This window comes from Linepithema humile, chromosome 3, assembly GCF_040581485.1.
Source record: "Linepithema humile isolate Giens D197 chromosome 3, Lhum_UNIL_v1.0, whole genome shotgun sequence".
Taxonomy (NCBI): Eukaryota; Metazoa; Arthropoda; class Insecta; order Hymenoptera; family Formicidae; genus Linepithema; species Linepithema humile.
In genome coordinates this window covers 20531039-21492320 of record NC_090130.1, presented here as the reverse complement: position 1 = coordinate 21492320, position 961282 = coordinate 20531039, and the positions used below count along the sequence as shown (strand labels likewise).

Here is a 961282-nt window from a genome sequence, read left to right as displayed (position 1 = left end):
TCACGAGAGAAGAGATGTAGTGTCAGAGCGCAGAATTTAAATCATTTCGCGCTGCATCGCGCTACGCAAATATTCCACACTTGTGTCTCTCTACACGAAGGGAGGGCGGCGCGCTTCAGTAAAGTAAATATAATTTAAATCGTATTATAAAGCTCGGGCTGCGTGCCCGGGAAAAGATATCTTTGAACTCTCAGAGTTATAAATCAGATTAATAAGTCAGTCTCGACATTTGGATAATAATTTTCTCGCCTAAAATTTCATTATCATACTTCTCTTTAGTGTGTGATATGTTGATATAGGTTTTGGAATGTGATTATCTTATTATTCCCGTTTACTGCATATATATTTATTTCCGTTTCTTGCATAGCTATTTAGTTCCGTTTCTTGCAGTATTTGTCTTTATCGTGCAGTATTGTTTTTTTTTTTTTTTTTTTTTTTTAATTTTATATTAAATGAAAATTCTTATTGGCGTTATGACCAGACTACTGTTTCGCGCCCGTCATTTCACATGTTACTTTTTTACTTCCGCGTTCAGGTCTTAGTAGCGCGCCGAGAAGGAAATTGCATGCTCACCTGTAGCGACGCGTGAAATAAGTCCGACTGCGAGAGAAGGCTTAACACGGCCCTCGTCCTGCCATAATCGCCGAGCTTTAAGTAAATCCAGGTGTGTCAGCGTAACTCAAAGCAAAGCTCGCCACGCGCACACACGGACAGTCAAGTCAGCCGGCCGGTCAAGGGAGCGTCGGTGCGAGCGGTGCCCCGCGACAGGGGGGGAAGATTCATCTTCCTTCGCATCGTGGCACGTCGAAGGGGGATGAACGACAATCCGTAAGGTGGGGATGAACGGCGCGCTGCTCTCTGCTGGCCGAGCAACCCCGTTCGGTCTCGCTCGCGCGCATAACGGGGATGCGATAGAGGGGGTGATTCGCCTCGTGCACGTCGGATATACGTAGTCTCGCGGCGGGTCGGAACTCCAGTCTCGACGCGGCAGCGCTTACCTTAGTGTCGCGTCATACGGGTGTGCGATCACACGTGCGACAAAATCATGGGTGAGAAACGTGCCGTGCTATGCCCGCGCGGACGACAGGTGCCCCTTCTGGTAGTGACAACCTTGTTGGTAGGCGTGCGTACGGAGCTTGTCGGTGAGTAAATGATGTGTTTGTGTGTTGTATCATTCGCGCATTTTTCCCACGTCAACTGTTATCCGCGTCGCACGCATCAGGGATCGTATAAATGACACCTGTAATATACCGGAAACTGTTAATTACATCGCTCGTTAAGCATCCATCGTCACTTGTCGAGGCGGCTAATGCGTGAGAATTCGAATAAAACCGCGCGGTACTTGTGATAAATCCGTGAAATCTGTAAGAGAGTTCGTGTTTTGTGTTTCTTACGCGAATAGGTCGCATTTACTGTTGATAATGAAACAATGAAACCATTTTTTTTTGTGATTTAGAACAAATTAAACAAACTTCTTTTTATGCACATTTTAATTTTTTTTGATGAATTAATATTGTGAAGTATATAATCATTTATATTATATCAATTAATATTATGAATTATGTAATCATTTCTGAAATTGATAAGTAGTTGAATTTGATAAAAGTTCTTATTTAATATATGTATAATGAGAATTAATAATTCAACTAATTTTTGAAAGATTTTTAACCGCACTTCAAATTACACTATTAAAAAAAGTTCTTAAATTATTCAAGAGATTGAAGAAGAAAAAATTATGTCATTAGAATTTTTAAATTTTTAAGAGAAATGTAGATATAGATGTATTTTCAACTTTTATTTTTTTATGTAAAATAAGATAAAGCTAATTTTTTTTATAATGCGAGAGAGAGCAGATAATTTAACATTAATATTTATAAGGTATTACCGTAACTAGTATTGAAGCATAAGTTTCTATATGTGTAGATATCTTTATCAGTAAATTAGTGAAATCAGGAGTTAACGAGGGCGACGATAGGTTTTTACACGTTAATTGGCGGATCTAATTGCGAGGGCTGGCGTGACAGGAATTTCGATGCTCGGTTTGCGTTATGGTTTTAACGCGTTTCGATTTATTCGCGGGAAGTCGTGCGACGAATAATATATTTCATTGCTCTCATCGAGTTCGTTTTTGTCACTCTTTAGTTGTTTATGACATTTACGAGGGAGTGGTGAGGAGATCTGTGATTATTTGATTTTATACTTTATTTTTAAATTATGAATATAACAATCTGCGGTTGCACGTGCCATTATATCATCGAATAGTACGTGACATTTTTCCTCCCTTACGTATCTGTGCACAAGCATCGTGGTTAAACAAATATATAACGATGCATTGTTGAATTTAAAATAAAATTGCTGTATCATTTTATACGTAACGCAAAGAAGATTTTTAATATATCGCAAGAAAGCAAATTGTGCAATGATAAAGAAAGAAGAAACAATCTTCGTAAATTGTTGATTTATAAACAATGCACGGTAACGACTATGACATAACAGAGGACAAAATTTGGGCTGTGTCACTCAGTTTATATACGCGCGAATGTTGAATATCTCCTTTTCTGTTGCTTTATTGAAGAAATTTTCTTCAGATGCCGATGCATCTCCGTGCGATTCTAGATGCGCCTCGCAACGCGTATTTTCCCTCGCAGAAGAGACGCGTTTATCGCCCGATTCCGTTTTATTCCGTACTTGACAGTTTCAGTGGAACTTCTGAGATCGAAATTGTTTCATATTCGCGAAAATTACATAGACGAGGTAAGTCGTCTCGAACAATAAGTGCGATACGCAGGGACTCATTTCTTGACGGTCTCTCAGTAGTTGCATCGTTAGCTTTATTACTCTTTCTATAACTCCCGCTTCTTTGTTTACTTTTTAATTTTGCAAGAGTCTCTACATTCCGGTAATTATCTGGCCCGATATTAGCGTAAATAGTAATTTTCACATTTTAAAAGTAATAATATGCACTTTTTCCTGCGCGATAAAAGATACTTACGAAGTAGCGAAATAAGATTGCTTTTTTATGTATTTTTTCAATTAACATTTTTCAATGCAGCCAAAGTTTATTTAGAACGTGCAGTTTAATTTATTAATTAACCGATAAAAATCGTTTAATCGTATGCATTCTGAAGTAAGAAAAATGGCGCGAGGAAAGAATTTTTATAGATGGAAAGCTTAAAGTTTGGTCGTAACATTATCGCGTTATTAAAGCACGCAAAATGCTTAATAAGTGTGTAAATTGAGTTGCGTCTTTATGAAATTATAAAAAAGTTGGCACGTGTAACAGGTGGTTTAGTGGCGATTGTTTTACTCGATATTCGTAAGACCGATCGAAGTTATTCCCACGTAACTCTCGTGAATAATAATAACAGGATTTGGTAACGTCAATTACAAACATTTTGTCGAATTATAACAATTTGACATAATTAGATATACATAATTCAATAATCATTACCAAGCAACTTTAAACGTTTTATTAATCTTATTAAGAATCCATTCGCGGCACGTTGAGCGTTCGAGTTTATAAGCATTTAATGCCCTTTAGAATAACATTTTCATTACTTATGATGGATTACGAGATGAATATAACATTCGCGGAGATTGTCGTATCGAAGAATAGGAGGTTCGCCTTCAAAGGCAGGGATGATCCTTCTGTTAAATTCTCCCGTATTATTATATCGGAGCAACCGGAACGTTTTAAAAGTATCCCGAGAGCACCGCTTGACGCACAAGCTCGAGCAATCGTGTATTTCAATGTAACTGAGCTCTCTGCATTAATAAGGTGAAATAGAGCAACGGGTATTCGGATAGTTAATATTGCGAAGTGTAATTTATCGCGTGCGCGACACGCTTTTCAAACATGAGATACGACGCATCACTTCTGACCGTTTTTCAAGGAGTTATTTATGCTTGGGGCTCTCACAGTATACGTTGATGCACCAACACGTTGTAAGGATATTTTTGCCACGCTGGTATGTAAATCACTTGTACGGTGTGTCGCGAGCATTATCGACCCGCAACGAAGAATTCAGCGATTCATGTTCCACTAATTATTGCTATCTTCGATCCGCCTTTGGTGTGCCGGGCACACGCGGCCGGAAATACAAGCAGCAATATAAAAACGTATCATTACGTGGTGGTTTACAAACGAATGCCGGCTTTCCGCGCGCGTTTTGCAAATGCATCTGTGTAACGCCGCGCGCTTTGTTATCGCACTTTGGTTCCGTTGCTTTTCCGGACAACTCGCTAACTGCAATTTTGTAGTTCTCAGTGGAAAAACGTCTGGGGAGAGGGAACAGCCTTGTCGTCAAATTTAGCCGTTTGTACAAGCATTCTACGTGTTCGCGGTTGCAAAGAGGGAAAGCTGAAAAAGCAGAAACGTAGTTGCGTTTAAATTTAGCATCCATTTATGTGATTTAGTAACTATCATCGCGGAGACTACAATAGGTAACGCGATAAGTCGGCATGCTGTTAAATTTAGATACACTGCGGATATTAGAGTGGAGAATACGATAAGCTAACATATTATCAAAATAGACATAATATAGAATGAGAATTACAATTAGAGGTGCAAATAGTTAGCATTCTCGTGTTGTTTGAAATTGAGTTATTTATACCATTTAACGTTTCTTGTTCGCAAATTATTCCCGATGCTGGCGCATAGATTTGTTACAAAATACTATACAGTGTTTATATTTTTGTGCAATTCTTTAAACGCCATTTTAATATAAATTTTAAGTACACTTAATCCTTTCGATCTGTAGATTAAAATCTTTAGCTTACTAAGTTAATTTTCAAATAGTAAATTGATAGAATTCTTCGCGAACATTTTGTCCGTTTGAGTATATTGGAATCACGCCTACAAGAATAACAAGAGCCTCACGAAATTGTTAACATCGGTTTGAGAGCTGACATAATTTCGCTGAGGACCGAAATAGACAGATGCCGGTCCGCAAGTATCATCCAAATCCTTTGCCCATAAAATTGATCAAATTCTGAGATACGCCGTACCGGCAAACGCTTTGGATCCAATAAAGAGGATTAAGTGTACTGAGCTGTAAACACGGTGTGATTGAATTCTGGGGGCGCGCCGAGGAAATTCCTCCCTCATGCTCTCTTTCTCTCGCTCTCTCTGTTTCTTGTTTCTCTCCAACTCTCGCCGGTTTCCTTTCTGTTTCTTCTTCGCTGTTCCGTTCTTCTCTCGAGTGTTATAGTTTTCTCCTTTGTTTATGTGCCCTTATATGGTCGTGCAAGAAAACAAAACGGTTGTGCCAAGCTTCTTCCACTTTCATTACCGTGGAAAATGTCGCGACATTTGTCTTCACGTAAATTGGACGCCCTCGTACTGTGTCCGAGATGGTTCGCTGAATTTTATGCGAATTTTCACTTAATGGAGTGTGTGATTGCTCTCATAGACTGATATAAACGGTCAGTTGTACAGTGGATCCACTTCCGAGATGTTCTCTTGAATTTTTCAATTTATTTTACACGCGTTTTATGCGTTTAATCATTAAAAAACTGCATAAATCACTGCTATTTTATTCTGTTTGCATTTTTACTTTGATCTCATTAGAAATAAAACGTGGATTATAACGGCTTAACATCGTTTGGTGAATTTTCTGGCAGCTATTAAAGGTTATAATCAATGATATATAATCGATGTTATAATTCCCTTTTAGCCCAGACAAATTATTGTATATTTTTGCGAATGTCATAATTGTAGAAATATTATTTTTTGGTGATATTTTATTTCTTTTTACACAATTTGAAAGTTTTGCATGCAATTAATTTGTAAGCATTAAAAACGTAAAAAAAAAAAAAAAAAACAATTATAATTTTATTACAAAAATTGTTTATTTGTTACAATAGATATGAAGTTTAATCAGTTGACATGCAATAATTTCTGACAAATAAAGATTTTAATTCTGCATCCATTATTTAACGGCGTATATTTAATCAGTGATTTCCAAGTGTCAATCTCGCACGATAAAATTCAACAAAATGACATATTAAAACGCAGAATGTAATTAATAAACACGTTATTTTAAAGAATGCGGACATAGTAATTAATGTAGTAATTAAATTAATGAAATATTGTATGTTCGTAATAATGTCAGAAATTTAAAAAATACTTTGCACATGTTTGCTTTAATATGAATTTATAACATTATTTAATGATATTGTATTAAGCGATAATTTAACAATGTACATATAATTAACTTTGGGACTTTGGCTGCGGCACACAATTGCATAAACTTGCAGTAACAACTGCAACTCTTCGGCTAGCTACACACAAATATTCATGCAGAATGCAAGATTTTTAGTTAAATTATCATAATTAACAGTGAGTCGTCAATAAATCTCTTTGTTATTGTATTTAAAGTTATAAATTTCCATTCAAATATAAATTTGTAAATGTTTATACATAATAAATGTATAAACATACAAAATGTACATTTATACACGCACAGCTATTAATGATTCTCCCAAAGCGAAGTTACATTTCGCCATTGTTTCAACTCCACGTTCGACGATAATAATCATTTCGGGCGATTGCGTTTTCGAAAGAGATTTATCGGGCGAAGAGTTGCAATCGTAGACCGATACGTCACGTGCTCTTTCTTCATAAACTTTGACATTCTTTGCACGATTCCGTGAGTCGAATCAGTGAGTCTGCTAGCAATAGTTTCCAGTACAAGAATGGGGAGAGAGGAAGGATGGAACGATGTCCTTAATTCTCTCTCTTCCTCTCTGCACCTAGTCTTCCCGTCATCGGCTATTACACGGATTCTGTTAGCGGCAAAGTTTCGAAGTGGCAATTCCCGAAGGTACAATTATTTGTGGTATCCGCTGACATTTCTGACTGCTACGCCAGTTTGTTCAGAAGAATCGAAATTTTATTGAAACAAATTGTGCTCTGCGTTATATCGATGCGTATCGATATAAGTTGATTCAACAAATGATTCTCTCATCGCGTAATTGCATAAGAATTCGTAAGCTTTTGTTTAAATAATGTTTAATATTTTTTTAAAACATTATTTAACAGAAATAATATTAATGCAGTCATCGCATCTAAATTGTTCTTCCAATGTTTCTTGATGATTTTCTTTTATTAATGTGCATTACGACTCACGGCGCAGTGAATTCTAAGTATCACAACAAAACGGAGCGAAAACTTGTAATAGCGCGGCACAAGTACAAGTTTAATGAAATCGTCGAATATTCAGCGGGAATAAATGGACAGGAATGACTTCGTTTGACAGCGCACAGCGCGTTACGAGATTCGATCGCGTGCCGCGGTCCTTTCACCCGCGATCGATATCGCTGCCGGTTACCGCGAGCTTGCGGATATTCAAATCTAGCGGGCCCATACCTCTCGCATTATACTCGCGAAAACGTAATCAGGCCAGTCACAGACAGGGCATATATTTCAAACACGGTACACGAACGGCGACATTTCTGAATGTCCGGAGATTCGCCGCAGCATGAATTCTCATTCCCGCGAAAGATCTCGTACGCAATTTATTTTGGCCGAGATCTTTCGCGAACTTGGGAACAAAAATGAAAAATTATTCGTAATTTGCTTCATTGTAGATGTGTGGTAATGGAGAAATAGTGTGTCAGGCTAATGGATGCCGATGTATCTACTTTCCTTCGACTTTAATGTAGTGCTGGAATTTTTATTCGTGGCGGAGGTAAATGAAATACAATAACTGTGCTCAAATATAAATAAATACGGCGAGAAATTTTATCTAGCAGCACCGAAGTACTTTGCGGCAATAATTTTGATTGAGATGAAGTATTTCCACGCAACTGAACGGATACTCGGCTCGCGACGGTGAAAGGCGACGGAAGTTTTCTTGGTCAAAAAATGCGAAAGCGACCGCGATGTAATTATCCCCCTTTTTTCACGATAACAAGTTGCATAGCTATCGAGAGCTATCTCGATAGTATTCTGCTTAGTGTAAACTATATCGGGGTGAAATTTTAGTCGCGCAACGGGTGGTGGGTTGGGTACATCTGCGCGTCATACGACGAACGGCGTGCGTATTATGTGACGTGAATTAACGCGGGCCGTCTGTCAATTTCGTAATAATTATTTTAATGGAGGTAAATGATGACATGCATTAATGGACATTGCTAGCTAATATATTACAATGTTTCGAAACTGATTCTATCGAGTGTTTATAAAATATTTTTTTTCTGTTTTTTTCACGTAGAATCTTTTTTTTTCTTCTTTATTCTTTCGTGCATTTGAATTTTTTGTACATTATTTTTATGGACAGCGTGTATTCATAATATTTATATTCCGAGGATTAAAATTCTCCTAATGAAATATTTCGGCAACTGCCAGACAAGATGCATTAATTAAGCTTAACTCTGACTTATTCAAAACAGAGACAGTTAAAAAAAGCCGGAGGTCAAATATTCATTGCGCGCAAAAGTGTCTGATTGTCGACGGATGATCATACGTTATAGCTAGTTATCAGGCGTGATTGCTCGGTGTGATAATGCAATCAGTACGGAAAATGAAAATAATTGCCTTTATCGACATTACGCACGCGTCCCTATTTGCCGTTACAATCTAATTTGACCAGATGCGCGAATTCGCTCTATTGTTGCAGATCGCAAACAAATTGCCTGCATTCAACCTCGATAATCTGATAAACCTTTTTTTTTCTCCTTTTCTACGATTACTCGTGTATTGTGTAATTAGTGATATTATATCTCTTTTGAAAATTTTCTCGTGCGTTTCTCCATGTAACGTTAAAAAGGAGAACCCTTAATTACACTAGACAAAAAATAAAAAAGGCAAAAAAATTGCAGACATAGAGTTAAAGTTATGCTTTATTTTTGTAGCAAATAAAAATTTTCAAAGGCATCTTTTAATCAAAATGTGATCAACTATATCAAGCAAATTGATTCAGCCGGATCAATAGTTGTAAAATATCACGTAATTATTACGTGTAAAAATGGAAAAGGTAAAAAAATTGCAAACATAGAGTTAAAGTTATGCTTTATTTTTGTAGCAAATAAAAATTTTCAAAGGCATCTTTTAATCAAAATGTGATTAACTATATCAAACAAATTGATCCAGCCGGATCAATAGTTGTGAACTATCACGTAATTATTACGTGTAATTAAGCAAGCTATTAATACTACTATATAATAAAGTTACGAAATTCGATCGCTAAACGAATCACGTGTAAATCCGCTAATGTTTGCACTGTTAAAATTTCTTTATGCGTATATAAATGCTAAAAAGTTGTAAATTATAATAATTATTTATGCGAAATTATAAATCAGATCTTACATGTGCAAGATTATAAAAATTATAAAATGTCTTACGCGTTTCAAGATGCTTATAACTTTTATCTTTATTAGAGATAAAACTAGTTTACCCAATTTCTCAGAAAAATTAATAATTTATTATAATTATAGCATATTTAATATTAAGATGAAAATGTTATTATTCTGATTTAGTATGCGACATAGCTCTTCAATAATAGCTAGAATATAAGCGCGGAAATTTAACAAACTGCTGCACATGTAATTCGTTCTCCATGTAGTGGCGGTAGCGGACTTGAGTGATTTCGGCGTGTGCTCAGCGAGCGGCGAGAATAATTCATACGTAAAGCGCATAGCGGTGGCGGGAACGTGTGTTTGACTATAAAATATGCCCTCCTGATATTGATGCCTCAGCATCAAGCGCGAGGGTTTTATGCGGGCCGCGGAGTATATATAACGCCAACGGAGTCTGATCAGGCCGAAATATAAAGCGGAAGAGCAGTATAAAATTTTACTCCGCAACGCAGACGCAGATAAACCGTCTATAAGTTTGACGCGTGGCGTTTGATTCGCGACGGATTCGCTAAGCCGTGATATAGCGGAAATATCGATTCACCGATGCTGGACAGTATAATGTCGTTTTATTTCGAAGTTTGCGGTAAATCTGTCATCGCTTCTTCATGCCCTTGATTTTAAGCAACGACATAAAAATGAAGTGGATTTGACACCTGTATTGGACTAGATAGCTGATGGGTTCGGTTTAAATATTAAACGAAATACGACGGATATTAAACGCGACGACGATTAGTCGGCGAAAATGCAAGATTTTATCTTTAATGATTCAATAATTAAATTAAGCTGAAAGTTTAATAGCAGTCACAGAAAGCGCGTTGTACTGTATTCTTAGCGTGACCCATAATATAAGATGGCACATAAGAAATGCATTGCGTATCTTTATAAAAAAACGATTTAAAGAGCTGGAGATACATACGGATATTGATTTAATAAAGCTAGACGCTTGTCGTCTATAATTTTAAATGTCGTTTTCACGATATTTCTTATGAAAATTGAATTATAGGTTCGTAAAGGCTGAACGATGCAGTAAGTGTAGACAATTTTGTGGGAAAAGTATGTGTCAAGAAGAGAAGACAGGAAAGTTATAAAAGTTTGGGTTATACAAGGTAATATGCAATAAAAATCAAATTGTCTACTATCTGCCGTGGGTAATCTCGATACGAAAAATTATAGGCGGGAAGGTGTAGGGTCTTTTATGCGATGTAAAACTTCAACGAGCAATCCCCGGGCCGGATATTGAGATAGACGAAAGGATGACTCTTCTCGAATCTTATTAAAGTAAAAAATTTAGTTAAATATTAACATGAACAATTACATATGTTGCTACAAATTTATTTATATTTTTGGACACGCTAACGCTAGTTGCAATGCACCGTATTTTTATTCAAATATTCGAATAAAAACGTTATTTAATAGGTAAGTAGGTAATAGGTTTATTTAATAGGTAAGTAGTAAATTAAGAACAAGACAATGACATCTCGAGAAATTAATATTTAATTGGCGGGAATTGATCGATGTCGCGAAGTTATATAAAGTTCCCAAGTTCGATCGGACTAATTTAATTTTATTGCTGGTCTAAAATTTTATCTATCTTGTCGCGCGTTCGTGTCGATTTCATCCATTCGTATTAGTAAATGAAGCTCTGAACTTTCTTTACGATTTATTTGAACGCCATTAATGAAAGTATTATCGCGATCAGTCGTTTGACTCATTTTGCGAAACGATTCTTCATCCATTCAGATCTACGCGTGAGTATCGCATGTTTTATGCAAATCTTGTGTAATTTCAGCTCGAATTTATCATGAGAAATATTGAGTATGAAAGTGAATATTGAGCATGCGAAAATGTACAGTAAAGGGATAATGAATGTTGCGGTGTAAAGCACGTGTCCGATTTGTCAAGCCGCTTTTAACAGTAGCGTTCAAAAATTTAACGCCAACGGCGAAACAAAGTTTGCAATTCGATCACGCGGCCCTCGACTTCCATTAATGGACTTTTGTACTCTGGACTCCCAAACAGTTCTGATAGTAGCCAGGAGTGGGTGGCGGGGAATGAGGGGAGAAGTAATCGTGCTAAACCGCATCTGCTAATACAGCCGGTGCATCGGGCTAAAGCAATTCCGCTAATCTACATTGTCCGGTCCGATAACGCGCGGAAAGTGAAGCAATCGCGTGGGTTCCCGTTCCTAATCATTTTCCTTTCGTCGATAATTTGTAGAAAATCTCGCCGAATTATCTAGCCTGGCTTTCCGTTGGTTATCTCCTCCACTTTCCGTAATCTTCAATAATTTCAATAGGTATATCGCAGCTTGTTAACAACTCTATCCACACTCTCGGCCAAAAATCAATATCAATTTCGAATAAGACCTTCTCGAGAAAGCGCGATATTATATCTCGGCAAGAATGTATTTGGTGATGGTTAATGAAAAACTCATTTACAAAACTGGCGTAGTAACGCCGCACGTCGGCGTACGGAAGCATAAATACTTAAGTCGAGACTGGTTGAAATGGATGCTTCTTACGTAAGATGCGGCGGGATAGGAACCGAGAGGATGAGGACCTCGTCTCGTGTATACTTCATATCTCGCGGTAAATAACGCCTTGTATCATTTATTGTCGCCAAGCAAAGGTGGAACGGAAGTACCTTGATTATGTTTGCCTCTCGGTATCAAAATGAAGTGCACTCCGTTAGAGGAAGAATGAGAGAGGGAGAAGGAGAGAAAGCAAATACCACAAACTTTCGTTTTATTGCCGCGGATTGAAACATCGGCTTGCATTCGCGACTCTCACGCTTCTCTATTTTCGAATAAAAAAAAAAGAAATTTTTATGAGAGCTCTCACGTTCTATTAAAATTTGTTTTTCTTCTCATTTAATTAAACACTTAATAAGAGAGAATTTGTTCTCTGCTTTTTATTCCTAGAACCAACAGACATTAATATGTTATATTTATTTATTTGTAGTAATTGTTTGTAGAAAAAAAATGAGTTTATTTATTTATCTTGATTGGCTCGGTGCGTGATTAACTTTATTCGCAGTAATATCAAAAGTGAAGCTAATTGCGAAAAAGCGACTTGCGATGAAATAATTTACAGCATTGAAGCAGCCAAGTGCTGATTTGTATTTATAATTTCGGGTATCAATTTAACAAGGAAAAAAACTTTAAATTTTAAAGTGCAATATTAAAAACTTGACGCCGGCAGTATTTCCCAAGTGATAAATTTACTTTGACCGTGAAAGCAGTTGACGTGTAAACATTCAAAAATACGTATGGTAAAATTACGCAGATATAGTAGCCCACTTGACAGATACTTCTTTTTCGATTTTCGATAATTTCGCAAAACTCCATTCGTTACATTTCCAACTGATCTTTTTGCGTGGCTGAGGATCGGTGATCGCTATCGTTATCGATATTCGCTTTACTCCGTGTCAGGATGCGTTACTTTCGAATGCGAAATATCCGCGCTCCACTTCTTCAAAACATGAAGAACTAGATTCCGCGATTACACTTATCACGATGGAGATATGCAGCGCGTATAGACGTCTATAATCTCTTTCGCGGTTCAGATGACGATTTCAGATAGCCTTTCCTGTGATGGGAATACCGAGTATTGATCCGCCGACTAAAATTTACCTTCATGCTAACATCCGAGACATTAGATTTTTTGTAGAAACGATAGAGATCGATAAAGTAATTTATATTTATACGCAATTAAGCAAAATTCAATGTTATCAATTAAGATTTAATTTTAGACGAGACTTTGGTTTTTAATGAAAAATCAGAAGATAAAAATTAAAGTTACATTTATTTACAGTTGGCATAAGATAAAAAGCTTCATAAAACTTATATTTTGAAAGCCGCACATTTGTCAGATATTTTTTCATTTATCGTGAACACATACCCGAAATGATATTCAGCCTCGATTAAAATTGCATCTCAATCCTACAAAAAGGCGTATTATTTGCATAGTTGCTTGGCGGAATTGTTTTTCTAATTTCAATTCGCTTGGAAAGCAAATCAGGGAAATTAAGTTAGCTGGGGAATATATTTCGTAGCGGTTTAATGAAATATTTATTACCAGTACGAAATTTACTGCAATAGGAAATGGATATCGATCTATCAATCGGAGTTTACTTCGGAACCGGCTTTATCCTGGAACTCTGGGGCGCGGATATTAAAGTTTACAGTCTGACGAAGGGGCTTGGAAAATTTTTATATCATATTAAAAAGTACGACTTCTAGTGAAATGTGATCTGTAATTAAATTTACATCCATCTGCAGTGGTGCTTTGAAAGTCGGATCTTTAGAAGCCTTTAATGCTTTCTGACATAAGCGCTCCGGATAAACTTTAATTATTAAAAAATATATCTTGTTTACTTTTTCTATTAAGCTGATATGCGAATTTCACCGAGGTTTGTTATGAAAATTATGAAACGGCCGAATACGAGGCGCTGTTAAATTAACACAAGTGCAACAAAACGCAGGGTGCAGGTAAAATTTTTTTAGATGTAAATTCCGCGATAGTTATTTTTAAATTAAAATGAAATAAACATATTGCCTGTCCTGTGACATAGTAAATTCAGTTGAAGTACATTTAACAATTCAACCAAGGCTAATATCCTCACAAAAATGTTTTTATTCACAGTCGTAACAATGTGTTCCGCTTAAAACACTGCTCGGGTGGGATAGTAAATTTAATAAAAAGAAACAAACGATTTCCTGGGCCAGCCCCTTACGAGCGTTAAATGTCACACAGGAGTCCACTAGAAACGGTTCAGAGGTGGCACAGCAAATTTGCATATGGCGAGAGCCGAGGTAGCGGGTTATCTCCTTTGCTGAAAGTCTACGCGATACAGGCCGTCTTAAAAAGGATTTGAAACTTAGCCAAAATTTGACTGTTAAGCTAGCAAAAAAAAAAATACTTATAGAAGAAAAAAATTACAATAAAAGTTAATCATAAAAGTAATATCAACTAATTATTTAAAAATAAAATCTGATTCTTTATTTGTTCAATTGCAATAGAAAATATTATTTTTCAAAGATATTTTCTACGATTAAAAGCTCCGTAATCGAATATCTCTTACAATGAACGTATAAGAACTTCTCTTTTTATTATTTTACTTTACTTCTATTACGAGTTCGGTCTCCGAGATTTTCAGCTTTGAGTGTGTACAGTTTTTGATACAAACTCTATATCTATATATATATATAGATATATATATATATATATATATATATGAATGTAAGCTCGATCTACGGAGAAAGACCGGAGAATCCGTTGACCGGCCATTCGCAGCCAGTTCATTCCCGTTACCCCTCGCTCCTGCAACCGAGAAGACGATGATTGGATCAGTTTTACGAACCCTCGTGGGATAAACAAGACGTCGATCTGGCACCATCATTGCGCTTCGGTGTGCCGCCGTACTCACACTCTCGCGCCCGTTTGTATGCATTTTGGGTTTCCCGCTTTGTGATATTGGCGGCGCGTACGATGGGACAATATTTATTCGTAGTTTTGCCCGGTCCAGATCCTCTTTTGATCCTCACCCTTTTCGGTTTACTTGTTGGCGGTGAGTGATGATTCCGCAGGGTATTTTACATCGCTCGATTTGTTTTACTCGCCTGAGACCGAGCAGCCCGATTCAATTCCGTTCGAACCGCAGACATCGTCGGGCGACTTTTATTTTCTATCCTTTCGTTCGATGGCAGCGATCGAAATTATTTGGATTTTTTTATATGTGAATTGCTTTTTCGCTCAAGAGATTTTCTTCTGTTTCACAGAAGCCACTTTTTTATACGTGCTACTTTTTTTCAATTTTAATTGGTCACAGTTCCACGTCCGGGCTTTAACACTTTACACAATTATATCCGTCCTTTAAACATTAAAAGTCCAGCTTCCATTTCTCTGATTAATCTGATAACGCGATGTCCACTTTTCTCAGGTGTTTCCTTGATATGTCCATTAATGATTCCGTGATATTCCGAGGATATTTTGTAATTAAAATTGTGAGAAAAGGAGAGGGCAAGTGCCTCATCCAATTTCCTTTGCTTAGTTCATCTGAATAGTCTCCGGCCAGATCCGATTCCATCAGCAATATTATTTCATCTGCCCTCGTTTCGAGCTTCATTCCTCAGTTTCATCCTCGTACAATACGTCGCGCACGCTGTACGATTTGGGTATTATATCATGAAACTACACTGTGCTAACATCACTCGAGAATATTGAATCCTGATTTACTGCAGACTGACTCGCCGGCTCGGAAATCCATCATCGATTAACAATTTTGCTCTTACTCGACAAAACTCATGAATTCGTTAAACAATAATAATAACACGCGATATCGTATTGTATACAATTTATGTTAAATACAATTCGCACACTGCGAATGGGACGTTTTTTAATAAAGTGGATTGTCAGCCTTCGTTTCATGTCCACGCGGTAAACTCTTTTTGAAAAGAATCGCAGCCAACAAAACAGCCTTTCAAAGCAAAAATCTAATTTCCATGAAGGCCTGTACAACGTTTTGCATTTTTTATTGCAGACCGTGTAATTTGTGAAATGTTTGCACGCGCGAGCCGACGCGGAATATTCGCGAAAGGGCAACGGTATATAAAAAAAAGAAAAAAAATGTAAAATGCAAAATACAAAAACTTTTGACTGGATGGCTCGCGCATTTTCCATCGGGCGAACGATCGGAGCGGGTCGTGCAATGTTATTCAACGAACCGGTTGTGGGGAGTTACGCGTGTTATACTCGCTATGATTCGTCTCTCGTATCATATATTTGGCAATGAATTTAAATAGCAATATGGAGATATGGTGATACATACATATGTTTTGGAATCAATGAGTTACATTTTTACAACAATTAAAAATGAAATCGTAAATGTACACAGTGTATTTATATTTCGATATTTATATATATTCAATTTACGTACCACTGATTTAATCATTTTTGGTTTTATAATCTGTATACTTTTAGAGATTAATGATTAATAGACAATTGTTTTAAATATATATATGTTTTATTCTGCATTTGTTAACTTTGATATATAGATTTTTATTTTTATCTTCAGAATAAATTGATTATTGTGCAGAAAAGGGTTAATTATATATTAGATGTATATAATTTGAACCAGTAGTGAAGCATGTTTAATGCTGATGAGGATATCATTGTTTAATGTCACTTTATTACCTTAATTAACGATCGATGATATTTCTTTTTCGGTAACGTGATCACTGTAATAATGAAACTACGTCGTAGTTATAATATAATAATGAATAATATGATTTTCTCTCTTAAAGACATTTATCTAAGAAAATAAGAAGTTTTGATATCGAGAAATACTTCCTGCGTTTGATAATTTGCAGAAATTCGTGATATTATTAGCCGCACTGAAATAGATATGTCATCATTTAATATTTATATATACTACATTCTATTTATCGATATTCAGTAACAAAAGCAATTGCCTATCCTGCCTACTCTAATTATATTCTGCCTGAATAATTGCAATGCCAGTTTCCTTTATATGTTCCCTGTTTTTGGTATCGGAATATTGAATTTCTGATAATTTTAAATGCCGTTTCGCAATTATCGTAATATAAATGAACGTTACGAAGACGATAACACATTAAAATTCTCAAGAATCAGCGAACATTAGAGGCGTACTTCTTTAATAGCACGCGTGACCAGAAATTATGTTAAAATTTGCATTCCGATGTCATAATTTACTCTCACACTCGGTTAGATATTAATATATATGTAAATTATACCACGGTGTTTGCGAAAGTTATTCAACCAAATTATTAATTTCTTAACTTCTCTTGAGCTTGAAGTAACTTAAGCTTCGTGCAAGCCGCACCTGTCATGAGTTTGAAGTTCCCAAGAAAAATGCAGTACCGTCAGAAAAACAAGCTGCAATATATACGATGACATCGCATTTACAATCCGTAGAAAGATCTGACATTCGCGAATTGTTGCTGGTTAATGAAATTCAGATGCAGGAAAAATTTCTACGACAACTTTATCAATCCTCCTCCCTTAGAGGATTCAATTAGCAAATTAATGCGTAAAATTGGAGAACTCGTTAAACAGCAAATTCGCTTTTAATTACCTCTGCGAATATTAATGGAGAGTAACACTGAGCGCCGTTATATTGCATGCAATTAAAATGTCACGGATACTTTGTGCGTTAAAGCATCGTCATATGATAATGTATTAATAAACTTTAATTAATTAGTGTCATTAACATTACGATGACGGACAGCGTTTACTGATCTAATTTCTAAATGAATTTAACACCTTTGAGGCATCAGTGAGCTGCCTAATTTGAATAATAAATTTTATACTGCAATATCGTTTATAAAATATTAACAATTTTGCACTTACATGTAAACTTATTATTTGAAAGCTATTCTTAGTTTGTACATTTACAATACGTATCTTATGTCATGTTTTTTAAGAACATACTAATGGAAGAAAATTTATGTATGTGTAAGGAAAATTATGTAGTGAAAATTCATTGCAATTGCTATGAATAATGAAAATAATGTTTACGCAAACGAAAGTACCTCGCGAAAACTTGTCTATGTACTTTCGCATAGTTCGCCACCGACGAGATACGAAAGTTCGAAGACACAATGAAGTTTAACAAAGTTTAACTAGCGCTGTGCATCTTCGTCGATATTTACATGAATTATAATATCGGATCAAAGCAACGTGATCTGCTACGTAACACTGCTCGACGATATTATCAATTTATGCTACATATTCTTGTCGCTCAGCAAAGTTATTCTACCACTTAAATACGAGAGCACGTTAACAAAAGTTACAAAAATATTCATAACAGCGCTAAATGTTGCCGGTGCAATTTTTGTTAAATCCGTGTTACATCAATTTATTTTTATCTAACAGAATAAATCCGTGCGAATTAATATCATGGCGCGTATATTTGTTGTTTACGCGGGTTAAATTAAATTTCATACGCGTGTAATACTAAAATATCAAACAAACGCACGTGTCGGAAATGTGAAATTGATAGACTATTTTCAGCGGATCGTCTAATAATTTAATCGCACCTCGTGACTGATAGCCACGGCTGTCAATTGTGAACAGTTTTCATGCGATGCATGAAACCATAGCGCGTATTCAGTTCATTAGTTCACTACAGAGAGATATCAAGGGATTTTACAACTCGATGCAGACAAGTGTTGATTCAGCCGTTGATTTTGTTTTACGGCAGAATAAAACAGTTCGTAGCTTCGTAGTTTTCATGTCAGTCATACTCACGAATTTTTAACTGTTTTTTTTTTTCCCCATACGAATAGCATTGAGAACTTTCTTCTTCCGCGAAGTAAATTCGATATTCGTAATTGCTTTCATGCGCAATTTGTAAGTACTACTTTTGCGCTATTTATACCGTTTCATATTACTCGATCGACAAAGCGTCTTATGGTGCACTTACGATCCGGTTTTCTCGAATTTCGAAATGGCTCGATTTCTCTAAAGTAGACAGGATTACTCGACTGTTGAATCCTCAAGTTTTCATGCTGTCTGAAAATAGCGTCAGGTACGAAGACACGTCGTCGCACACGAATCGGACGTAATGTACGTAACTTTCCTATCCGCCACGCGCCGTCCACGCACGAGGGACAATTAGGTCGATTCTCTTTTCTCTCCCCACTGCCGCTCGTATGAAAACACGATATCTGAAAACTGAGTACTAATTTTGAGTAGATTGCTCCGACTCGATTTAGCAAGCGATTCAACACCCGCGACTGCCGTGTCTACATTGCCGAATTCTCGCGTGGTAGGAGGCCGTAATGTCGGCTTCGGCAAGGGTAACGTGCGCCGCGTGTGTACACCGCTGCACTGTGCACACACAGACCGCATTCTCGCGCGTTCCACTTCTTGCTGGCTTCCTCCTTGCCGGAGCGAAAGCCTGGCACAGCTTCACAAACACACACCCTCTTTCGTCACTGTCCTTCGTATATTTCCGAGCACGCGCGCGCGCGTTTGCCAGTCGGTGCCACGAGAAACGCTCGAAGACCAAGTATCTCCGCGCGCGTTTGCGAAGTATTAATTAACTAATTTGCTCGTTTGCGCATTGTGCACTTCAGGTACCTTAATGGATTTATCCCTTTCATCGTTCGATGTACGAAGAGTTTGCGCTGGTCGCAGACCGCCTCGAAAGCGACGAGTTACCAAGTATCGGCGTTTGACGAGAAGCGCATAGAATCGTTTTGAAAAACTTATAGAAAATAATTACGGCACTGACGGGGATGTGAAATATAATTGAAAAGGAAACGTAATTGCAATGTTAAAACATCTCTTACCGGAATAAGCGAAACGTCGAGCTTAAACAGGGATTTTAATTTAAGAGTTTAAATATCTTATCGATTCGCCGCCAACTTTTATTATAAATTTCCATTGTAATACAAAGTTCCACTTATATATAATGAATGAATTCAGCGCGGAACGAATAGTTTATGAACGATCAACGAATACCGCTTACAATTTTAATCGAATAATTCCTGTATTTATTATTCGTTATTTCAATTTTTTATACGTACGCTCGCACTTTAGTTTTCGGTATCGTTGTTTATTCACGATGAGCCCGTAGCCCATTATGGACAGACGTCGCTTTGTGGGGTCTCAAGCTGCGCGCACACGTGCGTGCTGCAATTAGCACAGGATGCATGCGCGCTCGCCACGTGATACGCGGCCATTCCGGGCACACGCGCATATATGTGAAACTTAATTCTTTATTAAGTAGGCACACCCTCACTTCCCGATCGGCAGATAGCGACTCGACGAGCCGTGAAATTCGCCAGAACTGGCACTCGTCGGAGCATGAAATTTATCCTCCCGTCTTTCGTACGTTAACGCTGATAGTCGTAGCGCAGCATATTGCGAACTTAACAAAGTACAGTCACTGCGGACGATAATTGCGCTTAAAAGTTCTAAATAATTCTTTGTATTCTTTGAACCTTCTCTTTCCCGCAGTTGAAAAGTTGTACGGGAGTTTGAGATTAATTGTAAGAAGGAACGATTGTAATACTCGCAATAATTTTCTCACGCTTGGCTGCTGTATGCGCGCTGTACACGTAGATCGTGGCAAAATTAAATTCCTTCATATAATATAAAGTAAAATTCTCGTAAATAATATTAAAATTCGAGCAGTGCGTCACGGAGCACAATTTTGTTGAAATTTTTATTGTTCATTGCAGGCCACTCTATATATTCGCGAAATGAAAGTTCTAATGTTTCTCAGCGAGAAACTCACGAGCATTTTCCTAAATTCTCTTTTAAGTAGCTCTACGTGCGGGCTCGCAATGTAATTGTCACGAGTTCTTGTTACACGCGGCGCGAGAAGTATGCGGCGCCCTTGCCGCGACATTGCACGGGGGGAGAACGGCCACGCGAATAAGGAAAGAAAGACGCGACGTAAATATTCGCTGACAATTATAATGCCGGGTATGCGGTCCCTTCCCGCATCTCGCGTGTGCGGAATAGTCTTATAATTAAAAGATGTTGCTCGAAGTTAATTAAACGCGGACACTCGTTTGTTCGTCGAGCCGAGTTGGAAGAACGGATGGGCATACGGACTGACTGTGAATAGGGTGACTCGGCATACAGACGAGGTAAAGAATTTTTTCGCCGAGTTAATTGTTACATGTTACACATGGTTTCTCTTTCTAAACGAGCACTTCTGCTTGTTGCCAACTCTCGAAGCCCGCCACCTTTAACGCTGCACGCCGAAAATTGTATGAGAAAATAATTTGACGTTAATTTACAACAGTAATAGTTGTAATTAATTTACGGCGTAAATAACACGCAGTTTTAATGACATAATTCGAAATGCAATTTAGCGATAAGTGGCCTGTACTTTATTTGATAACAAATTCGTAATTATTGTTATAATTCACGGGCTAATTTACTCAGGAAAGCATTTATAAAATATCCCATCGCTGTCCTCCTTTAGTAATAATTTATCGAATGGTTATCCCGAAGGTTTGTAAATCGTCGGTTTTCATTAAAATAAATTTATTCGACCGACCAGGCACCGCTTTAAAATCTACTTTTGCAGTGAAACGGAAATTGCGGGCGCAGGGTTAAAAAGCGAGTCGTGGCGCCCTGAATGAGAAGAATATCCCAACCGCCGGAGACACGATCGTCGAGAGATCCATTCCGAAGACCCGCGAGATTAATCTGCCGATGAGTTACGTTTGTAAACGCTGGCCGTTCCAGTTACTTGACTGTCACGGCAGTTTGCTGAACGAGAAGAGCCTCTGGAGACCCTTGAATTACCACAACGCTTGTACCGAGCGATTCTGAGCTGCTTATTATGCTCACTGAAGCTGCGCGCAATACCGTCTCAAGAAATATAGATTTTAAACATTCTTACAAAAATATTTATAAATGTATGTCTTTGGCATTTCGATATTCATCACATTAACACTTGCCAATATTCTTTTATTTATAATCTTTTTTAATATTTTTAATACAAATGGAGAAAAAATATCTAAACTAAATAGAAGTTGTCAGTTAAACTGAACGATATTGTCATTCTATATTTTCCTAATTATTACATTTATTCTGAAAATCCTATACACAATCTAAATACCTATGAAATTGAAATTAGATGGACAATCTAATGTGAAATATATTGAGAAAATGGCTTTAGCTTCAAAACCTTCAGTTCATATTTGTCATCGTTTCGAATCGAAAGACCACCAGGTGTAATGTGAAGCCCGGAAACGCAAAATCGTGGAATATTGCGACATATTGAGCACCGTCTTGCGGATTCGGTGGTTCGGAAGCCCCGCACGGACAACGCACTTTGATACACCTGCCGCAGGCGGCAGGCTTTACCCTCCGGATATAGTTTTCGCTGAAGTCGCTTAGCATATTGTATTTTGCGCAGCCGGTTTCCGTTAAATCGTCGTGGTACCGGTACACGATGCGCGTAAATCGCACTGAGAATTATCTCATTATGTCGGTTTAACAATTACATCGATTACTCGTCGGCAAACAGTATAATTAGAGATCGGTAAATCGTCGTTGTCGCAGGGATGACTCCTTCGTTGATAGTTGCCTCGTAATTAGTCGTTAACTGAAACGCACAGTTTCTCCTAGTTACACGAAGCGACTTTGAATTGAGTGTATTAGTACGTTCTCAGTTTACGCGTTGATTTTGTGATGTAAATATTGGTCAGCGTAATATCGGAGATGGCTTCAGATAACTCTTGTGTTATATTCATTGATACAGATTGCGTAAGGACGAAATAGTTGCAATTTACCAGGTAAATTGCTTCCGACAGATCGCTTGACATTAATTAAAACGAAACAAATACATTCTCGCGGAAACTCATGTACTTAGAATCGGAAAAGACGGGAAATATTCTTCGCGTCGCTCCTGTTGGCGACTTCAGTTAAAACATCATGCAAATATTCATTTAAATTAGGTAGAAATTATTCTCGCGCAGATGTAAACGTCACAGCGCTCGACACGACTTTTGTATTATAAATATTTATTTTCCCGTGGGATGATGTTGTTTTTGCGCATGTACGAGCGATAAAAAACTTCCAGGCGAAATTTAAGGGACGGTCGATCAGTTGATCTCAACTGGTGGATGCACGGCGCCCGAATCGGTCGTTTGACGCGATCTCTCGCGCGAATAACGATCGCACACGTATTCGTGGAGTCATTAAAGATCTCGTGGGTGCAATACGAGATCGCGGAACGTCGCATTTCGTTATGACGTGACCGCCGTAGGCTTCTTCACATAGGTAGTTCACAAAGGTAGTCGTCCTCGGACGACCGCAAGTTAAACGGCTCTTCCAATTCCACTCCTTCGACTCGTTCTCGCGCTATCCTTCGGCCAATCGGCCGGTCAAAGGCGCGTCGTGCAAGGGTGGAATACCAAAGTAGCGTCCGATAGGTAGTCAGAGGTGGTTCTCGGCGATTTTTTTTGTCGCGCGCACCATCGTAATTAACGAAATAATCGGATACAGTTAATTAAGTATTCCGGTATCAGTTCCCTTTAAACGCGCGTCGGAATATATTCACCGCGTTTTTATTTCGCCTTTTTAATTCCGAAAGCGATTTCATCTCAACGTGATTGCTGGAGAGGCATCTGGCGTTCGCGCTGGACTATTGCCGAGCTAAGCACTCTCCGTTCCGACCATTTCCTCTTTCCGCCCCCGCCACCCAACAAAACTCAAAATCTCAACCGCCGTTTGGGTCGCAACTGAATCAGATAACGATTACTTTATTGCAATGGACTTTAGCTGGTAGGCAGACAGCCGAGACCAAAGATTTGCCAAATCGATGATGTAATTTTGAGCTGCGGGCGTTGCACGGGAGTGCGCGGGCTCCGGTTATCACGGTTGACGTTGTAATGCGCCGTCAAGCGATAAAATCACGATTATCGTTGCTCGTTTTAACCCGGCGCATCGCGATTACATTGTGAATATTATTTAATATTATTTAATAATTCATTTAACATGTTAATCGCTACGTAAATTTTTGTAATTATACTCCGACGGATATTGATACGATATGCGCATGTAATTCAGGAGCGATCAATAATTTTAAACTGCAGATTTCACGTCACTCAATTTATATTTGCATTTCTACACATTCGATGATATTTAATAATGATAATATCACTAACTGTTGCTATCACACGACGTATAAGCAACCTACCCTCTCCCCCCTCTCCCTACTACCCTCCGCGAGCACTCAATCAATTTATTAACTGCATCTCAATAACTCAATTTTGTCTGCAACAATTTTGCCTACGCAGTGTATCACTTTGTACGCTTTCGAACCCACGTTAATATTGTACACCGTGTTCCGTGATTTCTTGGTAGTGTAACAGAACCTACTAGTTAAATCGGGGGCGTCCTGGATTGTGTCTTCCAGGAACGTAACAGTGTAATTCTGATAAAGACCTTATGTACCTCGCGCACAATTTGAATCCATTTTGATTGACGCGATATAAATCAGTGTCAAGTGCAAGAGTGACTTTTCGCATCGACGATGTTTCATCAGATAATTAAATCCCATTCCAAATTTAATTTAATCCTTTCTATTATTATTCAGTAAATAACTCTTAAAATACCATCCACATCAGAGCGTGTGAAAAAATGGACAACTATTGGTCAAGTGGACGGCACTTGGCTATTATTTCGATGTATATATACATGTTGATGTTTGATTGATAGCTTTACATTCTTATCGAGTATCCGATACCGGCGCGATGCTCGACTGATGGCAGTTCAATTGAGAACACTCCATCTGACAGAAATTTTCCGCTGGTATAGTTGATGTTCTGTCATTCCGTGAAACGAGTCATATAAATCTTCTTGATTTGCAATAACTAACAAGTAATTGCTACATTAAAGTGCTTTCGTATGTGTATGTTTATTGCAATTTATCATATATTCGCAAGCCCTTGAAAGAAGAGTTATATCGCATTGGAATGGGATTTATAATTATGGGCGATGCAAATTGATGTTACTCCGGTTTTAACTATTTTATCGGCGCTTGTCATCAAATACTACTACGTTATATCGAACGCGTTAAATTGCGTGAGATGATTAAAATATTAAAGTAATCTATTCTATATTTATGTTTGTTTATTGCTTTTTATTTCGTTTTTTTTCTTCCCAACATGCAATTTTATAAGCGACTTAGCTTTAATCTGGGCTTGTTTACCGTATATGATAACAAGCCTATTTTTCCATTTCATTCATTTTAGTCGAGATTTTTTTGGTCCTTTTTCGAGAATATTTGGAATTCACGGGATTCACGGTATGCAAGTATTAAAATCGTTTTATTCTTTATCCACGTGATATACACTTTGCATTGGCACCGGTGGTACTATTTTTATTTATTTATTTATTTTTTTTAACGAGTTTCGTGGACGCTACGATAAAAGTTGTCCGACCGGCGCAACCTTCCATCCGAACCGTGAAATTTGGAAAATATTTATCAACGGCAGCGCGATGAAACGTGAGAAGTTATTTTGCATTCTTGCTTTCGCCATGCATCATCAAATAATAATAATCTACAGATGGCGAGAGGATGGTATCAGCAAATAAGTGCCGGTTGGGCATACATATATCTATTTTCCTATCTACCGTCGCGTCGTCGAGAAATGCGTTGTAATATATTATGTGGCAAGAATATCCCGCGATACATATGTAAGCGCACTCCGTGTGCGGTACACAATGTAGCAACACTGTCATTTATCGCTAACGATAACATCAGCTTATGATAGTCATAATATAAATGTTTCCGAAACAAACACTGAAACAACAGAACTGCATGACATCGATAAATGTTTTCTCGGGCAGCTGAAATACAATAAGAATGTTTGAATTTTCATTTGTGTTGTTAGAATCGGATCGAAACGTAATACGAATCCCATTACAATGAAGAAAGTATTAATTGAGCGCTAAAGTGGTGCTAATTGCCGACAACTTAGCGGCAGGCAGTTCGCGGTTAACCATCTTTGGGGGGGGGGAGGGGGGGTAGTCATAACTTGACTCGCGCAACAATATAATAGCGAGAGTTACCGCAGCGTTATGATGAGTTCGAGCGCGCCGTATGTCCGATTTGAGAATAATTTGCGAACCTTATACGAGCCTGACGATGGTATTCGGCCGTAATGCATTCGGCTTCCGCTATTTTGACCGGATGAAATAGCGTGCGGCCTAAGACGGTGCCTATAAACAAGCGTCCGTATAGTAGGTCTTCGGTATCGCCGAGGCGTTCGCGTTATAATGTATTACGAGTCGCCGCATAAGGAAGGGTTAGGAGGCACTAAGAGGCAGTTTCGTCGCCCAAAGAGGACGACAGCGTGTGCCACACGCCGTTAAAGATAACATCTCATTGTCACAGTACGGCGCGCGAATAAATCAGGAAGGCTGCGGAGCCCTGGAACGTGTCCTCGTAAGACCTGCGGCAGGTGCAGCGTCGGCGGAGCCGGTAAACGAGGAAATAACAATCGTCGGTACGATGTAAGAAAGGTCGGGAGGTACGCTAGGATGAAAGGGAAAGAAGGAATGAAGTGTTAAGAATCGATTTCTCCATTTGAATGGAACGAGTTGCATTTGTAAATGATGCAAGGATGTAGATTTTCAAAATGAATGACGCAGCGATGTACAATAAATATAGACTTCTTCGTATGTCTGCCGTTAATATTTGAACGTTACATTTTGGATTGGTATCTTGAATATCTTATTGGCGTAGCTGAAATTCTGCCAACTGCGCCGCAGATGATATCTCGTCTGTGAAAATAATTTTCTACTTGCTACCATCAAATAAATTGAGAGAATACGAATTATCTTGCCAATTCCGCCACGATTGTTTTGTTAACGATGACTTACAGTATCGCGTTTAATTTATCGTATTTTTCCTTTTAAAAAATTTAACATTATTGTTATAAATGAAATTACTTTGTGATAGGACGCTTGTTACTGGAATAAAGACCATTACAAACGTTGATATCGTTGAGCTCTAACAAAGATTGTACTTATCATCCCGCTTCACAGCGATGTTAAAAATATCTGCTTTTATAATAAAGAGCGACACGTCAACGTACAAACGCGAGGCAGACGCGAAACATTTTGAGATAATTTAATACCTTTGCATAAACTACTTTTTCATCGTAATAGGATTGTTTGTAACAAGCTGTAATAAGCTGTAGAAATAGATCGCGGAAGTTCCTCGTGATGATATTAACAAAGAGAGAAATATGGTGTCCTTGTAAAATTATCTCTCAAATACGTCTTCAAATTGATTAATATCTCTGATATCTAATATATCTTTCTGTCATTATTTCAAAAGGTCCCTTTTCGAACTAATTTCGTAACATCCGTACAAACGGATTTGACCGCAATACTGCTTACATTTACATTATCAATTCTCATTTCATGTGTATTAAACTAATTTACGATAGAATGGGCGGCTCGAGTCTAAATTTAACATGGTCTCACGATTCCAACTCGTCAAACAGGTAGCAAAGTTAACGAAACCCGTGACCCGCATGCAAAGGTTTAGATCGTGAAATTCTGGCGCAATGTTATCTCGACGATCCGCACTCGTCAGAGAGTAGCTAAATTAAAATCACTACGGCCGACGACTCACGTAACGTTGTACGTGTCGCACAGCCGCGTGCAACGCCGCCCACGTGGTGGTGTGTTAGGGGAGGTGGGCGAGCGGCGTTATTCAGGCCGCAATTTTCCAGGGAAGAAAGTCTCAGCGTTGCAAAGAAGCTAGTGGTTATACAGATAACATCGTGTTGTCACACGGCACAAACGACCCCGACTAAATCACTGACGTTCGCGCCACCGGCACTTGCCAGGATTGCGGGCGCACGACGTACAATGTACAGCGACCGGCAACAAACCCGTGTATCGTTGGCCTTGTAAATGAGGGAATAACAATCATGAATGGGGCGCGATCGAACGGGAAAGGCGGGGGCGGACTAATAGGCTCGAGGGTGAATTCCGTCCAATTACGGTATTCTGTGTGCGACCTGTATCAAGCCAGTAGTATCAGCTCTATGTATAATAATGCATCCGCCGTTGGCCCCGTTGGGCCTTTCATCAACATCTCGTACACCCTCTTCTGTTATTTTATCGTGTATCACGGTGGCCGTCGACACTGCCAAAACAACCGTACTCATCGTCGCCGTCTTTCGTAAACCACCCTTCTCAAAGGAAAACACTCTTGGAAGACGCTATTTTCGGTACCGAGCACTGCAACTTGTAGGCGTGCGGATGTACTGGGATATGCAGCTCGCGTTCGCTCGCGATCAAAGTCTCTTAGTCGTAGGCGATCATTTTCAATTACAGTAGAGCGTAATTACAAAGGAGCGCGTAATTGCAGCCCGGGGGCGCCCCGTTCACCACGGAAATCGCGAAACGCACCGCCGCGGCGGGCGCTCTTCCGTAAAATATCGTCCCGGCAAATGGATCCTTAAGCCGCATATATAGCGGTAACTTTATCTGTATCGATCTGCGCTTATACCGCGTTGCAGCAATACGCGGATCGAACCCTCTATTCGGAACGTTACATCTGCAGTACGAACGATATTCGACGTGCGGTCGAGTCGCATTTATAACTTCGCAAACTATCGTCGTACCTATTAATATATATTCTAATTTCGCGATAACAATATGTAATTATTCGGTAATATGTAGCGCTGTAACCCAGGTGCCATTAGGTATGCAACGCGTTTAATCAGGTCTCATTTTAAAGTTTAAATTTACTTAACTTTCGTTATTATGCGCGATAATGCAAATTGTTTCGAAGCTGTGTATACAGCGCAGTCCGCGAGAAATAACTTCCACTGAAAATGTGAGAAAAAAAAAAGTATTCATTATACACGTGTGCGACGTATTCGTTAGCGGGTAGAGAACAGCTGTTAAATTAAGAAGCATTGCGGGTGGCAAATAACCCTATAATTGGACAGGAAAGTTTTCACCTAGCGCGCGCTGCAGATGGAAAATGCGAGTGCGGTGCGGTGCGTTGCGGCGATCTGCAGAAAAACTGCGACGAAACGAATGACGCTTGCTACGCCGCCAAGTAATTCTAAGTCTAAGAACAGTTCGCTCTCAAAATGAATATCAAAGTTTTCGCGGCGGTAAAACTTTGAACTCTGCGTACCTAGATGGCTAAATGCTTCGCATTTAGGTCGTCATATTTTTAACGAGTAAAGCCAATTAATTTTTGTCGGAGCAATTAAAGAAGAGGAGTTTAACGAGAGAGAAATGGATTGATCTTTTTAATATCAGATTAAGCATAGACCTTCCAGATTATCTATTTTTAATCTTGACTCACTTTTCTCTCAATACAGTTGAAAAAAAGAGATTATCTCAAGCTTCTTGAATCTCTTCTATAAATAATGCATTTCAAATAACACATTACCGAAGAAAATCGAGTTAACGATATTTCTCTTTGTGCGATGTGTCGAGGGGAAATGATATACGTTTAAACACGCGTACGCCGTGCGCCTTTGTAACATTCAGCACTCGCTCATTCACGCGCGTGACGCGCGAGCAGACAGCCGCACCGGAACACGCGAGACACATTAATGACGAGCACAATGTCGCGTCGCCGACATAATTATATTTCCCCGGCTGGGTGTTCCGTGCAGGATAAATTGTATCGTAAGTGCCTGGCCATTATGCGACTCCGTCGTATTCGTGGCGCCGTCCGTGGCACTTGGTGACGTCGCCATTCGCAGTGCAACCCCTCGGAAGCCGGCGGGGGGTTCCTCAACCCCTTTCGGCACCAGCGATGCCCCGCGCCCGTCTCGCGCTTTACGTTCCTCCCCTTGTCCATGACGAGTTCCATTTTGTCCCTGTCCCCGCGGAGCTTTAATTATCAACAAAGCGTTTTCGGACACGTGCCGCAATCGTCCGGAGTGCAGTCGCCGGAAGACTTCGCGGGGCCTTTTGAATGCCACGGTTAATTATGATTTGTGCGCGGAGCCTGCACTGGTCATGAGATTCCGAAATTAACATCGTTTGATGTCTCCTTGCCTGCCCATTATTTACCCTCGACTGACGAGGGGAGTCCACCGTGTGTTTAAATTGTTTGCAGAAGGACCGCCATCAAGCGGAGATTGAATCGAATTTTATTTTGGAGTGCAATATAGATCGCTTTTAAAATTATATAGTGGAATTGTGGTGGGGGTTACATGCGTAATCTCAACATGGTAGTTTTATAGCGGAATTAAATTCAGCAAGTTCCCCAAAGTTGTGATCTTATTACTTTACGAAGCGCGCCGTGAGCTCGTAGGTTTATTTGACACTTGAACGATTATATTCTAGCCGTTGAATACAAGGCGAAGTGAAACAGCTTCGTGTTTAGCTATTTCACGAATTTTCCGTCTCAGTTTAGCGTGTTTTACCAGCTGCTATGATTGCCTCTTATATATTTCCTTCGTATATTACGTAAACGAAATTCCCGGCGCTGAAAGTTACGCGAGTTTACCGCTATCGAGGTACTCTCAATGTACTTCTAACGCCCGACTTAACATTTAACAGAGATTTAATTAAGTTTGGAAAACGATCCTGCTGACGTAATATGCGCTGCTTGAAATATCAGATTTATGTTCTCGGAGGGCGTATCGTAATTTTTTAAAGCAGTTTTTCCAATAGCGACCGCGGTCATTCGATACCATCGCTGGAGGTGCGCGTATCGGCGGGAACAAATTCGATAACAATAAGGCCAGGAATAATAGTGCGGTTTGAAAACCTGTAATATCCCATGAAAAGACTGCCGAGGTCTGCATAGCTCGCCCGGTATAATAATGAAATATGTCTCGTTTTCAACCACGTAGAAACTTCTCTGTAAACGTTAATTTCGTCTACGAGCGCGAATCCGATAATAGTGGCACGACTGTGGTAACAGTTCGAAATTTACCGTATATACGAGAAACTCTCTCGGTATTTATATTTCTCTGACTTGCGAGAAATATCGACTCGAGAACTATTTCACCAAATTGATACTGTTCGAATTTGCATTTTTTTTTTCCATTTTACTATTAATATCCCGCTTTACGGTTAGAGAGAGAATCACTGAATCGACGATTACGCTTGACGGTACTTCTCTTTTCAATTTCGACGGAAAATTCAAACTTATTTCTTCAAAATTCAAGAGAACGTTGGTAATACGCGTACCGCCGCTGTACGCGCGAATCGCGTAACGTTCTAAGCTGCTATATTTGCAAGCGCCGCGACCGCTATTCGCCGACATGAATTTTGGTTTCTGGCGCGAGCGTGGGAACAGGAAACGTACGGTGCGGCGTAATGCTCTTTTAAATCGCGGTCCCTTCTAACCAGATTCTGCGTGATATACCGTTTTAATTTTCATACGCTGACGGTAACCGCGAGGAGAAACGTCTATTGCCGCGAGATTGATTTACAACGGCTGGCGCGCCGACTGCGTGGGTGCATAGGTGCGTAGTTACAACACCTTCACGGCGCGAGATTGCGACGCTTGCGACTTCGTCCTACGCGAAACGAGTAAAAATTTTTCTCGCACATTGCGCAAAAATATTTTCACAATTATTGCTTCTCTCGCGTAGAATTTTCACCGCAGTTTTGTTACGTTGTCGTGATAATATTGCACACGATTATTCCAAATTATTCTGTATAATTTTAGTATCTTGTATAATTATATTAATTAATGCACTTTTAGCTTTTAATATTAAAATTATTAAACAGGAGCGTAAAGAGCCAAAAAGCAAGTTGATCGTGCAATAGTGTATTACTTAATTTACATTATCGTAGAATATAAACGTTTCGGCTTGTCATCAAGCCCTTATCAATATAAATAATAAAAATAACAAAAAGGCGCAACGCATTAATTACAAAGAAGTGAAAACATAATACAGTTTTTCGGAATAATCCATAGAAGAACAGCCGTAACGTTCAAAATCAAACGACATTAAGATTGTGGTAAAAACATAGTGTAGGCGAAAAGAACATCCCCTTAATAGTAAGATAGAAGAGAAGCACCTAGGTCCATCTTAAATGATGGTCAAAATCTTAACTATTCTTAACTCTTCTATCTTACTATTGAGGGGATGTTCTTTTCGCCTACACTATGTTTTTACCACAATCTTAATGTCGTTTGATTTTGAACGTTACGGCTGTTCTTCTATGGATTATTCCGAAAAACTGTATTATGTTTTCACTTCTTTGTAATTAATGCGTTGCGCCTTTTTGTTATTTTTATTATTTATATTGATAAGGGCTTGATGACAAGCCGAAACGTTTATATTCTACGATAATGTAAATTAAGTAATACACTATTGCACGATCAACTTGCTTTTTGGCTCTTTACGCTCCTGTTTAATAATTTTGATTTTGAAAATCATATGAGCCTTATATTATTTTAATTTTTAATATTAATCTTGCCAAACTGTTTCTAAAATTTTTTTTGAAATTTATACTATTTCGTATGAATTATGCCAGTAATTGTAAAATGTAACATTATTAGCGGCCAATTATGATGTTAAAGTAAGTTTTTTTTTTCATGGAAAGTCAGTTAAGTAAGCTTAGGGATTTTTGATCTAATGAGTTCAGGTGGTAAAAGTTTGATGAAGTTCGACGATACGTGCTCCTCTTTTACCATGCCGTGGAAAAATCAAAGTGATCCTGTAAGAAGGAACCGGTTAACCGCATAAAGGACTATGGGACCCTCGAGAAGAAGTGGTGTCAGCGAATCGTGCACCTTCCAGTTAGCTCAACGTTCTATCGGGCAATTGGATCTCGTGGAGACGCATTTTTCGTGACGCAAAAGAGCCATGAGGTCGCGAAAGTTTTTTCCTAGCGATATTTGATTAGCGAGATAGCGCGACTGCAGTTAAACATGGTATCTATCTGATATATATTATACTTTGCTACGAATAATAATGACGGTTGATTCAGTCTTCCAGTAATTGGCATGCTCTCACATTCGAAGATATTTTAACCAAAGTCGGTGTCGTGTGATACAGCGTTATTTATACAAGATGTTGATTTAATTCTATTGCGAGTGAACTTGCAATTGTATTTTCCTGAGATGTCAGATAAACCCGAGATTAAATTAATGAAACCAGTAAATTTTATTTATTATTACTAAACATCCGGATTAATGTATGTATAGAGTGATGTATTTCGGGATATGATTGAGGATCTAAGACAATCAGAACAAAAGTTCACCGAGTTATATATTTACCGTCGTGCGAATCGAATGTCGTGCCATCGTGCGACAAGAATAAGCTTGTTTCAACTTTGGTTTAAGTTTAACGACCGCTTATGGACGTAGACAGAAAATGTCCACAGACTGTATGTTAAGGAAGGATGCGCAAAGAAATTGTAAACGGTTCATCGCCCGGAATAACGAGGGTTTGGAAAACGAGGATTTAATGAAGGGTCCGTAACCGGGATATAAAAAGGATATCTATTCGAGGAAGTTGAAAGGATATACGATATTAAATCACTCGAGTTCTATTCAAGATGACAGGTTCCCTTCGTAGATCCGTCCTTATTCCGCAAATTACCCTTCCGTAAGGTATCGCAAGAGTGGACGCAAAAATTCCATCGTGACGATGTGAAACATCGTATCTGGCCATATTGGATTACATATCGCTCCACGGATCGTTATTTGACCGAAACGGACGGAACCTTTCGTTATTTCAGCAAATAATGGTATTCGAAGGATAAAATATTTTTATACAAAATGCGATGGTAGCATAACTTTTCTTAAAGTACGCTGCCCCGGGCAATTGTCGATCCAGTTTTATATTTGATAGGTTACCGATATAGCTATATATCAATGAAGATGGATTCATCAATTATTTTATGCAGCGTGACATAGACGCGTACAATGTTCTTTATATTCCCATACTCTTCAGATATAAAAAAAAGAAAAAAAGCCAAGAAACATTCTTTGACAAATTTCAAGAATTTATCTATAAGATATTCACGAGGCTATGTGAAAGTTATTCCTTTGTCGAATCTCAATCAGTGACAAACGTATTCCCGTAGAAATATAGAAACAGAATAAAAGCTGAAAAAAGATTGTCTGAAAAGACAGAAACTTGACACTTATCGCCCTTCCATATAAACAATTCTCTCGTCTCTTCATTTTTCATGATATTACGTCCACCATATTGTATTAAAATCGTCGGCTGCCCGAATACCTTTACGAGGGCGATTCTTCGAAAGCAGTCGCGTGAAAAGGCGCGGAGCGAATCAAAGACGAGTAAATAGCCGATTGTTCGGAACGACGCGGATTCAATCAAAGATCGGTAACCATGGAATAAAATAAAAGTTATCTATGCGAGGAAGTTGAAAAGGGCGGCGAGCGTGTGAACGACAGGTTCGGCACCGCCGACGCACGCAACCGCCGTCGGGACGACCTCGCGCTTCGTGGTACAAATGATTCCTTCCTACCGCAACGACGGGCGCCGCGATTCTGCCCCTATTCCGCCTTTCGGTTTCCTCAATCTATTCTTGACGATCGCGGCTCCACTTCACAGACATTTATACTCAATAGACCGTGTTAAAATATATTCCCGGGTGAAATAATTTTATTCCGATGTTACGGTTGGCATGTTTCAGAATATTTCGCGACTCCTAAACGAATTTATGTTTTTAACACTCGAATTATATAAAATATCCGGCAATATTGTAAAAAACTTTTTACCGCTCCCTTGCCCATGGCTTCGCGGCTGCAATTAATAATCTTTATTCACCATCCACCTGAATAAAGACAAATTTCCAGATAATTCCGTACTTGAGCGAGAAATCGCCACAAAATTGAATTTCGATGTCGTGATTAAATTGGATTACCTCTGGGAATGCTTCTCCGAGCATATCGATGATATGATCGTTGAATAGAGATCTTAAAGAGAATATTTGCGATAAGCGCGTATTTGTCCAAGTATAGCACATCTCATCCCGCTTTTAGTAGATAGATCTGAAACTTGAAGACATCTTTTTTTTTCCAACATGCTAGTGTTGGTAATAGTTGTAACAAAGAATCGCGGAGTGTCGATGGTATTGATCACAAGTTTTAAGAGACTTGAGCCATTTTCGAAGCTTTATCCTCTCGTCAACTTGTCCTTCCCCCTCATTGGTAGCCACGAACAACCGACAATCTCCCGCGATCGTAATTCGATATTATCCGACGTAAATCAATGCTGTACAAGCGAACACACCACTTTCTTTGGCTTGCAACACGCGCAACGGCTACTCGTCGAAGCCGATCGATAGCGCATTGAAATTTATGGGCCTGTGAAACGTCGCGAACCGAGGCTCTGTTGTCGGATCTTCTCGACCACCGGTCAATCTCGTGAATCATAGCGGATTTGCCGGAGGATCTAGCCGTGCGCGCGCAAGGACAGACCGAATTTTATCAGTCGGGACCGGCTTACGTGCTAAAGAATCAAATGATTGATGACTTTGAGACCGGTGTTAAGAGCTATCGTCGATTTATATCCGTTCCTGTTAAGACTCATTGAATAATTAATTTTAATTTTCCTCCACGTCCGGCGAGCTGTTATCACTCGAAAATAAAATTATGTATCAGCAACGCTGTTAGTTAATTTTGAAGGGCACTAGATTAATGATACTTGTTGCTTCGAAACCTTTTCGCTCCCTGATCAATCTTACGCTCGCTAACGGGTAGCAGCAGGCACGCATCGTTCTTTAATGAGAAATACGCGACACCTACAGTGTTGATATAGTAGAAGAAAATCCAGTGACTGAGCTTCACTTGTCGGAGTAAATAATTGTTATCCGCGTATTTGTTTTATTTATTTAGCTCTCTCATGAAGTCGATATAATTCATTACGAGTGTCGCGGACTGGACCGTCGGATTTCCTCCGCCACAGGTTAATCTCGTGAATCATAGCGGGCTTGTGCCCGCAAAGATTGATAGCGCGAAATAAATTCTAACCACGATATTAAATCTAAATGCCATTTTCGAAGGACGAAGCGAGAGAATATCGATAACCTTGATTTATTAATGGTTGCCTGAACGAAATATCGAAAATCTTCTGCATGGTTTGTGCGAGGTAAGACAACGGCGGCTATTTGTCACAAACGGTATATCAGCGTTAATAAAAATTTATTAGTTCGGATATGTGCATCGCGCGCAATTTATTCTACAATTTCTCATACTCCTTCATAATTAAAGTTTTCCAATATCGATGACATGAAATTAGCAACGGATTTTCAACTCAAGCATATAATGAATCAATTAGACAGCGCGGCTGATAATAATTATCGTAACGTGTTTAATTAAATCACGCCATCTATTTAAGTATATTCGATTAACAGCAATTTAATTTTTTTCAGCACTTTTAAATGCTGAAAACATCTCAGTTTGAAACTTACATCGCGATGCTTAAAATCTTAGCAATTTGTGAACGACTTGTTCGAAATTAATTTTCTTTTAAGGGAATTAAATTGTCCGCAATTGTGTTTTATTTGAATAAACTATGTAAAATTCCTGAATTTGTATGCAAATGGATCTGCAGCTCCAATGATGTCATAATAATGAAATAAATATTGTCTGAGTGGCGAACAATCTATCTGAACCGATATACAAAGACAAGAGGATACATTAATTAGACGCGCAAAGGGCAATGGCTCTTCAATTAAAAACTTAGGAGACTGGGATCTCACTATTCGACCATGAAGCGTCAGCGCGAGTTTTAATGAAAGTGAAGAACCGAAGTTAAGTCATCTCACCAAAGTAAGAAACGTAATGAAGTCTTCTTAAATGCGGTCGTCTCGATTAAAAGGTTCCTTCTACCTGCTGGTTTCTTTCTCGCGGTTGTCGCATCATACTGCCTATATGCAGACGAGTAATTCTTGAGAACAAAGGACATAGTTTGAGATTAAGCTTAATTGCGATTCACCTCTTATCATTTTGCTCGTCGTCGATCTGTCGTTGTCGAGGCGCATGGAGAAATTTTCTTAATCGGTTACTTAATTAGAAAACGGCAAGTGGTTATTAACCAAAAAAGAGAAGAACGCCCAAGATTATCTCTTATACGATGTAATTTAAATAAGACGACGTGGCGTGCGCGTCCGAGAGTTTGTTAAACTTCAAAATTGGACGAAGCACGTTCCACTCGATCCCGCTAGCAAATAGCTCCAAAGCAGCCTGCAGCACGAACGATCGATCATGGGGCTGAAGTTCATCCACAACTTACTACCGTAATTATTGCAAGTGATGCCGACAGCACGAGATTAAAAGTTCTTATAAACACGAGTTAGTACAAGTTACGTAATCAATCTAAATCGCATAATATACTTATTAATGTTTTTAATCTTTTGAGAGCATTAGCAGATAACGATAATAATACGAAATTAATAGAGTGGCGATACGTCCGGGTAAAACTTGGCGGTGTAGTTTGCACCCTAATTCGTTGTGTCTGGCGTCGCACGTCGGAGCTTCCTTCGCACACCCGCCAAGGTTAAGATCACATTATGCAAAACACGGATGAACCGTACTTACGTAACACACCAAAGTTTCGCGACCTGATAGACATAGTAATGAGGAGTACTCGCGAAATGATGAAGTGGGCTATTGGTTTCCTCAGACGTTACGACGCCCTGTGCGATTTGTTTCAAAGGCAACATTATTCATCCTTTATTTATTTCAGATTTTTTGAACATTTTTCTGAACCTAAAGCTCAATTCTTTTTCAATATTAAATATCGTTACTTATCAATTGCTTTTGACTTAGAGAACGTGGAAATAGTGATTCGAAACCGATAAAGTGTTGTCTATGAAAATACATATTTACAAATCTCGATCGTTCATTTCGATCGCAACGGAATGCCGGATGGAAAGTGTTTCGACGATCCTCGAAAGGCACCATAGCGTGATGCGCGGCGCTCAATAGTATTATACTGTGTGCTGTCGCGCGTGTTCGTTTGCGTCTACGCAACGTGACTGCGTTCGCCCGTTAACCGTACTCCGTGCTACCGGAGTCTCATTAAACGGAATGCATATTTATGGAGACACTGGCAGGAATACGCGTTCGTGGCTTCGGGCTTAGTGAGTTGCGAGCAGTGAGGGAGGAAAACAGAGAGAGAGAGGGAGAGAGAGAGAGAGAGAGAGAGAGAGAGAGAGAGAGAGAGAAAGAAAGAGAGAACGAAAGAGAGAGGGAGAGAGAGTCTGGCCGAAAAGGGATGGAGGGTGCACGCGCCTAGCCGCGCCGTCAAGCGTCACAAATCTCAATGGCATAATCCGTGCCCCGATTACCGGCGTACGCCTTTTGATTTTTGTCCTCTAACGATCGCGCGCGCTGTTGATGAAGTGCTCAGTTTGATTATGATCGTATTTCGCTAAGGAAAGTTTTTACCGGAATTTCCTCTCTTCCACGGGGTCGCGCCGCGCCGCCTGCTCAACCGTCGAAGGAGCGATCCTTTGTGGTCCTAGCGATTTAGCTTTCGACGACCGTACTTTTATTTGTGGCTCGGTTCGTGTGTATAAGATTTATGTATTTTACGCGGTACCTTATAACTTCAACTATCGCTTAATTTCAGTGGCAAGAGTTTTCTGGTCGAAAAAACTTCAAAATTGCATTCCGATAAAATTATATGCTATAGATATCTAGAAATCTCATTTCAATAATTTTTCAAAAATAGAATTATATATAGTTTTCAAAGCTAGTTATACAGGATATTAATAAGCAACAGACAATAAAAATTTGCTCCAATTTATTTACACGGTTATAAAATAGCCCAGGTTTGCCCACATTAGCTGTATAAATTGTCGTTTTAACGAATGATACAATCATATGGCATAAATGATAACGATAGCCAGTTTATATCCTTGGAAATCGTATACAATGTACCGTAATATACGCTTATCTGCGTGCAGCTAGCAGCGATCAGATAAAATGGCAGTGTGAGTAAAAACACTATGAGCTCCTACTGCACAAAATTGCTGTTAGATCGATACCCCGTTACAATCTATGCAAACCTTTCTTGTTTTACCTTTTATTCCGCGTGTATTACATTTTCTTTCTAGGATATTAACATGTCATGAAACACGCATTGCTTTAAATTGGAATATAAATAACTGTGCTGTAGAAACTGTAAAAATAGAAAAATACACAAAGTTATTTATAAAATTATGTATATTTCAAAATAAATTTAATTTATTTTATGATATTATATTTATAAACCCAAATGAGTAATTATAAAGGTAATGTAAAATTAATTAAAGACAAAAATATGCGCATGCCGCTAACAAATTCATTCTACTCCGGATGAGCGCAGATTAATTCAAATATTTAATGAACTTGTTTTTAGTATGTTTGCATGTGATGTGCCTGTTGAACTTGGTCATTATGCGACTTTGTTCGCGAACTTTGCACTAAATGCGCTAGACGAGCTTGAAACTATGAATGCACTAGGTTAAGTTCCAGGAAGATGATGTAGGTCGCTGTGGTTATAGTTGACTCGTTTCTGTACTTCTTACCGGGAAATCACGGAATAACGTTTAAAGAATATACTTAGACTCGCTGTGCAATTTGGTGACGTAAGAGATGGTATTCGACAGTGCTATCGAAATGCGATCAATACCGGCAAGGTATTAATTATTTAAGAAATTTACTTCGTGCGTAATGATTTATTGCAACTCTAGCATTTTGTGCCATAAAAGTAATGTGTGCACTTAAAAGACATTTTTATTGTTTAATCTTTCTCATTTTTATCAAGCAGACCAATCTCGTTAAGCAATTAATTTATCAAGTAAGCTTTTGATATATGACATTTAATTTACGATACTTCGTTGGAGTACTTTCTGCGATCCGTACGTTTACTGTTGCTCGACCGTCGCGAAGTAAGCTGCTGGCAGTTAAACCTGATAACTCTCGCAAAATTAATCTCGGTAATAATTGCGCTCGTACTAGCGCGTAGCCTGCAGTCGCGCGCCCATTTAGCTAATCGCATTTACTAATTGTAACCGCGACCGCCGCCACAAGATTTCTGCTCTGACTCGATCAGGCAGTTGTTAAACGCGGAACCGGATTACAACGGTAATACGCCTCGTTCGCTTGTTGCGCAGATTTACCGAAGATCGGCTTACTGTTACGTTAAAATATTTAAGATAGATTCATGAAACCAACGTCATCATTCACCATGCCAGTTTTTAACTCATTTCCACGGATGCATTAAAATGTTTTAAAATACACAAGATTTATTAAACAATGGTATATGATGCCGGCGCGATTTACAATATTTGAAAGCTTTATCCGCAGAATAAATAAAATATACACGGTATTTCACGGTATGTTGCACCTGATATATCAAAATCCATGCTGCAGCGGAATAATAAAAAAAATGTGTGTTTTAAAAACATTTTTTTTTAATTTAAATCACTATGATGAGAAATATATTGCAGCCCCGACATTTTTTATTACTTCAACTGTCAAAAATTATGTTGAATAGTATATTGCATTAATAAAACAACAGCTGCGCTATTTTTCCTTAATAATACACTACTTGAATGTGCTATAAAACGTTGCAATTTCCCTACGCCATCGTAGCTTGGCCGTAGCTCGTTCAGCGTCGCAATTAATTCGGACAAGCGTTTTCGGGGAACGAATCCGCGGATTTAACGGCATAAGTTTTCCGCAGCTTGTGAAATGAAATACGTTTTCGTGGCAATTACCTCTCAGGCGCGCGTGCGCGTCGCGTTCGCTAATTGTACCCCGCGACCGCAACGACGTTTTTTTCCTTCGCGTCGCGCCGATGCGAGTTATTAAACGTAGAATCTGCCGCGACGCCACAGCCAGAATTGCAGAAACTTGTTATCACCCGCCGTCGTGTCGTCGTTCCTGCTTTTTTTTTTCCTCCGCGTCCTCCAGAATTCGCGAGCGCACGCGCACCGATGCAAATGGCCCGGCCTCTCTGTACGGGCGCCGTTAATTCGCTTACGTTCTATTCGAGCTCCCGGCAAAAAGGTAATTATTTTCATTCGGACCGGAAAGTGCCTAACGAAGCGAGTCGCGTGTTACTGTTCGGACGGCTCGCGTTCCGATTGCTGCTTTGTGTCGCTAACTAGGAACGTTTGTTGGGTCTCCGAGTCTCGGTTTTCGGATCGTCCCGCGGCGTTGTGTAATCATAAGCGATTGTTAATGCAACACGGCAATGGCAAACATTAAAATGGACCGCGGCATTATTTCTGCGATGAGAATTGAACGAGCGTCGCTTATCCGGCTTAAATTGTCGTTCGGTATTTTTGTCAGTGAATGCGCTTGCAAATGTTTCGAATTTCTGGAATTACAAGAAGATCAGCATAAATGTTGCTCATTATCGCACGTTATAGCCGTTTTTTTTTAAGTTTCTTTTTTACATAACTCTTCGATCTTGATGTACGAAGCACAATGCTAACGATGAGAGAAAATTTTTAGGAGAAAAGAGCTATGTTTATGGGAAATAAATTCAGGCTGCGAAGTTAGACGGCTGCATTTATGATAAAAGGACAAAATTGCTTATATCCGGTGTAATAACGGCTACATAATTTGCAATGAGACATTATACCGTTTCGCCAAATTCGTAAATCTTTTATTATTGTCTGGCGCGACTTATCAACCGCGAAAGGTCAAGATGATCGTGCCATCGCCAAGACATAAATTGCACATAAATAACGAAACGGGACCTCGAGCGCCAATTATAGGCCAATAATAGAGCTATAAATCAGACATGTCGAACTTCCAATCGTATTATTCGCGAGACACATCGCGACTGGCCACGACGATTGCAATTTCTGATAAGCCTTTGGTCCCGCATCGCCCTGCATTGGGACGGCCAGTCCGGCCGCAATGTCGCTTTGAGGGCTGTCGGACTATTATTTCTGGACGAATTAATCGGGGACGAGGAAGGAGGGGAAGGACGCGCAGTGCTTGACGCGCAACGTAGGGCGGACGAGATGTTCGTTATTTTCTCTTTCGAAGTCCGGTTAAGCCTGCGGGGTATTGGATGGTCAAGGGGGAGGGAGGGGAGAGGAAGACAGATTGAAACTTCTCTAGGATGCGATAGATAGTAAATTGCGGTGGTGTGCTGCTCTGTGACAGTTTTAGACAAACTGCAACCAGCGTGCAACTATCATCCTCAAAATCGGACACGTACGTACGTGTTCGATTTTGCATGATGCGATATACACATGTGGTGATCGTATATTTCCCCGAAATTTCGACTATTAATGACTGACCTTTTACATTGTTATTTGTGTCTTCTACGTTTGGCGACTGATACTTTAAATTCATTCATGAAATTATTATAGCGAACGGCAAATTACTATGAAAAGCTTGACCCGTTTTATAAATTTTTGCCGAAAATATTTATTGTAAATGTTGATAAAAGAATCTCGTCTCTTCATCTCTCTCTCTTTTTCTCTCTTTTTCTTCTCGTCCATCGCGTCTCACGCCTCGAGCGTTTGCACAAAGACTAATTTGTTACGCCGTAAAAATTCAGATAAATTTCGAGCGATGAGATAACGCGGTACGATGAAATTGCGCGGTAAAAGAGAGTTCGATTTCAAAGCGACATTACTAGTCGTCCGGTTCGTGCTTCGTTATTTCCGCCGTTTATAATTAAAGGGCAGAAATGCGAGATAAAAATATTTCGAACTGCCCCAGTGCTCGTGGCTGTTAACTTTCGCCGCCGGCCACACGCTCTGTGCCGCCATTTATTCTCTACAAAAATCGACATATGTATGTGCGCGTGGTCAGTGTGTGGTTGCGTAGATATCGCCCGACCGACTGCTGATCTTCCGTCAATGACGAGTTTCCAAAACGGGCCGATTGTAGAAACTCGCGAATACATTCCGGCGATGAATGACGATTATGCGGCGCACATCGGGTTGGAAGGAAAGGGCCTATTTGTTGCGGGATGTGGCGGCATAATGATCTCCGCTACAGCGATTCGTATGTATGTCCACGCACATTCCGCTTCTGTGCTCTTGCTTTAAACACGAGGTTTTACGTGCTGGAAATTACGACGAAAGTTTTAATCACGTACTTCCATTAGTCATGCACTCCATTCGACGCGCGCCCGCATCGTGCGACTTCGCCGTCGGATTTCGCGGCGCCGGGAGACGGCGCGGGGCACGTGCGCTCGAATACGTGTAACGCGTATCGCGGGCTCGCGAAATCTTCCGAGAATATCATCGCGATAAGGGCTCGACTAGCGAAGTGTCGATATATCCGAGTCCCACGAATCGGATCGCGTTATCGGATTTGGATTGCGAAACGTCGTGGAGAAAAATCCGCGTGACATTAGAATTTCAACTAGGAATTTGATTTTGCGAAAGTCGGAAGTGTATCGCGGCACATGTGCGAGACGTTTACATTTAGACATCAATGGAAATCGCGTTTTTTTGGGTGGAGTACATTAACTGAAATATGAATAAGAATTAATAACTCGGAGGAAACTGCGACATCAGCTGAAATGCGATTCGAGAACGTTGTAGGTGATTTACGATGCGCAAGTCTGAGCGCGATAAGAGAAAAATCACGAAATATTTGTCCTCGATTAAAATGGCGCAATACAGAATAATAAAACGATTTAAGGGATGTTGTTTAGATGCTTATCCCGTGACATTGGGAGAAAATTAAAATGCGATTTACGGCGGACCAAGGGTCTTATTCGCGCGAAAAAATTGCCGTTCCGAAGGACTGCTAAGCCTCTAAGCTTCTTAGCATGCTGCTGATATGCCTCATTTTAATGATAGTTCCGCTCGTTCGCGAGTTACATATTTTTCCAGATACGACGTTTGCTACTCCAATAATTTCACGTAATAGGATGGTCGTCGTGATAGCGATCGCCGTCCGATTCCACGAGAGATTTTAATAATGAGATCCCTGCTGAATGTATTGGACTCCCATGCAGCCCGGCAAATCTGAATGTATTACAAATTGCGTCTGCGCAATCTGCGCGGCGATCTAGCACTGAACTGGCGAAAATATTCCGCGGCGAAACGGCCGGCGGTATGCCTGATGCGTCCTCGCTATCGCCCGCCATCGTCGCGAAGGCGGCGGATTTTATCGAGCATCGTGTAGGACGCCCGTGTCATTAAAGCTACCCGCCGCCCCCTATCTTTCCCACCCCTCGGTCGGCGGCCACCGTTTACCCCGAAAATGGCGGCGCGATTCTTAGAAAACGGTCAGAAATCGCCGAGTTAATATCGGCAGAAGCATTAGTGTGTTTGGCAGGGTGGAAAAAAGACGGTGGCATGCCGTGGGTAATACAGGCGTCATGCAACGGCGCACGCAACCACAAAAATCTCGTGCAACACACCCTCGGCGCTTTACGCCCACTCCTCTGCGGCCCACGGCCTCCCTTACCCTTTGCCATTCCACTCTCCGACGACCATCACTGTGTCGGTGGCATTCACGTGTGCAGGTTTGCGGGCGTTTGTGTAACCCGCCGGTTGTGTTACACAAGGCTTGCAGAATGGTCGGCACACAACGCCGCATAACGGTTCACGTGAAGCGTTGCCGCACGGACAAGAAAGCGACGCCGCTGTGTATTAGGGGCAGCCGGCAGTGCGAGGGATAGAGGGGGGGGGAGGGGGGTTGTTTCGTCGCAAATCATAGGTGCCGCGACGACCGTGCGCACGATCTGGCCAACGATTTCTTTGTAAACCGCCGTTGTCGCCACGAAGACTCATTATATCCCTACTCCCCTCCCCCTCTCCCCTCCCCCCACCCAACCCCGGAATAGTCGGCGCGGACCTTATTTTTAGAAAAAGCACGACTCGGTGAGCCGCGCACACGGTACGCTCGTATCACAGGAGTCATTAAAACACATGCTCAAGAACTCCCAACAGTTCGAGGAGGGGTTGCACCGCGTCCGTTTTCAGATCCTCGATGTTCGTTGTTTGTTGTTTTTTTTTCTCCCTTTCTTAGATAAAGCGAGTCCGCATTGTGTGCGACGTAGCGCGCAGTGCGGTCGCTCAGCACTGATCCTCCGGGTAAACATTTGCACCGCGACACCTTTTCCTACCTGAGCGAGCAAAGTGTGAGATTAATTTCCGCATTATCGCGCCTGATGCATGCGATCGCCTGTGATTCTCATCCTCCTCTTATATTGTTTACACGATATACTGTACCGTTAAAATTCACAATCAGACCAGCACGTTTAACGTTAACACTGCAGTGAGGATTTACGGCCTTGTAGACCGACAACAATTTTTTTTTTTATTGCAATGGAATAACTTTCTAATGAAGTCGATAAATATATTAATTCGTACATTATAGCGTAAATAAGGTTTTGAAAATTGCTATTTTTATTCAATATTGAATACAATCGTGCGCCATGTGAAACGTGCATATGTAATGTAACATTTAATCGATAAGTCTATTCTGATAATTTTAATTTTATTTTTTATATTTCAATATTCAAAATGAGACTTCGAAAGTTATGAATTAGTAAGTAAAAGAGGCATTAAAATTTATTACTTACGAGCGAAACGTTGCACATACATTTAAAGGACGTCTTTAATAAGTAAATGTATGTAACGTGACGGCGATTTAGGAATTTCTCGTATTCTCGTAAAGCTAGGCGGATCGTGGATTCCTGGGAATCCAGGGTGAAACCTCTAGAGATTAATCGGTAATTTCGGATATGAGAATGGGCTCTTTGTGCGTATATTTGATTTCCGAATATGGCTATGCTACATAATATTTTTACATATAGAATGCTGATAAATACATAATTCTTCAAGAAAGATTTTGTATTATTTCATACAACATACAAATATTTTCTGCGCAAAATGAGAAATCTATAGTATCTATGTGATATTAACAACATCGTTTATTCGATATCTTTTGGTATCTCGTTACGCTCGTTATAACATATTTTTTTCCATTATTTTATATGCTTTCATACACAAAGTCTAAAATTTTTTTTACCCTACGCTTTCATGATTTAGATTCTGTTATTTCAAACCACATTATTAAACTCTACAAATGTGCAAGCTAAAGAGAAAACTTTAAAAAATAGTATTTAATAGCGACGGTTCCACCGTTGCAATCTGCCCGCCATGTTAAACTTTGCGTCTTCTCTTTGCATTTCTTATGGAATATTGATTTGGAACAGTAATTTGGTTAACCACCTTTTGCAACTACTGCAAACCGCTGTATCGTTTGTTGCGACCTCGAAACAATATTCGGATAAATGTACTTTTCGCGTGGAATCAAATACGGCGGTCACCATATATTTGCATATACATATTTATCAATACAACCAATTATTTGTCCGATGCTGTTTTCTGCGTGTAAACTCCTAAACCGCCTGACGTATCAATATTATCGGCACGCCTGGGCTATAGCTTTCTATATTTTTTATAGAATGATCAATAGCGTAATTACGCAAGGTACATTATCGTGTTTTAGTTGATTAAATTTAGTAGGCATTTCCTGATTGATGCGCTGCAACGCGTATTTACTAGGTGCGCAACTAAGTTTCCGGGTTTTACACATGGATGGCGCTAACGATACATGTAGTCGATATACATGTCTAAAGTTGTGTTTTTTTATTAACTTGGACATCTGTCAATAACCAGTCATAATACCAACAGATATCGCAACGCAAAATATTTTTTTCTAACAAGAAAGATGTCGAGTTTTGTGCCAAATAAACAGCATTTGCGGGAAGCTTTGCTTTTCTGCTTCAACTTGAAACAAAATGCAGCTGAAGCACGTCGTTTGCTTGAAAAAGCCTACGGCGAACATGCACCATCGAAAACTACCTGTGAAGATTGGTTTAAACGCTTCAGAAGTGGCGATTTCGACACTGAGGACAAGGAGCGCTCCGGAAGACCAAAAACATTTGAGGACGCCGATCTGCAAACGTTATTGGATGAAGATGATACACAAACACAAGATCAACTTGCGGAGGCATTAAACATGACTCGCCAAGGTATTTCCAAACGTTTACATGCCATGGGGAAAATTCAAAAAGAAGGAAAATGGGTGCCGCATGAGTTGACTGAGAGACAGATGGAATATCGAAGAGCCACTTCCGAAATTTTGCTTTTGCGGCATGAAAGAAAGAGTTTCTTGCATCGAATTGTTACTGGCGATGAGAAGTGGATATATTTCGAGAATCCCAAACGCAAAAAATCGTGGCTTTTACCTGGCGAAGCATCAGCATCGACAGCACGGCCAAATCGCTTCGGAAAGAAGACAATGCTTTGCATTTGGTGGGACCAAGAAAGGAATCGTGTACTATCGTCGCGGTATTCATGTATTGCCAGAGAGATGGCAAAAATGTGTAGCTAGCGAGGGACGATACTTTGAATCGAAGAAATCGTTTTATTCGCGGTATTCATGTATTGCCAGAGAGATGAAATTTTCCATTTTGCATTTTGCATTGATAAAAAAACCCGGAAACTTAGTTGCGCACCTAGTAATTAACAACGTTTCGTACTGCTAATAGTGTTTACAGGTTGTTAATAAATTCACGCTTCAAAAGTTCATAAGTATAAAATTAAAATGATAATGATAAAGATGTCAATAAATGATAACGATAAGATGTCTTGCGTTGAAAATTAACAAGAGAACATTTTTTTGCAAATTACGAAAAATTGTATTACAATAGATTCAAAAATTTCAAACGAGTTATATTTATTTTGATTTTATCCGTCAAAATCACACAAGACGAATTACAGGCAGGCGAAATGGTCGGGTCATCTAGTTACGAGAATGTGTTCCCACGCAACGGTGAACTTCTTTCACGGGACATTCATTCACGTCTTCAGGTATATCAGCGCATCGCGAAAAATAGCTGTGGAAATTCTGGCGCTCGGGGAATAAGATTGGTATCGCGGCTGAACGGATCTCGAGAATGCGCTCGGCGTAGTCAGTCGTCCACATACGTATATCCGGCCATCGATCGTCCATAAATCGGATCGCGCTGCGATATCTCTCGAACCGTTCTTGGTCCGGTCCATGCACGATAATTGGCGAAACGACGATTCCCATAATGGAAACCGGCTCGACGTCAAAGGTCACGAAGCACTGCGTGCACCACTGCCGCGCGTGCGTATACGCGAAGTTGATTAAATCACTCACCGAGATTCGGACGGGAGAGCGCGCGCGATAATTATCGCTCGTTAGCTTGTTATGTTATCTGAATTTGTAATCAATACCCGAGAGGAAGTCCGAAGCATCAGCTCGCTTGCGCCGCTCGATCTCAATATGCGAAGTCACGCTGCGGCGACGGTCGTTAATAAGATGCAAATTGAATTGTTAATTTATTTTGCGATCTTACTCGCGTCTATTTGATGATTTTATTTCGCTCTTCTGACGCTTCGTTCGATGACTTATATGGCGAAATGGTAAAATGTAAAAATTATTTGTAGCTGATGTATCAGTATCTGATATTTCAATCAAATTTCTAAAACAGGAAATCTGAACATGTCACTGTGAATAAAATATAATCAATATGTATTTTTAGATGAAGTCTTTTAATGCGCTTTTTAGGTTTGCTGTTGAAAATTGGAATAGGTTTATCATTCATTAGATAGGTAAGAACAATGTGTTCGGGTTAAGTAATTTCACAGATTAAATGCTTAATTAAGTATTTTTAGTCAGCGTCGACTAATTAGCATCAATAAATTATGAACATAGCTGGGAAATGCAATCGTGCTCGGTTACCACAGATCGCGCGGTTCTTAAATCATTTTATATCTTAGAAAAATAAAACTAAAAATTCTTATTAACAGATTTTCACACATTTTGATCGTTTTATAAAGTCTCGTTGTACGCCCGCATTTAGAGGCTACAGATTAATAATATTGTTGTGTCCCTGTATTTTATCTCTTCGAGAGCAGAAGATTCGTCTCCAAAGAGATGCTTGTTTGTAAACAAGCGTAGTCTGTCAGTCTTACAGAAAGAGCAGAAGATTCGTCTCCAAGGAGACGCTTGTTTGTAAATAACGATAGTCTGTCAGTTTTGGAGGAGCTGTCAAATTGTGCGGACGCGTATTAATAGCTCCTTTGTATTAATCGGTTTCGGCTTCTAATATTAAGTAAATAATATTAAGTAAATAAGTTCTATTAAAGTTCTCGCTTTGTTAATAAGTGTTCTTATTTCGCGTGAGTGAGTTCTTTGAGTGAGTGAATCAATCTGAAGTTGATCGGCCGATCCATATCGTTACACGGGAACGTAACAATATAATATTAAATTACAAATTGGTGATATAAAAATTATTTTGAAGAAAACTATTGGCATATATTATTTTATGAAGAGCTCACCGACGCCGCCATTTAATTAAACGCAAATTAAACTGCAAATTTATCCATTCGGCTCGGTACCGGTAGCAATGAGCAACGGTCGTAGAGCTCGATGATCACGGAATTCGCCGCAGCTGCAAGAAAGAACTTCCAAAGTGCGCGACGACTTGGGAACTCTTGGAAACTCGAACGTTGAGATTATGATATCAGGGATAAATTTGAGAAATCAAGAAGAAACGAGTAGAATAGTGCCATGTTCAATTGCAGAATAACAAAAGAGTCACGACACTTATTAGACAGATTTAATTAATTTTTTATAATCGTTCTTATAATTAGCACACTGAAATTAGTTTAATCTCAAGTAATACGTGAGAAAATAGGGCGACAATATTGCTCTACTATGTTATGAGCGCGTGAAAGCAATTTAGAGCATCTTTTACATAAATGTACACCTTTTCACCCAATTTATAATTTACGGGAATTCGTGCGTCTCGTAAATTCAGTGACTAAAGTGGCAATGAAATATGAACGACTCTACGGTGAGATCTGCAGATGTTTCACAAGCGTGTTGCAAGCGCATTGAAATTTCTCAAATGCATTTATGTTGAAAAATCATGCGTTTCGGTCGAGTATGTAAGTATATGAAATTGCTATTCAGTGTCCCTTTTGAAAATACATGTATTCTCGACATCAATGGCTGTGTGAAATATAAATAATCATTCTCGTTTATTTGAATATTATACAAGGTGAAGGTCTGAGATTTTACACGGACGGCGAAGGGACTGGGGTGTCCCAGTCACCCCACAGGTTTTCATTAAAGAAAAACCAGAAATATTCTGGTGACGCGCGCTTGTGGCCTAGTAATTATAAAAAAGTATTTAATAATGTGCTGGAAAAAATGTTCCGAGTTTTTGGAGATATTTTAGGATGATTTATATAATATGTAGTGGTGGCTATAACAAGTTTGCGGATATTTGACGCCCTTGAAACGCGAGATTATCTCTCGTTATCGGCGACATGCAACTCGCATTATTAAAAATTATTGGGCACGTTATTCGAGGAATAAATTTCAGCGAAGTTGAATAACGTCTGGCTATCCAAGAGCGGATAATTAGACAGCTTGAAAAATGTATTTGCGCCATCTGTTTCGGGCGTACAAGCTTCATTATACTAATCACGCAGAATGAATACTCCACAAAGATGCTAAAGCACAGTGTCTATCAAAAAATTATTTCTCCGCATAAAAATCTTTTGAACGTAAAATTTTAGACAGATTACAATTCACAAATTTTTAAACATTATTTTACTCAACAAAAAAACTGCACAATTATGAAAAAAAAATAGAGATAAACGATTAAAATTATTATATTATGTAGATGGATTAGAGAATTTATCCACACCTGGATTAAAATGGATGCGATCACATTGTGGGTGTTCTATGGCAGTATATGGAGTGATTTATTAGACACGTTTATGGACGCAACAACAACATTAGCTCTTCAGGTGTTTTCACTAGTAAAACAGGTCAGAGGACAGCGTTAACGCTACACAAATGCTTTGAAACATCATTCGAAAATATGTCATAGTAGTGCACTCCATTTAGCAAATAGAGTCGCAAAGTGCACAAATCAAAACCCTTATCATTTAATTGCATTAAGACATCATCGAAATTTATCTAATATTTTTTATTTGCTTGTAACATATTGCTATTATATGTATTTCTCGTATAATTACGTTAAGATTCCATTTAATTTTAATTTCTTATTTCGGCTTTATTTTAAATTTACAAATGCATTGTTATTCAAACTAAGAATGAAACAATCACGTTCCGCGCTAAATGTGAGATGCTGGAACGAAAGCGTGCGTCTTGAACGTACTCTGCATATTTTAACATCCAGCACTCCTAGGGAAAAATGAGAGAGTGCGACGAAAACCCTTTCTCTGAAGCAAACCAGGAAATCTTGTTCAAAGACGTAAACGCGTGCGCACACTTAGCATGTTTGCCAAGGCTACACAAAATGCATGTAGACCGCTCGGAGAGATCTACTTGACGCTGTACCGGGTAATGTTTACTTTATTTTAAACGATAAAACTTTCACGCGAACACGGAATTTACGCGTACTGAGTTTTCATTTTCGTAAACAGACGTTAATTCGCAAAAGGATAAATTCGACATGTCGCAATCCCGGGATTTCGCGTTTCCCTCGCTGGATCTCGGCGTGCGCGACCGGAGGATCCGGACCGATTGAGCGTCGAAAGGTTCTTCAGATCCCGAGATCGGAGATTTCCGCTTAAATCTGTCTGCTTGATAACGATCGCACCGACGGGAGGTGCGGCGATGGTTCGCTCGCGAGGCGAAGGGCGGCAGCGACGGTGGCGGCAGATGGGAGGGTGCGGCGGTCGGGCGGTGGGTTTAAGGCAGATTGGCTTGCATGGCAGAAACTCCCGAAGTCGGAAGCTCGTTATGTGCAGCACGCAAACACACGACTCGAAATTATCTTCGTAATTAACTGCACTTCTTAACATAACGCATGGCGTGCCAAGCCGGCCAGACGGCAGGAATACGTATTTGGTGGAATCTACAAAGACGATACGTAACCTGAAACTGGCATCAGCTGCTTAGACGTCTTTCCGCGTTCACCGTACTGGCGTACTGGAAGTACGGCGAATTTGCACGGTCTGTCTGCGGCAATCATCTCGATTGGATTAACCGTTTATATTTATCGATCGAAATAAGATATCGCCGCATGCAAACGATATTTTAATATCTCTCGTTGATTATTGAAATCCATGATTATTCACGATATCATTCCATTATAATTCAATTATTATTCATTCTCGGTACATATGTATTAGTTTGATCTCCGCATCTATTTGCGTGACGAAACCTTCTAACGTATTCTTCATCGGGATTGAATACTACTTATATATATATCACGTTGAACAGTCGGTCGACATGAATCACCGCCGAGATCGAGAAAACCTCCGTTTTATTTCTTTTTACAACACGAATGATTATGCTTGCAAAAATACTCTTATTGTTCTTTCAGTTTGTACGATTCATCCCCTTCAATCTATTAGAACTTTGCGTTTTCTTATGGTCGTACCTGTTACGTGCGCCTTGCACTTCTTGCTGACCATTTCCACTTGCTACTTGTCCTAATTTACTTTGATCGTAGCCGATTGGTACTCATTACACGTTCGAAGCATTGGTTCAAGTGGAGAGAGCCCGGTGGCTGTAAGACTTGTTTACTCTCTCTCCGTGCAATGTGTGCTCGCCAAACGCGAATTCAACTCCTTCTTCGATTACCTATTTTTGTTCTCCAATCGAGACTTTTATCTGAAACGTGCGTCAATATGGACATTGAAATGCGTGAAACATGTAAACATTGACTGTCGGGTAATCAGTTAAATACAGATGCTTAATTTATAATCTATGTGATTAATGCGATTCATAATAGTTTAATTAGGGCAGATCATTTACATCGTAAAATGTAAATGACTCTATCACGGTTTCAGCGACGAAAGGTTAATTGTAAACCTTGCTTGTTGTGTGCGGCTACGTTATCAGGCTGGCTTATCATATCGAATCGTTTCCAGGAGCAATCGATTTTTGACCCCTCACCTTACAACGCGACCGGAAAAACAATGTGAAACACGAAAGGAGGCATTTCGCGCGACACGCTTTAAAGATCACCTATAGTTTCCAAGATCATAACGTAGGCGTTTCTGTGAACTATAACTAATTTTAAGAAGTATTACAGAATGCAATAAACGTGACTCCGCCAAGTTTTATAAACGTGGTATTCGTAGAAACGAAATTAATGTTCAGTTTATGAGAAAAGTTTAACAGGAGTGACATTGACACGAGAAAGGTTGACGTTGATCGCTATTTTTAAATGCAACCGTGAATTAATTTACATTATTTTTTTTTTCTGGATATCTAAGAAAGGACTTTTATGCATTGTGCAGTGTACCTACATTTAGTGGCCGTACACAAAATGCGCCACAAAGCTTCCGATTTCATTCTTTCGTGAAATATTTCAATGCATTTTCGCGATTCTGGCAGTATATCGTGTATTTCTGTGCGATTTTATTATACGATTCGCGATAACCGCGGAATGCCGAAATGGTTCGAATAGTGCGGGAAACGATCCGCGCGCGCTAGTTTTGCGCGAGGATGAAAGAAGACAACCCTATAAATTACGTTGGTGCAAATCCAATGCGTCTCTAGAAGCGCAGAAATACATTAAGCTCTTCTTTAAAAGTTGTCAAGATGCGGGAAAGTTCTTGATCTCGCCGTTAACTTTTCAACTGGTCTTTCTGCATCTGTGTTGTTCGCACGCAGCACATCAATGCTCCATGTTCTATTTTTCAGCTTTGAGCTCGTTTACTGGTTATTTTTATTGCATACAAAACTTGCAGCTTAAAGGAAGTCCCAGAATATATATACATATGTATACACGTCTCGCGTATATTCGCATCTTTTCGTACTTTTTTTTTATTGAAAAATTTTACTGTTAGATAAAATAATGCATAATGATGTTCACTCTGCGAATTTTTATAAAGTTGGATAATTATGAAAAATTGTTGTTTCTCAAGAAGAATAGTTTTTTATGTCCATAGCGCGTCTAACGCGGAATATCACTTTGTCGCCTTTATCTTTGCGCGAGATTCGTATAAAGGACGACAAGCGAACCGAAGTCGCAACAACGTCAAGCGTCTCCTTGCGAACGAAATTTACGGAATTTAATATCACGCGATAACTGTAGCGTAATAACGTCTTAACTGTAACATCTTAACTGCCGCGCGCGCACGGAGAATTCATTCAACGTTTTCTCGCTCGCGGAAACAAGAGGTTTTTGGCACGCCTACGCCGAAGGGCGCCAGCTTTTCTGCCTCTTGGCTCTGAATGCGCGCTGATGCATTCTCGCAATCGTAGTCGCGCGCACACGCGACAGCATCTGTGCGCTGCCTTGCCTTTACTCCCGTCTGACTTCTGATAAAGTTAACATACGCGTCGAACGCGAACAATATTGCATGCAATCGTGAGAGACGTGTTGTAGCGAGGAAATGCTCGCGATGAAATACCTCCGTCACACGCGTCACATTTCTGGGTTTATTGTTAATTAGAGGAATCGTTGCGTCGACTGTCGTACACATGTGCGCGCGCGCGCGCGCGCAATTTATCGACATCCCGAAAGAACCCATGTCAATTAGCCGCGCGATTACGCGTTCTATGCGCGCACCGCCACGCGTGAGACATATGTAATTGACTCGCGTCGATGGAGGGTGCGAGGCCGGTTTCGCGGAAGCGATAAGGGTAAGTCGGTGACGTAAAGCGGTGGAGGGACGCGCGAGGGGCGGCACAGTCGCGCGAGGGTTGTATATTGCGGATTTACAGACAGGGCGGCAGACTGCCGGGCGGCTATGGATACTAAATTATTTACCATCTTGTCTATCCGTATGTTAGATACTTACCGACACGTGTTGCATGTCTATAGATGTTTGTCTTTGCGATTCCCTTGTATCGGAAGCACTCGCAGCGCGGTCACGTACCGCCGCACCGAAGTTTATCATTACGAGGCTACGACAAATAAATAACGAGGCATCGTCGTCGACGTGGGCCGAACTCGTCTTTCTCGGAAGAGACATATTGATGATGGCATATATATGATACGCAGTGCGGACGTGAGTAATGAGAGACAATGATTGTCTATAATAGATGCGGGCCCATTCAAGGGAAACCGCGTATCGAATGTAAAGTCCGTTGTCGTCGAAAATGCAATTTCGTGCGAAATACCGTCTTGAAGAGAAATGCAAGCTGAAAATTTTCGTAGTAAATAATCCTGATAAAAATGCGCGATTTTAACAATACAGTTTGCACGGATAATTCTCCTTATTTTTTTTAATACATAATTATAAAAAGAATTTTTAACCAGACTTCTATTACAATTATTTCAAAAAAAAAAGCTGCTACCGCGGCAGGTAAAGTGCAGCAACATGTAATGAAGATAAATTGGACAGCTTTTTACTTGTTAAAATATGTGTAACAAAATTATGGGGATGTCGGGGATATTTGGTAAATATACGTATATTTTGCATTCAAACATCGCTACGCAATGTACATGTAACATTTACAGTCCCCTTTCTATTTACGGATGTAAATATTTACACACCTTTGAGTACACTTGACAAAATAAAAATACAATATTTTCATCTAACAAACAGTACAAAAGTATATTTTACATACCTTTAAATATTAATCTAGGTCTTTACGAGCGTCGCGCAATGACAATTATATAATGTTAATGTAATCCGCTTAATCGGTGTATCGCTATTAATTATGCAGTGTGCAAATGTTGTTGTAGAACTTCAAACGTTTTCTCTATTATCTAGAGCGATGATAACTCCATTAATTTACGAATTGAATTTTATGTTACTCGCGTTTTATCTCTGCGCGCAGTCATATGTGTAACACGACTACTAATTGGTCACTCAATAGAATTAATTATAATCGAGGGTACTCATCGTTCTGTTATATCATCTGTTCAATCCAGCTTTTGCCCGAACGAATGAGGGCTTCCGCTTTAATCCGTCGGTTCGACCCCAGCGGTTGACTCATTCTTAGGGCATCATTATCGAGTGTTAGGTTTGCCTTCTTGTCGATGAAATCTCGTCCTGCGTCTCGATCAATCCCCTATTATTGTTCGTCTCGTCATTTGTTCACCATTGTCAACGTCATTTTTCCGTGACATCGATCGTTTGAGTTTCTCGTACGCCTGTTATCTAACTCAACATTCACGTCGATGCCCCGTTGCATACAATGAAATTATTTAACCGTTTTCCTTCTCGACCGTCGTTCTGAAGAGTTTTAAAGAAACGGAAACTTATAAATTCTGAAATTATATTCAGGGAATTTATTTAGATTATACAGATAACTTTTTATATTCTAGTTTTCGATGATTGTTTCTATGTAATGTCGGAAATTAATTATCACACTTTCAATGTGTGTGGATTACAATTTGCGAAATAAAGTTACTAGCATAAAAAGCGGACAAAAAATAGCTGGACATTTATAGCGCCGTCTGATTTTCTGCTTCATTTTACCATCCAAAATCGATAGTATTAATCCGATGCCCCGCGGTCCATTCAAAACTTATTCGCGCTCTCTATAATACGTGCGCATCGAACATTGTTTCAAAATTCATGGACTATAATTTCACCGGCTTTAAGAACTGCATTTAATTCCATTAAATATTCACACACGCTGGTCGAACGCGATTTCGAAGCTTTGATACAACCAATCGCGAAACTTCAGCCGTCAGTATTGAAAACTGGGAAACGTATCAGCCAAAGTTTGGCCATGCAATATTATGTTGCATAGTTTATCGGTTTGCTATTTATCACTGATTTATAATTTGATTTTTATGAATAAAAATTATTGTTTGTGCGATGTATGTGCGTATATAAATAATAGATCTTCAGGCTTTATTCAATCCATTCTGTTATATCTATCTTTCAAAAGAGCTTTACGAATGAATTTTTCAGTACATTTACGATGGGTTATTAGTACATGGTGAAAATGATTGCAACATCAGTGCACTGATATTAAGCGTAGCTTATATGTATAAATCAGGATGTTTAAATGGTTTCGTATTTGCGTCTCGTATTTGCTGCATAAAGCCGAGTGAGATTGAATTTCGAAACTTATGATAATAACAAATATCTGGGACAATATTAATTAGACACATTAGCGCGGATTTATTTCACGAATCTTTTTTAATTATTTCTTACATTAGTTTTTACAATGAACTATTTTATCAGTGCACTAATGTATTTGATAATTTATGTAAAAACAAATTAATGACATAGCGGTATCATCGCACTTCAACATTATTATACATCTGCTTATTATCATATTTTTTAACATGCATTTTTCTTTCTTTTTTCAGGTGAGTACACGAGATTATAATCGGGCTGATGTTGCACGGGAACTCGTAAGTCGTGAGTAATAATGGATAGCAATTGGGGTATGGAAATGTTGTTAAGATGAATGAGAAATAATAAGGCGTAATAGGAAAGTAGCGGCTCTAATAAGGTTAATGCTTTCCCTTAAGTGATGGAGGTTGACTCGCTTCCGTTGCCGAGAAGAGATGCTGTACTCTGAAATTAGTACTTCAATACTTTAGCAATTTAGATCTACTATCAAACATAATTATCGTTTTCACCTTGTAATAAAGTCGGAAAGTGTACGCAGTTTTATTAACACTTTTTATATATATATATATATAACTTTTCAACTCTTTTTCCTTAAATAATTCGTATCACAAAAGAACTTATAAAAGTTAAGACGTGCTTTTAAGTTCATCTCTTGTTTAAGTTTTTCTTGAAATGTTCTCTCTTCGTTCAGTTTTATGTTTTAACGTAACTATATCGTAAAAAAAGAAGAATTTAAAACATAGTCAGCTTTCTTTGTCGCGTTTGGGCGAAGCCATTACTCGTTAAAGTGCAAGGTCTTAAAGTTTGGCGCGGAAGGATCATACATATTGAAAATGAGTGCGAACACTGACCCACATAAATTTTCGGTTACTACTACGCCGTCTCCGTCGAAAAAATGCGCTGACTTCGCGTCTCGTCGTCCTACCTCTTTCGAGGAGCCAAAACAAATGCACGGACTACGGAAAGTTCCGGCGGTAAATGGAAATCGCGGCCGGAAGTGACTATGCAATATTAATGATTTGCGCATACATTGAAGATCCCCGTCGTTTGTCCATTTGTCACTCGCTTAATTAAAATGATCTATACATATTTATTTGTAACAAGAATTGCATAATTCTAGTTTCTTTTTTTTACAATATTTATTTTTCCAACTTGTCGTGAGTTGAAAATGATTGCAAACAAGGAAGTTTTACCGCATATTCGCCGTATTGAGAGAACACTGCCGTTAATTCATAAGCAAAATTCTTGAAGCGAAAGACTTTTTCTTTAGCATTGCGACTTCTTGTCGAACTTTACGAGAAATCTTAACGCTGTAGCTCTGGGCACAATGTAATCTGAAACTCTTAACGAGCCGTAGAGGTAACGGAACGCGGACGAGCAGTGCACGAGCATTTTCAAAATAAACCATTAAGGACGATAAAAGTTTCTTAAGCTTGGATTAAAATTTTATTCCCCAATGAATCGGAATGATTAGATACTTGCCATTTACTGAAAGTTGTACGTGTACAAATTTCACCGACTAACAAAATTCAAAGAAATGCCCGTATATAATATATATTCATAATTCAATTCTTTTTCGGCCCTTAAAACGCATGATTTTTGTTTGAAGCAACGAAATATGCAATTATTGAAATTAAAAAATGCTTTTACTGCGAAAGAAAGAGAAAAAATCATTTCAAGTTACTTTCTCAGCTCGCATTTAAGGGCGGTGTCCGCCAACTTCCGAATTTCCTAATGCAGTTAATCCCGTTACGTTATAATACGACAGCGACTGCTTGCCTTCGTTGCTTCCTCTAATTAGTGGTTCGTTTCCGGTGCACAGCATTGTTTGCGCTAACTACATTCGAGGCGCGCAAGATTATAGGCTACTCCGGGGAGAGGGAGTTAAGCAGAAACAATGGAAAAACTCAAGAAGCAGATAAATAATAAGTCCCTGTTCACCGGTTCTCTCTTTGTAGACGAGACCATCTTCTCTTATGTAGAACAATACGTTGAAAAAAAGCCAGCGCGAGGAGAGATCCGGAATGGTGATTTAAGAGCGCAGATAAGCGTGTTCTATTAATTGCGCCCAAAGGAATCCCGTTTAAAGAGGCTAATTCATCCCCTCGCTATTTTATATCCGCGACATGCCTACACGTACGACCGCGAGTACGGACATTCTTTGGCTCTTTCGGCGAGATGTCGTGGATGTGCGCCGGAGACAAGGCAATTATTGAAGGAATTCCCGGAGAAACAAGCGAAAAATTTATCGGCAATTTAACTTTTTAGTGGAAGCTCGTAAATTTCTGAAAAGCGCGATTTTTTAAAGTAGAAGACTAGGAAAATACCAGCGATATAACACAATCAAATTTATTAAGAAAATATATAAACATTGCGTAGTCCTTTAATTAAATATTTTATCGAATGTATTTATAAATTTTACAAAAATTCCGTCAAACTAACGACTGTTATCCCGGGGATGCTTTCAATCATGCAACGTTGCGATGCAATTATGACGTGAAAAGCCTCCAAGCAACAGTTTATAATAGGATTGGAAAAAGAATAACTGGAACACGGCGATGTTAGTAAATGTTGCAAATGCTTTATCGTAAAATTACACACGGCGCTAATAAACGTTGCGAACATAACCATTTTTGCTACAATTTGGTCGTAATCTCTAAAATCGATTCATTTTTACCGATATTGATATTTCGACTAATTTACACAATAATTATATCTGTTTATTGCAAAAACAAAATAACGCGCCAGAGCAGCCAGCTGCATTTTTTTAACGCAACGCGGGCTCCCACGATAATAAATACATTCAAAACCGGCGATAACGGGGAATATCGGCGTACAAATTGACACTTTCGCGTAACGACCGCGTGTTCGTTGCATCGCGTCGCCGCCGATTTTCCGAGGGTTTTTCATAACGACCATTAAATTGCATTACTGGGCAAAATATCATTTCTCCGCGGCAGAAATTTCGAGATTAAAGCAGAGCGTTCCGCGGCCAGAAATTAGATTCTCTCACGGCGATTGTTTCCCGCAGGCCGTTACATACAGCCGAGATATTATCTCCGCCCCTAAACTCCCCATTTGCATGGCGACTCTCGAGTACTGCAATAATACATACCTCGTTTCGTGCATTCTAAAGTCACTGTCCGCAATGATCGCGCGAACAATGACTTTTTAACATCATTACAATGCATTTTATCAGCGTGTGACGTAAGACACCACTACACGATGCTTTTGTGCGAAAACTGTAACGCGATGTAAACGACGCTTTGCGCGGCGGTGATTCTCTATAACGTGTCCCGCATGTAATAACGTCACCGCAGAGATAACAAAATGGTTCTCTCGAAAATAATCCATTTCTTTCTCTGCGCCGTTAATAAATCTCGGTTCCATTATCGTATGTTCGAGAAAATCTTAAAAAAAAAATTACTACCGCTATGGGGCAGTTTCGTCTCTTCCATCCGCCGCGCCGAGCCCGTATACGCGTCTACACATCATTACGCCGTGTAATAATAACCGCGTAAAAATAATACGGATCTCCCGTGAGTCCGCCGCTCCGGCAATAAAACATCGCTGCATTAGGGTTGCGAGCGAGGTGTAAACTCCTCGTTCGGAGCGGCCCGCGCGTGGAAAATGGCCTGTAGGGCCTTCTCGAGAGCGGTTTTAAGAGGGTGGCGGAGAGCTGGCGGTGTGAATGGGGGATTCGACGGGGGGAGAGGGGAATGTCGGGAACGACGGTGGGTTCGAGCGGACGTTGAAGAAGGGGGCGCGGAGGTTAATGGGCGTACATAACGAGGGCCTACATTATGCAAATAGCCGTGGATGGCCACCAGCCGTCGACTTATATCTTATCACTTTGACTGCCCGGTCATTCATATGAATATCGCACCCCTGAGAGAGCGAGTGCATTGGGCTTAGCTTCAGGGATGGTTTTAGGTGCGAAACGAAACGGGCGAGAAAACGACCGGTCTTATTTTTCTCCGGCGCAGTCGGAGTCGTTCCGCGCGCGTCGCTCGTCGGAGAGAAATTATACTTCGATTTGTGTCGATGACGCAATTTTTACGTAATATTTTTATACACGTGTCAGAGAAAGTATATTTTTTTAATGAAAGGAGATGAGAGGAGCGGCGGAACGTGAGTCGTTTCGTAAGCTCGGACTGTAAATTCGTAGGCGGAATTTGTTTTCGCCGAATAATAATGGGACTTTCATGTTAATATTATATACATTAGGCGGAGTGACCGTGCGGAAAGTATCGCGCGAACGTGACGAAATTCGAGTTTGCGTGTGATTTCGCGACGGCAAACCGCTGATTCGGACTATCTTGAATACTTTGACGTGATGATAAGGCCAGATTATTTGACCGAGGACCGATATTTTTCTATGCAACACTGACTTCGATGGTGTATGCTCGTACATATCAACACAGCGATATTTATCAGCGTTAAATTATACGTGTACACGCGAGAAAAAAATAGTTTGTACGATGCTGAATCGCCGTTGTTCCATCGTTTCAACAATCCTCTAAAAAATTATAAATCTAACACGGTTTGTGTATACAAAATACACAATATAATATGTGTGTGTGTGTGTGTGTGTGTGTGTGTGTGTGTGTGTGTGTGTGTGTGTGTGTGTGTGTGTGTGTGTGTGCAAAATTGCGATTTATCTCCGCATCTTTTGAGTACATATCGCGCATCGATGCATAACGTATTTCAGCACAGAGTCACGTATGATTCAATATTATTATTATTTAAATAATCAGATTATGCTCTTTAACAATACGCGAACTGGGGCGCACATGTGCACGCGGTGTGTGCAAATAATTACTCCTTCATGTAAAGTTGGTATACGAGTAAAAAGGTTTAAGCGTGGTTATTAATGGAAAATAGAAAGTATAAGGTACACACACGCGTTGCGTGCTTTTATTTCTGTGTTTGAAATAATCTCTTTGAGGAGACGCGATGACATGTTTGAAAATAAGAATGGAAACTCGAACAATTCCTCATGCAGTATGCATTTTTCAGGACGGTATCGAGTAATATCTCTGCTCGTGGTACTCGATATCAAATCGGTGAAAGTTTTCGATTAAATTTCAGAGTATTTCTTGTTACTTTCTATCCCGCGTTCAACCGACGAAGGGTTAACACTTCATTCATATCTACCTGATTTGCGCGATACCGCAGATTTCACACACCTTACAGCGCGGATCGCGCTGCGTCACGACACGCAAGCGGCGGAATTGGCCTTATCGAGCCTTCGGTACGCGATACCGCGCGAACGATAGTTGCCGGTTGCGGCGAATTACCGTCAAAACACCGATATTAAGTCTCGCGAGCTCGCTTCGAAGAAATACTTGAGTTCTGGCTTTCCATCTCTGTTGTTGTTGCGCGCACGAACCGTTATTTCTAGTCCGCTTGCCTCGCCCGATCAGTTTCCAATACACATAAACGAAAGCGCGATGCAGCTTCACGCGCCAGATGCATTCGCGCAAAACTATTCAGTTTCATTCAGTCAGTTTTTTTAATAGTTTTTTTTTATAGTTTATAATAATAAACTCATGTGAGTTTTACACAAATAATTCAGATATGTTATAAACGCGAGATAGGTCGATTCGTTATCACATATCTCACAATTTTGACGTCAAAACTTAAATAAAGCGCAAGTGAAGCGAGTTATACTGAGATTTCTTACGGGCAAAGTAAATGTGGATAAAACAATATATCAGCAACAGCGACAACGGTTCGCGGATCAAGTTAGAGTAAATTTCGCGACACGGTACGTCACGTAACACGCGCCGGATGATATGCTTTGCTAATTTCGCAGAACGAAGTATCGCGAGAGAGAAAATTCTGATACGCGAGCGTACGTTCGTTATTATTCATCTTAATTGAAACACGAATTAAATTCAACATCTTCACGCGCGGATCTGTTCTCATCATAAATTTAAAGTGAAGTTTAGTAGATAATATCCTCCTCTCTCTCTCTCTTTTGGGTCTCTGTGGGTGGTTTGGGCAGAAGTTTGACGTACGAGTCCGAAGTGTGCGTGAGAGAGTAGCGAGCCGCGTATCCGCCTTTAGTCCAGATTATTCTGGATACAGCAAACTGAATTTTCAAGGGAGGAAACCACCTGTTAAAACTCGTTACCTCGCACAAGGTCGAAAGACGAGGGACCTATCTGGTTTCAAACTGCAAAAAGGAAGTGCAGTCGGATTTCCTCGCGAAATCCCGTCCTCACAGAGATACTCTCTCTCTCTCTCTCTCTCTCTCTCTCTCTCTCTCTCTCTCGGCGCCTCTTGACAAAATTCAATCGTAATATTCCTTTTGACTTACACTGACGTGTCCGTCGAGTTCAGATATTATCCCTTTGACCACGTTTGTCCCCGGTGATAGAGAAAAGTCAACCCGGTGGAGGGTTAGTACTGGTTGAACGGCCGCGGCAACGTCGTGCCCGCGATTATAATGTATTGCAATATGATATTATGCAGCACTCATGAGTATGACAGGGTATTATCCTCACGCAGCGCAAGATTTCCATATTGCGGGCAGCGTGGTATTACGCGAAATCGGCCGCATAATTACGAATTTACCGTTAAACATCGCTGACCACCATGATGTGAATATAAATGCGCGTTGCATCTCAATATCAAGACTTTTCTTCTCAATCATGCAGAATTAATGTTTGCCGCATCATATTAGATTTATCGCGCGATAATATGCATGAAATGATTAGTTGTGATGCAAAAAGGGACATTTTGTAGTATAAAACATGCATTACAGCTTGTTGCCGCTTGTATTGATTTTGATTAATCGCATTGGTGCTTTGACGGCGGATATTGCTACTGCTGCCGATCAATAAATTTGCAAAATATTTTTGCCGCATTATATACAACATTATCTGGCTTATATTAATATAATAATTATTCAAATAATGTTATTAATAATTAACACAAGCCAGAAATTAACAATGCGTTTCGAATTTGGATTAGAATATTATCAAATATGTAATTTCCGACTAAAATTAATTCGCAATATCTTTTATTGTATAGTTATCGATTTTCATTTATTCTTATTTTATCTTTTTAATTTCTTTATCTAATTATGTCGGTTTTAAGTGTATAAAATTACTTGAAAAAAAAGGGATTAGAAAGGAAGTTAATTGGAATTATATTTTATATTTTATCTTATTACATTCAAAATTGATGTTCTTTATTTAATTTTGCAAATTATGCTATCGGAATCAGAAGCATGATATATATTTTTGTTGAGTTCTGGAAATATTTTTAACAAACTACAAAGATCCGTATATTTTTCAATCGAATTTCGCTTATTCACAACTCAATTTTTTTCACGGATTATCGCAATTGACGCGTTAAGGGAGAGTCGCGAGGCCGCAACGCGAAAAATAAGTTTCTGCATTTCAAGAACGTTCATTCCCGATGTCTTTATTGTGCGCCTTTCTCAAGTTATATTGCGGTCGGGCCGTAAGTTCGCAGGTTAACAATAAAGCTGAACCTCAGGCGGCAACGACAGGGTCACTGGGTGATTTATCGAACTCCTTCCGTCACCAGGTCGTTAATCTTCCTACGCGCTTTGTAGTCATCAGCGTGCATGAAGATGTGTATTTCGGGCTCGGCACTCTCTACAAACCGATTTTAACGACTCGGCCGAACAAGACGGAACGAAAAAAAAATATAATCTCCATCGCTCGACATCGCGCAATCTAGCGTTATTTCGATCACGATTTTTCATCGACACCATGAACTTCGTTCATTTTCTTGTACGCTCTTTTTTTTTTTTTTTTTTTGCAAAAAGTTTGTCGATACTGTTCGTGTCGGGTTTCTTGTTCCGATTTGACGACGAGTCAAAGAATAACTTATTTGAATTGCGCATAATTACAAGTGAATTGTAACACGTTGAAATTGTTAATACAATAAATGTTATAACGGCGATAGTAATATTTCAAGAAAAATAAAGAAATACAGAGTACAAAGCAAATTGATCATACAAATATGCGAAGAAATGTTTAAATAAAAGGATATATAAAACTTCCGGACAAGTAAAATTTGTAAATAAAAAAAAGTCCGTCTATTAAACTAATTTTTAATATGCGCTTCATTATCAATATTTTCTTTTTTAATTTTTGTACCATTTTGTAGAGGTATTTAAAGATCAAGGAAGACTAAAACTTTTCGCTCGTTTCTTACATTCGCCATTTGTCGAGTTAAAATCCATCGGATGAATTAAATTTTAATAACTTCAGGCTACCGAGTGAACAGCTATTGGAATCGTTCATACTGTCACACACATACACATTCTTCAAATCCACGCGTAGTGCTCTCGCTCGAAAATTTTAAAAGCAGCGCAGCGGATTATTAATTTTTTACCCGCATTATGAATATTGTAATGAAAGCCAAATGTGAATTAAAACCGACCTATGTACGCACGGGCGGTCGAGACCGCCTTACCGCGGTCGTTATAATTCCTGAATTTTATGCGAATAATTCACACTTTTTATTTCGCATATTAAACTGCAATCCCCTCACCACTACACGTGCTGGTTTCGAAGGCATAAATTTAATCCTCTTATCTTTTTGCAACTCTATGAAGTATCAGACTCATTAATATCACTTAATTATTTAGTTCGCCGCGTGTCACTCTTGCACGTATATTTAATCGTGTGAAATCAAATGTGCGTTCTACGCGAAAAAGACGTTAGTAGTTGTGTCTGTCTTGAATGAACCTCGGAACATATCCTAATTGGATCTTTGACAAGGATTATGGCTTATTGATTAATCCAAAGGAAGAAGACGTCTCGCTTTATTGAATTAAAGACGATGCTACGTGAAATGTGTCTGGCGCAATTAACGTGATTAGTGCAGTTTAATAATTAAGCGATGTTAATGAGGCTTGATGTGACAAAACTAGCTTTTAATATATCATTTTTACGAGAATAAAGTTTATTTCACCACTATATATATTATTTATTACAATTTATGATGCACACAAACGCGGTTGGGTTTTACTTAGTGATTTATAGAATTACCGGCAACGTCGTAGAGGCGAATAAACTGCTCGGTCGCGCGTTTCTTTTTTCACGTTGGACGTAATGGCGGGCCTTAATAATTGCGTAAACCTGGTATAATTGGCAACACGATACCTTTACGCGGCAGGAAAGTTTGCGGTACTTTATATAAAACACACAAACGCAGAGAGGCAATTATATTCGAAACTTATTGCCAAGCAGGGCAAGTTTCTTGTAGCGGTGCAAGCGCCGCCGCGGAATTTATTTATAAAAGCAGAACGCAACAATCAATATTTTTGACGAATAACAATAAATTTTTATTGTTGGTACGTTTCTCTATCTCTCTCTATTCAATTTTGGCAAGTTGGAGGCCCGCGCGAGACTTGTCTATCAAGTGTCACCGACTGACAGCATTTGTCACTGCAGCTTTCAACTTTTTTTTTTTTTTTTATTGGCCAGCAAGTCGAGAGAGAACTCATATAACTCATCGTTATCTCTCATGTGAAGGTGTGAAATCAACGGCGCTTGTTTAATTAATTGGATTAGGGCGGTGACCGTGGTTATTGAAGGATAATGATAGATTTTCCCTCGGTAAAAGGCCGCCAACTGGCTTATTCGTGTGTCGTATTTACCGGACCTGGAGTACCAGGCCACTCCATCACTTAGAGTATTCTCCCCGTGGAATTCTGTGGACTCCTGAGATCTTGTTTCATGCAAAAAGTAAACTTCCCACCGGCTACGCTGGAAATACGCTCCAAATGCTCCGCTGGTATACGTGTACGTGCAATGTAGGTCTTATCGATCTCTTGGCACACAGAAAAAAATGGTTTTCACTTCCACGACTTTTCCCTTCTTCTCGCAAAATTTGCAACAGCCTCGGATTGCGCGTTATCTTGGGCTCGCGAAATGGAGCATTGTATTTTTATTGGAAACTTTTTATTTTTACGCCGCGCTTTTTTCTTCGCCAACAAATCGTGTTATTTAACGAGAAGCAAAAGGTACCGTGAATTTATCAGGCGAATACTGAGCAAGTGATGAGTGGTGTCGTAGATCAGGATGCTCCACGTCGCTATTAATACAAAGCGTCCACCGTTCTTTACAGGATAAGTTATTGTCATCGAGATAACTTTCGCTACGTTGATATATTACAGCTTTCGCGTTCAACGCTTGGAGTCTTAGGAAATTATTTAACGGCTAACACGAATGTGAATTTAGCACACTCTTTCAAAAATACGTTTAAAGGAATTGTCGGTAGGCAAAAATTCTCCTCATAATAAATGTATTGACAATGTATGTCCTTTTGTGCGGAAAACGCTTAAAAACGTATCGGGAGTTTGTATCAGTTTTCCTCGCTGATGTTTAATTTTTGCTACCGGGCGAATTGAATATTTGATGTAGCGTTAGCGTCTTCAACTTGGAAAGGTTGCGTGTATCCTTGATGCTCAGCAGGGCATCGGGTCAGTAACTGTGAATCAATCCTAAGGCGGCTGGCAGCCATTAACTAGCATCGTTTCGCGCTCGTATCTTCTAAAGCAATCTCGCATCGTTTTACAGCGAACTAGCCATATAAACGAGGTAGTTTGAATTTGTTACTACCCCGCGCATTATCTTCCAATAACTCTAAAACACAATATTATGCTAAAATTTAGTATTACATGGCAGCGAACATTCTCGGCAAAACATGCTTATCGCTCTGCACAATTAACTCGATTGGTCTCGTAAGAATCAAATAAGCAGCTAACATCTCGGAATATTCAGGCGAATAAATTTTGCCGCCAAAATATCTTATTAAAAGCAATTAACGTTATTTCCGTGTTTGCGCGATCTCGCCCGGACGTGACGCGTGGTACTGCTATCGGGGGTCGTCGAGAAAAAAAAAACTGCTGCAAAAGACACGCACATGCATAGCAGAAACGTGCCGAAAATGCTTACCAGCGCAGACTAAGCGCACCGACAAAAAAGCCAACGGAGAGAAGCGGGCAAAAAGCCAGAGAGAAAGAGAGAAAGGGAGAGAAAGTCAGGGGTTAGCGCCGATAATAAATCGAGCACCCGGGGCCCGGTTTTTGCCAAACATTAAATATTTTTCCGCGGTAATGGTATGCGACGGAATCAGTACGGATACAGTCGCGTGCAGGTCGCGCAAGAGGGGGGGGGGGTGGACGGGGCGGGAACATACGTCGCGTAACGTTTTGAATGCATATGAAGCACGGTGCAACGGTCGAATGGAGAGATTTAAATCAACGAGGCACGGGCAGCTCTCGCCGGCCGTATAGATAATGCTGGGACGAGTGGCCGCGCTCATAAATCCCGCGAAGAAATTTAACTGCAAGTGGAAAAAGAGCGGTTCGGTCAGCCCCGCACACGCGAGCTGTCTACGAGGCCCAGGAGTGTCAGTTAAGACTCTCGCGCGCGAGAACCAACTGCACGCCGCTCGACGATCTTTCGCGGTTGCTATGCGAAGCGCAAAGCGGTGGAATTAATGCAAGTAATTAACAAGCGTGGTGGCGAAGGGTATGTTCGAGTCATAAAACTGTAAAATTAGCGTTACGTCTATTCCATGTGATTTAATGCGCTATTGAAATCGGCAGTATCGCTAATTATAGCTAATTATACAGAATTAATTAGATGTTATCGCATTGAGCTACTAGCGACAAATGAAATATTGAATAAAAATTTTTATTCGCTTCAATTCGCTACATCTCTGTTCAGCACAATAGAAACCAAATGAGAGTCCATTTAACTCCTCACCCTTTTCCCTCCCTCCCATCCCTCTTTCTCTCTCGCTCTCTTTTCCATGTGCATCTTTCTCTGCTTTCCGCCTCTGCAAATCGCCAATAAATAGTTCACAATGTCCCACTGGGTGGATTTTAATGAACATCATACGAACCCTACCGCGCGTCACTGTGTGCTCCATTCGCGAAAGTACGCATGGCACGCGTTACGCAACGTCAGCTCTCACACCAGCATTTCGTGACGTGTAATTATTACGAACTAAAGGCTATTTTGCACGTAGGGTAATAAATTACAATGGCACGTCGTATTCGATGGACATCGACTAGAATCCACGCGCATCGCTCTTTCGTGTAAGCACCACATGTATGTACATGGTAAAATGTATTTAAAACTGCACGCAGCAGCATTATCCGAAGCGAATAAAACGGGTAGAAACGATGAAAAAATGAAGGAAAAAAAAGAAAAAAAAATAGAACGCATTTATTTAGGTGTTTATGCTTCATCAATAAGCTTCGATTTCCTCAGTTTGTGACAGTTATCGATTTTGCACGCTTTTATCGATCTAATACCGGTATTAAATGTATATTACGTGTATTATTGTACAGGTGTACAATAATATACGTTATTGTATATATCCCGTAGTAAATATAAGAACCGCAGTTGACAATAAGTTCCGCATTACGAGAGAAAGTTACTCGTAGGGATCGGTCACGTTCCAAATCTTCTTGCCGCGTGACTAGTGGTATAAAAAGAAATATCCCGGTCGCAGGAGACTTTTATATCTGCGATCTACGACAGAATAAGGATGAAAGTATCATTTGAAAGTTTTTATTTTAAAGAAATAAAATTGTTTGATTTTATTGCATCTAAATTGATTTTGTTATTTTATTCAGATTTATTATTACCATTGAATTTGTTTGAAGCAATGAAATTCGTACATTTGGATGGCCTTTAAATAGCTTCTCGAAAAAAGCAATCTTTATCACCTTCGAATTTGCGTGCGGCATATTTCATAATCGACCTGGCGTTAAATTAAATATATTCAGATGCAATAAATGCGTTATCTGCCGACTGTATAATTTAATTGCCTCGATTGCAACTCCGTTTGTGTCGTTTCGCGAAATTAAACAGAAATCAAATAATTATCGAGAACTTGTCTGGCTCGCGATTGTGCACAGTCCGTAGAAATTAATTTTTATGTATCAGATATTTATATGTTATTTACATGTTGTACTAATGATAGGCGGGAAAAGTTTCTTAGTGATTATTTCGATAACGAGGAAACTTGTTTGGTTCTTGAATAAAGAAGTCTTTGCAAGACGAATGTTTCCACAGTGCTTCTTTTCAATAGCTCTTTTATTTCTATCAATCTGATTTACGCGCCAGTAGCTTTCATTGCGTAGAGGCTTTTTCAAAATTTATGAAGCTTATTAAAGTGTGGCGAGCAGTCAGTCGTGATAGCCGAATTAAATTTCAGAAATATAATTTAATTTAATATTGAAAATTATTTAACGTAATTATTAGCGTTTTAATTATAACGCCGCTATAATGTAATCTATCTCGATAATTGAGTGCACGTGATATGCGTAAATGTAAATTAAATAGAGATACTCGATGCATTCGAAGATCAACGAGGACGCGAAATGATGAAGCGCCTCTCAAGCTGCACAATCCGCTTCTTTTCGCAGTGCGGTGTGCTTCCCGTCGCGTGCTTTTTTCCATCGTGCGTTTCGTCTCGATGGCACTTGTGACGTCAATTGTTGTTTTTGCATTCGTTCCGCATGCATTCTTGCGAATTGCACTCCCTCGAATTTAGGCCACGTTAAAAAGCTCGCGCTGTTCGCAGCAGTGCACTCGGTAGCAATGCGTTACACCGCCGATACGGTGGAATACATCCCTCGTCACAGCGCGTTGCATCGGACAGCTGTATGTATGCCGTAATCACAAGCAAAAGTTTATTGACACGCGCGTTCATGAATGACGGCATGAATAATCCGCAATCTATTTTGTATCAAATTACGTTTTCAGTCGAGATGATTTGAAACGATTTCTAATAATCACGTTTCCTCGCTAGTCTATCTTTGTTTATGACGACCGTTCGTGTTTAATTTAGACAATCCTCATAGAGCACGCTAGAATTTAGCAAACATGACATTTAGCAAACACTACGCTCTTATCTTTCTGGTATTATCACAATGTGTATTACGTTCTGCATGGTTATTCCTCGTGACGTCAATTCTATTTCATATTCGGTCATCGTTTATTTTCGTGGCACGCTGTTTCGCCAATTTAGAGTGACCCAGAAGTATCGGAATATACTGAAATATCAGTGTCCGATGCTCTTGTGACGAAGCTCGATGTTCGATAATATTCTGTAAGATGCTCCGATATTTGCACAATTGAGTTCAATTTTGAGTTGAAATTTGGATTAGAATTAAAATTCTTTTATATTCTTTTTGTATTAAAACCCGACGCACACACACACACACACACACACACATATCCTGATGGTACCAAAATTAAGGATTTTTAAATTAGAGATTACCGAAAATTCGAAATGATTCGCCGTCATAGCTATATGGATGTCCGCAAATTAAAGTCATACGTCACGCGTTCGATGCAGAGTCGTTGGCAGGAATGCACGTTTTATGCCGCGCCGTTCGCAATTTTCGTGTCCTGTGATCCATGTCCAACTGACCACCGCCGCCGCCGCCGCCGCCGCGGCTACCAATTCATTTTTGCTCTCGTTTCCAGCCGATGCTTGTAAATTGTACTTGCTATAATTTAGAGTGGGAATCGGGGATGATCCCGGACGGGGCGAACGGGCAATCTCGGCTGAACGCCAGTCAGCAAACGCCGAAAACGACACGGAGCGACGTCCGAAATGCACGAGGCATCTCGTATTATACGCGTTTCAGAGCCACACGGGAACGGTGGTCCCATTATCCCGACCTATCGTGGAACTGTGAGCGTGACTTCTTTATTCGCAGCTATATGCTGGAAATGTTTGACGAATGTCTCGTTGACAGTTAATCTGATGGTTGAGTTACCAGATATTCATGAAACATCTCTCTCGCATATATTTTAAGCAGAATATTTCCGTAGTTTGCCAAATGTAGATGAGAAGGATTACTCTCTACCGAAACCACTTAGAGTGATGAAAGGATGAAAAGTCAAAATACACGTTTCGAACTGGAGCCTCATTCAATCAACCGAGGGAATAAATTCTACGCAACAAATTCTATGCATTTTGCGCAGGCTGTGTACACACCTGAAAGCTCGAGCCTATCGTCAAACAGTCACGAGTTGGGTCATTCAGTCGAGACGGGGCCGCTGCAATCCGCCAATAAGCCGCGCGTTAATCACGCCGACGAAACGACACGCTGCGGAGTGTCGAGGATAGCGTAGCGCGACGTGTCGCGAGTCGACTATTAGGCTAGGAAATTGTCCGGGTGGATTTGTAGCCGGTTATTGCGTTGCATCCGACATTCGCGCGGTCGGCATCGCGACGGATTGCCTCTCCTGTTTCCCGGTCCCGACGGCGACGATGACCGAGATCCGCAGCGAGCACGCGTGCGTTCAATTATACCGGTGAATTCGATCACAACGGAGCGTCGCGCGTTGATCGAATGTTACGACCGACGGAGATAATTATCGGCATTGCATGTTATAACCGGGATTAGCTAATCGTTTGTTTGAAATCGCAGATTTAATGAGGCGGCTCGGCTGATTTTAATCTTATCATTCGAATCGACCGATAACTCGCATTATGTCAGCGGAGAGACCGCGTAATGAACGTTTGTATCTCATTCGAGAGCAATAACTCCGTATCATTGATATTTCCATAACAATTATTTTCTTTATGATTAATGACAAAGTAATGCATGCGCATAATTAAACGCGTAAACAATAAATACTGCATGATACCGTGTAATAAATATCAAGCGACTATATTGTGTCTGCAAATCGTCGATGCGTTTGTCGCGGGAAAAGTTTCGCAGCGCCACACGCTAGGATCATACGGTCAGCCGGCTGACATCGCGATAAGATCTTGTCGCGATTGCAAATTGTCGTCATCGGTCGTGCAATCAAACAGGTACCGCTATGTCCGCGTCCGCAAACGCACGCGCGTGCAGTCGGACGCGCGTTGTTAACACGTAACTGTTTACGATCAGATGAAACGAATACCCGTAATCCCGCTTGATTCGCGATGGGGCCCCTCCGGTCCGCCCTCGATGGCACGGTCCACCTGGCGGATTGCTGGAAAAAGGAGATAAACGAATTACCCCGCTCGTCAAACAAAACCTCCATTATTTGTGCCGGCGTGGCTCAGTTCGTTACGCAAGACTTTGTCCGGCTGATTCGAACCGCTCGGCTCGGCGTGGCGCAAACACAACCCCTGGCATCGATGCGCGTATGTGTGGACCGAACGTGGTGACCAAATCGAGACATCGAATCGCCCGCGTGCGTATCATACGCGGCCGAATTGGGGAGAGTGTAAGAATGTGTCACGGAAGATTTGAGTAAAGAGGTGTATCTATTATCGAGCCGTTATGTGCTTCAAGTATATGCGATTATTATAATTTGCACAAAATACATTTTCACATGGAATTATTATAATTGGACGGTTGAACGGCTTGTGACTAAGAAATTAAGTCTCTCTAAGTTATTCTCATAAGCATGACATTATTGTATAATTCGATGACAAGCTAGATAGTAATTAGTTTCGATTTCCCTTTTAACGTCTGTTACTTTTTTCACGGTAAGATTGTTTGCCTTTGAGTGCCGTACTTGAGAGAAATTGGTTTTAATTAAAGTTTAACAATACGTCTCCCTATCGCGCTTCGTTGGCCTAGCTGTTCGTCGATTATTGTCTTCTTCGAGTGTTAAGCGTGCTCCAGCGAGCCGAAATTTAGTGATGAGAGATATTTTAATTGCGAACAAATGTTCTCCATCCGGAAACATGAAACGCAGTACAGTTAAGTTACCGCGCTTCGCCGGCCCTATTAGAAACGTTTCGTATCTAGCGTCATTGTTGGTGACGGGGCCACGACGACGTGCCTTTGAAGTAATTGTAACGCGAATACTGGCGTTATGTTTGTTTGCGCGGTAGGAGGCTGTTGTTATTATTCACATAAATTGTTTTGTGACCTACGCTCTTTTGCAAACAGCACGAGCTTGCGAATAAAATTTTGGTCATACACGTCGCGTGTAGTTTTGTAAATATTTGGTGCACTTCGATATAAATAAAACTGCAGATAGTTGACACACGGTGGAATCGAACTTAATTTCCGCAGGCGTGCGACCAACGAGATATGACGTAAAATATCTTTTTAACACAAAAAATTGATGGAAAATGAAAAATTTTTTTGCATCTATATCGAACGGTTTGTAGTTATTACAATCGAACGTCTCGTATCGTTTTTCCGCAATGCAGTTTAGTTGAATTTATTTAAATATATTATTGTAATTTTACTTTAATTAATCGCTTAATGCATTTGTTGCATTCAATGTCGAAGGTGATGTTCTTCGAAACACGCATCGGTGTGTTTTTAGAATAATCTCGTTCATCGCGAGAGGAAATAATTTTGGACATCAAGAATTATACGATTGGAATGTATTACATGATCGGTTCTATCTGCATCCATCCTCTATTCAAGTTTCGTCTGCCGCTTTGCAGACACTCGGTGCATCTTCAATGCGCTCCATTGACGCTAGATCTCATGGTTGCGCCATTGGTTCGCCTCATTTTCACATCGCCTCTGTGCGCTTTCCTTGCTCCAACATAATTGACATTGCAGTGGTTGAAGTGTTATCGCATTAGAAGAGCATAATGTTGATTTGGGAAGATTTAATGTTTTGGAGAAATTTTTGCTGAAAATAAAAAATTATTTCGTCATAAAATTGTCAATCAACAGAATCCTTTTTGTTAAAATACAGTTGTTAAAATAGAGATGACTTTAAACGTATTTTCTATATAATACAGTATTACATTGACGTAATTAAGAAGTAAAATAAAATTATTTTATGCTCGGTCATTCAGAAATGCGGAATTCGACAGAATAATGTTTAATTAAAGGTAACTTAGCAATTCGCAAGCAGCTCGACTCGTCGAACCCGGAATGAGAATAATGCAAGGTATGAATGGAAATTGGATAGAGGAAAGGAATTCCCTCTCTGTAGATTGTTTGATTATAAATTAAAACATTTGGGTGGAATCAAAGAGATTACCATGCTCAAGAATACCTTCCTATACTCTCTATATAATACCTCTTACGTAATGTACTCTCCTGATACGAAGTCTGATTTAAAGAAATGATTAATACGCAAGTCATTTATCGGATCTTTATTTACGAGCGCAAACACACTCGAACTGTTTGAAGCGTCTCCTCCGGTGGCCTGTTTGCCGACGCTTAATTAGTAACTGTAACTTTTTATTAATATTGCCACCACTGAATTATACTGCGACGAGTCAAAGTGGTCGCTTGCCTTCCCTCCGGCATTATCTCGCCCGTGCAAGATTCACCAAATTTTCATTTCGACCGCGCGCCAAGTTTGACAGATTGCCTTCGCGAGATTTACGGCGCATTTTCCTCTGACCGAATAATTTCACGATGGCGCATTGTGAGTCGGGTTTGCTAGCAGAATTGACGTCAGGGATTTCAGTCGGTACGGCGAAAGAGAGAAAGAGGGAGAGAGAGAGAGAGAGAACGCGGGAGCTGCCGGGTCGCGCGGGTAAAGTCGTCGGTGTAATACGCGCACTAGACTCTTCGACTCCCTAGCGGAGACGGTTGTTGCGCGTGGAAAGGGCTGAAACGGATGGGGAAGGTACAGACGCACAGAGATGTATAGGTAGGTGGTTGTTATCACGGTTCCGCGGTAAGTGAGAACCCTCAGACTGTACACCGCTAACGCCGCTACGGACTGCAGTACAACTTCGTAATAATCAAACTCTTAGAAATCCTCTTATTTTTACCGTTTCGCACAATTTTCAACTAGTAGTGTGTCTCTCGCAGTGTCTTGGTCGCCGCATTCTTGAGATAAGAACGACTCGATCACGAATCGTTGAGTTCGATTGGTTTGTGTTGTTGTTCAATGCTTATTGACAGATCACTTCGTGAAACATCGTTGATATTAAGATATGTACTTTCGGTAATTAATAACTAATCTTCAAACTATAGATATAGTTTATTCGTTTTTTACAATAAATCAATCGCACACAGAAAAAAAGAATTTGCTGGCGCAGCAAATTTTACGCTGTCATAGCAAAATATGTTGGTTATTATATGAATAGCAAAGAGATTTGTTGTGAATACTAATTTTATTTGCTGAAAATAATTTTGCTACATATCTGTAAATTATATCACAACAAATTGAATTTTATCTTGCCATCAAAATTTCTACCAGCGATAATTTATGCTGCGAATATACATACATATTTGTTGCAAATTATTATTTTGTTGTAGCAGCAAATTAATGCGTCTTTACCATTAAATGTATTTATCTATTCTATCAACAAAACAGATTTTTACCGAGTACCGATGTACCGAGTAATCTGAAAAAATTAGTTATAATAGCAGAATTCTGTCGTTATCGCATTTAACACGAAACAACGACAGTCTTGCTGTGATAGCAAAATTTTTTTTCCGTGCACCAGTTTCCGAGTGCTATTTTCTTATCGCGCCTGTTCATTTCCTGCGATTAGATAATTCTTAATCGATATCTATCTAAATGACGAATAGAACGCCAAGAAGTGCATTAACTTATCACATTGCGAAGTGATGAGAACTTTAATCGCCTCCGCTTTTTGGCAATTCTCTTAATATCGATAGGGACCTCGTTAGCGGTACATTCGTCGCCGAGCTTGACCCAGTTCTTTAATTTGGCCGTTCTTCGTTTTACCGTTCGTCCTCGAATATTCTCTCCATTGCACGAAACGAGAAGTTATTTTCTTGTGGCGGCGCACGGACAATCGATCAATTATACATGTGAATCGATAATTCTAACGGAAGTTCTGTATCAATATTCTGTAAAACTAGCTTTTAGAATGTGCTTTAAATAAATAACAACTAGCGTTTTTTCTTTCGTATTTAAAAGCGCATGAGCCGTCGTGTAGCAAGATGAGTAATAAGTGTACACAAAGGATGACGTTCAAGTGCAATTACTCGTTAATGTTTCGCGCGAGTACCACCGAGTCTGGCGCGGGAATAAATCCGCAGTCAGTGGAGAAGTTAAGAGGGCCGGCGACGGGTAGAAGGCTGGCGAAGGGTAGAGGGATAACGAGGAGGTGAAAGACGAGGTGAAGGCCGGGAAGACGAGGAGAATGAGAGTCGAACGAAAATACTCGTTGAACGTGAAAGAAGTGCGTTTAATTAAACCAACGAACAAGTGCAGCATCGCCGTTAACGTCCGTCGCTCTTTCGCGTTTTCTGCACCCGCAGCCGCTTTGTGCTTGCCAATCCGCCGTCGAGAAATGCGGGCGCGTGAGATTTAGATTTTCATGTGATTATCGAAACACAGAATCAACAATGTGATGTTTATTTATTATAACGCGCTCTCCACCATTAAATGCGTATTTTGAGTGTTATTAATGCCGTAAATTGCAAACAATTTACTTCAAATTGTAACCAAGTAATAAATTTAGTTAACATGAACGGAATCGAACATATATTTCATAACAATAGCGTTTTAATTATACTCTTTATGTATAAATAATAATTCAAATTGAATTTGAAACCTATTATCGCTAATAGGTATTTTTTTCCTTCTTTTATTTATTAGAAACATCTTTACGGGCCTCACACGACTCAGATCGATAAACATCGCGTAAAATGCGATACTTCGGAAGCCAAAGTAATCGCAACCGCAAACTAATCTTTTCCGCTTCTTTCCCCTCGTTAAGACTCTTCTGTAGCTTCTGATGGCTGACTGCAAATATTGATATTAATAAGGTATGGCTAATAGGTATACTAATAATAATCATAGAATATTGGAGGGTATATATAGAGCATAGAATATTGGAGAGATGTATAGAGCAATAAATTCATAAAATATAAACATTGTATAGATATACAATCAAATAAACAATATAATTTTTAACAATAGTGTCGACAATATTACATCTATCTAAAGGTTGACTTACATCTCTATTTGCAGATTAATAAAACGAAAATCAACGAGAAGTTGATGTATGCTACATATTAACGCAAACGTATTGTATTTCTATTCCATTAATTTTACATGCGTTGAAATGTTCGTACAAATCTACACGCGATATTATGTTACCCATTACACATTTTTCTTGCGGCCGATTAATCGATAACGAGTGCAAAATTAAAACGCGGCAGCTTCGGTCGAATACGTTAAGACAGACACTATAATTATTATATGGGCGTCGCGTTTCCTGCTGCTCTCTTATATATAAAATTTCTTAGTAATTAGAGTCCATGTATCAAATATGAGAATTTTATACAAATATTACGAGTTGTTAAATATACACGAATGTATGAATTTTGAGACTTTCGTCTCTTTTATCTCGAGCTTGCGTGGTTTATTCATATTCTTTCGATATTTGAATTTCAATTTTTTCTGCTTTTCCTGCTTAACATGCCTATTTTTATTATACTTATAGCATGTCTGTGCATACCTTTTAAGAGCTATTATATTACGCAGGTAATAAGATTTCGACAAGGATCGATCGTTGTAAGTCACTCCGACTCTACGATCGTCGAGATAAATTCATTCCTGTTTTCTTACACTTATTAAATTACGTCGTTGTTTCATGATTTCTATGAATTCTTGTACCTTTCGATTTCACAAGTTTAAAGCGATTTTTCAACAACATCACAGTGCATTAATTAATAACAGCGGCAATATAATATTATACAAATATTCCAACGGCATAATATATACCATATATAGGTAGTTTACATAAATGCAATATCTAAACGTTAATGCATAGTAATACATGATATTTGCAATATTGTCAATTTATTAACATGTAGATGGGATTTATCTCGTAATATTCCTCGAATTAGCGCTAACTCCCTGCAGTAATTCAATAAACATTTGCGTCGAAGTTACAACGGCCAATAGTTGGCCGTGGACTCGACTGGATATCACATGATTGGTTACCGTCGCCTAGCATCCCGCTGGCAACCCCTGCACAATCTGCGATACGACTTTTGCGTTATGCATTGCATCTTCGTGGATCATAAACTGATTTCAGCGATATATCGCGCGCCGCGGTCATTACGTCTTTACGATTATCCGATGTACAATAAAGCCAACAACGCACAACCGTCAATTAATGAACATGCTCGGCCCCGCCAAATATCCTAGCGACTAATTAATGCCGTGATATATTATTCCCCTCGTTCGTCCCTCGCTCGCCAAACCACCTCGCTTTAATCGACGTCTGACGACGTTTTACGATTAATGGCAAATTCGAAGATACGACGGGACTAACAGTGATTATACGATAGGATCTCGCCGTGATTATGCCCGCGAAGGCACGCGCATCTGCAGCTCATCTTACTTCCGCCGAGAAGGAAAATGTTTCGCCTTTGATTACGTTCCTCCTCAGACGCAAGTGCGCTTTTGAGGAGTACTTTTAATAAGTCCCTCTCAGATGCGATGCTCCCGTGATTCATACATGAAATGCAGCACCGAGTGCAATCCACTAGAAATGTGGATATTTCACTGTATTTCGCGCCGGATTCGCTACAATTAACCGATCGCAATTACTACCGGCGTTTTCCGCTATATGCGGACGCAGCTTGAATCGCGAGACACGCGATCGTTAGGTCGCGCGCTTTGTAGCCGCGTATTGCGCATTTTTGCAAAAATATGTTTTCTCACGCTTGTGGATTTTGCGTTAGGGATATAAAGGTAATATTGCGCGCGGCGATTTTAAACATCACTCGTGAAAACTCATATTTTTCCAGCGCTGTGTTTTCTCGCCTGAAAAACACGCTCACGGAATCTTAGGTAAGTCAGAGAATGTACACGTGAGAAACGTTTTGCGGATTCATTTTTATCGTTTATTGTTCGACCGCGCGACACCGCATTTCCTTGTTTACCGTGAATTTATATAAAAGGGATATTTTAGGCGGGGCGAACAAATCCCCCGAGCTTTTCAAAGGGGCATCTCGTCGGTCCAAACGTAGCGTTTGTCTAAACTATGGCGTTTCACTGTAGGTTCCATTTGCCGCAGCCTTTTAAAAGCTTCAAGAGCCGAACAATTTTACTGTAATGCTTCGCCGTGTAGAACGCTAGTAGAAAAATCGATTCGAGTCCGATTCTAAGAGCCAATTTTTCGCGACATCACCCGGCTTGACATTCTCTGTTCATTTCTGACGAATATGTAACTACACAATTTTAATTATCGCATAATGGAGTAGTTGTGACTGCGTTGCTCAAAACATGTTTGTTACTAAAGCGCTTTTTAGCTACTTTATGTATTTTACTTTAGACACTATTGTGCTGCCTGTGTGTTGTATAAAGTCTGCTGCGTTGCGTAATATTTGTTTCATCGTCCCAAAGGGTGCCGACATCACAGGGATTTCATCGGGAATGAAGGAAAATATATAGATTTTGCTTTTTAATATTATATTACAAAATAGTCACGCGATTGAAATATATTTTTTATTCAAGGAGTTCGATAAAAAGTCGAGACTGTCAGCGGCATCTTCGCTTTGCGATTATTGAGAAATTAAGATTCGCTCGCTTCGCTCTAGAAAAAAAAAAGCAAATAATTTAATCTCACAATTCACTTTAAACTCGCGATTTCGTGGCGTTCTGCTATTTCAATGGCAAGTCGAAACAGGAGGCTAAAATAAAACGTCTCCTTGCTGATATGCTGATTTTATAACTTTAGGAAACCGGTTCCCGTGCGAGGCACACATTTGGCCACAGCTCAACATTCTGTTCCGGTTCCCCCGACATATCTCGCTCTTTTTAACTGTGTGCAGTCGCAAAAATAGCGGCGGAGATAAAACTCTCATATAACCCTCTAATAACCTCTTCCATCGGCAGTAACTTAGTCTGTTCTTCGAAGGCAGTTACTTCAACTTTGCTCCAATTCCTCGTTCGCTAGCTTCTTCTCTCGCCCGACCCTCCGCTCCGTCCTCCTTCCTGCAGAGCTCGCTTCTCTTCTTCCGTCAACTCTCCACCACGGTTCCGCGAAGCGGCCAAGACCACTCGTCACTTACGAAGACCAACACAGCGGCGCACAGTCAGCCGTCAACAGTACTAACACCACCGTCATCAAATGTTAACGGTACAAATAGAGACGTCCCTGTAAAGTCCGATGCACAACGGCAGCCGCGGTGGCGTTTAGATAAGATAGTGTCGTTTGTTTATAGAAATTGCGCATTGTTCAAAGTGTTCTTTAGAAACCGGACGGCGAAGGGAACGCGGAAGAGGACTTTGCGCCTTTGACGCGCAATTAAGTCTCAAACTGCGAGAAGCCGATCGGGCTTCTCAAATGCCCCGAGGCGCATTTATCGAGCGGGAATATGATGAGTTCAAAGTATACGGAGCGGCGCGCGGTTATTTGCATTCGTTGCTTCGCAAGGTGCTTATGCAGCCGTTACGTTGAACGAGCGTTCCGACTCGCTCCCTTTTCTCATAGACTCGAGCGTGTTACGAGATCGGGACAAAGGGAGAACAAATGCCGCTCGTAATGGGCACGGACGTTAACAAAGTCGCGGGCATGTCGCCTGCGCCCCAGGCGCGATGCCGTAATCTTTCCTCGCTGCGGTTAAATCTCACGACCGGCCATTGTGCATCGGGCTTAATGACGCCGGCAGAAAGGACACCGGTCGACGAACAACGGACTGACCGCCCTGACGTCGGGAAAGACGGTAAGACGGCGGGGAGAAACTTGCAGCGTGCGCGCGTTTTATTACTTTAACGTGCCGCAACGTATACCACGACGTATGGTCGTTGCGATTGCGATTTATATTACATTGTTTTTTTTTCCTCGGGTTTCCCCACGGCTGCGTTCGTTTCGTAGGTCTAGCTTGTCGCAACGTCCGTCACACGGCTTTTAAGGGGCTGTTAATGACGCCTCCGAGTATTAATTACGGACAATTAGTCGCTCATGCTTGCGCCGCGCATTGAACAGCCAGCTGTGTCGTGTTTTGCGTGCTCGCTATAGCTTCAATAATATATATCTTTGATAACAATAATCTGAAATAATTATCTAGCGTATAGATCCTTTATCCTTAAAGTAGCATTAAGTTGAACGCAGTAGCATCAGAGAGAAAGAGAGAGAGAGAACTACAGAACAATAAGTAGTTATAATTGCAATTTCGTGTCATCATATTTCATCCGCTGCCTTCCTTTTCTCCGGAAATCAACGTGCTCTATAAGGCAGAAATTATCGCGCAGACTTTAAGAGCAGAACTCACCAGCAGACTACGTGCTGATGTATTTGCTGCGTAAACAATAATTATCGCATGCAATTAAATGCAGCTTTATTCCTGGAAGGATGAAACTCGAAGTTGGCGGAGACACCGAAAATGCGACGTATGTATATTACGAAGTACGTTATTATACTTTGTAATAACGTTTTCTGAATAATGGCATCGTCTCAGCGCACTAATATGATTTTCGATCTAATTTAATCAGTTGAATGCGCAAATTCTTTCCTCCCGTAAATGGAATAAAAAAATTAGCAACATTTCTCAGGCAGTTGATTTTATCTTTGCTGTGAAAGTCGTGCTGCGCAAGTGACTGCAAATGCGGATAAATAGAAAGATTTCTATATCTTTACGTCTCTTTTTATTATTTATTACGGTGTATTTCCGCTGCGCAGTGATTCGTTTCAAGCAACTTGATGGTATTTGCAGTGCATTATGACGAATTCCGTAGCGTGATTTTAGAAAGGAGTCTTTAGTCGTTTATACATGTTGACGTATTTAGCCGCGCAAACAATAATTACCGTATGCAATTAAGAGGAATTCCGTCGGTGAGAGCGACGCTGACACGGTGTTGAGAAGAAGGGGAAAGGTGGATGTCAGAGGGCCGAACTTCTGGGTTACGTACGGCAGCAAGGCATCGAAACGGAACGCTTGCCGGCGCGTGTCGACACGGCGGATGAAGAGGCTCACTAATTCGATGCCGTTACTCGAGTCAAAGAGCGGTGTATCTGCTGAGAAATCTCGATTGACCTTGTCGCTAATATAGCGGATGAATAGCGTTAATCGAATTTTCATTCACTCGTCAAGAGTATTGTAAATAATTGCCATTGATATCGAATCGATCAAGTTTCATTGCGTGGTATTTTTGATAAAATACGTAAAAATCGTTAAAGCTTTCTATCGTGAGCTTTATTTAAAATTTTTTGCAAATTATTTGATATGAAAATAACGCAAGTTTCAATACTCGATTCGCTTTGCACTTCGATTTTATCTTGAATTGATAACGGGATGTATCGTAATATGCAATCTGCATGCTGGTGTTTCGAAGTAATACGATATGCATTATTTTAATTAATATTTAAATTACACGGTATTAAATAACAAAATTCTGTAATGAAATTCAAAATATTTGTTTGCGATGCGATCAAATCGGAGAAGCACGCCACAGGAAATACAACGGATTAATAATTCGCTATAGGTATATCGCGGGATTCATTAAAAGTTCGAAGATATTTCGGGTTTTAATTAATGCCCGATTTTCCAAACGCTTCATTATTTATGTGACACGTAATCTTGATTGATACGCCAAATTTGACGCGGATCGTTATATCGGCCTGCTTTTAATTCAAAAAGTAATCTCCATGCGAAATAATATCCCAGGGGAAATTTTATTGCAGTAGTACAAACGTAATACACTCGATAATCTTGAAAGGGAAGTAAAACTCTTTTGAATATATGAACAATGTGTAATTATATTTTCGCGTTAACTCAAATATCGTCACATTATAGAGCGGCCCGACCCATTTTATCTCGGGGGATTATCGCGTAATAAGGTGAAAAGTCGAACGGAAAGGCTGTTTCATTCGTTGAGAATTAACTGTAAGGAAATGTCCGGCCGCAAAACCGCAGAGAGCGCATACTCTCTCTTTTATATCGCATTATACATTTATTGTTCCGAGTCAGCGCAGAAGGCAAGGGTCATTACAAACTTATAATTTCCCCGAGAAGTAAACGGCAGCGGCGGGAAAGAATTCATGGAAAGCTCAATTTCCCTTGATATGAAAATCATTCGAGCGAACGTATGTGCTGAATGAGTTCGCGGCCGAACGCCCGGGGATAAAAAGTATAACGTATTGTGCAAATGTTCGTCGCGGGTAGATAACTTATAGCGTAGTATCTAGCGTGCGCACATTCCGCCAGATTTCACCGGCAATCTTACAGAGAGTGTCTCTCAGAAATCGTGCATTTTCCTTCAGTCACGGTGTCGTCTGATGAAACGCAAACGGGGGTAGGAGGAATAAAAATCCATTTTAGGCTGAATTAAGGGGTCTTTTAGAAACGCGTATCGTCGACGGTAGAACACGTCCCCGGGAATCTCGATGCGCCGCGGTATTTTTATTGTCGCGGATAATCTTTTTCGGTGGCATGCGCTCCCTCGCCGGCCTTTTGAATTCAAGGGTAATTGAATCGTGCAAGCGAGCTCAGTCAAGATTCTTTATCTTCCAGTACCGTGGAGAGAGAAAGGGAGATGAGAGAGAAACTGAATCCACCTTCCGTCAAAAGTGCCGTAACTTAATCTCTTTTAATGCGTTTACCTGGTAGATTTATTATGTATATCATTACGTGCTGCGTCCTCAATGTAGAATCGAACCTGTGATATACTAGGGTCTATAACGAGTTGGCTGAGAAAGTGTTGGTGTTGGAAAATTTTGCTATTATTCATCGAATAGCTTAATTCAAGATGTTCTCCGTTCTTGAGACAAAGAAATATAAAAAGATTTGCTGGTAGCGTCGTCGTACCTTGCAATTGATTCCACGACCGAGGCGAACTGGTCGGATGCGATCGAGCGCTCACTTACATTTTAAACCGATCGGCTTTTAATTCGAATCCGCTTGTTCGCTCGGCTCTTCGACAAAGATTCAACTTTTACTTTACGTTTCCGTGGCGATTCATTTTTAAAAAAGGAAACGGATGATTGATTTATTTTCTTCCAACACGCGTGAATCAAGCGACATAAATTATTGCTAATTCCTGTCGTTATTTATTAAATGCAACATATACCAACTGTAAAACTTATTTTTATGCTTCAAATAATAGTTTATTTATAAACTATATCGATTATATATAGGTTTACTGTCACCAGAATCAAATATGCTACACAGCGCAGTTGTATAAATACCCGACCGATATAACGATGTTTCAAATAAGCTGCTTATGTATATTCTATAATTTATATAAATTTTTTGTATTATCTATTATCTGATTTTTATTCAAATATATTAATAATTGGACGTTACGTTCTAAAACAGTATTTAAGGTTATATAAACGTGCACGTATAGTTTTACTTATCGAATCAGTGAAAATATTAACGTCTTTTATGTCATTTAATAACTACTAGAATTCCTCCTAGTTCTATTTTTAAAGAATATAAATTCACGCTTTTAGATACGTATGGAGAAATAAGTGCAGCGATATATTCGTATATTCTTAAATTTGGTGACGTTTTAGGTGATATAAGTGTATCTATCAGTGCGCGCGCGCGCACATAGTTTAGGAATATTTTTGCCATCGTCCATCGTCACAATTGGTCTTATATATACAAGCTGACATTATCTAACAATAGTTGGCCGGATTGCTGAACTTGAAAAGAGCCCCTGTCACAAACACGTCGACAGCACCTTGAAAACCCAAGTGGCCAAAATAAATAGACCGACACGAGGTAGGAAACGTGAGGTCGTTCCTGGTGCATGAAAGTGTAAACCCAGATAACAAAGTGTGTCCCGGCACGAAATGCAATCTGTTACAAGTATCACATGCTGCTTCTTTGCCAACACATCCCGGTGGCAATAAACCAGAAACGCGGCGACACAAGTGATATCGCGCACAAACATACTGCCCCGTTGTACGACACGACAGTGGAATAATTAATTGTTCCGCCGTAACCTCTTTCTTCGGATCAAGGGATTCTCTGCGGTCACCGCTCTTGTTATTTTGCACCGTAAAAATTGCATGCTTTTCTCTTCCTTTTTTTAGCGTTTCTTCTGTGAAATTTAATTTAAATTGACATGAAATTAAAGCAACAAAATTCCGCGCAATCGCCGCTCTTTTAGGTATCGTTAAGTATTAATCAAGCTGATGTTTAGGATGCACAAAAATCCTCGTCGTTTAACACGTACGGCATTAACAGTGATTAAAATTTAAAACTCTCGGCGCGGAGAGTCGTTTATCTCTGGTACGGTAGTGCATCAATTCGCGGTCGGCGTCGTTCTATTATTACAACAAATTGGACACGGATCCTATTCTCGTATTTCCCGTAGATTCCCTCGAACTATTTCTCGGAAGGAATGAGTTTCGAATGAGTTACTGTTGCAGGCATTAAGCCGTTTGCAACGAGAGAGCCGCGCGTGCAGAAGGTGCGGAGGGAAGTTACTGCTAGCCCGCGCGAAGTGATTTCAGAGGAGCGAGATATTTCAGACTCCAGAAATGGTGAAATAAAGCGGCCGACGCGTTGCGCTGTTCATGGCTCGTTATTATGCTATACGCCGTGTACCACGTGGGTTCGCGAAAGAGCCGCGAAATAAGGGGGTGCGAGGGGGATGAAAATGAACGAAGGAATGAGACGGACAGAGGCGCTGAGTCTCGGGAAAATGAGAAGGGGGAGGATGGGGAACGATGAGAGACATACTCTTTGGTGCGAAAAGGAGAGCAACGGGTAAAAACGAAGAAGTCCAAGTGCTGAATTAGACGATGCATAAAAGGAAGGAAATATTCTACTTGACAGAGAATAAAGAGACGCAAGCTTGCCGGTTATGATGAGAAAGGGAGCGAATAAATTTCTTATTTGGTTTCGGACGTCGATATTAACTAGATATTAAATAGTAAGAGGACTAAATAAAATCTAGAAAATAATTCACTTGAAATATATATTCACTTACAATTGTATTTATTTGTCCGTCATTTATATAAGGCTGTCGCAAAATCGGAAAAAGATCAATCGTAATCCAGAAACAATAATGAGAAAACAAGCGTTAATGCAATTTCACAAATGATCGACAGTCTGAGATCGAACAATTCTCAACACAATCGGGATTGACGCTATCGAGAAATAGAAATAGAATCAAAGGTTCGGCGCGAGAAACGAATGCAGAAAACGTAGCAGAATAGAACGAATCAACTCAAATAAGCCGCGACGCGGCGGATAATGAGAGCAAGAGTCGATGGGACTATGCGAGCGAGTTGCAAAAGGGACAAAAAGCATCCGAGAATCTGGAGCGCGCGGCAAACAAGTGAAAAAGGGAGGAGAAACGTGTATATAAAGCACTTCGCGCTTTGGGGATTTCGCGACGCGTATTTGCCAACGGATGCTGCCATAAGCACCCGAGAAGATAGCATCGCCATAAATAGGAGCGCGTAAGCGCCTGTCGGACTAAGTAGACGAAACTCTTATTATTCCGGCGGCGTGTTGTAACGGCGCGCGCCGCGGAGGCGTCAGTGATTTTCTAGCCTCGCATTCGCGAAAATAATCCTTCAGCAACACGCGACGAGTCGCGTGGACTTTACTCGGCGGTTCATTTTCTGAAGAAAGCCGCGACCTTCCGTCTCTCGTGTTCTTCCGTTTGACCTCGCTCGTACGCTTCCACTCGGAAGCCGAAGCGACGAAAATCGAGGAAGCATGATCGTCGAAGTGAGAAATGCCGCGTTGCGGGGGTGTTTTAACACGGTTCACTGGTTCGCGGCTATGCGGGTTCTTAACGGGTGATAGCGGTGATAGTGGTGACAGGTTCGAGTTTATTTATAGCCGCGATATTACCGATACGACAATATAAGGACACTGTTTGAGAGATTAATTATAAGAGCGTCACTTTTTACTTATGGCAAAGTTTCACCTTTTGCCTTTTATCTTTATCTCCAGTTTTTAATCGCACGCTATTTCTAGGTTTATCGCGCGATATCGCTCAACGTGGAAAGCATTTTTTTTCCTACTGCATGATGTGTGCGCTGCTATAATGCTGACTCAAATTATGCCGCGATCGTACGTACACAAATGCGTGTGTGTGCGCGATCATAAATGAAAACTTACTTCGCATCGTAAATGTCGCGGCGACTGAAATTTTTTAAAATGCAACCGGTTCTCGTGCTCTAAATCTGAACGTTGATATTTTGACGTTCGTCCTATAAAGTGCATTAGTGACGATGTGCATCGGCGAAAGCTCGTGATATTTTTTATCGCGCTTCGCTCCCATACCCTAACTCTCGCGTGCGCCTTTCGCCGCTCGCTTTTTTGAAATGATCGACTATTGGATTACTTACATACGCTTCGCCGGCTATAACTTAAAACGCCGTGTCGACAATATGCGTGAGGCAACGGATGCGACTGCGAAAAATGCAGATGCGCGCATTACTTGCCGAATTGTCAACATCGGGAATGCATTTTTGTCCTCGTACTCAAGACTAATTGGAAAATACCGCGGGTAATGCGTTTCTCTCTTGATAAAATTTACAATGCTCGCGACGCTCACTCCGCATCGTTGAACGTTATCGTTGAGATTTGCGATGCAAATGCAATGAAAGTAGCGAATGGCAAGCTCGGTTTTGATAATCCGGCGATATAACGATGAATTAAATGATACGAGAAATGTTTGGAGAATCGAACAATTTTCTTTAACGAACGTTCTCTTCTAATCCGCGCAATTTCGTTCCAATTATACACGCGAGTTGAGAGATTCAGTGCGAATTAAAGTCACCGCGGATTGTAGCGAAAGTGCTAAAAATACGTGATTGGTAAGGATTATCTGTCATTTGAGGGTCGTTCTGCCACGGCGCACTCGTTGTTTGCCAAAAAGTATGCTCACTATCCGCTTCTCATGGCCCCGGATTCAAAACGGCTATTCTCCGGTAAGTCCGATCCATCAAAGCCGACCGAAGCGAGAGCCCTGATACGGCCGAATTTCCCGCGAGAGCCACCACGGCCCGCGGGCCGCCGACAGACGAGCATGCTCGCCGGAATTATGGTTCCCTTATGCTCCCATTACGAAGCCATCTACGGCTATACTCGGTTCCACCTCTGCTTCTCCTTCAAGCCCCTTCTCGCTCCTGCCTCTCTCCCCGTCTGGTTTACGTCTCCCGCAAACAATCTCCGTGGGGCATTTTTGGCTCTTGATCGATGTTGACCTTTTAATGGGTCTTGTTCGCTCGCGCGCACGTGGAACGGCCGGGCCGTTTGTCGTTCGTTTTAGGCGCGCTGTGTACGTTTCGCGTTGACCCGGGCGAGATTTGATGGACAATATCGTAATGCAGTCGCCGGAATAATTTTGTACGAGCGATACCGGCGACGGCCGGCAGCAAGTAATATCCTTGGTTGTTGATCGATGTTGACGTTTGCGCGTTATCGTTAATGGAGAAACAGATGACGCTTTTGTGGCAGCGGAGAAGCTTGTGTTTTATTTACAATTCTGTTATCGGCGAAAGCGATGATATTGGGGATACATATTGGAACGCGCATACTTCGCCGGATACGTTTTAACTCGAGTACACTCGCGCTGATTGTGTTTTCTGCGCCGCGTAAGTTTTCGCGTCGGGATTTTTTTTTGTCGCGATGTAAACGTGAAAAATTTTATTTAATTTTTTTCTGCTATTACGACTTGCTGCAATCATGTTAGCCAATTAATTTTGCCTCGATAACGTCGAAATAATAAAACTTGTTGAATCCGAATAAAAATTGATTCGTATTTTATACAATTTGCAATCAAAATCAGTTTTGTGTATTATCGCGTTGGGGGTGTAGCGTTTTGATTCAAAACTTGTAATTGAAATTTGTGTAGACATTCGCCATAAACTGTACCGATGAGTTATATTCTAGATACGTTCGTCCTATACGCTTACGCCCGACATTACAAATGGTCAATGGTAGTTGGTCAATGTCCTCTCTAGCATGCATTTGATGGAAGATCGGTACGTAATGTCCAAGTTACCAAATTGCCTATGACTAACTTGCATTTCGGACTGCGTCCATTCCCTATTGCACCGGTGATCATACTGCGCAAACATAATTTCCGCCTTCCTTATTGCACGCTTGCACGTAATATTCATATTATGATCCACGGTTGACAGCCACTTCTTTATTGGCGCGCCTCTGCGGGACGGAAAGTGGCGTACGAAATAATCGCATTGTGTTACATCGAGTGTATCCAATAATATTGCATTAGATTGCTGGAGGATAAATCTGCAACGGGCAATCCAAACGTGCATTTATCTTTCACGCTAGGCTGGTGGCCATTTTTCTCCCCGGTGCCCTTTGCCTCTCTATACCATATTTTATATCACTGGATATAATTTCTCCGCGCACCTCCCATACGATATTAACGTCTTCACGCTAGATACATTTGAGGATACAATGTGTTCCCTATAAATCAATAACAGGAATTAAAAGACATTGAATTAGAAAAAACTGACATTTCAATCGGATAAATTAAACCGGATGCGATAAATCAAGTATAGCACATTGAATGCGAATAAAGTATCGTCATAATATATAGAACACGTAACGCTTAACTAAATGTTTCCTGCAAGAATATAAAACACAATTAATTTTTAAATAAAAAAATAAAAAATAACGAAATTTAATAAAAAATAAATTCAATAAAAAAGAATGCAAGGATAAAGTTATTTGTAGGAAATCTGATTAATAAATATTGATAACTACAGATATATATCTACCTTTGATAACTACAGATATATCTACCTTAGATTTTAATGAAAAAAAAAACAATGCAATTTATTTAGTTCATTTCAAACGGTCAAAACAAATAAACAGATTTTAGATGAACACTAATTGTATTCGTTTTAAAAGCAGAAACGGTTTAGATAAATCTAAGTGAAATATCGATAGAGTAAATTTAATCACACACACGCGCGCACATACATTTTCACTCTCTGAATTGAAAAGAAGCAAGTTAAATCAAATTTGTTGCTTTTGTAAAGTTTTAAATATAGGTTAAGAATACAATAGTGAATAGTATATGTATCTGTTTGGACAGTTAATATTAATGTTTATTTATAAATCAACGCACGTATATTGATCTTTTAGAAGTATGTTTTTAGATATTTATATCATATTCTATCTGGTGATTGTAAAGGCGAATGTATTTTATTATTATCTTATATTGTATAATCACACTTTTCTGAAACATTGCAATTTTATCTTTCTTTTCAGATCCTAAATTCAAGGAGCCAATAGCCAATGTAACCGCGCCGGTGGGAAGGGAAGCCATTCTCTCCTGCGTAGTTCAAGATCTCGCCGGATACAAGGTAATTCGAGTTTTTATGGATACGTTTGAGCATACTCTGCCGATCGATTCTTTCATTAAAGTGTCAAACGTTCTTAATGTGCCGATTAAGCTTGTCAATTTCTCGATATCCGACAAACTTCTCCAAAAAACTGTCTAAATTCTTCCACATAGGTAATTTAATTGGTACCAAAGTACGCTATCGAGTATATAGTTAAGCATATATTAAATTTTTCACAATAATACGAAACTCGTTTAATTTTTAATCAGAAATCAATTATGTCTTGAATCTACTGTTTTTTTTTCTCTTAAATACATTAAACAGTATGCTTGTTACGAAAATCTTAATGAAATTAATTAAATTATTGAATTTGAGATGCTATCGATATTTGAAAATTAAAACATTGCAACAATTTGTTTTTTTTTTTGTTGTTGTCGTTACATTCATTATTTGACGACTTAAACTGTTTATCGGTGATATATTTTTATATCACATGCTTTACTCTTCGAACGATCATAAAACGTGTTTTTATAGTGTACTTATGAGAATAATTCATGAATAAGTAGTTAGGAACTAGCTGCGAAATTCTGCGCGGCCATTTCGAGGCACCGCGAATGCCCCATGATAACAAGTACCTAAATGGCGCTAAGTCACTTTAAGTGACACGACGGCTTCGTAATTTTAATATGAAGATAATACAAATGTTAACACGTAGTGATATAAAAAATTATGAAACACTTAATAATATCAAGCGAAATACTCTGCAATTTCATATTCTGTAAGTTTTACAGTTTTTGTTATAAAAAAGTCGGGTCAGGCCGTACACATTATTAAGAATAGAATTAAATATCATTTTTTCATGTATATAATATTATAATAAATTTTTAAATATTAATTTATACTCTTAATGGTTTTTATGACTAATATCACGACATTAACTTTGCATACCATTAGTTTTACATTTTACATTAGACCACATTTTACATTAGCGTATAAAAGGTGTACGTACAATATTTCTGGACTGAAAACTAATCATAAAGATATTTTGGAACAAAAGGGAATCCAGAATGCTGAATAACCGCGGATTGAATTGTTTAACCCATTGACCTCGTTAGTGAACCACAAAAAAATTAAGTGAATTTCTATCTCTCTTCGCTACTCTTTGCACATTGCCACACTTTAGATTGTCTGAAGGATCCTTTTACGAGGCCGAAGCAATTAGTTAATTAATTAGTAAAATTACGCGGAGAAGTATAAAAATGAATATTTCCCAGGCATAAGAGATAGAACGCTATTCAGTTTTTATACGCAATTCCGGTTCAGCCAACTAGAGTGGGTTTAGCACAAATGTTAGGTTGATAATGACTTTCGCGCAAAGTACTAATTAGGGAATGAAAACCATATATGAGGTAAGAGTAGCGTCTCAAACAGCAATTTAAGAAAGTTTTTATCTTGCGAATCGGTTGTTCATTAGTATCTCAATTAATATGGAGTGGAAATGCAAATATTCAAGTAGTAGTTAATAGCATTACTTGGATATTTGCAATAAATTCTAATGTAAAATTCTTGTATTAAAATATGCGACTATCGATTTTTTTACATTAGAATTGCAGATTAATTTTACATCCGTAACTTCATTCGTCAGATAAGTGCCAGAATAATCGCTAGAAATTTAACGTTCTTAACACGTGTGTATTGGACTAACTTTTCGCGAATTTGCGAAAAATGTCATGCAAAGTTCGCGCATAAACTCTCGTTAGAAAAAAAAAGTTACATTTTTATCCGTTTTCTGGTTGACGCGTAAAAAGTTTGTGTAGAAATAAACTTTGTCCAAGAGATTTTTTTCGAGCTCGTATATTTTCTGGCATTCGAGACATTAGAAAACCAATAAAAGTTGCAAAAAAAATAGAATGGCATTGCAGTAGGAAAAAGAGATGCTTCAAACAACGGGATGTTAGCTTTGTGAACTGTAATGAAAATGTCTGCTGTTTTGTTCACATTAAATACCACTTGTTACGCGCCGGGGGGCCGCACGATGAATCATAATTGCTAAAAAATGAAGGGATGCTTTTGATACGCTCTTGTCATGAAAAGCAGTCAACGTTTTAGTTTATTTTTCATTATTACATTTTTACTGTGTCAGCTGCAAAAAATCATACGGTAACGAGTAAAAGGTGAATGCACATGCCAAATACTACGAATATGCTGGAGAGCTCATGAAGAGGACCGCGGTATGTAAGATATGAAAAGCATAAATTTAGTAGCATTATTTAATGTACAAATGTCTCGGTAATACATTAACTATTATTTAAATTCACATTTTCGTGTTATATTAATCAAGATTGATAAATACAATAACTGCAACAAGATGGAAACTTGATCGAACTTTAGACAGAATTTCATTCTTACATGTTTTACATGATTCTCATATCCGAGCAAGCTCGCTATACGTTTAACTTTGTACTAAACAGTTATTGCGCATTATATTTCGCAGTAATGACATTCGCAGCATTATTATGATCATTTGCGGTGTGCCCTTAGCATATTATCGCCATTTTTCATATCTCGCGTGAAAAGGATGACTCCTATCTAGATTAAACTCGAGGTTCAAATGATATCTAATTATCTTTTGTATAAACACGAATAAACACGAATTTTCATTCGTTAAATTATTATTATACCCGAGTAATATACAAAGCACTTTTGTCAAACGGCATCATTTGCAAACATCCTCCCTTTTTGACCAATTAGAATGTCGATATCATAAACAAATGTTTCATGCTGTTCGGATTGCAATTGAATATATCTATTTGCAGTTCGCACTGTGGCTTCCACAACGCTTGAATTACATTCCATCAATCGAGAATTAATTGAGGGCTGCTTAATTAATTTTGGGAAACGATATAGGCTCTAGTTGTTTGGTTTGTAATTGTCGATCATAATATGAAGCAGTTCGATATACCGTAACGATTATTATTCTTAATCAACGACTGCGTGGAAACGGGCAATTTTTATATCTCGGATATCAGTCTTTGAATAAATTATACATTCCTTCAGTTTATTCAGTCTGTGTGAAATAGTGTGGGAAATATAATCATTGTAAATTAAAATGGAGAAATAACGGAGTATCTGCGAGTGAAAGGAGATTTATACGCGGTGGACGGCGTGTAGAAATCGCGAAGGATCGACAAGAGGAAAGGTATTGAAAACTATTCATCCTGCGCCGGGCTCGCCGGACATGAAATTCAAATCAATGCATTTATAGAGACCACGCGGACCCGTCCGCGGCCGACATTGCTTACGTGGGGACGACGACGTCGGGCAAAGGAGCGACGGGGGAGGAGGAGAAGGCGAAAAGGGGGGGATCAATGGGTGGGATAGGGTGGAATAATCGCGCCGTTTATAAGCCGCCGGTGCGTCGGTCGGTGTTCCGGCTATGCATTAAGATGACGGATAACAGCCGCAGCTATGCCGGAAGGCTTGAATCGTCACGATGCGGTGATAACGACGCCTCTCCGGGCTCGTTGCGCCCGGTTTACATGTGATACGCGGCGCAGACATTAACCCTTTTACTTCCCACGTGACGCAATAGTCGCACGTGCCGTCGAGCCTCTCGTCGGTCGCATGACGGGTTCTGAGTTTCAAATGCATCTTGCCATCTGTCGCATACGCACAAATATTTGATCGTATTTCACAACCGATATGCGGCCGATAATGTTAATATTTAACGCGTGCTAACCGAATGCGTAACGCGCAGCATTGTACATCGATCAATTTTCGTAATAGAGAAGTGAAGGTCAATTTAACTGGGGCGCTTAAATTATTTATTTTGTCTACTTGATCTATATATTTAATTTTTCGAAGCTTAATTTATTTTAATCTTATTTACATAAAAAATTAGAAAAAGAAACTAATCTTAATTAAAATAAAATAAAATTCAATATAATAATCCTTAATTGCTTGACATCCAATTGACTATTATTTTTTTGCTTATAATACATTCAAAAGTTTTTTTCTCAGATTGAATTGGAAATGTGTGACATAACTGCGACACATCTGATTTAGCAACAATGTAATAGATGTTCCGTGAAACGAGCAGAACTAAGTTATAGCCCGAGGATATAATGGCGGGTTGACCGGGTGATTGAACATGGACTTCTCAAGATTATAGTTCCGACCGAGAGCTATCAACTTTGCTTGAATTTTAATTGCAAAGTTTCGGTCTACGTGTAGTCGGTTCTTCGAGCAAGCGCGGCTCGTTAACTAATGATTAGACTCGCGAAGTCGCATCGTCGATTATTGTTTGCTTATCATCCGCTGTTCATTGTGGATAGATCATCTGTAATTTAGCTCCGATCGTGAACTGGAGCGTGTAAAACCGCTCGAAAATCTAACAGTTCCGCGTCGCACTGTAGATTAATTTTACTTAAATAATTCGAGCAATTAATTAATTACGCCGTCTGGTATGACTAAGTGTGTCAGCGTGTAACTTGGTTCATTAATAACAGCGATGCGTTAATTATCGGTGAGTTTAATGACGCGCGGTATCTTACGCCGTCCAGAATCGACACGCAGATCAAAATATGCATAGCGCGTCTGAATAATCTTATTGCTCGTTCAGCATTTTATTCCTTAACGACGGATAATGGTTCCTCATTACGATAATGTTCGCCAATCGATATCGGTATCTCCAACGTGATTCGATTCGCCGATAAGTCGGCGGTCTAATTGGCACTTAGGAATGGAATCGTTGTATTTCTTCATCGTACTTTCGCCGACTCATTTTACCGACGATTTATATTCCGACGACGGTGAAGCGAATTTACACGTCGTTGAGAGGAGTTGCATCTGGCAGTCGCGGATCAATCTGAATTCGCAAACACCGTCGTCTCCACGTTCCGCTTCGTCTGCCCTGCAGGCCGCCCCGACTCATCGGCTTTCGGGCCATAGGGCTGGATTAATCATGGTCCTCTGTAAGCACTGATGCATCCGCTAATCCGGGACTCTCTCACTCGATTCAACCATTTCTCTGGAACGATCTACCGTGCCATTATATAATGGTGACTGGATTCGCCGGATTAAATCCACAAACTATTAACTCTGTAACTGCTCGAATGTACCGGTATACTTGCCTGCGACCAGATCCTATTTGTTTGAGCCGTCCAATCTCCATCAAAATCAATGAAAAATAATAGCGAACATTTTTTATTTTAAATATACATTTTTATTGTTAATATTGCGTATATTATTCTCTATCGTGTCATGCTTGCAAATATTGTTATCGTCCGTTTATTTTTTATTGTTTTTTAATAATCCGGTAATAATATCGGAATTCAACGTTTGATGCAAAAATTGTATCAATTTATATTACGTGCTAGCTACGTTGCTTGAATGAATAGCTTACAATGTTAAAAGTTTTATAAGACGAACCCCTTCGGACCCCTGGTTGTTTTCCAACCATGACAAGGCACAAGTCCGTAACTCTTGGCAACCTTGTAAACGTATAATCGATCGCGCTAATTGGAAAGCGAACGCATTTAAAGCAGGGAGAGATACAATTTTTCACCGCGTCTCGACAATAGCGTTATTGATGTCACAGTCCGCCGTGAGTTTCGCGGAACTATTCGGCGAATTTTGCAGCGAGGGCATAAAAAGAGTGGTTCTGACCTCGTTTTACTTAAGACACTTAAGGTAAAATAAGCGTGCGAGTGCGCGAGCATAAATTGTCCATTACAAAAGTTTGGCGGAAAGGAAGATGGTACTGTTACTATTTATGGTCATTTCGTTCGCGGAGTCGAGAAATTTTGCGATTGCCGCTTGCTCCAATATTAGTCCGATATTCATGAAGTAAATATGCATTTAGATGGAGAATTAACGTAGCAGTTAGCTTTGCCTTTAGTCTACGGCATGTCGTATAATGAGTATAAAAGGGCACAAAGGAATGATGTCGTTGGAATTCAGGGCGTCCTTTGAGGGTTTACAAGATTCGCGTTTGTTAGATATATATTTTACGATAGTAATTTGAGTGACAATGATAGAGGAGGTTTGCAGGATTATATTTCCGTATTTGACAGGCTGAGCATTACAATTTAACGGGGCTAAACAAAGAAAGTATAAATCCTTCCATCGCGACGCTTGTGAAATCGATATGCATTTGGGACGCGGATTACTAAAACAATCAAGATGACCATCCTGCTGCGGAACCGTGTCTGATCAGAACATCGCGGCATAAAGTTAGTTAATTGATTAATTAAAAAATGAAGCAGACAGAAATAGTGGAAATGAGACTGGCGCGGTATTAATATTTGACACAAACGTAACGAAATTAGTCGATAATTTCCGTTCATCTACTTATAATTTTGCGATCCTTTACGATCGTGTCACGTCAGGAGTTAATATTGTAGAGCGAATACAATCGTCCGTAATGTGATATGTACACGTATCATGTTTGCGCTAGATTAATCAATCAGTAGAGTTAACTAAATTTGAATATTGTCAAATGAATGTGATTTAATGTAAATTATCGGGCATGCGAAATTACGGCGATATTCATCACTCACGAATATACACATTTACGGATAGATTAGTATATTGCACTTTTATCAAAGCAAATATTTTCATATTCATTATATTTCTGTATTAATTATGCACTTTCAGCGTACGTAAACGCGTCTAATCTCTGGCGGCTAATGGCACGTTGCTACGGGCGGCCACGATTTGCTGCATAATTGCTACAGAGATTTGGAACACGGGAAATCCTGTGTTGTTTGCCGTTCCTGTTTGTTGTTGCGCGGTCTTCTTTCGGATACCCGCGGGACAAATATCTATTTAGATCGTGCATTAGCGGAGCGATTAGGGTTTAATTCTCGACCCTTTGCACAATATCCGGAAACGATACCCAAAACTTGATTAGACGCGACGTTTTATCTCGCGAAAAAAATATTCACCCGCGGCGGTGCGTTACTCCATTTAAATAATTACGAATAATAATCACGCCCGTGACGTTTGCATCCATTACATTTGCGCCGTCAAGTGCTGCGAGATAAAAATGCAAAGATGTATCGTAACTGCAATATTAATTAAAGTTCGCAAAGGTACCGCGTTTCTACCGGCCGAGATAAGCTTCCGAGTAACCTAAGTTAAAAATATGCGCCGCCCGCAAGCTTCATGGGGACGAAAGAGAAAGAGAGAGCTAGACAGAGAGAGAGAGAGAGAGAGAGAGAGAGAGAGAGAGAGAAAGAGGGAGAATCCCATTGCCTGCGCCACGCATGCATTTAGATCGCGCATTAGCGGCGCAATTAAGTTTGATCTTTATCCCTATGCGCATAACCGGAACGAAAAGACATAAAAGGAGTTTTGATACGGTAGCACATCGAACGGGTAGAGAGGGGCGGAAGAGATTATCGGAATCGCACACGTATGACATTTTCTCGTGACATTTTGAGGGGAGTCCCGCGGGATCGTGTCTAATGCAGCAACACCCGTCGACTACTTTGAAGACCTTAATTACCTTAATATCCCTGTCATTACGGGCTACTGCATCTTGCGTGCTAACCTCTTGTGCCAATTGCGCACCAGACACATTTCGTCGGCCGTCGACTCGTTCTTTCAGCCACTCGGAACTACCGGCTTCCATGTGCATTATCATTTGCGCTTCTTCTGGGTCTTCGTGCGGGCTTAGGCGCACGAGATATGCATTTTTAAAGTAATGCAACACTAATTTCGAAAATTCGGTTAAACGCGACGCAGTACGTCAGTCCGCGCGTTCATAAAATTTTAATGTCACTCGATAAAATAAAATCGACATTCGGAGATGAGAATGTAATGTCACTTGATGATGAAAGATGAAAAAATGTCACGTGCGTCTTGTTTATTCATTGCCTGAAATATTTACGTATCGCGCGCTAATTCGGTGTGTTTATTCGATCCTAACAAAGTTACCGTCAAGATCGAAACAACTTCGCATCACGTCGTCTAGGAGGGTGGTCGTATCCGGTGTGGAGACTTTATCCGGTAAAAGTGAGCCGGAGGGTTATGGGAGAGCACTCCGGCGACGGTCGCGATGACTCGACGGTGGTTAGCGTTTCACTAACTTTATTTTAGCGGAGCCGGAACGAAGCGGAACGTCTGCTAACGGCGATGAAATCCCGATCCTCTCGAAGTGCCTCGTCGTGGAATGCATTTCCGTCGTTCGAACCGATTATTCCCGCTTGCGGTAAGAAAAAAGAAAAAAAAAAACTATAACGTCGGATCGTCCTTATAACGGCAAATGGAAAGTGGCATATTGGAATTCAATTCCGCGCGAAATTATATCAAGCCGGATCGCCGCAGCGCTTGTTTGCACGCGGACTTAGTTAATATTCCGCCTGAGTAAGAAGCTTCGAATTCCGGAATTACCTCGGCTTTATTTCGTTTGACTCACGCTGTGGTTTCGTACATGTATTCGTATTTCGCGTGGTTCGCGTGAAGACACGAATTTATGACGGGTCGTTGCCAGAAGATTACGCGGCTCGAAGCCCTTTATTTGGCCTTTATGTATGATCCTTTAGCTTTTATTTAGTTCGCTTTTACTCGTGCCATCGCGAAATGGAAAAATCCTCGAAACCTACTTCATTACTATTTCTGTTTTATATTAAAACATAACTGTACACAAGTACTGCAAAATTTTAAAATTTTTACCGCTTTTAGAGCGTAAAAAACTAATTGAAAAAAAAAAAATTTTTTTTAAAAACATGAAAAAGATTTGAAAGTTCAGTATTCTATTTTATAATAGTGGGTGCTCAATGTAGTAACGTTTTTGGGTAAATAAATTAATTTATTAAGCATTCACGATAGTTATCTTACACGAATTTCAATTATAAATACGCACTAATGAGAAACTCGCTCGTGATTTGTATGCGGTTTGATGGTTTATGAAATCGTTGCTAATCAAAGGTGTCGACTGGCATTGATTTAAGGCACTCGCGACATGGGGTTTTCTGACACGGGTCTGAATGCCACGGGTGTAGAAATATACGATCCAAGATGGACTTCTCGTGTAAAGTCGTAAAACTCTCGTATACGCGCCTTTCCGAACTGTCACCTCCACCGCCGTCGTCGTCGACCATTCGCGACGCGCGTATACACGCTCTTGGAAAATTAATCTTACCAGTCTAGTCTAATCTCGGTTTTCGCAACGAATCTAATCTTCGACCGTAAGATCGCGGTATTGCTCGCACGAACGAAGTTTGTCGAAATTTCCACTCGCATCCCTGTCCGAGCCGACCTGTCAAAAAGTTCGAGAGCCGCCGTGGAACGGCGAGTCGCGTAGAGAGGAAGCAACTCCGGCCGGAAATTGAGAAGTAGAAATTGAGCCAAATGTATCCTGGAATACGTCGGAAAAGTCGGGAAAGCTGTCGCGTGAAACAAGTTATAGATGCGCCAGTATACGGCCTGTGTGAACATTTAGAAGGTTTTCTCCGAGATTGTGGTTACATTGCAAGCCCTAACGAGAGATAATAATTAGAAGCGAAATAAACGACAAAGAGAATATATATATCATCAACACATTACAAGCTTTAAAAATTCAATGCACTAATTATAAAAAATTCGAACTTCAAAGCAAGCGCTTTCGCTCAGTGGAATTTTGCAATTTTATGCTACGTTGATGTGGAGATAAAGAAATGATAATATTACGGTACGAGAATTATTCATTTTTAAAAATTGTGTCTCAAATATTGTAGAAATAAAAATTAAAAAGTCGAATATCACAAATTAATTATTTAGAAATAGGGAATTACTTTATTTGCTTCGATTTTTTTTTTGAAACAGTAATTGAAACTGAATTGTTTAAGAAATTTGTATTGCATAAAACTATTAAATTTCTCGATTTCTCGATGAAAGGATTACAAAAGATGCCATATCCGAAAGCTTGTAGCGCAGACAGTGCGCTTTGTCGCCGATCTGGAAGAGTCGTGAATTTCGTGCGGAAAAAGCGTGGAGTGTAACACATAGTCGCCGACGCGGGCCGGGTTCTCCGAGTCTCCGTAAATTACAGAAACTCGCGCGATGGGCGCAGCCGTAAATACTTGGTTATCATAGTTGGCGGAAGCACGACGGGGCATTATACCTGCATTCACGTTCATCGTGGTCAGAGATGGCGGCACCGCGTTGGACGGAGCGCTCAACGTTTCCATTCATCGGTGTGGATATCAAATGCAATAGTTCATGGCGGTGCTTCCGACTAGGTGGTCGACCAGTTCTCGACCTCTACCTCTCCTAATCCAACCACCCAGCGTTTCACACTGGTCCCTGGCAGATTTACAGGCGCCTGGCTTGATATCTGCATCCGAGAGTCCGACCGTGCTAGACGCACGTGTTCCGGATCTTCTCCCTCTCTCTCTCTCTCTCTCTTCCTCTCGCTACTTTCCGTCACACCGGTGACTTTGCAGTAGCGTCATCTGAGATAATTAACCGAGTAATCGACGCAGTCGTATGTGGGATTAAAGGTCGAGAGTTGAGAGGCAACTCGCTAATGAAGCGTCCTTTGGTTCGAAGTGTCTTCCGGTGTAATATGTCAGTTGATGCGAATTTCATGTACTTATTTTTCTGCTTCCGACGACGCGTGGATACATTTTGACGTATCGGACTTTCGCTCAAGGTGAAAAGCGAAATTGAATTATTAAAGCAGGCCTGTTGAAATTCATTTAGTTGAGAGGCCTCTTACTTCCATTTTCAATCGCTCACGCCGCCGTAACTCGTTCCAGCGCGATAACAACTAACGGAGCGTAGCGCGCGGATATAACGAACACGTTTTTACGTGGTGATCTATGGACGAAGCCCCTAGCGTCTGTCTTCTTTTGTTTCTTCTCTATCTTACCTAGTAAAAAGAAGAGAAGCGTTTTACTCGCGAATAAATGTTTAATACAGACCTGTCAAAAAACTTTGACACTAAAGGGATATACAACATACGATATTTAGGAGGAAGAAAGAAATTCCTGCTTTTTCTTTTGCACTTTCCGAGTGATAAAATATCACTCTTCTTTCAACTGACATTTCACCATCGGCCGTGTATCAGTCGCATAGAGCGATAAATAAAATAGCGTACTCTAGCGCTCTATAGAGAGTTAATATTTGAGTTACCGCGGCGGGAAATATCTGCAGCGTAACATTTATTACGCCTTCTTGAAAGAGCGAATCAAAGTGCTGCGTTCGCACAAATTACCCGGCCGAGCGATAAGCAAATTCACGATTCGCAAGCGAGTCGAATTTCATTATGCGCTGAATCGGACCGTTAAGAAGAATCCGATTCCACGCTCGAAAGAGCAACAGCGGCGGGAGCTATTCACACGATGCATTCGCCGGATCGTGTATTTGTAACTTCTTGCCCGCCTTTTGCGGGCGCGCGTTTGGCCGAGCAGTCGGCGCGTATTCGCGCGTCTCACATGCGGTGCACACGTTCGCGCGTTCGCAGCACACGCTGCATCTCCCCCAAGGCATCCTCAAAGGCACACAGGGGTAATGGAATTGCTATCTCAGTGCGCAAACATTTATTCTCGCGGATATCCGTTCACGTTATAATTTCTAGGATGACATGCGCATGATGTTTAATGTCCCGCGGGCAGACTCGCGCGTTTCGTCGGCCGGGGCGTATGATTTACTTTAAAGAACGCCGGAAGCACCCTCTCTTCCCTCTTTTTCCCCCGTTTGCCAGCTCGCGCCACAAAGAAGACCTGCCGATCGCGTAATCGAATGTTACGCTTGGCGGAATCGCGCACGGCGTGGTAAACGGTGGCGCGGCGGAGAAATGTTAAGAATGTTTCGTAGATTTATTTTCATGTCAATAGTGCCTGTCTCGCGAATTTTTGCGTGGATATTGCGATGTAATATAAAGAGCATGCAGCACAAAGAACGGGGTTTTTTCCTTAATTAATTCGCCGATTGTTTCATACACATATATATATTACATGTACAAATACGATCAATAGCAGCAATACTCGGGGCGCTTAATAAAAATCTGACGACAATAAACGGAGCGTTTTATCGATGATGTATACCACGAATAAACTTGTCGTGCTTCTCGAGAGTTCAGGCCGCTCGCTATACGTTGCCATAACTTCGTGACTTATACGTAATTTCCTTAACGCCATAATTCATCGCGGTTTATTTCGTTACCGCGGCCTGATACACGCCCGCTAAATTACTATAAATTACTTGATCGGCTGCCGGGCGCGAACAGTATGCAACAAACCAGGGGCAATTATCTGCGAAATCTCGTTTATACGAGACGCGGCGCGAATAACTCGTGAATAAAAGAACATTAAACTGTTGGAATAATATAATAACGGAATGGCCGTCCGGATGATCCCGCGGCGTTTTATTTCTCCGACGGAGCGACCGCACTGTGAAAAATTATAATTGATATGGACGGACCGGACGAACCGAGGGGGAATAATCCGAAGGCGAACGCTGGGAAAAGGTAGACGGCGGGAAAAGAACGGTGTTCCGTTGAACTGGAATACAAAAGTCGGCTGGAGACTTATGAATTAAAGCGAGGATGTCGGTTTCGGCTGCGCGCTTCACGGGAAAAGGAGGCAGTTCTTCTTTCTTTTAACGAGAATGCGAATATTTATTGTTAACTATATCGTATGAAATATATACCACTCTCTGTATTATATAGTCGCTATATATAAATATATATAAATATATAATAGTCGCTATATATAGATTTTAATTCACTTTAAAGTAATGAAGATTACATATAAAAAATTCTGCGATAAGTTTAAATGGAGATATAACTTTATTTATAATAAATCAGAAATCAAATACAGGCGAATTTTCCTTCTCTCTTTTGATTTCTCTTTTCGCGCTGTCTTTTATGTATATTATTTAATAATACCTCCGAATAGGTTCTTCCTCTATTTAACATAAAACTCGAAGACTTTTTAAGTCAACTGGAAATTCGCTATTGACGATTCAAATATTAATATAAGTTATAATATTCATTAATATATATATATGTGTGTGTGCTATTTGAATATTGCCCTAATGCATATTTATTTAATATTCATTTGATGCTTCGTAGGTGGCATGGTTGCGCGTTGACACGCAGACTATCCTGACGATAGCGAGCCATGTGATCACGAAGAATCACAGGATCGCGGTTTCCCACAGCGACCACCGCACATGGTTCCTTCACATACGCGAGGTGCGAGAGTCCGATCGAGGCTGGTATATGTGCCAGATAAACACGGACCCCATGAAAAGCCAGATCGGTTATCTTGAAGTGGTCGGTGAGTAAAACTACATCTCGTTTCGCTCGTTAATGGACCGGCTGTAATTATTCTGATTATCTCTATCGTCCTTCCCGCTTCATAGATATTCTCCCGTGAAATATCGATCGTTATTACCTCGCCTCGTTATACCCCATTAGACTAGATGAAAACTAATTTGTCACTCCCTCGAATTTATATTATTATATTCTCATTCATTTATTAATATTGTCGCGTAATTGTGTTAGCGGGCGAGTAAAACGGGCGTTATTGAAATAATGGACTTGAAATAAAGCCGCTTCCATTTCCGTTCGATATCAGTTTCTCGCCGGTCCGTTGCCGTTATATTCGCTCCGTGTATATCTGTGACTAGGGTATTCAATTAGTACTGCAAGAAGCTAATAGCGAAGTGAGCGGCGGTCCGTCGAGTGAATACGCGCCGCCGTTCGATGCGAGCATCGAAAAGGCGCGGGAGCACTAGAATCACAAATCCGCCAAACCAATGCGAACTTTCGGCCGATGCGAATTAGTCCGCGAAGGTCCTTGCTTGGTACAACTTACAAAGTGGCTCTTGCCGCAGTTCGAAGACTACGCGAGTACTCCCAAACTGCAAAGCTGCAGCCGTGTATCGCTGCTCGAATGCACTCGCAAGTAGATTATATAGAATGCTAATAGGACCGCTTTCATCGGTTCCATCGTTAAAGCGACTTCGTTTCGGGTTTCGCACGACTCTTCCCCGCTCGTGCTGTATCATAATCTCCCCTCTCCCTCGCTCCCTCGCTCATCCACTCTTCCCTTCCTTTTTCCTTGAGAGAAGTTTCCCCAAGCCGGCGCTTTCGTTATGCTCTCTTACATTAATGATGAAATTCGCCATTTGCCAGAGAGATCGTTCGCTATTTATACTAAAGGCCACGTTAAGGTTTTGAATGCACCAGGTTTAATCCTTGCGCGCATCATGCGCGAGTAAGTGGCAATTTCCATAGATAATGTTACTCGTAATTGTACGGAAATAGGATGATGCGTCGGAGATATGCGATTGCGGTTGTGTACGTGCGCGATCGTGGAGGATGCATGCGAGTCGGAGCCTGGCTATGCACATTAAATAACGCAGCTTCCGCTGGTGTAATATTGAACGAGATATATTTTTTACAAGTGAGTTGACTTAATTTCTCGCACATTTTACAATCGCTCTCAATTTATTTGCATATAAAACATTATGAACGAAACATTACAACGTTATGTGAATACTTATTCTTATTACTTTTGCAGTGAATAAATCCGCTTTATTCGCAGATACGTGTGTAATTATCCATTTTATTGTTAAAAAAGTTATTGTTTATTATTTTTGAAATAGAAGAAAGCGAAATGTTACTTTTATATTCCATAATACAAAGAGAGAAATAAATTTGTATTATACAATATTATACAGCATACCTCGTCATAGTTACTGAAATGAGATAAGATGTATCCGTGCTCTTTTCTCAAAATTCTTTTATCAGTGATGCGGGCGATTCAAAACTCGTTATTTTTCGAATGCTTCAGTTCTCCGCATGCTTCAGTTTTCCGCATGCTTCAAAGTCGGCGGATTCACTTTCCGAGCTCTCCATACGAGTTCTTATGTCCTTCTTAATGGTCATTCGATATTCATCTACAAAGTCAACCTATTCATATGACAATCAAATGCTGCGATAATATAAATCGGCGTAGCGCACGATAGCTGAGTCGACAAAATAATTGAAAAGGCCGTCATGAAATTTTCGTCGTATCGTAACGTCTCGTCATACTTATGCACCGAGGCAAAAGCACACGTTTTCACATGCCTTCTTGAAGAAAGCACTTCAGGATCGGACTCTCGGTCGCGATGTAGGGTTCGTTGCGCCCGCTGCGTTTGTTGTATACTTTACGGTCTCCCGGCCCGGTCTTCCGCCGTTCGTACCGAAATCAAATTGGCATTCTCGAGATACGGCCAGACTCTCGCATCCCATCTGCAGCAATCTAATCCCGCGATCCAGGTCCGCTCTCCAGCCAGCGCGGCGGCAACGGCGGCAACGGCGGCGGCGGCGGCGGTGGCGGCGGCGGCGGCGGTAGCAACGACGGCGGCGCACCAGTTCTCGCGCGCGTCGACCTGACCTGACCCTCTTTCCCAGGTTCAAACCGTCGGTTCGAGCCGTATAGCCGACCGGCTACTCTTACGGAACTTCGTCTCCCTCGTGAGATCATTTTGCATCCCCTCACGACTCGCCCGGTTTCCCGGTAGTAATAGCACTAGTCTCCGGCAAATGTACCGCCACCGCGCTTTCTATTTTAACTGTAACCCGCGCAACTCGTGGGAGTGCTACGTCGTCGCGGTCGTCGCTTAAGAAATCTTCTCGCCCTCGCAGGTAGGCCGCCGGAGGCGGCGCAGTTGGCGAGAGGGTAGATCGGTGGGGGCGGTAAGCTGAATCTCCTTCGGGAACTCGCCTTTATGCGAACGGGAGCGCTTCTGGTTGTAAATAGCACTGTGTTCAACGGGACATACACAGAACGAATGGTCTTCGGAAAATGTATCAAGTTTTCTTGCAAGAGAGATTGTGCTTTTTAGCAATCATTCTTTTATCTTAGAACAGTGACATTTTTTTATAATACTTAAATATTTCAAATACTCGCTCTCAATATTTTTATTCTTGGGTATTTTGGATATTTTAGTCATAAGTTGGAAATTTTATAGGTTATAGTAAAAATTATTGAGTGCATTTGGACCAGAAAGTCGATATTGAATATTGAATTATTTTACTTACATATACTTGTATTACATTTCATTTTAGGTACTTTTTATGTATTTTACTATCATTATACCGGATATCAGAATTTATAGAACTGTATATTCATTAATCATATTTAGGTCAGTTTTAAGAGAAAACCTCAAATACACTTGAGAAATCTTCTCGCGTGCGGGAAAGAGAGTGGCTGGCAGTGTATCACGAGTACACAAAAGGAAATTTGATTTTCAGTGCGAGTGTAATTAGAAGGTTTAATTTCTAGACTATAAATTTTATCTCTCGTTCGGATTGAAAAGTATATTTTGCATCTCTAAATTCGTTGCAATATAAATGTAAATAACTGATCAAAAAATAAATAATGCGCACAGTTACATAATTTGCATATTTCAACGCAAATAACGTTACGGTTTATTGATACATTTTTAAGTTGCGAAAAATAATACGGTTAGGCAAGCTTTTCATTCCGTTGTTCTTCATTTGTAACAATGCAATAACTTTACAATGCTCGCAAAGCGCAGTAGAATCACATTACTTGGTAACCGATCCAAATATGAGTTGGTTAACTGTTGAATGGTCTTAACCATGCATAATTGAACTCTCGGCTTTCACGTACATCGATAATGCGAGTCATCAGAGAATGTTTTCGGATCTCAATTATCGGATTCTGGCAAAGTTCCCAGATAATGTACATGTACGACCGTGTACACACATACATGCGCCGACGCGCGGCATTGTGCACGCGGGTTTATCCGGAAATTCGCGAGTAAATCTAATCTCTATCTGTAATGTCGTGGACGAGATCTTTCAAGATATCGAATTTACGTCATGTCGTTTTCCGTTGCAGACATTATTATTGTTTTATGGATATTGATGGCGGCGGTAGACAGTCCCCGCCCAATTTAAAATATCGAATATTGCTCGAGCAGATGTACTGAAAAATGATGATTTAAGCGGAAAAATTATTATGCATTTGTCTCGCGAGCGAAACATTCCGACGACGGTAGACAATACAAAAGTGAACGACAAAGGCGGTCTTGCGAAAAACTGCATCATGTTGATGGTTACGAATGAAGCAATTTCTGCCATCCATTGCCGTAAAAATTGCGCTCAACATGCAGTCAGGACGAGTGGAGAAACTCAGAAAAAGGGGAAGCGTGCTGAGTGGTAGGAACGAGGAGAGAAAGAGGAAAGAGGAGCACGGGTTCATGTAGAAGGAGAAAAAATGAAGAACGAGTGTCGTGCGCTCGCGAGGGGGGCACACGACTTTTCATTTCCGAGAAGGCTGTAAAGATTGCTCGCGTGCAGTCCCCCCCCCCCCCCCCCCCCATACACGTCCCGGCAAACTCGCGGCCGTATTACCGCCATAATAATAAGGTTAATGCCTTGCAAATTAAGCGGACGCGAAAGACCTTTCGCGTGGTTTTATGCTCATTTTAGTGCCGATGCCTGATCTTTGTCGACGAGCCGCAATTATCGCGATAATACGCCGAAACAATCTCGCAGGAGTTCAATGAAGTTTGTCAAGTTTCTGTGTTCCTTAATACGTGCGATAATACAAGCAACTGTAATAGGCTATCGACACATCGATAGATTGAGAACTTAAAAATATTTCCAATAAATATGAAAATTGTGCACTTTGATTACATTGATTAATAATTTGCGGATTATTTATGCGAATTTGTGTCTAAAATGTATTTTCTCACAGACTAGAGAATTCTTTAAATTCCACAGCTAATTACAAGACCTTAGGGAGAATGCTAATTAGATGGCTAGAGAAGGACGGTAGCGATAGATCGAGAATTAAACGAAGGAGGTAGATCGTAGGATTCTTATTCGTCGAGAGTATACCTTGATCTCTGTTAACGGCATCCTATTATAAGATCCGATAAGAAGACGATGCACTCTTGTTTTAATGAAATTTCGAATTTCCGTGTAATTCACGGAATAATGCAGAGACGGCTTTGCCTTCTTTCCGCCTTAATGCAGTTTCCAAGTTCAGATAATTAGCTCGTCGATATAAGACGTTCGTTTGTCGGGCATCCCAATAGAGCGGAAATTTAACAAAACATTTATCGAAAGAGAAAGAGAGTTGCACAGTACATATTATCAAACCTATTAGAATTTCCCGCCAAACAAAGCGCGAGTTGCGACCAAGTAGTCGATGGGGGAATCGATTGTTCGGTTCGAATGTAATCGCGTCACGAGCATCTGACGACAGTGCTCGTAAATCACCAACGCGCTTTGTCCCGGTGGGACCGACAGAGATCCTCATTCGTTTTTGTGCATAAGTGAAGAGGGGAAACTGTGTTTCTTTCATGAGCTGATCGATTCTCTATTCTGTCCAATTAGGCGTGAGATCATGCTTGCTCATTGCTCGAAATAAGCTTTATTCGTCCCTCTAAGCGGAATGACAGGATGTCACATGGCTATCGGCCGGCATCCGGTACAGTCATTGTCAGGACGTCCACGTCACGTTGATGCTGGCCGCCGATACATAGACATAATACATGATATCTTGAGGGATCTTGACAGACTGTGAGAAACTACGGTTAACTGTGTCAGTTTTGATTTAATTGAGGTGACTAACTATCTTCTATAATGTGCAAGTTCGCCATATGCACTAATGGAGCATCAAGTGTCGTATCGCCGGCTCTCATCGCGCGCGCCACTACTTCCGATCGATTACGTATGAATTAATTTATCTCGTTTAACGCCGCTGTTCTTGATGAAACGCCCGTGTTTTACGCGGATGAATAATTGTTTAGCCTCCATGAATTCGTTATATGCTTTCTACTATTTTTCTCCGCGCACACGTAAGGTATTAATTAATTTAGCATGATGTTTTATTTATGCTTTCTACGCGTTTGCGAATACGGCAATGAGCCGAGCGATATACGATGCATATCGAATTACTGCCGGGCGCTCTATTGGCACATAGAAAGATCATGCATCGGTAAAGGGAGAAAAGTTAAACTCGCTCTACATCCCGAAAGAAATTCAGCCGTATGTGGCACGTAGTTTACCATGCGCGCACGGTATACACGACGCCAGTTTTTCGACCAACCGGATACGGATCGCAATTTTCGGAGCACTCGTGCGTGCTTTTTTAAGTCTTTCACGTCGCGGAAACGTGAAAGGATATACTTCTAAATTCGGCTTCGGTGGCGTAGCCTACTTCGCCGCAGAAGTTTGCAACTTTTCGCAGCACGCTTTGCAAGTCCATTTCCGTTTCCCCGATGCCTTTATCCGGTATCTTTATCCGCGCGAGCAAAGCACAAAGCGGAACGCGAGGCAGGCAGCAGCAGCAGCAGCGACGGCGGCGCCGGCGGAGTTGATTTCGCACACGCGCCCCTGCCATTTCGTAAATATCATGTTCGATATATAACGCCGTATAACATTTAATATTACAATTACGCAATCGACATCGCGATCGTTCTCATTGCAGTAAATCGAAGCTACGCAGCGTCTATCGCGTTTACGTCAAATTTTCATTAATTACATCGATATCTCGCAGCGCGGTGCACTGTATTTTCATTTTGCACACAGCTTGAAATTAATTTCAACTTTATCGATATCGGGGTGTAATTGTGCACCGGAACGTGTGATTTTATCGTTTTCCATAAATAATTTATTCCAGAAATATTCGAGGAAGAGCGAAGAAAACTGCGGAGAATTAACATTGTGCGATCACTTGCTAACTGTAGCGTGAAATAAAGAGAGATGTACAGAGAGAGAAAGCGAGAGAGATTTATCCAAATTAAAGGGAACAGGAATATAAATAAATGAAAAGAAGGATAGTTACCTTTCTCTTTGAGGCCACTTCTCGAAAGATAAACGTCTACTCCTCACTTCGCGAAGAAATTTCGACTGCAAGTCTCGACGGATTTATGACGCGTTCATATTCTGCGCTTATTAAAGCACGCACAAGTACTTACGAATATAGAGACAGTAGGAAGTATTCAATTAATATTCACTATTAATTATAAATTACTTCGTCGGTTGTTGTTTCCGTCAGTTTTATGTTATTGAAATTAGAGATCGCAGAAATCATCTCGTTGTTGTCATTCCGATAAGTCCTTATTTAATAAAAAGTCAAATCGAATAAATAATCTCAAGGTTTATTATGACATTCGAATCGGGAGATGAATACGTGTATCCATAGGGATTTGCCATCCGCGTCCGCCACAGGGAGCTCGATAGAAACTCGAGACATGGAATCGCGTTTCGCACTAGACGCTGTCCGCATTCAAAATAAACGAAGAACAAAATCGTTACTTCGAAGCGAACCCATCACACAGCAGGTGGTGGTCTTCTCTGTCTCTTCTCTTCTCTCATCGTGCAAAGACCGAATATAGGGTTTACGATGGATTTACAACATGGCGGGGCACGATATTTGCACCTTTAAAACGGCTGGCACAGATTGAGGGATATTTCGTGATATTAGAAGTAGAAGGTAATAACGATTCCTCCGCAGTCGCCATGACAATATCACAGAGATATTTTCTCTGCGTCACGCTCGCCATTTGATATTAAATCGCGACGTTAAGTAAATGACACAAAATGCAATGCTGTTTGCTTTCTATATTCCGGTCGTAAAAACTGACCATTAGAGCAAAATCACGATGTTTGGTCAGAATATGAGAAATATACGAGGAAAAGAGATTTATTTTGTACTCTTGTAGTTTTACGCAGGATCCATTTTTATAGACAGATTTATTTTCACAAATCTCCCTGAGAAACATGTACATATTTTCAATTGCGCGTCCACTGCGGTACTCACGCTGTTCAAAATCCCCCGGCGCTATCTCGTAGATACGTAATCACAGGAAATCAATTGACAATCGAGAAAAGTTAACGATAGAATTCGAATTAACCAGGCATTAGTTTCAGCTTGATAGTTTTGAAAGTCCGTAACTATGCAAAGTGGTATTTCAAATTCGGTGCACTTGTATCTCATCTGACGCGTTTTCCATTAGCATCCCGAGTGCATAAACCACGTGGCCGAATTAGATTGTCCTTTTCTTTCATTCAGTAAAGAAAAAGTGCAATTTCTCTCACATAATGCTTTGGTAAATGTAGTTTTCTGGGATGTGTTTCAGGATAATATTGTACAATCTATTATATTCAGAATATATGATGCATATTTAACAACAGAACTTTCTTCGTGGTTTTAATATTTACGAAAAATATACATTGTTCGAACTGTAGTTTCTCGTTACGTAGTTTTATTTTCGAAAACTGTTGATTTTTTTGAACGTAGGAGTTTTGAGAAAAATAATAGCCGTTGAATTTTTTGCGCAAACCGCTTTCGCGTGATAACTTCGCTCCGAAATGTAACATACGGCGTCTCAAAGGGTTTCGCGACAATGGAGTTTTATGCGTGGCGTCTGTTGTTATTGTATATTATGCAAGCGGTGCTTTTGCAACCGCGGGATAATATGACCGCAAAATTGCGAAAACGAGTGCTGCGCACCGACGAAATGTGCATTAATAAGTGCATCGCGATACGATGAAATACGAATGAATACAAAAGTCATGTTGAATTTAACGCTTCTGCTTAAGTGCTATCAATTTAAACTATATTCCACTTGTATATTTACATGAGCGCATATACATAATTCAAAGCAGGTACGCAGAGATAGTTGCATGCGAATGCAGTGTCTGTGTTAACTACGAAGAAGCTTCGCTCTTTTGCATCTGCTTGACCGATGCAATAAACTCGCTTTGAGTAAGAAAGAGTTAAAAAGATAAGAGAGAAATAAAAAAACCATTATTTTTTATATGTACCGCTTTAATGAGACTCAATTGAGACTTATCGGATCGGCAAGCGATACAAGGATCGCCTTTAAATATTTAATATTTTTAAAAATTGACTTGATTTGCTAACGCTTATTCCATTTTTTATTAAATTAAAGTTAGTGCGTTTTCAATTAAAGTAGTGCGATTCACTCGCATTAATTTGACTGCATCATTGATTGTTGTTTTTGTTTCTTTGTCAATGTGGTACTCACTTGTTCAATTTTTTTTTCCTTTTTTATCGCAACCAGGTGTCGGGAAACCACCTGCGGAAATTTTTAAGTTTACTACAAGGCCTCGAATTATCCTGAATTAATTTTTTTCGCAGCTTTTAATTGATCCTCGTTTAAAACCGATTTGGATTTTCTTTAAATTTCCAGAACAAAATGTTTTGAATCATCACCGGACAGGACTTTCGCTAATACAGCTCTCTCCAAAGGTTGATTTAATATTTCTATCAGCTTCAACTAAACCGTGCCCTAGTTTGAATTCATACGAGAAAAATATTTGCTATTCTTTTGCGGAAAAAATTAATAACATATTAAAATTTAAAAATAAACCGCTTATATAAAAAAATCTTTATAAATATGTGATAATATTAATGGTACAAGCAGAAATATACTTTGTATCAGCTTTTTATTAATTGTGCTAATCTTATTAATTGTCAGTCGGAGAGTCGAATATCGGCATTTTAATTTGATAAATTAAAAAATTAAATTAAAATTGATATAATATTTAATATTCTCTCGACATTAAATAATTCACGAATAATCGAAAATAAAAATAGAATTCCAATTTCACATTTCTTTGAAGAATATTACATTCATCCATTATATTTTAAGAACTGTTAAATATATTTAGAGTAAACTATAATCTAAAGATAACAGAAAGAACTTTCATTTTATATTTAAAATCGAAAGATATTTTGTATATCGTTCACAAATTTAAACAACCTTCTAAAAAGCAGTCGCGATCTAAAACCGCTCGGGTGAATTCACTTCCGTGAGTGAGTCGAAGGTGGGACCGGGTGACAGCTGGGCCGTCGAATATTCCTTTCTGATGGCCGCCAGCAATTTGATACGGTGATACCTGGCGGCGCCATTTGAGCCGCTTTATGTACCGAGTAAATAAATCCTCACCACATAGACGCAGCGCTCCTCTAGCCCGTCCGTCGCGGCCAGGGAACTGACTGATTTCGATTAGGGACCTGGATTGTCCTACGGATCGTGTGTCCCGGCAAAGTGATCTATTGTTCCAGCGAACTCGGCGCGCCTCGGCCGCCGAACTTTCCGGCGTTTCTACTTGCCGCGCGCAACGATACCGGGGACACTTTTATCTTCATTCTTTATCCACCGCGCCCGCTGCCTTTGCCCGCCGACGCCCGCACTCGCCCGTTACCTTTTTCGCGTGGCCTCTGGCAGATAACAAGATGGCAACGGACCGTGACGAGCATCTCCCGCCGAGTAAAATTGTCCGGATCTCGTCACGGCGCAGGCAGATAGATAGGGAAACGGGGGACGGGGCGAGGAGGAACGTGGGAGAAGCGCTCCTCGTTATCTTGCAACGCCGCTGAGAAGTGGTACCAACAAATACATAATGGAACGTTTCGCTTGACTCTCGCGCTACCGACGTTCGCGGTTTTCGCTACCGACCGCTGGCGCAGCGACGTTGGCATGTTTCTCGAATGTTACGTATAATGTGTCTCAAAACTACCATCTTGCCGCGCGGTCTATCAACAATTTTTTTTATATTTATTTAGTCGATATCTCGCTGGTCTCGGTCGCGCTGACTTAAAAGTTTCATGATGCAGTAAGACATTTGATGCCGCGAAAGATATACCTAATTCCGTCCGCCACGGACGATAAATAAATTCTCGTACAAAAAACTCAATTCACGAGCGAATTTTAATATCTATTTTGTTGCGGAGATCTTAATTTGTTGTCCGATAATTTGTATCGTATAGAGCGCGAAGTTAAAAAAAATAAAAACGCTACAGTCTACAGTTATTTATTTGCTGTCGATACGATAAACAAGATGTCAACCGTAAGTAAGTTGCTCTATTCAGTAAATTTGGTTGTAACTTCGCGGACAGTCAACTAAAAGTCAAGCCGAAGAACAATTCGCGGTCCGAAATGTGTAATACAGCACACCGCGTTATTTCCATTTGAAAGAATTTCCGTGCTTTGCATCAACGCCGGCCAGAAAATTATCCGTGCAAATTTCTTTACCTCGATAAATCTCGCGGAAAGCGTTGAAAACTATAAATGTCAGGACTATGAAGAATTGATACATCTATTTTTATTTCCCGTCTGGGTATGAATGCCTGGCGTGAGCGATATCCGACAAAAGATATCGTGCAAACCGATACCTTTGTTTCGGAATATATTTCTTGGCATTTTCGTGTTTCGGTATAATTACAACTTAAGTTTTTACGACATCATATATTTTCATTGTTTCATCGAACATACTCGTTCGTCAAATTATTCGCAAATATTTCAGTCAAGACTCGTAAAAAAGTTTTATTTGTGCAAGTTCAGTAGTTTTTATCGCGCAATTGTTTTCATAGTTCGAGATTGTCATACACACATACCGACGTATCTGCCGAAGTGTTCCCATAAGAACGGGGATAAGAGCTTTGATGTGAGAATTCGCGTTGAAATTAATATATTCCCTCTGTGTGAATCTTATCAATTATTGCAGCCAAATCAGATCCGCAATAATGCCGCGAACGATTTAATAATTTACCCTGCTGTGTAATCATACGTTCATGATCGCTGAATTACCGTCATGTGAAATGTTTTATCGTGTATAGCCATGTACTTTCATATCGTAATCACAAAGCGTACGCGGTGACAGAGCTAATACCATCCGATTCGATAACGCTTCTAATCCTAGTGTCGAGGTGCTAATAAGTATAGGCTCTCTCTCTTATTAATGTTCACACATTTATTCACGCGGCAATCATATGCACGTGCATAAATTATAGTAGTAGCTTCGGCCGCAAATATTTGTTACCGTTGCTTGTCAATGTGTGAGAGTTTTCGAAAAGTGTTTCGATTTATTCGATAGAAACATCCATTATCCAATAAATATATTTCGTATGCGCGTATCGCATTGTGAAGTATCTTATCATAGTTTATGATCGACAATATATTTGTCTTGCGAAATATGAAATACGACGCGGCAATTTATTGGCAACAATAAAATATATTATACGTATGAGGGTATGCGTCCGTGTGATCGTTGAAGATTAACTCAGTGCCCTACGAATGGAACGCAACGTGCCATGAATTATTCAGGAAGCCGCGGCAAGCTTGCACGTGCTAATTAACCGACAACCTGTCGTCGCGTGAGCCTCTTTCAATGGTGATACACGTTTGTTTTGCAAATGCATCGGTGAAATAGCAGCGAGAGAGATTTTTGAATGTGACTTTTCAATTTTATGCATTCGACACGCATCATCTGGATACATCGTCAACGCAAAATATTTCCACGTTTAATTGACGATTAAACGTCACTTAACGAGCCGCGACGCGTTTAAATAATCGTATTACATTGCTTTTACGCCGCAAAATACACACGATTTACGTTTTATCCCGCGGGATTATTAAGACTTCGATAAAGTTCTTTTCTTCTCGGAAGTGCTTTTTTTAAATTAAATCCCTCGCTACATATAATTCTTCTTATTTCCATTCGACCCAATTATTCCCGACGTCGTGCGCGAATGAAAGTTGTACCGGTCGCGAGAGGGTGTAGAGCGCCGCCTCCGTTTCCACTTGCAGTAGAAAAGCCTCGATCCGGCTCAGACTGCGAGGCGCCCGACCGGCACGCGAAATCGTTGCATGTCCGCACGTGCTAACGAGTGGGAATAGCTACGCATTAACTCGCGATCAGCTGATGGCGGTCTATGTCCGTTCGTGTTGCAGATAGCGTTATATCGGAAAAATGTGAGTGGCGCCGGCTTGATCGATAACGTTTCGCGGCTCTGCGATTCCCTCGCGGCCGCTCCCGCTTCTCTTTACTCTAATTGTACAAACCCGTTTAAATATTGATCACGCATTTTTCACGATTTATGGGGTGCATGAAACATCGCTATAAAGTAGGCGCGAAGAGCAGCCGGTACTACTTCATCGTATGCCGGAACGTATTTCCATAAAAACAGAATTTGCGGTATTATATGCAATTTTGTGCGTCCGTTTATTAAAATTGTTGCATTGTCGGTGATACTGACAATTATGTAGCTTTTGAATAAAATAAGTTGCGGAAATTTATATGAAATTTCCTTTTTTTTCTGCAAATGCGATATGTTGCACGGCGAGCGAAATGCTTTTAACGAGGAGATACAATGTAGTTTCAATCAAAATTACCTCGCTTTAATTATTTCACAAACTGGCTCGCAAAAATATTTATTTTTAGATAGAAGCAAAAATATCTTTATATCAAAAATTATTGTGATGATCGCGACCGCGTTTACTTTTGTATCATATCGTTTGAACTTTGAAATACGATCGAATATGCAGAATGAAGCAAATAAAATACTTTTAAGCGGCATTCTAAACCGATATCGAATTATCCGCAAATTACATATAATAAAGTTATATCGTTATAGAAACGCGTCGATTGCCCGTGCAAATATTGCGATATATCGCTTTTCTCCGTACAATTATCACGGACAGCAATTTATCTATGTTATTTCGAGTCCGTTAACAGCGGCTCGTCGATATCAATCGTTCTCTTTCTCCCTCTTTCTCTCTCTCTCTCTCTCTCTCTCTCTCTCTCTCTCTCTCTCTCTCTATCGCCAAATAAACTTTTCTATGCGATCAATGCGCTAATCCGGCATCAAAAATTTCGTGACTCAATCACTCGTACGATATCACCCTAGTCGAGTTGTCAGTTATACTCCACGCGTCGCTGGTTCGCGAAATTGCAGTCGAAGCTACGTCAGCCATAACACTCTTTGTCGGTGTATCACGAATATGCGATTTAACTGAGCGATACGCGCGTACTTACCTGCATGAGCGCACAATGAGTGCTCGATTATCGCGGTAGATTTGTATTGACGTCGCCCGTGCTTTATTGCGACCAAGAATAGTGGTTATCCCGGCGATTACCAAGCGGCGCAGGAAGCAGACGCTGACTGATACCGATATCTGATTGAAGTCGCGAACTTATTAGGACGAATTTTTAATTCCGACCGATACGAAGCGCGTCGGGGCTCCTCTCCGTTTTATTTCACATTTCGACACAATTATATCGTTATCCCCCTTTTATCAAGGCTAAAGTAAAGCTTAATGCGCGTATTGAAAGTTCATAAACTCTGTAAATAAAGCTCTAATTCCGCAGTTTGCTATTTGTGTCGCTCGTTTTCGGAGGATAAAAGCTAAAATAAATCCCGTCACCTATTGTCATATCATCATATTGTGACTACAGAATGGAGCGTTCTATTCTAGGCAGCGGCATAATCGTTGTAAGCGAATGCGCGCTAATTATACCTAATCTATATAAGTTGGCGCTGTGTGCTTTCGGTCATGAATAGCCGCCGTACAAAGAAGCATAGTTGTTTTACCTCATTGGGCGCATATAATATACACGAGCCAATCACGATTCTGTTTAACAATTACAATTGCAACGTGATTAATGTGCTTAGGCCCTTATTTGTAGTAGCGCCGCCGCCTACCATATTGCCATTAAAGCTACCGTTAATACTCATTACAATGGATCGTATGTGCGTGTCTTCTCACATGACATTTTGTACAATGCTCACGTTATTTTGTTCACGCGTCCACGAGCGCGCCCGTGCGCGGATATCTTCGGACCCATGCAAAACCGGTAGACAAAATCCCCGCATCCGGTAAAATCCCTCTTTGTTCCTCGCAACATGCTCGGCCCGCCCGCGTGATACCGTGTTAATCATACTCGGCGCTGGCATAGCCGTCATACGCCGTAGCGGGGTCACGATTGATGCATAAACGTATTCACCGGTCTGCGGTAGTTACATTTTAATCATTTATTCGTGAAAGCAGGACGCCGCTTTTGTGTGCCGCAAATAAACTTAGGCGATTTAGTTATAAATCCAATTTATTCTATACGTGCACGTGAGAACGCATGCTGCTCTTGCGTGTGTCTCTCTTTCTCTCTCCCTCTCTCTCGCACAGCGCACAGTTGTAGTTCCAATATTTTTCGAACGGGCCGCGTGTGTGCATCCTGATTGAGGTACCCCGTGAACACGCGTGCTTCATAAAGTATGCCGAGCATTCATTCAATGGTAACATTTAGCGTATAGCGAAACCGCGCGGCACGGCGCAAATTTATATTCTTCGTATAAAGAGGATTTGCAAATAGCTTGCGAGTCAATGATTCCGATGAAGTGAACTTTGATCTTTCCTAAGCTACGAATAAGTAGAATTAAAATTGCTAACGTCGTACCTTGCATGTATAATTCATATAGGGCGACGACTTGGAATATAAAACGGAGAAGAATTTACACTCTTGTCGTTACGTTTTCTTAAAAGCTTTATGGCGATAGAAATATCATCAACGATAATCTTGCAATCGATAGCTCGTCAGGTGATATCGCTTTTGTTTAAATACGTTATTCGAGTTCAGCAGCTAGCCAGCTGTTTGCCGAGGCCCAATATTGGGTTACCGTTAGCGAATTCTGCGAACCAATCTCTTCTGGCAATCGCGCTACATATCTCCCTGTGGGTGCTTCGATTCGTCGGCGGCAGCAAAGTTGTAAGCTGCATATTTTATCTGTGATAAAGTGCACCGCCAATACTCCTCTCTTGCTCAGCTGGCGCAGCTTAGTTCCGTTAAGAAACTTACTACTTCCTCGCGCTGGATCTACAGTGTACCCCCGCGGAAGCGGCGATCCGATAAAAATGTACACCGCCGTTCCTTTTGTGCGTTACTAATGTATCACACTTTTTCTTCTCTCGGGCGGATCCGCGAGGAACATCGAAGCACAGATTAAAACTGAATTTATAGCTAACACATCGTAAAAGAATCGTTCACGGTGCATCGAGTAGTCTTAATTTATTTTTCATCGGATGAGTTTGCAGCGTACGAAACTGAAATGAGTCCATTTAACGATCACATCCGACGTCGTACGGTTATGATGAGACGTGAGGCGAGGGTTACGTCGAATCGTTTCGCTCGCGGTGCTCCGCTGGGCGAGCTTCGGATTCAGAAATAAATCCGCCAAACTTTTCTCCCCCGTTGGTCTATTCCCTAGCTGATTTACTAAGACCCGCCCCGATAGCCCTGCAGGCGGCACTCGTTACAACGTCGTTTCCGAGCCTGGAACGAATTCCCAACTTCGCTACGTGGCATGTCGTGTTTCGACGTGAAGCAACCCCCGCGCTCCCTTTCTCCCCGTCCCCGACCGTCTCTTCCCACCGACACCGGCCGTTCGATTTACGCATCGAAATTAAGCCACGCTCGGCTTGCGGCGCTCGTCCGATGCACTGCACTTTTTTAACCCGACCCCACGCTACTCAACGTCAGTTGCACCGGTAGAAACGACGTTCCACGAAACGAGCGCGCATTGGTCAGGGGTGAGTCCAAGAGAATCCGGAATGGTAGCGGTGGTTGTTACGGGAGGGGGGGGAGGGGTAGAATGGGCGAGACTGAATTGATACCTGATACAAGTCCACCTCGCTCGAGGATTTTTGCGCCAGCCACTGCTCGAAGAAGGGAAAGGATGTCTGTGTCGCAAAAAGCGCCGGGTACAACGGGAACGTCTGATTGCTGTCATTTAGCGAGATATTCCGCCGGTATTCCGCTTGTAGAGTCGAGTAAACGAGAGGCGATTGCGGAAATGGAGAGCACGCACGGAGAAATATTTCTGGCGGGGAACTGAACAGCGTTCTTTTCGCGGAATTTGAACGATAAACCTCGACAGGGTGTCAAGAGTCGCGCGATAATGCACGAGGAAATGTAAGAGGAGATTTGAAGAAAGCCGCTGTTATCTGAAATTGGCTGAGGTCATCTCGCGCGCGCGCGCGCACGCGGTAACCCCGCGATTGCAGGAACAATGTTAGATGAAACGAAGTGCATAGTCACGTTGAGGAGTGGTGAGTTTCTGGCAGTCCAAACCGGCGAAGGTTGTTACCGGTAAACGGGATGGGCGAGGCGGATTGAGGTTGATATGCGATACTGGGCTCCGCTTTAATATATAGAATTCTCCGCAACCCGTCGCGGTATCATAACCAGATACGGTGTGTAGAACAATGTGAACAAACTGGTGGTGTGCGGGAGCATATCGCAGGATATATCAATTCCGAACAGTGTTCAGCAAGCGTTATAACAACATAGACCTCTGTTTCCACACGGTTATTATTATACAAAATATTGCTGTGCGCGGAGTCGCACATATCAGCTTGTATACTTGGCGTTTTTCGTCAGCGGATGATTTTATTTCGGCGCGAACTATTAGAACCGTGCGTCGTCGGGACAACACTCATAAATCCACATCGAATAATAATTCGTCCGCGCCAAAGCGACAGCTCGCCAAGTTTCGCATTTTATATTAAAATTATTTTATATCCGAGCGTAAGCCGGAACGTCACAGCGATAGAGCCGACGCAGCACAAGCCCGGATTGATGCAGGCTGATGACAGACACTGGACGGGACGGCTTACCGTCGTACGTGTAGTGCGAATGCGTGAGATGGACGGTCGACGCGTCGTGAAACGAACATGTTAAATAATAGAAACTGAGCTGCTTTGCAATATTCAACGATAAATAATCTAATCTCGATCGAGTATAAATCACTTTTATATTTTATGAATATTTTATAATTATAAAAGTATTTCATAAAAATGCTTGATAAACTGAAATGCGCGCCGTATTTGTTATAAACATATATACGTCGGAAATTCTTTTCATGTTACGTAAGAATAAAATGTTTCTTCAAAAATTCATTATTTATTTTTCCACTTATACACATATTCTTGTATTTCTGTGTATCACATATTTTTCTATGTATAGGAGTTGACGTGATGTAAACGCGAAGACGGAAGTAGTTAATTCCGTGGGTATTGAAATAATGCTTTATATACAGTTAAGCGCAACGAGTTAAGATTTGGGTTTAGATTGATGTGGTGGTAAACAGTAGCAGCCGCATGAGCGATTGCGCCGAGTTTTGTTTTGTAGTTTAGCGTCTGCGAGGTTACAAAAGTGAGTAGTGGATGGAATGTAGGAGTAAAAGCGGATTGCAGCCGCGATAGTGCCTAATTTGTTGCAAACTTTTCACTGAATAAATCGACCTGAGAAATTGGACAGTATAAATTGGCGGATTGTAATTAAGTTAAAAAAATTGCAAACTAATTATATACATATTGCAATGAATGATTAGGTAACCTTTTGAGATTTATTAAATGTTATTGCTATATCTTTATACTTACAATGATAACAATATTGCATCTCTATTATAAATATTATACAATTTTCATCTTTGAACACATGTATTGTAGGCACAAAAAATTGCAAGTAATAAAAATTTATTTTATGCGTGATATATTCTATTATAAATATAATAATTTTTATTTTTTTATAAAGGTATAAAAGTGAAACGCAATTTATATACAATTTTACAATGTTTCACAAAGACAGCTCTTTTTACAAAGGTTACGTATTATCTTCGTTAATATTTCGAATTTAATAATCCAGGGATGTGATCAGAATTGTATTTGTAGCTTTTAATATCCTCGTCGTTCTTTCATACTGCAGTATGCATGTGACATATATACGCCCGCTATGCAACATACGTACTATTGTCCCGATCGGGTATCGCTGACAAAATAGTGAACTCCGCGCGTGGGACACACCGGTTGCCACGAGTTGCATTGCCACCAAAATCCGCGTGGTCTCCAAATAGATGCGTAGGGTGAAACGAATGAACGAACGAACGAACGAACATTCGAACATTCGAAGCTCGACGGTGTGGCGGGTGGAACTGGCGGAAGAGAAGTGGGGTCTCCCGGTGGTCGGTGGAGACTCTAGGTGGCTTTGACCCGCCAATTCAGCATCACCCATACGGGCACTCAACCGCAAATCGAGTTCCGGCCGTAGGGCGGAATAAAATCGACCCCGTCAACCTCGTCCAGCCCCTACCCGCGGCGACCGATGCAGCCTTCGGGCCGCGATTCGCATGTCGGCGAATCTAGTAAGACATTACTCGCGAGGGACACGTTTATTCGACACCCTGGGAGAGGACGAGAGAAAAATAAAGAGAATAAGAGCGCACGAGCAGGGAAAGAAAAAAAAAATCAAGGACGAGATCTTGAGAGTTGACTTTAATGGGTGCAGCGAAATGGAAAAGTCAGACCGCGCGGCATAACCGGGCCAAACCAAAGGTTATGATTTTCGCCGAACGAGCGGGCGAGAGTCGCGCGCGCGTCACACGCTGACATTCTTTCGATATCGCGATCGTAAAATCGTCGTTTTATTCGGGAACCGAGCCGAAGCAACGCGGAAAGCTCGACGATCACAGTTGCATTTTGTACACGGGTTTTTAATGTACGTGCACTCGGACAAATTGAATTCCGAGAGCTGTGCGAGGCAATTTCACGTTTCGCGAGCGTACGTGGACACGAAAATTTTTTGATAATGGGCACAGCAACAGAACGGAGCAATGAAATCGCCGCAGCGAATAGCCCGGGCATTCTCATACCACCGGGCTATTCCGAACTACGCGCAAACTCAGCGTCCTCGAAGCACTCAGGAAGTCGTATGGAACCCCGAAACGAGAACCCGTCCTTCGGGGTCGCTCGCTCTCTTTAATGCTTGAATATGGAGGGTCCAACCTCCAAGTAGACATTCGGTAGGGCAGGGTACGCTGCGCGAGTTCGCTTCCGCCGGAGATGACGCGGATGCGTCGCGCTCCCACCGTTATCATTCTCTACTTTATTACGTGCAGCCTGCATGCGTCACGCGCGCACGTGTCGTCCCGTCGTGTGCGAGAGGAGTTTCCACCCCTCGGCGTATGCAGCTAATCCACATGGGTTGATTTATGAACGAACAGATATACATACTTGTCCACCCTTGCCGCCGGCGAGAAGTTAACTCGCGAGCGTTATTGTTGCGTTAAGTGTTACGACAGAAAGCTTGCGCATCGGCGAATGCCAGGAGGATCGGAATTTATTACTTCGCGTACACTCTGTTGACGATATATCGCAATTTCTTGTAGCCGAACAGTTGGACGTAAACGTTCCTATTAGATATCGTATGATCCTGATACGTCCATTACGAGGATTAAAGACAAATATAGCGGCGATCCAATTCCGCGGGGGGTTTTTTTTTTTTTTTTTTTTTTCGATTTAATGTACTTTTCTACTTAACGTGATTCTGTTGAATCATTGATATTGCGATTGAAGTTGCGCTATCTTTTTGGGGCGAGCGATTTATCGTGAGAAAAATTAGATAATCTCAATTGTACGATGATAAAGCGTAGCCTCGTGCGGCCACATAAAAGATCGGAATAATCGGAAGAGCATAGACACGACACGTGTAGACGTGGCACGGTGTGTTTGCGTAGCTCTTTTGTTCCCCAGTTTAAAGTATTCTTTCGGCACTTTAACATTTTGCATTTCCAGCTTTCGCTTATCAACGTGGCAGCGCACTTTAACGCTCGCACTTTTCTGCTAACAGTGCCGCCCGACATCCTGGACTACGATACCAGCACGGACATGGTGGTGATGGAGGGGCGAAACGTGACTCTGCGCTGCGCCGCGACCGGTTCCCCGGCGCCTAACATCACCTGGCGGCGTGAGGATGGTCAGCCAATTCAAACCGGGACCGGGGAGGAAGGTTAGTTTTAACGAGTTGCCCACGAACGAGCGTAATTCGCAGTCAGGCTGGTGATAAAGCCGGGAAAATTTCGCTGAATTAAGGTGGCTCCTCCTCCTCTCTCTCTCTCTCTCTCTCTCTCTCTCTTTTTCCTTCCGCTAGCTCTCTCTCTCTCTCTCTCTCTCTCTCTCTCTCTCATCGTGTCGGACGCTTCGTTACGACGAGAGCTAATCGAATATGACGAGAGAAAGACGCGGCGTTTGATACTCTCTTCACCGGAAAGCAGTCGGCGATCATTTGCGATGCGGTCCTTTCCGAGAGTCGCGCTTTTAACCCGCTTCCCTTCCCGCCCTCCTCCTCTCTTTTGAGCGCACTCGTTAGCTCGTCTCTCATTCCGCAGTGTACCAAGTATTTTATGTGTCATTAGCTCCGCATCGAACGATCACGAAATTTCTACGCTTCATATTTGCCTCGAACGGTCAAGAGTTTAATTTCTCTTCTGACCCTTTACAAACTTTTTATGCTGTATTTCCACTTTTACTGCAAGATATTTCCATTAATTTCGCCTTCTCTTATTTATACGAAGCTCTGAATTCAGGTAACATGTGAGCATACGGAAAGCATACGAACTTTGCTTATGAAATTTGTAACTTTGATAGCCGACTTATAAAAAGGACATATCAAGCCTTTTAAAAATATAATTTAATTTGCCTGACAGTTTGAAAAGAGGACAGGTTTTAAATATTTACAAATTTTCAACGTTATAAATAAATTTTTATCCCTGTAAAAATTAATGTACGTGAAACTTTAAATGGACATTATTTAAGGATTGGTTTGATGCAACCGCAAGCGGCTTGAATCAAGTAAATATCCCTCCGACATCTCTTAAACGCGGCGGCAATGCGCCAAAAGCTCGCTCCGTTACGCACGCAACCGTAAAGGCTCCGCCCGGAGAAAAAAAAGGAGATTTACGTTCGCGAAGGATACATTCGGGCTAAACTGCACGAGTGCATCCGAACCGCATCGCGCTCTTGCAGTACCAAGCGCCTCGGCTGGCGGTCGCTGGGGAGCGCAAACACACCGCGTGGCAAGGCCAATAGGTTAGAGCGAGGTGATACGTTTGCAGAGACCGAGAAGATCTTCTATATTTGCATTGAAATTGGCAAACACAGTGAGCACACGATACGCGATTCGAGCTTGCATGCTCGGCCCGTTACGTCGCGGGACAATAAACAACCGGACCGACCTTAAACCACGATTACGCTATCCATAGTTCCGCTATTACGCCATTAATCCGATAAAGTGCGAGTGCCGAGGAAGTGAACGCGGAGAGACTGCTTCTGCGAGACGTTCCGACTGTGATTGGTTACGACGACTTGGTTACTACGTTCCAGATACTCGCATATTTGCGAGTTGATTCTCTTCTCCGAAAGAATATCGCAATTGTAACAGTTCCTCCGAAATAGTACCGCGACGTGTGCTTGCACCATTAGAGATTCGGCTTTTCTGTAATAATTCAATAATGTATATACTATAATGATATTATGATCAGGATATTGTTACTGAAGTATTATTGGATTATTTGAAACTTCGATACAGAGAGGGAGAGAGAGAGAGAGAGAGAGAGAGAGAGAGAGAGAGAGAGAGAGAGAGAGAGAGAGAGAGAGAGAGTGTATATATATGTCGTAATCTTATCTCGGCGGGTCGCGAACTTGAGGAAGTTAGCTTCATCAGCTTCATTAGCTCCTGGTATCACATCATATTTGTTACTATGGTTTTCGAATTGTGTTGTGAATAATTTTTAATCTTCTTTTTTTTTTAAGTGCTTAAAGATTTTTATAATTTTCGCCATATTGCATTTTCAGCGTGGATAGTTTATGTCCTTCTATAATGTTTAATTTGTTATCAGCGTGCAAATATTCTGTCCGATTTAATTGTGGCGAGCGGAAGGACATAGGTAGCCGCAACTTCCGGATAAGTAAACTGAATTTGCACCTTGTAATGCAAGCGGTCTCTGAACTGTGTCGCCCGAGTTGACGACTCCGTAAATTGCTATTTGAATTTCGAATACGACGAGAAAGAATATGAATCAAAAATTCAATATTTCATATACATAATATTTTCTTTAATATCAACATTAAATCGATTTTAATTATACACTAAATATTTGGAAAATTTTTCAGTCATATTTGTATCTCCCACTATTTATCTCAATATTGTTCAATACGTTCTGAGTAACAAGAATCTATGAGACATTTTGTTCAACAATTTCGGAGCGTTTAACAGTCAGCAGTACGTTTTATTTATTATCGCGTATTGTCGGCGTACTAGTATAATTTAAAATGTTTTATAGAAATTGCACACATGTTGGAGCTGCTCGCAATCGAGTTCACAGCTGCTGCATTATGTGGTCGTTTGTCAAAGCAGTTTGCACATTTTCCCGGTGCATTTTAACATGCGGAAGTGGTCTTTCTTTCCTGGCGATAATGGTTACATTGATAAAATGACAAAAGTTTGCGTATCTTTACCATGTTTGCGACACGAATCGGCGCCGGCATTTCTGTACGTCGTACTTTCTGATTTTAAATCTACAATACTTGGAGAATTCGAATCTAACATGTAGAAAATTTAAATGCGTACAAAATCTAAACGCGTTCGATTCGTTTTTAAATTGAAATGTATATAAGTGACGGAACTTCGGCAACCAATTTCCGTCGTGTCGGATGCGATGCTGGCAACGTTACTGACGCCAAAAAAGTTGCACAAATGTACTTCGTGAACTACACTCAGGTGGGCGAACACGTTTAAAAATATGGTACGGCAAAATTTCCAATTCAAAGTATGGAAAAACGCTATCTCGGCGTTATTTAAACTACTGATCGAATTAAATAGAATTGTTTCGGGTTAACTGTCGTTATTGTTTTTCTATTAAAACGATTATTTCAATCTCAATTTTTATGACACTATTAAAAGTTAAAAGTTAGTGATACATTGCGAAACAATTTTTTTTTTTTGACAATACGCAATCGTAAATATTTTCGAAAATTCTGTAATTTCAAACCATCACTGATAATGAAAATATCGACATCAATGTCTCCCGTCGATCCAGCGTCACGCAACTTTTCCATACATCGAACTGTCTATAGCTATAACTTTATCGAAATTCCCGAAAACCATAACATCCCCGAGAATAAAAAACAAAAATTTAGCGAATTCCACCGAGAACTGACATTTCATGTTTCATGTAAAAATCGATTGACACCGAAAACATTCGATGTCATAACGTAAAAGTTACATCTACCTCGATTTATCACCGATAACATCGATCATATTTGCGAGAAAAATTCTCGTTGCAAACTTATTGATACTTTCCCAGCATGCAGTTGTAATTGCCTTTGCTCAGCGAAATTTCCCTTTTTATTTATTGACATATGAAATTTATCTCTTCCAATAAATTCAATAATGAACACATCTCTCTGATCTGTTGTATCTTCCGATAATCTTTATATTATTCCGTAAAAATATAATAATGATATTGTATTTTGATGAAAAAGGTTATTTAATTTTATCTTTTCGATATTGCGTAAAATATTACATATTCATATTTTAAATAATAAGATATTAATATATAATAAATTTCAATTTTATATATATTGTATATCATGTATATCATGTATATTTCTATATGATTCTCATTACATATTTAATCATAATTACTCTTCTAATTACAGTTATGACCATAGAAGGGCCGAGCTTCAATATCACAAAAGTGAATCGGCTGCATATGGGTTCCTATTTATGCATCGCATCCAATGGCGTGCCACCCTCCGTCAGCAAAAGAATAATGCTTACTGTGCATTGTACGTATATTTTTCACTTTATACATTTTATTTATAACTATTATAATTAAAATCTGTTTTAATCTAAATTATGTTAAAAGATATTTTATTTCTTTGAAAAAGTGAATTATTACAAAATATGAATATTTAGTTTCCGCGTTTGTAAAGTACTATTAAATATTAATAATTTATTTGGTTATCAAAAATACGAGAAGAAGATGAAAACAAATTTTCATAAAACTGTAATAAAAAATTATTAAATTACACATAAATTACACATCGTGTAAATAGTAAACGAACATTTGCTTACCCTGAAAGGAATATTGTGTAGTTTGGAATTTAGAGTCGGACTTGTGTATTGACTGTTTCAGTTCCACCGATGATTTGGGTTCAAAATCAGTTAGTAGGTGCTCTCGAGGGTCAGAAGCTGACTCTCGAATGCCACTCAGAGGCGTTTCCAAAGTCTATAAATTATTGGACCAGAGATCAGGACAAGATTGTGCCGCAAGGTGAGTACTTATTTGATAAAGTCGTAAATAATAACTCGTCTCGGCGCACCAACCAGTTTCGATTGCGGATTAATTAAAGGGAAGCTACACATTTTACAAGACGACGTTACAATTGCCACGGTGAGAGTTCGCGGTCGTTCATGACAGTGGCTCATGAAAGAGTCATGACCCGGCAGAAAGTAGGATGACTTTACTGTTTTGTAATATGCATCGCTCGCGGCACGCACCTATCGCACTTTTTGATGATTCACGTAACCCCACGAGAGAGAGAGAGATAATTACACCCCCGACGCGTATTCCTCCACATAGTGTGCATTTGCGAGGAAGGAAAATAACTGGTTGTAACGAACCCTCTGAATAATGAAAGCTTCATACCGAACGCATAAACACGCACACCGGCGAAGCGCGAGTATAAGCGTTTCGCTCTGCTTTATGCGCCGGTCTATAAAAGGCGGCTTTACTACTTTGCATCGATCCGCCATTCCTTTTGGATTCGTATCTTTTGTGCGTATCACGATGTACGCACACTCGTGGCCCCCGTGTCGAGTGTATTTAACTGCGTCGGGGTGGGGGGTGGGGGGAGGAAAGCTGCGCGGGTTATGCCGCACTTTTACGACCGAAAATTAACCGCATTACGAAAAATACAGTAATTACTGCGCATTCATTACACGCCCGATGATTGATGGTTACGGCGCGATGAATTACCCCGCGGTTATTACGACGCATTTCTCGCGTACTCTTTTTTTTTTTTTTTTTTCTTTTAGTTCTTCAGTGCTGCGCACTGAATATACGTGGGGAAAATTACGTGTGATGTTCCGGATAACATATTACGCTATCATACTGTAGATAATGAAACACGCCTTCGGCTTTTGAATGTCACTGAAACGGTTGACAGAAATCTTCGGACGTGGGATTACGCGTTAACACGATCGGCGGGGGAGTCAAAACTCGCATTGTGCGCAACATTATTGCGTTCGATACAGATGCAAATGCTAACCACAACGGCGATGTAATAACGCTCGACGTAGAAAAGGGCGATACCGGTCGTGTTTGGCGCTCGCACACATACTCGTCGCGTCCTTAGCCTTCCTCATAAATGCCAGATAAAATTGTGTTATACCTTTAACGTACTACCGGGATTCGCATGCATTATTCAGAGGCTAATTCCGGTCGAATAAACGACCCGAAAGAAGAGCTGCGCGAGATGTTGGCGCGTGTACGGCTGGTACTGCTTAAATAAATAAATCTAACGGTATTAAAAACTAGATTGCCTCTTGTAATCGCCATATTGCCTTCTCTTGCATTTATTTCGAAGATATACAAGGTCTGACCGCGTGTAAATTAAAAGCGCCTCTGTTTCCAGTGGAAACTCATTTAGGGAATTAACGTCCAGATCGGATTCATAGGCTAAATGGCATTAAAAGATTTCATTCATAAAGGAATTCAAAGATATCTTTATTTCTTTTTTTCTTTGCGACGTTGAACGCACGCTAATCGATGGTAATGGGATTAAGAGCAGTAAAGCGCAACAGGACAAAAGTTTTAATTACGTAAACGCCATCGCGCGTACACGCTCGTACGCCAAATTCACTCGTTTGTCAAATGAATGATGTCACACGAAGATTTATCGCAAATCGCGCGCGCGAGTCTTCGATTAATAAATGTTGTCAAGATTTAGTTGAACGTTTGCATTGATCTACAACCGCGATGGAAGCGACGCATAAAAACAGCCGGGGTTCTGGGAACTACGAAAAGTAATTAAACCATCGTGGAAGGTCGCTGTCAATTCATTTTTTGAGAGAATCAAACGGCATGGCGGCTTCGTTTGTCTTTTTTTTTTTATGGTTACATATTCGTTACAGTGTAGTGCACTTCGGCATGGACGCCGGAGCTAGCCCCGGGGCGGTGAAAACGTTCCATTCGAATTGCACGCTCGTGCATGCTGTGTTTCTTTCATTTCTTCGGCCAATTTCCATTTGCGTCTAATTGAAAGCATTCAAATAAACAGAACGGGCAGAACGGACGTGATTGTAAAAATTTCATTTCGCTCGCTTTTGACCGCCTGATGTCAGAATCCGCGAGATTGCTCATCCCGCATTTCACTTTTTTTTTTGCACTCGACTATTGGCTGAACGTGATCAAAGCTAATACGGGCTGACGTTTGTTTCTGTCTCATCGGATTGTTAAGTTATTTCTACGAGATTACATGCGACGAGACGTCGTAGACAATGTAGTAATATATTCGCCCCGACGATTACGCGCGCGGAGGGGGGCGAACAGAAAATGCATGTAGGAATAGCGTGACTGGAAAAATGATTGGAAGCGATTTCACGCGTTCTAACAAGACGTGCCGTGATCGATGCTGTAGCAGATAGCGTCGAACTCGTCGTTTAGATCGGAAATAGTTCTTCGAGGCGACGTCAAACCTAGAAATTCCGTACTATTTCAGGGGAAGAACCGTTGCGATTGGTCAATCGAGAAAAAAAGTGAATCATTTAGCTTTGTGTGACATACTTTTTCGATATAATCAAATTATGACTCGTGTACTCTGTAGAAAAAAAAAAATCGATTTGCGTAGATCACAGTACAAAACAAAATATAGTCAAATTTCTATCTGGATTATATTTTTGCTACATTGTACGATAGTGAATTAAAAAATGTAGAGGGAGCGAGTATTATTTTCTGTCTCGTGAAAACCGGTACAGCTTTTTATAAGACGGTTGATTATTCATACTACTGCTATATTCACACATAGTGCCAATAACCTACCTGTCATTTTGTGACAACTCACTCTGTATAATTCAAGTTTTGTTCTATATAAATCGGATCGCCTTCAAATCGCCTCCGCCGAGTACAATAGGAACAGAATTTCTCGCCCGGAACAAACGCCGACACTGACAGCCAAATTCTAACATCAAGGGAAACCATTTTTACAAAAGCAGTTGTCATCGCAATAACCTTTCCTTTTCAACTTGTGAAACGGCATGAAAGAAAGTTTTGTGTCATTGTTTTTTTAAGTGCAGAACATTATTGTTGAAGTTTAGTGGAGTTCCTAAAGACTAGAAAAGCGGGTTAGCTCGAACGATGTTAAAGAACGTTACTTCGCCTTACTTTCTCTATTCGCCAGATGTTAAACCGTCTTTTATATATGACAAAATTATAGGTCAGATAGTTTATATTAAATCGCGGAATAAATTTGCAGCGTAATTCAGGAATTTATTTTATTCAGCGGTACAATGTTTAATATAAACAGTTCAATGCTTGGGTCAAATATATCTAATAGTCAACAGCAAATACTAAAACATTTACACGAATATTTACGTCAATTTTTTCAAAAGTGATATTTTCTCGGTAAAAACATTTTTACAATATTTTCTGCTTTTTAATACTTCCAATGAGCCGCGCGGTGCGCTCATTCTACGTTGCGCGTCCAGGATGACGGAAGTCAACCCTGAATCCGAAGCTACAATTTGGAGTTGTCGCCATTGAGAGTCGAACGATTTCGATGCTTTACAAATCTGTCCGTGACATAGCCTGCATAATCAATCCAAACATCTAAGATCCCGCGTTTTATCAAAACGGCGAATTGCCGTCCGCTGATCGGTGCCGTAATAAATGACATTCCATTTCGGGTCGGAAACGGCCGTTCCGTTCGACAGCCGCTACGAAATCTCGTAGCTGTCGAAGGTAACGTCACAATAGTTCAATCAGGTGGGAAGATGGTCCGTCGTGGAGATAGCACCGCCTGTCGCGACTATTTTGGTATTCGACACGCAGCGGTCTTAAGTTAACGTGATTTCTGTTTCGATCGATGCCATTCAGCGGTGCTTCCGGTTCTCGGCTCGTAAGATTCCAAACGATATCTCCGGGTGATGTCGCGCGAAAAGCGCCGGGCTCGAATGCAAAACTGAACAATAAAAGGGATACCGGGGGCTGAGCGTCCTTTGGATTCACGTCAGAACGGACTCGAGATGGATAATGCGCTTTCCGCGATCGTGAATGTCGATATCCGCCATTTTATGCTATTATTATACGTTTATTCGCTTCGATAAGGATAATAAGCTGACGGGTTTCGATAAAGATCATAAACTGACGAATTGCATAATGCTGTGATAATACACGTAATTAGGTAATATAAGAGCGGATATTTGTAAAAATATTACATAATGGCCGTATACGGCGCGTCATTCGATATTGAAAGAAAAAATAGCGATTTTTCGTCTATTTTTATGCACATAAATTTTATATGTAAGATTTTATCATTAATTAGATTAATAAATAAATTGACGGAGACAATGTATGTTTAAAATGATGAAAGCGATTTATATTTATTAATAATGAAATGTTTTATCATATAGATATTAAAAATAGATACTTATATTCAAATAGATAGTTAAAATAGATATGTTAAAAAATGATATGAGACCGCCGCGTGTGTATTATTCGCGATCATCGCAATTAATACAAAAAAATTCCAGTCACTGGATTTCGTTGCGTATTTTCAATACTTTCGATCGTCTTCCGAAAAGCTTGCAATTTTTAGTTTCACACATCTTAATGTCTTTCTCCTTCACGGCTCTCGTCTATTCTCTTTTGCGCTCGACTCTCGAACGTCTCTATCGAATATCTCACACGTTTCGATCGATCGACCTTCTTTTCTTAGCGACAATAATAATACCTTTTAATTGATTCAGTTAAATTTGTAAAAATTTTTACATATACCGTTAGCAAAAAGCTTAGAATTTATTTTTAAGTTTATCTCGTTATATTTATCGCATTTGTTTTTGGATAAGCGACATTAATATTACTCTTGTTCAAACTTTGTAGATAATTTTTCAAATTTTGACAAATGAAAAAATCTGCGCTTTCGGAATCAATAGCGAAAAGGGTTTTTAAAATTCAGATGACGCCGCGAAATGAATGGATCGTGCCAATTACTTATTACTCTTGTAGCAGGAAATAATTAAAAACAGACCCATTTGTTCCAAAATTCCGATTTTCTCATCCGGTCGTTATTAAATCCGGATGGCTTTTATTGTTCGTAGAAGACAGTCGTGTCGTAGCGAATCATTTCTATGAGCTTTTTCGTATTGTCACCGCGGTGCTTGACCCACATACCGCGAATGCACGCGGGATAGACAGTCATTTAAAAGCCCTTGATTACCGGCGCATATTCCGATAAAAATATCCGCGATCCGATCATGCTTCTATTTCCAAGCTGTACCCGAAAGAGTAAATCACGTCAAAAGAATGATGGGTAACCCCGACCAGACGTGACTGACAACACATGACGGAAAAGTGAGATATTTTTTTTTATGTATTGACGTCTAGTTGATTTAAGCGTGATTTTTCTGAAATTGGAACAAAAAGCGCGGATATAATGTCTACATATCATTTTCCGAGACGTCGCTCACATTCAATCGACGTAATTCAGCGGCCATGATTCGGGAAAATTTATCTTTTATTTTAACAACAATGAAAAATAAAATTGCGCAATGAATCATCGACGAAATCGCGATTTGTTGCAGGTGGGAAGTACGACCCGGTGCTGAAGGACAACGCGTACAAGATACACATGAAGCTGACGATAAATTCCGTCAGTACGGCTGATTTCGGCTCGTACAAATGTGTCTCTAGAAATTCGCTGGGCGACACTGACGGCAGCATCAAAGTCTATCGTGAGTATAATTGCGGCATTTCTTTTCTTGTTTTCTTGGAACGCGTATTTTTCTAAAAAAATTTCATGTTAAAGGTTAGCGAAACTGTGACATTTTTTTTTTTTTGCAAAATGTAACAAAATTGTTTGTTGTCATATACAAGAGATATACGGCAGCATCAAAGTCTATCGTAAGTATAATTGCGGCATTTCTTTTCTTGTTTTCTTGGAACGCGTATTTTTCTAAAAAAATTTTATGTCAGGTTTAACGAAACTGTGACATTTTTTTTGTTGCAAAATGTAATAACAAAATTGTTTGTTGTCATATACAAGAGATTTCGGTATAATCGAATGCAACGAAGTAACGGTGCAGCTTGCTCGCGTGCGCCGGTAGCAGCTTATTAAGCAGCAGCTGTGTTAAAATAGTTGGAATTTTTATGAAATACCGACTGAAATCCGACGCGCGACAGGTCGGGCCTTATACTCTTAAAAGTGTTCGCGCTTATGAATAAAACAATATGTCGCAAAAATATCCCGACGGTCGCAACGAGACGCTTCCGATTCAGAATCACAGCGCTCGTGGAAAGTTCTTGTATACACTCAACCGTCGCGCTATACAGTGCGCGGGCGATGCCACCCCGTGTGTGAATCGCCGTTGCCCTGAAAACAGCGAAGCGCGAGGCGTATCTACGCGCGTTGAAATTGTTTGTACTCGTAAAGTGAAAGATAACAAGGAGTTAGAGCCTCTGCGAGTTAGAACATGCATAAACAAAGCCGTGAGTTAAAGTATGACTTGAAGAGACTATCCGCGTTACTGCTCGCCTCGTTATTTCTTAGCTGTTGCTGGGCTCGAACCGTCCTTTTCTCGACTTCGAGACATTTTTCCGTACGCGTTCCGTGTATTTTCGTCACCTCGATACGCGTAATATTGTGTCGTTTGAATAACACTGAGCGTTGTTATTTTTTTTTTTTCAGCATTATTGAACTCCAACGGCACCAAAACCAAAAACAACAGTAAGTACCTTTTTTGCTTAAGCGGTGAGTCAAATACGTAATGTTTCGACACAGAAAGTTATTCGATGCAAAGAAATTGATATCGGGGCGATATAAATTTTACTTTCAAAATGTTCTACGTAGCGCAATGTGTATTTTACGATGGAAAATAATCTTCTTGAATGTGAAGAAATCCGCGATTTAATTCTGAAATTAGTTCGTGAATTTTACCGAAACGATGGGCGCAACTGCATGGCAGAGATGCTAAAGCGTTAATTAATTAATAGCTTTATTCCAACATTGTTGCACGAAATATAAATCGATCATTCATCCTTATTGCTCGCTTTGTGTTGAGAGGCACTTTTTGAACGATGAAGCGTGGCGTACTTGCGGCGGACGAACGGGTTGCTGATTAATTAGATCGAGTAGCCAGTTTATGCGTTCGAATCCGCATATCGAACCACTCGCTGTTTCCAGCTAAAGGACAAGTATGCGTTTCAACATTGTATAATTGTATCGAGCACAATACTCATACGAGCTGTGAGTAGAGATCTCCAACATTATCTTCTATCTTTTACGTCCCTCAACATTTCCGCGTATATCTTTATTTTAACAAAATGAACGAACGTCATATTTCCTTGTCAACCTTTAAAACTTTATGTTTTATGAATTGCATCTTCCGTGACGTTGCTACGAAAATATAGAAAATGTAGAAATGATTGAGAAAGTGAATCTTACAATTTGCAGATATAATTTTATAATATCAAACGTACTTTTTTCAAACGAAAACGCCGCAGTTTTGTAGATTATAACTTGACAATATTGACAATCATAAGAACGAAAATACACGAGCCATTGCGAAATGCAACAAAAGCGTATCTGTGTCATCCGCGCTTGTTAAGGCATTTCAAGTTTTCCATCCGACTAAGTCGAGCTCCTCCATCGTCGAGCACGAAGGCTCTAGAAGGGGGGGGGGGGGAGTCGGCACTATTTCAGCGTGAAATCGCGAATGAATAGGAGCTGTCGTGTCTGGGTTTCGCGGACCGACCGACCACCTCGTTTGCTCGACGGGCCGCCGCCCGCGAGAGAAGCGCGCACAAAAGTCGGTGCAACGGCTTGGTGCAGGCTCGTTGCAGAATGCACCGCGTAGGGGAAGGGAGAAGGGAGCTGCGTCCGCGCGCGCGGTGCGATAGCACAGATAGACGTTTAGAGAAACGACTTTTTAAAGAGACCCGGATGAATACCATTTTCGGCTCTTGCACCTACCGCGCCAGCCTGCCCTGCCTTTCATTGCGGAGAGAAAAGGGCAAAGCTGAAGTTTCTTGCAAAGGGACTCATCTCTCTCTTTCTTTTCCTCCGGTTTTCTCTTGCGCGTAAGCGTTAACGTCTTACGGCTGTGCGTAATACACTTTTCCCGTAAATAACCCGGCGCACGTTTCTCTCGGCGAGATAGAAGCTCTTTGATAGAAGAACGTTCAATTTGCTTCCGAAAAATTGAAAAAGACGCGCTGCGGTTACAACAATTACGCCGTTATACCTGAAGATAAAAATCGGGTAATGAATTTTAATGGACAGAACGGCGCGCGCTCTAATGTGATAACTGTAGATCGCACATGTAAAGTTCACGGTGAGGTATTTGATTTCATCACCGTGATTTCTTCCCGGGCGTGGTATTATTAGATTTGTCTTTAGCATGCAAATGAAGGGATTGAGGGGACAAAATGCATGGCGGACGTTTAAAGTACCAATTCGCGAACGGCTCTCTTCTCTCGGCGCGGTATTTCAAGTACGTTGATGTATTCAAAGAGATAATAATACGGGAAGAGCTTTGTGGAACAATACATCGGCTTCTTCAAAGGAGATGGTAAATTACATGTCAGTGCGCCGCGCTCCGCTGTATTTTGTTATGCTCCGCATGAGTATTAACTAAGCGCACGTAAAGTATTTTGCGTTATCCGCATTAGTTCTTTCTCTTTTTGCCGCAGACCATATTTATTGAGAAATATTGCGAAAGGTACAATGAGCTGCGGTATTGTTGCACATTTTCCATTCAAATTTCCGGAAATCGCTAATGTTTGCGATCATATTTCATACATCGTGGGGCTTACTGGTCACCTTGTATTAAATATTTTGGCTTTAAAAAATGAAGCAATCTTTCAACAAAGGATAGTGAGTAATGCTCGGCGATAAACAACGGCTGAATGTGTCAGTCACACGTTTCATATGTACTTGGCGTTGAGACATTGCCGCGCTTCTTGACCGTACGATGTATATATTCCGTTATAATGTAATATAACCGCTGTGTATACGTACTATATCAGGATGAAAAACGCCGATATAAAATCCACCCTTTGAAGTACGTGCTTTAAGACACTCTCGACGGTCGTGATATAGCCTCGAGACGCTCGCCCGGAGTCTTCACTCGCCGTTTTAATGGTTCATTTCGCAACGGGAAAACTTTAAACATCTCGCCCCGTCTTCGTTTTATGGCTAATCGATGTTTTTACGGCTACACAGACGGCCGCGAACACGCTCTCATCGCGAGTCTTTATGCAATCGCTGCGCGCTGCGCACTGCGTAGTGCAAGATAGCGGGATATAAATGCAATATAAATACGAATTCATTTAAAACGTATAGCCGTATACGCTCCTTCGGAAATCAGCTTATCGTGGCGTTATCTTTGCGCGACTTTTCCAGACATAATTCCAGTTCATTCGCGCCTGTTGAATACTTCCGGACGAACGATTATAAAATTGTATAATTAACGGTGTGGGGGTCGCGCGTTTTACTAGCGACTTGCTAGCGACAATGAATAATCACCGCACAAAAGTGATGTCAATGCGGAATGCTCGCAAAAGCAGCTTACTTTCATATTTCACCAAGTATCTTCCGTGCCATCATAATGAAAAATCCGGGATTTATTATTGACCCGTCTTCGGTGCAACTTCCCGTTCGCCCGGCGCCCGGAAATCGATATATGCAAAATATTTTGATGCCAACAGATTGGGAGGCGACGTTGCATTGCGCGATGGAAGATTTATAGAGACCGGTTCCGGTGTCCTGGGTCAATTTTATTGAACTCTTTCCACCTCGCCGCGCACATGCGTTTCGAGGGTTAAATATTGTACACGTCTAAATATGAGCTGCAAAATTAAGCGAAAGAATATGATCTCTTGAAAATTAATGGAGAATTGAAGAGCAATTATTAATGAGTGTCTGCTAAGAGCGAATTTAGTGCATGCGATCATTAATTTTTAATAGGATTAGGGGGAGTTTTTTTGTCAGAGCGATCGTTATTTATCCCTCTCGCAGAAATATTAGAGCTGCGAGATAGAGCACGGGTATTCTCTGGTGCATGCGAAAGTAACGAAGCAGCGTTTTCACGAAATTTCACGCGGAAACTTAACAACGTGAAGGCAAACACGTTGGTCATACCTCAGGTCCTTCCACAATCTGCGCCGGGTTTGTCCTGCGGAGTACGAACGGCAGTCCTGCTCTCCTTCGTTTTCCTCATTACTTGAGAAAACACGCGGTTCAAGCCGCATTTTTCACGGAGACAAACGAACTCCGCGCTCGCGCCCTGAGCAAAACGCTAGATCGCTTTTCCAATAGCGACAGAATACCTATTCCTTGCTCCACCCTCACTTTTTATCCTTATTTATCAGTAAACCTGCCGCTAGTTTACACAAAAATTTATTGCATTTTTTGCGATAGAGAAAAATATACTGCAGCATAATTTCTGCTTATACGAAATAGCATTTTTTAAATTGCATAAAATTACAATCAATGAATTCCAAAAATGTGCAATCTGACTGTCGTCCAGATTTTATAAAAATTTAAATGAAACAACACAACGTAACTAAATTTTTATTAAACACACACATATATAAGCGAGTATAATTTGTATTTATTAAAACGAGAAATTTATTTATTCTGTGACACAAACTCGTCTCTCATAAATTGTTCCTCTCTTCGTGTCTACTGTCATCGCTACTTCTCTGGCAATTGATTTAACAACCATCGTCATTAGTAGTTTCGTGACGTACCACCTGAAACCGAATACCACAACGCGAAACAAATTGCTTTAAAGACATTCAACGGAACACCAATTAATCAAAGAAAACGGAACAAGAAGACAGTCAAAATAATAGGATTCAATTAAATAATTTTTCATTCGCTAATTCACGAGAAGCTGACACTGATTTGTCCACGTTTACATAACAAAGTAAGTTATTGAACAAATATTTCTAATTGGTATAAATTTGCTTAACCATTTTTCGAAATTTTTCTAACCCAGCTAAATGTTGTTACAAAATTGTGCCGAATAAAAATAGACGAATATACATAATTATTGCTCATGAATAAAAGTATTGGTAAATATTTACTTGGGCGATATTAACAATATCAAAACATAAACTTTGCTTGAAGGAACGATATCGTTCAATATCTCACTCTGTTTGCAGGTAAACTAAAGTATAATTCAGGGAACAATATCCTGGAGGGAAATCAAGATATGCTACAGGAAGGACGAGGTACATTGAAGATTAGAATTTAATTTTAGCAACGATAATTGCACATCGATTTTTTTTTTTTTTTTATTTTTTATAATATTACAAATGTCTTCAAGGAATGTAAAGGACTTGAAAAGTCCTCATCAAAAATAAGTATTTATTTATTTTTTTTAATATAAGATTTTTTTTAACTTTTCTCTTGATAATACTGTCATATTATAATTGTACATCTCAAAATGTGTAGATCTAAAACTACGAGGTAAAAAGAATGGCGGCGACGTGACGGACTACGACGAGTCCAGCGCGACCAGCAACAACAGCTCGTTGCTTTTGGTGGCTCTCGTCGCTTTGTGCCTGTGCCTCCATCATCATCCGCTGATGCGAACATTGCATCCAGCCTGAGATCTACCCACGACGGCCCTGCACACTATCACACGCGTATTTCGATCATCGAACCATCGTGACTTTGTACATCCACTTGTAAATCCATCGCTCAGGGACTTCAGTCGAGGATGATTATCGTCGAGGACTGCGTTGACCACTTTAAACTTAAATGATAAGATAATAATACTATAAGTAGCATTAGTGACGGCTCCGACTAGAGCGTCGTCGGAGTTCGCTACGGGAGGATTACGACTTAAGGGACAGTCATTGCGGACAGTCTCGGATTCGGAGTTAGGCGCGCAAATCTACCCTATGTGGCCGGAATCACGTTACAACGTTGGGGAACGCTCACCCTGATTTATTTTAGGGTTGCGTTAGCAGTGCCGCGAGGATAACTGAAACACTCACATAAATTTCGAACGTTATAACAGTCGCGATAAAATATCGGTTGGTCTTTGAGAGAAGATGCAAGTTAAGTTAATCATTCTTCCTTAATAATTAATTATCCCTTGTCTAATTTAATTCTTATTTTGAAGAAGAGTTTATCCTTTCTGCTTATTATTAATAATTTTATTTCTTTCTATTCTAGGCAATATTCTATGTAACTAAGATAACTTTGCATAAATCCATAATAAACTCTTCATGAAATAATAAGCGTGTGATAAGTATTGTTTATTAATTGCAAGTGCGCATTCCATTCTGCAAAGCTCGATAATGATTGACTCCGAAGTAACGAGCAATAACAAGTTTTATTGAACAGAAATAAACTTCTACGAAGCAGTGAAAGACAGATAGTCTGCACTGTTTCACGTCATTTTTAATTGGCCATCCGGAGCGGTGTATCCCGAACGTCTGACGACTATTACGAAGCGATGTCCGAACGATGCAACTATGCGACAGTGCAGCTGCGCCAATTGCAGGGGAAGGCAGTTACTGTCTAGACGCTTATTAGAGAGACTCTAGGCTTGGAGCAAAGATGTCCAATTCAACCAGAAGGACTGCTCAACAGATAAGCTAAATTTTTGTTTACTTCTTTCGTGTATTTAGAGAAATATTTTAAAGAATGTATCATTTATTTTACCATAAACAGAGAAAAATCATCGAACACGATAAAAAGGTTTTTTTATTATTATTAAATCAGATTTTAGCAATTAAATAAATTCATTAAGTTTCGACTGATTTTTTCATGATGAAGAATTTTAATATTTCTTAATATCGCAAAAATTACTTTTTTTATTATATAATTTTAAGCGAAAGAATTTATTTATTTTTTTTTCAGACGAGACGCTACGTAAATCTTTCTTGACTCATTTCGGTATTGCCACGTTTATATTGCAATATGAATTGGTACTAGAAAACTGTGTGATTTATTTCTCGTCTTATTAAATGTTTTCTCTACAAGTTATTAATTCTTTAAAGCTGCAGCGACGCGGTGATATCGGTCGGCGTCGTTTTACATGGCTCTCCGTAACTCCTGACTTCTAACTTAAGACGATTACCGTGTGTATAGATTAGCTAGCGTTAATCTCATAAAATATTCGAGACGTATTACATTAATAATCATCGCTTGAAGATTCGCACCAAAACCTCGGCGTACATCCTGGATTGGTCATTAGAATTTGTACCGAGGAAAAATACACATATTTGCGTTAGCTGGAACTTATTTCATAATAACTCTCTGTATAGTACGATACTGTAATGTACTATGTATAGTATTAGCATAATTATGATATATGTACTATATATAGGCAGTATATGTAACGATGCTATCGCCGTTCCTTGGACTTCTGCCATTCTTCTCGTCTAAATTAACAATTTATTCTATTTTCGTATAAACGAAAATTTATTTCTATTTCCTGCTCGAATTCAATCATTATTGTAAAAATAAATATTTTATTCAAACTTTTATTTAAAGAATTTAAATTTGAATCAGAATTGCTTGTTGTAATTTTTATTCGTGTGTTTAAATATATAAATGTAATTAATATTTTGGCAGTCCTATTTTTCAAAATTAGGAATCAGAAAATATTCTTCATAGCTCTGTATATAGTATGTATAATAAATATAGGTTATATATACGCTATATATAGTAGTATTAAGTCAAGACTGAAGAGACTCTTGGCGTCTTTAAATAATTTTCGAGCAGTGGTCGATGTATTGCGTGTGAATAGATTTCGCTTTATCATGCTCTACATATTGTACATATTAGAATTAGGCTGATGCCGCTGGAGACCACTTATATTGCCACTGCCACAGCAATATATAGTGTAACGAATTATCCATAAAATAGACTAAACCGATCTCTTGATAATATTTGACGAACTCATAACAAATGCGGAAAATTTAATGTATTTGACAGTGTGAATTATTTACTAAGATATACGGTATATCGGTGTATTCTATTCATGTCGCAATCAACAATTAACTGCAATTTCCGCATCATTAATTACTGATGTTGTGCAATGCATCGTAATCAATGCAAATATTTGCATAACTTCACTTAAGCTGTCAGAGCTTTGGGTAACACTCTATAAACGCATTCTATAAACTGGGACACCCTGTACAGTCTGAATTATAGTACAATACCACGATGCGCGGTTTGCACGATGGGCGCTTTGTGTTTTCGTTCACTGATTTGTATATGCATGTAAACGTATGCAAATGCAAAGCTTATTATTGAATATCAGGTATGAAAGAGGTTGAGTTTCGAAACGGGTCAAAGCAATCTGTGTAATAAGTAAAGCAAAACACAGAAACGAGTTCTTGTTGTTAGAGATAGTATCGAGCATTGGAAAACGAAAAAAGAGATATTCGAGAAACGTTAAACAATCTGCATAAACATATCATAAGAGTTGTAGTTTATCTTGAAAATAAATTGATTGATCAATTTTCTTCGTAAATATAACTAAGTTAACGGTTTCCGTTTCATTATTTTATCCGGAAATTGATCTACTTCTTGCATCGATTTCTGCTTTTATTAATATTCTCTTCTGTAAACTCGGTTCTTTTCTATTAACTTATAAGATGACAGTCTTGAGTTTAAACAGTTTAAGCTGAATATTGGAAAATAATGTAGATATTAACAATATCCGATATTCGTTAATTGCATCAGTCAGTATGCAAAATATTAGCAATGATGGCAATTGACAACAAATTTAGTCAAATTTGATTAAATTGTTAATATATTGCTAACATTTGACCTCCTGGATGATACAATCAAATAATTATGACGAATATAGTTTGACAAAATACTGTCGAAAAGAATACAATTTTTTTTTATGTGCGTGCGACAATTAAACCGTGAAAAATAACTTTACAAATTATCACAACAAACATATCAATTATTTGTATTCTGAAAAGCAGATGTAAAAATTATTTTGATACAAGATGCATTATCTGGAAGCGTCAATCAAGTATTTGTTTTGCAAAAGATGCCATTTTCATGCTCTAATATCTAGACATTCTAAAATGTCAATCATTTTAGTATACAGAAATATCAATACTATAAGAAAAATAATACAATGACCTTTATCGATTAAATTTAATTTTAGTATCACCGATATTAACCAGATTGAATCACGACGCATTGTAATTAAAGATGACATTTAACGCCTCGACTGGATCATTATATCATATATTGTACATCGATTAGCATTTATCATCGAGACTCCACATCACACCTACACGGTGCTCACGATCACGAATTATTTAGCGACTGCGACAATTAAACAATATATCGAAGATACTCTCAGAGCAACCTACTTTTGTATCATCGGCATTGTAGATAACATACTAACCACACATCAGACGTATTGTAACGCGTGTAACGGGCCGCGGAGAGTAAGTACGGAATTTGTAATAAATGCGAATAATACAAATCGTAGCTAATAAAAACGTCAGTAGCGTATATGGCGCACTGTGGCGAATACGATAGTCATATAAACAAAAACAAAAAAAAAAGTTGAAATGTCGTAGTGTACAGGTAGAAAGCATTATCTGTGCTGATTGGTGGCGTAACTGTATATGTCTCTGCATATGTAATAAGTGCGGGAGTTCTTTAGGCGTCCGATATCGTATCCGATATTTCGTAACGTTTTACTACGAGGGTGAATCTCGCGAGTAAGAAAAACTGTATCAAATCAACGTTAATGATAAGAGGTACACATCCTTTTTTTTAATCTCCGAGCAAAAGCTTCAGGCGCGTCCTTGTAAATTATGAATGTCTCCGCGATAAGTACGCTAGTATAGATCAGTAACTAGTTGTCAATCAATAAATAAGTATAGATTAATGACGATGTTTAATTGCATAGCTGTATCGCAATTATGCTGCGACGTTGGAGCCGATCTGGTTGCGCCACTGCCCGTGCTTCTCGCACACGATCTAGTCTTGTGAGCACTATCGCCGCCGGGGAAGTGTCCGTATATATACATATATATATATATATACATATATACGTGAAATACAAATTTATTACATATTTTTTACTGTATGTATTTCAAAGTTCCCGGAAAAAAAGCTTGACCGATGCGTATCTTCAAATTGTGCGCGCAACATCTATACTTTCTTCATAATTAAGTTGCTATTGGTAAGATTGCTTGTATACGACTCTATTTCGCAAGAAAAAAAGTAAATTATCGACAATAATACTTTTACTTTGGACTGTGCTCAATATCTTGTACTCATGTTTTACAGTGATTCCTTTTAGGTATTAAAGCGAAATAATTTCTCCGTTTTCATCATGCGGCCTTATCGCAGCGCTTTCTTGCTTAGAATAATGCAGGGATCGGGAGCGAGATAAGGCTTTTGCGCTCCCGTGAGTACAATTGGTGCGCTTCCACTTTTGACAACTGTCCTGAATGTAAATCGAATGAAACCGTAACATGCCAGGTGAGCTCTGATCTGACGCGCACATCGCCAGGATATATTACGGGCACAGAAGAATGGAGCACTCGCATGCGGCTTTCAATAGATACATAAAGACCCGTCTCATATTTCATCTATCTCGAGGAGAGATACAATACACGGACGGTGTTTGTGCGCATACATCAGAGAATCAGTTCACGGTGTGGCGCACATCTATAGGACACCTCGCATTATCTGATGTGAACGGAATTGAACATCGAGCGAGCATCTTCGAATAAGTACTGACGGTCCAACACTATATCATTTTTATGTCTGATATTATTTCGCATTCTGTGAAATTCCATCGTGTATGTTAAAGAAAATAATTTGATTACTATTAATCATTGATACTTTTATACTTTATTATTTATAGTGAAAAAGGAACGCAAGAGAAGCCACTATATTGAATATAAATTCCTGTAGTTAAAATTACAGCATTCACTTTAACTGTTCTGCATAAAAAGCTCAGCAGTTGTTTTCGTACGAATTTATCTTCGGATGGGAAAGACCTGCAGTAAGTTGAGTCAGATTTAGTTATTTTATATTGATTATCAATTTAGTGCTAATTTCGAATTTTTAACAACTGTCCTGTATGTAAATCGAATGAAATCGTAACATCTGACAGGTGAGCTCTGATCTGACACGTATTTTTTACCCCTCTTATCAAAGTTGATTCTGTCAGATTCTAAGTAGGTATATAAAATTGCCATAAAATAGCGGAAATCCATATCAGCTGCGTTTTCTATGTCACAAATATTAATAATTATTATTAATAATTTTAGGTTGATTTCATCACATTTCTGTAAGAAGAGATTAATGTCTACTGAAATATTTTATAAATTAACAAAAAGTACGTATATGAAGTAGAATTTATATAAAATGGGTTAAACATTCGATATTTATTCATTCCATTTGCCATTCGTCCAGTCAATTACAACATGATTCATTTCTACAACGGCAATGGAAACATAATTCTCTTTACAATATCTTTCAGCGTTTCTTCGTCTATGAAATTTTCTTTAAACATTCTGCGAATATTCTGTAAATATTAATGTCTATGAAGCGGTAATAAGCTCACTGAAATCGATTTTTCTCCTCATCGACAGTCGCTACAGTAATTACAGCTAACAGAAATGTGAATTCACGTGGTACACGATATTTATGTGGATTTAATTATATCAGCAGTTTATTTTGCTGACTACTATCTTGACGAAGCATATGTTTAAAATGATACGTGTAACTTTAGACTTACACGTCATTTTTCTAGATGCTCTTACTTTCGCATTTTAAATTTTAAAATATTATGTATGATTTCAGACTTTAATGTATAAAGAGATCAGAAGAAATTTGAGATAAACGAACGTTATTTATAAGAAATATATACACGTGTGTATTTGATCATATTTTGTGTAAAAAATATAGAGTTATGTGCTTTTTCGCAGATTATTGGATCGTGTACCACCTCATAACATTATACAAAGCTGGCTGCAATTATTTACAGGGATTCCATTCACTTTACAATACGTAATTGTATAATGTAGTCTTAATATTTAATTAATATTTACATCGGAATTTCAGGAAGCTCCTGAGTTGTGACATACATATATGTTGTTCATATCAAGGGATCTTTTACCTGGCGTGGTGCGTGTGTAACGCTTAAATTAATTTGCAAAATTCGATTGTATCATTGAGCGGACGTCTCACGTCAATGAAAATACAAATCACGACCATTTAGACTGTTTAAAACAGTGCGCTGTTTCTCGCGCACGCAGAATTTGCCATGCGCGACGTACGAACGCATGTGCAAACGCTCCGCTCTCTGAACCGCGAGTTTCGGAGAATCGATATCATCAAACACAGTAATTACATTAACAGTACAATTATAAGACATAAATAATACATCGCAAAAATATTGCGAATATTTTTTCGCCATTGAAATAGAAAATACTAATCTAATTATTAATATAAATCTTCTTTTACGAGTAAATTATTGTATAAGCACTGATCTGTCCTCAACTTAGCGATCGCACTGAATCACTGCATGCAGGAACGTTGTGTTGTTCAAGTATGAAAACTTAAGATTGCACTTTTTGAAAATTCATAAAACAGCGTAAAAATATAATTAGATATCTCTCTTATTTGGAATTCATTGTCCTGATACATCTCGGGGATACAATAATTTCGTTTTGCGGAAACATCCATATATAAAAACGTCGACAGCTACTCACATTCTTATTTCTACGCGCGCTCGACGAGACTTAATATATACAAAACCATTTGTATCGATACAATTAGTACGGCGACAATATCATGGAAAGGTCCATACGCGATCGTAACGTTATTTACAAATATATGCAAGTGATTAATTCTGGAAATTTACAAGTTCCGCTTGCTTCGTTGCATCTCATGCATCGTTTTCGATCCACGCTTCAGGTTTCGCACACATCACATTAATTTCTATGCTTACGTACTAATTTATACACTTAAGTTAGAGTAGAGCGAACAACTCTCTATCCTGACAATTATATTTCTGCCCGGATAGAACGGATGACATGATCGATGATGGTCAACTGACGACACGCGTATCTTAATGTTGAACATTGTTTGTGTCTTTGAATTTGTTATTGCATTATGACAAAATATTAATACACACATAGTATAAAAACACACAGGATTAATTTTTTTGCACATGAAATTAATTGAAATGTTACCACGCAACTGTAATATAAAAGTAATGTTTGAATGCGTTTTTATGCTTTAATGAATATGCTTTCTGCAAAATAAATATATGTAGAAATATATTGTATAATTTTTTAATATTTCAAAGTAAAATATTTTATTTTGATACAAATCTTTGCACAAATCACGATAAATTGTTAATTTATTAATCGAGTAGACCATGAATTTTTTATCTCACGTTCGGAAAACGTATGAATAAATGATAAAACGACTATGAGTGTATTTAACGCAATATTTAATCCCACGAGAAATTTTTGCCTCCATTTAATATCAAATTGTAATATTTTCGTAATTGCAAATTATGGTAATTTTGAAAAATAAAAATGCAGTGAACGCTTTGATGTATATAAGCAAATTAAATAACAAATAGATACAGATATATATATATATATATATATTTTTTTACATATATATATATATATATATATGCAGGTTTTGTAAAAAAAATATTGCTCTGATTGATTTTCTTTGCAATATCGTTACGATTCGGATACAGGAATCAAAGCCCGGTAAGCCGGTCGGACATGAAACGGTAAATCAGTCGACCTCTTTGAAGGAAATTGGGAGATCTCGTTTCGCTAACGATGCGCGCGATTTGAAAGCATTTCTACCGATGAAAGAAAGATTGGAAAAAGGATTTGATCAAGGCAGAATCAGATAAGAAAAATCGTCGTCACGCTGTCGTCATTCCTAAAAAGTACTTGCAGATACCTTTCGATGAAACGTTCATTGACACGTCGAAGACGGAATGATAATCAATCGCTTTCAAAACAGCGGAAAGATTTCTGATGAAATTAAAGGTAAACATTCGGTCGATACGTAAAAACCGGACGAATGAATAGTCTGTTAATGTTATACTGCAAATATTGCGTATTTTTCCACACCAATTACGTTAATTACATATCTCTCGTCACTCAGTAACTTGACACAAGCCGCGAATAAATTTAAATTATTGATAATAATACTGAACTTGATTTAAATCACAACGTTGATAGATTTCGTGATAATTTATGAAGACTGAAAATAATTCAGGTTGCACATTCACGCTGGGAGGGAATAAGAGCCTTCGCGTTGGCAATATCATTTGCTTTTTTCCAAAAGTATCTAAGTGCATTCCGGTATAACAATATAAAAAGCTGAATGCCGAACGTGTGCGACGCAACTTATTACAACCGTGTATAAGTGAGTTTCTTGTAAAATTTGATTTATCTAACAAAGACGAGATAAGTTCATAGTCTCACTATGATAATCATCCTCCCCATTCGACGTATGCCTGTCAATATAGCTCTGCGGACCCTCCAATAAATCTGTATTAGTCACCCTTAACTCGTCGATTAATTGATCCCTTGCACGGATGAGGAAATATTTTATCCTGAAGCTGGAAGGACTTCAATCAATCATCCCCATGTCGCGACGACTACGACAGAGCGGAGAGCACTATTATGCAAATCACCGCGCTGACTCGCGTCACGCAATGCCACGTGCTGCTTTTAGATGACATGGACTGCGCTGTGTTGTCCATCCTTCGCTGTTTGACATCATCTTCGGCACTTTTATGGCTGTGCGTGTCGATGACATTTTCTCCCTCATTCTCCTCCTGGCTCGGTTTGTTGCGCGTCTCTGAAAATAGTCAACAATATTTTACGCCAGTGTCGACGGTGAATTTTGCGACATTTTTACGGCGCAAACAAATCTCTAACAAATCTCTAGTTCGTGTTGTAACATCGACATTACCCAGGAAATATTCAATGCGGAAGACAAGGACAAAAACTCGGAAATTATTTCATAATTTCCTATTTTGGATAATATAAGATGCGTTGCGACGTTTCAATCTTTCCGCCGCGTATTATTTATTCAGTCTGGAAGCATTGCTTGTGCAGAACGCCAACGTACTCTGGTCTTAGTACTCTGGCGTCGTTATTTTATCTGCGTTTTTATTTCGGTAACGTTTTCATTGTCCATCCGTTCCGGAGATCGCATTCAGCTCACTGCTTCCTGAATCGCTACGACTTTGCTCATACTCGCCAGTTTACATGATAATCGAAACAAGTTCGGATACCGGCGCTACCGTCCCGGCGCGGCGCGGGTGCAGATTACTTGCCATAGTTGGGCTGAGCGCGGTAGTTCATAAACCGCGCGGGATTTCATCAAAATCCCGTCGAGAGTTCCGCGTTTGTCGAGACGGAGGACGGAGCAGAAGGAAGAAGCTGGGTTGCGGGGGTTTGAGTAGGGATGGGGACTCCACGGCGGCGTGGCACGTTGCTGGAAGTTTTGCGGAATAAACTTCGCGCCTTCCACGAAACTTTCTGGAGGAAAGTTCCGCCACTGCCCGGCAGCGTGTAAGTTCTCGCATTACGTCGAGGGCGATGATTTAAGACGACGTATCCTGGCGAATTTCGGGTCGCGGCAACGTATTTGCGGAAGGTGACGTGTTTTCAAGCGTTCCTCTTCACCGATCGCATAAATCAATATTTTATTGCTCGAAATACGTATGTCTGGTCGCACGTATCGGAACTAAGATACATAAACTCGATATAGATACATTTAACTTTGCCGACGGGAAGAGAAATTTCAATTTTTGACAAATGCATCTATCTATTATAACAAAATACGAAATGCAGTGTCACTTTTTTAGCGTAATAAGATTTGATTATATGTGTAAAAAGTTTTCAAGGTTTTGAGACCGTATTTCTATATAAATAATTTTAAATATTAATTATTAAAAAAAGGCTTGTTTTGAACCGATTAATTTATGATTGAACAATCAAATTATTATGGTGAATAACGGTGAGAATGTTAATCATTAGAAAGTACATGTCACTCGGGACTGCCTGAAACGGCAGTTTCTATTGAAGTCTCAGTGCGGTTGCCGAATCTCACCTTCGCCGCACAGTCGGCTAATCTGATTTTTGTTTCCCGCGAAAGTTTCGCGAGGTTTGCATGGCCGTAGCTTTGAATATTCAAACTTGTTTCGACAACACCGCAACTGTCGCCGACGCGCGTAATTGTAACGATGGTGATGCAGAGCCGGAATTGCCACTTATAATGTGTTCGTCATATTAAAATAACGAAAGGACGAACAAACTTTGCTCGCTGCGACGCGCAAAGTATGAATTTGGTATACGATGAACAATTTGTTACGCGTATAACAAAATCGAGATTGTGCTTCGCGGTTGTTTCGACTTTTCGGAAAACTTAATAACAAAATGTATTCTTTTGATTATATTCTTCCGGGTTTATATATTAATGCGCGCTTGTATCGGTAATACGATTAATATTGCAGGTAAATCTCATTTATGACACATATTTTTCAAAAGGCATTTAATTACATTATAGTCCAATGCATTATAGCCCAATTGTATTCAAATTAACTGTAAACATAATTATATTCAACAAAAACATTTTTAATAATGAGTAATATTCTCGGCGTTACAGAGAATTATAATTTTATATCGCAGAAACACAAGCGGGGTGTTTCTTTTATTTAGAGATTTCAACGCAATTTAAAATAAAATTAAATGGTGACTTTGTCTGCATAACGCTTTCCTATTTAAAATACCTGGTGCTTTTCCTGAGACTTTAATCTTGTTTAATGCGAAAATCTGAGCTGGTGATAGTGTAAAAAAAAAAGGAAACTTAAAAGAATATAATGGAAACCGAGCGTACCTTCGCTTTTGACGACAGTCGACAAAGATGCGTCGGTTATTTCATTAGAGCTTGGCTCTAGACTGGGCACAGGCTTTTGCCGCAGTATTTTCCACTGTGTATTGTCCACTGGAAACAATATTTTTCTTATTAATTGTTGTGTAATCATGTAATTATTGATGCTATCGTGCACATTTATGATTACATTACTTGAATCATAAAGTTCTTATTATAAAATTTTCATAGCAATAGAAAACAAGAGTTGAAGTTCATTATTTTAATGAATAATGAAGAAATTTTATAATTAAATTGTTTAATCGATATTAAATATTAAATTACCTGATTCTACGGTGGTAGGAACGGGCATTGTGCTCGTCGTCGTTGGTTCCGTAGTGGGCGTCGGTATGTCTGTTAAAACATGTAATGCATTAACATTTTTTTAATTCAAATTTATCTTAATCTACATCAGCTAAATTTTCATATGCAAAAATTAATTAAAATTAACTAAATAGGACATTTTTTTCGAACATTCTAAAACGGACATCTTAAATAGATCCTAAAAACATCCCATTACAGCAATAAAATATGTGTGAAAAGCTATATAAATTATATAAAACCCATGATTTATTATGAAATTAACACAAACAGAATAAAATAGTGCAAAATAACGTTTTGCTGCGTTATATCACTGCATCGTGTAAATTTTAACTGAAATATACCAGCGTTTGGAAATAAATTTTGTGTTATTGCTTTAACATCATTTAACGCATAACAATAAATGCCGATAAACGGAAAAGTTAAATAATCGCTAACCGATCGTGATAAAGACCTGTTTGCATCGTTTTTAAACGCGCAATTCTATTTAGAGCCGAGCAACGTTAGTATTAATGGAAAAACATCCCCTCCCGCCGTTTGGATAAAGTTAAGCAATTAAAACTCGAATCCGGCAGCCATTGCAGCAACTTTCGGCGCGGATTGAAAGGCCTGGTTTAAAATGCTAATGCGCATTAAATCGTCAACACAATCGAACACTTATTTAAGCGGCTTAGCGGTAATCCACCGATTCGGCGGCGGTCGCAGTAAAGCACAAAGCTGGAAGGTTCAATCTGCGGACGCGCCAAGGCGAAAACCTACAATTACTGATCGATAGATAGAAGGGGCTTCTTTTTGCACGGCGAAAGAGGGAATGAGGGCGGAAGGGTTGGGGGGGGGGGAAGGAAGCGCAGATCGACACTCGCGGTTATCGGTGATTCACGGCTCACACCGCTTTCCGGAAAATACGATTTGCGGAGGAGACAGACACGAGCTGACTTTCACGGTGTTCCTTATCGCGCGGATGAGTCTGCCTTTGATATCGAATCAATGAAAAGTTTGAGGAAAATGCCGGTAAAGTGTCTATCCGCGACGGATGATTGATATGAAATTTCCTCTTCCCGAATGAATTGTCGCGCGGAAATATTGGCGGGCGCTTTTTAATTAATAAAATCTCATCGATCAAATAATGTTCATTATCGGTGCAAAAGAAAATACAATTTTTATCGAGCGCGACAACTTTACTAATTTATGTCGCGCGATGTGTGAGTGCCGCTATTGCGTTCTGCCACGCCAAGCTTTCGCGATCGTTATTGCACATATATGTCAACGATAAAACACGCTGACTTTGATGTTTCCCTTGTGGCTTTTCCATTTGAGCCCATATGCATTCAGTCAAATGTTTTTCCTCACGCGAAATTTCGGGAGAGAGATTCCGGTTATCGACGAGTCGCGATTGGCACTAGCTCCGCCACCGCCGTCGCGGGGGCGTCACTTTTCAAACTCAGCTTACGTCCCCGATATATCTCGCTCCGGTGTCTCCGAAAGAATTGCGCTCCAGTCTTATCGCGCTGTCTGATGGGACGGCGCGGAACGGCGAATCGCTCCCGTCGGATGCTTAATTTCTCACCTGATGGATACGGTCTTCATTGCGCGACTAACGATTTCTGATAGCGCGCGGCCGAAGTCGCGGAACAAAAGAAAGTGCGACGACCGCGCCGATAAGGGACCGCTTGACAAATGTTCGAAAACCGGCGCGAATCGATATCGGCTCCGCGGTCGAGAAATACGCCCGCGATAAATCATATATCGCGTTAATATAATGTTATCCGTCATAAGTTTGCCGGATCACTTTTCCATCGCTCTTACGCAAATTGTGCAATTAATTTGATGGTGAAATGCCACGCGAGATGTAGTCGTTAAATTCGTATGAAGTAATCCTGAGTAGCGAAATGTTTCGTTGCTGAGATTTTAAAAAGAGCGTTTGCGAAAAAATAACAAGGAGATGAAAAAGCATACATTCATAAAATGAAAAATCATTATAATCTATTAAAATAGTCAATTATAAAATCGCAATTTATCAAAATATTTGATGGAACGAAGAATAACAATCATCGATTCGTTGATTTATATGTAACTGCTAAAACATGTTTGAGGATGTTAATTTATACGCTGTATGAATTGAGTAAAGTTTAATTTGGATTAAAATCAGCAGAATTGTTCAGTAATTTGCAAATCTATGCAAATTGCAAAATTATAATGCACTAGCGAACATGAATATGAACATATTTTCCATGAATTATTACACAATGTCTGTTGACCAGCTAAAAGTAATTTAAATGATGGGAAAATGGTACTCACGATAGAGCTTGATATTGCCGTCCGTTTCGCCAAGGGAGTTTTTAGATATGCATTTATAGCTGCCGTAGTCGCTCATCGCAACGGAACGTATCATGAGCTTCATATGCACTTTGTAAACATTGTCTGAGAAAGACAGCACGTACTTCTCCCCTGCAATTTGACAAAACGTTGTTATAAAAATTTCGCCATTTCGCTACTTTGTCAAATTAATATTCCTTCGCAAAATTATAAAGAAGAATGCTAAAACGGCTAAGACCCAACGATGCTATATGCATAAAGTTTCCGATTCCAGCTTAAGCTGCAGAAGCTTAATAAATATCAAGCGAGATAAAAGATGCTTCACGTCTTCTTTGTTCGCGCTAAAATTATGGAATTAGTTTTAATCTACGGCGAAAGCTGGTTCCGTTGAAACTACACAGGTTTTACATAGGGAAACCCGGGGCTGATGCGACGTGGATATATTGCGCATACATACTTAGCCCGCAAACCGAGCATCGGTCCTAGGAGTAATATCTACATCTCCCCGAGATATTACTTCGTTGAAATATAACTTACCATTCCCCGCGATTTTATTAAAAATTGATCGCATTATCATAATTTTATATTGCGTCGATGTGTCACAACTTGAAAAGTGTCGGTAAAATATGCAGATTGTAGAGAGGAATATACAAATTGTTATTCGATAACGCTGGTGCATTGTTACATTGATATTATTACGATGACATGTGAAGAAAAGCGAAAGTAAAGCGTGATGTGTCCACGTTTTCGATTCATCGTTCAGCTGGACCGAACGTAATATGACGATATTCCAAAATGTATTTGCCAATATCCCGCACTTCTGATATGCCTTCACGGTTCAGCGTGTTCCGTGCTCTGTCGACCAGAAAAACTAGCATTAGGGTTTCTCGCGTGAGCGCATGCTGCCCCTCATATTTGCTCGCCAGGCTCACCCCTCCTCTCTCTTTGCCGGCCGTTTAAATTGTTCCAAGCGCTTTGGTCCTTATTATTCGTACCTCGCACACACATGTCGACTGTCGAGCGTGGAAATATTCCCGCGAATTCCGATAAACATATGTATTCTCGCGTAATAAATCACGCACACTTTATATAACCGGACAGAAAATCCATCTCATTTCGCGATAACGCGACAATCATGTGTCTTTGAAGCAACAATTTAAGCAGAGACGTCCAAGCGCAACAATTTAATAACCATTTATTAAGTTTACGTATCTGTATCTCAGTCCCGCGCCTTCCATTTCTGGTTGCGGAATTACATTTCCTTGCAAAGGGTATGCTCGGGGAAGCTCCGGCTGACCAAAAACGAGATGGAACAGGTACGCGGCGCTATCATGGTGGCCGAGCACGCCAACCAGTCGTTACTTGTCGACGGAATAGTAAAGTGAAACTGGAGAATTATGCGCGATCACGTGACCCATTTCAGATACAGAGCTTATAATGAAAGAATCCCATTACAGTAAAGGCGCGAAACTTGGCACATTCGTTTAACTATCCCCCGAGTGTTCGCGTCTCAATTGTTCATACCGGAGTGTATTATCTCCGCTAGGAAAGTTTTCCGCGAAAGAGCGCGAAATGGCACAAGGATATAAAGGAAGTGAAATACCTTTCGCGGTGTCTAGCAAATCGGAGAGCGGCATTAGCGTTTCGATTCCTCTCGATAACGTCACGGTGGATGAAAAGTGGCGCGGGCTGGGGCGGGTCGGGACGGAGGGCGCGAGCGCGGAAAGAAGTTTTGATTAACAATTCGAGGTGGCGGCGCATTCGGAAGAGAGTGAAATCTATAGGTGTAATGACCCGCGGCAACGCGGAACGGTGAAGTATTTTCCCAGCCGGGAGGAAAACTTACGTCTCCGAGATAGAGAAAGAGAAATGTGTGGAGAAAAGGGTGAGATTGAGCACGCGGCGGAACGGAGGAGGGGGAGAAGTAGAACAGCAGGTGGAATAAGGGCGGAAAGGGTAGAATGCATTTATGTAGTGGCACCATTCGAGCCCCACAAGCGGAAGAAAAACTTTCGGCCGGCTTTGAGTTTGAAAAGCAGATGAAAAAGTTTAACGACGTTGAACTACGGTGCCGAGCATTACCCACGGTGGCGGCAGCGGCGGCGGCGACGGCGGCGGCGGCGGCGGCGGCGGTGGGGGTCGAATGGATTCTGCAGGGATAAAACTGCTTTTAAATCCGAAAGTCGGTGGGACCGATATTTTGTGTTACTCGTATCTCCCGCACGTCGTCGGCGCACGGCTCGCCGACATATGTGGGCATGAATCACGTTGACTTGGAAACTCAAACTGCCGACGTAATTTCCATCTGCGGCGATCGCTCACGCTTAATTTCGCCGAACGCCGACGTTTCTACGATCACGCGCCCGTGTCATCGATCACACAATACTTTGGGACTTTTACGAACGCAATCTAACTTTCGCGCTTGATTTATGTAAAAATGCAAAAAAAAGACTCCATTGTAACGAAATAAATAGACGAGCACTGGCTCGTGCCAATCGCGAGCGAAGGAAACTGTGAAACAATTGCGCGAAAGAGTTATCGACATATATAAACAATGCTATTGGAAGAAAAATTCAATGTACATTCAAGATATTATCTCGGAAATTGTGTGTCTAACTGTACTGGAATGAATTAAATTTGAATTACATCAATTAGTTAAAATTATTTGCTATGATACGATGTGCAGGAATTCTCTCGTTCATAATAAAAAAGCAAAAGTTCTGTTGAAAGTGTTCCATTAAAGTTCAAGGATATTCTTGTCAAGATATTTAATTTTAATTCATTAAGCGTTCCAAATGTAATTAACGCTGAAAATGAAATCTCTCCGGGAGAGAAATTATACCCGGAACTGTCGCGAGGAAGTACAATGGTGACTCGGAAAAGCGCTCCTTTAAAACCAGACCGCACAATTTGGCCACGAATGTATGAACATAAAAAATGTAAAGCCTGTAATGAGTTTAACACCGACGTATCTAATTTGAGGCACACAAACCCGCGCACGCAGAGCGGCGAAACGTTAAATATCGTGTAATTGCTAACCGCCAGGCACTCTATGCTGAAAATGAATTGGAGTGCCGGCGCGCGCATAACGTGTGTGTTTGCCCACTGACAGATTATGTTTTCCAAAGGCACTGATTTACGGTGTAATCCCGTTGTCAACGAACTGGCGGACTCGAATTCTCAATCATCCGCTTCTTGGACAGCGCTAAATTTATATGACGATAAATTTATTGCCTCGCGCTTCATCAAACTGTCGAATTTGCAACAATTTGTTAAATCGCCACGGTAATTATCTAGCAAGATTTTCGCCAGGTGTGCGAGACGTTATTTTACGGCGATACTTAATAAGTTTATCTAAAATTTATTTAACATAAATTACGACGAGACATTGATATATACGTTCTTTGATACACAAAATTTAAAGCTTGGTTTTTTCATCTTTTTTTATATTCGCTACTTTGCTATGCTGCAGTGAGAACGCGAGATGGCTATTTCCATTATATGATTCCAACTATAGCAGAGCATAATAGAATTGTACTTTCTGCCGCTTTACGACTCGAGTTGCCTTCCCGTGAGAATGGACGGCGCGGTATCTATATGTAAGCGTTTCTGTCGATTGAGCTGCGTGACTGGAAACGCTCGGCGTAACTTAAAATTTTTCGCCAAGTCCCGAGTAGGAAAATTCATGAATTTTTCGACTCGCCGGATATCCCCCAGTAAAGCTTTATAAGCAGACAACTCGCCTTTCTGCTGGCGGGAAAAAATTTTCAACGGCATCGTTGAAACTTTTATGTTTTTGCCGGAAATTCGAATGTCCAACTTCAGTCGGACTCTCACGTACCACAGTGCAATTTTGAATCGCGATTTTCCCATAATCGCGGCACGCTTCCGACCGACGAGCACCTGCGGTGAATAACGTTTTACGGCTGAATGCAAACCGGAGTTTACTGCTAGGAATATATATCAAAACTCACCTCGCATATACATCTGCTCGGATACAAATGTACAAATATATCGTTATCACATCGTTTAAAAAAAAAGATATTCGCGGAACGGGTAACAGTCTATCGTGAAATTTTTTTCGAAAAAAAAAAAATGCAATCTAAATAACAATTTCACCCAAGCGAATATTCGAATCGATTTGAAAATCGAGTCCAGCTTCGCACACGCTATTCACCACGTGTCGCGTTACCGATGAATGGGCCGATTCGATGCGAAAATCGGTGCACATAGATGACGGCGCCGCTGCACGCCCGATATCTGATCGTGCGTGGGTCACGCGCGCTGAATTCGCATTAGCGGGCGGCGCATATCCGCGGAACGTTAAATCGTAAAGCATGTCGTAACTGTTACGCCGAAACACCGGGGGGCATGTGCGGTTGACACGGGGAATATAATGCGAGATAACTTGACAGTCAGGCCATTCGTAATTCGCATGCTTTCCATCCGGGCTGCGGGCACGAAATCGCGGCAGATAAGCCGCGAAACGGTCGCCTTCGGTTTTACGGGATTTTCATTCCGTTTCGATTGAAAGCTCGCGCTGACGCATCCAGGAAACTCGCGAACTCGCGAAAAAAACTTTCGATTACTTTCTAAGTTTATACAATCCTCGTATTTTGCAATTTCGAATCGAGAAATTATTCATAATTGCTTTTTTTAATACTACGATTTATCAGAAAATAGAAATTCTTCAATCAAATGCGATTGATGTGTTGAGAATTTCACACGTGTTCTTCTAAAAAGCAATCAACAATCCTTACATATATTGTCGTCCGCGCGTTAAAAAGCGTTTATCGCGCATTGTCATTCGACGGTGTGAAAAAGTGAAATTCCCATAAGTCACTGACGATCGTTAACGCGGTTTATTCAGGTCCAGATTCCGTCGCAGATAAGCGGACAGCCATTCAGCCGCGACAGAAAGCGCGGCCCGTTTCATTTCACCTCCCCCTTCTCGCCCCCTTCGCCCCCAAAACCAGCCTGTGAAATAAAAATCTCGGGGACCCGGGCAAACAAAGATTAATCTCCCCGGCGTCGCAAATGGAAATCGTACCGGTAGCAGCGAGCCATCGATCACCGGTAGCAAAACGCCAGCGCTCGCGTCGCTGCAGGTGCGCCGGTAGAAGCGATCCGAAATTAACCTAATTAGCTGCGCGATTAGCAGCTGCAGACACCGGGCGACGGCGACGGCGCGGACGCCGCCGTCGGCCGTTCTTACTCGCGGAGCCCGCATATCCGTGACCCGAAGCGGAGTCGGCCCCGGCGCATTAATGGATCCGAAGGTACATTACTCGGCGTATACGCTTATACCGCACGCCCGCGCTCGCGCAGCAGCGTCATGTCTAATTATCCGAAATAATTATGCGTACATGCGGTCCGCGCTGCTTTTCGGTATAACGCGCTGCATCGAAGCATCGTGCATTGTCAGGTCCGATTTGCTACATATCACCGCTATAGGCGATACACATGCATCTGCCAGGCATTATTTCTTGCGTCAAACAATGCGCTCCGCACACCGATTACACCGCACACGCAAAGCTCGCGTTAATTATATTACGTCGAAGAAATGTTATTTACAGGAATAATTAAACAGTTATTAGTAATTACTTAAAGTTATTTAGTAAATTATTGCGTTATTAAAGACACATATTGTATGTTCATTAGCGAGCAAATCGATATGTTCTGGAGAACGCATTAGCGTTCGCTTTTTTTTTTTAAACATTGTAATTCAACGTGTTTGGAAAGCGCAATCCAATTTCGCGTGGCAAATGAGCACGGCGGAACGTTAACTGTTTATGGCGACCTTTAAATTCTAGCATATAAATGGATTCGATGAGCAAACCGGGCCTGACCATGTACTGTCCGTGAGTAAAGTATGGTTAAGTATGTCGGCGAGCGAGTTCGATTACCATTCATTAAATTATAGTAGGGACGCGCGTGTGGTACGCACGGAAATGGCAATCTATTGAACCGTTGTTATTGCTGCTACTGTTACCCGTTGTTATTGCTGATGTTATTAACGCTGTCATTGATCGAATTAATGTCGTTACTGCTGGCGGACGCTCTGTAATTGCTGCCGCCGACGCATAATTCCGATCGTTTCGGGCTTCTTTTTTGGAATTCCGAATAAAATGCTCGGAGTTTTCGAGGTTTAATGCACTTTTTCGCTTGCATCTGCGGCGCGAGTCTTTTTAAAATATTTTTAACGCATAAAAAATTTTCGCTTTTGTTGATCATTGTGCAAACATACCGTTCGTTATGATGATGTTGTCTCTCGTCCAATAATTGATGGATTTTGGATATGCTTCGGAGTTACACTCTAACGTCATCTGCTGGCCTTCTTGGGCACCTACCAATTGATTCTGGATCCAAATCATTGGAGTAACTATTAACATTGAGACAAACGTGAAAGAAAGGTATCATACAGTTGTCTGGGTTATATTATTTGTTACATTCGACTGTTTATATATATTAAAATAAGACGGCACATTTTCGAGTGAAATACTTACAATGTACAAGAAGCAAAATTCGTTTGCTGACCGATGGCGGTACACCGTTGGTCGCAATGCAAAGATACGCTCCCATCTGCAATCTGTTCACTTTCGTGATATTGAAGATTGATCCGTCAACGGTGGGCACTGCGACAGATAGTTTGTCAATTAAATGAAAATGCGGATATTATTGTCAACTGTTACCTAACAGTTCTAATTATCTAATCACCTAATGCCTAAATTATCTATTGCCTAATCACCTAAAGCCTAATTAACCTAATTAACAGATTATTGTTAATTTTCGTAACAGAATTAAGAAAATTAAATATTGTTATTAACAATTATTATTGAATGTACAATCGCAAGTTAATGCCGCAGACAATATTACAAAATAGTTAAATTTATCTTTTGTGTTTATAATTTTTATTTATTTTACTCGTAAATGATAATGGAATCTAAATGTAGTCAGACAACATGGAACATAAATTTACTGCGTTAGTAAGAAATTTTCATCAAGTATGCGCAAAAAATTCCGCAATCAGGATTCAAATTAATACACGTCGACTACGTTGCTTTGTACTTCTGCGTAACCGATACTAATCATCGCGCCATTGTTTTTGCAACGCAGTCTAATCTCCGTTAACATTGCATGTCTCGTACATGCTACTCGCAAAACCCGCCTTGCATCCTAGACGAAACACTTGTCGATGGCTTCTTGCTAGCGTATATCTTACGTAAGTTCTCAGTTGCGAGTATAATGAATACTTTAGCTCTGTCGCTCCTTTGTAAATTGTAATAAAATACGTATTTGCAGTACAAATAATTAAAAATGTACATTTTTCCAAGTACGTTCTGAAGCCGTTTACATTTCATCCGCTTTATATTTGCCATTACACAATCCACCATTACTGAGTCACATTCAACAATGCTGCTCAATAATCGCGGCATAAATTCAATTTAATTCAAACATTTTTTTATTCAACGAAAACTCGCATGAATATTGCATACCAATGAATTTGTTTTTTTTTTTTTATACTATTTGAGAACGCACAGCTGCGCTTTGTTAATTAAACATACCAAACTTTTTATTTGCGAAAAAATAGTCAGTGTGTGTTTGCGCTTTCGTAAAAAAGCGTGATATTTAAAAACCAGAAAGATTCATAAGTCGCGAAGTTAACGGATGTAGATTAGAGCCGCACGTGAGGCGGAATGTAAAATTTAGGACTTAAGGAATTCCACCGCGCGCTGGGGAAGACGTCGCACTTTTGCTGCAACTCGTCTGCCTTGCATTTCTTAAGTTTTAAGACGTAAGCCGAATACAGGGCTCTCCGTTACGGTTGCAGCCTTGGCACTGAACATCCACGGCTTAAAACTCCCTTGTTATCCTTAACTTTCATGTTCTTGCCCCCCTTAGCCCCCCTTGTCTTGCTTGCGAAATATACCTGGATAAAGTGTCACACTAAATCTTCGAGAAATTACACACGCCTATTCCACGTGATATTTATCATTCGCAAGTTATAGTTGCGAGATTTGCCATATTTTCAACGCGGGAAAAATAATTTTAAAAGCGAGGCGTACATTTAGCTCGCTATGAAAGAGCGAAAAGCTCGATATTTTCAGAGGGAATGAATTTTCGAGTCGTTGAGGAACGACTTCGTCGGCTCCGCCGTTTAATCTCTGTGCAAGGCGATTTATGTTATTGAAACGCCTGCTGACTCGGCCTGAAATCACCTGCATACGAGATAAGCTGTAAACCAGCGGTCGGGTCGCGCGAGCCGCCGTGTGGGCTCTTTAGTTAATTAGTTGCGAGTGCCGATTTATTCGACCGTTACCGCAGCCAGAGGAGGAAAAAAAAGAAGAAAAAAAACGATAACGCCAACTAGGTTTAATAGATTTTACATTTCACATTTCCCTTGTACCAGATTTCCGAATTAAGCTAACGCGGCTTTTTCGCCTAATGAAGCAATTAAATTGACCGCAATTCACTGTTCATCGGCGAATATTTTCCGACTTCCGGTACCTGTGCTGTTGTAACCTGGAATTATTACCTTGGAAAGCATAAATTGTTATCTTTGGTAACATAAAATCGATTAAACAATCATTATGTTTAATCGTTACGCATGTATAGTGTATAATTAATAACAATAGGGAATAATCTATTTGTAAACTCTTACTATAATAAATGCATATATGCGGGATAAATTTCTGATAACAATTTACAGATATAATGATCGCGGCTGTTTAAACACGGTTTTGAATGAGCGCGCATTGCCGCAGCGATCTTCGGATTGAACTCCGCGAGCTGTAAATATTTATTGGTATATAAATTACAAAAATGCACGTGTCCAGATACGCCGATTGCTTTAGCCAAGTTTCGACGGAGCTGGAAAAGTGCAGACTGGAAAGTATCCTACAACGATCGGCGGCACAAAAGTCTCCGAAACTTCGCACTACTCCGCAACCAGGGAAACTTTATTTCCCCGCTAGTATTTGCGGACAGTTTCCGGCAAATAGGTTTGGCGGTTTATCTGGGATTTTGTTCACGCATACATGAACGAGAACAGAGTGTCCGTGATGGAGAGCGAGTGCGTGACGGAGGGGGTGGGGAGGGACGTAAGGAGTGTGGGCGTTCACTCATGAGCGAAAAGGGTCACCGGAGAAGAACGGAAAGAGCTCGTGAGTGAAAAAGGATGGCAGAATGCGAGGAGAAGTTGAAGCGCGCCTTGAAGAGCGGGATTGTCGTGATTGCCGTGAGAAAAAGAATGGGATAAGAGGAAGGGCTTGGACAAGGGTAAAAAAAGAGTCGTGGTGGTAATCGCAAAGTGCAGGATGGCAAAGTGTACGCGAGTGTTGGAAGGAGAGGAGGGAGAGGAAGAATTCGTTAATTAAAGTATGAAGCGCGCCAGAAACAATACCTGGACGATAAAGGAGTTGATCACAAGGGCAAGCACAGAGGCGAGAGAAAGAATGAAAACACAAGAAAGACGCGCACAAGGAACAGTCATATTTGCGAATTAAAGAGGAACAAGCACGCGTTGAAACTATTTCTGAAAACTAAGAGAGAAAGGGAGAGGGGAAGGAGAGAGAAATACTGACTTTTCTTTAAAAAATAAAACTGAAAGGAGATGGAAGCGTTCAAGCATAGAGTAAAGATTGAAATGGAAATAAACCGAGTGCGATGTTGGAGTTCAAGAAAGAGTTTTCATGGTCGCAAAAGAAGCGTACACGTTCGTAAGTTAAATAAAAAAGCAGAAGAAACCTACGAAGGAGAAACTTACTACTTATTGACTAAAAAATCGAGAAAGTTAAAGAAGAGAAGAACTGCAAGCAAACAAGAAGATACCAGAGACAAATCTCGATCTTCCTTAAAGAAATGAGTGAAAGGATATGTGTGTATGAATGACGCGGATGAACGAATGTGTATAATCCTGAAATGAATGAGAAAAAGAATAAAAGAGGTGCAACAAAAATAGCGGAGCGTTAAGCAACATTGCGAATTGGCAACAAATACACTTTAATAATAGAAACAATATGAGATAAATGCAAGTGAAGGGATAATAAATTTCCATAGCAGGACATTTCAAATGGCTGGCAGATGATGTTAAATGAAGCGCATGAATAAACTGCACGCGTAGCGGAATAAATGTTTTCGCTGTCAACAAAACAGCATTATGCAAAACGACGGTTCAATAAATTTGGTAGACAATAGGGATGATAAATAGATATTGTATCCACGTCAGCGAATCATTATGACGAGCGGTGTATTTAAATGACATTAGCATGAACCCAAAACACGATAAAAAATTAAAAGATTATCACGTCAATTACTAATCGTGAACCATGTGAACAATCCTTATTAATTACGACATGTAATTGTAAATATGTAATCTGAAGATCAAATAATGAGATTAATTTTATTTCATAGAAATTCCGACGATTGTAATAAAAGTTATCTTATATTTTACTCAAAAATATTGTACATCTCTGTAGCATCAACGTAGCGAAGTCACTGAAACAAAGATCATGTTTCGGTATTGTTTGCAGGAAGTTTAATCTTTTATATGTGATTTTATCTAAGCGGAAATTGAGAGAATACAGCGAAAAATAAGAAAATTCTTATTTTGAAGTAAAAATTGTTGTTGAAATTTTTCAAAAGTAAAATTAGTGCCATTGATCAATTATATTTAATACCGAATTGTGCACATTACGCAAATTAAATTGTGTTGTCGCATTATTCCTAAGCAAACAGTGACAGATGTTTTTGTGCAAAGCTCCGCGAGCCGACTGTTAGTTTAAGAAATAAATTAAAAGGGGCACATTCATCTTCGCGGAGAACAAGGTCAAACTGTAAAAAAGTGCCAACGGGAGCGAAAGAATCGTCGCTTGCCTTTATAAATTATCGTGGGTTCTCTACGTGGGGACAGGTGCATAAAGTGCACACAAAGGGGAGCAAATATTTAACGGAACTGCATGGAGAGGCGGGACGGCTCAATAAGTTTGAAAGACAAAAGGATGATAAATTGTTATTGTACCCGTAGAATAAAGTCGCCGTTGTTCGAACAGGTGCGAACGAGGATGCTCGATTTTCCTTCGCGTTATTGTGCGAGACGCATAAGGGCTGAAACGCATATTTCACTTTGACGTCACCGACACGGTTGCATCGGCAGCTTCGAATGCAATTGCATCACGCAACGTAGTCAGCTGAATAAAGTCCGAGAGGCGGAATGATAAATCGTCGTCGCCGCGTTGAGTGAATCCGGTGTTTCAGCTGTGCGCGCGCGTCCGCTTTTCCTACGGCGATTTTCAAGATGAGCGACGCGAATAAAATAAGTCGGAACGGTCGAGAATTTCCGCGCCACCTGACGCTTACGTACGAAAATTATGGAAAATTGTCTGTCACGCGTATGCTAAGAAATTCGATGAATATCGAGAGCAATTGGATAGTCAGAAATCGATGTCGAATCATTCCTTATTTTACGATACGAAGTTTATTAACTGAATCTCCCGAGAGAGGGTTATAATTGTAGGAAGCACAGGACGTATCCTGAAGAATATCATGACTGATATCGTTGTGCAAAGTCTCATCTTGTCTCAAAGAACTTCACGTGACTGAGTCATTTTATCAAACTATAATATTAAGCTTTGTATGTACACGACAGATTGTAAGTAGTTTACCTTCCTGACTGTTCCCGAGGATAATCAACTCGCTGTCTTCTCTCCTCCAGGTGATGTTTGGCTTCGGCGACCCTGTTGCTTCGCAACGCAGCGAGACGTTGCTACCTTCTCTCACTACCATATCCGTACTCGTGGGATAATCCAAAATATCCGGCGGAACTGTCGGATAAAAATTGTAATCAGCGTTCTCTCGCGTACGCAGTTTTAAGCTCGGACGAATGTCGCGTTGACTTTATAAAAATGAAAAGCGCGCAAAATACGACTAGCGCGCAAGAATACGCGCGCATAGAAGTTGTCGAACAGAAATTGAACGTCAGCTTTCATTTCACGAAATACCGCGAAATCAATTTTCAGCTCTCTATCGTCTGGCGGTTTAAAGGCAGTGTGCAAGCGCGTTCTCAAAAACAATGTCACCGGCCACCTCCGAAAGCGAACTTGATTTTACCGTATTGTCGAGCTCTATTTTTTCACCCGGACGCGAATTTTTGCAAAAGCGCACAGTTTTTTCCCCTATATCGCGATATTAATAGCAACACAATGGACGAACCTACAACCTCCAAATAACCAATCTGACTCTTCATCGGGTCAGTGTTTATCTGGCACATGTAGTTCCCTCGATCGCTCTCGCGGACATCGCGTATGTGCAGCAGCCACGTTTTGTGCTCGCTGTGCGTGACGCCGATTCTGTGATTCTTCGTTATCACGTGATTGGCTATCGTCAGGATGGTTTGCGTGTCCACCCGCAGCCATGCCACCTGAAACAGAAAGCCGGTATGCCGCTTCAATCGTCTGGAACCCATCCATCACCGTGACGGCCTTTTGTTTCCCGGCCGGGTGACCGGGTGTCATGTGACACCACGAACACGCGTATAATCCGTTACGTTACGGGGCAATTAGGACTTTCCGGCGCTGAAAATCTTTCGAATCGCAAAAATTGATTTATTTATTTTACTCCTTTCTCTCTTTTTTTTTTGTTTTTTTTTGTTATCGCACGGACTTGTCTCTGTTGTGTATTCGGAGCGTTCCAAATTGAAATTAAACATTATCATTTCGCCCGCGGCGAAGATTGGTTTCATTAGCGTTACGGCTTCATGTTTAATACCGGCAGAATTTTCTTGCATCGCCATAGAGCTGTGTATATGTAAATGTACCGTTGTACACCGAGCAGTCGAGGGCGAGCGAGAGAAAAAAAAGGGAAAAAGGGATCTTTGTTAAAATCTGCAATGAAATTAGTCGTGAATGCCGAGAAATTATAAGGTGCGATTGCGAAACTTGATTGCTCCGACACGTGTCAGCTCGGGGGGGGGGGGGGGGGTAAAACAAAATGTATTTGGATCTAGCGTAAAGCGACTTGGGTCAAGTAATGCGTTAATGTGGAAATCGGCTACTCTACCTACAAACCGTAGTTCGGACATTGTTGCCATTCAAACGTTTCTGCATAGCCGGTTATTGTGAGGCGTACTACAATCGGTAAATGCGGCTTTGTTGGCATTGAATTGCGGAGCCAGCAGGCTTAGGAGCTACCTATTGATGGATGACGTAATGACTTTAATGACAAAGCGTCATTGGATCCTCAAATCCGACGAGTTTCCATCGGATGAGTCCTACCATCGAGCACTTTGTCGACCTACAATTGCACGTGCATTTTGCATTAAGCTAGAATTGTCGTGTATACAAAGGCGATTTAGCGCACTGCCTATTCGTTTATGTAGACAATGCATGACATCTAGACATTCGCTCTAAAGACGATGCATCGACTTATTTATGTTCTGTACACAAGTCATTGATACTTTTATAAATAATGCCGTCGGAGACACTTTAAATATTTACTAATAAAAGCCTAGAGAGGAAGAAAGATTGGAAAAATCTGATAATCAATTAATGAGACAATAAGGCTAAAATAAAACACTCAAGTATCGTATATGTATATCTGCAATCTTCGAATCTATTCTTGGCATCTTGCCACAGATTGGAATTTATGTCAGCTGCTTCAGAAAGGCACACACAGAGAGAGAGAGAGAGAGAGAGAGAGAGAGAGAGAGAGAGAGAGAGAGAGAGAGAGAGAAGGAGGGAGAGAGAGAGGGAAACAAAACAACGAACGTTTGATAAAAGAGCAATAAATTTTCTACGTAAGAGCGCAAAGAAAGTCATCGGAACTCGCGGAGGAGTAATAACTCTTTCCCTCTTGTGTTGTGAGATTAAAGAAGAAGAAGAAAAAAAATACAATTGTACACATGCATGTATGTATATGCAGTTCTAATCGCCGTATCGGGGAATGAGATTTAACACTCGCGTTCGAGTGATGGCTACCGCCGCTGTTCGCCGTCGATAGAATAGCTGTTGTTCCATCCCATCCTGATTTACGAACCGTCGTTAGCGTTCAGTCAAGGTAATTGCTCCGAAACCGCAAGAATTCGCCCGACAAAGCTACCCCCCGGGAAGCCCCGCCGTCCCCCCGCCGACAGACCAGGAGCAAATTCTCGCGTCTACTTACAAAATCCCCTCTTTAATCTTTCTTCGAAACCTTCCTCCACTTTGTTCTGCCGCTACCCGATATTTTTCTATTTCGCCATTACACCCCCTTTCTCTCCCTTTGTTCATTGGCAATTGGATTATCGCGACTTTACTCGGTTCTCCCGGCATAGTTCAATTTTTTTTTTTTTTTTTTACTTCCCTTTGGAAGGAATTGTTCCACGGTCCGACTCGTTTTTCCGTTTTTTGCGAACGCTTGGTTTGCGTAAAACCATATACAAAGTATGCGGGATTCAAAGGCACGTTGTAGCGGGGGGGAGATGTACAAAATTAAGTCTCAGTTTCTATTTCGGAATTTCGAGAAAGGTGAATGTGAAGCGCAATAATTATTCCTAAACGGTTCTTGCTTTTGACGCGATAAAAACTGTGACGTTGATATTCTGAAAGGTTTATACTGCTAAGATTAGAAATAGCGTGTCCCGAGTTGGGACACTAAATCATTAACGTGAAGCGAACGCGATAGCGTTCTCTAATGACTGAATCCTGTCTTCGGAAGTTTCGCTTCTTGTCATGCAGCGATTGTTCCGGTGATGTTCTGACCAAAGTGATAAAAACGAGATTAATGAGGACTATCAATTTGCTTATGTTTGGGGGAACAGTGGGGGATCGTTATGGATATTGAGGCCATTCTTTTCATACTCACCTTCTCTCTCGAATACGGTTCGTGCTCGCGAACGTTTACTACAGTGTTGCTGCGAGGTGTTAAGAGTTGCATTGCGGTCACACGGTAACAATGGTAACACGTTCACCGCATTTAATCAAGCGACCGTGTGTCTGTGCTCAGGCTTTGAGTTAACTGACCGTCTCTCATGGTTTCGCAGCCGTCACGCGAGCGATTAATACGAGTTACCGCGCAAACAAGTGACATTCTCGCTTGCGAATATTTCTTTCGCCGTTATTTCAACTGCGATTCCGCCTTTGATCCGTCCGTACGATACAATTACAATTTTATTAATTAAGATTATTATTATTAATTAAAATAATTTAGGCATTAATATTATAAAGAGTGACGGCAAAATTACGATGGAAAACGAGATAAATCCGCCTGTAATTTACTTCTTTTTTTTTTTTAACATTTTCAAATTTTAATTCTGTATCTCGAACCCTCTCTGTACAGCGGAATTTGCCCGCCGAGCTCGGCTGACCGATATCCGACGCGCTTTTCGAAAATCGCTGATGCGTGTCTACCGCGCCAACATAAAATCTGCATTGAAATCCACCAGTCGAGAACGGCAATATGTCTCACGTCCGGGCATAGTCGGCCATGAAATACTCGAACAGAGTGCGTCAACGGAGCGTCTGAAATTCATTGTCCATGGCGTGGCCATAGCGGCCCCGTTTCTATGTGATTCGCGATTCTATGTGATCATGGGAGCGCGCAAAATGGAAACCGCGTGCCAAATACGCGCCTTTCCTCTTCACTTCGCATGCCTGAATTTGACGAGCGTGTCGAGCAAGCGTCCTCGATACCTTAACATATTTCACGCGCGCGTGTGTAGGTGCGTTGCTTTATGAAACGACGTGGGTTGTTCAACCGAAGTGGAAGTATATGTTTCTATTGATCTTCTTTCACGCGGAAGAACGTTATATATGATATTCAACTAATCTGCCCTGACAGATTTATATGGCGTTTCTGCGAAACGGAACGTTAAACTGATATGCTTCTCCCGCATTTGAAAAAAAAAAAAAAACAATAAGACGTTTAATGAAAAGATTTCACGTTGTAAATAACATGCTAACAAGCTTATATATATGTATACATGATTTTGGTTTAGCATATAAAACGTGATTTACACGGTACGAACGGGCGCTCGGTACGTCCCGATTTATGACATCATCGTAACGCGAACAGCGTTCCATTATCTTCCGCTTTCCGCTGTGCGTCCGTCCCGCCACTTTCTCCCCTAATGCGCAAACTGCGAGCGCTGTCAATCACTCACCCTCAAATCACATCCTCTCCCGGCGCTAGGCGCGCTAACAAAGTGACTGTGCCTTAAATATTTCAGCCCGCCCTTTTTTCTGCCTTTTTCATCTAGCCGTTCTTTCGCTCCCATTTCCGTGCCGTCGATGGCGACAGAATGCAAATTTGTCCGCGTCCATTGGCGTCGGTACTACTGCTAATCGATTGATTGCCTCTCGCCTGGAGGCATTGATGCATTCGTGCGATTAATTTCATCGGAGCAATGCTCGGTCACTTACAAGTCACAAGAGCGTCACATTTCGGCAATAATAGCGCCGTTTCGCTACCGTGCAATCTGCCGCGGGAATTATTATCGCGGAATAAATATGGAAAAAAATTTTTCGAACACGTAGACGTCACTGATGTTGCTGACCCCCACAAGTCAAATACGTAGCGTCGTTTTTTCCCTGCCGTATTTTTAAACTGGGTCACGTCAGTTGCAGCGCAGAATGACTCGAAGGGGATTTGGCCGAGGCTCCGGGCCTTCATTGCGGCGAGCTCGTGCCTTACGTTGATTATGATGGCTATGTGGAATGCAACATCGTGTAGAAACGTATTAAAACGTATTAAAGAGGGTGGACTAGCGCTCTTCATTAGTATGCGTGCGCCGGTATGCACGACGCTTACCTAATCGTACACACCGGTGTGCACACGAAACAAGTACAGCTCCGCCTTGTGCAATATATATTTAAAAGTTAAAGCACCGCCAGGCACGAAGTGCTACGTCAGGTTTTGTAAATTCTCGTTCTCCCTCTAATTAAAAGACATTCATTTGGAAACGGGCGCCCATCGTGACCTGCGAGCGACGCTTCTTTGTATTGGTTTGTGCTTTGCCTCCAAACGTTCAGGATTCTTTTATTTCTTGTGTTTACACGCTTCCTCCGTCCTCAATTTATTTTTTATTCAGCGAACAGTTGCTTTTTCGCCTGAAATACACTGCATTTTGCATAATTAAAACAAATTGCATGATTTATCATTACTCTGCTCGATTATTCGAATGTTTTCTATTATTGATGCAGTTATTTATTCAACGTCTTTTATCGTGCGTGAAATGATAGCTCATCTATCAGTCGCGCTGTTTAGCCCGTTTGAAACATTTATTTTTGTAATCTTTCAAGAGGCAGCGCTCGTTTTCCACTTGATTTCGCAAGTACATCGCTCATATCTTTCTTACAATATATCTTTCCTCATAATTTTCTTACGCCGGGCGATAAAGAGCGCGGTGATACTTATCACTGCGTGTCTTTAGTCTTAAGTTATGATCTTTTATTATGCGTTATCGTCACGCTGTATAATTAGCCTCGCAGTATTGTGTTTCTGACACATTTCACACCGCCCATTCTCAGAAAAATAACACGTCAGACCGCCGACACTCGATTTTTCATTTTCGAGTTACTTTTTGCGGAAATGATACTTGTCTGTAGCACAAGAGACGCTCGGTCTTGCTCGGTCGCGTTAGTGGAGGTAAGGATGAATTGCCGCGACGTAAAAGCGCATCGCTGTACGGTAGTGGCTGATGGAGCAAGAAAAAAAATTGTACCGAGATGAAAGCCGAAGATCCCACCCCTCGCGCCGCAAGCGCGCGCGCGCGAAGTAAAGCGGAAAAGAATTGACACGGGGAAAAAAAGCATTCCGCACTTCATCGTGTTAACGATTAATAAGAGGGGCGAGCGTTTCTTGCCGTCTGAAAATCTTTTCGCATTCATTCTTCCCCCTTTTGTTCGACGGCGCAAAGTAACGGGTATTGTAACTTTGCGTGTAACTGAATTCTAGAAGCTCCGGGAGCATTAAAATGGAAAAAGTAGGGGAAAAAAACGAATTGCGCGAGGAAACAAATTAAAGACCGACTTTTAGAGCGAGAGAGAATACATAATGCGTACGAAACCAATGCTTAACGTATAATTATTGCGTGTCTGACTCGGCGAGAAAGCCGGAAGCGCCGTCATTGTGCTACGATAATATAAAATAAGAGACAACATAAAATATGATACCAAATATCGACAACTTTCTTTTAAGGCATCGTCATGTCTGCTCGACATACGATACTTTCGAAGTCTCCGTTCTAATAAATTTTTATTTTTGATACAATAAGTGATCCAGAACTGTGGCATAAAACTTGGGCCGAAGGATCAGTTTCATAAAATAAATTGCGAGAGTAGATAGTGGAGACGGTCGTAAAATTTGATTGCTTTCTAAAACGCCCTCCGCGCAAGCTTCACAGAGGTCGAACAATTAAAGCGTATCTCATACACTCTCAACGCATTAAATAGATATTGAAACTATAAGCGTAGAAAAGGCAGGTATGCGCGCTTGCGTCTTCAATTTAATTGCTCTTACCGATTGCGTTTCCGCTGTTACGAGCACATTTTGTTACAATCCAGCATGTAAAGGCAAAATTTTGATCAAACTGAGCATTGCGCGACGCAAAATTGCTTTTGTTAACATCGTGTTATGTTTACGTTGTAACATGCAAATTACACAGCGGGAGAGAATTAAACGTTAACTCACCGCACTCAGTGCAGTCGATCCAGAAATCGATTTTCCGGGAAACAAATTTTCATTACTTCCGCGGAATTCACGTTCGGCTGGCGCGACACCAGAAAAATAATAACGTAACATTTCACCCCGAACCGATAGACATCTTGATGCCTGCGTAGTCGTTCGCGGAGATATTACGGTCGATATTTTGGTACAGAACCAAGAAGTTAGTCCAAGGTGTTCGTGACATCTTTAATGCAACCCTTCTCACTTGCCCGTCGCGGTGTAATTTTGCAATGATATACCTAAATGGTTAATATGTTGAAATAGCACTATTTTCGCAAAGAAAAAGAAAACTGAAGTATTTCAATGGACGCATTCCATTAAAATTATCATATCGATTATGCTAACGCAAAACCCAAACGCGAGATATGGAATGGTTAATCGGAAAGAGTATGTAGATTTTGTGGAGCGTATTCCAATAATAATTTATGGTAAGTAATTCCCAAGGTCTTGGAATCGGGTTCGCACGGATTCATTTTGAACCGCGGAATAACGAAAACGTTCTCCGTGTTACTTTTTTTCCTCCTTTCGCTCTTTCAACGCGAAATGGTTCGCTAAATGCAATCCATGGTGGCTCGCAATTCGCTTGTCGCAATCCGTTAACTAAGAGCGGAAATTGTTCGGCAATAAGTGCATGAAGTAGACGGCAAGTGCAAAAATTGATCAACTCTCGCGCCGTAAAGCTTTATAATTCCGACTAGAAACCATAAACAGATAATAGGTAATCGACAGGATAATGGCTCAAGAAAATTCAATCTTGGGAGAAGAGAGGTCAGTAGAGTTCAATTTATTATAGTTGACTGCACTTGTTCGATGCATTTATGTAAATGCTACGTCGATTATGCATCGCTAGGTATGATAACAGAGGAAGTTCCAAAATATACTCGAGCTCAGAGCCTTGCACTCACGATGTGCACGTTCTAAAGTTTCTTGGACTGCTTAATTTATTCTGTTCTCAATATCACATGTTGTTTACTTCCCAGCCCGTGCCGACATAAATCTTCTTTAAATTTCCCCCAATTTGCATTTTAAAAATTTATATAAATTGTGTGTGATTATATATTTATATTTTTTAATTATAAATTATTAATTTTTACATTTTATACGTACTTTTAAAATTATGAATTACTACAAAATGTTATTGGTTGTAAAAATATTGATATGGAATAATTAAAAACGCCTAATTTGTTTTTTTTTCCTTTTTTTTTATTATTATTGTAAACGTGCAAACATTGGCGAAGCAATGTAAAAATGTGGGCTATACATCGAAATGGACATCATGACATTTATCAAACATTGACCGTGTATATTTAAAAAACACAATCAATTTAGAACAAACGGGGAACAATATTCATGATTACGCGGCAAGTACAAATGCGTCATGTTTTATTTCGCAATGACGCTTAATTGGAACGCAACGCTGTTAAATAATGCTATTTGAAAAATTGAAAAAAACACTCGAATGCACCGACAATGATTCGCTACTGAGAGTGTTTAATTCGCATTGATTAACAGCTTTCACATGCTTGTTGTGTTGTTTCACGCGTATCGATGAAATTCGTATGAATTGTTATTACATTATCGTGATGTTTAGAATCCTTTTTTTTTATCGCAAACAAAACGCGCGACCGCAATCCGGGATATCACGGTAATCGTAAATCTACGTGTTTTATAATTCAGCAGCTTTACGTCCGCTTGTCCGCTCGTCGTTCGTTAAGCAATTGATATTGACGCCTTTGCTGACAACGCGCACTTTATACATCTGACACATCGTAAATTGCACCGCCCGTCGGATAGCCTGCATACCTCACCGTAATATAAATAAAAACATCGAGAATGATATTTGTAATTTCTCAACTGGATATAAATCTCTTTCTATAATATCTACCTATGTTTGGACAGCGTCGTTGATCAATATAGAGAAACAGAATCGTCGGCCAAACTACCAATCCTGTAATAGCACAAGCGGTACGCAGCCGTGTCTTCTCTCACAAAAACGGAGCAGCGGTGTACTAAATATAACTCGAAATATATTGGCCATTCTTTCACCGCGCGACATTGCTATTTCATTAAACAAAACATAAAAAAGGGTATAAAAAAAATATCATAACGCAGTAGTTACGCGTTTACACATTTCTGTTATTCACTGGAATATATGCGGTGCAATAAAATATTTGTATTAATATTCGACTTTGTTATTATTCGGCAAACAACGAGGCGAGACCTTCCACGGAAAATTCCACTCTCACATGCATAAAACATGTAAATAAGATGTATGGAGACTTTTCAGCATAGCTAATGAGCGTTTTAAGCGCCTTGCGCTCACATCAGTATTTACTACAGACATACGGTGTACAGCCCGGAGCCATGGGTGGTAATGCGTGTAATAGGTAGAGCACGAGCACTGACCCTTCCTCAGTTCGAATCTGTTCTGCGAGCCCGACTGTCGGGCTCGGTGCCAACATCCTAATTATTCCTACCCCGTTAAACCCGTTTAGTATATCGATTTGGCAATCCCCGCCATTCTTCGATCTACACGCGCGTGTATGTACTGATATGTGAATACTCGCTCGGACTTATACGCGATCATATACTTGTACCTTGTATCCTCCTTGTAAATTTTTGGCACGGAAAATGATGCTGCAGAGAGCTAGCGAGCGAGCTTTATGTCCGATTTAATTTGTAGAAAATTTATATCAGAATTTATATAACAACTCGTTTTTATGCGCCGCGCTCTTTGTCGTGAAAATCTGTATGAAACATATCGCAGTCTGCGCATCGAATATTTTACTTTTACGCCCGCTGTGACGCGAATATCACAATGGACGATGCGTTCAGCTAGAAAATTCATACGTCCAGCATCATTTCACTAATCGGAAGACACCGCGCCGTACCCGTCCGTAGACGGACGGATATATGTTAACGGCCGACAATATAACACGCAAGCTGCTGGATCATTAACTGTTTATTCGCGTATAAAGCCATGAACAGATTCAATTGGGCGCGTCAGTAACAGCGAACGACGTTGCAACTAGTATGACGTTAATGGCAATGAAACTTTATCGTTTGACTTGCCATTTTGCGCGCATTGTATACGGTATTCGAAAAGTGAGCTTTGATCTTTCTGCAAGATTACAAGAAAATCCGATGTTAAAGTAGTGATATATTTCAAGGCGATAGGTAGCGGAAGCGAAAACGCGCGTAAAATGTAAAGCGCGATTCTGCCGTTATTGTTTGCTCCTTAAGACCCGTTGTGTCATCGGACCAAATACTAGTAAGACTTTGCATTTTCGCCCTCGACATTTACAATGAGCGTAAATTAGTCCCGTTGCTGCGTTCAACATTTTCTTCAACAAAGGCTGAATTAAATCGAAGGAAAGCGTTTATTTTAAACGCTTTTTCACATAACTGCCTCATAAAGTATGGAATTTCCTGAATAATTTTGTAATTGAAATTTTTAATTAAGAAATTCATTATATACGCTCGTACGATTACATTTAAGTGTGAAACAGCACTTGAAGCTTTGCATCGTGATTTATAGACGTTCCACTATTACACTGGCGGTTACTTCGACGATTCTCTTTCCAATTCCAACATACGGCGCAATAAACGATCTGTATGAGTCACAGCCAGCTATCTGACCCCGTTGATCAGAATGCAATATTTTCAGGAAAGTGATCAGTTACCAAACGATTCTCCCTATAAAGAATGAAATGAAAACGGTGGAGTGTTTTCACGTGAAGTGATAGCAATAGTCGATATCCGACCAATAAAGAAGTGGAGCAAATTTCTTCTAGTTATCTTCAACTATTTTATTTAAAAGTATTTTTTTCGGAGCATTCTAGTGCAACTTTTACCGTGAACTCTTGTATCTTCCAAATAGATATTAAACAAACAACAATTCGTTACGTCCATTAATAACGTCGTATCAGCATCCAGCGCTCGATAATGCAATATTTCACCGCGCGACGATCAATTACAGATAGATAATCTATCTATGAAGCGAAAAAGCGAAATAAAAATTTTTCCTATTTCCAGAGAGAAGTACAGTGGCGGTGTACTCACTTCCGGTCCGAATTCAGCCGCGCAGGATGATAGGAGAACATATATTTTCTCAAGAGACAGTGAGATAAATCGGTTGACTATCAGATAATTAAATTCGCCCGGCGACGAGGCGCTCCGAATATTTCAGGTAAGTATTTCAAGTGAAAAGAAATTTCGGACGGTAATCATTTTTAAAAATGGTTAATTATTACAAATGCTATCTAATGCGATGTGTCTCGCGGCATCGATCGCAATCTATATATCTGTGTCTCTTTACAATTTTCGTTCCGGCATTGCCGCAATAAAAATACATTATTGGCATGGTTTGCAATATAACATAATAAATGTTAAAAAATAAATTCTCGGTTGCACAGTAAAATGCGCAGTCTGTACCGCCAAAGTGAAGTGACGCCGAATATTGTTACAACACCGAAGTACAAAAAATGCTTTGTGTAACGCGAAAAATGGCACAACGCGGATCTTACGGCCGTATTTCACAAAAACGGCTCGGCAAGGTGTCAAAATGCGCGATACATTGCGCCAACGTGTTAAATAATAACCGACTATGCTCGCGCGTATCGCACTGAGCAAATATTGCGCGTGTACCACCGTCGAGAAATATACCGCGTAATATAAGGAAACGTATGTGCGTTCGCGCGCGCATGGTACAGTATCGTTCGCGTTTATCGGCATGATAATGGATTCGACGAGTTATCGCGAAAGGGCCTAAAGGTTTCTCGGGAAAGATTTAACAATTCATTCGCCTGTAAAGCACTTTGCCGTAACAATTTCCACATTTTTCCAATGGCTTTTACTCTACTCTTACATTCTTTTTTTTTGCTGTTGACATTATTATTATTCATTAGTGAGAACAATTATTTTCATTAAATAACCGAGTATTATATAATTTATCTTATACTTTAACAATCACTCCAACGATATCCCGAAATAACTAATCTTGCATTGCGGTATCTGATCAATCTACGAAATGGATGGTTTAACTTGTGTGGGTCTTTTCATTTCCTTTTTGATACGCGGCGTTCTTCTCGTTCTTAAATGCATCTATAGGAAGAAGATTATTCTCATCATGGGCGATTTCATTATACGAAATGTACAGATAGGATAGAATGGAAACCGATGATTACGTAGCCGTTTACAGTTTTGATAAGAATACTTAAATTTATAAGATTTTTTAAAAATATTAGGTTATGAAAAAATATAATAACATTATTCATTCAATAATTTTATAATGATTTAATATAGTGTGGAAAAACATTGTGCTATCCTGTTTACACATTTATATTACTTGAATCTATTTAAACTTCAATTTTTCCGCGAAATGTTAAGAAATGCAAATCCTGAATATGCTATTAACATATGCCAAATCGGTTCTTAATGCCCGTAAAACAGCCACTCTGAGAAGACCTATCTTTCTCCACTGTATGCTTAGCGTTTCGCAAAGAGCGTAAGACTCTTACCAGTTGCGTTGCCCGTTCCTTAAAGTTTAAGTTTCGCCGAGCTTAAATTGCACTTCGACCACTCGTAAGCATCATGGTGAAGCCGTGCTTTCAGTTTAATTCGAGGCAACCACGAAGGAAACTAACAAAATGGTCGAAGTGCTTCGTACGCGCATAACATCTTCTTGAGTATCATGGGAAGTGTTGGAAATTTCCGATCTGAGGCAGTATATTTTAACGTTTATCGTGAGATAAACGTTAGAAGACTGTGCAACTCGATGTCACAGTTGCTTCAAGTTTGAGTCAATAATGAGAAGATAGAAGAAATTTTAAATTATAGCACTGAAAATAACTGACATCAAAAAGTGGGCTATAAATAAAATACTTACATAAATACTTACTGTACGAGAATTTAAATTTATCTTGAAAGTTGCAACTCTATTGTTACATCTCTGTGTCACATTTCAAAATTAGAGCGCAGCATAAATCGATAGGCTTGCTCCAAATATTCTAATAGAAGAGAAGAAATATCGGCCGAACGAAGCACAAAATAATTTGTCAAGCTACGTTATCTTGAAATATCTAAATCCGTGCACGCGTCCGGCTCGAAAGGGAATCTCATTAATTATTCACGAGCAAATATCCGTGACGTGAGAGCAATTGACAATCGTTCCTGCCATCGAATGTGTAACTAGTAGCCAGTGAGGTAAATCTATCGCAAATATTGAACACCGTTGATCGTCCGTATATTGCCTATAATTATTTGCACAGTGCTCCGCGTCGATCATATATCTTGTCTCGCAAGCTACTGATTAAGACAAAATCGATCGCCGGTAAATCATACTGCACGCTCCAAGACTCTCTAATTCCTTTGTAATTATAGGCAATACAAATTACAAGGAGGATTAAAATTACTTTAAATTGATTATTGTTTACAATTTGAAAATATCCGCGATGCATCATTTGTAAGTATGTCCTCTCAGAACGTATTCTTTCGTGAGTAATAGGAGGGCAAAAAGGGAATGAGGGCGGGGGGGGGGGGGGGAAGAGATTGTACGGTCTTGGCGCATTGAGACTCAAGCAGTGATGTTCGGCTTGACTCAGCCAACATCCGTCGAAGAGATCGAGACGATAACAATAAAGCCGAAGTTGGCCGGAGTTGCTGAAGAGCCGCTCGATTTTTATCTTCGGTCTCGTGCCAAAAACAATTAACCTTAACGATTAAGGTCAAATGTAAGTGGAGGGAGTCGCCACTATTAACGCTGTAGGTCAGTCGTTGCTTTCTCCGAGCATTTATCGGACTTGTATCTACAGGAAAACTTTTGCCAGAAACAACCGATTCGGCACGCGCGTTAAATGGGATTTGCGACAAATAACAGGATCAACAACGCGCATTTCGTTATTTTAATTTAGCGTTGTGTTTGTTTACTCGGAAGAATTTTCGCGCATATTTATTTCGAGATAATTGAGGGGTATAAACGTTAAATCACCTCGCGTGCGCACGAGCACCGGTATGCTTTCGCCGGATTATTTTTATAATCTCACATCCCATGACATGAAAAACAATTGAATTGCCGGCAATCAAATGTGTCGCTGTAAGTGCGGATTTCAGTGATTATTTTATCAACTCGTTGCATAACGAACTCGACAATAATGGCCGTGTTGTAACGATACTATTAAAATAACGATCACATGTGAGGTAATATTTTATTTTTCTATTGGTGCGTCAATTTGACTAATTACTCTCTCGTAAATGAAAAAACAATAGACAGTATACTTCAGTTTCTATTTAAATTATGATGTTTGCTCGGTGCGTATAATGGAATATTTTTCAACTCTTATAAACGGAATAATATAAAATATTATGTATAACTTTTTTATAACAATTTTATTTTTAATTTAATTATTAACAGTATTTAATTCATGCAATATTAATAACTGCAAAATCATATATTAATCCTAGCAATTGTGCATATACATATTTGAAAACTCACACAACAAACTTTGTTGCTTACACAAAGCGAGGTAAATGAAGACGAATGCCTGCATTGATTCATTCACGTGAGAAAACACCATCACATATTAAATCATCACGTATATGCATTGTGAAAAAAGTGACAAATTGGCGGTAATGTTTTCGCCGATCTGTTTTTTATACATAAATTTACACCGAGAAGAAATATTACACACAATCTATTTCGATTCTTATGTCTCGCGATTGGACGAGAAGCTAGTTAATTTAAGGTAGGCATTATCAAAGTCGGAATTTTAGCCGAAATTAAAATTGCAAAAATGGTAAAACTCTTGTAATTTTCCTAAGAAAACATAAGAGGCAATTAAGAGTGGATCCATTAAACCTGCAACCCCGCAGTGTAATATACGACTATATTCCGCATATACAGGCCCTATCATCCGTCAGAGCCAATGAATTACGCGCAGTTCGTTAGACAGAGATTTGTGACGAGCAAAAAGCCCAAAAAGCGGAGTAACAGCTCCGTTAATTTCGATCGTAATAAAGTTTCGACACGCGAATCGACCAAGAAGAGTCAATATTTCACACAGCGCTTACACGTCCATCCGAATACGTGCACACAAACACATACACACATACATGCTGCCGCAACTGGTTGAATTAGTGGCGCTCTTCCATTATACGTGATGAATACTTTAGCGGACTTGTTTCTCCGGCGTAATTTTCGCGAACGTCGGCTCGCAGCCAATGTCCGCACTTGCAAGATTCCGACCGGGTGCTCGGCGCATAAACTCACCTGACCCGATGCGACGCCGGCGGTAAGTAACCGCGGCGTAAGCTCGCCCGATTTTAAGAGAGCCATGAAAACGTCCGCGAGTGCCGAGTGGGAAACCTTTCCCGCGCTCCGGCCATGATCGTACGACGTTGCGGATGATGTTCTCGCCGGGATTGCGGGACGGGTACGAATGTAATCTAAAGGGAAGTGGCCACCCGGGGAATCGCACTCGGCGCACTCGATCAAATGGAAAATGTTTGGTTTTTACGATGCCTCGAAATGTTCCGAAACACGAAGTTAAGTCGTTCTGTTTATTTCGATGGCTCCTATGGACTTCCGGCTGCTCTTGTTTGCCGGCGAGCGTCGCGAGGAAACGTGATTTCCTCCAAACGAGATATAAAGATTTCGTTTCACGGTAGTATCTCCCGAATTCGATCGCGCTCGCGGTGAAACGGGAGAGATAGTTATCGATCCTCCGTGCAAAACGAAAGGAAAGAAATCTGTTAATACGTAACAATCGTGAGAAAACTTTGCAGCGAGAGGGAAATCTATGTCCACTGCAACGCACCGAAACGCGCCACAAGTTATGTCGCGCGTACTGCAGACGTCAGAAACAGTACTTTAAAGTCTCCCCAGGCGGTAAGGGCTGAACCGGTGATTGTGAGGACGCGAGCATATGCCCGAGACTGGCTGCGAGCCTAAGCGAATGAGACTAGGAGCGTGACAATATGCAGACAATGGTAATAACGTTGGACAGTCGTGACTATCTATTGTGTCTCTCACGGGAATTCTCTTCCACGATGAATGCGTCCCCGTCTTAACGGTGATTACGACAGATCTTCGTTAAATTCACGATTTCCGAGACGCGGCACCCGACGTATTCGGCGTCGCGCGATTGAAAAATTTTCGCGTTAATTACAGATTATTTGAACGTCGAAATCCATATCTGTTGGAGTAAATTCTATACAAGGCCGAATCAATTTCACGATGCATTAGCAATGCGCTGTTGCATAGATGATACGCACAACAAGCAGACAATAGTGATTGCCGAGGTGAGTGATATCGAATGGCACAGATAGCTCTGTCTCTAATCATGCGTGGTGTATAAGCATAAGCAGAACCTTAACCAGCAGAATTGCGCTGCTTTTTTCATGCAATTTCCGTAGCATTCGAGCGAAATTAGTCGCGGTCGCGGATAGTATAGCAAGAGCGGCGAATAATAGTCGGCAAGTATCGATCGCGTGAAATGTGATTAACCGCTTGATGGCTACCATTATGGGTCTCCGAATTTGCATGAAACTCCAATCAATAATTCAGAAGTTCGATTAAAGCGTAATCAGAAGACAATTTTTCATCGCGATGACATCGCGTTTTAGCCGGCCTTCCGCCTCCCGCCGCTGCCGCTTAACACGCGTAAGGCTGATAATAATCGTAACACGTTTTACGACCGCGACTATATAATTATCGTCTCCCGTCCGTTCGCCGCGGCAAAACAGCCGCGATAACTTCGCTCACCCTTGCTTGCCGCCGTGCGCAATCGAGCCGCGCGCAAAATGATGAGATATATCGCGCGCCCTCGCGCAGTTACGTAATACCGAAGCCAACATTGTCGAATCCTCATTGTTAGTGCGGGGGCGCAGTGTAAATGCGGCAATAATCCCGACGTGATATATAATTATGTCTTACGTGGCACGTTATTACAGATAGGCTGTGTGTGACTCTTGGCGGCCCGCACACCGACATATCCCTTCACCTCCTAAACCCCCCCTCCCCCCTCCTCACTCACCCATTCTCTCTGGAGGCCGTTATCTTCTCCTCCCGGTGCATCTGCCCGCGTACCAGGTAATACGAGCCTCATATGTAAATCCCATTCTGATTAACATTCACGTGTACCAACACGCGGAGGACCCTACATCACACAGGGTCGACCTACCCTCACCTCCTTCAACCCCTCCTCCCGCCGGCGCGCTCGCCACTTACTCATAACTGCCTCGTGATGCGGACAAGCCTCTCGCACAAGCGAACTTGTTTGCGGCGAAATTTAGCCGACCACACAGCGTAATACGTGACGCAAAATTACATTAGGGTATTACGTGACGTGGCGCCGTCTTGACATATTAGAATATATTATTCTTACGTCACGCTTGTTGTCCGCAGGGCGGTTATAAATGATTCTTCGGGGCTTTCGAGGATTCGAGTATCGCGGGATAACGTGATTCAACAAGAACGTGATTCCGCATCAGAGCTGGAATCAGAATTTTGTCAATTCTTAAAAACGCCACTCCGCGCCGTACAACTGAAACAACTTTTTATCGCACGCTATCATTAGGGTCTCGGTGGGTGATTTATTTCGCTTCAATGCAAAAGTCGTTGGGCGGTTAAGCGATGGAAAGAACAGCTCAGTTCAAAGAAATCCTTCGCCGCGCCGTAATGAGTTCGCGCGCGCCTTTGTTCGGAATGGAAAAAGGTGATCATCGGTATTCCGCTTCGCTTGAGAATATATCGCATATATTTCCCAAATAAATTTCCTTTCTTGTTGGCTAAGATACGCTCTCGCATTTCGGGCACCTCGGGAAGGAATGTCAGCCGATTCTCGTCTCGTGGACGCATGGAGGAACAGGAAGGCGGAGTTGCAAGCGCCCGCCGCATGCAGTAAACTTTCGCCGCTTACCGTCGTTTAAGGCGCCGCAAATCTTCACCAAGCTACCCATTTAAGACTCCGCTGTGTTGTCAAATTATTGCCTGAGAATGGGGTTCTCTTTGTAAGGCAAGTTCCAGACGGGTTTGCGGGAATTTGACGGTTAACGCGAGATGTGCCCTTTGTACGCGCAGACGTTTTAATCGTCGCTGGCGGGAATGTATATAGTTACTTCAGCTTTAAATATCCGACGAAGATATGGAAGATTTAGTGTACTCTCGCATGAAAATATTTTCTACACGTGCAAAAGACCTGAAGAAAAATGATAATATTGTGTTATAATATTTAACAGAACATGGCAAAATATTTGCGATAGATTTTTATCAATGTATCAAAATAATTCATTCTATTAAATAATCCATATGCGCTATGTAATTCACTTGTAGATATAATATGATATATAATTTGTTGATATAATTGTAGGTATAATATAACGAAATTAATTATTTCAACATACAAAAATTACATTTTATTTCTAATTTTATTTATCGATTTTTCAGCTATGTAATGAATGAAACATAATATTATCATTTTGGCTAATTGCAGCACAATCGCGCATAATGACGGTGAATTTTCTTCTGACGATCTTCAAGCTCTCCTTACCACATAGTAGCGTCTCGCCTCGTCGGACCCCTTTAATTTCGGAATAATATATTTTGAGATTAAAACGCTATTCCGGGCGTTATGGTATTAGGTAAGCTACGGAGGAAGCGCGAGAGCGCGATATGAACGCTTTTCGTCCTCTGTGAGCCGTAATTGCGCAATATCCTAGCTTAACTTGACGTACTTTAGCTAAGCTTCTGTCCTAAGTCTGTCAAACTAATCGTTATCCAAGTCTTTCCACTTCACGTGTGATTACTTCAATTTTTTTTAAAATCTCTCTCACTATTTTGTCTTTGTACAAAGAATGTTTCGTAAAATTTCGACTCGTTTGAGAATATGCTCGAGAATAACGTCAACATTTTTCCCAGTGATTGATACAATCACAGCGTACTATTGATTGTATTATCGTATGATCAAATCACGTCGCACAAACATTTATTTCATATTCATACACGCGCGTGTACTTCGCGCTCGTGTTTAATATCGCATCCGTATCACCTCGCAGAACGCAATACTCGCGCCACACAGAAACTGGCGTGATTTTCTAAAACTGCGCCGCTGAAAAGCGAAATATGTGATCCAGCGGCGGGAATTCGCAGCACCTTGAGAATGTGAACATTGTAGGAATTCGGCCAATGTTTTTCACGTAATGGTGAAACACGCATTATTTGACGTTCCCCAAAAGTTCGAAGGATGGAATTCCTGCAATATACTTTCAAGAAAGGCGGAGCTAGCGGAAACGAAATGCGCGAAGAATGTATGGAAAATACTTCAATGATACTATCTCTCGAAATACACAAAGTGCGTCAGAATCGTCGTTACGTCTTCCGTTTAAGCATTCCTTGGCCAATTTTAAATCGACTTCTTTCGCAGGAATTTATTCCGCCGTCTATCGCGTCAAATACTCGTACTTCACAATGAAAATATTTTTTTTCTACGGCGGGCAAATGTATCAACAATGTGTAATGATAAAAGTGTACGTTGAATTGATGCGAAAATAGTTAAAAATCTTTCCGCTTCCATCGGTTTGCGATACGTATTTCTCCTTTCCGCATTTACATCGTGCGATACAACAAAGGATATGTTGCATGGCGATGCGGCAAGGATAAATTTTTACCACATGATGAATGAACTTTAATTCATCGGACTTTGCAGACTCACGGTGAACGATGTTTGTCACGCTGCGAAATCCATTCGTGCACGTCCACGTTTCCGCAGCGTGCCGAGGAATACATTCGCGGCAATGAAGTCCGCGGGCTATGTACGATGTAACTGGCAGCTAAATTAAACTTTGTTTATCAGTGCATAACGATTTTCCATTTTTTTTTGGTTTTTTGTTTTGAGAAACTTTGCGGGGCTTTGCGCCGCATTAGAGTTTGTTTGTCTTCGTTTCAGCCCGACCACGAGTCTCTCAAAGGTATGAATTTATCCAAATTTTTTCTTCTTCTTTTTAATTGAATAAATACAAATTACTTTGTCTCAAATAAATCGCTTTCAAATTCATTCATAAATGGGTTTTAACGGTATCGCTCGCGCGGTATTTCCGCGGGAAAAGATCTCTTTGGCAAGTCATTCGCGCAACTTTTAAGTAAAGTGTTGCGGCATCGACACGAGTGCAAGATTAAAAGATGACACGTGTGTGTCTGGCAGCTTACCTTGTACGTAGAAAGGTTTGCGACGACGCAGGAGAGGATAGCTTCCCTTCCCACTGGGACCGTCACGTTTGTTATTGGCGCGGTGAAGCTCGGTCCCTCTGAAACAGGACGACATTAAATGCTAAGTGACCCATTAACAACATTTCGTTATATCACTCGACCGCGCTCCGACGCTGTTAAAGTATACGTGTAACGAAAGGAAAGCGCGGGATTATTGCGAGCAGTAATGCTGAATTTGCACGCTGTCGTGCAACATGACTACGTACGATCGGTGCGATATCAAAGAACGGAATGAGTTTTTGTACAATTAAACTTAAATTATCTATCTATTGGATAGATCGCCCCGAATGATCACGCATGCCTTTAGCGCGACAAAAGCGGAATATTGAATCCTGCGCTTTGCAAAAAGGATTGATGAAACTTATCCCTTCGTAATGCAATTACCTATGCATTAACGCAACCGTGAAAAAATATAATCAACTTTACATAATTAAATTAAAATAAATTTAAATAAATATTTTATTATTTGCTTGTCGAATAACGCGCGCCTCTCCAAAGAAAACTCAAGTGCAGCTCGGCGAAAGGTACGGTGACTCGGCAGAAATTGAAGAGGAACATCGGTATCCAGAAGATCTTTACTCAGAATCCGGCGAATGACGCGTGACATCGCGCATACTGTAAGTAACTCATTTCCGTTTGGCGTTTCGCTGTATCGGCATACTGCCGAGAATTTACTGACGCGAAGCAGTTTGGTTTTGCGCGACACATTGCACCGCCGCACCGGGCGAGCAATGCTAGCACGTGTGTGCGCTGAAATGTGTCTCCGTATCCATCCCGAAATGTTCACGTTTCTCGACAGCGTACCGCCGCTTTCTCGCTGCAAGTTCTGAATATCATTACGCTCTGGCGTTCATCGCCGCGAACATACTCGTTCTGTAACGCGCCCGTGTCCCGCGCGCTGTGAGCACCGTTTCTATCCCTTTCGCGGAGGCAGGAATTATTTAAACAAAGCTATTTACGTCGTATCACACGGACAAGACGAGTCATATGCGACGTGTATGTAGAGATCGCTGTCATTTGTCGCGTTAAGATGACACATTTTCAGATAAAAAAAAATAAAAAGAGTCTAACGTGCTCGTAAAAGAGTTTAACGATTTTTCTTTTTTTTTCCATATTCGCGCTAAACGACGAAAATCAATCAAGAGGGATCACAACGGATTGGTCTGCCGCGCTTTAATTTCCGGCGCAAATATTGCCGCAGTGTGCGCATACGCGCGTAAAAGTGTCGGAAGAAGGTAAAGGATGTGTGAAAAGGACGATGAGCTCGAGGCCGGAACACGGTGTGCGCCAACAGATAAGCACTGATCCCAATTACACGTCGGAATAGAGCTGTTCCCGAGTTGAGCGGATCATGGATTATTGACTCCATCGCGATTACTCGACGCGGTCGTCGACACAATTGCTAGATCGATACACCTTCAACCTTCTGTATTTGGCTCAGAGCCGCGAAACGAACTGGCTGGACAGTTTTAGCGCATCTTGCCGACGCCTCGACCGTGTTCGCTTCCCCACAAATTCTATGTTGCGTTGGAGAGACTGATTTTCAATTAATACCGCGATCGGTAACGTCATGGAACGCTAGTGGAAAATTGTAAAAAACTTTGCGACGAAGAGGCTATGCAAAATATTTTTTAAAATATACTTTAATTTACTTGTGCATATTTTGAAGATATTCATTATTCAAATATTATAAATATTAAATTATGCAAGAATAATGAATTTTAAGAGATGGATCTAAATATCAACTGAGATAATAACGAGAAATCAAGCTGGAGTTTCTCTCCGATGTCTTTCGTATCGATCAAAAGCCAAGAACTACGGCAACTTTCTTTCCATCCACTAACATGCAATCTCTGCCGACCGAAGCAACTTGACGCACCTGCGATCCGCCGCTGTGGACTCAGGGAAATTGAATTCAAGCAAGGAGAGCGAGCCCCAAGTCGGTGGAGTGTTCGCTGACATGTGTACCATCAAGAACAGACAGTGCGAATGAAATTGCCGGCGGACCATATCCTCCCACAAATCACTCGGAATGGTAATTACGGATCGGTAAATAGCCTGTTAATAGCAGCTAAGTGAACGAGAATGCCGTAATCAGAATGCATATATACATTTCTACTTTGGACTCTGCTCAATGTCGGATCGTCAGTTTCTAACTGCGCTTCTTGAAAAAGTTTCGCTCGCGACAGCAAGATATTCTATTGTCGGTTGCAATTAATCGTTTGTAAGATTCCTCTATTTTCGAGGACGCATAAAGCGCGGAGGGTATCAATGCGCAAAATTAATCAAACGCCTTGATCCAGTTCTATTCAGCGCGTAGCGGCGCTACTGTTGCCCATCAATGTTGGATCATAGCCGTCGCCGGGCTGTCACTTCTAGAGAACCGAGCGGTGGAAATAGATTCGAAACAGCGCTGAGTGATCACGCGGCCCACCAATGATTAATCGGGACGCTCGGGGAAAATAGAATTATTGTGCCGTGACAACAATATAAATGATGCACGCACAATCACCGCGCCGGCCTCTTGTCGCGCTAGGCGGTCGTCCGTGCAGCGTTTGCGCCGCCACTTCAGCACTCGTTCGCGGTGCATTGTTTTATTTTCGAACGAGAGGGCGAACGAGGTGCGGCAGTTTCGCTCGATCCTGCCTCTCGTCGAACGGTCGGTGAAACGCTTTTCTCGCAGGTACGGCCAAAACGACGCGCCAATTTGTTGAATCGCGCGGAAAAAACCTCTTGCCCCCCGAACTACTTCCACGCACATTATTCCACGGTCCGGTTTGGTACGCGTGATTCATTCAAAAAGCTTTAATCCCATCGTCGCTGCTTTTCCCTTAATTGCTTTTTCTCGCAGGAGCTATTACGTTAACTGTTCGCGTTAAACAAGGAGAGCCGGAGAGCGACGCAAAATAATAATCGCGCCGCGAAAAAAGAATGAGTTAATGAGTTTTCGGACCGGTCGAAACTATTCTGTTGCCTGTAGTGTGACGTGCACTAACGTTGCGAAATAGCGTTTACAATGGTTTCTGTCAGTGTCAGCTTTAATCGACCGCGTGCTCATCGTACTCGTCGCGTGTCAGTGGGACTAAAAAAGAATCATGTCGCATGAACGTCATGCGATTTAAATAATACGAAATAAAATTCTAGTTAAAGAGAAGAGCGTTTAGACATTTGTCGAGGGAAAACGGTCGAGAAATTTATTTTTCGGACGGAATGGGCGCCGTTTTATAGCGATAAAGCCGCGCGCGTGGCTTACGAGATAAAGCGAATGTGAATTTGGCGCATCCATATTCGTCCGAGTTTTCGTAGAATCGCTACAAACCGTTGAAATAGTCAGCTTGGAAAATATTTCCTTTTAGAACGGTCAGCATTCGTTCGTGCGCTCAGGCGTGGACCGACATTTTTATTTTTGTGAGCGAAAAAATATATAAAAAAAAGAAGGATATAAAACGCGATCTGAATAGGCCGATAGAGTTACCGCTATTTCCACCACTCTATTCGGCCTCTGTCTATTCACGTATTATTTTCAGCTGTTGAATTTGATTAATTGAAATAACATTTCGGGGCGCGAAAAAAATGCTCAACCTGTTATGTAAACCAAAACGCAAAATGCAGCGCGTGTGAGAGGGCGCAAAAATATTTTTCTAAATATCTCACAACAGCGCTTTACTTGCATACATTGCCACGAATTGTATATATTTCATGATAGCAATCATGTACAATAAATATGAGTACAAATCAATTTTCACGATGTGCGAACTGTTAAGGTACTTCCACTGCTGTCGGATCGTATTTTGTTGCACAGAATGCACAGTAAATTAGCATAAAAACTTTACATTATTGAATAATCGAACGTATCATAATGTTATAGAGAGAAATTTCAATGTGAAGAATAGTCGGCGCATTAATCATCAAATAATGAACGTCCAAATCAGAATAGTAGCGTAGTGTCTCTTGCTTTTAATATATGGAGTGACCGAAGTGCTTAATCGCTCATCTGGGATGTCGGATAATCTCGATAGAAGCGTGATGATTTGATAACCTAATGGCAAAAGCAAACGGGAGGAAGATAAACGGTGCTGACCCGAGGTAACTCCGAACGGTTACGCCGTTATGGACACAAAGAGGCACTATGGAAACAAGTGCGAGACGTGGGCGTGCATCATCCTTCATCCCTGAATATCTGAGATTATAAGTAAATTTTAATGGACCAAGTGTACGTAGCGCCCCTAGCACAATGCAATGAATTCCAAGGAGAAACGCTACAATGTGGAGAAAATAATATCGTTGGAAATAATCGGTTTTATTTTTTACATAAGACCATTTTATTAAAAAGAATGAAGATATTAACATGCATTATCATAAACATATCGTAAATCTATGAATATTTTTAATATGAGCAATTATCACATGATTACAGTATTGCGTGCATAATAACCATTTACAAGATTTGTGATTTGTGTAAACACATTAGCGGAGCACATTGCTTTTAATATACGTCAACGAATAGGCTTTTACATATAATTTGGTATCTCGGCGTAATTTGCGACACACACAAACACAATTTCGTTAATACTGTTTGAGTTTACTTTTGCGTCTCGAGAATCTAGCATGATAAACGTAGACACCTTGTGATAGAAACATTTATCATAAAAATTATACTAACGTTGTAACAATATAATGTTGCGACAACGTGACATTACGTCGCTGCAAAATCTTATCCTATCATCGGCGATAGCTTTGATACCTGATATTTCTCAGTCAAGAAATTCATTTCGAAAATCCATGTTAATTAACATAATAAAGGAGCAGGATCAAGAAATAGAGATAACAAGCTTTACCGCCCCCAGAGATAATGAAATATACACACTGTGGCACATTATTAACCGAGCATACAAACTGACGGTAATTTGCGGATATGTAGTATACGTGCGGATATGTGGATAAATGTATATAAATTTGCGGATAATTACATATAACTTGAAACTACAGTGACAAAATTATTCATACTAATTTTGCCACAATTGCATAGTTCTGAATAAATGTTTAAGATACAAAGTTACATTTTAGCCTCTAATGGAACAACGGAAGCTTTTATTTGTCATTCTCGGACACTTTTAATTATGTCAACCGGCCGGCATGTTTCAATGAGTGTTATAACTATAACAAAAATACGACACTTTCATTCTAAAATTGTTGCGTACAAAAAAGTTAGTTTTAATTAATTTGCCTTGAATGTCGTATAAAAATATTGCGTGAAGGGCTCTTTGTACCTGCACTTTCTGGCGCAAAACTGATGTAAAATATGAGGCCGGCGTATACCCAACTTACGTTTCATAAAAATATCACCCGCCGTGCTTTGTATCTGATCTTTACTTTTTAAGGGTATCATAAAATTCAACTTCAGTGAGGTAATTATTCAGAGAACTTTTATGACGAATACTTAGCATATTTAAAAAAAAAAAAAAAAAAAATAGCACTTTTCTATATTATTGAAATAATAATATGAAAAGAGAGACGGAGGAAATGCAAATAATTAAATTTACACAAAGAAAATAGAGAGCAAACTTTATTATGTATTTTGATTTTTAAAAGCTATTTAATATGCAAAGTGATTTTAATTAAACAAATTGGTCAATTTTTTTTTATTTTGATAAATCTAAAAAAATGTCAGTTTCATAGAGCCCGTTATATCAATGCATTAGACCGCCTAAAGTTTTTTTGCACCTATGATGTAATTTCATATTGATAAGCTGCATTTAATTCTCAGTAGCTCCTTTTTATATGACGCTTTAAGGACACTTATCCCATTAACTCCCGGTCTCCGAGCGCCGAGCTCGTCCTGGCATGTACCACGTAGATTTTTAAAAGGGATAAGTCTGCTCTCACTAAAAATAATCCTTAATGTAAGCAAGAGTGTTTCTCCATAAGCCGAGTCGCTGCTAATGAACCACTCGACGGAGAGATGCCAGAATTACCAAATCGCAGGGAAAGAGACAGAAGTGCTATTCGAGAAGTTTCGTCGTAAGAGCTACGAACTCCGCTGGTCGAACCGAAAGGTTAATTAGATGAATGAGTCAAATCAAATTTGTACGTTGAAATGGTGTCCCAATTAGAGCGCTGCTAAATATCAACGATCGTTGATAGTCAATCAAATATTTGGTGCTATTATTCTTAAGAAGTAACATACCGTATTTGCCGTGCACGAAGAAGAATAATGAGAAAAGTTGACACATTGAACACATATATAAATCATATTCGCATCTCAATTTCTCACAAATTGCATATTATTAGATATAAATGGAATATGACAAATTTTGAAATGCGTTTAATTCGCAATGAAATAACATTATAAAATTATTCGTGTCATTAAGCTCAAACTGTTGACTTTGTACGCCATCGAAACCGGATTCGTATATCTCATTGATTATCTTCGATCATGCGGATATAATCCGACTACAAAGGAGTCAAATTTCGCAACGCTTCCCACTAGTTACACGCGTATCGGGCGTGTTACGCTCTGCATATCTTGATTTGACAGGTATCCGGATTAATCGACACCTGGCTAGGCGATGTCTACGGTTATCCGACAAACTATCAATCCACCAAATACGCGTACACCATACTGCGGACTATCCGTTAAACTTCATCGTGTGGCTAACGTTGCCCGAATTTAATCTTCTACTTCGAAGGGCATTATATATATAAGATATTATCCGCAACATTAACCATATTTAAAATGCGCTAATGTTTTTTTTCAAAGCGCGCACATATCTCCGAACGAAACATTCGCAAACAGGTGAACGGTAAATTTTGCAACGCTTCCTTCCCTTTCATGCCAACACGCCGAATATACAGAAAAATCAATTTGCGTGTGACAACCATTGCGCGAATGCAACATCCCAGCGTACACCGGGCATTTTAGTTTACATTACAGTTCATAATACATCTCGCGCGGATTATAACTCTAATATTCCGTTATTCTCGTTCGCCTCAGAAATACTGGCGTCACGTGGTTTCCTGAGCTCTATCGCCCGTTACTCGTAATATTCGACTATGCCATTTGAGAACTTGCCGAATGTGGAATACGTGCTGGCTAATGATACCTCCCTCGTGTGCCAGTCGAAGTGGGTTATCCAAAGTGGCTCGTTAAACCGTATTCTAGTAATACCCCCTCGCTTTAAGTAGCGCCGCGGCCCTTTGAGTGTCACCGGTAAATACCGCGTAAACCGTTCCTGCACACTGCGAAATGTGTTGCAAGCCATTCACTTATCCTACATATTCACTTAATTAATTAACCTTTGCTTTCCCTCCATTGTGTGTGTCATTGTTATACAGAAATCTCTACTAGCTTTCATATTACCGCGCGTTATATTTGCTTTGGATATTTTGCATCTATATTACTTCCTGAACCACAGGTTATGATTGTTTAGAAAAGATTAATTTCAATATTCAGTTAAATTTAATGATACTATTATTATTACAGGAAAATTCATTATACAAATTGCCTCCGCCGAGCGTATGTCAAATTTAGCATTTAATTACTACAATAATTAACTCTTTATTTACAGGCTGTATTATGAATATATGTCATATTGATTTTACGACATGTTAACGAGCGCAATGATTGAATTTAAACAAAATATTCTATGTTATACCGTCGATTAAAATGGACACTTTGAAACAAATGATCAGCTCAATTTTAATTAGAGCTCCGTGCCTTCTTTTCTTCACAAATTGTAATTAAATACACCGAGAGATTGTATCCCCACTGATGCTATTTTAGTAGTTAGCGGAAACTCGACTATTTAATGAAAAATTCCATTGCGTCGCAATATCATGCGATTTCTCAACGACGACGGGCATGTTTCGGACTCGGAGATGCCCCTTTAAGTTATCGAGCGAGTCTTAATAACGTTAAACGCCATCCGTAAGAATTCCAAGAAGGAAAATTCGTTTGACTACCTAATGCAATCCGTTGCTGATCCCATTGAAGATTTGAATACGCACCGACGATTTCAGTGCCGCGTGTGTCGTAGATTACCCTTAGAAAAGGGCCGTACAGCTTTTTTTATTTGTGGAGATGAAAATGTTTAAGATGGATTAAATCAGAAAACAGTTTGAGAGTTTAATGTTCCTTGAAACTTCAGTGCAATGCATTTCGTTGCAATGCCGAGATAGTAAATAAATACGAATAAATGTCTCGTGATATTTTATGAATTTAATCACTTTTTACTATATATATAAATTCTTTGAACATTTCTTGAAATGAAATAGAAAAACGGTTTATATATTTTCAAAATTATTTTTATTTTTCAACTTTTTTTATAATAAAAAATAAATATCAATGTATTTAGATCAAACATTTAGAACAAAAAAAATTATTGTACTCTTATAAAACTTCGATTCCGTCAAGACCTGTGAAATATCTATCAACTGTTTCTTTCACTTCATCTGACAAAAATTTCTTTCTAGAAAGGAAGTTTTTCATCCATGAGAAGAGATAAAAGTCAGACAGAGCTAAATCAAGCGAATAAGGTAGATGTGACAACCAATCATACTTCAATTCATTGATTTTTCTTATTGACACACTATTTTTATGGAAACGCGTATGTTTTGTTATCAGCAAACGCAACACCTATCTTGCGAAAAACTTTTTCATACATTTTGTACAATTAAGATATAAAATACATGTTTATCTAAAGTAATTATAGTTTTTCTGTTTCAAAAAAATTTACTTGGCAATTTTCCAAAATTTTACTATTTTGATATCTTATTTCAACGACATTTTAAATAATCCACATGTATACCTATATATAAATTGTAAAAATTTAATTTAAAAAAAAACACAAGTATAGAAACAAAAAGTATTTTTTATAAATAATACAGGTACAAAAGATGCCTGAAGAAAATATTTTATGGGCATCAATTAACAGTTTGTTTAATCGCAAATGTCCTGAGTATTAACGCGTGTAAATTAGAGCAGCATGTTGCAACGATGGCGGCCGCTATCACGCGCGCGCGCGCGATAATCCCCTAATTTGGTAATTGATTTATCGTGCATTATCCGCGATATAAAACTAACAGCATCGTGGATTACCCACGTTAATTAAAGCAAACACAAGCACAGCTTTTACGGCTTGTTCGAATATTTGCTGTTAACGCCAATCGACTCTCTTTAATCAAATTTTCCGCAATCACGTAAACCTCGATTAAATTTAAAAAAAAAAAGGGAAAATGTGTTAACTAGCGATAATATACTCCTTTTCAAGGCTTTAATAAATTACACATTTTGTGCAAAAAATATAGATTTTTTTCATTTTTATGTGAATTTATATCGGTTATCATTAATGGTTTCCATAAATGGTTAATAATTCTCGTAAGATACATGCCACAAAATTTTTCACAGTAAAATTTGTCACAATGTTGCTCAATAAATTCGGCTGACTAAAATCTCGTCGAAAAATTCGCAATTTCTAAACTTTGCGACAGATTTATGATCGCATTGATTCACGTCACAGATTTATATTACACATAGTGATAAAAGTGTGGACTTAAAAAATACAATGAAAATGGAATAATACATAAATTTGCGAACCGAGAACCGGAATTTTATAACTTCCAAAACAATTCATCTATGAGAAGAAAAATCCGTCCATGATCGAAAAATATTTGTTCCATAAAAATTCGTCAAATCAGAGCGATTGTAACATTAAAAAATGTCCGAGTTTTTATCAGCATATTTGATCATTACTTTTAAAGAATCTTAAGGAAATTTAGAACACGAGAATCGAGCAAACCTCATTTTCGTAAAATGTTCGCGGAGTTATCAGCTCCGTATAGAATTATAACAGGAATAACAATCACAATAGTTCATTTACATATCAAGCCGAGTTGGAAATTTCGTTCGGTCATGCTAAAATTTAGTTTCCGAGGAAAACGATCCTTTTGTACAATAATGAAATTAATTCATACTTACCGCGATATTTATCGAGGCAAATTTTATAACACGATATTTATCACTTGATACTATCATTCTAAAAAAGAAAAGTAAGAATAAATCGAAAATATTATATTAAACAACAGTTCCGTCTTTATACAGCTTATTTTTAATTTTACGTAATAAGCATTCACAATCTTCTAAAATGCAATAAGCTTTCATCGAATTAATTTATACTATCAAAATTTTCAAATGCTATAAATTGTTATGTAAAATAGTACAATATCTCCAAAAATAGAACTTTTGACAACGCGTAAAAATGTCAGTTCTATTTACCAAATGAAGTTGCTGCTGGTGAAGCTTCTCACAATCAGTTTTTATCCTTCCTCGACGCGAACAAACAAACGGAACGCATTACGCGCGACCGTGTTCGTCCATCTGCTGCGTCTTCCAACCATTACCAAGTCCATCAGATGAACTTTGAATGAAATTCACCGCCAATTCGATCTCGTATTACATTAAACGTACTGAAACTCTATATTATTGCAACTCTATATTATTTTTTTTAGGAAGTAAACAGTTTTGTTATTGATCTTTTAAATACAATTTGGCCTAGATTTCTGCATATCAATCATATTTCCAACTGCAAATGAAAATAATGTCTCTTTTATATAATTTTCCAAATTAATATTTTTATCTCATTTTAAAGCGTCGTCCGCATTTAACACATGCTCGCTTGCCATATTTTGTCGACACATGCGGCTATGTCGCACACGTGTGGCGATTCCAGAGTGTATCGGTTTTGGTCAGCTTATTTCTTGTTAGTACAGTGTATAGTACACACGCGTGTAATGTAATGATATTCAGCGATGCATACCCTTACGTTGAAATGTTTGTAAATGACACTAGTCAGATAATTTTGCCGTCCCGCTTCCAATGTAAATATGGAATGTAATCCGTTCTCGCCCTGCAACGAATCGGATGGATAATCCATTCATCCGATACGTGAACCCGTATACAGGATAACACAGCGCGTGATGGATTTACGCGATCCTATAACAAACGTGCTAATCCGACTAATCGATGATCCGCTGTTTTCCGCTTTTGGAATAACAGACATTTTCCGCGTATCGAATAAATCCGTATTCGGGTGGAAGCGAGTAATACTAGCCGACCGCGTAATATTAAAAAATATGTGAAATATCTGATATTAAAGCTACGCGAGATGGCATTAATCGTGAATTATTTCACAAATCCACAGACACAAATGTAATTAGGCGTGTTATTTTCCGCTAACTCTCGGCGACCTCAACTGATTTTGTATTTTAATTATTGCTCTAGGCGTTGCGTGGCATTACGCGCTTTATCAAATCCATACATTACAAATTTTACATGCGATATGTTTCCCAAATTTATTACAACAATGTAAAGTCTGAAATTTATATGATTCCTTTAGATTATCCTTCCTTTGTTATATTTTGTGAAAATTGTATTAGAATTTTAACAATCTTGACTCGGAAAAAATTATTTAACAATATCTTAATCTAATATAATAATGACACTTTTTACGACAAAAAACAACAAAGTAAACTGAATAAGATAATGTCTTTTCTGCATTGTTCATACCATTAATTGGCTGTCAATTACTTTAAATAATTTGATTATTAATTACTATATTTATGTTTAATAATTCTCTTATATAGTATATGCTCTTAAAAAAAGTATATTATAGAAATATTAATAGAAATATTATGATTCAAATAATATAATGTTTAATATCAAATGTCATTACTATGTTGCACGGTTTATTAATCCTTGAGAAGCGTTGATTAAAGGACTAGAAATGCAACTGCAGGAGTCAAAGCTTAAATGCACATCAAAGGTACCAATACGGGTTTATATACGGAAAATCCTTTCGGCGTTTGTGAACGACAGGTAAACGTCGTTTGGATGAGATTAGAGTAAATCCATTATATAAAGCTGAATATTGTATAATTTTCCTACCCTACAGGATTTAATTAATTACCTTATAGAATTGAACTTGAAAGCTGCTCTGCTTTTTAAATAAATATTTTGAAAGATCAAAATTTAGTATCTTCGCGCGCGCGCGCGCGTAAAACAATATGAAAAAAATTCATCCGAAAAATTATTTCTTAATAAGTAAAAGTAGTATTATTGCAATTTTTTATCTTACACGCGATAGAATGCATCAATCTCTATCAATAGATTACTTCGACGTAACAAGATTGAGAATTTCTTTATGAAAGGAATGCAATTTTTCCATCCTTACGTCTCACTGAATTCTAATCGAGTAAAAGAATCTTGATGTTCAATCAAGCGAACTTCCAGCCAGAACGCGGCTTTAAATACTCTGCATTATGTTTTTATTTAAGTCTTTTTTGACATTGAGATAAGTGAAATAGCGCGAGGTAACCAGAAATTATAATTCGCAAGAGTTGGTAGCGTAGCGCTTTTTGGGAAGGTGAAAACTTTTACTCTCAAATTGAAGAAAAATAACACTCAAGATACAGTCTCTCAATGAGAAATTCTTTTATTAGTCGACGATATTTTTTCTATACCGCATAGAAAATATGCGGTATAGAAAAAATGTAGAGAGAAATATAATCTACAGAATCCGATAGTTTGTCGCGAGACGATCGACACCGCGCCATCTTCAATCAATGACTTGTCGAGAAGCCTGCAAGTTACGTGGTGCATCAACATGCGCTTTCGCAGACGCAGTTTTTCCTTGCCATTCGAGTAAGAAAGTGGTATATTCATCGAGTGTATGCCGCTCGAGCAAGACGACGCGTCTTTCAGCGGCCACTTTTCTTCTCGGGCGTAGCCGAGAGATGGAAAGTACACAGTCTGCAGATCGATGAACCGGCCTCCGGGCGCAAGATGATCTATCTTTGTCGCGGCGCACTAAACTGCATTTGTGTTGCTTCATACAGAGCCGAGTATTTACCGGAGATTTGAATTCTACGAGGCACGATTTCCCTTTTTTTTTTTGCGCTCGTGCAAGCGTATGTATACGTACGTCCGTGTAGAGAGCTTCGCCAGTGATCGCTCGGAAACTTTTTGTTCGATTCGTTTGATTCGAGATACCGAATTTATAAACATTACTTGTTATTCAGGCTTCGTTTTGTTCCGAGTTAATGCCAGTCGTACAGTTTGGGAAAAAAACTCTCTTCGCGATTCCGTCATGCAAAATTTAATAATCAAGTTTTCCGGCCGAGTGATTCTATGTGCAGTTATCCAATTATATTTCATATGATTGTGATATACCAGAAAATAGTTGAAACCATCATGAAAGTAAACCGTCTGAAATTCGTAGAACTGGACCACCGGCGGAAATCAACATGCTTCCCACCAACAGCCATTCCCGGTATCCTGCTCCAGGTTGATCTTGCTTCAGATCGCTTTCTATATCCTCGAGATCGTCCTAGGAATGTTATTACCGGTCGTAATCCACAACGCGCGGAATATCAGACCGGGCCAACAGCCCACTAAAGCCTCCTTTAACCATCGTCCCCCGGAGACTACTGTTACTTTTCCGTCTCTATTCAGTATCCGGTAACCAGAGAGCAAGCGCCAGCTCACATCGAGGCCACGCTCACTCTCAATTATACGGTATTTCCTGCTAAAAATACTTTTCTCCATTCTCGGTTAATAGTTTTATAATATAGAAATGTTTAAGAGACGCGAAAAGCGCGCGCGCGCTCCCCGAGCTGCCGTACAATTTTTCCGAGCTCGAAACTGCTTCGCGAAAATAGGACATTCTTATTAGTTTATGTTTCTTCACGGAGGCGCTTGTTTAACGTCGCCAAATATTTGAATCACACCGATTGAATATTCACAGACGCGAAGATGGATATGCGGGGCGGGGCATCGTGGATTGTGACGCGGTGCGATGTAGGTACAGCCTTCGCGAGTGCCTTTACACTGGCGAGCAATAAATCTGCCTTTAGATTCCTGTCGAAACGCCAGACAATTTGTCGTGTGTCACTGCCTTACAGTAGCAAGCCACTTTTCCGTGCGTAACGCCCCTCTATTCTTGATGCTTTGCCCTGTAAATCTTGTGCCGAGTAGAACGAGAAGCTCGGGTTTATACTCGGTAATGGTAACTACAGATTCATACGATTTTCAAAGATGCTTGCCTAGACGCCTGCCTTTGACAACGATTAATTAATTACATACGTAATAAATGAGGAAGCCAGCGAAAATGTTTCAACGTATCAAATATTCAACAACTTAGATATTATTATTTTATTAATCCTTTCCGGTGAGCGTATATATTATACCTACCGTTCAGAAAAAACTTTATATACATATATATTATCTAAAAAAGTTACGGCCACGTATATTATACATATATATGCCGTCCTATCTACGAATTTAGCGCACCGGCCGACAGTGCCGAAAAAGTTAATTTTATTTTTGCAATTAATTAACGGTTCATTTATTTCGCAAGTAAATTAAATTACTAAAATGTCATTCATTTAGCTTTGAATTTATCAGAAGTACCAGAATGTCGGTTTCTAAATGGAACTCTTTAATTTGCTACGATTTTTCTGCGTAAAAATATCGATGTTTACGTAGATCCACGTAGACGATTATATTCGAAATGATTCCGATCTAAGGCAAAGTCGACAATGCAGTCGCTTGACCTACTACTGCTGATCAGCTGATCAGCTGGACATGGTAGCGTAATAGATACGTAACCGTTTACGCGCGCCATACTTACACGTTTATTCATGTGTGCGCTGGATTCATTCATAAATAGTGTGCGCGCGCCAGATAACCAAAACAAAAATTCACGCAGCAACGTGTGACAAAAATAGATCTCTTGCTTCGTGTTCCATAGATATTTATATGAAAAAAAGTAAAATGTCTCAATAATATCAAAGTTCTTTCGTCAAATGTCTTTAGCTTTATAAAAATTTTCTACCGTTTCTTTAAAAAAAATTTTATCTTAGTAAGCACTTAATAAATCCTTTAAAAAAAAATTAGTTGATCTCTTTACATAAATATATTATATGATAAAAATATGTAAGATTTTCCTTCTTCAATAAATCAAATGTAGTTGGATAGCGCTTGAAGCTCGAAAAATTACTGGATACACTTTTCAATCTGCGGAAGTGCAGCAGTCCAATCCGGTCTTCTTGATACAACCAAAGAGATAGAACAGAAGAAGGCTCAAACGAGTAAGAAAGAATCTATATCTTGTACCTGAAGACTCGAAATGGAAACGCTGTGCCCTTCTAAGCAATGTGAGGTATAACAAAATAGTTTCATATTGTAAATGGGCTGCTCGCCTTTAAAAGCGGAAGCAAATCGATAGAAATATCTGATTGTATATCTTCAGTAAACGAGAAGGAGAATTTCTTTCTCGAAAACTGATAACGTAAAATATATAATATATAAAAAATATACTTAATATAAAATATAGATTGATTATTTTATACATTACATTATAAATGTTTATTTAAAAATATGAAAATTGTTGTTAGTGTTAATTTTTTTTTACAACTGAATGTCTGATATATAATTTTAACACGTATGACAAGAATGTTAACGATGTGAATGAAAACGGATGTCGACAATGTTTAAATTCAAATAGGAACGACTTGGAATAGACAAGAAGCCGACACTTTATAGAATGGCGAAGTCCATAAAGGAAATTTAAAAATTCAAGAAAAATCCATTCACTTGGAACATCAAAGTCTAGAGCATAGAAAGTAGAAGTCGACAAAAATGCACATCGCCGCAGAACTATCGGAATTCGCCACCCAATCGGCCCTTTGAGTATCAAAATAGCTAACGCAATATACCAATGGATATAGTTGGCATACCGATGAGTATCGACCGCGAAAACGTTTCAAAGCGAATACGTGTAATCGATACACAGCCAGTTAAAAAATTTCGTCAATACAATTGCATACTTCTCCGCAGAGATTGTTAGACTGCCGCATACAGCCATGCGCGAATACTGTTTTTCAACCGAACAACATTGTACGTTACATAAGAACGCTTATAGAAAAGGGAAATGGAACTGCTCGCGTCTCAATATTTCTCCGTACGATCTCGACGTGCCGAAAGCAACGGGAACGTATCGACTTGACGAACATATTGCGCGTGCAGTGTGAGTAGCGGTGTCGACACAGCGGACGCAGTAAAAGGACAGGGGTCGCAGGGAAAAGGGCGGCCGGGCGCGAGAAGCAACGCCAGCAAACAGGTGTCATAAAGCGAGAACGTGTGTTCAGACTAGAAGAGCTGGCTCGGGTCAAAGCCGAGACGTGACGGCCTTACGTTTTGCACTACCACCCGATCTCTGCGCGTACCAGGCCCTTCAGTTCTAGCCGGATGCAGTCGCCATTGCAGGCGTTCGCCGCGGGCGATATTGCAGCCGGAGATCTTATCCGGCTGATCAGTTCTGGCGCAAGGTAGAAATCGTAATACACCTTGATCTATGGTGTATCGATATCGACTTGATAAAAATTCCATTTCTGCCCGAATCCTTTGCTTTAGGAACGGGATGTTAAAAAATATTAAATCAGCGCTTCCTGCTGAGAAATTCTATACGAGGTTGAAATAAGAAAAATTCTTTGGCCTTCGTGCGAGTTATTTATGTTACCGGATATATATTATGAAAAAAAATGTTATTATATCAGCGTTAAATCTATAGGAATCGTTATTTTTTTGCAAATTATGATATAACTGAAATACATCTGAAACACATTTGATATAAAATGAATCTTGTAAATTGTAGTATAAAATAATTATGGTGTCAAGTGATATCAAAAAGATTTCGAGATATAAAATAATTGTCGCTGAATAAGTATGGTTGAATGAGGTTTAATAAAAAGATTCCCCGTACTCGATAACCCGCGTGTTTCGAATAGCCAGACATCTGGCGGCTGATACTGCGATATTGCAAGTTGGAGCTCTTATCCAGCCGATCTGTACCACTGTAAAATGCAAATCACGATAGAAATTCCTTATCTCGCAGCTCTGCCCGCTGGCGTAGCTAAGTAAGGCAGATTTCGAGCCAATTTAATTTATCGTCTCTCAATAGTTAGCTATTTTCAATCTTCGCAATCTCGTTTTATCCGCGTCTTAAAGATTCATCTAATGAAAAATAGCTGTTAGCTAATCTGAAATTGAAGTATGTCTCAATTGCTTATCAACAAAGAAATTTTCGGCTTTAATGACGTACGCAGAGTGAATGTAACAAATAATAATGTTTCGAGAAAGCTAAACGATTTTCATCTTGTTATTCACTACTTTTATAACAAACGTATTTATAACGTTAAATCTATAATTACTGTACGCGTGTAAGGCGAACAATATTACAGTAATTCAGACACAAAGCTGAATAATATTTTGCTTACAATGTGAATAGAGGACGCAATAGCTGATAATGTTATCTCCCTTCATAGACATACGGACATAGAGAAATTCGTTCTAGTTAAGTGCGTAATCGGCGAAATGGATCAAATGCCATTGATAATAGCCGTAACATTCATCAAACGACTAAAAGGCCGCATCAATTAACCTCTGTTCAATTACATGGTGAATTCCCTTGCAACGCAGCTGAAAGAGCTGGTATCTAGCATACATCGACCCGTAAAACGTATGCATGAGTACACACAATCTACGAATAGTGTACACACATTCATTATTATTCTTTCACGCAATTATATAATTCCAAGTTCATTGTTCTAACAATATCTCACACTTATTGTTTTAAAATTATGCAATATATATTATGGCTGCGTTCGGAGCGCGCTATCAGCGCTATCGCATCATTCTATGTTTATCGTTCATTAGACATAAAACAAGGATAGAATGACACAATAGCGCTGATAGCGCGCTCCCCGAACGCAGCCTATGTATTACAATTGACAAATGAAATCATCATTTTAAAAAATAATAAAAGTCGAAGTTATTGTTACATTTATGCTCTTAGCATGAAGTCATATTAATTATGGTGTAATTAAATTATATTTTTAAAAAAACATAAATATTGGAGGATTTTTTATTATTTAAATTACAATGAACCATTCGGCCAGAATGAAAGGATTAATTAATCCCTGTCCAATTATATAACGGCATTCGTTTGTTGAATACCTAGAATCGTCGTTGAATGTCTCACGACTGAATGCACAAAGTCTAACACAAAAGAATCCATTATAACGGCAAATCCAGATAAAAAGAATTTTTTTATTTAATTTCTGTATTTTGCATCGTGAAAAAGAACGCTGCACTTACTTTAAGTGAAAATGACACGCGAATAATAATTATTCGGAAATTTGTAAAAAGAGACGGTTTCTCTAAACAAGAAATAAAAGCCGAGGGAATAAAAGAGGATTCTAAGAAAAATAAAATTGTCGAAATTGCTTTTCGCTAATAAACTATACGACGTAAAAGTCGTTAACGACATACCATCGATACCTATATCGGCATCTGCCTCAATGATTCAAAAGATTGGTCAAACGAGTATCAGTCGCACGGGTTAACTGCCAGCCAATTACTTTGCAGAGATCTCTCAGCCCAGACGATTTTCAGTATGCAGACGCATGGAAGTCGCGCCGATGCACAAAGTGCATAGAGGCGAACGGCGCGACAGCGAGCGAACGAGCGTCAAAGGCAGGTAATATGAGGACTGAGAAATTCTACCGAAATGATTCGCGGTAATCTTCGAACTCACGAAGTCTGAAACTAGCATTAAGTCCGATATTATGGGTGATATTACATCCGCGAAATTAAGGGAGCCCTGATCGGCAACCACGTCGCGCGTTTACCCGTCAGAATCTCATAGGGTAGCCAGGTGTACGTGAACGCACGGAGTCTCGTTTCGGGATATGTATACTCCGTATGTATACCTTGCGCGGAAATGTAAGCGCCCGCGCAAGTGTGTAACTTGCAAGGAAATGTATATAGAAGAGAGAGAGAGAGAGAGAGAGAGGGAGAGAGCAACCAGTCCGGTTGATACCAAAGTTTCGACCTTCGGCAGAAATTTCACGAGCGATCTTCCGCGTCTTCCGTGACGACGCTTCATTCGAATTTTCAACGGCGATGCCGTGGCGCCGTCACTTTTATTTGCGCGCAAACGCGATCGCGTCGTAGTCCGCTGAGACAGAACGACGGTATTTGATTCGTAATAAATAAAAAAAATGTGATGCAGGACAGACATTTTAAAGGAATATTGCACAACTGCGTCTTCCCTAAAGCTTCAAGGTTCATATACAACTGATATGCAAGGATGTTGCGTGCGATACATCGAAACCCGCGAAAGAGGAATCTTTGAGCAGCAATTCCTGGTCACGAATCGCAATCCTCGATACGGCTCGTCGGTACTATTACGGAAACGCTCTCGACATTATACATGCTTGAACGCGCCCTATCCCTCGTCTTTGGAGTCAGCGGAGCTCGCTGCTAGAGCTGTCTCCATGCCCGAATAGCTCGGCGCTCAGAAAGACGGATCAGACGGTACGTCGTATGTACCTTCGCCTTCGATATTACACCCGTAGGTTGAAGCTGCGAGCCTGAGAGTGCGCGACTCGAAACCGGAAGGAATGAGACGTACGCGCAAGTATCCGGGCTTTGGTTGGCCTGCCATCGGCCAAAAGCAATCCATCGTTATTTGCCGGAAGGATTCGTGAAAGCTGCGAAATATTGACTCGTGTCGCGGCTCTTCCGGCAAAGTTCATTCGGCAAATATTCAACACGCGTTTGCGACGCCATTATTTAAATTCCTCCTACATTCGTCGCTGTTGCATCTCTCGCGGTTGCAGCGAGATATTAGAATTGAATTCTATTCTGGACTTTCCGTACAGAGCTTCGTGCAGAATCGAGCTCAGATCCCCCCCAGGCATTCTTTGACTGCACTTCGGGATTGATTTTTCGCAGTAGAAATGGAAGATACCGAATAAAGATGTTCATCGTTCATAATATCATTCTTCTTACAGTGCTGAGCTGTGCGGATAAATGTCAGCGCTGAATACGCGACGACAGCTATTCTCCAACTTTCCCCGCCGCCGGAATACCTTCATCAACAAATCGTACGGTAGGAATTACGAGCGCTTAGCGGTGCCGGCGTGATACCAATCATAACTCGAAAGTCATAAAAGGAGCTTGCCTCCGTCCTCGTTAACCGCAACGTTCCCGCCAGCGTGAGATATTAGTAACAAAACGTAGGTCGGCTCCTTCCCAGATGTCTTATTAAAGGAAACGAATGTACCAATGTTCGGGGAATCTCGCGGAATCCGCCGAAAGAGCCGGTTCAGTGGTCCCGTGGGTATGAATCATTTCCGGCCAAACTGGGGCCACGCCGGGACATAGCTCTCCTCAATCTCTCTCGCCTCCGCCTACCACGGTCCAGTCTTTGCCCCTCAACCCTTCCCTTCATTCCGAGTTATCCTAGTACCGTGGGAGTGGCTCTCGCGCCCAAGTTTTAACGAGGAAAACACCAATCTGCTTCGGCGAATATATGGATCGTTACATATTATGTATCCTCTCAACCGTATCCACGCAGGATCTGACCGCGCTTTTAGTAAGTCGTAAAGTGTGCCGGTAGTGGGCGAAAGATTTCGCCCGTCATCCCGCAAATTCCGCAATTTCGACGAATTTGTACGATAATTTTGGGTAAGCATTCTTCGTCGGCGGACGATCGTAAAAATTAATTTCCCGAGAATGAAAAGAACGTACGCGAAGCAGTTTTACTTTGTCGCACATTTTTCGATACTATGCACACTGTATTTTATTCTTTTGCTTTTTCCCTGATTTATCGCGGAAAGGTCAGAAACTTCTTAAGAACTCTCTTTGAACGCTTTATAATATAAGTAATCACCCTAAGTAAACTTATTAATCTGTGGCTAGAGAAAAGTTAAGGTGCTAATTAGATTTTTTACCTTTCATTGGTTTCTTGATATTTTACATCTTTTCATCCCGCGTGAAAGGCGAAATAGTTTGCAAATTAAATATTATTATGTCCGAGAGACACGTTTCCTATTTTAAAGATAACGCAATGAAAATATATCTTTAAGATCGCGCAACTGAATACACAAAGCAGTAAAAGGATTTCTAAACGAGAAATAGATTTGCCAAGAGCAATTTCGCATGAACAAATATCAAAATTCATACATTCCGAATAAAACACGACGCAAATGTCAAACGATAAAAATGCATGGTTATTCAATATACTTTAATATAAAATTACGTAATTAGTAATTTAAACAATTTATTTATTAAAAAAATATACTATATAAGACGTTTCGAGATAATCTGTGGTTTCTCTTTTTCCGCATTTAGTTTCAGAATAGTACGTATTCTCTATAAATCGCATTAAGACACATATACAGCTTCAAATATTCTCACAAATCGTATTTTCTTATGTTAAATCAACAAGGGCGGCTACTTACATCGTCCACGAAGTCTACGAATCGATCGGAACGTACAACAACAACAACGACGACGTGGGATCGACATTCGCGCCGAGACGACATGCCTGACGGAAGGCTGTTAAGTACGAACGAAGGACGAGGCCCTCGGGGCTTGCAAGCCCTCGCTTTCATCACTCCGCTCCGCCGTGCTACATCATCTGGAGAACCGTACCAGTTCCGACGGAGGCGGTAAATGATTGAACAAAGAGGCGAGAGCGCTTGGCCGTGTAAAAATAACGATCCAACATATAAAAGTGACCAGCAGGAGATGCTGTGTAACGCCGGCGCCCGCCGCCTCCTCTCCCTTACCTTACAAACCGCTCGCAGCCGACCTTCGTAAATCTTCGCGAAAACGGAGAAATACGTCGGCTCAGAGCAATTTGTTTTTATAGGGAATCGTAGGGTGGAGAAACGCCACTCGGGGCATTACCTTGGGGTATCTATGCGGAGATGCTGAAACTCCCGCTGCCGCCAGATAGGAGCCGGATCTTTCGCCAGGGGATAAAGGTCAGTCCCGTGCGGCGTCTAACGAGCACGATCGCGGAGCGCGATGTGGTGCGACGAATCCTTAGGGGAAATTGTTCCAGATAATTTCATAGCGCTCTTCCGCTGCATCATCGATTTTTTTCCGGCATAATCCGTGAACCCGCGCGGCACATATCGTCTGGAAATCGTCGTTTACGCGCGAAACGGAAATGTCACAACAGTATCGCTTTTACGATTTCTCTGAAGGAGTAAGGCGATTCCAAGCCATGTGGAATGGGCTCGTGAAATATGTTTCATCCTAAAGGGCTCACATAACAACGACCGCAGGTGTCAAAAATCGCAGAAATGGTATACATTCAGCGACAGTAGGAGTTCGATTTCATGTTCAGAAATCTATGATCGAAACCAGGCACCGTGAACATGAACGTTAAATGCCGGACGAAAAGTAAAAATCATACTGCAAAATTTTTATTTAAAAAATGTTAGAATAATTTTGTATAGCAATATTTTTATCACAGAGCTTTTTTTAATTACGTCCTTTCTCATTTCTTTAAAAAGAATTTAATTGCATTAATTTTCGGAACATAATATTTACATTCACATAAAAGTTATTTATTAGATAATTATTAAAAAGTGAACGTACCTATAAAAATAATGCACTTACTGCAGTTTGTAATTATTTATAAAAACTTTTTATGCGTGAAACACTTAAATCGTCCGAATATATCGAGATGAGGGACAACAAAAAGCAAGAACGTCTAAATTATCAGATGAAATAAAATTTATCTTCACTAGCCAAGAGATGGATTGTTGTTGAATGAAGCAGACTTCTGTCGTCCACGTATATGGTCAATTTCCAGGCACGCGGAGAACGGGAACACCGCGATAGGACTAAGTTACATCATCCAAAAACAGTAACAATGTCACCCAAGGGGGGACCGGACTAAACCAGTAACTTGCATCGCGCACGTCCGCCCGGCTCACTCACCAACTTCCACTTCTACGTGAAGGAATTCTAGTTGGAAACGTGGAATCTCGGGTACGCGAGCACGGGACGACAGGAATGGTTCGAAACGCTGGAACTGCTTGGTGTTCCCGCAAGCAGTATCCCCTTTTATTCCCCGGGAGATTTTTGCGAGACCTTACTTCGACTGCACTCCATCCGGAAGCTCCTTTCTCATCCTCGAGATAAGGCATCTCAATTTCAGCAGCTTCCACCCCCTTTCACCACCGCCACCGCCACCAACACCACCACACCACCACCACCGCCGACGCCTCCGTCGTCGTCGCCTTTCTCCGCGGGGGACTGTCTTTAACTCGATATATAACCGAACCGCAAAATATCGATCCCGGCAATTGCTGGTTCGTTGCCGAAGTGCTCCACTGGTACGCGGCATGACCTCTCGGTTAGAGGAAACAGAGTTACCTGGCTTTCAGAAGAGGATCACAACCAGAGTCGTCGTTGGGGAGATCGGACGTGGGAAATAAGGCGTTCGGTGTGTTTTGCTGGAGGATTCAATGAGACAGATTCAATTGGGCAACTTTGTCACCCTGATTAGTTTGGAAATAGTTGGGGATAAAGTTATATAAATATAAATATATATATATATATATGCATATATATGCATATATTGTCTTTGAGAAAATTTTTAATCAGAAGATAGCCAAGATATTTTATCTAATAGTAAATTCCAATGGTTCCAACCGTTCGCATAACGCTTTTGAAACATGAAACATATTGAGCATTTTTTTTTAAATAATTGTGCGAGATCAACCTCTATTCATATAAGAAATTTTCTTGGTATTCTCTTGAAGAATCTACGCGTAGTATCAGTACAAAGAGCTTACTAACATCGTGATTGCATTTCTTTAGCCTTTAAAAGCAGAGCCTTTGAAGATTCCTTGAGAATACTGATACAATTAAAATCTTTTCGAAAGTCGGCGAGTGAGTGTCAATTTTTTCTATTCCTTTTTTCATTAATTTTCTCTTTGGAAAGTGTGACTATTTTGGAAGATCTGCTCGAGAAAACGCATTTCGTAAACTATATTACAATTTCATCCATGTAAGATCAGCGAATTAAACTATGTATTCTTAAATCTAAAGATAATTAGATTTCTACATAATAGTTAATGTAGAAGTTGGATAATTGTGAATGCAGTTAATCCGCTCTGCGTCGCGCAGAGTAATATAATGATCAGAGACTGTAGCACGGAGTGCAATCGTACTTGAGATCACCATCTACCGATCCCGCAAGACTTCCAGTCAAGCAAAGTTACACTTCAAATTCAAACCAGAGCGCATAAGTAAATTTGCCATATATGTATATAAATTCGATATTGGCAAGACAAACCGCGGTGTGAAGGGAAACCGCGAGATTCACACAATGTTATATAAATTAACATAAGATAATGTTAAATAACGAATACAAGCCGCTGACGTGCACGCGTAAGAAAAAGGAAGTAAGAGAAAAGCTCTTTATTATTTCGTCATTAAATAAGAATCTGTGACGCTCTAATTTTACTCCTTCAACAACTCTCTCGTCGAAAGGCACTAATTCTTCCTTCGTTAGCAAAGGACATTAGTATCAGCGACAGCCCCTCCCGTCCTTGCTGACGACTAGCAAGTTCCCAACATCCCAAAGAAGCTTCGACTGCGCCAACTTGGGTGTCCTTTTAAGCCGAGGCAAAGTGGCGAGTTCGACCCAGCCATCCTCGACACCCGCTTCCTACCCTCTCGCTCATCCTACAGAAGTTGGAAAATAGAATCGGGAGATGCAACCCGAAGGAGAGCGAGTAGGATAGCGGCGCAGAGGAGAACCAGCCTTCTCGCAGCAGCTGTCAGATACTCCCATGCATTTATCAAATAAAATAACTCCACCTTTTCACTTTCCCGTCCGATCTCTGGTTCTATTCGCAGCGGTGACTAAAATCGCATATGGCCTATATTTTTACGTGACGTCGGCTTTCTAGTTTCTACTAGAAAAATTGTACGAAAGATGCCGCTTGACAAAGAACGTTCGTTAAATATTTCTCACTCAATTAATTTCGTGGCTTAATCAAAATGATTTCTAGGTGAATCTTCTATTTTTGCATTTTATGATTAATACTGTAACAGATACGCGTCTTACTTACTTACTTGCTTGCTGACAGTATCTCATTCGCGTTGGTTTACCAAGAATCACGCGGTTATAGTGCGAGCTGTGAATTTAAATTGAGAGTGAGAAACGCGCGAGAAAGGATAGCGTATACTTCCTACGTGCGTCTTCCTGCCAGCACGTTCGCGCTGTTTATGCAAGAAATCTCTTTTATTAGTTTGACCCTTTATTGCCCGGTTTATGAGATCAGTTGAAGTCTGACAGGAAAAATATCCTATAAAAAACATTTAAAATAAATCATTTTATTATATACATCGTTTGGCATGCTTGAAAGCAAGTTTTACCAACTGGAAACTTTACATACGCTGTACTGAGGAGATAAAAAAAACTAACAATATTGAGGAGAAAAAAGAACTAACAAACAATACAAGAACAATTTATTTAAATAAATCAATATCTTAAATGTTTGCATATTTAGCTATTAAACATGTACATAGATGCCAAATTTTATGGGCTTAGAATTATTAAAGAGTATTTTGTCAAACAAGTGTATATAATGTTCCATGTATTTCTCTCATCTATGTTATATGAATATATGTAATATATGCATAATTTAACGTATTTTCAAAACTTGCGTGTAAACAATAATTTAAGTATTTAATTATGAAATAGAAATTTAAATTAAAAATTTACAGTAATTAATTCACGTATAAAACACCTTTTAATTCCATAAAATTAACTTATCACTAAATTAATAACACGATGTTTATACTTTTAATAAATTCAGAAGCCACTCGAAATCTCTGCTTGTTTTATCTGGGAGACAATTTGATCGAAGAATGTAAAAAAGTTTGAAAATAGCGACCGTTCCGATGGGAGAATTTTATGCACTGCCACCTCATGGTATAGTTAGACGGACAAATATTTCTCCTTACTTTGGGTTGGAGGGCAAGCGCCGGTGTGAAACTTTCTCACTAAATAAAAACTCCAAATTCTCTACCCCATAAGTTCAACACGAGAAACTCTGTTTACGGAAATCCCTATGCGGAAAACGCAAGGGGTGCTTTGTACGTCTGAGTATAACGTGGTCTTCTCTGCAAGTCCAGCATTAAAATTAATGGGTCGGCGCCCCGTTGCTCAGCAGGTGGTGTGATTTTAAACGTCATCTGACCTATCTCACTTCCACCTTCGTTAATATTCAACTTCGTGTCTAAAGCACAGTATTACTTTCGGAATGAAAATGCACATGTCCGTAATATTCTTTTGAAAAAATCATATTTTTTCAACGCGACCGATAATATTGATATTGCATAACAATAAGTATTCTATGAAAAATTAAAACACTGTTTATTTTATAAGATCTGCGTAATGCTGACGCTATCAAATTTAATAAATCGGAATTTTAATATTTGTAGCCAGTGGATGAAATTAAATATCTCTATGCGGCAAAAAATCGATAAGCACTCGATTCTCGTAATCCGGAATTTGTCTTTCCGCTCAGCTATCGCGTTTCAACGTTCATATATTTTATCATATCCTGAAATTATTTTCCGTATTTCCAATATTTTAACTCGCTACACATAACTCCAATCTCGGAATATCCTATTATTTTTGCGATTTTTAGATATAGTCTGGAAGAGCTGACTGCAGCAAACGACTGCTATCTATTTTGCATATACCATTGCGAACGTATGTATAAGATTTGCGGTGACCTGTTCGATATCGTTTTACTTTGAATACGAATAAGTTTGATAATCGTAATTTTCACCGACACAAAGTTCAACAACGATGTGTGGTCCATTTTATACTTTAATTTTTTCATTAATATTTTAATAAGAAGTCGCGTTATACTAAAGAATTTTTTGTAATTCGCGCGAATGCACGAAGTTGGGAGCGCGTAATCAACGCTGTTCATTTCGCGTCTCAAGTCTCGGTGCATAGATTGAATCGCGATCGTCTCGTGTTCTCACGTCTTTTAGATCGTCTCGAGCAAACTTCCCGAACGAACAGGTATCAGAAATATCGAATTAAGCAATGGGCAATTGTTTTCATATATTGATTTTAATATATTGATTCACGCAACTGCGATTAACATATAACTCAATATTCATAACCTATATGCGTTACTTTTCATTTCATCAGTTTGAAACAATTCGTTTTATAATATATGCATTTCGCAAAAACTCAAACAATCTCATTTTTTTATTAGATCTATATTTTCAATAATTTCATCAATATTTCAATAAGTTGTGTGCCGGTGAGGAATTTCAGAGTCATGTAAATGCGTGAAATGAGGCGCACAATGAAGTTAGGCGTGAGCATATCATCGAATCTCGAAGCCGCTATTCAGTTCGCGTTGCAAGTCGGCCGAATATAGTTACTGAATCGCAACTACCGTGCCGTTTTCGCGTCTGTTTTCCTGATCTGCGCAAATTTCGCGTGCGAACGAACATCAGTAAAATTGAAGTCAACAAGGGAGGATCGTTTCGACATATTATTTACGCGACCGCAATTAGCGCTCCTCTCAATATTCATAACCTATTTATTGCTTCGCATTCAATCGGACAGGCGTCCATCAAAAGGATCCATGTCGCGCGTTCGCTTGTCCGATAATTGTCCCGAATGCCATCTAGCTTCCGAAATGGAGAAGCATTAAGAGGCATCAATAGATCGCCGCGGCTACGAGGTCATGATATATTAGCGGAACAGCTGATTTCACTTACTGATGTTCGTGTAATGGTTCGTATCCACTTCAATTGCCGATTGTGCGTAACTTCTCGAATTCTCGCCAGTCGCAAGCGTATCGTGCATGACAGAAATCGGGAGTGCCGAATAATTCTACGGGCGAGTGTGTCAATTAATCCGTTCAATTGCAATCAAATGCGTATCGCGCCGATTGCGTTTCGTCGGCATAACCTATAACGTGTGTGCATTATTTCGTGAGTTTTATTCGTGAGTTTTATTCGTGAATGTGATTATTCGCGAATGTGATCGAAAATTGCGAATATATCATAAATACATCGTGGTGCATCGAGAGATCACTATAACGGATTAATCGAGAGAAAGAGAGGGAGAGAGAGAGATGGCTGCTGCATACCTACGGTGTTCCGTGGTGGTGAGTGTGACCTTTTAGTATCGGATTACTTTTCAATTTTTTTTTTTTGCACAGTGTACAATTTCCCCGATATGTGTAGAGGGATAAAAATATTCTTTTCTTTTTGTTAAACTTTGATAAAAATAACAGATAAAATTTTTGTATGTTTAAAGTGGTGAAAAAAAATATTTAAAAACTAGCCGCGATGAACAACTTTTACAATCATTTGTAAAATTTACACGTGAAAAATAATAACAATATATTATAATTTTTGGAAACAGTTGTTTAGTATATATATGGAGCTAATAAACTTCCATAAAAATAAACAAGTACGAAAATCAACGTAAGCTTATCGTAATTATAATTTACGAATGATAAATAAATATTTTGCTGCTTTAACCTCACGATTCAGGTCGTGACCGTAACATGGAATTCGGTCCGAAGATAATTTACTGCGATCGCTGGTATCACATATATCATTTCTCCGTAACGATAAAGTCCCACCTGCGGAGTAACTTCCTCAACAACATACGCAGAGATTATGGAAATTTGAAAGCTCGGGGCTTTCTACGTTGTTTGAATAAATTCGAGATTTAGGAAATGCTGATACCGCCAAAGTGTTCGCTCGGATTTACTATTCTTAAGACGAACGCGATGCGATACAAAATTCAATGTCAATATGCGTGTCATGCCGATGCATCGAGAAGATTGGAGAGCTTCAGTTGCTCTTTTTCGGTACAAATATGCTTTTCCATATACTTACCTTCGACGTCAGAAATATATAGCACGATATGAATAACGTTCATACGAATAAATATGATTTATTTAACGCTGCTAAACAGACAGGACTGCCTTATATAAACATTTACTATTTTTTGTATAAATAACACAGATAAAATGCAGTATTTATAAACGTATATTCCATCTTCTATTCTCATATTTTCTTTCCTCTTTAATTAAAATTTAATAAAAATGACCACCGTGTATTTTTCAGTGCATATCGCGACTCGTATAATCTTGTCTCTCTTCATATATTTAATTATCGTGTATTTATAGCAGCGCTGTCGTTGGGAGCAATTTTAGTTGGGTCATTGATGTATCTTTGGCTTTTTGTCACACAATTCAGTTTCTTCGGCCACGCCGGGAAGGCAGCTGAGCGGAAGGAACGAATTCATGAGTGGATACGATTTATTGCCGGTATTTACATAAACAGGAAACATGACACAAATGTGCCGGTCCGCGAAAAATTCGCAATTTATGCGACACGGTCGCTGTTCGCGCATTTGAGCCACTAAATGGAACGTTCGGGCACACGCGGTGGGAGTGAATAATAAGCGAGAAAAAAGTTTCGGCTTGAAAGCTCCCGTGAAATGAGAATTATGTCGCGAGAAGAAGTATCTACGCGAGTTATACGTTATATGTTACAGAAACGTTGCACCGCAGGTAGCGTATATTTCGCATCAATATGGTTAGCGGTAAATATTGCTTATATAGTGCCGAATATGGTAGAATAAATTAAATTCTTGAGAAAAAGGAAAGAAAAAATTAAGATAAATTTTTGCGATGCACCTTTGCATTATGTGTGCACGTAAGATTGCAAAATCACAGTTGATAAATAATAATATAAAGACAAATAATTCAGATCAGTGTCGCAGTGGCCAGACATATCCTAATCTCTGATCATATATTAACAAAACAGTTATTATTTAATTATTTATTAATTTATAAATAAAAAATCTAGAAATAATATTTTTTAAATTATTAACAAATTAAAAAGCATAAGTTTGCATGTAAGAAGAATTAAAAATTGTTGTGCAATATTTAATTACATAATAATTAATATAATGAGCAGATAAGAGATAATGAGACTATATTATATAAGAAAATTTAGATTGATCTTTGACGATGGATCGCCAATTGATCTTTTATTAATAAAAGCAAGTGATATTTTAGCGCTGAAAAGAAACATTTTTTATTTTCAATAATGATCAACTTTTAAATGTCCGGTCACTGGAACATTTATCTCATATGTCCATAAAAACTGCATTTATACTACTTAAAATACTGTAAGCGCGCAAAATATTAATAATTATTGAAAATTTTTACGTGAAAAATTTTCGAACACATTGGACTCTTAAACATGTTTTTAAGAAATGTTTTCAACAGCATTTACGGCGTAGTCGTAGACGATGCGCGCCTCGATATAGTGTGTGCTGTACGCGATTCACGAACACCAATTCACGTTTATTTCCGCTACGAATTCACGCTTGTGAAGGCCGAGGCGGCGAAATGTGCTTTTCAATTTTGATTTGACGATTCGAAGGAGACGACGGCAACGACGACGGCGTCACAGTGTCACGAGCCCTCGTGAGACCTATCGTGGAATGTTCTTGGGAAAAATCCATAAAAAAAATTGAAATTCATCAAACGTGCGCAGAAAGCGCTTATTTTACGGTCTGCATTCTTCGTTCTTTTTTTTTTTTACGGACAAATTTATTGAACGCGAAATTGAAGAGCTTTCGCTAGCTATGGCCATTCATGTGTACACTTTTGCTTAGCCTTTCCGTGTATGCGTCATTTATCGTCAAGTCTAAGGTCGCGATTCAGCATCGATCGCGATATATTGCAGTCTTCTCTATTCCAGCGGGAAATAAAATCCAGCCGCGTATGTCTTTTACAGCTAAATCACGTTTTTTACGACGATGTTTTACGATTCTCGATCTTATTTACGCGTGAATAAAATTGCATTTACCCACTCTGCGTAAAATGCGCTATATAATTGCTCCTTTAATACATGTGCATGCAATACAACTGAACAGCTTTCGTAATAATTATTAAATAAGTGTAAAAATACAATACATATTATTAATAATAGTGGCGTAAGCACAAATGCTGTACGAAATATGTTGAAATATCAAAATTATATTAAGTATTAAATAATGAAAATCTTTCTTCGAAAGTTATCAAAAGAAAGATCGGGAGCTAATTTTTCGTCGAGATCGCAATTTGCGCAATGTATGTGATATAGACTACTTTTTCGCTGCGTTTTATGGTCTGGCAATGACATGTAATTTCCGAACACTCAGAAAACTCGCGCGTTTGATCTTAGATATGGTATGCCGCCGATGAAATATTAAAGATATGTAATCCGTGTGTCGTCAACCGATGGAATTCAGTCGATTTACTGCCGTCTCAGACGTTGATATTAGCATAAATTAGATTGAGCACAAAGTGGCATGTCATTTTAACAATAATATACTTCTTTGGTCTAAAAGTTAATAACATTAGCAATAATAATAAGAAAATGATATATTTTTTGTTATTATTTTTTTAAATATTTTGTAAATATTTTTTCATCGCATATAATAACAATTGACTTTAAAAAAAATATACAAGTGAAACATGATACTCAGTGTATCAACAATATCTTGTTTTTCTGTCCAACTGTAAATAACGATCGCACAATCAAAATACCACACTCACAAATTAAATTTTATGGAAGCAATTAGTAAGCTAAGTAAGTGTTAAGTCAGTTTAAGAGATAGAAACACGATAAAACGAGCTGGTGTTACCCTCCGAGCAAGTGCCACTTCAGTTGCCAACGTAGCACAGTACAACGGCGTAGTTAATAGACTCATAACGGCTTCTGCAAATTGTAGCAATTAAGGCACATGGAGTTAATGCATTGTGAGTGGGATGGCAAAAATTTATTCATTATTTCTAAACTGTAATCCAGTTTTTTGCACAGAAGAATCGTGAACTATAAAATAACGGAAACAATTTTCGAGTTGACGTGCATGTCATTTATATTTTGGACAAGTTTTTTTTAAATATTAATTTATAAAATGACATCTACTTTAAAAAAGTATTGTTGAGTGAATGAACATACCAATGTGTCGTTTCTATTAGTGTATTGTTTCTATCCGCGTATCTATTATGTCGAGATTTAATTATTATTTTATAATGTACTGGACACATGTTCATTTTTTATATTAAATTAATACTGCATATAACTAAATAAAAGGCTTGTAATTCAGAAAGCGCAAGCTGAAATTGTGTTAGCTAATGGAGACCTGGTGACGGATGATCGGAGTTAATAGATGCATTTTCACGACGACGGAAAGGCTCTATGATGAATTCACAACATGGAACGTTCTTTAAATGGCGCTATAAAGCGTGTAAAAACAGTTAGGTGACGGCGAAAAGAAATCGACTGCTATCTCTCGCGAGCCACTTAACGTTGCTTAAAAAGGCGCAGTCATTTAATTTGTAGTTTCTCAACATTCCGCGAGCAAAGTTTCCCCGGCTGATTAATTCTCCTCTACCGGTGTGCGCACCTCTTTTATCCCGGCAGCCATCCCATCCCCGCGATTTACTACTATCCGACGAGGAAGCGGCTATCTGAAAGAATCTCATTTAACTTCAAATATATACGTACATATTTTGAAAGTGGAAAGTGGACGCTGCATTGATGATAAGTCGAAGACGAGTTTCTCATTTCGATGAAAAAGAATGATAATGGCGATATTCAATGAAATATTTGAAAAAGCATAGAACACTCCATAACTCAGATTGCATTGTTGAGATTAGCGCGGGGTGAAAATAATGAATTATTACGTGAATAATTAATTTTCAGACAATTTCAACCTTTCTCAATCGTATCGTGCTTTGAGAGAACATTTCATGAAGGAATTTAATTTGCCTTCATTTTAATTGCGTTCCTCAAAACATAAATTAATTTGAAAGGACATGACTTTGTGAGATAAATTATTTTCCAAGTTTGATAGAATGTAAACCATTTTCCTATATGGCACGATAACTTCGTGAAAGTTCATTAAAGACACCAATTTGCTTTGGTTATCCACACCTATCTCAAAAGGGAGGTTAGTAACCTACTGAAAAGGGTACTTTCATGCTTCCACCCGCTGTAACCGTATGTACGGTGCCTAACAACCTAGGAGACTGATTACAAACATTGGGTGACCCTCTCTCGTGCAGTGCTCCTTGCAGGCGTATCTAACGATGACAGCTTTTGCTGCATTACCTTTGAACACGAGGAGGGTCGATCTTTATGACGTGCTTCCTATCTTCACTAAACCATTTGACACTTCTGCTGTTTGTCCGTGGATTTAATTAGTGCGGAAGGTCGAGATTGAAATATCATATATTCGACTGCATCTCTTAAACTTTGCATTTCCCAATTCTGTCTGCGATACAATGATAACTGATAAGCATTGCAAGTATGTATTATGTAGCGAAGCGAAGTCGATTATTACAAGTAAATTAACGATTTTACCGAGGACATTAATTTTGTAACAACTGCGGACCGGATTCATTTTATTATTAATTGGTGTAATTAATTACAGTTATATGCCATATAATTCAATGAGAATCACGATGCATAGATGTTATTAAGTTTTCATGCGTGCTGCAGGATAATTATCAGAAATAGAATTGGATTATCATTATAATTCCGTGACATCATCAGATATCAAACATCGTTCCACGACCAGCATACTGTATTTCATTTTATCTCCTCATTTACAGTCGGTACAGCAATATTGACGATAATAATTTATACTAAAATAGATGCGTCTAATACGATGCACATCTCATTGTATAAACGTATTCTATGATTCTATATTAACATAACATTTTTCATTCTATTATTCTTTCATCTCCAGCATTGTTATTTCTTTTGTTTAATATCTCCAACATGATATAACATATTATTTTTTCATTTATAAACATAAATAAATAAATATGCAATATTATTCATAAAGAAAAGAGAGCAATCTTACAGAAATTAAATATATCGAGAAATAACATTAAATGTTGATAACATAAATATTAATATTATAAGTTTTTTTTTTTATATTTTATATATCAGGTTATATGAATATATACACCGTATTTAGTATAAAGTCTTTTTATTTTAAGGTAACCATTTTTTTATGTTACCTCTACCTTATGCATGCTCTGTGTTCCGAATCAGAAAGGACAGCATTGTCGGGACGACCCTCAGAACCATGTAAAAGCGACACGGGCGCACTGTATAAATCATATTCCATACACAATGCTTGAGCAGAAGCATGGTAACGTATGCTTGCCAGCTCTGAAAAAATACCGCAAGGCAAAAGAAATAGAGCAAGTTACTTCTTTTCCTTACACACAAAAGGCAAAATATTCGTTGTTAGATTATTATTATTATTGATAAATTGAAATTTCATATAATATTAATATAATATTGATAATATCTGAAGCAAAAGCACGACATATTTGTTGCACGTGCAATCGGGTTACTTTCAAACAATATTCCGTTGTAATAATTCCCTCTGGAATAACGTGTGAACTACTTTCACTGATTTCCCACTGCGAAATAATGTATTTTCAACAAAACATGACATATAAGATCAACTTTTTTCTCACTCGAGCGAACTACGCTCATACAATTATGAACTCGACAAAAACATATGTCGCGCATTACGCTGCGAATTGCGCTCACATGTACGCTAAAAAAAACACACATGATATTATATTTAACATTATTTAATGAATTTGAAATCCAAGAAATAGAATTTCTATTTTACTTTATTATTACGGATAATTTTCTGTTTTTGTTCTGTTTTCGACGTTATGCTAATGTAAATATATTTATGTTTTACAGATAAATTTCATGCTATACTTGGCTGCTAATAAATATTCATTCTGCTATAATTCACGCGAACGTGCGCGAGTGTTATGAAGCAGCAAAATCATTGAGAAAAGGAGAAAGCCCAAGGGACATAACGAGACATCGGAGCAGAATTGCGGTAAGTAATTTATCGTAAAAAATGCAAAGCTTTTTTGTAGCGATGGTAAAGGAGCATGTTTCTTTAATGCACGAAAGCTATATAAGCTAAGCTTTTTTATCAATCAAAATTATTTATTACGGTAGCGTAAGAATCTCTATTTGACACAGTAAAAATGCAAAATGTAAATTGAAGACAGTGCGGAAAAATAATATAATGCAAAAATAACATTCTAAGATTTAGACACCAAACTCAATAATTTTTTTAATGATAAATTTGAATTTCTTGAATATTATTTTGTTATTGTTTTGAAAGTTAAATGCCTTCTGTTATGCAAGATATTTGGAATTATACGTTGAATATAATTTACATTAATAAATATATTGAATATAATTTGCATTAATAAATACAAAAATTAATGAAACATTAGTTCAAAAAGACTAAAATAAAAGCTAAAGCTTAAGCTTAATAAACGTTACTTAAAAATTTCTGTCCAAAAATTCGACAATTTTGATCGGAGGTTTACTTTTTTTATATAAGATCAATTCGAAAATTATAATCAAATGATATATTAAAATGAAATATTTTACATTAGGTATTGCACTTTTGATTACACATTCTTCTTTTGCCACATAAGGTTTGTTCGCGTCGCATGTCCCAACATGCTCCAATTACGTTACGTGTATACTATACATAGATTGGAGCGCATTGGAAGCATGTTGAGGCATGCGACGTGAACAAACCTATAGTAAAATAGATAGAGTTTGTCACTTTTAGATGCTCGTCACAAGTTTCGCGACGAGTCTCGTTATAAGCGTAAGCTTCAGCCGTTATTGGCCAAATACGAAAGTCAGAGGCGCGGATTATAGCTTCGCGAGCGGCATTACTCTCGCTGTATGGCGTCGACGAAGTTTACGCGCATACGCTCCAACTCCCTTGGATCAGTAAGCGCAGTTTTGCCGGAACGACCTCAGAGCCGCGTAAAAGCGACACGGCCCGCGCTGTGTGTAAATCAAATCCCGAACACGATGCAGCGCTCTGCCTCTGTCCGACCAGCCGAGCTCGATGTCCCCCGCAGCGAACACGAGCGCGAGCGTGCGCGCACTTGTTTAATGTACAAAAGGCAGAATGCACTCGGGAGAAGTATTCCCATTATATCGCTTTAGCCGGGCCGGCACGGTCCTATTGCGGGATCGCGGTTTTACCGTGCAGCGGCGGCACGGCTTGTCCGAACGGAAAGACCATGATATGTGTAAACACGCGCGCTCGCGCATGGCCGTGCACGCTGCATAGTCGCGGCAGGTCCGGTTGATTCGACAGGGTCATACGGGCAATCGGCCTAGATCCTGCGGTACCGTTTGCCTGCATGAGGGCAGTACACGCTGGTAAACGCCGATAAAATCGCCCCGGCCAGTTTACCAATAACAATGTCGATGCGATCCGATCTCGTTCGCGGAAATGCCGTTTGCCCGCCGGAAAAAAAAAACAACACGGAAAATATCGTACGTAGCTGGCTTGTAACGTCTCCCTTTCATTCCACGCCGGATATAAGGCATCATTATGCGCGTAATGAGGTGTGTAAATTTGTAGGGAAAATTCGAATAATCACACGCCCTTTCCCTGCGGCGCCGTATATTTCTCCTCGCCAGTCAAGTAAAGTAAATAAATGCATCAGTATTATACTCAGGGGTCTACTGTACAGAGATTTTACGGTTAGCGTGCAACATCGCACAATAGTACACACTGTTTTATTTCAACTATTTGTAACTTCATAAATGTTTGCGGGTCCGTACAAATTTTGCCCATATACGCGTGAACATGCGTGTACAACAACGAGACGTGGAGTGGCGATTTTTTTTAACGCGAGATTCACAAATACGGCTTATTCAATTTTGTTTTCCAACAATTTTTGTAATTACTTTCATTATTAATATATGTACGGCTTGAGTACAATTTTATGTTTGTTAAATATGTTTCACGAAAAATGTTTTACAGGTGCACGTATAAAAATGTGAATATTAATTATTAGAATTTTCGCCTTTGTTGATGATAACTTGACACTTGAAAGTAATCTATGATCTGTGCGCCTGGCATTATTCGCGTTTACACAAACAAAACCAAAGGGAGAATTCGAAGGAATTGAATCAAGAGCGCGACAACGTCACCCAATTATATCACTGGAAGCATACATTGCGCATTTTGCGCGCGCTTCATAATTGGCCATGCTCGAGTGATACATGTTCTGTTTATAGGATGATAGCAACGGGATGATACGACAAAACAGAAAGCGGCGGATTCGGCGTGGCCGTAATTGGCGTCGTGAAGAGGAAAACGAGAGAGGTCGTAGGCAGCCAGGTCGCTGTTTATACATGTGCGGTTGCAGACATAACAGTCGTTAGGTAAGTTTCACTCTGTTGTGTCTGTGCATGCCGCGCGTTTGCGCGCGTTGGTCTACGCGCGAGCGGATTATGCCCTTCTAACCCGGTGTACAAAATTGCACACAATTTTCGGCGGATGACGCGAACGAATGACATCGTCGCGCTGCCAGTGCGCCGAGGGGGAGAAAGAGAGAGAGAGAGAAAGAGAGACTTATCGATCTCGTGCGAAGGAGTTCGCGGCTAGGACGAAAGTCATCGCGTTTCTTGCGAGGCCGCCGGAAACGTCAGCCGAAATACACGCCGTTGCAATTCGTCCGCGCGAGAAAATGCATGCGCGTTTCTTTCGCGCGGAAAAGTACAGCGTAATTCATGCGTTATTCCGTACACGTAAAACGCAACACTGCTTCTTCCGTACGCTATGCATACAAATTCTATAATATACGGCTATTATAGAATATAGGGATATATTCTCCGGTGTAGGGGCGATAATATCGTAATACATTGCTCACGCGTATATAAGTCTGCGTTATCTGACGCGTCGGGAAATAATGTGCGCTGTTGCGCATTAGCCCATGCAGGATAAACGCAAGGTCGCAGTTGACATCTACGATATAACATTGCAGATAAAAGTTAATTAGACCTATACTCGATCGCGCGTGTAAAAGCGTTTCGAGGTTTTTATTAGAGATAATGAAACGTCGTCTCCGAACAAAATGTTAAAAATGCTTGCGCACAAAAGCTCCATGATATATGTATAATTAAACGCGTAATAAGTATATATACTACAGAATTCCTTATTATCTTCATTTGCATTATGCGCTATTGTAAAAAGGAAAACACCGCATTCGCCTGAGATTTTCAACCGAAATGAGAGGGAAATATCACAAAAGGTAAATTTTCAATTTGAGAACGATCGCCCGATGCGCTACAGGGTGCTTCGCAAAGAAAGAAGCTAATTCAAAGCCCATTGGAATAAAATGTGCACGCATCAGTTAGTATTCCTATTATTCTCCGCAGTCTTATGTATCGGAAAAATATTAATTAGCCTCTTTTGCCGGATGCACGTGGATGAGCACCGCGTCCACAAAGAGTTACAATATAACGCGGTTACAATGAGAATCGGTATCGCTCGTTTCATTTCCTATTGCAATAACCGCGCCTTTGATCATAGCTACGGATTGTTCAATCGATGATAAGTAAGCCGCCACTACTGCGCGTCTCTCCGCACGATCCGATCGTGCGGTAATGGCTAATCTCCCTTGCGAAAACGGTCGATACGGCTGTTAGAAATGATAATAACTGCGCACTTGGGAAGTTCTACCTTACCGTGGATTATGCAATTGGCTCGGCTCTATCTGAGCGGCTTAACCGCCGCCTGCGCAAATATATAGGTCTGTAGATACGAGCGGATATGAATATAAATAGATATGCGCATAGTCGTGCCTATAAGCTATTTACGAACTTTCGGAATGTTATTCGATTCGCTATTAGTACGTGTCATCCCCTATTATTAACTTCCGCTTTTCCCGCGGAATAATATGAATTTTAAATGCGACCGCAATCCCGCGCGCCCTGGCACGCGACGATACGTCATTACTCTTCGTCATGATCCACTCCCAAGTAATGTAGCTATAACTTAATCACGGGAAAATGTTCCAAGTAATTTGCGAACGAAAATTAATCATCTCCCCCGCGGATCACTTTGAGCACGCAACGTGCGTCGAAAGTGTCGGATAAGTCTACTTCGGCTATGTTTCGATCGTGGTGTAACGAGGCTGATCATGATTTACATGGATTGCGCACAATTGAGATATATTGTGTCGGCACCTTCCGGGCAGATTTTACTTTCATATACGTCATGTTACGTTTCATATATATATATATATGCATTAAATTGTAATATATACGTAAAAAATTTATATATAAATCTACTTTTATTGATCTTGTCTAATAATGTTGATAATTGCAAGTAAACTGTGTGGTATCTGGCATAGATTAAATGTTGCATTACTTTTATATTATTGATAATGAATGCGCATCATCATCTGTCTCGAAAGTTAAGAATTTACTGTTTTTAATTTCAAAAACCATAAATTGTATTTATCTTTCATTCCTTGCGAAAGGAATTTATTTTAATCCGTGAAGTCGCTTACGCGCCGTTTTTCTGTTTGCCGTGCTAGACTGGCAATTGCTTGCAAGTAATTTTTATTAATTAATCCAACTTTATGATGAATTAATGACCCATCTGGGCTGGATGAACTGTTCCATCCTAGGACGTTACTGTGCCATTTCCCGTATATCCATCTTCATTTTGTAACCGTCCATCCGCGATTTTACCATCATTATTTTGTAACTTGAACTTTTCGCCATTTCAATATGACATTATAATGCGTATATATTTTTTATTACTCGTATTTTTTATTACTCGTTCTGAAATTATTAATAATTTTATTATTTTATGTAATATATACGCCTCATAAGAATATATTGAATGGTTGCGATCGAATTATCGATATGTTTCATTTCAGCATTTATTAATGCACATCCATAATTAATATTGATAGAAATATGTAGAATGGTTCATTCAATTTACGCTTCATTAAATGAATGCGTATTCATTGTCAATAGCATCGGATCGATGTGACATTTAATCTATATCGAATAAATTATAGTTTACTTGCAATTTTTACTATTATTATTACTTCACGAAATAATTTTTTTTTCAAGTAAAATTTTTTTTTTTTAATTTTTTCTCAAATTGACAAACAATATTTGATAATGATATTTTGCTTTAAACGATAAACTATACGCGATGAATTTTGAACTTTATTTCGCGGAACAAACATTTCAACTGCATAGGAAACTACGAAAAATAATGTGACCATTCGATAGAGTATTTGTGGAAAGAATCGCAAACGAGAGCGCCGGGTGAGATGTAAATTTTGCGTGAGTTCCTTTGCCTGGGGGACAGCAAGTGGGAAAACAATGCTGCGCGAAGAACATAAGCCCCGGCTTAAGCCAACAAAACTAGCGTGAAAGGAGGGGCGATTAAGCGGTTTACGCCAGCCGATAGCTTTATGAAAGGGGAAATATATCTACATTGAACGCGCGCGATGCGAACGTTGCCGATGCACCGATGCATACGGCGCTACCATGTCTTCTTATGCGATTGGACAATTTTGAAAATAATTTCCGACGGTTCCGCGAGACGTCTTACACATCCCTTTTCAATGAGAACAGATAAAAAATTCTAGATTTAAGAGAGCTCGTTACGCGATAAGCGGCAGGTGATCCTTCTTCATAGCCACCCTCATCGCTCTTCTTTATACCCTATTTCAAAAGACCAATGATCTGACATCAGCAATGAACCGACACGTGTCTACGCGTATCAGGTCTTACGACACATTTCTCGTTCTTCTAGCTGTCTTACCGCGCAGTTGTCGACTGCAGAAAATTCATTGCTTCAAAAGTTTTTATATTAATATATAATATCATATTTAAATACGATATTTTGAAATTAAATCCTATTTTTCGAAACCAAAACAAAAACGTATCACATAAAATTTGATGATAATATGGATACTTGTTTTAGCTTGAAATAATGTTTTAACTTTAGTATTAATATATTAATATATATTGTTATTACAGCTGATTTATTAATTAAAAGGAAGTGCATTGAAAATATAAAAACATGTATGATATTTCTTTGAAACATTAAACGTATTATATTTTTGCATGAGAAAAGCATTAACAATGCAATAATTAATTAGTTGTATTTACTGGATTAATATTTGCAAAGTAAAATGATTTCTATACGTTGCAGAGGCATTGTAATAATTGTTAAGCCGTGTACTGTATATTCATGGAAATCAATACGCACTTAAACGGCAATATTTGGAATACATTAATTTATCGATACTTTTATCAGTACTAGCGCAATGTTCCTTCATATTTTTGGTAAATCCAAATACATTACGCGCACGCTCGCGAATCATAGGAAATTATTGATAACAGACTTTTATCACCGATGGGAAAGCTCATCGCGCGATTATTAATCAATTTTACTGCCATTCAATACGCAACACGGCGATCGAGTTAATGAATACTGCTAAATACGCGATTATAAAGAGGCGTTCACGAAGCTGTGTTTCATCGATAACCGTTTACAACCTGAATTATGTAAAATAAATCCCCGCGGGTAAAGAAGATAAAATATTGTTTTAAACAGGATTACACTGACGCTCCATCAACCGACCTTTATGCGGTCGATGGGCATTGCTCCTTTGAATATTTTTGGCGTTCCGTGCTTCATTTACTATCGGCAACAGCCAATCGCTGCCATTTTCATTCAATTTTGCCACGGTTGATTAAGCAACTGCACCGGCAGCGCGCAGCCGGTTTAATACATTTAATTACATTCATCGCTTTGATAAACACCTCGGCAAGGTATACAAACGGATTACGTAATGGACTGCTGATAGCTACGATCTACTGGGTCGGTCCGCTATAGCGTTCACCAAATTTTAACACGACTGCTAATTAATGCTAACAATGATGATATGAAGTAACCGGGTTATCTGCGTTATTCATTTTGCGATACCGGCGTATTCAGTTGTGTTGAAATATCGGATTTACTACGGGCGTCCAAACAAGTTATGGATCTACTCTAGCTAATCTATATTGAGCTGATTACTAAGCTACATAGATCTTATTACATACTCCGCGAAGGGAAAGTCGGGGAACGGGAAAGTTTAGAAAATCCCGCATAAACATAATACGCGCACGGATGTTTCTATAAAGTAACTGTCACGGGAGAATGAATTAATTGGGCCACGTGCTCGCCGGGAAGACGAGTTGCGTATTTCATATTCACTTACCGACGCGCTCAATTAAGAACCCCGCCGGGCTCGAGCGGAATCGGGCCGCCTTCGTTCCGCCGCAGCCGACGAACTTGCTGGATATTATCAAAGTTTCGTCGCCCGTTTTCTCCGTTCTCGGAACCGAACCTCTCTCACCCTCGTCGCGGAATAATAAAAACGCGACTGCGGAATGAATGCGTTCCCCCGTTGTGAGAACGGACCGGGATGGCCTCCGTCCCGCTCGTTTCCTCGCAAGCCGCCACAAATCCATCGTGACCTCCGTCCTACTCGCGCCATTTCGTCTACCTTCCCCTCCGCTCCGCCGTAGCGTTGTTGTTGTCCGCGATCCGCGCCCGCTCCCTTCGCCAACTCTGCGCGCGGGAACGAATGAGCGCGCCGATGCGATAAAGTCCTCGTGGCAAAACCGGCGCGGCGCGACACACTGTGCGCGAAGTTATAAATTGATACAGATTACCGCGACGCATTATCCACCCGCGATCCGAAACCGCGCACGGCAGAGGCGCACCCGGTTCGCCGCGTCGCCCGTTTTATTTCTTGTCTGGTGGCGCGGATTAAAGTTTTATGCGTTTCACGCGAGTTACGCTTTTCTTTGATGACTATTTCGTCAGCCGCGACGAAGACTCGCACGACAATGTTAATTTCGGTGTACGTGATTATTCGGCCGCAATTTTTTGCGACTCCCGGTGGGTTCGTTCTGACTTTGAAAATAACGTTGGTAAATTCGCAAACTTTAGTGCACGCGTAAAACGAGCATATAATATTATAGTGAAATATGTTAAATATTGTTTTCATTGAAAATTACGATTAAAAGATAATTTGCCACTTTGCTGACAGAACGCGAGGAATATCCGTTATAATTTTTAAATTATAAATTGTATTTACGCACGCAAATGACTTACATAGCGCGTGAGCATTCTACTATTTCAACTCTGTATATAATTTACATGGAACGCAGATTTTTTACATTCCATAAATACGTAACATAATTCTCGTAACGTTACTCGGACTAATGTTACTGCTATATGCTTCTGAGCTATGCACATTATAGAGCATAGCCATTCCTTGCCAGTTTAACAATAAGTTTTCGCCGTAATAATTTCGCAATTTATATTTAGTAAGTATAAGAGAATTGAGAACTGAAGTTATATCGACTTTAAGCGAAATTTAGCGAGAGTCAGCAAAAAGAAGTTCCGGACGAAGGGAAGCTATATACTCTTAAAGTATATTACAGAATATACACATAATACTTTCTCGACATTTTGAGAAATAAATATTTCCATTAATCATCGCATTATATAACGCACGATGTTCGTGACTAGCGGATGTTGCAAAAGCAATTAGTTGCAGACGCTACTGCGATATTCTAATAAGAAAGCGGAGACAGAGGATTAATGGGTATGACGTAATTGCCAATTTTCAGAAAATTACTGAAGATTTATATCCTCAAATCTTTGCACTTTTTCGCGGGAGGTCAAAATGCACATATTAATCATCTTCCGCGATTTGGAATGCGCATATCAAGTCAATACCGCTATACACCAGGAGCTCGATAAACTCTTCCCTATAATTCAATTTGCCTAGTAAGCAACATGTTAGCAACGTTGACAGGTTGACAACAAATTTGAGCAAATTTGATTAAATTTACTGTCAATCTGTCAACGTTGCTGACAATTTGCTATCTGGGTCAATTGATACTTGCGTAATGTATACATTTTTCCTTTTTTTTATATTGAAATAACAATCGCAATAATTTATACAGATAATCGACATCACGTAGACCATTGATTCCGTGTTCATGTGCGTAGGGAAATCTAGAATCTACAGTATCTCGCGAATGCAGCTCGATATACCTTTCTCGTAGAGAAGGGGTTAAACGACGAGCATTAACGTAAAGCGCAGCGCGAATAACCCTCCTCCAAGTAGCACTCGACAGCCACCCCTCGCACGTATAACCCTATCTCTAAGAGGCAACGAACGAGCCTTTCAAATCACCCGAGCCCCGTCTCCTTATCTAGTGAATTATGTAATAACGAGTGCGGCGTTTCGCTGCTATTTTTCCCGGAGTGAAACGACTTTCCGTCGAAACAATGCGGGGGGGAGTAACCCTCCCCCTTTAATGCGAGGTTCTCGTCGCTCCGACGACGACGGGAATGAATTCCGCGGCATTTATAATGGAGATCCGGACGCGTGCGGCGTCGCCATGCTTTCTATCGTTTCCCGAGGAAAAAGACTGCGGCTTCGAGGTTGCGACGTAATAATCGTAAGCCCGGCTTGGCGTCCGCGACGCCATGTCAGTAGTAAAAAGAGCGTTTTACCGAGTGTAACGGTTACCGCGGAAGCGGGCGACGCTATGAATGCGCCAGAGCCGCTACCAGATTACGCCTTGAAGGCGTCGAGTTGATCTTGCGTTGTTATTCCTTCACAATGCTGTTGGTGATGAATCTGCGAGTTGAATTGTGTCAGAAACGGAAGACGATACATAACTCGAAGATACTTCCGTCGCGTGAAAAAACGTTTACGATCTGGGAAAGTTAATAAATAAAAATTCAAAAATAGTATAGAAAAGCACGGTATCTTATTATTTTCCAAATTATTCTTCCATGTTTGTATTAAATATCGAGATTTTTCGGCATTTAATAAATCTTACTCGATATTATATGTTTCAAAATCTAAAACGATTAAATGGATCACCGTGCGATTTAAGAGCTTTATAAAGTAATAAAAGCGTGGTCCTTCTACGCGCGTGTTTCCTCCAAACAAGATGGCCGGTAGTAAAATACTTTATAGAAGGTAGTAGTTACTTTGAAGTAAGTAACGTTGCCATCCAACGTGCGAAAGGCTGCGACTTTAGTTGCAAGACGGTGCAGAGTTTCCGTGTTATTTTGTTTTACGATGGCATTGACGATTAAAGATTCCATTAAATCAATAAAGATATATTGTAAAAGCCTTCATAAAGATATAGGACAAAAATAACAATAATTTTTGTTAAATTGTGACATTTATAACATTCAGAGAAAATTTCGACGATAAAATTGACAGTTACACAGCTCTATTCTATAAATTACATTTAATATTCTCCATTTGAGATATATAAAAGCAGTTATCACAGAAGTATATATGTACAATAAATGTAATAAAAAGAACGATATTGATCGAACGTCTTCTTCTCAATTGTTAATAAATGATCATCTTCAAGTATTTTTGCGTAAGACACTCTGAATCACATAAACGTCGAAATGGCAAATTTACATATAAATCTCATTTAATGATAGGACGTTTCATTGTGCGAGCAGATCGGGGTCGTCGCTATTAGTAAAAAGCTCAGCATTCCGACGTAAAATTCATTCACTAAGACTCGACGTCTCCGCGGTGATTAAACGATTCCGCGATGAAACGGCACGCTCGAAACGAGAAAGTTTTGAATAGGTGCTCTTCCATAATCCTACCACCGAGCAGTCGCCGCTGTTATGTGTGTTGTACCCCCCCCCCCTTCTCAACACACATGAGGAGGCATAACATTGCCTGGTTTGTTAGTTCTTCGAGATCGTTAAGCAGTATATTCTCATGAGGTTTACTCGATTATTATCCAGCGAGCCCGGATGCAAATATACAACATTCAAGTAACTCGATATAGCTCGATGTAAGTTATTATACACGTGCATTTTGCGCGACTAATAATACTGCGCTTACTTTTGGTCAAATGAATATACAGTCGCATTTATATTGCGCTCGCTAAGTAATTTTTAGAAAAGCATCCTTTGTTTTATACTCCAGATAAAATGCTGTCGCACATTTAATACGACGTACATTTGAATGTTACATATCGTACGGAGACAAAATTACGACATACGCAAATTTAAAATATTCGTACGACTGGCTTTCCCGCTTCAGTTTTCGGAGAAATATTCATGTCATTCGTGGAAAGAAATATTTCTCGTGCGCAACACAGACACGTGAAATATTATGGGCTAATTTTGTTAGGGCTTACTTGCTGACGCACTTTCCCAGATTAGCCGCGGTATCCTGCGGAAGCTCGTATGCATAGCATTAGCTGAGCAGCGCGAACTAAAATTTCCACTATTTCGGAATCCCATCGTTAGATTCTAAGCTACACAGTTTCGGCGAAAGTACCGTCGGACAGCCAAACGGGAGGGCTCTGTAAATAGCGGCTTAATTATACGGACGCCTGTAGTCTGCAAAGCAAATCAGGGGTACGAAGACAGGTAACTCTGCTCGAACAATCCCTCCGTATTTGTGCTCGTGTGAATCCTACGTACGTGTCCATCCCTTGAGTCTTCGTATTTGTAGCGATATATGAGAGTGTACTGGGTGTCCACCGTAGTGACGTGTACTTTTTTTTATTCGAGTGGTATCTATAAATCTTTACTACAAGACTTGAATTTCCATACGTTTCTTTTGTAATTAAATTTCAGAAATACTTATGGACTGAGAGAAAGCCACAATTTGTTAGTAAGTTTTTTACATCCGTTAATCCAGCGAGGTGGCATTTTCCATTCGACAAAAATCAAATCAAATTAATCCCACTATTATCTTATCAGATTCCGTTTACATGTGGATCGTAAATTTCCATCTAAATAATTATCCGCGAAAATAAGGACTACGAAATGAACCACCTTGTACACATACACACGAGCGTGAAATCAGTAGGTGTGGATACGTTCGTGTGCACGTACATGTATTGTCAAGCGTTTCCCAGGGATTACCAGAGTTTCACTTCCAGCCCAAGATGCTCCCCGAGCTCGGCAGCCAACTATTAACTGCATCTAATTACAAGGGTTGATGCAACATAGATGCCTAATTAATGGCTGCGAGATTTACGCGCAGATGCGCGTGAGAGTTTAGGCCGTTTTGCATAAGACATCTCGATGATGAATGCCTTTCATATCGTTTCTGAGCCGATGCATTTACTTGATGGTTCATTTCGGGGGGACGCCACGACGTGCCGCGTCCGTAGGAAGATATTTCAGTAATTATGTAAGGAAACGGAGAGAGACGAAAATTTCCGGCGAGGCGGACAGCTCCGCGATACACAATGCAGACTGCGGGAATTACGTGTCTGCTAGTCGGTCCTAATCGTTCGGCCGCGACTGTAAGAGAGACGCTTCTCGAGATAGCGTCGTTACGAGTAAGCACCTCGTTAACGAAGCGCCGGACGGACACGGGGGAGCGTAAAAGCCAAAGAATATAAAAATGATCGGGGTGGATCGTAGCGTTCTCGCGTGAAATTCAAAAAACGAACTCAAGAGAATCCGCGTCAAAGGGGAAAGGAGAGGAGGTTCAAGTGTTTGAGTATCATTAAAACTCGATCTCACGACGCGTCTCGGTGACGCGTCGTCTCTCGCAGCGTGTCACGTGGAGTTAACAAAACGAGAAGCCGCTGCCGGGGATAAAAGTTTCCGCGCTCAATTTATCGCCTAAGTAGCGTCGTTTACGAAACTTGGATCGCGTCGGAATCCGCACTTCCTTCATCCGCCTTCACCCCCCCCCCTTTCTGCCTTCATCTTCGTCGCGCCGCGTGCTCGCGAATTCGTTCTGTCTTGCCTTCCTACGCCATCCGTTTTATTTGCATTCTGTACAACCCTTCCAGATTTCCCGAACCAAAACTGGTTCAAACTGCCGAGCGCGATGTACAAATCGGTGGGGGGAGACTCTCGAGGTTCCTTAGTCGCGAAGAGATGTGTTACACCGCCGTGAAATTCATATAACACGGATCACTTCTTTCCCGGGAGAACTTCGCGCAATGCCATGTGCAATGGAATGTTCAATCGAGCGCCGCCGCGTTCTTCTCCGAAACTTTCGGAATTAATAGCAATTACGTGAATACTCGGCTATTGTTTTATACGTTCGTTTTTTTTCGGAACGCGACGACAGCACACGGGTTACAACGAGAATACTCGGTGGCTTCTTCAGATTTTTCGAACACTATATTAAATACTTTAACGAAAATTGAGTCAATTTCCGTTACGATAATACCAGAGCCTTCTATTAAGGCCGATGGTTATTGTTAGATTTCCGGAAAGTGTGTATTACATGGATCGCGTAACTATGTACAACAAAATCAATTTTCGTGAAAGAGACATCTACGAGTATTACCGGTTAATTTGGGAATGCAATTGCGCTGGATTGTAAATTTAAATCTATGAAGTATCAGTTTAATTTAAATTCGTAAATTATTTAAAAACTTCTGTATTTTTTAAATTATTTTTTTCTCTCAATAATCTATACTTTTATAATTGCTTCCCCATAATTGCTTCTCATAATGAATAAATAAAAAAGAAGTTTATCTTATAGCGATATAACAAGCCTTGTAACGTAATATCTTAAGATAATGAACTGTCTTTTACGAACGTTGAACAAATTATTTTTTGAGAACCAAGAGCGCGGCAATGTTGTATATATATATTTTCAGCCACGACGACGCATCGTTCGATATTACTTACGCCACGTCGCGCACATTTCACGGCGCGCGAAATTGCCAGTAATGAAGGATAAGCTGGCAGATTTGCATTATCGATAATCAATGGCGGATTTATTGAACTACTTCTTCGTCATCGGGGCAATCAAGCGACATTGCTCAATCAGCTGTAAAAAAGTTGTCGGTTTTATAAGAAACTAAGAATACTAGCGTTCATTTTGCTACCAAAGATTGCGTCTCTACGGATCATCTAATACAATCATATCTCAAATTCATAATAAATCATATTTAATCAAATAAATCGCTCCAGGTATTCCATCATTATTAAATTATCTAATAATGACATTAGCTTCTAATTTGATAAATGCTATCGATCAAAAACTTTCCCAAAGGATGGCACGAGCACCAGATAAACTCATAAATGTCAATCATCGACATAGAAAACATGCGCGTATACACATCAGGATCGTATAATACGAAAAGCCTTAAACGATTTAGATCATTACCATTTCAAGCCGGTGAAGTCAAGTTCTTAAATTAGCTCGCATTGGGATTAAGGGGAAGAAATCTCTGGTACTATCGCGCTACGTACCCCGCGTTTCGCGGGGCGATGAGAAAGTTTTATTCTCATAAGCCGCGGCTTTGTTCGTGAACGTGTGTTAGTCCGTAAAATCGACGCCGAAGAGGCGAAGAAAGATATCTATCGCCGCGAATCGACCATTCCCGACTCTCCGAATTTACCTCTAAGAGTTCACCAACTAGTTTCCCAAGTCAATGAATTAAGCCGGCCGCGATGCCGCTCGCGATTTAATTCATCGATCAACGCCTTCCGCGCTCCTCCTCTGAGACTCCTAATTGAATCCTTACGGCATAACGAGCGACCACGCAATGCTTGGTTTATATCGCGTTCCTCTTAATGAAACACGAAGTGTTTGGAAACTTCACGCAGATCATAATGCCGCGATAAAGGTTACTTTTATATCGCACCTCCATCAGATATAATGATCCGTGAGATTTAGAAAATACATAACGTGTAAAATAATTTTTTTCTTCAACTTTATTTTAATTCCGCGCAGCATTACTTTTATTAAATCGCATAGAACAAAATTATACATGGTAATATTTTTTTTTTGTTTTTTCGGCGCATTTCAATTTTCGCCCTATTTTTTTCCAGTTATAGATTATTTTTCGGCATTTTCAGATATTATCACGCTTCTTTTCTGCAAAGTAAAACATACTACTAGTGTATTTCAATGTGTCTGATGTATCGCGTAAAATATTGGCTAAATCCTGTTGGCGTACCTGCAGCCATGTACATACAGCATACTTCATCAACGTCGCTCGACTTTTAAAAGAAACGGGATACTCGCCACTCGAGCCGCGATGATATACCGTGCAGGAGTGTGTCAAAGTACATCAAAGCGCTTGCTTTCAAAGCGGACAGCATCGGCCGCATTCACCGTGAAACGATCTCGATCGCCAAAGACATTAACTGTTTATACCTTTTACCAAATATCCTCCTCTCTTTGCGCGTGGTCGTTCGTCAAAATGTCGATATCAGTATGCCTGGTGCGCTGCTACCCAACAGTCTGATACATACATCAACGTATGATGCTTGAGAGAGAAAATGCAAAGTAGAATGTGCACTGAGTGGAAAAAGAGCAGAGCGTGTTTAAGTTCAACAATTGAAAAATCTAAATTAAATTGATTGGAAAATTTTTAACCGCTTTTTCTAATGTTGATTGCCACTAAAATATTTACATTTACACGTCTTCGTACAATTATGTTTTTACAATTGCATCTTGTTATTTAATGACATATTTGTTATCAATATTTTGTCTTAAATTTCCATAGACTTTATGCAGTATTATGGTAAAATTATTAATTACATATTAATTGTTTATTCGGTTACTGATTGCAGCGACAATCGTAATTCGACAGTAAATAAATCTCACTAAGCAATTATATTGATCATTATGACACAATGTACATTATACTAGGAAAATTACTTCATTTAATTAATCCATGGCTCTCTCTCTCTCTCTCTCTCTCTCTCTCTCTCTCTCTCTCTCTCTCTCTCTCTCTCTCTCTCTCTCTCTCTCTCTCTCTCTCTCTCTCTCTCTCTCTCTCTCTCTCTCTCTCTCTCTCTCTCTCTCTCTCTCTCTCTCTCTCTCTCTCTCTCTCTCTCTCTCTCTCTCTCTCTCTCTCTCTCTCTCTCTCTCTCTCTCTCTCTCTCTCTCTCTCTCTCTCTCTCTCTCTCTCTCTCTCTCTCTCTCTCTCTCTCTCTCTCTCTCTCTCTCTCTCTCTCTCTCTCTCTCTCTCTCTCTCTCTCTCTCTCTCTCTCTCTCTCTCTCTCTCTCTCTCTCTCTCTCTCTCTCTCTCTCTCTCTCTCTCTCTCTCTCTCTCTCTCTCTCTCTCTCTCTCTCTCCCTCCCTCCCTCTCTCTCTCTCTCTCTCTCTCTTTCTCTTTCCTCCATCTGTCTATCTCGTATGCGTTCTCTCATTTTAATCAATTATCACACTCATAGTGACAATAAAATATGATAAATATATGCAATAATACATGAATGAAACATCATTTATATATCGACTAAGTTTTTTTTTTTACAATAATAAATTTATGAATGGCATAAATTATATTAATTACAAATAACTTATTTTATGATTGCAAGACAATTTTTGTAAAATTGTCTTTATATTGAAAATATAAGAATTGCCATTATCAACAATATAATCTTCCATAATACGTACGTGTAAGATATGATGTAATCTTCTTGTTGTTCGCATTGCAGTCTCATCCCGTGCGAACAATACGCGATTATTACATTTCTATAGTAAATCCCATTGTATAACCAGACCGCTCAAGAGATAAGGAAATTTGTCAACACATATGCGCGTAATAATACGCGCCCAGTGCGGACAATGCGTCTTTCTTCGTTTATGTTTTCGGGAATTTTCCGAGGGGAAAATCATTGTATCAAAATTGCGAGATGCCGTGTCGACGCTCTTGATTGAAGATGGAATAGAAATCACGAGAGAATTGCCGCGCGCGAGATCATAAAATGCTACAACAATACCTAAGTCAAGGAGGCTCGAGAAATGCGTGTTTTCCAGCCATCAACTTACACGGTTTTTTTTTTTTTTTTATCATGCTTACATCGAGCTCAATGAAACGTTATTATTGCATAACATTGAGTTCATAACAATACAATTTGTAATAATGATAAAAAGCTACGGCCAATCTATACGATAAAATATCACAAGTGAGTGAAGAGAGGCTTTGTTTTAATTGATAAAACTGAAGAAAAAGCAGGAATATATAAATGAGATACGACGATCGGAAAATATCGGAACGTGTTGATTCGTTGCTCGTCCAATCGTCGTAAATACACATTGCAAGTCGAGCTTGCGGTTTGCAAAGTAATACGTAAAAATATTGACGCTCCACCCGCGTCGGAGAGCGAGTACTAATATTTCCACCACATTATTTTTTCAAAGGGTGTATTTGAGTTCGCGACTGAAAATGTTGATTGACGTTTGTCGTGCGTTCTAAGGGGGGAAAATAAATAACGCGACGCACCGTAGCGTCGACCTGGTGTGCGCGAAATTGTCGTCGGTACAAGAATGAAAATGTTATCTTTTACGGAGGGATATATGGAGCGCAATCTGATGTATGCTCCCCCAATTCCCAGTCCATCCTCGCCCGGAGCGCGGCCTCTTTGTGTGATCGTACGTGTACGTGTTTCCCCCATTCCTTCGCGACCCTTTCTGCTCACCATTTATAGTGATTGCTTGATTTATTGTATTATGCCTACATAAAAGCATATTGCAGCGGAGCGGTCGCAGGTACGAAATTTCGATGGCAGGAATTCAATTCTACGTCGGTATGGAATAAAAAACTAATGAAGAGGGTCTCTTATATTCTATTTCGGGAGGAATGCCGCTTTTTATGAAATACCAAATATATATTGTGCACGTGATTTATACGTGCGAAATGATAACTGAAATATCGATAGGTCGTTTAAATTATAGTTTTATTAATTGAAATGAATTTATGTGTGCCTCTAGTGCTCTTTTAAAAAACATTTCTTAAATGTCTTAAATAAATTTGATCAGTAATTGTTTAAAGTATATATATATATATATCTAAATAAACAGGTGCTATAGTTTACGATTATATTATATAGCATAAATTATATAAGCATATTATGTGAGTAAATAATTAAGTATTCATTTGCTTTAATCAATTGATCAAAGCATTTGCATAATTTAATTACGCTAATGTAATAACTGCTATCAGCGATCGGGATTACGATCGCTTTTATTAATTTTGTACGATGAGCATACCTCGCGAAATTATATCGGAACGATATTCTATCGACGCCGAAATGCGTAAAATCGATTTATTGTGATTTTCATTCTGCGCCGATTAAATATTTCAACGCGCCAAATAAACCGCAAGCTGGGGCCCGCAATGTGTAATTTACGCTAATTCATTAGACTAAAACCGATAGTACGGCGCGTGTACAACATTGGAAGTGCTGCGAGAGTGCCGGTGTTCCGATTTAATCAGTTGCTGCAGTCATTTTGTCGAAAATCCGTGTATTCGAGACTGCCATAAATCTTCGAGCATCGATGTCACGTACCACTGGCGCGGCTCTAATAAGAACTCGCCAGCACATCCGTAATTTTCAAGAACGCGACGAACTTGATCTCCGCTTAAGAAATACGTCACGTATTTCGCCAAGTGGCGCCTCAAATATCGTACATTTCCGCGTTTGTAAAATTGATACACTTATAATTCACTTCGTTGGTCTCTTGTTAGCCTTTTACGCGAAATATATATCTCGGTGCGGTAAGTTAAAACTAATCAAAAATTTAATTGGTCAAAATTAAGTTTGCGATATAAATAAAAAAAAAGTAGTAAATTTTATAAAAATGTTAAATAATATAAAATTAAGAATATTAAAAGTCGAAATTCATAGATTGCGATTGCTATACGTGGTCTTTTCGACAATTTATTAACATAAATCTATATATATATAATTATTAAACATTGTAAATAGAACATTAATTGTACGATGTGTTTTATGATTGTCACCAATGTCTAATCCAATACACGCAAAACAGAAATATTGCGGTATTTCGTCTTTTTCAAAGCTTTATAATATCGCTGACTTGAGTTTTATTGCTACCTTTCAATAGCAGTGGCATTACCGATTCAAATTGTGCTTCGCGTTTACGAGCCATTTTCACATGGCGTTGTTTTACCGTTTCCTATAACCTCTCTCACAAACACTGCCACGGTAGGAAGTTTCTACGTGCGGAGAACAGTTCGAATGGGGAAAAAAACTACTTTGATTTTAACGGCTAGCAGAAGTTTTCCTTGGTTTTAATCAGACGTATCTTTTAGATTTTATTAAAAATTTTTAACGAAATAACGTAGAAGCCGCGTGGAAAATTTATGGATATATTCTGAAATAAATACTAATGCACGCGCGAAATTCTCTTTTATCAGATTTTTTTTAGTTTGCCCGTTTTTCTCACTCATCGCTGAAAAATCTCTTTTTCTTGCTTGCGGATGGATCGTAATTACTGCTCGACAATACTGTTCTATCTAGCGTACCTACGATGTAATATTTATGGTATCCAATATCCATTCGCGTGCACAGGTACAGAAGATATGAAATTTTTAGAAATACGTGCGCCGACTCACGGCAGCATTTAATACGACGCTCCTTTTTTTACTCTTTCGCCACACTTTTATTCTGTGGGATCTTGTTAAATCTCATTCATCGTCGAAAAACCCGCGGGCAAGTTTATGCAGTTTTTCAACGTGCTCGAAACCCGTACCCGCATTGCGCGGTAATTGCGACCAGCTAACCGACAAACCCATGACTGAAGAGGTATTCGCGTCTGCGGACGTTGATCACGTTTTGTTGCGTTTATTGAGAGACGAAATGGTATCGTGAGAAGAATGCAGATGAAAAATGTCACACAGAACGGAAATTGAAATTCTCCACCTGTCATTATACAGGGTGATCCACGGAACTAGGCCGAGCTCTAGCACTCCCATCATAGAAAGAAAAAAAAAGAAAATGGAGGAAAAAATTAAATGGCACAACATGAAAAATTTTTCTACGGACTCTTCATTTTTATATAAGTTCAACAATGCACCGTAAAAGTACAATTGCACTTTTTTTTAAATGGAAGTATGTACTTTTTTTTGCAGAAGTAGGTTCCTTTGAATAATCTTTGTATAAAAAAAATTGTATATAAAAAATATCAGGGTAAGATACTCGAAAAATTAATATTTCACGAGATATTTAATGCCATTTAACTTTTTCCTCTACCATTTTTTTTTTTCTATTTTTAACAGGACAAGTGCTACAACCCGGCCCAGTTCCGTGGATCATCCTGTACAATAGTAGACATATATATACACGTATTTCACCTATTTACTATCTGCGTCAATTCTCCTATGTTATCAGCCCGACCAAATTTCGCTAGTAAACATCACGCGTTCCGGGGCCTTGCACAAACGAGAGTTCATTCTAATCTAATATACATAACGATATTAATTCATGAATAATAATAGTAATCTGATACATATTAATATTCTTAAATTCTATTAAAACATATTTCAATTAATATTCCATACATTATATGGTAATACAATATTATGATCCTCTAATGCGATTTATTAAAATATATCTTGCGCTAAAAAGATAGATTAATCATCAAATTTCAATTTTATAATTGGTTACTTAGAATGCCTTTTTATACGAAAACACTTTTTAGAAGCACGAAATCCGTTTTAAGCGCGGTTGCGTCGTAATTTAATAACGTAAACTATTAAATACGTAACCCGCCGAATCGTGAAGCGCATAAACATTCTCATCCATTATAAATATCCGGGGAATATCTTCCGAAGGGGTTCTGGAACTCGCTATGCTTCATTTAACGTAAGCGCAGAGCTTTAGGGGGGATTTCATAGCGCGGAGAGAAGTAAATTAGTTGCAGTGCTAAGCTAATTTGATATACAGCAGACACGCTAAGCCGAGGAAAAATCTTATTCGTATAACCGGTTGCGAACCGTTGACAAGGTGCTTGATCGATTGAAATTTTTGAAGAACTGGTCGCGACGACAGTGAACCGAGCTATTATAATCCGCGCTGGATTAAGGGATGAATTTATGCGAACGATGGAGGTACGATTTTAAGGGATAATTAAGAGAATAATTACCTGTAATTAACCGAGTTAATCGCCTGTAAAGTACATGGGAAAGTAGATGGGATGGCGCTGGAATCAATTCAATACGAGGTGAATATATATAAATCTAGCAACCATTTAAATTACATGGATTGCATAATATTTAAATCAAATATAAAAAAGACGGAAAGAATTTGATTTTTAACGCGTATATTAATCTCTCAATCTTCTTAACTTTACAAATCATGGATATCTCATAAACAAAAATTTACATTGTTCTTTTTATCAAGTATTTCTAGCATATTTTATTAGAAGCAAAAAATGAGACGCTCTGTTTTTTTAATATTTCGGAGTTGTATTCTTCGCGAAGTGATCAAGTCCACACGATAGCCAGATAGACAGGAGCGCAAGAAAGAGCAAGTAGTTGTGGAAAGTTTTTCCAAGGTTCTCCGCCGACCACAACATTCGAAAAACCTCCGGACGGATATATCCGCTAATATCTTATAATGATCGGAATCGCTCACGCGCGCTTTCGGTGTGAAATCTTGGCGCCATAAGTGTCCTTTTGTTCTCTCGGTTCTTAGATTTAGGTATACATGCTCCATTGTCCTGGCAGAGACCGCGAGAAACGACGATCCACTTATACCGCTAACTGCACATTCCGACTATGAACCTTTGTACGCGAATACACATTATGGGAAAATCTATTAAATTCTAAACGTAATTGCGGTTTCATGTATGATACGCCAAATATTCACGATGCACATGAATATTATAGATATCCGTTTACAGATTCCAATTTTATATGTGTATGTAACAGATAGTGTGTACCGCCGTAAATTATTCTCAACAAGATCTATAAAATACATATAAAATATGTGAAATATGCGCTCTTCCTCTTTCTCTCTCTCTTTCTCTCTCTTTTACATTAAATATAAAATGCTATTTATCTTCCACTTCGTGACGTTTTAGGAAACGCGCAATAACTGAAGTTATTAAAAATTTCTCTTTTCAATATTTTTTCAATTTTTTAAACATATAAAATGTAAGGTTCTACACTCGTAATTATCAGTGCGCTCAACCTGTTACATAAGTTTAAAATTGAGGGCAAAAAATACTTAAACGCACTTGCTTTATTTGAAAAGATAATACTGGATAATCATCATCGATTTCTCATTAATCTCTCGCAGGTCTGTTGAAAGTGGCGATCTTTCTTGTCGGCCGTTATCTTTGTCTCGCTTCCAATCAATAACGGATGCCATTCGCTACGCGGTTAAATCCGCACTCATAAACCCTATGGATACGTAATTGATATGTATCTTAAAGCTTCTACTGCTCTTGATATTCCACATGGCATACATCCTGTATGCTATGTGAATACCCAATAACTAGATATTGGCCTTAAGTCGGTAGATCGCCGTGGATGAAGGGTTGAACGTATCTAGTAATAGCGAGACGATAAACCTCCGCGTGATGGTCGGATTTCTGCGCGGAAACGTAATAATGTTTGCTCTGTTAGATGGCTAACGTCGGATTCTAGCGAGCTCGCGAGCTGTCGTTCAAACTTCGACTTATTTTATAAGGATCGATATAAACGTGGAGGATCAATCGACGCGCTATGACGGCCACGGATCCACGGTAAATTGATATTGACGTTGCAAGATAGGGTTAGATCGATTCCGATATAAGAGAGCATCGTACTTCATGTTTTCTTTTATCAGAACGGTCAGCGGAAGAGAAAGAAAAGCTCCTACGGTTAATAAACGAACAGCCAACTTGGAAGCCTTGTTCAATACAAAAAATTTTATCTCGAGATCTATGTGAGAGCTTGTGTGACTTCCCGTTCACCAGTTTTTTTTTTCCTATACACTATTTTTTGCAAAGATATTACGATAATGTATACTGCTAACTCATGGATTAAAAGTCGTTCGTTAAAATAAATTACTGTAGAAAAAATTTATGCATCATAAAAAAATATTTTTTCTGTTAAATTCTAGCTCGTTTATCTTTTCTCACGTATCATAATAATATATGTGTAATATTATGGCTTTAACAATGAAATATATTATTTTTCTAACGTTGTAGATGACATATTTATAGTTGTATGAATTATCAGTTGTACAAATTATATTAAGTGTTACACGTAAATATTGTTACGAATATTTATGCTTTATTAAGGCAATATTTCCATGAAGCAAGCTGCTCTTGAAGCAAGTAAAACGATAAAACAATCAGTTACATTTTACCCCATCGCGATCACGCAAAGTCAGAAGATAAACGATTGAAAAGAACTTTGTAAGATAGTATCGGGAAAGGGACAAGTCTAGAATCACTTTCTTTAAGTATGTCGATGAGAGACTTACATGTATTGAAAGGCGATAAAACTTTCTAACACGTGTACTACTGTTGGGGTGGAAAATCGAAACCTTCGAAGTCACCGGAAAAGTATGTCGCAAATGCAAGAAGACACCTGTATGTTACACGCTGACAGATAGCATCGCAGAGGGAATAGCATTTGCCAATAAAAATTATTTCCTCTTTGCAATTTCATTAACTGACAAATCAATGATATTGCGAAAGGCACGCGTGCCATGCTGAAATATTACATACTGCGTTAATTAATTTTCAAATTTTTCGTATTTGTAAACAATTTATTATTAGGAAATTATAAAATAACTGGGAAAAAAATTCCTTAAATTATCTATTATATTTTTTTTTCTTCTGATTAATATTTTTTATCCTTGAGGCAATGTTTGTGGATACATACGTTTAAAAATAATAATGTAAACAAAGTGTTCCCTTTCGATCACTTTCGACCTCACGCGAGGTATAAAATTTCAATAATAATCATATTGCACCTAAAGGGAGTAGGTCAGTATCACAGGACACACACACGAAACGAGGAGCACAAGGGCGAGAGGAAATAAAATACGAGTGCTGCCAAGTGTGCGATGAAGCGTGCACGGATTCGCCGTCGGGTGGGCAAATTTACTATGGTAAGGTTGAAAAGTAGGTTGGAGAGAAATATACACGCGTTAGTATAATCGTGAGTCAGTCACGTATGATACATGCAATGTAGCAGGCCAATATTCGGTACTTGCTTGCAGTGCTCGAATCGTTTGTTGCAATGTTATGCGTCGTTTCTCGAAATGAGATGAGAAACTTGACCGAAATAATTTCCACATCTAACAAAGATCGTTTTATCCCCGTCGGAATTTTTCTAGAAGAATAATTGAACAATTTAGAATTCGTGAAAATATATTATTGCAACGATCGTATAAACTATATTATTTCTAGAGAACTTGCCAGGTTCTATTTTGAAAATAACATAACGATACGATAAACGCTAATTTAATTTAGCTGGCGCAGCATTTTGCCGAATTAAAGTATAATAATAAATGCAAATTGGACACGAGTTACTCCTTCGGCCGCGGCAAGCTTTGTTACTTACAATTAGAATACACGCGACACAATAACGTTATCGACAACGTTAGCTGGTCGAGAAATTCGATTTACCAGTGGCGAGGATGGTCATGGTGCACCATGTTATTGAACTAATTGCTTTAGGATCACGACGTAGCAGCTGCTGCGTAATGTATGCATCGAAATTTACCAATTATCTGTAAGTCTACTGAATTCTATTTTTCTGTTATTAAATGCATAGTGAAAAAAACCTGCAATTTACATGCTCCTCCAATCTGCAATAATTTATATACATAGAAGAGAAAGCTACGTGGCTTCCAATCATTATCTTCCGAATTCAAATGTTGTTAACGGTCACATTGTAACTATTATTACTCTTAAGAGTCGGTAAAAATGATAATAATAATTCAATGACACTTCATGTTCACCACTTTAACATGGTCAACAATTAGTGGGAGGACAAAAGGCTCAGAGTTATTTCCGATGCTGAGCAATAATATAGACTGGTTATAATCGAACAAAAACATGCACTTATATTATTATTATCGTTACAATGAAATAAAAGTGTGTCGATTATTAACAAACACGTACCATGTCGCTTCAGAACACCGTTTCGCAAAATTCTTGCTGATATTTTTTTAACGACACAATCGACCAAACGACGAAAACCGTAATACGGTATATTATATGGCCGATAAATCGATGCCGTGCATCGCAACGGATTACAGCTCGTACGTACGGCGCATTGTACGTTTGATTTAATTACCTCTTGCATGATCAGCGGGACCTGCTTCGCGTATCGTCGAATTTCGGCCAATACCACCTGCCTCTACGCGCGGACACGCGCGCGCAATTTCCCTCGGTTTTATTTCTATTTTTACGGTCGAGCCGGTATCGAAATATTCTCTCGCTCTCGTTCGCGTCCTCGTCTCCCCCTCTTTCCACCCCTACGTATCCCTGCACTACACAAGTCCCCCGCCTTCTCGGCAACTCGCCACCCACGGCGACAACGCGAGGGGAAGGGCAAAAAAAAAATTAAATCGAACGTATTTCGGCCGAGCGGATGGAAAGTTTCGGAATAACGAAGAGTCGACACTCTAATTCTTCCATTACAATGACTGCCGATCGTAACGTTCGGCCGTTTCTCGTTTCGGTTTTCCGCACCGCACGGAGTCGGGATGAAAAAAGCGGGAAGGAGAACAAGTTTTTCGTTAAATGTGTTTTTGTTCGGACATCATCGCGTCAGGAAGAAACAAAGAGTGTAAAGATCGAAGCGGACCGATGTAATTTGACGCGGATATTGTAACATGTTGTAGTGCATCTCCGGTTTTGTTTAATTTCACGGTATTGTTACTGAATTATTTCTAGATGGTGGCATTGTTTTGCGAATATTGATGAATGTGTCAAAAAACTTTTCGACTATTGCACAAGCAACTTGTTTTTTTTTTTTTTTTTTTTTTTTTTTTTACTACATGTCCTGTGATATCAAACGAACTTTTTTGCACTGAAAAATATCACTCATGTACCCCAAGCGATACAGTTTATATACACAGAGCAGTTTAAAAACAAATACGAAGCAATATACGTTTATGGTTAGAATAATACCAGAAATCTTAAGTCGCGTCCGCCATATGAAAATGAATTTATTTAAAAAAATGTATTTCATGATAGAACGTGCTGCACTATTTTCTTCTGAAAATACGAAGTCCCATATGCAAAGGACGTAGACATAAAAATGCGCATCGGATGAAAGGAGCAAAACACATCTATGTATACGGAAATTCTTTTTCGAGGCTTTCTTTGAACGGTCGCTCGGAATAAAGTCGACGATGCAACTCGCAGCTTGGCCTGTGGCATTATAGTTCTACAGAAAGAGAGAGAAAGAGTTTGGCGTAAGATTTTTTTTTAAATATCTAACAGTAAACGGGCCAAAGAAATCTTAGCTGTACGTTTTTAATATAAAAGATTTACGTGGTAGCATGCGATTATCTGTGCAGAAAATGCTTGAAACTGTATAGGAAAATATAGATGCTAGACACTTCTTCTTTTTTCTTCTTTATATTTTATAATTCTTGTAAATTACAAATGCCCTCCGTTCTTTAAATATCGCAAAAATTATTGCAAGGATATTTCTGAAGAAATCTCGAGAAATTCAAACATTTTATATTTAGCAAAAGGTTGAGAAAAAAATAAAAAATACATGAAATACGCAACAATAAATTATCCAGGCGCATTTCTGTCAAGCGGCATTACTGAAATCTTCTAACATAAAATTGCATGAACCGAGAAGATTTAAAGCTTAGCAAGAGGATTAACGCTCCCATAATCGGTGCATTTATTTTATTAATTGTTACCATTTCTCACGATCCCGCTAAGCGAATTAAAAAGATAAGAGGGACTCGGTTGCTCCTTTAGAATTTTTCTTCGATCATTATTAGATCGCTGAAGATTTTGCGAACGCGAACTTGCATCGATACAGATAAGAAGCACGCTATAAAATTGCCAACACACGCTATTCCAATGTTTAGTTCCAGGGTCGTGGTCATAGGAGCAAGTACAGCGTCCGTTGTAGTCGTCTATAATAAACGAGCTGTCCCGCAGAACAATACAAATTATCCAACGACCATGGTCTTCCGTATCATTACCCCGAAATTGGCTTGTTTTATCTCCTAAATACGCCTTCAGAATGGCCCGTAGGTGGAGCGCGGCCACGATTCAACTGCGCACGTCGGTGTTCAACTTTGCACGAACACAAACTTTGATACGGGGCGCAATCTAATGGTACTGTCGTTCTGAATCAAAATTTCAGATTAGTGCGCGGCTCGGTTTGTCCAGTAAATTCATGTGTATTTTGCAGGCCCTTTGTAAATTCAACCCTTTTATGAAAAAAACCTAGCCTTTTTATAAAGCAATTCCTGTAGAGCGGTGTTCTATAAAAAGACGAGGGCTTTTAAAAAGGCAGAATTTACAAAGAGCCTGCAACGTGTACATATTTGACTAAATATACATATTTTGCCGTCTCATCTTCACATAGAAAACATTTTCATTTTTCAATGAGTTTTTCTTACTAATTATTTTTAGCGGAATTGTAGTTTTTTTATGAAACGTAATCCACGCTTTAGTAGGATTTTATGTTTATCGTGTAGTGCATCAAGGAATGACACTGTCTTCGTGCATTTTCAAATGTTATTTGGAAACATCAACGTGAAGAATTAGAAGAAAACGAGCGTTCGTAAAATTTTAGATCCATTTTATTGCTTCCGTCTTATTTCTTTCAGTACATGTGCTTCCCGTAATTGCTTCTCGCATAAATTTATTTTAGTACGAAATTAATAATTTTATGTTTCGCATTTTGCGCATTCTTACGCGGCTTATAGCAATGTTTTAAAATGTTGCCTCTAATAACGTTTGAATTAATTTTATCTTTGTTTTATCAACGTTCTCTGATAAAATGAAAGAATAGTGTATCTTTTCAATTGAAGTTTGTGTTCAGAGGAAATTGAAGGAATATGTTGCAACGAAGAGTTTAATCATTCTCATTTCTCGTCGGAATACGTGAGAGGGCGATGTTAGTAATTTAGACGCTTGATTCAACTATTGTGTTCGACGAAACAAATACCAAAACATTTATTTCTCAGCACATACTTCTCAACAATACTATTATTCGAAAACATTCGGCAAACAAGACGAAACAAATGTATCGACCTGCGTCTATATATCTACTTGCAAAGTTGCGAATCGCGTTATTTCAGAGAGTCGAGCTTTTCATTAATCTTCTAACTTTTGCACTATCAACGAGCTGCGCAGAAGAAAGCAGGAATATCTCGAAGTATTCCCGGGAAAGCCGAACTCGAGCTGCCTCGCAGATAACCGTCGCTCGCAACCGTTAAATTTCGAGCCAAGGCTCGCCTTTCCACTCCGCTTCGTCCACTACCACTTATCTGCCTCCGTGCCTTTCGAGCTGGCCATCTTGCGCGGGGCATTCGGGAGCGGAGAAGTAACGAGGACGACTCTCGGGATGGAAGTCGCTTGTACTTTCGATCAGCGCGGAAATCTCTTTTCGCGTCGCCAACGCTCGGGCGTTCGTCGAGATAAGAGCATAAGACTTTGGTAATCCACCTGGAAAAGGGGCTGCAGATATATATACGGGTGCAACAACGCGAATGCTCGCCTTGGAAAGGCAGCCTTAATACCCGCGGGAGCCGGTCGTCTTGCAGTGCTACCTGGAATCAGGTTGATTCCATTCAGAAATATGCGTCACGACGACGTGTCTCACACGCGATACTCTTTCACGTTCCGCCGAAAGTGCCATCCGTTTCAAAGCGCCGCCGTAGATACTCCAGATTGCGCAACAGCGTATGATAATTTGTATTGTTTTAACGCGCAATTATTGTCTTGTCGCCCGTCGCGTTCCCTTCTCGGTCGCTGATGAAGATTTACAACGCTATTTTATTTCGCTTCTTTCCTCCCGCACGTGAGATTCTTCTTCCGGTTGGACATCTGGGTTAGTCCCCTGATGGATTGCATTCTATTGTATTGCTAGAAAAATAGCGTCGCACCGCTAATGGTATATTAATAACTAAAACCCCTTTAGCTATCTATTCGATTTATATCGGTGAAAATAATGTGTAACAAGTAATAGGAAAACTGTGAAATTATAATTTCTTTTGTAAAAATCAATGTACAATTTCTTTTAATCCGCGAGCAAAGCAATATCATCTCGAGCTAACTTTCCGGGATAAAAGTCTTTGAAAAGCATCGCCCTCCGTTCTACCTCTCGACGATCACGCTCGATCTCTTCGAGCCACGAACAACTCTAGACATCACGAACTCCCCCTCCCCTCCATTTAACCCTTTTTCTTGCTACTCGCGCATCTCCATTTCTTACGAACGATTAAAGCCGGATATCGACTGTTCTCATCCGAGGAAAATATGTTCCGAGGAAACGTGGCGGCGCCCCCTAAGCTCCGATCGACAGTGTCGCGTCCTGCCAACAAATACAACGGGAAAATGTAGTCGTTACCGCTCTCTTTCGTTTTTCACCCGCGGTCTTACCGAACGCGTGGAATGATGTTCGATGTTTATCCGCGCGTACAAGTCTAAATCTTAAACTGACGTGCAGAAGTCCGGTATTGTAAGTATTGTATTGTAACCAATACACGGATGTGTATTGGTTATCGATCCGAGATAGCATCTGGAATTTGCTCGTAATAACACTTTCGAGAACTTCCGCGGTGATATTCCGACAAAGGAATTTTAAATTCAAATCCGAAGTATAAAAAATGTAATATCAATTTTTACCTTTTTTTCTTGTGTTCATCAATGAGACGATTATACATGTCGTCGATTTAATAATGAAGTTTCCACGATTGAAATTTATCTTCGCGCAGTCTGACACACCGTGTAAAATCGTCGTGCAAGAAAGAGCACTTTGACGTTTGTCTCGCGAGAGACTTGTACCAGGATAAACAGAATGGAGGATCCTCGAAAGTCCCTTCGTTTGGCAAGTCAATAGATGCATGCTGAGAGCTTTTAAGGGAGCTATAAACGCTGTATACGTAAGACTATTTATAAATGTCGAGAGTAACGCATCGATCTCGCGTTTAGACACTTAATTTTTCGCCTTTTGCCTTTCCTTTAGACATGGATTTGATTAATTGTTTTACGATACTTATAAATACGTACTTGCTTTTTTTTCGCACGCATTATTTACACATTCTGCTTAGATTGTTACAGAATAAGAACATTATTTGATCCATTATTTGATAAATGTTTTAATATGTTTTAACTTAATTTAATGATAAATCAAATTCTATAATTTAATATTACAGAAATAAATAAAAATTAATTAAACTCTTGTTAAAAAATACTGAAAATTGTACAATTTTATAATTCTCGACCATTCGTGGCCGAGAATATAAATTATACTTCCCAAATTAAAATTAAAATGAATTTTGTAAACATTATTTGTGAACGTTGCGGCTATTTCAACATTTATTCTGCGTTGGTTATTCTTGCGCGGATTGCATCGCTTGTGCATCGTCAAATGTTTTGTGTGCAACAAACCGCGAATGTTTCCTCAAACGTCTTCGTTTAGGGAAGTATATGTCGGCGATAAATCGACACGCGTCCGGTTTTTCTAGTAAGAAGGAAGAAGGAGTACGTCGAGAATTTCAACGGACACGCTCGAACGAGCGGAGACCGCGTTCACCCCGACATACAAGTCTCGAGAAGAATGTAAGACGGTTTGCTCGTTATATTCCTTCGCTGAATCCTACTGGTATTCACCAACTAATACGACGTATATGGTTTCTCATCAATGTCTTCACGTAATCCGCTTTTCGCGTAGAATTATCTCGAGTAATAACATTCTCCGCATTGTTGCGTCACTAAATTTGAACAGTGCAACGCATTAATATCTCTGCATCATACTTTATTCAAACTGATTCGCAAATTCTCACATTTGTAATGATTCAAAATTAATCGAAAGAATAACTCTCGACAGTCTCACATAGCTTCCCAAAATGAGATGTACTACTTGTTGAAATGCCGGTGATTTCACTAGAATTTATCGGGATACTAGATCTAAATCAGGTTAGAAACTGAATTTGAATTAAACTGGAGTTAGATATAAGTTAGGTAAGCTATATGTTTAAGCTTAACTTTAACTCTAACTCCGCTTGGCTTCAGCTTAATTCGAACCAGCTTAGATATCAAATATGAAAGAACATCTACGCAAAACTATGAATATTCATAAGAAATATTTCTCCTTATTCGCGTACAAGACTTGTTGATAAATTTCGTTTCAATTTATCATGATGCAAATTTCCTCGGGGCGCTAGAAGCGAGAAGTTAAATTGTTTGATTCGGTTAAATAATTTCATGGAATGCAGAAGAAGTTGGAAACACGTTTTCGCGGGTGTTATACCCGAATAGATGCATCACGAGAATTTCATAATCGACTGCATAACTTCAAAGTTGCGTTGGTTCGTTTCAAGTAAAAGTTGAGATCTTGCAATTCCTGCAACGCACAGATCAACTTTGTGAGACGGCTCGTGTAAAACTCTCGCCTTTTTATTTTACATCGCTTTGTCTTCCACTTCTGCATTTTATCGTTTAATGCCTCAGCTAATTTTACTCCTCGCATTTTTATGAAATTTTTTTAATAACACGCGTATTACATTTTATCCGAGCAATTATATCATTTTTCCACTTCGAATCTACAAGCCTCCCGTATGTGCAGTTTGTTCTTTACGCGAATAATAGTGACTGCAGTTAAATCACACGCGTCATGAAAGAAAGGTCCAATAACATGCAAACGACGTCATAATCCATCACACTTTCGCGAGTCTTTTCGCCAAGCAGCGTGTTTCTTCGTATCGATTCGCATCTCGTTATTCGACGCGAAAAGCTTAGTGAGTTGTTTGAAAAGCATTGCGAGCACTGCGAACCTGAAGTGGAAGTCGTTATAAATACTTCAGCCTGTTGTTTGCAACAATTGTTGCGAGTTGTTTCAAGAGGCAGTCATACGCAGCACTCGTATTAGCCCGTTCCTGTTTTAATCTGGCGCAAGTTGGCCTCACGCGCGGACGGTTATTGCACAACAGTAGAAATTACACGGAGCACAACTGAGCCATTAACAGGATTACCACGATTCTTCAATCTTTGAAAGTTCAACTTGCTCGCAACACTAGCTAAAGGGTTACTTAAGTGTCCAATTATTATTCAGCGTGCGAGTATAAATGCGCAATGTGGCGCGATTAATTTTAATATCATTAAATCTCATTCCGCGGTATTTCTTTTATACGAAATCAATCGTATCTCAGCATGATGTAATTTACTAATACATGTGTTCCATAAAAATAACAATTCGTCCAAATATATATATAAATGGACGGAAAAACCATAGATGTCACAATATATCATCGTAACTCTAGTAGAATCGACACTTCGGAGCCTCTCCTACTGTCATTGGTACTTGTCCATGCTATTTTTCTGTTTCACTTTTCTCCGCTGACCTTTTTATTCGATTTCTATCCGAGTTTCTCTCGCGCGCGTTTTCGCCTGCTTCTATTAGAACGTCCCACGGACCATCGATGCGATCCTTTCGAGTTTTCCTCTTTGAAACTTCTTTATACGTTTTCTTGCTCGAAAGTTCTTGACTCTCCGCCGATCTTAGCCGCTTTCTCGGATGCCTCCGCTCACAATGTTACGGCGCTTCTACATCGTTCTTACCTCCAATGCTGTTATTTCGAGATTCTAACTACGGGCCAAGGGCCTACCAGCTCTCGATGCTCGATGCCCTTAAACTCGTTAAAGTTGAATCATTCAGCACGTAATTCACAAGTAACGAGTTTTCTTAATTCATTCTTTTATTCGATAACGTTAAATCGCACTTTTTTGCGTATAAAAAAAAACTATGCAAAATATAACGCTAATATTCTTCCACGATATTCGATACCGTCGACAATATTTGCTGACAAATATTTATTCGTTATATTTTTTTGCCGCGATGAATATTGATTGGTGAAAAAGATGAAGTTTTAAAAGATAGCTATTAAAAATGTCGACGATAACATGCTACCGTAGAATGTCTACGCGAAGAGAAACAATAAAAATATAACGGACTAAAAGTTTTAATGCAGGAGGATATTAAGAGATACAATCGTACAAATCTCACAAAGTTTAGCGAGGAAGAAATGGAATTCTGCCAAGTTTAATTCTTTGACCTTTGCGCCGCCTATACCGCATAATTTTGCCCGGGAGGCTGAAACGCCACATGCAACTGCAACCGTGCCGTAGTTTATTCCCTCTTTTTTTTTCTCGCACTACCCGAGAAAATTCTTTCCAGAATCGGTCATGACAGCGACCACTCTGTTCTTTTATACTTCTCACACCCCCCGCAGATCGGATTACCCGCTTTCGAAGTAATTAGAAGTTCGTCAGTTTCTTGTCAGTTCATAATTAAAATCAGTCGGCGGCTTAAATTAAAATAATGAATAATTATTCAAAATTAGTTTTACCCCTTCTACTTGAAAATGTATGGCTGTGTAGCCGCCGCATTTGCGGAAAGTTCGCGGTTCTCGCAGTGCACTCAACCGCAGTGCATCACACGCAAATCGCGTATTTCTGTATTCCATCCAGAAATGCACTCACAATAGCGAGCCACGCATGATAAAGATGTAATGCAAATGAATTATTCAATCAGTATGAAATATTTGCATTACCAAATTAAAAATATTAACAGAAACATATATATATATATATATATATATATCGAGATATTGTTATATACACATCGAGAAAATATCGAGGATCAATGATATCGACGAAAGTTTCTTCGATAGTTTCGCTCGTATTATAACAGTTTAATGTGCGCTTTCGATATAAATAAAAGAGAGAGCTGTTTTGGAAAAGTTCGGCTCACCTTCTACATATATCTTATATCATCCGTTATAAAAGAAAACTATGGCTATAGTGCAACAGGTCGCAGACACACAAGATCTGCCACTAGGGGATTGAGTAACATGCAAGGCTCGCGCACTTTGAAATAAGACGTATTTCCACTCGAAAAGGTACAGAAACGTTACATATCGTCCGTATAAATTTCTGTGTTATCAGTTTTCAACCGAAGGCAACGAATCGCCACGTTTTCACGTCGCCACGTTTTGATTCATCGTCGAAATATTTCGTTTCTCTCGAAGCGTGCTTCTCTGAATTTGCCTTGAACGTCCGTTAGATGTTAATGCGGAGGCGCGTTACAAAACTGTTCGCTGCTCGTTTACATTTATTCACGTTTACCGGCTGTGTATAACACACTGTGACACGGAAAACCACCGATTCGACCGTATCCCGCTAATTAAATCAGTTTTACAGGGCAAACCAGATCCATTACTAATGAACAGTATGCATAGCCGGTGTAGTACATTTCGCAATTCCACCCGCGGTAATCGCTGGCGCAAAGCTGGCCCGTCACATGACACGGACATGTCGACACGACGCCACGTTATACCTGTTGCAAACTTTACACCTAATACTAATCAAATGATGAAAGCAGCGCGGATCCGGCGGAGAGAATACTCGATCCTTAAGTTATTACACGAACAACGTATTAAAAATGGAGTAAGCTGCTGGAACAAGCAGCGATAAAGTCACCGATGCATAAGTAGAATAAAAAAAAAGAATACTGTAAAAGAATGTGTTCGGGATATTCAGTAATTCGCCGCATAAATTCATAGCGCTCAACTCGTTTTATTTCTGCAAGAATCTTAGATATCCGCACTACAACAGTTGGGGGAGCAGTAACAAACGCACGCGAGGTGGAAACACGAAACTTCACACCGAGTAATGGATCTAATTTAATAAACGTTCGCGCCCAGAGATAACTTTGTAAGAAAAACGTTTTCCTCCCTCCCCCCCCCTTCCCCCTCTCTACATCGTTTTGCACCTATTTGCTGCTGCCCTTTCAGCCCACTCGGATGTTATAACAATGAATAAATATTTATTTATTGCAACGAGTGTAGTTCTCCAAGGAATCATCTCGCTGTTCCTGAAACTCTCGATCCATTGGATCGCAATGGCACTTGAAAGTGGCCATATTGCTCAATAGTGACGGCCAAATTCGTTAGCAGATTGGGAACAGTAAACTACCCGGATATTCACTTATAGTAATTCAGTTACCTACATTCGGACAGAGTGTCGGACGTACTCGTTATAAATTTAATATAACTCGCTGAATGTAAATTGTCCAGATTCTAGCGAAATCTGAACTAATCCTTAAACCCATGCGCGACGCTGATGTCGTGTCCCGTCGCGAGGCAATGTATGCAGTACCTAGTTGTCGCCGAGAGAGAGAGAGAGAGAGAGAGAGAGAGAGAAGCGTAAGGGGAAGAGAGGGGTTGAAATCTAATTAAGCTGTCTACGGCCCGATGAGTCGTGCGATAACTCGCAGGTAGAAGATAACTCCGACGGCCTGTTCCTTGGAGCACCGACGCGCGTGCAACGTCGGTCGATTGGTGAAATTCAATTACAAAACTTGCCGCCAATTGGGAGCACAATAATTCATTAAATACGCGCTGCTATCACTGTAATATCAAAGCTTATACCATCGGAAAGTGGTGGATCCCGCTGCGTGTCTTACGCGAACGGCCTATCCTGATCGTCGAAACGTGCTCGTTAAGAAATCGCTATATAATGATAGAAGATTTTGAGAGAGAAAGAGAGAGTTTAACTAACGTTTAGTGGTTGAAATTCTGCAAGCTATAATACAAAAGTATTGTTCTGTACAACATTAGGAACTCTCCATACGAATTAATTATTTAATAATTAGTAAAATTATAATTACAAATTTATTATTTCGTTCTGTACTAGATATCAAACGACAAATTTAATTCCATTTAGTTATATTTTCATGAAAGTAATTGTTAATAAAGTATAATTGCATAACAAATTTAATTGTAGTATAATTGTTCACTTCAAATTCTTGCTTTAAACATTGTTATTTAAATTTAGTTAAATTGAATAGAGTAGTGTAATATATTCCGTCAAATGAAATATCATTTATCTCAAAAAGTTTAATTTGGATCGCTTTGTATAAATTTTACTTTTAAATGCATTGTATTCGAAACACTTGAGATATTCTGTGTGCTATATAATATTACATCAATTTTATATTCAGGAGAAAACTGGAAAATGATAATTAAATCTTATCAGGCACGATATTAATAAGCAATTATTTTGCAAAATTTGAAAGAAAAGATCACGATGCGCTGTCCATTTTAATTATTTTCGCAATTCAGTCATTGAGTCAGATAAAAGCTTGCCTTGCTCATTAATATTATTGTATTTTTTTAATTAATATTGCCCCACGTACACTTGCGTCAGATCAGTGTTTCGGTAAAGATAGAATGAGATGGTTGTAATGCAACGCTGAAAACTTAATTATGCTTACAACGACCCGATTAATTACTTGCCTTCGTTCAGCAGCCGCGTTTGCGTTACTTTGGTGGTAACTGGATTATGAAATCATGGATGCGGCAGGCTTTGTAACAAGTGCCAGAGAAAAACAGGAGGAGAGAGTATATCTCCATTAATTATTTTAATTTAATATGGTTTCAAAATTGCCGAACAAATTTTCTATTGCATAGAAGCGGAACATCAAATTGTGTAACACACAAACATAAAATATGAAAATCGAATTTTGTCATAAAAGTCTGAATAATTAATTATGCAGTTTTACACTGAAAATTAATGCAGCGTACGAAATCTCTTATACGTTGCATTAATTTAGGCATTATGAAATAAATTTAGCGGTTTATTCAGAAATCATGGTGTTTTATGGAAAATGTAAACAATACTGCTGTGCAATATACATGCAACTATTTCCAAAATATTATTTCAATCTTGTCCAGCGTGCACAAAAATGTACATTAACCACTTGCTATATAAAAATAACATTTAAATAAAATTAATATTTATTATATTTGATGTAAGCTTTAGACTCTTCCGATACTTCGCATTGCTGAAAATAATGTTGGCGATCATTAAAATCAGATTACGCGCCTTCCGTGCAGTGAGGTGTGAATCTGGCGAACTCATGTCCAATTTAACAAATCGTTCGGTTGTCTTTAGCGAGCAGAAAATTTCTATAACCGCTCGGACAGCGCGCGCATGTGTGCGTGTGTGTCCGGTATACACAGACAAATACATATACACGATCGTTAGCATGCACGTAACTCGCGCGCTGGACCACGTACTGGACAGAGGCGTATTGTGAAAGCCAGCGTTAGCTGAGAAGGAAGAGACCTGCAATTAGCGTTATTAAGCACGCTCAATGTCACTCCCGTTCCTCCTCTCAGTGCGTCCTCGTCGTTATCCTTGCCTGTATATCCCCCAACACGGTATATCTTTACGTTTTTTCTCACACGACGCTCACCATATCATGATACGAATGTCGTGTCTCATTTCTTCCGTCCTGTATACAAGCAACACCCGGTAAACAATTTTTCTCGCTTCGTCACGCGATTCGCTGTAACAGCGTGGGATCAGCGTGCAGCGATGCGAAATATCGGCGGGGTGCATATCGAGTATCTTAAAATCATCTGCAATACGCGCAATGTGTGTGGATACATTTGATGAAGTTACAGATACAGCTGCAGGCGCGATGTGCATATATTGATGTAGCGATATAACGCACGATTTGATTTGACACTGATTTGTCAGACAAAACGAAATATTTCAATATCGATGTTCGATGATCGATTTGGCAAAATACCGGATATTAGTTCTTGCCGGGCGCAAAATGTAACAATATCGAGAGTGCTTTGTGCGTTTTAAATGTATCAGTCTCTCGTGACGAATAAAATCCATAAATAATCAAATAAACCAAATCGCGAGGATATCAGGATAATGCTCCGACGTTCCGTAAGCTGTGAAAAGAAATATTGCTCTTAGCGGCGGCACCAGAAATATAAATTAAAAATAGCAGCAGCAATATAAACGGGATTTCAAGGATATCCGGATAATCGGATTACTCAATGGATTTATATCGTAGCCAGCATCGTATCCTGGGCAAACTTTGGTGAAAAAACACTAGTGTCCAATCTGACAGACTCGGCATCGTATCAGTATTACAAATGATACGGACAAGAAAAAATCAGATATAATATGCTCAAAGCTGCGGGAGACTCGCGAAAGTGCGAAATCTTTTTTACCGCGCTGCACAGCGAAATATTTAGTCGATACAAGTAATACTGTTTGTTCTTTTTATTTTAATCGGGGTTGGAAAAATTTTTCTCCAACTTTATATCAAACCGAAATCTCAACTTTAGATATTAAACGCACACGTGCGCTGTTTGTTTGTTGACTCTTGTGTGCCACGCAATTCCGCGCCGACGTTGGAACACGTGGTATTTGCATTTGACAGCGTGCTGAAGAGCCGCCACGAGGTCGGTTCAAGCTTAATCCAGGTCGGACTAAGAGGATTATTGCGAAAATGTTTCAATTGCGGCGTTGGCCAGCATTACGAAATCTATAATGCCATACATCGCGGATGAAATGGACTTTACGCGTATCTACGCGACCGTCACACCGTCGCGTTTTCTTTCACGAAGATGGAAGTTAAGTACTTAATCTAAATGCTTATAAATATTCGTGTGAGTTATTTAAAATGCAAAATTTAATACACATACACGCTATCAGAGGAAAGTTTTTAAAAATCTTTAAAATTTCGCTCGAGTCTTTGCGCATCAAGATTTTTGATATGCATTATAAATCACGCCTTGGCTTCGCGTCACTCGCTTTTCAATATTAACGCTATGGCTTATTGCTTTAGAGATTGAGCACTACCTGCCTATATAGCACGACATCGCTAATTAACATAAACACGAACCAATCTCCATGGACTTCATCGAGCGGCAGAGGCTACTTCGAGTTTCAAACACGAGCGAAGAACGGTTATGTATGAGATGTAAAGGTCGTGTTTGAGTTTGCCATTTGCGTACACAACAAAGACCAATAACGATGTTTATACATTGAGCCGTACGAAATGTACATCCGTTACAGACCGTCCGGAATATAGATGAAAATGGACATAAATTGCATTCTATATAGATTGCCAATTAATTGACAACAAACATCTTTATTGCGCATTATCAAGTATTTCCAAAATACTAGTATTTATCTAGAAAATTGTTTGGTAAAATAAAATTTAATCAGAAAGTTGTTTGCGAATTGTTTGGCAAAATGCCATATTTACGTGTTATCTGTAGTTATTTCCGATTGAGTCGATCGAATTCCATTACATGCGAGTAATGCGAGGGTGTCCGGAACTTAGAGTTTACATGGGTAACGATGGGTGTAGAAACTTTGAACAGAAAGTATCACGAGGTTTATCGCAATCGCAGTAAACATGTCAGGAAATGGATACGTGTTGCAGTTACATGCCATTGCCATTTACGCCTTAGGGCTTGTTAGAAAACGCACAGTAGTTACAGACACTGTTGATCCGTCCGTGGAGCACGGAAAATCTCTGCAGTTGTTAGGTAGCCTGTAGGCGACTAACCGCGACGTTTTCAGAACATTTGACAGCTCAATGGAACGTGTAACCAACATTTTCTACTAAAACATCTCACTGCTTACAATACCTCTATTATTTGTGCATTAATTCACTGCTGCGTATAACAGCTCGATTCATGATTTTTACAAATATTTAAATTTATCGCAAACATGCCTACGCATTAATGCGACTGCGTCAATAAGAATAACAAATTGATCGTCAATTGATATAAATTAATATGGAAATAATAATATATAATGGAAATATGCAAATCTACGGGTACACATTAATCTATTTGGTGAAATAGAAATAGTTATGTTATTAATTTTAGATATTAATATACATTATAGGCGGAAATAATCTTTTTATTCAAACCGTGTATTCATTATATTCTGAAATTATAACGTGAATTCAATCTAGATACTTCACGCAGTAACTGTGAAAGTTTGCGGTTTTGTAGTAAAGTGGCAAAATTTATTTCAATCTCTGTGCATAAAACCTCCGAGAGGATTTAACGCAGGATTCGCATCACGAAGTCAAGAACTTTGATTGATATACTCTTAAGGAGAAACCTATGAGCTTCGCGATTGTTAACGGTTTCTACAGCTGGTGCATGGAATTGCTGAAAAAAAGCGCATTCCCACCGGAGAACTTGATAGCGCATGAAATCACGCCGATTTTAGTATGGCTTCAGGCAATCCACTTGTGTGAGCCATTGTACGCTGTTGTATTTTGTGAAGTTCGAAATTTTCGTTCACCATATATTATTGATCCACGGGGAGCTCGCGTTTCTATTAAAAAATATATCAACGATCCGTAGCGTTTATAAATATTTTAGTTTCTAAATATTTTAGTTAAACGTTTTTTTTCCGTTTATTTTCTTATAAGGAAATTCTGTTAAAACCAAATTTTACAATAATATTCGGAATAATAATGTATAAGTAACTTCTAATATTCAGTGTCGTGGTGAAATATTTCGAAAGTGATACAAGATATTTCATCACAGTTTTACACGCAATTAATCTTTCTGCTATTCGTACCGTTCACTTTTCTCCGACGTATTTCCAAAATTACGTCTGTTCTTTTCGCAAGATGAAAGATCAACGAGATACATGTCTGACGAAACCCACGCGAGACGTGGGTCAACGAAATAACAGGTTTTGAAATCTCGTAAAGTTCCATAATTATTTTGCTCACATTGAAAGATTTTCAATTATAAGTGAAAAAAGTTTATTACCAATTCAGTAAATTTTTCACACGAATAAAAAGTACATTGCCATAATGCAATTACATTTTTTGCGTAAGAATTTACTGAACAAGATGTCAACAAATTTTGTTTTTATTTACGAGAAAAATTACTGCATTCAGATGAACGCGCGCGACATGTTAATTTTATACTATTGACTAAATGTATTATTATATTAAATTAAGTTGCATACATAATTAATTGCATTCAACGTTGTGTAAATTAGCGTTGTTTAAAAGGCTTTACAATGAGCTGATACAAAGTGTAATTTCAGGCCACTGTATAAGGTTAAATTTTAATTTTTAACAAACAAAAGCCTCTACGTGGCACTTTGTAACTACGGCGTTGAGGTACGATAATATTAAACTGATGACAACGAAATTATTTAGCTGGCAGTTACTCTTCGCGTGGCGCAAACCCATTTGCTGTGCAACGGTGCATAGCACCAAAAGCATGCATGGAAAATGGCCCAGCGCATCAGCTTGATTCGACTATCTACAATTTCGCAGGTTTTGTTTTATCGTGCTGCACTCTCAATTGCAGTCTCATTAATCTATTATACTTTCTTAATACGTCGCATTGAACGGTAATCGCAGACCCGCAATTCGCCAGATTTGAATTTCATCTTGTCACGAGTTTGTCTAATGTCACGCAGATCGACATCATCTTTCGTAACACACCAATCTTTTTTTACGATTCTTTACATAGACGAAGCGAGATGTTTAATCTAAAATTTGCCTTTAAAAACTTTTCACACAGCGTGTAAGATGGATATAAAACAGCAGCGCATTAATGAATTGCGCGGTTCAGTTTTATTATAAGCTCATGTTGATACAGTAATCTCGGCGGAGATCAAAGTTCGTAAAGAGAAAAAAAAAATTTTTTTTACAAAGTAAACAAAGTAAACAAACATTGTCAGGAGCGATTACAGAGAACTTAGTGCCAATATTTCTTTTCTCCCCTTATAATATTGACACGATTAATCCTGACCGCACGAATTCTTAATTAAGTATTTTATACCCGAAAAACAGGCGGAGTAAAGTTACTGTTTCGGCGTGGGTGCAATTTCAGAAGTATGTTGTATAACTTTCACGGTTGAACGATCTTTCTTGCAGAAAAGTCCGGTATACCGTAGGGATCCATAAATACATTATCCCTCCATAAAAGTTAAATAAGTAAAAGTTAAATTAACTCTAAATCCACCACGTTCCGTACTGAGTCAAGTCTCACGCCTTAGGAGATGGCGAGTTTTGCCGCCTGTAAAGACTGTAAATAACGTTATGTATACTTAACGGAATTATCAAGATATTTTTACGCGGTTGGACATCTTCGTGCATTATTTCACGTTCAGACGCATGATGGGTTGATTCGGTTGTGAAGACTGTAAATAACGCGATACAGGGTGCGGCGGAAAACATGGTATGCGTACGGATATAGAGTGATTCCTTGTTGAAAAGTATGTCTAAAGTTTTGAATGAAATTTTTGTGTGTGCCAGACTTTGTTTTCTTAGAAAAATAACTTTGAAATGCCTTTGAGTATGTATGCACTTGTATCCGTCATACAGATCGATAAATTATCGCAGGTTTTAGATGAAAGTTTTATGATGCAAGTAGTCTGATCAATTAAGAAATGAAATTATTCAAACGTTTGAACATTTAAAAGTTTAACGTATATTAGCAAAAGTTTATAAGTCGTTTCGTAAAAAAAGCAGAGCTTATCCACCGAGCAGAAACAATATTTTCAACTTTGTTAATAAAACAAAGAACTCAAGAATTAGTTTTATTTTTCAAAAACATTCCACTTTATAATCTTGTATACGTTGTGTGCAAAAAAAGCACAGAAAGTAGTAATCCATAACGGTTTACCGACTCGAATGATAAATATAAATACACAAGCACTCAACGGAATTTCAAAATGGTTTATCTTGAAAACGGAGCTTCGTATGAAAAAAGTTTATCTCAAAACTTTGACTTATTTTTTAACATGGAATCACTCTATTCACGTGTGTCTCGCGTTTCTCGCCGCACATGCACTTAACGGAATTATCAAGACATTGCTAAGTGGTTAGACATCTAGGCGCATTATTTCATGATTTGATGTATGTTTTGATTATCCCGCTACCCTCCAATTTTACAGCACGGAAATAGCGCCACTGCTGTTTGCATTTAGATGACGGCAATGCCGATGTAGATTAGCATTGGTTAACAGAGAATAGCAATTGGATTAGCATAGGAAACTGCACGTATTTTTATTTAACAAGAATTCAATGCATCGAAATGTAGCGATGAAGGATGCAATAAGCGCGATTTTTATTTGTTTATCTCACTGCATAAAATAAGAAGTGAAGAACAATGACAGTGAGTACTTTGCTATCTCTGCCAGCTCGATAACGGGGATAATCGAAGCCATTGTGAATCGCTGTAAGAATAGATTTCAATCGACACGTTGCAATATCAAATTTCCCTTGCAATAGATATGTCTTGTACGCGAAATTCAAACCGGGTCTTCCGTGTCGATCAGACGACAAATCAATTTCGCGAAGCTCCCACTTCAACGGTCCGATATTTGCGCAAATAAGCACGACTTGGGCGTTAAATAAGTTCGATTTATTTGAATCGAGAGAAGCTGACAGCCCGGCGGAGAATTACGTCACACCGCGGCTTTAAGAAATTTAGTGGATATTTCGCGTTGAGTGCATACCCTCGTTGCCCTCGCTGCCCCCCTGCCGTTCCTACGCTACTGGTGCGAGTTATATACAGTTCGTGCATACATCACACGCATGCTTTTGTTGCACGTGGCCAAAGAAAATGCGAGCTGATTTACAGCCGGCATTTACTTTGAGAGCATTCCCTTCTTACTGAAGATAAATCGACAGGAGCCGCGCATTTACTCCTCCTGTCTTTTCTTCCATACCCTAAGATTTACACTTGAAGATGCTTAAATCTACTAACGCGCGCGCGAGAAGCTATCTCGGCGGAGATTTCTACATTTGCTATTTCACTCCGAAATGCACCGGGATTTGCCGTCTCGCTTTTTATAAATGAATTTATCTGTTCAATTTCTTCGAGCCCATTTTCTCGAGCCTCCGCCTCTTATAAGGGGAAATGTCAAAATTATTTTCTTTTTAGGTAAATGAGAATGTCATCAATCACGGTTAACGAGAACTTAAATTTCGTCGGTAATAATTTATTCCTTCGCACATCTGCCTTTGGGTGTGCACAAGTGTACACAGGACAATTCATTACTCGAGTACGGCAAAAATCAATAAATCGTAATTTCATAATATTACGAGAGGGGGACAAGATACTACAAGCGTAAGCTCCGTCTCGAGAATCTGCTACTCGGTTAGATTATCGTCTCGCCGTAAGATTCAGTACCTTCCCTCCAGCTTATTTCCATTTACATCCACCACTACCGCTTGTGAGACCCCCGCTCTTACGACTGGCCGAGTACCGCTATAACCGGTCCTTCAAACATCCTTTTACTCGAATATCCTGTGCTGGAAATTTTTTTATTACATCCAGGAGCAAGCAGTAAAACAGCGCGCTCACTTGCACAGTCGCGTGCACCCTGATGATTTGATGTAGCTCGGTCGGCCGACCCTGGTCAATAAAATATGACAGCCGAAAATTTGCATCAAGAAACGTATCTCGCGTATTCATCATACATTGAAAATATTTATGCAAATAAATGAAGATTTATTCACGTAATTGATGACTCCGACATCGAACGTGCCGTACGTAGAAAGATAAATATAATGACGTGTAATCGGCGAAAGTCCTCTCAAAGTTGACAAGCTGAATGACGCTTAATTATTAAAAGCTCTTACAACGCAGTCACGAACGTTTGTCAAAGGTATGGTCATACGCGCATTGTTAGTTTATAAGGACACCTTTGAGAAAATGAGTGAAGCGCGAAGTTGATTTTAACCCAGTTTGTAAATCCTATTAAAAAGTGTATAACGGCATCTCTGTAAAACTAAAACTTCTTAAATGTCCCGACGAGGCTGATAGTATTCAGTGATCAAATTCAGTGACCCATTTTCATAATATAGACAGACTGCTTCAACATTTTTTTACAGGCCAGATGTGAAAGAAAAGAATGCTGCTTTGGTTTTAACACTATTTCGCTCAGATTCGGTTTCATTTTACGGATAATAAGTTTAGTGCTGTAACCAGCAATACATTATGCTTTACAAATTATAAGGGAATTTGAAAGGATTGGATCTTGATCTTAAACGAAAATTTCTTAAACAATTTTTGCTTACAAGATTTTTGAAATTTTTACTCCTTTTTTTTTATATATATTGTGAAATTCAACACTTTGCGTTAATTTAATAATTCATTAAAAATAATTATTTTACTAATAATGTGAAAGCCACATAATTTTGAAATTAGCGTTATTGCAGAACTTTATACAACATCAAGACTTCAAATGAAATTTTTGTGTAAAGTAATGCGCACGTAGAAAGATATTATTACCGCGAATTATGGTAGCATGCATTACACGACTGCACGTTAATGCATCCGATTGCATCACGCTCCCAAATTTACTAATTGTATAAATCAGTAGCTCGGCTTAATTATAAAACGACCGAAATCAATTGGGATGCGCGTAAAGCGACAAGTGCTGCGCATTGAAATTTCGTGTCACAAGATACACCCAACAAGTTCCCTTTTTTTTTTTTTTTTTTTTTTTGTTTTATGGTCTATCTGGGAGGCAAAAAATCGTGCTTCACGCTGGACAACGACGATCCTATTTGACCTGTATAAAACGTTACCATGCAGTCAATTGTTGGCGTGAAACAAGAGAACTTCTCATAGATCAATAGTAGTTACAGTTTCGTAACTTTTTTTTCGAAATCCATCACGCATTGTATATCGCACGCATGCGAAATAACTGGATCTCAGTAACGCGAAAAATAGCTGCGCAAAATGTATGTTTGGATATTATATCGAAATGAGTCTAATCGGGATTTTGTTTTGTGTGAAAACGCATCCAGCTTGAAATTTCATCATGTAAGAGGCACAATTAGCAAAATAGCAATCACGCATCAGGTATTTTACATGGCATTGTAACAGCGCATAGAATATATGCGAGAAATTAGTCAGAAGAGGTAGTTCTACCTCAGGAATTTCATATTCATTCCACATCTGCGAAACCAAATTATATCGTGGTGTCCCGCGTAATCGCCCGAAATCGTTGGTACTCGAATCGCATTTGGCAGTTACAAGTATGTAACCAATTTTGCTAACGCTATAGAAGGCAGCCTATTTCGCGTCGAAAATTCTATTCTATTGATATATTGATGTAAGGCAAAAGAAAATTGTGCAATACACAATAGAGAAATATTACGCTATTTAAATAAAGAATAATTGCAATAATCATCTGATAATTACTGCTATCACGAAAAATCATTGTTTAAATTGTCTAAAATTTTGTATATTTAAATTGTGTAATTGTGTAAAATTGTGTAGTTAAATTATAAGGTGCAAAAATATCTAAATAGTAAAATTTTCAAGTATAAAATATTAACCCCGTTCATAAAAAATTCGACGCATTTCGAAACAAGCTTTCCCAGCGATCCAGTAAAGTTTTCAATGTGTTTTGCGCATTGATGAGAAAATAAAGAAACAATAACAGTATCACGGTATACGGAAAATAATTTATATATAAGAAAAGATATCTAAATGTTGCAGACTGAAATTTTTTAATGTCACGTACCTAGAATTTGTTTGACTAAATGTGTCGATGTTTTTGAATAGAGTATTTATACAAAAAGTAATATCTTGAATGAAAAACATGTTTTCGACTTGTTCAAATAAAAACGTAATATCCACAAAAACGAGAAAATTTTTCAAATATTCCGCGACTTTTTGAAAAATTCATTAAACTTGTTATTAATAAGAGGACATTTCGAAGAATCAAATTGGCTCATGTAGTATGACCTTGTATCGATACAGCAAGCAGCAATCAGCTCAAGGGCTTCATATTCCTCTACACACAGAGTGCAACCTAATTATGACAAGCATATCACGTAATTGCGACGAAATCGTCGAAGCGTGTATAGTTGGAAATTCTAGTTTCATTGAATTATAGATTCACTGTGCAACCGTACTCGTAAAAGCAAATAAAAGCAGGATTAACGGGTAGAACAATTTTCGCTAATGAATCATTTCGTATAAGATTTACGTAATGCATATTTCCGACAAACGTAGGTAATCATATTATTAAGACATGGATAATTGAACAATTTGTATTACTCAATATCCGCAATTACTAATATGCATGCGATATTTGCAACTAACAGCGTAAACCGCAAACTTGCCTAAGGGTTTAATATTACCATGTTTCGTGCAACGAACAGAGACACATCTTTGTGACTGCAATAGCAGCAGCATATTAAAGGATTGATCAGGAAATTATTAAGTCTAACACTTTCTAACGTATCTCTATCATAACGTAATTTATTATAAAATAAATCATCTAAAACTATCACGGCGCTGCGATTCTTTGCGTGATATCGCAAAGTAGCGCGTGCAAAATTTTGCTCGGAACTTGTTATCGCGTTGTGCATTTGCTCTGCGCACCATTATGTATTCTTGGGCCGACTTCGTGGAAAAGATTGTGAAAAAGATCTTCGTCATAGATATTTATCTTCTAACATTTACAATAAAAATACAATTGTGCAGGGCAAATGAATGAAAATAATATCAAAGTTTCGAATCAATTTTTATACTTGAGATATAAAAATTGCAAGATCATCATATAATATTAAGAAAAGCATATTTAAAAGTAAAAAAGACGAATACATTTGCATTGGAATAAATGTGGAGGTGTGAGCGAACTAGTTTATATCTCGCCCATAATTCACAGTCATCTTCGTACACCGGCGTCGAGAGTCTTAGAAACTATTGTATACACGCTTCGATTTACTCCCCGCGCGAGGCGATCAACTCTCGCGCATGAGAGGCACATTCGTAAGTAAGAGGCACGATGTGGCACCACAAATCCGCACGATGTGGAATACCAAGCATTAGCATTAGCAGTGTTCCCCTACAGTGGAAACAAGAGAGAGTAAATCCGCGTCCGTCGCGACGACGGTGACGGCGCAGCGACGGCGGCACCGAAACTCGTTAAACTTCCCGCACACGCGAAACCGGGGCGCGTGTGGGTAGCAAAATTCCTACTCGGAGGGTGGCCGCAGTTCGTACGGGATTCAATTAGCACCGCGGCGGTGAATTTAGCACTCGCGCACGAGGACGAAACTCGTCGCGGAGAAGTTCGGATGAACCCGGGCGATAATCAACACGTTGCAAGCCGGTTTGTAGATTAAGCGCGCGAGGCTGTTAACTAATGACTATTCATATCTAAGCGAGCGGACCGGCAAAATCTGATATCGATAGAGACGCGCGACTTGCGACGCGATCGATCTGTATCTTTCTCTCTCTCTCTCTCCCTTTCTCTCCTCCTCCCTCTTTCACTCACCGGATGTGAGGGGATTGTCGGTCCATGCACTTCCCGCGATCGTCGACAGCAGCACGGCGCCAGTCAACAGCCGGAGTCGGCCTCGCACGGTTCCCGGGACACGTTGGACACGTTTCTCACTGATCATCGCGGTGGCGGATGAACGAGAGGGTGCGCGACCGGCATCCCGACTGAGGGTAGTTGCCGAAGAGCGTGTTTCTCTACCCTCCTGTATCATCCCCTCTCTTTTCCCGCCACGCGCAGACGCCTCTCCGCTTCTCGCGACTCTTGAGCCTCCCTACCCAGACTCCGCGCGCGTCTTAATCCCACTCACTTATCTCTTATCAATAGGTGACGATTAATTATCCCTCTAACCTACGCGTCGCAGCCGCTGCGCTTTCGAGGTCGCTCACAACCTGTGGCACGCTCATTTTGGCCGCTCGGGTATGTCTTTTGGCATGAGCCCTGAAGACGGAAGAGACGAACGCGAGAATAATATGACTTTGTCGATACCGAGAGTCGGCTCTCGCTCTCGATTTATGGCGACTCGCGATTGTAATTTCTGCTCGGAATGGAGATTAGAAGAGAAAGGAAGCGACAAATAAAAGATAATCGCGTTAATTATTGAAAAAAAAATTTATTTAAACTGCAACATCGTTAAATTGGAAAAAAACAAACACAGTTATACGAGATAAAATTTTGCATAAAAAATATGTGTTGAGTTTAGTAAATGAGCATAAATTGTTGGAAATTGAGTTAAAATTAGACGAGTAATTACCTTTTTTGTCCATTTTATTGCCTCACTGCTTTTAATATTACTCGAAATAAAGAGTAATTAACATATTCGCTGAAAGTTTTACGCTACTTTTAAAGACTCGATATTTTTCTTAATCTGCTCAGTGAAAAGAGTTTCATCGGACATAGTACGAGTTAACATAAGTTTCCAGTTTAAATAACTAGATATAACGGCAACGAGAGAAATATCATTCTAAAATCCAAGTAGAATTAATTTTATACCGTCCCAAGTCAAACATACTTCGAACTGAAAACTACAATTTGCTTTCAATTATGACTGACCTTTCATTTACTCAAAGTTTAAGATACCACTTGAAATGAAGGATAATTTCTTGGCGCGGCAGTGTTATCCTCCCCTTGTAAAACGTTTCTCAGTGTTTTCTGCGGTATACGATTGATCCAATACTTGTATAACATGGCTGAGCATTTTATAACAAATTTTATCGCAGACTAAAGGCAACATTCTCATAATTAACAGCATATAAAATTGATACAAATGGCTAAAATCGATCGCAAGTATGATTCATACATTTTGTCGCGATTAATCATTAATTATTTTTCGAAATATATGTGGGACGCAAATAGATTAAAGATATATCCTGGCGACATCAAATACACGATATTATACATGTAACTCTCATCTATCGGCTGCGGATATTAGTTCGGCTGTTATGTAAGCGCAATTTGGAAGTTCATACATATTCAGTCAATCCATTCGCCTTCACGTGGAATAAACGATAAAGATAATTGATCGTGTGAAATATCGATTAGTTATATCGGGAATAGTTTAATGGGTTTTGCCCAGAAAATGCGATTAATAAATCTGCAAAGGAAATACGGTTTCTATTGACACATGATGGACGGAAAATTTTCGAGTCGGTCCTTAATTACGAACCCTATAAAACACAATCACGCTATAATGAATCGCCTGTGAATTTGATTGATGTTCTCGGAAAACAATTTAGCTTTTTCAAGTCATGCAAATATTTAGAGGAGGATATTTGCATGATCCTTCTTTTTAGGACGCGATATCTTTGTCGACGTCATTATTTCGGATTTAATAGCTTTCGGGCGGTAATACATTATGTTTTTTAACTTATAAGGTACGGCAATAAAATATGAACTTTATTTTCACTTTACTATCAGAATAAAGTTAATGCGCGTTATACTTCTGGCCCATAATTCATCGACGGCGGATTATCCGTCGAAGCCGTAATATGGATCACATAAACCGTCGAAATCAAGGATTACATTTTTAACATTGATTCGCATTCGAGCAAATGTTTGTAAATATTTTATAGGATAATGCAGCATGGTGAAACACGTTATGCTTCAATCCGCAATGGCTATAATTATCGGTTGTAGCGCGCGGAATCGTTCAAAATTCGGTCGATTCGAAATAACGTGCGTTTTATCTCCTCCGATTAATATATGATAAATCCTTGAAATTGCACACATAAGCGACGAGTCGGCGTGTCCCGCTCGATGTGCGCGACTGTTGGGCAAAATAACGCGTAAACAGCCTCGTAATCGTCGCTTCCGCGTTCGGTACCGGGCGAAATCTCGCGCCGAGTGAATAATGTTCCTCCCGGAGGTGTGGATTGCAATATCGCGGCGTATGGAAGAACGCGCCGTGCACTAGATAAGCGAGTTCTTGCGGCATTCGCGCTGGAAGGCGTGTCGGGAGACTCCGGGGCGCCAGAAGACGCACTGCCATTGTAGCCTCCAACTCCCTGTGTGACAACGTGGTGGTCCCTCCGTCGCCTTCCACCGTACCTCTCTCGTCTCTCCACCAGCCTTTACCTCCTGCCGCGAACATTTCTCCACGTTTCACGTACGCGCACCCCCCCTCCCCCCCCCGTCGGCCGAATATTGTCTGCCAGCGACCGTTATTGCACTCGCGTACGTAGCAGTCCACTCCGTTTGCGGACGTCGGTCAGCGCGCCGCGCGCGTGCTATATTTCGCAAATCACCCCGCCAATGGAATGTGCGGGGCGAATGAGGGCGCGCGAGAGATTCAGGCGCGTAAACGTAATTCCGGTCTAATAATTCCAAAGACAGCCGATGGCTGTTGGGAACTTTCGAGGCGCGCGAGGTATTTAATAAGTGTTGTAATAGGTATACGCTGGATTAAGAAAGTACGCGTAAATCATGCGCAAGCCAACCGGACTTAGCCTATAAAGACGTGAAATCTCTATTGGGGTAGTTAGTGGCATGCGGCCAGAGGGGTTATTGCCAAGTAACAGGCAAAGAAGGGACCAAGAAACTTTCATATTGCTATTAACAGTATCTCAATTTGCAGCTTATTCGTGAGAGAGAGAGAGAGAAATATTCGATTACTTGAAAGTTTTTTATCCACAACCGTTAAATTGATATTGCTGTCTCGGTAAAAAAGGAGTTTTCAGAATCTTGTTTCTAAAATGATAAAATAATTAATTTGCACAACGATCAACTGCAGTTCACGAATCCGGCATCGAACAGTTGGTCGTCGCTTAAGAATTACAATTAGTTCCGCAGTAATTTTGTAACCTGTTAATTATCATTACATTTCCCTCCCACGCGGCATCCTAACAATTTATTATTACAGTATGTCACCCACATGATTATCTCGAAAACTTGCATAATGAAAGCAACGCGAGGATGCGGTTCAGCGTGGAGACAAAGGGTCATAACGTCGTTCCCATTTCCCTCCCCGTGAACCCCGGAACACTTTGTCGGCACGCAGCCTCGTGTTGGCGAACAACTGAGCTCCGCGCGGCGACGAGAAGCGGAAGACGACCACTCCGGAAGCAACAACACGGATCGTCGATGTATTCGGTAACATCAATGGCCCCGGCACGGCTTCTGTCCGCCTGCCCCTGCCGTAAAGTTACATCTCGTAAATTGCGTTTGTCAACAGCGGCTAATTGCCGCCGAGAATGTTACTCAACTATGAAGTGGCTCATAATTAGCCTGATGCGATCTATGGAGAATCGAATTATTCGTCGAACGCCGTAAGCGGCGAAAAAGGAAGAGCCTGTCCGCATGCGAAGAGATAACGGTGCCGCGTCTCGAGGAGAAACGGTTGTATTTTTACGGGCTGTACTTCCGGACGATGCCTGCGGGAAACGCAAACGGGATCGTGACTCACATTCGCCGTCGGCTGTGCTGAATATGCGAGCGTGCCCGCTACGTTAAACCCGCCTCGCTATGGTCGCGGGGTCGAAGATTATTATGAATAAATTTGCGCTTTCGTGCCCAGGCTCGGTCATTGTCGTGATGCCCGAAATTTGCGATTTCCCAAATAATATGTTGATAAGAATATGAAATTCACGCCAGGCCCGCGAGGCCACATAACTGCATCGTAACTTTGGGTTCTTAATATTTATGCCCCGCTCCTACTTGACACTCGCTTCTAGCGCCGTGGAGATAATTCACTTTTCGAGCAAAGTTCTCGATCGAAGACGAGGATGCTGTGAAAATGATAATATTATAGCGAATACGTGTTTGTATTTGTTCAGCATTTACGATCTCTGCCTTATTAAAAATTCTTAGCGATACAAAAACTTGTCGCAAGTCAGAAAGCGACATTTAGCAATTCTTCTTTACTATCGCCGGCAATTTGCGTGCGATATTAGACGCTTATGCTTGCGAGATTCTCGTAAACGACATGAGGGCACGCATATATGCCGAGGCCAAAATGGCAGCAGTGATTCCAGAGTGACGCATCTCTCTCTCTCTCTCTCTCTCTCTCTCTCTCTCTCTCTCTCTCTCTCTCTCTCTCTCTCTCTCTCTCTCTCTCTCTCTCTCTCTCTCTCTCTCTCTCTCTCTCTCTCTCTCTCTCTCTCTCTCTCTCTCTCTCTCTCTCTCTCTCTCTCTCTCTCTCTCTCTCTCTCTCTCTCTCTCTCTCTCTCTCTCTCTCTCTCTCTCTCTCTCTCTCTCTCTCTCTCTCTCTCTCTCTCTCTCTCTCTCTCTCTCACGGTATATACGCGATCTAGCGGTTAAGTTAAGTGGCTGACGTAACAAGGTTACCAAGGAATGCGAGGACGGAGCTTTCAACGGAGAGCACCGCCTGTGTGTATACGGCGAGACTATCGCGCTTCCTACACGCCGCGTCCTCTCCGGCCCCCCTGGGTGGGCCACGCCGCTTCGACGTTCTTGGCGACGTCGGTCGCCCCCGTTTTAGCCCTTCGGCAACCCCCTTGTGCCTTTGTAGTGCCATGACCCGGACTTGCGGCACCGCCCGGCCTCTCTAGATACAACTATCCCATTCACTCTGCGAGCGTGTGATATGCGCGACTACGACACGGGCGCGCTCACATACGGCTGATTCGTCTTGACGTGCATATCCCTCCACCACGCACGAGATTGCTGCGGCAACGTTGAATTACGCGCGACGCAGTGCGTACCCCGGTGCACTCCTTTCCTTCCATCGTCACGTAAAGGAATAATGGATGAATGAATAGCAAGCAGCGGTATCGCGCGCGGGCGACGAGACGCTGCACATTTTCGCACACCGCCGCCTCCCCTCTCGTCTCGTTTGATTATTCTTTCTTTTTTTGGAAGAAAATTTCAGACCATTTGAATTCTCCATTCGCTATTCCGGGTGTGCTATCTTTCATAAACCGGCTGATCGCCGGATGATTAATCAGTTAACAATTGCCCGTATCCCCGTACAAGCTAGTCGGTGTTAATTAAGACGTTGACCGCATCGCATGCGGGCAAATCAAGCAAGTATAATTAACAGCGAGCCGGGAAGTTTAATACCGCAGAGATACGGCGCGGCTGAGCACGAGATGATGAAGGCGTGTTTACACGATTCAATTATGATGTGCAAATTTTTTGCGGAGATAATTGCACGCGGTGGAAGAGTAAAAAATATATATTTTATATTCTCGCCGAATGCCGTCTTCGTGCGATTTTCGGTGGAAATTCTCACGTTAAGAAATTCCGACGTCGTCCGCGAGATATAGCAATTGGCGTAATTCCTCATAATAGCTTTTCATCGATTGCCGGTCTATTCGCTTAAATGACAAGGCATAGTACAGACAGATATTATTTAACATCGCAAAGCGGATTCCGTCCGGCAACTTTCTGCAATCGATTGCCGGTGAGCGACGCGGCAGAATTCGTTTTCCACAATACAAAATTTTTCATTAACATTCCGATGAATTTCCGCCCCACGTTCGCAGATGGAAGTCTTCCCTCTCGCTGATCCATATTGTTTCTTTTCTTTTTTTCGCGGACGCTAATTCAACGTGCACTTCGTGGAAACAAGTTAATTTCACGAAAATAACTCGAGTCCGTGCGCACTCGAGACTCCATTCCGCTGAAATGAAACGAAAGCGCAACCGAATTCCGCGCAGCGTTGTGACGCGGTATTTTTAAAATGGATCGCCGGCGCTACGCGTACGTAGGAAATTCGTGCTAGAAATATGGCTGAATAGCTGTCAGCGGTGTTTCGCAAACGAGAAGTCATTTAAGCGCTTATGAGCACTTGACGCTGATAGGGAAGTCAAATGCACTGTGTCCCGCCCCGCCTCCCCCCCCCCCTCCCTCCCGTCCTCCGCCGGTTAAACCCGCCACCCGCTGTCGTGTCCTTTTCTATTTCACCCCTTTGTAGGCGTGAAACACTCGAGCAAATCACCAGTAATCCCAGCAGCGTGATGTCAAACTTCTTCCGCTTTTTATTTCGTATACGCGCGTTCTACTTTCGCGACACTACTTCCCGCCCAGAGGGGCGACTGCTAGCCCGGATTTTCCTTTTTTCTCCCATCGTCTGATAATCCGTGTACACAGAGATTTTTATCGGCCTTCGCCTCCGCCAATCGATACTTGATTCGCGCCCGGCGGAAAGTAAGGAACGAGGGAGGGCCGGCGCTCCGGAGAATTAAACGATCGCGCGCAATTTCGCTTTCGCGGCGATCATCCTTCGCGATCGGGCAATGCGAAATATACGGCGCCCAGAGCCCCCGAAAATGTTTACGCGAATTGCCGCTCGCAAACACATAAAATTACATGACACATCCGAGCACACCGCAAACGTTGCGCAGCGGCGGCGGCACGCTACTGGCCGCAGTTTTGTTTATTTCATTTTGTTTGCCGTACTGCCCGGCAGCTCCGGCTTCCAAACCCGATATCATCGTTAATATTGATCTGCGCCACTGAGCAAAACGGAACATAGCAATACTGAGCAATGCCGGTGCAATTATACGCGCGGCGCGGATTTCTCGTATACGCGCCCGCGTTTGCCCATACTTGCGTGTACACGCGTACTCGACAAACGTTAGCATTAATCCCGGTAAGTAAATCTGTGAATGACGCATGGCGGTCGGCAGAAATAGAATTATCGTTCGCGGGAAGGCGCAGCGACGGAGAGATGCGTGTTAAGATTTATTCGGCCGAATTACAATCTGCGCGGGGCGCGAGAATAAGCAGTTAATAACGGTGGACGCGGGCGTAATTTATCTACGGATAAATGTAAAAGATAAAGTGTCACACGTACGGAGGAAAATATGAGTAGTGTTAAATTGAAATGGGGCGCCGAGTTTACGAGCGATTTATGGCCTTGAATATTTTGGTTACCACGCGCGGAGATATCAGCGAGCGAGGGGAACGTCCTAATTATGTTATTTTCATCTGGTACGTGATGCATGTCTGTACATGAAACACCAGCGAATGGGAGGATATATATAATTCCTGCGTGAAACCGCCGGTATGGCCAATTGACATAAGTCCATATGTAATTCTGTTCTGCAATAGAATTTCGCTAGATTCATTAATAATATTCGCGTATATCTTCGTATCTTTGCATTCCACAAGCAGCGGTAGCGTCGTATTTTTTTTTTTTTTTTTTTTTTCCCCGAGCAATCCAGAACTTGTAATAACAATTTAAAAATATCTATGATTTTTGGTCTCAATTTCCAATTCATTAAAATCTCGAATACACTCGCGGTGAGGCACGGCTCTGCCATATCGGATAACTTTCGTTTACATTCTTCCGCGGTTAAACTATCGGATGGTTTCGTTTTACGCTTTACCTTACGTATGAATCATCAGTGCGGCACCGACGGTAACGATCTTTGCATGCACAGCATCGACGTTTCATACTGCCGATTGGACGGGAGACTCGTCACGCGGATGAGCGGAGCGATCGATACGTTTGGGACAACAGAAGAAATAGAAATTCACGGTTTTATAGGTAATAGTTGAACGACAGAGATGGCAGGCGTGACATATACTCGGATATAGTCGCGTCGGACGCGAAGTAATTTATCTTTCCAAATCCAAACTGCCATTTCAGCAATAAACAAAAGAGCAATCAAAGACCGAAAATCCGGTAAGAGAATTTCATTTACGGTCTAACCGGTTTTAGCCATTCATTCTTTATAATCACACATACTCTCTCTCTCTCTTTCTTTCTCTCTTATTTCTTTCGTTTGGAAATATCATATGGATTTAATGCGTGAGTACTCTCACTGAAATTTCATTGTTCGACAAAGTGAGAAAAGCGTGCGAGGTTTAATCATTTCTTTTGTGTCCCGATTGATTGTTTACCTACCAAAAATAAAATCTCGGAAGCGTTTAATTGCCGCGTTATCAGTACTTTAACAGGCGTGGCGTCACTATAGTGAAAATTTATTTGGCAAAAGAGTTATCCATTTAGCCGTTAAGCTGCACATGTTGTTGTGGAAGTAATGTTTTATGTATAAAATATATTTTATATAAATTTTATCGCGCGCTGACAGCATTAATTAATATCGTGCAGTATAAAACTTTCGCCGTTTTCGTGGAACCGTTTTAACCCTTCGTTAACATCAAGAGTCGCAGATTTATCATACACTTCGGTTTTTCTTGTCCTCCCGTTTTCTCTTCATCCACTCCTCTAATCCTAGCCGCGATGAATCCCTTGCCGAGAACTTATTAAAGTAACGTGGACAAAAGCGCATTCATTAGTCTTTAATAAAAACGTAATCCGCGTCGGTACGTCATATGAAGGATTAAAATGTTGTTGAGAAGCTTGATGCAAGTGTTTGCGAATTGTCCATCTGCCGATGTCATAATCTCGTTGTCGATGCTCGAGCGCGCCAAAGGGAATGAAACAAAAGCTTACACGAAATTGTTAATAACGGGATTGAGATGGGCGATAAAGAGAAAACTATATCCAACTAATTATCATTTTAGTGAGCGTACGCCGGCGATCGGCTGCGCGCGATAGCATAGAAGGAACGTTGAAATGAGCCGCAGCGAACACATCGAAAGCGAAGTAACTCGCTCGCCGAAGTTCGCCGAGTGCATTAGGGAGCATAAGCTTTCCGATTTAAGGCCGGACGGATGTATTTTTAGTCGCACGTCGAAGCTCGTTCGAGTTGATAACGGATCGTTATCGGCGAGTTAACGGGATTTCGCACCGTGAATTCTGCATTTCTCGCCGTGCGCTCTCCGCCTGCGGAATAACCGACAAAACTGGGCATGTCATAATAGGAATTCAGGAAATTGGGTTGTAACATCGGCAGAATAGATACAGGGGAGCGTATTCCAATGATCGGCGTGCCGGTTTAGTTCGTACAACGGGGCTCATTTATTCCAACGAGAAACCGAGTCACGTACACCCGTACGCTTTACTATCCGTCATTCAATCCGCACTGTCCGTTGCAGTTTGCGTATTACGAACGATATTAGATATCCCCGTCGGGCGATAATTAATATCTAACTTGGGATCGCGTACGCGACTTACTTTTGTTCAATTCGCGCTCTGATACGCCCATTAAACCCCGGCGCAAAAGCGGCGATGTGAGCGGTATTTTCAAACTTAAATTAAATTACGAATCTTGCGGAAAGTGCAGTTTCTCTGTCCTATATGAAAGCGCGGCGGACGAGTAATGCGAAATTGTAATTTCACATCGCGAGCGTGGCTTGTGCTCGAAAATCACTGTTTGCTCCACATTCGAAACACCTCCACGATGGAAACTAAAAAATTATTTAATGATCAAACACACACGACTTACAGAAAAAAACTGTACTTTGAATAATGGATAGTTTTTTCCTTTTTTTTTTCTTTTTTTCTTTTTTGCAAAGTTAATGTTTCATTCCACGCAAGTTTCGCGCGCGGATATTTAACCGCGCCTCATTTACAAAGACTGTATAAAATCGGGCGTTTCGTATTTTTCCAGGCACAGATAAATTCCTCGGATAATTTTTCCGCCGAAATTCATTTTTCACCTGGTTTCAATGAGTTTCACTCTCGTCTTCGTCGAATTTTATGTTGTATAAGCTCAATTGTTCCCCGCACAATTCGATTTAATTCTACCGTCGGTATTCATTAAGCGAACGCCATTACGTTGCCCGACGCTGAAGGCTCGGATAAAGCTTACGTTCGCGAACGTGGAATCGAAATTGATAAAACAAAAGTGTCGCTCTCTGTTAAAATAGCAAGTATATGAAATAAATCGATGCGCATGACAAACACGATATTGATGCACCGAGCTGTGATAAGCATCATAAAGCCAAAAAAAGATCTATCTCGAAACTGTTACACGTACAAGTAGGCCGGCATGAATAATGCAAAGCGATACAGAGGGCAAGCCTCTCTCTCTCTCTCTCTCTCTCTCTCGCCCCGCGTAGAAAATTGGAAAAACACGGTGGGACGACGGGAGAAAGTCAAGTGCACCCCCACTGTTACGCTACCCTTCTTGAGCGGGACCTCTAATTGCATCTCGTGGATTCAAGGGAGCAAAAACACTATAATGATACTCGAGGATGCTCTTCATTTGAAGTACATCAAACTTGGCACCGCCCTCGCTCTCTTCGAGAACACGCACTCTAATGATTATAGTGCGATACTCGAAAGCTCTCCGGAAATTTTATCTTCCTGCTCGTGCAGTTCTAATACACATCAACGATTGAACGATTTCTATATATTTTTTTTCCCGGAAGATGAATTTTCCCTTCCGGGTTTTATTATATTAATACAGTAAATGCCTCTCTCTTTCTCTCTCTCTCTCTCTCTCTCTCTCTCTCTCTCTCTCTCTCGGATGAATCGTGTATATGATACGTCTTTGACATTGTCGCGGAAAGAGCACGAAAAAAGCCTTTTTGCAGTTAGCAAAGATCAGATCTTAGAAAGCAAAATGGCATAACGACACTCATCGTTGCTACTATCCTACTCGAGCGTATCTTCTCGTCGTCAACATCCGGAAAGTTATGTCGAAATTCAAAGTATTTCGCTAATTGCCCCACTTATCCAGCGTAGCTTTATTGCCACTTGAGGCATCCTAATTACTGTCCCAGAATATTTGAGTTACGGTGAATCAAAATTGGATAGATGACGATGACACACTTTGAAATTCGAATTTTACGCGAGACTGACATTAATATGAATCTTCCAATTGTGAAAAACATTTTACGACCCGTAAATACTTATTTCACAATATTTACTCGACCCAAGCGTTATTTGCTAAATAAATGCGCGGTTTTAATTCCCGCCATTTCGCGGCTACTCCGCACGTCTATTCCATTACGTGATTATAAATTATTATTCTAATTCTCGTCTCATTAGAATACTCGGTGCGTTCAGCAGCCAGATAACGAACGCTTTGTCGGATCGAAACGGGCACGAAATAAAGCTGACTGGCACGCCGCGATTGTTCCGCTTTAAGTATCGCTTCGCATTAGCTGCGACGAAGAAGCGAGCAATTTAAGTTATGGCCTGGCTCGACTGAGACTGCTCTCTTATCGCATTAACGTAGGAACTCCGTAAAATGCAGAAAAGCGGAGGGAAAGTACTCGGCTACACAACCGCGTCTAACGTCACAGTGTTCATTACAAGGAAGGATCTCGCCAAACTCACCATTTACATTATGCTGTCGCATGCAACACTCGCCACAGATGGTTGGATACATCTTCCGGGATTGCTACCGGACTCGACTAACTCGTTTACTTTAAAACTAAATGGCTATATCTATTACAAGAACTCGCGCGCGCACGGTTTATGAGTAGTAAATATATTTTTTTAAAGTTTGATTGTTTGACTAAAAATTCCATTTTTCATTAACTACTTTAGAGAAATAGATAACAAAAATATTATGACGAAAGGAATGATTTTTTTTTTTTTCTTCAAATATCGTTGAAAGCACGCGCGTATCGATTTCGCTGCAGTTCGCAAAACTCTTGATGGAACTCTGGATAGAAGCTTAGAAACAATATTCCCGTTGCAGCACTCTATGCCAGTGCAAATAACTTGCTAATAAGAAAAGTCATTTTCCATTAACGCGATTTATGGTCACCCAAGATGCAAACAGCCACGCTGTCATTTGATTAAGGATTTAATTGAAATATCGCTTCTCGCGGCAGAAAATGTTTCCCAGATTGAGTTTGCTCCGGGGTGTCTTTGCCTCTGATTGTTTTACGTGATCGCTTACGCGAGAGAATCTAATAGTATTACAAGAATTAAAAATAGATTGCACGCACACTGTATATTTGAAGAAAGAAATTATAAATTTAATAATCGAAATATATACAATAGAAGAATTTTATGTATAAAGCAAAAATACGCTATTTTTATAAATTTACTAAGGTTTTAATTGACGACAAATTAACTATGTTTTATAAAAAGCAAAGGCAATGAACATTATTCGAATCATCATAATTTTGCACGGCAAGCAATATTTTTACTTAGATTATTAAAGACTCTGCTGTAACAATGATAAAAAATTCTTTCACTGAAAAAAACTGTTACTAAAAGCCCGTTAAATACTTTAGCGTAAACTTAGTTAAACAACTGTGCAGTATATGAATTTTTTTTTTATTAAAGGTAAATTTATATTTGATCAATTAAAGAGTAAAAATCAGTTTTGTGCTTTATTATCGTTATATTTCTTTCTCCAAAGACAAAATGTTATTTTTATTTTATGAAAGAAAAATCGAATATGCACTCCGAAAAAAGATTGAAGATATCGATCAGTTTATTTTTGGCAGATATCGGCCATGATTGTTGAAGATTAAATGGTCCGTAGCCACAGCCGGTTGTCGGGTAAAGGAAGTCTGTATTTCAGGAATGCTTGAGTATCGACAAACAAAGCATAGGTTGCAACTAACTGTATCATAATGTATATTACGAACTTCTTGTTGAATATATTGTTCTGGTTAAGAAACGAAAACTACTGTTATATACATAGTAGCAATCCGTGCCTGGTTTGTTGACACTGTAATATTGTTGTATATATATACAACTATATACATATATACGTTTGTTTGTTCGTTTGTCGAATATATTGCATTGTATATAAGCAGAAGGTGAAAATCGGATACGATTGACTTTCTGATAAGTTTCGCACACTTGCAAATGAAGGCATTTAATTATTCAGTATAACTATTTTGGAATGTTAGTCGAGAGAGAGAGAGAGAGGCAGAGAGAGAGAGAGATCGCAGCAAGATTAATCAAATTAGAAATTCGGAACAATTATTTTACAATATCCTAATCAAATCAGTAATTTAATGAAAAATATTGATATCCAGTGCAAGTTAAATTATCAAATTAATCTCGTTACAAAATAATTACAACCACAGAGAATTTCAAGAATTAAATAATAATAAATCACAATTGGAGAGATAATTTTACTATAATACATTTTGGCCCGATTGCAGATGTCGAATGGTGCTCTTTCTATCTTACGTGCCGTTTACATATCGTCGTACCATCGATCGTCATCGTATGATAAAAATGCGTGATGTTAGCACGCGCGCAAAATAAACAACATCTTATATTGCGACCGGCAAACACGAGAGCGCGAGCTTCAAGTTGCGAGAAAATCCCTCAGGCTTTGCCTTATCGCCAGTTATAACGATAGCCAGTGGCACGCAGTGACCCCGCACACTTTCTTGGTAATTCATTTAGTGTGATTTTATTCGCACGGCATACTAGCTGCACTTTTCACAGATTCGGACTTGCCGCAAAATCAACAAATTGATTTTTTGCTGTGTCACACGCAATGTTTAACTCTCATGGAATTTCAATCTTTTCATGAGAACGTTATTTCATATTAAATAACTTCAATTGTACTAGTGCAACGTTCGAGACACAATTACTATTATTATGCAAAAAATTATGCGCAGGTATAAAATCAAATGAGTAATATCTGAAACATTTTTTTAAAATAAACTGCATATTTGTTTTTGAATATGTTGATAATGAAATATAGTGATTTAAAGGAAAATAGATATTTGTTTGTATATAAAAAATAGCGAACAAAGTTATTTCACAACAAATTGCTATATAGAAAAAGAATCCAATTATAAAGAGGATATTTTAACTGAAAACCACCAATGGAAAAAGATTATTAAACCGCTAAAATAAAAAATAGTTCATGATATAAACAATTACGGAAAATAAAAAATGCATTCAGCTATGAAATATGTCATAAACTAGTGAATAAAAGTTAAAAAATTAAGTGTGTAATCCAACAATCGCATACGATTTCATCATAAATCATAGATGAATACTTATCGCTGATGTAGCACGGGAATAACTTCGAACTGTATAAAGGTTATTTGCCGAAGCACGCGCGCGCGCGCGCGCGCGTATGCCGACCCGCGTAAAATTATGAGAATACTTATCTCTCTTAAGAATATAGAGCATATCGTTCAATGGCACAAACGGCTTTTCCTGGCGACCGAAAGTATCGATGCGACTATGGTACGGAAACTTTTACTCGGACATGAAATACACGGCGGCTGGTTCGAGGTCGTTTACTCGTTGATACGGAAAAGCTGGATAGTATCTCGCGAAGAAGCCAAGGTATTCCCTGAACCTGAATCCCCGATCTCACCGACACGTTTCTGTTGCATTCCACTTCTCTCAGCGCGCGCTGAGAGGAAGCGAATAAACATGTTAGAAGGGCTGACTACAAACGATCGGCTTTCTTCATTATTACAGTCACAATATAGCTACGGTGGCATTGATAGTCACAATGCGCGTCACCGCGTGGCTAAAAGAATTGATTTAAAAAAATTGAAAATTAAAAATTACTTTAACACACGCTACTTGCCCACATTTATCGCGGCATTCATTATTTTAACAAATTTTATTATTAATTGCGATGATTTATTATAAGTTTAACAAGCGTAGAGAAGCGGAGCGGAATTCTCAAGATACAAATAATTCACCTTTCTATTCTTCGAGCTGATAACATTCTCTTCGCAACTATGCGGCGCAAAAAGATTTATGATACGACATAAACTTAATTTCCGTGTTGTAACGAAAGTCACGCCGGTAACAAGCAATTTACAATTCGTTTATTGCGAAAGAACCCTTATGAGTAGCTTACAGATGAGCGATAAAAACGGAAGAGATTACATCAAGTTCTTATTGTGCACGAGAGAGTCGCATTCTACGTTTTCATTACGATCGCATTACAGAGTTGTAACAATAATGTAATATATGTAATCGTCAGTGATCGTTTACGAAATTACTGTCCATAAGGAGCGACATTTTATAGAGTTCTGTCGGATTGAGGTTATTGCCTATACCGACCAGCTATCCCGGGGAAATATTTTATGAAGCAGTTCAGTGGTAATGAAGGTGTTTACATGCGGGCAAGAAGGCGTCTCGCCGGGCGGTAGGTAATTAGGACACCCTCGTCTACCCTACCTACGCGATAGGCATTGCCGGAGGTGAATGCAGCCGAGCGCACATGGAACCGTGGGCGGCGAGCACTCGTTATTTCGGATCTCCCGTATAATATATTAGCGTAATTAGCGTTATCAGATTTACAGACAACGAGGAGTCACTCGTTTATAGGATCGCGAAAGGCGCACGGGCAACCGCTCGAAGCCTCGGCGAAAGTCGAAGGTAACGAAATTACCCGGAGGTATTCGCTGATAGGAGCGAAGAGAGAGAACGTATCTCTCGCGCGGTCATGTTTCTCGTGCGGTAAAAGCCGAAATAACGAAAGCGCCGGTGCATCCGCGCATCTTATAATGCAGACTGAGAAATGGTCAGTAAAAAATATATTTTTTTTTATTTCGCAAAATAATGCGTAAAGAAGTTGAGTTATAAATATAATTTGACGTGTTGTTAGAATTCCTAGTTTTATACTTTTCGATCGCTGCAATGTGGGGATAGACAAAAAGGGTGCGAAATACAACAAATATTTAAACAATGCTTAGAATTTTATTTGCGTGTTCTTATTGCAAGATATCGAGCGTACGCCGCTTTATGTTGAACACTTGCTACGTGATTGGTGATTGTATACCAAATGAGCAATTAATTTTCAAAAATGGTATATAAATATTTCATTAAAATAGATGCGTCAGTCACTAGTTGCAGCGTCTTAGCGCCTTCCCCAAGGAAAGGGGAAATTAAAGGGTCCCGGTGGCAGACCGGGGAGATTTGGGAGTCCTGGCAACCCAGGCAACGCAGGCAACCCAGGTAACCCAGGCAACCCAGGCAACCCATTTTGGGGGGCCGGTTGCATGTTGGTCAGTGTTGGATTTGGGATTGTTGGGTACGCAAGAACCGCCATCGCTGCCAGGAGCAGGACGAAGATGAATAAATGCAACTTCATATTGCGCTTTATGTTTCTAAAACTGAGATATATACACATGCGTAAATTTAAATATCAATTTAAATGGCAAATTGACAGAGCTGGCTTGCTCGTGAGTATTTGAAAATGCTCTGAAGATATTTTAGCGAAATATATTGAAATCGTAAATTATAATACAATATAAAATTAATATCACGCTTGTGACATTCGACAAATTTGAATAACGATAAATAAATAACGTTATGTTTATAAAATATATATAGCATTTTTTTTATAAAAGTAAATATCATTAAATTTTTATCAAAGTAAATACCAATCAAAATTGCTATTTCAACAAGCAAATGGAATTATATCAAGCGTAGAACTAAGACTACTATATTTTTAATATATAAAACTGAATGAAAAAGTATGTGGATATAGATTCAACTTACGTTTTCTCACGGATGGAATCACGAATATGTTCAACTTATATTTTCTTACGCTTGCAAATCGAGGAAGTGCGATATTACTTCGTGTACGCATCGCTTATATACGCCACTTTTATATAATACTAGACTTTTATATAATACTAGATTGCTAACATATTATATTTTCTTATTATTTAAAGCGTGACCCATTTGCAAGTCTACCGCACAGATAACATTGTACACGTCAGTATCAGTGTGTCATATACAGTGTTTTTTTAACCAATCGTTTACAAAAAAAAGTGCTATAATATGTCGTTTAAAACGGCAGACTTGCAAATGCCGTCATGTCACGTCTTGCTTGTAAAAAGTCAGCAGTCTAGTACAGGTTGACCATTGAAAAGGCGTCTACATTGTTATTACTTTGCAACGAATGGACAAAATGAAATAAATTAAACGTTATTTTGTAGAAGAAACTCAATTTTATTTCTTATAATATGAAAAAAATATGCAATAATTAAATAATTAAAATAAACATGATAAAAAATGTTATAAATTTGTTTGGACGCTCAGTGATAAATATTTTTAAAATATTGTCCATTGAAAAATAATGATAAACTGAAAGAGAGTATGCGAAAATGCATTCAGAGTATTTTCCCGGTCATGTTAGAAAGTATATTTAAAAGTTTTCAAAAACTTTTGAAAGTTTCAGTGCCGATTCCAATAGACAACACTTCGAAAATATTTATCACTGAACGCCCAGATAACATTTTTTTCTAATGTTTATTTTAATTGCTTAATTATTATACTTTTTTCATATTATATGTAACAAACTCGATAAGTTTTCTCTACAAAATGATGTTTAGTTCATTTTATTCTGTTTATTCGTTGTAAAGTTATAATAGTAATTTACTTTACATCTTTCCAATGATACCCTGTATATATGTATATATATATATATAGAAGTCTGTGATATATATTTATAAGAATATAAATATATGTATATTTATGCGCCGACTTCAATTCATTGACGAGAAGTACAGAATCTTATCGCATGCACAGCTACAGTCAACAATACTCTTTTTGTGCTTATTATGCGAGAGTCGTACGCATATATGATAAGCATGTTTCTCTCTACATTTCACGATGCTTCCTCGGTGTAAGTAAGAATCTTATTATGTGTGTGTGTGTTGAGAAACGAGTTCACACAAAGAAACTGGAATTACCGTAACATAAAGGGGATGCGGGAAACCCCGTTAAATATTTACCCCTGACTTCTTATCCTTGTTCTCTGTCACTGTGTGTTTTCGCGGAAAGCAAATAATGTCAGGTGAACATACGTAAGTTGAGATATAACATACCTGCCTTATAGAGCTTTCCACGTGCATTCTCACTGCATTGCTATTTATTAATTTTCTATTCGCTTTTCGCGTGTTACATTATACATTATTATATTATTACGTGTGTCATTTTTACGTTATATCTATCTGTATATCGCAAAGTTTTATTAATTTCTTACAAATGTACATAAATTCGAGAAGTAAAAGATGTTAGCATGCGAAAATTATTAGCGCAAAAATACGCGACATACGAACGTATATGCACGCGATATCAGCGCGAAAATCCGCAAGAAAACCTCGCCCTTTATTTGATTCTTTTTAGCAATCGGCAGATCGAACCGACTCTGAGAGTCTGCAGCGCCTTACCGCTACTCCCATACTACCACCCACCGTCTCTGCAACCCCCTTTTCCACCTGCACGATTGAACGTGAGCCCAACATCAGAATAAAACTACGACGAATTCTACCTCCATCACGTTAACGTTCCTCCTCCATCTTCTATCGCAGAGACCATTTATTTCGATCGTAACCAATGTCGTTTCGCAGTTCACTTCAAAGTAGAACGGTCTGCCTCTATCGCCGTGGTAAAACGCGGCGTCATTGACGTTACAAGATGATTCATACTAAACCAGTGGTCCATTTATTTGCTTGGGGAATATTTACAAAAGCGAGTACTGTGACATGTAACATCAGATAAGTACACAACATTGTCATGCGGCGTAATATGCACTAATATCAGGGGAGGAGAATCGGCTAATAATCTGCGATATCACAAGCAACATTCTAAACTTTAAATAAATAACTTTAAGCTTTTAACACACTCTACAGAAATATTTCGAAAAAAAATGATAGTATATTCATCAGTCAAAAAGACTTCCATTAGGATTAATAAATGTTTTTTATGCTTTACATTAATTATCAAAACGAACTCTCCATCTTTTACAAAATGCAGGATAGGTTCCTGCGTTTTATTTATAATGATACGCGAAAGTAATTAATGTTAATATGAATTAAAGTGCAGTGAAATAAGCATAAAAATGGAACACGAAAATCTCGGAAATGTATTGCGCCTGCCATTGAAAGGAACTGGGATACTCATTGAATTCGCTAGTCCGTCAGAGCGCAAAAATCACCTGCGGCAGTAAATATTCATATTGCATAAGGCGTTGTGTTAACTTGATATGACGAGGCATTTACCTAGTTTTGAAAGTGAGTCGCTTTATCTTCGAGCGTATTTTCATGACAGATTCTAAGCGTTTGGATTTACGAGCGGTATGGAACTTGCTGCTGGACACGATTTCTCCAACTTCACGGACTTTGAGAGAATATTCATATATCATCATATCTTAACGAATAAGTAAAAGAAAATAAGATGTTTACTAAAGTACGAACAAAAATAATAATAAATTGCTTATTTTTTTCGAATATGAGATAATTAATTTTATATTTTCCGGCTTTAAAAAAATTATCTGCAATTGCTTTAATACCAATGATTAACGACTTGTGATAACGTGCCAAATATGTCGCTTAAATAAACATATGTATTTATGTAACGCGTGCATATGAATTTATTATCTTACATACCGTTGGGAAATATAATACTCGTTATTACGATGCAATTTATATCGATCGCTTAATAAGCCTTGTGCTACAACGAACATCACACCTCGATGCTTTTACTGTAACATTATTTTTTTATTTACTACATCTTTTGCTTTTAACACAACGTGATCAAATATGCTCAACGTAATAGAATCGGAGTCGTTTATATTTGAAATTCATAAATTATCATGAATATACATATTGTAACATAAGAGAGTGTATTTTATATTAATATTAATTATTCTTGCATGTTAAAAGCGAAAAACACAATTCTACGAATGTTTAAAACTGCGGATAATGGCATTGTGGCATCGTTGGTTCGTGGCAAGGCAACGCCGCAGTCTTGGTCTGCGAAGCAGCGCACCTATATTTGGTTTCTTTTTCTTCCATAGCAGTCTTACTGGTACTATGCATGCCACAGTCGCTATTATTGACAATAGTACGACGATGTACAGGCTCAATCTCATATCGTGTGCAATTCTGAAAAAATATCTTTTTTTACATACGCTATATTTATCCAATGACATGAATTCTAAAATTATTATATCTTTTCTTAACGCGTACTTTTAGCGTGTATAATTTTCTTAATACGTCGTTTGCCTTTGAAAGAAAGAAACTTAACTGTGAATTTTTAATACAACAGTCGGCAAATTAATAATACTGACTTACAGATTTGCACGTGTATTCAAATAGCACTGTCACACTGCACGCCTGGCAAATCTCTTGCGAACTTAGCGCGCGTCGTATTTAGTCAGAACTTTGAGGTAATATTATTTCAGGATAAGGATTGCTGTTTCACGAGTGGTCAAAGCTTCACTGGGCCAACACTTGACAACTTCCCATGTCTATCCTATTCAATCTTACGATTCACCTCCCCTCAGTATTAGTGCATATCATGCGGCGTGACAAATTTATTTCGAATTAACGTCCCCTTCTCTTTGTCAGACATTCGACTCTACGACAAGCGAATACGCTTAAGCGACCAATTTGAAACTCCATACCTCATGCAATAAAAATAAATCACATTTACGTTGACGCGAATCCTATCCGGTGATTCATCAAAAGTACGAGCGACAAACAACGCAATCATGCAAATAGATATAATGTATATTTCTCGTTATGTACACTTATTATATTACGCTGCATGTGTGCGACTCTTGTAATATTATTTATGATATTTTCCGCGCAAGTAGAACACGAGATCAACTTGACATGTATTTCTAATAACATAGGAAATCACGAGCGCGCATAATATTGTCTGTCAATATTGAACGTCGAGTAGGAGTGCCAAATAGTTGCGGCAGGTTGATACAACAGCCGAACAATGACGCACATAACGTACACACCGCCCCTACGGATTTGTTATCGCGGATCGAACAAATACGACATAGTTTGAACACGACGGTGTGTCTAGGGGGGTGTCTAGGCGGAGGAGATACATATACAACGCGTCACGAAGGAATACGATATATTTCGCTCAACGTGAACTTGGTCACGAAATAAATAATTCGAAACGCGCCGATAGATCGGACCAATAAAATCTTAGGACGACGGTATTTGCAGAACTTTCTCGCAGGTGCTCGCGACGATCTCGAGTTCTCTCGAATGGGCGCGCGCGCGCCTTCGTACCTATCTACGGAAAAACGTGACGAGTATCATCGACTTTGGAAAACACTTTCGTCCAGGCGCACTGCAGTTTTCCCAGCGACAGTATCTGCGAGAACGGCAGCGGCGGCCCTATGTTACGTCAAGAACGCGCATTCGGCGCGGAAACGTCTCCCCAGGCCGATAGGAATCGACGGGTGAGAAAGAAGGGCTGAGCGAGCGAGAGATAGAGAGAAAGGGGATGCAGAAGCGGGATCGGATACAGCCGTGAGAAGGACGGGGGGAGGTGAAACGACGACGGTCGCTATACGGTGGCCTGAAACTGGCAGGCGGCCTGGGGGGGAGGCGAGCGTTTCCCTCGGGAGCTTGCTCGGCTCCCGCGCGCGTTACGGCGCGCCGTCTCCACGGCGCGATCTATCGCCCCATTGACCGCCACTCCATTATCAGGATAGTAATGCCGTAACCCCGTATCCGTAACCCTGCCCTACTCGTGTCGCTCCACGCCTTACCTCCGCTCGGAATCTACCGCGAGCTCGCCCCCTTTTGTTGGTTTATCGAGACAACCGTTCGTTACGATCGTCGGAAAGAGATTGCGAGAATAATCGCGTTCGACGCTAATCATTATCGACGACACACTCAACGGCGGCGCACAATCTACATGGAGAAAGATCCCTCTTCCAAGGATTCCTATCTAATTGATTTGATATTCTTACGGGGAATCCATTATTGGAAATTGCTATCCGAATGAATCCTTTCTTGAATCAAAAACGCTAAACACGTTTGGCTGTTTCCACACACGAATTGTAAAGGCAAATATACTGTGCCGTACTTCATGAATTTTTGATCGAAATACATGCGTAGTCATGCGCGCATCGTGCACGGTCGCGATAAATATTTAGCAAATTTACTGCCGGCGGCGCAATATTGGTTTTTTTTCGCCTTTCATCCGCGACTACGATTGCTTGGTCTTCGTTGAAAAGAATAATCATTGGAGAAAAAATCGTACAAATAATGGAATTAATAAAACTACGATGGTAGGATAAAAGTTTGGACTAAGAAATAAACTTTTATTTAGTATGTATATGTCGTCAGAATTTGTTTTAATTAAATGAATTGATCAAAGCAGGTATGGAATTTAATAAAGTCTATGATATTTCATTGCATAATAATTTTAAATAATATATTTAAATTGCAATCGTAGAAAATAGAAGGCCTTAAAAGTAAGGAGCAATTTGTTTCATTTTGCGACATAAAAAAAGCAGATAGTATGAAATATCCGTATCATAAAAAAGGAGAAAGATGCTTTTCTAGACTCGTGAAAGCTGACGGCAGCAGGTCACGAGTTGTTCACAAGCGCGCGTCCCAGCTTTCGGCTGCCCGAATTAATTACAGGCCACTTCTGACCTAACAGCAAACTAGAATCCGCTGCAGCTATAATTAAATTATATATGACTACTTCAACAGTTACAAAGTTAACAGGGACGCTTTCTACAAACTAGGAAGAAAATTTTGGAAGAGAAAGTTATACTATACAACATAAATAAGGAAGAAATTTTAGATGTAGTTTTCACAATTACACGCGATATAACTTTTTACACAAAGATCATATTCGGCAAAAAATCATTTTTAATAAGGGGCAGATAAAATAATATAATATGTAAAAAATATATCTCTCTTTTCTCTGTTTTTATCATTAGTTTGACGTTGCTCGAGGCTATCTTTTTTTAATTTAACATTTCTCCGATAAATGCATGTGTAACTCCGTTCGTTCCACATGATCCATCGCTTCCGGAAGAAATCCTCTGCTGAAGCGCAGCACTATCTTCCTTCCAAAAAACTTCTGTTTCTCTCAAATGATATAAAGAAAATCACTTCGTTCGATCGTATTAGAATCGAGACGATCGCCCTATACAGTTTTGCAAGAGCGCGCGCAAACTTGCACCGGAATATGTCCTGGCGTTTGCCACGGACAGTACTATCCGTACTCTGATCACGTACCTCAGGAAATCTCAACAGATAGACGTAAGCCAGAGCATGGACTCGCCCCAAGCAGCTCAAATGGGAATACACCTTCGTTCGCCCGGCGCTAGAAGACGACAGTTCGACCCTATCGCAACTGAAGGAGTGTGTCAGCGACTTTCAGGATGAGATGCGCGTACCACTCGAAGCATCCCAATTTCCGTATTTAGACGACAACGCGCGATAACAGTCATATCGATTCTAACAGATAATTTTCTATTTCTCCCTAAACTTTTTATTTACCTTTTTCAAATCGTATTATTTTGTAAACGATTTTAATCGCGATCAGTTGTTTTCCAGCTCGCTGCAGAATAACGGAAAAGTTTAATCAATATTAGCTTGAATTCGCAAATATTCTTAAAAAATACTTGGATCGAATTTTCCGAAAAGATTCATCGTTCATTGTCTTTTATCTATTTGTAAAAGCCGATATTTTTAACTTATATACGACTTGATCCTTATTGAAGCCCCGAAGCCAATAAATAATGTGGGATGTTCTTAAGCTTGGAAATCATCGATATTAGCCTCCACCGTTACCGCGCTAAATATATGGCTGTCTAAAGCTCGTCTCATGAATATATTGAATGCGTTCTTCATGTCGACGAATAAAACTCGAAAGGAAGGAATTAAATACAGAAGCGTGGTGATGATGCGAACTATCCTTTCTCCACGGTGTGAGATCGCGCTATTTGCGCGAATTGCCTCCGCGCACGCGATTTTTATTAGATACATCATTGGACGCCTTATTTCAGCGGCCCGAGTAGAACGTGTGCTTGCATGCCCAGGTTTATGATCACAATTGATTCCTGATCCGTTCCTTCCTCTTACATGCGACCGGAATACGTCGGTAAGACATTACTCAAAGTAAAACGTGAGCGAGATACAGCTGCGGCAGCCGTCGGCGATTTATAGCGGGACAAATACAGATGGGAAACTTTTCGAGGCGTAAGACGTCGGAAAAATGCTTTCGGCTTTCGACAGGCTCTCCTTACGGACGGTCCTACTTCCCTCGTCCGTCGCATGTAAAGTAATAATGGGAAATCGAGCGAGAATACGTCCGTTCGATTTCTCACGCAACTCGCTGATACTGTCGTACAGCAGATCGGAACAAGCTAGCATAAAAATGCCACACGACAGAGCATTCTCGCTCGCTCGAACGCAATTTCATTGCGGCACCTGTATGCAACATTTATGTCATTCTAGAGGAGAAAAAATTCTGCTAATTTCGCGATATTAAAAATTATCTGTACCTATTTTTGTACCAGATGAGAACAAATATGGACGACCTAATATTATTGCTCCAATATAAAAGCTTACACATGTGAAAGGTGTATGAAGTTATAATGAAAAGAGAATAAAACGGAAAAATGAAAAGCTCGCGCCAATAAAAAAGTTATAATTAAACATATGTATTTTTTGAAACAATGCATTTTTGACTGCAGAAAAAATTGCAGTAAAAGAGATTTAAAATTTTAGGAATGTTTCATGTAATAGGTAATATATCAAATAATCGTTAAGCGTGAACTGGCGAAACATAATTGCAAAATTTCTGCTAAAGTTTGTTTAAGATAAACGGAACAAACTGTATACATTTAATAAAATGGAAAAATGCCTAATTTGCACAGCTAATTGATTTCCATCTCATCGAATTAATATATATAGTATTTATATTCAATTTTGTTAATATATTTTTAACATGGAAATTTCTAAAAATATTTGTCTTACATTTTATTATTCGTGTTGATCACGGAATAATATGTACAAAAGAAAGTCGAAAAGTAAAGGAATTTTTAAAATTTTTAAATTAATTAAAAATATATATTTTTTTTTTTAACTTTAAAAGGATGAATGTTTTGGATTGTCAATCGGTTAAAAATATTTCTTTACTTTTTTACCCTACTCTCACACATGCTTATGTGCAGAATAATATGTAAAGAGCTGAGCACACACATGGCTACTCGTGAGTGACGTGGAAAGTTTTCCCCATGTCCTCATATTTTTGATTTGTTACCTCGTCGTTGCTATCGATTTGATCGGTAGAAGACATTTGACAGAACTCTCAGTCGGATGGCGGAAAATGCAGTCCCGCAGTTTCCGCAATAGCGAGATTGTCGATCGAAATATTTCTTTAAAGGAGTTGCGCACATATCTAGTCTATTACGGTCATCATTTTCCGAAGCCAAGCAATCTTATAGGAAACAGTTATGCCGCGGACGCGATATTTGACTGAGAAATGAAAAGGAGTATGTGCGCCCACAATATCTGGATTGAAACGTATTCATACACGATTTACAGCAAGCGCATTTGGAACTCTTTTCACTACGGTCGATTTAAATTATGCACGTTAATCAGAGCTTAATCGCCTGTAAATTTTTAATGTTTCTGAATAATATTTAATCAGTCGCAGCCCATCTCTTTGCGCCAGTTCAAATGAGTGCGCATAAAAGAACGTATATTTATACACATTGCTAATATAATATTTCAACTTTAATTGCGCGCATTTTTTCTTAACCATTTATGCCACGCTCAAATCTCTGAATGCAATAATTCTCCGACTTGGCAACTTAATAATTTAACAGGTCAATTTTGCTTTATTTTTTTGTAACGCAAGCCATACGACAATGTGGCGCAATTAAATTCGCGGTAATTCGCTGCTCAATTCTACGTTTGAAGGACCTTCTTTCCCGTCAAACTCGTCCCTGTCGAAATTCGATAAAACGTAATTTGTAGCATTAACGGTCGCGGCCGCGCACGGACACACGATTAAATCGTATGCGACTGTAATCTCGCTTCACGAAAACGGGAGCGAGTCGCCCTCCCCATCCATCTCTAGAAAATTGTGCAACAAATTGAAATGCGCGCTGTCCACCCCCGCCCCACCTGTCCGATCCCCTTTTTTCGCTCTTATATAATGGTGTATCCGTAGTAATTACTGGAGTGAACCGTAACTCTCTAACGGGCGAGCGAAATAAATGAAATAGCAACGTTTATTCGACAATCCGGCGAGAAAGTTTCTCTATACTTCATTGCGGAATGGCAATTGATAGTAATTGAAAATGACACGCGGTTTTATCCTCCCTGATCGTTAACAGTAGCTTTCGCGCACTTTTAATTTTTCTTCTTAATGAAAAGTAACAATGTGCTATCACAATTTGTAACTTTGTATCATATATCGAGCGTTGCAATTTCCAAAATCTTTATTTTATTTCTATACCAACTGCGCATCACGCGCAAATGTGTTATATATATACGGGGATATATAATATAATATTTATATATAATGTGTTATATATAATTTATAATTTATAAAATAAATTACACCGTAAATGTGATATCTAATTAAGACAGAATCTGCAGTGAGTGAAACAAATTGCAATACTTTAGATACAATTATTTCAATATATATATAATTATGATAACACACATATACCGATTACAATTTGTGTTTATTAAATGCTTACTAAATTGCTTGACAATATTTAATGAAATATTTATTAAAACATTTTATCGAATATTTATTAAAAATTGTTAAGTATCATTGATGTAATTAATTGCATAAAATTGGATTTGAATTAAAGTGGAAATAATTAAATAATTCGTAATAATCAACATATATAAAATCTGTGAAATACCATAATAATCAAAGTATACATTATGTTTTCCAGATGTAGCTAAAAGCATACTTAACCAGATAACAACGGCCGGTGAGTGAATTTATTTATTACGTTGCCGAATCACGCTAAATATTGAAGAAAAAGAACTGCATAATTAAATATTATATGATATTCAATGAAACAAAGTCAAAATAAATATTGTACAAAGATTAAATTATTAAACTTTATGTTTTTTGTTACTACATATTGCAGTGAGATAAAAATGCAAATTTTAATCTCGCACATATTTGCGCTCTAAATTTAATTTTAATGTGCAGCTAAATCTACCGTGAAAATATAAAACTATTTATCCAGAATTTTCGAAGTAAATTGTTAGTGTGATCATTGGTCGACATTCTTTTTATCTTAATTAGTAGTTGCTTCTCCGTTTAGAATTTCGCTTTCCAATTAAATTGATTCTATATCTACTGCTGATACGACGGTAGGTACACAGCCGTACATAACTACATACGCAAACTGATCATCCCCGGCGTTTCAGAGGAATGTATACCGACCCCTCTGTTCAGTACTACTATCTACAATCCATTTTGTTGTTAGAACTACATAGCCGTACTGATTTTTCGATTTCTCGATAAACAGTAATATTGTTTGGTGCATGTCCGTGTTACATTTACGAAATGTAATATCAGAACATGTACTAATGCTTTTAATTACATAATACAATACAGTTCTAACTCAGAAATAGATTCAGATATTTTGTTATTGATATACTATATGGATAGATAGATCAGAAAAGATTGCAATAATTATCACACATTGCAAAAATATATTCAATTAATAATTATTAACAGCAAATACATTTTTTTAATTATAAATTGGTAGTTGAAATATGCTGCGTGAAATATTTCGTATCTAACTTTAATTTATGTTTGTGTCATATATATTTTGAAAAATTCAAATTTATTTCAGATTTATTTTAAGTTCTTAAATATTATATTTCAGTTAATCTATTCTAGTCAATCAATTTTAAGGTGAATGCATCTATGAAATGTTATATTTGTTTATAATATTATAAACTTTTCAAACATTTTTATTCTTTTAAATCGATTATATATATTTAATCTTTCAGATCCATTATTCACCAAAATTAAAATAAAGATAATTAACTACTCACCGATACATGATGCGCAACAGCGGAATTAGTACTAATCTGTAAAATACAAAAGTATATCTATATTATAATTGCGTACAAAATAATTAACGTGTGCATTGATTAATAAAAAATCACATTTCTTTCTACATACATATTGCGGAGATAAATAATACATTCTGTTAATAGCAGATAATAAATAAATAAGTGATAGATTACTCACGTTATAGTTGCTCCGCCGATGCATGATGTCCCCCGGACATCCTCGTCTCATTGATAGTCCATCGATGACTGCTTCTCATGACACACGCGAAAATACGCGAAAATACGGTCGATTACAATCACGTGACACTTTGCACGACGAATCGGACGTACGCTTCGTCGCATAATGACAAAGAAGTAACTCTCTCGAGAAACGCTAGCGCACGAGTTACGATTCGAGACTTTTCGCGTTCGGAGCAGGCAACAGTGTGGCAGAGGGTAAATTACGCGATATACTTTGTGCGTCACACGCCGTGACCGTGCTATGTTTGAACTACTTTCGTACGCGCATGAAAAGTAACATGTGCTTACTATTACGATTTAAGATAACACGATTTTAAATTTGTAACAATGCGGAGCCATTTTCTTTGCGACCTGCCTGCTCCAATATCGTTCAGTATCGTCGTGCATATGCTAACGAGGTGATAGCGCGCGGACAACAGCTCGTGTACGCCACGTACGCCGTGACGTAGCACATAGAACAAACAAAACAATCACCATACAGCGTACGACATTACAAACATCCCACTATTCAAAATGTTTGGATGTTACTTGCGACATACGTGCATCCACAATGTTTTGGTTTTTTCTGTATCTACGACGTCACGGCGTATGCGCGCGGTTGTCTGCGCGCCAATCACCTCATGATCATACGCACAACGACATTGGAGCAGGCAGGTGACAAGGGAAATCATTCTATCGCATTATCGCATTATTAGAAACTGAAATCGTGTTATCTCAAATCGCAATAATAAACACATATTTTTCATGTATAAAAAGCAGAGAGCGTACGAAAGTAGCTGAAACATAGCATAGCCGCAGCGGGTGACGCGCCAAGTTGATTGCGCAATTTTTCCTTTGCCACCTGCAATGTTGCTTGCTTCGAATACCGCAGGTCTTGTACGAATCGTAACATGGTGCGATCGTGTTTCCGGAATTACTTCTTTGTGTGACGGAGTACGCGCCTGATATGCCATGCAGCAAAATGCGTGATTGTAATCTACCGTATTTTCGTGTGTGTTATAAGAAGCCATCGATGGTCCATCAATGAGAGAAGCAGATCTGGGGAACATCAGGCAACTTTAACGTGAGTAATCTATCATTTATTTATATATATTTATTACCTGCTATTTACAGAATATATTAATTATTTATCTCCGCAATATATGTAGAAAAATTATTTTTTGGAAATTATATAATTTTCTTATTAAATATTTATTTAAAAGGCAAAATTTTAACGCATGCAACAATTTGGAATATTAATTTGCATAATTTTTTGCAAGATTAATTATTATATGAATTGGTACAGAAAAGCGATATTTACAGAATTTTTTAAAATGCATATGACACAAGCGTAAACTTTGAAGTTGGAAAAGTATTTCTCACAGCATTATCCAACTAATTTATATAATCGAAAGGTGCATTCGCAATTACGATTCGCAAACGATTACTAATTATATTTATTCTAGTGCATCAATTTTATTTTAATCTGTTCTAGTCTATTTATTTATATATATATATCGATGACAAAATATTTACGTTTATTTTATAGTTATGAGATTGTATTGTATTTCATGATATAATTAAATTTACGCATATTTCTGATTTATAATTTATGTGTACTACGGACATATAATCAGTATTGTTTACTAACAAATTGAATGTGACTATATAATTCTAATTGTAAAATGGATGCAAATAGTATTGAACAGTAGTTGGTAAGCGATTCACGACAACACCGACTACGGTAACGAAACGACTACTCTCTGATAGTCCAAGCATCGATAAAAGATGTGGTCGTGATCGATGAAAGGTACACTTTATGTTATGTGCAAAAAATAAGTTTTTTAGTTTAAAGTGATTGCAGTTTTTTTCCACAATTATTTCTGCCATAAATATTTATAGAGAATATTAATATATTTCTATCTGTATTTTACTTTGCCATCAAATGGTATGCACATATATGTATTTACAATTTATTTGAAACAAATATTTATTTAATAAAATGTCAGTATTTATTAAACATAGAAACGTTAAATGTAATACAAAAATTTTTTTTATCTTGTTACGCGGTGAATTTATTTTTATTGTATTTGTGAACTCTTTGCAATCTTTTAAGAAATTTTGGTTTGTCTTAATATTATTCAATATAATTTTTAAAAAATAAGGCTAATATTGACCAAAAGAAATTATAATGCAAAATGTAAACCTAATAGAGTTGGATAATAGTGTTCGTCAATCTTGTTAGCATAATTTTTATATTTAATTATACAATGCTATTGTATAATAAAATATAAATGCCAAATAAATTGTGCACACATGTTGTAACATTAAAATTTTAACATCACTATATGACGATTTCGATTTACAGCTATAAATAATGACTCAAAAAGACATTTTATGTCGTTTAATACTTATTATCATAACATTAATATTAATATCGCCCGCTCCCTAAGTTTTCACATATTTATAAAGCTTCAATTATCTCGCACACATGGAGCTAATTTATGTTATTACCAGCTATCAATAAAAATAATTACTTTATTAACATGACTAATGATGAGTTTATATTCATAATATATTCATTGCTGACGCGATGGCTCACTGCAGCCTCACTGCGGGGTTTCGCAATTTAATGGATTTTGTATGTTGCGAACCGCACAAATAATATATCCTCGTTTCTCAAGATTATCTGAAAAATTTTTTATATTCTCAAGTAACAAATTTAAAAAATGTTTTATTAAATATTTATTCATAATAAATTATGAATACATATACATTATCGTTTTGTCGTAAATATATACTATTCTTAAATAGAATATTCGCGTGTTTTAATCCGTACAAATCTTCAAATCAAGTGTTAGCACAAGTATATTAATTAATAGTGTATCATAAACCAAAAATATACGAGGAAAAGTCCAAATGTAAAGAAACTTTTTTTAAAAGCTTTTATTCCTTAAATGTTCTTTTACTTTTAAAATTTTCCTCGATTCATGCAATTCTATTATATAATATAAAATAGAACATATTATTGTTACGCAAAGATTAAGTAAACTTTTATATTTTTCGTGAACAAAATGTTCCACGCGCTTCTTTCACAATTAGTTTCATTTTTTATTACCAATTTTATTATTAGATACCAATTATTACGTACAATTCTAAAAAATTGGAGAACACTTGAATTTTCAACTCGCCTCGTAACTTGGCTGCATAGTCGGGGAATGAGGATTATTCTGGAACACATATATGTGCATGCAGACAGGCAGGTAGAGATACGCAACTCGTGCTCGCATTGAATTTAATGATAGTGCGTCGAGGTGAGCGCTCGCTTGTTCTCCGCCGGTCGCACTTACACGCCGTGCATCACATAAATTACGGAGGACATCCGTGCCATTTACAAAGCCGAGCCTTGATGAGTCAAATCGCCTGATTACCATATGTTTACCGTGCGCGCGGAGTTTCATAGCCCCGTGGTATGTACGATCAGCGGTTCTCTCTCGCGGCCCAGCATAATGTGGGATAAATTATACGCTCGTAAATCATCCCATCGAGCGCGAGAGGAAGGAAAATCGCCGGTGAGTTTCGACTTACGGAATCATTGCGCCTTGCCTTCGATCTGCGAAATCGCCGGTAATAATCGCATCGGTCGATGCGTATGCGTAGCGATACGCCTTTACGCGAAACGCACGCTGAATTACGCATTTACAGCTGCCTTCTTTTATTACTGCTCTTCGAATCGGGAATTATTAAGCTTGTTTATCGCCGATCGTGTTCCCGTTATCGCTCAGATTCCCATTATCATACCAACGTAATGTGAATTAATAATGCCGTAGCGTGAAAATACGAAAGGTCACATATAAAGCCTCCTCTCGCTGATCTCCTTGTGAATTCTTTTTCCCGTCGCAGAGTACAGCTAATTAATTAAGGCGAAGCCATATCATTAAATTCATAATCATAAAACGGTGACGACAACGACTGCTATCTAACAAATTAAATTTTTTATGTGACATGCTGTCTTGACCAGTTAGTCAGTTTGAATAATATATGACAGTCGTTAAAAGCGTCCAGAAATATACAGTTGCATAAATAGGAAAGGAAAGAGGCGCTATAGATAAAAACTACATATATATCTATTTTACAAGGACACTTTATTTTATTATTTTCAGATAAAGAATAATTTAATCACATCACAATGTACATATGTAAACAGTAATATACTGGAAATATAAATCTGAATGGGTCATATATTTACATATATTCGTAATATATTTTTATATATGCAAATGAAAAGATGCTAATCGTTACAAAGATGCGTGAAAAACATCCTCATAAGAGGATGCGATCTCGACGCGAAATATTGAACGTCCGCCAGAACTGTTAATTAATACCAGACATTAATAACAATAACGTTTGCCGCAACGGGAACTATTGGGCAAATTTAATTTTTTACGCCGCGCGCTACGTCGTCAAGCTCACTCTGGGTAATTTATAAAATCCGCGCGCACGGGGTGGGGACTCCACGGCTCCTTTTCGCAAGTTGAAACGGCGCCGCTCCGAGCCCCCGAGGGCTTCGGGCTTTATAATTAGGCAACGAAACGAATTGCGCCTGACGTCCATATCGACTACCTAACTCAAACCTGACTAACGAGCTTTCCACTCATTTCTATACACACGCGAGCGCGCGCGCACACCCATCGGCCGCTAATAAATCTTCCGACCATATCTTCGTCATTATCGGCAAACGCTTTACGTGAATGGAACCACGTGATCCCTCCTAGCGCGCGTTCGTTAGCGTCAGTTCTGTGATTTATTTCGCAACGGCTCGCTGAAATCGCACGAAACGATAATGCGCACCGGCGCGTTGCCATTAGAATTATTGAAACGTTTCTGTTGGTACCTAATTATAATAATAATTTATATGCCACATTACTCGAATTGTCTTGCGAAATGAGGCGATTAATTTGTCACATCTGACAAATATCGGAGCAGTGCGCCGAGTTCGAGTTGTAGAAATGTGTACCACATTCATTTTTTTTTTTTCATTTTTTTTTCTTTTTTTTTTTGGTGTTTCTTAAACGTCTTACGTTCGTGGCAAAAATATCCGCAGAACCGTCGCGTAATGCGATTGCGATCGATTTTAACGGCTCGCCGAAAATGAATAGTTGCCGCAACTTCTGGCAATAAACTCGCAACTCGCCGGACGCTAAGTATCCAGAACATAATCGTTAAACCGGCGAGCACTCGTAATCCGTGCGACTCGCAAGAGCCGACGGCGGTCGCGCCAACCGATGAAATAAATTCTCGATATAACGTTTCATCGATAAATTAATTGACCAGGCCTCCAACGGTGGCCGGGGTCTCTAGCGAACCGTGCAAGAGTTGGCACGCGGGGAGGAAAGAGGGCGGTGGACCCGAGGGGGGTGGATAGAGCAGAGGGCAAAGTGCAGAATTATTATTTGCGAAAGGCGCCCGCCGTACCGCCGGCAAAATGCCGCAAAGCGGGGAGAGTTGTTACTGACAGCAAACATGGCCGCCGACCTCCGCGTGGGCCCTCGGGCCAGCTTAATAACTTCTCTCTTACCGGGGCACTGCAGCACCTTTTTGCGATTCGCCGGAGCATTATTAATCGCTTGATGTGGATTTCAAACTTATTACCGCGGCTGACGTGATGGACATGGCCTGAAGGCACCGTTCTCCCCACCTAAAGCAGTGGTCCACCTCCTCTCTCTCTCTCTCTCTGTCTCTCTCTCTCTCGCTCTCTCTCGTCGCCGTTATATCCATTTGATGTTCGAGCCAGGTGCTCCTCGTCTCTTCGGTTGACTTGCTCGCGGTTAATCTCGCTCACCGACTACGAAATGCGCAGTCAATTGACAAAGATCGCGTTATTACACCGTACACACCGGTCGAACGGGCAATTAATGCTGGCTTATCATTCGCTTGTCCTCTTTTGCCAGACTATTGCTTCGGCACTGAATTATCAAAGTAATTCCGGGACGCGTTGCTTTATCAGCTGCTTCTTCCGCTTTCTTTATGATCGGAAATTGCTCTGACGCTTGAAGCAAACTATTGTAAATTTAATAGAAATGGTGTACAATGATGATTAAGCAATAAAGATAAATGCAGAATTTTATACATTATAATATAAAAATTCACAAGTTGTTGTGCGAAAAGTGTTAATTTCGTATGCATAACATAATGCGAATGTAGCGTATATTTTATTCACTATATTACTCTTTCTCTTCCTCTCTTCAAAAATTACATATGACTTAAAAATTATCCGCCGACTTTAATATTAACAAATTAAATTCTACCTCCAAAATTTAATTTATCGGCAACCAGGCACACGTTTCTCGTACAGTGCTAGAGATGGCACCACGCTTTATATCCAAGTAACTTTAATCAAGAAATAGCAACAAATTTTATTTTCATTGAAAAATCTGTTTTAATTGATGGATTATTCATTTCTGCATTTGCGAATCTCAAATATAAGAAATAAATTAAGAAGAAATGTTTCAATTAGCATTACTTCTAGTTTTGTTCAACTAATTTATATATTTCGTTATTTTACATTAGCTCACATAAATTAATATGCCATGAAACATTTTCAATTAATACTTAAAATAACAATTCAATAACATTTAACATTTAAAAAAAATTGATTTCTGCAGTGTATAAAGATTACCGAGACTTTCCTTTCCTCTATTACTCTTTGTTTTCTGTAAAAGACACGCGATAACGCTTATCAAATTGAACAGCAGACGCGAGATTAATAATGCGAAACCAAGCATCTTCTCTTTCCTCGAGGCGAGTCGAAAAGACGAATCAGTAGGCTAAATAGAGCTGCCAGGATAAGGCAGGAGTCAGACAGCTAAGCCCCAGGATGCCGGAAAGGGGCATGGTGCGAAGCAAGAAGGACCGTAGTCGGGGGGGCAAGTGGAGGACCGAGTGAGGGGGGGGGGAGGGGTGGCTCCCAAGAGACGCGTTCGTAGCAAACGCCCACGAACGGTGACAGTCGGCGAAGATTTACGACGCTATAAAATATCATTTGTATTTGATGTCAGAGCGAGGGCTTGATTAATGCACTGCCGGGCGCACAATGAATAACTGACGTGTTGTTATAGTAACATCAATCTGAAAGAAGCACGGGGTGAGAGCCGGTACCCCGTTGATAAATTGTGTAGATTGGAGTCGCCGTTGCTGAGATACGATCAGCGAGCCTTCTACGATTCAATCATTAATGCCGTTTCTCTCCCCCGTATGGCCGGAATCGTCCATAACTCTGCCAGGCATGTTTATCGTTCGCGAACTATCGTTACGTTGATAATTTCTCGCTTTAAAAATGAACGAATAATTTGACTTATTAAGTCAGTCGTTGGAAAAATATAAAATGCGTTTCGAGCAATCGGATGTAGTGCAAAGTTGAAAACGAATTTGAATCCTTCCCAATCCGTTCTATGGATTTTCCCAAATGCGTTTTCCAGATGTGCGAAAATAATTCAAAATTTAGATATAAATAAATTATTCGGCGGCTGTCAGTTGCGTCAGTTTTCGAAAGTGACAAATGACAATTGGAAAGTGTGACGGAAAGGAAAATAATGTATTTGAAAACGAAAGCTTTAATTACGAGAGCTGAGAAAGAGAAAGATAATTACCGATTTCACGCCTTCGAGCCTTTCGAGGGTGATTTTTATTCGCGCCTCGACACTTGCGCGCGGGAATTTCTAAAGCGGGAATAAATGCAGCTTCATCTTCAGAAATGTTATCGGTCACGTGAACAGCACGAAAGTGTCGTGAAGTTTATGGCGAGGAACTGCGCTCGGTCGGCCTCTTATAACACAATCATTAATCACTTACCAACAATGATTTTATTCGCGGCGAGCGGTCCGAGCGTAACGTACCGTGACGCACCCCGAGCGGCGGGGACGATACATCACCGCGATACGTAATATCGTCCTCAGCTTTGCAGAGGGGAACGGAACACAAGAGAACACAGAGGAGCGCCGTTGTTCAGTTTCCTATGACGTATGCCGTCATCGCCGCGCTGTTTTCGAGCTGTCAAAATAACACCGAGACACGGTTAAAGATGTGAGACGACATGATTAAGAATGATTGATTTCGTTTGCCTAACTCTTCAATGTTAACGAACAACAGCTGTTTTTACGGTGCGAATGCTGACAGATCTTACGCAATATCGCGATTGTTGGATCTCTCTAAATATAGAAGCGTTATTTATTTTCATAATTGCGGCACGCCGTGTGTGTGTGTGTGTGTGTGTGTGTGTGTGTGTGTGTGTGTGTGTGTGTCGAGCGAGAAACATAAATCGCGCGTGGAGGAAGATTTGCGGAATGTCGCGCGTCAATCGATTTATCCGCAGAGACCCCATATTTCTGAAGCGTGAAAATGATATCACGCGCAGGGAGTAGCAGACGAAGCGGTCTCGAGTTGCTTCTACGGGGTAGAGGCACGGCAGGGGGTAGAGGTTACTTTATTGTATATGGGCTGATTATGCTCGTAAATATTTCACCGAGGGATGATTCGAGCGGCGGGACGAACGGCTGAGGGACGAGAGGCAGGCATCGGCGCGGTAGGGACAGCAACGGAAAACGGTGACGCGAGGGGCAGGGAAGAGAGAGAGGGGAGACAGGGATTTACGCGTGCGAGCCTGAACGCCCTTTATACGTCGTCGACGCTATAATATATGACACCTATAGATCACAATTACGTGTAATGGCGCTCACTCTTGTATTCATGGCGATATTATTTCTGGTTGCCTTCCACGGTCGTCGTCGGCTCACTCCCTTCCATCTCTCTCTCTCTCTCTCTCTCTCTTAGCCCTCTCATCGCTGCCTGTTCCTGGGAGACTTCGGTCCGTATGCTAAGCAGGCGGTAATTCTAGTTTGATTTACTTCTCCGGTCAACCCCCACCGAAACTCTGCGGCGGACGCGACTTTCAACCCCGCCGGGAAAGTGATTACGCCGGATCGGGCGATAAGTCCTTTATGGTTTTTGGCTGTGGTGCGTCACGCATTGGCGTAGCACGACGGACGTGTGTATCTCGACATCGCGACACGTACGCGCTTTCGTCAACGGGGTCCTCTGTTTTGTCATACATTTTTATTTTCGAGGGAAATCCATATTGCACAGACGTTCCTCCGCAACATGCATTTCGCAAAAGACTTATCGATCCCGTCTCCACTCTTTTATATTTGTTTCAAAAAAAAAGATTAACATTTTTAAGACATAAATGAATAAAAGTCGCATTTAAATATTTATTGGCTGAGAAAAAAAATATTAGCGAGTACCTGTAAATTTTCTCGAATTCGACGCGGTATGAAGAGAGACATATATTGATCGTTTGAAATGCATAACGCAAAATTATGCATCAATTAAGTATCGTGACTCATAAAGAGACGCGTTAAGCCAGAAGTATATTTCTGCCCCGGCAGAGAGAATGTCGATATTCTGCTCGGAGAGAGAGAGAGACTCGACTTCGAGGACTCGACGCGACGTGACGCCTTAAATTAAGGAAACGAGAAGCGGCAGAATTTATACGGCTGTCATCTTGCAGCCGCTGTTCCTGGATATATCTTGTACATCGAGCGGGCTCGTTAAGTAATTAGTTCGAGCAGTGTCAGCGGAATCATGGGATATAATCAAAAGTTAGAAACGCGAGCGATTAATTATTACCTTACGCCGGCTCTCGAGTCGGAAATGTCAGTTCCTGGCCGCCTCTGGATTCGCCAGAGGCACCAACACTAACTGCGAATGCGTTGTCATAACGAGACGTCATTACCGACTATCCATTACACGCGACGGATGTTCACTGAGCGTTATGACACTCAATGAATATTCACGCCCCGTTATATAGCCTTTTATAAATGGCCGGCTATGGCGCGACGGATGACGTAAGCGAAATCATATTTAAGCGATGGTTTATGATTCGCATCGCAAAAATGGATCTGACTTGATATAAATCCGAAGGTATTGACACCTCTGTAACAGTTGTGACAACTTGCCCGTTTCATCACTTATATGCGCGAAACTATATTTCATTCGTCGGTATTCAAGTTGTCATTCAACGTCCGCGAGTCTAGTAATTAGAGAGCGAGAGCTGATTAGACTCATATTTTTCAAAGTTTGTATACACAAGCCATTGCGATTTCGTTCCCGTTTTTCATCGTCCACGTCGCTTGTTCGTTTGTCTGATAATTAGAATTACCGTGCCTTCTTGTTACACGTGTTGAATAAGATTGTAGACCGATTGTCTAGACAGAGTCCAGCTGTTTCGACGCTTTCAAGCAGACCGGAAAAACAAACTTTCTCTCCGCGGAATATGCAATAAAATAATCCGACAAAACAGCGCTCTCGCGCTGCCGGCGTCGCCGCTCCGTGCACGTGCGTGTAATAACATACACACTTATGCGGCGCGGAGAGATAACTATTGTCCCGAACCCTGAGGAGTAATGCCCCATTGTGAAACGGTTACAATGACGTATCGCCTGTCATCAGTGAAACGACGGCAATTTTATTCCATCCCGGTCGTGTTTAATGACCGTGTCGAAAGAAGCCGGGGGTAAAAATATTAACGTTTCGAGCCGATGCGCGAGAGACATTGTTACGACGTACGTGTAAACAGCCGTGCGTCGAGCCCCGTCGTAAAATTAACTTGTTCCACTTAAGTCGTCGGACGTCGCGCGGCGCGTACGCGATGTCAATTGCAGACAGGTATCCGTGAGTTGCAATTTCCCTTAATTGTCGCGGCGCATAATGCGCGTTTCGCCGTCTGTCGGACGGACGGACGAACGGACGGACGAACGAACGAACGAACGAACGAACGAACGAACGAACGAACGAACGAACGAACGAACGAACGAACGAACGAACGAACGAACGAACGAACGAACGAACGAACGAACGAACGAACGAACGAACGAACGAACGAACGAACGAACGAACGAACGAACGAACGAACGAACGAACGAACGAACGAACGAACGAACGAACGAACGAACGAACGAACGAACGAACGAACGAACGAACGAACGAACGAACGAACGAACGAACGAACGAACGAACGAACGAACGAACGAACGAACGAACGAACGAACGAACGAACGAACGAACGAACGAACGGACGAACGAACGAACGAACGAACGAACGAACGAACGAACGAACGAACGAACGAACGAACGAACGAACGAACGAACGAACGAACGAACGAACGAACGAACGAACGAACGAACGAACGAACGAACGAACGAACGAACGAACGAACGAACGAACGAACGAACGAACGAACGAACGAACGAACGAACGAACGAACGAACGAACGAACGAACGAACGAACGAACGAACGAACGAACGAACGAACGAACGAACGAACGAACGAACGAACGAACGAACGAACGAACGAACGAACGAACGAACGAACGAACGAACGAACGAACGAACGAACGAACGAACGAACGAACGAACGAACGAACGAACGAACGAACGAACGAACGAACGAACGAGCGAACGAACGAACGAACGGACGGATGGACGCGCGGGACGCGGCGTAACACGAAGTGCCCACGTATTATACCTGTGTTTTATACGTTTAGCGGTACGTGCGGGCGCACAAACGAATCACTCACGTTTCCTGTAAATTGCGGATTCATGGTTTATCGGCGTACGGCCGAAACGTTTTACTGCCCGGCGATGCGCGATAACGCCGCGCTGACAGCGGAATGTCCCCGTCCAAAATGAATCCAACGAGTACACGCGAGACGCATATGCGGGAAACGTATTCTCTCGTGTTTTGTTTTTCGCGGATGTGCCCGGAATATCGAATCTGTCCAGTGACGTAGGACGGCGAGAAGCGTCGAGCGCGAAGAATTTCGCAGTGTCCGCAAACGGTTCCCACCAAATTTTACAGGCCGTTACGTTTTACAATTATATTTGTATATTTATAGCTCCGAATTCTGTAAATAGCGGCAGAAATGTTCGAGATTCATGAAATTCACGATATTCGAAATTTTTATTTCTCTCTTTACCCTGGTTTCAAAATTAATCTTAAATAGATGACTTGCTCGAGTTATTTTATACGGCAATAGAGTAGGATGAGAAATGTTATTTATATCTCGCAGATCGTAGAAAGTTGTGCTCAAATGAAAAAAATGACAACTCATATGTCGCAATTCGTCGTCGGCACTGAATAGGACATATTATGATTTCGCTTTTAAGCGAATTTACTTCATTCCGTTTGATTCGCGCGTAATGCTCGTTAATTTAATTTCCAATTAAGCGTATACTGGTTTCATTAAGGGTGTAACGTGACTCATTAAATGTGATTGCATGGCATTTATTCGCGCAGTATTGACAAATATGTGTTGCCTATATAAAATGTATACAAGTGTGTTCGGGAAAAAAAAAACAGCGGTATTACACGGTGCGTATTTTGCGATTAAAGCAACGACGCCTGCTCCTTCCCTCGCCGAAGGTGGAACATTTTCGCCCGAGCATCGCTTTGCAATCTGTCAAAAGTACCGGCGTAAGCCGTCGCGATGCGGGGATTGACGGGACAAATTATCAGCGAGCGCTTATTATTCAAAAAGGATACCTCGTACCGGAAAACCCATCGAGGCTTCGTTGCGCGAGTATATATCTAACAGCGCGAATCCTCGTTGGAAGATAAATGAGCCAATCTGTTAAACTCGGGGCTCGAGATACGCACGGCTCTCGCGTGGCAATTATATACGTTTCCTGAGGTCCAAATTTATTATGTACTAAAACGCCGTTATTGTTGCAAGAAGGCGGCCGTTGAGTAGAAAAAGCTGCCGTTATTAATTCGCATTAGTTTAATAGGTAGCGGGGCGAGGGCCGCGGGGCGCGCGGCGCGGGAAGGTGCGGCGCGCAGGGAGGGCGGGAGGGGGACGAGGGGAGGGGGAGGGGGGAATAAGGTCACGCCAGAAAGTGAGTAATGAAGGCGGTTTATCTCCGAGGAGTAACTAGCGGTGTTCGTGTAATGGGGGCATTCATCAACGCGATCTCACATCGCCTTTCCGTTCGCGTTTCAGAGTCTCATGACGATTTGCGCTACGTACGGACGGTGAGAAACGGAGCTGAAACGATTTCTTTCTGCACGCGCTCCTGGAAAACCCTCGTTGCCACTTTGCCGCGCAAGATTAATGCCGGCGAAGTGGTGTTTTCGGCGCCATTAATTTTTCTCTCCTCATTTATCAGTTTTAATTCCGGGAGGCCGGACCACCGCCGCGTATGACGAATAGGATTAGCGCAATTGAAATTACACCCCGTGCTCGCGTAATTCGCCGCGTTCACATCGACGCGCGTCATTTCGCCGCTAAACATCATCGCGACGAAGCGCGACGGTTTATTTTAGCGCGACGCATTTTAACGCGCGTTCGCAAAAACGCGATTGCTTCGCGCGATAACTTTGGCACCGCGAATAATTTGATCAATGATGATCGATCCCCCGGTCTTATTTATAATAATTAATCTCGGTGGTTTTGTGCGCCGCTAACGAGATGGCAAATGGTCGCGCATTTATTTCAATACCTCGAAACGATTTTTCATTCGCGCCGCTGTTATCTCGGCTGCAAAATCGAGAGGATACATTGACGTATCGCCGCTCACGGCGGCCTGCTACATTATAGTATTTCGCTCCGGCACGGTCATTACGTTTCCTAACGAGGAAAACGAGCGTATCCCGCAAAAATGCGCTCCCGACGTCCCGCGCTGCCAACGATTGACATTGGCGGCCGCGTTTCTGCGGCGCATCAACGCTGCCGCACGACAAGCGACAGGAACAACAACCAGCACGATATATATCCGCGGAACACGCAACGAGCGCAGCGGGCAGCCGTATTATTACCGTCTTTTCGCAGTCCGCGCCTCTGTAATTATGATTTTATTTTTATGGACATAAATTATACGGGCCGCCTAGCTGTGTCATTATATGGCATTTTAATTCAAGGCTGTAGACATAATGGTAACCCGCGCGCCACACGGACCCACTGCTCACCTGCCCGTAGGTGAGGGACCCGCTGAGGTACCGGCGAGAAGGGAGACTGGTGCGCGATGTATAGTGGGGAAAATGCTGGACTTGGCCTCTTGCGGTTCGCTGACGTTCGTTTTTGCCGCTTCTCTCGCACCGCGCGACGTCTGCGCCACGTATTCGATATTGTTTAATTTTCCGCCGGGTCGCGGAACCTTTGCACGTATTGCGAAATAATGACGCATATGTTGCGAAAACGGCCGACCCGGTTAATAACTGGCGAAATTAGAAGGTTTGTCGGCGATTCCGCCTGGCCTCGCGCGACCGCCTCGCCACTTACGGCGGTTTCCGATGGTTAAGAAAGTGCATCGTCGCTTCTTTCGTTCGGCATTCATCGCGCACTCTGCAATTATGTAAGAGTACGCGCAACGATTTCACGAAACGATTACGAAACGGCCGCGTAAAATAAGGCGTACGATTTTAATCTATATTCCCATTAATTCAGTTGCCTTTTTCATTTATGTAATAACGCGAGAGCAAAGCGATGGTAAAGAGGAGAGGCAACCGCTTTACGTCCGGTCATTTCATCGCGTCGTCTTTTCACGGAGTTTGTAGATTCTCCCAACACGTGCGAATTCGAAGATCAGCTTCGAACGTGAAGCTTTAACATCTACAAAGCTAATTTCTTTTTAATTAGACTTATATAAAGTTACATCTGATAAACGAGATATCAAACGAGAATCAAATGAATAATACTGTTTATAAGAAAACAAAGTAGTATCCCGTCACGCAACCCGACACGAGAGTCAAACTTTGTTTTCACTCTGCTAGGGAAAAAAACACGGCGCGCGCGCGCGCGCTCGCTCGCTCGCTCGCTCGCGTGGTATCATGCTTAGCAGCAATGTCCGCCTATTACGATATTACACTATATTATTTCACAGCGTAATTTTTGCTACACGCACCCGAGTATTCCCCTGTCCTTAAACGACAGCACCTCCGGCCACGCCGCGAGTCACCCTCGTCGATAAGCCGCAGCCCGCATACAGCCCTGTGTATTTAGCACCGTGCACGTGAGTGATATTCGTCAAACGGGCGTACGGCTATAATTTAACCGCAATTTCACAAATGCGGTACGCCGCGCTCCGGGGACCTGACGATTGCGCCGAATAATTACGTGGCGAGCTGTTGTTACGTCGTTACGACCGTCGGAATTACACTTAATTTGTAGTCATAAGCATACCCTTACCGCGTGGTTTGCTTTTGACAACAATTCGCGTATTCTCGGAAGCCCGCGCTCGCTACCAACATTCGCAACAAAGAGTGAGGCGCGCGATAAAAAAATACGGTAATTCCGGAGATCGTGACTCGACTACTCGTCAAAATATTTTCTGGTTCGCTTGCCGCGCTGACGCGTAAATACCCACCGCCTATATTATCATCCGGCATGTGCCCGCCCGAGCTTACGCGCGATATCTGGGCGCGCATATTCCACGTGACTCGCAACGCTTCCTCTCCACGGTTATAAATTCATGGAGGCGCACGCTGACAAGTCCCGATGCTCGCGAAAGGTAGAGGAACTTTGGTCTAGCTGACAGGTTATTCTTTTAATTGGAACAGAACGTAATGGCCATCGCGCGTTGAAAATGACATCGCGCGCGGATCCCGTCAGCGGCAGCGTGACAAAAGACAGGGCAAAATCGGAAGCTCGCCGGCTTTTTGCCGATGAATGGTATGAGGATCAACACGCACGGTAGCCGGTAATACTTGATGTTACGAACGCACGGCAGAGTGGCAAGCTGTCAGCCCGCCGCCGCGCTGTCAGTCTCCTGTCTGGTTGCTGTCTGTCTGTCATTCACTCACTCAACCCACTCATTCGCCCGTCCCCATCTCTCTCCCCGACTTTTTCGGTTCTCCGTCTCTCCGGTCTCTGCCCTTCTCTCGCTCTCTCCCTCTTTCTCTCTTTTCCAATCTCTCCTTTTTTTCGTGACTGGCGTTCAAACTCGTTGGCCCCGTTACAGCGACAGACATGCGCATCTGCCTGCGAAAATATTTTTTCGGTCCAGAGTGCGCGCAGGCGATACCCACCGCGCGCGATGCCCGCTCGAAATTCATGCCAGATGTAACTTCTCCACGTGTGTCATGCGAAGGAAATCTTTATTAAGTGGACGATACCGATAGAAAGTTGAGAAAGGGTTAAGATAAATGGCAAGGCGAACACATGTTGTTCGCAACGGTTCTTGCGAGGGATAACTCGCTCCCAGACGAAAATCTTTCGAGTCTACATTTCGAGACGACCCCCGCCTCATTCCGCGCGCGGCCAACTCGCTTCGCTAACGAGTGATATAGCAAATGCACTCCGCCGGGATGATCTTAATGTGTTCCACAAGAAGCGGAAATCTCTTCTTAACGGTGTCGTTCTTAAATCCGGATGTCTCGAAATCCGCGTATCGCGAACGACGTAATAAGTCCATTAACACGGTCGACGTAAAATCGGTCGTAAATTAAGGAGAAAGCGCGAACGCGTCACCGACGACAATGAACGAGCTTATCCACATTGCTATAAAATATTCTCTGTGTGCCCGCGTGTCCACGCAACCGTAAAACGCGAGCATCCGTTTAATGATAAATTAGAGTCGACGCGACGCGGCCGGGGACCGAACGAATATGTCCGCGCCCGGCCGCGTGTACATTGCTCTTTCTCTCTCCCCCTCTCTCTCTCTCTCTTTTTTTTTTTTTTTTCATCGCGACAGTACCGAACGATTTAACTCGCAGTTGTTTGCATATCCGGTTTATGTTTCAATCTAGTTTCATCAATATGAATAAACACCGGTACGCGAGGTAGCTCGGCGCGGCATTAATATGTATTGGCAATAAATCGATATCGATAATTAAAATCTGTGCTCCGGCTAGCTAGGGGTCCTTGGGAGCGCGAGCGCGTTTATATAAAAGTTCAATTTGTTATATGTAACTGCATGAGATGACTATAAATATTGCGTTACCCTTTTTAACCGGGATCGTAAATCCGCGTGATTTATGCGCCAGCCGTCTGAGAGAGCCAAAGGGGTCGAGATGGCATACCGGTGACTGCGCGCCGCGGCAGGATCTCTAGTTCTTTCGCGCGTAACTAAATTCTGGCGCCCTACTTTATCATTGTTTCGATCGTTTCGGATCTACGGGCGATTTTAATCTTATTGAAATGCACATAGGAAATTCTACTTATCCCCGCCGCCGCCGCCGCCGCATCTTTTTATATATTGACGACATAACGTTATTTATAGACGCGATGGCTCTTCTACACGACGAGCTGCTCTACTAATCAGCTGTTTTTACTTTTATCGCATCTTTATAAATATTCCCGTCCGCTGATAAACATGTTTATCAGATTTTATCAGAACCAGCACGTGTATAAATATTTATTTACATCTACATGTTATTTGAAAACCAGATCAAAGCCTGAATGGGGAAACACGCGTCAGTGTTAATCGCGCGATGCATGACAAGTAATTTTAACGAATGTCAATTAAAAGTACGGGTAAATATATTTAAACGTGGCGCGATAGAAATATAATTGACGTCCCATATGCGTCGCGCGTGAAATTAAGTAAGGTCTGAACGGTCCGAAGGAATACTGTATAATCCGTGCGCACGGTGGTGCACCTAAAAGGCGCACGTGTGAGAAATTGCGTTGAGAAAGACGTTGTGATAACTGTTGACAAATGCCGCAAAGAAAGGAGGAACAGAAACTCCGCGCCGACTAATGACGCCATCCATTTCCTTTTATACCTCGTGTGACGTTACAAAGCATCAGCCATCCTTCCCTTTCGGGACCCTTGACGCGTATTCACGCGTTAAAAGTGTCCACCTTGAGAGACGTCCCTTTTCCCTCCGACTATCTCGCCGTGCGCGTTTCGTACACGTCCATTGTGTACGACTGTGTCGCGCGAGGTACGTCCGCGCATGTATGCGGGAAGACAGCCGATATCAAGCCAGCATATCGGACACGGAATCCAAGAGGGTTCCCGAGGGACGAGAAGCTAATGGCCCACCAGGTTCCAGAGCGTTATTATTACTTTGCCTGATGACTTGTGACCCCCCCCCCCTCGCTTTGAGCATTTGCCACCTATTTATCATCGGCGACTCGTGGAGGAGAGGAAACGATCGCTACGAATTAGAGGCGAATATAATGCATATCTTGCGTATTGAAAGCGGAGAGAATAAAGATACGCAAACAGCGACGTGACGATTAAATCGAATAAACCGAGGGGAAGAAAATCGAAATTAGAAATCCTTGCCGAGGGAAAAGAAAAATGTCTCTCCTTTATTTAACGTATCGCGCAAAAATGTAGCGCCAACTTCCAATATTCCCTGTATATTAAATGGAATGAAGGTGAAGAGAAGGATATACAGAAGAAAATCTGATATTAGATAACGTGCTCGAAGGTACTGTAAGACAACATACTTGACAAGTTAAAAGGAAAAGGCGGAAAGCGCGCGCGGAAAACTGCTCATACATTTTAATATTCCACGACTATGCTATCCTTTGCCCCAGGCGGATAAAGGAATTATTTGCTCTTCACAAGAAAGAAGCAAGGCAAGAAGAATTCAAGAAAAATGAAAAAGACTCGACTTCAACAGATATAGAAGCGACAGACGTTTGACAACGTAGCCGAACTGAGAGCGGAAGACGTGTACGTGTAACATGAAAGAAGCTCTTTTAAATTAATGATTCGAAAGTATCGTTTCATTGGAGAAAGCAAACGCGATAATGAAACGGTTGTTACGCGCGAGGGGATACGGCCGGGATAACAAACGATCGGAGGCAAGCGATTGAGGAAAAGGCTCATCGATTCTGCCGTGCCCGGAACGTGTGCCGGAGAGGCCACATACTTTTCGGCGGCGGCCGCGGGCGAGTAAATCGCGGCGTATCATCGTCTCCGCAACAGGGCGTGAAAGGGGCTTTACCGAATCTCTGGCAAAATTCCCGGAAAAGTCCCGAGGAAAAAGGCTCGCCGCGGCGGTGTAGGACGCGAGCCGAGGAGTGAAGTGAACGAACCGAGGCAAAGGAGGGAAGATGACTGCTCGGTTGAGTAATGGATCAATTTATTTGCTGGCTGTAGGTACCTACCGGGGGTAGTAGATACGTATATAGGCGGCGTATAACAGGGCAGAGAAATGGCTACGTTGGATCCCCCCGGGTGTCGAGTAGAAAGATGTGCTGCGGGATGCGGGCCGCCAGGAGACGATTTCGCTCTATCCCCCTCCAGCTTACCGTCCTCGCCGTCGTTCTCGCGCTCTCTGACTACCAAGCTGGTCCTCCTTCTTTCTACTCTTCGGCGACGCCAGTGGTGGCGGCGGTGGCGGCGGTGGCGGCGGCTGCACGATCCTCCGCAGCCTCTTTCGCAGAGAGAAGATCGTATTTATTTCCACGGTGGTGAGAATGGATGGCGTTCCGGTGATCTATGTCCCGGCGCAGACACATCTCATTTACTCTACGAAGCATAATTCCTTAACACTTTTTCGGGGAAAAGTGCTCGTATATCTTGGTTACGCCAGCAAGTCGCGCGAATTCCACGCTTGGCACGCTCGTATGAGCAATTTACCCCGCGCACGCTTTCTCCCATATTTCACATTCTGTCGCTCCTCGGACGCCTCGGGTTCCGCGTTTGATTCCGATTTTGTTAGCGGGAATTTCGGCCCGGCAGATCGCAACCTTTCCGCAGATTTAAGACTCTTCTTCTTTTTTTTGCAAACGCAATTTTTTTTTTTTATTCCTTCCTTCCACGCAAATGTCTCGAAGAATTTTGTACCGGCAATAATGTGCAGGCCCGTCGACGACTATAGATTTTCCCTTGTATTCAGCGATCGATTATTCATCGATCGATTATGCTTCGGGATCCGTTAACTCTCTCCGAGGTAGCCCACGAAACGAATTACCCGCGACGGATCAGCGATTGGATATCGAATTAGAAGGTTGTGGATTGGTCGTCGCCGCAGGTGGCTATTTATGTAGCATCCCAAAGTACCTGTATCACGATCATTAATAAATAACGGCATTATGCAAATGGGCAATTTGTCTCCGGGCACCGCGGAGGCGCACGAGCGCGCGCGCGCTCTGCCGTGGTCATTTTAAATATCAAATGAAAGTACAGACGCGCGATGCGCGGCAATTTATTTTCGTGCACACTGTCAGACCGCGGTAAAGCAGCGGCTCGCATTTATAATGAGAAGATTAATGATGCGTCATGGCGTGTCCATATGAGGGTGCACGCCTGTATGAGTGCAATGATGGCCGGCCATTAATTTATTGCGCGTCGCGACACGACGGGGCTGGGGCGCGCGTCGACGAGTTTTTCATGTTGATATCATTCTTGCTTTATCTACACCGCGCGCTGTACAGGGCTTTGTCAGCGGTGTAAATAGAGATGTAAAATCATTCAACAAGCGCGGATTACACCCGATGACTCCGTAGATCAACAGGATATAGCGGCGTTTCCGGCATTCCCCCGTGGGTATCCTACGCTTAATTACTATATGAACTCCAATCGTCGTTCTCTCTTTCTCTCCGCTCATATCGGCGAATAATGTTTTGCGCAGTAATGTCAGAAATCATTAAATGTTGTATTGATCAAATTAAAACGCAGAATTCAAAATCAAAAGTTAATGTAAAATATTGTGCTGCGATATTGCAATAAGCCTCATTATGCCTTCCATGATTTATTAATTTCGCCGTGCGTATTAAAACGCAGAAATATTTCATCAAATAGCTAATTTATTACAATAAATTTCGGAAACTGTATTTGAACAAAACTAATAATGATAAAAGAAAGTAATTAAAAATGAGAGAACAATTGATTCCTTTTTTTTTTATTTGATAAAACAGATTTCTATTAAAAATAAACAGACCGCTTGCGTTGAAAATAAATTCTTTTTCGATGTACATACCAATTGCTCGCGTATTGTATCATTCAAAAACAGATTTTTGTCGACTTAACGAAGGACCAATTAATTTGTCAATTTCGATAAACACATTTCCGCATGAACAAACAAATATTTGCCAAACAGCATGGTGCATGTTATTTATGGCAGTGCGTGACACGAGGAAAATAGGGCCCGTACGAGCTTTTCGGATTGACGGTATGTATTGTGTAAGCTCTATCCGCAGATACGAATGGCGATATAAAATCTTTCGTTCTGCCTGTTTGTTCAATGATTTTTCGAAATGATAATGTCAACCATTTATTAACACGGTGGGACAAATTCTCAATTTACTTTTTTTTTTGCAATGCAAATATCTGATATTTTAATAAAAAACTCCGCCTTTTCCTTATGTATTGTGATTTCAAATATTTTATAAAACACACGTAGAATATCTTTTTAAATTGTTTGTCATTTTTGCTCAAAGTGAAATTAACACTGTTAAAATATATAAAAATATTTTATTGTTTGAAAAAAAAATTAGGCAATTATTTTTTTCTTTTTTTATTGGGAAGGTCCTAAAGTTTAACTGGTGAAATAATACGCCACAGCGAAATTCAATTAACATTATGACATATATCGAAAAAGTTTGTCTCCCTGTAATTGGAATTCAAGCCTCAATCGAGACACCACTACTGATGTTACAATACTTCCCCTGCAATTTTTACACGTTGGCAAACCTAAAAACCACTTCAAGGTTCTAATATTATAATCATGACATATCGTCTATTATCGTTCTGTCATATAAAACAAATCTCAAAATAAATATGTTTATTAAACATTTTTTCTGTAGAGTCTGTACTTTGTATTAGCGTTTATAGCTATTAATCGTGCAATTAAAAACTATGAATTTACTTTCTAGTTCTCTGAATAGGCATTAAGTCACAAATGTACACTGTTATTCTAGAAAACAACTTCTACATATATATATGTCCACTATATATTACATCTGATTTCAGATTAGTTACCGCCTAGAGTTTACTACTAACTTCCACACACAATAACCTACGGTTTATTCCGCTAACTATGTATGATGTTACGCCACGTTAAATATATATGCTGCATAAAGCCAAGAATTTAAATTTTCAAACTGCAAATAAATGAAGTAACAGAGAAAAAGTTAATTTAAAGAGATTTGCAAGAGACGGAATTATTCAATCAACAACAAGCGTTTGTGTATTTAATTTTTGTGATGAGGTAAATTGAATTTTTTACTTCTCTTCTAGTCGTTAAAAGAATTTAAAGAAGAAGATTTAAATAACGCGATGCTATTCGTGTACACTGCGTAATTCCCGGCAAGAAGAATATTTTAAAAAATTCACGCGCACGCAAAATAAATATTTTATGCCGGGGAGCTAATTCGCCTCACTTACGGTGGTTTCCGTGTGTTTAACAGCTGCCTTAGTTGATTTAATAATATCCACCTTATACCTAATTACTGTCTTACGCTTCTGTGCGCGCGGTAACGATATTGCGGGAATCGCAGATCTGTGCATGCAGGAACGAGCGTGAATTATGATTATTTTGATAGAACGAATATCCCCGTTAATTACCTAGACACTATAATCATTATGACTTTGATATATTACAACGTTCTTATACTACGAGCGAAATTATGTGAAATCATCTCCATTTTATTTTACTAGAATATAACTTTGCGTGCGCTATACACGCGCGATATAAAATTCTTATGCTGTAGAATGTTGTATAATATCATTTGGCAAGCCTAGAACTTTACTGCGATGCATTGAGGAATCTTATATTTTAAAGAAAGAAATGGTCTCGAATGTTAAAATATACATTTTATTTATTTTTTTTATGCCTTATAATATTATAAGATAACAATTATTAGGTTAGAACTTTAGAATGTACGTTTTCTTTACTGTGATGCATTGAAATTTTATATTTTAAACAAAGAAATGGTCTAGAATTCTAGAATATAAGATTTCAATGCATCGCATTGTCATGTCATATTCTAGAATTTAGATCTACCAAATATGACAAGATAAGAGATTCTCATGATAGGATAAGGCATAAAAATGAATAAAACGTACATTTTAACATTCTAGACTCCACTGCTTTGTTTAAAATATAAGATTTTAGTGCATCGCAATAAAAACAATGTGAATTTTAAAATTCTAAGTCTATTAAGTGTTATGATAGAAGATTTTAAAGCATAAAAATAAGTAAAATATACATTTAACATTCTAGACCACTTCTTTGTTTAAAATATAAAATTTCAAAGCATCGTAGTGAAGAAAATATAAATTCTAAATTACTAGGCCTATCAATTTTTGTAGTATAAGATTCCAGTGTCTAATAATTAATAAAATATACATTTTAATATTCTAGGCCATTTCTGAAATTCTTACCAAATATTACTCTCTTTTAACATAAACTCAAAATCAAATAAAAATAATTTTTTCTTGAATCGTACAATTTATAGTAATATCATTTATCAATATAATTACGAAGTCACGTAGTTTATTATTCCAAGTAGATTTTTACATGATTCTAATGTTCTCAAACAAATAAATATATTTGCTTCAAAGCTCACATAATGAGAAATGCTACACTTTGAAAGCGAGAAGAATCGGTTCAAAAGGAAATATTTAAAAAAGATCAAACATAGTAGATGTAATTTTAATTAACTGCGATAACACACACGATTGACGTGATCAAAAGTCTTATCATATTTTATACCGCGTCTGCATTTGATGTTTTTCCAACGTCTTGCCACATTGAATAATTAAATACCTATCGGATTCTGTGGCAGATGTTGATCTCAGGCGGATAAAATCAGACTATAAAGTAACGCTGGAGCGAGATGAGCAATTAAACACATGGAAACTATCGTAATTGATGCAAATAAGCACTACCCGGCGTCGGGTGTTTATTTCGCGTGCGCCGCGCATAGTAATTAATAGCCCCAATCGAAGTACATTAAGAAACCGCGTTATCGGTGCGCTCATTAGGTATGCACCGGCCGACGTTTCCTTGCAAGGAAACGCGGACCTTCATACGGTAACGGTTGTCCGGCGTACGGAACCGCCGAGTTGCATGTGCACGGAAAGGTTACCAGCAATAAAATACCCGACATCCGGCGGCTATTAATGCCGCGGCGCAATGCCAAACGTCATTTACATCGGCACTTTATTTCCACGCGTACCCACATCAATGCGCCGAGGTAGGGAACCCGAGTTCTTCGCTGCCTTAGGGTCGATCGCAGCAATGTTCAAGACTATTTTTTTTTTGTCGTACAAGCACTTAAAACGTCCAAGCGCATTAAAAAATGCGATACGTAAAATCTTCCGGTTTTTTTTACAAATCTGTAGAAGTGTTTGAAATGTTTATACCAAGTTTTCCAGTTTCAAAATGTAAATGCAGAAATCGAAATGAAAGATCGAGATTAACGTGCGTGTAATTAAACCCCTTTAAACCGTAATCTTATATTTCTAAATATTTTAGTTACAGCTCAATTCACATTTCTTAAGTTTTGAGAAAGGATTTCAGCGGGATTAAAGGACGCAAAACGTTAATATCATTGTATTCGCGGTCCTAAAATTTTACGTTTCATCATAAAGCGTGCTATGGATTCATAAATCCCGGTGGCGGACCTGTTCGCGGCAGGAAAAACAATTTCCGGCAGAACGCCGAATTAAGTACTTATCTTTACGAGCCGCCGTGCAATTTTCTGAAAGAAGATACGCCGTTGGGCGCAACGCTGCGGGAAAAATTTATCGTGGTCCCGATACTATATTTCGAGTGCATAATGCCGCGCGCGCTGTTTGTTAGCAAAAGTTACGCCCACGTGTAGAATGCAACCGCAGCGATAAGAGCGGAGGAGGAAGCATTATCGTCGGAAAGGCGCCGACGTCATTCAACGCGTCGTCCTTAACCGCTCATTGATCGAATATCAATATTGAAGTTTTAAACATCTTGCAAAAATGCATTTTTAAACACAAAAATTTAATCCAACGATTAGTTCTTTTATTAGAAGAACAATTCACGTCTCTATTCAGCTCGCGTGTCTGCAATCTTAGCTCTGTTAATTACAAAGTCCACGGCAAAAATTTCAAAGTGCTCGACGACGGCGGCCGGAATGCATACGCGGTACACATTGAGCTCGGGGTACGAGCCAGTTGGCCGGAATAAAACGTACTGACCGTAGTTGGACCGCCGCCAGTGTACCTATCCGCGTTAGCATTCGTCTTTTCATCGCAACACGCCTCGCCCGTGGCGGATAGATTGATGCGCGGTTTAAAAGACGTAGGCGAGCGATCTGAATTATTTGCATGCTCCTGATGTGCCACAGGGTTGAAATTTTCAGAACCCGGAGCCCTGCCAGATATGTACTCGACGAACGCTTCTCTTGTCGTGCAGCGATCTACAAGTGTAAAAATATCATCGCGTCCGCGACAAAAAAATCCGCGTTGCGACAGTCATTAACAAATTAAATAATTGGGAATGTAAAATTAATTAAGGTTCGTACGATTAGGTAAAAGATTTGTCTACTCGGTGAGATTTACAAATATCGATAACTAGATTTTCTTTGGTGCGCATAAATTCGAATTTATCGGGAGAATTTAACAATACAACTTCTACAAATTCTATCGTGATGCAATGGCGCGAACTATTGCACGGAAAACCAGCGTAGACCTGTTTAGCCCGTTTGATTGCCAGAGTTGGAAATGCATCGGTGAAGTCCAGTCATCTTATCGCTGAAACAAATTATTCAAATTAATTATATAATTTGTGCATAATTATAAATTATACAATTAATTGCACGCGATAGTCATCACAGATGTTTATCGCACTCAAAATATTATTGCCGAAAGCCATTTTCACAGAAGCAGAAGGGAATGTAGGTTGAGCGTAAACGCATTCCACGTGCTAACATGGCGGCAAACGTCGGAATGCCTTCGGACACCCTATAAATTCTAATTTAAAATCAGTGTCGCAACGAAAGGTCCTCCAAGAGGCGAGCCATTTCTCAGTGCGCTGCTCGCATAGCTCATTCGTTTTATCGTCCTGAGCGGCGCGCGGCCGTCAGACCGGCGTCGTGATAAACAGCCGCTACTGTCGTAAGTCAAGTCAATGTAAAATCTCGAGCGTTACTCCTTTATAACGTTTACTTAGAATGACTCGACACGACGAGTACAGTCGCCGTTTAATCATCAACGGGCCGTGCGTGTCACGATCGTTTGTCATTGTTCCCCGGAGCGAACTGGTAAATTAAACAACCCGGATGTTTGTTAACCGGCGACTGGAGCAGTTTTTTTCATTAGCCACTCGCTGATGCGAGTGAGCGCCTTGTTATTTGATAGCGTAAACCGTTCGCGCGCGGTTGCATCCGTATTAATTGCGCGTATAACGCTCTTCATGTTAATTAACATCGGCAGCGTAATTGGATCGTGCGTCTCTACGATTACGATCGGCAACGGTACGAGCATAAAGCTACTTTGTTGCATGCTCTGAGAACTGCTACTGGCGCCGTAGTTACCGGGATTTCTCCGGTTACCGAAACTCCGTCTCCCGCATTGCAATTGCCGTTGCCGTTTGAGCACGCATTGCTCATCAGACGCGAAAATCCGCGTCTGTCCGCGCCGAGCGTTCCGGCGATAAAGCGCGCGTTGCCGCCACGGCGATGCCGTAAAATCCTTAAAATGCGCGTGGAGCTTTAGTGATCTCGCGCGGGCACCCCTCTTTCGCTTAAGGTTAATCTAGCAGGAGCGTCGCGACGCCCAGCTAATGGCACGTACGACGTCGCGTTGCGTGCCAGCATTCTCAGCCTCGAGCGGTCGTCGTCGTGTGTGAACGCGAAGAAAAGAGGGTGGGTGAGGGGGGAGGGGGCGACCGGTGCCGCCGGCTGAGTGATGAAGTGAGTGCGGAGTGAGGTCTATTTTTGCGCTCACCGACAAACAGCCTCGTAGATCTCGTGACACGTCGTTAGAACGCCACGAAAATACCCTCCGCGCCGCCGAAAGTGCCACCGTGACATCCGCGAACCGCTGTGCTCTCCGACACGTTTATTCCGAGAAGCCACTAAACGCTGCGCGCTGTAACGATACGTCGTTCAATCGCGCGACAAATATCGCCGAGTGCTCGATTAACGCCGGCGCGCGCCGGCTGATATCCCGCAGAGGTTTGCGCCTTCTGCCGAACGCGTAGGTAGAGCATATTAAACGATGTGTACTGACAGCGCCTGTCCGATGAGTCACTTTTCAAATTTACGCTTTTCCAATGCAATTTGTCAAGCGGTTATTGCTTTATCGCGATACCGATAATAACAAGATGTTCGAAAGAACTGAAATGTAAATACGAAAGAGGATAAAATAAAATATTTCTATGGGATCCGTGAGAACGATATAATATAATGCATACTTAAAGGATTTTCTAGAAAATATCTTGGAGATGCTGATGGTAAGTGATCAGCGGTACAAGGAAAGTGAGAATTGTAACCAGAATTGGATTCAGAAACTCATATAATCGCGTCCATTTGTATGCATTTCGATGGTTTACGTATTTTTGAATCGAACAGTCGCGAGAAGGCGACGATGCGATTGCGGAAGTCGGTTTTACTGTAAGTTATTTAGAATCTAACAATAGCGCATCGTGAGATTCGGATTAAGTTGAATCCGCAATTGCGTAGCCAAGCTTTTAGCAGCGATATATGTTTGCGATAAAAGTTTCGTTTGTGTAATTGCTTAAGACAAGAGTCAAAAACGATCAAACTTGAGAATGATTATAAAAACCACTTCAAAATTCAATAATATAACAAAACCAAATTAAATCATAAAATCGTATTAAGACTTTATTTCCACGAACATCGTTATAAAAGTTTATGAAAAATTAAAGGGATGATTTTCTAGTAACGCAAGATTCGCTTCGATATCGACGTATATCAACGAACAATTAGAGACAACAACTGATATAATGATATAAAAGCCAATTATTAATATGGCATTTTAAATGCACTAACAATAGCATTACTAACAAAGATATCAATTATTTCCCTTGACGTCAATTATATAACGTAAGAGGCTATGGATAGAGCGGGTAATAATATACTGTGTGAATATCTTAGCGCCTATTTAACAGTGAACTTTACCTAACCATCGTCGAGTCACGCATCGTTACATACAACAAGGAAAATTAAGCTAACGACGTACCGCGCCGTAAATTCTTTAGATTATTAACTTCGACTACTCGTGGATTATACCTCGGAATTTATTTAGTACCGTTAATATGCTCAAGTCTCGGTGAAGGCACGGGCAAAAGAGGGTGAATGAAGATTATGTGTACTTCAAGAATGGAATGATTTTACTGGTTTAGATAAGATAAAGTATTATGTGAAATAGTACGCTGCGTGCACACATCGTTATTAAAAGATTAACTGCAATTGAAAAGCATATGATTGAAAAAGCTGTTTGATAAATAAGTTCACAGCGTTGTTAACGCATTTATTTTCTCATTTTATGAAACATTTAATTTTTTTAATGCAATGCGAAATATTAAAAAATTATTAATACGACGATACAACAATTAAATTAAATAATTTAATTGATGTCTGACTTTTCATCCGACTCTTGAAATCCCGTTTTTCGCGATCGGACTTTTTTCCACATCAATTTCTTATTTCTTAGATATTAAAACTTAAAACAAATATAATAACATCCGCGCGAGAATTCTCTCGGTAATAAAAATTTACTGCCGCTGAAAATTCGGAGGAAGCTTCCAGGAAACGCGTAATAAAATTCTCGGGGGGGCTAAACGTAATCGGCGCCCGTTTATGCCGCTGTTTGTAAGAACGAGAGATTTTCAGAACAAATCCAGGCAGGCGTACACCCTATATCAGGCTTTCCGCCGGCTCCCCTTCTGACAGTTATTGCAACGTTTGAAGATACTTATTCGAGGAAGTTACGGCCAACAGCTGTGTGCTTTTTTCGATCGTTTGGTCTTCACCGTGGAAATTATTATGTACTGCACAGAGTTTATACATGCGATGTAGGCATAACCTTCCGGCGTAGGAAGTCTTATATATTTTCCAGAGCTAAGCGGCGGGAAACTAATGATAAACACGGCTCTTCGTAGCTATAAGGGGAAATTAATGTTCTGAACGTAACGGTAAATGGAGTGGAAAGAAGACAAGAAACTGTGAGATAAATGACGTCGGGTTTGCCGAAGAAGAGCATCTTTCGCGGAAGACCGCAGAAACGTGTAGTGAAAAATCTGAAGTTTTATTCGAGAATCATCCCGGAAATGTCGGACACTGCGAAATGGTATTGCAAGATAGTGTAACACCCAATTAACACATATTATGTTAATTAGCGCGCCATTAATACGTGTTGTAAAATTATAATTTCACAATTGTGAGTTTATCGCGCATAATCCGCGAAAGGTTCTCGAAATCGTCATTTCCGCGACTCTTTATTTGATTACACGATTATTCCACGTAGAATTAATATGGAAAGTATCGCGCCGCGAGAAGAATATTTAGAGACTTGGCGCTGCAAATGTCAGACGCAAAGGTAATCCTCGACGTAGCTATTTTATGATAATCATTGGACCGCTTTACGACGCTATAATTCCATCTCTGTCATAACGACGCGATCTGACGTGAACTTTCAAGTAGCATGTGCACAGTTTCAATCGGAGATAAAAATTGTGTAACGTACGTCAGCGTTGCAAATAAGATAAATCTTGCCTTGTGTTCTCGGGCAAAAAATATATATATCTTTAATCCGTGAGTTGAATCAAATTGCCGCGCGTTAAACTCCGAAGATGTATTATTACGATATAATTTATTGCCGACGCGCTGGAACTGTGCGCGGTGTGCTCACGAGAATTCTCGAATTTCATAAATCAAGGTGGTAAAGTGAAGCGAGAGAACCATCGTCGATTCATTGCAATGAAAATTAACGTCGCCCCTTACGGAAACGTTGAATGAGATTCTAGCGTGCCAGGAGTGCATTAATCGTTTCGTCATTAGACAGAAGATTCTGGGTACGAAATACGATGGTAATGAGTAGCTTCATTAACGCCACGGCTGTTGTTTTCCGGTCATGAAAACCCTCGCGCCCGGTTATTAGCAATTTCTAACTTTTTGTTCCGCGCGGTTAATGACTCTTTGGCTTTATGTCCGAAACTGTTGGCGTTAACAGCGCAAACTGACGATCGCCGATTGTTTTGCTAAATGCTAATTAGGTGCATAATTCTGTTACAATGCAAATTGCCATTCATGCTATCCGTTTCAAAGTTAGTTAAAATAATCACGTAATGCGCTGCGTATTTTAATTACTACGTTTATAATAATAGACACAGAGCAGTGATTTAATTATGTTACACGAGCATTACACAATAATTATACGGCTGTAATAGAGGTACCGTTATCGGAATTTCTAACGCGTAAACGAGGTTGCATAGAAGCCACGATGTGATTTTACGTGCAAAGCTATAATTATACTTTACTTCTTGACTGATAAAACAAATCTATTTCGGATGTTCAGTTTTTATCGCGTACATTTCCAAACAGTTGCGAGAATTCGGCATTTATCTGCGCAGAGTTGAAATACATTTTTAATGTGTAAATGCGTGGTGCGCGCGGTGCGGAACGAAATTTGAATTGATCCATGCTGCTCGCCGAGAGTGAATGCGCAAGGAAGTGATTGCGGATGATGGACGATCGATGCCGGGGAATGATAAAGTAGTAGCGTGTGGCGGAGAAATATCGACGGGACGCGCCCCCATCTATCAGGCCCTTCCCCTGCCGTCTCTCCCACCTCCATCCGCCTTGCCGATAATCACCGGCTGCCAACCAAAGTCAGGGATACAAGTAAGATCTTGTAGAAAGATTTGACTTGCTTTCGATCAATGTAGAAATTCAGTAACGCGGTATCTGTGATGTTCCGAGGTTACATAGATAACTTTAAAAGATAGCGCAAAAAACTGCAAGTACACAAATATCTCCCGAATATCTCGCCAAAAAGTTTCCCACACTTTTTTCCAAGAATTCCGTAAAATTTTTTTCGTACTTCCTAAATTTATCAGTTTGAAATAATGTACGCGATAAGTGGCGACGTGCTTACGAGCGCTACGCGTAAAAAGAGAACGATGTATGATCGATTGTAATTTCTGAAGCTCGCTGTAATCGAGACTTCGCGTCCCTCACACATTACGTCGTCGCGCTAAAAAATCAGAAGTGTCGGGCTCTGTATACCGCGGACATATTAATACGTCGTATGGACTCGCTTGGCGCAACGCGGCACGCAACGCGCTGTCATTCATCACACTCGAAGGTGCATACTGCCGCCACCGCCGCCGTCGTTCCGACGTGCACTCTCGCGCCGTACGATCGTACATATGCGAGAGTGAGGCGCGCATCCAGTTAAAGTATGTGAAATCCAAGTGCTTTCAACTCCGCGGCAACTCGCAACCATAACTCAGTCGCTCCCGTCGACGGGGTAAGAGTTAGAAAAATTTCACGGCTGACGTCACCGCCACCGTCGAGCGCCGGCAGCTCGCGCGTGTACAATTCGCACACGTTTCTCCATCCGTCGACATGTGTAAGCGGCACTGTCGCTTTTTCCGAAACGTGTGTGTTTGCTAGTTTTTTTTGTTTTGTTTTTTTTGCCAAAGTTAAATCGAAGAAAAGACCGAAATTTTATCGTACACTCCATTACCCTCCTCGCCGCGATCGCCGGGACATTACTCGTAAAATACGCCAGTTAAAGTACAGCAAAGGATTACGGAAAGCGGAAGTCTCGACGCCGATTATGATACGTGTTACGCGAGGAATTTTTCCGATGTTAATATAAATTATGCAGAGGTGTCTGACAAAAATGACTAAATTTCTGCAGTATCTGACTTCCCGACTGGTTAACTGCACGGCATACGTGTGTGCTTTGCACGTATAGCGCAGTCTAGCCGGTACGCGTAGGAAACGGAGATCAGCATACGTCGCGTATTATTTACAATTGGCGGCGATTTATGTCTCTGGGCCGGATGAAGGTAGGCAAGCACGGGGAACGTAGGGAGAGAGAGGGCGGGAAGGGTTGGAGGGATGCGAGAGGAGAGCGAAAGAGAACGCGGCCGCCTTGCCAGCCAATTCCCGGCGGCCCGCTATATTTACGAGGCCCATAAAGTAGCGAGCACGACCGCGTATATTGCCGCGTAAATATCAGCTTATGGAAATATAGAGCTCAATATCTGCCTGCCTGCCTGCCTGCCTGCTTGCCTGCCTGCCTGCCTGCCTGCTTGCCTGCCTACCTGCCTGCCTGCCTGCCTACCCAACGCGCCCGGCAGCTTTTCTTCCCTTTCCATTCCGTAGAGTATCCTGGATCCAGGATGGTGCTCGCTTAGCCCACTCGTAATCGCGCAGTTCCGGCGAAAGAATCAGTTCGGTCGCAGACTCGCGTCGTTCCGCCGGCGGATTTATCGCCCGGGCTTTGGACGAAAAGCCGCTCGACGATGGCAATTAGCAACGTGCGGTAGGGGAAACATTGGGTCTTAATTATCGGGAGAAGTTCGCGGGGAAACTGGTTTCTCTTTATGCTCGCGACTTAATAATCTCTCGGCAAAAGTAACTCTGTGTCGTCGGGATCCACCTTCTTAATACTCGGAGTTTATATCCGTCGACTTTATAAATCGAACGTCCGCAGTCCGTATTTCTAATATAACGCGCGTCCTCGTCGCGGTCGTCGCATATTTTCCGCCACGCCGCCGCGAACGGATTGTTATTAACGGCAGAGGCTATCGCGTGTACGCCGTATGCGGACTAAATGCGTGCACGTATTCACGAAGGAGCCGGTCAGAAGTCTAGAGCGCGACGGAGGAGAACGCGACGAGGACGCCTGTCGCTGGCTGACACCATTAGCGCGGCCATCCGTCACCATTAACACAGATGTCCGTGTGTTTCCGCGAACATCGCATTAATCACACCTATCCACATAAATTTCCGCCGGTCCGAGCGGAGCAACGAAACCCGAGCGCGTCCTGACACCTTAATGGATGATAAATCAGGAATTCATTAAGGGTGGGAGAGGGAGGGGAAAGGAGGGCGAGAGAGAGAGAGGGTGGGGGGAGGGGGATTAGGACAGATGCGATGTATTTATTAAATAGAATGCGGCGCAAGCAAATGACTGTATTTTAATCTATTCGCTGTCACTGTGTCGCGCCACCGGTGCAAATTGAGTTGACAATTTCGGGCCGCGCGTTTCCCGTGATTACTGCATGATTAGCGTCAAACGCCTGGCGCAACGGCGCGCGCGATGCTATCGCGCCTTTTTCCCATCGCTTTAATCCACGGCGAGATTAATGTAACGCGCGCGATGTCAGGCCTGGGACGAAAGATTATTTATTTCGTACATCCTACTTCAATTCATTTCTGTGAAATCTTACGGATAGTTTATCATCCGGCGGACATTTCGAAACGTCGCCCGACGCGGAAATGGAGAGGCGCCCAACCGGTTTCCGTCCACTAATTTCCGAATAACTGGAACTGATTGACGCGCTTAAATGGAACTATAATTAGCATCTAACGTTTGTCGGCCGTAAAAGCCTCTCGTCGGAGATTTAAGTCGCCGTTAAAACGTATAAAGGCTGAATTAAGCGCGCCGCGCGGCGCCGTTCCCGAATGTCCTCTCGGATGTGAGATTGAACGCGTTGATAACCGCCGTAACACACCGCTCGTATACATTTTCGCTGTTCATATAGAATACATTAAGCCGACAGCATTAAAATGTAAACGACATGTATATTTGGAAATGGCGCGTATAGCGGAGTAACAGAATTCCAACGGCGCACAAAATTTATTTATTTTTACGCGAGCGGCACCGTCCGCGCGTCCGGCATAACATCCTTTACCGAATACCGCCGCGCCGGTCTTAAAAGTCGGACGGGAGTCAGTGTTTTTGATCCCCGCTGACGTGTTTACGAGAGCCGTCTGGCAATTAATCGGGATTTATGGCGTACTTCTGTAACGCCACATCAGATGAATCCATCTTAAATACCAATTGCCCGGGGGAGTTGGGCCGAATTTAGGGCCGGTTAGGACCGGGACCGGCGGTGCTGGCAATTCCACGCACTTTTTACCAGGGACAGCTGCTAAGCGCTGCCTATACTATCCTGGCCTTGTCTCCGAACCCGCTCGCTCTTATGCGAGAAAAAATTTCAGGAGTTACACGAACGGGCGATCCGCATCTTTTTGCGCACCGCCGTCCAAGTTTTACGTTCCGTCGAGCCTCTCTGATCTTCGAGATTGGTATTTAAATGACGGAATCTCGTCCTCTCCGAGCGATTAAAAATTTATCGATTCAACGATCGAAATAGGACAAGAAATACTAATTACGAGCCAATCGAGAGTTGGGAATGCAATTTTTATTCGTCGCTCTTCGAAATTTTCACAGGTGACTGTGTTTTGAAATCTGAAAATGATTCAAGCAAAGTAATTGGCAAATGTTAAGTTTGCACTTTCGATCTGATTACGAATACAAAGCAACAGGGAGCATCAGGAAATCCTTAGGATTGCTGTCCTGATTGAAACTCCCGCATATATTTCCCTAGCGTGTTGTCGCGCGTACCCGCCTTGGCCGCCGGTTTGTAGCAGGTGTAACGAGCAACCTCCCGCTGCGGCTATTAAGCTTTAGCCAAAATTAAACCTCACGGAACTTGAAACCCCAGAAGTTATTATCATGCTATTGCTCTTGCGGACTCCGGCAAGAGTCCTTTCTCTATCGGTTTTGCCTCCGCGCTTCGTGCAATATTCACCATCAACATAATTTTCTCGGCCGCGCGCGGACCATTATACGATAAGAAGAATATTAGCGGTGTGAAAAAACGCATTTATTATTAAAATTCCTAGCGTAGCTGTTTAATCAGACGTTTAACTGCTAATTACTCGGCCTGCAGTCAGATCTCGACAAAGTACGTCCTTTTAATAGCCAAATCATTTACGGGGATGGAAATAACGCTTACGCATTGTCCCGAGAAACGCGACTGAATTATAAGAGTAATCTCGGAGTAGCAGCGGGAGTTAGAAAACGACGAAATTTGGCGCTTAATAGCTTTCGCGGAACTCGAAAAGGCTACACTAACGATGTCCACGCCCCCTCTTGAAAATGTTAGGCCTGCCCCTCGCCTTTTCGAGTGCGCCCGTACCTTCGGGAGTCGCCAATTGCGCCCGACACTCCGCCCGATAATCACGATAGTCCGTTAATGAACCACCGCCCCTCCGGAATCAACGCGAATTTGCTCAATTAGAGAAGGCCCGTTGTGAGTCACGTCGTTAATTCCGCGAAGGAGCACAACTATGTCGCATTCGCGAGTAATTTTGCAATTTTATCGCGTTGCGCTTTTGCAGCGAAGAAATTTTCAAACCGATCGAAAGCTTTCTACAAAAAAATAATTCAATCGCCGGCCGGGCGGCGAGCTTGTACCTCGCGCTACAAAAGGATATACATTGCCAATTACCTTTCGTGCTGCGCCAACGCTCGCGTACATCATCCCGTGGACACAAATGAATATATACCCGCTCGCATAAATACATTTCGTGGCGCGTAGGTGCCGACTGATTATAAAGGTTTAATATCGCTCCTCGGGCATTTGCGGTGAAGTAATGTAAGCCGCCGGCCGAGACGTACGAGCGGCCGGCGGCGGCGGCGGCGGCGGCGAGAACGTGAGGTAACAGAGAGACGGCGACGGAAGCCGCGAGTGCGAGCGAGCGAGATGGAGAGCGAGGGAACGAGAGAGAGAGAAAGAGAGAAAAGGAGAAAGAACCGCGACCAGGTGAGGCGGACAACCGGTGGTAATGGAGCCGAGAGCCGACTGTAAATAATGCGGCTTATTGTTAAATCGCCGCGGTCCCAGCATCATTAACTCTATCGCAGATCTCGCCGGCGCAGCGGGTGTCGCGGTAACTCTTACCTCGAGTGGGTATGCGTGTTGCGAGCACAATGCCGGCTAATGATGCCTCGAAGGCGGTATGTGGAGCGAGCGAGCGAGCGAGCGCTCGTTGGAAGACGCTGGATATGGCTTATAAAAAGAAACGGAGAGGAGAAAGAGACGAGGCGAAGCGTATGAGAACATGAAGATCGTGGTGAAAGTGAACGGATCGAATGCAAACATGATGAAAGCGGAATCGAAATGAATGCTCGAAAATTTTGTTCGGCTAATAAATTCGGGACACAACGGGAGGAACGAGATAAAAAGACCGGTGAACATTTAGCGGTTACAAGCCGCTGATTCTAATCCTTTCTTCTCATATTAGTCGTGTCATGCAATTAACACTTTCCCGCGATTTCAATTAGAATCGCGTATATCGACGCCAAGTCCTGGCGCAAAGAAATCCGCGTGCATTTAAAAAATGACTCAGGTTCCTTTTACCGTTATTAAATTTTTTTATAATTAAGTCCTCTTTCACAAATGAGAAATCAATAATATCTTCTCGACTGGATGTTTCGGAACGGACGAATTTATATACACGAAGCGTGAAATGTGACGTGAACTGGAAAACGCTCGAAAAGGTGTACGAGAAGTAGAAAGTGGAAGGAAAGAAATGATAGTAAATATGAATAAAAATATCGAGCTCGCGCTTCACGAAACATCGGAATACCGAGAGAGAGAGAGAGAGAGAGCACGGACGCCGCGCGGCGGCCGTGGCAGCGGTATGTGCATCATGCGGAGCCGTGCCGCGCGTCACGGGTGCTGCAAAGGCCGCCGCCGCAGGGGACGACCCTTCATCACCCATCAATGGTGGTCCCCATCCCCCTTTCTCCCCGTGACCACACGTAACACCACCGCGCCTAGCGACTCACGCTGCGAGCGTACCCACCGCTAATGAACGTCTCAATATTCACGCTGAGCGCTTCCATCTCTCGGCGCTCGGTACCGCGGCCGACCATCGATCCGGTTTACTGCTGCGTAACATGCGGCCGATTCGCCCCTTTTTTTTATGGATCATCCCGACCGCCGTTACGGAGCGCCGTTAATTTTTTCTTCTACCTCGGCGAGCAACATGCAAATGTTTATTTCAACTCGAACGGCAAAGTTGTTATACCAAAGTGTCACTTTTAATTGCGATGGACACGGATAAACGAAAAGCGGCTTATACAGAAGACATTCAAAGTGCAACATGTCAGTTGGAGAGTAGTCTTCGCGAATTATATAAAAAATCCTCCTCAGGTATAACTGCATTGAAAAGAGAAGGCGCAGACTTTTTATATTCTTTAAAATCGTGCTGATGTGAATGTCGCGGTTTTAAAATGCGAAAGAAAGTACATGTCGCTGACTCTGATTACGGAAACATTTTCTTGAGAGACAGCTGATAATTATTACATTATCATTTCTACATGACACTACATCTCAAGGGTACAACTATATTGTCACGCGATATCTCGCGACACATATAACACTTATTGATCGAATTTCTAACGATAGCTCCTTTGAGGATTGAAAGTTTTTCGATTTCGTTCGCGTACGATCGTGGGCGGTATTGCTTCCTGGTCTAGTCCTCTACGTCGTAGAACGAAATATATATTTGGCGCTTTTCGAAGATTGCTTAACTGTATAGGGGGATTTGAAAGGCAGAAGTTTGGGAGGTAGGAATGGCGATTGTAAAATTTACTCTTGTAAGCTTATGAGATTTCAGAAAGTTTCTCACCCCCGGTATTACGTCATTTATGGGTAAGGTAAATATTCCAGCGCGCGCATACATGTGCCAATCTCCGATCATGTATTAACGATAAACGGTTATTATTCAACATTTATAAATGAGAAATCCAAAATAAATATTTTTTTTTAATATTAGTAAATTAACTTTCCATGTGAAAAAAAATTAAGAATCTTTTCGTATAACATTTAATTGTATGAGATAATAATAATTATGTAAGATAATTTTATTATTATGAATTCTTAACAATTTCACTAACAGGTAAATTTTAATCTTTATTGTGTACATAAAAGAAATATTATTTTGATGGGAAAAATGATATTTTTAATAACTCTTGAGTGTTCAGCCATTTATTTTTTATTTATGAACCGTACAAGATAATAGATAGTAGTACTATTATTATAAGTCAATAACAATAATTTTCAAGTGTGAAATAAAACATCACTGCTATTTGTAATACGTAATTTAACGATGACAGAATAGTTAATCATAGCTGACAGATTCTTTAAAGGAAGCAGCAACGTTCCTCACATGTATAGCATCGAGGCTATAATTGTTTTCGGGCGAGGAATGGTCCATAACTTATCTGAAAGATGCGCATATTTCAACAATGCACACAAGCTGAAGTCCGACTCCGCTTGCCATGAGGTTATAAATAGCTGGCGTTCGATGATGTTTCGTACAACGACGGCGCAGCTATGGGACGAGTAATTAATTTTAGTTAGACAGCTCGTGGCGGCAGAGTGAAAGGCGATAGATATTGACTGCGTCTCCCACAACGACGGTGGCACGCCGGAATTCACGGCAGCGCGGCGGGAGGTGCGGATGAATTCGTATTGTGCAGCTATGACGGTGCAGCGCGCATAGACTATCCGACATCTGTGTGGGGCGCTGCATAGAATTTCAGCATTGCCGTAAATAAGGCCGTTTCGTCTCCGTCAACTCTTCATTAGTCTAGAATAGCCGGAGAGAAAAGAGGCGAAATTATCTTGCGCTGCAAGCGGCCGGTGCAATTTCTATAGACGTATTCTATTAACGTATAATAAATCACGAGATGAGACGACGCGCGTCGATTATTAAGCAATGAGCGCTGGTACAAGCAGCTGGAGCGATGTAACGGCTGCCGGGGACTTGTTGTATCGCGAGCAAAAATGTGTGTTATTAACATTTCACCCGAAAGATATCCGCCGCGTCCCACGGAGAGCTAAATGAACGGCATCATTTGGCAAAAGTCGTATCGTTACGTTTTCGCTGCGGCGTACATTGTGTCCGCTGATATTACACCGATATCCCGCTCTCTTTTTCCCGCCGACTCTTTTCCCCTTTTTCTCGCAGCGCCAACTGACGTTCTCCTTTCTCCACACGTTCGCTCATGTACTCCGACACCCTCGAAGAAAAGTGCTCTCGCGCGCGCGCGCCCGCCCCGCTTCAGGAAGGACGACGGCGATCGCAGGCGATGTAAAGAGGACACGCGGACACACGAGAGGAGAAAGAACAACCACAATTTCGCCGCACAATCGCACGGTCTGCGGAAAGGGCGGCGGGACGGAAGCGGCGGGGGTTCAAGGGGCGGCGGAGGAGTTTTTGCCACGGTCGGAGCTGACCGCAGCGCTGGACACAGCAATACCCGAGTTCCCGGTTTGGCATTTTACGGAGCCATTCGAGCAAGATGGTGCGTGATAATGGCGCCTTATAGGGGAAAAGCAATTTCTGTCCGCAGACCAGCGCGCTGCACCCGACTCGCCCTCTCCCTCCCCCCCCTCCCCCCTTTTTCATGCCCTTCGTGCCGCGACGGTTACGACATACCGCGGACACGTCGATTCTCGCCTCTTAATGTGGCGTTCTATCTCCCCCGAACGCCGTCGGGGACGTCATGCGATTATTCAACCTTCATTGTGTTCTAAATTAGGTATACCGCGGATAATACCATTTGTCCGACGTGCATCCTTTAGCTATCGCGTTCAAAAGCTGTCATCGTTACACGCCAGAATACGCGTGACGAGCAGGTATTCACCGCGGGAATACAAAACTTAAAGGCTACTACATTGAAGTCGGGGATAGACGCGATACATTTTCAAGATAGCTGTTATTATCGAAATTTAATATATTCGAGCACAAAATAATATACATGGATCAATTGAGGAATTTTTGAAACAAAGTAGGGAAGCAGTTTCTATCTTTTCGAAATTATTTTTACTGTTAATATAATTTTTCCTCTTTTTATGCATTTAAACTAACGATGCCCCAAAGCTCCAAAATTGTATCATTATGAAACTCCGATTCGTCAAGACTCGCAAAATATCCGTTAACTGCTCCCTTCGCTTCTTCATTCGACAAAAAGCTTCTTCGAGAAAGGAATTTTTTTTATCCGTGGAAATGGAAGTCAGATCAAAGCTAAATCAGGCGAGTAAGATAGATATGGCAATAAATTTTATTTCAATTTGTTGATTTTTTTTCCATTGAAAGATTACTCGTGAACGCGTGTTGTCTTGTTGTGCTGGCAAACGCTGCACTCATCTTGCGTTGTAGTTAAAATAGAAGAACTTTAGCAATTTCAGAAATCTTGAATCGATCTTGAATTCTCCAAAATTTACATTGATGCAAAATCTATATTTTATTCCAAGAATTTTTAAAATATTCACAGCATTGATACCGACGCTCTTGTAGAATTTGATTCAAAAAATAGCTGCATCTATCCACTGAAATACGTGAAAACGAGACATAAAGTAGATCCGAGATTCCCGCGCACGAAAATACGCGGAGCAAGGACGACGAAGGCTTTTAGTATGAGTCTGGTTTATGAGTGTCGGGCGCGGACATTTGTTACGCGACAGCTCTCGGCCGTCGTCGCGCGGAAAGAGCAATGTGTAATATTTCTCCAGTGGTCGACGGCGCGACGCCTACGCTTCAGCTCGGCCCGTAAATCCGTCGTTTATAACGTGTGGATAATGTGTTTATCTTTTATCGACAACATAAATATTCGGACCTCGGAAACCGTAGATTACGTCACGGTGGTAATAGAATCCCTCTTCACGGTTGAGTTATAACTTAAGACGCTGTGAAAGCGTGTATAAAGATTTACGCATTAATAGCGCGACTCCGGTTGCTAAATTATCTCTAAGCAGTATTGCGGTCTTTTTTTTTTTTCCTTCGCGATCTGTATATAAATCATTGTACTGTATAAATCTTTTTTTTCACGAACCAAAGCGAGGGGCGATTAAACCGTCGAATCTTACAAAGCTCGCAGGCTTAATTTCCAGCCCAGCCGTTGCATCGCGATAAGAGAAGGAGGCGTCGTACAACCCTCGCCGCCCGGTTGCCATAATCTCGGCTCCGAAATACTTCGGGCGACTAAATGGACCGACTGATGTCTGGAGAGCCCCCTCCGGTACAGTCGATCGCGGCTCGTGTAACCGAGTGGGTAACGTCGTCGGTTGGCCACGAAGCACGTGACCGCCACTTCATATCCGATCGTATAAAGCGCGGGTGAGCAGCGCGAGCGAGCCGAGACCCCCTCGCCGAACTTGGCCGCGGCAAGTTGCCTGCACGTTTATAACCCACTCTTCCACTCTACACGGTACGTCTGGAAGTCTCCAACGCCAGCCCCGATCTCTACGACTCGCACTCTCCGGTTCGCCGAAGGGAACGTAGGTGGGCGGACGGGACGCGGGGGAGTTGCGGGAGGCAGGCGAGAGGCTACCAGATATAAATTTCCTGATATTCGACCGTTCGTGTCGTTTGAAATGGGGCAGTTTTCTCGGGACCTAATGGTTATTGCCTTTCTCGGCGGACATATTGCGTTCCATCCAGTGCAATGTGTGCGGCCGATATATCAGAGCTCTTCGCTCTCTCGGGCTCCGGGCTCTCTCGGATAAGGGTGGTTGTCGGGGGGCGTGGATGTAACGGGATGGAAGGAGAGGAAAAGGGAGAGAGCGGGGGGGGGGGGAGGAGGGGAACGATGGGAGAGCGAACGAGAGAGAGAACGTACGTGAATGCATGTGCGCGTGTCACTTCGCGAGAAGCGAGAGAGGGAGTGAGAGGCGATTCGGGGCGGCGGGACAGAGAAGGCGCGCACGGGGGAGGCTGCGAAGGGAGGAGGAGAGATGTCGACCGCGCAGCTACCGGAAATCCCTCCGCAGCGGAGTACAGCAGTCCGCTCGGTGGTCGTGCCCTGCCAGACTGCAGACGGGAAGTGGCCGAGGTGTGGCCGCGGAGTTGAATTATTACAAGCTGCCCCGCCATTCATACAGGATGCATGCCCCGGCCGGTGCCCGTAAATCTTCAACGCTACGTCAGCCCTCGACTTCGCGCGCCGCCTGCTGCCGGCTGATGTTATTATCGTTGGCTTAAGCGCGAATTGAATAACGCGCGTTCGGGGCGCACTGACGAGGGGTTAAGTGATTTTCACCCCATTAGTCGCGACACGTTGCCCGGCTCGCCGGACGGAGAGAGCGGTAGTCTTCGCGCTCCGCCGTGCTTATCCACCTAGTTTAGCAGTGTCTATGAAGGATAAGATTGATTCGCGTCATAAGAAACTTTCATAAACAAGTCATTAGTCAGAAGATGGATGATTAGTCTCGTCGATCAATTTAACGACGTACCGGCGTTGTGTGTAATCAGTTTTTCACTGTACGCATCGGGTACAATTTTAATTGCGCCAAAGATTATTATATAATTCGTATTTAATTATCGAGAACCGAAGAAATCTCCAAGATTGTGAAACTGCGTGATATTTACTCGGAATACTTAAGAACGGTACTTCAACAAATAACACTGTTTTTACATTCAGATGAATTATTTTTATTCATTTTATCACATACATTTTTATTCGTTTAGTACATCAATCTTTTACTCTGTCGCCATAAATTATACTCTGTCGCCTTTGACGCATCAAGTCATACGTTATGCTCGCTCCAATTTCGGGGCTAATGGTCAACGCTAAATGCAGGTCACATTATGCAACTTAACAGCGCTTATGCACCTCGCTCATAGCCCCAACCGAATTACTTGGATCCATAACGGTTGCGGAATTAGCTTACATTACGGCCATACTTCGCGATCTAACGGTCCTTTATAACCGGAGCACTAATGGGCGATTATGAAATTGGCGATTAGCTACACCGACTGACCGTAATCGACTCCATAGAATTGTTCCGTCTTGGCACAAAGACAGCAACGGCACTAACATTTAGCAAGTTTGCTCCTACTCGGCGCACAACGATATTTCAAACACAATTCCGTTTTCCTTCGCGATCACGTGGGTAGCGTATGAAATAACATATGAACAGATGTTGCTTTACGATTAAAAGTGTGTTACTTGAATTGAATCAGATTGCCACACCTTTGCATTTGCATTCGATAACGCGTGTTTCAAGTGGATCGATGAAAGGCTTTTAATTTGCACTCGGTTGATTCCTTTCAATTTACGCCGCACAATGAGACAATGTGCGCGAAATATAAACAACGTATTGCTACGGTACATGAATTGCGGTTTGACAATATAATTGCTACATTTGTAAATATTTGACATGAATAAAAATTTAGTACATAAATTATGATGAAATGCGCTATATATACGCGCGCGATCGATATATTATTTTGTATCGCAAATTACATTGTGTTTTCACATTTCTCAAAATGAGTGACGATTCACCAACAGCATTTTCACCATTTACAAAATCAATATTTACGACAAGAAAAACAGATATACGCCATGAACATTTATAATTAATAAAATTTCTATAATTAATAATAAATGCCATAAATGTTTAACCATTGGAAATGCATTAAATTCAAGCATGAATGTTAATTGAATCACGACGCGCCCGTCGTCACTAAGCATCACGCCGCGATCGGCTCGATTCCGGATATCAATAAACGTGCAAATATCGACAAACGGTAAGAGCCACGGGAATACCTTTGAAGGAGCTGGTCGGAGAACGAATCGACTTAGGCAGATTCCAGCAATCTAACAAGAAATACCATACAATCACGAGTCCGGTCATTGGAGAAGTAGGTGGGAGAACCGTGCTTGGATGCCGAGCACGTATCGACAGCCTGGTCACCGCGCGCTCAATGGCAACCCCAAATAGAAAGAAAGGTGAAAGACGTTTTTTCCTCTCCCGCCCCCCGATCGCCCGTTCAATCCTCTTGCCCACGCCCGCGCCCTTGCAGGGAACACTTTTACAACGGTCAGCGCTCTCTGATGCTCGAACAAATCTCACCGACGACTCCTCGCATGCAGTCCAATTTAACTAAATCCTTTCCGCTTTTCCTCGCCGATGGGGAAGACCGGGCGAAGATTGGGGGGGGGGAGGGTGAGAGCAAGAGGGTGGGAGAGGGGAAACCCATACGTGAAGATAAGATTGGAAAAGTTGTATGAGGGGCAACTTTAACGGCTATATAACCATTACAGTGCCGATAAAGTGGAATCTAGTGTCTTAACGGTCTGGAACGAAATTCCGGATATAGCGTCGTATATTCCAATGGAGTTAAACACGACGTTCAGATACCGGTCGTCTGCCTGCCGCTGTGAGGAGTATACACGCTGGTTTATTGACCAATCGATCTTTGAGAAATGGTCAGAATAACTTCCACCTATCTATCCTGCTCCGCGCGCGCTTATGAATCCGTCCGTAAACAGGAATAACGGAGTGAGCTGTGTCGTGAATAAGAGAATTTCACAGATACACTCCGTATTTTATATTAACAGTCGCATTTCGTGAATATAAAATTGCATTCCGAAAGCTTAGAATAATTTATATTCGTGCTGAACGACCGTTTGCTACAATGACGAAATTATTTGCACAAATAAAATTTACAATTATTTTTTTAACTTCTTAACTGGAACAGTTTGATTCGATATTACAATTTTACTTCAAATTAAATACACGTGCGATAAATCGAGATCCTTGTGGCAATATGTGCGCGTGGAAAACAGATTGATAACATATGTTACACCAGAGACAAGAAGCAGTAATTTCAAATTATAACGCGAATGTTGTTGATGCAAATATAAGGATCGCTGGTAGACGATAATACATGTTTGTGCTGCAGGCTACGTTTGCCATAACTCACCTACAGGACTGACAGCTTGCATAATACCCGCGAAATTGGTTTTATAAGACGACGCCAAGCACTGCTTCACAACAATGCCATAAACGCTCCGGGTAAATTACGACTCAGTGGCGTAACAACGTCGGCGGAAAGAATATCGGGGAAAAAATAGCGAGCGGTGCAAAAGCCTCGTATTTTTGCCAAAAAAACAACTTTAATTATTAAAACTTATCGATGTTTACATATCGATATTAAAAATGTAGCGATACGAAATATATATATATATATATATATATATATTCGTATATTTGCAGAAAGATCATTTTTATTGAAATGAATCCGTTAAATATTTTCACGTTGCGTAAAATACGCGTGGAATATTTCACATAAAAAAATATGTCGAAGTTCACGAAATATAGGAGTACGTTTCGAGAGCTTTGTTGGATGTATAGTTGATCGATATAACGTTGCATACGACACAGGAAATTGAATATCCTTCATACGGACAGCCATCATTTATGGATGTATGAACCCTTACATTGATACCTGTGAAATGATTGATGCTATATTTAATATTAACTTTTCACACGCCTTCCCTTTTTTCTAACACGTTTATAAATAGCAGTGCTTTTGCAACCGTGATATTTTCGTAAAATTGATATAGTGACAACCAAAATGGAACGCAATAACAATAACTTCAACGCTTTACGACCACAAAGCAATTTTTTTAATATTCCACATATAGTAAATCATAAAAATAGCAGTAAACATTAACTTGAATCATGAAGAAAATTTTTTCTTATGAATCTTTAAATGCTAGAAGAAAAACAAGTTATCGGTATTTATTAAAAATGGATTATTCCATGAGGTCGATATATTTTGGGAAAAGCGTAGGCGCAAAGCATCTCTGACAAATGGAGACAGTATAACTCGACGCGAATGAAAACGTGAGAGAATGTCTCATACACAAGGAACTTCGCCATTCGCTGAGTTATAATCTCTCATATCATTGTTTTATGGCAGGATCATAAACAATTCAGATGCACAGGACTGCCGCCCGCGGGAGTAAGCAGCCTGCGCCGCCTGTGATTTACCGAAAGCCGTAAATTTTTTAACTTACTGCGGATTAGATAGCACCATCTGAATGTAAATTCATCGTGACAAAATTGTGTCAGATACAGTCGCTGGCAAAAACGTCCGCGGCGTCGAACGATTCGCTCACTACGCCACTGCACGATTTGCATAAGATAAATACCTACGGAGCGAGTATGCCATCCATCTCGGTGCCCGCGGCCTAATTTTATTCCTACCGCAGATCTTTTTATGCGCTTCGATTCATAACTCCTTGTTTCTTCGCAAAACGAGGATATGAATTTTCATAATTTTACATATTGCACAAACGTGCGCCGGACAGTGCCGCACACGTTTGCCGATAAGTATCGTTAAATTTGAACGAACGACGTGATTTCGCGTCCACTTAAAGTTCCGCTTTGTAAATGACATTGTACGATGTGAATAATCAGCACAAAATATTTTGGCACACAGAAAAACACCGGCGCGTAGGTAATAAACTCCCGCCGCCGTCGCCGCCGATCGATTCGCATCTCTCCAATCTCCCGAATAAAATTACGTTTACGTATCACTTATATAAAATGGACCCGTAACACCCATTCGCCCCTCGATCATATTTCAATCTTGACGGTTCACCGAGCGGTAGCATTCGATCTCGTTTCTGTGCCATTTGCCGCGCGCAAACGATCGCCATAAAGCACCTCGCGAGAGTCGACGCGCTGAAAAAAAGTCACGTCCACTTTCACGGTACACGAAAACGGACACGACTGATCTCTTTCTTTCCTTTCCAGGTTCCCTCTCTGTCTCGGCCGTCTGGCTTTCGAAGATCGCTACGACGCAGTAAGTAGCGGCCATAATCTTGGTGTATGCGAGCGAGCATCGTTGTAAGTCCGCCTGTAAACGGCCGAATTATTCAAATGTTCGCACCCGCTAGTACCGAGCGTTACTGTAGCGACGACGACAAGTGGTGCGCAAGCGGCCAAGCCAGCCGCGTAACTCCCGCCAGGCGTTCCGCGTTCCACGACGACGATAAATTGACGTCGATATCGCGGCCAATTTCCAGAATGCGTTTAAGATGTAGTCACGTTAGCGCTCGTGCGAAGGAGAGTGTGTAGGGGGAATTTCACGAGTACGAAGAGGCACGCGATCGTGCGGTTAAAAATGCCATTATCTTGCGCGAATAATACGAAATGTGTCCATCCTGTACGTGAGCGCGTGGAGAGAAAAGCAATTCTGCATATGTATGTCGTTGAGAAACAACAGAGAACTGACTTTCGTGAAATTTAAGAAAAAAACGGACGATTATAAACTTACGAAAGCGAGGAGTACTTGTTGGGCAAGCGACGAAGTGAAATTTTGTCGGCGAATACGATAATCAACAAATTTGAAAAACGCCAGCGGTGATTACAATTCGACTGTAAACGGTCGGAGAGAGAGAGAGAGAGAGAGAGAGAGAGAGAAGCTTTTAGAAGCGAAAGAGTAAGAGGTGAAGGTAGAAAAGGTAGTTAAGTGGCGCGGAGCGGGAGGCCAGCGGTGATTTACTGCGGCACGTCGTGCGCCAGATTACCCCCGCAACCCTTACAACGCGAGCCACCTAACTCCCCGACTGAAAGTTGACGGAGAAACCAGCGCCCGCGGCCACCCACGTCGCAATAAACGAGCCAATTAATATTGCTTCCCCTCTTGCACTTGCTACTGCCCTTGACGGTTCGCTGGATCATCCCTGTGCGTGGGTGAATAATGCACAAACGTCGCCTAGACGAAGGATCGTGGTTACCCGCCATTACCGAGCGTGAAAATTCTGCGGCCAAGCTGCGTAGATTAGTGGGACAGAATAAATAGAGGAAAAGATCTCGCTTATATATGGTCTTCATTATTTAAATTTATTTACAAATAAGAGCAAGCCATTTACATCTGGAAATTGTTATTATTCACGATAAATCAGAGTTTGTAGTAAAAAGAAAATTTTTCAAAAACTCTGATAGATCAATGCGAATTGATTTGCAAATTTATTTGCAAATGAAAGCAAACAATTTGAGAATTGTTATCATTTGTCATAAATCAGAGTTTGTAGTGAAAAGTTTTGTCAAATTATTAGATCAAAATGAGTAAATTTATTTATCAATAAAAGTGAGTAATTTGTATATTGGAGAATTGTTATTATTTTCGATAAATCAGAACTCTTGCAGTAAAAAGGAAATTTTCCAAAATTGTGAAATCGATATGAGTAAATTTATTTGCAAATAAGAGCAATTTGTATATTTAGGAATTGTCATTATTTTCGACAAATCAGAGCTTGTAGTGAAAACGAAATGTTTCAAAATTGCGAAATCAATACGAGTAAATAAAGACTGACAAACTTGATAATGTAGCAGATGCTTCTAGTAAATAATTTTCTAAAAGATTACATTGTCATCACATTGTCAAAAATCGCTCCAGGTTCGTTAAGGTTTTTGATACGCGCTCATAAAAGCTTTCGGGCATGTTTTACATGCAGGAGGTCTTTGTTCGGCGTGTCTTCGTAAGTCTCGCCCTGAAACATAAAGGAAATGATTAACGAGCAAGCCCACCCTCCTTCATTTTCACGCCGTTTGTTCTCTCCCTCGATATTTACGAACTCTTGCCATAATATATGGCCGTACGTCGTATACGTGCGTAGACTTATGGTCAGTCATGTAACTTCCATATGGAAGTTTTAATATAACAGTAAATGATTGTCGAAGCGTTCAAAAGTGGCGCACAATTCTTGATAATTCAGAAACATGTTTTTGTAACGTGAAACTGACATCTGACGTATAACGATATACGAATACGACGAGTACGAATTATATTATAGCAAAAAAGAAAGCGCGAAAGAGTTGTTATGTTACAAATTAAAACGTAGAGCATTCAGAGATGTGGATGATTAAAATATAAATGCGAAATTATATAACGCACACAGGTTCCGCGCCGCATTTATAATTTTTTTCCAATACTCATGCTTACACATTAACGTCGTACCATCTCATGTGTTTTGTATGCACGCCGACAGCCGTCACATTTGAAATGTAAAATGATGGATTGTCGTGATGTTAATCAACGTGGATAAATATAGAGCGGCAGTTCCGTCTAACCCCCCCCCCCCCTCCTCTCCTCCTTCCCGTCTCTCGGTCGGGGAAAAAAGGGACGTCCAACTTCATTTACCTTCTCACGAAGTTCATAACGATGCCGACATTTGTCAAAAAGCACGTTACGCGCCGGCGAAAACGTGGCAGCCGCGACGATGTTAGCAACCGCCATCAGTCGCGCGGCGTTGTTTTAATGCCCGCGTGATTCTGCGCGCCGTGGCTCTGCGTGATGAGGCCTCCTAATAACCAGTCGCTCACACGTCTGCCTGCCACCCTTTCCGCCCGCTCCGACGGCACCAACGTCACCCCTCGCCCGGCTACACCGCCAACACTGACTGCCGACCCCCTTCACGGCGAGCTGCGAAACTGTGGCATGTCGGCTTCGCATCAATCTTGTTAAATTACCCGCCCGGCCAGGAGTCGTTCTCTCGCTCGTGGATTGATAAATTGCCCGGTCCCGTCTTCCGCAGACACGTAACGCTCGACGTCGCGACCTCGAGGTAGGGAATGGCGAGGGACGCCCGTTACCAAAATGCGTCGGGGAAAATCAAATTAACGTGTGCGGCGCTTCGCTTTCTGACAACGCGGATCCACTCGGCGCGCCGTGCCTCTGCCCGGCTGTCCTTCAACGGTTTCGGCAAGCGTGAATAGAACGGTGAACCGTGGTATGGAGCGCAGTGACAGGTCGTGGTTTTCAAGATGACTTTTTGCCGCCGATGACTGACGCGAATTGGATTTTCACTTCGCGTCGTATTTTCCCAGCCAACTTATCATTTATAAAATATTATTCATAAAGATGCGCGAATAAAGTGTAATTGTGACTAATTTAACTGCGCGCTTCGACAGACAAATTACGATCGTAATTAAAATGAAATGACATTCACATTTATTTGAAGAGAGACGATCCTTTCAATTTTACGATGAAATCAAATATTAATTTGCGTCTAATTTTTGAGATATCGAGCGATGAAATGATAACGCGATGCTTTTTCGCTCGCTAACGATTCGCGGGAGGGTTGGTCGTAATGAACACGGCGTGGAAGAGAGCGTCCGGTATCAGTCGTAACCTCTTACCAAGTGCCGTCTTACCGTCGGCAGACGCTATTCCTTTTACCTATTGCCAGCGTGTCCCACCTCCACCTATCCCCATTTCGAAGCCACGCTATCGCCTTCAGTCGCCGCGATGAAGATAACTATCGGCTCGTTACACCTCCCGAGCATCGCGGCGAACGTGTTGTAACCAGGACCAAGTACCACCTAGTCGGATCACGGGATGAGATAGAAAGAAGGCCAACTAAGCCATCGCTGATAGCGTCTCTAAGCTTGTGGACCTGGCTACCCGGCAAACACCACTGGCTAATGGCGGGTCCGCGGCTTTAGCGCGACAACGCGACCATGTTGAGTCGGACCAAGGTAATCCTTACATATGGCCGAGAGATTCCACGGGATTAGGAAGGCGCGAAGCCATTGTGCTTGTTTCCTCCCGCCGCGTTGAGTGCCCTTCTAATATCCGGCGCGCAGTTCGACCGGTCGGTCGGTCGCCAAACGATTTGGCGAATATTCACTTTTCAGGCCGAGCGGCGGAGCGTTGAAATACTCCGCTAATCGCTGCGATATTTACCCGCTCAAGTTTACAATCTTGAGAGCGCCTAACTCATGTTTTATGTGAAATCTCTAATCAGGATAATATTCCTGACATATAAGCGCCCGTTGTTCGCAGGCGCGATCATCGCCGTTCTTTACATTCGACGAAGAGGTGCTCGTAAAGATCAAGATGGATCGGATGGTGAGATAATGTTAATCCGGTCTCTTGTTTCGCGAAGATTCGTGGGAAGAGCCTTTGCCGAGTAAACCGAGACGCGATATGAGGTAACTCAAGTCTCGCAATATCGATGCGCTGCTTAACGAATAAAACAGGAGATGACTCACCCCAGTCCGTAGGACAGACTTTTCAAGACAAGGCGCGTGGAGTGTTGAGTATACACGGCGCTTGTACAATCCTCGCATACGCGATGCCAATTCTACATCATACGCCGTGTTTCCAATCGCCGCGAGTGGTGTAATAACAGTTTTTATTTTAAATTATACGGTAAAGATGGGCGTGCGCATCGATCCGAATTCAAATATATGCGTCGTGTGTAAAACCGGCTGGAAAACGCCTCGTGAAAACATCTTGAATCGCGCGCGGAAGGAATACCTCGAGGAAAGGAATATTGCGGAGGACATAAATTTCGCATATGGCTGATGGAAGAATCAAGTGGTAGGTACAATGTATCGCGGCAGGAGTATACTCCGCCGGGCTTTGAATGATAAATGGCCTTCAGTGGACTGGCTAATGAGTCGGCTAGACTGACTTATACGACTGCGCGCTGGATTTTCCACCGCGAAGGACTCCGGGCTCCGTGCGCTACCGGGTGAGGTGACGCTCGCGGGAGTAGCCGTCGTATCATCGTTACGGGCGCTCATTATTCAAACTTACCGCGTTCCATCTATCTCAGTTTTACATCGCGGCAGGATGTGAGCTGCGTGACGATGTCGGCGGCTCGGAATCCCCCGGCATGCATTATTCACAGTTTCATATTGAAATTGCACGAGGGGCACGCCGCTGCCTGCGCGAGGAAATGGAAACGCATTTTATCTCTCGCCTCGGCGACAGCCCGTCAAAGCCGCGCCACGTGACAGACGGCCTTGTTTCCACCTACAAATCTACCTGACGTTTCGCCGGTCGCGCTACCGAAAAGCCACAGCCAGAGAGAGAAGAGAGAGAACGAACGCGGAGTTTGACTGATGCAGTTTGCGGAGGATACAAATCATCATAACTTAATTGATTGCCACGGACGAATGACGATGTTTTTATTTCGTCGCTCTTGTGCGTTTTACGTCAAAAAGATACGGCAGATAGAAACTAGAAAATGAATAACACGATTTCGGTAAATATGACGCCGAAGAAACTAGAAATAAGCACAAATTTACGAATGCAGCGTCGCGCGGTTATAAATGTCGAGATGAACAGCCACAATAGATTGATCAAATAATGCTCTCCGGGAGATGAACGATGTTCCTCAAACCGGTAGACAAAATAATATTCCTCGCTTGCTTCGGTAATGAGATGCACATAAAAATCGCCGCGATAAATAGGCTCGCCAATCTCACATGCGATTGCGCAATGCCATCGGTCATTCCTTGGTCCTACGGTGACGTACATCCATTAGCTCTAGTGTCTCCCTAGTGACGTAACGCCAAGGTGCGTCCCCATACCTGTTTCGAATAATGCACGCTGCGAACAATGACGTGCGGTGATGTATGTGGGTTACGGGTCGAGCAGCTGTTGCTCTCGACAACTGGTTCCTCACACTCCCGTGGGCGCTCACAATGTCACAATGACGTGTGAGCACTTGTGACAGCATCGTGTGGGTACTACATACTACATTGGAGTTTGTATTACAAGCGCTCGGCTGCACGCAAGGGTGGTGCGACTCTTGACGCTCGCTATACAACATGCGCGCCGCGCGCGCATTTCCAAAATATAGCCCGAAGCGAACGAGCGTGATTAGCTACTTTTATGTGCGCGTTCGACTGCGTACAAGCGTTTCTCAAACAGGATTAAAAAATGCTGACTAATGCAACGCGACTGCTGAATGTAGCATTGCGGTAGCTCTCTCTCTCTCTCTCTCTCTGCGAGAGAGATTTATAGATTCTTACAATATTAAATTAAAATCTGCAAAAAAGGAGCGGTACAATCGGATATATGTAAAAAGAAAGAGGAAAGAGAAATTTATTCCTCTGTGAAGAAATTAATATTGTCGACGACATACGCGCTCGGAACTCTTGTTCACTCTCGCCATCAAGATGCATATTAATCTTACCACTACCACCACATATACCGCGATCCCAGACGATAAGTAGTCCAATTTGGCAAGACACGTCACGTGAAACCATCCATGTCGAACTTAGCGCACACTATGCTTTGTAAAGCCTCAGCAGCTTCGCCCTTCTCGACACCGCCGTTGCACAGGCTGTGCAGCGGGCTTCGTATTCGCTGGCTATCGAGTCTGGATCACGTCACGTCGCGTCGGATCGCGTTACGCTCTCGACACTGATCGGAGATTAGCGCCGCCAAACCCCTGCCACGGGTGTTCTCTCGCTTCAATCCGCACTTCGCCCCCTACTCCCGCGATGCTACCTACCTACCTACCTACCTACCTACCTACCCTACACACCATCCCTCGGATTGCATTCAAATCACGCACAAAGAGCTCAACTTGAGAGCTCCTCTCGTAACCGCACTAGTGCCGCACCTATCTGACAGCCGCATCTAACGGATTTTTAACGACCTTTTGTTGGCGAAAAAAAGAATGCGTATAAGCTTCCGATAGTTGGTCGGGTGCCGCCCCGTGAACGAGACAACGCACGGAAAGCGATGATCAGATAGCGCCGGGGCATGACGTACCTTTTGCCGTATCCTCCTTCGGTAAATCCCCGCGTAAGAGGGAAAATAAATATTCCACAGATTATCCCCCGTCGTTCCTAATTTTTTAATCAGGACTACCGTGAAATTAAAATCATGATTTATCGGCGGAGAAAGCACAATTTATTTCTCGGTCGTTACGTTCGAAATATCTATGACAGCTAACGGTATTGGCTGAAATGGACGACAGTCGTGCAATCGCCGTAACTAATTAACATAAAGCTCGCGCGCTCACAAAAGTAATCTCTCTCGAAACGGTCGAGCTATCAATTATCCGATAGGCCGTAAGCGACAATCGGCAGCTCTTGAAAACCGATGGTGGTAATCTAATCTAAAACTGTGGAAGAACACCTTTGTTTACATGAGCTCCGAGACCGGGGAATCCTGAAATTCAATTGTTGTCGACAGGTACGTACCTTAAAGTACGACCAGTGATAAATGACTCCTACGGCGTGCCTCGTCGTTACCGCCTCGTTCCGAACTTCCTCGCTCCGGCATAGTTCGTTTAACGTCACGTCGGATCTTCAAGATGGCGCAGGGGGAAACGATTTTGCGAGAGTCGTTAGCACGGCACCGAGCCACGCCTCCTTCTACGAGGTTGCTGCTGCTGTGCTGCTGCCTCCTTTTCCGTACGTACGCGTCGTGCTCCACAAAGAACGGCTGAAAGGCACTCGAGGCGAGACCAGAATTGCTGGAAAGACTCGTGAAGCAAGAAATAATCACCCTATTATCAAGAGTTTAACGAGGCTTCGCTTATTATTGAGCGTCGTCTATCTCCGGATACTGCGACTCCGGCTAATGCTGCGGGGACTGGGCTATCTGACCGAGGAATATATGAATTCATGAATTTCGCTTCCTACATTTCACCAGCTGCCTTGCTCGTGACGTCGACCCGTGCCTTGCGAGAATATCTGCCAAGTTCGCGCGCGTGCGATACACGCGAAAGTAACAAGATGTTGCTAATTGAACATCTCTTATTTACTGCCGTGTCTTCGAGTGTTTCACCCAAGCAGGTCCCGCACACACAGGTTGAGCATGAAAAATATTTAATATAATGCATATTTCCAGCGATAAATCGGCGGTGGCGTGTTTTGCAAAAGTAATGTTTATTTATGACGATATCTCAGCGATCGCCTCTCTCGCGCCAATAAAAGTTATCCGTTCGCGTGAGAAGTAAAAAACAGTTTCCTACTTGCTTTGTCATACATCACGTCACTTAATGCCGCCACTTTGTTAATTTGTGTTTTAAGCTATAATTAATGCGCGCTGAAATGTAAGACTTGCGTGAATGATAATCGTTTTTTCTGCCATAAAAACCCGCGGTTTCCGTTCCACCTCTCTGTTACCTTCCATAAAAATGTAAGTTCCGCAATCATAAATCACTCTTAATCAACTTCCGTTTTGGTACAAGAGCTCGTTAAGCGTACGCGCCGCGCATGTGCTAGAATTAATAATGCAATATTACTCGCTAACTTATTGAATCAGTCAAGAGAGCGAGAGCGAGAAAGAGAGAGAGAGAGAGATTTCACAATCGCGCGATCGTACGGGGAACCCAATCTGTTATTCATTAATTTGGGACAATCTTGATAGCGAATCGGGATACGGCGGGGATAGACACGTATCACCGCGGAATCAATTTCGTTCGATAAGTCGACGGGGGCTCGCGAAGAAATCGTACACAATTCGTACCATTCGTTACCGTGAGTAATGAAAAATGACTCCGAGCTTAGATGGAAGCAGGTCGCGTCGGAAGAGATATAGATAGGTAGGTAGGTAACTACGGGAGGATGATAGAGTGGGCCTATGCATTCGTCCGGTAAATAGCGTGATTGATCGATATTATATTCATAACAGGCAACGACTTGTCATCAATCATATCCCGTCGCGCATAACTGCGGGTCTCTGTAATATACCTGCCTGGCCGGTATAATACATTACGCCTCCAGTTCGTATTCAGTACACCGGGTGATCTAGAAACATTCTCCGTATACGTCCCGCGGAAAGCGCGCACGCTAGAAAATTAATGGCTTCAACAACGGAATGACGCATTGTAAATACGCTACACGTGTCTCATTTCTTTTTTTTTTTTTTGTTTTTTTCGTTTTTTTTTCCCCCCCTGAAACATAGTCGAGAACACGGCTCGATGTCGAGCGCGCGAAAGGGGGTGTTTGTGTAAAAAGCGGCGCGTAGTAGCAGAAAATTCCAATGAAAATATTATTTTCGATCCGGAGCCCGCGCGTAATCTTCACATGCACATACGTCACAGTTACGCTCGCGTCACGCGCTTGCGTCGTCCTGGACGCGATGGGTTGATGCGTGACAATGGGTCCGGTGCTGACACGGTAGCCTTCCCCCCCGCTGCCACTCAAAGGCCTCTCAGGTAACGCGATCCCGGCAGCCTAAATAAACAAGCTAGAATAAATAAAAGCTATTCTAAACGTCAGCTCGGTGTTTGCCTAGCTGTCACGGAAGTGGAGGGCACTCTCAGTCTCAAATGGATATCGAATCGGCCGTTTACAGCCCTCTTCTTTTGGCGTGCGATAGGCTACCATCCCGCTGATGGCGTTTGAACGATATTTTTATCGTCGCCGTTACACTCGTTAGGTCCGCAGCGCCGGGATTAAAATCGAGAAAGAGAATTCGAAATGCGCTTAGCGCGGCTCAGAGCGAAAGATCGGGAGAATAAAATGTTAAATTAGATCCCCGTCTCGATTAATATCTGTTTGTCTCGCTGACATATTGATGAATAATAAAATATGCTAATAATCGTGGTGAAATAAAAAAAAAAGCAATGACCGGTAATGATCGGGCCATCGCGAGAGCTCACTTTCGAGAATGATGATGAAGTTGGGCGGATCGAAATAAAATCCCTAATTAATGCACGGTTCGTAAAAAGGACAGGAAGCGTCGATTCTACGTTCCACGGCGATCGGGAGCAATCGCGAAAGACGTCCGAGATAAGCAGACAGGCGGCTCGGTGGAAGAAGCAAATGAAATTGACAGTCGACGTTTGTCTGCGCGCTCCTCTCGCTCGTAGTCTCTCTGTAGTCTGTCTGTCAGCATGACACCGAGCGACGCCTTCTTTATTATACATTCAATTATTAGGCGCTGCGCATGACAAGCGCTATTGCATATTTATATCTGCCAGCCGAGGCGAGCTCAGCCGGATAAGGGGGTTCCTGACAGCCCGTCACGAGCATACGTTAACATTCTTAATAACGTACCCGGTTTGTATACGTCCGACGTATATGCACGTGCGCGCGCGTGGTGTGTGTATGTGTGTGTGTGTGTGTATGTATGTATGGGCGCGCGGGGACGCATACGCATACACCCGTCGCGTCGCAGACACGAGCGTGTAAAAGCCGCACGGCAGTGGTGTAATTTCAATACACGAGGAAGCTATCAACCTTTATAACCTGTTTATTACGATAATACCGTAAATTTGCATCGCGTGTTCGCCGTAATCGCTTGCCGCGGCGGATGTCATATTACGTTAACTACAGTAGTTAAATAGGCATCCGGGGAATAGGCCCAAACCCGGCGTGCCCTGAAATTTGCGCCACTCCCCGGCATATATGGATATCGCTTTCGAGACATTTTAATGAATTCCGCTTGGAATTTTATATGGCAGCTTGTTTAGCACCTGACCGATGAAACATCTGACCGATAAATCAGCAAGGATCATATATATGCGCTCGTATATACTTGAAATTCAATCTGGGAATTATCTGGGAAAGCGGACCGTTGCGATGCAGTGTTTGAAGACCGAAATAGAAATTCATGTATGCGTTCGATTAGATCTAGCGCTCACCTGCAGCATGTTATTACAAGCGCGGACATGCTCGAGGTGTTGCAAATTTCGTAATAGATGCACCGCCGCGACTTATATTGCATATCAATTTTTGTAAAAAGACACGCTTTATTATTCATATATATATATATATGTGTGTATACTTTACGCTAAATATTATTGAAGATGTTCGCGTATACCAGATAAAATGCATGCCGATGCAGTAGCTTTTTCGTCAACAAAACGCTGAACACCGATCGTATATCAGACACCGCCCACGGCGACCGTGGCTTCATAAAAAGAACAAAAACTTTCTTATTTTCCCCGTCCATGGCCGCCTGCTTTGATATACGATACGTTTGTACCGTGTCGGCCAAAGCCTTCGAAAGCCGACCATCTACCGTAACAGCATTTTTATGCTAAACTGGTCGATGCAACTGACAAGAATTGACAGAATTCGGAAAACAGCTGACAGCCCGCCATGCAGCCACTCCTCTGTCCGCCGGCGGTAAATTTCAACCGCCTCTCTCCCTACTTTTTCTCCTGCCACAAAACGAACGTCGGTCCATTTCTACCACGTTCGCAGTCCCGCCCAGACAACCTGGAAAATTATGATTAAACAGGAGAGGGAAAAAAGACCGCGAAAGTAGGATATCCAAATCTGGAAAGTTTTGTGCAAAGCGTATAATGCGGGGAATGAAATGAATATAATATATATGTATATATGTATATATTTTAAGTTTAATATGTAAAAGAAGTATATTAAAATGCCAAGTTGTTTATATGCCGCACGTTGCTCGCGTGTTAACAATAAAATGACTCCGAAACTGCTAGGAAAGCTTTTAAAACCAGTTTTCAAGTGTACAGTTCTTGCATTTTTTATCATCGCCGCAACCGGTATTTTATGATCTTTCATTTAACATATTATTTATTCATATTGCGTGCACTCATGTCATCTTGAGGCAAATTATTGCCGTGTCATAGTGGTTATACTCGCGTTTGTACTCAACTCGATACGACCTGTAAATAATACCCGCGATCGGAAAAAACTAATTCGACTTAATCGCGCTATTACATGTCGGCGCGCAATTTGCCACGCCCAAGAGGTGTGCAAGATGCGAGTAGGATGTAACTATGACACCGGCTCATTCGCCCAACGATTAAAATAGCATTATGTCTCACGGAGGAGCTCGTGTCGCGCAATTCTATTAGCAGTTGTGCAACCCGTCTCTCTCTCGTCTGTGCAATTTGCGTGAGTTATAAATGACGGGGAAAAAATCGCACATAATTTCATCATTATCGTCATTGTTAATTACGCGCATAAAACATACCTTTTGTGCGCTTGTCTTGTCCGCGCGATAAATCCTCCATATTTACCAGCCGATACATAATGCTTGCATTAATCGTGTTTAATTGACAGAGCCATGATTTATGCACGCACGCTTGTTAACGCCTGTCCGCAGACGTCGCAGACCGTCGTCTCCAGCCTCCTCATTCAAGAGCGTATTATTAAAAGCGTATAGCGAGCGCGCGCGCTTCGCGCGATATATCGGTGGGCGAAAGAATACATTACGAGTACGCGCCTTATGACGGATACGTGTCTATATCGGGTTATCAGCGGCGTCTCAGCATCAGACTATGGCATCGTTATGGGCACGACGTTGACGGACGGCTCTCTTACGCACGGTTGACGGGAAACACAAATTGTGGGCGCAGCTGCGCCGATAGTAATCAAGAAACACGGTAGGTAGTGGAGTAGAGTAGCCAGCTAATAATTCTCTCGCTCTCGCCCTGCCTTTCGTCCCTCTCGTCAGTCCCTCTTTCTCCTTCTCTCTCTCTCCCTCCCTCCCTCTCTCTCTCTCTCTCTCTCTCTCTAGCTCGCTCTTCATGCACAAGCTTATACGCATATGCCCTAGGTTATAGACTAGGAAGAGACGCACACAGTGAACGGACAGGAGGCAGAGGAGAAGAGAGCGGGATAGGGCCGGTGGCACTTCACAGGAAAATGATGTTGATCCAGGTCGATACCTGTCATCCGCTGGCCGATCCACTGCCGAGATTGCTCCTAGCCCCCGGATTCGCCTCGCTTTACATTGATATTCGTGTGTCCCTGCCCGCCTTGTATGTATATCGGCGCACAATGAGGACCAACTGGCGTGGCTCGATTACGACGACGCAGTGCGTGCTGCGATAAAAATGTAGTCGCGCCGCTTGTTGTCAAAAATCATGGGACTGAAATGAGAAGGAAAGCGACATTCGTTAAGTAGATCAGTTATTTGCGTTTTCTTCGTTTTTACTATCAATGAATAATGGTGCGTAATTGTGAGATAATTACGCAACGCAATTGTAAGATTCAAGTGTAATTAAAGTTTGGGAAATATTTTATTGTTATCTTCGTTCCGCAAACATATTATTAGAAATTCTGTGCATGCGCAAATCACCATGCAAGATCGCCTTCGATACGATAAAAGAGCGGGGCTGGATTTACCACTTTTAAGCGGCGCGAATAACTCCGGTGAGATAATTAGTAAGATTGTATGATAGAAAATGACAGCTCGCGCGAACATTTCACAAACGCTGCCACCGTCAATCTACTTTTGCTCGCTCTAAATTGTTATCCTCTAACGGCGTGTCGAGCCAAACGGTTAATCTGCCGAACCATGCCTAATTCCATCTGACACGCTCTTTCATTTGACAGTTCGTTCTTTTTCTTCTTATTTCTTTAATACGACACCTTGTCAACGTGAAGGTAGTCTTGTGAAAGTTTTACATTAGCCGGATTTCAATATACAACCATGTAGCGTATATAAATTATCAACATAAATTGTTCAACAAAAAAAAAACCGACCTCAATAAAATATTTCTAAATTCGTTATCTCTGACCGATAACAAACGTTATAATTAGATATCATTAGATTAGATGTCGTTATCACTTCTTTATCTCATCCACATAGCACTTGTAAAGTTTCACCAGATAGAGAGAATTGTCTTGAGATGGGTGGATTTTTTTAGTGTCAACAATATATATTTTTAAATCTCTTATCGTCGTTCACAGTAGTTTACAATCTCTTCCGATAGCTGCTTTCTCATTTTCACTCTCACACTTTATCATTTATAATACATCTTATCCGAATAACTTGTTATTACATCCAGATGAAGTAATATCAATTTATGTAAATATCCTGAAGATTATTTTCCGGATATTATCGCGAAAATATTTGAAATGCATACGATATACACCTCGACGGAAGAGGTAGCATAAAAATGCCATTGATAGACATAATAGAGAGACTCGAAGATAGGGCGGAAACGTGTACGGATTAGAATGTAAATTAGCTTTGAGCGCCGTCACAATGCGACCTAATCTCGTTATGTTTAGGAAATATGATGCTGATGGAGTGCTTGTCAGTCACTTTCGGTGATAGGGAGGCGTTGCTCATTGGCTGGGGAGCGGCGGTTGAATGCGGACCAGGGGAGATATCATTATTTATGCTGTAAGTGTCCTCGGAACTCTCTCCTTTCAGCTAACACAAAAGGCAGGTTATATGAATCACGATGGCTCGACCCGAGACAGAATATTAATGAAACGTGCTCGTAAAAATTCAATGTCGATATTCGTGAAAAAAATTGACAAATTCTGCGGTGACGAAATTTTTCAAACTCGGCTAAATTGATTCCAAGTCGCGAGGGAGATTAAGATTTTCCTCTTCGCAAAATCCTTCCCCGTAAATTAGAGTCGCCGCTCCCCTTAATGCGATAACAAATGGCACAGATTTCACTCGGATATAATAAATTGTCAAACATCCAGCAATCAGCGGCGAGAGACCGGTTTCGCTTAAATCGCGCTCGCTTTAGCCGCGATAGAAAAATCCAATTTGCCCGGGTCACGGCGGGCGTACACGGTATAAAACATACCTGTCAGTGGCGCGGAAAGCGGCTTCCACAAGAGTCGGTAATGCGCGTGTCACGTGAGTGGCATAAAAGACAGGAGTGATGGAAGGCTAAATAGCAACAGTGTCGTGACATGCAACAGTGACCGAGCGGCCGACTGTCCCTGTCCGCGTGTGGAGTCACTGCGGCGCGACAAGTTGACATGTTTGCACGGAGGCCGCACGCTGATCGCGCACGAGCATTAACAAATACGCCGCTAACCCGCAGGGCAACAGGATACGTTCTACACGTGTACAGGATACGCCAAAGGGAAGTTCATCGAGGACAGGTGGCCCAGAAATCGCGGGCGACGAGGGCGACTCCGGCTTCCGCCGCATTTGTTGCCACGCGATTAAAACAGAATACGGAAACATAAGTCAGGGATTATTTGCATTTTTTTTTTTTTTTTTTATTAAAAACAGTTCGTATCTGCGACTAAGCACATGCAGACATACGTATATACACTTTGCAAATCGTTTTTTTTTTTATATATATATAAAAGTTAGCCAGCGCAGTACAGAGATTAGCCGACGAAACAATTTAAAAGAAAAAAAAAAAAAACGAGCAAGGCGTTCGCGTATAAACGTTGTCGTCGACGTTATACCGGCGCTCTACGTTCCCTCTTTACGAGCCCCCGCAGCAGCTCGCCGCCACGTATTTTCCTCTTCCGTAATGTCTCCGCGCGGGTCTTTTGTTCCCCTCGATGCGGTAGTTTCATCGTAACGTATAAAGTTTGTGTTTTCTTGCGTGGCGTATAGTTGGCTGTTCTCGCTGGCATAAAGCCGGAGAGGTCGCCAGAGGAGCTAGAGGCCGCTTTAGGACGATATACGGCCGGCTTTCCCATTTTACTGAGAGCGCTTAGAGTGAAACTCGAATTGGATATCTGGGTCGGGATATACAACTGCATTTACAAATATAGTTAGCGATGCGCGCCACATTTCGTCGAGTGATGCGGGAAACGTCGATGGTGAAAGTGTAATATAAACGGCGTTATTGCAAAAATTTCGTCTCTTTAAATAAAAAGAAGCGTGGGCGTCGTGCAACATTTTCGCAGATACGATATTAAAAATGACTGCTCCGTTCCGGCTCCAAGTGCGTAACGTCCTCGTATGAGCGATGTAATTGCTTTTACGCGACAATAGGGAATGACTTACGATTATGTTTTCCGCGAAAAGAACTCGCACAGTAAAAGAAGGCGGGGGGGCCTAGAATGGGTCGGCGCAAAGCAAAGTAGTACAATCTGCGAGACCGCCACTTGGCTGTAACAGATATACGCCGGGAAATAAATGTCTGTATAAAGGAGTTGGCAAGTTCGCCGGATGATATCAAGATGCCGCCGGCTAATACCGGCTCGCCAGTTTAGTTCGAGGGGTGAGAACGCGGCGCGTTTCGCAGGGGGATGCGCGCGCGCGCGCGCGCCCCTTTTGTCCCGCGCCTATCTCGACCGCGTCGCGATATACTCCGATATCAAAAGAATTTTGGCTTTATTGCGACGCTTTTATCCTCGGCAACGACACGCTGTATCTAATAAAGAGAAATTATATCCCGGGTCGAGACTTTTCTCCGCCCGGAATGGCCCCGGCGTCGTCTTTCATCGGCGATGCTGCTCGTGTCTTTGATAACAATGCGAAGCTCGAGTTTCTACGTACTTTGTAAGCAACGGTCGAATGATCATAAGACTCAGCGAGCACTTAAATGCTTTGCGTGTATCACAGCGTATATCCGTGGAATACAATGGCAGAAATTTCAATTCGGACTAAAGCGGACAAAAGTGGACAACTCGATCGCAATCGAGTTTCTAAAAAAAAAAATACAAATGTTCGTCATCACCAGGCGCGATCGATAACGCGATCGTTCCGCGGCCTGTCGTCGCTCGGAGATTGTCAGAATTCGTCGTGACACCGGCGCGAAGGAAACACATAAATTACCGAATAAGACAGGCGAATACTGCGCCGGAATATCACGCGTCAACTGGCTAAAGCGCTCGTCTCGGAAGCGAGGAGACAGCGACTGTCGCGTGGCCAGATGCTCTCGGCCGGTTGTGCGTCTTGTTCCATTCCGGCCGAGAGGCAGAAATGTGTCAACGTGTCCGGCGTGAAAGACGAATGTCCCACGGAGGTTCTCATTAGCAGACCGCAGCGGGGGTGTACCGGTGTCCCCTCGCGCTTTTCCCATCCTGTCCCTTTCCGCCTTTCCATGTAATTCCGCCGGCGAGGAGGATTCTCCAGGTGCTCGTGAATGTCGGAGAGATCCCGAGCTGCCCGCCCACGCTAACGCCTACCAGTTAATCTTCGTATTCATTCGTACAAAGGTCATGACTAATGACCCCCGGTATACAGGCGCACAATGAGATTTACTCCGGACGTTACGCTCGGCCGTTCGGTGTTGTGCCGATCATCGTTGCTAATTTAGCTCTTCGAAGAGCTCCGCTGCCGGCCGCAAAAGGACCGGAGAAAACCCGCGGCAAAGTTTGCTTAGAAATCTGAGAATCCATCAGAGACAAGCGGTCGACTGTCGGGCCACTTTTCGCTACGCCTCGCAGCTGTCGATAGTGCTTTACGGAATGGAAACGCGAGGACGCTAAAATATATATTCACATTCACACTGTACTTTATTACCTATATTTCTTGAAGTCCTACCAAAAAAAGGTAACGACGAGGCATGCTATTACACCGTTACTTTATGCGCGATGCAGATTGAGACACGCCTACGCCGATTTACGGCGCGAGAAACTAAAACGACTTTTGTACAAGTAACTGAACATATCTCGTGACGCGATCGATACGTCGGGTCGTGTAAGAGAATGAAATATGCAGTGTGGTGGAACACATGTAGTACCATTTTATATCATTCATCGCAGTTGCCCTTTGTGACAATACAACGGCAATGTGAGCGGGTAAAGGAACAACGCTAATGTATTATGTGACCGTATCACGTAGCCGTAAACGACCAAGTCATTAATGACGTTATTTTTTTCTCTCTCTCTCTCCCGTAACAATAACTTAACGCTTTCCCACTTACCTATTGTTCGATGCATTGTTAAACGCGCGTCAAAACTTTCACTAAAACTCGCGCGGAGAAATAAATATCCATAGACAAAAGAGCGCGCCTATCTTGGCGCGCGAAACGAAACGGAGAAACCTATTACGCTATTCCGCTCATCGGCTGCGGTGCGCCATAATGATGCGAGTCTGCGTATGAAACCGAAGCCGAGCTGGCAGATGAAACGGCAGACGTGTCTCGGCAATGGCAGGACGCGCATAGAGAACGAAAATGATCGCCCGAACTCATCTCGAGAGAAATATGTTTGCGCGGCGCTAGCTTTCGTTCGCCTAGGGTGCTCGATGGAAACACGGTCGTAAAGTGCGCCTGCCACACACGTCTTATCCCTTTCACCACCACGCTGCGGAGAGCGCCGGCCGTATATTCTCGCCATGATGGCCCGGGAAAAATTTAGAAAACGGCAATTTCACGACGATTGATCGCGACACGCGTATTTCACCTCCTAAACCGACTCTAACTCCAAGCTAACGTACGGTTATCGCCGGCTAACTACAGAGCGAGCGCATTGTCGTGTCACAGATGTACCGCGCGCGACCGATCGCGAACCCAATACGGTATTCCTGCAAAAAAAAAAAAAAAAAAGAAAGAAAAAAAATTCGCTGCATCGTAACTTCTCGCGACGAATTCCAGCATTCGCGTTTTTCCTTTTGCGTAAATCAACGATCGATCGGCTCGAACTAGTTCGCGGACGGGAACAGCTGCACCCATTCGTTCCGTCATCTCATTTTTCCGCGGACACCTCTTTTGACAGATGAAACAACATTTGAAAGTAACGCGATACGATTCGGACGCGCGCGTTCAACCTGATCGCAATCGGCGCGGCCGCAGTTCGGCGCGGAATAGATCGCAGTCATTTCTCAGCGATCGATCAGGTTGACGTGTGGCGGCGACCTTAATCGGCAGCGCGTACACGGATCGGTACACGCGTCAGGACGCGACGACGTAGTTAACGGCTTCCAGGAATGGTCTCTCACTCATCGGCCCCGACACGCACTCCACCGGCCATATCGAGGCTCCATCTGCGGCTACCGTGCCACGCCGACAGACGTTTCGCCGATCGGCAATCTCTGCCGGATTATTATGCCTGTCCACCGGCTATGATCGCCGCGGACACGCCGGTATGCCGGCCTCATTAGCTGTTCGGTGCCCGGCTTAAGCCAATGAGTAATGGGCGGCTGCACGGTGCTGCCGCCCGTGACTGCTCATATCTTTCCTCGACAGATTTACCATCCTCCTTTATTCGGTGCGCTTCTCCGGACGCTGATCTTTTAAACCGCGCGGAAGATTGACGAGTACGCGCGCTTTGTGTCTACGAACCTGTAATTTCGCGCGCGTATACCCGCGCATAATCTACTCGATCATTATCGTGCCGATAAAAAAGTGCCTTTGAATCGTTTTATCATTGCCCCGAACACGCAACGCACTTTCTCGTACTTTTGCTATCGAAAGACATTTCTCAAAATTGTAATTTCAAATCGCTCAATCGTCTCTGATTGAAAGGTTTCGCGCGCTTCTTTCTTCTCCTTGCAAAGAAATCTTTCTTCCCGAAACAACACGATGATGATACTTTTCCTCTACGTGCGTATTAGTTATTTTTATAAACATCGCGTAATCGCGTGATATATTCGCGTGATTGTCGAGAGGCGTATACCGCCGCGTATGACTGTCGCAGAGACGCGCCGGTATGCCGAACTCATTAGCCGGGCTGAAACCAATGAATAATGGTGTTCCTCCCATCGCTGCGCGTATTTTTCTACGCCGACTCTTATGGCGCTCCAAGCGTACAACAAGCTCGCGATTATTTATAATGCCAGCCATTCAAGACCGGCTTTCGTACCTTCTATCAACGGAAATAGAAGCGGGACGGCGCGCACGTCAAGGTTCTTTACGTTACCGCGACAAACAGCTGCATCAGAATTGTGCGTCGATACCGGCAGTTTATCGTTCAATCGGCAATCGCGCCTAATCGCGACTCCAACGACCACGATTTGCAGGGAATACTTGGAACGATTTACTAGAAATTATCGTTGCAATAAACCATTTCATTACGCGCGGAACGGCTGCCCCGACGCGTTTTAAACATCCATGTATTCGTTTATTTGTCCTTTCGGAATAGTATCGAGCGAAAATGGTTATACCATTTTTATTCTAGCTCGAATGGCGCGATAATCCCTAAGGATGAATATACATGCATGATATAACGGAGTCGATGGAAACTGTTCACTATGTATATGTACGAGCAAAGTGCCTCCGCCTTCTCTACGCCATTATCAAGCAGCCTGTATTTCTTTCGGAATAACGTTTACGCAATATTTTCGCTCGAGGTTATCAATTTCCAGTTCTAATTAAGGGAAAATCAACCTGAGAATCGCGACTGTCGTAAATATTTGTCGCAATTATCGCACTTTTGCGTGAATAATCGGCGTGCGAGCAGTTGCACGTATTAACGAGTGCAGCGGCGCAATAAAGAAGCGCGGTTGAGCGGTTTCAACGATTATGCCTCCGCAAATGCCTAAGCCGCGTATGTAACGCGCAAGAAACGTCTTATCACGGCGATGAAGAGGGCCGATAGTCCCGAGAAATTACTTCTTTCACATTTCATTTCGTGCCCGTTCTTCTGAGTGATGCCCGAGATACCGCCCACGCTTGCGTCTATAAGAGCCGACTGATATATCGCCTCGTTAATGTTTCGCTTCATCAGATGTTATGACTGAACATCCTTTACCCTGCCACTGGGTGGTCATTTCTGGCTGCTCTTGTTGCAGGCCCCGGCGTTATAAATTATAGCGGACGTCGCCACGCGCTCGTAAGTCGCACGTTTCGTCTTTCAGGATTATATCCAGTAAGCAGCCATCTCATCTCAACGAGATACCGCGATCGAATATTAATCCGCGGTATCATGACGACGTTACATCGGCGTGCGTTCCGTCGCCGCCGACCAGCATAAACGGCGCATAAATTACACCTAGCTTAAATCAAAAGTAAATTATGTCTCGGAGGGAAAAAGGTTGACAAAAGTACCAGCGCCCGCGGATAATAAATCTGCATATCGGCTATTTAATGTTTAAGAGCCGTCGCGTAAATTCGATTCGGAGAGTGTGTGATCATGGTTTATAAATAATCACGCGCTCGCGGAGTTTCATCGTTACGCGGAAAAATATCGCGCTCACAAAGGCGCGCCAGGTAATAAATTTCTCGCAATACTTGTCGTACTAAAATTAATGATAGACTCAAACTATCCGTGCCTCTCTGAAACAACAAATCTTCGCATGTGAGTCTTTACAGCCATTAAAATTATTTGATATATGAAGGCTGAGAAATACGGCGCCTTAATATATACGGTGTGATTAATGTTTTCACCGCCGCAATCTAATCTTTTTTTTCCCGAGGATTTAAATAACGCGCGTTGTACTTTTGTAAACATCCAAATCTCTTATTTTTTTTATACATCACTTTGTTTAGACAATGTATAAAATCCTTAAATGTAGTTCAATTCATCATACTTGATTAAATAATTCTTCGTTTTGAAAGTGTTTCAAAGTGTTAGAATCGATTTAAGCTTCGGTTACAATTTTCACGAGATAATCAACACAGACATTCCCTTCTAACGGACAAAGAAAAAGCCGGCGCGAAAATATGGAAACATTGCACGATAAAGATTATCTCACATGTCGAGCTATCGTTCCACCCATCCAATTTCCTATTCATTCCCTGAACTTGACAGTCAATCTATGCGCATTACGAAGGGATCGTCGTAGACGACGTATTCGAGGGTGAATGCCTTTCCGCACTGTACACGCACGCACGTACATACCCCCACGCTCTCACGCAAAGGGTCGTACACACGTACGCGGTCAAAGAATAGCGTGGGCCACGATCTCTGTAAAGGCGTCGCCGTTTAGATAATAACGCGCATTTTATCTCCCTCATAAAACCTAATTTATAGCCACATCCAAGTCCATAGGCGTGTACGTACGACCGTCGTGAATAGGAAGGACTCTGACAACGGCAGTGCCGTAATTTCGGGGAAAGTGCCCGTTTGGGATCCAAGTTGTTTCATAAATTTCTTTCCGAAATGATAAAGCGTATCGCTTACGAGATTATGTTGTACAGAGCTGCGTAAAAGTTTCGTCCGCGCGCGCGCGCGTCGAACGTGTCATTGAAATATTTGCATAATGTCTGCACACGATTTTAAATAATAAATTACTGTTTGTTGTAAAAGGAAAATCCAATCGATTAATACATATTTTAATTTTGTTGTTTCACACCTTGATGAATACAAAGCTGTAATAAAATATTCCAAGTCGCGCGAATCCCAAAAAATGTTACAATAAATTTCGGAAAAACAGTGGCTGACCATTGGCAGCATTGAATCAATTCACGCGTAAGAGCACTTTGCGCGGATATCATCCTATAATTAAATTCGCTTTCAAAATCGACTACAGTAGCTACGCCACTGAACAGCGATGCACACGCGGAGAGAAGCGAGAGAGAGAGAGAGAGAGAGAGAGGACGAGTCTGCGTCAGGAAAGGTCGCCGAGAGTGAATAGGACAGTAATATTATATCGGTGTTGAAACTTCCCCCTTCGGCATTTAGGTGACGAAAAATATGGGCCGTCACGTGCGCGCGCGTTCGCGATGGCTCCGGCGCAGTTACCGACGATAAACCGCGTACGTGTTTACCGTATAATCTCCGACGGGCGGCGATAAATCCGTGATTTACTCTCATTACCGCGCCTCTGAGTGTTACGACTCGTGCTTGCGATATACAGCCCGACGGGATAGTTTAATTTATTCATTATTGGCCGCCACCATTTTCTGCCGCCTGTGTCCCACTTATCGCCGATCGAAATAAGAATCGCGGCAATGCGCGCGACAATAATGAGCCGCACACTCGTTATCCGACCCAATATAATCCCGCGACTGAACGCGAATTTCATATACACTCGCGTATCTCTCCGTATTATCCCGATGGGCGGCGGGTCGGGCGAGTTTGAAAAATCGCCGCTTTGCCGGCGCGATTCAATTTTCGAGGCCCCCGATGCAGCGCATCGATGATGTCACAATATTTATTAAGCGCGATCGAAACGAAACGAATGCGTGGAAATTTTAATTTCGCCGCGGACCCTCCACGAGCCGCCGCCGCCGCCGCTTGTATGTCCGCGCTCGGCGAATTTCACCGTCACGATATTCCGCACTCTCGCGCGTTCGCAGCTTTAAATGAGAAAAATTCATGCCGGACCGACGGGGGACCGCTTTGTCAGCGAAGTGCAACGAATTTCGCGCCGGCACGTATCTCGGGAGTAACGAGCGGCGGCATATGGACATGTTTCGCGCACGAGTGTGGACGGCTGGATCGGACAAGGGATTGGCGACAGGAGTGGAAGGGTGGCGCTGTGTGCGAGGGAAGAAGGTATAAGGTAACATACATCACGTTTCCAGTTTATGGTCCGATACGCTCCTAGGAATTGGCACCCGTGCCGAGCTTTCCCGCAAATGCAAGGAACGCCGGATGGCGCGAGGGCAGGGAGATACGAGGCGTTATGGCTCTTCCTGGCTCGTAACCTCTGGTCATAAAGCTACTGCGGGCTAAAATATTGTCCGTCGCCGCGCCGCGCAGCGGTCTCCACGCCTACGCGCCTAGCCGTCGATCTATCTTAATGCTATTACCGTAATTTATTAGCGTCGTTCCCGTCCGATAAATCGATCCTCCGTGTCTGCCCGAAAACGACTTCGGCCCGGATATAAAGATCGCCCGCAATACCATTACGAATTATAATATGCGCGGCGAAAGTTCACAAAACGCACGCGCGCAGCCACATGGATCGAGAGCCGGTATTCGCGAGATGGATGCGAATAAAAATCGGAAAATGATTGTAGAAACGACGTATAAATGGAAAAGAAGAGTGAATCGGAGACCTTTTAATAAACATTTGTCGAGCGAACTTTCGCTGACTGTAGCCTTGTTAAATATGCGGCTGTTTTATTATTATTACACTTCTGCGCTGAAAACTGTGAACTCTGTAACTCGATTTAGCCTTCAACTTCATTCATCCAGATAATCGCTGTCTAATTAGACGCTCCTGCTGTCGCGTGACAGCAAAATATAACGCGACTACACAATTTGTCTGGCAGTTAATCCGATCGACGCGTCAGCGAGATCATCAATCGAATTGCGAGTATTTTAAAGAACACCGCCCCAGCGACATAAACCAAGACCCGGAGCGGAAGTGGTATTCGATATTCTGCTACCACGACGCGTCGAATAATTCAGCGGCGACGCGCGGTCCATTTCGGGATCGCGTAAATTTTCACGCCTGCCCCACCGCCCCCGAAATCCCCGCTGTTACAAAACAGTTCTCGGCGGAAACGCGGCTATCACGGCCGACGACAGCGTTTCGCGGCTGGACAAAGTGTTTCCCGAACGTCGTAAAAACAAAAGCCGGACAGTTACGACGGTGCAGCGCTCTCGAAAAATATAATCGCAATAACAAGCTCCCTCGCACAATGCGCGAGCATTAAGGCGCGACTATATTTAACGACGTGTGCTTCGAGAGCTCGCGTGCACACATGCACGACGTGCGCGCGTACGCACGCACACACACACGCGCGCACGCACATTATACGCTCGCGCGCGCAATATTATTATCTCGTGATTCATAGCGCGCATTCATAAATGTTCCCGGGCCGTATAACGGAGCGGTACACGGCGGCGTGTATCGATTAACGTCGCTTCCCGACGGGATTTACAGCCGGCGACTAAATTATTTAAAGTCTTCATTTGTAGCGCGACGGATGGACGGACACGAGCTGGCGACCACGTAGCCGGTTCTTCTTCGGCCGACGGTGTAAGCTTCTCAGTACAGTCGATAGCGAAAGTTAAACACCGTCACCGAATAAAGTCGCGTTCACACCTGTGTCTTTACATTCATTCCGAGCGCTGTCAAAGCTTGTCCACTCATTTTTCTTCAAATCTAACAGCATTCTCTTTGCAATTAATATATTCAAACATAACACGTAGCACTTTGCTAAAGCGTTCTACTATCATGATCGTAGAAAATTGCGAAATTCACAAAACGAAAGCTTATGAATTTTTCAATTTTAAAATTTTATAAAGTCAACGCGCGAAGCGTACAAATTTATAAATCCAGGTATTTCAACATTTCATCATTAAATAAAGTCGCAAATTGTGCGAGAACGCCATCATTAGGCTGCCGTATATAACTAAATAAAAAAATTTGAACGTTCGCAAAGCAGCCTGCTGTATCCCGCTTCGGCGGGTGCAACTTTTACGCGCGAGTATACACGACAGAGATCCTCGGATTGTGTTGGCGTGCCGCGGCTGCCACCGTCCACGCCACGAACGTTCAAACGCTCGAGCAAAAGCGTGCGCGACGGAGAAAGAGGGCAAGGTAGCGGGAGCAACAAGAAGGAAAAACGGGGGAGGAAGAAGAAGACGGCGGAAGGCCACGCGGGACGAGACCAAGAGAGAAGAAGCGTGTGTTCCGGGCGTCCGTGGTGGACTCGGCTGCGGACTCGTGTGTGTTCCGTGTTCCGAATGCACGGAACAAGCGCTGCTTGTCCGCGGCCACCTGAGTTATGATCGCTCTGTGCCCACCCTGCCTGCTCGCCTCGCCTGCCTCCTTGCCTGCCTCCTGCCTGCCTGCCTGCCTGCTTGCCTGCCTGCCTACCTACCTCCCGGCTCGACTGACTGCCCTCTTCTTCTTCACCCTTCTACTTTCACAGCGGCCATCTTGCCTCTGACCGAACCGGTTGGCATCTCCGACTTAAGGTAGGTACATACTAACCCGGCCGCGGGGGTTCGGATCGAGTCACTCGGCGATGTGTTTGCTGACGATGCTGAATATGAATGAACGATTTCTCATACGGGCGCGCCGCGCAAACAAATGGAAGTAACGTACGCGCGCCATTTACGCGTCGTACAATCTAATTGCGAATTTCAATGATCAAGGCGTGCGGGTGTGCCGCGCGCAGAAATAATCGTCTCCGCTTCTCCGCTTTCGAGAGCACACGGGGAATCGTTATCGCCGATACGCGCGGGGAGGGGAGGGCGCGGAGGAACGCGCGTCGTTTGTATACAGCTGCTAAAACATCCGCCCGTACGTAATAAACTTTTCCTCCGGCGAAACTCGCGCTTTAAACCAACCTGCCGTTATCTAGCCCGACACCCGGAGAAATGTGTGTAAAAACTGTAGCGCGACGGCTCGGGCAAAAAGCGCGCCCGCGCATCGCTGAACACTGTCGCGCGTGAGATATACACGGGCGATATAACGGAGGGCTGCACGCGGGGCAATATACAGCTCTTGCGCGCGTCTCAATGGCCGCGGCCGCAAGATTTATCTTTCATTAGTGCGTCGTTTGCATTGAATAGACACGTTACGGGTTAACGGGCCCCGGCTCGTTAATTGTTTGTCCCCGCTTCCCGCGCCCGCCGCCGCCGCCGCCTTTCCGCGGCGTAACGCTTTGACGACGCGCACCCCCGGCGGGGATATTACACGGGCCGCGCGGCGTATATCGGTCTTGCGGTATGCGAAAAGGTGTAAGAGAACCACGGCGGCGCGCAGCCCCGCGGCGGCGAGGCGTGGTCGTCGCAATTACCTCGATAGAGTTACAAGACTCGTTTTATGCCCCCTCGCACGAATTTATTAGACCCATTCGCGTCAGTTTAATTACGGACACGGCCCGCCGTGATTCTCCCTCTTTCCCCCGTTCCCGTTCTTCTCTTCCCTCCCCGCGGACTCCTTTTTTCCGGCGAAAGCGGAGCCGGGGCAGCGCCACCGCGCTAAGAAGCGCGTTCCTCGCGCGAGTGCGCGAGAACGGCGGCGTATAATAGCGATATATGCGAGGCGAGATACGCACACGAGTCGCCGAACACACCCGCGCGGTATCAATCGCATCCGGCGCATTTGCGCCCGAGCGTATCCTTGAAACTCAAGCGGTAATTAGTTCTACCACTAAACGCTTAACGGAATCCGAGAGGCTGCTAACTGCTTTTGCGCCTACACAGACTCGCTCTCTCCTTTCCCCCCCGACCGCTCTCCCGCCGTCTCTTTCCGTCTCCTTCGTCCCGTCTCTCTCTTTGCTCCTTTTGCAAGCGTTCGCTTCCCTCTGCCGTCTCTTCCCATCTCTCTCTCTCTCTCTCTCCCACCGCGCCACTTTCCAGCTAATTGTGAGCAATTAAGCGAAGCAAAGTCAAGGAATATTATGAAATTAATTACATCGCAAGATTGAAGCCGGGGGGGACCGGTGTGCAAGGTGTAGATAAGTATTTAAATTAACGCGTTTTTATACGCCGCCAGACACGCTCTGCGCGAGCGCGCGCTGCGCCCGCATTTGCACTTTGATTTCATTACGCGAGCTCATTATTGATTTCAAGTTAAACGAACGTCGTTTTCTTTTAATTAATTTAATGCCCGCACCTAGGAGAGCTACGGGCGTATCTCCAAGTTCCCTTATCTATGAAATATTCACGGCGCGTAACAAGTGTAAATCTTCCGCTGCTAAAGTGTAACTTGTTTTCCAAATATCTTATGGGGGACTTGTTTCATCGACAGATTGCTCGGGTTCTCGGTTATCGGGGATAAAACCGAGTGATATAGTGCTATTTATCTTGTATCGTCGTAACATATATTTTCTCAGGAAGTGTATTTTTATCGTTATCTTTATTTTAAGCAATTATTAGCTTACATTTATGCCGAAACTTTGATAAGCGTTTCCACAAATCGTCACGTATGTAAAAATAATATAAATTCCAATTAAAAAAAAAAAAAAAAAAAAACAGATGTTTTCCGATCGATGGGAGCGCGATAGAAACGTGCACATTCACGCTTTGTTCTCATAATCGCGGTTGCATTGGATGCCAAAAGGGCGGCGAGCAACAGCCGTGAACGTTTGCGAGCGTGACGCTCGACATCGAATCGCGGGCCCCTCCGCGAACCTGGAAGACAAATCGGCCCCGGTGGGTGCAAACGTCGTAATTATCGGAGGCGGTAATCTCTCGACACGGAGGAGAAAAGGAGGAGGAGGCGGTAGAGGAAGCAGAAGAGACGCTCAGTGAAAACTGCGTGACAGAGTGGCTCGGCCTGTTCACCCTTGGCGTCCTCTGGGCTGGTTTGCCCCCCTTTTGCCCGGAATGTCGGCCATACATTACCGCCGTTAGAACCCGCCAGCACTATATTATTCCCCGGCGCGGCGTGGCGCGGCCGGGCTCGGTAAAACGAGACGAGCAGTAACCGAGAAGAGAAGAGAGAGAGAGACGAAGAGGTCGAGGAAGAGGAAGGGAGAGAGGTGGAACGAAGGAGCGGCGAATCGAGCGGATGAAAGAAGAAGAGAGAGAGAGAGAGTGAGTGAGAGAGACGCGCGGCTCACTCGGCTGCTGATAAACTACCCTCCGCACTCACTCCGCAGGTATAATAAAATGATATCTGGCCGGCTGTATCGCGATTCTGGCTGCGAGCGGCCGTGCCGGCACAAAGTTGCCGCCTGCGCGCCTGCGGCGGTCGTGATAAATAATGCCGCGCGGTCCGGCAGAAAGAGAGAGACGGCGGGCGGGCCGCGCGTACACCGTCGCGTCGTGTAGCGGCTGTGTCCGCGCGTCGAACCCGCCGCGCCACCGAAGACACCTTGTCGGTGCGTCGCGAATCTCGCGATCGACCGATCCGGACGACTCCTTTGCACGACCTGCGACAAACCGCGCGTACGCGCGGCAAAACACCTTCCCCCCCCCCCCGTATATTCTAAACTCGCGGACGCGCTCGCGGACGCCCCGCTCGTCTCGGTCCGTTACCGTTCTCGGCTCGTTCTCGTTTCGTGTCCGCGCCGGATAAAAACGGAATGTGCACTTCCGCGCGCGCGCTTCTCCTCGCTTTCGTAAATTGTAAGGCTTAGCTAGGGACGCGGCGCGCCGCGGGCTGAAATACTTATGCCGATATGTCGTGTGAGCCGGGCCGACGAGCTGGAAAACGACGTCCCAGCAATATCACGCCGCGGCAACCGCTCGTTCCAGTTCGCACGAAACGTCCTGCATGGCGACGTGAATACGACGTTGCGTGACAGCCGGCTCGTACGCTTTGCTCCGTCGACTTTATCGGACGTAATATCGGGCCCGGAGCGTACCATGATGGTATCATCCGCCGCTGTGCTTAAAGCCGTCAGGTTGACTCAAGATCCGCGCGCACTTTTATGGCGATCTTAAATTTTATTGATGACTAAAAGCTGTTCCTTCTCTCTTTCTCTCTCTCTCTCCCTCTCTCCCTTCCCTTTCTCTGTCTCTCTCAATCAGAGATTTCTTTAAAAGAACTTCGCAAAACCAGACGGTTTATTTGAAGTTTAATCTAGCTAATGATATCAGATAAAATCTAAAATACATTTTTTGATAAAAAGAAACGAGGGAAAAGAGTTAATTGGCTCTTGAACCAGTTTGCCGTTTGATTTCCGATACTCCCCGCATCGCAATTTGCCTCGCACAAGAGAAAGATTACAAATAAAAAAGTATCTGTGTTAGTCGAAACAAAAAAAAAAACGATACATTTTCAACGACACGTCAGCTTACTTATTAATATGTGCTAAAAATGTAATAGAAGGGAGTCGTGAAAATCCGAGAGCGCTCAGTCGAAGTGAAATATCCGAGGGAAAAAAATCAAGATGTATCATGGATCAATTGTTCGCTTCACGTACACCGTTCTTTTCACGTGACTCTACGACGCTGCATCATTTCGCTTCATCGAAAAGCGTCAACGGAATCAGTTAAGCCGTGAAAAGACTCGCGTCGACCGATAGGCGAGGGCGGAGGTTGAGAAGTTTCGAGGAATCGGGCCGTCAATCAGACGGGCGAGATCGTTGAAGATCCATTACCGAACAATGTCCGGTGATTAGCAAACGCCAGTGATGCTAACGACAAGCAAACAAATCGTGGCTTATCCCGGATTACGTCTCCCCAAGGGGTACTTAGCTGCCACGACGAACCCGGGGTCTATACCCTAGAGCCTAGTTCCGAATATTATACACCGCCTGTCACTTCCCTCCGCTATATGGCTTATACCACCCCAACTCCTCCTTTAACCTGTCAGGTGAGAGACGCCGTACCAGTTATCCGACGGAGAGAAGCCTTGACGAACGCCATCCGCAAGACCGCTCTTGTTCGATCACCACAAAAGAGAAACGCTTGCCTCTGTGTATCCCGTCGACGTGCACCTTTACTGGAGGAACGGAGTTTGGCAAAAGGATAATCGACGGTGTAAGCTGATGGTTTACACCAAAAGGCGTTGTACGCCATTATGAGCCCAGCATCCGAAATTGATGTACACAAGCTTTGTAACATCCCGAGTGATAGCTCCCGTAATTTTGTGACAAAAAGATTGTTTATCGTGTCCCCGGAATGCTGAGAATGTAAATCCCACTTTGAACGACGTTTCACTCTCGCGACAGAATTCCAATGAGAATTCTATTTGCAACTGTTACGTAGCAAATACTCTTATATATAGAATATATATATACCTTCTGGTTCACGAATAATATATGAAATATAAAATTATGAATGAACTTCCACTCCGACTTCTCGCCGACGAATTGTAGGTCGCGTTAAGTGGCCCATGTTCGGCCCATAATCGAGAAAAGACTTGCAGCTTATTGAATATCTTTATTTAACTCTTATCTCAAGTATTGTACACGCGATACATGTATAAGCCGCGGATAGCTTCTAGAAAACATTTTAAAACGTCGCGCTCATGCTTAGTCACGTGTCTCGGGCACATTGTTGGCGTAATTTTAATAACAATAAGATGAGAATGATGTGTCTGCGTAAAGTTAACACAGTCGTCTCAAAGATCGCTCTGTCAAATACGCCAAGGTAAAGTGGCAAGCTAAACGAGAGTCGTGAATGCAATATGTATTATGCGTATGGAGATAATATAGAGCCCCGGGGAGGTGGTGGCTGACTGAGTTTATTTCGAAAGACAACAATAGAATGCATCGGTAGAACGTATTGTATGCAGGAGGGCGCGGTATGGCTCACAATGCCTGCTGCATTATGTATCGCATGCTGGTGGTTATCTCTGTGTGTTGTAATCCTAAACAACCGTCCATACACGCACTTCGTGCGATGTCCACGGTGCCAATGGCGTAGGCTACGTCCGTGCTATAACGCAGCGTCCGAATGAAGAGAACTTATTATGCGATACGCGTCGCTCGGAAATAAACAGTTCCCACATCTTGTCTTAAAAATACACTTTCGAACACTCTCCTCGATTTCAATATCGCATCATCTTAATATTTCATTGAAATTCACCGTAAATGTTTTCACAGCTACAAGTCATCAAATTCGTTTCGCGTTTGTTTGTTTAAAAAAAAAACTGTATTTCCAAAATTCTATGAAAATCTTGACGCAAAGAGGATTTATTATACGAATTATAAAAATTTATTACGACACCTGGAAATAAAACGTCTCGCCTCAATAAATACACTTTCGAACTTTCGTTTTACAATACATTTTCCGGACCTTTCCGGAAATGTACTGTAAAAATTTTACAGTTACAAGTCATTAAATTTGTTCCGTTTTTTGTATCCATCTTAATGATAATGATCTGAAACGATGTTTTCTTCTCTTTTGTTAAAGAAAAATATTTATTTTGGTTTCATGTTGTATGGTACTATATCCTTCGCTGCAGTATCTCAAATTAGTACTCGACCTTGAGAATAAAAATCATAAATAACGATCTTTTGTCATTCCATGTCATCCAAATGCGAAACAGCCTCCGATGAAGGCCCCACATTTTCTTCGACCAGCTTTTTCGGGCGTCTTTAAAGACGCACCGACTCTACACGTGCTACCACAATCGAACAATGTCGCTGGAAGATTAGTCTCAAGGGACCGACAATTTTGACCTTCGAAAATTCTTTTCTGAAGGTGTAGAAACGATCCAATCAATGCCATTGCTTTCTACAGTGTTGTCCCGCTGGCAGCGGCCTTTTTCCATCCAATCCAATAGAATTCGCACAATTTGTATCTCCGTTGGGAGTCTATCGTTTGGTTTTGGATTTTTGACAGAGTGAGCGAGGATGAAATTGCGAAAAAAATACATAAATCAACTACACAGTCGTTAGAAAAATGTGTGTCGATAATCGACACGAGGCACATCATTAAGTTTCTAAATAAGAGCTGAGAACACGTCTCCGACGTTGTCAAATAGAAAAAGGAGCGAGCGAAAGAATGAGAAAGAGGAGCAGGACAATATTTTGAGCAGCAACGGAAAGAAAGAAGACGGACGGATAAATCTGGGTGCTCGAGAACATCGTCCGCCAGCTGGTTTCCGTCACTCATGCGGCCTCTTTGATCTCTCTCGCGTGTCTATCGTGCACTTAAGCGCGTTTTCTCAACTTAATTTCGAGCACACCCTAGACGCGGTTCGCTTCCGCTGCGCAAAAATGTTTAAGTCAATAGAACGTGTGGATCTAACTGATTTCGCAGCAACGGCAAAATTTGTAAATACATAGAGGAACGTTCTTCATATTTATCTTTCACCGAAATTACAGACAAATTTTCGGGGAATATATTTTTTCATAAAAATTGTGTTTATCATAAATTGTTATCAAAATAGTGATTTTAATCGACATTAAATATAACCTTTTAAACTTTCCACAATAAATAACATTTAAAGAGGTGTTCCCGACTAATATATCACACATGGTGACAATGAATTTAGAACAATATGATTATAGTATCTAATTGCAAATGCCAAGAACGCGTACACTGTTATTCCTGCCAAAATCATTTTCAATCATGCCATCTGCACTTTGTCTTCGTGGAACTTTATATCTCTTAGCGAATGTAGGAAAAATTACATAGAACGATATATCTTGCGATTCTTGTCATGACATGCATTAAAAGACAAATGGCAAAGAGGTGACTCGGCTAATGGACACGTTATAAAATCAAAGGCGCGCAATGCCGACACTCTCTCACGTCCCCTAATTAAGTCTCTTTCTCAGTCCTTAAATATGGAATGCTCGCTGGCAGCTACGAGGAACGCTGTGCAATGTCGCTGACGTCCGAGGAGACACAAAACACGCCGGACGCAGGCGCGCCATTTATCATTCCCACAATTAAGGTCGAATTTGTGACAACCACTTAACGGAATAATGCATCTAGGTCTGAGACTGGTTTTTGGCTTCTCTTAATAGTTCAAAGATGCTGCGCGGAATATAAATGCATCAGTTCCCCGAGAGAGTTGAAACGAAACAGGTTTCGAATCCCACGTTTTGCACGAGTCGCCGCATGATTGATACGATTTCGAGTCATAGAGAATGTCGTTGAGTTAGAACGGCATAATTGTTGCGCGCATCTGCGCGCAATAAAGCTGTTTTGCAACACAGTTGAAAAGTATCCACGCCAATTTAATCGCGAGTACATTCGAGATAATTAAACGTAAATTATTGAGTGTCTTTCCGAGCCATAACGAATAATTAATCTACTTGACGACGGTGCTATTTCGAAGAAGATTTCGACGCACAGCGCGACTCATCAGGGACGGCGCGGCGCTTGAAATGTAAACCAAGCGCCGAGAATACACCAGCAAAACACGGTCCGTTTTAACATAATATATGTCTGCTGCAGCAACTTTACACGCAAGTCCGTAGAAAACGGAAGTGGTGTCACGCTCTCTAACGTCAGAATGGTTCATAAATAAGTTTCAGCTCTGCCGAAACCTCTATTTACTTTAAAAATCACAATATCGTGGTGTCACGAGGCGGCATCGAATTTACGGTTCGTTTAACAGCTCAACAGGAACGCAGGCTCACACTCGATGAAAAACATTGCACGCGGATACAATTGCATCATTTATTTTGAAGTTTTATGTAGCTACGTGTCCGACGGTATTAAACAGGATCGTTATACGATAAAGTTCACATACACATACATCGCGCAGCGAAATAAAAAAAAAAATATATACGTATATATATATATAAATAATAAAATTCCGAAATTCTTGTTTCCAACCGACTCTGATACCCGATCATTCAAATATACAAAATAACCAGTTTTTTAACTACAAAAAATACATAAACGTTGGAAAGCAGCGTTGAACGCGGAAGGCAGCGAATTAAACTGTAACGAACAGAAATAGAAATGGCTTACGTTACGCGTTCCATCGCGTAATCTGCAGCTTGATAACTTTAATTTTTTGAACATTTAAAAATACATTTTTCTCCGTACATAAAAATTATTTTTAGTCTGTGCAGCATTCGTGATGGATTGTTCGCGCAAACCAGGTGTAATGAATCTACTGCAATCGCAATTCTCAGCTCGATAGGCGTAATTCGAAAATGAAGTAATGGATAGATCGGCCGCTAACGCGAGGTAGGGACGTCGTGAACGCCAACGGAAATTCATGACGTCGCGTCGGATCGAAGCGCAGTGCCCCGCGCCGATGGCTAAGCATCGTAAGTCCTCATTCCCTTCGCCTTCGCATCGCCACGCCGTGGCACGTCGTAACGAGGTACGAAGGAAGGCAGTCAAGCGGAGTCAGGCCAGGCACCAGGCGTCACGCCCGCCAGTCATCGAGCTCGTCAGTCGCCCACGAACGCTTATAAAGATTCTCGCGAGCAGAATGTAGATACGAGCTGTCAGCTCGACATGAAGCATGCCGCCGACAGCGCACGGACAGGCGGGACAGGCGGCGGAACAGGCGAATCTATCTCCTCTTTCTCGCTCCGTCTCACTCCCACTCCCTCTCTCGCTCTGTTTCTCCGTCCGCTTCTTTCCTTCTTGCGCTTCTTCTTCTCTCTCCGTCTCTCGTCAGCTGCCGGCTGAGCCTGTCCTCCTTACACTCTTCTCCACCTTCCTCCTCGTCGCTCTAACTCGGTTAAGCCGCGCCGTTTCCGTCCTTTTGTCATCCCGCTTGTACTTTTCGTCTCGCGATCCTCCGTCTTCCTCACCGAGCTCGCTCACTTAGAGATTTCTCGAGATACTGAACTTTCATTTTCTTTTTGCCTTCTGTTTTAACTGCATTAAACTTGGGTCCGTTCCTCCTCCCCTATGCGGCTCCCGTTACGCTACGTCTTGTTCTTTTCTTCGACAAGTGTTTACCTCGCTTAGCGTACTCGCCTTTTGCTATTGTAATCCTTTTTCCCGCCACCGCGTTTCGCCACGCTCTTCACTTTTTCTCTGTTATCCCGGCTTCTTCTTGTACTCTTTGGTAACATGTTGTCTCCAATATGACTCCGCTTATCTTTGTATCTTTTCCGTGGACTTTTTTTATTCTCTGTTCAATTCTTTACGTATCCTCTCCGTTAATCATTATGCCGGGCGAAGCGGTATGACGGGACACCGCGAGCATATTTTTTTAAATTTTTCTCGTTGTAGAGCTCTCGTTAATGGGCTTGACGTGCCGTGTGATTATGTCAGGCTTTTGTCGACTACTGAATTCGATTTGTTAACACTTCCGGCTGCTCGCGAAATTGAGGTACCGTTCGGACATGCGAGTTGAAAATTAAACTCTCGTTTGAGCGACGACCTTTGTTTTATATTAATTCCGGCATTCGAAAGCAGTTGTTTTGTTTTTTTTTTTTTTCAGAATGAGAGAATTCAACAATTTTCCAAACTTTTAAGAAAATTCTGCGATCAATTTCCAACAGAAATAAATAATCGATAGTAATAACAATAATAATAATAATAATAATTAAAGTCGCTTAGATAAAGTAGATAGATTCGTAATACGCTAGGGTGTTGGATGATGAGAAGGAACACGTTGCACTTTCAGTTTGTCTAGCGGATATGAGATAAGCCAGACGCATTTCCATAAACGGAACGTCGCCTCCGCATTTTTCTACTTACGGCGATGCCACGTTTACGTCGTGACTTCCGCTCCAGGTGTTGAGCTGCGCAATGCCAGTGCGAAAATGGAGTTATTTTATACGCCGAGCTTATGAGGATCATTTCAGAAGAGCGCCGCGGAATAGCAGCTATCTATGTGCCGTTTGGCCTGCAACTTGCACGCGTCATTTTCTTCCACGTTCCCGACACCTTTAAACGTCCAGATTGTCGTGTGCAATAAATGCTGCTTAAATATTCAAGAATTTGGTCAACGATCAGTTTTTTTCCATTGATGTAACGACAGAAATATCGACCAACGAATTTATGTCTTCAATATTACAAAATATAAATGCATAATTTAGCGCGACTTGAAATATCCTCTTCGGAAATATCCTCTTCTGAAATGCTATAAAAAAATATTTCTCAATTTCTCAATTTACAAACTGTGTTATGGAAGTAGATGCGGAAATTTATAGCGTTCCGCATAACATTTTTTATCTACGTTTCACATCTAAAGAGCCTTTCTCTCATTTCTCCTAAAAAAAAAAAACTGGTGATTTTTATGAATTCTCTCTAAAAATAAAAATGTAATATGCTCTTTTTTCGTAAACAAAAATTCATAATACAGATTGACAAAGGGCTCTGCTCACAGTAAAAAAGAAAACGCATTGTGGTGACATAATCCGCTGTTCATAACCATTTATAGTCCGACGCGAGGCTCTGTAATACTATCTTCTCAGTCGCCACAGATGAGAATCGAAGATATTCTGTTCTCTCTGTGGCTCTTCAGCAGTCAAATACTTCATCTATTCTACTTGCTCTTATTTTTAACATTTTAAAACCCACACTAAATCCTCTTTCATACATTGTATTTGTAATTTAAATTGAAGCTCGCTGACAAAAAGAGCGATATAATATTTTTACAATTATACACGTTTTAACAGTGCAATTCAAACGGTAACTGTGTAATTTTAGAAGAAAAATTATTTTTAAATCACAAGAAAGCAATTGTTGTGCGATTTGATGTGTAACATTGTTAATTGTCAGTGGAAATTTATTTCTCCTGTCTGTTTGAGTTACGAGTAGAAAGCTCGATAACGCAAATCGTGCGGGCCGTACTAAAATAGCTCAGTATATTTATGATATTCATTACAACTTTATCTAATCGACTTAGGTACCATTAATTACTGGCTGCGAACAATTACGCTTCGCGCATGTCTTCCTGAAACTTTCTACGAAACGTGCGCGATTGCTTATCCGTCACACCAGGCGGCTTTGCAACGACTTTATTATGAAAGCACCTGTTTTTTAAATGGCATATATTTTGTTATCAGTTCCGTGTTCGCTTTACAATCATACAGCGCACATTAAGATTTTGTACATAAAACTTTAAGAGAATTGCGGGATTTAAGAGATTATCAAGAATTTTCTATATATACAGATTTGACATTGTGATTAATAATTATCTCTTAAAAGAAATAAATGTAAAAAGTAACAAAGTTTTTAAAAATCTATAACATTTTTTTTAAACGTAACTCTACGCTTCAAATAATTGAAGCTTCATTGAAACACATTTTATAGAGATGCTAATCGCGATCGCGTGTATAAATAGATCATTCGTATTTAATTAGAGAAAATTACGAATTGCAAAAAAAAAGAATATATTGGCTTCTCGCTATTTGCGAATAAAAGAAGAACTGAAATTAATCATTTGCATAGCGGATAGAACGAATCAGAGAGAAGCAATTAAGCAGTACCGTGGGACAGCAAACGAGATGAGCAATTCGCATATCACTTCGCTTCGCTTCATATCATTTCGTATCGCTCCTATGTCACTCCGTGCCATCTCATTTCGCGTTACACGTTAGGTCGTTTCGTATCACTGCCACGTCACTTCGCGTCACTGGCATGCCAGTTCGTACTACTCTTATGTCACTTCCTATCATTTTCCCGTCGCTTCGTATCCATCCGTATATTACATGATATCTGTCGGACAGACGAGAGACAAAGAAAGGAGGAGGCATGATGGAAAGGTAGCGGCAAACTGAGCGCAAAGGAAATCTTTTATTCAATATTTAATTTTCTCGCGAGCGAATACTTGATCTCATAAATATCGGATCTGCACAAGAACGTTATATGAATTTCAATGGTTGAAAAAGACGACTGGTATTAACGACAGTTGTGAAAGAAGCACACATGATCTTTTAAGCCACATATTTTTTTTTTTTCTCCTCGAACACACATATGAAATTACTCTGTCAATATCAGCGCAGCTATCTCAATTTTTACGTTGACAAGGTGTGAGGGCGAGAGAGAGAAAAGCTGCCTGAAATATTTATTTAGGACAGCAAACTCGGGCAAAAATAACGAAGGAAAGAAGAGATTAGCCTACGACTGATAACTGACAGTGACATATATATCGTATTTCATTGTTCCAAATCTCGTGAAAGTGCGGTTGCAAGATAACAGATTGCATTTACAATTGTTAAAAAAAAAAAAAAAAATATATATATATATAAGGTGTATATATATATATATATATTTCTGGCATTACACGCTCAGCACAATAATAACATCATTCACGAGAGCGCTTTACCGCGCGATTCCAATCAGTCAGGGAAAAAAATCAGTTAATGTCAACCGCAGACCGCACGTATCCTCTTTACATCGAAATACAACAGCTAACAACGAGGGAAAATTTGATGCCCGATTAACTGCGCGGGCAATCGATCATTCCCACGTCGATCAAACCAGTCTGCGAACGATCGGCGAACGATCGGCGTAGGCGAAATTGTAGCCAATCGATTATCGCGATACCGGCGTACCGAGCGTTGGGCCGAGGGGAAGCAGAAAATTAATCTCGATGTTAATTAGTTACAACAGCCTCGCGCGCCCGACACCGCCGCGCGCGTTCGCGAGAAAATATTCCCCCGCTTTATTATCATTACTACTTACCATTACCATTATCCGCGCTATTACTCACGGACCCGGAGCGCATGTGTTGCGTATGCCACAATAATAATCTTGATTGTCTCTCCGGGCACCCGAGACTCACGCCACTTCGCGCCACTATGTCCAATTATAGTCGCGCGCGAGAGGGTGCTGCGCCGGCGACGACGGTGCTTCCTGAGCATCGCCCTGCATTTCCCTCTGGATCTTCCGACCGGCGCGATTGCAGAATTGATCGAATCAATGCGGTTACAAAGTTGCAAACGCTTCTCCCGTGCAACGCGGAAATGAACGGCTCGAATCGCAAGATATGCTCTCAAAATGATCGCTTTCTTTTTACGTAAGAAATATTCTGCGGACGTACGAACGACGGCGGTAGTATCGACATCGTATCCTGGCTCTCTATTAAATGGCTATCGTATCCTCAACTTTGATAAGAATTTATGTTCTCACGGGGTGATTGTCGGAGAAAAGTTAATTTCACGCAGGCCGATAAAATTATTTGCTTGTAGCAGCGACGCGGCAGATATCGAAAAGTTGTTAAACATATTAATTACGATAACCCGTTTATTTATAGTCGACGATTGCGGGCTTATATGCTTGGCGTTAACCAAACTAGTTTTCCACCGGCGATTGCATCTGTCGTAAACCTTCGGAAATTTATACAAGTTTCATATATACATATACATATTCCGTTCGATATATTTAACGCGCATTTTGCAAATATACCCGGTTTTCTCGTTCCTCAAAAAAAAAAAAAAAAGAAGAAAAAAAGAAAATAACGAGGACTCGCCGTCACCCATCCGTCAGACTTAAAGTACAATTTAGTTTTCTCGAAAGTGTGGCGTCGTAAACAATACGTGGAACAGTCGTTAATCAAATTTAAGATACGAGTAAGATAGGAGTGACAAAGCACACTGCCGAATGGAGAAACGATCCCTCCTGTTCGCGGTGTGCGTTCGTAAAACACAACCATTACGTCAAAGAGCCGTCGCGGGCGGTGCGCGCTCGCGCCGCACAAATGCGAGTACTGACGACTGGCATATAGAAGCGGCGAAAGGGGCGGCGGACGCGGTGAAACGGGCAGGAGAGGTAGGCACCGAGCGAATAAATAAAGCTATCTCGACTTGCGTTTATCATTCGCTATCCGAGCGGTCCTCGTAAATCTGCCCACCATCCAGCCGACCGACCTTCCTACCAGCCCGCCTGTCTGCCCCCAGTCGATAAGAGTCGGCTACGGGCAATATGTTGCATCTCACCCTCGGACTGCGCTTCATAGCACGAGCGCAATTATGCTACACCGGGCGAGAGAGAAGAGGTTTTAACCTCCGCGCGGCTCCGCGCCCGCTCCCACCCTCGACACCGGCTACCTTATCTTAGGGTCGCCAGCTCCGCCGCCCGATAAATACACAGTCGACGGAAGTTGGAGACGTCGACAGGCCGCGCAGTTGGTAAGAGGCATGCATATACGATGATTTATCCGTTAATCTCTCGCACAAGGCCCCATCCATTCTTCCAGCGGAGTGTGTAAGCTAATCCTGACGTGCGTATCGCAGGAAACTATCTTTATTGTAATTATATTATAATATCAGTTCTCCCCTAACGAGAGGAAATCATATTTCATCGTGAAATATCCGTTCATAAAAATATTATTCACGGCCGTTGCCGGAGAATTCGGCCGAAAGATAAGAATTAAGTGTTTACGTTAAAGTGTTTGTGATAGATTTGAAGCTAGTTACACCGAGAAGCCGATGCCGATTCCAAAAGTACAATGGTACAATGGCAATTGAAAGAGAATAACACATTATTGCGGAAGGTCAAATTAATTTTTAACGCCTACTGCCTAACTAATCGGATAATGATCACGTACAATGCGCAGGGATAATTATACGATTGTTCCAACGTATAAAAGACTGATGAGACCGTTGCACAACGAGATAATTATATTAGCCGTAACGTGATCTCTCCGATCCTTGTCTCTTTTTCATCAAGATGTAGGACGAATGTAAAATCATAATTGCAAATATACATCATTTTGCACATACGCGAGCGCGCCAAACGGCGGGAATTTTTTTCCCTTATTTACCTCGCGCACAATGTCACTGTTTAAAAATCCTTGACTCAAATTAAATGCTTCTGAGAATTGCTTTAAGCGAACGATGATTTATCGGCGCGATAATCTAATGTAAATTTATATACATATTTATGTCCCGGGAGTGTAATTGCTTCTTCCTTGTCATTATTTGTTAACGCCGTACAATAGTTTTTGCGCCGTGTAATAATACGAATAAAGATCAGATAAAATGCATCTCCGATCTCAAATTATCCTTAATGATAATTATCCAGAACTTAATTCAGACACAAATACTGACACTTGGTATCATTCTTATTCATATTCATTCGTCTCCAGCCACTGTGATATAAAATGCTGCGCTCAAATGCTCAAACGAAGGGCACAAGTATCCTGCACCTGCGACGCATAAAACGCGCGAGAGACGCACAAAAAGCGTCGAGAGCGAGCGAGGGGAAAAAGGAGACTGTAGACGAAATCGTGCGTTTCGTTGCCGGAGAGACACGTGGTGACTCAGTCGGACAAACCGTCGATGTGTCGTCCTCGTATATACGCGGCTAACAGCGCCGTCGTCATCGTCGTCGTCGTCGGGCGACAAATCGCCGCTGCGCGAGGACCGCCAAGGGACCGGGAGAGCGTGTAAAACGGAAAGCGCGAAAGAGAGACGAGGACGAGCCGTCGCGCCGCGACAAACCTTTCAGCGTTTATTTTTGTTCGCTCCCAGTCGATGTGTGCGACTCGCACATAGCCCTCCGTCGCCCCCGCCCCCAGCTTTTCAACTCCAGTCCAAGTCCCACCAACGATGCGCGGGGTATATACGATCCAGTAAATTCTTTTTACAGCACGGTTAAATCAGCGTGAGATGAAAGGCAGGCCAGAACACGACCGGGATGATCGCCGGGCTTTAATGCGAATGCCGCATTAGACGCGACTCCGCGCGTAGCGGCACGGCCTTCTCTATCCCGCTGACGGCGGCGAGAGCGCGAGACGGCACCTCGCCGAGCGCCGCGCAAAGGAAAGAGACGAGAGAGAGAGAGAGAGAAAGGTCTCTTTGATCCGCTTAGGGCCGGGGCTGCGCCGTCAAAGTAATCCGACAGTAGATTACTTTCAATATATGTATACGTGCCGACGCAGCCGTGCGGCAGAGGCGGAGCGCGGCGCGCGGTCAGGCGGGACGAGGCGAGGCGAGCAGCGCCCGAACTCGCGTTGAACGCGTAAGCGCGTATGCGCGACCAACAGCCGTATCTACGGTCGATTTATGCGACCGGCATCGCGATATCTCGCTCAAAGCGAGTCCGTCGACCATCCGGTTCCCGGTCGACGTACGAAAATAGCGACCGGTATGCAGAAAACATCGTGTGCCCGCGCAACCGGCAGCCTGCCGCGCGCCACCGCGCGCTCCGAATTCTCGTAATTCGCGTGAAACTGCGGAGAGATTTACATTCAGGCCGGAGAGTAACGTCCGTATTACGCGTGACGTCCGGTGAATGCGTAATGAGACTAACGAGCGTCTAGATGCGTAATGAACGCTCCTCAACACGCGCGGCATGCGCGTTATGGGCGTCGGCTGAAATACAATACCCGAGCTCAAATAGGATTATTTATCGAGCAACGGAACTTTTACGAGTACCGTGAAGCGAGTCATTTAAACTCTATTATGATGGAATTTTCATTGCGGAATTGCTCCAAGAATACGTGGAAGAATTATTCCAAGGCTATTCATATTAACATTCCAAATAAAAAAAATTGAGGAAAAACAAATTAAAGATATTTTTGGAAGATTAGTTTGTGAACGTTTGCACTCGTCCGCCGCTGTTGCAACGCAACGTATCACGATTTAAGTGAATTATGCGACAATTTTGTCGGACGTAAAGTCGCCGGCAGACGGGGACGCGTCATTTCAAGTTCGATCACGGCGGCGTAACAAGCCGCAGATTAATTACGGTGTCGAGGTGAAAGACCGAAAGTACGTTCCCGAAGGCGACATCGGTTCCGTCGGTGACTTTCACATCTCAAGCTGTAACTGGCAACCCGTCAATTAGTGCCACCGTCGACTGCCCTTAAGGCTCTCTTCCCCGCTTTTCACTATTATCGTGAAGAATTACGGCGCGTATACCTTTCAGACGGCGAGTCTCGTTTTCTGCTAAGCTTCAGTCGTCTATTGCCCCGCTCGATTAACGGTCGATTTTGCCGGGCGATCATTATGTAGATACAAGGAAGGAAAGGGGAGGGAAAACCGAAGATGTGAAATATGAGACGTTTTACGCGCACCTCCTAGAAACGGCATGTGGCGTGTAATAAATACCTCGTTCAAGTCTCATAAAGATATCGCCTATTACATAAATGTCTTTGGGATATTCTCGATAGGACGCCTTCTACAGATATCATATGTCATGTCGCGTTGAAAAAGGAATCAAAAAATCGCGCGGCCCGCTCCTATCTCGCGCACTCCCCCGATAACTCTTTTCGTACCATTCAATTAAGTAAATTTACGAGAACCGCATGGTTAACTATATAATTTAATTTTGAATATCCTGTAAACATACGACAAGACACTTGGCGTGGAGCTTCGCGAAGCCGGATGCACGTCTCATATTAGATGCAAGGTGCGTACGTGCGCCTATTAAGTTGCTAGTCCCGTTTCGACGAGGGTTATTTACCTGTTGCACGCCCGATCAATTATCGATTAGAGCTGTCAGACGAATCGTTAAAGAGTTATGAGAAGAAGTAATCGTAGGCGCGGAGTGCGAAAATACTTAGAGGGGGGAGGGGGAATGCGGCGCGGTGGAAGCGGAAACGTCACGATCGTTTTATCGCGCTAACATCGCAATTCTGAATAGCTCTGTGCCCGCGCGCTACGAATCTAGAAATATATATATATATATATATTATATATTCCATAAAAGTAGCTGCATAATCCGAAGCTATCAACGGCACGAGATTATCTGCCAGATACGACAGAAGCGCCGGGCATTGATGCCCGCCGCGAACGTTTTAAGAGTATTTTATATACGCGGCGCATAAAGTACACCTGTCAAGCCGTAAGTTTCGTTCGTGCTAAGGCTACTTGCCCGGTTCGATTAACGGTCGATTAGGCCTGTCGGCCAGCCGTTAATGCGATACGAGAGAGGGAGCCGAAGATATGAAATGCGAGATACTTTATGATTCGAGATAACGTTATGAATGGTAACGAGTTCAGCCTTCCACCGCGTATATATATATATATGTATATCACTTTGCGCCCTCGTCTCGCTTTAATCGAACGGAAACTAATGAAGCCAATATTGCACTGTAATAAATTTGTCCCGTCGCTCGTGTCTATCGGGTATACGCGGGATACGATTCCGCACGAAATATGTTAACGCATAAAAATGTCTCTTTTGCATGCAAACTTTCGTATCGCGTGGCGAATCTATTAAACGCACGCGAGTAACGCGGCACGATAAGTTTGACATCTCGTCTCACAATGTAGTCGTGTGTGCATCTTTTTTACAAGCCGAAATTGTCAGGTGCGGATAAATAATCGGCGATGAAGATTACTGCGAATATTTTATGGGCGGCGTGAAAAATATTCCTCACGGCAGTATCCTCGTTAAAAATATCAGCGGCTCGACGTAAACGTCGCCATTATAATTATCAGTCTGAATTCCGATGGTCGTTGTTAAAATGTATAATGGCTTCGAGACACCCTGTGTGTTCTCGTATACGCGTGCAATACGTAAACTGATAATAGTTGAAATAACTCGCAGTGCGAATGACGAAGTGCTTGAAATCAATAAACGAATGTTTGCTGACAGAAATTATCGTCGCTTAATAACTCCCGGCCGGCGTTATATAAATTGAATTTATAATGTATAAATATAAGGTAACGCGGTGGAAATTTAATATTAGGAACAATTTCATGCCGCCGTACATGATTATTGACTGCGCGCGCAATTTTGAGCTATACCATAATCGCCGATAGCCTAAGTGCTCATTAATGGCTGCAAATATACTTGTTTGATAAGTGTAGAACTATGTTGCGAAATTGCATCCATTACGCGAACGTAATTTGTCTACTCATTGCACGGGTACCATATATATAATTACGTAAACTTCTTGCATGCGAGGCTTCCACGATCGATACGCGTTAGATATATTTTGAAATCGGTATAAGTTTTTATTTTGTGCAACGATTCTGCGTAATATTAATAGTGAAATTCGCGAAGCTGCAAATGTAGAAAATATTGAAACGCCGAATGATTAAATGCAGATATTTATTATCCGCATTATCCGCAAATCGTGTTTGTAAAAGATATATGAGATGATACATCGCGCACTTACGAAATTATGGATGATATTTAATCCGATCGTATTTAAATTGACTTAACGAAACATACGCGAAACATAATAACTGGAAAACGGCTGACCCAGAGAGCACTTTTGCGCCACTATTTTACCTCATGTTGGAATTAATTTCCTGATTATGTGATACACCTACATGAAACACGCTATGCATATGAAAGAGCAGCTTAAGCGGAGTACAATAGTTGAGGCACTTTCCAGCCGTGATAATGCTTTCGGCTGAGTTATTCCGTAATTTTCGCGAAATTGTCCCGGAACATGATTTGTAGAGTTATTAAGATTTAGTGAGATTAGAGGGAACCACACCCGCGTTAGGGAGCACCGCCGTTATAAAGGTAGACTAAATACGATGCGGGAGTTTAAAGCAGCTTATGCGGTGGCAAAAGGTGCCTGTGGTATTATTTCAAACGCTTAGAACAGTGACGATAGGTATTGAAAACACTAAGCGCTCAGAGCCCTGAACCTTCTTAAACTTTCGAGACCCCTCTTAACCCTAAATAGCGGATGTGCCGTAGGTAGCACTTCAGCCGATGACAGGCGCCTTTTTAAAGCCTTGAGAAACGTGCCGCCGGCGTAATGAACTCGCAAAATCGCATACCTGGGCGCGTCGCAGCACCAGCGTTTTCGTATTTCTCTCGCCCGCCGAGTGTCGTGGAAAGCCCTGCGCGTCGCGGCTACTACCGCGGCTGTGTCAGGGGGAATTTTCGCGGTGCAAGATAAATAGACACCGGGTGCCGCAGTGTCGCGACACGATACTGCCCCCATCTCCGACATCAAGCCCGATACCACGCCACGCCGTATCTTGTTCTTTGTTTAACTCCTTTCTCACCTCCTCACGCCGAGCGGAACGAACGTATTAGGTTATGGACCTCGCTTTTCCAGGCGCGCAAGTTATAAATGGCCGTTGCACGCCGAGCTGAAACGTATATACGCCGGGAGAGTGCACCTCGTATCCTCCATCTCGGCGCGGCGCGTTAACGCGCGAGCGGGACGAGGACGGAGCGAGACTGGAAGCGGGACTAGTCGACGTAGTCGATGGAGGCGCGCGGGCCAGCGGACTCGGATTTATGAGACCGTCATATTTCGCAAGTTGCGAGCCGGTAATTCCTGGCCGTGCCGGCGATTTATGGCCGCGGTGTGTCCCGCCTGCGCCATTAATCCTTCCCTTTCGCCCCGAATCGAACTTCCACCTATCCTCTACGCCTTCTCCCCTTTCCCCGCCCCGACGCGTCGCTTCTCCGCTTCTCCACCCAACCCCTTCGTCGTCGTACATGCTATTTCGTGTACATATGAGCGAGCGACAACGGAAACTAATCAGTTCTTTTCGTCACCTTGATCGGCACCTAGTTAGCTCTTTTTTTATTTTTTTTTCTTTTTTGTTCAACAAAATTAACAGCTTTTTGATCGAATGACATTTCAGCGAAGCTTGATTATCGATTTGATAAAAGCAGAGTACACGGCATCGCTTTTTCTTTCTCTTCCTTTCATTCCAGCGGATTTTTTTCATTGAAATTATGCGTAATCTGGTAGCGTTGTTCGCGTCTTAGCTGCGCTACTAATTTTCCCTTTTAACCCGTCGCGAATGAAAGGAGCCACAGTGTCACGTTGCGAACGACTTGATTCCACGTTACGCCTGCCTTTTTATCGGCGCGGGGCGCATATAAGCGGGCATAGTCGAGAAAATCCAGCGGTGGATTATCAAAGACTCCTATCATCACGCGGATCATTAAGGTAACGTATCGCCGTGGGCGATTTTCAACGAGCGAAATGAAGATTATAGGCTGCGCGAGCCACTAAAAACGTCTCTGCCGAGAGACGTGCGAGATCGCGGAACACTTCGTGACGTGTTAATTACGCGTTATACCCCGCCGCGCCTCTCACCGTCGGCTGCGCTTCAGGTGTATCGTCTTAGTTTACCTCCTTCATCGCGTATTCATTGTCGCGCTGTAATCGATGCAGAAATTGATCCACTTCGCTTGGCAGATTCATTAACGAGGAATAAAATTGACGGGGAAGGAACTTCCGCAGTAATTAATGGCGGGCGTTCTTTGCACGGCAATTGGAGGGATATAAAAATGCAACAATGTGCGTATATTTTCATGATCCTACGTACATATTTCAAAGTGAATCGCGACCATTCAGGCGGATAAATATTAATTAAATCGTAATACATATTCAATTATTCTAATTTTGTATTTCACTCCGGTTATTACTTATAAATTAACACGCTCGTGCACGAGGAATTGAAAATCCTATATCTAACCACGCGGAAAATAATTTCCTCTTTCGCGCCGCTCTCTCTAACATCAGAAGATGTTTTTTAAACATTTCATCGTTAAAAGAAACTGTCATGTTCGTTTTGCTTCATTGCTTAATTGCTCGTAGATGCTAATACCTCAGTTACAGCGCAGTTTATCAGTATACGTTTCACAACGATAATTTATGCCTGTAAAAGTTTCATAATTAATTATGGAACTGTCAGGTCGATTTTATCGGTTGCGCAACTACAATCAATTTAATCACAGCCGACTGAAAAACAAATCAAGGCTTCGTTATCATTTTGTATATACAGTATAAAATATCCTTTCCCACAACTGACAACACGAATAAATCGACGACAATGTTTCCGATGCGCGATAAGAATTTCCATGCGGATAGGATTAAGACGTTTCACTCAGATACTGCCTTCGACGCGGACTGCTAATAACGCGAAGAGGAGGAAAAAAAAAACAATTCAGGTAGCGTTAGCTCGAACGGGAGTTGTATAATTAGAAGATGCAGTTACTGCGATTACGCTCGTATCAGCGCGACGCTATGAAGAGTTGTCGACCAACGAAATAATTAATCTCGATCGGGAGTTGTCGGCGCCCCTCTCGCAGAAACGAAGAGACCAAAGAGGAGCCGGTTGCACGTCAAGTATGCGCGGAATGAAAACTGTCAGTGGCCTGACACGACGGACTGGTTGGGGGCGACAGCTCGCTAAATGCACAACCACCCCGCCTGACTCTATCCAACGTCTGCATACCATCCCGCAGCCGCCGCCGCCACCGCTGCTGCTTCCTCTACCGCCGCCGCTAGAAAGTGCGCGGCGATATTGTAGTCCGCGCGTCAGAATGCCCCCGCGTACGGCGCAGGGAAAACAGGACGCAGAATAAATAAATAAATAAAAAAAGTGATTCGCGCGAATGCGTGGTATTGACATTTCGCGACCAGCAGTCCATTAACCCCCCCCCCTTCCCCTCCCTCGCCGATGACGGCAAGGCAGGGCGAACCGCCGAAAAACCACTCCGACTGTTTACAGCGAAACCGTAAATTCTGCGGCGGAGCTCGATTCCTTATTGATATTCGCTCGGGCTCTCGCATTTAATTGTTCGAACATTTTTACAATTATAAATGCACGGATGCACGCAATTTTTGTCTCGATAATCAAATAAAATATATTTCGAAAATTTTGCGAAAATCAAAAGCACTTTCTGGCTGTTTTAAAATTTGTTGTTTTTTCTTCGGAAAACTATTTTTAAAATAAGAAATTGTATTGTGTAAACATAGCGGGATAAAAATGCTGGGTTCGCGGGTGACGACTAGACGGGAAATCGAACTTTTCACTTATCGGGCGACTGCTTTTTTATCAGCTAAGCTACCTGGGCTTTACGCATTAACACTTCCGCTCGCCAACGTGCATTTAATAGCGCTGTACCTATAGTTTGTGTGTGTCAGATATACTTGAAACGCTTATTGCCACAGGGCAGCATTTATTCCATGTTGCTCCACGTCTCAGTCGTGACTGACTTGTCCGTAACAACTCTGCGAAGCTGCGAGCCCGGCGTCTCGTGCTGCCGCGCGAGTCACGAGATATCGCCTACAATTATTTAATTCGTATTAAATTGAACAAATTATCCTTAAATCTAGATGGTCAAGATGCAAAACGCGAATAATTTATTTATATCGACATCGGCTGGTTTTCATTTAACCTTGCGTATACGATGGTGACGTGGTGGATATTAGTACAACGTCAAACTTATAATTGGCGTGTCCCGATCGATATTTTAATTTATCTAAGGGGAGTGCTTCAGTGATGCTGTCAGTGCACTTAACGAGTAAAGACAGCCTGCCTAACAGGCGAGCAGAAAATTGAAAACGTGACGCCAGCCATTCAGACGTCATGTACCCACATCGTAAGGGCTGTCAGGAAGTAATAAGTAAAAATAGATCTTTCCTTTCAATCCGTCGATTACTTCCACAATTATCTGCAGATCATGCTGAGATTACTATTTCTTTGAAAACTTCCGCCAAATGTCATTAAGGATTATTTAGAAGAAACTTACACGTGGCTAATCTACCGAATGAGTGAGCTAACGGAAACTTTATATATTTACATTTGGACAAAAAGTTTTTCGCACACGGATTACTGCAGGATTGTTAAATATTTTGGCGCACGACATTTTACATATCATTTTTATGCTTTCTCCAAAATTAATTGACAATTACATGAGATACATTTTAGTGTTCATAATAATGAAAAATATTTGTGCTTTTCTCTTTCGCAACTTTTTTTCCGCAAACTGAGCGCTTGAAAGAATACTGCCGAAACCGTTTGATTTAAGCCGCGTACACTGTTGCGATTAAAAGAACGAAGAGGAAGCGGAGTAGCCGTTCTGAGAACGGGATATAAATGTCGGCCCGGGCTCAGAAAAAAGGAAAGGGGACGGTTGATGCAGAGCCGACAAGACACGATCGAGTCATGCTGGCCCATTGTTCCGCGGTAGATTGGCTGATTTCGTCGGGACGTTTGACGAAGCCGCACCGACGCTACGTTCGAGATTGATTGGCAGTGATAGGGACGATCGACGAGTACGACCGAAACCGGCACGGAAGCTCAATAAAGGTAATTAATGGCTCAGTCAGCCTGTAGATGTTCCGCGGCGAGAAAGAGAAACGCGGCGAGCGGCAGAGCGGGAAGGAGAAATACAAAGGGAGCGTTGTGTCGCGTCTAACGAAGGAGAAGTCTTGCAAAATGCCGTCCGTTCGTGTCGTTCGCTTCTTGCACCTCGTACCTCGATATACAATATGTCAGTGGAATCACGCTGTCTGTCAATGACGGCAAACCTCGGTACACATTTTACAACTTCTGTGCTTCGACAAACCCCGAGGTGCCTGTCGCGAGTGAGAATTGTGGTAAGTTAAGAGAAGGACTCCGTGCAAAGTGCAGAGAGGATAACTTCTCAAAGTCAATTGAAAGAACGAGTTCTAAGACATTTCATTAAAAACGTGAGGCTGCTACGGAGATTGCGTGCGCAAACTAATAAACACCGTTGCGCGTATGAAGACAGACGGCTACGTTCGCCTTGTTACTCTCCGGACAGCGTCGCTTACAGGCTTTTCAATCAATGTCTCCGCCTGCCACCTTCGTTTATAGTCGGACTTTTCCCCCCATTCGCGGCTTCCCGATGTTATAGCGCCTCATACATAGTCAGCATGCTAATCATCGGACTGCCCGGAGCGACGCTGGGTTGCACACTTGCCGGTGAAAGGTGAAATAAAGCGGCGAAGAAGTTGCGCACCGCACGCTCGTGAATCCGATTTATGTCCAAAATGCAACGCGGCCTGTCATACATTATCGTTCTTTTCTCTTGACCTCTGCGCAGCCGGTTGACTCGAAGCGCGCTCGATGCATATTTTATGCGGCAATAACATTCTTTTTAATTACCAACTTACAAAGTATTACAAATATTAACGGAACGTTATTAATTGCAATTTAGCAACGGCTAAAGCGGCAGCGACAGTTTTACAACGTTAATATTTTACGAGCGATGCAGAATATTATTGCGAATTAATTTCTCCGGTGTAAAACGATAACGCTGAAAACTTATGTTTGCCAACTATCGCGAGGCGCAATTTCGGTTGAAGCCGAAGATACGAACAACTGAGAGAGAATTATTCACTTATGTCATATTATATTTATCATATATATGTGTATATACTAGGTGCGCAATTAAGTTTCCGGGTTTTTTTTTATCAATGCAAAATGGAAAATTTCAAGAGAAATACAAAAAACGGTTTATTCAAAGTATCGTCCCTCGCTAGCTACACATTTTTGCCATCTCTCTGGCAATACATGAATACCGCGACGATAAAACGACGCGTCTTTGCATCGAAACCATTTATCCAATCAGTTTTGCACTTCTTCGAAATTGGCCAAGTGTAGCCCAGCTAAGCCATGTGCCATCGACCGGAACAAGTGATAATTGGAAGGGGCCAGGTCTGGTGAATACAGCGGGTGCGGTAGCAGATCCCATTTCAGCGTTTTGATGGTGTCCTGGACGATGGAAGTGCGATGGCACGGAACGTTGTCGTGCTGCAATATCACTCGTTCGTGTCTCGTGTCCCATTCTGGCCGTTTTTCGAGCAATGCATGGTTCAAATTTATCAGTTGTTGTTGTCTTGTGTTTGCGTATCATTTTCATCTAATAACGCTTGCAGATCGGCGTCCTCAAATGTTTTTGGTTTTCCGGAGCGCTCCTTGTCCTCAGTGTCGAAATCGCCATTTCTAAAGCGTTTAAACCAATCTTCAAAAGTAGTTTTCGATTGTGCATGTTCGCCGTAGGCTTTCTCAAGCAAACGGCGTGCTTCAGCTGCATTTTCTTTCAAGTTGAAGCAGAAAAGCAAAGCTTCCCGCAAATGCTGTTTATTTGGCACAAAACTCGACATCTTTATTGTTAGAAAAAATATTTTTGCGTTGCAATATGTGTTGGTATTATGACTGGTTATTGTTGACAGATGTCCAAGTTAATAAAAAAACACAACTTTAGACATGTATATCGACTACATGTATCGTTAGCGCCATTCATGTGTGAAACCCGGAAACTTAGTTGCGCACCTAGTATATATATATACACATTTTCGATAGAAGCAATCATCGGTTGACCTTTTCAACGTGAGCATTTCAATCGAAGACACCTATGTGTCAGCGTTTAAATGTATTCAGATGAAATATAGATGGATAGAGTCGGCTGCTCCTAGAGTCACGAGAAATGAGTAGGGCTGCAATCGGTGCTAGATATTAACAATGAATGTGAAGCATAGGCATAGCGCGGAATTAAATGTCCATGAGGTGTCCGACTGCATTCAGACGGCCGCCGCATTATTGCGTGACATTTCCATCGGCGTCGTTAGATGAGTATAATAAATCAAATCGGGCAATTGAATCTGTTCGGCCGAACATTTAAAAGTCAAAGGCACGTGTGGGATCCGGTTATGATTCATGTATTCGGCCGAAGATCGGAGATAGCGCGCGCGCGCGCGCGCGGCTCCGAGACGTCGTCGGAGAGCGCAGGACGGGACAATGCAAGTTCGCAGTCTATATGACGTCTAACAGAATTCCTAAGGGATCCGACGCCGCCGCGCGCCCCTAACGCAGACGTAACCCAGTTACGAGTAATCTAATGGCGCGTCGTTCTACGAGTCAATGGCGTTTACGACCTAACAAGTAGCATTAATTTGCGTGTGCATTGTTCGGGCAGAGCGATACGATGTGTGAATCATTGACGAGTCTATAGCGAGTGACGTAATAACGACGTTCATGAATAACTAATAAAGAAAAAAAAAAAAAAAACAGGATTGCGACGCAAAGATTTAAAATTCTCCCCTGGATACGTTGTAAAAAAAAAAGAAAAAAAGCGCTCTCCTGATTCCCTTTTGTGCGCGATCTCGATATACAAAACGCGTTGAGCGCGCGCCGTCTCATCGAAGTATCACAAGGACAGCTGCGTGAGAAGGGACGTATCATCGCGTTCCCTATCATTCTCCCTCCTCCCTTATGTACCCTCCCCTTAACGGGCACCGAGTCCAGTTTCGCCGGCCGTCGTGCCATTTGTTTCAATCTATGGACAGAACTAATTACGAACACCATCGAGTAACGCGCACTCGGAGTCTTGTCCGTGTCGAGTTGGAAGCGCGCAACGCGCGCGCGGCGCGCACACGAACGGCGTTGAGCCGTGAGAGGGACGGCGGGGGTTGGCTGACGTTACTTCGGGCCAGGACAGTTCCTGTCAGGCTACATGGAGACAAACGAGCGACCGGCAATCAACCGCTGTTAGCCCCGTCCGACCTCTCGCCAACCACTATCTGACCGTTCCTTTTTGCCCCCGGAGCCGCTTCATCATAATTTATTGTGATACCGTCACGTTAATAACTCAATTTATTTCACTGGAGACCCTATTATTTTTACGGTTAGCCTCGGCCTGTCGTCGCGAGGCGGCTGCGAGAGCGCTGCGACCGCAAGCCGCAGAGCCGGTCACGCACTCCATCCGGTCTCGCGTGACTCTTCCGTGCCACGACGACGACGACGACGACGTAGGGGCCCCGGTCGCTTACGTAGGACGAAAGTTCGCTGCGGACACGCAGCGCGATTACACGCCGTGTAATGGAATAAAAGCAAGCCGTACGATGACGCGCTCAATCCGGCGCGGTTGTTTCTCGGATTTGTAGGAAGAGTTAAAATGATGTAATCCGCGTTGATTTACGACGGGAGAATGATTATCAGATAGTCGTCGCGCGTTCAAATTGTAGTAATAAAATAAAAGAAGTACGGCATAACTATTACGTTGTGTTTGCGACATCAAGCTGCTCGGAAATATCTCCGGTTGCGTCACTTCAGACTGCTTATTTATGAGGACATAAAAGCTTCGAAACTAATCAGCATGTTTGCTTCGACGTGCATATCGCCCGCGACCGGTTGTTTATATAACATAAAAATCCGGCGAAATCTACGTCGCGATAAACAAACGATTTAATCTTGAATAATGAAACTTGTGTGAACCGAAGTATTTCGGTATTTTCAAAATTTTATCGGCCCACGTCCGACCGATGGTGCCTTCGTTAATAAACATGGGCCGTAACGTATGATGATACGACGAGGATTCGACAATGAATTAATGTCGTCGGTTTGTCAATGTCTCGTAGTTTCCACTTACGTCGGCTACCGTCACTAAAATTCAATTAAATATACCAGATTTCTAGTTCCCGATGATGCAACTCATGATTCATTCATAGTTGTCAGCAGGTTGTTATGTTGTTTCCTGACGGTCGCACCTCGGGATCGAATAGATTAGTAGAAACAAGTCGTATCGTAATTCATTTCACCGATAAAACATCGCTGATTAAAAAAAATAAAGAGAGAGAGAGAGAGAGGAAAAAAAGGATGAAAAGTCCAAGTGGAAAAAAATCTTTTACAATCGGATCTTTTACAATCACTCGCGATGGACGTTCATTTGAAATTCAACGGGCGAATCCCCGACGAGCCTACATCGTTCGCGTGTCCGTGTACCATAGTGAGAGAAAGTCGGCGAATTGCTGCCATAATTCACGGAGAATAATGAGAGCTTAATTAGCCACGTGACGTAATGCAGACGCGGTGGAAACGAACCGAAAGACACATCGTGCTGCGCGTCGGCCGTAAACTAGCAATTCTTACGGATTAATACGGACAACACACACATTGTATCTAACGTTATGTCTGGCGTGCCATATTTATGAAGTGATTAGGCCGCAGAAACGGAGAACCGTCCATTAAAGTGCGAAATTAACGAGTTACGCTGCTTTTTTTTCCCAACGTTCGAAAGTTAGCATCCGCGCTCTCGCAGAGAGCGGATTGATCAATAGCAGCGAGGGAATTTTCATTAACTGCTTGAAGATTTATCAGCGAATCTCGCCGCGTGAAGGATCGGAAAGCCGCGCACGTCGCTCGATAAAGTTCTACACTGCAATATATGCTGGAATCATTCGCGTACATTTATTTCGCCGCGCGTTCGATTGTGAATCTTAAGCGCGTGGAATTTCCCTCCTGAAAATCCATGCGGATACAATAATCGTAAAATATATAAATTATGAAATGTGTCATGCGATATAATGTTGGTGCTCGAAGAGTTTCGAATAAATTCCAATGATGTGCGTTATAGACATTTCTTGCGCTGATATGCAAAATAGCGCGAGTGATATCATTTTCGTAGTTGAACGCGCTTCCACGTCGCTTTCCCTACCAGAAATTCGTTTGAGCGACAATTGAATCGCTGTACTCGGAATCACTCAAGCCGCATACACACCTCTCCGCAGCGGCACCGCCGCCTCACTACGACTTGTATAATTCTATTTGACGCTAATGAAATAAGTGTCACCGGCACTCAGCGGTGATACGCGCTCGATTATGAGGATGGAGACGACAGGACGAGACGGCGGGATCGGTAGCTTGATTAAAATGCAACGGCTGCTCGCTGTCGGAAATAAATGAACGCTTTGCTTTCAATTTGTTTCGGGGATACATATTACGGCGCTGAGAAAGAGAAAAAAAATAGAGGCAGCCTCAACGCCACAGAAGGAAATGAGAGAAGAAGAATGCGAGGTAATCATTTACTTCGGTAATAATTAAAATTTTAATATCATTTGATGAAAATTATGATACAGCGATATATTGATCTTGAAACCTTCTCAGAAATAATCGACACCCGAGCAAAGTTATTTCCGAAGTCATCGCGCGAAAGTGAAGAAGAAAATCTTGATTTTACAAAAGAAGAGCAGATATCGGCGAATATCGATAGACGTATATATATAAAGTATCGTCCGTGTAGCAAAAGTAGTGCGCGACTACATCGCGGTTCATTAAGACGACGGCGCGGTCCTGATCCTTCCTGATTCCCTGCATTTAGATTGTAAAACGGTGCGATAAGGACCGTGAAACCGCCTCCCTGCCCAACGGTATATCTACCCTCGACTACACCGGATATATACGGGCTTGCAGGATAACGCGAGGCAAGAGATAGCTCGGGTTTAACCCCTCGGCAAGCACCGCTATACCTCCTCTTACTTAGGAACTCCTTCGCTCCTTATCACCAACCTAGGCTATAACCAACCGAAGTTTCCTCATCAATGTCCCATCCAACGTGGCGTCTGCGACTTCCTGCCTCCTCTCGAGTGCCTCGTTATACGGCTTTTGTCGCCAGCATTTTACTTGGAAATTACGACCCCATAGCTTATATGAAACAAAGATGCGACAGCCGGGCGAGGTCGGATGGACAGATCAAGTGTATAAATCTATTATGTAATAATGGAGTTATGATTACAAACGAATTCGTGACGTAAATAATACACGCGGAGTGAAGTTATTACTGTCGAATTATCTTTCAATGTTGTGTTAAATGCACGCAATCGATGTAGGTTGTTCTCAATAATTGCAGATTTAAATATCAATATATATATATATATATATATATAATAAAGTTAATATACGGTTTTTGATTAATTGCGACACATTATGTCGCGCATCGGATTACATTAATCTAGCTGCGACGAGATACACATTCCGATACGCAAGCGTGTACGTCATCGCTGAATATCTTTGTCGATTGACTTTTACGGAATTCTGTTGCCTTTTATGCCTCTGATGCGACGTTAAGTTGCGAAACCAGTTTCGCTAACATAGATCAAAACTTGTTTACCGCGAGAAAAAAAAGGTACGCGCGACAAATTGATGCCAACTTTTATCATCCAAGTACGTTCCACTACTATGTTGCAAAAGATACCGTAAACCGGTTGCTACCACGCCCGCGTCTACGTGTCATTAATCACTTTGACCGATTTGCGAGCGGTACACGCTTCAAAATTAAGATTAAAAAGTCGAGGATTAATTGCTTAAAGTCGTTAATAGCTACTTAAAAACAACTGTCGTATCTCCGCTGAAAAACACGGAGCGCATTTATGTATGCACACGCGCGAAATTGAAGTCCGCTACCGGGACACGAGGTCGGCTTCTTTGTAATAATTTAGATTGAGAGATAAGCTGTCCTTTCATACTCATTTCAATAATTTAACGCATTTGTCAGCATGTAGGCCACCGATAGACGGGGGAGGGGAAATATATTCGAATTGCCCGGCTGACGCGGGGACAAGGTTTTATGAAAATTTCGGAATGGGACTCTTGATGCACAATTTACGTTGCGCGCGGACGGTTTACGCATGAAAGATGGCACGGCGAGGGGACCTCTGACCCCGCGGCATTCAACACACGCCGCAATCAAAGTCGTAAAAAGACGTGCCGATTGGAAACGCGCATTAATATAATAACGTACTATTAAGTGCGCGTTCGATTATTCGTCAGAGCTAATCGTAGAAAACAAGTCGCGTGAAAGTCGAATTCGTACGGCGGGGAAGGGGGGAGGGGGGAGGAAAAAAAGGTTAATGCTCGACCATTAAAGAAGGCCACGATGTACGGCCACCTTGTACAACATTATCAGCGATTCCCGCGCACATCGCTCGGCCCCGCGAGAGGCGGCCGACCGCTCAACTGATCGCTACGCCGTTGTCGTATTATGTAAATTCCTGACATCTCGGCTGACCTCACAATTAGTTATCCCCGTACGTACGTATTCGCAGACTCCCGTGTCTTCCTTATGGAATTCCCGGCGATCGCATATCGACGAGCTCCGAAAGTGGGAGCGGTTGCCGCGACGCGGAGGAACGGGAATCTCAATGTTTGGCCGATAGCCAGGACGGTAGTTGGAAGTCCAAATAACGCAAAGTTTGTAACTGTAACATTCGGGTCTCCATTTAATTATAATTGACAAATTTAATTTAAAAAATATCTTTATTCGATGCAATTTTCTTTCATCCGTGTTCTCGGTTAGAAATGCCGTATACTTCGTATACAGAAATATATTCTCGCGAAAAGTAGGCGTGAAAAGAAATCGCACGAGTGTATGTGTATGTGCACGGTCTCGCGTTAACTCCAGCTAACGCGGAAACGCGTATCGACGAGCCATAATATATGTCACGATGTAAAACGCCAGATGCTATACGGTATGCGCCGCGCGCTGTATCACGGAAAAGTTATACCGCATTGCGCCGTATATATCGTGCAATACGAAGAAACGTATCGCTCAAACCGCGCGCTATAAACACATACGCGATCGATCCCTTCGACCATTTTCGTCAGGTCGACTGACATTTCGGAAGATGAACGTACGCGGCTGATACGAAGTCAACGTCCAGGAATGCGTGGACGCGCGTTGCTCGTGCACGGGAAGAGCGAGACGGGTAGCGAGACCGAAGCTGCCGGCAGCGAGGGAGGAGGAGAGAAAGAGAGACAGACAGGGAGGGAGAGAGAGAGAGAGAGAGAGAGAGAGAGGTGAGGTCGAATAACAGGGTGCGCTCCGATCAACATTAATCACTATCCGAAGCGAGTAGATAGCCGTCGAATGCTCGCTTTCTAAAGCAAGGTGAAGGGGTGGCTGATAGATGGAGGTGATGAATGGCTCCGTGACGCGAAGCGATCCATCATCTCGGGGCCGACATCACGGGAGCTGCCTACCGCGAGAGCTAGCGGAGAGATTTCGCGCGAGAGGTCATCTCGGCTAATTCATCATCCGGTCCGCCGCGCTCGCTTCTCTCTTTCTCCCCTCTATCCTCTCTCTCTCTTTCTCTTTCGTTCTCTCACTCTCCGCTCCTCGCGTCTCCTGCTCCCGTGAACTCTTTCCGCCATCTTCCACCGCCCCGCTCTTTTCCCTTCCCGTCCATGGATTCGCGCTGGCTTCTCTCCGACTATTTTCCGCGTTTCAGGCGTAGGCTACCGCCGCGGACTGTTTGCCTCGTGACAGCCGCGGCAAGAAAAGGGAGACTCTCTATCAGCCACTTTGAAGAGATGTCCGAGAGGCCCGTCGGCGACGACGTTGTCGGCTTGACACCGCGTGATCGATGGAAATAATGCGGTAGACGTCTAAAGTTTCTTTCGAGGATGGTGGCTCGGCAAACGAGCCGCCGAGTGACAGCTGTTATAGAGGGAAAAGAGGGGAAAAATCTTGGGATGAATCCGTTTATGTCACAACAGTGGTGTTCGCGGCACAAACAAACTCGAGAAGAATGATCAGTCTTTTCATCTGGTTATGAACCGCCGCTTCCGCAAACTGGTTTCTGCGACGTGTATCATCGCGAGCGTCGTTATTTCTCGCGTCGCGCGCGCGCGCGCGCGCGCGCGCACGGCTCGAGATCCGCCGCATTTACGCTTGTTAGTAAGCATTTTGTCATATTTATTTATTCTTCCCCCGGTCATATTTATTTACGGCTCTGAAGAAAGCAATCTAAGAACACGACATTATCACTTTGACACTGTGTGATCGATATAAACGAGATGATAAATGCTTGCCATTCGTTTTACAGACGTCGTTAAAACTAATCTTCCACTGATAGCTGTAATAGAAGGAGAAATCATTGAGCGCAGCTGTTCGTGCTGCAGCTCCCCTATAGAGATATAAATTGCTCAACAATCTCATACCGCACTCTCCTCTCCTTTTGATAATTTTGCAGCTTTTATGGACTCGATATTACGAGCTGGTACGCGTTGATATTTATACATTTCTGTATCAGATTAAATAGTTAAACTTTCACTTATGAATGTCAATCGGAGAATTTAATGGCCGTCGAATTATTTATCGGGCGATTGCATAAAAATGATAATAAACACGTTTGCACAACGCATAAGCGATATCTGGAATCATTCGCTGCGCCGTCGATGTCAAAAGAGAGAAATATTTTCGCGGTGGGTTCGCACCGATACTTCTTCGTCACGAGACATCGTCTACTCGACTCGACGTGATCGATGGAAATAACGTAGTAGCTGTCTAACGTTTCCTCCGAAATGGGTAACCCTAAGAAAAATGGCTCGGTGGATGTCGGAGAGCTTCGCGCTGCGATAATATCTATCCTGAGCGCAGGACACGTAAGGAAAAAAAAAAAAAAAGAAAAAAAACCGTTTCAGCGACATTTTATTCGAATCATTGCGCGGAATACAATTCCTTGCTGCTTATATGCGCCCTCGAGACGTGCCCTCTTTATGCGAGCTCGAGCGTTCGCTGCATGATCGATTCCTGCACTCGTCGATCCTTTCGTACACGTTACGCATCCGCTCGATTTTCCGCATCAGCGGGACAATTTGACGAAAACGAGAAGAAAAAAAAACAGATGCAGGTCTTAGCGAGTGTTCGGAATTGATTCGCCACGCGATGCACGGCACGACTTTCTGAAAGGCGTCGCATCCCGTGCTTGATCGTGCCGCCGAAATTAAACGCTCTCTTGTACGTAAACAGTAAAAATGGGATTTCGCGTTCATCCTCGGTGCACGCGGATGTACCAGGAAGATGCATTACTGTCATAAATTAGATTGCTCGTTGTAAAGAGACACAGATAATGTCATATAAATAAAAATAATAACAGCGATAATAACATATACAAAACACATTCGGCAATTGAGAAAAAAAAAAATCGCCCAGATAAAGTCTTTTACGGGAACTTTGATAAGCCTCTTAAGCTCGACCGACTGAAGTCTAAATTAATATCGCGAGCGAAACGAAATTAGCGAAAAACTGAGTTTTACGCGTATGACGTAAACGTCGTCAGCAACGTTTGACCTATCGATTTCATCTTCCACCATATTTCTGCCGGGAGGGATCGGCTGTAGCTTATAGATGAATTATAGTTGCTCTTTGCTGTCGCGCATTCAACGGTGATGTATGACTCGGCGGGAGACGGTAGGTAGAAAACATCCACGATGTACGGCCTGTTAATAACAGCAAGAATGAACGAACGACTGCGCTGCGCGGTACACAGATGCCGCTGGCGGCTAGACCCCCTTTGTGTTTTATTACAAACGATACGTCAACCACGATGTATGGGCTGCTTTTATCTGTGGCCTGTTATTGATGTGCTAAATTGTCCGCGCTGACTCGTAAGACTGGCCAGAACACGCCTGATAGACGTCGCTCAGGGACGCACTAATCGCGCCAGCCGGGTTTTCTCGCTGACAAAGAAATCTTTCGCAGGTAGCAACGATCGGCCCGACGCATCGTTTACCGAGATTGAGATTTGGGGGGGGCTTTGGACAGACGGCAAATAAATATCATATCGCGGTAGTCGACCCAGCTAAGAATCTGACGTGTAATCGGGCGGAGAAAAAAATATCTCGCGAAAAACAAGCAGCGTGCGCGAATTCGAGAAATAACCGAATGCATTGTATATTTATTAAAAAAATGTATTCATTAACAGTTTCGTGTCAGCGCTTGATTCGCAATGTATTATTGCAAGTAGATTATCGGATTGCGATAATGAAAGGAGACTGCAAGACGGCTGCTTCTGCTTAATAGATATGAGCATTTTTTATAAAAACAAGAGAGAGCTTAATTGGAAATTCTATCGGCGAAGAAAAAAAAGATACGTAGAGTTGCGGAAGTCGTAAATAATACACAGCGAATCGTCTGCTATTTTTATTTACGGTGTGCTATCGACAATCTGACATTTGCCTCGCAATACACCAAATGGCTAAAGAGATACTTCAACGATAAATAAGCCCGACACTTATAACTAATCAAAATACCTATTAGACAAGTAGTACGAAATGCAATATCCGATCCCTAAAAAGATACTTTAAAAATGAATTTCGTCTGCTCATTTTCATTCAAGTACCAATATTTTCTGTCATCGCGGCTTCTAGTAAACATTCATCGCTTTTTTGCTTTCTGACAAACTGATGATAAATATGAAATGCAAAAAATCGTATCGTATACGATCTGACGTGTCAGATGTGAAAAAATATATTAATGATGAAAACCGACGCTTTATATCTCTGTAATAAAGACAGACACCATAATTTGCAAACGCGACAATATAAATGGCTGTCAAATAAGAAAGCTTGAAATTTCAGAAATAGCGACTGGCAGTCTTTCGTATTCGCAACTAACGACTATTATCACGAATACAAATTTCCTAAATCATGCAAGAAATTGAATAGGATATCGAAAAAGTGATACAGACAGAATAATATTATTAGGAACACAACGAGAAGATGATAAAGATCCCTTCGCAACCCCGGCACAAGAATTTATTATTAACGATAGAGAAGTGTGAATGAGATTAAATTCTTTTGATATCAGCTGATGCGCGCGCGTATGTGTGTCGCTGTTTGAACGTCCCAATTTCCCTCCTTGATTCGATAGGGCACTTCTAAAGAGACAGTTAAGACGCGCCATGCGGAGACGTAACTCTGACGTTCTGATCGTGACATGTGTCCGTCGCAGAAAAGACGCGCCGAGCGCGCTGCCAAACGCGCCAGCCGTTGATTTTCCACAAAATGTCTGAACGGTTGATTGACATGTTTATTCGTAATGTAATCTCGCGGGTTCGCGTTAAATCACGTTAACGTCAACGCGGCACGTTTGGCTTTGAAGGTTTTAATTAATGTGGGGCAAAACGCGACCCGTGCAGTTATTCTAAATATAAAATATAATTTTTCCTCATTTTTTTTTTTCACAAGCCTGAATGTTGTCGCAATACACAAGACACGTGTCTTAAACAAGGATGGAGCGATGTTCGAAAAACAAAATCACACGAACGAGGAACGTTAGAATTATAATGAGATGTCGCGATTAATATGAAGTATGCGCATGTTTGTCAGGCGAGTTCTTAACCGTTGCGCAAAATGAAACGAAGCAGGAAACATTCATCTTCACTATCTGGCGCGAGTTGAGGCGAGCAGCCTGGACGCGTACGCGTAAAGACCACGGTTACATCCGACAAGTTACTAATTGAGATTCAGCGACACGCATAATCGTCCCGAAATAACACGGATTCCAATCGGCGTAGGGCGCTGTGAAAGGCGAAATACGGGCGGGACCATTCATCCCGACGGTTAAAATCACCGAATATTTCACTTTGCTGAGCCAGCTGAGCCTGCCACCGCCTGTCGCGGCACCCCGGCGATGGAAACGACGGAGGGATGAAGCAGACCTTCTCCACGGCTCGCTCTCCCACACCCCTACGAGAGAGAGAGAGAGAGAGAGAGACCCGCCAGCTCTAGAGAAACCTACGGTTCGCCACCCACACGTACACACAGACACACACGTATACACAGACACGTACCTCTCTCGCTCTGGCTCTCTCCGTTGCTTCCCTCCTTCTCTTCTACGCTAGGCTGCAGATTTATGCGCCCCGCCTTGCAGCGCTGATATCCGAGAGCTCACGACCCGCTCCGTCCGTAATGAAAGAAATAAATTTACTCTTCTGGGGGTGCCCGAGGGATTGAGACTCGCCGCTGTTCGTGCGCGCACACGAACGCGGCGCTCCGCATTCTGACGATGTTAGAGCAGCGAGAGGATTGTCGATTTGGGCATTTTGTCGCTAGATCCACGTCGCCTCCGAACCGCCGCCTAACGATAGCGCGTTTCGCCTCGCTATGCAAAAATATAGAAATTAAATTAATTAAATAGAAATAGATGTGGAAGATGTTTAGTTGAGATGCGCGGACAGAATGACAAGTGGATATTACTCAGAATCAACATTGACAATGATTGACGACTCGAGGATGTGGTTGATAATGATATCGTTTCGTGATATCTGACTGGAACGTCGCAAAGTTATTTGATTCGTGATAAGAGGAATATGAGTAATAAATGAAATAAATAAAATAATCAGAACTGTAAAAGTTATCTGTGAGAAGTTTTGCAGATTGAAACTTGCCGATTGAGAGTCGTCGTAAATAATTATCTTGTTTCTAATAAGATTACTATAAATGTATAAAATGCTTTCACGCTATCTTAAATTTCTCTCTTCCAGGCTCTTCGATTCGCAGACGAATAATAGATTCGGACATGTAAGAAATATGCCTGGGCGCCGGTGGATGACAGATTGTGAAGTGCGTTTGATAAATTATCTGTCAAGTATGACTGATGAGCGGAGGATCGTCACAGGTCAGCGAAATCAAGAGACTGATTTTTGTATCTAGCTAAACAAAGAAAAAAAGGAATACGATACGTGAGCGCAAATAAGAATAAAAAGTCAAAATAATTTATACTCTTGTGTGCGCTTGTCAGCGCAATGATATATTTTCAGTAAACAGCAATTAAAATTTGAATGCGAAAAAAAGTTGCGCGTTTGATAATCGAAATACGGGGACCATCAATTCAGCGAAAAGCCACGCGAAGATAAGAATGTGAAAAGAATGAACGATTATTAAAGTGCTGAACGCGGAATAGGAAGGAATCGGATGTATGATTGAACGAGTGACAAAATGGTAAAATACAAAGTATTAGATGATTCTACAAACATTGTTTTTATTAAAGCGGTATGGAAACTCAACGATATTTACAAGAAATATTTACAACGCAGATAATGCGTATCGTACATCATGTGTGCTTCTATTAGAACATTCTATTCGACAATGTGAGACGATGTGATGCGATCCGATACGCTCTCGGGTATACCCTGATCGAAGATTCGTCTTGTGCGATTATCAAATTTCGAAGAAAAAAAAAAAAAGAATGATTAAACAGATAAAACATTTCTCGAAATAAATTTTATTTCTGTTCGCTGCAACGGCATTCGTATGTTTGTCTTACATAACTGATGATAATAAATTACAACGTTATATTTTACCTCGGCGATACCATCGATATCCGTCAATAATATTCCTTTCCCACCGATCGTTTTCTCGAAAAAGTAGCGTAATATCACAGTTATATCATGGACATATAGAATACGCGCGACCGTCGGTGCCGCGCTATCGAACGCATCTAGCATGAGAGGCTCGCATTTGCGGAGCGTCGGAAAACATACACAGTGTTTGTCGTGTAATACGCACTTTACAATCTTCACAGACATACGTCCATACATCGAATAACCGATTAATGTCGCCTGTGAGGGCGAGGATGATGTACGCGGCGAGGGGCTAACCGTTTGTAAGCGCCGAAAGAATTCAAAGGTGGCTGACATACGTTTGGAAGCGCGATCAGAAATTTCTCGCGTGAAAGTGAGGCTCTTGTCCGCCCAGCAAATAGCGACAATGTTTTAACTTACAGCTGGCATGTAGCTCCTTCCCTATATGGTAACCGGATTTTATTATATTTTTTTTTTTTTTTTTTCAACAGAGATGCGTATTACTCTCGTATTATAGAAGTTCCGCAAGAGAATGGTCTCGCGATGCAACGTTACACCGTCAAGTTGTTTCATAAACTTTAATTATAATCTTCAATGTACACATATATTTATATGTATATATACATATATAGAATTCTTTTAAATAAATTTGTATTGTACACAGCGGCTATTTACACAACAGTCTCTCTCAGACGGCCGATGCCCGTCTCTGCACGTTAATCTTTGCACATTCTCCAACTGTACACTGAGAAGAAAAAAGAGACAGATAATAAGGGCGGAAGAGAGTTCTCCTCCGGAAAATCCTACGCGTCCCACGGGACATGGCCCATCTTACGGGTGTACCGCGGCGCCGATTCTTTGTCCGTAAACCGCATATGGTGAATAATACGGTCCTAAGGCGTTGAAAGCGCTGTACGGCGAGGCGGCGAGCGAGGCCGGCAGCGGGCCCGTCGGCGGTTTGCCGTACGGATGATACCGTGCGCTGAGCGGGCTGAGCGACGGCGCCGGATAGGCGCCGCCGCCGGGACGATGGAGCGTAGTCGACGGCGACAGCAGCGGATGCGGATGCGGATTGCCGAGCAGGGCCGCCGCGGAGGCCGCGTGATCACCGCCGGTCAGGCTCGTGTGGCTACGTAGATGTTGCAACAATTCCTCCGACGTGGTGAACCGCTTGCCGCAGTACGACTCGCCGGCGATCCAGTTGCAGACGTAGGGCCTGCCGCCGGCCAGCGTGGACGGATAGGACAGCGACGGGGGCGGCATCGGGCCGAGAGACGACAGTGCCATGGCCAGACCGTACTTCTGATGATCGCACTGGGTGCAGCCGCTCGGACAACTTCCCGCGCCCATCATGATCTGCGCGCTGTGCATGCTGTATTGGCAGCCGGTGCAATAAGGATCCTTGCAGACTGGCACGAGGGCTTCGCCGCCGGCCGGAGTCTTGACGCGAGCGTAACTCAAGTAAGGATTGCCGCCGGCCGTCGGGCTGGCCGACGGATAGCCGAGCAGCGCTGCCGCGGCATGATGATGCGAGAACGGCGACGCGCCGGCGAAAGGCGGCCTGAAGGCTGGATTCTCGGCCAGACCCGGCGGGCAGCACAGAGGATTGCCGGTGAATCCTGCGAGACCCGGCTTGTAAGCGGCCAGATTGGCGTCCTTTGTGTGCGCGCCCGAAAGAATCTCCATTCCGGATCGGATAATCGGACTGGTGCCGTTGTTGTTGTTGTTGCTGCTACTGCTGCTGTTGCTGTTGTTGTTGCTGTTGCTTCGCGGCGAACCGTCAATCTTCTCGCGGTCGGCCGGGGTCTTGCGATCGACCGACGGCGTGACGCTGGTGGCCGTCGCCGTCGCTTGGCCGCTCGGCGACGCCGACTTCCGACTCACCGGCGTGCGATTGCCCGACGATTTTTTGTCGGGATGCGCGCTATCACTAGCACTCACACTATCCTGACCACTGACACTGTGCACACTAGCCTTGGACGTGGGTCTGCCCTCGTCCGAGCTCTTCTTCGTCACGACGTTCGTCTCGTACGGCTTGAACGCCAGCGGCTTGCCGTCCGTCGGACTGCTGCGCGTGTTGCGCTCCAGCTTCGCGGCTGGCGGCGACTTTGCGTTCGCAGCGATGTTTATGCTCTTCGAGCTCTTCTCCAGGGGCGAGATGAGCGGCTTCGTCGGTGAATCAGCCCCGATTTGGCTGCATGTTTGTGCCAACAACGCCAGCGGACTCTTCTTCGCGTCCAACTACAATCGAAAGAAAAAAGGAACAAATGAGAAAGAGATAAATGAAGGAGAAGTAAATAAGAAATAAAGGAAGCAAAAAAAAAAAAAAAAAACGATAAGTTGTGGATATTTGCAAAAAATGAGGCATATTGATCAACTAACGTGAGTCATTCTCTGTTCGTCCGCGTTCCGTCGGACCACGAACGGATGATCCCACTGGAAAATTGATGAGGAAAACCGAGTGTTGCATTATTAAATTTTCAATCTTCAACTTTCTACATGCTTATCTTCATCTTGCGCATAATTTCTTTCTTTTTATCACATTTTTTGCTAACATCGATAGAGTCGGTAGAGAAAATTACGAGTGAAAAAAAATGGAATAAAACATCTCGGATACTAACCGTAGTTGGAAGCGGAGAAAGATAATCCGGCTGTAAATACTGATTGTGTCCAGTGGTCAGCATACCGCCTTCCTCGAGCACAACCATTTGGTTTTACCACTAATAAATCTCACTGCACTGCAAACCAACGGAGGGCGATCTTTGTCTTCCCTCGTTTTTTTTACACTCGGGCACGAAAAACCGTCTCGCGTCGGGCCCGACCGGCAGGACCTCCGAGAGGGATCCGCGGTACGCACGAATTTCGTCTCCGTCGGAGGGGATCGATCACGGCCTCTCGCGCGGGGGCCACACACGTATCGACAACGACGACGCGTACTGCACGAAATCCGGGAAAATAGTGCGGCGCTCTCTCGAGCGTAGTCGCTCTCCGGCTGTGAGAGGAGTGCTATTCCTGCGCCGTCTAGAGGCGCAACGCGAACTTCTCTACTCGCCCCCTCTCCGCCCCTCTCGTTCCCTTACCCACCATCCGACGACCCGGGGTGTATAACCTGTCCTCTCCTGTCATCCCCCACCGCCGCGCCCGACGCCCGGATCGAGGGAAAGGAGGGCTCGGGGGGGAGAGGGGGGGCAGATGGCATTATGGTGGGAGAATTGCGGTGGGGTTCGGTGCTGCGTGGGGTGTGGGAAGGCATTCTAATTCAACACGCCACCCATGATGTTGGCCCGACGATGACAGCTCCCATCCCGGCTTTGATATTTCACCGCTTTTACAGCCGTCCATCCCCCTCCCCGTTCCGTCCGACCGACGTGCTTCCCCTCCTCCCCCGCCGGCTTGCCCCTTTCCCCGTCGCTCCGCGCTCCTCTCTCTCGCCTTCTCTCTCTCACTCGTGCCCACGGTCGTTTCCCCTCGCTGTCCTCTCCGTCCCGCCGGAGCTACCATAGCTGCCACGACACGGAACCGTCGTTCCTGCCACCACGGCAACCCGATATTTTATACCGTGAAACCTGTCTGTCTCTCCAGCCGGCCCCGCTTAATAAGCAGCTTTCAAAATAGAAATGTAATGGGCCGACGGGGGTAGGGGGAGTGCGGGTCGGGTGATTGATTGCTCGCTCAGCGACTTACCGACTTGCCGCGGCCCCACGGGGTAACGAATGACAGCCACTTAAGCGCTGTTTGCCTACAGTTTTGTAAAAGCGTTTTAATTATCGCCCCGGCACCGGCACCGGCCAACGGCGCGCACTGAGTCATCCGGTACTTAACGCCTCGCGGCTACCGATCTCTCGGCGTTTGCGCGCCGCGCGTCTCCCCCGAGATCGCGCGCGATCCGCGCGCGCAGACACACAGAGATTCATCGATGCCCGCACAATGCGCTCTGTAATCGCGCTACGATCCGAGCGCGGATCCTTCCCGGCCCGGCGCGAGCGGTTTAAAAATACATTTTTACATGATCCGCGAGTGTCGTCACACGCACGTTTGCAAAAATCCTCTCGCGGCATTTGGCTTGTCAGGTCGGCTAAATGACGCAAATAGAACTTCTGTTTTTGATTTTAACATGCGCGCACCGTCCGATGCGTTGTAGTTTTGCACGTGATAACGATAGTGGCAATCGCGCTTTGTTTATCAACACGAGCGATACTTTTTCGGTATTCATTGTGACGAGCCCTATCGTAACATTGTTGCAAATGTCGGGTGTATTTACGCAGAACAAACCGCGCAAAATACATATTTGGCGAAATCCGACGGCTCACTCACGCGCGTAACGCATTTACACGCTCGCCAGGCACGCATCATGCGCGTCCGCTTGACGAGCGATATGGCCATTAAAGAGCTCGGCTATCAGACCTCGTTGGAACTCAAACGCGCTCCGCGGTTAGGCGATTATGGCCATTCCGCTAAGTACAGCTTAAGCAAGATAAAGCGATCGATGAAGTAACTATGTTACAAGGTAATTACGACGAATTATGACGATATCCACACGCCCGCTACGTAGACCGCATACCCGCGGTAAACAATAATTACCCCGGGGAGCACTTCGCGCAGGAATGCAACCGAACAGTATCTGAGAAATGCATATAGGTATGTCGACTGTAATTTACGCTGGAATTCATTATAACATTCTCGGTATCATTAACTATTATAATATAGGCCGCGAATAGAAATTCGCGGTGGCTCGGCGGTTACGCTACTTTCCTTCTCCCTTCGACGAACAATTCCCGCCCGCAATTCTGACGCGAGATATTAACTCTTCCGTGTCGCAAAATTGCCGGCTTTTATCTTTGCAATCGTAAAAATAAAACTTTTATTCAGCCATTAACTAGGGAAATTATTTTTATTTTTCACAGTTTATTACGTTGTAAAAAGATTAACGTAGGTACCGTTGCACTATCAAGGATCGTTGCGAAACGGCACACGGTAAATAATGCGTGAAAAATATTGCATGACAAACATTAATAAATCTATTTGGAAAATTAATAAGAGCGAGGGAGAAGGGACGGGGGGGGGGGGGCTGGCTGGCTGGCCGGCCTCCGGAGACTCGTGTTACGTTTCGCGAGTGAATCTTTTTGTCTTCGGAACGATATTAATGAGTTTATGATTTCATATTTCCGTTCAATGTCAATATCGTATCTCTCCGCGCCTTTCTCCAGAAGAAATAAAGGTAGCCTGGCAGTTTAGCCTTCGCGTAAACTGTCTGCTGTTACGGCGCCGCTAATATCCCGAAGGCGACTCTTTGACGTTTTGACACTGACAGATGAGTTTACGGCTAATATAGTTCTCTTTCATCTCAGGTCGGTCTTTCGTGCCCCGCTTCTCAAAGATTTAGAACCATTTCGATAACGGATTTGAGAGACAGTCTGTCCATAGGCGTGTGTGTTCCTATTATAAACGATGTTTATCGAATAAACTTGGACGCAAAGTGCGTTCGCAATGATTATAGCGTTCGCAGCCGTCGAAAATGTGCAGCGCTGCGTTTCGCTATTGCTGTAAATTGTGTTGACAGAATCATTTCGCGATCGAATCGTTATTATATGCTACGCTGTGTTTTATCAGCAGTGCATATATCACGGCGCTGTTTCAAGGTTAATTATCCTTACGCAAACGCGACATTTTTCTCTTGATACATATTTGGCGCGTGGTTCGCTGCTTATGCAACGCGCGAGATAGATGTTATCCGCAATATCTGAAGCTGACGTATCCTTTGAATTTCTGCTAATGGCAAACCGCGTTCTATTTCGCTCACGATTTAAACATAAAATGACCCGTTGTAAGGCGTTGTATAGCTGTGAATCGTTATATTTGATTGTGTCCTATTTTCTGAAACGCTGCTTCAGTTTTTTTTTTTAATCACAGTATTGACGAAATTTTAGATTTTCTGCACGAAAATTTCTAATACGAGTAATTATGGTTTCGAAAAAAAAAAAAAAAAAAAAATAAAATAGAATGGTATAACACAATAGTATGTTTCTCTGAATGTTCAAAAGAGTAAGCTTTTTTTTTTTTTTTTTTTGTGTGTGTGTGTGTCTTTTTATTGCTGCACACAGTTAGGTATAATATGTAAGGTTCGCTTTTAAAAGCAGCAGGCAGACCCCCGGCTCATTCCGATAAAGTTATAATGTTGCTATTAGTAAAAAGTGTTGACAGCGGTAATGACGTGAAAGATGAAAAACACGAATAATAAAGATACTGAAAAATTTAGACCCGAGTAGTTATTTACTGCCGTTCGTAAAATATCCGTTTTCTAAAATAAACTTCAAAGCAACCGAAGTAATAACAATGAAAAAAATAAAAATTTGAGGCTGCAGAAAAATGAATAAGTATTCAAAAAATGTTTTTATAGCTATACTGCGGAACGTGACGTTTACAAAGAGTAATAAACAGAACTGAACTTACTCCTTCGCAGGATTTCTTCTCTCACGAATACTGGCCAGTCGTAGACGCCAGTAGAAAAACATGCTAATATTTTTTACAATGAAATGCTCCTTTATGTTTATTGATGAGGCCGCCTCTTTTCCGCTAATACTTCAAATTTACAGTCCGGACGAGTTTCAGAATTTACGTGAGAGCGGCTTGGGATTGCGGAGTACACGGCCATTTATAAGACGTCGAGACAAAGATCAAGTATCATGACTTGGACGATTTTCCGTGTGATTTTGTGGGAAACACTATACGCGCGCGGGATACGTGGAATATATCCGTTTTTCTCTACCTGCGCTCCACATGACAGAGCGCCTCCCTTTTCGTTCGAGATACTGGTATCAAAGGCTACCTGAGAACAAATACAAGCCTCGTTATTCGCCGATCCATTTTCAGTTGATTCGGTGCATTGAGCCGCGCGCGGCCGGCGCTCACCCAAATCGCAATACACCGTCAAAATGACTGCGGAACCGACGACACCGCGACAATGATCCGCGCGTTCAAGTCCTTCAAGACCGTATTGTGACCGTACGAATTCGCCGCGGGAACAATAGACACCGGGAGAGCTTCGGGATAAAAGTGTAAAAATGCTGACAAGCGGATAATAAAGGAGGCAGTCAGTCACTTTGAGAGATGGCGCGGAACAAAGAGGGCGAGCGAAGGGAGAGACGATCCGACGAGAGCGGCAGAGCGACGGCAGGGGCAGGAGAGGTGAAGGGGGCCTGCTCGGTGAGCCGTGAAAGGGAAAAAGATGGATGAACGCGAACGCAGTTGGCGTGCACACGGAGGAGAAACAGAATTTGCGGGGGATAATAAATCATAGCGGTCTTTCTTCCGTCGCCCTCCCCCGCGCCGCCGCCCCTCACCGCGCTTCTAACTTCTTACACACCCAGCACCGCGCACGGAATGACAAGGGTGCGCGCCACGCGGTTATATACGTATCGTCGAGGACGGATACAACCTATTTTGTATCAAGTTTCGCATGAAAAGTGAAGCACGCGTTGCGGTGGCGGGCTTTATACTCGAATCTGCATGGTTTTCTCGATGAAGATTTATCGCCCGGCGCGTTACAGCGGCACGTTTGAGTCATTTATGTCACATTTGTTACGTTACGCGTGAAATATTAAGCCGTTAAGCCGCGAAGCGTAATTACTTTGTCGTTTTTCCGATTATGCCAAAAAACAAAAAAAAAAAACAAACCAAAAAAAAGGGAAGGGAAAAAAGCACCCGCATGCCGATTGATTTGACTGTGCGAATTAAAATCTGAAATGTCGCCTTTCACGCGAAACTCCGAAGCTGACTGGATCCGACAGCGTCGAGCGTTACGGAAAAGAACACAGTGCAGTGCGTGTCACGCATCTACGACGGCCGACGTCGCTCGTAATTATTTCTGACAACCCGTTTCACTACGCCGATGATCAAAGAGGTCACGTTACCCAGGCTTCCGACAGGCACGCCAGCCGATGGATCGAATGGGAAAAAGGAAGTGGCGGATAAAAAAAAAAACCGAGAAAGAAAAGTGCACGCTCGGCAATAATAATAACAGGGGACGGAGACACGGGCACAGAAATACGGAGCTGCCGGCGCAGCACACCGGCCAACTCGGCAAGGGCCTCGTTGCCTCATGTTTAAATCAGCGATAACGAGAAGCTTCGGTGACATATGTCACTGTCGCTGTCAGCCGGCTACACAATCAATATAGTTACCCGCCCGTCCGTCCGACCGCCCGCCCGCTCACTCCTAGCGTCGCCGGCTCGAGCTGCGCCTGCTTTTCAGCCTTCGCATGCATAGACCGTATACCCGTCCCGATAATGTATTCGGTACGTGACTTCGTATTCGACAAATACAAGAGCACCGTGGTCCGGCGCGCAGTTCGTCGCGCAACCCGTCGCGCTTGTCGAACGCCTTTTCGCGAGATTCGAAAGACGTCCGGCATCGCACGGAATCGTGGATGACACAAGCGCTGTAACGAACGGATCGGTTTCGACATTCGCGATTTTATCTTCGATTTTATTATTATTCGCTATTATTCAGACGCGAAAATTCTCTACGTTTATAATGTCGATTAATTAAATTAATTTTCTGCTGCTCAATTTATCGGATTGTATTATAATACATATATAACGTCACGTGCATATATGATGCATCGCCAAGAAACACGTAAGGTTGAGTGAAAAGTTAATGTCACTGAATATATATAAGTCCTTCCACGTAAGTTAAAGTGTAAAGTAGTGCATCCAACTTGACGGCACGGTAAATCGATTCAGCTCGATATCTTTCGCCGCGGGTGGAAACCTCGCGAACGGTGGCTGAAATTAACGCGGACATGTGTAAACAGCTTTGGATAATAAATATGATGCGTTCGACTGACTCGGATTACCACTTAATTTAGACGATGGACGAGGTGACAGTTTGTCAATCGTCTGCGAATCCCGGTTTGTCGAGCATACACGCGGACCCAAATGGCTTTATCGCGCTGTCAATCAATAATAACGGCTTACTGATTAAACGACTTGCTTAATATTCACGCAACACAGGCGGGCAGGATGTTAATCCCGAGCAAAAACCGTGCGCCGAGCTAAACGTCAATGTCTATCACTGCGATCACTTTTTGCCGACGTGCGAGAAGAGAAATAATCTGCAGAAGAAAACCGATAATTGTGAAATCAACGTCTTAGAAGGTGCGAAGAAATGTGTACCGAAATTGAAAGAAAATGTTAAAAATCACGCTTTTGCGAAGCAGAAACGTAAAGTAAAATTCGCAGGGCATTGAAAGAGTAAATCTATAAATCGAATTCATTTGCATATATTACATCGATATATTATACACGAAGAAGGAATGAAGGGACATTTTTAATACTTTTAATTTGGGAATCGAAAAAGTTCCTTTACTTTTAGATTCCCCCTATTATTATAACACGAGTCATTTATAAATTTTATGTCTAAATTATTCGAACACTGATGCGATAAAGAATCGAATCAATTAAACACATTTTACTTTTTGCGCATTTGCGTTTAAATAAGATCGCAATGAATCAAATATTCCGTTATAAAATTTTTATTTTTTATCTATCGATAAATTGTCTCTGAACGTCAGAGACAAAATTATTGCTCGTTGACAATATTTGTTACTCTCGTTTGATGACATGAGAGACCATCGAGCATTAAGCATACAATTTCGTGTCTGTTAAATTGTTTCACTGTCAAAGCAAATGACTTTTGCCATTAGTTTTATAATTCTAGTGCGTCAATACGTCTAAAAAGTATTACTAGAACTAAGAAAAGGTAAAAGTGTCAACGCTTTCAAAGTAAACTAAACGTTAGAAAAGTAAACACGATTTTTGCTCTAATAAAACTGACAAATAAATCATATAGTATCCTACCGAGATAATTGAGACAATAAATATTGAAAGTTGTGTATCAGTGTTGCAACATTCTTTTTAGCACTTTGGCATCAGCTCGTAAATCAATTGTTCCTACCATTACGTCACATCTGTGACGAAAAAAGAATGACCCGAAAAGAAGGTAACCCCAGGTATATTCCGAAATTTACCGTAGGCACTAGACGCCGGTATCGTTTTCCCTCCGTCGCCCACCCGCTAGCCCGACGCCCGTCGGCTATACTCGAGAGATCATATTTTACGTTTTAATCTCTCCATTGTTCCCGGTATAACGGAGTTTAGAAGGAAAAATAATGCCTACTGCGGAACACACAAAGCTGTCGGCCATAAAACACCGATGTCGGACCGGCCGAGCAGCGCGCAAGCGCGCACGACCTGCATTTTTATGCCCGTGGCCAGATCCGTGCGCGGATTTTTCTTTTTTTTTTTCCACAGGTCTCTAGAATCTCCGGGAGAACGGGCCCATCGATGCCGAGCTGCCGCGACACCAGGAGGCAGCAGCCCCCGTAAACCAGCAATATCGCGACGGACCACGACTCGAAATCGCATCGGAATCCCTTGTGCAAACCACGATCCTATATATCTCGCACAAATTTGCTGACATCTATTTATAACCGCCACGCGATGCTGATTTATTCGCATTGCGGTACGTCGTGATCGTTTGCCATATCGCTCCATCATGCGGAAATAGTGAATGCCTAGCAGGAAGCGCGACGCGAACGTACGGAAGACGATCTATCAATCGATAAACGAGCCGCCGCGGCGGCGGCGCGAGAAATAACAAAACGCCGCTGAATTGAAATACATTTTAAGGAATGATAAATCCGAGATGAAAACCTCCAAACAAGAGACATTCGAGCGCTCTGCGTGGCACTGAAAAAGAAAGTTCAGCCGAAGAGCTGATATTTCCAGGCACCTCAGCGCGCCCGAGTTCATGAAACGTCAGTTCGCACATCTCCATGAGAACCCGGCGGATTCCGCGAACGTTGCCGCTTAATAAAACGTCATCGCGGCCGCGGCAGCGGGTAATACCACTGCCATTAACATAACTCCGGAACCATAAAGTCAGGCGAAACACGCACGTCCGTTTACCCGCGCCGACAGGCGAGAGGCGAGAGAGAGAGAGAGACAGCGAGCGGTTCCCTCGGAGCGTTATCCCCAGAGCTCTTCGATTTATGGAACACCCGTCCATAATCGGACATATCTCAAAGTCCGTCCGAACAGCGGCCATTCCGGATACGGTAATGGCACTGCCTTTGATAAATCAGCCCGCGTTAGGTGGCATTAAGGACGGTGGGGCGGAGGGGCGCCTCTCCGCAGCCGCAATCTCCTGATTTTATTTCCCGGAGGCCGGCGCGGGGTGCCCTCTACTTATCTGGCGCCTCGGCTCGTTACCGGGGTTAGCATGTGAGAAGCATGTCTTCGCCGTCGTCGTCGTTCGGAGTCGCCTCTACGCCTAATTCCCTCCTCGGTCGTGCAGCACCGCTCCCGCCCGCGTCCCCGAGCACAGTTGAAATTATCGGAGGACCGGCACCCTGCCATTACCGTTATATCCCGACCCTCCCGCCGCCGAGAGACAACTACCGGGACCGCTAATTATTTCGGACGAAATCACCCCGGACGGCTACGTAATGACAACGTCGACGGGGGCGGGGCGGCTCTCTAAAATCGTGTTATTAAAATAGGACGGCTGATGATACGTTTCGTATCGGAATCCGCCTGCCTGGCGGTGCCATCGGCTTCGACAGTCAGCTCGCACTTCTGTCTTTCGCCGTGTGGAGCCGCGGCGTCAGCGGAAGTACACTCCCTTTGTATCTACATAAAAAGCGAATAATTTAAGTGCGACATGTGTTGTCGAACGATTGAACGAAATTTATTTGTAAACTTGATTTCAATTTATAAGAAAATTAGAAAACAAGATTTAATTAAATACTTGAAGGTTAGGTAATGCGGCACAAGTTTGATGAATATTGTTAATTTTTATATGATATAAATTTGTCAAACTGCCGGCAAATTTTCATTAAATTCAGGTTGTTTCAGAGATTTTAATGTTGCCCATCGCAATCTGTGTACGTACGTGTGTGTGTGTGTGTGTGCGCGCGTCTGGTTTTCTTTTGAAAAGTAACGCGAAACAGTTAGGATCGACTGTCACGATTGGTTTTCATGTTCGGATAACTTTGCGAGCGTAGAGGGTCGACATATTGGCCGAGAGTGTGCGGGAGGCGACGTCTGGCATCGAATGAGAGACGGGCGTCGTGTTGAAAGCAGACGGCCGAGTGACGAGATGCCAGAACGACTTCTCTCGGTGCCGGAGACGAGACGTCGTCTCCGATTACAACAGAGTCCTCCGAAATTCCGAGAGAGAAATCACGTCGCGGAAAGTACACCGCACCGACGTCGCCCTCGAGTGTATAACGGCATTAGTATCGCGCGATAAGGATACTTTCAATGGAGGGACGCGGACGCGTATCTATTTCAATCGATCTCTCAGTCTTAAGTGGACAAAAGCGAAAAGTGACGTGAAATTTGGCTGTAAAAGCTGGCAAAATGATATCGCGACGAACTGGATAAATGGGAGAGTACATTTTCGAACGTTGCCGCGTCGGTGAAATAAAACGGATAATGCAAAAAGGTAATTTATCGTGTAACATCAATTGTTTAATCTGCGCTCAAAAGGAAAACACGCAATTTTACGAGAGGCGAGTCCGTCAGGACAGCGAAATTCGCTCAAAGGCAATAAGTGGGAGAGCATTTTTATTATTTCACGTGGCGCACAACGTTGGAATCACGAAAAAACCGTGACGCCCGTGTTTTCACATTCCCTGCGACACATGTGTACAATATACATCATGCTTCCACCATTTCGCCGCGCAATCTCGCATCGCGCGATGCGGCTAACGAAATATTCTCGACTAACAGACATTAACAGCTGTTTTTTTTGGCGGACGGGGACGCGAGGGGGAGGGGCCGGTGGCGGGCAGAGGTTGAAGGTTTTTTTACACGGCGGGCCTTTAAAGTCGGTGCGATGTAACGCTGAAATTACCGTCGACGCAGCCGCAGGGACCGAGGGGGGACAGCGGAGCGGGTAGGTTTTTGAAATATGACAAACGCACGTGCGTTGTCCATGGGTAAATTTTGTTTATACGGTGAGTTGTGCGCGCGAATATCCTCAACGCGTCGACACAACCTCGGTCTTTGATGAGGAGAGACGAGCCGTGCAAGAGAGGCGGCCGCCGCGCCGCATAATCTGCGTACACGTATGTGTGCACGCGCGGGGCAAGAAGCGGTGCACATAATGTACACAGAACGCGCGGATCCAAATCATGACACGCGGCCGTACATGACGTACCATTAACCTGGCAATAATGCACAGTGTCGTCGAGAGCCCGTATTTTAATGAGAAGTTGGCACTGGCGAACTTGCAGCTTCTAAACTTATGACGTACAAAATAATATCGCGTCGCATTTTTAAATGTCGATGAAAATCTATTTCTCGCTTAATAGATTTTGTAAACATTTTTTCATTCTACAAAATAGGAATTGTTTTTTTTTACGATATACAGTGCTCCCTGCCTTTTTATAATTTTTGCACGCGGAATACCGCGAAATGGATTTAAACGTAATGACGAGTGTTCTGATATTAGGATATTTTGGTGAAAATTGATACGAGATAATTCTAGTGAATAATACTGAATCGATTTAAAGATTTGCAGACTAACTTTGTGATATTCTGAATTTAACTTACCGCGCGTAGAACGACGAATTTAAACGCAGATTTGCAGAGCCGCATAAATAACGGCCGCACGCAGCAGCGCAAAAGCACGCTCGTATCAAAGGTGTTAATGTGCGTTTAGGTAAAGTAAATAATTATACGCGCGTACAACAGCGCCGATGTGACGAGCGGAGTGCACAACGTATTTCAACGCGGAAATAATACATGCGCGCATAGTCGCGCGTTTGAGAGTGCCGGTGAGAGAGTTCCACCCCATTGCAAATCTCGAGAATTATGTCCGTCGAAGCGTAAAACGCACGGGCACTTCGTGAGATCCCGCGTAATTTGCTTCGGCGGGACGTGTGTAAAAGCGGATTCCGCGCGGTAGACGTGACATCGCCGTTCCGCGGCGACGCGGAACGCGTTCTCGCCCTGATGTACGACACCTGGCGTATGACAGCGGTGATTCATCACTTACCGAAAAGCCAACGAATCTCTGCGCCGACGAGCGGAATTGAACGCTTATCTGGAATGCCGTCCTCCCGATTCTGAAAAACAAAGTTTTATCGTGATTATTCGAATTGTTCAAATTCGCCTTCAAACGTGCCTAACTTGACGTCGATCGATCGATCGATCGTCAAAAAATTGAACAAAAGTTGTTTTCTAACAAAAATTAACACTAATGCCGAAACGAAAAGTGTGAAATGTTGAAAGTAATTCGCGTCGCACGAGAATGCACTTGAACCAAGGCTGAATTGTTAAAGTAAACCAATTCGTCTCTTCCTACATTAGCGTAACGATTAGATAAGGGCCACGGCGCGAACGCCTACCTTGTGTATCGGGACAATCTCCAGCTTACTATAATTTGTAAGCCTTCAGCCACATCTCGGATAAGAAAGATACATCTCTCCTCTGCCTCGTAATTACAGGTTTCCATTTAAACGGCCGCGCCACGGGTTAGAACGCCCATTTGTCTTTAACTGGCGTCTAACAGACCACGTGTACAAGTATATCGAGGTTTCCAACGGCGGCGCGCGGCCGAAAGCCGGGATAAATTCCGCGCGCAACTTTCCACGCCGCGGTACGGTAAACACCTAACCTGAGGTGTGCAGCTGCGATGCATTACCCGCCGATAAAGATTTCGTCGCGCTTTTTTTCTTCTCTTTCCCGTAATCGTAAATTTGCTTACGATGATAAATCACTAGCGCCGGAGAGAAGCTAACGTAAATCACAATCGAGCGTTCCACGAGGATTTTATTTACGTCGCTGCGTCGTCGATTTCTCTTTTTTCTTTTTTTTTTTTTTTTTTTTTTCTTATTATCTTTAAGGCCTGTTTTCTTCAACACGACGCGCTCCTCGTTTTTACATTCACGGACAATAAAAGATATCGCTTCGCACAGGGGAAAAAAGTGCGATGGCTCGGCTAAGATTGTATAAAAAAAAAAACAGCGGAAGCGCGTCCGTCATAATTACTGGCAATCATCATCATTCACTTCATAAACGGAAAAGTCAAGGAACCAGACTTCCTCCCGTTTGTCTGGCGTCGCGGGAGAGAACCTGAGGTAACGCGTGTTTATCACGACACCTACACCTCACCCGACACGCCACCTACCACGTCGGCAACGAATGTTGCTCGCTCGGGCGATTCTTATCTCGCGCTCTCTCGCCGCTTCTCCACCTTGTCCTATCTTTCATCGCGAGGGGACACTAACTCGCGCCAGCGCTTTTCACTTTTTAGCTCATGATCGCGCTGCTACCATGCGCGGTTATTTACTCACGCTTACGGCGTGCGCGATTAATAATATGATACATTATTATTCCCCCCCCCCCCATGGGATGCGCTTAAAAGGGGAGGAGACTTCCCTCTTCTTTCTCTCACGAGCGCGATCTCTTCCGCGCTTTAGCCGTGACTCGCGAAGACACACCGGGCAAATTTAATATACGTTAGCCGCTCGTAAAATATTGGAGCCTTAAAGTGAGCGAGAAGCCGCGGCAGGGTAAATAGATAATTGATAGGCAGAAAGAGAGAGAGGGAGGAAACGGCGGAAAGGAGAGAACGAGGAAGGGAGCGTGTAAAGGAGTGAGAAGGCGGAAGAGTGACAGGCGAACGTAGTGAGGATGACACACTCGTTTCCATTTGAGCAATTTCAGTGCGACACACAAGGCCGAGACGAGGCGAGACGAGACGAGCCGAGCCACACCGTGCCGCGCGCGCACCACGGTTGTCTTGCCGTCACGGGGAAGAAAGCCGACGAAACGCCAGGAACAAAAGAGATGAGACAGGGCTTGTGGGGTGCGCGAGCTGTCACCTGCATTGTGTGTCGCCGGCATGTCTCTCTCTCCCCCGTCCCACCACGTGCGTCATCCGCACCGCCGCCGCCGCCGTCGTCGTCGCTGCCGCAGCTTCTCCGGCTATTCCCGTCTCCTTTTCGCTGCCTGCTTCCGCAAGAGCCGGCCGTCCTTCTTCAGCGCTCCTCGCTCCGAGAGATTCGATGCTCTCTCCATTTGGAGGGAAGGAGGGTGGAGGAAGGGGTACAATAGCCGTCGGCGGCGTCCGTGTGCGCCGCGCCACGCCGCAGCACGCCTAATCACCCTCGGGCGGGCGTCTGCTATTGAGATGTTTAATTAACTCCATTGTGATCCTCTTTCGGGCTGCGACACGCCGCAACGGCCCGATTATCGTCAGGCTTGGCCGAGGACAAGGGGTTCGCCGGTTGAATCTCGGAGATTTTTCTGGCGCGTTCAGTTAAATCCAATAGTACGCTCGGTTATCACGCGAAGCGCAAACAAGCCGTTGTTATAAAAAAAAAATTATTATAATAAAGAATTACGTGTCTCAAAGGGAGAAAAAATAAAAAATAGCGAGATGCTTCCTAACGATAACGCGATCTCGCAAACATTGCGAGAGCCGAATGAAAATTAAGAATAAGACTTCTGCTCTTTTTCTACTAATTAGTTCAATCGACTGCGCAAACATGCATTCTATAATATTATTCGTCTCGCGTGTTATCGCTAATCATCGTACAGTTAATTCAGAGAGATCAAAATTCTAGAAAACTAATTAAATAATATTTTGCGTCGTGAATTATTTTTGCAATGTTATTTATTTAGTGCGTGAATTGTTACAAGTTTTATCCTTCTCATAAATCTCGCAAGTTCTTCAAAGATATTTGGAGTAATCATATTCTTGAGGAAAGTAGGCTGCTAGTTGCGCGAAGCATGCGCGTTGCCAAACGAGCGATGAGGATTGTACTGATTCCATACGTGATGCTCCGTCCTTTTCTGCGCGCCGACCGGCACTTTGGGAACCAGGAAGTAACGGTGATCCTGATGGTGTACGGTTGGTCTGATCGGCTGGCTCTTGTAAATGTTCGATACGACTGGATACGTTTTGTGAACAGTTGACACCGGAGGCCGTTGGCTGTAAACGTTCCGCACGACGGGTTGGCTCTTGTAAATATTCAACGCTCCTGGCTGCGTCTCGAAGACGGCCGGCACTACTGCCGATTGCCGCTTGCGAGCGCTCTGTACAATGGGTTCCTTCTGATAAACAGTCGGGACGACGGACTTCTTCGTGTAGACATCCGGCACCGCGGGTAGCTTCTTGTAAACCGTCGCTACAGCTGGCTCCTTTCTCGCTATCGGCGCGACCGGCTCCTTCTCGTAAACAATCGGTGCAACTGGACCGCGAGCAACGGAAGAGCGGGCCAGTGTGTCGTCGCGAAAGACATTGGTGCCGAATTCCCACTTGACGCCGTTCTTGTAAGAGGATGGTAATCGAAGTATTTGCCCGGTGCCCAGCGCGATGAGAAAAATGAGCGAAACAGCGGTACGCTCCATTTCGCTCGAGACTTCACTCACTCGGCGTGGAACGCTGAGAAACGGCACGAACGACAGTTGGAAACTGCTTTGTGACCTGCGAACCGACGCAGGGTTTAAATAGCTCCGCGAGAGACGCGGCGAGCTCACAATTATTGTGGCCGGACCACTTTATTTTTTCAAATCATTTAAAAGGAAACAGAAACACGTGACCGGGGAATTGTCCGTCCTAATCGTTTTATTTAATTCACGTTGCAGACAACCCGTAGAAACAGAATAACACGTTTGCAGTGGCGTGGAATTAGCTGCACAATTTATATACCATTTAAGTTAAATATACACTTTTCCGAAAACATTTTTACACAATGTTGTCAGACTAGAAATTATAAAAAATCCAAAAGAACGTCAATCACTCATGACACTGATGATAATATAATAAAAATAATCGATACACATTTTTTTGGATTTGAGATTTTTAGCCGACAATATTGCACGCCAAAATGTCGCTCGTAAATAAATGCCGAATTTGCGAGGGACATCGATGAAAATGTCAGCAGATCGTGCAATCGAATCTCCGCGAAATATTTCGTCTGCATTTTTCGTAACAGCGCCACTGGGGGAGGGGAGGGGGGAGGGGTGGAGTAGTATATTGTAAATTTCGCAGGCGGTCTTGTCACGCTAACCTATTCGGCCGCGATCCAACAACGGCCAGCGGCCTGCCGGTTCGTATATTTTAAGAGTCGATGCTGGTAGACGTATTATTTCGTGCATTTCGAATGCACGACCGCGCTCTCTCCGTGCGGGCGCATCGAAAATCGGATACTGGTTTCCACCAGGCGGGTCGCGGGCGTCGTTTAGATACGAATGTCATTTTGTATTCGAAGACCGGAATGCACTTTCGGTCCTCGGTCATATTTATTTTCGAACCCGCTTTATCTTTATTCGCGTGTTTAGGTGCGTTAAACGGCCGCCGATATGCCCCGTACTCCGCATGAAAATTGCAAGACCAGAATATTGACAATGGCGTCTGATCGCAATGGCGAAGATACGAAAATATAAAGTTTTCGCTCGTAAAGTAAGCCTTGACTCGCAGCGCGTCGATTATCGGACGATAAAAGATGTTTACATCGTAATTTATTGCGGGAATAAACTTTTTTTTACATATTTGTTATCTGATTATTCTCATTGCACATAAATTCCGTGTGCAATATAATTTGATTAAAAGCAACTATTAAGTGAATAGCGAGAACGATGAAGAAACGACGTTCGCTTTCAATGCACAATTATTAATCAACTGTACACTGTGAATGGCAATTCCTACTCTGAAAAAGATATCTGTTTACACATAGTCTTAACGCGATTCTTATCACGATCTCGAGAAAAGATCGCGTTTTCCGTGAAGGTAAATTCAAGCTGCGCGACAATCATCTATTTATAATTTATACGGCGGCGCTCGAATTAGAAAAACCTCTTAACTTAAGCACTGTTGCGTGTCTGAATATGTAATTACGACGTGACGGAGTTATTAATTGCGCTGAGGCACCAGTGAGTAGGAGAGAGAGAGAGAGAGAGAAAGAGATTCAGGATCGAAGATAATGGCATAAGTTGTCGGATCTCACGTTTTTTTCTCCTTCAATGGTTGCGACTTATTCGCGGCGCTTATCAATGATAGATTTGATAAATGTCTATGCACGTGGCAAAGATAAAATATAGACATAAGTAATCGTGTGACTGTACAGTGGTTCGCCTCAAGTTACGAAAGCATATTTGCATCGAGCCGATACTTAAGAGAATACGTAAGGAACTGGAACTATTAATAGCATTCATTTCAGATAATGAATCATAGAGTATGAAATTTATTCGCCGGCCACTAAATAACACCGAAAATATGTTACGACTCATAACGAAGTTAAACGCTTCTCAAAACTTCTTTTTCCTCTCTCTTAATCGTTGCAACATCCATGTGGCCGCAATAATGCATTTGATAAATGTTTTTCCCCGAACGTAAAATATAAATGTAAGTAGTTTCATAAATAAGTGGTGCCTTTCGTGAAATTATGCAATATCTCTCGAAAACTTTATAATATGACTTTATGCTAAATAGTATTTTGCATTTATTTGCGAGAGACCTCAATCCTAGATATTTATTAATAGATCCTTGAAATCGTGTAAATTTATATTTCGAAAATTTAAAATAAAATAAAAATAAAATATAGCCGGACTGAAAATCGAGACTAAAAAATGCTTATTTTTAAAAACTGTTTTATCAATACCTTTTATTTCTGAAATATTAAATGACCAACTCAATTATAATGTGACAACGTAACATATCGTCGGTATTCTTGAAGAAACTACAATATATAAATTTTGTAATGAATTCTTACTGGCATGATAAATAATTTATACCTCAAGTGTATGCTCTGCACGAAAATGGTGTAATATATGTGACAATGTGAAATGAAATACAAAATATGTTATTTACATACTAGGTAGATATAATATATTGACGAAATGAGTAGCAGTATAAAAGCCAATTCATAATAAAAAAATCTACGTAAACAATAATATTCTGCAGATAAGCCAGTAGGGAGATTTGAGTTATTAATCATTATTATTTACTAGCTACTCGTTACTCACATTCAATTTTCGAACGATGCGCCATTACTCGCACGTCTGGCCTTCATTTATGCGTTCTCTCTCTCTCTCTCTCTCTCTCTCTCTCTCTCTCTCTCTCTCTCTCTCTTTCCTCCAGCAATATTGTTCCTAGTAACGTTCGCATATTGCGATACGTAGCGAGCGTAACTGTCGGTATTTTGCGATCGTTAAGCGTGTAAATGTATACGTTACGTATATAAGCCCCCCCTCCTTCGCTGCCCGACGTATATACGAAGCATCCAGCTGCCTCGTAAAAAGTCAAACGTATTACGCGTCCGCGCCGCGGCTCCGGCCACGTTGACATTTTGTGTATAAGCACGCAATATAATTAGCGGCCATAACCATAAATAAGATAATTTGCATGTATTTTGTATAATAAAGCTATTTTACGCCGAGGCACGAATCTCGTGCTTTATGGTCGCCAGTGCTGTGTGTGGAAAAAAATAGCCTCTTCCTCTCCCCCCGCGCGCGCTGATACCGCGCGCGCCGGCTGCGGTTTTGGCTGCGGCTGAGGTGGAATCGAGAACGCGGCTCCGCGTTTTCGGCTCGCCCCGCTGATCCCCGCCTTCGAGATTTATAAACTACGATTAGCTGGAAACAATTTCTTGCGCGCTTTTAAGGGTCGATTTCTTTTTACCCGTGAAATATGCCTGCCGACAACGTTTATTCAAGATGATAAATTATTATCAATTTTTTTCCGTGAAATGCTTTCGATTATTGTAACCGAAAAATATGTTGACTAATTTACAGAAGGCTATTTTTCAGATATTAAAAAAAAAACATTATTAATAAGTCGCAGTAGCTATTTTAAAAAAATCTCTAGAATGATTCAGGCAATTGATCTGTCAAGTGCTATAAAAGATGAAGCCGCTAGCCGAAAGAGATATTCATCCATTTGCCTTCGTGACGCGTCAACACGGCATAACGATAGATTTATGATATAACTGAGGTATAACTAGGATATAACATTAGCATAACGAATCTTTACCAAAGAAAAAAAAAGATGCCCAAGATGTCACCCATACAAATGGCTCCATTCGAAACGTCTTAGCGGCATCCGATCTCATCGTCGCGGCGATGCACAGCGAGACGCTTGGCTACGTGAGAATAACTGTAATGCATCGTACACAGCCGAGGATACATAAATTTTCGTTGAACGGCGGAGAGCTAGTACGCACGAATGTAGCTACGCCACTGCGGGACAAGAGAGCCGAGCATTCGAGCAGTCAGACTGGCTTCGGTGTGCGGCCAGGAACAGTTCCTCGCCTAGCATACAAATGAAGAGTATAAACATGTCGTCATTATCTGCCGGATTTATAACATGGATACACCCAAGCTTGACGCACAGGTGGCTGCGACAGTGGTTGCCATTTCGTACCCCGGCGCGCCCGCGCTTCGCGCCTCGACGCTACCGTTCGAGTGCCGCGACGTTTTAAAGCGAATTAATATTCCGATAATAGCAGCCATTATCTTTTAGACGAGATGCTGCCCCGTCAGATGCGAGCCGTAAGCGAAATCGTAAAAGATTGCCCGTCCGAGGATATCGTTGAATTCAAGGATAGATGAATATCGTACGTGTATATTGAAAATATAAGACGTGTGTAAGAATAAATGTTTATCGTGATTATATCGCGCGACTACCGATTGTAGAACTTAATGACACACTCGGCGGTGGCAAGTCGCCGGTAACTTTGTGCTAGTAGTTCTGTGCTTGCAATAATTTTATCACGGAATAAATGCTACGCCGAGAAAGTAAGTCTGCAAAATCTTAAGTCGCGCAGATTCCGCGGAATGAAAGAGGAATGCGCGAACGTGAGGAGAACGATATATAAAAACCATATTGATCGCACGGTGAAATGCCTGAAAACTGAAATGCATCCACGCTCAAGAGGGATATTGCGTAATTTGCAGTGCGGGCTCGCGGTGATAAAAAAAGTGGCACTTGATATTTGCAATTGAAATCGACAACATCGACAAAATGGAAGCCGCGGTAACTATTTGCCGGGGCTGTTGAAACGGAGAGCCCGGCGGGCGTGCAAAATTTTTAATGTAATTTACTTTCGCGCCATGACGTAAGCATCCTACTGGTATCGACATTTCCACGAGTGGGCGAAAGAGAAATTTGTGTGAGTGTCGAATGCAGTATTATATGGCCGTGGCAATTTACTGCGCGCCGTTACATACTATTTACCGCACAATTTACTACGCGCGTATACACGAGTACAATGTTACAAGAAGGCAACATATGTACGCCGTTATATTTTCTCGACTAATAATTTACACGCACCCGGCGGAAACTTGGTTTAAACACTTCTTTCGGCACATACGCTCTTGTCTCGCGCCTCTCGCGACTTTCCAAAGTAATTTATAGAAGCATTAATGAGTCGCGGGCTCGCGTGAGAAACAGCCTTGCGTCACGCTTTAACTCACGCTGAAATTTTAATCCTTTCACGGCGTCTTCCAATTACGGACGTATATCTTTCCTCTCCTTTTTTTTTTCTTTTTCGTAATACATAAACACGTAGCTCGAAAATCATTCGTTCTTCGATCCCGCGATACGACGTTAGGTACCGGGCGTAACACGAAATGCCGAGACACTGGCGCTCCTGCGCCTGACACACAAGGCAAAGCGGCAATTAGCCGAACGACGTCTCCATCAGCGCTCGGCTCGATACGTGTTGCTTCATTAGGAGATAATGAAGCGCTCGAGTTAATAATTTCCTGTAAAGATTCATAATTACGGCGCGATAGAGTGGGTGAAACGTGAGAGGTGGCAAAGTAATGATCTGAATGTTAATTGGAGCCGCAATAAATAAGTGCTTCGCCGCCGCCGCCGTCTCCGCTATCGGCGTCATCGAACAGCCGAGTCATATTCCGACCTGCCACGTATCGTTTTAACGTAGGAAAGGGCCTACCGTGTACGCGTGAGTCAGAATCCGTCAAGTTTCACATCGATGAATATTCCGCGCTCTTTAATAAAAATTGTTATAATAAAGGAAACGCGCGGGTGAAAACTCCAAATGCACAGCGAGAGCGTACGAAAGGTGAGATAAAATCAAAGAATATTACATATCCCGCGCGGACTCGTGATGAACGTTGAGCACACACATTAAGATCTCATAACCATTAACGCGGCCGTGGCCATTTTTATCGGTAGGAAAAAAAAAAAAAAAAAAAATTCAAAATAGGCTGAACCCCCCAACGTGACCGTTCGTCGCGCGCGTGTTTGCCGTGGCATTATGAAAAAAGACGGAGCGAAAAAAATGGGGGAAGGAAAATAAGAGTCAGCCTGCGGAAGCCTTCCTCCGCAGATTTTTCGTGACAAGATAAGCCACGTCCTGTTTACTCTGGACTGCCGTAGCGTACGAAGATGCTCGTTAAGCCTTTTAGTGCCGGCGTATCGCGCGAGCGCCCACAAAGTCGTATATCACCCGGAGGTACCTCGGGTTTGTACCGGTACCTTAACTCGCGCTGCTGCACGGAAACACTCGCATAGGAGACAACGAGTCTGCGTCTCGCCCGGGCACTGATAGATCTCCTACAACTCCCATTCCTCATCGACCGCGCTTCAAATATATTTCGCCCGCCCGTTTCGCGAATGTGAAAGAAGAAATCTTGCTGAACGTTTTACCAAATTGCACGCGCCATACATTCTCTTTCGGCGATCGCGAATGAGCGGTGACGATACCGCCATTAATTCATCCGTTGTGATATGCGCGTTTCTGAGAATCCGTCATGGCTTTTACGACGTGCCGCAATTTCGAATATCGCAGAATGTCACGCGGAATGAACTACGAGAAAGCCATAAATCCGCGCAAATGTATACCCCGTCTGGATAAATATGTATGACGCATCAAAAGGGGACGAGCACGGACGGCCCATTACGGATGGAGATTTCGCGATCAACGCTGTATTACGAGTCGTCATTAATGCGAGGGGAGAGCGCGCAAGATAGAGGGGAATTATACGGGCTCCGCACTTCTCGAACCGCAAGATCCAGGATCCGATATACCCGGCCGAGGTGAGGTACGAAGCAATAACTGGTCATGTCGCCCAGTAATTCAGTAGCCAATTAGTTAGACGGCGGCGGGAGAGTTGGCGAAGATGTCTATCTGGCTTCTCGTACGAGGCGGGTGCGCCATCGTGGCTGTTGCAGCTTCCTGCATGGCTTCGCCTACACACACGCGCCGCGCGTACGTACGAGCGCGTCGGCCGCGTGTGGAAATGCAACTTGGGTATAGGAACACATCGCGGTATACCCCGGTGAGAGACCCTCACGAGAGACACGCATGTACCTGTTGGATACCGATCCAACAGTGATCGTTGCTCCTTTCCAGCTGATCTATCGGCCATACACGTACGCAAATCTGTCGTTTCTTCGAACACGACCGAGCGCGCGGGGTGCTCGACGCGGCGTCCAATCGAATTATCAAAGTGATTTACAGCGATTTTGCAATTTCAACAGACTTTATAGATAGAAAATGGAATAAATTTTGCGGTAATCTTGACGAGTCTCTCCGCGTCTCTTCTTATTGCCAAGAGAGTCGTTTGGGAGGCAAATTGAGAAAGTGATTTTCCATCGCGCGTCGACTCCGAGGCTCTCCGCTACCGGGCACAATGCGACGTCGCGGCGCGCGAGGCGAGCGATAAGTTACTCGCCGGCGCGGATCGACTTGTCAGTGCCGCGCGGCAGTTTTCCCGAATTTAAGAACGTGGATTTCAATTAGCCGGCCGACTCTGGAGGCGGCCGGCACCCGATAAAATAACGAGGAGCCAGGGCCCTCACACGAACAGGTCCGAGAGACGTATAAACCCACACTTTCTTGGCTGCAGGTGAATTATGCTCTCCCCGAACCATAACTTACCCACACGGAGTTAATGCGTGCTTGTGCAATCCCGCCTGCCACGGTCCGGCCTACCTGGGCTAATGAGTAGGTGTTTGTTGGACATTCTGACACGTTTTACGACTCACCAGATTACTTCTCTCCCGCACCGATAGATAGAGCCAAACGGCCGCGGGCAGGCGGCAGCCGTTGGCTGTTGCTAGCACCGCGAACAAAGATTGGAATAGGACAGTTGATTTACTACGGACAGCCGGCGCGATTTCATTCGAGGGATACGCCTGGTATCGCCTCGTTCGTTACTCTCGCAGCCTCGTCGATCTTCCGTGCGATTTAACTCCGGCCAAGTCGCCCAACGGACCGACGAAAAAATATTCGTCCACGGTAGAAAGCTAGCACCGCGTTTTCAATCGGACTATTCGCATAGGAAAGGATATATTTTCGCCCATTGATACGTATTAGAAAAAATTATTGGCGTGTCGAATTGACGGCACGGTTATAAAAATCGATGTATTGGAGATCGAAGCGAGATAAAATCGACGCGTCGATTTTAAGAATTCACTTCGAAGCGAGGAAATTGGTCGTTCTTTAATTGAGAAAAAGTTTCTTCTGACATGGTCGATAATCGGAATAAGTGCCTCGGGCGGGCAGCAGCTACTAACTGTTACTGCCAACAGAAATCAGAATAGCGCAGTTGATTTATTACAGGCAAGCAACGCGCTTCCGTAGCGGAGGATACCGTCTCGCTCGTTACTCTTTGGTCCTCGTCGAATGGAATCGACTCGTCGATCTGCCGAAGGATTAAAAATTACGATTGATGCTGATTTACTGCCGCGTTACCTCGTACCTCCGCGACTCGCGATTCGCGAAAATCCCTCGTATATATCCCCTGCCCGACAATGCCGTCGCATTGATCTTCCTTTATGCGTGCTCCAATGCAACGGCTCGCGTACAGAGCGATGCATCTTATTTATCCGCGACGTATTTCGTCAGGTCACGAAATGTGCGGCTTCCACTAACTTTTCTGGCAACGTTACACGGAAATACACTCTCACAAGCGAATCAATTAGAGAAGCACCGTATTATTTTACAAAAAAAAAAAAAAAAAAAAGAGAGAGAATTGCAATTGTAAAAAATGCAACATTAAATAAAATGAAAATCCCCTTTACATCGATCGTCGTTGATCAATAATTTTGCGATAGTAAATTAAAAATTTTTTACGGCGGAATATCTCACGCGCGATTCTTTTCCGCGGACAACATTGTTTTGAGAAGCGGTCCGCAGAAACTAGATAGACGCGACAGATACCGTAATAAATTCGATGCTACATCAATTCACGCAAGATTGTAAACATCTCCGTTTCACAATCGCCTTTACGGCGCGATATCTGATTTTCGGAACTCATCTAAATAATTCTAAATAGACCCCTCGCCGCGTTCTTTTTAGTATTTCCTTCTTATCGAGATGCTTACGGCAGTTCGCCGAAGGAAGGTAGGAACGCGTTAACGTTGGATGCGCTATTTCGGTTCGCGCCGTATCCGCTCGTAAAAGTCGCCCAAGGCGTGGGCATCCATCCTAATTAACAACCATGGAACCAGGTACGGGACCATCTGATACCGCGCCAGGAGTATAATCCGCTCGTTACCAACACGAAGCCCACACGGACAAACACTCTTTACCACCATAAAGCGCTCTCTTCGGCTCCTCTTCGAGTTTCGACGCGATAGGCATGGCGCCTTCGAACAGTAATGGAAGAGAAGACGGAGATTCGACGCCCTTCATTCGAAACTCCGCTCTCTTTTCTTTTGCGCGAGATGTAAATGCATTCTACGAACGTATTGTAAAGTTGCAGCTGAGCAACTTCTATTACAGATCTTTTTTTTTTTTTTTTTCTTCTTTAAAGCGAGGTATAGAAACTTTTCACTATAATATCGCGATATTCAGACGACTTAATACAATTGTCGGTCTCTCAGCGTAAATATAAACCGTTGTACGGCACATTTGATGGTTGATCTCGGTAATAAACGCATGATTTAATGCAGGATGTAGCTTTTATACTTTTTTATGGCGCGATGTCTCGGTGATTTCATAATGCCATGCGCATTCTTATATATGTTCTCACATGTAGCGTCATTCGAATATGTAGAAAACACTGACATTATCGTGAACGGCTCTCTAGCGGTATAAGTTTCAAGTAATTATGCAGTACTTTTCTCACGTCCTGATGTTATCGCGTTCGTTACTGCCGCGAATTGCAGAACGAATGACTTTTAATACGTTACTGAATAGGCGATTCCACCAGGCAGCACGGGTGTAATCAGTGATACAAATATACATTTCCGAGCTCGCACACAGAGAGAAAGAGAGAGAGAGAGAGAGAGAGAAAGAGGCGAGCGCGAGCGAGGTGGTTAATGCCGACGCAACCTACGCAGCTAGGCTAACCACATTGTAATAAATTCTGTTGGCGTGCACTTTGCAATCTTGACTTACACGAGCGGTTCGATGGAAATGACGTGAAGCACAACGCTGCTAAGATCGTTTTTCTCGGCTCGATTTACCGCGCGCGTCACGATACGCATACCGCGCGGAATGACGCTGTAACTTCTCTTTCAACACGATCCGAGATATCTCTAATAAATGACAACTCTCGACCGCGGTTGCCGCGGCGAGTCCGATATGGTAGCGCGCGTACAAATTATGGCGCGTCAGTGGATGCAATTAATGGGCAGCCAAGACGTACGTCGATACATTTCTCCACTCCCGGCGTACAGATTTCTCGTTAACACTACTACGTAAACAGATTCCGCTATATTTTACTCAACTTAACGCGTGGAAACTAATGTAACGTCTGGAATAATGTAGCAGCGCTATGCAACTGTCCAATTGCTGCGAGCGCGTACACAACTCAAATGTTAATGGCTGAAAACAAAGTGGAAACGGCGCATCACGTCGATGGGCGCGATCCACTCGTCTTCTATAATAAATCACGCCGGTGCACCGTCTCGACGATCTCAACTCACTTGATCGAGCGTACCGAAATAAAGTGAAACACGACGTGCGCGCGCGCGCGCGCGCTCGCAGCTAAGGCGGTTATAAACAAAGATACAAACTGCCGAGGCTCGCGGGACCGCGGCTCCACGCATGGCTGCCGGCGATAGAAGCAGCCAGTTCCGCTTTATGATCCCATAAATATCTCAATAGGATCTTAAATTACCCCACCACCCGAAGAGTCTGCGACTCCCTCAACCGCTGGCTGCCGTTCCGCCGCTGCCGTTGGCTGCCGCTGGCTCTGGATATACATTTACCCGGCCGAGTTTTCGGTGGAGACGTTACTGTTATTTATGGGCTCGTTTATCAAGGTGGCACCCCTTTCCCCTATCGTTGCTTCGATGCAGACTATCCGCCACTGCGAAGCCAATCCCGAGATATATCGCTTCGATACCAATCCGGGTTCTCCCTCTCTGTCTATCTCTCTCGCTCTCTTTCTATCTTTTCTCCACCTTCCTCGTGATGCCATTCTCGAAAAAGAGAGAGAGAGAGAGAGAAAGAAAGACGAAGAAGTCCCGAGAAGGCAGCGAGCTTCGTCTTCCAGATCCCTTCTTTCAACTTTTCGCCTGGAGGCACACCCCAAAACTTCCTCCGGTGATAAATGCTCGTGAAGAATCGCACCCGCGCGATAGCGGCAATTAGTGGTGCCTCGTTTGTCTCCTTGTCTGCCCTCGAGGTTGATGAGCCTGCGGTTCCGGCTTGACGCTTCGGTTCCATTGCGAAACAATGAAACTGTCGATTTTAGGTCTGCGCGTTGCGAAATAACGGTGTCGAAAAATTGAGCGACGCGCCCGTCCAACACATTCGATCGTCGGAACGCATTGCATTCTCCTTCCGCATATTTACGACGCGACTACGATAGTAATATATTTGGACGTAAAAGTCGATACCACTGAAAATTAGTCGATGTAATAACGGCGATGGCCCGCGACATAAAGTACGCGCGATCGAGTTTCCGGAAAAAACATATACAAATTGGCCGAGTGAGGCGACGTCGTCTTGAAAATATCCAGGGAGCGAACATTCGGTCCTACAGCGCGCTACGGTGTGCCCGATCGTGTGCCATATCCGCATTAACCTTTCATAGTGTTCATGTAGCGCCGAAAAAGGATCGTAGTTTTAGGTTTCCTTGTCGGAAGACAAATAGCAGCAGTCGACAGGGAGCGCAGCCCACTTTGTCCCCGACAGCGTGGCGAATAAACGCCCGATCACTTTACGAGGTAGACGGGGGTAAGAGCGGAGAGCGGATAGCGCGAGAGAGAGAGACGGCAGACGGGACGAGGGAGCAGGAAGGCGAAACCCGCCCCTTCTCAATTCGTACGTAGCCACCTACACCCCCGAGGCCAACAATCCATTCTAACCCCGCCAACACGATCCGACCACCGATCCGAAGTCGGCGAACGGGTGGGGTGGGAGGACTTCGGGGATCTCTCTCGGCCCTCTCTCGACCAGGCAAAACCACGGCGTTGATGTGAAAGCTGATAATACCAAGTCTCACCACTCCACCTGATTAATTTCCGTTTCTTCCGCGACGCGATTTATGGTTATTAGCATTTCGCTAGTTTCGCGCTACCGAAATTTCACTGTCTACGAGAGATATCGAATCGTCGCGCGAGCGTGTTAAATGCGATAGAAATTCGTAAACAAAATCTGAAAGGAATGATGGAATAATTTTCGAAAAATTCTTTTTTTTTTTTTTTTTTTTTTTGGAGATATCAAACATCCTTGGAAACTCCAATCTCTCTTCTCTGTGTTTGCCGATGTCGTAATATTTAGTATTCGTTCAAAACAGCTGTGCGCCGGTAAACAGTGTTTTACACACGATAGCTTGAGCCGGGAATACAGAGTGCGCGCTTGCAAACGCGAAAAAAAATCAAGGTGGAACAGTGTATTCTCGGATAGCGACGATGACGAAGTCAGAACCGCCGGGGCTTTCAAAGCGCAGGTCCGTCTCTAACGTAAACTGTCCTACAGAGGAATAATGGAGCAGGACCGGGAGGGAAAAGAATCCTCGGCGCGGAGGCGAGCGTTGCCGGCGGCTGGCAGACAAAGATAAATAAACGAAGGAAACGGTGTTCGCGCACAAAGGGAAGCAATATCCCTGTCTTTAGCCTGGCGCGGGACTGCCGCTCGCCGCGGCTCGTAGAGCTCCGATGGACGGAGAGCTAATAGCGGCTGCGGTAAACAAGCCGCTCCCGCCGCGGAAACATCGCGCGCGGCTTCTCGCAGACTTTCCTCTTAATCCGCACCGACCCCGCCCTGCTTCTGCCTTCTTCGCGGCATTTCCGCCATCGTACTCTATCTTCCGCTTGCTCCCATTCAAGCCTTCCAGCGCTCGTCCAGCGGTTCGCCTGTACCCTCGCCGCAATTCAACCCGTCTCTCTGCTTCCACGACCATTTCCGTTTTCCTACCACCTTCTCGCGCCTCCGTCCGTTTTCTCTCGCTTCGGGGCACGTTCAGTTTACGTTTCTCGAGCTTCTTCTGCCGCGACGAAACGGCGCGTTTCGCCCGATGGTTTACAGCTCGCCGCGCCCGTGCCGGAAACTTATCTCGATCCGCTCGAGTCTAAAACACGCGCGCGCGCGCGCGCGCGCTCTAGACGAACACGAACTTGACATATATATATCATCGCACTTGTATTATCGCACGTTATTTATTTTGCTTCTTGCTATTCGTAACTGTCGGTGACGTTAATAAACGATAAATAAAGTGTCGCATTCGCGTAAACATTCTGTCATTAATAACGAAGCCTCTAGAAGAGCTTAATGTTTTATAATTTTACACGCCTAGTTAAGTATGTATCGAAGCGAGCTTGCCGAGAGGCGCACCGTGAAGCATAACAAGATGATATAAAGGCACAGTAAAACATGTCTTTGTAGAATTATGCACACTCATTAGCGCGTAATAAATATGCTAACACGTTTTATATTATCTGACGCTAGTCATTTTTCTTCGTTCAACGCTTAATATATGCGGACTTATTATCGATGCCCGCTGCTATGCGATAGAATAGCCGTCGTGCGTTGAGAATGTTGCGAAATCATACGACCGCCTAACAATGGGCGAGCATTTTCAGCGAAAAGGCGTTTCTAAAGCTAGAATAGTGAATATAAATGTTGATAGTGACGTCGATAGTGACCTACATATTCCACCACGCGCTAATCCAGATGCTTGGCGCCGGAGAAACGTACGAGTTTCCCACAATCTCGCGACGCTATTAAGAGATTTAGTTTTCGCGAGCGAGTAACTCGCTTTTCCTCGACACTTTATCGAGCGAGAGCTTTCGTATTTTAAAAAAGTATCGAGCTTTTATCCCTTGTGTAATCAAACACGAGTGCGAAAACGGAGGAAAGCAATCTCTCAAGAAAGTCTGAAAGTCTACGCCACGTCCGAGTATTCAGACATTATCGTGATTGAGCGTGCCAACGGTAGGGTTCGCCGGGTTGGAGGGCGAGAACTGAGTGATTTAGTGGGGTGGCTACTCGACGACTGACCGAGATAACCTGCCTGTCCGCGGAACAACCCCATTTGTCCAATGTCTTCCGCTACAAAACTGCTCGGCTGCCCTCGGCGCCCGCGTCCTTTTGAATAATGACGGCGCTTTGTCAACCAACATTCTGCCGATAATATTGGATGTGTTACGCGCGTACGAAAGAGGCGCGCGCTAGGTAAATTTTACATTTTTGCGACGTGTTATCGCGCTAAATGACGGCGAGGAAGAATGAAGCGGAAATTCTTTTGCAAGATGAATGGAACATAAATTATTTGCAAATCGCAAATTTAAAATTCTGATTGCGCGATAGCGAGTAGTGCTGCTGTCATCCGAGGCGTTGCATCATTAATATTTTTGCATGTCGGTGCTACTTCTCAGTAGTGTACAAAATATTTTTAAATAAACTATGCGTCGCGTTATGCGGCCCGCAACACTCTGCCGCGTGCAAATAGAATTCTGGACTGAATCCATTTACGTCGATCGACTTGACGCCGCTGCGTCTTTATTCCATTCTTTACGCCACCTGCGGTATCAATGACACCGGCTCTTCCATAAGATTCCGGTTACATAGCCCGTCTTGATCCTTCTTACGCTGCAGAAAAGAAGCGTTTCTGTCCTTTTTCTTTGTTTCCTCTTCAATAGATTTATTGCTATTGACTCATATCTTTTCAGTCGAACAAATATGTTATACTGTCAATATGTCGTAATAAAAATGTAGACGAATATGAATCGAATAAAAAAAAATAGCAATAAAACATAATTCGCCGCTTCACTGATTAACTTATATTTCATATACACATGTATCGAATATGTTTTCTTTCAATATTATTGTACATTATCAGTTTCATTTCGCTTAAGTAATGTTTGTTTGACAAAGGATGAAAAAAATATTCTTTTGTATTTTAATACGAATTTTTTTCTATTGAAAAAGCTCATAATTGTAACGAGTCACTAAATTGAAATTACGTGCATTGCAGAAGCGCAATAAAAAATATAAAATTATTATTTTCCCTTTTTTTTCGGGTTTGAGCAAGCATTAAATTTTGATTAAATTCAAAGCGTAAGGCGTTCCGCGACAAAGTGCGGATAGTATTGCGTTCAGAGTGTGTTCAAAGGCCGAGGAACGAAATCCAGGACCCAGATGAGAAGAGATCCCGGCTGCGGGAGAAGAAGCAAAATGGACCGAAAGAAAAAGATTGAAGAAGAGAGGTAAGGCAGGGAGAGCGAAAAGGATTCTTAAAGATAGAACGAGACGGAGAGGCCAAAGCCGAGCCGGACGAGCGAGGTGGGCCGTGAATTTATATCCCGGTCAGCCACTTGGAGCCATCAGCGGCTCGTTTGAAGTTCCACCTTGGCCGAGCAGACGTTATAAAGACAAACTATGCCTACGGCACCGTCATGCCCCACCACTTTATACCATAATTCTTCAAGCCGATCCACGAAACGGCCACTCGATCTCGACCGACGAGAGGAAGAGACATACTGCGCTCTCCCCGTCCCCTCTCTCTCTCTCTCTCTCTTTCTCTCGCCGTACGAGACTCGTCTACTCGTACACGCCAATCCGCGGCATCGGTCCCTCTCTGTCCCTCTTATCGGACAGTCTTCAGCTCGCTTCCTTTACGGTTAGTGCCCGAGGGTAATAAAGATGGTTCTGCTTATGTACAACCGGCAACCGGAGGCGGAGCCAGGCTGCCCTCTGTGGGCAGGACTAACGCAAATGACTCTTCCATGCAAGATGGCGTAGGCATACACCGCGGCGGTGGTGTGGTGCCCGCGAGGTGCTTTTATATTTAGCATGCGACGTGCAGGAAGAGAGAGTGAGAGAAACCGAGCGCGCGCTGAATGCACCGCGTGCAGGCAGTCGACCGCCCGGCGTCAAGCGTCGATCGCTTGGCCTACGCATCGACCATGTCCGCGATCTTGACGGCCGCTCGAAATGTCCCTTCCGCTTACCAGCCACGTTATTTCGACGAGTGACGGCTTGTGACACGCTCGGTTTACGGTGCCACGTGCGGCTCCTTTCCGGAAGCGAGCCGTGGTATACGAATAAATGGGGATGGTGGTGCCGCGATATGACGAACATTACGACAAATCTCGATTGTGGCGGACCAGATAGACCAGTGAACATCGTGTTATTAATATCCCTTCTATTTCAAGTTATTGCCAACAATAACGATAGCTCTCCGCAGTGATATATATTCATAGATTCATCATCCGTTTCCCCCAGTCGGAAATCCACTACCATCGCGTTTGATGATCCGATCGAATTAGCGCGATTCAATGATACATCGTCGCGGCGATGATGAAAGCTCATTAATGTAATTACCAGTTGAGCCAGTATCTCGCATATCAGCACGCATATCAGATCGTATGTAAAGTACGTCTACTGACACACACAACTTTGTATCTCGTAACCCTTGCGTCATTCTCGTGAAACATCGAGACGAATGTCGAATGTACAAGATTCGGCTGATTTCAGCGACTTACGTTGCTACGCGGCTCGTCTGAATTATGGATAACAGCTGTAGACTTCCCCCCCGTCCCTCCCACCGACCCTCTTTGCCGCCGTAGAATCGGCGTTACGAGCCAAACGTTCTTCGGAAGATGCAAATTGCCGAAAAATCTCGAGACGGATTTATGAGATTCATCTGCATAGTTGTTCGATAAACAAGTGCAGATGGAGCGTAAGATTCTCGTTATACATTTTGCCAAATAACGCAATTTTAGTGAGATTTATTACACCAGCAGGATCGGCAATATTTCTCACTCGTGGACGTGAATCGCCTTGGCGAAAATATATTTTTGGCATAATAAATATTTGCGGCAAATTTATTCATGCGTTTTGTATAATTTTTCGACATTTGGATAGAAAATTGAAGGAAAGAAATATTTCCGATTCCAATCAGCGTCATCGTTATCCTTCACTTTATAGCCATCGTCGAATCTTAATTAATTGATAATTTAATTGAACTATCGCGTTCTCTCTTTAAATCAACAACGCTTGGCTAGGTCTCATCTTTTAGTCATCCAGTGAACCGAGCAGACCAGGCACACCACCGGCGAGCTTTACGAGACGCACGACCGCGGAGAGATGAGTGTCTCTTAACGTCATTAGCGGTTAGAACCTTTTTCCAGCACCTCCTTCTCAAAGCCCTTGAACGCTTTGATCGACGCGGCGTTCTTTCCACCGACGAGAAATCGCGACGAGTGATTCGAGACACGCTTGTCTCGCACTCGGAATGCGGGTTCCTGGCTCGTTCGACTATCGGACAGCAGTCAGAAAAAGCCAATAGCCGTTTCCCAGTGGCGTAGACCGTCTTTGGTATCTTCCGGAGACGAGGGCGATCGACGCGTTTACAGACACGTGTATTGCAATTCTTTCGCGGACATTTCGCAATTAAATATTTTCGATTGTTGCCGAGCGCGGTACGTCGACGGTTAAGCGGTGTAAAATACTCGCTAAACAAAATTATTGATCGCACGACTTTAAATTACATTAATGCACTTTCGCAGGGCGAACATTCGTTAGAATTGCGATGACGCGGTTCACGTGAGCAAATTATTAGCGTCTCGAACAGGTTCCCGACGGCTACATCCCAACTGCGAGGTCCAGATGTTCCGGTAGATAAAACGGCCTGGCATCGGATCGGCGGACGGGAAACAATCGCTCGATTGCCGGCCGTCGACGTCGGCGAAACAGAGATTTCGAGAGATATTCCATAAATGTAAGATGTTCGAATGACTCGAATCGGCGGCCTCTGGTGGTGGGGGGGTGGCCGCAAGGGGGGACAGAAGGAGAGAAGAAGATACGTCGGGCACGTAGCGCGCGGACCATCAATCCTCCCGAGACGTAGACGAACAGCCGTGGGCCACGGCAAAGCGAACCGACATCAGTCCTCCTCCTCTTCGTCGTCGTCGTCGTCGTCGTCGTCGTCGTCGTCGTCGTCGTCATCGTCGTCGTCGTCGTCGTCGTCGTCGTCGTCTTCTGCAATGCGAAAAGACGAAGCGCGCTCGGAAGCCGAGAACGCGTAGACGCGCCGGTAGAAGCCACTACTTAGCAACCGGGCATATGTCTTAAACCGAGCCTGGTCCCCCCTCGACGCCGCCCTGTAACTCCGCCGGATCTCTCTCGCAGCCCCTCGAACTCCCCGCGAGAATATCAAAGGACCGCGCGTCTCCTTTGGAATTCTCTAGTTGTTAACATTTAACAGTGATGCCTCCCATGCAATTTTTGTCGCGCATGCCCATCGAGTTTTCTCCGCCGCGACAGGGCATCTCCTCTTCCCTTTCTCTTCTCGCGATTCTTAATGAAACGATTTAAATTAAGGCTGACGGCGCACGGAATTTTTTACGACGGTACTTTCAACGGACGGGAGACGGCTGCGTGTTGTCACTCGGACATAAAATCCGGACATAAATCCGTCAGACTTCAAATCAATAAATTCTATCGTTCAACTTATGGTATTTTAATTAAATACTTATATCCCTGAATTAATCGCCTTCGAGGAAATTTCCAATGCTAATTATTTCCATTTAAATATTTTATGTGCACGGAGAAATTGTTATGTGAAAAATTACTACGTGTGAAGGAATTATAAATTCATGCCGAGTCATAATAATTTTTTATACAAAAATTTCCTCCGTGTAAAAGTATTCATTTCCTTTTATTGGAAAACGCTCGATGTGTTACAAACAAATATGTTGCGTAATAATATTGAAATATAATAACATTATAATATAATGTAAATTATTATTTGCATAAATCAAACGCAATGCTCTCGAAATTTCGGCTAATAATTTTAAGTCGAGCAAAATTATCATTTACATCTCGCATAAAATTTTGCACAAATGTCCAAACGTACATATCGCGAATATTCTCTTACTACCCTTTATACTGCAACTAGGTGCGAGCGGCGCCTTCAAGCACGCGCTGTACGTTTTATCGTACGTTTCTAGACGGCTACCTAGCTATTCTTAGTTTCCGCCGAGCGCATTGTATCAACGTTACACCCGGAGCCTGGAGTCCGCGACGCAAGGACGAGAGAAGGGTGACGGGGAGACCGGCGCGGCGTATAGGAAGACCGGGGACAGTTTTATAGAGACGAATTCTCGTCGTAAAGACGTCAGGACCACCTCCGCAACTCCCGCCTGTCTTCGCGAGAACGTTACGAGTACCGGAGGATTCACAAGTTACCCCCCGTTACCTTTCCTCCTTCGTCCGTCGTCTTACCATCGGAGACACACGAGTCTCTCTTGGTCCTGGTCGCCCGGAGTCGCCGGACGAAACGGTTCGTAATTTCGACCGCGCTAAATCTCAGACGCCGGACGACGACCGATCCCCGCGGCTGTGACGAGTGTTTTGTACACGAACGAGAAATTGCGTCATTACTTCTTTCTTTCACCCTCCCCCCCTCTTTCTCTCTTCTCCCCAGATTTCCCCGAGAATCAGAAATATCTCGGCGCGCTATCGGGATATCTTCGCGCGCGAAAAATGTCCGTAAATCCTGCCGCATTTCCGCCCTTTCTGACACGGCCCCACCTACTTACTTCGTCGTGCCTACCTCGGCGCCCTCCCTTCCCGTGCCGTATAATAGAGAGCGCCTGTGGAACTCCCGATGTTGCGTCTGACAAGCTTTTTCTGGTACAATAAAAGTCAGAAAGGGGCAATCTATTACCTTCTCCCTACAACCTATTCCAGAAGCGGAGAGAGAGAGAGAGAGAGAGAGGGCCCGGCTGCACCTCGACGTTTCGAGCCGGTCGGCGCCCTTTGATCCGCTCGTGCTACTCCAATCCGGCTACTGGAATTTTCTATCCGCTACTCAGACCGCCGATGCTTATATCGCCGCGGCTCTCCTCGTCTCGTTAATTTATATACGTATGTACACACAACGGTTGAACTCTTCATCTTCCGCCCGTCGTGCTCTTCCTTTCTTTCGCTGCACTCCGCGGAGCCGGCGGGAGTGTAAGCAACATCCGTACGTGTGGTACGTCAGGCTCTTTTGTTGCCAACGCTGAAGGGAAACAAGCGGACCTACGTGCGTACGTGCCGCAGTTGCCTAATGGTTTCATTACGCCTTATTGCGCGGACTGGGGTTTTTTTTTTTACATCTCGAAAATCGGGTTAATATTTCACTCTGCGAGAGCACTGCATGTAGATTAAATGCGTAATTTCTCGACTCTAATCGTTTCAATATATTAATGTTCGCGAAACCCCACAGTTCTTTGTATTTCGGCGAATTTAAAAGATTTGCAGACGACGATCGTATCGTTAATTGACGAATATCGATCAACGGATGCGGATATCAGGCAGATAAAGCTGCCGATATTTACGTTGATAAATTAATTGAAGTGAATAAATTAAGTGTATAATGATTAATATTTAATAAAGATATAAATTTCGATTCGAGATATCTCATATCGAATGAACACTCGGCGGAAATGCCGATATTTTCAAAATAAACATCGCCTCCAGATATCAATCAAATTCGAATATCGATATCTGTCTGGTGTTTCAATACTCTACACACTTTCTATACGGGCCCATTTTTCTCGTGTTCTAACTACGCTCCTAATACGCGCTGCAACGAGGAAGAGAGGCACTGCTAAACCCAAAAGAATCCGACGCGCTCGGCAAAACGAGGTCGTAGATCTCGCGGCGCCGTTAGATGTGACACGTTCGACTCTCCCGCCTTCCCTCGCTAACCCTTTCTTCTTCTCCTATCGAGCCTGGCCGCTGCCGACTTGGCGGCTTCGATACCCGTCCGTCACGAGCCGTCATTAAGCTCCAACCAGATTCCTATCTGAACGGACAGCTGAGCCTCGATCTGGACGGCGGGAAGAGCGTCGGCTTCTGCAGGCCGCGAGCATTAAAGCTACCGACGGCAAGACCAGGGTCAAGGCTTCGACAACCCCTCAGCCGTCCGTCAGCTACCTATCGATCAGCATCGTCTGCGCTGCTTCAGACTATTCTGACGGTTACGGAAAGGGCAATTTTACATTTTAATGATAAGATTCAATAATAATGCGTTAATCAATATACTTCCTCGCCATTATCTCTGCGTAATGTGTGTTTTTAATTAATTATTTGACAAATAACATTCATTGCACTCTTCATTTATCTCACGCTCAACTCTCGTCTTTAATTACCAAAATGATTTTGTCGTGAAGATTATATTTCTTTTATACGAGTTTGCTATATTAAATAATAATAATTTTATTATAAAAAATTGTTTACAAAATTATGAAAAATTGTTTAATAAAATATCATAGAAAAAAAAAAAAAAAAAAACACGTCTGAGAATTCGGATAATGTGCGCTTTTAAACGAAACTCAGTGCGCGATTATTACACGTAGATAACTTCTTCAATGCACCGTAAAATTTTATCATGATGGATCATTTTTCGTGACAGATATTTACCTAGAGTTTTTCTGAGAGAATGGCCAAAAAAACGTTCATCGTAGATAAGGGAGCGGTGTTTCGAGGAAATGCTCATTGTGCAATTTCACTGCTTCGGCTGAGGAGATAAACGCGAGTCCATTTTGACGTGTCAGCTAATCTCGCCGTGACATATCACGGTACCTCGATCGATCACCAGACCATTACATTGTCTGATTCGCCGCCACCGCCGCCGCCGCCGCCGCGATAAATTATTACTACCGATAAATCGGTAAAGAGTAACGCCACCGGCGGATAGTAACAGGTCCACAGACACGAGTGACTCGCGCAGATAACTCGCAACACGTTGCCCTCTCGACAAGGTGTCAGAGTTAATGCCGGTTTCCCTTACTGATTCAGCAGTCGGTTCGCCACGCTAATTTGCACTCCGAACCTCGCTCTACTCTCGCGGGATCTTCCCAATCTGGGAATTAGCTATTGACGCTGCGATACATTGCCGTACAGAGACGCGCGGGAGAGGATTAAAATGTTAAATCAAAAGAGAACGTCTTTCACTCCGCATTATCGATAAATCCACAATATTTAAGAAGCATAATCAATTAAATAATTTTTAATTTGGAGCGATTTTACTCGAATCTTTTGTTGCCCGTGTTACAGCATCTGTATACGACGCTCGTTGAACAAAGACTTATCTGAGAACGAGCCGTGCTCTACTAATTTTGTTCGCGTCATTCTGCGATTGAATTGTCTGAGACAAACGCGAACCCGACATGATGGGAAAGGCGAGATGGGCGGGAAGCGACAGACGCTGTCAAGCTGGAACTAAAACGGAGTTTTCGGAGCCGGTTACGATCGGCACGGTAGTCTGAAATGGCCTGCTAATGACAAGGCGTTAATTTAGCCGCGCGAGGAGGAAATATCTGCGGCGCAGCCATGGCCGTCTCGTCGGTCGTTGTCGAGCATTATGGAGGCCTATGCATCAGCGTGATAAACGATGCTCCGCGACGCGGCGCGGTAGGATGAACCGCAGTAAATGAAAAGAGTCTGGAAAGGGTATAAAGATCGGAGAGGGTAGCGAGCATCACGTGTGCATCAAACCGATCCTCGCGATGGATGCTAAAAAGCTCTCGTTTACTTTCGTACCTGCGCGCTCGTTTTTCATCGTCGTTTTATTCGTATAATATAAATAATCACGACAGATTCTGAAAATATAAAATATTTATTTATCTACTAACAAAAAAAAAAAAAAAAAAATCGCAATTGAAATAGAAATTTATTTACGGTGCTGTTACGAGAGATATCAGTACTCTTTCGTAAATATGTGTATAATGTCTTATATATAACTTTTGTATTTAATCGTGGATAAAATCTTATCTGTAGAGTGGGAATTCTAGAACAGAGTTTATAATACTGTTTTATATAACGATTTGATTGATTTATATCGTTGTTTTTTTTCCATCAATCTCTCTTATAGTAAATAACTGTCAAGAACTTGTCACGAGAGATTTCAAAAATTAGATGTTGGATATATATTTTATATCAAGTTTGATCAAACTCGATAGAGAGTAATACATGCTAAAGAAAATAAAGCCAGACATTCGCGCTTAACGTTCGATTAAATGGATCGATAAGGTTTAGTAAGATGTTAAAGCGATAAGTAAAATTATATTAGCGAGTCTGGAATAACACTCTGCAATTATTCCAGGTGCTGAAACAACACATCTCGGCGTGAAACGAGAAAGACTGTTATCTATTAAGATATCTATCTTTGACACTTTCTCGCTTACATTTCCTTTTTGTAATTTATCTGGAGAATTATCGTTGCTTTCGAAATAAGTTGACTTATCATTGCGATTAATAAATTCTCCCGAGATTCGAGAGTTATGAAATAGATAACAATCTATCTTGTGCTTAAATTCGCCACATTGCATCATCAAATACTTTGTCAATTTCTAATTTACAACAATGCGGAGTGAAGTTGTCTAATAACGAGCAGTCCCTAACCTTTTCGATTTCTCGAATCGCATCGGATCGGGGAGTGTCTTCTGCAGAATTCCGCGAGCCATTGACGTCACACTGCAATCCCATTTATTTCTTCTCTTTCGTAAGGAATTAAGCGAGTGAGATTCCCGTGATAATAACAACGAGCGCACTTATGCGTACGCGGAATTGCAAAATGGCGAGCGTACACGGGCAGTAAATCAAGATACGAAGCTCATCGGGTAGCCGTATATTGCGACAGTTATACGAGCCATCCATCATCATTTAGAGGCGGCATCTATCAGCGTCACCACTCGCGGAGAGCGATAATGACGATTCAACGGCTTAGCGGCTCGCTTTGACCCGCGGCAGCCTCTACAATCGTTAATTTACAGGCCTTTCCTCCGCCACGACGGTATCTCTCGCGTGTACTCTTCCGATAAAGTCGACTGGCTACGTCGTGGTAATCGTTGCTGTCAGTGGTTCTTTCCATGCAAACCTCCTCAAAAGCGAGCTCCTCTCGATAATGACTTTGTACCTCGGGCAACAGCCCATCATCGCGCACGCAACGCGCCGTCACGTTGCGTGCGTCACGTTTCGGGCTTTTCACATGTGTGTTGTGTTGCGGTACGACTGTATCACACGTCGGGCGTGCACCGGCTCCGATAATTCCAGGTCACCGGGCGGAAGGGCGAGGGCACAAAAAGAGCAATTACGTCGGAGACGTTGCTGCGCGGGTATCAGTCATATTTTCTTCCCCGGGATCTCCTTCGCCGGTGGAAGTCTACGGTACGTTAGAAGCTTGTTCCATCGAGCAATCGTCGGCGGCAGCGCCGTGGAGAGAGGAGGAACGAAGAATGGGGCGGACCGGGGCTGAGCTTTGTGCGCTGATAGATGTGTCAAATCCGGGTCGTATTGTGCCCGCGGAGATAAATGGAGCCCGGGTGAAGAAGCAAAACACGTGCCTTTGTTGCCGATCTACTCATCGAAGGTAATTTGGAGCGCTTCTCCTTGACGATATCCGTAACGATGCGGTAGTCGCGGTAGTACGTATTTCGTACGCCTTGATTTAACGGCGATACTAGTGAGTAACGAGCTATCCATCACCGCGACAAACATTTTGCATTTCGAATCGACAATCGATTTATATATTTCCCACTTTGCAGGTTTAACGAGAGATGCCAATGTAATCTTACAGACGTATTAAATTTCAGTGAATGTGAAATTGAAAATGTGCGAGCGTATTGATTAAAGCCTATTTTGCACATCAATTAAAGAATTTTCATTCGCCACGCAATGTTTTGATGACTTCCTTTCTTTCCTCTCGGATATAAAAAAAGTATTTGTGGTAAATTGCGAAAAATATATCTCTCTAATAGTTATTTCACCTAAAATAAATACACCAGAGATTTCTTTGCTATTCGACAACATTGTTTTCACTTGTGCAGGTCTGTGTGTGAAGTTGGCATCCCGGAATGCGAATTTTTGTAAAATTGCGGCATTTTGATTGTCCACAATTCGATCATACATAATTTTTTTCTTTACTTTGCAGCAAAATTATGTACAAACAAAAAAATTGGATAAAATTTTGTCCCTTCCAAATACATTTTTTCCCTAATTTTTTGTTTGTGTATAACTTTTCTGTGCAAGACGGATAAAAAAATGATATATGAACAAATATGGTAAAACTTGGACAATCGAATGCCGCACAAGTTTTATAAAAACTCGCTTTTCGGGGGTGCCAGCTTCACCAGACTCACTTCTGACAAATTGCGCCGAGTGTCTACCCCCCGAGTCCGCATGCCGTTCATTCGAGGCGCACATAACTCAGACCACTCGTGGTCGCTCTATGATTAGCCCGCCTCCCGCGGAAACGTTCGGCAAAGGACCGAAAAAAAAGGAACGATGCGGCCGGTAGTTGCACGTCATTCGAGAAAGACGCATCGCTGTCCTCGCGGCGATGTGGAAGGGCCCAGAAAGGAAGGAGAGAAAGAGAACGAAACGGGCAATGGCACACTCCGCCACCCTGGCGACACGGCTGGGTGCGGAGCTGAAAGCGAGAATTCTCCCGCGGCGCGTAGCCGCGGCACCCGCTCCGCATAAATCATCCCGCTTCTGCCTGGAACAGGGAGGCGAAAATAGATGGAGGCCCCCGCTCTTTCTCGCTCCGTCTCCCTCGGAGCTTCACAGGCGAAGAGAGCACCCCGCGCGCACTTGGCCCGAAGATCCCATGGATACACGCGAGAGTCAGCCGCTTCTTCCTCCGCCGCGTGCGACTCTCCTACCCCTTCGAATAAAGACCTCCCACATATTTTCGTGTCCTCTCAGCCCCAGGTATCGGACCGTAAACGACGGGTGGCTCTGCGGCAGCTCGCGACGATTGCCACACGCAAGCGCGAGCGCTCTGCGAAAAAAGAAGGTGTTCATTTGTAACGAAAGCAGAGCATCCTCCGATCTGCGAACTGCGCGTAATAGCGTGGATCTTCGCACGCGAAGCTCGCCCCGAATTTCTTCTCAACGGAATAGAGGACGGGGACAGATGCGAGAACGAAGGACCGGCATTCAAGCTTCGTCTATAGACTTTCGGACACTTTATTATAGATTTGATTTAGAGAAATGGGAATGCTCTTCGTCATTCCGGTCATTCATCGTTTGCCGGTAGGGCTGGAATAGCATTCCGCGCGCTTGATAGATGACACATCGGGCGGAGATCGGCAAAAATCAATTCGTACCTGTTGGTCGTCCACCGGGCGCGTCCCCGGTGCTCGTTTTGCTCGGCATTACTTCCGTTAGCGCTCCGAAGTCCGCGCGGCGTTCCCATTATACGAGTCCGGCTCGCAGTATGCTATCCAGCATCATGCTGAGCGACGCTGCGGTGCGCTATAAATCTTGGCCCTGTTTTTACGTGTTTGACCCCCGAGCGACTGCGCCATTATTAGACACAGCTTTCAGCCTTAACCCACTAAGAATTTCACGAAACCGCATCCTCGCGACCGAGGTCCCCTTTCTTCGTTTTCTGACATTTATTGACCGACCGCTCGGCTTTCCCCTCTTCCCTCCCCCTCCTTCTGGTCCTGCTTCCGAAAGTGCATCAATTTATCGCCTCGTGTCAACGGCTCTCATGTTCGCCGCCAGCTACCGCCTTACCCTATCTGATTTCACGCTTGTTCCTCGGAATCGTAAGAAAGCCCGGTGTCGCGCGACAAAGAAATCAATGTACAAATTGCCACATTCAACATTTTACGTGCTACGCTTGCGACTGGAAAATCTCTGTCCTCTTACAGAGAAATAATCGATGCCATGGCGAAAATAGGCGAAAGTTGTCGTGTGTATCACGTATGACGCCGATCGTTGGAAAACAATTCTCACGGATAATTAAAACCGTGCCGCCGTAAATCAGAAGGGCGCACCGCCGGCTCCTTCTCCGCATCCGATCCTCTCCTCGGTAACGACTTCTTCGTCCGAGCCGTCGGCGCGGCGCGGTGTAAAGCCGGATCCGACAAATCACGGCCGGCCGGGGGTCAGAGGGCGAGCGACATGAAAAATTGCCGACGCTTCCATGGAAAACTAATAACGCCCCGCCACATCAAACGCAATTCCGGGAAATTATTACGCGGACCGCAACCGCCCGTGGCTTATACGCCGCGCGCAAGCGTTTAAGAGGCGGAGGTGATGCGGCCCTACCGTCCCGGCCCGGTCGTGAGTAACGTCCCGAGTAATATTACGATGACAGTAATTGCCGCTTTGATCAATGCGGGCCCGACCGCGAGTAGGCGGCCCGTCACGCCACCGGGATTCAACGCGATCCTTTCCGGCGTCGCCGACTATACCGCGCTCCCTCGGACGTGTTGCACGTACGCGTTTATTGCGAGGGGATGATACGGACTATCGATCGCGCGTGCACCGTTGTACGCTTCGAGCTCGGCGAGAATAAAGATCGCGGAAATGTCAAAGACCGCCCGACGCCTCTCGCCTCGGCGCTCTTGTCTCTTTATTTATTGACGTCAGAATGCCGTGGATGTTTAATAGCGCAGTATTTCGCCGTGCGACAAGATATTTTACCGGATCCACTTGAGAAACATTCGTATATACTTGTTTTATCTCCCTCGAGCAAAGGATCGAGAAAGATCGAGTGATAATCTAAATCTTGGACAGCGCTGAATTTATAGCAATCGACAAACGGTTTTACAAACACGTATCTTCGCCAGATAAGCCTAGGCACTCACGCCTCGGGCAATGGAAAGTGTAAATATCGGGAGATCGTAAAGTCGAGATATCGTCGCGGCAGGCCGGTGTCGATTAAAAATTACGATCCTTGAAAATCGCCGGCGCTATTAAGAGTCGGCGAATGACGCTGGGCACGGCGCGGCGCGACGCGACACACGGCGGCGAAGAAGGAAAAGGAGACAACCGAAGAGAGCCCCGAGTGCTTCTCTCTTTCTCGGGGGTTTTATTTGCGGCGGAATAAATAAAAATTTACGAGCAATTTACCGAGGGGTCCTCAGCCGCCAGGTCAGGGGGATCCATCAATTTACTCCCAAGTGCTCGTTTGGCGCGCGGGCTACAAAATCGTCGACCAAGTTCTCTTTATGAAGCTAGAATAGATTAATGCTCTCGTTTGTTCGGTAATGGCCCCGATAAATTATCTTAATAGCTTGAGGCGGCTATAAATATATTCTCCGGTTCCCGCGCTCTTACGCTTGTTTTCCAGCTATATCGCGATCTCTCGACGCGCGGCTGTCGAATCACCGCGTTTTCCGTGTCACTAATTCGAGGAGAAAACGCGTATTGCGAGTATCTGGAACGAAAGGATTTACCGCCGTCATCGCGACGGCGCAAATTATCGGGGGGGATCTGCAGAAAACATTTTCGCAGCGCACACTCGTCCTTTATTTTCCGCGGAGCGCGTAAAATCTTTTAGAACCAAATTATCACTTGGCGGAAGCGACGTTACGGCTTGCTCAAGCCGTAATCTTCGCGGTCGGATTCGCGTAGCAGACGAGTTGTTAAATAATTGCAAATTGACAGAAGAACGATGAAATTCATGATAAGCAAATCAGAACAGAGTGGTCTATTGCAATTAAATAGAAACGCGTGAAAAGACAAAGTGCGAGAAAGAAAGATGGCAGGAAAGAAGCGCGCGACGAAATGCGTCCCGGACGGCACCGCCTGACCGAAAATAATCGGTCGCCATTAGCCGTGTGCTGCACACTCCACCGGAAGATCAAACGGATCCTCCATCCGTCAACGGCGCGCTAATGCACACGTTTCACTGCGCTGCCTGCGCGTCGGTATTTGGCAGAAATTAGGTTGGTAATGCGTCAGCAGCCGGTGCCGGGCGAGCACTTAACGCCGTAAAGTTGTTTGATGGCACCGCTATCACCCCTAACAGTTCCTAACAGTCCGACGCCCACCTCGCGCTGCGCCCCCGAGAGTCTGACACTGCAACCGTGAGTTATTCACTTAATGCGGCCATTACGCGCTCCTCGATGGCGCTTCATCCTGATTTACTCGACAAGCATTTATTGCTTCTATCTCGGCCGGCGATATTAAACCCTCTGCTCGCATTTCCTACGTGCGTACGTTATACCTATCTGCGCGATTCGCTTCGGCGACGTTTCAAATTGATTTGAGGCGCGAGCGGGCGCGCTGGCATAAACAATCGCCAGAAAATTGGGACGGTCGTCGCATGTTCGGCAATAATGAAGATTGATTATGAATGACGCCTCAAATAGGACGTAATAAATTTGTCCGATTGCGCGATTCGTTTCTTCTGGGAAATCGCTCACGCTTCTTCGAATTTTCAAGACAACTTATTTCTCTATTATTACTCGTTAACATTGTCAAAAATGACAAATTAGCGCTTAGAGTGAAAATTCAGCTTGAGCCGCGTGGACAATAATTATAGAACCGTCCATAGTAATTGCTCTTGAAAGCAGCCCAATAAACATTTAAACATACGACGGACTCGCGCGACCGTTTATTACAATTATTTATGAATATCGTAAACTGAATAATTCCCGACATCGTCGAGCGGCGTGTAAAATTGATGAAATAATTATCAGGAATTTGCAATTCCTTGAAAATAGAGACTCGAGTAGATTTCAGCCGTCGGATGGCAGCAGTTCGGCGGTTGGTGTCCTCCGTCTCTGTCTCTCCCTTTTCGTCGTCGTAGTGCTTGAAACCTCGTAAACCCGGGAACGACCAATTAAACGAAACGAGCAGCGCACTGATGCACTCTCCTCTCTGGCTGGTTGCCTGCCTGCTGGCATTACCTACAGGTTATACGACTCGCGGAATTACCCTCAAATTACACAGTTCGTACCGATGTGTGCACTCCCTCCCGCCCTACGGCGCGCGAGCTCTCTGTATACTTACAGCCGGATAACAACCGGGCTGCTAGCGCGACGCCACCATTCTAGAGAGAGAGAGAGAGAGAGACCGCGGGAGAGAGTAATGCTCTCGCGCGAAACCCTTCGTTCATTCCCTATCGAACTCGAAACGCGCACGGACGAAAGATTCGCGAGCCACGGCCGTCGAGAGAGGTATACTTGGCAAGGAGTAGTGGACTCCGGCTGATGATTGACCGGCAACCGAAGAAAGTGACGGTTATGGGGGGGCGTTCACACGCGCGTTCGATTTGACTTAACCCGCTCTTTCTCTCGCGTTCCGGGAACCTATAAACTCGCCCGGTTGCCCGTCCGCGTGCGTTTCTCCCGTGCCTGCACGAACACACGCCTGCGAGAGTGGCGCATCTCCGGAGAGAGAATGCGGCGATTGCCTGCCGAGCTTAACACTTCGATGGAAGAAACAATTTTGAAATAATAAGTACTGTAAAGAAAAAAGAAGGCTGAACGAGAGAGAGAGTAATGGATTTTACGTGTCGTAATCAAATACCGTATCGTTTGTCGCGTCCCTAATTAACGATTTATCACGCAAGCGTTTTCAGATAAAAACCACGCTTACGGTAAGTCTCTCGCGCCGCGATAGAGTCGTTAGATTACATCACAACTCCCTCTAGACAGAGTTATTAAGGGGCATGCTCCCTGTCAAATTATCTGGATACTCTCCTCCTACTGTACGTCGTGTCGACGCCTATCACCCCAACACGCTCGGAGGGACCAGGTGCGAGCAAATAAAAAGCTCGACAACACAATTAAGAATTTTATAAGCCGCTACGCGCTACGCCTACCGAACGTTTATTTTTGTCAAACTCAGCGGCTTCGTGAAAGAAAATTAAATCGCGCGAGTAAAAAGATTCGGTAATATTATTCGAAAAGTAATAATCTACAATTAATGCTGCTGTCCAATTAGTTTGCTGCGATAAAAAAATACGCAATATCGCAGTCCGTCCGTCGCTGCCAAGATTCATCGCTGTGACTGCAATCCGACGAAAGGAAGGAAAGAGCTATCGAGCCTGTCAACGCGTCTCTTTCTCTGTGTTGTGTAACAAGACGAGTAGCCGTTCGCCCACCGCGGCTTTTTTGCCTATATGAATTTCCGATTCCGCGAAGCGCGCCTCGCCGCGCCGAAAACCGTCCGCACGGTCGTCGTCGCCGCCGCCGCCGCCGCCGCCGTCGAATACATTAGTGATTCCTAGCGGGCGACGCGCCGTAATGAATGTTTCCGGTGACAGCCGACAGCGGGGAATGCCTCCCGCGACAAACAATGCGGCTCTGTTCATCGGAACCGCCTCCAACCCCGTGTCTCTGTGTGTGCATCGGTAACATTTCGCCGCCGCCGCCGCCAAGAGAGAGAGAAAGAGAGAGGGAGGAGCCGTCGCCACCCCGCTCTTGCCCGAAATTCATTCCTGCCGTGCCCGATTCGGCCGATCGCTTTCTTCGTTCTTCGGGGAATGCCGCTCGTTCGATCGTATATGCGCGAGTCTGGCCGGATTATGGCTCGTCAGATTCTGACCGGACCGTTTTGCGTCGCGAGACTTTCGGAAACTGGATGCGTTCCTCGCGTAGCACCCGAACAATTTGCAGATATTCGTAGTCACAGTTAACCGTAGGATTCGGACGAGAAATGGTCAGCGATTGACATTCACATTTCCGTTTCGTACAAAATAGTGCACATAGCGAGAGTATACGAGAGCAAATTTGAAAAATCGTTACATCGATCCTTAATACGTAATAATGTTCCGCGCAAAATTGTGTAAAAAATATACGAGGAAAAATAAAAGAACTTTTTTAAACAGTTTGATTTTTTAAATATCCCTTTTTCTACACGGAGAAAATTTTATATAAAAAAAATTACTATGTACGGCAGTAGCCGCAGACCATGATGGAATTGTAAAAAATTTTACTACGTTTTTTACGCAATGGCCAGTATTTAAATTGATTTTTATTCAAATTTTTGATATAAAATTTTGCTGCGTCCGATGCTAAAATGATCACTTAGGCTTGGATTTTCTATAAATAGTGTTTCGAGAAGAGAAAGCTACGTTGTTGAAATTAAGAAACGCATCTAATTATATAACTTTACTTTCATTTTATAAATTAGTTGTTTAGGCGGAGTGACATCTGTTAATTCGTTGCAGGCGGTGGGAAATGTGTTGCTACAAGGAGTTTCGTTGCTTCTGTCAGCGAATAAAAAATGCAGCTTTCAACGGAACGTCGAAGAACTTTCTGGGGGTATCATATTTCGTGGACACGGAGCAACCGAAAGCGACCGCTGCTGCATTGTGGGAGGTCTTAACATATCCAAGATCGAAAATTGGCCGATCTGTTAGCGATGCGGTATGCATGCGTCCGAGAGAAGCGGGGCGCGAAACTACACTCGTGGTCTTCGTTCCGCGTTGCATGTGTGCTCACATTTCGAGCTCCGCCGGGCAGATTCGATGTTGGAATGCGGGACCACTTGTAGGGGCCACCCAATGCCCGCGGAGTCCATTTCCATTGTTGGCGGCTGTGTATCGGTAGCCGGCCCGCGAGAATTCCAAAGCTTCGTGCGGAGATACGATTCGTTCGTGTCTCGGCAGCACTGCCGCGCCACCGCGCTCTCGCATCGCTCGCATTATTTATACGGTGATCCATAATGTCGGTGGCGAAGGTATCCTAGAATGGGATTATACGCGAGCCGACGAATCTTTATGCCCGATGTCCCAAATGCGGCCACGGTCATATGGTAAATTCTAGCCGATCAACTACGAACGCTCAGAAAATCTGACGTGTTGAACTTTAAACTTGATACCGTAAAGGACGCATTTCTCAACCTCACAATTTATTACCGATGTTACCGATATATACGACTCGAATTGAACGATGACAGAAAAAAGTCGCGTGAAAAAAATTAGTTCGAAATACAACTGCAGACGCGCGTTTCTTACAAACGATGTAATAAATTTACCTAGTTTTACGACGCGAGTTTTAAACGCGGTTTAATTGTGTGATTTAAATTTTAATTCAGATTATTTCGATATTTGTGCAAATTTTGAAGCGCGTTTCACGTTGTATTCCATTTACGCTACATGAATACTTAAACGCAAAAGCGCGGTTTAATGCGGCGCATCTGGGCGATACTGGACCCAGTACAAGTTGATTTCCATTGTTGGCAGTTAACCAACCCGCAAGAATTCCAAATCCTTGTACGGAGATTGAATTTGCGCCACAGCGTTCCGCGTGATTCCTACCGTTTGCATTGCCCGCATTATTTGTACAGCGGACCGTAACCACCACCGTTGCAGTAAAGACATCCTGTATCGTTCATTGGATCTTGGAGCGTTTGCGCTTTAGACCACACAATGCGGGCTCGTGTTCTTGCATCTGGGATTTAACGGATATACCATGTGCGAAATAGTCGCTACACCGAAAAGTTTCCACAACATGTGCTCGAACTCACTTCGGGCGGAATATTATGAAATTTCGTTTATTACATCGCTCGAAATCGATAATCCGACTTAAAGCTTCGAAGCTCGATTGGAATCGGCGGATATTATTCCGAGAAACGGTAATTTTTACTAGGAGATAAGAGATCGTTAAGAGAGACACGCTCGGCGTAGATTTAATGGCGGAGAAATACACGAGCGAAGTTTCCTCGTAGCGGAAGTATCATAAATTTTCTTGATTTAAGCAGAACGATATATAAAACGTCGAACAACTCGTACTGACGATCATAAATCCGTGCGCGCTGTTAAATCTATTCTACACCTGAACCGCGCGCGTTATGACGCGGCCTCGAGAAAACATTCACTCGAGGGAACGAGAGAAACGGGCTCGACGAACACGTGTACATCCAATGCCGATCGCCATCGTGCATCGCGATCGCGCCGCAAAGGACGGCCGCGAAAATCGCGCTGTAATTTTGTCTCTCGCGCGTGCGACCGCCGTGTTATGTTACGTTATATTATTACGACGCGTAATCTTACAGCGAGCAAGCGTGTTAACAAGCGCGAGTCCGGCGATAAACTTTCAGCGCGTTTCGTCGCCCGGCAAGCATCATTTAATTCACGTATATCCCCGCGGGCGATACTGTGTTATACGATCAACGCCACGCAAACGGCGCCAGGGGCGCGTTCAGAAACGATGCAGTTGAAGCGCTCCGATTAAAATTCGTTTGTGCACAATGCAAAAATATGTCCAAATTAAATACCGCGCAACCGCTTGTCGAAATGTAAAATAGCTTGAAACGAAATACAAGTTATTAAAACTTGTGATTTTTCTAGCGAAATTTCTATTATATCGATTCTTCTATCGGCAATAGTTGCAATTTTTACAAATTTATCGATCAATTATATTACGGGATATATTACGCGAATACAAATTAAAGAAATAATTAGAAATACACAATATTTATATATACAAGACAATCTACTTGAGAGGAGAGATGGTCTCTTTATGAGCGATACAAGAGCGTTTCGAACAACACTTTGTAACCTATGTAACCCGTCCGCGCCTGCAGACTCTGCGATGCGGCGCGACGTCACGCCGTCATGAATGGCTCGAGGATTCATGCCGACCCCGCGCTTGGATCATGTAGCATGGGCCTTTAGAGAGTAGCGGAGAGTCGTTGATCAGAGGGCGAGGTTATCTCTTGTCTCTGCGGAGAGGCGGCCGAATGAAAGGCACCGACAACGTCCAGCAGCGGACCATACATCAACCCGCGGCCTGAGTAAATAAGCGGTACCCTGCGCGCGACTCTGCCGAACCCCCTCTGCGCTTCTCGGCATAAGTCTCGCACACGATGCTGCCGCGATAAGTGTCCTTCGAGAAAGTCCATCATCTCGCTCTTGTTTTTTACCGCTCCGCCAAATATATCCGCCAACGGCCGGCACTCGGTGTCGAAATATATATAATCGAGTGTACAATACAAAATTGCATCGCCGCATATTTTATACGCACGTCTTAATCGGCGCTCAATTCAGCGCATTCTATCCTATAATCATCGAAACACCTGCAATGGTGAATTATCGCCGTGAAAGGTGTATCTGCGTTTTACGCTAAGGGTGGGGAAATGAAAGTCGACGGCTGCGCGCGTACGTGTGTGTAAAGCGTTAAAAGAAAATCTATTCGTTAAAAGATACACGCGATAAGTTATTTTCTCCGTAATCGATGAATCTTATGTCTTTTTTTTTTTATTAATAACATCCTTTAAATTATGACTTTAATCACTCTCCGTCATTTTAATCATTATCACTCCACTCAGAAATCATAATACTTGCCGATATTCTTATTAACCGAGCGTTGCGCAATGATAATTTCTCAGTGAAAGATAAAAAAAAAAATACTCTTAATGTAATACACGCCACGTATAATAACTCACAGTGAGATAATCAAAACATTTATCACTGCTGCAAAATTAATTATAAGCTTGACTGGAAACGTAGATTGATATATAATGCGTAATTTTTCAAGAATGTCGATGCTCGGTATATATACGTTACATCTAGCAATCGAATTTAATATCAATTTGCATAAATAATGATATTTTTTCGTTAAAATTTATCGCCTATAAAAAAATTGATTACGCTGCTGGTCCTTTCGTCGTGGTTTCTTATGAATTTTTATTAATGTGTGATGTATACCAGACATTTATCTGGATTGATCATGTATTCGTGATCTTTTATTACTTGTGACAAATGGCGGATTAAGAGTTTCTTTAATGCTACCTATCTCGAAGTCATTCTAATTTCTGATACATTCGTATCGTATCTGACGTTCTTTGTCCTTTGAACTCATTTCTATTCACCGAAAGCCATTGATCCCGGGCTCACGAGTGACTTTGAAGCGAAATGATGGATATTGAATTGCTTAGTTTATTCAATTTTGTGGATATATCGCTGAGTAAACATCCCATGAGAGTACACCTTCTACAGAACTAATAACAGCGGCCTTTGAGCGCAATCGTGCCATCTCAGATTACAGTCTTTTCTCAAACCTAGTAAAAAAATCTTTAGTGTAACTTTTATCAAATTTTTTCTTTTATCTCAAAAAATTTTTCATGAATCAATTAAGTTTGCTGTGTATTTACTCATACGCATATCATTTACTATCATTAAATGATTAAATTATAAATAAATCAATATTATCTACGATAAAATCTTTGTTTCTATTATTAAAATATTCACGTCCTTGTCCTTGCATAGCTTCTTTACAGCGGATATTAATCCAATGTTTCACGAAATACAATATATATACAACAACAGAAAATGTGAGATTGTAAAAAAGCTGAACTTTACGTAAATTTTTTTGCAAATAAAAATTGCAAAATATAACGTCGCAGTATATTTTCGGAAATATTTATATTGTATAAAAGTGATACAGTTTTTGCAATATGACACTCGCGATATATCGCGTTATTGAAAATGTTAAATACAAGAGCAACTTACATCACCGCTCTGTCGTCATACATATATTTTAACATTTTATTCACACAAACGCACACGGTCGCACGGTAAACATCCGTAAAATAAAATAGCCATCCGGCTAGCAGTTAAACCGGTGATATGTTTCAGGAGCAAATGGCCGGATTCTGATAAACACAAGTTATGCGCTTACGTGCAATGTCTTTTCGACCGTCTAATAAATTAAAGCCGTCCCTCTCCCCCTACGCGTCCCCGAGCATTCGAAGCGTTCGGTACGAAAACGTTAGTATGATTATAATTTATTCTTGATTAGCATTAATCCTCACGTTCACTCGGTCGCTCCCTCTCTCCCTCCCTTCTCCCCCTCACCCCCTATCTTTTTATCCCTATTCAGCTTCTCCCTGCGCGCTCTACTCTTTACCTCTCTTTCAGCATTAGCTTCACCGTAGCTTTTATTGGGCCATTGGTCCGGCCGTAACTTACACTTATGATTATTAATGCCGACAGATTTATCGGGGATTGGCACGAAAATCTCAAACGTGAAATAAAATGGTACATAAATTCAATTAAGGCCGCGCGTGAAAGCGCCGTAGTCTGACCTATCGCGTGGCGCGGTGCGTTTTCCTGAGCGACTGCTCCGCTGCTGGACATCGATATCGATAACTCGGGTATCTAATTCGATTACAAGTCGCGAGTGATACAATGTTCTCCGCGGTGTCGTGAAACGTGACTAAAAGCCGCCGTACATTCTCATAGAACGGAGAAAACGAATGAAAATTGCTTGATATCGAGTATCGAGCTGCGCTCCCCGGATTAAGTATTACACCGGATCCAAGGTTGCTTCAAAAATATTACCATCGCTAAATTTTACGCTGGATTTTGTTAATTCCGCCTTATATCACGAGTTTAAAAAATGAACCGATGTAGCTGGCCGTCACAACGTTGTTCGAAAAATTCTCCGAGAGACGTATTCACACGTCGTACGAGAAGTAATTGGGGTCAAGGAGGAAAAACGGACGAACTCTCTAATATGCTAATTATAAAAAAGTTCGAACGTCATTATAACTCGTTAATCACTTTCAGTCTTTTAAATACCTCGCGACCCCACTCAATTAGCTGTTAACTCAGCGCGATTGCTTCTTCCCTTCGCTTTCTTCCACACGGCACATTTTTTCCCCGAGATCCTGTAACGCACCCGAGGTAATTATAAATATCAGGATGGGCGATCGATATCGGCGCATCGCGTTAGTCCGAGTGACGTTATCAATTCAAAACCGGTATTAACTGCGGTAAGAAAAAGCATCAATAACCGAACGCGTCAAGATGTCACCATACTTGATTAATGGAGTGACTGTTGGGTGGATAATGATGGATGAGGAGCACGTCGTTTCTGGGTATGGATGACTAATCAGCCCACACTCGCTCCATTGAAAATTTTACTATTAAACTTATGTAAGCGTCGCCGCATAATAACGCCGCGCGCTTGACAACAATGTTTAAAACATCCGCGAATGCATATTACATGGAACTGGATAAGTTTGTTACCTTTGATAGATAGGTTTCGGATAATGCCGAAAGAGATATATCTTCGGAGCATCGAGCGAAATGAGCGCAACACGAATATTCATATATATGCAAACAAATTGCCCGCATTTCAAACACAAAGTGCCAGAGGTATATCGCACATGTTTTTTTAAACAAACTTATAAATTTACAGCATGCTAATACCGGACACATGTTCAGATAAAGCGCGCTATCTTCGCGATATGCATTATTTATCGGCGGACCCGGAAATGACACGATATATTCCTGATATTGAAAAATCTCGATATTTCACGTATCCGCAATCTGCAATCCTTAATCCGCGTTTGTACGCTCGCAAACTTCGCCCCCTCCCCGCCGCCCTCGCGCTTCCCCACCCTCTCTGAGACCCGAGAGAACGACATTAGCCACTCTTATCCATTCAAACAAAATGTCAAAGTGCCACATGATAATGCGCGGAAGATAAATCAAGCATGCTGAAAAGATGACGGTGATAAATGTAAACACGTCTGCCAGGCGGCCCCGGAGATAGTTACCGAGATACACGACGGGTCGTGACTGATGGCGATGTCGTGAGATGTGGTATCATAATAATTCATAAAGGCCGAGGCCAGAGGCTTAATCGCTGATTAATGAAAGAACAGACTTGTCTCGATCTCCGCTCCTTCTTTTTCTCATTATGTCTCTCTCTCTCTTCTCCTTCGCCCGATCCTCCGACGCGCTTCCCGCTTCTCCTACCTTCATCTCCTCCTCCTTCTCCTCCTCCTCCTCCTCCTCCTCCTCTTCTTCTTCTTCTTCTTCTGTTTCTTGGCACTACGCTGCTGCCGCCTGACGTATGTATATGTACCGGCAGAGTGGGACGAGTAATCCGACATGTGTTCGTTTGGGCGATAGACCCAATTAATGTTGCGGCGGCCACGCTGCCCTGTCGAGTCCATAACTCACCCGGGGATGGCCCCTTCCACAGGATTCTTCGAACCAGGGACGGATGTACGGAGATGCAACAAATATGCGTGTGCGAGAGCTTTGCTCGTGCTAATATCAATTTGCGCTAATCTCGCTTTGTTAAAATAATTGCCTCTGCCCACATTACGCCTATGTATTTTTTTTTTTTTTTTAATTGAATTATGACTGACAATTAAAACGTGAGAAAAACATGCGTTAATACTTAAATCTGTTGGGATCCTTCGTCCTCTGTAAAATTAGTATATTTTATAGTGCATATACGTCAAACATCTGTTTGTCAAATTATAATTTTTAATCGGCCGTCACTTTCTTTGTTTCGCATTGCTTAATTACCGCTTGACACGCCGCTTTCGCTCTCATGTGCGCCCGACGCGCATGTACAACTTTGTGGAAAACGTGTCACATTACGCGATGATCTGGCGATGATCCGATAAATAATTGCTTGTGCAACGAGATAACAGAAGATAATGCCTTTATCGACAGCGGACCCGACCATGTATTTACCATCTACAGCTATCTTCCATCAACTTGCAATCGGAACTTCAAATCGCTTCAGTTACGGATGCATTTTATAAGGCAGCCGCTTGCCATTCCATCCTGTCGGCTGGGTGTTAAACTAATGGCCAATTTACACGAGACGCTATTTTAAAGGGTACATGACGGCGTCGCACCGCACTGCTGTATTCGGGATCAATTATAACGCATGTTGAATATTTATGTCTGCGAGATGAATATTTATACCGGAAGACGTATAAGGTCTCGCTTAAGATATCCTACATATACCTCGGATTGTCAGCTAATAATTATACCGTGAATTGATAATGAAATGCTCTATAAAAATGATGTATAATGTTCTATAAAACATTTTATTTTTTTTTTTTTAATGAAACTGCTGCGCGAGTAATTACGCGTATATATTCTTGCACTCTAAAAACTGTTTCCAGTTTAGAAAGTTGAAATATAGCGAATGCCAATTATTTATACTAACCGTTAATTAAAATATTAGCGACAGCTACCGCATTACGATCATAATTTGTGCAACTTCTATCAATTTAAACATTACATGTGCTGTAGTAGTGTTTAAAGAAAAAAAAAAACCTCTCTTTATCGCTGTGCAACTGATAAGCGGTAATGAGCTCAACGATACTTCATGCAGCAATGATATTTCTTAATTAAATGAAAAACACGCCAGTGATCGCAATTGATCGAGTTATTCGAGTGGACGTAACGGTACGCCATTCCCGTTTCAAAGAAACAGCCGCCATCCGCTACGCAAATAATTAACGCGTAATATAAGCAACGCACATATGAATACTTTCTTATACTTGTCGCTTGAACGACTGTTTAAAATTCTTGAAATTATTCAAGAATTGTTATTCAAGAAATAACGCTACGCGCTGCCAACTCGGCCAATGCGAACTGACTTAATCGCTACTTCATTCTCCTCATTAAAACCCACGTATCATAATTGCGGTAGCATTACGAAAGGATTCCTCTTTTTGGATATCGCAAAAAACTGCTATAAAAGAAAGAGATCAAATATATTATGTATATATATGTATCCTAATCGCTTCACATATCGATATCCCAGCGCAAAGGTCAAATATGAATAACTTAATCTTCATTAGACCGTCCGAATTGCAAAACTGACAGATAAGATTTAAGACATCGAAGGTCATCTTTGGAATTACAGCCATTGTTTCTCTCAATATCAGTCATCGTCTTCAGCAGATTATGTAACCGCGTTCGACGAGGCTTTCTTCGCCGGTACTCGTTGGTTCGTTGGTATTCCGAATCATCCTCGACTCCTCGTCCAGGCTCGCCGCGCGGACGCGTGTTGAGAATGATACATTATTTCCCATGCGAATGTTTCTTTGCCGCGTAATGGCCGATAAATAACACAAATTAATGCCTTATTCCAGACATGTCGGTTATTTATGCCCCGGAATAACTTTATCCCGGCGCGTGATTACCGGCAGGCACGCAGCCCCTGCGTTCTACTCGCTCCCATACACGCTCTTGCACGCGCGCGCACACACACGCACACACACATACGTAGGGAGCGACGCCGATGCACGCACACAACTCGCTCACCTTACAGAGCTGTCTTATCGCGAATTATCTACTTGGACTTGCGGAATGTAGGTGAACCCGGTTTCGATGTCTACGCCCGTGGCGAAAGAACCGCGCGCCCGGATTTGGAATCCGACGGATAGACGTTACCGGTCCGACAAACTGCCACTTTCGCGCGTCATGACCAGATCCCCGTATATACGTTTTACTACGTCGTTTATAAACCCGTCGGCTTTGTAACTTAAAAAGACTTGAAATGCAGTTAGAACATAACTTGCTCTATTGTTGCTCTCATAGCGCGTTCTCGACAAGCGTTTATGAAGCGCGCTTACGTCGGCCTTTGAACGAGTTATATTTTTCTAGATGAAATGCTTTTCTAAACGGAAGAACACACTTTGTCAAAGCTCGATCAATATTTCGTGCTTTAATAGCTGCTCCATCAAAAAACTGGGACATGAATCAATCTGCCAAGAAATATCTTTCATTCTTTTTGTAATGATGTCGTATATCATATTTATATACGGAGGTCTTACATTCGGAAATTTAATTGAAAGTATTTTTAAATATAATAAATATTGTATATTAACGGCTAAATAATTTTACAGGCTGAAGCAAATCAAGATACACGTAAATGTTAAAGGCGGAATCTGTTATTTTTACAATAACGTCATGTTCGGCTTCATTTGTTATACTTTTAATCGCCTTCTTTTGTACGATAAAAATATGTCCGTTTTTCTATTTTATACTGCCATCTTATTTGTAAATTTTTCACAAATTTTACAACATGTCGCCCTGTAAAATCGTTTATTACAGCGTTCGCTAAGGCTTAACCAGTAAAATGTTAAATTTATATAAGCACATAAATCGCGTTTATCATGTTTGGATATTGTAACAGCCGTGGCCATTAACATACTTTCACAAATGCATCATTCGTTATACACGCGCACTACTTCGCAACATTTTTATATTCTGTAAAATATGATACCTATCATGCCTACACAACAAAAATATGGTTTCGCAATAAATCTTGATTTCATGCAATTTTCTTAACGTCGCGTGAATCAGCTATCGCCTGAATCAACCTGAGAGTTCCTAAATTAATTTTACATCATAAAGATTACTACGTGAAAGAAAAAAAAATAATTTCTTAAATCTTAGCGCAATATATCCATATCATACATCGCTGGTATCTATCTATCGAACAATTCGCAATTATTCAAAGAAAGCTCCCCGGCAAAAGCCTTCAGCAGTCACGTAAGTATTAAGACGAATGTGCCGGTTATATTTCGAGTCCAATATCGAAAAACGAAATCAAGGACGCGAACAAAACGATCCCTTATGCACGCGACGCGTGTCCCATATCGGCGAAACCGAAGTGTCAATATATACAAGGCTGTAATTTAACGAACCTTACATTAAATTGGCCGATTAAAGATTTCAGTCACGCTGCGTTATCGATATATTACGTCCCCGGGTATAATTATTATTAATGTGCAAGATTAACATGTATCTTTCTGTTCTGGATTGCACGCGGTACGGCTTGTAATCTCGTCGATTGAGGATTATCTTCTTGAGACTTATTTTACGTTTAACACGATTCCGTATCTAGCGTAATATGTCATGATGCATGAAATGTGTTCACGGAAGAGATAACGATCGAGAATTCTTGATGTTTTTCGGTCGTATAAACTACGACGACTACCCCCTTCCTCGTTCTTGAAGCGCTGCTAAAGTATATATCTACGTAATTATTCACGCATCTTCAGAGTTTCCAATCACGTACGCGATAAGACAGATGCGCCGTTTATCTCGCGGATTCGAGGCGAGAGAAACCGAACCGAGGCCGAGAGTAACGCAATTCTTTAAACAGCTGACGCGCGACTCCGATCATTGGCAGTTGTGTCGAACTCGTTTCGTCTAAGAATAAACATTTTGTTGCAAATCGATTACATATCAAGTTTCGCACGACATCCGGTATTTTTATCTCGAACGAAAATAAATAACCGAGATTTTCAAAGCACGATGATAGTTCGGCGGAGTTATATACCCTTTCAGACTTTTGGAGTATCGCGAAACAGCGATTAGACGTTAGATATAATTCTTTCGTGAGTATTATCGCAATATAAAGCGAATTAAACATTCCGAGAATATAACGCCACGATTAAACTCGTTGTTTCGATGCGGCGAAAACGCGCGTTGAATTACAAGATCGCTCTTTCATTTTTCGAGTTTTTCAGCACTCCTCCGATGCTTCTGCTGGTGGAGGCTGATGTTGTCGCGCTAATTGCACGTCCACAGTACAATTTACAAGCGCTAACCGCGCCAGTCGCCGCGTAAGGATAAGGAGAGTGAGCGAGAGAGAAAGACAAAGAGAGAGAGAGAGGGAAGAAGAGAGATATTTCATGTACTCTCTGAAAATGTTAATAACATGTATCGAGTCCAGCACTATGTACGCGCCCGTGACAAATTGAATTCTTATCGATCATAAATTACACACACGCGCAGTTTATAATGCCGATTAATATCTCTCGTTAATTTGTGTTTTTAATTGCATGCGTCGCGACGCGCGATAAATTACGCGAGTCGCGCGAATGATTGTCTCGAGTCAAATTGAATAAAAATACGATTACACGGCGAAGGATCCTCCAATGGCTCCGGACGCGGAGGCGATTAAAGAGACTGACGTGCCGAGATCGAAAGAAAAGAGCCGTATGTGTGTTTCGTGTTGTTCGCTCGGGGGCGCGGGAAAGTTTACAGGCCTGCTAACCCCGTAGGGACCGTCCCTCTTCTTCTCTCCCTCTTCGACCGTACATCGATTCGTTTGTCAAGTAACTTTCGAGTCCGGGGGTGAGCCAATATTTCAGGAACAGCGGAACCAAGATTGAGGCTAGGAAGCGATGGGGAGGCTGCTGACCGCAGAGAAGATAAATTTGTTCCGCAATTGAGACGGGCGTGCCGCAGTAAATCTTGTCTATTAGGTATCTCTTCTTCCCCGCCGCAGGTATAAAACTATAAATCGAGAATAGAAAGACACCGCCGTATTGAGTTTGACCGTGCGGAATCGCGTGTACAGAAGAAAAATTTTCATCCCAACATATTTCACTTCGACCCTTATTATTATTCCCATTGTGCAGCTGCGTGTGACAAACGTCAGTATTTAAGAGCATGTTCAACGCGTCTTTGTACGTAACTCTCCGTGAATTGTACATAGTAACACAAATATTTCAATCACTTGAAACGTAAAACAATTTTCTTTGTCATGATCGTTTTTCATTTAATTTTGTTTTTCCTTTTCTTAAATTAGCACGAAAGAATGTTCTAACAGGACATGCTTTAATCATACAATAATGTTATACAATAATATTGTAAACGTATCGTTCACTCTTGTCAAGCAAGATTTTTGAAATGAAAAAGTGGTGATCTGAGAAGATTACAGCGATTTTCAACACGTTTTCACAGCACGACATCTTACAAAATCGGCCGGCAGACGTTAGAACCAGGGAGCAGGTAGAAACGAACTGTTTCGACTTTTACGACCTTACCAGACGGCGGTATCCTCGAGTGTTGAGCTGCATTGTCGGAACGCAATTTATAACGTGGTTTCCGAACTCATTGTGGGCAAGACCGAGCATACGGATCAGTCGTACGCATAAAGAACCGTGAATAGGGAGGGGAAAACGGGAACCTGTGTGGAACCAGGTCGGTAAGGAACTCAGATACTTAGAGTGTTTAGACAAGCTGTCACCCGACGACAATAGAAAAAAATAGAGGTCGGAGAGAGTTTATGTCGGACGATAAATATACTTGAGGGACGGCGTCCCTTCATCTGCAAAGTACATGTCAGGTACGTTAACCGGGGCTTAATTCAATTAGATCCTAAAAACATCGTCTCGCTTTGCTCCGAACTTAATTTTTTCAACACATTCGCGCTTTGCTTTTCCGCAAAAATTTCTAGTATCAATATTATATCCCTCGTGAACGCGTTAGTTCCCGTCATCGACCGTAAGAACCACGGCGGCCGATGACAAACGCGCGCGCGGCCGCGATGTTCCGCGAACGCGTGATAAATCGACCACGGCGATTCAGTTCTAGCCGGCTATCCGGAATCTTTGGCCGAGTGAGCACGTATCTAATGGAGTCGTTGTTCGGTCGACGGGCACCCCAGAAACACGCCGGTGCACGCGTAACCCGCCCGTTAATACGTCCGATACCTTGACCGCGTAATCTTTCGCAGGGGCAGGAGGTAATTAGCAGTAACGGACGGTTACGTCCGATATACGAACAATGGAACATCGGCGATGCGATGGGAATAGGAAGAGGGCGATGGCTGAGCGAGTATGATAAATGAACGGCGCCTGACAAGCGGCCATCGTTGCCCGATGATGGATGGCCGGCGGTCCCGCTCCCTAATTATTTCATACTTTGCAATCAGAACGATAATCCATCCGCGGTACCTGCAGCCTGTCACGGATAAATCATCGGTTATCATTCCTGAGTCACAACACGTGTGCATACGCGAGCGCGAGCGCGAAGGTATCGAGAGGAGAGGAGAGGGAGAAAGAGAGGAAAATTCTACGCGCGTTGCGCACACCGCGTAGTTTGCTAGTTTACCGTCGGTGAAAACTTGATCGTCCCTCAAATCACTTTTACAAATGATTTTCTGATTTTCGTGCGTACACTAACTCGAAGGAATTAAAAACAAAGGTTCCTCCATTTTTCGTCCAATATGTACAATAACTCTTTCAAGTCGCAAAAAATTTGAAATTTTTCGACTCCACTTTCGATTCGAATGAGTAGATGTAATAAACTTTTTTTCCGATTGACACGTCAGAAAACAGAAGTAACTTTTGCTTCTTTTAACGATATAGAAATATATTAATTGAATCCCAATAATTCAAGTGAAAGTTTTATGCTTTTTAAAGTGGATCCGATTAGTAAATCTTACACGCAAGTAACATCGATCGCGATATTATTCGATATCTGCTCATTGATTTGAGAGGGCAGAGAGATTAAATGTCGTAAACTTCTTAGATCACTAGAATTAAAGTTTCTTAAGAGTACACTTTAAGCTTGCGCAATGTGGCAGTGCTTAAATGGCCGAGCAGATGGCACCGGTGCCAAGCTTTGGTGCTCCATTTTAGAGACAGAAATTATCCAGCAGAACGCTTTCGCCATCTTTCACGGCCCAGTCGTTAAACTCTAGACACGTTTGCGCATAATGATCGTTAAATCCAGTAAATCTCGAGAGTATTTTCAGCCACCGCGCGGTAATTGCTCGGCAGGGTACAACCGGCGAGTTTAATAATTAACTTTGAGGCAAAGTTCCGAAAAAGGTATAATACACGCACGTTTATTGCCATTGAGAAGCGAGACGCTTCACTTTCGCATTTAAAATAGTTTGTATGCCGCGGGTGTGCATTATAAATTCTGCATTTTTGATACAACACGCGTCATATACATTCGGAATGATGGAGCCGCTTTTGCCTGCCTGTAATATCTGGACATCTCGTAATGACAAAACATCTACGGTATCGCGGTTGGAATTAGTGTTTGCATGATTAGTAGACTGTCGAAGCCGACGTTTAAGCGGTATTAATAATTCAACGGCCGGCCCGAACCTTCATAAGACATTTATCACTCTCGGTCATAAACAAAAGGGAATGCATCGCGCGATTGTCTCGCTACGATGATATAGTAAAGCCTTATCATTTCTGTCGTAATACCCGTACCGTCAATTTTATCTATAATTCATACTTGAGGGTATAAACAAATAAATTGACTTGAGGTGGAAATTTTTTTAATTAAATTCCTATTAAGCTCAATAATTTCTAACATCGATTGCTTTATAGAATTGTTATTCGCTCGATATAACCGAGACAGTGGCGGCGGCAGCGACAGCAGCCGTGACGCGTAGTTTACATTAGTTTCGTAAAGGCCTCTCTTCTCATTTCGTAATGGCACCGTTGCCGGAGGCGATTCGACGTCGAGCCAATAATTTGAAGAATACTCCACCAAAGCGCCGCCATGCAAACAATTGACCCGGCCGTGTCTAATTGCCGCGGATGATTTTCAAACTGCCCGTCATCCCGAGTCTAATAAATGGATACAGCGGAGATCCCTTAAGTAGTATAAGACCCGGTCATTATTTTCGACGAACGCCGAAGGTTACAAAGGGCTGTCTAATTTACCTCCTGGCGGCGCCGGGCATGTCGGCCGTCGCCGCTCTCGTCACGTTCGCCCGATGACCTGCGTGATCCTGATAATCAACTGCCGACGAATTCTCGACGTCGGTAGCCTCGTAGCTTACAAACGAAGAATTAATGATGTAATCGTGAAGTTTTCGTATAAACAGAACAATACAACGAGGACATTGCTTTTGGAAATTCTGTTTCCCCCCCCCCCCCCCTTAATGGAAGGTGCTTTTATCAATGTGTTTAATCGTCTGCGCGTATTACTCGCAACGATCTAATTTATCAATATGTGAAGTCGTGTCGGATTGTATGAGAAAACGCCACATTGTTCGGTTACATAATAGACTGGTGTAAATCATGCGCATCGTGAAAGAAGTCTCTTAATCACCCATCATCCCCTTAAATGAAATATATCCGAGAACTTTTCGACAACGACGGCACACCAGCGTGCAGATTGCGAGGATCCCACGAGCGTGAGCGCGTTACGCGCTCCAAAGGGAGACACGGACGAGGGGAGGGGGGAATGGGGTGGGGTGGAATCGAGACAGGAAACGCCGTTACCCGGGCGGCTCTTTGATGTCGGATGTTTACTTTATGGCCGCGGCATGATTGTGACAGCGTCGGGCTGTACCGAAGGGCCCGTGACGTCATAAATGAGGTGGTCCCTCCTCTCGTATGCGGAGACCCTAACCCGCACTCCGTACTGTTCTACGCCCAACTTGACCCCCCGCCCCGTCTCCTTCTACTTCATCACATAACCCGCAAACGCCTGCAATCTCTCGACCGTGCAACCCCTCGCGGACAGCCAGTGTCGTGTTATAAACGCTCGGTACCTCCATACATCGGACACGCTATTCTATTTGCAATATATTACGGTGTTTTTTCTCGTTGAGCATGTACACTCAGGCGCGCGTCAAAAGCGACGTGCGAGACTTGTATGCGCAATTATTATTGCAGTCGTAGTAGAAGGAAAATTAAAATGTACATCATCTAAATAATTCTAAATAATAAATTGTCAAACGCTTCTATAATGTACAATATTTTGCCGAAGAGAATTATATCTTTCAATATAAATCTTGCGCTTTTCGAACGATGTATCGCGCGAGATAACTTGACAACGTCGAAAAATTGGTCGAACACCGCGGAAATATTAATAAACGGACAGAAATATTGCTGAAACGTATAGAACGGAGCGTGTAAAAGAGAAAAAAAAGGACGAAAGTCCTCGGACGATAACGTCGTATGACGATCCTGATCGCTGCTAACGCCGTGCTTCAACGAAGGGGGTGAGCTAGCCGAGGTTTACGAGCCGGGAGAGCCTTCTGACGAGGGCCGCGGCTTTACGTCGTCGTGTGTCACGCATCGTTACTGCCGCAACGCCGTTATGAGACGTTTACGATAAGATATGTCGCACCTTTCGCCCCTGACAGCCCACAGATTTACCGTTGGTGGCGAGAATATAGCTTAAAGAGGATGGGACGAAAAGAGGGGCGGAGGAGGGAGGGGACCGGGGAGGAGAGGGTGCCACGTCATGGTGGCGGTAATGGCGGTGTCTGAAAGGCACCTTTTGCCTGGCTGTCTGAGGAACAATATTACACACGCTTAATGACTTTGGCTATATCGCGCAGGTTAGGTTTCGGCCAGGTTTAGCCGAATGACCGAGTTGCACGATAAATGCAAACGGATAATGTCCGTCGTTAAGTTTGGACGCGTTACTTAAACTTCTCCTAGATTCATGACTGGTATTTCACGATACGATTAATATTCTCATCTCAACGCTCGACGCTCGATTAACATCGCAGATGGAAAAAAACGCGGTTACTATTAGTAAGGAAAAAAACAATAACAATAATAATCTTGGATTGAAGAGCGGCTGGTAATTTAAAATTATGAACGCAAACATAAATCTGCTAAATCACGAACGTTAATCCTTTCATTTCCTCAGAAAGAGGCATTAAGCACTGGACGGTCGGTCTATATACGCGAGTCATCCTCAGTCTTGTCATCAGAGTACGCCGAGACAAAACGCGCGGAGTGTAATTACCAGGTTGAATGGGCAATTTATGCCTGCATACATTGTAGATAAGTATCGTCCCATGCGGATAATTGCACGAGGATCTACAAATTATATGTATAACCGTACGTCGAGGACAATCTTCTCCGGTTACATTGTATAGTCGCTGAAGTTTCGCCTTTGGAAGAATCCTTGAACGCATGACGTGGATTATCCTTAAGCGAGAATCGAGGAGGACTGACTGCGCGGTAATCCACACGACGAGGATCCCTGACAAATATTAGTATGATATCCGATTTATTCAAACGCAACGATTCTCCTTTACGCGCGATCGAGTGAGTCGTCTCTCGGGGTCGCCGAATCTCCGCTCAGCGGAGTTGAAAAATTATTAGTCTACATTTTCTAATAATGGCAACGTGGAGAGCGCGGGGATACCCGATGGCGGTTTCGACAGAGGGCGAAACGGTGTTGCTTGTTTAGGACCGGGACCGTGTATTAACTTCGGCTCCCGCGGCATACTTGCTTCGGCGAACGCGCCGGGGCCTCCCCTACTCCGACCGAAAACGCTAATGGGAAACGTATACAGATTGGGAGGACACTTAGCGGACTTAGCGCCCGCGGCTACTTTATTTACGCCGTCCGGGCGCACACATCGACGAGCGACGGCAACGACAAGCCTATGCACACAGTAGCACTCGATGCTAACCGACTGTGCAAACACCGACCGCGCAGCTCGTATTTGTGGACGGGTCCCCGCTGCTCTTCGCGATTGCGGTTGGTCCCCCGCTAAACTGACGTCATGATGCTCATGTCAGTCGAAATGTCGGTGCTACTGTACGGTCTGTTTGCAGAAACAACTTTAACCGTTTGACACTTTCGGAAAGATCGCCGATTGGTTGGCACGTACGGTAAGCAAATATCCTTTTAGTGGAAGTAACGACGCTCAATTTGATCGTTTCGGAATCTCAAGAATTCCCGCACCTCGCGACGTAAAACAAGATCTAGCGAAACCTGCCAACTATTTGCTCGTCTAACGCATAAATGTATTTTTTTTCTGTATTGAAAAACGGAACGTGACACATTTCCAAATTTATCCAGAAATTTATCAAGCACGTTAATAGTGAAAGAATCAATATTTATGTGGGGCATTAAGAATTCCATTTAACAGGATAAAACTAAACGCCGCTCGGTATAAATATTTCGTCACGAACACGTCGGATCATTCGTATTATTTCAATCAATTAAAGAATCAAAATAGACGGCAACTTCTAAGATCGTGATATCCGTGAGCCGCAATGTCACGCTCCGTCCATCAAAGTGTCCCTCGCGTGACAGAATGGTGTAAGGCGACTCGGACGATTGCGGAACCGTTCCAATAAATTTAGCAAGGGTACAATGCCTTTATACGAAACGACAATGATACTTTCGGGTCCCCTCCCCCCTTCCCCGCCCCCGGACAGGGTCACGCCTATTCTCCGCGTTCGGCACTCAAATATTTCATGTTGACACTTTCGACATTAACTCTATTCGTCAGGGACTTGTGCCTATCCACAGTAGCGCCGTCGCATTCATCTACGTGACATGTCCCGTGCACGCTCCTCAGCCTTTTCTCTACCTTACGCCAGCGACGGGCAGCTGTTCGCGCCCCCGTGCTCACCCCGCGCGTCCCCCGAGTCATTATATACAAAACTGCATGCGTTCCTCCGCTCTGCCTTTGTACGCCCCGGAACGTTTTGTTTGGACAGGCCCCGTTTCCGGATGTCCACCGCGAATTTCCCGCTACGACGACATTTCACCGGCGCGCAGGTGTGTGTCTTTCTGAACATTTGTTTAGAGGCGCAGGTTATGCCACTTGCGCGCGCGCGCGCGCCGTTGCTCCTTTTTTTTTTTCGCAAAACTCAAATACCGCAGCGCGAGGAATTTTGTTCCGAGGCTAAAAACGTGCCCTCCGAAAACGCCGCTCGCCGACGTGATGTCGTAACGCGCTAATAGAAAAGAGAATACGGCGCGTATATCTTAAGAGAGACGCAAAGCGCCAAACACTTTGCATTTCGTGGGAAACTTTTACGATGAAAAATGAACGTTGTAATATCCCCATAAAAATTATACGCGTTGAAAATATGTTTGCACCGTATTTGGCTGTAACGTCTCGCAATACTCGCAGCCAATCAATAACAAACATTTAAATACATTTCACAACATGTCATTTTATAAATTTACATTTTTATACCGAAAGAATTTTTTGTATTTTCATATTTCCTGATTTTTGCGTTTGAAGCATCGTAATATCGATATTGCCAAGTGTACGCAAACACAGCGGCAAAATAGGTCTTCTCTCCGCGCATTCCTATCGAAGTTATTGGGACGGCATCGGAGAATCACGAGATATTATCCTTCCGAGGATAGCGGAAGGCGCACGAGGCGCGAGACGTTCGAATACGAGCCCCCCGCGATCGCAAATCATTTGCGTCCCCGCCGCGCGCCGGAACCGGCTAACAGTTTTGTAAAAAGCTTTTGTGAGTTCACCGCGCTCGTAACTTCAACTTTGTCGCCGACGGTGTTTCCATCGTGGGACAGGAGAGACGGGCCAGACCTGTGCCGCCGGTGCTAGTGCGCGGCAGAGGGATTACAGCCGAGCACAAAGGGGTCGGCGACGGCGGCGGTGGATCTGTGGGGAAAGGTACACTAGGGTGGTGGAGATAAAGCAGGGAGGGTGAAAAGAGAGACGCGCCCATTCTCCTCTCTTTCTCTCTCTCTCTCTCTCTGTCTCTCTGAAATTACAGCCTCGTAACTCCCGGTAAGCGGGAAAGAGCGTATGTGACAGCGGGCGGACAGGCGCGCATGGTTTTCCGGAAGTTTTATAGCCATCAGGGGGGGTGTTCCGAGGGGTGTTTCGGGCCGAGCTACCCGGCCGTTGCCTTACGCGGTCTGCGCCGTTACACGGTTCCCGCATTCTCGTAAACAACCGGCCAGACGTGCTTATCGTGTTTGCGCGACGCGCGCCGACGACTCGGTGCTTCGTTTTGATGCACATCGATTCGCATAACGTTACGAAGATTTGACAATAACTCTGGACGGGAATGGTGTCCTTTAGGAGAGACCTATCACTCGTCTCTTATACATCCGACCTGACGTTAAATATGCATGTATCGAAATTTGTTGGAGAACTTTATTAATAAAACTTTATTTTCCTCATCAAAGAGTTAATCATTCTTGTCACTTTCAAGGTATTCTCTGTTACTATTAATGCAAAGCTCCGGAGACTAGCAGTAACCTTGTAAACTTGGCACCTTGCAAACTAAACGAGCGAAACGGTTTAACTATAGTATGTTCGCGTGACGCAAGTTACCTTAGGGATATTGGTCGCGTGCATTACGATTATAGTTCCTTTAATTATGTCATAAATCTTGCAATCGCGATGCACAAATTATTTCAATGCGTGTTTACGACTTTGCCATAATAAACGCAACTCTGTGTAGGACTTGAATAATATTTGCGAATATTACGAATATTCATTTTCATCCGTTGAAATTACTGGTTTATACACTTCTAAGAATTGTGGAAATAAATTTTTACATTGGAAAAATAATATATTTCAAAAATTCAAAAAATCCGTAGGATTTTTATTGATGCTTGTGCAGTGGAAACCGTTTTCTCGTCAAATTTAATTTTATAGGTTTTATTATTTTAAAGCGAATAAAGCAACTGTCGCGGAAAATTCGTTACGACGCGCGCGCAGAGTGATAATGCACTATAATACTTGGAGTACACTCGAGAATTCATTAGCAATCAGCAGACGTCAATACTATCGATCAGTATATATTCTGAAAGTATTTCAAGAAGAGTTTCAGCATCGTCTTACAAGTCATTGCTTAATGGCTTCCACGTTGCTGCAAACTGTCAAGCCGATATATTTATAGAGTTACTGTGATACACTGCAGTATTCTTTCGTTAAGTAAATGCGCAGCCAATTGCGATAACAGCTCCTCTTTCAATTTAACTTTAAAAGATTAACAGTAGCACGTATATTAATATAAATATTTGTTGACTCTCCTTTTCGCGTGTTCTCTTTCTCAAAAACTTATGTAAGAAAAAAAATTATTTTTGTCTCAAAAAAATATGTACTGGTTCTTAGCCGCGAATGTCATTCAATTGATTGAAAATCACTATTTATTTGATGAAAGCAGCATTTAATGAGGTTTCACGGATTAATGAAATGGCGTTTTATCAAACGAAAATGTGAAAAAAAGCTATGCTCCAGAAATGGAAAGCGAGAACAGATCCAGGCGGTGAAACGCCGCGCCGCGCGTTTACCGCATCGTCGATGTCGATCAATCAATATACCCGGTAGTGGCTGCCCACGTGATACAGTAAGGGGGATCGGGATGGATATTGGATTGCAAGATGAAAGCTGCTCGTTAAATTAGTTTCTAATCTGTCTGATCTCTGAAAGCGCCAAGTCCCGGGCTTCATTCTCGTGCGTCTAATCATTAATCTCTGCCAGCAGATGTGCCGCCGTCATTGATTTAAATCACCGGCGCGTTGGTTAACCCTTCCTAATCTAGTCTGCCCGTCTGGACCGGCCTGATGCCCGATCGGATTGCCGGTAGGATGTAACGAGATAACGTGTACTTGCATGCATACACACAGAAGTCGAAGCGGCGTGTTCCGCGTTCCGTGGCATCTCGGAAAGGAAACGGAAAGGAAAATCCGACTCTCTCGCTTCGATCGACATTGTCAATTTCTTCTTTTTTTTTTCTTTTCTTTTCTTTTTTTTTCCTTCTTTCCCCAGGCAGCTTGGTTTAGTCGTCGACTAAGTTCGCGGGAACAAGTCCGTGGAGGATGCATATGTAGAGACGCGACAATTGTGAAAAACGAATACACATTTTTAAAGTTCGGGAACTTCTCGAACACAACTCGCAATGGGCTAGTAAGAAACAAATGTGTACCGGGAAATTTTTGTGAAATCAATATCTTTCCCTGTGTAGCATAAGAAGCAAGATATAATTTATGTGTAAAGAAAAGTTGTTAATTAATTCACCCCGTTTAACTTCTAGTACAACTTAAAAAAAAAAAAAAAAAAAATCACATCAGCATAGAAATGTAATGTGCTTTAAACGAAGCTGTGTAAATTGACGAGCTCGTTCCGCACAAATCATTCAAGTTTATCCCTCAACCGTAATGGTCAAATCGAACGCAATAGTCGAGTGATACTCGTGAGGCAAAAGGCGGAAAAACGGCATAACGTCGGTCTTTCTAAGTTCGCATCCCTCGCAGCGCGGAATCGCGCGCCGTGTGACAGCGGAAAGAGACGCCAGGATATCTCTCGACGAAAATTTCGGTACACGCTCTTTGCGGGGCCGTCCGCGGCTCGTGGAGCACAGCCGGAGACAGTAAATCAAGCCCAGAGAGTGAACTCTCGGCGGTGGCAAACAATGCGCGGCGTGACGAAGGCATTGTCGAGTTTACGCCCCGCGGGGTGCTCTCTCCCGGCTAACATCCAGAGCTCAGTTCACTCACCATTATGGAACGGCAAGAGAGCGCGAACGAGAGAGAGAGAGAGAGAGAGAGAGAGAGAGGGGGGGAGAGGGAGGGGGAGGAGGGAAGGGGAGGGAGCCCCATCAATTACATGGGAAATTGCGCTCGCATTATTTATGTGCGTATACACCGACACGAGCCGCGCGCACTAGGCCACGCCGCGCCGCGCCGCGCCGCGCCACGCTACGCTACTCCACGCCACACCGCGTCGTGCCCATGCCCGCAGTTCTCCGCAGCGGTTATCGATAGCCCGACAAAGAGGACATAAATAACGCCTTTTGCGCTAGTACACGTACTGTATGCTCATATCGGCACGGACGGCGTATACGCTCTCCTGTTATTCGCGCGCATCGGACGGATGATGATTCTTAGTAAAGCGGCGATCCATTATCAGCGCTGGCGCGTATACCCCGCCCTCTTAGCGTACGTCTCGCCGTTAAATAGAGGGTGGCGGAGGGAGGCGCGCGGCGTTATTGGCTCGCGACGCGAATTATCGCGATAATTATCGTCGCTTGTAACCGCGTTCCGAATAAGCCCGCCCTGAGAGAGCTACGAGTTTACAAGTTGGAAATATTTCAGAACCGACACAATGATATCTCATTCATTAATCGTTGCAACGCAACTGCAGCGTTTCTGCAGCGTTTCTGCAGCGTTTCTGCAACGCTCGCCATTGACGGACTTGAATTTGTCGAACGGTGAAAGTTTCTTGCGCAATAATGAGAAAACAGTTCGGATTGCGAACTGCGCCAAATATACATTTCGAAATTTTATCCTATTTACCGATTGTCGAATCTCTCCCTCCCCCTGTCAGTCGATACCAGCAGCGCGCGCGGCACTTAAGCGCTTTTACCAGAAATCATGTCGCACGGAAATATCGTGCGACTAACGCGACGCTTTATACGTCCGTCCGTACATAATGCATGGATACGTACGTACGTGAATAGGATGACAAACTTAACCTCCGGGCAAAAAGGAGTAGGATATACGGCAGAAGCTGCCACATCGGTGGAAAAGTCCGAGAGGGTGGTGGAGCGAAGAGATGGCGAGAGGAAAAGGGGGGAGGGGGAGGAGATGGATATACGGAGCTGCCGAACGAGGCGACAGCTGTCGATTTCGTGCAGCCCTTGTGCAGAATGCGCCAGTGGAGTTGCAACCGACTACCCATAAATAACGCGCTCGTTTCTGGAGCGCGCGCGCGAGGGGGAAGACGGAGAAGAAAAAAAAGAGAGTCGAAGCGAGAAGTGGAAGAGAGAGAGAAAGAGAGAGAGAGATGGCGGACGGTGAAGAGGAGGGGAAACGTCAGCGACGTCACGCGAACGTCGTCGATCGGGCGCGTCGCGTCCGCCGCACCGCGCGCGCGTTCCGAACGCGTTCGTGCTCGTCGACGACGTGGCGGGATTAGTTCATTACCCGTGCGTTATACTAATCGTGTTTACGCTTCGCCTGATCGATGTGCGGTGAGCGGAGGGTGATTATCCGTCGCCGAGTAGCTCGGTGAGAGACACGATGACGCGCGAGGAATCACGGACTAGCGAAGTCAGCTCGAAGCGTCGCGCGAACAAGACACTATTTCTGACGTCGGATTTGTGGTTGACGTTAAAAAAGTGCGAAAAATCTTGAGAAGAGAGAGAGGTAAAAAGAGAGAAAGAATAGTATATAACAGAAACGCATTAACAGCGTAAGAAAAGCAATTTAACACAATTATTCACAATTTTCCAATGCATGGCCGCGATAGGTGTTGCTCCTAGGCGTAATTAACATGATTCATAGCGAGATGATGGAAAATAATGGAAACTTCCCGTCAGAATAATTTCAGAAGCCTGGCACGCTCATTAAAAAGTCGAAGGAAGTAGAACTGCGTGACGAAAACCTATAAATCGTTCACGTAATTGCGCGCAACGCGTTGCAGCCTGTTATTACCGAAGACCGATAACGATAATGTTCGCACAAACCATGTGCAGTACGCCTTAACTATAGCTTTCAAGTATGAACGTCATGCAAAATCCTGTTTACGTCATTTCAGGGAAGAAAAATGAAATATATGATAGAAGTATCATACCGAAGCATCGAGCGTAATTGTCGTAAAATATCTTCAGTTTTTAATATATAGCTCTTTACCGTTTGTAAGCGGGTCAGATAAATCATATATTATTTAAAGTGTTTTAGAGTCAATCTATCATCGCCGATAAACTGTTCATTAACTTTGATAGATTAAAAAATTTAGATATATATTATATTTTAAATTTCTGTTGTCTAAATTAACCCGCAAATATTTTGTTCTATGGAAATTTCACAAACTGTGTGAAGAGAGAAAGAGAAAAGCCATCTACATTCAATTCTAATAATTACACCAATTAATCAATTTTGTACAAATTTCATATAAATTGCATAAAACAAATTAAAATTGTTTATTTCCATACGTCACACGTAATCTCTGTTGCGATCAAGAAAGTGTATACTACTGACGTTTCACTATTATAAGTAACATGACAATCTCCAATCCATGCATCATGTTTCATGATTTGTTCCGGCTCATAATGCAACGTCGCTGCTTCATAGTCAATATTCATGTTAATCATTTATCATTCTGTCGCAACTACGAGTTTGTAAATGTTTGCTCGTTTATGCGTCAAGTTGATGTACATTAATGTTCTGGAATCACATAAATTGTTATATAGACACGCACACATACACACACACACACACACACACACACACAACGCACGCACAAATGGCTTATATAAAAAAGGCACTTTTATACGTGCGTGTTAATCACCCGTTATATTAATCTACGCGAACACATGTCATTGCAAGCGGAAACAATGTTTGTTTCATTTGCGCGTTAAATAATATTTTGATCATTTAATAATTCGTACTTAACGTGGCACAAAAAAGTTTTTCGATGACCCAGCACGATCATACATTGCAAAATTGAGGAGATAATTAAAATAAACATCGAAACAGATTACGACATACATTATCAAAGTATTTTTTTTCGCGAAAATATTTTAATTAAATTTAACAAGTTTATCAGAGTGTCAGAAGATAATAAAGACTGCTAATATCTATTCTTTGAAAAAGAAAAAGAACGTGAAAAAATGCGTTGACCGAGTAAATAAATGTTCTGAGAATTTTCTTACGGATCTTATTTAATCTGAAACGGTTTGTAAGGAGTTAACCGGCTAATGGTTCGCTAATAGACACGTATTGCATAATTCTCGGTCGATGTTTTCCCATCTGAAAGAAACCCGGGACAATATCCCGGCGCTATTTCTATCTTATCTTCCTGCCGGGGCGACGTTCCGGACGGTTGTTAGATACGAACAGTTTCCACGGAAGAGCATTAGCGGCGTTATTAGCGCTAGTTAGAGGATACGCTTTGGTGAGAGATGAGAGCGGTGTATAATTATCCGAGTCTCTTCCCCTCCCGGTTCAACAGACGAGGACGACGTGTTTATGTGGCGCCGACTGAAGGAGCCTGGCAGAGTGTCTTGTATTATCTGCGACATCAGACCAGAGCCGACGACGACGATGACGACGACGGGTCGTTGAAGGAGGGTAACGAGTCGAAATGAGTAACAAGTAATCTAACATTTCTTGCGCGTAGCAATTGCTTTCGGGGAATTACGGACTTGGCGATATTCGCGCGCTTACACCGCAAATTTATTGCGATTTAACGACATTACGATCACACGTATACGCACATTCCGTGCCAACGCTGTTGAAATATTTCCGTCAATTTACACGTTACAATTTTACGTTGAAGAGAAAAATGACGGCATGTCTGCTTCTATTAGATTGTTATTAATGAAAATAGCAGAATTATTAATTAAGCATATACATTTTCCAGCTGTAGTTTTATCGAGAATAATATTTGTTAATCAGAGGGAATCGAATCACGAGAAATTTCGACGTATTATACCTTTATTTAGAAAATTTGCGGCATGCCACGAAATTGTTGCATATCTGTGATGTCGCATTGCGGTTTGGCGTGTATCAAATTCAATTAGAACTCTTTGATTGATCAATTATCAATTAAAGGTTTTACTTCCGACCACGTGATTTGTTTGCCGGAGTTCACGATTCTCAATCAAAATTTTTCAAACCAAAACTATATTTACTAGTTTGGTTTCACGTCCATGTATCTGTCGTAAAGTGCCATGTTAACATCGCGCGAATAGTCTTCTCTTAGAGTGTTTAATTAAAATGCCGAATTAAATCAGGTTACATGATAACGTACGATTCAATAATCAATACGAATTACGTAAATCACCTTTCCTGCGTGGCACATGCAACACAATCATGGTACACGCAACACAATCCTATAATTTTGCGAATAGTAATGAGAGGAATTGACACTCGAATTTCCATGAAACAATTGATATGCATTTCGATGCATCGCTAACGCATCCGTATCCGCCAACATACACCGCTGCCATTACCACTTCAATCCATTTTAGTCGAATTCATTAATTGTTACAATATGCATTAGACCCCGTGCCGCGCAAGCGTTTTAAACGTTTTCGCATTAAATTTATTTCGGCATTAAATCTCGCCTGCGTGTCGCGAATATAAAAAGCCATTTCAATGAGACGCTAAAGTGGAACATTTTGCATACATAAACGAATGAACGTCTCACAAGTATACGAGAGGCAGTATTTTTTTTTTTTTCCTCGGAAGCTGAGGCAATAATTTGGATTTCGAAAAACCTCTGAACAAATACAAAGCAATCTGTCCTTCTTTGTCTTTCGTCTCTGTCTTATTCTTTGCGGTGAATATGCAAACGATATTGCTGTTCCTTGTCGAAACAGCGTGTTACTCGAGTGGGTTAAGTGACAGCATTGAAAAATGGTCCGTCCGAGTAAGATGACGCTTTTAGCCCGAAATGTTTTTTGTTCGCCAGCGACGCGCGGCGAGGTTCAAAGCAGTGGCGTAAAGCACGAGGCAGTAAAGCGTAATTATTTTTTGTATAGCTGCCATAAAGCTGCAATACTATTTTTATTATACACAGTCTATTCGGGCAAGACAGGACTCACGGATTTGTGCTACTTAATTACTCATCGACGACCTCCACCAGGGACAATCACGAATCTATTCTCGCCGTTTAGTACCCTTCGCACGTTTACAGCCGTGCTAAAGAAATAGTAGGGGCACCTTCTATACAATTTATACCTGTTCGGCCAGCTTTTTATTGCGGATAGAGCTTTATAACGCGCCTCGGTGACGCTAGCGTATATTGGATCTCAAGCGTGAGTGCATCGCCGTAAACGCGCGAACAAAGGCTGCGTTTAAGTGCATAAGGCGATCGTTATACTTCTTCACGCTCTACTTACTCGTATATTATATTGTTCGATACTTTATTGCTTTACGCACTAGGATTCGATGTTGAAATAAAACGTTCGCCTTGTAGTGCGATAAGTAGCCATTTCTCTTCGTTTAAATTTGCTTTATTCAATCAATACAGACTTCTATTGCTAGAGAAAAACTGAAATCAAATTCGCAAAGAAATGTATAGCCAAAAATATGCGCAACGACAGGCATAAATTATCGTAATCTAAGAAAGTCTAACAATCTCTCTGGATACATGTAAATCGCTACTTTGCATTTTCGCAAATAAATAATCGAGCTTCTTGACGCGTAAGTTTGTACGTAAGCCAAGTGCGCAATTCCCCAAGAACGGATCAATTCGTCGTGTACAATTTGGCGATTACGAATTCAACAATTTCACGGCGAAGTCTTATCATTTTGCACACTCGCGCGCGCGCCGCGTATCGTGAGATCGTGCCAGGTGTCGGGCGTGTTGTACGATGGCATCCATACCTCTTTAACAACGCCACGATGCCAGTCCGAACATAGGTGGTAACAGTGCGGACTAGTGGTACACACGAGAACTCTCCCTCAGCGGTGCGGAATCGTGGTGGGAGTCACGAGAGAGGGCACCCCGCGCCAGTTGACACGTCGTTGGCCGGGTCGCTCGCACCCGGCAAAAGTGTCGGCGTAGCGCGAACCGACAACGACCACCGTGTCGCTACGGCCGCCGCCGTTGCCGCCGTCGCCGTCGCCGTCACCTTTGCGTTCGCCTCTTTCGCCCGCATTGGTTAGTCGCTGCCGCTCGTGGTGTTTCGTGTCGTTCCGCGCGTCGTAGTCGCGATACACCATCGTCCACCGTGTCTGTGGAAGAGGGGTGGCGAGGGGACGACGGCGGCGTCGAGGGGAGGGAGGGGGGGATACCCTACGATGTTGTCGCGGAGACGCGAAGAAGGGATGATGCTCCCCGGGGGAGCGAATCTGCGGTGTATAGTGGGGGAAGTCAGCTGAACGATGGAATGGTGAGGGTCGAGCGACGAGAAGGGCAACCGCGCTCCACGTCGACCGCTCCGAGAGCGGTTCTTCAGTTGTGAGTCGAGGCTCACCGCGTCGACTTCTCTAATATTGTATTGTGCACGGTACGTTTGTATCGCGCGAGTCTTTTTTTTTCCTCTTTCTATCGCATGCCGAAAAGCGGATACTCATTGGCGCAGTGTGCTTCGACGTGCTTTATCCCCTTCCTGGTTTGGTGCTTTGAGATCAAAGGAAACGCGTGTATCGTGCGCACGCGAGCAAGTGCCGTTCATCGCCGAAGGCCACCAGGCCTCGTGCATGGCTCCGTTCGCGAGTGATACCATTGTTTCATTGCCGCGACGGATATAAGAAAGAAAAAGTGCGGCGGATCCCGGGAATCGGCGCCGCCGATGAGCCGAGGAGTGTGGTAGAGAAGTGGTGTTTTTTTTCGCCGAGTACAAACGACGGTGCGAGCGAAGATCGACCGCGAAAGATGCTGACGTCCAGCGCGAATCAGTATCTCCGTCCTGAATACCTCACGCCGCTACCTACAACGGTTAGTCTCGCGTTATCTGCTTTTCTCTCCTCTTCCTACGCCGCTATTTGCGGAACCTACTATTTATATTCCGTAATTTCCTTGTTTACATCGCGATTCAACAATTTGCCGGAGATATGCATCTTGGAATACTTCAAACCTTCGTATTTATCGAGCGATATTTTAACAACTGTCGTTTTAGCACGCGGTAAAATTATTAAACACGTGCGAATAAAACATTACTCTTTCACGGTCGTTTGTGCATTTCGAGAAAACAATGCAAGCGCAGTTTTTGCGGAATATTCGTTTCGCGCATTAAAGTGAGACGATTCTATACGTTATAGATGAATGCTTGCATATAAATTTACAATAGTTTTTAAACAAAAATAAAGAATCTTATTTAGTTTTTGTTTTTTTTACATTTTAGAGATGTCAAAAACTAAAGTAACAGTACGAAAAATCGAAAGAACGATTAAAAGAGATTTTATTTTAATGTATACTCGTTAATGTTATGTTACGAATATCCATGCTACATTTATATTATTAACGTAAATGCGACTGGTAACACATTCGAAATGTCGCGCATGCATAAGTCTCGCTTGAAAATATCTTTCCCAACGGCTCATTAACGTCGCCTGTCGTCGTTTCGTTAATCCCGACGGAAACACGCGCGCCGCGTTTTATGCTCCCGGACTCCTGTAAACTATTTTGGGGACAGCGAGTGTTGGCAAAAGTCTCGGTATGCGTCACGTTTGATTTACGCGTGTCATAAATCAAAACGTGATTCGGTAATACAATGCTGATTGTTGCGCGCGCGAGATGAGATGAAAAAGCGAGTGGAATAATGCGTTTCGATCGACTCTGCGATACCGCGATACTGTCGAATATATTAATGATGTTTGATGCGCTTACGTTTAGCGATAAAATTTCTCTATTACATTCGAAATAACGTATTTCATCATGCAGACAATTAATTGTTGAGCTATTTGCTGCGAGAAAATGAAAACTTCGACCAGCTATGCGTCCTTGCCGCGCTAGACACTACGCACAATATGTTTTCTCTATCTCAAACAAAAACATAATTTCTCATCTTCTGTATGCGACTCTATTTTCGCTCTGGGAAAATTCTACGAACCCTGTGGAAACCTCACTTCCTCGCAATATATTTCTTTCAAATTGAAAAAAATATTTACGGCTAGAAAATAACCGCGTACATAAAAAGAATACAAAAGATTTCGTACAATGTGCTGCGCGCCGTCAAAGGAAAGGCGTTCGTCATAAAGGGTATAAATTAGTCGCGACGATTAAAAGCCGGCGGGCGGCATTAGCAGATTAAAATATTACGTTCGAACGTTCCCGTTAACTTTCACGAGCGCAATTAATATATAGCTTTGCGTTGCCGTAATGGCCTGTTGCAATTCACGGCATTAATATCTGTCGGCGTCGCGCCATTAGTACGACCGACCGTGAGCGGCGGGTTAGTGTTGCATGATCGTTGCATTTTAATTACGGCGGAACATCTGTTCGGTGGACGTATCAGTCGACGAGAAATATCGCTCCTCTATACGTTAATTATACCGAGTGCATCAACGTGACCATTTCGAGTCGCGCGAAGGCGCCGATATTAAATTCCCGCACTTACGCGCTAATGACGTCACTATCGGGCAATCGCATATTGATTACATCTCCCCGATACGTCTCGCTCTCGACAAAAAGAATTATGCGCGGACGATTATCAACGACGTTCCGCACCGCTGACGCGTTGTATTTCAACTTCTTAAGAATTATAGCGTGCAATTAATCTTCCTTCGGATTAAACAGTCAGTTTATCGACACGGAAATTATTACTTGCAAATAATAATAAACGAAGAGAAAAATGGCTCGTTATCGAAATAACGTAAAGACTAATGAGATTGCATCAGATTTATCGTATTATTAGTAAAATTAATTTAGTTTTGATATGGCAGGTCGTCAGAAAAAAAAAAAAATCTAGAAATCTGTTCGCGCGTGAAAAAGCTCTCAATAATGAAATAAAAAGGGCAAGCATTCCGGCGAATAAGTTTGTCCGACGCACCCTTCATCCACGTCACTTCTCACTCGGCGAATGAGTGACGCGGCGCTACAGATTGCGGTTTGCGCGTCATTAATTGGACTTGCCTCCATCCAGACGCGTCACGCGCCAAGTTTCGAGAGTTGTCGGATCGTATACTGCGGTGTAGCTGTTGATCGAAAATCACTGTGTATTCGGAAAGAGGTCGACCGAACCGGATTAAACTTGAAACCGTCAAATATTAATTATTATCAAGTCAGTTAATATTAATTGGTTACATCGTGCGTATAAATATGAGAAAGTTGCGCTATCAATGTTGAGCCAATTTATGTTGAATTGACGATTAAATGTAGCTGAGAAATTTATTATGTTGAGGAACATCGTGCTTGAACACTGACGTTAATTCTATTTTAAGAGATAATGAATTTAAGAAATACATTCGCGTGTTATTTTACTTAAGAATTGCAAATTACACAATTAGCATTTTTAAGAACCTCCATTATCGAAAATATAAGCAAAAATAATGCGATATTTATGTCAAGGATTAATGATATTTAAAATTCGACTTATTTTTTTAAATAACATTTCACCAAAGTGTTTTTACATAAACACAAGTTTCACTTCATGTTTCTCATATTCTGATTTCAGTTAGATGCGAAGAAGAGTCCGCTCGCGTTGCTCGCCCAGACGTGCAGCCAGATAGGAGCGGATCCACCGTCCAACAAGTCGCTACTAAGTTCCTTGGACAAGTCGAGTAACAGATCATCGAAAACTTCAGAGCAATCGCGCGACAAGTCGTCGCCGGTGCTGACGGTGTCGGTGACGACGCCAACGCCGGCGATCGAAACCACGAAGACAAGTTTTAAGCCGTACGAATCGTGTCTAGCGCGCGAGAAAGCATCGACGCCTGACGAGCCGCGATCGGCGTCGAGTCACTCGACATCGGGTCGTTCCCGAACACCCGCCAAGAGATGCTCCAGTAATCAGAGCGCCGCGTCGACGCGCGCAGTCACACCGCAAGGGAGAAAAACGGCGACGCCGAACGGCGAGATCGCGCGGGACTCGCCAGCTTCCAGAGGTTCGGCGCCCTCGATACCGTGCTCGAGTGCGGCAATGGAGGCCGCCGCGAATCAGCCAGCCGTCAGTAGTCCCTCGTTACAAATTAAACCCGCCTACAGTCCCGCCGGCGTGCTGGCGATGACCGATCCATCTATCAAGGACCTCCCATTGGGCACGTTCAAGCCGGGTGTCAGTCTTCCGGTCTCCACCGCCGCCTATTTGAGCTACGCGCCCGGCCAGCTGCCGATCGACGTGATGGCCAGCTCGCTCATGTCGCAGCATCACGCGGCCCTGAAGAACGGCCTGGTCGCCGCCAATCCTTATCTCGGTTACGCGCGACTGAAAACCACCGGCGGACCGGCGGACAGCCTGGTACCGATATGCCGCGATCCCTACTGCACCGGCTGCCAACTAAACCCGCATCTACTGTCGAGCTCGGCGAGCACCGCCGCTGCCGTCGCCAACCTCACCAGCCTCACCAATGGCAAATTGCCGTCGGGCGCGAGCGCGACGCCGACGGCTTCCTGTCCGGCCGGGTGCGCTCAGTGCGATCACAACAAGCCCGGCAGCGTGTCGCCTTATGGGCCGCTCACCACGGCTGGTGCGGTATTCGCGCACGCGCAACTTGCCGCGCTCGCTGGCACGCAACTACCCTACGTTTGCAGCTGGATCGCCGGAGACACCGCGTACTGCGGCAAGAGATTCGCCACGTCGGACGAATTGTTGCAGCATTTGAGAAATCATACGAGCGGTGGCGGTGCGACCGATCCCGCGATCGCGGCCGCCACGCTGTCCCTGCTGCCGCCGGTCGGCTTGCCGACTCATCCCCTGTTCGCCCGATCTTATCCCACGCCACCCTTGAGTCCGCTCGCTACCGCGCGCTACCACCCGTACGGAAAGCCGTCGCCGCTATTACCGCCGTCGCTGTCGTCACTGGGCCTGCCGCTGCCGCCGCCACCGCCGCCTCCGCATCCGCACGCAGCCGCCGGATTACCGCCGTATTTCACGCCGTATTCTCTCTACGCGCCCCGTCTAGGCGCCACCTCCGGGATGCATCAATGAGTTCTCGGTAACGAGCGTTTTGTCAGCTAAAACGCGCTCGCGAGGTGAGTCGACCGGTTAAACTGTGATTTCTTTACGAGAATTCGAGTACGTAAGTGGAGAGAGTGTCGGTTCTGCACGTGATCCGCTTGTCACAGCGCAGTCTGCCGCATGATTATGAAGGAATCCGAAGTTGTCTGAGCGAGATATCGGCGCGGTGGGATTATTCATCTCGATTATTGCGCGATGATGCGTCTTCCGCCAATTGTACGCTAAGCTTTTTTTACCTTGCATTGAAAATTTAATGTAGAATTTGAAATGTTTAGTACACGTGCGCACGAAACGATAGCCTCCACTTTATTCTAACATGCGACTCACTACTTTTTTGATGTTGACGCAGGTAGAAAAGGATATATCCAAATTTCTTCAGTAACATTAAGTTGAGGATATTCACTCGATAAGTATATTCACTCGCCGGTTCTTATGTGCGATATAAAAAGTAAAAAGTAAAAAAGTAAACTCTCGAAAATGTACACCTGTTCTTATTATTCTCAGTAAGATAAAATAGCGCCATGGCTACGTACCCTCATCTCACAGTCAGCTTCGCAATTGAATTTTGTCAAGATTATATTGTCTACGAATTTTATTCAAGACGATTAATCCTCGCTTAGCGGCGGCTGGATAATAAATACTTAATGTATAAATAGTGGCAAGAATCTTTTGCTTGTATTTGCCGTCATTTATCTCACTTGAAAAGATACGAATAAGATGTTTCAATTTTATAAAAAGATTACAAAAATGAATGTATGTTTTCTATATTAATAAATAATTGAAAATATCTTATTTGTTTAAAAAATTATATTAGAGTGTAAACAAGAGGCGCTAAGTATGCAAATCTTAAAAAAAAAAAAGTATTATACAAAAGATACTAATCGTAGATATTCATTAAAAAAACGAACGTTTCAAAAATCGCAATAAAAGAAAAAATATCACAATAAATAATACTGAATGAATAATATAAATATTTTTTGAATTCCGAAAATGATAGCAAATACGTTGCAAATAAATTGCAACTACAGTTGATTTTTAAAGTAGAATGTGATTTAAAAAAAATAAAATAAAATGCATGAAATATGAATAATTGTTATATCTTTAAAAGTTAAATCTTAAAATTAAGTCTTAAATTGTTCTATCTTTTTCACTCTTTGCAATAGTTTTAATATTTGTTATGCATTTATTTTTTGCGCGTCATGCAATTTTTAAATTAGTGTTTTTATATTTTTTTTGTATATAAATATTTTAACAAACATAAAAACATAAAAATTTATTTAAAAATAGAACAAATTTTACACCAAGTCTAAATATCCGAGCGCCGGATTTTGTGCGATTACAAACGTCTCGCTATTCGAGGATTAAAAGTCTAGTGCATCACTTCGCTGAGAGTTATTTGACGCATTTATCCACTACTCGTCGCTTAAACTCATGATTTTATTATATTCAATATTAGAATACCCCGAATATGTACTGCGAGGCATGGGAGTTTTGATTGTCATTAAATTCGTAATTTTTATGTCAGTATAAAAATAATTTTGATTAACCATAAAAGTAACATCTGTGAAACAAAGAATGATAAATACGTTCGTGACAATTTATACATTATTACAAATTTTTCAAATTTATGCATAATTATACTTAATTATGAATTATCATCGAGCTACGAATTGATTTTTATACGGATATAAGAACATTGAAGACAAGCCACGTATCGGTTTAGAACGAGAAGTAACGAATTTATCATGAAGACTTGTTTTTTAAAAGGCAGTGTGCACGGGAGGAGACCGAACTTTTGAACATGTGCAATTCAATATGCATCGCTGTAAAATTAATAAACTCCTCAGAGCTGACAAGATTTTAATTTAAAAATTGCATGACGCGCGCGAATAAATTTCGATGCTTTTCCCATTCTCTGTCCATCTGCTGCGTCCGACGTACCTCTCAGTATCGGATGACGAGTGCCACACCAAACGTCGAAAAACCAATGTTTAACTGTGATTTCCGAGTGAGAAAGTTGGGAGAGAAAGAGAGGGAGAGAATGCGATGCGTTGCGCTTCCACGAAAGAGATTATATGTGTGCGAGTGTGTACATGACTAGAATTTGTTAACGAACGCGCAATTACGGGGATTTTATTTCGAACGAAAGTAATCGTAATCGGACAGACAAATATTTTATCAAGCATTCATTTAATCGCACGCTATACGCAAAGGTAAACCATTGTGATAATTTTATGTTGCAAAATCAACTTTGCCATGGCAGTGTTCTTTTTTTATGTTAACGTCAAATTACATTCAAAATACATTTCGTCTTTCATTGAATAATGGAATGCTTTATACTGTTATTAGTATTATTATCGCGAGTAGTCAGTCTTTTCAAACTAAATTTGGATTTCAACTGAAAGGCGATGGAAATGGAAATGTTACGTAATTAATTATTTCAGGTATATATTAATCATGGAAATGCTAAACCAATCGTGCAAGACTAAATATTGTACGCGATACTTTTCAAATATTTCGTTTGGAGTTTATATCAGAACTGTACGCGATGTGCGACAGTTTCTTTTTGATTATTTTCGACCGAAGCATCCTCCGTTTTTGCGACGGGAAATTACTGATATGATGTAATCACTATATATGTACTATTTATAAATTATATCCGTCATACTTCCCTTGTAATTATTGTACATTTGTTTATAGGCGTCTAACTCTAACGAATCCCTAATGAGGTGATGAATAGTTCGGTTATACATATATACATACATATATAAATATATATATACATATATATATATATAAATATATATCTGCGTCTATTTTTGCGTAACCAAAGTTTTAGTAACTATCGATATTACGTAGCGCATGGAATTTCGTGTGTACATGACATTATACATTGAAGAACGACAAAAATGACGATTATTACGAGATATATTGTAATTTGTAAATAGCTTTATTATAATGCAACGTTGTAGTTATGATCGACGAAACGCTGAGATTGTCGATAACTTTGCTCACGATTCAAATTCTTACGTTGTTTCTGTGTATCTCTGATTTTTACATGTGGTTAAAGCTTCGTATTTACTTGGCACACGCGCCAATGTCACTATCTACGTCAACTCGTCGTTATTCTATTATTGTTATTCTATGTTACTCAAGAGTTTGATTCTTTTTAGGACCGAAATACAGAAACTCATTTCTTACAAAGAGAACAATTTGCGTATTTATTAATACCATGCTAAAATACCGATATTTTAACGCCACGCTGCATCCAAACATGCAAAGAATTTTACCAATTCTCCAGTTTCCTCTTTTGTTTTGTTTTAAATACATTTTTACATGGTACAGTTAATGTATGATATTTTCTTTTAATATGATTCTATATGTAAATTATATTTAAGATACTCGTTATATTGAATGTGTAAGCATAAAATATCTATAAAATAAATTTAAAATTTTACATTAAATAATTAAAGATAAAGATTTAAACTCGTTAACTTGTAAAAAAATAATTAAGTGTATAATATAAATATATATTTTTTAATTATATACAGCACATTACGATATATAAAATTCATTTTTATTGTTCTCATAAATTTTTAAACCATGAATATTCAATAATTACGAATAAATTATTCTTAATGATTTTTCAAGGTTAAAATTTCGAAATCGAATGAATATCTGTACAAAGTCTAATTATAAAATTTAATCTTTTCACGGAATTGTTTCGTCATGTACAAAATATTAAATGACTATGTGCAAAACATTAAACTTGCCTAACGTTTAACCGACCGCGTGAATTAATGATGTTCAGTCAAATGCTCCGGTGAGAATTACAAATTGTGGTCGTCATCGCTTCTGTCGTATTACGGCGAATAAATATTAGCGCATTCGCGTTCCCAGTGTAAGCACGACCTTAATCACCGTTGCTACATGAAAATAAATCATTCGCAATATAGCAAACTAACGCGTTATAAAAGCATCGATTTCCCAATGACAACCGTCGACAATTTATCGTCACCCCCGCGGTTCGATAGCTAAACCTAAACTGTGTAATTGTAACTGTGTATATGTGTTTATTATCGAAATTATGTATTACATATTTAAATAATGAACAAATAATAATAGCTGCGTGCGCGTCTCACTACAATTATCGTGCATCATTATGCCTGCTATTTCGTAATCGTTTAATAGAGATTTCAATTTGAATGGCTGTTGGCTGGGTTATTTTCGAGCGACATCACATATTGATTTTTGTTAATAACGGATGTAACGACATGGCCATTTCAAGTCAATTATTTTATTCAATAAAGCCGGAGGATGTATAATTTAGTCTAGTACAATTTTACCCACGAGTTGTAAATTAAGTAACTGCTGTAGATTATTTGGTTAATTATAAATACTGTAACGAAACTGCGATGAAAAAAGGTATAAAATACCGATATTTTTTTAACCACTGCAAATGAAGCGAAATACGTCATGTGTAAAAAAAACCCCAAATTGCAATGTCCGGCAAAAAGAAGAAAAGAGACCGCTTTTTAAAATTTAACATTTAAATTACGTCTATATTAATTTTGCTTGAATAGTATTCAGATGCCATGTTTATAGATTGCAAAACTCAGTTGTTATATCAAGTGAATCTAAATTTCCACATTTCATGAAAATATTTCATGAAAATGATATCTCCACGAAATTTACATGTCGTATGTAATTATTGTCTTTCCATCGCGCGGACACTGACAACATGACGACATGCGACGCGCGAATGTGGAAGCGAATAAAAAGCGCAGAACCGAGGGTAATTTTACGATAAGTTGAATAGAAGAACGAGGCGCGCTCTCTTTCTACGCGAGGAGGATGTCGGCGCGCAACGTCGGAACAAAAAGCGGAAGCAGATGCATGAGAAATCGCGCGGCATTGAATGGCGCTTGCACGTGGAATGATCTCGCTTGCCCTCCGAGTGATTTATGGACGGACTGCCGCGACTCCATCTACTTGACCTATTCACCTTGTTAGAAAGGATAATGTATTCATGAGAGGCCAACCTCAGTCGTGTTAGCTTTTATCGAACCGCGTTTACCGCGAAACCGAACGTAAAAAAATAGCACTCGATAAAGACTTTCGTCTCGAATTGCGTTTGTGTCTCGGCCCGTGGGAGCTACATTTTATTCTTTTAAAATACCGAAGTCTTCTCTTTTTATTACCGTTTCTTTATTATTAAAAAATAATTATATAATCACTAAATAAAAATATTTTTTTCCGGCAAGAGTTTCCTTTGTTTGTCGAAGACGACCTTCCACAACAACAAAGATTACATCAAATGCGTCATTTTTTACGTATTAATTTTCATAACATCAGACGTGCGTAATGTTTATTATTTCCCGTCGAATAGTCGCGGCTACTTCGCGTCGCATGTAACTTGCTGTTCTTGGCCGTGACAAGAAAGTTGCACATCAAGTACCTAGTCAAGAGCTCTCTTCCGGCAATGTTTTGCATCAGGGAAGGCATCGAAGGCGGTAAAAGAAAGCAGCGGCACTTAGTGAAGAGTGCTTCAAACGGATTAGTTGGCGCCAGTGAATTCAATGATTTCCGTTCGTCGGTCGACAAACCGGTTTCATCGTGTCCCTCACACTATCTTTCGTATGTATGGATATACATTGTTTTTCTGCCATATATAGTTTAAAATATTGCATTCAACTCAAATCTATCGCGCGTTATCCGGTATCTATTGTTAATATTTAAAAAAAAACCCCACCAGTTGCAGAATGAATTAAGTTGTGGGAAAGGAAGCGAACGTCAAGTTTCTTTCTTCAAAAGAAAGCCGTTAGTAAATTACATCTCTGAATTTTTGCTGTGATTAAACGCTTGCTGAATTGATCACCATAATAAATTACACTTATTAATCTACATAGAAATTGCTACTTTAAAAAATCTGATTTGCACATATATTTATATTGCTGCTTTTTTTCTAATTTTTGATGTTTTAATAAAATGTCTACTTTTTTCTATGCTTTTTCTCAAAATTTGCAAAAAAAAAAATAGAAAATATATAAAATGTAAATAATAATCGTAAGTTGCTTAAAAAATTTATTAATAATTTTTACTTAAAAAAAATTTTTGTTGTAGAGAAACTTTTCAATTTATCGTTATTTACGCGATATCAAACGAATTCTTAAATAAACATGTATTAAATTATATTTTCAACGCGGCACTAATAACTAACGGTTAATTACTTTCTCTCTCGAAAGATTAAGATCCCCAATCGCGGAAATCGCCGGAACAGGGTCAATGAGAAACAGACACAGAGCAATTAACTGACCGTATATATACACACATACACATCGACGATGCGATTGCGGATCGACAGCTCGTAAGCAGAATTAGGGCGAATCGTGGAAAGGGAGTTGAGTAAAAGAACCCCAGTAATCTGGCCTTTCGATAAGAACCGTGAGGGAGTTAGGCCGATACAACATTGCCGCATAAACGAATTAGACAACGTAACACTGTTAGGCTGATTGGTAGTGCGCGATTAGGAAGCAATTACCTTCGCTAAACGAGATTACGTGGCCGCAGGCTTCGTCATTTCGCACCACTCGACCCTCGGGCGGATTTCTTCGAAAACTACCCCACAAATCGACTCGGTCTTGCGAACGAGGTTGTTTGCGTTGACGATTAGTCACGACAGTTTACGATAGCCATTTAGAAAATAGTGTCATGCGATACGTATGATTAATTCATTTCTTTCATAATTAATTAAAAAAATTTATCGCAAAAGCAGCACATACGAAAGTAAATCGATCGGATTATGAGCTGTATTATTTCACAAATAATGAAAGTAATAAAAATCAAAGAAACACATTTTTACGCTATACGTGGGTCGTGAATTCGGAGTAAAAAAGTTAGAGTCAGGGTCAGGGAGTTATTGCGGACAAGCTCCCGTTCGTGCGATTGGATGCGGGACAGACAAACCCAAGCCTGACTTTGTACTATGCGGCTCTACCTACCCTACGATGTTAAGGGCAAGACAAACGATGCGTCAGCGCAGCCCAAGTAGAAGAGATTAGTCTCGGAATGATGAACGGCCGACGAAAAACCGCGCGATGTGCTCCAACTGTATATTACAAGACCGTAAAAGGTGGGAATAGAAGCGGCGTGGTTGCGAGCACGGCGGATATCTCGACGAAAGAAACGAGCGAACGACGTCAGGGTGGTTTCTCGCAATTAGTCAAGTTTTCCCGTGCACGAACGATCGTGTCCGGCGCTCCGCGCGGGCTTATTTATGATCTTCGGATACATGTAAACACGAAAGTGGACGCGGACAGCCGACGGTGACAGTACGCCGGGGTCGTGCGTTCTCAGAATTGAGAAAATCAGATCTTCAGTCGACGATAAATAAAGAAATCGTCGAGACGCGAAAGAAGTCGTTATTTTGACGCAGAGAGTTATGATGCGTTTGAAAAATATCACGCGATTTATAATTCTATAATACAATTATTTTATTCGTCGCAGTATTCCGAATGTTGAAAATATTCTGTTGATATATTCGTAATTTTATGACACGACTATTTGATTAGATATTAAATATTCTGAAAGTTTTGTTTGTCAATAGCTCTGCAATATCGCTAATGTACTCATTCAATTCTATATCCTTTGTATCTTGTGTGCTGCCGAGTAATTGTTTACCCTAATCCCACGATGACGCAGCGTGCGGCCAAGTTTCGACGTTTCCGCGATACAGCGATTTACGCGACGTGTGTAAACGTGCGTTATGCGTGCCGAATTTCTCGACCCCGATGATTTCTCTTCCTTTCACTCGCCGGTAATCGATTATTACGGCGGATATTTCCTTCGAGTCGAATTGACGGAGCCGTCGCGCGATCGTCATTGTGGCTCGTGGCCCCGGGGCGAGATAAATTGTGTTGTACAAATACCTATAACGACTGCGGAGAGCCTCGGTGACTCGGCTAGGGTGAGAATTGGCCCGCTGCAACAGCGGCCAGCGAAGAGTAAAACCGATAGCATACAGGATCGCTCCGGGAAGCTAACTGTCCTTTGATTTCTTTGTCTGCCGTGCGCGCCCCGCGCGATATTCCATTCAATTCCCAATAGTCGACGCAATACCCCGCTATTTTATAACGGACATCGTTGATATAGCAACTTCCTTCTGTTCGAGCGAGTTCTTCTCGATTATTAACGTGGAAATCATGTGCTTGCAATTAAAATCAATAGATTTTATGTAAGATAAAATACTGTGTAATATTAACAATTAATTTCTGTTGCCATGTCTCTGTTTAACGAGATGTCGTTGATATCAATAATCAAGAAGTTTGTAAAATTTCAAACGCATGTATTAACATCGTCGAGAAAGACGCAAAACACATATATACGTGACTTCGGTATAAAATGGCATTGCATTATCCTTTCTCTGACTCAGCAATTTACCCAACGCTCAACGTTGTATTCACATGTGTATGTTTCCTCATTAATCTTTTTCTGACACAATTAATACAGAACAATTTGTCTGTCTGACAGCCGTTGTACTTATCAAAAACCGTAAAAGCAAAACCGACATGTCAACGTTCTTTGTTTTAATCATTTTTCATATAATAAATAGGTTAAAATGGTATTAAAAAATTAAAAGATTAGAAATTGAAATTCGAAAAGTCCGTGAATAAAAAATATACATTTGCTCGAATATTTGTATTTATCTGAGTAAACATACTCTCAGTTTGATAAAAAAATATTATATCTATCATTTCTCATAAATTGTTTTTTTACTGCATATTATTTTTATTTTATATATAGTTGCTGTTAATAAAATAATCTGATCCAGAGAAAAGCTTGCAAAAGCCTATTTTTGTAGAATGGCTGCCGTTTTCTGTATTTATTTTTGCACCTGCATTCATTTTTGAAATTACGTTGTATTAATAATAATTTCACATTCCCGAGATAAATTACTGATATACAAGTAACATAATACGGATATGCACCAAATAGTAGCATCATTTACCGATAGGGAAATAAATAATGATAATGTAGTTTCCAAACTAAAATTAACAGATAGCGGTACCGGACAGGAGACGGTAAACGTTCGCTAAAAAAACACCGAATAGCCACTTTCAGCTTTCTCTCAGTTTAAACAATTAAACAAAATAATGTGTAATATCATCACTTTTCTGATATATTAAATAGATCTAAATAGACAACTTGCAGTTTTTAGAATGCAGGGACTAAACACTTTCTAAAGACTCGATAAAATCAGTCATCATGACACGTTTTCTAACGTTATATTTGATTACTTGTTGCTGATATTTAATTATTAGAAATCTAAAAAAAAATTCAGATATTGATGCAATAATATGAGTAATAATCGAACGTACATCCTCTCTGAATTAGAAAAAAAAATATCAAGTTGCAACTTGTCATCTTTTGCAATTTAAAGATGATGTAATAAGTTTTTATACTAACAAAGTCAAACATGTAAGCAGTTGAGCACGGCCGTTAAATCGCGTAACGAAAAATGGCCACAGTAAGACAAATGATTTATCATAACAGGCTTATAATTCTATAATCTATAATCTGATCGTATAATGAGCATCATTATCATAATGCTTGTCTTCGAACCGAGTGATCGCACTGCCCTGAAATCTGTGATCATTTCCGACGACCCTCCCAGAATACCCCGGCGCTGCATGATTGTACGTTTATGTGATTCCTGTTATTTTCAATCATTACTCTCTCGCCGGTTTCCCTGCGTGCCGGTATACTCCATCTCGTCGCTCCGCGCCATCAACAGGTAATTGTTATAATGAACAGCAAAATAATAGGCTTAATCCGCGTTGGTTTCATGCTTTGTTTCGAAGGCATGGCTGATACAATAGCCTGACGGAATGATTCACTAAACCTAATCGCCCGAAAATCCGTGACTTATTATTCAAACAATGCCTAAACAAATTCGTTGCGAGTATTATTAATCGATTCTCTTCACTTTAACGGTCTTAATACAAGATATAAGTAGGTACTTTTTTATATTTTAATTCCTATTTTGATCGAGCGGCTAATCAATTAATCAACTGATTAATTGGTCTACAAAATTAATGTGATTATGATTTTTAATTTGGCGAATGTCAAACTTTGAAAATTGAAAATAAATGGCTTTTCAAGATGCGTCGGGAGAAATATCTTTCTTGCGCAATAATCAAGATTCATCGAAGAAGACGCTGATATTTAATTACGAAGTAGCATAAGTTATTATCTAAGCGACAATACAATGTGCGCATTTCGTTCCATCCACGAGAAATAATATCAGAGATTTAAACAATATCAGTCACTCACCGGTCGATGCATCGTCGTTGCCCATTCGCAGCTCACTCCATATCTGTCGAATTCATGCCTCTTCGTACGGCTATCCACACAGTAATACCCCGTCGTACGGCTATCCTTGCAATAATGCCTCTTCGTACGGCTATCCATATAGGCACTACACTGCACACTGCACTGCACGTACTTACACATTGATTGGAAGAAACGCGACCGATTACGCGATCACACGATTAATGAACACAATTCGACACTCGTCCGCCATTTCGCGCGACTCTTCCGAACACTTATGCACACTTACTGACAAATTGGCGCGAAACATGGAAATGATTCAGCATTTCGCGATACACTCGACAGCTCCGCGCAGGGTGACAAACTTGATTTTGAAAAATCTTACTTTATGTTAATATTAAACCGCAATAGAGGGCGTGACGCGGAAACGCTCTCTTGAAATGACTCTACATATATTCAACGTACTTTTTGTGGCAGTTTATATAATAAATTTATTCGTCGATCTTTGTTTCAATACTTTTTTGCGTTTCAAGCGATTTAGAATACGAAAAATATGCATTTTATGTATGTATTAATATCTAATTCGTGACTACGCATCGAAGTGAGAGTGCTCAAGACGCCGGTCGTCACTCAAGACGATATTACAAGACTATTCCTAACGCAGCAACGTTAAATCAATACAATTAACAATCAGCCATATAAATAGAATAAAGTTTGTCACTTGATTCCCGTCGATGCCGTCGTCTCGTCTCGATAAATCAGCGCAAAACGCGGCGATCATTCATCGCTTTGTCTAGTGTTCGCGGCGACCGTTAGACTGCAATTTAATAAAAATGTTAGGTATGACAACTTTGTAACACTAAATTATGCAGCGTTGTCCATGATAAAAACCATAGGGTTATTCAATAGTGTCACATGTTGTGACAATAAATCTGATTGGTCAAGTCAGTTCGTAATCCATCATCTTAATGGTGATAAGTGCGGACTTATAGCGTTTTCGATTATACAGGATTTGAACGACCCAAGATTGGTTAATGACGTCATTGCAACCTCTCCACCAATGAAAGACTTGCATTTATAGTAAAATAGTGATTGATCAACCCTAGATCGTTCAAACCCCGTTTATTCGAAAACGCTATTAATGTGGCGTACTTATTTATCCCCACTTCTGTCTATTTTTTCGCGGTTGGCACCCACGGCATGAAACGATGCGACGCGCCCAAATTTATCTCTGCAAAGTTGTCACCGTATATTTACAATTTTTCGAAAGGATCGACGAAGTTCATTGCGACGCGCATAACGAATGTCGGAATCACCTTGCAAAGCAACACACATTTTGTGCAATTTACTCGTCCTACTTGTATCGCGAGCGCAGTAAGTGTCAGTGGTGCTGTACGAAACAAGAGTGGTTATGTTAATTCGACCGGCAGACACGAATGAGCAATCCCCAAAATAATAGAACAAGGCGGCAAGACAACGAGATGGCGAGGCGGCAGAAACGACGCATCTTTCGGTGAGTACATTCATTTGTTATATTCTCGCCAATCGTTAATTCAGCATTGCGTCGCTCTCGAAGCGCGACCGTGAATCAAATAACAATGATTACTATGGCGAGAACTGTTATTATCCTTCCGATAAATACCGGTAAATGAAAAAAGCCGTAAACGAAAGGACTTTGGCATAACGAAAACGAGAAGGGGGCTCGTATTCAAGATATAAGTTAAGTTCTGCGATAAAAGCCGCTCTAAATAAAGCAGCGTGTGTATGGCGATCGCATATATGGCCGATATAGAATCCTAGAGGAGGGGTCGCGCAGCGTCGCGACGACGACGACGACGACGACGACGTCGTCGACGACGTCGAACATATTCTATCAGTCTGATAGCTCTCGGTGGGATACTCGAAGGCGGAAGGTTAAGGCGGGCGGTTCGGTATCTAATATCAGCCGTGCACCTTTATGTCGTCGGTATCGGTTTATGTTGCCCGGGTAATCTTCGCCTCCCTCAACATCACGGCTAAACTTTCCGCACGTAAGTGGTGCGCCATGTGTGGCAAATAAAGGAAAACGGGCAGACGCATTAGCAAAAGGCGGGACATTGTTTTTTTGTAACAATTAAAAAAAAAAAGCTGCGGAACGAAATATAAATTAAAAGAATATTTGTAATTGCAATTGAGATCTTTAATCGAGTGTAAAAATGGCAAGACCATATGCGAGCATTCGATATGAAACGTAGAATATCGTTTCGCTGAAAAGAGTGATTCCCACGCGCAGTTTTAGGGCTACCTGAAAGACGACGGGCTATTTAACATTCCGCCTCATTTCCCGCCGTTTCGCCTTCCCCCATCGTCGTCGTCGCCGTCGTTGCCGTCGTCGTTTCAAGGAAACGTTCGCGCTCGATGCGAAAATTGCCTCGCCAAGAATTATTGACTATAAATTACTCGTCTCGCGCTACCCTTAGCCTCCGCGCGCCACGCCGTTCCAGGCGCTCTCCACCGTTACTCATGCAAATGACGGCGGGGCCCGTGGGCTCCGAACGCAGCACACTCGCCACTTACTCACCGTTACACGGAGATCTCCGGAACGAGCGGTGAGAGAGAGAGAGAGAGAGAGAGAGAGAGGAAGAGAGGCATCCGGGTGCCGATATCGGGGCGAAGCGCGAATTGCCGCGAATTTACATTTTATTGCGCGCGCCCGAGACAGACTGCTTCGGCTTCGCGCTCGGATCTTTATTCGTTTCCTATTTACCATGTTGCCAACGTCGTGTCCGACACAGACGCGTATTGTCATTCGCACTGTGCGAGAACGGCTCTCGATCTTTTCGTGGCATCGATCAGTATGTAACGAACGAGAAGAGCGATCGTCGAGACTTTTACAGTCTTTCGAGACGCTCCAAAGGTGACATTTGTATTTCCGTACTTAGAAAGAATGTCTTATAATGGAAATCATGGTGTGTCGCGATCCTTCGTAAACGATCCGTTCGAAAAAGCGCGATGGATATAAATAGCTGGAATAAATAAATTTCGATCCATTGTTCCCTTTATGGCGAGAAAAGAAGGCGCACGTCGTGTCGCGTCGTGGCGGCTCGGCGGCTATGCGGTGTACCCGAGGCTAAATTGAATTTTTTTCAATTCATTCCACTTCGCGCGCGGCCGAGACGCTGGGTATAGTCAATGGGTATCTGGGCGCGACAGCCTCACCTATTCCCCGTAAATTCTCATTATTTTTAAATTGGAAATGAGAAGTGTGCGCGAGAGTACGGTCGAGAGTACCGTCGTCGACGCCGGTCGCGTCGCGCTACGTCGCAACGAGTCGCGCCACTGCATTATTCCACGCCGATGCCAGCACCGGCGAAGGAAGAGATGCAGAAATTAATTTAATTACGAGCCGGGTGTCGATAGCAGTCACCGTTCCTTCCGGTTAAAGAGCGAGCAAAAAAGACGAGGTTTTCGAGAGCTTTGACCTACGCGCAATTTTTTCTTAGCGAGATTTCACATTAGGAAAGCCCACCATCTAGCGCAATCTTTTCATTTTCCGTGTTAAGCATCTCGATTATTCAACTGGAAATGAATTTTTTTAAAGGGACATATAAGAAATTTGATAACAAATTATCTATTTATAATATTAAACTTTAATTGCCAATATCATTTAATTTACAAGGTTAAATTGTTTCATAATTAAATTTTATTCCAGAATTGATTAATATGTATAACAAGTTATTTATTAAAATTCGGAGCACAGATACATAGCAAATAACACAATTTTTAGTTGAAAAGGGGAAGTCTGAAACATGTGCTTTTAAAACAAAAAATTAATCATGCGAAACAGTTAATTATAATGCTTGATTGAAAGTGACGATCAGCGTAGAAAAGATACGTCGATTTTTGATTTCAAGTAAAACTCATTTATTAAATCGGAGCCAAGATACAGTCTGTAGCCGAGGCAGTACTCTTACAATTATAAGATGATATCTATATCGAATCTGTTGAAAAATAAAAATTTTACTAGATCGTTAATAATAGTCGAGAGTATTAAGTATTTTTCGTCGCACTTAAAGGTAGACTTCCTTCATTTATAATATTGAATTTAGTATCGCACAATTGCTTACACAAATCGAAAATTATATGATAATATCGAAGCTTTCTGCAGCAAGCAAGTAGACGATATAACTCTGAAAGAAATGTGGCCTGTTAATGAAAAGTATCGATCGCGAAGAATAGCTGTATCAAAGAAATTAATTAATGATTAGAAAATTGTACCTTAGTGTACAAAATTAATTAAAATACGTAGTAAAACATATCTGACATACTCTACTTTTGTAGACATCTGAAAAGACTTTAAAATATATACACTCCGATTATCTCTGTCCAGCCCAACAATAATCTCTAGCACCGTAGATCCTGTTTGAAATTAATTAATATCACGTATATGTGTGTGGTGTGTGAGCTATATATATTTATCTGTAATTTAGACATAACTGTACATTCTATAATTCTATAATTGTTGTACGCTATTACTTATATATATATTATATATATATATATATATATATGATATATTATTAATCAGATATAATAATAGTAAAAACAATAAACAATAGAAAACAATTTTTTTTCTTATTACAATAGGAAACTTGATTTAATTGGAATAAATATGGGCTAGAAAGAGTTAAAAATTTACCTTATAAATAGTATTTACTGAGTTTCAAGACCATAGCACATAAAAGACATGCAACAGAACTTAAACAAACAAGCGAATCGACTAATCACAGTCGAAAATTTTCGAGATTTTTTTTACATACTATGGCCTTTAAAATAGATGATACTATATTTATTTTCAGAAATTTCCTCAAAACATGACTAAATTCTTTGATAAATAATGAGAAATTGCCGATAAATATAATCTTTGTGCAACGAACGTTAGAATATATTACTGCAACATTTAAATAATAGTATAATTCCTGCCTTTCGTAACTAGAGCTCACATTAAACTATCTATTCTATTATTACAGCAGTAAAACGATCCTTCACTGAAAGAATACCTTTCTCTCTCCTATTTTGTATACCGGCATTCGTAATTCGGGCATTAACAAATCTCTCCGCTGCTTAGGATACTTTATATTTTATTTTGAATGTATCTTATCTACCATTGAACTGCTTACATACTGAGTGTCGGATATCCGAGGAATAATAATTCTAAATGTAAGATAGTGGAACGTCTGTCAGAGTCAGCAATTTAGCTAAAACAAGATCTCGAAATTCAGAATCGTCGCTAAACTGCGCACTCTCACGAACGTATTACAAATTCAGCATCAATATGGATTTTCAACTACGGTTCGCATACCTCGACGAACGAGCTCGCGCTTCCTCTTTTTTTGTACTAGTAATCGATAGTGAAGACATCCCGTGATAAAGAGTGTAATGGGACAACGGATTTCTATACGTGTATATTGTCCAAGGGAAATTATATCATGAGCTCGAATCAATTCGAAAAATGCATTCTAATTAATCCTCTGCGGGCACATTATTAAATATACGAGTGATTAGTACCATTAACATCAACTATACAGTTATTGCTATGGAAGCAGTACGACGATTCAGAGCCTCGATAAATTCAAAGGAACTTATCATTAATATATTTATAAACATATACATATATGACCAAATATATATGCACATATATATATCTGGTTACTTATATATATGCATACTTTATATTGTCTTTAATTAATCTAAACTATATGTAATGTTAAAATTACAGCAGTTGACTTATTTCACGTCGTGTAAGAGTGTGTTGTAAAATCCAGTTGAACTTATCGTCGGCATTGAAATAGCGTAACTCATAACACATTGTTATATAAACAGCTTTATAACGCGGAATCTGTCCTACTACTGTATTCATCTCTTTATATATATACATAGCACGTCTAGCGATAACTACAATCGATAACAACTAATACATTCTTATCAGTGTGGCGAGTGTAGCAGCTCCTCTGCGGTCTGCGCAACTCGCCATTCTGGATAAAATATATTTCATTGCATTCAACTTTTATCTCAATACTCTTTCTCACCAAGTAATTAACTACGTTTTATTGTCAATGCATTCGGAATAGTGTCACTGTGCCGTCTTGCCTGCATTCCTAACTTTCTTAAAGATAAAATCACGTCTGTCGATCGTAACAAGTTTTCCTTCTGCATTTACCGCGTAACTCGTTGAACTTGCCAGAATCGCATTGGTCGTTCATTTTCCTTAACGTATATTTACGAAATTATCTACGTTCGCGTAACAATAAGTACTTAAATACAGGTCAGCTTACAATGTACACGATTATAAAATTTACATCGCGGAATAAGAATCATTAGTCAATAACAACTCTTCTCTACAATATGTGTACTACACTGCAAATTTCAATGGCATTATTAATATGTTGTATGAGTAGTCACGTGTGTGTATCTCGTTCCAGTAATATATATTCTCTTATGTAACACATATATAATATTAATCTAAGAACTCATATAGTGTACTTTATATGTATATACTATTTTTAGTCGGTTTAAAACTAATGCGATTCTTGGCATTTCACTTGATTCTTATATATTCAGAAGTGCATAAATCCATAACAATGTGACGTTCGTAAATACTTATTGGCAATTCTTTGCTGAGAAGCAAACAAGGCAAGGCGCCATTAAACAGCGTTCACAGGACGTCCGAATGAATTAACGAGTGCCATCGGTTAAAAGGCGAATTATTACATAATTGCTTATATTGACTCGCGTATATCTCAATCATCTGTCGCATATCTTTGCGTTAAATACTTTATATTTTATATAATTATAATTATACGTGTACATGTCACATCCGCGCAGATGCATCACGGCGAAGCTTGTGGTGGTCTCTATTCTAACGTCTCTCTTTTACTCATCCGTACGCAAAGATTTATAATTACACATTTGAGAGATCTCGCCACCTGATATACTTATCCGCTTTGAGATATAATTTTTTTTTTGTGTTTATAACTCGTTACAGAATGTGCGTGTGTGCCGTGTGCACCGCACAGGCGATCGCATGTACATATTATTCCTTCTATTATCCCTCTTTTCTCGTGTAGATGTTTCCCATGTGTGCGTGTGTGTGAGGATCGTAGTACGTCTAAGTTTCTTAATACGACAAAACTCATAGACGAAACACGAACGCTAAGAAACTAAAGAAACGTGCGTCGTTCCACCGGTCCGAACTGCGTTCTCATAGCTGGTACCATTTCTTGTCTTTGTACTTGACCATCAGTCCGTGAGCGCTCTGCGAGAAATTCTCGGCCTCCGACATCATGCGTGCTGTCCGATCTTCGAGCTGCGACAGCTTCTCGCCGCGCTCCACGACCATCTGGTGCGCTATATTCACCTCGCCCGTCGCGCAAGCTACTCGCTCGCGGATAGCCTCGTTTGGTCCTGGGATGTGTTTCGCCACTGTGCGCGATGCACGACCGCTGGATTCGCCGACTGCAATTCATATCGATATAAGCACTTACGTCGAATTATTATTTTTTTTTTTCCATTCTCAATTCCTTCTTCGTAATTCAAAAAATATCTACTTACACAACTCCTCTCGGTCGAGGCTTCTCGAACCCCCGCCGAATAAACCTTTGAAGAAACTCTCTTTAGGCGGTTCCGGCATATCGTGACCGATAAATAGATCGCCCATCATCTCCGTCAGTTCGCCGCTAATCGAATAAAAGCGCGGTTTACGTATCGAATTAAATTCAACGCTGCTTAGAATCAATCATCATATGAGATATTATTTTATCAGACGAAAAACAAAGTTGATCAAGAATACAATACCAGAATTCGCTCGAAACGGAGAACTTCTGTATTTCCATAGGTGATGAGAGATATAAACCGTGACCTCGATTGCTGAGGCAAAGCGTCTTTGCAATCCTGTAAAAAAGATCCACAAGGCGGCTTTACTGCGATGCGTTATTTCGATTTATAAATTGCAAAATGACAATATCGGGGTACAACTGTAAAAGAGTGTGTCGAGTGTGCGTTGTTATATACATAGCGTACATAGCGTAAAAAGCTCGGTAGGTAGGTGATAAAAATTAGTTGAGTTTTAGTTCGTAGTTATGAAAGGTCTAAATCGTGTGAGAAAACACTCTCCTATATGAAATCACATTTATGAAGCTGTAAGGAAAATCGTGAAATCGAGAAAGAGATAGTATGTGGCACGCAAGGCACTGTGTGTTGTGTAAAGGTTTACATTATGGTGAGCTGTATTTCATAGATGACTTACTGATCGGTATCGCCATTAACAAAGAGTTGATGACCCCATATGGACAACATGGGGTCTACAATGCCGTGTTTTGTGGTCTGAAAACTGTTAGAGATTACAGAGACAGGAGGAAAGTGAGCGCTTGACCATACACGGGTTAATATAAGATTCGCGATATTTTTACGTTATTATACGTTATCAGCATTAACCCTTAAAACAGCCAGTTCAGTTACTTTTAAAGAGACTCGCTATATGTTTGCACGATATATTTTATTCTCTGTATATGTAGAAAAATCTGTTAGTGAAACAGAGACCAGGTAATGGTAAATGTTGCCTGAAAGTTCGTAGTGTAGTGCCAGATTCTTTGCTAAATAGAAATCGCAGATATGATACGCAATGAAAGACAGAGACACTTTAAAATGAAGAATTAGAACTTGCAGATGAAGAGTTGCCATAGAAAAAATGCCAATTTTATATCGCGTGGTTGTGAAACATTGTGCGAGAGAACGTAATCAAAATGGGACGGAAAGTATTTCCATTTTGATGGAGCGTAAATTATTTAGAAAGCAAATTTGCATTTTCATTCGTTTCACAACGTTGCATCATTCTCTTCAAATCTATATAGTATATGCTCCAAGATAAAAGAGTGCAATAGAGAAGTGCTCGTAAGAGAAATACTACAAACGAAGCATGCTCTAATTGTGTTAAGGGTTAACGAGTGCACTTTTTGCAGAGAAAAATCACATGCTAACGGTATTGTTAATAATTGTTAATTCACTTCTTAATGAATATTTATATATATAGAGAAAGAGCAGTATTAATATAGATATATAAAAGCTTATTAAATCTTCATATTTTTTAAGGCGAAATTTCATAAAAAAATAAATTATTAATATCGACAAAAATATAAGTTTAGAATTTATATAACATCCTAATATCTACTTAATATATAAAAAAATTTCTAAAAGTGTGCTATATTATTCATTTCTGTGAGAGTCTTCTCTCGTTTTATTAAACAAAATCTATATTTCTAGAATGTTTTATTTTAATACTTATTAATTTTATTTACTTTTATACAATAACAATAATTAAATAAGAAATTTTGTATTGCGCAAAATTTCTAATAATTGCACACTTCTAGAAAAAATGCACATATAAATTGCAATATTAATAATATTATAAAATCTGATATAAAACGGTAAAGTGAAATATTCTTGAGGATAAGTACCTGATAACCTGATATAATTTTTATTTACGTGCCACTCGCGCGCATATCTGGCTTTGGTACCTTATCTAAATCTACTCGATGATGTTAGAGCCGATGGATTTGAAACTTGCGCTTATTATTATCGTTCTACTGCGAATAAATATAAAATTTAAGCGACGATAAGAATAAGTAAAATTTTAATAAGATTAACCAGTTTCATGCGCCATAGTAATAAAATATTTAAAAAAGTAAGTTTGTAAATGACTAACTATATTAATGAAGAAGACGAACTTTGCTACGAAAGCTTAAAAAATATGGATTTAAAAATTTTCTAATGCAGCAAATTAACCTTTGCTTGTAAACGATAAATAATTCACGACTATTATTTAATTGAAAAAAAGAAAAAATGTTCTGAGCTTTCTTTTACCTTTTGAAAACTACCTCCTATTCTCTGTTTCTAATAAGAAGCAATAATTACGTATACGATATTTAAAAATTGTGATTTAATATGATATAATGCATCAGTCGTCTTCCAACTCTATCGTTTGCAATTTCTCTGTAAAGCTTTATAACTAAATGAATGGCTTTCTTGAAGAGAATGCAAAACAAATAATCTTCTCTTCTGTTTTCTATTTCGTATTTTCAAATTATTCAATTTTCAACCTTTTGTGATGAATAATATCCTTAACGTAGAATTATATAACAATTATTTCTATCATATAAGCTGAATTAGTGTCTCTTAAAAAGCTTATTAATCTTAATTTCATCAAGTTGTTAACATTATTAGCATGACATTTTTAATTTATGACTGCATTATATTATTTTTCAATCTATATACATATATCGTTCATATATCATTTTGAACTATATAGTATGTGATATATTTTTATAGTATATTGTAATATATGTTTTTTATATTAAGAGTAAAAGATGTAGAAACTTCTGCAATATTACAATAGCATATAGTGCAACGCATTATGTGCAAATATTGCCGCTATTATATTGCCTTGATAGCTAAAATAAAAAAAGAGTTAGAAAAGTTGCTATTCTTACCTCAAATCTATAAGAGGTAGAAAGTCGACGTCTATCAGCGGTCTAAGGCTGGGCAGACTATACGTTGTGATGTGACCGTTCGAAACGTAACACACCAGACAGACATTATCTAAACAGAAATAATTGCAAAACGTGTAAGATTCCTCAAAAAGACATAAAATAATTAGATGAAAAACGATAAAAGATCGCAGCAGCATATCTTTATTTATTGCCGTAAAATGTAGATAATACCTTTCAAAGACGTAACTTCTGCCTTAATTACGATATGAGTCTCCGCCAGTTGTTGCCTATATACACAGTTTTGAGAGGGTAACGCCACAACCCTCGCTTGCTTCTCCGACGCGAGCGCGACGAATTGCCTGTCCTCGAAACTATCCCCGCTGACTTGTGTGTTCATCGACGGTGACATTCGACTATTTGTACATTTTCCTTGACTCTCTTTAACACAGAAGTCCATTATTATTAGTGCTGTTGCGCATAGAATTGTTAGAATAAAGTGCAAGCTATATTTCTACATCATTTTTTTTTTAATTTTTATACGCGATTAGTCAAAGACAGGAAGAAATCATACTGTTGCGTTCTTTGCCATCCGTGTTTTCGTCTTTCCAAGACTCGTAGGAATACGGAATCAGAGCGCCGTTGCAGTCTAAGAATGACATAGATAGAATACAACCCTTGAGTTTGAAAGTAGATCCATCTGCAAACAGTGAAACATGTGTTAAACCTTACATTGCATACTCAAACGGTCTTAAATAACAATAACATATACAACAACTGCACTACATGAACTTTTACGCAAGAAGAAATTTTTGAAATTTGATTTCTTGAATTTGACTTGACTGTAGAATTGTTTTGGATGCTGTAACAAAGAAGCTTTGCTTACTACAAGTAGACACAACCACTGGATGAGCATGACGTTCACTTTGGGCAGGTGTATTGAATACAACAGTCTGTACAGATCCCAGAGACGTGCCAATCCATAAAGTTGGATTACCGTTTGTATCTGTAAAAAACAATTGTCACAATTAACAATTGTATAGCGTTGCACAAAAACTGATATAATTAACTCCTTTGTACACGAGTCCCCTCGCAATGGGAGTTGATAACAATTATTCGAATTGTCGAGCTAACAGTATTAACAAAAGAAAAAAGAACGATAAGTCGCGAATTTTAAAAGTCAAATTCACAATGGTCTACGTACCATTTTTTTTCGTATAAGAATCCGCAAATGTAAGGCAGCTTATGGTTTCTGTTGTGATGTTCTCGAGGGACGACATACTCGAGCTCCTTGATCGTTGAAAGGAACCGTCGAATTTGTCTACCCGACCAGCGATCCCAAAAGAAAATTATCGATTATTTATAGAATAAGATATGTGTCGTTGCTTTCTGGGCTACTAAGAAGCATGCATAAATGACTATCAAACTTATTTCTGGACACGTTTACATCGTTTTCACGTAGTGTATATCGCAGAGTGTAACTAGCGGATTCAGAACACTTATTAGAGACAGCGCAGCTTCAAGAGGACAGTAATAATGACTGTGACAATGAGAATGCTGATTATGACAACGACGATGATGATGACAATAATAATAATAATAACAGCGACAGCAACAACAACAACTATCACGATTAGTCTCTCGACTGCAGTTCACGTGTTAATTTTCTTCTTACAGTTTGGCCTCATCTCTCGGGACTTATGAATATCAAGTCAGTTCATTTATACAGATGCACACGTACACACGCAAAGAGTCGCACACCCATTCACACGTACATACGCACGACACACAAAGTATCAATCAGCGCAGAATTAGAGAATACCGTTCATAGTCAATTAGTCTCATATAGGTAAGCTGTAGGTAAACGAGTGGCACGAAGAATCACTCTTGCATGCACGCGTAAGATACCCGGCCGATCTCCGGGCTGTGTGACGAAAGTCGCCGACATAAGATCGATCGAGTTTTCCGTAATACTTGTGAGTCTACTGCAATTTGAAGATAAGGTTCGTGTAAAGTATTTTATATGTGTAACCGTTTTTTAAAATAACAATCGGAATACACCGCTGAGTGTATATTAAGCAAGATATTCATTTGCTGAAAAGAATCCGGCACAATGTATTATTTAATATCGTATTATGGTCTGACTTTCTCTAATTTAATCGATGTAATGTTATTCTACTGCGTACATGTTGCCGTTAAAACGAAGTGTTCTCGCGCACTTCATAAATTCAAGTCAAATAAGACGCGTCTCAAATAACAGATATACATATATCGCGAAAGAAAACAAGTACGAGTAAGGCGAATCTATTTGTGACAAAAAAACTTGAATTTGTAAAAAAATTTAGTTTTTAGGTGTTATAAAGTTTAGAGTTTGGATACGAATTTTTAGAATTTTTAGAAGATTATGACGTGTTAATAAATTAACATATATCCGTATTGACGCGATATTAAAGTCGCTTTGTAGAAAAATTGTATAAGAATAGCTGTAATTTTCGTACAACGACACGACAGAAGGTAACGTTAATGTATGAAAGGATTATTTCACACAAACGTGGACAGAACAATAAGCTTTATGATAAAGATATGCATTGTTCAGGACGATAAGATGCTAACTGATAACATTTGGTCGTTCCGAAACGTTTGCACATTCACCTTGCACAGTAGTCTATCTTATCGTTATATTCACATAAGGTGCGTCTTAGAGTGTGCATCGAGCTGAGGAAGTAATTATTTGAGATGCAACGTCAGATCACATCCATAAAAGAAGCAGAAATCAAAAGTTTGCCACATAGGCGAAAACGGAAAGAACAGGATAGAGTATCTCTCTTCGAGGGTGCAGTGTGACAACTAGAGATCACGCAGTCCAGACGATGTGCCATTTCGTGTTTATTTAGAAAAGATCCACTAAAAGAGCATGTACAAAGTCAGAAAGAAAGAGATGCATCGTAGTAAGAACTACCGAAGTCACTTTCACACTCAGATCAGTAAAGACCAGACAGTATCTATTGATTCTAGACAATAGAAAGACGTAACGCCGTGCTTGAGGGATCTCGTGTACAACGTTGCTTATGATGAATTTTACAGATTTTAGTAAATATTAAAAAAAAAAATTAATCAAAAATTAGTTTTGAAATTTATTCAGACTACGCAATAGAGAGTGAGAGACAAAAAATAAGTATTGCCTTAGAAAAAGTTGACATAAAATTGTCAAATAATGCGCGCGAATAAGTATGCGTATAAACTTCTAGCATGGAAATCAAGTACGAATTAGCAGACGATCGAATTTTTAATAGCAACGCTGCGCGAGAGATCCGGCACTCTCTTGAAAAAATTTCATCCGAGAAGAGTCGTTCTATTCACAAAGAAATCAAAACTAAAAAGAGTCAAGCGAGTCAGAGAAGAGTAGTAGCTTTTCCATTCTGTGTCACAGAAAGAATCGGTGTTTCTACGTAGTCCATACATAAATAATTATAAGTTACAAGTTTGTCTGTCAGTAATACTACCAAAGCTGCTATACTGTCTGGTGTTGGTGAGGATATTCTGGTAGTTCTGGGACGCTTGAGGGACGGCTGAGGGGTAGCTTCTCATCTCCGTGCTACGCTGAGCGTAGAATAGCGAGACTGTCGGGAAAGCGGCGGCAGCGCCCAAGGCGGAATCCACTTCGAAGTGGCTGGTAGTGGTGCTCAGACACTTCTGGAGCTTCCTTATGCCCTGCGTGCGCGGGTGACGTTGATCTAACGTGGCACCCTTGCGCGCGTTAATTTCCTCGTCGGTACCGCTAATCGCGCCGGCGGCGGTGCTACGGATACCCGAGCGAATTACGCTAATACCAGCACTAGAGCCTGCACCACCGTCACTATTGTTGGCGCCGTTGCCGCCGCCGCCGCCGCCGCCGCCGCCGCCGCCGCCGCCGGTGCTACAACCATCACTATTATCACCATTGTCACCTCTCTCACCACCAACACCCACTGTACTTCTTCCTGTCACCGGCAATACGCACATCCCGTTCATCTATAAATCAGTGACAAGTCAAACGTGGAGGAAGCATACGACTCGGTCGTTGCTTGCGGTTATAAAGCAAAAAAAAAATTTTTTTTTTGTGTACGGACTGGACTTTAATATGGGAATGTTGTAATAATCGTGGACTTCTATCAAGCTTCCGTCAAAAGCGCATGGAAAATGAATTTCCACGTTCATTTAAATTTTCCAGATTTTTTTACCGTGTATGGGCAAACATTATCTATATATTATCTTACACACTATATATATTTTATTCACTCTCTGCAAAATGTCAAGCTATTCCAGCTGCGTTTTCAAATGCAATATGTAATAAAACTTTCCACCTTCGTTAGATTAATTAATCAAGGAGGGATAAGTGAAACTAAAATTCTCAAGCTTAATGTAAACATGGGAAAAGAATAATATCAAACAAAACAGCAGTTTGAAAATGTTGAAGCCATGGAGTATGATAAGTTGTGACGTTGATGTATAATGATGCAAAAGATGATGTGGAAAAATTTGAGTCGTTTAAATGCTTTCCTAAATTCTTATATATTTAAATTCCCACCCTAAAATTGAAGGGACAAACTTCGTCGAAAATAATAATAAAGCTGAAAGTGATAAGCTGGGAGGTTCCTGGCAAGCGAAAAGATACTCAATAATGCAATTGCTCTTCCTTGATTGCCTCTTAATATTTTCACACACCACGGACGATTATTATTCACTTATTAAATGATACATATATGCGAGAGAGGTTAATAAAGAAGTCTTATTTCCTTTTTCATCGGAAGATTCTCATACATCGGAGACACTCTTCTCACGCTGTTTCAATAGCACTGATACAGAAACACTCTTCATCTCGAGCGAATCCGTGATATTATTTGAGAAGTAACTCGTTAAAATCGATCGTCAGATCGAAGCGGTACGAAAGTTTGTTTTAAAGCAGATAATTCTGTAAAAATATTGAAGTTTTCGTTAGATAGAAAATCACAGGAGAACAAGTTCCGCCTCTCGCGACTGTTTTGTCGCGCTGAAACGAACAATAGAGATCCCTCGATAGTTATGAAGAAAAACACTTCGACGGAGCTTTGCCCCGACCATTAGAGGAATGATTAGTCGAGCAAATCCGCGTGCGAAACAATAGTCATTGTTGTTGTCTGCACTGTGAATGATGGCATTAGGGAGGATCTCTCGTAAGAGAGAAACGTACTGATAAACGTCACAAGACACCTGCTCGTGTGTGCATCTCGTACTGATTGCTCGCTATGTGGAATATCAGCATATTATGCAGAGTCCTCTATAGCAGTCAGTCAATGTCGAGAAAATTTGAAAGAGCGGACTCACAAAAGCGTCATCAGGTCCGACAACGCGCATCAACTTTCGCGCCTTAATCTATTCAATTAAAAGGAAAAAAAGATAATGACTTTGTCTCGTTGTCATTGATGATGCCACGACCATCAGTGTTATTATTATTATTACTATTGCTATTTGCGTGCAAACCATCGAAAAAATTTCCAAAAGCTTTGAAAAGCAATGCTGTACCGAGAGAAAGGTGTCTAGATAATATGTATGTATAATATATACGTTGGAAAATCGGAAGAGAGACATTGCGGTATTCTACATAGATTTGTAGGCGAGCGAAAGTACGCCCGGTAACTAATCATGTATCGTAAGAATATGCTAATAGTTTGCGAATAGAATTTGCGTTTTCTGGATCATCGTGACTGAGCTACAGGATGTTAAGAACACTGCCTATTAATTTGTACTTGTGTAATCATACATTTTGACTGCGATCTTGCGAGTATCAAGGAGTGTACTTTTCTCTCGGTGATAAGACAACTGCGAAAATATGAAAAACCTTATTTTTACCTGAATCGAGCTTGCTGTCGGGGAAGACCGCAAAATTGATTTGAACCTGAAAAAGTGTTAAAGTAGAATCTCTTCAAATTCGTGTTGCAGTGTTAAAGTGTATTTATGGAGGACTTGTCGCCGGGTTGCGAACAGAGGGGGGGGGGGTTTGGGGGGTTGGGTCGTGTTTATACTCCTGTTGATATTCCTGCGGGGCGAGAGGGGGCGGGAGGGTGGTATTTCCCAAATTTTGCGAGCAAAGAACAATGTTTTTACAAGGAACAAAACGTATATAACTTGGAACGAAGTTGACACAAATGGATACCAAGACCAAACGGGAGCGATGCACTTTCCAAATATCTACTATGCATTCCAAGTACTGGTATAACCTAGGGGGTGGGAACACTAGAGATCTTAAGTGTACGGGCTGCTTTTTTCCGACCTGTCGACCATCAGAACGGATGAGTAGCATACTAATGGTTCGGCAAGATAATGCTTTAAGAAAAGGCAGTCGATGCAGTTTAGTGAAGCGTTGACATCCTTTAAAATGTATTCTTCTGAAACACCATATTTGTGGATGTAAATTGAACATACAATGTAACGCAGAGACGTTCGCGCCACAATACTTTCCGTTTGCGTAATTTGTCTCACAGCCTGTCCCAATAATCTTAAAAAAAAAAAATTGTAGCTTTTGCTTTCACAGTAAGAACAGCGGAAACTTGCATATCATGGATTTTGTCGTTCAAATAATAAAACGCAAACTTGAAAATTTGTAGCTTATAAGAGCATGTATAGGCACCCTCTGATCGTAATCGGGAATGCATTTTAAAGAATTATCAGCATACATCGCGTTGTATTGTCCTCTAGCAGGGAATTGTCTGCACTCTTCTAATTGTTAAGGCCTTTTCTTCATTATCGAAGAAACGTCGACACACTTTGGACGAGCGTAATCGTAATTATTGATGAACTTATTGACTGACCATTATATTAGACTCTACATCTTGCGTGTGACCAGATTTCACAGCAATCTCTTATTCCACATAACTATAAATGTTTACATTACAAGAAACATCCGTCAAGCAATTATTTTGCGTTTTAGTAAATCTCACGATCGATGATATCTCTACGATGCTTCCGCTATCAAGTTCTTGCAAAAACCTTGTTTTACACAGCTACAATCGTAAATTATTCACCTCTGTTTGTCTATCGGTATTAGGTACATCGGAAATTATGTCAGAATCAAATAAATATGCAATTAAACAAATAAACATACGTGATAATTTTGTATAAGTCATTTTCACACTGACATATTAAAATATATGTAAAACATGCTCTTTAAATACACGTTAAACATAAAAAAAATTACTACCGTTCTTTTCCGTGACCTAGTATGTATCAACAATATTTAGATTGCATTATGATAATGCTGCTATTTCATCAATATGCATTAAATTTGACATGCAATAAGTAAAAAATTCTAATAACTATAAAAATTTGCGAGCTATTTTATTCACTTTTATGTATATGAATATATTATTAGATTTATGTGATCTATAAGATGTCGAAAGACTCGAAAAAAACATTTAATACTTTTCTGTTCACACAAAATTAATCTTTCGTTCTTATCTGTTTACATAAGACTAATCTAGCGTTCTTATCTTTGTTCATATCGTTTATAATGTTTAGAGTTCGTTATCTCGTTTTCTTGCAAGAGTACATGAATATTAGAAGCTCAGTATTGTTACCTAAATATTAACTGTTTCACATAAACCTTTGATGATGATATGTCGTATATGAAAGCCAATATTGGGTAACAAAAAGAAAATTATTTTATATTTCTTACACAATTAAATATTATTATATTGATTGATCTCTGCAATTGAGAAAGTCTCAAACTGTAAGTTTGAAATATTTTGTGACTCGATAATAATTTACTATCTATAGAAATTCAGAGAGAAAGAATTTATATTTACTTCATTCTGTTCTAATTATTGAATTTAATTGAGTTTAAAATAGATGAAGTTAAATGTTGGCGCCTGAATGAGTCTCTTAGAGATGAGTGAGTTATTAATATACTGAGATAATTTACCCAATGTTGGCGGAGATGCAATTAATGTGAATTGTGTTAACGTTTCCTCTGGAAATAATCTTGAACGCATCTAAGAGCATCCTAGGCTTTGTGTTAAAAAAAAGAGGCAGAAGCACGTTCAGGGCCAGCCGAGCTCTCTCTATGGTTAGTCTACACCCACCACATGTTCTCAATCACAGATACAAATGCAGTTTCATTGTTAATCGCACGCTTTCCCGATCGAGGAGAATTTCGATCGTTAGTAAGATTAATTACACGCACACATTCACATTTAACGTGAAAAATCTAACGAAGTAATATATATATATATACGTATATATATATATTTCTCTAAGGACACACGGACGACACATAACGCTTTCTCTACGTTAAATTTAAACACTTACTGAATCTTCTTATAAGATTGCCGGTGAACGATTCGGTGGTAGCGCTCTCTTCGCATCTTAGGTCACAAACGGTCGGCTCGTTTTTGGGAAATTTCAGATTCGGCACCGAGAGCAAGCGGCCCTCTCCTCTCTTCGCTTGTTTCATCTTGGCGATACGCTTCAATCTCGGCGGTTTTATTTCGTGCTCGGGTAGAGATAGATTCATCGGTCTCACCGCCTCGGTTTTCGCGCCGATACTCTCGTCGCTTATCGTCGTTTTCTCATTCTCGCTCTCCGTCGGGCTTCTAGCCTCTTGGATCTCTCGTTTCCTATCGTCCGGGATCTGGGGGCTTTCGCATCCCGAAGACTGATTATCCGGCGACAGTGAGGATTCAGAGTCAACGCTTTCGACCGGCGAGAGCGAACGACTCGTGCTGGCTGTTTCGCTGATATTGCAGTAAAATGTGGAAGACTTTTGACTGCCAGCATCGCCGCTTACCTGCTGACATTGGGGTACTTGCATGAGCCCCGATGACGAGCTCTTTCGGAAACATAAAGACGTACATATTGTAAGACGATATTAGATTTACGAAAAAGAAGCACACGCTGCTACTAATCACGGAAAGCGGTTTTCCATGTATATATATATATATAAGCGTTCAAAGCCAATTTCTGCACACAAAAGATACTCTTTTTAAATTCAAGTACTACTGATACTGACGTAAGTTTCAATGTTTCCTTCCTATAATTGGCAAACAAAGGAAAGGAAGGCATTGTCTTTGTTACATTACGTTCGTAAGAATATGTACATACTATAAACGACGCAGAGAAAAGTAAGAATGTCGGTAAAGCTAATTTATATGCAAATTAAGGTGCATATAAATTAATAAGCTTAGAAACGCCTTGAAACGTAAAATGCTATGAAACAATTTAAATATTCCGCGAGGATGAAGAAGTAAAAAGAGTTTAATGATTTTTTTTTTTTTTTATGACATAAAGAAACGATAAGTAAAGCACGTATTAAAAAGCATACAAGTACCCCATTCTGCGAAGACACCAAGGACGGTGTAAAAGTATTTTTGATCTTCAGATCAACCTTGCTTAGTTGTCTCTTGAGGCTAAATCCCTTCCAACCTTGACTTTTCTGACACTCGTCGCCGTTAGGAAGCTGTCCCGCTTTATTTGGTTCGCTCGTGGATTCCTCCGCGCTCGATTTATCGCTACTGTTTCCGGTCTGACTTTCATTGCGGGGACACGTTTGCTGCTGTACTTGTTGATTCGAATCCGCTATCCTTGCAACTACCGGCTCGGATTCCAACGCGGATTCTCGTTGACTCTGACGAATTTAAGATGTTGGGCTTTGCACAATCAGTCAGTTCGCAGGATGAAAAGAGATGACCTAAGTCTAAGAACAGGTGTACTCTAAAAATGTTTTTATGTCATTTTCGCGCTCGTGTTCCGTAAGTGTCCACTAAAATAGTGGTGTAGACTAATCCCCTATTATCGTGCTGTTACATAATCTGCCGTGTCTTGTAAACGCGTGAAGTGGAAACATGCCTATGAAGAAGCGAAATTCAAACTGAAAGCAAACACGTGGTCACTTGTCACTTCCCAGGCTCGTGAAAATCTCATACTGAAGAGTGCAGACAGGACAATAATTATAATTTTTTTTTTTTTTTTTTTCAATATGAATAAATCTGTCTGCCTGTAAATCAAATGCCTAAGATGCTCGTAGAAACGTCGGCCTTCCTATTTACGATACATCGTTAATCAGTGGAATATTGTAATATATTGTTGTGCAAATGAAGACTATTTTAACGATTATTTGCCATGTTAAAGAGAGTATCTCAGAATTGCAGCATTTCTTCCCACTATATTTATAATTTATGAATAATGGATTATTAAAACGACTTGATTAAAATGTTAGTAGAGTAGATATATATATGTACACACACACGCAAAATACTCAACTGGAGAAATACTGCATATTGTTATTACGTTTGATATCATTCATAAACGAAAAAAGTACGGTTAATCGCTGACACCTTTATGCATATATGAGAGTTACAATCCTTGTTTGTAGAGAATTATATACAGAGAAGTCTACAGTTTTCTTGATAGCAGAACAGTATAAAATAGTAAATATTGACTCGGCGATATTATAAATCTCTGGAAAAATAAATTATGATAAAGAATATAAAACCAGCTTATCAGTAGCTTACGTAGACATTTCATATCTGTACAACTGGTCAAGTTATAAATCTTATCTACATGTTCGTGTAAAATAAGCAAAAAGAGTCAACAGAATTACATTGATAATATAATATATATATATTTATATACTAACATTTATATTTACTAAGCATGCGAATACACGTGTGTGAATATTGCTGGAAGATAACTGGTTACTGGCTTCGTAAAATAGCTCTGCGAACAGTTGTATGTCACTTGTTTGATAATAATTCTCACTCGATTTGTTTTAAACATAAATGAAAAGTTATAGATGACAATGTTGTATGTAATATACGCATTACATCAGTAAAATGGCAGTACTAGGCGCTGATAAAGGTAGGACAAGCATGTAGACAGATATACAAAAATTGTCTAATTATTTAACAAAAAAAAAAAAAAATTAAAAAAATTCGACAAATTTACTTTTACAACTAATTGTAAGGCGGGAGTTGTCACAATCTAATACTCACAAAATTCTAGACCATCAAACAAAATGTACAACAATTTAATTTTGATCCAATCTCAAAGTCCGAATTCGATTCAACACAAATATATTTAGCTCGTTGTTTACTAGCAAACTTTTTAAATTTTATTATATAATTACACTGTAAATTGAAAGTGATTTTATAGACTTTTAGAAATTTCCAATTGAAATGTAAAAGTTATTACGTTTTTTTTTTTTTTTAGTCAGAAAAGAAAACATTGCTAGATATTCTATTTTACTCGCAACATTTGCATATGGATGTATCTAATCACCTGTTAGAATTTTCATCAATATTTGAGCAATGCTGACATTTACTGATGTGATGTACATACGTAGCTGAAACATGTCATAATTATTATTACATACACACATTTTGTTTACTAAACGATTACAGTGCACTAAAAATATTTATCTCACACGTAAAGATATCATTATATATTGTCTACAGTGACAAATACTTCGTTTTCTCTCTGGTTTCTAATACAATGCTACACCATCGATCAACTGTTACGTTAAGATAAATATGACAAATACAATTTTAATTCTTTTACTAAATTACCATAATATAACAGATACAAATCAATTTTCAACTACTACGAATTAAATTACGTAGAGCGCCCATATATAAAACAGCAAAAAGATTTTATACTTTAACCTTTCCTATCATTCTCAAGCATGACTTTTCAAATACTTGACAGATGAAGCTTATTTCAATGGCATCTCAAACTCGAGATTTGCCAAAATACTTGACAATTTTCTGTCCTATAATACACAGTATGTAAGTAGTACACAAAATTACCTAGGCATTGCAATTATTTTATATAAGATTTATCTTGCACGTTTATTTCTCTCATGCATTACTGTATATATTAATATATTCTAATTATATATGTTGTTATAAAAAAATTACAGACAATATCGTAAATTTATCACTAATAACATATATACATATGTATATGTATCATATTTAAAAAAAATATTTGGTTTTCGAAGTAATTATTTATGAAGTCATTGTTATAACATAACACATCATATTATTTTTATGAAATGTGTCTTGCATTTACATTTTTCGTATCAAATCTATGCACATGCACAGATCCCATCAAACGTTTATGTGAGAAACATTGTTGTTTTTGACATGTATTGAGTGACTAATGTTTCTAATACTGATTTTCTATACTGTTTTCTACTCCTTCATTTATCCATTTGTACTCAATTACTACATTTAACATATGTTATCGTCTAATTACAGATAAAAACCGAATGTACTATCGAACTGTACTATCTCGATTTTGCTACCCACTCAAATAATATATAAATAAGATTAATATTCTTAACAGAGCAACATTGCACAACACAAAAAAACAATTTTTTTTCAACAGAAATATATTTGATCTTACTTGCTTCAATGGTAGACACATAGTAGTTAGCTAAACATTAAATGCAAAGTATATGTAAGTACAACGAAAAAGATCACTAGTCTTTTATACGTAAAGTTATATAAGAAAGCAAAAGTATTTTAAACATTTGTTATGCATATATCATAGCGAGTTTTTAATTGAGATAAAGATAAGAGATTTAATTAAGATAAAATTAATAACAAAAATTGTTTTTATGATAAAATATAATATAAACGATTTTTTATTATCTTAGTATCTAGAATTATATATGTACATTCACTTATATTTTGTTAAGGTTTTCACTTTACCATAACAATAATTGATTAAAAAATAAGAAAAAAATTTATATCGGTATAATTTATAAAAAATATTTTGGCACGTGGAAAATGACAAGTTTGACCAGTAGTTGCCGATGTAAAAACATTTTTCACAGTTGAAAAATGTTATATAATGAATTTCTTCAAAAATATTTTTGTCAAATTTAATAAGTCAAAATTTTGCTTCGTCCGAATCGATTATTAAACAGAAGATCGTTCATCTTCGTAAACAAAAATAAAAATACGAATTATTCTTCCTAAAATATAACACTTCTGATATTTCAAATATATATTTAAAAATGATATTTGTCATTTGATAATTGTTATACTTGTTTCGAAAATTGAGTTCAATTTGAATATTTTTGTTATTGTACTAAAAATTTTGCTCAAAGGGTCATACATGAAAGTTTTCGAAAAAATAAAAGAATTAAAAAAAGTCCCGCATGTAATTTGCTCACTATAATACATGGGAAGAATATTACATCTAAAAATTCTCTAAGCATATATAAATATAACTATTTAGTATTTCATATAATTATATTTTCAGTATAAAAGTAGCTTGAATGTCCTATTGCGAGTAATACCTTCTTGCTATCCAAATTTAAATGCAAACTAGGTAAATAATTTAACAAGCGACATCTAAAATACTCAGAAAAATGTTTATTAGTTATGGACACACAATAATAAAAAAATATATAATTAAATGATATGCTAAAATATAAAACTTAATTTGCACATGCTAAAGAGAATATTAGATCTATTAACTTGTCCCAAAATTGCATTTGTACTTTAGATAGCGCATTTTAAAACTACATTTGTATTTGAATATGATTAAAACTTGACGGAACACGGTTTGTTATCCTACATTTTCTATTGGGTGGTTGCTTGACAAACACTGTCTTTAATTAAAAAATAATTTCGTTATTTTTAGCAAAGGTTGCTAAAATATCGCATAATTTCGAGTTTGGGTGAAATATTTTTCATTAAAAGATCATTACCTTTAATTACGAAATACATTGTGTCCGCTAGAGGGGTACTTTACCTTTTTGTTGCCAACATTTATTTCTCTTTATGATATATTCAAATGTTCTTTTAAGAAAAGTGAGATTATGTGTTTTTCGGTTTATGCTACAATATGTAAAAAATTATTATGGAAAAAATTTTTCAGTCAAATTACAGGAAGATTTTCAAGCAAAATTGTGATAGTAAATTACTAAAGTTTTTAGGTCTACTTTTTGTCAATATTGAGAAACATGATGTGCAATGAACCGTACTGTGCAATTAAATAAAGTTCAAATAGTTCTCGCGCACGCTCACACGAATATGTGTGCGTGTACGTGCGCGCGCGTATCATATTATGACTATTTTTTTCAAAAAAATATCATCAGAGAAGTAATTTATATTTACAAAGTTGAAAATAGAATATTCTATTAAATCATGAAACTTTAAACCATGATATTCTTTGTATAAACGTGATTCTCTTGCATAACCGTAGGAATTAAATTATGTAGACATTTTATAATCATGCAGTGAAGAATAATGTTGGCACTCAGAGAAAGCAGAATGCAAGACGCTCAAGATGTAAAAAATTCTAAGAGGTCTTTCTAAACGAAATTAAGGGGTAGACAATGGGAAACTCAAAATGTACGTTATTCTAATAGAAAAAGAAGTGTATTTTACCTGGTCTGTGCTTGGACTTCTTGCTTTGTCTTCGTTTTCTCGTTTCTCGTCCTGTCGTTTAGGACTCCGTAAGACGCGTTGATAAGGATCAGAACCACCTCCAAGGTCACTGGTATTTAACACGATTAAAGAAATCTTCTGCACGATATCCACTATCACTAACCCCGATTCGTTTCCGTAGGCCAATCTAATACATTAAAATATCATATCGCATAATTTTTTTACGTCGTACAATGACACTTTTAGAAATTTGCAAAACTTGCGTGCGTTATAATATTAATTCGATTATGAAGTCATACGAGTAACAACTGACTGATGCAGTTATACGCATTATACTTTATACTCACAGGCCGTATGAGGAATTTAAACTAAGGGATGTTATATTCTCCGGTTGCTCTCCGCTAGGTGCTGTCGTCAAACAGATCAATGTTGCTTGAAAACCGGCAGCCCTTTTCTGCAAACCCGTCTTGACTTTGAGGGGATGATTGAATTCCGTAATCTTCGACTCCACGATGTTGCCGGTTGCCGGAGATTCGCGATCCGGTGAATTGTCCCCTTCTCTCCCAGGATCCGCCGATAAGCATATTTCCAAAGTCTGCAAGGTAGAAAAAGGAATATTTTATTTTCACCTAAGATCAATGTGACAAAAATAGATCTTTTTTATTTAAATAATGCGGTTTGCAATATTTAAATAAGGAAAAAAGTATACATCCATTTTTGTCGTCTGATTATAACAAGTTTACTTGATAAATGATGGTAGGTTCAAGCGGTGTATTAAAAGTGCATCATAAGCAAGTAGATTACTTACCACTACTTCGGACATACTCTCAACCTTCTTAAATTTAAACAACACAACGTGCTTGCCACTTCCCGCAATAGCTAATTTCCGACTTTCAGGACAAAGGAAGATAAGTTGAATCGCTAACGGGTCTTCCTCGGAATCTATACTACGCGTTCTAGTTTTTTCAAAAAGTTTCGCCGTCTTTAGTTTGTAAAGGACTTGTAATGTTCCCGCAGAAGCGTCCCAAAACTTTATACTGCCGTCGGCATGTCTGCGAACAACATACATATATCCATAGAAATTTAAGGAACTTATTGATTACTCAACTTGTGATAGATGATAATATATACACATACGATGGACACGAGCGATAACGTGTTTACCGAAAGCACGCTATTACGTGGCCGACGAGACAAGCTCGTTATTCATTAATGTAAAATTGTATCTCTGATGATATTACCCAGTAAGAATAATCTCGTTATAACTGCTAGAACTAGAACTCCATTCTCCACCGGAAATAGGCCATTCTTTCTCGCTGAAGCCGGTTTTCTTCTGCGACTTCGATCCAACGGAATAAAACGCAGGTACTAGATCCGAAGGACAATCCGCGAAGTACGAGCAACATGTCACGGGTGATTCGTGAATATCCATAGGGTACGGATTCTCAAAACACGGGAATCCAGAAGTTAACAAATCTATCACAACCAGGTCATTTTGTAGTAGAACAACAACAGCGTAAGGATCTTGAAAATCTGAAGAAAAAAAAAGAATAATAATAAATGATACTGATTACACACAATTGTCAGTGTCTTCAGCTACTAATAACAATAATTATGATATACTGATAATATTCACATATCGAAAAACATTTATCGCAGTTGAAAGAACTTGTTGGAAAGAAAAAGAGTAATATTTCATTGAAGAATCATGAAAGAAACATGTTGTACTGTACCACTAGCCCATGGACTATCACACAGCGTTACAAAGTCTATAACATTATGTTCCATTTCGAGCACCGTGGTAGTTTTTCCATGTATCACGGTAATGCTGGGTGTTCTCCCAGTAGTGTCATATGCTAATCCACCAGAAAATATCACATACGCTTCCCTGATGAAAATTTACATTCAACATGTACATTATTCGAGATTAGCGATTATCTAATGATTAACTTAATTCTGTGATCGTTAAATAAATAATATTTTATATATTTTTACCCTGATCTCGACAATTTCCACTCTACTTTTTGAATGGGTTTACAAGGTTCAGGTTCTCCGTCTTTAGTGGATTTTGCTATAAAAAAAATATTGGCATAAAATTTTTCTGGATTATACCATCGATAGTAGAATCGTATTCATCATTAAACTGCATCTCACCATGCGGATATGTCACGTTTGTTGGCTTCAACTGCCGAACAGTCCAAGTCGAAAGAGAACCGTCCGTGTGACTGCACATAAATTGTTTACCTTCGTGGTGCCATGTTATCGATTTCAACGGGTCATCCGTTTGACATCTGTAGTCGGCATTTTTAGTTTTTAAATCCCATAGAACAATCTGCCCTGTCGCATATCCTATAAGCATCTGAAAACAAAGCATCCGCGCGTATGAAGTGCACATACTATTATACAAACATATTTCCTTGAAACAAGAAACGTGGATATATATATATACGTATATATATGTATATATATAGGTGACAAAATGTATTCTTTTACAATGTCTCTCGATTCTGTTATCACGACAATGCATTTAACGTATACATAGAGATGTTACATATAAAAATGTAGTGAGAATAAAATGCGTTCTACGAGACTTGTGCGAAGGGCACATATAAAACTCAGAGATATACGATGATTGCTCATGATATTGATTAATGGCTGCTGAAAAAAGACGAATGGAATGGAAGACTCTTGTAATCAAAGACAAAGTTAATTAAAGAGATAAATCGTGTTATACCGCGCGGTCAAAAAAATTTCTACACACAAGATCTGCAAAATATACAATGTAAGTTAATTATATTTCTCACCGCTCGTAAAAAGTACTCGTAAAAAGTGATAAAAATCGCAGTTTCATAATCATATTTCTCAACTTGGTAATCACTCTTTAAAGGTGATATGTTAAAACGACGTTTTGTTGTGACACGCACGTAGTGACAAGGAAATAAATACAACTGACAGATATCGATTGGAAATCAAATTATTCACCATCCTTAATAATTTGTTTATCTATACCAGTTTGAAAAGCTATTTTCTACGACAAACAACATCTCCGTCGTAATCAAAATATACAAACGTGTACGTTTCCTTCACAGGGATTATACGATATTACATATAGTATTAAATTTAAGACATTAACATCAAAGACACAGAGAGGTTGCAAGCGCAACCCGAGCACTCAAACACTCGTCACACACTCATGACTTCACAGTTAGTAGAGAAATACAAGGTATAATTGCATAAGATTTGCGACAGAAATTCCGTTGTTGTACTAACAATGAACTCATATAAAATGTGTAAAAAGATGAGTGATCATGATCACGATATATGATTATTTTCATTGACTTGTAAAACGAATTTAAATATCCGTCTTTACTAGACATGACATCGGCTATGACCGTAAACGTTTCAGAGTGCCAAATAATATGGACTTCCTCCTTTTCTTTTTCAATGAAATAGGCGTTTTCGATTCGTTTTTATACACAACAGTGATAGCATGCACGCATGCACACATACAACATGCAAGCACACCCTTGCACTTATTTGCTTGGATCTAGACAAGTATTAATCCAAGTCTGTAAAAAATATTAAATAAACGCCGTTGTCGCGTGATTCTTTTTCTCTTTTTATGCGTCGCGATAAAAATCGGATAATGTCAATCATGAAATTATGATAAGGATGGAATAATAATGCAAAAAAAACGTACTCAAAAACGCGCGTACCTTGCTCAAATCTAAAGGATTATCACTCAAGTGTACTACAGCACCAGGATGGGTCTTTCTAGATCTGAAAAATATATATATGTATATACACACACATGTATATGAAAACCATTATTCTTGTGTTATTGTGAAACATATATAAAACGCTTGTGTGCAGGCTTTAACCACTATGTTTTATTGCAATTTCATTTTATGACTTCAGCTTAAGTATTACGCTATATGTTTATTTAATGTGTGCCGATGATATCCTCATATATCAATTAGCACTGTATTATTCGGATGAATAGAGATAATACGTAAGAAAATTAGTTAATTAGTAGGAAAAATAAATAATAAAGCGTTCTTAAATAGTCATGATCAATAGAAACTCCATTATGTAGAAAGCTCCATTGCGTATTAATGCCGATAAATCAAACGTAGAAGTATTAATAGGCTTTGTCGGTGATAATAAATTTTCGGAAGGTAGAAGGAGGATAAAAGGATTCGCTTACATAAGTTATTTTAAGTGTCTCGCTATTGGGAATCATTCGTGGCTAATTATTCCTGAGGTAAAGCCGTTATTTCTGCCGATATAAAACATTTTTAACGGCAATGTTTTTATTCGTTAATTAAATTAATATTCCGTGGCGCGAGCCCCGTCGGACAAAGAATTTCGTAATGATAAAAGTAATAATTGAGCCAGCGCTCCCGTCGGATAATTTTTAAAACAATTTCTGCCACTGATCAATTAATAATTTTTGGCTTATCGTCGAAATATCAATTCCCAATGGCGGTACACTTATAATGAGCATCCTTATGCCATCACTGCCACATTCACATCTATGTGTCTACGATCAGGCACAATAAAGAACTACAGGTTTCTGACATCTGTTTCCTTTCACAGTGTTAAGAAAATGTAGTACTAAAGTAGAGTCTTTATCGGAGACAATCTCCACACGAACGTTATCTGTCCACCGAAATTTAGTTGACCCATACATTCACACACTTAGGACACAATCTCGAACGACACATCCGTTATATAGGAATTAGTGGAAACGGGATCTCTGAAAATATATACCTCACTCATCTTTTTGAAAAATATTTTTAAGGTATACTCTTCTCGAGAACAGCGAGCACTAATCTGTTATGTAAACATTTTATAAGGATTACAAATGGCTGATACATACTTCATTTAATTTGAAATATTTCCCCGAGCCGCAATTTTTTATCCACCGCTAGTACGTATTTATCGGAAGTTAAAAAAGTGACATATTTCATACCGCGTAAGCTGCGCTAAGAAATTACAGCGGCACGGAGAATATTTCAAATTAGAAATATCCGCAAACACACCCGATGTATTTTCCGTAATACGAATTTAAGGGCCAATATTTTACAACTTTAAAATAAATCTTTTATCGTTACGCTTCTCTCGCAGCGTGTCTTTCCGTTTGTCCCGGATTGCAGAAAATTTCAATAAAACAAAATCTAATCAACCAAATGTTAAAAATTCAGAGCAAACTTTTTAATCTTTCGTTTCACACTGTCGCTCTCTGCATTCAACGGAAATCTTTCCATCTCTAAAATTAAATTGTGTTGATAGTGGCAGCTCAATTCCAACTACTTACCTTTAGATGCGATCAAAATTTTAAACATGTTTATATATTTATTTAGAATTAATGGAATTAAAAATAATGAAGATTGGCATGTAGAATTGATTATGCTTTGCATGCGTTCATCATTTATCATACGATATATGATTGCGTTTGTTTTAATCGCATTAGTCGTCGTAATAGTGATAAATGCTACGCGGTTCGCGTTTATCAAAATTACTGAAAATATTTTTAGGAAAAATTTATATACTTACACTTCAATAGCCTTGTTCCAATTAATTACATATCCGGATAGAACGAACGTTTCAATGTGCAGTATGTGAATATTTCCTCGTTCCGTCCCGACGTACAACCATTTACTTTGCAGCGGTAGGTGAATACAAGTGATCCTGTTAAAAGCGAATCGTACGATTCAATTAACATTCATTCGTCAAAAAATTCAACCGCTTTATGTGCTTGCAAAACGCAAAATTCCAATTACGTTGTATTCTATTCACTCGCGTACAATGCATGATTATTTAATATCCACTGAACGTATTAAAACCGAGATCTAATACATCGCAAATGACAAAATAAAGTCCGAAAAGTTAAGAAAAGTAAGAGTAAGCAAGGTGTATATTAGCGACTGACCTGTCTCTTTGAAACTTGAGACTCTGCACCACCTGCGGTATCTTCTGACGAAAGTTCCACAAATGCAGGGTGTCGTCCGCCGTAGCGGACACCAATGCTCCTTCGTTGATCAAGAACTGTAATTGTATTACAGCCGCGCATCCCTCGTGCTTAACGTGTGCATCTACGCCCGGTCTGCCCAAACTGTATATTCGCAGTATCAGATTCGTTAAGAAAAATATAAATCGATTACGAACGAGCAGCCACGATCGTGAAATAATTATAATTAATATTAATAATTATAATTCCGCATTACATTTCTGATAAAATGTTTTCCATCCCTCCATCGCGATAGCTCATTAAAGAAAAAAAAACTGCATACTGCAGAACTGTAATATCGTAAAAGTGGAAAGATCGACCGTAAAACTATTATACTACTATTAGAAAAGTCTTGCTGATAGCACTTTTCATCAACTTTCGTGTGTGGAGAAAGACAAACACTTTTAAATGCAAAATGTAAAAGTTCCACCTAAATCAAGATTGACACAGCGTAGTTAGAACTTTTCCGTTTATAGTGATCGCGCGTTCGATCGCGGTAGTTAGTGTGCCCACCGAACTGCGATGAGCATCTATTGCTACACTTTGGCCATGATAGATCAATGAAGTCGCTGACGTGTAAAAACACACGGTCGAAGAACCACGGACCGACAGGACCGTGTAATTAATCCGCTAAAATTGTATGAAACCTCGTTGACATCCGAAATTTTTGTCGAAGGTTTTTATAATAAAATCAGTGACGAATACGTTTGCAGTTTTTACTTCCGGCAATATAGAGCTTGCAGCAATAATCTTTCCGAAAACGAGATCGCGCGGCATAACGAACTATTTGCGGCAAAGAGCGGCCGACGGGAGAGTTCCACGTTCTATACACGCCGACATGTAGTATATAAAGAAAACAAAAGGCAATAAATAAAAAAAAAAATAAAAAAATAAAAGAAAGAATAAAAATTGTACCACGCTCAGTGATAAATTAACCAATCTCTCGCGCCGTTTTCGAATTGAGTTATATATATCTTTCTCGTTTCAGAAAAAAGAAGACGCTTAATTACGGGATGCCGGCGCATTAACGGTAATGTCAAAGGATACATCCTGAGGGATCCTGATTTAGTGCCAATAGCTAGGAGCCTTTGAACTGGGTCGAATGCCAGCGCTGTCGGCTGATGCGGGAAGCCGTGTCTGAATGTCTGCAACATAAAAGGCGTCCGTTTCATGCCATCTTTCCCGCTTTAGTCGCCTGGAAGACTATTCATCCCTGCAAGGGGTTGCGCAGATATATCAAGCGGAGAGGGGAGGGGAAGCGGTATTGTTTCACGGGCGTCCATTGTTTGTATCTCTGTGGACAACCTGACTACTGTTAATTCCATACCTTTGTCGCCCGATACATAAATGTTAGTCACACATATTGTGCACGTCGCAGGTATTTAAATCGACTTCGCATCGGGCATCATCCCGATTTCCAATGGAGAGGCTCATCCTCATTAACGGAGAATTGATATCGAAGATGGAAAACAGGTGCGTTCCCTCCACTACTCTCGGAGAAATATTTGATGGGTGTTTTCTTCTTTTTTGTTTTTTACCACATGAGCGAGAAACTCCTCTGCCGCATAAAGTAACGCGACACCGCGCGCTATATCTCGATATGCGCTATACTCGGTAAGAACGAAGGCTTGAAGGCTTACGTGCCTTCCGCGCAGAAAAGTTATCTTAAAAGCACTTCGCTTTACTTTACCTTACTTCGCGCAAGGGCGAAGGGATGAAGTAATCGTGTGAAATAGAAGATGCGCGCTCCGTCGTTATACACTTCGCGAACTCTCGCTCGTGATTATCCGTCGTGATACAAATTGCCACGAAGATGCAATCAAAATTGTTATCGAAGTTAGTCGCTTGTCTCTAAGAAAAAGAAAAAAAAAAGGGAAGAAAAAAACAGGAGCCCGAGGAGCATCGGCGCGCTCGATGAATCGATGGCGTAAACGGATTGAGCAACTTGATTTAGGTTTAACCGCGTGCGCGACCGGTTTGACGTGGCGGAGAGAGAGCGTACCGGGGCGACGGATATACGCTTCGGGGATCGATTTTGGTGCAGCGGAACTCCACCGCTGCTTTTCGCTGTTGGTGAAAACTGCCCTCGTTCCATTTCGCCGACCGCCAACCGCCGGGCGCCGGGGGAAGTAGGTTAAAATACGGCGATACGAAAGTTACGACCGCTCAGGAGCAACCTATTCCGTTCCTCCGATTTCGTGTCCCCAGAGGCTCGCCCACGCGCGATTTTCCGCCGGGCCGGCAGTTTGCCGGACCTCGCCGACAGTCGATGCATTGTCAGCGCCGCGGGGTGCTCAGCGCCGCGAGAGAAATTACTCGCGGAATAAAGAGATTATACGAATAATTTTGTCCGGCGCAGTATCTAAATCATGACGTAAAAAAGTATCAAGATATCATAAAATCCTTCTTAACGATACATCCGATATTTATGGTTATCCGATATCTATCGCCCCATCCGTCTATTCAAAGCTTATCGACAAACAGTTTTGCGTACACATCGGTTTTGCACGTTCGGGTATCTTATTGCTTTATTTATTACGCACAAACACAATCACTCCGCATGTTTATTACGATGCAATAGCGATATTTATCTTTCAAAATTTATAAATTTGTAATTTGTGAAACGACGCTAGAATTGGTTGCAAAATTACGTATACGAGAAATTTCGCGTGAGAATGATTCCAAAACAATCGATTCATTAATTTAAAAAAAGAAAGGTACATTATACTTGATGAATTCAGCGATGATTAATTCATCTGATTAAAAATTTGTATTTATTCATTCTGAGAAGAAATTTAAATTTATTCTAAGAAGAAATTTTCACTGTGTTTAAACAGCTTGCACACGTTAAGTGCGTGCAAAGTTTTTTTCCATGTTGCGGGAATGTAATTTCGCGGCCGTAGAAATTAATCCGCTTACACAGCGCGACGGGCTCGGATTATCACGAGCTAGAAAGCGTTTCACTCGATCGTGTTATAGCGTGATGATTGCATTGTAATTTGCGGCGGTCGTACAGTTCGCCCTGCAGGTGCGGCAATTCGACCGACACGTACGCGACCGGGCGACCTATTCCGCGGTGCAAGTAAAGTTTCCGCAAGTAAAAATCCGTATCGAGTGCTTAACCACGCTAACCGCATTACGGCAACGCCTTCGACAGCTCCGCGAACTCAAAAGCTTGCTGATTGTTCGCTGTTTTCCCCTTCTCTCTCTCTCTCTCTCTATTTCTCTCTCTTTCTTCGGTCTGGCGAACACAACGTGTATATGGCATGTGCGATCTATCTCTATCATGGACACTCATTTGGCATCTGCCCATTTGAAAAGAATCAAGCTGCGTATTGCAAAAGATTTACCAACTAAATAACTGAATAAATAAAAGGAATAAACCAGATCGATAGCAAATAATTTTCCTATTGCTTTCAATATTCTTCGAGTCTTGCGAACGTTCCGATCAACAAATGATGACCGATGATAACATCTCGCAAATGAAATTATGGAAACACATATTATAATCGTATTATAAATCGAAGTTTATATACTCAAACTGCAAAAAACTGAGTACAAACAACATTGTCCTTAGCTTCGTTATGATATAATTATTAAAACAGTCTTCATATTTTCATTATGCGCGTATCAATTTTTCTCGTGATTTATAGAATCGTTACGTAAGAAAAAAATCTCATCGAAGTAACATCTAATTAGCTGCTTCTCAATGCAGTTGTAAAAAAACCAGTGAGAGGAAAAAAAGTTTGATCTTGTTAAATAGTTAGATGCAACAAAAAAAAAAAATAACATAAACTTGCGAGAGTCTTTATTCGCGAACTTTTTCAAAGTAATTATTATTATTGGTTTAACACGTCAAACTTTTTCAGGTATCAATGCCGCTTCGTCGATGCCCCACGATTTGGATCGCCATTCATTCGAATCGCAATTCATTCGGCCTTGAATGCATTACAATTGTTCGCGTTGTCTTCGAGATGCGGTAAAGCTGGAACGGGACGAGGGCGAAATTGATGTCTCTGGTTTGGTCGAGGAGTTACGACAATGCGCATACACGAGATATAGCGAAATGATAGATACGGCGAAACATACACGAGGAGTAGCCCACAGCATCGGCTCAATATCAAGGTTGCTATCAATTTTCTGCTAGTGAAAACTTTGGCGCGCGTGCGTCAACTTTTTATTCCGCTCTTTCTTTTTTTTTTCCTACGCCGCTTTTTTTCTATAACATATAGAATGATGCAAAATAAAAGGGGAAAAAAGGAAGCGCTTGTACTAAAAAGCGCAGTGGTTTTTGAAAACAGGCTTTAGAATCGTTCTACATATATATCGTCGAATGGAAGAGAAGAGTAATTGCTCAATTTTCTCTATTGCAAAACCAGGAATGTAGTAATGGAAAATATACGGGAATGCAATTAGATGGCAGAGAGCTATATAGCAGATCCGCTTCCGTTCCATTTTGACCGCGAAAATGAATTCTTCGAAATATAATAACAATATAATAAAAAAAAAGAGCTATCGATCGTAATTCCCTTGCTGGGAAATATACATCCGCAGTTCGATTCAATGAGGTAAAATTAAAAAATATTGCGCGTATCCTGGGCATCGCGCTTGTATTACGGCGCGCAAGCACGAATTTATTCATTTCTGCATTCTATTATACCGCTGCTAGCGCAGCTGCATCGCCGGGGGCCATTATTTCCGCCCTGTTGACAGATTCAGATACGCGCGTGCTCAAATGAATGTGTACGTCGCGACGTAATTTCTAATTTCTCGTAAGGCACCTCTCGCACCTTTCCGTTAGATATTTTTATTTTTACGCGTTTGTCATGGCCGAGCCGCCATATACCGGGTAATTTATCGTTTTCTATATACGCTCGCTTTACAAGAGATTATAGTAAAAGCCGTGTACGATAAATGGTTTAAAAAAAAGTTATCTCTTAACAGATAAAAAAAAAAGATCCCGTGTTTTTCTTGCTCCACAAATTTATACGCTTTATTCACTTTATTTTTATTACACGAATTTCCGCGTAGAGTAATTCGCTGCGGATAAAAATTCCAGTAATCAAGTCTCTATTATCGCAAAAGAGCGTAACGTAAGAGCGCAATTAAGATATCTTACTTGTCAAGCGGCGTGAATCGCGCTGTTTATCAACTACGTTCGTGCCGTCGTAGTCCTCGATATATCGCGAATGCAATTTCTTATTGGCAATATTATCTATAGGTACAAACTCACGAGAGGGCAGGTCATCATAACTTCCAGTGTATTGACAGATCTGTCATATGCGTCTTCTATAAATTGCTTTTATTGGAAACACAACTGGATACTTCCCGCTGTATTTTATTACCTGTTTCGCTCCATTAAAAAAAATTTGCACGATAATAAAATTTAATTATCGTAAACGTGTGCACGCCAATTTCATATGTTTGTAACGTGTCAAAAATTATGTGCCGAAAAAATGTTGAAAAATAAAATACTCGCGTTTGCGAGTGTCCTATTTTTCGACATTTTTCGCCAAGTAAATGAAATTTTTATTTGCTGGCTGTATTTTTTTTTCAGGTACTTCAAGGATCTGTAAAGGGGTAACGACGGAGATCTGCATACGATCTAAATCTAAAAATCTAAATACGTGCCCCGAACGATACAAATTTTCTTCATGCAACGCTCCAACTTTATAATCTATTATATCGACCGGAGTATAAAATTCTGCGACGTGAAGTTAAGTGTTCATTTCTTAAAAGCTGTGCGATCAATATTCATTAGGATGCTTTCGAATGTATTAGCGTTGCTCTCTGAAATTTTTCGCAGTGTAGTACGCAAAGTGTATGTAAATGCCACGTCGGGCGATAGACCGCGATACTTGGGACAAACCGTCAGCAATTATGCAGTGCACACAGCGTATCATCCTTTTTGCGAAAGAAACGTGCTATTTTTTTCCGTAGAATAATACACGCCGCTTCTATACAAACGTTATTGTCGTTCATAAATGCATAAATGTCAACGCGGAAGAGAATATAAGATAAGCACAGATTTGAGATTACGTACTTCGCTCTCCGGCAAAGCTAATTGCAAGTTGCATACGCGCCGTGTTTGATAACTACTTTTCAGAACTCGTAAAAAAATTCCAACAACTCCCGATCATATTTTCACCATGAAAATGTCGATGAGCAATACGCGCGAAGTAAAAGAAAAAAACTTGATATGCAAAGTGCTATTCTTCGTCACAGCGGGAAAGTTAAAATATCTGCAATGGCTGTCTGATCACCTACGCATCGAGCGATGATTTCAGCAAGGACAAATGCAACGCGTTCGACATGAAGTCATACGCCGCAGTCACCGGCAAGTTCGTGACTTGACATGAAAATTACAATCTTGACCTTATTTAAATGTAGCTGAAAAATTTCTGACAAATCGATCCTGAAGAATGCAATACGAGTCAGACTGAATGAATTTTCGTCAGGGGAAAGCTCGTCGAGTATGATAGAAATCTCACGCGATAGAGATCTCTTACGCGAAATATTCCAAAAATAATTTCATCGAAATTGCCTAGCTTGTGTGAAATAAGAAGAAAGGCGTGCTTAATTGAGATCGATCGCGCGAGATGTACAATAAAATTCATAGCGTATAATGTAAAACATGCCTCTAATCGGCATTGCCGTGTACGCCGCCGGTTCTCTCTCGTGCGCGTCGTAATATCTGCATATCGTTATCTGTTCCTCGACCGCGTAACGGATATTCGCACGAAAGTGTACCGAAGCGCGATAGTCGATATCAACTTCGCCGACAGTTACGTACGACTAGCACGAGTAAATAGACGGGACAGTTTTGGCGCACGAACTTGACGAGCGAGATGCAGCGATACCTCGTGCGATATACAGCAAGTATCGACAACTACCGGGGTGTTTACGTTCTTCAGCTTATGTACACGGAACCAAACCTGCGGTTCTTAACGGGCGTACAAGCTGCTTTCTAAAGGCATCGCGTGTTTCGTAAACGAATCAACCCCGAAGGACGACCCCGGAATTATTTAAAATTTGATAGATGCAGATGCATGTAATCGAAACGGATATTTTTTTTTAGAAGAATTTCGGGAGTAAGAAAATATAAATTAAGAAAGTATATTTCCGAGTCCTTTAAAATACATTCGCGTGATGCGAGAGATCTTGTATACGTTCGTTTCTTCGATAAATCGAAACTCGTAATGCTAATAGAAATAATGCGACACACCAATTGTATGTTTCAGTGATATGAATACCAAGAAGTTACGATAGCTTGCGCGAACTTTCGATATCGATGGCGCAGCTTAAAGAAACAATTCGAAGAACAGAACGCCCAAGCTGTAAGATAAAACCCGAGGGAGAAGCTTTTGTTCGATGACAGTTCAGAGGTACACACGAAGATGCGGATGTAATACATAAAATATAACAAATATAATTGAATTTAGAGAAATGTAAGTGATTGAATTGCTCTAATAACTCGCGTTCTCTTTGATGTAAATTTTATATAAATTTTTTTTCTCTTTGATCATTATGTAACATAACGGATGCATGAACATAGATTGTAAGCGCGCATAAGCCTCATTAAAGTCAACATCATCTATTTATCAGTAGAGGATGACCCATAAAATTACTAACTGTGTGACTTGTATCGCTTAATCGTTAGGCGTCGCGGTAACCGTAAAAGACGTTTATCGGAAATTATTCCGCGGGATTATCCCGAACTTTCGTGAATCGTCGAGTTTCACAAAAGTTTTCCGACTTGATGGAAAGTCTGAAAAATCTGCGCCGGACCGGGAGTTATCGACAGGTCCACTTTAAATTGGGACGTACGGACAATACTAGGCGCTTTGCCGTATCGGTACTGACCTTCTTAACTTGAAAGTGCTCCGGTCTCAGGTTCTCGACGATCTCCTGGTCGGGCTTGACGGGTTGCGGGACCGACGACCGGAATCCGTCGAGTACACCCTTGATCGTGAACTTCTTCATCGCGTCTGCCAAATGGGGTCGACCACTCGGGGGGGATCACATGTGCAACCGCGCCGTTCGTGCGTCCGCCCGTCCGTCCGCCCGCCCGTCTGCTTCTCGTTCTATGCGAAATCACGGCCGGGATTCGAGAGATTTAGGCTGTCGCGCTCTTGGCTCGAGCTCAAGCTCATTCGCGGAAATCCAATGACATGTTCGCTCTCTTTCCCTCTTTTTTTTTTCTAGTGCGGCTGACTCTCTCAATGCGGTGAACGCTGCCTCGCTGCTGCCGCGGTGGAACCCTCTACATTTTGACAGTACGTAGTCAGCGGATGTGTCAGCGGAGCCGCCGTATCTCAGACGGTGCGACGTGCGTGCTTGCTCGCGTCGCACACCGAGTCCTCCGGGTGCAAGCTGGAATCGTGCACGAGACGTTCGTCGGCCCTCGCGCCAACGCTTTTACGCCGTACGCGAACGCGAGCGCGGCCGAGACGTGGCGAGAATTGTTTTCGTAGTTGACGGCAATGCAGTGTTGTTTAATCGCGCCAGGATCAATAACTGGCAACAGGCTCATGTGGACTTTCGCACGGCCGCGAGCGTGAGCTGCGCGAGCGCAATGCGAGCCCACGCGTGGCCGCGCAATCGCGCGCTAGCCTCATCCATGATTGGCCGATTAGCTCCCATACAGCTATTGAGAACTAGTTCTTGGGTTATTTTGCACGTAAAAAAATCCGCGCAAGCCGTGTAAACGCCATCGCATTATCCATACGATGAATAATCGATCATTATTCAGGCTATGCGTTATGTAACAGCAAAATACTAAATAAATCATGTTGCATAATTTTGCGTATGAACTCGGTCTCTCATGGAAATGTGCCCTTTGCACGGCTCACGTTGGTCGCGCACATTGTTATTTTGATTTGGTCGAACAAGCGATAAGTCGCGATAACCTCAACTGCACCGGCGAGAATGGTGGCATTTGTCTCGTCCATATTTGTCATTGTATGAATTATTATATCTTTTCATACTGACGTTTGATTTGTCTCTTTCAACTGTTCCAAACATGTTTTGAAGATTTTCTAGGTATCTCAGCGTGACCATGATACAGAATATATTTTATTATTCCTCATAATACATCCACATTTCAACATTTTGTAATTCTGTTCATATAATTTTCGATTGTCACGTGTGTTTTAGAATTGGTAAGAAAATCGATTATTTGAGGACAGCAAGTACACTTCGGATCTGCAACACGATGTCAAACACTGGAGGTATAGTAGTTGCTAATATGCGAAAAAAGTTTGTTTACGATGGTGTAGTGCGGTGGTTCCCTGGCCATATGACAAAGGGTTTGAAACAGATGCAACAGCGACTGAAAAATATCGATTGCATCCTGGAGGTTCATGATGCAAGAGTACCGATTTCTGGACGTTATGCGGATTTTAGCCGGACTCTGTTGGGCTTGAAACCACATATACTTGTATTAAGCAAGAAAGATCTGATTGATACAAAATATTCAGACAGTATAGTCTCTAAGTTGAAAAGAGAAGGGCTATCCAATGTAATCTTTACAAATCTTAAAGATCAAAAATGCAAAGGTATGAAGAAGATCTTACCTTTAGCCACAAATTTAATATCAAGTTCAAGTCGTTACAACAGAATAGAGCAAGAGTCTTACTCCATTATGGTTATTGGTGTGCCCAATGTTGGAAAGTCCTCTCTGATTAATCGATTAAGAAGTAATTATCTTCGCTTGGGAAAAGGCACTCCTGTTGGCGATACAGCTGGTATCACAAGATCAGTATTGACACACATAAAAATATCAGAAGATCCATTAGTGTATCTGATTGATACACCGGGTATTTTAGCTCCTTCTATTAAAGACATTCATGCAGGCATGAAACTGGCTTTAGTAGGATGTCTGCAAGATCATGTAATAGGATCGCATGCACTTGCAAATTATCTACTTTTTTGGCTAAATAAAAACAGCCGATTTGATTATGTAGAAAAACTAGGTATGCTAGAACCAAATGATGACATAATGTACGTACTCACGTTTATTGCTGCAAAGCTGAAAAAAGTCAGGAAAGTAAAAGGCTACGATGGGCGATTAGATGTCAAACCAGATTTCCATTTTGCAGCAGATTACTTTGTTAGCTTATTCAGAAAAGGGGAGTTCGGATCTTACTGCTTAGATTTAGATTTGCTAGAAACGTCACAATGCAACCTTGATATAGCTTGATGATGCTAATAACTGTATAAACATATTTGTTATAAATTAATTTATATAAAAGTTTAATTGAAAAATATAAGTTTTAAAATGTTATATGCTATCTTATATTTGAATAATCCTGATTATATGGGAACTTGAATACTTAGAAAATTTGCGCTTAAAAAAAATTATAATCTTGACATTTTTAAACTTAAAAATTTGGTCAAGATTATAATTTTATATATATATGATGGTGAAAAATCGTCAACGTAATCAATTATTGTAACCTCTGACCGGCAGATTTTTATATATTATTAAATATTGTTATATTGTATGAAAAAATTTACATTACTTACATATTTTAAGTAAAAAAGAAACATTTTATATATATATATATATAGGTTACAACACTGATTACGTCGACGATTTTCCCCACCATCATCTTGAAATCCAGTTATGTTTCTCTTTCCACTTGAGTAGAAAAAGGTCGCTTACGAATTTGCTCGTTCACTTCTGCTGTGAAAGGCATTCCTTCCGTTTCTTCCAGTGGTAACGTTTTCAAAACAAGTTATACACAAATATATTATATCGGAAATAAAATAACGGGAACATTAAATAAGATTTAATTTTAGAAATCGAATTTATCGTTGTAGATACTTGATCGGAAATTTGAAAAGTGAAACATGCGCACATTTTACTACGATTTTTAAACGCCTTAAAACATCTAAATTATTATTCGAACTAATACAATATTTCTTGAAATTAATTTGTAGCAAAAATGTTTGCGAGGATAACATTTTATCCATCCTTGTTTTACAATGTCGTTATGGAAAAGATCACGACTCGAAATTGGTATGACAGAATAGACGAAACTGTTATATTGGGTGCCTTGCCATTTCGGCGGATGACAAAACAGGTATGTTTTTATGTGTAATTTGCACACTAGTTTCATAATTTTTATTTTTTGTTTAATTTTTTATTCCAAGTCGAATATTGTGCTATGCAAAAATAAAACAAAATTTAATCAACGTGTATTCGCGTATGAAATACTTTACATAATTTTGCTAGAATTTATATTAGAAAATTTAACAAACGTGTTGGCTTTTTAACAAAAATTGAAGAGAAAGAATTGAAATTTAAGCTTCTAAAATCCAATTTTAATGACAATATTATTTTTACATGTATGACTACTTTATCTTTATCTATTTATTTATATGTATTTATATGTTTTCTTTATATAAATGTCAGATTTATAAACATCTTTTTTATATATAGATTTATAAAAACATTTCATATATAATGCTTTATATATGACACATATGTACATATGTAATAAATTGAAAGTCATCATACTCTGATCATATATTAATTGCGTCTCAATCATGTATCAATCATTTGGATAAATATAACTTCGTGTGTAGCAGCTATTAAACTATAATGCAATTGTTCAAATAAAATTATTACGTACTGTTCACATCTTACAGTTGTTTTTTTTTCTATTTTAGTTAATTGAGGATGAGAATGTTAAAGCTGTTGTATCCATGAATGAAGACTATGAACTGTATTTATTATCTAATACAGAGAAGGTAATAGTAGTAAAATTTAAATTTTGAAAATAAAAGCGACGCGGTAAGTTAGTGTAAAGTAATCACACATGTAATAATATTCTTTTCCTTCCTTAGGAGTGGCGGATGCATAACATAGACTTTCTGCAATTGTCTACAACGGATATTTTTCAAGCACCTTCACAAGAAAAATTGCAGAATGGTGTGAACTTTATTAATAAATTCCGCAATGTATCAACTAAAAAACTAGGTGAATCGGGTTTTGTTGGTGATAAGAATAATCCTGGCACGGTTTATGTTCATTGTAAAGCCGGAAGAACAAGAAGTGCAACATTGGTCGCATGTTACTTAATAATAGTGAGATCATTTGATGTGATTTAAATGTAAAATTGAAAAGTTTTTAAGCCATTGGCAGTAAAATGTTCTTTTCTTCTTTGTTCTAGAAAAATAATTGGACGCCTGAAGAAGCAGTAAATCATATGCAAATGAAGAGGCCACATATATTGCTCCATATAGCACAATGGTCAGCACTAAAGCAATTTTATACGAAACATATACAATCCAAGTCATAATTGAAGCCTAATTTAAATTTAAATGTAATTAAAATTTATATATTGTTAATCAAATTATTTATATACGTGGAAATGTATAAATAAAAGTTGATTTATATTATTTAAATACTATATTGCCTAGCATATATGTTCACTTGAACGAAAGAGATAGAGTAAAAAGAAAATAATCCATTATAAATATGAATTTATTACAGCCGCATTTTTCTAATGTCAATCATAAGATTATGTGACAAGTTCATTCATTCATTCATTGATTCTTATAATTAATAGGTTCCGTTTTTTGTAAATGTACAGACGCAAATCTAGTAGCCTGCATAATAGCTTTTTCCATATATATCTGAAAATCATTCTGTGATACTTGTGTAGACTTCATACTTGCCACTAACATTGGGTTGAATCCCTTAACAAGTCTATGCTCTGCATTAAACACTTGTAGGACAATATCCATCCACGTCTGTGCATTGAATGTATTAGAAATCGTTTCCTACAATATTAATGATTTATTATATACTTATATATTTATTCATTTAAATGTATAAATAAAACAATACCTGTGGTACAGAACATCTCGCTTTCACAGATCCATTGATATGAGATAGAATTAAGATTGGCGTTTCAGAAAAGAAGGATACGATTTCGTGCAGTGACAAATGTGTAGGATTCTTCTTCAGACAATGCACAAGACAACGGGATGACGAATCAGCGGCATTACTGATTTCACGAATTATACAAGCTCTATAAAATTGATAAGAGTTAATTACAAATAAGAAGATTCATACAAATAATGAGAATGTAATATTACATACTTTTCGTTTTCTTTCTCGCGTAACCACACTGTTTTGCTCAATTTTTCTAGATGTGTCAAGCATTTCTCCTTAATCAAGTACGGTAATAGTATATTTTCATCATTGATTTCCTGTTTTATTCGATTTATTTCTGCGTTAAATAGTTCATATGTAAACTTGTCACTTGTAGCTTCTAGCTCCACAATTCTCTTCCATATTCGTTCACCGGCTTCTTTCATACGTAAAGCTCTGTCGCCAACAACAGCTTTAACAGTGCGCTTCGTGGCTCCCTTTGAGGTGTACGCCAAAAAGCAAAAGTATTGCAATACACCTGTATTATGAACATGCGTACCGCAACATGCTTCTCTAAACATACAAAATAGATATTAATACGAGTTCAGAATATTCTATAATATTAAATTATGAACTTTGACTCACTTCGCTTTCAGATCGTCAGTGTTTATTTCTATGACTCTAATACCAGTGTAAGGATATATTTCTCCAGGGAGCAGTGTAATGTCGTTTTGTTTTAACAATTCCAGCGAATTTAACGTTTGCACAGTTACTGCGGCACGAGATTCTATGTTGTTATTAATGCAATCTTCTATTATCTTCATTTGTTTTGATGTAAGTTGTTCACCAAATGAATTGAACTGTAATTTTAAACTGTCCATATCGACTGCACAACCACGTTGATGAGCAACTTGCATAACATGTTTCACGACTGCATTCAATAAGTGTGCTGCTGTATGATGTTTCATAGCTCCAACACGAATATTCGGCTCTATATTAACTAAACAATCATCTTCCATTTGTAACTGCAGCTCTGATGTGCTAAAAATATATAATTCCACATGTATAGATTATGATAAAATTTGTACGATAGTCGAATTTTTGTGTATAATTCCAATTGAAGCTTTATTCAACAATCTCAATGTAGAAACATGAAAAGTACTTACGGTGCATCTGTTTTGGCAAAATGTCCCAAATGAATTACATAGCCATTTACCTTTCTGACATTGTTTATGTTAAAAAGTAAATTCTTAATACGAATGTTTCCTTTGTCGGAAACTTGACCACCTTCTAGTGAATAACATACGGTCTTATCCAATATAATACCAATCTCATCTGTACTATTTAATATCTCGTCTATGTTTATAGCTATTCTATTATTAGTTGTAATTTCGGAACAATTTTTGCTTGTGACTAAGTTTCCTACAATACACGAAATAAATATTTAGTCTTACAATTATATATATAGCTATATCTTCGTAGAAATATAAGATTTACTTTAACATTACCATTAATAATGATGCCGAGAAGTTTACTATTAAGTGTTGGAAATTCATAGCTGCTTTCATCATACGTATAATTGTACTTGAATGAATCATTCGTTTTAGGTACATGATTTTCTTCCAGTATCCTCAAAGATTCCTTGGTAAGTATGGTACGTTTATCTAATCCAATTCTTGATTGATATCTACGATTATCAAGTTCCTTTTCAAAGCCAGCTTCATCGAAATATAATGATTCAATCTGTGCTAGCTCCGCTATAGTTTCAGAATTAAGGCCGTACGTATCATACAGCTTAAATGCAATGGTTCCGGATAACACATTGGTTTTACGCCTGTAATTAATTGTGAATTATTAATGCAACACATAAAACGCAGAAAAATGTCTGTTGAAAATTTTCTTATATTGTAAACTTCTTACAAGTCTTTCAACATGGATTGCAGATCTTTATAGCCGTCGACTAAACCAGGAGCCATCCAATCGGTAATCGATGCTAATTCTGGACGAATTTTAACCATATTATTCCACATTTTTCCAGAAGTATTCCTCAATCTCTTTAATAAATCTTCTTCAAAGTCTATTATCCTTTGTACCTAACAAATTGTAACCATCAACATTGAAATATAAAAATATCTTAACAAAACTAATTTTATCTTATATTACCTGTTTCAGATTATTGTACAATTCTGGATAAGCTTCACCTAAGTTATCAGTCACATTACAGGTAAGCTTGGCAACTATGCCACTTTTCCTGAATATTTTCTCTCCTATGTCTATCGCACTTCGTAATACCCTTCGTAGTTTTGGACTGCAAATACATTCTTTTATTAATTTATAATACAATTTAGAGTACAATATTATATCATATGATAATACAGTATATAAAATTGTAGAAAACATACTGTTGCTCAGGTAGCATGTTATCAGCCAGCGCAACAGTAACCATTCTCACATGATCTGCTAGGATTCTGTAGCCATAATCAATCTGGCCTGTATCATTATTGCCAAATGTTCCTTTATATTCCGGTGCATTTGATAGCTTTTGTATCGCATTGAATAACGGTTGGAAAAGATCTGTATCATAATTTGATTTTTTCCCTTGTAATAAGGTAACTAATCGTTCAAGTCCCATGCCTGTATCAACATGATGTTTTGGTAAAGGTACTATACATCCATTTGCAAGCCTAACATAAAATATTATGACATTGAATAGACTATGCAATTTTACTTCAGCTGCTAATATTCATTAAACTTTGTGACGTTACACAGAAAAAAAATCTTAAAGAAAACAACTGTTCAGTTCATAATTGATATGGAAGGTAACAAAAGTTGGCAATAAAATATATGCAAAAACATATTATTACATGATTTACAGAATTTAAGGTACATATCTCATACATTCAATACACAGATTAACAACTTACCTCTCATATTGTATAAAAACTATATTCCATAACTCCATAAGATCAGCATATCCTTTATTTACTCGTGCGGCTTGATTGGCAGGTCGTTTCATGTAGTCTACGTGTATTTCTGTGCAGGGTCCACAGGGACCTGACATACCCATTTCCCAGAAATTCTCTCGCATGCCGAAAGGTAGAACTCTGCATTCTGGAAGACCGAGTCTCAACCAAATATCCTTGCACTCCATATCTGGTCCCATGCCCAATTCCTCATTACCACCAAAGTATGTTACATACAGATATTCTTTGGGTATACCATACACATTTGTTAAAAGATTCCAAGCGTAGGAGCAAGCTTCTTCCTAAAAACAGAAATTTGATTGTACAATATGAGGTATTAAACAATATAAGATATCTTCTCATATCTATATCATACCTTAAAATAATCCCCGAAAGACCAGTTGCCTAGCATTTCAAAGAATGTGTGATGGTAACTATCATTACCAACGACACTTAAATCGTTGTGTTTACCGCCGACTCTGATACACTTTTGTGAATTCACAACTTTCATCGCAGGTGGCTCGTGGTGATTTAAGAAAATTCCTTTGAACTAAAGATGTTACAAAGTAAGCAATGTTTATCGACACTTGTCAAATACAGGTAAAACGCAGGTGGAACGTACCTGATTCATGCCAGCGTTGACAAATGCGAGTGAATGATCAGTAATTGGTGATACAGGACTGGAACGAATAACATTGTGTTTTAAATCCTTTGTAAAATAATCTACAAACTCTTTTCTAATCAGGTTAGCAGACTTATGATTTGTGCACTGGCTGTATGGACGAATTAACTTAAAAAAAATCATTCTTTTTGTTATAGGATTATTTATGGCCTATAGATAATATACAATATAAATAACGAATATAATCCGTTTTTACAAAGTGTTAAAAAAATCCACATGTATATATTAAGAGCTGTTCAGCACCGGTCTATACTGCGCACAGCTGATCAGCTGATCGGCAAAATGTCTGCTTCTTATAATTGCATTTTCTATACCTTTCCTTATTTTTAATTTCTCTATAACGCTTATCTTTTTTATTCTAATATAAAATATATAAAATATAATATAGCACACATAAAAGAGAACAGATTGATGACAGGAGAGAAGAGGAAGGTCCAGTTCATTCTTGAATTGAATAAACACGTAATATAAAATAGAACTTGGGAAGTAAAATCGAGTAGTTTTCGGTATTACATAAATTTAATCCCTATGGAAATGCTTACAATAAAATTTAAAACATTATAATAATTTTGAGAACCGCTTTAATTGCAAAATTTATTGAAATTTCTATGTATTATAATTTACACGTAACAAAAATCTCGGTAAATCACGCTAATGTGATGCATTTTTGTATATAAGAATCATTAGGAAAACATAATTAGACAAAAGCAAGTGAGTTTCTTTATTGGGAAAATTACAGCTACTGCATCAAATATCAAACACCAAACATCAAACAATATTAATACATACATCAGTCATGACGTTATATTTTTATATATATTTTATAGCTGAGAGAGATGCGTATACATAATATATAAAAATTTACTTATCTTATTCTTATGAAACATGAACATTTACGTTATACAGAATTCTTTTTAACAATATATTTTTTTCCATCGTTCATTCTTAATACATACATCGTTCTGATAGATCTTTATATTAAAATTGTATTTTATCTTAAAATTTTGCTAGTACATCTCAAATAAATTCAAAAATGAATCTAAGTAATTTATAGTTAATTTAAACAATATACTGATACTTGGGTCAAGTTTAATCCTCAATTTCTAGAAGATCACCACCCATAGCTTTCCAAAAGGCAGTAACTACTTGTTCTGCCATTATACGTCTCTCATTTGTTGGTAAAGATGCTGCATGTTCCTTCATAGCCATAAATTGACCAAATAACTCTCCAAAATCTGCATTTTCACTATCCATGATGCTTTCTAAAAAAAAAAAATAAATTTCGATAAAATATATAATAACGTTTATATAAATTTGTCTTTATTTGGTACACAATTAGTACCAACCAAGCATATCTTGCATTTGTAGTCTTTCCGAAGTATCACGGGTTAATTGAATATTTTCGAACTGCTCTCCAATATCATTTACTTCTAATGTTTCTGCTGTACTTGGTTTATCTATAATAAAATATACTTTAGCTTTTCTATACGTAAAAAGAAAAATAAATATCTATTTTAACAGAAGTTTGATATACAACCTTTAAGTACAATATTTGGCCACGTGTGAGCATGTAGAGCTTCTACTATCCTTTCAATGCCATATTTGTTACCTTCTGGATCAGGTTCTGTATTTCCTGTTTGTTCTAATTCAACCAGTTCAAACTTATGGCTTAAACACCAATTTAAAACTGAAATATGTAAAAATATTTGCAATTAAATCACAGCAAATTTACACATTATAATCAATACCAATATTTTCCATCACTATATAAACCAACCTTTATCACGAAGAAGCACATCAGATATTGCATTACAGGAAAATAAAAGTATCTCTGCTGTTGTTAATGAAGTGATCAAGGATGCCAAATATTCTAGTTCTTGATCCACTTTGTCCTACAGAAATCAATTGCCATCAAGACATTAATTCAATTGCTATTATTTTCAGTTGCAATTATATGTCTTACTGCTTGTGGATCATGATATATGATCAATGCGTTGATTCCTTCCACCAAAAATTTCTGAGATATGCTTTCCGTGATACATATTAGAACCTGTGATGTATAATACTTATTGTCAATGTTCCATAAGTAATTTACAATATCACCTTCTTCGGATAAACGTTCTGCACCTATGTCTATACAAGACACATACAAAATAATAATAATAATATAATATATATTACTAAAGTAGGTGACAATACATCCAAACAATAAAAGTGTAGTTAAAAATTGTGCAAAAGGTATGAATTTTACATATATGATAAAAATATTTGTACTTACTTTCTGCAATTTCTTTAGCCTTCCCTTCCTTTGTACTAACAATCAATACTCGGGGTAAGTTCATTATGAACAAAAACTAAAATGTGTACTAAAGAATTGTCAATAAAATCTGACTAAACTTTGATCTATGTAAATAAGAATTTTAATTATATATACATAACATACACAAGTTAGGTTATCTTTTTTAAAACGCAATATGAATATTCTTGCATATATATGTGTATATATAGCCGATTTAAGTAATACAATTTCCTTACGAACACTGACTTTAGGATTGGTATGCTTCCTTATTTACAGTGAAAGAATTATTAGAATTCGGAACATCTCACGTCAAGTCTTTACTACCTATCACTACCTATATTGCAATCAGAGACACCAGTGGACGCCAGATTAGAGACGCAAACAACATGAGTGGAGGCGCAGAGGGAATACCATACACATGCGCAAACCACGTACATGTAAGCTCCGGACTTTGACTAGCTTCGGACGTTAAAAAAGAGCAGATATACTATTTCTATCTCTTTATCGGCAACGAAGGCAACGTCATCGCTCGTTTGTTGTCACATAACGTTAAATAATTGCAATGGGGAAAATATTAGGATTAAGAATAAAGATTAAATATTGAAAATGAAATATTTACTATAAAATAAAATAATTAAAAATTATAGATGTATCAGGCTCTGATGATTGTTAAAATCAATAAATTTGATAGGAGCGTAAAGAGCCAACAGCCAGATATTCGTGCGAAGGTTATCGTGTATTAATTTATAACCATTGAACAATACATTAAAAAACAAACGTTTCAGCCTGTCATCAGGCCTTTATCAATGTTATTACAAAATTCAATAAATACGCAACGCAAAAATTAAATACAAAAAACGAAGTAATATTGACATAATAAACTGAAGAGTAGTTAAAACCACGTTAAATTGTGTTAAACATAGTAGAAAGCTCGTCCACACAAGATGGAACGAGGTAGGAGAAAAAACTTAGAACCATATAATGTGATGGTTGAAACCTCAATGTGTTTAACTACTCTTCAGTTTATTATGTCAATATTACTTCGTTTTTTGTATTTAATTTTTGCGTTGCGTATTTATTGAATTTTGTAATAACATTGATAAAGGCCTGATGACAGGCTGAAACGTTTGTTTTTTAATGTATTGTTCAATGGTTATAAATTAATACACGATAACCTTCGCACGAATATCTGGCTGTTGGCTCTTTACGCTCCTATCAAATTTATTAAAATAATTAAAACTGTTTCAACAAATATTTGAAAAATTTGGTTTACAGAAAAATCAATGTTTTGTTTATAAAATCTGAATAATAACATAATGATTAAAAGACAAAATCAGCTGAGCAATAAAAATCAATATTAAACGAAATAAAAAAATTAAAAATGAATAGTATGTATGCATATATTAAGACGAGTCTTTATGGTGCCAAATGCGTATCATTAATTATTTGGAATCGTTTACTTGATAGTGCTCGCAATGTAAAAAATGTTCTAGTTACTCTTAAAAAAATTAAACTATTGTAAATGAAAATTTGATGTTCGTGAATAATTAAAATGTTTGCCAATAATATTATATATTTTACGTACTGGTCAAAAATCGCATTTTCCAAAATTCCACTGTTATCGCAAGTATTACATATCAAATACATATATAATATAAAAATAAAATAAAAAAAAATATATATGTAAGCATATAGCATATACAGAATATCTCATTTTAAAAGACCCATTGGAATATCTTTTTAGAAAAACGTTTTAGAGAAAAACGTTTTAAACAAAAATTGTAGGGTTCAGAAGGGGACATCCGATGGTGACATTGGTTTAACATAGGATGTACGTGCCAAGGTCATATGGAGGTTAACATTATTTTTTTAAATGGAACACTCTATTTTTTATTCCAGAATCTAATAGCTGGTGTCAAGAGTTTTTCAAAATACTATAATAAAGTTATTTTTTATTCAGTACTTTTCGAGTTATGAGGTTTATAAGTTACAGTATTTTGACATAAAATACAAAATATCTTGTAAAACATTCAGTTTTCGAGAATCTTACCTTAATACTTTTATGCACAAAATAATGAGACAAATCAATTGGTATAAAGAAAACACATAGTTGCTTTTAAGAAAAAATATGTAATTTGCAACATACAACTGTATACTTTTTTTTTTATAAATACTCGAAAAGTATTTAATAAAAAATAACTTCATTATAGTGTTTTGAAAAACTCTTGACACCAGCTATTAGATTTTAAAATAAAAAATAGGGTATTCTATGTAAAAAAAACAAAGTTGACCTCTATATGACCTTGGCACGTACACCTCAAGTTAAACCAATGTCACCATCGGATGTCCCCCTCTGAACCCTACAACTTTTGTTTAAAACATTTTTCTCTAAAACGCTTTTTTAAAAAGATGTTCCAATGGGTCTTTTAAAATGGAACACCTTGTATATTGAAAAATAGTAGAAAACTTTTCGACTCAATTTAGTCCGCTCAACCTGCACACAAGCGCTTTGTCAAAATTTTAGAGTACCTCGTATATTCTAGATATAAATTTTAGAGTACCTCGTATATTCTAGATATAAACATAGAAAATAAATACAATACAATGTCACATAATATTCCAAAACGCAGACGACAGTACGTATTTCACACACGATTATTTAAGATGTAACAAATATAAAAGGAAGATATAACGTATGTACATAAAAATTTATAATATATAAAAGTGTTTAAACGAAATATTTTCAAGTATTTAAAATTGTAAACAAAACATGTTTCTTATACTGAAATTGGTATTAATAATTTTATTATATAATACATACGCGTTTATCTCGCACGATAGAGAAATAATATTGCTACCGGCATGGAACCCGATAGACGCGAACGAGGTATGCTCATTTTACTGTAGAATCTTATTTATCGCTCAACGCTCAACAACAGCGTTATTTGAGTATTATCTTATTTTTTCTTAATTGTCATTTAATTTGCAGATAACATTAACTCTGAAAGTTTTCGGAAATTTGATTCAGCTGAATCTTCGTAGAAACGATCAGACTGTATCGTCTGCGTTAAAACTATGGAAATATAATGTGAAAAACGTCACAGAAAAGTTGTCGCAGTATAAAGCATCAAATTCTTGTTTCTATTTTCATGAAAATCATGACAGTTTTGCGGCCGTCAGCTTTTGTCAAAAAAATGGATTGGTCAGTAGAAAAATAAGTCGATCGTATGAAAAATGTTATATGAAATTTATTTGGAAAATGTTCTATTTTTAATTCTAATATTTATTTGTCTCTGTAATATATATAAGCACGTCACGCAAAACACAAATATATCTTTTTAAAAATAGGAAGGATTTATCTTTGTGAAAAACGTCACATTAGAGATACGGCCTTTGCGGAACAACTTTGCGCCTCCGTCCTTAATCGATGATTTTTGCGTTAAAGAACAAATTAATCTTTCATTTGGCCAACCTCATCTTATTGAAACGTCAGTGCAATATTTTAGTGATTTAAATCTAAATCATTGGAACAACTTTAAACCAAAGCGACGTCGCGTACGAAATACGCATGGAGAGATAACCATAGAAATGGCAGTTTTCTTCGACGAAGCAGCATATCGCACATTCATGCCTCTTCTGGACAACGATAAGGAAAAAATACGCTATATAATATTAGCGTATGTGAATCATATTCAGGCTATGTTCCATCATCCGAGTTTAGGTGTCTCTGTCGATATTTCGTTGAAATATTTGGAGATTATGGAAAATCAACCGATAAATTTGCCAGTTCTCGACAAAGAATATAAAAAAATGCTGAGTATGTTCTGCAATTACGCGAAAACTTACAATCCTCCACGAGATGATGATCCACGTCACTGGGACATTAGCCTTTGTTTAACCGGAATAGATCTTTATAAAGTTCTGGGAATATCCAATCCCAGGAACATATGCAATAGGACTGCTTCATGTGCGATTGCAGAATTCCGTGCTACATCTGAAATCATATCTTCTATAATTAAAACATCATCTTCTGTTGCTGTCCATGAGATTGCTCATGTGTAAGTGTATATATACTGGTTTATATGTAACTTTCTATATACTATATGCATAAAATAAATAAAAATTTTATTTTAAATTAGAATTTATTTAATCGAACAGTTTAAAGTCAACAAGTAAAGAAATTTTTCTAAGAACGTTGATTCTTTAATTGTTCAGTATATTAACTATGAATAAATGATATAATATTAGAAAATATTTCAATTAAAAATAATGCAAAGTAAAGCACATTTTCATGATTAATAATTTATCTGTTCAACAGCTTAGGATTGACACACGATTCAGAAAATTTGGGAGACAAATACGAATACATAATGACACCTTACGCGTCCAACGAAAGTCAGATATCATGGTCCGAGCACAGTTATAAGGAAATGAGATGGCTACACTGGACGGGAGTCAAGTTATATTTAGCATATTCGTGTCTTCTTCGAGATCATGTCAGACTTGAAGATGACACATATATATTTAAAAATCGGAGTTATCACAATTTACCTGGAAGAGAATGGACTGCCAAAGCACAATGCGAATTACTCTTGCGCAACAAAAATGCGAACGTAGTCACGTTACATGATATATGTAAAAGTTTACAATGCGAAACTCCTCACAAGAATACATATTATTTTACGGGACCGGCGCTAGCAGGTACGTCATTCATTTTGACTACATACTACAGTGCTAAATTTATCGAATTTTTTAGGAACTTATTGCGCTCTCGGGAAGGAATGTCGCGGAGAAAAATGCGTACCAGTTATCGAGCCGCCATACATTTTTAAGTATTGTGTAGACGATAACTGGAGTGAATGGAAGGAAGACACCTGTAAAAGCGGTTGTTTGAAAAAATCTAAAGGCGCATTAGTCAAACGACGTTTTTGCAAACATGAGACACACATAACAGCGAATTGCATTGGACCATATTACGACGTGGTTTTGTGCGATGATTCTTCACTCTGTAGTGAAAAACGTACAACAATCACCGAGTTCACGACTATGAAATGCACCGAATTCAGCCGTACCATATTCGAACTGGAAGCGAAGGCGGGATGGCAGGCTCCCCATGAAGTTGATAAACCGTGGGTAGCCTGTTCTGTACATTGTAAACGAGAGGACTATCCTACTTATTACACACCGCGATTCAAAATGATCGACTATGATATCAACCCATATTTTCCGGATGGAACGTGGTGTCACAATGAAAATGATGAGGATTATTATTGCCGCCAGCATCATTGTTTGCCGGAAAGCTACTCATTCGAAGAATAATGATAAAGACACTGTCCATATGTATTAATGAGTTATCCAGAGAAAGAAAAATTGCAAAACGCGCGTGAGTCAACAATTTTTAATTTGTTTTGTACTAGACATTATTTGTTATTCGTTTGCGTGCAAAAATAATTTTAACGATTTTTAAGAATATAGGATATATTAAATGCATAAAAAAATTTTGATAGATTTCGTGATAGAAAAACGCACTAAGTAATTTTATTAAACTGGACACATAAGCATGTATTACGGGCGTCATTTATTCTTTTAAAATAACAAAGATATATTGTATATCAAAGATATATATATGTTCTAACTATATCAATAAGAAATATAATAATAATTATAATGTCACCATTACTTTGTGACGCTCCGAGTCGCCCGCTCCTTTTTTTGTTTTTTATTTAGATTACGTAGATTTTGTAGAATATATAATTTCACCAATATTCACATATGATTGCAAAATTAATTTAATTTCATACCAAATTATTGCAAGATTTTATTGTTCGCGGTTTTATTGTTTAGACGTTCGCATATCTTTTGCTTCGTTATTAATGTTAAAATGTATATTTTATGCATTTTTATGGTTAATAACTGTCATTTAATAAAATATGATAAAACGTAAATTTTGAATTGTATTTTAATGTATTTTCTCATTGTGTTTTGTTTTATATTTGCACGCGAGGAGATACTGCGCGCAATGTAATGTTCTAGTAATTTAAAAAAAAATTAAATTGTCATCAATTAAAATTTGACATTTGTAAATAATTAAAATGTTTGTCAATACTATTACATATTTTACATTTTGATCAGAATTCGCATTTTCCAAAAGTCGATCGTTACCGCAAGTATCACGCGCAAGTATCACACGCAAGTATCACGTCTAATATATAATACAGAACTGAAAGAAAAACAAATATATATATATATATATATATATATATATATAAGCATAGAAAATATATACAATAAGAGTCACATACTATTCGTTAAATGACAGTACGTGTTTTAAACGCGATCTTCTAAGGTATGACAGATATAAAAGTCTTACGACGTACCTTCACAAACATTTGTTATATATAAGAGTGCTTTAACTGTTTGAAATATTTTGAAGTATTAAAATCGAAACACGCAAATAAAACATGCTTTTTGTATTAAAATTCATATTACTAATTTTATTAATTGTAACGTACGCTTGTATCACGCAAGATAAAGAAATAATATTGCTGCCAGCGTGGAACCCGACAGACGCGAAGGAGGTATGCTCGTTTTACTGTAGTATCTTATTTATTGCTCAACACCTAAAAACAGCGTTATTTGAGTATTATCTTATTTTTTCTTAATTGTCATTCAATTTGCAGATAACATTAACTCTGAAAGTTTTCGGAAATTTGATTCAGCTGAATCTTCGTAGAAACGATCAGACTGTATCGTCTGCGTTAAAACTATGGAAATATAATGTGAAAAACGTCACAGAAAAGTTGTCGCAGTATAAAGCATCGAATTCTTGTTTCTATTTGCATGAAAATCATGATAGTTTTGCGGCCGTCAGCTTTTGTCAAAAAAATGGATTGGTCAGTAGAAAAATAAGTTGATCAGTATGAAAAATGTCATATGAAATTTGTTTGGAAAATGTTCTATTTTTTATGCTAATATTTATTTGTCTCTATTATATATGTATATAAACATGTCACACAAAAAGCAAATATGTATATCTTTTTTAAAAATAGGAAGGATTTATTTTTGTGAAAAACGTCACATTAGAGATACGGCCTTTGCGGAACGACTTTGCGCCTCCGTTTTTAATCGATGATTTTTGCGTTAAAGAACAAATTAATCTTTCATTTGGCCAACCTCATCTTATTGAAACGTCACTGCAATATTTTAGTGATTTAAATCTAAATTATTGGAACAAATATAAACCGAAGCGACGTCGCGTACGAAATGCGCAACAAAAGTTAACCATAGAACTTGCCGTTTTTTTTGACGAAGCAGCATATAGCACATTCATGTTTCTTCTGGACAACGATAAAGAAAAGATACGCTATATGATATTAGCGTATGTGAATCGTATTCAGGCTATATTCCATCATCCGAGTTTGGGTGTCTCCATCGATATTTCGTTGAAACGATTGGAAATTATGGAAAAACAACCAATAAATTTGCCAGTTGTTGACAGCGACTATAAGAAATTGCTGAATACGTTCTGCAATTACGCGAGAATGTACAATCCTTTACGTGATAATGATCCGCGTCATTGGGACATTGGCCTTTATCTAACCGGAATAAATCTTTATAAATATTTGGCGAACGATTTGAAGAGTTATGTCACTCTGGGAGCATCTTACTCCAATGGCATATGCACTGCAAATAAATCATGCGCGATAGTAGAGTTTCGTGCTCCATCTGAAATGATACCTTCGGGTTTAAGTTCATCTTCCGTTGCTGCCCATGAAATTGCTCATGTGTAAGTGTATACATTTTAAGTCACATGTAACTTTCTATATACTAGTTTGATATGTATAAAATAAGTAAAAATTACTTTCTATATTAAAATTTATTTAATCGTACAGTTTAAAGTCAACAAGTAGAAAAACTCTCTCTTCCTAACTTTCATTTCTAAGAAATTTAATACTTTAATTGTCCAGAACGTTAATTATGAATATATTATAAAATATTTGAAAATATTTTATTAAAATAATGCAGTGTAAAACACTTTTTGAAGATTAATTATTTAAGTATTCAACAGTTTGGGATTGAAACATGATACAAAAAATGCGGGAGACAAATACGAATACATAATGGCAGCTTACGAGACCAATCAAAGTCAGATCTTTTGGTCCGAGTATAGTCGTACGAATATGAGATGGCTATTCTCGACGGGATACTGGTCATGTCTTCGAGATCATGTCGAACCCGAAAATGACGCATACCTATTTGAAAATCGGAGTTATCACAATTTACCCGGAAGAGAATGGACTGCCAAAGCACAATGCGAATTATTTTTGCGAGATAAGGATGCAAACGTAGTCACGTTATATGATATATGTCAAAATTTACAATGCGAAACTCCTCACAAGAATACGTATCATTTTACGGGACCGGCGCTTGCAGGTACGTCCTTTATTTTTACTAAATATTACAGCGTTAAATTTATCGATTTTCTTTCAGGAACTGTTTGCGCACACGGGAAGGAATGTCGCGGAGGAGAATGCGTGCCCATTATCGAGCCGCCATACATTTTTAAGTATTGTAAAGACGATAACTGGAGTGAATGGAAGGAAAACACCTGTAAAAGCAGTTGTTTGCCAAAATCTAAAGGTGCATTAGTCAGACGACGTTTTTGCAAACATGAGACTCACAGAACAGCCAATTGCATTGGACCATATTACGACGTGGTTTTGTGCGATGATTCTTCACTCTGTAGTGAAAAACGTACAACAATCACCGAGTTCACGACTATGAAATGCACCGAATTCAGCCGTACCATATTCGAACTGGAAACGAAGCCGGAATGGCAGGCTCCCCATGAAGTCGATAAACCGTGGATAGCCTGTACTATACACTGTGTACGAAAGAAACATCCTTCTTATGACACAGCAAACTTACGCTTCAAAATGCTCGACTATGATATCAACCCATATTTTCCGGATGGAACGTGGTGTCACGAAGAAAATGGTGAAAATTATTACTGCCGCCAGCATTATTGTCTGCCGCAAAGCTATTCATTCGAAGAATAATGATAAAGACACTATCCATATGTATTAATGAGTTATCCAAAGAAAGAAGAATGGCAAAACGCGCGTGAGTCAATAATTTTTAAATTGTTTTATACCAGACATTATTTGTTATTTGTTTGTGTACAAAAATAATTTCGGCGTTTCTTAGAAATATAAGATATGTTAAGTGAATATGATTTTTGGGTTTTGTGATTGTAAAAAGGAATGTATTAAGTAATTTTGTTTTTCTAGTCGCATAAGAACGTGCTACTCGTGCCATTTATTTTTTTAATTACAAAGAAATATATATTACAACTATATCGACATAAAAATAATATTATAATATTCCAATTATTTGGTCTTACGACCTGAGAAGTCCTTTTTTTCTTATTTAGATTTCGTAGATTTTGTAAAATATAAAACTTTATCTATATCTACATTAGATTACAATATGATTTTAATTTGATATACAATTATTATGCAAAGTTGCATAGATCAGCATTTTTATTGCTATATCATTAATGCTAGTATTTACATTTTTTTTTATTTTTATGATTAGTATCAATCATTTAATAAATTATAATAAAACGTAAATTTTGAATTGTATTTTAATATAGTTTCCAATTGTATTTTATTTGATAATTGCGCACGAAAAGACAGTGCGCGCAATGTAATGCTTTTGTGACCCTAAAAAAAATTCGATTGTCATCAATTAAAATTTGACATTTGTAAATAATTGAAATTTTTGTAAATAAAATTACATTTTCTACATTTCGAACAAAAATTGTATGTTTTAAAACTTTACCGTTATTGCAAGTATCTCATGTCAAATGTACAAATGATACGAAACTGAAAAAGAAACAGATATGTGTATGTATAAGCGTTAAAAATATATACAATAGGTGTCACACATTATGTTCTTAAACTCCGATAACAGTATGTATTTCTTACGCGATCTTCTAATATAACAAATATAAGTGTCTTATAAAATAAGTATATAAAAATTTGTAATATATAAAAGTGCTTTAACAAAATATTTTCAAATATTAAGAATCAAAACACGCGAATAAAACATGCTATTTATATTGAAATTTGTGTTAATAATTTTACTAAATGTAACGTACGCGTCTATCACGCAAGATAGCGAAATATTATTACTACCGGCATTGAATTCGACAGACTTGAATGAGGTACTTCGTATTACTGTAGTGTTTTATTTGTTACTCTGCGCCCAAAGCGTTATTTGAAAATTATCAAGCATTTTCTTAATTATCCAATTTGTAGATACCATTAACTCTCAAAGTTTTCGGAAAATTGATTCAGTTGAATCTGCGTAGAAACGATCAGACTGTATTGTCTGCGTTTGAAGTATGGAAATATAATGCAAAAGGCGTCACAGAAAAGTTGTCGCAGTATAAAGCATCGAATTCTTGCTTCTATTTTCATGAAGATCATGACAGCTTTGCGGCCGTTAACTTTTGTCATGGAAATGGATTGGTCAGTAGTATCATTTGAAAACGTACTATTTAAAGAATGTTATATTGCTAATTTTAATTTTTATCTATCTGTTTTACTTATAAGTATGTTACGCAAAAAGCAAATAAATCTTTTTAAATGTAGGAAGGACTCATTTTTATGGAAAACGTCACATTAGAGATTCGGCCTTTGCGGAACGACTTTGCGCCTCTGTCCTTAATCGATGATTTTTGCGTTAAAGAACAAATTAACCTTTCATTTGCCCAACCTCATCTTATTGAAACGGCAGTGCAACATTTTAGTGATTTAAATCTATATCATTGGAACAATATTAAACCCAAGCGACGTCGCGTACGAAGAACGCAAAGAGAAAAAACCATAGAACTTGCAGTTTTTTTCGACGAAGCAGCATATCACATATTCATGCCTTTTCTGGACAACGATAAAGAAAAAATACGCTATATGATATTAGCGTATGTGAATCGTATTCAGGCTATGTTCCATCATCCGAGTTTGGGTGCCTCTATCGATATTTCGTTGAAACGTTTGGAGATTATGGAGAAACAACCGATAAATTTGCCAGTTGTCGACAGGGACTATAAGAAACTGCTGAGGTCGTTCTGCAATTACGCGACAACTTACAATCCTCCACATGATGATAATCCGCATCACTGGGACCTCAGCCTTTATTTAACCGGAATAGATATTTATAAATATTTAGAGAACAATTCGAAGAGTTATTTTATTCTGGGAGCATCTTACCCCAATGGCATATGCACTGCAAATACTTCATGCGCGATAGTAGAATTCCGTGCTGCATCTAAAATCATATCTTCGGGTTTAAGATCATCTTCCACAGCTGTTCACGAAATTGGTCACGTGTAAGTTTATATAAACTAGTTTTATATGTATAAAGTAAATAAATATTACATTTTATACTACAATTTATTTAATCGTAAAGTTTAAAAACAGCAAGTAAAGAAACTCTTTCTCTATCCCTTTCTCTCTCTCTCTCTTTTTCTCCTTTTCTCTTCCTCTACCCCCTCACTCTCCCTCAATCTATTTTTTAGCTGTCTTACTCCCTCTCTCTCTCTTTTAAGAAGTTTGATTATTTAATTGTACAGTACGTTAACTACGAATAAATTATAAAGAATTGGAAAATATTTTAATTAAATAATGCAAGGTAAAACACATTTTCAAGATTAATAATTTATTTGTTTAACAGTTTAGGATTGTTACACGATACAGTAAACCCAAGAGACAAATACGAATACATAATGGCAGCTCGGGAGACCAATCAAAGTCAGATATTATGGTCCGAGGATAGTCGTAAGAAACTAAGATGGCTACTCAGGACGAGACTCGTATTACATCCATCATATTCATGTCTTCAAGATCATTTCAGTCCCGAAAGTGACACATATATATTTGAAAATCGGAGTTATCACAATTTGCCAGGAAGAGAATGGACCGCCAAAGCACAATGCGAATTATCTTTGCGCGACAAGGATGCAAATGTAGTCACGTTGTATGATATATGTAAAAGTTTACAATGCGAAACTCCTCACAAAAATACGTATTATTTCACGGGACCGGCGCTAGCAGGTACGTTTTTTATTCTCACTACATACTACAGCGTTAAATTTATCGAATTTTTTTAGGAACTTATTGCGCACTCGGAAAGGAATGTCGCGGAGAAGAATGCGTACCAGTTATCGAGCCGCCATACATTTTTAAGTATTGTGAAGACGATAACTGGAGTGAATGGAAGGAAGACACCTGTAAAAGCAGTTGTTCGAAAAAATCTAAAGGCGCATTAGTCAAACGACGTTTTTGCAAACATGAGACTCACAGAACAGCCAATTGCATTGGACCATATTACGACGTGGTTTTGTGCGATGATTCTTCACTCTGTCGGCAAAATCGCAAGACAATCGCCGAGTTCACTACTAACAAATGCACCGAATTTAGCCGTATCATGTTTGAACTGGAAACAAAGCCGGAATGGCAGGCTCCTTATGAAGTCGATAAACCGTGGATAGCCTGTACTATACACTGTGTACGAAAGAAACATCCTATTTATTACACACCAAACTTACGTTTCAAAATGATCGACTATGGTATCAACCCATATTTTCCGGATGGAACGTGGTGTCACAAAGAAAATGACGAGGATTATTACTGCCGCCAGCATTATTGTTTGCCGCAAAGCTACTCATTCGAAGAACAATGATTAAGACATTATTTATATGTAATAATGAGTAATCCGATGAAAGAAAAATTGCAAAACGAGCATGAGTCGACAGTTTTTAATTTGTTTTATACCAGACATTATTTGTTATTTGTTTGTATGGAAAAATAATTTTGGTGTTTCTTAAGAATATAGGATATATTGAGTGAATATGATGTTCGATGGGTTTTGATTATAAAAAAAAATGTACTAAGTAATTTTGTATTATTAGACACACAAGCACGTACTGCTCGTGCCACTTATTTTTTAATTACAAAGAAATATATATTATCACTATATTTTTAATAAAAATAATGTTATAATATCACCTTTACTTGGTCTTACATTTTTAGTCATTCTCCTTTTTTTCGTTTAAATTTTATATATTTCGTAGAAAATAAAACTTTATCTACAAACATATTAGAATATAATATAATTTCAATTTGATACACAATTATTAAGCGAAATTGTATAAATAGGCATTTTTATTGCTTTAATTAATGTTAGAATCTGCATTTTTGAAATTTTTATAATTAGTAACAATTATTTAATGAATTTCGATAAAATGTTAATTTTGAATTGTATTTTAATGTATTTTCTCTTTGTATTTTATTTCATATTTCCGCGCGGGAAGACGGTGCACGCAATGTAATGTGTTAGTGACCCTACAAAAATTAGATTATCTTCAATAAAAATTAGACATTTGTGAATGTTTGAAATGTTTGTAAATGATATTACATTTTTCACAATTTCAAACAAAAATTGTATTTTTTGAAACTCCACCGTTATTGCAAGTATCACATGTTATTGTATATATGATACGAAACTGAAAGGGACACAGATATGTGTATGTATGAGCGTAAAGAATATATACAATAGGTGTCACACATTATGTTCTTAAACTCTGATGACAGTATGTATTTCTTACGCGATCTTCTAAGATATAATAAATATAAGTGTCTTATAAAATAAGTATATAAAAATTTGTAATATATAAAAGTTCTTTAACGAGATATTTCCAAATATTTAGAATCGAAACACGCAAATAAAACATGCTACTTATATTGAAATTTGTGTTAATAATTATATTAAATGTAACGTACGAGTCTATCACGCAAGATAGCGAAATATTATTGCTGCCGGCATTGAACCCGACAGGCATGAATGAGGTATGTTCGTATTACTGTAGTGTTTTATTTGTTGCTCTGCGCCCAAAGTGTTATTTAAAAAATTATCAAGTATTTTCTTAATTATTCAAATTGCAGATACCATTAACTTTGAAAGTTTTCGGAAAATTGATTCAGTTGAATCTGCGTAGAGACGATCAGACTGTATTGCCTGCGTCTAATGTATGGAAATATAATGCAAAAAGCATTGCTGAAAATTTTTTGCAGTCAAAAGCATCGATCTCTTGCTTTTATCTTCACGAAGATCATGTCAGCTTTGCGGCCATCAACTTTTGTCAAGGAAATGGATTGGTCAGTGCAAATAGTATCACATGAAAACGAAGAGTTTGGAGGATGTTATATTTTTAATTTGAATTTTTATTTCTCGTTGTTTTATATACATATAAGTTAAAAAACAACACGACGAGTAAAAAACAAATAAATTTTTTTATAAGTAGGAAGGACTCGTTTTTGTGGAAAACGTCACATTAGAGATTCGGCCTTTGCGGAACGACTTTGCGCTTCCGTCCATAATCGATGACTTTTGCGTTAAAGAACAAATTAATGTTTCATTTGGCAAATTTCATCTTATTAAAACGTCAGTGCTATCTTTTAATGGTTTAAATCTAAATCATTGGAACAACTTTAAACCGAAGCGACGTCGCGTACGAAGTACACAAGAAAAAATAACCATAGAGCTGGCAGTTTTTTTCGACGAAGCAGCATATCGCACATTTATGCCTCTTCTGGACAACAATAAGGAAAAAATACGCTATATGATATTAGCGTATGTGAATCGTATTCAGGCTATATTCCATCATTCGAGTTTGGGTGTTTCTGTCGATATTTCGTTGAAATATTTGGAGATTATGGAAAACCAACCGATGAATTTGCCAGTCAACAGCGACTATAAGAAACTGCTGAATTCGTTTTGCAAATATGCGAGACTTTACAATCCTGTACATGATAATGATCCGCTTCATTGGGACTTTAGTCTTTGTCTAACCGGAATAGATCTTTATAAATATTTGAAGAACACTTTGACGAAGAGTTATACCATTTTGGGAAGATCCCATCTTAATGGCATATGCAATAGGGAAGTTTCATGCGCGATTACAGAATTCCGTGCTACATCTGAAATCATATCTTCTATAATTAAAGAATCAGCTTCTGTTGCTGTTCATGAGATTGCTCATGCGTAAGTGTATATATACTGGTTCATATGTAACTTTCTATATACTATATGTATAAAGTAAATAAAAATTTTTTTTTATATTAAAATTTATTTAATCGTACAGTTTAAAGTCAACAAGTAAAGAAACTTTTCTAAAGAACGTTGATTCTTTAATTGTTTAGTATATTAACTGTGAATAAATTATAAAGTATTAAAAAATATTTTGATTAAAAATAATGCAAAGTAAAGAACATTGTCATGATTAATAATTTATCTGTTCAACAGTTTAGGATTGACACACGATTCAAAAAATTCGACAGACATATACGCGCGCGAATACATAATGGCAGCTTACACGTCCAACCAAAGTCAGATATCATGGTCCGAGCACAGTCATAAAGAAATGAGATGGCTACTCTGGTCGGAAGACATTACACATTTATCATATTCATGTCTTCGAGATCATGTCAGATCCGAAGATGACACATATGTATTTGAAAGTTGGAGTTATCACAATTTACCTGGAAGAGAATGGACTGCCAAAGCACAATGCGAATTATTTTTGCGCGACGAAGATGCAAACGTAGTCACGTTACATGATATATGCCAAAATTTACAATGCGAAACCCCTCACAAAAATATATATTATTTCACGGGACCGGCGCTAGCAGGTACGTTTTTTATTCTTACTAGATACTACAGCGTTATATTTATCGATTCTTTTTTAGGAACTCATTGCGCACTTGGGAAGGAATGTCGCAGAGAAGAATGCGTACCAGTTATCGAGCCGCCATACATTTTTAAGTATTGTGAAGACGATAACTGGAGTGAATGGAAGGAAGACACTTGTAAAAGCAGTTGTTTGGAAGAATCTAAAGGCGCATTAGTCAAACGACGTTTTTGCAAACATAAAACTCACAAAACAGCGGATTGCATTGGACCATATTATGACGTCAATTTGTGCGATGATTCGTCACTCTGTAATGAAAGACGTAAAACAATCGCCGAGTTCACGACCATGAAATGCACCGAATTCAGCCGTACCATATTCGAACTGGAAACAAAGCCGGGATGGCAGGCTTCTCATGAAGTTGATAAACCGTGGATAGCTTGTACTATACACTGTGTACAAAAGAAACATCCTATTTATTACACATTAAACTTACGCTTCAAAATGCTAGACTATGGCATTAACCCATATTTTCCGGATGGAACGTGGTGTCACAAAGAAAATGACGAGGATTATTACTGCCGCCAGCATTATTGTTTGCCGCAAAGCTACTCATTCGAAGAACAATGATTAAGACATTATTTATATGTATTAATGAGTAATCCGATGAAAGAAAAATTGCAAAACGAGCATGAGTCGACAGTTTTTAATTTGTTTTATACCAGACATTATTTGTTATTTGTTTGTATGGAAAAATAATTTTGGTGTTTCTTAAGAATATAGAATATATTGAGTGAATATGATGTTCGATGGGTTTTGATTATAAAAAAAAATGTACTAAGTAATTTTGTATTATTAGACACACAAGCACGTACTGCTCGTGCCACTTATTTTTTAATTACAAAGAAATATATATTATCACTATATTTTTAATAAAAATAATGTTATAATATCACCTTTACTTGGTCTTACATTTTTAGCCATTCTCTTTTTTTTCGTTTAAATTTTATATATTTCGTAGAAAATAAAACTTTATCTACAAACATATTAGAATATAATATAATTTCAATTTGATACACAATTATTAAGCGAAATTGTATAAATAGGCATTTTTATTGCTTTAATTAATGTTAGAATCTGCATTTTTGAAATTTTTATAATTAGTAACAATTATTTAATGAATTTCGATAAAATGTTAATTTTGAATTGTATTTTAATGTATTTTCTCTTTGTATTTTATTTCATATTTCCGCGCGGGAAGATGGTGCACGCAATGTAATGTGTTAGTGACCCTACAAAAATTAGATTATCCTCAATAAAAATTGGACATTTGTGAATGTTCGAAATGTTTGTAAATGATATTACATTTTTCACAATTTCAAACAAAAATTGTATTTTTTGAAACTCCACCGTTATTGCAAGTATCACATGTTATTGTATATATGATACGAAACTGAAAGAAACACAGATATGTGTATGTATGAGCGTAAAGAATATATACAATAGGTGTCACACATTATGTTCTTAAACTCTGATGACAGTATGTATTTCTTACGCGATCTTCTAAGATATAATAAATATAAGTGTCTTATAAAATAAGTATATAAAAATTTGTAATATATAAAAGTTCTTTAACGAGATATTTCCAAATATTTAGAATTGAAACACGCAAATAAAACATGCTATTTATATTGAAATTTGTGTTAATAATTATATTAAATGTAACGTACGCGTCTATCACGCAAGATAGCGAAATATTATTACTACCGGCATTGAATTCGACAGACTTGAATGAGGTACTTCGTATTACTGTAGTGTTTTATTTGTTACTCTGCGCCCAAAGCGTTATTTGAAAATTATCAAGCATTTTCTTAATTATCCAATTTGTAGATACCATTAACTCTCAAAGTTTTCGGAAAATTGATTCAGTTGAATCTGCGTAGAGACGATCAAATGGTATTATATGCGTTTGAAGTATGGAAATATAATGCCAACGACGTTGCAGAAAATTTTGCGCAGTTAAAAGCATCGAATTCTTGCTTTTATCTTCACGAAGATCATGTTAGCTTTGCGGCCATCAACTTTTGTCAAGGAAATGGATTGGTCAGTGCGAGTAGTATCACATAAAAACGAACAGTTTGGAGAATGTTATTTTTTAATTTAAAATTTTATTGTTCTTTGTTTTATATATAAGTTAGAAAACAACACGACAAATAAAAAAATAAATAAATCTTTTTAAAAGTAGGAAGGACTCATTTTTGTGGAAAACAACATATTCGAAATTTGGCCTTTGCGGAAGGACTTTGCGCCACTGTCCCTAATCGATGATTCTTGCGATAAAAAACAAATTAATCTTTCATTTGGCAAATCTCATCTTGTTAAAAAGTCAGTGAAATATTTTGGTGACTTAAATCTTTACTATTGGAAAAATTTTAAACCGAAGCGACGTCGCGTACGAAGTGCGCAACAAAAGTTAACCATAGAACTTGCCGTTTTTTTCGATGAAGCAGCATATCGCATATTCATGCCTCTTCTGAACAACGATAAGGAAAAAATACGTTACATGATATTAGCGTATGTAAATCGTATTCAGGCTATTCTCCATCATCCGAGTTTGGGTGTCTCTTTCGATATTTCGTTGAGACGTTTGGAGTTCATGGAAAAACAACCGATAAATTTACCAGCTACCAGCAGCAACCATAAGAAGCTGCTGCATTTGTTCTGCAATTATGCGGAAGTTCGCAAGCCTCCGAACAAAAATGATCCCCGTTACTGGGACATTAGCCTTTACCTAACAGGATTAGAACTTAATAAACGTTTGGAGAACGATTCTAATATTTATAACGTTCTGGGATCATCCTACACCGGTGGCTTATGCGAGAAGAATTTTTCATGCTCGATCGCAAGGTTTCGTGCTACTGAAATCGTATCTTCGGGTTTAAAATCATCTTCTACAGGTGCCCATGAAATTGGTCACGTGTAAGTATATATAAATTAGTTTTATACGTATGAATTAAGTAAAAATCACATTTTGTATCATAATTTATTTAATCGTACGATTTAAAGTCAACAAGTAAAAAATCTCTTTCTCTCTTTTTTTTAAGAAATTTGATTCTTTGATTGTTTATCTTTGTAATACGTTCACTACGTATTAACTATAAAATATATAAAGATATTTTAATTAAGTAATGTGAAATATATTATATATTCATAATTATTAATTTATCTGTTCAATAGTTTAGGATTAACACACGATGCAGAAAACTCAGGGGACAGATACGAATACATAATGTCGACATACGATGCCAATAAAAGTCGAGTAGCTTGGTCCAAGCAGAGTCGTAAAGCAATAAAAAAATTTCCGTTTAAATGTCTTCAAGATCATGTCAGACTCGAAGATGACACATACGTATTTGAAAGTAGGAGTTATCACAATTTACCTGGAAGAGAATGGACTGCCAAAGCACAATGCGAATTATTTTTGCGCGACGAGGAAGCAAACGTAGTCACGTTAAACGATATATGTCAAAATTTACAATGCGAAACCCCTTACAAGAATACGTATTATTTCACGGGACCGGCGTTAGCAGGTACATCTTTTATTCTGACTAGATACTACAGCGTTAAATTTATCGAATTTTGTTAGGAACTTATTGTGCACTCGGAAAAGAATGTCACGGAAGAGAATGCGTACCAGTTATCGAGCCGCCATACAATTTCAAGGATTGTGAAGATGACAACTGGAGTGAATGGAAGAAAGACACCTGTAAAAGCGGTTGTTTGCCAAAATCTAAAGGCGCATTAGTCAAACGACGTTTTTGCAAACATGAGACACACATAACAGCGAATTGCATTGGACCATATTACGACGTGGTTTTGTGCAATGATTCTTTACTTTGTAGACAAAAGCGCAAGACAATCGTCGAGTTCACTACTACCAAATGCACCGAATTTAACAGTGTCATATATGAACTGGAAAGAAAGCCGGGATGGCAGGCCCCTCATGAGGTTGATAAACCGTGGGTAGCCTGTACTATACATTGTGTACGAGAAGACTATCCTACTTATTATGCACCACGCTTGGAAATGCTCGACCATGGTATCAATCCATATTTTCCCGATGGAACGTGGTGTCACAAAGAAAATGATGAGGATTATTATTGCCGCCAGCATCATTGTTTACCGCAAAGCTACTCATTCGGAGAATAACGATAAAGACATTCATATGTGTTAATGTATTCTTATGTGTTAATGAGTATCCGGTGAAAAGAAAATTGCAAAGTGTGCTAGAGTCAACGGATTTTAATTTGTTTTGTACCAAACATTATTTGTTATTTATCTGCGTACAAAAATAATCTTGGCGTTTCTTAAGAATATAAGATATATTAAATAAATATAAAGTTTTTAATGGGTTTCTTTTTAGAAAAATGTACTAAGTAATTTTGTTTTACTAGACACACAAGCACGTGCTACTCGTGCTACTTTTTTTTTATAATTTCGAAAAAATATTTATTATAATTATATCTTTGACAGGTGCCGCTGAACTATTCTTCATCTAAAGTGGCAAAATTTATAAAAAGGACACATAATACATTCGTGATATGTATATGTATATGTATGTAATTCCATTCAAACACCATATAATAGGCTGCTCAGTGGATAGTATAAATGTGCGAAAAATGTGCACAGATTTTTTGTTCTATTTAACTTAATGCGTTTATTTTTCTTCGTTACATTGTGTACTTCAATTGAACGAGTAAATAGTAATAAAAATAAAAAAAAAAAAAAAAAAAAAAAAAAAAAGAAGAAGATGAGAAAAGAAAAAAAAATAACCCGTTTTTTCACCTTTGATGTAAATATTTGATACTCAATATTTTCGGTCATGAAATACCTTAAAAAAACAAAAAAATTCCAGGGGGGAGGGCTACGCTCCCCCTGAATTGTTTGTCGTTGGACGGCCGCCTCCTCTCCATCCCACCGATTCCACGGCACCTGATTTTTATTAAAAATAATATAATTAACCATTTTTTGGTAACGTCCTGAGCCATCTTTCCTTTTCTTTTTTAGATTTCGTAGATTTCGTACAATAAAAAACTTTATCTATATTTACATAAGATAACGATAAAATTTCAATTTGACACAATTAAGCAATATTGTATAAATTCACATTTCTTGTTGCTTTATCATTATTGTTAGAATCCACATTTTTTTTAAATTTTTATCATTATTAACAATTCGATAAAATATGATAAAATGTAAATTTGGAATTGTATTTTAATGTATTTTCTTTTTGCATTTTATTTCGTATTTGCGCGCTGGGAGATAGTGCGGGCAATGTAATATTTTCGTGATTCTAAAGAAATTAGATTGTCATCAGTTAAAATTTGACATTTGTAAATAATGAAAATTTTTGTATATAAGATTACATTTTTTACATTTTGTTCAAAAATCGTATTTTTTAAATCTCACCGTTATCGCAAATATTACATGTCAAATATACGTATAATACAGAAGTGAAAGAGAAACAGATGTGTATGTATGAGCGTAAAGAATATATACAATACGTGTCACACATAATATTCTTAAACCCAAGTGACAGTATGTGTTTCATACGCGATCTTCTAAGCATAAGAAATATAAGGGTCTTATACTGTATGTATTATATATAAAAATTTGTAATATGTAAAAGTGATTTAACGAAATATTTTCAAGTATTTAAAATTGAAATACGCAAATAGAACATGCCTTCTATATTAAAATTGGTGTTAATAATTTTATTAAATGTAACGTACGCGTCTATCACACAAGATAGCGAAATATTATTACTGCCGGCATTGAACCCGACAGGTATGAATGAGGTACGTTTATATTACCGTTGTGTTTTATTTGTTGCTCTGCGCCTAAGCGTTATTTAAAAATTATCAAGTATTTTCTTAATTATTCAAATTGCAGATACCATTAACTCTGAAAGTTTTCGGAAAATTGATTCAGCTAAATCTGCGTAGAAACGATCAGACTGAATTGTCTGCTTTTGATGTATGGAAATATAATGCAAAGGGCATAGCTGTAAATTTTTCGCAGTCAAAAGCATCGAATTCTTGCTTTTATCTTCGCGAAGATCATATCAGTTTTGCGGTCATCAACTTTTGTCATGAAAATGAATTGGTCAGTAGTATCATTTGAAAACGAATTCTTTGAAAAATGTTATATTTTCAATTTAAATCTTTATTTCTCCTTGTTTTATATTTGACAAAAAAACAACAATAAACAAAATATAACACGACAAGTAAAGAAACAAAAAAATCTTTTTAAATGTAGGAAGGACTCGTTTTTGTGGAAAACGTCACATTAGAGATTCGGCCTTTGCGGAACGACTTTGCGCCTTTGTCCTTAATCGATGATTCTTGCGTTAAAGAGCAAATTAATCTTTCATTTGGCAAATCTCATCTTGTTAAAAAGTCAGTGAAATATTTTGGAGATTTAAATCTTCATTACTGGAAGAATTTTAAACCGAAACAACGTCGCGTACGAAATGCGCAACAAACGTTAACCATTGAACTTGCCGTTTTCTTCGACGAAGCAGCATATCGCATATTCATGCCTCTTCTAGACAACGATAAGAAAAAAATACGTCATATGATATTAGCGTATGTGAATCGTATTCAAGCTATCCTCCATCATCCGAGTTTGGGTGTCTCTTTCGATATTTCGTTGAGACGTTTGGAGATTATGGAGAAGCAACCGGTAGATTTGCCAGTTGTCGACAGTGACTATAAGGAACAGCTGAGGTTGTTCTGCAACTATGCGGAAGCTCGTAATCCTCCGAACGATAATGATCTCCGTCACTGGGACATTGGTCTTTACCTAACCGGATTAAATTTTGATAAACTTTTGAAAGACGATTCGTATAATTATGTTCTGGGAGCATCTTACACCCGTGGCGTATGCATCAAAAATTTTTCATGCTTGATGGCAACGTTCCATGCTACTGAAATCATATCTTCGGGTTTAAAATCATCTATTATTGGTGCCCATGAGGTTGGTCACGTGTAAGTATATATAAATTAGTTTTATACGTATGAATTAAGTAAAAATCACATTTTGTATCATAATTTATTTAATCGTACGATTTAAAGTCAACAAGTAAAAAATCTCTTTCTCTCTTTTTTTTAAGAAATTTGATTCTTTGATTGTTTATCTTTGTAATACGTTCACTACGTATTAACTATAAAATATATAAAGATATTTTAATTAAGTAATGTGAAATATATTATATATTCATAATTATTAATTTATCTGTTCAATAGTTTAGGATTAACACACGATGCAGAAAACTCAGGGGACAGATACGAATACATAATGTCGACATACGATGCCAATAAAAGTCGAGTAGCTTGGTCCAAGCAGAGTCGTAAAGCAATAAAAAGATTTCCGTTTAAATGTCTTCAAGATCATGTCAGACTCGAAGATGACACATACGTATTTGAAAGTAGGAGTTATCACAATTTACCTGGAAGAGAATGGACTGCCAAAGCACAATGCGAATTATTTTTGCGCGACGAGGAAGCGAACGTAGTCACGTTAAACGATATATGTCAAAATTTACAATGCGAAATCCCTTACAAGAATACGTATTATTTCACGGGACCGGCGTTAGCAGGTACAACTTTTATTCTGACTAGATACTACAGCGTTAAATTTATCGAATTTTGTTAGGAACTTATTGTGCACTCGGAAAAGAATGTCACGGAAGAGAATGCGTACCAGTTATCGAGCCGCCATACAATTTCAAGGATTGTGAAGATGACAACTGGAGTGAATGGAAGAAAGACACCTGTAAAAGCGGTTGTTTGCCAAAATCTAAAGGCGCATTAGTCAAACGACGTTTTTGCAAACATGAGACACACATAACAGCGAATTGCATTGGACCATATTACGACGTGGTTTTGTGCAATGATTCTTTACTTTGTAGACAAAAGCGCAAGACAATCGTCGAGTTCACTACTACCAAATGCACCGAATTTAACCGTGTCATATATGAACTGGAAAGAAAGCCGGGATGGCAGGCCCCTCATGAGGTTGATAAACCGTGGGTAGCCTGTACTATACATTGTGTACGAGAAGACTATCCTACTTATTATGCACCACACTTGGAAATGCTCGACCATGGTATCAATCCATATTTTCCCGATGGAACGTGGTGTCACAAAGAAAATGATGAGGATTATTATTGCCGCCAGCATCATTGTTTACCGCAAAGCTACTCATTCGAAGAATAACGGTAAAGACATTCATATGTGTTAATGTATTCTTATGTGTTAATGAGTATCCGGTGAAAAGAAAATTGCAAAGTGTGCTAGAGTCAACGGATTTTAATTTGTTTTGTACCAAACATTATTTGTTATTTATCTGCGTACAAAAATAATCTTGGCGTTTCTTAAGAATATAAGATATATTAAATAAATGTAAAGTTTTTAATGGGTTTCTTTTTAGAAAAATGTACTAAGTAATTTTGTTTTACTAGACACACAAGCACGTGCTACTCGTGCTACTTTTTTTTTATAATTTCGAAAAAATATTTATTATAATTATATCTTTGACAGGTGCCGCTGAACTATTCTTCATCTAAAGTGGCAAAATTTATAAAAAGGACACATAATACATTCGTGATATGTATATGTATATGTATGTAATTCCATTCAAACACCATATAATAGGCTGCTCAGTGGATAGTATAAATGTGCGAAAAATGTGCACAGATTTTTTGTTCTATTTAACTTAATGCGTTTATTTTTCTTCGTTACATTGTGTACTTCAATTGAACGAGTAAATAGTAATAAAAAAAAAAAAAAAAAAAAAAAAAAAAAAAAAAAGAAGAAGATGAGAAAAGAAAAAAAAATAACCCGTTTTTTCACCTTTGATGTAAATATTTGATACTCAATATTTTCGGTCATGAAATACCTTAAAAAAACAAAAAAATTCCAGGGGGGAGGGCTACGCTCCCCCTGAATTGTTTGTCGTTGGACGGCCGCCTCCTCTCCATCCCACCGATTCCACGGCACCTGATTTTTATTAAAAATAATATAATTAACCATTTTTTGGTAACGTCCTGAGCCATCTTTCCTTTTCTTTTTTAGATTTCGTAGATTTCGTACAATAAAAAACTTTATCTATATTTACATAAGATAACGATAAAATTTCAATTTGACACAATTAAGCAATATTGTATAAATTCACATTTCTTGTTGCTTTATCATTATTGTTAGAATCCACATTTTTTTTAAATTTTTATCATTATTAACAATTCGATAAAATATGATAAAATGTAAATTTGGAATTGTATTTTAATGTATTTTCTTTTTGCATTTTATTTCGTATTTGCGCGCTGGGAGATAGTGCGGGCAATGTAATATTTTCGTGATTCTAAAGAAATTAGATTGTCATCAGTTAAAATTTGACATTTGTAAATAATGAAAATTTTTGTATATAAGATTACATTTTTTACATTTCGTTCAAAAATCGTATTTTTTAAATCTCACCGTTATCGCAAATATTACATGTCAAATATACGTATAATACAGAAGTGAAAGAGAAACAGATGTGTATGTATGAGCGTAAAGAATATATACAATACGTGTCACACATAATATTCTTAAACCCAAGTGACAGTATGTGTTTCATACGCGATCTTCTAAGCATAAGAAATATAAGGGTCTTATACTGTATGTATTATATATAAAAATTTGTAATATGTAAAAGTGATTTAACGAAATATTTTCAAGTATTTAAAATTGAAATACGCAAATAGAACATGCCTTCTATATTAAAATTGGTGTTAATAATTTTATTAAATGTAACGTACGCGTCTATCACACAAGATAGCGAAATATTATTACTGCCGGCATTGAACCCGACAGGTATGAATGAGGTACGTTTATATTACCGTTGTGTTTTATTTGTTGCTCTGCGCCTAAGCGTTATTTAAAAATTATCAAGTATTTTCTTAATTATTCAAATTGCAGATACCATTAACTCTGAAAGTTTTCGGAAAATTGATTCAGCTAAATCTGCGTAGAAACGATCAGACTGAATTGTCTGCTTTTGATGTATGGAAATATAATGCAAAGGGCATAGCTGTAAATTTTTCGCAGTCAAAAGCATCGAATTCTTGCTTTTATCTTCACGAAGATCATATCAGTTTTGCGGTCATCAACTTTTGTCATGAAAATGAATTGGTCAGTAGTATCATTTGAAAACGAATTCTTTGAAAAATGTTATATTTTCAATTTAAATCTTTATTTCTCCTTGTTTTATATTTGACGAAAAAACAACAATAAACAAAATACAACACGACAAGTAAAGAAACAAAAAAATCTTTTTAAATGTAGGAAGGACTCGTTTTTGTGGAAAACGTCACATTAGAGATTCGGCCTTTGCGGAACGACTTTGCGCCTTTGTCCTTAATCGATGATTCTTGCGTTAAAGAGCAAATTAATCTTTCATTTGGCAAATCTCATCTTGTTAAAAAGTCAGTGCAATATTTTGGAGATTTAAATCTTCATTACTGGAAGAATTTTAAACCGAAACAACGTCGCGTACGAAATGCGCAACAAACGTTAACCATTGAACTTGCCGTTTTCTTCGACGAAGCAGCATATCGCATATTCATGCCTCTTCTAGACAACGATAAGGAAAAAATACGTCATATGATATTAGCGTATGTGAATCGTATTCAGGCTATCCTCCATCATCCGAGTTTGGGTGTCTCTTTCGATATTTCGTTGAGACGTTTGGAGATTATGGAGAAGCAACCGGTAGATTTGCCAGTTGTCGACAGTGACTATAAGGAACAGCTGAGGTTGTTCTGCAACTATGCGGAAGCTCGTAATCCTCCGAACGATAATGATCTCCGTCACTGGGACATTGGTCTTTACCTAACCGGATTAAATTTTGATAAACTTTTGAAAGACGATTCGTATAATTATGTTCTGGGAGCATCTTACACCCATGGCGTATGCATAAAAAATTTTTCATGCTTGATGGCAACGTTCCATGCTACTGAAATCATATCTTCGGGTTTAAAATCATCTGTTATTGGTGCCCATGAGGTTGGTCACGTGTAAGTATATATAAACTAGTTTTATGCGTATAAATTAAGTAAAATATACATTTTATATTTTAATTTATTTAATCGTACGGTTTAAAGTCAACAAGTAAAGAATCTTTTCTTCTTTTTTTTTGTGAGAAATTTGATACTTTGATTTTTTATCTTTGCAATACGTTAACTATGTATAAACTTTAAAATATATAAAGATATTTTAATTAAGTAATGCAAAGTAAAATATATATTCATGATTACTAATTTATCTGTTCAATAGTTTAGGATTGTCACACGATTCAAAAAACTCAGGGGACAGATACGAATACATAATGTCAACATATTATACCAATAAAATTCGGGTAGCATGGTCCGAGCAAAGCCGTAAAACAATAAATAAATATCCGTTTAAATGTCTTCGAGATCATGCCAGACTCGAAGATGACACATATGTATTTGAAAATCAAAATTATCTCAATTTACCCGGAAGAAAATGGACTGCCAAAGCACAATGCGAATTATTTTTGCGCGACAAGAATGCAAACGTAGTCACGTTACATGATATATGCCAAAATTTACAATGCGAAACCCCTCACAAAAATATATATTATTTCACGGGACCGGCGCTAGCAGGTACGTTTTTTATTCTTACTAGATACTACAGCGTTAAATTTATCGATTTTTTTTAGGAACTGATTGCGCACACGGGAAGGAATGTCGCGGTGGAGAATGCGTACCAGTTATCGTGCCGCCATACAATTTCAAGGATTGTGAAGATGACAACTGGAGTGAATGGAAGAAAGACACCTGTAAAAGCGGTTGTTTGCCAAAATCTAAAGGCGCATTAGTCAAACGACGTTTTTGCAAACATGAGACTGACAGAACAGCCAATTGCTTTGGATCATATTACGACGTGGTTTTGTGCGATGATTTTTCACTATGTAGACAAAAACGCAAGACAATCGCCGAGTTCACTACTACGAAATGCACTGAATTCAGCCGTATCATGTTTGACCTGACAATGAAGCCGGGATGGCAGGCACCTCATGAAGTTGATAAACCGTGGGTAGCCTGTACTATATATTGTGTACGAGAAGACTATTCTACTTATGCACCACGCTTGGAAATGCTCGACCATGGTATCAATCCGTATTTTCCCGATGGAACGTGGTGTCACAAAGTAAATGATCAGAATTATTACTGCCGCCAGCATCGTTGTCTGCCGCAAAGCTACTCATTTGGAGAATAATGGTAAAGATACTATCCATATGTGTTATGAATATTCGGTGAAAAGAACATTACAAAGTGAGTCAACGGTTTTAAATTTGTTTTGTACCAAACATTATTTGTTATTTATTTGCGTGCAAAAATAATTTCGGCATTTTTAAAGAATATAGGATATATTGAATAAATATAAGTTTTTAATGGGTTTTTTTTTGGAAAATGTACTAAGTAATTTTGTTTTACTAAACACACAAGCACATGCTACTCATGGCATTTATTTTGGTAATTACAACAAAATATTTATTATTACTATATCTTTGATAAAAATAATATTATAATATAACTATTCCTTGGTGACATCTTTATCCGTCTTTTTCTTTCTTTTTTAGGTTTTGTAGAATATAAAATTTTAGCAATATTTACATATAATTATGATATAATTTCAATTTGAAACAATTATTATGCAAAATTGTATATATTAACATTTCTTTTTGCTTTATCATTATTGTTAGAATTAAAATTTTTTTAATTTTTATGATTAATAACAAATATTCGGTGAAATAATTCGATGAAACGTAAATAAATTAATAATAAATTTGGAGTTGAATTTTAATGTATTTTTTCTTTGCATTTTATTTCGTGTAGGCAAGCAATGTAATGTTTTAGTTATCTAGAAAATTAGATTGTTATTGATTAAAATTTGACATTTGTGAATAAATAAAATATTTATAAATAATATTACATTTTTTGCATTTTAATCATAGATTGTATTTTTTTTAAATTCCACCGTTATCGCAAGTGTCACGTGCCAAATATATGATACATAACTGAAAGGAAAACAATTATGTATGTATATATATATATATATAAGCAAGAAGATATACACAATAGATGTTATATAATATTCTCAAATCCAAATGACAGTGCGTGTTTCATACGCGATCTTCTAAGTTATAACAAATGTAGGTGTCTTATAAAGTATGTATATAAAAATTGTAATATATAAAAGTGCTTTAACAAAATATTTTCAAGTATTTGAAATCGAAAAACGCAAATAAAACATGCTTCTTATATTGAAATTGGTGTTAATAACTTTATTGAATGTAACGTACGCGTATATCACACAAGATAGTGAAATAATATTGCTGCCGGCATGGAATCCGACAGGCATGAAGAAGGTACGTTCGTTTTATGGTAGTGTATTATTTGTTGCTCTGCGTCCAAAGCGTTAATTGAGAATTATCCAGTATTTTCTTAATTATCCAATTTGCAGATACCATTAACTTTGAAAGTTTTCGGAAAATTAATTGAGCTGAATCTGCGTAGAAACGATCGGACTGTATTATCTGCGTTTGAAGTATGGAAATATAATGCAAAAGGCGTTACAGAAAATTTGTCGCAGTTAAAAGCATCAAATTCTTGTTTTTATCTTCACGAAGATCATGTCAGCTTTGCGGCCATCAACTTTTGTCGAGGAAATGGATTGGTCAGTAGTATCATATGAAAACAAACTATTTGGAAAATGTTATGTCTCAATTTTACCTTTGATTATTTCTATTTTTCAAATAAGCATGTCACGTAAAAAGCAAGTATATTTTTCTTAAAAGTAGGAAGGAATCATTTTTATGGAAAACGATACATTAGATATTCGGCCTTTGCGGAACGAGTTTGAGCCTCTGTCCTTAATCGACGACTTTTGTGTTAAAGAGGAAATTAATCTTTCATTTGGCAAACGTCATCTTGTTAAAAAGTCACAGCAATATTTTGGTGATTTAAATCAGTTTCACAGGTACAATTTTAAACCGAAGCGACGTCGCGTTCGAGAATTGCAAGTAAGGTTGACCATAAAACTTGCTGTTTTCTTCGACGAAGTAGCATATCGCTCAATCATGCCTCTTCTGAGCAATGATAAGGAAAAATTACGCTATACGATATTAGCGTATGTAAATTGTATTCAGGCTTTATTCCATCATGTTTCTTTGGGATTCCATCATTCCTTCGATATTTCGTTGATACGTTTGGAGATTATGGAAAAACAACCGTTAAATTTACCAGTTGTCAGCGATTACTTTATAGATCTATTGAATGCGTCCTGCAATTACATGTACACTCACAATCCTCCGGATGATAATGATCCGCGTCACTGGGACGTTGGCCTTTATCTAACCGGAAGAGATATTTATTATAATTTGGACATACCAATAATTGGTAAATATTTGGAGACTTATTCCATTTTGGGAGTATCCTACCGCAATGGCATATGCACACCATCAAAAAATATATCTTGCGCAATAACAGAATTCCATGCATCTGAAATCATATCTTCAGGTTTAACATCATTTTCTACTGCTGCTCATGAGATTGGCCACCTGTAAGTTTATATATACTGGGTCATATCTAACTTTCTATATATTAGTTTCATCTGTACAAATTAAATAAAAATTAAATTTTATATTAGAATCCTTGTAATTGTACAGTTTAATGTCAACAAGTAAATAAATTTTTTGGAAAAATTTGATTTTTTAATTGTTTATTTTTGTAGTACTTTAACTATGAATAAACTACAAAATATTAGGTCCTTGAATAAGTTCTCGCTGTTTCTTAAAAGATGGCGTAGCGGCACTCTGTGCATGGAATTTCGTACGGAAACGCATCAGCTAAGTAGTACTATATGTAACCTCAAATTCTAGTAGATACAGTTTACCACAGTGTCAACCACGTGTTTAATTACCTATTGCGAAAATGTCTACTTTTGTGCCAAATAAAGTGTTTTTGCGGGGAATTTTATTGCACTGCTTTATTCAAAAGAAATCTGCAGCTGAAGCACACAGAATTCTTGTTGAAACATATGGTGACAATGCTCTGTCGAATACGACATGCAGAGACTGGTTTAGGCGCTTTAAAAATAATGACTTTGACCTTGAAGATAAAGAACGTTCTGGAGCACCGACAAAGTTTGAAGACGAAGAAACCTAATGAAACTATCACGGGAGCTCGCTATCGACTTCAGATGATGCGTTTGAGTCGAGCTCTAAAAGAAAAGCGGCCACTATACGGGCAGAGACACGACAAAGTCATTTTGTTACATGACAATGCTCGGCCACATGTGGCAAAACCAGTCAAAACTTACCTGGAAACGCTTCAATGGGAAGTTCTACCTCACCCGCCGTATTCACCGGACATAGCCCCCTCGGATTACCACTTGTTTCGGTCGATGGCGCATGGTTTGAGCGAGCAGCGCTTCCATTCTTTCGAAGAAACCGAAAAATGGGTCGATTCATGGATTGCGTCAAAAGATGAATCGTTTTTTCGACGGGGGATTCAATTACTGCCAGAAAGATGGGAGAAAGTGGTCTCTAATGATGGACAATACTTTGAGTAAAGTTATTGTAAGCCTTATATTTTAAATTAATGTTTTTTTTTAACAAAAAAAACAGCGAGAACTTATTCAAGGTCCTAATACATAAAAATATTTTAATTGAATAATGCAAAGAAAAATATATTTTCGTGATTCCTAATTTATTTCTTCAATAGTTTAGGATTGGAACACGATTCAGAAAACCCGGAAGACAAATACGATTACATAATGTCGGATAGCTACAATGATAAAAAACGTCAGATAATATGGTCCAGTAAGAGTCGTTACACAATAAGCAGATACCGGTCATCATATACGTGTCTTCTAGATGATGTCACACCCGAAAATGACGCATATGTATTCGAAAATCGGAGTTATCTTAATTTAGCTGGAAGAGAATGGACCGCCAAAGCACAATGCGAACTATTTTTGCGCGACAAAGATGCTAACGTAGTCACGTTAAACAATATATGTCAAAATTTACAATGCGAAACCCCTCACAAGAATACGTATTATTTCACGGGACCGGCGTTAGCAGGTACATCTTTTATTCTGACTTGATACTACAGCGTTAAATTTATCGATTCTTTTTTAGGAACTCATTGCGCACTTGGGAAGGAATGTCGCAGAGAAGAATGCGTACCAGTTATCGAGCCGCCATACATTTTTAAGTATTGTGAAGACGATAACTGGAGTGAATGGAAGGAAGACACTTGTAAAAGCAGTTGTTTGGAAGAATCTAAAGGCGCATTAGTCAAACGACGTTTTTGCAAACATGAGACTCACAGAACAGCCAATTGCTTTGGACCATATTACGACGTGGTTTTGTGCGATGATTCTTCACTCTGTCGGCAAAATCGCAAGACAATCACCGAGTTCACTACTACGAAATGCACTGAATTCAGCCGTATCATGTTTGACCTGACAATGAAGCCGGGATGGCAGGCTCCTCATGAAGTTGATAAACCGTGGGTTGCCTGTACTATATACTGTGTACGAAAGAATTATCCTAATTATTTTGCACCACGCTTGGAAATGCTCGACCATGGTATCAATCCATATTTTCCCGATGGAACGAGGTGTCACAATGAAAATGGCCAGGATTATTATTGCCGTCAGCATCATTGTTTGCCGCAAAGTTACTCATTCGAAGAATAGTGGTCGAGACATTATGAACACGTGTGAATGCGTATCCAGAGGAAAGGAAATCGCAAAACGTGCGTCGGTCAATTTTTGAATAATTTTTAATTTGTTTTGTACCAGACATTATTCGTTATTCGTCTGCGCACAAAATAATTTTGACGTGTCTTAATAATATATTAATAAGGATATATTGAAAGAATATGTTAAAGGATATATTGAGTGTATAAAAAGGTTTTGATAGATTTTGTGATAGAAGAACATAAACTAAGTAATTTTATTAAACTAGACACACAAGTGTGTCATTAATTTCTTTTAGAATAACAAAGAAACATATATCATTATTATATTTTTAATAAATATAATACAATATTATCATCGCTTTGTGACAAGAGCCATCCGTTTCTCCTTTTTCTTCGTTAAATCTTCGAACAAAGATTTAAGGCGATTTTATAAAACATTTTATATGCTGCGTAGCGTAAGCAGGTCCGAACATACGACCTTCTAATAACGAATTGAACATTTCTTTGCTTCTTTCATTACATTACTAAATTTGAAATTGAAGTAATCGAATAGAAAAGAAAGTCTTGTGGTCGGCACGCTCATGCCGCTTACATATGTTATCAGCCGCTCGCGCGTCACCACGCATACATCCGCATCGAACCGCGGTACTGAAGATTAATAATAAGACAAGTTAATAATAATACAGATTAATAATAATCCAATACAATAAGAGACTGCTTGTGAAAAATTATACAAATTCACTAGAAATGACGAAATGTTAAATAGCAAAATCATATCACCCAACATAAATCACGCAGTTAAAAGATATCTAAATTATAATTATTTATTTTTTCTTCTTTCTTTTTTTATATGTATAATTTGAAATATTTTTCATATTCTCCCTTTTGTATGTTATTAAGCCTTTCGTTCCCATTGTAGCTATGTATTTAAATTTATGAAATAAAATATTATAGCCATCTGTATTTTTATATGTAAATACGTATTTGATTTTTTTAGTCTTGTATACACGTTATTTTATATAAAACGTGTATTGATACATATTGGTTAATATTATTTAGTTTCTCGTTTAAATTTAATACACTACAGACGTTTTTATGATATGAACTGTCAAAGTATGCAACTTTTGCAATGATAACTCGATAGAACGCAGAACGAAGTAATGCAAAACACACATCAAGATAGTTAATCAGCATAGAATAAACATGTAAATGACATAAAAAAGCATGAAAATTTACATGTTTTTTTTTAAAAGAGTGGATTTCTCTCAATTATTAAATCCATGAATTATTAAATTCATAAATTTTGAATTGTAATAGATTTATTTTCTATTAAATACTATAGTATTATATAGATCGACATTTTCTTAGAGATCAAATATTGAATATTATTTTGTTAGATTTAAAAATCGAAGGAATAATAACTAATATGAGAGGAAAAGCAGTATTATTTCAAGCGCTCGCATAAATTTATAATTTAAATCAGCAAAATGAAAGAGGAAGCTCTGACCTTAGGTTTTATCAATTCAATGTGATCGTGTATCAACAGATTTATTTTTTCCGCTCAAATAATAATATGAATGAATAAATTGCACAAAACGACTTTACATTTTTGTACGAAGAGAACGTTTCAATACATTAACTGTGTACTGTGCACAATTGAAATTTATCATGAGGCGGTTTATTTTTCTGTAAGTCACTTATAATAATTTTCTTTAAATATAATTTAATTATAAACAGATCGGTTTTTTTGCTTTAAAAAAATAATAAAAGATGAAAAGTTTATATGTTATCAATAATTACGTATTATTTATTTGATAATTAATATTTATTTTCTTTGATGACAGCTGTGACGGCAGCAGATTTTCAGAGTCTATTTTTCACTTACGGTCGACCAATGTAAGTGATTAATTTTGATTAAAATCTACCGTGACGTCTGTAATAAATTTATAATTGCATTATCTCTGAACTTTATATTAATATAATTCTTAATAAAAATTTATTTCTGTCTACTATTTATCACAGAGCTATTAATTTTAGTATATTGGATTTCTCATGGCTCACGAAGTTAATCATGGTTTCGATGATACCGGTACGTTACAAAATAACAGTCTACTTGTATCTGCGGTGTTTAATTATTCCAATAATTCATACATACATATTTTTAACTTTATATAAAAATGCTTGAAATTCTATTTGAAAGTATTTAACATAAAATAGAGTTATTTTAAAATAGGATACGTGTACGATAAGAACGGTAATTACATGGAGTGTATTTATCAGAAATGGCCGACACGATAAAAAGGCAGATTGTTTCATGGAACAGTTTAATAATTATTTTATCGATAAGAGAACAAATAACAAAATAGAGATGTGTTGCTTACTGTACGTTCAAAAATTATCGCTATTTTTCGTGCATTCTGTATTTATTGACAAAAATTGTAGAACCACAACCGGACGATAGGTGATAATATCACGGACACAATGAGATTACAAGCGGTATATAGAGCTTATCGAAGAAGGAAGAAGGAGAAAACCAGATGCCGCATTGCCGAGCCTAGAAGAATTGAGTAACGATCGACTTTTTTTCTTTAGCTAATGTACGTATTACGGATATATTAAAGAACTGTAGCAATCAAATTAGAACAATTAATAAAAATATACTTTTTATTTGCACGCTTATTATTAATTATATGAAAACTATGCGATAACATTTTTGCAGCTATGGTGCGAAACGATTCCTCCAGATAACATTATCGAACTGGCCGAAAATGACGTGCACATCACCGACCGATTGAGAGGATCTCTTTTCAACTCGAGAGACTTTGCTGAAGTTTACAGTTGTTTAGCTGGCAGTGCAATGAATCTCGAAAAGAAGCAACATCTGAAAGTAATTTATACGAATATCTCATGAAGCATGTCAACTGCATAAAATGCAAAAAAAAATCATTATTTATATCAAGAAAATCATTATTTATATATATATCAAGTAACAATAAACTTATCCATATCAATAAATAAATTGACGCACGCACGTAAAAAAAACACTTGTCATTTTTTGCAATTACTGAACTCTTCCTCAAATTTAAAATCTTGATCACAAATTGTAAAAAAAATCTTCAGAAAAAATAGTTGCTACCTTATACTTTAAAAAATGTGACATAAAAAGAATTAAAATGAAACTATCTGTATATATAAGGGAGAATTGCCGAATTTGGACTGGCTAGATTGGACCGCCGTGTATTTTGGAAAAGAGAGATACAGTGTCATAATTGGCTATGACTGGCTTAAAGAGTGAGGGTGGAAAGAACAATGGGCAGCCTTTCCGCTCAGTCTCGCTGAGCTCTGGAAAGTAGTGACGTGTGAACATTATTTTTCCTGACATCTCAAATCAATTTTCTTCTGCATTCTATAAGTACCATAATTTTAAACATTACTAATGTAAAGTGTATTGTCTTAGCTATAGTGTGATATACTTGTTTGCATGTTATCATGTTAGAAGAGCGTTTTTTTGGGTTGAGCATTAAAGACGTTCGAAAGTTAGCATTTGATCTGGCAGAAAAATATAAACTTTCTTACACATTCAAAAAAAGAAAAGTTGGCGGGAAAAAAATAGTTCTATGCATTTCTGCGAAGAAATCCTCAACTGTCTATTTGATAACCAGAGGCTACTTCACTAGCAAGATTCAACAGGGATAATGTTTTACATTTTTTATATTCTACATTTTTTTTTATCTACTAGAAAGTAATATCGCAAAATTTGAAATTTTCTTAGATTGTAGATTTAATTTTATTGGTTTGGGCCGTCCAATGTAAGAAACCTGTGGTCCAATTTACAAAACCAGTTGTCTAGAATGGATTGGTGTCAATAGTTCAGTTCTTTTTGCAATCCTATTTTTATTAAATATTTTTAGTATACTGAAATATATTGATTTATAATAAACGGAATTTCGTTTGTTGATAAAAATTACTTCCAGTTAATTTTTTAATGTAAAATAACAGAAATTGTATTAATTACTAAAGAAAAATATATTAATTATGTAAAAACTAGCATTCTGATAGAGAGTGTATTTGTTATCGTAAGCGATGACATTGTTTCATAATTTAAATCAACAGGAAGTAAGATGCACTTCCAACCTTCGACTCTATCAATTCAGTATATCAACGATGTCTTTCCGCCTAAATTGTATATAAGAGAGTAATCATGGTAAATGTGCTCATTATGATAAAAAACGCTAGAATATATTAATTGTATTGTGCTATTGAAATTCGCAGCGACCGCAGATCTTTCTGCGAACATGAAGCAATTCATTCTTCTGTAAGTAATATCATCTTTTGTCTTTTGAACACGATATTAATTGTAAATAAATCGTCAATCATAACATATTGTTCTGTTGACAAAAATTAATAAATATATTTATATAAAAGAGAAATAGAAATCGCGTCATTGCTATTGCATATTAGATGCATAGCAATAGCGATAAAAGCATAGCATAGCATAGTAATAGATAAAACTTTGCTACTATAACTAATTTTTCAAATTACATCAGCAATATCTGTTTTGCTGATAGAACAGATGAATTTTGCTGAGTACATTTTGTTTGTAAAGACATTAATTTGCTGCTACAACAAAATAATAATTATCTTGAATAATTGCAAAAAAAGTATATTACAATTATTGCTTTTTTTATATTATTAGTTTGTTAACTTTTTCAGCGCTTTAATTGGCGTTTTTCTGACACAGAGTGTCACACCATCGATAATTCGCGATTACTCTTCCAATTTAAAATGGTTATTCGGTTTGAATAACAAATTAAATGAAAGCAAAAAAGAAATCAAGGAAGAATCACGGACCGTGTGCAAAACTCAGGAGTGCCAGAAATTCGGTATTCATTAAACATCAACAGTGAATTTAATTATTTCAACAGTTCAAATCTCTCTTTCTCCCTTTATGAGCATTATTATCCGTTTTTATTTTTTTTAGCTAAGATATTATTAGAGAGCATAGACAAATCCGTGGATCCGTGCGACGATTTTTACGAGTACGCGTGTGGAAATTGGCCGGAACATAATCCTATTCCAGAAGGAGAGGACACTTGGAGTTTATTCTACAAGGTACAACAGAATGTCCAGAAGCAAATAGAAGGTAATTACTTAATTTACATATCATAATGCTTGAAATTTAACTTGAAACATATAACATTGTAACAATATTAAAATCTCGCAGAAATTTTGGATGCGGGAACCGATAAGAACGATCTGCTGGCGGTGAAACTTGCGAAGAAGTGGTACGCGGTTTGCATGGATACAGGTATACTGATAGTTCGCGAGTAATTGCTATGTACGTATAAAAATTCGAAATAAATATTATTTTCAGACGCAATGGACAAGCAAGGGCTCGATCCGCTGATTTTCACTTTATCGCGTATAGGCGGTTGGCCGATGATAATGCATCCCGATGAATGGGACGAACAGGAGTACAGCTGGCAAAAAGTAGATGATCAATACACGCGTTTGATGGGCAGAAATGCTTTCCACGATCTGCGCGTTCGGGAATACGGTTTGAATGAGACCGGAAAAGAAGTGCATGTACCTATCACTGTGCATATTTGCTTTCAATTTTTTTTCCAACTGTGTGTCGTTTGCGACTATATTATGATGCTTTGCATCATTTTGTACACATTGCTTTGGTATTGCTCATAATCTATAAATCACATTTTTTCACTTATACATAATGGAGTAAATTTAAATTGCAAACATATGCACATAATTTTTTCGTGATTATTCTTTTTTTTATGTAAATCTTTTATGTAGATCGATACTCCGCATTTACCTCCGGGCATATACAAACTGTGGCTTGGAAATATGCATGAACTCGAGTCAGAAGAAGACGAAAGCGATGAGGATCCAAGTGGCGAGGATAAGCAGAGCGATGAGCAGAAAGGTAGCCAAGAACCGGGAAGCGAAGATGAAGACGATGATAAAAAAGATGATGACGACGACGATAGTGACAGCGATGACGATGACGATGATGACAGCGATAACGACGACAATGATGATGACAGCGATAACGACGACAATGATCATGACAGCGATGATAATAGCAATGATGATGACAGCAATGATAATAGCAATGATGATGACAATAATGATGACAGCGACGACGACGACAATGATGATGAAGACAATAAAGCAAACAAACAGGATGATGATAAAAACACCAAGAAAAAAGCAACCAAGAAAAAGTCAATTAAAAAAACCCATCATAAAAGAAACAAAAAATTGAGCCACAGTAAAAAAAGAAAGAGTGGCACACAGACTACAAAAAAGCACAATCAGAAGATCAAATGGCAGCGAGTAAAAAGACGTGTGATAACGACGAAGGGGAATAGTCAGCCCGTGCAGCATTTTACTCATCGCGGGAAGTCGCACGCGCGGAAGAATAAGAAAAATCACGTGAGGAAAGGAAGAAAATGGGCAAAAAAGACATTGGACAACGAGGAAGATCATACATCGACAACATCGACAACACCACGAGATAGCACAGAAGAAACGAACGATGAAGATACATTGAAACTGATAGAAACGTACGCTGATTACGTTTCGAAGGTAGCTCGCGTTCTAGCTAAAGCAAGAGGCACCGAAATCTTAGAAGAGGACATCAAGAAAGACGTTCAAGACATGATCAAGTTTCAAGTGAAATTAATTGACGTAAGCATTGCGTTGTTACACGATTTTGTCAGAATATAAAAATGCGAGATGTTTTTTAATAATCTGAATAACAATGTATTACAGATTGTTCTGGACTCCAGTGATGAATTCGAGTCGACACTCGACGGCTTTCAAGAATGGTATAATGAAAAGAATCCTAAAACGGATAACAGCAATGTAAGCTCCTTCATTTAAAATTAATTAGAATATAAGGCTCTGGTGATTGTTGAATCAAATAAAATCAATAAGGAGCGTAAAGAGCCAAAATGCTAGATCTCCGTGCGAAGGTTATGATATATTCGTGAAAAATGTTTACAAACGTTTCGACTTGCCATCAGGCCTTCTTCAATGTACAAAATATGTAATATAAAGATCCGCTCGCAAAGATTAAATAATTAAAAGATGTGAAAGACGTATTTGCAATCCTTTATAGTCCATATTGTGGTTCGTTAAAAAATTAGATAGGATTGTATTAATACATGATGGAGAAGCGCTCGCCCAAGTAGAAGGAACGAGGTGGAAAAGTTAATACCATATGTCTTTCCATGTTGAACTTGAATAACTTAGTTTTCAACTTAGTTTTCACTAACCTTCGCACGGAGATCTAGCATTTTGGCTCTTTACGCTCCTTATTGATTTTATTTCCTTCATTTAATTTTCACGGCACATTATAGATTTTTACGTTTTGAAAAATTAAATAAATATGACTGTCACAATAATACCGCGCAGATTAATTGGATATATAAAATTGCGGAACTATTCGACGAAGCCAATGTGGCCATTGATGGCGATTTAAATTTAAACGTCAATTCAGCGGACTACTTCGAGGCTCTCGTCTCTCTGTTAGATGAAACGTCGAGTCGTACGATCGGTGAGTTTTGCAAACAAACGTTCCGTTATTGTCGATAGCCTCGCTTATGCAAAATACGTTTCAGTGAACTACATACACTGGAACTTCCTGAGTAAAATAATAAGAACTACCACGAGCGAAATGAGGCAATTGTATTATGCATGGGAAAATGTTGGCAATGATGACGAAGATGAAGATCAAAAAGAACAGAAAACAGATGACAAAAAGAAAAGGTTTGACGCGAACTTTTATTTTATGAATCCTAACATGTGACTATTTCTAATATGTAAATTCAAATTTAATTTAGATTAATAAATATTAATGCTCTTCTATTATATTTCTTGATTAATAAATATTGCTACAGATCATCCAGCTGCGTGGAAGAAGTAGAGATGAGTGATATTTTAGCATACGAATATGTGAGAAAACATTTCTCTGATGATATCACGAGAACCGTAAGTATTTTGTATTATTTGTTATACAGGGTGATTCAGAATAACCTGATGTCCTTGCAATGCCATATTCTTGAGCGAATTCTGAGACGATTTTTCCTTTTACAAAATTTTGTTCAAAGCTTAGTTTTTGAGTTATAATCGAAAATAGGTAGCAACTTACGAGTTCGGTACAACGGGCAGGCAGGGACGCACAACGTATAATGAGACTGTCAAGTGTTTACTATCGTCTCATGACGCATTGCCTCGTCCCTGCCTGTCCGTTGTATCGGACTCGTAAGTAGCAAACTATTTTCAATTATAACTCGAAAACTAAGCTTCGGACAAAATTTTGTAAAAGGAAAAATCGTCTCAGAATTCGCTCAAGAATATGGCATTGCAAGGACATCAGGTTATTTTGAATCACCCTGTATATAAAATCGAAAAAATTTATTTGAATTTGACTGATTCCACCGTGTATTTTTATTGTAGGCAACGGACATGGTAGACGACATACAAAAGGAAGTCGAGTATCAGATTAAAGAATCAGATTGGATGGACGAATATACCAAGGACTTTGTCTTATCAAAATTAGTGAATATGAAAAAATTCATTGGATATCCAGATTGGTATAAAAATAGCACTATCGTCAAACGATACTTTCAAGGAGTAAGTTCCTAAAAAATTGTTGATATAATTGCTATTGATATTTGTTGTATTTAATTATTCTGTTTTTAAGCTCATGATCGGCAATTCGTATTACGAGAATACACTCAGCTACAGCAGATACATTAGATGGAAAGGACTACGAATATTAACAAAAGACGAAGATGATGATGAAACGTGAGTTATTTAATATTTAATCCTTATTAACTCAAAAGCCTAAAAACGCGTCCTAAATAAGACATTTTATTAAAGATATTTTTAGGATGTCTTTAAGATGTCCTTTTTAAAACGTTTTTAAGATAATCTTTTTTTTTAATTTGTTAGGATGTCTTTATGATATCTTTTTTAAATATTTTTTTCCACGAAATAAATTATCTAAATTTACAGATGGTGGATGAGTCCTTTGACTGTAAATGCCTTTTTCGCCCCAAATGAAAACAGTATAGGTAGTTAATTTCTTTTAGTGAAATTAAATTTTTATATTAAAATTTCCACAGATTTGCATTTATTTATTTTGTTATTAACATTTCTTTCACTGGCAGCTATTTCGGCAGCGGATTTCCAGAGTCCATTTTTCGCTTACAGCCGACCACAGTAAGTAAATATTTTCGAAAAAATTAATGCGACGTGATCAGCGATTTTTATGTAAAATTACATCATCTAAATTTTATATTAGCATAACTTTAAAGATGTAATTTTTATTGCAGAGCTATTAATTATGGTATTATTGGGTTTGTCATGGCTCACGAAGTTAATCATGGATTTGACGACACTGGTAAGTTATAAAATATAATATCTTTACCGAACTCTATTTATCGCGTTATATTATAGTATTTAATTTCTTCAAAAATATTGAAATTTATTTATTATGAAATTTATTACTTTATTCCAAAATTAGATATTTAATATAAGAAATAGAAAAAGAGAAATAATTTTTAGGACATTTGTACGATAAGAACGGTGATTTTGTGGAATGGCTGTCTGTGATGGCTGAAGCATATGGTCAAAGGGCAAATTGCTTTGTGGAACAATTTAATAATTATCCCGTCGATGTAAAATCAAAAAAGAAAATAAAGGTGTGTGTTGGCCTACTTTACATTACCGTTATTTTTCGTACATTTCTGAAAACGTTCGGTCATGTTTATTGACGAAAATTGTAGAACTATGGCAACCAAACGATAGGTGACAATATCGCGGACACAATGGGATTATACACAGTATATAGAGCTTATCTGAGGAGGGAAAGGGAGTGCGGAAAACCGGACACCGTATTACCAGGTTTAGAAGAATTGACCAATGATCAACTTTTCTTCTTATCTTTTGCCAATGTGAGCATTATTTTAACAAAAAATTATAACAGTTGGGCTAAGAAGATAAGGATAATAATTAAATTAAAAATTTATAATATTTACAGTTATGGTGCGAAGCTAGTGATCCAGAAAAGGCTATGTGGAGGGTCAAAATGGACGAACACAGTACCGGACGGTTGAGGGTAATAGGATCTGTTTCAAACTCGGAAGACTTCGCCAAAGTTTATAATTGCCCGGTTGGCAGTGCGATGAATCCCGAAAGGAAGTGCAACATCTGGAAGTGATTTATAACAATATAATATTATCAAGCTTTTCTCGATTAAAGTTATTTAGTAAAATTTAATAAAATGACGCATATATTATAAAAAAAAGTCTCTCTTTGCATCCTTTCACTTCATTCGTTTCAGATTCTTTCGCAAATGTAGAGTCTTTAGCATAATCTCGTCGTAATTAATGAGCAATTTTATCGGAAAGTTTTATCTCTGTGCAATTACTACTGACAAGTGATAATTAATCAGGTGTGCACGGATTAAAGTCAGGTGAACAGCAAATACTAGCAAAAAGTTTTTATATTGATAAGTTGCAATATTTCATACATAACTCGTGGTCACTCTTTATAAAGAACCTTCAGATGTTTGAATAATGATATGTATGCCGGCAGAATCCTTATATTCTATAATTAACGCAATGCGTTGTGTTGGCGCGAAAGTAAACAGCATCGTCGCAGCTATTTTCGAAGTATTAAAACGCGAAATATATATACGTTTCTTCTGACGGTTAATTAACTTTCATATTTCCGTGTGTAACGGTATTCCGATAATTGAGATTATATTAGCTCAATCCATATATCGACGGAAACGTGAGCGAGTAATTAGATTATTTGTAGATACGAAAATTTGGATCAAAATCTCCGATGAACATTGTATTACGCCTAGTTCTCCGTAGGCATATGTGCTGCACAGGGCAGACATTTAACACATGATCAGACGGAAATCGAATACATATTTTGAGTGTAATACCGAATATCAGTTTTCATAAAATTACTGTCATCCGTTCTGTTTCTCGTGCACGCCGTTCTGCTTCTCCTGTGGCTTTAACGGCTTTATTACATCCACCTCATGCAGTTGGTTGATATCCAATTGCTGCTTCTTCTTCTTTTTCTTTGACGTTTTCCTGAGCAAAAATTGATTTAACGTTTTACTTCTCTCGTGTAAAAAAATTGCACGAGACAAACGGCACAGAACATGAAAGTTAAAAAGAACTCACTTTCCAAAGAGCTCCCCGTCTTGAATCGATTCGGGTAATTTTTTATTCAACGTTTCGGGAAGAAGAAGGGACATTAATCCGCCCAATAAGGCACTGGCTCCGAAAATAACGAGTGGTAATGGCGTCCATATCTCCGACTAAAACAATTAGATATAACGTGACAGTTTGAGGGCAGCTTTGCTATAGAGATCGGGAGAAGTGCGTAATAAATATTTTAACGTACTAGATGATTGACATATGGCGCGATTACTCCGCCAATTCGAGCAAAAGTAGAACTTGCTCCCAGTCCGACGTTTCGGATGACTGTTGGAAATTGCTCAGCGGTGAACACATAAATTGCGCCGTAAGAGGATGTGATAGCAAGTTTTCCTATCATCGCCAAGGTAACGATTAACCACGGTGTATCTGGAAAGAAAAGGCGAGAATAAATCTTTATTCGTAATAATTGCAAAATTTTTTTTAATGGATTTTCAGCACAATCTTAAGCGTTCATATATAAATTTGAAATTGAGCGCCATTAAGTTGCATTTACCGGCAGGAACAAATAATGTAGCGAGCAATGCCAATCCGGACAACATCATGCAGCCGCAAAGAATGATTTTCCTGCCCCATCGGTTCAGAGTGAAGATGAGGAACGTGTACGCTGGCACCTCCACTAATCCAGATATTACAAAATTAACGTAATCGTTACCGCCGAGGTTGGACGCGTGCCAAGAGAGTCCGTAGTACGTGCCGCTGTTGACGAGCCTGTGCAAACAATTGAATAAAATTCAATGCAAAAGGCCCGAGTGCTGCAAAGCAGAAATATCGAGGAGCCAATTGCGCGGAAGCGACTGTACCAGTTGAAAAACAAGAGAATGCTCTTCCGCCTTAAGTTCGGATAGCGGAACAGATCGAACAGCGAGGGCTTCCTCATATCAGGCTTGCTGTCCTCGCTGTTGTTGTTGAGAAGCGTGTCCAGAGTTTCGCTGGGCATCTCCACGCCGTTCTCCAGGGAAGCGCGTTGCAGCAAATCCTTCGCTTCCTGGTGGCGGCCCTTCGTCAGGAGCCATCGCGCGGATTCGGGAATGAACCTGTTCCGGAATTGGATCACCGTGTGAATCGTAACACCCACTGGAATTACGTACGTTACGTAGAACATCTAACATTAAGTCGTACCACCAATAAAGTAGAAACGCGATGCTCGGTACCGTAATGGCTATTTGCAGCATTCTCCAATCGGTAATGAAATAGGCGAAGCCGGCGGTAAGTATGTATCCGGTGGTGAAAAACAATTGGCAGCCCACTCCAGCTACCAATCGCTTTTTCGGCCCGACCATCTCCAAAGCTGGAAAGGTGGAAGTTTATTAATGCAGACCGGCGCCAGGTGCGTTTGCGCTTTTCTTTTCATTTGACGCGCCGCTCAAGCGAGTCCAATTACCTATAACGTAAGCTACCAGGAACACCCCACTAGTGGTCGAGCCGACGATCAGCCTGAAGATTACGTAGGAAATAAGCTCGGGCGCGACAGCGACTAGTACACCGCCGACCAGCTGTATGACTAAAGACAGGAAGAAAATTGGTCTACGACCATATTTATCGGACAAACCGCCGAATATCATCGAGCCAAGCATGACTCCTACCATGAACAACGCGTCCCCCGTCGCTCTCAGCCACGCCTTATCGCAGACCAAGTCCCACTGTGAAGAGAGGAAACCGTGTCATTCGTCGTCTATCGTTGAAACGCACATCTTTCAAATCGAATTCATGCCCATTCAATTTTCACTCGAGCCTAATTTACAGCAATCATCGAAGGAGGGGGGGGGGGAAATACTAAGGCAGCCTCACGACAGATAATTGCTACTCTGTACCTCGGAAGTGGTTGTGCTTTTGTACACGCTTCTGTCGTACACGTATTCCTTGCAACTGATCCCTTTCCCTGCGGCGCCGTCGCCGCCAATTGATCTCTCAACGATCGTGCCGTTCGCGGCGCCGGTAAGGTCAAGGCTCAGACATTGCGACCACCCTTGAAGCTCGGGGTCCCACGGGTAGCTCGCGTTTAATACGTCCTGGCTCAGCTGGAATGTCGCGTTCATCGCGAATTCGTGCGGCAGTAAACACCTGAGACAAGGAGAGTTGTTCGATTTATCGTAAATTCCTCGTTACATTTCGCCGTTATGTAATTGCACTTTCACGATGTGAAAAAAATGTGTACCTTGAATTCATTTTGGCACCGAGGAACACGCCGGCTAGCTTGTGAAAGGCGCATGATATCGCTGGAAGACAGAGTAGGAGGTAGACCCTGCGCTGATAGCGACCGAACTCGCCCATTCGAAGGATAACGTCGTCATACGCCATTTTTCCGCGAGATTATCCTGCCTTATTCGTATTACGACGATACTTCTCGCGAAAGCTTCAATTAACTTCAATTAACACCTTTATAAGCAGCGGTATTGCTTTATTGACTTTTAATTCACGCACTTCGTGACGACAATCGTTTTAATAATATTCCATCGATTCTGACGTCGTTGTCACGAAAATTTTTTTATCGTCATTTTTTTTTGTTTAAAAAAAAACACTATTAGAATTACGCGCGGTTCACTCGAGTACACAGATATTTCTAGTTTGAGCGTCCGGCACTAGTAAAGACGATCGAACCGCTCGTTAGGCCTCTGAACACTCTGAGTGTGCTTTTACATCGACTTCTCGGCAGAACTGTGATAACTGGAAAAAAAAATTAGCATGTGACATTTATATTATTAGTACATGAGTTGAATTAAGTATTAATTAGGTATTTATTTTTATGTCTTTACTATTTTTGTTATTTATGTTTTTATTTTCGACATTTTGCTCCCAGTTTCATCTTATCGAGTATTTTTTAACGAGTATTTTTATTTTAAATTCTTGAATGATTAAACAGTATTTAAAACTGCGACGACCTTGAGGAATTATGCGCATATAAAATTCTATGACAAATTAATTATGCATGCTAATAAACTACGTATAATAAATTATGTATGCTAAAATAACATCGTTCATGATATTTCTCGCAATTGCACGCATGGACTGCGTTATGTGAGAGAAAGAGAAAGGAAATGTGTTCGTGTGTAGAATAAACTGTAAAGTTTAATATTGAATTCAATCAAATCTTACGCTCGTGTGCCTTTTAACACACATGAGGCTTATTCAAATTAATGAAGCCCGCGTGGATTATGATTGATACAATTGTCTTCGCACCGAGAGCCAAAAGAAAAAACGGTTAAAAATTATTGATCGACGGATCGTTATTTTATTAGTTGCCATTTACTTTTTTCGTTTTTATTTTACTGCTTTATTAACTTTATGCAAAATTTTCTGTATAAAATGATATATAAATCTTGCATCTCATCAAATTTATAAATTTATATAAGATTGTATTATATAATTATCTCATATAAATTAATATGCTACGTGGCATTATAAAGTAATAAATATTTATTTTACTGAAACATTTTTTTACTGAAAAAAAAATTAAGTTAATATAACGAAAAGTTTTGAATAACGCTGAAAATAAAAATTTTGAAGCGTTTAATTTTATAACGATATAAAATATATCAATTTTTCTTACTTTTGTCATGCAAAATCAGTCGAGCCATGCCAAATCATTTAATTACTACATTAAATATTTACATACCAATTACATACCAATCGCATACCATTGATAATTAATAATCACAACAGTTTAAGACAAACAATATTTCTACAAACAGATAGTGTCTCAAAGTCACCAAAAAAAATAAATGGTTCAAAATAAGTAACACTTCTTCAAGAAGGCAATCCGACGTATGCGACAGATAGACGGGGACTGGCCACATGCTTTGCCGGCGCGGTGTGAGCCGGCTGCGGCACGGCTTGGTTCATTTGAATTCGGCTCGATTCGACTTGATTCGGTTTAACTCGGCTCGTTTTGAGTTGACTTGGCTAGTCACGGCTTGGCCTGTTTCAGCACAGCTCGATTCGGCTTAGTGCGTCCCGCCTCGAATGACTAAATAGTGATTTCTTTTTGTCTTTATGCTTATTTTAGCTAGACAGAAATGGACTTCGATTTATCAAAATTAAACACCATCTCATTCATCCATTATCATTCTTTCTTCTTATCGTTCTTTCGCGGGCAACAATATATTTGATAAAAGAATCCAAAATAAAAAAAAGGGAAGCGCTTCTCTCGCTCCGAGCGCGCACACACAATTGACGATGTTTTGTAATTTCATGCGTGCTGTTGCATATCGCATGCTTGCATCGCTTGCTCGCGATGCTCGTTACAAATTGTCCTGTCTATTCTGTCCTTTCTTTGAATGCGCACTAATGAGCACGAATCAGTCACCGAAGTTAGAGCTATTTCGAACTGTTTTTCCATTTTCTTTCGACTACAATTTCTACGTAACGATTTTAAATAAATCACGCTCCACGCGTTCGTCTTGCGTGACGTAATTTGCAAGTGAGACCTGTCTTGGACGATGCGAGATAAGACTCACTTGTAGGGCGATGGGGCAAGGAAACCAGTGTTAGAACGATACGATCTATTTACAACGCATGCATATCGCTTTTTCGCGACCTTCGATTCCCGTCTCGCGCTCTGCGCGAAATTTCACTATATTATGTTTCACGATCTTATCTTCCCGTCATCGGCATCGCAATTTTTCTAGATGTATATTTATTACACGGCCTTCGCAAAGATGTCTGCGACATTCTAATCAAGGTTGATAATTTATGACGCGTCAAAATAAAATGCGATTAACGTTGAATTGTAAATTTATGGTAAACTAGCTAAAATAGAGGCCGCTTTGTTTAAACGCTAACGAATAGCAAATATACCGCCTTTCTCGATAAGATTATATTATCAAGTAGCGAGAATTCAATAAATATATGTAAGTAAACTTTACTTTACTAATGTGTCACAGCTTTCCTCAAAGCTTTTTAATTCCAATTATGTACATCATTCGTTAAAGTTTTATATATATATATATATCATAATATAATACCACGGTAAACTTCTCCACAAAAAGACGCAGATACATCTGCATGCTATTCTATTACAATTTAGGAAGACAGGCATGGACCGCATTAATCTTATGCACCTCAAATTTATCGCCGCGCGTCACGCCTCGCGCCGAGAAAACGGTCAATCTTTCGTAAGGGATCACTTTTTTTCGTTTAGTAAAAATTTCGATGCAAATTATGTGACCCTATATATCTTCTTCCTTTCTTTTTCTTTTTTAAAAGTCGCGCCCCCATCTCGCGCACTTGTCTATCTAAACATACATCTTTTTTCCCGCGTGTTTATTTATCTTTTTTCGACCACCAATTTACGGCGTAAGAGAGCGGAGTTTTATCAACTGATTATATGCGCGTGACAAAAAAAAGAGACTGTCAGACACATATATATATACATATATTGATATGGTGCCGGTCCAGACGCTGCCACCACCGCCGGTCACATCGGATGCCGGCATCGCAGACCGAGAATGAACCCGAAGGCTATTTATAGTAGGGAGCGGCTTCTAGTTCCCACCGCGTGAAAAATCGCAACTGGTTTCTTGCAAGTGCGAACGGAGGGAAGAAAGGGAGAAAGAATGTCTGCATTTCAGCAGAAGTCGGCGCTACATTAACGCTTTGTACTGATGCTGCCAACAAAGTTTAAAGAACCTGCTGAACGCATCATGATAAATGCGACGGACGCGCATAATTCATAATTCATATAAGCCGCGCATAATTCATAATTGTAAATGAAAGAAACAGTACTGGTGAATTTGAGGAATATTTTTTATCATTATTGTAATAATTATTGGGTAAAGTCCGACGAGCAATAAGTCTGATAAGCGAGTGAATTGGAGAAATAGTTATTATCACTATTATTGCGATTATCATTGTCGCTTTCGTTAATTTTTATTATCTCATCGCGTCAAAATGTAACTTATAATCTATACAGTTTGACATTTACATCCAGCATTCCAAACTGTTGGCGATGCAGCACGAGGTATTACTGGTTGCGTGTACAAGAACGTCTGATAGCGGTTTGCAAGCTTCCACATATTTGCCAAGCGGTTGCAATTTTTTCCAGCAAATTAAAGATACGTCTAATACGTGTGTGTTGTTGCTAGCAAACGTTCAACAGGAAATATTAAAGCCCATCAAGACGGAGATTTGTATAATTGCATATATTTATGCGCGAAAAAATTAGCTATCTAGGTCGGCTTTGCGTAAGATGCAAAAGATGTTTATATATTACATCGCATTCCTCTTATTGGACGCGCGACTGCTTTATTATTTTTTTTTTTTTTCATGCGCTTTACGCGGCTATGCAAATCCGTCTGGACGGGCCTCAACAGTCGCAAAGCGGCTTTTATGCCGGTCAATAAAGAGAGATGCGTTCCGTGGGGCAAATGGCGGGGGAAAGATGATACGCGGGAGACGAGGAATCGCGTCGTTGCCCTCCGTCAGTACCTGAACGTGCCGAATCGAGTCAGCGGGAGTCAAATTGCGCCAAGTCAAGGCGAGCCGAAATGGACCAAACTGTCCCTCTGATTCCTTTCTAGAAGAAGACGCGAGACTCGCAAATTAATCTTTATCCCCGCTTTATTTATGATCACTTTGCCTTATTCGCGAGTCTCCTCGCCTCATTTATTAAGATAAATCTAATCCGACGTTATTAATTGCATATACATAACTCTTTGCACTTTTTTTTACGTCTTTTTGCAGACGTACCGCGGCTCATTTATGCGCACCACTATTTTCAATCAATTACGTAATTACGAGAATCAATTTCGGCATTTAAAATTCATTTATAGCAAGCGTAATCAATACAAGTCTAAATCAATCGTCGCTACACGAGTTTCAGAAATAATCAGCCTGGGAAAAATCTGGCACAATAAAATACGCATCTATAAATGATAATTAGTTAAAAATACGCGAGCTGCGCGTTGGAAAACGTTAAAAAGGCTGCTGTCCTTGCAAGGGCCCCGCGCGCCCATACAAACGAAGATATTCGTCCTTATGCGGACTCTCGGTTATTCAATCAAACTAAATAAAGCTACAATGCAATTTCAAAACAAACGGGAGAAAATTTCTCCGTGAACCGAGATATTTTTTTATCTTGAAGCAGAGATACAATAATAATAAAAAAGGCATAATTACGCCGTAATATTCCTCAACTTTTTTACTAATATTCCTTTATCAATTTACTGATAGTTTTATGGTAAAAATCACTTTCTGACAACATCACACATACATGCGTACAAGCTGGATTTTTTTAAAGACTATTGCAAAAGCAACGCTAATCGCAAACACTATGCATTCCGCCACGTCGCGGCGCCGCGCATTACTGCGCTCCGTAAACGGTTCTTACGTAAAGAATAAAATTGCGTGTTATGGCGATTTAAGGTCAAAAAATACTACGTAAATACATCTAGCCAAGTTATATCTGCAAATATTATGTTATTGCCTCACCGCTCACGTTGTATATATTTTTAAGCATCGCGAATTTGCATTTGCTTACGCAGCGTGTAAAACTCGTGATACTATTTTTCAAGGTTCTAGGCGCGAGAAAATTTATTATTTTTCTCTATCTACAAATAGCAACACTTTTTATCGTTTCTCCTATAACCGCCATAAATTATTCCAGCAAATTATACACATGCACGGACACTTCTTTTCTATTATTTCGCCGATCGATTGACGCTGCCGTATATAATTTTCGTTAAGTAGAGCGTTATGAGCCTTTTTAGCCAAACAAAATTCTCGAGGAAAAATTTAATAAAGCACGCAAATTAACACCTGAAAAAATCAAATTGCATTTGACGGCGTCTCACTTTTGTTAAAACAAGCGGCACTATCGTATTTGCTTAACATGGGCGAGTAATTAAGATTGCGTGACGTAAAGATTGCGTGGGAATTTTTTTAGCGACACGAACACGTTCTACAGCGTTCATTCATAAATATTACTGTCTACAAGCTTTTGCCGCAAATTCCGTAGCTACTCTATGTCCGCATAAAAAAAGATAACGTCCTCGTGGTTGTATTATTTTTATGGGTATCATTACACACATAACAGAATATCACGTTACTTGAGCGACTTCCGTCGAGATAAGCGTATGTAATGAATACGCGATGCAATATCACTCTTTTCAGTGATTGACAAACAAGATTTGCCAAATTGACGAGGACGAAGACACACTTTGAGCACAGTTCTTCTTGTCGATTCGCTTTGAAATAACCCCTTGCGATCGAATAGTTCAGCCGAATCGCACGCAGCAATGCAGCCGCGACCGCGCGGCAAACGAATACGACACGCGCGTTACGTGTCGGGCGCGCGACGCTAATGACTCACATTAATCCAAACCAGATGACAGTGACGATAATTTAATTACCGGCTCGATGTGCACGTAATCCACACGAACGGTCTACGGCGATGTCTGCGAATCGACGAGATTCGTATCGTCGGCACTCCGCCGGCCTTTCATACACAGTACACGCTCCGCGACCCGGTGCGACGCCACGCGCTGTGCCGGTCGGCCGCTGGTGGTCGCTCTTGCCGCAGCACTGCCGATCGATAACCTTCGTCGAAGGCAGGAAGGCGACGCGATATGCGGCGCGACAGCACACACCTCGCACACCCGTTCGCACGTACGTTCGCGAGCGTCCACCTTTCTCTGCCATGAAGAATGCGAATTTCGCGGGGGGGGGGGGGGGAAATGCGTGTGGGAATCACCGGCGGGGCATATCAAAACGGACACGTGTGCTGTACGCGCGCGAGGGGGCCGTCGTGCCAGCTGGCTGGCATGATGAGGAGCACGCGATATCCGGAGCCGATACTCCGGAGCGTGGAGGCCGGGGGATTTCAGCGCCGGCGCCGGAGCTGAAGTCGAAACTGAAGCGGCGACCTCGCGCGTCGCCACCGGATGGCAGATCCGTGAGAATCATCGATAACACCCTTCTCGACCTCTTTTACTCTTTCTTTAAATATGATGTAATTCTTACTTCGATCGTCCCAGACTTCCGCCGTCCTTTACCTCTTCAACATTACTGCTAACTATAAATTCCACCTTGCTCGCTCGAGTGCGATTTACGCGTTTTACATCCGTGATAATCGAGCAATTATTATTTATCACGACACGTGTATTCACGCGGTTTGTTTCGTTGCATCGTAAATTATAAGAAATGTTCGTAATGCATTTTATTTCGCAAATATGTGGAATGAAAATAGCGAAGGCACATTTCCCAAAATTTCTGCTTGTATCAATAATAATGATTCTTTGCAAGAAGCACCTATTATATCTTCTTCATTCCTGTCACGACTCGCGACTTAACTTATAACATCTCAGCGAATTAATGCAATCGATTAAGTCAATTTACACCGTAATGCGAAGCTGGAATTTAGTTGCAAACTTTAAGCCGATTTTCGATGCAGTTGTCCGCTGCCTTTCTCTTAACGTTGCCGGGATAATTCCGGGGCAAAAGTTGCGAGCAACGACATATATAAATAGCCGAGACCTTCGTATACTTTAACACGGCAGAAAGTAAAGCCGGAAATTAGCAGTTTACGACTGACAAAGACAGTTGGCCTGTAAGCTTACATCTTGCTTTCTCACGATGTCTTTCTTTCCGACACCAAAAGATGATATCTTGCTGTAAGATATATATGGATTATCTTTCTCCATCGTAAACTGCCGATTTCCGGTTATTTCACTCCACGGATAGTGCACTTGGTTCATTTATATATGTTATTGATTGTACAACTAAATTCTAATTTAAAAAATAAAGAATTTTATATAGTTTTATCGGCTGCTTGCGTGACATGTTTATCATTAATTACTGATTAACTGCAACGCGTCCACAGGATGAGCGAAACGATTATGAGAAAAACATGATTAATCAGCATAGTTACGAAATTCGATGCACATTTATATACTCTTGCGTTAATCACATCGATAAAGTCGCGAGAAATCATGTAGTACTTAAACAAACGGATTTCTTCTGTTAAACAGTGACTCATTAAAAATTCTGTGTTTGTAAAACAATGATTTGTCTTCGGATGAACGCGTCAACTGGTTTCTTAATTCGTTTATGTAATTTGCAAAGACTTTAAATCATGCCATTTTTTGCAAAATGTAAAATTAAATAAATTTTACTAATACTGTAAAATGTGATTCTTTAAACACAAATAATGACATAAAAGACGATAAGAATCAGAAGCGCAGTTGTCGGAGCGCAAAAATAATCAACTGTTATAAATTAATATACAAAAGAACGTTTTTATTTATATTCTTTTTATGTGCTCCATAAAATCTTTATCCTTTTTCTTCCTTTCTTATGTTCTATTAAACTGAAAAGAGTCCAGAATTGTGGCCAAAATATTTTCTGTGTATTAATTTATAATAATTAATAATTTTTACGCTCCTATCGTGTTTATGATTTTTATTACTTTCGCTGTCACTTGCGATACGCCGACAAATAAAGAATAATCGCAATTTGAAAGATCAATTAATAAACATGAAATGAAAGAAGCAATACAAAAGAAAAAAAAGCCCGATTACGTTTATAATGCAGCTGACTTTAGAAAGCTATGCTTAAAGATTAATTGAGATATGTAAGTAGAATGTCGCGCTCTAAAGAACGCAGTTAACTACGTATAGTTAACTACGCAGTCTATTTATAATGTGAATTACGATTGTCGGTAATTTGCTGCTACCATGGCCGAGGGTTCAGTGACGAGTGCACAAGGGCATCGTCACGCTCGAGTTCCGTGATTGACATCCCATCTTAATTAGCGATACCTGTTCTTCTCGAGTTGTTTAAATTGCAGACAATCGTGCGAAATGAAGAAACGCCGACGAAGATTGCGATAAAACGCCGACGAGGATTGCGATAAAACGCCACGCGCGCACTCATGCGAAAACTTGTCAGTGTCTAATAGCGAACATATCGTTATCGCGGTCGATTTATACCAGATATCTTCGCGGCGTTGCGGAGTTTATCAACAGATTCCGCAATGCGGATCGCGTTTTGCAGCGGACATGCACTTTTGACCAGCACTTTTCGTCAGATCCGTTAGTTAAACATTATGATAGCGAGAGCTATCCGTGTCATCGTCGACAGGGATAGAAAGAGGGAGATAGTGAAAGGAAAGAGAGAAAAGGAGCGGAGTAAGGAAGGAAAAACGGGAGAGAAAGAGGGAGTCATTATTCGAAAATAACGCGCGCTTCACCGCAGACTTTCGCGAAAGCTCGCATAGCTACGAAAGCGATCCGCGCCGGTTCGTAAACGTTCGCGCGGGCTTAACTGCCGGTAATACGTAGCTTTGCAATTTGCAGCTCGTGTGCGTACGTATATACGTATGCATCGCGGAATATCATCAAGGACGCGTGCCCCACGGGCACTCGTAATTTGGTACAATTCGTACTACTACTCACTGCTATCTCCATTCCACTCATTCAAAAGGCTCGATTAAGCACGGCTCCTCGACGTCCATCGTTAATCATTCGCTCTATCAGCTGAAAGCATACTTAATATTTGAATACGTTTATCCATAAATGCCCGCGGTTTTAATATAACGCGGAGAAATTCGACGAAAGTCACTCAACGGAATGTAAATCATTATTCGCATTCGAAATGTCATTTTCGAAAAATGTAACTTTCGACTTTGAGGTTGCGTTCGCGTCGGACGCTCCCGATAATTGCAAGTTGCAAAATTTACTCACGATTTTCTACTCTACGAGACATTCAACTCCGCATATCGTCGCACGTGCGTCTCGTGCAACAAGGTTGTATTCTTAAGAACGAAAAAATTACATCTGTTTCCGGCAACTTTAATTCGGGGGTGGTCTCGTTAAACTTCTCAGGAACCGACCGAACTTCGTCAAGGATCACACAATCAGTCTCGAGGCGGGATATCGATTCTCGCCGAAGAGTCCCGAGTGCGGCCGAGTTTGTGAAAGTGACGTACACGAGTAGTGCACGAGCGGTCGCGAACTGGTGAGTTGGTAGTGGTCAGCGGTGGTCACTGTTGGACTCTGACTGACTTGACGTGTCTCAGTCGACGTTGCATCGTGCAAGTTTTTTTTAATTCTCTCGTCCCGCTTTCCGTGGGGAAAACGGTCATCCCGAGATCTGCGCTGGGCAAGACAATTGACAGTTGACGCTACAGACGATACGGTGTGTGTCAGGTAGACTGAACAATAGGCGAGCAAGACGATAGATGATGAACGATAAGCGACGGACGACAGGTCATAGGCGATGATAGGCGATGCATCGTAAACGATAGACGGTGGGCGGTACGATTGGCAATTCGTGATTTGCGATAGCAATAGGTCATGCACACGAGTTTCATTTCAATTGATTCAGTAACGTCGCGCGCGACCACCCGCGCCCTTTCACATTTGACTCGTGAAATTGCCTTTTTGTGCGTTCGATATTTTCAGATTCCCTCAATTTTCAATTCTACCGGAGAGCATTATCGTCATTTGAATCATGATCTTAGCAGAATAAACATTCGTCATCAATTTACAAGCAATAATTATTTTTTCCGATTTTTCTATTGCTAGATAAATCCCATTGTAAAGCTGTCGAAGCGAAGATCGATTATTGTGACCTAACCTAACCTTGAAGGCGTAAATTCGCCGCAATTCGATCATCGAGATTCTAAACGTAACAAATATTGCCTTAAATATCGCTTAGCGAACGTCACTTTCTCAAGATGGTCACTCCTCAAACTCCAGGTGAATTTTACATTTCTTTTTTCTTCCTGCTAGTTTTTATTGCATTGTTAGCAGTGTATTGACATTTGTGCATTTACCATTGTTCAATGGAATGCATGATAACACTTATGTCATCTCTAACATTATCTGCTGATATTTATCTTGTTGAGTTCTAAATTTGTTTACATTATAATGCTAATCCTTTTCCAGAAATATAAATGTTGTTGTGGATACTGATATTTTTTGCCTACTTTTGTAAATAAATACAATAATAAAATATAAATTGATGATTTTATAAAAAAATTGCAGTTTTATTTATGCTATATAATATTATATATTATGTCATATTTAATGCACAGGTGTAGACCCCTGGGCGATTCAGCCCAGAGAAAGGCTGAGGTATCAAGAACAGTTTGAATCCTTACAACCGATCAATGGGATTGTTACCGGTGAACAAGCGAAAGGTTTTCTCCTTAGATCCCAACTTCCACCAGCTACTCTCGGACAAATATGGTAACGACATCATTGAACACTAAGGATCGTGTCAAGCTATGTCACATTCTCTAATTCTTTGTGTATCGCACAGGGCATTATCGGATACAGATGCAGATGGGAAGATGGATATAAATGAATTCAGTATTGCATGCAAATTGATCAACCTAAAATTACGTGGTTTTGAAATCCCTAAAGTACTACCACCCATTCTCATGCAGAGTTTGAAATCTTTCTCACCTGGTAAGTGAATGTGTGTTATATATATAATTTATATATATTGTATATTATATTATAAAACATTTCAGATGCCAACCTGGCATTGACAAATGGTGCGACTGCTCTTCCTCCAAATAATATTGGCTCTCTAGTGAATCTTAGTGGGCATCAACCAATGGTATCTCAAACTATAGCAAGTGCAGTGCCCACAGCAGGAGCTACATCGCATCCCCTTATAGGTAATGAATTAAATGTTGACTCATTTTTGCGTTATTTGTTATAGCGTTACCCTGCTATTTCTTGATCAACATTGTCAATTAGATGCTTATGTATAATATCATGAAGTAGTAGAAAAGAAATTATAACTTGTAAAACTTCCAATTGTCTAAAGCACCAAAGATACACTCTTTCCCAGATGTTCGTCACTCATTAGATTCGTTCATGGCTACAATATCACTGGTATCTGATAAATTTATATAATAGCAATCATATCATCATAAATTAAATGAAACATATGTCAATGTTGTCACTTTAACCACAAAACATATTGATTACTAAACATAACTTACCTGTGTGTACTCATAATGCATCATACTACACAGCATTACAACAAAATAGACAGAATGTGGCTCCAAGTACACATGCTACAACTCATACACCGTCTAAGCCACCCGCTCGACCTGCACCACCTTCTGTGGGTATGTGAATTGTATTGAATGTTGTGTGTTATGTGGGTCAATTTATCTTTTTTTCCCCGAAGCAAGCTTTTATTTGATAGCTTTATTTGAAATATGTAATCTTGTAAGCTAACTACAATTTTCTTAATATAAAACAGGTGCATTTTCGTTACTATTTTGATGATCAGTTTTCAGATATTTATATAACATTGAAAATATTTTACGATGGCTTTGAAAATTGTAATTTATTTTGTATGTAGATTAAAAATTTTTTATCTTTATAGTCTAATGCTTTTTATATGATGTGTGTTGGAGTTTGCCTTTTCAGCAAGTATATTTGTTATCAAAAGAATTTGTGTATATTTTAATTGTTATTTTAATATTAGACATATGACATATCATTACATTTATCATAAAAACACGAAGATTCTCATAAGCATTTGAATTTTGCCACATATAGGAATACTAATAAGTTTGAATATTTTTCGTAAGTAAACAGATTGTGATATTGTTTTCTAATGACAAAATTAGAATTTTTATTTGCCGATGATAATGTTTTATCAGTTATATGTTTTGCATTCTTGTATTTATATATCGTTCATATATTTGCATTTTTTTATTTTTTCATTCTTCAACAACATGTCATTAATAATGTCTTACACTTCACGCGGCAAAAAAAAAAAGGAATTGCACCTCCTACCACAACTGGTGGTATCGCTCCCCCACAAAGACCTGCACCGCCTACAAATATTGGTATGTCCAAATAAACACATACTACAAACTCAATATGTTACTCTACGCGGAATTCACAAGCAACACTTTATTGTCAGACATCCTTCAGTTGCTTTTTCATCTTTGCGATTGAAAAAATATAATCATAATCTTTCGGAATTGTTCAGGGAGTAGCTTTACGCCTACGGCGGGTGGCCCACCACCAAAACCAGCACCACCTTCATTCCCAAATAGTCCTGTAGGAATCTCACCCTTGAAAGCTCCAGTGTCCGTCGTTGGTGCGCCAGTTCCTGTTATCGGTGCGCCAGTTTCTTCAGTTCCACCAATATCTGCTTCTGGCATAGGTAAGCAGTTGAAATCAACTTGGCATTAAGATTAGAGTATTTTGAAACATTATCCTACGCTATATATTTATCAATTAATTTTGCTACATAATTACAAAAATATAAAAGACTAGTTTTATACAGAATTTTATTGATAATACTGTAATTAATTTTAACTAGGTATTCCATCAGTAGCGCCAATTGCTCCTTTAAACACAAATCCTGTACCGATGGCTGCCTTTAATATGGCACAACCACAGCCGTTAGGTATGGTCACCGCAGGCATGGTTGCTCCTATACCTGGCATTCCCAGTATGGTATCGTCAATTGGATCGATAAATACTGGTATGTATCGAAAATGAAGTCTTATAATTTGCATTTATAGCGACGTTTATTTTGATACATTTTGCTCTATTTGATTTTTAGGCACCGGAGTTGCTTCAGCAGTAGCGTTACCATTAGTATCCTCGACAACTGCGAACGGCGCGTTGGTCAATGGCGCTATCACGCAAACACCGGTATCCACAAACACACCGTTGAGTACGACAGCTCGCCCACCAAGTATAGATAGAGTGGGCTCAGTGGATTCGCAGCACAGCCAGCATTCTGTTGGTTCTCCACAATCTGCAGAATGGGCGGTGCCACATCAGACCAAATTAAAGTACACTCAGTTATTTAATACTTGGGACAGAACGAGATCTGGCTTTCTTTCTGGGCCACAAGCGAGAAACATCATGGTGCAATCACAATTGCCGCAACCTATCCTTGCTCAAATATGGTATGAAAGTAAAATGGCTAGGCGAGGTGATGTTCCACATGTCGGTAGAGCAGGAATACAAATGTCTGAATGTATGTTAACAGGGCTCTGTCCGATATGGACTCGGACGGACGTTTAGGATCTGAGGAATTTGTGCTTGCAATGCACCTTTGCGATATCGCCAAAGCCGGTGAGAACATACCTACGACACTTCCACTGGATCTTATCCCGCCCTCATTTAGACGGCAGCGTCTAAGCAGTCTAACTCTCTCTCAAAACGCGACGGAAAATATTGATCCGTTAGCAGGCATGCCACAGGTATAAAGTTAATACAAGAATATCTCTTTACGTGGAAAGAAATAGAAGACAAAAAAAAAGATACGTTTTTACAGACCTCATTTGAAGATAAACGTAAAGAGAACTTCGAGAAAGGTCAAGCGGAATTGGAGCGTAGGCGTAAAGCGTTGCTGGAGATTCAGCGAAAGGAGCAGGAAGAGCGGGAACGCAAAGAAAGAGAGGAGGCCGAGAAACAAGAGAAAATAAGGCAAGTAAAATTATTTATTAATTAGATGCATAGAAAAACACCGGTTTTTTTTTACGACACAGACTGGAGCAAGAAAGACGCAGGCAAGCAGAAATTGAAAAACAAATGCAGAGGCAAAAGGAAATCGAAGAGGAGAAAGAGGAACAGCGGAAACGTGCGCAAGAACAAAAAGAAGCAGCACGAAAGTAAATTTACTAACATCATAATTGAAGAAAGCATCGTAATGTACATGCAGATTCAAAAGTAACATTGTTTTATGTCATATAGGGAAATGGAGAGACAACGACAATTAGAATGGGAGCGACAAAAGTCACAAGAATTGCAAGCTCAGAGGCAAAAAGAGCAAGACGTTCTTCTCAAATTGAAAGCGAAAAATCAGACGTTGACCATCGAACTCGGAACGCTTGTAAGTACATCGAAAGGGAGCGATTTAATGGATCTATTTTCATGTTTCTCTCTATTTTTCAGAACGACAAAGTGAAGGAATTGTCGCAAAAGATTTGCGATACTCGAGTGGGTGTCTCGGGCGTCAAAACGACCATCGACGGCATGAGATCGACGAGAGATACGCAATTGCAAGAAATGTCCGCGTTAAAAAATAAACTCCGGGAACAAAATCAGAGATTATTAGCTCTGAGTCAAGAGAAGGCGCGTATTGAGGCGAGAAATAAAATCAATGCGGCCCAAGATGCAGCCGGGCAGGAAGCTATTAAAATGGCCTTTGACAATAAACAAATTACTCTTAAGCAACTGAAAGATAAAATTGCAGATTTACAACAGCAGGTACGGCATGCATGCTAAACGTTCGCCGGTTTCGCAAATCTATATAAAACTTTAGCAATATCGGTACTTTATCTTGGAACATATTTTTCGGCAGATCGACTCGAAAATGTCGGATATTCAGAACAATAATGCACAGCTCGAAGACATTAAGACGCAAATAAAAAATCTGGTAACGGACTGTAAGCAACTGTATGTTAGTTTTGACGACAAGAAGAAGAAGGTGATCGAACTCCGAGCAAGCAGCGGCAACGCCGACTTTGCCGCATCCGCGTGGGGCGATAGCGCTTGGGACACTGCACCTGCGAGCGACGCGGCTTGGCCTGTCAATGATGACACTGAGACTGAAACTGCCGTTCCAGGCGTCCGCAAATACAGAGCCCTTTACGAATTTGTGGCGCGGAACCAAGACGAAATCTCATTTCAACCTGGCGATATTATACTGGTATTATAAAAAAAACAAAAGATTATCATTGTTGAAAAAGCGATTCAGTCTGGAAAAAAATATTTAACATGGTGTTTGGATTGTGCTGCAGGTACCACCTGTGCAAAACGCCGAACCGGGCTGGATGGCCGGGGAAATTCGCGGTCACACTGGCTGGTTTCCGGAATCTTACGTGGAGCCAGTCGACACTGGCACAACTGTCTTGGACAACGAACGTACCTTCATACAGCAAGACAGCGTGGAGAAGAGAACATTAGAGTGAGTTATTTTTATCAGCAATATATTAGAAACTTTTTTTCTCTCTGTTGCTTTATTCTTGAATGTTTTATCTCGATTGCGCAGAGGAATAGCGGAAGTTCCCGAGAACGTATCCGACGCGGGATCATTAGGCGGAGAAGCTCCGGTGGTGGAGGCTATTATACCTACTTTAGGATTAGGCACATCTTGCGACATACAGGCCACCACTTTGTTTCCATACCGACCTACTATGGAGCAACATCTTTCCTTCGAAAAAGGAGAGACTGTCCAAGTTTCTGAGCAGCAGGTTATTAATTATATTAATTAGATTAGTCGCGCGAAGGGAGACCACGCCTATTTTACAAATCGAAATTATTTTATTCAGAGTGACTGGTGGTATGGTTCGAATAGCATTGGAAGTAACGGTTGGTTCCCCAAGTCGTACGTGAAAGAGATTACTGCGAGCAACCAAGAGATCGCCGCTGATGGTCTTAATGAATATTACGTCGCACTTTATCGATACGACTCGGCCGAAACCGGTGATCTCAACTTTAATCAAGGAGAAGTTATATTGATCACGAAGAAAGAAGGCGATTGGTGGACCGGTTGCATAGGGGACAAAAGTGGAATTTTTCCATCTAATTATGTAGAGAAATGCGACGCTCCCAGTCAGGTATGATATAAAATTGATAGACGTCCTTGTCTATTTTTATAGCTAAAAAGTTTTAATTAGTAATTGCTTATTGATTCGATAAGATCACATTTCCTTTTCATTTTTCACTAATTATATTTTTAACTATTTTGTTACTAATAATTTTTACTAATGTCTGAGAGAGTTTCTAATATAAATTTGTGTGATATGAATCAGACTGCAGCTTTAGCTACTAACATTCCTGCATCCAGCGTTGAACCTGCGGAAACGAAAACCACGGAACCTGTTACTCCAGCAACCACATCACAAGTACGTAATCGTTGATTATTTTTGATTTATGATTATTGATTGATTTAATTGCAATTTGATTCACTCATTGTTATTCTTGGTATCTAACAATGATACCGCGATAAGCTGGAATGATATAGAGTGTGCGTGTGTATTTAGGAGGTAGAAAAAACGGCAGAACAGTTGGAAGATGAAAGAGCAGCTGCCGAGGATAGAGCGGAATTACCGGACTTTACTGCTATGGCGGCTCAGCAGGTAAAAAGACGTATTAATCGCTTTTTAATACATTTGTATAATCAATGTTTTTTCTATTACAAGAGTAATTGCTTATATTATGCTTCTTTTATGCCGACATCCTGATAATGCAGTATTACAAGGTATTTGATTTAAATTACTTCAATTATGGCCGATATTCGATGATTATGACATCATCTCAAATTGCAAAAAGTTCTCTATATATTGAGAAACTAATTTTATTTACGAGAAACGTCTTTCTTTTCCAGAGAGGAAGAAAACCAGAAATTGTCCAGGTTATTGCACCCTATCAAGCAACTAGTGCAGAGCAATTAGATTTGCAAAGAGGACAATTAATAATGATTCGCAAAAAAACTGACAGTGGTTGGTGGGAAGGAGAGCTGCAGGTAAAGAAATACATTTTTGCTTAGTATTTTACATAATTATAATGTATAATATAAATAATAATACAATAGTATAAATATATAGCTCTTTTTCTTATTAAAATAATATTCTTGAAAACAACAAGCTGATAGAGCAGGAGCTAGTTATAATTGCTCAAATTTTCCTTTTATTATAAAATAATTACAAAAACAGACGTTTTGGCCTAAAGAACGTGGCCATCTTCTATAAATAATAATAATATCGCGTTGTTCATTCAGGCGCGTGGTAAAAAAAGACAAGTCGGTTGGTTCCCAGCGACCTATGTTAAACCCTTAACCAGTAGCAGTAATAGAAGTACACCTGTCTCTCATGGATACCAAGATTCTCCAACGGATCCAAATATTGGTAAATAAATTCTATAAGCTATAGGTCTTTTTTTTTTCAAAATTCATGCGTCAATCCACAGTTTTTCACACAGGACTGATCTAATGCAAATTTTCTTCATTTCTAGAACGCGTTATGGCTCTGTATCCTTATCAGGCACAAAACGAAGATGAATTGAGCTTCGAGAAAGGTGATGTTATATCAGTACTTGCTAAGGAAGAAGCTTCTTGGTGGAGAGGCGAATTGAACGGTGTATCTGGCGTCTTCCCAAGCAACTACGTTTCGCCTATGTGTAAGTATACCTTTCATACATGATTATCGAAGTTGAATCCTGTGACCATTTTATGTCTTTTAACGACTGTCACTAAAGTCCTAATGTATAAACGATTATGTACTATAATGCTAATTTATATTAAATTTCTTTACATACTGATTGCGAGCGCGTGTATAGATATAATTCAACAAATAGTAAAGGAGAAAAAAATGAAAGTAAATGTATTAGAAATGCGAAATATATAACTTGGTTACGGATAGGCGGACGATCGTCAGATATAATGAGTTCCAATTAATATATTTTTCTTTCATCGTTATTGTTATTATTTTCATTATTATTATTATCGACATCATTACATCGTCATCATCATCATTTTGTCATCATCAATATCATTTTCATCAACATCATCATTCTTGTCATCGTCATTATCATCATGATTATTATTATCATTATGATTATTGTTATATCATTATTATTATTATTATTATTTTGTTATGTTATCACATCTTTACTTATTCTGCCTTCGACTTTATAGTAACTCGCAAAATAAGTGAAGATGGAGTGCATTATTATAATTATTATGCTAGTGGTAACATTATTATAGGTGAATAGTTTATAAGAGATGTTTAAAAGTATAGGATATAGCATCTTTTCTTCTGGATTAATATATGAACTGTTATATAAATAGAGCGTTGGCAGAGTATAAAATCTTTATAAGTTTTATGTAGTCTAGTATATATTCAAGAATATATTTTTCCATCAGTTACAAACCTTGTCTGAGTTAATGATATCATTGAAAGAATTTTTTAATGTAAGTTTTTGCAACTGGAGTAATTAGTTTAACACTGTTTCGCAATTTTGAAAATTTATACGAAGATATGCGTTTGATTGTCATCTAACAAAGTGTGTTTGCACTCACAAGTGTGATACAATTGGCATTAACTTCATTCTTTCGTTTAATATCTATACGCATTGTGTACGGCTTGGTTACTGACATATCACGAGATCGCTCACGCATTTCTCGCTTGCGATTTACATTAGAAATGGAAATGGAAACAGACGCGGATCAAACATCAGTTTGTATAACAGCCTGCCTGTCTGCCTTGCATGTCTGCCCATTCGTTCGTCCGTCCGTCTCTCCGTAAGAGGTAGCCGTTTCCTTGATATAACAATTAACAATGATAACAACTTGCCGTGATCGATTGTATTGTAGCCTGCGATCTTATTATTCGTATCTAACAATGTAAAGTAGATTATTGTTATAATTGATCTTCTCATGTGAAAGTTACTTCATTATTTCACAATGGCTATCACAATTTTGCACAATACTGGAATGCGCTGAAGATAAGAATTTCATTTTAGTAGAACTCTCGTTCGATTTGTTTTCAAGTTTTATGAAGAAGAAAACTTATGAGACACTTTGCATAACTCCATGATTCTCGAATGAAAATTTTAATGCGTTGCAATTAGAAAGAATGCTTTGAAGAGACAGCTGCCTCGAAAGTTTCTATCATTAGTCTTTAATATGCGCATTCTGTAATCTCCTTTTTATTAATTATTATCTTTCGCTTTTGCTTAACACGCAGCATAAAGGGTAGCCGAGCAGCAGTACAGCATTGTTGGTTAAAATTAAAGCACCTGAAGTGTAATAAGAACAATAGCAGCCCCTACATTCAGCATGGTGTGCTACAACAGAAGTCTCAACGTTGGAGACTGTGTGCAAAAACAAACAAAAAAAAAAAAAATCGAAAATGTGATTATTCGGAAAAAGACAAAAACGAGGTGGGGAGGGAAAGGAGAAACAGAGAAAGAGATAGAGAGAGAAAGAGGTAGAACGAGAAACGAAGAATTAATACGAGACAATGAAAAAAGAAAAAGAAAAAAAAAGATGAAAGAGATTAAGGGCAGGGAGAAAGACTCAGGGTTGGTTCTTCGTCTCTATACTTATAGCCTCTACTTATTATATATTATACAAGCCTTTCCCTCTGGTGCGGGGTTGCACTCATTCCTTCATTAGTGTTATCATTCAAATTGTTATCATGGGTCACGACATTTAGCCTTTAACTGTTTTACATTTTCAAAACGATTTTCGCGCAGATGTTGCCTAGAAACAACACTCGCGTATACCAAGTCCGATCGTTGAATCATTTCATTAGTGTTACGACCACCTGATATATCTGCACCAACACCAAAGGTCTACCTCAGTTCTCTATCTAAACGCTGATGTACAATTAAGAAACGATAATATTAAATTTTTAGCTTATCCGTGTTAGAAGTATTTAAACATTATGTCGCGATATGAGTACCATTGTTACTTAATATTTAAGTAATTCGTTAAGTTCACATGTGGAATACGTACTGCATTTCGTGTTCACGTGCAATTTACATATAAATTCGATTCGATTATGTTTTAAGAGTTTTATTTTAAGGATTCTGGGTTTATAAGAGTGTCGAAGAGAGAATTATGAAAGAAATGTTTTTTTTTTTAACTATATTTATTTATATAAAAAGTACTGCTTACTTGTCGAGGGAAGAAAAAGGCCAAGTGCTTTTCGAATCGGTCTTTCGTTTCGTTTCCCTCAATTCGGTGGTCGATCAAAATTTACGTAGACGATCGTCCCTTAGAAGTTTTAAGCGACCATTATGTGTTTCTATTATTTCCTTCATCTATGGTGTAATGCTTACATTAATCATAGTTGCGTAAAATAGAAGTGGCCATTGAAAATGCTATCGCGATTGCGTTATGTTTTATCCTTTTATCAGTGTTAATGTATGGTGCGCATTACAGATCGTGAAAAAATCGCAATTGTCTCGTGCCGAGGCCTAAAAGGTGTGTAAAGGATGTGTGACGATCTCATGAATCAAATAGCTAATGATTCGCTGTTGTGAACGAAAGCGATTTAAGAGAAGAAGCAGCTCAAATAACATCTTGTGTAAAATTTCCTTTTTAACAACAATGTACGGCTTGTTACGTTTAAGTGAAATTAGCAAACATCCATACTGCACAAACGCGTTTTGTTCATCAACATTTAGTGAAGCAAAGCGATTTGATTGCGCTATAAATTCAACGCGATTTCATCGATCTGCCGTTTGATTGCTAATCACTCATTACGCGCAATAGAGTAACAAGTACATCGCTGTAAATAACGGAAGATTAGGGACGATGCGCTCCTTCTTCGCAGCCTTTTACGATAGAGCCTAAATAAATAGCACTCGTACATGAACAATAAATACCGAGGATCACCGAATACTTGAACTAAAAGTAAACGATAGTGTGTTGATTCACCGAGTAACGTTATCTAATTGTAAATTAGTTTTTCCATTGACATTCACATTCCTATATGTGTATCGAACGACTGACTGCACAGTTTCTTTCACGAATTGTAATCGACGGTCAGCGTCTTGTTCGTACTGTAATGTACTGTATTTATTAGCTCGTTAACATGCAGCGCTTCGTTACAAAGAATTTATTACATTAAAAGATATATATATTCAAATGTTTATTGTTTCCAAAAGTTATCCATGCAAAACCGCATTAGCTTGTCAACGCATCCAATTTGGTATATACATACACATGTACACACACACAGTTATGAAGCTTTGATATACTCGTATGCAAAGAGTTCGACGTTCCACGAACGTTCGCGAACAGAATTCGGCTTCTTTAGAGATCTCCTCGAAGCTCCAACCGCTAAAACTACTTAGAAAAAAAGCAAGGACGGTACCAGCTGATTCCCCCACATATCGGCGAAAATACAAGCGCACAATGTATTTATTCCATTGCTATGCAACTTTTACGCGTTCTATGTAACCCTCCATGACAGAATCGAGTAAATACGTTATGTCACAGTGGCAATAATTGTGTGCTTAATAATAATTAGGTAACTCCAGACACCAGTTCCAGCATAACGTTATTCAAAGGTGGCGGCGGGATGTCTAAAGCAAGTTGTGCAACTGGTTACTCTTAGTCGATGTAGTCGTGTAGTAGCGTTATACTCCTAAGATTGTTACTATTTGCAAGTTGTTTGTTTATTCTAATATCAAATCTCATCGGAACAAGTCTCACTAGGGTACGATGTAATTTTTGGCGCGTAGTGAAGAGTGTTGTAAGAGAGTATGAAACTATTTCTGTGTGGCTATACGAATCTTGTTCACACTTTATATACATATAGAAGAATATTATATTGTGTTTCCACGCATATGTACGCCGATGTTCTTATACGTATGTAAACATATCCATATGCATATACGGATACGTTCGCATCTCACCGCTGAACGAAATAAAATATCTGTCTGTTGTAAAATTACTCTCGCATAGACGAGTCATATTTTATCCGATATTTATCGCTCATAAGCGACGCCTCCAAACCAATCGACGCTGCATCGACGCCGTACATTCTCTTCCTCTTCTCGGCGACAGGAAAAAAAAAAGGATTTGCTTATAGAAGAGATTGTGCGTTGCGTAGACAGAGCGCAATTGTCTCGCTTATGATGTTTCATTAAAACGTTATGTTTACTATTAAGGCACGTTATTTTCTCGAAAACAATCGCGCTATTTTCCCTACTTCAACGCGAAAGTCGAACTCAGAAGTAGGTAGTGCAAGTTAAGAGATAATTAATAACGGATTTTCACGCGGGGGAAACATTTTTTTGTATATATTTTATGTGTAGCGAGTGAATCGATGAACGATACAATGACGTGTCACAATCCCATGGAAAAAAAACGCCAGGAACATATCAAAGAGCTAATCATGACAGAAAAAGCCTATATAGAGGACATGAGACTAGTGCACGAGGTATACCTTTTATTTTTATTTTTAAATCATTTTATCTCTTAAATTTATTTCGTTTAATTATTTTCTCTTGTTTCAACTGCACACAATTTATATGCCAAGACTATTATAGCATGTGGTTCTCTTTTTCTCTTCACCTGTAAAAATCCTTTGCACCAGTTCAGAGTATATTTTTTCTTGAAAATATTGTGTCTATTAAAAAGAGATCTTTTCTCATCAGCGAAATGAGCACATTTTACATATGTGTGTATATTGCGAGTTTTAGGTTTTTGAAAAACCATTAATCGAAAGTTTAGTCTTGAGTGTCGACGAAGTAGAAAAAATATTTATCAATTGGAGAGATATTATTGCGTGTAATGATAACTTTTTAAGGTAATTCATTAATATACGTAACGAATTTATACCTTGTGCACGTATCGATGCCACTGAATCACACGGATCAATTTCTTGCAGGACTTTGAGGATAAGAAGGGATAACAGTTACGGCGGAGTAGTTAGAATGATTGGCGATATACTGTGCGAGAACGTAAGTGCACTTGCAAGTTCACGGCGAGAACCTCGTTCAAATTTATTCACACGATATTTGCATTTTGCACACAGATACCTAGGATGTCGGCTTACATAAGATTTTGCAGCTGCCAAATATCGGCCGCCGCGTATCTGCAACTCTTGACGGAAACTTCGCCGGAATTCATGCGAGTTGCTCAGGCATGCCAGCAGGATCCTCGCACGAAAGGGTTGCCGTTAAGCTCATTTTTAATTAAGCCGATGCAAAGGATAACGAAGTACCCGCTTATCATCGGCAAGGTATCCGCTTCTATCTGTACGTTCATTAATAACTAACATCGTGTGTACGTAAAACGGTTGTTATAGATCTTGGAGTATACGCCAATCGATCATCCCGACAGGCAGTATCTGCAGGAAGCGTTGGCTAAGTCCGAGGAGTTTTGCACGCAGGTAAAAATAGCGACGGTATAACGCGTGCGAGATGACGCGCGCACTTTAAATTTTTAGCGCGATTTTAGGAGAGTAAAATAATTTGTTTCAATAATACTGCGTATATTATTTTATTATCTAATTATCTTTGTATTGCGTAGGTGAACGAAGGAGTTAGAGAGAAAGAAAATAGCGACAGATTGGAGTGGCTGCAGACCCATGTGGTATGCGACGGTCTTGAAGAGCAACTCGTCTTCAATTCCTTGACAAATTCTTTGGGACCGCGAAAACTATTGCACTACGGCATACTTCACAAGGTAGTGAACATTCTACAAGAATGGCACGTAGATTTCTGTCACATTTCTTGTGATCTTATACCGTAATTTTGTTTTCGTAGGCAAAAAGTGGCAAGGAACTCGTCGGTTTTCTCACAAACGATTTTTTGCTGTTCGTGCAACCGATGAAGTCTTTAAATTGCCAACAATTTTCCTTTGAACGCAACGAATATCAAAAGTTTAAGATGTACAGGAAGGTAATATTAATGAAGCTTGAGAAATCGCTAAAGAAAATTCGATAGAGCTTTAACAAAAAAGTTGACCGTTACAGCCGATATTTCTCAACGAATTGTCGTTTTTCGGAGAAAACGACGGAAGTAGCAGTTTAAGCGGAAATGACACGGCGGACAACTCATCGAAAACACTAAGACTGAGAGATCAAAAGAAGCCAATAATATTATTGGCATCAACCTCGACTGAATGCTCACTATGGTCGAAACGAATCGCGGAAGCACGCTGGAAATTTGTTGAGAACGAGAAGACTCGTCTGCAGAGACAGCGGTCAAGTGCGTTCAATTGTCATAATAATTATTCGAGTATCGAATATCGTTTATTCTCGTGTTTTCTACAAGTTTTCGTTGCTTTCCGTTATTTTTGTAAGCGGATGATGCTTCCATTATTTCGTACGCATCACCGAGCTTATGTGTTTACTTAAAATTTTCGTATCAATTTTTACAATTTAAAATCATGTTATACAATAAATATGATATTCAATAATGAGTCACGGTTTATGTGGGTGAACAGAGCAGGCGCAATTTCGGGCATGCGGCAGAATTCTCGTCACTGTGTTCGAAGGTTTCAACTTGAAAACTCCATCCGGTAAGAATCCGCACAATGCCTCCGATCGCTTACTTCATTGCTTGTCCGAAATATCGTATTGTGTTAAAGCTGATGTTTTGCATGCTAGTTGCTTTTCAACGCTTTTTTTCATTTTTGCAATCTGAGGAGTAGTTTTAAAATCATATTAAAGCAATGACACACATACACATGCACAAAGGTAATCATGTCCATCGGAAGAGGAACAGGCAAACTAGCAAAAATGGGCAGGAAACATATCTTCCAAACATAATGTTATAATTGCATGCAGCGCTTTTTTACTAACAAAAAATTTGCCATTGTAGTTCGCAGGAAACCTTCCCAAGGTACGCTACGACTAGTAATTATGGAAGCTGAAAATCTTGTCACTAGCAGAGGTATAGTATTGAGATTACACTTTACAAACAGCTTTGAATAACTACATTCGTATTTCATTGAATGCGTAAAATCATAGATCAATTTTAATCGAGCTTGTAAATAGATTCTATTGCACCAATCTTCACACTTTTATTGCACGATTTTCTCATTTTTAACATTTTTTCAGCCTCAAACTAAATCTGTTTCATCTATTTTTAGTTGTTTTAAAAGAGATATTGTTTAGAGAGATTATCATTGAAATTCAATTGCTAAAATATTGCAATTTTACGGGGAAAAAAAGATTAAGCTTTATAAGCTGAAAAATTCGTAGCTGGGAGTGCATGCATTATGTTTGGGACAGCTTGGATGTTGTATAGTGCTTGGGGCATAGAATTACTAACGCTTGGTAGAAAGAGAAAATATATTTTTATATCTTTTCCGCTACTAGAGGAAACGCTCACATACACATGTAGGTACTTATTCCTTTCTAGGAAAGTGTAATACATTCTGCAAAGTGTCTATGGGCTCCCAAGAAGAAAGAACCAGCGTCGTATCCGGCGCTGATTGTCCTTTGTGGGATACTTCGATGCAGTTCCAAGTACAGGATCTACTCGAGGATACGCTTTGCATCACCGTGTTCGATAAAGGATACTACAGTCCTGATGGTGAGCTTTACATATGATTCTTATTGTTGAATTTTACATATATTAATGATCCGCTAAATTAACTTCTAATTAATACTAACGCGTCGCATGTCGTTAACGCAGAATTCCTTGGTCGCGCCGAGGTCAGAGTGGTCGACATAATGAGAGACAGTAAGGATTCTTGCGGACCGATCCAAAAGAGGATTAAGTTGCATGAGGTTGAAAGCGGCGATGTCGTTCTCAAGCTCGACCTTCGGTTGTTTAACGGATAAAACGCGTGGGTGTTACAACTCCATATTCTGACATATCATACGCATTTATGTAAAAAAAATTAGATGTAAAGATTTTATATAAACTTAGCATAATAGAAAGAACAATAAGAAATTAATAGTTTTCCTATCTTTCTCTTCCCTTATAATTAAAAAAAAAAAAAAAAATTAAGATATGAATAAGTGTCGGACGCTCTAACTTCTGCATGCATACATGAGAAAAAAAATGGTGAAAGTTCGACTCTACTTCATATCGCGACGTTTCTTATATAATAAACGTGAAAAAAAATGGATAGGACAGTCTTTCGTCGTTCGAGCTGATTCTACTACGAATCTTTCCATCTAGCACGCTGCAAGGACATTTCGCTTTTCATTGTCTTCGTTACGTGTGCACATTTCGCTCTCGCTTTCCTACGATGCTTTCGTTTACATTTACGTGAGAAGGGTAATGATAAGCGCGAGCGAAATGTCGAGACAGCAAGACTCGAAAGGAAACAAACGAACGTTTTTAATATCTTTCGTAAGTTTATCTTTTAGCGGGCGCAGACGGCAACTTCTTGGCGTGTCTCGGCATGTTCAGTTCGGTGTCGGTTTGCTCGGCGACGTCGCGCTGCTCCGTGTCCTCCGTGGGAAACTGATAGATCGGTTTGAATCCGCCGAAGAGCTGCGGCTTGAAGTTATCGGCGTCGAACTCGTTCTTCTCGGTCTGCGTATCGGCGTCCGGATCGCCGTCGCCGTCGCCGTTCGATTTCCTCTCTATTCCCGCGGGCGGATCGACGACGACGACGCTCCAGCCGTTCTTGCTGGGCGCCTCGGCGCTTATGCTCGCCACGAACGGCGCCATAAAGTTTTGCGGCGCCGGTGCCGAGCTGGACGAGCTGGACGGCTGTTGAGACGGCAGCAGCACCGTCTGCTTCGCGTCGACGGCAGCGTTCGCGTCGTTCTCCAGGTCGTCGTAATCAGGACGATGCGCCGCTTGCGTCGGCGTGTAAACGTAGGCGATCGGCGTCGAGGTGGACGTCGGCGCGGTCGGCGTCGACGTCGCGGTCGGCGCGTTGCGATGCAGCGTCACGGAGATCGCCGCGTCGTTCTTCTTCCGATACGGCAAGAACTGATCCTGCAAGTACGGAATCACATTCACCTGCTCGTTCACGTCCTGCTCGATCTTCTCCCGCTCGCTCGCCGCCGCCGCCGCCGCCGCCGCCGCGGAAACTTGCTGCCGCTGTTCGCTGGGCACCAACACCGGCGTCTCCTTCACACCGGCGGCGGGGAAGACGGACGACGGATCGGGGCGTTCCAGGAGATACGGGAAGTCTGCGGCAACCGGTTTGCCGTTGTAAATAGCGTGCGTCTCCTCCCGCTCGTCCTGGAGCAGCGTGTCGGGCGGCAACGGTCGCTGAGGACCTCGCGTGCCAACGACGACGCTACCGTCCTTCTCGCTGGAATCATCCGGATCTATGTTCACCGCGGTGTTAACCGGATACACAACGTACACGGGCTGCTCGGCCGTCTCCGGCGAATCGTGATCGTCCGACTTTCTGCGCTCCATTTCGTGCGTTAGCACAGTTTCCGCTGCTTGGGCGGCTTCTTCGCTCTCGTCGTTGAGCTCGCCGTGATGCTGCAGCATCTGCAGAGTCGTGACGCGCGGCGAATCCGCCGTTCTGAGTTTCGGGAAGAGCGGCGGCCTCGGCGGCGTCATCGGCGGCTCCTCCGGATATCTCTCCGAGTTCTCGAGCTGCTCGAGCTCGCTCTTCACCCGGTCCTCCTTCCGGTTTTCACCCTCGACGCCACCGTTGCGCTCCTCGGGACCGTGACTGAATAATCTGTTCGACAGCATGTTCTCCTCCGGATTGCCGTGCGAAATCACGGGCGGCGCTCCGTGCGGAGGACGTGCGGGGGATACGAATCTGCGTATCGCCGGTTCCGTTTCGTGAGACGGAACGACGCCGTCCACCTTCGACGTCGGCGCGCCGAATGGCAGTCGGACCGCGTGAATCGGCGGCGGCGGCGGATTTAAGCGCTGAAGATACGAAGGCGCCGGCGGGAAGGGCCTGCGCGACGCCGGATGACCCGGCAACGGCGGATGACTCTGCACCGGCTGTCTGATCCTCGTCGGCGGACCGGCCGACATCGTGCCGATCGCGTCCGGACCGCGATGGCCGTGCGACGCCTTCGCGTTGGGACGGAACTGCGGCAGGATGTTGGGCAGCTTCGTGTCCGGCGAGTACGGGCGTTTCCTCAGCGCCGGGTCCAGCGGCGACACCGGCAGCCCCGGGTGCGGCTTGACGCGCGACGGCAACGGCAGTCTCGGCCTCGGGTGATCCGGGCGCGAGGTGTCGTACTGATAGTGATAGTAATACTGCGGCGGCCTCGTGCTCTCCGCGGGCGGCATTAGATCCTGGGCGAGCTGCGGCAGATCCTCGCCAACGGTGGGAAAAGCGAGCTTTGTGCCGTTCGCCGTCGCCGTCGTCTTGGGCGGCAATTCGCGAATGCTGCCGTCCGCTTCGTTTATGATCACGACGTGCTCCTCCGTCAACGCGTCCTTGTTCTTCGTCTCGTCGTCCGGAAAGATGACGTAGTCGGAATCTTTGTTTCCCTGCGGACTGTACTGCGCTGTGTCCGCGGGAGGGACAGCGGGATTCGGAGACCTCGTCGGATCGAGCTCGCTGCTGCCCTTCAGGGCGCCGGATGTAGGCGAGGGCCATTTCTGCGTGACGCTCGGCTTTGTGACCGGCGAGTGCTCGTACTTGACTTCGCTCACCGAGCCGTGCTGATCGTTGCGGAGCGGCCAGAACGAGATGTCGGCCGAAGTGCCGAAAAGATTCTCGCCGACGGCCGTTCCGACCGAGTGGTAGCTGCCCTCGACATTCTGACGATTTCCCAGGACGAAGGACACGGTATTTTGATCGGGCGGGATTACGATGTTACTCGTACTTTCTATCGGAATCCCCACTCCGATCCTGTCCGCCTCCGGTTTGATCATCGGACCCGGTCTGTATACGTGATTGATTATGCCGTCGTGACGCTCCGGTAAGCTCGGTCTTCGATCGTTGTGCAAAGAAGCGGCCGGATATTGCGGTATCGTCGAGAATTGCAGTGGCTTGCCCACGTTTTCATGAGGCGCAGGCGGCGTGGAGGATCGCGAGGGTAACTGCGGCGCAGCCGTGGTAGTTGTCGATGCTGTAGATCCAGTTGACGACGCGACAGTTGTCGTAGTCGTGGTTGTAGTTGTAGTCGTCGACGCCGTCGGACGGGAACTAGTTGTGGAGGATGTCGACGTAACGTTCTCCTTCAACAGTTCTTGGAACGGTAAGAAGTAATCAATCACTTTGCTGTCGTCGCTGCTGTCGCCATCGCCGTCGCCCTTGTCCTCCTCCTCGCTGCTCGACAAGTCGTAAATATCGTAGGAATATTCGTCGGTTTGCGCCGGTGGTTTCGTCTCGGGTCTCGCGTGAGACACGACGAAGTTATCGAGACTCGGTTGCGCCTTCTGCGTCGTCGTGCCGTCGCTCGGCGGCCGCGTCGGCACGTGGCTCTGATTTCGCTGCGATGCCGCTTGACCGGAGGCGTGCAATTTCTCTATCGGCAGAAGATTCTTCTCGTTCTCCATCTCGGCGACCGTGCGGTCGATCGCGTGGAACGCGATCGGCGTGCTGGTCGGTTTCCACGTGGTTATCGCGGGCGTTTTGGTGGCCCGCGTGTTCGCGGTCGTCGACGGCGCGGAGGTCGTGATCGTCGGCGGGCTCGTGGTCCATCTCGCGTTCAAATCACCGGCAGTCGTAGTCTTGTGCGTGCTCGTTTTCATCATCGACAAGTAGGGATTCCTAGTGGGACGCGCGTACAAGACATCATTCTCGGCGTCGAGTCTGTGATTGTAGCTGTTGGCGCCGCTCTGCACCTTCGTGTTCGCGTACGAGCTCGAGATCAACGGGTACTGGTATTTGTCCGAGGTATAGTGAGTGGGCAGGAAGTAGTGCGACTGCGTGATCTCGTTGCGACGGACGTCGTCATGATCTTTGCTCTTCGTCCTTTCCTGCCCCGCGTCCTCCCTGCCGCCGTCTCCGTCTTCCGAATCATCTTGTCCCTCGCGATGACCGTCGGTGTGGTTGAGAGGTTTGACGAGCGGCGTCTTTTCGAAGTCGATTTTGCCAGTTATCGGGTCCTTCTCCAAGGAGAACGGCTTGCCTCCGTTGAAAGCGAAAGAATACGGAATATGGTAACGCGGAGCGTCCCCCTCGCCGTCGCTCAAAGCTGAGGACTTTGCGCTAGCGTCAGCGACAGCGACAGCGGCAACGGTGCTCTCCTCCGCCACGAGATCCTGATCGTCCAGATGTGTATTACGTGGACTCTTCGATCCGGCATTGTTGTCCAGGTGGCCGCCCATCAAATATTCGCCTGACACGCATGCCAGAGCAGCGAGCAGCATCCACAGGAGTCTCCGCATCTCTTACATATGATGCCTGAAAAAGATTGCTCATTATCATTGGACTTTCCATCGATTCAGATATCTAAAGTTTAATTTAAGATGTAATGCAAGATGTTTTTAAATGAGTTGAATATAGATTCTTCCAATCAATCGTATTAAAAGAATTTGATCATGAAGAGCCAAGTGTTTGTTGCAGAAGAATAAATTATAAATTAATAAATTTATTCTCTCGCATTAATAAACGCGATGGTTCTTAATTGTCAAATTTCCTTAGTATAATGAATAGTTTTAGATGCTAATCAACTAACAGTAATAGAAGAAGATTTATATCCTTCTGAATAATATAATAAAAACTTTTAGAAAGATTTGTAAAAGTTCTCGCATCATTTAGTTACTAAACTTCATTTTTATGAAATCTTCCGTAATCATCCGCTTACGGTTTACGCGATAGCGCTTATCTAAATTTTTTATGCGGGTAATGTAAAAGCAGAGCGCGCGAAAAAGGCAACTTTTCTTTATTTATTTAGCGGTTTAAATGATCCAATATCCCAGGTATGTCGATTCGCGAATAATGGCCGGAAATGTTACTGTAAACGCGTCATCTCGCGCGCGGTGAGTAACATAATAATGCGTCGCTAGATGAGATGCTAATTGTCAGGCCGTTATTCGTAAGTTCCGTTCGACCGAAGCCGCTCGCGCGAGATAGAAATGAACGATAAATACACGCACAGCGTCGTGCGAATTTATTTTCGGACGAAATTTATGCAAATTTACACACCAACGTGGGTATTACAAATTTGTAGAGCGGGCAAGTTATATCAGGTGGAATTCCGTTTCGATGTATAACGGGGTTTTAGTAGCCTCTCTCTTCTCTCACTCTTCGTCTTCCGGCATCGTCTTCTTACTTTTCTCTTTCTACGTGCATAAATCCCGTCCCGTATAAATTTTTCCTAAGCCTCTTTATAGCTTTGATAATCCCATTTGATTTTAATATTCAGGTCGAATAACGTTCGCGCGATGATGCGCGTCGGCCCGTAGAAGTCATCTGGCGCCGCATTTACCATTCATAACGCACGACCGTGACGTTCACGATCACGGTCGTGACCCGATGTGTCGGTATTCTCTTACGCGGTGAGTGGGATGCGCCAGGTGATGCTGGTCAGTATGTCCTACTTTGTTCCCTGTTTCGGTGCTTTGACCCCGAATTGTGTAACTTCAGTTTCAAATGTACATCACTTATCTTACGCGCGCGATTCTTTTCTTCTGGATTCACGAGGCGGCACGAGAGATAAAATGTGCATGCAAATTTTGAAGATTTTTTTTTTTTCCTAAACGATAAATTTTGCATAGCAGTCTTTAATAATCAAGCTCGTGATGCAAAATTTTAATTACCTACATTCTTAACGCGATCGTAAATTGTTTCATAAATATTAATGTTCATAATTTGGTTAATTTAATGCCGTTTTATCTAGACGTTTGACAAATTTGTTGCATAAATAAATAAAATGCTTTGCTGCTAATTATGTAAATATGATAGACAATTTTTCACAATATAATATTCGTTATACCTTGATTACGTGGAAAAATAGTAGATCGTAGAGGCCTTTCTTTGAATTCCCGCAATATCTCGCGTTTCTACGGTTCACTGATCCATCGACGCGCGATATTTAAAGCAACATCCGATAGAACTTCACAATCGCGGCAAAAGTTCTGTGCGCGCTTTTTTTGCGAGCGCGATCAGCACGTCGAGGGTGAAAGATCGGAGCCGCGGGAGAGTGACGGTTTCGCAACCCTGGAAGAAGGTCGTATGACGACTGAACAGCCTTGTTGTCAGCACGGCGGGAAGAAGGCGAGGAGGTGGCAGGAGAAGGACACGCGGTGGAGGTATTCCTCGCTCCAAATGACCCGAAGAGTAGGAGAAGGCTGCAAACGAGGAAGCGGATGAAGCACTAGCTAAACTTGATGTCGAATGAAAGAAAAGAAAATGAAAATCTACATTCTTTTTTACTCGTAAAGTGAAGCTAATGTCGCGTGGAAGCAGAACGAGCAGTTCTAATAGTTTTTATAATGTTTCGTCTTTCTAATATTGATCGATATTGAAACGTTAATGAAGAGTAACAGAAAACTTAAAGAGCAAAATAAACAGAAAAGATAAAGAACGAAACAATTGTGTAAAAACGCTCGCCTGTAAAATCGAGATAACACAAAATTTGTTTGAACTGTAGACACGCCGCGACCGAGTTTCAGCTAAAAAATGTTTTAAATTCGAGCGAGAGATAAACGCGACATTGTCTCATACGAAAATTTATTATATTATTAAATTTATTATTTATTATATTATTATCAACGATACGATTAGTTGAATAGTTTCTAATACGGAAGAATCTCTCAAAGCATAAAAGCGTAAAAAGATAGGGTGTGCATACACTGTTAAGCTCTCGTGATCACGCTAGTGTTACCGTACCACGTAACATGTAGCTGCAAGATATGGACATCATCGTGTAGGAGTCCGTTCGCTGCTCAAAGAGTCAGGGGCGGAGAACCGGTACGTAGAACAGTTAGACGATGACCCACATCGAGCAGAGGAGCCTCAACAGCGGCCGGCGTACCAGTTTCTTCGACCTTGCGCCACAACCAAGCGCCACACAAACGGACCCCGAAATTTTATGAGATTATTAGGACAATTCCTTTCCTGGAAAACAACGGGATTGATCACAGCCATCAGCTATTACGGAATCCAAAATAAAATATAATTATTTTAATTTAGAAATTTCTTCACGCAATTTCGGTCACTTGTTGAAGATCGAAGAAGTAAACAACTTTTTACTTTTTACTCGATATGTATATCTCAGTCTTTTGTATTAGTAATAAAACGAGAGTGATGCGGCACGCACACATTGTGAATTAAATTTATAAAAATATATCAAGATTAATATCTTATCATTTGACATCAAACGCGTACATTGTCACGTACACGATAAAGCCGCGCTGCATGCGCACGTTAATTAATAATTAATCATTGCGTGTAATGCGCGTGCGCTCAAATTGCATCTGGCCAATATTCAGTCGCGCGAGCTTGTGAATTTCCCAGTCATCGTCTCGCGCTAATGTGTAAAGCTCACAAAGTGCATACAGTTAGCTATCGATGCTCTTTTGTACTTTATCTTCGTAAAAGATATCACTGAGTCGTCCGCTTCAGTTCGTTTGAAGTCGCAAGAAACACATCGCATCCACGATGCTGCGAATCGCGAGCGTAATATGCGTTTTGTGCGTTTTATTGAGCGATGCACGCAAATACAACCCGCAAATAAAGCGTGAATGGGAAGAATTCCAACAGTTTCTCGATTGGAAAAGAACAGTGAACAACGACATCGAATCTCTGGTACAGAGAATCGGATTCGACGAAGAGAAGAGCATTCAACTGAACAATGCCGAAGCTCTAAAGGATCCATTATTCGTGCCTAATCAAGACGCTTTGTTGGCCCGGAACGTCGTTAATCAGGCTGGTAATCAACGTGATACGTACTTTCCTCTTGTATTATGTATCACGCGCGTTATTCGTTCTGAAACATTTAATAAAGTTATTATTATATCATAAAAATTTTTTAGCAAGTAAATGAAATAATTTAGTACAATATTTCTACGCTCATAAAGCTGTAATGAGGAAGAGCGCTATTAATAGAAACTAATATATCTTTGAGTCTTCTATTTTTGTATATAAACGCATACGTGCTTCGTGTAAATATGCAGCATGTGTTTACATGTGCAAATTCCGTTTTACAATAATTAAAATTTAATTAGATGTACAATTTAAAAAGAAATTTTAGCACGTGAGTTAAACAGACATTCATCTATAAATTATATTATCATACCATATGTATGTTTCAAAGGCAATATACACAAAGTCCATTGTGTTACACTATAGTTTTTATCATCAAAATATATTTGTTGATCTCCTGCCAAACACGTTTGGCCAAATATCAACTTGCAAAATAATTCATACCAAATGTTGCATCGAACGTTGCAATAAATATAAAATAAATTTTGCTATTTAAAATAATATCAGAATACAAAAATTCGTCAAAGATAAAATTTGTAAAATGAGGTTTTATCGTTTTTCTTTGTATTTACTTCTTTTTAGAAAAGATTTAGAATTGTAATCGTTGTCTTTGTATATAATTAAAGTAAAGGATTTCTGTGTGTATATCATTAAAGCGATAAGTAAGGTCAATCTGATTCATTGTGTAAAGTCGAGCGCGATAATAATATGTACATTTAATCAATGTCAGCAATTTCTTTGTAACATTTAAAAATTCTCTGCAATTTTTTCTTTATAGATAATAAAATAAATGTCTCTCCCAGTTGCCGGATATGTCCCAATCTTTGATCATATATTAACAAAATAGTTATTAATTAATATTTATAAATATAAAAACAAAAATTAAATTAAAAAATATTGGTAAATTATTTTGTTAGAAAAAATTATATCTTTAACAATTAACTCTTAAATGTCCGACCACTGAAACACATATATATTAAATATATGTATGATTCAACTACTTCATAAAAAAGTACTTGAAATATTCTTGTAAACGTCAACGTATCGGACATCATTAATGCACTTGATTATTCCATGTTATATGCACTTAAATGGATTTATGTACCGGCAGATTGGGCAGCCGTAGCGACGATCAGCACGCGGAGGGACATCGAAACGTTTCCTGTTGCAAATTTAGTGTCCATCGGCGATGGACCTGTTGGAAACGGAACTGGAATACCATACATGTATCTCACTCCTCTTGATTTCACCGCTCAAGATGTTGCTGTAAGTAGACATCATGTGTTAATATCTGCTACACATTGTACAATATGATTAAAGTTTGACAAAAATGAGATTGATATTTCGTGCATTATGCCAAGACAAAATTTTGTAACAATCGGTCTGATAATATAGTATAAATTTTTAACAGGTATCTTTTCATAAGATAAGATAATTAACAAAATTGTTTGACGAATAATATTGTTAATGTAGCATTTTGAGCTAATATTGTGCGAGATATGTCAGCGATATTTAAAACTACGTGTCAATAATTGCTGAATGTCATATTCAAGAAGGCACTTCTCTTAAGAAAACATTTTATCACATATTATTAATTGAAGTTGAAGTGATCTTTCTTGCAATATCAAATCAACTTTTTTATCAACAGAAGAGGGGCTTAAGATTTTATCATACGCGAAATAATGACATTGATCTTTTATATCAATATAAAATATTAAATTTGATATCGATTTCAGATATCAAATTAATATTAATTTAATTATTTTGTTGTATCTTAAACCTCCTCCTTTATTGATAAGAAAATTAATTTTACGAGAAATATTTTTCAACTGCTGACTTTTTCATATTGATAAAATATTTTATTTATTTATTGTATTAAAATATTTCAATTTCTTGAATACTTGTATAATTGCATGAATGTTTGGTAATTACAGAAGGATCATCGCGCGACTCTTTTAGTATCACTAGCCCAAGGAAGCTATTGTAAAGATAAAGAATTGGACCCTATGGATCCGCGATGTGCTAGAGTTATGCTAAGTGGAAAGATTAAAGCAGTCAGTAAATTGCTAAATTCTTATTGTAATTTTCACATTTAACCAATATTAATAATTTCAATATTTCAACAGGTAAAGAATACGACTGCGGAACATGAAGTTGCAAAAAAATTATTTTTCAATCGTCATCCAAAATTGGAAAATATGCCTAAAGGTAAGATCACATTTTTAATGATATTGTAAAAAAAGATTGTATTAAATTACATTGCATTATTTGTTCTATAGATCATGACTTCTTTATCGCCAAGTTAAAAATTGTATCAATCGCTTTGCTGCATACCTTTGGTGGACCAAAATACATTAGTGTACATGATTACTTCAATCCGACGCAAGAAAAGGGAATTATCAGCGAAAGAATACAACACATCTTAAAATAATGGCAAAGATAGTAAAGTAACTATTCAAAGCTATTAAGAAGCTGATTCTTTGTGCCTACTTATTCAATAGGCTGATTTTTAGAGGCTCTACAATCATAAGATGTCCTATAATTTATAGAAAAATTGTTGAATAAAATAATTGTAAATAACAATTTTACAAAATAAAATAATTTTTTGAGATAATTATTTACCACGTTTTTATTTTGTGTTGCTTTGTTCTTTTTTTCTTTATAATTTATAATATCCTTTATATTTTGTATATATCATAGCTGTAAAAAACGAAAGAAAAATTGTCTATGTAAATAAAAATAGAATTAGCGCAATATTGATATTCACAGTAAATTGACTAGAAATTAATAAACTTTTAAAACTATTATTTTACCGTTCCTTATTTAATTAATAGAACTTGTATCATTTTTATTCTTTTAATGTATTTTCTTCCTTTCTTTTTCTTTCATCTTTCAGCATTTTTCAGAAAAGATCTAACCATACTGTATATATTGATATACAGTGTTGACATATGATTCATGACGGCAACGTCATAAAAAATTAGAAGTAAATATTCTTAATTAGTACTAGTTGATATGAAAAGCTGGCATTAGTGATGCCAGATTTGAAATGCAAGCAGCAAGCAGCATGAAGAATGTCGTTTTTTTATTTTTTTTAACGATTGGCATTTTGAATTTTGCAACAAAAAACTTTCCAAAAATTAAAAAAAAAGACATTTTAATTATTTAAGTATTTACGAATATTCTAACACTGTTAAATTTGTTCTTATTTTTATTTCTCGAGAAATATTACAGATACGATCAAGGACCTCCGAAAACAGTAATACCATTAGGACATCTCAAGTGAACTGTACAAAATGACCTTATTGTTAAAGTAGAAATCGAACAATGCCTTATTTTGGCGCCAATTTATACAGAAAACAGATTGGAAAAATAGATTAAATATTTGGGAATATTTGTGACTATTTTGTATCTATTAAATTATCAGAAAATATAAAGGTTTCTAGTTTTGATTTAATTGTTAGCACAATTTAGTTTATAAAAATCTTTATTATGTATATTGTTGATACATTGTTGACATATTATATATATATGGTTTTGATATATATATATACATAATATTCCTAAGCATATTCTACCATCTGCCTCTACCTCCTCCTCGACCGCCACTTGAATTTCTATTGAATCCGCCGCCTCCTCCACGTCCTCTAGGTCCTCCACCACCAGGACCTCTATTACCAAAGCCTCCGCCTCCTCTACCAAAAGATCCTCTATTGCCACCTCTATTACCAAAGCCTCCACCTCCTCTTCCTCTTGGACCTCTTTTCGTAACTCTTCCAGCCGCACCTTTCCTCTGTTCCCCGGCAGGTTTCGGCAAAAACCTCTGAAGAGGGAGTAGTTTTGCTGGATCAATATATAACTGCAATCGATAAGTAATAATTAATGCATATGTATACAGATTCATATATAAATGCTATGATTAGAATATTATAGTACCTGAGTACCTGAGATATATTATAGTACCTGAGTATCCTTCTCAAAACTAGGAGCCTTTATATTTTCTGACAACTTAATAGATACAAAGTAATCACGAATATTCCCAAATATTTCATCTATTTTTCCAATCTGTTGTTTGTTTTCTGTATAAATTGGCGCGTTAAAATAAGGCACTTGTTCGATTTCTACTTTAGCAACGAGATCATCTTGTACAGACCACTTGAAATGTCCTAATGGTATTACTGTCTCCGGAGGTCCTTGATCGTATCTGTAATAAATATATAGAAAATAAATAAATAATACACATTAATGCAATTAATAATGTTGGTTGCATTGAAGTCTCTTAGAATTAAACCTAACCTAATCCAATCTTTACTTACGAAAATTTTATGGTAAGTAGTATTAATATTGATAAAATTACCCTCTGCCTTTATCAAAACCATCTCGTCCTCTAAATCCTCCACCACCTCGGCCACCTCTAAAGCCGCCGCCGCCTCTAAAACCGCCGCCGCCGCCTCTACCACCGCGTCCTCGAAAAGACATAACCTTTCACACCGGCTAATTGTTTATTAATAAATATATTTATCCGGCTAGAATAGAATTTATCATACAAAATACTTGGCAAATTATGTTATATCTCTATTTGCCTACTTTGATTTAAATTAAAGAAAGAAGTTAAAATATTTTTTTCCAGATGCGCTAAACCACCACGTGTTCTCTAGTGTTCACTACACGCTCCAACGTGCTCCATACAGCTCTGTGCTGTTGCGTCGTCTGCATCAGAGCTGTTAAATTCGTACCTTGCAACTTCGCAGTGTTCGCGGCGCGCAGAGCGTTTTGCGCATCGTGGTTTACGCTTGTGTGCGCGAAGCCGCAGTGTTCGAATCTAGCAGCTCTGGTTATGAAAAGAGGTCCAGGAGGAAGAGGTGGAGATTTTGGCAACAGAGGATCTTTTGGCAAAGGAGACGGAGGCTTTGGTAATAGAGGTCCTGGTGGTGGAGGATTTAAAAGACGTGGAGGAGGCGGTGGATTCGATAAAAATTCATGTGGCGGTTGAGGAGGAGGCAGAGGCAAATGGTAGAATATGTTTTAGGAATATTATATATGTATATATATATCAACACTATATATATATATATATATATATATATATATATATATATATATAATAAAGATTTTTATAAACCAAATTGTGCTAACAATTAAATCAAAACTAGAAGCCTTTATATTTTCTGATAACTTAATAGATACAAAATAATTCCAAATATTCCCAAATATTTCATCGATTTTTCCAATCTGTTGTTTGTTTCTGTATAAATTGGCTCATTAAAAAAAACATCAGATAACGTAAATCAATCTTGATCGAATTTTATACATTTTCCGAGTTGTTTTTCTGCCCTTTTCAACAGTTTGTCACGTCCCCTGTGCTTTCTATCTTTTCTACTGAATTTTTCTTCTCGATCTCGCGCTATTTTATCCCAGTATCCCTTTTCTTCATCATCTAAAAAATTGAAATAGAAGATGTCATAAGTATGCCAATTACAATACATAAAATTTGAGATATTTACCTTTTAAAACCATCAACCGTCTTCCTTCGTAATCCTTTTGAGCAAAAGATTGTGCAGCTTCCGATGTATCGCATCTTACATAGGCTTCACAAGAGCCATGTGTTACATCTATATATTTTATAGAATTATTATCTCTCAACTCCATCTGAAATAAACGAAATGCATTAATACTTTATTTTAATAATACTTTCGATTAAAATATAATGTTTAATGTGTTAACAATTTTTTCTAATACCAATATACCTTGAAACTCTGCGGATCTGTGCAAGGTTCGTCCATTTCAATTTTTACTATAATTCCTGGTGCGTAACTAACACGCCCAGAAGATGAGTTTTCTGCCTCGTTAACTTTTCCGTTATCCTTTTCATGTTTGGATTTGTCATAATTATCCTTTTCATATTTGTATTTTTCATAATTCTGTCCAGCTTTATCATAATTCCATCTCTTTCTCATCATTCCTCCTCTTTCCACTTCAGCTTTTCTCAAATGCTGTTTTAATTGGGACATCTTGGTTCTTTGCAATTCCAAGTATCGATTTCTAAGATGCTTCCATTCCGGCTTTGCCATCACTTGTAATCCGATAGCATTATCAATATCCTCTTGAATTTTGCTCCTCTTTTTTCGATTTCTTTTCTTCTTTCTTTCATCACCGTCGAGTTCTTTTTCTTCGACATCACTTTTCATATTGACATTTGTCATCACGGAATGTTTTTCCGTTTGTAATGCAGCATCTGATTCATGTTCGCCATCGCTTTTACTTGAATATTCCGATTCTTTTCCTTTATTTTTACTTGACTTTGTTTCTAATCCATAAGAATCTTTCTTTATCGTTTCTTTATTGATATCTTCTGCAGTATCGTTTATCGTAAGTTTTTTCTTTTTCTTTTCTGTTTTGCTACGATTAGCGATATTTTTATTCGGATTTTCTTGAATTTCTATATTACTGTTTCCAGTATTATTGACTTTGTTGTCACTTTCATCAGTAACAAATTTTTCTGAAGTAGATTTTTTTTTCTTCAGATTCTGCTTATTATCCATCGTATCCTTTTCATTATTGTGACTGTCATCATTGTCATCTGTTTCTGTAACAGACTTTCCTGAGGTAAGTTTTCTTTTTTTCAAATTTTGCTTACTATTATCCTTTTCATTATTATGACTGTTATCATTGTCTTCTGTTTCTGTAACAGACTTTCCTGCGGTAAGTTTCCTTTTTCTCAGATTCTGTTTACTATTATTATCCTTGTCATTGTGGACATTATCATTATCTTCAGTTTCGTCTTTTGAAGCCGTTTCTTTTTCATTCTCCCGATCTATATTTTGATTAGCTCCATCTTTTCTTTTTTTCTTAACTTTGACGTCGCTTTCTTCTTTAACAAATGATTTTTCTGCAGAAAATTTTTTTTTCCTTGATCTATCATTATTATCTGCTACATCCATTTCATTATCACAAGCATCACCATTATTTTCAGTTTCATCTGTCTCTTCTTTGTTATTATCTTTCAATTTTATCTTAGTATCATTTTCATTGATTGATCCAATTATCATATGATCCTTTTTAGGGTCATCAAAAGTAGTTATACTTAATAAATCAGTGGGAGATGTATACGATGGCAAAACACATCCTTTTTTTCTGAATATCTGCAAAAAAAAAATTTTTTTAATTATAAAATTATAATTATCTCTCACATTAATAATTATATGACGATATATTCTATATTCCTATCAAATACTACTTTTCATTTCTCTCACCTTAATACATTCTTGAGCACTAGTTGGTGTATCAAATTCCACAAATGCAAACCCCTTTATCTTCCTATTGCTTTTGTAACGAGGAATTGAGATGTAGTCTACATGTCCATATTTAGAAAAAATAGATTCCAACCATTCATGGTCAGCATCCGGAGGTAGGTTTTGTACATAAACTGTACACTCATCTACATTTTCCTTCCTTTTAATCGGTGTTGTTCGGCAGACCTTTGTACCATCTTCCGACACTTTCAACATAGTTGACCCCTGCAAAGCCTTAGCTATCCTGTTTATGTCTGTAGTCAGTTCGCTCAACTTATTAAACTTTATGAATTCACTAAGATCCACATCTGACAAACAATACATAATTATATTTAGAATTTTAAAGTATAGAAATAAATTAATAAAAAATAAAATTAAACTTGGATGATTAAAAAATACAGAAAAAAGTATATTTACAGGGACCATTTTGTAGAAGTCCTGATAAATAACGATCCTTGGTCAAATTAGCATCGCTGAAATAGAATTCCATTAGCTTAAGTATCGATGCGTGTAGCGCCTTCTTCCTTAGTCTGGGTTTATTGCGCGAAGAACTCGACTTATGTCGTTTAATTGCATCAATAATCGGTTCCTGCACTTGAGGAACCGGTATACTTTCCGAGGCAAGCTCCATGTCTGATTCTTGTTCTTCCATCACCATTGTATTTTCAAAAAAACATACAACAGGCTTCCTAGAAAGATGTATGGTCTACGTACTGCAAGAATGATTGACGCTATCGTTACTGCAAAAAAAAAAAGTCAGTTTACCAAACTTTGAATTGATCAAATAATTATTATTTCATTTACAATTGGAGTTTACCAAACTTACAATGCAGGTTATAAGAACTGATGAGAGTAATGATTCATTGAATGACAGGTTTTTATTTTAAAATATGCCAAATTTTTCGAATTGTTGATTAACAACAGTCACTATTATTGCGTTCAACTACAATAAACATTAACTATACAAACACTTAGAAAATGTCTGCTAAACGCACTGTCGATAAGCCGGCAAAATATTAAGCAATTTCTAGTTTATTTCAATTTTTTAAATCGACCAATCATGTATTTAATGTAGGTTTACAATTAGACAGGTGATTGGTTTATTTTCTTATGTTTTCTGGACATATACATGGTGTTTCATAAAAGTTCATCTCATTCGAGCGCACTCTACCATGCGTCCTCTAGGACTAAACTACGTTCTAAGATCGAAACACGAGAGCGTCGGCCATTTGTATTGAGCGTTTCTTTACGCATCATATCAAAATGAAGTAAGTCAACGTTTTACGTATAAAATGCATCCAGCGTTCCCAGTGCAATCCCGGCGTTTTTACGACGGAAACGCGATGCACTACGTAAATACGATGTTTGCGATTAACATATATTTAATCTTTGCAGGATCGGTCTTTGTGCGTACAGCGGATACAAAATTTATCCGGGCCATGGTAAAACCATGGTCAAAGTTGATGGAAAGGTGAGCATCATTGAATCAACGATTATAAAATAATTATTAATTGCAATTTTGTTCCTTTTCAACTATCACGATATCAACAAAAAAAACATGGTTTATATGTGTTTTTATTGCAATCTGTCACTACACATGTTGAACATAACCTTTCTTTTGCGTTTTCAGACCTTTACTTTCCTCAACTCGAAATGTGAATCTGCACACTTAATGAGACGTAATCCTAGGAAAGTGACATGGACTGTCTTGTACAGGTACGGCTAAATCTATATACATTTTGTCCTAATGTGTTATTTTTTATTTTTGGCTAAAGTTAACAAATACTTAATGATTTGTCTTTTAGACGAAAACACAAGAAGGGACAAGAGGAGGAGCAAACCAAGAAGAGGACAAGGCGCACTCAAAAATTCCAGCGTGCTATCGTGGGTGCTTCCTTAACAGATATCTTGGCTAAACGCAACATGAAGCCAGAGATTCGTAAGGCTCAGAGAGAACAAGCAATCAAGTACGTATTCTTTCAGTTATTTACTCAATTATTATTAAAGAATTTTTTATACGAAGAAAGATTAAATTATAAGTAATGAAATTAAATGTTATTGAGCATGTTTTACTTAGAAATAAATATACAATAGACATCTGTTCCTCTGGCAAAGCTTTATACTATGTCAGATTTCAGAATGTCTTAGAATAAAAATGGACGGCTTCACCCAGAACTATATTTTCAATTACATTGTCTGGCTTTGCGAGTTCATACAATCCATACAATACTATATCATAATTTTGCTTAACTAATATACAGTTGCTTAACTAATATACTTATTCTCAGGGCTGCAAAGGAGCAGAAGAGAGCAGCAAAGGCAACGAAGAAGGCTGTTGCTCCTCCGAAAACGAAACAACCTCCAAAACAAAAAGTTGCGAAAGTGACGCAAAAATCTGCACCTCGTGTTGGAGGAAAGCGTTAAAGTTTGTAACTATATAAATAAAGTAAAATAATTGGTATTTTGATTTGAGTTTTTAATATTGCGTGAATAATTACAGAAATAATGAAGTTTTAAAACAGTTTATCGATTTTAACCAGTGTACAACTCTTTTATTTTAGGCAGTCAATATAACAATTTTTTTATAATGAATTTTATTGTATTGTTCGTATTATTTTATGTTACGTATAGGTGTGTTTCGCGAAAGGTTTTTGGCAGCAATATGTACAAATATCTTTTCATTGTTTGGGCTGATTCAATTCTTTCTTGAGTATGGACAACTTCGTTAGAGCAGTGTCGCGCCACGCTCTACGTTCCTGTAGTTTGTCAAGCGGACACATCTCGTTTAACTCGTTACTGATCTTCTCTTCCATCTCGCCCACGAATTTCGGCACTGGCCCGAAAGTCATGCTCACGTCGTAGATTGACTTGTTATACGTTTCGCAGTACTTCTTCATGCCTGTAAAACGATATAGCACAATATAGAAAAAAAACTTGTTTGTTTATTGATTCTTCTATTGCAGACAACTTAATGGCACTTTCTTTGTACATGGATTAGCTTACCTTCAGCATTCAAGTGCGCAGCCTCAAAGGCACCGAGGAAGGCGTAGCGCATTCCAAGACCTTCGCTCATCACCGCATCAACATCTTTAGCGCTTAGCACTCCGTCAGCTACCAATCTCCAGGCCTCGTTTAAGATCGCATACCTATCGATATAATCTTGCATGATGTGAAGTGTCACGAGACAGTTACGATGATGATCGCCCAAATAGTTCATACGGGTGACAATATTCAATTACGTACTGTATTCTGTTGAGCGCGAAACCGTCGATCTCCCTGCTGAAGACAACAGGTTTCTGGCCGATTTCGGTCATGATAGCCTTTGTCTTCTCGGGAATGTCAGAACGTGTCCATGGAGCTGGCACTATCTCCACGAGCGGCACATAGTAAGGAGGATTCACCTGTACAATAGTATGTAATATATAATTAATTAAATAATGTAAATATAATTTCCAATTTATTTTTTAGCAAAATCGAGTGTTCGGAAAAAATTGTTATCTACACATTGGAAGCTATTTATGATTCGGCATAACTCTTATAAATTTTGTTCCGATAGATTACATTTTATGTTTGTCAGTTAATTGTAAAAATAGTTTACGTACAGGATGGGAGACTATAATTTGCTCGCGATGTTTCAGCTTCTCGCTGAAAATAGACGGCCGGAATGTGGACGTCGAGGAGGACAAGATCACCTTGTTGTCGACAATCTTGTCGAGATCGTTGTAGAGCTTCGTCTTCAACGAAAGATTTTCCGGCACACATTCCTGGACCAGTTTTGCTCCCTTCACGGTTTCCGCCAAATCGGACGATCCTACAATTAAATCCTCAATTAAAAGTCATCCTACGGTATCCTATCAATTTTTAAAAAATTGCTGTTAATTTGAGTCTTTCTCATGATTATTTAATCATTTTATGATCTTTATATGATCATTTCATGTAATCATTTTCATGGCAAATAGGGTGCGATTACAGCAATAACAAATCGAGGAAAAATACAAGCAAACTCGGACCTTTTATTAGTTTAAATTGCTGATCCGCCTTTAATACACCGCGGAGAAGACCATCAGCTTCAAGCCGTTTCAATTGCTGCTGAATATCCTCTAAGGCTTTCTTAATTTGATCCTGGACGATATCATAAATGGTCACTTGGTATCCCACGCTGGCGAAGAGCATCGCCCAACTGCGCCCAATTAAGCCGCTGAAATAAAATATTAAGATTAACATAATATGATAATCTCACGAAGAAAAAGTATTCAGGTAATCCATACTTGTGTGTTTATTGAGATTTTTATCTCTCTTATCAAGTGGACGTTTGTTATAACTTATAACACATGTTAGATTTCATTGCAAAATTCTGATATATTCAATTTCCAATAATTTTTTTTTTCTTGGCTTTATTTATCTCTTTTACGAAACGATTGCAAGTAATCATTCTATATTTCTATATAACTGCAACACGTTGTTTGTCACGCTTCCGTGCGTTATCTTATCTTTCGATGATTATAACTTGCTAAAAGTTTATTTAATTAAGAAAAAATTCATTTAACAATTTAAAAATCGATGATATGATAATCGATTGGCAAAATGATAAATATTACATATCAACGCCGAAATAAAAGTTCGTTTTAAAAGATACGCTAATAATAAATATTATAAATAAATAATTAAAATTAAAAGAACATATTAGATAGAAATAAACTCTCTTTATATTTCCGTTCTAAATTAGTGATGCTTTTTTTATTTATCGATGAGTTATTGTTTGTTCGATGTGATTCATTATGTATTGCAAAAATATCAGTTCTTTCTAAATGATCCTTTCAAGGTTGATTCAAAGGTTGATTAAAGCGCACATTTTATGTAGTCAATATTATATAACTAAAGATCAATTTTTTAATGGAATATACTTTTTGAAACGATAATAAATAATAAAAAAGATTGAGCAAAATTATGAGAGAAAACGGTTTTCGCATTATAAAAAACTAATGTAATTCTCGAACAATCTTAACACTAATTTAACATAACGCGTCATAATCATATCAGCAACAAGATACAATTGGAAAAAAATAATATAAATGATATAATTTTAAATGACTGCTGCGATTGCTCATTACAATCGATATTACTTGTGAAAATTGCATTGATTATTAAATAAAATAGAAATGGATATTAATTATCATGTGCAAATTAAATTAAATTATGATTAATTACCTGCCGATGATTCCAATCTTTTCGTTTTTAGTTGACATTGTTATTGGATGGATTAATCAGGTGATTATGGAAGTGGCTCTACGAGCCGTGTTACGAATAAAATTTAACACTCTTGGATGTGGTTGGAGAGCAAATATATATACATTCACACTATCAGTCCCCCTCCATGCACACTAAAGTCACCGTCATAGATGTTTACCGCATATCACAATATGCTTATCTTGTTTGTGTGTGCACTCACTATAACGAGTTATAGCGAGTAACTGGGAGTGTAAGTAAGTAAGAGTGTGGTAAGTCAACAATTGCGTCTATTTTACTAAAAATAAATTAAATTACATAATCTTAAATTACGTTCCTCCTGTGAGGTAAAAAAATATTTTCAACAAGATCAGTTTACTTCTGACACATGTTGAATGCAATTACTTAATGAAAGCATCTCTAACAATTTAATTTAATGCGTCTAATTTTTATTTTATAAAAAATTTGATATTAAATATATTGTATTGGACACGCACTAAAATTTATTGCAAAACTCCATCAGTTTTTTTTGTTTATGAAAACTTAAGCATCAATCAAGTGCTTTGATACTAAAATTGCAAAAAGTGGAGTTAATCAATTTGACTTCTGAGCGGCTCATTTATTTATAAGAAAAATTAATAATTACACCGGCATTATCAAATATTTGACGTAAAAATTAATTTCCGCGAAATTAATTAAATGAGTTTTTCGTTGGAAAATTTAAAGAGCTTATAATAAAAGCATATTAAGAGAACAATTAATACATCATGTGGAGATAAAATAAGCAATTGCTATGACATATTTTCACTAATGAACAGTGAGGAGAACATAAAATGTTCTCAGTGCCTATAAAATTTTTGTAATAATATTATTCACACAGTTCTTAAGATTTTGTAATATTAATATCTCTTATCTTTCAAAATTTTTTAATGTTTTTTTCTTTTATTTAATAAATGAATAATTATGTGTCGTTTTCAAAATCTTTACAATAAATCTAGCATTTTTATAATAAAATTGCAGTTCTATTTATATAGATTAAGCAAATTGTATTAATTTTGAGTTTTGTTAATCAGAATTAATAAAAATTATTTATGTTATTCTTTAGCCTGAATAAAAAATCAAGAGTTTGCGAGGTCAAGTGACGTTCTACGTTCATTACTTTGCTTAACTGGTTTCTATTGCTCAATAAAGATCAGTGGGCAAATTCCAATAAGCCAGATTTAATATGCTATGAAAGAAATATCATCGATCATGGCACATTTTGGAAGCTTTTATGGAAACTAAAATAAAATATTTAAGAAAATGGAAAGCAGAAAGCGTAATACTGTGTCTCAGAAAAGGACAGAATCTGTAAAAAAAAGAAAATAGCTCTAATCATCGTAAATTTCGTTAATTCTAAATAATGTTCCATAATTATCTCGGAACTCGATTGCTGCAATGCTTTCTACGAGATCTCAAATATGGTACGCAAAGAATTGGTTTGGAAAATGAATCTAATATCCAAAATATTAAAGTATGAAATAATCGAAATCTCTAATCGTTTGTAAAATTTTAGAAAACAGAATTATGAAAACTTTCTGAATGCGCGCGTTTCATAGAGGCATTGCGCGCCACGTTTCTCATTGTGGAAAATCCATATATCTTTTGATTGGTCAGCGCGCATATGCGCTCCGGGGAAGACCCTGCGACAGTCATCGAGGTTACGTCGCTGACGCATTCAGAAATTAAATCAGTTGATTAAATGCGCTTGGTGAGTAACTTGCTCGTGCGACAAACCGCGCTGTTATCGGGACGAGCTCCTGAAACTCCAGCAGTCCGACCGCAGTTCGACACTGACACTGATTTTTAACCACGAGGTTTGACACTTGGTGGCTCGCGCGAGATAGCTTCGCGAATTTAACGCATTTATCGTGTGTACTTTAATTCGCGAGGAAAAATCGTTCAGATGCCGGACGCGTTCGAGAACTTTAACATGGCGATACGGAGTGTCCTGACGCCAAATACTATTATGGATGACATGGACCTGTACATCTCATTCAACGGTAATACGAGCAAATACGAGTCTGCGCCTCGAAATCGCGCGGGTGTTTCGTTCTGCGCGACAAATCGTACTCATAGCATCGCAGATACAAACGATTGTTAATGATATATGACTTTATAAATATTTTGGTTGCGTATTTTAACGTATCATGTGACGTCTTCGCTTTCAGCTTATTGATAGATTTTAAAACATAACGTGGCAACCAGGCAAAATTAGTTGCAAAGGACTTTTGTACAGTTTATTAGATAATTGCTACATATTCTTCAAGTATCTGCTGTCATTTTCTGTTATTCTGATATTTTTATAATATTTGTAATATATAATGTTATATATAATATCATTCATGTGCATTGTTAAAATTATTAAGACATTTATATAATTACAAAAATTGGTATAAAAAATAATTGACAATGCTTATGCATATACAAAATAATTAATTTCTGATTATGTATTATTTGAGATTTTATATTTTGCATTTTTTTCAGATTTAACACCAGTGAATATGGATAATGTGGATAATATGGATAATATGGATCTAAGCCCATACAATAGTAACTCCTCATCTAATGACATGGTTGATGTATCACCGATGTCATCTTCCATTGTCTCGCCTTTAGATTATGTTTACAGTAATACAGGTATAAATCCTGATTTTTAATTAGTTTATTTAAGAGCATAGAACTGATTTGTGCTTGCTATGAATATAAAATTTGATATAGTATTTTTGCAATAGTTATACTTAATTAATCTAAATTAAACTTTAGTGACATTACTTGGCGAACCATACATCAGCGTCTTGGTGCAACCAGTGGAAAAATTCAGATTTCGGTACATATCTGAGATGATCGGGACACATGGGACCTTGGTTGGAAGTGGACGCAGACGAAATAAATCCAACGTACCCACAGTTCAAGTAAATGCTCAAAATTGCAAGCAGAATTATCAAGAAATTTAGATAAAGTTATCTAGACTAATCTTTGCTATGTTGTTACTATTGTAGTTACATGATTTTACGGAGAACGCGATAATACGGTGCACATTGGTTACAAGCGACGAGGAAAACCGGTTACCGCACGCTCATAGATTAGTGAGACGAAAAAACAATACGGATTCAGACGATCCGCATGATATAGAAGTTTCTCAAGAGAATAATTTTATAGCTGAGTAAGTCTATATGTTCCACTGCATAACATGTCGAGCTTTATCTTACCCTTAGCACTATACATGTTTTTATTTCAGATTTAGTTCTATGGGCATAATACACACTGCGAGAAAATTTGTGAAGGATGAAATAATACGAAAATTGCGCTTTAAAGCTCTGGAGAAGCGCAAACATGTAAATCCAAATGCTATTCTCAGTGTTCGCGATGAAGCACAGGTAGATTTTAATTCTGTTTATCATCCTAAAAATGATTCATACGATTAGATATATATTTTTATCTTTAGAGAAATAAATGACGACTAGCTTTAATATGCTGTTTAAAAAGTGTCTCGTCGATTACAGATAAAATTTGATGCGGAAGTTTATCAGAAATCTATGAATTTAAATAGCGTTACCCTCTGTTTTCAAGGATTCATCAAAGACGGAAATATTCTGAAGCCGATCACAAATCCGGTTTATAGTAATCCAATCAATAATCTAAGTAAGTTTAAATAATTTATCTTCATAAAATCTGGAACCTTTCTGGAAAAAAATTATATTGAAAATTATATTTTTATTTTAATTTTGTTTTGATATGTTATTTATATAAATATGATGCTAGCTGATGATAATGCAATGATTTGATATTAAAATGTTAATAGAAAGCGCATTAACTGGAGAGCTCAAAATATGCAGAATTGATAAATATACTAGCAGTTGCGAAGGTGGGGAAGAGGTGTTTATGCTTGTAGAGAAAGTGTCGAAAAGTAAGTTTGTATTTTTTATTTAGTATTTCAATTAGGTGTGTGTGTATCTTTTCTCAATAATATATATTGATAATATATATATATATATATATATATATATATATATATATATATACTATTTTGCAGAAAACCTAAGAATAAAATTTTTTGAATTAAACGATGACAACGTTGAGATTTGGTCCGATTATGGCCGCTTCTCAGAGCTAGATGTTCATCATCAATTCGCCGTGGTATTTCGGTATGGAAATTGGGATAAATATACAAAATCTGACAATGAAGTTCACCAATGCCATACGCGCAATCCCAACGGGACTATAGAGATCGGCTGATTATTATAATTTTTCAAACAAAATGTTTTGTAAACTAATTTCTAAAACTTTATTGTCAGACTTCATATAACGCCAAACATTTTATGATGTATATGATTCATTGTGTTTCTAGGACTCCACCGTACAAGGATTTAACTATCACTTCTCCGAAGGAAGTCTTTATTCGTCTGGAACGTCCATCAGATTTAGATTCTTCAGACGCACTCCAATTTACTTATAAACCCAGCGATCGCATAAGTAAGTTAATTATAATGTTTAACGTTATTTTTGTTATTAATTGTGAAATATTGAACCCCCCTTTTTTATTTTACTTTACGTTCTTTTCTCCCGTGTTTCTTTTTTTAGTGTGACTTTTTCAACATCTAATTATAATAATCTTGCAATTCCAGGTAGGAAGAGAACGCGAGTCTCTTATTCGAATAGTGAGGAACTGACACAAGTGGCAGTTAACAATATACCTACGCCAGTAACAAATATGTCTACAGGCAATGAAAGTTTCGAAATGCCTAGAGAAATTAAAAAGATATTAGAGGAGAGATGCCCTTCTGCTGAGTTCCAGGATTTCGTTGCAAACATAAGTGTAGAATTAGATCGTAAGTGTCGACTTGTACATATAAAAATAAATTCATTTATCTCAAGTTTACATATTTAAGAAATAAATCATGCTCAATGGGAATTAAATTTTTTGCAGTTTACGAGAAGTTTTTACAGAATAGCGAAGAATTGACTGTTGACGGAGCACCGACTAGAAAGGCAAGTATTAATTTCAAATGCAATGCATGCGACGTACAAGATAAATATTTACAATTGCAATCTTTATTATTGTCATTTTACATTTTGTTTCTGCAGGATGAGAAATCGTTCGCCAAAGATGTTGTTGCTGACACAATGAAGAAAGTCAAAGTGGAGCCAAATAAAGCAAAGGATATTATAATGAACGCACTCAAAGACAGAACAAGTTATGGTGATTCGCCATTACACTGTGCCCTTCGACACGGACAAAAAGACACTGCAAAGCATCTTTTAATGTTAATGAGCATTCTACAATCAGACGCTAAAGAGGTAGTGAATATTCAAAACAGTTCAGGCAAAGTAAGTTTTTGAACACTGATAGGTTTACACTTCTTTTGTAACAATTGCAAGAATTACTTCAATACATTGTATTATGCCGCAGACTCCGTTGCATTATGCTGCTACGTTAGACGAACCGGAAATTGCAAAAGCACTGCTCATGCTTAATGCCGATACAAATGCAGTGGACCATTATGGACAAATGCCACTACACAGAGCTGTAAGATGTACGTATCGATTTAAGAATATAAAAGCAAAATTTAGTAAATAGAAATTAGTGAAACATTTCAATTTATAAATTGAGTTAAAAATAATAGAGATAAAGATAATGCTAAAATTCTATAAGTAAATTAAAGATGCAATTTTAGTTCCGGAAGCAAAGGAATGCGTTGATGTTTTATTGAGTGACAAAAAGATCAACCTTGAAGCAAATACAGATTCCGGGTGGGCGCCTTTGTTATTAGCTGCTCAAGCGGGCTCATGTTACGCAGTGCGCGCTCTTCTCAAAGCAGGTGCAGACGTACATAATACCGAGATGTCTCATGGAAGAACTGCTTTGCATTTGGCAGTCGAAGGTAGTCACAAGGACATAGTTGAATACCTGTTGAAAAACGTGAGATTCCGTATTTATTAAAAATATTTCTTTTCTCATATAAAAACTATTAATGTTACACTAATATTCTTGACTTTTACAGACCAAAATAAATGTAAATAAAAGGAACTATAGTGGAAACACGGCACTACACGCCGCAGTAGTTACACCCGGAGCAATTGCTAAAGAATTATGTGACCTTTTGTTGGAGTATGGAGCTGATCCATACTTAAGGAATTACAATCGCGAGCACAACGAAAACAAGGTAGGTTTACGATTACTCACAAACAAATTCCATAATGTATTTAAACAGTTTTCATTACACTCGATTTTATTTTCATAATAGATTATGGACGAAACATTAGATATAAAATCTGAAGCGGACGACAACGAAGCGGACAAGGAAGAATATATCGGACAGTCATCTTTCGATTTAGCTTCGAACAATCCAGAAGTACGGTGAACAAAAATATACTTTATTATAGAGTGTATACGTATTTCTTCAAAAATGCATTTTGCAGATTTTACAATTTGTCTCCAATAAGTTGTTAGATGAATCAATTGGATACAAAAAGGAAGAGCAAGTCGCTAATGAAGAGAAAGATTGGCTGGATGCGGATCAGGAGAAACAATTAGCAACTATTTTAACCGAAACGAATGGATGGAAAAAATTGGCCCAGTACCTCAGCATCGATTATTTATTGGAATCTGTCGAACACCCGTACAATGCAACGTTGCTTCTTTTGAGTTACATTTGCGTGAGATTCTTATTTTCTTCATCGATTGTTTTGCATGAGTTTTGCGCTCCTTCGAGTGCACATTCTCAATGATATATAGATTAAATTATGAAATTTCTATTTCTTTGTAGATACAAACCAACTTCACCCTCGATCAACTGCGAGCTCTACTGTATGATTTGGCTTTAGAAGATGCTGCCGCATACCTGTCACAAATTTTGTCGCTACGGGAAACATGAGACTCGTATTTAAAAGTTTTATGTCCATTGACAATGTTGAATAATTTATAACATTGCAATATTGTGTAATATAAAAATATAAACTGGTGCTGTTTTAATGTACTCGGACGATAAAATAAAGATATCACTCGCTTTATTTATAAATTTTAAATCCGTTAGATTTTAATTATATTTACACATATATTACAAGTATAATTGTATTTATACATTCTTTTTAATTATATACATTTAAATACAAAAAAAACAAGATTACTTTCAACTAGCATTAAAATATCTAAAAGACATTTGCTTCTCTTATAGGTTCCAATTTTAAGAATCTTTCGAAACCTAACTTAGACAAGTCTATACTTATGTAACGTCTGTTCAAGATCAACTCTGATATCGCACGTCCTACCGCGGGTGCTTTTTGGATACCGTGTCCGCTGAAGCCAGTTGCTATATACACATTACGATGATAAGGATGCCGACCAATAATACCATTTTCGTCGAAAGTATTGTACTCGTAATATCCAGCCCATGCCGACTGTATCTGTGAATAATACGATAATAAAAATATATATTGTAGAAAAGGAAAATATAGTGTTTTCAGCGCATTATACTACATTTAAGATTTACAGATCGATTGCATCTGTAAGATGAACGAATATCTTAAAGGCAATATAACGCATTTTTTTATAAGGAGAAAATGTACCTTCAAACTCTCAAATGCTGGTACTCTGTTGGCGAGTAGAGGCCATATTTGGTTGTCGAAAAATTCATGATCAACATCTAAGTTATCAATTGACGGCTCCTCGTGGAATTCTGGTGATTTTCCGGCAATATAACAGCCTCCCAGACCGTCTCGCCTAAAAAGCATTTCAAACTTATTACTTTAATATTACTATTTCATTTGTTTATCTTTATTCAATCTATTTCGCTTCTAATATTATATACAGGGTGTCCCATTTTAAAAACCCCACGTGAATAACTTTTCAGAGAGACATTTTCAAGAAAAATGATTTAGACCAAAGTTGTTGGGTTTGGAGGGGGATATCCGATGATGACATTGGTTTAACCTAGGGTGTACATGCCAAGGTCATATAGAGGTCAACTTTGTTTTTTTAAATAGAACACCCTATTTTTTATTCCAAAATTTAATAGCTGGTGTCAAGAGCTTTTCAAAACACTATAATGAAGTTATTTTCCATTAAGTACTTTTCGAGTTATAAGGCTTGAAAGTTACAGCATTTTGACATAAAATACAAAATATCTTGTAAAACATTCAGTTTTTGAGAATGTTATCTTAATACTTTTATGCACAAAATAATGAGACAAATGAATTGGTATAAAGAAAACACATTGGTTTTAAAAAAAAGTATGTAGTTGCATGTTGCAAATTACATATTTTTTCTTGAAAGCAACTAAAGTCACGTGGGGTTTTTAAAATGGGACACCCTGTATATTTAGAAATGTATTTAGAGTACTACCTGAAATATGCACCAGAAGGATCAATCGTTAAAGGTGTATTCAAACCAGGTCCATTAGGACAGTGGAAACAATACACATATCTTTTCCTGCAAGAAAAAGGCTTTTCGATAATAACAAATAAAAAAGCGAGAAGTAACAAAATTCGAGATTTTCAACATTAAATAAAATTACCTGGGTACCACGGGCAAAGGTACAGATAATAGATCTTTGCCCATTCCGATATCAGCCAATTCAGCTACGTCCCCACTAAATGCACCTGCAGCTATAATAACTGAGGAAAACTCTATTTTCTTAATCTCACCGTCCTTCGTTTTGACCTACAAAACATATTTGCCTACATTAAATATAACAAGTTATACAAAATGTTTTATGGACAAAATTAATCACACGATCTGCACATTATAAATATAAATACATGAATGTTATATATTTATACTCACAACTACATTGTTTAACTTTTTAGCAGGAGTCATATCACGTTCATAAGTTCCTGGTTCCTGCACATACTGAAAAGCCTTAACGTCGGCGTTGACATACTGAACGCCTAAATAAGTAGCCTTCCTTTTTAAAGCACATAACAAAGACCAAGGATCGAACCATCCTTCCTTTTCCAGTCCGAGGCAGCCTGCCGCGATTCCGTCAGTGCTTAACCAGGGAAACCTCTGCTTCAGCTTCTCTGCGGTGAGAACTACGTTTTTCGCTCCCAGAGAGTTCTGCAGCTTGGAGTTTCGCACTAAAGTTTCAGCACCTGCTTCAGTCGCCAATACCAAGTAGCCGTAGGGATGATAATTCAATTCGATGGGTGGCTCTCCGGGAATACCTAAATGTTCATTAACATTTCGCACGAACTCTGCACCATACAGTGACATCTCAATATTTTCTTCAAGGGAAAACTGTTGGCGCAAGCCACCCACCGAAAGAGTTGTAGAAGCCTTGGCATACTGAAATAATCAATATTAAATATATTTTTTAACTTAACTTTTTCAGGAGCATTTTTTTTATGCTTGGACAATTTTTACTATCTCTGATATTTATGTATCTTTCTAAATTACTCAATATAAATCTGTTAGATTTGAAAAATAACAGATTATAATGACCTTTTCTCAAAGGATTAAACAAAACAATATATAAATTTATATCTTACCGTAGGATCTTTTTCAACTACAACAACATTGAACTCTTCTCTGTAAACCTTCTGCTTTAGCCAGTATGCTATCGAGCTGCCTATTGCACCACCGCCAATAATGAGTATATCACAATGAGTAGGAATTATCTCCGGTCCTTTCCAGAAAGTTTGAAAATCAGAGAACTCCCTATTAGGTGATAATAATCTTTTGAAGTTCTTCCACTCTTGTTTCAAACCTTTCAGCATTTTTTCTCCTGGAGTAATTGTGTCTACAAAATTTTTATATTTCTCTTCTTCATTGTTGTTTTTGATCTCTGAACTCTGTAAAATTAATACAACAAACATATATTATAAATTATATTTAAAAATAATGATTTATTATACTTGATTATAGTTTTTAAATTTGTTTTACTTTTGTCTGTCCTAGAACTTTTTTTAAACTTTCCTAAAGAGTAATATATACGTAAGAGAAAAATATGATTTTAAATATAAGACGTATATAAAATTATTATATAATATAAAATAAATCATAAAAAATATAAAACTCTGCAAAATATACAGTGAACGATATACAGTAACTGACTCATGGCTTACTTGATTACTATATTATTAATTACAATTATCATCGCTATGACAGATGTTACATTCATTTAAATTTATTTAAAAAAAAAAAACAAACGTTCAATGGAACCGCTAAAATGGACTGTCAAATTCAATTTAATTGATTTTACTAACTAAAATATCATCTCTTAATATTCTAACCTATAATCATCTCTAACAAACATATTTGCACATAAATTACCTTTTTTCTTGATGAATTTATAAACTGAATCGCCGAACATTGTTTTAAAAAATCCACTCCACTTTTTCCGCGTGTTAAATGTTGCAGTATCTTCATAATTCTCGACTGTTACTGAAAAATTTCCTCTCTTAAGAAACTGTTATCACCATTTATCAGTTACGCTAACGCAATACAAATATAAAAATATATTGTTATCACTATTTTTACTCACATTTTCTGATTATTTTCCTGGAAGCTGGAAAATAATAAAACTATAAATTTTATGAAAAGATTATAGTAGTAAAACGAGACCAACGAAGCATGTGCTCAGCATGTGCTTCGCGATACCCCTAGTGCGCATATAGTTACAAATAATAATTATTTTTTTAATATCTTTAGAAAATTGTTATTTAACATGACAGTACGATTATCGTAAGAATCGATATTTTATTATATACTTACATGAAATGTATTGATTTTGCAAAGTTAAGGCAAAACCGAGACTTTAGAAATGACCGGTTTTTTCTTATAGAAGATATTCACAAATTAATCAAGGAAACAATCACTAGATTTTGAGTTTGTTTTACGATAATTTAAAAATACTGTTATTTTCATAATAATTGTAATCAATAATATTATAAATGTACAATAAAATATTCCTTCAAAAATAAAAAAAAAAAGAAATAGGTATAATAAATGTTGTACATTGTATCTTATTTATTTGTATTAATCTGTGCGATAATAATTTTTAATTAAAAATATGCTGATAATCTGTGGAAATATACCGCATTATTATTATCTTTGAACATGATTATGTTTGTCATCGACGTTCCTCTCTCTTATCTGATAAATTCATCTTATGCACAATCACCGCCGACATAAAATATATACAGGGTGATTCAAAATAACCTGATGTCCTTGCAATGCCATATTCTTGAGCGAATTCTGAGACGATTTTTCCTTTTACAAAATTTTGTCTGAAGCTTAGTTTTCGAGTTCTAATTGAAAATAGTTTGCTACTTATGAGTCCGATACAATGGACAGGCAGGGACGGTGCAATGCGTCATGAGACGATAATAAACACTTGATAGTCTCATTATATGTTGTGCGTCCCTGCCTGCCCGTTGTACCGAACTCGTAAGTTGCTACCTATTTTCAATTATAACTCGAAAACTAAGCTTCGGACATCAGGTTATTTTGAATCACCCTTATACAGTCCCGCGAGACTTGTCCCACTGGGAACAGGGAGGTAGATGGGATCGACGCGCTCTCATTAGTCCACATGTAAAAATTAATATCTCGTTTATTATTGCGAATATCGTAAAATGGTAAAGGACTTTTATATTTATTTCGATCCCATCTACCTCCCTGTTCCCGATGGGATAAGTCTCGCGGGACACCCTGTATATATATATTTCTTTACAAAAATTACACTCTGGTTTTTTATTAACAATAAATTTGAAATATAAATATCCGCATTTTATTTAAAAATATACAATACAAGAACAACTTTCAAATTATATAAATTGCTAAGGTATCTAAAAATTTAGTGAATTATGTTCCTCAATATGAATCTCACATATTCTTCTTATATGCCTTTTTCATAGTAACGCATAAAATAATACAACTGATACAATGTTGATTATTCATTAAAATACACGCACATGCGATAAACTAAAATAATCGTATTTTATGTGGAATATGAACATTTTATGAAATATTATCACAAACTATTACAATCATATGCAATTAGTCAATTAGTATTCTTATTTTCATTATCTATCATATTACAAGGTATTAATACTAGCTTGGGTATCATACCAGGTGGGGCTATGAATTGCCGAGTACCCTGAGATATGTTTTGACCGGAATATTGTATTTCTGCTTCCGTGACGATCTTGCAAATATTCATTTTAATATCAGCCTGTGCCTTTGGTGGTAACTTCTTCACTGTCTGCGCCATGCTGTCAAAAAATAGCTCTATACCAGTCTTAGTCTCAGGTGCTAAATAGACTTGATCAAAATTGGTGTCGCTATCCTTTGCACTGCTCATTTTCTTCGTAGATGAGATGGGTGTATTTGTTGAATTTGTTGTGAAAATAGAATTACCTACTGTAGTAACACCAAAAAAATTTGAATTGGGAGCTTTAAAAGAAGAGTTTTTTACATTGTAGGAACTTGACATTTTTGAGGGTGAAGATTCGGTTTTTATACGTTTTGGACCTATTTTTCGATATTTAGTTTGTATCTGTTCGACATAGGTTTCGATATCTTGTTGCGATGTGTCTTCTACAGCGCCAATACTCTGAGCGATTAATTGCTCGTCACCGTCCAATATTTCTATCGTTTCAGTTTCTATTTGAACTGGATTAACCGTTGTCTCTTCAAGAACTTCTAAGTATTCACTGTAGTCTTCATCATTTCGATCTTCCAACTGTTCTAATAGACCTTCAGAACTTATTCCACCTGAGTTTATCTCCTGGATGTATTCCTCAGTCAGTTCTACACACTGCGGTTGATAGTCCAATTCGCATCTATGAAAATATATTTAGTTTAGAAAATAAAACTCTTCAAGAATTCAACTAATATTAAAAATATTTCTTACGGAAACTTTAAAAAACTTAGACTATCTTCAAAAATCCATTTTTTCTTCCTTGGACCCTCTTCTGTTTTATTCTTAATCTTTAGTATGCGACAATAAGTATCTCTAAGATTTTTCCATTTTAATCTCACAAAACTCGCTGTAAACAAACATCTCGTTAATTCAAACAATGACATGTGAGAGACCTACTAACGATACATTCATAAAAAAACATACGATCTAATCCGAGTTCATCTGAGATGCGACACCAAACTTTCTGTTTGAACTCCTGTAATCTAGCTGACAATCCCTTCACTTCAGTGCAATATAGCACTGGATGTTGCTTAACAGTTTCTATAATCTTCAGTGAGATCTGATTGCAATCGGGTGGCACCGTTGATGAAGACATCTCGTAGAAGTTACGCGGCGACGTCAATAATTAACCTGCAAGAAAAAAAATTCATTAAATTAGAATAAAGTATTCGTATACGGCATGTGATTCGTGTTGTGTTTTGTTTGTCTCAGAATCGTTTTCGTATTCCCGCCGTCGTCGTTCAGCTGGTGACTGCGAAACCAGCGATTACTAAAGCCCGACGCGGTAATGCGATATTTCGCGTGGAAATTCATCAATCGACGAATTACTCAAGCTAGATTTCGATGCGCGCGCGTCAACACAGCACGATTGTGCACACGGGCGTAACGTCGCCCAGTACCGAACGTGAAAACGCCGGACTGATCGCGACCGCAAGTAATACCTCGCAAATCAGCGAAAATCGCTCAATGATAAAAAGGATTTTACCAGTCCAATGGCCGTAGACGTTGTCGTTCGTTGTAATGACGCCTCGGTCGAGTTGCTTGTACTTCCGTCGCAATCTCGCCCTTTTGATACGCCGGAAGTTTAGTTCTATTTACGTCGAATGCTCGTAATTGGTTTTTTTATTTTTTCTTCTTCATTCCTACATACCGCACGACTCTGATCATTTTCAAATATTTCTGTGTTGTAGATTTTGCTTTAATTAAGATGATATTTTATCTTTACAAGTTTTTTGGACGCTTTGATGGCCAATGCGAGTCGCAGAAGAACATTCTCCTAACTTGTAGAAGTTACTAAGAAACACATGTTCTTATTGGATATCAGAATAATTTAGCCTCGAGTAATCAGATCACTTTCGCAAGACGTCAGCATTGTTTGGTCAGCTAATAACATATATTACATATATAACATATTTACATATATTATATATATAATATATACATATATATAAAGATGTCTTAAAGATATCCTAAAAGCATAATAAAAGACATTTTTAGGACATTCTAAAACCGTTCTGAAAAAGACGTCGTTTTGTAATTTCTTTAACAACTCGTATTTTGAATTTTGCAACAAAGAACTTTCTAAAAATTAATTATGTTACGGGTATAATAACCCGTATAATAAATTTTATCGTGCTTAATTCGGTAAAGGTGTGAGGGTCAAACAACCCAGAAGAAAGGATTTTTTAAAATAAAGTTCCTAATGAAAAATAGTTTCCGCTCGGTTGCGATTGCGGTTCAAAAGGTAAAAAAGAGAAAGAAGACAGTACGTCTGCTCTCTTCTATTAGTTGAACGGCCGAGCGTACACGAATGTGGTCTCCGTTGCATGCGTGTGGGGCCCAAATATGCACGTCTGGCGACATTGGTGTTCAGATTTGTTCATGTAATCGTATGTAGCGAAGTGGTGTTTCTCAGGAAGAAATTGTGAATTTCTGAGTAAAAACGATGGCGCATATTCCCTCAGAGCTTGTGTCGCATTCGCAAAAAGTATGTCGCCTGTATAAGCGTTCTCTGCGTTGTCTGGCGGATTGGTATCATAGAACACATGATTACAGGTATGCATAAGCTGTCAGTATCTGTTCGTTTGTATCTATATTTTCATGCACAAAGTGAATGAAATTGTAAATCCAAACTTTGAGGAAACAAACAAAAGTTATAAAAAGTACAACTAAAATGAAATCTATCTACACAAGATAATTGTAATTTGTTTCTTAGAAGCTCTACTTAATTTGAGCCACTCTGAAGATATTATATTAATAATATTTATTATAATTACATTAATTGTATTTTTTTTACAGGATCCAAGCTGTGCTAATGAGAGAACGCTTTGACAAAAACAAAGATGTAAAGGACATGCGTGTCGCTAAGCATCTGCTAGAGGAAGGAGAGAAAGAACTCTTTTCCAAGATACATTATCAACCAATAATGTTTCCTAATTCAGCCAGAGGAGGAGCATATGGCCGAGAAGTCCATGTTCCAGACTACGTCTTGGATCATTGGCATCCTCTAGAAAAAGCTAGGTATCCTAAATACTTTGAGCGTCGCGAAAAAATGAAGGATGAATATGAGGAATGGTATTACAAAACGTATCCAGAAGAGAAGAAGATCAAGGATCACTAAACACCTGCAAAATGTATATTTATGTTACATCAATGCAATGTAACTTGTAGATAATATCGTAATATAATGTTTATTGTTATGAAAATTGTTTTAAAAAGTAACACAACATATATATATACCCTTATTACAAAATATTAATTCAGGTTTCATTTTCAATGGCAATAAAAAATTCAAAATTGCATATAAATCATATTGTAATATTTTCTGTTCTGTCATATAAATAGCAAGTTTTGATTCTTTCAACGATAAAAATTAAATCTTACGTAAATGTTAAACAATTGTGCCAGAATTAAGAGATAAATTCATCGTGTAATGTATGACAGTATATATATTACGTTTTTTTTTTCCTTTTTTGTCCATAGAGTTTTTATTATATAATCAGAATACATGCCAATCTCTAGTAGATTTCTTTATATATAATTTTATCCATTATATGTTCAACGTAATATATAATACTAACATTAGCGTATATAAAGCAATGTGTGACTTGAAACCTCTTCGGTCCTTCGTCTAATTTCTTCTATCACACGCAGATAACACGGTAAGAAATTATTGCGCTTGGACGTTTGTGGTTTCGAATGTCATTCTATCCGGACAATATTGGGCGACAGAACTCCTTATATCCGTCCATAAAAAAATTACATGACAATTAAGCGGAATTAAGGATCGGCAATATTCCTGTGCGCCACCTTGAATCATTATGTCAACAGCGAACACATTCGTGAGCTTCGTGAATTTGTTCGTTTCTGGTCAGACCATTATCGTGACAATATCTTAATACAGATATAAATATCTAAATAAAATAGAATCGGAACGCTCGGGCATTATAGCATGTTTCTACAGAAGCAATGATTACACATTCGATTATACAGGTAAACTAAATCTAAAGTTATTAAAGGATTCATTTTTGTTTTATATCACGAACATTCGCCTGGGCGCGCGATTAATTCAATTGACTTTCATGGATTACATTATTTATAGGTTGATTAACCTCTTGACTGCGGGACACTCAAAAGTACAATGTATGTTGTACACGAGCGAGTTAAAATAATAGTCGCTTCTAAATGTATGCTATACTTTCGTGCGTAATGCAAGATTGTTTTTCGTATTAAAAAACCCATAAACGATTTGATCACTTAATTATTGCACACGAAATAAATTTTTTGATTAATATTTTATATCTTACAAGTGCTTAAAGACACTGATAGAGTACAATAAATGAGATTCTATCGAGCGCCCAAAAACTAATCACTTTTGTCGAAACCTAAAGACGCTGTTAGCAGTCAAAAGGTTAAAATACTGGGATGAAAAAACTGCATTAATACGCTTGCGTAGACTCGGAACGTCGGCAGTTTTTACGTCCAAATCGCAAATAAATTGGCATACGTCGAAATTGTATTCGAATTTCATACGAACGTTACAAAGATTATATTTACCTTCTTAATTTTAGTATGATCAAAAAAACAATATTTTACGCTGACGCTAGAAGTTATAGTAAGTATAGATAGTATTTTGCGTATTATTTATATATAAATAAAATATGTGGATAAATGTTTTCACTTATGTTACAATTCTTAAACATTGATAGTTTCAATTTCGATAGCGACGTCCGAATCCAGAACCCAAGCGCAACGAATTAAAATTAATAACTAGATGAAACTTGGTATTCCATTATTAAATATGATCCCTAATATCTCTGTATATGTGTATATATCTACTATTCAATGCGTTGTTTATCGAATATAACGATCACATGTAAGATTCTAATCAAAGTGCATGAAATACTGTGAGAAAAGTAAGTTAAAATAGAAAAAAGTGGAAGATAAAAAGATGAAAGAAGATAATCTGATCAGATAAAAAAACTGACAATTATATTGTTTCTCTTTAGTTTCTTATTTGGAACAGATTTATGCATCACACAAAAAATGTTAACGTGCAAGAATACAAGAAATACATACATACAAGAAATTTGATTGAAGTGTGCAGATTAAAGTTTGTTGTTTAATTGCTAAATTAAAAATTGAAATATCTAACATATTTATATTCTACGTCAAATTTGTTTTACTTACACAGGGCGTCCCAGATCAAACGCACTGTACTGAAATGTACACAGTTTTGTATTAGAATTTTCATTTAAAAAATGTGCCATTTCAACGGTGCGTTCAGTTTCAGACACCCTGTATACAATCTTAATTCATTGCGCGTATATTCTGGAATTTCTAACAAGATATAGTAAACAACTACTACACACACGAATTCTCCTGCAAGAACACTAATGTACCTATTCTACCTTTACGTTTTCCCATTAACCCTTCAAATGTAGCTTTTGAAATTGAAACGACCAACGGCATACTATCTGTATTAGTTATCTAACTCCTTTTCTATTTCCAGTTTTTGTCTATCGCGCGATATTGTCCTGTTACACAAGTCAGTTATTCATTCAGGACTCGTCACTTAGAACTAACTAGTGGGCGGAGGTGGCGGCGGTGGCTGCGCCAGTAACGTCGGTAACGTGTTCAAGTCAATTCCAGGTGGTGCGGGAGTTTGTTGCTGCGGCGGAGGTGGAACCGGTGCAGCCGGCGGCCAACCGCCCATTTGTTGCGGCTGCCAGCCGCCGGGGAAGCCCGGTGGCGGCGCCGTGCCAGGCGGTGGCGGTCGCATCGGCCCTTGCTGACCTTGCTGCCATGGCGGTATGCCCATTCCGGGTGGCGGAATCTGCGTGGGTGGCATCTGGCCCGGCGGTGGCGGTTGATTGTTGCCAGCCATCCAGGGCATCAATGGCGGAATGTTGGGCTGCGTAGTGGAGCCTGGCGGCGGCGGTGGCGGCTGCATCACACCAGGCGGCGGCGGCATGCTCACCGGCGGTTGCCACTGCATGTTCATATTGTTCATACCCTCACCACCTTGACTCCACGGTGGCGGCGCCATACCGGGCGGCGGCATCATCGGTCCGCCCTGCATCATCTGTGGCGGGGGATGCGCCGGCGCCGCCATCAATGCGCGAGGTGGCTGTTGTCTAAAAAGGACGAATGATCATTGCATTTCTGTTTATAGATTCGAAGAAATATATAATACAATTTATCGTGATATAGAAACGAAAAGAGGAGAAAGATTGCAGAATTTTTTATACCTATCGAAAAGTCCAGGATAATTTGGATTAGGATTGGGATTCTGTCTGGCCTGTCCGGTCTTCGATCTGTCCGGTGGTGGTCCCTCTCCCAACTCCGCCATAAGTGACATATACTCCTCATCAATTTTAGCCTTGTCTCCGGCTTGGCCCATACCTCCCATTCCGGCAGCAGCTGGACCACCTTGACCGGGTCTTTTCGATCTACAATCTCGGGCAATGTGTCCTGCACCGCCGCAACTCGAACACACTATGTTGTTCGTTACGTTTGGCTTATCTGGACACTAAAATTTCGAAATAAAAAATTAGTTTCTCAAGAAATTCTTTCAATAAAAACGTTACGTGATTCATGTACGAACCAGCCATGATTTGTGATCCGAAGCCCCACAGTTAGTGCACCGTGGGCCGTCGTTCTCTCGTAAAGTTCCATTTAGCAGAGCTAATTCGCGTAACTGATTACGTCGTAAATCGTTTTGGCCCTCAGGCACTTCCACACCTTGTCGAATAATCTCGTGTATCTAGCGACATAAATCTAATTAGTTCTCATTGTTCTCACTGTGCTTATCCCAATTATCAAATAGTGATAAAAAAAAGTAAATGTCATACTTTGTCTATATTTAATTTCTATAAATTTCTTTCACGGTTAGAGCTTCTAAATATTGTGAAAAAACAAAATGTTACAAATAAACGTGGAGAAACATACCCGTTCTACAGCCTTTTTCACAGCATCTAGATTGTTCGCAGTAATGTACGCATGCAAAGGTTCATCCTCACCCGGTAAAGGCTGACCATCTTTCCTGCCAACCTTTCCTTCCTTTACAGAGCCTTTTCCGCGAATTATAATTTTTGCACCCGTTTCTTTTTCCATAGCTAAAAAAATATTCAATTTTAAGATAAAAATGAAAACTTCAATTTTATGCATTACGTAAGCCCAGTGGAAATAGTTTGTCAACTATAGTTTGTCAACAATAGTTTGTCAAAACGCAACTCACTTACATTTTAGAGTATTTCCACGCGGTCCAATAAGCAAACCGACAAAATTTATATCAGGATGTTCCTCTTGAGGAATCATTACTTTGTCATGAACACGTATAATCGGTGGCCTAAAAAAACAGAAAAATAAATATAAATATACAAAAATAAATAAATATTTTTATAAAATTGTTTGGAAATGTGTAATGCAACATTTAGAGATGACTCACTTATAATCTGGTGGTGGCTTAAACTCCGGATTGATTTTGAGGATCTTCTGAATCAGATTATGACGTTCTTCTTCCAATTTACGTCTTGTACGATATTCCCTTGTGTTCAACCGTTTACCATCGCTACTGTAAATAGGCTCTGGAGATGGGGATCTGAAAAATAAAAACAACAATACCATATCAAGATATAAATTTTCATCAAGATGGTACTAGCGTACAAGCAACCTGAGCCTACTATGACTGTATGAATATAAGTGGGAAAGAACCCTTGATTTAGAGCAGAGAATTATAGAAATAGAACGTAATCAAATTCTGATGCATAAGTTGTTGCTATATAAATCTCTCCTGTTATTCTTAATTTGTGTAATTTAGTCTCTCTATAAACGAGATATTGCCTATATTGAAAAAAAAACATATTAGAAAATTATGAAATTTTATCCTAAATTGATTTAATAAAAAGAATTATATAATCTTGCATTGGAAATTGGTTCACAGCATTGCAAAAGCTACAACTTGTAAAAAAGGCTTATTAAAAATAATTTTGTATCAACAGCGTCCATCTGATCAATGGATGCTAGTCATTAAAATGTATATGCAACTGTTCTAGAAGTGTCGTTGCATGATGGTATCAGTTTGCTTATGTGATCATTTAATTCATTTGTTTGATATTATAAAAAATACTGTATATTAGAATTTCCCAACAGTGTCAAGGTGTTGAAATAAAAAATAGAAAAATTATGTCGCTGCCGAATATAGCATAGCTGGACATTTAGTATTCTATAGTAGGCAACCACTGGAAGACTGCGCGTTTGTGCACGGCAGATATCGGTATGATGTCAGCTGCTATAATCTAGATCCTGTGATTATTAAGAAATAATCTTTTGGATTAGTTGTAATGCGATCGGTATATCTGGCTATGTCGTATACATTATTAACGCAAACACAAAACATGACATAAAAATAATGGTTCCAGCTAAAATCTCGGAAAAGTTAAACCTATTGGAATAAATCAATTTATTAGAGAAAGTTTATTATTTACGACCTGTACCTGAAAGTAACGTTAAATTTTTTGTTACAGCATTACGGTACAAATAAGAATTTCAATAAACCGATATTTTCCTGAAATCTGCTCATTAAGATTGTAATTAGCAACAAAGATTGGCAAATTAATTAATGATCTTCCTATTGGTATTAAGATTATTATATTATAATAGTTTTAAATATTGTGCCGTGCAAATCACGGCAGCCTGAATAAAGAAACAGAATCTCACTCAAGGTGATCCATGCACAAGTTTTTGAATTCACTATGAAACGCTCAATAGTGGAATGTCAATTGCCAATATCGCAATTCTTATCTGATTATCTGATTAGATTGCAACAGATCACCTTCGAGCTATTCAACGTGTGCAAGAATGTATCTATTTAAGAAATATATGAACTAGAATACCCACTGCTCTTTAAACACTGCTACTGTACGTTCGACATAGAAATCGAATATATCCAATTATTATTTTGTTACCCTGTGCACTGAATTTTTAATTTTAATGACATTTAAGAACATGGAGTTTAATTACGTTATCCCATAGCAGTGTTTAATAAAAATGAGTTATTAAAATAGATTGATTAGGGCAAACCAATACTAGCAACATTCATCTTCTCTGTTGCGTGGGGGCTCTAAACAAGCCCAATATTTTCAACATCGGTATTCCCACACTAAGTGAACCTGAGCCATAGAGATATCTTTAAGGCTCCTGTATTATGGGCTGCTGTATGGTCAGTAGATAGGTATTGTAGATATGTAACTTTCATTTTTGGTATGTAAGTTTCTTTCAAACCTTTCCTCAGGGTTAAGCGGAATTCCAAGATCTCCGGTGCGTAGCTTCCTGCTGATTTCCTCAATCTGCAGCTGAACTGTAAACCAACGGGTTAGAGGGGGCGGAAACCCCAACAGTTAGATATTGCCAATTTCCCATAACTGTATACATTTTATACAATAAGCATGTCTCAAAATAGTAATAAAGTATTGCATATATTTAAATTGCATCTTAATTTTCATTTCTTTTTTTTTTTTAAGTTAAAAGCTTGCCATGTGTTACTAAATATAGAAATTAATTACTGAAAAGGAAAAAGAAACTGTGAAATACACAATTTCAAGTATTTCTGATATGGTAAATTGTTCTAGATAGTAAATTGTTTATAGAGACAGAACTTTATAGCATTAAAAATGCATTTAATGGTCAGTTCGTAATTATTCAGCAAAGTTGGCAATCCCTCTTGCCAAATTTGATGACTTAATGCGTTGTCAAGAAGCCTTGATGCTTACCTCTGAGAATTTTGAATTTTTATTGATACATATATCATACTTACATCATTCATAGTCATCTACTCTATAAATTAGGTTTTAAAAACTTATGTACAGAAGCAAAATGTTCAAAACAAATCCCTAGCCATACACATTAGGCTATTAAAGGAAACATATTATAAACGTGGAATGAAAGAAACTTACAGAGGTAAGCCCTCTCCTGTTCAGGAGTCAGATTTGTTGGTAGTACCGTAGGCATCCCAGGTATAAATGTTTTGTCATGTTCGCTACCACTCCATCTAGTCTTTTTCCTCTTCTTACGTTCTATCTCTTTTAGTTCTTTCTCCTGTTTACTGTCGCCTGCAAAGAATGTTATCATTAAGTTATAAAATCCGAATAATGTGGCATTGAAATAAACATTGCTCGCATGTTTGTAAAAGTGTATGAATCATGATACATTAATTTTATTACCAAAATATATGTAAAATCTTTGAAAAATTTTTTAGATAATGCTTGAACGCCTTAACTTATTTCCACTATAGAGTGTGGTTCTTCAAAGATAAACAATGACAGAGAAAGCAATAAAACCACAAATGTCATTTTTGACTAAGCACATGTTAAATTGCTTGTAGGAATTTCTATTGTGAAATCTATGTTTGCAATATACAGATAAACATTGTGAAAAATGGAGGAAGAGAAAACTATAGGAACACTCACCCTCCGTTTCTCGCTTGCGATTTTGCGTTATAATAGTAGAGTTTGTATTTGCACTCGGTTGTGCGCCGTTTGCAATCGCAGCACTTACGGCTGCAGCTGCTGCTGCCGCAGCCGCAGCCGCAGCTGCCGCTGTATTCGCACTCGCGGCATTCTGTTGCTGGGCGTTCTGCAGATAGCTTGGATTTAACAGCGATGTAAAATTCCGCGGCTGATTCATGCTGCTGATGATGCTGCGTCCGCGAGGATCGTGGTCGTGCACGCACTCTCGTTGATATTCACGTATCAACGGCAAAAGATATAACGAGGAAGTTTAAATGCAATAAGAAAATGGCGTGTGATTGATGAAGACACCGTTAGCAGTGCTAACTTAGCACACTTCTTTTGGATGTAAAATCGGACGTCAGCCGTATATACCTCAAGGCTTCTGTACAACGGACTCGCCAATTGGTACATTTACATCGGTGAGTCATCGCGTTAACCAACATGTCGGACAGTATGGCCAATCAGATCAATCGTATTATATCGTAATGTGCAATGGTCACAAATGTCTATACTAGTACTAGATCGCTAACTTCGTCAAAAGACCGGTTTATGCTTCGGTCTTAAGGCCGGAGCACAGACTTTTACATAAAGCATAACGCATAAGCATAAGGAAATTGATTGGTCTATATATAAGCATAAGCAAATGCATAAGGAAATGGACCAATCAATTTCCTTATGCTTATGCGTTATGCTTTATGTAAAAGTCTGTGCTCCGGCCTTAAGACCGAAGCATAAACCGGCCATTAGTCCGTGGTAAAAAGAAACAGGAGGGAGCGTTTGATCGTAAAAGTGCGGACGGAAGTGACTATATAAAGTGGTCGCTCAAGATGGCCGCTCAAGGGCGCCAATATTGAATGACTTGTTATGTTTAATTAGGAAATAATGTACAATTAAAAGAAAATAACTATAATAGGCAACAATAATACCAAATTTTAATGACGTTTTTCATTGGGATTGCACTCGTGCAGTATTTCCATAAGAGCAATGTTAAAATCTAAAATCTAAATTTATATTAAATCCTTCGTCCTTACAAAAATTTATCCATGCATTTCTTTGATCCGGATTTTTCGGAAACCTGTTTGTGAGTGAAAATTATTTAGTAATTATTGTGAATCTACAATTTCACAATACTATACATATGATTATAATCTCCAAAATAAAAATCTCATTAATGTTGATAATACAAACCGATGAAACGTTATTCCATGATTTCGAGCTGCTGCTGTTATGCCACAAGCTCTACAGTATACCATTTTGATCGTTTATTTCCATACACTGTTGCATAAAAGACTATACACTGCATATTAATGCGTACGGCGTACGGTATGCCGCTTGCCGCAATGCTCGAGCATTCCCTCTCACTTTCAAAAAGTGGTCGTTCAAGATGGCTGCCATGACGTACATCCGTCCGCGGATTTACCTAGTCCTGGCTAGTATATGCTCCCTCCTGTTTCTTTTTACTCAATGGGACACAAGGAGATAAAAACACACGTAACGTTACGGACGAAATACCTAATAACTTTTGCGAACTTTCGATGCGGATTACGGATTACGAGCTGTATGTGACGGCACTCTAAGGCCGGCGTCACATAGAACCCGTAATCCGTAATCCGCACCGGAAGTCCGCAAAAGTTACTAGGGATTGCGTCCGTAACGTTACGTGTGTTTTTTCTCCTTGTGTCCCATGGAGCCGTAAATACACACGTAACGGTATTACTATTTTTTATTTAACAGATTATAATTGTTTATTTGTATTTTATTCATAAGAAAACTACAGAATATATTATAATTTTAACAAAAATTTTAATTAAATCGTCAAATTTAGTTAAATAAATAAAATTAAAAAAAGCATTACTAGTAATAACTAGTAACTTTTAGTAACTTTTACGGAAATTTCATGGAATTACGGCTCCATGGGACACAAGGAGATAAAACACACGTAACGTTACGGACGCAATCCCTAGTAACTTTTGCGGACTTTCGGTGCGGATTACGGATTACGGGTTCTATGTGACGCCGGCCTAAGACGACCAGTCAAAATAAACTGAAAATTGCGATGTTTTAAAAGATATTTCACTAGAAAATTTTCAAAAAATGCGTAATATAAATTTACATAAATTTTTAGTAAATAAAATTAATTCTGTTTTCACAGATCATATTCTAGATTGTTATAATTTGCGTTTAAATTTATTTAACAATTTGCTACAGTGCGTTTAAAATTTAAAAATAAGCGTAGATTTTTATTACCAAATCGCAAATATTATGAGAGTAAATCTATGGCAGTGCACCATTCTTTTAAGTAAAATTAATGTTTTTTAAGTTTTAAAAAATTAAGTTTTATTTTTAATAATTAAGTTTTATTATATGCAATAACATTATTATTTTGGTTGTGATAACATTATTTTATGCAAATATTTTGTGCAATAATATTATTTTTGTTATAATAATATTATTTTGTATAACAAATAACATTATTTTATATATAACATCTATTTATTTCCATTTATTAAAATAAATACACAATCTTGAAAATAGTACGATTCAAAAACTGCTAGGAATAGCTTAAACATGGCGGACCAATCATAAATGATAGTTGTATGGCGTCACTCTGATTAAAGCATAGACATAGTAAGTATAGACTGAGCATCCTTTGTATAAGCGGTGATGTATACAATGAGAGAGAGAAAAGATATTAAGATGAGTTTCTCTCTCTTTTCAATGCCAGAGAGTGGGGAGCACTTCTCTTCATTCGCCGGCGCCGGTTCGTCGTTTCCTATGTCTATTTCCATAGACATAGGAAACGACGAACCGGCGCCGGCGGATGAGGAGAAGTGCTTCCCACTCTCTGGCATTGAAAAGAGAGAGAAACTCATCTTAATATTTTTTCTCTCTCTCATTGTATACATCACCGCTTATACAAAGGATGCTCAGTCTATACTTATTATGTCTATGGATTAAAGTAAGGCACTATAAACGTGAGTATTCTACCGTCTGCTCTGGTCTCCGCCATTTCTGTTCCGTTCTCCCACTCTTTGCCCTCTCGCCTCTATCGCTGAGCTGACAAGTTTATGATAATTAGGTTATGGTTTCTAAGCTGCTCGAACTCTGTATTTGCGTGTATCCCACTGTAAACAAAAAAAAAGATAAATGTCTTGCTGCGTTGCGGTCAATTGTACCAATAAAACAGAAAACGGTGTTCGAGTATTTGCATTTCTTGTGGATGATATTCGTCGACAGCAATGGATACGTAATCTCCGCAGAGAGTCTTGGACACCAACCAAATATTCGCGTCTCTGTGAAGTAAGTTTATTCTCTTAAATTTCCAATTTACGTAGCTTTTTCTGTTTGTTTAGGATCATGGATCGTTTTTTTAAGTGTAGTTTAGATTTGTCACCGTTTGAAATTACATAAATATGAATAACTGTAATCAATAAAGACATTTATCTTATAAGCAATTTTTGTATTTCAGAAACATTTTGAAGAATCATAGTTTGAGATTGATCAAGCAGATAATTGGCGATAATTAAAAAACCAAACGCCATACCAACACTTTTCGATATACCTGATCCACCTGCAATGAATAAAAATGAAACAGATGAACCAAATACAAATGCCACTGCTGAGAAAGACGTAAGTTTCTATGATACATTACAGTAAGATAAAAGAAATGACATGTATTAATTTGTTTGTTTATTTATTCATTTATTTATTATTATTATATTTATGGGCGTGACTAATACTCTTGTACACATCGTACGAGTAATTAAATATAAACATAAGATTAATGAAAAAATTTACGTCTTTCTCAGCAATGGCATTTGTATTTGGTTCATCTGTTTCATTTTTATTAATTGCAGATGGATCAGGTATATCGAAAAGTGTTGGTATGGCGTTTGGTTTTAATTTTTGCCAATTATCTGCTCGACCAGTCTCAAACTGTAATTCTTCAAAATGTTTCTGAAATAAAAAAACTGCTTATAAGATAAATGTCCTTATTGATTACAGTTATTCATATTTATGTCATTTCAAACGGTGACAAATCTAAACTACACTTAAAAAAACGATCCATGATTCTAAACAAACAGAAAAAGCTACGTAAATTAGAAATTTAAGAGAATAAACTTACTTCACAGAAGCACGATGATTTGGTTGGTGTACAAGACTCTCTTTTTGTTCACATTCGGATAATCAAAATACACGTAAACACAGAGTTCGAGCAGCTTAGAAACCATAACCTAATTATCATAAACTTGTCAGCTCAGTGACAGAGGCATGAGGGCAAGGAGTGGGGGAACGGAACAGAAATGGCGGAGACCAGAGCAGACGGTAGAATACCTACATCTTTAGTGCTTTAATTAAAGACTCTCTAGTCTTCTAAGGGCGGTATTCATAGTCCGTTCTTATATTCAAAATCGTCTTAAACACGGACTTATATTCGCTCTCTTCGTCACACATAGATTGTGTCTGACGAAAAGAGCGAATATAAGTTCGTGCTTAAAACAATCTTGAATATAAAAACGGACTATGAATACCGGCCTAAGCTGCTCGAACTTTGTTGAGATCGAGAGGGTAAGGAGTGGGGGAATGGGACAAAAATGGCGCAGACGAGAATACCTGTATCTTTAGTGCTCTAGTTTATATAGAGTTCACTGAATTTATATAAGCATTTAAACATAATAAAAAAAATTTTCAATCAATTTTCTTTTATTTAATAAATATTGCTAAAATGCTTTTTTATTCCTTTGTGGTTAAAGTGGTTCTTTTCCGTAAAGTCCAATTCAAAAAGACCACCCATTGTACAACCATACATATGGGTACTATCAAATTCTAGAGAATGTATCTTTAAGCGATTTACATACGTCTAAAAATTTTCAAGAGAGTTAATAATAATTTACTAATAAAGTACAAGATACAAAAAATTTTTAAATAATACAAACTTGAATGGCCACATTCTGTCTCTGATCCCATAAGTGAGCAGCTCTATAATGCCCCGTCATAAAAGTGTACATATTATCTGATGAGCAACACAAAGCGTAATATTTGGGAAAATCCCAACTACGTACAACAAAATTGGATGTTCTGAAATTATAGTACAACAAATATGAAAAAATTGAAAGCTTAACTAGTATTAACAATAAGATTTATTACCTTATATCTATTTTTTTAATAGAATTATAAAAACACGTGAGAATAGTGTGAGGATTCTCCCATATTAGTTGCACACATCCACTTTCAAAATTTTTATTTATTATCTGATAACTAAAATTTTTTACATTAGTTTGTTGTATATTATTCCAAATATACTTGATTAGGTTAATATGTATTATATTTCTGCAGTTTCATACTTTTTAGAATTTTTGGGTTATCAAACCGTCCTTGTAAGTTATAATTAGAAATGTTATTAAATCGGATGATATAATAGTGTCTATATAAACATAATCAAAGGGCTTGTTTGTTTTAGCTACACTGGGGCTGCTCTGGTTCTGCTCTACACAGGATAATACAGGACAGATAAATAGTTTGTCCTGTATTATCTTGTTTAGAGCAGACCCAGAGCTGCCCCAGTGCAGCTAAAACGAACAAGCCCAAAGAGTACGTTTACACGGCAACGTTAATCGAGTTTCATAACTACGGATCTTACTATACCCAATTGAGATTGACGTGTTAATGTAGTCAATGTTCAATCGAACATTTGTAGAAATTGATTAATTAATTGAAACATAACTTACCTTTTATCAATATCGTAAATTAGAAACGACGACTTACAAATATATCTATATATGGAATTAGCCGCAAATTTTGTTCTTATAGGGTCAAATGAGATTGATTTTATATAAGATGAGACGTCTCCACAAAATATTTCGTTTTCTTCCGTACAACCTCTTCTATCATTTGTATATTTCAGTATCTACAAAAACATACTTTTTACATACTACATTAACATAGCATTATTACAATTTTTCTTTAAACATACCTTTATTGAATTTTTAGAAGCAGTTATAATGTGTTGCGATGTTGCGTTTATTTGTATAATTCTAGAATGCACATCATGTATTTTTAAACGTTCCAAAAAAAAGTTATTTTGATCATTCTTAATTTCCCAACGATTAATAACACCATTTCTACAAAAATTTTTGTCAAAAATAAAAAAAAGAAATAAACATAAAACGTAGTTCATAAATAAATACTTACATGTCGCTACTTATAATATAATCATCGCAAAGAGCAAAACATTTAATCAAAGCGTTGTCAGTACACAGAATCTTTTTACCCTTTTCAATAGTACCGTTCTTTGCGCGATTATAAGCATGAAGTTTATTGCTATTTGTTCCACAAAACCAAACCGTATTTTTAGTCATTAGTACGCATTTATTATTATTTATATGATTGATGCCGTAGCCTTCCATTACGTCATTTATTTGTCTTTTTTTATATTTTTTATATATCCAGTTGTAACTTGTAATAAATTTAGAATTTATATCTGAAGATAATAGTGGTTTACATCTGTAAAAAAAATAAGACATGTGTTCTTCAATGTAATCTTATGTAAAATCATAAATATCTATCTTCTGAAAATATATAAATATTGAAATTTATTTTAAAAAGATATAATTAAAAAATTAAATCAAGTTTTGCTAAAAATAAGATAAAAAGTTGTACCTTAAGATAATTCTAAAGTGGTCTGTTTTATCAATTTCTTTCAAATACACTATACCTTTTTTGACCGTGTAGAATAAAAACTCTTTTTCTGTAATTAAAGTACATATGCTAATACACTACAGACATTTGAAAAGATTTTTTAAGCCATGCAGCCAAAAAAAACAAAATTTACGAAAAATAAAAAGTAAAACAGATACTGTATCTGGCTTGAAAAATTCTTTCAAGTCGGCCGTCCGTAGTGTATTAGTATATGTACTTTAATTACTAAAAAGGATTTTTCATTTTACACAACCAAAAAAAGGTATAGTGTATTTGAAAAAAATTGGTAAAACAGATCACTTTAGGATTCCTTTAACGTTAATATTTAAAAAAGTTTTATCGACAAATATTGTATTAGATTTAAGAAAAAGTATTTTTGCTAAGAACACTTTTTAATTAGTAATTTTAATTGGACAAACTTGGATTAATTTAGAAGTGATTAATGATGTCATTGCATCGTCTCCGCTAATAAAAAACGGAATAATATAAAAAATCGATTCGGCAGGCAACGTGATGAGAAGAAAATTCTAGAACAGTGCTCAGAATTAGTTGAGTTTTCAACCGATTTCTGTGGTTGACGCTTTCTTTCCTTTTTTTATCGCACATGACGCAGCCGCTCTAGGATTTCTTTTTGTGTGGTTTTCCTTATAGGCTTATTCTATTAAAGACAAAAAATAATAAATTCTTAATTTAAAAGAATTAAATATCAAAAAGATTAGATTTTCTTAACCTAGTTCGTTCTTATTCCAGAATTATCTCAAGTACTGTTTTAAGATACTAATATGGCTTTTTGATTGCTTTATAACATTTTAGGAACCATACTTAAGAAAATCTTAAAGATAAAAACGGACTCTGAATATCGCTCAATAACTAAAAAAAAAAAAAAAAAGTGATAGAGGGAAAAAAACGCGTCAACAATAGTAGCTCATTGGTGACGAGAAAATCTATTAAAATATTTTTGCATAATAAATTAAAAATAAAAAAAGTATTTTTAATAAATTTTAATAAATTTCATAAATTTTCATAAAATTCAATAATTAAGAGAGAAAACTCCATTCATAAATTAATAGTGCCGCTCCTAATAGCGTTTTCGATTATACAGGATTTGAACGACCCAGGGTTGGTTAATGACGTCATTGCAACCTCTCCACCAATGAAAGACTTGCATTTATAGTAAAATAGTGATTGATCAACCCTGGGTCGTTCAAATCCTGTATAATCGAAAACGCTATAACACTCGACGCTGGTTCGAGCAGCTTTGGCGCGTTCAATGAGAAGAGGAAAAGGATCGTCAATTACGGAAATCGGCTGAAATGCTCGATTAATACCAAGCACTGTTCTAGAATAAATTAAAATATAAATAAAATTAAGTTTTATTTAACTTACCGTTCACGAAATTTTTCCGATTTCTGATTTGTAACAAGCAAATGTTCACTTTTTTTCATTAGTATATATTTTGCCACATTATTAAATTGTATGCATACCATACTAATCTGTGATAAAGTATAAACATCACAGAAATTGAAAATTTTTACTAATATCTCGTTTGGCAAATTATATGAAACAGACATTTTTGTTCTTCCTAATTGAACGTTATCACGTGAGAATATAGATATTATAACCGGTATGTTCACTTCACTGAACTTATTATACTGAAATTAAATACTGAATTTATTATACTTTTTAATTTTTAAAGTGGAATGTCTTCAGCTTAAGGTTACACGTGTTTACGATATGGTGGCCACGATGCAACTCTTCTCTTCCTAAAGCACTAAAGGGCTTGTTCGTTTTAGCTACACTGGGGCTGCTCTGGGTCTGCTCTACACAGGATAATACAGGACAGATAAATAGTTTGTCCTGTATTATCTTGTTTAGAGCAGACCCAGAGCTGCCCCAGTGCAGCTAAAACGAACAAGCCCAAAGATACAGATATTCTCGTTTGCGCCATTTTTCTCCCCCACTCCTTGCCTTCTCAATCTTTACAAAGTTCGAGCAACTTAGGTTGTTTTCCAGCAAAGGACACAAATTGACACAAATCGACACAAGTATGACTCTGTCTTTGTTTGATATTCAATGAGCAACAGAGAGAATAATACTTTTGTGTCGCTTGTGTCTCTTGGTGAAAAATTACCTTAGAAGACAACCTAACCTAATCACAATAAACTTCTTAGGTCTGTACTTTATAGCTGAACTGGCTGCACTAGTTCAAAGTTTATCTTTTTCCCTCCACATTAGAAGGAGAAAAATAAACTCTGAACTAATGTAGCCAGTTCAGCTATAAAGAACACAAGATCTATAGAGAGAAGGTTACCTCATTCGCAAAGATGGACGAGCGGCAAGAGGGGCAATGATGATCTCATCGGCAAACAGAAGCTATAGGTCTGTTCTTTGATAGTTTTCCACCAAGAGACACAAGCAACACTAAAGTATTATTCTCTCTATTGCTCATTGAATATTGAACAAAAACCACGGACTAAGGCTGAATTTCCACTGAGTGCGTCGCGTCATGCGTCACCAATCAAAACACACATTTCATATATGTTATAATATGTATTATACAACACATATAAAATATGTGTTTTGATTGGATGACGCGTGACGCGACGCGCTCAGTGGAAATTCGGCCTAAAGAATAGAGGGACTGAGTCTAAAGTCCTAGTTTAGGCGAGAGGGGATGGTAACTCAAGCGTGCGAGGGGGACTGCTTTCCGCCATATTGATGTAGCGATTCTCACACAGAGATTCTGTGTCTGTGACATGGTTACACTCGTGTAGTGGTGCCACTAGACATAACGAGTGACAAGCATAAAGAGATTAGGCAATTTTATTATTGTTGTATTATAAATTTTATAAAATACTTTAACTTTTATTACTCTGAGGCTCTGCATACAGTAGACAAAATATTAGAAATAGCAATAAACATTTAATATTAAAAAGAGAAATTATTTTACATCTAACAAGAGAATAAAATATATTAATTAGTTCCAATTCTTATTTCTTAATTTATGCATTAATTTTTTCTATTCTTTTTATTTTTAAAATAAATAATTCCAATTTCTTATTTCTAATATTTAATAATTATTTCTATTTCTATTTCCTATTTTGTTTATTGTGCGCAGGATCTGGGGGTCGATTGTGTATTTCAAAACCTAGTGAAAATAACAAAAGTGAACATTCACTTGATTGTGTAAATTTCACTATAGTGAAAATGCGAATTATTTCACGTGAGATTATTCGACAAGTATTTAGATGTCGAATTCAGTCAAATTGTGTCGAATTTGCATCGTATTGTGCAGTCTCACGGAGCCAGCGTATAAAAAATGGATTTGGTTATGTTGCTGATGATAGAAGAAAATGAGAGAGATAGGAATAAAAGGCAGCAAAGAAATTTAAATATAATAAGGAGAAGATTGAGGGATACACAGGATCCATTTGATATCTCGGATAATACATTTCTCAAATTGTACAGGTATATAGATACAAATAAATTATATTTTATTTTTGATTTAGAATTAGACAATATAAAAAAATATTATGAACAAAATAAATATTAAATATTTTAGAGAAATAAAAAAAATTGGTATATATAGATATCAAACGTAACGCACAATGGATATAAATTCATATGACATATTTATATTTTATATCTTATTTGTATCTACATTATCCTTCCAAAATCGGGGTGTTGTTGCATGAAACGGATCATTAAGTCTTTTTGTTTCTCAGTAACGTTCATTATTTTCAAATTATAATGAATTATAATGATAAAAATAATATTGGAACACAGCCGATTGTACTTGGTTATATATGATAATACAATATGATATACAAACATTCGACCATTGCTCGCACTCACATCTCACATCTGTGATTTTCACTCTCGTGAGCCTAAGGATATCGCATTTTCACTACGCTTATAGCCAATCGCGCGTATTTTTTCATGTGAGATGAAAATACGAGAGGCGAGGAAAGTCGACAAAGATACACAATCGACCCCCTGACTTTCATTTCTCACATATACGCAAATAGTGAGTTCTATGTGTGGTGATTACTAAACGAATATGGCGGCCCCCCCCCGCCGCAAACGTGCTCCACGGTACAGCTTGTGCACCGTCCCTCTATTCCTTAGTCCGTGGTCTGGCCACTCGATTAGTTTTGGAAAAACATGGCGGCGGTATATGCATAGACGCATCTTGTGTTTACCATATTTATGGAATAAAACTTTCATTGGCTACATTTTATTCGACTACAAATTGATAGTATTAATAAAAGCAGAGTGAAGCCTATAAAAGTAAGTACAATTATTTGGTATATGGTTTCTAAAATAAAATATCTAAGAATAATGATATTATAAAAAAGTAGGATTTGTCATAAAAATTGTAATTTTAACCTCATATTGTTTTTAATAGTTTTATTTACAATAAGTTTTATTTATAATAAGTTTTATTTAAATGAGTTTTATTTATTATTGTGATACAAACATTATTGTAATACTGAATATATAAGTAATAATATTATGTACTGTAATGATATGATTTTAAGTATTATTAGTTAATTTTTCTTTATTTTTCAATTAAAAATTTCTAGAAAAGAGTAATATTAATTGTTATTAATTTTCTTCTATTTCTTTTCAAATTATTATACTTTCTATAAGAATTCTTATTGGTTCCGCCATGTTTTTCCAAACTTTGTTTCGACCAATAAAAATAAACACAAGCGTGGCCAGACTCTATATATAGGGACTCTAGTTTACACCGATTGTTTAGTACGCGTATCAAATACTAAATCTGCTTCTCCGATAGGTATAAATCGTTTAGTGTAAAATCTACACCAATCAAAAAAGCTGATTTAGTATTTGATACGTGTACTAAACAATCGGTGTAAACTAAGCCACTGTTTGTCGATGAGATCATCATGCTCTCCCCTTCCTTCATCGCCCCTCGCCATCAAGCTGTTTCTAGCTCCCCCCTTACTTCATCGCCTCACGCCACAAGCTGTTTCAAGCTCATTCCTTCCTTCATCGTCCTTCGTCAACAACCGGTTTTATTGAAGTAACCTTCTCTCTATAGATCTTTTTTTGTTTTGGGAATTATCATACGAACAATATAAACGAGTGGTTAGACAAAGAAAGGTAGTGGGATTGTTTTGATTCATTTCTTCGTAAGCTTATTAAAACCTCCATTTTTTATATACATATGTGTAGAGTATACATATGAATATATACATGAATAGACTTTAATGAAGAGAGTCTACAACAGAAAAAAATGAAATAATCCAAATGCTCTCTTTGTATGATCGCATGTTGAGCAGCACGGCGTTTTCCAGATTGTATAGAGTTCATTGAATTTATGTAAATAATCAAAATATAATAAAAAGAATTTTCACACATTTTTTATTTAATAAAAATTGCCAAAAAACGTTTTTATTTTTTTATGATTAAAGTAGGTTTTTCTCGTAAAGTCCAATTCATAAAGACCATTTCCGGCAACAGCATACATATGGGAACTATCAAATTCTAAAGCATATATTGAGCCATTTATATCATACGTCTAAAAATTTTCAAGAGAGTTAATAATAATTCACTAATTCACTAATTCACTAAAGTACAAGATACGAAAAATTTGAAAATAATACAAACTTGAATGGCAACACTTTGTCTCTGATCCCACATAACAACCATATAATGCCCTGTCATAAAAGTGTTTATATTATCTGATGAGCAACAGCGTGACGGGCGATATTTGGAAGAATCCCATGTACGTACAAATTCGGATGTTCTGAAATCACAGTAACAAATATAAACAAATTGAATGGCTAATTGATATTAACAATAAGATTTATTACCTCAAATCCATTTTTTTAATAGAATAATCAAAACGCATGAGAATAGTGTGAGTATCCTCCCATATTAGTTGCCGACAAGGATCATCATATTTTATATTCATTATCTGATAACTAAAATTCCTTTACATTAGTTTGTTGTATATTCCAAACATACGTACTTGGTTAGGTTCATATATATTGTATTTTTACAGTTTTATATTTTTTAGAATTTTCGGGTTATTAAATCGTTTTTGTAAATTATAATTAGAAATGTTATTAAATCGGATCATATAATAGTGTCTGTATAAACATAGTCCATGAGTACATTTACACAACGTCAATCGGGTTTCATAACTATGGATGTTACTATATCCAATTGAGATTGACGTGTAAATGTAGTCAATGTTCAATCAAACATTTGTAGAAACCGATTAATTAATTGAAACATAACTTACCTTTTATCAAAATCGTAAATTAGAAACGACGACTTACGAGGAGGAAAGCCTGAACAATCAGTGGAAGTAACCGCAAATTTTGTTCCTTTAGGGTCAAATGAGATTGATTCAATATAATATCTGTTGCCACAAAATATTTCGTTTTCTTCCGTACAACCTTTTCTATCATCTGAATATTTCAGTATCTACAAAAACAAACTTTTTACATACTACATTAACATAGCATTATTGCAATTTTTCTTTAATCTTGCCTTTAATAAATTTTTAGAACCAGTTATAATGTGTTGCGATGTTGCGTTTATTAGTTGAATTTTATAATGCACATTATGTATTTTTAAAGGTTTACGTAAAAAATCCTTTTGATTATCTTTAATTTCCCAGCGGTTAATAATACCTTCTCTGAAAAAAATTTTGAAAAAAAAAAAAAAAAAGAAATAAACATAAAACACAGTTCATAAATAAATACTTACCTGTCGCCACTTATAATATAATTACCGCAATGAGTATAAGTTTCAATAAAAGCCTTGTCAGTTTTCAAAATATTTTTACCCTTTTTAATTGTACCGTTCTTTGCGCGTTTAAAAGCAAGAAGATCACCCTCACAAAATGACCAAACCATATTTCTAGTCATTTGTACGCTTCGATTTTTGAACTGAAATCTATACAAATAGGAATGTTCTTGCTCTATATTTATTTCCTCCATTTTATATATTCGTCTCCTTTTACATTTTTTATGTATCCAGTTGTAACTTGTAATAAATTTAGAATTTATATCTGAAGATAATAGTGGTTTACATCTGTAAAAAAAATAAGACATGTGTTCTTCAATGTGATCTTATGTAAAATCATGAACATCTATCTTCTGAAAATATATAAATATTGAAATTTATTTTAAAAAGATATAATTAAAAAACTAAATCAAGTTTTGCTAAAAATAAGATAAAAAGTTGTAACTTAAGATAATTCTAAAGTGGTCTGTTTTACCAATTTCTTTCAAATACACTATACCTTTTTTGACCGTGTAGAATAAAAACTCTTTTTCTGTAATTAAAGTACATAAGCTAATACACTACAGACGGTCGATTTGAAAAAATTTTTCAAGCCACGCAGCCAAAAAAAATGAAATTTACGAAAAATAGAAGCCAAAAGCCATATAAAAAGCCATATAAAAAAGATTAAATTTTTTTGGTTTTTTATAAGATAAAATGGCCTTTTATGGGCGGTATTCATAGTCCGTTCTTATTCCAGAATTATCTTAAGTACTGTCTTAAGATATTAATATGGCTTTCTGATTGCTTCATAGCATTTTAGGATCATACTTAAGAGAATTTTAGAGATAAGAACGAACTCTGAATAACGCCAATGACTAAAAAAAAAAAAAAAAAAAAAAAACAAGAGAAAAAAAAACGCGTTAGCAATAGTACTTTATTGGTGACGTGAAAATCTATTGAAATATTTCAACATAATAAATTTGAAAATAGAAAAATATTTTTTATAAATTTTAATAAATTTTAATAATAAAGAGAGAACATTCCACTCATAAATTAATAGTGTCGCTTCTAACACTCGCTGGTCCGAGCAACTTTGGCGCGCCCGATGAGGAGAGGAAAGAAGACGTCGGCTACGGAAATCGGCTGAAATGCTCGACTATTTCCAAGCACTGTTCTAGAATAAATCAAAATATAAATAAAGAGTAAGCTTTATTTAACTTACCGTTCACAAAATTTTTCCGATTTCTGATTCGTGACAAGCAAATGTTCACTTTTTTTTATTAGTATATATTTTGCCACATTATTAAATTGTATGCATACCATACTAATCTGTGATAAAGTATAAACATCACAGAAATTGAAAATTTTTTCTAATATCTCGTTTGGCAAATTATACGAAACAGACATTTTTGTCTTCCTAATTGAACGTTACCACGTGAGAATATAGATATTATAACCGGTATGTTTACTTTACTGAACGTTATACTTTTTTATTTTTAAAGTGTAATATCTTCAGCTTAAGGTTACACGTGTTAACGATATGGTGGCTACTAAATGTTCTCCAATTAAACGACTCGACGACTGGACAAATATCCGTCTAGTTCCTAATATAATTGTAACGGTCAGAGCACCGCGTGCACTGTATCAAAATATTCGTTAACCGTTTTAATTAAATCCACGTGCTCCGATTGGATTAACACCGACTGTACTATAATGTAGATCAGGAGTTCGAATATATCACTGGTTTAACAATATAAATGATGGTCTTTATTGCAATTTGCAAAATACACTTAATACTGGTTAATCGCTCGCGAGACTAGATCTAATTCTACGACGACTCTAATTCTCGACTGACCCTAATGCCGGCTCCGAACAGAATGCTCCTTAACATTTGGCTCCGCATAAAGAAGCCGGTCCCGAATGTTCGAGGATGTTTTGGATTGTTCGTCGCATCCGGTTTCGTACGGAAGCATCGACTTATTACTTCGATCGAGACTGCAGCCCGAGTGTTGATGTATCGCACTTCAATGGGCGGTATTCATAGTCCGTCCTTATATTCAAAATCGTCTTAAGCACGGACTTATATTCGCTCTCTTCGTCACACATAGATTGTGTCTGACGAAGAGAGCGAATATAAGTTTGTACTTAAGACGATGTTGAATATAAGAACGGACTATGAATACCGGCCTATATATCGCTGGCGGCCTTGCTGGTGCCGCCTGTCGGACGACCACCGAAAAATTTTACACTACGATACAACCACGGACTAAGGAATAGAGGGACGGAGCACAAACTATACCGGGGGAACAAGATCTATAGAGAGAAGGTTACCTCAGAAAAACCGGTGTTGGCGAGAGACGATGAAGTAAGGGGGGAGCTAGAAACAGCTTGACGGCGAGGGGCGATGAAGGAAGGGGAGAGCATGATGATCTCATCGACAAACAGTAGCTGTCTGAGATAGCTTCTGTTTGCCGATGAGATCATCATTGCCCCTCTTGCCGCTCGTCCCTCTTTGCGCATGAGGTAACCTTCTCTCTATAGATCTTGGGCATGGCCCCTCTCAGGCTTCTCTCTGCTAACAATAATAGCGTTTTCGAATAAACGGGGTTTGAACGATCTAGGGTTGATCAATCACTATTTTACTATAAATGCAAGTCTTTCATTGGTGGAGAGGTTGCAATGACGTCATTAACCAACCCTGGGTCGTTCAAATCCTGTATAATCGAAAACGCTATAAGACACAACAAAAAGTACAGAAAGAATCAAACTTTTACCGCCACTTCTTTTTGAGCCGACTATTGGCGGAGAGAGCAGACGGTCTGCTTTCTTCTGTTAGGGTGAAATCAGATGATACGGAAAAGAGCTGCGGAACGGAGAGTGCGTCATTGAGACAGCCAATCACTTGCGGAATACAATCGTACGCAATAGCTGTGACGCACTCTCCGTTCCGTAGCTCTTTTCCGTATCATTTGATTTCACCCAGTGATGCCAATTCGAGCTCGCTGGTACCATGGGTACCGTAGTGGAAAGGATACCCACACAAGCGAAATCGCTGACGTCACATGTCCGTGTGTGCTCGCCGAGCATTGAGTAAAGGTGCCTTTTCACGCTGACGCTCGACGCTCATTTTTAGCGTCCAAATATGTCACGTGAACAAAGTTGACGCTGGATGTGAGAAATGCATGAAAAGAGTTTCTCGTAAAATTTAGCGTCAGTCAGCGGTCTGCGTCGGTATTCATCAATATTTGTATATATCAAAACTGTTAAAAGTTTTTGTCACTGATTTTGTTCAGTTAATTTTTTCACTCGCTTTATTAATAATTACTGTTTTAAATATTAAAAAATGTGTAATTAAGTAGGAATAAGATAAAAACCTTTGGTTACCAGTTCTACTTATTTTATCGAAAATGTTAAAAAAATGTTTATTAATAATTTTTTTATTATATGTAATATTTTTTATTATATGTTTACAAACATAAAATATTTACTTCATGTCATATTATTTATTTTGATAAGTATACAAAATGTATATCTTTTCAATTAAACAAAGTTTCATATTATTGCAAACTTTGATAAGTAGAGTAGGAAAAACGATATTAGAATAGTTGTTCAGTATTAGAAAATTTCTAATGTAATACTTAAGAATAGCATTTTTCAAAGTTAGAAAATTAATTGTATAGAATAAAAATGCACAGCATATTTGTATATATTATATTTCAAGCTTTTATTTATAATAAAATAACTTTTTATTGAATTAAATTTACATAACATTAATATTAAATTTACATAATTAAACATATATAATATAAAGATAATTATAAAAATATATTTTGCAAATAAATACAATACTGCTGATTCTTCCAAACCTCAAAAAGTATCATTTTTAATTCATTACTTATTCATTCTTTTTATTTTCTTTATATATATGTAGTATTGGATAATAAATTCAATTATTACTTTTTATTACTTAAATAACATCCATTTTTATTAACAAGGTTGAAAGACCACATGAGACATATGCAAATCCAATAGCGAATAGCACGCACAGACAGATCATCGCACAGATCGCACGACTTGACGCTAAAGCTAAAAAAATCCAGCTTTTTTTTCTTGACGCTAGCGTCAACTCGAAGTCACGTGACTATGGGCAACGCTGAAACGAGCGTCCCATGAATTTGCACCTTAAAAAGAAACAGGAGGAAGCATATACTAGCCAGGACTAGGTAAATCCGCGGACGAATGTACGTCATGGCAGCCATCTTGAGCGACCACTTTTTGAAAGTGAGAGGGAATGCTCGAGCATAGCGGCAAGCGGCATACCGTACGCCGTACGCATTAATATGCAATGTATAGTCTTTTATGCAACAGTGTATGGAAATAAACGATCAAAATGGTATACTTTAGAGCTTGTGGCATAACAGCAGCAGCTCGAAATCATGGAATAACGTTTCATCGGTTAGTATTATCAACAATAATGAGATTTTTATTTTGGAGATTATAATCATATGTATAGTATTGTGAAATTGTAGATTCACAATAATTACTAAATAATTTTCACTCACAAACAGGTTTCCGAAAAATCCGGATCAAAGAAATGCATGGATAAATTTTTGTAAGGACGAAGGATTTAATATAAATTTAGATTTTAGATTTTAACATTGCTCTTATGGAAATACTGCACGAGTGCAATCCCAATGAAAAACGTCATTAAAATTTGGTATTATTGTTGCCTATTATAGTTATTTTCTTTTAATTGTACATTATTTCCTAATTAAACATAACAAGTCATTCAATATTGGCGCCCTTGAGCGGCCATCTTGAGCGACCACTTTATATAGTCACTTCCGTCTGCACTTTTACGACCAAACGCTCCCTCCTGTTTCTTTTTACTCAATGGTTTTTCCATACGTCAAAGCCTAAAGTTAGCGATCTAGTACTAGTATAGACATCTGTGCGATCTAGTACTAGTATAGACATCTGTGGCAATGGTAGATTCATACTGCATACGTTTCTTATGCTAGATCACATGTAAACTAATAAATTATTAGAAATGCACCATGTAGTACAGATGTGAAAATAATCGGCGCGAAAAAAGGTTATGTTCTTGTTTAGATATTTTATATACAAAAGTTATTGACAAGATACTATTTAGAGTGCAGTTTTCTATTTACTCAATGAAAAAAATATATATAATTGCAAGATTTTATTAAAAATGGACGCTCTTTGGAATGTTTTTAATTTGGAACAACCGCCGTGCACAACTTGGCATGTAAAACCATTAGATGCAAAAACAATGGGTATAATTGTTATCTATTATATACTAATAAAGTACATTTACAGTATGAGTTATATAAAGAAATATTGAATAATCTGATTTTAGTCAATCTATGCATCTATTATATATAATATATTGCGTTAGATATAATGTTAATTAACACCATTATCGAATATTGTATCTAATAATGATCACACAAATACATTTGTAAATAATTTGTTTTTACTTTCAGCTATAAATGTAGATCTACTTAATACTGTAGTTGCCACAGCAATCAAAGACCTAAAATCATTGGATGTTCTACACACAGAAGCTGCAGTTTTGAGCCGCTTAATTTATCGTATGAAAAGCAAGTTTCGAAATGATAAAGGTTTGAAAAAGATGGCTCAATTGAATAAAGCATTGCTCAACTATTATAATATGGATCTGCTAAAAGAATATGAAACTCTGAAATCTATTATTCAAACAAAAGGCGAGATATATATTTTACCAAGTAAACAGATGCTGGAATATGTGCTTGTGAGAATGCAAGGCTTTGCAAAGCTTATGATCAGAGTTGATAAGATTGCAAAAGATGCTGCACATTTCTTGAAAGCAAGGATTCAATTAGGCCATGCATGGACTATTTCTTTGATGGCTTATGCCACTGTCAGTAGGATTTGGTATGATTTTTTTATAAATTTAAATTATTTACTTTTGTCTATTATTTATGGTTGTTATTTACTTTCATAAATAATAGTAATATTTATTTAACAATAAAATAATATATCTAATTTTTTTAGGATTTATTCAAAGTTAATGTTGCAAAAATGTTGTAAATGGTATGAAGGACTATATCGTTGTTCAGAAAACTTTCAACTTATTGGTCTACCTTGGATTCCAAAGGATCAAAGCTTACCATGTGATTTGAAGTTATGGCTGCCTGATTTTGATTGGTTAGATAATGAAATGAGGTATGTTTGCAACTATTATATATTTTAATTATAAATTCCATGAATTAAGGGTTCAATGTGAAATAAAATATGATACTTTAGTTTTTCTCACGATGGTCTCTGGCAACAGAAAAATATGTTTAAATTACTCAAGTTACAATCTGACAATACTGAGGAAATAAATTTAATGACACCTGATAACTTCACGACTGACATCTCAAGACTGTCACAAGAAAATACTTCGACTCATGATGTGCCAAAAAATGAATCTACATCACGCACTGATAAAGATGACACTGGAGGTATGTATTGATTGATTAATGTTATACAATTTCTCACATATGTAGGATATTTCATTTTTATTATATACATTCGACATAAAGTGCAAAGATTGAAATAAACTTATTTTTATTAAAGATAAGACTCTTGACAAACACATCTTTTAATGAAAAGAAATATTATTTGATGAATAAAATCTTGTTAAAAGTAATCGATCAAATTATTGCTATTATAATTATTTGAACAGGATAATAATAACTAATTATTGTTTTATTATATATAAAATATTAAAATGCCATTCGAATTTTTGGTCATATAATAATAACTAATATTTCTTATAAAGAAAATTATATCTTTCTGAGATATCGGTGGTTGTGAAATTGCTAATCATTTTAAGTCAAACATTGTATTCTTAATTGTTTATTTCATTTTTCTGCAATTTTCTATGTATATCTAGAAGTCCATAAGTTAAATATTACCTCATTCTAGACTATTGTAGATTATATTTTGTTTGGAATCTGATAATGCTTAAAGCAAATTTCTATTTTAATATTTTATTATTGTTTTTTACTAAATTGCCGTCGTCATAGTAAAATAAGAATGGCTGTTTTAACAATTAAACAATTATGTGGATATCTTCCTTTATGATAATATGTCAATTTTTGTCCAGAAATAATAGATCGAGAAACTTTCAAAAGAAGTCTGCCCAAGGCATCACATGTTGCAGAAAATTCCTTAGCAAGGAAGCATAAAGAAACAATGGAAGAGCCAAAAAATAAAAAAAGGAAACGAGAAACAAAATCAAGAATCAAATTCAAGTCAAACAGATCGAAACAATAGAGGTAATGTGACCTCTTATGTTAATTTTAGTAAACCTTGTATAATATGATTATACATAAATTAATGTTTATAAGTATGCATTATATTGTAACATATATCTCGACAAAAAATAAATTTATACAATATACATTTAATGTCAGCAACTGGAGTTGTACTTTTTCAAAAAAGATATTGTTTATATATGTGTATGTATCATCGTTCCATTTAGTTAAATAATCGAGTGACAAAGTGCGTTCTTGCGTAATGATGTATATATAAAATCGGGCAAGAGAGATTTTTGTACTATACAAAGAATTATATCCGAATATCTGCTGCTACATAACATCTTTAATTTCAGTTAAATGCATCCATAAGCGAATTTATCTTATTGGGGGAGAGGGCTGAGGGGGGTGAGCTGAGGGAAAAACAAACAGCATTATGCAATTCTAATGGAATGATGCTAAGATAATAACATTGAGCAGTAACTAGCTTTCTGTCGAAGGATCTTCCGTATTTGTGTAAGGTATATACGGTGCGATGATTAAGCGTCATAGGCCGGGTACAAGTGAACCGCGTATCTTCGTGGTCTCATCCAGAATTTCACATCGAAGAAATTGGAGTTTCTCTTCCGCATGTTGTTGAAGCAGCAGGCGCGGAATTGCCGAGTGCCGCAAATATCGGCGCATTCTCGCCCGCATTGGTCGCAAGAGACAGTTTCGCCGAAAGTCCATAGCGCGCACACTGCAAAAGCAGATAAAATCATTGATTATATCACACGAGATCCATTCTCCCATTTGACATTTATGCTGAACTAGTATTGGCCGTTCTTTTTTTTTAATGAAAACCTTTAAAATAAAGAATTATGTGATTTTCATAGCATATCAGTAAATGTGTTAAATACAACATTCTTGTATATTTTTTCTCTTTTTGCACAAAATTATTAACTTTTTGTTGTTCAAACCTGTTCATATTCAAAAAGTTACAAACAAATCAATGTTTTTTTCCTAAATAAAAGTGAAACTATTTAAACACATTTCCAAATTATCTCATAATAGCAGCAGAGAATAATTGTATAATTAATTTACAAGGAAGTTTAATTAAAATACGTATGGACAAGTAATATTATACAAAAAATAATTAAAAAAGTATATAAGCAGCTCAAAATTGGATTAAGTATTTTTATTGCACGTCGGATAAATGAAAAAATTTGTAGGGACTGAAGCGTAAAATGAAGTTTGAAACAAGTATACTATAACGCGATGCATTTATGGATGTGATGGCGGAGTCAACGTAATGAATGTCAATCAAGTAATTACAAGTTATCCTGATCACGCAGGCCAATGCATACATTTACGGAACTTTCTTCAACTTTTGAAATTTTTCTTCTCATCCGTGATTACCAGCCGATAACTTTACCAGGCAACTTCAATTTAACGTCTATTCTAAAATAAAAATGTTAATATGAAACCCCAGCAAAGAGTGATTGATCAAGAGATATAGCAATTAATTTATATATAAATTAATAAAAATCAAAGCAGTTAGATTTATCGTAAATTCAAAATTACATCTTTTTAATTTATTTGCAAAATATTAATAAAATATATGTCTCGTTCTTTTCATTATTCAGTCAAATGTTTTTCTAAACATTATATAATATTGTATATTATTAAACATATGCATAGGTCAGTTTTATAAAATTACTTTTTCTACCTTATGTCTGTTTTATGTGAAATATTACGAATTACGGAGGCATTGAACGATTAAAAAGCTAATCTTAGCGTAAATATAATAGCACAATGTTCTTAACAGAGATCAACGAAATCCAGCAATACCACTATTACTGCCTCGCTAGTGGGATGGTTGATCGGATTACACTGTAAACATAGAAGAGGCTATGGATATCGTGATTGTCAACCTCATCATCTTTAACATCTTTTATCCCCTAAACATCAGCAATTTGTAATCTCTAATTTTATTGCAAGAAACGTTGCGCGCATTATGCGGTATCACATATTAAAAATTGTACAAGTAGCATTAATCGTAGAATTTGTAAAAGACATAAACAAATATACAAAGACACTGCTATAAAAACGTGAATCTCTTTTAAAAAAATTTTTTTATAAAATTAAACATGAAATAAAGAGAAATGAAATTTTTCTTTTATTGTCTATTTAATATTTTTTTGAAATATCAGTTATTTGTAATCTGACTGTTCTTTATTGCAATCAGTACTGCAGCCAATAATATGCGACATCGTAATAAAAATAATAAATGAAAAAGTTGCAAATAATAATAATACTTGTAAAAAGTAAACCTAAAAAATACGTCATATAAATATACTGTACATATAAATTTCTTATAAATAAAAATAATGAAAAGCATAAAAAATTGAAATTTTGAAATAATAATTTCGAATAAAGCGAGAGACATTCGTCGATTAAAACGTGAATGATTAATGTGAAAAAATGACGAGAGAAGCGCAAAAAAATATATTCAATGACAATCTCCAAAATTAAAGTACACATATTAATATAGAAAGAAAAATTTTATTACCTGCGAGAAAGAGTAGCATCCAGCTGTGATTCATTTTTATGAAGTATTCGCGATTAAAGGTACAGTGGTAAGCTTGGCACGCCGGTAAGTTTGATGACTTTGGTTGTAGAATGCTGTTTGGTGGTGAATGCTGTTTTAAAGAATAAAATAACAATATATTAGTGTGTGAAAAATTAAAAAAAAAAATATTCTATCAACAGTTTGTCAACAATAAAAATTTAACGAAGTAAAGTATGCATCTTGAATAATATGTTGGTCCAACAAGTACACATTTCGAATTTTAATAAATATACAGTTTAATTAAAATATTTTTTTAACGTTTAATTACAATTATAGCATTATTAATAACACTATCAAGTGACATCAACAAAACACAATCAACTCTATATTTTTTTTATCTTCTTATAACATAAATCCACTTTTTATTAAAATAAAACGCGCACGTATACTAGGTGCGCAACTAAATTTCCGGGTTTCACACATGAATGGCGCTAACGATACATGTAGTCGATATACATGTCTAAAGTTGTGTTTTTTTATTAACTTGGACATCTGTCAACAATAACCAGTTATAATACCAACACATATCGCAACGCAAAAATTTTTTTTTCTAACAATAAAGATGTCGAGTTTTGTGCCAACTAAACAGCATTTGCGGGAAGCTTTGCTTTTCTGCTTCAACTTGAAAGAAAATGCAGCTGAAGCAGGTCGTTTGCTTAAGAAAGCCTACGGCAAACATGCACCATCGAAAACTACCTGTAAAGATTGGTTTAAACGCTTCAGAAGTGGCGATTTCGACACTGAGGACAAGGAGCGCTCCGGAAGACCAAAAACATTTGAGGACGCCGATCTGCAAGCGTTATTGGATGAAAATGATACGCAAACACAAGACAACAACAACTGATAAATTTGAACCATGCATTGCTCGAAAAACGGCCAGAATGGGACACGAGACACGAACGAGTAATATTGCAGCACGACAACGCTCCGTGCCATCGCACTTCCATCGTCCAGGACACCATCAAAACGCTGAAATGGGATCTGCTACCGCACCCGCTGTATTCACCAGACCTGGCCCCTTCCGATTATCACTTGTTCCGGTCGATGGCGCATGGCTTGGCTGGGCTACACTTGGCCAATTTCGAAGAAGTGCAGAATTGGTTGGATGAATGGTTTCGATTCAAAGACGCGTCGTTTTATCGTCGCGGTATTCATGTATTGCCAGAGAGATGGCAAAAATGTGTAGCTAGCGAGGGACGATATTTTGAATAAACCGTTTTTTGTATTTCTCTTGAAATTTTCCATTTTGCATTGATAAAAAAAACCCGGAAACTTAGTTGCGCACCTAGTAAGAATAATTGTTACATTATCATTAAACTTCTAATATAAATTTTCAATCTACATATTGTTCAATTAAAGCCAGCGGCACACGGTACGTTTTTGCTTACTGGATTGATTGCGAGCTAGTAAAATACTAGAAATGCACCATATAGCATACAGTATTTTTAGTAATTTACTAGCTCGCAATCAATCCAGTAAGCAAAAACGTACCGTGTGCCGCTGGTTTAAGTTAGAAGTAATGTTATAAAAAATTAAAAATAATTTTGATAATTATATATAATGAAATTATATGCTTATTTTATCATCACGAGATAGATAAAATGCTATAAAGATCTCCGATTGATATGAATTATCGAGACATGCTAGAGATTACAAGTGGTTACGTACCCTCTACAGGCGAGCGTCGGGAAGCGAATGATAATCTTGAGGGGCACTGCTTCTGGATATCATCCCCACCATCCAAGATTACCTTTTCCACCCCCATCTCCGACGCACGCAACTGCCTTGTAGTTTCGATATAGCAATATGCAAAACGTGTTCGGAACTAAGTCGCTAAATGCTAATTATTAAAATTATTGGACAATTAAAACCACTCCGCGAATGACACTAATCTATATATACACCTTTTGGAAAATGAGAAAGTAAATTAAATAGATTAATTCAAGAATTAATTGAAGTGTGCTTTTATTTCATTTTTCAGCGCTAAAAGTTAATAATTAGTTAAAGTCTAAAATTAGAGTACATTAAATACTTGCTATTTTACTAGAGTTAGTGCAATTTGTGATTGAACTATTTTAATCTTACGTGAGTATCAATTTGAGAACGGTAAAGTAAAGGATATTGACAAGCAACATCGCGCAGTGCATCCCTTGCGAAACATTCGTGCGATAGGGCAGTAATTGTGCTGAAACATACGGAAGAAATGTACATTTAATCGATGCTTCGTCACCGATGAGGAATGGAAAAAAAAAACGGTTCGCTTGAATTTCCGAAAGTTTAAGCACATTTTACACATTCGATTAATTCTCAGCAGATACCATAAATTTTGTCAAGTTCTTGATATCATGGGATCTACATCAATCGTCTGTCACATTGGAACGATTCGAACTGGGGTAGTAGACGATCCGTTCTCGGCGCTTGTACTTCGTTTCCGGAATCGACATTTCGCATTCGACGACCGCGGGGTCCAGCGTGTCCTCGACGATAACGTCCAGCGACGTTCGCGGACTGTCCTTATACCAATCCGTTAAAAACTCCTGATCGCTCCCGCGACCGTTGCTCTCGATCCCTTCGATGTAAAGCTTCAGGGATGGCTGCGGTCGCACACCCGTGACCACGCATGTGAAATTTACATGCGTCTTGTTGAAGGGGTAAGTGCGCACCGTCATGTCGCTTTCTGGTACTTGAAGGTATAAAGAGCAAGTAAATAATCCAATTTGAAGATTTAATTTGGATTAATTTTCAGAGTGAATCTTTTCATAAACTTACCATAGACAATCATCTTCGACGAGTTTCTTGCTTCGTCCTGGTACGTGCCGATCGCGCACGTATATTCTCCCGTCATGTCAGTCGTGACGGTCCTCAATCGAATCACAGAACGCGAATACGGATCCATCAGATTTTCAGCCGGATATTCCGCGAAGCCTTCGATGATTCCGATCTCTTGTGGTGGCACTGGTGACATGGGTACATTTTTTTTATCGCGACGCATTGCATTTAAACTAATATATTGTTTATTTTTAAAAGTGCTTGTTAATTACTATTTATGACAGAAAAATTGTACGAGTAAGCCACGAATTTTCTTTAGTAAAGATTATTAATAGACAGGTGTGACGCAAGCAAGTCGAATAGAAATCTATAATCTGAATTTTTAACATTTACTTATTATTATGGAGAAAAAGAAAGAAAAGGCCTTGTGCATTAACTTTCTTAGTTGACATTTCTTTTCTCAAGATCGCGACATTCGTGTGATTTTCTAGTACTTTGTGATATCTTGTGACAGTTCTGATGTAGCGAAGTCACTGACACGTAAATTTAATAACGCGCAGATGCAGGAACATGATACGTTTACGTAATTGCGCATTGTTAAATTATAACAGAATCGTGGGCGGTAAATATGTAAATTACTTGGCGGAATCCACTGATAGATCTGATACGCCTCATGAAACCATTTGATTACAAGTCCGTTCTCGTCTTCGTTAATTTCGTAGATGCAGATCAGATCCACCGGTCCGGTGCCGTTGCGCACCACAAGTGGCACGTTCAAGGATTTTATCGAGGTACCACGGGCTCCTACAAAAGATTTTTTAATCTTAAATATAATTAAAGTTTTATCGGGATCAATGGAAGTCACAATATTCCTTGACGACGTGTCTAACGAGTTCTAGAAAATCATTAAACATTATTAATCGTTTAACTGTTATATGCATAAAAGTGAGTTTAAGAGAAATGTTTTTTACTTTATCACTTAATTTTTTAATCGATTCTTGGAATTAAAATTTAAGGAACTGAAATCTCGCTCTTCAATATGAAATAAAGGTATGTCCTCGAAAAATCTTGCTAAAAATGAGGAAAAGGGAATAATAAAAGTGCTGTGCTCAAAAGCCAGATAGAACTTAATATATATCATAAAATTATTAAGAAACATAAGGATTGTTAATTGTACTAGAAAATATTGTGGTCTCCATGTCACAATAGGCCTGAATCTGACACAGATAAATTTTTGCGATTCTCGGTTGAACTCCGATTTCGGAGATCATCCGAGGGTAAATTCGGAGGTCATGCGGGGGGTAAATTTTGTTTAGTATTACTGTACTCACCCAAATAACACTCGAATATTAAAAGAATGATTATTAAGGGCGAGACCGTACGTGCTATCGACAACATTCTTTCCAAGGTCCCTTTTCACACTGATGCACAATTAAATACGGCTCGACTAACTTTCAAGCTACACCATAGCCGATATGATTCTGCGCAGCGTTATGTGTCCGCCTACCGTGTCCGACACATGCTCTGACTGACGGCACAATCAACATTACATTCTGTTATCCTGTGGAAATAAATTCCAATAAAATTAGTTCTTTAGCCAAGAGAAACATATTTCCGCAAATATTCCTTTAAAGGCATGTAATCTCTGTGCAAACTCCTTTGTAGCGCGTCTTTTTCTTTTTATTTAACTCCAAGGAACGTCCTCCATTCAATTGAATCCTATAAAGTACATATAATAATGTTACAATTTATGCAATAATATTTAAATGTTTTAAAATGAAAAGATATAAAATAAAATCTAAAACAAATTGATAATAAAAGATATCATTATAAGATTAAAAATATATATCATTAAATGTGTAAAAAAATTTATGCATAAATAAATAATTAAAAGTGCGTCAAGGCTTTCAGTATGATATGATCATGTCTTAAATCGATAATTTTAGCATTTGTATTCTACATTAAATAACCGTTTGATTTCTGATTATTGTTTGAAACAATCACAAAAGATTGTTGCTATGCATAGTTCTTAACAATGTATTTATATGCGAGAAATCAAAAACTAAATCAAAACTAAATCATCGTATAATAAAATCAAGATTAATTTTTTTAATAATTTAACACAGTGACATATTAAGGACATTTGTTGCTTAATTAAACATGCAAAATAAATATTTAAAATCTAAAAATATGATACATTAATGTAAAATCTAATTAGAAGCCAAACGTATACTTAATTTTTTTGGCTCTTTTTAGGTTCTTTTTATACATGACGTCAAGTGTTTAACGAAAGTATTATTTATGAAACATCACAGAACGCAATAAAATAATTGAATAAGAATGACACTTTTCCGCAGCCTACAAAGAGATCAAAAGAAAAAAAGCAGAAAATTAAAACGCGGTTTAATTAAAATCAGCGTCCAATGTGATTGATGGACTGATTGCGCGTGCGTCGCTATTATATAAAAAAATGGACAATGTATACAAAACAGTTTCCGTAATATAGATTATCTGACAGATTGGAATTTAGAAACCTGATTTCTAAAAATTAACTTAATATTGTATATTTATTTAAAAAATTATATATCTCCCGCATAATTACTGCATTCATCACGTGGTGGTTTGTACATGCAGGAATAAGCCAATCGTTTCCTCACATGCCTTTATTTCCGGGAGACTTATTGGCTGTCCTGCAGGACATGTATTTATGCATGGGGATAGCCGGAACATGTGGATGCGTTATATTATTATCTCCACCATTCAACCACCATTTATCGTTGAACAAGCCGACGCTATCAGACGCTGTTCTCTTCTATGTGGTTTACGTGTATGAAGTAATTATTAATAACAGAAATAGTTGTTTTCGATTATTATTGCCAGTGTAATCAGGTAAAATATATTATATGCACTGCTAATAGAATAAGTGTTTAGAAATTGTTTATGAGTTATTTCGTAGGAAATTATTTGCGTTGCTCACACAATAGAAATATATTTTTTCATCGTCAGCTGAATGTGAATGTAATGGAATACGTAGTGATAAGGCATGGGTTTTATGAAACACTACATATATTGGTTTAAATAATATAACATCCATAGAAAATCTTGTGAAGTGTGATTTTATAAAACACAGTTTATTATCAATCTTGTCAATGTTTATCATTATAAATTAAATTCTAATTCCTACAAGAGTTTTTACAACATTATCATGAAAATTGATTCCAAATAGCCTAAAACAGACTTTGCATATAAAATACAAGATCCCCTATTTTGTTTCAACTAAATATTAAAATTAATTTAATTAAATATAAAGTTTAAAGATAAAAAAGACAGAGATAAAGGATACAAAATCAAGGCAATTCTTTACTCTTGTCTTTTGATCCATTTTGTTCGTAAAATAGAATTTGCAGCAAATTCAATCATATTTTCTAAAAGAACAACTGAAATAGACACAATATAATTTTTTGAAATTTTATATTATCCATAAGACACAATATAATTTTTTGAAATTTTATATTATCCATGTATTATTTACATATTTCAGAACATATTTTGAGCGCAAAGGTCCTTGTTATTTTCAATAATGAGTGGCAAATGGCAAAGTGACAGGAGAGGAAGCAGAATGGATAGAAACAATCATTCTCAGAGATATAATAGATCATCCGAAGATAACTGGAAGGAGCCACATACGTCAAACTACAACAACAGCTCATCTAGGAGGAATACCAATAGATCATCCGAAGATGATTGGAAGGAGTCAAGTACACCAAACTATGGCAACAGTTCATATAACAGAAGTGGCAATAGATCATTTGATGATGAGTGGAAGGAATCAAGTACACCAAACTATGGCAATAGTTCACATAACAGAAGTACCAATAGATCAGTCGACGATGAGTGGAATGAGTCGAGTTCAAGAACCTACAGCAACAGTTCATATAGGAGGAACACCAACAGCAACTCAAACAATACAAATGGGCTTGTCATACATATTGATAGCGACAAAATTGGAAAACTTATTGGAAAAGGTGGCAGTAAAATTAAAGCTTTGCAAGATGAGAGCAATGCTAAGATTAATGTAAATAATGAAGGAAATTACATGCTATAAGATGTTGTCTCTGTCAGCTTAATAACTCAGCTTAATTAAATATTATTTAATATTTCATGTTTTATTTTTATTTTCATCTAGATTGACAGACAATCTTCTGATAATGGACAGACTGCTGTAACGCTGATCGGTACAGATGATGCACAACAACGAGCTAAGGGCTTAATAGAAGAGTTATTAACTGATCAAAATTATTCACATCGAAATGTCAGAACTGTACAAAATACAGAAAAGTCTGAGCCTGAGCCTGAGCCTGAGCAGAAACAAGATGATATTGATTGGTCAACTTTTGACTGGGCCAAGGCTAATGCAGAATATGTATGTTGTACAGATAATCATGAATGATAAACCAATTATTTTACAAAACATATATAAATATATTAATCATTTTTTTTTGCAGGAGGAACGTCAGAAGCAAAAATGGGCATCTTTGCCTCCTATCAAAAAGAATTTTTACATAGAAGATCCAGTTGTTGCCAAAATGTCTGAAAAGAAAGTAGCTGACATCAGGACAAGTAATAATAACATAGAAGTTAGACATATTTTCGAGAAAGAAGAAGGCTCTGATAACGAATTAAAAATACTAAATCCTGTTGAAACTTTTGAACAAGCTTTTCAAGTAATGTATAAATCAAATATGAGCTTACTATTATTTTAATAGAGATTAATATTTTATCATATAGAGAATATGTATTCATATAGAGATTAATATTTTATTTATGATACAGCACTACCCGGATATTCTTAAGGAAATACAGAAGCAAGGATTTGAAAAGCCTAGTCCCATACAGTGTCAGGCATGGCCTATTCTACTGAGTGGTCAGGATCTTATTGGAATAGCGCAAACCGGCACAGGTTCGGTTATTTCTATCTAGATATAATTATGTATATAGCAACTATAATTTTACGAATTATAAGATAATCATTATTTTAGGAAAAACTCTCGCTTTTTTACTGCCTGCTTTGATTCACATCGATGGCCAAGTAACTCCACGCGAAGAGCGTACTGGACCAAACGTTCTCGTTATGGCACCAACGAGAGAATTGGCATTGCAAATTGAAAAGGAAGTGGGAAAGTATTCTTATCACGGTATTAAAGCGTAAGTCTATTTGTCTTTATCACATTTACATACTATTTTTCTACATTTAAAATATAATTTTTTGCGTACAACGATTACCTTTGCAATACAATCGAAAAATATTTAAGGGTTTGCGTGTATGGTGGTGGAAATCGCAAAGCGCAGATCGACGTTGTCACTAAAGGCGTGCAGATAGTAATTGCGACTCCTGGAAGGTTAAATGATTTGGTGCAAGCGAAAATATTAGATGTATCAGCTGTGACATATCTCATACTCGACGAAGCGGATCGTATGTTAGACATGGGTTTCGAACCACAAATTCGTAAGAGCTTACTGGGTGTGCGGCCAGACAGACAAACTGTTATGACAAGGTACGCACAAGCCATGTCTTTAATAATGTCTTTTCAAAAAAAGTGTGATTGCGAAAGATGTTAAAATATTTGTTTTCTATCCTGTTAGCGCTACGTGGCCTGAAGGCGTAAGATATTTAGCAAAATCGTACATGAAAAATCCGATTCAAGTATTCGTTGGATCACTTGATTTAGCAGCTGTCCACTCTGTAACGCAGAGGATTGTTATGATTGATGAATCTGAAAAGTTAGACATGGTTAGTATCACTTTGAAATGTATTGCCAAGCTTATCCTTACAAGTCCAGTAATTCAATTCTTTCCTTCTAGCTTTTAACATTTGAGGGAGATGGTAATAAGATTATTTTAATAATTTTTTTAAGTAACTTTTTAAATATTTTTTAAAATTAAGATGCTCTAAAAAAGACAATTTTTTAGGACATCCTAAAGATGTCTTTTTTTAAAGTTACCAGTTAATCTTTTTTTTAAACAGTTTCCCGAAAAATAAGTTGAAACGCTTTTTTTAAAATTATTACATTTATAAACATGTCATTGCGGAATTAATTGTTAACTATTTCAGACACATTGTATATTTAAAAAAAAAATGTATTGTAGATGTATCAGTTCTTTCGAGAAATGGGACCTCAGGATAAGGTGATAGTATTTTTTGGTAAGAAAGCCAGAGTGGACGATGTCTCTAGCGAACTAGCTTTAACGAACATTGACTGCCAAAGTATTCACGGCGACAGAGAGCAAGCGGACAGGGAACAAGCGTTAGAAGATTTGAAGACTGGAGAGGTGCAAATTCTTCTTGCGACCGATGTGGCCAGTCGAGGAATCGACATTGAAGATATTACGTAAGTTTCATTGTACAAGATGCGCTGTATCACTTAAGATACAATAATATATAGCAATTTTTTGCCTTTTATTTCAGACACGTGTTTAACTTTGACTTCCCGCGGGATATAGAGGAATACGTTCACAGAGTTGGGCGTACCGGACGCGCCGGTAAAACGGGCGAAAGTATCACTCTGATGACGAGGAGTGACTGGCATCATGCTAAGCAACTTATTCGTATACTCGAAGAGGCTAGTCAAGTCAGTAGATGGACATTAAGCTTTTGGCTTATTGGAAATTTCCTACGAATAAAATTTAATTGGTGTCTTGTTGTTTCAGGAAGTACCTGAAGAATTATATAAAATGTCTGAAAGGTATGAGGCATTTAAAACTAAAAGGAAATCCGAGGGTGATGGTAGAAGCAGATATGGTACTGGCGACAGAAGTAGATACGGTAACAAAAATAGACATCGTGATAATCAGTGGTTTTAAGATCCACCGGATTAATGATACAAGACTTACTTTCGCCTCGGATTTATGTGTTTAAATATATATCAAATGATTAAAAGTTTTATTTAACTTAATTTTATATACAGGATTATTAATATGAAACCATTGTGATATTTCTACAGTGGAACTTTGAACTTTTTTGGTTTCTCTATTTTGCCACATCTTGTCTTACTCTTTCGTCATTTCATATCTGCTTTTGATGTGAAGCGATGAAAGAACAGCGCAAGAAGTAAAAATTGTAAAATATAGAGATTCTATTGTGAGATTTTAAGAAAAGTAATCTCGGGGAACAATTATTTTTATTTTCTTTTTTATAAGTGCCAAAACTAATTATACAATTTGAGATAATTTAAATAATTTATCGTAATATAAATTTTTAAATGTGCTTGCTGTGCAATTAAAACAACGATAAAATATATTAATAGTTTAAAATTGTTATAGTTATCATTGGCGAAATATGATCCTGTATAACATATTTTTGTACTTTTTTTTGCATGAATGCCATGTGTTTCAGCATTTAGACATGCGAATATAAAAGACATTTATGTTATAAAATTTAAGACATTTGAGTTTGGTTAATAAACTATTTTCATTCAGATTAGTTGACTCATTTTTCTTGTCCAAAATACAGATAATTTAAAATATAACATATTTCTTAATTAATATATAAAAACCTCCCTGTTAAATATATATATATTATTTATGTAATCTTAGTGAATGAAAAATACGACGAATTAAACATATTCATATCGCATATTATTAACTTGCAACTTTTTACTTTTTTTTTTTTAACTGCCTCTTAACTTTCTCTTTTTTAATCTCAAAATGATCTGCATCGGTATATCTATAGCCTAAATTTATACCGTACTAACATCAAAAGAAACTCGTCAGATTTGAAATGATTCAATAAAATGCTATATCAACAAAGAATTAAAAAAATATGAATATTGTATTAATATATAAATTAAAAAAATATCAAACTTATAGTAAAACTTTTACAAGAAGTTATAACTTCAAGGGAAAATGTAATAGAATAAAAAATGTGTAATGCAATAAGTACACCGGTATTTTGCTAACAAAAACACAAACGTTTGGGGAGAAGCTTGAAGAAAGAAATAGACCTAAGTAAAATTCATTTAATTGTAAACTTTATAGTTTTGCGTTTTGGTGTACTTCTCGGCGAAAATTTTGCCGCTTGGAGTTGGTATCGAGAATGCTATGTCGTCCAACGACATCACGTAGCCGTAGAAGTATTCGGTTCTGAAATGCGAAAACAAAGATCTTTTATTGTCGTATTAACTCTATTTGATAAAGTATTGTACTATTTTAACAATAGTGGCTCACCTTAAGGTATCAAGAAGCTTAGTGGCTATACCCTGTCTGCGATGGCTCATCGTAGTCCAGATAACGTTTATGCCACATTTCGTAGGAGTACTCTCAGCGGTACAACAATTCAGCTCAATTAATTCGGGAATCATGCGATATGCCGTTTTGATGGGTTCCGTCATCAATATTCCGAGGACGCTTTTCTCGCGTATGTACAAGAAGACCTTGCAGAAAATATTTTTTGTGATTTTTTGCCGAATTGATACGACAAAATGTTCAATTTACGCATATATTTACCTTTTTGCCTTTATAATCTAACGTATTCATGTCCGCCAATCCCAAATCTCTGTCCACAACCGTCAAAATCTCGGACACTTTTTTCCAATGTTGCTTGGGGTCATGTGGTTCGATTAAAATTATTCGGCTGGACGTGAAAGGATCTTCCATTATAACACGCTCGTTCTTCCATCCCTAAAGTATTGTATATATAAAATATTTATATATTATTATCATATATCTTTATAATAAAATTTCGATTTTAGGGACATGGATGCAGCTTACCTGAAATTTTAAAGTCCGTATACTGTTGTGATAGTTCAAATGAGCGTTTTCATCCTCAGGATCGCCCAATTGGTATATAATGTTGCATTCTGGACACTGAGTGGCACCAAAACGTTTCTGACCAGCATCTAGTTGATACTGATCTTCCGCACCACCACCTTTCGCGGATAGCTGCCATTGTGTATTTCTTTTTGCTTTACTGGACTTCGCATTATTCGTTTCTCTGAAAGAGAAATATAAATATGTTAACAGATATAAGATCTGCAATGTTTCCACATAGCTTAGAATATTGTTTTACAAAAACATTCTATATTAAAAAGTTAATATAAAAATAATGTAGAATAGAATGCTATGCAGAAACATAAATAAAGTTCAAAATTTATAGTATAAGCAAAAGTACTCGAAGATGTTATCAGGTGCAGAATATCCTTTCGCAAATAATGGAAAATATTTTTCTTTCTCGCCGGTCTTTGCAGTTTCATTATTGCTGTTCGTGTTGTCAAGCGAAAGACTTTCAATGTTCGTTAGCGAAACAACATCCTTGATGTTCATCGTTGAAGTCATGTTACTGAGTTCAGTAGCTGGAGACATAATCTCGTCTGTCGGGATTATTGCCACTGGCTTTAACGGAGAAACCTTGGTTCGGAACATGTCCAATGTTCCCATCGTATCATAATCATCCGCCCAGTCGTCCTCCAATATTTTCAAGAGATTATTAACAATTTTGTCTTTCTCCAGTGTAGCTTCAACCTCCGGTTCGTCCACGGTCAGGTCAGTCGCGTCCAAAGAGATGTCCACCGCTCTCGGCCTTTGTTTACGCGCATTTGTCGTGGAAGAAATGCGTTTCTGCTTCAATACGAGTTTACCATCCGCAACCTTCAATTTAATTTTATTATTTAATGTCACTGTAGCGCGACTTGGTTTGATCGTTTTGAAAAATTGTTTATTCTCATCGACTTCTGGCGTGGAAGCTCTTTCCGCGATCATATTTATCGGCTGAACTACTTCGATAGATGGATTTTTGTTTGAAGGTGCAGCATTTTGCCCTTCTTTCTTCAATGTCTCTGGATTTATTTTAGGCCTGCGCTTTTTGATTCCGTGGAACACGCCGGCATTCATCTTACCAAGTCTCTGCTTCTTTCTTATCGAACGTCTGCTGCTTTGTGGAGGTAAACTTCGTCTTTTTTTAACGTCGTTATTTCTAAAACTGCCGAAAGCGAAAGGTCGTTCGGTCCTCGAGCTGCTACTGTAAAACGTTTTTGTACTCAATGAAAAGGCTTTCGAGTTGCTAGATTCGTTCTTACTGTCCTGAAATAGTGCTGCTCTAGCTCTGGGTGCAAAAGTATCATCTGCTTTAAATAATTTCGCCGGATTTGTTATCTGATCATGAGGAGCACGTCTTTTCAATACATTTTCCTTTATCTCAGGTGAGGAAGTTTGGTTCGTTTCAAATGTACTAAAAGATTTCCGTCTATGCAGCTTCGGCAATGGTGCTGTCTTAGTTATAGATTTCAAGGGTGTTATTTGCCTGGGGCTGTAGCTCTTCCGAGGTGTCTCCATGATGGTTTGATTTTGAAGCTCAGTAGCAAAGCTTCGTGGCGGTGTCTCAGGCACTATTTCGTCTGCTGTTGAATTCATCTTCAACCGCTGTGGCGTTGATGGTTCTGTCACTTTACTTGGAGAAGATGGCAATGATCTCAACAAATTGCTATTAAATGATTTGTATTTTGGTGAGTATCTAGCAGCTTTAGTAATCTTTTTGAGTGAGCTAAAAGGTGATATACGCTCTTCTATGCAGCGTCTTGATGTTAAACGATCCCAAGTCATAGGCATGCTATTTGAGCGACATAATTTTTCAGGTGTTGCAAAGGGAGAAACAAATTCTCTGCCTGAAGAACTGTCACTGCTTGGACTTCGATCAGTAAGAGCCAAGGGTGACATAGGTCCCAAATCTGATTCGTCACCTGAGAATGCTTCATCTCTGCTCCTATTTAAATCTTGAACTATGCTTTTCTTGTAAGAATTACTGTTAGATGAAGCAAAAAGGCACTTTTGAGCTCGTCGTGGAGTGTAAAGACTTCCTTGTCCACTATCCATTGACATGTTGAATAATTTTTTTAAATAATAACCTGAAAGAAATCCATGAATTAAAACAGGTAATGTCAAGATATTAAAAATAATTAAATTAAACTTGGACTGGCTTCAACTATTATAGAAGATTAATTTTATGACTGACAATCTCAAAACACAGAATATTTAAAGCAACACTCATGTCAATAATTTTTGTAACATATGTTTTCCATTTATAAGATTAAGATAATTAATCATACAAATATGTAAAAGAGATTTTATGTATGTATATATATATATATATACATGAAAAAATTATCGCAATAATACATAAACTAACCTGAATCGAGCGGCAAATTTATAGATTCTGCCCGGTGCGTTAAAGATTTTTAACGGTTGATAAAGTAACGCTTAATGTGCACTCGTTATACATATATATTTTCCTTCAATGCCTGAAATCAAAAAGTTTTTTATATATACTTATATCTAAAGAAAGGCACGGCGGGAAAGTGCAAGAAAACTGAATACTTTTTGATGCTTTTGTCGCAACGGCAGTGTGTTGTTATGCGCGCCAAGATTTCACGCATGCGCTGTGTAAAATTTTTGCATCAATCGTTGAGATTGAAAACTAAAATTATATTTTTATAAATTACTTTACCATTATATGGGTTATTTAGTTTTTTAAAATATTTTAAATATATTACATAGCTGTCGTTAAATTATTAAATCTATCATCATTATCGTCTCTAATATTTCATCCGCTTGGTTCTCTAGCGTGTTACGTGATCGATGACTTAATAGAATCTAACCTGCAATCGTCATCGTTTTATTTATCATCATGATAAATAAAATTAAAAAACGATGTTTACGCACGCAATAGTTCGAAGAAATCTAGTTTTGTTTTCATCCAAGTTATTATGCAATTTACCGTAAATCATTTTTGCATAAATGGTGTTAACAGTATTAACAAAATCGTGATAATCCATACATTTCCAATATTGCAGTTTATAACCTAAGATAAGAATATAAACGTTAAGAAAGCAAGGAGAAGCTGTGCTTTTCTATTCATGTATAATTAATTTTTTTTGCCAACAATGGAGAAGCGAAATACACTATTTATCTACTGCATTTTCATTGCTCTCCAAAGTGTTTGTAAGTTATATTTCAATTTACTCCACTAGCATGCAACCAATACATCACTGAATAATTTGCAATTTAAATGTAAAATATTAACAGGAAGTTCTCGTTTAAAATTGAAAAAATTTTGATAGAAGAATATGATCTTGAAATTTCAAATGATTTAAAACAGAGTCTTGTAAGAATTAAGTTTGATAAATAGAATTACATGTTTTGTATTATATTTGTGTAATTGCTAAGAAATTGATGTTCTAATGTGTTATAAATTGTTTTGTACAATATATTATTGACTTTTTATGTAATGTTCTGATTTATATTATCTTTTTTTATTAACAGATGGGCTTCATAGAAACCTGAGGTATTATGAAATGATTCACAGTACTCATTTTCAACATAAGATTGTAAAGCGGGGTATTCATCATAGCTATCACCCATATAATAAAATAAATGAATTAGAATTTTATTCACATGGACGGTAAGATATTTAATCTTGATAAGTAATGCTTAAATTATCAAATTTATTCTATTTATGTTAATTTATAATATTCTTTTGATTACAGTCATTTCCGATTAATTTTAACACCTAAAAGAGAAGTTATACATTCCAATTTTAAGGCGTATGAAGTAAATGCTGATGGAAAAGAAAAAACTATACATTTAGGTATAATAATACATAATTGAAAAGTATTTATAATATTGTTTGAGGCATTGTATTTATAATATTGTTCCACAGATCATGACAGTTTTTATCATGGCCGAGTGTTTGGAGAAATTGAGTCTCATGCTCAAATGCATATTGATGATGGCATTGTGACGGGTAGTATAACAATTTCGGATGAAACCTTTCATATTGAAGTGAGTATTAAACAAAATTGATATATTGCTGGTTTATGATGTTAGTGTTTTTTGCAAGTCAATTGTTACATAAGCAATATGATGAGAAATAATGAGTTAGTTGTAATACATTCTGCAAACTTAAAGATATGCCACATTTTTAACTATGGCTGTATTTTGTCACACTTGATGCAAATTATCAAATTGTCATGTATAATTAAAGTTTATTTGAAGTGCATGTTTTTTTAGCCATCCTGGAGGCATCTTCCTTACGTAGATAACAAAACAATGATTGTTTACAAATCTTCCGATGTCAAATTCAGTTGGGAGCATTATGAAGATGGAGAAGGTCACACACATGGAGCTCCAAGAACTTGTGGTTATGTCAAAGACAACTTAAGTACGGTTTTATTATAAATATTATACATAAATTTTTGTTTTATATTTCTATAATTGCAACAATAATATTGCTTTTTTTAACAATAGATTATACGTTACGTGACGATTTTGAGAAAGACAATTTAGAAATCAATGATAGTAATAGCAGAGTAAAGAGGCAGACAGAAACTTACGAATATACACCGACAAAAACAAGATGCCCATTATTATTGGTTGCCGATTATCGATTTTACCAAGAAATGGGTGCTAGCAGTACAAAAACTACAATCAATTATTTGGTATGTGAGTATAAATATAACAATACACAGTGTATGGGTTGTAAATATAATATTAATTCTTTTTGCAGATAAGTTTAATCGATAGAGTGCATAAGATTTATAACGACACTTTATGGCAAGAACGTCAAGAGCAAGATGGTTTCAAAGGGATGGGTTTTGTCATCAAGAAGATAGTTGTTCACAGTGAACCGACAAGAGTCAGGGGTGGTGAAACACACTACAATATGGTTCGCGAGAAATGGGATGTCCGTACACTGCTCGAGGTTAATATGATTTGTATAGAATGTTCCTTGTTTTTAAAATTAAGAAAGGCTGTTAATTATAGAATCATTAACTTAATAATACGTAATTTATTTTATTAAATTAACATCGCTAAATATTGTTCACAATTAAATAGTATTTTTTATAATGTTACTGCAGGTGTTCAGTCGAGAATATAGCCATAAAGATTTTTGTTTGGCTCATCTATTTACCGATCTCAAGTTTGAAGGTGGTATCCTTGGATTAGCTTATGTAGGATCTCCTCGTAGAAATTCAGTGGGCGGTATCTGTACACCAGGTCTGTAAAAAAAGCAGTTTGCATCTACATCACTTTGATATAATAATAAGAGCATAATGTATATGACATTACATATATCTTATATTCATTGTCAAGGAATTTTTATTTTTTTTTAGAATATTTCAAAAACGGATATACATTATACTTAAACTCGGGACTGAGCTCCAGTAGAAATCATTATGGACAAAGAGTAATTACAAGAGAAGCCGATTTAGTCACGGCACACGAATTTGGTCATAATTGGGGTTCCGAACATGATCCAGATATTACAGTAAGTTATTCTCATTATACTGTAACTTATTTTAGCTGACATGCAACTAAGTTAAACATATTTCAAATTTTCTTGGAAATGAAAAGGAAATGAAAATTGAATTAATTGCGAAACAAATGTTAATGCAAAAATTAAGGACTTCACACATTTGAACTGTTGAAACACATTGGATTGACATGCTTTTTTAATAAGCTTTACAAAGCCTTAAAGAAGTTTTTCTTTTCTTATATTTTTAATGTTTGAAGCTGAAACTTAATTTTTTAATATTATTGTAGGAATGTAGTCCGAGCGCAAGCCAAGGTGGATCTTATTTAATGTATACTTATAGTGTTAGTGGCTACGATGTAAATAATAAGGTGGAGTATATATTTTATTCTCTAAATTTACTATAATAATGGTAAAAATACTATAATGTGATAAATATTTAATACATGTTTGTCAAATGGGATGTTACATTATTTTACATGCGAATTTATCTATATATAAGTCTATGGTTTTATAAATCAATCTCTTTTTTTTACATACAGAGATTTTCACCATGCAGCTTGCGATCTATCAGAAAGGTCTTGCAAGCCAAATCTGGTCGCTGTTTCTCAGAGCCGGAGGAATCGTTCTGTGGCAATTTAAGAGTCGAAGGAGACGAGGAATGTGATGCGGGTCTTTTGGGAACAGAAGATAACGATTCGTGTTGTGACAAAAATTGCAAGCTTCGACGTAATCCATCAGCAACTTGTAGGTAATGTAAAATCAAGTCGGTTTATTTATTGCTACTTTCTTGTAGTCTGATGATTAAATTTTGTAAACTTTTACATTCAACAATGTAATATTTATTTCATTTTCTTCGACAGTGACAAAAACTCTCCTTGCTGTCAGAATTGCAAATATATGGCTATGGGAATAAAATGTCGCGATGCACAATATGCCACTTGTGAACAAGAATCGCGCTGCACCGGGCTGTCTAGCGAATGTCCAAAATCTCCAGCTATGCAGGACGGCACTGGCTGTCTCGAACGTGGTCAATGCCGTGGTGGCAAATGCGTGCCATACTGCGAGACTCAAAACTTACAAAGCTGCATGTGTGATACAAGTACGTGCTTTATTAAAAATTCTGAGTATTGAGTATAAAACAAATTGCAAATATCTTATTATGTTTACATTTGCGATATAACATCAGGATATTTCGAATTAAGACTGATTGTAATTGTGTGATTAGTTTTGGTATAATAACAGAAGAAAAAAGTTAGGTTTTATAATCAAGTGTATATTATATAAGGAATTATGATTATAGTATATTGACATTATAGTATGTTATTATTATTATTATACTGAATTTGTTTAATAGTTGCCGATGCATGTAAAAGATGCTGTAGAATGAGTTTAAACGAAACGTGCTTCCCGATAGACCCGCAAGACATTTTACCCGATGGAACACCGTGTATTCAAGGTTTTTGCAACAAGGTAATGAGATGATATATCAATTTAGTTAATAAGAACAAAATAAAAGTAAATTTTCTGTCGGACTTGGAATTGTACATGCATTTTTTTAGGGTACATGTGAGAAAACGATCCAAGACGTAGTAGAACGATTTTGGGACATCATCGAGGATATAAATATCAATAAAGTGATGCGTTTTCTGAAAGATAATATAGTAGGCGCTGTGATAATCATCACTGCCATTATATGGATACCAGCAAGTTGCGTTATCAGTTACATCGATCATAGACGTGTCAAAGAGAATGAAAAGAAGTGGCGGTGGAAACATACGGATGAGTTAATTCATCCGGATGAACCGAGACAAGTGATTTATGTTGGTCAGCGACCAAGAGTGCAACATGTTATGCATCAATCATAAGTTATGAGTTTAGATTATTTACATTGCATTATGTATTTCAGTGTCTAGTCAAGAAAATTTATGTAAAATGATATATTTATATTACTTTAGAGTAACAAAATATTGTAAATACTTTTCTTTCTATTGCGTATATAGAATTTTTATATAATGCTGTAAAATTTTAACGAATTGAGCAATTGAGCAATGTATTTCTATACTACATAGTATAATGGAACTAGCTGGCGGATTTAGTCAGGATTTAATCAGATGTATAAGAAATTTTCTTTTTACAAATTTTTTTATATTGCATATGTACTTATGTTTAAATATTAAATCTCTCTAGTGTCCTCTAATTGGCAGCATTTTGTTGTTACCTAATCATTAGAGTACTCTCATTTTTATATTAATATATTAGTTTTTGTTACATTGCAATGATGTAAATAATTGATAAAAAATTATGAGACAGAAATAGTATATTTCTTTATCAAGTTACAAATAGATATAGGGTGCATTCGTTTATGCAGTTACTGCCGCAGATGTTCGTTTACTCCGCCTGCGAAAATGACTGCAGCGCAGTTTGTTGTTCGTGTACGCAGGAATGTATCTCATCTGCGCAGGTACTTCGGAGTAGTGGTGGGCGATGCTCACTCGATGTTTAGAAAATCGATGCTTTTTATTACAGCATCGATTATTTTAATCGATGTTTTTGCTGATCGATACATCGAGTAACAATCGATTATTAAAATATAACATCGAAGTTTCCTTCACTTCGCGAAATACAGATGTCGCCCACTCGAAACACGGTATAAGGCATAAGGTATAAGTATAAGGTTTAAGGCCGGAGCACAGACTTTTACATAAAGCATAACGCATATGCATAAGGAAATTGATTGGTCTATATATAAGCATAAGCAAATGCATAAGGAAATGGACCAATCAATTTCCTTATGCTTATGCGTTATGCTTTATGCAAAAGTCTGTGCTCCGGCCATTAAGCCGAGAGCACAAGCTTTTACATAAAGCATAACGCATAAGCATAAGGAAATTGATTGGTCTATATATAAGCATAAGCAAATGCATAAGGAAATGGACCAATCAATTTCCTTATGCTTATAGGCCGGAGCACAGACTTTTACATAAAGCATAACGCATAAGCATAAGGAAATTGATTGGTCTATATATAAGCATAAGCAAATGCATAAGGAAATGGACCAATCAATTTCCTTATGCTTATGCGTTATGCTTTATGCAAAAGTCTGTGCTCCGGCCATATGCGTTATGCTTTATGCAAAAGTCTGTGCTCCGGCCATATGCGTTATGCTTTATGCAAAAGTCTGTGCTCCGGCCATATGCGTTATGCTTTATGCAAAAGTCTGTGCTCCGGCCAATAAGGTATAAGCACGCGGCACGTGTATGGTGTATGTACGCAGACTACGCAATACGCAGTTACGCAGTACGCAGTATGCACTGCATTTATTACGAGTGTTTTTTATGTGTGTTTTGTTAATTCCATCTGTACATGAAGACATGGATTCTTTATTAGAGAAGCCTCAGGAGGTTAGACTTAATCGTCCGTACTTGGTTCATTTTCGCGTGGGATCGAACAAGCAATCGCGAAAGTAAAGTCTATTGTCACGATAACAAAACGCAGCGTCGCCGTTTCGGACGAATTGCGGCGTCTGCAAAAACGAGACGAAAAAACGGAAGCAACACTTCTCAAGTTTAAACAAGACGTTCCCACGAGGTGGAATTCTACTTTAATTATGATCGAGCGATTTCTTGAACTCCACGAGTATGTATATCCGATCTCTCTTAAGTGCAAAGGGCCCGTAGAAATGCTTACGCGTGAAGAACTCGATTTATTGCAGGATATAGTATTACTTTTAAAACCTGTGGAAAATGTAATAACCGAATGCAGCGGGGACACATACGTCACATCGAGTTTGATCATTCCGATTATTCGTTGTATGATAATTGTTATTAGAACACGCAATCCGTGCACTGAAATAGGACAACAGTTTCAAGAGAAACTTTTAGCGGAATCACATCGTCGGTTTAAAGATTATGAGTCTCGCGAGCTGCTCGCGATATCAACCATTCTTGATCCGCGGTTTAAAAGGCTGCATTTTCAAAAGCCTCTTCTCGCTGCGAGTGCAGTCGCGAAAATTAATACGATTGTTAAAACGGCTCTACATCAAAACGTAAGTCCTATTACGTTGGCGATGGACGACGAAAATAATCCGCAGATAGCAAATAGTGTATGGAGTTTTCATGATAAACTAATCGTTTCCGAGAATTCGATGGTATTTTCCGATGGCGATGATCTCGTTCTCGAACTCAGACAGTATCTGAATCAGCCAGTTATTTCGCGATTTGAAAACCCCATTGAGTACTGGGACAAGTTGAAAGTTGCGTATCCGACACTACACTCATGCGCTCTAAAATATTTAAGTGTTGTTGCTACATCCGTACCGTCAGAGAGATTGTTTTCAAAAGCCGGCGCGATTAAGGCTGAACGTCGTAGTCGACTTACGGCAGGTAGACTTAATGTATTAGTGTTTCTTAGTTCCCTCAACAAAGAATATTGGCACATTTCATAAACGTTGTTTAGAACTATAAATTGCTTTGTGCACTTTTATTTACGGTGATCTTATTATTTAAGCTTATTGTTTAAATGCTAATTTAAGAAGCATGTGTTCTTACTGTACATAAAATTATGTACAAGATGTGTAATATGTTTACAGGAATTAATAATATAGCATAATATATCAAATTTCTTGGGTTTTTAAAAATTATAACGTGTTTCTCAAGCTTCTACCTTTACTCTCATTGTACTATTTTTATTCGGTTATCTTTTTTATGAACATAGAACTAATAAATATTTTCTTTGTATAGTATTTGAAGGAGGCAGATACACAACTCTGGAATCATAAGAGAAACAAGATAAAATTATAAATCATACAGCATTCAAACCATTACCAGGAACATCAATATTCCATGCTCAATTTTGTATCTACATAAATAAAAAGTAAAATAATAAAAAATAGGGATATTAATAAAAGCAAAATAATACTTTACTTAATTTTTTATTAATTTTTTGTCGGTTTTTTTTCTCCTTTTAGTTGCAGCTATTTAAATTAGGCGCGCATTGTCCCGATAAAAAAGAATCGATTAAAATCGATTTATTTGGCAAAATATCGATTTTGAAACATCGATTTTATTTTATATCGATTATTTCCAAATCGATGCTTTTTTTTAACATCGCCCACCACTACTTCGGAGGTCCTGCTCTGGATGCTCTGCTTGCAGTACTGCGTAAGAGTGCATAAGAGTGCAGTCCAGTGATGCAAGATTGAGCATCCTGCATCATGCGCGACATGAGGGCATAGACTATAGACATAGGTTGCGTTCCGTTTCGCACATTATGCGCACGAATTACATAGAAAACGTTCCGTTTCACTCAATGCGCGCATGAACAGCGCTTAGAATTCCCTAGATCCCCACCATCTGCAGCGCATAATACACGCATCAGCTACCTCAAGTTTGAGTTGCAGCCATTGAGTAAAAAGAAACAGGAGGAAGCGTTTGGTCGTAAAAGTGCGGACGGAAGTGACTATATAAAGTGGTCGCTCAAGATGGCCGCTCAAGGGCGCCAATATTGAATGACTTGTTATGTTTAATTAGGAAATAATGTACAATTAAAAGAAAATAACTATAATATGCAACAATAATACCAAATTTTAATGGCGTTTTTCATTGGGATTGCACTCGTGCAGTATTTCCATAAGAGCAATGTTAAAATCTAAAATCTAAATTTATATTAAATCCTTCGTCCTTACAAAAATTTATCCATGCATTTCTTTGATCCGGATTTTTCGGAAACCTGTTTGTGAGTGAAAATTATTTAGTAATTATTGTGAATCTACAATTTCACAATACTATACATATGATTATAATCTCCAAAATAAAAATCTCATTAATGTTGATAATACTAACCGATGAAACGTTATTCCATGATTTCGAGCTGCTGCTGTTATGCCACAAGCTCTACAGTATACCATTTTGATCGTTTATTTCCATACACTGTTGCATAAAAGACTATACACTGCATATTAATGCGTACGGCGTACGGTATGCCGCTTGCCGCAATGCTCGAGCATTCCCTCTCACTTTCAAAAAGTGGTCGCTCAAGATGGCTGCCATGACGTACATTCGTCCGCGGATTTACCTAGTCCTGGCCATAGACCACGAAGTAAAAGTAAGGAGACGTAACTACATAGATTGAAAGTGGTCACGAAAAATGTTCCGTGAAGGAGGAGGTTTGCCGAGTGGAATAACTTGCAACATTTCGTCGCCATCTTTAAATTGTCAATGACAGATGAGACCACAGTGAGAGAAAAGGTTATAAGGATTAGAAAAGCATGGAACGTAAGTATGAAATTGAAATAAACAAATAAATTTTTAAAAAATAAAAAAAATGTTACAAATTTTTAAAGAACATAAAGAATATAAAGAATATAAACTTCTTTTTTCTGATCCTTTTTTATCTCCCCTTGAATTGCAACCTTTGACACAACAGGCCATTACTTCAGAATTTATTATATCTATAATAAAAATTAAAAATATTTAAAAATAAAATGCAGTTAAATTATCTTATAAATAAAAAAATGAAAATATTAATATATTGCTAAAAATTATTTATATTAATATTTGGACATACTTAGAAAATATATCTATGCTGATTTATTAATAGATAGATAAATAGATAGATAGATTAAAAGATATTGCTTATAGCGAAATATTAATTGATTTAACATGCAACAATTTTAGGTTATAAAAATTAAAAGTTAATACTACAATAAATTCTAATTTTCTGCAAAACAATTAAAAATAAAATGTTAAATGTTAAACTACATTTACTTTAAAATTTATAATCTTGAAATATATACCTTATATAAATGTTTAATTAAAATTATTTGCATACCACGTTGCATACGAATATTTCACAAGCACAAAGTAAGCTTTTTACTTGCTCTTGCTCTTAGTGCAGTCAGTTCAGTTCATGTTCCTCATGGTACAGCTAAAAAAGAACAGATTTAAGATGGCGACGAAATGTTGCAAGTTATTCCATTCGGCAAACCTCCTCCTTCGTGGAACATTTTTCGTGACCAACTTTTTTCTCTATACGCTATCTAGTTACGTCTCCTTACTTTTACTTCGTGCCATAGACATAGGAATATAGGGACCGAGCATATCGTTGCGGGGGGGAAGCTACTGCGGGACGGTGCGACGAGGTAAAGTGTGCCTAAATTTGATTGGCTATTAGTTTGCGCAAGCGCGATGTAAGTATCGTGCGACTTCCAGTGTGCATGGACATAGGAATATAGGGTCGGAGTGTAACGTCGCGAGAGGAAAATCACTGAAGGAAGGGGACGAGGTAAATTGTGCATATTTTTGATTGGCTACTATTTGACGCAAGTGCAATTGGTCATTTTTCGACGCAAAAATATTATGCAATTTGGGCAGATATAATGAGCATTTGAAGTTATATCAAGAAAAAACATTAATTAAAATTGTTATTTTAAATATATTTTGTGAATATAAAAAATGGTGCAGTGTTTTGTACAGTCTTGTAAAAATAGATCCGACTATCAAAATTGGAAACAAAGTAATAGCAGAAATAATGTAAAAATAACATTTCACAGGTATTGAAATTATTTATTCATATTAAAGTTAATATTATATGTTTAAAATAATATTATATATTTTATTTTAAGAGTATAAGAGAGAGAGAGAGTTGTTAAAAATATTGTTTTTTTTTCTTAGTTTTCCCAAAGATCCTAAAACTCGTACATTGTGGTTAGATATTTTGGAAATAAATTCATCATCTATCCCAAGTACAGCTCGTATTTGCTCTGTCCACTTTGAAGAGAAATTCTTTGACAGAACATGTTTGATAACTCGACTTAGACGAAATGCATTACCTAGTGTATAATAACAACAGCATACGTATAACGATAACCAATCAGATTCAGGCACAGTATCATGGCGGACCCCCCCGCATTTTGGCTTCACTCTCCTCGTCTATCAACCAAGTTTACGCTCCGTCCCTATATTCCTATGTCCATGGTCCTGGCTAGTATATGCTCCCTCCTGTTTCTTTTTACTCAATGGGAAAAACTGAGGCTGACAGGATTTTCGGTTACGGCCATGACACCCTACAACAAAATGGCCGCTCAACAACTGCTCAACAACTGCTCAGCAACTGCTCAACAACTGCTCAACAACTGCTCGGCATCTTTCAAGAATTTTTACAATATTATCAATTTGTATCACCACGCCGAATATCACATGTGCATACGCACGTACAGATATAAGGCCATAACACACACCAAAATGACATAACTGCATATGCATAGCATAAGACCGTCTCGACCAATGAACATGCTATGTAAATCAATATGGCACCTTTATGCTAGATGTTCATTGGTCGAGACGGTCTCATGCTATGCATATACAGTTATGTCATTTTGTGTGTGAGGGCCTATACACATTACACACGCATTGTCGCTATTTTGTTGTAGGGTGTCATGGCCGAAACCGGAAATCTTGCCGGCCTCAGTTCTTTTGACGATGTTAGCGATCTAGTACTAGTATAGACATCTGTGCTAGATCGCTAACTTTAGGCTTTGACGTATGGAAAAACCATGAAGAATAGAGATCAAGAGGCCGAACTAGGCTTTCAGAAATGCGACCAAAATCAGGTTTCTGAAGTAATACTGGTGGTACTCGATAGGCGGCGTTCGAATCGCAAAACTCCTCACATTGCATATACGCTTGCGTATACATACACAAGAACGAAAGTGTAAAGAATAGAGAGGTTATTGAGTGATATACTTAATGAGCAACCATAGGTACGTTCCACTTGGCGATCGCAACGCTTGTGAAATCATTTTATCTTTGTTTTTCATCGAAAGTTAAAGAAAGATAGATAATGTTCGCGAGCGTTGCGATCACCAAGTGGAACTCAGCCCATGCAAACTGTGAGGACGGTGTCGTGGAACGCAAGCGACATCTCGATTAGCATTTTGAACCACGGACTAAAGAATAGAGGGACGGAGCACAAGCTGTACCGGGGAAGCACGTTTGCGGCGGGGGGGGGGCGCCATATTCGTTTAGTAATCACCACACATAGAACTCACTATTTGCGTATGTGTGAGAAATCAAAGTCAGATCCTGCGCACAATAAACAAAATAGGAAATAGAAATAGGAATAATTATTAAATATTAGAAATAAAAAATTAAAATTATTTATTTTAGAAATAAAAAGAATAGAAAAAATTAATGCATGAATTAAAAAATAAGAATTGGAACTAATTAATATATTTTATTCTCTTGTTAGATGTAAAATAATTTCTCTTTTTAATATTAAATGATTATTGCTATTTCTAATATTTTGTCTACTGTATGCAGAGCCTCAGAGTAATAAAAGTTAAAGTATTTTATAAAATTTATAGTACAACAATAATAAAACCGCCTAATCTCTTTACGCTTGTCACTCGTTATGTCTAGTGGCACCACTACACGAGTGTAACCATGTCACAGACACAGAATCTCTGTGTGAGAATCGCTACATCAATATGGCGGAAAGCAGTCCCCCTCGCACGCTTGAGTTACCATCCCCTCTCGCCTAAACTAGGACTTTAGACTCATAGCGTTTTCGATTATACAGGATTTGAACGACCCAGGGTTGATCAATCACTATTTTACTATAAATGCAAGTCTTTCATTGGTGGAGAGGTTGCAATGACGTCATTAACCAACCCTGGGTCGTTCAAATCCTGTATAATCGAAAACGCTATCAGTCCCTCTATTCTTTAGGCCGAATTTCCACTGAGCGCGTCGCGTCACGCGTCATCCAATCAAAACACATATTTTATATGTGTTGTATAATACATATTATAACATATATAAAATGTGTGTTTTGATTGGTGACGCATGACGCGACGCACTCAGTGGAAATTCAGCCTTAGTCCGTGGTTTTTGTTCAATATTCAATGAGCAATAGAGAGAATAATACTTTAGTGTTGCTTGTGTATCTTGGTGGAAAACTATCAAAGAACAGACCTATAGCTTCTGTTTGCCGATGAGATCATCATTGCCCCTCTTGCCGCTCGTCTATCTTTGCGAATGAGGTAACCTTCTCTCTATAGATCTTGTGTTCTTTATAGCTGAACTGGCTACATTAGTTCAGAGTTTATTTTTCTCCTTCTAATGTGGAGGGAAAAAGATAAACTTTGAACTAGTGCAGCCAGTTCAGCTATAAAGAACAGACCTAAGAAGTTTATTGTGATTAGGTTAGGTTGTCTTCTAAGGTAATTTTTCACCAAGAGACACAAGCAACACAAAAGTATTATTCTCTCTGTTGCTCATTGAATATCAAACAAAGACAGAGTCATACTTGTGTCGATTTGTGTCAATTTGTGTCCTTTGCTGGAAAACAACCTAAGTTGCTCGAACTTTGTAAAGATTGAGAAGGCAAGGAGTGGGGGAGAAAAATGGCGCAGACGAGAATATCTGTATCTTTGGGCTTGTTCGTTTTAGCTGCACTGGGGCAGCTCTGGGTCTGCTCTAAACAAGATAATACAGGACAAACTATTTATCTGTCCTGTATTATCCTGTGTAGAGCAGACCCAGAGCAGCCCCAGTGTAGCTAAAACGAACAAGCCCTTTAGTGCTCTAGGAAGAGAAGAGTTGCATCGTGGCCACCATATCGTAAACACGTGTAACCTTAAGCTGAAGACATTCCACTTTAAAAATTAAAAAGTATAATAAATTCAGTATTTAATTTCAGTATAATAAGTTCAGTGAAGTGAACATACCGGTTATAATATCTATATTCTCACGTGATAACGTTCAATTAGGAAGAACAAAAATGTCTGTTTCATATAATTTGCCAAACGAGATATTAGTAAAAATTTTCAATTTCTGTGATGTTTATACTTTATCACAGATTAGTATGGTATGCATACAATTTAATAATGTGGCAAAATATATACTAATGAAAAAAAGTGAACATTTGCTTGTTACAAATCAGAAATCGGAAAAATTTCGTGAACGGTAAGTTAAATAAAACTTAATTTTATTTATATTTTTTAATTTATTCTAGAACAGTGCTTGGTATTAATCGAGCATTTCAGCCGATTTCCGTAATTGACGATCCTTTTCCTCTTCTCATTGAACGCGCCAAAGCTGCTCGAGCCAGCGTCGAGTGTTAGGAGCGGCACTATTAATTTATGAATGGAGTTTTCTCTCTTAATTATTGAATTTTATGAAAATTTATGAAATTTATTAAAATTTATTAAAAATACTTTTTTTATTTTTAATTTATTATGCAAAAATATTTTAATAGATTTTCTCGTCACCAATGAGCTACTATTGTTGACGCGTTTTTTTCCCTCTATCACTTTTTTTTTTTTTTTTTTAGTTATTGAGCGATATTCAGAGTCCGTTTTTATCTTTAAGATTTTCTTAAGTATGGTTCCTAAAATGTTATAAAGCAATCAAAAAGCCATATTAGTATCTTAAAACAGTACTTGAGATAATTCTGGAATAAGAACGAACTAGGTTAAGAAAATCTAATCTTTTTGATATTTAATTCTTTTAAATTAAGAATTTATTATTTTTTGTCTTTAATAGAATAAGCCTATAAGGAAAACCACACAAAAAGAAATCCTAGAGCGGCTGCGTCATGTGCGATAAAAAAAGGAAAGAAAGCGTCAACCACAGAAATCGGTTGAAAACTCAAATAATTCTGAGCACTGTTCTAGAATTTTCTTCTCATCACGTTGCCTGCCGAATCGATTTCTTATATTATTCCGTTTTTTATTAGCGGAGACGATGCAATGACATCATTAATCACTTCTAAATTAATCCAAGTTTGTCCAATTAAAATTACTAATTAAAAAGTGTTCTTAGCAAAAATACTTTTTCTTAAATCTAATACAATATTTGTCGATAAAACTTTTTTAAATATTAACGTTAAAGGAATCCTAAAGTGATCTGTTTTACCAATTTTTTTCAAATACACTATACCTTTTTTTGGTTGTGTAAAATAAAAAATCCTTTTTAGTAATTAAAGTACATATACTAATACACTACGGACGGCCGACTTGAAAGGATTTTTCAAGCCAGATACAGTATCTGTTTTACTTTTTATTTTTCGTAAATTTTGTTTTTTTTGGCTGCATGGCTTAAAAAATCTTTTCAAATCGACCGTCTGTAGTGTATTAGCATATGTACTTTAATTACAGAAAAAGAGTTTTTATTCTACACGGTCAAAAAAGGTATAGTGTATTTGAAAGAAATTGGTAAAACAGACCACTTTAGAATTATCTTAAGGTACAATTTTTATCTTATTTTTAGCAAAACTTGATTTAATTTTTTAATTATATCTTTTTAAAATAAATTTCAATATTTATATATTTTCAGAAGATAGATATTTATGATTTTACATAAGATCACATTGAAGAACACATGTCTTATTTTTTTTACAGATGTAAACCACTATTATCTTCAGATATAAATTCTAAATTTATTACAAGTTACAACTGGATATATAAAAAATATAAAAAAAGACAAATAAATGACGTAATGGAAGGCTACATCAATCATACAAATAATAATAAATGCGTACTAATGACTAAAAATACGGTTTGGTTTTGTGGAACAAATAGCAATAAACTTCATGCTTATAATCGCGCAAAGAACGGTACTATTGAAAAGGGTAAAAAGATTCTGTGTACTGACAACGCTTTGATTAAATGTTTTGCTCTTTGCGATGATTATATTATAAGTAGCGACATGTAAGTATTTATTTATGAACTACGTTTTATGTTTATTTCTTTTTTTTATTTTTGACAAAAATTTTTGTAGAAATGGTGTTATTAATCGTTGGGAAATTAAGAATGATCAAAATAACTTTTTTTTGGAACGTTTAAAAATACATGATGTGCATTCTAGAATTATACAAATAAACGCAACATCGCAACACATTATAACTGCTTCTAAAAATTCAATAAAGGTATGTTTAAAGAAAAATTGTAATAATGCTATGTTAATGTAGTATGTAAAAAGTATGTTTTTGTAGATACTGAAATATACAAATGATAGAAGAGGTTGTACGGAAGAAAACGAAATATTTTGTGGAGACGTCTCATCTTATATAAAATCAATCTCATTTGACCCTATAAGAACAAAATTTGCGGCTAATTCCATATATAGATATATTTGTAAGTCGTCGTTTCTAATTTACGATATTGATAAAAGGTAAGTTATGTTTCAATTAATTAATCAATTTCTACAAATGTTCGATTGAACATTGACTACATTAACACGTCAATCTCAATTGGGTATAGTAAGATCCGTAGTTATGAAACTCGATTAACGTTGCCGTGTAAACGTACTCTTTGGGCTTGTTCGTTTTAGCTGCACTGGGGCAGCTCTGGGTCTGCTCTAAACAAGATAATACAGGACAAACTATTTATCTGTTCTGTATTATCCTGTGTAGAGCAGAACCAGAGCAGCCCCAGTGTAGCTAAAACGAACAAGCCCTTTGATTATGTTTATATAGACACTATTATATCATCCGATTTAATAACATTTCTAATTATAACTTACAAGGACGGTTTGATAACCCAAAAATTCTAAAAAGTATGAAACTGCAGAAATATAATACATATTAACCTAATCAAGTATATTTGGAATAATATACAACAAACTAATGTAAAAAATTTTAGTTATCAGATAATAAATAAAAATTTTGAAAGTGAATGTGTGCAACTAATATGGGAGAATCCTCACACTATTCTCACGTGTTTTTATAATTCTATTAAAAAAATAGATATAAGGTAATAAATCTTATTGTTAATACTAGTTAAGCTTTCAATTTTTTCATATTTGTTGTACTATAATTTCAGAACATCCAATTTTGTTGTACGTAGTTGGGATTTTCCCAAATATTACGCTTTGTGTTGCTCATCAGATAATATGTACACTTTTATGACGGGGCATTATAGAGCTGCTCACTTATGGGATCAGAGACAGAATGTTGCCATTCAAGTTTGTATTATTTAAAAATTTTTTGTATCTTGTACTTTATTAGTAAATTATTATTAACTCTCTTGAAAATTTTTAGACGTATGTAAATCGCTTAAAGATACATTCTCTAGAATTTGATAGTACCCATATGTATGGTTGTGCAATGGGTGGTCTTTTTGAATTGGACTTTACGGAAAAGAACCACTTTAACCACAAAGGAATAAAAAAGCATTTTAGCAATATTTATTAAATAAAAGAAAATTGATTGAAAATTTTTTTTATTATGTTTAAATGCTTATATAAATTCAGTGAACTCTATATAAACTAGAGCACTAAAGATACAGGTATTCTCGTCTGCGCCATTTTTGTCCCATTCCCCCACTCCTTACCCTCTCGATCTCAACAAAGTTCGAGCAGCTTAGGCCGGTATTCATAGTCCGTTTTTATATTCAAGATTGTTTTAAGCACGAACTTATATTCGCTCTTTTCGTCAGACACAATCTATGTGTGACGAAGAGAGCGAATATAAGTCCGTGCTTAAGACGATTTTGAATATAAGAACGGACTATGAATACCGCCCTTAGAAGACTAGAGAGTCTTTAATTAAAGCACTAAAGATGTAGGTATTCTACCGTCTGCTCTGGTCTCCGCCATTTCTGTTCCGTTCCCCCACTCCTTGCCCTCATGCCTCTGTCACTGAGCTGACAAGTTTATGATAATTAGGTTATGGTTTCTAAGCTGCTCGAACTCTGTGTTTACGTGTATTTTGATTATCCGAATGTGAACAAAAAGAGAGTCTTGTACACCAACCAAATCAGCAGTGGCATTTGTATTTGGTTCATCTGTTTCATTTTTATTCATTGCAGGTGGATCAGGTATATCGAAAAGTGTTGGTATGGCGTTTGGTTTTTTAATTATCGCCAATTATCTGCTTGATCAATCTCAAACTATGATTCTTCAAAATGTTTCTGAAATACAAAAATTGCTTATAAGATAAATGTCTTTATTGATTACAGTTATTCATATTTATGTAATTTCAAACGGTGACAAATCTAAACTACACTTAAAAAAACGATCCATGATCCTAAACAAACAGAAAAAGCTACGTAAATTGGAAATTTAAGAGAATAAACTTACTTCACAGAGACGCGAATATTTGGTTGGTGTCCAAGACTCTCTGCGGAGATTACGTATCCATTGCTGTCGACGAATATCATCCACAAGAAGTGCAAATACTTGAACACCGTTTTATGTTTTATTGGTACAATTGACCGCAACGCAGCAAGACATTTATCTTTTTTTTTGTTTACAGTCGGATACACGCAAATACAGAGTTCGAGCAGCTTAGAAACCATAACCTAATTATCATAAACTTGTCAGCTCAGCGATAGAGGCGAGAGGGCAAAGAGTGGGAGAACGGAACAGAAATGGCGGAGACCAGAGCAGACGGTAGAATACGTTTATAGTGCCTTACTTTAATCCATAGACATAGTAAGTATAGACTGAGCATCTTTTGTATAAGCGGTGATGTATACGATGAGAGAGAGAAAAGATATTAAGATGAGTTTCTCTCTCTTTTCAACTCGTTTCCTATGTCTATTTCCATAGACATAGAAAACGACGAACTGGCGCCGGCGGATGAAGAGAAGTGCTTCCCACTCTTCGGCATTGAAAAGAGAGAAAAACTCATCTTAATATTTTTTTTCTCTCTCATTGTATACATCACCGCTTATACAAAGGATGCTTAGGGTGCGTTCCACTTAACGCCCGCAACGCTCCTAGGATCATTTTATCCTTGTTTTTCATCGAAAGTTAAACGAGGATAAAATGATTCTAGGAGCGTTGCGGGCGTTAAGTGAAACGCACCCCTAGTCTATACTTACTATGTCTATGCTTTAATCAGAGTGACGCCATACAACTATCATTTATGATTGGTCCGCCATGTTTAAGCTATTCCTAGCAGTTTTTGGATCGTACTATTTTCAAGATTGTGTATTTATTTTAATAAATGGAAATAAATAGATGTTATATTAAGGCACTAGATATGTAGGTATTCTCATCCGCCATTTTGGTTCCTACTAGATGGAGAATTATAGCGTATATAGTATAGTATAGCGTACATGTGTAACACGTCAATTATTAAAAATGATTCAGGACTTTTTTCGACTCATTTTTTGGCAAGGAATAACGCTACTTAGTGGGCAGTCTTTAAGTGTCACCCTGTATACGTTATAATTCTCCATCTAATAGGAACAAAAATGGCGGATGAGAATACCTACATATCTAGTGCCTTAATAAAACTGTTTTTTCATCCATCTTTATGAATTTAGGATATTTTTAGTCGCATTGAGGTTAAAACTGTCTAATATAAAACTATCTGTTACAAAATATAGTTTACGTTTCTTCACACATGTGTCCGTTCCGTTCTGTAAAAAATTTCTCTACAAGTGCCATGTAGCAAAAACGGAACGGAAATATAGTTACAAAATATATTTCACTCTAATAATTCAGTATTTTCAAGTACTCATAGCAATGTAATTTGCAAGAAAATTGCAGAAATTATCTATACAGGATGTCCCATTTTAAATTACGCACCTGAATATCTCGTCAGGGGAGCCACCAATCCGAAAATAACCCTTACAAAAGTTGTTGGGTTCGAAGGGGGACATCCGATGATGACATTGGTTTAACCCAAGATCTATAGAGAGAAGGTTACCTCAGGAAAACCGGTTGTGGGCGAGGGACGATGAAGTAAGGAAGGAGCTAGAAACAGCTTGAGGCGAGGGGCAATGAAGGAAGGGAAGAGCATGATGATCTCATCGACAAACAGTAGCTGTCTGAGATAGCTTCTGTTTGCCGATGAGATCATCATTGCCTCTCTTGCCGCTCGCCTCGCTCAGCATTTGCCTCTCTTGCCGCTCGTCCCTCTTTGCGCATGAGGTAACCTTCTCTCTATAGATCTTGGGCATGGCCCCTCTCAGGCTTCTCTCTGCTAACAATAAGACACAACAAAAAGTACAAAAAGAATCAAACTTTTACCGCCACTTCTTTTTGAGCCGACTATTGGCGGAGAGAGCAGACGGTCTGCTTTCTTCTGTTAGGGTGAAATCAGATGATACGGAAAAGAGCTGCGGAACGGAGAGTGCGCCATTGAGACAGCCAATCACTTGCGGAATACAATCGTACGCAATAGCTGTGACGCACTCTCCGTTCCGTAGCTCTGTTCCGTATCATTTGATTTCATTCAGTGATGCCAATTCGAGCTCGCTAGTACCATGGGTACTGTAGTGGAGGATACCCACACAAGCGAAATCGCTGACGTCACATGTCCGTGTGTGCTCGCCGAGCATGTGATTTCGCTTGTGTGGGTATCCCCTCCACTACGGTACCCATGGTACCAGCGAGCTCGAATTGGCATCACTGATTTCACCCTTAAGCCTTGTGTCCACGATGCTAGAACTCGGTCCGAGATCTCGGACCGAAGGAAAGTTACTAGAACTCGGATCATGTACACACTGAACTTGGATGCAAAACTCGAATAAGAAGCTCGAACGAAAAAATGCGTTGCGTCCCATTTTTCGGTACGAGTTATTGCGAGTTATTAGATTTTACTAGTTTCTTTTACTATCTGTCAAGACAAAATATAAGATACTTATAGTGATACGAGATACTGTGAACAATATAAATAATATTTTAGTAAGTAATTATAAAATTGAAAAAATAAGAGAAATATAATTCTTAAATAAAATAAATTAATAAGATTAATAATTAATAAGATTTACATAAGTAGTTATTATTAGTTTTAATGCAGATTAAATTAGACATTAAAAATATATTATAACCTATATATACATATTATTTTTCAAGAAAAGTATAATAATATATAAAATTAATTTTCAGAAAAAACTTCTTTTGTAATAAAAAATGGATAATAAGGAAAATGTTAAAATTTTATTAATGTTATATCAACAACATTCTTGTTTATATGTTACAAAAAGTGTTGATTATCATAATTGTATAAAACGAGATCAAGCTTTACAGATAATCTGTAATCAGTACAAAGAATTAACAGAACAACCACTAACAACTAAAATTGCAAAAAAAAATTAATAATTTAAGATCACAATATCTGGACCATCTAAATAAAATAAAACATTCGAAATCAAGCGGTGCATCACTTGATGATATCTATAAACCAACTTGGCAATATAACATAGATCAGAAAATCATCGTAAAGAATCGTAACTCGATTACAACGCTAACTATATTCAGCCAAGTATAAATATTATTGTTCGAGGACTCGGACCGAGTTCTAGTATCGTGGACACAAGGCTTTAGCCGAATGCTCGAGCGCACACGAACGTGGTCTCCAGTGGGCTCCGTGAGTGCGTGTCCAGTGCGTGTGGAGCCCAGAATCAGTGTTGCGATATGGGACCGGTTGTATGCATGTGCGGCTCTGCGCATGTGCGGTAATGGAGATCCAGTGCCGTTATATGTTGTGTGTTGACCGTATGGCGGGACGTTTTGACATGAGGAGGTTAGGTGACTACAAATAAGGTAAGATTTATTTATTTACAAGCATGGAATCTACGGAGCCAGCAGCTAAAAAACCAAGAAGTAAAAAATTTCAATCAATTTCAAAAAATTTTGAAATATTTTAAATGTAGGGGGGTAACGGTGCCTTGTTTAACTTGTATGAGACACTACTGACGCCGTATTGCCGCACATGCGCATACAACCGGTCCCTAATCGGAACACTGGTCACTGTGATTTCGTGTAATCTCGCATAACCACCTTTGTTTTTCTGATGTAGTCGTCGACGTGAATATTTATTATTCAGTGTATTTAAAACTTAACTGAAAATAACTTTTTTTTTATATAAAATTTGAGAGAAAACAAATAAAGTATAGAATAAGATGATACATATTAAAAAATTTGAATTATCTAATCTGTAAAGAAAGTTTATGTAAAGCCAATCAAGTAAACGTATTTTGACACATCATTATTGTTATTTATCAGATTTTAGTTGAATGTTTTATTTATTATAAATTATTAGAGGTTTAATTTGTGCTAAGAATTGTATAATGTTTTAATATTACCAATGGAAACTAAAGTGACTAGTAAAACCAGCAGTCTGAAAGCTCTTCTGTTAAGAGCATGGCGAGAACGCTGGACTGACTTGCAATGGGGTATTAATATTAAAACGGTAAGTATCTCAATTTCAGGTTAAAGATATAATTTTTATTATTTTCTATAAAAAAAACTTTAGATTCTTCCAAGGGGGGTAAGTGGTGATGTGTACAACTTAGCGGACTGTATATTGCAACAAGCATTAGTGGGACCAGGACCTAATCAATTAGTATTGTCTTATCTAAAGCACTCGTTAAGTTCTCAGGTTTGTTTTTATTGTATATTCCAAAATATCTTTATATCAAAATACTTATGTATCAACATAATTTTTACACGAATAATTCACGTCTAAAATAATCTTGTAGTTGGTGTCTTATGCAGCAGTATTACAGCGAATAAGTAAATATGATGCTTTTCACAAGCCTCACTGCATTGTGAGCTTACTGGAATTCTTAGAATCTATACAAGTTGGCATCACGTGTCGTGGTAAACCCGAAGAGGATCTTTTAGCAGCAGCAGTTTTATCCATTGTTCATTGGCTCTTGCAATGTTATTTGCATACATTAACAAAGAGCAATTCTCTTAATCCATATTCAAGTGAACTTATAGATAAACCATCTAGTATTTTGCAACAGATGCTAAGTTCTGATTTTCTCTGTGCAATGATGTATTTAGCTAAATATGATGACAATGGTACTTGATGTGTGATGACATTCTACATTTAAGATGATTCTTAAAGAAATTAAACTTATTTTAACATTTTTGTTTATACATTTTTACAGAACTTTATAAAGAAGTTGTGAAGAAATGCCATGAAATAGAGGCATTACAAAAGACAAGCACTCAGAAGTCTGTGGTACCGATAGAGGATTCTCTGATGAAGCTATGTAATCTGGAGATTGAGAATCTCTGTCCCGAGAAGCTCAAAATGGAATCCATTACTCATTGTCTGCAACCACTCTTTGCCGTTCAGGTGTTATTGAATCCCAGCACTGAAACAGCTGTATTCGTCAATCAACTGTTGATGGTACAGAGATTGAAGAGCTACACGAACGCGCGGCTGTATTGCGAGATAATTCGTGCCTGTTTGATGTGTCTGAACAATGTAACGGGAACAGGCAAAGAGTCGCAGTGGGGAGCTTTCACGTTTTTAAAAGTGCCTGTCATATTAAAAGAGTTACATACGGCCAGTTTAAGTGGTCGGTAAAATTTTGAAATTCTCTATAAACATGGCTTCAGTGATGCGATATTTTCGACGGGACTCCATGGCTCTACACAGCCGTGGAGCCCCGTCGGAAATATCGCATCACTGCGTGGCTTCGTATTTTTACCTTTTACGCTGTTGCAGGCGATGAGAAGTCTGAGTACTCCCAAGACATTTTAGACGCATTTGAACTGCTGCTTCAGTCCACACCCCTGCTCGATATAATGGACACCACGTGCTCCTGCAATTGTGTGGAATGCTTGCTGAATGAATTGCAGAAGGTAAACCTAGTGACAGAAAAGCAAGCGAAGGAAATAAGCAGCAGGAGGTATACATACGTAAAATAGATTATTATAGGTGGAATTTCACTCGATCAATCGCTAGAATGAATTTCTAATTATCGCGTGATCATTGCAGAGAGGGAGTGACAGCGGCCCTGCAAAAGTTAGAGCAGTCCAACACCTCATCGCCGCTTCCGAAGGTGATTATACGCGCGGAACCGACGCTAACCGGCATCTTGAAGACACTAAATGCCGATTATACGAAGATCCAAGAGAGCTTATTGGGCATGTTGTACCAAGTGCTGATGGGGAAGAGCTTCGAGCTAATGCTGGCTGTGGCAACCGTGGAGGGGAAGCTGAAAACATTCGTCACTAAACTCATCAAATTTAACGAATGTATCAAACAGATTAACGAGCCTGTGCCCGGTAAAACGGCCGCGACGAGAGCGATGCTATTTGAAGTGTCATTTCTGATGTTGTGCTCTATAGTACAAACATACGGCTCCGACGTAAGTTCGACGTTTGATCCGCATTTCATATGCAGAGTAATTTCGCACGGAAAAAAATCAATTTGACTTTCAGGTTGTCTTGGAAGAAGGCGGGGACTCGTTTTTTGAGCAGTGGGTGCGCGAGTGCATGCCGGAACGGAACAAGCCGAAGTCGCCGCAGCGGATGCTGCAGAGCGTTGAGCCGGCGAGGGTGGACGCTCTGCTGGCGCAGATTAATTCGCCGGATCCAGACTTTAAATCGAGCAATCTCAAGTGGCATGTTACATGCCAGTCGGCGATGGGAGCGGTGAAGGAACTGCTCTGTGCGTGGGAAAGCGGCGTACTCGGCGCCGGCGACGTCAAGAGAGCACTGGACGGTTTGCGCGCGGCTGCGTGTTGTCTGCCAGTATGCGCCGCTGCATGGCTGTGCGCGTATATGAGCATTACGCATCAGGATGCTCTGCTGAAGCCTATGAATATGGTTCAACATTTCCTGACACCGCTGCCCGGTGACGACAAGCAGGACAAGAAGCTTAAAGAAAGGTTTGTGTAACAACATAAAGTATATATATAGTTTTATACTTTTCCTTAAATAGAAATCTTGCCTGATTATACATTTATTCTTCGATCTTACTTAAGATTTAAGTTTTTTTACTCTTTTCAGGTCCAGTTTAATGTTTCAAATTATTCGGAAGATGCAATACGACGTGCATCCTCCTACACAGTCGAAAACAAAAGTGCTCTCGATGTCGCACAGGTATTCCCCCGAAATTATACGAAAATGAATTTTTATTATCGTTCTTGGTATTGTCATTTTCATTTTCACACTTGCAGTATTATATCGAGACAGCCGATACTGGAACAATTGGAATCCGTTTGGCAAAATGTAAATCAACGCGGGTGGATAACCATACAAGCGACGCAGTCGCTGGAGTCCTTGTTAAATACCGGCGGTCCCTCGTGGTTCGTCACGAATATAGTCAAGGAAGTGCTGAAGTATCGCTACCAAGAAGAACTGGATCAAGCAGTCGATCTGGCTTTCGCCATCTTCCACCTTGACATTGAGAACTGCACTCTGAATCTTATAAATTACATAATACCGCTGTACTTGCATAACACATTGCAGTAAGCTTTTCATACCGCATCTCAAACTTTCCAATAGATCTTTTATCCTAGCGTATAAGATTCATTGATGTAAATTTTGCAGGAGTGACGAACTCGTAGAACCACAGTCATCCATCCTGGCGAAATTGTGCGTGTACTGCATATTCTCCACTCTGGAGTACAACAATTCGAATCCGTATCGGGGAAACAGTCGGAAACGTGCGCGATGCGACTTGGATGCAGATGAACTGGACGCGCTCGGCGTGTCCAATAAGCTCTTGCGACTGAACGAAACGGGCGAGAGCGTTTCCATGTTTGGTTCGCAGAGTCCGCAGGCGCAGGGTTCGAATAACGGGCAGAAGTCGGTCATCCTGAGGGATCCGCTTATGACGGCGCTGAACAATTTGTTCACTCTATTCTCTTTCCTAGCTGGCCGGGACGGCGAGGTGTCTCAGCAAACACACTTTATACTTCAATTTCTGCGACTCATGGTGCAGTGCGAGAAAGACAGGACTCGTATTGTGCTGCAAGGAATGCCGAAAACACTAGTATGTTATATCACGGTAGTTTTATTCTCTTGTATGTTACAAAATCAATTTCCTACAAAAAAAATTAAAATTTTTTGCTCAAATTTACATTATTGGAATGATCATTATAAGAAATTATATTGCAACAAACTTATATGTTTATTTTCAGGTACCTTGTCTTCTGAAAGCATTGCCCGAATTGTTCACGACTGATATCCTACTAAGATTATATGATATACAAACTGTGACAGGGCGCAAAGTGACTGCGCGTGACTTGTGCATGCTGCGAAACATCAATCTGAAACCTACGAAATAAAAGCACAATCCTAAAATGGAATCAATCTTTTGATAAATGCGATCTACTAATAACTAACTAATGAATTTATTATATATATATATATATATATATATGTAGTAATTTATATAAGTTATAAATATGTATGTATGTAGTATAATTCTTATAAATTAAATAAATTTTTCACAATATATATATATACTGTTATATTGGCCAAAATGAAGTATATTGTGTGATCTTAAATCATTTGAAAACAGTGCAGTAATGTGATATGTGCACGTTAAAGAATTATTGAAATTTTAAGTTATATTTTTTAAATAAAAAATTTTTATATGTAAGCATTTAAAAGAGGAGTCCACGTCATTTTGCCTATAAATTCTAATCTTATATATTTTTTGGAATATAAATGCGTTTGAAAGTATTGAACACATTTTTTTTTAAGAGAATCTTCATTATATTTAATTATATATATTTCAGAAGTTTCCAGATCACTTATAATAAATAAGAACTATATGCATCAGGTGACCTCTCCGCCTCTTAACAAGGACTATTCTTTATCCTTCTACAAATTTCTTAAACTCTAATTTAACACGACAATACATTAAGAGGGAGATTAAAGTGGACCGATATATTACACTAAAATACTATGCATTGACAGGTAAATCGTGATTTTAGAGAACACGAATTGATAAACATTGTAATAAATGGTACATGGTAAGAGGCGGTCGTCAAAGTGTATAAAATTCGCAGTTTACAATTCTGTCTTATGCTGTACACACATACACATTCCATTCTAATATTATGTATAATATATATATCTTTCCTGTCTAATTTATGTTAGCCTTCCTTTTCTTAACATTTGTCCTTTTCTATTTCTAATTATACGAGGGTTAAAATACAACGCATCCAACGGGCGAGAAGATCAGTTAAACAAAGTAATAACAGTCTTAATTCCTTTCTCGTTCGTTGGAAACACGAATGGTTAGGTGTGTTCAATCTTTATAGCCACGGGTGCCACGAGGGATCCATTCTGCAGAGATTGTCAGGACTATTGGCAGCGGTGACCAAGGTGTTGACTTTACTGTCAATGCCGTCGAAATTCGCCAGAGAATTCAGCCTTGTGATGATCGCGGTGACCGCACGAGTTACCATCGTTATCAGATGCTCGCCCTTCAGATCGGCCGGCGCTTGCGACGTGCCCTCGGCGTCCTCTTGCCGTTTATGGTTCGAAATCACTTCGTCTCGCAGAATCGCTCGGAGTATTGCGTGCAGCTGGAACGAGGGCTGAACCAAGCAACGCGCTGTAGCGATCGCGCTGGCGGTCAGCGGTCCGCTAACTCCTGTAAACAATTAATTTGACAAAATGCATCATGAGAGAACCTTGCGATTGTCCGGATTTTCATCTAAATAATGAGTTTACAGGAAAAAGATCTCGCACAGACACATACGTCTATATGATTTCCAAAATATAATAGAAGAAAGAATACTTGGATTTTTTTTTCATAAATTTGTACGAGAAATGGATTAATGACTAACCTGTAGCTGTGATAAATTCGAAAATATTGGGCGTCAGACGGAAAGGTACCGGTCTGTTTGCATCTAATTCGCAAGAAGTATCGTCCATATCAAATCTGAAATACGCGATGTTGATTAGTCCCGAATCCTGGTACAAGTACATCATATCAGGACTGAGCCGTGTTAGATGAAGTACGTATTCGGCGAAACAGTTCAAAGACAACTGCAGCGTAAACTGAGAACAGAAAAAAAATCGATGTAAAGTCAGTTAAAAATGGATTAATTTACGATACGTGTTTTTGTTATTTCAAAAAAGAACTGTATCTGAAAATACTCACCATTTTTCTAAATGTCCAATAATCCGTGGCACCGGGGAATGTCTTTATCGCCCAATCCTTGAGCATAGTTTTGAGGACCATTGTATTTTGCACCTCTTTAAGATTATCTCGCAGCACTTGATGGCTGACTTGCGCCCCTTTTGTTTGTATACTACCTAGTTTATCGTAATATTTGGCGATAGGCGCGTCGTGTTCCATTCCTAGCTTAGCGCAGCCCTGCTTGTAAATGTCCAAGAGGGAAATCGCCGCCGGATTGTCCTCTACGAGTCTCATATGCGGCGAAACCGCAACCAGTCGCGGCACTGTAAAGTGTAAGAATCGGCGCGATGTTTCTTTCTGCTTCGCTAAATAATGATTCAGCATTCGTAATAATTGCAGCAGGCGCTCCTCGCGCCTGGCATCAACCACTCCAGTATCGTTAACTACTAGATAAGGATATAGGCGACCATTGTGGCCGCGAATACGTAGTCTTCGAGCGGCGGTGTTGTGTCGTTGAACAATTTCAACGCGCGGCATGAATCTCGCTATCTTTACGGAATAATGAGAGTGCTGAAAGAAACAAGTTTTAAGATTAACAAATTAAATGTCCTCTTTCGTCTTATATGTATCATTTCAATAAAAATAAAAAAAGACAAAAACACACACACATTTAAATTTCTCCCTGAGTTACATACCCTGGGTATTAGGAATTCACCAGGTAATTCAATTTCCGCTGTTTTCAAACTAAAATTACTCAAGAAACGACACTTTTCCTCAATTAAGAAAGACCTGTAGAACAAGTGTACATTTGTAATTCGTGAATTGCTTTCTGAACAAATCGTGTATTACAATTGAAAAGTAAATATTACTTTGGTAACTGCTTCGTTTTTTCTTCCAGAATTTTTATCCATTTTTGTAACCTACTAATCACGTTGTGCAGTAGTTTGGCTCCAGGCGCAGAAAAGTCAAAGTCGCTAGTGAATTGACCCTTCATCTTGTGAAAAACAGGATCTTGCACAGTGGCTTGCGCTCTACGCGCCAAAGATTCCGACGCAGCAGAAACACTTGAGTTGTTTATGTTTTGCGAGGACGATATATTTTCTGAAATCGCATAATATATTTCAGGCAATCGTCCCTTTTTTTTCTATTTGTAATAAATAAGAGAGCGAATAAATATACCGATCCCAAGACCAAACGTTGAAACGAGTTTCTTCACAAAGTTTAATGTATGTTGCGTAATGATAGCGTCATTAACAGCACCTCGGTTCTCGAATGCTATTGCATAGCATTTTGCTAGTCCTTGCTTTAATTGTCGCAGAACCTCCTCATACCACGTTTCGCGGAACCACACCATCTAAAATATAAATTTTAATATTAATTTTTATACAGAATTTTTATACAAAAATAAGATATTAGAATATTAAGTATGAATAAGAATACATTTGTAAATCTGAATTTTATATCTAAGAAAATATTTAAAATTGAAGATTGAATATATATATATATAGTTGGGACAAAACTAAAATTTGTTAAGATATAGATGTTCTTATAATTCTGTGACAAACTTTGAGCGAGTTCTCAAAATAACAGAAGAAAATTAATATAAATTATATAATATAAAAATTGATTTAAAACAATAAAAATTTCTATTAATACACATCAATATTAATATCTAAAATCCAAATATTAAATTAATAAAAAACAATATATTTTTTTATAGATGTACATTACTATATTTTTTTTACTGCAATTATTACGCAATGTGTTGAACATATAAATAAAAATATTTAATCTAACCTGATCGACTATACCCTCCAAACTGGACAAAATAGTCGGGTGAATGTCTCTTTGCAAATGCATAATTTTTGAACATCTCCACATCGGTGGGGTAGCTCGTACTGTATGGCCAGTTTCCGGTACTCCTTGCGGCAACACATTGCTCGTTGAGCTAGTACGATCATCCATATTCTCTTGGTTCTTGCCTGCAGCCAGCTCGCTACTTTTATAACGTTCTCTTTGTTCTATTTTCAAAGTTAGATAGAGAGTACGAATTGAAAAGTAGACAGCTTGTGGAAACACACGGCCGACTTGAGTCAGTAAGTTCATGATCGCATTGCTTTCGTGACGTACCAAGTACACGAGCAACTGTGGTACCCAGGGTAACCATTGAATCGGCGGTACACCTACGGCATATTTGTCTAGCGTTTCCATGAGGGATTTATCATCCGCGTACGTGAGTAGCCAAAGAATTTTCGCGATATACTTTCTAGATTTGGATTCATTTTGATGACGACAAGCATGAAGGAAACATACGAGAGCGTTTATACCGATGTTTATTTGGCGCGCATCACGTATGAATATACTTTCCAAATAGTCGCCCCACAATGCCCAAGCTTTCACGAGAGTATCGTGCAACTGAGCCGCAGCAGAGAAACTCTTGTTGGCTTCGTCCGAGCAACCCAGCTGCGATTGAAGTAGGCCTTTCAACGCAAAAAATTCCGCATTCATTTCTTTTGTGAAGTAACGCATATTTGTAGATTCAAGCATCTCCAGACCTTCCTGCAGCTCAGTTTGTCCACCCATTGCGGCCATTTGTAAGTAACACTTTATTTGTTGCCGAATCTTTTGGAAGCAATCCACCATCGGAACGTTCGACGGAATATAAATCTTAGCAAGCGACTCGAGACATACGCCGCAAAGATTCTGCTTTCTTGCAATTTTACCAAAATGAATAATCGCTTGCATGGAAGCGTGCACGCCGAGCAGTGAGTGATTGGCCGTTTGATCTTGTTCAGAATCATAATGGTTCGATATGAAGTTGTAATGATGTTGTCGCCACGTGAAAATGTCTGACCAATGGCTGAGGTCGTCTGCTATCACAGGTAATCGATTCCGCCAAGTCTTTACTATTGCTTTCATGTCATGTAGCGAAGTGCTTCTGCCGTGTAGCAGACCTTGATGTATCTGCAGCGCTTCTTGAAGCTCCATTATTTGTTGGGCTGCTTGAAGCAATGGTAAATGCACGTGACTAACGATGTGTGGAAGTCGACGCCATTCGCGCATACACAGACCGGATGCGAGTTCGACGTAGCGGTCCACAGCATTCAGGTGTTGGTCCTCGCTGTTGCACAATGCTAAGAATCCACGATATAAATTGATCTGCAAAAACATACAAACAATTACTCGAAATATTCTATCGATATCTCATTTTTAATTTCAAAAAAAGATATAAGAACTTTGTAAAATATTGTAAACATTTGTAAAATTGTAACTCAACGTTGGTAAATTAGCAAAAAAAAAATATCGATCTTTCTCTCAAAGATTATTATTATGTCGCCATACCTTCCAGGCCATTTCTCGCGGGCAATTGTGTTCCACCTGTGTAAGAGCGTCCTTCATCACTGGCCAATTGGGGATACGCCACGCGCTCTCCAAGACAAGCAAGGGACTCTTGTAGTTTTTATGCTCGCCTAATTCTAATCCCATCTCCCATTGATTCAGTTCCTTCGTTGTGCGCTCCCAGTGACGCTCCCAGAGCAGCATTTCTTTGTTGACGTGATACGGCGCTGGTCCCGATGCGTAGTCCTGACGAAATTTCGACAGGCATACTTCATATGCTCCTTGAGCTTGCTCGAAGAATCCTTGCTGCTCCAGTGCGATCGCGTGTAAAGTTTCCTTGTAATGCGCTGGCCTCTTCTGCCAGAGGCCCGACCACATATCTTCCTCGCACAACATCGAATACATTTCCGAGAGCATATCCATGACTTCATAGTGGCGACCGGGGCCGTCGACTTTTTCCAACTCGTACCACTCGTACCTCTTCTTCACAGTCTGATTGTCGTTCTCGAAGGCCATTTGTTCCAAAAGCAAAGTGGTTCGATGCCAAAAATTGTGTGACTTACCTAGGTATTTCATCACGGGCGGTGCTATCGCAACCGGCGGATTGCAATGCGCCAACGCTTCCAAGAAAGTACCGAGCGCACTTGGATGGCAATCCTTTTGGATAACGTGTGCGCCACTCGCCACGAAAGGTGGCACTTCCGCCATCATCGCGTTGAGATATGATTCCTCCAGAATAGCCCATATTCGCGGGAATATGTCTAACCAGACGCGTTCAGCCAGTTTCGTGTCCATGTGACACAACTGGGCGGTCGCCAGCAGCAGTTGCTCCGTTTTCACCTTCTTCGCCTCCTCCATGAAGCGTCCCTGCTTACTGATCATTTGTGCTAGGCTGGGTTTCTCGGTGATCTCCTCGGCGGTGGTGGCGGCAGTGGTGGTGGCAGCATTCGTCGAATCCAACGTGCCAGACAACCATGTGTCCATTTCGAGGAGCGAATCTTTCACATCTCTTTCTTCCTTTATCTCGAGAATATCTTGTTGCTCTTCACCCGGTTGACCAAGGCTGCAGAAGAGTGTCTGCTCTTCGTTATCCTGCTCTTCCTTTATCATGCCGTGCATGAGAGACGTCACACTAGGCAACAAGAGATCTTGATTTGTCATTTGTATCTGAGTTGTCGGATTGACAGTGGCTAATAGCAACTCGATGCACTGCTTGATCCAGTAATGTTGTCCTATGTTCTCCCAATTCTGGCTCACGACGATGTACAAAATACGATCTTGCAGGCGTCTCTTCATTGAGCCGTCGAACACTTCGAAGAATTTCGCCCGCACTTGCGGCTGGACGCAACGCACGCCAGCCAGGAAAGCTTGTTCCAATTTGTTGGATAATTCTGTCGCCTTTAGCGTCTCGTCGCGGTAAACATAGTTGACTAACTCTAAAAATTGTCTATTCAACTCCAGATCTTCGGGAAAGCGTTTCTCGACATACTGCATCATTTTAACCAACAGAATTGACTTCTCGCGTAAAGTAGGCGCTTGATTGACCGCGATGGTGGACTTGGTCTTCATCCATTCCTCTAGTATTTTCGTGATGGCTTTCATCACCTTCACGTCCTGCGTCTTCTCGATCAGGCCGACCAAAATCGCGCCTATGAACGTTTTGCGCATATCGACGCTCATTACTACTACGCGATTTTTGACCAGATCCAAACTGAGAATAAGCAATTCGCTCGTCACCGGATTGGTTTCGGTTTGGGTCGTGTGCAAGTGTTCTTTAGCCATCCTGTGTAAGACTCTCATAAACGGTGTTATCAGTCGGTCTATATAACTGGTATTGTTCGTACAAGCAGCTTTAAGCATCATTAAGGTGCCAAAAAGTGAGCTAGGGGCAGCTGTGGTAGTTTTCTCGTAAGTGGCCAATCCTTCGGCTATAAATCGACTTACGGTTGCGTACAAAGTATCCAGCTCCTCGTGTTTGGAAGCTATGTTCGCTGGAGTTGCTTCGGCAGGGAAAATTGTCATCAATCTTGACAACAGTCCATGCACCAGACGAATGACTTTCGTATTGCTGCTTGCGATACAGGCGCCTATTCCGCGTTGCAATGGTTTAAAACTAACGAGTATTTGCTCGCGTTTCATCACGCCCAGCAGAAAGGTTAGCACTTCCAACGCCGTGCTGATGTTACCGAAATTAGGTTGAGCACTGTCCACGCTAGCAAGAACCTTATCCAACCAAGCTAATTTCAGATCGCACTGTTCAGCAATCCATACGTCTGGCTTCAAGGCCATTTTCAAGAGTGAAACACATCGTCTAGATAGCTGCTCACCTGGATTACCATGAATTGTTGTCACATCATTCACTTGACATGCAAGACGCAATAAGAAATTTAGAACTGCATCCGCGTGAGTTCTCTCGATGGGTTTCGTCGATCCTGGTTCTATTCGGGGTAGAATAACAGGCACAGGACTATTGCTCGACGATGTTGCTTGAGCGCTCAAGCGCTTTCCGGACGGATCTTCGACACTCGGTCGCTTAATTGAGCCCGACGACTGTGCGGTTGCTCTACTACTGTTGGATTCCGCGGTTTCGGCCTCTTCCTTGATTCTGTACAGTTCCCACTTTACGATGACTTCTGCCAATTCGACGGCCAGTCGTCTGTGCTCGATGGTAGCTGTAGGACTGAATCCCAAACGTTGTATGGAATTCACTATATGCTGAACCAGATGATGCCTGACCGGGTAGTAAACTTTGTAGTGTCTTACGACCAACTGCAATATATGAAACAATTGTTGCATAGAATGACCCTCTTCAACAATTATTTTTTTCGTCCAATGTGTCAACATTGTGTTGCCATCTTCCATTCGAACAGGCATCGCGGGAGTCAGTATTTCCAGTGCTTGTCTCACGACATTACGTGCGTCTACAGCATGCGCTTTCAATAAACTATGAAACACTTGTAAGACTATGCGCTTGTGAATAGCGAATTTGGCGATTATGTGGCTGAGAAGAAGATGTCCATGGTATCTGGTTGTCGGATCAACGCAATTCTTGCCTAGCAAGCAGGGCCAAGCAAAAGTCATCAAGCGACGTAGTTTATTTCCCTGTCTTTTATTAGTGACATCGTGTATATGTTGCGATGCTTGTTCGACAAGCAGGCAAGAAAATTGTAGTAGAGAAATGCGTACACAATCCGCGGAACCAAATGGGTTGTCTGGATCGATGATTTTGCTGATAAATACTGAGACAACGTTCTCTGGATTATCTTGATAAGGCATAGGTGCACCTCCTACTAATTTAGTGCCCTCGCCTCTCTCGAAACTCACAGCGAAACACGGAATGATGATCAACTGTAGAACATTGGCTTTCAACTCCTGTGACATATTGTTCGTGGGAAAATGTTCGACAAAGCGGAAGAAAGCGTTGCGTTTCCATTCGACTGTGTATTGTTGCGCCACTGTGTGCTCCAAAAAATCCCGCAAAAATTGAAAATCAGGCACGAACCGATCGCACATGGCTCGCAATAACTGAAACAGTAGATCGATATCGTTCGGTTGGTGACGGAAATAATGCAGCAGGATCTTGACGATATGCTTCGGTTCTTTCCAGTGAGAGTATTCAACGCCCTCGACCTTCTTGTGCAACGTCTGATAGTCGTCGTTGCACCAGATCTGCTTCAATGCATTCACCAACTGATTCTGCGTGGATAGCCATTGCTCGTCGAATTTGATGAGTATAGCGATGATTCTGATCGCGCGGTATTGTAATTCGCTCTTTTCCGTAGGCGTCAAATTAGAGTTTGTTTGTGAGTGCGCGAGCAACATTGTCACAAGGCGCGCTGTGCTACTATGCAAGATATCTCGGAACGGTTTACCATCCTTGTGCTTAACCAAATATTCCAAATATCTGCTCCACTGCTGATCTTTGATATTGTTGTCGTGCAAAAACAGATTAAGTGTCTCCGCCGGGTATCGTAACAGAAATTTCATCAGGGGCATCCTGAAAGGACTGGAGACCTCGACCAGTAACGATTTTTCAGTTTGTAACACCAATCTGCACAGCACATCGATGAACTTCGGTGCCGCTGCCGGAATCTCGTGAAATATTCCTATGATAATGGTGATTTTTTGCTCGTTCTCGCCGTACTTCACTTGTATACATTTGTGAGACTGAATTAGATTCTCCAGAAGTTTCTTGAGATGTTGCAACAGCTGTTCACAAAGCGTGATGCTAAAGGTACTCGGAAAGAGTTGCGTTAGATATGACAATTTTCTCACGCAATTCAAACTGAGATTCCTGTGGTCGCCCAATGTCAACAACATAGGTCGCATTATCGTATGAACCGATTCCATCTCAATTTGAAAGCCGGCGATGAACATTTTCATGCATTCGAAGGCCGTCTCTTGTAGCTCGGCATTGGACTTCTCAAGTGCTTTATAGAGCGCCGCGAATATCTTTTCACGGCAGCACATAATGTAATGGCAGGCTGCGAGTGCTCGTAGCGCTGATTTCTTCAGTGGCATCAAGTTCGAGATCGATTTGTAACAAGGGAACTTACTGAGAGTAATCTCGTCCGCTTCGCAGAGAATTAATAGCTCTTGAAAAAATGTTTGATGCTCCGTTATGTTTACGTCGATGGTGAAGAGGCGCGGATTCAATGTGGTGCAAAAAGTATTACCGTCGAGTAAGCCGATCTGCGCATTAGCTGGCTGATGCTTCAAAAGGTGCTTCTTCGGCGGGATCATATCCGCTAGAGCGTCTTTATGCGGCTCCATCACTTCTGTCACAGATTTATTCTGTATCTCAGCCAGCTGGCGCAACGAAGCCATAGCTTGTTCTCGCACGATCGTGTGAGGCGATGTGACCTGCTTGACTAATTCGCGAGTGACTTCGTTCAAGCTTTTATTTCGCGCCTCTATCAATTCCGCGTTGCCTTCCTGAATATCAGGATTCACGCAGACGCGCAGCATCTTCTCAAGATTCTCCTTCGCCATATCGATCGCGCCATTAGATACTTCGTCAGTTAGATCCATCATCACAAATATGAGAGCTTTGATGAAAACGAACAAGTGATTGAGAACCCACTTGGTGGCCATTCGTTCGAAAAGAAATTTAATCGCTATGCACCCGCCTAATTTCGCGTACCAGGCTCGCTCGTAACACAGCGAATACATTTTCTCCGCTAGATATTCCATAAAAGGTAATTGGCAAGCTCGCTCCTTGGACCCTAAAATGTTCGTCGCCGTTTCTAATATCAGTACCAATGCGAGATATCCCGCTTTGTACAGCTCCCTTTCGTCGTGACCCATTATGACAGCGAGGGCGTCGATCAACACAAGCGGATCTTGTCCCTGTGTGCGAACTTCCCGCTCTGTACCGTGAAAGAGACCGGCTTGTTGTGCTATGGCGATCATCGTGTAGTGCCTCACAACGCAAATAACGGTGTCAAGCACCGCCGGTCTCAATTCCTTGATCTCCGCAGCAACGAACATGCCAGTCAATGCGGTCTGCTGAACGTTCCGCGCCACGGCGTCGGGGCATTTGTAATAAGACTCCTGTGGTGGTTGTTGTAATATAACAGTCTCTTTGAAACTTGGATGTGTAAATACTCTGTGCCACAGATAAGCAGAATCGTCTAACGATAGAGAAGCTGCCAAGTAGCAATATATGACCTCCCAGCACTGTTTACGATAGAATATGTCCGTTGTATTGCTTTTTAATGCGTTGAACGCGGTCTCGATTACTTTTTCCATTGGGAAATCAATCGGCTGCGATGGTCCTTGGAAGTAAACAACTACGTTGGGTGATGTCGTTTCGCGATCATTGTATTCCAGCTTCTGTGGTTCAATCATCATCTTTCGGTTACCACCGCCAAATTTCCCGAGAACTCTAAATGCAACATGAGCCTGATCGTTAGAGTTGTGTAATGTTCTCCAAAGAGCTTGCATTAGATCAGCGCGCACAGGTTGTATATGTTCGTAGAGGAAATCTGGTTGGAGATTGTCGACACACAATTCGAGAGTGCGGAGGCCCTGGCTTACCAAACAATAACTACCATTTAGAGCGGAGACTAAGGGATCCATTAACATTGGCAAATACGGTAAAAGGGAACTGAGACGAACTGGCACCGTTAAGCACAATTCGACGAAAAGGTCTTTCATGTGTTGTCTGTGTAAACCAGATTGCAATCGATTCAGTCCCTCCAGCATGTTGGGAAGCAAAGGTAAAAATTCTTGATAGAGAAGATCATGAGATCCGCCTCCTATGGATCTGAATAATGCGCGCAACAATAAAAAATAATTAAAAGGCTCCTTCGCTGACATAGCAAGTTCCATAGCGCGATTCACAATTAGATTTAAATGTGGCCGTAGCATATGCTCGTTCTCGGCAGGGAATAGAGACACGCTACCAAAGACTAATTTGAACAATCGAAGATATAAGTTACTTCTCTCCACATTTGATCCCATATCGTTCATTCTGTCTAACAAATACTCTACTAAGATCGTAGCAAACGTCGGTGATATAGTCGGGCTCGACAGAAATGCACTCCCAATTATTTGTAAAGCACAGTTCTTGAAAATCCTCTCGACCATGTAGTCCACGCACATGGAGAATATTTCCTGAAACGTTTGCGGACTCATCTGAGTGAACACGTTGCCGAAGAGTTCCAGAACTTCCTTCTCTTCTCGCGTTCGTATAGTTTGTGATTGCGCCGGTCTACCTGGTTGCGCGGGAGCGCCCATTATAGCGGGTGGACCGATCATATAGATGTCTAGAGCCGGTAAGGCCCATTTAACGAGCTGTATGTAGATCTGAGTTTCCTTCGGTTGAAGTTGGTTAGATTGTGTCACCTCGCTCGTTCTACTGTTGATACAATTGGACGTTATGGCTTTAGCGCCGTGTACCAAACTCTTCACAAGATTTCTGTAATCCGCCACGTTGTAACTCATTGCTTGCGAGGCCGGAAAACCGAATTTCGATTTTGCCGGTTCTTTCTCTTCGTTCACGTCGATACACGGTTTTGTATCTTCGGCTGCGTTGTCTGCTGGAGCGGGCCGTAATTGTTTCGTTTTACTTCGGAGCACAGGAATATAAATCTTGGCTATAGTTTTAAATTTCAGCACAAAAACCAACAGTATGCGCATCAACAACTCTCGACCTTGGTTGCTATTTTCTGCGTCTGACCTTTGCCTCACAGTATCCACCAGGTTCATTAATAATTTACACGAGACCATTTGAACAGCTGTAGGTAAAGTTTGATCGAGCAGATTTTTACCGTACAAATGTACCGCTCTCGATACATCGCTGAGCGGCAACTGTAATCTAACATGATGAACTAAATCGGCGAGTGTGGAGTACGCTAGTGGTCTGAGCGCTTCGTGGGCTGTCCAACCATGTCCGATGAAAATGTCCTCGTTGAAGAAAATTTCCATGTGCGGGATAAATTGATTACGCAAATCCGTGGCAAGTATATGACGAGACGCGATTACTAATTCCTTTCGTAAATGCGCTACTTCCATGGGACACAAAGTGAACAATCCTAAAATTCCCTTGACTAACATCGCGCTATTTTGAGATATTACATCTTGGTACACTCTTATAACGTATGCAAGAAAAGATAAGGTTTTCACTTGCGCTCCCATAAAATCGACAAAGACTTCCTTGTTGAAACCGGGTGACGCGCGATGTTGCGGGCTCGGTTGTAGCGATATTGTCGTTATCACGATCGGAACGAAATCTGATACATCCTGATGAACGTTTTGTTTGTATATTTGGTTCATCAACACCACAATTATCGGCAATTCTTGAAGTACTTTGAGAGACAACATTGCTTTCGGGATTAAATTGTACTGAAAATAATAAAACATGCTTTAATTTATGCATTTATACAGATTTAACTGTTTACTTTTATGTTCTGCGCTTTGAATAATACGATAAGATTCTGTTTGTCGTTAAATTAGAAAAAGATATGCTTACTGTAATGATAGTGCCATCGGCTGCCTTCTTTTCACTTTGTATTGCTGTAATCGTAAATGTTTCCTTCAGAAGAGCTTCTACGTTAATTTCCGACAAATCTTTTACTCGTAGAGGAGGACGCGGTTCAAATATTTTTGATAAATTCTTTGGCAGTTCGCCATATACCGTCTTGACAAATTGAAGGAAAAATTGTATCTATTAACAAAAAAAGAAAATCTTAAAATTAATATTTTAGATATACGTAGAGAATTATAAAAGTCAATATTACTCACGTCTGGATTAAATGTTGGTTTATACTGCTTATGAAGTTCGATAATGATGCGTAAACATACTAAAACATTCTCTTCATTATCTGTTTCTAGCAATCTGGACATGAGAGTCAGAATAGATCTGACATACGGACGCAAGTAGTCATTGCTAGGCAATCTATGTATCATTTCCAAAATCAGTTTTCTAACTTGTTGAATATTGTATTCTGATATGAAGTGCGGCTCTCCTTCTTGCAGTATCTTCAGAAAAATCTTCATCATGTGATCAAGAAACCCCGGATATTGCGAGGAACACATAATGATCTATACAATCGATATTGAAGTATAAACATCTGATAGTTTAATTTAAAAAAAAAAATTGTGCTAAGGTAATAAATGTAACATTGACAAGATCGCACCTCAAAATTTTCTGACAATTCCTGAGCTGCCTTCAGCTTCAGTTCATCCTTCGAACTTGGATCACCCAGCATGGTCACGTATGACCGATATGTATTCATTTGCGTCACTGGATCGGGAGCCATTTTTCTGATTATTATGCTTGATTCTCAGTCAATATTATAAACAGTTCATTAGAGAAAAATCTGTGAAAAAAAAGTCAAACATGCAATACATGCAGAGATGTCCAAGAATATTTAAAATAAAGCTAAAATGCAAATATGGAGTACCGTTTTCAATATTTCTTTGATTTTCAAATATTTAAAATGTAAGTTATAAAGAAAACACATTAATTGAATAATATTAATTAGATAATAAATAGTTCTTCCAATACAGTATATAGTTTACATATATTTGATACAAATGTTAAATTGTGTCTGCAGGAATGTATACATGTCTTAAAATCAATTCCTTTTCTATGCTGCGTAAACAAGCCTTAGCAACCATGCTTAAATACTTGAACTCCTTATCTACGTATAATTGTATTTTAAAAATGACTATATTTTTTGCATAATTTTCTTTAATATAGCAGTACAACATATAATTATATTTAATATTGTATAAACTATGAATCAACAAATAAGAATCTCATGAAATAGAACTCAAACAGATGTATCGTAGAAATTTCATATAGCTCAAGATACTCTATACTTCTATTGTAGATATATAAGACGCTAGTAACGCAATGCCGGTCTCAGTTTACTGGTATTGTTGGCAGTGATAAGATGTGATCTTGATTAATTGAAATTTTCAACTCAAATCCAGTAAATTCAGTGAGCAAGGCGCGTTAAAAAATAAAAAATGGACGAAACAACGATCGACTCGATCTTTTCAGGATCTTTGAAATCCTTACCGCCTGTCAGTTCAAAAATCGTACGAATATTCACAAGTTCGACCTTTACTGGTAAGTTATTACAACGAAAAATATTAGAATAAAATTAATTCAACGTTGAAAATTTGTAAGAAAACGTAAGGCATAGAAAAACGCAAATTGCGATGTAATGATAGCCATTTTTCAGACACAACAATGGAAAGAAATACTTTGATGGCTCAATGTTACCCCAAGCTCAAAGATTACTGTAGAGAAAAACACGGTTTGGAGTTTCAGGTAAGACCTGACACAGAGAGATAATAATGTGGCACATTGCTAGGATGTTCAGCGAACTAATGTATACATAGTAAAACATGAGTTATACAGTAAAATTGATTTTCACGGTGCCAGGCACCGACAACATATACGACATAAGAGATTCAAACTTTTCATGTTAATTCTTGACAAAAATCGAATTAAACTTCTTAATTAAGTACACGTCATACAGCTGATTACATATATTTGATTGAGCTAAGAAGTCTGTCAGTTTTAATCGTATAAGTTGTTATTATTCTAATCGTTATATTAAATTAATTTTTTACGTTTATATTAACATACATTAAAATGTCATTATATTTGTAATAAAAATGTAAATTTAACTTACATAATAATTAAACTTCTTTCCACAGGTGGTGGACATGAGATGGGGCGTACGTGATGAAGCCACCGATGATCACATGACTACAGAGCTCTGCATGAGAGAAATAGAAAATTGTCAGAGATTGTCCATGGGACCTAATTTTGTTGTAAATAGAACATTTGCTCTTAAGCGGCTAATATTCCATTGCTTAAATTATTTCTTAAACTCTTAAGAAATAATTTTAACAATTAAATCTATATTTCTGAAGACATAAAATAGAAATAAATTTCCATATTACAACTGCAGAATTATAATAATCAACATTGGCGAGTAAAGAGTTGAATCATATTCAAATCTTAACATTGTAGATTTGAAAGAGATTTTTAAGAATTTTTCCGAGCAACAAATATAATAAATACAATAAATATAACAAATACAATAAATAAACATCTTGTCACACAGGTATTTCTTGGACAAAAATATGGATACCGTCCTATTCCAACTTATGTCCTTAGCTCGGAGCTGGAGATGTTAAGGACAGAATTGGATAGTCAAGGCATGGAAGTTGGTGTTTTGGATAAGTGGTATAAGAAAGATAGTAACGCCGTGCCGCCTACAAGTATATTACAACCGATTTCGTCCATCCTTAAAAATTTTAATAACAAAGTAATACACTTTCAGCTATATTTAATAATCCCATTTGCCCGACAGTGTTTGTTAATAATTTATTATGTAAATAATTTTTTTCCTTCACTTATATTTTTTTATTTATGCATCTTTCAGAGAATACCTAAGCTACAACAAGAAGATCAAGCAATCTGGTGGGACACTATGTGCAAAATGCAGAAATTGTTTAGAAAAGGCGCGCAATCCTTGTTTAATTCCGGGAAATTCGATAAGGATACGATGCATAATTATTTCATGTCCGGTGAATAAGAGATTCAATGTACAAGAAGTGGCGCATGAAAAAAGTAGCTCTGCTTGTGTCAATGTTGACATAAGTTTTATCAATAAAGAAAAATCTTCATTATTGATAAAGATAATTTTCAGCACAATCTTAAAATACAAAACACATTACATTTTGAATGTAATACAAAAAATTTTTTTTATCAATAAGATTCTTATTGAGACTGAAATCAGAATACTTTTTCATGTGCCTTTTCAATGTGTTTAGTAGAATTATAATAACCGCTAATTTCGAAATAGTGACCGAGAGAGAAGTAATCAACGGCGTACTCAACGTTAAAAACACGAAAAACCATTGTCTGGCGTATGTGCGATACATAAATAACATCAATCTTCAAAACTTGAGAAAGGCCAGTCTGTTTATAGATATAGCTAATAGAAGCTTGGACAATGAAGCATCCAAGTTATTGGCTGATCTCAGAGACGAGAGATTACCGAATAAGATTGAGAGTACGAATTTGCAGAGGTATTCTCTTTGTTAGAAGCATACAAGTAATTCTTTTTATGATCAATCATGGAGAACATTACACAGGTACACAGTGGAGTGGGTTGGAAGAGAAGGCTTGGATCCTGAAGCACACGGCGAATACCTTCAGCACTTCATAACTCACTTCTACAGAAATATAGTGAAGCTCGTGGATCGTGCCATGCGAAAGGAAGACAGTTCCGCACAGGGGCAAATAATAACCGAGATTTTGCAACATCTTCATGCTTGTAATAATTCCGTAAAGGTAAAGATTTACCAAAATCAATGATATAACGCGAAATATTACATCAGCGTGAAAAATTTGTCGTTTCTTTTTAGGTACAATAAATTTGGAAATTCAAAGTTTTCTTTTTTGAAGAAATTGGATAATTTGTTTCAGGCAAAAAATTATATTAACAGCATTAGTTCAATTTTTAGTTATAATATGCTTTGAAATACTTTTCTTGTATCTAAACAAGTTTACACCTTACATTATTATTTCTATAATTTGTTATAATCAGATATCGATTAAATAATGCATTTCAAATTATTAATAAATATATTGTTAGTTCTAATCCCGCTCTCTTTGAGTTACTTCGTACATGTATATCGCTTTTGCCGTAGGTATTTTATGGACGCGAGGATACTTTAGAAAGCATAAAAAGTCACATGCTGGGGGACAGTGATAAGCCACTAGTGTTGTACGGAGAAGGCGGATGCGGCAAGACTTCTCTATTGGCGAAAAGTGCTGGTTTGACGAGTACCGTCTGGCTTACCGGTAGAAAACCGATGAGCGTAATTCGATATCTCGGCACTACTCCCGACAGTAGTGCGCTTACGCCCACATTAATCTCAATCTGTCAACAAGTAAATGTCATACACATCGCCCTCCTCTCTCTTTCAAAAGACGAAGCTGAAGTGACTTCGCTTTTCTCAGATTTCCTACAACTATGGACTGTCGTTTGAAGAAATCCCTGACGACCTGGTGCCGCTCACGGCTTACTTTAAGTATTTGTTGACATTAGCTACCACCGAACAGCCCATTTTGCTGTTTCTGGACAGCGTCGATCAATTGACAGCTGTGCAGGGTAATAAGCTCTCGTGGTTGCCTACGAGGCTTCCACAAAACTGCAAGGTAGACATGAATACAATTGTTATGTAAGTCAAAAGGTAAAGAGGCATTTGAGGAACTAAACCCTTTGCAAGACCTTTTATTTTTTGTCCTTTTCTCGTCCATAATATCAAACTAATGAAATTTTTAGCCCTTAAATGATCAAGCTATCGTTCTTGAAGATAGATCAAGTATTCTAAACTTGTATAAAACAACATGTAACATTTGTTGTTTTAATTCCTAGCCACGATTTGATAGATCCTTTAATTTCAATGTTGAGTCTAGTTTTAAACGTAAACGTGTATTTCATGATCAAATATATGTTTCAGATGGTTTTATCGTGCGCGGCAGAGGAATCAAATCCAGTGATTTCAAGAGAATATCACTTATTGCGCAGAATGATAGATACTGAAGAAAATTTCATCGAAGTAACTGCTTTGGGCGAAGATCTGGCTATGGACGTAATAAAGTGAGTTCGATGTTGATAATGTTCCTGAGAAAATTACTCCAAACTAATCAAAGGATACGTCTTTAACTATTTTAATCCTTATTAAAGAAAGATTGACGTTAAACTAACTGAAGAATCAACTTTTTGAATCCTTTTTAAGCATGTTGTATTACTGTGAGAAATCATAATTCTTGCAGAATGTGGATGAAAACAGCTAGAAGGGATCTAAATAATTACCAATGGCGTCTAGTGGCGAATGCTATATCGAAGTGTTCCCTGCCGATCTTCGTGAAGCTCGTGTTTGCCGAGATTTGTAGGTGGCGGAGCTACACAAAACCAGCGGACACACATTTGGCTAGCACAGTGATGGACAGCATAATGATGCTTTTTGAGAGGATCGAGAAGCAACACGGCAAGATTCTGGTCTTCCACGCGCTTGCCTACATCACAGCCGCCAAGTCGGGCTTATCGGAGTCCGAGCTCGAGGATCTGATCTCCTTGGACGATAAAGTCCTAGATGACGTTTATCAGTACCACTTGCCGCCGGTTAGACGCATCCCACCGTTGCTCTGGACTAGAATCAGAAATGATTTGCCTAATTATCTGAGCGAGAGAGAGGCAGACGGTGTGAGCGTTATGAATTGGTATCACAGACAATTCCGAGACACGGCTAAAGAGCGATATTTCAAAAATATGAACATGGCGTTGTACTTTCATTCGATGATCGCAGACTATTATTTGGGAATCTGGGGCGGTGGCAAACCGAAGCCTTTCAAGTACACCGAGATACAGAGACATCGGTAAGCACGGTGAATTCTTATGACGAAACTAAAATCTGCTATATCTCACATAAAAAATATCACACTGCAGTAACCAATTTCAAATTACAGATTCAATTTGACAGACAAGGAAGGCGTAGCGGATAGAAAAGTGCCGGAGCAACCATTGGCGTTTTATTCAAAAGAAGGGACTATCTCAAGATACAACTTACGTAAAGTACGAGAAATATGAATATTTAAAATATAACAAAAATATAATATGCTGAAGACATCTATCCTTTCTTTCATGATTGAAGTTCGGCGAATTGCCGTTTCATCTGATAAGAGCACGACGGTTTAAGGATCTTTTCGAAAACGTTTTATTCAACTACGAATGGCTACACGCAAAGTTAAGCTCTTGCCCTTTGCAAGCTGTGCTTTCTGACTTTGAAGACGCGTGTAATTTTATCGATAATCAAAGTTTAGTGAGGTAAACTAGCAAAGACTTTCTAGACAATACAAACATTTAAAAATGTTATAATTTTTCAAAATCTCTTATAAATAGTAGGTGTCCTATAGATTTTTTAATACTTTGATAGTAATTCAAAGTGTTTTCAGAGAACTCATGTTAGTCGCTGATGCTCTAAGATTAGGTGGCGCAATTCTGGGAAATCATCCGGACATGCTTGCTCCCCAATTGATCGGTCGATTGTTGCCGGAAATCGGCGCAAATGTTAACGTGAGAATGCTGCTCCGAGCATGCGATCAAGACGGCGTCAAGAATTGCGCTTTACTCCCTCTCTATCATTGTCTGCATACACCTGGTGGACCATTGAAAGTAATTTATATAATAATTATTCTTCAAATTTTATACATGCTTTTCCAATTCTGTAATTAAATTATTAAAAAATGTGGTATATAAGATATAATTCAATCATACAAATTAAATGCTGATTTAAGCTTTGGCAGAAATTAATTTTGCATGGGATGCGAATTTCAAGTTTCTCTGAATTATGATACTGCCGTTTAGTATTCGTTGGAAGGCCATCAGTTTGCGGTGTTCGGATTTTGCTTAACATCGGATTATCGTTACGTGGTGTCGATATCCAATAAATTCATCACCTGGGATCTGAGTACCAGCGATATGACGAGAGACGTCAATCCCGGCGTGGAAGGTATAATGCAACAATTGGTCTTAAGCCCTGATAACAGATACGCTGCGGCTTTTACAACCAGCTATAAGGTACAACATGACATCAATTCTAAAGAATTATTCAAATAGTTGAGAGAATAAGACATTAGTTGTGAAGAATACGATTGCAAAACGCTTAATTTCGAATAAAAATGTCTAAAGTTAAGAAATTTTTTATACACAATTTTTCGTAGACTGTCGTTTTGAATACTTTAACGGGCGAGTTTGTCATCATCGGCAATCCTTTGCCAAACGAGGATGCAGTTTACGGCGTGCACTTGATGAATCAATACGCTTTTATCTACGGGAAGCTAGGTTGGTGCAGGTTCGACCTGCGAGGAAACTTGCTGGACACTCACAGCAACCCTGAAGATTCTAACAAATGGCCGATTCTTTGTAAGAAATAAATTTATATATATATACTTCTTACATTGCTTTTTCTCACTGTCATGTTACTCTATGCAGACGTGGAGTATACAAATTTGGATGACTACAGAATAGTATTCTGGTCGGGAAGCATCGATGATTCGCGTATGCTCTTGCATACGTACAAGAAGAAAATAACGCTGGACCCAATTCAGTTTCACAGGTAAAACATAAAAGATATAGAACGTTAAACAAACTAATACGTTGAATAATTACAATAGCTGAAAATGATTCCAGTGCAATGGTTATGACGAAGGATAAAGGTACTTTGTACGCGTGTACGAACAAGAACGATTACAGAGTCGTGAAGTACACGAGTGACGAGACTTCGCCCTGTTGGGAAAAGATTTCCGATATGCCACGGGCGTACAACGACGACGTCGAATATCTGTTACAGTTGAAGCTGGACAGGGAAGAAGAAATGCTGTTGGCGACGACCGGAAACGGCTTTATCGTGTGGTTCTTGGAGAACAAAAGCGACGCGCATGTACTGATGCTGCCGAACGGGGTGAGGAACATTAGTACGCGAATGACGTGCTCGAACTCTGTCATGGTCAGCGGCACCAAGAATTACGCTGTTGCTGGTGTAAGGTGAGCGTCGTATAAGTCTTCCATAAATCTATAAAGAAGAAATATAGAGACAACTTAAATTATATTCTACAGAAAAAATCTATACGTTTGGTCGCTCGAGAATTCTGAATTGGTAAAAATACTGGACGCGCACTTTGCAAGAATCATTCAACTGGAGGCACTGACGATCGGAAACTGGAACAGCGTTGTGACGTCGAGTATCGACAGAAGTGTCAAAGTGTGGAATATCAACAATATTTTCGAGCAGGTTCACGTAATCGACAGACATGAATTGCAGATAGATATGATAAGGTAATATTTTTTTCTATTATCGACAATAAAGAGGAATGCGACCCATTTAAATCGCGTGATTCACCTTGTACGTTACAAAACAGTTTAGCTGAGGAGGGTAACTTAGCCGTTACAGTCACCAGAGATTGCGTAGGTGTTTGGGACTTGCTGACGGGCAAATTAATAGCCAAGCTAGCCGACAGTCCGTTAGGGGCGATTGTCACACATGCTTGCATCACGCAGAATAGCAAGTGAGTTAATTTCACCCGATTCAATCCTGCTAAATCACGAATCCTCTTGCCACTGTGAACAATGCAATCCAATTCGGAAATAGATATTTCATGAAATTACAAATAATCATTTCAGATATATCGTATCAATAGAATCTGGCAACGTTCTTGTGTGGAATAGAATAACGGAACAAGTTTTGTTCAAAGAGGAGCAACCAAATGTTAAACAGTTAACACTGATTGAGAACTCGACGAAGTTCATGGCCGTTTCAAGGCCGAATAACCCTGCGGGAGTGGAAAGTGTGCGAACAACAGCGACTCTTGTTATGAGAACCATTCCTGGTAAAGCAAATTTTTTGATATTTTTATAATATTTTAAAAATCAATAGTATTGGCTCTTTTATTATCCAATAATTTAAAGAATTAGTAGCTACTTAGTAGCTTATTAGAATTAGAAGCTACAAGAGCCAAGCCAGTTGATCTTGCTCCGTTTTTTATTTTACAAACTTATTGTTTACAATAACTCCAGTCATGTCAGGACTGTGAGGCGATGTCGGACAAACCGAAAGAAAATTAAAAATTAGAATACAAGAACACCAATCTGATATTAAAAAAAGATCAGGATCTCCATCGGTGATATCATTTCATAGGCTCGAATACAACCATAAAATTGACTGGGAGAATATAGAAATTAGATAAAGAGTCATCATATAGTAAAAGATTAATATCTGAGATGATACATATTAAGCCCTGCAAAGCGCAGATTTTTTACCCAATACGTATCTGCCAATATTAGAGATGTTTTCCACTTAATACAATCTATATATTCAAATAATCCTCTTCTTTATTTTTCCTCCCCCCCACAGGTATAAACTCCTACTCCTAATAATTCCTCCTTCCCCACTTATGTCTCTCCTTGAACCTTGTTTGTTTTTAAGCACAGTCTATCCAATCCTATTCCAATGACTAGTACAGTGTTATATAAAAAACGACAATTTTAATTACTTTTGCATATTCAAAGAGAGGATGACACACATTTTAACACTCATTTTACAAAAATGATATTATTAACAAGCACTACAGCATTGCATTGAGGTATGTTGGTTTTTAAATGAATGAATCTACTAGTATAATTGCACTAAATCAATGTAACATAATTGATCGTTACAAGATCGATATTTAAGATCTAGACATAGGATTTTATAAGTATCTACTATTATATTGGAAGGAATAGAGAAATATATCAATTTTTAAATCATTTGACTAAGAATTCTAAACAGAAAAGAATAACGTGGATCACCAAAAAACAACGTATGCAACCAATTTCGATAAAAAAAAAACTCGAATTGCGGAATTTACGGAAAATACACAGATGCGATTATAATTAGGCATAATTGATTAAATTATAACTAAAGACACTGAAAATGTGTGTTCCACAACCCGAATGGCTGAAACGTTTGTGGAGTTATTGTAAACAATAAGTTTGTAAAATAAAAAATGGAGCAAAATTAACTGGCTTGGCTCTTGTAGCTTCAACTAATTCTTTAAATTATTTTAAAAATATTAATAGACATATTTAATTATTTAGATGGTAAAATGATATTCTCTTTGGAATATCCTGTGAGAAGTAATACTGGTACACCCTTCCGACAAGTTGTGATAACATCAGACGATGCTTTTCTGGCGGTGCCAGCAGCAGATAAAGGCAACAGAGATTGCGTTATAATTTATAGCGCGAAAACAGGAGCATTGATTAGTAAAATACCAATAAAATTGCCTGGATTTAAGGTAACGTCTTAGTCTTTAGTATTAGTAACCAAGAGTCTTGGTTTTAATATTTAAGTTGATTATTCATAGTCAGATCAGAGAGTCAAATTCTGAAACATAATGAATTTAAAATAAGAATATAAACAAAGCAGCATTCTCAAAGTAAGACTATAGTCACTAGAAACATTTGTTAACAGGATATCATATGTATCACTCCTATGCCTAACAAAGCGCAATGGGTAGGAATCATTGGTTCCGATAAAGGCACAATTCTTGACATTAACAAGAAAAAGATTATACGTACGATCCCAAAATGGAGTGGAAACGTTAGCAAGGATGGCAAATATACTCTATATGCTCCTAGCAGGTATGTACATATATAGTAAAACATACTTTTAATTATATTTTATCACCAACTAAATATATGCTTTAGGGGTGGTCTTGAACTCATAGAATTAAAGAAAGGCACAACTGTGAAAACTTATATACCAAAAGTAGCTGAAGGAGTGTTTACTGTTATATCGATGTTTAATCGTACAGACGAGTATGTGCTTTATTATCACAGTGGTCGGAAAACTATTAGAGTCTTCCGGTAAGTATATGCAGATTAATCGTGAAAAGTTATTTAAATATTTTATCTAATTTCTATTTGCATTTGTACGTTCAGTATTTAGAAAGCTAAGAAATTGAAATCTATCACAGACTAAAAATCATGTAACACATTTGTGGACAATTTATTTCACAGATCTTCAGATTGTGAAAAGATAGCAAACTACAGAGTACAGGCTGAATTAAGTGCTATCGATAGCACACATGACGGCAGAAGTATTGTTTTGGGAACTGTTGATGGTTGTGTGTCTGTATTGGCAATAGCTGATCCTAAAAAACCTGAGATGACGGAATATCTTGCAAATGTCCCGTCTCGTGATGAAGAGGTGAGAGATAAATATATATTGAAAAGACACTAATATAATAAATTAAGCTTTTTGCACCATTAAATGTTTTAAATAACATTACTGTATTTATAGGATTGTTACTTTTGACATCTTCGAAGCTTTGAAGTCAACTTCAGAGTTTTGAAGCTTCAAAGCTTCAAAAATGTCAAAAGCAACAGCACTAATTTATAGCATTCACTTTTGGGTTAGATTCATCATTGCAATATTGCTTTTCACATTTACTTGTAATATTGACTCCACTATATTGCTTTGTTAACTCATTTGTTACAACCAATCAATTTGTTACATAAATTTGTGATATATAAACACAGTTTTAAAACACAAATTATTTGCACTTGCTTTGTTCCAGCGTCACAATTAATGTTATCATAACTTGAAATAATTTAAAAAAAGAGCAAACTGAGTCTTATATTTTCACTTTTCATGTTTTACCACATATTTCAGGTCTATTCAATTTAAGTTATTAATTTTTGTTAAAGCAAGTTATAAGATTAGTTTGTCTCTATATGAAATAATTCCTAGCAAATATTTATATACTTTTATAACGACAAATTGTTTTGTTATGAAAATTTTCAAGAAATACCTGTGTTTCGTTGTATACAACTATTCAAATGCTTACCAAAGTACTTAATAACGAGATTCATGTTTACATGCGGTCACAAATAACTTAGGTTAGAATTATTATGATTATTGTGACGCGAAATTTTTCACACGTAAATAACAAATATAACAAAAATAAATATTGAAATATAGATTAAATATTATAGATTGAAGCAAAATACCTGTGCTAAACGTAATTGCTTGTTATGTTTCCATTCTTTGAGAAAATAATCGTCTATTTTTCGTGGAAAGGCGTCGCCGGATTGAGTTTGCAAAGGTCACGATTAAGTTGATAGTTATTGATTCAGACTATCCATTGCGATTCGTTCAATCTGTAAACATTGTAATATTATTACGTTATATTATTCCACTATTTCGATGCTAATCTACCGTTTAAATATATTGGGTTATACACGTGTAGCACGTGTTTCATTCAACTTACCTGTGTTACCGGTGTAAAATTATGTGTTGCCGAATAAACTTCCTCTTCTGTTTCTTTAATATCAGTAGTCCTCGTTCGAACCTTGAACGATGATTTACTTAACAAAATGAAGCATTAACAAATGAAATTAAACTTGACACTGCTGTTACCTTCTCACTACCATGAGACCTTGCTTGCTTTGCTATTGCTTTCGCGCGGAACTATCGTGTGGCAAAACAGTACTCGTACGCAAGACGAAGAACGCATGCGCTGTTATGACCGCGAAATTACGCGACGTATGAAAGATGATAAATTCCCCTATTCTGTAACTTTTAACGATGTCGTTATGTATTATGTAATAACTGTGCAATGATACATAACGACATCGTTAAGTTACAGAATAGGCCCCAAAATTAAAATACAAAATATATCTTTCTTGGATTATTTGATTTTGTTTTAAAATCCTCTGTTTTTTAGGTCAAGTTTTCCTTCTTCAATTTTGTATCGAATTTATTTTTAATACTCCTCTAGCTAATTGATTATAAAAAAATTTTTAAAGATTTCGTGTAAAACATTGATATTTGACAGTCGGGGGCATCGTATCTTATTGCGTTACAGATGCGTTCGTTCCTGAGGCAGAGTATCGCGCGCGTTAACTCAAGACGTAGTGGGGAGCCGGTAGGTGTCAGCTTATGAAAATCGACCGAAATGTGTAGATCCTGTCTAGCACTGACATAGACTATGGGCCATTTTTTCCAACATCGGTTAACGTTAACCGATGTTGAAAAAAATGCCCTATGGCCGGTATTCATAGTCCGTTCTTATATTTAAGATTGTCTTAAGCACGGACTTATATTCGCTCTCTTCGTCACACATAGATTGTGTCTGACAAAGAGAGCGAATATAAGTTCGTGCTTAAGACGATCTTGAATATAAGAACGGACTATGAATACCGCCCTATATCTCTTTGGATTCTCGGTTACAAAATAATCTTTCGTATCCGTGTTTCCAATGTTATGTTTATCGGCATGGCTCTTTAAATTCTTACGCTGTATTCCACGTGATAAAATTCTTCTATCTTCTTTTCTTAAAAAATGAGCTGTAACTAAAATATGTATTAATTTTATTTCACCGAATAACAATTATATTGATTGAACTATATTTATATTAATTATATATATTTTTTACTTTACTTCATAAGAGATTTATGCTAAAGTAAAACAAAATATAAAAAGGAAAGTAAGTTTCGCTTCTACTTCAGCTATTATCAAGTTAACTTTGTTTCAGTGGAAGAAAAAAACCGAGAAACATCGGGCTGCGATAAAATTCAAAGCTGCTGCCCGGATCGCCCGTGTAACTCATGATTTATCAGCGAGCGTTAAATCAACGAGCGATATTTCGGAAACAATCGAGTAAACTTACAAAAATATGGAGTGATCTACACAATAGTCTCCAATCGCTATGCGATGTACTCTGTAGTTTTATTTAGCACTGATTGTAAAAGCAAAAACTTTACAAGTTTGTCATTATTACGACAAATCTCTTATTTTAGTCGATTAATGAATAAAAGAAAGGCGAACGTAGAAGATAAACCACAGGTACAGAATTTATATTACATTTATTTATGTCTTTTCACGTTCTTTTACAATCGCCCTCACTTGTTCTCCTTTTTACTCTCATCTTTCCATTCGAATGGCAAAAGGGCACGGAGACGAATTCGGTGTCTCTGCAAGAACGATGTTACCTCGTGAATGCGAGGTAAGTCTTGTGCAAGCCGAAATCTGGCTTTTCTAAATTACATTCTGCGACTCGGCTTGCGCAAGGGAATAACGATATCGTGCATAGTTGAAGACGTCCCATGCCGCGTGCTGTACACGTGATGGATCATGTTTTTCGAAACTTTCCTATTGGTTTCTGAAAGATTTACCTGTGCTGTCGGGAATAATACGGAATTACTAGTGAATAAAAAAAAACATTTTGGAAAACGAGAATGGGATCGTCGCGATCATTCAACCGTGCACGCTCTGGTTTGCGAAAATAGGATAAGAGATACAGTTGTTGACATTGATCACGATTGTTGGCACTCTGTTAAAAAAAACTCGTCTTCCACGATAAACATATAAATTCTTTTTGCTATAAAATTTTTAGCAAAAGAAAAGTTTGTTTCTCGGAATTAATTGGTCAAATGCACTTGTTTTTGTACGTTCAATCGTTATATTCAACGATTGCAATTATACTTTATTACTGCTAATGAACGAGATGTAAACCTGTTATTATATATGATGCCTGTTTTGTTATTATACATGATACTGTATCACACGACGATATCGCCGAATCACAATAAGGAAAATATTCTATGATTAAAATTAACTTGTGCTTCTTTCAACGAAGCATTCAAAGTGCCAATAACTATATCTCTTATTCTACTTTCGCAACCCGTCTCTGGATTTTGGCGCTATGTGCGAAAGTTCGAACCGTTTCATACGGGCTTAAATAATATCGTGTTATAGACGCGCTGACAAGCGCTTAAAAAGAGAAATCGATCTTAATTCATGCTAAAACACGTTTTCGTCGATGATCGATAAATCGACTATTAAACGTATTTGAATCAAACTACAGCACATCCCGCGTTTAATTTGTACATTGCATACAATTACAGTACCAGCGATGTGTGATGAATACGCGGTTGAATCAGTCGATCTGTTCGCTTTCTCGTAGAGTTTTTAGGCTGGTAACTAATAATTACGAATTACTGGTCTAACTATAAAATGCATTATGATATTTTAAATGATATTTGGATGTGTGAATTTTCTGTTAAATTTGCACTTTATCTTTGTCCTTTTTCCATTCAAATAAACTGGAGTTCGCTCAAAGATGACGATTTTCCGCGATAGGCGTATTTTAATTACTCTGCAGTCGGATTCTGTTCAGCTGTCTTCTTATTTCAGGTCAAAGATTGGAACTTCCTCAAAAGTATTTAGCGATCTCGATGATGTAGTGCCTGTTTGGACTTTTATTGCAGTTCGCCACCTTTTTGTGTCTGTTGTTGTTGTTGTTGCTGTTCCCGCTGTTGTTGTACTTGTGCTGTATCCTTAATATGTTTTTCAACCTGTAGATAATAAAACAATTAGCATTGTTCCTAATCTATTTTACATTCATATATTCCTTAATTTTTCATTTTTCATGCAATGTATTTTTCTGTTTTGCATCAATTTGCAGTAAGAAATTAAAAAAAAAGATTTTGTAGAAAGAAACAATACTTTAAAATAATTAAGCTTTCTTAAACTTTAATTAAAAAATTAACACATCCTTTCTTGCGGTGCTAAATAATTGTCCTAAAATCGTATTTTGTTAGAGACGTTACTAAACAAAAATAGAGCTTGTAAGTAGATAAAAAGAGCATGAATTAATAATATTTGCTCATCGTTTTTTGCATTTTTACATACCACTTTTTTTACATGTCTATATGCTCCAGATTCTGGATTTCCATGAACGTTGTCCACTTTGTATGGTGGTCTAATAGTGACATTATTAAATACAACAATGTTAGCTCCATTCCACGTAATATCTTGAATAGTCTTGGAAATAGCAATAAACAGCTTTTGTCCTTCTGGAGATACTCCGGCCTGCAGAGCCATTACCAGTCTCTTCTTCTCTTCAATCTGATTACGAGTTCTTGTGTTTAGCCTTTGCAAATTAAGGCTCTGTGGAGCTTCATTGCTCGTTGAACTAACTTCTCGTATCACTTGAACGTTTGACACGTAGGATAAATTTACTATGTGTACATCATGTAATGAGGATCTACCACTCGATGATGGACATTCTAAGAAATCATTGTTAAGAAAAATACTTTTTTTTAGACATAGCAGATAAATGTTAATTCTCATAATTAGATTTTAAGAATGAACTCTGTAAATTGCTAATAACTAATTTATAATAAAAAAGCAGTATAAAAAACAAAAAAAAAGTTTAATCCTATAGAGCGTTTTAATAAATAGCACTGCAACCATTAGCTTGCTTTTGCATCCAAATTCCCAAGTTTATTCATAATTGTCACAATAATTTTAAACTATTAATCATGCCTATAGAATGTGTATGATGCGTCTTAAAGAATCATCTTTTTCTTCAAAACTGTAAGAATCTCATTTATATCATAAGATGACATCGGAACATGTTCCACTATTTTGTAAAACATTCAATACCACTGAAATAATTCTTATACCTCTGATAATAAAGAAATATGTACTGTAACTGCTTATATCGCTGAAACTACACTCTATCAGAAACCATTAAGACAACCAGCTCACTCTAACAAAAAAAAAAATAAAAAAAATAAAATAAAAAACCACACAAGTGTATGATAAAAATTGTTTGAAACAAATCAAAATTCGTGCAATTGTGGTAAGCACTATGAAAATTGCGGTGGCGGTATATGGATGAACGACAACAAAACGAATGCATCGAAAGCAAGCAGCATGGTTGATGATGGATGACGAAAAGCTAACCTGACTTGCAATTCAAGTCTCGGACGAGATGCAAAGCGTGGATGGTGAGAACGTTGCGGCAAACATGCATGGCGTCGAGATACATTGGAAACATCGTACCGGCATGTGGTGCATGTGAATGCAAGGTCCATTGTGGCCTCGACGCCGTTATTTACACTGCGTCTCTGTACGATGGAGTGCATACCGTGCGCGCGCGCGAATGCCCGTCGTCAACGAACGTCGCGATTTTTTTCAAAAGGATACTTAATATCAACATTTTGGTCTGTGGATCGAATGCCATTACCTCACCTTCGATTTCCTTATCGTGGCATGTTTTACAAACCACCGTGCTACCGATGCTAAACCAGTCGCTGGCACCAGCCATTTTTGACTGCCGACAGAATCGCAATCGCTCCGTACGTCCTCTCGTGGCCGCGCCGTGTGACATTCTGTGATCGCTCCTTCGCACTCTGTTCGTACTCGACGATACGAACTACACGAACCTAGACTGTGATATGAATTCTCTGGATAGGAAAGGTAAGCCGTGCACTAACGCCCTCAGCACGTAGAGGCCGAAGTAAGAAGCAATAGACCAAAGTACGAATAACAAGGACAGGAATGCAAAGTGCAAGCATCGTGTAAAACAAAAGAAAATTATATAATTATAAGTTAAACAATTAATAAGTTGGGAAAAAAATCGTGCTTACGTACTACTTCACGTATTTACTTTTTGTTACGTGTAGAAAGTGTAATTAAACAGATTCAGTTACTGTGAAGTTTGCCGCTCAGACATCTTGAAAACCATAATATTTTGCACTCAGTCGCGAAATACGTTGCAGTAGGCACAGAACCGCGTTCGAATCGTTTCGTGTTTCCTGTAATTGTATTTTGCGTCTAAAAGTGAGTTTCGTATGAAAAGTTACTGTAAATTTTCTTCGTGAAGTGTATGTTCGTCGTAATGCATCAAACATCGCTGTACTTTTATTACGTCCGCGATTTCGATATTGGCGATTTGCTTCGTGTGTACGTGGTTAATCGACATTATCTTCGCATATTCCAAGTTCTCGTCGATATGCAAGGAAAATGCAATTATGGTATCATTATCGAATATGTATATTGTAAAGTATGTATGTATTTTTTAATTATAGTTGCATTGATTATGCTTTTCAATTTCAGTATCGACGATCAATTGTATGCAAGAAGTTGGTCGAAATTCTGTCTGTTTTCGAACATATCTCGAGTTCTTGCTGAAATGCATCAGAAATCTAATTAATTCGTGATGATCGCAAGGTATTTATGTGCCGTCAGATCTAGATTCCTAATAATTTACTACATCATCATTTCTAATACTAAAATATGCCAAATTATGTTTCTACATCAAACAGTAGTTCTGTTTCTTTTAGTTGTATTTTTTATATTTATGTATTTTATTTTTTCTTTCTCCATACATTACTTAATATATAGTTATTCTACATTACATGCAAAAAGTGCAGACCTAAAGTGCTGTTCTAAAAAGAACAGACTTAGAAGTTGCTTAGTAGTTTCAGACCGGCAATATTTTTTTCTGAAGATTTTACAGTTGGTCACGCGCCACTAGTCCCATAACTGTGTTCAAATCGTTCCGTACTTCTCGCGATTATAACAGCATTTCGCGCCTAAAATGTCGGGTGAAAAGTTATCGCGAGTGCTCTTCGTAAAGTGTTGCATATTCTCGTCGCAATGTATCAAATATTGCCGTGCTTTCGGTATTATGTCGCGATTTCGTATCGATATTCTGCTTCGGGCGTGTGGAGTCAATTGACATCTTCGTATATTTCCAATTCTTGTTGGGGTGCGTTGGAAGTGCAGAATACCAAGTATGTACAAACATATTGTTATTCCATAATTAGTTGCATTGACTGTTTTTTCGTAATACAGTCGATATTTTTCGTATTTTTTCATCATTAGGATGAGAAATACTTGGTCTTAATCTTGACTTCCCGCGTTTAATACCTAATCATATTTTAATAATTTCACTACCAATATATACATGATAACATTTCGTAATAATGAATATAATAATAAATTCATTTCAACAGCGATTATCAAAGCATACATGTCAAAATAAATCATGTAACAATATAATAATTACATGTTTGTGCAACTATACGTTTTTAATCTCTTATGTTTTAATAGTGACATTTACAAACGTGTTTGTGATATGCAATATATTGCTTTGATAAAAATTCTATAAATATGTAAATTCTAAAAAAAGCGACAACAAAGCCAGTATACTACATATTTACCAAGTATTCTACATATAAGTTGTTTTCCAGCAAAGGACACAAGTTGACACAAATCGACACAAGTATCACTCTGTCTTTGTTCGATATTCAATGAGCAACAGAGCGAATAATACTTTTGTGTCGCTTGTGTCTCTTGGTGGAAAACTTCCATAAAGACCTCTGATTTAATAAATTCCACTTTCGATAAAAGCAAATTATATTTTTATTTTTATAATAATAATACTAGCACTAAGTGCCTTATTTATTATTATCCTGTATTTTTTATAAGAATAAGGCACTAAGCGTCTTATTTATTATTATCCTGTAATGAACACACCAATTTTCGCGATTATTTTGTCGGCGGTTCTCGGACGCGTTCGTTGTCGCTCGTTGTCGGCTTGGCGGGTAGTTCGTCGGTCGCGTGGCGCGCTCCGTCTCCAGTTTACAATCGGCGCCTGATGAGTCGTGTCACCCGCACAGCCGGGTACATCTCGCGACGCGCGTAAAATTACGGAAGTGCGAGCGCTCACTAGCAATGTTGCATTATCCCTTAAGAGTCTAACAATAAGATACACGCGAGCGGAATGCACACTTCGGATCGTGATTCGTGTTTGAATAAAAATCAGCGAATTATGATAAGTCGATGGATTCATTTCCTTCGTGAGATATGACAGAATCAGAAATACGCAGTATTACGTGCAATTACACTGTGCCGTCGACGAAGATACTTAACTGAAAATGATGGTATGCCTTTTGTTAAATTTATTCTTTCACATAAGCTTTAATTAATGTAAGCTAATTTGTGATTTATTAATTATACATCCCAAAATGTTTCCGCGAAACTTCGTATATAACGATATATTACGATTCTAATGAATAAAACATTTTATGTAAAAAAAACGGTGATTATGATACAGTTTTGTTTGCGATATTAAAACGTCAGAACGGTAATATCATCGTCGTACGTTATTTAATATACGCGTAATTATTAACATTTCTCATTATCATGATGTTTACGTCGATAATATAAATTTTTGATAAAGATTTAAAATCCATTTCTCTCTTGAATTTTACATTCGTGGTTTCATACATCTTTAAAATTCATAACTTTTCGGAAAATCTACGGATTTACACACCTTTTATATTCCGTGCATTTTTTAATGCCCTGTATCTTTTATTCTATGGTGAATTTTATGTTGTACCGTGTTATATTTTTTTTATTGTTCTAAATTTTTATATTGTGCATACCTGTTGATTCTTGATTTTACTAAGCTCTACTTTTCTAGTATAAGCAATTGACATTTAATTCCATGAATACAAATTCTGTCGTAATTTGCTGTAATTACTATAATAGGCTTACTTATCACAAGCTGATTAGCTGTACCTATCACAAGCTTTTCTTAACGAAGCTAATGTCTCTGCTCTTAATTGCAAAAGCGGATTAAATCGCATCTCTTTTGCTTTAAAACAATTAATCTTTTGTATAAAAAAAAAGCGTTTTGATTAATTGATCAAGTTTGTTTGATACCACTTGATATTTTTATTACATTAAATTTTTCTTTAATGAGAAAATTTTCACGATTATCTAGTATATTATGTTATAAAACGAACATCCTGTTCTGTCAGCAGCAGATATTCAATAAATACTCTGGATTGACGTAGACAAATGCTGCCAAACGGGTCGTCGTTCGTTCATCTTCTCTGACGTGTTTACTCCTTTATAACTTGGCTCGCGTAAAGTGACAAATTTTTCTTGTTAAAATGTAGCCGCAAACAGATAGTTAACACGTATCTTTTCGCTTTGTACATTTTGTGTCTATCTCGCATTAGGGCGTAAAGATTAGTCGACTTGAGTTTTATTGTGGGTGAATTGCGAAATTTGAATTCGAGGACACAGTGGCGGAGAATAATGTCGTACGACTAAGATGAAGCAGTGATTTTCTTGTCTGCTTGCCGGCGTGAATAAAATATATGTGAAGATTTTCGAGAGAAAAGTGCGCGAATTGTATATATAAAATATGTACGTTTGTTTGCCTCATTTTTTTTCGTCAACAAATGCTTTTGCTTCACGAGCGTTTGCCTTATCTTTACTTGCATGACTCAATACTGATATGCAAAATGCCATGAAAACAACATTTGTTATATATTCTATAACAATAATAAAATTTTAATCGAGCATATTATCGCAAATCATCATACTAATGAGCGAAAAGAATTTGTGCGTATTTAATGATAAATATTAGTTTTCGATAAATATTAAATTCGTGCTTTAAAGAGCTCGACGCTGCGTTCTAATGAATATCAAGTAGATAAACAATTTGATCAACAATAATTAATAGAACACTCAAAAAAATGATCTTGCAATAATAGCTAAAATTTTCTAGGTGTAAAAAATTAACTAAAACAGATAAATGATTAGCAACTGTTGTGATATTGCATATGTAATTACTTAATCAGTTTAGATGACAGAAACAGAATATATATCTGTATTGTTTGTGAACTTTAAAAAGAAAGTTTCTCTAAAGCGCCTATCTATATAAGATCAATCACGTGTTAGATCATGCAATGAATAACATTTAGCAATGGTACCTAAATTTTTCAGAAGCTATTGCTAGAACATTACTGCTATAAATTCTATATGTGACAAACAATGTTTTCACAGATACGAAAAATAGCGATACATTCTTGTTGCGATATCTAGAAATTTAACTACATCAGCGAAATATTTTTTTGAGTGAAGTAAACCATTTCGTGGAGAATCTCTATAAATATTAAACGTGAGCGGAAAACGGAGCTGTCATTTAATTCTTCTTGCTTTGTTTGAAAATTTGAGAGTGCTTTTGACTCACTTCCTAAACTTGAAAAGCTTCTATCGGGATCATTTCTCATTTCTCGCAGCTTTATTATTGTTCCTTTCGTCTGTTCAGACGACTAGTTCACCTTGCCGATCACTTAATAAAATAAGGTGCATTGTGATCGTTTAATGAACTCGAAAATTCGACATACCCTCCGCTTTTATTCTATTTCTTTATACTCTTTGCTTCACCTCCAATTTCGTTGATTGTTCGAAGACTTTTTACTTCAATCAAAAATGAAACACGGTGAACAAAAACACAGCGTGGCAGCAGTTTATTTTTAAATTAGCTTAGTGAATTAAATGAAATTGAATTAAGTGGAATAGGAATTAAGTGGATAATAACATTTATTTGAAAGATCGTAAATTATGTCGGAAGAATAAACGAATGTATTCAGCACATTGAGTCTGCCCGTTTTCAGCATCGCGTTTAGCATCGCGCAAAAGAGTTAAGAATAGCCCTAAGCCTTCTTATTCAGTTGTTCTAGCTACAGAATGGCATCATTAGTCGTATTATAGTTATATAAATATGTCCACATTTTATTTCAGTATATTATAATTACAGATAATTACACCTAGTTACAGTTTTTTATTCCGCAATAAAAGTTCCGTATTCTTACATTTTTATATTTGTAAGAAAAAAGGAATTTTATTGCACATAATTTTTATAAAATTGATTTAGAATCTTTTACGCTAGCATTTTTTTATTTTTGCGTAAATCAAACTCCGAAATCATAAAAATTATCCGAAAAAAGAGTATAATATCAGAACGTTTTCATATTAATTTTGTACTTTGCATTTAATTTTTCGAACATTAATGTACGATTTTTAAATTTGTTAAATTCCATGCCATGTGATCTAACATATTTTTAACTTGAAATATGCAACAGCGACATAAAACAAAACGAAAAAAGTGCTTTTCTGCAAATCATCTTGAATATCGATTTTGTTCTGTTCATTTCCTCGTATAACGTTTTCTAAAGCAACAGTTCAGATAGTTACGGGTGCTATTTTCTGAAAAAACATAAAAACTTGCGAAGTAACGACAATGTAGGATCATATTGTGCGCGACTCAAGTACATCGTTACTACAGATAACAAATCATAATAATGTTCGCTCTTACACTCTTGTGCTCAGTTGCTAACTTGGGGTTATAATTCTTTAGAAACTTTGTTATTGCAATTGTACACAAAATTTTTACATATTGTACTTTGAAACATATATCATCTCTCTCTTATACATTCTCTGATATCTTTTTATATTTGCAAAAAAAACTGTTTTTTTATTATAAATTCATAAACATGTGCACTCTTCAATATGTTTTCATCATATTATGATATTCATTGGTTATGTTTTATAGAAGTATCTTTTTAAACTATATCTTTTCTAAGGTTTTTATTATTAAAAATTATAAATTGTATTTATATGCGCGGTTTGTGTTAGAACTTGTATTGTGTCATTATTCTAATAATAAGATTAATGAAAATAGTCCGCGTTAAAACAGTTTAAACAAGTTATATTTAGAATTAAGTGACTTACAAGTCTTCATTATAAATGTAAAATGATTTGAAATGCATTGCGAAATTGTACCAAGATAAATTAGATAAAAACTTTAACGCTTAATTGAGATAAATCAAATACAAGTCAAAATGCAGTTTTTTGTTTGCTAGTTGTATGTCTTTAAAAATATATTCGAACAACAGTATGCACTTATTTAATATTAGAGGAAACCTTGCGCTTCTTTTAATGAGTTTGTTTTGTCTTCAGTTTTGTCTTTAAGATTTAAATTTTTTTTGTGTCAAAAGAAATTCTTGAGCACACACACTGAGCGTTTGACAGAACGCAAGACAGAAGTTCTTTTTAGTATCATATATAATGTAATTCTATTGACAAGCCCCGATTTTTCCATTTTCTGGTTTGTTATGTCTTTCTTTTCTTTCCTTTTCTCCTTTTTTTTTTGTTTCACTGGCAAATACGATGAGCGACGTTGAACTCTTTAGCACTGAGCTTGTCAATAGAATTACATTATGTATGATACTAACAATGTACGATAATTATCACAAATTGCGGAAAATATTTTCAAGTAATAAGGAATGGAATATTTTTTCCTCCGGTTGAAAAATTTAGTCCAATCATGTGTCATTACAGGTGTATTAACATGCAAATATTCAATCTTTCTACTTTTAAAGATCAGCTATTCAACTTCATGGAATATAAATTTTCCCGTAAATTTTGAATTCATTTATTCTAGCGCATTCTGACAAACGTGTTGACAGTTGAAATTTTTTGTGAAAGGTTGCCCCGATTTTTTCATTTTCCGGTTCATTATGTTTTTTTTTCTTTCCTTTCCTCCTTTTTTTTGTTTCACCGGCAAACACGTGGAGCGAATGGAGCATTGAATGGACTGTTCATGCCAGTCCCATAAATTGGAACGTATCATAGAGTATTGAATGGCACGTGGTATTTTCTCGTTGATATAAATCAGCTCGTAGACGTACATATCGCAGATGCCGGCAAGGCCGGCAGGAAGCGAAATTAGGGCAAATGCGAGATACTCTCTGGTGTGTCGTTCTCAATTTTGAGGCAAGGAACAAGATGGTTTTACCCGGAAATTGATCTTACATTAATATCATCTTACGACACTCTGAGGTTTCATTGAGCGTGTCTCCGTCCTAGCGTGCAGAATTGCCTTAAAATCATATCGAAGGGTTTTCAGAGATAGAACTTTATATGATACATTTCATATATTTTTCAATAGAGCGATTTTAAGTTTGGAAGTATTATTATTAGATTATTGAACATAAAATATTGTATTTATATCAATAATCTTCAGGCAATTTAAAAAATTTGTTTGTGTCTTTCTTTAATTGATTCAGTGGTTGCAGACAGGATTTAAGGATTATTATAATCTAAATTGCTTTTTTAGCTTAGCTTTGTTTGAATAATAAATTAATATTTATTAAAAATCGAATCGTAATATCGAATCGAGAGTATATCAAAAGAAATTATTTGATTATAAATAAAAATCTTATATATTTTAGAAAACTATTTTATGTTATATTTTAAAAAGTAAGAATCCTTGGCTTTTTTGTATTCATATCAGTTAAACAGGTTCATAAACAAATATATTAATAAAAATGTGATTGAAAAGTTTAATATTATGTTTTTTACATTTTGTATTTGAGAAACTATTTTTATAATCTCATTTCAAACAAATGTGGAATGTTCGAAAACAGAAAAGAATTAAAAATTAAAAATTAAAAATATATTTTCAGCTTTGTTTCCTGGATATTAAACTTTTCGCATTCTCTCTTTTATGTTCACTTTCTATGTATGAAACTTATTACGTATTACGTATTATTTGTCTAACGCTACATCCAATGTACATAAATATAATGCGAATTTTCTTACATTGCAATAAAGTTATTACAATTTAAAGATTTGTAAGCAAAACTGAAGCACAGCTTTATAAAAGAATTTCATAATCAACTAATAATCTCGATAATCGAAAGAAATCACGCTTATAATAATATTTTATAACATAACTGAAACTTTTGCAATATAATGTTTTATGTGCAATTTCTTTTAGATTTGATCACTAAATGTTTCTAAAAGTTGTAAATTTTTGTGGCAGTATAAATTTTACTTACTTTTTTATCATATTACTAAAGAAATATTGAAGGAAATTTGATTTACATGATGAAAAAATTGTATGATCTCAAATAATACGAAAATTGTCAATAAGAAAAAAATTGATTTAAGTTCTTTTTCCGCACTTTTTATTTATAAAATAAATCGCATTTCATCTTTTGAAACAATTACGAAAGTAGAAATACACTTGTTGAGCAAATTGTCGAAAGTTTAGTTCATCTCAGCAGCGGTTTTAGTTGGTTAAATGAAGAAAACTTGGACTTCGTCTGCACTTCGGTTTGAGTGTTACCACTTGTGTCGTAGTGTATTTCCGGAGTTTGGTACACTATAGCGCCAAAGTCGTTTGTACTTTTCTAAAAAAGTAATCTGTACGTGACAGGCAATTTTCCAAGTTATTTGAAGAATAACGTAACGGGCAATAATATGATGAACATCTCTTATCATTTTCGTGTTCTGCCGATTTTAACGTAGTCTTAGTTATATGAATAAAATAGATGTTCAATGGAGTATAAATTAGTATAAATTAAATAACCGAATCAATACGAAGATATTATCGAATAATTTATGAAACTAGTATATTTATAAAATAGTTTGAAGGGAACATTTCCTAAGCAACTGACGGTGAACAGGCGAACATAAACCATTCGAATAAACGAGGTACTCGGGCATTGTAATCGTAACAAACTAGATGCTCCATTCACATGAATCAAAGTGACGTTACCGCTTTTGGTGCGTTTGCATGCAAAGTGCTATTCTCAGCATTGATTCACGTTACCCTTGCTTTCCTCAAAATCATAAAATTCATATTTTTCGAAATAACTAGTCACGAGCGTCTCCCTTTTTTTGTCAAATGCAAATCGATTACTTTTGTAGAGCGTCGTGTACGCACGCGAGTATTACGCCGAGGTTGTGGCGCCGTTCACGCTCGTCCTCTATAAATACAAATTTATGTCGGACACGTGCTACTTGTTTAGGGACATAAATCAGACACTACCGGCGTTACGACGGGCATCTCGTGCCCCGCGGACAGCGATCAGGTGGGAATGAGCGAGGCTTATCTCTCACCACTACCGGAGAACAATCTCGTGCGGAATAAATCACAGATCGAACGAGAGTAAAAAATGAAACTGAAGTACCATTAAATCGGTACCATGTGAAAAGGACATATATATAAGTTAACTCGCATATAAATATTTTCGATTGTATATTTATGATTAGCTCCGGAAAGATTAATAAACAGACAATTGCTGCATGTCGTCACAGTTAATTAATGGAATTAATTGAAAATTTACAAATTTAGGACAAATGTTTGGATGAAAAGATTTCTCTCTTTCAGTTAAATTATGTTGCAGTTTGTGTCGATGTTACAACTTTTGATGGTATAAACAAAAACTTAATTATATACGTGTATTAGTATTGAAGTTGTCATTTGCGTAACAAATTTACTTTTACATGTATTTGAAGACGTAGAACTAAATTGATGCGGTCTGGAATTTATATTCTTTTTTCAGTCCCCATTTCTATTAACCGCAATTCGGGAGAAATTTATGCGTTTAAAACTTCGTAAAGCTTGGTCTTTTAATACTTACAAGTTGAAATGAAGATATAAAAGATATAAAAGGTGAGCTGCGGTGTTATTGAGTTTCGAAATTCAAGCTAATTACAAAGTTTTCCCTCTTATTTGAAACATTTGCATGTTGTTTTGAACAAAGTCTTTATCTTAATGGTCTTTATCTTAACTATATTCACAAATACGGAAAAGCTATAGAATTTCTTGCCAATATATCCATTAAATTTAGAAATAAATATCCGTAGTTGTGCCGTTGCGTATTTGCTTCTTCGCTTCCGCGTGTTCGCTCGGATTACGCTACTGGCGGAAGAGGGTAAAACGGGGCGCGGGCTCATTGCCAGCTGGCTCGGGGCGGATACTCTCAATGACAAAAATCAGCGTGGCCGAAATAACGGTCAGTTATGGCCGGCGAAATTGGGAGACGAAACAGAATGAGGTAGCAGTGACGACGAGAACTGAACTTTTCGCATTACGTTTGAATCGCCAGAACGGCTAATTGTCTGCCGATCGAGTGCACGCGGTCAGCTGACAGCTTTAAATTAAAATCGCCGTCGGCGAGGCGTGCTCATGCGGTAGCGAGGATTCGCGCATTAATCAACCGAGACCTTTATCGTGAGCGAAATATTAATCTGTGCACACGTGCGACCAAATTAATTCGTTCACGAAGAAATCTCGGAAAGGAAATTATGAAAAATTATTATATAAAATTGCAATTAATGAAAGAATTAGTTAGAGTCTAAATGCGGTAAATGGTAAACAATAAAAATGTAATTAAATTATATAAATTATAAAAATATATCTATATTATGAAGGATATCTTAGACCAATCATTAATAATAAATTTCTGAGATTATTTTTAGACAAAAATCTTCATATAAAAATATCGAAGCTACAATAGTTTTAAAATAATAAATGTTTAAAGTTGATCATAATCAAATAATAAATGTTTAAAGTTGATCATAATCAAATTGTCAAAAATTTATGCACACAGGCACGTCCCATATTGATTTTTTTATTCCTTTCTATTTAAGAAAAAATCTGTTATTAACAGGTGATACGGTTAGTCTGTGAAATATCTTGTATTTTTCATTATGTTTAAATATATTTTTTCAATGATATTAAAATAAAACAAATTAAAATTGACTTACCGGCGCAATGCGCAGCAGCAAAGTTGCTCATAAGTTGATACTGTAACATACAAAGTACATCTAAATTATAGCAGCGTTTAAAATACAATAATTATTTGAGAAATAATTTATGCACATTAAACTTTCACTCATCTTTTATGCAAATATCTGATAGAAGAATAATATTTTTATATATAATAACCATAAATATTAAAAATTGCATTCTTTTACTGAATATTTCAAAGTTCCTATGTGTAATATTTCACATACAATATTTTACAAACTACAGATAACAAATAAATGATTATTTAAGTTGCTTCGCCGGCGACTGATGCTCTTCCTAAGCTTCCTTTTTTTCTCAATCGTTTTTACAGTCCTTCAAGACACTTGTACACGTTTGCGAATACAAAAATCGCACGATGTTTTAAACGACACTCCCGACGCGTACTTTTTGTCATTCGGACAAAGTAAAACTCGAATATCATCGTACGGATTACACAGCCGCGTTTGTAACAAGTAACGACGGAAAGGGTGAGAGATTAAAAACTACAGGAAATAATAAAAAAGTACTATTGGAAAAGATAACACGACGATACGATCGGTCTTGTACGAGGTGCGAACCGTCGAACGATAAAGATACAAGAAACATATGAAGGATAAAGTTTCGACGATTCCAATTTGGGGATGTAAAAATGTGCGTTTCGATAAAAGTCTAGTCAAAAGAAGTACAAAAGTAAGAAAGAATGAGAGAGAGGGAGATATAGATCGCGCATTAAAGACGACGAAAACAACCCATCAAATGCCGCGAATCGGCCTCGAAACCCTTAATACTACAGTATTTATCGAATATTTATCGAAATCGAAATAAAATCAAATTTAAACTCGGTTTTGTAAATGTTCGATAAATTCTTTAAGAATGTTAAGAATTTTGTGATTCGCGATGTGTGGCGGGAATGTTTACGTCGTCGCGCTTCATATTCCCTCTTTTTCTTTCTCTCTCACACACGTCTTACATATTTACATGTATATTTTTGGTTTTTTCCGCATTCTTCCAAATTGGAATCGGCGACTTTGTCCTTGATACGTTTATTGATACCCCTTTATCATTCGCACGGCGGCACGTGTACGGAGTAGATTGCGGCATGTTATTTTCTCCAATAATATTGTCCTTATTACTTCCCGTTTTCGATCTCATTCTTTTCCGTTTACCTATTACGGAACGTGTCGAACGTGTATCCCGTGCGGTGATATTCGAGTCTTATTTTGTCCGAATGATAAAGTACGCGTCGGTAGTGCCATTTAAAACATCAGACGATTTTCGTATTCGCGCCGTGAACGCGAGTGAGTGTCTTGAAGGACTGCGAGGACTGAGAAGAGGAGAAAGCTCAGGAGGAGCATCGGGCGCCGACGGAGCAACTTTAGAATAAATAATTATTTATTTGTTATCCATTATTTGCAAATCATTGCACGTAAAATATTATTATGTAATGTAACGCACATGGAAACTTTGAAATAAAATCTTTCTGTAAAAGATTTGCAATTTTTAATATTTATGATTATTAGATATAAACATATAATTTCTTTGTTAGATATTTGCAAGATGAGTAAAAATTTAATGTGCGTAATAATTATTTTAAATGCTGCTATAATTTGGATATATTTTGTATGTTACAGATCAACTTGTGAACAACTCTCTTGCTGCGCATCGTGCCGGTAAGTCAATTTAGTTTGTTTTATTTTAATATTATTGAGAGAATATATTTAAAAATAATGAAAAATATACAAGATATCTCACAGACTAACCGTATCACCTGTTAACAGCAGATTTCTGAAGTTTCTCATATGGCAAAAATCAATATGCGACGATTAACATATAAATTTTGATGTAAAATTCCTCAAATGATCTCCGAAATCTATAATTAATGATATGGTTGGTATAGGACACCTAGTATAAATTAGAGTTTTATAAATATTTTATAAGAGAAAATATTTCAATCGTAATCTTATCTGAAGTAGGTTTCTTGTAAGGATTCCGTGCGTTCTTTTAGACACGTTCCGCTAATAATGCATTAGATTATTTCGAATGATTCTCACGTATCAGATTCATTATCGTCAGATTAATTCTGCTGACGGGAGCGGACACGTAGAGCTTCGCTAAGGAAATTGTAGTAGGATTTTCGCTAACTCTTCTCTGATTGTATTAGAAAGTTCGGCTAATTGTGTGCGACGCTTTTTCAATTCTTCTCCATTATTGGTTTCCTCGTTTCTCCACGACGATCATGCTATTTTCTCGGACTCACTGCTATTCTATGTTTAATAACGGCTCAATTTCTTGTAATTATCAATTATCGGAGTCTTTCCTTTTATGTGGGCAACGTCTTGAAAGAGAAATAAACAAAGTAGATAAAGTACGTATTTATAAATTTCAGGAAATAACTGTTAAAATACGAGGTTAAAAGGTCGAGAGTGAATTATTTGACGCTACATTAAGACTCGAAAACTTCATCAAATAAGCAAACACATTGAAGTTCGTCGGTAATTTAGCGAAGACAATTCACTGAAGCAATTTATCGCGTAAAACAGTCTTAAATTCGTAAGTCTTTCCTTCGTAATATCGCATTTTCGATTTCGCTGAAGTTTTCTCATACATGTTGATACGTCAATAAAATTAACTTTTTATGCGCGCGATACTGGCGTAAATATATTATACTGATGATATTATAGTGATGATAAATCGTTGTTGTTTTTCTCTTATACTCTGTTATCGTATTAGATATGTAGTTTCACAAAGTGCTGTTTTAGAAAACTGTTGTGTATCTAAGTATAAATAATATTCCATTAAAATAAATTAATGAATCAAGCACTTTTATTGTTGATTTTGTATGGGAAATATTTTGAAATGGACATAAATGTATTTTGATCGCGATTCTGCATTTATGTTCAATGAAATGCGTTTTTGCACTGTGCTACGAGAAAGTCGTAAACAGAATTAATTTCTAACAATACAGTTAAATATTGGAAATGACGCGTAATATTTGTTGATGTCGAAATATCGATAATCTATAAATTCAAAAATGTTTTTCGCTCATAGGGTATCTGCGTATGACAGTTTGCGAACCATCTACAATTTTATCTTACGTGTCATACTCAATTTTAGATAATTGCGATACGCATAAAATATTCTGCGCTTTTGTGACGCGCGTTCGATAATTAACAATTATTAATCAGTCACGTTTAAATGTAAATATTAATTTTTATTACTTAGTTTTATCAATTTAATTTTATTTGAAAAATGTGATTAGAGTAATATATACATTGATGATAATTGAGACAATATAATGAGTGAAAAAAATTATATAAGTAAAAATTAATTTTAATTTATTTTACAAAATGTTAGTAGTAATTAGAATTTCGTGAATTGTTAACATAAAAGTCCGAAATGCATTTTTCTTGAAGCGTTTTTACTTTATTCATTTTTCTTTTTTCATGTCATATTATTCGATACAATTTTTTAGAATTTTTCTGAAGATTGAAAAGAGCTTGAAATATTTAATAAAACAATATACAATTGTTTATGCAAGAGAATTCTATTTCATACAAAATTTTGGTATAAAACAAAAATCACATTGCGTTCTATTTACGCGATTGTGATAACCAAATGGTCGCAGACAGTCGTCGATTAAATTGTGGAAATACACATTTCCTTCAGAGTTCACAAATGTGCTCCGTGATTAACGGATGTCATTCTTAATACTTTGGTGTTTACAGTATCATATTTTTCTTATTGTTAGGGAAGAAAATACGTTATTTTACTTAAATTAGACAATGTTTCATTTATTTATGGACAGAAAATTTTGTTGCGCGAAGATACGCTTTGTTAAAGACTGTATATTTAATTGATTAGAGACTGCAAACTGGTGTGCGTAGGTAGTTTCTACAGAATACTTCGTATACTCTTCGTACAGGTATCTAGTTTCCTGTGAAATTTTATTCGCATTATTTCGTCACGTTTTCACAGCCACGAGGAATAAAATTGCGCGACGCAAAGCGAGAAGGACGTAATTCGAACACTGACCAGGGAGAACCTTAAAATTGAATTTGGCGAAATGAAAGTAGTTGGTGCCGTTAATGTACTAGTTCGTGAAGTGAGCGTTCCATGCTTGAGTTATACACTTTGTCGACCACAAATTCCGTCGCAAATTCAAAGTCGACGTTTACTTTATAATTATATCTAATATTTTTCATAATAAAATTTAGACGTCTCATTTCTTAACATATTATAAAGCTTTCCATAAATGTACAAAAAACGTAATCTTCGTTTTTGTAAAAGATACAGATTTACAGCAGGTTGTAAATAAATTTCTCATTTATCATCAAAATTAGAAAGAAAACGAAGTCAGAATAGAAGAAGATTGTCTTTTGATTCTTTTTACATAATTTTTGAAGCAATCCGTATATTTAAGAGTGGAAATTGCAATTGCGAGTTGTAAAGATTGCGCAAAGAGCACGGCATTTGGCTTCATACGAGTCTTTTTGTATCATTAGCGAACTTCATTAAACATGCATCGAGACTGCACGTGGAAAGGTGACTCGTCGTATGTCATTATACCGAAGTGACTTTTTTTCCTTTTTCTTTCGTGTAATGTCGCTCACTAGGGAAATGCATCACGAACGCTACCGCAATACATTTGTGAATCGGGCTGCAGTGCCGCTGCTGGTGCATTTGATAATTCGATTTTCTTCGTCGGAAATGGAATCCCTGGCTCTCGTCGGATATGCCAGCTGTCTTCGAAAAACGTGTCGAAAGGCGCAATCTTAAAGTAGCAATAACTGCAGTAACGCCGCAGTAATTTGAAAATACATTTTTGCTTTTTTAACCATACTCTTATAGATATTGATTATCGATTTTCAACACTTGATAAATATGAAATATATTGTTTAACTCTATTATTTTTCGTAGCGAAGATTATAAAAATTAAAACTTATAAAACTCGATAAAATAAATTGCGTGATAATTTTTCTTCTGTTTTAAATAATTATATGCGAATATACAAAAACATTGCGATATCAAGAATAAAACATGGAAAAAATTGTACTCTAAATCTAATTGGAAATATAATCGGGTTTCAGTTTTTGTAAAACTCGCGTTTTGTTATAACTGACACTTGAACGTGAAATCAATTTTTCTAATTTAAAAAAAACAGAATACTTTGATAAAGATATTTGATTTTTATATACAATATTTTTTTGAGGTAACTATATGTTTTTAGTTCTTTGAAAAATATTTATTTTTGCACTGTCAGAGACGCACAGAACGTATATTGCCATTAAATATATATATATAAACAGCGTATATTTATTTTACTAAATATAAATGTACTTGTTATTTTATTAACATAGTAATGTAATCATTTTGGTTGATTAAACATGTATTACATGATTGAACATGTTACGCATGTATGAAACAGTTAATAACTTAAGTAGCAGGAATGTTGTTTAATGTTATTATTTTACTAATGACTTTCAATATATTTAGCGATTACTGTGTGGTTCGGATGTGACAATAATATATTTATTTATTAAGACACATGCAGTCTCTCAAATGCATCGAGACTGTTTCGCATTATATGCCAAGCGTGAAATACTACGCGTAAGTTAATAATATAAGTAATACAAATGTTGTTTAATATTACTTTTGTGATAATGGTTATATTTAGCTGTGTTAAAATCATTGCCGCGACCACAATAATAATGCTTATTTATTTCTTTATTCATAGAAACAGTTTCTCAAAAGCGGAAAGTGTTCGTTCAGTGTTATTAAGCTCATCATGCAACTATCGCAGTATGATTTTTAATTTGAGCACGTTCGAATAAACTGTTCGCTGTAAGCGAAGTGTGTTTAATATACCATATCGAACGCAAATAAATAGGAAACATTCATGTCAGGGAAACTAGGCGAATGTTTTAGTACCTATAAAACTTTGTTTAAAGCATGCGAACTATTTCACTCGAAAAGCTTGACGCGATGCGATCGCGCTACTAGACAAAATGCAATACCCAGTGGAGCGTCACTTGAAAGTACTTCTATGATCAGTCTTATTCCGCAGGCAACGCCCCTGCGTTTTCGAGCGCAGACGAAAAGTGCATTTTGAAGTTTCAACTTGATACAAGGAGTCTATTTCACTCGCATTTCACTCGCGATTCTTATTCTCAAACGTTCTTTGTAATACGGCATATCGATACTTCAGGAGGCAAATGTAAAGCTAAGATAAAAAATATTGATTTATTCAATGAGCAAAAAATTGAAATTTTTTTGCGCGTCTAACTTCGAGGTAGGAAACGAAAACGGAACTAACAATAAATAACAATGGTTGTAAGATAAATGATATTTGTTCCATATGTGACCTGAATTTTTCCGGCTATTAACTTTTTACTTTTTTGGCACTTAGTTCTGTTTGTGCTCCCAATCTCAAATTTACGAATGATACGTATACGTTTCGCTTTAATCGCGTTTGTTCTTGGATTAAGATCTCTTCCACAAAGTTTGCAAACTACGCTGCAAATACGCATTTCCATCTGATGGGCTCTGAGAAATCGCGGGCGTAAACACGATTCGCCTTGACAGAGCGATGCATTTGGCGACTGTATCTTGAAACGTTACTCAGAATCGAATACCATACGATTATCGATCGGCGCGGGATAATCATTAACTCGCTTGTGTGTGAAACGTGACATTTGCCGTTTAAGGCAAAGCAGTCTGGATCTTAGCCTCAGCCTTAAGCGCCTCAGGTACGTCAGACTAAAGCTGAAGTTTCATTAAAGGGTCGGTTTATCACGGATATCTCGCACTAGTGGGCGAAACGTGTAATTTCTTCTCCCGGAAAAGCGATTGTCGCTGATCTTTATTAATTGCGTTGTTCTGAATCGACCTGAGCTACCACGAGGTTATTTTAGCTCCCGCAAATAAGATCCGCGTTTTGTATCTGACAATTGAGCGGTTGCGTCAATTCATTTCTGTGGTGCCAGTAAAAGACATTTAGAAAAAGAAATTGAATTTTTTCTTCTCTCTCTTGCGAGGTAGGTTGCTGCATATTCAATTCATTTTGTAAAATAAATTTTCATACATTTCTTCTACGTTTTTCTTATATTCGAATATATATTCTTTTATCGCATTAAAAAGGTTTTCTCTATTTTATCTTGAGCGAATTATTTCTTCATTATAAAATCAATTTTTTCAAGACAATTGTTTCTGCATCGCCGAGGGCTTATAAAAAGAAAAGCGAACAAACGTCTTCTTATTTTTTATATTTGCATGTTATTCTTCTTAAGGCAAAAATAAAATATTATAATTGGATTGTATAAAATGATTTTGAGATTATCATATCATATGGAATTTTTGATGCAATTTTAGGGAGAAAATTTCACAGGGATTGTATGATTTAAAGAGCTTTGCGACATATGGTTATTTTTTACATTAATCTTTTTAGAAATGTAAAAAGTATACGAAATAATAACATGGATTATTTTGTATTAGTAAAAGATAATATTTATTGATGACAGTAAAAGCACATTAATGCAGGCATGTTTTTATTGAACAAAAGTAAAATATTGCATTCTCTGAACTAACAATTTCTCTTTGGTTTTTCCAGTGCAACGACAACGTATTGCGTTAGGATGAAAACGAAGAAACTCAAGCGGAACAATTCGTGTAGATACCTGAACGGCAATAGGAAGTTTAGTGAAAACTCCGTCGTGCGTAAGGATTGTCATACGTTCCATTTTCGGTTGAACAATCTTACAGTGCACAAATATCCCGTTCTTCATGTTAAAAGGACATATCTTATTTTCGAGATCAAAAATAATAACCGCGTGTTAAAATTAGAAAAACAATAATGACAAACATAAATCTAAGCATTAAAAATAGATCCTTTTGGCTTTCGTCTTTCAAAATCTGACAATCCGAGTAAAAAACGTGCCGTAACGAGTGATCACGAGTGCGTAACCATCTCAATTTTCAACAATGATGCTCATTAATTTGACCGCATTCAGCAAAGCATTTGACGATATCAAGTTGAATGGCACCAACACGACGGATTTGCTCGATTTTGATTACGACCTTGACGAGTCCTTGAGTAATTTCAACTGGGCGGAACTAGCGCCTGTACTGGTGGTCTACACCTTGACTTTCATCCTTGGGTTAGTCGGTAAGTTCAACATTTTTATTTACATGTGCAAGAGTAAGTCAATATATATATTTTCGATACGCAGTTATTAATAAATAAAAAGATATCAGTTGACATAACTGTTATTTGCGATATTAAATGAAAATATTTCCAGTAAATTGAAAAATATAACATTTTTAGCATAAGCTATTGCAGTATTTATTCGGAAAGTTTTGATGCTCTTTTCTTGAAATAAATACGTAGAAAAGTTTTTTGTGTACAATTATGTATATTATATTTGATTGTTTTTGTTATCATAAATTTCTTACCAATTGATTATTTTCAGTGATTAATGTATTAATTTGTTTATATATTGATTTGTTATTGCAATAAAATTGATCTTATTTGCTGATTCGTATGAAGTAATTAGCGTAATTTATCTGTGAACTGTGTAAGTTTAAGCAGCGCTTGCTAAATATTGCAAATTATTAATATAACACGCGTACCCACCGTTTATTCGATACATAATATATTACGGAGTATAAACACAATCCATTAGAGAGAAACTTCATAACTTTAATATAATATAAGCTGCTTACTTATTCAAAATGTAAATTAAACTTTCAAAGTATAGATTGTTTTTGCAACAGATTCAAGGAAGTTGCGGCTTTAATATATTGTATTTATATTTATTTTATTATAATAAGTTCATTCTGGACCTAATTTATTCATTTTACATCACTAACTTTATCTCAAAAATTTATAATCTTACAATTAGAAAACTAATTATCTAATTTTTAAATCCTAATACTAATAATACATAAAAATGTTGCATATAAAATTATTATTGCATTTAATAATCCTAATAGTATTGAAATTTTGCAATGAAATTTGTGATAAAGCATTGAATTCGAAATTATCGCAAGTTTCTAATTGAGTGCATTTTAATGATGCACATTGCGCACAAATTTTATTCACTCTTTTAGAATTAAATTAAATATCAATTTCATAAATTTAGTAAGAATAATTTTGAAGCACATTACGAAGCATATACGTTATATAAAAATTTCAGTCGCCGCGAATCAATTATCATTATCTTTATCATAGAACGATTATTATAATTATTGCGGTTATATAATCTGGTTTAATTAACTCTTGAAAATTCCTTTGAACGATTTAGACGCTGTGCGGTTTAATGTTGCGTCCAGTTATCATTATTACATTCTTATCAAATTATTTCCAGAAGAGGGTCCAGAGCTTTTTTATCTTTTGCTTGTATTGCGAATCGTGTGCATGAAAGAATCATACGTTAATGAAACATTTCCATTTTGTAGAGTTTTCTAATTACACGGTAAACCTTTTAAAAAAAGATTGCTGAAGTAAAAATCATAAAAAGATAGGAGCTTTTGCTTTCTCGCTCGTGATTTATAATTTTGTTGTAAAATATGCTGCGTTCGTTATGTGTAACGTGTTACATTTGATATTAAACCGCACGGTAATTACCGAGAAAATTATGCATAACACAAGTTTCTTTCAAGCAGGTTTATTATCCGTTTTATTTTTCGCATATCTCGGAAAAGTTGCGCATTAGGATATTACGGGTTCCGCTAAAATCGCTAATAAGATGATATCTCATTAAGCCGCGATCTAATATTCTGCATTAAAGAGGCGGATTAGACGCAGTGCAGCGAGTGGAGTATTTGTGAAACGACAAATCTCGCTTCTCGCGTGGAACCGGCACCGCTTTGTAAGCTGCCCTAGAGCCTAATTTGCTCTTAATTACGCGGCGCCGTGATTGTGGCGCAAGTTAGGTATAGCACAAACCACTTCCTAACTACTGCAAGGAGCACGAATTGCCCTTCATTATAATCCGCGACTCGAATGCAGCTCGAGTCTCGATCCGGCAAGTCTCGATTCATTAAGATAACGATTAATAATTATCTGATGACAGGCGAGATTTCAAACGAGTGTGCGCAATTCGCGGAATGCGGTCAAGCATGCTTTAATTTTCTGTAATTCTACAAATGCAATTCCGAGTTGAATAAATTACGAATTGTTCTGCACTTAAAGTGCGACCTTAATGAGAGGCACTTTTTCAAATAATGTAAGCATTAAAGAAGCCGTGGTGTCCGTAGCTTGCTTAACTCAATGTCAAATTCATCTTCGTTGCATAATATCTATTTAAAAAATCAGTCGTGCTTGGTGGTAATAAATTTTCACGGAAACTTTCGCCCATTGCGGATGAGCTTTCAATTATGTACGAAATAACGCCCGAACGCGATATTAAAAAGTAAGTTATTTAACGAAACCGATATTAAGCCGGTTCAATAGAAGAGGCGGAATTTATCAGAAGCTATAGATTAGCTCCTTTTTTTGCAAAGGTCTCTGTTATATTATATATTGTATCGAAAAATCTCTTTCCCGTGACGCCAAGAAAGATATTATAGCTCTTACGCTAAAGGGGATTGTAATATTTCTTGCAGGGAACGTCGTTATCATCGCCTCCACTCTTTGTCCGCGGCTCAGGCCGCTGCCGGCGACGCCCACGAACGTCTTCCTGGGTGGCTTGGCCACGGCTGATCTCCTGTTGATCATATTCTGCATACCCGTCAAGGTGAGTAACACGTGTTGCTTCTTACGTCGGCATGACAAGTGCGTCTTCCGTCGCGTAATAACAGTTGCTCGTAATGACAGTTTCTTGCTGATTGACCTATTGCATAGAAGCCTTGATCGCGTTAATAATTATATTTGCTACTACTTTTTTCAGTATATTCAATTTGTTTGCACAATATATGTTACAATGCGAGTGAAGCATTTTTTATTTTATAAAAAATCTCTGCAATTTAGCTTCCATATGGAAATTAAAAATATGACTATAATAAAAATATGACTATAATAAAAATTAAAAATATGACTATAATAATTTTGAAAATATCTTGATTCAGTTAATATCAAGTAATTAACAAGGTTAGGTTAGGGTTAAGGTTATAGGTTAAGGTTTATGCGGTTTTCCATGAAGTTTACTATCTGCAAAACCGTATGAACTTTATATGAATTTTGATATTATTTAATATAATAATTTTTTTTTTTAAGTGCAATATGACTATTTAAATAATATATAATTTATATACTGTGTAAAATTTTGTATCATTCCATTTTATTTGACGTGATAGTTCACATCTGATAATGGTAGTTTCATATATCGTAGCAACAATAAAAGCAAGTATTGATAAAAACGCAATGGGATCCAGTCTTTATCCCAGCTGTTTCGATAAAATTAATCAAATAGTAGCGGCACGGGACTGCGGTCTTTTGCAACAGCAATAACAAATTATTCGGTCTCGTGATCTCTTGTATTATATATATTATATAAGTGCCGTATCGTGTTAACACGGGGAAAACATGATGATATATGCCCGACTTTATTGTTTGCTTAGTTTATCTTTGTGATAAAATAACAACTGTAAGCTAATTGGTACAGCGTACCATTAATATACGTGCAAAACTGGCTTTTGTTCTTTTACTATAATTTCCTGCGTGGTGTGGTATAATCCATGTTATATCGCTTTAAAAGAGCGGTAAAATTAATAAAATAAAATGTGAAAAAGCAAAAGAATAATGAAGTAAAATGCTGTATGATAAAATAGAAATGACAAAAAATAATTTTAAATGAGCAAGATTAATTTATAGCGTCAAATATGTTTGCATCTCATCGCTAGCTCTGATTATTGATAGATTGCAGAGAGGATCAATACACGAATATATAATTTATTGATTAGCCATTAGACGGAAAACTTTAATTTGGTTTATTCATGCTGCTTTGCGCATTTCACGCTTTCAGTTTTAAGATTGCCTTTCGTTTGACTCTTTTCGCATAAATATTCTTCTCTCTACCGTTGTTTCCAGCGCTTTGTAAATTCAAGCGAAGCGCCACGTTATTTCGCTCTGAATGAAAATAAAATCGAATTGCGCCAGATTCTAAAATTACGTGAACACTCGAGGAGCAGTTTCGAATGTATGAGCGGTACTTGACGTACCGCGCCGCTATTTGTTTATCTTCTCCTCTGCTCTCAACATTTTCCCATTTACTGTTTATATGATCTGCCGTCTTTGATCCTTATCGAGCTTCTCAGTCTCAACTATCGACTTCAATGGAATTCAACGAATATCGGCGGGCAGATTGTAAATTTGCTTTCACGGCAATCTTTGATAATGTAATCTGTACATTCGCACGATAGAGACACAAGAGAAAAGAAAATTTCATCTATATTTTTCCAATACGGGAGAGAGAATTTTAATATTAGATTATAAGACAAAAAGAACGGCTGATTTTATCTTATTCTTTGATGAAAATAGAATTCTAATAAAAGGATAAAGAATTCCGGTATTCGTATTTTTACGATTAAAGCATACAGAATTTCAGAAAAAAATATTTATTGTTTTAAACTTTGCAAAAATTTACGTATTTATGTATTTTAATGATAAAATATGTGTGTGTCTGAAAACATAAAAAAACTAAAAAAAAATTAAAAAGTATATTGCCAAATAATATTGCTATTTTAAAATTAAATAAGGATCTTTTAAATAAATATATTTAAAAATAAAAATCTGACTTACCGCCAAACTTTAATTAAAATCGTAATTGATATTATTCTAATTATTATTATTTTTTTAAAATTTTTTATGGTTTATAAAGATGACAAAATTAATGATTCGATTCGCTACATGTACACTGTATTCCGTGAATTGTCGATGTGGTTATGCTAAACACTTCTAGCTAACCTACAAAGTTTCCCGTAGTAATTAATGACTTACCCAAAGCAATTAATTTGCGAGAGAAAGAGAGAACTCGTGCGTCGTGTCAGAGGTATCTCGCAAAGAGAGAGAGAGATATATATTCCCGTGGGAAGATAAATTTGTCGGGCTTTACAATTTGACTGTTAACCATTTGTCAATCGTGCGATGTACATTAACACGTTGTGGTTTTCCGTGTGATTGTTCTCATTAAGGGCGAGAAATGAAGTGGAGGGACGAGAGGAGGCCTATTGTGAAATCCGGAGAAACTCCTGTTGCTCCCGTTTGCCGCAACAATTTAATCTTTAAGGCAGAGTCGCATCCGAGTTAATTAACTTTGGATTAGCGATGCCCACTATCTCTTTTTAGATCTCTCGCAGTCTGCATCTGCGATACGAACAAATCGAGTTAACAAGAGTTGCCGCTAACCAACCGGTCGGTGCAATCAGGCTTAAATATAAGCTCCGAGAAGGTGACAATGAGCGCAATGGACACTCGACGCAAATTGGATATTTTCCAATGCTTTCCAACTTTAGTAGCAAGAAGAAAGCTAGACGAAATCATTTAATAAATGTAACGCTATCATAGAGATGTGCTAAGATTTAACGTTGAATTTTGCCATTATTCGTTATCGTATGACAGTCATTATCTTTGTTGATTTATAAATCATCATTGAAATTCTTTGCGCAAATCCCTCATTTGCTTTTCAATTTGTCGATAGCGACAGCACGAAAAGATTCTCATTTAATTCTGAAATGATACTTTTAACACTATCACAGATAATTTGTGATGTTTAATGTTTTACTTTATTACGTTCTCAGATACAGATACACACAGATATTTTGTTATGGAAATTTTCGTCAAGTTTTGCATCAATCCGCTCGCTCTTGTCAGCTGGCATTAAAGAATAAAAAAATATGAATAGAACGATTTGCCGAGGTAATCTGTTTTGACGAAATAAAAAAATTTTTCCGCGCAGCTACGTGTTCAGAAAGTAAAAGAGGCAGGAAAATATATCTTCTATAGTGTGGTTTGCCTCCTGGTGACAGAAAAAGATGGCAAAAACATGCCAAAATATACAAAAGGGAGCGCCGCGTACGCCAATTTTCTCTGTACCGTATAAAATTTCACGCGCATGCCATAAATTCTCTCGAACGCTGACTATATTTTATTGCAATTTTTCCGTTTTTTTATTCCACGCTGAGTCGTCTGATAAAGGTGATGAAAATCTGATGAAAATTCGCTCGATGGAGTGACAACAGCATTCGCTCGATAATATATCTGGTATCTATGGTTATGTAAGGTAAAGATCTGATTTCTTCACCTAGATTACATAAGCTCTCAATAGCAAAGATATGACAGTGATATAGACAAAGAGCGCGATATAACGAAGATCGACGTTCGCTGTGGAATCATCAATTTCGGTTTGGTTTCACCTTCCGGCCATTTTCTCGGTGCGCCGGTAGCAGCTCGGTTGTTTTCCTTTTGACCCTGGCGTACAATCTTCAATCTTTGTGTTTCAACGTAGGGAAACTTCTCGCCAATGATCAATTATGAGGAAGATAAATGTCGAGGCCAACCGCAGTTAATCAAAATGTATATCCATTATAATTATAAAAGTGCATTCACGATCAATAAGCTAATTTTTTAGATAACGGTAATTATAGACTAAACTCCTCGACCCATTTTTAATATAGAATGAGAACCTCGAATTATTTCGAATAATGTTTAAAAGAAAACTTGAACATTTTGAAAATGGAGACAAATTTAATTACACTGAAATCTTGAAAGCTTCAGAAATTTCGAAAATCTTAAAACATTGGCGTTTCTTAAAACTTGAAGATAATAGAAATATGTAATTGTGATATCTAGCTTTCAGATCTAAATTAAAATTATTATCTGCGCAATTTAATCAAGTCAAATATATTGAATGACAATGAAGTCTTTGAAAACTTATAATAATCGTAATATAAAAAATAGATAGAATATTTAATTTTGCAATAAAAATATTGTAGAACGACGTTTTTTACAATTTCTAAAAAACGTACGTTTTCATTTGTTAAGATTGTTCAATCTTTTAAGATTTTGAGGGACTGACTGATATATTTTCAAGATTTTATGAATACACATGATCTAAATGTAGACACGCGCGAATGCACGTAAAGAAGAATAAATAATCGCAGCTGCTTTTTATCGCTTGTATAATTGGATCGTTTATAATTGTATAATGTTTTTAGTTTATATAGTCTAATCGTGAACTACTGTTGTTTATGGCCAACTGGTTTATTTGGATTTCCTATGATGTTTTATCGAGTCGAGCACCTCTCGAGTCAATGGAACATGGTTCCTAACATTTAATTTTATTAGATGATTGCTCACACTTAACCTAGATACTTTTGCCGTGATGGTGCTCTAGAGATTATCTATTCTCCTGTTGACTAAAGATTCTCTGCCGCGAAGCTTAAGCTCTAATTTCTTCTTACCTAAAATTAGATTAGTCTTAATTCTCCTTCACATTTATTGCTTTTAAAATTGAAGTTAGCATTAAAAGTTGGTTAATGTATATATAAATTCAAATTCAAATTAAATAAAGCTTTACATTCTCAAAGTTTAATTAATTAACATTTAAATGAAAAGATCGATCTCTGCTGGTCTCTGTCAGGTTGTAATTAATATGTTTCCTGGGAAATTATATTTTCTCTCATTTATTCTTTCACTCATATTAACAGATATAGGTGCCGTTTCTTTAAAAATGTAATTGGCTTTTGCTAATATAAATATTTACGCTTATTTTACAAATTTTATGAATTAATAAATCTTTAATTCTAACATTTCTGAAATTTTTCTCAATTCTAAAATATCAAAGAATTTTATTCATACAAATATTTGAACATCATAATACTTTTAAAAAAATTCTTTTTAATTCATAATGCCTTTAGTTACGGAACTAACGGAACTACGGAAGTTACTTTAGGAAAGGAGAAAGCGCGCTTAATTCATATCAATATTTGTTCCTTCTGTTTTTGATGCAAATAAACGCACACGGGGGGGAAATTATTTATCTGATATGTCAAAATTATTTATCAGATATGTCACATTGATCGTAAACAGTGATTTTCTCGAATTGATCACGATCAGCAGATTCACGATCGGGCTTTAATAGAATTAGCACTCCGACATGTCACATTGCACCTGTACGCGCTCGAACGAGATGCGAAAATCAAGTGCCTTGGGAAATCGATATCACGCATGTCAGATGGAACGTGGCGTGGGAATACAACATTTTGGCATCCATTAGGTTCATTTAATGTCTCTCGACGCTTTGGTAACATCTCAACGAATCGAACATTAACGTCAATGTTAAAGTAAGCATATTAAATGACATACATTTAATGTCAATTATACTATTGGTAATCAATGTTGTTAAATTTCTCGGTGTAGATAACAGTACAACTTTATTTTCGTGGATGTTTAATTAATTATCTCACATTACAAGATAAAATGTAAATATATTTTAATTATCTTGTTACCCGCGAATAATATAATTCGATGATACAACGTAGTTTAGCGAGATAAATTTACAAACCTTCAATGATTTTTTTTTTTGCATTTTTGTTATTGCTATCGTAATCAATGTACGTGCCGCAAACTCTTTGTAAATTTAACCTTTAATAACCTTTAATAACCGTTAATTTAACCTTTTTATAAAAACTTGGGTTTTTTTTATAAAGCAACTGTTTTACAAAAGTTCAACATTTACGGTATAAAAAGATGAAACTTTTTACAAAATTGCTAAATTTACAAAATGCCTGAAATATATTCGTTTCGACGATAAACAGAGATTATTTCCTTCGTTGACTTTTGAACGATAGGACATAATAAATCAGCTTTCTGTTAGTTCTAAATTAATTCAGGTTTGTTTTCGCCATGTTAACAATTGAGAGTTGATTGGAAGCTTTATCAGAGGTAATATCGAATTTGCATCAAACATAGAATAGCAGAATTTGATGTTAAAATTAAATTCAAACATCCAACTAAATTAAATATTGCAGTAAATTTAATATATATATATATATATATATATTTTTGATATATATGTAATCAAGAACGATGGAAATAGCCATAAAAATAGATCGGTATTCATAAAACACGTTTTCGGTGTCGACTGATCTTGATTAAGGATTGTGTGCAAGGGCAATTACCGATATGTTTTCGTGACACGTGTCGTTTTAACTGGGTGCTCGAATTGATTTTATGGTTAACGATTCGATTGCACTCAAGTAGCATTCACGTTACGTTATATTCGGCCGTAATACCGCACATGGACGGGCGCAGGATAGCCGTAATACGGGAAAATTATTCCCGCCCGTCGACGATCGAATCTGACACCGACATATTTCTTCTTCAACAAAAATCGAAAAACCGAAACTCATAATGTGATAATTCAATTAAGAACGAGCATGACTCGCGCTACACATTTACTGTAATATTAATTGAATAATGTAATTATGATTGATGAGCGACCTTCGTGAACACGCGTTAATTGTAGCTGGCATCTGTTACAACATCTCGAGGAGTGTTCCCTGTCGAGACCTCCATTTTTCATTTTCCGTTTGTCTATTATTTATAGCAATTTGTAAAATTATATTACATCGCAAAATTAATTTACATAGCTCGTTTGAAGTTACTTGATATCAGTGCTCCGTAAGTGAGCGCGGTTATTCGGGAATTGTTCAGGCCAGCGAATGATGGAACGTAGTATAGATCCTTTGACTACAACACCTTGGGCTATTTTGGATTACGGGACTATTTGCAAACAGTGTTAAATAAACAGAGCGTGAAATGCATCATCTCTAATTTGATGTACCTACTCGCGGGAATCTACACATCTGTACGACATCTGCGTGTGATGCACAGAATGCATTGCGTCCAACGGTCGATTATCCCGCGTAACACGGAATGCTCGTGACGACAATTTATGGGCGACACCCTTTACTACCGTGCAAATGAACGTAATGTTCACAGCAGCCACTCGAATTTACTTCGCTGCCGCTCGACGGCTACGTGCACCTGTTGCACGCGTAGAACGCCGTTTCTTAGGCTACGTACACACGCCGCGATGTGTTTTATCAGAGCTGCGATTCTAGCCGCGGGACAAATTTTCGCTCAAGAGCGACGATACTAGGAATTTATGCGAGAGGAGAATCAAATTATTTTTCTTTTAACGTAGCAAATTTTATAAATTTATAATTCTCTCATATTTATTTGACTATGTTTTTACTTAAAACTATTTGAATCACACTCGACTCATTTTTGTTTCTGCAGTTAAACTGCAATAATTTTGGCGAAAATTTGCTAAAAGAGAATAGTTCTTTTGTATCAATTGGCTGGAACTGCTACAACGTTAACTACCGTAACAATCGTAACGTTGTAAGAAACTTTTGTCACTGAAACAAGTTTTCAAGAGTTCGAAGCACAATTATGTTACTGGCTGAAAAAGTAGAACGTTTTTATGGCTGACCATAGCTGTACTTTTACTACTGTGAACTTTGTGCAGCTTATTAATTTATTTGCCTTAAGGGATTTAGCCTCCAGACACAATTCTCTTTTTTCTACGAAGCAGTTTAATTGTAATATTCTATTGGTATTCGAAAGAATAAATTATAACAAAAATAGTTCTCGTGCTGCACACACAACGTTTATTTTTTATCAAGTAGAGTAATGATGTATTTAATATTTTATATTTCAAAACTTTTTCAAGTTTTTAATCATATAAGTCAGAAAAATAACTACGAGCAAAAGAATTGAAATTTGGCACGTAATAAATATAACTGCATAAATATAATTTGCACAAAATATTTCACAAAATGTTATAGAATTTAAAAAATTATGTTTCTAATGTAGTACACTATATCTATATATTGGACAAACGTCAAAAAACACGGTTAGAAATTTGAGTTTTCAAACTGAAGAGTCTCGAGATTGCGAATCGAATGAAACGTGAAAACTTTATTGGCATTAGATCGCATAGCTCGGAAACTAGTTTACCCGTTACGCCAGTTGGATATCTACTTGGCGTGCTCGGTATTGAAGTGCGTTTCGATGGTCGAAACGAATCGCATCTATTCTGATTGAATGATCAAACTGAATCAGTATATCCGATTTTTCGTCATTGATTTCGCACTGACTCTTCCACTGATATCAAAAGTGAGCAATTTTAAAACACAGATGAATTATAATCGAATTATATCTACTATATAATTATCAATTAACAAAATTAGAATATTGAAGTTTAATATTTTATAAAGTAATAAATCTAGATAAATTTACATTTTATTACACATATTACAGATAATACAAAGAATTTCTTTCTTCTCCAATTTCTTACAAAAAAATTCAATTTCTAACAGCAATAATCTCAGAATTGTCTACTCAATTGTCCTCCGATTTAAAGATTCATAATCATAAATCCCTAGTGATTCCCACTGACGAAAGATTTTCGCAATGGGTCCCTATCACGCGATCTCGAGTTGTACACTTTCGCGACCTTATGGGACCGACGATGACCTTCCATTTTTGTCCTTTGCGAAATTGTATTCCAGAAGTTTGGCGCTCCCTCTAAAATTTCGCAGCAGTCCCAGGAGCCCACCGTAGGTGTGTCGTGTCGACGAGATTTCCATTTACACATTCTGCGGTGGACAGTCACGAAACGCGTAAAGATTTCTATATCCCTAGCTGTCCTTTATATCACACGTCCTTTGATTATTTCCCATAGGACGAGTTCTCAAATCTTAAAACAATGACGAAATTTTCGGAACTTTACCGAGCGAACGGGCGTGAATAAGTTAGCATATACTTTTGTGTTGCGTCGTACCAATTTACATAAGTTTCGTTTTCTTCTATTCGATCGATAAGAAGCAAAGCCGTGTCGGGCCGAAAGTTTCTCGAAGTTCTCGGAAATAACTATCGAAATAATATCGGAACAGTTCGGCCCTCGATATGCACGATTCGTATCTCGATGCGGAGTTATCGTTGTACGATCTTTCAACAAAATTGATTATCTTGCGAGTCTACATTCAGAAGCACTCGCGTGTGCGGTCGAAATCCAACGCGTCTGTCCGGATAAAAGGGATATATTGTCCCATAATCCTTGAAACGCGGACGAAAGTACTTCATCTCGAGTTTTCTCCGAGGTGTCGTCTTTTACGATAGCTCACTAAAATTCGATAAATTTTATATATTACAACGATCATAAAAAGAAACACATAACATAAGAATGTACTTTAAGCAATCGACTACCGTGAAATCATATATAATATTTTGAATAACTCACGATTTTCAAACATCAATCACAAATTTGGAAACCAATTGTTAGGTGGGCGATTAATTTGGACATAAATTTTATTAGGAATCAATAGATGCAATTAGACAACATATTACTCTACAACAGTCCGAAAACTTTCTTGTCAGATTGAGCATGCGTGTACATGTTCGTGTACATGGTGTATGTGCATGTAATAATGGCGAAACGGGCAACTGTCCGCGTGAATTATTCTCATAATGGCAAAACAAGTTTCGTCCCTCGCCAGCGGCAATTTCCAATAAACGTCGTGCACGCATTAAACTACTCTCTTGAGAATCGCCCGCGCCGCGATAGCGTGATACGCGCCGCGATGACGTGGACGGAACAAACGCATTTTTCCGTATATTCATGAATTTATGGTAACTGATTTACGACGGACCATTTGTAACGTCACGACACACCGGGAGTCGCGAATATGTCTATTTATCCCACATCGCTAGCTCGCGTTCTGACAATCCTGACGCGTCGCGCCCACACACGTCGCGCATGGCACCGCGCCAATCTATTAAGGCCATCCGCGAATTTTTAAGCTTATTATGACGAAGAAATACTCCCCTTATTATCTCATAAAATTTAGCTTGATTATTAAGCAATATTAATCTTGATAGTTACTATCACGCTTAATATTGCTGATTGAAAAACCGCGAACAAGATATGCATACAATAAATTTTCGAATTTTTCTCGTCGAATTGTGTGACTTAAATATTTTTCTATTAACATGTAATTCGTATAAATCTTGCATGTAAATATATTTATTGTATCGTATTCTATAAGCATTTTTCTCCTACTGATTTGCACGTTCTTTTCTGATAAAAAGATTTTTTAACACTGCAAGAAATGTATAAAAAATTAATAATATTTAATCTAAAAGAAAATTGTCAGAAAATTTATCAAGTTTTTGTTGGAAAGTTCAATAAGTTGATAAATATGAATCGCTCTATATAAACCGTAGAGTACACACTCCATTTCGAAAATGAAGCATATTGTAAAATAAAACATCCCGGACTCACCGGAGCTTCCATCATGGACATATTGCCTCTGGACATACTATCATCATCGGAGCGCAAACAATCCGATCTTATTTACGCCGTGGTACCTTACACATTGCAAAATATGAGATCGATATAAAGGATCGACGCTGGCGGAACGCGAAGGGTAAACTAAGACGCAAACCAATATTTTCTATCTTGACGAAGCAGATGCTGCACCGATCAATGATAGGGAGAATCCAATTTAACGGTTTTGTATAAAGATTATCTCTGCCATAAATAATGAAAAGATGTCTGTTAAATTCTCATAATAAAAAAAAAAGATTATGATATACCTGTTGAGTATACAAGACATTTCAGATTTATATCTCTTGTAGAATATTTAATGAGAGACTCGCTTGCCAAGATAAAGCAGCCATGATAAATTAATATCTCTTACAGCGTCGGAATATTTTAGAATAAATTTATAAGAATTTTAAAAAAACTTCTTACGAATTTAAAATGTAATTATAAAATAAAAATATGAAAACACTTCTATGTGAATCGCTGAAACCTCGTTACTTTGTGAAAAATGCAAGATAAAAGAGGTAAAGGCAATTTGCACGTGGTAAATTAGAATGCATTGTTCATTGAGCAAAATGCGTAGGTTTGTCGATCGGAATTTATTACGGTATGAGAGATTCATCAGCAAACACACAATCGTACTATAATTTATTGTGCGCTGCATCATTCGCGCCGTGCACAATATACCTCGGATTACTTGACATATCGGAAACGTGATGCATGTCACATACAAAATAAGCTGCAAATTTACTTTTAAGTGCACACACATACAATCCTTGAGAATAAAATAGGATAAAATATAATTCGATTATAATTTTATTAGTGGCTGATAAATGGAAAATAGTAAAATAAAAATGTTTTACTAGCTAAGAGATAAAACTGCAGAAATTTACTGCATAATTTTTATTTCTTTCCATAAATTATGTAGTGTGAGCGTTGTAAATATGAAGAACGTTAGTATCCAAGAAAGAATTAATTTTGGAAAAAAATGTTTGAAGTAAAAATTATAGAAACAAAGAAGAAAAGGAAATATTCTCTGTTGCCACGAATTAAACATGAAAAATTGTGGCGTATTGCAATTTTTCATATTCAACTATAAATATCTTAACAGTTAAATTAAGAATCTATTAACACAAAGTCCGATTAAAATAAGATGGAAGGTAATAATGGGAAAATAATGAAAATCGGGAAGAAATAAGAGAAAAATTGAAGCATTTTAATAACGATTCTGTCAGATACCATCGTTATGATAAAAATAGTTCCTTGCTTACTAATCTCATTACCGAGCAGAAATAACAATGCGAATGGGAATAAACTAATTAAAGTAAGTACAAGTGAATCTCTCGAAGGGTAATGTCGAAATATTCTGCAATTATCTCAACATTATTATACAAATTATTACAAACAACATTATTATACAAATGTATATTTGCTTACGATGCAATTTCAAACGAAATGCTTCTCGCGAAACAAAATTAAAATAAAATGTAATAAACAAACAAGATAAAAATTTATTTTTATAAAAAGATTGCCAATCAAGTATCAATAATTTCGTCAATAAAATATCATATTTTATATTTGTGTGAATTTTGTGCAAACTTTGGAATTGGTTAATAAAACAAAAAATTTTTAGATTGCTTTAGAATTTGCAAAAAATTGACATGTAGTTATTATTTAATAAAGTTTTTATAAAAGTTTCTTTATATAAGTTTCTATAAGTATATAAGTTTCTATATAAAGTTTCTATAATATCGAAACTTCGAATTTTAACAGAAGTGTAAAGACAAGAAGCTATAAATTAAAAATAAAGAATTCTTTTTTTCAGTGCACATTCGTGTCACATAGCAAATATAGGATGTCTATCTGTTTTGTGCCTTGCCAACACTTGCTAGATTGGTATATTTAAAAATTCCCTTTGCCTTCGTACGAAAATATGTTTCGAAATTGAATAGAGCAGCTCGCTTTAACCATACTAAAAGCACCATAAAATAGTTAAGCCGCTTTCCGAAAGCTTGCATGATAAGTATAACATGAGAGAATCTCTTCAAATGCACTTGTCGGATCATACGGAGATTCCGATCACGCGTATCAGGAGATTGAATTGCGGTTGGGAAAGACGAGTCGTAAAGGGGGATGTTTGAGAAACAAGAAACGGAACCTGACAACATTTACCGTTGCCAACCCCGACGGACATTTGTCTGGAGGGTAAATGTCGATTCGACGTAGTCGCAACTGTACATATGTATGTTGCATCCAGTGTTGCTTCAGGGCTATCAATATTTTTCGCAGTGTGCATTTCCACACATAGAGATGCCGCAGATATTTTTCTTACAATTCGTAAGCTGCCCGAGAAGCGGCTCGTAAAAGCACACTACGTAAACTTTTGTTTGTTTACTTCATAGAAAATATTATCTTCAAAAAGTTTGAGCTGCCTTCGATTTCTTACGTTTACTTTTTATTACAAAGTCAACCACTTGTTTTACTCTTTAACTTCGTGTAACTTTCTCTGCGGACTACGCAGATATGCGGACAAAAATATCGAGATTTCTCAAAAATCGTTAAACTTTTTTTTGTAAATTAAAGAATAGTTTTTAAAAAGAATTTATTAAAAAATGCATTACGGAATATAACAAAAATGCAAGTTCTTCTATTAATTAGCAAATTTATAATACTTATTTATCAGAAATATATTACCATATAGGATTCAATTTTGAATATACGTATATCCTGTCTGCATTTGGTGTAATCCATTTCAGACTTTTTATGTTTTATTTAACTATGAAAAATAAGCGACGCGAATGAATCGAGATTTGCGCAAAAATGACGAACACGATTGAAATAAATTTGAATTACGCCTAGAATATATGCGTCTTAATTACCGAGATCGGTAATAAGTCTTCCTGTCGCGCGATGTGGTTTGTACGTGATATATGAAAATGCGAAATGGATAAGTGCAGTTTGCCACTCGCGCTTCAATGACGCACGTCATCACTCATCGAGCATTCATAATTCATGAAGTTTGCGGTATCTGTGCCGCTTTTTTGCTGTTATTTTCACCGTCATGATTTTTCCGGATTAAAAGGGGATTTGCCCTTCGGCCACGCGTTTAATCCTGTCATTGCGCTGCGATCCAATTTATCCACTGCGTTTTGCATGATAATTTATAGTGCGCTGTTATTTGAAATTGGAATCCCGCAAAAAAGCTAATATTTCGTAAAAGACGTAATAAAAATACTTCCTTACTCGAATAAAATATTAATTTTTTTATACAAAGTATTTTTTAGTTTTTTTATTTTTTGTTTAAAGTACACACAAAAATCACAAGTGAAATAAATTAAAATACTTTGCAAGTATATTCAATTTGGAATAATTGTTTATTTGATCGAAAAAACTAATTGAATACACAACGAATGCACATTCAAAAGTGATCAATAATTTTATAATAAATATTAATAGTCACAAATATTGAAATGCTTCGAAATATAATATAATTTATATATATTTTCAATATTTTTAAATTTATTTTTTGCGATGCACACATTAGATTCATTCCATTTGCAGCGTAGTAAAGGCTGCATAAAAGTTCTGAGATATTTTAAAGTCGATGCGGGGCTTTGCGTTGGGAGAGAAAGACACAACTTTCCAGACGTCTAATTTCATTAATTAAACATTCCTTTTGCTATGTGCTTTTCCAGCTCGCGATGAGTGGTATCATAATTTTTAACTCCACGAATTGCCGCAGTAAATTCTGCTTCCATCTTAATGTGAAGGACATATCGGGTCGGAGCGTGAGAAACAGCCGCGCTGTGGTCTCATTAACGCGGAAAACCCAAACCTAATCCTTTATGTTTAGGATCTAATAAGACACGCGAGGATTTAACACTTTTAATCCTCTTCAGCGTGCTAGATTCACGTGCACGGGCGGACTATGTTAGCTATTGCAGCAATTTGATCGTTTTATTTGTTCAAAACCACGGCTTTACGAGCCCGTAAAACGGTCGTGCAGTAAATAATAAATTTTCGTCCGTTGTTCACATGAGCAACAAGCGTGATCCATCGCTCGCCAAGGATAAAGCTGATGCTATTTCATTACATAAACTAGTCGCATACTCTTCGGATACTGTTGCGTTCTTTACAGAATCGCCGCGAAGCGCATTTTGTTCATTTATTAGAGTCGTAAATTTTCGTAACGATTAATGGCGCTTTATTAGAACTTTGAACACCGATGATACATTTTATATCTCGCACAAGTGATATACTTTTTTTCAAGCACAGATATATAATAGAAAGCCAAAAAGAAAGCGAGAGAAATAAAGTTACTTTATCTCATATATTGCGTTTATATTTATAACATGAATAAGAATTAAATATGATATTTATTATAATTATTATATTTATAACATGAATCATAATAATTAAAACGAAGAGATGTGACTCGTTGTCAAACGAATTATTATTTTTGCATTGCAAATGGTTGATAAAAAAATTTGTTAATTTGCACATTTTAAGTATTGATAATAAAAGCAAAATTGAGATCAAAACAGCTATCAAAGAATTAATAGAATCATTACAAATGTATTGTATAAATAATAGTTTTTTTAACTTTTTTATATTCCTCAATAAATATTTAAACAAGAACTAAAAGCGAAACAAACAGCAGTTTTTTACAATGTTAAATTACAATATATATTAAAATTGCATAAATAACAATTGTATTGGTTTAAAGAGCACTGCAGAAACCATATCTATTGTATTATAACGCGATTTCCGGAATGTATTTTTTATATGCACACTGTCTGCCGTTATTTAAAATATCTCGATCGTAGGAATTTCATACCGACGGAAGTGACGTAACGGTAGGATAGGCCCATATCGCATTCCACTGCTCTTGTCCTCTCCATTCTCCCGTGAATATCATATAACATCATGATGCATCCGTTTCTGTATTTGTCGTAAATCCTATGCATCCTCCGATATCGCATAGGCGTGTTATTGTTCTCATCTGCCAAATTTCGTACGTCACATATAAGTGATATTCTCGGTGGTGATTTCAGCTCATTGTTGCGGTGCATATTGCATTTCATCATCTCCATTAGACCGAGTTTATGTTAATTCGCCTGTCGTAAAACGGATCACGTCATTTCGTCATGCATATAGATTAGCCGGTACGCGGGCGAGGAAAATTTTTCACTTATTCAGTGCGCGCGAGGAAGAGAAAATATTTTTCGGCGGGCGTGTAACATAAATAGTTACGCCGAACTTTAAGATTTATCTCTTTTCTCTTCTGAGAAAAGAATTATGTTCCTCACCATTAAGTAGAAACTTTTTAATATGACTAAAAATGGCTTCATTAGGCAAATAAGAGAAACAACAAAAGGAAGAGAGAAGTCATTATATCATATTTGATTATATTAAAAAGTTGCAAAAAATGCAAATAAGTAATGAGAAGTTCTCATTATTGTTTATCCTTTATTATTACTTTTTATTTATTTATTGTTTAAAAGAATGAATTACTTACTTTAATGTTACTTTGCTGATGCCCGATTTTTCCTCAACTTTCATTTCCTTTCATCGATACATCGATAGCTGCTCCTTCATAGTACTTACTCGCGAAAATACGATTGCGCGATGCTTTGTACGGCATTCCCGACACATTTCCGACTTTGTAACATCATGACAAAGATGTAACTCGAAAAAGCATGTAGCTACGATCCATTCGACACTCCGGAACAGGCAACGGTAACGGAAGGGAATCAAAAATTGCGCAGTTAATTCAATTTGTGTGCCATTTACTGCAGCTGTGCTACGTCTAAACTGCCTTTATACACTGCGCTTTTCACAGATGAAAAGTAGTACGCGTTCGAAATTTCGAGGCGATTAAAGTTTGACTATTTCGTATTACAATGTTCACACGAATAAATGAACAAGTTGAAATCAAAGAAATGAAATGTGCGAGCTATTAATAATAATGAAGCTGATTAACAGCATCAAATATTAATTGATAATTGTATGGAATAATATCAGCGTTATTTATCGGAATTACAATTTGGCAGCAATTTGGATTTGTGATTTTAATATAATGCAGAGCGATTTCTATCGCGTTTGACCTGTGTCGCTGTGCACATGATGGCAAGGTGATCGAGCACGTGTGTGTGTGTGTGTCTCATATCTTTGGACACATAAAACATAAGCAACCACCGATGTCGCCAGCAAGCATCGAAACACTCGAATGAAATATGCGATTTAGTGGTTGTTTCTGTTTTTGTGATCTACGTTATTCGTGCGCTGTCGTCTGCGTGCTACCATTCGCATGACAGCACTAAAACAGAGTAGACGGGAATATTATTTTCATATCGCGATTGCGAGAAATATATTTGTTTTCTAAAAATTATTGCTGATTTACTGTTCGTATGATTAATTAGCTCTCGTGATTAATCGACTTATATATTTTATTCTTAGAATTAGAAATTTTTAATTAAAAACTTTATTTATGATTATACACGGAATAATGAAATAAACACTTCAAAACGCAAATATATCGTATTTTGCATATTTGGAAAGCGTGACTGTTTGCAAACATACTTTGGTAAAATAATTTAGCATAGCCGCGACGGATAACACGTAAAATTAATTGCTTAATTTTCGATTTCCCTCTGTCGCTTGCCTGCTCCGAACGTAGCGTGTTGAACGGAGCTCTGTGCAATTTCGTATTTATTTCGAGTTTTCCTTTTTTCGACAAAGTTTGTGTCGTCGTACAAACTATCGTGCGATCATATTTTCTCGAGTGAATGCTACGAAGAGGCAGTTATGGATGGACTGAGAGGCGGAAAAGATGCGGAGACATTGCGTTTCAGCGAAATTGCAGTAATGCAAGTAATTTATCATTTATTTATAATTTCAAATAATAAATAATAAGAATTTCTATAAGAATTACATTCAATTTGCTTGCATTTTTTGCAACTTTTTAATTTAACAAAATCCATTATTTCTCCCCATTTCTCCATTTAATATAATTTGAAAATGTGAAATGCACAAAGCAAAGACTTTTGATCCAATCAATAATGTACATATTATGTCTAATAAATATGTAATAAATGAAAATTGCTCTTACTGTTTTCATCAAAATAATATTTACAAAGAAAAGAATTTTGTCCAAAGAATCTTGTTATATTTTGTTGTTACTCTAAAAATCTTATATCGCATTATGTTACTTGCTCTAGAATGTTATTTATTATTGTTCCGAATTCATCTATCATGAATATTAGTTTAAAAATTATGGTATTAGCATATTTTATGATTGAACATTTTTGAAAGCTATTTATAATACCTTCTCCGTAGAATAAGATTTTAAAATCAAATAATTCTTATAGCATGTTGATATATACGCGTCATTGTTTTTACACAAGCAAAATTTCACGGTAATATTCTTATCGACAACCGGGACGTATCCTTTATAAGCCAATTTTTCACTCTTTCGGTCGTTATGCAGTTATGCGATGTAAGTTATGATATGTCGATATAAACGCCGTTTATATACCGCGCCATTGCGCTGTGGAAATTTATTGCACAGATCGGGCTACGGTTGAGCGATGCTATGTCAGGCTCGTGATCATCGGCAATTTATCAATAAATACCGACGTGGAAATAGACATCTATGCGTTTTATATTAAATAATCGACAGATGGCCGCAGCAATGTTTAAACCAAGGTCTTAAAAACATTTCACACGAAACGCTTTACTCCGGAGATGCACAACACACTACGTACTGATGCACACGCGTGTTTGCTAATTTGTATTTCGTGCATAATTTCAACGTGTGATATGTAGAGAAGCGAAATTCGCAATCTCCGTTTTTTTTCAAGACGAAACCGCACGTAAAGGCGTGGAACAAACTGCCCAGATTTTCTTCAGAATAAAAACGGGATATTAAATGTTAGTTTTGTCACACCGTTCCGCGTGGAAATTGTTTTCACGGTGAGCTACAGGCTTTTCTGTTTCTCCGTTTCTTCGCCCCTAACGTTGCTGATTTTTTCTGCTTTATCATACTAACGTTATAACCGATATCGCTCATCCTTAACAAATATTTGCTTGAGAGATTCCGAGAGATCTTGAGAGAGGTTAATTCTACGTCTTGTGATAATACCAATATGTGGTATACGCCGCGATCACGTAATCAAAATATACACAAAATGTTCAATTAGATTCTTGCGAAACACGTCGCACTTACTTTTCTGTGGCGCGCTTAGCAGGTGCGCGATATACGTATATGTTTTTCACATTAAAATTTATCGCGGAACACTCGACGGGCAACGCTAATATTTGTTTCCGCATCGATTAAACGCATCAATTGTTCTACGCAAATATTTTTCGCGATTACAGGCACGCGTCGTGTGTTATTTATACGATCGCTGATTCACAATGCGGTGTTTGTTGAGCGCAAATTGCGAGGTGTGTCGCTTATTACGTTAAGAGTACTGTTTTACCAGTAATGGCAGTTACGTAGCGCTAAATGGTAAATCGCATTTATCGGCTCGCGACCGAACGACTGTTGCATAATTTTTTATGAACCGCTAAGTATCCATAAACCAAAGTATTCCGTCGGCGAAGTTAAAGCACAAGTTTTCATGTCGGAGAAGAAATCTACTTGCAACGTATGATTTAGCTTTCTCTATGAAATCCGATTTTTCAATTCGAAAATTATTTATTGGAATTGATACAGAAAGCGTCGATGCGCTTCACAAAGCACACGGCCAGAACTTCTGCGATATATCGGAAAAGTTCTTAAAGCTACGCTTTTCCGATACATTGTAGAAATTTTACTGCTTCACAAATGCTCCGTTGCTGTATAGCTTCACCTTTCGCTCTGAGGTTCTTACTTAACATTCAAAATTCGAAGCACGTTAAATGCTAATATTGAATTCCGCAAGCACGACGGTCCAACGTGTAGCTCGCTTGAAATTAGCGACAAAGTTGACTAATTCAGTGTATATTTTGGCAGTAAGATGAAAACATTCGTCAAAACTTCACTTTTCGGTTAATTTCGAGCTTTACGTTGGACGTCGCTGTGCTCATAAAATTCAATTTTAGTTGACCTTTAACGCGCCTTCGCTTGATGTTACACTGACTGTAAAACCGGCATTAAGAATCTCCGTAGGTTAACACAGTTTACTTAGTCATGTCGGATTATGCACAGCTGCGCCGGCTTCTCTTGTGATTACTGATGTTCTCGACGACGTCAACGAAGAGCTGTAAACGGTTTTAGTGAGGTTACATAGGGTTTACATGAAATCCTTGGACGAGCGAAATCACGCCGGCAAGATATACGAGAGGCGAGCTTTACTTGAACAATGCGAAATGAACTTATGTCGAACAATCGTAGATATGCATTTGCGCGGAAACACAAGATTGTGCACTTAATAATATCATCTCTCGAAAGCAGGAAGCACAAAGAGCAAAGTTGATAAAATCATCGACTTGGGTTTGCTATATTATCGTAATTAAGGAGCTCTATAAATTATAATTTGATATCAATTAATGAATAATTGAAATATAAATTTAATATTAATTAGTACAATTTAATCTTCGGTTAAATGAAATATTATTTCAGAACATAGAATTTGTATATCAGGAGACGCGGTAGTGTCTCCGGCCAAGTTAAAAAAACGACACTACTAAGTCAGGAAAAGAGTCTCTGGCGAAGTTCAAAAAATGACACTACTAAGTCTCTTATCCTGCGCGCACAAAGTCGACTTTTCGGGGATTTGTAGCAACTAAAATATAAAAAATTTTATAAAAACACATAGTATGTTCTGAAAGGTGGCATCGCCACGAGTAAATTGGGCCAAAAAAAATTAAAATTGGTCCAGCCGTTTTGGAGATACATGCGGTTAAAAAGTGATGTTTTTCATTTTTAATTAAGAAACGTCGTCTCCTTCTTCTCCTCTGTCCACAGGGGCGGATGAAGAATTTACGGGACCCAGGGTATTATTTATAATTTATGGAAATTTCTCGCACCAGGTGCCAAGGGTCGACGAATTTAACTTTCGCGAGTTGTGCTACGGGAATTTTTTGCACCAGATGCCAAGGGTCGACGAATTTGACTTTCCCGAGTTGCGCTACGGGAATTCCTCGCACCAGGTGCCAAGGGTTGACGAATTTGACTTTTGCGAGTTGCGCTACGGGAAATTTTCGCACCAGGTGCCAAGGGTCGACGAATTCAACTTTCGGGAGTTACGCTACGTGAATTTCTCGCACCAGGTGCCAAGGGTCGACGAATTTAACTTTCGCGAGTTGTGCTACGGGAATTTTTTGCACCAGATGCCAAGGGTCGACGAATTTAACTTTCGCGAGTTGTGCTACGGGAATTTTTTGCACCAGATGCCAAGGGTCGACGAATTTGACTTTCCCGAGTTGCGCTACGGGAATTCCTCGCACCAGGTGCCAAGGGTTGACGAATTTGACTTTTGCGAGTTGCGCTACGGGAAATTTTCGCACCAGGTGCCAAGGGTCGACGAATTCAACTTTCGGGAGTTACGCTACGTGAATTTCTCGCACCAGGTGCCAAGGGTCGACGAATTTAACTTTCGCGAGTTGTGCTACGGGAATTTTTTGCACCAGATGCCAAGGGTCGACGAATTTGACTTTCCCGAGTTGCGCTACGGAAATTCCTCGCACCAGGTGCCAAGGGTCGACGAATTTAACTTTCGCGAGTTGTGCTACGGGAATTTTTCGCACCAGATGCCAAGGGTCGACGAATTTGACTTTCCCGAGTTGCGCTACGGGAATTCCTCGCACCAGGTGCCAAGGGTTGACGAATTTGACTTTTGCGAGTTGCGCTACGGGAAATTTTCGCACCAGGTGCCAAGGGTCGACGAATTCAACTTTCGGGAGTTACGCTACGTGAATTTCTCGCACCAGGTGCCAAGGGTCGACGAATTTGACTTTCGGGAGTTGCGCTACGGGAATTTTTCGCACCAGGTGCCAAGAGTCGACGAGTTCGACTACCCCGAGTTGTGAATCATTAGAATGATTAACTGACATCATGTAATTAATTGACATTATGTTAGTTAACATGTTGTTCGGTGTGGCAGCGCCAAGTTTTTTTGCATTTTTTAATAAATGTTTTGTTATTTTAATTAAATTTTTTTCAATCAAATTTTGATCAATTTTATTTATACATTTTATGTATATTTTATGTATGTTTATTTTGAATTTGCATCTTGAATAATATATCAGTTACTTTTTATGTTGATGATATATTAAAAATTTAGATAATTATTAAAATATAAACATATTGGAGTGTCTTTTTTGGAACTTGGCCAGACCTTATCATTTATGAATTTTTATGCTATTGTTTTATATGCAAATTTTAAATTCTGATTAAATGTATGTACTCGTATACATGTTTACACGCATACTTTTTTACTTTAATCTATTTTACAAATGCGTATTTATTTTAGAGCTCTGTAAACTTTTTTCTGAAAAAAATAAGTTTTTGTACTTGCTTCCTTTTCATTCCCAGAACAATGTAGTTAAATAAAGAAAGAGATACAGGTGTACGTGAGGATTGTAAGGATTTCTAAGAGAAAAAGAAGATGTATGTGTACTATACAAGTCCGCGTATTAACTGAAAAATAGGATCTTGTTGTTTAACGGTAAAACTTGAGAAGTTAAAATCGACTGCTCGCTTATCGATTGGCTGTTTGCGGTTCGGTAGCTTATTTCTTGCTGCTCCTACATTTATTTTCTGCCATGTACAACGATTTTTTTCTACTTCGCGCTGATATTAATTACACTACGTTCTCGTTACACAATTTTTCACGAGTCTCATTGTTCTCGATGCGACGGAAAAATTACTCAATATGTAATCACCCGATATTTATTCTCTGTGAAATTGAATACAAGTGCAGCTTTTTTAAAATTGCTTCTTGGACGCACTTGTATTTATATTAAAAATATAATATTTAACAATTATAATGCAGTGTTATCTATTAAAAAAAATAAAAAAAGAAACTATAAAAAGTATAGGAGGAAAATAACGGAAGAGAATTTCGAAAAAGAATTTACAAATACTTGACATTTATTTTCTACTGAAAAATGATACGAAAGGATACAATGATACTTTTGTACGTGACACGCGTGTACAAATATCACTGTTTTATATGTGCATATGCGCAATGCTGTGTGTACAAGTAACCAACGGTAATAATCCGAGAAAAGCGAGAAATTTGATTCCGTTCTTTGAATGGAATCCACTGTGCACATAAGGATTAAGGAAAGCGTATCGTGGAATATTAATATCGTAGTTAGGATGTTTTCCTACGAAAGTAGCGTTATGAAGGCATGTCAGGAGCAGAAGTGGAGTTTCTTAGATCCGGTAGTAGATCCGTATGCCGTGAGATGAATAAATCCGCGCGCGCGGGGGACGAAGGATACATTATATATGTTATGAAGAACGAGAGACTCTCTTTCTCGTTGAAACAAATTGACTGTACCACAGGCGCAATTTTCACTGGAAAATGCGTAGTTTCAGCATGTCCCTCTCCCTTTCGTCGTTACGAACTGAGAGAGCGAATATTTAGTGACACTTGCTGAATGTCGTCGTGTCGCGTTAATGTTTAATGACGACTTCCCGCGGCATCGTGTTGCTTCGAAGTTGATGGTGTGAAATAATCCAACTCGTGACAACCTTAAACAAGTTTCCGAGCGCATCGTAACAACCGCGCCATCAGCGTGTTTTGCTTCCAATGCTTTTTTATTCCGTCGACTTAATGTCGTAGTGAATTAGAAATAAAAGTTAATGTCATAAGGAGGTAGAAATAAAAGTGTCATACATAGAATGCAGACGTAATTCGTGATACCGAGTTAGAGATGATTTTTCTGATGATGTAAATAAAAGTGAAAAATATATGCTTTGGATATTTAGAATACAGATTTTTCTCTTTTTAATTTAAAAAAATTGTGACTTTAAAAATCAAGAAATTTGACGTTTATTTTAGTTTTACAATAATTTTATAATAGAGTCGTTTATCAAAATATAGAATGTTAGAAATTTAAGAAATTGAGATAAATATTAATTTTTCTTGTGATTTTTGTTATAGAAAATTTTATTCTAAAAATGTTACACAAGAAATTGTTATTTTACATTTATTCCGACGCTGATGACATATTATATTGTGATGACATATATTATGACACATTATTTTGTAATTAAAATTTTTGCAATTTATGCATTTAAATATATGAATTAATCTTACGGTAGGTAATTATTTTGCTTGAAAATAACTGGAAATTGTTTGCTGATTTTGTTATCGTCTTTATACGAGAATGCATTAAGGTATGCAGCAGTATATTTAATGTACCGCGAATGAAATAATTTGGTCTTTACTACACCCGAGATAAATTCCTCCGAGTGCCATACCAGTGGAAATACGATAAGTACACAAATAATTTTATCACGAAAATTCTTAGCAAACCCGGAAATAATATAATCTGAAAATGGTATAATATAAGATGTGCAATGGAACAAAGGAAAGTTATGTAATTTAATTCAGCTTTAAACTTAATTCTACAGAAACGTAGAATTATGAGATTAATTTATTTATGCAAATGCGTGAAATTTAAAAGCAGTATTTGTGAAATATTATCAAGAATTTTCTTACAATTAGTGAAGCATTTGCAAAGACAAACTGTAATTATTCTTTTAATCGTTTTTAAACTGAGATATTGTTAAAACAGCATCTTGGAGTTAATTCAAGAAAGAATGATTTTATTATTTATAATAGTTTTTTTTTAAGTTTAATGTATTCTAAATAATTTCTCATTTTTAATTAATCAGAAATTCTATATATACAGGGTGTCTGGCAATAATCGCCTCACCGGTCGTATACAGGTAGAGGAGGTCAAATCGAGTAGAAAAGTCCTTTACCATTTTTTAATTTTCATAATAAGTACTGAGTAATTAACGAAAAAAGATCGGCGAATCCGCGCGAGTAAAGCGCGCGCGGTGAGAAGGACGTCCCACTGCTACGCGATCACTAGGACACAAGGATCTAGCGTTACGCGCCGCTCGTATGTTGCCATTGTCATTTGTAGAGCGCTCCTCCCAACGCTTCATCGCGCGCCTAGTGATCGCATAGCAGTGGGATGTCCTTCTCGCTGCGCGCGCTTTACTTGCACGGATTCATCAATCTTTTTTCGTTAATTACTTAGTACTTATTACAAAAATCAAAAAATGGTAAAGGACTTTTCTACTCGATTTGACCTCCTCTACCTGTATATGACCGGTGGGGCGATTATTGCCAAACACCCTGTATATATATTTAATAATATATATATATATATATATATATATATATATATATATATATAATATTTTTAATGTTTATATTTTAATATATTTATTGAGACAAATTTGACTGCAAACTCGTTGAATATCTTATTAAAAAGTAATGTAAAGTGAAATATTCTATATGTAATTTTGATTATTTAACAATTGATATTAATAGTAATTATTTGGCAAATGCATTTGCATTTGCAACTGTTTATGTTTATATTGCGTAGATACGTAGATAAATTGCATAGATAAATTTAATATGAATGTTATAATTGATTTTCTATTTGAAGTAGCTTGCTCAATAACTGCGCGATATTATTCCACGTCCGCTTTGACTTTATCGCTCAAACATAATTTTACTTATGACTTTTCGAGATTCAGTCTCGACATGCCAATGTGGCCTCGTTCTTCTAATTCGGGGACGCATTAAACGCGCAGTGATATTATAAGAAGTACATTGACCCGTCTGAGTAATTTATGATCTAAGTTTAAATAATGTATTTCAATCCGACTTGCTACCAATCTATTTGAAAACCGTCCTAGATTGTCAAAATAAGATTACTATAGCAATGCAAATTAATACTTTTTTATCGTTTATTTTGATTAAAGAAATATTAAATAATAATATATTATTATTTCAAATATGTTTATTTTAAATCTCAATATTTAATTAATGCTGTAAGTGTCGTAAAGTGATCCGATTGAGGAAAAATTGATTGCAATTAGTCAAAGATCTGTTAATTAAAAAACAATGTATAAATGGAACCTTCTACTCTGTGCGGAGAATATTTTAAATATTTATCTGAAGGGTTCTTGTGTGAGATTGCTTAAAAAGTAGAAGGTGAAGGAAATATCAAGTGCCTCGAGACAAAGTGTCTGTAAATTGATTTTCTCACAGAAAAAGACTCTTGTTTATTTGTAGTGGTTAGAGAAGACTTTCGTCGCAGAACTTGCGCCAAAGTGGCACAGCTAAGGTAACAGAATCGTTGCTTAAAAGACTGAAGCGCGTCCTATCTAACGGAGGCGTGCGCGACGCTACATCTCCTCGACACGACGTCATTACGCACTAATTATTGCTATCTGCCTTCCACTTTGTGCTTAAACGCGTATCATGACGGCGATAATGCACAGAAATCACTTCAAAATTAATTCGCTGTTAATTCACTAATTATAATCGCGCGCGCAAACACCATAACGCCACTGATAACCAGAAATTAAGGCTGCTTGTTTATCATTCTGTTGTCGCTACATTATTACCTTATTACGCTGCACTAGCACGCAATCGAGATCAACATGAAAAGTTTCATCTGCGACTGCGGGCGCGTGACACCCGCCGCCGACATTATTTACGTGTCCTGCATTTATACGGAGCTCATTCCCCACGTTTCGATCGATAACGTTTCACAAATGCACCTGATGTAGCGAATGCATCTTTTCGAAAGCTAAAATGCTGCGTCAGCCCGTATCTCAAGTCTGGTATTTGATTAAAGTTCCGAGTTTGTCGTACATGCCACGCTGTGGGCTGTATTTAGGTTAACAGGGGAATTTCTTCTTGGTACATCCACGCTATATTTTATCTGTTGATCAATTTAAAGTCGATTTTCTCAAATTAAAAATCTGTTACTTGAAATCAAACGAGAACAGGTTTCTACCGTATGTTTGCACTTTTAAAGTTTAGTTCTTAAGGTCCTTTTTCTTCGATTATTTATAACTTTGAAAAATAGTTTTCTGATATCTTTATCAAAGAAAAATAGATTTCAAATTATAAGAATTTCAAAGAATCTAGATAAAAGGCAGTTTGCTAGATCTGAAATGTATTGTTTAGAATAACTCGAAGTAAAAAATTATATGAAGAAACAAAAATCATATTTATTACTGTTTTCTATTAAATTGAAGAGTGAGTTTTGTTATGTTTTTTATATGTAGGTTTTTAATATATTTTATATGTTTCAATTATAAATTTTAATTAAGTTGAAACAATTCCTCGAAATACAAAGTTTTCGTCGACCTTAGTGTTTTAATATCAACTATGTATACAACACCCATGTACGGTTTTATAGCTGGGTCAGCGTCGAGCCAGCGTCGTTCACCAATTCCCGACTGTCGGGCCAGTACTGGCTATAATGTTGCGCCGACGTCGGTATAATATTTAAATGATAAGATCGGCCCAACACTGCATGCCAATATTGTGCCAACATTGGTGATCGACATTGACCCAATGTTGCATGCCAATATTGTGCCAACATTGGTGATCGACATTGACCCAATGTTGCATGCCAGTATTGAGCTGACATTAGTCCAATATCGGCCCAATGTTGTACCAGTACTGAGTCAATATTGGTATAATATATTATATACATATATTGTAACATTTATAGTTATCTAATATTGCATACACAGCACCCATATACACAAAATATTATTTATTTCTATATAATATATATATATAGTAGTATAAAATATATATATATATATATTATATAGAAATAAATAATATTTTGTGTATATGTGTGCTGTGTATGCAATATTAGATAACTATAAATGTTACAATATATGTATATAATACATTAAACCAATTAATATTTAAGAGATATATATATATATATATAGAGAGAGAGGGACTCTGTATTGGTACAACATTATATATATTATAGAACAAGTTGATTTTGACTTTTTAACTTTTTATATACTTTTATTCTTTAAAATCAGAATACAATAAAATTTAAACGCTAGTGTAATTATAAAATCTGAATTAATCAATTTTTCCACACAACTTTTATGCAAACTAATATGCAAATGACATTGACAATGAAATCAAAATTACCAAACTTAAACCTTAAAAATCTAATTTTGTTTAGAATTGTATCAGCCAATAATATTTAACAAAGGTAAAGTTTATATATTTATATAATTTTTATATATATTATAGTTTATATATAGTTTATATATTATAGGTATAGCTATTTCTATATTATATAATACAAATTCTATGTTAATATAGAATTTATATTATATAATATAGAAAAATAAGATCGTTTTATTTGTAACTTCAAAGTTTAGTTGTAGAATTTAATTGTTTTGTCCATCTTTGTTTCTTTCCTTTATAAGATTCCTTTCTTTTCGCCCTCCAGCTCTATCTCCTGCTCCCGTGAACCAGCGACTTAATTTAGATATTATTTCTTTTTCACTTACAGAAAATTTTTCGATGAGAACATCTGCAATAAAATGCATTACTAGTTTTTTTACACACACGCACACACACATGCACGCACATGAAACAAATATAACTGAATAATTAATAGACAGATATAACTAATAATAAGAAATACCTCTTATGCATTCAAAAGTTCGCGTATCGCAAAAACTCCTCTTTTTCTGTCCACCGCATTCACGTCCACAAGCAGTATATTGTAATTGAATATCTTTACTAAGAAGGGCTGTTAAAATCGTTGAAATACTTTTTGTGAGATTTTCAATACCTGTTATTTGGTTTGACAGTATGATTTTCTGTAATATATAACAATATGTAATGTTATATTTTTGTAATCATATTTATTTAATAACTAATTCTTATATTTAATGACTATTTCTTACATATGATTTTTCTTTCTCGACGTTTAATGATAATAACTCATTAAATTGTATAAATTGTTCTATAGTAGTAAATGGTAAAGAAACTGCTAAGTCCTTTTTACATTCCGTTATTAGTGTACCCAATGGACGGCCAACATTAAGTGCTAATGTATTTTTTATATCATTAATGTTTTTATGCAGATCGTACAAGATGCTTCTTTTTACACTTTCAATTTCTTGTTTTATTGTTAATTCAAAACGCTCAAATCGGTCCATTAATTGTGCAAAATAGTCATCATTATTATATGTTATTTTACTATTTCCCTCTGAAAAGTAAATTTATATACATTTATTTATATACATATTTATTTTTATACATTTTTATATATATATTTATTGATATAAATATAATATATCTATATAGAACTGAAGAATATTGTGTAATGAATTACACTATATGACAAATAATTCATTGTTATTTCTGAGTTTGATCTGCTTTTAAGCTGATTTATTTTTACAAGTGTTTTAACATGAATTAAGATGAATTATGTTTTTCAATTTTTTTCTGCTACAGCATATTTAGTCTTCCAAAAACAAAATAAGAAAAAAATATTTAATACTCTACTTTTTATTAGAATATTAAATATTTTAAATTAAATAATTCATTAAATTCGTTAATTTAAATAAGATAAATACGTAAATTATTAGATTATAACTGCACATAACATTAAAACTTTATTAAAATATCATATTAAAATTCAATATATCAAGAATATTTATAATGTAGCTTTTATTGTAAAATATTCGAGTTTTATTTTTTAGCAATTTAATTTATAGTAATCTCCTTCTTTATTGATTATTTGATTTATTTTTCATCTCTGTTACAATATTTGAGTATTCTGTACACAAAAAGAAACTATTTTAAAAATATTGGATTTGAAAAAGAAAATCTCATTTGATCTGAAGATATAGTAGTCAAATAATACAATGTCTGTTACCTTTTAATGCAGGCATAACAGGAACATATGATGGTATATTATCTAATGCAGTTGAACAATCTTTCTCTTTAAGAATTACAATGCCAGAATTATCATTTACATTTGTTTCCTCAGCAGTACTAGATAGAACTGAGTGTGTATACGCTTTCTGTAGTCGACGTTTGCCTTGATCATAATTAACTACAAAAGTAATATAAATGAATTTATAATTGCTCTAAATTATACATGCTACAATAGATTAAGTTATATATAATACGTTATAAAAATATTTTACAAATATCAAAGCAATGTATAAATTTTAATGATATTCTAATTTTAGCTTACTTGCTTCTTTTAATATTATGACTTCCCATAATTTCCAATCTTCTTTTGGATCCTTGGATATTTTTGTCCATTTATCAACCTTAGACCAATCTTTTTTTTCTGGGAAGTAACATAGCCATTTATCCGTGAACTTTAACCATGAACGCGGAACTAATTCTATTGATTCTTCATCATTAGAATTTTTTGAATTAATGAAAAGAACAATAATGTGTGTAGTATCTTTTTTTAATGTATTCCTGAAAATAGTAAAATAAAAATATGTGTTAAATCAGTAATAACATAATACAAGATTATTAATTGAGGTTATAATTGAGGTTATCATTTTCTATACTGATATAAATAAATGAAATAACTTACATTTTTATTGTAGCCAATTATTTACAGTAAATTTCACCATGGAAGATTTTATTACTGTTATTTCAATGGAAAAGTAAAAATGCAAGAAACAAACGTCTTTGTAAGAATTTGTTGAATACGACTTAGGAAGTGTGCTCATAGCATGCGGCAGCGCCATAAACAATGAAACAATAGTGATATATCACTATAGTTCGAAATGCTAATAGAAGGCATGATTCAAATAATGATTAAATTGAAATTGTCAAGTTGTCATTTTTGATAATCATTTTTTTTAAACTTCGATGAAACTGTATTACTATTATAATTAGAGTTGCTTGTATTATACTTTAATATATATATATATATATATATATATATTATAATTTTATTTATCATTTATTTAAACTTATATACTTTTAGATATTCATTATTAACACTTTGTTATATAAATTTTTGTTTATTATACACATTTATACATTTATTTACTGTTATTTTAAATTAATATTTTATTATTAATGTATTAAAGTTAAGGCATATCTTTTATCACACATTTTTAAATATATACATTTACTTTTTATATCTGCACCAGAACTTTTTATATGATTTCTTGCACGGTTTCCTAATTCAAATATCTCAAAGTCCGATGATATGTGAGGATATTCAAAAACGTTTCCCTTTACGGACATTATATATCCTTCAAATATAACTTCATTTAAATGAGTAATTGCACGTTTTGTTGCATATATATTTTTTACTTTTAAAATGTTTCCATTATATAAAATAACGACATTATTAGGTCGACATGATGTTATCATAACGTTATTAATCTGAATCTTTTTTAATGTTACTAGAGTTGTTGTCTGCTTACCAAAAATTATATTATTAATTCCATCATGCGCTTGTATCATTTTATTTGGCATAGCATCGAGTTCAGCTAAGCGATTGACTACTTGTACTAATGGGTTTTTAGGAGCACGAATCAATTTCTTTATTTTTCCTAGCATATTTTCAAATGGAAAAGCCGAGAAATAACTTAAAGAAGCTTGCATGTATTCAACATCATCGGCTATGTGTATCAAATTATGAAAATTCATACTCTGACTTTCAAGATCATAATATGTTGGCATTAGATAAAAAAATTTTTTAAGTAATTCTCTGGCATATGATACTTGTTTGTTAGTTAGAGCAGAGTTGCATAATATTCTGCAAGCTACTATTAAAAGTAAAATATGTTTATAACGTTCTTCTGATAGTACATTTTTAAGGACAATAGCACCGCAATACAAAAGAAAAAATCGAAACTGAGTAGCTTTCCAATTTCCCCAGTCTTCAAGATCATATTCTTTCCTTTGGAACTCACAGGGTATTGAAGATGTTATCGTTTTTAAAGATTCTCTTAGTATCTTTCGTTTTGTCCGTTTTATTCGAGCTAAGCTTGTACCTTTATTTAACCATTTTTCGAAAAGGCTTCGTGTAACACCGATGCATAATAAATGCATATAATCTAAGATCACACCTCGAATTATATCAAAATTAGGTATTAATAATAATGGTGAAGTTTCGTTTCCGTTGTGATGACCTGATTGGCTCTGGTTTTTAAATGAGTCATGTGTCCGTAATGCAGCTATCATTTCTGGAAAAACACGCGTATTTCTTCCTACTGTTATTCCTTTTGTTTCGCAACGTTCACAACCATAAAAACCGTTATGACCTTTACAACATTTTATGTATGATCTCGCTGGTGTATCGCAAACAAAAGCTGCTATTTCAAATTCATATTTTGAAAATCCTATAATAATTCCATTTGTTGTTAAAATAATAGCTTCTTGAATAAAATCATTTAGAAATTCTCCAACTGAAGCTGGTTTTGAATCTCCACAATACATTGCAACAATAGCAGGATCGCTGCGATAATTGATATTAAAAATTTGGATCAAAATTGGCCAGAATTGTTGTCGTGAAGAATGAAATAGAGGAACACCATCAATGTTGACAAGAATACGTATTTTCCTTTCTTTATAATTTTCATTTATTCTTTTTTTCAGGGCCTCTTCAATTCCAATATAAATATAAGAGCCTACATTATCCCTTTTTGTCATCATAATCTGTGTAGGTCGAACATGACATGTGCCTAAAAGAGTTTCCGCTTTGCGAGGAAGATAAATATGCCCTTCACTGCGTAATATGTTTAAAAGTTCGGAAATACATTTATTTGTTAATACAGTTATATTTGAAAGAGCCCAATATTTCAATTTTTGAGACAAAGTTAGATTCGGAACATTTGTTGTATTAGTATCTGTATTTATATTTGAAACTAAACTTAAATTTCTTGTATCATCAACGGTATGAGAAAAAACGTCATTAATGTCTACTTCGGTATTTAAAACATCTTCATTAATTTCACACACACTTGGAGAGAGATCTAAATTTTCGTCTTGTTTATCTCTTACCAATTGTTCATCTCTTATAGGTTCTTTACTATTGTTACTGTTAGTTTCTATTTGTTTTCGTAAAAACCGATTTTTTTTCACATAATAATAAGATGATGCCATGATATTATATAACAAAAAACTAAAGCTTATTTTCTTTATCTTCGAATTTATATATAACTGTCGATACATTGACAGAATTACCAACAGCAATTTTTAATTATAAAGGCTGTGTTCAGATTCCATATTTCTCACTTCCATTTCATTTCCACTTTCATTCATGACATACCTGTAGTTCAGACTTGGCCAAAACTCTGCTCGCAAGCTAAAACACTATTACCTCTCCGTCGCCTTGATAGAGCGAAACTGAGAGTAAACAAAAACGAAGCTCTTGCGCCTATTCTTTTTTGTTTATTCTCCATCTCACTTTATCAAGGCGACGGAGAAGTGGTAGCGTTTTATCTCGCGAGCAGAATTTTGGCCAAGCCTGGTGTAGTTTAAAGATTAGATATAAGTAAAAAAAAATATAAATTTGAAAATATGTAAATAAAGTCACTTTTTTCCATATGTATTATGAGATAAACACATGCGTGATAAAATTGGTTAGGGACGCACATATGCGTACTGTATGTAAAAGAGTACACTATTTAAGTGAGAGGTGGTTATCGTTTGCACTGTAATGTTTTTATCAATTTTCTCCGCTGTGTTGGCAATAGAGTAGTATTACATATATTAATTTATCATAGAATCTTATACACTGAGAGAAAAATGTACTAAATTTTAATAAATATTTATTTGAATAGTACTAATAACATATTTATTTACGGTGAATAAATATTTACTCAATAATAAAAAAAAATACTTAAATTAAATTACTGGTTCTTGTACTAAATAAATATATATTTACATTTAGTAAATATGTTATTAGTACTATTCAAATAAATATTTATTAAAATTTAGTACATTTTTCTCTCAGTGTACATACAGGCTGTATTCGAGGTGCGTACTATCAACGCTATTATTAGGGCGCGATTTGTGATTAATGATATCCTATACCTAAGACTCACGCCATGATCTAACAGTTAATTACCGACATATCCACAACATTAGCTCAACGTTAAAGTCGTCATCGAACAGAGTTGGCTAACGTTGTTTGGGCCAACGTCGTGCCGCGATTGGATTGATAGTCGGTTTGCCAACATATCTACAACGTTGGCCCCACATTAGTCCGAGGGTCATCATCAAGCAAGAGTCGACTAAGGTTATTTGGACCGATGTCGCGCCGCGATCGGTTCATAACAGTCGGCTTGCCATGATGCCGCCAATGTCGGCCCAAGAGTCAGTATAGGGCAAGAGTCGGCAAACCTTACCTGGGCATATTAATTATTTTATTCTAGTAACGACGAAAAAGAAGTATGAGATACTTATATAAAGTATAAATATATTTTTTTGTACTTTTTTGCCTGGCGGCACACAAAGTATAGCACTTGACGAAATTTTTAAGTCAAAAGAAGCATTTAATTGTCGTTTTAATTACCGTCGATATAATGCAAGTTTTATTAACGCTTGTTCTTCTTTCAAATAAGTCTTTTATGCGAATATGCATTTTTTTATGTGGTATGCATTGTTTCCCTGTTTTCTTTCATGTCAGAAGCAGAATAATGTTATATAACTCATTGCAAAGTAAAAATATGCACTCATTCATTTCTCACGATAGTTTATTTTATCGTTATGCTGTAATTATTATTAATTATATGTTGCGCATATGTATAATACATGTTTATTAGATCATCTTATGGTGTGTTATCAAAAATTAACAAAATTGCAAATTAATGATTTTTGTAAATTCATATAAAGTATTTCGTAATGCGAAAACGATGAACGTGCAAATGATTGTCGAAATGCATAGAAATGTTTGAGCCGATATCTATCCGTACATTCGTTTGCCAAGCCTGGATCTATTCATCTATTTTTATCAGACTTGGCGATATCAGTTATTTGCTTTTTGCAAGAATTTCTTCCGAGCGACTTCTCGATTTTTGCTTACCACAATAAAACCAAATCGGCATTTTGGCATCGCTGATCTTTCAAAAGAGAAAATGAAAAAAAATTGGTAATTTTTTGCCGTCGAAGCAATCGCTCTTCTTTAAATGACCGATTCCATTTCGCGATAATCGAATTTTGCAATTGTCGAAAAGTAGTTCTGGATTGTCGCGTCGTCCGATAATCCTTGTTGCATCTGCCGCAAGAGAGAAAGAGGAATGTGGAAATAAATTGTACGGCTGTTCTGATAAGCGGTTGATCCCGCGAAAATGAAAAGACCGAGTAGTCCGTTTGTTATTTATAGCCCATCCTGATTCGGCTCGGTATGAAACGGTTTTCGGGACGAATCGACCGCTGTCCTATATCACGCGCGATTGCGTTAAACCGTGCATGTCAAATCTATCTCTTGATTCATGGGCTACACGAGCAATTTCCGCCTTTGTCGAGGTCGTTGAGCCGTAGATTACAAGTTAACTCTAAACTTGCCAATTTATTTTACAAGATACATATCTTTGTTTTTTTATTATTTGAAATTTTTTTTTCGCACTCAGCTAAAATATAGAACAACGCAATGTTTGTGTGGTTCTTTCTTTGTGAAAGTAGATCTTTACGCTTTTTAAATTACAAATTATCTTGCACAATTATTTTAAAATAAGTCACTAAATTTGGCAGAGACAAGTTCTTTGATGATTTTGTTCTTTAGTTTAGCGGAAATTTTTATTAAAAATTAATTCAGTCTTAGAGATAGAAATAAATAACAAGAACTTTATTTTTATTTTAACTGAATCTTATTTTAATATAATTTTAATTTTTCAACAAACCATTGAAATATAGGCTAATAAGAGCGTGTGCTAGTTATTGTTGCTCTTTATTCATACATTAATTAAAAGGTGTACAGACGTTTCGGCTTATGGGTTATAGCTATCATCAGTGTACAATTAAACTTAACTGCTATTTTTGCATGAAATTGACGTAACAAGCTGATATTAGGTTGTGTTTGAGTGTAGTCTGAGTTTTTCTTCAGTGTGTGTAAATTCTGTGTAACGTTTACACACTAAAGAAAAACTCGGACTACACTCAAGCACAACCTAATATCAGCTTTTTACGTTTCGTGCGAAAATAGCGGTTAAATTTAATTGTACATTGATGATGGCCATAAGCCGAAACGTCTGTACACCTTTTAATTAATGCATGAATAAAGAGCAATAACTAGCTCACGCTCTTATTAGCCTATATCTCAATGGTTTATTGATTAATAATTGAGAGCTCAGAATATAATCTTATTGTAATTATTTTTTCTTTTTCCTGTATTTAATTTTTCAATTAAAATACTTAATGTAAAAAGCCATTTAATCAAATTTTTACTACGTAAAAATTAAGTTTAAAATTATAAAAAATATTGTCGATAGTTTGCTTTAATCAATATGTCGTATATGTATCAGCTTTTTAGCCTATTTCTTCGTATCGATCGTAAATGACCCAAATCAATCAAACGTTCCACCGTGCCGCAGCATTTATAGTAAATGTACTTCTTTGCCTTCGTTCTTCGAGTCTCTCTCTCTCCTCTTTTTCCCGTCAGATCCGCTGCCGGCGGTGTCGCGACGTTGTTGCGTTAGTGAACCGTATGAATGACGGCGCCGGTAATTAGGTTGCTCGTTTCTTTCTCGCACGTATTGTGCACACTTCTCCACGATATGTTTATCGCGGTTTCGCCCCAAGTGATGACTTAATTATCGGCTGTACAACGAATTGGTTGGTTGTACAACGAATTGGTTGGTTATACAACAACGTGCTCCGCGTTAATTTTGCAATCGCACGGACATCATAATCACAGAAGTTGTCGTACAGCGTACGAACATGAATTGGATGCCGGCGAATGTCGGCCGCCGCGCGCAAGGAAAATTCATGTGAAATTAGCCTGTCAGCGCGGAAAGAAGCAAAGGAAATCTTCGAGACGCGGGGAAATTAAATAAAAAGGTCTGCAACAAAACTCGACGCGTTATCCCGGCGAGGTTTCCTTCGGAGACTTGGCTTCTCACACTTTCCGTGGTCTTCTCTTCTATTGTTATGGCATATGTGGAATTGAAATTTCAAGAAAGCGTGGAATATCGTGCATGCTTGTTTGCATTTTGATTTTGATTGCACATATATTTCTCATTTCATCGCAAAGTTAATTTGAATACTTGAGGAATTGTTGCCGATATAAAAAATTGCACGGAGAATTTATTCATAGGAATTATTTCAATCCTATTGCTTTGATAACGTCGCGACAGTGCGATTTGATTTCTTGTGCGCATACGCGCGTATGTGGAATTGAAGATTAAGTTTATCTCACTGTGTCTTTCTCTCCCGGTATTCAATTTGGTGGAAACGCTATCACAACGTGTTGGGGGTATCTTCTCAATAAGACGCGGGCTCCCGTATGTTCGTACAGTTTAACCATGAACTACGACTTTTGACAAAGTTCGAGTGTAAATCTCTAACACGAAGGGCTGATTATAACGAAACTGACAAAGACACCTGCGTCTAACACAGGAAATGTTGATTAAAGCCGGGAGGCTTTCCTTTGACGCGGAAGTTTCGAATTTAATCTCTATCCCTTGCGAGTGATCGAAGAGCTGTTTTCTACGCGTCAGTGACGCGTGAAATGACATTTTGATCCCAATTGCAAAATGACTAGCTAAAAGAAACTTTTTTTTATTTGTAAAGAGAATTGCGAGGGGAAGTTTGCTCCGATGTAATTAACATAATTTCCTCACAAGTTCTTATTTTCTTATTTTATAAATTTTTCAAGTTCTTATTTTAATAGTTGATATTTTAATAGTTGATCGTATTTCTTTTAATTTCTAGCAGTACTAGAATTCTATAATGGAAAATGCATTTGACAGAATATTGAAAAGTTAATTAAAATTATTGATGAATATTTTAATTTAACACATTAGAAGATAGCGAAACTCGCGTATTTTTCACTTTGTAGTGAAGAAACTGACGAATTTTTGTAAGGTTAAAAAAAATGGATAACGTTTTTTATTATAAATTAATGATCAATTTGTTTCCTACGTGGACGATAAAAAGCTGAAATAAAAAGAGAGGGTAAAGTGAAATTGGAAAATGAGGATAAAGTAAAATTGGAAATTTTCATTATTTTATCCTAACGACGTACTCGTTTGTATATATTTTACTCATTTTGCAATTCTAGGATTAAAGAAGGGTGCGAAATCGGAGTGAAACACAGCTAAAAAAGCGCGCTTTCCCGATAATTCATTAATCGTTTTCGAATCGCGTAGATGTCTCGTCGTCTTACATCGCTACATAAATAGCAATCATTAAATCGCATTACGTGTGCCCGGAATACGTTTACAGAGCAGAACGAGGGTCGTGGAAACTGGAGTAGGAGGAGGAGGAGGAAAGCCAACGAAATCTCAGGCTTTCGCGTTCCAGGCGCATCGCGTACGTGCCTGCACGTGCTCTTACCACTTGCAGTCGGATATTCCGGCGCAATTACTACACTATTTGACGGATTAAAGCGTCCCTTTCTACCCGTGCGAGATTTCGTCCGATATAATTGCATGCGTGGTATATGTGTGATTGTTTAATCATTCCGTATTGCGGATTATATCTTGGAAAACGTCACTAATTAATCATTCAATACCTGCTTACGCAATATTACGCTTATCAGCAACAATAAGCCGCATATCACGAACACAATATAACGTTAATATCTCGATAACGCAATTATCTCGTTAAATCGATATAATCCGGATCTCGAAAGTCTGCCGTGAAAAAAATTTCTAGATTATCGAGAGAAAAAGACAGAAATATACAAAATACCGGTATTTATATTTTTAATCTAACATGTACAGCTATTCGCGAAAGCATTTGGATGAATTATATTGGATTTATTCGGATGAATAAAACGATTATATTTGTATGTTATAATGATTTTATTAAATAATGTACGCATCTATAATCTGCCATTTTTTAAGTAGCTTTATAATACCGTTCTTAAAAACTTGTATATGAACAAACAATAACACCATTATTTTTGAAAAATTTATTTATTATACCATCAAATATTATGTAAAAAGACAAAAGATGTTTTGTCAAACATAAATACACTTGTATATTCTCTAACATCAGAAGTAATAAATTACAATTTCTAAATTGCATTTAGCCTAATAAAATTGACGAATAAAAATCTTATGCCCTTTTCCCTTTTGTACAGCATATACTCATGTATTATAATTGATCTGTTACAGATAGCAAAATTGTTCTCTTACACGTGGACCATGGGCCTCTTTCTATGCAAAGCAGTACATTATATGCAGAGCGTGTCGGCTATCTGCTCGGTCGTCACTCTCACCGCAATGTCGATCGAGAGGTAAGATTATTCGTATTGCTTTGCCCGTGCGAGAACTATTGGCGCCGATCGATTATGCATCGCGGTTATTATAATCGTATGTAAATCGCGGGCGGATCAGACGGACAGTAAACATCGATACTACCGCAAAAAGATCCGCAAGCATCCGAGGTAAAGGGAGGTAGCGCAATACTCATTCTCATAAAATATTGTGTCGTAACAATTCGCATAAATTATTCAAGCCGATAGCGCGTGCTTGATTTGAATCGATATATATATATATATATATCGGGTGCTGTTCTAAAATTGCATGCTTAATTTAAAAGCTCGCCGGGAGCACCGTGCATTAATCAGATGTGTGACGTTTTATTGTAGAAAAAAATTGAGAGCGATGACATAAATTTTAATAGGAAGCTTTTATGTGACAATGAAATGTGTTTATTAAACTGTTACTTTCTACAATAATAATTTTATTAGGTATTTCATCATATAAATAGATCTTGTCATCTTCAAGATTCGTAAAGTAACGTTTGTAACAGGAATTATATTCAATCAAAGAAAAAGTAAAAGATAAATACATAGCTGCTCTCTCTATCTCTCTTTTTTTCTCTACGCAACAACAAATATAATCAAATTACTGCGAGCAATATAGATAGTGGAAAATCCAGTGCGCGAATAAATTGTTATAAAAATACGAGAGGTACGATGCTTTGTAATGCAATGCTGTGCTGTGTTATCAAAGCGTAAAAACTAGGTTGTACAAATTTTTTGGCTGTCGAATCAAAGCTTTTTATTACTGGTGCCTTGTATTTCGCACTAATTCTTGGATATCATAATTTCAAGGTAATGCTGTGTAATGCAGAGGTTGAATTTCAATATTACATTACAACGCCCAGTTTCAATTAATTCTGCAGGATTACTGTGCATCTCATATTATTTGTATCGCACGTATAGTGCGACAATTCCATGTTATAGATATTGCTTTAAGTTTAATTTTTTTAAATGTTACTTTTAATTACTCACATATTAGTTACAGTTTGCAATTTATGGTATTTTATCTATATTACATGTATAATAATATACACATATATATTACATTTTGACTTGCTGATAGACTTTTGAAATACCGCATATATTATATTCATAAAGAGAAATTCAAATCTTTGCTAAATGTAATGCGCAGAATATACGTAATCTGAGTTGTAACGAATATTAAAATCCGTATATAGTAAAGAATATCTCATTTTTTTGGTCGCTATTTAATTTATTTCATAGCAATTTTTGTAATAATAATACTGTCTGAAGTAATACAATTTGAATTTTTATCGCGCGGGCGTCGTGAATTTTACCGTACAAACTGCGGCACATCGCGCACCGGTGTTTAAGAGCAGTTGTGCTCTTCGACCTTCTATCGAGAAGAACGCCAGAAGCGTACCCTTCCGATTGCCTGAGACGCGAGAGATCTCCTTTTATTTCGTTCCAATGGCGTATTCGCGCTGTATAACGATCCTTGCTCCTCTCCTTCTCTCGCGATTGAACCTTGCCGCGCACGATTGGGTGACGACAACGGGAAACACTTTGAAACTGAATATCCGCCATTAATCCGAGCACTTTACACCGTTCAACGGGGATCTAAGGGAACAACTAACGGAAATCACCCTGGATGTTTGTTCTTTCTCTCATTATCCCTGTACAACCGAAGGGCGGCGGGAAAGGATTTTCTACCGTTTTTCCTCGCGCCGTCTCGGATTCTAACGCGCGGCGTTCTCATCCCTCGAAGTTAAATGAGATTACGAGAATTCCGACTATCGGAGCACTGTCGGATATCCGGAGGAATTAATTATGCAGCTCTGTCTGGAACACAGTTGTTGCATTTCCGTGGAAGAGCCGCGGCGCGTGTAGTAATTACAGCAGGCGCCACGGTCGAGCTTCGAGCTACTTGGCGTCCAGCCAGGGATGACAGTCCCTTGATCCCTGCAAAAGGAAAGAATACAATCGTATTCTTTTTTCCAGACGTATCCAGGTCACTAGCTAATAACGTTGTAATCTAATAATGCTCATTTTTAAAGATTGTCTTAAGCTTCCAAGTGGAAATCGTATTACAAGATTCTTCAGTTGTTTCAATTTTTTTTAACTGTATTAATTTCTTCTTCCTTTTTTGTTCCTTTCGAAGACGCGATGAAAAAATTTCGAATTACGTGATGTAAAATGACGCCACTTAAAATAATTTAATTACAAAATCTCGAAAATATTTCGAGATAGAGAGAGCCGCAGTGATGTGAAACGCGCGAAGATTCGCTCAACCATTTTTCTCGTAATTAAAGCAGCTTTGTAAAATGAAACAGTAAGTTCGCACAATGTCATGACATGTTCAACCTAGTTTTATAAGTGTAGCGCATAAATTTGTTGATTGTCGGAAATACTCGTACACGATGCATCAAACCGATTTTGCAATTCACACTTTTCCGTTATGGCTTGCTATAAATTTGAGAAATTGTTATTTCTCCCTTACAGCTTTGTTTTGTGCTTGAACATAACAAGTTTAGATTTATTCGTAAGCTAGTCATAGAAAATATCTTGAATTATTCATCGTGACATTCCGATACATTTGCAACTAAGATTATGAAGAATTTTGTTTTATGATGTTTCGTCGATACCTCGGTTTTTTAATAACGATAAAATTGATTTTAAATTGAAAGCTTATTACCGAGTCAAATTTAGCGCTAAAATTAAAATTGCAGATTCCGAGTATACTATTATGAGTTGCTTCGAGCATCATCGGGTTATTAGCAGTAATTTTATTCTAGGGGCAATTTTCATTCGATATTTGCTTGTTAGGAATTTAATCCGCAGCGCATAATTACTAAACAAGCCGTTTAATACGAACTATCGATCTGTAAAATGTCAAAGCACTACAATCAGTCAGGTCGCACGTAAGCCGCTTAAATAAACCTAATTTGCCAGTGCAGCAATGGCCTAGCAAGCGCGATAAAATCAATAGTTGCATGATGCTACAATCAATGCATAGAAAATATCAGCATATACGACTTTATTAAATACCACAAAACACAATTATTCGTAGAATTTTAAAAAATTACAAAATAAACTACGGGTTCTTTTAATATATTTGTGCACATATAATTTCAAAATTGTTAAAACAATAGGCGCTCCTTTATTATATGACAAGATTATAATAAGATATGCACGAAGGCAGATGACGTATTACAATCTGGCTAACTAAGGAGTGCCTTGTCTGTAAATTTAAGCTTATATGTATTGAAGACCCGTAAAAGATCCGAGTTACTTCGTAAAATTTCACAAGAACTTTTTCGAATTTTATAACGCATTGGACGAACCGTATATTGTCGTTTCAGTCTTATATACTGATATTATTTCCCAAGTCAACGTGTTGCGAATACGTGCAGAGTATTTCTTATCGACCGTGCTTCCTTCCATTGGTGGAGAATTCATTGCATCAGTGAATAAGCAAAGACTATTTATATGTTTAAAATATTACCGTGATATTGGATTTACGTGTTCAGCATCGTACTAAACGGCTTTACAATTTTTTCGCGAAATTCATCAAAATGCGTTTCGAACAAATCTTAGCATACTTCCATAGATACGTCTTCTACATATCTAGTTTGTCTGAAATGCTTTTTGCATAATTTAAAAGTGGAAATTATGCAATGGAGGAGTGCTAAATTTGTCAAATTTGAATCATTACCGTCGAAATGATGATCGAGATATGTCATGTTATGCATGCTAACAAAGACACATTTGTACCGAATAGAAAACCTAATATTAAAACAAAAATTTAAAATATCCGTAAATAAATTAAAAGTTGCTTGTATTTTATGCTCTTTTTTTAAATACGATAAATACGTATTTTTTCATTTTCGAAGAATAGAAATTACAAAGATTAGAGAAGTGTGATGTTAATCATTGAGTCTGTAAATGACTGGAACGAGTATTGAAAATGTTGTGACACAACAAATGTTTATCGATCTTTCAAATAAAATAACTTCAATGTTCTTTTCTTCACGATAAAACAAACGGAAACTTGACCTAAACTCGACTGTAGTTTGGACCAAACAAGGAATGTTACTTTTGCCAAGTTTTAAAGCTCCCTTAACTCTTGATAAGACATGTGGAATCTTTTAAACTCCAACTCATGTTTGAATTTTGTTTCAGTTACTGTTTGTACAAAAAATAAATAAATAACTTAAGATATTAATTTTAGTGGAATAATTTATTTTTTATTTTTTATGGTTTTGAATATTTTAGATAAGAGTTTTGAATACTTTAGAGATACAAGTAATTAACATGATGTTCAAAAAATCATTCGGAAAAATCTAAAAATTATTTAATATCGTTAGTTGTTTGACTTTTTGCACATTATTCCAAAATATTCTCGAAAACTGAAAAAAATTCTCGTCGGAATGCGAAAACGTGACAAAACGCGAATGCGAACGATCAACAGCAATCTCGTGCGATCATAAAACGTGTACAATTTTGCGGATGATAAAAAATTCGAAAATAGTGACCCGTTCGTTTCATTTGACGCTTCATTTGACTCACTCGCCATTATTAGGTGCGCATTTGATTGGCGCGAACATCGGTTGCAGTGTGCAATTTGTATTCATGATGACGATAATACCGCTGCCGAAAACAAGGCACAAGGCGGCTGTTCAGTCTTCTCTTTGTTCCCGTTGCACGCGAATAAAAAGAAATCCGGCGGAAACGACGGACTCCACAGAATACGGTATAAATGCTTCGACCGATTTTCCGCCCTATTACGCGATTTGGTCTACCTACGCGCTTATTATATTTTTGTTCTTTTTTTCCACGTTACGATTCGACCTGTAAGACTTTCTACAAAGCCGCGACTTAACTTTTCTCAGGCTCTTATTTTGTATTTATATGCAGTTTTGCACGGGTGCTTTTTAGTGTTTATGACAGCTCTCGTAAGGTACGGCTTACAACGGAACATTACTGAGTCTGAAACCCTTGTTTTAATAAAACCTAAACATGATACTCTACTCTCTCCATATAGGGGTTATTATCCCTGGGGGTTGTTTATTATTTTTCCAAGCTTTTAAGTAGATTTTTTAATCAAGTTAGAGTCAATTTTTTCTGCGAGAATGTCAAGAGATTATTATCATTTACTGCAATTTCTTAATTATATCAACATTGTATATCTATAATTAAGGCTAAAAATTAAATTTTTGCTTATTTAAAAAATTAAATTAAAAATCAATATTCCTTAATTCAAAATTGAAGAATAGTTTTATCTGATTTATTTTCTAGTGCTTAGTTCAATAAATAATTCTTATTTTCAATAATTACTCGAAAATTACTCGAAAAGATATGTCGATATTCTCATTTAGAAACAATTAGCATTAAAATAGTCTGTTAGTAAAAATAGAAGAATTGAAATAAAATAGAGCAAGAAAAAAATAAAACTAGTCAATTTTGCAATGTTTTTAATAAAATTATTTTATTTTGTTTATTTTTGAGAGAAAAAATTGTTATACATTTTTGTGATAAAATTAGACATTTTTCTATTAAATATTGTTGAGATTATTTTGTAGAATTTTTTCTTTGTTTTGGATATAGCTATCTTAAATAAACTTATTACTTATTAATAGCAAATTTCTAAAGAAATTTGGCGAGTGTATACTTCCAAATATTTTCTTTGATTTCGTGATAAGACTGTATATACCATAATATAGTTGGAGGTTATAAAAATATGTTAAATATTCATGGTAGGAAATAGTTGGTTTTCCTCGAATTCCACTCCAGTCGTACAATTTCGTGATGCAATGATTATTTCGAGATAATCACTTTGACAAGAATATTAGAGCGACATGATTTCGCGAATGAAATGCTGTGCGGCTCAGTTTTTTCTGCTGTCTTCTCTGACTGAGTATTATTACATTTTCACACTGCAGGCATAATATGAAATATCTCAGATTAATATTTGCGACGCGTAAATGGCAATTCGTAAAAAATGTACCTCACCAGACGAAATAGAATATTTTAGATCTGGCCTAAATAACGGTGTGAAAATAAATGCAAAGAAATAATGCAAAATTAATATATAAAATTTTCTCAGAATTATTTCACAATTGTATTTTAATTAATTAATGATTAAATTGCTCGTTAACGGAGTTTTTAATAAAACCATGTATTTTATTTTATTGAATATTATCTTAATATCTCATTTTAACGGATTTTTATTAAAATACATTTTTACGTTTTATTTTTTGTTTTACCATTAATGGAGATTTTTAATAATTTTCCACTTTATTTTAAGACATATGCAATTAAATATTATTGTAGATATATATTGATTTTTTAAAGGATGCATGTTTTAAGCTGCTTAAAATAATTCTGGTAATGTTGTTTCAGGTATTACGCAATAGTGCATCCAATGAGAGCACAATATACTTGTACTATAAGCCAAGCTCGCAAGATCGTGATTATAACTTGGATCGCAGCGTTTCTATTGGGAATTCCGATGGTGTTTACACAGGTACGTGTATTTTCCGCCAAAATTAAAGTTGATTTTTCCTCAACAAAAATTTGATCGCTATTCTATCATTAATTTTTTCATTGAGTTGTGCCATAAATAACTTCCGCTTATATTTACTGCCGCGATGGAAGTTATTTATAACGCAATCTAATTAAATACAAGTCTAAGAAGGCAATTTATGAACGCAGCTTGAATATATAACGGCAAATTGTTAACTACAAGTATTGAAAAAAAATAGATACGGTTACGTAGTTTCAATTCTGAAATGAGATCGGGTCAGTAATCATCCCAAAAAAAATATCGGGGTAGTATTGTTGGATTCTGCCCTTTAATATTCGTATATTCGTATATTCGGTCGTTTCGATATATTTCGCAATACTCTCACACTCAATATATTCGCAATATTTTACTCTTATATACATGTGTGCGCGTGACATATGTACATGAAATACGAGAATGATACGCCCCGCAGTAATATGTCCGATAAAGATGATACGCCCAACTTCGCCCACTTAGTTTGAAAAAAAAACGCGGTTTATCTGAGCGTTAAAAAGATACGTTGCTAAGCCGAGATAATCGGCCGCGTAGCGGAAAATCGAGGGAATTCAACGTGATTGGATTTCCACCTGGCGGAAGCTTCCTCGGAGCTTGCAACACTTCTCAAGATAAGAAGCTTAATGTATCCTAATGCTCTGTTATCTGAATGTACAAGATATTTCAGAGTTCTCGATGTTATAATGTTAATAACGGTTATATTCACCCTTCTAGATTTAATGTTAAGAATTCACCTATTTAATCTAGAGTTATTTCATTTTAATTCAATTAAAGATTATCTCACGTAATATTATCTTGAGTCCAGGCACATTTAGCATTAAATATGAGTGCTGCTTGGATTTTTCTTTTGGAGATCTTTGAAGTCGTTGATTAAATAATTTGCAAAATTTATTTTTTACGCAAATTGAATTTGTGCGTTTGATTGAAAATTGTTTGCAAGATAAAAAACATTTTTTATGCCGAGCTATAAGCTAATTTCGATTTTCTCTTTATAATGAAAAATATTGATTCAATGGTTATGTAAGAGGATTTATTTGTGGCAACCTTTTCTCTTATTCTATAATATTCTCTTATTCTATAATATTACATATTTCTCGACGATATCGGAGATAAGCCGATTTTAATAATGACGTTAATCGGGACATAGAATTTAATTTCTTTCTCTCTTTCTTTTTCTCTCTTTACACAAGAGATTTATAAAAATGAACTAAAATTGTTATTTTATAAATATGTAATATTTTTGAATTGAAGTTAACCAGTGGATTGTTACGAGAAACTCGCAAAGGAGTAGATAAAGAGTTGAAATAAATGAAATTTTTACGTAGGTCTTTGACATAAAAGTTATGAGCTACCGAGAATAAAATGTGAAAGAAGAATGCAGTGCCCGAAACGAAAATGGTTTTTTATTCTTTGTAAAGCTTTAACCAAGCATTATTCATAAAGAGAAAAAATAAGCAATATGCTGTGTCGTAACGTTTGCTTTAAACGCAATTTTTTCTGCCTTAAGCAAGATAATAAACGAGACATCTTAATTTTCCTTATCTAAAGTATTTATCAAAAACTAATGAAGATTCCTTATCTAAAGTATTTATTAAAAACTAATGAAGATTTCTTATCGTTTGCTTTACCTCGAATCTGTGAAATAACCTTGTTTAAAGAGTTTGTTTTAATAATGGATTTTATGTCATTTTTTAAAATTTGGTTTCAAGTATTGTAAATAGTGATAATAGAAATATTTGGAAATTCGAGATTTACATTTCAAAATTCGTATTTCGAAAAGTCATTCTTTTCCTAATTTGAATTATATGACTTGTCACTCATTTTTAATTTTATAAAGGAAATCGTGAAAATAAAATAAATCCTTTCAATCTGTCATATTTTTCGAAAAACATCCAATTACGGTTTTCGTCGAATGCTGCTTCCAGCAGCCGTGCCCGAAGAGAGTCTTGTCGTAAAGAATTAATAAGGCGTGGGTGCGGGACGTTGATCCTTTTTACGGCGCTAGTGAGGTAAATGACGAGGGAGCGATAAAAAGCTCTCGCATATCGGCGAAATCTTATCGTCGGCATATGTAAATGCCTGTATAACGACTTAATAAACGTAGCTACGGGGCGGAGGGCAAGTTATCCGATACGAGAAACGTGTCTTTACACGCCTCGTTTATATCTCGAGGCACGTGGAGGAGGATGCCTCACATATCCTTTACTCACCTCTGTTTTCCAGACGCATAAAAAAGTCGGACTGAGATTGATCGCCTACTGGTGCGTTCGCGACTCTCAGGCTGGTCTCCTGTGGCGGGCTCACGAGGTCTATATGCTCGTTTTGGTCCTCGTGCTGCCGCTGATCGTCATGGCATTCTGCTATACAACCATTTGCTGGGAGATCTGGCGCGTTATGCAGCGCCGGTATCACATGACATCGCGACACGCGTAAGTCCGGAGACCATTTTTTTTCATCCTTTGTCTGAGCTTTGCTGATAAGTATTGAATACACTCATCTCGTATTTTCCACAAAAAATTCCGCTCGAAAAACAAATCCTTCAATTCTTACATCGTAAGGTTTATGATTCGCCAGCGACGGAGTCTTAAATTCAGAAAATATAGAAAGGTAATTAAATTTTTCTATTAAAAATATGTTGGCATACTTTGTTGTTTCTATCAATAGTAAAGAAGATAAATAGAGTAATATTGCTGAAAATATCAATTTTAAATTAATTAATAAAACCAATTTTAGAAATTGTATACAATCGGCTGCTGATTAAACTTATAATGAAAACGGATCATTAATTTTAATGTCATTATCTCGTAAAATGTGCAACAAATACGCGTGTTTTGATATTTAAGCGATTAAATTCTACTGCTTATTTCTGTTCAATAATCACCCTGAATCCGATTTGCGTCGGCTAGTAATTTATGTGTGACGTTCGTTATCGTATCGTGTGGATGCAGACGTGGTAATTCGCAAATGGGCGCATAAACTGTTATTTGCCTTTCACAGTAACAGCCCTAAAGCGATCGAAAAACGTGTTTCTCGTCCATCTGTATAAAATGTCGATTATCTCCTCGTGAACGTCAATCCCCGGACATTGTGGGCAAGCGGAAAAAGAGAAATGTCATTTTTTGACATTTGATGGACATTTCGCGGCGAGACGCGCCAGCGATTTAATATACATTGCAACTTGATAGTTGGATTTTTGGAAGCCCGTTGCAAATTCATATCGAGATCGATTGATAATAATACGAAGAAGCTCGTATTTCTATTTGTAACATATTTTACGCGTGTGTCGTTTTACAACCGTTGTAATAACGCGACTGTGATCCCTTTGCCATGATTGCTTGGGTAATGCGAGCGAAAAATGACAGGGCTTGCATTTCATGTTACCTTTAAATCCGTGCCGAGGAAATAGCACAATTTTATTTCTTCACGATCTGAATTTATTTCCGCAAGTAAACAGATGTCAATTTTGCCTTGTCTTTATTTTATTACCGCGGTTTATTACAATTCATTTAAATTATTTGCAAAGTTTTATGACGTTTACAAAAATATAGTTTGTTAATTATAACTGCACATCGCGTTCTGAGTGTGCGGAAAATCGTCGCAAAATATTAGATGAAATCTGGTTAAAATATTAAAAGGTATTAAAAACGAGACAGGAAGTTTTAATACAATTTTTTACTACGGTCTAATTACGTGGATAAAATATCATTTACTCTGTTTAAAGTAGCAAGTCGTGTATTTTTTTTTTTTTTTTTAATCAGAAATAGTTTTTTTTTAGAAATACCATAGAAAGACTCATGTGCTTAAATTCTCACGCTTGTTGTCATTACGTACATACACGCAGCGGTATTTGACTGAGGCAGGAAGCAAACTGTCGGTCACGGGTACAGTCGCATCGCCGATAGCGTTGCTTCTTTGGAAAGTGCAGCCCGCAGGCAATTCGCTTGAAATAGAGATCGAGGGCGATCGGGCAAATGTGATGCAGGAGTGCGCTTGCACTTTATAACTTGACTTGATTCGATTCACCGTCTTTCGCGTGAAATATCTTCACAAATGCGCGTCTTCAAGTAACTGCTTGACATATTTACGAATAGCTCGAGGAATCTTTTTGTTGATGATTGAAGAACTGTTATTTTTCGAGAAAGATTTAAATTGTATGATAAATTGAAGTTTATCTCTGAAGAAATTAGTTCTTTTAATATAATATTGCATAATATTTTGATTGCATATATTTTTTCTACTTTGCTGCTGAAAAAGAAAGAAATTGATTTAAGATTCTTTAAAGTCGAGCCTTTGAACTTGCTGGCAAAAATTAAAGGCGAACATATTAAATATAAATATTTAAAAGAAAGAATTCTTTTAAACTAATAATAATCTAGATTAATCGAGAAATGTGATAGACTTAAATTAGTTAGATGACTACTTACACATTTTTTATTAATTAAAATCAGAAAATTTCAAAGCGGAAAATTGAATATACATTTAATTTAAATATGTAAAGAAATGCATTTTAACTATTGATTGCCATCACTTCTAAGATATACTACATGTTACAATTAACTTTTATTAAATTAACGCCTATATTTGCATAAGAAGGTCGCTACTTCAAAATATTCTCCGACACAGAGTCTTAATATATCGACTAACTCAAAGAAATTCCTAGAGATAAAGTTGCTGTCATATGCAACATCAAAGAAAATTCCACGGAGTAGTGCTATAACGCAGTTACTGCATGCAATATTTTACCAAGATGAAAATTTCTATTTTCCATATGAAGCGCCTATTCCGGATATAAATTTAGCAATTTCTTTTGCAAGTGTTCCTTTGTATTTTGCAAGCACTCTTTCTAAATCTGTAAATAATTTTACGCAGTATATAATTTGACGGTGAAAATAAAAGAAACGCGACAAATGATGATTTCAGTTTATTGCCAAGAAAAATTATTATCGATTTTTCAGACAATTTGTGCGTAGGATGCTCTAAAATAAATAGATCAAATTTTAATCATGAATTTATCGACGTACCTACTTAGAATCAATATTATACCACTTTGTGCACATCACTTCTATAATTGCTCAAATATCTCGGTAATGTTTCCTAAAGCTTAGTGAATCCCTAATAATTGATTTATTTTTAATCCATCGATTTATGAACGTACACCTCATATTATGGCGCGCACAGAATTGGCGTACAATCAGAACGCGATCCGCTTTTCCTCCTAAAACAGAGTGGAGTTTTAATCTGTTTCAGATTAAATCCAAACAGCATGGATACAGAATCTATTCCCATGACGCAGCGGCAGAGTGGAAACGAACGCAGACCGCGTCGGGATGACAACGATGAAGAATCACGGACTATGAAGCAGGTTTGACTTAATCTCTCATTATTTCTCTTTTATGTAATTTGACTCGAAAACGATAACATTCGAAACTAATTAATAATTTGATCAATTTATAATTGAATTTGTTATATTATTTCTTAATAATTTGGTATTTATTAGTCATCTTGTATCATCAGTCATCTTGTATCATAGTCATCTAGTCATCTAGTCATCATGTCTGAAGGCGCGGAAATTTTAGAATTGTCTTAAAAATATTTCTCAACGATAAACACAATTAAATTAAATGGTGTTTCTTAAAGATCACACATCGTAATTGAGATTAAACTGGCGAGGACTAATATATCCCGAGCTCTGAATAGCTTCGCCTATACTGTTTGGCTATTTGAACCCGAGCTATATTGGTACACTGGTCGACTATATTGGAACATTCGCGCACCGCGGGTACATTGCGATGCGTATTGCTTCTCGTAAACGTCGAAAAACTGCTCTCACTACTCTATCCCGTATTGCCGAAAGGTGGTGAAAATGCTGGTGGCCGTCGTGGTGTTGTTCGCTATTTGCTGGGGCCCGATTCTCATTGACAACGTGCTGACCGCTTATGGCTACCTTCCGCGCATCAAAGACGGGCCGCACAAACACCTCAACACCGCGTTCCAGCTGATGGCTTACTTTAATAGGTATGACGGTTCGACTTTGAAATTAAACTCTTGGGTGTCGTTAATTTAAAACCGACCTACGACGGTCTTAGTTTTCACGTGATCGCGCGGCTTGCGGCTGCCTCCAGGGGATCGTTTGCAAGCTCGTATTATCAGTAGAAAAAGCACTTCGCTAGTCAGACGCCAGTTACGTTCCGCTAAATAAATTGTACAACGCATGACTTCGTTTAAAGTCTAAAGTATGAATATGGAATATAAAGTTCGAATACAAATGTGAAATATCAAATCGTTTCTTGATTGTGGCATTCATATTTATTATGCACTGAATTTGACGACAAATATTTTTAAATAATTTTGTTTCTGAATATCTTATTTGCTTTTCAAAACTTAAGCTTAAATATAGAATATCATTCAGAAATGAAAACACACATGAAAATTGCAAATTGTAAAACGTTTGATTGGCTTATTTTTCTTATTTAAGTTTTATAGTATTAATTCTGTAATATTAATTCTATAGTATTGATTAATTCTATAATATTAATTTTTATTTTTAAACGAATATTTTGTCGTGGCATTTTACTTTTGTATAAACGCAGGGATTATTAAAATTTATGAGAGTAGTTGAAAATCGCTGAGAGCCAAATTTGGTTTAAAATTTTAATAAAAATTAATGAATATATTAATATACATATCGATTTTACATCCATCAAATATAATATGATAAAATGACGCGAGACACTTTATAAAGCAACTTTACGATATAAAATATGTATGTAAACATAATATGAGAAGACAAACAATATTACCGAATCAATTCACGAAGTTATCGCTAGTACAAAGACTTACTTAGAAGTTAGAAATCTAAACATTCTATATTGTTATTCCATATTTATATCTCTTGTACTACTACTACTACTACTACTACTACTACTACTACTGCCATTGAATCATTTGCGGAACTATGCAGAGAGCACGAATTTCTTTTTTTAAATAATTTAATCAACAACATTTTTCGATGTTGTAACGCATGTAAAGAATGCGTGTCCATAGTTCTGCTTTGAAATGTGTCCATAGCTCTGCTTTGATACTGTAAATATTTTTACGAGAAATTCAAATATAAAAAAAAACTGCAATTTAGTAACGTATTAATCGAGCTGTTGGATGCGCTGTTTAATCTTTCGGATGAATAAATTTGATTTATAACAGCTATCTAGCTTATTCGTGTTTTACATACATATTTATAGATGCACGTTTCATATTGCGGGCATTATGGCACGGATATGATGTGTTTGCAATTGGAATGCAAATTTTAATTATTTCCGTATTGAACAGCGTATTAAACGCGACAAGGATACGTGCGGAATTTGCGCCGTTGCGCTTTTTTGTATCGCTGACTTTTTGCACTCCGCGATACAGATAGCTTTAACAGCTATCTTTGCAAATGCCGTGTGTCATTTTGTTAACAACCCCTGATTAGCTTAACAAGTCGTGATGTCGCCGGGCAACAACGTGAATGCAATAGATAAATTGCATACTATTGAAGTGATTCGGGTCGTTGCGGAAAACTATCGCATTCTCCGCCTCGTGTAGTTTTTTATCACAGTCTCTTAAAAAAGTGATATTACTTTTGCCTTTTAAAAAAATTAAATTATTACTCACCCAACGTAAAAAAAGCGACTGTTTTTTTCGCATGACTTTATTTTTTGCATAAAATTTTGTTATACATGTGATATTTTTTTGCAACCATTTACGTAGTTTTTATAATAAATTTTGTGTAAAATTTTTAGCAAAAAAAAATTTTTTTAAAGAGAAATAGACAGTTTATAGAGAAGGTTTATTATAAAAAATGCGATAAACTAGATTCTGCATTATACATAAATAAGTGAAAAGCAATTTAAATACGTGAAAAAATTATATTAAGATTCAAGACAAATCTTTCGAAATACAATTGCAAATACAGTACGCTTTTAGATGTTTAATAAATGTCACTTCATTTAAGTGGTTTTACTTTTAACAAAAAACTTATATTTTATAAAGAACTTTTCTACTGGCAAACTCTCTTTCTCCCTCTTCCGGAGAGTTTCTTTTCTTTCAGTAGTTTTTCAATATTGCAATATTGCAAATATCGGAAATTGCTGGGAATAGATGCAGTATGACGATGGGAAGGTTGGTTACGACGTAGAAATTTTTTCGCAAAAAAAGCAAATTAAGCAAGTTAATCGGTACGTAAAGCGTATTGAGGTGCAGTTGTATTATTTCGAGGAAGAGATAATACGAATTTAATATTTTTTTTATTTTGTAACAAAAATATAAATTTCAAATAACGTTTTACCGTTTGATTTGCGTTTTTACGTGTCGTATGTGCTCGCTGTGAAATAAACCTTTTGAAATATTAGTTTAAAATTACTTTTACGCGAAAGAGCTGCTTTTACATAAGCATATATTATTTTCTATTCGGCTGCCATTGCAAGCTTGACGCTGTATACCGATATATGGTGTATATCATCTGAAATTTTCAAGCTCGTAACTTCTGTTAATCGGATGGAAGGAAACCTCTATGGCGGAGTTTGGCAAGTTTCCCAAGTTTGACCTGTCTCTAGGACCCGGTTTTATACATGCAAATATCCCTCGTGTATACGCCCCTGGCAACGTACAACGTGAAAGTCCTTATTAATAGCAAGAAATGGATCTATCAACCTATCAGTGTCTCTGTTTATACTTGTACTTAATTACAAACAAGCTTTGATCTTACTCCTATACAAACTTTGAGAAAGCTTCTACTTAATGCAAGTCCTGGAATGTCAGTTTCTGATCCCCACGTCTAATTCTGCTCGTCTAATTTCTTTGCCGTTCTAAATGTCTTAAAGCTTCTACGGAAACCATGAAAATCCTTACATTAACTCCGGCGTACACGAATTTCACATACCCAAACGTATAAACTAGAGTAACTTGTTATAGTTAAATCGTAAACATAATTTTGTGTTTTATAGCTCGAACTTTTCGAACTTCTAATTCACTAAAGTATCTTGCGTATTTTTCGAAAGCAGTATTTAATTTCGATTAGCGACAAAAATGTTGAAAATTCGATTCTTTAAAGCTTTATTGTGTTCTAAAAGAAAGCATATTACGTTATTACGTTATTTATTTTTACAAAATATAAAATTGAAATATTATTAGATAATTCAATTTATATTCGACTTACATTTTAAATAACTTTCTGGATATACGAGAAAAGAAAAGGAGTATTTTTCCGAGCGCTCTCCTTTCACGCTTCGGAAATAGATATTGGTATCGCGCTTTTTCTTTTTTGTTATCGCGCTGGAAAAGTTGGTGGGCGGGATCCACTTCGGATAGAATAGCCGATACGGGATTTGCATCTGAAAAATGGCGACTGGTCAAAAGTGCATCCGCGCTTACGCATTCCAGATTTAAACTTCTGATTTTATTTCGCATTCCGATGTGACAGCGCGCGCGGCTGTATTACGAGCAGGTGTACAGTCGACGCGATGTCGACTGCGTTAGCCGCGCGATTTGTGCACTTGAGCCATCGGCGATTATCGCGCCTTTCGATCCGATCACCACATCGAACGTGCCTTTAATCCGCGGCATTGCTTTTGCAGCTGCATAAACCCGATAGTTTATGGGTTTATGTCGAAACACTTCAGGGAGAGCTTTCTGTCGGCTGCCTGCGGCGGATGGTGGATTTGCTGCTCCAGAAGAGGCTACCGATCGTCTGTGACAAGGCACCCCAGCCTCAGCCAGACTAGAACAACCAGCGTGAGGTAGGTCGCGCCCGTTGCTCGTTACGTCGATAGCGCTCTCGTTGATGTCGCCGGGGTGGAGAGGGGGAGAGTTACGAAATGCGCATATCGATCTCGCGAAATATCTCTTTCTTTATGTCGATTCATAAAAATGATGGAGCGTCAGCAATCTTCTCAGCGGCAGTTTAAAAGGTTGATCGTAATCTTCTCGTAATGTCCTTAAAAAGTTCCGTCATAATTCCCGCGCGAAACGCTTTTTTAATTTAATATAACGGGTTTCGCGTGGGAAAATATTTTTATTAAAAAAAAAAAAAGTTTTACTCCGGAGTCATTTATAGTTTGCACAAATCGGGACTTTTGCAAAATGGCGCGAGTGCGTTTGTGGAGTAGTTTATACACAATTTGCGTCCGGCAGCGTGCTAATTTGAAATGCGCGATTTCATTCCTGTTAAAATAAACTACGAATTACCAACGCTTGACGAACGATTGCAAGTGGCTGGTGGTGAACATAAAATCTTTCAATGAAAGCAACGAAAGCTGCACGTTCCGTAGAGAAAAGCTTTTGTGCGGTACCAGTGGCTTTTATAGCAGTTAGAGAATTATGATGGAAAATATAGATTGTGTGCTTTTATGGCGAGAAGTATACGCTGAAAGACGATTTCGCATCGGCTTTTATAGATCCTTGGCTTTTAGAATATAAAATATAAAATCGGCTTCTCTTCCCCACAAAAACGGATTTTTTTTTTTTTAACAAAAAAGATAAGAATGGAAGAATATCCTCTGGAATACATCTTCCTTACTGATATGTGCTTTAAAAGTTTTGCATCAACTTTCACGTTCGCCATTGAATTTCGAGACCGTTTGCCCATCAGCAAAGATTTCGGCTATTCACCGGTGCGCGGTTTTGCAACTTGAAAATTTTCAACATTAACTTAAGCTAAGATTCGGTCAGAGTAAAGTCTGCTCCGTTTCTGCATGCATGATTCAGGTGGATTCGAAACTCCTTCCGAGAGTCGAAGTCTCGAAACTCGACCGATCTGCATCCCGTAGTGTATCCGTGAGGGCGCGCAGCCAGGTCGACTCTGACAGCCAGGGACCCCGAAAGCCCGTGCGAATGTCCGGCTAGAGTAGACGAATGGAGAGCACAAATTGATCGAGGTAAACTAAACAGTCAGTCAAACGTCGCCATTCATCTCGCATATTCACATTCTGACGTAACCATTCCGGTTCGCCGCTTTATTAATCTGTCGCAGCGGATTTTTTTCTTGTATCTGACTCCGCGGCCGATCGAAAGGTCGAATCGAGTTTCTTTTAGTTGTAGTAGCGTCCTGGAAGCATGGAGGAATTTTTAGTAGAATCATACGTTTGCTTCCGGGTGTTATTGCGAGAAAAGACGCCGTTCAATATTTATGAAAAGAAATGGAATATTTTAAGAGCATCTTGCGCGAAATTGTAGTAGAAGATCGCAAGTATATCAGGAGATTTTTACTTTTTAAAGAGGAGATTTTCAAGAGAAGAGATCTAGAATTTAAATGATTTTTAATATAAATTTTACGTATAAAATTATTTTCAATCATTTTTTAATAAGTTAGATAAGTACATGTTTATAATAATTTAATTTCGGGGTTGATACTTGAGTGCACAATAAAATAATTATATTTATAACATTTCTGTTTGTCATAAAAATTTTGCATATTAATTTAAGCTATTAACTGAAATAATTGCACATGTAGAAGCACTAATCTATTTCATTTCATTTTATTACAGTTTTTTTTCATGCTACTAATAGAAATATATCCAAATTAACAATATATTTTTTAATTATCTCGCTTCTGTTTTTCAAAAGCGTATTAATTATCTAATTTTATGTCCAACTAATTTTATTGGATTTTTTTGCACAAGTATTATTCGTTTTAAATATCAGTTTAATTTTTTATTTTCTAAACCGTACAAAAGAAACGCAAAAGTCCAATCCATTTTTTTAATTTGGCTTTTCGATTTGACATCGCAGCACCGTGAATAAAGGGAAATCCACATATTTGTAAATTGCGAATGACCGCAGTTGACCAATTTAATGGCGACAGACGAGCCGTGTCGCGCCCACGTTTCGACAACAAAAATAAATTCGCAGAAACAATTGTGACGATGTTTATCAAAATCTAATCAAAACGTCAAAATTTATTAAAAATCTATTAATTATTTCCGTGTTTGACGCATTTATTTATTTTTAAATATTTCAAGTATTCAATATCAATAATATACTATATATAACGGCTTTGAGCCATCGCGCGTTGTGCGAAATAAATTAATTTTATAACAAAAAGAGTAGCTTGGCTATTCGCGTCCTGATATTTTTTCTCGTTTTTTCTTCTTTCCTTATTTAATTTGTACATTCTGATTCTCCGTTGTGAGATTAATGTACTTAATTTTCGTACACTCTAAGTATCTCAATTTGACGTCAGTCTAATGTCTCTTTATAGAAAAATTAATTTACTTCGCACCAATAACCGTGTTTGGCTCGAAACCATTATACATATATTATTAATATTATCATATCGAGTCTCATTTCAAGTATTTAAAGCACTTTTACGCGTATATTGAAAATATTCGTCCAAATGAATTAAATTTCAATATCTTTTTTATAGCGAGATTTCAATGAAACTTTATATATCGAGAAATATATATAACAGAGATCAAAGTATTATAAACACAGAATGTACAAAATGTTTCTCTTACGAATGTTTCCGATCTCATAATCTTTATATTTGGTATTTTAATTTTACATCACGAAACTTTGAACAAAGAAACATTCATGCATTTGTAAATTACGTGTGCATTTCTGCATAGCAGCAAAAAGCGAAATTTGTACAAAGAATCGGAACGATGCTTTTTAACAAATAACTAAATGTTATAGTAGCTTTGAAGAATTTTATAGCTGATAATTATTTATTTCTTAATTATTAGTAGATTTTGCTTATCAAAATTTTAATTCTTAAAATTTAGATTAAGATATTTAATATTGATATTAATATTGATACTGTTATATGTGTTTTTGAAGATATTTAATATTGAAAATAAAAAAGCTGTAAAAATATTTGCGGATTTAAAAAAATGTAACTTTTTTGCTTGTATTTTTTATACTTTGATTATTGCGCCATTAGTCATTATAACATTCTGAAAATAATCTTTTAATCGAACTTTAATTTAGTAATTTACGGTATCAATTTACCACCGCGAATAACAATTGCTGCAAATGATAATTGACTTTTGTGGTTCATAATGATTATAAACGAAATCAAAGAGGGTTATTTGCTAATTACACACCTATTTTCCATAATGCTAATCATATTGCTTAACGATTTTCGCGTTCAGTAAATATTTCAATGTTGTTTTTGCGTTATTCGTTTATCCGTAATATTTTATGTTACATCTTGCAGGTAAAAATATGCGAGCGTATTTAATACAAATGCGATTTATTGATATTTACATTTTGTGGCTCTGTTATAAGACGGCTCGCAGAAAATTTCGGCATTATGGAATGTGATTTTATTGCAAGACATAAGTAGTACACTCGACTCTAGTACCTATCAACGTTTTGATACACGAAGAGAATAATATTATACACATTTTGTGACGTATTTGGATTATTTTTAAGCTCTCTCCGGTGATATTCAGCTCTTCTGAAGTCTTTGGCGCATGATGTATGCATCTCGTTTCACAAATCCGCGGAGAAAAATATCACAAGGAAAAACATTTGGAGATTTCGGGTTCACTTCACAAATCCTCCTACAGTTCGAGCAGAGAAACTTCTGCAATAATTTTATAATCTTCCCATCCCCTCGTATTTCATCAGAAATGTTATCGCAAAGATATTTATTTACATTATTCGAATTCAGGTAATTATTGCACTTATTGAACGATTTCAGTTAGTTCATTTTAGGGACTAAAAAATTATAAGTAAAAAGAACGATAAAATTGTGTGGATCGATTGAAAAATTAGATAAATCAATTTTGCTGAATAAAAATTTTTGATCAAAAGAGAGGAATTAAAATAAGATCAGTCTTGATCTTCTTTCAGAAATGAATTTAGACGATCTTGCACTTTTGATTTTAAAAATTCACAATTTTTTTTTTCATGGAATGAAAAATCAAATGGATAGATTGCCACGGATCAATCTGCGAGTCATCTGCTTTGCGAAGCACGCTCCGCACCGGTGCGTGACGGGCGGCGTAGCGTTCGCTCAGTCAGATTTGCTCTCGTTGAAATGTAATCCGGATGTCTCTCGCGACTTACTCTCTCTTCAAGCTCCGTCAGATAATGAAATTCCATCGCCACGTGTCTTACCCGACCTCTTTCGCTTGTTATTTGCCATCTCTCTCCGTCTGCTTTCAGATGGACTTGATTCTTTCTTCATCCCTGGACGTCGAGGGAGGTCTCTATTAGATAGGAGACTTTCGACAGGGAGACGCGAATCAAGTCGAGAGAGGTCGCGATTGTGGGATTTGCCGAAGTGAGATGCCGCCCTGCGACCTTCCAGCCGCCTACGAGGACTGTTTCGAGACGAGCGGAGTGAGTGACACGCTTTAAGTGACACAGAAGCTTTGGTGAATCGACGGCGGCTCTGCGAGACTCGTTCAGGCTTTTGTCTCGCGGTCAATGCAAGTTCCTGTGAAATAGGCTCATGATTTATTTATTTATCCTCGTCGTGCCACGTCTCGACAGCATTATTGCTCATACATCCCAGTGAGCGGCGTCCATAGTTGGACAAATTCGGACAATTTGGACATTAAACCAATCACGATAAGGTAGGTGGATAAGAATCAAAGGGCGCTTAGATTAGGCGTGGACAATCCGCGCCGTGGACACGCCAGGGTAGCTAAACTATAAATCTCACATAAATGTATCCTGGATTTAAAAATTTAGCGAGGATGTCTCGCCAATTAAATTGTTGATAAGCGAGAAAGACAAATCGGTTAGTTTGCGGAGTTCTTCTCGCGTCGATGTATTGATTAATGTATTTTGAACGTTGACATGTGTCTCTTTAATTCACAGCACTCTCTGTGCTTAAGAATAAGATAAGAATAAAATAAGAAATAGGAATGAAACACTCTCGCCGTTCGCTTTGGCGCGAGACGCGCTGTCTGATTCTGAGACTCTGTTTATTCCGTGTAATGCGTGTACTACCTCAGGAAAAACTCGGAGCTGGGCAGCGCATATTTAGCTGCGAACACGCCGGTGCGATTTCCATTCAATATTTATACTGAGTATCTCAGAGAAAATTCAAAGTCCAATAGTTGTATTGTATCGGTAAAATGCGCAGTGAGAAATACGGACCAAAGTAAGTGCATCGGGAAAACTCGATGAATATTTAAGAATGTTTCGGAAACAGCTCGATACGTTTCGCTCGAAGTATTAGATGCAGAATATATTGCAGCCGATAATCAAGTATGCATTGTTTAGGAAACATTTGCGAAATATTTGGTGGAATACTTCTCAACAGTTTCTGCACTGTGAGAGGAGTTTGTGAAAGCTGCTGCTTATTGATAAAATATTTGCGTGTATTTATGTATCATTTCTGTAGATCAACAATTCAAAGTTTAAAGCCACGGTGATGACTATAAATTTATTATAGATATACTTGCAAAGATGTATCATTCAAGACTCCGAGCCACGTGCTTTCGAGGATATATGAGGCTTCTCGCATCATAATTGCGTAGTTAGATTAATTAACTTCAGCGAGTCAATGCTAAAAAAACTCGCCAGCAACCTTTAGATGAGTAATTTCTATTTGTTACTCAAAATATTGCATTTTCTCTCTCTTTTTTTTTTTTTTTTTTGCGCTTTTATGCTTTTCAATCCTTAATATGGCTATGAATCTATCTTGTAGTAATAATAATGATACAAGTTGATATATTAAAAGACTTTCTCATATGTGTATGATTCTAAGCGGAGCCGTGAAACGCGGTGCTCGCATCGATAGTCGTATAAAAAAAAACTGGGGAAACTAAGTCGCTAATCAATGTATAGAGGATTATCTGAACATTTTAGATTTGGCGAACATGATAACACGTAGTTCTGGCGCCCGATTCTGTGCCCACCGAGGAGATAATGCTGTGAGTGCCATAAGGCTAGTGTAAACAAGTTTCGGAACTTGAACAAGAAAAAAAATGTAACTAAAAGCACACGATCATTTAATGACACTTGTGACACATTATCTTGTCGCGTGACAGAATTAAAATCAGTGTTTGCGCAGTGTGTAACAGCTTTCATCGTTGTATCTACGTGTTTGGACAAAATGATGAAAACGAAAATCTATATATATATACAGGGTGCGTCAGCTAAATCCGGACAAAATTAAATTAGAATTCCTTGCTACGTGTGAATTTAGGAACAAATGATTGTTAATGTTCGCGTTAGTCAAATGTTTGTGTAAAACGTGTATAACCTTTAAAATGTCCGAGTTAATAAAATCAAGTGCGGAATACAATCGAAGAGCGGCGATAATTGAAGCGCTTCGCGCCGGACGTTTAGGAAGGAGGTTTACCTCCGGATTTTGAGGATTGTAATAAAGCCATGGATGGAAACTACGGCCTCCGGGAGGCCGTACATTGTTCAACAAGACGGTGCACCGGCTCACACAAGCCATTTAGTGCAAAATTGGCTTAACGATAACGTGGATGCGTTTTGGTCCAAGGAATTTTGGCCTCCTAATAGTCCGGATTTAAACCCCCTAGATTATTATGTTTGGGGCGTTATTGAAAGAGTGTCTAACAAGTCCAGGCACCCCAATGTGGCAACTCTTCAAGCCGCTATTGAAGCAGCATTCGTTGATTTAGACAAGGAGCAGTTGAAGAGAGCGTGCTCGCGCTTCAGGCAAAGGATTGAAGCGGTGATCGCAGCAAACGGGGGTTATATAGAATAATTGTATTCAGAGAGGATCCCTTAAGCAACGTACAAAAAAATATTTCATAATTTCAAGTTTTTTCTGAGTCTAAAGAGTGTTTTAATAAACAATTTGTTTTGTCCGGATTTAGCTGACGCACCCTGTATATATATATATATACATACATATATATAGATAACGTGCGCCAACACGTTGTTGTTGGCTTTATTCTCGTAATTTTAAGGAAATACACACACAAATGCGTTATTGAAGTACGCATTTGAACAGGAGCTTACGCTTTCAATAATTTTTTATTATATACTAAAATATTTTTACACACATACTGAAATTTTTAAAATATTATTTAAAGAATTAATTATAATTTCATTCATAATTTCTCTGACATTGCCATACTATTTTCAATTCAACATCTGTGCCAAGGATTCTATTTTGAACCGCCTAACAGACTGATTAAGCAACGCAGCAGAAGTAATTTAATTGTGAAAGCCATTGAACGGCAATGTATTAATAACTTTATTTCGGAGTATTGTGCGTATTTGTTGTATTTGATGTATTAATAATTTGATGTATTGATAAAATGATGACCAGTCCGTCGATGACAAACCACAATGAAATACGTAAAGCTACTCTCGTATCGATTTTCTACTGCCGAGAATCGCAATTAATCGCAAAATTATACAAATATTCTTTACAGACGAGGATAAAAAAAATCCAGGAACTTTCCCAACTTTTAGTGCATATGAATTTTTCATACGAATTTTTCGAACGAATTATGAATTTTCATCACCGAGTATATATCTTTACTCTGTGGTGAAAAAAAAACTTAATTCGAAGTTTCAACGAAATTTTTTGGAAATTCTTGAAGTTCACTGCAATATAATCTCATTTTAGGGCACATCGCTGGGGTATTTTAATTATAACTTTGAAAATTATCGAAGCACTACATTTCAGCTATAATGCATCACTACATGGAGAAAATGTTATATCAAAAATTACTATGATTCGGCAGTAGCCGCGGACTGTAAGAGGAATTATAAGTTTAAATACTCTGGCTATTATGTGAAAAATATAGTAAAAATTTTTATAATTCCTTTATAATGCGCGGCTACTGCTGTATATCATTTTTGAATTAAAATTTTCTCCGTATGAGTCTAACATTGAAGAAGTCACGATTTGTGGCGAAATAGATCTGCATGCACTTTAAAATTCGACTCTAATAATATTACGTAAGTTTTGTTTTGTCTTTTACATCACACTTTTCGATTTTCTTAATTGGACAATAGATATCTTTACAACGCGCGCCCTCGGTAATGGAAGGTCGATTTTTGCATATGTACAGTAATTATATTAATTAAATATATGCAGCGAAGAGTTTTATATTTTTCACAGGAACGCGCGGGTGATCTTGACGCGCATATTAATTTATTCTATGTCATACAAAGTAATAGCGAGTACAAATTGTATAATACATATGATTAGACGATGATGTTGTAAACGGCTTTAAATGTTGATGTACGTACTAGTCAACTTCTTTTAGGGCGACACTATTTAGATCACGTCCGAAAAAACTGGTATTAAATAAAAATGCTGAACGCTCCTTCCTCTCTTTCTCTCTCTCGAATTAATTAGAAAATCCCTGCTCTCCATTATATATTCCGTTCCATCCTTACGGGAGGACTATCTGTGTTCCCTGCATACGTTACACGTTTATCCACCACAACATAGTTATTCGCATAGTTGCTTATTCTGACCGTTCAACAATGTCTCACCTCGAGTTATGCCGATAATGAGGATTACCGGCCAATCGGGCGCATCGCCCCAAATATTCAATGATCGAATGTATAATTAATTAACCGGGGAATTCATCGGTATTTATATGCAGGATTTATGCCGCGCGCTGACTATCGTACATTCGCATTATGACGCCGCGCGGAACAATCAAACGGATTGGATGCGCGTTATGATTATTCATGCGTCGCACACATTCCGCACACGTAAGCTAATAGCGTATGTTTGCGTGCGCCACACGTTTAATTATGCGACGTAACGGAAAGCTAGTGCCGAAGAGATTCGGACGGGGGGGGGGGGGGGGGGGGTGAGGGATTCGCAGTTACTAGACGTGTGGCGTTTGTTGCGATAACGCGCACAGGGGGTTCCCGAATAAAGATACACCAAGTATAACGATAACCGTATAAATGATCGCGCAAAGCAAACAATCCGATGAGATGGACGTCACACAGTAGAGACACACAAACGGAAACCACCGTACGATGCGCCGGACAAGGGAAGAGATTTTAGTCCCCCGCGGGGGGGAAGAGACGCCGTTGATATTCGGAGCCGGACCCCTGTGGAAATCTCGCGTATGAGAAAGATCTATGATACGATGCGGGAGCAGCTGGGAAAAAGTAAGAGCGATATATAGCTGATATGACGGGAGCAAGGCCGCGTAATGCGCTTAATCATATCGTGTTGCAAGAAAGAAATACAATGGCGCTTCACTCGAGGGAAAACGGCGACGAAAGGGATGAAAGCGCGCGAGGGACGTAATGGTTTCGCGAACGAGATAGTCATAATACATATAAGGACACATGATATATGAAAGTAAAGAAAACAGAGGATTGCAGCCTTACGCGAGGATATATTTATTTAAGGACGACGTAAATCTCATCTTCGCGAAAGGGTTTAAATATTAATGTGATTTTTGCACAAGAAAGTTATATTTGTTATCGGAAACACAGTCGAAATTAAAAATGGTGGGATAAAATAAAGAAGCGAGTCATTCTGATTTGCCGGTTTAATACACGTCGGTAAATAATTTTTATTTAAAAAAATACGAATTGTTTATAAGAAGGGAAGTTCTATAAGTTAATCTTTTATTGTAAAGTATAGAATTCTGTTGTAAAAATTTTATTTGTCACAATTATTGGTCAAAAACGATAAATTTGCTCTCACATTTTTTTTTTTGCTTTTCAGGTAAAAATTTCTTGTTGACGTTTAAACGTCAAAAGAAAAAGTTAATGTATCCAAGTTTCTAAAATGAAAATGTGACGAAGCTAAAGGATTAATTTACGTATCTTATTGCCGAAGATTAATTATATTCCCACCCTGGACGGGGTCTGCGCGTGACAACTGATATTTAATAGGGTGGCTTTGCTACTCGCAAAGTGCGGTGCACCGTCCTGCCGTAACCGGAGATTGTTTGCTACGAAACTCCGTTATCGCGCCACGAATATTGGACCGTGGCCGGAAGTTGCTATTGGACTATCGAACCAGATGCGGATCTCGAATAGACGACCGTAGCTACGAAACTTGTAAGATCGACCTGACAGGAAATGCGCTGCCTCCACAGTCTCGCAGATTAACGGCGACGAAAATTGGATTAACGTCAACAGGTAACATGATAACTTATTGAAAATCGATTTCAAATCAACAGGTTTTTCCGACGTCAACTTTGTCGAAATTTTTCATTTGTAATTTTGTATTAATTATACATCATGTCAGACGATGATGGAACATATTTTTCGAACTGAATTAAAGAAATTTTATTTCTCACTGAACATGAAGAGAGAGAAAAAAAAGAGAGAATACTAATTTTTATAATTTTGACAAAATAAGGTTTCACAATTTTGTGCACAATTTAGCGATATAACATTTACTATATAAACCTTCCAAAATATTTTTGAAACATATGCATTGTTTGGGGAAAATGCAACAATTTGAAATGGAGAAAAATATTGCATTTAGTTTTGTATTTATTTATGAAATCAATGTTTACACTTCTTGCAGAAAAACATAATAGAATATTGTGAATGTTGTTCCAGAAAACAGTCGCTTTGATTTAATCAAAATGTTTAATCAGTTTAATGAATCTAGCCAAAATGCAATTCAACGCCAGTATGTTAAGTAGGGAATAAGCTAATCTCAACTGGATGAGATGTAGTACCACTAATTAGAAAGAGCCTCGTTAATCTTCAAGATAGTGATCTTAATGACTCCTTCTCGTGTTTCAATCACTTACCAATCAGCCTCTCCTAGGTGAATCGAATATGCATTTCGAGTAATTGAAATTCGAACTATTTATTGTCGAAGTACTCACTTCTCTTGCAATTTAAAGCTTCGGGTATCTTATTTGGAACATCAACAGTTGCAATTTACTTGCAATAGTTCGTATTTATTAAAGACAAAAAAAATTGCTATAATTCTATCATCAAAAATTAAAGTTTTCGCTCTTTTATGATAAAAATCAACTTGCTAAATTTCAAGTGCTAAATTATTATTCGTTGAAGTTTTACGCAATGTGTTCAATTTGTATCTATATAAACATTTGCATAATGATATGCATGATTGTTATCTAAACAGAGTTCTTTTGTAATTATCAATACGAGGTCAAATTGTAAGCGAAATACGAGGTGCGATCGTAGACGTTTGATAGAAATCTTGCATAAATTTATAATTTTCATTACCATTCACATACATTTTTTCAATGTTTTTTTTACGTTGGTCGTAATACTTTTCAAGAAAAAGAATATATGCAACGATATTTCCTCTAAAGTATATTGATTTCGGCAAGAAAAATCACAGAAATACGATTATTAACAGGGATACATATATATAGAGAATATCAACACATCATATTTAGTATATATAATCATAATTTATTTTAAATAAATCCTCATTAACATAAGACCATCCTATTAAATTTGTATAATGTAATACTTCTTACGAGACATAGGATCAGAACAGTATGTATTCGGAAAAAAATGTAATAGATATTTGGTATAATTATGTATACATATCATGCGTAGAGATTATATATCTGGAGGCGCTTTAGCCCAATCTCTCTCTCTCTCTCTCTCCCTCTTCCGCGTATAAGAGTAGAATCGGGAGAAATAGAAAAAAAAACTGATCTTTCCACCTTCTTGTCCCTCTCCGTTATACCAACTTGTCCACGCTTGTGTAAAAAATAAAAAAAGGACAGAAGAAATATCCCTCTTTTATTCAGTTGGTTACAAGAATCAAGCTGCAAGACGTCTCCAGGTATACAAGCTCTGTGATATTACGTATGTGCATGTGTGCCATTGCTATTGAATTAGTTACGACAATTCTAAAGACAATGTGTGCCTCCCTACAGGGCATACACGTTGGAAGATTACATATTATAGTTTTATTATACAATATCTATTGTATTTTTCTCCGGCGTATTGTACTTTAAAAATCTTATCGTGACATTCCCATCGTAAAGAATGAAATTGTCGGTATATAAATATAGTGTACATGTGCTGTTCTTTGACCGAGCGAGAATTTCGTCGTAGCACATGCTCCAAGTTATGCGTAATAAGTGCAACTTCTAAGACGAGGACACTTATGTATCGTCGCATGTGCTGCAACAAAATCGGCAGAGTACCAGTTCTATTAAGAAATCTGATAAATCCTTTATATGTGTGTCAGTCTTATTTAAATCTAATATATAAATGATTATTCCTACGTTTGAAACATAAATCTTGTGTACATGTCGCTTCTTAAAAAGGAAAAAAAAAAATTAAGTTACCATACAGGAGGTCAGAGCAAGACTACAAATGTATATAAGAAATATATTATATGTACACAAAGCAAATTTATCTAATCCTATTAACTTCTTACTAATAAGGAAGTAGTAATCCTTTTATCTCATTTCATATTTTATACTGTGTGTGTGTGTGTGTGTGTGTCACGTGAGACAAAATAAAAAAACTACTGATGATTTGTGAGAATCAAAAAGCAAACGCATATATGTATATGAATATATACATAAAAACGCAAGACTAAAAATGAACTATTGCTTTTTTGATGAATTTCGACGACGATTATTCGATTTTCGAGGATTTGACTGAAGAGACCGTGATTTAATGGAATGATCGAACATATCGTACGGTGAATGTGTATGAAGATCGCGGCTGGCGATACCTGCAAGAAAGAAGAATATTGTGATTTTCAAATTATACATACGCATGAAATGCACATATTTTCATATCACGAAAATTAATAAAAAAGTGCAATAAATACAATGCAAACTTCACAATGTTTAATAGCATATTAAAAAGGATATAGTAGAAGGAATTACAAATCAATTTTTTGATACATATATAAAATCACTCTTACGATATTCATACAAAGTTGTGAACAATTTTGACAATCACAATTAAGGATTACAGGGAAAATATGATGATTTGAATTTAAAAGCTTAGGCAAATTTTTTTATAATTAGAAATACGTTTTTATTAATAAACACATCAATAATTAAAATAGGAAATTAAAATGTAACATTTTGCTTTCTGCAGTCTCTTCTAAATTTTTTATTCTGTCAAGATCTAAATAAAATTTTGTATGTATGAACATTTTTTTTACACAAATGTCGAATATTTTTATACATAAAAATTTTGAAATAATTAGCAAAGTATAAAGATGGAAGGAAGAGCATTGCAGAGGAATTTGGAAACTCACCGGCAGTTACAATGCAAATTGCATTGCGGTCACACGTGAGGATTCCCATTTAATAGGGTTGGTGCCTCTGGTTCTGTCGACCACCCCTCTGCTTGCCACCGTAGCCTGAACCTCCTGCAACATATCCACGTGGAGCATTGTCACTTCCACTTTATAGTTACATATATCTCTCGTTTATCTTTAGAAGAGAGCAAATGAGATGCATATTTAACAAAAAGAAATGTCAAATAACACACATTTTTCTAAAACGTAATAAGTGAAGGAAATTATAGAAAATATAGAGTGCAAAAAGACTATAGAGAAAGTAGAGGCGACAGGCTAAGGTAGTAAGCTGCATTTTAATTCCCCATCTTCTTTACACATTTCTGAGAGCTAAATGTAGGGTTAATATTGGAGGATATGATTGTTCGATGAATTATTAAATAAGGATTCTATTCATTACATACATACAGAAAGATGAATGTGAAAATTGTCCATAATTTACATAATTTGCATCAATATTCGAAATTGATCAAAGTATATAATAGAATTACTTTGCATGATAATTATATCGTTTTTTAAATCAAGTTTACTGATGCTATATATATGTAAAATTGTTTATCACGTAATTTTACATAAATATAAAACAAGCAATAAAAATAATCATGAAAAATTTACAGTATATCTGTATAAACTTTTTTTCCCGTTTTATATTTATTCCTCTCTCACACGCACACAAACATACACACGTCACACAGCTTTGGAATGATTAACACAAAAGATAAGGAGAGAGAAAATAAATATTCGAATAAATAATAAGAAGCAAGAAATGGAGACATGGTGAAAGAGAAAGTGAAAGCGAGTGAGTGAAATTTTGAATTCAACAAATGCGAGAAAAATAATGAACGATGATGAATGTGATCAACGATTGAGAAAATATATATGGACGATAAAATTGGAATATATATCATTTAAAATCATATAAAATATAAAGAAAGGACGCTATAATGCGTACCTTTACCGCGTGCGCCCCCACGCCCACCACTGTAGCCACCGTCGTAATTACCACTGCCATATCCATATCCATCTGCATTTCATGGAACACACGGCATAAAGAGACAATAGTATCAGTTATCGATATGCATCGACATGATTGTTGATTTTCTTCTACATTAAGTGAAAATTTTTAAGCACATAAGCGCTTGGAATAAAGAAAATATAATGAAAAGTTGAAATAATAATATTAATAATTACATTTAATATATTAAAACGACGTTTTCGTCTACATGATTAAAAACAAGTTACTTCCAAAGAGCGTTCAATTTCCGAACACGAATGCTAAAGAGCAACTCTAATATTGGAGAACACGCTAACTTTAACTATTACGTGAATCTAGAACTGACGTGCACGTAATAGCGTTTATACAGAAAGAACGATCTGTGCTAAAAATGGCTCATCGCCATTACATCAGGAAAAAAATTTATACATATATACAGAGTTAAAAGAAAGAGTAAGTTACGCAACGTACATCGATTGCAACAGTGGTGTGATTATTTTTCTAAAAGACTGAAGAAATTAATCAACAGTTTAAAATAATGCTTTTGACTTTTATACGTGAGAAATACAAACGCTCTGAAATGTTATAATTAGACAAAATATTAAGACCTAAGGAGTTCAATCACTTCACGCTTGTATCTTCTATCTTAATGGGCAGTAATTTGATTCAAACACATGCCGATTTGGAAAATTATATGAGCTACAAGAATAATTACTGTCATTCTCTTTTCTTTCCTATAATAGGAATATGTATGTAGCCTTTGTAGTTTCATGGCGAGGATGAGATAATCTTCATGAGATGCGAAAGAAATGTGAAACATCATGCTTGTGAGAATCATGTTGAAATTAGAGAGGTTCGTTTGCTTAACAGTACATTAAAAATAAAAGAAATTACATGTGTAAATATTCATAGCATTAAAGCAACAAAAATAGCTTAGCAATAGGATAAAAATATAAACTTAGTAAATTGTTAGAATAGCTAGGTAAGTTAGTTGGTCATAGTTTAATAAACAGCCAACCCTCTGGAAGTAGCGATTTAAGAAAATAATCCAGATTATGTTCATTGTTTAAAGCAATCCAGATTATGTTCATTGTTTAAAGCAATCTTGATTAAACGACAATGCATGGATTTATCATAAATTAAATCATGCAATGTGCCGTGAAAACATAATCCAAAAGACATATGTCACGAGTCGCTGATCCATATCGTCTGTAATCAATCGCAGTCAATAGTTTACATTAATGCAGAAATCATTGATAAAACTTTTCGCAAACGTTAAAACCAATATATATTGAATATTGCAATATATAGATCAGCGTTCGCACTTTTTTCATGCTATCTTACACAACTGTACAATACATACATAAAATGTCTCATGATTCAAACTTTTGTATCGCCTAATAACGAAGGTATGACTCCGATTTTTAATTTCGATCATTAGAACAAACATTTGGAATATGTAAAGATCATATAAATTATGGAAAAAAAAAAAAAAAAATATTCAAGTGCACAAATCAAATAGGCGATACAAAGAGATTGGATCGAACACGATACGTATGTACTCTCCAGGTGTTAATAAAAAAATTTTTAGTCGTCTGCCGAATACACTGGGACGGTAATGGACAACGGATAATATAAGTCTGCAGTTAATTATCACTCTTTTTTTCTAGATGGAAAAAGCTCCAGAAAAAAAGTAAAAAAAAAAAGCAAAAAATCTCAACAGTAATCGCCGAAGTCGATTCTGCTATCAATGTCAGTAATAACCATAGTCAGTAATAAAATTACCGTATCCACTGTAGTCGTAGCCGCCGTAACCTCCGTACCCACCCCCACCATAATAATCATATCCGTATCCATCGTAGCCACTGCCGTATCCTCCCTGGCCGTAGCCACCGCCGCTGTAGCCGCCATAGCCGCCCTGTCCCCATCCGCCTTGGCCACCGAATCCGCGACCTCGGCCGCCTCTGACTCCACGGCCACCGCGACCGGGTGGTCCGCCGCGCATACCGATCATACCACCGTCCGGTTTGGGTGTGGCCTTCTTCACGTCCACCTATTTAACATTCAAGAATTTCCAATCAAATCCGCCTAAAACTCGTTATACTTTTCGTCGATCGATTTTCTTGGATAAAAAGAAATATAATCGTAAATGTTGGTGTCATTTTTTTTCAAGCTTTGTAACAATGCGATTTTCTTTAATCGTCTACTCACTTCTTTGCCATTTATCGTTTGTTTCGAGGTCTTTAGCAGTTCATTGACCACTTGTTCAGACTCGAAAGTGATGAAGCAGAATCCCTTTCTCTGGTTCTTCGTCTTGTCGAAAGGCATCTCCACCTCGACAATCTGAAAGATTGGTGTTATTTATAAGCACGCTTTCTTAAAAATATTTAACATAAAAAAAAGATAAAATATTTACAGTCCCGAACTGCGAGAAAAAACTCTTAATATCATCATCGGAGAGTTCTGTCGAAAGGCCGCCGACAAATATTTTGCCATGCCTGGCTTTCGCCTTCTTGGGATCAACTTTCTTGTTGTTGATCACATGATCACCAGCTGACATGATCTAAGAAATTATAAATATTTCTTAGAAAATTATTTTGATGTGATACATCGAAAAAACATTTTTTTTTTAATAAAAATACTTCAGAAAAGGAATTTCATATGTCGTCATATGCACTCAGTAGCAGAACTGGTATCAACCAATCATCATTTTATATATAAAACGTATTAAAATTGCTCTTACAATGATAGAAATTATATTATTACATCATGATAAAGTTCGAAATTAGTTTACATAAAAACAGAAGCAATTACTTTGTCCAAAGATTCAGCCTTAGTGAAAACGATAAAAGCAAATCCCCTCGATCGACCTGTATTTGGATCTGTCTTGACATTGATGCTTTCAATATCACCGTACGCGGTGAAATGTTCTCTCAGTTCCTCTGCAAATGTACAAGATTTTTATAGATTTTCGAAATGCATCTTATATCGAAAAATAATCATGGAAATCATTCTTTAAGTTCAGTAAGTTTGTTCTTTTCACATGACAATGTCATCCAAAGGTGTCCTAAGATAATACATCATAACATGCTGTTTCTTTTTCTTATTTTACGCTCTGTGATTTTTTACAATTTTTTTCTAGGATAAAAATTAAACAAATATAATTTTAAAGATAGCTACTTACTGTCGGTTGTTTCCCAACTTAAACCGCCGACAAATAATTTCCTGTAAAGAAAAAAGAAAAAAGTTAAAACAAAGGGAAGTGAATAAAATGTATATCGAAGTTTTTAATTATTACGGAACCGAATGTTTGTAGCAAAAATCTACGATCACTATTCAGGCTTATCAGATTACTCAGATGTCAGCAAATTCTCAAATCTCTGCAACTGCGCGCAAAAACGTTGTCTGCAATAAAAACGGTAAAAAGATAGCGCATGGCAGTGTGCCTCTTTTGCAAGTGACTGATACAAGCTACTGCCTAGAAATATAAACTGTTCATCAAATAACACTAATCGTTTCTTATCGTTGCGCATAATTTTTCTCTCATTTAACTACTATGCTTGAGTACACAATAGATAAAAAGTAATGAAGATTGGAAGTACCTATCGTTCAGAGAATCCTGGTTAGCTCCAGCCGACCTGTAAAGCAACGGAATGAATTTATTTATTAACAGACGAATTTTTCAAACGTGCTAATCGATATTAAAGACTAAGACCGAAAAACTTGACTTTTGATTGAAAGAAAATAATTCCATTAATTATTGAAAAGAAAAAGGAGTTTTGACTTTTTGACCCCTGGAAAGATTAGAATCAGTTTGTTAACGCACGAAAAAATTGAAGTTGCAAGCGATATACAAGAAACGTAACAGACCTGTAGTGTCATTCGCAAAAAGGGCACTATCGAAGAGATTTAGGAAATTTTATTTTAACAAGTTGTGTGTGTACACATATATATATATATATATATATATACATAACACACACCACATACGTACAAGGCTAAATATATATATTCATATGTATATATCTATACGGGCGCATAAATTTAAATTATAACTAATTGGATCACTTATATCGAAATTTAGAAAATTTCTTACGATAATAAACATAATAGTTACAATTCAAAGCAATTACAAAAAATATAGAATACCATTCCTAGAATAAATGAAAGTTCACTGTTGAAAATAGCTTATATATGTATCTGTCCTTTGTAAAATAAAGTAAAACGAGATACAACCATGAGAAGACTGCACCCAGAGACCTTGCTTCGAACATTTAATTGTCAACAAAAAAAAAAAAAAAATAAATAAATAAATAAAATAAAAGAAAAAAAACTTGGAAAAAAAAGAAATATATGTATATATGCAAAAATCAAAAGCAACTGGAGAGAACAAGGTACTTTTCATCGATGTTCTTGTGAGAACTCGAGCAATAGTTACAACTTCAGTTGACATACACAGCTGCTCCTAAACAAGGAAACAAGTTTTAACTTTTCCAAGTGTGACTGTTGATTGGCCCAAAGAATATGGCATATGGTAGAATAGACTGCAACTCTATATCGAAAAGCTAAAAAAATTGTCTTCACATTACAATTTAATAATAGACGATTCTTGATACTTTCAATTGACATATATATATTCATATGCACATAATATAGATCGATAATATCGGACATTTATCTCTATTTGTAAATATGTTTGTTTTCTCTCTTTCTCATTCTCTCTCTGTCTCCCTTTTTTATAACACTCATTGATAAATTGTACGATGCAAGGATTATTTCAAGTCCTTTTTCTGCATTTGAACAACGAGCCGTAAGCTCCGTTTTTGATCGTGCTTCGACACGATAACTGTCTGTATTTATTATATTTATAGTCGATCTGTTCACAGAGATATCATTTATTTATTTAGGGCTGGTGATAAATACCGTAGGCACCAGTCACTCGCCGGTAATCAGTTGTTGGTCGAGTCACGTTTTCCATCTGCGAGCCGCCCGCCATGTGATAACCGTTGTTGGCCACCTGCAGACCAAGCCACATAAACTGGGGTTAATCGCGTTCCGACCTACTGGACGTTTTCGCGTTTGCCCTAGTGACTCTGTGCTTTGATCACGCCCAAACAGCATTTGGATCGGAAATTACTCTACGCGTGACCCAGCAGGCAAGTGTGTGTCTTATCGATCTGATCGCAATTAACGCGACTTCCAGTGCTTGTGTTATGAAGGAACTTGTGACTTGAACTTGACGGAGACTTCTCGCAATAATTCAAACTCATAAATCACTGCGTAAGGCTTCATACGGTTTTCGGTTTCTCATTGATCCCAGCGTACGTATTTTGTCAATCGTGAGCAATTGACTATTACCAGAATTCAGCTGCAGAATGAACGTACGAGGATAGAAGATTCAGCTGGCCAAAAAATGTATTCGAAAGTTTACGCTCTATAAAAATATTACGATTATCATCTGCATAGTGTACAAATTTGATCAACTGCAGAACTCACAAATTTTCTTCATTAATTACAAAACTATAATTACAATTAACTAGATAGGTATAGAAATAAAAGAGTTTACACAAAGTTACGAAATTTCAAACAAATAAATGTATACCTCGCAACAACAGCACATATAAAATTACAAATTAGCGCTCATTCATGTACTCACGCATAAGTGTATTATGTTATTCTTGCGATATACAGCATGCAATAATTTGTTCCAATTTTCGATAATAATTATTTATCATTATAGATGTATCAGAGACGCAGTGGAGCACCGGCACATTTGGCTATATACTTCCATTACTTCACACATAGAACTCACGTCCCTTTCTATGATCACACTTTTAACTATGGATAAGAGAAAGTAACATCTCCAAATTCATATTTCGCAATGAGACTCTTTTGCAAATATATATATATATATAGGTAAGCACATGTAAACATCAATCATACTTTCGATCCAATTTGTATTAAGAATACAGAATTTGAAGATAACATCCACTTTCTCTCAAAAGTTTTATATATTTCTAAAATTTAATCTAAGAATGGCTTACCCTTTTTTTTTTTTGGAAAAGCATACCTCAAATTAGTGTAAGAGTTTTCAAAAATCCAAGGCTGCAAGAATGTAAAAAACAAACAAAAAAGAAGAAAACGAGAAAAAAAGATACGTCCTCTGATAAAATGGAATGTTATGATTGTGGAAAGAAAAAATACCGAGGTGAGAGCATAATTGTGCAATTATAAAATATTTACACAGATAAAAATCCCCGTATCATCGACATTAGATTAAAACAGTGTTGGGTGGTCAAATTCATCCAGCTCGAGATCTCGTTACGCTGAAAAGAGGAGAGGAAAAGAGGAGCACGATGTTGTGTGATACAACAGTGGGGATAATAACTTATAATCTACATTTTGTGTAAAGTGTATCGCAACACAAAACAAGATTTCTTTAGTCTACTGCCTTTCTCGAATAATTTTGTTTTATCTATTGCGCTCACTTAATCGTTACATTAAAACATGAATATTACTCTGCAAGTGTGTGTGAGATTCATTCTAGCATTCAGAATTTCCATTGAACGCACTTGCACAAGGGACGAGTTTCCACGTGTTTATAACGGAAGTGGCGAGCGCGCCCAAGCAACAAAGCGTTCAAAAATCGCTTTTTCACGCGGTTTATTATAGAATTCTCGGCGTCTCGCACTCATTATTCGCATTTTTATTGCATCACATATTGCTGTCTCTTTCTCTCTCACGAGGCTTGAGCTCGCCTCTCTCGAGCCCGCGGCCGGCGCCTCCACTCGCTCTTACCCGGCAATTGTCTACTTTGGATTTTCTTGTTAATAAATCGCGGGAAAAAGAAGGAATCGCTAAACGACAGATATTCACGTATCATGCGCGCCACGGCGAAGAAAGAAGCCCAAATCATCGAAACGTAAGCGTTCGTATCGCGCTGATGCAAACGGATTATTCCTCGCGGCGGCGGCGGCCCGCGCGCGCCTTCGCCATTTTGTGAGACACGCGCGCGTGGCCGCCGTGTAACAACGCGTTGTGCAGCTATCTTCGTGATTCGCGCGATCGCGGCGGGTGACGCGGTGTGAAATCCGAAGCTATCGCGAAACAATCGACAATCCGGCACGGCAGAGAAAACTCCGTAGCAGTTACCTGTCTTCCTGAGACTCCTGGTTGTTCTCTATGGCGTCACCGCCGGCACCGCCGTTCTCGGCATCGCCGTTCTGCTCTGCGAAGTTCTGGTCCGCGATATCCTCGCTGAAATCCTTGCTCTCCTGATCGGCCATCGCACCGCTTACCGTCGATACCTTGTTACGTTGCAGAGACACTTCGGTACGCGAGTGCAACTCGCGACACTAATGGAATACCTTTGTGAGCACAAAGCCGCCCTGCGAGATCCGTTCGGTACGTCCGTTCCGTACGACTGCCGAGTGGAGAAGGAGGCAAAAAGAGGAACGGCGTTTCCGCCGAGATTTAGGCGCGAAGCATCGTCAAGTGCGCATGCCTCGTGTGTCGTGCTGCTTCGCCAATGCACGCGCGTCATGCAGGACTGTACGATGTATCTCTGCGCCCCGCACTTCAGTTTTTACAGCCGCACGCGTAAGTTCTACTGTACTGAAATAAAACCAAACAATCGTGATATCTGTAAGTATATCCTCTTCGACGAGATGTCGAATAATAATTAAAAACGTCTCCCATTTTATTTAAATTTCTTAGTTGTTTTTTCATGCGAATAAGAATGTTTTTATCATTCATGAAACAACTTATAGGAATTTTAATAAATTTGTTTTTTAGATGAATTTCACAGCATTAAGTATACGAACGTTGGTGAAAACTACAAATAAATGTGAAATGACAAGTTTTTCTCCATTAATGTCTACCAAAAAAATTGCTAATTAAGTTGCAAACACACGAGGGGCGATTGATCAAAATAAAATCAAGTGTTCGTTCCTGATCGACGTTCTAATCGATGAGCATGGCGGGAGATGCGTCATCTTCGGAGAAGGGAGAAGAGTGGAAGAAAGGGAAAGGAAGAGAAGACCGATTTAGCGGTATGCATGAAAGATTTCAGTTAGTTACGTGGTGGGGGATTAACAGGAAAAGGGGAAGCCAACGGAAATGCTAGGAAACGCTGTTGACGAATGAAAAGAGGATCCAAAAAGACCTGTGTTATTCGCTGCAACATTTCCCAGCATTCCACTCGTGCTTTTATTTCTCAGAAATCAATAAAATGACGAGCGTTCTCAACGAGTAGATTTGATGGCTCATATAGATTGTTCGGACAATCGCTGTTTGACATCGCGATGTTCGATAAAATAAACGAAGCAATATAGTATTTCGCGTTGCATTGGTTAGGGCGAGAGTAGCATAAAACATGTTTTTCGCTTTCACGGCGCTGGCGTTGACACGGCCAGCGCCATCTGTTGAGAGCGATGCGGAAAATTGTCAGCTTGTTTAATCTTTTTAATTTGACTTTGTATCAATGATAACCTTTGATTTTAAAGTTTGTTAATCATTATGTGTGTCAAGAAACGTGAATATATTTTAACGTTATCTTCATAAAGTAATTTTTTTTAATATCACTTAATAGAAATGTTTTTGTTGTATGATATTTGTATTTTATCTATTATTATACACTTGTTTATTTTAAAATGCGAATCTAACAGCACAATATTGCTAGAATAATTGCGAAAATCAATACAATTTACAATTTCGAGCGTATATGAGATAAAGTCGTACATTTTAACATTATATCTGGAAAATATAACGTTTCTTATTTTGTTTTGTCATTTAAACTATTTTGGACTGTGTAGAAAAAAGACACGGGATTTTTCCATCTACCTTATATATTATTCCATCGCGATCGATTTTTGTCTCAGATTAAATTGCATTTTCGTAATTTTGTCAAGTCTGTTTTAACATTGCGCAAAATTTTTGTGAGATCTGCGAACAAATTACAAATGCCGGAGAAACAAGAGGTTCCTTCCCTTCTATTTTCCGAGAAAATCATGCATTAGATTTTTAAAATACATTTGTTGCAGGCAATTCTAATGCAAAAAATAATTTTAGGTTCTGCATGATGTCAGGCGTACTTGCAATAAGATACGAGCCGTTGTATTTCGCATTGGACTCGATTTGTGGGAGTTTTACAAACCACTGGATCCCGACAAACGTTGTTTAATATCAGGTATAAATACCGGACATTGGCACTGACAAGCGATTGCTTCTGACGTTTCTAAAGTTAGCTGTCGAGTGGTGTGACTATTTCTGGATACGCGATGCGATGGAAGGTCATCGATAATACGCATTAGCTGTTTGCAGAGTTTTCATTAGCTTTACAACCTTTTTTATAAACTTATTAGTTTTTATGTACCATCTTTTATATGTATCAACATTTCAATATGCAGACTTAAGATTATTTAAATATCGCATTTATGCAAAAATCAAAGTTAAGACAGTAAGTATTCAAATGGTATTATTGAAATAAATTAAAAAATAAGATTTTTAATCGAGATTACTTGAATTTGTGAATTATTTGAACGTTTAAATATTTGATTATTGAGCTTTGTACTGTATTTGTTGATTTATTTTGAATATTGATCGAGCTCTCTCTTGTCAGTAAAATTAAAAATTTTTTAAATTGAATTGCAGCAATATATGAATATTTAAGTAATCAAATATATTTGATTTGCACTACTTTACTAGAAGACTAAATGAGATGTGTAATTAATTATTAAATCCACAGAATCAAAATTTATTTCCGTTTTGGCGGGACCTCTGAAAGGCGTAATTGGTTTATCAGATAAAGAAATATGCGACGTGACGGATTATTTTCGAATTCAGGACGGTCGAATTCATTATTCACAATTTTGCGAAGTTATTCACGACAGTGGTAAGAGTAACTTTTATATAAATTTTTACATTCCTTATACAAAGATAATTTTTAATACTGTTGTTCCGATTTACATGCTAAATGTCAATACATTTTATTTTACAAATAAAACAGATCTGAATCACTTACATGAGATTCTCAGATAATGTGTTAACAGAAAGGCTTAAAAGAGAACGATGAACTGTTGATATAAGCTATATACTTGAATACTGAAGAATAATTTTAATTCGTAGCATATTTATTCAAATACCGTTAGGAGAAACCGCTATCATAAAAAACGTTACTTCTTTACGCCGTCTCTCAGCAAACATTTCTGTTTACTGATCTAGACACAACAATTTATTTTTCAATTTTATATTGCACAAACGAGTTAATAGGTTATTCATAAATGAATAATTTTAATTTAATATGATATTTTTATTATTAATATATTATATTTATTATTATTTATTATTTATATATTTATTATTAAAGTTTCTTGTAATATTGAAGAAGTTTTAATTTATTACTGTTGAAATTCAATGAACATAATGTTGGCATTTGAGTTCTTGAAAATGTATATAAAATTTTAAATTTTATCTACTTTTTTTCTTATTTTGTCTTTATTTTTTTCTTGAATTATATATCTTCTCTCTTTTGTCATATATTACATATTGTATATTATTCATCAAGATATATCTCTGTGTTTAAATAGTCGAATTGAGTTACGTATATTATGCAAATTTGCAAAATTTTCTATGTATGGCAGTCCCCGATTTTGGAAAAGACAAGCCCCTCGTGACTGGTTCAGAATGCGAAGATCTAATGCATGTAAATGTCTTAAGCGGCACAGAAACACGAAAATTGAATTTGATAATTACTCAGATTGCTATTCTGGCGAATAAACGAAAAATTGCTCTTCAATCATATTTTCAAGATTACGAGCTAGTACGTTTAATTCATTTATCACTGTCACTGTCACTTTTTGTGATATCACATCAAACTTGTAATCTATTCTATATTTAACTATTGTATTTGAAAGCTATATATACATAATAATTTCTTACTTTTTAAAAATTTTATCCAGTTATGAATAAGCTAATGCTTATGATTTAATGACTAATGTTTTTATAAGAAATGTAATGATTAATAATTGATTTTCTCTAACTTTTTATTGCCAAAAAATTTCATTATTTATTTTTTATTTACAAATAGATCTGTATATAAAAAAATAAAAAATAATTAAAAATACGGCGAGCATTTATCGCAAAAATACAGAAAGCAGAGTGTATTAACAGTTTTTCATTAATTAATAAATACTTTTAGATTGCGAAGAACGTTGGCACAGTCACTTTCGTCCATTTCGGTCGGATACTAAAATTTCTGGGCATCGTTCTCGGTGCCGAGGAGTTCTCCTTGCTCGTGAAGAGATTCGCCAAAGATAGCTACACTGTGAATTATGTGGCATTTATAAAAGCCATTGATGAAGCCAAGTGCTATTTGGACGAACATGGAACGATGGATCTTAGTGAGGTATAGTTTAAACTTTCTTTCCTTTTCTTTTTAGATTACTAGAAAGAATACAAAGTTAAATAAATTAAAACATAATGTAATTTTGCTTCACAGGAGCTGATCGATCAATATCCCGGTCGAATAATTACAGCCAAGTTGCCTAAACTCCCGCGACCTGAAATCGGCAAAGTCATACCCAGTCAAGTGTTGGGTAGACAAACGGTGTTTCATCCGGTGATGGAGCCGACAAAAGAAACGATGTCTACGCCGGAAGTCATTAAACGCATTCAGAGGCATATTCTTGAACACCGAATACGAATCCATGATTTCTTCAAGGTTATTCTCAATCGATTAGTCATGCTTTCGCGGATTAATTAGCGTTATCACGGTTGAAATTTCATATGCTGCGGGTTGGTCAATGTTATCTTCTACAATAATTCAAGCTTGATATTATCACGTCGGGTTATCGCATAGATATGGTGCACGCTCATATCAGCTTATGGATTTCGGGATTTATTAATGACTTGTGAATTAAGCGATATAAATTATAACAGGACTTTGACCGCTTGAACACCGGTCGTATAAACGTCTTGCAATTTCGAAGAGCACTGGCTGCGCTTCAAATATCGTCTTTGGGCCGTTTGTGGCTGGTCGAACCGGAAATCGATGCTCTAATTATGCTTTATAAGACTGCAGATGATCCCGATTGCGTTTGCTGGCGCACATTTGAGGATGATATCGATCAAGGTATAATATTATACATTGTGATATAAATGCAATTTTTAATAGTATCTTCTGAGAACGAATACTTTCAAGTTGCTACAAATTTGTAGAACATAATTATAAATGTATATTTTTTGTTGGTTATAATATTTTGATAATATCTAAATTAATCAAATTAGATTAATCAGAAAATATTGAAAATGACTTAGTTTTTAGTAAAAGATATAGCAGAATATAAGATAACAAATAAAAAGTTTTTTGAGAAACATTTTTTTAGGAATAAATAGATAGCTGTAATAAGTAATAAATTAGTTTATAAATTATATCTTTTTTTGTTAATTATTGATTTATAACTCACATTTTATTTTAATTTAGTTTTCACTGTGAAGGGACTTGATAAGTTACCATGCCTCAAAGTGGAGTCACCGCCTCAAGAAATAGCTGAATTACCGCGAAGAGGCACATCGAATTGGCAATGTGAACCGAAAAGTGTGAGAGATCTCTGCGAAGATATCTTGCTGAGGATAAAATACCGAGTCGACGAAAGGCAAATTTTTCTAAAGCCGTTTTTCAAAGACTACGACAAGTATGTTTATCTTAAAATTATTAATTGATTAGTTTTTGTATGATGACATAAAATAATTTTATAAATAATATTTTTATTTCATTTTTGATATATATAAATTATATCAGAGTAAATAACAGATAAATAATTATAACTAGCTTGTAACAATTTGTTTTATAAATTAATGTAAATTTTTTCAAAAGATTATTATAAGTGTAATGCGAAATAATTGTCTGAAAAATCGCTGCGTTAACTCTTTATTCTTTATACTTTTTTATTTATTTAACAGAACGTTACTATCAATAGTACTAAAAAGTTAATTAATTTTTGAATCAATTAAATTAATATTGGATCTCTTTTTTAGGCACAATCGCGGTCACGTGACGCGAGCTCAATTAAGACAAGTCCTTACTTCGATAGCTATACTTTTGTCTTCGGAGGAAGTATTTACACTGGAACGAAGATATAACGACGACCTGGGTTTCAATTATACTTGGTTCCTGCAGGAACTGGAAGCGCGGCCGATTGAGGAACCTTTGTACCATCAAATGTTGGAGGATAAAAAGAGAATCAATGCTGAAAAGCCGCCGTCTGAACCTCACGAGGACGAAACTAATATCGTATTGATTTTGGCTAAAATTAAAGCTAAAGTCGTACGCGAAAGGATCAAAGTAATCCATCATAATTTACTCGTTAACTGGTAGAAATAGGAATCATTTGAGTTAAAAATAATTCATTGATTTTATTTTACACACAGGTTTTCGAATTGATGCGTCAATACGATAAACACAATCACCTTGTTCTTTCGAGGACAGATTTTGTCAGGAGTCTGGATCAACTTCGTTGCAATTTGTCACCTGCTGAAGTAGATACAATTACGAAAGTTTATCAGGCGCCTTCGAAGTACGTGCTAATTTCAAAAATTAGAATTGCTAATTTTAAGAAGTGGATACAAGAGAAAAATATCAATATTTTAATCTGTTAAAATATCAAACAAATTGTATTCCATATAATATTCATTATATTGATCTTTTTATATAAAAATTACTTAACAATTTAATTTTCCACTAAAATTAATTAAAAAATTTTTTTTGTATTCGCTATCTTATTATAAACTATTTTTGTTTGCAAAAAAGAGATCCAGTGGGACCTGATTTTGTCGAGTATGTGAAATTTGTCACTGCTGTGGAAGGACTCGAGAGAGACTTGGAAAAAGCTCCACTTTTAATTCCCATGCAACACATACCCTCAGAGGCAAACGAGAAAACCTTTCTGAATTTCGACGAACGACAGACGGTAGCAGTTGCGATGGATAAACTGTGCAAAGTACGAAGTCCGAATCTGGAAGAGCTCTTCAAAGTGAGTATAAAACTATATTAAATTATAATAATATAATATGAGATCAGGATAAGAAAACATAATTTTTTATTATTTAAAACGTTTTCCTCCTTTTTATAAAGGAAAAGAAAAAAACATTTGATAAATATATATTTTCAGGATTACGATAAAGAGAACATCGGTACAGTTTGCAAGGAACGTTTGATTAAGGCATTGTCGATTAGGCAAATGTTGGAGTTAATTACTATTAAAGAATTGGATGCTGTACATAAGTGTTTCTCAATTGAAAGAGGCGGCCGATTGGAGATCGATTATAGAGCTTTTCTACGCGCTTTGTATCTATTACAAGAAAATAAAAGAACTTTATTCTTTTAGAAGATGCGGCTAATTTAATTAGTGAAGAAATTGAAGAATATTTTTTTGTTAATACACTATTGTTTATGTTGTGGAAAGGATATTGTTTGTTTCAAGTTCTTTTATGTTGTAACATTGCTCTCATTTGAATTTCAATATCTTTTACGTAAGATGTTTAATGTTTTTCAATATTCTATTTTTTTAATATATAACTTTTCTTTTGGATGAAAAAATATTAATATTTAATAGGTATTATAAAGTTTTATGAAAACACATTACATTGTGTTTAAATTACGTGAGTTATAAAACTCGTTGGATCGACTTTATCGGAAAGATGAATTGCTTTTCTTCACTAATATAAATTTGTGCATCGATTTCTTCACTAATATTAATTTGTTCAATCTGCTAGCATATCGAAATATATGTAATTTTTAATATATTAATTTTGCAAAGAGAATTACATATAAAAGTAGTTTTCTGCGAAAAATTATCTTTTTTTGTGATTTAAGAAAACTTCTGATATAAGGACAGCGCTCAAATTTTATTTTATATAAAAAATTTTAATTAAAGAATCTTTTTTAAAAAATATGTCTTTTAACAAGAACTAATAGATAATTATATTATAATGTTAAAACTTAAATTTTAATTGAAATATAACTTAAAAGAAACAATTTACGAAATATGGCCAGAGGATGTCATTCGATCATATCCTGGAACCGCTTCATGGTCAAAAGACGCTCCCTCGCGTTTAAGTGTTTATGGGTCATTGCCGCTAGATGGCAAAACCTTTAAAAAAATGAGTGCATAGTGTTTGAGCGCCAAATGTTAAGGACTGATTTTTCTAACATCTTGATAGGTTTACTCGTCAATTATATAATAAATATCAGTAATCCTCGGTGATATCGAGTAAAATTACCTCAATTGTTATTATCAAGAGGTAATTCAATTTTCTGTTTTTTAACAATCTGTAATATTTTTTAAAAATCAAAAATAATTTTAATTATAGATAATTAACATTCAGATATTTTAAATACAATCAAAAGACTAGTGTGGCTTGGAAAATAATATAAAAAAAAAATAATATCGAACTGCATAGAATCATTGTGAGATGCAATATTGCTTGCTGAGACATTTTCATTGTTTTTTTAGTGGACAAATTAATGGAAACTACATACTATATATCTTTTTTTTTTTTCAAGTTAACTTCCACATTTGTTGTATTTTTTGCGAGTATTGTAATATAATATGAGTCTCTGTTTGATATCAATCGTGCCGTATCTTCGGAAAATTGGACGTCTACAAAAATAAAAAATTATTCGAGTTTGAGATCTCACCTAAGATTATATACTGCTTTATGTATGCAAATTTTTTAATCTTGATTTATTTTTTAATTTTTATTGATATGAGATGAAGTCCGTGAATTGCTTTGCTCGATCGTTACTTCTGTCTCATCGCTGAATCATCGTTTCCACTGTCAGGTGGAATCTCTTCAATATCAAATCCCAAAATGTTCAACAACGAAACCCAGCGCCAACACGCCGTGTTTACTTTGCCTTACTCTCTGGACTATTTGCAATACATCATCTGTGAAGAATGGACCGTCGCCTGTCCTGGAGATTTGGTCTTCAACAAGGTAAGCGTCGAAATCTTTCAAATTACAGATTACATTTTTCAACTATTTTGATAACAAATTAACATTACTTATTACGATATGTAGATACAACTATATTTAAAAAAAACATATTATTTATTCAACAACTATTTAAATAAGAAAAATTTAAAAAAATAAAGATTTAATTATTTTAAACATTAAAATTAAATAATTAAGAATTTTATAATTCCACGTTACATTTTTTCGCATTTGTTAAATTTCAATTTGAAAACGCGATTTATTTTTAATTTTAGAAATAACCGAGACGAGATAGTGTGTCACTGCGCAAATAAGTGTCTCATTAATTTTTAATTTTTTAATTTTTTCACTTGTTAACCGGCGCGTATAGTAATCTTGTAAACGGATGATACAGTTCTACTTGGACTCAAGATTTCTCGTTGCATGATATTTACGTTATTCTCGGCATTTTTCTAAGTTAAAATATGCCCTTTGATATCGTGGGTTTCGCGACGTTTCATGGATTGTCCAGAGTGCTGCACATCGCGCAAAAAAAACTCATCCGCTGCATCGATCGTGTTCCTAGAAGAATTCCCTGCGGTGCAAGAGGCAGGAACGATTTCATTCATCTTCGTCGACCTCTCGCCTCTTCCTGACACAATGTCTCGTTAGTCTCTCATACTCGTCCTCGTTTATTCATACATCCTTTATACGTGTTTTTCTATTAGTATATCATTTCTCGAATCAATACGTTGATAAAATGTATCGTTACATTTTAAATTCTTTAATTATTTGTGCAAATTAATCAAATTCAATACGATCAATTTAAATAATTACCACATTTTCGAAAATTGAATCGATAATTTTTTTTTTTTTGAAGAATGATTGCGTTGAATAAATTCGATTTGATGCTCCTCGTTAACTCTACTGGCGTTAAAAATAATAGTCAAAATCAAAAGTGGTATACGTCTGCGTCATTAAAATTTGAGAGAAATAAATTTTTACTCAGAATACTTTTTAACATTCTTCACGCTTGTTGAAATTTTTAATTAGAGATTGTCCCTTTGATCAGACATCAAAACTATGAGGCTAGAAAGGTACGTTACGAGGTGCTCTCCGCCGTGTTATAATAAAACGAGAAGCGTGACGAGAGAGAGAGAGAGAGAGAGACAATGGGGAAACCGATCTTATTTCGAAACACTACACCCCGTTTGCGATCCACAAGTGCGTTACGTGGAGTAAGAGTCGCGGCCTCGTATCGCCCTTCGATAACCCGACAGTGAAAATCCCCTCGTGTTTCGTCATATCCAGTTACGAACCGCACGAGCGCACGTGTGCGTGTTGCCGTCCCCGGGTGCTTCACCTGACACGTGGCCCGAGCGAATTTCAATTCACCGGTTCTCCGCGGATGTCGGTGCTTGACTTCATGACGGGGTCGCCGGGACCCATTCAACCAATCGTCCTTTTTAATTTGCCGTTCTTTTACGTTCGTAAAGATCGCCCGCGATATCGCGTCACGCTCGCAGTGGCACGCACTCTTTCCGAAAATAGATGAGTCAAAGCGAACCGATACGGAATTTATTTTTTGCCAAGTTGCAAGATCCTCTGATCTATGCGATTTCAAAAGTTTCTTTAATTGTCGCGGAACTTTTTTACGTTGTTTTACTTTTTTTTAGTCGAATATTTATGTGGGATAATTATTTCTTTTTTTTGTGTGTGAAGATCCACTGTGACATTTTTTTTTTAATTTCAGGATACTGGCAAGTGCGATATCCGGCAAAATACGAAATGCGTGCCTTGGCAACGTTGAGCAATCATCGATAATATGCACATGAAAAAATGTATTACTTTAAGATTTTGAGTGTTTTACACAATATCTTACATATGCTGTTTATTTACGGCAATAATAATATTATTGTACAATGGACAGAGTTATTAAACTAATAGGTATTTAGAATTTCTAATTTTATTAGAAGTGAGTGACTTTTCATCATCGTAAAAATAATTAATAATTAGCAGAAATATTTCAAAACTGTTATAGTTTGCAGAAAGAAAAATAATTTTGATTTATCTTCGAAAAGACTAAAATCGGGGCTTTCAAATATCTAAAGTACGGATATAGTGCGAAGTGGCAGAAGACGGCAGAATTACAAGTGCCGTTTCCAGCTTGGCAGGAATGGGTCAAACGATATCGACCATGCGAGAGCGGGGTGAGAGAGCTAGGAGATTTGCTTCGCAATCCACCACTTCGGTATCCCAATCTGGTATCTATTCTCGTAATTATTTGCACTTGTCACATTGTCCAACCCGAAAGATCAACAGTACCTTCTCTATTCAATCAATGACGAGCACAGTCGTTACTCGGCCATTAATAGGTTTTTCTTGCTTCAGTCCGCTCAGTTTTGACGTCAGTCTTTGTCAACGCCGTAATACCCACCCGATTATTCTCCATTCTTGGCTAAAGCCGAGCATATTGGCAATCCCGATTTTATAAATTATTCGTGGAGTGCTCAGCTTAAGTGGATTTTACGATCGAGATAGTTAATGAGATTTCTACGTGTGAACACATCGAGTATTGTAACGTGAAGCCGACAATAAAGGTAATAAAATGAAAATTTTAATTTTTCTGATTAACAGTTAATATATAATTAGTTTTTTTTTGTAATACGATAGCAATAATAAGCAGCTGTGGAGAAAAAATATAAACGGTGGATATTTTTAAATTCTATTCAATAATCCGTCGTAATATTTTAGTAACAATTATATTTCCGCGATGAAGTGACAGCTTAAGTTTTATAACGCAGAATTAAATTCACGGCGTTTATAATTTTACTCATAATTTTAATGACCGAAATATCATTAGCGCAATTTGCACAAATTTACGTACTTGAATTATTTCGCAATTAACGTTTCGCAAAATTGTGCCTAATTACGAAAGAATAATTAATATTGATCGAATTCTACTCAGGCGCCACTTTGTAATTCGGCAAACTCTGGATATTTTATGTCAATTTCAACGTCTGTCCCTTAAAACAAGACGTCGCTTAAACAAGACGACTTCGAAAAGATTTCTTCGTGAAATAACAATCGAACAATTGAACAAGTTTTATCAAAAATGCATTGACTCGCCCACTTTGTTCATCCTAGACATCCGATATGTTTTTCGATGTGATCGATCTACCTTTTCATCCGTACGTTCTCCAATTCCCACCCCGCTTTGCCACCTCCGCGAAATTTCGCCTACGCGCTGGCGCAGCTGGAGAATCCAAATTGTTACTGCAGACGTCAGTCGTAGTAACTTCACGACGATGTTGGATTCGATTTTTCGTCAGTGAAAACTTGCGGAAATATACGTTGAAATTTATGAGATTCAGATACATTCGCATTTCTGGAAATCGCAATAGATTACAGATTTTGTGTCGTTGTTTAAAAAAAAATAGAACTGTCCTCTACAGTGAAGACAGTTTTTTTTTTTATATTTGAAAGAAAAGTATATTACAAGCGTGACATAATTTTGTATACGTATAAAAGGATTTAGGAAAAGATTATTTGCAAAAACCCGGTGCATCGCGAACTATATCCGATCCTTCCACTGACAAGACTTCTTGTTAAGTATAGCCTATGTATAACTTTTGAAGGCCAATTAAGTTATTTGCGTTTACTGTGAAAATAGATCAACGCAACTTTACAATACTACGGCACCAAAGTACAAAAATACCTGACATTTACGTTTTCATTTAAATTTCTAGTCAGCCATTCTCTCGTGCCATTAAATTTGTCTGACACAACCGTTTTTGCTATCCCGAGGCGATCTAGACGTGGTCTAAAAGACCCTTTAACTTCTGTTATCACATAATTTCACGGCAAAAATAAATTCTTCCGATTTTCTCTTTCAAAAATTGCGTGCCGAGGAGACGTTGATCCCGAGATATCCGGGGTGTATCGCGTTAGTGAAATCGGCGGCACGAATCGGCGCCCGCGTGAGAAAGACGCGCGGCGTTCGCCAGGAAATAATGCGCCTGAATGAGACCGACATTGAGGCTGACTCTTCATCTCCCGAGCGAACTCGTTCTCGTCGCTCGCTTTCCATCCCTGAATTTCCGCTCATCCATTCGCCGTGCGAAAGGGGCGAGGAGAGAAGAGGAGAGACGGAGAGAGAGAGAGAGAGAGGGGTACGATCTCTCTTGGCCGCGGGCGACTCTCGCAGTCGGGGGGCGCAGACTCGCGGCAGCCAGCCAAAGCCGATAGTCCACGCCCCCGCTTCGCCCCCGGCGGAGGCGTCGAGTTCCGCGGGAGTGAAACGGGGTGGTGAGTGAAAGGGGGAGAAAGGCGGCGAGGGGGCGAACGGGTGGAGCGCGAACGGGGGGCTGGCGGGGTGACGCTGCGCACCCCCGCGCGACGCCGCTTCGCCGTGACGTCACGGGGATCGAATCAATATCACCGCCGGTGTCCTCCCTCCGTCATCGTCGGTCCTCGCGCGACGGCGGACGGTCGAGTACCGCCTCAGTACGAGGTGGCCTCCGCGACTGTACGGAACGACGGTACGTTCCGGCAGCGTCGTTCCGACAACGACGACGACGACGACGACGACGGCGACGACGATCACGGTCACGAACACGATAAACAAGGCGCCGGCCCGTTCGACCCCGGGCTCGTCGGTTCCCGCGGTCTGTTGCTTGCTTCTCTCGGAACCGGTGTCCACGCTTTCCGTCACGTGAAGTACGACGACGCTGTACACCCCGTCTTCGTCGCCGGTTCTCCTCCGATTCGGCCGCTGGTACCCCATAGTCATCAATCGCCCGCATTGAAAACTGGTCCCACGATGAGGTAGTCGCGGCCGTCTCGGGTGCCTATCGTGATCGTCGGGAAAGCCGTTCGAGAGGGAACGCGAGGGAGCTGCTCGTAAGTAACTGTAGTGGTTTTGCGCGAGCTTTTCTTAAAAAAAAAAAAAAAAAAATTGTAATTCTGAAAGGAGAAATGCAGAAGTTGTTATATCTATGGCGGTTAATGCAAAGCGGTTACATTTTAATTCACATTAATCGCTGTGAATTTATTGCCTCAACTAGCTTGGGAATATAGCCGCTCTGTGAAATAATTTATGTAGATTTATAGATCAAAGTTCAGCGCGTGAACAGAGACACTTGCGGAACTAAGTCTACTTTGTGATAATTTAATCGAGAAATTCTCTATCTTATAAAATCAACTTTTTCCCCCCCGCGATCTCTCTGTTGTTAAGTTATAGATAAATTTTCAATAAGTTATAAATGCTCTCTGAAGGGCTGATCAACGCCGGTTAACTTTAACCTTTGCTTATCTGATCGTTCGCTTGTTTCTTGAACTGGAAGACGCGCAATAATTTAATTAAATATGCAAAAATAATTACGAAAAGTTTAGAAATTGATTTCAAGTTAGTTGAAAATTACGTATGCGCATCACACAATTTTGAAGTTTTATGCTTCGCAAAATTAACAGCGAAATCTACCGATGACAGGCAGGATGTTTTTGGCATTTTGTACAAGAATTGATATTTGCACGATTAGAGACGTCAATATTTTTTTCGCGGCATTATTTGTGCGGATAACAAATGTATAGGAACACTGATTTTACGGCCGATTAATAAATTACTTAAGTCGATCGATTTAGCCGACCTTGATGTAAACTTAGCGCTAAACCGAAGCGCCAAAAGACAAATTTATTCACCCGACGTCCTCGGCGACGCTTCCTTGTTCATCCGCGCTTTCGTGCGAGCATCCGAATCAGACAAAGTGTTCGCTTTTCTAGGTGAAGGACCGTGCTGATCCCCGCGATCGGTCTCGGTGCCGCAGGCGCGGGTGGAAGGCAAGGGCGGGTGGAGGAAACGAAGAAACCAGGTAGGCAGGGAAGCAGCGGGCTCGGTGAGTTGGGTGAAAATCGATGGCCATCAGCGCCCATGGGCGGCCTCGCGTTTAGGACAAGGAATAGCCCCTCCCAGAAGACCTCGCTCCGGTGGGGCGACTGCTGCCCCCCGAATCCCAACCCAGCGTCGTCGTCGGCCGTCTGGAAGCACCGTCATCAGGACATGCCGCCGGTGCCCGTGTGAGGCTGCCCCCCGCTGTTGCGTGATTGTACCTCGCGGGGATTTCAAAGGTACACCACCCCACGTTCGCGCGTTCTGGCGCGGAGCGCCGATTCACACCCCCTTCGTCGATCAGAATTCGCTTTTACACGCTTCTCGAAATGGCAGCGGCATTTCTATAAAGTAGAAATCCTTTTCCTTTCCCTAGTTTGATTCTTGTTCATGTAACGTGGAGGAAAAGGAGTCCAGCGCGCGTCCCGCGAAGAAAATTCTTAGCGACACTGCGCTTTGTAGTTTTCATAAACAGAGTGTACGAGAGAAAAATCGCATCTGATGATTTGAGTCTCTTCATTTCAATTTTAATGCGCTTTCTTTGGTATTTACTCGCGATATGATTTTTATTGCGATACAAAAATTTGCATGCCTCTGTTCTTACTGTTCTCACTTCAACAATTGTTTTCGGACCCGCGTGTCTCGTGAAGAAAACTCTCAGCGCGACCGCGCTTTATAGTTTTCATATACAATATTCACTCGCAATATAAATTTTTATTATGATGTACAAACATTCCCAAGCCTCTGTCTTTATTGTTTTCACGTCGAAAATTGAAACGTTAACGTTGAACCAATTTTGGTTATATTTTACAAAGCACAAACTCTTTTATAATATGATCGCTTGCGAAAAGAATAATGTTATAAATTCCAATTCTTCGTGCAAATTTTTCAAATGTGAAAAAAGAGGAGAGCCGCAGCGTTTTTACATCGCTGCGTGAGTATGTATTCACATTTTAATCAAAGCTGCATCTTTTTGAAGCCGGGACGCGCGACGCCCCGGGTAGACCGCGCCTAACAGGATTAGAGGGTGAATCCGGCCGAGCGATTTAAACGCCCCTCGGGTAGAAACATAATATTTGCGCTTAGCTGCACTTGTTGGGCGCGAGCGTGACGGCCACGGTGTTAATCAAGCGGAAGACTTTAATATACTCTACGCGAAATTGATAAGTTCTTCTTTGTAAAACCCACGCTGAGGTTTTTGCATCCACGGTGACATTATCGTCGTCGACCGTAGCGAAGAAGAAAGAAGAAAATCCATATATCTATATTTTTTTTTTCCCTCGCGCTTTAATGGTCAACAATATATTGGATCTTAAGAAAAACTGATGACAGTTCAAAAGATCAATTTTCAGCACCATTTATAACGTTCTTAATGTCACCGTAACTTAAATGCCAAGCCGTTAACAGACGAGAATTGTTCTTTGACAGCACAGTGTGCATTCTGATGCCAAAACGATCATTTCAAAGGAAGTTTACGATTTTTATTTTTGCATAATTTTTTTGACTCGGTGGAGTTTTTTCAACAAACAAGTTTTTTTTAACATTATAACACTCAAAGCGCAATAAATCTGCAAATTTAATTATTATGGTTTGCAACAGTCAACAGTCTTGTATTTTTGCATCGTCGCTGAGGGTTTAAAAATCTTTTCTATGATAAAAAAATTCCTGAAGAGAAGAATTTTGTTGAAAATTGCATTCAGGTATCCAGACGGTCCCAAAGCGGATCGACCGCCGAACTTCTCGGACCTACGTCTCCGTCAACTCGAGCTCGACCCCTCCCCGAAGATGATCAACGTCGCCGGTGTGGTCTCGATCGTTCTGTTCTACCTGCTGATTCTCGGCGTGGGGATATGGGCGGCCAGGAAGAAGGAGGCGGGCAACGACTCCGAGGAGGAGGTGATGCTGGCCGGTCGCTCGATCGGGCTCTTCGTCGGAATATTCACGATGACGGCGACCTGGGTCGGCGGCGGTTACATCAACGGCACCGCCGAGGCGATCTACACGAGGGGCCTGGTCTGGTGCCAGGCGCCCTTCGGATACGCCCTCAGCCTCGTTTTCGGTAAGTCGCATCGGTTGCTATTTATTTTTTACAAATGCGCTCGTTCCTGATCCTTGGAAAGCGCAAGCTGCGCAATTCATCCTGTACTCCAGGATGCAGAAAACAGGAATTTTACGTATTCTTTAATTTTTTTCAGAAGAAATTTTTTTTAAATGTAAATTTATATTTTTTATAGTACAACATACATTAGTTTCGTTTGAAATTTCGAGGAGACAAATTTTTATAAAAATGCGTCATAGATATCAAATTGAAGAATTTCCAAGTTATTTATAACAATATTACGTATATTTTTCCGTAAATATCAAGAGATTGATTTGATTTGATTGGTTTTTTTTCAAATCGCGGCTCTTGATTGTTCTGCTAACTTTTCGTACTTGTCATACGTCAAAGTTACTCGGCAGGAGTAGGACATTAATGATAGCATTGGCGACGTAGCGTGTGGAAATGACGCAGTTGTCGAAACTTTTCTCACGATATCACGTAAGTTTCGTCTTAATCTACCGAAAGGGGTGGCGAAGTCCGTAATCGTAAACTCGCGTAAAAACAGACGAAAGACCGGTCGAACGATCGTCGATCGATGGCGGCGCTTTCTTTACACCGACGCTGCACGGAAATGCTTACGGCCAACCGGGGGGAGTTATGGCAAAGCCGACAATAGAGTTCCTGTAATATAACAGACAAGCGGCGGAGTGTTCGCTATCAGCACTCCCGCATATAAAAGCGATAACTTTGTTACCAATGTCTCGCGCTCGGCCAAGCGACCTCGACAAAGAATACGCGTCTATAAGTCGTCCATTGAAAGCATAGCTTCGCTATGTCCACATCTATGAATGATCGTCAGGTAAGAAAAAAATTACAAAAGATTGTTTTTTCGAACTTAAAATTCACAATCTCTTCGAAATCACAATATTCGCTGAATCTTTTTCTACTTTCATTCTTTTATCGTATTTCTATCTCTAAGGAATTGAGAAATGTATCTCTTACATTCGCAATTTAATTCTTTTGTATACTTTTTTTCTTGAAATTTAGATATTATATTTATCGGAGAAAAAGCTACAAATTTATCTGACGACGCAATCTGTATTTTCGCGATCAAAGGATTTAAAAAATCATCGACAGGATCGAGTGTGCATTAGACTTTCACGATAAGTCGCGCAAGTTATTTTTTATTATTTAGAAAGCGAAATATCTCACGCCGTCCCGATTTCATAAATCATCGATTGAAAAGGAATCAAATTTATGCGCGAAAGTCATGGTTAAGTCTCGTGTAAGAACAGGTTTCGTCGCTTCACAGTCACGTTTGTCACGCTAAAGATTATCTAACAGACAGATCAAACACGTATTTCAAGCGCTGGCAGAATATAAAAGAAAGTTTTTTTAATAGATTGTAACATGTTTTTTTAAGGAGAGAAGATGATTATAGTCGCGTCAAAAAGTTTTATTAGGATACATTCATTGCCTAATTTATTTCTTTAACGGTCGAAGATTTTAGAGAATTGTAAAGAAGACAGAGACAAGGAGTATTCCGCGAATTATTTCGTATTTCATAAAAGTACTTTAGATGTGCCGCGTAAATGCAAAATCAATCAATGAAAATGATTTTGTGATTAATACAATCAAAACAGTTATATGGAAACCAAGATTTTCATGCTGTTTTTTAATATTTTAATTATTATATAAGAATAAATATGACAAACGTTTTGATCTATTTCCGATCACTCTCAGTGTTTTCAAAATCTGTCGCAATTACAATCTTTCCAATATATTGAGTTGAAAATTCTTCAGATTCTTTTATAGCAATAAAAGGCCAATTCTGGAATTTTTAGATGCATCCAATACCGTCCAAATCAAATATATTTAACTACTAAATTAAGTCACGTCGCTCAAAATCGACCTGTTGACCTCATCTTCAAATTAAGGCCACATTATTATCGTGTTCAGATGTACGCTGTCAAAAATTAAAACTGTCGGATTTTCTTTTCGCGAAAAAGTGTGTCAGCTTATAAATGATCGACGTTGACGTCACGTTGTTGACTATCGCGACGAAGAAGCCCTGTCGTTCTCGACAATTTCGGCGGCGCTGTTGCAGGTGGTATTTTCTTCGCGAACAAGATGCGACAGCAGGGGTACGTCACGATGTTGGATCCGCTTCAAGACGCGTTCGGGGAGCGCATGGGCGGCCTCCTCTTTCTGCCCGCGCTATGCGGCGAGGTCTTCTGGGCGGCGGGCATCCTCGCGGCCCTCGGCGCCACGCTAGCGGTCATCATTGATATGGACCAGGGCACCTCCGTCATCTTGAGCGCCTGTATCGCGGTTTTCTACACCCTCTTCGGCGGTCTCTACTCCGTCGCTTACACCGACGTCATTCAGCTATTTTGCATATTCATCGGTCTGGTAAGCGCTCGCTTCTGGAATCGCTCGAACGCAATTTTATTTCGCCCGGAGTGGCGCAATCGCTTATTTCGCCTTCCACGATGTTCTCGCGAACAGCCTGAAGTGCACGATTCGAACTGAAAATTTATAATTCAAATTCCGTTCGAGTAAAATTTGTTTTGAGAGACGAAGATATATTGTGGTCTGCCGCTGGAGCTTAATTGCGCGTTTCTTTTTATATCTCAAGTGGAGCAAATCTCCAATAAATTTCGTAGTTCATTTCCCGTGCAACGCTCGCTCGGACGAGTCTCCTGTAAAATACGACGGAGCTAATCGATATCGCGGCACCGCCGGCGTTTGTATTACCAAATTTATACTCGGTGACGTATAGATGGTGACCCACTTCGCGGAAGAACATATCAGGCTATTATTTTTGCAAAGCTTCACAAATACGGCTTCTGTTGTAACGCCGAATTTAAAAAAAAAAAAATCTCACGTACAAAGATTCTTTGAACATTCCTTTTGGCAAATAAATTCGGCCGACTAGAATTAAATCTCTTTTACAAAAGCATACAAAACACGTTAAATAACACGTTGTTAAATTCATGTGTTTTAATTCTTTAACTTTCAAATATTCCAATTGCATATTATTGCCAATTGAAGAAACTATTATTTTATATGAGTGTATAAAAATAGAATTAATTTAATTACGCTGTGTTTACTCTCTAGTAATTAGCTGAAATTCATTCATTCATTCTTACACTCGTGTTGTTTTCGTTTCAAGTTTTACTCCCTTCAGTTTCGAATGCAAACTCATCCTTTCATAACAAAACGTCCATTAACTGTGATTAATCAGGATAAAATCAGGCCTTTGAAAGAGAATCGCAGCACCGAAATAGATTCTTTATCCAGAAAAAGAATCTGTACAATTTACGTTAAATAGTTATAAATTAGAGCTAGCTTCGTGCTTTTTTATTAAAATTGTTTTAAAAGATTATTTAAAAATAAATTTTATAACAATTATTTTCTAATCTGATTAGCGAAAAATTGTTTTTATAAATTACACATTATTTCAAATATAAAAAAATTTCAATATACAAAACATTTTCAGCGCATAAAGTTGCAAAATCGAGAAATACTCACATTTTAAAAATTACTAAATAATTTATACAAAAAATATTACAGCGAAGTTCATTTCTAATTAACGAATATTTTTATTAAAACTCGAATTGTGATATAGCAAGCAATTTTTTTATTTTGTACATTCAATTAGTGAGGCGTCATAAATGTATTTTGCATATAAACAGTTTAGTAGTTTGAGAGAATTAATGTAACAGCTTTTTTGTTCTGCAAAGAGTTTTCATTTTTCATACGTGCATCACGTATCTGCATCTTGTAAAAGGCGTCGGTAACGATTTCTGTTTATAGTGGATGTGTATCCCGTTCGCTTGGACAAACGAGAAAGTACAGTCCCTTGGTTCCATGGACGTTGATTGGATCGGTAAAGTGAAGCCCGAGGAATACTGGTTTTATGTGGATTACGGTTTACTTTTGATATTTGGCGGTATACCCTGGCAAGTGTACTTCCAACGTGTTCTCTCCTCGAAGACCGCGGGGAGAGCTCAAGTATTGAGTTACGTCGCCGCTATCGGCTGCATCTTCATGGCTATCCCTCCCGTTCTGATTGGAGCGATCGCCAAAGCAACTCGTAAGTACACTGCACACTTAATAGTTCAATTAATTGATAAATATAGAGCGGCCAACTGATTTCTAATCTGTCGTAACTGAAAAATATTTTTGTTACGTCCTTATTTTTGTCTTGAAACAAAGAATTTTGCTATCACAGCGAAATTAGTGCTGGTACAAATTTTAATGGCAAAAATCAATTTGTTATAATAGCGATATAATTTGCAGATTTAGTAAAATTACTTACAGTAAATAAAATTAGTGTCTGTAACAAATCTCTTGCTTGTACGACAGCGCAAATTTTTTTTGCGTTTTCTCGTCTAAATTTTATCCTGCACATTCTTTCGCATTTTAATATCTAAAATAGTATTCAATTTGATCGATGTCTTATTTTATGTATCATATTTGTACAAGTATCATTATTTATCACATAATATAATAGAAAGGCATTGAGAGCCGTCGCGGGATGTTAGTGCGAAATTTTAATTTTTCTTAAAGAAATTAATTTATCAGTCTACGTGAGACAATTAATTTCATCATTATTATTTAATTGGAATATAAATATAAATATTGCTGGGCTATTATTTTCTTCTTGAAGAAAGTGTGTTAAGGAGGCAGTGGAAAAAGAGTCCAATTTAGGCGCATTAATAATGAAACGAGGCACCTTTCGTTCCGTCCTCTCTTTCGAGATCGTCTCCGTCTCGCTGAAGGGTGCAGTAATGTGCCCCCTCTTTGCAAGTCTTCCACCCTCTACTCGAGAGAGGATCGAATTAGAGCCCGGGCTGCTCGTCGTCCCACGCTTCTCCTCGCGTTCGAAGGCTACTTGACATTTGGTGGCGCGGCGAAGAAAGAACTGCTGGTATTTACAAGCGGCGCGGCGGCGAGCGAGGAAGGGTGGTTGCGAAGGGCGCGGACGGTCGAGGGGTGCCCCGCGGCGTGTACAATAGCGTGGGGCCTCGCCATGTGGCGTTGCCCTCGCGAGGGCGAGGGTCGAGCGTGATGCGACTCGGCCGCCGTAACGCAAACTGCGCGCGATCATGTCGCCGGAACTAATTCGATATCCTTGCATTGGTATGTCGCGGAAGGATTCCGGGCACGCGTGGACAACGGAAGGAAGAGAGGAGGAAGTGTATAAAGAATCGAAGTGCGCGACGAGTGGGCGTGACGCTGAGCAAAAAATGTAGGTGGGACGAGCAGTGATAGAAATAAATTGATAGGCCGACGCGAGCGCGGACAGACTGGTATTTTAAAGCATTATAGGTGCATTATTCGCTATATTAGCTAATGTAACCATCGCATTATGCCGCGGAATGATTCCGAGCACGCAGAGCGGGAGAAACGGAAGCTAATTTACGATGGGCGTGATACCGTGATGGATATTGAATTAATAAACGAAAGTGAACTGTTGTTTAGAGAACGACGTGTTACTTATCTAATTATCTTTAATTATCTAATACGATGAGATACAGTTACGTGTATTGATAATTTGTGGAGAATTATTTCCACTTCGCTATTGCGCCTCTTGACGTCTGATACAAAACAACTTTCTCCCCTGAAATCGGCAAAAGAAGTTATGTTCGCGCTCTGAAATCCTCACTGCTGCGTCTTTCAACGTCTGACGCGAAGCGACTTTTTCCCCTGAAAAAAAAATTATATTAACGTTCTCGAATCCTCGCGTCATCGCCACAAACGCGAATTGTGTGTTGCAGCTTGGAACGAGACGGGATACACCGGTCCTTATCCTTTCACGGAAACGGAGACCAGCATGATTCTGCCGCTGGTCCTGCAACACCTGACACCGGACTTCGTTTCCTTCTTCGGGCTGGGAGCGGTATCGGCGGCGGTGATGTCTTCTGCGGACAGCAGCATCCTCTCTGCTAGTTCGATGTTTGCTAGAAACGTTTACAAATTGATCTTCCGTCAGCGGGTAAGTTTTTCCGGCGGCGTTCGCGCCCTGCTTGTTATCCGCTCTCGACGTCTCTTCTCACTTCATCTTTCTTGCATTTATGCGCGCCGCGATGCCTCTTAACACGAATATCGCACGTGTCGAAGCATATTTTTAACGCGGTTCTGTATGCGACGAAACTTTATAACAAGCTTCTTATAAAGTTCTGTGCTGCCATGAATATCGGCGACAGAAATCAGTCCGCGATAACTTGGTTGTTCTCGTTTCTCCCGCGTCTGTTTACTTTTTTCACGCTAATTTACGTAAGAATGGCAATCTAACTTTTCTTTACACGGTTCTTTTTATTCATATTTTCTCATGAATGAAAATTTTTCTCATATAAAATCTCATATAAAATTTTCAATTTTTGAAATGTTCTTTTATTGATCATGAAAAGAAAATTTTTGTTACGTCACAAATAATGCAGTATTGAACATATATTTTCTTGCGTTTTATTTATGCAGATTGCACGTTTGCATTCTACTACGCACACTGATTGCATTAATTTTCCTTTCCGAATATTTTACGCGAGCGTATAATCGATTTTTCGCGAATTGAACGATCGTTCGCGTTTTGCATTCCACCTGAATTTATGCCGCGCAACGTTTATGCGACAATCCGCCCAAGTTTTCCCCATCATTTCCTATTCACCCCGGCGACGATACTGAGCCACGTTGGGCGTCCGCGCGTCTCCTGTGCAGGCGTCGGAGATGGAGATCATCTGGGTGATGCGGGCGGGGATCGGCGTGGTCGGCGTGCTGAGCACCGTGATGGCCCTCACAATACCGTCGATCTACGGCCTCTGGTCGATGTGCTCGGACCTGGTCTACGTGATCCTGTTCCCGCAGCTGCTGATGGTGGTGCACTTCAAGGACTACTGCAACACCTACGGCAGCCTATCGGCGTACATAATCGCCTTCCTGGTGCGCATCAGCGGCGGCGAGCCGATGATGGGCCTGCCCGCGCTGATACGCTATCCGGGCTACGACGAGGAGTCGTCCACGCAGATGTTCCCGTTCAGGACGATGGCGATGCTGATGTCGCTGATAACCCTCGTGGGCGTGTCGTACGGCACGCAGTTCGCCTTCCTCACCGGCCGGCTCGCGCCGGGCTACGACGTCTTCAGGTGCGTGGTCAACATACCGGAGGACGTCGAGCGGGTGGGCCCGGACCCGGCCGAGGGCGAGCAGATGGCGGTCCTAGCTGCGGGCGTCGGCAGGCTCTACGGCAGCAAGGACGAATCGAACGGCCGAGTGAATCCTGCGCTCGAGCCGGACTACGACATGGACCCGGGATGTACGATGATCGCGGGATCACCGGACAGCGTCGTCGGCGGCGGCTGCGGCAGCGGCGGCGGCGGCAGCTTCTGCGGCGCCGGGGGAGACTTGGTGCCGCACGTTCCCGGCGGCGCGCCCCGACAGCCGCAATCCAGCACCGCGTTCTAACTCCTGGTTCCGTGATCGGATGCTGTGACCAACAATAAGTGCGGCGGTGCGGGTGTCTGTCTTTCGTTCCCCGTTCCTAACCTCTCCAGCCCCCGCCCTTCTTCTTCGTCGGTTCTTCTCCCTTCTGCGCGCTTCGTTCGCGCGACGGTCGGCTGTCCTCGGACTCTGATCTCGACCGTTGCCGTGCTTCTCGATACGTTGAAAAATGGAAAAATCTTTCTCCCGAAATTCCCGACATTCGCTGGCGTTAATTTCAGGTAAAAAATCAGTTTTTTTTGCTTATCGAAGAATCAATCGCGCACTTTATTTGCACTTGAAATGTTTTAATTATTGAGATCTTTCTTTGCCAAAAAATATCTGTCGAATGATTATTCCGATTGAAAGCGTTCTTTCACGCTGGATGACAATTAATACTAGAACGTCCGCATAATTTCGCAACCCGAAACGTAATTTATTGACGCGGTGCATAATCGTGTAGCTAGCGTTGCTTTCTCTAATAACACGTCTCCGCGATTACTGTGGATGATCGCAGTCGTCATCGGCGTAAATTGTTCCATCCCCGGGGGTCGTTCTAGTGTTAATCGACTTTCCGACTCTCTCGCTCGGTTACGTAAGCCCTCGGTGTCCTGTTTTCCAGTTCGCATTTCCTTTTCCTACCCGCCCCTACGACCACGGAGCTCCGAGACGAGCCAACAATGCGGTGGCCTGCGGTAAGTCCGAACACGAAGTTTCTTTCGTACTCGCGTGTATGTGTGTGTCTGTGCGTGCATGTAGTTGCGTGTCGGGTGCTGCTGTCTGTATGAATATATGTGTGTGTGTATGTGTGTACGTTAGCACGCTGCCAGTGCCCGTGTAACGATCTGTACCTGCCCGCGTTCGCTCGCGTTCGTGTTTCCCGTCGCCACTCTAGAAGGAGCAATAAACGAGAGAAACTGGGAAAAGTAAGGGGGGGAGAAAAAAGGAAAAGGGTGACCGGAAAGTACGCGCGAGCGACAAGGGGATAAGCGTAGCGTTTCCAAACCGGAAGTCGGAGCTTCGGGCGTATTTCAGGCCGGGCATCCCTACACCGCACCGCCAATTAGGCCTAGTGATTTCCTTGTTTTCTTTTTGGAGAAGAATATATATATATAATAAGTATATATATATATAAAGATAATATATACAAAGATATTATATATATTTAGAGTTTAACAAAACTGCTTGAGAGAGCGTCTCGAAGTACGAGCGATCTGCCTGATCAGAGAAAATCGCGAGAATCGCGAGGGTTCCCATAAGAACTCAATCGATTGATTCTCAGCTTCTTAGGAATTAATTAGATCGAGCGGCCAACGTGTTTATATAAGATTATATATGGGAAGGGGGTGTGTAGAGACGTATCGCATACATTCTCTCGATTTTGCATTTATTAGAAGCCGAACAAAGGAGTCGTTATTTGAACCGCAATCTCTCACCTTTACAGATAATGATACTTTAATTTTCTTGTTTATTCAAAGAGATCTAATAGAGTTGAGACTCGAAATTTATTGTCCGCAATAAAAATATTATAAAATAAAACGGCGAGGAAAAGTACGCGATCTTGAAGCACTTTCCATAATTTTATCTCGCGATACGCGCATTAAATACAACTATCTGATTCTAATTTATTGGCTAATAAAATAAATAATACGAAGAACATTCGTGAAGCCAACGTGAGATAAGAATCAGACAGTTACGCTTAGCGCTAAAGCGCGTGATAAAAATATGGCACGAAGAAGCTCATCGACGATTAATATTTATCGTCGACCTGCATATCTATAATTATCAATTCGATAATAATTCGATTCCGAAATAAAATTAATTCAACATCTATTAATAAGTGAGCCATAGTATTATAGTGATAAATGTTATTCTGTTCTTTAAATAATGCTTAAATATTTGCGATATTAACGTTGTTTAATGTCGACAATTTTTGCTGGATATTTATGATGTTTTCGCTGTTGAACATTGACGATAAATATTGATCGGCCGGGCACACCTTCTCAAGGCGTGTTGGAAGAAAAATCCCATCCATCCAGTATGCCATCCTCCTATCGCGTCTCACTACGATTAGTTCGCTCTATAATTAGTTGCCGCGCGTCGTAATATCGAGTGCCCGTGTCGGTGTTAGGAGAAGAGGTAAAAACGAAGCTTTTATACTTGCGATCGATCGCTCTTCCCTCGCTTCGGCCAGTCGAACGTACAGGAACACGCATACGCGAATACACACGTATCCATTTACACTAGCGTAACGAGAATACGTGTATAGATGCGTTGTTAGAACCGGGTGGCACCGGACGATCATCTAGCACGGTCGCTCGCCGTAGAATTTTAGGTTCTTCGCGGCTCACGTGCGAGGGCGACCCAGTTTGTTTTTACTAATCGTGTTTTAAAAATAAACGGTTAAAATGTCAGACTCCTTTATTTGAAGAATGTAAAGGTCTCTTGAATGCTTTCACGTTTGCGATAAAATGTGATATCGAACGAATAATATTATTGATTAAACGTGTAAAAAAATACATATTGTACAAAATTAAGAAGCGCAGCAATAGTCTATAGACAATATTAAAATCGAAAAATTCATATTTTAAATATTTAGAAAATTTATGATTTATAAATAATTACGCTCCACGTTAGCATCTCTTTTTTTTAAGACTTTAAAAACAAATTCCAAGTAAAAAAAGTTCGGAAATAAATAAAGAACGATTGAAGTTATTAGGTTTGCTGTATCCTAACGCAATATTTGAGATTAATTCGTTTGAAAAATTATTTTACAGTATTGGAAATTTTCTAAGTTTCCTCTATAAAGAGAGATTTATTTAAAAAAACTCCTTAATTTCTTAAATATATAAATAATTACATAAGTAATTACGCTAAACAATACGATTCTTTTCGCTGATTATTTTTCATTATTCCTGCATTCTTCTTGCGAATGCGAGCCTTTCGTCGCGTGAGACGATATGGATTTTGACTGAATTCGAGTGAGCTGCGGAGTTTCATCAGGCAAATCGTTCGTAACGCAGGTCCGTTGTGTTTATCATATAGTATATAACATAAATGTATGATATAATATCATGGGCAGTAAATGCAGTAAAGCGAAGGGGAGAGATGGGTGATTGTAGAGTGTAATGAGAAAAGCAAATTTTAGACCACTCTGTCTCTCTCTCTATATATATATTATACATACGTACACGTTATACATATCGAAAAGACTAAATTCATAGGTGTTAATAATCGCAGGTACGATTTATCGCCATCATTGTTAATTTTGAAGATCCGTTTATTACGTCGTTCACAAAAATATATATCTTATATATTAGAGCCCTCGTGAGAGAGGGATGCTACGCAATACGCATAAATGCCTAGGAAAGATTCGTAATGTTACGCTCGTTATACCTGATTGCTCATGTATTGTATCATTTATCGCCAAAAAGATGAGAGCGCCGCGTTTCGAGACTGACACGTCAGAGGTGGATTAATCTGTCAGGCCCGAGAACGGATAATTTTCGGAGGGCTCCGTTAAAAGAGGGTTAATCAAAACGTAAGCTATTGAAAAAGAAAGGATTTATATTCTTTAATGGAAGAATTAAATAAAATTTTACTTAACTGGAAAAAAAATTAAATCATACAATTTAAAAGAAAAATTATATTTTTGAAGACTGTTATATACATGAGATTTTCTTCGACTTAAACTTTATTCCGCTCAGATAATCCGCCTCTGACCGGCGTTCTACTAGAGCTTTTTTTGGATTACGCATGATTTCAAGCGCACTTATAATACGGGATTCTCGAATCTCGAAACGCGACGTTACGTGTGACGACGGGATGAGATACTTTAGATAATTTCGTAGATTGTAGAGCAGTTTTGTACTTAGTTCCTACTCACCCGATGAATTGTGATAAGCGTCTGACTTGTAATTCTGCGCAAAGTGTGATTAAGTTGAAGTCTTATCGTTCGCGTAAAATCGTTTCCGTTCACATCGCTGCGTGACCGGTAGTTTCATCGTGCTTGCAAATACGTCTAGTTTAACATTTTTTCTAGACAAAAAAAACCCGTATATCGATTGTTTTTACTATAGAGCAGTGTGTGAGTCGAGTATATTTTTCTAATTTATAACGTTTTTTTATTTATTGAATTAGAATGTTCCGCTCGTTCTTTAAATCACTCAAACTTACGCAAGACTCGCCTCCGTGTTAAAATTTTAAATGTGCAAGATTGTTAACTGTAAAGAAATAGTAGATATAGACGTATATAGAATTATATGTTTGAGATACCAGAATTTTAATATTGAAACTATCAAATGACAGATGGAGGTGCTTTGAAATAATTTAGTATCGTGTTTGAAGAAAGGGAGGAGAGAGACATATCTATTTATAATCGAAATATCAAAGATTAAAGGGCTTCAATCTGCACGGCAATCTGCACGATAGAAGCCCCTGATAATTGTACGTTATCTAAAATATTACTTATCCCTTTGTCATGGTTTATAACTCGTTTATTTCGGAAAATATTTTAGGCCAAGAAAATATTAACGGATACATTTAATATTTTCGTTTCACTTCCTGAGAATTGCTTGTGAAAATTAGATCCGTCGTCGAGATAAATTAAGTCCGAATTATATGGCACTTTGTTCCCCATTCGGTATCACGCGAGCCGTTTGTTCACGAGCTTCTCTCTTCCGCGGAGTCGTTCAATGGTATCGAAGTGCTCTCAACCATGCGAGAATCTTTATGGTCCTTCGCTATTTGCCGGAAGTCGCTACCCGTTTCCGGATACGTGCCCGTTGTATTAACCGCTCGTTAAGCCGAGGCGTCGTTCGAGGTGAAATTACGAGCGCGTTCGCGAGAAGAACGGAGGATGCGCTCGCGCTACGTGAGACCGGAACAACGATTGTGGAAGGGGGTGGGGGGGGAGGCGGTTGAGAGGGGGGGGGGAGATACGTTGGACGAGAGTCGCGAGATGCTCGCCGCGGCATGCATCTCCCGTGCATTTCCGCTCGTCCGTCATTAAACTTCGTGGACTTTCACTCGGATATTAGAGACGATGACGAGAGCTGGCCGCCGGTACTCTCAGCTAATCCGAGAGGCTCGTGGACAACGAGCGCGCGTGCTGGAATCATTATCCTTATTATATTCCTGCCGAAGCTCGAAAGTATCGCGGTGCAATGAACCGTGCGTAAGACCGTCGTGCTTCTCGCGCTAGGAATACGAAAGTATCACAAATGAAAGTATCGTGAATTATTTTTGTACACAGCGTGCCCCCCTTTTTCAGCCGTTCGTGGATTTTTCGACGGAATTTAGAACCGGGCCTCGTCCCGATTCACAACTCCGCGCGCGGCTGTTTTTCGAGACTCGATATTTTGGAATATGAAAATTTGCATGGTTTTTTTTTTCCCCAGTCTGATTTGAACGAATGGTGGTAGGTGTGGGAAAAGAATTTTAACGAGCTCTTGAACTCTCTTAATTACCTTGATTGTAGGTTTAAATCTTCGAGCTCGCACATAAAATCTTCAGGCCTCGCATTCTTAGATTCTTATGCCATTCGCGAGAATTCTTGGATGATTGGGTTTCAGATTATTTACATTCTCTTGCATCACAGATTGTGCCGAGATGTAAGTTTATTGACTATTTGACCTCTCGCATCTTTGCATCCTTCAATCTTCGTATCTCATGTGTGTGTTTTTTTTTTAAATATTTACACTTAGAAAATTACCGCGAAGGTGAAAAGTGTGGACTTTAGCGAGGAATAACTTTATTCGAGTGTCGATTTTATTCGGGAATGATAATTTTGAGTTGCTTACATATTTGAGCTTCAAAACGAGATCGATCAACATCGAGTGTTAGATAGATTTTCCATCGTTTCTTTTGTACGAATTCGAGAAGGAAAGAGGTGGAGTCGCGTGAAGAACGCGGAAGAAACTAGTAGAACATAGCTTATGAGGCTATTCTCATAAGACGGCCACATATCATGAACATATCAGTAACGTTGTAATCGACAACGCAACGAGAGAAACCTACACATATCATAAAGTGTGCTCTATTGTATATTAGAGGTCATTAGTTTAAGGCGCGGAGAGGAGGAAGCGCATAATAAAATAAGACTCTGTATAAGAGATATGTATATACGATATATATATTCTTTGAGGCGAACGCGTTCGTCGCTCAACTCGGGGCGTGAGAGGGTGCTCGTGCTTTTTTTTTCAGCCGCGAGCGCTCTCTTGGTGCGCGGTTTTTGCGCAAGAGCCGTTTGAGAAGCCGCGCGAGTCGTATGTTGGAAATCTTGTTAATATAGATGTATATCGCATTGAGATTTGTATTCCGGATTATTTCAATTTAGCACTTTCCAAAATTCGAATCGCGATTCAAACGGCTACGGCATACAAAGCTTTTTTTACAGTCATTTCCTCCGAATAGAATTTTAAATTCGTGAACAGAATGGAAATAAACGTGGAAATTATTTACACATTTAATCTGGCTGTGAAATGACATTTTCACCGTTTAATCTGTAAATTTCAGCAGCAAAATATTGTTTATTAAGATACTATTTTTGATGCAAAAAAAAAAAAGAGGAATTAGACTAATCTGAAAAAAACTTGCGCACTTAGGACTCTATTCTTCCCCGCAGAGCGACGTTGTTTTGTTGCAAAATAAAACTGTGACTCGATAGCTAATACTCTGTATCGTGCGAAAAGGAGAACAAAGAGAGAAACAAAAAAAAAAGAAAACGAGTCGATAGCTCGATAAGGATTTGCGAGGACGATCTCCAAACCGAACGAAATCGTCGATCATTTTCCCGCTTGGAGACCAACAAAAAAAAAAAAAAAAACAAAAAATATAGCGTAATTAATGTTACGCGTCCCAAAATGCACGGGGTGACTACCTAACGTAGTAGAGTAAATACTTAATCATGTATAAAGCAAGCGCCCTCCCCGGCTCACCTCCTTCCTTTCCCCTGTCCCCGCCCGGAAGATTATATCCATGTATATGTATTGCAGAAAAAGCGTTACTGTATTATATGACATTATACGTGTATAATTGACAAACGAAAGAGATGTTGATTGTAAATGTTAAAAATAAACGGTGTACAAAAATGCCAGACAGTTCTCTTCTTTCGACGCGCGCGTCCTCGATCGCATCCCGACGGGCGCACAGTCGCGTTATCGCAGTTATTGCTATGACAGCTTAAAAATAGCTCTCCTCAAGGTACGCATGAACTTTTCCTACCTCGATCTAGAGCAAACCGAGCTTATTTACTCTGAAGACTTGGAAAACAACATGTTTTGGCGTCTTACGCGGATGAAGCAGGTAAGGGCGAGCTCTGAAGCAAAGATCTAAGAAAATGAGTACTCTTGCAGGATGAATTTGCAGATGAAGGATCAGAAACTGAAATAAGCAGATAATTGGACGAATAATAATCTCACAAGCGCGTCGCATCGAATTCCTTTTGAGTCTTTACTATGAATACCAGCCCGCTGTTAACCTTTGCGTCTTTCAAAGAGCGTGAACCTTGATATTTGAGGATTACGTCGATTTAAACCGCGAGGAGCTGAATTTTGAAGGAAGAACGCAAAGAAAATTTTGAAAAATCTAAAATTGTAATTAACGTGTGTGTTTATTTGTCGTTTGCAATTTAAATACGCGCACAACTGTACATTATTTAAACAATTGCTGTGAAAATAGCTCGAAAGTGTCTTCTGGTGAAACTACTGATTCGATTTTGTCATATGTACGTGTCAGATTTACTTCGTCAGGTTTCGCCGATTTTACACCTCGAAAGGAGACATAATAGAATAACGCGGCGAGAATCGGTAAGTTTAAATCTACGGAGCATCAATCGGAGCTCGGAGCATTAATAATTTTCGTCCGGCGGTGCTTTACGACAACCATGTATCAGGCATTTCGCGGCCAGACAGCGTCGGTCAGAGGGCACGGCTCGCTTTTGTATCGAGGTGGTCGCGGTATCGATACCGCACTTTTAGACGTTCCGCGGCAGGAATAGAAAGAGAGCTCTTAGTTATTCATGCCTTCCCGGTATCCGAGCCGTAGGAATCGATAAATCGACCGTCCGCTTGTGCCGGCCGACTAACCTTATGCCGAGCGCCTCGCGCTGGTCGCCTTGGTGGAAAGCGCCGGGGCTCCTTGAAGCGCTGCTCTATTTGAAATTACAGCGATTAATCGATGAGCCATAAAAAATTTATCTAATTAATTATACGATTAAAGAAACAAGAAGAAAGATCTAAGATATATGCAAATCTTTCGGTTTCCAGACTTAAAATTTGGATTTCAATAATTGCGCCGGTAAGAAAATATCCTGTAATTAAAAGATTCCTTAATAAAATACAAGTATATCCTTAAGAAAGAAAGGAATACTGGTTCTTTGCAGATGGGACGAACAACAAGTCGACGACCCGATAAGATTTCCTTATCAGCGTATAGCGGCTTTATTAGTACAAAAAGCGTCTTTACAAAATAAATAAGTTACAGGTTCCGAATGTGGAATCGAGTGTCTTTGTCTCGTGCATTTTCTTCCACTCCTCTTCGCTTCTCGCATACTTTTCGGTATCAACAAAGGACTCCATGAGCAGACGCTTCGAGATGCGTGGAAGTGGAGACAGCATTAAAAAGAAGAAGTATCATTAATTGTCGTCTCGTTCTTTCGGCCGTTCGCGAGAACGCGTCTGCCTTCAGGACGAGTGTTTCTTCGCTCGCAATTTTTCCCGACCGAGAACCCATCGTTGTTAAAAACTTTAGCACGAATTTCGCGGATTTACGCGCGGCGAGCAATCTTCGCACGCTTTCTCCGTCGACTGCCGGATGTGGAAATATTCTTATGAAGAGGATACATCCACACGATTGTTCCTATGATTATGGAAGATGTGATGATAACAACGAGATATCTTCAGCGACGATTATCCACGATGTTACCAGCGATTTATGGAAGATATTTTCATTAAACTATGAACACAAAGATCAGCTTTCGATCAAGGCTGATCTTTTGAATAAGCGACCGACGCCCGTTTCCTGATAACGTATGATCGACCGAGTCGATCAGTCAAACTGATGAATCTTAATGTCGTAATAGATCCGGTTTGTGTCGTCCGTTTCGGGAAATCTCATGGAAGCCGACGCGATTGAGCACGGAGATCGTCTCGCCGGGTGAACACGTGTCTGGATTAGTATTGGTATCCTCCATTACTGGCGTAGCTTTGTCCGCCTCCGCCGCCGCCGCCGCCGCCGCCGCCGCCGCCACCACCGCCGCCACCATTGCCGAAACTCGGCGCTCCATAGCTCGATGACGGTCTGCCGCCTCCACCACCGCCTCCAGAATAACCACCGGAACTAAAAAATGAGAAAAATATTCGTAAGAATAAAAAATAAGAAACAAAAATATACGTTCAGTAAAACTAAAGCAACGACTTACAATCGACGAGACAGAATTAAATAATTACGTGTTTAATTCTCATGATTTTTGATTGAACTCACCCGCCTCCGCCGGACGGTGCTCCGTAACTCGTTGAAGGAGGTGCCCCGTAATTCGACGAAGGGGGTGCTCCGTAACTCGAAGAGGGTGGCGCGCCATAAGATGTCGATGGTCTTCCGCCACCGCCGCCACCGCCGCCGGGATATCCGCCGCCACCGCCGCCACCATTAGAAGGCGCACCGTAGGAGGAAGACGGCGCTCCTCCGCCACCTGAATGTCCACCGCCTCCGAAACCGCCACCACCTCCGAAGCCGCCGCCGCCGCCGCCGGAGCTGGGCGCACTGTAGCTAGGCGAGGGTCTACCTCCGCCTCCGCCTCCGCCGCGTGGTGCCCCGTAACTCGATGATGGCGGTGCGCCGTAACTCGACGACGGTGGTGCCCCATAACTCGATGAGGGGGGTGCGCCGTAACTCGAGGAAGGAGCTCCACCTCCGAAACCGCCGCCACCACCGCTGCCGCCACCGCCAAATCCGCCGCCACCGCCGAAACCGCCGCCGCCGCCGCCGCTGGAAGGCGCGCCGTACGTGGACGATGGTCTGCCGCCTCCGCCCGAGGGTGCTCCATAACTCGTTGACGGAGGTGCTCCATAGCTCGAGGACGGAGGTGCTCCATAGCTTGAGGACGGTTTACCACCGCCGAAACCACCGCCGCCGCCGCCGCCGCCGCCACCGCCGAATCCACCTCCTCCGCTAGAAGGCGCACCGTACTGCGAGGACGGCGGACGGGACGGAGGTGCCCCATAGCTGCCGGATGGAGGTCTGGATGGAGGAGCTCCGTAACTGGAGGATGGTGCTCCGCCGCCGAAGCTTCCAGAGCTCGGTGCTGCGTAGCTGCTGGAAGGCGCACCTCCACCGAAACCGCCTCCGAAACTACCGCCGCCGCCGCCGCCGCCGGACGGTGCCCCGTAGCTCGATGAAGGAGGTGCCCCGTAGCTGGAGGACGGTGGTCCACCGCCGCCGCCACCGGGGTATCCACCGCCACCTCCACCGGAACTGGGCGCTCCGTAAGATGAGGAAAGTCGTGCGCCTCCGCCGCCACCGCCGAATCCTCCGCCGCCGCCGAATCCGCCGCCGCCGCCGAATCCGCCGCCGCCGCCGAATCCGCCACTGCCGCCCGAAGGCGCGCCGTAGCTCGACGATATTCCTCCACCGCCACCGCCGGAATAACCGCCGCCGCCACCGCCGCCTCCTAGATTAGGCGTACCATAGCTGGTTGACGGTGGCAGATAGCCGCCCGAAACTGGTGCTGCAAATTTTATTATATTCGAAAATTTTATTCTTTGAAAATATTTTAGTGCAAAACGGATATAAATTATGTTTCTCGTCTGTTTCTGCTGCTTACAGAACACTCGATTATCCTTCAATCGACTTCACGTTCAAAAGACATTTCTTTAGAAATTACTGTATATACTTTAATTAGTTGCTACATCAGTAGCTTTTACTTTCTTGCATTGCTGATGATTTTTTATCATATCCGGTTCTCAGTATCTCAGCGAAATTACCGCTAATGAAAATCGTTTATTGTTTGCGGTAGCGTTATTAGCGACGAGGTAAGTAATGAAGTTCGACAATAGCACTTTGTACGACTTCCTAGCAACCGCGACTGAAGTCGACGGAAGTGCAAAATGGGAATTCGAAAACTTCGTTTTCTCCTATTATAGAAGTTTATAGAGATATCCAAGTCGTCACGGCAGTATTTTGTCAGTCAGTTTAAGTTCACCACATCCTTTAATAAAGTTTGAGTAATAAATCAAATTCTGATTTAAAATTTGCTGATTCAAGAATTGCCGTCTCTCGAGCTCTCGAAAATATATAAGATTCAAAACGCTAAAAATTTCCTCACATACAACTTCCGAAATCCCGACTTCAATACACGACGCACACGTTTCTCAAGCGAAAGAAAACATCCGGCGCGAGCGCATCGGAAAATTATACTCTAAGGCAACTAAGTACGACGTCTGCGGAAGCGTAATCAGGCCGTGACGATTTCTTATCGCGACTCCATCCGCCACCTGCTCCGCGCGCTATCATCATCCGGCGGATTTGTCGCGAAGAGGAGCGATTACGCTCGATAACCTGTCCTGTCGGTCGTTTTCACAATAATCGCATGCGTCGAATTTTTTACGCGCATTAACGCCTGATTGAGTCACGCTCGCTTTCTTCGCGGTTGATGCGCCGGAACGCGAATGGCGCGCGTTCGTTTGATTTATTGCGCGAGTGCATTATGTCTCGCTGCGACGTTTGAAGAAGCGATTCATCGCTGGTATCGTTTACGGCCCGCGGGTCGGCGGGTCGACAATCATCGAGTGAGGCCGAGTGACAGACCGGCCGAGTGTGTCAATTAATCCGAGATTAACAATTCGCTACTCTCACTCGTCCTGCCTGTTATACGGACGGAGATGTATGTATCTCTGTTATCCAGAACATAGAGACGTATATCTATTATTATAGATGGAATTGTAATCCTTTCTGAATCTCGCGTTGAAATTCGTGACAGGTTTTGTGGAAGCTTCCGCTTCGATTTTAGCAGAAATGAATAATTTATGTCGCTGGAATGGCAACGAATTCTGAAATAACAGATTTTCGTTGCAGAAAAACGTCCGGAACAAAACGGAATACGGTAAAATATTTTTAAATATAATACGAGGCGAAAACAACAATGGTATAGAATAAAATGGAACGCGATAAAAACCGTAAAAAAAAAATAAACGTTACAAAATTTTAACGTTTTGGCGGGATTTCCGCATTAAACGACCGCGTCCGCGTGCGTTCGCAAAGCTCCGCAATAATTCGCAGCCCAGGCGTGACTTGAACAATGACTTGCGAGCGTGTGAGTGACGTTTACAGGTGTTAACGAAATCGAGACGATCGCGACGCATAAGTGTTGATAAAGTTTCGGCTTGCACGCTCGCGCTGGATTAAGCTAGATCGCGGGTGATAGCATCCTGATTTATATACCGATTCCGCACGCCATGCGCAATTTGCTTGGAGATGCCGACCGATAATTCACGTCGCCCTCTAATGCCCGTCTATTTCAGACCCTGCGCGCGCGGTTTCTACTTCTTCGTGCGTCCCGATTTCACAAATTCGCCTGTACTACTTCTAAAACGCCTGGGAAAGAAGGCGCACAATCGCTCCTGAGCGATTGAATAAATTTAATGGAAAAAAAAATCATTCAAGGGACAAATTACAATAATCAGTTTATGGCGAAATAAGAGCATCTTGTTTGAATAGTGAGAGTATTAATTGCGTGCTTTTACTACAATTAACTGATAGCGTGCGGATGCGTGAAACTGCGTAAAGTAGTACGCCAACAAAAATGCTTGAACCTTATCGTGGATATACGTCGACCTGAGCCGACACTATCGCCGTGTGAAATGTTCTAATGGGAATTGGAACGAATATCTAATAAGAAAATGAGAAACGTTATGCTTGCACTTGAGAAGCGTTGAAAGTGATGCGAAGAATTCAATCGATCGGATCTACTAATTAATAGAAGCAGTATCGAGAAAGCATTTATAATTTTTAATTATATTGAACATTCTGATAGTTTGACGTGCTGCTAACTGAAGGCGAAAACATTTTCCAAGTTATCGTCCAATTTCTGTTAATTTTTACTCAATTCTTCCATTCATTATTGGTTCAAATTTACTGAAAGTGAAAATATTTTCCCAACTGCGGTGTGATTATTTCTTATGCAAAAAAAAAGTCGTCGGACGACTGCTAGACTCAACTGGTGGACTTTCTAATAAGTTCTCCGACATACTGACCACAAATTGGAGTACTAATTAAGTCGCGCAAAAATATTACGTGACAGGCGTGTTCGCGTAATGCGTGCGTTAACCGTAAAATTAGACATAGTACGTTTTTTTTATAAATCGTCTTCTAGATTGCATTTTATTAGAAACATTATTTCAGTAGCTGTTGCGGTGTAATAGATTAATGGACTACCGGATACTAAAAACCGAGATGGAAGAGCAAACAGAGTAACCTAAGAGAGAGAGAGGTGACTTTAATATTATAAAAGCATTCTTTACTTAACGTTATTAAATGCATTTTATCTCGCTTTATAATGAAAGATACTGAATTCTGAGATTATACTTTAGCGTAATATTGATTTGATTGGTAGAATTTCTTACTCCATCAAATAACATAAAATATTTATCAACACTAAACATTTGCATAGCTGTTTTATATTAACATGTAATTGCGCTCTTCCATTCGATGTTAACGAAAAATTAACAAACTTAACAAATTCTTGAAATTTTTACACCAAATTTTCATTCGACGCGAGTAATTAATTCTGTTCGCGTGTCGTTCTGTCACTAATGCGAAATCACGGAAATTCGTATTTTCCGACTTGGCGAATTGCGAAAACGATAGAACGCGCGAACCCTTCTTCTTACCGTCAGCGCGAATGGGCCTCAGCAGCAGAGTCGCGGCCAGCGCGGTCGCCGCCAAAGGAGCCCAGCTTCTCGCGGACCTCATGGTCCTCCTGCGCTCTCGTGGTAGACTTCGAGTCCCGCGGCGCCGAGTCACATGCACGAATTTAGCCCTCTGCGTTCGACCGAGCGTATGCGTCCAGAATATCCGTCACGTAAGCAGCGATAATACGGGGTGAAACGAAAGGGAAACCAAGATGCGTGAACGAGGCGCGGCGGCACAACGGTGGCCTACTCGACGCACCCGTGCGATTTCGTCTAACGTGCTTCAAACAGCGTGCATCTCGCTTATATAGTTGGCCGTCTTTTGGAGAAAGTCCACGTCGGGAGTGCAGGAGGATGCTACCGGCCAGGTGAGACTCCCGGGGAAACGTGGGAGGCAAGGTGCGCGAAGGGGGATGCCGCGACTGGCGGGGACATACGGACGGATGTTAGGCACACCGATGGTCCGCGGGGAGTCCGCGCGAGGTGGGGATCGAAGGATCCACCGCTCGGGAGGATCGGCAACGGGATGTCCTGGCTCGCGGTTTGACCCTGGTCAGGCCGTTAAAGGGGCAGCACTTTTTTTTTCGTCATCACTCGTCTCGGAGACGTTCTCTCGCTCTCTCGCGAGTTTAGCGCTCTCATTGCGAGAAATCTCACACCAACCGGCCAGCTGGCCTTGGTATCATCTGGCTCGCTGATGGAAGAGCGAGAGTAATGCAGCATTGCTCGGGCTGTCGATACGCGAACTCGCACGGAGCGAGAGATATGATTCGAATGGATAGGAAATAAGATATTCCGTCGGACGATCAATTGGCTTGTGCGGATAAAGAGCATCGTAAAATTGAAAATTGGATAAACTTCGACTTTCGTGAAGCACGTACGGAATAAGTAGAAAAAATAACTTGCAGCGGGAAACTTTCATGGAAATGAGATCACGTTGAAAAATATATTTTCAGTTTTCTTTATTTCGAGTTGTCTAAAATTGAATATCTCGTCGAACAGACATGGGAGAAAAAAGTATTACATAGATCGGTAAAAAAGTTTTACAAATCCGTAATTTTCATGAAAACGATATATGTAACACCACGTACGCACTATGAATGTACTATGAGCTGCTTGTTTCACAAGTGAAGTTTCGAAAATCTGCGCGTCACAGAGTCCTTTCTCCGAAAAGTAAGTCCATCAGTAAGCAAGGGACGTGCGATCGAAAATTACTCGCTCGCAGTATTCGTCGCACGCATAACTTCGTTCGAGAAACGTACTTGTCAACTAGGAACTAGATAACAAAGTTAACGAAGGAACACATCCTGCTAGCGTCAAACTTTATTTATATATAAAGCCACTCGCAAAAATGATGAGATTGTCGATTGAAAATATTGCTTCGCGGCGACAAACAATTTCAAAAAGACGAGAAAAATACCGTATCTTGTTATTTTTCCTTAAATTCAGTTGACTATTAATCATCGCAAAGGCTAAGAACAATCCAATCCACTTCATTCTTATCTTGATTTGTAATTTCAATATATTATATAATTTTATAATAAAAATTATAAGATACTCGCGTGCACAATGTTCTTTAAACGGTTTATATCTAGAACAGGAAAAATCTCGAGCTTATTAACTATGAAGCAATGATTAATTGAATGAAAAATAAATGAAAGTAAGGAAAGCACATGAAAGAGAACATACACACGCAAGTGTTTTTTGTGTCTGAAACTATTACACGCACAGAAGGCACATTATAGTTAACTTATAGCCGACAAAACCGCATTATAACTCGGCGCGCGGCATTATTCCTGCTCACTCGCACGTGATTACGCGCCGAGATCCTTAATTCCTTCGCTACAACGATTTAACAGCTCGCGTAAGCGCAACGGGCACACGCTCGTCGTCCTAAACGCACGTGGCGCAACGTACAATATCAATCAATAATTTGTAATGATGGGAGTTCATAATTCGGGTTCCGTTTCGTTGCTCATTATCTTAGCGATATTGCGTCACGGCTGAAGCATAATAATCTAACAGCACACGCGGAACAACATAATGAAATGGAATTCTGTCAGAACGTAGTATTCGCTCGTTGGCGGCGAAGATTAACTGCTGCCAAGATGATGATTAATAAAATAAAAAATTATATAATATATATTTGATTTCAAAATAAAACATTTCTCGTTTCTATTAATCTCATGAATTTTTTCCGCACAAGTCAAAGGTTATAATAATAATAATTTATAATATACTAGAGAAACGAATAATTTTAGACCTGATGACTTGATCCTCAACTGCGATTCGTCAGAGCTGATAAGAAAAGATTGGATCGCGCAGTTTGTTGTTCTGTCAGAAACGTTATAAATTTTTCTCTGCAAGTTATATTATTATTTATGACTTTTAGCCGACAATCGGTTCGCAATTTTCAAACATTTACTGCCAGCAATAAATAGCAGTTTCGGTAGCAGCCGGCGCAATTAGCGCGCGCGACAACAGTCACGAAGAGCTATCTCCATTCTCCGCGCACGGAGCGCGAAGTTCACCAAACGGTCCCGACACCTACGACGCTCTCACCGATTGCTGAAAGAACGCCGCTTGCTAAATCGACGATTTATTATTGCACGTGTAGCAATAACGCGAGCGCGGCACAAGATGCGCGCCTATGCGGCGGCTATGACAACGTTGCGTTAATACGTAATACGGATCGCTTCGAGCTCGGTTTCGAGTGTCTCGGTTTACTCGTTGATTGATCATTACGACATTGCGCGTGCCGCAAAAATCCGCGGCCTTATGCATTGATCGATGGATCACCGATTGGCAATAGCGAGTGCACTCATTTCACACGTATTTTTGTCTTCTAAACAATTGCACGAGCCTTGAATCGTCTTAGTACACAATATAATTTGTAATATGCAAATTTATTCACACACTGACAAGTTTCTTTTATTTCCATACGTAAATTAATATTTACATGTTATCGAATTTAACCAGTTAAATCGATAACAAAAAATATTTTTAACTCATTATTTTTCGTCACTATTTTAAGATAGTATAAATTTTTTATTTATTGATAAAAAGCAAGCGTGCTTTTTCTAGCTTTCGAAGTTCTACGATTGCTCTAGATTAGGTATATCGCTTCGATACGATTAGATGCATCTCGCATTCTCAATAGAATCGATCGACGCAGGTAGAATTTTATACGAGCAATTTAATTGTATAGCGCGATCCGATCCTTGCGAAAGTCTCGCAGGTGCAATTATTATTAGCCTGATTTATGGCGAGAAAATATATTAATTATCTTCGTATGCGCGATGATGCGCGCCATTAGGCGCCGACACTTTTCTTTTTCACGATGATGGCATCTAGATTTCTCATTGCGTAATCGAAGAAGCCTCACATTCTAGCTACCGAAACTGTTAATTGAGAACCAGTTATTTGAATTCTAAAACTAAACGTTATGGGAAAAATGTCGAACATGCATTTATCGAGACAATTTTTGTCGCTCGTCATCGGAGAATCGCACGTCGATCGGAAGATACGCGAGTCACAGATCTGTCATCCACGTAAGGTGTGTTGTTTCGCAGCGACTCGTCGCTCGCTAATTTTGAGTGACAGAGCCAGTTAATTGCAGCTTGGTCGCGCTGTCGGCTGCACCTCGAGGAACCTCCGAGACGCTAGATCTCTCAGGCTGACGATCCCGCGCGGAGGCGCGCCCTTCGGATGTGATCTGCAATTTGCATTCAGGCTTGGCGGCGAGCGCGGCTTCCATCGCGCGAAATTATAGAACAACCATTGAATGCGTTCCAGGAAAGCATCGCGGGACGATCTTTTTCTCACCCACGCCGCAAGCTATTCACGGAATAGAATTAAAGTACGGCGACCGATTTGCGGTTCTTTTGTTTTCTTTCTTGAGTACCGATATATATTTTACGTCGCAATGAATTTTTGTGGTCACAAGTTCTTGACCCGAGAAGCCCGTTGTGTAATTCAGCGGATCATCGAATCGGGTCACGTTTAAAGGGTTATGTTTCAATTCAGCGGCGGTCGAAATTTAATTAATGCTCCACATCTAATGCCAACTCAATTTCATGATTAATTTATTGTTTGAAGTGGACAGGAAAATAGGTCAGACCGGCGGTATCATTGGACCGAGTCCACTTGCGTTCGCAGAAGTGCATGCAAGAATTGATTGTGATGTGTAAATGCATCTTTCGATAATTGATCGGACGAGAGAGTCGGATGAGCGTTTCCTTGTTAGCGCAAGTATTTTGCAAGTGCGCAGGTCTCGTTCGCTCGCGAGAAGGAAAGCGCCTCGGCGCTGCGCAGTTTTTCCAGCGTTCGGACATGCCGCAACGGCAAGAGCGCAACGGCAAGAGTCGCGCGCGATCGCGCCGGCACCGAAGGAGAAGATGCGGGGACAAACTGCAGGCGCGATGCAGTGCTCGCCGCCGGTGGTTAGACAGATGGGTATACATATAGTAAAGGAAAAGCGAAAGTCACGCCGCGCTCGGCGGCGGCCGCCGATCGCGGAGCGAGGCGCATTGTGCCTGTGTTGAGCGCATCTCTGCCCTAGATAATTAATATCCGTAGTCGGGGAACCGCCATTTTCTGCGGTGCGCCGAGCATCGGCGGCGATGCATCGCGTCTCCGAGCATCGCGGCGTCGGTTGCCTCAGCGTTTCGCCGCGCGCGAGCTAATTGATTAAAAGGGATCATCATTATTGCGCCGGCGAACGGCGCGATACGCTCGCGCAGAGCCGAGTGATTTTCTCGCTTCGCCCGCCGCGCCGTCGCTCGCGGGTGGCGGGCTGACGACGGTTTCGCAATGACCGCTTGAATCGTTATGACACGCCGCGGGGATCGGCATAGGCCGCTCGATTAATCCATTTATGCATGGCGCTATTTTCCGGCGTGCGACTCGGCGCTATCGAAATATCGTGCGGCGCTACGTGAGTGCGATACGTAACGAGCAGTGATGTAAAGTATCTCTCTATGCGCACCTTTTTTTCTACTTCGATATTATTCTGAGCAGCTATGGTTCTCAGTAGTGAATACTTAGATATCCAATTATGAAAGAAACAAAGAAATAAAGAAAATTTTATAAGTCTCTTTAGCATTTGGTTATCAAAATAATGCAGAAAAAAGGGAACAGTGTTCTTAATGACCAGCGCGATTATGTAGAACTTTTTTTGCTCTTTTGTGCTTGGATTTTTCTGTTTTTTTTTCCCATCTCTGGGATGAATTTAAGCGGATTTTCTCCATTCGTTTATTAGCAAAAATTTAATTGCTCGCAGACGCGAAAAAGGCGTAATATTTCATCGTCGTGGACACGCGCGTCAAATACTACAACAATTTTCACCGCGAACATGCTCAATTCGTCGAATTGAGACGCGGATTAGCCTGCGAGTTTAATGAAGTCTTTCGTTGAGTTTGTGGCATCTTCATCGCCGATGGATATGTGACGAGGTCATCATTTTTATCTTTTATAATTTATAATCCTGCTCATTCATGACTCGGTCTAGGCTATCATCATCAACACCTCAAGCAGATGGTACATATCGATTGCCCATTGACCCGAATCGGGAAAATGAAAAGGAATCGAATGTCGAGACACACTTCGAGCTAGGAACAATTGCCCTCGGGGCTAAAATCATGCAGAATCAGCAACCTCAACAATCATAAATGCGACACGCAATCGTCGTCGGATACAGACTTCTCTTGTTGATTGCAAAGCGCCTTGATGTAGCACAATGATATGAAATCTAAGTATATCTGTAGCAAGAAATTTATCATTCGCTGTAAACACAATTCAGCAGAAAAATAATTTAAGTATCTTAATATACGAATTTAATAAATTCAACTGGAAAATTTATTAAATAAATTTAATTGGTCGCAGTAGGAATATATCGCACAAACAGTTTAGCGCTTCAGGTATGTCGCCGCGTTTTCTTTTACATCTGAGATTCGCGTTGTTAAAATTATTTAATAAGTTTAACTGGAAAATTTATTTAATAATTTTAACAACGTAAGTTTGAGATGTAAAAGAAAACGCGGCTACATACCTGAAACGCTATACGGTTTGTGCAATATATTCTTATTGCGACACGTTAGTAAGAGAGCATTATGCGTTTTAAGCGTGGAATAGAACGCACCGATCTACACACTTCACGTCTATTTTACATAATGAATTCTTCAACGAAAACTTCTTTCGATAAGTAAAATGCACGTGTAATAACTAATACGCGTGGAATAATGCATTACCGTAACGCGTAATTAAACGCAATCCCGAAGTATTTCCCGCGGTGACGTAATATATTTTTACTGTTCAGGAAATAACGTAAAGCGAAGAAAGTAACATTTAACGGTGAAAAATATCTTCCGCGACTCGCAAATCACTGTGATTATCATTCGGTTATTCCAACCGAAACTATAAAATGTTAGACGGCATTTCCGTGCTTTGTGAAACTCCGCGAACGCACCGCGAACCGATAATATTTAATGCAAAAAGTGCCACAATGAGATCTCTCGCGGGATATAAATTAATAAAAAAGATTCAACCTCAAGTTATAAATTCCATTTATCTCGGAAAGAGCTATCGTACGAATATTACGTCGTAAAATAAATCGCGGTACGCGTAACTTTGCTATATGCGCACAATCCGCGAGTGACAAATAGCGATTTATTCATCAAAGAACCTTCGCTTATCACGAGCCATTCATATCGTTGAAGCGTCTGAAAGTGTTGTAACGTGTAATTTTTAAACGTCGCGTCTTGAACGTATTACAGTGAGCGATTCCTTTGAGCGAGTGCACAGCATAGTTGAACAAATAATCTATAAAAACCCGGTCCGATCTTTATGTTCGAAATTTATCAAGGCCGCCTCTTACTTTGTAGACCTCATTCATACTTGGTGCGAGGACACAAGAATCCGATAGTTCAAGGATACTTGAAGCCAATAATCGAGAAATGGAGGACCTCGCTTACAATTTACGGAAACAAAAAAAAAAAGCAAATACTAATTTACATGATTAAATTTAAGAAATATATATATATAAATACAAGAAATAGATACTTTTATTTATTAGCATTTCTATTATTTCGGTATAGAAACGTGGGCGGAAACTTTACCCGCGTGACGTAAAGATATTTCCACGACGTAAAGATATTTCATATCTCCGCGCGAGAGCACGTTCGCAGTTCGAATTTTTCCCATATACGCGAAATCATCTTTCCACTTCTTCGAGACGCTCGAAGACGGGATCCCCCGCCGATCTTCGAGCGTCATTTCGCAACGTGCCGCGGCATCGCGCGAGCCGAGAAGGCCCCATCGCGGGCAATTAATCCGAAAGGTCGGTCTCTCGTCATAATAGCCGTCGCTGGGACCCTCCGAGCGAAGCCATGATTTATTCAGGTGGATGAGCGAAGCGACTCGAAATAACCCGATGTACGTCGACCTTCCTCTCTCGCCCCGCATCCACCGCGTTCGTGTTCTCTCCCTTCTCGAGACGCGGTTGTGATCTACATGGAGGGTTGCCTCACTGACGCGACCTGCGACGATGTCATCGACGGACAACAGATTCATAATTAAATGTCCATTTGCAACACGTGGCAATATCGATCGGAGCATCGATCGTGCGCGAACTTAAGCACCCTCGAGCAGGCGGTCGGAGCATCGAGAAGTGCCACGGCATAGCTTGCGTTTACATGAGCTACCATAAGCTCTCGGTATCACGATCTATATAATTATTTGTACGTTATCTCATGACGGTCTTCTCTCCAAAGCCGTAAGTAAAATATTATCTTAGAGCTCTCTTTAAACGAATATTGATTCTAATTTAAAATTGAGATAAAGTGTGCTATATTAGATTCTTATTCTTGGCGATATTTATACGGATCGAATTATAAAATCGAGAAATTGGCGCAACGCGATCCTTTGCCCATCGATTCTCCAAATTCATTGTTAAATTTTATGCTGTGTTCTATGTCAAGTCAAATAAAAGGAATTGAAGTGTACAGAATACGTCAAAGAGTCAAAATGTATTAAAACTTTCCAACAAATCAACGTGACAAGAAGCTGTCATTTATTCTGAACATTAATTTTGCTTATCTCCATTATTATTTATAGATCTCTCGAACGTCTAGACTCCCGTCGACGCATTAGTTTCTCTTAGAACATAAGTATATAATCAGAAAGTATTGTGTCTCTAAAGAGAGCAGAATTTTTATTTCAACACTATTTCGTAGATACAAATCTGCGTGGAGCTAGATTGGCTACAATTCATAATGTCGATACGATTGATATTTATCAATACTCTGTTGTTAGCATTCATAGCGTAGATATTGCAAACGCATCGATATCAACATTTCCTGCTTGACGTAGATAGGACCTGATGCATCGCGAAGATGCGTCTTCATGTATGACTTGCGGCTACGCGCGTGGGCACGCAAGCGGAGATTGTCGCCAATGACATTGCGATATTCCCGCGCGTCGAGAGGAAAGTCATAATTACAATCGTCCGCTTGAGATTTCACGGTTACCACGTCTGTCGCGCATTCACGCGGGTTCCGTAATCATATGGCGAGATGGACGGCACGCGGCCGTGGCTTACCGAAAGTCAGAGATTAGATTGATGATCTCGCGCAAAAACCAGAGAAAATGAGATAGCAGTTTGGTGATTAAATTAAGCAAATTATTAGATTGCAATAAAAAATGATGGTTTTTGCAGCCAATTTGAATTTCTAACCTTCTAGTATTACAATGTTTTCTCCGTTGAGAATATTGCAAAGCGCACTTATTAAAAAATTTAAACAAATATATAAATTATTAATATGCATAATTTAATATTGTTAAATATAATTTTCCAAAAAAAGTAGACGCTTACAACGATTTAATTGCTTAATTTTAAACAATTAAAAATTGATCACAAGAAACAAATATCTATTTTAATTTTAAACAATTAAGATAGATATTTTTTTCCTTTGATCAATTTTTTAATTTGGAAATCAGGCTATTCTTGACATAATATTTTATTCCAGCATCTCAATCTATGCTCAACCACACTATGTTAAACTACAAAATATTAAATATTAAATCTAAAAATATATTGTAATAAAATTCAATATTTTCTCTATTTTTCAGAATCAAACTTATTATTTTATTAGCGAATTGGAAAATTCGCTAATAAATTAAATTATTAATTTAATATAAATTATTAAATTTATTGCAGAGTGTAAGAATTAATAACTGAAATATTACACATTTGTAATAAAATATTACCATAATTACGATGAATTTATGACAAAAACAACAGCGACAGCGAAAGGCCTTTTTCTTACATTTGCGCATTCATTGTTGCTATATTTATGAGCCTTGTGATATTGGCTTTGATATGCAGCACGTTTCCGTATTTACGCGAAGAGGCGAGAGAAAGGAAGTTTCCCTCGTACGTCGCATCTTCTCGAACTGGTGCACCTTGCTGTCACGTTCTGCGTTCTCACACGTACGCTTCTAGACAACTGATTCGTGAACGAAAGAAACATCGGACGAGCTACAGAGTGATCGGCAAGTTTACGTCAGAAATAGTTCTATTATGTTAAAATTTGCTGCTATTATTAATTTATTAATATGTTAATATTTCTGATTTAAATTAAAATGATCAGTTTCTTGTCGGAGTAAACTTTTTTTTGAAAAATTTCAAGAAAATGTAAAGAAATCTCGAATTTATATTTTTCTCTAAAATTTATTCCTTCAAAAAATCATTATTTGCGATAATATTCGTACGAACAATCCCTGTGGAACATTTGCATATTCAATTGTGTTTACCAGATATTTATGCCATAGGAGGAAAACGCGAGCCAGCGACAACGCATCTCTTGTGAAAACGTCTTAACATGCAGACGACTATAAAACGTAGCAAACGAACGGTCTTGTGCTTTCACTTAGACGTCGTATAGGCAAACGTATGTAGTTACTTTCTTTCGCTGGCGTAGGTACAAGAGCATGTTCGCGTAGGGCCAAGGCACTGGTATCGGAAAGCGCAGTTAACGAGGTGCATCGGGTTTGCTCGATACCGAAGATCGACTGGGAAAGGCCTAGAGATCAGAAGCCGCCGTGATTCACGGATCATATAATTGTTTTTTACATCCTCATGAATAATGCATTGAATTTGAATCGTGACGATGTTCTATAGATAGAACTAAGGTTGAAATCATTATCTGAGGATGATATCACATTAATTAATAAATGATCAGTTAATCGATACTCATTTCTATAATCATTATGTTACATTTTTTTTGAAATATACTTTAAAACAAAAATAGAAGAGCATACATTGATTGCTAATCATAAATTATAGCAATTATATTTATTGAGATTGTTAGCAAATCCCTAATGATAATTTTATGATATTACTCTTTCATTTTTTAATAATTAAAAAATATATTTTGTACGCTTTTTCACAGTAAAAATATCAAGCAACATTTAAATTTTCGTAGATACTTGAAAGATAAATGTATTAAAAGTGATATTTTTAGTATTATAAAGCTCATTAGTGCTCATTAGTGCTCTTTTATATGCAGTAGATATTGCAAAGAGCGCCATCCTATTTATTCTATCGGTCCACATACGGTGTACAGTACGTTCTTCATACACGCGTATGTATGATTAATAACAAGACAGGAGCTATTCAAAGTTCAACGCATGAAATTCGCTCAACTTTCGAAAGGTGTTTGAAAACGATATTTGCACCTATGTGTCAGGTTGTAAAGGTTCACATGTGAAAATATAGAAAGAGAGTTTTATCGACGTGCATGGAGCAGGATTTGCGCGTCAAGTTTGCATTGTGGCGCGCGATATTGCAGCGAAGCGTACCGGTAGATACGAATTTCCTCGCGAGATTCCATTTATATCTCCCGAATCTCACGTAAGCTAAACGGATCTCGCGGATTCGCGATGGCATTACGTCGGAAACCTGACTCCAGTCGAGGGCGCGCCAGAGAAGAACATCTCATCTCGGAAATCTCGTCGTTGACAATCGTTGTCGCGCAGATTCGGAGCCTGATATAATATTTTCTCGATTAATTTTAAAAAAGCATAAGTTTAGAAATCTGCGAAAAGAAAAATCACACAAAGTCACACAAATCATGCGTTCTCCATCATTTTATATAACGTATATAATATAATGACGAGGAAGTAAAACAGAAAATTTCTAATAATTCCCAGCAGATGATTTTTTGCATTTAACCTGTTTTTTTTTCTTTTCATGTTAGAAGAAACGACTGCGCCAGGAGGCGTCTATTTACCAATTCTAAGACTTTAGCGCAACTTTCTCCGGCGAAGAGAAGCCGATACCCGAAGATCGATCAGTGAAAGCACATGATAATTGATGACAAACACAAAGAAGCGCGGGAGAGGGAGAGAAACGGCAATGCCATTGGAAAAGCCGATGCAACGGCTCCGTGACACGACAATGTACCGCAGCTTCTGCCCCGTGGCATTTCCGGGCATGTAATCGTGTATCTCTTTACCTTGATCGAAGGAGAAAGGTTGAGAGCTCTCTTGACATCTTCGTATATTGATATACGAAGATGTCGATAATTTCGCAATTATCAGCGAATTAAATAATTAAATCGAAATAGAGCTATCTGAATTTTAAATCGAGCTGACTTTAAAGAGCAGAAAGGCAAACAGCGTATTTGTAGACGTAATGCATCATAATTGTTTATTCAAGTCGGAATATTGATCGTCTACTTACGTGTTCCTCATCAATTATTTGCATTCTCGAATATCGGCTGCAATCAGCGAAGTATACTTGCAGAAACGATTTGATGGAGTATTAATATTGACGACCTACTCTTTCGACTTATCCGACAGAAGATCAGGGACGCGTGTTACATAAGTTATGATCGCGTAGATCAATTCGTGCCTCAATGACCGGCATTTTCGAGAGAAGAGTACTACGTAGTGATGGAAGACAGGTTTACTTGATCGTTCGTCTGACGTTGACAAAGATTATTCTATGACATGAGGCAAAAAGTGTATTCCGTACCTGGAGGCTGTTGTGAGAGGAATTATTTATGATTGAATGATGCCGTCGAGATTATCTTATCGTCATTGCACATCAAGTGTCATTAATGGATGCTTAGATACGTATCTTGTGTGAGATTAAATCATTGATAGAGAAAATATCCTGATATTCTCCTGCAATATTCCGTAAATGACAATGCTCTTTGTCACGAATTATCTCTTCTTTCAGAAAAATTGTAATAATTAAAGTCAATAAGTTGGCAATTTCGTACTTTGAAAAATAAAAGACGGTTTATAATGTCATGCAAGAATCAAGAGAAAATTACAATGAATTAATAATTTAATGTCTCGGAGAGATAGGATAAAATTGTGCTAAAATCAGCGTGAGAAAATTCACGACGAAACCGCTGGCGAACAATGTAATTTAAAGATAGATATAATAAAACTGTCTCTGAATCTGGTAAAAGAATATGATTCGAGCACGCGGATTACACTTTGCGTGGGAAAACGGCACGGCGGGCTAGACGCCGGTAAAAATAGACACAGGTAGCATCAATTACAAAAGGGTGACGCGTATAACCGATTCCTCTGACTATGGGACGGCGTATGGCGTAACTTCAACGACGCTGAAGTTTCACTACGTGCCGGTATAAATAGCACGCGACTTTTCATATATAGCTTCACGGCATTATCCGTGCATTCACTGACGTGGAAATTGACAGAAAATATGTGGCTCGCTAACTCTATTTCACGCCGTGTAAGAGAAAATACTTTATAATCCTCGGACATGCCTCGCTAGAACTATATCCGTGCGCATCAAATAAACAGAGGGGGATAAAGTAGCTGTTATTTTGTCAGCTGACTATTGTTTCAATTGGATTAAAGAGAAAAAACAATAAATGTTAACAAAATATGAGAATGTAGCGGGGAAAAAAAAAAGGAATAGCGACTGAATTTTATGGCAACTATAATGGAAGCAAAAGGGACGTGCGAAATTAAAGTGTTAATTATTCACAGCACATTATGTGTAATTTTTCATCCTACACATTGTTATTTAATCGACCTTTTCCAATATCGGAAACTTCAAGTGCTAAGTTCTCGCACATATGATTCTGGTATTGTTTACGAGACAGGGTTGACGGTACATTGTAATATTTTATTTCGTTCACCCATAAAGCATATCACGTATATGTTTCATACATATATATATATATATATATATATGAAAAGCGACACCTGACAAATTCACTTTTTACTTCTCCCGTCTCGTTCATGCATAATTTCTGCTACCGTTCGCTGAATCTCCTTGTCGCAGTCTTTCAAAATCGTGTACCTTAGAAATCTCACCGAAAGTCCCGGAGCGACAGGACAGCAAGGACGGTCAAGTACTGACGTCACGGGTCAAGCGTCGCTCGCGAAACCGGAAGAACCCGGTCGGGCCGCCGTCGGTTGTAACGCGGCCGAATTACGCCGGGGTGAGTTTCATAACTGCGTCGCGCGCGAGGGGGGTGGGGGGGGGGGGTGCGGCGGGACGGACGTGCATCCAGGGTACACCGCGCGCGAGTTTCCGGGTAGAGAGCGGACGTCGGGCGTGGGCGTGGCGTGCGAGGGAGAAAGGCGTGGTTACGCGCGATCAATAAAACTGTCCCCTTCTCTCCCCGTTTCTACGTAACACGCGACGTCGACGATGCGACGGCGAGGAAGGTGAGAGAGCCGAGCGGGGGACGCGGAGAGGCGCGCGCGGTGTACCCTGTACCGCCAAAAAACGGACTTGCTATAGAGATCGCGGGCGCGCAGGGGAAGCGGGGGGGGGGGGAGGGGACGGGGGGCCTCCGAGGGGTCGTCCGAGAGGGCATAGTATTCCGCCGAACTACATCGATCCCTCTGTGTGACCCTCCTCTCACCCTCGCGAGAGCGAGCGCGCGCGCGCAACCCTCGCCGACTCGACCTCAGGCCGCAAGTACCATGGCCTCTGGAATTACGTAGGAGACTTCATTCGCGGCACGCAACGGTCACGCGATGTTCGCACGGTCAGTTCTGTGTGCACGGATAAACAAATAGATAAATGAGCAAAAGGATTTCTCATTAGCGGCTTTGATACGGAAGAAGTGAGGTATCTTTCCATCATATTTTCATATGAAATTCTTTTTAAATAGAAAGTTCGATTTGAAAAACTATAAAGTGCAGTAAAAAAATTAGATCTTCCTACACTTCCGATACTCTTATAACATCTGACGATGGCAATTAAATCAAACTCGAGACTCGTCTTACATTAGCAAGAATATTTTACTCGAACTCGGATCTACGTTTGCTCTCTACACTCGCTCACTCGACTTATACTGGGATGTTTTTTTACGTTTATCTTTTTCTGTAGTAACACGATTTAATTGCTTGTTGCATTATAAATTAACACGGCAGCGTACGTAGCTTATGCTTACGATCATTAAATTTGTGATGTTTTTCGCTAAAGATAAATCAGTTTCAGATTGATAACAAAATCCGTAAAAAATAATCCGTCAAATCTGGGACACTAATAATTATGTCATAATAAAAACAATATTATAATAAAAAGAATTCTGTTATAGAATGCATAATAAAAAACACGTATATTAGTCAAAAGGTTTTAAATTATGCAGAGATGTGATAAAAAATACCTCGTTTTATGAATTATGTGTAAGAATAAAATTTACAGAGTTATAATAGTTTGATATATGCGTATGCAGTATTGTGCAATTATTTGCTAGCTTGTTTGTTGATTGGAACCGAAATACATGAATCAATTCACGTGGGAGGTCATAAAATAAACGAAATTTTCGCTTAATAATGCAGTCACCAAGCGCTGCTTCAGTTCTTTTGCAATTTATGTATGATATGTTTCGTGACACAAATGTATGGAAATAGCATTGATCGCAGGCGACATTAATTCTTTTCTCCTGACCATTTATGTGCTCCAACATGTTCAGATTATTGCGGTGCATATCAAGCTTCGGGGCTTTTCTCATTCGGTATCACGCGAGACTCAATTTAACCTTGTTCCTCCGCTAATATCAATGGCACAATTTATTTTTTATTGAGCAACACGAGCGCACAATAAATCTTCAATGAAGCCTAGTTTGTGGAAATCATGTTTAGTATGAAATATTTATCGCATGTGTGTATGTAATGTAATCGAACGCGAAAAGCCTTGGATATTTTATTCAGAGAAAATAAATTCAGAATTTGTCGGACTGTTCTCAAATTTTTTTTCCACAACGCTGGCAGCATGCGATGTTTGCTATTTAATTCAAAGCAGCCATTGTTTAATCTATGCACGCAAATTACTGACGCGCGAGCTAAATTACGCAAGAATGGTAATTTTTGCACGCCGATGCGCACAGCGATGCGATGTAAAAAAAAAAAAAGAAATGAAAGCCGGAACACACAAAAGATATAGCACAGAAAACGTCGGCTATTAAGAACTTTAAAGAAAGAATAAACCGGACATAATAGAACGCAGAAAGAATTTCAATTGTTTCGCAAAACTGCATGTGTTTTGCAACAATTTACTCGAAGGTTCGTTACTGTTCTTTTCGCCAAAAGACGCAGAACTCGTCTCTCTCTCTCTTTTTTTTTTACTGCATAATCAGGCGCCTCTCACCAGGTATGACCTTTATAATCCTCGACGATAAAAATGCTAAGGCGTAATAAAAGTCTCTTAGTCTTCCAGTCTGTCTTCGAAAAAAATGCCCGACGTGCATTCGGCTGAGGCTAAGTACTTCCGGCAGTTTCGCGATGTACCTCCGAACCTCGCGAGGCCAACTTTCTATAATAACGTTTCTGAAAGATGGATGCCGTAAATATTTTTTGTTTTGTTCTAATAGCTAAAAAGCGTTACCTAATCGTTATTAATTAAAACATTTTCTTAAATGCAAATTACTTGGAAGTCTCTATGTACTTCATAAAATATTTAACAATCTACTAGACGCAAATAAAGTTTTTATTAAGCAAAAAATAATATTTATGCCGACATAAAATAAATTCTTAAAGCTTCTCGATGAATACTTATTATGAATAGTTGTTTTCCGTGATTAATACTTGGTAATTCAGCATTACAAATCGGATTAGCTCGTTCCCTTTTTTTTTTTTCTCTCCTTCACATTAGAACCTCGCCAATTTCATGGCACCTTACGTTTACCTTACTTGTGCAACGCTCAGAAATCGAGCTGCAAGATTGAAGTTAATGATTCATTTCGATGGCCGCTTTCTCTTACGTGCCCGCCAAATAGGGTACACTGTGGTTAATTAGCCATGCGTATGTTCTACGTCGCGCGTTAGAGCGAGGAGAAGGAACAAGGAGGCGCTATCGCGATTGAGATGAATTGTGAGTATTACGCGGTTCGCTGAATCGTCTCGCGGCGCGTCGATTCGCAACATTCGTGTTTGCGAGTGACTAATGGCGAATCAACACCGAACTCGCTTGGCAATCCGATGATGCATTGCGCCGCCAGAATAGCTGCAGCATCTACCTGCGAGGCTATGCATCTTCAGGATACACGCGATAATGCCGTAACGGCGCGATGAGTTCTCAAAGGAATAAACTCTCAGAATTCTCGTTGAGTGCAATTCTGAAGATAATCTAACGATTTTGTGGCGTGGAGTGTTGCGATTAGATGGAACCTCAGCGAAATCTAACAAAATATCTTAATAATATTTCAATAAATGGAAAGTATATTTTCATTTGCGAAAATTTCTGCGTCGAAAAATCAGACGATTTTTGAATGTCATATTTTTTTAAAGATCCCTGGTTTAAATCATCCACTCGAGCTTTGCGTCATCGGACCTTCGTTGAAAAAGGTTGTCAAAACTAACCTTCCACCCACGATCGTGCCTAAAAGATAGAACGAAGGTCGAACGCTGAGAGAATTCTCTTCGAAACAAGAATATTGCTCTCGTAAATCACGCGGCGGTGACGTTGACCTGGCTGAACTAATGGTCCAGCACTCGACTCGACAGAAGCGCTGCTGGAGGACAAGGTCAATGGACAGTCTTTACTTCTAACAATCATGATTACACGCAAGACACTAACTAACCCGCTAAGGTGACTATCGAGCAACGCTCTGCTAAAGATTATTATACGAATTACTGTATTTTCATTGCGCGAATTTGCATGAAATAATAATGCTCAGCCGACTCAGCGTTGATGTTAGAAATTAACATGGATGTAACAAATTAGGATTAATGACAGCTGTTTTGCTGTAGAAAATTGCGCTCTCAATTTATTAATGTAGGAAGTAATAATAGGATTGTATGTATCCAGTTTTAACTTAATAATCTTTCAGCTCAAATTTAAAAGAGAGCAAAATAGTTATTTAAGAATAAAAAGAAAGCTGTGATTTATTAAATTTTCCATTGAAGAGAAGGAAAAGGTAAAAAAAAATATATATATAAAATATTGACGCCAGTTCGGTGAACTCAGTGTGTAACTAAAAATTTTTCGAATCCAGCTTTATCGATTTAGCAATTTCCTGTAATCCACCCGTTCTGATAACTGTACCTACGCGCTGCGTTCTTTATTTACAACATGGGACTTGGGGTCCGCCGTCCTATCGGACAGGACTTTTCCCAACTTCTTCCTTCTGTTGTCTTTTGCAGGACGGAGTTGTCCCCGAGGAATTACGACGATCACGTGAGCAGATTGGGAAACTCCTCGGCTTCCACCCGCTCGCGTTTCTTATGTCTCTTTACAGCACACTTTCCGTCCGTCGAAGAGAAAATCGATTCCAGCGCGAACGGGACCGCGTTATATTCTTAAGCGAAATGTTTGCGTTGTTTTAAGGCCAGAGCTAATCGATTCCGCGCGCAGGCCATGGTCACCGCGATTTATATCGCTCTACGACTTATATCTCGGCGATCATCTATGCACCGGCTGTCTTCGGCGACTACGACGCGTGTCTTGGACGACATTACGGCTGTAAAGTGTAAAGTGATATAAAACGTTCAAGTAATCATAAGATTGCATTCAATAGCAACGGTAAACGACGATGAGTAATTTTACTGGACGAACGATTTATTATTAGAAAAATAATTTATGTAAATCAATAAATTTTACAATATTTAGTTTTAGATTATTTGTAGAAATCCTAAATTTTTTTAATTAATAGCTGCTGCACTGTAAAAATATATCTATAGCGTGATAAAACTTTTGGAATATGCATATTTCTCCGAATATTTAAAATTTGGAAGCGAGAATATCACTAGAGCTGTCTCGAACTATCTGCCGGCTTTTGGCATCGATCGGCAGGAATTGCACTTTTTTTCGCTTTCTCCGGCTGTCGACGCTTCATCTATTCCTTCGTCAAGTTATTTGCATGAGAAGCCAGTGTGTTTTGCAGTCAGTGTTTACACCGTCGACAAACGCACTTACGTAAAACGCCATTAACCGGTCAGAGGTGGTGATTACGATTCCGGGACAAACGCGATGCAACGCGGCGCGTTTTCTTTATTGACGCCGGCGGAACGAGAAACGGCATAATTGCACCAGCAATCGATTTTTCGTGTGCAACAATACGATTTCAGACTCCCGTCGAATTTCGTAACGCGCCATTGGCAATTTGCCTATTCGCAATATCGCCTATTTAACAGCGTACTCCTCGCCTTCGGTATTGTGTAAATCCGAAGGATGCGAGGTACAATGACTCACAAAAGTATGCGGTTTCCATTTGTAAGTGTTCCAAAACTTTTATAAGAAATTGCATATACGGTAAAAGTTCCTTTCAAGTATTTAAATAAAATGGAAAAATGAATTCTTATGTATTATCAACATTTTCAATGATTTTCGATTTCGTATCAAAGTTATAATTGAACTTAGTGCTCGTCTATGTAAGAAGTTATTTTATGCAAACCATTTTGTATCTTGTTAATATGAATAATATGTGGAGGAGACAAAATGCGTTCAGATTTGCACGATGTAATTACGTTATTTTAATCCTTGCGCGAACACGCAAAAGAAGAAAACGAGATAAATGATAATTTTACTAATTTTCACGGTTGCACAGAGAGACGGTGAAATGAGACGAGCGCGGAAACGCAATACAGAGTAAAAGCGAGGCCGATTCTCCGGAGATTTCAATTCGTGCGAGCAAACCTTATTCTTCTCCTCGATTATCCTTTTTGCCGTCTCCCGTTTCCTCTCTCGCTTTCAACGCTCATCATTCTGAAACCTGCCTTTCAATTTATGCAAATCTCGCTCGCTCCTAGCAACGGTGACGAAATTACGAAGGGAGAATTTTCAAAGTAGCCAATAATTTAGTTAAACATTCGTGGAAAGATTGATGGTCCGAAAATTTAGGATTTAAGACTCGAGAAGAACTCGAGAAGAAAAGAAGAAAATTTATTTTGAGACAAAAACTTATAATCAATTTTTCTTCTTCTTAAGATCTTAAAAAAAACCTTTAATATTAGAGTAAAATCGTACAAATATTCAACAATGGGTCGAATGGTGTAAAGATTGAGACAGTTGCGCCATGTTATTTAATCAAAATTAAAACACTGCTTTAGTCTCCCGACATAATTTCTCTCTCATTTGGACTCTCTCGTTGAGCCGTGATCGAGAACGAAGGTTAATGTGTACCTGCCACAGCCAGAGCGTTCCCTTCCACGAGGCGACCAAAAATAAATTATTGTTCCGGCGCTCTCGTTCTCGCTCGGGGGTGCCGTCGCCGGCATAGCCGTCCCCTTTGTTCCAGCGAACGAACCCCCCCTCGGGCCTAGCCGTCCCTCCGCGGCAGCGCGCATTCACTCCTCCGTCGTCATCCGCAACGGCGTACCTAATATAATATTCCAGGCAATTACAGTGTTTGCGGATCAAACAGAGGGACTCGTTTCATCCCCGTCCGTGACGCGATGCTCTCCCTTCCTTCGGGGGCTGGTAACCCCCCGTCGGCGACGCAGACTGTGGCGTTGGTGGTGGCCCGGTGAGAATCAGGCGGGTGGCGGCTCCGCCGGATATACGAGAACGATTTTCTGTCTGGTGCTTTTTTAATGGACTCGGGAACGTTGACTGGCGTTTCGCGGGATTATTCACTCCCGCTGGAGAGAGAGCTTTAACTTTCAAACTCTTTTGGATTTTTATTTTCAGACTTTAAATCTGCCATTTTTTATCTGATTTTGAGGTATTCTTACACGTTTTCTTCATCTCAAAATGATAGGATTTATGAATTTATTGGGCTTCAGATTTTTGTTTTGAAGCTTGAAACTGAATGTGCAATTGATTATCTAATGTATTATATATGCAAGATATTTAATAAAAATAAATGTTTATAGTTTATGGAACAAATGTACAAAAAAATTAAGCTCTTAAAAATTTTTTTTATCAAACAATGCCGATGTTGCGCAATATATTGAAAGAAAAAGAACTATGTGAAATTTTATAGAATCTTTTAATTCTATTTCAATGCCTAATTCAATGCCTAAAATATTGTATATAAATTAATTTTAAACAAATCAAGATTTTATAAAAAAAAGCTACTTTTCCCTGTAAAACAATAAGTAATACATTCTTCGAATGATTAAATTATAGGATATACTTTACATAATAATTAGCACTTTAAAAGAAAAATAGTAAAATATATAAAAAAAAGAATAAAACGATAATTCGAAAAGAGAAGACAGAGAAAAGGTGCATTAGCGGTGTTTCAGAGAGCAAACGAAGAAAGCGAAAGTGACGAACGGAAGCAGAAACGCAGACGCGCGTTTCCGTTGACGAAGGATGAAAATTTGCGTACCAGAGGTTTGTTCTCACGCGTCAACCGTGTTGTTTATCTTTCCGCTCCGGATACTAGTCTTCTTTAATTTTTTCATAAGCAACCGCGCACGGCTCGCATTTCAGTTTTTAATTGCGTTTCAGGGAGACGCAACGTGGGCGAACGCGGACGAACTCATCGCGCCTATTGCGCGATTTATATTCTTCTGTTGCGCGCCCACCTGGCTCGCGTCTGTCTTGCGCGAGTCTTACCTCACCTAGATTCCCATAAGTGTTCTCGTACACATCAGGTGTACGTCGCCTCTTGCGCATATCGCTGCCGGCTGGCTCCGATTCCTGCTGTTGCATCCTCACAGAGCGTGGCCAGGAACGTTTCGTCGCTTTGTTGCACGCAAAAAAATATTTCTCACCGATTTATTTACAATTATTTATGCAAATATTAAAATTTTAAACTCTCGTAATAAATTGAAATTTGTAATTTTTGTATAAAATGTAAAATATTGTTTTTAAATAAAAATTGGCTTTAGATTGAAGTGAAATAATGTGCGAAAAATAACATTTTGAAAACAATTTTTGGTGCGTAATCATAAAATTTCTATGCGAGAGCAATTCACGTTAAAATGCCGTACTAATGTAATAATTGTACGTCTCGCAACTGTCAAGTCAATTTAAATCAGAAAAGTTTTCTAATTTTAATTTCTTTTAATACCATTGTCAGCAGTGATGTGTTACAAACGCGTCACTGCAGCTTTGCGACATTAGCATTGCACACTCGACAGGTCTATGCATCGATCTTTTGCGAGCGTACTTGCAAGCTGTTCGCCTCACTAGATCTCTTATGTTAATGACACTTCGTGTGTTCGCACAAGTTGCAACAAAGTCCTGTCGACGTGCGGCTGAAGTTCCGCAACATCGGAGTTCCGCAACCCATTTTTAACCAGTTGTTAAACAGCCTGGGACTCAACTGCATTAAAACATCAAACTAACAATCCAGTTCTAACGAGCTACACCGCGGAGATTAAACATCCTTTTATACGCTACAATGATAAAACGTCTGTTATACGTCTGCTTCTACGATAGAGAAATGTAAAATTTGCTTAATACGCGAACCAAGGTGTGTTTAGAAGAGTCAGTAGCTACATAATATTGCCATAATTGAGAAATATTGCCTGCATTATATTCCACATAAAATGCATTTTAATTTCAGAATTTTCGCAAGCACATTTTAACATTAATTATTTTCTTAATAAACATTTGATTACACGTTGTTTTTCGCATAAAATAATGTTTATACACCAAAGTTATTTAATTCCATTTTTTTAAAGTTTTTAAAACTTTAAAATTTTTTTTAAATTTATGAACTTTCAAAATGTTATACTTTTTGAAGTATGTTAAAATATTGAATATTCCAAACAAATATTGAAACTTTCAAAAATGTCTTAAATTTTACGGCACTTTAAAGAAAGATGTTTTTATTTTTATTTTTTTTTTAATGCTGGGGAAAAATTGTGTCTTCGTCGATGTGCCAATGCCCGAGTGATGTTTCGTTCGGTCTTATCCCCATCGCGCATACAATGGCAAGAACATTATAAACCGGGAATATTTAGAAAGACACCGTTTGCGCAATACGCCCGTTATGCGGTGTCTGTGTTGCTACAAGGTTGCTGAAATCCGGTAGGATTTTATTTCCTGCGACTCTTTTGTCTCTAACGAGATTTTGCGAGAGATTTGGCGCCCGGCCGTCCTACCAGACCGCGAGTCTGTGAACTCGATCGTACGGAACCGAATTACACGGGCCGTTCGCTTGATATTCCAGTCGTCGACTCTTCTTCGTTCGAGGAATTTTTTCTTTCCCCCCTTGCATACAAGTTCTCTTCTTTCTTCTCTCTCTTTTTTTTTTCTTTTTCACCCGCCGTTCGAGCTCCGCGACCTGGAACGTGCCGCGGCCTGTACGCACGTACACGCATTTTCGTAATTACAGATGGATGCATCCAAGAGTCATAAGTCTCTGCTTTTGCGAAAATTTCGTTGGAACTTTTCATTTTTATTTCGTACAAAAGAATGTACTTACCTTTCCGTTCGACGTTTTATATTTCTCTATTTTTACAACTCTTTTATATATTCCTTTATATTTCCATTTTTCTATCTCCATTTTTATATCTATATGTTAATATTCAATATTTTGACATTTGTGGCGTATTAAAAATGCGTATGTATAAAAATTTATCTGCGATATGCAATAATACGAGTCGATGCATTTATTGTGGACGGCAAATGTGACAGCGTATCATTTAACTCTCTATCCATAAATCATTGAAACTCTATCATTTGTACTCCTAATATCATCTCTTATTCTTCTCTAGACTGTATCGCCGTGGATTTACGCAACTTTCGACGTGACTCGTCACGCATTCACGTACACGCTGCGTAATTATTCATCACCATATTAAGACGTTGCCAGGAAGCCCGCCGGCTTACAACACGGAATGTCGAACTCCCCAAATAGTCGCTCATTAAAAAGAAAATGATTATACCTTAAGTAATAACGGAGATCGCATCGTAAAATTATAATAAATGATCAAGAATTGCTAGCTTGCGTCGAATAGAATTAATAGAAAATTTCTCCGAAACATTTATTTATCTCAAGCAGTTTTAAAAAATAACGCTCAAACTGCCTTTTATTAAAGTGCACGTTCGTAAAAATAATTTCCATACTTGAAAAATATTTCGATAATTCCATCAGTCTTTTGTCAAACGATAAAGATATTATCTAAGTGGATTCTTGAAAAATTCATTCCCTTGACCTCTTTACAAGCTCTCTTTCGCATTTACTCTATGAATACTTTATCTTGTAACCTAATTTATCGTGCATGACTAAACACGTTTTCGTACATTTACGCGATCGTAGATTAAAATTGAACGACTCTTGCTCATGGCGAACGTCGTAATCTCATAAAAGGCAGAAGACACTGACGATGTTATAATTAAGAGAGATAACATAGAGCAGCTCATTAGCGCGGCACGATGTACATGGTACATCATAAAATCTTATTCGTACGCCAAAAGAATAACGCTTTCATCGCATCGCCATCTTGCAATGCTATCTGAATGTCGGCGTTATCTATACAAAGTACAGTGTTTTACGTTAATTAGTCTCCTGTCGTCGACTGTTTCTTGCAATTCCCTGAAATCTCTTCTGAACAATGACGCACGTGACCTCAATGCCCCATCTCGATATTATACCGTATTTGAGTCGCATTCATTCCTTCTCCGCTTTTGAAATGGAAATTCCACGAACAATGAAATTTTAATTATAATATGAATTTGCGTAATATTATTAATTCATATAAAAAATTGTTGAAGAAATTAAAATATTTTTTATCTGCGCTAAGCATTAAAACTACACTGTTATTAGATTGATTAGATTCTTGTTTAATTTGAATTTACTTTGATTCAATAAATTTTTTGTTTCAACTTATTAATTTTATATTTATTTACGGTCATTGTATACCAGATAGCCGGCGAATATTGAAACAAAATATTCTAAAATATTAATTTTCTTAACTTAATAAAATATTTAAAAAAAAAAAAAAAAAAAATTGCGACTGTTTGTATAAGATTAAATTTGCATTATTTTATTACATCATAAATTATGCAATGGCCGCGGAATATTGAATATCGGGTAAAAATCATCTCGAGTCTCCATAGTCTCTAATGCGTTTTATAATATCCTATCTCTGTCCTGCATGCATCCTGTTGCCGTTCTCACGCCGCAGAAGCAAATCCCTCGTACGCGAGTCGTGACCGCCGATCCCAAGTCGTTTCAATACGGAAAAGTGGAGCTGTCAGACAAACGCGCGCGTCCCCTTCACGCTCTCGGAGAACATTAATGGGACGATATCAGCTGGAGATCGTTTATTTCACAGTGTCCGTACGTTCGTTCTCGGCGAGCTCAACCGCAAAATGGAAGTAGTGCTCGTGCGAAAGTCGCCGGTAATGGAAAAACGTGACGAATCCTCTACGCGGTTATACCGGCACGATACGGATGGGTCCTCTTCGCAAACGCCACGGTTGGCAGGACATGCATGTACGAATGTACTCGTGTAAACGTCACCCCGCTGGGTCAACAGCTGGGTTGGCTGATCGATATCTATTTTCGGTTGCGAACGAAAAGACACGCGAGCCAGGTATTTAACGTCACGCAGTTACGGCACGATGAAGATTGTAAAATACAGAAGTAAGTGCAAAGTAAAAAAAAAAAGAAAAAAAATGCAAAAAATTAACTAGAATCAACCGACATCTTTACATTTGAGAAGTCAAGTTTCATTAAACCAGAAAGAAACAATAAGCTTCCATCGCTGTTTCCTATTAACGCTATTCTTTGATCTCGTTCGTTGAAAAAACGTAATTCAGTTTTTATCGCTTGGTTGAAACAACGTATTCGTATTTGCATCGATCAATTTTCTGGAACATAATGGAAATCCGATATTATCATTATCCACCCGTGTCTTTTGTAACGTAAAACATAACAATATGTTATGTCAACACCCCTAGAGAGAACGTAGAAGTGAGAGAGAGGGAGGAAGAGAGAGAGAGAGAGAGAAAGCTCGCTTTCCTATTTATTAATTCATTCGCTGGTTATCCTGTCTCTCATAGCCGCGCAGCATATCTGCTAATGTCGTCAAATGACATCGAATGAGTGACATAACGTTCCGACCCGACGTCAGAAACAGCCTTAATTTAGCATTCGATCGTTCAGACGCTTGCCATAACGCAAAGGGCGACTGCGTCATGAGTTAGGGGTGGAAATTTGCGACATTTAACTCCCGGCGAATTTCTACAACAAATTATAATTGCCCGCAAATCCTTCCGCATCGACATTATGCATTACTCATTAACGCAATACTGTTTAATTAAAACCACATTTTTGAGAACTGTTTGTCGTATAATAATCTATAATTAAAATAATTATACCGCTGCTTCTTTTGTTAACATTACAGTGGCATTTCAATTAGACATTGTTGCAGTTCTATTATATATATATATATATTCAAGATTTATAAAACCGTAAAAAATAACTTTGTGTTATTCATTCAATTATTTATTTAAATTTGATTCTCAAAACTTTACGGTCGATGGGAATAAAACCAGTTTTATGATGAATGTTAATTAACGATAACAGATGCTGCTACTTCGCCGTAGAGTTTCCAAGAAAATTCTCTTTGTGAGCTTTAGAAGTCATGTTCAATATCGGAAACTTCAATGGACGCGCACAGAGCGACACGCGGAAGCGAAACTCGCTAACGTACTTTTGAAGATTGTTAAAAAGATTCTCTCTTTTTGTGTGTGCGGAAGATAGTTTTGGATAATGGAACTTGTGTATGTCGAGTAACACGCGCTTCTTTCTTTCCGAGACCGATATAAAAATAACCTTTGACCTTATCTGAGATAATTAAAATTGATCGGTCTACGCAAGGATATAGAGCAACTGCAACAACAACACGAATCTATTATGCAGCCTCGGTCGCTTGACTTTTGATCTCTCACATCCCTCTTCAATTCTCAACCCACTCGCACGCATCCACCTGGCTGTCATTGACTTCGCCGCGTCCTTTCAAGCAATTTTCAGCGAAACAAAAACAGAAGAACGAGATAATCTTTGATTTATTCGCGGCATTAATCTCACCAGATTTTTTTTACATTTTTTACAGAAAACAAAAAAATGTTTTTAAATTTTTAATCAGAAGAAATTGATAAAGATTCTATAGAAATTTTAGTAATTTTTAATAAAAAGTTTGAAAATTATGCAGTCACTTTGCAATCTTCTTCGTTTTGCTTCGATGAGATATAAAGTAAAAGAGAATGAAACTTTAATGCGGCATTCAGTATGAAATATTTGAGGCTCGGTGTCATCATACGTTAGTATTAACTCTCACCTACTGTGTAGCGAGGCAAAATCTGACCTCGGGTACTTGGAAAATTATAGTTTCACCAAAGACAAACAAACGTGAACAAAGCTGGAGTGTTACTTAAGCAATCTCGAAATTTTCTATTTAAATATGACCAGCGAAGTTCGACTACAACACCGTCGAAATCCCAGTCGTGGCCGATTATCCTCGCGGAACCCGACGTCCGCCATGCGTGCCGAGCGGCATCATTAAAGCGACGTCAAGTGCCGGCAAACGATCGCAATCCCTCGAGATCAGCGAACGAAGACGGAAGAAAGCACACGGGGGAGGGTGTGTGTGCGATGTCTTCTGGAAAACTGAGCACGCTATACTCACGGCCAAGTTGCTGTTCGCGGCACAGGGTCTCGCAGCCTCACTCTCGCGCGATCGGCTAGTCGCGGCGAATCTTCTCTCGGGAGTTTGCGATCCGCCGGTTGACAAACACTGGCCGTAAGGGGTGGGGGGGGGGAAAGATGGGGGAGTGGAACGAGCACAAGCACGTTCGAGAACCCCTTCGGTGCGGGCGGACAGGCGGGCAACCCGCAAGTCGCCTCGCACAGGTGAGGCAGATATCGACCTGACGCCAGAAATACCGCGCAGCATCGACCGTCGTCGTCGTTATACCTGGTCTCGCTCCCCCTCGCCTGTCCGCCCTCCGTCGCCCGCTCATCCCCCTGGAGGATACGGCGGGAGGGTGCCGCCGCGTACGGCCGATGGTGGAGGGTTCGGGGGCTGACGCACGGCCTCGCCGCCGCCAATCCCTGGGTCCTGGTGGCCGCGGCTGCGCCCTGATGCGGCCTTCCGCGACAAAACCCGCCGCCGCCGACGCCGCCACGACGGCGAGAGAGGGCGCCGCGGCGACCCGGTGGCGGGGAGGACTCCGAGGGCAGACGTTCCAAAGCCACCCCGACGGAGAGACACGCCGAGACGCCCCTGGCCATTGGGAGCCCTTCGATCTTAGTAAGTATCCTCGACATCTCGTTCCATGCTCCCGTTTCCGTCCCCATTCGCTCGCTCGTCCTTGCCCTTCGTCCTCTTCGTATCCGGGGGATGCACGAGGTGCGGATGTGTGTTCGCGCGAAATTTTCCGCCGGGGCTGCTAGTGCGCGACTTTCGGGGTCGTTCCGCAGGAATCGGTAGTTTGCGACATGACAATTCGAGCTAGAAGACTGTGTGTCGATCGATGTTCCTTCCATTTTTGACGTTTGTTGAACGGCTATAGGCTCTGGCTTTGCGTCCTCGAAAGTTGACTCGTTTGAAAAGATTTATGCTAGAGCGATGATAATCGTTGCGTCATATTGTGTCTCCGGTGCAGATTTGTTTCCAGCCTGGCTTAAGCAGGTATAAAATGTTATGTAAATGCAGAGATTGTGATTCTCATATAATGAGATTTGTTCGAGCTCTCCAGATGCTAGCGGAATTCACGGTTTATGATTTCGTTATGGTCAGCTACCTTATGATGTTCTTGCACAATCGATTTCACGCTTTTCTCCAACTTGCTTTGTTCGAGTGACATCGAGAGGAATGGATTAGACAGTTAGCGTACATATTTGTCGGTATATAGATTTGCACAAGTCATGTCACATTTGCAACGCAATTGTTTATTCTACAATTTCGCTATCATTATTTCCGCCTGTTTCGATTTCTTGAGATGAAGCTGTTACACTTTGTTAGATTTTAACGCAATGTACAACTTTATTTGGAAGTTGAGAAAGTAACTTTAGTAGCACTATACCGCCACTAGTTTCGCCTCTGATTTGTGTCTACCGCTGCTCGCAGTTTGCAACGATGACGACACCGCTTGCAACGCGATATATCTTATTTTGTCAGGATCGATAAAAGAATAAAGTTGCACCTACAAATTTTCACTTCCCTCTTCGTCGCAAGAAATAATTCCATCGCAATTTTGCGGAATAATATTTTGGCAAAAAGCGGCGGGAAAATAATGAGAATTTAGATCTAAAAGATAATTTTTTTGCATTGACTAAAATTCCACGACGGAATGCTGCTCGCGGTAACGTTGCGTAATGAGGTTCTGGGAAAATCCTAGAGTTCCGGTTGAAATTCGCGATTACGAGAGTAACGCGGGTAATAAGAGATATTGCCGCATCTCCGGCAAACAAACGGTGGACGAAATAACACGTGGCTGTCAAATAACTATATTGCGGCAAAGGGGGGAATAAAAATTACCTTGGGAAGTTACGCACGTGTGTAATACCTGGTCTTCCTCAAATGCATAGGTATAGGTAGTCGTATGTTATATATAAACGTAGAAACGCTAAATTTAAACTCGCCCATAACGCGTACATAATGGTAACGCGTACATAAGATAATAGAAAGGTTAGTAAAAATTGTGTCGAGACCGTATATATACACGAGAAGATGTAAATATGTAGAGTATACAAACGTTACACAATGCACCGCGTGTGCGATTGCGCGGGTTAAAAATATGATGATGAATTTTAACTCGAAGGTCAACGGACTCTGTCCCACCCTCGAATGACGTATCAATTCCTTCGCGAAGGGGAGGATTAACTAAGTATCTCTGTCGTACATTCTATTATTAATCTCTCCACAGAAATCGGTAAACACTGTTCTATAATATCACTTCATCAGATTTTTATGGTAAACAGAAACTATCTAAATAGATATTGCATCACTTTGTTCCACGAACCATAATTCCTATTCCTTCATTTAGTTAGCAACGCTACACTGAAAATCCACCAGAGATAATACTATTTTAAGCGCGCCAGATTTATAATTTGCGATTTGGGATTGCGAGAATTGCCCAATTTTATCCGCAATCTTTTCTCGCGAGATCTTTTCACGCCCCCAAAATAATGAACGGATTTATCGTTGCAAAATTTAACCGGTCAAAAAATATATCGATGTTGCAGATTCGGTTGTAACACTCGGCTGAAAAGGTGGAGGGCCCGGGGACGCGAGGAGCCAAGGAGTCGGTGAACGACTCGAAGGACGAAGACGGATCGGACGTCGCTTCGACTCTGAGCGGCTTGCTCGCCGGTCTTCCGACCTTGGCGGGCCCCCAACGCCTTGCCAATTCCCTCAGGCAGAAGTTCGCCAGCAACTCCGGTGAGTCAGTGATTTTCTCTCTTTGCGTCCGTCCGAGTTTATCCGTTTATCGATTACGTTGCGCCATTAATGAGTCACGTCGATAACGACGATGACGATCGATGAGGCGCCGTTTCGTAAATGCGAGAAAAGCACGCGAGAATTATTGTTCCGAGCAATCGTTTCATATTTTGATGATGATCAGTAATAATTATAATTTACGGTTGACCGGAGCACACTTTTCTAACTTTTATATGAAGTTTTAATAAATCGAAATAATAACAGGATAAATGAGAAAGGTCTCCGATACGCTGCTAAGATTATAGGTGGATTTTTAATCCAAATGGCTGAACTGTCGAGTCGCTGTGAAAAAGTTAATAAGTGCACTTTATATTAATTGCACTTGCCAACTTTTTCCGTCAGCTTACAAGATATAACTTTAGTTACTTTCTATTGCCCCCTAAGCTCTTTTGAAAAATACTCATTATTTTGTTACACTTCAAAAGAACATTTTGTAATGACCGCCATTTTTCCTATTTTTGCGCTTATTCTTTTGGTAATTTAAAACGGAGAAAGCAACCACAAAAGGGATTTAAAGCGGATAATATATAAATGCGAGAAAAATGCTCACCGTAGCGCAATTTTTTTCACACAATAAATACTTTAGATTAACTCCTATAATTTAAACGAATATAACAATAAATTTCAGCATTTGCTTTAATAAAAAATTAAAATAATAAAGATAATTAAGTAATTAAATTTTCAAGCGCAATGATTTTTAATCGTACTTTAAAAACGCTCTCTTTGAATTTTTATCTTCTTATTTCTAATAAAAAAAAAAAAAAAAAAAAAAGATTTTGCAACTCAGTTCACTGTTAATTTTCGTGTAATTGGTTATTGTTTCAACGACTGACAACTCGACAAACATTTCGGACAGCAGTATCGCCATTAGCGCTGGGATACTCCAGCAATATTAACACTCGCAAAGTGATTAGCGACGACCTCGCCGGAGATGTCTAGCACGCGTCGACCCTCGCCCCTTGTTTTCTCAGCGCTTTTCCGCGCTGTTTTTATCTCCGCCGTAACACGATACACAATATATACCAGGCTCAGGTATATAGAGTCGATCTCGCGGCGCCTTATTCGTGGGGGAGCCTCCATCCGGTGTCGTGTTCTCTTTTGTACGCGCGCGCGGTCGGGAAAGCCGTCCGTACGTAGAGAGAAATATACGAAAAAAAGAGCGGGTGTGCGTTTTCGCAATGTTCTTTTCCCCGCACACGATGCGGAAGCGTCTTCATGGTCGCGTGGCATGAGGTTGGATCCGGAGTTGCGTGAGACGGATCAGATGGGTGGGTGGACGGACGTCGTTTCGCGCTGACCAGGCCGGGTCAGGGCTCCCCTTCTTCTTCAGTATCTCTTCCCAGCCGCGAGTCGCTTCACCGACCGCGACTTTCGCGATCGACGGCGATTCCGGTCGCGAAACCACGCGGCGAAGCGACGCGGTTGCAGCTGCGTGCGAGAAACGCGACGTGAACGCGCGCGAGAGTCCAGTTTCTGTTCCGCGAGCTAATCGTTGCCAACACGGCGATCTGTTGTAGGTTACCCCCGGCCCGGCCTGATGCGCGCCGCCCCAATCGCGACGATCTCCTCCTCGTCACGCTCGCTTCCCGAGGTCGCACGACTGGTGACCGCGGTTAGTTCCTCCCATTAAGACAGACACACAGACAGAAAAGATCCGGAAGAGAAAGAGAAAGAGGCGCCGGTCGTTCCTCCGCGTGCGGCCATCTAGAAAGCAACCGCCATGACGACAATACCGATACTGAACATGGAGTTCGGCGAGCTCAAGGAGATCGTCTGGTCGAAGCTGCAGGAGCCGAAATCTCAGCGCAAGCTGATCCTCATTATCGTCTGCATCGCGCTGTTGCTGGACAATATGCTGTACATGGTGATCGTGCCGATTATACCAGACTACTTGAAGTACATCGGCACGTTCGGGCCGGTCGAGGATTTGGGGAACGCCACAGCTGCGCCTGGCCATCACGGCCAGGACTCCGCCACGGGAATATTGTTCGCGTCGAAGGCGATCGTGCAGCTGATGGTGAATCCGTTCTCGGGCGCGCTCATCGATCGGATCGGCTACGACATCCCAATGATGATCGGTCTCACCGTCATGTTCCTGTCGACCAGCGTGTTCGCGTGCGGCACGAGCTACGGCGTGCTGTTCTTCGCGCGAAGTCTCCAGGGCGTCGGCTCCGCGTTCGCCGACACCGCCGGCCTCGCCATGATCGCCGATCGTTTCACGGAGGAGGCGGAACGCTCGAAGGCGCTTGGCATCGCGCTGGCGTTCATCAGCTTCGGCTGTCTAGTCGCGCCGCCTTTCGGTGGCGCTCTTTATCAGTTTGCCGGCAAGGAGGTGCCGTTCTTGATACTGGCGTTCGTCAGTTTAGCGGACGGCTTTATGCTGCTGTTAGTGATGAAGCCGATAAAGGAGCAGCTCAGCCGTCACTACGAGCCCAAGTCGACGATACCGATCTGGCGGCTGCTGATGGACCCGTACATCGCCGTGTGCGCGGGCGCCCTGATGATGGCGAACGTCGCGCTGGCCTTCCTCGAGCCGACGATCTCGCTGTGGATGGAGGACACGATGACGCACGACAACTGGAAGATCGGTATGATCTGGCTGCCGGCGTTTTTCCCGCACGTACTTGGCGTCGTGATCACCGTGAAAATGGCGAAACAGTATCCGCAGTATCAGTGGCTGATGGCGGCTGGCGGCCTGGCGCTCGAGGGTCTCTGCTGCTTCATCATACCGTTCTCCAACTCGTACAAGGTGCTGATGATCCCGTTGTGCGGCATCTGCTTCGGCATCGCGCTCATCGACACTGCGCTGCTACCTACGCTCGGCTACTTGGTGGACGTTAGATACGTGTCGGTTTACGGCAGCATTTACGCGATCGCCGACATCTCGTACAGCTTGGCATACGCGATCGGTCCGATTATCGCCGGCGGCGTGGTCGAGGCGATCGGCTTCACGGCACTGAATATCGGCATCGCCTTCTCGAATCTGCTCTACGCGCCGGTGCTCTACTACCTGCGACATATCTATGACTTCAAGCCGTTCCAAGACGAAGCGAATATATTGATGCAAGACCCGCCGGACAAAGAGTATCAGACGTACGTGCTGCAAGAGCAGCGGCCAATCACCGGAGAGGTCGGCAACCATTTGAATCAAACGCGAATGGAGACGAACATCGACCAGGGCTACGATCAGAACTATCAGACGACACAGGGCGGCGGCTACGATCAGCATGCCGGCTACGGCGCGCAGAACGCGACGGGTTACAATCAACCAGCCCACGAGCAAGCGCCGGTCTACAATCAACCGGCTGGTTACGGCCAACCGGCCGATTACGGCCAGCAGAGGAACTACGCGGCCGAACAGCAGCGGGGACAGCAGGCCGACGTGAATCCCTTCAGGAGGCCTGAGGCGGATCAACGACCGGCCGGAGACAGCAATCCCTTCAGGCAAGGAATGTTCTAGAGCGACCGTGGGATTTCGCTGAAATGTCCAACAGTCGCGACCGATCGGTGAGGCGAGAGACGCCACGACCGTTCGCTCGAGTGTGTGTTCGAGAGTCTTCGAGACCAGGCTTCCACTTATCGGCAGAAGAGAATCGACACGTCGTCGTAGGGCGCCCGGCGGCTCGGCGAGACTCCGCAAGCGACTCTCGACCGAGCCGCCGGCGTCCGCCAGATCTCGATCGTACTCGAAGTATCATCGGCGTTTTATCGGGGATGAACAGAAGCAACGACTTCCAGAGTGATTCTCACGAGCTGCCGCGAAGAGTCCTGACAGTCCTGGGATCTGTCCGAGATTTCACGTGCGGTATCGAATCTACAAGTACGAAAGAAAGAGTAAAGGGAGATGAGAAAAATGTTGCTGAAGAAAGATATGTGATGTTGAAAGCGTAAGACTGTAGTGGAAAGACAAAAGAGAATGGAGGATAGTGCCGTCTTCGTGGGGAATAAGAACTTCAAAGGAAAACAAGTAGTTCGCAACATCGAAATAAAATTAGAGTGAGAGAAAATAAAAAAAACAAAGATATATCGATGCTATGAAAAGAGAGAAAGGACGAAATTCTTTATCTGGGATACAAATCATCACAAAGGATCGAGAGAAAGAGGAAGGATTCACGGCCGCGACGAAGGCTTCCCGTCAGCAAGGACCTTCGCTCGCGGATTGCCGCTTGGGCAAGTCTTGAGTTTTTATTGCTTTCGTTCGAGAATCGTTCTGTTGCTGAACAGAAACATCATATCACTAATTAAGGCATCAGAAATCTAGAAAGTAAGGCTTTAAGTTAAGTAGACGATTGTATATAGAGGGAATGTGATGAGAGTGATCGAGGCTCGCCCCGCGATTCGCTCTGTATTGGCAAAGTACTTGTTTCATTTTCAAATAAATTGTGTTATTAAAGAGTATTATTAACGACACTTTTTAATAAGAAAACTTGGATTGCGAAGATTGTTTTCGGCTATTAAAATCTGAAATTTTTCTGTGCTACTCTAAGACTGTTATGTGTTTCATTGTTAGCTTGTCACGATAGGAATAATAATTATAAATGTTAAAAGAGATGATATGTAATAAAGCCTGTTAAAGATTCTCGAATTTAAGTGACTTGTAGCCTTGGAAATTGTTTTACATTCTATTATTTTCCATTTCTATTTCTCGTTTTCAGAATACCGAAGAGGAAGTTACCTTTACTGTTTTAACAAAATATAGAAAAGTGTCTTTCACTATTATAGTTATTCATATTGCTGCGCGTAGATATATATATGTAGTATATCTTTATCATCGTTAGAATTCTAAAGAAGTCAGCTTCTATTTTGTTAAATGAGTGAAGGTTAATAAATGATACGTAATTGTACAATATTCGACATTCAATATTTTCAAAATATATTTTTCTGCAACGCCTAATTACCTCGCTTCAATCCGTTCCGTTTTTCGTCCACCACTAATCGAGTACTTTGCCGTATAATGGAGCAATACCAGTACCAAAGTGCGAGCGCGTCGTAGTATAAACATATCTGTATTTTTATGAGATTACTTTTTTAATTGTAGGGATATTTCGTTCGGACGAGATATTTTGTTCGATTTAGTTCACGCGGGAAGTCGCGCGATATCTAGATGTAGGCATGCGTTTCTATATGTATGTAAATATATCAAATTTTATCATGTGTCAGAGTGACTTGGGTGCAAGATTTTGCAGCGAGAGACGTTATTATCAAGTGAAAATTATCAATTGTCTCAAATATATCTCATTCACTCTCTCCCTCTCTTTCCCCCTCTTTTCTTTCTAACATTATTTTTTACAATGCAACGTATAATCAATTTCTTCTTTCTGATCAAACAATATAAAAAGTGAAATATTTAGTAAAACAATAAATGCCGCAAATTTACTTTCGCAATTTTCATCGTCTGCCAGGTCTTACAACCGAGTGCACAGCACACATTCGTACCTACTCGTCAATACTAAGAGGCGTCGCGAGAAGCAAATAAATAAGTTATTAATTAACTAGCACATGCGCGATTGTACCACCGACACGGCGATTATCGTCGGCGTGAAGGGCGCGAAAAGAGAAAGGGTTCCTCGATCGTCAGGGAATCCGCTACGCTCGCTTCGGACCTCGGGACCACTCGCCCGTCGTCGCGCGGATCCTCGAGGATCGATTCGCGAGTGCTTTGAGTTAACAGTGCCTGAACTTCGCAGTTTTTATCCCCGTCGTCGTGAGACTCGTAGTACGAACGAATACCTTGAAAGTTCTCCCGTAAAGGATCCAAGCAAGTGTAACCCGACCTAATGTAACGTAGACACATTCTCTATTAGACCGCTATACATATGTACCTAAACGTAAGCTACGCGTTTTTGTTTTATAGTTGAAGAAGAGCGTTTTATCTCCGCAATGGCATTTTGTTTCTATGAGCTGGCCTCTAATGTTAAGGATTTTATCATAACGGCAACGTGTGACTTGTCGATAATTATCGCCGCGATTCTATGAATTATAAGTAAAAATGTTTGCCATTTGTACAATTATTGCAAAATTAAAAACTATTTTTTTTGCTTTTTATCATAAAATCATTTTTATCACCGAAATTGAACCTAATATATTTTTAAAATGTTGAAATACATCTTATAATTAAATTATATACGTTAAAAATACTTTGAATAATTCCACAAATTTATTCATTTATTGTTTAGTAACATTATACACGTACGTTTTTAAAATATAAAAGCAAATATCACATGAAACAATGATTTGTTGATTCAAAATCAGCGAAAGCGAGTATGTGCTAAGCAGTAATTATCGGCAAGACGTTGCATTGGTTGCACTATGGTTATATATACACATATTACACGTACGTCGTATAAAGAATTATACGTAGTTTCTTCTGTCTCTTGTAAATATATATTATGCATGCGCGAAAGGAAAAAGAGAAAAGCTTTTTCCTTCGCGCAGATATGCCGCGCACTGGGTGTCCCAGAATCACTGTCATTTCTCAATTACTGACTCTGACAAATATTTTTATAACAATGCTTCAAATTAGAATTTTTATGTTAAAATAAAATTTACTCAAAATTGAATAGAAGAAAAGTTTTTTATCTGCCTTCATCTATAAAGTTTACGTTATAAAATTCGCAATATTCTTTATTGCTTATTGTAAATATATTACGGAAATAATATTAAATGTTGAAACAAACATTATCCTTTCCTTTTTTTTTTTGACTTTTAGTTTTTCTCGTCTTTGATAGTGATGGCAATTCTGAAACACTCGGTATATCTTGCCTACTTGTATCATATCGTTCGTGAGTGTCGTGAAAGCGATTGTACGTGAGCATAAAATCCTTTTCCTTCTGTGTCGGGACTAAAGGCCAGTGCTGGGCAAAGATATTATTGTGCTAATATTCGTGGGCGTAGAAATTGTGGACCTTAAAAGCGAAGAACGGAAAACTGCTTCTTGAAATAAATTTTTCTTTGAATAAAAGAGAGAGAATAAGTGGATTTCTCAAGATTCTCAAGAAGTGTTAGCATCAGTGACTTTTTCGAAAGAGTAGCAAATGTAATATATTAAAAAGTTTTACGACGACTCTTTTGTTCGAAAAGAAAATTATTTTCGTTTTAAACGTTAACTTTCTTTCGAAAGAAAGGACACCATTTTGCATAAATTTGAAATTCTGAGTCAGTGAATAATACGAAAAACTTGTTGTTCTCACAAATTTTGTTAAGTTTCGATGATTATATAAGCTTGTATAACTACACTGTGTTATTAAGTCAGAGTGGAAGCGGCGAGAATTTTTCTATTATGTAAAAATTCTTAAATTATGTAATCATAATTTGTAGATAATTATCAGACATCTGCGGATAAATTGTTGCTTCTCCTTTACTTGGGAAAAATTTGAATAGCAAATTTTCTGCCTTTTGAATATATTAGAGAAGAAAAGACTCCTAGAAAAAATTCCCTAATCTATTCATAAACAGTTTTTTTGACGATGAACGTACATCTTGTATATTTGCTCAGCACTGACGAGAACGGTGTTTCAAGTGCAAACACGGGCGCTAGTTTTTCAACGATATTTTTCTCATCTCAGTACCGAGTTTAATTCCCAAGTGTTGCGAGAAGGAGAACGGCGACAGAGTCGGAGGAGATCGACGATCTTCAGTTTATTACAATAGAGAAGAATGCGCATTATACGCAAATACATATCATAAGAGAGGGTGGAAATGGTAACCGGGATTATATATATCTAATTATCCGTGCATAATATGCATATTATCCGTGCGCGATAAAAGAATCAGTCGCGCATCTCGAGATTATCCGTAAAGCGTAGCGTAACTTAACTGCAATACATCCCGCACTTTGCGCGTACATACACACAATCACACACGTACACGTATATACACACACACACACACACACATATATACATAATAAACAGGCATATATAATACACATGTACACTCGCGATTCTATACGTATACATAAAGACACATGTATGTATTGTATATTTAATTGATGAAAAACCAAGTAATTCGAAATGCGTATATAATTGAAATCCTATAACACTGTAATGTTGTTGAACCGGTTATTAAAGATGTCATTGTTACCGAAGAATACCAAGTGTTGCATCTTCATGCTACGTCCACAGCCTTCAACATTGATTTTTTTTAACTATACAATTATATTTAAATAAATATAATCTTTCGAGGCTTCTAAGCTTTTCATTAAAAAAGAAAATAACTTTTTCAAAGAATTTTGCATTGATATTTGCTTTGGCCTTTTGCAAGCAAAAACATCAATAATAACAAAGTAATATTAAAACAAAATATAGGTCATCACGATACTGGCGGAAAAATAGCTAATAATAAAGTTTCCTATCTCATCTAAGAAGAATCAATCAGAATGTCGATCATGAATTTATTATAAATCCACTTTCGCTCGATGTCAAGCGTTAATACATTCTGATCGCTCGCGATACGCTCGCGGGAGTGGAAGAAAGAGAAGCGCCGCTTACGTGTATATCGATATCATATCGCGGGACACTACAAAGGGTTGGCCGACAGGGTGCAGCGAAACAAGGAGAGAACTTAAGCCTTTAAGAACATCGGCACGCGCCACGCGGAATTCGGGCCTAATGAAAAAGCAAGCGCGGAAAAGCGATCGTGAGGAGCGACGGCGACGACGAGCGGGGTATTCATGGGGATGTCTGCGGGGCCCTAGTGTCACCCTAACCCCATCAAAGTGTAATAATATTTATATTAGGGCGCAGTCGAGGGAGGGTAGAACATGCCGTGGGGTTGGGGCGAGCGAGATGCTTCGGGGGCCGCCCCCCCCCTCCCCCATTGCTGTACCGGGTGTCCCTTGGTAACCGTCCCGCGGCCGCTCCGTAGATATCGATCGCGGCCCCGTAACGAGTACACCGCATCGATAACATCCACCGTTTCCCCGCTGTATCGATTAATCAAACGAGACACACGAAGTAACACGAGTACACAGCCGCGGTCTCTCGAGTACATACTGGCTGCGAGTTTTCGCTTCGCCGTGTAAATAAAACTTAGAGCGCAATTGTGTCAGTGTGAACTTTTCCAGAGCGATCTCCGGCGCAAGTCGCGACAGTTTCAATAAAATTCCGTTATTTCTGATACCTCGTAAAAGAAATGTTTATTTTTAATCGATATAAAAAAATTGAATATATCGAGCCAGAGCATATTTTGTTGTGCATAATAATTCATTTCAGTGTTCTGCCACGGTGGAGCGTTTCGCGATAGGTGCCGCTTATTTTCAGAGTTACATAAGTCACATATATATATGTACTCCGGTTGTATATAATCGTTTCCTCAGATCTTTACGTGTCCCAGATCGTAAGGTTGTCCTAGATTAAAGTTTATTCGTCGTTGTGCGCTTTTAAGGCGTAAAATATCGACTCGCTCCTATTTTCGCCGCCCGTAATAATATCTAAATCTCTTGTATTTTTGGAACCTTAAAAATATTAGTGAGGCTTACATTATTTTTTAATGGACTTACAGAATTTACAGTAAATTTAGCTTTTTGCATTTAAGGTTTTACCTAGATTCTTTTGACTTGGATATGCTTTCAGTGATTCCAATCAATAAACAGAATGTCGTCCTTTCGGAGACTTCAATGAGCTCTCTGAAAGGACTTCAATGAATCATGACGGATTGAAAGAAACATGATGTTATGAAGCACATCGTGAATGGAATACATGCGAATAATATTTATTAATAAAAGCATTATTTATATTAAAATTTTGAAAAAAAAATTCATGCAAGAAATATTTCAAATATTTCTTATTTTAAAATTAAATTTGATATATTATTTTATGTGCTACAAAAATAAGAAAAGAGATAGTAATTATTTATGTGACGCGATTCCAAAATTTCCAAAGAAATAAATAATTATTTTATCCACGCAAGTGTAGGATCTAAAGTATCCGACCTCTCAGATCATACCGATCACACTCATGTTTTTACATAACTGCGTAATGTTATAGCTCGGCGTTCATTGATATTGGAATCAAAGCTGCGCCGAATCAAAGTCGCGCCGCCGACCGAAAACAGCAGCGGCACTTCTTTAACGATATGAGCCTTTGTAATAAATGTTTAAAAGGGCGAACTCAGCGAGAGCTCGTAGTAGTCGTCTTGAAACTCTCATAAAGTGTACATCGTTTCCGAATAAAGTCTACAAACTTCAGAAGTGGGATTAGCCGTGATTCGAAGCCGTGTTAGAAGTCGTGATCCGAAACCGTGAGTTACGAATAATCGGTTCGACGCGTTACGATACAGTCCACCGTGGTGCGTGATACGAAACGAGTCGTGTCACGAGCACTCGCGTAAAACGTGTGCCGTGCGTGGTAGCAATTTTTTCGCAGTGTACGAAAGAAGGTGACTGTTGATACCGTCGATTTCCGTAGTTGTACGGAAGAAAATTCGTTCGAGTATGGCGAGCACAGGAAGTTCGTCCGGATATAACGTTGCACAGCTGAAGGAGCTTCTTCGGGCAAGAAGCCTTCCTTCATCAGGCAATAAAGCAGATTTGATTCTGCGACTTCAAGAGAAGGCTCCTGACGTGTGGGAACAAATACAAAATCGAGAGACTAACGCAATTAATGAGGAAGAAGAAGGCGCAGTGGGTAGAGAATTCCAGAACACACTGCAGGTAACAAACGACGCAGCAAGTCGTGAACTCGAACTCGTCCGGCGAGAGAAAGATCATCTTCAACGAGAACTGGATCTGATGAGACGTGAAGCCGAAATAAGAGGTCGTACATCGACGACCGCCGCTAGAAGCCCAACCGTAAGTGAAAATACCAGCAGCAATATCAGAGGACTGAAAGACTTGCTAAGTGAAGTATCCGACCTCTCACATCATACCGATCACACTCATGTTTTTATATAACTGCGCAATGTTATAGTTCGGCGTTCATTGATATTGGAATCAAAGCTGCGCCGAATCAAAGTCGCGCCGCCGACCGAAAACAGCAGCGGCGCTTCTTTAACGATATGAGCCTTTGTAACAAATGTATAAAAGGGCGAACTCAGCGAAAGCTCGTAGTGGTTCGTCTCGAAACTCTCATAAAGTGTACATCGTTTCCGAATAAAGCCTACACAAGTAAATTTGTATAAAGTATATCAATGATTTCACTCGCGTTCAAAATTTTATATTAATAAAATTTGTACTGGAGACTACATATTACTCTTCTCAAAGCAGATCACAAATTTATTGGCAAGCCACAGTGCTAATCCACTTTCAATTAATCAGTCGAGGAATGCTACTGAATACTGAATTGACAATTACTCGAGTTTGTCAGTAGGAATTCGCCTAAGAATATCACGGGAACGCCAAAGCGGCAAACGAGCCGACAAATTGGATTCACGGGATGCTGGACGTTACGTTGGAGGTACATGATTTGGTACAAGGTGGACCGAACTCGATTAGATTTCTGGCGCCTCTCGCCGTTTCTGTCCTCGTCTCTCGCGTCTTATCCAAAGCCCGCGACCCCTCGAGATTGGCCAGGCGCGATTAATTGACGGTAGTCCCTTCGAGACTTCTCCACGAGATTCGAAACGACAGCTACGAATTCCAGGAGGGTGCGAAGAAAGGCATAAGGGTGTACGCACTCGACGTCGATCCGTGTCGGGTGTCAGTGCTTTAAGATTAAGTCATTTAGCTTACTTGTTGATCGTGAGTTCACGCCGCGCCGTCTTGAAATGCATCGAGAGATCAAAGAGAAGACTTACGAACGTGTAATTAAAATGATGTCGCAAGTTTCAAAACAAAATCTTATTTCTATTGTGAAATATCATAAATATAGCGATATCTCAGCAAAAGCTGATTCAAGCGAAGCGCCTTCGGCGGAATCCTTTCTGACATTTCTCTAATTTATCGCGCGCGGGCAATTTTCCAGTGCTTCAATCAGTCTTCATTTCATAATTAGTCTACTATATTTATTTGCTTTGATCGCGTGGGAGCGTATTTAAGCAAAAGCGAAGATTCTATAACATATAATCACGTTACACGTTCATCGATTACGATACGGCCGTCATTATATACCTCCTCCGGGTATAAATCCATTTATCATGCCGATCGTGCCTATCGTTAGTGACCGACTGTTAATGCTTGCTAATTAATGATCCCGCAGCGACCGTCACGGTCGAAATTCAGGACGGGATCTACAATGAGAAACCTCGCTGCCATTTGTCTTCGGTCGCAAGCTCTGTACGCGAAATGCACGCGCAGCTATACATATATGATGATTTCGTGTTCAATCGCAAAGCAGTGATGATTATTATTATTTCTTTAAATTATTGATTTAAAAATGTATAAAAATAATATTGTGTGCAGTTATTAAGAAACATTATTCAAATAATTGTTAGCAATACAGCATAATTAATTTTGCGCAAATGTCAATGTATATTATAAATTATTCATGCAATATCCAAAATCAATAGAAATTGTTCAATTTCTATTGATATAAATTATTAAAATAGAATAGATACTATAATAATAATTTAACACTGATTTATTTGAATCAAAAGCGCATTCAGCCCCGGTGACATTTAAGGTATCTAGAACACGATCCTTATATTCAGCATAAGCTAATCTGGGTAACGAAATGATACTTTGAACGTGCACGTGTCGAATAGAAAGTCGAATCAGAGATCCAATTTGGAACTTCAGCAAGAATTCTCACCTGCAAAGCCTCGAGAATTTTCGCAGAGACGCGATCATCAATCAGTCAGGAATGGAAAAAAAAACCCGAGTGGAGAGGAAAAAGACGAGTCACGAGCGGCATTCACGGCAACAAAAAAACATTGATTGAGAACGCAGAGGGTGCCACGGTGGTGTTGTCGAGGACCGATGAGGCGAATAATCGGATTTAGGGATTATCAGGTTTCATCGGTGTCGACCGTAACGCCGTTACTGGTATCGTCATCGATTTCGGGAGTCATTAGCGAGATAAACGAGCAACCGTTATCACGTAGCCATCGACACCGAAAACTGTCAATATGTCACGAATTTATCCAGATGATAATTGTACTTCGGGTCACTTAGCAAAATCAAATTTAGACGAAAAAAGAGAATTTATAAATCAGAATGATATTTAACTTGATCTATTTTCGTTATTTTACAACACGAACCTTTCAAAGACCTTTTACTAAAGTGCAACGAGATTGATGGTATATTTGTAATATTGCAGAATATTTCGAAACGTTTTTCTGATATTTTAAATCAATTTCTCTACTAATGGAAGATATTAATTAATTTTCAAGATATAAATTATTAAAAATAAAAAGTTTTGGTGCAAATAAATAAATTGGAAATCTCTGATTTCCAAAATAAATTTGCATTTAATTTTTACTTTACTTTCAAATTTGTGCTTTATTTTCCATTTTTTCTTTAAATCTATAAATTTAAAAAAATTTAGTTCTGAGTTCACAATATCATTTCATAAACCCACATAAAAAAAAACCACTTTTGCTAAAATATCTAAAAATTGTGCCAAATACAGATTTAAAAATAATTTTTGTCGGACAATCAAAATTTATCAATAGACCACTTGAACTTTTTGCTGCAATATGATTTAATTTTGTTCCACCCATCAATCAGATTAAGTGCTCTATTGATAAGTTTTGATTGTCCAACAAAAATTATTTTCAGATCTGTACAATTTTTAGATATTCCAGCAAAAGTGTTCTTCTCGTGTAAAGTGTCTCGCATCGTCACGGGCGTTTTCGTTGACGTAAGCACCGGACCCGTTTTTTACGCACGTTTTACGCTGGACCCTCTTATCTCGGCAATAAATTTCTTTCGACACGCCTCGTGTGTATCCTCCGCCACCCCGAGGATTTTTCCGCTCCTGTATAACCCCATCGAGCACCCAAGTCGGAGAGCGGTGCCTGTGGTTTCTCGCACCCGGGAAGAATCCAGATAGGGATGCTACACGGTGCGACCGATAATAACGCTAGTTTATCGCATGATTTATCAAGCGCGATCGTATCGACGACGCTCACCGAAACATCGGGGGTAGAAAAGGGGAGTGAGGGAGCGCTGCTGTGACAAATTGTCGGTCCATAGAATGGGAAGAGGGAGAAAGAGAGAGAGAGAGAGAAAGAGAGACACGTCGATCTACGCCTACATCTGTTTCCGCGCTAATATCTTGTATAACTCTTACGAGACCGCCGACTTGGGGGACAGCCACGAGTGGGAAAGTGTGCTCTGGAAGCGAGAATGGGAGAGAAATCGGGGAGAAAGAGAGAAAGAGTAGATACCGCTCTGTCGTGTCTACACCCCGAAGATATATCGCGCCCGATGTGTCTCCGCGCGTTTTCGCGCCCGAAGCAATATAAATAATGCATCTCTCTCCCGTAAAATTCTGCGCGAGACCGCGAATGTGGATGGCCGACACGTCGATTTTTCCGTTGCGGCCGAACATCATTTCACGGATTCGCACGAATATGATCGGCGCACGACAAATGAGAAAAAAAATCTATGTTTAATATTTATCATTTAGTAACATTATTTATATTTAAAAAATCCAACGTAGAATATGCTGAGAGAAAATCCGGTGGTTTATCAGCGGAAATTGCTCGTGGCAACGTGAAGTGCTTTGGTTTTACGATCCATATATTTATATGTATATCGTAAGCAAGTTCTGTAGAAAATCTAAGAGAGAAAGTTAAAAAAATAGCAATATAAAGTGTACACATTTTTTATAGTGTCATCACGTTGATAGATATGTATGTGGAAGCGCTCAGAGAAATTTAGAGAACGTTCACACCTGTGCCACTTTTGAGAGCAATATTTCACTTTAAATTTTCGCAGTGTGGTTAAACTTTGAACGTCTGAAGAGTATGCAAATATTCATCCAATTTTTAACTGATATTAAAAATCCAGCTCACTCACTAAAATCACTCCGTAAGATTTTACTCTCGCATAAAATGCACGCACGGAAACGTTCAACTAAATGAAGATATACGTTTAAACTAATAATAAATAAAGGCAGATGAATAAAGCCTAATAAAATGATTGATCGTTTTAGAGTCGCGTGCATACTCCACATTTAGCTCTTAATGTGAACTCTTCTCGTTTGTAGAAAATTTAATGTTGATTCATAAATCTTAAAATAAATGAACACTAAAATAACTAAAATAGAGAGAAAAGAGCTTCCGTGTGTTCTAATTTGATTCTCTTAGTACCGATAGCCGAAAACAGTAAAATTATTACGATTATATAAAACTAATGTATAAAGCCAAAAATAGTTTTAAAACTGCAAACATATTAAGTAATGTAGTCCATTTCCATTTATACATAATTGCAATTACAAAGTTTGACAAAATATTGACCAAAAAACATTTTAATTACTGATCCATAAATGGATCACCATATCAATCGAATATATATTCAAGGTGAAAAACGACATAATAACAAAACTATGTAAACAGATAGACGGCGGTGAAACTAAATTAAGCTCATTTATTTCAAACATAAATTTGATTAAAAACTTTAAAGCCGGTACCACATTATATTATTAATTTAGTTTTAATTACGGTCATTAATTCCAATTTAATTATATATATTCGGTATTATGTGTAATCTATACCTAAAATACTAACAAATCAATTTATCGGTCGATTTCAAATTGATATTACTTTTTACGCTATTTATTCAAAACTTGCAGCAAACTCATTTTCCGATCTCCTCCCTCAAAACAAATCTTAGAAACAGTGCGCTTGACATGCCAATTTAAAGTTCGCAAAAATTTATCACCGGCGGAGAATGGTAAAAGAGTAAAAAAAAAAAGAAGAAGACGTTACCTCGCCGAATCCACTTGTAGTCGAATGCGACCTGTCCAAGTATCCCCTTCAGCACGCCATGGAATCGCGTGCTCTATCTACCGTCGGTCGCCCCGGGGCCGACCACCCTGCATAGACGGGAGGGGGAGGACGGGAAGGGGCTCCGTAACAAACGCGGATCGTGTAAGGGGTCGAGGAGATAAAATGAGATCGTGTCTCGGAACCGAGGGGCAGGGGAGCGACTCTTAGGAAGACAGAGGAGAAAAGAAATTGGTACATCGTCCGGGAAGAATGAGCCGGTCGGCCGTCCCAGCTTGTCGTTTCTGATGCGAATCTCTCGCCGGCGTACTCGGTACGCTCCTGTAGAAGAACCAGGCATTGTCTTTGCCACGAAATGCGATCAAATCCCTCGATTGTCCTTTGATCAGTTCCTTAACGCGAGAATCTTTTTTTTCAGGGAAATTATTTTGCAAAGGATTTATGAGAAAAAGTGCCGTTTTTTGCACTTTCATATTTGTAAAGTATAATGTTATCGTACTAATACGTGTGAATATATATATATTATATATATATATATATATCTGTTCGCGTCTTAAATGTAATTATAAATTTTTAAATATGTATACCGGCAAGTTGCATCTGGAAGCATCTCGGAATTGCATTACTTTAAAGTATGTTAAACGTATCTCCGCGTGTTTCTCCCAATCCACTTGAAAGCGAGCTGAGGCCGCGTTTACGACCGAATGAGATAGCGCACGACTCCATGCACAAGTCGTAATAGCATATTAAAGTCTCCCGAAACGACATCACGTCCGACGATGCGTATTGCTCGACCACGCGCGATATGATGATTACGTCACATACACTGTAGCAGCTCGGCATTCGTGAAATATTCATAACGCATCGTATAAGCATTAGATATTATAGCGCTATAAATAAATAATCGCAGAACCGACCAGAAACTTGAAAACGATTGTTTAAAAATGTTTAGCAATAATCTGGAATAAAATTAGACTTCAGCAAGTTTACTTCCTTTTTTAAAAAATTAAATCTAAATTTAATTTTCTCAGTTTTAAGATTAATTTTTTCAGGATTTAAAACATTGCTGTTGCACTAAATTCTTGGAAATTTGAGGAAAATTAATTAATTTTAAGTTGATCAGAAGAAAACGATACTTGTATCCATTTAGATACAATATCAACTATATAAAAATTTAGCATGTTGTGCGCAATTAAAGATTCTGGAAAATCGTCAAGTTTTTCCTGGAAAATGGGCAAGCCATTTCCCGGAATGGCCGGTAATTCGATCGAATTACGGGAAACGCCCGGCTTAAACGAATGGCTAAAATAACCAGGAAGTGCGCTCGCGGCATAGATCGCTCGGGAAGCACCAAACGACCGCACTTCCGGTTCGTGCGGCAAAGTGTTTCCTGCGGCCGCCACGCAAGGGGCGGCAACCCCTTTCTCTACTTCTGGGTGGCTGCGGGAGGGTAAAGGGCAACAATGCCGCGAGCAACCACTCGAGCGGCTGGCCTTTGTCTGAAAATCTCACTCGAGCTCTCCTTTCCGTTTCGCCCTCCATCTCTGCATCCACCCCTTCGCACCCCTCGCGTCTATCACCCTCTTACATTCTCGGCTCCCTTTCACTCTGTTTGCCTCCTTTAACGGTGGAACACGTGTGATTGCTGTTTCTTTGAATTTTAAGAAAAAGGCTCCCATGGGTGCGTCTTTGTCTCACATTGCTCTGAATAAAAAGAACGACGGGGCGAGAAAGAAGTAAATATGCTTATTAAGCGGATGAATTTAAAAGAAGATGTTAAATTAACATTTTTACAAAATTTATGAGCAAGGTAAAGAGATCCTATAAAAATTATAAATATTGAAAATATATTCAAATAAATTCAAATCATATGTATTACTTAAAATGTTAATCGATATAGCATAATATAGATAACAAATTATTTAATACACATTTGTGACACATTAAAAAAAAAAAAAAAAACCAAAATATATAAAATTATGAAAGTCAAATAAATGATGTTTCTTGATAAGTAATAAATTATGTTATGTCACACCGCTAGCTGAGTCATTCTATTTGCAACATTGGCGACACTCAAAGGAGGTCGACGTTACGCAAACACGATCCCGCAATTTATGTTACAACTTAAGCCAACATGCATTCCTGACAAATATAACGTATTTGCTTATAATTATCAGCAAGTCGCAAATTCCTGATAGTTGGCCGGCGTTTTGCAACGCGCGCTAATTTCCGTCTCAAACTACTTCTTGAAAGAACGATGCGGCAGCGATCTCTCGCAATCAACATTAGAAGTTATGAAACGGGTTACAAAGTCGATTCAAGTGATGAAAGGCGCAATATTACGAGTCAGCGAGTGAGTAAGTGTTGTCCCCCGTAAAACTGGATGATAATATGTATATGTTCAAAAATGCAATAACTTTATGTGTATTGAAAATATAACCGTTAAATTTCTGTGTGAGTTGCATAAAATATCAGAATTTGATAAATTAGTTAAATATAATATTAATTTATCTAAATTAATAATTTTTATCGGATAAACAAGTTGCATATCATCTATTTCTTAATATAGTAGTAATAAGTATAAAATTACTGAAATTTTTACTTGCTCTTCGAGCAAATAAAATATTTATATACGTCAAATATTAACATCAATTAATCATCATCATTCTGACAAACATTTATAATCTAATAAATCTAAACAGGAAATAATCTATCAGTAAGTGATGTAAGTGGCACATTACGCCACCATGCCCGACCATATTTTCCTCAAACTCAGAATTAATGATTAGCTTTTAAAACACGCATATGAATCAACTTTCTCAAGTTTTCGAGAAATATCTGAAATTTCGTTTCAAACAAGTTTTGTTGCATAACTATTATCAGAAACAGTCATAAAAATGTATGATCCCATCTTATGAATAAAATAAAGCGACATTATTCGAAGCACGACAGTTCTCGACAATGATGTCGATGAGTTTCCGCCCTTACGCGCGTCTTCCCGCTCACACGCGCGAGCTGGTACCATCATACGAGGTACCATGTTGCGTTATGGGTATCAGCCTGTCCATAAAACGGCATTAGCGCTTCCCCCATATGCTACGCGACCGCCTAAGTTCATTCGAGCAAAAGGGAAAGGGCGATTCTTGCCGTCGAGGAAAACTATTCTCGACGATCATCTTCGCATGCTACGTTTAATAACAAGAATCGCTAAAATCAAGACGAGAAATACGTCGGTGAGTTCAACTCTATATATAACATTTACAATTTTAATATATTTTGTATAATATATATTTTTTATTTTTTATTTTTTAAACCTATTATTTTTCATATAATCTATATATTTTTTCTATGCTATTAAAAATAGAGAATAATTCGTTTTACTGCATTTGTGGACTCACCGAAGTCGTTTCCGATTTGAATTGTCGGTTTAAAGTCGGTGCACGATTGCGAAAGAAATACCCGACAGTTTTATCATCTAATCACGGACGGTGTTAATAAAAACGTTTACGAGCTACTAAAACATGTAAAAAGACTCAGAATAAAAAAACCGCGACGGAGAACATACGCATTTTAAAACGCTCACCTTTTCATACCGAGTCGATATCGCACGAGAGATTTTATTCCGCTTTGATACTGAATGTCGATATTAAATAATATTTTAATTGCGACATCTATTAAACGAATGGACTGATAAAACATAAAAAGAAGTTAAATTAACTCTGAAAAGTCCTTGCAATTCCTAACTATCTAGTTTACGAAGGATACGGTCGACCTCGAATTACGATTGCATCTCCGAACGATCTTTGAAATAACTCTAACTGAACACGTCCACGCAACGACAGGCTGAGCAGAAGAAAAAAACCACGTACGTGATAGCGGCACGCAGGCGAATAAAGAACAAGGGGGCGCCGGTCCCTCCCATCTTCTTTTTGCCTAGGGCACCCCTTAAGCCTGGTCCACCCCTACAGGGTAATAGCGGACCGGCAGGGTGGCCGCAGTAACGACGCGTCGTCAGTTAATCAAGCCATTTCGTTCCTGCGGGATTGGTATGAGGATTCGACTAGAACGACCATCGATTTTCCTTCGGCCACAGTCGTACAACTTTCTCGAAGGAGGAAGTTGGAATTTTCGCCTTTGTCAGCTAAAAGACGATTCACACGTACTTTATTATCACAAGCTCAGAATCAATGAGAAACAACTATATAAGGAAAAATAATTTTTAACGTTAAATTCAATTACGATTTGTAAGTTTAATTGTACAACTGCGTATGCCAGGAAAATAGAAATTCAGATGCAATGTTATGAAATGAATTTAAATACGCTTATATAAGTTAAGATAAAGTGAATACACGTAAAATTCATATCGCTTTACGGAATCAATGGAGACATATGATATAATAATCTTATATCGTACTTTTATGGCGAAGCGAGTTTTAATCCACTTACAAAACTTATAGTTCGTCGTGAAACGAGATCAGAAACTCTGAGATTTCAATAGAATAGACACTCTCGCAAGTTTTCTTACGGCTGATTCTTCTAGAATTTGAGCTTCAATATATAAATAACTCTTAAATGCTTCCTTAATAAAATATGCATGGAAAATCTCTAGTCGTAGCTTTCCTACAGTTTCAATACTGTACATCCTGATAATTAAATTAAATTTTAAATGTTCTTCAAAAGTTCTTAAAATTCTGTTAAAATGCATTTAAAATTAAAAAAACAAGATAAGATTTGCTGTCTATTAACACTTAATTACACAATTTTATGCTTCAACACACACATTCGTGTCAAAAAGAAATTAAAAACAAATTGTGAAAATAGGAATATTTCGTTAATATTGTTAACATCATATCATCATTGTCATCAATAACATATTATAATTTATTATATCAGATTGCATTCCTTTAATATTAAACATTTGTTTTCTCTCTAAATATTAACTATTGTATTTATCAAAATGTTTTAATTATTACGACAATGTTAGTATATTTTGTATATGAATAGGAAAGCTGCGACTATTCTCTGATACTGATACTCGGTCTACCAAAGTCTTCAGGTGCATTAAGCGATTCGAGATATCTCGTACATTGCATACAAGACAGGACCTTCTCTAGTGGTCACCGCGATGGTACGCGAGGTATACCTCAGTTGAGTACCGAGTCTATTGTCATTGAAATTCCCGGATGGTTCCTGGACGGCTAGAGGGAAAGGAAGGGCGCGCACCGCGCACAATTTCCGCCTATCGGGGTCCGAAGGGAACGCGCCCCAGCCCTCGTAATCCCGCGACTGAAAGCCTCGTTTAATATTTATGATTTATTTCGGTTTAATTCGACGCGCAAACGAGAGGCGTATTTGTATTCAGCGACTACTCGCCTGACTCGTTCGCGACATGGAAAACTAATCGATAGAGAATAATTTATCTATTTGCCAAAATATTTTCTTTTTAATGCATCATAGTTCAGAAGTTTTTTGTGTCTTCATTTTTCTAGCAGAAAAAATTGTTTTATTTTTTAACAAAATAATGTGTAGTATAAATAGGCTTCAATGCTTGGTTTTACTAATTGTAAGTACAATTCTGTATTTCACTTTGTTTATTTGTTAATACAAATGTACTATGAATATTACACCGATAGATGATCAAACATCTCGGAACAAAAAAATAATAAAAGTGAAATACGATTAAATAACTAATGTGTAAAATCGTAAGTGCTATAACCCATTTTTAATCAAAAATTTTAACAAATAACATACTAAAAAATATTTCAACTACAAACCATCACATCAATCTAATGTACATTTAACTAGTAAAAAAACGACACAAAAACTGGAAAGACAAACACAATAACCACGCTAAAGAAAATAGACGGTAGTAAAACAAGGTTATATTGTAGACACACACCGAAAAAATTTACAATGACCAAACTGTGTCACGTAAATAGACAAAGTGAAATACAGCACAGCGTTTATTAAACTCAAGCATTGACTTTGAACTTCATTTATTTTACACATTAATTTCGTTAAAAACTTTAAGGCCAGTACCACATTAAATTATTCAATAAAATATATTATTATGTGCACTAAAAATTGCACCGATTGAACACCGATTGCGCGATCACCGTTTGTCATATTTTCTTTCTTGCTAAATCTCTCGAAGGGGCGATTGGCTGTTTTTGTCGCCGACAAAACGCGCGTTGATCGACGTCGCGGAAACGGTTAGTTACGGAAGATGCGCTAATACACAGCGATACAAGTTTGAAGAATAAGGCAACGGGTTTACAAGCGCGGTGGTATTGTCGGCATCATTGTCCCAGCAACAATGCACGATAGAAATGCCTTCACCCTCGTATCCGGTGGCCTGCGCGAGGCCTAGGGGAGAGAATTACCCTCTGCATTAACTCGCGTAATTGAGATTTATTAATCCGGCGGCCGGTTAGTGGCCGTGCACCAGCCGTGTCCTATTCTTCTCCAACTGAGGTTGGACCGTAACTTTGTTATTATTATAGCGAAGTACATGCATTCGCCTGTGGAATTTTTCGGGATTTATTCAGGGCCAGAAGGACACTCGTCACCCTAAATGAATAAATGATGATAAATACGCAACGTTTTCATTCATCTTTACGATTTTTATTTTTCAAAGCATTTGCTCCGATAAGTAAGATTAAATGTTTTTAATACTATGGTCTACGCACTTCTCGATTAATTTTTTTATATAATTCTGATATTTCTTGCTAAGTAAAATCTAATTGTTTATGAATTTGCGACACATAGTATACGATCAAAGCGAATGTACATGTTTGTAGAATAATGCGGTTACCAGAGAGTAAGCTACGACAGAGTGAACCCGCAGGGGAGTTTCATATTGTTGGATTAAGCGTTCAACCTCCACCTTGAAATCTCTATCTCTATCTCTCTCTGTCTTGCTATTCTCTTCGTTTGCGTCTTAAGCCGGACGGCCCTAAGTTATAGGCACGACTTTCATTAAACGGCCCGATGACGGATCGCTTTGTCTCGTTTGTATTAAGGGCGGCGCTGAAACCGGATTTAGGCGGCGATATTACGACTTCAAGAAACACGTTCGTTCGTAATTCAAGACCTCTCGGCTACGTGACCGTGATTCATTTGCGCGTTATCGCCCGACAATGGTAGCTTATGATTACGGTCGGCCCGAAAGGAGTAATAAAGGAATCATTGCATTTCCGCGATCTTCAGAAGCACTGAAAAAAAAATTCAATCTAGTATATTCGAGTTTACGCGACGCAATTTCTAATTGAATATAAATCTCATTCTTATTCAGAGCAAATACTTCGTGCAATGTGAATAAAAACGTTTAATTTTATCGAGTCATTTAGGATGATAAGTTCGTTCTGCTCTTGCAACAAATTAGAATTTATAGTTTTTGTTTTCGTAATATAAAAAATTGTAATGTCAAGAACGTAAGAGCTCGAAGAAAATCGAATGTCACTCTCTTATTTTGTCAGATGCTAGCCGAACGTTAGTCATATATCAAGCTACTTGTAAAAGAAACAGATGGCATACCGCACACCGAATGAGAAACGTCCATAGGTATATAATGCAATTTTGTTTCTTTCAGAGGGATGGCGGGACTCGGTGTTGGGGGCCCCGCGTCGTTTATTGGTGACTCTCGGCAGTCTCTCCAGGGACAGCTCGCCGTGTCCTGCCACGGTAAGTCACCACTTTGTTCATCCTTTATCAACAAAGCCTACTAAAGCGATGATCTTTATTTGCCGTGCCGCGACAAAGCGAGATACGTCGAAAGGGACTCGCAATGATCGATAAGATTTGGAAGGGGTTAGTTTTTCCTTGTCATCTTATGACGGACATGATATAAATTGCAGTATGATTCTTATAAAAACAAAATAAAATCTCAATGTAAATGTACTTGCAATTTGGATAACAAAATTTGAAAAATGAAATTCTATGTTACTTAAACGCGAATTTTTTACCTTTTCTTTTTGTCTTATTCATTTCTGCACATTTTTGAAGTTCTTAATTTTTGAAGTATTTTAGAGAGAATAATAATTCTTATTTTTCAAACGTATGATTAATGTTTGTATTTTGATAATCTACTTTTTTGTTAGAAATATAAATCTACAATTTGTCTTATCACGCTCGTGCTTTTCTTATTAGAAAAGTTTCAACCTTAAAGTATGAAAAATACGGAGTTCTGTATTTTCTAGCGTAGCTCCTTACTTTTTGATTTGTAGAAAAGGAAACAGGACGAAAGAAAGTGCCGTATTCGCAAAATTTACGATTCATCCATGCGCGAAATTATGAGATTGCGCTGCCACGAATTTTTGCAACGTTGCAGTATACAGCAATATCAAAAATGATATTGCGTATAAAATATATAAATTTTTATTCATATTATAACACAATTGTGTTGTCGAAATTTATAGCTTTAAATTCTATGTGCAAAAAGAACTAAAAAAAAGAAAAAGTGAGAAAAAAATAGAAGTTTGACTATAATTGTAATTTTATGTGTATAAAATTATGCACATATTTAATTAATAAACAAATAATGGTATTCATCAGCTGGTATATTACAGTTTGCTCCACCTGCTGCAAATTTCGCCGTAGATTACTTTTTCAACAAAAGTGATAAATGGAAACTCAACTTCATTTATGTTTAGCATTAAACGAAAATTTAAATAAGCATTTTCTTTTCAAAATCATAAATTTACATCGCGAATTTGTTACACCTCAACACAATTATTATATGAATTTATTATATATCGCGAAACACAAACGTAAAATAAACTCTACTTTGTGATACAACTATAAAATGTTACAAATTAAGCAATAGCTAGAAATTGTTCGAATGAGAAAATATATAATGTGCTAATATTTTCTTTTACTACTGCAAAAACTTTTTGTTACATATAATGCAAAATATATTATAAGACTTCCAAAAGTTTGCTCTGAAGCTCAATAAAAACAGAAAATAATTCAATAAAACATAGTTTAAAGATCAAATCAATATCAACTACTGTACAAACAATTCCATCCATAACTACGGCTTTTTCGCTGCACCAACACATCGCGCATTTAAAATCATACTTTGACAATTCATTCTTTTGTAAAACATTGAATAAATAAATTTATTAATAAATTTATTAATAAATTAAATAAAACATAACTATCTATAATTAAAATGACAATTACATTAAAATAATACTAAAAATATCATACTCTCAAAAATTATATATTAATGACAAGCCGAAACATTTATTTATATTCAACGATAATGTAATTTAAGTAATACACTATTACCTTTGCACGATCAACTTGCTGTGTGGTTCTTTATGCTCTTTTTTAAGAATTTTGATTTTAAATTCAACTTTTTATAATTCATGTTTAAAATTTTCTTTTTTACATGTATGTTTATATAATTTTGTTATTCTGTAATTTAAAAATTATAAATTCCGTGTACAACTTGTGCAAAGTTTATAGTTTTTTACTGTTAAAATAGAAAGAAAATAATTTCATATTTTGTTATTTGTAAAAATACAAATTACAGACAATATGATTGTCAAAGCACGATTCTTAGTAAACAATAATAGTGATAAAAAGACAGTGCTTAATATCAGTATTTTCTATAATCATGCACGTACAAATAAGTCCACTCACCAGTGTTGTACCCTAGCTAAGTACGCTCTCTAGCTATACCTGAAAAAGAAAAATATATGTATTATTATAAATTATCATATTTCACATTTCATCAATGTGTATTACTTATTAATTTTCTTATTTCTTATCAAAACATAAATATATATTATAAATATTATAATAAATATTTAAATAAATATTTTCAAACAATGTAACAAATATTTAAAAAATACTAATTGTAATTATGTATATATACACTATCACAAAATTATGTACATAAATTTAAATAATAAACAAATAATTATATTCACCAGCTAGGATATTGCAGTTGGCTTTATTCGCTACAGAGATTTCGTCTTAGATTATTCCGTATCTGCTCCATCGAAGGCTTGATGAATACTGGAAACTTACACTTGTTCATCACACACACTACTGAAGAGAAATCAACTCGCACATTTTATTATCAAACATCACAAATTCGTATCGCGAATTTGTCACGCTGCGGGACACGGAAATTATAACCTCACATTTTCGACGGTGCACATTCGGCCTTATACACACATTGAGAGTGAGCGAAATAAACGATGACTGCTCTGGCGGTGACAAGAGGATAGTGAGACACAGACACGCATACATGACTATATTTCATCCGATTTAATTCCGACGAGCCGGATTCAGAACGTACTACATCACATGAAAGGTATCCCGCGCTTCGGTTCTTCCGAACGGACGTAAAAACTATTTTTGCGTGACATTAGCATCAAAATCTATACTCACTAAATTGCAATAAGTTTCAATTCATATCGCACAACGTCAAGTGATCGACAAGGCATCCGAATAACATCGACGAAAATTGCGAACATCCACAATGAATAACACTTTCCGGCGATCGCCCATCATTTTAATTGGCACTCTCTACGAAAAATTGTACTTGTTATGGGTTTAATAGATAAAATATGCAATTAATCGCAAATTACTTACACACTGATACTCTGCGTGCCGATACGATGGACGAAGAGACATAGCAGCCGAAAGTAGGTGCGCGTCACATCGAATCGATAAATCGAAATCGAGAAACTTGATGCTGCGAGCGCCACTCTCCGGTCCCCGCGCATTGCATTTTTGCGGCATATTCACGGAGTGAATTTGTAATGTTCGTTAATGACACGAGTTGACTTTCGTTTAGTGGTGCGCGTAGTTAACAAATCCAGATTCCGCTATTTCGATACTGCATCGATGGAGAGCTGATGCAGCGCAATTTAAGACGAAATCTGCAGGGAACGATACAATGTGCAATAAACTAATTGGTAAGTTATACACATAACCTATAAAATATGTACAATTGTTTGTTCATTGTTTATAAAATGTGTACATAACTATAATAGTACGTATACACGATTGCGATTACAGACTTTATTCTTCTGATTTTTCTGTTTTCTCCTACGTTGTTTACATTTACTATACTTTGCATTTGTCTGATTACATCACTATTTTAAGATGAGAAAAGTTAAAAATAAATAATATCATGCAATATTAATTTATTATTACTGAGATCGCGTCCTTCTTTTGTCTGATGATATCTGTCAATATTGACATTTCATTACCTTGCATTTTTGTTTTTTAGTCACTGTCTTACTTTAGCATTGTTTTATTGTTAAACAAATCTGAAATAGTGAGAACACAGTGTAAAAAGAAAAGAGAAAAAAGAGAAAGATAAAAAAAACACGAGCGCAATTGTAACTGCATTCAATTGTAACTACGTTCTATATTTATCAAGAAAGTAAAATTAATTAACATTTTTCATATTTTGATATCAATAAATCATATCTGCGTCAATTCTTCAACATATCGAATCTTTTTATAAATTGATTGTGGATCGATTAACATAAATTAAACATATTCAATTTGTTCTCAGTAAAAAATTACAAAGCAATAATTTATATGTAGAGAACAGTAGATAACAAACAAATAAATAAACATTTGATCACAAGATAAGGCGTGAAAATAACTTGAGAAGCAATCTTGAGAAACTCGATTTTGTGAAAATGGCCAGTGGAGATTGAAGGTGAACTCGAAAATCGCTTTTCGTTTCGAAGAACTCGATCATATTGTGCTTTCCGAGATCGCGTGCATTCGAGCGGATTCCGCGCGAACGTTGATCCACGTGCAATAAATTCTCCCCATTCGGTCCCCTACTTTCGCGTCTGTCGCGCTGGTAACGAGATCGTATCTGACGCGCTGTGCGCCGTGTCATTTACATACTCTTCGCCCTGAGGCGATGCGACGGGGGAGGATGTGTGCCGGTTCGGCCTCGGTTTGATTTACATTTCCAACACGGCCGAGGATCAGTCGTGCCCTCGAGGTGACGGATGCGAGGGATTGACGCAGATAACGGAAAGAAACCGCACGAAAGTCTCACCTGCTTACTGCAGGGGAGGGGGATGCAAATTTAGTTGTGAAATGTATCATTTTCTCTCGCGACAGCATATTCCAACAATGTTGAATAAGAGAGCGCGTCTTTAGTATTCTTTATTTAATCCGCTTTACTTGACTCAATTATCGTGAAATTGCAAATACGAGAAATATCAGGAGTTAAAATATGTACATATTTTTTCATTTTTCTACCTTTTTCGATCTTTTTATATTAATATAATTTTTTTTTTATATTGAGGAATGCAATGCATTTATTAAATATAATAGTTCTTTTCTTTCCATTGCGAATAAAAAAGAGACTAATGATTGCACAGATTTCAATACATTTTTAAGAAAATCCGCAAGATAAGGTTTATTTTTATTAATATTTTTCATTACGTTTTTTATTATTTTCTTATTTCATCGCTATTAATTAATGTTTCTCTACTTCGAATTACGTAAGTCGTAAAGGAATATTACGTAATTCAAAGAAAGAAGATCTGCTCAAACTTATTTAGAAAATACTGCACGAACTTTGAGGAACATTAATGATATAATGGAGAGGGAAGAGCGAGTACGTTGATGCAAAAGTTAGGATAATGAATTCCATTAGAGTAAGAACTCATGACCGAAAACACGATTGCCGTTAGCTGGCAATGACGTACAGGATACGGGCGTGGGCGTAGGAAATGTATATTAGGAAAAAGTTATGGGCCAGGAAAATCGCCCGTGAAAAATTCATCAGAAGAATCCTCCTTCTGTACCTTCCTAAAATACTTTTCTTATGCATAGCTTCCCTTAATAAGTTATACAAATTTCAGTCGGAAAATTCCATACACAGATATATGAACGCGAAAGATGTACATTTACTATACACGCAATATACTTTTTTGCACGTGTTTAATGTCTATCTAACTTGAAATAACTTCTATTTTTTCAATATTTGAAAAATATCTACAAATCGTCTTTTTTAAATAAAATATAGTTCTTATTAAAATGTACAAGTCTCAGGCCAACCATATCACCAGCTAACAATAGACTCCTGAAATCATTTGGAAAAAAATTGTCAAAAATTTATGTGTTTAGACACGTCACATATTGATTTTATATTCTCTCTCTCTCTCTCTCTCGCGTACCATATTTGAGAAATCTCAGAAATCTACTATTAATAAGTGATACAATTGGTCTGAAATAATTTGTATATTTTACATTATTTTTAAATCAATTTTTTTAATAATATTAAAATAAAACAAATTGAATTGATCTACGATCTCTCAAAAATATTGTCACCAAAATAGAATCAATGTTATCATTTATTTTAATCTATCTATCTACATAATGTTCTAATAAATTATCGTTTACGCGTCGCAGGTGCCGTCGAAAGAAATTGTAGTAAACCCCGCCGCCAACTATGGATCATTCGATAAGGTTGAGTACTTATCTCTCGCAACTTTTCACTGTTAAACGCGTGATCTCTTCACTTCGGAATTAAACTTGCACTAACGTATTACGCGAGCACTTTATCAGCTTTTCCATAACTGTTATTTTCATCACGCTATTCTATTTTCGTGACAATTGCGTACGTTGATTGTCTAACAGAAAATATTGCACTGAAAATACAAACACTATGAATGACCCACTCGATTCAATTATTAACTGCAATATTGCACTGAAAATAAATATGTAAAACCGATTTATACGACACTTCAAAAAGCACACTGCAAAATTAGAAAAAATAGACAATTTTATACATATAAAAAATGAAATTCAATGGCACTATAAATCACACAATACTTTAGAACACAATAATCTAGTAATTATTAATGAAGAAATTACCTTAAAAATATATATATTCAATTCAGAATTAATATTCTAGACAAAAATTGACTTTAAAATTGTAAAAACTTACGATTTTGATTTTTCTTATAAATTTTTATTTCCAAAGTGTTTAATTTGCCTCTTAACAGAAGCCCAAGATAAATAATTACATGTCATACTTACAAAAACAAATACAAATCTATAAATTTAAGTTAGGTCGATTATTGTAAAATTACTTTGAGAATTATAAAGAATGAAACGCCCATAAAAAAATTACTTTCGCGAGACGAAGAAGAAAAAGGAAATGTGATTCGTGAGGGTGCAAGTATTCGTGGCTCATCACTTTCGATATTGGTTTTATATTGAATTTTCGTATCTTGCCGCGACACAAGAGCGACGATATCTTTGATTTCGATCCTCCTCTGGCCGAAGCAGCCGATCTCGAATTAGACGGCTGCTTTTTCTGGAAGAATAAAAGAGCATGATCAGAGGGGGATGGAAATGTACTACAGTTCTCGGTATCGATCAGCAAACCAGGTGTTACTACGCCCAGATGTCAATTAATTCACTCACGTGAGATACGTGTAAAAGGATCGGTCGACCTTGATAGGATTACTCCTTAACAGCTTGAACGATTAAAGTTGAGTCATTTTTAAGCTTTCAAGCGCTCAAAGAACTAATTGGTTTAATGCAAAGAAAAATAAGTCGAAAAGATCTATGTAAATGAAACTCGCAAATTGAAAATTGATATCTCATTTTGATAATACGGAATTAATTTTTAATTAACGTTCACAAAATGACATCTGATGTAGCAAATAATTTTAGTTTAATAGAATTACATTTTTTAAACTGACATAAATGTAATAATAATATTTTAACAAAAGAGTAAAGAGTAAAAATTGCTCAACACTCTCAAAAAATTTACGCGCAAAATAAAATCTCTTAAAAAAATATTATTTCTCAAAGAATGTAATTTCATTTAAAATTACATAAAAATACGTTTAACGTGAAATAAATAAAAGGAGTATTCGATTACTTTTGTCAAAAGCTAGCCACTTGTAAATCAGGGTTGAAAATTGGTTGACGTCCCGTCAAACATGATTGGGATCGCGATTCGTGATCACGACACGCGTCGGCAAGTGGGGCTCAATGTTGGCGTTAAGCGGCGAGCCGCAAGTCCACTTATTCTACCTGAGTACACCCGCGATGCTTTCGTCCGATCCCCTGTATTACATTAAGCACAGCCGAGTGGTCAGCCCTACCTGCAAAGTAGAGATGGAAATACTCGCGATACCTTATCGATATTGTATCGAAACACCGGCGTCACTTAACATCCATAACGCGTTTTCACGCGGATAACATAAAAATATTTTTTAATATTGATAAATCTCTTCGCACAAGTTTTTATAAATAATATAATTTCGAGAAATTAAATTTCAAACATATTTTTAGAATAAATTATTTACACCGTTTCGATAGATTTCGAGCAAAATACGCATGAATAAAAATATCAATACCTTGTTGTTAAATTTAAGCTCTTTACCTGCGTAACGTTGTAGTGTTTCTTAAGAACGCACCGTCACGAAGTGATCGTAAATAATGCGTTATCGTGAGATCCGATAGCGACTAATTTATTTACGAATCGCCGGGGTGGTGCACGCGTGAGTCACGTGCCATCTGTCATCCGCTACCCGCTCTATTATGACACGTGAAGTATAGTCTTTCCCATTATTCGCGATGACTGAGTTTTTCCGCGGCCCCACAAACGTGATTCGACAAATTCGCAACCTGTCGACAAAATTATACTAGATACTTTATGATAATCATTATCGGCAAGTATAAAAAGAAATCATGATAATTCATGAGTTTAAGCAAATCTAGATACTGATTTAAATCGGCTGACTTTATTTCTAAAACAATTTTAGCCGCAATTTGAATAATACAGTTGAAGTTTTTATATTGCCAAAAATAAACTATTGATATTTAATTTTAATTCATTTAATTATATTTATTTTTTTATTTTTTATTTACATTTTCAATCAAAAATTTATTATGTTAAAAATTATATTTCTTTTGCGTTTATTTTATCTTACATATTTCACCAATTATATTTATTTTTACTTTCTTTTAAACAATTATTTTATTTCTTTTTCTTTTATTTAATTATTTTAAAATGTATTTTATATTTTTTTTATGTCTATTTTTTATTTATTATATTATTTTCCCATTTCTTTCTTTATATTTTTGTTTTATATCGTTTGATCTTCAGCAACGCGTAAAGATTTCAGTAGTGATTCCCACCAAGAGTCAGACGCAGTCTGCGCTTAAAGCGTACGACAGTTGATGCAGCTTTATAGCACTTAATAGTGCTAAGTGCACGAATCTTCGTCTTCTATTTGACATAACACTACGTGTAGTTTAAATTTAATGTGACTTGTAGTCACGTCTCGATTCGTAACACGTAGCACGAGTGCCAGGTTCGCCACGAGACAATTCCCTGAGTAAGCGAAATGGGGCCAGACTGTTACTTACTTCTCTCTTGGCTATTTGTGGGAATAAGAATCCATTATTCGGCGAAGAGTGTTAGGAGAAATGTACTTGACCGAATGGAAACCATGCATTCTCATTAGATTTATAAATGAAGAGAGACACGCCTAGAATCGCGCCAAAGTTCGGTCTCATCAATCTTAATGATCGATTCTCATGTACATTTACTCTGTGTAGATTTATATATAAAATACCTGCGCTATCAGTCGTCTTTCACAGCCGCATTATATCTGATCTAGAATTTAACAAATTAAAATTTATTACTTTATTACAATTACATTCATGTTTTTCAAAAATTTTAATGCTGCAATATTTTGTTAATCTTAGAATAATATTTATATATTTTATTTTAATTTTTTGTGGTGGGGGTGCTAGCTTAACAAAGGTAAAATATACAGGGTGTCATGTAACTGGTACAAGCGGGAAGGTGGTGATTCTACATCAGGCCTGGCCAAAAGCTTGCTCGCGAGCAGCCTTCAGAGTCCGCTGGATGGGGACTCGGCCCCCACTATCTCGCCATCCCCACTTATGTTTGTTCGCTATCCTTTATTCTAAGGCTTAGAACAAAAGATAGCGAACAAACATAAGTGGGGATGGCGAGATAGTGGGGGCCGAGTTCCCATCCAGCGGACTCTGAAGGCTGCTCGCGAGCAAGCTTTTGACCAGGCCTGTTCTACATGAAAAACTGTATCGAAAATATAGAATAAAATTTTCTCGTACGAGGTTTTGTTTCCGAGAAAAATAACTTTGAAAGTTTATCGAGTACTGTTACGAGCGTATAGCTACGTAATAGATTATTTAGAATAAGTCGGGACACGTTTGTGGAAAAAGTCTTTATTCGGTGTTGCTGGTTTGAGCTTTGATCGAGAACTGAACTGGCGAGAATGATCTTCGTTTAAGGTGCTGTAGGAAAATCGTAGCGGCGGAATGTTTATTGGAAGAAGGCGGTTTTGTCAAAGGGAAAATATGCGTTAGGCATAGGGACAGTGTTAATGTTTATTGCAGTTATCGAAGGGTCATGTGTTTAGGATCAATAAGGAGTAAAGATAAAAAAGGTTCAAAGGTTCGAATAAAAAAAGTAATCTAAGAAACTATAAGTTGCGGCACGTAACATCTCCCCCCTTAGGAATGAAGATCTTTCTCGAAGTAGAAAAATACATTTAAGATCTTATTTCTAAAATTAACGCAGTAACTTAATCTAGTATTACAATGATCAGAAAAATTAATATTCAACAATGTTCTAACAATGAGGTATAACGTAGTCTTATACTCTAACATACACATATATAGGTTCTTATACTATGACATTAATTCGCAATGTTAAATTTCCTTAAAACGATACAATAGTCGTGTTTTGTCTTACACGCGTTCAAGTCTTGACAATCGATTATTACGAGAGGCATTTTGTGAATCGTAACGTTTTTTCCTACATTCGTTTTCAGTGTGTCCTATTTTCCTGCAGTAATTACAAGTTATTCGCGATGTATCGTTGAATCTATTTTGTCTAAATCTTTCTGAATGATAATTAGATGTTGTAATGTACTTAGTTG

At 39.0% G+C, this 961282-nt stretch overlaps 52 protein-coding genes, 13 long non-coding RNA genes and 1 other non-coding gene across 161 annotated transcripts; 36 read left to right on the top strand and 30 right to left on the bottom strand.

Moving 5' to 3' along the window:
* Positions 1-293: 293 nt before the first annotated feature.
* LOC105668775 (neurotrimin-like) lies at positions 294-145195 on the top strand. Of its 2 annotated transcripts, XM_012361341.2 has the most exons (10): positions 294-1142; positions 90982-91076; positions 104119-104326; positions 124513-124671; positions 128382-128510; positions 128861-128998; positions 134527-134676; positions 135630-135668; positions 140111-140179; positions 140403-145195. In XM_012361341.2, exons 1-10 carry the CDS (start codon positions 1046-1048, stop codon positions 140558-140560), a joined length of 1242 nt encoding a protein of 413 aa, XP_012216764.1. In that variant the 5' UTR covers positions 294-1045; the 3' UTR covers positions 140561-145195. The 2 variants fall into 2 exon arrangements, with proteins under 2 accessions (XP_012216764.1, XP_067208730.1); XM_067352629.1 differs by lacking the exon at positions 140111-140179.
* Positions 47328-57079, top strand: LOC136999098 (uncharacterized). 3 transcript variants are annotated; one of them, XR_010889514.1, is made up of 5 exons: positions 47328-49781; positions 49895-50405; positions 50525-50672; positions 51056-51210; positions 51294-57079. It is a non-coding gene; the product is annotated as an uncharacterized lncRNA (long non-coding RNA). The 3 variants fall into 3 exon arrangements; XR_010889515.1 differs by having other exon boundaries at positions 47328-50008; XR_010889513.1 differs by having other exon boundaries at positions 47328-50405.
* A 1130-nt stretch (positions 145196-146325) lies between the features above and the next one.
* On the bottom strand, positions 146326-270036 carry LOC105668682 (lachesin-like). Its single transcript, XM_012361153.2, has 10 exons — positions 269449-270036; positions 186421-186518; positions 166731-166938; positions 166184-166342; positions 161027-161155; positions 160768-160902; positions 154503-154652; positions 152169-152237; positions 151851-151958; positions 146326-149804 (listed from the first exon to the last, which is right to left on the bottom strand). Exons 1-10 carry the CDS (start codon positions 269663-269665, stop codon positions 149602-149604), a joined length of 1476 nt encoding a protein of 491 aa, XP_012216576.2. The 5' UTR covers positions 269666-270036; the 3' UTR covers positions 146326-149601.
* LOC105668687 (uncharacterized) lies at positions 213352-408405 on the top strand. 2 transcript variants are annotated; one of them, XR_010889508.1, is made up of 5 exons: positions 213352-214560; positions 221207-221351; positions 223583-223729; positions 344295-344343; positions 407701-408405. It is a non-coding gene; the product is annotated as an uncharacterized lncRNA (long non-coding RNA). The 2 variants fall into 2 exon arrangements; XR_001100151.2 differs by lacking the exons at positions 344295-344343; positions 407701-408405 and adding an exon at positions 296379-296635 and having other exon boundaries at positions 213356-214560.
* LOC136999099 (uncharacterized) lies at positions 237405-245093 on the bottom strand. The gene is made up of 2 exons (XR_010889518.1): positions 243364-245093; positions 237405-242908 (listed from the first exon to the last, which is right to left on the bottom strand). It is a non-coding gene; the product is annotated as an uncharacterized lncRNA (long non-coding RNA).
* Positions 289162-290273, bottom strand: LOC136998475 (uncharacterized). Its single transcript, XR_010889057.1, has 2 exons — positions 289759-290273; positions 289162-289569 (listed from the first exon to the last, which is right to left on the bottom strand). It is a non-coding gene; the product is annotated as an uncharacterized lncRNA (long non-coding RNA).
* LOC105668686 (uncharacterized) lies at positions 322079-503156 on the bottom strand. 15 transcript variants are annotated; one of them, XR_010889498.1, is made up of 6 exons: positions 486288-486620; positions 422584-422653; positions 407008-407318; positions 356897-357100; positions 351495-351769; positions 345364-346036 (listed from the first exon to the last, which is right to left on the bottom strand). XR_010889498.1 is itself a non-coding variant. In XM_067352647.1 (5 exons), exons 1-3 carry the CDS (start codon positions 502034-502036, stop codon positions 407266-407268), a joined length of 303 nt encoding a protein of 100 aa, XP_067208748.1. In that variant the 5' UTR covers positions 502037-503156; the 3' UTR covers positions 345361-346036; positions 351495-351778; positions 407008-407265. The 15 variants fall into 15 exon arrangements, 5 of the variants coding, with proteins under 5 accessions (XP_067208750.1, XP_067208749.1, XP_067208748.1 ...); XR_001100150.2 differs by having other exon boundaries at positions 345365-346036; positions 351495-351778; XM_067352647.1 differs by lacking the exons at positions 356897-357100; positions 486288-486620 and adding an exon at positions 501857-503156 and having other exon boundaries at positions 345361-346036; positions 351495-351778.
* LOC136998670 (uncharacterized) lies at positions 355592-402583 on the bottom strand. Its single transcript, XM_067351746.1, has 3 exons — positions 402539-402583; positions 359936-360148; positions 355592-359681 (listed from the first exon to the last, which is right to left on the bottom strand). The coding sequence occupies exons 1-3, from the start codon at positions 402581-402583 to the stop codon at positions 359397-359399; spliced, it is 543 nt and encodes a 180-aa protein (XP_067207847.1). The 3' UTR covers positions 355592-359396.
* Positions 408977-411483, bottom strand: noc (no ocelli). Of its 2 annotated transcripts, XM_012361150.2 has the most exons (3): positions 411141-411483; positions 410902-410955; positions 408977-410760 (listed from the first exon to the last, which is right to left on the bottom strand). In XM_012361150.2, exons 1-3 carry the CDS (start codon positions 411225-411227, stop codon positions 409351-409353), a joined length of 1551 nt encoding a protein of 516 aa, XP_012216573.1. In that variant the 5' UTR covers positions 411228-411483; the 3' UTR covers positions 408977-409350. The 2 variants fall into 2 exon arrangements, with proteins under 2 accessions (XP_012216573.1, XP_012216574.1); XM_012361151.2 differs by lacking the exon at positions 410902-410955 and having other exon boundaries at positions 411141-411479.
* On the bottom strand, positions 425191-437029 carry LOC105668683 (uncharacterized). The gene is made up of 2 exons (XM_067352645.1): positions 435911-437029; positions 425191-426021 (listed from the first exon to the last, which is right to left on the bottom strand). Exons 1-2 carry the CDS (start codon positions 435997-435999, stop codon positions 425310-425312), a joined length of 801 nt encoding a protein of 266 aa, XP_067208746.1. The 5' UTR covers positions 436000-437029; the 3' UTR covers positions 425191-425309.
* Positions 439829-450630, top strand: LOC136999096 (uncharacterized). Its single transcript, XR_010889511.1, has 2 exons — positions 439829-450329; positions 450505-450630. It is a non-coding gene; the product is annotated as an uncharacterized lncRNA (long non-coding RNA).
* Positions 486857-495849, top strand: elB (elbow B). Its single transcript, XM_012361152.2, has 2 exons — positions 486857-487344; positions 490022-495849. The coding sequence occupies exons 1-2, from the start codon at positions 487282-487284 to the stop codon at positions 491492-491494; spliced, it is 1536 nt and encodes a 511-aa protein (XP_012216575.1). The 5' UTR covers positions 486857-487281; the 3' UTR covers positions 491495-495849.
* A 2576-nt stretch (positions 503157-505732) lies between the features above and the next one.
* On the bottom strand, positions 505733-541008 carry Tomosyn (syntaxin-binding protein tomosyn). 9 transcript variants are annotated; one of them, XM_067352574.1, is made up of 23 exons: positions 540664-541008; positions 533848-533945; positions 532723-532905; positions 532347-532481; positions 530504-530567; positions 528942-529146; positions 528783-528858; positions 528521-528675; positions 528029-528320; positions 527596-527839; positions 527135-527382; positions 526788-526974; positions 524791-524820; positions 518242-518287; positions 513578-513694; positions 513260-513379; positions 512948-513073; positions 512608-512814; positions 512377-512485; positions 510138-510221; positions 509687-509782; positions 509444-509568; positions 505733-509347 (listed from the first exon to the last, which is right to left on the bottom strand). In XM_067352574.1, exons 1-23 carry the CDS (start codon positions 540781-540783, stop codon positions 509094-509096), a joined length of 3321 nt encoding a protein of 1106 aa, XP_067208675.1. In that variant the 5' UTR covers positions 540784-541008; the 3' UTR covers positions 505733-509093. The 9 variants fall into 9 exon arrangements, with proteins under 9 accessions (XP_067208675.1, XP_067208674.1, XP_012216564.1 ...); XM_067352573.1 differs by lacking the exon at positions 518242-518287 and adding an exon at positions 515877-516384; XM_012361141.2 differs by lacking the exons at positions 518242-518287; positions 524791-524820 and adding exons at positions 520696-521215; positions 521714-522010 and having other exon boundaries at positions 513578-513703.
* PTPMT1 (protein tyrosine phosphatase, mitochondrial 1) lies at positions 539212-545219 on the top strand. Of its 14 annotated transcripts, none has more exons than XM_067352642.1 (6): positions 540042-540185; positions 541957-542618; positions 543745-543887; positions 544477-544557; positions 544654-544893; positions 544980-545219. In XM_067352642.1, the coding sequence occupies exons 1-6, from the start codon at positions 540172-540174 to the stop codon at positions 545106-545108; spliced, it is 1269 nt and encodes a 422-aa protein (XP_067208743.1). In that variant the 5' UTR covers positions 540042-540171; the 3' UTR covers positions 545109-545219. The 14 variants fall into 14 exon arrangements, with proteins under 14 accessions (XP_067208735.1, XP_067208734.1, XP_012216579.2 ...); XM_067352640.1 differs by having other exon boundaries at positions 540049-540248; positions 541957-542030; XM_067352641.1 differs by lacking the exon at positions 540042-540185 and adding an exon at positions 541014-541076 and having other exon boundaries at positions 541957-542030.
* A 56-nt stretch (positions 545220-545275) lies between these two features.
* On the bottom strand, positions 545276-549880 carry AlaRS-m (alanine--tRNA ligase, mitochondrial). The gene is made up of 12 exons (XM_012361149.2): positions 549272-549880; positions 549026-549199; positions 548611-548951; positions 548089-548370; positions 547850-547994; positions 547607-547779; positions 547195-547520; positions 546853-547108; positions 546332-546727; positions 545915-546259; positions 545660-545843; positions 545276-545592 (listed from the first exon to the last, which is right to left on the bottom strand). Exons 1-12 carry the CDS (start codon positions 549452-549454, stop codon positions 545356-545358), a joined length of 3042 nt encoding a protein of 1013 aa, XP_012216572.2. The 5' UTR covers positions 549455-549880; the 3' UTR covers positions 545276-545355.
* A 148-nt stretch (positions 549881-550028) lies between these two features.
* Positions 550029-552032, bottom strand: LOC105668662 (alpha- and gamma-adaptin-binding protein p34-like). Its single transcript, XM_012361124.2, has 6 exons — positions 551610-552032; positions 551295-551464; positions 551109-551223; positions 550869-551018; positions 550678-550788; positions 550029-550593 (listed from the first exon to the last, which is right to left on the bottom strand). Exons 1-6 carry the CDS (start codon positions 551671-551673, stop codon positions 550421-550423), a joined length of 783 nt encoding a protein of 260 aa, XP_012216547.1. The 5' UTR covers positions 551674-552032; the 3' UTR covers positions 550029-550420.
* A 2230-nt stretch (positions 552033-554262) lies between these two features.
* LOC105668671 (A disintegrin and metalloproteinase with thrombospondin motifs adt-2-like) lies at positions 554263-557894 on the top strand. 2 transcript variants are annotated; one of them, XR_010889493.1, is made up of 6 exons: positions 554263-554517; positions 554620-554832; positions 554979-555688; positions 555949-556331; positions 556387-557013; positions 557763-557894. XR_010889493.1 is itself a non-coding variant. In XM_067352608.1 (5 exons), the coding sequence occupies exons 1-5, from the start codon at positions 554401-554403 to the stop codon at positions 556947-556949; spliced, it is 1986 nt and encodes a 661-aa protein (XP_067208709.1). In that variant the 5' UTR covers positions 554263-554400; the 3' UTR covers positions 556950-557894. The 2 variants fall into 2 exon arrangements, 1 of the variants encoding a protein (XP_067208709.1); XM_067352608.1 differs by having other exon boundaries at positions 556387-557894.
* A 43-nt stretch (positions 557895-557937) lies between these two features.
* Positions 557938-561576, top strand: LOC105668673 (A disintegrin and metalloproteinase with thrombospondin motifs 7-like). The gene is made up of 5 exons (XM_012361139.2): positions 557938-558208; positions 558311-558523; positions 558680-559416; positions 559699-560063; positions 560121-561576. Exons 1-5 carry the CDS (start codon positions 558092-558094, stop codon positions 560687-560689), a joined length of 2001 nt encoding a protein of 666 aa, XP_012216562.2. The 5' UTR covers positions 557938-558091; the 3' UTR covers positions 560690-561576.
* Positions 561577-561715: 139 nt separating this feature from the next.
* On the top strand, positions 561716-564708 carry LOC105668672 (A disintegrin and metalloproteinase with thrombospondin motifs 7-like). Its single transcript, XM_067352606.1, has 5 exons — positions 561716-561858; positions 561953-562165; positions 562289-563025; positions 563370-563749; positions 563806-564708. Exons 1-5 carry the CDS (start codon positions 561742-561744, stop codon positions 564375-564377), a joined length of 2019 nt encoding a protein of 672 aa, XP_067208707.1. The 5' UTR covers positions 561716-561741; the 3' UTR covers positions 564378-564708.
* A 545-nt stretch (positions 564709-565253) lies between these two features.
* Positions 565254-568345, top strand: LOC105679427 (A disintegrin and metalloproteinase with thrombospondin motifs 7-like). The gene is made up of 5 exons (XM_067352605.1): positions 565254-565543; positions 565640-565852; positions 565999-566738; positions 567000-567385; positions 567443-568345. Exons 1-5 carry the CDS (start codon positions 565427-565429, stop codon positions 568012-568014), a joined length of 2028 nt encoding a protein of 675 aa, XP_067208706.1. The 5' UTR covers positions 565254-565426; the 3' UTR covers positions 568015-568345.
* A 131-nt stretch (positions 568346-568476) lies between these two features.
* On the top strand, positions 568477-572193 carry LOC136999089 (A disintegrin and metalloproteinase with thrombospondin motifs adt-2-like). Its single transcript, XM_067352609.1, has 5 exons — positions 568477-569180; positions 569275-569487; positions 569630-570363; positions 570622-570974; positions 571031-572193. Exons 1-5 carry the CDS (start codon positions 569064-569066, stop codon positions 571591-571593), a joined length of 1980 nt encoding a protein of 659 aa, XP_067208710.1. The 5' UTR covers positions 568477-569063; the 3' UTR covers positions 571594-572193.
* Positions 572194-572330: 137 nt separating this feature from the next.
* LOC136999090 (A disintegrin and metalloproteinase with thrombospondin motifs 7-like) lies at positions 572331-576263 on the top strand. Its single transcript, XM_067352610.1, has 6 exons — positions 572331-573242; positions 573337-573549; positions 573703-574433; positions 574692-575044; positions 575101-575665; positions 575988-576263. Exons 1-5 carry the CDS (start codon positions 573126-573128, stop codon positions 575661-575663), a joined length of 1977 nt encoding a protein of 658 aa, XP_067208711.1. The 5' UTR covers positions 572331-573125; the 3' UTR covers positions 575664-575665; positions 575988-576263.
* A 144-nt stretch (positions 576264-576407) lies between these two features.
* On the top strand, positions 576408-580442 carry LOC136996921 (A disintegrin and metalloproteinase with thrombospondin motifs adt-2-like). The gene is made up of 5 exons (XM_067352611.1): positions 576408-577312; positions 577407-577619; positions 577773-578503; positions 578763-579115; positions 579172-580442. The coding sequence occupies exons 1-5, from the start codon at positions 577196-577198 to the stop codon at positions 579729-579731; spliced, it is 1974 nt and encodes a 657-aa protein (XP_067208712.1). The 5' UTR covers positions 576408-577195; the 3' UTR covers positions 579732-580442.
* Positions 580443-580741: 299 nt separating this feature from the next.
* On the top strand, positions 580742-585258 carry LOC105679436 (A disintegrin and metalloproteinase with thrombospondin motifs 2-like). The gene is made up of 5 exons (XM_067352607.1): positions 580742-580884; positions 580980-581192; positions 581317-582077; positions 583241-583602; positions 583660-585258. Exons 1-5 carry the CDS (start codon positions 580768-580770, stop codon positions 584220-584222), a joined length of 2016 nt encoding a protein of 671 aa, XP_067208708.1. The 5' UTR covers positions 580742-580767; the 3' UTR covers positions 584223-585258.
* Positions 580786-592714, bottom strand: LOC136999097 (uncharacterized). Its single transcript, XR_010889512.1, has 3 exons — positions 592401-592714; positions 581906-582075; positions 580786-581798 (listed from the first exon to the last, which is right to left on the bottom strand). It is a non-coding gene; the product is annotated as an uncharacterized lncRNA (long non-coding RNA).
* Positions 585288-587089, top strand: LOC136999095 (uncharacterized). Its single transcript, XR_010889510.1, has 5 exons — positions 585288-585915; positions 586072-586123; positions 586265-586316; positions 586670-586824; positions 586947-587089. It is a non-coding gene; the product is annotated as an uncharacterized lncRNA (long non-coding RNA).
* On the top strand, positions 587427-594563 carry LOC105668703 (membrane metallo-endopeptidase-like 1). Its single transcript, XM_012361197.2, has 19 exons — positions 587427-587639; positions 588500-588542; positions 588941-589110; positions 589209-589370; positions 589452-589535; positions 589602-589813; positions 590039-590935; positions 591020-591112; positions 591665-591806; positions 591871-592018; positions 592150-592240; positions 592709-592885; positions 592956-593059; positions 593270-593328; positions 593425-593476; positions 593590-593657; positions 593822-593958; positions 594043-594210; positions 594297-594563. Exons 2-19 carry the CDS (start codon positions 588523-588525, stop codon positions 594474-594476), a joined length of 2964 nt encoding a protein of 987 aa, XP_012216620.1. The 5' UTR covers positions 587427-587639; positions 588500-588522; the 3' UTR covers positions 594477-594563.
* Positions 594564-594743: 180 nt separating this feature from the next.
* On the bottom strand, positions 594744-607214 carry Orct (Organic cation transporter). 10 transcript variants are annotated; one of them, XM_012361203.2, is made up of 11 exons: positions 607173-607214; positions 606885-606965; positions 597653-598161; positions 597309-597558; positions 596879-597137; positions 596617-596785; positions 596298-596531; positions 595991-596205; positions 595682-595863; positions 595459-595595; positions 594744-595365 (listed from the first exon to the last, which is right to left on the bottom strand). In XM_012361203.2, exons 3-11 carry the CDS (start codon positions 597793-597795, stop codon positions 595239-595241), a joined length of 1716 nt encoding a protein of 571 aa, XP_012216626.1. In that variant the 5' UTR covers positions 597796-598161; positions 606885-606965; positions 607173-607214; the 3' UTR covers positions 594744-595238. The 10 variants fall into 10 exon arrangements, with proteins under 10 accessions (XP_012216626.1, XP_012216623.1, XP_012216627.1 ...); XM_012361200.2 differs by lacking the exons at positions 606885-606965; positions 607173-607214 and adding an exon at positions 606141-606547; XM_012361204.2 differs by lacking the exons at positions 606885-606965; positions 607173-607214 and adding an exon at positions 606164-606547.
* A 123-nt stretch (positions 607215-607337) lies between these two features.
* Positions 607338-623859, top strand: Dap160 (dynamin associated protein 160). 9 transcript variants are annotated; one of them, XM_067352567.1, is made up of 36 exons: positions 607338-607446; positions 608016-608189; positions 608528-608681; positions 608755-608903; positions 608969-609118; positions 609482-609577; positions 610241-610309; positions 610456-610632; positions 610792-610956; positions 611038-611389; positions 611473-611686; positions 611761-611912; positions 611975-612097; positions 612180-612318; positions 612381-612695; positions 612790-613137; positions 613229-613395; positions 613480-613681; positions 613760-614047; positions 614243-614335; positions 614474-614569; positions 614818-614955; positions 615211-615337; positions 615444-615608; positions 620262-620386; positions 620649-620755; positions 620837-620909; positions 620984-621190; positions 621257-621340; positions 621481-621636; positions 621717-621851; positions 621926-622160; positions 622399-622473; positions 622776-622847; positions 623319-623492; positions 623595-623859. In XM_067352567.1, the coding sequence occupies exons 2-36, from the start codon at positions 608168-608170 to the stop codon at positions 623741-623743; spliced, it is 5493 nt and encodes a 1830-aa protein (XP_067208668.1). In that variant the 5' UTR covers positions 607338-607446; positions 608016-608167; the 3' UTR covers positions 623744-623859. The 9 variants fall into 9 exon arrangements, with proteins under 9 accessions (XP_067208668.1, XP_067208669.1, XP_067208667.1 ...); XM_067352568.1 differs by lacking the exon at positions 607338-607446 and adding an exon at positions 607453-607626; XM_067352566.1 differs by lacking the exon at positions 607338-607446 and adding an exon at positions 607453-607738.
* Positions 622600-631094, bottom strand: LOC105668702 (mucin-6-like). 2 transcript variants are annotated; one of them, XM_067352576.1, is made up of 2 exons: positions 630631-631094; positions 622600-628200 (listed from the first exon to the last, which is right to left on the bottom strand). In XM_067352576.1, the coding sequence occupies exon 2, from the start codon at positions 628182-628184 to the stop codon at positions 624267-624269; it is 3918 nt and encodes a 1305-aa protein (XP_067208677.1). In that variant the 5' UTR covers positions 628185-628200; positions 630631-631094; the 3' UTR covers positions 622600-624266. The 2 variants fall into 2 exon arrangements, with proteins under 2 accessions (XP_067208677.1, XP_067208676.1); XM_067352575.1 differs by lacking the exon at positions 630631-631094 and adding an exon at positions 629735-630231.
* A 168-nt stretch (positions 631095-631262) lies between these two features.
* On the top strand, positions 631263-634342 carry CREG (Cellular Repressor of E1A-stimulated Genes). The gene is made up of 5 exons (XM_012361207.2): positions 631263-631672; positions 632837-632991; positions 633660-633779; positions 633852-633933; positions 634005-634342. Exons 1-5 carry the CDS (start codon positions 631402-631404, stop codon positions 634154-634156), a joined length of 780 nt encoding a protein of 259 aa, XP_012216630.1. The 5' UTR covers positions 631263-631401; the 3' UTR covers positions 634157-634342.
* An 852-nt stretch (positions 634343-635194) lies between these two features.
* Positions 635195-636540, bottom strand: Gar1 (Gar1 ribonucleoprotein). Its single transcript, XM_012361131.2, has 3 exons — positions 636083-636540; positions 635689-635929; positions 635195-635584 (listed from the first exon to the last, which is right to left on the bottom strand). The coding sequence occupies exons 1-3, from the start codon at positions 636202-636204 to the stop codon at positions 635300-635302; spliced, it is 648 nt and encodes a 215-aa protein (XP_012216554.1). The 5' UTR covers positions 636205-636540; the 3' UTR covers positions 635195-635299.
* A 323-nt stretch (positions 636541-636863) lies between these two features.
* Positions 636864-640039, bottom strand: Larp7 (La related protein 7). The gene is made up of 6 exons (XM_012361454.2): positions 639844-640039; positions 639435-639757; positions 638979-639325; positions 637473-638867; positions 637230-637374; positions 636864-637162 (listed from the first exon to the last, which is right to left on the bottom strand). Exons 2-6 carry the CDS (start codon positions 639673-639675, stop codon positions 637014-637016), a joined length of 2277 nt encoding a protein of 758 aa, XP_012216877.1. The 5' UTR covers positions 639676-639757; positions 639844-640039; the 3' UTR covers positions 636864-637013.
* Positions 640040-640157: 118 nt separating this feature from the next.
* Positions 640158-641478, top strand: RpL24 (ribosomal protein L24). The gene is made up of 5 exons (XM_012361260.2): positions 640158-640285; positions 640413-640488; positions 640648-640733; positions 640823-640984; positions 641306-641478. The coding sequence occupies exons 1-5, from the start codon at positions 640281-640283 to the stop codon at positions 641439-641441; spliced, it is 465 nt and encodes a 154-aa protein (XP_012216683.1). The 5' UTR covers positions 640158-640280; the 3' UTR covers positions 641442-641478.
* Positions 641479-641539: 61 nt separating this feature from the next.
* Had1 (beta Hydroxy acid dehydrogenase 1) lies at positions 641540-646147 on the bottom strand. Of its 2 annotated transcripts, XM_012361259.2 has the most exons (7): positions 646007-646147; positions 644226-644541; positions 643028-643215; positions 642620-642828; positions 642261-642418; positions 642021-642163; positions 641540-641916 (listed from the first exon to the last, which is right to left on the bottom strand). In XM_012361259.2, exons 2-7 carry the CDS (start codon positions 644261-644263, stop codon positions 641696-641698), a joined length of 957 nt encoding a protein of 318 aa, XP_012216682.1. In that variant the 5' UTR covers positions 644264-644541; positions 646007-646147; the 3' UTR covers positions 641540-641695. The 2 variants fall into 2 exon arrangements, with proteins under 2 accessions (XP_012216682.1, XP_067208744.1); XM_067352643.1 differs by lacking the exons at positions 644226-644541; positions 646007-646147 and adding an exon at positions 643286-643302.
* On the top strand, positions 645810-651296 carry Rel (Relish). 4 transcript variants are annotated; one of them, XM_067352579.1, is made up of 18 exons: positions 645810-645993; positions 646770-646922; positions 647049-647197; positions 647285-647448; positions 647524-647662; positions 647789-647927; positions 648088-648192; positions 648319-648430; positions 648634-648758; positions 648911-649114; positions 649213-649274; positions 649371-649613; positions 649696-649819; positions 649949-650205; positions 650288-650449; positions 650531-650638; positions 650706-650942; positions 651053-651296. In XM_067352579.1, exons 2-18 carry the CDS (start codon positions 646787-646789, stop codon positions 651158-651160), a joined length of 2574 nt encoding a protein of 857 aa, XP_067208680.1. In that variant the 5' UTR covers positions 645810-645993; positions 646770-646786; the 3' UTR covers positions 651161-651296. The 4 variants fall into 4 exon arrangements, with proteins under 4 accessions (XP_067208680.1, XP_012216675.1, XP_067208679.1 ...); XM_012361252.2 differs by lacking the exon at positions 645810-645993 and adding an exon at positions 646150-646285 and having other exon boundaries at positions 649961-650205; XM_067352578.1 differs by lacking the exon at positions 645810-645993 and adding an exon at positions 646150-646285 and having other exon boundaries at positions 650730-650942.
* Positions 651277-654904, bottom strand: LOC105668732 (FAD-dependent oxidoreductase domain-containing protein 1). The gene is made up of 8 exons (XM_012361256.2): positions 654767-654904; positions 654556-654666; positions 653772-654074; positions 653068-653568; positions 652799-652944; positions 652627-652713; positions 651852-652005; positions 651277-651689 (listed from the first exon to the last, which is right to left on the bottom strand). The coding sequence occupies exons 2-8, from the start codon at positions 654649-654651 to the stop codon at positions 651435-651437; spliced, it is 1542 nt and encodes a 513-aa protein (XP_012216679.1). The 5' UTR covers positions 654652-654666; positions 654767-654904; the 3' UTR covers positions 651277-651434.
* Positions 654905-655991: 1087 nt separating this feature from the next.
* LOC136999092 (uncharacterized) lies at positions 655992-658154 on the bottom strand. 2 transcript variants are annotated; one of them, XM_067352631.1, is made up of 4 exons: positions 657871-658154; positions 657353-657559; positions 657140-657275; positions 655992-657068 (listed from the first exon to the last, which is right to left on the bottom strand). In XM_067352631.1, the coding sequence occupies exons 2-4, from the start codon at positions 657522-657524 to the stop codon at positions 656288-656290; spliced, it is 1089 nt and encodes a 362-aa protein (XP_067208732.1). In that variant the 5' UTR covers positions 657525-657559; positions 657871-658154; the 3' UTR covers positions 655992-656287. The 2 variants fall into 2 exon arrangements, with proteins under 2 accessions (XP_067208732.1, XP_067208733.1); XM_067352632.1 differs by having other exon boundaries at positions 657915-658154.
* Positions 658155-658702: 548 nt separating this feature from the next.
* ND-B22 (NADH dehydrogenase (ubiquinone) B22 subunit) lies at positions 658703-659634 on the top strand. The gene is made up of 2 exons (XM_012361261.2): positions 658703-658984; positions 659228-659634. The coding sequence occupies exons 1-2, from the start codon at positions 658875-658877 to the stop codon at positions 659547-659549; spliced, it is 432 nt and encodes a 143-aa protein (XP_012216684.1). The 5' UTR covers positions 658703-658874; the 3' UTR covers positions 659550-659634.
* Positions 659635-661398: 1764 nt separating this feature from the next.
* On the bottom strand, positions 661399-667326 carry LOC105668731 (splicing factor 1). The gene is made up of 9 exons (XM_012361255.2): positions 666898-667326; positions 666385-666540; positions 665714-665789; positions 663879-664031; positions 663673-663779; positions 663380-663546; positions 663036-663194; positions 662680-662960; positions 661399-662565 (listed from the first exon to the last, which is right to left on the bottom strand). The coding sequence occupies exons 1-9, from the start codon at positions 667112-667114 to the stop codon at positions 662010-662012; spliced, it is 1872 nt and encodes a 623-aa protein (XP_012216678.1). The 5' UTR covers positions 667115-667326; the 3' UTR covers positions 661399-662009.
* A 2589-nt stretch (positions 667327-669915) lies between these two features.
* Positions 669916-670926, top strand: LOC136998861 (uncharacterized). Its single transcript, XR_010889390.1, has 3 exons — positions 669916-670239; positions 670409-670569; positions 670797-670926. It is a non-coding gene; the product is annotated as an uncharacterized lncRNA (long non-coding RNA).
* LOC105670138 (uncharacterized) lies at positions 670617-677669 on the bottom strand. Of its 7 annotated transcripts, none has more exons than XR_010889388.1 (8): positions 675025-675888; positions 673132-673443; positions 672914-673061; positions 672669-672847; positions 672088-672198; positions 671877-672018; positions 671066-671800; positions 670617-670896 (listed from the first exon to the last, which is right to left on the bottom strand). XR_010889388.1 is itself a non-coding variant. In XM_067352195.1 (8 exons), exons 2-8 carry the CDS (start codon positions 675207-675209, stop codon positions 671648-671650), a joined length of 1230 nt encoding a protein of 409 aa, XP_067208296.1. In that variant the 5' UTR covers positions 675210-675290; positions 675950-677669; the 3' UTR covers positions 670617-671647. The 7 variants fall into 7 exon arrangements, 5 of the variants coding, with proteins under 5 accessions (XP_067208296.1, XP_067208297.1, XP_067208300.1 ...); XM_067352195.1 differs by adding an exon at positions 675950-677669 and having other exon boundaries at positions 670617-671800; positions 675025-675290; XM_067352196.1 differs by having other exon boundaries at positions 670617-671800; positions 675025-675290; positions 675370-675888.
* Positions 677670-677766: 97 nt separating this feature from the next.
* LOC105669750 (F-box/WD repeat-containing protein 4-like) lies at positions 677767-682493 on the bottom strand. 3 transcript variants are annotated; one of them, XM_067352193.1, is made up of 7 exons: positions 681629-682489; positions 680386-680712; positions 680167-680314; positions 679916-680100; positions 679482-679592; positions 679276-679414; positions 677767-679186 (listed from the first exon to the last, which is right to left on the bottom strand). In XM_067352193.1, exons 1-7 carry the CDS (start codon positions 681811-681813, stop codon positions 679034-679036), a joined length of 1248 nt encoding a protein of 415 aa, XP_067208294.1. In that variant the 5' UTR covers positions 681814-682489; the 3' UTR covers positions 677767-679033. The 3 variants fall into 3 exon arrangements, 2 of the variants coding, with proteins under 2 accessions (XP_067208294.1, XP_067208295.1); XR_010889387.1 differs by having other exon boundaries at positions 679953-680314; positions 681629-682488; XM_067352194.1 differs by lacking the exon at positions 679482-679592 and having other exon boundaries at positions 681629-682493.
* A 2811-nt stretch (positions 682494-685304) lies between these two features.
* On the top strand, positions 685305-687871 carry LOC105669281 (nucleolus and neural progenitor protein). The gene is made up of 5 exons (XM_012362155.2): positions 685305-685703; positions 685914-686343; positions 686464-686634; positions 686716-686915; positions 687563-687871. Exons 1-5 carry the CDS (start codon positions 685619-685621, stop codon positions 687730-687732), a joined length of 1056 nt encoding a protein of 351 aa, XP_012217578.1. The 5' UTR covers positions 685305-685618; the 3' UTR covers positions 687733-687871.
* A 4393-nt stretch (positions 687872-692264) lies between these two features.
* On the bottom strand, positions 692265-694597 carry LOC105669282 (uncharacterized). 2 transcript variants are annotated; one of them, XM_012362157.2, is made up of 5 exons: positions 694425-694597; positions 693733-693897; positions 693094-693279; positions 692714-693007; positions 692265-692509 (listed from the first exon to the last, which is right to left on the bottom strand). In XM_012362157.2, the coding sequence occupies exons 1-5, from the start codon at positions 694489-694491 to the stop codon at positions 692406-692408; spliced, it is 816 nt and encodes a 271-aa protein (XP_012217580.2). In that variant the 5' UTR covers positions 694492-694597; the 3' UTR covers positions 692265-692405. The 2 variants fall into 2 exon arrangements, with proteins under 2 accessions (XP_012217580.2, XP_012217581.1); XM_012362158.2 differs by having other exon boundaries at positions 692643-693007; positions 694425-694587.
* Positions 694598-695760: 1163 nt separating this feature from the next.
* On the top strand, positions 695761-700570 carry LOC105669280 (probable ATP-dependent RNA helicase DDX43). The gene is made up of 11 exons (XM_012362154.2): positions 695761-695982; positions 696635-697168; positions 697280-697516; positions 697599-697817; positions 697927-698053; positions 698133-698298; positions 698406-698648; positions 698737-698884; positions 699241-699482; positions 699560-699722; positions 699802-700570. Exons 2-11 carry the CDS (start codon positions 696674-696676, stop codon positions 699952-699954), a joined length of 2193 nt encoding a protein of 730 aa, XP_012217577.1. The 5' UTR covers positions 695761-695982; positions 696635-696673; the 3' UTR covers positions 699955-700570.
* A 524-nt stretch (positions 700571-701094) lies between these two features.
* Positions 701095-704548, bottom strand: eco (Establishment of cohesion). The gene is made up of 7 exons (XM_012362151.2): positions 704458-704548; positions 704270-704381; positions 702260-703988; positions 701860-702082; positions 701596-701769; positions 701317-701522; positions 701095-701232 (listed from the first exon to the last, which is right to left on the bottom strand). The coding sequence occupies exons 3-7, from the start codon at positions 703960-703962 to the stop codon at positions 701109-701111; spliced, it is 2430 nt and encodes an 809-aa protein (XP_012217574.1). The 5' UTR covers positions 703963-703988; positions 704270-704381; positions 704458-704548; the 3' UTR covers positions 701095-701108.
* A 122-nt stretch (positions 704549-704670) lies between these two features.
* On the top strand, positions 704671-709592 carry Tace (ADAM 17-like protease Tace). Its single transcript, XM_067352191.1, has 15 exons — positions 704671-704858; positions 704934-705081; positions 705403-705541; positions 705627-705727; positions 705800-705921; positions 706150-706300; positions 706387-706577; positions 706646-706840; positions 706998-707136; positions 707253-707407; positions 707683-707763; positions 707935-708143; positions 708256-708494; positions 708750-708865; positions 708955-709592. Exons 2-15 carry the CDS (start codon positions 705024-705026, stop codon positions 709258-709260), a joined length of 2202 nt encoding a protein of 733 aa, XP_067208292.1. The 5' UTR covers positions 704671-704858; positions 704934-705023; the 3' UTR covers positions 709261-709592.
* A 924-nt stretch (positions 709593-710516) lies between these two features.
* LOC136998863 (uncharacterized) lies at positions 710517-712311 on the top strand. The gene is made up of 2 exons (XR_010889392.1): positions 710517-711777; positions 712135-712311. It is a non-coding gene; the product is annotated as an uncharacterized lncRNA (long non-coding RNA).
* On the bottom strand, positions 712012-714506 carry LOC136998862 (uncharacterized). Its single transcript, XR_010889391.1, has 4 exons — positions 714189-714506; positions 713236-713843; positions 712318-713122; positions 712012-712160 (listed from the first exon to the last, which is right to left on the bottom strand). It is a non-coding gene; the product is annotated as an uncharacterized lncRNA (long non-coding RNA).
* A 3340-nt stretch (positions 714507-717846) lies between these two features.
* LOC105668675 (uncharacterized) lies at positions 717847-723508 on the top strand. The gene is made up of 8 exons (XM_067351403.1): positions 717847-718014; positions 718094-718359; positions 719796-720104; positions 720175-720322; positions 720389-720567; positions 721038-721148; positions 721218-721359; positions 721436-723508. The coding sequence occupies exons 2-8, from the start codon at positions 718175-718177 to the stop codon at positions 721586-721588; spliced, it is 1227 nt and encodes a 408-aa protein (XP_067207504.1). The 5' UTR covers positions 717847-718014; positions 718094-718174; the 3' UTR covers positions 721589-723508.
* Positions 723509-726003: 2495 nt separating this feature from the next.
* Positions 726004-730560, top strand: MED24 (mediator complex subunit 24). The gene is made up of 11 exons (XM_012367813.2): positions 726004-726544; positions 726608-726733; positions 726834-727161; positions 727251-727667; positions 727817-728000; positions 728090-728462; positions 728536-728984; positions 729106-729198; positions 729276-729566; positions 729649-730093; positions 730242-730560. The coding sequence occupies exons 1-11, from the start codon at positions 726440-726442 to the stop codon at positions 730386-730388; spliced, it is 2958 nt and encodes a 985-aa protein (XP_012223236.1). The 5' UTR covers positions 726004-726439; the 3' UTR covers positions 730389-730560.
* Nipped-A (Transcription-associated protein Nipped-A) lies at positions 730095-756110 on the bottom strand. Of its 2 annotated transcripts, none has more exons than XM_067351393.1 (14): positions 755892-756110; positions 755632-755781; positions 745693-745779; positions 744181-744363; positions 743786-744085; positions 743514-743708; positions 735542-743386; positions 733997-735358; positions 733379-733553; positions 733069-733300; positions 732868-732988; positions 732221-732769; positions 731904-732117; positions 730095-731707 (listed from the first exon to the last, which is right to left on the bottom strand). In XM_067351393.1, exons 4-14 carry the CDS (start codon positions 744301-744303, stop codon positions 731367-731369), a joined length of 11457 nt encoding a protein of 3818 aa, XP_067207494.1. In that variant the 5' UTR covers positions 744304-744363; positions 745693-745779; positions 755632-755781; positions 755892-756110; the 3' UTR covers positions 730095-731366. The 2 variants fall into 2 exon arrangements, with proteins under 2 accessions (XP_067207494.1, XP_012223234.1); XM_012367811.2 differs by having other exon boundaries at positions 732895-732988; positions 755892-756108.
* Positions 744905-757467, top strand: LOC105672708 (NACHT and WD repeat domain-containing protein 2). The gene is made up of 26 exons (XM_012367812.2): positions 744905-745121; positions 745237-745325; positions 745718-745834; positions 746131-746334; positions 746452-746596; positions 746875-747100; positions 747167-747365; positions 747725-747967; positions 748038-748235; positions 748541-748680; positions 748857-749459; positions 749550-749655; positions 749735-749907; positions 750036-750255; positions 750448-750660; positions 750804-751005; positions 751075-751198; positions 751273-751626; positions 751699-751917; positions 752001-752147; positions 752263-752468; positions 753715-753914; positions 754091-754260; positions 754327-754485; positions 754639-754828; positions 757158-757467. The coding sequence occupies exons 1-26, from the start codon at positions 745019-745021 to the stop codon at positions 757284-757286; spliced, it is 5079 nt and encodes a 1692-aa protein (XP_012223235.2). The 5' UTR covers positions 744905-745018; the 3' UTR covers positions 757287-757467.
* A 2-nt stretch (positions 757468-757469) lies between these two features.
* LOC105672715 (protein LSM12) lies at positions 757470-760861 on the bottom strand. Its single transcript, XM_012367840.2, has 3 exons — positions 760619-760861; positions 759317-759693; positions 757470-758979 (listed from the first exon to the last, which is right to left on the bottom strand). Exons 1-3 carry the CDS (start codon positions 760800-760802, stop codon positions 758884-758886), a joined length of 657 nt encoding a protein of 218 aa, XP_012223263.1. The 5' UTR covers positions 760803-760861; the 3' UTR covers positions 757470-758883.
* Positions 760862-760960: 99 nt separating this feature from the next.
* LOC105672712 (QRFP-like peptide receptor) lies at positions 760961-846439 on the top strand. 7 transcript variants are annotated; one of them, XM_012367818.2, is made up of 13 exons: positions 760961-761448; positions 761531-761644; positions 773495-773533; positions 779470-780024; positions 782466-782596; positions 821490-821611; positions 828005-828128; positions 830406-830611; positions 833430-833544; positions 834037-834197; positions 837797-837958; positions 838926-839095; positions 842331-846439. In XM_012367818.2, the coding sequence occupies exons 4-12, from the start codon at positions 779841-779843 to the stop codon at positions 838996-838998; spliced, it is 1278 nt and encodes a 425-aa protein (XP_012223241.1). In that variant the 5' UTR covers positions 760961-761448; positions 761531-761644; positions 773495-773533; positions 779470-779840; the 3' UTR covers positions 838999-839095; positions 842331-846439. The 7 variants fall into 7 exon arrangements, with proteins under 7 accessions (XP_012223241.1, XP_012223244.1, XP_012223242.1 ...); XM_012367821.2 differs by lacking the exon at positions 773495-773533; XM_012367819.2 differs by lacking the exons at positions 760961-761448; positions 761531-761644 and adding an exon at positions 761802-762210.
* Positions 809419-813071, bottom strand: LOC136998811 (uncharacterized). Its single transcript, XM_067352030.1, has 6 exons — positions 812780-813071; positions 812423-812658; positions 812099-812278; positions 811122-811426; positions 810857-811034; positions 809419-810742 (listed from the first exon to the last, which is right to left on the bottom strand). Coding segments are annotated over exons 1-6 (1047 nt in total). The 5' UTR covers positions 812782-813071; the 3' UTR covers positions 809419-810596.
* A 485-nt stretch (positions 846440-846924) lies between the features above and the next one.
* On the top strand, positions 846925-850432 carry LOC136998566 (uncharacterized). The gene is made up of 2 exons (XR_010889145.1): positions 846925-847247; positions 847816-850432. It is a non-coding gene; the product is annotated as an uncharacterized lncRNA (long non-coding RNA).
* On the bottom strand, positions 849477-859796 carry LOC105672713 (RNA-binding protein squid). Of its 13 annotated transcripts, none has more exons than XM_012367830.2 (10): positions 859511-859796; positions 855961-855996; positions 855543-855583; positions 855173-855300; positions 854775-854921; positions 854570-854701; positions 854144-854411; positions 852317-852388; positions 851323-851436; positions 849477-850785 (listed from the first exon to the last, which is right to left on the bottom strand). In XM_012367830.2, exons 1-9 carry the CDS (start codon positions 859642-859644, stop codon positions 851372-851374), a joined length of 1023 nt encoding a protein of 340 aa, XP_012223253.1. In that variant the 5' UTR covers positions 859645-859796; the 3' UTR covers positions 849477-850785; positions 851323-851371. The 13 variants fall into 13 exon arrangements, with proteins under 13 accessions (XP_012223253.1, XP_012223257.1, XP_012223258.1 ...); XM_012367834.2 differs by having other exon boundaries at positions 854186-854411; XM_012367835.2 differs by having other exon boundaries at positions 854192-854411.
* LOC136999178 (small nucleolar RNA SNORD58) lies at positions 855375-855447 on the bottom strand. Its single transcript, XR_010889579.1, has one exon. It is a non-coding gene; the product is annotated as a small nucleolar RNA SNORD58 (small nucleolar RNA).
* Positions 859797-859816: 20 nt separating the features above from the next.
* LOC105672711 (uncharacterized) lies at positions 859817-866980 on the top strand. Of its 4 annotated transcripts, none has more exons than XM_067351398.1 (13): positions 859817-859957; positions 860153-860409; positions 861428-861545; positions 862104-862250; positions 862999-863177; positions 863556-863762; positions 863856-864077; positions 864296-864488; positions 864840-865050; positions 865394-865700; positions 865787-865932; positions 866166-866388; positions 866527-866980. In XM_067351398.1, exons 2-13 carry the CDS (start codon positions 860344-860346, stop codon positions 866740-866742), a joined length of 2235 nt encoding a protein of 744 aa, XP_067207499.1. In that variant the 5' UTR covers positions 859817-859957; positions 860153-860343; the 3' UTR covers positions 866743-866980. The 4 variants fall into 4 exon arrangements, with proteins under 4 accessions (XP_067207499.1, XP_012223237.2, XP_012223238.2 ...); XM_012367814.2 differs by having other exon boundaries at positions 859879-860002; XM_012367815.2 differs by lacking the exons at positions 859817-859957; positions 860153-860409 and adding an exon at positions 861069-861336.
* Positions 866981-874111: 7131 nt separating this feature from the next.
* On the top strand, positions 874112-890836 carry ChT (choline transporter). The gene is made up of 6 exons (XM_012367841.2): positions 874112-874456; positions 875918-876276; positions 878366-878670; positions 880078-880357; positions 882045-882262; positions 882982-890836. Exons 2-6 carry the CDS (start codon positions 876003-876005, stop codon positions 883723-883725), a joined length of 1821 nt encoding a protein of 606 aa, XP_012223264.2. The 5' UTR covers positions 874112-874456; positions 875918-876002; the 3' UTR covers positions 883726-890836.
* Positions 890837-892157: 1321 nt separating this feature from the next.
* Positions 892158-898494, bottom strand: LOC136998563 (loricrin-like). The gene is made up of 3 exons (XM_067351402.1): positions 897627-898494; positions 893224-894466; positions 892158-893079 (listed from the first exon to the last, which is right to left on the bottom strand). Exons 1-3 carry the CDS (start codon positions 897706-897708, stop codon positions 892914-892916), a joined length of 1491 nt encoding a protein of 496 aa, XP_067207503.1. The 5' UTR covers positions 897709-898494; the 3' UTR covers positions 892158-892913.
* Positions 898495-911491: 12997 nt separating this feature from the next.
* Positions 911492-915761, top strand: LOC136998564 (uncharacterized). Its single transcript, XR_010889143.1, has 3 exons — positions 911492-911772; positions 914436-914736; positions 915291-915761. It is a non-coding gene; the product is annotated as an uncharacterized lncRNA (long non-coding RNA).
* An 11539-nt stretch (positions 915762-927300) lies between these two features.
* On the top strand, positions 927301-935589 carry VAChT (Vesicular acetylcholine transporter). The gene is made up of 2 exons (XM_012367842.2): positions 927301-927440; positions 929018-935589. The coding sequence occupies exon 2, from the start codon at positions 929221-929223 to the stop codon at positions 930958-930960; it is 1740 nt and encodes a 579-aa protein (XP_012223265.1). The 5' UTR covers positions 927301-927440; positions 929018-929220; the 3' UTR covers positions 930961-935589.
* A 15512-nt stretch (positions 935590-951101) lies between these two features.
* Positions 951102-953863, top strand: LOC136998565 (uncharacterized). Its single transcript, XR_010889144.1, has 2 exons — positions 951102-951137; positions 951896-953863. It is a non-coding gene; the product is annotated as an uncharacterized lncRNA (long non-coding RNA).
* The last annotated feature ends 7419 nt before the right edge of the window (positions 953864-961282 follow it).

Bases quoted from the DNA above. Each gene is read 5' to 3' on its own strand.
- LOC105668775 (XM_012361341.2), top strand. From the start codon at position 1,046: ATGGGTGAGAAACGTGCCGTGCTATGCCCGCGCGGACGACAGGTGCCC. The intron at 128,511-128,860 runs GTACGTATATTT...TGACTGTTTCAG, and splicing joins AATAATGCTTACTGTGCATT to TTCCACCGATGATTTGGGTT. The intron at 140,180-140,402 runs GTACATTGAAGA...CAAAATGTGTAG, and splicing joins TATGCTACAGGAAGGACGAG to ATCTAAAACTACGAGGTAAA.
- LOC105668682 (XM_012361153.2), bottom strand. From the start codon at position 269,665: ATGATACAGGAGGGTAGAGAAACACGCTCTTCGGCAACTACCCTCAGT. The intron at 152,238-154,502 runs GTGAGTACCATT...ATGTTTTAACAG, and splicing joins CGGCAATATCAAGCTCTATC to ACATACCGACGCCCACTACG. The intron at 149,805-151,850 runs GTACGCTCGGTT...GACTATTTTCAG, and splicing joins GACTGTCGTCAAAAGCGAAG to AGACGCGCAACAAACCGAGC.
- LOC136998670 (XM_067351746.1), bottom strand. From the start codon at position 402,583: ATGGCGGAAAGAGTTCACGGGAGCAGGAGACGCGAGGAGCGGAGA. The intron at 360,149-402,538 runs GTGAGAGAACGA...TAAACTGGCGAG, and splicing joins GGAGACGCGAGGAGCGGAGA to CCGGTATTAGCCGGCGGCAT. The intron at 359,682-359,935 runs GTCGCGTAAAAG...ATCCCGACCCAG, and splicing joins ATCGTAAGTCATTCCCTATT to ATATCCAATTCGAGTTTCAC.
- noc (XM_012361150.2), bottom strand. From the start codon at position 411,227: ATGGTTGTGCTCGAGGAAGGCGGTATGCTGACCACTGGACACAATCAG. The intron at 410,956-411,140 runs GTTAGTATCCGA...TCAATTTTCCAG, and splicing joins TTTCTCCGCTTCCAACTACG to TGGGATCATCCGTTCGTGGT. The intron at 410,761-410,901 runs GTTAGTTGATCA...TTTCGATTGTAG, and splicing joins ACGAACAGAGAATGACTCAC to TTGGACGCGAAGAAGAGTCC.
- LOC105668683 (XM_067352645.1), bottom strand. From the start codon at position 435,999: ATGCGTATCGTGACGCGCGCGGTAAATCGAGCCGAGAAAAACGATCTT. The intron at 426,022-435,910 runs GTAAGTCAAGAT...GTCGGTTCGCAG, and splicing joins ATTTCCATCGAACCGCTCGT to GTCACAAAGCAGTTTCCAAC.
- elB (XM_012361152.2), top strand. From the start codon at position 487,282: ATGCTGACGTCCAGCGCGAATCAGTATCTCCGTCCTGAATACCTCACG. The intron at 487,345-490,021 runs GTTAGTCTCGCG...TTCTGATTTCAG, and splicing joins TCACGCCGCTACCTACAACG to TTAGATGCGAAGAAGAGTCC.
- LOC105668686 (XM_067352649.1), bottom strand. From the start codon at position 502,036: ATGTGTAAGTACGTGCAGTGCAGTGTGCAGTGTAGTGCCTATATGGAT. The intron at 422,654-501,856 runs GTGAGTGACTGA...TTTGTTTTTCAG, and splicing joins CAACGACGATGCATCGACCG to AATCGGGAGGACGGCATTCC. The intron at 407,319-422,583 runs GTAAGTGATGAA...ATTTTTGCATAG, and splicing joins AGAGATTCGTTGGCTTTTCG to CGAGGCGAAACGCGCTATCG.
- PTPMT1 (XM_067352642.1), top strand. The intron at 542,619-543,744 runs GTATTTTAGCTC...ATTAATTTGTAG, and splicing joins GTATCTGATTGATACACCGG to CAAAAATGTTTGCGAGGATA. The intron at 544,894-544,979 runs GTGAGATCATTT...TCTTTGTTCTAG, and splicing joins TCGCATGTTACTTAATAATA to AAAAATAATTGGACGCCTGA.
- Tomosyn (XM_012361141.2), bottom strand. From the start codon at position 540,783: ATGAAGAAGTTCACGATCAAGGGTGTACTCGACGGATTCCGGTCGTCG. The intron at 532,906-533,847 runs GTATCCTTTGAC...GCGAATATACAG, and splicing joins AAATCAGGATCCCTCAGGAT to TTTGGGCAGACCGGGCGTAG. The intron at 512,486-512,607 runs GTATTATCTACA...ATTTCTGTTTAG, and splicing joins AGAAGTTACGTCTTTGAAAG to ATAATGTCTGTCTGGTGTGT.
- AlaRS-m (XM_012361149.2), bottom strand. From the start codon at position 549,454: ATGATTTTTTTTAAGTTAATTCGTCCATACAGCCAGTGCACAAATCAT. The intron at 548,371-548,610 runs GTAAGTTGTTAA...ATTTTATGTTAG, and splicing joins GTTTTTATACAATATGAGAG to GCTTGCAAATGGATGTATAG. The intron at 547,780-547,849 runs GTAATATAAGAT...ACAATTTGTTAG, and splicing joins TGTACAATAATCTGAAACAG to GTACAAAGGATAATAGACTT.
- LOC105668662 (XM_012361124.2), bottom strand. From the start codon at position 551,673: ATGAACTTACCCCGAGTATTGATTGTTAGTACAAAGGAAGGGAAGGCT. The intron at 551,465-551,609 runs GTAAGTACAAAT...TGTCTTGTATAG, and splicing joins GGCTAAAGAAATTGCAGAAA to ACATAGGTGCAGAACGTTTA. The intron at 550,594-550,677 runs GTTGGTACTAAT...TTTTTTTTTTAG, and splicing joins ACAAATGCAAGATATGCTTG to AAAGCATCATGGATAGTGAA.
- LOC105668671 (XM_067352608.1), top strand. From the start codon at position 554,401: ATGTTTCTTATACTGAAATTGGTATTAATAATTTTATTATATAATACA. The intron at 554,833-554,978 runs GTCAGTAGAAAA...TTTTAAAAATAG, and splicing joins TTTGTCAAAAAAATGGATTG to GAAGGATTTATCTTTGTGAA. The intron at 555,689-555,948 runs GTAAGTGTATAT...TCTGTTCAACAG, and splicing joins GTCCATGAGATTGCTCATGT to CTTAGGATTGACACACGATT.
- LOC105668673 (XM_012361139.2), top strand. From the start codon at position 558,092: ATGCTTTTTGTATTAAAATTCATATTACTAATTTTATTAATTGTAACG. The intron at 559,417-559,698 runs GTAAGTGTATAC...AGTATTCAACAG, and splicing joins GCCCATGAAATTGCTCATGT to TTTGGGATTGAAACATGATA. The intron at 560,064-560,120 runs GTACGTCCTTTA...ATTTTCTTTCAG, and splicing joins TACGGGACCGGCGCTTGCAG to GAACTGTTTGCGCACACGGG.
- LOC105668672 (XM_067352606.1), top strand. From the start codon at position 561,742: ATGCTATTTATATTGAAATTTGTGTTAATAATTTTACTAAATGTAACG. The intron at 561,859-561,952 runs GTACTTCGTATT...TCCAATTTGTAG, and splicing joins ATTCGACAGACTTGAATGAG to ATACCATTAACTCTCAAAGT. The intron at 563,750-563,805 runs GTACGTTTTTTA...GAATTTTTTTAG, and splicing joins CACGGGACCGGCGCTAGCAG to GAACTTATTGCGCACTCGGA.
- LOC105679427 (XM_067352605.1), top strand. From the start codon at position 565,427: ATGCTACTTATATTGAAATTTGTGTTAATAATTATATTAAATGTAACG. The intron at 566,739-566,999 runs GTAAGTGTATAT...TCTGTTCAACAG, and splicing joins GTTCATGAGATTGCTCATGC to TTTAGGATTGACACACGATT. The intron at 567,386-567,442 runs GTACGTTTTTTA...ATTCTTTTTTAG, and splicing joins CACGGGACCGGCGCTAGCAG to GAACTCATTGCGCACTTGGG.
- LOC136999089 (XM_067352609.1), top strand. From the start codon at position 569,064: ATGCTATTTATATTGAAATTTGTGTTAATAATTATATTAAATGTAACG. The intron at 569,181-569,274 runs GTACTTCGTATT...TCCAATTTGTAG, and splicing joins ATTCGACAGACTTGAATGAG to ATACCATTAACTCTCAAAGT. The intron at 570,975-571,030 runs GTACATCTTTTA...GAATTTTGTTAG, and splicing joins CACGGGACCGGCGTTAGCAG to GAACTTATTGTGCACTCGGA.
- LOC136999090 (XM_067352610.1), top strand. From the start codon at position 573,126: ATGCCTTCTATATTAAAATTGGTGTTAATAATTTTATTAAATGTAACG. The intron at 574,434-574,691 runs GTAAGTATATAT...TCTGTTCAATAG, and splicing joins GCCCATGAGGTTGGTCACGT to TTTAGGATTAACACACGATG. The intron at 575,045-575,100 runs GTACAACTTTTA...GAATTTTGTTAG, and splicing joins CACGGGACCGGCGTTAGCAG to GAACTTATTGTGCACTCGGA.
- LOC136996921 (XM_067352611.1), top strand. From the start codon at position 577,196: ATGCCTTCTATATTAAAATTGGTGTTAATAATTTTATTAAATGTAACG. The intron at 577,313-577,406 runs GTACGTTTATAT...TTCAAATTGCAG, and splicing joins ACCCGACAGGTATGAATGAG to ATACCATTAACTCTGAAAGT. The intron at 579,116-579,171 runs GTACGTTTTTTA...GATTTTTTTTAG, and splicing joins CACGGGACCGGCGCTAGCAG to GAACTGATTGCGCACACGGG.
- LOC105679436 (XM_067352607.1), top strand. From the start codon at position 580,768: ATGCTTCTTATATTGAAATTGGTGTTAATAACTTTATTGAATGTAACG. The intron at 581,193-581,316 runs GTCAGTAGTATC...TCTTAAAAGTAG, and splicing joins TTTGTCGAGGAAATGGATTG to GAAGGAATCATTTTTATGGA. The intron at 583,603-583,659 runs GTACATCTTTTA...ATTCTTTTTTAG, and splicing joins CACGGGACCGGCGTTAGCAG to GAACTCATTGCGCACTTGGG.
- LOC105668703 (XM_012361197.2), top strand. From the start codon at position 588,523: ATGAAGCAATTCATTCTTCT. The intron at 590,936-591,019 runs GTAAGCATTGCG...AATGTATTACAG, and splicing joins TTCAAGTGAAATTAATTGAC to ATTGTTCTGGACTCCAGTGA. The intron at 593,477-593,589 runs GTAAGTAAATAT...TTTTTATTGCAG, and splicing joins TTCGCTTACAGCCGACCACA to AGCTATTAATTATGGTATTA.
- Orct (XM_012361203.2), bottom strand. From the start codon at position 597,795: ATGGCGTATGACGACGTTATCCTTCGAATGGGCGAGTTCGGTCGCTAT. The intron at 596,786-596,878 runs GTAATTGGACTC...CCACCTTTCCAG, and splicing joins CCTGGTAGCTTACGTTATAG to CTTTGGAGATGGTCGGGCCG. The intron at 596,206-596,297 runs GTACAGTCGCTT...TTGTTTGCACAG, and splicing joins ATTCTCTTGTTTTTCAACTG to GCTCGTCAACAGCGGCACGT.
- Dap160 (XM_067352567.1), top strand. From the start codon at position 608,168: ATGGTCACTCCTCAAACTCCAG. The intron at 621,852-621,925 runs GTAATATTAATG...TGACCGTTACAG, and splicing joins AGTTTAAGATGTACAGGAAG to CCGATATTTCTCAACGAATT. The intron at 622,161-622,398 runs GTGCGTTCAATT...GTGGGTGAACAG, and splicing joins TCTGCAGAGACAGCGGTCAA to AGCAGGCGCAATTTCGGGCA.
- LOC105668702 (XM_067352576.1), bottom strand. From the start codon at position 628,184: ATGCGGAGACTCCTGTGGATGCTGCTCGCTGCTCTGGCATGCGTGTCA.
- CREG (XM_012361207.2), top strand. From the start codon at position 631,402: ATGCTGCGAATCGCGAGCGTAATATGCGTTTTGTGCGTTTTATTGAGC. The intron at 631,673-632,836 runs GTAATCAACGTG...ATGTACCGGCAG, and splicing joins GAACGTCGTTAATCAGGCTG to ATTGGGCAGCCGTAGCGACG. The intron at 633,780-633,851 runs GTCAGTAAATTG...ATATTTCAACAG, and splicing joins TAAGTGGAAAGATTAAAGCA to GTAAAGAATACGACTGCGGA.
- Gar1 (XM_012361131.2), bottom strand. From the start codon at position 636,204: ATGTCTTTTCGAGGACGCGGTGGTAGAGGCGGCGGCGGCGGTTTTAGA. The intron at 635,930-636,082 runs GTAATTTTATCA...TATTTATTACAG, and splicing joins GGTTTTGATAAAGGCAGAGG to ATACGATCAAGGACCTCCGG. The intron at 635,585-635,688 runs GTACTATAATAT...TATCGATTGCAG, and splicing joins GTTTTGAGAAGGATACTCAG to TTATATATTGATCCAGCAAA.
- Larp7 (XM_012361454.2), bottom strand. From the start codon at position 639,675: ATGGTGATGGAAGAACAAGAATCAGACATGGAGCTTGCCTCGGAAAGT. The intron at 639,326-639,434 runs GTAAATATACTT...ATTGTTTGTCAG, and splicing joins ACTTCTACAAAATGGTCCCT to ATGTGGATCTTAGTGAATTC. The intron at 637,375-637,472 runs GTATATTGGTAT...CGTTTATTTCAG, and splicing joins CAGATCCGCAGAGTTTCAAG to ATGGAGTTGAGAGATAATAA.
- RpL24 (XM_012361260.2), top strand. The intron at 640,734-640,822 runs GTACGGCTAAAT...TTTGTCTTTTAG, and splicing joins ACATGGACTGTCTTGTACAG to ACGAAAACACAAGAAGGGAC. The intron at 640,985-641,305 runs GTACGTATTCTT...ACTTATTCTCAG, and splicing joins CAGAGAGAACAAGCAATCAA to GGCTGCAAAGGAGCAGAAGA.
- Had1 (XM_012361259.2), bottom strand. From the start codon at position 644,263: ATGTCAACTAAAAACGAAAAGATTGGAATCATCGGCAG. The intron at 643,216-644,225 runs GTAATTAATCAT...ATTTTATTTCAG, and splicing joins AAGATTGGAATCATCGGCAG to CGGCTTAATTGGGCGCAGTT. The intron at 642,419-642,619 runs GTACGTAAACTA...ACTATTGTACAG, and splicing joins AAATTATAGTCTCCCATCCT to GTGAATCCTCCTTACTATGT.
- Rel (XM_067352577.1), top strand. From the start codon at position 646,189: ATGCCGGACGCGTTCGAGAACTTTAACATGGCGATACGGAGTGTCCTG. The intron at 646,286-646,769 runs GTAATACGAGCA...CATTTTTTTCAG, and splicing joins CCTGTACATCTCATTCAACG to ATTTAACACCAGTGAATATG. The intron at 647,928-648,087 runs GTAAGTTTAAAT...AAATGTTAATAG, and splicing joins TAATCCAATCAATAATCTAA to AAAGCGCATTAACTGGAGAG.
- LOC105668732 (XM_012361256.2), bottom strand. From the start codon at position 654,651: ATGAAGATACTGCAACATTTAACACGCGGAAAAAGTGGAGTGGATTTT. The intron at 654,075-654,555 runs GTAATTTATGTG...TTAATTTTACAG, and splicing joins TAAATTCATCAAGAAAAAAG to AGTTCAGAGATCAAAAACAA. The intron at 651,690-651,851 runs GTACATTTTCTC...TATTATTCACAG, and splicing joins CAGCATTTGAGAGTTTGAAG to ATACAGTCGGCATGGGCTGG.
- LOC136999092 (XM_067352631.1), bottom strand. From the start codon at position 657,524: ATGTCTTCATCAACGGTGCCACCCGATTGCAATCAGATCTCACTGAAG. The intron at 657,276-657,352 runs GTATGTTTTTTT...GTTTGTTTACAG, and splicing joins AGATGAACTCGGATTAGATC to CGAGTTTTGTGAGATTAAAA. The intron at 657,069-657,139 runs GTAAGAAATATT...ATATTTTCATAG, and splicing joins CTAAGTTTTTTAAAGTTTCC to ATGCGAATTGGACTATCAAC.
- ND-B22 (XM_012361261.2), top strand. From the start codon at position 658,875: ATGGCGCATATTCCCTCAGAGCTTGTGTCGCATTCGCAAAAAGTATGT. The intron at 658,985-659,227 runs GTATGCATAAGC...TTTTTTTTACAG, and splicing joins CATAGAACACATGATTACAG to GATCCAAGCTGTGCTAATGA.
- LOC105668731 (XM_012361255.2), bottom strand. From the start codon at position 667,114: ATGAATCAGCCGCGGAATTTTACATCGCTGTTAAATCCAAGCTATCTG. The intron at 665,790-666,384 runs GTAAGTTTCTTT...GTTGGTTTACAG, and splicing joins ACAGGAGAGGGCTTACCTCT to TTCAGCTGCAGATTGAGGAA. The intron at 662,961-663,035 runs GTTCGTACATGA...TCGAAATTTTAG, and splicing joins CGGATCACAAATCATGGCTG to TGTCCAGATAAGCCAAACGT.
- LOC105670138 (XM_067352195.1), bottom strand. From the start codon at position 675,209: ATGTCTGTTTCATATAATTTGCCAAACGAGATATTAGTAAAAATTTTC. The intron at 673,444-675,024 runs GTAAGTTAAATA...TTTTTTTTACAG, and splicing joins TCGGAAAAATTTCGTGAACG to ATGTAAACCACTATTATCTT. The intron at 673,062-673,131 runs GTAAGTATTTAT...AAATTTTTGTAG, and splicing joins TATATTATAAGTAGCGACAT to AAATGGTGTTATTAATCGTT.
- LOC105669750 (XM_067352193.1), bottom strand. From the start codon at position 681,813: ATGTCTGTTTCGTATAATTTGCCAAACGAGATATTAGAAAAAATTTTC. The intron at 680,315-680,385 runs GTAAGTATTTAT...AATTTTTTTCAG, and splicing joins TATATTATAAGTGGCGACAG to AGAAGGTATTATTAACCGCT. The intron at 680,101-680,166 runs GCAAGATTAAAG...TTGTTTTTGTAG, and splicing joins GTTCTAAAAATTTATTAAAG to ATACTGAAATATTCAGATGA.
- LOC105669281 (XM_012362155.2), top strand. From the start codon at position 685,619: ATGGACGCTCTTTGGAATGTTTTTAATTTGGAACAACCGCCGTGCACA. The intron at 686,635-686,715 runs GTATGTTTGCAA...ATGATACTTTAG, and splicing joins TGGTTAGATAATGAAATGAG to TTTTTCTCACGATGGTCTCT. The intron at 686,916-687,562 runs GTATGTATTGAT...ATTTTTGTCCAG, and splicing joins TGATAAAGATGACACTGGAG to AAATAATAGATCGAGAAACT.
- LOC105669282 (XM_012362157.2), bottom strand. From the start codon at position 694,491: ATGTTGTCGATAGCACGTACGGTCTCGCCCTTAATAATCATTCTTTTA. The intron at 693,008-693,093 runs GTAAGTTTATGA...TATACCTTCAAG, and splicing joins GTCGAAGATGATTGTCTATG to TACCAGAAAGCGACATGACG. The intron at 692,510-692,713 runs GTTCGAATCGTT...CGTATGTTTCAG, and splicing joins ACGGATCGTCTACTACCCCA to CACAATTACTGCCCTATCGC.
- LOC105669280 (XM_012362154.2), top strand. From the start codon at position 696,674: ATGAGTGGCAAATGGCAAAGTGACAGGAGAGGAAGCAGAATGGATAGA. The intron at 698,649-698,736 runs GTACGCACAAGC...CTATCCTGTTAG, and splicing joins AGACAAACTGTTATGACAAG to CGCTACGTGGCCTGAAGGCG. The intron at 699,483-699,559 runs GTAAGTTTCATT...CTTTTATTTCAG, and splicing joins ATCGACATTGAAGATATTAC to ACACGTGTTTAACTTTGACT.
- eco (XM_012362151.2), bottom strand. From the start codon at position 703,962: ATGTCAATGGATAGTGGACAAGGAAGTCTTTACACTCCACGACGAGCT. The intron at 702,083-702,259 runs GTACTTTTGCTT...TTTCTCTTTCAG, and splicing joins GCACCTGATAACATCTTCGA to AGAAACGAATAATGCGAAGT. The intron at 701,233-701,316 runs GTGAGCCACTAT...TTCGCATTTCAG, and splicing joins AAGCTTCTTGATACCTTAAG to AACCGAATACTTCTACGGCT.
- Tace (XM_067352191.1), top strand. From the start codon at position 705,024: ATGGAGAAGCGAAATACACTATTTATCTACTGCATTTTCATTGCTCTC. The intron at 705,542-705,626 runs GTAAGATATTTA...TTTTGATTACAG, and splicing joins GAATTTTATTCACATGGACG to TCATTTCCGATTAATTTTAA. The intron at 705,922-706,149 runs GTGAGTATTAAA...ATGTTTTTTTAG, and splicing joins ATGAAACCTTTCATATTGAA to CCATCCTGGAGGCATCTTCC.
- LOC105668675 (XM_067351403.1), top strand. From the start codon at position 718,175: ATGTCTGTTTCATATAATTTGCCAAACGAGATATTAGTAAAAATTTTC. The intron at 720,105-720,174 runs GTAAGTATTTAT...AAATTTTTGTAG, and splicing joins TATATTATAAGTAGCGACAT to AAATGGTGTTATTAATCGTT. The intron at 720,323-720,388 runs GTATGTTTAAAG...ATGTTTTTGTAG, and splicing joins CTTCTAAAAATTCAATAAAG to ATACTGAAATATACAAATGA.
- MED24 (XM_012367813.2), top strand. From the start codon at position 726,440: ATGGAAACTAAAGTGACTAGTAAAACCAGCAGTCTGAAAGCTCTTCTG. The intron at 728,463-728,535 runs GTAAGTTCGACG...TTTGACTTTCAG, and splicing joins TACAAACATACGGCTCCGAC to GTTGTCTTGGAAGAAGGCGG. The intron at 730,094-730,241 runs GTATGTTATATC...GTTTATTTTCAG, and splicing joins AAGGAATGCCGAAAACACTA to GTACCTTGTCTTCTGAAAGC.
- Nipped-A (XM_067351393.1), bottom strand. From the start codon at position 744,303: ATGGCTCCCGATCCAGTGACGCAAATGAATACATATCGGTCATACGTG. The intron at 744,086-744,180 runs GTGCGATCTTGT...TCGATTGTATAG, and splicing joins AATTGTCAGAAAATTTTGAG to ATCATTATGTGTTCCTCGCA. The intron at 732,118-732,220 runs GTGAGTATTTTC...TTCTGTTCTCAG, and splicing joins ATTGGACATTTAGAAAAATG to TTTACGCTGCAGTTGTCTTT.
- LOC105672708 (XM_012367812.2), top strand. From the start codon at position 745,019: ATGGACGAAACAACGATCGACTCGATCTTTTCAGGATCTTTGAAATCC. The intron at 745,122-745,236 runs GTAAGTTATTAC...GCCATTTTTCAG, and splicing joins CACAAGTTCGACCTTTACTG to ACACAACAATGGAAAGAAAT. The intron at 749,460-749,549 runs GTAAGCACGGTG...TTCAAATTACAG, and splicing joins ACCGAGATACAGAGACATCG to ATTCAATTTGACAGACAAGG.
- LOC105672715 (XM_012367840.2), bottom strand. From the start codon at position 760,802: ATGTCACACGGCGCGGCCACGAGAGGACGTACGGAGCGATTGCGATTC. The intron at 759,694-760,618 runs GTATCCTTTTGA...ATGATTTCTTAG, and splicing joins GACCAAAATGTTGATATTAA to AATGTCCATCATCGAGTGGT. The intron at 758,980-759,316 runs GTATGTAAAAAT...TATTATCTACAG, and splicing joins ATAGACATGTAAAAAAAGTG to GTTGAAAAACATATTAAGGA.
- LOC105672712 (XM_012367821.2), top strand. From the start codon at position 779,841: ATGATGCTCATTAATTTGACCGCATTCAGCAAAGCATTTGACGATATC. The intron at 780,025-782,465 runs GTAAGTTCAACA...TATTTCTTGCAG, and splicing joins TTTCATCCTTGGGTTAGTCG to GGAACGTCGTTATCATCGCC. The intron at 830,612-833,429 runs GTAAGTCCGGAG...AATCTGTTTCAG, and splicing joins CACATGACATCGCGACACGC to ATTAAATCCAAACAGCATGG.
- LOC136998811 (XM_067352030.1), bottom strand. The intron at 812,279-812,422 runs GTAAGCTAAAAT...TTACTTTTGTAG, and splicing joins CATAATATTAAAAGAAGCAA to TTAATTATGATCAAGGCAAA. The intron at 810,743-810,856 runs GTATTTCTTATT...ATTTTATTGCAG, and splicing joins AACTTTTGAATGCATAAGAG to ATGTTCTCATCGAAAAATTT.
- LOC105672713 (XM_012367826.2), bottom strand. From the start codon at position 859,644: ATGGCCGATCAGGAGAGCAAGGATTTCAGCGAGGATATCGCGGACCAG. The intron at 855,584-855,960 runs GTACTTCCAATC...TTTTCTTTACAG, and splicing joins CAGGATTCTCTGAACGATAG to GAAATTATTTGTCGGCGGTT. The intron at 850,786-852,316 runs GTACGCATTATA...TCTTTCTTGCAG, and splicing joins TGGGGGCGCACGCGGTAAAG to GTATCGCCAGCCGCGATCTT.
- LOC105672711 (XM_067351398.1), top strand. From the start codon at position 860,344: ATGCGTCATCTTCGGAGAAGGGAGAAGAGTGGAAGAAAGGGAAAGGAA. The intron at 861,546-862,103 runs GTATAAATACCG...TTAAATCCACAG, and splicing joins CAAACGTTGTTTAATATCAG to AATCAAAATTTATTTCCGTT. The intron at 863,178-863,555 runs GTACGTTTAATT...AAATACTTTTAG, and splicing joins ATTTTCAAGATTACGAGCTA to ATTGCGAAGAACGTTGGCAC.
- ChT (XM_012367841.2), top strand. From the start codon at position 876,003: ATGATCAACGTCGCCGGTGTGGTCTCGATCGTTCTGTTCTACCTGCTG. The intron at 876,277-878,365 runs GTAAGTCGCATC...GCGCTGTTGCAG, and splicing joins CGCCCTCAGCCTCGTTTTCG to GTGGTATTTTCTTCGCGAAC. The intron at 882,263-882,981 runs GTAAGTTTTTCC...TCTCCTGTGCAG, and splicing joins AATTGATCTTCCGTCAGCGG to GCGTCGGAGATGGAGATCAT.
- LOC136998563 (XM_067351402.1), bottom strand. From the start codon at position 897,708: ATGAGGTCCGCGAGAAGCTGGGCTCCTTTGGCGGCGACCGCGCTGGCC. The intron at 894,467-897,626 runs GTAAGAAGAAGG...TAAAATTTGCAG, and splicing joins GAGGCCCATTCGCGCTGACG to CACCAGTTTCGGGCGGCTAT. The intron at 893,080-893,223 runs GTGAGTTCAATC...CTCATTTTTTAG, and splicing joins GCACCGTCCGGCGGAGGCGG to TTCCGGTGGTTATTCTGGAG.
- VAChT (XM_012367842.2), top strand. From the start codon at position 929,221: ATGACGACAATACCGATACTGAACATGGAGTTCGGCGAGCTCAAGGAG.